Consider the following 1,122,365-nt stretch of genomic DNA (forward strand, 5'->3'; position numbering starts at 1 on the left):
GAAAGGAATTTGTTGGATTTTTATTTTGTCGTGACCTGTGTATAAATTTTATTTTATTCTCAATGTTATATTATACAAGTATATTTAAGAAAATAAAAAAAAAACATTTATTAATGTGTATTTTGTTAAATATTAATTATATGTGTTTATGAAGCATAGGTTCTTTTACAATTTATTTAAAAGTATGAAGCATTTAAATGAGCTCTGGGATTTGCCTTTGAAGTGACATAGTAAAGTATGTAGATATACTATTTTTTCCAATCAAAGAAGGAAAAATTTACAGTTTTTGTTTATTGTTACTATTTTCGAATTTACCTTGTCTACTCCTTGAATCCAGTTGCAAGCTGAAATTGAATGAATTATTTCCCAGAGTGATACAGAACTTTAACTGAATTAATATGCCTTTTCTAATCTGTTACCTATAACCTTGCTACTCAAAGTGTGGTCTGAGGATCTCATTAAAGTTTGAGAACTGACCTATAAAACCTAGAAAAAAGACCATTCAGAAGGTTGATGGAAACACTTTAAAAATCCTTGTCAAAAACCCCATTATGTTATGTATATAAATACAATTAAAATGTCTTTATTTGATCTGTATTGGTGATATAATTATAGTGAAAATCTGTAGTAATAAAACTGGCAGCTAAAAATGTTATTCCCATGCCTTCTAATCCCTCCTAATTCCAGGAAATTCCTTCAAGGAAGAACAAGGGAAAATAAAGTCTATTCATTTATATGAAAAATGGAACACAATTCATAATAACTCTTTTGAGGCATTCACAAGATTGTGACTAGCTATAAAAATAATTTTTTGAAAGCTGAGAATGTACTCATATTTTATGTGCTTATTATCTTATGATTTATATACATACTGCTGCCAAAAATGAGCAGAGACCCATTTTTTACTTTATTATAAAGAATTATTTTATTCCTAAACATAAAGTACCACTGGCATTTTTGCTAAAAATGATAACCTATTATTTGTGAAAGTCCTCTGTATTGGCTTTTTCCATGTAAAGATGTTAGAATAATAGATTTGTGGAAATGAAATCATAAAGGTCAATTAATCCAACCTCTTACCCAACAGATAAGTCTGCTCTGTATTAGAAGTTTTTGCTTGGTTATATGGTGGTGACAAGCAATCCCCAAATTTTTGACACTTACAACACTTAAGTCATACTTGACTTCAGGTTTAGGGTGTTGTGTGAGGTTCTATTCGTTGTGGCTTCATTTCAGAACCCAAGCTGAGAGATCCAGTTTCTATATGAGACCTGTTATTCTCAAAACAGAGAAAAAGAAAGAAAAAAGAGAGATCTAGTAGAAAGACCAGTCAATGGTTCTTAAAACTTTTGTTCAAACCAGGAATATGTTATTAATAGGCTCTCATTTTATTGACCAAATCAAGTGTCATTCGTTGTCTTTCCATGGTGCTAAAAAGGAAACTCCTTCCATGGGAAGGCAGCATTGGTACATCAGATTATTGGAAATGGATAAACTTTTTACAGAGAAGAGAAGAGAAAATAATTAGGAATGATAATTTTTTAAATACAGTTCCAGATTTATATAAGCTGAAGTTGCCTCCATTACTTATTTTAAATTGCGCAATGCTGAAGCCCGCCCAGCCTGGGGAGCAGACTCAGCATGCTGTGTGTGCTCAGTCGCTCAGTGATGTCCAACTCTGCGACCCTACGGATGGACTGTAGCCTGCCAGGATCCTCTGTCCGTGGGATTTTCCTGGCAAGAATACTGGAGTCGCTTGCTGTTGCCTCCTTCAGGGGATCTTCCTGACCCAGGGATAGAACCTTTGTCTCCTGATTTTTCTGCGTTGCAGGTAGATTCTTTACCCCTGAGCCACCGGGGAAGCCCATAGTCTGTACTAAGTAACAATTATTTCCTTCTAGTAATAGACAGCCATCCATCAACTCTTTGTTGTTCATTTGCCCTATTGTGTCTGATTCTTTGCAACCAACATCTGTCAACTCTACTCAGTCATGAATTCACTTACTTCATCCAGTAAAATACAGACTCCAGCCATTGTGAAGAAGAAAAGTTTATCACAATGTGAATATTCTCCTTTTTTTAAATAATCCTACCTCTTTAAGCTTCAGTGCCTGATTTTCCTTTTCTGTATTTGATGGGCCAGAGCTTCCTATGAGCTCATTTCCCCCTTTATTTCTCTTTTTCCAATCCTAGCTTACTTCTACAGCTTTTAAAGTTTTACTTTATAAAATGTAAATACTATAACCAAAAATCTATCAAGATTTTATTTCACTGGGGAAACTTTATTCTTTTTCAGTGAAATTGATCATGTCTCATTAAGAATATGGGTCAGCAGTGAGGATGATGTTGGAAATTGTGGGTTAGGTTACCTAATTCTGCATTAGGTAAATGAAGAACCAATTGAGTGTGGAGGGTATTCTGTCATCCCTTGCATAAAAGAGTGTCTTCTGCAATGCTATATTCAGTAGGTTGGCTTTTCTCTCTGCAGGCAACAATTTCAGACTTGTTAATGAATAAATAAGGGAGAAGTTAAAACAAGGGGAAATGATAACTCTCAATTTCTAATATTAAGCATTTTATTATAATACCAAAATCAAGGAATGCCATTTTTGCCTTTATTTCATAATGAGAAATAGCTCTAAGTTTAGCTCTGTCTAATTTCTCAAAAAAAAAAAAAATCTCAAATTGATGAACAGAGTGTTTTCTTCTGTTTATTTTTTTTCTTCCTTGCCCATGTATTCACAAAATAAAATAAGCAATTTGCTAGGCAATTAAAAAAATGTTTCTCCCAGAGGATGATATATGAATTGACTGGATAATTTCCTGAATTTCAATTTCAATTTGTATATGTAGACATGGCCTGATTTTTTAACGCTCAGCCAAAAGTTTTTCTGTGGTAAACTTTATGTTTCCTGTCAGAAGATCATTTGGGTTCTGTTGGAAAAACTGTTCAAAGGATGAGGATTTGTGCTGCCAATCACTTATATTAAAAACAATAAATTTACAAATATTTAAAATCAAATATTGAGGTGTGTTTGAATGAAGTACAAGTCCTTTGTTGAAAACTTCTCTGGGAAGAAGCTATTTCTCAAAAAGCTTTAGAAAAAAGAAATAAAGTAATCACATATACCTTAACCTCTGTGGATTACACAATTCCTTTTCACTGTAACATTTGCTACTACTTCAAGTCTAATGGGGTTTCCATTTGTTTGAGTGACTAAACCAGGGAGCTGCACTGTAGAACATTGTATGACTGATTTATCACTACTGCTTCTAATCAGGGAGCTGTTTCTTCAGATAGACTCTCTTGCCTGAAATATTTTCCCTGCTGTGCCATTTAGTTTGATTGGAAAAGCAGTGATCCTTCCTCCATTTTTGTAGTAAGACCAGAAAATTTCCTTTTTGCCCTTGAACCAACTATTAAAATGTATTTCAATAATTCAAAAGTTTGTAAACTTATAGCAATGTGACATTTTGTCCTTGGAGAAGAAACATAATCTAGTATATAAATTGAAGAATAAAGCCTATCCTTCCAGACTGGTGTTTCTATAGCACTAGATGCTATAGAAATCTGATCTTTTAGGTCACTATTTTATCTTAAAGATGGCAATAAAATTCCATAGCATCCACAGTTATGCTGCTATGCTGCTGCATTTCTTAAAAGATTGTTTTATATATGCAATAGAAACATGCTTACTGAAGTTGAATTTCTGAGTACAGGTTTTTTATGTTTAGGGTTTTAAATTTTTTTGTAGACTATAATCATTTAATCACATAATTAGACTTTGTATTGTAAACAAAATAATAGTTATCATACTTCTGTTTCTAAATGAGTTAATGCAAATGAAAATGAAAACCATTTAGAAATGTTTAGATAGCTGGCAGGGATTCACCCTGAAAATAAGAGTTGGATCAGAGGTGAAAAATCTTGCTTATTTAAAAATGCTAAATAGGACAGAGCCCAGAGCAACTAGGATTAACCTTTGCCTGCAATTCTTAAGGTAATTCTATCACTATAAATCCTGTGTTATTTTAAAATTGTTAAAATTTTTTTTTTAATTTTTGAATACTAAAATGTGTTAAATTTTTAAAAATAAAGCTATTGTTAATATTGTTTAAAATTTAAACTAAGCTAAATACAGACACATGACCTATGTAGCTAACCCTATTATTCCACAAGATTCTAGAAAATTTCTAAACTATTTGAATAATTTATTCTTCTTGAATTACAATTTGTTTTAAATAATTGTATGACTTTCTTGTGAGGCTGCAGCTGTGTGGGATGGAAACTGGATAAAACTTGGAATTACTTATAGAATTTGTAAAATTTTATTTTATAATAGAATCTAAGAAGATACTTTCTTCTTAAATGAAAGCAGAGTCTTAGGCTGTATTCAAAAGGAAATGATTTGAAACAGTTTTTTAGGAAATTAAGATTTTTATAAAAGTTATCTATAATATTTGATAGTTTCCAGTTCTTCAGATAATGTTGTATGTGTCACAGATACATGTATGTATACATATACACCCAAGATCAAATAATCATTTAAGAATTTTTAAATAAATTCAGTATGAATAAAATTGGTCAGAATAGTAAAATTGTGGCTATGTATTTGTTCCAAAACATAATGAATAAGATATGTTTACCTTTGTATTTTGTTGTAGAACATGATGATGTAACCAAAATTTTTATTAAAATATGAATTTATAAACATATAAATATATTTTCCAAGATTAGTTTCAATGTTTTGTATGCCAACAGAAAATGCAAAGATGTGAAATGACTTTTCACTAATTTATTAAAACCTATTATATTTAAAAAAGTATTATATAAAGTTCTAGATTTTTAATCATAAAGTTGGCTCATAAACCCCTAGAAAATAACATACTTTTTAGGCCATTTAACACCTTACTACCCTTCTTTTTTTTTTTTTTTTTCACATCTTGCTAAAAAAAGACCTTCAGGGCAAAAGTGCTGTGGTAGAAAAAGTTCTGTTTTCATTTTCCTAGCAAAATCAGGTCACCACAATTTCATGGTGCAAATTAGCACCATAACTAGAAATTGAGCAAATTTTTTTTAAGTTAAAAGAAATTCTATAAAACAATTTCCATTTGATGCTCAGCTATATCAAATCTTAGACCATGTCAACTAAAATATATACCAAAAATGTGAGATCAGAGTTTAAAATCATTAAAATTTAATTATTGAGATGTTTGTTCAAAGTTATTTAACAAAAAACTAAGTGAATAGTTTTATTCATATTCTCTGAATTTATTTATATATGTATGTACACAGCAAAACATAAAATGGAATACAGTGTTCAGTTCAGTTTAGTTCAGTCGCTCAGTCATGTCTGACACTTTGCAACCCCATGAATCGCAGCACGACAGGCCTCCCTGTCCATCACCAACTCCCGGAGTTTACTCAAACTCACCATCGAGTCAGTGATGCCGTCCAGCTATCTCATCCTCTGTCGTCCCCTTCTCCTCCTGCCCCCAATCCCTCCCAGCATCAGGGTCTTTTCCAATGAGTCAACTCTTCGCATGAGGTGGCCAAAGTATCGGAGTTTCAGCTTCAGCATCAGTCCTTCCAATGAACACCCAGGACTGATCTCCTTTAGGATGGACTGGTTGGATCTCCTTGCAGTCCAAGGGACTCTCAAGAGTCTTCTCCAACACCACAGTTCAAAAGCATCAATTTTTCGGCGCTCAGCTTTCTTCATAGTCCAACTCTCACATCCATACATGACCACTGGAAAAATCATAGCCTTGACTAGATGTACCTTTGTTGGCAATGTAATGTCTCTGCTTTCTAATATGCTGTCTAGGTTGGTCATAACTTTCCTTCCAAGGAGTAAGCATCTTTTAATTTCATGGCTGCAGTCACCATCTGCAGTGATTTTGGAGCCCACAAAAATAAAGTCAGCCGCTGTTTCCACTGTTTCCCCATCTATTTCCCATGAAGTGATGGGACTGGATGCCATGATCTTCGTTTTCTGAATGTTGAGCTTTAAGCCAACTTTTTCACTCTCCTCTTTCACTTTCATCAAGAGGCTTTTTAGTTCCTCTTCACTCTCTGCCATAAGGGTGGTGTTATCTGCATATCTGAGGTTATTGATATTTCTCCCAGCATTCTTGATTCCAGCTTGTGCTTCTTTCATTCCAGCGTTTCTCATGATGTACTCTGCATATAAGGTAAATAAGCAGGGTGACAATATACAGCTTTGATGTCCTCCTTTTCCTATTTGGAACCAGTCTGTTGTTCCATGTCCAATTCTAACTGTTGCTTCCTGACCTGCATATAGGTTTCTCAAGAGGCAGGTCAGGTGGTCTGGTATTCCCATCTCTTTCAGAATTTTCCACAGTTTATTGTGATCCACACAGTCAAAGGCTTTGGCATAGTCAATAAAGTGTTAAAAGTAGGCAAATCTAAGTAACTGATATATGATGTTCCTCATAATTATTTTCAAATGGAAAAAGAAAGTTAAAATTTTTAACATATGAAATCTTATTTCCATTAGTTGTAACAACTGAATTTTTGATCCAAACCTCCTCTAGGTTAACTTTGGAGGTCTGTAGCTGTATACTATTAAAATTTTTATCTATCTACTGTTTACTTTTACTTCCATTTATTCTCATTTAGCCATATTTCTTACCACCTAAAACCCCAACTTCAAATAAATAAATTTGAGAATGTTGATCACACTCTCCTTCTTGAAACTATTCACTCAATTTTCAAGATACCATAATTCTCTTGGCTTTCCTCCCACATTCTTGCTGCTCCTTCTCACTCTCCTTTTCTGGTTCTTCCTTCTCTCCTTCATGCTCTAAACTTTGGAGGACTCAGTCCCAGTCTTTGGTCTCCCCTGCCACCCTATCTTTATTCCTAGCTTGGTGACTTTAGTCTCTTGCCTGAAACTACCATGTGTGTGCTAAAAATTCTGAAGTGGACAACCTGAGTTAGTACTTCTATTATTTCCAGGTTAACTACATGCTCTCTCCACTTTGATCTTAAACTGGCATCTACAACTCAACCTTTCCAATGGTGAACAACTACTTTCCCTCATACTTGCTTCAGCCACAGTCCTCTCTATGTTGGCTAATGGCAACTATAACCTTTTAATATATTTTATTTTTAGTTATTTCAGTGTGCCATTAGCCATTTGTTCAATAATTTTTAAGACATGTCTCTTTCTATACATTCAGTTGAGGATACACATTGTATCACATTTATATGGGAGAGCAAAACACCTGGAGTCATCCCTGCTCATCACTTTATCTCACTTTCCACATCAAATTCCTCCATCCATTACATCAGGTCTGCCTTCAACAGGCATCTTTAGATTCTGATTCTACTCTTAGCTACCTCTATCATTACATTTCTCTCCCAAACCAACAACATCTAACCTAGATGATTGCAGTCTTCTAGTTGGTCTCCTTACCCACTCATTCTATATATTTTCAGACTATGTTTCTTTTTTAATATAATCATTTAAAACAATAAGCTTCCCTCTAAATGTTATTTAGTTATATCACACAACTTTCAATATGTTAATTTTTACTATTGCTCAACTCATAATATTTTCTAATTGCTTTAGTGGTGTTTTTGACATGTGAATTAATTAGAAGAGTATTATTTAGTTTTATAAATTTGATATCTTCTAGATATCTTTGTGTGGCTGATTTCTAACTTAATTTGATTATAACTACATAATCCTTTATTTTTTTTATTTTATTTCATTTTTTAATTAGTTGGAGGCTAATTACTTCACAACATTTCAGTGGGTTTTGTCATACAGTGATACGAATCAGCCATGGATTTACATGTATTCCCCATCCCGATCCCCCCTCCCACCTCCCTCTCCACCCGATTCCTCTGGGTCTTCCCAGTGCACCAGGCTGGAGCACTTGTCTCGTGCATCCCACCTGGGCTGGTGATCTGTTTCACCATAGATAGTATACATGCTGTTCTTTTGAAATATCCCACCCTCACATTCTCCCACAGAGTTCAAAAGTCTGTATTTCTGTGTCTCCTTTTCTGTTTTGCATATAGGGTTATCATTACCATCTTTCTAAATTCCATATATATGTGTTAGTATGCTGTAATGTTCTTTATCTTTCTGGCTTACTTCACTCTGTATAAGGGGCTCCAGCTTCATCCATCTCATTAGGACTGGTTCAAATGAATTCTTTTTAATGGCTGAGTAATATTCCATGGTGTATATGTACCACAGCTTCCTTATCCATTCATCTGCTGATGGGCATCTAGGTTGCTTCCATGTCCTGGCTATTATAAACAGTGCTGCGATGAACATTGGGGTGCACGTGTCTCTTTCAGATCTGGTTTCCTCAGTGTGTATGCCCAGAAGTGGGATTGCTGGGTCATATGGCAGTTCTATTTCCAGTTTTTTAAGAAATCTCCACACTGTTTTCCATAGCGGCTGTACTAGTTTGCATTCCCACCAACAGTGTAAGAGGGTTCCCTTTTCTCCACACCCTCTCCAGCATTTATTGCTTGTAGACTTTTGGATAGCAGCCATCCTGACTGGCGTGTAATGGTACCTCATTGTGGTTTTGATTTACATTTCTCTAATAATGAGTGATGTTGAGCATCTTTTCATGTGTTTGTTAGCCATCTGTATGTCTTCTTTGGAGAAATGTCTGTTTAGTTCTTTGGCCCATTTTTTGATTGGGTCATTTATTTTTCTGGAATTGAGCTTCAGGAGTTGCTTGTATATTTTTGAGATTAATCCTTTGTCTGTTTCTTCATTTGCTATTATTTTCTCCCAATCTGAGGGCTGTCTTTTCACCTTACTTATAGTTTCCTTTGTAGTGCAAAAGCTTTTAAGTTTCATTAGGTCCCATTTGTTTAGTTTTGCTTTTATTTCCAATATTCTGGGAGGTGGGTCATAGAGGATCTTGCTGTGATTTATGTCGGAGAGTATTTTGCCTATGTCCTCCTCTAGGAGTTTTTTAGTTTCTGGTCTTACATTTAGATCTTTAATCCATTTTGAGTTTATTTTTGATGAAAGAAATCAAAGAGGACACAAACAGATGGAGAAACATACCGTGTTCATGGATTTGAAGAATCAATATTGTCAAAATGGCTATTCTACCCAAAGCCATCTATAGATTCAATGCAATCCCTATCAAGCTACCAACGGTATTTTTCACAGAACTAGACCAAAGAATTTCACAATTTGTATGGAAATACAAAAAACCTCGCATAGCCAAAGTAATCTTGAGAAAGAAGAATGGAATTGGAGGAATCAACCTGCCTGACTTCAGACTCTACTACAAAGCCACAGTCATCAAGACAGTATGGTACTGACACAAAGACAGAAGTATAGATCAATGGAACAGAATAGAAAGCCCAGAGATAAATCCACGAACCTATGGACACCTTATCTTTGACAAAGGAGGCAAGGATATACAATGGAAAAAAGACAACCTCTTTAACAAGTGGTGCTGGGAAAACTGGTCAACCACTTGTAAAAGAATGAACTAGAACACTTTCTAACACCATACACAAAAATCCTTTAAACTGCACTTTTCTTGCTGTCCTAAGTCACTTCAGTCATCTCCAACTCTGCAACTCTATGGACTGTAGACCACCAGGCTCCTCTGTCCATGGGATTCTCCAAGCAATAATACTGGAGTGATTGAGGTGCTCTCCTCCAGGGTATCTTCCCAACCCAGGGATTGAACCCACATCTCTTGTCTTCTACATTGGCAGGTGGGTAACTTACCAGTAGTGCCACCTGCAAGCCCTGCAGTTCTCTTAAATTTATTGAAAATTGTTTTATGATCTAAGGTATGATCAATTTTGATGAATTAATTATATTCACTGGAAAATAAGGTGTATTCTACAATTGTTGAGTGTGCTTTTCCTACAGATAATAGAGAACATTAATTGATACAATTGTTCACATAATCTATGCCCTCACTGTTCTTTTATATTTTACTTTTTAGTTCTAAAACTTCCATTAGTTCTTTTTTTATAGTTTCCATTTCTCTAATGAGACTTCTTTTTTTTTTATTCATAGAAGCATGGTTTTCTTTACTTCACTGAGCACAAATAAAATAACTGCTTTAAAGTTAACTAATTTTTACTAATTCTAGCATCTGAATCTCCTGATACTGGGATGCATCTTTTTGTTTCTTCATATATTGAGTAATTTTAGATTATATCTCAGACATTGTGATTATTTCATTATGCAGACTCTATCAAATGGAATTGATAGTATAATGTAATGTATATGATAGATATAAAATAATACAATATTATATATATATAAATTTATATACATATATATATGTAAAACAGCATAAATATTTCTAACCTATGCTCTTGTGGTAAACATGACTATCAATTAGAATACAGTGCTTTTTTTGTCTCAAAGACTCTACTCATTTGCAAGTTTTCTTAGGTCAGCAGCTGTCTTTCACATTCCTTCATCAAGGTTGTTTGTAAGACAAATTAGATGGTTTTGTCAGATTCTGCATTTCATCCTGAGATGCACTCAGTCCCCTGTCTTTTTAAAATTTGTATACATTAAAGTTTACTTCTTTAAGTTCATTTGATTTTGACAAATGCAGTGTCATATCCACAATTACACAATTACAGTATTGCAGAGAATAGTTTCACCATTTAAACAATATTCCCTTGTGTTTCACCTAGCTAGTGCCCCCTCTTCTCCAGAATCCTTGGCATCTACTGATGCTTTTAGAGTCTTTTTTAAGTGTTTCCCTTTTCAGAAATCCATAGAATTGGAACCACAGAGTATGTAGGGATTTTTTTGGTCTGATTTCTTTCAATTAGCAATAAGAGTGTAAGGTTCATCTGTGTTGTGTTCATTACTTGATAACTCAGTTACTTCTATTGGTAAATAATATTCCATGTTATAAATGTAGCATAGTTTATCCACTCATATATTGAGGGTGATCTTTGATGCTTCCAGTTTTGGGAAATTTTAAATAAGGTTGTTATACATGTTCATGTACAGGTTTTAGTGTAGACACAAGTTTTCAAACCACTCGATTAAATACTCAGAAGCACAATTATGAAATCATCTGAGAAGACTATATTTAGCTTTGTAAGAAATGATCAAACTATTTTCCAAAGTGAATTGTGTCATTTTTCATTCTCACCAGTACTGGATGAGAGTTCTTGCTGCTCCATGTCCTTGCCAACATTTGAAATTGCCATTTTCTTAGATTTTAACAACTTTAATGGGGTGTAGATGTATCTCACTGTTGTTTTAATTTGCAATTCCCTAATGAAAAATCATATTGAACATATTTTCATATACTTATGTGCCTTCTGTGTGACATTATTAATACTCAGATTTTTTTGTCCATGTTTTAATTGGTTTGCTAGGTTTCTTATTAAATTTTAAGTTTCCCTTGCATAGAGTGAATACTAGTTCTCTATCAGAAAGTGTGTCTTCTGAGTATTTTCTCTCAGTATGTGGCTTGTTTTTATGTGTGACTCTCATATTGAAGAAATTAATTTTTCTATCATTGCTCAAATTTTTTTTCAAATAAAATGAGGTAGATGTGTTTAAAAATGCATAGATCTGAGGTGTTACTCTATGCTAATGCATAGTGTTTCCAAATATAAGTAGTTCAACACATAGCTTGCTTCCTCTCCCTCTCTCTATGCATGTCTCCCTCTCAGTAGAACAGTTTCATAAGTGTAAGTGAACGTCTGTGTATTATGTGTGTGTTTTACCTGTGCTATGAAGGAGTTCGCTTGCCTGATTTTAAAAAATCACTCAATTCATTGGTCTTTATGTTATGGATATTCAGGAAAAACAGAAAGATTATATCATCATTCAAGTTCTAAATGAGTAACAGATCCTCCTTTGCATGAAACTGGAATGTAAGCACTAACATGGTAGCCGTGGTTTTAACTGCCTTACCACCCAGTATGGAAACCATTGTATGTCAGTGTTAATATTCCTTTCAGCCCTGATGTTTCTGTCTGGAAATTGTTATTGTCTGTAAATTAATTTCAATTATGGTAGCATAAGAATTTAATCACGTTAAATGCTGGTATTTTGTTAGTTTTCTAAAAAAGAAAATAAAGAGTCTCAGTTGTTTTTGTACTTCTTGAATTTCATTATTCTTCTTTAATGTTTACTGAAAGAGCTCATTTGAGGTAGGTTTGACTGTAAATCCCATATGTCAACTAATAAAGTCTAGTTGCCAAAATTTGAAAAATAGAAACAGAAGGGAATGCTTAACCAAGCACAATACATAGCATCTAGTCACTGTTGAAAAACCGCTGTTGAGTGAAATATATGTGAAATTATTTTGGTGGTCTGAGAAGTTTAGAAAGTGATCCATAATAGAGTAAAGTAAATTGGTTATAGATAATTAAAGGTAAGGATATATATGTACTTATCATTGTATACCATTTCCAATAGCTTCTGCATGATTTAATAATTACTGCTCTCTAGAACTGGAGAGAAAATGAGCTGTTCTATTAATAGAGCTACCTTCTCAAAACAGTGATTGTTTGATCACGAGACTCTAGGTATTTAAGAATTATACCAGTTTTTATTTGGGAAATAAGAGTAATACTGATGAAATAAGATGAATATCTTCAGTTTCCTTTTTCTATCATCTAAGGCACATATAGAATCTCTGAGAATAATGTAGATCCATATATTATACCATCTGAGCTACCTTTAATGTATATATCATACAGTGGAATACAAACAGTATGCTTGCATCTGAAAAGTTGTATGATACTTTTTATACAAAGAAATAATGATCATACCTTTGAACTTAAAGTATAATTATTTTAGTAATTATGATTCTGCATTTAATGGACCTGAAAATTATTTGTAATTTTCTATGCAAAAGGATAACTATAGATTTTATTATTATTATAAGTTCAAAAATTCATATATAGATTGACTGTTTTCAATCTTTAATCAGAAGAATTCACCCACTGAATATTTGTCATTTAACTAATAATTGCAATTTCATATGAATAGAAACTGCAATATGAAAAGATAGTTCTCACTATGAGAAGACAAAATCTTTAGCATGTAACTAAACAGCAAGATAGATACTTGGAACTTCGCCATCTTCCCTCATTAATACTAGAAATTAGTTGTTTTAATTAATTGAATCATTTTTATTCTTCACATGCTCTAAGACAATCACATATTTTAGCCTTCTTTTTCAGTTCAGTTTACATTTTAGTGGTTTTAATGCTTTCCTCCATATTTTTCTCTTAATAAATATTACTATAGGAGTTTATGAGTGCTGTAATTACATTTTTTTGTTAAAATTCAAGATGTGACATTGGTATACATATTCTGAGTCTTAGTTTACTCATATGTGAAATAGATTTTTCTTTGTAAAACTTACTGTTGAAAATTGTGAAAATTGAATGGGATAATCCTACAGGGTAGTTAACATGGTGTCAGTATGTAAAAGTGGTAGTTATTACTAGTAGCACTATGAATTGGAGATGGCATGTGATATATGTCATCAGATTTGATAATACACTCAAACCAATGAACATTTCTCCTACTTTCACCTCAAACCAAAACTTAGAAGCTTTCCAGGAAACAAGTACCATGTCCCATTCTCATAGGATGTAACACACTTTGAAGAACATTGAACTTTGGTTTTGCTAGTCTGTCAAATTATTGAGGTACCTCTCCTGAATAACTTAATGAAGAAACTTAATTTGCCTAGAACTATCACTCCTTTAAAAAAAAGTTCTCAGATACATTTGCTTTACATGCAAATTAATTTCTATACTACAGTGCATAAAAACTGCCATGTTATTTTTATTAATTCTAAAGGAGTTACTGAGTATCTATAATAAATATTTGTACTCCATGTTTTAAAATGCTCAAATAAATGTATACAGCAATGAACTTTCTTGAACCTATCAAGCAACATATAAATTAGTAAATTGCAAGAAATTTCTATCAAAATATTTTATAGGCTAGTAGAAGAGATTTTATTATTGTTAAATCAGAAAAAGACAGTGGAGTGTCTGCTGGAGATTGTAATATATATTTAATTTATGCCTTCCCATATTTCCTCATTCTGACAAATATTTCTTGGCACAGTTCTCTGTGAACTCATTAATATCAAGTATCTCTACAGTAAGCCTATACTCTGTGTGTGTGCTAAGTCGCTTCAGTCATGTCTGATTCTTTGCAATGCTGTGGACCATAGCCCACCAGGTTCCTCTGTCCATGGGATTCTCCAGGCAAGAATACTGGAGTGGGCTGCCATGCCCTCCTCTAGGGGCTCTTCCCCACCCAGGGATTGAACCCACACCTCTTATGTCTCCTGCACTGGCAGGCAGGTTCTTTACTACTAGTGCCACCTGGGAAGCAAAGCTATATTTTACTTGTATACAATGTAAGTGATTTTAATTTTTAAAGCATGAGAAAACAAATTCTGGTTTGCAGTGGTTCTTACTGGTTTTTGTGTGCATGCTATGATATAAAAGGTAAAGAGCAAGGTCAAAACAATTACAGAGCAAGTATAAAACATTGAGGATGTTACAAAAAAAGCAGAGCACAGTAAAGCAGAATGGTGGCTTGAGGTTAAAGCTATAGGACTATTGTTGGGGGCTGCTGCACCAATGTCATTTAGACACACATATTCACATGTGCATATCCACATAAATACACATACGTGTATGTGTAAAATCTCAATAAGAACTTGATTCTATTTCTTAGAGTTTAAAGTGGGAATCAAGTTTATTGAACTTTTACAACTGATTTTTTATTAATTCTTACAATTCTAAGTAATTCTCTGCTGACATTTTCTCTTTTCCCAAAATGCCAACAGCCCTGCTAAGTATTCCAGTAAACCTAGATCGTTTTGCAGGAAAGGTCATGCAAGCACATAGTTGTGTTTATACAGAATAAGGCATACTATTGGAAAAATTCTTTAGAGTAGACTCACTAGCATAATTGTCAGTAGAGTAGAAGATAAAATAAGTTATTTATTTTAGATTATTGAGAATATTTAGTCAATACCATAACTGTCAGTGGTAACTATAACAAACTTTATCTATTTTTAAAGTTGATTTCTCTTTTATGCCAATGTTTGCAATCTTTGTATAGTAAAAGTACTTTTAGTGCACCTCTGTGAATTAATTTAAAAATGTTAGTGTATGTGTGTGGTTCTTTCCATTGTAGGTTATAAGGACATGTTTAAAGTATCCTATTACTTTCCTTCATGTTTAATGGGAACTCATCATTTTGTGGGCATAATTTAGAAACTCAATGAGAAACATGTTAGTATTAGTCTTTCAGTTGAAAAATATTAATTGAAGTTATTAAATATTGTACTTATTACTTTGAAAAATATAAAGCTATCAATATCATAGATTATATTTTTTTCTTACAAAACATGCACAGGGTGGAACTATTACCTTGCATTCTGCTTTTAATAAAATGGCATTCATTTATTTTCTTTTTGTAATAAATATTTAATATTAACTTAATACCAACCTAAACCATGGCACCAAATTAAGCAGTCCTGGAAAAATACTGGTTTTATTTGAAAGATAATGAAGTGTAGTAGAAAGAACACAGGCTGAATGTCAGTACAGCAGATATGTCTCTAGGTCAGAAGCTGGTCAGACTAGCTATGTAACTGTCCATAAGATATTTGGCTTTTGGGGGGGTCTCAGTTTCCTAACTTATAAAATAAAATTATATAAAAAGGAGTAAATCTCTTTTGTTCTCTACTATCACCTCTAATTGGATTACAAAGATGTAGATACACATTTGAAAAAGAAAAAAAAATGATAGTCATGTATATTATGTTACAAAATGGGTATTAGGTAATGGTTTAACTTACTATTATTTTTAAAAATCCTGTATATATTTGAGGAGGAATGAAATCAGTAGAAAGCAGAATGGTTGTTAAAGCACATGGAGCATTTTAAAGATAGGCAGATGATACCACTCTAACGGCAGATAGTGAAGAGGAACTAAAGAACCTCTTAAACAGGAGAGTGAAAAAGCTGGCTTGAAACCTAGTGTTTAAAAAACTAAGATTGTGGTATCTGGTCCCATCACTTCATGGCAAATGGAAGTGTAAATAAAGTGGAAGCAGTGACAGGTTTTATTTTCTGGGCTCCAGGATTACTGTGGATGGTCACTGCAGCCATGAAATGAAAAGACACTTGCTCCTTGGAAGGAAAACTATGACAAACCTAGACAGCATATTAAAAAGCAGAGACACACTTTGCTGACAAACGTCTGTATAGTCAAAGCTATGGTTTTTCTGGTAGTCATGTACAGATGTGAGAGTTGGGCCATAAAGAAGGCTGTTGTTGTTCGGTCACTAAGTCATGTCTGACTCTTTGCAACCCCATGAACTGTAGCATGCCAGGTCTCCCTGTCTCTCACAATCTCCCAGAGTTTGCTCAAACTCATGTCCATTGAGTCTGTGAGGCCATCCAAACATCTCATCCTCTGTCATCCCCTTCTCCTCCTGCCTTCAATCTTTTCCAGCATCAGGGTCTTTTCTAATGGATCGGCTCTTTGCATCAGGTGGCCAAAATATTGCGGCTTCAACATCGGTCTTTCCAGTGAATATTCAGAGTTGATTTCTTTTAGGATTGACTGGTTTGATCTCCTTGCTGTCCAAAGGACTCTCAAGAGTCTTCTCCAGCACCACAGTTCAAAAGCATCAATTCTTTGGCTCTCAGCCATCTTTATAGTTCAACTCTCACATCTGGACTTGACTACTGGAGAAACCATAGCTTTGACTATATGGACTTTTGTCAGAAAAGAAATGTCTCTGTTTTGTAATATGCTGTCAAGGTTTGTCATAACTTTCCTTTCAAGGTGCAAGCTTCTTTTCATTTCAGGGCTCCAGTCACCATCTGTGGTGATTTTGGAGCCCCCCAAAATAAATTCTGTCACTGCTGAAAAGGCTGAGCATCAAAGAATTAATGGTTTTGAATTGTGGTGCTACAGAAGCCTCTTGAGAGTCCCTTGGGTAAAATTTAAAGGTCTATTGTACATTATATGGTTTCAGATGGCATTAATAGGGAGTTTGAGTAGAAGTATTTTAAGCACTGACTGCCGTCAAAGGAAGAAAATACAAATATATCTGAATTCCATGGACTTCAGAATCTGTAAAGAAAGGTGAAACAGGTTGGATGTAGTGTGAAATTCATCCATCCATCCATCATTCATTCCAAAAATGTTTATTTGACATTTACAGTGTACAAAATATCACTTGTTAGGGGTAACTGTGCTAGAACTGTTTGAAAAAAGTTGAAGATAGACACGGAATGAACAACAGAATAGAGGCATTCTTCCACCTCTCGGTGGACATGTGTGAGTTTTGCATGTGCAGGAGAGGAGAGAAAGAAGAGGGAAGGAAACCAAAGGAGACCAAGGGACAGGAAGAGGGATGGGGTGGGGCTGTGGGTGAAGAGAGAAACCTAATCAGACTTGTCTGGGTGTTGTAAGTGGTTATTGTGTAAAACGGCATCCTTTGAAGCCCAGAAATTATAATCCTACTTGAAACCTTAGTTGGCTGAAAGACGGTAACATAAAGCAAAATGTCACATTCAGTGTTTAGTAAAGGAGGAAGAAAAGTCCTTAAACATTATCTTCAAGGATTTCTAGTCCTGACATGTTTCAAGCTTTGGTAAAAAATGGAAAAGTTAAATATAAAACACAGGGTGCATAGTAATGATCTCAATATTTTTTTAAAAAGTGCATTGCAAGCAGGCACACATGCACACACACTCACCACACACACACAAACACACAAACACACACACACACACACACACACACAATGTGTTTATATAACCCTGGTTACTTTAGAACATAAAATTAAATATGTATGGGGGGACATTTTTCTGTACATATTTCCATACTATTTTGACTAATATAAATAAATTGTAACATTTGCATAAAAGGAATAAGACCTTGAAAAAAAAGGCCAGTAATAATATAATTTTAGACTATTTATCCATATTTTATAGTAGTCTCTACAAAAAAAAGAGAAGATCCTCTTTTTCTTTCACATGGGTTTGAGGTTTGAATAATGATTTACTTTGTTTTTTTGGTAGGACATTGTTACAGGTACATGAGGGCAGTGAACATTGAGATGCCCTGTAACAGTTCATCTTCAGTTCAGTTCAGTTCAGTTCAGTTGCTCAGTTGTGTCCGACTCTTTGCCACCCCATGAAGTGCAGCATGCTGGGCCTCCTGGTCCATCACCAACTCCCAGAGTTTACACAAACTCATGTCCATCGAGTTGGTGATGCCATCCAACCATCTCATCCTTTGTCATCCCCTTCTCCTCCTGCCCCCAATCCCTCCCAGCATCAGGATCTTTTCCAATGAGTCAAGTCTTCGCATGAGGTGGCCAAAGTATTGGAGTTTCAGCTTCAGCATCAGTCCTTCCAGTGAACACCCAGGACTGATCTCCTTTAGGATGGACTGGTTGGATCTCCTTGCAGTCCAAGGGACTCTCAAGAGGCTTCTCCAATACCACAGTTCAAAAGCATCAATTCTTCAGCACTCAGCTTTCTTCACAGTCCAACTCTCACATCCGTACATGACCACTGGAAAAACCATAGCCTTGACCAGATGGACCTTTTTTGGTAAAGTAATGTCTCTGCTTTTTAGGCTATCTAGGTTGGTCATAACTTTCCTTCCAACGAGTAAATGTCTTTTCATTTCATGGCTGCAATCACCATCTGCAGTGATTTTGGAACCCAAAAAAATAAAGCCTGATACTGTTTCCACTGTTACTCCATCTATTTGCCATGAAGTGATGGGATCAGATGCCATGATCTTCATTTTCTGAGTGTTGAGCTTTAAGCCAACATTTTCACTCTCCTCTTTCACTTTCATCAAGAGGCTTTTTAGTTCCTCTTCACTTTCTTCCATAAGGGTGGTGTCATCTGCATATCTGAGGTGATTGATATTTCTCTCAGCATTCTTGATTCCAGCTTGTGCTTCTTCCAGCCCAGCATTTCTCATGATGTACTCTGCATATCATAGCTTATAACTTTTCACACTTGGTTAGGGACTAAGTCTGTCACACGGCTTGACCATCTTCTGTTTCAATCTTTATCATAAGGGCAGTATTGGTATAGTCTTAGGCTCAGAGTGTACACCTTATGGTTAGTGCCAAAACAAAAACAGACTCATTGGCATATTAATTTTTTGTTAAATACAAGAAATAGTTACTTCATGTCTATTACATAGCAAACAAACAAATAGGTATTAATATGACAAACCCTGATCTTTAAAGAATTCATACTCCACTGAAGAGAGACATTCTTCTGTATGATTTGTGGTAATACAGTGTGATAAGGCCATGATAAAAGCATATATTGATAAAAACACAAGGGATAGCACTGGATCTCTCCATGAAATTGCTCAAGAAAGACTTACTTAAAGTGAAAATTGAGCTAGATCTTAAAAAATTTGTCGAGATTTGCTAGTTAGATTTATTACTGGCAAAGGACATTGCCATGTCACAAGACAAAGAAATGAAAAAAAATAATAATTTTGGAAAAATGAAAGGTTACTTTTTCAGTCAGATTATAGGGGACAGAGCAGGCAGCATCTGGAGATGTGACAAAAGGTGAGATGTGGGCATGGGAACATTTATGCCTTGAAAAAGTTTGAACTTTCTTCCATGGATCATGGAAAACCAGAGAAATACTATACATAATAAATCAAAGATCAGCCCTGTTCCCTTTTTAGCATTGTTAATTTTCCACTTTCTATTGAATCATTTGTTTTTTTTCCCCAAAAGGTTTATTTTTTCCAATTTCTTCTTTACAGAGGTACACTATTGATCCAAAAACCACATTTTATTTTTTTCCTAAAGAAATGAGAGAGAAAAAGTGACTATTCAAAAAAAAGGCTGAGTATAAAATAAAGAATGAGATGGGCACACATGTGGACTGCAATTAATCATAGCAGTCATTGTTTCTGTATTTTTACTTCTAAGCATATCTTCAGGGAAAATAATGCAAAATATTTTATAATCAGTATAAATAATGAGATTGGCATCTATTTAAACAGCTTAGAGTAGGAGCTAGTGAACATTTTTGAAGTCATCCTTCTAAAAAGACTCTATAGTAGTGCTTCTCTGTAATTATTTTGTGAGTGGTGTGTTATGTTCAGGGATTAGTTCAGATTTTTACAAACATCAAGACACACAAATACTGTACTTCAGGTTTTATTTGAATTGAGTTGTGTGTGGTCTTATACACAACTAGGATCATTGGCAGTTAATCCTCATGTCTCCCGGAGAACAGAATTCCCATTGTTGCAGTTCTTTGCTGGTAACAGCTGGGCTACCTTTCCTGGGTTTGTTGGCAGGATGGGCAGCTGCAATCCCCAAATCACACAAATCACCACCGAAGCTTATGTTGATTGCTAACTTCTGCTACATCAAGATACCTTTTTTATCCCCCCACTGTTTTTTTGTATGTTGCAGTAGATTCTTTCCATGTGCTCTTTCACCCTGGAACATGTTTGCCCTGCAGGTCCTCTTTTTCCACTGTAAGGATGCAAGCCTTCCCCAACTCTGGAAAAAATTACTCTCTGAGATTCATTGCTGAAGTTTTGAAGAGGAAAAAAATATTTTATTTCTTCCTTTTTCAGTTGTATTCATAGTTTTCCCCAGGGCAATTTTGGGATTTTCAGCATGTATTTCAGTATACACTAAACATAAATAGTGTGAGTTTGGAGCAGTTTGGGGCATGGGGAAGGTTCTCCATTGATGGACTTTCTTCTGTGAACTGAGAGAACTGCCTCTTCTTAGTATCAGTGTGAGATAGAAGGGATGGAGAGAGAGCATGGTCATGAGAGGGAGCAATCTAAAATTACTCAGTTTATACACAGCATGGTGCTTTAAATTAAGTACTGACTGATGTAATGGGGAAATAAAGACTGTTTATTTACATATAAAGAATCATATGTATATCCTTATAAAAATGTTTGAACTTGAGAGTATAATTAGGAAATACTTCCTTTTCTTTTCCTTTCACTGTTTCCCCATTGAAAAAATCTAGAATCTCTCTTTTCATCTACTAGGTCTCATAGGTTTTCAGATACTTTCAGTTATTAAAAGCCTGATTTTTAAAATTGAAGTACAGTTGATGTACAGTGTTGTATTGATTTCAGGTGTACAACAAAGTGATTCAGATATATATATACACACACACACATATATATATATATATATATATATATATATATATATATATATATATGTTCTTTTTTAGATTATTTTCCATTATGGATTATTATAAGATATTTAATATAGTTCCTTATACATACAGTGGGTTCTTCTTGTTTTTATGTATTGATTGAGACAGAACTGTGTTTGAGTGTCTCCTGTGGAGGTATGGGCCAGCAGTGAACTGCTGCAGATGCAGGGGCTCTGGGTGCAGCAGACCTGGGTATGGCATAAGCCCTCTTGGAGAAGGTCGCTGTTAACCCCACCACAGAGCCACCAGAACTTACACAAGACAGGGGAAACAGACTCTTGGAGGGCACAAACAGAACCCTGTGAGCACTAGGACCCAGGAAAAAGGAGCAGTGACCACACAAGAGACTGACCCAGACTTGCCTGTGAGTGTCCAAGTCTCCAGCAGAGGCATTGGTCGGCAGTGGCCTGCTGCAGGGTTGGGGACACTGAGTGTAGCAGTGCATGCCTGGGGCCTTTGAAGGAGGTTGCAAATCTCCATTACCTCCACCATAGTTTGGCCCTAGGTAAATAACAGGGAGGGTACACAGCCCAACCCATCAACAGAAAATTGATTAAAGATTTATTGAGCATGGCCCCGCCTATCAGAAGAAGATCCAGTTACCCCTCAGTCAGTCTCTCCCATCAGGAAGCTTCCATAAGCCTCTTATCCTTCTCCATCAGAGGGCAGACAGACTGATATCACAATCAAAGAAAACTAACCAATCTGATCACATGGACCACAGCCTTGTCTAACTCAATGAACCTATGAGCCATGCTGTGAAGGGCCACCCAAGACAGATGGGTCAAGGTGGAGAGTTCTGATAAAACGTGATCCACTGGAGAAGGTAATGGCAAACCACTTCAGTATTCTTGCCTTGAGAACCTCATGAACAGTATGAAAAGGCAAAAAGATAGGAAACTGAAAGATGAACTCTGCAGATCGGTAGGTGCCCAATATGCTACTGGATGCCAGTGGAGAAATAATTCAAAAAGAATGAAGAGTCAGAGCCAAAGCAAAAACAACACCCAGTAGTAGATGTGATTGCTGATGGAAATAAAGTCCAATGCCGTAAAGAGCAATATTGCACAGGAACCTGGAATGTTAGGTCCATGAATCAAGGCAAATGGGAAGTGGTCAAGCAGGAGATGTCAAGAGTGAACATCAACATTTTAGGAATCAGCAAACTAAAATGGACTGGAATGCGCGAATTTAACTCAGATGACCATTATATCTACTACTGTGGGCAAGAATCCCTTAGAAGAAATGGAGTAGCCCTCATAGTCAAGAAAAGAGTCCGAAATGCAGTACTTGGATGCAAGCTCAAAAATGACAGAATGATCTCTGTTTTTTTCCAAGGCAAGCCATTCAATATCACAGTAATCCAGGTCTATGCCCCAACCAGTAATACTGAAGAAGCTGGAGTTGAATGGTTCTATGAAGACCGACAAGACCTTCTAGGACTAAGGCCAAAAAAAGATGTCCTTTTCATTATAGGGGACAGAAATGTAAAAGTAGGAAGTCAAGAAATACCTAGAGTAACAGGCAAATTCGGCCTTGGAGTACAGAATGAAGCAGGGCAAAGACCAATAGAGTTTTGCCAAGAGAACACACTAGTCATAGTAAACACCCTCTTTCAACAACACAAGAAAAGACTTTACACGTGGACGTCACCAGACTGTCAATACCAAAATCAGATTGATTATATTCTTTGCAGCCAAAAATGGAGAAGCTCTATACTGTCAGCAAAAACAAGACCAGGAGCTGACTGTGGCTCAGATCATGAACTCCTTATTGCAGATTTCACTCTTGTATTGAAGAAAGTGGGAAAAACCACCAGATCATTCAGTTCAGTATAGTTTAGTCACTCAAACTATAGTTTAGTTCAGTCGTATCTGACTCTTTCTTTGCGTACCCATGGACTGCAGCATGCCAGGCCTCCCTGTCCATCACAAGCTCCTGGAGCTTACACACTCATCTCCATTGAGTCGGTGATGCCATACAACCATCTCATCCTCTGTTGCCCCCTTCTCCTCCTGCCCTCAATCTTTCCCAGCATCAGGGTCTTTTCCAATGGGTCAGCTCTTTGCATCAGGTGGCCAAGTATTGGAGTTTCAGCTTCAACATCAGTCCTTCCAATGAACACTCAGGACTGATCTCCTTTAGGATGGACTGGTTGGATCTCCTTGCAGTCCAAGGGACTCTCAAGAGGCTTCTCCAACACTACAGTTCAAAAGCATCAATTCTTCAGCACTCAGCTCTCTTTATAGTCCAACTCTCATATCCAGACATGACTACTAGAAAAACCATAGCCTTGACTAGATGGACTTTGTTGGCAAAGTAGTGTCTCTGCTTCTTAATATGCTGTCTACATTGGTCATAGCTTTTCTTCCAAGGAGCAAGTGTCTTTTAATTCCATGGCTGCAGTCACCATCTGCAGTGATTTTGGGGCTCCCAGAAATAAAGTCTGACACTGTTTCCACTGTTTCCCCATCTATTTGCCATGAAGTGATGGGACCAGATGCCATGATCTTCGTTTTCTGAATGTTGAGCTTTATGCCAACTTTTTCACTCTCCTCTTTCACTTTCATCAAGAGGCTTAGTTCTTCTTCACTTTCTGCCATAAGGGTGTTGTCATCTGTGTATCTGAGGTTATTGATATTTCTCCTAGCAGTCTTGATTCCAGCTTGTGCTTCATCCAGCCCAGCGTTTCTCATGATGTACTTTGCATATAAGTTAAATAAGCAGGGTGACAATATACAGCCTTGACGTACTCCTTTTCCTGTTTGGAACCAGTCTGTTGTTTCATGTCCAGTTCTAACTGTTGCTTCCTGACCTGCATACAGGTTTCTCAAGAGGCAGGTCAGGTGGCCTGGTATTCCCATTGCTTTCAGAATTTTCCACTTTTTATTGTGATCCACACAGTCAAAGGCTTTCACATAATCAATAAATCAGAAATAGATATTTTTCTGGAACTCTCTTGCTTTTTTGATGATCCAGCAGATGTTGGCATTTTGATCTCTGGTTCCTCTGCCTTTTTTAAATCCATCTTGAACATCTGGAATTTCTAGTTCATGTATTGCTTAAGCCTGGCTTGGAGAATTTTGAGCATTACTTTACTAGTGTGTGAGATGATTGCAATTGTGTGGTAGTTTGAGCATTCTTTGGCATTGCCCTTCTTTCGGATTGGAATGAAAACTGATATTTTCCAGTCCTGTGGCCACTGCTGAGTTTTCCAAACTTGCTGGCATATTGAATGCAGCACTTTCACAGCATCATCTTTTAAGGTTTGAAATAGCTCAGCTGGAATTCCATCACCTGCACTACCTTTTTGGCAGTGATGCTTCTTAAGGCCCATTTGACTTTGCACTACAAATATCTGGCTCTAGATGAGTGAGCACACCATCATGGTTATCTGGATCATGAAAACCTTTTTTGTATAGTTCTGTGTATTTTTGCACCTCTTCTTAATATTTTCCACTTCTATTAGGTCCATACTATTTCTGACCTTTATTGTGCCCATCTTTGCATGATATGTCTGTTGGTAACTCTAATTTTCTTGAAGAGATCTTTGGTCTTTCCCATTTTATTTTTCCCCTTTATTTCTTTGCATTGGTCAGTTAGGAAGACTTTCTTATCATTCCTTGCTATTCTTTGGAACTCTGCATTCAGATGGATTATCTTTCTTTTTCTCCTTTGTCTTTCACATCTCTTTTCTCACCTATTTGTAAGACCTCCTCAGACAACCATTTTGCCTTCTTGCATTTCTTTTTCTCAAGGATGGTTTTAATCATTGCCTTCTGTATAATGTTACGAACCTATGTCCATAGTTCTTCAGGCCCTCTATCAGATCTAATCACTTGAATCTATTTGTCACTTCCACTATATAATCATAAGGGATTTGAGTCCTGGCAATTAGAAACCCAGGAGAATTTTAAAGGAAAAAAAAAAAAAAAAAACAAGGCCCTCCCTATACAATTTAACCAAAATTTCTGGGGTTGTGTCTTGGGCCTTAGTGTTTTTATATTAAAAAAAAAAAAAAATCTTAAAAGTTCTTAGGTGATTCTAATATGTAATTTTTTCAGAATCACTGATTTAAGTAGAACTCACAGATCACTGAATCAAGGAAAAGAGAGGAATTGAAGATAAGACATGAGAAAAGGAAAAAGAAATACAATTAATAGCAGGTAGTTTAAGAGAAAATAAATTAGATTTTTTGACTAATTAAATAAGAAATATTTAGTACTGATTGAGGCAGTAGTTTTCCAGATAGACTTCTGAAAAGATATATATGCAAAATGATTAAAATTAAATATGTATCTTTGTTCTTATTAGTTTGAAATCATCTGTAATACCAAATATGCTCAAATCCTTTTACTTTTGCAATGACTTTATTTTAAAATTTAAGTAAATATTTTTATATGGAGTACCTGTATATTTTGATAAACTTCTATGTCTTTATGATCAAGAAGAAGAGTCTTCAGAATTATAGCTGAATTTAAATATAGGTTGAGGTAATGTCCTCCAATACTGTGTTGATAGGATTGTACTATTGACAAAATTCTCTATGTGTGTATCCATGCAGTTTGTCCCATAACTCCCCAATCCTCTTACCAAGAGCACAGTATCTTTTCTGCCCCTTGGCTCTAGGGTTAGCCATGTGTGTTTCTTTAACTAATAGGATGAGAGTAGTCAGGATACAAGCCTTCCTGGGTAGCTCAGCTCGTAAAGACTTCACCTGCAATGAAGGAGACGCCAGTTCAATTCCTGGGTTGGAAAGTTCCACAGAAGGGATAAGCTACCCACTCCAGTATTCTTGGGCTTCCCTGGTAGCTCAGATGGTAAAGAATCTGCCTGTAATGTGGGAGACCTGGGTTCAATCCCTGGGATGGGAAGATCCCCTGGAGGAGGGCATGGCAACTCACTCAAGTATTCTTGGACAGAGGGGTCTGGTTACTTAACTCTATGAGAAAACAGGATGAGAGCCATGTGGGGCAGAACCAAATAAAAGATATACAGTGAGAAGAGCTGTCTCATTACTGCAACCTGAAGTAGAGATTCTTTACTGAAGTTCAGGCAGACCTCATCCTACAGATTCTCAGAGTAAGAGAATAAATGCTCTATAAATCATTGAGTTTTGCAAGTAGTTTATTATACAGTATTATTATGGCAATAGCTATAAATTTAGGCAGAATAGCAAATTTTTCTAAGCTCATCTTTTATTCTGGTAATAAGAGGTAGCAATCATTAATTATACAATTAAGGTGGAACTTAAAATGACAATATTTCAGGGAGCATTTGACTTAAATAGTCTTTACAAGATTGCTTTAGAGCATATAGTTACATTTTTTTGAGTTGGGCCTTCAGAATCAGTGATTTTCTATTGGTGACTTTATATTGAAAGATGCAGAAAAGGTAGGACTAGGCAACTAGAAGCAAAGCCTTTTGATTATATAATTTTACATAGAAAATGTATTTACAACAATTTTGGAAGATTTTTATTGTTGGATTTTTCACTAATAATTATTGACAAATACTTCTGGTGCTACCTGTTTATTCTTGAACTAATTGATTTTTAAACTTGTTTCCAAATATAAAACCATTACTTTTCAAAAATCATTAAGATACTTGATATTTACACTTTATTTTGAAAAGTAATTATTGATTTTGAGCATTTTAGAGAGAACATTATATTTATAACAACTATTATAGCTAAGTTTCATGAAGTTGTAATTTATGGTTTGGAAGATAAGGCCAGAATTCCAAATGTGTTTTAAAAAGTGTTGACTTTATGATTCACCACTAAGAATGTGTCATTTTTTACTTAGTTTAATATATTTTATCTCTGAGAGGAAAAATGTTATGGCAAATTTGTATAAAATCACAAAATGATGATGTTTCAGTAGAAAAATATAAGAGGATGTTAATTCTGGAGATTAACATAAAAGAGTTTATCACATCAGTGTCCACATTCCAAAAATTCATACAGGCTTTCAGGAGACAGTGAAGTGAATCAGCTCATTCTAAACGTATTGCTTTTGTTTTCACATAGCAGTTCTTTACTCTGAAAAGAGTAGACTCGTTAATCGAATCTCACTCAGAAACAAACTCATAGTATTTCACTAGCAGCCATATACTATTATTTTAAAATGAATTTTATAAAAACATGAAAGAACTTCTACTGAAATACAAAGAGGGAAGTATCTTCTTATCATTGTTTGTATTTCTAATAGTATACTTAAAGGTATACTCGCTAATAAAGCTGTATACATTTGAAAAATAAACCTAAGCATAGTACATGCAGAAGTATTTGCAGTAATGTTTCTTAATGTGTTTTTCTTCTACAAAACTTAAAAACACGTTGTTTTTCATTTTGTTTACTGCATTCTTGGAAAGATTCTAGGCAACGCTTTTGAGAGAGGAGAAAAATATTTTGATGACATATACATATATATAACTAATTTCTGGTTGATTCCGCATATTAAAAAGGGGATATTTAAAGATAAAGCCGGTGTTAACCTTTGCATCCAACACAATTCTTGAAACTTGTCTCATTCTCAGTTGCCACCTTAATTTATCACACTCAGCCCTGTATTTCTATGAAGACAGATATTAAATACAGTAGGATGTTTCTGGAAGCCCACTATTTAAGTCTGGGATGCTGATATTGAACAGAACATTTTTGTTCTATTTAAAATAAAGCAAAATTTGAGTGTTTGGTATTTTAAAGTATTAATTCAAGAAAGATTACACTTAAAGCATTCCTTTCAATGGTGGTTATGTGCTATGTGGAATAATACATAAATATTAAGGCTAAGTTATCCATTTTTTATCTGCAAGTAAAAATAGGAGTCAGAAATCCATTTTCATAATATAGAATCTTTGGTGCATATAAAACATGTGTCAGACTTACTTCCCTTCTACTGCGAGCTGAATAGGTTTTAGTCACCACTTCAGCTGAGTAGAGAATGAACAGTGAAAAAAAATTTATTTCAAAAAATTTAAGTTTTTTGTTGCATAATTGATTTGTCGCTAAATTTGTCCCATTGTCACTTTTTGTAGATTAAGACAGGTTTGCCTTGGGAGCAGGATAATTTTTTCATATGATTGTTTTATATGTCCCTTAGTATAAACTTGACATTATTTTTCTATTCTTCCATGAAACAATTTATCCAATACTGATAAATATTTTAGAGTGCAAATGCAAATGCAAGCACCTCTGAGTTTTGCTGCATTTCATGTTAAAGTTCTATATAAAAATAAATTTTGTTTCAGTAGACTAATATTAGAAATTAGTAGTTCAGTGTATTTATTGTGGTTCTCTGGTAAGTAAACTTTAATGATAGTTTTTTTTTTTAATTTTTAAATTTCTTTGCTGATTTCCTAATACTAATTGTATTTACTGGAAAGGATTTTTGTCATTTCCTTATGAGAAAAGCAAAATATCAGAACAGGTGAAAAAAATCTTCATATAATCTAATGTTTCTTTTTAGCCAAATATTAATCATCTGGTACTAAAAGTACCAGTTTAAAAAACTTCCATTCTGTGTTTTTAATGTGTTATTATATCTTCAAAATATTTTATTGATGTATAGTTGATTTACAATGTTGTATTCTTTAAAATAATTTTTAAAGATTATTCTGAAGCATTATCTTCTCACTGAAATTTGTAATATTTTGTGTGGGTAAAATTTACTAGTACACTATGGCTTCAAAGCCCATTTTGCATTGTTCTATTATAGCAACCCTTACCTTTGTGCTTTCCATGTCTTTCCCCCCAACCTTGAGAATAGGAAAACATTTAAATATTTCTTCACAGATTCTAGCAAATAAAATAGCAGGTATGTAAGTGTCTGTTCAAATATTTACAAATGACAGCACAATGGAAATGATTAGTGAAAGTAGCACCTTCACCAAACAAGAGCTTTTGTTGAAGTTCTGTGAGCCCATTGCCATGGAAGTCTGGAAACTGACCCAGTATTACTTCACTGAGGGTGTTGGGTAATATGTATTGGACAATAACAAGTAAAGAAAATAGTTAACATTAACATTTTAAATATGTTATTTTTGCTATATATTTTGCCTAAACATATATTTAGGTATATGTTTTGTGAAAGTAAACCTGTGGGGAGCATGAGCTGACAGATCATGCATAGCAAGTGTTAGGAATTCAGTGCTTATATGCACAACCACATCTTTTTCTCTTCATCACCTATGCTGCTCTAGTGACTTAACGCCACCCTAGTTAATCCCTCTGTAAACCAACCGCTCTTAATTGCAGAATATTTTGTGGTCACAGATTTGTTCTCTTCTTCTTTAGTGATGCTCTAACTGATTCTCAGTGGCTACCCCCTGGAGTTTCATTAAGGCACTAGTCCAGTGAGTTCCAAACACTAAACCATTGTTACTGGTCATGTTTAACCAGCAACAAGATAAATTTCTCCAATTAGACAACCTGAAGATCAGAGCTAAAATGATTAGGAAATAGTTCAAAGGCAAAAAATAGCAATGTTTATACATGTAAATATTTTAGTGTACATTTAAAATTTCTACTTATATATCAATAAGCTTCATAATAAGATTACATATCATATGTTATTTATTTGTACATAATATAAATTGTCTCATAAATTGCAGATATGTACTTCCTGACTTTTTCCAATTAAGACATAATCACTCTTTCATATGTCTTCACAGTCTTCTGTAATATACTGAGATGATGTGATTTAGTTCATATTAATTTTTTTTTCCTAGATGGATTCCTACTGTGCTTTCTCAACAGCGTCCTTCTGCCTCATTTCCCAAACAACTCTGCAGAATTGGTACATAGGCAATAAAGTCAATTGGTCTTGAAACAGTTCTTCTGGTACAATTTTTTTCTTTCCCTGGGAGAGAAGACTAATAATGACTACTAAAGCTTCCAAGCAAAAGTGAAAGCCGTCTTTTAAGAAAAATATTATATTTTAAACTTAGTGCATATGAATGGATGACATATAAATATGTCATCGATTCATGTATTTTAAGAATCAGAGTTTATACATATATGTAAATATATATATATATATGTGTGTGTCATATGATCATTTTCTCAAAAGTCTTCCAGCGAATAACAACAGCAATTTTTTTTTTAAATAGCTAAGCTATTTTTAGAGCAGCCTAGTCAGAACATTATTCTTGAAATACTATCAAATACAGAAATTATGTCTATGTTGTATAAATGTAGTATCATTTAATCTATTTCACATAATGAAAACATTTTCAGGATGTATATTTTGAGAGTATGAGGAGTGTTTCCAACATAAAAATGAAATCATTATATATGCTTTTACAAAATAAAACTATGCGTATGCTTTTGGATATAGATTCATGGAAAAATAATTGTATCCTCTGTAACTGAATATTGTCCTTATTCAAGTACATGGAATACTTGTATTTATTTTCCTCTTCTGTGGGTGACACTTCATTACTAGAAGTCTGTGCCTTTTTATTCTTTGCCTCATAATTCAGATTCTTGGCACATGATATTGTTTTAGTTTTATGACTAAAACTAAAGTAAATCATGCACAGCTGTCCCTATTTTAGGAGTCCTCAATGCTTATTCTAGTAGTGTTACTATTGTATAACTCAATGTTTCTGAATTATCTGTCTTCCACAACTTGAAATTAATTATGCAGATTTGTAACCATTTTTGATTCTTGGTCACTTTCATGAATGTTCTCTAAATGTGGTTGCAAATTTGCAGATGGTATTACTCAAATTTTGGTTCAAAAACCACAATTGTAATAACGATAATAATCTCTAAAAGCATTTTAGGTCACAGATCAACAACCTATAGGCCATGAGCCAAAATCCAGCTCATAGTCTGTTTTGTTATAGCTTCTAAGCCAAAAAAACGTTTTTATGTTTGTAAGTGGTTATTGAAGAAGAAGGAGAAGGAGAATGTAAGAGAGACTGCAAGTGGCATTAAAAGTCCTAAAATGTTTAGTATCTTGCCCTTACAGTTTGCCAACTCTTGTTTTTTAGGTTATCTCACCATAATTACTCGCTGCTTTTACAACACCTTGTTCATAACAGTATTTCAACAAAATATGTTGAATACTGGTGGTATTAAATTTAGTATTCTGTTAATTTTTATTTTGTTTTATGTTTCTAAGGTAAAAACATAACATTACTCAAAAGGATAATTAATAAATAACTTTGGAGAAATAATGTCTTTAATACTATTATTAAAGGCTTTAAATAAATAAAATATATCATTATTAATATTACCCTAGATGAGGAAAATTATTTTTAAGAGATGACTTCTGAACATTTTAAAAGTATTTTCTCAATTCTGAATGAAATTGCATAAAACATTGAAAAGTTCTTGTGAATAAATTACTTGAGGATATAGAAGTTTTTCAGTGAGGCCAGTCAAGTTATAAATAAATAACCAGCTAAGGTTTTATTGGCCAAAACTAATACTGCTTTTGATGTGTAAGGAATGTTCACTTAATTAGAAAGCTGAAAATAGCAATAATTAATATAAATTTGAAAAAAATTTAGCAGGGAATCTATCAGAATATGCATGTTTAAATTTGTTGATTTCTAGCCCAGAGAAAAGAAGAATGAGAACAACAAATTAATATATTAAAACATGTGTATTAATAAAAATCAGGAGTAGATGGAGAATTTAATTTCATAGATTTTCTTACATCCTCTTCAGGAAACTTCTCACTTTATCTGTGATTGAATTCCCTTAATAGACTGACTCAAGTCTTTTTTAATCAGAATCATCCCTATTTAAATTGCCATATCCATGTAATTTCTATTAAAGGCAGAAACATAAGTTTTTGACTGTAATTATTAAACCAAAATTGTGTTTAAAATACCTTCTGTATTTATGAAAGTTTGACCACTTCAGTATTGATTATATGAATATAATATATTCATAGTTATATGAATAACTATCTAAATCTACATATTTGATAGAAAAACATACATAGTGATTGACAAAAGATTGACAGTCTTCTTTTCCTTGAGATCTGTAATATGGAGGTAGCTCTTTAACACCACTGGGTATAAGTATTGCTAGATTTTTCTTATTATCAGTTATTTTCAATCTTGGTTGCCCATTGGAATCATTGGAGTGTTTTAACATTGTCTGAATTCCACACTCTTATCAGTTCAGTTCAGTCACTCAGTTGTGTCTGACTCTTTGCGACCCCATGGATTGCAGCACACCAGGCTTCCCTGTCCATCACTAACTTCCAGAGCTTACTCAAACTCATGTCCATCCAGTCGGTGATGCCATCAAACCATCTCATTCTCTGTTGCCCCCTTCTCCTCCTGCCTTCAATCTTTCAAACCATATCAGGATCGTTTCCAATGAATCAGTTCTTCCCATCAGGTGGCCAAAGGATTGGTTCAGCTTTAGCATCAGTCCTTCCAATAAATATTCAGGACTCATTTCCTTTAGGATGGACTGGTTGGACCTCCTTGCAGTCCAAGGGACTCTCAAGAGTCTTCTCCAACACCACAGTTCAAAAGCATCAATTCTTCTGTGCTCAGCTTTCTTTATAGCCCAACTCGCACATCCATACAAGACTACTGGAAAAACCATAGTTTTGACTAGATGACCCTTTGTTGGCAAAGTAATGTCTCTGCGTTTTAATATGCTGTCTAGGTTGTTCATAGCTTTTCTACCAAGGAACCAGCGTCTTTTAATTTCATGGCTGCAATCACCATCTGCAGTGATTTTGGAGCCCAAGAAAATAAAGTCTATCAATGTTTCCATTGTTTCCCCATCTATTTGTTATGAAGTAATGGTACTGGATGCCATGATCTTAGTTTTCTGAATGTTGAGCTTTAAGCCAACCTTTTTGCTCTCCTCTTTCAGTTTAATCAAGAGGCTCCGATTTAATTAGTTTTGGATGGGACCCCAACAGTGGAATTTTTAGAAATTCCTCCAATGACTCAAATATATTGGGATTCTTGGGAACAACTTAAACTACTTGCTGGTGGACTTGTTCCTTGCTTGTCCACATCTTCACGAATCAGTTGTTGCCCAAGATTTGACCTGCAGGATGAGGATAAGCAGAGGGGTTAAAATTTTATATCTTTATGTTCTTAGGAATATTTCCTAAAATATGATCTCTGAACTAGTACCATTAGTATCACCTGGGAATTGGCTAGACATGCAAATTCTCAAAAACACAAGAAATGGAATCCCGTGATCTGCAGTTTAACAAGTCTCTGGATGATTCTGTTTGTGAGCTATTAAAGCCAAAATAACTCAGGAATAAGGATTTATACTCTTTTCTTATCCATTGGGAATTTTAAAAAAATCTATACTGCATATTTATTTTATAATTTGTATGTTAAAGGAATATATAATTTATATCTTCACAGCACATACCAGTTTCTACAGAATCAACTTCATGTTAAGGTCTGATCTACTTATTTAATTCATTAGTCATGTTAATATAGAAGACATGTATGTATATATGTATTATGATATATCTCTCAAGTATGTTTTTGGTTTACGTATAAATATTTAAGGTATTAGGTTTTTAATTTATAGCAGTATGGTTGCTTGGATTGGAATAAGTAGTCATCTGGTATAATCTGAGTATCTAAAACTCTATAGAGAGATGCATAATTTTAAATCCATCTGCATATACAAGTATGTCTAAAATAAGGTAAATGTCTATAATTTATATAGTCATTATATAGATAATATAATATATGTTATATAAACACATTATTTATTTATTATGCATTTTAAAGCACAAGAGAAACTTTGTATAAATAGATACTCTCATTCGGTTAGATTATTGGAGGCAGAATCCTCTGAGTCTGGGCCTGGAATCTTTCAGATTCTAGTTCATATCCAGCATTGCTCATATTTATTAGCTGTGATTTTGAGCAATTACTTAAATGCTTCAGTTTTGGCTAAACTTTGTTTCCTTTATATTAATTTCTATGAGCATCAAACAGAGATAATATTGTCTGTTTCAATGGGCCATCGTGAAGTTAACATATTGGGGATAATATATGCAAAGCCCTACACCTAGTGACTGCTAGCACTGAGTAAATACTAGCTCTTTTTATATCTATTATGTAGAAATATTTATTTATATAACAATAACATTTTTCTATTTTAGAATATGTAATTTCAACATATTTTAAAAGTTACATGAAAATAATCTTATTTTTTTTTCTAAAATATTGATTTTTCAATATTGACATTAAAAGTTTGGTGGTAGAAAGTCTCCAGACCTAAACAACTACTATGAGAGTTAATAAAGAGATCTACATAGTGAACTATTGTTCATTGTAAATGCAGTGGAACCTGGGTAAAATATGACCTGCTATAGCATGAAATTTAGTATAATCCTATTGATTGGTACTTGTTACTGAAACAACCAGAAGGTTCTTGTTATACTACTTTATCTCAGTTGCCTGGCAAAGACCCAAAGAATCATGTTTTAATGAAGTCCATCTTTGAGAGAATAATGGAACAAAACATGATTCTTCTTCACTTTTATAGAACTCATAAAGTATTTATGTTAAATAAATGAAGTGTAGGCACTGATATGGAGGCATTGTATGTCTGGGAGGCAAACAAAAAAAACAGATTTTATAAACACAAAAAGTTGGAAGGTTTGGTCTTGAAAAAATTGTGGATGTAAAACATCTGATAAGAACTGAAAGATTGAAGTTGGCTGAATTTAAGGTAGCTTATTCTTTTTCAAGACTGTATTTTTTAAAATAAAATTTGATATAGATTTTATCTCAGTGATTTCATAATTTAAATAAAAGATTTTAACTCTATAGCGTAAATCTCTAATTTATGTTGAATACCTCAAATTATTTCTGAGGTTCTCTTTTGAATATATTGCATAGTTATAGAATGTAAACTTCTTGAGATTAGAAACCATATTTTATATGCTTTATATTTCAGATGCTAGCACAGTGCTAACAGAAAGCAGATATTTTATAAATATTTTATTAATGAGTAGAAATATTAGCACTTTTCATTCATTGATGATAAATCACTATGTCCAAGATTGACTGCTACTCAATGTTGCTTTCTTTTGAGAGGATAGTAATCCTATTCCTGATGATTCCTTTTATTTAAAGGAATATCCATAGGGCAACTCTCCCCATCTCTTTCTCTGTTATCATTTGTGCCTTCCCAAGAGTGATGGAGTAACTTAACTGACAGGTGGCTTTGGGAGTAGGACCTGAGCTTGCTTTGCCAGTCCTTTCCTTACTCACTGCACTTTGGCATACATCTTTCAGTGTAGGTAGAGCAGGTAGCCAAGTTCTGGACAGTTGTTAAGCTTGGAGGTAAAGGCTTCAAAACCTGTGGTTTTGCTGCTCTGCCTAAACTGTACTGGTAAGTTTGTCCATTTTTTTGGGTGCAGATGAGACCTTCACCTAAGAACTAGGATTCTTTTTCATACATAAGTGATGATTTATATCTGCTCCATCAGTAATAAAGCTGACAGCTTTATTTCTCTTCTTGTGATTCATCTACATTACTTGGTTCAGAATTCAGGCAGGAAAAAGTAGGTGTTAAAAGTTCAACCCCCCAGTATGTGCATGCATTACTAACAATCAGAAAGGCCTTGAACTGGTGGCTGCCACCTCTCCTACACATCCAGCACAGGATCTAGGCAATACAAGACTAACCACACCCCTTAAGAAGGGCAAAATGACCAACACACTCTGAAGAAATATACGAATGCTATCCATAAAAAACTCAGCCCTTTCACCAAAATTATTAGACACATAGTCTCCAGAGGAATATTTCCACATAAATATATTCCTTCAAGACTGTGATAAAGAACTGTTTATCCTAAATTCATAGAGACAAAGTTAGGTAAACGAAAAGGCAGAGTGACCACCGCCAATTACAAGAAATAGAGAAATACCCTGAAAGGACAGATAATTAAACAGATTTCACCATTCTAATAGACCTTGACTTCAAAAAGGAGATAATAAAAATGCTAAATGAATTAAGAAAAATTATTGATATAAATGCAGATCACCATAAAAAATAACTAGAAACTGTAAAGATAAACCAATCAAAAAAAGGCAAATCAATCATGGAGATAAAAAATCAATGTAGAAGCAATGAATATCATACTGAATGACATTCAAGAAACATGTGATTTGGAAAATAGAATAATGAAATCACCCAATCAGAAAGCAGACAGAAAGGCAAATGAAACTAATGAAAGCAACATATGAGATCTATGGGACAGTGTAAAGCATGCCAACCTACACATAATAGCATTTACAGAAGGAGAAAAGAGAGAGGGAGACTGAAAGGTTTTTGAAGGAATTATGGCTGAAAACTGAACTTCCTAAACCAAAAGATGGAAACAGTATCCAAGTACAGGAAGCACAGAGGGCCCTCAATGATATGAAACCAGACCTACACGAAAATGTATCATCATTGAAATGGTAAAAGTTAAAGAGAAGATCCTAAAGGCAGCAAGAGAAAATCAAAATTGATTGCAAGGGAACCCCCATAAAGCCAGTAGATTATTTCTCTGAAGAAACGTTGCAGCCCAGCAGGGAATGGCAAGATATTTTTGGAGACCTGAAAGTCAAAAATCTGCAACCTAGGATACTCTATCCAGCAAGATTATCATTTGAATACAAGGAGAGAGAAATAATTTCTCAGAGAAGCAAAACCTAAACTAATACAGTGATAGTAAGCCTACCCTAAAAGCAGTATTAAAAGGTCTTTTATAAATAGAAAATAAGTAAGAATCTATTGGAAAGGGAAAATAAAAATAGGAAAAGAAAATTTATAAAAAGATTATAGATCACTTAAATAAGTCAGTATATAGATTAAAAAAAAACTTGTGAAAGCAATTTTAACTATAATGAACATCAAGAGGATAAACATGAAGATGTAAAATAGGACATCAAAATCAAAATGTGGGTGAGGGAGTAAGAAAAAAATAGATTTAAAAATGCATTTGAACATATGAGATTACCAGTTGAAAACAAGTAGATATATTAATGGATTAACATACCTAAAAACCAGAGAACCATAAATCTAAAACATGTGAAAGAGTGAAAGAACCAAAAAGAAGAGAGTTAAAGCACAGTACAAAAGAAAACCATCATACCGTAAAAGGAAAAAGAAAGAGAAGGGAACAAAGAAGAAATATAAAGTCAACAGAAAACCAAGGTTTAAAAGGACAAATAAATAAAAGCTATTAATACTTACCTTAAAAGTCAATGGGCCAAATGTTCTGATCAAGAGGCAAAAAGTGGCAGGTTGGATAATAAAACAAGAACTTATAATATGCTGCCTATAAGCAACCCACTTTAAGGTGAAGGACACACATAGATTGAAAGTGAAAAGATGGTAAAAGATATTTCATTCAAATGGAAAAGACAAGAAAGCAGATAACAATACTTGTACTAGAAAGAATAGACATGAAAACAAAGACCAAAAAGAAAGATAAAGAAGTGCTCTATACAATGATAATGGGATCAATACAAGAAGAGAATAGTACACTTGCTAGCTTATTTGCACTCAATATAGGAACACCTAAATATATAAACCAAATCCCAACCTAAATAAAGAGAGAAATTGATGAGAATACAGTAATAGTAGGATACTTCAACACTGCACTGACATCAATGGGCAGCTCTTCCAGATTAAAAAATCAGTAAGGCAACAGAGTTGCTAAATGATATAATAAATCAGTTAGACTTATTTGATATTTTCAGGACATGACATTGGAAAAAACCAAAATACAAATTCTTTTCAAAGAGCACATGGAGCATCCCCTAGGATAGACCACATAGTAGGACACAAAACAAGGCTCAGACATTTTTGAGAGGATATAAATTATTTCAAGCATCTTTTCCAACCACAACAGTGTGAAACTAGATATTAAGCACAAAAAGAGAATGGGGCGGGAAGGTGAATGAATACTAAACAACATGCTACTAAAAAACAATGGGTCAATAATGAAATCACAGAGGAAACTAAAAATGCCTTGAGGCAAATGACAATGAAAATACAACCATACAAAACCCATAGGATACAGCAAAAACAGTCCTAAGAGAGAAGTTCATAGTGATAGAAGCCTTCCTCATAAACAAGAAAATTCTCAAACAACTTAATCTACCAAATAAAGGAATTAGGAAAAGAAGAACAAGCAAAACATAAAGTCAACAGAAGGAAGGAAATAAAGTTTAGAGAGGAAGTAAATACAGTTGAGATTAAAAAAAATATATGAAAAATAATAAAACCAAGAGTTGAGTTTTTTTGAAGGGATGAACAAAAATCTATAAACCTCTGGTCAAGAAGAGTGCAAATAAGCATCAAGAAGAAAAGAGAGAGAAACCAAATAAAATAATAAATGAAAGAGGAGAAATAAACCAATAGTACAGAATTTTTTTAAAAAAAGAGAGAATACTGTGAATGGATTTTTAGAAACATACAGCCCACCAAAACTGAATCAAGAAGAAAAAGATCATTTAGTCAGACTGATCACTGGAAGTGGAAAAGAATCTATAATAATAATTTTAAAATGTCCAGCAAACAGAAGTGCAGGGCCAAATAGTTTCACTGGGGAATTCTACCAAACCTTCAAAGAGGAATTTGTACTGATCCTTCTCAAACCCTGCCAAAAGATTGAAGAGGAGGGAACTCTCCCAAAGACATTCTATGAAGCCATCATCTCCCAGATACCAAAGCCAGACAAAAACCATACAAAAAATTATAGACCAGTATCTTTGATGAAAATAATATTGCTGTTCAGCCACTCAGTTGTGTTCAACTCTGTGACTACATGGGCTACAGCATGCCAGGCTCCTTCACTACCTCCCAGAATTTGCTCAAATTCATGTCTGTCAAGTCAGTGATGCCACTCAACCATCTCATTCTCTATTGCCCTCTTCTGCTCCTTCTCTCACTCTTTCCCAGCATCAGGATCTTTTCTGATGAGTTGACTCTTCGCATCAGGTGGCCAAAGTACTGGAGCTTCAGCTTCCGCATCAGTCCTTCCAAAGAGTATTCAGGGTTGATTTCCTTTAGGATTGACTGGTTGGATCTCCTTGTTTTCCAAGGGACTCTCAAGAGTCTTCTCCAACACCACAGTTCAAAAGCATCAATTCTTCAGCACTCAGCCTTCTTTATGATCCAACTCGCACATCCATACATGACTACTGGGAAAACCATAGCTTTGACTAGATGGACCTTTTCCAGCAAAGTGATGTTTCTGCTTTTTAATAGGCTATATAGGTTTTTCATAGCTTTTCTTCTGGAGCAAGTGTCTTTTCATTTTGTGGCTGTAGTCACTGTCCACACTGATTTTGGTGCCCAAGAAGATTAAACCTGTTACTCTTTCCACTTTGATTAATATAGATGGAAAAAGAATAAAATATTAGCAAGTTGAATCCAATATCACATTAAAAAGGGTCATATACCATGATGAAGTTGGCTTCATCCTAGTGTTACAAGGATGAATCAACATATGCAAATCAGTTGATGTGATACAACATATCACATCAACAAAATGAAAAATAAAAACCACATCATTATCTCAATAGATGCAGAAAGTTCATTTGATAAATTCAGTATCCATTCATGGTTGTAAACTCTCAGCAAAATGGATATAGAGGGATCATATATCAACATAGTAAAAGCTACTTATGATAAATCCACAGCCAACATAATACTCAATAGTGAAAAGCTGAAGGCTTTGCTGCTAAAATCTGGAAAAAGACAAGAATGCTTATTCTCACCACTTCTGTTCAACATCATTGGAAGTCCTTGTCACAGCAGTCACACAAGAAAAATAAATAAAAGACACCCATATTGGAAGAGGAGATGTGAAATTGTCATTATATGCAAATGACATGGTATTTTATGTGTGTGTGTGTGTGTGTGTGTGTGTGTGTGAGTCATGTCTGTCTTTGTGATCTTACGGGCTGTAGCCTGCCAGGTTCCACTGTCCATGGAATTCTTCAGGCAAAAAATACTGAAGTGGGTAGCTGTTTCCTTCTCCAGAGAATCTTCCCTGCCCAGGGATTGAACCCAAGTCTCTTGCACTGTGGGCAGATTCTTTACCATCTGAGCCACCAGTGAAGCTCTTAATACTTCACATAGAAAACTCTAAAGACTGCAAAAAAAACTATTAGAACTAATAAGTAGATTTGACAAAGTATCAGAACACAAGATTAATATACAGAAATATGTTGTGTTTCTTTACACTAACAATGAAATATCAAAAAGTAAGGAAACCATTCCTTTTAAAATGTGTCCAAAAAATCAAAGTACCTAGGTCTGAACTTGACCAAGGAAGTAAAAGACTTAATCTCTAAGAACTATAAAACATTCATAAAGTAAACTGACAATGACTCAAAGAAGTGGAAAGCTATCCCATGTTCTTAAATTTGAATAATTAGTATTGTTAAAATGGCCACACTACACAAAGCAATCTAAAGAATTAATGTGAACACTATCAAATTGCCCATGACATTTTTCACAGAAGTAGAACAACTAATCCTAAAATTTATATGAAATCACAGAAGACCCAGAATTAACAAAGCATTCCTGATCAAAAAGAACAAAGTGAGGCATTTAAGGGCTTCCCTGTAGATCAGACCGTAAAGAATTTACCTTCAATGCAGGAGATCCAGGTTCAATCCCCAGGCTGGGAAGATCTTCTGCAGAAAGGAATGGCAACCCAATCTAGTATTCTTGCCTGGAGAATCCCATGGACAGAGGATCCTGACTAACACTACTACTAGGAGTATAACCCTTCAGGACTTCAAATTTTACTAAAGGCTACAGTATTCAGTGCAGCATGGTATTGGCACAAAAAGGCATTTAAGTCAGTGGAACAGAATAGAGAGCCCAGGAGTAAATGTGTGTACCTACTGTCAATCTTTGACAAAGTAGGCAAGAATATACAATGGAAAAGACAGTCTCTTCAGCAAGTGGTGTTGGGGGAGCTGGACAGCTACATGTAAAATCAATGAAATCAGAACACTCCCTGGTACCATACATGAAAATAAGCTAAGAATGGTTGAAATAACTAAATATAAGACTTGGCACACTAAAACTCCCAGAAGAGAAATAGACAAAACATTCTCTGACATAAATTGTAGCCATGTTTTCTTAGGTCAGTGCTAAGGCAAAAGAAACAAAAGCAAAAATAAACAAATGTGGTCCAATCAAACTTAAAAGCTTTTTCACAGTAAAGGAAACAGTCCACAAAAGGAAAAGGCAGCCTATGGATTGGGAGAAAATACTTGCAAATAATGTAACCAACAAGGAGTTACTATCCAAAATATACAACCAGTTCCTGCAACTCAATATAAAAAAAATAATACAGCCCAGTCAAAAAAGGGCAGAAGACCTAAATAGACATTTTTCTAAAGAGACATAACATGACCAACAGGCAAATAAGATGCTCAACACTGATACCTTATGATCTAACCATCCCACTTCTGGGTATACACCCAAAAAAACCAACAACTCTTATTTGATAAGATTAAAGAGTCGGACATGACTGAGTGACTAAACTGAACTGAACTGACTTGTGCACCCACAGTGTTTATAACAGCATTGTTTACGGTAGAACATAGATATGGAAACAACCCAAGTGTCCATCCACAGATGATTGGTTTAAGAAGACATAATATATATATTACATATATATAATTTATATTATATATAATGGAATATTACCAAAAAAGAATGAAATTTCAGCATTTGCAGCAACATGGACTTAGAGAATAGTATGCTTAGTGAAGTAAATCAGACAGAAAAAGACAAATATTATATGATAAATGATATCACTAGCATGTGGAATCTAAAAGTGTAATTCCAATGAATCTACACACTTCATAGGAACAGACTCACAGACAGTGAAAACAAAATTATGGTTACCAAAGGGGAGAGGAAAGGGAGGAGGGACAAGTTAAGAGTATGGGATTAAAGGATACAAACTACTATGTATAAAATAGATAAGCAACAGGGTTTACTGTATATTACATGGGATTATATTTAATGTCTTCTAATAACCTATAATGGAATATAATCAGAATAAATAACTGAACCACTATGCTCTACACATGACAATGTAGAGCATTTATAATAAAATATTATAAATCAACTATACTTAAATTTAAAAAAAAGACATTTTATTAACATAACTGTCTGGTATATAAATAACTTTAATATTGGAAATATCACTGACACAAATGGCTCGGATAGGCGTGGAAGGCATGCAAGTATTCCAATTATCATTCACTTGGCTGGAGCTCATATCACACTTAGAGAAATATGACCACTCTTTGTACCTGAGAACTCTTAAAACAAGGTTTGTAGAAATATCATGCCACCAACAAATATTAGCAATGTGGTATTCATACTGTGACTTCAGTTCAGTTGCTCAGTCGTGTCCGACTCTTTGCGACCTCATGAACCGCAGCACGCCAGGCCTCCCTGTCCATCACCAACTCCCGGAGTACACCCAAACCCAGGTCCATTGAGTCGGTGATGCCATCCAACCATCTCATCCTCTGTTGTCCCCTTCTCCTCCTGCCCTCAATCTTTCCTAGCATCAAGGTCTTTTCTTAGGTATCCCTAATTTTCTATGAGTATTCACCAGATTCTTTTTAATAACATGTACATAAGTGGAAAGAAAATATCCCCATACCTAGTTCCATGGCCACTGTCACAGTTTTGTTTTCCGTGTACTCTCATACCTTGTAATTGTAGCCTATATCTGTCTTCTCCAAAGCAATGCATATGTCTCAGGTACAGATCATCCTAAACTTTAATCATATATTGGCAGAAATATTTTTCTTATTCATTAAACTGCCATTTGTATACCACCATTATAATACAATCTGAAAAATCCATACTTAATATTTTCCTTTATTTCCCATTTTTAGTCAGAAGTTCAGCCTTTTCTCTCATATAAAGCTAATATTTTTATAGCACTCTACATTTACATGACTTGCAGCCTATTCTTCACATCTTCAGAAAAGATGAAATAGTGTAAACATATACACTATCCTTTTTTCCTGGTTGATGCTCTGTTGGAGAAGTGAGTTTATTATTCAAAGCAAGTGGAGCTCAACTGTAAAAATATATAATATCTGGTATGGGATTTATCATCAGGAGATGAAAATGACTATAATAAATATATATTATATGTAGTATATAAACTGTATATGATATATAACTGCATTGGTACCCAATAACAAACTTACAATTGCCTCTCTTGTTTGATTTCTCTAAATTACAACTTTTCCCTCTTATTCCTGTTTCTCCCCTTGGTTTACTTCCCTCTACTTCTGGCTACACTAAATCCCCTAAAGCACATTTGCCTCTTAAAGTTAAACCTCTCTTTAAACTATGTGTGCCACATAATAGGCCCTCTATAAACAATTGCTGAATGAATGAATGAATGAATGAATTGCTCAATTAATTAGGGAATGGTGGTTAAGATCAGAGGAATTAAATTGCAATCCTAGCTCTACCAGTTTAGAGATAAAAGACTAAGTTTTTAGTTTTAATCTCTGTGAACATCTCTTTTCTCTTCTGTATTTTGGTGTAATGTATTCTTCTTTTTAGAGTTGTTATGAGGATGAAAAGTCAAGAAATTAAGTGTTTGTTGTGTGTAGGTGTTCATTAAAAGGTTACTAGTGTTAATAGATGTTTGTGTATTATTAATAACTGTCATAATTAATGATTTAGAATATTATCCATTGCTGTTAATCATTTGTATATTAGGATAATTTGTAATTTTAGTTGATAATTAGTAATTATCAAAGATAAGGCCACTTAGAAAAAATAAAGCTCCAGTGAGTTATACAATATTACAAACATTTGGGAGGAGGGATAATGTGGAACTAATATCACATGCATGGTTTCTTTCTGGGCACATGCCTTGACTCTCCTCAACCTGGATTTTCCTACATTTTGAGTGAGAATCATAACTCAGAAAACATGCCTGTGTGGAATTAGGTCTGGGATATTTACCTTCTCAATTCACAGCAGATATTCCTGTTGTAAAGTCCCATTTTGACCCTGGTGACCAGTTTGTAGGGCATGGTATTCTTTTTCAGGCATGGCTTTCCACTGTTTCCTGCAGTAACTGTATAAGAAGCCTCAGAGGGACTGAATGTGCTGTAGAGGAAAAGGTAGTCAGTTTTACCACATTTAGGTCCATTTGGGATACAGCAGATTTTTGTGGTTTTGCTCTGAAACCTAACCTACAAAACATCATGAACAATATAGTTTCAGTGGGGAAATTCTTTCTGAGTTTTAAACAAATGATTTACAAAAAATTTTTAGAAGCATACCCCTTTACAAACGCAGATGAGCTATATTTCAAAGGTTTCAAATGGCTGCATACAATTTACATCCACTTTGGAGTTTTCTCTTCATCATCATTTCGTGAAACAGAATGAGCATTTCTAAGTGGACAACTTTGATTTTGAGATTACTGGGCACATTGTTACCTGCTTATTTTTTCCCTTGTATTATTCCCCACGTACATTTCCCCTTAATGTGTACCTTAACACCACTATCACAGTTCTCATATCAATGTTTAAAAGCTCACTTTTGAAAAACATAATGCCCTTGTAAAGGCAGATTTGTGTTTGGCTTTATAGAAAAATAAACTTAAGAGAAACATTACTGAAGCATGATTATTAACCCAAAGGGCATTGAATTCCAGTGAGTGTAACCTTGCACTACTTCTAAGAAGCTGAGATTGTTGAGTTCTCAAGCCTTTGTGTCAGGCCTTGGGGGAGACACTGCAATAAAGTCAGCCCATCTCTAGCTCCTTTCTCTTTTCTTTATAATGGATAATACTTAAAACATTTTGTGTTTCAAAAATGAAAGACAATAACAGAAAAAAGGGTATTGCTTTCTGATTAAAATGAAAACAGATACATTTTTACTGAGTAACAAATGGATTTATCTCTGGCAAGACTGCAATAGAATGTTCTAGAATGTCATGGGATTTAGTCTGATAAACTATCTCAGAATCTGAATGGGGATGAAGAACTGTCTTAATTTCAAGCCATTGAAGTTTTCTTCTCAGCACATTCATGGTTTTGATGAGATAAGAAGTTACAGCCACTTAGGCCTGTTTGAAGTTTTTAGAGTGCGACCTATTTATGAAGTTGTATATAAACAAGTTATATGCTCCCATAGTGAAGAACAAAGATAGCTTATTTAAGCAACAATTTGAGTATTAGGTACTGATTAAGCCAATTAGATTCTTCATGAATGCAGCATTTAAATGTTAAATCTAATAGAATTAACTACTTTATTAAATATTTCTATTAATCATTTTATTTTTAATATTAATATTTTTCATATTTGACTCAGAACTTTTCTCAAAAATTTTGGTTTGAAAATTTTAAAGCTACAGAGAAGTTGGAAAAACTATATAGTGCCTATCCCTTATATCTTCATCTGGGGTCACTCATTTTAACATTTGCTTTATCTTATTGTATATACTCACACACACACGAATGCACACACATACACACTTGCCTATAGTTAGATCCATATGTGTCCTTCAAGTTAATTTTTGTGGTGTCATCCTTGGCATCTTTGCCAAAAACAAGCTGACCACATATGTATATGTTTATTTTTGGACTTTCTATTTTTTCATTTATCTGTAGTTTTATCTTTATGCCAGTACCAAGTTGTCTTGATTACTGTCATTTTATAGTAAATCCTGAAATTAGATAGTCCTCCAAATATTCCTTTTTCTAAGTTGTTTTGGCATCCTTTATTTTTCCATATAAATTTTAGATTTATCTTGTCAATTTCTGTACATGTACTTATAGAGATTATGTTTGGCATCATGAAGATTCTATAAATCAAGTTGGGAAAGATTGATACCCTAATAGTATTTAGTATCTTCCAATCTTTGAATCATTAAATAGCTCTTCAGTTATTTAGGCCATCTTTAATTTTTCCTGAAATGTTTGTAGTTTTCATGTTGTTCAGTTCCAACTCTTTGGGACCCCATGGATTGCAGCATGCCAGGCTTCACTGTCCTTCACCATCTCCCAGAGTATTCTCAAACTCATGTCTGGTTCTAACTGCTGCTTCTTGACCTGAATACAGGTTTCTCAGGAGGCAGGTGAGGTGGTCTGGTATTTTATGTCAGGTCATGTATATATATAAATGTATATATATGCATGTATATCTATTGTATTATAATCAGAAATCTTGTTTTTATTAGTTTTGCCTCATAGAATTTTCTGTTTTCTAATATATGGTCATTTTTTTAATGTTTCATGTTTTGAATGAAGTTTATCTTTTATGATTAAGTTTTAAAGTTTGTTTCTTTATGGATAGTGTTATTTAGGACTTCAATGTATTGACTCGGCTACTATCCACTAGATCTGAATTGGACTGAAAATAATTCAGTCCAAATAATTGGACTGAAAATAATAATTGGACTGAAAATAATGTTGGAGATAGCATCCAAACATCTCATCCTCTGTCATCCTCTTCTCCTGCCTTCAATCTTCCCCAGCATCAGGGTCTTTTCCAATGAATCAGTTCTTTGCATCAGATGATCAAAGTATTGGAGCTTCAGCTTCAGCATCAGTCCTTCCAATGAACTTTCAGGACTGATTTCCTTTAGGATGGACTAGATGGATCTCCTTGCATTCCAAGGGACTCTCAAACATCTTCTGCAACACCACAGTTCAAAACATTAGCATTTATAATACATTTTGTAATAATACATAAAATTATAGATACTATTATGCCTGAATATTACTGAAAACACAGTCTCATATTTTACAATCTAAAGTCTTATACTTTATTCTTTCTCTTTAATCCTTTACTTATCCACTTCCTTAGAGATGAACCATGATATCGCCCCCAGACTTCCTACTGATACAAATAGTAACTCAGCAACCATTTATATACTTCTCACTTTATGGATTTTCTGGGATATGATACCCATATTTAATTTCATCTAGATTTCTGGAAATACACCACTTTCTAGATGGACTCTAAGGTTTAGATTCCCAGCCATAGTACACTACAGTTCCCATCTCTTTTTGTTCTTTCTAATATTACCCACCTTTTTCATTTTTGTCTTTTTAACAGGTATAAATTTCTGTCTCTTTTTTTTTTTTTTGAAGTAGAATTTTTTTGAAGAGATACGTAATTTTTTATTATGGAAAAGTTTTGTTACATCAAGCTATTTCACTTATTTGCTACTGCTAGACCACAAACCTTCATTACTTTTCTTTAATTTTTGTTGCTTGAATTAAAAATGTGAAATAAATGCTTTAGTTATGAAGGCACCACAGTAGAACTCATACTGATATGAATGTCTCATATCAGTAAAGACAAACAACATTAATTGAGCTAAGAGAAGGAGGCAATTTGATATATCACTTTTGTGTAAACAGTGACATACAGAGTTGCTATTAGAATTCCTTAATATGTGGATAAGTTAAAACTCATCTTCCACTGCAGATTTAATGGATTACAATAGAATTACAGCAAATGAACCTTGCAGGTCCTTTAAACTTGATCAATCACAGCATAATTGCCAAGGCAGAAAAACAATTAATTTTCATTAAGCTAGAACGTAATTTATACTTGTTGTTAGGGAAAATGGCTATTAAGTTGTGACATAAGAGTTTTTTTTTTAAACAATTAAAAACCTTGCTTAATTCACTGATTTCATACAGGCAAGGAAGCTATTATAAAGTTATCAGTCTTACTCCATGTAAAATTGATATTATGACATACAACTATGAAAGTAAAAAATAGCTCTGTGTGTATTGTGTGTTAATGGGTAGCTGAAATATAGCCTGTAAAAAATATTTTATGGTAAAAGCAGGCTGAGTTGATACAATGTTGTTAGGTTGGCTTCATATTTTTATGTATTTTAGGTTATCATATTTTTATGTATTTTACCACTTTCATAAAAACTTTATTTTCACTTTAAAAATATATTAGTGCATCTCTAGACTTCTTACAAATAGAATTAGAAAGAAAACCTTACCCTAGCTTTAAGAATTGGCTTAAACATCCAGGTTCTTGGTATTGTCACTGTGTGCTTGCTGTGTTCAGTTGCTCACCATGTCCGACTCTTTGTGACCCCAAGGACTGAAGTTCCCCAGGCTCCTCTGTCCATGGGGATTCTCCAGGCAAGAATACTAGAGTGGGCTGCATGCCTTCCTCCAGGAAATCTTCCCAACCGAGGGACTTAACCCAGGTCTCCCACATTGCAAGTGGATTCTTTCCCGTCTGAGCCCTGATAACAGAGAAGCCCTGATGTTGTCACTAACACATCTGTTTAATTAGAACAGCAAAATATATATACTATCTTGAAATCTATTTCTTCCTTTCCTAAATTAGAGTATCATGAGTATAAAATATAGAAAAAAACTTAAAAAAATTAAAAAATAAAAATAAATAAAATATAGAAAAAAACTTAATATGAAGTTTACTGGGATTCAGCCCTAAGATAATTGTTTAGCAAGTGTGAGTCAGGGCTCAGGCCTAAAGTTTAAATCAGAATGGCACATGATTCTATGAATGTTTCTGAAGGCCTCACTACCTTGGGTTTATTCATATATGCTCTTTATGTTAATAAATACATAATAAGCAGTTTTGTAATCTGTTTCTATCATTTTATTATGCATTGTGGTATTTTCAATGTCAATTATTGTATTTATATAACATAATGCCATTTGGTGGTGGTGGTGATTTAGTCGCTAAGTTGTGTCTGACTCTTATGACCCAATGGACTGTCATCTGCAAGTCTCCTTTGTCCATGGGATTTTTCAGGCAAGAATGCTGGAGTGGATTGCCATTTCCTTCACCAGGATATCTTCCCAACCCAGGGATCAAACCTGGGTCTTCTGCACTGCAAGCGGTCTCTTGCATTGCAGGTGGCTTCTTTAACAACCGAAACACCAGGGAAGCCTAGTGCCAATTAGTATGTTCATATATAACATGGTCCTTAATTGCAATATAGATTTTCAGTGTCTATGTAATACTTTATTTGTTTTCTATTGTTGATAAATTAATCTGTAGGCCTTAGGATCACCACATAACCATACTTTCTCTCCTGAAGCTACAGGAATCCTAGAGAAATGAAATAGCCTTCATAGTCAACAAAACCATCTGAGACACAGTTCTTGGGTACAAGTCAAAAATGACACAATGATCTTGGTTTGTTTCCAAGGTAAGCTGTTCATCACAGTAATTCAAGTCTATGCCCTTACCACTGATGCTGAAGAAGCTGAAATTGATCAGTTCTATGAAGACCTAGAAGAATTAACATCAAAGAAAGATGTTCTATTCATCACTGGGGATTAGAATGCAAAAGTAGGAAGTCAAGAGATACCTGGAGTAACAGGTAAGTTTGGGCCTTGAAGTACAAAATGAAGCAGGGCAAAGGCTAACTGAATTCTGCCAAGAAAATGCACTGGTCACAGGAAACAACCTTTCAACAACCCAAGGGACAACTTTACATATGGACATCACCAAATGGTCAATATCAAAATCAAATTGATTACATTCTTTGTAGCCAAAAATGGAGAAAATGTATATACGTCAGCAAAAATAAGATATGGAGCTGACTGTGACTCAGATCATCAGCTTCTCATATCAAAATTCAGGTTTAAACTAAACTGAGGAAAACCACCAGACCAGCCAGTTACGACTTAATTCAAATCCCCTATGAATATGCAATAGAGGTAACAAAGAGATTCAAGGAATTAGATCTAGTTAATAGTGTGGTGGCTCAGAGGTTAAAGCGTCTGCCTCCAATGTGGGAGACCCGGGTTTGATCCCTGGGGCGGGAAGATCCCCTGGAGAAGGAAATGGCAACCCACTCCAGTATTCTTGCCTGGAGAATCCCATGGACGGAGGAGCCTGGTAGGCTACAATCTACGGAGTCACAAAGAGTCGGTCATGACTGAGTGACTTCACTTCACTTCACTTCTTCACTTCAATAGTGTGTTAGAAGAACTATGGACAGAGGTCAATAATATTGTAAAGGAGGCAGTGAACAAAATCATCACAAAGAAAAAGAAAATCAAGAAGGCAAAGTGGTTATCTGAGGAGGCCTTACAAATAGCTGCAGAAAGATAAGAAGCAAAAACAAGAGAGAAAGGGAAAGGTAGACCCAACTAAATGCAAAGTTCCAGAGAATAGACAAGAGAGACAAGAAGGCCTTCTTCAATCAATAATGTAAAGAAATAGAGGAAAACATAGAAGGGGAAAGACTAGAGATCTCTTCAGGAAAATTGGAAATATCGAGGGGAAATTTTGCCCAAATGGGCACAATAAAGAACAGAAATGATAAAGACCTAGTAGAAGCTGAAGAGGTCAAGAAGAGATAGAAAGAATACATGGAAGAACTGTACAAAAATGATCTTAATGAACCAGATAACTACAATGGTGTGGTCAGTCACCCAGAGCCAGACATTCTGGAGTGTGAAATCAGGTGGACCTTAGGAAGCACTGCTGTCAATAAAGATAGTGGATGCAATGGAATTCCAGTAGACCTATTCAAACACTAAAAAATAATGCTATCAAAGTATTGCACTCAATGTGTCAGCAAATCTGGAAGATTGAACAGTGGCCACAGGAATGGAAAAGATCAATTCTCATCCCAATTCCCAAGAAGGGCAGTACTGAAGATTGTTCAAATCATCAGAGAGTTGCACTCATCTCCCATGCTAGTAGTGTCATGCTTAAAAACTTGCATGCTAGGCTTCAGCATTGCAAGAATCAAGAACTTCCAGATGTCCAATCTGGGTTTAGAAAAGGCAGAGGAATCAGAGATCAAATTGCTAACATTCACTGGATCATAGAGAAAGCAAGGGAGTTCCAGAAATACATCTATGTCTATTTCATTGACTATGCTAAAGCCTTTGACTGTGTGCATCATAAGAAACTGTGGAAAGCTCTTAAGGAGATGGGAATAGCTGACCATCTTACCTGTCTCCTGAGAAACCTGTATGTGGGTCAAGAAGCAAAAGTTAGAACCATGTATGGGACAACTGATTGATTCAGGATTGAGAAAGGAGTACATCATGGTTGTCTGTTTTCCCCATGCTTCTCTGGTGGCGCAGATGGTAAAGACTCTGTCTACAATACGGGGGACTCAGATTCAATCTCTGGGTTAGGAAGATCTCCTAGAAAAGGGCATGAAAACCCACTCCAGTACTTTTGTCTGGAGAATTCCGTGGACAGAGAAACCAGGCAGGCTGCAGTCTGTGGGTTGCAAAGAGTCAGACACAACTGAGCAGCTAACACTTGAGCACGTCATTAGAAATGCTGGGCTGGATGAGTTACAAGCTGGAAAAAGATAGGCATGAGAAATACCAACAACCTCAGACATGCAGATGATACCACTCTAATGGCAGAAAGTGAAGATGAACTAAAGAGCCTCTTGATGAGGGTGAAGGAGGGGAATGAAAATGCCAGCTTAAAACTAAATATTAAAAAAAAAAAAAAAAAAAAAAAAACTAAGATCATGGCATCCAACCCCATTACTTCATGGCAAGTAGAAGAGAAAAGGTGGAAGCAGTGACAGATTTCCTCTCCTTCGGCTCTAAAATCACTGTGGATGGTGACAGCAGCCATGAAATCAGAAGACATTTGCTTCTTGACAGGAAAGTTATGATAAACCCAGATAGTGTGTTGAGAAGCAGAGACATCACTCTGCCGACAGAGGTCTGTAGAGTCAAGGCTTTGGTCTTCCTGGTGGTCATGTATGGTTGTGAGATCTGGAATATAAAGAAGGCAGAGCACCAAAGAATTGATGCCTTTGAACTGTGGTGCTAGAGAAGACTTCTGAGAATCCCTTGGGCAGTGGGGAGATCAAAGCAGTCAATCTTAAAGGAAACCAACCGTGAATACTCATTGGAAGGATTGATGCTGAAGCTGGAGTTCCAGTATTTTGGTCACCTGATGAGAACAGAGGACTCGTTGGAAAAGACCCTAATGCTGGGAAATACTGAGGGCAAAAGGAAAAGAGGGTGTCAGAGGATGAGATGGTTGGATAACATCACTGATGCAACGGACATGAAATTGGGCAAACTCCGCGAGATGGTAAGGGACAGGGAGGCCAGGAGTGCTGCAGTCCATGGGACTGCAAAAAGCTGGATAAGATTGGGCAACTGAACAACAACAATCATATAATAGAGTGAATCAATGCAATTATAAATTATCCGTTTTCTTTGAAGCTCATGCAGTTTTCTGTCTTAAGCAGAACTTGATAGTATTTTAATTTTTTTTAGATAAAATAAACCAAATATTCTTTTTGTGATTTTTAAATGTTAAAATGTGTTTTTTATATGTTAAAATGAAAAAGAAATGCATTATTAAATAAATCCCAAACCTTTAAATATACCTTGATTCTTCATTACTTTTTATTTAAGGGAACTGTAAAGTGCTTCTTTCTTATTCTGTTAGGAGGGGCTAGTGGGGCAACAGTATTTTTCACTCACAAAGAAAAAGGTTTGAAAATTGGGAGCAAAAGTAATTTTTTTTCCACCACTTTTCTTTTCCAATGTTATGCTTACCTTTCTTATTATAACTTTATATTTATTAATATAATATCTACATAATTCCCACTTAAAAATGAATAAACAGAATATCTACCTATCAAATAGATATTTGATAACTGACAAAGTTAAAAATGTCATGAATCAAATTTTACTTCTGCACAGCAAACTATCCACAAAACAAAAGGACAACTTACGTAATGAGAGAAAATATTTGCAAGCTACAGATATGATAAGGGGTTAATATCCAAAACATACAAGAAACTCATACATCTCACTAACAAAAAACCAAATAACTCAATTAAAAAATGGGCAAAGACCCTGAAGATTTTTTTTTTTCAAGACATACAAATGGCCACTAGGTACATGGAAATACACTCAACATCACTACTCATTAGGCAAATGAAAATCAAAAGGGTAATGAGATATCAATTTTTCAGACAACCTGCTAGGATGTCTTTTATCAAAAAGATGAGAGATAAACAAATGTCAGAGTGGTTGTAGAGAAAAGGGACCCTTGCACAGTTGGTGAGAATGTAAATTAGTGCAGAATCTAGGAAAAACAGTATGGAGGTTCCTCAAAAACTAAAAATAGAGCCATTTATGACCCCAGCAGTCCCACTTCTGGATATATATCCAGAGGAAATGAAATCAGTTTCTCAAAGAGATGCTTTCATTTCCATGTTGAAGGTGATGTTCTTCATAATATTCAAGATATGTAAACAATGAAAGTGTCCAATGACAGTTGAATGGCTAGAGAAGATGTGAAGAGAAGTTATATGTGTGAGAAGTTTTATATACATATACATATATATATGTATATAAATAATACAGAACCTTAACAAAGAAATTCTGAATTCTGATATTTGTGACAATGTGGATAAACCTAGAGAGCATTATGCTAAATGAAATAAGCAAGACAGAAAGACAAATACTACTTGATATCACTTTTATGTGGGACCTAAAAATAAGAGTTCAAACACATAGAAACAGTAGAATGGTGGTTTCCAGGGCCTGGGGATAGGGGAAATAGGGAGAGGATGGTGAACCAGTACTTTCAGTTATAAGATGCATGAAGTCTGAAGATCTAATGTATATATGGTGACTACCACTATCAGTATTAAAAGGTTAAATTTTTCTAAATAGGCAGAACTTAAGTTCTGTCTCAAAAAAAAAAAAAAAAAAATAGGTGAAGTAAGTGTTCAAGTTGGTTCCAGTGTGTGTTTTTTTTTTACACTTTTCCTGGATGCCTGTTGATTACATAAAATTTGGAAACAAGTATAATGATTACAATGATTCAGAAATCTGAAACTATAATAATAAGATATTTGTGATATCTCAGACATCTAACTATGAAGTTAGTTTACAAAGTACTTTTTATTGGAAAATTTCCTAAATGAACAACAGTTATGAAACAAGGTTGAGACGTACCACTTTAAATTAATATTGAATAATGAGTTTGATTAATTTTAAAGTGAGTTATCAAAAATTTGCTATATTTAATCAATTATATAAATTGTATGTCATCTATATGTATATATAAACCCATTTTATGTTATTAATATATACATAAACAATTTATATTTTGTTTGTTTATATTTGTATATAAAATATTTGTTTATATTTATATACAAGCAATTTATATATATAAAACCCATTTTTCACCTTGCATTTATGTTAAAATGGGCTTCCCCGGTGGTTCAGTGGTAAAGAATCTGTCTGCATGCAGGAATCATAGGAGACTCATGTTCTGTCCCTGGGTCAGGAAGATCCCCTGGAGGAGGGCATGGCAACCCACTCCAGTATTCTTGCCTGGAGAATCCCATAGACAGAGAGTGTGGCTGGTTACAGTAAATGGGGTCACAAACAGTCAGACACAACTAAATGACAGAACATGCAAGCAAATAGTATTCCAGTAACAATATCGTAAGTTCATAAAAATCAAAGTCCAAACTGAAAATGTTATGGACCTAACAGAAGCAGAAGCGATTAAGAAGAGGTGCAAGAATACATAGAACTATACAAAAAAGACCTTCATTACCCAGATAACCAAGATGGTGTGATCACTCACCTTGAGTCAGACATCCTGAAATGCGAAGTCAAGTGAGCCTTAGGAAGCATCACTACGATAGAGTTAAAGAAGGTGATGGAATTCCAGTTGAGCTATTTCAAATCCTAAAAGATGATGCTGTGAAAGTGCTGCACTCAATATGCCAGCAAATTTAAAAAACTCAGTAGTGGCCACAGGACTGGAAAAGGTCAGTTTTCATTCCAATTCCAAAGAAAGGCACTGCCAAAAGTGTTCAAACTACTGCACAATTGCACTCAACTCACACCCTAGCAGTGAAAGTCACTCAGTAATGTCTGACTCTTTGCGACCCCAGGCACTATGCAGTCCATGGAATTCTCCAGGCAGGAATCCTGAAGTGGGTAGCCTTTTCCTTCTCCAGGGGATCTTCCCAACCCAAGATCAAACCCATGTCTCCTGCATTGCAGGCAGATTCCTTACCAGCTGAGGCACAAGTAATGCTCAAAATTCTGCAAGCCAGGCTTCAATAGTATGTGAACTGTGAACTTCCAGATGTTCAAGCTGGACTTAGAAAAGGCAAAGGAACCAGATATCAAATTGCCAAAATCCATTGGATCATCAAAAAATCAGGAGAGTTCCAGGAAAACATCTACTTCTGCTTTATTGACTATGCCAAAGACTTTGACTTTGTGGATCACAACAAACTATGAAAAATTCTTTAAGAGATGGGAATACCAGACCATCTTACCTGCCTCCTGAGAAATCTGTATGCAGATCAAGAAGCAACAGTTAAAACTAGCCATGGAAAAACAGACTGGTTCCAAATCGGGAAAGGGGTACGTCAAGGCTGTATACTGTCACCCTGCTTATTTAACTTATATGCAGAGTACATCATGAGAAACGCTGGGCTGGATGAAGCACAAGCTGGAATCAAGACTGCTAGGAGAAATATCAATAACCTCAGATACACAGATGACAACACCCTTATGGCAGAAAGCAAAGAAGAACTAAAGAGCCTCTTGATGAAAGTGAAAGAGGAGAGTCAAAAAGTTGGCCTAAAACTCCACATTCAAAAAACTAAAATCATGGCATCTGGTCCCATCACTTCATGGCAAATAGATCAGAAACAATGGAAACAGTGACAGACTTTTTTTTTTTTGCTCCAAAATCACTGCAGATGGTGACTGCAGCCATGAAATTAAAAGACACTTGCTCCTTGGAAGAAAAGCTATGACCAACCTAGACAGCATATTAAAAAGCAGAGACATTACTCTGCCAACAAAGTCTGTCTTGCCAAAGCTATGACTTTTCCGGTAGTCATGTATGGATACCATAAAGAGAGTTGGACCATAAAGAAAGCTGAATGCTGAAGAATAAATGCTTCTGAGCTGTGGTGTTGAAGAAGACTCTTGAGAGTCCCTTGGACTGCAAGAAGATACAACCAGTCCATCCTAAAGGAAATCAGTCTTGAATATTCATTGGAAGGACTGATGCTGAAGTTGAAACTGCAATTCTTTGGCCACCTGATGCAAAGAACTGACTCACTGGAAAGGACCCCGATGCTGTGAAAGATTGAAGGGAGGAGGAGAAGGGGATGACAGATGATGAGACGGTTGGATGGCATCACTGACTCAAGGGACATGAGTTTGAGCAAGCGCTGGGAATTGGTGGACAGGGAAGCCTGGCATGCAGCAATCTGTGGGGCGCTAAGAGTCAAGCCACGACCGAGTGAATGAACTGAACTGAAAATACTAAAATAGATCATGCAATAAGTCAATTCACCTGGTAACAAGGGGTGTATTTCAGAGACCTCATTCTGAGAGTCCTGTCAGGAAGAATGTAGCTCAACTAAATCCACAGAAACTCAAAATGTTTTCTCACAGATAAATGGTACAAGAGAGGAATCTTTCTTGCATTTTTCAATATAAAACTTATGATATAGTTTCTTTTTTTTTTATTATTATTTTTTTTTTCCAGTGGGTTTTGTCATACATTGATATGAATCAGCCATGGATTTACATGTATTCCCAATCCCGATCCCCCCTCCCACCTCCCTCTCCACCTGATTTCTCTGGGTCTTCCCAGTGCACCAGGCCGGAGCATTTGTCTTGTGCATCCCACCTGGGCTGGTGATCTGTTTCACCATAGATAGTATACATGCTGTTCTTTTGAAATATCCCACCCTCACATTCTCCCACAAAGTTCAAAAGTCTGTTCTGTATTTCTGTGTCTCTTTTTCTGTTCTGCATATAGGGTTATCGTTATCACCTTTCTAAATTCCATATACATGTGTCAGTATGCTGTAATGTTCTTTATCTTTCTGGCTTACTTCACTCTGTATAATGGGCTCCAGCTTCATCCATCTCAATAGGACTGGTTCAAATGAATTCTTTTTAATGGCTGAGTAATATTCCATGGTGTATATGTACCACAGCTTCCTTATCCATTCATCTGCTGATGGGCATCTAGGTTGCTTCCATGTCCTGGCTATTATAAACAGTGCTGCGACAAAACCTATGGGACACTGTAAAAGCAGTGCTAAGGGGAAGGTTCATAGCATTACAGGCTTACATCAAGAAACAGGAAAAAAACCAATTAAATAACCTAACTCTACACCTAAAGCAATTAGAGAAGGAAGAAATGAAGAGCCCCAGAGTTAGCAGAAGGAAAGAAATCTTAAAAATCAGGGCAGAACTAAATGCAAAAGAAACTGAAGAGACCATAGCAAAAATCAACAAAGCTAAAAGCTGGTTTTTTGAAAAAATAAACAAAATTGACAAACCATTAGCAAGACTCATTAAGAAACAAAGAGAGAAAAACCAAATTAACAAAATTAGAAATGAAAATGGAGAGATCACAACAGACAACACTGAAATACAAAGGATCATAAGAGACTACTACCAGCAGCTCTATGCCAATAAAATGGACAACTTGGATGAAATGGACAAATTCTTAGAAAAGTATAACTTTCCAAAACTGAACCAGGAAGAAATAGAAGATCTTAACAGACCCATCACAAGCAAGGAAATCGAAACTGTCATCAAAAATCTTCCAGCAAACAAAAGCCCAGGACCAGATGGCTTCACAGCTGAATTCTACCAAAAATTTAGAGAAGAGCTAACACCTATCTTACTCAAACTCTTCCAGAAAATTGCAGAAGAAGGTAAGCTTCCAAACTCATTCTATGAGGCCACCATCACCCTAATTCCAAAACCAGACAAAGATGCCACAAAAAAAGAAAACTACAGGCCAATATCACTGATGAACATAGATGCAAAAATCCTTAACAAAATTCTAGCAAACAGAATCCAACAACATATTAAAAAAATCATACACCATGACCAAGTGGGCTTTATCCCAGGAATGCAAGGATTCTTTAATATCCGCAAATCAATCAATGTAATACACCACATTAACAAATTGAAAGATAAAAACCATATGATTATCTCAATAGATGCAGAGAAAGCCTTTGACAAAATTCAACACTCATTTATGATTAAAACTCTCCAAAAAGCAGGAATAGAAGGAACATACCTCAACATAATAAAAACTTATGATATAGTTTCTATTTATGTTGTATCTTTTGTTCTGGCATCTGAGACCTATATCCTTTGGTGTCCCCAAATGATAGGCTTAAGGTTCTTCAAATTTCTCATAGTCTCCAACAGAAGCAAATATATGACAGTTGCCTCTGACTTATTGTCATACATCTCCTGCTCCATCTCCATGCAATTCTCCTTGAGGTTCACTGAGTTGTGAACTACACAGTCCTCAAATTGACCTTGAATACACTCCACATTTTTGCCCACTCCCCAGGGTTGAGTTTCTGCTTACATTTTCTCTCTATAGTATTACACTTGTACTCCTTTTCTTGTAGACCTATAATTCTGCCCTGACAACCAACCAGTGTTTGAATCTTTGGTGCCCTTCTTGAGTTTGGTCAGTTCCTTTCTCAGGAAATAGAAATGCCTCTAAGCATCTTGCCAGCTTTCGGCATATTTATTTTGATCCACCTCCCAATAGAAAAGTCTAAGTTCTGAAACACCATCTTAATTTGACAGTAGTTACTTCTACATTGCCCATTTTGTTGAACCCCACAGCCATAGGCAAAATTCCTTTATTGCTAGAGGTAAATTTGAAATCCTGATACAAATTTTGATTCTACTCAAAAACTGTCATAATCATTTTGGGTTCTTTACCTTTCTTTATCAACACTTGGCTTTGTTTTCCTCTTCTCATGTCTAAGACATGTGGATTATCTCCAAGCATTACAGACAATAATATTCACTTCATGTTTTCATCACCAACTATAACCTTGTACATCTTGCTGTCAGGACTCTGTTAAAACACTAATTTAAAGAATTTATATCAAAAAGAATATTATGTCACCTGTCTAGGTATTCTGAATTCTATTTTGCAAGCAAGTTATATGACCAAAAACTATGCACTTGGAAGTCATTAACTCCTTTTGCAACTTAAAACATCTTCAACAATCCATATTTTAATGTTGTATATTCAGGTTTAATTGTAAGTCAGTATAGAAAATAGTCACACAAAAAATATTTTGTATCTTCTTTAAAAACATTCTAAGATTCATTTGAACTAAAAATTACTGGAAGTCTAGCAAGAAAAAAATAATAGGCACCAATGATACAAAGTAGATTAAACTTAATTCATTATCTTCAAGGTATTTATAGCCAAAGAATTTGGGAAGGGGAGGAAGGAGAGGAGACAAGGTATGTAAACAAACACTTATGTCACACACTGTCCCTTTGATAACATTCTACATCCTAAATGAATTTTATTGAATTAATAATTTAATACATTAAGTAAATGTATTAAATTCATGACAAAAATGCTTCCTTTCATTTAGTAATGAGAAACATATTCTCTGCCATTGATGACTTATCAGAAAGTAGAATTTAATTGTAAACTCAAGGTAGGCTATTTATTGGTCACAGTGATAGAAGGGGTTGATTTCTTCTTTATATATATTTTGCTATTACTACACATAGTCTTGGGCTTTCCTGGTGGCTCAGTCGGTAAAAAATCTGCTTGCAATGTAGGAGACCTGGGTTCAGTCCCTGGAAGATCCCCGAAGGAGGGGATGGCAACCCACTCCAGTATTCTTGCCTGGAGAGTCCCCATGAACAGAAGAGCCTGGTGGGGCTGCAGTCCATGTGGTCACAAAGAGTCGGACACGACTGAACAACTAAGCACATCACAGCACACATAGTCTTATTATATACAGGGTAAAACATCATTTTTAAATCATAAAGAGTAAAGCTAAATGGGTTTCTAAAATATGTGCTCATAAATTTTCTGAATTTGCCCTACCTACCAGGGTAAAACCCAGTTTTTCCCACTACAGTCCCTCCTACATGGAAACTTACACAAGCCTCTTAACTTCATCCATCAGAGGGCAGACCGAAGAAGCAAGAAGAACCACAGTCCCAGAGTGGCTAAAACAAAAATCATTTTACAGAAAGTTAATCATGATGAAAAAGCAGAAAGTTATGTTGCAGATGAAGGGACAAGATAAAACCCCAGTTCAGTTCAGTACAGTCGCTCAGTCGTGTCCAATTCTTTGCGACACGTGGACTGCAGAACGCCAGGCCTCCCTGTCTATCACCAACTCCTGGAGCTTGCTCAAACTCATGTCCATCGAGTCAGTGATGCCATCCAATGATCTCATCCTCTGTCGTCCACTTCTTCCCCTGCCTTCAATCTTTCCCAGCATCAGGGTCTTTTCAAATGAGTCAGTTCTTCGCATTTGGTGGCCAAAGTATTGGCGCTTCAACTTCAGCATCAGTCCTTCCAATGAATATTCAGGACTGATTTCCTTTAGGATGGACTGGTTCAGTCTCCTTGCAGTCTAAGGGCAGTCCAGGAGTCATCTCCAACACCACAGTTCAAAAGCATCAATTCTTCAGCGCTCAGTTTTCTTTATGCTCCAACTCTCACATCCACACATGTTCCAAACCATAGCTTTGGCAAGATGGACCTTTGTTGGCAGAGTAATGTCTCTACTTTTTAATATGCTGTCTTGGTTTGTCATAGCCTTTCTTCCAAGGAGCAAGCATCTTTTGATTTCATGGCTGCAATCACCATCTGCAGTGATTTTGGAACCCCCCAAAATATAATCTCTCACTGTTTCCATTGTTTCCTATCTATTTGCCATGAAATGTTGAGACTGGGTGCCATGATTTTAGCTTTTAAAGTGTTGAGTTGTAAGCCAGCCTTTTCACTCTCCTCTTTCACTTTCATCGAAGCTCTTCAGTTTCTCTTCACTTTCTGCCATAATCGTGATATCATCTGCATATCTCAGGTTACTGATAGTTCTCCTGACAATCTTGATTCCAGCTTAACAACTAAATGCAGAGGAAATAAACAACCTTCCAGCAATGGAATTCAGAATAATGAAAGTGAAGATGATTCAAGATCTCAGGAAAACAATGGAGAAAATGCAAGAAATATTTACCAAAGACCTTACAAAAACCAAAGAACAAACAGAGATGACTAATACAGTAGAAGGAATCAATAGCAGAATAACTGTGGCAGAAGAACAGATAAATGACCTGGAGGACAGAATGGTGGAAATCACTGTGGCAGAACAAAATATAGAAACAAGAATGAAAAGAAATGAAGACAGCCTGAGAGACCTCTGGGACAACATTAAATGTACCAGCATTCACATTTAGGGGTCACAGGAGGAGAAGAGAGAGAGAAAGGACCTGAGAAAATATTTGAAGAGTTAATAGCTGAAATCTTCCCTAATATGGGAAAGGAAACAGTCAACCAAGTGTGCACAAGGGATGCACAGACAGTCTCAAGCAGGATAAACCCAAGGAGGAATATACCAAGACACATAGTAATCAAACTGACAAAAGTTAAAGACAAAATATTAAAGCAACAAGGGAAACATGATAAATAATGTACAAGGAGACTCCCATCAGCTGTCAGCGGATTTCTCAACAGAAACTGTACTAGCCAGAAGGGAATGGTAGGATATATTTAAAATGATGAAAGAAAGAACCTACAACCAAGAATACTCTACCCAGCAAGACTCTCATTCAAATTTGATGGAGAAATCAAAAGCTTTCCAGACAAGCAAAAGTTAAGAGCATTCAGCACCACCAAACCAGCTTTACAACAAATGCTGAAGGAACTTCTCTAGGCAGGAAACACAAGAGAAGGAAAAGACCTGCAGAAAAGAAACCTGAACCAAAATTACCTTAAATGTAAATGGATTAATTTACCTATGAAAAGACATAGACTGGCTGGGCAGATGAAAACATATGCATGTATGCACTTCCACTTAGCACATCACTCTGCTTGACCTCCCCCCCCAAATTGTATGTAGTTATTTTTATATTGTTAAGTTTACTCAGGTTCACTTTATGGCTTGCAATTATAATTACCTTTTGTTTTTTTTAATCTGGCTATTGATTGTGGAAACTGATAAACATGTTTCACTATTATGATTATGTAGCTATTACTCACTTGAGCTTCCTTGGTGGCTCAGACAGTAAAGAATCCACCTGCAATGTGGGTGACCTGGGTTAAACCCCAGGGTAGGGAAGATCCCCTGGAGGAGGGCATGGCAACCCACTCCAGTAACCTTGCCTGGAGAATCCCCATGGACAGAGGAACCTGGCAGGCTGCAGTTGACAGGGTGACAAAGAGTCAGACATGACTAAGTGACTAAGCACACATAGCGCACTCACTTAATACAATTATATCATGATTGGTCAAAAGAAAAATAATAGAACTCTATATCATGATTTAATAGAAAAACCTGTAATCACTTTTAAAATGCAGATGCATATCAGAATTATCTTGAAAGTCTTTGAAAAATACAAATGCCCAGGTACTGCTTTTGTATCTCCAGAGACCCAGATATGTTTCTAATGAGCAGTCATGGTTGAAAACATCTGGACTATATGATGATCTTTTTACTTTTATCTAGTTTGTTTTACTTTTTCATATTCAGTGCTTCCATTTCATTTAGTTGATGGTTTACAATTTCTTAATCTCTCTTTTTTTTTTTTTATGTTCTTTCTTAAACCTTTATCACATGTAGTAGAAAAGTTTTTGTATATGTATATGTATGTATATATATATAGACATAAGTGTCTCTTTCTATATGTATATAGACATAAATATGTATAATATATACATTTTGGAAAATATATGAATTTTGCCTAAAAAAATTTATGACATTTTGATTCCACTTGTTTGACTTAGTATGAATAGAATGCTAGATTTCTAATTAAAAAAAATAGACATGTAGCAAGCAACAAAGGTTTACTGTTTAGCACAGAGAAATATAGCCAATATCTTGTAATAACCTATATTGGGAAATAATTTCAAAAATGATATACATGTATACGAATAACTGAATCATCTCGCTGTGTACCTGCATCATTGTAAGTCAACTATACCTCCATAAAACATATATGTTAAGAAATAAATCAGTTCTGGCTTCAGCTTCAAAATGTAGAAGGCTTGGAATGGTCATCCTTAGGACAAGAAAATTCTCAACAAATTGAAATTCAGTGACTTTTCTGGAACCCGTCAGGGAACTACATTGGCTTGGCAAATTGCCACACTAAAATCTGAAGAGACATTTGAATACAGAGTGTCACAACTGGGATCTGCTTACTTGGAGCAGAAGCTTCTGGAAATACCAACTGATAGGAATATTTAAATTTTAATTTTTCTGATTTCTTAAAAGCTGAGAGATTTAAAAAATGCCAGGACTGGGAAATGTCCTGTAGTCTGAGTTTGTGGTGATGGTGAGCACACTTTTATGCATTTGTCTCCAGGAATCCCACTAGCTTCTCAGAGTATAGAGTCAAGAAACATTCTCCTCTCTTGGCTCTGTCAAGAGAAGGGGAAGAATAATTGTTGTGAAATATACCCAGAATATGTTTTCTCTATTAAAAACAAAAATAAAAATTGTACTCTGCAGATGACTTTGCCAGTGCTTTATCCTTTACTGCCGATGGAAGAACATTTCCCTAATTTCACACCCTTATAACCTTCCTGCCCCAAATACAGGGAAGGAGAAAGTTTGGAAACTCTTTGACTGTCATAATACAGGGACACAAGTCCACTAAATGACTGAGATTTAAACATAAGATTATAGAACACTTACCTCCTCCATGCCTAACACCAATGTGACTCTAGTATAACACTCAGTTCAGTTCAGTTCAGTTCAGTCGCTCAGTCGTGACCGACTCTTTGCGACCCCATGAATCGCAGCACGACAGGCCTCCCTGTCCATCACAAACTCTCAGAGTTTATTCAAACTCATGCCCATCGAGTCAGTGATGCCATCCAGCCATCTCATCCTCTGTTGTCCGCTTCTCCTCCTGCCCCCAATCCCTCCAGGCATCAGGGTCTTTTCCAATGAGTCAAGTCTTTGCATGAGATGGCCAAAGTATTGGAGTTTCAGCTTCAGCATCAGTCCTTCCAATGAACACACAGGACTGATCTCCTTCAGGATAGACTGGTTGGATCTCCTTGCAGTCCAAGGGACTCTCAAGAGTCTTCTCCAACACTACAGTTCAAAAGCATCAATCTTTCAGTGCTCAGCTTTCTTCACAGTCCAACTCTCACATCCATACATGACCACTGGAAAAACCATAGCCTTGACCAGATGGACCTTTGTTGGCAAAGCTCAAACAGACAGACCTTTGTTGGCAAAGCTCAAATATTTCTGCATGACTACTGGAGAAACCATAGCTTTGACTGTCTAGACCTTTGCTGGCAAAGTAGTACCTCTGCTTTTTAATATGCTATCTAGATTTATCATAACTTTCCTCCCAAGGAGCAAGCGTCTTTTAATTTTATGGCTGCAATCACCATCTGCAGTGATTTTGGAGCCCAAAAAATAAAGTCTGACACTGCTTCCACTGTTTCCCCATCTATTTGCCATGAAGTGATGGGACCAGATGCCATGATCTTCATTTTCTGAATGTTGAGCTTTAAGCCAACTTTTTCACTCTCCTCTTTCACTTTCATCAGGAGGCTTTTTAGTTCCTCTTCACTTTCTGCCCTAAGGGCGGTGTCATCTACATTTCTGAGGTTATTGATATTTCTCCTGGCAATCTTGATTCCAGATTGTACTTCTTCCAGCCCAGCGTTTCTCATGATGTACTCTGTATATAAGTTAAATAAGCAGAGTGACAATATACAGCCTTGAGGTACTCCTCTCCCTATTTGGAACCAGTCTGTTGTTCCATGTCCAGTTCTAACTGTTGCTTCCTGACCTGCATATAGGTTTCTCAAGAGGCAGGTCAGGTGGTCTGGTATTCCCATCTCTTTCAGAATTTTCCACAGTTTATTGTGATCCACACAGGCAAAGTCTTTGGCATAGTCAATAAATCAGAAATAGATGTGTTTCTGGAACTCTCTTGCTTTTTTTTATATATCCCCTTAAATTCTGTGTTGAAAGGGAAAATCTCCACCAACCTAGAATTCCTTACCCAGAAGAAAATATCAATTTCAAAGTGAAGGAGAAATAAAAACTTTTTCAGACAAAAACTGAGGGAATATATCCCTAGCAGACCTCCCATCAGAGAAACATGAAAAGAAGTTCTCCAGAGAGAGGGAAACTTTTATTGGTCAGATCTACCATGAAAGGGAGAATGTCAAAGAAGGACTAAATTAAGTTAAAATGTAAGACCTTTTATTTTTACCATTAATCTATAATTATAAAAATTAATATAGAATGTTTTTATAAAGCATGGATGTTAGAATAATGCCATTGTTATAAATGTTCTGCTAAAAGAACAAGTGAAATGCAACCAAGTAAATTAGTCAATTAAAACCAAAGACCTGGAAAAGTAAGCAAACAAGAAAACAAGAGAAAAAAAAAAAAAGTAGAAGTAGCTGCAAACATGGTAAGTTCTAATTCATCTATATCAATAATACTTTATTTTTCTTCCAGTTTTATTGAGATATAATTGACATGTAGGATGTATAAGTTGAAGGTGCACAACATAATAATTTGACTTTACACACATCATGAAATGATCACCATGGTAAGTTTAATGAGCTCCATCGTCTGCTATAAATACAAAACAAAAGAAAAAGAAAAAGAAAAATTTTTTTTCTTGTGATGAAAACTCTTAGAACTTACTTATTAACAATTTTTCATATATTTTAGAACTTTCATTTTGTGAAAAATATCATTGGTATTTTAATAGAGATTGCATTATCTATAAATTGCGTTTAGTAGTATGGTCATTTTAACTATATTTTCTTCTTCCAGTCCATAAGTATGGTATATGTTCCCATTTGTTTATAGTTTGTTTTTTTTTTTAACTGAGCTTCTTTTTCAAGTGGCAATGGTACAAGTGGGTGTTCTTTTAAATGTGAATTGTCTTAATGCATCAATTAATTGAAATATACATATACCCTTTCTCTACAAATTCCTGTGTTAGACACAGGTAGCCCTAGGAAATATAGTTAAGGGATTCTGTTGTACTTTGGTACCATTAGCTTTGTATGTTTGCCTTATGCCATGCTTTTAGATAAATCACAACAGCAGATTTTATATCAGTTCATACATTTTGACTCTAAATGTTTGTGGTTTCTAAATAAAAGTTAAAGGATAAAAGTTGACAGTTTCATGCTAAGTATTATATGGTATCCATTATTTGTATGGCAGTATATCATTGTAATCAAAAGGAGCTGTGGAAGCTGGTATGCATATGGTTTTGACCAAAAAATACTTTCTATTAAAATAAATTATTTTCATTTTTGCAAGATGACCTACTGCCATAACTCATATTCTGCACAATAAAAGAGCAGCATAAGGCTACAGTGTTTATTTTCTAACTGAAATATTTGCTATGCAATTCTCTTATGTTTTTTCCATGAATTTCACATATTTGATTTCTAGTTAATTTGTCACATATAACTTTATCTGCACAACTTAAATCATGTCAGACATTATAAATCTTTTTAAGGACAACTTTCTTTTCTTACAACTCCCTTATGTGGGTGCAAGGCATTTTTCTTATAGAAAACCTAAGTTATTTTCATTCTTTTGGGTCTCCAAATTGGTAGTTTTCTTTGGGAAACTACCCACTCTACCAATGATGTCATAGTAATATTTGGCAATCAATCGTTTTAATATTGTAAAGCAGTATGCAATGCAGCTAATTTACATAATATATAATATGTTGCCTTAGAGACCTATATCATTATGTTTTGGCTTAATTAACATTTTCTTCCAATTACCATTAGCCCTCAGCATCCACAGGGCCCACATCTGTGGATTCAACCAACCATAGATTGCATACTAAAATCATTCCCTGCAAATACATAGGGACAACTATAATCCATTCTCTGCAACTTTATTTTTACCATATATAGTAAAATGCCTTAATTCATATTATTTAAAATGTGATTCAGAGCTCTTATTTATTAGTGTATGTCATGGACCAGCAAATCTTTTTGTAAAGAACCAGATAGTAAATATTTCAGATTTTGCATGTCATACAGTCTTTGTTGCTGACACGGACAATGAACAAATATATGTCGCTGTGTTCTAATCAAACGTTATTTATGGACCCTGAAATTTAAGTTTCATATGTCATGAAATATTATTTTTAATTTTTTTCAGTCATTCAGTCATAGCTCATAGCCTGTGCAAAAACAAAGACTGGATTTTCCATAAGCTGTAATTTGTCCATTCTTATACATTAATAATAATTAAATCTAGAACTAGACTTTTACAGAAAAAAATCATATTTTTGACTCAGTATTTAAAGACTTTTATGTTACTAAATTTTCATTATACATTAGTTTTTAAAATTTGCAGTAGTTTCTGCCAGACAGAACATTATTACAGACTCTTCTTAAGAAATTTGTGAGAACGAAGATTGCAGTGGAAAAAACTAATTTATTAGAACAAATCAGGTTTGGTTTAAATTTGACCTGGTTTCTTACTAGTTTTAAAAGTTATGCTGCCTTTCTAATCCTCTGTTTCCTTACCTAAACTCTGAAGAAAACATTTTAAAAATTTAAGATAATTGTGAGGATTGAACATAATATATGTAAAGTCATTCAGTAGTTCATAGCTATCATAATAATTATCTTAGGATTATTTTATTGTAAAATTCTGTTCAAAGGAAAATATTTTATAGCATCTGTTATGGACTATCACTGATTCATTGTTAGCTGAGGATTTGTTTTATTCATCTGCTTTTCTTTCATTTTTTTGGGTGTTCTTACTTTATAGCTAAAAACAACCTAAAGGAATACAATGTTTAAAAACCCAAATATAAAAAAATTTTAAAATCCACTAGCAATATGCCTGTATGTGGTAGTCATCTCAATATGACAAATTTTTTTCAACATACATAACATAATTGATATAAAAATTGATTCAATTTAAAACTAGAAGTTTATAGTTATATACTCATAGGCTTATTTAATTATGATTAATATTAAAAATTATTAGAACAACTCATTGTAATTTAAGTCTTCTATGAAATATTATAGCAATGACAAGGTGAAAACCTACAAAGTTAATGAGGCCTCTTTGGTTAGATATATCAAACTTCAGAAATGTATTAAAATCATCATTAATTCTGGATGTGTAACTTAATATCCAGTTTTTATTTTCTTTCAAAATTTTTAATATACATTTGTAATTCAGTAACATTTATTGTTCCAAGTTATAAGTTATTCAAAGGAGTTAAATAAAGTCATTGTGGAATACTCTACCCACTAAAAAACCTGAGCTCAGTCACCAGTACAAAATAGTGCAAGTTTGGACTATAAATTACTATAATTTCATTCTAAATCTCTGTAGAATCTAGTACAACCAGTGTTTGTATTATATGTTTTAGCAGTGTGTTTATCTGACCCAAGGCCTTCATAATGCTGTATTTTAATTGAGCTACAATTTCGGCATGGAATTATTATATCAAAGTTATATAGGACAACATCTTCACATTTTTCTAGAGAACCATATGTATTTGTAAATATTTTAGTGATTGTTTGGCTTAGAAATGACCATGTGGCTGTTTGAGTATAAAACACTGAGTCTTAGAACAACAGGGTAGAATTAGACATCAATTGTCCACTTTGAATTTTGTTTACTTTGGATAACATGTCCTGTTTTTAAAATAAAATGATCAAAACAATTTACTGGGCAATCAAGTATTTTTTTCCCCCAAACAACTTTTTGATGAGTTAAGTGTAAATGAATCAGAACCATATGGAGAGAGTTTGTGTTACAACACGCACTGCTTTAATGGGAAAAGTGTTTATGAGAATGCATTTTGCTTTTTAAAATTTTGAAAAATATTTTGAGAAATAGTTTAACAATTCCAAATGTGTGGTTTGTTCATCTGTTCTTGGTATAATACACATCAAAAGAAAGTCTTGGAAACAAAAACAACTCTAGGGCATGGTTAATCAGGGTGATATCCCTAAATATGCAGTTTATCACAGCCTCTTCAAATAGAACACGGCATTGTCTCAGGGAAGTGAGCAAGGTAGTGAAAGAATAGGTTCTGTAAATTTGAAAAAAAATAAAAGAATTTGTGATCATCACACGAACTTTCATTATCATCAAGGCAAACTTTTAGAACCCTTGTAGGGGCGAGTACAAAGCACCTCTCTTCCTTACCTAATTTCTGAAACAATTGAAAAAATAACAAAAGAATCAAGAAGTGAAGAACTATAATAACACTAATATTGCTGGGAAAATACGTCTGAAATTAGAGGAAAATAGGCCTGCTTCCATGGGACACGAAACAACTAATATGGGAACCTTGAGTTTTCAGTTTTCTGCCTCTGACTGGTCAAGTGGAAGGGAAAGTCAAAAGAGACCAATTATACTTTGTACAGAATTTTCGATATATTGTTTACCATTAAAAGGAAAGTAGATGAATGCCTATATATTAGTTTGCTAAGCGTACCATAAAAAGCTACCACAGACTGGCTGACTAAAGCCGCAGAAATTTTTTTTTTTTTTTGCAAATCTGGAGGCTAGAAGTTCGAGATCAGAGTGTTAGCAGAATTGGTTCCTTCTAAGGGCCATGAAAAAAGAATCTATTTCAGGCTTCTCCACTTGGCTTGTAGATGGTGATTTTCTCCTGTGTCTTCAAGTCATCTTCCCTCAATACACGTTCAGTTCAGTCACTCAGTCGTGTCCGACTCTTTGCGACCCCATGAATCATAACATGCCAGGCTTCCCTGTCCATCACCAATTCCGGAGTTTACCCAAATTCATGTCCATCAAGTCAGTGATGCCGTCCAGCTATCTCATCCTCTGACGTCCGCTTCTCCTCCTGCCCCCAATCCCTCCCAGCATCAGGGTCTTTTCCAATGAGTCAACTCTTCGCATGAGGTGGCCCAAGTATTGGAGTTTCAGCTTCAGCATCAGTCCTTCCAATGAACACCCAGGACTGATCTCCTTTAGGATGGACTGGTTGGATCTCCTTGCAGTCCAAGGACTCTCAAGAGTCTTCTCCAACACCACAGTTCAAAAGCATCAATTTTTCGGCACTCAGCTTTCTTCACAGTCCAACTCTCACATCCATACATGACCACTGGAAAAACCATACTTTTGAACAGATGGACTTTTGTTGGCAAAGTAATGTCTCTGCTTTCTAATACGCTATCTAGGTTGGTCATAACTTTCCTTCCAAGGAGTAAGCGTCTTTTAATTTCATGGCTGCAATCACCATCTGCAGTCATTTTAGAGCCCTCCCCAAAAATCTGACACTGTTTCCATTGTTTCGCCATCTATTTGCCATGAAGTGATGGGACCAGATGCCATGATCATTGTTTTCTGAATGTTGAGCTTTAAGCCAGCTTTTTCACTCTCCTCTTTCACTTTCATCAGGAGGCTTTTTAGTTCCTCTTCACTTTCTGCCATAATGGTGATGTCTTCTACATATCTGAGGTTATTGATATTTCTCCCGGCAATCTTGATTCCAGCTTGTGCTTCTTCCAGCCCAGCATTTCTCATGATGTACTCTGCATATAAGTTAAACAAGCAGAGTGACAATATACAGCCTTGACGTACTCCTTTTCCTATTTGGAACCAGTCTGTTGTTCCATGTCCAGTTCTAACTGTTGCTTCCTGACCTGCATATAGGTTTCTCAAGAGGCAGGTCAGGTGGTCTGGTATTCCCATCTCTTTCAGAATTTTCCACAGTTTATTGTCAATACATGTATGTGTCCGAATTTCCTCTTATAAGGACATCAGTTATATTGATTTAATCCCACCTTGATGATTGAATTTTAACTTACCCACCCTTATGAAAAGAACCTGTGTGGTCTTTTTCTGTGGTACTAGGGTTGGGATTTCAATGCACGAATTGGGGTCAGGGAAGGCACAATTTGGTCAATGAAAAGTGGAAGTATTAGTCCTCTGTCCATGGAATTCTCCAGGCAAGAATACTAGCCATTCCCTTCTCCAGGGGATCTTCCTGACCCACGGATCAAACCCAGGGCTCCCACAATGCAGGTGGATTCTTTACCATTATAGCCACCAGGGAGCCCTAAACAACTGTAATTCACTAATCAGGGTCTCAATTCACCTGTACTGGAATTCCTTTAGCAGCAGCCTGGGCTGTCTTTAATTCAAATATAGCTTCTTCAAATATTCAGAAGTTATGTTTGTTCAATTCTAAGTCTCTTTTGAGCTTTATTTTGAAAGAGTCACATATTTGATAGGAAATAGAAGGAAATGGCCACCCACTCCAGTATTCTTGCCTGTAGAATCCCATGGACAGAGGAGCCTGGAGGGCTACAGTCCAAGGAGTCGCAAGAGTCGGACACGACTTAGCGACTAAACCACCACCACCACCACGTGGGTAACACAGCACTGGCCCAACCACTACCAAATTTAGAACACAAGCTAATCTTGCTCTGAGTAGCAGTTGTACCTAGCACAATCATGTTCTGTTCCCATTACAGTTAACAAAGACCATAGTAAGAGTTACATGCTCTCTGAATGGAGAAATGCAGATACAAGATATATTCTTGTGTTTAGTCTCACCAGGATGCTTGGTTGTTTTTGACAGTTGCCCAGAATCCACTAACTGAGAACCAAGGTTGAGTTGAGAAAAAGTTGGCACTATTCATTTACCGTGTCTGGGGAAAATAGCCATTTATGTGTACATAAAGCCTCAGCTCTCAGAGAATAGCATTTGTTGTTTTCTTGGGCAGTTTTGCAATTTACTTTAGTGGCAGCCACAGTCAGAGGGTCCTATTTGTAATTTCTCTGTCTACCTCCAAAATTTTCGAACTGCCTTAATTACCATTACCCTTTGTCATGAAGAATCTAAATAAAGACCCTCCTTAATGCTCTGAATGGATACTGAACTCAATTATTTGCAAATTTAAAAGCAACAAATAATGCTTTGCTTGCTAACACCTAAAAGGCCTTTACAGATCGATCCTTTTTTCCCTTTAATTGAATCCCTGACTTGGCTGCATCTGCTTGTGGTCTCTAAGGGTGTGAGGCAGCCTATTGCTGGCACACACATGCTAAGTTTTGTTCAAGGTCAAGGTCTGGTATTCTGTGCTCTCAACTTGCCTGCACCTGCTAAAATCATGTGTCAGGGTTAAACAAAATGATGTCTTTGATTTCTTCATGCCCTATATCCCTTTAGGAATTGTTTTACTTTGAAAATAAGTAATAAAACCTTCCCTTGTACTCAAAAAAATCCAACTCTCTTCAGTTGTTAGTATTTTCCATTTAGAAAATTTAAATTGCTTTGTAATAACTGCTTTAAGCTCATTGGATAGCCTGATGTCTAACTAAAAAATCAGGAAATCTATTTCAAGAATTCTTTTATGAGGATAACTTGTAGCCTGCAATTTATTTGTAGTAAGTCAGTAAGCATTATGGACCACAAAACTAGATTTATTATACATTAGTTTTGTTAGAAAAACTGTGCTAAAATTAATGAAAGATGGAAAGATGTCTTTTGGAATAGCTGTTGCTTTTCTTTTACCCCAAACTCCAATCTATCCGCTTCTTTAGAAACAAGCTGTTCCTGGGGCTATCAGGCAATTGAGTGGGAATGGAGCCTTTGGATTCCTGGTTTTACTGGTAGGCTGGTCAGGCGTTTTGTCATCATACTGTAAGCCCTGAAATGAGTGTGACAGGTTCCTGGATGCTCATGGGAAAGGTCCACTCTCTGTGACAAAGAGGGGCCTCTGGTACCAAGAAAGATAAAGAGGATCTTACTGGTGGGTAGACTATCCTCTACTCCTGAGAACTAGAAAAGGATAATGATAGAAGGGGCCCAAAGGCTTCGTAACACTTCTGCAGTAGACTGGAAGGCAGCCTGTTGCCACACCTTTGGAACAAAAACTACTTTATCTTTGAACATTTGAGATAATGGAACTCTAAAACAAGAATAAGACAATAAGGAAAGAAAGAAATTGCTAAGGGAGCTCAGTAGCCATAAGAAGTGGCAATCAACAAGATAACACAGATCATGTTGCTCAATCATTAAATCAAAGCCTTAAACCTGTAGACACTTCAGACCAATTTCTTGCTCTTCTCATGCTCATCTCTGTTTCTGGGACTGATCTTTACAGGTTTCAGTAAAGATCACTCTACATTCTAGTACTTACATTGCCATTTTCAGGTGAAACAATTGTAGAAGTACTTATAACTGTGTATTACTCTCTAGGAAAATGTGAATATATATTTTTTGTCCCATATAACTTTAATATAATAACCCTATGCTGAAAATACAGCTCAGTTAAATGCAGCATGAATTACTAAAACCAGACCTTGGATCAGATAAATACATTACTAAAACATGTGTTTCAATGAATATTGGAATAAAAACATCAGTACGATTCAATTTCATAGAGATTTCGTGATAGACATAGTGATTTAATTCAAAAGACTGAGTTCAGTTTTACTAGTGAAAGGAGTATGTCCTTAAGGACTTTATGTAGCTCCCTTGAGTAACTCATAACTTAGGTATATAAATATTATTGAGTAAAAAATTTAGGTCTTTAGGGTGACATATTTGTTATATTGTATACTGGCTCACATTTTTAGAAATTATTCCCTAAAGTTATTTTGCAACAACAACACTGAATAATTAACAGACTCAATAAAATAAAAATATACAAAAAGATAAATTTATATCCTTCAATATAAACTATGTGTATATAGCAAATAATAATGTATCTGATTATAAATAAAACTTTAATTTTTCAAAATGTTGATTAAACTTTAAAAATTAGAGGGCACATTCGTTAATGAAACTTAAATCTCAGAAATAACTGACCACAGCTTTTAATTATGTGGAAATTATATATGAATTACTAGATGACTGTTGAATTTAAGAGAAAAATTTAACAAAATAGGTTAAGGGTGATTAGTGGTGCTCAGTCCGTTCCATTTCTTCATTTTCTTATAACAAGGTGTTTATAAGCAACAGTAAATTTATTTTATATCCTTGATGGTCTTGTGTTGGTTTGTAGATTTCTTTCTTTCTTTTTTTTTAAGATGAACTTTAATGTGTCCCAGTGAGAGTGAGTAATTTCCTATATGTGGGAGAGTAGAAATGGAGGATAAAAGGGAGCTAGATGAGACAGGGCAGAATAAGGATATCATGCTTTTTATGAAAATATTAGTTTGAATTTTTGTCCACTTCCTTAGTCAGTCCATCAAATAGGAAGTTGATTTTTCAAATGAAACATTGATTACTGCCAGACAGGATAAGTTAATTCTTTCAAACCCACACAGAATCTATTTTGTACTTATTCTGCTTTTGTCTGAGCGTTCATGTACATTTTGTGAGTCGCCTTCCTTGAAATGGGATGGATTTCACCCTGACCTAGCTCCTTTTTGTTGAGCTCCTTTATTGATAGATAAGATGATATGTAATGATTTCTATATAGTAAGAACTGCTAAAAGTAAAAGGCTTGGTCTTTAAGAACATTTTAGTTTTACCTTAACCTGCAGAGTTCTACTTGAAAATAATTTTGACAATTTAAATTTCTTGATTAACTAGGGACATTTCACATTAAAGGAAAATATGTAGTTCATTTCTCCTAAAGCTAAAAGTAGTAGCAATTTGATTCACTCTGTTTTAATTGATTTAACTTGCTTAAAAGATTGTTTTCTGAGTAGATATGCCAGATAATTTTTCTGCTATTTTTAAAAGCAGACATTTTACAGCTATTAAGATATTACAACCTTACTGAAAATTCTAAATCTAGAAAAATTACTCATTATTTGAACAGACATCTTATTCTTTATTGTCATCATTACTTGACAAACTGATAAGATATTTTTTACTTCCAATAGTCAAAAAAATGAAAAAGGATAGCCAGTTGTATGTCTTCTTATTTGTGTTCATGTTTGTTCTCTAGAAAAGACTCACCAGTGTTTATATTGATTTTATTTTTCACAGAGTTTCAATACTTTAAAATATAAAGACTTCATATTCTCATCACATAGTACTTAATCTATAACCATTTCATATCTACTTTATTATTTTATGGTGTTGTAAATAATTGAAAATAAGTTAAATACCTCAATATTTCTAAAGGGCTTCCATAGCTTAAGGATTTAGCTAAGGTGTAAAATGATTATGCTGAGCTCAGGGAGAACTTTCAGTTTTGTTTGCATGGTTCTTTGCAGTTAATTTACATTTAAAAATCTCAACTCTAAATTTCTAAGAATATGCATGTCCACAATGTATATTGCTCTCAGTCATAGGTGTTGAATACAATTGAATTATTTGGGATGTTTATTTTTCCTGCTAGGAATTTCTATTTAACTTGGAATGGTGTAAGTTAGACATCAGTATATTTTTATTTAGAGTTAACATAAGCTCTTAAGGCTGTAATTGGAGCAAGAAAGTGTATTTATTTTCTTTGGGCATAATTTTGTTAAGATTTTTTAATGAGTCTGGAAATCCATTAAAAGCTAAACTAAAATTGATGGAGACATGTACTGTGGTATAGTTCAGATGAATTCTATAGCCTTACTAAATATATATGGATAAAACATGAAGATGCTGAAAAGCATTCTTGTAATAATGAAATTGAAATCATTGAGACATTGCTGGAAGGCATTTTTCATTATTAAACACCTAAGCATTTCATAATACATTACATAGGTGTATTTACTAAGTGAAGACCAAAAATAAATACATAGTACAAAAATGCATTTGCATAATCTTGTGACATGTTTTAGGATAAAAGTGAAATTCTGAAACATAGGATTTTTAGTGTGTATCTCACGGCTACTTAGCATGCTTTGATGACAGTTAATAAGAGGTAAATATCATACTTTCAGAGTACAAGGTATCTCAGTGCCTACGTTACACTGGGATTAAATACGCTAGTAATTTTTGACACATTAATTATGACCTGTTTTCATGTAGTGTTACCTCTGTTTAGCAGTGTGCCACCAATAAGGAATGCCTTGTCTCCCATTTCTAATCTGGGTTTGTGAGTCTGTCACTTTTAAAGCAAATAGGTTTTTAGTGCAGCTCCATCCTACCTTCTCCCCAGGGACTTGGCAGTCAAAAAGTATTTAGAATTCAGAAAGAACTCAACTACAGCCAAGTTGTTCCAGCAATGAAACATGAAAAGATGTCATAGGTGGGGCATTTTTAAGAAATAATGTACAAGTCATGCAAAAACGCTCTTGGGGTTTGTGCTTCTCTGCATAACATCATTATTTCCTCCCATTTTCACTCCCTATATTGTGTATAAGGCTTAAATCATGAAGTATAGTAAGTAGTAAAAGTAAACTGGAAGTAAAACGCATCTCTATTTCTTCAAAATCTAATATATATATTAAAAAAAACTGTACATAAAAGTACAAGTCTTTGACTCTTAACTTACTGCCCACATCCATGTAGCCAGAAACCAAATGAAGAAACAGGATAGTATCAGTTGTTCATAAGTCTTTTTGTAAACTCTTCCACTGATTATCTACCCAAAAGTAAACATAATCTTGACATTTAACAACAGAGATTTGTGTCATTTGTCTTTGTACTTCATATAAATTAAATCATGCTCTTAGTCTTGCTTTGTCTGCCTTCTTTTATTCAAAATGCATTTGTGAGACTCATCCAAGAGTCACATGTACATGTAGAAAAGTACTCCTGTTGCTGTAATGTGCTGTTCTTTATGTCATTTATCAAAGTCATAGATTCAATATTAACATACATAATAGACAATGAATAGACAATAAAATTCACAATGACATGAAAAACAGTTCATTGTAGGAATACCTAACAAAGTGTGTAAAAAAGCTCTACACTAGAAACTAGGAATCGTTGAGAGAATTTCAAGGAAGCTTAAAGAAAAGGTGAAAATCCATGCAAATATTGGAAAACTCAATATTGCACCATATCAATTATCTTCCAAATTAATCTATAGATATAATGCAGCTCTATTAAAAAGCCCAGAAGGGTATTCTACATAAATTAACAAGCCGATTCTACAGTAAGTATAGACATTTAAAAGGCGGTTATTTACAAAGGAGTTTTTAAAGAAGAAATGTTGGCAAGAAAATACTTGTAATAATGTAAGAAAGAGATGAAGGTCTAAATTTAAGATTGCGGCCTAAAAGGGAGAAGAGGGACAGATGGCAAAGACAAGGAGGAATTGACCAGACTTGGCAAATTACTGGATATAAGAAACGAGGGAAAGTTATTATGAATAACTGCAATAGTTCTGACTAAGAAAGCTGAGTAGATTGCAGATGCCTTCAGTCAAATTAAGAAATATCCTCAAAGCATGTGGGGATGAAGGAATGACTTATTTAGGAGTGGGCACTGTTAGTGAATGTAAGGAAGAAAAGCAAATTTAGAGGGGATAATGAAAAAGTTTTATTGAGTTTGATATGCCTTTAGGATTATGAGTTGGAAATTTTATTTGATAACTAAACACAGATGCTTGAGGTCTGGAGTGAGGCCTTAGCTAATGATTTGGATTTCATCATCTTCAGGGTCTCTTACTCTGTCACTGTTCTATCCGTACTATTCCTACAAATTCAAACTCACCCAGATTCCACTTCCACTCTCTAACTGCTCTAAATTCCAGTTCACCCTTTGTGCTGCCATCAGATGTGTCTTTTGTTCTTTCAGAACAAATTGTGGCACTACTTCAAATATCATTTTCCTGTTATCTATTATATTTGAAATGGCATTCACACCACTACACCTTTCATCTTCTGGCATTAAGACCCTACCCTATTTTTCACCTGGATTTCCCACTAATCCTGTATCCATGATCCACATTCTGTAGACAAATACGATCCCTCCAAATCTGTCAAACACAACCTGAATTTAACAATCTTTATGCCTTTCCCATGCTGTTTCTTTCTTTGGAAATGCCTTTTTTATTTTCTGGAGGTGCAGTTCATCTAACCTCCTGTATCGCTTCCTTAGCAAACTGGTAAACATCTGTGAAGAGAGAATATATTCCTGATTTTAAGAAATGAATACAGTCCTTTTGTCCATTTTTTGAAACCCTATCAACTTGCATTTCTGCAGAATTTTGCAATTTATATTGGGCTATATAAAAAGTATGCCCTTGATTTCTCATAAAAAGTCCCATTTTACAAGACAACTCAGTAAACTGAAATTCAAAGACTCTTAATGATTGCGTGATCACAAAGCTAGTGATTGTTGGGACTTGGACTTCACATTGGTCTGGCTCCAAATCCTGAGATTTTCCTTTAAGTTCTTCTCTGATTATACCTACATTCATTCTTGTGATTGAGGTTTTTGCATTATCGAATTCCATTAGTCTCAATCTCCTTGTGAGTAATAGTGTTGCCCCAGTTATCTCTATGTTCCTGGCAGTGCTTAATATGACATTCAATATATATATATATATATTTGATTCAGTATATTTTTTGTTGAGAGATTTTGCAAATAAAAACTAATAGTTTTAGGAGAGCCAGTTTTAAATTTGCCAATAAAAATTACACTGCTACAACAGGAAAAAAATAAGCTTTCATATATTTTCTATTATGCTTCAGCTGTACAATATTATAACTCAGCATCTCTATATACTACAGAGTGATTACTACCACAAGCCTAGTTGTCATCCTTCACTGTATATTTAACCCTCTTCACCCATTTTGCTACCAAGCCTCCTCCCCTCTGATAACTGCTGATTTGCTCTCTGTATCTATGGATTTGATTTTGTTTTATTTTGTTTGTTTGTTTTAGATTCCACATATAAGTGAAATCATATAGTATTTGTTCTTTTCTATCTGGCTTATTTCACTTAGCATAATAGCCTGGTCCATCCAGGTTGTTGCAAATGACAAGATTTCATTCTTTTGTATGGCTGAATAGTATTCCGTGTGTGTGTGTGCATGTGTGTGTGTGTGTATCTTCCTTATCCATTCATCCATCGATGGATCCTTAAGTTGTTTCACATTTTGGCTATTGTAAATAATGCTGCAATGAACACTAATTTAAGTTTACAACAACGAGTGTCCCTTTTTCTTTATTTCGTCTCCAACATTTCACTTTTCATATGCTGATTAATGAGAAGAAAAACTAATCAGTTTCTTCTCTAATAAAACAGTTAAAGTGACTTTTTCTAGTGTTGAACTAATATTAATGTTATTCTTTTGATAGAAAGAATAATAATGGTAGCAAGGACATTAGAATAATTACTTATATGATTCTGAAAAACTTGATTAAACTGAAATTCATTCACCTGGGAAGGTATAGCTGTTGCTAAAATTAAAACTGTGATATAGTATAGAATATATGTGTTTTTAGTGGGTCAATTAGACTATAAACTTCAGACTGAATTAACAAATCTGTTTCTCTCTGTCTATACAGACTATGGTCTATTCTAGATATATGAAGTTTTTACTCACCAGTATCTGCTTTATTTCTCTTTTAATTAATATTATCCTGAAGGATAAAGTTTAACCTTAATATAGATGCCTAGCAGGGAACTTCATTGTACTTCTGAGATGTAAATTGACATATTAATTTGATTTCACAGGCACTCTTTAAACAAAGGAAAATTTGTGTTATCTGTATATAGCACATATATGTATTATAATATAGGTGATATAGTTTTGCCTGTATGATTCTTGTCACATGTTGGATAATGTGGATCAGAACATGAACGTCACTAACGGCTCTAATGGCTGGTGATCTGGTGCTTCAGTGGCCCTGTTCATAGAACAAAAACACTTTGGTGGACTAGTATATCACTGCAGTCAGTGACTAGGCTGTGGTTTTTCATGTGGAGGAAAGAATATATAATGCTAATAAGTCATTCATCTGTTGACCTAAAAAATGAACAACACGAGAGTTGCAAGTTAAGTTTTATTTGGGGCAAAATGAGGACTGCAGCCTGGGAGACAGCACCTCAGATAGCTGTGAGAAACTTCTCCAAAGAAGCAGAGGGTAAAGGTCAGTATATATGTGATCTTGTTGGAGGAAGGCACACAATCAAGCATATATTTTTTCAGGTTTCTGCTAGTCTCTTGAACCTTTTCCCAGTCACAAGTAACAGTCATCACTATGAAGGATTTTAGTGTTTTTCTAGAAATGGGGAGATGTAAGAATTGGGCTCATAAAATCGACTCCTGAAAATATCTAACTATCTGAAGATCTTTCCCGCCACTTTTCCCTGAGCATAGAGTACCTCATTTCTCCTCTCCACCCTTAACTCCTTTCAGTGGGTGTTGAAGGTTAGCAGCTGCAGTAGCACATGATTTAATCCTTTTAGAGGTAGATGACAAGTGTCAACTTATAGCTGACACATCAGTGCCCTAGATTTCCAATTTCCAAGCAACTTTAGTAAGGGAAGACTTTTTAGTTTACCATGCACACTCCATTTTCTCCAAAGTATTCCATCTTCTGCATATACCTCCACTTAACACTAGTACCTCTCTTCCCCAACTTGTCTGGGCAAATCTTGATTATTTTCCAGTTTCAGATTTCAGCTGTCCCAGATTTAGCCACCTCTTCCTTTTTCTTGGGTCAACTCTATGAGCAGAGGAAGTTCCTCCTTTCTCATGTCCAAGAATTGCAATATTTCCTGTTCTTTATATGTCATCATTCCCCTCCCCTCTCACCCTAGAAGAGAACACACCTTTAAAATTATCATTAATACTATTTAAATTTCTAAAGAAATTACTCTGTAGCTCTGATCTTTGGTTTCTTCATATGGACAAAGGACCACTATAAAAATTTAAATAATCTCATAGATGCTAAGATTAAATAATAAGACTAACAGAAAAGGTCCAAATAAAATATATGTTTTTGAGTTATTCTGAAATGCTTCCCCACTCAACAGTAACAAAATTAGGGCTGGAGAAGAAAATGATATGTCACTTAGAAGGTTTTCTACTTCAGGGCAAATCACACATTACATCAACTCTAGGCAGTAGTATGTTGGTGTACCACTTGCAGTTCTATGTGAAAGAGGGATTTTATTATAATAAATGAAAAAGAGGTTAGGAAAGAACTGGGATGAGGATAGGAAACAGGTTGCCAGTGGAGAAGACTTTGTTGAAAAAGATAAGTTCATCTTTGTTTATTATTCTTTCCCTGCCTTCTTGCTGTGTTCAAGAATAAAGAGAATGTTTTCAAAGTAATACAGTTTCTCTGTAGAATTGATAATCATTGTGCTGTTGGTGGTAATTAATCTTTTTAAAAATACATATATGAAAATGGCAACTTTAAGTTGTTTATAACATACCCAAAAATATTTGCAATTCCTTAATGGTTGCTTGATTATTGAAATTTCAAAGTATTTTCAATTTAGAATCATCACTCTGGCAGGATTCAAAACAATTAATTTTTGCTTCCCCTCACATGAATCAGGAAGTTCCGTTAGGTAGTTTCATTGCCATGATGATAAGAAACTAAGACAAATATTATGATTAAAGATTAAAATGGTCATAACAGCATGTTAATTTGCATAGATATATACATACACATAGATATATACATATATATGCATATGTAAATATGTATACATATATACATTACACACATATATATGTATATATGTCAAAAGGTCACAGAAGCTATCTAAAAGAATTTTAAATGGCTAAAGCTGGAAGATTAAGCAACAAAATAAAGTTGTACCAGATTATAATCCAAAATACAGAATTAACATACATAAATTCATACAGTATAAATGAATGATTGAATAAATAAATTAGAGAGTATAAAATATTTAATGAAGAAAAATTTCAAAAAATTTATGTAGATACTCTGATCTCAGGGAGATGGAGCACAACTTCCTACTCCTTACGTGTGGACTGTATGTAGTGAATAGTGACTTTCTCTAAATAGTACAATGTGGAAAGGGGAAAAAGAGTAACTTTACACAACAGAAACTTAACAAAAACTCCTTCTCTCAGGTGATCAAAGTCAAAGCCAGTGACAAATCATGTTGATAGTATATACCCTTAATATGATTTGATGAGAATAGTGACCCCTCTGATCTTCAATCCCAAATCCCACCTGAGGTATATTCCATAAAACATCTAAGCCCTACTACTCGAAAATATCAGAGTTTGAGAAAAGGTTACAGCCAAAAAAGCCTAAAAAGATGTAATAACTAAACCCAATATGATATTATAGAGAAGATCCTGAAATAGAAAACAAGCATTTAGGTTTTAAAAAAAACTAAGATATCTGGATAGAGTATGAACTTTAGCTAATAATAGTGTATCAGTATTGAGTCATTAATTGTAACAAATATTCTATGCCAATTTAAGATGTAACTGGATAAAATACCTGTGGAATATATAAGAATTCTATCATCTTTGTAAATTTTTCTGTAGATCTAAATATATTCTAAAATAAAATATTTATTAAAAATAAAAGAAACAAAATATCCAGTACATTAAATTAAATTCCATGTATATACACTTGATTATGTTTGTGACTGCTTCTCTGAGATTAAGTGTTTGAACCTCTTTACCCATTGCAGGGAGTGGATAGGAAAGGGTTTCTTTTTTTAGTAGCTTATTTTGTTTGAAATCAATTCTTATACAGTTGATTTGCAAGGAATCAGTGACCTTTATTTCCCCACTATAGATAGTGAAGGACAAGGGATGTTGGTGCATTTAAACCTCAATTCAATGTGCTTTGCTGCATAGAGAGTGGAAGGAAAGTCTGATTAGGATGGGGCAGGTATGCTCCCCAGATGCTGAGTTTCATTTTCACCTTGCATTAAAAAAACAATCACTGTATGGTACAAGTGAGTGGAAAGGCTAACTACATAGGTCAGAGTGTTATTATTACTTTACCGAGAGGTAATCTTTAGTGATTAGTGCCTCATGGATTTTACTATGTAATGAAAGCAGCTGTTGAACACTAAAGTCATGAAGAAGTATATGCAGTTTCAAGAGACTTGCACAGTTTATGTACTTTGTATTTATTTAGCATTTATACACATATATGTACAATGTATATATACATACATACACACATGCATGTATATGCTTACTTATGCTGTATATACACAGAGTGGATTTGTATGTGTCCATTAATTTAACTTTACTTTCTGCAACATTTTATAAACATAATTATGAAGAATTGCACTGTCTTTTAATGATTGAAAAAAAATGGCATTGTTTTAAGCCTTTTTAAAGAAACTTCATTTGAGCCAGCCATTTGTCAATTACTTTTCCATTTAAAGAAATCATGATGTTAAAACAGAAGGCTCCCTTAAATCAATTCCTCTAGTAGCCCCAAGCCCAGTGAAAACATCAAAGTACCTAAATGAGGCGAGAGGCCTGGATTTTCAGTGATGTGAAGGTAGAAAATAGCCTTTCCACCTTTGAGCATAACATATGCTGTAACTTGAAGGAAAAAGGTCTCAAGTGGTATTCCAATACAGTGTCTTGTAATTAAACTCAGATGTAGGTTTGACCCTTGCACTCCTAACTTCCCTCCAGATACTTGAAAGGAGAGTGAATTGAAGACATTTAGAAGTTTAACCTGTGTTGGTTGCTTTAGAGGATGAGCTTTGTTTTTAACCCAGAGGTGCCTGTATTAGTCATTTCAGAGAAGTTGTTCTCTTAGACAGTTGAGGTCAGTGGTAGTATTCAAAGTGTTGGTAACTTCTTTTATGACTATGTGAAAATGACAAAACTTACGCTAACAGGAAAATGATGAACAGAAATGCAAAAAAGAAATTGGTTTAAATAGTATGAGCAATTTAGATCAAATCTATATGTTCTAATTACTCATTTATTTTAAACCCTCAGTGTTTTTGTTAGGTCTACATAATAAAGTGAAAGTAAAAGTTAACAGAAAGTTTTAAATACCTGGGTTCAACAGCTAATCAAGATCCTTCATTCATCTAGGTGAGCACTTGGTATTGAAATTATGTAATTGGTTCTCTCTTCTGCCCAAGGTCTGAATTTCCGCTTGTAGTGCATGTATGCCTGAGTATATGGGCATATGCAAACACTTTTAAGGTTTTGTTTTTTTTTTTAACTTTTAAGGTTTTGAATCAAAAGAAGTTGATACTTTTTATACAAAGTCCTGATTTTTTGCATATAGATCACTAAGATTGACCCTAACAGGAGTCACCTGTCTAATTCTTTGCGTCAGTGTGAGTGAAAAATATATTCAACAATAGTAAATTATCTTAACCTTTCTTATGAAATACGAATGACTTCACAGTGAGAAAGTGGTTGCGTGAGTCAAAGGCATAAAAATGCCAGCCATAAATAAAGGTGAAAAGCCTTCATCCCCACTGGGATAAAATAACATTACATTCCTGAAATACTGACTGGAGACAGACAATTTCTTTGGAGATTTGCTTGGTCCAGGAGTAGAGAGAAAATAACTTCAAATAATTTATTATCACATATCCCCAAATCATAACCTTGAGTGTAAAAGAAGAAAATCTACTTTCAAATCAATTTTGCATTGACACTTAGGGAACTAAAACTTTGGTGGGAAAAGTTTTCTGTGGTAAGATTTATATCTCTGAAGACAAATGCATTTATATTGTAGAGGTAGTATTTTTATCATACATGTATATGATATTCTCATAATTTTAGAGTTAACAAAAGAAATCTGAAATCTTTTGGAAAGATTGTCTTCAACCCATTACAAATGACAAACAGCATAAAATGGTAGATCTCATTTTATTTATCCAGGTACTGTTGCAGTGGTATTTAAGGAATTATTATGCTTGATCATTGATAAGGATTTACACAGATTTAAACTAAACAGAGACAATGGTACTTTCCCCTCAATAATTGAAACAGTGAAATTTTAAAACTTGATTTTACAATTAGTCATATATTTGAGGTAAAGATGATTAACATAAGATTTGCTCTTAACACTATTTGGCTCTAGAAATGAAGAGTAATTGAAAATGAAGTGAGTAATGACAGGTCCATTGTTTGGTTGTTTTTCATCATCAGAAAATAACAGTTCTAGCACTCAAAGAAACTGCAGACTGCCACTGGCTTGGAAAAGACTACTTTCATGTTATTGCTGTTTTCTTATCTGTCACATGCATTTAATCACACTCACCTTGTTCTACTGTATGTTGTTTGGCTTAACAAATTAATGGCTGTGAAGTGCTTTGAAAATATAAATCTCTATATTAATAATAAAACATTATTACAGCCTTGGGATAAGTCAGAGGAGACAGGGGTTAAAGAGTGATGACTTGTCCTTTAGGATTGTAAAGATTTCAAAGAGTGGAGTTTTTTAACTGACTGTTTCTTACAATTATATAAAATCTTCTCAGGACAGCCTAAAAACAGTTATTGGATAATTTAAGACTGTATAAATAATTGTAATTGAACCATGATATTAAAAGACTGTCCATGTTAGCCTATAGTACCGTTATAATTAAAATAATAGGACACCCTCCCTTGCCTTTTTAATTAATTATATACTCCTTCAGGTATTATTTTGCATGTGCGCATGTTCTCAGACTACAACATGCTTGATGATGTGGAGATTACAAACAGCTAAACAAGATTATGTCTGGTCTCAAAGTCTTGTATACAAATTTCCTTAGTATATATTTGGATGTGCTTACTACTCTAAGGACTACAAAAAAAAGAGTTGGTTTAAGAATTGCAGACGGAAGTGAGCTAATTGGACACTGATGTGGCAAGGCAAGATGGGGATATAGGAAAGACAAGGATATGAATGTTTCTATTAATGAACCAGTACTGGATTTGAGCCTTGAAGTAGGATAGTCTTTGGAAATATAAAGACAACTTGGAAGGCATTCAAAGCAGAATGAAGAGCTTGAGCAAAGATAGATAAGCAGAAAAATACAAAATATATTTAGGAAAAGAAATAGCTCAGCAGTTTGGGATGTGTCAAACTAGGTCAGAGGAGATAAAGCCCTTAAGATTAGGTTAAAAAAAAAAAAGATTAGATTGGCGCCAGGTTGTGTTGTCTCTTGAGTGATAGGTTAAAATGTATGAGCTTTATTTAGTGGGACATTGTAAACTACCTCTTAAAGTCAAATAAACAGTTTTGTAAGAATTATTTTAAATAGTCATAAAAAAGACTTTTTATTTAAGATGAGGTTGTATATAACTCATTTAGAAATATCCTTCCTGCCTGTGGTTAGAAAAATAAATGACAGTCATTTTGACAATAGATTTCTGACAACACAGTGATGATGATATTTAGAATAAGGCTGTATTAATATGAAAAGGCAAATGACTAAACTATTCTCAGAGTTTAATGGGGAATTATTTTTAATAGAATAGCAACTCTTTACTTATTAGTGTATTTGAAAGATAATTTGATTTGTGCAGATCTGAGTCTAAATTATAATATCACAAGGGTCTCTATGGATCTTAAATTTTAGAACATTTCCTTTAGATAATTTTAGAACTTGAGAAATGTTTAACATTTATTTTCATTCAAAAGGTGATAAAATTCAAAAAGCAAGGATCTCAGTTTCATGATTAATTGCATGGGTGTGCACAATTGCTCAGTCGTGTCCAACCCTTTGCAACCCATGGACTGTAGCCTGCCAGGTTGCTTTGTCCATGGGATTCTTCGAGCAAGAATACTGGAGTGGGTTGTCATTTCCTTCTCCCAGGGATCTCTCTGACTTGAGGATCAAACCCACATGTTCAGTGGCTTCTGCATTGGCAGGCAGATTCTTTACCACAGAGCCACAGAAATTTTGGAGAAGGAAATGGTAACGCACTCCAGTGTTCTTGCCTGGGAAATCCCATAGACAGAGGAGACTGCCAGGCTACATTTCATGGGGTCACAAAGAATCTGACAGGACTTAGCAATTTAACAACATGGAAATTTATTAATATTATTAATAAATTAATATTTAATCATAAACCAACTGGTAGCAACAACTCCCTCTCTGGAAAATTCCTTTAGAAGGAATGAGTTGGAGGCACCCACCTCGGAAATGATTTGATCCCGGCTTCTTGAGTGGATGAAAACAGATCAAGAGCCAGAAATATAAAGTAACTTGCCCAGAGCCACACAGGAAAAAAAACCTGTCAAACTCAGATCTATTTTTTACCTTAAGTGAATGATTTTTCAATTATAGCATGTTTTCAAAGGCAACTTTGAAATATCAGCTTTGTATGAGGCTAAGCCACATCCATGGGCTCGCAAAGGGCTGGACCCAACTGGGCCACTGAACAACAGCACGCCAAATACAATATTTTCCTTTAATTATTATTTGATTTAAAAACTGGCTTATAAGTAATATCAGTGAAGCTAATTACAAATATCAGTGGCCTGTAATTTTGTGGTTTCTATTGCACACCTTCTTCTCTTAAAGCAGCGATTACATGACCTCTGAGAAGTTATTCTAAATGAATGTTTTCTTTATTGACTTAAATTTACAATTAAACAAGTAACAAATATAATAAATGTCACTTAATGGATACATACATGATTTTTGAATATGTACATACATATTCAACTTTTGTAGAACTTTTTCTTGACTAGTTGACTTATTAAAGTCATTGCTGACTTATTAAAGTTAACAATGGAATATTAATTGCATTTGAATTATGGATTCCACCAAAAGACTAATGAGATTTAGTCTTTGCTAATAGAAAGGATCAACATGGCTTAGGATTTTAGAAATCAATAATGTTTTATGAAATAACAGGGTGGAGTTGGCTATGAAAGTTTTTGATGATGATATGTGGTTTTGTAATGTATAGTTGTAGAGATATCAAGTTTAATTTTTTTCTACTGATTTTATATAATTGTATTGATTCATTTTTATAGATTTTTTTATTTAATTCAAATTTTCTAATTGTTTTTCTAGGATGGCAGTTTGTAACCGTAAGTGTATAATTCTACTTGCTACCCAATAGTTCTCAAGGTTTTCTTTGGAGTTTTTTGACTGTCCCACATAATTCTGTAGTCTAATAAACACATATTTTGGTATTGAAGGGGGAGAATATTAAATACACTTCACTTTCTTAACTCCAGTAAATAGAAAGTAAGCATGATTCATGAAATATAAACTCTGATATAAAGATTTGGAAGAGAAGGAAGGATTACATATGCAGAAAAATTAGGAGGGATATAGCATAGCTTTACTTTTCTTCTTCACCCCGATGCCTCAGTCACCTCTTCCTACCCTCCTCTTCTTCCTCCTCCTCCTCATTATATTTATTTGTTGTCACTCTTATCTTTCTGAATGAATAGAGTATTAAAATAAGCGATGGATGAAACTGGAGCCCATTATACAGAGTGAAGTAAGCCAGAAAGATAAACATGAATACAGTACACTAACGCATATATATGGAATTTAGAAAGATGGTAACGATAACCCTATATGCAAGACAGAAAAAGAGACACAAATGTATAGAACAGACTTTTGGACTCTACAGGAAAAGGCGAGGGTGGGATGATCTGAGAGAACAGCATTGAAACATGTATGTTATCAAGTGTGAAACAGATCACCAGCCCAGGTTGGATGCATGAGACAAGTGCTCAGGGCTGGTGCACTGGGAAGACCCAGAGGGATGGGATGGGGAGGGAGGTGGGAGGGGGGATCGGGATGGGGAACACATGTAAATCCATGGGTGATTCATGTCAATATATGGCAAAAACCACTACAATATTGTAAGGTAATTAGCCTCCAACTAATAAAAATAAATGAAGAAAAAAAAAAAGACAAAAAAATAAATAAAATAAAATAACTCTAAGCAGTAAGACTACATAATATAATTTGTAGGGCTCAGTGCAAAATGAAAATTTTATTAAAAATTTGTTAAACATTTTGAGATGTGACAGCAGAGTATTAAAACAAGCATGGGGCCCTTCTAAGCATGGGGTCTTATATGACGCTGCAGGTCACATGCTTATGAAGCCATATCCTGCTACAGCTTTCAAAAGGAGGTGCACAAATTTCTGGCTTTATCTTTTTCTTCTAAATTTCTGACAATTTCTACATGGGCAAATCTCTTCACAGGAACAGAACTGTAGGTTGCTTTGTTTATACACTTTCCTAACGTGCAGGAGCTAATGATTGGAAGAAAATCATTAATTAGTGTTTGTACTAGTTTCTTATTGGTGCTATAATAAATGACCGTAAACAGTGACTTAAGACAACATGAATTTGTTATCTTACTATTCTAGAGATCACAAATATGAAACAGGTTTAACTGGAAATCAAGGTGTCAATATGTCAACAGAGCTCTAGGGAAGAACCTCTTTATTTGCCTTTTCTAGCTCCCAGAAGCTGCCTCATGAGTCCTTTCTCCATCTTCAAAGCCAATAGCCCTCAAATCTATATCACACTACTCTGGCAGTCTGTTTTCGTCATCACATATCCTACGCTAACTCTTTTAAGAACTTTGTAGTTTACACTGGGCCACCTGGATAATACAGGCTACTTTACCCATCTTAAGGTCATATGTGCAAAGTCCCCCTTTAATATAAGCTAACGTATGTACAGGTTCATAAGATTAGGTTATAGACATCTTCAGAGTGCTGTCTGCCTCATACAGTAGTTCTTCTTATACAAATACTTTTTACTGATTATTCTAATTCTATGGGCAATATCATATACTCATATCAAAATTTTCTGACTTAAAATTTATCTAAACATAATTTTCCCTAGACTTCCAGTTAACTGGATGCCAAATTTAGTGTAAGATAAGAATGATATCTATTTGTTTTCTCTAGGCAGGAGTTTTCATTTTACCATCAAATATCATCTGTTACATATAAACTTTGCCTTTTATCTAAGAAACACCTAAAAGCTAATATTTATGAGGCATATATGTTCTTTCTATACAATATGAATGATAACTCTTTTTTTTTAGATACACATGTACAAACATACATTTATAAATTCATATTTTGTTACACTCCCAGTTAATAAATTTTCACTAGCAACTTCATTTATCCATAATTGCTTTTTAAAATAGATTCAAATTTTCTAATCATTTAGTGAATTGTAAAACTAGTTATTTCTCACAAACAAAAATTTATTAAATATTTAAAAGACTTGGGTTCATGTATGTGTTCAGTGTTTATTGTATGTATACTCCAATAATTTCAAAGGAATTACTTGGAATATAGAGCATAAATTAAATTTCTAGGGAAAATTATGCAGATATCAAGCAACAGGCGTAAATTCAATAAAACAGGATATACATCAACTCATGAGCAAGGTGGTCCAGAGGTTTGGTATTCATCTAGAACGTATCCATGGAAAATATTTGCTTTGGAGAAAGAAAGTATTGATGGAATAAGAGGATTTGGCTCAGTGAATAAAAGAAGGTAGTCCTCATGGTAACTGAATAGTGTAGCAGAAACTTCAGGACTGCAAACAGAGGACTAATGAAGGGAAAACAAACATGCATACTCACTGTAATTGGGGGGAAAAAAACAGCTAGTGTAGCTGCAGAAGAGATTCCTTGTTAAGGATAACCACAACAAGGATCATGTGTGTGTTTAAGCAGTTGGATTTAATCTTCAAGGTAACACAGTTATCTATTATCAATGTGGTAGTAGATTTTTTATGTTCAAAGTATGAATCAACTGTGAAGATTTGAAAAAGAAATTATGGAACTTGATAGGTAATTTGGCTGAAAGATTAAAAACAAGCTTGGAGTGAAAACGAAGAGTCTAGGAAATTAAACTGTTAGAATATTTCCAGCATAGCCTAGCCAGAGCTTGGATTTAATGGTTGTAGGTAAGAGAAAGATAGGTAGAAACAGTGAATATTACACACACAGACACACACACACACACAAACAGGCACAGCAGTTGCTTAAGATGCATTTCATGTTTAGTGATGCATTGAAAGTCATATCAAATGTCTAAACATAAGTGGTGATAGTAATAATGGTAGTTAGCATCAGATATTTGTAAATGCCAAACATTGACTTTGGGATTTTCCAATAATTCAAGCCTGACAATAATTTTGCATAATCCTTTTTAGAGATGAGGAAGCTCTAATGAATGGCATTTAAGTGATTTGCTAAAATAACCAGTAAATAGATAACTAGACTTTAAGTCCTGGTTTTTGAACTTCAAAACTTGTACTCTTTCTAGTTTTTCAAACCAAAGACAGTGGCGTTTGGCTTAAGATGCATTCCTTTGGTATGACCAAACCTCATTTGATGCTAAAATCATTAAATCAAAGCGTCAAAAAGCTCATACATCTCATTTAATCCAAAATTGCATTCTATGTGAGAATCACTACTGCAACCACTATAAAAAATGTTCACTGCTCCTTGAACATTTCCGGGAAAGGAGACTTTATCAACTCTAATTTAAACTTTTGTATGAACCAGTGGCTAGGAAATGTGTTAATTTGAATTGAAATCTGCTGACCTGTAACCTTCTCTCTCTAGCTAAGACACTGCCCTCTGGAATTACACAGGAAAAAATGTATCTCTGTTCCACAGACTGCTCTTCAAAGATTAAAGTGACCCTCAAAGGTCTATTCCACATGAAGCATCTTCAGTTGTCTAAGTCACTGAACAAAGTGTTCATATCCTTCACCATTCTTTACACTGCTCATCATGCTACAGCATGATATAGGTAAATCAGTGCTATTAATCTGTAAGAAAATATGCCTTTTTCTTTACATTTCACCTGGGTCCAGAAGATGATCTATAAAATATTTCGATCAATGTACTAGCTTTCTCTATATGAGCACCAGTCAGCGAAAGCAGTGTACTTCAATCAATACATTCTCCTTTCCACAATTAAAATAGACACCTAACTTTTGATAAAAATAAGACCTTATTTCCAGCTGCAATATGAACACCTGTGAGGCTAGAACTCTGGAAACCTGAGAATTGTGCAGGCACTTAATCATCGTTTACACTTCGTATCTTTAGTGCTCAGCTGTGAAGGCACAGCCAGTGACCTGCTGACGGCTTTTCCAGTAAAACAGAGGAGACGTAAACCAGGGCAAATCAGGTATGCTTAACTAGAGCCTTCTTGCCAGCTGTCAGTGAGCCACGCAGCACTGAGGATACCCAGTTGGAGGCTCTCCTATAGCTGACTTGTGAATAGTTAAAGAGTGTTTGGTTAAACATTTTGAAAAGCGATAGGTGAGTGGGGTCTTGAGTTGAAGTTATGGGTCAAATTCCAGGCTTGCAGTAGCACATAACAGACAGAGAAAAATAAATTACTGGACTTTCAAGTACACATAGACATAAAATACTTCATGGTGTGATTGAAAGCTATGCTCTATTTTATAAGTTAACATAAGTAAGAAATATTGTTAAAGGGAAGTTAAAACTCCTAAAATTTCTTGTCAATAAAATAACCACAAAAGAAAATAAAGGAGAGGTGGATATCAAAGGCACATGAAAGATAAAGCAGGATGTGGACCAAAGAGTGAGGGAAACACATCCCCCTCTTACTTTATCTTAATATCCTGGAGGATATTAATTTAATCTTATCATCCTGTCTTCTCATTCATGATATGTTCAAGTTATTCAAAAGAAAATTAAACATTTAAGATAAATGTATTAAGAGGAAATACATTATTTGACATTCACTTTTAGGATGAAATTTTATAGGGAAGATCTTTTTATCATCTACATAAATTTCTTATAAAAATGGATTTTTTATCATATAGATGTGACCTCTTGATCCTACTTGGGTCTCTTAATTAAAAGTGAACATGTATACATGGAGATGTGTTTATTTGTAGATATGAATATGTGAATCTATATATACATATACATGAATGGGATAATATTTATTATGTATTAATGATGTGTATTAATGTCATGTATGTAAACTGCATATTTAAATATATTAATCACCTAAATTAGATATTGTATTACTTTATTGCATGATATTTATTAGAATTAATAATGATAATATGATTATTAATGTTATGTATTATTAACATATTTATGATATACTGAGGTATTATTGAATCACAAGATACCACTGTTAACTAGAAATCTATATTTTCTCAGAAAGCTGAAAATGCTATTTAACATTTCTGCATAAATAATTTATAATTAAATATATCTATTAATAAAAATGTCTAATATTAATGCAATTTAGATATGTAAATATTTTTCACAAACATCATCTCATTTGATTCTCTCAATAATGTTTAACCTTCACTTTGCTTATGGTCATCATATTCCCTACTTCAGAGTGGATGATAATGAATTTTTTGGTTATTCAAATGATTAAGAAAAGGTAGAGAAAGTATCCAAATTCAGTTTTTCTGACTGTTTAACCTAATCTTTTCGCCTTTATAATGAGAACTTATGTGTCCAAAAAAGTAGCTTTTACATGTTCAATCATATAGATAATGCATTCTTAGGTTTGCTGTCAGTAAGAATTGATCAATAGAACTGTAATATCTCAGGAATAAACAAAGCTTTCTAGATATCTAAGAATCAATACCTTAGCATGTTTTCTCTGACATTTTTATCCAAACATATTTTATGTAATTTTATGAGGAACAGCAAGAGAAAGAGAGCAAGAGCTCGTCCTGAAGAGTTCTATATTTTGAAACAAAAGCACTTATTTTTGTATTTTAACAAAAACAATCTTTTCTTTCTAGATTATGCACAGACTAGTCAGAAAAATAGGCCTGGTTGATTTTTCTCCCCTTTGGCTAATGTTATGACTCAGGTGAAAACATTTAGAAACACAGTCCATATGGTTGGCTTTTTGAAGTGCGCTTAGTACTCCATTTGGGAGTCTCAGTTTATACCTCTCAATCTGATTTGGATAACATGCAGGTTCCCTTCCGTGAACAGACCCGATGCAAACAAGGAGTGGATTAATTCCATAATAAATTATGGGGGCAATAAAGCTTTCTAGATGAGTTTGCCTCTTAAGTAACATCTTTTATGTTGCCTTATAAAATTAGACTTATATTTTATTTGTAAGTCATTCTGGCATAATAAAATGTTTGAATTTGGGGCACTTAGTTTTGGGTCTGAGCATATTCTTTCTTGGTGCATTGTTTTATTATGGTTCTGCAGCCTCTTATTTGCCAAAGCACCTGAAAGTTCCTGGAGGATACTAAGATCTAGTCAAAATAACATCACACCTAAAGGCGCATGGAAGTATAGACTCCAAATAATGCTGAACTCCAGCTGTTTCTCATCTATTTCCACTTCTATTTACTTTATGTCTAGAGAAAGCCTACCATTTGCTATGCACTGCTGTAATAAGACCTCTGTGCTTTAGTTTTGTGTGAAATTATTGCACAGAATATGCACTTTAGGCCCTTTATACAATTGCTGTTAGGGTAGGAAAGCTCTCTCAGGCAAATAAACAAAATATGGGTTATTTGATTGTATCCTGGTGAATACTAGATCGTAGAGATGCCTAGAATAAAAATTATTGCCCTTATTGAATAAATTCTTTGTTGTACTTAAAAATAACCCTTTTTGTTACCTAAACAACACTGCATGGGATTGTCTTAAACATTTAAGGAAACTTTATTTTGCTTAGTTTTGAAATTCCTTAGATCTCAAGACCAGGGTTAGTAATCCCTGTTCTAGAACTTTATAAAAGTAAACCAAAGTCAAAATCTAGTCTTTTATAAATAAAGGAGAGTTGGAGATATTGTGCTTGAAAAGCATTCTTGATTTATTAAAATTAGTGGACCTTTCACTTTATATTTCATCAATAAATTTAAAAGAAGTTTTGGAAACAACTGAGGAAGAAGCTAAGCTGTTTTTGATACCCATGAATTCATAGCAGAAATGGCCTAATTCTAATGAGAGATTACCACCTTTACTCCCAAATGCAGTCCAGGAAGACAAAAATAAACAAAAAATAAAATAGAGTCAGATAAACAGAGTCCAAATTTCATGTCTACCATTATATACTTAGCTTCTCAAAACCTAGTTCCCTATTTCAGAAATGGAGATTCATTCAAAGCAGAAAAAAACATTTTCTTAGTACTTTTAATGTCTTTCACTGAAAACAGAGAAATATAAAGCCCTGCCTTTAAGGAATGAACATTTATTATTTTTTCAATGAGTTCTGTCTAGTCTGCTTTATATGGTTCTTGTGAGGATAAAATGAACATGTACATTAAAATGCTTCCAAATCTGTGAAGCACTATACAAATGGAAATAATAAGACATTAAAGTAGTATCAAATTCAGTTAATTTAATTAAGATTTTTAATATTCACTGAATTTATTACATTGATGACCATGAGTAGAAATAAGGTCATGCTTTACCCACCTTATATCATTTCTAAGGGCAGAAGAGCTTCTAGGGCTGGTCAAGAAAATACTTCAGTTAAGGATGTTCCATGGGGGCAAACCTTGTGTCTTTCAAAGTTGATTCTCAATGAATCAGTCTTTATAAACTGTCAGAGTTCTCTGTTAGTTTCATAGGGCTGCCATTATAAATTACCACAAATCCATTGCTTACAGGAACAGACATTTATTCTCTCATAGTCCTGGAAGGTAGAAATTGAAAACCAAGAAGGCTCTAAGGAAGAATCCTTCCGTGTTACTTCTAGATTCTGTTGATGGCCAGCAAGCCTTGAAATTCCTTGGCTGGTGGCAGAAAATCCACATCTCTGCCTTTGTTTTCACACAGCCATCTTCACTCTGTGTTTCTGCTTGAAACACATCTGTTTGTGTCCAAAATACCCTCCTTTTATAAGGATATCAAGCATAGAGTTGAGGTAAGGCCTACTTCAACTGACGAAGACCTCAGCTTAACTCGATTATATCTGCACAGAACGTTATTTCCAAATAAGATCACATTCACAAGTACTGGAGTTGAAGACTTCAACATTTCTTTGGGGGCAGACTCATTCAACCAACAAATGAGTCATAGGATTAAAAATTTGAATATGTTTTTAGGTGGAAGCAGCAACGTAGGCAATTTGAAAACTCTGATCCTCAACCACATATGGTTAGTGGTTGCCATGCTGGACATTGCAGGTCTCTCAACTTTGCATGAAGTTATAGGGACATTACTGTGAAATACTGTACTTTTAGGTTTTTTTGAAGGGTTCATTGCAGTAATGTTAACAAACTGAAAAAAAATAGAAAAACAATTTATCTTTTTTCACATCAGTGTTAAATTGAGTGGGATAAGAGGAGAAATGATGAATAATTTTGCTATATCAAAAGTCATTAAAGAATAAAACTTGTTCTGGCACAATTGCTATGTACTTTACAGCTCATTTAACTAACTGTTCATTATCCCATGAAATAGAAAAGCATCTTGGTGCTCAATTCCATCTGGATGACCAGAGGTCACTGAAGACTACTTAGAAAGTCAAGTGAAACTGATTATTTCCTACCAGATAAATGCTTACACCTAAACTTCTATTCATATATAAAATACCAATTGGCATCATTTTTTGGCAGGTTCAGCAGAGAAATATTGAAATTAAAATTAATTCTTTGAGAGAAAAATATTCATTTTAGCCACAGGGGAGTTATTTCCCTATTACTATTTTTATTATATACTCAAAAGTATTAAAAAATTGGATTTTTTGTTTTTATCCCTGCCAGCCCATGTTGTCCTTACAGACAAGAATAGTATAATATGCATTTTTTAGTGAATATATGTTTTAATTTAATTGGCATTTTAAAGTGTGCATTTAAAGAACACATGAAAAAATGAATTAGGGTTTATGATTGTCATTTTTTAAAAATGTCACATATCACAATACAGTAATAACTAGACTACTTTGTCCCATATATGAGACTTTTAAATGCTTATCTCTACAGAGTTTTCCATTTTATAATTCACTTTTTATAATTACTTAATTCAAGTTTTTACAGGGTGAGTATAACCTGTAGATATTTTTAAGCTGTATTTGCTACTTAGAGTTCCTTCTTTAACCTCTTTTTACAGAATAGTCTTCATAATTCCTCTCCTTTGGCATCAGAAGATGTAGGATTGAAAAGGCCAGATAAATTATGATGTAAGGACTGTGAATCTGATTACTTATTCACATTGATAAAACACACTTTCTATGTAGATAAAAATAAATTATTTTAATTTGGAAAAAAAGTAGTATTCTCTCATTTTGCTCATAAAACTTAATACTTTCATTTTAAAATTTCTACCTGCTTTAGATAGTCTGAAATCCTTCCAGATATATGGTTGTTTATGGAGCAGCAGCACAAGCTCAATCTTCAGAGGGAACTCAGTAGGTTGGCTTTCAGGAACAGAAGAAAAAGCAAACTATCTAATTATTGGGACTTCCAAGGACAGAAAATGTCTTATATAAAGTCTAAAATATTTACATTTTTCTTAAATTAATTTATAGCTGAGAGAATACAGATAGACGGATTCCTAGTTCTCAAAAATAAACTAAAAGACTTAAAAGGCCTACTTGAATTTGTATGTTTCTTTAAAACAACGTAAGTCAAGTGTAAATGAGTCAGAAACATAAGGATTAAATTTCCTCATACTATTTATAACCATAAACAGAGGAAGAAACCAAACATTTGGCCAAACATACATGTGGGCTTGCCACACAACAATCATTTGACAATTACTTGAGTTATCTAGCATCAATGAAGAGGGTTGGCTTATCTCTCCACCATTACTTTGAATGTGGTGAAAATATCTGTGGAATTTAGTGAACCCCATTAATGGAAATTCTTAGTTCTTTTTTCCTATAAAGCTAAAGTTTCAAATGGTCACCGATATTTAATGATAAATGTGTATAACAACCATTGGGAAAGAAGTTACATTACTTTCTCTTGATTATTTGAAATACTTGCCTTACTAATCAATGAATTTTATATAAAAATGCTATTACATTTGGAATATAGAAAATATCAATAAGACTGAAGGTAAACGTTGCTATTTCAATAGTAGAGAATAAATGAATAATGATGATTTGGAAATAATGAATACACATGACTTTCTGCTATTAAGCCGAGGGTTGAGGGAGAAAGTGAAGACTAAAAAGAGAACAGAGAAATTTTAGGACACTAAAAATTCTATGTACAAATTATAATGATAGATATATGTCTTTATATGTTTATCCATATTCATAGACTGTGCAACATCAAGAGTGAACTTTAACATAATCTATGGACTTTGGGTGATTTGCTATGTCAGTTTAGGTTCATCCTTGATGAAAAGTGTACTATTTTGTTGAGTAAGGTTGATGATGGGGCAGGAGATGCACATGTAGGAGAAGGAAATAGAAGAGTATCCTCTGTACCCTCCCCTCAAATTTGCTGTGAACCTAAAACTGCTCTTAAAAAATGAAGCCTTAATAATATATTTAATTTAATCAATAATTTAAAAAATATCAAGTGTTATGTTGTGCTAATTAGAAGTTAACTAATGAATGAGTCCTGAATATTCATTGGAAGGACTGATGCTGAAGCTGAAACTCCAATCCTTTGGCCACCTGATGCAAAGAACTGACTCATTGGAAAAGACCCTGATGCTGGGAAAGACTGAAGGTGGAAGGAGAAGGGGACAACAGAAGATGAGATGGTTGGATGGCATCACCTACTCAATGGACATGAGTTTGAGTAAACTCCGGGAGATGGATAGGGAGGCCTGATGTGCTGCAGTCCATGGGGCCACAAAGAGTCGGACGTGACTGAGCGACTGAACTGAACTGAACTGAATGAATATGAAATTCAAAATCTTTGTATCTTTTCTGTTCCATTGATTTTAAGAATGTCAGACTTAGTGACTGTAATATAAGTTACTGTGTTGGGCCAGCTTAGGGAAGATTAGTTGAAATTACATCTTCTTTTCCTCTTTAATGAAATGAATATTTAAAATAAGTAGAATTTAAGCATATCTCTTAGAACATTGTCATATATGTGACGGTGTTCATTAAGGTAATAGCTAAGACTTTATGGAGGTGGCAGCCTCAGAAGGAGATAAACCAAATGATACAATACCAGAAATCATGATTTGGATTGCTTCTGTTCTTTTACCTAAACATAAAAAATAAACAATTATTCAATAAATAAATATATTCATATATAAATAAAAACTATTGATAGCTATACAAAAGAGTCATTTTATTTAATCAGTTCATATTAATAATTACAATAATTTTTCATTCACCCAACAATTTTCAGAGCTAACCATTTTATTCTTATATACAATCCCTGATCTCTGTTGTTATTCTAATAAAAATGCCTTATTGCATCATTCTTATAATTCCTCATCAGACCATTCATATTGAAAAATTACCAGTAGTAAATTACAATAACCATTATATCTTTGTCATCTACAGACAGTAGAGACTGTAGAATTAGTTTTATTCTCATACTTATTGAAAGCTCCGTCATGTGCTACATATGCAACATGACAGAATTTCTGTCTTCCACAGAAAAAAAGGTAGTCTCTGAGCCTTGTGGAAAAGGACTGTGAAAGGAGCTCTAAATGATTAACACTTTTTTTCCCATTTATTTTTATTAGTTGGAGGCTAATTACTTTACAATATTGTAGTGGTTTTTGCCATACATTGACATGAATCAGCCATGGATTTACATGTGTTCCCCATCCCGATCCCCCATCCCGCCTCCCTCCCCATCCCATCCCTCTGGGTCATCCCAGTGCACCAGCCCTGAGCACTTGTCTCATGCATCCAACCTGGGCTGGTGATCTGTTTCACCCTTGATAGTGTACTTGTTTCAATGCTATTCTCTCAGAACATCCCACCCTCGCCTTCTCCCACAGTGTCTAAAAGTCTGTTCTATACATCTGTGTCTGTTTTTCTGTTTTGCATATAGGGTTATAGTTACCATCTTTTGTAATTCCATATATATGCATTAGTATACTGTATTGGTCTTTATCTTTCTGGTTTACCTCACTCTGTATAATGGGCTCCAGTTTCATCCATCTCATTAGAACTGATTCAAATGAATTCTTTTTAATGGCTGAGTAATATTCCATGGTGTATATGTACCACAGCATCCTGATCCATTCGTCTGCTGATGGGCATCTAGGTTGCTTCCATGTCCTGGCTATTATAAACAGTGCTGCGATGAACATTGGGGTACACGTGTCCCTTTCAGATCTGGTTTCCTCGGTGTGTATGCCCAGGAGTGGGATTGCTGGGTCATATGGCAGTTGTATTTCCAATAAGCAAGGTGAAAAGACAGCCTTCAGAATGGGAGAAAATAATAGCAAATGAAGAAACAGACAAAGGATTAATCTCAAAAATATACAAGCAACTCCTGTAGCTCAATTCCAGAAAAATAAATGACCCAATCAAAAAATGGGCCAAAGATCTAAACAGACATTTCTCCAAAGAAGACATACAGATGGCTAACAAACACATGAAAAGATGCTCAACATCACTCATTATCAGAGAAATGCAAATCAAAGCCTCAATGACTGATACACACCAGTCAGAATGGCTGCTATCCAAAAGTCTACAAGCAATAAATGCTGGAGAGGGTGTGGAGAAAAGGGAACCCTCTTACACTGTTGGTGGGAATGCAAACTAATACAGCCACTATGGAAAACAGTGTGGAGATTCCTTAAAAAATTGGAAATGATTAACACTTCAAAGAACAGACTCTTGGATACAGGCTTCCATGAGACTCCATGGGTATAGGTTTCTGAACATGCATCTCTTAGACAGTTTTCAGACTTCTACCAGTCGACTGAGGTAGGATTTCCAGGACCATTTTTATCTAGAAACAGATAGCTTCACAAAAAAATACTGTTGAACCAAAATGCACAGAAATTAATTATATGATAGTTAATTGATAGAGACATTTATTGATTTTTTTTGGAATAGTTTTGACATTGTCTTAATGTTATATCTTCTGGTTATATGAAAAAATTACTAAATCATAAGCTCTGCTTTTGTGAAATAAAACAAAACATTTTAAACTATCAGATACTCACTGATTCCCTCAGAGTTCAAAAACTCTTACTAAGTCACTTTCAGGGCAAAATAATTATTTACATAGGTTAATAAGAATCTGTCTTCCTTTTAACCAGGATGTTTTCGAGGAAATTTGTGGGAGTGTCCCATTTGAGAACAAAGCTCATTTAAAAAGGTTTGACAAACCACTTTTTATGGAACAAAGGTGGTTTTAGTTATGAAGTCAATGCTTACAAAGTCCTCCCAGGAAATCCGGTCTGTTATCAGACTTTACTGGGTCTCATCATTATAGGTAGTAACAAAGGTCACTGGCTGGTATTCCAGGAACCTACTAAATTTGGGGAACCTTGTGAAGAGAAGAATTTGCCTTAATATATGAGTATAACAGGTGAAAGCAAGTTGGAGAAAATTTGTGGGTTTTGTTTTCCTAGACTTTACATAGTAATTTAGAGACTTTTAAAAGTCTAATCTGAATTTTTTATTATGAATTGTCAAGACAGCATTCATCCTATGACCTCAGAAATTTTAAGTATTGTATAACTCTAGATTTGCAAAGTAAACTGCAGAACTGTATAGTACATTAATGTTCTTGCTGAAAGTTAAAGTATTAGTTTCTCAGTCGTGTCCAACTCTTTGTGACTCCATGGGCTGTAGCCTGCCAGGCTCCTCTGTCCATGGAATTCTCCAGGCAAGAACACTGGAGTGGGTTGTCGTTCCCTTCTCCAAGGGATCGCCTCAACCCAGCGATTAAACCCAGGTCTCCTGCATTGCAGGATATTCCTTACCATCTGAGCTGCTAGGGAAGCAATGTTCTTGCTGCCTGCACATACATAATCAGGCCAAAGGTAGTGATCAGACCAAACATATTATGTAATCAAGAATAATCTACATGTAAATCTCATTCACTACCAAATATTATGTAATCAGGAATAATTTATATGTAAATCTTATTCACTACCACGCTAAAAATGTCAGCATTACAAAAATTATATTTAAGATGAAGATCTACTAGAGTTTGATGTTGATTCTATTGCATTTTCCTTTCTTTCCTTTTCTTGGGGTTTTGGATACTGAAAAGCAAAACATTGAGCTACTGAGAATAAAAACAGTTGTCTTTTTGCTTATAATGGCTCTTAAATTTATGTACAAGAATGTTCATCACAGCATTACTTAGACTTTCAAAAATGGGGAAAACCACAAAGGGGAAATGGTTAAATATATCAACATGGTAGATACTTCAGCCATTGAAGTATGATCAAAGAATTTTTAGTGACAAGGTCCAAGCCGTATATTAAGCTGTATCCCAATTATGTAAATGTATGTGTACATATAAACACACTCTCGGACCATAAGCTGCAGCTTCCTTGATCATCTTTCACTGTTAATAATATTCATCTCCAAGGGATACTTATGATCCCTTGACCTGTTCAGTTTCTCCCTATCCATTATGCTCTTGCTACATCCTCTTCGATTTCAAGCTGGGATTCACTGTGTAAAAATAACCTAACCTAGCATGATTAAATCCTAATTCATAAAATTTTAAATCAAAACATTTCCTATCTACATGCCATCAGAACACATAACTGTAACAAGTTCCTCGTCACTTAGAAAACATCTTAATTAATATTTTTCTAGCTACTTCTATCTTCCAATTTCTAAGGTGACCCATCTTCCTCTCTCATTCTTAGCTGCTAATATTAAATCATAAAGGAAATATTGCTCCTTTTGTCATAGGCCATTTTTCCAGGTCCCCTTGGGATCACAACCCTTCCCAGTTTCCTTTCTGTTAAGTATCTTCTACTTTTCCTTCCACTAAAACCTTTCCTGTAGCAGTAGATTTACTCTCTTCCTCTCACCTCTGGTCCACTTCTCAACCCTTTTTCCAACTACCTTCTGTCCCAATCCCCAAACTTTTCCATAAAACTGATTTTGATATGTATACCAATAATTTCCAAGAGGAACTTACCCATTACCTTACTTGCCTCTCAACTGCTTCTAATACACTTGACTATTTCTTCCATCTTGAAATATTCTTCTCCTTGATTTCTCAGATACTAAAATACTAACCCAAGATGCTTCTCAGATAATTTCAATGCAAGTATGTAGCAAAAGAATATAATCTGGTAAGCCTCAAAATTTTAACATTACCACCCCATTTAGTGAGAAACAATAGTGTCATTTTATCATGTCAAAGTCATTTGACAAATGGATTGAAATTTAACATATGTGCAAAATTTATCATACAAAATAACTAGTTATTTACTGAAATGGTGAAAATTTTCTATTGGAGGTCTTTTAAAATAGGACAGATAGACATGTATTGTTTAGAGGAAGTTCTGCTTTAAGGTAGAAAAGTGAAATAAATTACCTTCCAGCCTTTTTTTCAAGTCTATAATTCTTTCAGATTTCAAAAATCTCTTAATGGACATTTCTTTTTGTAAACTCCAACTTTGAAGAACTTTCTCTCTGGTAATATTTTTAAGTGCTTTCTACTAACATAAGATTTTGATGAGTCTTCTCCCCAGTTGTTGTTGTTTTGTCTGTCCTTTGTTTATTTGTTTTAAACTATGTGACTTGGTTTAAGAGAGATCATCAACACCATTCAGGTTTCCAAAATGTGCATTGGAATGAAGTTCCAGAGTTAGGACATTGAAGAAAAAAGAAAGGGTTGAAGTTACATGATAAAAATCAGAATTAGTTCCTGTTTAAAGAACACAATTTCTCATTATCCCTAAAATATATTAGATTGTTGATTATGTATATAATTATTTTTTTCTGAAAAGTTGTGTTTTGGGTCACATCCAATTTTAATGGTCTCAGGGCTCTAAATTCTGCTAAGTGTAAGTATAGCTCAAAAACCTACTTGAAGCACTTTCTGATAAATATTTAATAGCTGTCATATACTGTGTCCTTAATAGGTGACTGGTATTATACTAAATATCTTACAAACCAATTTTTTCCTTTAATCTCATTTTTAATAATGAGAACCTTGCAAGATTGATATTGAGAACATGAATTTCATAAATTTATCAAGAGTTTACAGCTAAATAGTGGCAAAGCAGTACTTGAAACATGTGCTTCTGACTTCCAAATGTGATTAAAATTGTATGTAAGTCCCTAGATATTAATTTTCAATGTCTTGCTTTTATGTATACTTTTCCCCTTTATTGTTGCCTATATCTACTTTTTTCAAAAAATAAAGTTCATATGTGTAAGGAAGGGTGCAATATAGGTTTATTTTATCATAATAATGTTGAATAATTCTCAAGCAATCAATTGCCTTAAGATTTTGAAGCTCAACATAAACTTAAATTTCCATTTTTTACATTCTCTAATCTTATTACAGTGAACCATCAAGCTGTAGAACAAACCACCCATCATTTTATAAAAGACTTTTCTGTTTCAGTTTGGCCTTGGGCAAATTGTTGTGTCATCACTACACTAGAAATTAAGCTGTGTCTGTGATGACAATTACTTGTGCAATTTCCTGAAATCCCAGACTAGAGCCAAGACCAGATCCATGATTAAAGACAGCACAATGGAAACATATTCATGAGATATGGAATATATCTATTGCAAAAATGATAGGACTTTTTCCTTAGAACAACAGAATAAAGAATTCTTAGAGGTGAACTATTAAATATAAGAATGCCTGCCTACTGCCTAGAGATTAAATATCTTACTTTTTCATAGTTTTTCATGTTCTTCTTTCATGCAAAACTTTAGTTTTAGTCCAAGACCTGCTCCAAATAAAATATTATACCTTTAACCATGTTTCGGTTCTGTGTATCTTGATTAGATTTTCTTTTTGATCAAAGTCCTGATTTTCACATTTGAAATATTAAAGCACTTTCACACTTGCTTCTCATTCTCAATTCAAAGAGGTGAAGAGAAAAAAATTAAAAAAACTTTACAAGCTTTTCCCAGACTCTGGAGGGGCTGATTTGCAAGATCTCGAATTTCTGGAATAACAGTTTAGTTTAACTATAAAAAGAAAATGAATCTTAGATGTTTTCTGATAACCTGTAAATCATCACCCTGATAAGTACATCTTTTTTTTTTGTGGAAAGACCAAATGCTTCTGAATTACGCAGGCAGGGAGATAATTAACCTGATTTTCAGTTTTTCAAGCAATAGGTATAGAATCTTAAGCATCAAAGCTTTCAGATCTCTTGTGCAAATTACAGTGGCAGTAGTGTAGTCATTTCAATAAGCAATTTTTTTTTTCTGTTTCAAATCCAAATGCTACCATCCAGGCTGTAAAATGATCCTAATCTATTTCATTTGAGTTATCTGTTTGAAGGCAGTCAGAATACAAAGTCCCATACGGAAACAATCTTTATTTTCCATTGGCTGCATATGTTGCATGTCTAATGAAATGCATTTCACATATTTATTTTAAGTATGTGATAGAATTACAACACTGACAACTTTCATGATCTTCAAAAAATGAGATGCATTTTAAACATATGGCGATGCTTCTCTTTGTGATAGAAATGCTTAAATCTAATGTATTTAATTTTGTATATATGAACATGTAATTACATAGATTTTATTTGTATATCTATGCATTTATATAAATATCAAATGTATTTGATATTTAACAAGTATAGTTTTGAGATACTTGGATTTTTCTTTCATCTTGTTCATAGCAATTTTGTGAATATGACAGTGAGATGTCACTGAAATTCTGCAGGTGGGATCACAGTTGATTATCAATTTGGATTTGTCTATGACAGACAGATTGGTTGAAAAAGCTTTCTCTAAATCAAGAACACAATAATTTCCACCTATATTTTGCTACAATGTTTTCTCCAGTTTTTCATAAAACTGAAAAGTCTACCTTCAATTTCCTCCAAGTCTCCAATTTAATGTCATTTATTGAATTTATAAATGCCCATCTTTTAAATACTTTAATGCAGTATGTGATGTCTCAAAGATTATAGCAATGATAATAGTGTTACTACACCACAATGTCAGAATTTTCTCTATTGATGACTAATAGACTTCTAAGTTCCAATTTTGAGATTAGCAAAATTCCTAAACTGCACAGGAAAATTAGAATTGAAATTTTCTCTTCTTTGATACAGAGGTGCTAAAAATACAGTTATACTTAAAATACTCAATATGGAAGATAATGTTTACAGAGATTTCTACACACACTCACTGTTTTTCATGTGGTTTCTAAGTATATTCAACATTTTTCTGTGAAGACCTTGATATAATACTAGGCAGTGTGAATAATTTCTCTTTCAGGTGAAGTTTATAGGCACATCATGTAAAATAAATCCAAGTACTTCAAGTATTTTTCAAGGAGAAGGAGAAAGATGTTACTAATAATTCTTTTTAAAATTCTCCTTTGAAATGAAAATTGCTCCTAAAACTATTGTGCTTTAGGTCAATCGCTATTTTATGGTTTCATTCACATCCTACATCACCTACTTTGTGAAAGCGGATTCAAAATTAAATAAATGTGAAACATATCTTAGTCTTTTACTACTTTGAGGAGAAAATTGTATATTTGGACAGGTGTTCTTAATTTGGGCTCCATTGACACCTAGGAGTTCCAGGGAAGGGATTCAGGAGGTTCATGAACTCCCTGAAATTTTATGCAAAGTATCATGTGTTTGTGCATAAATGAATTTTTATAGGAAGAAGATCATGGCCATTTACATCTGCAGAAAGTTAAGAGTCACTTGCACTATAACAAGATCTTCAACATTTCTATCTGCAAGTCCTTGAGTTTAGTCTACAAGATATTCATCCCTCAGTACACATCTGCTGAGTCACTTCGATTGCAGTCAACAGAGAGAGTTTCAGGCTGGCTTTAGCAAAATGAGAACTTAATGTAAATGCACAAAATAGCTCTGAAAACTTAAAGCAATAATGAGGAATCAAATTTAGAAAAAGCTGGAACCAGGGCAATCTTAAGGCTACAAGTGGAGGAAGCTAACTTGTAGCTTTATCAGGCAGTTACCGCTGAGAAAAATCAGTAGCCAAACTTTCTCTTCCTTTTGTTGAGTATTCTAAAATGAGTCAGAGTTCAAGGAAATAGTCCAGTTCTCCTAACCTTGGTCAGCAAAGGCACAGCATGTTGCCTGAAATCCAATGATTTCACAAAATTAGAGTGAGACAATTTCCCCAAAGAGTATTGAGGGGGTGGTCTTAAAAGGAAAAGGAATATGACATCCAAACTAATCTGTACCACATGATATTAAGTGGAACCTAGATAGAACCCACTGTTAGAAGTAGTCCTTTCAAACCCAAATTTAGTCAGAAGTTCTAACTTTCCTTTGTGCCTACATACAGTTTGTTTGCAAACTCACAGAACTTATAAGTGCCATTACCCATCCAGGATACCTACTTTGCCTGAAACATTGAAATTACCTCTCCACATGTCTCCCTGCATCTTTGTTTTTTCTATTTTTTTCCCCTCAGTGGACAGAACAATCTTAAAGTGCAAATCAAATCATGTCAGTCCTCTTGGAACATTTTTCAAAGACTATGTATTATTTTTAGAACACAATCCAAAGTGCTTAACTTGATGTACATTTTTCTTCCTGATCTGGCTCTTGCTGCATCTCTGTCTCAAGCCACACCCCCTCTATAATCCAGTGACTCCAGAAATGCCAGTGCTTTCTTTGAAACACAATGCATTTTCTCTCAGTACAACTTTTATTTGAGTTGTCTGTATTGTTCTAGAACTGTGTTGCCATTGCCTTCACTTACCTAATGCCTATTTATCTTTTTCACATTACCCAGTATAAATGTCATTTCCCAATGAATTCTTTCCTAGATTCTAATACCAAATCCCTACTTTTAAACACTGGGTTTATGTTTGAATTTCCTATCATAGTTCTATAATTTCATGTTTGATACCTCTCCAGTAGGGGGAAAAAAACAAACAGTTTCTCTTACCCAGCACCATATTCCCAGCAAAGAGCACAAAATAAAATGATAAATTAATGATCAGTGATATTGAATCTTCTGCAAGAAATCCGATTAGACATCGATCCTAGCTTGCTTTCCCCTAGCATATAACACAGAGCCTGACAGATAATAGTTGCAGAAGGGCTGTTTGTTGAATGAATTAAATAATACCACCTTGCTTTAACAAAACACCTGCTATATACCAGAAAACGTTAGGCACAGCACATTTATTCTCATAATTCTCACAACTATGGATGCCCTTATCAACTTCATTTTACAGTTTCAAGAAAGAGTGGCATAATTTCAATTTTGACTATGATCTGTTAGATTCCAAAGCTGCAGCATGTTATATGATGCTGACTCAAACAATTATTGAAGTTCAGTTGTGTCCAACTCTTTGTGACACCATGAACTGGAGCCCACCAGGCTCCTCTGTCCATGGGATTCTCCAGGCAAGAATACTGGAGTAGGTTGCCATTTCCTTCTCCAGGGGATCTTCCTGACCCAGGGATCAAACTGGGTCTTCTGCATTGTAGATAGATGCGTTACCATCTGGGCCACTTGGGAAACCAAACAATTACTATTAGGATTTAAATGCTGACTTTCTTCCAACTACTCAGTACCCACTACAAAAAATTGTCTATAGTATTTTAAACATAGATTTTTACTTTATTTTCTGGAACTTTAGAAAGTATGTATATGATAGGGTTAGGTATATTTTAAGTTTAATTTCTGGAAGGTAGAAACCAAATTAAGGCAGATACTTAATTTGCTTTGTATCTGTATGTTTCACATGCTTTCCACGTGCCATAGTCAGTAACTGAATGTTTAGTAAGTAATGTTGGTAATGATACAGGTTTTACGTTTTTCTGAAAGGTGGCGCTCCAGAGAAAAAGCACTTGGATGACAGAGAATAACTCATGAAAACCCAAATCTAGTGTTGTGTGGTTTAGAATTGGTCTATTTGTTAGGTAAATCCTACTGAAGAAGCTGGCTGTCTTGAAATAGAGGTGGTAAAATACCTGCTAGGTTTTAGAAGCCTTACTTTCAGGCTTATCTCTCTTACTTATTAACCATAATGTTTTGATGAAACTATCAAATCCTCCTTCAGTTAACAGAGTGAGAGATTAGTAATCAAAAGCTCTCTGATTTTGCTTTAAAACTCTGCATGGCTTAGGAATTGAAAACAGAGGTTTTTTGAAGATGGATTGCCATAAATCTCAGAAAGGCAGATTGGTTGAAAATTTATATAATGAGGATTTAGATGGATACTCAAATCTCATCTGCTACCTTGGTCAGCTTAACAACTGTCTGGTCAACAAGCCCTATTCAGGCAAATAAATTTGGTCAACTCCGTTTGTGCTGCCTCACTAAAGACAATGGTGGATCACAGGAAATATTACAGATGCAGTTAAGGTGAGCAGCTAAGGTGGAAATCTAAGGTCAACCGAGAACTTACAGATGTTCAAGCTGGATTTAGAAAAGGCAGAGGAACCAGAGATCAAATTGGCAACATCAGTTGGATCACAGGAAAAGCAAGAGAATTCCAGAAAATACCTACTTTTTCTTCATTGATTGTGCTAAAGCCTTTGACTGTGTGGGTCACAACAAAATGTGGAAAATTCTTAAAGAGATGGGAATACCATACCACCTTACCTGTCCCCTGAGAAATCTGTATGGAAGTCAAGAAGCAACAGTTACAACCGGACGTGGAACAATGGATTGGTTCCAAATTAAAAAAGGAGTACATCAAGGCTGTATATTGTCATCCTGCTTATTCAACTAATATGCAGAGTACATCATGCAAAAACGCAAGACTGGATTAAACAGAAGCTGGAATCAGGATTTCTGGGAGAAATATCAATAACCTCAGATATGCAAATGACACCATCCTAATAGCAGAAATTGAAGAGGAACTAAAGAGCCTCTTGAAGAAAGTGAAACAGGAGAATGAAAAAGTTGGCTTAAAATTCAACCTTCAGAAAGCTAAGATCATGGCATCTGGTCCCATCACTTCATGGCAAATAGAAGGGAAAACAATGGAAACAGTGACAGACTTTATTTGGGGGGCTTCAAAATCACTGCAGATGGTGATTGCAGCCATGATATTAAAAGACACTTGCTCCTTGAAAGAAAAGCTATGACCAATCTAGATAGCATATTAAAAAGCAGAGACATTACTTTGTTAACAAAGGTCCATCTAGTCAAGGCTATGGTTTTTCCAGTAGTCGTATGGATGTGAGAGTTGGACCACAAAGAAGGCTGAGCACCAAAGAATTGATGCTTTTGAACTGTGGTATTGGAGAAGACTCTTGAGAGTCCCTTGGACTGCAAGAAGATCAAACCTGTCAATCCCAAAGGAAATCAGTCCTGAATATTCATTGGAATGACTGATACTAAAGTTGAAGCTCCAATTCTTTGGCCACCTGATACAAAGAACTGACTCAAAGGAAAAGACCCTGATGCTGGGAAAGATTGAAGGCAGGAGGAGAAGGGACAACAGAAGATTACATGGTTAGAAGGCATCACCGACTTGATGGACATGAGTTTGAGCAAGCTCTTGGTGTTGGTGATGGACAGGGAAGCCTGGTGTGCTGCAATCTATGGGGCCAAAGAGTCAACACAACTGAGAGATTGAACTGAACTGAAGGTGAAAATAAGAGATAAAGTATAATAAACTAAAAGGGAAACAAGGAAACTGTAGAAAACAAAAAAAGGTTGCAGAGAAGGAATACCCTCAGAAAGACATGAAGCAAGGACAGAATAGTAAGGTAGTGGATTATCCAGAGAACAAAAGTGAGTCTTTGGAAATTTAAAAATCGCAATGAAGAAAGAGAGAAAAAAAATCAGTAAGAAAATTTTACAGATATCATTTTAAAAATGATAAAGAGAAGTGTTTGGTTATTCTAGTACTATGACATTATAAAGAGAAGAGAGAGGCTGGAGAGAAAGTTAAGGGGAAAGTTCCTACTGCTGAATGCCATGAGTTAAATTGAAGAGTCTCACTGAATATTTAACACGATTAATGAAAAGAAGAGGCAATTTCAATCTATAAGCTCATTCATTAATTGAATGTGAAGGTTTCATTGACACATTCACATTTTCTAAGGAAAATTCTGCACCTGAATTAATAAGTTTAATACAAACATTCATTATGACCTTGATCAAATTATTTAAACTCTGGGTCTATTCCTCCCCCTGTTAAATAAAGGAAACAAAAATGTGGATCTCTACCTTAGGGAAATAATTAAAGGTATCACAGAATAATTAAGTAATACTTACATAAGTTCAAGTGTTACAGACGCAGGCTTTTATAATTTTTACTTTATTCAGATTGAAACTTTTCATACAGTAACAACTATCTGTCTCTCTCTCAAATCAATAATCCATATTTCTGAGTTTGGATAAATAGTTCTCCCTATTCTATCACCATTTCCACTTACACTGAGAGTTTGACATGAAGACAGTTAAGAATAATGATTCTCTTCCAATCCACATGTAAGAGAATCACATGAAGGGAAAGCTTTCTTAGCTAGACCAAATGAATCCCCTAAAAGTATTCCAACCTCAAACACCCAATCAAATTAATTTTTAAGCCAATACAACCAGTTTGAACTGGGTTTATTTCCTAAACTGTTTTTCATCTAGCTTTAATGATGACAAATATTACAGGAGGAAATTTGACAGGAGCTATTATAGAATTAATAATCCTGCCCTGGCTTTCTAATTACACCATATTTAAAATTGAGGCGACTGAATTAAAAAAATATGTTAATAGCTTTTATTGAACTAAATCATATAGGATTGTGTGAAGTTATTTCCCTTTAGAAGAAAAATGAGTTAAAAGTGTCAGTTTTTGAGGAATTTTGCACAAACCTGTTCACAGTTTAGATATATCAGTTATACAAACAAAAAAATGAAGGCACATATGCATCAGTTTGTCTTCTTACCTACCTGATGTCTTCCCCTTCCAAATAGGCTTGGAGTTTCTTAAAGTCACGCGCTCTTTGTTATTTGTCTTAGTCTTTCTACTCTGAGAAACATACTTTGATTTGTAGGTACTAAATGAGCAACTGTGGAATGAGTGAATAAAATGTAAGAATATACTGTTATTTTTATTCCTCAGCTAATACTTCATTTCCTTCTCTTTTTTTCATTTCCTTCTTATAATTTTAAACACGTTTTGAATTTTTGTAGCAAAATTGACCATAACAATCTCAATTGATTTAGACTACAGAGAAAGCACTTGGACTGACCTTGCCACAGATTCTATCAGAATGTAATTCTAATCATTTTAGGTCTTACAAAGGATGTAATGGGCATTCCAAAAATGAATATTTCAGATTATGATGATACTACCAGTCTCTGAGTGAAAATTTCAATGATCACTTCTATTAACTAAGAACATGTTAATGTATGAATTCTGATCATCTGTTTTGGTAAAATAACATCATCACATTATTTGTTCTTCCTTTGAATCTTCAATATTTCATTCTTTGTAAGCTCATCTTTACTGCTGCATTGAAAATCTCTTTGATTCTACTGGCAACTGTGGAATGAAGTTCATTAGAGAAGATTTCCAGAAAAGGGAACATGTAAGCTGAAACCAGAAAGAGAATGGTTAAAATGAGTAGGAGTTAGTCATATGAGGAATGACTGGGAGAGAAGAGAGCAGTGACAATGGAAAAAAAAAAATCTAGGATAAGAAACAATGTGCAAAGGTGAACAACAACCTAGTCTCTGGATTAAGGATAGTTATTTAATATGTATAAAACTTAAAGTAGGAGGTTGGTTTGCAGGATAATGAAGAAGATGGACCTGGAGAGATCATGGGAGCCAGACCATCCAGTGTTGGCTACAACCTATTATTAAATAATTTGGATTTTATGTTTTGAATAATTGGAGGCCAATGGAGTATCCAATGAAGAAGAAAGGTATAATTAAATTTGAGTTTGTGAAAAATAATTCCTATTGTTGTGTACAAAACACTGTGACAAAAAAAATTAAAAACTGAGGAATTTAGAAATAATCTTGGTGTGAGAATACATGAAATAGGTTACTGGCATTGAGGGTGGAGCTAAGGAATGAAGAGACTAGTAGGAGATATACATGTATTTACTGATTCATAAAGGATGAAGAGCTTGGCTTAACAATTGGATAGATGGAGAGAATCCTAGAATAATCAAATAAAAGGAAGGGTAGTTTTCTGACTGAGGACAATGTGTTCATATGTGGAGATACTGACTTATAGAATATCTAAGAGTATTTTGGATTTGGGGACATACTGGGCTTTTAACATTGTTTTGAATATAGGTGAAAATTGTAGTCATACAATGCATGAGACTGTTCAGTGAACACAGTACAAGAAAACACACTGATGTGTACCAACCTTCAAAAGAAAGACAGGTGAGAAAGAAACTTGAATAACTAAAGGACAATCAGTAGTGGGCTATGACAGAAGTCAAGGAAGAGTGTTAGGAGATGATCGAACATGTCAAGTGATGTTGTGTGCTCAAGTAAAATCAGAATGTCGTTAGAAGTTCAATTGGTATAGCAATATCAATCTTGTTAAAAAACCATTGACTCAAGTGATGGGGCCAGGGAAAATTTTTGTTTTGAAGATAACAAGTGAGTGGAGGGCAAGACAATAAAGACAAAAGCTGGTTGTGAAAAGGAGGCAAGAATAAGACAATGACTGAGGGAGAATGTGAAGCTGGACAAGTTTTGTTTTTTATTTTAAACTTTTAATTTGTTTGTCAGTTTTTAATCTGGATAGACTAATGAAACAGAAATATGGCAAGTCAGCATTGAGGACCCAATTGAGACTCCCTACTTCATTGCCCCTTCTGAAGTTTGCTATAGAAAATATTATTCAAACTTATTTCACTGCATATTAAAACATAAGAAGATGCTCTGATATTCAGAGTTTTTTTTTATATTATACAAATTTATTTATATACAAATAAACACAAAACTTTGGATCCTTTCTTGATTCTGTCACTTTGGTCAGATCACTTAAACTTTCTGAATCACATATAAAGTCTGTTCTAAGTAATGTATGCAGAAGGTAATATGTGATAATTATATATATAATAAGTAATTATACATACATTCAAGACCATTATAATCCTCTAAGCTCAGATGAAAAATATAATAAGTAATACAACCACTTACTGATATATAAAATATTCCTATAGGAAAATTTTTTAGTATAGATGAGATCTAAGATTAACATTTTACCATTTCACTTTCTTGAGAAGCCTGCTTCTTCTGAAACTAATTATGATGTTATTTAGAATTATTAGGAAAAAATGGCTACAGTAAACTCCCTATTTCATAGGAACATATATCTTGAGGTACTTAGAAAGAAAGCATTTTTTTTAATGAAGTCTCAATATTTGTATATTTATAAAAAATATAAAGCAATAGTACTTTTTTCTAATCAATTTCCAGATATGAGGCTTACTTTTTCTTCCATGTGGAACTTTATCACCAGAACACATCTAGTTCTTTGGCACTGAGATCTGGTAAAGAGGAAGGATTTGCAGATTCATTTTCCATTCCTTTAAATGGGAGTTATAACTGTTCATCAAGAGAGCAAATGTCTCTGTAATATTTATTCATGATTTGGTACAGATGCAGTTATAAAAAAGTATTCCAAACTTGAGTGGGTCATGGCAAAAGATTCTACTTATATTTAATCAGGACTAAATATTCACTGGCAACTTAATCACCTAATTTTTTTGTATTATTTCTCTGTTTTCACAGAATTAGTAGATATAAAATATTTAAAATTTGATCCCTTTGTAATAATTGTGTAAAGAAGGAATACGACTCTGGAGATGTGAAAGTAGGAGTAGTTAGAGAAACTATGAACACACCTTTGTTTTTCATTATAATGCTGCTGCTGCTAAGTCGCTTCAGTCGTGTCCGACTCTGTGCGACCCCATAGACGGCAGCCCACCAGGCTCCCCCGTCCCTGAGATTCTCCAGGCAAGGACACTGGAGTGGGTTGCCATTTCCTTCTCCAATGCGTGAAAGTGAAAGTGAAGTCGCTCAGTTGTGTCCTTCGCAACCCCATGGACTGCAGCCCACCAGGCTCCTCCGTCCTTGGGAGCTTCCAGGCAAGAGTACTGGAGTGGGTTGCCGTTGCCTTCTCCAAGTGTACTTAATTCTTACAAGCAATAATAATTGGGGCATTTTGAAATGTTAATGCTAGTTTTGTGTCATAAGTTCATGAAATTCATGAGTAATGAAATTAGTGTGCTTAGATCTATAGACTGTAAGGTATATTTCTTTTTATAATGTGAGCCTATTACTTGTTCTGTGTGTGTTTTTTTTTTTAATTTATTTTTTAATTGGAGGAAATTGCTTTACAATGTTATGTTGGTTTCAGCTGTTTGACAATGCAAATCAGCCATAACTATACATTTTTCACCTCCTTCGTGAGCCTCCCATGTACCCCATTCCACGCCTCCAGGACATCACAGAGCACAAAGGCTGGACTTCTTTATACAGCAACGTCTCACCAGCTATCTGTTAATATAGCATGATGCTACTTTCTCAGTTTGCCCCACTCTTTCCTTCCCCCACTGTGTCCATAGATTCATTCTCTAAATCTGTGATTCCAATGGTACCGATTAACTTGTTCTGGTTTGAAGTCTTATAGAAATATGGCCACAAAAAGCATGGCAAGATCATCATTGTCAAAGTTTTATTATTATACATAATGTTATTGTAATGGATGCTAACTACCCACAGTAATCATTGTCTTGGTTATTAATGCTTACTGAGTACTTATTCTGTATTTAATTTTTTTATTCTTATAAGATCTCTGTGAATTCAGTACTACTTTCCCATTAACATTTAAGAGAGCTAACATATGAGAACTCACAGTCCCATAACTAACATGTGGCAAAGACAAGAATTAAGTCTAGAGATCATGAATATAACTACCATGCAATCCTATCTCTCACTATTTGTAGGATGAAACAGTGGAGAGCCTCAGAATTGTGCCTTTTTAAGGCTCACACTTGTTCCCTTTTACCATCTCTCATTACTTTTGCAAACTCCTACCTTCCTTACAGGTTTCAGTATTACCAACTTGTCTTTTCAATATAGATTTTTAGCATTCCTCATACATTGCGTAATCCAGATCTTAAACGAATAGATTTAGTATACATTGCTTCTAATTGTTTTGTAATATGAGATTCTTATGGACACTCCACGATGGTAAGGAATCGTTCAAGTTACTTTGATTAAAATCAAATAATAATATCTCAGGAAAACTATCCTCAAAAGTAGGCTTATTAAGTAGAATTTAGGCACCTAACTTAAGGTGTTTCTGGTGTAGTGTGAAATACTGTTTCAAGGTAAGATGGTACCTAACATAGGTATCCATCCCAAATCCAAATCTCTGGATTATTTTTCTTACTATCTAGTAGTTATCATTAACTAAGTCACTTATTTTAAAGTACTTTTTAAAATCCCATGCATCTACTTTTCTTCCATATTGCTGTTTGCCCTGTAGAAATTAGACCAGCTTTGCAGAGTGGTTATCAAGAGGCCAAATACACAAAGCCAAGTTCAGGCACATTTTGAGGTGGGCTGTGTACTAACTGACTTGGCTGAGGGATTGAGGTTGACAAGGCCAGAGTATATCGTAACTGATACTTTCTGGGAGCCTAAAATCAAACCAGAGATCACTGAACACGTGCCTGTGTCTGAGTCTCTGTAACCCTAGTGACTGAAGGCTGCCAAGCTCCTCTGTCCATGGGATTCCAGGCAAGAACACTGGAGTGGATTGCCATGCCCTCCTCCAGGGGATCTTCCCAACCCAGGGATCAAACTTGTGTCTCTTACATCTACCTGCATTCCAAGTGGGTTCTTTACCACAAGTGCCACCTGAGAAGCCCTCACTGAACCTAGCATGATTCAAAACTAGCAGTAGTACAGTATTGGTCAGAGATGAAATCAAGGACCCAGAGCTATAGGTTGCTGAGTTGGGTACTTGTAAATATGCAGAAACTCTGATTTGAGTTGAAACAAACCAGAAAATGACATAAACACCGAGAGGTAAGGTGACTTATAAAGAAACTAAGTAATTTATAAAAGAATTATTACAAGTGATCCATTTGATTGTTTGCTTTAGTAAATAAGGCATATGGGTGTGTCAGACTGCCTCAGTTTGGAATAGATTAAAAATACTTTTATCTCGAGTCAGTGTACCATTAACTTACTTCCATCATATTGAAATAAAAGCAAGTCTTTGCTTTTTAATAATAGGAAATTCTGTCACTTTGTCCTCTATTCTGACAGTTGTATACACAATGACAGGACTGATTTTTAAGCTTAATTGAATGTAGCATCTCTCCATAGCTTAAATGATGAAGTATTTTCTTTTCTTGCAATTTTTTTTTTTTGTTCAACCAATAGCAACTAATTAGTGGCATTATTTTCCAACTTGTCCTAATATTTGTTACAACATCACAGTTTTGTAAATAAAGCCAACACATGATTATTTATCTCTCCCTAGACATCTTTATTATTCCTTAGTATAAATCTCAATGTTAAAATTTACTTGCTGTAGGTTTTCCTTAAAAGAATAAAACTAATGATTCATGAATATGGCTACCAAAGGACATGAAAACAGCTTTTTTATGAATTAAATAAATGTTTATAAATCATTGGTGACACTATTAGAATCTAAAGTTCACAAAAAGTCTTAGGATATGGTTGCTATGCATGTACTACATTTTTTAAAAAAGGCACAAAAAGAAAAAAAAATCAATATCTAGCAGTTCTTAATGTTGAAGAACTTAGCAATGTGTTTTTCTTTATTCTTTGACTATAAAACCTTTGTTATACACTAAAAACATATTGTTAAGATCACTGGAGAGAGTGTAAAAAAAAAAGAGAAACATTGAGAGTATGATTAGTAAAATTAGGTATCAGAGAACCTGGTCCAAATCCCAATTCTGCAATTCATGTAAATAATCTATTTTTTAATTATAAAATGTAGGCTTGGGTCAAATAATCCCTAATAATCCTTTGAGATCTGCAGTAGTACTCAGAGCTAAAATTCTTTAAATTGACAAGTTTTATAATTTTTATTAGTTATGGAGAGAATAAGCAAAGGCACAAGATATAATTTACATAAAGTTTTGCCTGGGAGACAAAATAAATTGGCATTTAAAAAAATGTTTCATTCAACTATGTGAGACTGTACACCACAGAGAAATTCCGTGACAGGTCATCACACAACATTGCTGCTCCCTAACCCCATGCTGGGTAATTGGTCCAGAACTGACTCAGAGGAAAGATCACCACCTACTGTATCACCCATATCACTTCCTGTAGCACCTGGGTTTTTCTTGGAATGTTTCCATCCAAATGTAGATCATATCTGTCCTTGATCTATTTGCAGGGGCTGATAAGATCAAGCCTGGGGTGTAGTGGCTCTGGTCCATTAATATATAAAAGCATGTTTTTTTTTTTTTCCTAATAGTTATGTAAAGGATGATTTAATCACTGGGCTGGTCACTAACATATGACCAATTGGGATAACTTGAAACAGAATTTCCTTAATGGTTTCCTGGTTGTAAATGAACTCACCCATTTCCCATTAGAATTGATTTTCGTCACAAGCGTTAACACTCAAGATCCTCATAATTTTTTTTTTTTTTATTGTGCTGTAGAAGAGTGGAAACTTACAAACTGACCAAATTCTGGTAAAGGAAAAAAAAATGATGTTCTGGTCATAGGAAACACATTAAACAGAATTTGGTAAGCTGTGCTATTTCTGTAATGTTGCTGATATTTTGAGAGAAAGAAGCATAGATTTTTCTTTTCTTTTCAGAGAAAAGAAAAATCTTTTCTTTGCAGAGAAATCTGTAATTCTGTGGGAGGTACTTTAGCATCATTGTTTATCCATTTAGTAATATTTTCATTAGCCTTGAAAAGATGCAGAGAACTAGTATGCATTCTCTTAAGTAAAAGTAAACATTTTATAAAGTGGAACTAACCAACATTTGCCACGACCTTTTTTAAAATGATATATTTAAATAGATTTAATACTTGAAATGTATTCAAAAGTCTTCACTGATTGTGTAAAACATACAGATTGGGTGTAGTCTTCAAATAGCCAGCTCCTTTTTATGCAAAAGAAAATTAAAAAAAAAAAAAACTAAGAGAAAAAAAAACACCCTGATTTTCCAGTTTATTTCCTTATATAGAGACACTTCCCTTTTTTCTTTTGGCTCTGTGAGAGAAATCATGCAGGACAGGATAAGGTCAACACCCTTCAGAGAAAGACTACTGGGAATACATCTTTATAACTAAACACATTGAGTTTAAAATAGCCGAGGGACCATCATGGAACAAGGCCCATACACATTTACAGAAGGTAATCTGCTTACCCAAAGTCTACCTGTTAAATGTCAGTAATATTTTAAATACCTTCAGAGTAATATATGTAGATGGTACGTGGCCAAACAATTGGACACCAAGCCAAGTTAACAAGTTAACGTTACCTATTACAATGGGTAATCATGTAGTGTCACAATAAGAGAGAATTAGAAAGAATCTATTACAGAAATTGGAGGGCTTTTGTGGATGATTTGGGGGAAGCCTTAAGGAGGCCACAGTGGTCAGCCTGGTGCTGTAAATTGGATGCTCAGAGAAAGTAAGACAATTTTCTGATTGGCAAATTTCAATACATCTTATTTGTAAGAAGAAGAGACTAGGATGAGGATAAAGCTATGATTGATAAAGAGTGGAAAGTTACTCATTTTAGCCAAAAGAGGCAAGGGGAATATCTGTTATTTTGTGGTGACTTGTTTTAGCCTGGACTTTGGTGCAGTAAGTGGACTGGTCTTGTTTTGTTTCACTTTGTCATGGACTCAAAGTAATCTCATTTGATGCTGATATTCTGTGAGATTGTTTTTGGTCAATGGGAGAACTACATGGCTTAGTCGTAAGTATTAGGCCAGGTTCTGAAGGTAAAATGGCTGATTTTTTTTTTTTTTCTTATTCTCTTTTCTTAACAGTAGTTTGACATTTTTTTTGCACTTTTCTTCAAATTACTGGTAGTAGTTGGTTTTTGTTTTGTCTTGCTACACTCTCAAAACTGACATTTAAAAGTAGGTGTTCTTTATTTGTTACATGGAACCTTATATAAGAGAGAAATATTTTAGTTTATATCTTCACCTTCACTCAGCTTTTCTCAGTCATTTTGCATTCCTTTCAGTACTATTGCACATTAGTCCATAGCCACAGGACTTGACTTAATAGATGCAATAATTTTTAGTTGTAGCTGGATTATCTGTTGCTAATTCAGCTTTACTAACAGCCCTTACAAGTTTTGCTTTGCACTCAGACAAGAATCCCTTCTGTCTGTGGTTCTCTGTGGTTGGCCAGTAAAAGGAACACAGTGCAATTTGAAAGGCAGAATAGAAGAAATATAGTGGACAGCTGTATTTTGGAAGTGACTGCATATCCACAGAAGGTTCTCAGGCTATATTTGAGAATCACCCACCCCACTATGGCACAAGAGAGAATTCATAGGTGCTTTACAGGTTTTCTTGAGAATTGCAGTAGTTATTCTTTATATTTTTAAGAGCAACCCAGACTAACATGACAATAAAGATCTAGATTCACAAGAATAGAATGAATATGAGAGAAAAAATGAGAATCTGACATAACAGATTCAAAAAATCTGAAACTTAAAGCATCAGTGAGAAAGAGGAGGCCAAACCCAGTTTGTACTACACATCCTCCAGATTTCAGGAATTAGTGTCCTTAGGTCACTTCTCAGTTGACTAGAGAGAAAAGTCTTTCTTCTGTTAACAGAAGAAAGATTGGTTAAAAGCCTGTTTATGAAACATGTAATTATTCCAATTTTTTTACCCTACTATAAGTAGCCAATTTATAGTCCCATGCTGACAGGAGATTGGAGGCTTATTTTCTGGAGAGAATAAAGCAGATCTGTGAACTGTTGCATACTCTGTACAATTGAGTGTGAAGCATTAACTACAAGTATGTATATTTACAGGAAGGGCTGAGACATCCCCTCTGCCCAGCCATCTTTCTCTTAGCTCTCAAAGCACTGGTTCCAGGCAGAAGACTGAAGAGTCTGCAGAATCTAACCACACCAAAAGACAAAACATTAAGATCCTGACATAGGGATTTTCCAATGAAAATGGCCCGGTCAGATCATTTTTCAATGAAACCCACAGTTGACCACCCACACCCACATGCTCAGAACTTCCAAACAGCATTTTAATCCCTTACTCTTGAATATAAGTAGAAAACTAATGATGAACAGATATCTGAGAAAATTCTTCAATATGGGATTTAGTGAATGATCTAACAGAGGGAAAAAAGTATATAGGGAAAAGTAAACTTCATAAAGTAAATCATTGGTATCCTTAGAAAGACTTTGTAAGCTCATTTAGTGAGTGTCCAAAGTGTGCCTTCCAGTTTAAAAGGGAGATAAGTACCACAGAGAGGAGAGACTGGAGCATGATTTGAGGTCGCTGAGAACAGATAGCATGCACGCTAGGCTTGAGTGGAACAGGGAAAGTGCACAGGCTCCAGCTTCTTGCTGTGGCCCTCAGATCTACTCTTCAGCCCGCGTGGTTGTAGAGGGTAAACAATCTTTGTGCTGTAGTAGAAGGACTTCATTCTCTCCTCTGTAAGTCTGAAACACAGAAAGCTGGGAGTCTTCCTGAGGGCCACTGATTCATGTGCTTAACCAGAAAAAGAGGGGTAATACCTTAAATCTGAAACAGTTAATGATATGCACACATGCAGTAAGCTCAGCTAGACTGGGAAGATCTTTTATCAATATCACTTGGTAATGAAGGGTTCCAGGCCCAAAGTCCATTCTTATGTGGCCAAATGGAGGTCAAAAAACTGAGTGCTCAAGATTACCTTTCCCAACAGATATACAGGACTATGAATTAAATATAGTTTGCTATTTAAAAGGAATGTTCAGATTAAAAAAAAAAGAGAGAATAAGAGGAGCATTCAAAAGGGTGCAGCATCCAAATAGTAATAGTTCCATAAGAAAAAAACAGATAAAAACAGAGGAAAAGGAATGATCAAATGATCTCTGTGTTTAAGAGTTATAGTTAATAAACCAAATGCCCAGAGCAAACTATAAAACAATCACTGCAAATATCAAGTAAAGTATATTTCCTGCTCTGGGTTGTTATTTTTTATTTTAACACAGACTGTGTGAATTATAATATTGGAAATTCCATGTATTTTTTGGTCAGAAGATCTCCTTCCAGGTGAATCTAAACTTTGAGGAGGGAGGTTTTTTGGCAGAAAACATGAAACAGCTTTTCTTCCCCCTTTCTTTTGTGCTGAGCAAGTGCTCTCTAAAAATACATGAAACCCAAATACCAACTTACACTGTTTAGTATACCACAAGTGACACTTATAAATCCAAGTAATAATAACAATGATAAAAATATAAGAGGAAAGGAAATCCTGGCATGAACAGCGGAGCCTTGTTAAGGCACTGATGGTGTGGGGGCTGCATGTGATCAAGGAGTGTGAAGGGTAAAGGAAGTCTATGTTCCCTGCATTATTAACTCTTTAAGCGTGGATGTAGCAATTGAGATAACAACACTGGCCTTGAACAAACACTGAAGAAGCCCAGATTTTTTCCCCCTGCATCCTGCCCTCTTTCTCTTCCACATACTGTTTCTCTCCCAATCCCATTCTCCTTACAAACCATACCTCCACAGGTGCTTTCAGACTTCTTAGGGACCTTCTGATTCTGAATCTTGACCTTTATAATCCTTCCCACACAAAGAAACATTTTTTACCCTGCCATGGAGATCCTCTGTAGTTCCCATGCAAATTTATCTCTAACCATCTCTGGTTCTTTTTTTTTTTTGCAAACATGTACAGATTTGATCAAGTCTTTTCTGTTTTATTTTCTAGGAAACATTTGATTCCTAAGAACAACGAAAATCCAAAGGAATGTATCATCTTTTGTCTTGTACTAGAGTAATGCCATCTCACAGACAGCTTTCTGATGTGAGATTATACTATATTTATCTTTGTATACACTTCATTATTTCTTAAAGTGTTTTGTGAATAGTAGGCAGTCAAATACAGATATGTGGAACTAATAGAATTGGACTTCCCAGATGGCACAGTGGTAAATAATCCACATGCCAATGCAGGAGATGCAAGAGATACAGGTTCAACCCCTGAGTCGAGATGATCCCCTGGAGAAGGAAATAGCAAACATTCCAGTATTCTTGCCTGGAGAATTCCATGGACAGAGGCACCTGGCAGGCTACAGTCCATGGGGTCGCAAAGAGTCAGACACGACTGAGCATGTGTACGCGCACACACACACACCCCTAAAATAATGAAACAATATTCCCATAGAGATTTTGAGGGAAATGGATGATCTTTAGGCATCTGTCATTTAGATACATTTTGATAATTTTCAAAATATTCTTTGGCTGCTTCACTGGTCAGTAAAGACTAACAGACGACTGTAGTATCTGATCTGCTTTGGTGATTGTCTCATGCTGCTGGTGGTTTAGTCACTAAGTTGTGTCTGACTCTTGCGACCCTGTAGACTGTAGCCTGCCAGATACCTCTGTCCATGGGATTCTCCAGTCAAGAATACCATAGTGCATTGCTATTTCCTTCACCAGGGATCTTCCCAACCCAGAAATCGAACCTGGGTCTCCTGCATTGGAAGTAGATTCTTTACTGACTGAGCTACAAGACTGACTCATAGACACTTCCAAAAGCCCATGAGTCTCTCTGCGTCATTTTGCCCCTCTGTGCCCTTAAGTCCTGTTTATCTCCTTGAACTCATCCTGCTTCCTTCTTTTCTAAGAAGTACATGAACTGTCTTCTCTACTCATTCTTTGCGGTGTTCATTTGCTTCTGGGAAATTTTGTGATCATTTGGCATCAGCAAAAAAAAAAAAAAAAGAAGAAACATGAGACAGACCACATGATAGATAGTTCTGCAGTTAATGACATGTCTTATGTGAAGCGTTGGACATTATATTATGTTGTTTGTAAGGGCACAATCTCAAGGGAAATTGCTATTCTGTTTGAAGGGCTGTTAATAAATATGGGTATAGTGTCGTCTTTCCCCACAAAACTGCCATCCCTTCAGGGTATCTGTTAACGAATTCAATATTGGAGGATGCTGAGAGAAGCACTGTGAAGGGAACATTTGCTTATGTGAGTTTTGTCCTTGTTTTCTTTGGGAAAGAAGGATTTCCAGGAAGTTTGATAAGATGGCCATTTCCTATTGCACTGTCATGACGAACTTAGAAAGATACCATCCAGGATGCAGGTGTCCAGGTCAAAGGAAATAAAAGGGAAGTTCAAAAGCACTCCTCCCATAGTTGCTGATTTTATATCTCTATTAGTATGTCATGGGAAGTTTCTATGTGAGCATATTGCTGGAAATTAGGCAAAACTTAAATTGCATGTCACGCAAATGAAGCAGGTTAAAAATATCTCTTAAAAGATTCATTTATACTTAACAATATTATAATGTTCATTTAAATATTTGTTAAGTGGATATATTTCATATTAAGTATTATTTTTACACACATACATATATACAAAATTGGGGCATGAGGAAACTTTTGGAGGTGAAGATATATTTACTGCCTTGATTGTGATAGTAGTTTCATGGGTATATGTAATATGTCCAAATGGAATTGGACATATTCACCAAATGGAATACAATAATTATGTGCAGCTTTTTTCTATATCAATTCTACTTCTATAAAGTTAATTTTTAAAAAGCATTTAGAAAGAAGCATAAAAATATTTTTTATGTTCAAAATATTGATTTTGTTTTCAAATAACTTCATACTTCCTGAAAAGTAGCAAGAAGAATGCAAACAACTGCATACCATTTACTCACAAAACCTTTTAAAGTTTTAATTGTGTCCTTTATATTGAAAGCATCCAATCCAGGATCATACATATACCCAGTTGCCATATCTTTCTAATCTGCTCATCCAGGAACCTTCCTCAATGGTCCTTTGATTTCATAGCCTTCATGTTTTTCAAGATTTTGGGCTATCATTTTGTGAAATATTCTTACTTTAGGTTGGCCTGATGTTTTCTCATAAAGAGAGTCAGATTATACATTTTTTTAGAGATGTATCAGGCAAACAATACTATACTTTCGTTTTTATGCATCTTGTCATGTAGCACATGGTTGTTTTTGTCTTAATCTTTGTCTTGTGTTAACTTTGTTCACATAATTAAGATGGTATTAGTTTTCTCCACTCTTTCTGCTTTATAATTAAGAATTTTGTGTGGAAGTAATTTGAAACTATATAGATATCCAGTTCCTCATCCCACTGTGATCTATTTTTAGCAGTCATTGATGTTTCTTGCTTGAATGAATTGTGGCTAGGATAGTGTCAAATCATGGTTTGTCATTATTTCTACTTGTACTATTTCCCATTTATTTATAGATTTGCTTATTTATATCAGTGTGTATTCATTGATTTCTTTTTTATTGTCTGTTAGTATCATTATAGAAACCATTATAGAAATGGTTAGATTGACCTTTCTTTGGCCAATATGAACCCTTTAAAACTGACTAATGAATCCTTTTATTATACTCCCATTTTTCTTTGAGTTGTTCCTTACTGTCCCAACAAGATATTTCTGGCAGTACTAAAATCACCTGTTTCTCTAGTAGTCTATGATGCTTTTTAGTGGAGGGTTGGTATTTAGAAGTTGATAAGCTCATTATTAATGTGGTGTTCTAATGTCAAAAATCTTCTAATATTTGTGCCCTCATTCTCTATCATTGAGAAACTTAGTTTCCAATATCCTGAATATATTTAGTCTTTTGATAACTTCCCTGTGTGTGACTAATCTCCCAAAACTTGAAGGCTGCCCTTACTACTTCACTCTGACACACAATCTCTGCATGGGCTGTCATTACTGGCCACATCTGCCCACACTAACAAACTCATTCCACATAAACCCTGTGCCTGCCATCATTACTACCCCAGCCTAATGTCTTTTGGAGACAAAAGAGGAGAAAGGAGAAGGGTTAAGGTGAAGACAGGATTAAAGGCAGGAGAAGAGTGAAGCAGAGAAAGAATGTTTGTATGTTAAACTTCGATTATATTGTAGAATAGATTGAAATATTCCAAGCTGTGTGAGGTTTGGGTAACAAAAACAGATATACATATTTAATAATTATTATGTTCTTCATATTAATAATTGAGATGTTGCTAAAACAAAACTTTCTAAAACATAAAAATAATTTTCTAAAGTAGATTTATTTGTTGAAAAACTGTGAGGAGAAAAAAAAATTATATGTCTTATATACCAGACTGAATTTCTTAGGTATGGCATTTTCTGCTTATGGCATTTTCTACATATGTTAAAAAAAAAATTGTAAAAAAATGTCTTTGACTTTTTCTTGTTCAAGAAACACATATTATCAAAATCCCAGCATTTCTCTGTAAACACAGCTTTCCATGATTCCATTATCTACCACTGGCAAGGTCTTAGAAATAATGACACATCCACTAGTATTTAACAGACACATGATGAGCATAAGCTCCAGTCTGATCAGTCAGTGAACTAAATATAAAAGGAATGCTTTATAAAGTGCCATTTAGATTCCAGTGTAATAGAGATGTAATGCATATGTCAAGTTATTGAGTTGTCAACTTAAATAGAAGCCAGTATGTCATCCAGTAATTATTGCTATTTAGGCCTAAGGCATTAGTGCTAATATTAGCATGTGAGTGTTAAGTATGCAGAGTGCAAAAGGGAAAAGATGAGATTATATGAAGCAAATCCTAAAGAACTCATTCTGTTACTAAAGGAGCACAATCTATCCTTTAGATATGTACAGGCATTTTCAAATCAGGAAACATTTTGTAAGAATATATGATCCTTTGAGGGGAAGAAAGACAACCAGGTGCAAACATTTACCTGTCATTTTTGGAAAATGTTAGCATATTATTGCTACTCTACATAGTTAAGTTGTTTGTGAAGTCATCAGAAATCTATATGAAATTAAATTTGGTGGTTCAGTTTCTGGCAACAATTTATTGCCCGATATTTGCAACTGCACAGTTTTTTTTTTTTGAAAAATCCCTGAAATACAACTTCATATTTGACTAATATTTAAAACCTAACCTTTAGTCCTTATAGAACTCTCCTGCAGCATTCCACCTGCAGGAGCTTGGAGATTACACACACACACACACACACACACACACACACACACATAAATACTAGATCCCTCTTACAAGCAGAGCATCTAATTTAAAAGCACAGTCACTCTTTCAAAGAGATAGATTGAAACCTGCTGTTTGTAAGTGTATTGTATATATGAGCAGTCCAATAAAAGAAAAGAAAGGAAAAAACACACTCTGGTATCCCTTTCTGGCCCATCCCTAAAGAACATTAAGTAATAAAAGACTCCATGTGAAGATTAAGATAAAATCTAGCAGGACCAACACTGTCTTTCCTAATTCACTATGCAGACAACAGAGTCAGCAAAAAAGATTGGACTATTTCCAAGTCCTTTTAAAAGCACATACTCTCTAAAGCAGAAGGCATCTTTATGTGAACAGACACCGCCGTACACATACACTATCCCCATCCTGCCCTGAATTGTATTCTAATGGATTAAAACCACAAGATGTGGGACCACATTCTTCTAAAGGAAGGTTTCTATGTATTTAACAGGAGGCAACACAAGGCAAAGAAGAAAAAGGCTGAGTCTGTCTGTAAATAGTTAAATGTTTTTTCACTTCCATTTTGGACTTTGTACTTGTTGCAATGCATGCTTTCCAGCGGCTCCAGTCCTCTCCTTCCTTCAGGGTTCAACTCAACCATCTTCTCCTCTAGGAAACCTTTCCTTTCCAGAAGCACCTCCCAAGGTGGCACTAGGCACCTTTCTTTTGTCTTCTCATTGCACTTTTGAGTATACACTTCTGTGAAAACACCTACCACCTCTGTATACCTCCTTCATGAAACTGTGAATTCCAGCACTACAGAGCCAGTATGTGGCTTGTCTTCCCCATGCCTATTTCACACAGAAAATGGTTACACGAAGATCAGTGTTAAGGCTGTAGTTTTTCTCAGTATTTACTGAGAAAGAGCCTCTGCATTCCAAAACAGGTTTACCTAGTTTTTTTCTCTTTAGAGAAGTAAGGGGAGATTATAATCAATTTTCATTTTCATTGCCTTTCCCACTATTCTATACACAAAACACTAAACCACATAAAAAGGGCTAAAGAAGTTGTAAGTACAAGTTTGATCTTAATTATGCCATGTAATTTGGAGTTTTTTTTTTTTTAAGACAAAAATGTGAGGAACTTTCCACAGACAATCTCTCCCTACTCATTTCCTGGTATTTGAACATGTTTCTATAGCAGTAAATATAGTTGTTCATTCTACCCCATTAAAGAGATGTTCAAGATACAAAAGATGAAAATGCAAATATCTTTGTTTAAATGCCAGTTATTAGTTACTACACATATAGTCAGTGAATAACAGATTGGTAGTGTTATATGTTCAAAGGTTGACAGGAAAGATTAGGTTAAAGAAGATTGTAAGTGTTCAAATGAAGAAAGTATTTCCACATAGAAGCAGTCAGGGTGGTTCAGGGATTCTTTGCCTAACATGTTTGTTCTTAGCTGAGTAAGGACAAATCTCACTATGGTGAGAGATACCTCTTATGTTTTAGTAGTTTTTAGTACCACAGTTCCTGAGATCTAGAGAAAGATATCTAAGATGGATTACATTGTTAGAATGCCACTGATATTTTTCTCATTTTTATAAAATTATTTTATCCCATAGTTACAGTTCATTTCCTTTAACTGGAAACCCTGAAATACAAATTAATGCACATTTAACTTACTCTGTTGTACCCTCCAAGAGTGCACAATAGACCCTTGTGCACCAGGACCCAGGAGGAAGGAACAGTGACCCTACGGGAGACTGTCTGGGACCTGCCTGTAGGTGTCTGGGAGTTTCCAGTGAAGACGTGGCTCTGTGGTGGCCTGCTGCAGGGTTAGACTGCAGCAGTACATGCCTGGGATCTTTTGAGGGAGGTCACCGTTATCTTCATCACCTCCACCATAATTTGGACCCAGGTAAATAGCAGGGAGGGAACACAGCTCCACCCATCAACAGAAAATTGGATTAAAGATTTACTGAGCATGATACTCCCTATCAGAACAAGACCCATTTTCCCCCTCATCAGGTTAGCTCATCAGGGAACTTTCTTAATCTTCTTATCCTTCTCCAGCAGAGGGCAGAGAGTCTGAAATCCACAATGACAGAAACCTTACCAAACTGATTACATGGACCACAGCCTTGTCTAACTCAATGAAACTATGAGCCATGCCATGTAGGGCCACCCAAGATGGATGGATCATGACAGACAGTTCTGACAAAATGTGATCCACTGGAGAAGGAAATGGCAAACCACTTCAGTATTCCTGCCTTGAGAATCCCATGAACAGTATGAAAACGCAAAAAGATAGGACACTGAAAGATGGACTCGCCAGGTTGGTAGGTGCTCAATATGCTACTGGAGATCAGTGGAGAAATAACTCCAGAAAGAATGAAGAGACAGAGCCAAAGCAAAAACAACACCCAGTTGTGGATGTGACACGTGATGGAATGAAGATCTGATGCTGTAAAGAGCAATACTGCATAGGAACCTGGAATATTAGGTCCATGAATCAAGGCAAATTAGAAGTGATCAAACAGGAGATAGCAAGATTTTAGGAATCAACGAGTCCTAATATGGACTGGAATGCATGAATTTAACTCAGATGACCATTATATCTACTACTGCAGGCAAGAATCCCTTAGAAGAAATGGAGTAACCATCATAGTCAACAAGACAGTTCAAAGTGCAGTACTTGGATGCAGTCTTGTAAAACGACAGAATGATCTCAGTCCATTTCTAAGGCAAACCATTCAATATCATGGTAATCCAAGTCTATGCCCCGACCAGTAATATTGAAAAAGCTGAAGTTGAACAGTTCTATGAAGACCTACAAGGCCTTCTAGAATTAACACCCCAAAGAGATGTCCTTTTCATTTTATGGGACTGGAATCCAAAAGTAGGAAGTCAAGAAATACCTGGAATATCAGGGAAATTTGGCCTTGGAGTACAGAATGAAGCAGGGCAAAGGCTGATACAGTTTTGCCAAGAGAACACACTGGTCATAGCAAACACCCTCTTCCAACAACACAAGAGAAGACTCTACACATGGACATCACCAGATGGTCAATACCGAAATCAGATTGATTATATTCTTTGAAGCCAAAGATGGAGAAGCTCTATACAGTCAGCAAAAACAAAACTGGGAGCTGACTGTGGCTCAGATCATGAACTCCTTATTGCCAAGTTCAGACTTAAATTGAAGAAACTAGGGAAAACCACTAGACCATTCAGATATGACCTAAATCAAATCCCTAATGATTATACAGTGGAAGTGGGAAATAGATTTAAGGGACTAGATCTCATAGATAGTGCCTGATGAACTATGGACAGAGGTTTGTGACATTGTACAGGAGACAGGGAACAAGACCATCCCCAAGAAAAAGAAATGCAAATAAGCAAAATGGCCATCTGAGGAGGCCTTACAAACAGCTGTGAAAAGAAGAGAAGCGAAAAGCAAAGGAGAAAAGGAAAGATAATCCATCTGAATGCAGAGTTCCAAAGAATAGCAAGGAGGGATAAGAAAGCCTTCCTCCGCGATCAATGCAAAGAAATAGAGGAAAACAACAGAATGGGAAAGACTAGAGATCTCTTCAAGAAAATTAGAGATACCAGGGGAACATTTCATGCAAAGATGAGCTCAATAAAGGACAGAAATGGTATGGACCATAACAGAAGCAGAAGATATTAAGAAGAGGTGGCAAGAATACACAGAAGAACTGTACAAAAAAGATCTTCATGACCCAGATAATCATGATGCTGTGATCATTCACCTAGAGCCAGACATCCTGGGATGTGAAGTCAAGTGGGCCTTAGGAAGCATCATTACGAACAAAGTTGTGGACGTGATGGAATTCCAGTTGAACTATTTCAATTCCTAAAAGATGATGCTGTGAAAGTGTTGCACTCAATATGCCAGCAAATTTGGAAAACTCAGCAGTGGCCACAGGACTGGAAAAGGTCAGTTTTCATTCCAATCACTAAGAAAGGTAATGCCAAAGAATGCTCAAACTACTGCACAACAGCACTCATCTCACACGCTAGTAAAGTAATGCTCAACATTCTCCAAGCCAGGCTTCAACAATACATGAACCGTGAACTTCCAGCTGTTCAAGTTCGATTTAGAAAAGGCAGAGGAACCAGAGATCAAATTGCCAATATCTTCTGGATCATCCAAAAAGCAAGAGAGCTGCAGAAAAACATCTACTTCGGTTTTATTGACTATGCCAAAGCCTTTGACTGTGTGGACCACAATAAAATGTGGAAAATTCTGAAAGAGATGGGAATACCAGACCACATGACCTGCCTCTTGAGAAACCTGTATGCAGGTCAGCAAACAACAGTTGGAACTGGACATGGAACAACAGACTGGTTCCAAATAGGAAAAGGAGTACGTCACGGCTGTATATTGTCACCCTGCTTATTTAGCTTATATGCAGTGTACATCATGAGAAATGCTGGGCTGATGAAGCACAGGCTAGAATCAAGATTGCCAGCAGAAATATCAATAACCTCAGATATGCAGATGACACCACCCTTATGGCAGAAAGCAAAGAAGAACTAAAGAGCCTCTTGATGAAAGTGAAAGAGGAGAGTGAAAAAGTTGGCTTAAAACTCCACATTCAAAAAACTAAAATCATGGCATCTGGTCCCATCACTTCATTACAAATAGAACAGAAACAATGGAAACAGTGACAGACTTTTGGTTTGTTTTTTTTTTTTTGATCCAAAATCACTGCAGATGGTGACTGCAGCCATGAAATTAAAAGACACTTGCTCCTTGGAAGAAAAGCTATGACCAACCTAGACAGCATATTAAAAAAGCAGAGACATTACTCTGCCAACAAAGGTCCATCTAGTCAAGGCTATGGTCTTTCCAGTAGTCATATATGGATGTGAGTGTTGGACTATAAAGAAAGCTGAGTGCTAAAATTTGATGCTTTTGAACTCTGGTGTTGATGAAGACTCTTGTGAGTCTGTTGGACTGCAAGGAGGTCCAACCAATCCATCCTAAAGGAAATCAGTCATGAATGTTCATTGGAAGGATTGATGTTGGATCTGAAACTCCAATACTTTGGCCACCTGATTAGAGGAGCTGATCATTTGAAAGTACCCTGATTCTAGGAAAGATTGAGGGCAGGAGGAGAAGGGGACGACTGAAGTTGATATGGTTGGATGGCATCACCGACTCAATGGACATGGGTTTGGGTAAATTCCGGGAGTTGGTGATGGACAGAGAGGCCTGATGTGCTGCAGTCCTTGTGGTTGCAAGGAGTCAGAGACAACTGAGTGACTGAAATGAACTGAACTGATACATACCCTGTCTTTTGAAGGGCTTATCCCAGGATGGATTAGATTATGTCTTTTCTGTCTTTACTTAATGCGTCTTTTGATGTGGAGTTTTGTTGCTTCACAACCTTAAACTTGGTTAACAAGTGTCACAGAATTTTATATACATAATCATTAGGGAGATTGTTCTGTAAATGCCTTTTGGGTTTTTTGTTATAAAAGCCATGCTCATGTTATAAAATAAAATGAGGAACTTTTTGTACACCTGGGAAAACTTCAGCAACATGGGAATTATCTGTTTTTTGAAGATTAACTGACTCTTTTTGATGATAGTGCTTTGAATTATACCTCATTTCTTCTTTTGTACTTGCTATATTGAAGTTTTTTATTTCTTCTTGGGAAAATTTTGGACTATTGCTACTTTGTACAAGTCATATATTTTCCCTGTATTTTATATTCATTACTTAGTAACATGTAATGATCTCAATTTTTTAAAAAGTCACTTCTTTATGTTTAGGTTTTTTTTTTTTAAAAAATTGTATATATTTTCTCTCTCTTTTACCTTTATTAGAACTTGAAAAGTATGACCTGCATTTGTCTTACTGGTATTTTTAAAAAATAAGTTTTTAAACTTTATTATTCTATTTTGATTTCATTAATTTTAAAGTTCAACTTTTTAAATTCCATTTCCTAGTTTTAAATAATGAAACTTGAATGTATTTTATTACAGTTAAGAGACAAAGCAACTATTATTTTTTATATGGAATATGATACCTAATATTCAAAGGTTTAAGCCTTGTGTCTAAGATATTTCAAATCATCTTTTATTTAATTTATGGAGTTAATAATGTGTATCTCAAATATTCTGTAACTCATTACAGAGTTACAGATGTGTCAAACAAGCATAAACCTTTATGTCAGTAACATTTGAAAAATATTGATCAATATGCCATAACAACAGTTTTGGTTCTTTTTTTTTTTTTTTTTTTTTTAATGCTGATACACATCTGCTCACATAACTTTCTCATCTTGATTGATGTATTTGTCAAGAATAAGTTCCTATGCCAATGCAAAGGTTAACCTGTTGGGCCTCTCTGTTTAAAAATATAAAGTGACATCCCTTGACCTGCTCTTGGCTTCTTGTATAACAAGAATGTGTGAAAGATAGCAACAGAAAAAGGAGGTCAGCTGGAAGAGGGGAAGGATGAAAAAGCATTCTGTAATTCACCACAATCTCAGTGGTATCTTCTGAAACTATTCCTTTGTGCTGTCCCCCATAGAAAAACCATGTCCCTGCCCCTCCTCCCCAAAGCCATAAATTATCTACTTTGGAATAAATGTTATTCTTATTTGCATAATGTTCTTTTTTAGGTTATTGTAATTAAAGATTATGTGGCTCTTTTACAACTTCGTTGAGGTATAATTTGTGTATTATAAAATCTATCCATTATAACTTTACAATTCAATAATTTTCAAATAATAAATAGAATTGTGAATCACAACAAGCAATTTTAAATCATTTTATCACTCAAAAGATTCCTTTAAGCCTTTTTGCTAATAATCCTTTTCCCTATATCCAACCTCCAGGTACATCACATTTTTCTTGGTACATTCCTAGGAGTGGAGCTGCTGGATCGTATATAAATTTATATTTAACTTTTAAAGAAACTACCAAACAGTTCTTCCGTGTTAGTTCTACCATTTCACCATTTCCTCACTCACACTTGACATTGTTGGCCTTTAATTATAGCCACACAAATTGGTATGTAGTGGTTTTAACTTTCATTTTACTAATGACTAAAGAAGATCAGTCCTGGGTGTTCATTGGAAGGACTGATGTTGAAGCTGAAACTCCAAAATTTTGGCCACCTCATGCGAAGAGTTGACTCTTTGGAAAAGACCCTAATGCTGGGAAGGATTGGGGGCAGGAGGAGAAGGGGTCGACAGAGGATGAGATTGCTGGATGGCATCACCAACTCGATGGACATGGGTTTGGGTAGACTCTGGGAGTTGGTGATGGACAGGGGGCCTGGTGTGCTGCAATTCATGGGGTCACAAAGAGTGGGACACGACTGAGAGACTGAACTGAACTGAACTGAATGATGTTATACATCTTTTCATGTGCTTATTAGCCATTCATAGATCTTCTTTGGTGGAATGTCTGTTCAAGTCCTTTACTACTTTTTAAAGATTTAGTTATTTGTCTTCTTATCAATTAGCTGTAAGAGGCTTTTCATTTTGTTTTGTTTTGAATACATCCTGTTTACAAGTGTTTAATCATATATGTAATTTGAAAATATTTTCTCTTTGTGATTAGTCTATTTTTAATGGAGTCCTTTACACATAAAGTTTTTATTTTTGATGAAATCTTACTATTTTCTTCTATAGGTTGTGCCTTTATTGTTGTATCTAAGAACTATTTGCCTTACCCAGACAGTCATGAAAATTTTCCATATGTTTTTCTTCTAGAAGTTTTATAGTTTTAGCTCTTAAATTTAGGTCTATGATCCATTTTAACTTCATTTTGAAAAGCGTTGCTCATTGTTTTGTTTCAGTGCTGTTCAAAGATCTAAATTAATTTTTTTATGCAGATATCCAACTGTCCAAACACCATTTGGTATGAGACAACCTTTTCCCCCACTGTGTATCCTTGACAACTTTGTCAGAAATAAATAACCAAAAATGTAAGGATTTATTTTTAAACTCCCAATTCTGTTTCATTGGTTCAAATACCTACCCTGTGGCCAATACCCCCTTTACTTTTTTTTTTTTTTTAAGTGCAAACTAATTTAAAGAAAACAAGATGTTTTCTGGACTTTTAGAGAGAAAGTGATTGTATATTCTCTTATTACAGTTTAAGAGAAATATTAGCCAATTACATAGATTTCCTGTAGAGAATTTCATTTACAATTTAGTAATCAAGAACAAGCAGATCATGTTTGGATTTAGTCACATAGCATTTAATCAATGACATTCATTTGTTTTTATTTATGTACACATTTGACAAAAATCTATGGGGTATCTATTATGTACAGAGCACTAAGATCTCAGTACCATGTTGTCTTGATTTTTGTAGTTTTATACTAAGTTTTAAAATCAGATAGTATAAGTCCTCCAACTGTTTTTTTTTTTTTTTCCATTTTTAATGTGACTTTGGCTATTCTAGGCCCTGTGAATTTCTATATAAATTTTAGGATCAGTATATACCCAGAAGAAAAGTCTGCTGGGATTTTGATATATAAATAGGTATTAAACAGACTTATAGCATATTCTAGGGGATATAAACTTTTGTTTATACTTTGTTTTTATTTCAAATATGTATTTACTTTTAATTGCTCCTTACATTAGTTTGACAAAGAATTAATTGAAATCTAAAACCTAATTTAGTGGCATGCCATAGCATTTGCACTCTAACAATAAGAATGTGACTTAATAATTCTTATAATATCTACATACCTAAAACACTATTGTGTTATACAATGCATAGAGCAAGAGACCAAGTGCCGGAGACTTTGGTTCAACTCATATATTTGCCACTTACTAGATGTGTGACCTTAGATAAGTGAGTTAGAATCTTGGAAACTTGACTTCCTCATTTGTAAAATTTGATATTGCCATTCCAGCTCCATATATGCAATAAAATTGCTATAAGAATAATATCAGATACCATGCAAAAGCAATTTCAAAACTTGGAAGAACACTCTGCCACTTATTCAAATGACTTTGTACAGGTTACTGAATAAATTCATGCCTCTGTTAACTAATCTGATCATGAGAGTAACAGTAGGTATTATTTCAGAATTTGATCCATATAAAGAACTGAGCATATTGGGAGCCTGGAATATTGCTAATACTCAATAAGCATTAGCTACTTCTACTAAAAATAATGATAATAGAAATAAAAAGTATAATAAAATAATTGACTGGGAATAATACTGGCCTACATGCAAGAAAGGCTGAATATTATGTAAGTCTCTTAAAATTAGTTGATGAATTGAAAGCAAATAGTTTAACCTTTCCAGGACTGAGCATAATCCTAAAATGAGGGTAATAAAAAACAGGATCTCAAATACTGTTCTTGCTCTGAAATTCAGATAGTATGTTATCATTATAGGGACTTAGTAAATGAATGTTAAGTGCATCTTAATAAGTATTATGTATTAACCCTCTCTCAGCCTTTATATCATTGCCAATTTCATTTATATATAATATATACAGTATTATTCTCTGCTTCAAAAGAAAAGATTAATCTAGGGAATTATACTTAAAGCCATTTCTTTGCTTTAGATTAATTTTCCTTTCTATTGAAATTTTCTTGGAAGAATAAATTAATAACCTCCTTATAACTATATAATAATGTCACCTTGATGTTTTTGTAACATGATTAATTCAGTTAGAAAAATTCCTGAATTCTCTATTCTTAAAGGTGTTACTTCAGTTATAACAGTAAGACATTTCTCTAATAAAACTTCAAGGCTGAGCAAAATTCTCGTTCTCGCAGATGAATAAATTTATATAGAAAGGTATTTATTGCCTTCACAAACTTTTTCCCTTATCTTGTAAGATGAAGAAAGTGAAATAAAAATTACTGATTATTTAAATACCCTAGTTTGTGAATTGGAAAGGCTGCAGAAGAGATCTATGTAACAATGGAACATGCCCAATATGACAGATTCAATGAATCAAATATTTAAAATATCACTGTGTTGTATACTGAGGTAAACTACGTGAACTGTCATGTACAGAGCTACAGTAAACATGAGGTTTGTAATATTTATTATTTTATTTCTTAAAAAAATAAAGACAGGTGTCTTTGGCAGCTTAAACCAACATTCATGTCTGTGCAACTGCATTCTAATCACATTTAACAGATGACAAAAGCAGTCATTACCTGGAATTTTTCACTTGATGGCTCTGTACCTTCTGGGGACAGGAGATAAATGAAGGAAAGCCGACACCTTCAGATGTTGTCTTGATTAGTGTTGACATTTTTCCTTGGGGGTTGACAGCTGCTAATTAATTTAATTTAGACATGAAACAGAGGATAAGAAAATATCTTTTTAAAAAAGTTTTCCTAAAAGAAATATTGAGGCACCTCTATCACAAGTAGTAAGAGCAAGTCTAATTTGCAAGATTGCTGCTATGACACACTCATGTAACTGTATTCTTTCATTCTTAAGTATAACTGCTCAAATGTAGAGAATATAGAAAGTATATGAAGTTAAATCAAAATATTTGCTCTACAGATACGCCATTCAAATGGGCTTTCTATTTAACATTTCTGAATGAAAATCTAAAGGTGTAAAGTATGGCACAAAATAATTTTTATGCAAATTGTCTTTATTCTTAAATTATCTTTAAAAATGATGCTTTAATAAGATATTTAAAAAAAAAGTTTATAGGCAGACTACTTAAATTTTTTACTCTTTCACCTCAAATTACCTTGTGTTCTAAAGAACATGTGATCATACTTTGTTTTCTGACACAGAAATATCTAAATTTCTAGTTTTCTTTAAAGAATGAAAATAAAACTGAAATGTATGAACGTGTTATCATAATTAAGGGAGAATGTTCGTAAAAATGACAAGAAGTATGTGTGCAAACCACATTGTAGCTTGAAAAACACATTTCTAATCTAGGTAAGATCTACATGGACAAGTTGAAACAGTCTCAGAAAAATACAGGACAGGGTCATCTGCTGTGAGGATGAGGTTAAGGACATAGAAAGCCGGCTTTTTAAAAAGGAAGTTCCGAAGTGGCTTGAGGTGGGGGAGTGAATCAGTAAAGGTTACATTAAGAGACTGATGAGCAGAAGTGCTGCTCTATTTGGAGTAAAGTTCAAATTTGTGGTGAGCCAACAAGTGTTGGAGATTATGAGGACATGACAGGAAGCAGGGGAAAGGAGGGAGTTTCATATTACCCAAAGTATGCATTTATCTCTTGCTTTCCTTGGAGTGCAGAAACCAATGGAATTTAGGATATGAGTAACTGAAGGGGGTGGAGAAACACCCTATTTTTCTCAAACTGTGGCACTTCCAAAGTGAATCACTGTTGTTTTTGCTTGTCAAGAATGAATTTATGTGCTAAAACATGAGATTTCAGAGATCCTTTTGCACCCGATTCATACTCTACTACCACACAAGACTTTAAAAAAAAAAAATATTGGAATATAGTTGATTTACAATGCTGTGTTAATTTCTGCTGTAGAGCAAAATGATTCAGTTATACATACACATATATCCTCCTTTCTTTAGATTATTTTCCCAAATAGATAATTACAGAGTACTGAATAGAGTGCCCTGTGCTATACAGTAGATCCTTATTAGTTATCTGCTTTATATATAGTAGTGTGTATATGTTAATCCCAACCTCCCAGTTCATCCTTACCCCCATTTCTGCCACCACCCGCCCCCCCCCAACCTGGTAACCATAAGTTTGCTTTCTATATCTGTGAGTCTGTTTCTCTTTTGTACATAAGTTCATTTGTATCATTTCTTTTAGACTCCACACGTAAGTGATATCATATGGTTTTTTTCTTCCTCTGTCTGACTTACTTCACTTACTATGATAATTTCATTGTATATATGTACCACATCTTCTTTATCCATTCATCTGTTGATGGACATTTAGGTTACTACTATGTCTTGGCTATTGTAAATAGTGCTGCTGCTGTGAACATAGGGATGCATGTATCTTTTCAAATTATAGCTTTGTCCAGTTATATGCCCAGGAGTGGGATTGTAGGATTATATGGTATTCTACTTTTTAGTTTTTAATCATCTTCTATTTCTTTCATCATTGTCTTAAAGTTTTCAGAGTAGAGGTCTTTTGTCTCCTTAGATACATTTATTCCTAGGTATTTTATTCTTTTTGATGCCATGGTGAACAGGATGGTTTCCTTGATTCCTCTTTCTGATCTTTTGTCCACAAACCTTTCTTTGTGATAACTTATTTTCTAGATGTGGGGTTAGACTGGTAATAATGTAAGCAGAGAAGACAAATTTGAGAAGAGCTGGGATAGCTTATGAAATTCAAACTATTAACTAGTCAGTCTAGACAATAAGCAGAGTGGGATAGATACATTCTGAGAAGATATAGAGTCTACAAGGAAAAAAATGTCCAGATGGATCAATTCTAGGGTGCTGAATTTGCAAGTGAGACTGGGGAAACTTTCTTTATTCAAAAAGGGAAAAGGGCTGTTGAGGAAAGCCATGCCTTTTAGCATCAAGAAGACTTTGGTTCCTAAAGGGGGCTTTTCAAGAGAATCTGCGCATAAGATTTTGTTTTCTCTAGCTTTTCACCAACCTTGAACACTTCCCACTTTGCTTCTTTTTGGAGACTAAACGAAATATTCAACAAGGTGTACCTGCAGGTAAGAAAATATATGGTCTGAAGAGGTAACATCATATTCCAAAGTTCAGTTATTCTTGTTGCTCTTATTATTATCACTACAATTTTATATTGTGCCATGTACTGTACTAAACACTTTATGTGGCTTAGTTTATTTAATCCTCATCACAGCTCTACGAGGAGGGTACTGATATTGTTATAATCTTTAACCACAGGGAGGTTTGAGCAGCTTTTCCTAGATCAGATAACTAATAAGTAATAGAATTTAAAATCTGTAACTGGCCCTAGCTGATGAAATATGACTAAGAATTATATGTATCACTTTCAGGTGAACCTTTAAGAACTCATTTTACCACACTCTATTTCTGCCATTATTTCCGAGAGTGACTTTTTCTTGCTTAGGGTGATGGTGATAGTGGGGTAGCAGGAGGGAGACATAGGGTGTGCCAGAAATCTATGTTTGTTGTTTTAAACCTTTGAAATGTAAGAACTATTTGTTATTGTAGCATAGCTTAGAATATTTTGACTGGTATGATGTATTTATTATATAGGTATATCCTAGATCATTTCAGATTATTGTATGAAGGACTGATTATAGGGCTTCTCAATTTCTTTCTGCAGTGTTCATAGTTTCAATGTGAAAGTACTTTGTTAATTATATCTTTCTTCCTGTTCATTAGCTCACAAGTCCTTATGGTAAAATAAACTAAGGACACTCACTCTTGCATTTCAAACTGTGTAAAACTGAGTAGCAAATTATTTGGGAAAGCCAGTCCTGCCTTTTGTAGTGTGAGAAAGTTAAAGTAGATTTCAAATGCTACCCCTGTTGTTTAAAAAGATTTTAATATTTTTTTCTATGGCAATAAACTGGTCAGTACAGCATAGATGTCTTATATTAATAGTGTACCCCACACTAAAGAGTTTCATGAACATATAAATTTGGATAAGCAAATTAGAACATGTTTTTAATATGTAAAGCTAAGCATTTGATACAAACTTCATTTCTTTGGGCTCCAAAATCACTGAAGATGGTGACTGCAGCCATGAAATTAAAAGACGCTTGCTCCTTGGAAGAAAAGTTATGACCAATCAAGGCAGCATTTTAAAAAGCAGAGACATTACTTTGCCAACAAAGCTTCATCTAGTCAAAGTTATAGTTTTTCCAGTAGTCATGTATGGATGTGAGAGTTGGACCATAAAGAAAGCTGAGCACTGAAGAATTGATGCTTTTGAAGACTTTTGGAGAAGACTCTTGAGAGTCCCTTGGACAGCAAGGAAATCCAACCAGTCCATTTCAAAGGAAATCAGTCCTGAATATTCATTGGAAGGACTGATGCTGAAGCTGAAACTCTAATACTTTGGCCTCCTGATGCAAAGAACTGACTCATTTGAAAAGACCCTGATGCTGGGAAAGATTGAAGGCGAGAGAAGAAGGGGATGACAGAGGATGAGATGGTTGGATGGCATCATGGACTCAATGGACATGTGTTTGAGCAAACTCCGGGAGTTGTTGATGGACGGTGAGGCCTGGCGTGTTGCAGTCCGTGGGGTCGCAACTGAGCATCTGAGCAATTCCAACATGACTGAGCGACTGAAATGAACTGAACTGAACTGAAGCATTTGATTGTGTGAAATCTGTATCTCCAAAAGGGTCAAGTGAAAACTATATCTCTTCTCCTCCCCTCCCCAATCCCCAACTTAACTTCTCTCTTCTCTCCTCCCTTCTCTCCCAAAATCTATAGACTTTAATAAACAATTATTCCATATCTTCATGTAACACTATCAGCTATTCTCTCTGGCTGTGATGCTTGAGAGTATGTTTGTTGTTGTTATTATTTTAATCATTTCATTAACACTTGTAAGTAGGCTACATTATGACTGCAACTGAAGTTTCCATTTTCGTAGATGTTGTGTTCTTGCAACACCCAATTCCTTATTTTGCGTGCCATAGGCATTAGTATATATTAGTTGAAATTTTTCCAATTCTATTATTTGTTAATTAGCACTTTGAGATAAGTTAAATCGTTCCTGCTTTTCAGGCTCTTAAAATTGAATCTTGCATTTTTAGATCAAGTAATATGGGATTAAGGTAATTTGAGGCTTTGCAGTATAAATATATGGAATAATTGTAATATTTTTGTCTGATAGCTGTTTAACAGATGGACCTCCAAATCCAGTGACTTAATCCAATAAACATTGTTTTCTCAAGCATCACTTGGTACTGGTCTTCCTGTTTGGCTGGGGAAACAATGTTGTACTTCATGCTGACATGCTGAGTCCCGGTTTACCAGTCTTCCACACATGACTTCCAAGGTTGCTTGGGTATCCACATCCTATAGAGGGAGAGGGGAAAACATGAATGATTTCACAGCAAGGTTTTTGAAGCTAGGCCCTGAAATACATTGTCACTGAGGCTTGCTGTTAAGACTCAGTCACATGACTATAAGTAATTACAAGGAAGACAAGAAAATGTAACCCAGGAAGAAGCAGTCTCTTCCATAGTATTTTATTATTACTGTATTTCATCAAGTCCAGAATTTACATTTTTTTCCTTTTTTTTAACCTACTTTGGAATCAAGATGCATCTTAACATTTAAAATATTACAGATTTTTAATATGATTTAATTGGCAATATCTTTTTCTTCTTAGTAGTACATCAAAAATAATAAACTTGACAATTAATAATGTCATATTTTTCAATTAAGTGTAGTAATATCTCAACAATTTCCCAAGTGCTAATATGTATGAAATCTGACAATTTAAACATATTATCATGCTAAGTAATACAAATGGATTGTTTATACCTTCTTACTCTTTCTTGGAAGATATAATCATTGACAATTAGTGCCAAAAAGCAATGAGTTTATCCAGTGAAATTTGATTAGGAAAATAAAATACTGAGCAATTCTAAAGAGTAAGGCAGCAATTTATATCCATAAAAGTGCCACACTTTTAAAAATATATTTGATTGGTATACATTTCTTGAAAAGTAATTTTGCAATCTATTAAAAATCAAGCAAGTACAATGGGAAGAGGGATAATTAACTAATATTTCTTTCTAGATATCTTGTAATAAAATGAGTCATATGAAGATACTTACAACCTATCCATTTAAGTTATATAGCTTGGAAAACTCCAAAACAGTGAAGAATCAAGGTATTGCATGTCCAAAAAATAATGCCTTTTAGCCCATTTCCATTTTGAGTTTATGCTATTTGTGTTAACAGTTATTTAAGTATTTTTGAGAATAATTCTAAAAAATCTAAATACAGAAGTAGAAATGTATGTTGACACTAAATATCCCTAATTATTATGATAAGGAAAGGGATACATTTAGTGGAGTGAAGAGTTAATATTTTGGCTCATTTATTGAAAAGCCTTGTCTCAACTTCAAACATTATATTTTCATAAATTTAAGAAATTTAAGAAATTTATTTTCATAAATTTAAGAAAAATTTCATATTTTCTTAAAAAAATCCTCCAAAATTTTCATTCTTAAATATTTACTCAAAGAAATACATTTCTTTTTTTTAATCTGATGTTTAGGTTTTTTCTCTCCAGTGTTCTTCATAAAATAATTTTGTGTCTTAACTTGCATTTGATATAATCTATTCTCACTGCAGTTCAGTTCAATCACTCAGTCATGTCTGACTGTTTGCAACCCCATGGACTGCAGCACCCTAGGCTTCCCTGTCCATCACCAACTCCTGAATCTTGCTCAAACTCATGTCCATCGGGTCAGTAATGCCATCCAACCATCTCATCCTCTGTCATCCCCTTCTCCTCCTGCCTTCAATTTTTCCTAGATCAAAGTCTTTTCTAATGTGTCGGCTCTTCATATTAGGTGGTCATAGTATTGGACCTTCAGCTTCAGCATCAGTCCTTCCAATGAATATTCAGGACTGATTTCCTTTAGAATTGACTGGTTCTATTCTACTTAATGTATAGATGATTAAAAAAATCCAAGCAATGTTGTGTAAACTATCATCCTTCCAAATTTAAAAAAGAGTGTTAAGTTTGGATATCAATGAAGATATACAGTATTTATATTATCTTATGCTTTCTTACCCATTAATACACCATCAGAATTTTTAATTGAAATAAAGATGACTGATTAAAGCTATAGGAAAAATATTCCTATTCCCGTACTCTTTTCTTCTATTGCATGTAAATATTGCTCATTTTTTACTTTCAATTCAACCTTTTATAAGCACTTATCACAAAATATATTAACTTTAATACATTTATATACAAAAGTGAAAACAGTCACAAAATTAGACGAGAACACAGTTCATATGTTTAGAAAATTGTCACTTTTGTGTAAAGAAAATTCAAAGATTTTTTGACATTTTCTTAATCTTAATCTTGGAAATGGATAAGTGAATATAGCCCATAAATTATCTTACTTTGTTTTACTGGTAGTCCAGATTCCAGAGTGTACTGATTTAGAAAGGAATTTACCCTCTACATAAGCCACAGGCAAATTGTCCATCTTCTGAGTATTAACCTACAGCTAGCTACCAAATGCAAACGTCTAATTTAGCACATCTCAGTATAGAAAATTTTTATTTTGTTGTCAGTCTCCCTCACTAGACTCTAAGTCCATTGAAAGTGTTTCTGATGCCTGGCATAAAATAGTCACTCAAATGTTTATTGAACTGAATATAAGCTAAGTGAGTAGAATTGTAATTAGAATGTTGAATGAGCTGTTTGGGGGACACATCACATGCTTTTGTTTATGGATGACAACTTTTGTTTTAGAAACTGAGTGAAAATCTGGTGTGTTGAGTATGCTGTACATGGACTGATTTCACTTAACACATAATCTTTCATGTTGCAGGAAACAGAAACTATTTTACACTTCAAAATATTTCACACTGAGCAGGTTCTCATTTTCTTCATTTGTGTATTAACATTGGAGGGCTTCAGGGCTCAAACCAGATTTGAAAAATGTTTAAGTTCCACTATCAAAGGATAGCTAAAGGATTAAGTTTGTTTTCAGCCATACCAGGCAAAATTGAATCAGTGATCTAATTTTCATACACAGTTTGATATCACAGAAATCGTGATTCTGGGTAATTTGGGGTAAGTCACGTAAACTTTTCCTTTCCTTATTTTCTTGACTATAAAATGAAAGAAATATAATCTTCTCTACCTCTGTCTCTCTCTAAATGCTGTGGGAATGGAATAAGAGAGTAAATTTAAGACATAAATTTAAAAAATGCACAAAAGTTGCTAAAATATTTTAAGCATCAGTAAATAACAGTAATAACTTTAGCTCATATTTACCAACTATAAACTTGTTTCCTCAATAAGTTATTTATAAAACCTTCTGTAACACACAACTTTCACATTTCTGAGCTACTTACTGTAAATAACTATTGGAGTAGTTGATGAGAGTAAAAATACATCTAGACTATCCAAGTTTAGAGTTGTTAAGAGAAATAGGATGTGAAATTGCTAGACTTCAGAATAACTGTATTCAAATTTACCTTCTTTAAATTTCCTCTATCTTAAAGAAGTTTCCTTAAAGTCTTACTTATTTTTAAAATAGAAAGGCACATATATTTTCATGTCTTTCTTGAAAATATCAACCAAGAAAATAATTACTGCCCAATAGAGTACAGAGGAAGAAAATAATCTCACTGATACTGAAGTTTCATTAAAGGCAATACTACTAATACTTTCTGGCAACAATAAAATGTTTAACATATGTATCTTCAGTGTATTTAGTGGAAGCTATCAGATGAAGGCAGAAGTAGTGTTAATAAACAGAATAATCCTCCATGACTTAAGTGTTATTAGTGGGATTTGGAGAGCTTGTAGAGCAAGTATAATCCCATATATGGGGACTGTTCGTTTCAGCTACTCTGGTTGGATTCCCCATGTGTGCTTTGGCACTCTGTGCCGGAAGACGTGTCGCAGACTTCAGTTCCAGCTCATCTCCACTTTTTATCACTAGACTTGTCAACTGGATGAAATGACTACCTCATGCATACCGTGTAACATAAGAGAGGAATGTACTGGAGAGGTTCAAAAATTTCCACCCCAAAGAGCTTGTTTCAATTTCTATTTTCTTCTTTTCTGTCACATGCCTACATTAAACCTTCTCTGAGGCTACTGCCTTAACATACTCTGTATGTATATGGTCCATTTCTAACTCTTATGGATCATTTGGAGGGATGTGTTCTATTGTGGAATATGTCCTGTGTTCTTTGGTTGACTAGCTATTAGCAGTTCACTCCTTTTTCTGCTGTATTACATGCAGTAGAAAGCAGGTGGAGCTTTAAAATTGAATTAAATGCATAGGATAGTTAATTCAGTTCTCTATCATCCTCATAGTTCTCTTCTTTTGCTCAATATTTACATTTTACTCTCAGCTAAAGAAAGTACAAGTTAAATACCATATTCCCTATGTCATTATTATTCTCATTTTCCCTTGTCTTAGGGAGAAGAAACTTTTCTTTGTTAAAACAAAGAAACGTCAAGATTTAAAAGAGAGAAAAGCTTCCAGATTTGGTGAGGCCACTGATCAGGTAGCTGAACACATTGAAGCTGCTTGATCTGTTGCCTCACCAAATCTGGACCTACCTTTTCTTCTTCTGAATCTTCAAGGTCTATATTTTGTTTTAATGAAAATGGCTTTTGTTATCGATTCACAAGCAAATTCTACAGGACTCACCTTTTCAATATATCTACTAGAGATAAGCTACATATTGTACCTGACGTGCAGTAAGCAGTCAATAAATATCTGTAGACAGGTTGAATGAATGAACATACTAAATCCAACTCTAGTCATCTCCTCCATTGTTATGCTTTTGGTCATGGTAGTGTATTGGTCTCCTACCTGCCTTACTGCTTTCGCATATTCCCACTATATTCTGTCCTCAAAACAGTGGCCATGGTGATCCTTTGGAAGTGTTTTTGGATTCTGTCATTCTGTTGTCTAAAAGCCTCCAGTAACTTTTCATCATGGGGTAAGTGCCAAGCTCCGCAAAATCAGCAAAATGTGAGATACAGTCTAGTTTTTTATTACCTTTCTCACCCCTTCTCCTGTATTCTGCTTCACAATCACCCTGTTTTAGTTTTTGAATCTTTAGATGTTTGTTGTGCTCCAGTTCTTTATGTTTGCGTGTTGTTACTACTGACAGAAAATTTTCTTCCTCCCCAATAAGCATAGCTTGTTTTCTTAGTTCCATCAAATCTTTGTTTAAATTAGGTATTTTCAGGGAGATTTTCTGTGATAGATTATAGATTAGAAATATTTGCTTCTTCTCTCCATCTCATCGCCACAAGAGATATATATTTCCTGCCCCTCCTCCTTGACTTTTGGCCTTTGCTGTATAAATTGCCAATGGAATATTACAAGACTGTTCTGCTTGAAAAACACTTGCAATGCCAGGTCTTTCCTTTATTACTCCTGCTATGCAGATGAAAAGGATATGTCCAGGCTGGCCCATTGGCCCATGGAGGAGAATGACAAACACATGGAGTGAAGCCAAATTATCCCACCTAGCCCAGCCTAGAGCATCATCCTATAGCTGGCCACCAGATTGTGAGCCAAAAAATGTTTATGTTTGTACATCAGTGAGGTTTATTGTGATTGTTTTTTTAGTACCCTTGTGGCAATAGCTAACTGATTCACCTAATGTGATCAGCCTGTTTAAAACTGAATATGTACAAGATATAAAACCCAGAATGAACAGATGTTTTTGCATCATGCCATCTATAAAATTCTCTTTAATTTATTGACCATTTAAAAATTTAGTGCACTACTTTTGGGGGAACAAAAATGCACCCTACTTACATGATTTTCCATGAGAATTGACAGTACTTGCAAGACTTGCTCATGCCTTTATGACCAATCAGAGCGACACAAAGAACAGATGCTTTAGATATAATTTCCCTTTCATCTTAGCTTTCTCGTCACAATGCTTGATCCTTGCAGTTCCCTGAACAATTCCAGAGTCAGATTCATTATGTAAGCTTTGTCAGAAATGTTAGCATTTTAGAATAAACAAATGCACACAGGCTGCTACTGCAGAACAGACTTGGGGTCCAGAAATTAGAGGACTCTAGCCATTCTCTTGCCATCTTTAGTAATTTCAGAGTTTAATAAAATAAGCTTTTTCCAGCATTCCATACATTTCTTCATCCTTAGTTCACCACTCCTTATCCACAGTTCTCTTGGGTATTCTTTTTAGAACTTAATATTTAAACATGGATATAAAAAGAATTGCCAACATGAGATTTAGCTGTGTATGCAGCATTTTATTTATTTTTTGCATATGGTTAAGAGAAGTCATAGCTTTTTATTGATAGCCTGTTATTGCCCTAAGTGAATCATTCTGGAAGTTCAAATATTGTGTTTCACTCATATGGTTTTCTTAATTTTTACTTCTTGTATTCTGAATCATTTAGAGTAAGAGGCTTTGTATTGTTGCTTCAATGGCCTGCTATACTTTTATTAATTAAAAGGTCTTCATTATAAGAAATATTCTATTAATACAGTCACATATTTCTTTGATTAAGAAGGAAATGTCTTAAAAGTATTTAAGCCTTTTAAAATTCATGACTACCAAACCTAGCATGGTTCTATTTTTCTTTTTATTATATTGTCTTATTCTAAGAAAATTAAAGTGAAATATATATATGTATACACACACACACACACACACACACACACACACAGGTATACAGACAAGTTCCCAACTGGATGCATCGCATAGACAATATTGTACCATCTACTATGCACTATCATTTGGCCAATAGTTAAGTATATTTTAGTTGAAAATAAAAAGGCAGAGAAAAATTATGAAATCGTTCAAACAAAAACCTTATTACAACCTGTTTCAAATTGCTAGCAATATCAAGTGTTAAATTCAAATATGCATCCTTATTCAATGGACAACCTAAAACAAAGTTTTATTTTACTGTCTATGAAAAACTTTGAAAACTTTTTCCAGCTATTTTCTTTGGACGATACTACAAATTTTTTGTATGATTGTTATTCGCGAATATATTAATTTTTTTAAATGTCATACATGAAGAAAATAGTCAATGTTTTGTTCTGCTTGTTTTCAGCTACTTCTTTTCAACTCTTGATAAGTTTAATTTTCTTTTAAGGAGCATGACAACAGACAAGTGTGCTTTATGTTGATTTCCAGCTGGAAAAAATGCATAAAAGCTCCTTTTTAAATGACCCGCCCTTTGAACCCATAGGTATTGTCTTCAGTGAGTGGCATCGTGCTATTTAATAAATCATCATATCAGCAGCTTGGCTGCAATGCACAGATTGGGAGACAGCGCAGTAGCTGACATTTCTCTTCTACAAACTCTTGAGCTTACAGACTAGGTTGTGCTGTCAAACTCAGTTTTGGAGCCCTGTCAAGACACACTCAGAAGCACTAAGCACATTGCTCTGTCTCCTACACTTTTACATCCTTGTGGTACCTCTGTATGAGTTGAAATGTAATAAACTTATTCAAATAAAATTCATCAAATTTAAATGTTAAAAATTTAGCAGATTTTGAGATGTTTGATATTTTTAATTGAAATATAGTTGATATGCAATATTATGTTAGTTTCAGGAGTACAGCATAGTGATTCAATGTTTAAATGTATTATGGAATGATCACCACATTAAGTCAGTAATTGTCTGTCCCCATATTCTCTATGATGTACCATGAGATGTTTGATATTTTAATTGCCAATTGATAAGATAACAGACTAACTCAAATATTAAAATACAACAGATTTGTGATCAGTTAATGATTATACTGAGATATCAACCAGAATGAGCTGAACAAATGTTTTTGATAATGCAGAATTGCTAAGTGGCAGCTGCTCAGTCATCTTTTATTTGTTTACCCAGGGGTACATTTTGAATTTTGTGTATCTCAATTTCTTCCCTGCACAAACTTGTAGAGCTGTAGTGATGATTAACTAGATTAATGCATAAAAACAGTAAGTGTAATGCAATGAATATCATGTGCTGAATGAATGGGAACTGAACTCGATAATTGGTTTAACTCTTAGATAAACAAGAACTAGGGACAAGGCTGCTGCTGCTGCTGCTGCTAAGCCGCTTCAGTCGTGTCCGACTCTGTGTGACCCCATAGACGGCAGCCCACCATGCTCCGCCGTCCCTGGGATTCTCCAGCAAGAACACTGGAGTGGGTTGTCATTTCCTTCTCCAATGCATGAAAGTGAAAAGTGAAAATGAAGTGCTCAGTCATGTCTGACTCTTCACGACCCCGTGGACTGCAGCCTACCAGGCTCCTCCATCCATGGGATTTTCCAGGCAAGTGTACTGGAGTGGGGTGCCATTGCCTTCTCCAGGGACAAGACTAGAAATGTCTATTTGTTGAGAATCTTTCTAAAGACTAAGATTTCATCTTTCTTTATATCAACAGTAACACATCCCTCAAAATACTTGAGTATTACATATAGGAATGTAAATTTCCACTGTATGAGATTTCACAATATTTGCAATTATGGCTTGGGGTGTTCAGTGAGACAAAGCAGTACTTAAATTACTTATGGACTCCTGGTACTTCAGAATAATGATAATAAGGAAGCTAAGAATTGATACAATGATAAAACACTGAATATTTACAGTTTGAAAAATATATCTTGACTTATAAAATATTATTTCTCGAAAGTGTACAGTTAGTTGTCATGTAACCCAAAATGGGCTAGGTTATATGACAGTTACAAGTAACCTCAAATATTAAGGTTTTAATTCAAATTGCTTGCCCATGTAATATGACCAAGGAGTGACGGCAGGTAGAGACGGTGGTATAGAGGCTCACTGTAATCATTAAGGAACTCACAGTGATGAATGCTCCATTTTGACATGTGCATATCGGATCAGGTAAAGGGAAGGTAGCAATTCACGTACATGTTCTGAAAACTTCTGCCTAGAAGTAAAATGTTGCTTATACTTGTTTTTTAATTGGATAAAGTAAATCACATTGTCAGGCTTAATTTCAAAAGGAATGGAGGAGCATCCTACTAGATGTTAAGAAGGAAGATAAAATATTTCTTAGTAGCCCTGATAACTACCAAGGTTACTAATTAGTGTTTAAATTCTTAATTAATTTTTATTATCATTATTTTTAAATCAGTGAAGACTAAACATATAGTTATTATGTGAGTTTCTGCCAAAAAAATTAACAGAGCTCTATTTTTTCATAAAGACTAGGTATTAGTGATAATTTTGTGTGTTTTTATAATCATAAACAATCACTGCTCCAGTGTATCCAATAGACAGGCATAACATTGGTTAAAAATTAATACTGACCTAAGTGTGATACTCAGCTTTGTGGTTCTTGAATTTCTCAGTGATTCAGAATGATCAGATTCTGGCTTATAGTAACCAAATTTATAGCATCTAATTCATGTTAATTTAGTTTATTAATTAATAATGAGTATTGATCAGGACAGATATTTGATGAAAAAGCGAAATACATAGAATACCAAAATATATTTAGAGTATTACTTAATGAACATGGAATTAAATCATAACAAGTTACATTATTGACTGAAAAAGTTATATATATGCATATATATTATATATATGTATGTGTTACATGTTATGATAGCCAAATGTGATTGTCAACACTGTAGAAATATTTCTGTGATACAGACTATACCTGAGTTTCATGGGTCAAGATATCCTCTCCATTAGACAAAGACTTTGTTTTTAGAACTGTAATATAGATAATGATCTAATCCATTTTTATCAGTTAACAATTTTTTCTTTAATCATAATTCAGTTTTAATTCCACTCATAATTTTTTGAGTTTATATCTAGTCATCTGGAATTAACATTGACGTAATTTTTCTATCACATGTGCCTTGTGTTGTTTCAAACATACATATACTAATATTACTGCTACCTACTGTTTACTAGGTACCTGTTATGTATCATAACCTTTACATATTTTGTATCCTCAAATTCTCCCAACAACTCAGTGATATTGGCATTATTGTTTTTATTATTGGGAAAAAGAAATTAAGAATTAGAAATATTGATTTTTCCCCTTACTCACATAATGAGAATTCGATAAAGCAGCAGCGATTTAAGTAAAAATCTATATGGTGCCAAATCATACACATTCCAGTATATTTCTCACTTATTCCACACTCAGTTCCATTTTAATTATTCTAAATTTCATTAAGGGGTTACCTAAACTTATATTATTGTTAAAACCCACATACTTCTTTTGCCCTTCACAATGAGCAATCAAAAAGACAGATGGCTGAGACAAAAATATGATAGTCTATTTTAAAGAAAAGCTAAAAGTTAGTTAAAATGTCTATAGTTGATCCCTCATTCCTTTATTTTTGTATTATAGAATAAATTTTCTTCCTTTGAGCATTTTCTGTTGTTTGAAGGTTTCCATATTCTCAAGCATAAATTTTGATATTCAGTGAGTACCTCAGGTATACATGGATCAAGGTTTCTTCACTGATTAAAGTCTAACTGTGGTCATCATCTCTAAATTCTAAAACAAAAATTAAAATCTCATTGAACTGTGGTGTTGGAGAAGACTCTTGAGAATCCCTTGGACTGCAAGGAGCTCCAACCAGTCCATCCTAAAGGAGATCAGTCCTGGGTGTTCACTGGAAGGACTGATGCTGAAGCTGAAACTCCAATACTTTGGTCACCTCATGCGAAGAGTTGACTCATTGGAAAAGACCCTGATGCTGGGAGGGATTGGGGGTAGGAGGAGAAGGGGATGACAGAGGCTGAGATGGCTGGATGGCATCACCGACTCGACGGACATGAGTTTGAGTAGACTCCGGGAGTTGGTGATGGACAGGGAGGCCTGGCGTGTTGCGATTCATGGGGTTGCAAAGAGTCGGACATGACTGAGCGACTGAATTGAACTGAACTGAAAGCTACTCAATGAAGTAGTTGTCCTATCTACTACAAAACTGAAGAAGTAAAGGCATTGCCTTCATCTTTCACTTCCAACCTAGTTCAGAAAAGCCACAACTTAATCAGGGAATAAAGAATATATGAAATCAAATCATTAGCATGCTGTAAAGGATGGATGATGGCCAAACAGGAAAGGAAAAAAAAAAAAAAACTTTCTCAAAAGTTCTGAAGTTCTCATGTTCTAAACAAAATTATTGTCTTTCAATCGATTAGTAAATTAGCATTTGCTAACAGTTTCTGTGTTGTTAAGAAACATATGTTCCACTCTTTAAAAACAGCATCCTCATAATCATTCTAACATCAAGCATAATTAGCTATTTAGTGAAAGGTGGATGGACTCAGACTCCAGCAAACAGTTCACTAAATTTTTTGGGCTTCCCTGGTGGCTCAGATGGTAAAGAATCTGCCTGCAATGCTGGAGACCTGGGTTCAATCCCAGAAGATCCCCTGGAGGAGGGCATGACAACCCACTCCAGTGTTCTTGCCTGGAGAATCCCTATGGACAAAGGAACCTGGCAGGCTACAGACCATGGGGTCACAAAAAGTCAGACACGACTGAGTGACTAAGCATACACACATACATAGTTTTTTTTTTTTTTTTTTTTTTTAATGTGGCAGTACATGCCTCCCCAAGGCAAGTACAGGAAATAATTCTGTCTGACTTAATGTATACATTCAAACATGCTCAGCATCAAAGTTTGTACAGAGGCAGGGAAAGAGTAAATGTGGTAAAGAATTGCTCTGGAGAAGACGCAATTTGATAGGCAATTTCAAATATATGTGGTCTGTATACCCTTAGTAACAAAAATTCTGGGAAATGGTTAGTGCACATTCCAAGAAATTGCAAATTTTTAAAAGCCATTGAAATGACCAAGATTGAGTTAGAATTCAACCCTGAATCTCCAAAGGATAATTTCTTTCTCCAGCTGGCATTCTCTATCCAAACTGTAACCACAGCAAACTGACAAAACCCACATATTCTGTCCAGTCACCACTGTTTTACGAACATACAGTGCACACAGAAATGGGAAAAAAATCTGATAGAATAATTATAAATGTATATTCCTTAAAAATCTAAGCTCTTCATAATTCTAAAATTAATATGGAATATATCATTAATTATGAAAGTTATCTTTTATAGTTTTGAAGAACTAATATGTATTGACCCTTACTAGCTGTTTTATTCATAACTCTATCCATAAAACTGCTAATATTCTTATGTTTACTATATTTGTGTATGGTAATTGCTGATAAATAAAAAAAGAAAATCAAATAATAGTTCACATTGCATTTCCTTGGGCCACTTTTCATTGTATGGCCTTATTCCTGTTTAATGTTAATAACAGATGTGGCTTTCACCTCTCCCATCATAGCGGGAATTTCCTTTCATGTGTCATGTCGTTGTCAAGTTTTCATCACCATTATCTTCTGCCATATTCCCCATAGATGGATAGTATTCTAATCCTTGAAAACCATCCAATCTGGTTGTTTAGATATGGACAATGTTTTAACATTTTAATTTCAAAGTGAATTATGTTGCCAGATTTGCAGTATGCCTGCTGGGTGAGTTAGGGTGTGTCACAAAACTTTGCGTTTAAGGATCCAGCGTTGTAACATAGTTATTTGTATTGATTTGTTCTCTGGGAAATGTAATACATCTGTGTAAAATATTATTCGATTGATTTGTTACATGTAAAGGTACCTCTCTCCATAAAAAGCGCTTCCTCAGGGAAATGAAGACTTCCATGGTTGTGAGATATTTTCTTAGCCCTGCATTAGGCACAGCATTCAAATATTTATCCTCTTGTTCCCTTTATGTTCAATGTGTGCTTCTAAATATTTTGGCCACTAGAATATTTACTGTTTTGTTCACTAGGAGGAAGACATGAAAATAAATTAAAAAAATAAATAAAGTAAGACATGGTTCTAAGTTTCAGGACAATCACAACAGAGGGGGTTACAAAATGTAACGTAGATAAGAAATAATAAGAAATTAGTGCAAACTATTGTGTTGGTTTCATTGATGATAGTATAATATTTAGTCTGACTCCCTAGAATAGATGTAAGTGATTATTGCAAATATATAGTGATACCTGTGAAATAGCCAAAGTTTAGTTGTGGAAAATAAGGGCATAATAATACATTGAAGCCAGGAATAGAGTGGTAAATATGATGAGTCATAAATTTGGTATGGAGTTTCCCAGGAGATAAAACCAAGAAGGGAGTATCATGTCATTAAAGTAAATTTTAAGAAGTAAATGGTGATATAATGTCAATATAAAATGAACATGTGTTAAACATTTTATCCAGCTCACTACATGAGCTGATTTTATTTTATTAAGAGCCAAAGTACATTTGAAAACTGTGCATGATATAATTATGCATGTTTTATACTATAAATTATACAATTCATATAATTACACAAAAGTTAAATGTTAGACTTCTGGGTTGGAAGCAAAACTGGTTAATGTCTTATACTGCAATAAACTATAACCTTTGGACCTACCTGGGACATTTGACAGAAAAAATTTATATCAGTACTGGACAAAAATTAAAACTCAATCTTTAATCAATTTTAAGCCAAGATTTTAACTAAGAATATTTCCCTAGGACAGTTTTGGGTGACAGCAATTTAGCATTGAAAGAACATATAAGAGCATATAAGTCATGTTTTGGCTTTATTTCAGCTTTGTTAATTTTTTTTGTGATGTTAGTTATCAGAATAATAGCTAACATTTATTAAGCCCTATGTGTCCCGTGTCCACTCATTTTCATGCATTAATTTACTTACTTCTTAAAAATACTATATAATGTAAACCATTGTTATTGGCTGAAACCTTATTATTCAAGTTTTATTGAAGTATAACTGACAAGCAAAAATTGTATATATTTAAGGTGTAGACCATTCAGGTATGACCTAAATGAAATCCCTTATGATCATACAGTGGAAGTGACAAATAGATTCAAGGGATTAGATATAATAGAAAGAGTGCTTGCAGAACTATGGACAGAAGTGGTAACATTGTACAGGAGGCAGGGATCAAGACCATCCTCAAGAAAAAGAAATGCAAAAAGGCAAAACGGTTGTCTGACGAGGCCTTACAAATAGCTGTGAAAAGACGAGAAGTGAAAGACAAAGGAGGAAAGGAAAGATATACCTATTTGAATGGAATTTGCAAAGAATAGCAAGGAGAGTTAGAAAGCCTTCCTCAATGATCAATGCAAAGAAATAGAGGAAAACAATAGAATGAGAAAGACTAAAGATCTCTTCAATAAAATTAGAGATACCAAGGGAACATTTCAAAAGATGGGCGCAATAGAGGACAGAAAATGTATGGACCTAACAGAAGCAGAAGATATTAAGCAGAGGTGGCAAGAATACACAGAACTATATGAAAAAGATCTCCACGACCCAGATAATTATGATGAGCCAGACATTCAGGTAGTGTGAAATCAAGTGGGCTTTAGGAAGCATGACTATGAAGATAGTGGAGGTGATGGAATTTCAGTTGAGCTAAGTCAAATCCTAAAAGATGATGCTGTGAAAGTGTTGCATGCAATATGCCAGCAAATTTGGAAACTCAGCAGTGAAAAAGATCAGTTTTCATTCCAATCCCAAAGAAAGGCAGTGCCAAAAATGCTCAAACTACTGCACAATTGCACTCATCTCACATGCTAGCAAAGTATTGCTCAAAATTCTCCAAGACAGGCTTCAACAGTACATAAACCATGAACTTCCAGATGTTCAAGCTGGATTTAGAAAAGGCAGAGGAACCAAAGATCAAATTGCTAACATGTGTTGGATTATCAAAAAGGTGAGAGAGTCCCAGAAAAACATCTACTTCTGCTTTATTGACTACGCCAAAGCCTTTGACTGTGTAGATCACAACACACTGTAGAAAATTCTTCAAGATATGGGAATACCAGACCATCTTACCTGCCTCCTGAAAAATCTGGATGCAGGTCAAGAAGCAACAGTAAGAACTAGACATGGAACAACAGACTGGTTCCAGAATACGTAGGATCATGTAAGGATACGTAAGAAAGGAATAAGTAAAGGCTATATATCGTCATCCTGCTTCTTTAACTTATATGCAGAGTACGTCACGAGAAATGCTGGACTGGATGAAGCACAAGCTGGAATAAAGATTGCCGGGTGAAATATCAATAACCTCAGATATGCAGACGACACCACCCTTATGGCAGAAAGTGAAGAAGAACTAAACAGCCTCTTGATAAAAGTGAAAAAGGAGAGTGAAAATGTAGGCTTAAAACTCAACATTCAGAAAACTGAGATCATGACATCTGGTCCCATCACTTCATGGCAAATAGATGGGGAAACAGTGGAAACAGTGACAGACTTCATTTTTGGGGGCTTCAAAATCACTGCAGATGGTGGCTGCAGCCATGAAATTAAAAGATACTAGATTTTTGGAAGAAACATATGACCAACCTAGACAACTTATTATAAAGCAGAGACATTACTTTGCCAACAAAGGTCTGTCTATTCAAAGCTCTGATTTTTCCAGTAGTCATGTATGGATGTGAGAGTTGGACTATAAAGAAAGCTGAGTGCCGAAAAACTGATGCTTTTGAACTGTGGTGTTGGAGAAGACTCTTGAGAGTCCCTTAGACAGCTAGGAGACCCAACCAATCCATCCTAAATGAAATCAGTCCTGAATATTCATTGGAAGGACTGATGCTAAAGCTGGAGCTCCAATACTTTGGCCAGCTAATGTGAATAACTGACTCACCGGAGAAGACCCTGATGCTGGGAAAAACTGAAGGCCAGAGGTGAAGGGGATGACAGAGGATAAAATGGTTGGATGGTATCACTGACTTGATGGACATGAGTTTGAGTAAACTCTGGGAGTTGGTGGTGGACAAGGAGGCCTGGCGTGCTGCAGTCCTAGGGTCACAAAGAGTTGGACATGACTGAGTGACCAAACTGAACTGAATGGAAGGTATATAATGTGATTTGTGAAGTGAAGTGAAAGTTGTTTGGTTATGTCCAATTCTTTGCAACCCTATGGACTATACAGCCCATGGAATTCTCCGGGCCAGAATATTGGAGTGGGTAGCCTTTCCCTTCTCCAGGAGACCTTCCCAACCCAGGGATCAAACTCAGGTCTCTCACAATGCAGGCGAATTCTTTACCAGCTGAGCCACAAGGGAAGCCCATAATCTGATGGGTTTATACATATGTACATGGTGAAGTGATTACCACAGTCAAGCTTATTAACACAAACATCATCTCACACCATTTTGCTTTGTTTGTTTGTTTTTTACTTTGGAAAGTTTGTTAAGAAACATTTAAGATATACTCTATTAGCACATTTCAAGTATCAACAGAGTGTTATTAACCATGGGTGAATGAAGTTGCTCAGTCGTGTCGGACTCTTCGCGACCCCATGGGCTGCATGCAGCCTTCCAGGCTCCTCCATCCACGGGATTTTCCAAGCAATAGTACTGGAAGTGCAGTTTCCTTCTCTGATTATTAACCAGTCACCATGCTATCCATTAAATCTCCAGAAGTTACTTCTAACAGATTGTAACCATTGTCCAACCTCTCTCCATTTCCTAACCCCCAGCCCCTGGTAACTGCTGTTCTACTCTCTAATTCTATGAGTTAAACTTTTTTAGTTTCCACATATAAGTGAGATCATGGAATATTTGTTTTTTCTGTCTACTTCATTCCTCTTCGCATAATATACTCCAGATTCATTCGTATTGTCCCAAATGGCAGGATTTCCATTTTTATAACTGAATTTTATTTGTCTTTGTGATATATATATGTATATATATGTTGTTCTTTAGTCACTAAGTAGCTCCAACTCTTTTGCGAGCCCATGGACTGTAGCCCATCAGGCTCCTCTGTCCATGGGATTTCCCAGGGAGGAATACTGGAGTGGATTGCCATTTCCTTCTCCAGGGGATCTTCCTGACCCAGAGATTGAGCCCCCATCTCCTACACTGCAGGCAGATTCCTTACCACTGAGACATCAGGGAAGACCACACATGTATGTTTGTGTGTGTGTTGGTGGTTTGTTTTTGTTTTTGGTATTGTATGAGTTCTTTATATGTTTTGGATATTAACCCCTTATCACAAATATGATTTTCAAATATTTTATCCCAACCCACAGTTTTCATATTATTTTTGTTAATTGTTTCCTTTGCTTTGCAAAAGTTTTTAAGTTTGATACCATCCCACCTGTATATTTTTGCTTTTGTTTTGTATTTTGTTTCCTATACTTTTGGTGTCATATATAAAGAAATTATTGATAAGACTGATGTCAAGAAAATTTTTCCTCTTTTCTTCTAGGAGTTTTATCCCTTCTGTACTAATTTTATAAGAGTTTGAGGAGGATTGACATTAATCTTTCTTTAGATCTTTGATAAAATTCACCAGTTAATAAAGGCATCTGATCCTGGATTTTTCTTTGTTGGGAGGTTTTTGATTAATGATTAAATTTCACTACTAGTTTTCACTGCTATTGGTTTCTTCAAATTTTTGTTTCTTTGTGACTCAGTCTTGGTCAATTACATGTTTCTAAGAATATGTCCATTATTCACAGGTTATCTAATTTTTTAGTTCTTTTAAAATATTTTAATTTATTTTTTAATTAGCAGAAAATTGCTTTACAACTTTATGTTGGTTTCTACCGTACAACAACAGGAATCAGTTATAATTATATATACATCTCTTCCCTCCCTCAACTCCCTTCCTTCCCCCCATCCTACCCCTGTAGGTCATCACAGAGTGCAGGCTGGCTTCCCTGTGTTATTTAGCAGCTTCCCACTGTTTTATACATGATAGCGTATATATATCAGTGCTATTTTTTAATTCATCCCACCCTTACCTTCCTCCACTGTGTCCACAAGTCCCTTTTTTACTAGGTTCGTCAGTCCCTTTTTTTTTTTTCTAGATTCCATATTGTTGTTATTCAGTCACTCAGTTGTGTCTGACTCTGCAATTCCATGGACTGCAGCACACCTCAAACCCATGTCTTCTGAGTCAGTGATGCCATCCAACCATCTCATCCTCTGTCATCTCCTTCTCCTCCTGCCTTCTACCATTCTCAACATCAGGGTCTTTTCCAGTGAGTCAGTTTTTTGCATCAGGTGGCCAAGGTATTGAAGCTTCATCTTCAGCATCAGTCCTTCCAATGAATATTCAGATTCCATATATATATATATGTGTGTGTGTTAATATATAAGTTGGTGGCCATCATCAAAAATCTGCAAACAATAAATGCTAGAGAGGATGTGGAGAAAAGAGAATCCTCCTGCACTGTTAGTGGAAATGTAAACTGATACAGCCGTTATGGAAACAGCATGGAGGGTCCTTAAAAAGACTAGGAATAAATTTACCATATGACCTAGCAATCCCACTACTAGAAATATACCCTGAGAAAAACCACAATTTTAAAAGACACATGTACACCAATGTTCATTGCAGCAATATTAACAATAGCAATATTAACAATAGGACATGGAAGCAACCTAGATGTCTATTGACAGATGAATCGATAAAGGAGCCGTGGTACATTTTACGTTGGAATATTACTCATCCATAAAAAGGAATGGCTTTGGGTGAGGTGTAGTGAAATGAATGAACCTAGAATCTCTTATACAGAGTGAAGTTAAGTCAGAAAGAAACAAGTATGTTATCTAATTTGATTTTGTATAATTGTTTATAGTAGTCTTTTATGATCCTCCGTATAGATATTTCTGTGGTGTCAGTTGTAACATCTATATTTTCATTTATAATTCTGTTTATTTGACTCCTCTGTATTTTTTTGATTGATCTTCCTAAAAATTTGTTAATTTTGTTTATCTTGAGTTTTTAAATTGTATCTCTATGCTCTATTTGTTTATTTTGGCTCTAAACTTATTTTCTTCTTTTGTTAAACTTCAGCTGAGACTATTTTCTTAGTTCCTTGAAATATACAGTTAGGTTGATTTGAAATCTTTGTTTTTTCTTATTGTAAACACTTATTGCTCTGAATTTTCCTCTTAAAATTGCTTTTGCTTCAATCCACAAGTTTAGGTATGTTTCCATTTTTTTTTTACCATAATTATTTTTCATTTCCCTTTTGATTTTCTTATTAACCCTTTGGTTGGCCAGGAGTTTGTTGTTCAATTTCTGTTTATTTGTGAATTTTTCAATTTTCCTTCTCTTACTGATTTCTAGTTTCATACCATTGTGTTTGGAAAAGATACCTTATATAATTTCAGTATTCTTAAGTTTGTTAAAACCTGATTTATGGTACAACATGTGATTTATCTTGGAAGCTGCTCCATGTATGCTTGAAGAGAATATGTGTTCTAGTGCTAGTTGATAAAATATTCTATATATGACTGTTATGTTCATTTGATCTACTGTCTAATTTAAGTTGATGTTTCCTTATTGATTTTTCTCTCTGGGTGATTTACCCAATGTTGGAAATGAAGTCTCCTATTATTTTTATATTGCTATCTACTTCTCCTTTTAGTTCTGATCATTTTTGCTTTACATACTTTGGTGTGCCAGTGTTGAGCACATATATTTTTTCTACAGTTATGTTCTCTTGATGAATTCATTCATTTAGCACTTTTATAGTGACTTTTTTGTCTCTTGTAACTGATTTTGAATGAAAATATATTTTATCTGATGTAAGTAGAGATATCCTCTTCTCTTTTTTTATCATTTGCATGGAATATAATTTTTCCATCCTTTCTATTTCACCTTATGTGTGTCCTTAAAGCTAAAGTGAGTCTTCTATAATTAGAAAATCAAATTGTTGAATCCTGGGAGGATGTTGTTTGTTTGTTTAAGACTTTATATTTTTTTAAAAAGTTTTAGCTTACAACAAAACTGAGAGACAGGAACAAAGGTTTTCCATATATACCCCACCCCGACAAATGCATAGCGTCTCCCAATGTCAACATCATTCACCAGAACTGTACTTCTTTCTTTTCCATCAATAATAAATTACAATGACACATGATAATAATTCAAAGTCTGTATTCTTCTGAGGATCACCTTTGGTGTTGAACAGTCATTGGGTTTAGACAAATGTGTAATGACATATACCCATCACTATAATATATAGAGTATTCTTACTGCTCTAAAAATCCTCTGTGCTCTGACTCTTTCCCCATTCCTATTGCCCCAAACCACTCTTGATTATTGTACTTTAAAATCTTTAAGTTGGGTATCTTCAGTACTCCACATTTGTTCTTCTTCAATATTATTTTGTCTATTCTGTGTCTCTTGCCTCTCTATATAAACTTTACTCAATTTAGGTGTTGCTGTGTGTAGATGTGCATAACAGGTATCCAGATTTTATTTTTTCAGAGATGCTTTAAACTTTAGTTTGAAATACCTTAATTTTAGATATAACATATAATTTATAAATTTTAATATATAAATATATTTGTACATAATTAGATATAAATGAATATAATATATACATATATATGTGTGTATATGCACACACAGAGAAATAGAGCTGATGTTGCTAGGTTATATTTATAAGACAATTTTTCCTACATTTATGAATAGGTTCCATAGTCTGCATTAATGCCAGTTGCTCCAAATATGCTTTTGGTAATGGTTTGGTATCAAAAAGTTTAAGGTTATATTTGTTAGTGAAAACCTAGAGAATAAATATTATATGTTGCAAATCTAGGGCATATTCTTGATCTGCTGGTAAGGTTGACATATTGCCTTAAGAAAATTATGGTGTCAAAGCAACTCAGGCCAGAAAAGAAAAGGCAGGGCTTTTCTTGAAGTAGGGCTTTATAAGTTATTGCCAAAGTCTTTCTCCACAAAGAGTTCAAGGATAACATTGAAGGTGAACAAATGAATAATAGTAGTCTTGAAATTTTCTCACAGTGTTTGGCTGAATTAACACTATACTGGAACATCTTCAGAGTATTTATTACTAATATCTTAATATGCATAAAAATGCATTGAATACATAAAATGTCTACTCAGGTTTCCTGCATTGCAGGTGGATTCGTTACCACCTGAGCCACCAGGGAAGCCCCATAAAATGTCTAAATGTTTAGCAATTCAATATTTAATATATTTCAAGAGATACCACCAGACAAAAAAAACAGAAACAAAGCAGCAACTTTTCCTTGCTATGTTGGCTGTTTGATATAAACACTATTGAAGACTTATACCAAGGATTGTTAGTTGTATTGAAGTCTTTTCTTTTGACAATATATATAATATATACAAATATAACAATAGTCTGTAAGGAAATTTATTTATAAAACAACAATGAAATTTTTAATATTTAATTAAATATTTGATATAAAATATTTAATATTCATTGAGTTTGTGGGAATGCATTATATACAATAACTGACACTTGGTACACACTGAATTAATTCGTTTTCTTGACTACTTTCTTGGTCTCTACATTAAGAATGTCTCATTCGATGTGGGATAAGAAATCAAATATCTTTTACACAGTGCTGTGTGTCGTGTTTTGTTCTGAGTTCTTATGTAGTCTCTGCCCCACTGGCTTACACTTCAATCTGGCTGCTTTGTATGTGATGATATATATATATACCTTTGTTCTTAGAATATGGATTTCCTTAATCTTCACTGTTCTTATTTTTATCTTGAATCTAATTTCTCAGTACAGACCTTTACATATGAGTTAAGCATACAACATCAATAAGTTAACCATGAATAATATTTTAAGATGTATCAGTACACTAAGCACATGTCTTAACGACACATGAAAGAAGATTGAGTCACATATGTAGCACTCATTGTTTCAAGAACTAGAATGTTATGCTATGAAACTGTTTGTGGACATGCTTTAGGTAAAACCTTAGGTGAAACACTTTAATGAACAAAGATAAATGGATAGATAAACAGACATCAAACAAATAGATGTTGGTAAAGGCCACTTATCATGACATACTAAATAGCATTGCATATACTATGATGCAATAGGAGTTCAGAGGAGGAAAGACTAACCAAGAAGAGAGTAAAATAAAGGTATTTGTGCATGTATGTTTGACTTGTAGCATGTAAATAAGATGTTGATTATGAATAAAAGGTAAAATTCCACAGGGGAAGCAACCTAAATAGCAAATCAAAGCAAAGCAAAGAATAACTTTGGTAAATATGTGAAAAGTGGCTAATAATTTTGTTTTAATCATTCTTTGATTCATTCAGTCAATCCACAAATATTTGTTGAGTGACTACAATACCAGATACTGTTCTAAGGACTAGTCACTCAGCAGGAAAAACAAACTCCCATTGTAGTATAAATGAGGAGTGAAGAGAAAATGACAGCTAGTGAGAAATAGTGATGGATATAAAGGGCTGTAAAATAAAGCTAATGAGCCTGTTTTTGTTTTGTTTCTTTGTTGTTTACAACTTCTTGCTTAAGCTGTTTTCTTTGCTTAGACTCCTTGCCTCTTTATCATCACTGGCTAGCTTACTTATTAATTGCTACTGATTATTAAAATACTGCTTAGGGAAGCCCTTTTTAATATCCAAAAATACACTCAGGTTCTCCTGGTCTTACACCACTATATGACTATTTTTCTTAAGATTTATCACATTTCTTATTTTACACATTTTATCTGAATATTTTCTGTGTGTTTTCCTTATAACTGTGAGTTTCGTAAGGATAAAGACAATCTGATTTTGCTTCTTAAATCCTAATGTAAGAAATCATTCAGTTAAACTTTATGAAGTAGGAAAAAAACCTCATAATCTATAGAACAGGCAGAAGAAACTATCACAGTCCTTTAATTAAAAATATTCAAGTCTTCTAGGTCCAGAAAAAATATATCATAGGCCAAAATTAATTATGGTTATATAATATCACTCCTGGTTTTTTTTTCAGAATTTAAGATAAATGGAAAATAAACAGAAGTAGTAAATTATCTCAGGTTTCAAACTGAAAACATAAGTAAAATTCAAAAATGCCTAAGCTATCTTAGAATTCTTTATTAGGTTCTTAAGCATGTGGTTTATGTGGTCTCAAGAATGTTGAGTATGCTAGAAGCCAGCATGAATTCACTAGGAACAAGCCATGTCAAACAAGCCTCATTTCCTTTTTTGACTGTATTACTAGAGTGCTAGATCAAATGATTGCTCAAAACATAGGCAACAGTAGTTGTCAAAAAATCTCTTATGACATCCTTATGGATAAGGGAGATTAATGTGTCTGGATTTTGGAAGAGGTAACGATTGAATAACAGGAAGAATGTATATGCTTGGATTCCAAACTGGATGATGTTTTTTAATGAAGCTGATGTGTTTAGATTTGAGTATGATTTAACATTTTTACCAGTAAGAAAAATAAGAAAATAGCATTTCAATTTGCATTTGCAAATGAAAAACAATGATCGTGACAGATTGGGTTGTAAATCAGTGACAGTCTGGTAGTAAATGGGTAGTAAAATCAAGATGGGTAAAGTGTACAGTCAGCAGCAGGGAATGCAAAGGACCATACCGGAATTGAATTACATATATATTCTATTGTATACAATACAAGTTGAAAATTTGATTTGTGTTGACTTCACATGAAAAAGACTTGAGATTTCACTTTGTCATACACTCATGGTGCACCTACAGGGAAATCATATGGCAGCAAAAGCAGCAAAGAGAGGGTTAACAGTCTAGGTTCCAGAAAAAACTGAATAAGGTGTCAAACTTTCACTTCTAGGCATGATAGAGTAAATAAGACATAGATTTAACCCCTTGCTATAAGCAACTAGAACATGTGAGAAGCTATATAAGACAACTCTGTTAAGACTTTGGACAAAAAACAGCAAAAATCTGATCTTCGTGAGAAAGAAAACAAAATAAATGAGCCCTACAATCTCCCTGACTCTCCTCCTAGGACCAACTCCTGAATTATAGGTGCAGAATGGAGGAATTTAAACAGTGCAGAAGGTAAAGATTAGAGTTTGGTGACTCTTATCTGACTGTAAATTGCAAAGTAGATTTTCAGAAAGAATGGAGGTATTCATAAAGAAGGGCTTTTGAAATCTATTCTTGTATCCCTTTGAGTTTTTGCTATTAACCTCCTCATTTAAGCACTGAAATTCCATAAGGCCAGACAAAATACGACAGGAGATTTGTACCAGAAAAATGTTCAGTGCTCACAAAAATTGGGAAGATGTTTGATTCCTCCTGAGATACTTGAGAACCCTCAGAGACTACTCAGTACTCAGTGAAGACCCTGAAAAATCACACCTTAATAGTTGAGATGTGTTATATCTAAAATGAATGTTACACTAAACTTTTTCTAAAAAAGCTTAAAAACAGGTCCTCAAAGGATCGAATAGAAAATAACTTAGATATCTGCCAGAACAAAATACATACATTTCTCTTAAAACGGATGATAAAATCCAGGCAATTGACATTATAAAACAATGTCTAACACACTACCCAAAGTTACTAGAATTTTGAAAAGACGAGAGAAAGTGATTTATATGAAACAGGCCAAAAGGTAATGATAGAATAATTTTTAAAATGGTAGTCATTTTAAATGTATACAGGTATTTAAAGGACAACATGAACAAAATGAAAATGAAAGATGTACAAATGATCACTAGGGAAATCAGAATTAAAGCCATTTGTAGTGTCTTATAAAGCTAAAAATAATTATTACATGACAAAAAATTCTACTATTTACTAAGAAAACTTTATATGCATATATATACATATATACATATATATATATATATATATACACAGACAGACTTGGCGTTAATATTCATAACAACTTTATTAATAATAGCCAAAACTTGGAAATAACCCAAGTTTTGTCAATAGTTGAATGACTAAGCAAATTTTGATATATAGTTTCAATGAGAACTACTCATCAATAAAAATAAGTCATACTGTTTTATTAAACAGCTTATGTAGATGATACACTGACATACCTAACAGTGTAGGTGAATAATAAAAATATTATGCTGAAAGATGGACAAGACACAGAAAAGTTTATAATGTGGGATTCTATTTGTATTAAGGGCTTCCCAGGTAGCTCCATAATAAATACTCTGCTTTCAAATGGAGGTGCAAGGGCTCAATTCCTGGGTTGGGGAGATTTCCCTGGAGAAGGAAATGATAACCCACTCCAGTATCCTTGCCTGGGGAATCCCATGGAGAGAGTAACCTGATGGGCTACATACAGTCCATGGGGTCACAAAAGAGTCAGACACAACTTAGCATCTAAACAACAACAATATTTATATTAAATCATAATATATAAAGGGGCTTCCTGGTGGCTCAGATGGTAAGAATTTACCTGCAAAGCAAGAGATCTGGGTTTGATCCCTAGGTTGGGAAGATCCCCTGGAGAAGGAAATGGCTGCCCATGCCAGTATTCTTGCCTGGAGAATCTCATAAACAAAGGAGCCTGATGGGCTACAGTCCATGGGGTCGCAAAAGTCAGTCATGACTGAGTGACTAAGCACACATAACACTTAAAACTATAGTGATGGAAAGGTCAGTGTTTCTTTGGGGCTAAGCACGGGGAGACAACTGAAAAATTGTACAAGACAATTTCATGAAATGATGGAAATATTTTGGATCTTGATTTATTATAGTGGTTATATAGGTATATGCACTTATCAAAACACACCAAAATGTACTTTTTTGATTGTTGACTTTATTCAGATACTTCCCTGGTGGCTCAGACGGTAAAGCATCTGCCTACAATGCAGGAGGCCTGAGTTCAATCCCTGGGTCAGGAAGATCTCCTGGAGAAGGAAATGGCGACCCACTCCAGTATTCTTGCCTGGAAAATCCCATGGATGGAGGAGCCTGGTGGGCTACAGTCCATGGGGTCCCAAAGAGTCGGACATGACTGAGTGACTTCATTTTCTTTGAATATCAGCTTCACCTTTCAAGACAGATGTAATTATTCTCTCTGAACTTCAGTTTTTTCATATGCAAGGCAGAGATGATCATGAGCTGTAACTCTTAGGATAATGGGTGGAATAGACTGCATGTAATGGTTGGATAAAATGGGTACTCTAGAACTTTATTTGTGTGCATTTTGAGATATTTAATATTATTCAAGGGAAGTATCTGTGACATCCTAGGGACCCCTCTCAGCAGATCCACAGAGCTGCAAATTACTTTCATGCACCGATAGAATTATGGTGCTGTGATGAGACAAGAAAAGGGTTCCCAATTGTAGCACAGTGAGCTCCAAAGGCTAATAACATTATCTGCTAGGAAGCTATAGCTTTATGGTACAGAAAAATTATAGTAAGTGCAATCAAAGAGCCCACTCAGAAAAATCAAGGACCTATATAATATTTGGGTGGCTACTATGAATTCAAAATTTTAGAATGGGCAGATAAGGTCTTTCTGACCTGGAATAAACTAAAAACGACACAGCCTCTAACGTACCTACTATGCATTCAGAAAAATTTGTGCACTGAAATGTCGAAGTTACTATGACCCATTTTACTACTTTTCTACATGTTCAATTTTTTCCTCTGACATTTATAAATACTAACCTTATGAAGAGAGAAAGGCACTAGATAGATAATTCTGTGATGACACTGCTTAAGTCTTGATGCTTAAGGTTTGAATGGCTTTTTATTTATGTATATTTGTTGTCAGTATTTATTAAATTTTGTGGTTGAGGAGCAGTTGTTTTCCTTACACTTTAGTGCTATTTTGGTGTTATTGATTATTAAATCTAATTTTATCATTACTTAGAGTGGTGGTCATATAAATATTTTAAAATATATTTATAAATATAAATATAAATAAATTAGAACATATTTTGCTAAGATAAAATTTTATAGCTTTATGTTTTCAAAGGAAAATCAGAAGGATTTTTTTTGATGGAAGGAAAATGATTATTTTAATTCTGAGGCATTTTTGATTTCTTATGTTAAGTCCATCATGATGGAACAGATATCTTTGGAGCCACATTATGTGAAAAGGATGTATTCTGTTTATTCAATGTAATTAAACGATTTAGGATTCTCTATGTTACAGCCAATATGTGCTAACATCTCCTGAAAAATATAGGTTTATAGAGAGATGAGTATATATTGTAAGATTTATTTTTTAACTTAATACAACATGAGAATTTAGTCAATCAGTAATAATCAGCTGCTGAGGAAAAACCACTAAAAAATTGTGTATATAATGAATATAATATATAGTGTATAATGTGTATATAATGAGTAATGAATATAATGAAAAGTACATTGGGAATTAACTTCCTAAATATTTCATTTATTTGATTGCTTTAAAATTTCTTTTAATGTATTATTTATTTCTTGTAAACATTGTTTTAAAATAGTGCTAGTAATACAATCCTACCTAAACACAAAATAAGAATAAAATATTTTTATTTCTTTTAAAGTTGTAACACAATTGATTAACATTATTTAAGGGGTTACTTACAAAACAGAATATGTCTTTGAAAATCATACTTATGTGCACAAAAATTAGTAAAATGTAATAAGGTGTTAGAAAATAAAAGAACTGTCATAATTAAAATGAGAGTCAGAGATCAAGGAATCTGGGAAAAGTAAAGACATGCTAGAATGAATCTGTCTAATACCTAAGAATTTTATTGTTGTTTAGTCATGAAGTCATGTCTCATTTATTAGACTCTATTTTATGACCTTCTTTAGGTTTAATATAAGATTTTTGGCTCACTAGTTTTGTTTCTTGGGACTCTGACATCACATATACAGTTTATTATTCAGCTGATATCTCTGATCCTCCTGTGTGAACTATAGACACCTATGTCTCTTAAATTTAATAGATAATTTTATGCCACCTACCAAAAAAAAAAAAAAAAATCCTCTTCTCTAGTGGCTTTTTCCTCTGACCTAGAATCTCTATGATGCTGTTTTTCTTTAGATTCAAATATAGCAAGGTGTTTGAAGTGAAACTAATTATGCCGTTACAGAAGAGTTTGAACCTTTAAAAGATTGACATAGCTGGGTTTGAAGATAGTAATCATTTATTCATTCATCAAATACTTAGAGAGCCACAAATGTGTTACAGGTCCTGTGTTAGGCACTGAGAATATCATGTTAAGAAGCTAAAGAATAATTTATGTGATAGATTATTTGGAAGGCTATCAGAATTTTTAAAAAATATGTTAGAGGGAAATTATTCTCTGAAACTTTCTACATAATAGCTATTTATGAATTATAAACACACAAAGATTTGATTTGATCTGGATCAAGTAGTTAATCAAAAAGTTAAAATGTTATGACCACAAAGGGAAATAATTTTACAAAAATTTTAAAAAACATTATTCTAATTTCACAATAATAAAAAATATCAAATAGTGTAAAAATGTGCAGTTATAGACAATGTATAAAAGCTTCAGTTTTTATTCCATGATGATGAGCGTTATTTTAGATGCTTTTTAATTTCTAATAATAAGGAAAATATAATAACGACAAAATATAGGAGGCATCAGATTTTAGATCATTTTCATGAAAGTTGGCATTTTACATAGAAAATTGTATGTTACTTTTTTCTCTGTTATGTTGATATTTTTCCTGAGAAATCTTGGATGCTTTCAACACAATTCTTGGTCTCGCAACCCTTTTCAGACATATAAAATAAGAGAACACACTTGGGGAATAAAGGAATCTCTGAAAACCCCCTGTTTCACATATTGGGTTACAGAGCATGTATATGTACTCTTTCACTTCCTTTCTGGGAAACAGGGTATAAACCAAGTAGGATGATTTTACTCTGAATTTATGTTACAAGTATCTAATCATCATGGTAGATTGTTAATGACTAATAGCTTTTTAATCTGCCTTACGTCTATACAGACACAGAATCAGGTTAAGTCCCCTGAAAATTTCATGGTTTTAGCATTTAATATTAAAGTTGGCAGTGAAATATGAATATTTTGAATGCCACTTTTGGACTGAAGAAAGCACACATCATAAGAAAACTTCTGTCTTTAATTTCTAATTCATTCCACATCACCAGAACATACTCATTTTTAATGTTTTTCAAATATTTTCTGTTCAGAGAAGAAACATTGGGGTTAAAATTAATGCTAAAATCTCACGAATTAGTGTGCTTGAAGGAAATCACTAGAGGTTAGCTGGATGATTCTGACTCATGACAAGGGGTGATCTTGACAGGAATATGATGACCTACCCTCCCAAAACATCTTTAATAAGAAAAATGTGTGCTTGATATCTAGGGAGAGAAAAGAGCATTAGAACAGGAGTTGTAAAGTCAGCAAATCTGCTTATTCTTTTCCTTCTTGGGACCAACTGAGACATCTTAACTACCATAATTTCTGGAGCACCCAGAAACAAACAGTAGATACACATGTATTGAAACTGGCAGGAGCTTTAAATATAGTATTTCACTCTACAATGATTCTAACAATGGATTTCAGTTTAAATTTTCATTCCTTGATATCTGTAAAATTCTCTTCCTAGCGTTTCTATGTCTACTACTTGGACTCAGCGAGACTGACCCATGCAGAGAAGGATTTCAGAGTATTGAATATCTATTCAGGGAGAGTAGCCTGGCTCAGTAAACTAAGAACCAAAAGTAGGAGTGACTACCAATCCCATAGTGATTCAAAAGTAGGCGTGACTACCAGTCCCATAGTGATTTGATTCATATTAGAGTTAACCGCAAAGAAGAGAGTATGCATTCCTTCTGAATTCTTAGAAGACAGGTTAGTCTAGTACAGAGTTTCCCAAAAAGTTAATTGTCCATGAAATGTAGGAAATTCTGTAGTTTTATTATCTTTATAATGCTGGGAAATTTCAAATAATTATTCGAGCATTCAATTAACACAGACTTTCTTATCTTTGTGAGTCAACATTTTTCTTTTCTTTTTTTTAAAGATTCCTGGGATTTCCCTAGCAGTCCAGTGGTTAAGACTGCACTTCCAATACAGAGGGCTGGTTTCCATCCATGGTCTAGAAACTTGGTTCCCACATGCCCTGTGGCCAAAAAATCAAAACATAAGACAGAAGTGATATTGTAACAGATTCAATAAAGACTTTAAAAATGGTCCACATCAAAAAATCTTTAAAAAAAAAAAAAAAAAGGAAAAGGGAAGAAAGATTCCTGGAGACATGTCATTTGTTTAAATCTAATATATCCCTTGCTGGTTAAACATTGTCACAATTTACTTGTTCATATATTTAAATAATGTTCAGACAGATTCCTTTGTGTGCACTCTAATTTTGCTTGAATACTGTATCCCATTACAGGCCATCTGACTAAATACACAGAGATACAGTGAGTTGAATGTGGTGGTCCAGTTTGCGCATTGACTACAAAGATGCAGTTGCTTTGAATCAGATGATTTTTATAAGTTGCAAGTGTTTCTGATGTCTCTGTGGCTCACTAAAGCTTTTGTGAATCCAGCCAAATATTTCTTACCCAAAGGGACAGTCAGTGGTTATAGAAAGATAACAAAAGGCGAATGGGTAAAGAGATAGCCTTTGGAGAACTCTGAAGAAATTTCTTAATCTTTCAGCAAAAGTCCCTATGAGTTTTCACCCACTTTTTGTAAAAGCCAACACTCATTCTTCAACACACACACACACACACACTCACAATTTTACATAGGAATGAGATGACAATGTATCCTTTTTTTAATATCAAATCATATTTGTGAGTATACTTTTTAAAAATTAATTTATTTTAATTGAAGGATAATTGCTTTATAATATTGTGATGGTTTTTGCTATACATCAGTATGAATCAGCCATAGGGATCCAAGTGTCACCTCCATCCTGTCATCTCACTCCCACCTTCCTCCCCACCCCATCCCTTCTGGTTGTCACAAAGCACTGACTTTGGTTGCCCTGCATCTCACATCAAATTTCCCAATGGCTATCTATTTTACATATGGTAATGTATATGTTTCAATGCTATTCACCCAAATCATCCCTCACTCTCCTTTTCTCACTGAGTCCAACACTCTGTTCTTTACATCTGTGTCTCCTACCCTCACATAGGGTCGTTGATACCATCTTTCTAGATTCCATATGTATGCATTAATATACAATATTCTTTTTTCTCTTTCTGACTTCATTCTATAATAGGCTCTAGGTTCATCCACCTCATTAGAACTGACTCACCTGTGTTCCTTTTTACAGTTGAGTAATATTCCTTTGTGTATATGTACTACAACTTCCTTATCCACTCACTTACCAATGGACATCTAGGTTGCTTCCATATCCTAGCTATTGTAAGTAGTGCTTTGATGAACACTGAAGTACATGTGTCTTTTGGTTTCCTTAGGGTATATGTCCAGAAGTGGTATTACTCAGTCATGGTAGTTTTTTTTCCCTAGTTTTTTCTTTTTTTTTAAGGAATCTCCATACTGTTCTACATACTGGTTGTACCAGTTTGCATTCTCACCAACAGTAAGAGGGTTCCCTTTTCTCCACACCCTCTCCAGCATTTATTATTTGTAGACTTTCTGAGGATGGCCTTTCTGACCAGAGGGTAATGATACCTCATTGTGATTTTGATTTGCCTTTCTCTGATAATGAGTAATGTTGAGCATCTTTTCATGTGTTTATTAGCCATTTGTATGTCATCTTTGGAAAAATTTCTGTTTACCACTTTTTGATTTGGTTGTTTGTTTTTCTGGTATTGAGCTGCTTGAGCTGCTTGTATATTTTGGAGATTAATTCTTTGTTGTTTTGTGTCCCATCACTTCATGGCAAATAGATGGGGAAATAGTGGAAACAGTGGCTGACTTAATTTTTCTGGGCTCCAAAATCACTGCAGATGGTGATTGCAGCCGTGAACTTAAAAGACGCTTACTCCTTGGAAGGAAAGTTATGACCAACCTAGACAGCATATTAAAAAGCAGAGACATTACTTTGCCAACAAAGGTCCGTTTAGTTGAGGCTACGGTTTTTCAAATAGTCATGTATGAATGTGAGAGTTGGACTGTGAAGAAAGCTGAGCAGCAAAGAATTGATACTTTTGAACTGTGATTTTGGAGAAGACTCTTGAGAGTCCCTTGGACTGCAAGGAGATCCAACCAGTCCACCCTAAAGGAGATCAGTCCTGGGTGTTCATTGGAAGGACTGATGTTGAAGCTGAAACTCCAATACTTTGGCGACCTGATGCAAAGAGCTGACTCATTGGGAAAGCCCCTGATGCTGGGAAAGATTGAAGGCAGGAGGAGAAGGGGACGACAGAGGATAAGACTCAGTGGACATGGGTTTGGGTGAATAGGTTTGGGTGGACTCTGGGAGTTGGTGATGGACAGGAAGGCTTGGCATGCTGTGGTTCGTGGGGTTGCAAAGAGTCGGATACGATTGAGAGACAGAACTGAACTGAAATGAACTGAATTTTCTCCTATTTTGAGGGTTATCTTTTCACCTTGCTTATAGTTTCTTTTGTTGTGTGAAAAACTTTAAGTTTAATTAGGGCCCATTTGTTTATTTTTGTTTTTATTTCCATTACTCTAGGAGGTGTGTCATAGAGGATCTTGCTGTGATTTTTGTCAGAGAATGTTCTGCCTATGTTTTCCTCTAAGAGTTTTACAGTTTCTGGTCTTACATTTAGGTCTTTAGTTCATTTTAAGAGTACACTTTTTTAAAGATATTAAAGTCAGCAGGATTTCATTCTCTAGCCATGAAAGTAAATTGTAAACTTTGGCAAGTCTACTTCTTTATCAAACAGTTGCATAGAGAATTTCTCAAAACAATGAAAATTACATAACAGGATTTTTTGGCAATTATACAAAGAATAAAACACTTTTAGTCTCTCATATTTTTGGAGACTATATAGTAAATCTTGAGAGACTGCATGTAATTAATGCTGCAATTGTTTTAATCACTGTTTGTCTCTACTGGAGCAATAAAACAGCAGTCATAAGTACAATAAATGGAGTTGTTAATTATGGAACTAATTATGGAACTAATCATAAGCATACTTTCATAATATATAAATTATATGATATTAAGTGATTAAGTTAAAAATGGAAAGCCTTGAAGGATTTTATTAGTTTTGTACACTAAACAGTCACAGGCAATACTCTCCCCCAGAAAGACATAAATATATCTCAACATGTTATACAAAATCTTTCCATACTACACAATGCAAACTTAGTAGTACAGAGAGCTTAGTTTGAAAAAATAAATATATATCATAATCTAGAAAAAAAAACCTAAACAAAATAAAGTTTGCCATTGTTCCTATGTGACATTGAGGTTCTTGACCCATGACCATGAGGACATGCTCTAAATTGTTTTTCTAATACAAGCAATGAATCCCTTTGCAAGAGAAATATTTTCCTGGCCAGAATAAAACATCCTTGGACCAGAAATAACAGCCATGTTTTTAACAACTGAGTTAATTGAATAGCAGAAACAGGGTGTAAAATTTGGGCATTTAGTAGTCTTCTTATTTTAAAATTAAAGCTTCACTAGAACTAATGGACTGAGGACTTGTTGCAATCAAGATTTTAATTTAGATGTCTTAACCAACAAGAATGTTATTATTACTTTTTCCTGAAATTTCCACCTCCTTTCTTTAACAAGTTATGATGTTTTCAGTAATGCCACATATCAGAAAATGTTCAAAACCAACAATAATTAACCAAGAGGATTTAAAATTTCACATGCTTAATGAGTATCAGGTAGAGAAATTAAAATTAAAGCAATCAAATATATGGAAGCAAGGAGTCACAGTAGAAATCACTTGTCTTAATCACTTATAGTATTAGTTATGTTTCCACAGCCAAGGAGATTAAAATCTAACTGGGGAAAAAATAAACACACACAAAAACACTTTATAAATGATGGCACATCTTTTGGTTTATATCTCTTTGGATATGTTATGAGGAGAAATGGAAGAGAGCTAACATATTAGAGATACTTTAAAACAAAGGACTCAGGCATTCCTTTACTTCATTTATCACTAACCACATTAGTATGTCATTTATTTTTTTAAAATTCATTAATTCAGTGCTGCGATGAACATTGGGGTGCACGTGTCTCTTTCAGATCTGGTTTCCTCAGTGTGTATGCCCAGAAGTGGGATTGCTGGGTCATATGGCAGTTCTATTTCCAGTTTTTTAAGGAATCTCCACACTGTTTTCCATAGCGGCTGTACTAGTTTGCATTCCCACCAACAGTGTAAGAGGGTTCCCTTTTCTCCACACCCTCTCCAGCATTTATTGCTTGTAGACTTTTGGATAGCAGCCATCCTGACTGGCGTGTAGTGGTACCTCATTGTGGTTTTGATTTGCATTTCTCTGATAATGAGTGATGTTGAGCATCTTTTCATGTGTTTGTTAGCCATCTGTATGTCTTCTTTGGAGAAATGTCTGTTTAGTTCTTTGGCCCATTTTTGCAGATGAATGGATAAGGAAGCTGTGGTACATATACACCATGGAATATTACTCAGCCATTAAAAAGAATTCATTTGAACCAGTCCTAATGAGATGGATGAGGCTGGAGCCCATTATACAGAGTGAAGTAAGCCAGAAAGATAAAGAACATTACAGCATACTGACACATGTATATGGAATTTAGAAAGGTGATAACGATAACCCTATATGCAGAACAGAAAAAGAGACACAGAAACACAGAACAGACTTTTGAACTTTGTGGGAGAATGTGAGGGTGGGATATTTCAAAAGAACAGCATGTATACTATCTATGGTGAAACAGATCACCAGCCCAGGTGGGATGCACAAGACAAGTGCTCCGGCCTGGTGCACTGGGAAGACCCAGAGGGATCGGGTGGAGAGGGAGGTGGGAGGGTGGATCGGGATTGGGAATACATGTAAATCCATGGCTGATTCATATCAATGTATGACAAAACCCACTGGAAAAAAAAATAATAATAATAAAAAAAAAAGAAAAAAAAATAAAATAAAATTCATTAATTCATTAAACATTTACTGAGTTCTGGATTTGTGCCAGGTTTTCCAGGTGGCTCAGTGGTAAAAGAATCTACTTGCCAATGCAGGAGATGAGGATTGGATCCCTGGGTCAGGAAGATCCTCTGGAGGAGGGAATGGCAACCCAGTCCAGTATTCTTGCCAGGAAATACCCATGGACAGAGGACCCTGGCAGGCTTCAGTCCATGGAGTAGTAGAGAGTCAGACTTGACTGAGTGACTAAGCATGAATAAGCATAGCATCTGATTACTTAGGATACTTAGATCAATAAGACATACTCTCTGACCACAAGAAGTGCGTAGGCAGGAAATAGAGAGATACAAGCAAATTTCTAAACTTATATTGGAGAGAGATTGTCTATCCAAAGTGGGAAACATACACAAAGCAGAGACATAGCAAAGAAGAAGCATCTATTAGCTCTCGTGGCTAGATCAGGAAAGGATGTGTATGACTCTAAATTGCTAGAACAAATGTCTAAATAAGGGAAGTTATGTTTAAAATTTAAAAAGACTTACTGATTACTCAGAAAAAGAGCTCTTAAAATTGCTTTGATTAAGTAAAAGAAGAGTTTCACAGAAAAAGTATCTGTTGGCTTTAAAATTGGATAAAGGTGTCAATAAAAGCCATTATGATGAGTCAGATAAATAACTTGATTGTTAATATATCAGTTATCTATTGCATAAGAAACTACCCCAACTCTTAGTGACTTAAAACAACTATAGACTCATCTTTACTGAAAATGTTGTGAATTGGCATTCTGGGTATTTCTTCTGCTGATGTCACTTAGGATCAGTCATGCAGCTCTTTTTATCTGTAACTGTGATTATGTTGGAGAGTTTAACCTGGCCTCAATGCTAGCTGTTTTGTGTTCCATGTTCAACTGGGTTGCCCCAGTTCTCATTCATATCTTTGTATCCTCCAGCAATCTGCACTTTTTAACAGCATGGTAAACTCAGGATCCCAAAATAGCAAGAGTGGAATCCGTAACATCTCTTAAGTTCTAGGATCTAAAATTAGAACAGTGTTAATTCTATCATATCCTATGGGAAAAAACAAATCACAAATCCAGCTTCAATTCAGGAGGGAAGAAAATTAGACAAATAAGAAATGAGATTTTGCAATGATTCCAGTCAACTTCATGTGAGACTTTTTCGAATAAGTTAGAATTTTAAATATTAAAAAGGATGATCCAGAGGGTCTAAAATAATTAAAATCCAGAGAAAGAATAAGCTAATCTTAGAAATAGGTTCAGGGATATTGACACAGGCAAGCAGAAAAGCCACAATATAGCCAGAAGGTGTTTGAAGGAATTAATGAGACAGGAGATGACAAAAAAAGTGGAAGATTTAGTTGATCAAAGATGAGATTTAGTATACCTGAAGAATTGGAGAGAGTTCACAAGTAAGGAGTAGGGACTTGAGACTGTGCTAGAGAGAAAGAAAATTAATGTTCTTTTTTTGGCTAGCTCACTGATGGCAGTAGTCTTGAACTAATACAGACTATAGTATGAGATTCCCCAGAGGTATTTAAATTCATGTTGGAAGGCAAAATGGTTGTCTGAGAAGGCCTTAAAAATAGCTGAGAAAAGAAGAGACATGAAAGTCAAAAGAGAAAAGGAAAGATATACCCAACTAAATGCAGAGTTCCAAAGAATAGCAAGGAGAGATAAGAAAGTCTGTCTCAGGGATTAGTGCAAAGAAATAGAGGAAAACAATAGAATGGGAAAGACTAGAGATCTCTTCAAGAAAATTAGAGATACCAAGGGAACATTTCATGCAAAGATGGCCACAATTAAGGACAGAAATGGTGTAGACCTAACAGAAGCAGGAGATGTGAAGAAGAGGTGGCAAGAATACATAGAACTATACAAAAGAGATCTTAATGACCCAGATAACCATGATGGTGTGCTCACTCACCTAGAGCCAGACATCTTGGGGTGCAAAGTCAAGTGGGCCTTAGGAAGCATGACTATGAAGGAAGGTAGTGGAGGTGATGGAATTCCAGCTGAACTATTTCAAATCCTAAGAGATGATGCTGTGAAAGTGCTGCACTCAATACACTAGCAAATTTGGAAAACTCGGCACTGGCCACGGGACTGGACAAGGTCAGTTTTTATTCCAATCCCAAAGAAGGGGAATGCCAAAGAATGTTTAAACTAACGCACAATTGACCATCTGGTGATGTCCGTGTGAAGAGTCTTCTCTTGTGTTGTTGGAAGAAGGTGTTGGATATGACCAGTGTGTTCTCTTGGCACAATTCTGTTAGCCTTTGCCTGCTTAATTTTGTACTCCAAGACTAAATTTGCCTTGGTATCTCTTGACTTCCAATTTTTGCACTCCAATCCCCTATAATGAAAAGGACATCTTTTTGCAGTGTTAGTTCTAGAAGGTCTTATATGTCTTCATAGAACTGTTCAACTTCAGCTTCTTCAGCATAACTGATTGGGGCATAGACTTGGAATACTGTAATAGTAAATGGTTTGCCTTGGAAACAAACAAAGATCATTCTGTCATTTTTGAGGTTGCACCCAAGTACTGCATTTCAAACTCTTTTGTTGACTATGAGGGCTACTCCATTTCTTCTAAGGGCTTCTTGCCCACAGTAGTAGGTATAATGGTCATCTGAATTAAATTTGCCCACTCCAGTCCATTTTAGTTCACTGATTCCTAAAATGTTGATGTTCATTCTTGCATCTCCTGTTTGACCACTTCTAAATCACTTTGATTCATGGACCTAATATTCCAGGTTCCTATACAATATTGTTCTTTACAGCATCGGAATTTACTTCCATCACCAGTCACACCCACAACTGGGTGTGACTTTTTGCTTTGGCTCCATCTCCATTCTTTCTGGAGTTATTTCTCCACTCTTCTCCAGTAGCATATTAGGCACCTACAGACCTAGGGAGTATATCTTTCAGTTTCATATCTTGTTGACTTTTCATATTGTTCATGGGGTTCTCAAGGCAAGAATGATGAAGTGGTTTGCAATTACCATCTCCAGTGGACTATGTTTTGTCAGAACTCTCCACCATGACCCATCCATCTTGGGTGGCCCTACATGGCATGTCTCATAGTTTCATTGAGTTAGACAAGGCTGTGGTCTATGTGATCAGTTTGATTAGTCTTCTGTGACTGTGGTTTTCATTCTGTCTGCCCTCTGAAGGATAAGGGTTAGAGGTTTATGGAAGCTTCCTGATGGGAGAGACAGACTGAGGGACAAACTGGGTCTTGTTCTGATGGGCGGGGCCATGTTCAGTAACTCTTTAATCCAATTTTCTGTAGATGAGTGGGTCTGTGTTCTCTCCCTGTTTTTTGACCTGAGACCAAACTATAGTGGAGTAATGAAGAAATGGCGACCTCCTTCAGAAGGCCCTGTGCAGGCACCATTGCACTGAGTACCTCTGACCCTGCAGCAGGCCACCGCTGACCCACGCCTCCACCAGAGACTCCTGGACACTTACAGGCAAGTCTGGGTCCGTCTCTTGTGGGGTCACTGCTCCTGTCTCCTGGGTCCTGGTGCACAGAAGGTTCTGTTTCTGCCCTCCAAGAGTCCGTTTCCCCAGTCCTGTGTAAGTTCTGTAATCAAATTCCACTGGCCTCCACAGGTCGGAAAAAGGTCAGTTTCCATTCCTAACCAAAAGAAAGGTAATGCCAAAGGGTGTTCAAACTACTGCCCAATTGCACTCATCTAAACACACCAGCAAGGTGATGCTCAAAATTCTCCAAGCCAGGCTTCACAGTACGTGAACCAGGAACGTCCAGATGTTCAAGCTGATTCTAGAAAAGGCAGAGGAACCAGAGATCAAATTGCCAACATCTGTTGGATCATTGAAAAAAGAAGAGTCCCAGAAAAGCATCTACTTCTGCTTCACTGACTATGCCAAAGCCTTTGACTGTGTGGATCACAATAAACTGTGGAAAATTTTGAAAGAGATGGGAAATACTAAAATAAATATTTTTTTTAAAAGAAAGAGATGTGAATATCAGACCACCTGACCTGCCTCCATAGAAATCTGTATACAGGTCAAGAAGCAACAGTTAGAACTGGACATGAAACAACAGACTGGTTCCAAATCAGGAAAGGAGTACATCAAAGCTGTATATTGTCACCCTGTTTATTTAACTCATATGCAGAGTACATCGTGCAAAATGCCAAGCTGGATGAAGCACAAGCTGGAATCAAAATTGCCAGGAGAAATATCAATAAGCTCAGATATGCAGATGACACCACCCTTATGGCAGACAGAGAAGGAGTAAAGATCCTCCTGCTGAAAGTGAAAGAGGAGAGTGGAAAAGTAGGCTTAAAATTCAATATTCAGAAAGCTAAGATCATGACATCTGGTCCCATCACTTCATGGCAAATAGATGGGGAAACAATGGAAACTGACAGACTTTATTTTCTTTGGCTCCAAAATCACTGCAGATGGTGACTGCAGCCATGAAATTAAAATGCCCACTTGACTTTGCATTCAAGGTTTCTGGCTTTAGGTGAATGATCATACCGTAGTGATTATCTGGGTCATGAAGTTTTTTTTTTTTTTTTTGTATAGTTCTTCTGTGTATTCTTGCCACCTCTTCTTAATATCTTCATCTTCTGTTAGGTCCATACCATTTCTGTCTTTTATTGTGCCCATCTTTGCGTGAAATGTTCCCTTGGCATCTCTAATTTTCTTGAGATGTCTAGGTCTTTCCCATTCTTTTGTTTTCCTCTATTTCTTTGCATTGATCCCTGAGGAAGGCTTTCTTATCTCTCCTTGCTATTTTTTGGAATTCTGCATTCAAATGGGTATATATATCTCTCCTTTTCTCCTTTGTCTTTCACTTCTCTTCTATTCACAGCTATTTGTAAGGCCTCCTCAAACAACCATTTTGCCTTTTTTGCATTTCTTTTCCTTGGTGAGTAAGTTAGAGTAGATGATTCCTAAAATCTCTAATTAGCTGTTAGATTCCATAAATCTATTCATTTCTTATAAATTATAGGAAGTATCCATGAAATCATCGATGGGGTGTTAAATTCTAAAGTAATATTTACCACATAATTGTTTTTCTCTCTTTAGCAGTACTGTGATTTTAAAATATACTTGGATATACAATTTCTAATTCATTGGATCAGTGACATCTTATTAACTCCTGTATATATATGTTATGGATGCTATCTAAAAAACTAAATATGTAATCCCAACTCAAAAATTATTTTATTCTCAAAATAGGTAGACATCAGGAATGGGATGATACAACTTGCAGAAGGGTATAAAAAGCAATGATTCATGTAAGAGGTACAAATAAAATAGTAGGTTTCAGGGCCAGAAGAGATTGCTTATGACTGAAGTCTAAGAAAAACCTTTATGAAGGAAATACCATTTGAGTTGAACCTTGAAGTTTAATTAGGACTCGAATATGTGAAAAGGAATAAATTGTATCCAATGGGGGAAAAGTACATGAGTAAAGATAGAATAGTTGAGAATATATATTAGTTTCTCTGTACAGGAATGAAAAAGCGAAATAAAAAGATACAAAGTTGTATAAGTAAGTTTGAGCCATATTGTGGAAGATTTTGAATGTCATGATCTTCATTAATTGTTGATGGGTAATTCTTACCAATTTTTTTTTAAATGACTATTTTTTTAGATTAATTTAAGATTCACAGCAAAATTGAGAGGAAAGTACTGACATTTTCCATATACTTCCTCCCCCTGCACATTAATAGCCTTCCCCATTGTCAATATCACTCACCAGAATGGTACTATTTTTTAAACCAAGGATGAATCTATATTGATGTATTGTAATCACTCAAAGACCATAGTTTACATTAAGTTCACTCTTGGTGTTGTACATTCTATGGACTTTGACAAATGTATTCATCCTTATGGTATTGTGCAGAATACAGAATAGTTTCACTGTCCCCCAAATCCTTTGTGCTCCACCAATTCATTTCTGCTCCCATTCAACCTTTGGCAACCACTGATTTTTTACCTTAGTTTTGCCTTTTTTCAACGCATCATATATTTGAAACCATATACTATGTAGTCTTTTCAGATTGGCTTCTTTCACCTAATATTATGCATTTAAGGTTTCTCCAAGTCTTTTTCTGGCTTGGTATCTCATTTCAGTTTAGTTCTGAATAATAGTCCGTTGTCTGGATGTGCCATAGTTTATATACCCATTCACCCACTGAAGAGCACCTTAGTTTCTCCCAAGTTTTGGCAAGTAAAGATTTGGCTATAAACATTTGGTTATAAACATTCATGTACAGGTTTGTGGGTGGATGTAAGTTTCCACCTCTTTTGGGTAAATACTAAGAAGTGCAACACTGGATCATATGCTAAGGATATGTTTAATTTTATAAAAGACCACCAAACTGTCTTCCAGAGTGGCTGTACCATTTTGCTTTCCCACCAGCAATGACAATTCCTATTGCTCCACATTCTTACCAGCATTTGGTCTTATCAGTGTTACAGATTTTGGCCCTTCTAATAGGTGTGCAATGATTATTATTTTACTTTGCATTTCCTGATGACACGTGGCACACCTTTTTGTGTACTTGTTCACCATCTGTACCTTCTTTGGGTAAGATGTTTATTAAGGTCTTTGGATCCTTTTTTTAATTGGGTTGTTTAGTTATTGTAGAGTTTTAAGAGTTCTTTATATGTTTTTGGATAGCTGTTAACAGGTATGTCCCTTACAAATATTTTCTCCCAGCTTGTTGCCCATCTTCTGATTCTCTTGACTCTGACTTTTGGGGAGCAGAAGTTATTAATTTTAGTAAATTCTTACTTAGCCCTTCCTTTTTTCATGTATTGTGCCTTTGAGATTTTATGTAAAAAGGCATCACCATGCTCAAGGTCATCTATATTTTCTCCTATAGTATCTTCTGATCTTATACTTTTGTGTTTTAGGTATAGGCATGTGATTAGTTTTGATTTAATTTTGGGAAAGGTGTAAGGTCTTAGCTAGATTCTCTCCTCTTTTTTCTGCATGTGAATATTCCGCTGTTCCAGCACCATTTGTAGAGGAAACTATCTTTGCTCCATTGTGCTGTCTTAGTTTCTTTGCAAAGATCAGTTGGCTGTTTATATGGGATTATATTTCTGTCTGTCTGTTCTATTCCATTGATCTACTTGCTATTTTTTCACCAATGCCACACTTGCAGTGAGCTGTGGCAGCCCTCAACTTTTTTCTTTAGCTTCAATATGATGTTGACTATTATGAGTCTTTTGTCTCTCCATATAAACTTTAGAATTAGTTCACTGATATACATAAAATTAGATTGGAATTGCATTAAATCTGCATATCAAGTTGATAAGAACTGACCTCTTGACACAATTGAATTTTTTCCCATAAACATGAAGCATGTGTGTATTTAGTTATGTTCAAAATTTTTTTCATCAGAATTTTGTAGTCTTCCTCATTTAGGTCTTGTACACAAAATATGTGTGATGCAGTCTGGTTCAAATACTACGTCTGGGAGTAGTTTGTAGGAACTTGCTATGAGCTTCTTAAGGAGGGTTCAGACTCAGTAGGAACATGCCCTAAACTATATTTTTCTATTTCCTTTTTATTTTTTTCCATTTATTTTTATTAGTTGGAGGCTAATTACTCTACAATATTGTAGTGGTTTTTGCCATACATTGACATGAATCAGCCATGGATTTACATGTGTTTCCCATCACGATCCCCCCTCCCGCCTCCCTCCCCATCCCATCCCTCTGGGTCTTCCCAGTGCACCAGCCCTGAGCACTTGTCTCATGCATCCAACCTGGGCTGGTGATCTGTTTCACCCTTGATAGTATACTTGTTTCAATGCTGTTCTCTCAGAACATCCCACCCTCACCTTCTCCCACAGAGTCTAAAAGTCTGTTCTCTACATCTGTGTCTCTTTTTCTGTATTGCATATAGGGTTATCATTACCATCTTTTTAAATTCCATATATATGCATTAGTATACCGTATTGGTCTTTATCTTTCTGGCTTACTTCACTCTGTATAATGGGTTCCAGTTTCCTCCATCTCATTAGAAAGATTCAAATGGATTCTTTTTAATGGCTCAGTAATATTCCATGGTGTATATGATGTGTATGTACCACAGCTTCCTTATCCATTCATCTGCTGATGGGCTTCTAGGTTGCTTCCATGTCCTGGCTATTATAAACAGTGCTGCGATGAACATTGGGGTGCATGTGTCTCTTTCAGATCTGGTTTCCTCGGTGTGTATGCCCAGGAGTGGGATTGCTGGGTCATATGGCAGTTCTATTTCCACTTTTTTAAGGAGTCTCCACACTGTTCTCCATAGTGGCTGTACTAGTTTGCATTCCCACCAACAGTGTAAGAGGGTTCCGTTTTCTCCACACCCTCTCCAGCATTTATTGCTTGTAGACTTTTGAATAGCAGCCATTCTGATTGGTGTGTAATGGTACCTCATTGAGATTTTGATTTGCATTTCTCTGATAATGCGTGATGTATTTCCTTTTTATTTCTATACAAAACTCAGATATGTTGGCTGGGGACTGAGTAAACACCTTATTTTATTTACTTTGAAAATTATTTTTGGAATTTAGTACACCTATTTTCATTGCGCATTCTAATTCAATTGAATGATAACTCCAGAATTCGTAGTTCTCTTAGACTACAATCATCTCTTTCCTGTTGGATACAGCAGGATTAAACATGAAGTATATCCCATATATCCCATGTGACAGAATAAGATGAACACTTAGATGGATTTTTAAATACCTTTCATTAAAAAGCTAGAATGACAACAATAAGGATCTTGCTGCTAATCTTGAGATATTCTTTTGCATAGAAAATATGCATCTGCTTTAGTTGTTTTGTAAGGATATTTTGGTTCATAATGAAAGTCTACAGAGATGAGGATAAATAATGATAATAATATTAGTAATACTAATAATAGCAACATAAGTCACCACCACCAATAACAGTAACAACTATAGTTTACTGTGTGCCTGATATATGTGAATGTTAGGGTGAACACATTTAAGCTCATCATATCATTTAATTCTTACACCAACTGCTATAGAGTAGTCATCTTTATTTTTATACTTAATTGAAAAGCAGAGACACAAATCTGCTAAACCATCAAAGATTATACAACTAGGAAATGGTAAAGCCAGAATTTAGTCAAAATTCTTTCTGACTTTAAAATTTGCTAAAGGTATGAATCTCTATGCTTTTCTCCTACTTTGTTCCCATTTCCTTTGATAAGAGAATATTCTGCCATTCATCAAAAATAATGTCAAATTTTCTGTATGTAGTCTAAAACAGAGTTTAGCAAAAGAATCTTAACTTTCACTCATTCCTATAGCATTTTACCAGTAGTTACTAGGTCTAGGTCTAAGTGAGGGCCATAGATCAGAGGGAAGACTTTTGGTTCCTCCTCTCAATATGAATGTGCTCAGTAATAATATTTATTGCCTCAAGTAGAGGGGACTGTGTACAATGTGAATTCAACATATGTAAAATAAAATTCTCATGCAATATTTCACTTAAACTGTAGTATTTTAATATCTGAAATTTACCAAGTCACTGGTTGTTCATCCTGTTATCACCTCATCTTCTTATAGACTTTCTGATCAATAGTTAAAGAGAATTGACCCTAGATTGGTAGTAAATACTCTACATTCCCTCAATAGACATGCATTCTTTATAAATTAAATAATTAATGTAATAATAAGGACGAGTATGCATAGTTTATTCAGGAATAGCTATGTGATTATCTTTCTAATTGGAGTCTGATTTGCATTAGTTCCAACTTGATTTATTATGAGACATCAGGCATACTATGACTTACTTCCCTGAACTTCAGAGAAAACTGAGAGATCTGGTGTAATCAATAATAGTGAAATTAAGTTTCTTAAACATACAGTGTGATTACCAAAAACATGCATAATCACAGCTGCTCTAATAAAGAATCAAAATCATGAAACTCTGAACTGTTTTCTCTATGATTTTATCACTTTGTTTTCTACCTAAATTCGAACAATAACAAGTTGCTTTTCATAAATGGTGCTTTTGCAGAATTTCATGGTCAGCAGTCTAGTGTTCCACATCTGTGTAGAAAACCCTACCCAGGGAGTTGCTTTAGCTCTAGACTCATGATTAGGCACTGATAGACACATGGCATTTAGTAATACCATTAAAATATTCTACACTGCACAATGGCAACAGATGTCTTAAGTCCTAACAACTAATCAAAGAGCATATCAACCAACATAAAAAACACATCTGGAATCCTAGAAATGGAAGAATTTAGTCATATATTATTCAATATTCTATCAAATTTGTGTTAATTTGTGAAAAAGTGCGCTGGATGTTTTTATGTAAATGAGGCCAAATATACATTTCACTCTGTAATCTTCAAAACCATTTACTATAAAAAGCACTTTGTCAGGTTTTGAAGTGCTTCTTCCCAGGCCTGAGATAACTCAAGCTTTCTGAAATGATTCTCTTATTAAAGCAATATGTTCAAAGTGAGCCATGCAAGTCCACAGGGAACGCTGCTGAGAAAGTAATGGTCTGCTGGTGAGTTGATGGACTGCATTAATGGTCCCAGCCAATCCGGAAACAGGACTGACAGCAGCTCAATTTTTAATATATTTCATATGTAGAACATGTTCAGAGAAGAGTCCTAAATATTAGAACTGTGCATTGGCTAATTAAACTGTTTGCCAATCACAGCATTGTAACCATGAATTACACTCAGGGCATCAGTCTTTAATCATTAGGAACATTACTATCTATGTATTAATAGGAATCATAAAGGCAGATAGATTTACAGGGAATATATTCTTACTTTACTTTTACTTACAGTATTAATTTAGGGCTCCAGAAATTCATTTCCTGGGGAAGGGGCAGTATTCTTTTAAGCAATTTTTTTCAATAATACCAAAAAAAAACCCAAAAATGTGTTAAGTATTTGAAAATTTTTCAGGTGATTCTAAATGTTCTGAAAAAATTTTTACAATGCCATGAAGTAAAATACTATATTTTAATGCAAATTGCTGCTAACTCATTCCCACTCAGGAGTTTCAGTTTCACAAAAGAGACTTGGTAAGATTGCAATTCTAATGAATTCCAGTATTTAAAATGATTTATTATTTCTTCATTTTTAGGCAACTCCACCGGAAAATGTTGCTCAGGCTTATATTGTTTATCCATTAAGTATGTGTAAATAAAGATTATTGTTATCCCTGTTTTAAATTTTTTTTTTTGTAAATGACAATGAATATTTAACTATTTAAAATTACTTCTTTGGTGGCCGAATTCTATAATACAGCAAATGTAACAAGAAAGCTGTAGTTATTAGCACACAATTTGGAAGTTACTTTTCATCTTGGGTGATCTTAGGGTATATTTTAAACTATGAACTCAAATTTAACACTGAATTATTGTAGTGATTTTTATCTTTTGAATTTAAGTGTGAGCAAAAAAGAAGAAAAAAATTTAAAACACTGGAATTTTCAAGTTGTCTTTAGCAAAACATAGAAATGAATTATTATGCTTCTGTATTGTCAGAATTTCCCTTCTCAATGTTATTTAGCTTTTATCTAGGTAAGTGAGGAACACTTTCTCCCTTCCATGCCATTTTCAGCACCCATGGGACTACAGCTTGCCAAACTCCTCTGTCCGTGGCATTCTCCAGGCAAGAATACTGGAGTTGGTTACCATTCCCTTCTCCAGCAGATCTTCCCAACCCAGGAATCTAACTTGGGTCCCCTGCATTACAGGCAGACTCTTTACTGTCTCAGCCACCGGGGAAGACCTTTAGGTAGATGAGGAACACTTCCTCCTTAGCATGCCATTTTCAGCTCTACAATTTTACTCTGCTCCTCTTTCTGGAGCATCTAACCATGAAAATTTCCCAGATACACCAAGAAATGCTAGTAGTACACATTTTAAAAAGCACAAAAACACAAGTCTTAAACTGACCTCGTCTAGAACATGAAACATACCTCAGAAAACCAATGTCCATGAAATGTTTCCATTGGATGACAGTTTATTTTTGCTAAAAAATAGTAAATGATTAAATTTTGTTTCCAAATAATGACAGTTCACATAAGAAAAACGATGCTTCTTCAATGGGAATACATACAAGTAATGTCCTAAATGGCCATCTTTTTTGGCATAATTTTAGGAGACAAAAAAAGAGCAAGAAACTGAGAAAAATCTCAGACTGTTAGTCATGGGAACTTCATAGTCTTTGCACAATCATAGAAGCCTTAACGATCCCCTGATACTATTAATTCCTCTAATAATTTTAAAAACTTGTCAAGTCTTACACTTTACCTCTCTACAGCAATGACACTCAGTCCAAATGAGGCTCAGATTTTTATCTCATACCCTTAATAAAAAACTATGTCACAAGGGTACTTAATAAAAATGAATGTGAGATTTTACTAGAGATAGGAGACATGCCAGATCAAAGTACATCCATTTATGAACATTATAAATGTTTGATAAAATGAATTGTCATGTGATGGCATGTTTATTTCAGAAGTAGGGATGAAAAAATGAAACTTGTAATTAAAAATAATAAAAACTTCTGCCAGCAGGTGGTCAATAGTGGTAGGGGCATATGGTTAACAGCTGGACTTTATTAAATATCTATTAACTTGAGCACCTCATTGGTGATTCTTTAATAAAGCTATCTTTTTTTCTTTTATTACTAGTGTGGAAGGGTCACACGTTTGCACTCACATGGACAGAAAGGATGTATTTTTAAACATCACTTTCTATATTATGATCTTTCTCACAAACCATCCACTTTTTGGTTAATGAACATCTGTAAACTTGATGATAAGAATAACTTAGTCATTCTCAGTTAAGCTGTCAGGAAATGTAAAGTTCCAGTTCCTGAGGGGTTGTTTCTCCCCTTCCCTGCATGGCTGTATGGAGGTTTCCACTCCTTATAGTTCCAAGGAAAGGAAGCTCTCTGGCTGATTCTGTGCTCATCTCTGCTGACTAGTCTGATTCCGTATGTCAAAGCCGACTGCAGACTTCTTTATTCTCTTTCTATTCCTGTTGCAATAGCAACGGTGTTCTCCAAAGTAAATTATGCAACTAAAATGATATTATTCCCATCATACTTGATGATTCAAAGCTTTGTGTAATTGTTGCCAACTAAGTTTTTCATTTTTATTTCCAAAACGTGCTAGAAAAATGTGGTCATCATTTGAAACAGTACAGTGGAGTTTCCAAATACCAAAAGTCAAAAAGATTTAAACAAACCAAAAGATGAATTTATTGGGTCAAATGGGCAAACTCTGAGTGGAGCAGAGGCCTCATTAATGATTGGCTTCAAGGATTTGAACATCTGAAGGACCCCCTTCATCTCCTTTTCCAACTCAGCTGCACTTAGTGTATCAATTTCATCCTTCTGAAAAGCTTCTCCATGAGGTGAGCAATCTCTCAATGGTTAGCTATAAAGGTGTGGTATGCTTGCAAACTTGTGTACAGACTCAGTTGAAAAATAATCAGGAAAGCACTTCAGTTTATTTACCTTAGACCATGAACCTGTCTTTTGGCAGGTAGGCAGTTTACAATATAAGCCATATAAGAATCACATTCTTTGAAGAAACATTTCACAGGGGAAAAGTAGGAAAGGGTGTTAAAATTGACAGCACAATAATGCATACCCTAAGTGCAAGTAATTAATCACTTCATTGTCTATACTTTTAATAAAATTTATTCATTTTCCCCAATTTCTTTCAGAATCTTTAAATTTTAACAGACTTATATCTTAGTATAAGTACCCCTTTCTTGGTTTTTAATGAAATGTCACAAGATTGACTCTTCAATCTTAAACAAGACTTAGCCTTGCTAACTCCTCCAACATTATCGCTACAGCTACATGAATTGTTTTTCATGTTTCTGAAACATGCCAACTTCTTTCTTGTCTGAAGTCTTTCAGCCATGCCATTTACTCCTCCTGGCATGTATTTCCTCCTTGGCTAGCTCCTTCTTATCTTTCATTTCTAAGCTAAAATACTACATGAAAGAGACCAACTCCTACCACCTTAATTATCATCTTTGTCTGTTGATTTCTTCATTATTCTTCTCTTCTATTGGACAACAAAATCCACAAATACAAGGAACATGCTTCTGATCTACCACTCTGTCCCAAGAGGCTTGTATCAATCCAGGCACATGGAAAGTTGTCAAAAGCCATTTGTCAACCCAATAGTTAATTGTTAAATAATAAAAATAGTTAATAATAATATATTAATAATAGTTAATAGTTCAATTTAACACTTTTCATCTTTTAATTTGTTACAACCCTTCCTCTTTATCAGCCCTTTCCTTCTTAGGTTTCTGCAGCAGTTCTCTCTCTCTGGCTTCGTATTATTATTCTGGCTCTAATCCTTTAGTTTTCCCTCTCTTTCACAAAACATTAGCTTTCTGGCAATCCCTGTTTTCTTCTCCAACTATGCACTCTGACAATTTTGATTCTTGTTTATGATTTTAACTACTGCTCATGTGCTTATGGCTCTCAGATACCTGTTTTTAGCTCTTCTGTCATCAGAATCATTCTCTGTTGCCTATTGACTACCTTGTTTGAATATTTTTTAAATGGATTTCAGCATTCCCCTACCCTCAACAAACTCATTTTGCCTTCCATCTTACTTAACTAGAATACCAAGAGGCCAGTCACCCAGGCCAGAAGCCTAGGAGCTTCATCCAGTAGTCTCACTCCATCTGTCATTTGCCAGTTATGCCTGAAGTCATATATTCTGTACCAATATTCATTAAGTTGTATTAATTTTAATTAATCATTCCATATAATAATGTAATTTTTAATTATTAATTCTAAAGTGTATCCTTTCTTCTATTACAGTCCCTAATTTGTCTCCTTTTCTCATAGTATTGCCCATGATGATCAATACTGTGTACTGCCACCAGAGTGTATTTCTAATCATGAATTTGCTTTTCATAGGATTTTAATAGTTCAGTTGTTTCCTCTTGTAGAATAGTCCTCATTTAAGCTAATAAAATAATTTCCAACCTAATTTCCAGATATTTACAAAGAAACCTGCTGTTAAACCTACATCCCTAATCATTAGAAATCTCTCAAATATTTTACATTCTTTTACATTTATGTGGCTTTAAACAGGTTTTTTTTTTTTTTTTTTTTTTTTTTTGCCAGTTAATTGGCCAATCTAAAAGTTACCCAGTCTGACATAGTGGGTCACCTTTCCATAAATGCACTTCCTGACTGTCACTCATCAGAAGGACTTAGTTGTATCTCCTCTTTACCATCATAGTGTTCTATGTATATGCCTGTTATTGCATTTTTCATATTATGCCATAATCCTTAATCTGAGTTAATGGATCCTTTGCACTCATGTTTAGAGCTTCCTTCCCCTGGTGGCTCAGATGGTAAAGAATCTGCCTGCAATGAAGTAGACCTGGTTCAATCTCCGTGTTGGGAAGACACCCTGGAGAAGGAAGCGGCTACCCACTCCAGTAGTCTTGCCTGGAGAACTCCAGGGACAGAAGAGCCTGGAGGGCTACAGTCCATGGGGTCGCAAAGAATTGAACACAACTAAGTGACTAATGCACTCAACTTAACTCTGCACTAACGATTATCTGCTTAAAATCAGAACTAACATCTGTTACAGTTCTAGATGATTGCTCATATTGTCCAATGAAGTGTGCTTGTCTGGTGCAAAAGAATAGAACTCATTCAAGCAGGAAAAAAACAAAAGCTTTATATTAATGAAACATGGATTAAAAAGTCAGGAATCTTACATCTTCAAATCTAAGAAAATTTACATCAATCTTTTCACTTTCAAGGCAAGAAGAAGTCCAAGCTCCTCCAAGGTTTCAAAAGATTCCTTTGAGTGGGGGGATGGAGAAGAGACTGAATAGCAATAGGAGGTTACCACAGAGGTGAAAGCTTGAAATCATATCTCTTCTCTGTTGCCCTCTTTCCAGACTCTCTCTCTCTCTCTCTTTCACATACACACACAAATAGATACGTGATTTGTCTTACACAAAACTTCAAGAGTCTGATAGATAGTATGGAAGTGGCAGGGGATAGTTTATATTGCACAACAAGACAAATTTGAAATTTCTGTTTAAAATTTCTATTATTGAAAATCTCTTTAAACTTCTCTTCCACCAGGAATATCTTTTCTTGACCCTTTTTGCTTTGCTATGGATTTTCACTTCTCACTTGCTTCTTTCTTTACTACTTCTTGCTCATTAGGTTCTCCCAGGAGCTCCAAATTCCTCCTCTTCTATTAACCAGAACAAATGAATTCATTCCAGCTTGCATTTTTAAACTTGCCCTCCAAGCCCATGAAGCTGTTTTATTGATATGTATTTTGCCAGAGATCAGTTCAAAAGTCTTCCATGTTATAGAGAATAACCTTGGGCATGTTACTTAAGTTCTCTGTACCTTAGTTTCCTCATCTGTATAAAAAGGATAATAGTAATTACCTTGCTTGTTTATACTGATGATTAAATTACTTAACACATGTGAATTTGAATAAACCCTGGCAGAGGCTTCCCAGGTTGTGCTAGCGGTAAAGATTCCACCTGCCAGTGCCGGGGATGCAAGAGATGTGGGTTCTATCCCTGGGTGGGGATCCCTTGGAGTAGGAAGTGGCAATCCACTTCAATATTCTTGCCTGGGAAATCCCATGGACAGAGGAGCCTGGTGGGCTACAGTCCAAAGAGTTAGACACAACTGAGTGAGTGACACACTTCTTCTGGCAGAGTTAGGGACTTAATAAATGTCAACTGTTATGATTGTTATTTTTGTGGTTGTTTACCCTTCTTGTAAAGCTCTTTGTTTATGCAGACATTTTTCTCGGTATTGTTTTCTCCTCATCCTCCTCTTTCTTCTCCCTGTCACTTTCTCCCTGTTAAATAGAGCTAGAATGGAATCTCACAAAACTCAATTATAGCTAGAATTACCTGGGTCGTATACGAAGAACAGAAAATGGAAAGCAATGTGTTTTTTCTTTCTTTCTTCTCTTAGTGACTTTGACTTCCACTTTTCTTTTAATATATGCTTTATTAATTTTTTGCACATGACACATGACATATACATAATAATCACTCAAATGGTTGTCAAGGCTCCCAAATCAATATATTCTATCCACTCATTTCAAGCTTCCAGGAAAGTCTACTTGGTTCATCTTATGTCAAAAGTCTACCCCTACTCCAATTATCTGTGTTTGAGATTAGCAATCACTCTGAATAAAGACAAAATGATTGGCCTTTATTTTTTTTTTCCAAAACACTCCTTGTATATACTTGTGCATGTGACCTTAAGGAAATGCCTCTTGTTTATCTTTTATCCCTAGAATTAAGCACAGTCTTGGTCTATAGAATATATTTAGTAAATGTTTATTGAGAGAATCAGATGTTGATTTTGTTTTGTACTGAATTTCACTCACTCGCAAATTTTGTTAAAGTAACATTCTAAGGTTTTATGTTATTAATAAATTAAACTATCATTGTATATTTAAATTTTCTGATGATTTAATACAAAATAGATGCAGCTTATTGAGAAGATTGAAAAAGTAATCAAAGATGAAGCTGTTAGTTAATAGGGCTAGACAATAAGAGGGAAATTAAAAATAGAATATGCCAATAGCAATATATAGAAAACCAGTAGCACTTTCATTAGTTGTTCTCAGTTATCTAAAGAATAATGAGAATGAGAATTATAAACATTTCTTTTTTTACATATAAATAATCTCAGAAGTAATTTTTTGATAGTCCACTTTTTAGATAGTCTACATAAGTGTCTACTTCATCCACTTAGCCATATATAAAATTTTTGTAGAAGGGTGTATCACTTTACCTATTTTTCTAAATATTTTTAGATATCTTGTTTTCCTAAGATTCTATAAATTTTATTTAATCTGAAACAATTAATTTATTTATTAATAAATAAATAATTTATTTAATCTATACAATGTGACCAGTATTAATTTGGGAAATTTTGTTTAATAGGCAGCTTTCATAATAAAACATTTTGCTGCAATTCAAGGTATTTAACTTTACATTTGCCTGAACAGTAAGTAGAATAATAACCAGAAGAGACAGGCAGGAGAGAATCTTTAAATATACACATAAATAGTTTTTAGTCCTGATTCTCAGTCACGCTTCTTACCAACCAGAAGTCAAGCCAGCTCTTATTAGAGTGTGATGGTAAGGAAAACATTAAGCCAGCAGCAGTGGAATGGGAATAAAGTGATTGGCAGCCTCCAGGAGAATAAAACCTTCACTACGGGAAATGAATGCCATTCCATTTTGATTTTGCAAACAGCTTAATTGAAAAGATTCTTAGTGTGTTGGAAAAACTAATCTCCCACTACATAGTTCTCATTCCATAAACCATTCCTAAAGAAAGAATTAGTGATCAAAACCTAGTTAGAAATCCTGAAATTCATCTGCCTAGAGACATATTTACAGATTTTCAGAGAAGTGGCCCAAGTATTAGTTTTTAAGTACACCTATATACATATACATTTGCTATATATATTATATAACCTTTTTGTTAAATTAAAATCCATTGTTATTCTTTATTAATTAAATATATATATGTGGTTTATATATATATGTGTATATACATACATGCATTATATTTATAAATGAAAATGCCTTTCTAAATCTTGTTGGAAACACTTCCCTATTGCTTTTCATAACTTAGAAACCTGTGCCTACCTAACTGATAAAAGTGAAAAATAAACAAGTAATTTACTTTTCCACATTTTTCTTGTAAAATGACTCAGAATTGCCCAGGGGAATTGTCAAATGTTATGTTGAAAACTGTGTGAAAACCAAAGAACTAGTTAACTTTTGTTTAATAAATTTTAGTTGTGATGTGTATTATATTAACACATAAATTATTTGGCATAACACTAAAACTGTCCATAGGCAAGCATTGTGAGAAGATAAGCAAGTTTGCAAAATACCTGCATTTGAGTTGTAACAATCTAAACAGCCACTGTTCATTCTTACTTCCCTCCATTGTCAGCATCCAAAATTTCCTAGAGTACAAGTAAAGGACTTTCTGTAACTGTCCCATACATGACACCTCATTCATAACATACTTTTTTCATCAAAATACATTTTATCAATCCTTGTTTCTTGATGCCAGCTCTCTGCACTCTTTCTTCGTGTGAACATTTAGTTTCTACACTTGAGACAAAAAAGAGATAAAAAATGGCCTAATCATAAAGTGATAGACATTCCAGAATCACCGTTCTTTGGCCAAAAAGAAATACAAAGCAATTCCATCCTTTGTGTAGAACACTTGAAAAACCTGTGGCAAATCAGCATCATTTACAGCAATGTTTGTTAACATCTTACTTTTTTCTCTTGTTCTTTCTCTTCTTCCATCCCCAATAGGTGAAACTTTCTTCTTTGACCTCACCCCTTCCACATATGTATTGTTATCACTTCCCTCACTTTAGTTCAATTCAGTTCAGTTCAATCACTCAGTCGTGTCTGACTCTGCGACCGCAGCATGCCAGACCACCCTGTCTATCACAAACTCCCGGAGTTTACTCAAACTCATGCCCATTGAGTCCAGACGGACCTTTGTTGGCAAAGTAATGTCTCTGCTTTTAATATGCTATCTAGGTTGGTCATAACTTTCCTTCCAAAGAGTAGGCGTCTTTTAATTTCATGGCTGCAGTCACCATCTGCAGTGATTTTGGAGCCTCCAAAAATAAAGTCTGACACTGTTTCCACTGTCTCCCCATCTATTTCCCATGAGGTGATGGGACCAGATGCCACTTAGCCTTTAATTGGTGATTCTGTTTTATTGTTCTGTTTTATCTCTTTCTCCCTCAGGATGCTTTTTCATAAGAGATTATTCTTTATCTCTTTCTTGCTACAATTGAAATCTCTCCTCAGTGACCACATCATCATCCTCTCTGGTCTGGTGTTTGATGCTAAATTCTACTTTCTAAATTTTAAGTGCTTGCTTGACACTTTCACCCATTATGGGTCTCTAGTAATCCATAATGCCACCCCCAGCATTTATCAGTTTAAATTATCATTTCCCAGACCCTAATACTTTGAATTTTCCTTTAGCTTTACCTCCTAATAATCAGTTGCTAAATTCTATACTTGTAATCTACTAAAGTCTGCATTTGCTCTGTCTCCTCCATTGATACATATAACTATTTTGTTTTTTTGGCCATACCACACATAGTGTGGGCTTCCCTTGTGGCTTAGCTGGTAAAGAATCAGCCTGCAGTGCAGGAGACCTGGATTCAATCCCTGGGTTGGGAAGATCCCCTGGAGGAGAGAAAGGCTACCCACTTCAGTATTTTGGCCTGGAGAATTCCATGGATTGTATAGTACAGGGGGTCATAAAGAGTCAGACATGACTGAGCGACTTTCACGTTCCCATATCATGTGGGGTCTGTTCCTAGATGACCAGGGATTGGAGCAGCACCCCTGCAGTGTAAGTGCATCTCCTTAACCACTGGACTGCCAGGGAAGTTCAATGGATAACAATTTATTAAAGTTATAGTTGATGCCATCTATAATTTTACACTTTCATTCTAACCCCTCAGATGACTTTATAACATTATAGACTCATCTCTTAGAGTAAGATTCATCAGGCCTCAAGTTTATATTATTAAGCACACTGTGAAAACAGACTTTTAAAGGGGAGTTAGTTAATGAAACTGGCTCAGTTATGTCTGACTCTTTGCAACCCCATGGACTGTAGCCCTCCAGGCTCCTCTGCCCATGGAATTTTCCAGGCAAGAATACTGCAGTAGGTTGCCATGCCTGGGGAGTTTAATTGCACATGTTAGCCTGCTAAATTTGCATAATGCCCAAATCTTCAGTATATCATTCACTGTTCCCACACCAATAACTTCTCATCTGTCAAGCTAGCCTATTTATCATCTCAAGAAATACATTCTGAAAGTTTTCTTTGCTTGTAATATTTATATCATCTAGAATGTGCTCTCTATCTCTGCCCTTTTAAGTTCTTATTTATTATTTTAAAAATTATTTGAATTGGAACTCATATTATGAAGTTTTTCTTTTTTAATTTATTTTTAATTGAGGGATAATTGCTTTACAATATTTATGGGTTTTGCCATATAACAATATGAATCAGCCATAGGTATACACGTATCTCCTCCTCTTGAGCCTCCCTACCACCTTCCACCCTATCCCACCTCTCAGCATTGTCATAGAGCACCAGATTGGAGTTCCCTGCATCACACAGCAAATTTCCACTTGCTATCCATTTTATATATGGTAAAGTATGTTTCAAAGCTGCTCTCCCAATCCATTCCACCCTCTTCTTTCCCAGCTGTGTCCACAAGTCTGTTCTCTGTGTCTCTATTGCTGCTCTGCTAATAGGCTCATCAGTACCACCCTTCTAGATTCCATATATAGACACTGATAATGATATTTGTTTTTCTCTTTCTGACTGCTTCACTCTGTTTAATAGGCTCTTGGTTCATCCGCTTCACTACAGCTAACTCACACGTGCTCCTTTTTATGGCTGAGTAATAATCCATTGTATATGTGTCCCACAACCTCTGTCCACTCATCAGTCCATGGACATCTAGGTGCTTCCATGTCCTAGCTATTGTAAATAGTGCTGCAATGAACATCTGGGTACATGTGTCTTTTTCAGTTGTGGCTTCCTCAGGGTGTATGCCCTGTAATGGGACTGTTGATTCACATGGTATTTTTATTCCATGTTTTTTAAGGAATCTCCATACTGTTCTCCATAAGGGCTGTATCAATTTACATTTCCACCAACAGTGTAAGAGGGTTCCTTTTCCTCCACAACCTCTGCAGCATTTACTGTTTGTATATTTTTTGATGATGGCCATTCTGACTGGTGTGAAGTGATACCTCATTGTAGTTTTGATTTGCATTTCTCTAATAATGAGCAATGTTAAGAACCTTTTCATGTGTTTATTAGTCATCTGTATGTAGTTATTTTTGTTTTTAACTACACATGTTTAGATATAAGTTCACTCTCCCTCTCTCTTGAATTTCAAGAAAACTTAACTCCACAATCATTTTTCAAGATTTTTTTTTACTTTGTTATGCATATATGTGTATATGCATATATGTAGTGCATGCTGAACTTTGTCCTATGACTACCCATGCAATTATTAAAATAAATAATTCTAGTATCAATATATAACTTCATTTGGCTTAGTAAATGTTTCCTAGATAGTAAATATTTAAAGATGTGAGAGGGAGAGGCATGTGAGTATTAAACTGATGGGAAGTATCTGATAACCATATTCCAGTTTCTCCAAATTTCAATATTCTACATAACACAATGTTAACACAGCTTGCTTAAAATACAGTACCTGAAAACCTTAATTATTCTATTGTAATGTAATAAAACTAAGTATTTAGCTTATTTCTTTAAGTATTTAGTTTATAGCCTCAGAAATTTTTTTTCATTTTTCAATATTATACATTATAAATTTAATTGGAAACAGTACATGAGACCTACAAAATATTGGGTTGGCCAAAAAAGTTAGTTTGGGTTACACCATTAGACGTTACAGAAAAGGGCTTCTCTGGTAGTTCAGCTGGTAAAGCGTCCGCCTGCAATGCAATATCCTTGCCTGGAGAATCCTCATGGACAGAAGACCCTGGCGGGTTGCAGGCCATGGAGTCGCAAAGAGTTGAATACTATTGAGGGACTAAGCATAGCACAGTTACAGAAAAACTCGAAGAATATTTTGGCCAAACCAATATTTTCCTAGCTGATATTTATCTGAAAACGTTGTTTCTTGGCATTGTGCTTATGGTTTCCAAGAAACTATAGCTGTAGAATGAAAAAGGAATGTTTCTTACATTCCTTGATAGGATCAATGTACTATATGGTGAGTTTACATGCATTAATTCATTGATTTTGCACAGTGTTGGAATGTAGTTATTCTCCTCATTTTTACATCAAAAGAACCTAAGTGTGAGAGAGATTAACATATCCAATATCACACAACTTCTAAAAGCCTTGAGTGACATCTCCAAGTCTGTAATTTTCACTACACTATTGTCTTATCTAGAGAAGCATACTACTCATTTTGAAGATGAACACCTAGTAACAGGATGCAAAGACTTTTGTTGATTTGATTGTTATTTCTACTCTTTTACATAGTATTTATATAAAATAATTACATATTCAAATATTTAAAATGTCAAACAAGATTTCCATTGATTTATGTAATACTTTTTGGATATTTACATATCAGTGGAAATAAACTGTTATTGTTTTCCCCTTTAATTCTGCTGTGTTCAGAAAATACACTGTGATTTTAGTCCTTTAAACTGTACATGAAATAGGTTTTATAGTCCAGCATATGGTCTATATTGACATACATTTTGTGGGTAATTGAAAATAATGGGTATTCTGCTGTTTGCAGGTGAATTGTTCTGTGAAAGTTGATTAGATCCTGTTGATAAATGGTATTGTTGAGTTTTTAATATCCTTGCTGATCTGGTTAGCTATTTCATCAACTACTGAGAAAAAGGTGTTGAAGTCTCCAACTGTATTTGTTGATTTGTCAATTTCTCTTCACACTTCTGTCAGTTTGTTTCATCTATTTTGTACCTTTGTTGTTTGATACATACATCTTTAGAACCATTATGACTTTTAATGGATTAGTCCTTTTATCATTATGCAGTATCCCTTATTATCTCTGGCAATTTTCCTTACTCTTAAGCATGCTTCATCAGATAGTAATATGCTGCTTTTGCTTTTCTTAAAATTATACAATACAGTATACTAATGCATATATATGGAATTTAGAAAGATGGTAATGATAACCCTATATGCAAAACAGAAAAAGAGACACAGATGTAGAGAACAGACTTTTAGACTCTGTGGGAGAAGGTGAGGGTGGGATGTTTTGAGAGAACAGCTTCGAAACATGTATACTATCAAGGGTGAAACAGATCACCAGCCCAGGTTGGATGCATGAGACAAGTGCTCAGGGCTGGTGCACTGGGATGACCCAGAGGGATGGGATGGGGAGGGAGGCGGGAGGGGGGATCGGGATGGGGAACACATGTAAATCCATGGCTGATTCATGTCAATGTATGGCAAAAACCACTGCAATATTGTAAAGTAATTAGCCTCCAACTAATAAAAATAAATGGAAAGAAAAATAAAATTATACAATAGAATAGCTTTTCTCATAGTCACAGAGTATGTAACTGTCCCCATGCTGTGCTGTGCTTGGTCATTCAGTCGTATCCCGTGCTTTGCAACCCCATGGACTGCAGCCCACAGGCTCCTCTGTCTGTGGGGATTCTCCAGGCAAGAATACTGGAGTGGGTTTGCTATGCCCTCCTCCAGGGAATCTTCCCAAGCCAGGGATTGTACCCAGGTCTCCAGATTGCAGGTGGATTCTTTACCATCTGAGCCATGAGGGAAGCCCAAGAATACTGGAGTGGGTAGCCTGTCCCTTCTCCAGAGGATCTTCCTGACCCAATAATCAAACCAGGATCTCCTGCATTGCAGGCAGATTCTTTACCAGTGAGCTACCAGGGAAGCCCAACCATCATCATACTTGTAATCAATTAATAATAATAATATTATTATGTAATAACAGATTATTGTGCTATAAAAATTATAATGTGTGTGTGTGTGTGTGTGTGTGTGTGTGTGTGCTCAGCCACACAGTTGTGTATAACTCTTTTTTATTCCATGAACTGTAGCCTCCCAGGCTCCTCTGTCCATGGAATTTTCCAGGCAAGAATACTGGAACAGGTTGCCATTTCCTACGCCTGGGCATCTTCCAGACCCAGGGATTGAACCCTCATCTCTTGCATCTCCTGCATTGGCATGCAGATTCTTTACCAATGCATCACTTGGGAAACATTAATTATAATAGTAAAATAATTATACAATGGCACTCCTATCTTGATGCCAGTGTTACTTAGGTGGGGATAGCTGACCCATTAGTACTTGCTGTCACATACCTTGTTGCTGACACTGGAATACTTTACATTCCCTAGATGGTCAAGAGTAACATGGATTACACTCACAAAGACCAGTGATCCAATATTTAATTCAAATGAGTAAGGGAATGAATACCTTACCCATGGGCCTCCCAAACATCAGCCAAGAGACCCAGTTACTCAAACAAAGGGGCTAACAGGTCCAAAAACAGGCTGCTGTGTCTCTTAAGTGTAAACCTGGATGCCTCCAAGATGGACTGGGAACACCTAGAAGGAGCGATGGCTGACAGGCGACTGAGACTCCCGGCCCTGTTTCATTGTATCCACCTGAATGGCAGTTGTGTGAGTTATAGGAAGGAGAGGAAAGGTAAGAATTGTAGCTGAAATCACCCCAAAAAAGACTGAGATTGTTTCTGTGTGTGTTGGGATTGGGGGGCGGTGGGATATGTTAGGAAGAGTTTGGTAGAGTTGACGGGAAAAGGCAGTGTCATAGCAGAGGGAAATTCAGAGCTCTTTCAGATGGTGGTTTCTATCTGGCCAGCTCTGAGTTGTGGGCCTAATGCTAAGCTGCTGTACTATACTGGTGCTCATGGCTCTGAGCAGCAAAAAGCACAATCTTCAGGGCTATAAGGGATGATACCCATGCTACCCCTGTGGCCCAGAAAAAGAGGTAATTCAAACCCAATTTGAGTCGTATCTAGAGTCCTTCAAACAGCGACCATTGCCATAGATGAGGTTCTTAACCCTGATAACGTTGGAAGACATTTATAAATATAATCAATGTAAAAAGAACTGCCCCTGAATATATCCAGTTCCTCCCCCCAAAAAGGAATTATATAAATGTACATGCATACATATATATGTACATTATATATAATATATACATTATTTAAGTCCTAGCTTTACTCTAGAACCATATCACTCCAAGTGTGTATCTACTCGGGAAGGATCCCCTAGTTCTGCAGCTTAGATAACATCTCTCTGGCCAGGAACTCACTTCAGATGACTTCACTACAGATGCTGAGACCAATGCCTCAGTGATGCTCACGAACTGCTTTTCCTAAGACACTAAAATATTGAACATGGAGCATGTATTGCTTTTCTTCCTTTGTTACTAGAGATTTTATTATATTTCCTGAACTCAGTTTCCATAACCCATGTTATCTGCTTTGTCAAAACATACTGCTCTACACTCCCATGCCTAAAAGGAAGTCTTCTAAAGGTCACTATTATTATGCCATTTTAAAAACTAATGGAAATTACTGATTTCCCCAGAAACCACTGTGCGTCATATGGGTTCGCCCCTTGACCCCATGAGAACGCCTCACTTCGCAGAGCCTTCTCTCATCCCCCCATTCCAGCTCTCCACCACGGCTTCTTGAGCTGTGTCTCTGACCGTGACCACCACAACTCTTTCTACCAGGTTGCACCTAACAGAAACGTACCTTATGAATTAGCAGTTCCTACTCTTCAACAACATAACTGCTGAGCCTGCTGCCCATGCTCAAGGAATACACCAGGATATTATTCTCATGAAAACATAACATACTTTTAAAAAATTTAACTTTACTGAGACTTTATTAGGAACCTCAGACGTTTCACATCTATTTTCTTGGTTAATGCCATATAAATGACATACAAATCGGAAACTTGGGTAAGGCCAGTCTGCACTTGCTTTCTTCCTTTTTCCTCTCCATGAAATAGTTGCTAAAGAATATAGGACAACTTAGGCTACTGTCTGGAAGTCTCCTCTACTATTTGAGCTAAATAACCCAAATAATTGAGTACTGATGTCAAGACATCATGAGTCAATTGGAATATCATTTTATTTTATCTTGTTTTTGGAAGCTTGGCTAGAGACTGGGTCAATTTCTCTTCTTGAGCAGCTGATTAAGTCCACATCCCACACACTTCCCTTAGTGGGCTATCATTCTTTTGGTCCACTACACACCCACCCTCATAGCCCAGTATCCAGGTACCGGGTTGCCAGAAAGAGATCCTATTCCCCAGAGCTTGTGAAACTGTCAAATTAGCCAATCCATAGAGAACTCACAAAACGTGGGTAACGTAATCCTTCACCTGCCACATGTGAGCTGCCTCTAGAGCGCCTAGGTGCTGCCACGCTAGCTCCAGGTACAGCCTACTTTGTGGCCCCATGTGCAGACTTCTCTGGTTTGAAGCTATCAGTGAACAAAGAGCTCTGCCTTTCATCTTTCCGAGCATCACTGTATTGTGCTCTGCCATCAAAAGAGTCCTTAAATCTTGTAAAATAATTATATGCAGTTTAAGCCTTCTGATACGCTATCAAGTTAAACAATCTTTTATTAAAATAGTAAAAGCAAGTTAATAAAAGATAACTTCTGTGAGCATTGGGAAATTCATATTCTTATTATAAAATTTATACTTTTAGATTTGTTCAGTTAGACTAAATCACATATTTTTCATGTTTACTGCATACAGATGATCAATGGTATCTGGGTTAATATAAATATTAGCACATGGACAGAGAAATTATGTTTCAGAAATCATTCTTTAATGAGTATTCATAGATTATATTTTTCTGTAGCTTTTCACTTTAGCCATTAAACTATAACATGTAACCTAGAAAAAACTATCTAAGTAAAACTGTCACTACTAATATGACTTAAATTATGAAAGCTTATAGGATTTCATAGATCAAAAGTTAACTCACAAAATTCATAAAGGAACTCAAATTTGGCATTGAATTTTTCTTATTTATTTGAATAATAAACATAATAGTTAACAAAAATGCTATATACGTGTCTATATAGTTGCACATGAGAACAAAGTAGAATGAGCTATACAGAGATAATATATAAAACTAGAAAAAGTGAAACCATAGAATTATATCATTATCCATTTCACTGTCTTAAAAATTCAGAAACATGAAAGTGAAAAAAGATGTAAGTTAGCACTTCAAATAGGGTTTGCCTCTATTTTTAGAGATGCAGAGAGATGAGAGAAAACACAGCTAACCCAGGGAGAAAGTCTCACCCTGTAAACACACACCACAAAGCCACAGCAAAGCCCTGAAAATTATAGGGCTTTGGAGGGGCCCAGTGTTCTGTGTAGTGGAGTTTTAATAGACACCAATGAAACATTCTGGCAGAATGACAATTCCATTAAAATAGTGGCTAAGGAGCCCTTTACTTACAGTAACATTTTATTCTTAAACTCCTGTCTTTCAGAGTTAGGCAGATGCTTCTTTGTTTAAATTTGACAATAATAAGGCAATACTGAAATACAAAGATGTTGATTTTAATATATACTATGTTGCTTTGTTATAGGCAACTAAAAGAAATATATCTGATCACCACAGAATGCATTTCAAATAGAGTTGGATACTTTATAAGGAAGGTTTAATAGACGTAAACACAAAGAAAGCATGGCTTGTTGCAGCTGCATATTGATTTCAATGCTCTAGGTTATGTGCAAAACAGTTACCTTTGTGTCAATACATTTATTCTATTACATCAGTAATGATTAATCTTTTTATTGGAAAAGTCTTTTTCTTTCTTGCTGCATATGCCAAATATTTGTCAGTATTGCTTGCCTTTGAGTAAATGGATCTTATTTACAGAAAAATGATCCAGATGAGAAGTAAGCAGACTATAGCCCTCACGTCATCCCAAATATTGCCCTGCTGACTGTTTTTTGTAAATAAAGTTTTTTTTGGAACACAATCACACCCACAGTCTTGCCCATTCACTTATGAATTGTCTTTAACTGCTTTCACACTACAACAACAGAGTTGAGCAGATGCTACAGGAACTATATGGTCTGCAGTGACTAAAATATTTAGTCTCTGGTCTATTAAGAAAAAGTTTGCCAATTCCTGATCTAGACTAAGGCTGTCCACTGGAGTGTACTTTGGTGATGCACATGTTGTATCTGTGCTGTTCAGAAAGGTAACTACAAGTTACAAGTAATTATTTGGCTATAGATATTTAGGAGTTTTTTGTTTTTTGTTTTTTGTTTTTTACTAACTTTGGATAACTACATTTTATTTTGGCTAATCACTCCTAGTAATTCTGAAAAAATTTCATATCTGTCCACGTACATTTGTAAGTATAAGTCACTTTCAATTATATCACTTATTTGTGCCGAAATGATGAAAGCATGTAATGATTATAACTGATTGTTAGTACTAAGTTTCTCTAATGAATTTCATTTCCTTTTCTGAAGACTACTATACACCTTTCCTCTTTTTCAAAGCTCAAAATTCCTCTTCCTTCCTCCAACCTATTTCATCTTCTGATCTCACCTGTTAATTCATTAAGGAAAGAAAATAAAAGGATCATCATGTTCCCATGATCAAATCTACAAACCAAATTTCCTCCTGCACTCAAATTATTGTCTTCCCTCTTGTTATAATCCCTGTTGTCCATATAGCTGTTCATTTACTTTAATCTCTAATTTAGGGCAGCATCACAATATATCTATTTTCCCACTAATATACATTTGATTTTTTTACTTTATTTATTTATTTATTTCTGGTATTTAGCTGTGAACATTTAGGGGCTTCCTAGGTGGCACTAGTGGTAAAGAACCTGCCTACCTGTGCAGGAGACCTATGAGACTTGGATTTGATCCCAGGGTTGAGAAGATCTCCTGGAACAGGACACGGCAACCCATTCCAATATTCTTGTCTGGAGAACCCCATGGACAGAGGAGCCTGGTGGACTACAATTGATGGAGTCGCAAAGAGTCAGATCCAACTGAAGAGACTTATCACACACACACGCATGTGAACATGTAGTGAAGCTGACAAGAGGTTTTTCTGAGGTACATTCCTAGAATTGATATTTCTGTATTATAGGTTTTGGACACTTTCAATTTTACTTTATATTGCCAAAATGGTCTCCAAAGTGATTGTGCTCACTTACATTTCTACTAGTAGAGAAGGAGAGATTTCCCAAATCCTTACAGAAGTTAATACTGTGGCAGTTTTATTTTTAATAAATTTTCAAGGTATGAAACAGGATCTTCTTATTGTTTAATTTGCATTTCCTCATTTATCAGTAAGATAAAATGTCTTTCCATCTTTGTAGTTCTAGTTCTTTCATTTCAGCATATTACTTTGCTACATCAAAGAAAAAAAACTGTATACTTATTGACAACATTTATTCTTTTTCCAGTGTTGCATTATTACAAACACTGCTCTGGTGAAAAATATGGAGATGAGTTGTTAACTGTACTTTCACTATACAAATATTTGCTATGACTAGCAGAACTTTCTACGCCAACTTTGCTACTGAATCAAGAACATGCACCCCAGTCTAGGTCATAGTCTGCATTGCAGCCATATCTCAGTTGTTTATTCAACAGCATCAGGATCATGCCTTAAGGTTGTTGTTTGAACGTATTGTGAATTAACTTACTGATCTTCTTTGCACAGACTTTGAACCTCTTTCTTTCTTCCTGGTCCCCAGCATACTGTGTCAGTCTCCTGAATTTCTTCACACTTTCTCTTCCTTTGAATTGACAAAAACTTTCTCCTTCCTTATAATATTACTGACGAAGAAGAAGAAAATCTTTAAAACCACTTGTGTCTATAGTTACATGTCAGGTTTTTCTTCCTGCTCCTAGGTATGAAATATAGGAAGACTAATCCCTACCATGCTTTGCTAGATATCCTCACTTTCCCAAGGCTTCATTTTCTAAAGTCTCCATTTTATTCCTCATAATCAAACATTCACTTTTTCCTAATTTATTCCCCTCAGCGTACAACTATAATTTATAAAGCTCCCCCCTGGTACCTACATTCTCTAGATACTAACTTTTTATTCTACTTCTCTTTATAGCAACACTCTTTGAAGCAATGATCAGTTCTCTTTTTGTCTATATCCTCAGCTTTCATTCTTTCTTTTTCTTAATAGTTGCACAGAAGTTTACCTGACTGTGGCTACTAATAGTTATCAAATCATCATTTTCTCTCAGTCTTCATCTTATATGACTTCTCAGCAACAATTAATTTACTTGCATCTACCTTGAAATTTTTTCACCTTTTGACCCTAAATTATGTTTCTACCTCATAGCTTATGTTTTCATCACTTCTGTAACCTTTTCTTCTTCTCTTCCATATCTCTAAAATATCAGGTGCCTCTAGGCTCATTCTTGGCCATTTCTTCTTTCTATCTCCATGTACTCCCTACAGAACCTCATCCAGTTTCATTACTTAGGAACCATCTATCTTTGACTCCCTAATGTGCTTCTCCAGCCTTAACTTCTTTCTTGATCTCAAGTCTCTGAATGTAATTGACTGCATGATGTTTCCATTTGGCTATGTAACACGCATGCCACATTGTCCAAAGTAGAGCTCCCCACCCCCCACATAGCACCTCAGTCTGCTTTTCTTCCCTATCTCAGTGAATGGCACCAGCATTCACTCAGGGTGTTTGGTTAAAAGCCTAGAAGTCATTATCACACTCTCTTGTCTTCATATACTATGCCCAAACCACTATCTGTTTAACTCTTTATTTTGCAGTCAATCAGATAAGTACTTTGTCTATCTCTACATGTATGAGCCCAGTACCAAACTCAAGTTCAGCTGCTTGCCACTTGAAAGGCCAATAATCCAGACACAAATATTGGTGGAAAAAGAAAAGTTCTTTTATTTGGGATATCAGTAATCTGGGAAGATGGTAAACTAATATCTTAATAGAGTCTTCTAGTTGCCAGTTAGGAAACAAAGGGCTTTTTGTTGTTCTTTGTTTTTAAAATATGTTTTTATTTATTTGTTTTTGGCTGCCTTAGGCCTTAGGTGCAGTACACAGGATCTTGCGATCTTTGTTGTGGCATGCAGGATCTTTCATTGCAGTGTGTGGGCTTTTCTCTAGTTGTAGCATTCAGGCTTAGTTGCCCCATGGCATGTGGGATCTTGGTTCCCTGACCAAGGGTTGAACCTGAGTCCACAGCATTGGAAAGCAGATTCTTAACCAATGGACCATCAAGGAAGTCCCAAAACAATGGTTTTGAAAGCAGTGTGAGGGAATGGGCTGCAGGGTGTATTATCAGCTATTGTACAATTCTCAGATTCTTTGGCATCAAGGTGAAGTTTCAAGCATCACCAATCTTGTGGTTTTAACTAGTCTAAGTTCTATGAGCTTATGGTCAGCAGCCTTCATCTGGTGGGAGCCTGCTTCTTCCTTCCTGTAAAAATGATAGGAATTTATGCCAGACCTTCTTGGGAATTCAATGACTCTGCTATATGGCTGGTTTATAGTCTAGATCATTACAAGTTTCCTGATCCAACAGCTATTCTTTGTTTCTGCATCTTCAAATTTTCTAATCATTACCTTTTGAGTCAGCCTTTTGAGGCACAGGGGAGGTCTGGGAGACCAAAGCAAAAGCCTTTTACTTCGAAGGACAGGGACACAGAGGCTTGTATGCAGTCTCAATTGCCCCTTTTCTTTGATATTCCTCAATCTTCAGAGGAACACATGTTGGACAAGAAAGGGAATAACATTTTGGATAAAAAGGTTGATCATAAACTCAGCAGAAGAACTCAGTTTTAGAGGAACTTGGTTTCATATCTTCAAAATGAAGTATAATATTAATAGCTGGCACACATAGGTACTCATCAGATATCTATTGAATGTTGATTGAATGCAGCAGTAAAATTGCTTTTATGTGAAATATGCAAATCTTTTCTCAAACCAGAGGTAGCTTTCAGAAAAAAGAAAGATTTAGCATTGCTTTCATATACTTAAGTTTAAATGCTTTAAAATAGTCAATGAGGGCTATAATTACCTATGTTTTAAATTGACATTCCACTGGCATACCAGCATAGTGGTTATATTCTTTACTTTTACAGGTGTGTTATTTCTGGCTTTTCTTCCTAGGTGAATTTCCTGATATTTTATGCCATTTCCACATCTTTCCATCTAAATGTATAATTTAAGAAAAATTAGCCATTTGTAAAGAAAATATACTCCCTAGAGACTTTCAAGGGTATCTAGCAAAAGAAAAAGGCACACACAATTATCCAAGATGGATTTATAGTACTTCTGACAGCACAGGTTAAACAAATAGTTAACAAATTCAAAACAGAGCAATTCCAATCCTTCATTAGAACTTTTCAGTTCTATGTATGTCTGGTGATGAGGCATATAGTAGTAGTTAATTATTTTGATTTGAACTATGAACTATTCTAAGCAATAGTAAGGACTAAGAGTACACCATACTTTATTATGTAAAAAAGCATAGTGTGATGGGTGACAAAATGCTTCAAATATTGACGTTTGAGCATTTTGCCTAGAATATGGTACCACGGTGTAGTGGATATCTGTTATTTTTATCTTCCTGGCATTCTTCTCTTTGCATCCTTTTCTCTAAGAGGAGCAACCCCTTCTCCTACCTGGTGGAGCCTATAATCACCTGGCTTACCTTCCTCAATTTCATGGTGCATATGAAATTAAAGATCCAATTCCCTTTTAATTTATTGATATGAATCTTGGAAAGGGATACTATGCACTTTCCTCTGGCATTGCTAGGTATAGGTATAATCCAGACTCTATCTGGTGATGACAAGGAGGCAAACTTCTCGAGTATGAACTCATCATAGAATAAAATTGAGCAGAGAGAGGGCATATTTGATTATATTTGATTATACTGTATTCTTAGATTCAGCTATGCCTAAAAGATCCCTGGATTTTTATGTGTCTGGGACAATATTCTAGTATTTATTGACTTTTTGTCTCATAACCAGATCTACCCTTGCAAACACAAGTACTGATACAGTTTCTAAGTAAATATTTATATAATTGTTTTATTTAATAATTTGTTTTTAAAACATATTAAAATAATTTTCATGGTAGTCAAGTATTACTAGAAACAGAAAATATTACCATTCAGAGCATTTGGATTATACTTGAAATGACAAATATGTCAAAAAATTTTAACTAATTGTACCTGACTTAAATATGATTCTGATATTGCTGATGCTGACTTGCTACCTAGGAACTGTAGAATTATATAATTGATTGGATTATTGAATGCATATGATTTTATTTACCTTCCTGTCCCTGTTGCTTTTAGTCTTCTTTGTGGCTAATTTTCTCTAAGATAATTGCTTTTCTTACTCTTTATACTCTCTTTAGGTTATATCATCCACATATATGATTTCACCCCTGGCGAATATGGTGATGACTCCCAAATTTGTATCTCTCTCTGATTTTCAGGTTTCTGTATTCAAATGCTGCAAACTAGGTATATTTTGTTACAAAATAATGTATAATTTTATTCCATTATTTCTTATTCTCATGTGAAATCATAATATCTGGGTAAACATCAAGAGAGAGGAAATATGAGGAAGTAGCAGCTTTAAAACATATTAGTGTGCAAAACAATGCAGCTAAATGCAACTCAGAAGAGGTTGGTCATGTAAATTAACTCCTTCTCCCCTGGGTCCCTTGCTGATCTGCTTAATGCAGAATAATTAAATCTAACATTAAATGAACAGACCTCAGATGGTATGCCCAACTTATTTCCCACCTTCTTTTTCAATGTTCTTCTAGTCCTGAAGAGGCCATCTATATTAATGGCCACTGTACTCAAATTCTGCTAATCATCATAGATTTGTCCCTTTCTCCAAGGCCTGACAGATGATAAAAATTACCCTTCCTGTATTTTGCCTGAAAATTGCAGCAAACCTTTATTGGTCAAATAGTACTTTCCTACTGATGTCTTTTATAGAACTCTTCTTGGAACAGTTTATAGAACCCCTACTGTGTGCTTCCCCATCTATGTATTTGGTATCATTGCATTTGTTGTTGTCAGTCCCTCAGTTGTGTCCAACCCTTTGTGACCCCATGGACTGCAGCATGCCAGAATTCCATGTCCTTCACCATCTCTCAGAGCTTGCTCAAACTCATTTCCGTTGAGTTGGTGATGTAACCCAACCATCTCATCCACTGTGGTCCCCTTCTCTTCTTGCCTTCAATCTTTCCCAGCATCAGGGTCTTTCCTAATGAGTCATTTCTTCACATCAGGTGGCCAAAGTATTGGAACTTCATCTTCAGCCTCAGTCCTTCCAATGAATATTCAGGGTTTATTTCCCTTAGGATAGACTGATTTGATCTCCTTGCAGTCCAAGGGACTCTCAAGAGTCTTCTCCAACACCACAGTTCAAAAGCATCAATTCTTTGGTGTTCAGCCTTCTTTATGATCCAACTCTTCCATCCATACATGACTCCTGGAAAAACCATAACTTTGACTAGGCAGAACTTTGTGAACAATGTCTCTGCTTTTTAATACACTGTCTAGGTTTGTGATAGATTTTCTTTCAAGGAGCAAGCATCTTTTATTTTATTTTTTTTTTAATTTTTATTATTATTTTTTTTTTCCAGTGGGTTTTGTCATACATTGATATGAATCAGCCATGGATTTACATGTATTCCCAATCCCGATCCCCCCTCCCACCTCCCTCTCCACCCGATTCCTCTGGGTCTTCCCAGTGCACCAGGCCCGAGCACTTGTCTTGTGCATCCCACCTGGGCTGGTGATCTGTTTCACCATAGATAGTATACATGCTGTTCTTTTGAAACATCCCACCCTCACATTCTCCCACAAAGTTCAAAAGTCTTTTCTGTATTTCTGTGTCTCTTTTTCTGTTCTGCGTATAGGGTTATCGTTATCACCTTTCTAAATTCCATATACATGTGTCAGTATGCTGTAATGTTCTTTATCTTTCTGGCTTACTTCACTCTGTATAATGGGCTCCAGCTTCATCCATCTCATTAGGACTGGTTCAAATGAATTCTTTTTCATGGCTGAGTAATATTCCATGGTGTATATGTACCACAGCTTCCTTATCCATTCATCTGCTGATGGGCATCTAGGTTGCTTCCATGTCCTGGCTATTATAAACAGTGCTGCGATGAACATTGGGGTGCACGTGTCTCTTTCAGATCTGGTTTCCTCGGTGTGTATGCCCAGAAGTGGGATTGCTGGGTCATATGGCATTTCTATTTCCAGTTTTTTAAGAAATCTCCACACTGTTTTCCATAGCGGCTGTACTAGTTTGCATTCCCACCAACAGTAATTGACAAACCATTAGCAAGACTCATTAAGAAACAAAGAGAGAAAAACCAAATTAACAAAATTAGAAATGAAAATGGAGAGATCACAACAGACAACACTGAAATACAAAGGATCATGAGAGACTACTACCAGCAGCTCTATGCCAATAAAATGGACAACTTGGATGAAATGGACAAATTCTTAGAAAAGTATAACTTTCCAAAACTGAACCAGGAAGAAATAGAAGATCTTAACAGACCCATCACAAGCAAGGAAATCGAAACTGTCATCAAAAATCTTCCAGCAAACAAAAGCCCAGGACCAGATGGCTTCACAGCTGAATTCTACCAAAAATTTAGAGAAGAGCTAACACCTATCTTACTCAAACTCCCAGAAAATTGCAGAAGAATGTAAGCTTCCAAACTCATTCTATGAGGCCACCATCACCCTAATTCCAAAACCAGACAAAGATGCCACAAAAAAAGAAAACTACAGGCCAATATCACTGATGAACATAGATGCAAAAATCCTTAACAAAATTCTAGCAAACAGAATCCAACAACATATTCAAAAAATCATACACCATGACCAAGTGGGCTTTATCCCAGGAATGCAAGGATTCTTTAATATCCGCAAATCAATCAATGTAATACACCACATTAACAAATTGAAAGATAAAAACCATATGATTATCTCAATAGATGCAGAGAAAGCCTTTGACAAAATTCAGCATCTTTTAATTTCATGGCTGCAGTCACCATCTGCAGTGATTTTGGAGCCCAAGAAAATAAAGTCTGTCACTGTTTCCATTGTTTCTCCATCAATTTGCCATGAAGTGATGGAACTGGATGCCATGCTCTTCGTTTTTTGAATGTTAAGTTTTAAGTGAGTTTTTCACTCTTCTCTTCATCAAGAGACTCTTTAGTTCTTGTTTGCTTTCTGTCATAGGGAGGTGTCATCTGCATATCTGAGGTTATGATATTTCTCCCAGCAATCTTGATTCCAACTTGTGCTTCATCCAGCCTGGCATTTCACATGATGGTAAATAAGAAGTTAAATAAGAAGGGTGATAATATACAGCCTTGACAAACTCCTTTCCCAATTTGGAACCTGTCCATTTCGCCATGTCCAGTTCTAACTAATGGTTCTTCACCTGCATACAGGTTTCTCAGGAGGCAGGTAAGGTGGTCTGGTATTCCCATCTCTCGAAGAATTTTCCAGTTTGTGATCCACACAGTCAAAGACTTTAGTATAGTCAATGAAGCAGAATTAGATGTCTTTTTTTCTGGAATTCTCTTGCTTTTTCTATGATCCAATGGATGTTGACAATTTGATCTCTGGTTCCTCTGCCTTTTCTAAATCCAGATTGAACATTTGAGAGTTCTCAGTTCACATACTGTTGAAGTTTCACTTGGAGAATTTTGAGCATTACTTTGCTGGCTTGTGAGATGAGTGCAATTGTGCAGTGGTTTAAACAATCCTTGGCATTGCCTTCCTTTGGGATTGAAATGAAAACTGACATTTTCCAGTCCTGTGGCCACTGCTGAGTTTTCCAAATTTGCTGGCATATTGCATGCAACACTTTCACAGCTTCATCCTCTAGGATTTGACATAACTCAGCTGGAATTCCATCACTTCCACTAATTTTCTTCATAGTCATGATACGAAGTCAGGTAGTCATGTCCTAAGGCCCACTTGACTTAGCACTCCAGGATGTCTGGCTCTAGGTGAATGATCACACCGTCATGATTATCTGGGTCATAAAGATCTCCTTTGCATTGTTCTTCTGTATATTCTTGCCACCTCTTCTTAATATCTTCAGCTTCTGTTAAGTCCATACTTTTTCTGTCCTTTATGTGCCCATCTGTGCATGAAATGTTCCCTTGGAATCTCTAATTTTCTTGAAGAGACCTCTAATCTTTTCCATTCTATTGTTTTCCTCTTTTCTTTGTATTATTCACTTAGGAAGGCTTTCTTATCTCTCCTTGCTATTGTTTGAAACTCTGCATTCGGATGGGTACATCTTTCCATGTTTCCCTTTGTCTTTCACTTCTCTTCTTTTCTCAGATATTCATAAAGCTTCCTCAGACAACCATCTTGCCTTTTTGCATTTCTTTTTCTTGGGAATGGTTTTGATCACTGCCTCCAGTAGTGTTATGAACCTCTGTCCATAGTTCTTCAGGCTCTCTGTCTATCAGATCTAATCCCTTGAATCTATTTATCACTTCCACTATATAATTGTAAGGGATTTGATTTAGGTCATACCAGAATGGCCTATTGGTTTTCTTGACTTTCTTAAATTGAAGTCTGAATTTTGCAAAAGGGAGTTCATGATTCTGAGCCATAGCCATCATTCATTTAGCAAATATTAAAGTACTTTTATTTTGTTTGTCTATTCTAGCCAAGGCTCAATTTACTTTATTATTATTACAGTATGGAAGAGGTAGGGAGATCTTGAGTCTTTTTAAAATATGTGGAATAGCATTTACCAGGTTTTATTTCAATTTTTATTTAAAGATGCAGCTATCTGTCATCTGACCAAAGAAAAATCTAGAAAAGTGAAAGTAAAAGTCACTCAATTGTATGTGACTCTTTGGGACCCCATGGACTATAGATTCCATGAAATTCTCCAGGCCAGAATACTGGAGTGGGTAGCCTTTCCCTTCTCCAGGGGATCTTCCCAACCCAGGCATCGAACCCACATCTCCTGCATTGCAAGCGGATTCTTTACCATCTGAGCACAAGGGAAGCCTGAAAAATCTAGAGGACTTATCTAAATTATCAATATCTCTTTGAATTCTGGCATTATACCAAGGGTTAAAGAGTTTGCTTCTTTATTGCCAGCCATTTTAAATATATTCTTCACCCAGTGGCTATGTGACTTTGTCCTCTGATTCTGTGCCTTTGTAATGTTAATGTTTAATCCTCTAAATTATGATATCTGTAGTAAAGCTCTATAATGGTTTATTTTGAGTATTGTTGAATTTCACAGTTCAGAATCTGAGTACAAATTGAGACATTCCTTTGATGGAAATTTCCTCCCCAAGATCATCTCCTTGTCATCATTTTACTCTCTTCTGAAAGGTCACATCTTCTGAAGACCTTTTTAGACTATAATAACAAAATAGCTGCCAACACTGTGTCTTAAAATCCTCAGCACGTCACTTTGTGTCTTCTTACCCTATTTGTTTCCCTCCAAGTACTAATCATTAACTTAAATTTTATTTTCTATTTGTGTATTTATTTCCTCACTTACTACTAAAATATGATCTCCTATAATCAGACTTTGTTTTATGTGCCATGACATTTTATTCCTGGAATCAAGAACACAATGTGGAAGATAATTAGAACTACCACAGTTTTCTTTTTTTTTCAAAGAAATACTAAAGCATAAAATTATTAGTTTCTTTCTCTATAGTTCACTAAGTTGTTATATTTTTCATTATTAATCATTAGAGTTACCTGTGTCTTCCCCAATTTCAACTATATTATTGAGGTCATTCTTTTCCTATTTAATATGAACATGATATAAACATAATAATTTGCCTTATCATTTTCTTTTCCTTGAGACTATCTGGAACTTTCATTGAGTTAGACAAGCTTGTGGTCCATGTGATCAGTTTGATTAGTTTTATGTGACTGTGGTTTTCATTCTCTCTGCCCTTTGAAGGATAAGGATAAGAGGCTTATGGAAGCTTCCTGATGGGAGAGACTGACTGGGGGAAACTGGGTCTTGTTCTGATGGCTGGAACTATACTCCACAAATATTTAACACAATTTTCTGTTGATGGGCGGGGCTGTGTTCCCTCCCTGGACCTGAGACTAAACTATGGTGGAGGTAATGAAGATAAAGGCGACCTCCATCAAAAGGTCCCAGGCCCTCACCATCGCACTCAGTGTCCCCAACCCTGCCGCAGGCCACCAACAACCCACACCTCCACTGGAGACTCCTGGACACTCACAGGCAAGTCTAGTGGAGGTGACTGAATTCCAGTTGAGCTATTTCAAATCCTAAAAGATGCATCTGTGAAAGGGCTGCATTCAATATGCCAGCAAATTTGGAAATCTTAGCAGTGGCCACAGGACTGGAAAATGTCAGTTTTCATTCCAATCACAGAGAAAGGCAATGACAAAGAATGTTCAAACTACTGCACAATTGCACTCATCTCACACGCTAGTGAAGTAATGCTCAAAATTCTCCAAGCCAGACTTCAGCAATACGTGAATGGTGAACTTCCAGATGTTCAAGCTGGTTTTAGAAAAGGCAGAGGAACTAGAGATCAAATTGCCGACATCCACTGGATCATTGAAAAAGCAAGAGAGTTCCAGAAAAACATCTATTTCTGCTTTATTGACTACGCCAAAGCCTTCAACTGTGTGGATTACAACAAACTGTGGAGAATGTTTAAAGAGATGGGAATACCAGACCATGTTACCTGCCTCCTGAGAAATCTGTATGCAGGTCAAGAAGCAACAGTTAGAACTGTACGTGGAACAACAGACTGGTCCCAAATTGGGAAAGGAGTACTTCAAGGCTGTATATTGTCACCCTACTTATTTAACTTATATGCAGAGTACATCATGCAAAATGCTGGGCTGGATGAAACACAAGTTGGAATCAAGATTGCCAGGAGAAATATCAATAACTTCAGATACACAGATGACACAACCCTTACAGCAGAAAGCAAAGAACTGAAGAGCCTCTTGATGAAACTGAAAGAGGAGAGTGAAAAAGTAGGCTTAAAACTCAACAATCAGGAAACTAGGATCATGGCAGCTGCTCCCATCACTTCATGGAAAGAGATGGGGAAACAATGGAAACAATGAGAGACTATTTTGGGGGGTCCAAGATCACTGCAGATGGTGACTGCAGCCATGAAATTAAAAGATGCTTGCTGCTTGGAAGAAAAGCTATGACCAACCTAGACAGTGTATTAAAATGCAGAGACATTACTTTGCCAACAAAGGTCTGTCTTGTCCACTACTGGTTTTTCCAGTAGTCATGTATGGATGTGCAAGTTAGACTATAAAGAAAGCTGAATGCCAAGGAATTATGCTTTTGAACTGTGGGTGTTGGAGAAGATTCTTGAGAGGCCCTTGGACTGCAAAGAGATCCAACCAGTTCATCCTAAAGGAAATCAGTCTTGAACATTCATTGGAAGGACTGATGCTGAAGCTGAAACTGCAGTACTTTGGCCACCTGATGCGAAGAACTCACTCATTGCAAAAGACCCTGATGTTGGGAAAGATTGAAGGCAGGAGGAGAAGAGGAGGACAGAGGATAAGATGGTTGGATGGCATCACCGGCTTGGTGGACTTGAGTTTGAGCAAGCTCTGGTGATGGACAGGGAAGGCTGGCATGCTGCAATTCATGGGGTTGCAAAGAGTCATACACAACTGAGCAATTGAACTGAACTGATCTGAAACTTTCAGTATCTTTAGGTTTCCCTTTCCCCCAGTTTGTTAACTAATTATTCTTCCTCTATTACTCATGTTATCTTTGATTCATCTAATTTTTATACTTCCTTCTTAAAAATCTAGTTTCTTATTTTATTTTTTAGCTAGATTTCAGAGAATGTGAAGAAATCACTTCCTCATTAGAGGTTAGGCTGCAGAGAATGTGAAGTAATTGCTTCCTCATTAGTTGTAAGATTACATTTGCATTGAGAATTCTGTTCTCTGTTAGATTCAGCCCTTAAGTTTAGTCTTATGGAGGGAAAGAAAAAGAAGAAGCAACAACATCACTTCTTAAATTACACTGATGAAGGATGACGATTAAAAATACAGCAAAGGATTGTATAATGACTGTGGAATGACATTGATAGTCCATTCATTTCCCAATGAAAGGCGATTCTGTATAGAGACTGGAAATGACCAGGGTACTTTCAAATTACTGGTTATCCACTTTAAAGGTGAAGAACTGAGAAAAGGTAGTCACAACTACACTAGTTTATACTCCATGGACATTCCATTCGTCTGTCACTGTGACTGTCACCATGCTTCCATTTCTCAAACCTCAGGGGAACTTGAGGTATAGATGTTGGAAAATCAATAAGCACATCAGGAAGCATATTCTGCTCAAGTTCTTGGTACTTGTCAAACTTGTGTGCTTTGATTATTGTCAAGATCCACGAGTTGGTCTTAAAATCTACCGGCTATTAAATCTGTCTTACCTTGTGATTTTTTGTTTGTCTTTGGGTTCATTTATTTTCTAACTGGTATAAAAAGTATATAGATGTGTACATTTTAGCATTTGAGGAGAAAAGAATGAAGGTTCTGGTGGTATTTGGAATGGACTTTTTCCATATTGGAATTTCACTCTATCACTAATATATTTAATGTTTTCTTGGTATTTATCAAGAGTCAAGGTTTTAAAAAATGATGTTTTGCAAATATATATATACATGTATTATGCTTTATTTTATATGTGTACATGTGTATATAATTTGCAGTGAAGCTTTCTTGAAAAAGAAGTACTTTTGAGTCTATACAGGTGATTAAGGGCATAAATTCCAGAATTATATTGCCTGTGTAAAAATTCTTTGCTCTAAAGCTTACTGGTTACATGGCTATCAGCAGGTCTCATTCTTTTCAACTGTAAAGTGATCATAATATTGGTACTTAAATAATAGTGTTCTTGAAGTACTAAAACATGTTACAAGCTGAGAATAGAGGATTACATATTAGATACAATGAAAACTTTGGTGTTATATTTTTCAGCTTTGAATTAGAGAAAAGTAATGTGGTTATTATTTAAGAAAAAATAAAAGCAAATCAAAACATGAATAAGAGAAAATTAAATCACCAACTTAATATGAAAAATAGATGGGTGGTTTACTAAGTTTTATTTATTATTCAAATTAGAAGACAAAATGAGCAAAGGACGCTAAAACTACTTGTGGAGTAAGCATCTTTAATACAATTGAAATCATTAAAAAAAATTCCATTCTATTTAAAATAATTATTCCACAGAGAATAACTTAATATCTACACATTCCCATATTTGTATTTCTTTGCAGTTTGGAAGTTTCTCTAAAGTAACCATGAATACATCAATTTTAAAAAATTGATCAAGTAGGATAAAGTATGCCAGTTGACTTTAACTCTCTGATGTAGTGCCTGGGGCTTCCGTAGTGGCTTAGTGATAAAGAACGCCACCCCCCATGCCTCCACACCCCCACCCACAATGCAGGAGACACAGGAGACACGGGGATTCGGTCCCTGGGTCAGGAAGATCCCCTGGAACAGGTCATGACAACCAACTCCAGTATTCTTGCTTGGAGAATCTCATGGACAGAGGGGTCTGGCAGGCTATAGTCCATGGGGTCACAAAGAATTGTAAACTACTGGGGTGACTGAGCAGCATACAATGATTTAACTAGATACATCTACAAAGTTAGGAGGTCAGAGTAGAAAGCTGAATCTCAAGAGAAATCTGGCTTAGAGACAGAGTGGAAGATATTTATGCCTGTAGAAATACTAGCACATCTGAGTGGATTTTAAATATTTTCTTCAATGGTTTTACTTTAAACAAGGGAGGGGATCCTAGTTTTGTGAAGCCTAAAAAATCTTGAGATTCTCTTTTAAGTAAAAAAATGAAATAAAAAGATAAAATTATAAATACAACATTGAGTTTTAAAGAATATTTTGAATAACACAACAAAAATAGAACAAAGCCTAAATAGTTAAAAGCTTCAAATTTATAAAGATCACCTTCACATAACTAGAAAAGAATGATTATAATTGATCATGGTTGACTATAGCTTTTTATTATTAAATTAGGAATGTTTATTCAGTTCACAATAGAATTTAGTCAATGAAAAGACAGTCATGAATGTCCTTGTCTAGAGATGGTTTATTAATATCTTCACCAGTATACTTTGTATCTAATTGCCAATAAAAATAGTTTTCAGATATATTCATATATTGCACTCTTCTTTATTAATTAGGTTATTAAAACTAAATACTCTATTTCTTCCTTTTGAAATAATGCTTTCTTAATAAATCATTATATCTGACATCTGGAAAAGAAATATTAAAAATATGTTATTTTTCATCCTTTTCACTCTTATTTTATATTCCATATTATTTCATCAATCTTTTTCAGTTGTTAAATAAATACATTTTAAAATGACAAAAGAAGGCAACCTATAAAAATAGTGACATGAAAATTGACTACAGCATAAAGTTAAACTGGAGTATTAAGCATTAACCAAAATGCTAATAATATGTGAATATAAAACAAATAATAGTCATAAATTGATCTCCACTTTGTAGAATCTAAATTCAAAAGGTTACTCATTTAGGAAGGTTTATAATAAAGAACTATTCACTTTTGATTCACTGTATATTTGTTTGGATTACTTGATGTAATCAATTATATAATGTTAAAAGTTCTTTTCATTTTGCAAATGTTACTGAAATAAAAATTAATAAAGCTTAGATCAAAAATAATGCTACAATGAAATATTTAACCAGTGAGCAAATTTCATGTAGAAAAATCTAAGAAAATACAATGAATGTGTATTCATTTCTAATCAAATAATAAAATACATTATGCAGAACACTTAGTCCTCTTTTGACATCTTTATAAACAAGGTAAACATTAAAAGATTGATTCTAATATGAACAGGGAAAGTGTTATTTTGAAATAAAGCTGAACATGTTGATAATTCCATTAAACTCAAATGATATAATTAAATTCAGAAAATTATGAAGGTTGGATGGCTCGGGGGAGTTGTTTTTTTAAATCAGACCTTTCACCTTTAGGTTGCCATTTTGAATCCAAACCAGATATAAAGAGACTGAAAATTGTTAACACATGAGGTTGTTTGATGGCTTCTAGGAAACTGGTTGGTGGTCTCCACTTAATCCCATGGACGGGCATTCCGTCATTAAAAAGGCCATCAGAGTTTGCAGCAATTTATCTCTTTTCATCCAGGCTTAAAAGAAACAAAGAAATTACTTGTAAAAAATCTCTCAAGGGCAAGAAGGGAATTGATTTAGATAGATTCAGAAAAAAAAATCAAAACTTATTTTATAAATGATAGCTGAACCATAGAAACTCTAAGATTAATAATTCAATTTTTGGTGAATAACCTATCAATTTCCAAGAAGAAAATGATCCTTTGAATTTGTCAGTATTTGGGGACAACAAGAGAAAACAAGAATAATAGATGTTTGGGCAAAATTATCACAGAATCTGTTTTATGTATGCATGACTATCTATGAATGAATTCCCACAATGTGTATTTAAATTTTCTGAAAACAATTAGCATAGAATTAAACATACACATTTATTTCTAAATATAATGATTTCAAGTCCAAGAGAACTATTTTATAATGTAGACCTGTGTGATTAAAAAAACTAGCATTTGGTAAACTAAACTTTGGTTCTATAAATGAAAATGTTCCTGAAATTTAGGCATAAAGTATACTTGAACAAGAATTTAAGTCAATTCAGTTAATCTCTAACCACAGAATTTGAAAATCTCAGACTGGAAACATCCCTCACTACTTCTTTATGCAACCTCACTTATTTCCGACCTAATATTTAAATACCTTGAATTTGTGGTCCTTTTTTCCTCTCCTTCAATACATTTAGAAATGGAGAAATAATTTTTCACAGAACATTAAGTGCCATTTTGAGGTTGCCTGAATGAAGATTGTTCAGTGTATTGGATTAAAGTATGTATATCCCAATCATCTCTCTCAGTAGGTCCTAATTTTGCCTTCTGTGGTGACATCTAAAAAGTAAGTAGTCTTTTCCTCAGTGATGTTTCAAACAGACCCTACCTTTCAAGCTTATTCAGTTACTGCCTAAGACTAAGTAGCTAACATTTAATAGAGCTGTAATAGAAGCCCTGGCTTGCCACATTCCCCAAGTCTTAAGGTTTTTAACCATGATGATACATATACTGTCTTCACATTGCTGAAAAGAACAGTGATTTTATGAAGAAAAAGAAGTAATGAAACACATGTTGCAGAAATACCACTCTGAAGTCAATGTAAGAGTGTTAAAGCAACAAGACCTGGACATGTGGCTATTTAGAGACTGCAGGTTGGGCAGAACTGCGAATGAGTAATTTACAAATCACATGACTGGTTGGATGTCTCAGTGTCACAGAGGGAGAAGAAGCTAAACTAAGTCTTTGATGCTAGTTTAACATACTGAGAGGATATCATACAATAAGCTAAGATTGGGTCTCTGGAGGAAGTGGAGATTGTCCATCTTGGTGGAGGTTAGTTTTCCTTTCAGAATTTTATTTATGCTGGAGGTAAGGCAACTTTTTTTCAGCTTTATTGAGGTATAATTGAATGATAAGATGGTAACATATTTAGAGTACAATGTGATCACTTGATATAATATACATTGTTCCTCCCATTGGCTTCATTAGCATATCCATTAACTCAAATGCTTCTCTCTCTCTCTTTTTATTTTTTTTTGGTGAGAACATTTATGTTTTATTCTCTTTCCATTATGCAATCAGTGTTATCAACTTAGTCATCATGTTATACATTAGATCCTTAGACATTATTCATCTTATAACTGAAAGTTTACACTATTCTACCAAACTCTGCCTATTTACCCTAGCCTTTGCCCCTAGCAACTCCTTTTCTACCTTTGAACATTAATATTTATATTGATTTCATATTTCTTTTACTTTTGGATTCACACATAAGTGACGTCTCAGACAGCTGTATTGCATTTTAATAAATTTAAAACTTTAGGTAACTGTGATATGAATTTTGAGGCCCAGGTTTGATCCCTGGATCAGGAATATCCTCTACAGTAGGAAATAGCAACCCACTCCAGTATTCCTACCTGAAAAATCCCATGGACAGAGGAGCCTGGCTGGCCAAAGTTCAAAGATCGAAAGTGTTAGACATGACTGCGTGACGGAGCATGCGATAAGGATTCTAAGGTGAAATTCCAAGTCAAATTGAACATATTTCTGATGAATGTGTAATTATTTTAAAACATAAGTATTCTACCTACAAACCAATAATATATTCAATCTTTTTCAATTATTTTACAAAATGGTTCTACTGTCAATGTTTGGGTTGTGGCCAAGAATTTCTAATGTGCTAATAATGAAGACTGAAGTTTTCTGAAGACCTCAGTGGGTCTTTAGAGATCATATGTGAAACTTTAAGAGTCAACTTGTGACAAATTAAGAAATTGAAGTGCACGGATAGAGATTTGTCCTCACATACACAGCTAGTAATGAAAAAAACTAAAAATCAAACCCAGAAAGGTAAAGTAGATCAGATCTGAGACATTTTATACCAACAGTTTTATGCCAAGTAAGCCACTGAGACGCTTGAAGTTTTTACACAAAGCCTTATGTCTGTCAAAAGACTCTCATCCTACTTTCTTTTGTAATAAAGACACAAGATCAAAGCATTTTTGAAATAATGTAATTGATGGTTTTCTTTATTGAACAAAAAGCCTGCATCCATAGGGTCAAGGTTCTGCACTTTATGAAAGCGTACAACCTGGGACGTATGTAACTACACTGATTAGGTCGGGTCCCACGGAAGCTGTACTTGACAATAAGCACAATTCTGTCATTGATTCTATTTAAGTAGAATGAAGGATTTAGGACATAAAATCATTTGCATGATGCATCAACATATATCATGCTTATTACAGGTTAACTCATGAAAGAGCAAGTAGCTATCTCTGATAAGTGAAATGAGCTTGGTAGGATAATAGGGAGTAGTGAGGAACGTAGCAAACCAAAGAAACCATACCAGGGCTCAATTTCTTTGAGAATATAAACATAATGTGGCCAGGATCTTTGTTTGTTTTTTTTCAAGGTCTGTTGGAAATTCTTGGTATTTTAGTTTGTTTTTATTTTATTTGGGATTTGGGGGTAGAAAACATACTGACTTTACATCTTAACAAGAAATATACTTTAAAAACTTTATATTTTGTTGAACTTTTTCAGTTCAACAAGATAGAACCCTAAATTTCACTTAAGCTGGAGTCCAATTTTCCATCTCCATTGTAACTATATAAAATATTTTGGGGGTGATGGAGATAATGAGAGTGAGAGCAAAATATGCAGATTTTTCTAAATAAATCCTATGGAAAACTGTTGAAAATCACTAAGAATCTACAAAAATAGTTTCTCTACAAAGAAGAAATTTCTATACTTATTCAGCTCTACTTTAAGAATATATCCAATTATGTTATAAACTAATGAGATTGAGAAATGCTATGTTTATAAATGCTTAATTTCTTTTCACTTGATATACAGTAACTTGCCAATAGTAGTTCATGTTAATAGAACAGTTACCTGGGGGAAAACATCTTCCTGGAAGAAAAGCAGAGCCTGGGGATAGAAATCAGGAATTTGTGTTTCCACACTAACAGTAAACTGCTGTGTCTTAGATAATTAGAGGTAGATTAAGATCCAGAGTCAGAAAAATAAAACTGAATTATCTATCAGGAACAGGAGTCAAGTTACTAGACTGTGCTTGGAAACACAGAAATCAGGGTTACATTGAAAAACAAATGCAGCAAAAAGCAAGTGTGCCTGAACCATAGGAGCTTGTGTCAGATTGCACAATGCAGATGAGACACATTGGAGGTTAGAGGGAGGAGGAGGAGAAGGAGAAACTGGGACTTCATCTCAGAGACCGAAAAAATTTATAGGCAGATCATCAAAAGACAGCAGTATATCTGGAAGGCTTGCATACCTGGCAGGATACAGTGGTGAATCCCCCACCAAGTCTGGTTCACATTAATATGTGTGTTTCAGCTTGCACACTTCCATCCTTAGCCAGACAGGACAATCTGGGCCTGGAACAGCGGTTACCACATGGCTATATTTTTATACTTCTCTTAATACTAGGTTCTGAGAAACAGACAAAAATCTACAAATAGAAATCTAGTTCAGAGGCCAGAGACTGTTTTCTGTCTCTCCCCTCTTTTTTGTCCTGTTTATCATCCATATATTTGGTCTCCAAGGACTCTTTAAAGAAGACAGTGCATCTCCTCTTTAGTTATGGTGTTGAGAAAAGATATGGTCAGATTCCAGTCTGTTGAACTGTTTCATGTGTCTTGGTTGAGGACCAATAACTGTTTTGAGTGAAAGCTTTGATGGAACAATCTGGTCAAAATTCTAAAGTGCTGTGGCAAGTCTAGTTTCACCAATCTTTGAAGACGTTTTCTAAACATGCACTATGTATCATGTATCATTATTGGATTCTGGGATAAAGAATAAAAACATGGTCCTCACTGCCTCAGATCTCAGTTTCAAGAGACAGATTTGTGGACAAATGATTGTAAATGTGTGATGAAGCATTATTAACATAACTATGTGACAAATGCTAGGGAAATACTGAAGAACAAGCTGATATTTACCTTAAAATTAGGGAAAACTTCACACTCCAATATAAAAATAATAAACCTTCAAAATCTTCTATACATTTCTCTTTTACTTGCCCACCAACCACATTTATCTAATCATTATTTGATAGTAATGAATAAAACTGAATTTTGTTACCTTAATTTGCTGGGAAGGCCATAACACAGTATCATAAGCTTAGTGGCTTAAAGAACACAGAAATTTATTTTTATTGTCTCATAGATCTGGAGGCTAGAAATCTGAGATCAAGTTGTCAGCAAGGCCATGTTTCACCTGAAAGCACTAGAGAAAGATCTGTTCCAGACCCCATCCCAGCTTTTAGTAGTTCCTTGGCTTGTGACAGCGTAACTCCAGGCTTCACCCGACACTCTGTCTGTATGCATGACTCTGTCCAAATTTTCCCTCTTACGTCAGTCTTATTGCAGGACTTCCCAAGTGACGCAGTGTAAAGAATCTGCCTGCCAATGCAAGAGACGCAAGAGATGGGAGTTTGATCCAAGGGTCTGGAAGATCCTCTGGAGAAGGAAATGGCAACTCTGGTATCCTTGCCTGGAAAAATCCATGGACAGAGGAGCCTGGCGGGCTACACTCCATAGCGTCACAGAGTCGTACACAAGTGAGTGACCGAGGACCCAGTTTTATTTCATTAGGGGTCCACCGTACTTTAGTACAACCTCATCTCAATTAATTACATCTGCAACAATTCTATTTCCAAATAAAGCTATATTTTGAGGGAGTAGGCATTAGGCCTTCTACTTATATATTTGGAAGGGGGGTGTTGAAATGCAATCTACATTTTTTAAAGTCTTGTTTATTTGATGAGGCCTAAGTTCCCTCCAGGGCTGGGATACACAGAATCTGAATTTAGTTGCTCCTTTTATCAGATGAATACAGATGGAGATATGCATTCTGTCTACTGAGGGTGCTTGAGAAATTTTGATAATAAGGTCTACAATGGATCTGGAAATTTGAATTGTTTGTGTAAGGAAAATAAATGATTATAGGTGTTTTGAGATCCACATTTAGAGAAAATTTCCCTAGTAATGGTAACGTATGTATTGGATTTATAATTTATTTTTACAAAGTTCCTTTTAGGTTTTGCTGAAAGATTTGTTGAGCTTTTCAGTTATACTAGGAATCCAGCATTTCTTCCACGGTTTCTTGCAAAAGAGAATCTGTGGTAATACAAAGCCAGATAGATGCATTCAATCTGAAAGGAATACAAATATTTTCACCACAACTCAGTATGGTTTGTCTGCCACTAGGTGTTATATTGAAATGGTTAGAAAAGTGAGAGAGACACACTGTTTTATTTATATAAAGAAGGATAAACTATATACATAAGTGTTGGTAGATTACCAAAGAGTGATTGGCATATGTTAATAAGAAACCTATGTTGCATTGAGATTGATTTATCATATTGAAATACAGAACATAAGCTTTGTATTACAGCAGAGGCCTTTCGCACAGAACATGGGTGGGGGAGCAGGGTTGATAGACTTGTTAGACAGAGAACCTTGTTATTCTTGCTACTCTGACACAAGTGGCAAGTTTTAAGAGGTGACATAACCAATACTGAGATTTGCACATTGTTAAAAATTTGAATCATGACACTTGTGTCACTATTGGATAGAAAAGTTTTTTGTTTTGTTTTGTTTTTAATAAGAGCAATATTTGGATACTTAGAGGACTCTGTCATTTCTGAGTCATTGGCCTGAGAGCAAAAGACTAGAAATTAGCAGTAGCAATGACATAATCAAATTTGACATTTTCATAGAAAACATTATATCTTTTCAAAGAAAAGTTTAAGAGAAAAAAGAGATTAGTCAGAAGGATCCAAAGGAAAAAGATAGACAATTAAAATCCATAGAAATAGGATAGAAACTGCTTGAAGATACACTGTTAGAGATTCATGAACTCTGATAAAAACAAAATAAAATAAGGAAAGATATGGGGGGGTTGGTAAGGATGAAAGATAGATAATAAAAGCCTACAATACTGACTTTAAAGGATAATGTCAAAACCAAAAAAAAAAAAAACAAAAACAAAAAACAAAGTCATTCCCAAATACAAAAGAAAAAAATCCCCTTGAGGTAAGTATACCAGAAATGTAAAATCCACTGGAGACTGACTTGGTCTATTACACTACTATGTTGGGAATGAAGCGTTCCGAAGAGACGGCAAATAATGCAAAGGAATCGAATGGTCACTTTGTGCCCGGCCTTCTCTCCGGATTGAAGAAGTGTCTATCCCGGAGTTACTTTGTACAGAGAAGGAAAGGTAAAGAGCTGTCAGAAAAATCAAAACAAAGACCTGATTGAAAAAATATGAGAAACTAAGTGGCAATAAATCACTAAGTTCAAATAGTGTTCACTAAAACTTCTGAAGCCTTTAAAGAAGGATGTAGCTAAGCTACCACCAAAAATGTATCAACACCTTCCATCAAAGAGGAGGGTGATGAATGCCCATCCATCCCTAAGAATAGTCCACTGTTACTTCTAAGGTGAGGTTTTAATAAAAAACATGGTGTTGTCTAGAATTATTCATGCCTTTAAAAAAGAGTGTAAGTATTTTTCCCCTTGTGGAAAATCTGTACTTTCACAATTGATTTTATTTGTTTTCCCGGTGTATTTCTTCACACAGAGGCTTTCTTCCCTGTTTTTGTTTTGTTTTGTGTTTGGTGGTTGTTGATTTCTGAGTGTATTTCTTCATGAGTTTGCTACCCTGAACATTATTGAACACGATTTACCAGATACACACTAATGAGTTACCAGTGAGAGAATTGTAATCCATCTGAAATAACTCAGGGCAGTATTTGTTGGTTGTCAACTTTGGTCAGTAAGCAATAACTTTATTATTACAACATGTGGTAGGGCTTTAGATACTAAGCACCATGCTGAGAAGAACACAATAAAACCTGCTTCACAAACTTGATTACCAAAAGCAATGCATGCATCCAGTTGTCTGAGAATTTTCTCACATTTAGTGAGGGTTGTTATTTTTAAATTAGAGTGATTCCATGATGCTCAGATTAACACAAATTAATAAAAGGCTTTTGAGCATATCATTTGCTGGAGATGAATTCAGAGCCTCCCGTTAAAGACCAGGCATTGATTGCACAAGAGACTACAGCTATACTGTTTAATTCTTAGCAGGTGGGCACAACCCAGGCCTTCCCATCTTGCATTGGCAGTGATCCTTGAATGTGACCTCTCCAAGGGAAGGAGGGGAATTCATTGGCTGTGTTTACTTTATACTGAAACTCTTTTTAGCTGAAGGCTCCTAACTGTGCTGAATTGTTCTTAGTTAAGAGTGTGAGATGTATGGTGTGGCTGGTGTTTTTGATAATCTCAGGAACAATTATTTCATTGGTAAATTTTAGCCAGCACCAAAGTCATCACTGTACCCAGAGAGGAAGTTCATGGTGGAATTGGATGAACTTCATAATGGATTTTCATTCAAGTGTGATATTTAACTTTGTTTTGTTAAAAGTTAAGGGGCTTCCCTCGTGGCTCAGACAGCAAAGAATCCGCCTGCAATGCTGCAGACCTGGGTTTGATCCCTGGGTTGGGAAGATCCCCTGGAGAAGGGAACAGTTACCCAGGCCAGTATTCTTGCCTGGAGAATTCCATGGACAGAGGAGCCTAGCGGGCTACAGTGCATGGGGTCACAAAGAGTCAGCCACGACTGAGGACTTCCACTTTCACTTTCAAGGAGGGAAGCGATTGAAGGTATCCTCCTACCACTGGCCCATTCTTGGAAAGAACAAGCCCAGGACTGCATGGTGTCTTCATAGCTACTGCCTTCTCATCTCAGCAGCTTTATCAAAGCCATCCTAAAACATCTGTTTTTTTTTTTTTTTTTTTTAACTTAATGAGTTGGACAATTGTCCCAGGGTAATTATATGAGTATTCTTATTTGCCTTCTCTTGAATCATGTCCCTCTTTCCAAATTATAACATGATTTCTTAAAATACATATCTATCCTCCAGAAGAAAAAAACTCTCTGAGGGCAGAAGACTGTGTTAGGTGGTCAGAAGGAGCGCCACTTCAGAGAACAGTCAGGGTATTTGAAAAGCGCATCGTGTGTCAGTCTTTTTAGATCACTGGCCAGTTTGAAAATCCAACTATGGACGCATTTATCAGAAAATGAACATGTAAACATTTAGCAAAGCAATTCCAGGTGGTTCATAAACTTGAAATATCCATCTCCAGATTAAGGATGCTGGACTGGGTAACATATTCATTGCAATAGACTATGAGTTCAGCACAGTGACTCTTTGCCCTCTGCTGAGCTTCAGGAATGTTACCAAGCCACACTTAAACATGCTGCCTACTTTCCTATCAAATGGAAATAGAAGATGCTCTTCATGAATGAGATGGTTGGAACTACTACTACATTGATCATTAAGAAAACTAGCTCCAATTCTAACTGTAATTAACTTACTTTCTCTGAGCAATAATTTATCAATAGACGAAATAGCTTAGATGAGGTTCAGTCTCAGAAAATTATATAACTACTTAATGTTTTTTTAAGAAAAAGTTGCTATCCTTTTTAGGTGCTGACTCAATAATAAGAGAAGTCTTAGCTCAGCTGAGAGTAGAACTGTATAAAATTGAACAACTGACTATTTAAAAAATCTTTAAAATTATCATTTAATTTATATTTTCACATTCATTTATATTTATGTCTGCAGTTAGAATTCTTCTATTTATATTTTTATTTCACATACATAATTACTATATATATTCATATGCCTTTTTTAGTTTTTGAGATATATTACTTTTTGCAAGTTTAGTGACAAATATAGAAAATGTATCTTTGAAAGAGTAAATTATTCAATTTTGTAATTTTAGTTTTATGATTTTTAGGGAAAAAGAATGTCTTTCTTCTAAATCTATATCTAATTAAGGAGGTAGAACCAAGGGTAAAGGGGTCTCTATATGGTCAGGACCTAGGCTCCTGTTTTTCTTTGCTATTCTCAGCTTGCAGTTTTCATTGTGATGTCCAAGAAGGTTGCTCCAGCTCTGGCCATCATGTCTGTGTTCCTGTCACCTGGAATAAGGAAGGAATGGAGAAGGACATCTTCCTGCTTTTATTTATGACCCATGACTTAATCACAGGTCAGTCTTGGCTGCAAACTTTATGTTAGGTGCTTGTGCCTATCTAAAAATAGGGGTTCCATTACTACAGAAAAAGACAGGGTACATTTAGAGACAATTAGCACTCTTGCCACTAAAAACTGAATTTACTTTTCAAGTAATCAAGATGAATTAATTTCACGTAAAATAAAATGCAGTTACTTTATGATTTAGTGATAAATAAGACCAGTTCTCAGTTTCTCCAACAGTCATTAATCCCTCTAATAACTTAATAACTTTGTGAATTTTGTAATGTGCCTTTCTTATTATTTCCTTCATTTATTTTGTATAACTGAAATATTTCATCTCTTCAAGAAAATTTCCTTTAACCTCTCATCTTATTCAGATACTTCTTTGTAATTGGATATCTTTGGTATCGTACTACAATCTTGGCACTTACAACACTATAATCATTAGTAACATGCCTATATCATTTATAAGAGTATTCCTTGAGGGAAAATGCTACCTCTGACATATTTTTGTAACCTCAGCCCCCTAACACATTCCTGGAACATAGTGCATTTGGTCACTGCCTGTTGAAAAGAAAATGCATAGACTATGTGAGGTAATTTATGTGTAGTAGCAATAGAACACTAGAAATTGCTTGATGCATGTAAATTAGAAATCAACTATCAGGTAAACCACACGTATGTGTTTAAGCTATCCTAGTAATATGACAGGCCTTTGAATTATTGCTCTAATTTAATGTAACGCAAAGAATAAGTAGATTAAAAATACCCTTTCCCTCCTTCCTCTGCTTCTCCTGGGTCAGGAAGTGAAGAAAATGATAATCCTGAGCCATGATTTCAGTTTATCCTCTATAGAGAATCATATCAAAATTCTGGCCCCATCTTTTTTGTAGCTGAAAGAGTAGATAAACAACCTCTCAGCTTTCAATTCCTTTCATATTCAGACAGGCCTGAAATATTCACTCTGAACTCACTGATAAAGAAAAAGAACTGACACTCTTCTGACCTAACTGCCAAAATGAAGCATTGCTCCAGAGAGAGGAGCCTTGCACATTGTCAGACCATTAAGAAAATATTTTAAAGAAAAGAAAAGAAAATACTTTTCATATTCTTTCTGGATTCAAATCATAATATCTCTGAGAATGGATGCTTATCTTTGGGTGGAGTGTGAATATAAGTATGTTTGTGTGTGTGTGTTTGTGTGTGTGTGTATCTTGGTTCTACCATTACTCCTTAGGCAAGTCTCTCCCTGAGTACATGAAATGTATTACCTAAGGTGTACAAAAGTTCTTAGGTGTGACAGGGACTGCAGGTCTAGGCACATTCATGGTACACTGAACTGATGATATTGACCACAGAATCTCGAGAAACAACATGCATAGAATGGTCTGATGGACACTCATGCAACACTTTTCTCTGGCATTTACCCCTTTCTTTCTGCTCATATGGAGATCTTGAGCTCACATTATTAGACTGTTCCCCAGTTCCTAACTCTGGATTAATCCTTAGCAATCCTCACTTAATACTTCCTACACTCCTCTACAGATGTCAGTGACCTCCCTGTACTGCGTTTGAATCCCTTCCCTAAACTGCAGCAACGTTTAGAAAGCCCCAGTCCTGTGACTTGCCTGACTGCCACACACTCTTAACCTGTATGTGTCTTCTTCCTTCTAGAGCTTTTTCTTTGTTTAAACCTCATGAATCCTTCCTGTGTTGTAGCCCTCCCTCACCACAATACCTCACCCTCATATTTTTTGTTCAGTCATTAATGATCTAACTCTAATTTTTCATCCTTCTGTACCCTAAAGTGTGGTCCCGTCTCCCACCCAGTGATGGAGTCCTTTTTTACAGGCAGGATGACAGACATCCAGATGCCTCCGCTGTTCTTGTCAGACTCCTGCAACCTGGGGTACCAGACCCAGACATGCTAAAAACATCAAGTCTTCACCAGCTATTAATGGTTCTGATATTTTTATCTTGGAGTTTTCTGTTTTCTTAGTTTGTGTCCCTCAATCACTAGATTTATTTTAAAAGCAGCCCACTTTGTGCAGAATACTCAGTTCTATCACTGCCCTTCTAAGCTCTTCTCTGTACCACAGAGGAGGAAATCTGGGTAACCACATTTCCCTGACTCCCTTGCCTACAGGTTTCTGGTTCAGATCCAACCACAGGAAAAACTCATGCAAAATTTCAAAGGCAAAGAAGGAAAAAACAGTGACCTCTGACAGCATCTGTAGGCCAAGCCATAGGAATAAGTTTATAGCAGCCTGAGAATTTGTCAAGGTTTTCTGATAATCCCTAACTGTGGGTAGATCAGTCATTGGTTCTAACTTCCTCAGACTCCTTACTCCCAAATTTCTTGAAAGGCACCTTCCTGACTTTCATTCCTCCTGTCCTTTTCACTGGACTCCAGTCTCAATTTCGGCCCCTTAAGACTTCTTCCTCTCAAAATGCTAGAAATGACTTTGATTATCCTGAAAATACCCTGACTACTCATTGCTTAAGTAAAAAGAAATCTATGAATGCTACATGGATGTATCAAAAATGAAAATGGTACATGTTTTACTAACATTCATGACATTTTTGAAATAAGGAAAATAAACAAATTTACTACTTTGCTGGCGGGTAGATTTCAATGTGTATTGTACTTGAAGAATCCATCAAAGTCATGGGTTAGCTGGGATCTTGATTAACCATCTAATGGCACCTGGAACATTTCTCTAACTAAAGGTGTAACTAAAGGACAAAAACTCAAATGCTTTTAGGGGGGCTGCAGGTGGCAAAAATAAATAAAACAGGTAGAATATAGCAAATAGAAAACATCAGTTCCAGGACAAACCAAAGACCATGTTTTTTATCTGAGGAGTGTAGCCACTTCACAATATCTGCTAGTTGTTTCTATGCTGCAGTAGGAAGATTGGGTTTCTAAATTTTTCAATTTATCAGAAGTAGTCAAGTATCAGAAAAGTCAAGACTTTTATATAAAGTCTCCAAAATTTACTTATTTGGAAGTGAATTAAAAAACATTTTTAACCCTTGTATTGGCCCCCAAAACTTAGTTACAAGTTGTTCCTAGTCCATACACTGGAATTTTCTGACCTCTGGTCTAAACTTAATAATTCAAAAAAGGGGATATGCACTAGTGGAAGCAGCAGAAAGATCACAAGTTGAAATCAATGTCTATTAAAAAGGATTGAAATGATTAAATGGTGGGTAGAAATTTGAAACATGGAAATATTAAGGAGGGGGCATCTATCATGGTGGAATGCACAAACTTAAGATCAGGGCAGGGGAAGCTACATTAGAACATGTTATATAATCGTAAGAGACCAGGTTTCTCTCTGTGGCTTTAATTACTAGGTGTATTTCCACTTGAGCTATAGGAACAAATATTTCACATCAGCTGTACATTTTCCATTCCTAAATTATTATTCCCTTGAGTTACCTAAAGTCTGAGCTACTTCTGTGGACCTGAGAGGTGGTGTGGAGAGTAAGCGGGAAAGTAATAAGAAGTGTGTTCTGACCCATCATGTACCAACAACTCATGATATGAGTCTAGAAGAGCCATGAAGGGACTGCAACAGAAACCATCAGCAAGGCAAGCCACGAGGGGTCCTGCCAGAACCAGAGGCAAGCACACATAAAAGCTTTCAGTAGACCAAACAAGAAGGAAATGAAGTAACTGGAAGAAACTGATCCTTGGAAAGGAGACGGTCGTAAATGCTTGATATGAAATTAGCAAATTTTCAATTTTAAATGCATCTGAAAATAGTTAACTTTTCTTATTTTGATCATAATGCTCTTATTTTACCATAGTTTTGATTAATTTCTCAGAAGAATAAAGCATTTCCTTTAAAGTGGTTTTCAACATACAGAGAAAGGTGGTGTTAGCCTACCAGTTTGTAAAACTTAATAAATATCCACTAGCTCAAATGGAAGCATTGGGTAAAATAGTAAGTTTCAGAGCCTGCTTAGATAAATTCCCAAAATTTACTTTGTATTATAACGTGAAAAGTAAAGTGTTAGTCACTCAGTCATGTCCAACTCTTTGCAACTCAATATACTGTAGCCTACAATGCTCCTCCATTCAAGGGGTTTTCCAGGCAAGAATACTGGAGTGGGTTGCCATTTCCTTCTCCAGGGGATCTTCCTGACTCAAGGATGGAACCCTAGTCTCCCACATTGCAGGCAGACTCTTTACCATAACGTGCCATATGTTAAAAAAAGATAATCTATGTGAAGCAATATAGTAGTTTTTGAATTTTCTCCACATCTGTGTGAGAGAAAATACTATATTTCTATGGCTCACTCTTATCACCAGCATCTGTCACAACATATGTCACAGAGCAGGGAAGAAGTCAACAACTGGTTGTTGAATGAATGAACAAACAAGTGAATCATGGGAACACTGTCTTGATTTTTCCTAAGTAGGAAACATTCAGTATACAAAGAATCTTCCTTTCAGATTTTTTACTCTTGGTGACCAGAATCATGACTTTGGAAGGCAAATGTAGATTCAACAGTGCTCTGCACTAAAGTTGGGTGATTGTGAACAGATCACTTAGACCCTTAGTTTCCTTTTAGTCATTTGTATACTTAGAATGACACTGATGTCAAAAAGTTGCTTTGGCATTTAAATAATTATTTGTAACCTAAAAGATGACTGGGCACATAACAGGCCAGAGTGCTAGAATTATTTAATGTCCACCAATGAATCATGACTACAGGGGTTTCTTAAGACTGCTTAACTAAAAAGCCTAGTTCCTGATGTCCAATGATGATGTCCTTCAATAGTTATCTACTGTTTCTTTTTTCTTTATTTATCTCATTACTTAATTTTCACATTCATTTTACTGCATGCTACTGAAATACTGCATGCTACTGTATGTTAAGAAAAGCATGGCTATATATTTGAGGTATTGCTCTTGGTTTTACTCAATTTCAATAAAACTCTGTGATGAACTTACCTAAATGGAATAACTTTCAAATAATGCTAAGTTGCATTACTTTCTTATGTTTCATTTGCTGAAGCCTCAGCAAGCTTTACACTATTATTGTCAAATTATTCCTAGGTCAGCTGGTAGTGAATTAAATAATTCATGTTATAGGTTCCCCCACTATCTGAAAGCAGAGCATTCCTTTGTAAGCTGAAATGGTGGAAAGTAAGGAAGCAATTATCTTAGGACACATCTTCTTAATGGATGCATAAAATAAGTCAAGATAAAACACAGGTGTTTATAGACACAGTTCAAAGCAATGGTGGTTTGATGCTGAGATGCTGAGTGTAGTTTTGTGGAAGGAGCTTGGGATACCATTCTCACTGCTCAGGGTACATGATGCCTATATAATGGCTCACTGCAGAACCAACACTGAAAGCTATTGTCACTTTTTGTTTTTATTGATAAAATGACCAAAGAAGATAAGGCCACCACCTTCACTGAGTTTATAGTTTAGTCAAAGTGAAATACTTGAAAGAAAAATAAAATGCAACTTTGGGAAAAATGATATTGCAGATATATACTTTCAAACTCACCCTGCCCCACATCAAACACACAACCATGATGAATAAAATATAAAAAAACAAATGTTAAAGCCACTCCTGAATAATGATGAAAAAGAGATAAATATCTCTATGATCAAGAATTTGAAAAGAAGTAGTGTGAAATAAATTTGAGTCTGATGGCCTGTTAAATTCTAGATCTGGAAGCAGTTGGAAGTTGATAGGAGTTCAACTTCTGTAGAGTAGAAGAGGCTAAGTGTGTTCTGGGTGAATACTGGGAAAAGAGCCAAATTCACTGCTGGAAACCAGTGGCTGGAATGGACTTTCTACCCTGCACATAAAAGAGGGAAAATACTGCTTGTATGGGGCCTCTGCCTAGTATGAAGCAATTTGCTTGGGGAAGCAGGAGGAAACAGGGCCAATCTCCTGAGCAGAAACTGAGACAAATTTTCCATGGTTGGATTCCTGGATCTTTGAACTATTCCCATGGTGTAAATTCCTTAAACTTCCAAAATAATACTTGATTATGGGCTGGGATCCCAGGGACTGGGTAGATGTAACCCCACTAGAGAATAAGAGGTAGAGAAACAGAGAGCATTGAGCATGTGTCTGGAACTCAAAATACTAGACACATGAATAAATCTTATACTGCTAAAAAAAAATTCTAAGAAAAGCAACAATCACAAGATTGTAAAGCAACTATACTCCAATAAAAGTTAAAAAAAAAAAAAAACAGGATAATCTAAACTTATATAACATCACTGTTCTTGGAATCCTCAAAAATATAACTGAGGGAAAACTGTCAGTTTAAAAAATACATGTGAAACAAAATGAAGAAAAATTAAATATAAATAAGTAAAAATAACTTAGAAATTTTGGAAATAAATATATTAGATTTTGCAAGGCAAATATCATAATATATATAGTAAATCTAGATTGACTAAAAGTGGTAAACTGTAAATAAACCTGCTGAGGAATTAGCACAAAATGAAATATAAAAACACAGGGGTAAGAATATATTAAAATGCCATAGAAACAAAGATATATTATGATGACTCAACATAAATTTAAGAGCAGTTTAAGAAGACTGAATGTGAAAAATGATAGAGAACAAATATTTAATGATTTAATGACTGGAAAGTTTTAAAAACTGAAGATAACACAAGTTCATCTGATTAAAAATGGACACCAAGTATTGATCAAAATAAATAAAAACAAATCAAATCATTAGAAAAGCTAAACAACATCAATGGTAAAGGATATGAAATCTTAAGTTGTGACATGAATAAAAAACAAATTTTCTTCAATGGTCTTATAACAGACTTTTTCTCAACAATAGATGCCTGACACAATGGGGGTATAACGTTAAAATCCTAAGAGAAAGATAACTGTAAAAGAAAAATTTTATATCCAGCTGAACAATTGTCCAAATTCAAGGCATAAAAAAGGCATTTTTAGACAAGTAAGGAGTAAAAGACTGTACTGTTTGCAGAACATAGGATATAATTCAAGAAGAAAAATAAAATGTGACATTATCAATGGAATGAAAAATTAGTGGTAAGTCCCAAATATTTTAATATGTATATATCTACTTCATTAACTATTTCTATAAACAAAATAAACACTAACTTTTGTTTTTAAGAATGTAATATTAAATTCTAGAGAATAATATAAGAGAGGGTGAAAGAAAGAAAGTTTGTTGGACCTTTAAGATTACTTCGCTGGACCTGCCGAGTGTAGATAACCCACGTCCAAGGTCAGAGAAACCCCAGTAAGATGTTAGGGGCTGGAGTGTCTGTGAGGAGATGCCACACGTCCAAGGGCAAAGGAGAAGCCCCACCAAGATGGTAAAAGGGGCGAATTCCCAATTTAGAATCAAACCCCATTCATGCCAGAGATGCTGAGAGGGCTCAGACACAAACCTTGTGCAGACAAGGACCCAGGGAATCCACAGAGACTGAGACAGAACTGGGTTTGAGTGTCTCTTGTGGAGGTATGGGTCGGTGGTGGAGTGCCGCAGGGACAGGGGCTTTGGGTAAAGCAGACTCGGGTATGGCATAAACCCTCTTGGAGGAGGTCGCCATTACACCAACATTCAGTTTGGTGCAGTCGATCAATCACGTTTAACTCTTTGCAATCCCAGAGACTGCAGCACACCAGGCCTCCCTGTCCATCAACAACTCCCAGAGTTTACTCAAACTCATGTCCATTGAGTCGGTGATGCCATCCAACCGTCTCATCCTCTGTCGTCCCCTTTTCCTCCCGCCTTCAATCTTTCCCAGCATCAGGGTCTTTTCAAATGAGTCAGTTCTTCACATCAGGTGGCCGAAGTATTGCAGTTTCAGCTTCAACATCATTCCTTCCAATGAATATTTAGGGCTGATTTCCTTTAGGATGGACTGGTTTGATCTCCTTGCAGTCCAAGGGACTCTCAAGAGTCTTCTCCAACACCACAGTTCAAAAGCATCAATTCTTTGGCACTCAACTTTCTTTATAGTCCAACTCTCACATCCATACGTGACTACTGGAAAAACCATAGCCTTGACTAGATGGATCTTTGTTGACAAAGTAATGTCTCTGTTTTTTAATATGCTGTCTAGGTTGGTCATAACTTTTCTTCCAAGGAGCAAGCATCTTTCTATTTCATGGCTGCAGTCACCATCTGCAGTGATTTTGGAGCCCCCCAAAATAAAGTCTGCCACTGTTTCCACTGTATCTCCATCTATTTGCCATGAAGTGATGGGACCAGATGCCATGATTTTTGTTTTCTGAATGCGGAGCTTTAGCCAACTTTTTCACTCTCATCTTTCACTTTCATCAATAGGCTCTTTAGTTCTTCACCTTCTGCCATAAGGGTTCTGCCTGCATATCTGAGGTTATTGATATTTCTCCCAGCAATCTTGATTCCAGCTTGTGCTTCATCCAGCCAAGCATTTCTCCTGTAGGCTGTTGGATATACTCTGCATATAGGTTAAATAAGCAGGGTGAAATATACAGCCTTGACATACTCCTTTCCCTATCTGGAACCAGTCTGTTGTTCCATGTCCAGTTGTAGCTGTTGCTTCCTCACCTGCCTACAGATTTCTCAAGAGGCAGGTCAGGTTGTCTGGTATTCCCATCTCTTTCAGAATTTTCCACAGTTTATTTTGATCCACACAGTCAAAGGCTTTGGCATAGTCAATAAAGCAGAAGTAGATGTTTCTCTGGAATCTCTTGCTTTTTCAATGATCCAGCAGATGTTGGCAATTTGATCTCTGGTTCCTCTGCCTTTCCCAAAACCAGCTTCAACTTTTGGAAGTTCACGGTTCACATATTGCTGAAGACTTGCTTGGAGAATTTTGAGCATTACTTTACTGGTGTGTGAGATGAGAGCAATTGTGCAGTAGTTTGAACATTCTTTGGCATTGTCTTTCTCTGGGATTGGAATAAAAACTGACCTTTTCCAGTCCTGTGGCCACAGCTGAGGTTTCCAAATTTGCTGACATATTGAGTGCAGCACTTTCACAGCATCATCTTTTAGGATTTGAAAAAATAGTTCATCTGGATTCCATCACCTCCACTATCTTTGTTCGTAGTGATGCTTCCTAAGGCCCATTTGATTTCACATTCCAGGATGACTGTCTCTAGGTGAGTGATCACACCATCATGATTATCTGGGTCCTGAAGATCTTTTTTGTACAGTTCTGTGTATTCTTGCCACCTCTTCTTAATATGTTCTGCTTCTGTTAGACCCATACCATTTCTGTCTTTTATTGTGCACATCTTTCCATGAAATGTTCCCTTGGTATCTCTAATTTTCTTGAAGAGATCTCTAGTCTTTCCCATTCTATTGTTTTCCTCTATTTCTTTGCATTGATCACTGAGGAAGGCTTTCATATCTCTCCTTGCTATTCTTTGGAACTCTTCCTTGAAACAGGTATATCTTCCCTTTTCTCCTTTGCTTTTTGCTTCTCTTCTTTTCACAGCTATTTGTAAGGCCTCTTCAGACAACCACTTTGCTATTGCACTTCTTTTTCTTGGGGATGGTCTTGCTCCCTGTCTCCTGTACAATATCACAAACCTCTGTCTATAGTTCATCAGGCAGTCTGTCTATCAGCTCAAGTCCCTTAAGTCTATTTGTCATTTTTACTGTATAATCGTTAGGGGTTTGATTTAGGATATACCTCAATGGTCTAGTGGTTTTCCCTACTTTCTTCAATTTAAGTCTGAATTTGGCAATAAAGAGTTCATGATCTGAGCCACAGTCAGCTCCCAGTCTTGTTTTTGCTGACTGTATAGAGCTTCTCCATCTTTGGATGCAAAGAATATAACCAATCTGATTTTGGTGTTCACCATCTAGTGATCTCCATGTGTAGAGTCTTCTCTTGTGTTGTTGGAAGAGGGTACTCACTATGATTAGTGTGCTCTCTTGGCAAAACTCTACTAGCCTTTGCCCTGCTTCATTCCGTACTCCAAGGCCAAATTTGCCTGTTACTCCAGGTGTTTCTTGACTTCCTACTTTTGCATTCCAGTCCCCTATAATGAAAAGGACATCTTTTTTGAGTGTTAATTCTAGAAGGACTTGTAGGTCTTCCTAGAACTGTTCAACTTCAGCTTCTTCAGCATTACTGGTTGGGGCATAGACTTATATTACTGTGATATTGAATGGTTTGCCTTGGAACCAGAGATCATTCTGTCGATTTTGAGACTGCATTTAAGTACTGCATTTAGGAATCTTTTGTTGACTATGATGGCTACTCCATGTCTTCTAAGGGATTCTTGCCCACAGTAGTAGATATAAAGGTCACCTGAGTTAAATTCACCCATTCCAGTCCATTTTAGTTCTCTGATTTCTAAAATGTTGAAGTTCACTCTTGCCATCTACTGTTTGACCACTTCCTATTTGTGTTGATTCATGGACCTAACATTCTAGGTTCCTATGCAATATTGCTCTTTACAGCATCATACCTTGCTTTCATCACCAGTCACATCCACAACTGAGTGTTGTTTTTGCTTTGGCTCCATCTCTTCATTCTTTCTGGAGTTATTTCTCCACTGATCTCCAGTAGCATATTGGACACCTACTGATCTGGGGAGTTCATCTTTCAGTGTCCTATATTTTTGCCTTTTCATACTGTTTATGGGGTTCTCAAGGCAAAAATACTGAAGTGTTTTGCCGTTCTCTTCTCCAGTCAACCACATTTTGTCAGAGCTCTCCACCATGACCCGTCCATCTTGAGTGGCCCTACACGGCGATGCTCATAGCTTCATTGAGTTAGACAGGCTGTGGCCCATGTGATCAGATTGGTTAGTTTTCTGTGGTGGTGTTTTCAGTCTGTCTGCCCTCTGATGGAGAAGGATAAGAGGCTTATGAAAGCTTCTTGATGGGAGAGACTCACTAAGGGGTAAACTGGGTCCTGTTCTGAGGGTCAGGGCCATGCTCAGTAAATCTTTAATCCAAAAGAGTCCAGAGAAACATCTACTTCTGCTTTATTGACTATGCCAAAGCCTTTGACTGTGTGGATCAAAATAAACTGTGGAAAATTCTGAAAGAGATGGGAATACCAGACAACCTGACCTGCCTCTTGAGAAATCTGTAGGCAGGTGAGGAAGCAACAGCTACAACTGGACATGGAACAACAGACTGGTTCCAGATAGGGAAAGGAGTATGTCAAGGCTGTATATTTCACCCTGCTTATTTAACCTATATGCAGAGTATATCCAACAGCCTACAGGAGAAATGCTTGGCTGGATGAAGCACAAGCTGGAATCAAGATTGCTGGGAGAAATATCAATAACCTCAGATATGCAGGCAGAACCCTTATGGCAGAAGGTGAAGAACTAAAGAGCCTATTGATGAAAGTGAAAGATGAGAGTGAAAAAGTTGGCTAAAGCTCCGCATTCAGAAAACAAAAATCATGGCATCTGGTCCCATCACTTCATGGCAAATAGATGGAGATACAGTGGAAACAGTGGCAGACTTTATTTTGGGGGGCTCCAAAATCACTGCAGATGGTGACTGCAGCCATGAAATAGAAAGATGCTTGCTCCTTGGAAGAAAAGTTATGACCAACCTAGACAGCATATTAAAAAACAGAGACATTACTTTGTCAACAAAGATCCATCTAGTCAAGGCTATGGTTTTTCCAGTAGTCACGTATGGATGTGAGAGTTGGACTATAAAGAAAGTTGAGTGCCAAAGAATTGATGCTTTTGAACTGTGGTGTTGGAGAAGACTCTTGAGAGTCCCTTGGACTGCAAGGAGATCAAACCAGTCCATCCTAAAGGAAATCAGCCCTAAATATTCATTGGAAGAAATGATGTTGAAGCTGAAACTGCAATACTTCAGCCACCTGGTGTGAAGAACTGACTCATTTGAAAAGACCCTGATGCTGGGAAAGATTGAAGGCGGGAGGAAAAGGGGACGACAGAGGATGAGACGGTTGGATGGCATCACCGACTCAATGGACATGAGTTTGAGTAAACTCTGGGAGTTGTTGATGGACAGGGAGGCCTGGTGTGCTGCAGTCTCTGGGATTGCAAAGAGTCAAACTCAACTGAGCGTCTGAACTGAAGTGAACCAAAGCTTTATTTTGTATGAAAAGCTTGATAAAGATACTAAATAGTTTAAGAGTTGTAAGAAGAATTTATAATGAGATAGTGAATATATAAACACACAATGAGATTTTATCAGAATGATAAAAGAATTCAGACCCACAACCTCAGCAGTAACCAGCCTGAGAAGCCAATGCACAATCCTTGCAGCAACTGTCCCAGAATGGCCCTCACTTCAGCGACTCTCAGTTTCCTTTATTTTCCCTGTTAACTCACTATCTACCAACATAAGTCAAATGTGCTTCTCAAACCACTCACATAGGATGTCTTACATCTAGTTATAGTTATCTCTAGCTTCATGGGCTAACAACATCCAATCACAGCACACCTGAAACCTTCCCTGCTTTCACTAAATACCTTTTTCTCTCCCGTGCTTGATTTTAAATCTCTGCTAAAATCAAGTGATGATGTCCAATAACAAGCTCTGAATAAATAGCCTCACTAGTTCTCATTTGGGTTGGCTTTATTTCCCCCCCCAAAAAATATGCATGACTAAAACCACCAGAGATATTAGTTGAAATAACAGATACACAATTTATAGCTGTAAATCAACAGCCACAAAGAGGATGAGAGGGAGCATTGATATCTTTATTATTTTAACAAATGTCAAGAAAGGGAAGATTAGGTAGAAACAAAAAATATTAGAGAACATAAAATAACATCTAACAACTCTAAACGTGTCAATAATAAAAGGATTAAAATCATGAATTAAATGATAGAACATCAGATTGTGTAATACTTTATGCAATGTAAAATCTATAACCAATGTAAATAGACATGCATAGTCATCTATAAAGATTGAAGTTAATTTTCATATAAAGTGAAATATAAAGTTTCATTAAAGTTAATTCCCATATTTCATAGGAAACAAATACATAAAAACAGCTTCTATATTATATCTTATACAGATTTTAAAAGTTAAAAACATCAGTTGGAATAGAGCTTAGAATTGCATAATAATTATAGCAAAACATAGTATAAATATGTTTCATGACTGTCCATGTTTTAAATAAAATGATCTTGGAATACACAATGAACATTTGACAGTAATCGAAAGAGAATTTTTAAAAGTCATAATCACAGTTGGAGATATAAATTATAGAAGGGTAACAGATTGTATGAAATAGGAACTAATGTATAAAACACAAAAGAATCATCAGGGAATTATAGGGTTTGAATAAAATAGCTGAATGGTTTGATGCAAGGACAACAGAACCTAGTAAAATATAATACAAATATTATGTATAATATATTATGTACTAACATAATATAAAATATAGTGAACAAATCCAATACATTGAAAAATTTGTACCAGTGTTCTAAAATATATGTTTACTACCAAAATTGTCTCAAGGTGAAAACAAAACTTGTGTAGTTTAGTGAGCATTTAAAAATTTAAAAATTTGTACCAGTGTTCTAATATATATATTTACTAGCAAAATTGTCTCAAGGTGAAAACAACACTTGTGTAGTCTAGTGAGCATTTAAAAAATGGAATAAGTAAGTAAATGTCTGCTGCTGCTGCTGCTGTGTGTATTCTGTTGTGTCCAACTCGTTGCGACCCCATGAGCTGTAGCCCCAGACTCCTCTGTCCATGCGATTTTCCGGGCAAGAATACTGGAGCAGGTACCAGCAGTACCCACCTCCAGGGGATCTTCCCAACGCAGGGATTGAACCATGTCTCCTGCATTGGTGGGCAGAATCTTGACCACTACCTCCCAGGAAGTTCTAAGTAAATGTCTAAGAATATCTTAGGCACTGTTGATTTTAAAGGGTATTTTAAAAATCAAATCTTCAAGAAATAATGATTTTTACAAACAGTTCCAAACAATAAGAGAATGAAATATATCCTAAAAATTTTGTTTAAATAAAATCATATAACATGTGATTGTTTTTGCCTGACTTCTTTCACATAGCATAATGTTTTGAGGGTTCATTCATGTAGCATTTATCAAAATTTCGTTTCCTTTCATGGTTGAATGAAATTTAATTGTATGGATATACTACATTTTGTTTATCTTTTCAACAATTTATGGACATTTAGATTTTTTCACATTTTTATATGAAATACATGAAAAGACATTCTATAAGGCAGAAGGCTGTATAAGGAAGGAAGGGTCAATATGTGAGGTGAGAGAATGTGGAGCTTACCTCCCCCACCAAACACATCAAAAATAAAACCACATGTGGAACAATCCTCACTGAAAACTAACTGGCAACCAGCAGAAGGACTCCTGTACAACCAAGGTTGCATAAAGATGGAGCAGGAAGGGAAGAGTAGTGATCAGGTTCAGACCTGTGTCCTTGGGAGTGTTCTCAGAGGAAGGGAGAAAGTACACAGTCTCCCTGGGGAGCGAGCATGATCTGAGCCAGAGATTGGGCTCCCTGGTCCTGGGCTCCTGTGTGGGGGACACAAGCCCCCTTGGTTTGTTGGAGGGCCTCTGGGACAAATAGAAGGGCTGAGGGGGCCTGGATACAGCTCACGAGGAAGGCACACACTAAATAACCTCAGAAGCAGGACAGAGGGAAGTCTGCTCTTAAGGATGCTGTGTTCCTAACGCCTCCTCCCCACCTGCCCCGGTCCGAGCTCTGTGAATGCTGCAGTCCCACTCACTCCACGCTACAGTGTGGCGCTGGATCTGGGTCACCCATGACTGGGAAAAGGCTCATCCCAAGGACACCGAGGTGACCCAGTCCTGGGGCGGAGCCTGGACAGGGGTGGCGGTGACCACTACTGGAGCTTACTCAAGTGGTGCCTCAGAAGCTCACCTCCAGTAGACATCAAGAATCTATGCAGGATCCCACCAACTTTGTGGCATGCTTCCACAAGTAAAACAGGGGTGGCAGAGGCTGGGGCCAATGAGCAGCTGTGAGAGACAGGGGGACTGCACCCAAGGCTTCGTCTGTGTGGAGCCTTAGGTACCTACCTACACAGACAATGAACAGGACCTCTGACTGCACACAGGGTCCACTTACGTCAGCACCTCCCTCCTACAGGGCAACGGTCCTGGCGTGGGAAGAGGGGAAACCACACACTTAAAGGAAATAGAACCAACTCAGGCCTGACACTGGGTGCTTTTGCTCCAGGAACTTGAGATCAGGCCCCACCCATAATGGGGTGGTGAGAGTCAGTCACTGATCAGAGAGGAAATTCTTCCTCATACCAGGCACTGTGATATCCCCTCCATTTCGAGTTCCACCTACTACCAAGGTGATACCTGCCAACACATCCTGAGAAAACAGTGACCGGTGTCCATGCCAGATCTAGCTCTCCAAAAGAAAATGAATGTCATGATGGCAAGTCACAAAAGAGCCTCTTTTGGGGTGGTAAAAATGGGAAAAATTTCCCTAAGAAATTGGCAGTGAGAAGCAGATTACCAGTAGGAGACAATTTTTCACTCAATGGACAGCCCAGTATTAGCAAGGATTAGGAGGATGATATAGCCCTATAAACTGCTAGAGGGGATGAAAACAAGTATGCTACAAGGAATGCTGATTTGGTAATTCCCTTTTTTCCTATTATATCATATTTGAGAAAATTGGGAAGAATATGCAAGACATAATATCAGTTGTTGGTACAATATTGTGTCCTTAATTATTCCCCTATTATTCTGTTTGTTTGACCAATTTCACTGTAAAATGAATAAGACAAGAAAAACAAAGTAACTAAGTGGTAAGAAAAAATAATAAATTGAATCTACAAAACTGAATAACAGAAGGGATATAACTTATGTTGTTTGGCTAGGACAATCCTCTCTAAGGCCCTAACTTTTAAGCTGAGACTTTATTTAAATAGAAATTTCCAGAGGCACAGTTGGCAAAAGAGTTTTTCAGACCAAACAAAAGGCAGATAATAAAGCTCTGAGAAAATAAATAGCTGGGACATTTCTAAGGATAGAAAGGAGGCCAGCTTGGCTTGAGTGGAATGAAAGATGAAAGGGATCTGATTGAAGATGACTATGGCAAGGGCATTTATTTTATTTAAGAGAAATCGGAAACTGAATGATTTAAGCAGTGACATATTGAAATCAGGTTTGTGTTTTATAATTTTGTTCTCTTATGAGACTAGATTAAAAAGATCAAGAAGAGACCAGGAGACAGTAAATTGAAGATAGTTACCTTTGTCAGGACAAGAGATGATAATGATGTAGACAGAGAGAAATTAACCAATATAAGAAAATTATGAAACAGAATCATCAGGACATTATGATAGATAGCATGTAGAAAGTGAAGGAGAGGAAGTTTTTGAAGTATGGCTCTCAGATTGGCTAGAGATCAAGACTTTTGACACCAAAGTAAAGAAAGATTTTTAAATTCCCAAATAAATATAAAACCAAGTAATGACCAACATAAGATGTATTGCTTATTTCTTTCAGTATTCTTTAAAATGGGGATGTTCACTTCTTACTTTTCAAAATAAATCTTATAATATTTGGGTTCTTTTATGTATTGACTTTTACATAGTTTTGCTGAGTCTTTAGTTGTAATTTTTAAAATCCACTTGACAAATTTCTAACAATATTCTTGTTACTGATTGGATACACTGTAAGCGATTGTGAATTTTATAGTTTCTTCTGGAGAGTATTAATAATTCACTATTTATGATAAATATATCTTATTAAGCCTTTGACATTTTAAAGATGTTTTTATTTAGAGAAAAGACAAAGAGTTACAAGTAGATACCTGGCAGCCAAGAAGAAAAAATCATGATGTTTAAAGACATTTAATCACATATTTTTCATAAGATTCCATTGAAGATTAATTGATTTTAAATTCAATAATTTGCTTTTTTAATACTATAAGAACTCTGAACCCTAAAAGTAGATTAAAAAACAATAGCAATCATAAAATTAGCTAACATTTCTTGAGGACATACCATCTGCCTAACATTGTATAAAGCAATTTATAATTATCCTTATAATCCATATGTTAAGTATTATTATTCTCTTTTAGCAGATGGGAAAATAGAAGCAAAGTAGAAAAGATACTGAAAAAAATCTAAAACTAAATATTTCTGTTAGAATGAAATCATCCGCTTATAGTTCTATGTACTGAACAGCCAGACCTTTCACAAACCTCAAATTTGGTGGAAGGGTGTCAGCTGATACTAGCTTCCAGACTTGAATAAAGAAGTGATTACTATCTGGCTCCATATTGTTGCAAAGAAAATTGCATTCTCTCAATTTTGAGATTACTGAATAGTGTCCTTAGATCCAGGGATGAAAGTCTATTTTAGGTGTCATCATGACAATTGTAACACAATTGTTTAATTTATTTTCAAAACCAGACTATTGGTTTTACCTAAAGCGGGTAGGAAACACAGTAAAAGCCTAATGTTGTTTCAGAAATCTTACATGAGAAATATGTGTGTGGGGGGGAATATTTAACATGTGTTTGTCTAAAAGAAAGTAGATGTATATTTATAGGAGATGCACACTTTTGAAAGCAGTATACGATTATATACTTATACTTTTTAGCTAATCAGTCAGTTCAGTCACTCAGTCGTGTCTGACTCTTTGCAACCCCGTGGACTGCAGCATGCCAGGCTTCCCTGTCCATCGCCAACTCCCAGAGCTTGATCAAACTAATGTCCATTGAGTCGGTGATGCCATCCAACCATCTCATCCTCTGTCATCTCCTTCTTCCTCCCGCCTTGAATCTTTCCCAGCATCAGGGTCTTTTCCAATGAGCCAGTTCTTTGCATCAGGTGGCCAAAGTATATATTCTGTTTAATAAATTGGTTTCTATTCTATCCATATTAGATGGATATTGACAAAAATATCCAAAGGAAAAAATGGTGACTCTAGTATTCATATAGTTAAAAACAAAATTTTAATAAATGATGTATCAGTATTCTGACAAATTACCAACTCTACTTCCAGGTACTTTTATTGATGAATACTGCACCACTTAACCCAGTAAAGGAATGTAAGATTTTGGTTTGGGATATCAAAACCTTTGTATTTCAAAGTTTAACCAAAGTTTAAAACTATTTACTGTCAATTCATGGAAATTTAGGTATGCAGGGCAGTAATACAGGTCAGCACTTTTATCTTTCCTATATAAAATTCACTTGAGAATCTAAATACAAGGAAGGTGTGTTTATCTGCATAGGCTTTTAAGTTTGCTTTAAAAAAAATGATTACAGGAACTATGGAAACTTAAATTTACTATAGTCTGTCTCTTTTTTTAGTCCAAGCCACGTTTTCAAACTAACAAACTACTGATTTAGCTTATGTTCAGCAAAAAAATATTTCTTGTTATCTTGTTCTTTGACAGCATTCATTGACCCAGAAGTTTTGCCAGTTTAAATGTATCATTGCATTTGTAGATATAAGATATAACTGCTGTCCTAAAATGACATTATTAGGAACAAAATCAAGGTATTTCCAAATACAGAAACTAGTTTTAAACCTCTCTCCAACAGCATAAGTTGAAAAATATTTGCCATCTTCAAATTATTCCTTTGAATTATTTTTTAGTGGCATGAAATTTCCACTGTATTTCTTCCAGATCTCTTTCAAGGCTCATTTTACCTATCTAATCTTGAAAAGTTTGGGATTTTTTTTCTTTGTTTTTCTTTTGTTATTTTTTACATCTAAATAATTTTTCATTTATACAAGAAGGGTCTGGCGACCACACAGAGCTAGTATATTTTTCTGCATTAGTTTTCCTTTTCATCTTTACCTTGTAGCTCATATCAAAGCTGTAATTGTTTGCTAGCCAGCAAAATCTAATGGCTCCCTCTGGTCAAAAGCTGTCAACAGCAATCTATCCAGCAGTGGGGGCATTGCCTGAAATAGAAAAGCATCGCATATGGTCGTATTCCTTGGTGAGCTACAAACAGGGCAGGGCTTAACATTTTCAAATACAAAACCATTACTAACCCCACACAATAAGGCTGGGGCACTAACGTATCATTATTAGAGTCTGGTGTATCATTACTAGAGAATATCACTTCTTGCTTCATTACTGCCTATAGGTGAAAGACAAACCAACCATTTATACTGCTTTCTTCTTTCCTTGATTTAGCAATGTGGCAATAAGTCTGTTTCTTAGATGTTAAATCATGATTTATTAGGTGTCCAAAAGTAAACCCATACTCCACAATGGATAAGGAAAACAGGCCTCAAATGATCAGTCCAGATTTCCTGCTAAGTATAAAGACTGCTAAATTCATTAGGGAATCCAACAAAGACAAACACTATGATATTGGGAATAGAAAAAAAAAAATCTCTCCAAAAGCTGTAAAGCACTGTTTAGGAAATTCTGAGATGGGTGATTTGTTTAACATTTGTGTTATCACAATAGTGTTGGTGATCCTACTGACACAGTCCAGTATAATGACTCTAAACGTCAAAACAACTATTTAGCCTCACGCTGAGTTTCCCATCCAGGCTAATTAGAATCCTTGTCTTCTTAAAACATTTGCACTCATGGAATCCCAATGGCTTTTCCACTTGTGACCTAGCCTTTTTGATATTTCTAAATCAGAATGCACTGACTTCTACTACCTTTATACCACTTTTTTACTTTGTCCTCTTATCTGCATGCCAAATTCTTTCACTAATTCCCCAGAATGAACCCCAAGATACAGTTCCTATTATCTTTGAGTCTCAAATTTAAGCAGACAAAAAACAAAGTTTTCATCAAGTAGTTTTCATACATTCTACATTTTGTACATTTATACAAAATTCACTTCTCTCTTAACTGTTCTCAAGTTAGAAGTAAAATTTCTCATACAATAAGCTATACTGGGCTTGGTGTACAGGATAAAATATATGTCTAATCTTAATTCATTGAGAAGACAGATTATCAAAGGTATAGGTTTTAGGGAATAAATTGAAGGAGAAAGCAAAGATAGTGTTAGGTAAGATAGAGGGCTTCCCTGGTGGATTAGACAGTAAAGATTCTGCCTGCAACACAGGAGATCTGCGTTTGATCCTTGGGTGGGGAGGACCCCTGGAGAAGGGAATTGCTATCACCTCCAGTACTCTTGCCTGGAGAATTCCATGGACAGAGGAGTTTTGTGGGCCTCTGGTTCATGGGGTCACAAAGAGCCAGACACAACTGAACAAATAACACTATTACTATTACTGCTAATTCAGGTAGAAGACTAACTGTTGCTCATTTGTTCATGTTTAGCATCATGAATAGCAGAGAACTACGTGAAAGTAGGGTGGTATAGTGGCCTCCTATAAAGGACATAAAGCTTTGAAAGTTTCTGCAAATAAAGCATGTGATGTGTTTTTACTAATTTCTTTTTAATTCAAAAATTTCCATGAATCACTTGTAGGAAATTCATCCCCCAATATAAAATTTAGACAACTCATTAAGTGCTGTCATGTCCTTTAATGGAAATCTTCCAAAAAAAAAAATGCATACACAATTCTATTTAAGAGGTGAAGCTATTGATAACAATCCTATTGGACCAGCCATTTGCTTAGTCACAGTAATGCATCTCATAGGTGAACTTAACATGGGAGAAGTCTAAATTCAAATACATAAGATTGGCTTTGGTTTAGTGAAAGGGTAGAAATATATTTGGTATTTTGTCTACTTTGCTGACATATAACTCTAAGGTTCAAGAAATTGGTGGTATATTTTGTTCATTATAACATCGTCAACACTTCTAAGACATCTGGAGTTTTGGAGACTCCAACATTATCTTGCCAAGCACATTTTCCATTAACATTTGCACCCATATGTAATTTCAAGGAGACAATCTTAATGTTTCTGATTGTACAGAGCTATTAAATGTGAGAATGGTCGCTTGAATATACTATGATGAGTCACAACTTACTTTTAGGACATAAATGAAAAGTCATAAAGAATTCAGATTTGCCAATGAACCTCAAATTGAAAATATTTGAATTTTTTTTCTAACCTTAAATCAAAATATTTTTAAATCCTGGGGATGAGTAAACTACATTCTTGTCATACATACCATCCACATAGTTTCTATTCATTTTGCCATCTCTGTCTAATTTATCAAATCTCATCTAACACCATGACATTTTAAGTACTTTGACAGTATGTCATTTATTACAGTGCTTTTCTGATTGCCTTTTAAGTTGTCTGAGTTGGAAGTAATAGAAACTGTTCAAAGAGAAGGTCACAGTTCAGCCTGCCGTTAAAACCCCCAAAACAAAAAATTAGGTAGAATTGTATACAGTGCCCCTTAGGCACTAACATATATTATGTCAAGTAATTTATTAAATATGTATAGTAAAGTATAGGGCTTCCCTGGTGGCTCAGTGGTAAAGAAGATGTGGTAAAGAACCCACATGCAGGAGATGTGGATTCAATCCCTGGGTCAGGAAGATCCCCTGAAGAAGGAAATGGCAACTCACTTCAGTATTCTTGCCTGGGAAATCCCATGGACAGAGGAGCCTGGTGGGTTACAGTCCATGGGGTCACAAAAGAGTCAGACACAAGTTTTAGTGACTAAACAGGAATGGCAAATAGTAATGAGCAAGTATACATAAACATACTGTGGTATTTAAAGCACTGTATTAAGGCATTCCTTGCTAAGTCGCTTCAGTCATGTCTGACTCTTTGAGACCTCGTGGCCTGTGGCCCTCCAGGCTCCTCTGTCCATGGAATTCTCCAAGCAAGAATACAAGAGTGGTTGCCAAGCCATCCTCTAGGGGATCTTCCTGACCCAGGGGTGGAACTCAAGTCTCTTGTGTCTCCTGCATTGGCAGGAGGATTCTTTACCACTATCACCACCTGGGAAGCCAGTATTGAGGAATTAATACTTACTATATAAAGACACTAATTAGTTCAGTTCAGTCACACAGTTGTGTCTGACTTTTTGTGACCCCCATGACCTGCAGCACGCCAGGCCTCTCTGTCCATCACCAACTCTCCGAGTTCACCCAAACTCATGTCCATCGAGTCGGTGATGCCATCAACCATCATTATCCTCTGTCATCCCCTTCTCCTAATGCCCTCAATCCCTCCCAGCATCAGGGTCTTTTCAAATGAGTCAGCTGTTCACATCAGGTGGCCTAAGTATTGGAGTTTCAGCTTCAACATCAGTCCTTCCAATGAACACCCAGAGATGATCTCCTTTAGGATGGACTGGTTGGATCTCCTTGCAGTCCAAGGGTCTCTCAGGAGTCTTCTCCAACACCACAGTTAGAAAGCATCAATTCTTTGGCACTCAGCTTTGTTTATAGTCCAACTCTCACATCCATACATGATTACCGGAAAAACCATAGCCTTGACTAAATGGACCTTTGCTGACAAACTAATGTCTCTGTTTTTAATATGCTGTCTAGGTTGATCATAACTTTTCTTCCAAGGAAAAGCGTCTTTTAATTTCATGGCTGCAATCACCATCTGCAGTGATTTTGGAACCCTTTGTTGCCCTAAAAAAAATAAAGTCAGCCACTCTTTCCACTGTTTCCCCATCTATTTGCCATGAACTAATGGGACCAGATGCCATGATATTAGTTTTCTGAATGTGGAGCTTTAAGCCAACTTTTTCACTCTCCTCTTTCACTTCCATCAAGAGGCTCTTTAGTTCTTCACTTTCTGCCATAAGGCTGATGTCATCTGCACATCTGAGGTTTTTGATATTTCTCCAGACAATCTTGATCCCAGCTTGTGCTTCAACCAGCCGAGTGTTTCTCATGATGTACTCTGCATATAAGTTAAATAAGCAGGGTGACAATATACAGCCTTGACACACTTCTATTTGGAACCAGTCTTTGTTCCATGTCCAGTTGTAACTGTTGCTTCCTGACCTGCATACAGGTTTCTCAAGAGGCAGGTCAGGTGTTCTGTTATTCCCATCTCTTTCAGCATTTTCCACAGTTTATTGTGATCCACACAGTCAAAGGCTTTGGCATAGTCAATAAAGCAGAAGTAGATGTTTTTCTGGAACTCTCTTGCTTTTTTGACGATCCAGCAAATGTTGGCAATTTGATCTCTGATTCCTCTGCCTTTTCTAAAACCAGCTTGAACATCTGGAAGTTCATGGTTCACATATTGCTGAAGACTTGCTTGGAGAATTTTGAGCATTACTTTACTAGTGTGTGAGATGAGTGCAATTGTGCAGTAGTTTGAGCATTCTTTGGCATTGCTTTTCTTTGAGATTGGAATGAAAACTGACCTTTTCCAGTGCTGTGGCCATGGCTAAGCTTTCCAAATTTGCTGGCATATTGAATGCAGCACTTGCACAGCATCATCTTTTAGGATTTGAAATAGCTCAACTGGAATTCCATCACCTCCACTAGCTTTGTTCATAGTGATGCTTCTTCCTAAGGTCCACTTGACTTCACATTCCAGGATGTCTGGCTCTAGGTGAGTGATCACAGCATTGTGATTATCTGGGTCATGAAGATCCTTTTTGTATAGTTCTATGTATTCTTGCCACCTCTTCTTAATATTGTCTGCTTCTGTTAGGTCCATACCATTTCTGTCCTTTATTGAGCCCATCTTTGCATGAAATGTTCCCTTGGTATCTCTAATTTTCTTGAAGATATCTCTAGCCTTCCCATTCTATTGTTTTCCTCTATTTCTTTGCACTAATACCTATTATATTAATACTGAAGACAATATTTATCAAAATTAATTTCTTTCTCTTGTGTTTGTGAAATCTAATTGTTATAACTGTAATAAGCTAATGATCAAGTGTCAGTGAAGACACTGAACCTTAACTTTGAAAATCTGTTCATGTGCAAGGCCCGCTATGTGAATCAAACTATGTTCATCTAAGGAACAATAGGTTCCAACCAACTAATTTTAGAGTCTTTTTAGGAAAGAAGGCTTAAAATCTTCCAGAAGATTCAGAAGAATAGTGATATACCAGTTAAAGTGTTAGCCACTAAGTTAATTTCTTAAAACTTTTCAGCATCTCTTCTGTCAATATTTTCTTTAAACGTTGAGAGACACAGTACATGACTTCTTTATGATCTATGGGAGTGCTTTTCAAACTGAGACATATTTTCCCTAGAAAACAGTTTCCAAGGGAGAGACAGGCATGGATGGTGTTAAGGAAACCACTTTCCAGCTCCAGTTCTCATCTTTATAAATACTCTTTGCTAAAATTTATTTACCTGAGGGCACACTTGCAGTCAAGATGTTGTGTCAGTTCCCTTTTCTCATCAGCTCTCCCACACCATCTCCTACTTACTTTCTCACATCTTGAATCTTTGTATGGTATAGTTGAACCCATGTGTAAAAAAGTCCATGTGAACCAAACAAAGACACCAAAACAGACCATTGCCTGAGAAATCTTCTTTATTATCAAACTCTTGTACAAAAACTAGGAAACTCAATAGATCTTAGGAAAACAAAAGTTGAAAATATGCATGACTTTCATAATGAAGTGAAAGTTGCTCAGTCGTGTCTGATTCTTTGTGACCCCATGGACTATACAGTCCATGGAATTCTCCAGGCCAGAATACTGGAGTAGGTGGCCTTTCCCTTCTCCAGGGGATCTTCTCAACCCAGGGAGAGAAGCCAGGTCTCCTGCATTGCAGGTGGATTCTTTACCAGTTGAGCCCCAAGGAAAGCCCATGACTTTCATAACTGGGTAACAAACGCTTTTATAATTCAAGCAGTTTCCAATGTTTGCTTTTAACAAAATTGAAGAAGGACTTAATTGAGATGTCAGCTAATAAATCATTAAAAGTAATTTTGGTAAAATAAATAATTCTGGCATACAAAACAGGAGTTTAAATAATTGAGAGATCTCTCTATACAATAGCAATGTTAATGCCCATTTAGTTATTTTTGAAATATGAAATATGCTGCTTACTGCAAACATCTTTAAAAATAAAAAAGAGGAGCAAGATTGAGGCTGTCCTGGGTGATTCTAAAAACAAATTATACTAATCAATGTCTGCTTAGAATAATTAAATGAAAAACACATGCATGTCACTAAAAATTATAAAAATCTTATTTTATAATTATTTATCAAAACTTGATTATTGTACAACATGGGAAATATAGGCAATGTTTTATGATATTAATTATAAATGAGGTATATATAACCTTTAAAAATTGTGAATCAGTATACTGTACAGCAACCATATTTCAATAAAAGAAAATTTTAATTAAAAATAAAAACCTTATCATTATACTCTTAAACCATTGTTTGATTAAAAAGTTAAAAACTTAGTTATATTAATTAATTAATTGTATACTATTAATAATACTAATACAACTGAATATAGAAAATCTTTTTAAGTCAGAGCTCAAAATCATTAAGTTTTTTCAGATTACATACACATTTTTATTGAATATAGTTCTAGTTCCATTTTCTTTGCTTCTCTGTAATAAGGAAACAAGTATAAAGGGTAGAGCAATACATGTGTCCTTAAAATGTCTGATCATATGGTTTTGCATAATTTAGGTTGGATATGTTAGACCCTACTTTAACAGTGATGTAAGTAAGTTTTAAAAAATAAAATCTAGATGAAAACACAAAATTAAAGATGATTTTTAGAAGAAAAAACCTGCAATTTTAGCTACCTTGACACATACTTTTTCTATTGTTTCAATCCTCTAGTCAATGTATTACTTTTTATAAAATATATCAAACTATTATAAAAAAATTTGTCCCTAAATTTTGTTATATAAAAAATCTCAAGGGAAAATGCATGACACAGAGAGAGATTGTCTATGTTAATAAATGTCGTAGGTGATTTTAGCATCATTAAGACCAGGTAACCCAGATACTGCATAACTTCTGCTGTAATCTAACATGAAATATACGATTTTGCCAATGATAATTCTGGTCAAAAAATGTCCCATTTGATGCATCAAGCTTTAGCATTTAAAACAGAATAAACTAAAGGACATGAAAGGGAAGCACGCAGGCAAAATCAGAAGGCAGAATATCCTTTTGGACAGCTGGCCTATTTCACATCAACAAGTCAGCGTCAATTAAAAACATACCTCATAACAAGACTCTGGAAATGGTCCAAATTGAGAATACAATATTGATATAAGATAAAAATGGTGTCTCAAATCAGTGAGGAAAAGATACAGCTTTTTAATAAGTGAGAATTTGTAATAAGAGCAATGTAGAAAAATACTAGATTTGGATCCAGTCCTAACATCATGTGCTGGGGTGACTTCTAAATGGGTTAGAGTTTTAAAATTTTTTAAAAATTGTATATACCAGTGCTGAAGAAAACCTAGGTGATTTTTGCGTCAAATCTAAAGTGGAGAAAACTGTCCAAACTTAGATTTGACTTATGGACAGAATAATGGAAAATATGGATAAATTCATAGATTTGTCTACATAAAAATGCAAAGAAAAGTGAACAAAAATCAAAAAAACAAAAGGCCAACACTTCCAGCATTACAAAAGACAAATGAGAAACTGAAATGAATGCAATATATACTATAAAGGGTAGTATAATAAATATATTAAGATCTAAAAATAACAAAAGCCTCAGCACTATAGAAAAATGGACAAAATATACAGACAGCACAAAGAGAATAGAAATATACATGTCCTTAAATTATAAAAAGATGTTCTGCTTTGCTCATAATAAAAAAAACTGCAAATTAAAACTACCCTGAGATCCCATTTCTCACATATTGAATTGGCTAAAATCCAAAAATTTGGCAATATCCTCTGTGGGTAAAGATGAATAAAACATTCTCCTATGTTGGTAATGGAAATGCAAAATGTTAAAACCACTTTGGAAAGAAATTTAACAATGTCCATTAATATCTATACATTTCTCCTGTGACCCCATAATCCTACCTCTAGGAATGTTCTCAAAGATACACTGATAAAATATGAAAAATAAAATGTTTCCTACAAGGCTATGTATGGCAGCAATATCTAAATAATAAAGTCTAGGAAAAAAACAAATATGCATCAATATGGGACATTAATTTTTGAATACACACAATAAAGCACCACAATAGAGTTATAGGCAATACTAGCATGACAAAAGGAGTATGTTTATGAACAATTATGGATTTTTTTCCAGTCTTTATTGTTAAATAAGACTAGGTGAAGAAAAGTGGGTATATCGTGCTATTGTTTACCTAAGAAGGGGACAGTATAATGCAAAATGTTAAGTATAAAAGTAGCAATATGTTAAAATATAATCAACATATATTGGCTGCTAACATATACATATGTATATAACTTAGGTTACAAGTTGGAAAAATAATTTTAAAGCTAAAAGACATGGATACTTAGAGGAATAAGAGAGAGGATAATGAAAAGGATAGAACTGAAATCTCTGAATATGCTTTGTTTTCTAGGTTTTTTCCTAGAACCATGTAAATATTCTGAGTAATTGTACATCAAAAGTTAGTCAAAGTTGGAAAAACAACAATTCCTAAAAACTGAAAGCAAATTGAAAGAAACAAAACTATGTACTAAATTGATGGCACAGAGATAAAGGGTGGAATTATTCCAAGTGCCCTCTCAATTAAAAAAACTTTTTTTTTTTGTTCTAGTTCTATGAAAAAAGCCATTGATAATTGGATAGGGATTGCATTGAATCTATAGACTGCCTTGGGTAGTATCATCATTTTTACAGTATTGATTCTTCCAAACCAAGAACACAGTATATCTTTCCATTTGTTTGTATGATCTTCTGTTTTTCATCAGCATCTTACAGTTTTTGGAGTACAGGTCTTTTGCCTCATTTGGTAGGCTTATTCCTAGATGTTTTATTTTTTTTTATATGATGGTGAATGGGTTTGTTTTCCTTAATTTTTCTTTCTGATGTTTCATTGTTAGTATATAGAAATGCAACAGATTTCTGCACATTAATTTTGCATCTTGTAACTTTACCTAATTTATCGATGAGCTTTAGCAGTTTTCCAGTAGTGTCCCTAGGATTTCTTATATATAGCATCATGTCATCTGTAAGCAGTGATAGTTTTACTTCTTATTTTCCAATTTGGATTCCTTTTATTTCTTTCTCTGATTGCTATGTCTAGGACTTCCAAAACTATTGTTGGAAGCATTTCTGTGGATGAAATTATATAACAGAAATAATTCAGTTCTGTTTGGGCAGAGCAAGTATGTCTTTTTGGGCTTCCCTTGTGGCTCAGATGGTCAAGAATGTCTACAATGCCAGAGATCCGGGTTCTGTCCTTGGGTCGGGAAGATCCCCTGAATAAGGCTATCTGCTCTAGTAAATTCTTCCCTGGAGGATTCCATGGATAGAGGAGTCTGGTGGTTATAGTCCATGGGGTTGCAAAAGATTCAGACACCACTGAGCAACTAAGCACACAGTATGTCTTTGGGGATACAGATGCAACAGAATTGGCCTGAGTTAATTGTTGAAGTTAGCTGGTGAGTACATGGAGATTTACCCTATCTTCCTATTTTATAAATGCTAGAAATTTTCAGTTATACAAAAGTTTTAAAAAGTGGAGAGGTAGGCAAACCTGATAGATTAAAAGAAGTTTAAGAAAACATCAAATAAAAATGAAAGGCAATGTTAGAAACAACAAAACCAGAAACAGTGCTTTATCTGGAATTAGGTACTGATTTAAATAATTGAGATAACTTAAATATAATCTGTATACTAAAGAGATAGAAAGTACCACAGAAATGGGAAAACATGGAGATAAATGTGTAGTACAGGAATGGAGAAATGGAGATAAATGATGATAAAAAAGAAACCACAAAAGAGGATGTATAGTATGATCTCAAGATCTGGAAATCAGTAGTCTACTGTGCTTTGGGTTGGGACAATATTAATTTCATTGTTGCATTTATTTTCTAATTTTCTACAATGAATATTTACAGGCTCAACATAAGAGTTGTTTTATTTTAGAAATATAGCACATTGTTTTTAACCCTAAGGCCAGTGACATTTCTCTTACATCTTGATGTAAAATGTAGTTATAATCTTTAAAATCATTCCCTATTTCTCTTGTTATATTTGAGAATGTTAATAATCTATTTTTTAAAAAAGGTCATTTGAAAGCAAAAATATAAATCTAATTGCACTGAAATTAAAGTCTTTACCCCTTATCCTTTTATAATTTTAAGTGTCTAAAATTTTTCAAATCATTATTTAAAGACTAGTTTTCCTGAATTTAGTTTATTTCTACTACTTATCATTTAAAATCTTTTAGTATTGTAATTGTTGCTATGGTACAAATCTAGTGATAAAAATGGGACTTTATTTCTACCTGTACTTTTCTTCACAAAAGATAAAAATGCATTTTTACCTTTTTATGTAAGTGGTGAAAAAAAATCACCATCACTGCTAATTGATTTTTAAAATATATTAAACCAGTTATTATTACAAAGACATATTCAGTGATACAGACCACACATTAACTTTTTAGGGCAGTATAGTATGTTACCATAATATATGCTGTATCTGCTCTGCATAGTCACTCAGTCATGTCCAGCTTTTTGTGACACCATGGACTGTAGCTCGCCAGGCACCTCTGTTCATGGTGATTCTCCAGCAAGAATACTGGAGTGGTTTGCCATTTCCTTCTCCAAGTAATGAAGTCTCAGGCTGTTGAAATCAGATATTATCCCTGGCCAATAGTGTATGCTAAATGACAAAGTTTGAAACTTGTTGATGAGAATTTTTCACAGTCCAGTGACATAAGTACCCCCCCCTAAATTTTTTTTTTTTTTTTTTGGAGGAAAGAAAGGTATGAATCCCTTCTCTGCAATTCCTTCTTTCAATAACTCTCCTTTATTAATATCATTATTTACTATAGATGTTTCCAGACTTAACGATGGTTTGACTTTATTTTTCCACTTCAATGTTGCAAGAGTGCTGTGCATTCAGTACACAGCATACTTTGAATTTTTATCTTTTCCCACGGTTGTGGCATATAGTAGAAGTGAGCTGCTCCGAGTCAGCCATGTGATAGAGCAAACAACTGATACACTTACAGCCATTCTGTATTGGTGCATCTTTTCTGTTTTTCACTGTCAGTACAGTATTCAATCAATTACATTATATCTACATTCAACACTTGATTGTAAAATAGGCCTTGTGGCAGATCATTTTGCCCAACTGTAGACTAATATATGTATTCTGAACACATTTAAGATAGGCTAGACTAAGCTATGATGTTTGGCAGGTTAGGTGAATTAAACAAATTCTCAACTTAAGACTATTTTCAACTTATAGTGGGTTTATTGGGGTGTAATTGCATCATAAGTCAAGGAAAATTTTAATTTGCTTTGTACCTATTGTATTTATTTTTTACATCTCTGTTTCATAGCCTTTTTCTCAAGTCTTTCCTTCATATTATAGTCAAAATTGGAAAAAAAAGATGTATTTATTATAAGTGATAATACTAAAATTCCCAGAAGCACAGTGTAAAACAAATTTTAAGTACCAGTCCTTTAGCAGACTGACAAGATATTGGAAGTTAAAAAGAGTAATGTATCATCCTCATCCCATTTCTCACTCTGGTAAGCAATAGCTCTTGGTTTTTTTAGGACTGGCAACATTCATTGTCAGTAGTTGTAATTTCAGCATATGTTATTGGAATTTCTTTCTGCTTAGGGCTTGCTTCTGCAGGGTTGGACAACTTTTTGGTTTGGGTATTGTGATTAAGATGAATGTCATTTTGGCCATAAATCTTTTATAGAGACTTTGAGAGCCCAGGTTTACTACTTACTAAACTGTTCTAAAATAAAGTGTGTATCCTTTATAAAAATCACATCTTAGAAGAAAGTGTGATTCTTATAAAAATGATGCAAGTGATTTTAATAAAGGAGCTACAAAAAAGGGAAGCTATAATCTGCTCCCCCTTTTTACGGTGACCCCATCTGTTGTAAACGAATAAAAGCACAAATTGGGTTTTATGCTGAATACTTTAAAGTCAGTAGTAGTTTCAGGTTATAAGAAAATGAAAACCAGAAGGAGACTTGCAAGTAATGCAGACCTATGTGCTTGAAGATTTAAATTTTTACCAGGTAACTATAGTGAGAAAAATGGTGAGAATAAAGCTGGCATGTTAGAGAAAGCCTACTTCAGTATTACCAAGCACTCTGTATTTTGGAGTCAGTCTGTGAAGAAATCTTGTTGGGTCTGGACCAAATGAAAGTTAAAGATGATATAAGAAAATTTATAAAGCTAAATTTATTTTAATGACATTTTTATTCTTTGCTTCAGGAGACTTCCTACATTTTTTGTTATTAAATGCCTGGTCCTTTGGGAAATGATTATGCTTAGAGTTCATATTGCTGTTTTTTTAATTCTTATTTATAACTTCTTATTTATCCAGAATACAAAAGTCAGTAACTGTGTCTAGATTAACAGTTATTTTTGAAATTATACTGACAAGTGAAATGGCAATTTACTCATATAGAAGGGCTTTAACCAACATGACACTCATGTTCTGGCATATCTAACATACCTGTTTGAGGTTGGTAGACTAAATGTGAAATACAGAGTGTGAAACATTGAATAGCTCAGCCCTGAGAAACTCAGGAATAGTAAAGGAAATGCATTTAAGGGCACTATTGCCTCAGCCTGGAAAGCTCCTCAATAAATCCTCACTCTTTGAAAGGTTCTCTCATTTGATGTTTGGGTTCTTTAAGTCTTCTCAGCTACTGCCCTTTAGGGTAAGATCTACTCCATAATGCCACCAGAATATCTTCATAGAGAGTTCAAGTTCTTTAAAAACAGTTTAGCTCAATATAGACATTTATCAGTTCAAGTGTTGGCTGAGTCAGACTGAGTTTCTCTAACTCATTCTGCCTAATTTGGCTCTTGATCACAATTACTGTAGGTTTTTCCTATGTCTCATCTCATTTGGGAAAGAAGAAACTGGCCCCTTGTAGTAACTCTGGGCTCTCTTCGTTTGACTTGCTTTCTGCCAAGATAGAAGCAAGGCCTCTAAGTTCAAAAGGTGAACCAGGATATGGTTACTAAATTCTGACCTAATGCTTTTTTCCTACTGACTTAGGAGAATTAAAAAAAAAAAAAGAGACTGACTTTATTTTATGAAGATTCGTGTATCATCATAGCTTTTAAAAGAGCTTCTCTCAAATCTAGTAAATAATTTCAAAAATTTAAAAGAGAGTAATAGGACAGAAAAAAATATTATTTTAAGAGTTTATTGAAGGGTTTCTCTGAAAAGGTTACTTACTTGTTTGCAAATTACCCAGAGGGGCTGTTTAATATGTGAAAAGACAGCATTCATGTATTTGCCTAGACTAGAGAGACTGGCCAAAAGTGAAAAAGAGAAAAGAAAGAGATAGTAAATTTTCTGCTAAGAAATATTCAGGTGTCTGGAATATTATGAATTCAAAGAGATGGCTCTGAAGCTGCCAAATCTTTGTTTTTGGGATTAAAGTAACAGATGTTAAGCTCTAAATGAGACCTTTCACTGGTCCTCTTAGATTTTTGCTATCTTCTTCCTACCTAGCTCCAGGCTCAAATCCTCCCCAGTGAACAAATCCTTCTTTCGACTTCCTTGGATGCTTTTTCTTTTTTAAAAATTTGTGCCTAAGTCCTAGAACACTTGTAATGTACAGAGGCTGAAAGCAACACAGTGGTTTCTTCTTTCTTTGAAAATGATCTTATCTGTGATAGGCCAGCTCTGAAATGATAAGGCCTTCTTATATTTTAAGGGGCTTCTCTATTAGCTCAGATGGTAAAGAATCCACCTACAATGCAGGAGACCTGGGTTCGATTCTTGGGCTGGGATGATCCCCTGGAAAAGGAATGGCAACCCACTCCAGTATTCTTGCCTGGAGAATCCCATGGACAGAGGAGCCGGAGGGCTATAGTATGTGGGGTTGCAAAGAGTTGGACACAACTGAATGACAAATACTTTCACACTTCTTACGTTTTACTATTCACTTAGAGAGAATTTCATAAAGGAATCTTGTTCATAGATGAATTGAGCAAAGAATAAGCTAAATATATAAAGAAAGAGGTTTGCCAAGAAGAATGAGAATCTATGTGGTAAATTAGGGGACACTGATAAAACAAGAGACAGTTGAGGGTTTTGAAGTCAGGTAAACATTGGCAGGTGTCTTCTGTATCGGGGATGGAGAGCAATGTGCAAATACAGTAGTCTGTGCTGTTCTTCTCAATATTCTTTAAATATTAGGATGCATAGAAAATGATGTTTGTTGTTTGTATTGCAGTGGAATAAACAGAATAATTCTGTCATGACTGTAGGCATCCTTCTTAGATATCTTAGGCACTACTCAACAGTTCCTGGACCTAAAGGATGAATGTGTATATGTGTGTGTCTGTGTGTATGTCTCTCTGTGTTTCTGCATATGGGTATCAGTGTACCATTTTTGGTGTGCTAGTTGAAAAAGAGGATAGGCTTCCTGGAGCAATTTCATTAGACTCTCAACGAGGACACATTTTAGGATTCCATATCCTAGAGAAACCTATCCACCTATAGGGTGGCCTTCGATACCTCTGTTTTTGCCTTTACCCAGCTGCAGAGACACATTGAGATGCTGCTTAAAACTAAGAAATAGGCCCTTTTAGAAAGCTAAGTTATAGATTTTTGAGTTAAATTATTAATGTATTAATATAAGTTAAATTATCATCAATTCTGTGAATAAAAGCAGCAGTTGCTTTTGTGGTACTGACAGTCTATATTCAAGTGAATAAATAAAATAATTTCTGAGAATGAAAAGCCCTTGGAGTAAAATCAAGCAGAGGCATTCAGAGGCGATGGAGGTTGGGAGGCTGCTTCCAACTGAACCATTGCAACAAGCTTGCCTTAAGGTCAGTCGAGCCCTGCATGCTACAGAGAATCTATGCTTCTATCTGGTGAATTAGATTCCAGCTCAGGGCACAGCAAACTGTAGGCGGGGGGTAAGCTCCACATATTTGATGAAAGAAGGTTAATGTGGCCAGCAGGTAATGAGATGGGGAATGAGAGGAATGAGAGGTGAGAAAAATAGCTGGGGGCACATCCCCTAGAGTCAAGGTAAAATCTGAGTTGTAGCCAGAAATTAGAGAATTTGAAATTATAAATCAGCATGATATGATTTACATGTTTAAATGATCATTGTGTGAAAAGTATATTGCAGAGGAACATGGGTAGAATCCGACTAGATAGAAGGCTGGCTTAGCAAATTGGGCAAAAAAAAAAAAAAGACAGTTTGAACCAACATGGTAGTACATGAAATGAAGAAAATTCAATTCTAGCTATATTTTGGAAAAAGCATCTTTCCAGAACAAAAAATTCAAAATTGTTAACATCCAAAGTTGATTATATCTGCTTACTTACATCACCAGAGACTGATATATAAAATTAGAATGCTACATTTTTAAGAAGGAAGATAGCTGTCAAAATAGTCTGTCTTTGTATGAAAACAAAAACTAAAAAACTTGGGAAGCAAATGATAATTGGGTTGAATGGAAGGTAGATCAGTACTTGTAGAGACTCTGACATTGTTGTCCTTTATACCTTTTCTTAAATGGTTTAAAAATTGACAAGTCCAATTTGGTGGATTTAAAATATACAGTCTGGTCACAATAGTCATCTCTTTATTTGAGAATTGTTCTTTCTCTTTTAAAGAGAACTTGTTTCTCTTTTCTAACCCGCTTATGATATGATCCATTATGACTCAAAGTCCAGTTCTGAGAATACACCATTCTCATTATGGACATATTCCTGGTGAATATAGCCTAGTAGAATGTTCTTGATATTTTAGCTGAAAATGATATTAGGAAAAAATAAATTTCATCTCCTCAATAAAATAAAACATAGTAAACAACCAAAAATATATTTAAAAAAGCCTAGTGTTATACCCCAAATACAGTGGGTAGAACTCAGAATCTCATGTAGGTATCTTGAAGGATGCTCTGAGAATCAGTAAAGGAAACGCTGCTGGAACCAAAAATGTGCATGTTATGAAATATAAATCAACTATTTTTATAACTATCTTATTCATTGTTTAGTGATTAGAAAATAATGTTTTATGTACTTTAGATCCACATTGGTAGTATATTTCTTACACAAACATGCTTTACTGTGTTGTAGCTAACAAATATTGGATGAGGATTTTGGTTTAATATGTAGCTAATTATAGTTTTTCCAACTTGATTAAAAAAATGAATCCTCTAGTAGGCTGAATAACACCTTCCAAAGCATATAAGGTTCTAATAGAAGGAACCTGTAAATGTTACCTTATATGTAAAAGCGGTCTTTGCAAATGTAATTACTTAATGAAAGAAGCAAGAAGTAGATTCTTCCTTAGAGCCTCTGAAGGGAGTATGACTCTACCAACACCTTGTTTGTGGACCAGTAATACTGATTTCAGATTTCTGGTCTCTAGAGCTGTGAGAAGATATTTCTGCTGTTTTATGCCACCCAGTTTGTGATAACTTGTCACAATGGCTACATGAAAATAATACAAGTCCACAGTTAGCATTTTCATAAAGAATCTGAATTTTCAGAAATGGATTTCTGATGTCAAGTAAATGATGTGATGTATGTATTTCCCAGTTTCTTGGATAAAAGCCTCCTTTTGTAGCATATATACCTTTTATGTACCCTATATTGTGATTAAGGGTAGCCATAATTGCTTACTCTGCATTCAAAAATGAACCAATACAACTTTCTCCTGTTGTGACCACTTATTTAAACTTTTGATCTTGTGTTTCTCCAGGCCTCTGATTTTATTCCTAACCCACTGCCACCTACCACTTAACTACCTGGCTGGAGGTAAAGGGTGTTATATATTGAAGACAGAGCTTTAGGATATATTGAAAAGAAATCTAGTCACAAATTATCTATGACTTGACAATAAGTCACCTAAAGTTTGATTATTTTGTAACAAACAAAGCATTTATGATGAAAAATAGTCCCATGTTGCTGTAATGTGTTGCCCAAGTATAATTTTCAAAATATTAAAGACACGACTTTCATGCAAATATAAAATCAGTGCATACCAAAGATATTCCTTGAGTAATACTGTCTTCCCCAGTACCCCATGGCCAACTTGTGTCCTTCTTGGGTCACACTGGTTTGGAATATGTCTTTCAACCCTGTTTTGGCTTCTCCATATATGTAATTTCAGCTAGTGGCTCCTCTCACTCTGCTCATTCCTCACAGAACAATTGCTGCATTTGGAGTTATCTTTTCCACCTAGTGCAGGTCAATTGTATCTCAATCAAACAAAATTAATTTGCGCTGCTGTAGACAGGAATTCTTTGCATTGATTAAAGGTGAGAATCATTTACAGTGTTATCAGGTTTCTACCAGTTAATCTCACCCCACAGAGCTATAAAACAGCCTAGACAATAGTCACACACACCCACAGAATCAGATAATCTCTGAGAGTCAATTCGCTAACACCCAACATTTCATGAAAAGGATACGCAGTAATCTCTTTGGTAAATTGTCCCACGTAGTATTGATTTACTGTGCTGTCACCTGAGTATCGCCACGCACTTTCGTCACCACTCCGTTTATTTGTTTCTGTCTCATTATGGTGGCCCACCCCCATTGTTGGAATAGATCCAGAACTCTCCACCCTCAAAGTGTCGGCCCAGTCTCATACTGCATCCGGATAGACTGTAGCCCTCCTCGCCTCAAATCAGAGACCTATAGTATCCTGGACTGTAATCAACCTCTTCCCAAGATTATAAACACTAGGCAAATCCTGTTCTCACAAACTGTGGTGTGGCTTTCCCCATGGCCCTGAGAAGGCAGTCAGTCACCTTAGACAGGATGCCTGTGGCATCAGCAGGGCGGCGCAGCAGGACGCACAGGCAGCCATTCCTCAAGCAGTCAGCGTGTGACGCACTAGCTGTGGTAAACTGTTCGACACTGCCGTGGGGAAGTGGCAAAGGAAGTCAACGCTGATGTTTTGGATGACAGAAGAGCAGAGCTAAACTCCCCTCAAGTAGGAATTCTACATTGAAATACTATAGGTGAAAAGGGGTGATTCTTTTTCATGACCATGGTCTAGTGCGGGTCGCAATAAATGGACCATACAGTAACAGGAATAAAAATATTAAACAATAGTTCCACCAAAGAGGGGAACAGAGTGAATGATTTCCTAAACTAAATAATAGATTCAGTTCAGTTCAGTTCAGTTCAGTCGCTCAGTCGTCTCCGACTCTTCGTGACCCCATGAACCACAGCACGCCAGTCTTCCCTGTTCATCACCAACTCCCTGAGTCCACCCAAACCCATGTCCATTGAGTCAGTGATGCCATCCAACCATCTCATCCTCAGTCATTCCCTTCTCCTCCTGTCCTCAATCTTTCCCAGCATCAGGATCTTTTCCAATGAGTCAGCTCTTCGCATCAGGTGGTCAAAGTGTTGGAGTTTCGGTTTCAACATCAGTCCTTTCAATGAACACCCAGGACTGATCTCCTTTAGGGTGGACTGGTTGGATCTCCTTGCAGTCCAAGGGACTCTCAAGAGTCTTCTCCAACATCACAGTTCAAAAGCATCAATTCTTTGGTGCTCAGCTTTCTTTATAGTCCAACTCTCACATCCATACCTGACCACTGGAGAAACCATAGCCTCAACTAAACAGACCTTTCTTGGCAAAGTAATATCTCTGCTTTTTAATATGCTGTCTAGGTTGGTCATAATTTTCCTTCCAAGGAGTAAGTGTCTTTTAATTTCATGGCTGCAACCACCATCTGCAGTGATTTTGAAGCCCAGAAAAATAAAGTCAGCCACTGTTTCCACTGTTTCCCCATCTATTTGCCATGAAGTGATGGGACCGGATGCCATGATTTAGTTTTCTGAATGTTGAGATTTAAGCCAAAAAGAGTAAAAATTGGTTTGTATAGTTAAATGAGTAATGGTATTAATATCCAAACTGACTTTACCACTTACTTGCTAGGTGACACTGGGTAAATTATGTAATCTTTCTAAGCTTCAATTACTTCATCTTTAAATTTACTCATAGGATTAGATGATACCCTTGAAACATAGGATGGATTATAGAATATTGCAAACAAACACTGTTTGTTACTGCTGCTACTACTTTTTCTCATCCTCCTTCTCCTATTACTATATCAAATACTTTATATTCTCAGGGTGTTTACTATTAGATACACTTATTGAAATAATGGAGTTAGGTATAAAAGGAACCTAATTAAGGCAAGCCAAGCAATCTAAAAGAATATCTGTCTTATCAGAAATAAGATGTTAGAGCTCTTTAAAAGTGCTAAGACTTAATTATACCATAAACAAACAATTTTTTTTTATAAACAAACAGTTTAAATGACAAAATTCTTAACCTGAAATTGAGATTGCAGTAATGGAGCCGTCAAATTTATACTTTTGAGACACTAGCGCTAGTACATAAAAACCAGTATTATTAAGGAGTCTGTTGAAAACCATTCTTCATATTCTTCTACCATAAATACCTAAAAAAGAAGCATTTCTCCTCCCTGAGTCATATTAAATTCTTGATAGTTGTAACATGAGTTATCTAAACTCCTAGATTACCATGGAAGCAATGATTACAAAAGAAAGAAAAGGATCATTTCATCTGCTTTTGTCAAAAAAAAAAAAAATTCTTTAATCTTGTTCCAAGTACTGTCATTCAGAGCAAGAAAATGTATCAAGGGAGAAAATAGATGCAAAAACATATTAAAGTAATTAGACCATTTGATGGCTTCAATTAATAATTATGCAGTATATGGGAGTATCCATCATCTGGTTTCTAACCCATTAGTAATGACCTAGTTTTGATACTCCCTTTTGCCCTTCTGTTTCCTTCACTTTTTCTCACATGGGTTTATGCTTATAGCACTAGCAAGGTACCTTCTTTACACGGTTTTTGTACCAGCTATGTGGAAAATATTTCTGAACTTGAATACCTACTATGATACCTACTATGTTCTAACATTCAGTACAGTCACAGTATTTAATTTTTTGAAGATATCCTATTTTTTTGCTGAACTTTAAAAACTTTTCCACACTCCCTCAACTGCTTCTGACTTAAACATGTAAATTCATCCTTGATTCCCTCATACTAGATTCAGTATTTAACTTTTACTTAAGTCATTAAATAGGGAAAAAAAAAGTGAATACACAAAGGTGATTTGATTTCTTTAATCAATGTAAGCTTTAAGATTCATTTGAATTTCAGTTTTGCTGGCTACTCTGCCACTTGAAGTGATCCAGACTTGTGGTTTTTTTAACCATTTTCCCAATGGTAAGAAATATTAAATGAGATCACAAAAAAATGCTACCCACTTAAGAGCCTGGAGAAGACAGATAATGATTGCTTCTAGATTAGATTTTCTGAGAGCCTACACAATGGAGGAGGGATCTAATATACATTATTTTTTTCATTTTAAAATAATTCTCTAAATTATATGGTTACAATTATTTTAGAAATGAGCATTCCAATTCTATTGCTAAATCTAAATTCAGAGTCTATTTTGGTTTTATTCCTCCAAACTATCCCCTATCGTGGAGGCAGGAGTAAAGAAGTGCAAATAGAACAAATAAATCATGTGTCAAAAGCCACAAAAAAGAAGGAATATATGGGTACAATGGAGAAGGCAATGGCACCCCACTCCAGTACTCTTGCCTGGAAAAGCCCATGGACAGAGGAGCCTGGTAGGCTACAGCCCATGTGGTTGCGAAGAGTTGGACAGACTGAGCGACTTCACTTTTGCTTTTCACTTTCATGCATTGGAGAAGGAAATGGCAGCCCACTCCAGTATTCTTGCCTGGAGAATCCCAGGGACAGAGGAGCCTGGTGGGCTGCCATCTATGGGGTCACACAGAGTCAGACATGACTGACACGACTTAGCAGCAGCAGCAGTATATGGGTACAACAAGAAAATGAAATGGATAATGACTACTATTACCCATTGAGAAGTAGTGACTCAGAACTTTGAAAAAATGTAAACTTACCTGGAAGGCTACTTCCCTTATGGCAGAAAGTGAATAATAACTAAAGAGCCTCTTGATGAGAGTGAAAGAGGAGAGTGAAAAAGTTGGCTTAAAGCTCAACATTCAGAATGCCAAGCTCATGGCATGCAGTCCCATCACTTCATGGCAAACAGATGGGGAAACAATGGAAACAGTGGCTGACTTTATTTTTGGGGGCTCCAAAATCACTGCAAATGGTGATTGCAGCCGTGAAATTAAAAGACACTTGCTCCTTGAAAGGAAAGTTATGACCAATTAGACAACATATTAAAAACCAGAGACATTACTTTGCCAACAAAGGTCTGTCTAGTCAAGGCTATGGTTTTTCCAGTGGTCATGTATGGATGTGAGAATTGAATTATAAAGAAAGCTGAGCACCAAAGAATTGATGCTTTTGAACTGTGGTGTTGGAGAAGACTCTTGAGAGTCCCTTGGACAGCATGGAGATCCAACCAGTCCATCCTAAAGGAAATCAGTCCTGAATGTTCATTGGAAGGACTGATGTTGAAGCTGAAACTCCAATACTTTGACCACCTGATGCAAAGAGCTGACTCATTTTCAAAGACCCTGATGCTGGGAAAGATTGAAGGCAGGAGGAGAAGGGGATGACAGAGGATGAGATGATTAGATGACATCACCAATTCAATATGAGTTTGAGTAAACTCTGGGAGTTGGTGATGGACAGGGAGGCCTGGTGAGCTGCAGTCCATGGGGTCGCAAAGAGTCGGACACGACTGAGTGACTGAACTGAACTGAATCTGGAAGGCTGTGCTGTGCTTCGTCATTCAGTCCTGTCCAACTCTTTGAGACCCCGTGGACTGCAGCCTGCCAGGCTCCTCTGTTCATGGAATTCTCCCGGCAAGAATACTGGAGTGAGTTGCCATGCCCTCCTACAGGGGATCTTCCCAACCCAGGGATCAAACCCAGATCTCCAGCATTGCAGGCAGATTCTTTATACTTCGTGGAAGAGGCTATCTTTTATTTTTGCCAGAGGAGCCTGGCAGGCTGCAGTCCATAGGGTCACAAAAGAGTCCAATATGACTTACCAATTAAATAACAACAACAACAAAATATATGTGTTGTTTGTAATTGTGGTGGAACCTCATAAATATACCCTCACAGATTTAAAATATCCTTTAAGATCATATATATTTACTTTTGTTGTATGTTAAAGCCATATTTTAATAATTATTTGATTTTCAATAAATGTTTTATTAATATTAAAACAATATCTTAGCAAATAAGGTGAAACTGTTCTGAAAAGATATTACTTCATCTTTCATGGGTTTTGCTCTACTATAAGCTATTCTCTGAACTATCAATACAATTATTCCTTATTCCAAATAGGATTTGATATTAGTGACATTTTGTGTCCACTTGTGTAATAAGCATTTGAACACTTAAAAAATAAATCTTTCATACTGTTGTCACTGATGTTTGATTTCATGGAACATTCAGAGGTTTCTGTGTACAGATGTGATAAACTATAGTTTGGTTGGACTGATCTCAACTGTTCTGTGTACTTGAACCTTTTAATCATTTTTTTAAATTGTATTATTTATGGCAACCCAAACTCAAATTATATGTTAGGTCTTTCTTGATAAACTTGGTCTTGTGTAAAAATAAATCATTAACTAAGTCTGTTTAAGAATATGATAGGAAAATTAGAAATCTTGAATGACCAATTTGCCACCAGATTCTCATTTTAGTTAATTTTAAAAGTACTTTTTTTGAATGAATCAGACTTGCATGCATTTGGTTGTCATGAGACAATAAAACTACCTAGTGATTTGAAAACTTAGCTTCTGACCTTAGTGAAAAGACGTTGAACTCAGTATAGTTGAAATACACTGAGGCTCCTTGACCATAGGTCCCAACAGATAGGCAGCTGCTAAAAAATTCCTCCATTTTTTTGAAGACTCCTTATAAACATTTGTATAGCAATCATTCTGGATTTTAAATGATAAATAGGTAAATAGAATTTCATTTTGCCTTTGAATATTGTACCATTTTCAACTGTTTTTCTTTTCCCATTTGTTTGGCGCCTTCCATAACCTCATTTATTCCCTCATTATATATATATATCTATTATGCCTTTATGAGATGCAAGCCATTTACTGTTCTCACGTTCTAGGTGCTGGGCAAAGTGTTGGTTTAAATATAAAATCTGTTTCTCTTATTTTCACAAGCAATGAATTTCTTTAAAAGATTTTCACTCTGTATGTAAAATCATCTTACACAAAAGAATAGGGCTTGAGTCAATATCTTAACTGCAGTTACATTGGAAGAAAGCAGCCAGACAACAGGCTTTGGATTGTATCATTAAATTATGTCTTATTATGCAGTGGTGAATACAAAATATACAGTAGTAATCACAATCCACGCAGGCATCATTTTAAGGCAGAAATATGGCAGATCTAGGAAGTGCATAAGGGTAAGAGCAGTAGAGTAGCCTTTACCAGTTTACATCAAGACATGGAAATGTTTATATGCAGGTTTGTGTGTGTGTGTGTGTGTGTGTGTGTGTGTGTGTGTGTGTGTGAATTTGCATATTTTCCTGAGGGAAATCTGTAAAGAGATTCCATGAGCAAGGTTTCTTCAATGATGTCTGTGAAGGCATCCTCTAAATTTTCAAGAAAATGATTTAAATAATTTGCTTAAATTGCAAGAAAGTTACAGCATCTGGTTTAAACTCATCTATCATGCACAGTAACATGAATAAATGGAGACATTCATCACTAGGCACACAACAGAAATTGTGTTCTCCTATTGATATAATTAAATACTCATAGAAGCCCAAATGCATAATAGCTTCCAGACCCTTTGTTTAATGCCAAAAATCAATGGCTCCGCTTCCAATGAACTTGATAGGCATATGTTCCTAGTCAGAACTATTGTGAACCCTCTCCAGTTTCTAAACATTTATTGCTGGTACCGTAATAATAAACATCTTGCATTTATAAAATGTAATGTTGCTGAGAATTTTTCATTTTTCAAGAATGCAGAGCACACTATCTAATGGCTCTCATATGTCCACTGTGCCCACGAACAATTTGTCTTCCGAGTGGAGTGTTAATCTGACACCTCAAGGACAGACCTGTTTTCAGAGAGACTGAAAGAAAAGCTAGAACATTCATAGGCTTCAATAACTACTGAAAATCCTAGTGAACTGTGGCTGGGATTACTCAGAGTTCTGGATCACATTACTTCTTCATGCCATATTTTGCTTAAATAAGAGTTACTAAAGATGCTATGAGATTATTTTTTGACTTATTGCCAAATATGTACACTAAACACACATTTAATTTATGTGCATATATATAAAATCAAGCTAATGATGACATTTATGGTCCAATTGTTTTGTTTCTCATCTGGACTCAGAGATGGGTGTGTAGTAGTAATGTACTTTCCATTTGCTTAAGCCAGTTGCATGTGATAACCCCACAGCAGTGATGGAGGAAACAAATATATTCTTTGGTCATAAACACCGCAGGGCAGAGCAAAATCCCTCCATTAAAGACAAATCCAAGATTTTGATCTCAGGTCAAGAGTAGCACATTAAACATAAGGCTTTTCTATTTTTGTAAATTAATACACTCCCCCCCCCCAAAAAAAAAAAAAAACCCACAAAAATTGGAATTTTCTTAATGGCAGTATTCTGCTTGGAGTAAAATCTTATAAACTCATCTCATCAATGTAATAAAGGTTGCTCTCCTAAGAAAAATTTAATTGACAGAAAGAGGAAAAATACTGAACTAAAGTAGAAACAAGGCAAACATATTCACACCTGGATCCATACTATTTGCTTCTCTTATTTGACATGCATTATTAATCTTAACATTCCCTGTTGGCTTGAGTAAGACTTGAATATTCACACCAATATCTTTAACTACAGCAATGTTTTATACAGGTGTGAGGATAAAATAAAAATTATATCCATCAGGCTCACATACACATTTTGCTCATTACTTTGTCAGGCTTTATATTTAAGAATAAGGTGTTTGGTCACCAAAATTGCCTTCTCAGCAATTTTTAACACTCTTTCCATATTTCTTACTCCAAGGAAGTACTTAATTCTATGCTTTGAAATAATGACAGCTTCTCAAATGGAAAAAGCAACCATGCTTCTCATATGTGTTTATCACAATTATTGTTTTCTGTACTGATTTCCTAGGTTATTCACTTCCTACCTACAAGCATGTAGGCAACAGTTATGATGTGTGATATACAAAATGCCAAAAGAATGTTTAAACTGAAAAACATCTTTAAAATGAGTTTAATATTTTAGACCATGTTACTTTTTTACTTAGATTTCAGCTAAAAGTGTTTTCATACAGGCTAAAATGATTCACCAAACTTCCAAAGTTCATCTTTGTGTTCAGGCTCTAATAGTTGAGAATTCAGGGTTAATACACAGTAAGCTGGAAATATCTCTGGAATAAATACATGGAATGTATATAAGTTCTGTTGTCCCATCATGAGAACAACAATCTTGTCTCCTGCCTCCTTTTTTAATTACTGGTGTATAACATTATGTGTATTAAGGTATGCAACATTATAATTCAATATCTGTACATACTGTGAAATTATTACAGCAATAATTCTAGCTAACATTCATCACCACACATAGACTTTTGTTATTTTTCTTGTGATGAGAACTTTTAAGATTTATTCTGTTAGCAACTTTAAAATGTACAATACAGTATTATTAACTGTCACCAGACTGTATGTTACATCCTATGACATCTGTTTTATAACTGGATGTTTATATCTTTTGATCACTCTCACCCATTTCACACTATACCCAACCCCCTGCCTCTGGCAATCACTAACATGTTCTCTGTATCTTTGAGGTTGTTTTTTTTGTTGTTGTTTTGCTTTGATTCATTTTGTCTTTAAGATTCCACACGTAAGTAAGATAGTATGGTATTTGCCTTTTTCTAACTTATTTCCCTCAGCATAATGCTCCCAGAGGCCATCCATGTCATCACAAATGGCAAGATTACCTTCTCTTCCTTCTTATTCTCTTTTCATAGTCTATACATTTAATTATTTAACATGTATAACATTATCTTGTGGGTTTCCCTGATAGTTCAGTTGATAAAGAATCTGCCTACAATGCAGGTGACCTGTGTTCGATACCTGGGTTGGGAAGATCCCCTGGAGAAGGGAAAGGCTACCCACTCCAGTTTTCTGGCCTAGAGAATTCCATGGCCTGTACAGTCTGTGGGGTCACTAAGAGTCGGACACGACTGACAAGACTGACTGACATGATAACATTTATAACACTATCTTGTGTCTTTTAAGTAGAGCAAACAAAGTTGCGCCTGTTTAACTTAACCAAAAAAAAAAAAAAAAAATCACTGTCTGCCAACCCAGTATTATACAAAATCAGCCAGCTGCCTGACACTATGGTGGGAAGATGCGAGAAGACCGGGTACCCCTGGGCAGGGGACTCAGTGCCAGGAGGGGCTGGGAAAGAGAAGGAAAAGGAGCATCTTGGATGGGAAGGGAATATCTGTCTTAAAGAGAGGGGTGAAAAGAGGGTCTTGAGAAGTACGACAGTTCAGCGCTTTCTCCAGGATGGCGTAGTGTGGGGGGCTGAGTGTCGCTGCCTTTCCTAGGGCCTGCCTGGCCCACCTGCCTCCTCAAAACTTTGGGCCCAACTCTACTGACTCCAACAAAAAAGAAGAATCTTCAAGCGTTCATGTCCAATTTTTAATATCTTTCAAGACCATTTCCCTCCAAAACTCAAGTTGATTGGCATGACAAAATTTAGAGTAACTCCAAACACAACTTCCTATGTCTAATAAGGAAATGATGGTTAATGAGGCAAAACTGAGAAAGAGGTATTTTTTGAGCTAAAGATAGCTTCAACATTCTTTTGAAAGTTTTTTCTTTTTTTTTTTTAATAAATCTTGGCAAAAAGTTTTCTGATCAAATGAACAAATCCAGAACGTAGTAAAACGGCCCATATAAGTAGATGTTTATTCTGAAGAAGTTTTCAGTGCTGTGGAAGACCTCTTTGTTGAGTTTCTGATTATATTTGTTACTCTTTACATGCCAAGAACTGGTTAGTTAAAGCCACATTTATCTGCAATCTTTCTACTGGCGTCATGAAATCTTTTCCGTTAGTAAAGCGATAAAGGTTATGGCTCATGAACATGTATAAATATTTTGTTAATTCAACCTTAACACTCCATAGAAATTAAAGCACTTTGCATTTAATTACCAAGTATTTCTCCTCCAAAACAGAATGTGTAAAAAGGGATACAATACAATGCAAGTATACAATATCTGACAATCAAGTTTTATCAGAGTTGTTATCACTAGTGTTAGACATCTGATTACTGCTTTTAATTTAAAATTTTTTATGTTTTTCTAGAAATATTTGAATTCATGTATATTTCATTAAAAGTAAGTTTATACTTCACATACTATTTTATAATGTTTTATTTGGTTGATATTATAAGAATGGTGGCTCTTATATTAAAGAGTATTAAAGAATCACTTGCCAATGCAGGAGACATGGGTTCAATCCCTGGGTCAGGAAGATCCCCTGGAGGAGAAAATGGCAACCCACTCCAGTATTCTTGCCTGGAAAATCTCACGGACAAAGGAGCTTGGCGCGCTACAGTCCATGTAGTCACAAAGAGTCAGACATGACTTAGTGACTGAATAACAACAACAAATTATGAGAATGCCTTTCTATATAAAGAAATATGTACAACATCCTTGTTGGGATCAATTAATGCTTTCTTAATTATTTATCCATTATTCCACAGTTCGGAGAAGGCAATGGCACTCCACTCCAGTATTCTTGCCTGGAAAATCCCATGGATGGAGGAGCCTGGTAGGCTGTCGTCCAGGGGGTCGCTAGGAGTCAGACACCACTGAGTGACTACACTTTCACTTTTCACTTTCATGCATTGGAGAAGGAAAAGGCAACCCACTCCCATATCCTTGACTGGATAATCCCAGGGACGGTGTCGCACAGAGTTGGACATGGCTGAAGCGACTTAGCAGCAGCAGCAGCAGCAGCATTCCACAGTTAGGCTGTTGGCAGATTTTTCCTATCATAAATAGTAACATGATAGAATCTTTATAGATATTACTTTGAATCTACAGTGCTTACTTCACTCAATTCCTTTGTATTCATTCTTAAGTGTGAATATAGTGAGGTCAAAGGGAAATATATATTTTGTCAATGTCCTTTATAACTGGTTTACCAAGTTACTTGTGTATAAACAGTTTGACTCAATTTGGTGGGCGATGTTCATAAATGTTGGAAAAGATTAGAAGACCATTTAAAATCTGCAAATGATAAATTTAAAAAAAATAATAGCTGCTCATTTTGAATTAAGTCTACAATTACTTTTTATATAATAAAGATATTTAGTATATCTTTCTGTCTAGATTTCCCTTCTCAATTTTTCTCAGGCAAGATCATAAGCTTTCATTTAGATGATAGTAAAATAAATTTGTGGAATTGAAATACATTAAATATGGAAGACATACAATCCTTTGAGGAGAAGTCACCTGCTGTCTTTTTATAGCCATCTGTATGAAAGTCATCTCGAGGACTTTATCACTCAGAGTGAATTTCCACATCTTAATCTCCACAAAGTCTGTAAAGTCTACCCTAATTGTAGATCCTTCAAAAAATTGTGATGCTTCTTTAACAGGGTTAAAACATAGCATTTATGATTAATTCCTGGGAACTTAACAGTTCTAATATAAGGCAATACCTCAAAAGTGGTGCAAAGGAATCCTGACCAGTTTTAACAGTAAACTGCTGCCGCTGCTGCTGCTGCTGAGTCGCTTCAGTCCTGCCCGACTCTGTGTGACCCCATAGATGGCAGCCCACCAGGCTCCCCCGTCCCTGGGATTCTCCAGGCAAGAACACTGGAGTGGGCTGCCCTTTCCTTCTCCAATGCATGAAAGTGAAAAGTGAAAGTGAAATCGCTCAGTCGTGTCCGACTCGTCGTGACCCCAGGGACTGCAGCCTACCAGACTCCTCCATCCGTGAGACTTCCCAGGCAAGAGTACTGGAGTGGGTTGCCATTTCCCTGTCCATTACAGTAAACTATTTTGTAGGGAAAAAAAAGGGGGGGGAGAGATTAACATGGCATCAACATTTTTCGTTTGCTCCCATTGTATGTTAAAATAATTTTTGAGCAAATAAATTAAGGTGGAAATGTTATCTTCCCCACTCACACACACAGAAATCATACCAGCAAGTTGTGCTGGAGTAAACATAAGGGCAATGTATACACCCTTAATTGGTGAATACTCCTTCTCTATGAATAAGAAAGATTCTGTGCAGTGAGTGTCTTAAACATTGGACAGTGATGCCAAAGCCAACTATTCTACTATGAAGTTTTCCTATGGCCATAGAAACTGAATAGTAACAGAACATAAATAGCACTGAGACCATATACATGGCATATTACTTAAATTCCACAATATTATTCATGACTTAGAGAGGGAAATAGGACATGGATGCTATGTAAGTAAGATAAATGACAAGAATCCCATAGCTCCTAGTTCTTTGGTAATATAGGCATTGCTTTGCATCCTCTACATGTAAATGAGGAATTATCATCTCAAATTCCACACAAACAACACAAAAGAAAATGCAGTTCATCCATCTTTGTAGCCTTATTGGCCTTAATTGTCATAGAGACAGATCCAAGGACAGAATAAGATTGTCCTAGGGAAACCAACAGATTTTCCATTAACTTTAGCAAGAATTGCTAGCATAACTTCAGGTGTTGAAAAGTCTTAAAAAAAAAACTCATGTCAGTCTTTCTGGATACTTTTTTTTCTAGCAAAGGAGGGAGATTGATTGCTGGAAAGAATTCTTGACATCTAAATGTTTGGCAAGCTGTCTAGTTCTTTCTTGTTTATTTCTTCACTTTTTTAATTTTGTTGATAAGTTTTTAAGACATCACTGTACATGTTCTGCCATTGGAATAAAAAATGCCAAAAGCTACATTAAAATGACTCAGCAAAATGCAAGTTTGCTCTAAATTATTATGCTCTTATAAGCCATTCATATCATTAGTAACTTAAATGAAGTGCATGAAGACATAGGCAAAGAACTCGGAAGAACTATTATTTATTTATTTATAGCCATACAGTACTCTAGGCAGTGTTTGATTAGCAACAAGCATGTTGCTAATTGTAGCCTTAAAACAAGTAAAAAACAGAAAAAGATGTAAACCACTAATGAAAGTACTACTTTGGGGACAAACACACATTTTTCAGTTTATTTTTCAAAATGTGCTTATTCAATGAGTGGTTTAGCCACATAAAAATTAACAGCAAGCTGTTCCTGTTCTGGCTGGGTAATAATTACTGATACCTATGAAAAAGTACATTTTAAAATATATAATAAAAAGGAAACTAAGAACATTGTTGATTTTTTTTTCACTGCACCCTCTATGGTTCATGAAATATTATTTTAAATGATGTTGTTAGGCAGGGTTATTTACAAATATATTTTCATTATATATCATATATGCACTGAAAGTCTGTGTTTGTCTATAGTATATTTAAGTTTAGAATGAAAACTGTTGCCCAAATAGAAATTACTTGGTTTCTATTTATTTGTAACTGATATTCTGAAGGTAACTTAAAGTATTGTGTTGAGAAAATAAGAATTTGGTAATTTATTGTACTGATATAATAGTCTTCACAATTAATTTTGTTTCAATTTTATGATGATGAACCATTATAAAGTAATTTAAAATAACATAATATGTGATGATGATTGGAAATCACACTTGGTAACTTTAACTACCAAACAAAAAAAGAAAAAAAAACTTAAATATCTCAAAGTGACTCCAAGATAAATTAGTGTCATGATGAGTTCTTTTAAAAATTAATAGTCTCTTCATTTCCAAGGTAAAAAAGGAAAAACATGAAAATTATACACTTTGATGCCTGAAATGAATGTGATTTTTTTTCATATATTATCAATTTATGGGCAAAGAGCAATAATTACACTGTGAAGGCATCATGGTAGAAAAGACAGGTTCTCAATTCCACCTAACAGACATCTGTTATGAACTTATAATATGTCTAGAAGATGTCAGGTGAATGGACCAATATACAACATATATGATATGCCCTTGTTTTTATAGTTTTATAGTTTCTGTGTAAGGAAGAACTTCACACAAGCCAAGTATAAAGTAAAATAAAAAGTAATGACAAAATTTAGCAATCATACCATATGTTAAAGATTCTCAGGGAAGAAATACAAACAAAATTATAAAAACAATTAGCATATTTGGAGGTTAGACACAAGTTGAAAATTCTGCATTTCTGATTTTTTACATGACTGAATTTAATTCTGACTTTCTCAATGGAAAAGTCAAACATTTACAAGCTGAAATTTCTACACAAAAATGTCAATATATTAACTTGCTTTTATAATAGTTAGGGTAGGCTAAACTGCCATAACAATGAAGCAGTTTATTTCCTGTTCACATAATGATGTAAAGTTGACATTCCTGGTTGGAAGGCAGCTCTCTTTCATGTGATGCAACAACCCTCAGGATCTGCCTTTTCCTAAGACCATTTCACCTGCCACCTCCAGTCAGCAGAAAGGGTAAGTCAGGGTGAAGGAGACACATATACACTTATTTTTTTTCTTTTCTTCTTCTTTTTTTTTTTTTTATTAGTTGGAGGCTAATTACTTCACAACATTTCAGTGGGTTTTGTCATATATTGATATGAATCAGCCATAGAGTTACACGTATTCCCCATCCTGATCCCCCCTCCCACCTCCCTCTCCACCCGATTCCTCTGGGTCTTCCCAGTGCACCAGGCCCGAGCACTTGTCTCATGCATCCCACCTGGGCTGGTGATCTGTTTCACCATAGAGAGTATACATGCTGTTCTTTCGAAACATCCCACCCTCACCTTCTCCCACAGAGTTCAAAAGTCTGTTCTGTACTTCTGTGTCTCTTTTTCTGTTTTGCATATAGGGTTATCGTTACCATCTTTCTAAATTCCATATATATGTGTCAGTATGCTGTAATGTTCTTTATCTTTCTGGCTTACTTCACTCTGTATAATGGGCTCCAGTTTCCTCCATCTCATTAGGACTGGTTCAAATGAATTCTTTTTAATGGCTGAGTAATATTCCATGGTGTATATGTACCACAGCTTCCTTATCCATTCATCTGCTGATGGGCATCTAGGTTGCTTCCATGTCCTGGCTATTATAAACAGTGCTGCGATGAACATTGGGGTGCATGTGTCTCTTTCAGATCTGGTTTCCTCAGTGTGTATGCCCAGAAGTGGGATTGCTGGGTCATATGGCAGTTCTATTTCCAGTTTTTTAAGAAATCTCCACACTGTTTTCCATAGCGGCTGTACTAGTTTGCATTCCCACCAACAGTGTAAGAGGGTTCCCTTTTCTCCACACCCTCTCCAGCATTTATTGCTTGTAGACTTTTGGATAGCAGGACACTTTCTAACACCATACACAAAAATAAATTCAAAATGGATTAAAGATCTAAATGTAAGACCAGAAACTATAAAACTCCTAGAGGAGAACATAGGCAAAACACTCTCCGACATAAATCACAGCAAGATCCTCTATGACCCACCTCCCAGAATATTGGAAATAAAAGCAAAACTAAACAAATGGGACCTAATGAAACTTAAAAGCTTTTGCACTACAAAGGAAACTATAAGTAAGGTGAAAAGACAGCCCTCAGATTGGGAGAAAATAATAGCAAATGAAGAAACAGACAAAGGATTAATCTCAAAAATATACAAGCAACTCCTGAAGCTCAATTCCAGGAAAATAAATGACCCAATCAAAAAATGGGCCAAAGAACTAAACAGACATTTCTCCAAAGAAGACATACAGATGGCTAACAAACACATGAAAAGATGCTCAACATCACTCATTATTAGAGAAATGCAAATCAAAACCACAATGAGGTACCATTACACGCTATCCACATATACACTTTTATAAGCCCAGACTTTGTGCTACTAAAGGAACTTAGTAATTAGGCCAATTCACCTTCAAGGAGATTGGGGATGGTAGTTGAGCCCTATGCTATCTGTTACCATGGAAGGGAAAAATGCAATTTGGTGGAAAGATAGTGGTATTTGCCACAGCTTTTATTAAAATACTTGATTGATAAAAACATGAGATTACTCCGATTTTCTTGACTTTCAGTTTCAGATATCACTAACACAATTAGGTATATTTCAGCATATGCTGTTCATTCTGTCTATAACCAAACTACATCTCTCATATTAAGATCATTTTGGTGAGTGTAGCAAGTGCTATTTATTTTAATAAGTGAATAAAGACTTATATATGGTTTGTAACTTATCTGAATTAATTTTTCATAAACACTTTTTTAATTAAAACTCTATATGGTCATATACTATAAATCCTGTCTTCAGTAAACTGCCTTGGTAGAACACTACCTAGTTTCTAATATCAAAATTCCTTAAAACATAAATATATCTTTGATGTAGCTCTCTACTGATACTTGTTGAGGAAAAAATTGTATCTATCTTCAAATGTAAACATTTTACAAAATTATAGGGAGGGGAAGTTTCATGTTACATTCCAAATATAACTGTAGATTAGCAAAATCACAGGTAGATGTTTTAAAAAGTATTCTGAGTGCAGATGCAGGGGATGTGACCACCAAATGTTGCCACCACTAGAAGGGTCATGGAATTACACTTAGTGTCATTATTTTCTCTCCTTGTACAGATATCCTGAACTAGTTTTATTAACGCCTACTTTTACTTAGCCCATGTTTTTGGCTCATGTTATAAATTGTCTTCAAAAGTTTGAGAGAGCTTTGAAGAAAAGTGTGGGGGACTAAGTAAAGTATGTGAGAAGAGTGCCTACAATAGAAGGAAAATGGATATAATATTGTTTGACAATGTAGAGCCACCAAAGACTTCAAGTACACGGTTATTATTTCAGTTACCACCTTATGTACTCTAATAACAAGGAGTGAAAAAAAAATAAGCAAAAGGTCATAAAGCATTTGGGGAGTAAAATGTGTACTGGGACAGAAATACACCATTTTATGTTAGAAAAGATTTGGGTAAACCTAAAAAAGTGAATGTTAAGCCCCAGTGATCAAGACCTGATTCTGTACTATGTTGATCAAGAAGTGAATAATGTATTTGAAAAGCTAAAGGTGGTCTAGGATAGACTATTTAAGGAGTAAGTCCTTAATTTTGCTACCTTTTCAAGCCATACTCCTTATTTTTAAAATGGTTGAGAAAGCAGCTGCCCTTAACAGTGAGGTGGATGCCATATTCCTGTTTCATTTATAATAAAAGAAAAATTATTGATGAAGAAGGCTCTATACCACTGAGTAATTATTCTGTGTTCAAAAAAAACAACACTTTGTTTTGGAGTGTATGCCTTTCTCAGCATTTATCTTACAGCAAGAGAAGAAAATATCTGATCACAAAGCCTCTAGGTGAGAGTGACTTAATGGCTGGGGGTTAAGTTCAAACCCTTTCTAGTGATCATTCTGTAAGAATCTCTTCCCTCAAGAAATGCTCAGAAGAACAACACCAGCTGTCTAGAACATCAACATCAATGTTTGTTGATGAGAAGGTTTTTGTGACTTGTATTCAATGCTAACTGGTGCACACTAAGGAGAATATACACACAAAAAATCTCACAAAGAAGGCTTTTCACAATAGCAACAATGTTCCTGGATATTCATGCAGTGTTGTAACATGGTCAAAACATTCAAGCGGCTTTCTTCCTTTCACAGCCCACTTTTTCATCCCATGGAATAGATGAGTATTACATCCCTTATGACCTATTATATTCATTTTCTTGTGCAATATGTAGTCTAAGTAGGGTATGGATGCCGACTAAGAAAGTTCACCAAAAGACCTTTGGAAAAAAAACCTTTTACAATAAAAAGAAAGTATTAGAGTTCGCTGAGGAGTCATAGCAGAGAGTTTTCAACAAATGATGAACGTTTACAAGGACCAACTGAATTCCTTCATTTGTGGCCAATTTAAAAAGCTTTGAAAATGTGGTTGATGCCAATGGGGAAATTGTTGCATTTGCAACCATAACTAACTTGGAGGTGATCAAAGAAAATGATAAGAGCTTTTAGATTTCATCCAGAAAAATGGGAATAGTAGTCAGAAGAAGACCACAATGGTAAAATCTTGGAAGAACAGTAAATGAAAACACTGGAAATCAATTTAAAGAAGTATGGATTACGTGACAAAAAGCATCATCTTTGATTGTACCAGGATAGCCTTTCTTTGAAAATGGTCAGATGTCTCATAATACCATTCAAAGATGATGTAATACCATTATTAGAGAACAATAAAACAAAAACAAAAATGGGAGTGTAAGCAAAGCTCCATTTTGTATTAATTTTAAAATTAAAAAACTTTCTTAAATCCCTTAAATATTTTAAACCTTGTTCAATAAAGCTAACAAAAACATGAAAATAATGGAAAAATCTCAGTTAGATCTTCCGAGTCTAATAGTTTACCTAAAATTGTTTACCTCAAATATCCCTCTTTCACCCAACTCATTGTCTTTCACATCAAGTCACAATTTCTGCTGCCATCCTTTCCCACCTTATTTCTGAACTTTTCCCCAAGTTTCAAGGCCCCACCTCAGCTAGCAAGTTTATTTCTGGAAATTTATGCATAAGACAGAAGACTTTTGTCTGATTATAAATATGTTTAGATAGTAGGTATAATCCCTGTTACAATTACCTAATGCTGTCCAACTCAGGTGGCATGGTTGATATTATCTGGGAGCTTGTAGTTTGCCAAATTTCATGATAGATAATGTTCAAATATGGTCAGAGTCAGTGACTTCACTTCCTGCGTGTGAATACTGCCCCTGATACCAAGAGGAAACATCTACTCCCCCTCTCCTTTATTTTGAGCTGGCTTTGGTGATTCACGTATAACTAAGAGAATACAAGAGAAATAACGCTTTGAGGTTTCTCAGGGCTAAATTACAGATTCTTCCAGAACCTCCTGCAGTGTTTGTTCTTACAGTTTCCTATCTGAAGTTAGCCAGTATGTTGTGAGAAGTCCATGGAGAGACCAGGTGTAAGTGCTCCAGGAGACAGTTCCATTCAGCTCCTGGCCAATAGCCAGATCAACCACCAGCTATGCGCATGAACAATCTTGGAATCTTTCAATAACTACAATGAAGCTGCCATCTAACTGCAATCACATGGGAAACCCTAAGCTATAATGCTCAGCTGAGCACAATCAACTAACTACTGGGATTGTAAAAGATAGTATGGTTTTAAGCCACTTTTTAGGCCAAAGAGATAGCCAGAACTATCATGTAGTATCTTTTAATCAATAGTTGTACTTCATTGTCTGCATTTTTTCTAAAATATGCTCATTACATTGTATTTGACATGTTGTATCATAAATGAATGTTTGTTTTAGGTTGCTTGCAAGCAGTACAGCATACTACGTACACTTAGTTCTTATTTTTAAACAAGCCATAACATTCTTTTGTTGATAAGAAACTAAGAGGAATCGGGTGGAGAGGGAGGTGGGAGAGGACATTGGGATGGGGAATACATGTAAATCCATAGCTGATTCATGTCAATATATGACAAAAACCACTACAATATTATAAAGTAATTAACCTCCAACTAATAAAAATAAATGAAGAAAAAAAAAAAAGAAACTAATGTTTCAAAACATATTATACCCTATCATGGTAGTTTGTCATTTATATTCTACAGTCATTTTAGAAAATTGGTTGAAGTTTTGAGATTGATGAGTGATATAATTTCTCCCACTAAAACAGTTTGGAATGGGCTTTCAGGAATCATTTTCACACAGAACTTCTGATTTTCAGAAATGAATTGCTGACACTGGTGGAGAGTGCCTAGGTAACCTATTTTAGGCTATAATCATTAGTGAGACAAAGACTATTAAATTTTCCATTATTCAGTCTGCAGACATGGCTCTGTTTAAATACCATATTATTTTATCCATGTGAATAGTTGAGTGAATGAATTCTGGTAAGCTTGTAATCAAATTGCATCCACATTATTTGAATTTTAAAGATACTGGTACTAGTAGATTTAAACTGAAAAGCTATGTGAGTTACAAGAAAAATTTCTGTGTCTAGTTTCTTTAGGTTTTTAATAAGAAGTGACAAGTCTGGGAAATGATTATTTACATGCCCAAAAGTCATTTTTCATTGTTTTCCTGCCACTTCCTTTTGAGTAGAGGGCTGTGAAAGAGAAAGAAAACAAAAACAAAAAGTGCGTACACTGTTTGGCTTTTAATGGGAAGTACATTGACCTAGGCCACTCTTCTGTTTACAGTCATTCAAGATAAAAAGAGAAAGGCAAATATGTGATTCACTTATGGTAATATGTAACACTCTGATCGAGAAAAACACAAAATAAAACCATGGTATAGACCCTCCAGCCTCAAGTGAAATGAAGATTTAGTGAAAACACTTGCTCTTTCCCTGAGCATTACTTTGACCTAAATATTTTAAAAATGTCTTTATTCCATTGTAGAGATCTGCAAAAAAACATATGTCAGGCTTGGCTTGTAAAATCAGCGGACACCTCTCTAAGCTTGGGCCAAAACCCCCTGAAACAGATCCAGAGAAAGCAATAGTTCTGATGGGAGATTGCAATATGTTTGAACATTTCATATTTCACCGAGAATAAGAAGCATTCAACTTACCAAAAAAAATTGTGTACCTATGCTTGAAAAAGTTTAAACACCTAAATAGAAGAATAGATGTCATGTATATCTGGATGCACTGTAAACAAAGGAAAAATATCCCAACCTAATAAAAACATAATTTAATACTAATGCTAAAAAGTAAATAGTTACTTATCAGAGTTAAGACTTAATCATAAAATAGTCACAAATTCTATGACATATATTTAAATTGGCATGTGTGTAAAATATGAAGAAAAAGTATGCCACCTATAAGTTAAAAACTTATCCTCAGACTCTATTATCACTGAACTTTGAGAAGTATATTTTGGCAACATTATTGGATCGATGTCCCAAGGGTTGAATTAAAACAATACTTGCACCATATGTAGTCATACAAAATCTTGCTTGTGGGATACCACCATAAATAATATACCACATCCATTTCAACCTCTTGCTTCTTTCTCTGGGGCTCCCAATGGTAGGACAAGTATTTTTCATAAAAGGACAAGTATTTTTCATAAAACAGAATTTCTTCCTAAGTTGCAAGACATAGCAGAGAAATAAATAGAACTGTGACACAAGCAGATACCAGATCCTGGATATCAGAAACCATAAAAATGCTGGTGTGCCCATAGCACTGAGGCACTATTTAACTGGGAGAAACTCTATAGGCAACAGGGAAAGGCTCCTCAAGGCTATAGCTACGTCTCAAGGAATTTCTTGAAGCAATGTGCTTCTAGGTGAATTTCCACTTCATATTTCATTTGTTTTATTTTTTGATAGGGAAAATAGATAAACTCCCAAATTCTAAATGACCACCTCATAAACTTTAAATACATTTGGAAGTATGTTCACAGAAAATATAAATTTAATTTACAGTACAATTAGCTATTTGGATGTATCATCATTTAATGAAAAACATCTGGATTAGTTTACTTATTAATACATCTGATGACTGAATTGCCAGAATTGATTAGCTGTTGTGTTATCAAGATTCAGTGTGCTGTAAGGAGAAAATGATGTCTGCTAGAAAGGAATTTATATAACCTGGGTTTTATTTACAGTTTCTAATATATTCTTCAGCAGGAAACAGAAAAGACTTTGAAAATAGTCCTTTAACACTGAACATTATTCCGCCAAAACTTGTGTCTGACTACTGCCTAACATCATCTAAGTGAGGGGAAGTGAAGCACAAATCGCTCAGTTGTGTCTGACTGTTTGAGACCCCATGGACTATAGAGTCCATGGTATTCTCCAAGACAGAATACTGGAGTGAGTAGCCTTTGCCTTCTCCAGGGGATCTTCCCAACCCAGGGATCGAATCCAGGTCTGCCACATTGCAGGCGGATTCTTTACCAGCTGAGCCACAAGGGAAGCCTGAAGGGAAAGGAAGGGTGCTAAAAACTGCACCATGTCACTGGTCATGAGACAGAATGCTTCACACAGGCTGAGGTTTTAGTGGAAGGTCAACTTATATTTGTGGTAGTGTTTTTGAAACTCTAAATAAGAAAGCTTTAATGTTTCTAGAAAGTGTTTTTCCCCATTCTTGTTGACTATTTTTTTTTAGAAGCATATATATTAAATGTAGAAACACATGAATATTCTAGATAAGCTATATAATTTTTGTGAGTTTCCAGATTCTGATTATTCCCTAGGATTCCTGGCATTCCTCTCCAACTTTTCACTTAACAACAGCTTAACTGATATTTTGCTTATTTTAGATAGATAAGGTTTGATATTTTAAATTAAATTTTAAAATTCTCTCAGATTAATGTATCACCACTTGCAATAAATTTCCTTTTAAAATAAAAGAACTAAAATCTAGGTTATGATTTTGAGACTCACTGGAAATATATATTATTTTTTTTTCTTTTAATGGGACAGATACAGCGATGATGTAGTTGAAGTTCACTTCAACTTTCAAACAGCTTGTATACACTTACATGTGGAAAGCTATAGCAACAGGGCAGTAAAATGTTATTGCAGTTCACTTGAGATTTAGCTAGAGCCTTTTACAATATTAGGCAACCTCCTGGAAATGTGATTCTATTCTACCTTTGCTGATTCTAAGATGTACTAAAGAGATTCAAGTCCCTGGAGAACTTCATGCTGCCATAAACAAAATTCACCATTGTTTTTTGAAACTTATCCCATCATTCTTGAAAGATGAGGAAAGATTGCTTTTCTTTCCCATATTCCATCATTATATAAATAATGGAATTTGTAGTAGAGTAACAGTGCTCTTTGAATAATATTGGTAAACACAGTGCTAAAGTGCTACATGCAATGTAAATCTTACCAGGTAAAATGAAAATTCAAAAGGAGTTGCTTGAATTTGAATGTGTTTTGTGACAATTTATAATTCAATTATTGATTCATTTTTTTAGAGTAATGTATATAAAAATGGTAACAGAATACTACATTGATTAAAAGCATTTGGTTTTGGAATCAGAAGAAAACCTCAGTTCCAGAAAGGGCAATCGGACAGATAATTCTAAGCTTAAGTTCTGAAAACTAGGTTCCTGAAATAATGAAGGTCATGAAGGAAAAGTAAGGGGCAGCAGGAAATGGAGATAAAGAATGAAACCAACATTAGATGCTTACATTCACTGAGTTCTCTTCTGTTTCCATTGTATCTCCATGGTCTTTCCTTTTTATTTTTACATTTTTAAAAAATGTACTTTTTTAAACATTTTGTGAGTTGCTAACTTTCTCTAAACCTGTCTTCACACAGTCTTCTCATTATCTCCTTTTTCCCCACAGAGCCACAATAAATGGAGGTGTTATTTTCCATCACTACAAATACCCTAATCTATAAGCTTTAACAGTTTCTAGCTCTCCCTGACTTTTAGTTCCAACATCTCTTTGATCCTTATTTCAACCAACTACTTGGTTCCTGCTTAGAACACACTAGCCTGGAACATTGCCCAGTTCCTGGCCTTTCACCTAACTCTGCTCCCAAGGCTAAGTGGTGACTGCTTCACCGCTAAATCCATATCCTATATTCACAAAATATTCTCTGGGCAGCATGAGCATATTATTTATTGAGCCACCTGGGGTGACCAACAGACGAGGACTCTGTCTGGAGCAACAAACAGAATCAGAGACAGTTCTGGTCACACTTACATTTAGGGAATGTATCCTGTTTAATATGTTTTAGTGTTGTCTCCTTAGTCCCTTGAGAGTATCGTCTCAGGGTTTAAATAGGATGTTTTCACCCAGGGCATTTGGACCTGCAGCAGCAAGAGTAGCAGCAGCAGCCAACACTTAGTGAAGCAAGGAGTATCAGTCGCACACTGCTAAGCATTTAGCTTTACTCTCAGATATGCACATAATTGTATCCATTGGTTTCAAGGGCAGGTAGAAAAAGGCAACTGAAACTTCACTTTACATTTATCTAATGACAAATAAAATAAAATAACTGCTATATATAATCTGAGGGCTAAAATTCCTCAATTTCCAGTTGAATTGTTATATATATATATATATATATATATATATATATATATATATATATGTAATTTTAAAAAGGAATTACCTTTTTCCTTTTGTCAGAGAAGTTCTGTCAATGTTTTATACAACTACAGGAAAAGCTTCCTTATAATAAATGCAACTGTCTCATAATATAATTCAGCTTAGCCTTTTCTCAGACCTACAGTCAGTTCTTGTTATTCATGATAGTTATTTTCTGTAAAGTCATTGCAAATATTGAATTAATGAATACTGAACCACTGTTCCTAGGGGAAATACAGGCTTAGGTTCCTATGAACTTCTGGTCACAAAATTGTCATCACATGAACAATAAATAATCTTGTCTTTGGTGTATTTCTCTTAAAGACATGTTATATAATATGAATTGTGGAGTCATTAACATTGAACTCACAGTCGACATTATTACTCATGATGAACAGAGCTTATCTAACACATATATTTTCCCCTTAAGGCACATCTCAACCTTTTGGAGCTCGGAAACACTAGCCAGCACTTTAGCACTATGCTTGGGGTCCGTTTTAAACAGCAAAATCAGCAACACAAAGCTTGAAAATGTGGAAAGTGTGGCACTGAATGGACCACAAGAAGGGCACACTTATTTACAGCACAAGATCTGAAATAAGTAGACAAACCATCATCTTCAACAGCAGAACAAGTGCACCTCTGGAGGCTGAAATTTTCAGTTTTGTGCTCATCTGCAAATGAACAGGAAAGGCCCACAACATTGACTTGGGAGTTACACATAGATTTTAGTGAGTAGAAAAGACGGAACCATGAACAATGAGGGTCCACAAATAATAAGGCTCAGCTGAAATTTGAATTTTGGCACTTTCCCTTGCTTAAAAATCATGTGTGTGTGTGTGTGTGTGTGTGTGTGTGTGTGTGTGTGTAAGGAACTTTGCATTAGAAAGTAGAATAAAATGACTCAGGCCCTGAGTGTTGGGGCTGGGGGGTAGGAGGGGGACAGGGGACAGTATCCTGCAATTGCTTTATAATATATTTGCAGCAATACAGCCCATTTAATGTGGCTGGCAAGGCCATGCATCATTATATACTCTATCTACTTTTCAAATTTTCCACTATATCCAAGCACAGTGATTTTCTATGATTCCCTCCCAAATCTCTCTTTCCTACCCTCTTACTAAACTCTAAGCCACAGTCTAATGTATTCAACTCCATACTGGAAATCCTGGTTCAGATGCCTGAGAAGCAACTCACACTTGAAGTAAACAGAGCTCGCTCATAACATTTTTTCCCAGCTCTGCTCCTTCCTTACTCGCTTTTCACAGTAAATGTCACAGCGTCCATGAGGCACTCAGACCACTCCAGCCATTTTCTGACTCTACATCCTGCCAGTCTTATTCCAACTCTGAGACTTGGCATTTGCTCTTTCCTCAGATTGAAATTCTCTTCTGATATTTTCAAGACTATCTTTGTTACATTTAGATCAAATGCCACACACTCACTGACTCCTTCCATGACTCCATTCCCTCCAAGTCATACTATCATATCAGTGTGTTTTATTTTCTTCATAGCATTTCTTACTATCTGAAATCTTTGTGTCACTATATGCTTATAATATTTTTAACTGTGTCATTCCATTGGAGTGTATTTATTACCCTGGAGTAGTGACTTTTTCACTTTTAGGGAAACAAACAGACCCACCCAGTACACAGTAGGTTCTCTGATATCTATTGTTACCTGGCCTTTTCTATTCTATCTAGTATAATACTAACTATTGATGAAGTGCTAAATAGAAAAGTTTTGTGCAACTATTTTGGACCCCTAGATTCAAGAGATGTGAGTTTGTTTCTCCTGTGTCCTGCTGGCATACAGGTATCATTCCCCACTCCTTTTGCTAAAGGGTTACTATAGAGAGTGTTTTCAGTATTAATTCAAATCACCTTTTCTCTCATTTTTATAAATATATCACCGTTGTGAATCCTTTTAAGTTAGCTCTCTGTCTTGCATTGCACTACCTTGAATTTGACCCATCTGAACTTCATTCAGTTCATTTCTCACTGCTTTTCTAATTTGCTAAGTTCATTTCGAGCACCAAATCCGTCTTTCATGAGCAGCCCTGTCTTTATTCTCTTCAGAAGATTGAACTCATCTACAAATTTGATGAGCCTTTTCACTATTTCATTTTCCAGGTCATTGAAGAAACACTTAAAGCAGTTCTGGAACCCAAGGTGACCTCTTCATGTTTCCCCAGGCTGACACTTACTCATCAGTAATCTCTCTCTGGGTATAGACAGCCATTCAGTCCACTGACTATTGCTTGCTCAAAGTAACAGAGCAGAAAAAAACAGTGTTTAGGAAAAGTATTTTACCTTCTGCTTCCCTAAAATAATGTGGAAATATGGATGACTGTTTAGAAATTGAATCTCTTTTGTCTACGCAGAATTATATTTTTTGTGCAACTCTGCAGTGTGGCCTTTCATAAACACTGTAATTAGACTGGTCACTCTTGTTATCTCAAGAACAGGCTCATATATTTTCAAGTCGTTTTTGTATCTGTATCCTCTGTCTCCTGTATTTGAATAATTACCAAGTCTTGTTCATCATGTTAATCATACACTTCTTGAAATTTTCCTTTGTTCCGTTGTTATAGCCTCAGGTCAAGCCATCACCACCTCTAGCTAACTTCCTAGAAAAAAATTAACTAATGATAATCTACCTCTAAATTCTTGTAATGCTCTCATAGAGAAGTATCTTGCCAAATATTATATTGTTTCATGATCCCAGTCTAAGGAACCATAAGTGTTTTCCAATTGCCACTCAAACTAAGATAAACTTCCTAAAGTGGCATTCAGATCCTTTTCCTTGTTGATTTTTACTTCGCAGTATTTAAAACTCACTTCATGCTTAGTATCCAGATAAGCAAGCATGATTACCAATGCAGTGCTTCCATAATCACCAACATTATTTTATAATATTTGTCAGAACTTAGAATGTGCTTTTATTATGCATTATCTCACAAGCCTGTTTATCTTTACCAAAGTAATAGTCTCAATTCACTTCAAGTATTCCCATGAAGAACAATCTTGTTAGCACCTGTAACTTGCTGTATACATTCTCTATAGTATTATAATCATCTCTTGATCTTTGAATTGTACGTTTGTCTATGAGTTCTTAATAACCTCTTTGGATCCTTTGGGATAACTCATTAAACTGAAAACAGCCTTGAACACATGTAAAATTATAAGTGTGCTTTACCAGCTAAAAGTAAAAAAGAAAGATTACTATTACCATCACTGGTAATCAACAGCACTGAAAAGAAAAAAGAGACACTTAAAAATATTTATGTGTTTAAAAATTCAGAAACTCAAGATGAAAAAGGAAATTTTTTAAAAAATACTAATAATTTAAGTGCAATTTAATTTTTATGAATAAAATTAGTAATGTTAATTTTAAATGCTACTAACTTTAAGTGTTTACTAATGTTAAACATTACTAATGTTTCAACTTACGTTCACCACACTGTCCTTAATAGATTGCATATAGTAGATTCTCAGTAAAAAAGATGTGATGGAGAATTATTTGACAGTATAAGTATATAAAGGTCTACATTTCTAACTCCATGTTCTTATATTAGAAACGTATTTGGGGAGCTGAGAGAGGATAGAGAACAAGGGAAACTTACAGAAATGTTGTTTACATAGTACCCATTAAACACTGCACTTTGACAATGTAATGGTCATTTTGAGATTCACTAATAAGGGAAAGTAGAAGGATATGTAAAATTATGCATAATGACTTCTAAATTTAAAGAACCACTTTGGTGGAAAAAGTTACTTTCATTTCCTAAGCAACAAAAGAGTACAAGATAAAATTTACATGGACATTGATGCTAAAATAGCACATACTAAATATTCAGTGTTTAAAAGTGCTAAACATTGTAAGAACTTGATTTATCAAGAAAGACTTTCTGCAAAAGACACTGAAAAATAAGATAGAGAAAAAGGCTCATATTTATGGGTAATCTAAGATATTGACAACTCACTTTTTATGAACAAAATAAAGATTGGAGAAAACTTGGATGCATTTCCTACAAAGTTATTAGAAAAAGTTTATAATTGGATAAGAATATATATATTATAATAAAGATTTAGTTCTTTATTATTGCTCTATGAAAATCTGGATTTACTAAATAGGTTGTACTGCCTTGTACTTTTCCATCACATAAATATAATGACACATGTAACATGTCACTGTGAAATGTTAAAGTATTGTACAATGATTATTTGAACAATGAAAACCAGCTTTCACTCCTCTGATACTTCCTGTCTAAAATACTTTCAGCATTTGCTTTAGTGTTTTTCAGATTCCTTCAGTCCCCTTTAAAAAGCAGTGTCTAAATATGCATAATCAAAATGTGCTGTAGTAAACTTTTACAAGTCATGCAATGAGCTTTACATCTTGATAGAAAAACAGTTTTTTATATAAGCTTAAGGAAATATTCTTAAAGTATGGGAATACAGTTAACAATAATTTTCTAATATGTATAAGGCATGAGGTAGAGATTTAGCAATCATTCTTGGTTGAGAATGAGAAAACTGTATGCAGGTGAAAAAGCAACAGTTAGAACAAGACAGGGAATTACCAACTGGTTCCAAATAGGAAAAGGAATACATCAAGACTGTATATTGTCACCCTGCTTATTTAACTTATATGCAGAGTACATCATGAGAAATGCTGTACTGGATGAAGCACAAGCTGGAATCAAGATTGCTGGGAGAAATATCAATAACCTCAGATATGCAGATGACACCACCCTTATGGCAGAAAGCAAAGAAGACCTAAAGAACTTCTTGATCAAAATGAAAGAGGAGAATGAAAATGTTGGCTTAAAATTCAACATTCAGAAAACCAGGATCATGGCATCTGGTCCCATCACTTCATGGCAAATAGATAGGGAAACAGTGACAGATTTTACTTTCTTGGACTCCAAAACCACTGCAGATGGTGACTGAAGCCATGAAATTAAAAGACGATTGCTGGCTTGAAAGGAAAGTTATGACCAACCTAGACAGCATATTAAAAAGCAGAGACATTGCTTTGCCAACAAAGGTCTGTCTAGTCTAGGCTATGGTTTTTCCTTTAGTCATGTATGGATGTGAGAGTTGGACTATAAAGAAAGCTGAGCACCAAAGAATTGATGCTTTTGAACTGTGGTGTTGGAGAAGACTCCGGAGAGTCCCTTGGACTTTGAGGAGATCAAACCAGTCCATCCTAAAGAAAATCAGTCCTGAATATGCATTGGAAGGATTGATGCTGAAGCTGAAACTTCAATACTTTGGCCACCTGATGCAAAGAGCTGACTCATTTTCAAAGACCCTGATGCTGGGAAAGATTGAAGGCAGGAGGAGAAGGGGACAACAGAGCATGAGATGGTTGGATGGCATCACAAACTCAATGGACATGAGTTTGAGTAAACTCTGGGAGTTGGTGATGGACAGGGAGGCCTGGCATGCTGCAGTCCATGGGGCCACAAAGAGTAGTAGGACATGGCTGAGTGACTGAACTGAATGAACTGAATTCTCAAAGCAATTGACAGATCTCAAGTAGTCTCTGTCAAGATTCCAATGATGTTTTTTTGCATGAATAGAAACATCAATCAATAAATTCTTGTGAATTTCAAGGGACTTTAGATAACCAAAACAATTGTTCAAAAGAACAGTGTTCGTGGTCTCACATTTCCTACTTTTAAAATCTTTTACACAGTTACAATAGTCAAAACAAGTGTATACTGGTTTAAAAATGGACATAGACCAATGGTGAGCACAGAAATAAATCCTCACATATATCATCAAATAAGTTTCAAGAAGAGTGTCAAGATCATTCAGTGGGGAAAGGATAGAGTCCTTTCAATAAACGGTATTGGGGAAACTGCTATGGGCCCTTTTTTTCCCCTTCCAACCTTCCTTCAGGTCACCACAAAAAACAATGACCAGAATTCCAGCAGCTACTTTGGGACTTTGAAAATGACATCTATTAGCCAAGAATAACAGAGCAAAAAAGAAAGATTGTTGGTTGTCTAATTGCTTGAAAAATGATGCCATATAACTTGGAATGCTATTTCTGGATTTCTCTTATTTTTGTGCAAAGAAGAAATACTGAATAAATATTGATTTAGTTAAACCCACTATGATTTTCTGTTACTTGTAGAGTTAATTTTCACTAAATATCTTCCTTCAGTTAAGAAGTTTCATTGCTTCTAGCTTTGAAATTTCTTTTGAAGTCTACTGTTTTTTGTTCTTTTTAGTACTTAACACTATTATCACTACCAAGTACATTTACTGGTCCTAAAAAATAGGGTTTGTGTGTGTGTGTGTGTGTGTGTGTGTGTGTGTGTGTTTCTGAGAAATACTTTGAGAAATACAGTTTGATAAAATATTTGTGACATTGTCACAATTTCATAGAGACAAGTAAGCCCTCCTAAGTGATCAACACAAGGAAAGAGATGAAAACAAAAAATGTGAAAGCCTAGAGATCTCAAGAAAATTAGAGATACCAAGGGAACACTTCATGCAAAGATGGGCATAATTAAGGACAGAAATGGTATGGACATAACAGAAGCAGAAAATATTAAGAAGAGGTGGCAAGACTATATATTAAAAAAAAAAAAAAAAACTATACAAAAAGATCTTAATGACCCAGATAACCAGAATGGCATGAGCACTCACCTAGAGCCAGACTTCCTGTAGTGCAAAATCAAGTGGGACTTAGGAAGCATCACTATGAACAGAGCTGGTGGAAGTGATGGAATTCCAGCTGAGCTAATTCAAATCCTAAAAGATGATGCTGTGAAAGTACTACAGTGAATATTCCAGCAAATTTGGAAAACTCAGCAGTGGCCACAGAACTGGAAAAGGTCAGTTTTCATGCCAATCCCAAAGAAAGGCAGTGCCAAAGAATGTTCAAACTACCACACAATTGCACTCATCTCACTCTAGCAAAGTAATGCTCAAAATTCCAAGGTAGGCGTCAATGGTACATGAACCAAAAACTTCCAGATGTTCAAGTTGAATTTAGAAAAAGCAGAGGAACCAGAGATCAAATTGCCAACAGCTGTTGGATCATAGAAAAAGCAAGAGAATTCCAGAAAAAACATCTACATTTGCTTCATTGATTATGCCAAAGCTGTTGACTGTGTGGATCACAACAAACTGTGGACAATTCTTAAAGAGATGGGAATACCAGGCGGCCTTCCCTGTCTCCTGAGAAACCTGTATGCAGGTCAAGAAGCAACAGTTAGAAGCGGACATGGAACAATGGACTGGTTCCAAATTAGAAAAGGAGTAAGTCAAAGCTGCATATTGTCACATCACCTTGCTTATTTAACTTATATGCAGAGTACATTATACAAAATTCCCAGCTGGATGAAGCATAAGCTGGAATTAAGATTGCTGGGAGAAATATCAATAGCAACAGATATGCAGATGACACCATCTTTATGGCAGAAAATGAATGGGAACTAAAGAGCCTCTTGATGAAAGTGAAAGAAGAGAGTGAAGAACTGGCAAAAACTCTACATTCAAAAAATTAGATCATGGCATCATTTCCAATCACTTAATGGAAAATAGACTGGGAAACAATGGATATAGTGACATACTTTATTTTCTTGAGTGCCAAAATCACTGCAGATGTTGACTGCAGCCATGAAATTAAAAGATCCTTGCTCCTTGAAAGAATATCTATGACCAACCTAGATAGCCTATTAAAAAGCAGAGGCATTACTTTGCCAACAAAAGTCCATCTAGTCAAGGTTATAGTTTTTCCAGTAGTCATGTATGGATATGAGAGTTGGACCATAAAGAAAGCTAAGCACTGAATAATTGATGCTTTTGAACTGTGGTGTTGGAGAAGACTCTTGAGAGTCCCTTGGACTTCAAGGAGATCAAACCCGTCAATCCTAAAGGAAATCAGTCCTGAATATTCATTGAAAGGACTGATGCTGAAGCTGAAGCTCCAGTACTTTGGCCACTGATGCAAATAACCAACTCATTGGAAAAGACCATGATGCTGGGAAAGATTGAAGGCATGAGAAGAAGTGGAGGACAGAAGATGAGATGGTTGGATGGCATCACCAACTCAAAGAACATGAGTTTGAGCAAGTTCTGGGAGATGGTGATGGACAGGAAAGCCTAATGTGCTGCAGTCCATTGGGTTGCAAAGAGTCAAACACGACTGAGCGACTGAACTGAACTGAAGTTTGATAAAATATTTATGACATTGTAGTAAACTGAGTTAATAGATCAGAAATTGAAGATACAGAGAAAGGCATTGATTATCTACCTTAAGCTTATATTCATCCCTTCTATTAAGCTCTAATTAGTGATCTCATCACACTTAAATTTTACAAACAGGGATTGGAAACCCATTTTTTAAAAATGATTTTTGGGGCAGTTAATTTGCTATTAAGTAATGGAATAGTTATTTACATTGAAAAGCTTTTAAAATTCAGCAGTTTCCACTGAACCACAAGCACATGGCATGAACATAGGAATAGAAATGGGAGTGGAATGTAAGGAGGACTAGAGTATTTCAGTCTGCAGGGATAGTCCTACTCAGAGGGAAAAGTGATGATCCCGTGAGAAATATAGGTCAGTGCCTGAGTTATTGCAGCAGACTCCAAGGCTGCCTTGCCTCTTTCTAATCCCTTCCAATTAATCTTTCCAAAACATATTTATCATGCCAGGCGCTTACCAGAAAACTTCCAACAATGTTTCTTTGTTCTACACAATCTTACCCCTCCCAGACATTCTCCTTGACTCCCCAATTCAAACCCTCTATTTGACTGTTTTTGTCATCATTTCTAAACCACACAGTATCCTTGCCTACCTCAGAATTCATGCAGCCTACACTGATCTCTCATTTTTCTGACCTTTCATTAAATTTATTGTCTTTATCATCCTTTTTGATCATAAACCCTCATTTAATTTATTGTGTATATATATTTTCAACTCAAGTAGTTTGTAAAATATCTTGAGGTCAGTTGTTGGGTCTTGCTTTGCTTCTCTATGAAGTCTACATCAGTGATAGCTTGTAAGAAGTATCTATTATTTGTTTAGCTGAAATAAAAACTGCCTGACAAATCTTGAAGAATGATAGACCTAATCATTTTTATTCTAGATTTTTAGTGTTTGGATTAATCGACTCAAAAATATTTTGCAATAAACTTGCACATTTTCTAGTATTAGCCTAAGTAAATTTATAGGGTTAGTAGAACTACAATTTTAGATCTCTTTCCTTTAATGTGAATTTCCCCACCCCTCTGTTCCTTACTTCCAAACTTAGACTAACTTTGCCATTACCCATATGTGTATTTTTTTCCAAAATAACTTTCCTTGATTTCACCTCCTTAGGGGGATTTATAGCCAATCTGGAGCCTTTTTGATGACTCCTGTACCTTTTTTAACACAACAGACTATTTATATTCCCCAAGAAAACTCTTCTGTCCTTTGAAGGATGTACTATATACCAGGCTGATGGGGTCAACTAGTTAACATTCTAAAGTAATCCAGAAGATAGAGAACAAATCAAGAAAATGCTCTAGGTAGTAATTTTTACCCTCCCCTAAATCACCCAGCACGGCTTCCCTGGTGGCTCAGCAGTAAAGAATCTGCCTGCAACACAGGAGACCTGGGTTCCATCCCTGGATTGGGAAGATCCCCTGGAGGAGGACATGGCAACCCACTCCCATATTTTTGCCTGGAGAATCCCATGGACAGAGGAGCCTGACTGGCTGCAGTCCATAGGGTCGCAGAGTTGGACATGACTAAAGTGACTTAGCAGCAGCAGCAGTAAATCACCAGCATTTTTATGAAAATAAAATTTTTGGTGAGAATGTTTTTGACCTTGATCAGAAGCATCTTTTAAGGAAGATATTTTAAGATCTAAGACGAAGAAGATGAACAGTGTTGGAAATTGTGTCCCATGCCTCATCTCATAAAAGGAATTCCCCCTAATTATTTGTTAAGTTCTTGATTACACACGCAGGTTACAAGTCTCTGTATATTTGTTCAAATCTGCTCATAGAAATATTTCCTCTGCTCTAATTTTGTGTCCTAGTCTAGTGATACTTTTTCTATACCATTTTAATAAAATTATAAAGTCAGTAATAGAATACTTACAGTTTGAGAAATACATTTCTTTTCCTGCCTAATAGATGATATTGTTGATGAATCAACAAAAATAAAAAAGAGAGAGAGAGAGAGAGAAAGCCACCTTTCTCATCTCCTAGAGCTGATTTATTAGCAAAAACATAAAACTTTCTGTCCCATCTTTACCTTACATATAATTGCACCCACCTAAACTGTATAATTTAATGAGCTCCTTGTGTTTTATCTTCTTAGGTTAACAAGGCCCAATATTGAAATCATGGGGTAGAAAACAAAAGTATATGAAATATTTTAAAAAATATTCATATAAAGTGTATTTACATTTAAACATTGATATAGTTTTACAGAAATTCTGACTAGCTGCTAGGGATCAGTACAAGGGTTTATAATTATTATTAACTTAAACTCAGAAATAAATAGCTTGAAACTCAAATTATTTACCATTTGGGATTTATTTGACCTGGCTGAGACACATGTTTAAAAACAGAATTAAATTTTGAATCAGATAATTTAAAATGTCATGAACTGGTTTCAATGACAGTTCAGTTCAAATATTTTAAATAGTTGAATATATCAGATAAGAAAATTTGTACACAATTTTTAACAAAATATTTTGTTACCTAGTTGGAAATAGAAGATCACTTTTGGAATTTATTATTAATCTTATATAATTAATATAACAACCTTATTAATAACAAGTTCACAGATAATGTAACCATAATAACTATCAGAGAGGTAACTGCAGTGAGGATTGTGTGTAGAAGGGATGGTGACAAACCCAGTGGAAGTGGGGGGGATAAGCAATGACAGTTTGGTGATAGGAAAATTCTGGTTTCTCACCTTCTTAAAAAAAAAAGAAAACAGCAAGCATTGGATCATTTGTTCATAAATTAGATAACATTTGGTATAAAGGACTCTCTTGAGAATAGGCATATGTGATGGGTTGTTTAAATTTTAAAAAAGCTGGAAATAAAGTCTGTATGCTTCTCCAAATCAAACTCAAACTTTGTTGGATAAGTTGGACTGGAAACTCTTAAGAACATTGTTTCTTGGGACATTTCCAGTATATCTCATTTTTAGTCAAGATAGGAAAAAAAAATCACTGTGAAAGTATTCATAGCATTTTATGTGAAACCATGAAAATATAAAATTTTGTTTTTCCAATGAAAAATTCTGAAATCTGAAAATCTTAATTTTTGGCTGAACTTTATGAAAGAAACTTCAGGTAGTCACAGGTAAACTTTAATCTGGCTTATTGAAGTCCAGTTTGTTTGTTTGTTTTTAAATAATATGAATTGCTCTCCTATGCACTATTTCTGTAGGTGTTTCTTTATCGGTAGTATATTTTTTTATCTGTAGTATATTCATGTATGCTTGCAATGTCTTTAAGATATCAAAACCCTCACACATACATACAGACACTCAGTTTCATTACTTACACACTTTTGATGCTCAGAGAGAGGTGACATAGACAGCTCTAAAGTTTCCATGGGTTAAATTGCTTGAGATAATATGTGGTATGAGACACACCTGCAAGAGGATATTTTCCTAACAATTGGCTTCAGTTATATCTTTAAAAAATGCCCAATTGCAGAATGTCAATCTGTCTGACAGTGTAAATCTCCTTAAAGCAATTTAATTCAGATTTTAAAAGATAACCACGGCTTATACAGCAGAATGAGAGATCTGTTTCAAATCCATCACATTAACATTATCAGTAACCCACTATGACCCATGATTGAGTAGTTTTAATTAAGTTCAGTTAGAGTGTGTGGGGGAGGGGTGCTTCATTTAATCCTTCATTAATAGTTAAAGTGAACATTATAAATATCTCTATAACTTTCGTTGCTCGAACATCTTTCTTTTTTATTGGATTTATTGTTTTCCATGCTACAGAGCAATGCCATTTGGGGATCTCCAGTTCCCAGGAGCTTTAAGGCTACCCCACTTCCAGCACTATAAAACAGAGGCCTGCTGTTTTAATCACGCCTCTCTCTCTTCCAATGTTGTTTGCGCCCTGGTACAACCCATCTGCCTTGAATCTAGTGCTCCGCTGGGGCTGCACACATCTGCCAGCCAGCCTACCTTCGTACACAATTACTCAATCCACCGTAAGGCTCTTTAATAGGAAACAAGTGTGACAACGGCAAGCCTCTTTTTTTTTCCTCCTTCTGCCTCTTAAACCACAGAGTCAAATAGCTCTAATAGAGATGAAGCTTGATAGATCCGCCCAGGTGTAGGTGAAATGGTAGAGCCTCAGGGGTAACAGATTCTGTGCTCTCAGGCTGAAGTTTAGCACTTTGTCCTGACCGGCTCTCAGGCAGCAGCGCGATGGGCTGCTCCTTGAATGGTTACAAAGTCAACATGCTTCTTGCCGCTCACGTTTATGCCTAATCCGGAGGGCAACCTGGAGCTAGGTGAAGACCGGCAGAACCACCCTTTCATTTCAGCGTGTGGACAAAGGACAGCAAATGCAGTAAGTGGAAAATTTATCTTTCCTTCTTTTATTTGGGAATTAATTAAGGATGTTTACTCTCAGGGAATCCTCTGAAGATTGTGCAAAAGTGAACTAGCAAAAAAAAAAAAAAAACCTGTGTTGATAACCATGTGGATTTCCTCCGGTTTCATTTTGCAACAGTGCCTTGGCACTGTCACTGAAGCTTAGGCTCCGCAAGTAACTTCCTCATTCAGAAGGTCTTGGATCTGAAATGTGGTGCTAATCATATTGCTAATTCAATCCTGTAGCCTAGCATACTATCTTCTCTTTCTGGATGAAATGTCCTTTATTGCTGTCAAATGATGACGGGCAACTGTTTTGTCATAGTTCTGAGAATAGGAAAATAATTATTTAAGAAGGCACAAACTCTTCTTGAAAATGGATTTCAACTTTTACACATAGCTATTCTGTTACATCACTAATCAGACATTAATGGGAGAAATATGCTTGCAATTTTTCTTAAATCCATTCTATAGCTCGGTCCCTTACCAAAGAAGTGACCTTAAAAATTCTAAAAACAATATTAAGTTGTAGCAGCCATGACAATGATAATGAATTTTTAAAACAAAACAAAAGGTCACTTGTCTAATAGTATAAGAAAAGATATTAAAACCAGATGTGGGAAATCTCAACTTTGACTTTTTCGTCTTTCATGCTTGGTTTCAAGCAGCCTTCACATTGCGTTTACTTTGCATTTACAACTTTAGATTCACCATTAAACTATGTTTGAACTTGAAATTCAGACTTGATCTAAGTACAGCCCTGTTCCTTGAGTCCCCTACTCCAAGTTTTACTTGGCTATGGGGAGTCTTTTTACTACTATACCATATATCCTGAATTGTGTTAACAAGCTAAGTGTGGTGGACCTTTTCAGGTGGAATGTCAACCAGTGTGAAAGAATGTGTTTGCTGTTCAAATGTATGATGTTCCACGTAGCAAATAAACACAGGGAACATGTGCCCTGACAAAGATTCCAGTTATGCTTCCCAAATTCAGTCCATCCAATATTGCACAAAGATGATCATGTTAAAAGAGGATACAATAAAAACTGTCAGCAGGTCGTATCTGTTTGTAGTCTTTTGAGGTTTTATCTTTTTTTTTCTTAATTTAGGCATTTTTTATTTAAAAAATTAGTCTGAAATGCATTGTCATCCCAAAAGACATTTCACATGTATAAGGTACATAGACAAGTGGAACTAGATAAAACATGGTTGCATTGTTTAAATAATTCCCCACTGGCCGATGTTTTGTTTTTGTTTTCTAACTATTATAGATGGACATCATAAAATTGATGGTTTAAAAGCCATGACGGTAGAATCCTGATGACTCCTTTGTGTATTTTCAGAAATGATTTAGCTTGGATAAAGTTGCTGCTATGAGAGGTTTAATTAATTACCACTAGTTAAATATATTTCTTTAAGAATTGCATTTGACATTACTGATGGCGGAGTAAATGCAGTTTAAAAGTCATTCTTCATGAAATACTTTAACCGACGATTGTTGGCATTGAATAGCGGTCAATGTCTACCCCCTACAGGGAGAGAATCTAATTTCACTGTGCCTTCGCCAGAACATGAATACCACAGAGTACAGTTCACACATGTAAATGCTGTAACCGTGTCAATGACTCCAACAAGTGCCCCTTAATGAAAGGTCAGCTGTGTGATTAATAGGAAGCCAGTTTGAAAGGCTGGACCTCACTTCAGCACTGCATTCAGATTTGTTTCTTCTTGATTTACTTCATTTGCCTTTCAAAGTGTAATAAAAATCAAGTGGAACTATACCACACTTTTTAAAAACTTCATGGTTGATATTATATGATAGAAACACATTGGTTAGTATCTTTAGTTCATATAAAAATAATAATTAACTGAAAAAGTCAGTCAAACCAAACATTGAGGGCATAGGATGATGAATGAGAATATTATTCATTAGATAGTTAGAATATATAACCTTGCTTCAATTTCAGTTAATTTAATCAACTTTAAGGGGTACTCTGGGGGTGAAGATGGAGTGACAGAGGAAGAGTTTGATATTTTTACCTAAGATTTATTATGTTTCAATGCTAACTATATATTAGAAAGTGAATATAAATGGGTCACTTCTGCTGATAATTTTATGTCACCAATGGTGAAATTTATTGAAGAATATAGCTAAATGGAATTGAAGACAGTATACACCTAGTGATATTCTCAGAGAAGTAATTCAGTCATCTAAAACTTATAATGGTGGCTTAGTTTAGTTATAACTATTCCAATTAAAATTTGTGCTAGAAAGCATTATAGTTAAGTCCAACTTAAAAAAAAAAATGCTTTTAAATGGAACTGTGTTTTGCTAATAAATACCATGTTAAAATTTGTGAATTCACAAATTAGATGGTCCTTAAATAAGGACCATTTATTTTCATTTAACTATGTGTTTTGTGTCCCTGTGACTTTATCTGTGCATGTTTTCAAGTAAGATTGTAATGAGCAATTAAGTAATACAAATAATGTAAGTATATAGAGATATATATTAGATGTGAAAATTCCATATGCTTGGAGGAAATTTTTTAGCATCACAGGAATGTATCAACTTATTCTCAAGGATATTCTCTTTTAAATAACTTATTTTTTTAACCTTAAATCAGCAATTACAGGATTTAGTAATTCCATTTTCACTTGCATTAAAGGAACTATATAACATATCAAGACAGAAATTGTAGGAAAAAGTATAATCCAATTTCCAAGGAGGAAACAGTGTAGTTGACTTTATAATGGACACAGTACATCCTAGATGTCCTCCTGTCTTATCAATGACCACAGCTCTATCTTCCAGATACTATTCTGTTCAGGATTCTATTTTTCGCTCTGAATTAGAGGCCACCTACTTCCAGACAGGGTATGAATGAATAACATTAGTTGGGAATTCCTCAAGGAACCAGACACTGTTCTGAGCATTTTGTGCACAATATTTGTTTAGTTCTTACAGCCTACCACAGTAGGTACTGTTTCTATTCATGTTTATAAATAGAAAATAGAGTGGTTGAAGGACTTGGCCAGTGTCACACAGCTAGTCGGTAGTGGAACTTGGGCTCAAATTAACTTCCTCCAAGGACAAATATCTCCTCCAACCACTGGACTTGACTTCTCTAACAAGTGACTTCATTATCAGTACAGCTAACTTCATCTCTGATCACTTTAAAAAGAGTGCTCAATGAAAGGGATTTATAAATGGAAATAACATCCAATCAAACAAAATTTAAAAAGTTAAACGCCAATAAGCATGACCTCACTTCAAGTTACGTCAATCATTCAGCACTTATAGATGCTACTACTTGTCATAGTTTTTTACTATAGATAAAGAAGGAGTTGCATTTACACCCTAGACATTTGGGGAAGAACTGATCCATTCACTCTTACTCAGTTGCTAAATTTCCATTCCTATTAATACTGAGTCTCTGAGAAGAGTTTGTTTCCTGAGAGTATTTCCAACCAAGCCACTGTTGACTTTCAGAGGTGACTCTAATCTCAGGGGCCTCCCAAAAAGAGTAACCAAAACACATTCCCACCTCCAAGGCACTGAAAAATACCAGCTCTCAGTTACTTACCCTCAGGGATTTTAGGCCTTAGTTATTCAATAGGACCACCCGGATATTTATTTTTCTTTTTAAAGATAGACTGTTAGTTGGATTTCTCCTTATCTGTGGAGATATATATATATATGTATATATGTGTATATATATATGTATATGTAAATGTATATATCTTTTTTGTCATGAGAGCACAGCCTGGAAAGCACATATCTGAAAATTTTCACTTTATATACAGATTTTCCAAGGACCTGCATTTGTGGTTTCTCTATCAGCTGAAAACACTTTCTCCCTAAGACAGACATTCATCAATATGATTGAGAATATTTCTTTGTAGAGAGATCAAAACCAAAATATTTTTGATAAAAAGTGCTCTATTTCATAACAAAACTTGTATCGTTACAGGCTTATGTATTCACTCCCTGATAAAAACAGAATATTCAGTTTAAAAAGATTTTTTCAAGTCCATATTATTAAATTTTTAAGCCAAGACATTAGTTACTTTTATAAACACAAGTCGATTTAGGCAAGGCAAATGAAATGGACATGAGGAAATGCCTTTAAAATGTTAGCAACCTCTGCCCATTTTTTTCTGAAAAAGTAGGTAGATAACATTACTATAATTCTCACATATCCTCTTGGTTTTGATGAAAGGTATTTGAAAAAGATTCTTAAATATGACTGGCACATATAAAACCATAGACTATTATACAAAAGAAAAAGAAAAACAAGTCATTTTTTTCAGGTCTTAAGATCTTAGAAAAATTAATCTATGGTGACAAGATCTAAAAGTTCTAAATACCTTGAGGATTAATGATTATTTAAAAAACAGTAGTCAAAGACTTCTTCTGTCACTATCATTACTCAAAGAAATCAACAGACTAGCTCCTTGAAGTTAATCTGATCCTCATAAATCCTTTTTGAATTAACCAGAAGCTGCTTTTGTTTATTTGTAGACCCATCTTGAGTGGGAGAGCCTTCCTACCCCGACCCCAGCTCTTTACTTGACCCATTCCAAACCTTTCTCCAGGGCACCAGTTCACAATTAATTCTGATGCTAAGTATTATTGGTTCATGTTCTGGGAAATATTAGAAATACTGTAGGTAATACTTTGTGCTGGTGGACAGTTCCACCTATATCTGATGGCTGGTTGTTGTTCAGTTACTCAGTCATGTCCAATACTTTGTGACCCTATGGACTGCAGCATGCTAGGCTTCCCTGTCCTTCACCATCTCCTGGAGTTTGCTCAAACTCAAGTCCATTGAGCTGGTGATGCTGTCAAACCATCTCATCCTCTTTCATCCCCTTCTCCTCCTTCCTTCAGTCTTTCCCAGCATCAGGGTCTTTTCCAGTGAGTTGGCTCTTCGCATCAGGTGGCCAAAGTTTTGGAACTTCAGTCTCAGAATCAGTCCCTCCAATGAATGTTCAGGATTGATTTCCTTTAGGTGGTGGTTGGCTATCTCAACTCACTTCCCCAGCTTCATACATCCTGAATCCCAAGACAGCAATCAAACACAACTCAACTTATGGTCCTTCCTTTTGTATGAAGTGTTCTCATTCCCAGTTTTCCTACACCTACCAGACTCCTGGCCACCTTGTTTCTATTTCTGAAGCCAATATCTAAGAGTTCTTGGTATCTATTCCTGCTTAGCAATAAATATTCTCTTCATTTTAGGCCCCTTGAAACCTGTTTTGAGCAGGACATGAATTTTTCATTTTGTTATAAAGTACCATTTATCATAGTTCTATGTTTAAAGTATGTAATGTTAAAATATTTAAAGTATGGTAAAGCTCTATGTTTAGGCTTCCTGATAGACTTATGTTTAAAGTAAAAGTTGCAGGTGTGACTAACTCAAGAATTCAGAGACATCTAATTAGCAGACAACTTCATTTTGTTTTATTCCTTGATATTGTACATTGAAATTTGGATGAATAGCAGAAAGAGATGATTAGTTTTCTATTGATATTACCATTAGAAGTTTAAGGTTTTTGACTCTGTTTCTGGCCACATGTGCTGATATGCTTAAATTTTACATGCTAGATAGTCATTTTCCCAATAAATAGTATTTTCAGTCATTCAAGAGTTTATTCTCCCTAGATTAAACCTATGCTACTAATTGTATGTATACATTTTAGCTTTTTAATTACACTTGATTCAATTATGAATCTAAAATTCTGCACAAGTGGGTCACTGAATGTGAAGTAAGAACACTGGGGTTGAGATACTGTTTTTGACCATTTGTAACTCATTTTCCAAATGTGGAGAACGTGCATGATGTGACATTTCGGTGATTTACATGTGGAAGAATTTTGCAAAGTTCTTTGTAAAGTTTCCAGGAAGAATTTTGAAATTTTATCATATGACAAAAACATGAAAAGGCGCAAGTCCTATATATGAGGCTTCACACAAGACTAGCAGGCTTTTAAAAGGATTTTGCATGTAGTGCAGGACTATATGTTTGATGTAATTTTTATATCACAGGAAGCTTAATATTCATCTTCTCCCTTAGATTAAAATATATTTCAGTGATGTTTAATCAGAAAACTTGTATCTGAATCTGAGTTACACTTAACAATGAATTTAAATAAATAATTATTTCCTGGACCAAACAACAAGCACTTCTCAAACCTTTTCCCAAATTGTAAATTTAATGAAGAATCCATATTTGATTGTGGTCATTTCTTAATGGGTCTCTTCCCTGTCCAATTTTGAATAATTTAAGTAATGAGAGAAAGTAGATAATTGAAAAAAAGCATTTACCATTTGAAGATGAATGAATCCTTGAATTAAGTTTAATTTAGCCATTTAGTCACAGTCAACATTGGTTTGACACATAGTGAAGGTGTCTTAAAATTTACATAAAACATTGACGTATATTGTCATCTGCTCCCAGCTAGTCCACAAGATAGGGCAATAACTTAAATTTTTTTTCACTTCAATATTAGATGTATATATTACCACAACAAAGGTGACCACATATTTAATTTATATAAAATGAATATTTGAGTAAGATTAGCTTGTGTGCAAACATTTCCCTTTTTTTTTTAGTGTATAAAAGTATATGTGGGTGAATATAGAGAAGAAACATTAATTCAGTGGCTATGTCCTATGGTTTACATTATTACATTTAATCTTCATGTTGATAGGCAAAAATAGATTTCTAATTTCCATTCTACAAATGAGCTGTGTGTTTTATTTTCTCATTTTTATGAATAACATAACACTAATAAAAATGTTTTTAAGTGATTAGTATAACACTGAAAGCAATAAAGATGTACAAACATGCCAAGATGCTCACAAAAAGTGTAGGTTGAAACAGAAACTTTTTTTTTACATTTCCAATCCAATGAACTAGAAATTAGAGACCAAACTATTTCAACATATTATGAGCCTTAAGGATAGCTCATACCTTATGTACATATGGTAAGAGTCATCCTGACAGAAGCATCAGTATCACCATTATATTCTGATTAAAGAAAATATAAGAAATGAATGTGATATCAAGTAACATCATTTCTTTTGGGATGGCATTTTACTATGGTCCTTTTATAAGAATGAAAATGCTATAGATGGTTTTATCATGTGAAAAATAATATATATTCTATGTCAAACCATCTCTAAATCATATATTTAAATATATTCATTAATTTGTGTTATAATAATGTGGTAAATAACTTGCTCTGTGTATGTATGTAGTTTGTGTGTGAAAGTGAATATGTGGGTGTGTGCTAAAATCCCAGTCCCGATTCAGTGAAGTAGTCAAGGCTCATTTTTACCATGGGTAAATTTTTTTAGTGATTCTAATTTTTATCAGAAAAATAGAGCTAAACAGTTCATAAAAGATCAAATTTTCATGAAAAAGGGAAAAGCATGTTGTTAGTCCTTTATCCACAGGTAGATAACATGAAGTTTGAGATTAACTTAAGGATCGTATGTGTGCTCAGTTGCACAGTTATATCCAACTCTTTGTGACCCCATGAATTGTAACGCACCAGACTCCTCTGTTCATGGAATTTTCCAGGTGAGAATACTGGAGCTGTTTGACATTTCCCACTCTAAGGTATCTTCCCAAAAAGGGATAGAACCTGAGTCTCTTGTATCTCCCTGCATTGGCAGGTGGATTCTTTATCACTTTGCCACCTGGGAAGTCCCCCGTTTAAGGAGTAGTGTTGCATATGTCCATTCTGTCTACAAAAGCATACCTCACTTTATAGTTTCAGTTAATGCGGAGACCTGCTGTCATTTGTTGTTTTGGTTTTGTTTCTAAAACATTTTAAGCATTTCTGCCTTCTCTATAAACTTTAAAAACAATACACACATACACACCAACCAATTTTGAAGGGTTGAAAAAGGTCTAGATTCATTAATTAAAATTTCTGAGGAATTTTTGTGTCTTTTATATTTGACTAAATTAGAAAGGTAAAGACTACACTTTAATGGAGTAAAACTCAGAGTCAATTATATAGCTGCTTAATATAAGCAAGGCTTTATATAAGATAGGCATAGAATTGCTTCCAAAGCTCAGTATACCATGATAGTTCTGGAGAAACACTTTTGACATGGGAAGAGGCTAACAGGGCCCATCGTGGTACATCAGCTGTGGCCACACAGGAGGTAAGCATGCCTTTGGGGAAGGATGTGAAGTGGCGGGAAGGAAGCAGTGGAAGGAGCAGATGATATCTTTTGAGTTCCTACAACATAATCATTAGCATTTAAGAATTAACTCCAGCTATTTTTGTCTGAAAGGACTATGGGATGGGCAGTTTTAGCGCATCTTGAGTACTTTTATTACTGTGCTTGTCACTGCTAATTACTGGATTTTAAAAGTACTAAGAATTTTAAATAGTGATACTTAAGTAAATGAATGCTAAGAGACTATATGCAATTCAGGTTGACTCTATTAGTTTACTGTTTAGGAACTGATATTAGCTATACAGTTATTATAAAATGTGTGTACATTGTCTTATAATGTATAGAGAATTTACCAAAAGTTCATAGGTTTTACTTGCCAGAAGTTTAAAATTATCAGTATGACCATGGTCATGTCATTTAATTATACTACCTCAATATTTTCAACTATAAAATAAAAAGTTTGAAATAGATGATGTATATAGTTTCTTTTATGCCTAATTTTAAAAAATGTTCATATATATTACTTTGTTTATGATATTTAACATTAATCAATAGTAGTACATAAAACATAATTTAACAATAAACTTTGTTAAAAAATTACTCTTACAAAGATATATGTTGATTTTTAAAATTTATTTTTATGATACATTTTAAATGACTTAGTCAATCTTGACTGAATTAATAAACTCTTGAGTAATTAAATATCCTCAAGTTACTTGAATGTTAAAAAATGAGGGCATTGATTTAGTTAATTTTGCTAGCTTCTGTTAAGTGCTTATCATGAATTAAGGAATTCAAATGCATTTCTTAGACTTTAAATAGATGATAATTTGGCTTTTTTCTATTAAAGATAATTTTTTATTCTGTCAAGCCATAGACATCATAATCAAATGGAGGTGGTACAATGTAATTAGCTGAAAATAGTGAACTTAATTTATCTTAAATTATGTATAATAAGAAAAAAAACATGAAACCATATTAAGGATGCTATTTGTTAAAGAAATATGAAAATGTATTATAATTATTTCATATTCCTTTTTGAAATCAAAACTATGAATCTTTAGAAAATTTCTCAGATGTGTACAAAATTTCTGTTACATATTTTTTCTATTCATTGCATTTTTTTTATCTGAAATATTAAGTTTTAATATCAGCTCTCTTAATTTGGATGGATAGTATATTTAACACATTTTTTGGACATATTTCAATAAGACATCTCAAAGTTAACTTAAAAGACCTTTGAAATAATGTTAATTTTTAATTAGATTTGATCCCAACCTGTGCACAGCAAGCCATTAATAATTGAGTCATATACAAAGGAAGATAGTGGTAATGACTATTCCAAAGATCTGCAGATCACTGCAATTTACATTTGACCCAGTATCTTTTCATTGGTCAAACCCACATTCAGAGTGAATCTTTCTGTAAGTAGAAGCATGGAAAACTAGGAAATATGAAGAAGAGGACTGAACTTTGCAAATTTTGAATGTTATGAACTTTAACTTTGACACTTCCATTCCCTTCACAACTTTCCTAATTCAAGGACAGTTTCTCTTCTCAACAATTGAGTCACCCTCATGTTCAAAATCCAGATTTCCAGTTTCTGCAGAACCTGAACTTGTGCCCAAACACAGTTTTCAGTTCAACAATCTCTATACTCCAAAATAGCCTTTATTCTTTGGCTAGCTGTCATTATTCATTGTTCTCCTCCTCCTGGTAACTTCTAAACCAAAGCACTCATTCCATTGGTGTAGTAATGACAGCCAGCCAATTTACACAGACACAGGAGATTGAAAATACAGTTTGGATACCTTTAATTAATAAAATTTCACCCTTTCTGAGGTTTTTACATTTTAGTAAGAGCTTGACCCTAATTCAGAAAGGGTCTCTAATTTTTTAGCTTCAGAAAAATTCACAAATTCTTGAATTTCAGGACAAGGGCTGAGCACCCTTCCATTCCACCTCTGAGTGACCTTCTGCCTCAGGCAGGCCCTGGCCCAGGAAGCTGTTTCCTGACCAACACTCCCACTATCAGGAGGTCAAGATCTACTGTAATTCAGTGTCAGTTTTTGGTTCCCCTTTATTTTGTCTGATTTAAGTTCACGCCCTAAAAATTTGGGGGCTTCCCTGGTAGCTGAGACAATAGAGAATCTGCCTGCAATGCAGGAGACCCAGGTTCAATCTCTGGATTGGGAAAATCCCCTGGAGAAGAGAACGGCTACCCACTCCAGTATTCTTGCCTGGAGAATTCTGTGGACAGAGAAGTTGGCGGACTATAATCCATGGGGTCGCAAAGAGCTGGACACAACAGAGTGACTAAAACTTTCTAAAATTTTGAAATTAACCAAGGGTGAAGAAACTTATTGAATGAAAATAACCTTTAAGAGAAACCTTCAAATTTACTTTTAATGACTATGTGTTATATAAGAGTCTATTTTTCACCTTCTCTACCATTCCAAGGGTTCCTCCGTAGCCCCTAACCCCCACATTCTCCAACCATAGCATATATTCCAAAATCAGTCAGAAATACAGGGGGAGTGAAAAAAAAATTAAAGAAATACAATATACTCTGACTGAATGTTGCTAATTGAGTGAAAGTGAGGCTGCTCAATGTTGCCAGTGGCTACTGCAGAGATGAACATTAATCTTGTTTTAGTGAACTTCATTTGTGTAATTAATCATGTTGTCGTTTGAGAGGTTAGTGATGGAGCTTGCTTGGATAACTGCCGGATACTTCAGAGCCTTACACTAGCCTAAACTTTTCAGAGGTGCCTCATCTAAGTAAGTTTATATAGAAATCGAAGTTCGTGTGCTGATGTTACTGTCTCTAGTCATTTTTGTTGTTACTGCTGTCTTGCTTTAAACCAATCTTGAGAGTTTCCATGTGAAAAGAACTGCAAAGCTTTGCCAAATACAAGTCTGTGTGCCTGATGCACAGTGAAGTGAAATAAACCAAAAGTTGAAGTTAGGAGCCAAGGTTTATTGTAGGGCCAAGCAAGGGGATTGGGTAGCTCGAGCTCAAAAGACACAAAATCCCTGATGGTTTTCAAGGAAGCATTTTTTAACATACAAAATTTGGGCAGAGGGCTGCAGAGTCTGTGACATTCTTCTGATTGGTTGGTGGTAAGGGTAATAGGGCCATGTTTCAGGAAACATGAGCTGAGTCTGAAGTTACCATCCCCACCTGGGTAGGGACCTTTGTTGTTATTCAGCCATTTAGTCATGTCTAATTCTTTGCAACCCCATGGACTGCAGCATACCAGGCTTCCCAGTCCTTCATTATCTCCTGGAATTTGCTCAAGTTCCTGTCCTTAGAGTTGGTGTTGCCATCCAACCATCTCTGTCATCCCCTTCTCCTCCTGCCTTCAGTTTTTCCAGATCAGAGTCTTTTCTACTGACTCAACTCTTCACATCAGGTGGCCAAAGTATTGGAACTTCAGCTTCAGCATCAGTCCTTTTTTTGAGGATTGATCTTTAGGATTGACTGATTTGACTTTTTTCTGTCCAAGGGACTTTCAAGGGTTTTCTCGGAGACCACAGTTCAAAAGCATCAACTCTTCCATGCTCAGCCTTCTTCCAACTCTCACATAAATACATGACAACTGAAAAACCATAACTTTGACTATATGGACTTTTGTCAGCAAAACAGTGTCTCTGCTTTTTAATATGATGTCTAGGTTTATCATAGCTTTTCTTCCAAGGAGTAAGCGTCTTTTAATTCCATGGCTATAGTCGTCATCCACAGTGATTTTGGAGCCTAAGATAATAAAGTCTGTCATTATCTCCATTGTTTCCCCCAAAATTTGCTGTGAATGATGGGACCAGATGCCAACATCTTTGTTCTTTGAATGTTGAGTTTAAGCCAGCTTTCTTACTCTCCTCTTTCACCTTCATCAAGAGGTTTTCTGGTCCTCTTTATTTACTGCCATTAGGGTGGTAACATCTGTATATCTGAGGTTATTGATATTTCTCCCAGCAATCCTGATTCCAGCTTGTGCTTCATCCAGCCCAAAATTTGCATGATGTACTCTGCATGTAAGTTAAATAAGCAGGGTGACAATATACAGCCTTGATGTACTCCTTTCCTAATTTTGAACCAGTCCATTGCTTCGTGTCCAGTTCTAACTGTTGCTTCTAGACCTGCACACAGATTTCTCAGGAGGCAGGTCAGATGGTCTGGTACTCCTATCTCTTGAAAAATTTTCCACAGTTTGTTGTGATCCACACAGTCAAAGTCTTTAGCATAGTCAATGAAGCAGAAGTAGATGCTTTTCTGGAACTCTCTTGCTTTTTCTATGATCCAAAGGATGTTGGCAATTTGATCTCTGGTTCCTCTGCCATTTCCAAATCCACCTTGAACATCTGGAAGTTCTCAGTTCACACACTATTTGAGTATAGCTTGAAGAATTTTGAGCATTACCTTGCTACCGTGTGAAATGAGTACAATTGTGCAATAGCTGGAGCATTCTTAGGCGTTGCTCATCTTTGACATTGGAATGAAAATTGACCTTTTCCAGTCCTATGGCCACTGCTGAGTTTTCCAATTTTGCTAGCACATGTAGTGCAGCACTTTAACAACATCCTTTAGGATTTGAAATCGTTCAGCTGGAATTCCATCACCTCCACTAGCTTTGTTTGTCCTGATGCTTCCTAAGTACCACTTGAATTTGCACTCCAGGATATCTGGCCCTAGGGGAGTGATCACACCATCGTGGTTATCTGGGTCATTAATCTTTGTTGTATAGTTCTGTGTATCTTGCCACGTCTTCTTGTCACTTCCACTATATAATCATAAGGGATTTGACTTAGATCATATTGAATGACCTAGTGGTTTTCCTTACTTTCGTCAGTTTAAGTTTGAATTTTGCAATGAGGGGTTCATGATCTGAGCCACAGTCAACCCTCAGTCTTATTTTTGCTGCCTGTATAGACCTTCTCTGTCTTTGGCTGCAAAGAATATAATCAATCTGTTTTCAATATTGACCATCTGGTGATGTCCATGTGTAGAGTTGTCTCCTGTGTAGTTTGAAGAGGTGGGGGCCTCACTTCCCCAGTAAAACTCATTGTTATGTATATTCCTTGAGGAGGAACCAGGATCCTGTTTTTCATCTTTGCAGTTTCTTGATTGCTTCTCTTTGGTTTTGCCTTCCCTTACTTCTTGCTTAGAAACTGTTTGAATCGGTCCTTTGGTGAAACTCAGGGATGGTCTAGGGGGTGGAAACCTTTTTCCTACAAATAAGAAACAGTGGACAAGGAAAGGCGTTTGTACTCAGGAGGGCCCCCCAGGGTCCTGATCAGTTTCAAAAGGAGTATTTTTTATCTATTGAACTTCTTACTTATTCATATTAGTAATAAATTATTCATGTACTCTTTATCTTCTGCTCAGTAGTATATCTTCCTACTTTAGATTTTATAGTATGTATCTTTGTTGTTGTTGTTGTTTAGTTGATAATTCACGTCTGATTCTTCTGCAGTCCCATGGACTGTAGCCCACCAGGCTCCTCTGTCCATGGCATTTTTCATCAAGAATATTGGAGTGAGTTGTCATTTCCTTCTCCTGGGGATCTTCCCAACCCAGGGATTGAACCTGCATCTCCTACATTGGCAGATGGGTTTTTTACCACTATGCCACCAGGGAAGGTCATAACATATATTAGCTGTGTCATTTACTTTATAGCTCTTTGTACAGAGATTTTCATATTTCCATATCTAGTTCCATTCCCTGCTAGAGGCTAAACTTCGTGGACACAGGCCATGGCTTCTGCCTCCATGTGTGCGACACCGTCATGGCAAAGTAGGTGTTCACTAAATTCTTGATAGAGAATTGGCAATTCTGTCCTGTAAATGTAGATTGAAGGGTCTTTACCTTCATTCTCTATGCCTCATTTTCTGTTTAATTGGCTATTAGCTGGAACTGATTGATAGACATGAAGACTTTTTTTAAGAGAATTGGCAGCTATGTAAATATAGCACTTAACCTTAAGCACTCAGCCATTAACCTTAATCACTGTCCATTAACCTTAAAGCACCCCAGGTTTCTCCCTTTACAATCCCCCAAAGCAGACCCCCTGAATGCATTTTTTTAGCATTGAAAAAAATCTTAGTAGAATGCTTTTATTGTTCTGTGAGTGGCTATAAAAACATTTGAAAGAGAACATTTGACTCCATTTCTTTGCATAGGTACTAATTCATTTTCCAGGTGTTCAAAGAAAGATTCAAAATGAGAAAATTATTTTGAGGAGATTGTTAGTATATATTTGAGAAAAAGACAAAACAATGCTTTTTTTAATTGAACCGTTTATAAGATTTATAATCATTGCAGTGTCATATCGCTTTCTAAAAACCTATAAATTTATGAAAAATAAATAAACTTTTCCTATAGTTGTTGCTGAAATCTTGTTTAGTATTAACTCCAGACATGGAAAAATAACCAGTTATTTTAAGAATAATGACTGCCTGAAATATTTTCTATCCAATTTCAAATAATAACCGAGAGAAGGCTAAATGGAATTTTTTCTTTAAAAACAATGCTTTAAATTTGTTCTTGTAAGTATTCTTGTTTGTAGATATAGCCAATTTTATTGAAATAATAGCACCCATTTTCACAATCCTTTGTAGTCTGCAAAATTTATATTTTCTCTTTTGGATGTCTCAGGAGAAGTATGTATAATAGCAATAATTGTTATTGGAAAGAAAATGTGTTAATTAATGTATTCCAACTTATTGTGTTTGTTTTATATCATGGTTTTATTTTTGCCAAGATATACATTCACATCCCCTATAAATGTAGTAAAATAATGTTACAAATTTGCACAAAGTTTTGTGTGTAATTTTATATGCAGTTTTGTTTTACAGCTTCAGTCTTAAAAGGAAAACAATAAGTCAGAGAAGTTCTCATTGTATTCTGAACATAATACATCTTAGGATGGTGGCTGGGGCTGAAGCAGTCACAAAGAGCACCTTGCTATATTCAGGAAAGCAACTTGATACTAATGGACTGATTATTTTTAGATTTGCAAAAGTGCTCAGTTTTGCTGCAAGTCCCAGAGGGAACTGAAACTAGGATGTGTGAGCAACTGAGGGCAGAGTAGGGTCTCCTTTACAACTGCATTTCAAGGTGCATTTTATGAACGTGAAGTCTCATCGGAAAAACCAGCCAGTGTAACACTATGACTTCAGCTCTAGAAGGATGTTACCTCAACATCAACTGGTTAGCAGTTCCCTTGGAACTTACAGTTACCTGAGAAAGAAGGTGATAATGCGAGGGAGACTTGGCAGGAGAGTCCAAAGGAGCTCCACAAAGGCAAACCAAATCCAGTACTGACCATGCATTTTGAGAATTAATCAATAGCTTTCACAGAAAGTACTCTCCATAGGTTTACTTCATTCTGAGCAATTTTGTCATTTGTTCGTTCATGACCCAGAGGATGCTCTTACAGGTATAAAGATCCTATGGCTGTAGCGATGAGCTGTTTTTTTTTTATTTAATAGCTTTCATATTCCCATGTCACTATGTATAGCTTAGACATATCTGTATACATTACCATTCTTTTGACACAAAGTGACGAAAAATATATGCAGATTTAGCTCTGACCTTGAGCAAATAACTGGAAGTAAATTTCTGACCATCTTTGTAGACCTTTCCAATGTACACATTTATTCTTTTAATAATATTACTTGAGGAACCTTGTTACTTCAAGTGCATTTTTTTTGTCATTTCTGTCATTGAATCAGTATTGTAAACATATTTGGGATGTATTTTTTAGCTATTTTATTTTTGCAAACATGTTGCAGTTACTGTTCTATAATGCTTTTTACTTGCAGAGGAACAACTAGGAATAATACAAGTTTCTTTAAGATGAATTGAATATTAAATGCTGTAATAGAGGCTGGATACTGGAAAACTGACTAAAATGTTATTAATTTTTCTTCCTATAGAAATTGGTTAGGAATAAGAAGTAATGGTAGCCATGTCCCTAAGTTATAAGAAATAGTTAGTTTAATTTGCACTTAGTAGTGTTATAAACTTATCTGGACATCAAGCAAGTTATTGTCTTACACTGGGTTCTCAGGGACAGTTTAAAGTCTGGATTATAGAAAATGTAAATTATTTTCTATGCTTTTTCTCTGCTTTTAATGTATCACTCTGGAGTATTTGTTGTTTGCATGAGAAATACAAGATTGTAATAATTTAATAGATGAATATTTAAATAGAAGATCAGTTTACACAGTATTAATAAAAGACATAATTTTTATATTTGCTTATTATGTTTGTCTTTTAACTTGGGCCCCTCAATGCCTTGCATATATTAGACATTCTTATTATTTGTTGAATAAATTATTTAATTATTCTGATTAAGCACTGTCTGACTAACTTAATAAAGCTTAACTTCAAAGTTTATCACTCTACTGATTATTAGTTCTAAATGTTAGCTCTACATTTGGATAGCTGCAACATATTTAAAACATTATTTTGTAGCTCCCTTTTCTTTCTTTTTTTCTTATTTTTAAAAAGATTCTTAAATTTTCTGTGAGGTTGACTTTATTTTCATGCTCTTCCAAAATGAATTTTAACCTAGATTTGTATTAAAACTGGAGATATTCTTATCAGGAGAGCAAAGCAGCCAATAAGATTAATGCTGAAACATTTTAGAGAAAACTACAAGGGTAGAGGCTATTCTATAAGGAGGAATAGAGAGAAGAGCTGTTCTGCTTTGACCCTTGTGTTTCATGTGAGAACAGGAATGAGTGCCCAGGTAATCAGGATTTGTGTAAGTAAATCCATATTTCTGTGCATATCACCCATCTGCTAACAAAATATTTGCTCAACTCTAATTACTTATCAAATATTGAGGAAAAGAAAATAAATAGGGATCTTTCCTACTTCCCAACTAAACCACCAGTTTGCATGTCATGTGAATTTTCTTCCTTAAAAACTGTACCTTAAATTCATCTTGATTTTATTTTATCTGTAAAAGAGTTAGGTCAGGGTGTCCTGCGCAGCCCAATGAAGTCTGTTTCAACATCTATGTGACTGCATTTTCTCACTTGATCTTTTTTCAAACATTAGGTAGGAAGGAATTTAAGAAAATGGTATCTGTTTCATATGGGTTTTTCAACCTTAAGACAACAAGTCAACACACCACCATCACCGTAAAACCAATGACAAGACAGTATAACAACTCATCACATGCACAGACACCCTTGCACCAGATGAACAAACAAACACACAAGCAGATATAAAAAACAAACCAACTGCAAAAACAGTTTCTGCCTCTCTAACAAATCATCATTGCCAAAAAAAAAAAAACCTCAGATTGAATGTGTATTGTCAAAATACACTTTCACCAGGGAGTGTGAAAGGGGCTATACCCCCACCCCCACCCCCCCAGGCTCCAGCACTCCTGGGATGCAGGACTCCTGGGGGCGGGGGTGAGAACTCTGGCGCCTTGAGCCCATCTGAGGCCTTCTGAAAGAAAAATGATGTCACAGATGTCTCACTGTTTTTTCCTCATCCTATTTCATTCTCTTGTACTGCTAAAGATTTTGCCTCTCTTTTCAGTCCCTTTTCATTTTTTTTAAACTTCTCACATTTCTCCAATGCTCTCTGATTCCTTTAAACAGAGGGACAGTTCTTCTGACCCAGTATAAACATTCATTCCCACTGGTCCTTTGTACTTTTTTCTCAGTTTTTGCCATGGATGGGGCTTTTCCCCCCAGGGTAAATGTGCAGGTGTAGGGATCATCACCTGCTCTTGCCCTACCTAGGGATTTGCTGAAAAACACTGGCTATTAATTAGCATTTTATGATGTACTTTTCACTCTTCAGAGGAAACTATGTAAGTGCCAAATAGTAATAATTCAGTTCTCTTCTCTCCTTTGGGTTCTGTATGTACCAGTTCTCACCCTCCTGAGGAGGAAAAAGGTCCTATTCCTTATTATACCTGCCTAGAAGATAAAAATATCAAGGGTAAAAGCTGCTACAAAGAGGAATAGTTGTACTCATTTCAAAATGACTTTAAATACTTCTCTTGAAAAAAAGAGCAGTCAGTATAACTGTAAGAGGAGGAAAATACACCACCCACACCCCAACCAGGCCCAGAATTCTATGTAGTATGAAGGGAGCAGAATTTCTCACCTGTGCTTCCTGTAGTTCTTTCACAATCTGGGAAATCATTTCTATCCTTTATTGTGCTTATCTTTGCTTGAAATGTTCCCTTGGTGTCTCTAATTTTCTTGATGAGATCTCGTCTTTCCCATTCTATTGTTTTCCTCTATTTCTTTGCACTGATCACTGAGAAAGGTTTTCTTATCTCTCCTTGCTATTCTTTGAAACTCTTGGGTATATCTTTCCCTTTCTCCTTTGCCTTTAGCTTCTCTTCTTTTCTCAGCTGTTAGTAAGACCTGGTGAGACAACCATTTTGCCTTTTTGCATTTCTTTTTCTTGGGGATGGTCTTGATCACTGCTTCCTGTACAATGTCCTGAACTTCCATCTATAGTTCTTCAGGCACTCTGTCTATCATATCTAATCCCTTGAATCTATTTGTCACTTCTACTGTATAATCATAAGGGATTTGATTTAGGTCATACCTGAATGGTCTAGTGGTTTTCCCTACTTTCTTCAATTTAAATCTGAATTTGGCAATAAGGAGTTCATGATCTGAGCCACAGTCAGCTCCCGGTCTTGTTTTTGCTGACTGTATACAGCTTCTCCATCTTTGGCTCAAAGAAATATAATCAATCTGATTTCAGTATTGACCATCTGGTAATGTCCACGTGTAGAGTCTTCTCTTGTGTTGTTGAAAGAGGGTGTTTGCTATAACCAGTGCGTTCTCTTGGCAAAACTATGCTAACCTTTGACCTGCTTTATTTTGTACGCCAAAGCCAAATTTGCCTGTTACTCCAGGTAGCTCTTGACTTCCTAATTTTGCATTCCAGTCCTCTATAATGAAGAGGACATCTTTTTTGGGTATTAGTTCTAGAAGGTCTTGTAGGTCTTCATAGAACCATTCAACTTCAGCTTCTTCAGCATTACTGGCTGGGGCATAGACTTGGATTACAGTGATATTGAATGGTTTGCCTTGGAAAGGAATAGAGATCATTCTCTTATTTTTGAGATTGCATTCAAGTACTGCATTTTGAACTCTTTTGTTGACTATGACGGCTACTCCATGTCTTCTAAGGGATTCTTGCCCACAGTAATAGATATAATGGTCATCTGAGTTAAATTCACACATTCTAGTCCATTTTAGTTCACTGATTCCTAAAATGCCATCTCCTGTTTGACTACTTCCAATTTGCCTTGATTGATGAACCTAACATTCCAGGTTCCTATGCAATATTGCTCTTTACAGCATCAGACCTTACTTTCATCACCCATCACATCCACAACTGGGTGTTTTTTTTTTCCCTTTGGTTCCGTTTCTTCATTCTTTCTGGAGTTATTTCTCCACTCTTCTCCAGTAGCGTATTGAGTGCCTACCAACCTGAGGAGTTCATCTTTCAGTGTCATTCCCTTCTCCAGTGGACCACATTTTGTCAGAAATCTAAGATCAACATTCAGAAAACTAAATCATAGCATCCAGTCCCATCACTTCATGGCAAAGAGATGGGGAAACAGTGGCAGACTTTATTTATTTGTTTGGCTCCAAAATCATTGCAGATGGTGACTGCAGCCATGAAATTAAAAGATGCTTGCCCCTTGGAAGAAAAACTATGACCAACTTAGCACATTAGAAAGCAGAGACTTTACTTCACCAACATAGGTCCATCTAGTCAAAAGTATGGTTTTTCCAGTAGTAATGTATGGATATGAGAGTTGGACTATAGAGAAAGCTGAGCACTGAAGAATTGATGCTTTTGAACTGGGGTGTTGGAGAAGACTTTTGAGAGTCCTTGACTATAGGAGATCTAACCAGTCCATCCTAAAGGAAATCAGTCCTGAATATTCATTGGAAGGACTGACGCTGAAGCTGAAACTGCAATACATTGGTCACCTGATTTGAGGAACCAACTCATTGGAAAAGACCCTGACACTGGGAAAGATTGAAGGTGGGCAGAGAAGGGGATGACAGAGGAAGAGATGGTTGGATGGTATCACTGATGCGATGGACATGAATTTTAGTAGGCTCCAGGAGTTGGTGATCGACAGGGAAGCCTGGTGTTCCGTAGTCCATGCGGTCACAGAGAGTATGACACGACTGAGCGACTGAAACAGCTTTAGGTTCACTTGTCTCAATGACCGCCTTCACCATACAGAAAGGCCCTGTTCTATGCATGGTGCTATTTTTGGCATACGCACAATTTGTATCTTTCATCTATTTTTTCATTTAAAATATGGGAAGGCTGTTTCTCCTAGCAAGGAAAGTTCAGGTTTAGCTCATTTGTTTTTTTTTCTGATTATATCATCTTTAATATTACATTATGGTCAGAGAAATCTAAAAGAGACATTTTTCCCAAGGCCAAGAGGTAGAAAAAGAGAAAGAGTAGGACTTTTCCACTTGCTAACTGATGGGACTGAGTGCCATTGTTGCAATGATGTAACATACACCACTTTGTCGGGTGTTGAGCTGTACCAGTTCTTCAGTAAGATCAGGAACTGTGTGTCTCAGGCCTCTGGATTCTTCCTTCAACATAGACATGGAAAAGAGAAGTATGATTCATTCCTGCCTTAGCATAGTGTTTTTATTTATATTTTCTTTTTAACTTTTTTTAATTTAAAAATTTATTTATTAATGTAAATGCTTTCCTTAGTGTCTTCACTGACTGAATGATTGGATATTTTTATCCATCCATTTTCATGGTAATTACAACATGTATTATATTTGACAAATATATAATACTAAGATTTATTCATGGATGGCATTTTAATGTTTTCCATTTCTCTTGTTCCAATAATCTTATTCCTTTGTAACTTAAAATTATGGAAAATAAAGTGATTATACATAGAAATATTAAAACTTTCAAAAGGAGTAAGAGGGAGGAAGCATATTTAATAAGTAGGTATTGGGTATTCTGCTTAACTCTGTGTATCGTTTGTTAATGTAATCTTTGTGTATGTGTGTGTGTCTGCATAGTTTCATTTTTTTTCTTTTTTTCTTTTGGTTTTAAACCCAGGCAATGTCTTCATGAAGAAAACATATATGATGATTCAAAGAGACTAAGTAAATTATTTAGGTTCGTGTCTAGAGTTAGTGGTAGAGCTGAGATTCAAACCCATCAAAACTGCCTAACTCCAAAGGGCAGTTTTGTAGCACTGATATCCCATATACAATATCCTTCTTATTGCCACTCTCACCGTCATTGGATGTGTTACCAAGGATATGTGTGTCACTCTGAACTTACAGCAATTTAAAATCTGTTGCTATTTATATTATCTGCCATTTGGGGTTGAAGTACTACTTTACTTTATGAATGTCCATGTTTTACTGTGTTTGAGATTTCCCTTTTCCAGTCTTTAAACCTACTGATATGATTTTATCTGTAGCCTTGGTTACATTGTGCATTGTGGTAAAAATTTAAGAGCAGAATACTGATTTACCCCTGACTATATTATGTGATCCATTTTGGCACATGGATTTGTTTTTGAAAGAAGATTTTTGTTTAGCTCTAAAGTATTTAAAGTTATTTTGTTTGACAAACATTGAATGTCTTATCTGGTGAAATGGAGGGGCAGTTTTATCTGAAAAAGATGAGAATATAATAGGATAAAAGACAAGCAAAGTATGGATTAAAAGACAGAACAAACATCAGTGGTTAATGACCAGTAAAAATGCAATGAGTTTGAACCTATTTCTCAAATAATTAAGATGTTTCCTGCGATTTCCTCGCCTTTAGTGTCTAGATGTTTACTTTAACTCCTCCTTATCCTAGATTCAAATCACATCTAAGTCCAAAGCCTTCCTCAAATTTCTGCCTGTTCCTGAAACATGTTGGTGTAGGGTAATAGGACAGTACAACTTGTGTTTTTCTTTGCACCTGACTTTTTGACTCTCAGCTACTGTTTCTTCAATTTTGAAATATGTTCCATTTCTCTTGATTTCACTTCCATGGATATATAAGCACACATATATATTCACATATGCTTTTTTTCTAGTACAGCCATAAATATTAATATTTTTTTTATAGACTGGGCACTCAATTTGAAGTGAAGTTATCCCCAGAGCCATCTACTACTGTTCATTGAGTTAGTCTCTTAAAACTCTATTAAATTTAGTTAGCAATCAGTGTCAAGTCAGTGCAATTAATAATGATCCTGGGCATTAACCTAAGCTACTGAGGGAACAAAAATTGTGTCAGATGATTTGAAGGACCAGTATTCCTAATGTGTTGTTCACAATTAGAAGCAGCACATTTTTTATTGGAACTGGAGATCTAAAAAAAGGATTTCCCAAGTCAGCTGTAGGTATAAAGCATGTTTCCCTAGAAACCAGGGTGGAAAAAAAAAATGCTTAGAAATATGGATGGTTTAGACTATCTCTTTTTGGCTGGGGGAATTGGGGATTTTTGTTGCACTCTAGCAATTCCAGGTCTAGGTTTCATAACACTTTCATTCTCTCTCTCACCCATGAGGATATAAAGCCTTTGGGATAGGTTGCTAACACAATCTATTTTTATCCCTCAAAAGACTGGAATTATTGTCCTACAAATCTAAGCTTTGCTTTTTTAACATTACTGTAGATGTCAAGGTCTTTTGATTCTTCTTGCATCTGTTTATTCCTTTGTGCTATGGAAAAATGAGATATATTGAGCAACTATTCCAACATTTTATTAAAAATCTTATATTGAAAAAGACACCTAAAGATACTCCTTTGGGGATTTCCTTGCACTCCTTTAAAACTTTATATATCTGTTTAATAACAGATATAAATATGTTGAGTCAGAAAAACGTTATTCTTTTAAAATGATATTGTGTCAAGAAGTCACTCTGATTGCTAAAAAGAAATACTTCTGGGAAAAAACACAGACCCATACAGTTTAATATAATTTTGCTTGCAAGGCCACTCACAAGTGTTAACATTTTATGGCTCGGGACAGAAAAGAAAGATCCCAAAAGACAGGGAAAATTGTTTCATCCCAGTATCTATTGAGCTTAAGGAAACTTTTTCGTGTGTGTATTGCTGGTTTTGAACTTCAGAGTTTTTGCTGGAAAACATGACTAACATAATTCCCCATTTTAGTGTCTCTACTTATTTGTTGGAAGGCCTGTTAAACAAGAGATTTCTCTCTTCTTTTTTTTCTTCCTCTGTCTGCTCTCAGTGTTCCTGTCTTTACTGTTTGCTAGCCAGTAGAGAATCATAATCTATTTTTCCCACTGACCCAGATAAATTTATATATGAAATCCAATTATTTAAAAAAGATATCAAGTACAGTCTTGAAAGAGAAATAATTCAAATCTCACTCAGGCAGCCAAATGGGTGAATGGGGGCAAGATTGGGACAGGCCTACTTTTATCCCTATAGCACTCTTTGTAGAGTTTCTGCTAAGGAATATTGCCAAGTAAGAAGCATCAAAAAATTAAGAGATAATTGGAGGAGAAGTTCTGGGATTTGTGTATAAACTTTACTCTATATTATACATAAGTAACTGTTAGCTCTTAGCTGTATGTAAGCCTCAGGTTTTTAGCAATAACTGACAGTTTCATTTCTAAATTCATTGTGCTTTTTCCTTAAGTCACTGAGGCCTAGTATGTATTCTTCCATGTTCTCACCTTCTGTAGTGTGTTTTTTTTTTTTTTTAATTTTTATTATTATTTCATTTTCTAGCAATATTTCACAATTCTTACTATCACCTATTGACTACAAGATCATTTATTTCTCCTCAAATTCTTTATCACATAACCTAGATATAATATAGAATAAAATGTAGCTTTGATTAGGAACTCAAGTTTGGCAAATTAAAGAAAAATAAAAATGAGGATTATTAAGGACTTTGTTTATAAGAAAAGCCCTTCTCCTTAGTTAATTTTGACCTTGAAACTTCTGATAACAGAAACAATAGAGGATTTATGAACTCTTTATGAATTATAACCATACAGGAATCCGAAGAACTTAAGGAATCTCTGAGTGATTTTTTTTCTCTTCTTCCCATTCTTTATTAGATTATCTAGCAGTAAATTTAGTAATTGGTGAATATTTGGTCATTATGCTAGTCTAAAACATAATGAAAGATTTTATGCTTTAATTTTTGTTTAACTATTAAATGTTTTTTGTTTCATTTTACTCTTTATTTCATTAACAATTTTTTGAAAAGATTAATAGCACAGATAGCTGTAATTTCCAATTATTTTTAAGTTCATATTTTTCTTTAGTCTATATTCTTCATGAATAGAACACATATCAGCATGGTTGGGAAATAAAATTAGTTACTGTGATTATATGAAGAAATTGCCTCTTGGTAATAACAACAGATTTATCACTAAGACATCTCATTTTACATAAGTAGTTAAACTACCATATAAAAGGAATGTGGGAAGTCATACAAATTGAACCAAGTTACAGCCATATTTATTAGAAGAATGCTTTTACATCTTTCAAAAGCACTTTTCACACATACCCATTTAGCACATGTGGGCAATCATTTAGATTAACAACAACAAAAAACTTCTAATAATCACCAGTTACCATGTAAAAGCACAAAACCCTTCCTTATGTCTGGGGACACAAAAGAAGGAAGTAAGGTAACCTGTACTTTATTATTTTGTATCAGATGGGAAGCTTTTTCTAAACTTTAAATCCAACTGAAAGCAGCTGCTGGAAAAATATCATTACCCTGTACCTTAAGCTACAAAAACCAATTTAATGGTGACATTTTATTTTGTTCAGATGGTCTACTCTTTTCTTCTGTTTAAACCAGTAAATCCTATGGAAACTGTATCTGGATGAAATCACTGGAAGGTGAAGGCCCATGACCAAAAACATTCTTTAAAGATTACAGGGATGTAGTAGAATGGGATAGCAGCACTAACAAGAGCAAAGGTCTCCCAAAGACAGGAAGTAATATTACATCATTCAGATACACAACCACATTTTCCTTTTCCTAGAGGGGATAGAAAGTTTATTATTCAAAATATCAATACATAAACCATGTAATTACTTTTAAAACACATGTGCTGTGCTTTTCAGCTTCAGCCTGTTTGTATTTGAAATTTTATAATAATTACTTCTAACCTGTCCAGGTTAAAGCTTTTTCATAAGTATTTCTTCAATTTTGACCATTTTATTTGGTTTTACTGAATTAAAATGGAAAAAAAAAAGAAAATCACCACTCTCTCTCTTTGCACACACACACATGCACATATATATAGAAAGTCACAATCAAAATTTGAAAAGCAAGCAAAATGTAACACTAAGACTGACCTAGCTTTTTCAAAAATAAATGTATTTTACTACAGAGAGACAGCTTTAGTAAAAAGAAAACAAAAACGACTCAATATGAATCTAATAGTCACCTTTTAAAAAAAATTTTTAGTTGGAGGAAAATTGCTTAAAAATGTTGTGTTGATTTCTAATGTACAACAGTGTGAATCAATGATAATTACGCATATATTTCCTCCCTCTTGAGCCTGCCTTTCCCTCCCTCATCCCAGCCCTCTAGGTCATCACAGAACTCCAGGATGGGCTCCCTGTCATAAATCTTTATTAGAAAAACCTCAGAACCAGATTGTTTAATCTAGCACCAACTTTCATTGAAAATGATAGTGAGCAGTGTCTCTACTTCTTTCACTAATTTTTGTTTATAATTCATTCTTAACTGGTAGCATGTGTTTGTTCATTCATTTACTCATTCATAATTTATAGCTTATCCCTGGAAAGGACTTAAAATAAAAGTTATAGATAACAAAAGGCCTTTGACTTAAATAGTTGATAAAAAACAAAGAGAGGGAGCAATTCTGGTCAACACTGTTGCATTGATATGAGCATGCAATAAAGATCCAAGTTTCATTGCATGCAAGAATCTAGCAAAGTGCTTTTGTAATGACCCTAAATGCAGTACACTGAGCACCTGCTGTGGATTGTAGTTATAACCTTTACGTAAGTGAGATAGCTTTGCCCCTTCGGAATGACTCCCAGGTGGTCCTGGCACAGCCTGGTCACATCTGCTAGGTCTTAAAAAGATGAGGTTGAGGGTTCTACATGCTGGGTTTGTGCCATATGACCTTGCTGAAAATTTTGTGCAATAAAAGAAAGCAAAAGTTCCCATTATATGGAAGAAGAGAGTTCCAAATTAAAAATGCTGTATTGGGTGCCTCCAATGGGTAACTTTTCCTTTGTGGCCCTAAATTTTTTCTAACTCTTAAGTGAGTTTGGAGTGACACATCATTTCCAAGGATTTGTTTTTCTCTCAGAGTTCTTAGCAAGAATTTCATCTCACTAGTGGTGGCTTGGAGCTTCCCAGGTAGCACAGTGGTAAAGAATCTGCTTGCCAATGCCCAAGAGTCAAGAGACTCAGGTTCAATTCCTAGGTTGGAAAGATCCCTTGGAGTAGGAAAAAGCAACTCACTCCAGTATTCTTGCTGGTAAAATTCTGTGGACAGATGGAGATGGAGCTTGGCGGGCTACAGTCCATGCGGTCACAATGAGCTGGATATGACTGAGCATGCATGTAGTCATAGTCATAATGGTGGCTTACATTGAGTCTGTCATTTGTTCATTCAACAAACATTTCATATGGGGCTCGATTAATTATGGTTTCTATCTGCTTCGGGCTTAGACTTTTAGCAGGAGAAACAGAAGTGTAAACAGATTATTAAAGAATAGAAAATGGTACTATAATATTGTTACTTGAAGTTATGTTGAGGGAAGCATGTAACTCGTCTGGTGAGCTCAAGAAAGCAGCTGTCTTGAATAAGAGTGCAGTATGTAATCACTATCAAGGAAAGAGGGAATGCCATTTCTGGAAGAGAAATGGTCTATGTAAAAGGCAGATGGTGAGGAAAGGTTGAGAAATGAAAAAAGAATTCTTAGAAGGTCAGTGTTGTTGGAAAGCACTGGAAATGTGAAAGTGGCTTTAAAAATAGATAGAGGCCAGATCATAAAAGGAATGTCATGAAAATTTTGTGTGGTTCAGTGCTTAGGGTCATAGACCCAGAGTCCAATGCCTGGAATGGATTTCTGACTTAGTCATTACATGGTCTGCATCTTACAAAAATGTATCTAACACCTCTTAACCTCAGTTTCCACATGTGCACATGTGATTAGATTTCTCTCTTATAGAATTATGCTAAGGAATAAATTAACTCATACTTAAACTGAAACTTGATATACACAAGAAAAACTGAAAAATGCAAAATTGCTCATTGAGACACCAAATCACCAAGTGTAGATTTTTAAAGGGAATTCTTGAGCACTGATAATATTTTGAAATACCTTTCACTTTCAAACTGTTTATTGGCTGAATACAAAGAAAGAGGAGAAGGATTCATGAAGAAATTATGATCACAACAAACTGGAAAATTCTTAAAGAGATGAGAATACCAGACCACCTGACCTGCCTCCTGAGAAACCTGTGTGCAGGTCAAGAAGTAACAGTTAGAACTCAAATTGAAACAACAGACTGGTTCCAAATCGGGAAAGGAGTACATCAAGGCTGTATTGTCACCCTGCTTATTTAATATGCAGAGTACATCATGAGAAATGCTGGGCTGGATGAAGCACAAGCTGGAATCAAGATTGCCAGAGAAATATCAATAACCTCAGATATGCAGATGACACCACCCTTATGGCAGAAAGTGAAGAACTAAAGAACCTCTTGATGAATGTGAAAGAGGAGAGTGAAAAAGTTGGTTTAAAACTCAACATTCAGAGAACTAAGATCATAGCATCCAGTCACATCGCTTGGGGAAACAATGGAAACCATGACAAACTGTTTTGTCCAAAATCACTGCAGATGGTGACTGCAGTCATGAAATTAAAAGATGCTTGCTCCTTGGAAGAAAAGTTATGACCAACCTAGATAGCATATTAAAAAGCAGAGACATTACTTTGCCAACTAAGGTCCATCTAGTCAAAGCTATGTTTTTTTTTTCCAGTTAGCCATGCATTGATGTGAGAGTTGGACTGTAAAGAAAGCTGAGTGCCAAAGAATTAATGCTTTTGAACTGTGGTGTTGGGGGACTCTTGAGAGTCCCTTGGACTGCAAGGAGATCCAACCAGTCCATCCTAAAGGAAATCAGTCATGAATATTCATTGGAAGGGCTGCAATAGCTGCAAAAGCTGAAACTGCAATATTTTGGCCACTTGATGTGAAGAACTGACTCATTGGAAAATACCCTGATGCTGGGAAAAATTGAAGGCAGGAGTAGAAGGGGACGACAGAGGATGAGATGGTTGGGTGGCATCACCGACTCAGTGGACATGAGTTTGAGCAAAGCTCCAGGAGTTGGTGATGGCCAGGGAAGCCTGGGTGTGCTTCAATGGGGTCACAAGGAGTCGACATGACTGAGTGTCTGAACAGAACTGAACTGAACCTGTGGGCATCCATTCTCATGGAATAAGGGGTGATGCGGTACCACCTGCATCACTTCAGACCTAGAGAGGGGAGCTGCAGGTGGGAGGGTCCCAGCTGCGAACATCTGAATCACTCCCAAAGACGCTTCAGTAAAGGTGGTCACCTTCTACCATCTTACAGATCCAAAGTACCACCAGCCCTCCAGCCTGAGGCTGACTTGAGCAGGCAGTTGGAAGATCTATTGCTAAGTCAGTTTCATCTTAGTTGGATATGCATATTCTAATACTAAAAGGAGGCTGACTTAAGGTAATCAAATAGTTATCTTTTAAGGGCAGAGAATTCATGAGCTTGTCAGAGTTTTCTTTCATGGTTTATTTTCTCAGGAAAGTAAAACCTTCCTTAACAGTGTTTTTGAAAGGGAGTCAAAAATGAAGTTTCATTTTGATATCATAAATGAACTTGTTTTACTTACCGGTTTAACATTAAGGCACCAGAATGAGTGATTGGTACATAGTGATTAAGTTTTGTGGTGTCAGCAGCTATGCCAAGCTATGAAGTATGTCCTGGATAAACTGGAAAGCCATTATAAGGGGAGAAATATGATCAGAAAGTTTTGAGATAGTTTTGAGCTGAGGTTTGAACAAGTGTGTTGGGGAGGAGGAAGGAATTAGAGGAGGTCATTTAAGAAACTAATATCTTCCAAAAAAAGGTTAATGCTTACAATGAAAGCAGTAGCCAAAGTGGATGGAGTAGATTTGGCAGATATTTAAGAGGTAGGATGTAGGACTCAAGAACATATGATGGAATGTGAAAAATGAGGAATCACTGACTTTTCTGGTTTTCTGACTTGAGTGAAAAGACGTAAATGAAGAGGAATTGGTATTTCATTTTTAGTTTCTTAAGTTTGGCATCTTTCTGAGAGTTTCAGATAAACATATAGTTGGAAATCATCCATGACCATGAGTCAAGGCTGTATTAGAAATAAAAAATGAAAATTATAATTATCTATATAGCAATAGCATGCATGAGAAAACCTATGAATAATATCTATCAAAGGAGAAAAGAAAGTCAGTGGTAGATCATATAATACTGTATCTGAAAGAAGCCTCAGGGATAAGTTAACAATGATTTTCAATATGCTTTAGCTTTATTCGAGTGAAACAGTACAAATCTAACATATAAAACCAAAAATATGGAGCCAGTTAATTGAGGAGGGAGACATGGGGAGGTCCTTACCTGTACAGTCAACCTTCACCCATTTAGAAAACCCCTCCATTCCTTCAGGATCAGTCAGGGCTAACAGGAACAACTTGAAAATCACTGGTCTCCAATAATCTTCCCGTATTTTTGTGCTATAATTGATATTAACCCCTCCAAAAAAACTTGACACATTTAATGTGTACAATATGATGAGTTTGGAATATGCATACAATGCCTATTAAACCATTACAACAATCAAGGTAAGAAAAATATTTACCAATTTCAAAAGTTTTCTTCTGCCTTTTTGGTTCTTTTTGTTTGTTTTTTGTATGTTTATTTTATGGTAAGAGAACTTAACATGAGATCTAGCCTCTTAACAAATATTTATGTCAAAAAAATAGTACTTAATTGTTAACTATAGACGCTATGTTGCACAGTAAATTTCTTGAACTTATTCATCTTTCACAGCCCAAACATTACACCCATTGAATACAAGCTCCGCATTTTCCCTTCCCTTGCCTCATCATCTTTCCATGTAATATACAAGAAACTGATCATAAAATAAACTAGGTGATTTAAAGTTGGACACAATCCAGATGCATTTATGTGTGTCTTAGAATTCAATAATGGTAGGGTCAAAACTTAAGTCTCTATCTCTCAGAACCATACAGTAGGTGACTTTCATAAGACACTCTGTGGGTCTCTATGTTTACTCCTCAAATAGCTCAGGTCAATGTTAAAATGTAAGGGAAAATGTCTGTATAATCAGGTGGCTTTGAAACAGTGCTTCCTACTTCAATCCTCTCTTTGTTTTGCTAATAGTAATGTATGCTCTTCCTCCAAAAATTTTAATGAATTTTTATTGGAGTATAGTTGATTTGCAATGTGGTTTTAGTTTCTGCTATACACAAAGTGAATCACATATACATATATCCACTCTTTTTAAGGTTCTTTTCTCATATAGATCATTATAGATTATTGAGTAGATTTTCCTGTGCTTTATACCAGGTTCTTACTAGTTATCTATCTTACATATGTGTGTGTGTGTTCAGTCACTCAGTCATGTCTGACTCTTTGTGACCCCATGGACTGTAGCCTGCCAGGCTCCTCTGTTTGTGGAATTTTCCAGGCAAGAATCCTGGGTTGAGTTATCGTTGCCTACTCCAGGTGATTTTCCTGACCCAGGGATTGAACTCACATCTCTTGAGTCTCCCGCATTGGCAGGTGAATTCTTTACCACTGGGCCACCTGGGAATATATTATAGTAGTGTGTACATGTCAATCCCAATCTTCTAATTTATTCCTCCTCTTCCTTCCCCCTTGGTAACTGTACATTTGTTTTCTACATATGTGGCTCTATTTTTATCTTGTAAATAAGTTCATTTGTACCTTTTTAAGATTCTACATATAAGTGATATATTTGTCTTTCTCTGACTTCAGAATTTAAAAATATATAGGTTTATATAATAAGTCTTCCCCTACCTCTGTGCATCAAAGGCAACTAAATGAGACTCTTCAGTATCATAGTTTTGTAACTTTCCCCATTTTTGCTATCTTTTTTATAGTCTAATCTTTATGCATCAATTACAGTGACTTTTTCTTAAATGAAAGATCATATCATCACTCCATACCACTACTTCATTATAATGAATTCCTATTACAATAAGGCAGAAGCAAATTTTTGCCCTGACTCTTAAGGCCCTAAATGGCTTATATCTGTCTATTTCTTTGTCATTATCTCACTTTATGAAACCCTGCATTTACTACTTTTATTCTTAAACCTATCAAAAATGCTGTTTTGGCTTAAGACATTGTAGTGGAACCACCTTCTTTCTAAATGTTCTTCCCCCTATCTGAGAAGATAAAATCCTTCAGAAATCAGCTTATATGTTCACTCTTCAGAGCAGTGTTTGTTGTTGTTGTTGTTTTTCTGTCTTCCCTCCATTGTAACTTTAGTGCACAACTTTGGAGAGAGAGATTTGAGTTCTGCTCTGAACTCTTGCACCACTCATTTGCCTCAGGCCCATGACTTTTCTGGTCCTTTTTAAAGATAAAAATAGGAATATCATTGGTATTATTTTCAGAATCATAGTGAGGTTAAGAATTCAATAAGTTGAAACTGTTATTTATGCTAATCTCTATCTCTTTTAACTAAAAAAGAATTTCAGTTGAATTTCTTTTATTAGAGTTTAAAATGAGAAAAACTAGGAATATGAATATCTCAATGGAAAATGATATTAAAGGGAGATTCAACTTTTTAGCTCACCAGCTATGCCCAGGACCTGGCATTAATTAATTAATTGTCCATTAATATTTACTACATATCAGGTACTGACTTTAGTCCCTGTAAAACAGGAGCACACATAATCTGTAAAGGAAGTATGTATGCAGATATGTTGTAATATATTGATACAGTAGTACAGACAAGTGCAATATCTAATCAAAATATAGAGTAAGGAAGAGAAGGATTTATATAAAGGTTCAGTTTGATTTGATTCTCAGATGTTGAACGGGCGTTCTGAACAGAGGAAACATCATTCCAAGCAGAAAATCATGGGTAGAATCTTAGCCAGTTCTAACACTGAGGAGAATGCAGTGAGAAGGTTCAGAAGGAATTTTTTTAGGAATAATTTTAAGGAAAAGTTTTAAGGAATAGGAGTCAATGAAGTCTCAGTGTTAGTCTTCTTAGCCTTAGTCTTCTAATGAAGTCTAATGAAGTTTTAAGGAATAGGAGTCAATGACGTCTAATGAAGTCTAATGCTTTTGAGGCTAAACAGTTTAAAATTTTTGAAGTGGTTATAAAATTTGAATTTGTGGAGATAACTGATAAATTTTTCAAAAATGATTGTCTTACACTAGTGCAGGCAAAATGCAGAGTCTGTGTGTTGAGGAATGAATGAAGTTTAAAATGGAAAACAAAGGGTTAAACTACTGTTTCAGAAAGGTTGATATCTATCCAAAGGAGAGATTGAGTGACAGTTGTAGGAATTGGAATATTGATGGAAAATGTGTTAAAATGGAGGAAGTTCAAACTATAAGGGAAGAAGAAAAGTTAGTTTAGAGAGGACATTTGAAAATAAAAGCAACACAGTTAATAACCTAGGTAGACAAGCTCAGAGACACTTCTTTTGTCTCTGGAAAGAAAGGAAGATGCCAATTTTAACTTGGGAGGTTATGAATTGAATAGCTTGTATGGAAACATACAAGGAAGACGGTCATTTGTGTTTTTCTAGAGCCCTCCTGTCCTTTTTCCTTGGGTCCACTCTGATTGTGTGCTATAAACATAAACTCTTCTACTAAAGCGGAGTAGGTATCTACACATGGTAACTTTCTTCTGCACTAGAAGAGGCCATTATTATTACAAACCCATTCAAAATAAAGATCTGACAAATATGAAAAATCAGGAATGCCAGACTGTGAGGAATAATAAATGTGACTTAAAGAAGCCAGCCAGACAAAAAAACAGACCATAGCTATTCTAACTTCAACAATAAGAGTCTTTAATGATCCTGTGGAGCTAGTGTCAGTATCAATGATCATGGAAAATTAGTTCCTCACATTCTTTCAGGGATACTTTGGCTTCTTTACATAAAATTCCTTGGGAAGACTCCAGAAGTCACAGTTGCTATATGTAAAATTTTGTCATTTCCTCTTGCCTGATTAATATGAACCCCTGAATTATATGTTGCACTATAAAATATTGTAGCAGTGGTATCCTGAAAATGTAACACAAGCCAAAAATCAGGCCATACATCTTTTGTTAATTCCTCAGAATGCTTCAGTAATAAGGTATATTTTTGTGAGAAAAAAAAATCATTCAGTATGTAACATGTCAATGCTTAATTCTGCATGGGAAAACAGCTTATTAGTTCTAAGGTACTAGTCATCATATAAGAGGCATTATATATTAATGGAGAGATAGGCATAATTAAGATATATTTACTATCACCAGTACTTTAAAAAAATAAAAGCTTACTTGGAAGACAACTCAGCATCAAAAGAAATCCAAATGACTGAACATCACAAAATTTTAACAGTATTGCTAAGGTAATAGAATGTTCACACCTCTAAATCCTGCCATTGAAGCAATGGTCTCTGTGAGACTGTAAATATATACATTATGAAAGAATTGAACAACACAGAATTAAATGAGAAATTAGAATAAGAAAAGTGAAATTAATCATAAATTTGTTTTTTATAAACATGAAACAAGTTCATTTAATCTATGTGGTTTAGTTTTCTTCCATTTAAATTGACTCTACCCTAAAGGTAGTCAAATTAGCTAAGCATTAACAGTTAGGTATTCTAAACTGGATTTAACCCTTCTCAGAATGTCTGTTTGCTTTGGTCCCAAAAGGTCTACACAAAATTTAAGGGAAGATAGAGAAGATACATATCTCCACTATTTGTCCATGGCCTATGCTTGATTATAATACACAAAATATTATCTCTTCATGCACAAGTGCCCTAAATTATGCATCCAAAGTTTGCCTTATTTAAAAGACGTGAAGACAGCTGTAAAAAAGAGTTTTCCAAGTATTTGTGCATCAAAAATACATATTCATGATGGAAAATTATCCCCCGAAATGTGTTCTTTGCAAGGGGAAATATAATTTAGCAAAAGTTAAATTATGTCTTCTTTATAACTCTTTAATTGTGTCATTCCTAGTGTGACACAGCAGGGCATTCAGTGGAGATCCTTGAAATTTTGCTCTGTTTGAATGTTTAAACATATTGAACTTAAGAACCAAATTCTAAGGATATAAATGACTGAAACATAAGGTAGCTGCAGACTGCTCACTAAGAACTTTATCAACATGTTTAATCTGCAATTCATTTCACATCCTATGTATAGAACATCATGTCTATTACATGGCATTTAGAATGGAATATACTTAAAACACATTATGCTCCCTTAAATTTAAAAAAAAATGACATATACCCTGTGAATTTTAAGGTTCTATTTAGAATGTGCAAATAATCTTAAAAGAAGAAAGTTATTTTGAAAGTATAGGAATAAATAAGTATGCTTCTCAATTGCTGTCTTGGGAATTCTCTTAGTCTGAAATGTAAGGCAATTTGAATGTGTTCATGAAGGCCCTGCAATATAGCTGATGTGACTCAGTTTCGTACTTTGGTATGTTTGGGTTTCAGTTGCAGAGTCACAAATAATTCCTGATACCAGGAGTCTAAAGCCCTGGCTTCTCCACTTCCTCCATGTACTTCTTTTTGCTTTCTTATTCTTGAATGGGAAAATTGATCCAATCTAGTCACAGAGTTTAGTGTGTCTTGAATTAGAGTACAATAAAGCTTTGGGTAAACTGTAAAACACTGATCAAATGGGACAGCATATTATAATTCAAATTGCTGGTATTCCAAACAATAAATAAACTGGGAAAAGTGCAAAGGCTATGAGACCTTTAGAAAGTGAAAGTGAAAGTTGCTCAGTCATGTCTGACTCTGCAACCCATAGAATTCTCCATGCCAGAATACTGGAGTGGGTAGCCTTTCCCTTCTCCGGGGGATCTTCCCAACCCAGGGATCAAACCCAGATCTCCCCCATTGCAGGGGATTCTTTACCAGCTGAACCACAAGGGAAGCCCAAGAATACTGGAGTGGGTAGCCTATCCCTTCTCCAAAGGATCTTCCCGACCCAGGAATCAAACCAGGGTCTCCTGCGTTGCAGGCAGATTCTTTATCAACTGAGCTATGAGACCTTTAGATGGCAAATAAATATTTGCCTCAATTTTACCGAATGGCTAAATTTGAGGGTGGTGGTGGTTTAGTCACTCAGTCGTGTTGGACTCTTGCGGCTCCATGGACTGTAGTCCACCAGGCTCCTCTATCCATTGGATTTTCCAGACAGGAATACTGGAGTGGGTTGCCATTTCCTTCTCCCAGATTTGAGGGTAAATGCATTTATATTCTTTGCTTCATAGCTAGATGAAAGACAAATAGAAGCTGGAAGTTTTTTGTTGGTTTTTTTTTAATGCAACTTTTGCAAGTTGCATAGAGTTCGTCCCAAATGATTATTACTGTTGTTATTCATCCTCCTCATGTTTATTTTTTCTGATAATTGATTAAAAATTACAGCTTCCTGTGCTTCAACATATTTTTGAAACAATTTCCCAAAACTTAAGTTTTGACACAAAAATAGCACTGTATTACTAACTTCTGTATCTGCCGAGTTAAGGAAACAAAGCCAAACTTCTATTCCATTACTTTATTGCCTTTTAATCTGCATTTGTGATTATCATACATTTCTTTAAATTAATTTTAGAATCTCTAATGCCAAGAATTCTTAACATTTTGAAAATTATAATTTCTAGCATTGTTGAGTTGATGAAAACCCTCTCTGATGCCTCTGAAAAGTTACATGTAACAATGAATTAAATTTTATTAAATAAATTAATTTGGAGAATATTTTTTTCATTAAGATTTATTGGAGTTATATGAGGAAATTAGAAACCTCATATTTAATACAAAGATTGTTTTTCAGAGTGTCAAGAGAATCTTTAGAAATTTCTTAATTTGGACCCTAGCTTTCTTTGTATTCCTCTGCTGGCATTGTCATGAATATCCTCACACCATTGTCTTGAATTATATCTACTTTCATCTTGTCTAGACTTAATATTTACTGTCCACCTGCTATAAGGTTACTGAAGTTATTTTTGTTTGTTTGAAAAACTACTTGAATTTTTAGAAAAAGTTTTAAGACATTGCAACTCATCATTACTATGCTTGTTTTATCATAAAGAAATAAAACACAAATAAAGTGTAATGATCAGCATTCTGTGGAGAATTTCTTTTGTATTAAGATCCAGTGTGAAATCTTGGTCTTATGGTTCAGTAGCTACACTCTCTTTTTTAATACTTGACAGAGGGTGTTTAGAAATATGGATATGTATTTTTAACTGCAACCAATTTTACATCTTACATGACCTTTTTTCCCTGAAACCACAGCTTTCTACAACATGACAGTGAGTCACATGTTAGAAATGTAATGGGTCTTTAGAGGATTTTTATAGAAAGCAAAGACAAAATTGTATATATATGTATGTGTAAAATAAAAAAGTAGGTGCTGGGAGGATGATGGTGTTAGTGCTACACACTCCAAAGAATTTTTTTAAGAGCTAGGAGATGTCAAATGAAAATGTGAGATCTGAGGGACAGCCAGCAGAGAGGTGGGAGGACTCCTGTAACCACAAAGCCCACAGGATAGGCTCTTTCCTCAAGAAAATTCTAGGCAAAAAGCAAAAATTCTGTGCTCTCATATGGGCAATTGCAGTTCACAAATAGAAAAAATGAATAATTTTGTTAGAGTATTTTAGAGAATGCAATCAAAATTAACAAGTAAAATGTTCACCCAATTTATTTGTTTTCATGATTTGCATAGCAACAAACTGACTAATAACTATTTTCTCTGAAATAATGGCATCAATATGTTAAATAGTAATTAAGTAAAATTTTTTTAAAATATTCATTTCTTCTTCTTGAAAAATAAAAGTGGAAGTCACTCAGTCGTGTCTGACTATTTGCGACCCCTTTGGACTCCATGGAATCCTCCAGGCCAGAATACTGGAGTGGGTAGCCTTTCTTTTCTCCAGGGGATCTTCCCAACCCAGGGATCAAACCCAGGTCTCCTGCAGTTCAGTTGGATTTTTTACCAGCTGAGCCACAAGGGAAACCCAAGAATGCAAAATAAAAACCACTTCATATGTTAAATGAACAAGTAAGACAAGTTTCTTTTACCAAAAAAGCTACAGAGAAAAAAATCACTCTCTTGGTATAAATGCAAGGTACTGCTTTCTCATTTCACAGACTCAGAAGCTTCCTGGGTGTGTAATGCTTCTATGTAGAGAAGATGAATAGTTATTCATATAATTTAAATTGTCATCTTTCAACATTAGTTAATGGAAGAATTAGGACTAAATGTCAAGTGCCTTTAGGACCACACCACTCACCAAGATGATTCCCCTCATTGCATTTACATTCCTTTGTATGTATGTATCTATTTATTTCCTACCAACATAGAACATAAGTGGATTATTGACTCAATAATTGTGTTTTCCCCCAATGACTGATTCACTAATATATTTGAGAAGAAATTGAAAACTAGCTGGAAACATGTTTTGTCATATTTATAATCAAATATCTTGGTGTTCTCAAGTTGGAACACCTCAAATGGACCTTCAACAATTTATGATGTTAACTAACATTTATATCAATCAGTCATTCAAATAGGAACACTTGAGATTATTGCTTTATTTAGAAGTGACTCATTTAAGCAAACTATATTCTACCTTTATGTTTAAAGATTATTGCAAAAACATTCAATTAGAATTTTTTTAGTAACTATGAAAAATCAAAAGTAGTGTTTACTTACAAAATGTCAAGTTATTTGAATATGTGTGTGTGTGTACACCCACATGTGCATATTTAAATTACTTGAAATTTTGTAAACACTACTTTTGATTTTTCATAGTTACTAAAACAAATATCCTTCTCTAAATGTTAAGTCTTTCATGATCTCTGAGGTCCATTAACTAATTATCAGCATGTGCCCTAGACTTTGCCCTATTCTCAAATTTTGATCACCCATGATAGAACAGAAAAGCTGCAGACCTGAAATTAACAAATTGCCATACATTCTTACATAGATATGGAATGTATTTGTATGTAATGGAGAAAGAGTATTATTCTGTACTTAAAGGATAAATGACTCAAGAAAAGCTGGAAAATTGCCACTTTTCTATTCTCCATCCTTTCTGATATTTCGTTCCACAGTGGAGATGGCATTTGTTCATCATATTTTTTAATGATATTTTGTGTTCCTTTGTGAAACTAAGATTAGAGCCCACTTATTTTTATACCAAAATTCATGCCTACTTACATAAGATGCACAGATCAGTATAACTGGTATCTGGAGACCTGAGTTTTGATTGTCTCAGTTTTACTCCTTAGAGCTGGCATTAGACAAGTCACTTATGCCCATTAGCCTCAGGTTTTTATTATCATAGTAGGTAGGAATAAGTCTTTCTAACATATTGTATAAATGGGGATCTATTTGTTTGTATACCTCTACAAAACACTGAAGTGACAATATAGATATCAAATGTAAGTAAACCAAATACATCATGGTTATTTGTATAAGTTGTATGAAAAAAACAAATTTTTTGTTTTTAACTGAATTTTTTTCCATGAAGTGATTTTTAAAAGCTTTACTATAAAAACACAACTATGCATATATATACATGAATATATTAGTGTTTATTAAACACTAAGTATTTGGAAAATTTAAATCTTTCTACTTGGTTGACAATAGGTTCTTAGTTTTCCATGGTACAATTTTTATTATTTTTATATCTAGCCAAATCAAAGTTAGCCATCATAGTAAACAAAGGAGTCTGAAATGCAGTACTTGGATGCAGTCTCAAAAATGACAGAATGATCTCTGTTCATTTCCAAGGCAAATCATTCAATATCATGGTAATCCAACTCTATGCCCTACCAGTAATGCTGAAGAAGCTGAAGTTGAATGGTTCTATGAAGACCTATAAGACCTTCTGGAATTAATACCCAAAAAAAGAATGTTCTTTTCTTTATAGGGGACTGGAATGCAAAAGTAGCAAGTCAAGAAACACCTGCAGTAACAGGCACATTTGGCCTTGGAGTACAGAATGAAGCAGAGCAAAGGCTAACAGAGTTTTGCCAAGAGAATGCACTGGTCATAGCAAACACCCTCTTCCACCGACACAAGAGAAGACTCTACACATGGACATCACCAGATTGTCAACACTGAAATCAGATTGATTATATTCTTTGCAGCCAAAGATGGAGAAGCACTATACAGTCAGCAAAAATAAGACTGGGAGCTGACTGTGGCTCAGATCATGAAATCCTTATTGCCAAATTCAGATTTAAATTGAAGAAAGTAGGGAAAACCACTAGACCATTCAGGTGTGACTTAAACAAAATCCCTAACAAGTATACAGTGGAAGTGAGAAATAGATTTAAGGGACTAGATCTGATAGACAAGAGTGCCTGATGAACTATGGATGGAGGTTTGTGACATTGCACAGGAGATAGGGATCAAGAGCATCCCCAAGGAAAAGAAATGCAAAAAATAAAATGGCTGTCTGAGGAGACCTTACAAATAGCTGTGAAAAGAAGAGAAGTAAAAAGCAAAGGAGAAAAGGAAAGATATTCCCATTTGAATGCAGAGGTCCATAGAATAGCAAGGAGAGATAAGAAGGCCTTTCTCAGTGATCAGTGCCAATAAATATAGGAAAACAATAGAATGGGAAAGACTAGAGATCTCTTCAAGAAAATTAGAGATATTAAGGGCACATTTCATGTGAAGATGGGCACAATAAAGCACAGAAAAGGTATGGACCTAACAGAAGTAGAATATATTAAGAAGAAGTGGCAAGAATACACAGAAGAACTGTACAAAAAAAAATCTTCATGACCCAGATAATCAAGATGGTGTGATCACTCACCTAGAGCCAGATATCCTGGTATGTGAAGTGAAGTGGACTTTAGGAAGAATCACCAGGAGCAAAGCTAGTGGAGGTGATGGAATTCCAGTTGAGGTATTTCAAATCCTAAAAGATGATGCTGTGAAAGTGTTGCACTCAATATGCTAGCAAATTTAGAAAACTCAGCAGTGGTGACAGAACTGGAAAAGCTCAGTTTTCATTCAAATCACAGAGAAAGGCAATGCCAAAGATTGCTGAAACTACCACACAATTGCACTCATCTCATAGGCTTGCAAAGTGATGCTCAAAATTCTCCAAGCCAGGCTTCAACAGTATGTGAACCATGAACTTCCAGCTGTTCATGCTGGCTTTAGAAAAGGCAGAGGAACCAGAGATCAAATTGCCAACATCCGTTGAATCATCAAAAAGCAAGAGTTCCAGAAAAACATATATTTCTGCATTATTTACTATGCCAAAACTTTTTACTGTATGTATCACCACAAACTGTGGAAAATTCTGAAAGAGATGGGAATACCAGACCACCTGACCTGCCTCTTGAGAAACCTGTATGTAGGTCAGGAAGCAATAGTTAGAGCTGGACATGGAACAATGGACTGGTTCCAAATAGGGAAAGGAGTACATCAAGGCTGTATATTGTCACCCTGCTTATTTAACGTATATGCAGAGTACATCATGAGAAACGCTGGGCTGGATGAAGCAAAACTGGGAATCAAGATTTCTGGGAGAAATATCAATAACCTCAGATATGCAGATAACACCCCCTTATGGCAGAAAGTGAAGAAGAACTAAAGAGCCTCTTGATGAAAGTGAAAGGGGAGAGTGAAAAATTTGGCTTAAAGCTCAACATTCAGAAAACTAAGGTCATGGCATCTGGTCCCATTACTTCATGCCAAATAGATGGGGACGCAATGGAAAAAATGACAGACTATTTTGGGGGGCTCCAAAATCACTACAGATGGTGACTGAAGCCATGAAATTAAAAGTCTCTTGCTCCTTGGAGGGAAAGTTATGACCAACCTAGACAGCATATTAAAAAGCAGAGACATTACTTTGCCAACAAATATCCATCTAGTCAAAGCTATGGTTTTTCCAGTAGTCATGTATGGATGTGGGAATTGGACTATAAAGAAAGCTGAGCACCAAAGAATTGATGCTTTTGAACTGTGATGTTAGAGAATACTCTTGAGAGTCCCTTGGACTGCAAGGAGATCCACCCAATCCATCCTAAAGAAAATCAGTCCTGAATATTCATTGGAAGGACTAATGCTGAAGCTGAAACTTCAATACTTTGGCCACCTGATGTGAAGAACTGACTCATTTGAAAAGATCCTGATGCTGGAAAAGATGAAGGCAGGAGGACAAGGGAACGTTAGAGGATGAGATGGTTGGATGGTATCACCAACTCAATGGACATGAGTTTGAGTAAACTCCAGGAGTTGGTGATGGACAGGGAGGCCTGGCATGCTGCAGTCCATGGGGTCACAAAAAGTCAGACACGTCTGAGCATCTGGTTAGAACTGAAATCAAAGTTAAATGATTAAGAGTTGATAGTTATTCCTTAGTCATTTATTTAGCCACAGTGTATGGCACATAAATACTCAAAAAAGTTGATGAATGCCTCCTGTATTAATGTAGAACATCTCTTTTTGCCTTCAAAATGGTGTAGTATGATAGATATGTACCATATTGAGAGTTTATCCATGTTCCCATTCCCAAGTTGACTTGACTCAAAAATCCTAGATGTCTGAGTGTCTAATTTACTTTCATAGCCATATATTTATAAGCATAAGTAAGTAAATGAAGTTGCTCAGTCATGTCTGACTGTTTGCAATCCCATGGACTGTACCCTACCAGTTTCCTCTATCTATGGAATTTTCCAGGCAAGAGTACTGAAGTGGGTTGCCATTTCCTTCTCCAGGGGATCTTCCCAACCCAGGGATCAAACCCAGGTCTCCCACATTGCAGGCAGACGCTTTACCGTCTGAGCCAACAGGGAACCTTTTATAAGCATAGGGGATTAAAAATAAGAAAGGGGGATATTTTCTCCTTTTTTAAGTATTTTTCCCCCCACAGGAGAACTTAACAAGTTGTCAGGTACATGAAGTAATTTTAGAATATCATCTCAAACATCCTTACATTTAAGCATCTCATTCACAAGTGTTAAATCTACTTTAAGACCTGAATTGTCAAGGATCACATAAATTGGGTAGCTGCCAAATTTCCACTTCAGTTTATGCTGTATAGACAGAACATGTATCCAAATGATCTGCATGAATCAGCATTCAGCTGTCTCACAATCTATTTCAGCCATTGCCAATTAGGTAAGAAAGAATACTCATTAGAATGAAAGGTGGAGTATATTTTGTTTATAACATTGGCGCAAATCTTTTTCTAATCCTTCCTTCTTCTACATACAAAAGAGGAGGTTTGGTCTTGGAATTCATAAAAGTACAACATAACATTTTAAAGTTGTTTATAGTTATCATTTTTAAAGCAAATTCTCAAATTTAGTTCTAAACGCTAAGTAGTAAACTTAAGATTGTTCCTTTAAATTATATACAAATATACTGATAAGAAGCCTCAGACCAATTTGTAAAGAAAAATGCTCACCATGAAAGTTCAGAAATTATATCTTCAAAAAAAAACACAACTATCCTCCTGTGGGGAAACTGTCCTCGAGTGGGGAACTGATTTTCTGTTGCTATCATTACTCAGATTGCCTAACTGAACTCAACATTTAGCATATGACACCATCTCTTATACCTTTAAGTTTCTGTAAAGAGGTTATAAGAATCTGTTATTTCAAATATATTTGTTCAATAAGATGTAAAGTATTAAATGAAATGGTTATTTTAAGATACATTTGTACTCTCCTTTGAAAGGATTGCATTCAAAGTAATTATCGTAGCCAGTGTTTATATAAAATTATGTTTATTTTTATCTTGAACTTCCTGTTGGAATTTTTAAATATCTTCAAGAGAAAATATTTGTCCCAACCCACCATACACATTTAAGAAATTAAGAATGAAAGTTCTTATATTTCTAGCATACTCTTACTTTAAAAATATCTTTCATTTTTTAATCAAATTTAGTCCAAATTTAAATCAAAAGTAATTAATATAGTATCATACTGTCCACTAAATTTGTAGTGAATATTCAGTGTGATAAAATGAAAAGTATCAACATATGAATATGATGCCAGCTAAATTGTTAATTTTTGAGAAAGTCTTATTAACTGTATTGTAATAGTAGTTTCAAAGATCATGTGCTATTTGTTAATATAATTAAAATCACTTTTTATTTGGTTTATACATATCATTACTCAGTATTGAATCCATTACTGGGATCATATAAAATTAATTTGAGCATACTCTGACAGTGGTAAAAGATTTAAAGTAAGAGTTCATTGTTTATATGGTTGAATATATATTATCTGAGTTTTGATCTTGCCACCAGATGGCAGGAAAAATCAGAGTCAAATAATTCTGTTACAGTGTGAGTAAAGGATTTTTTTTTTCATTGTGGGTGTTTTATATTGATGTTTTGTACAAAACCTAAGACATCTTAAGTACAATGTGAATAAATATGATACCTGACAACTACTGTGAAAAGTTTTCTGTTTTTTCAATGCAATCATGCTATAAATAATTTTTAATATAATCATAATATAATTGATATGAATTTAAAGATTACAATAAATGTTATTTTAGGAACATTCAGCTTGCTGTAATAGCTGAAGCTGTCAGGTCCTAGAATCCCCAAAGTAAAACAACTTGCTCTTAGTTCCTTTATGCATACATCTTTACTTAAAAGAATGATATGACAATGACGCTTATAATTAATGAATACTCAACAAACAGATGATGATAAAGAAAGCTAAACTCTCACCTGAAAGTTAGTATCTTTCAGGTCAAAGCCAAATAGCAACTTATCTATGGCTGATATATGTCTGACTATTTCACAGAGTAAACACCTTCAAGTCTTAGTGTAATGGCACTTGACATCTTCTGTAAATAAAACCTAACTTAATTATAACACAGAATAAAGTCAGAAAGAGAATGTGTTCCTCAAACTGCACTAAGTCCCCACAGTTCCCTTTATGCTTTTTTCAAGTATGCTTTTTTTTGCTTTTATTTTTTCAAGATCATCTTCACCTTAAACATATGTGGAGAGAATTGAGGTAAACCTTAGAAAGAATTAAGTCAAATAATTGGTGCACATGTATTGTGGATACATTTTTCATTGCTCTAATGATCCTAACAATTGGTTCAATACATCGCTTCACTTTTGTTATGGTGGTTTTCTTTACTTTGCCTTACGGTGTCACTATAATATCAAGAAGGACAAGTATTGTTTTCTCCCTCTTCTTTTTTTTTTTAATAGTTTTGTTTAATTCTTTATTTTTGACTGTACTGGGTCTTTGCTGCTGCACAGACTTTCCCTAGTTGTGGTGAGCAGGAGCTACTCTCTAGTTGTAATGCCTGGGCCTCTCATGGCGGTGGCTTCTCTTGGTGCAGAGCACAGGCTCTAGGGTGTGCAGGCTTCAGTAGTTGCAGCATACAGGCTCAGTAGTTGCGGCTCCTAGGCTCTCGACCACAGGCTCAATAGTTGTGGCCCGTGGGCTTAGTTGCTCTGCGGTATGTGGGATCTTCCTGGATCAGGTATCGAACCCATGTTTCCTGCAGTGGCAGGCGGATTCTTTACCACTGCGTCACCAGGGCAGTCCTCCCTCTTCTAAAAGAAAAATTGTAACTGGAATTGAGTCCTCTAATCAGGTCAAGTTTGATTCATTGATGTGATCCTTTCTTTGGCGTATTAGCAAATCCACTATTACACTTTTTTTTTCTTTGCAAAGAAAGGCAAACAGCCATTCTTGATAAATTCTAGGTTACTCCTTACTGTGATAATGTTAACAATGGAAGACTATTCAATACAGAGTGTAGCCTTAAGGGAAAGATGCATGTTTCTTTCAGGTGGCTCCATTGTATGCCATTTCCTGACCTCAGCACAGAAGATTGTAGCATTGCACTGTGGATTAGAATGAGGTCCACCTGTCATTCAAACCAAAACAGTCTCACCAACCCTAATATCCTCTGAAACCAGACCTCGAGGCTCTCTTTTTGCCAGGCTTCTCACTGTTTAATTTGCATAACAGCAGGTATTCAGTGTGTATAAAGGTACGTTTTTAATTTTCTCCCCAGATTTTTTTTGTCTTTCATAAAGATAAGGCAAAAATTGGGGAGTTTTGGAGAAGGTTAACATAAAGATTTTAAGCTATCACTCATAAAACGATCTGCTACAAATCTAGAAGGATGTTACCATGCAAACTTCCAAAATTAACAAGAGATTGTTAAGAGATTGAAGTGATTTCAACAGTTTATGTAGATTTAGTTCTGAAAAAATGACCCCTGTTTACTTGTACAAACGGTCACAGAGTGACAAGTGACCTAGTTCAGGCAGGTTGCAAATGAAAAAGAAAAATGACACCTGTGTCAGTGACAGATGAACTTCGCATCCATCATGCTGCTGCAGGGAAAACAGGTAGGTGAATTGCTGTTGTCTGCAAGTCTTTCATCAGTAGCACTCCATGAAGCAGTGCCAGGGGCAAAATGCATACTTGCCCTGTGAGTGCCCTACTATGAACTTCGGCTTTTAAAGATAAACTAATTCTCAATGAATAGTTACTTGGCATTATTTATGTTTCATGCTGAGGGTCAATTACTGAGTTGACCAAAGGGTTCTTTGGGGTTTTTCCATACAATGTCATATGGAAAAACCTGAATAAACTTTTTGGCCAACCCAATAAAAAGGAAGCACTAGGTTTAGAGAAAAGTAATGGGATAGAGATTATCATGAAATTTACCTGGGCCAGGAGAACACCAGATTAATATTATTAAATATGCTACCACAAACTACCTTACGAATGCTTCTGGGAATAACACACAAATACTTTGAGAGGGCCACAATTTATTCACAAGATGTTTGACACCTGTCTGCATTGTAGACATCATCAACTCTCAAACAATAGAATTCACTTCTCTGTAATGATTCTCAGGAATTTCTCTTTCATTGTTTTACAAAATAAGTATGACAGATCACTAACAGAGTAACATACATCCTAGTGAATTTGTGTTAGTTGTGTTAATTGTTTCAGTTACTATCTATTTCTTAAAATCTGGCCTTAAAATAACAATCTTATGTTGACTTAGTAAGTCCTTGTTCTGCTTTGCCAAACGTTGAACTTGTAAGCTTTACAAAGGGAAGGAACGTAAGTGTGGTCCTAATATGAATCTTTTTATTCAGACTCAAGCCAGACAGTCAAAAAAAAAAAAAAAAAAAAGGAAAAAAGTAGGCTTAAAACTGTAAAGATAAAGGTAGAAAATTTTAGATAATTTGCAAATGTCAAGTGAAACAAATACTACTAAATTTATTTAGAAATTAGGAATATTAAGAAGAGGAACAGAAATTACAAATTTCTCTCATGTAACTGCTTGTTTATTTTATAAAAATGTAATGATACTGAATACAGTTGTAGTGGTGGTTGTTTAGTCACTAAGTTGTGTCCAACTCTTGTGACCCCAGGGACTATAGTCTCCCAGGCTCCTCTGTCTATGAGATTTCCCAGGTAAGAATACTGGAGTAGGTTGCCATTTCCTTCTCCAAGGATCTTTCCAACCCAGGGTCTGAACCCATGTCTCCTGCATTGCAGGCAGATTCATTACCACTAAGTCGCCAGGGAAGCCCACTGAATATAGTCATGTAAACCAAAAAGGAGGGGGAAAGCCCCAAGATTTCCAAATTCTTAATATTGCCTAACTTGGAAGAGAGGAACTTAGAGGGATAGTACACATTAAAAATATATACTTGTTTCGATTTCCAATGAGCTATTTATTGAAATATGAACTCAGCATACAACTGGATCATCAATGATTTTCAAACATGAGTTTTGCCAAGGCGAATGTGCTCTGATGAATTTGCTTTAAATTTTCAAACCATGTCACTTTTAAAGCAGTACTGAATTTCAGGGACTGTGGGACTAAACAGAAGATCTTAGCTACTTCTGCATTAAATAATTATATATAAAGCACATTTTTATCTATTTTATAATGTATATATGCTATAAAAATCACTACTGCTATTGAAAAGTAGTTTGAATCTCAGGTTAATGATTTAGTTTCATTTATTCAACAATAATTTATGGCTCTAAACATCTGTAGTCAATTTAAGAGTTATTTGTGATAGCTGGGGAAATTTGTTCCAGAATGATTCAGAATTGATGACAGGGGCTTTTCTTCGTGACTTTGATTACCCATGGACTGATTTTAAATATCACCCAAAGGATATATTTGGCTTTGAGAGGAAAGCAAAATAGTTTCTGCATTGGTTTAGGAGAAATGCTATTTGTGTTGTACATATTTTTAACCCAGTAATTTTGTTTCTGATCATTTAAGTGTATACTCTAATCAATTAGCAAAAATATATGTACCAGGGTATTCATGTTTAAGGGGCTTCCCTGATGGCTCAGTGGTAAAGAATCTACCTGCCAATGCAGGAGATGGAACGTGGGTTCAATCCCTGGGTCCCTTCCTCTGGAGGAAATGGCAACCCACTCCAGTATCCTTGCCTGGGAAATCCCATGGATAGAAGAGCCCAGCTGGCTACAGTCCATGGGGTCACAAAAGAGTCAGACATGACTTTGCAACTGAACAACACTCATGTTTAAAACAGATTTTCCACCTACTCCACTCCTGAACCCCCTCAGCTTAATAGAAGCAGAGAAGGCTGCATTCATGCTGACTGGTCTCTCTTTATTTTTATGTTTTTTAATTTTTATTGAAATACAGTTGATTTGCAATGTTACATTAGTTTCAGGTACAGCAAACTGAATCTGTTACACATATACATATACCCACTCTTATTTATTTTTTTTAGTCTTTTCCTATATAGCTCATTATAGAGTGTAGTTACAGTACCCTGTGCTATGCTTTGCAGTAGGTTCTTATTAGTTATTTTATATATTGTAGTATGTATATGTCAATTCCAATCCCCCAATTAATCCCTCTCTCCCTTATCCCCTAGTAACATAAGTTTGCTTTCTATATCCTCATTCTATTTCTATTTTGTAAATAAGTCCATTTGAATTCTTCTCCTTAGATTCCACACAGAAGTGACATCTTATGATATTTGACTTTCAGTGTTTGACTTCACTCAGTATGGCAGCCTCTAGGCCCATCCATGTTGCTGCAAATGGCATTATTTTGTTCTTTTTTGTGGCTGAATATTATTCTGCTGTATACGTGTACTACATCTTTATTCCTCTGTGGATGGACATTGAGATTGCTTCCACATTAGTCATGTTGAGCATTTTTTCATGTGCTTTTAGGCCATCGGTATGTCTTCTTTAAGAGATGCTTATTTAGATCTTCCATCCATTTTGACTAGGTCTTTTTGGGGGGACATAGAGCTACATGAGATGTTTATATATTTTGGAGATTAATCCCTTTTCAATGGCTTCATTTGCAAATATTCTTTTTGTTTATGGTTTCCTTTCTGTGCCAAAGCTTTTAAGCTTAATCAGATCTCATTTGTTTATTTTTGTCTTTATTTTCATTACTCTAGGAGGTGTATCAAGAAACATCTTACTACTATTTATGACAAACAATGTCCTACGTATGTTTTCCTCTGAGTTTTATAGCATCTGGCCTTATATTTAGGTCTTTAATCTGTTTTGAGTTTATTTTTGTATATGGTAATAGGGAATTTTCTAATTTCATTCTTTTACATGTAGCTGTCCAGTTTTCCCAGTGCTGCTTATTGAAGAGGCTGTCTTTCCTCCATTGTATATTCTTGCCTGCTTTGTCATAGATTGGGTAACTATAGGCATATGGATCTCTCTCTAGGCTTTCTATCCTATTCCATTGACTTATATTTCTGTTTTTGTGCCAGTACCACACTGTTTTGATTACTGTAGCTTTGTGGTATAGTCTGAAATCAGGAAATCTGAGCCTTCCAGCTTTTCTTCTTTCTCAAGTTTGCTTTGCCTATTTGGGGTCTTTTTACAATTTGTATGGAAATGCAAATTTTTTTTGTTCTAATTCTGTGAAAAGTGCTATTGGTAATTTGATATTCATTGAGATTAATTTGATATTCATTTGAGATTCATTGAGCCTGTAGATTGCTTCAGATAGTGTAGTCATTTTGACAATATTGATTCTTCCAATTCAAGAATATGGTATGCCTCTCTACCTGTTTGTGTTATCTTTGAATTCTTTCATCAGTATCTTCTAGTTTTCTGAGTACAGGTCTTTTGCCTCCTTAGATAGATTTATCCCCAGGTGTTTTATTCATCTTGGTGCAATGGTAAATGGATTGTTTCCTTAATTTCTCTTTCTGAATCTTTTGTTGCTAGTATATAGGAATGCAAGAGAGTTTTATGTATTAATTTTGTATCCTGAAACTTTACCAAATCTATTAATGAGCTCTAATAGTTTTCTGGTAACATCTTTAGTATTTTCTGTGTATAGTATCTGCAAACAGTGACAGTTTTACTTCTTTTTCAATTTGGATTCCTTTTATTTCTTTTTCTCCCCTGATTGCTATGGTTAGGACTTGCAAAACTATGTTGAATAATAGTGGTGAAAGTGGACATCCTTCTCATTTTCCTGATCTTAAAGGAAATGCTTTCAGTTTTTCACCACTGAGGATATTTGCTGTGGATTTGTCATATATGGCCTTTATTATGTTGAGGTAGTTTCCTCTATGCCCACTTTCTGGAGGTTTTTTTTATTATTATTATTATCATAAATAGATGTTAAATTTTGTCAAGTTTTTTCTGCATCTATGGAGATAATCATATGGTTTTTACTCTTTAATTTGTTGATATGGTGTACCACATTGATTTTGCATATACCAAAGGATCATTGCATTCCTGGGATAAATCCCACTTTGTCATAGTTTATGATCCTTTTAATGCATTGTTAGATTCTGTTTGCTAATATTTAGTTGAGAATGTTTGCATCTATATTTGATATCATCAGTCTTTTTAAAATTAGCCTTTTTGATGTATAGCAGTATCTCACTGTGTTTTTAATTTGCATTTTCTTGATGATTTATGATGTAAAACATCACTTCAAACCTGCATTGGTTAACCTTATATTTTGTTTAACTAAGTGGAACTTCAAGTCATTTTCTCATTTTTATTACATTGTCTTCAGTTTATTCCTTGGAATATGCTATGTATCAGTTCAGTTTAGTCACTCAGTCATGTCCGACTCTTTGCGACCTCATGAATCACAGCATACCAGGCCTCCCTATCTATCACCAACTCCCAGAGTTTACTCAAACTCATGTCCAACAAGTCAGTGATGCCATCCAGCCATCTCATCCTCTGTCATCCCCTTCTCCTCCTGCCCCCAATCCCTCCCAGCATCAGGGTCTTTTCCAATGAGTCAACTCTTTGCATGAGGTGGCCAAAGTATTGGAGTTTCAGCTTCAGCATCAGTCCTTCCAATGAACACCCAGGACTGATCTCCTTTAGGATGAACTGGTTGGATTTCCTTGCAGTCCAAGGGACTCTCAAGAATCTCCTCCAACACCACAGTTCAAAAGCATCAATTTTTCAGCGCTCAACTTTCTTCACAGTCCAACTCTCACATCCATACATGACCAATGGGAAAACCATAGCCTTGACTAGATGGACCTTTGTTGGCAAGGTTATGTCTCTGCTTTATATATGCTGTCTAGGTTGGTCATAACTTTCCTTCGAAGGAGTAAGCGTCTTTTAATTTCATGGCTGCAATCACCATCTGCAGTGATTTTGGAGCTCCAAAAAATAAAGTCTGACAGTGTTTCCACTGCTTCCCCATCTATTTCCTATGAAGTGATGGGACCAGATACCATGATCTTCGTTTTCTGAATGTTGAGCTTTAAGCCAACTTTTTCACTCTCCTCTTTCACTTTTATCAAGAGGCTTTTTAGATATGTAAATATACATATATATATTGGATAAGACTATTTTGTCAGATGTTTGTAAATATTTTCCTTCCAGTGTTTGGCTTGCTTAGTCCTTATTTCTAAGTGGTGTATTTTGGATGAACAGAAATTTCTAATTTTGATCAAGTGCAGGTAATTAATGTTTTTAAGATTCATTCATTTTTTATCTAAAAATATTTGTGTCTCAAATTTGCAAATATCTTCCTATATTTTCATATTGGATTTTCATTTCTAGCTTTCATATTTAGTTGCATCTTACATCTCAAATTATTTATTTTGTATATTCTGAGGTAAGGGTCATGGTTCATTTTTTTAATATAAACTTACCTGTTTTAATACAGTATATTAAACAGACTTTGATTTTCACATTGAACTCTCCTGATGCCTTAGTGGACATTTGAACATACACATGTGAGCCTTAGCTGGGACTCTTTTCTCTCACAAATAACCTTCCACCCTCATCACACTGCACTGATGAGCACAACTTTACATGAGCCTTTTAATCAGGTACTCTAGGTATTTCAAAGTGTTCTTCTCTTTTATAGTCTCATTTTGTTTCTTTTATTTCTGTATAAATGCCTATTTCTTCAAAAAAGCTTGCTAAGATTTTGATTTGGAGGACAGGGAAGCCTGACATGCTGCAGTCCATGGGGTCGCAAAGAGTTGGATATGACTGACTGAACGGCAACAACAGTTAATCTGTAGGTCAGTTTGATGAGACTGGATATTTTAACAATGCTGAATTTCAGTTCATTTAGATCTTAAATATTTTTTTCAGCAATCCTTGGTAGTTTTCAGTGAAGAGGACTTGACAGTTAATTAACTGCTAAAGATTTTTATATGATTAATGTTGTGGTAATTTTAAACATATATTTTTAAATTAGTTTTTGCTAGTGTGTAGAGTTTAGTTGTGGAGAAGGAAATGGCAACCCACTCCAGTGTTCTTGCCTGGAGAATCCCAGGGACGGGGGAGCCTGGTGGGCTGCCGTCTACGGGGTCGTGCAGAGTCGGACACGACTGAAGCGACTCAGCAGCAGCAGCAGCAGCAGAGTTTAGTTGATATATATATATATGTATATATTGAACTTGAATCCTGCCATTTATGCTAAGTTTATGTGGTAGTCTAGTTGTCCTCTTTTAAAGCTTTCATAAAGCTTTCTAACTACACAAACCCGTTTCTTGCAAATAAAAATGGTATTACTAGTGTTTTCCATTTTTTACTGTTATTTATACTATTTTTTCTTTGGCTTAAAATTTCAATGTAATGTTCTTGGTGAATGGTTGATGATGATAATGATCATGATCATGATGAATGTATTTGGAAAGAGTGGACATCTTTTTATTGTTCCTAATCACAGAGGATAAATATTCAATACTTCACTGGTATTTTGATGCTGATTATAGGATTTTCACAAGTGGTCTTTATAATATTAATAAACATTGCTTCTCACCATAATTTGAGAGTTTTGATCAATGAGAGTATTGCATTTTATCAAAAGCTTTTTAAGTCTCTATAGATATGATCATAAAATGTTCTTCTATTATTATACTAATTGGTGAATTGCATTAATTGATTTTTGAATGTTGTACAGTTTTGCATAATAGAGTTTGTTGGATTGCATATACTATTTTACGTGTTGTTACCTTAGATTTGTTAATGCCTTTCTTGGGTGTTTTCTATGTTCATGATATCAGTCTATAGGCAATATTTTTCTTTCTGTCCTTGTCAGGTTTTAATATTTGGTATGTTGGCCTCATAAAATAAATATGATTGTGGTCTGTTTCCTATTTTATGAATAGATATCTATGGATAGATATCATTTCTTCCTTGGTTTGAAAATACTGACTGGTGTGTCCATCTGGGCCTGGAGTTTTCTTTGTGTGAAGGCTTTTATAATGAAGTCCATTACTTTAGTTGAATTGGGCTATTCAGCTTTCTTCTTTTCTTAGTTTTGGTAAATTATGCTTTACACGAATTCACCTATTTCTTCTAAGTTGCAAATGTGTTAGTATAACCCTCTTCACTAAATCTTCTTACAATCCCCCTTTGTTTAATGTATGATCCATAGCAATGTCTCTTCTTTCAATCCAGTTGTTTATGAATTTGTGACTTTTTCTGATCAGTCTAGCTTAGAAGTTTAACAACTTTAGTAACTATTTGTTAATTTATTAATTAACTTTAGACTTCTTGATTTGTCAGATTTTGCTTCACTGAAATTTTTCCTCCTCTTTCTTCTACTTATTTTAATGTAATTTACTCTTCTTTCTATAGCCTTCTAAGATGACAGCTTAGGTAAATTGATTTCACCTAAGAACATGATTTCATACCTTTCTTCTTATCTATAAAGTTCATTCAAAGTCCTGCTTGAGCTCTATTTCATACATCTTGGTATATTGTCTTGACTCCCTGATTGAGGAATTTGGCGAATGCTTGGCTGGACACTTTCGGATGAGATCTTTTATGCAGTTAGAAGGTAGCAGAAGCTAGGATAGTGAAATGCTAAAGCTGACCCTCTCCCTCTTCTCTCTCTGCAGTCTGAGTCTCTTCATGTGGTTTCTCCACCACAGTTTCAAATTGCTCATAGTGTGACGAATTTAAGAGATGCATTCTGTTTATGTAATAGCTCAGAACACCAAAGGCAAGTGTCCTAAGACACCAGGTGGAAGCCTTACCACTTAGCCTTAATGACCTCGCCTTGGATATCACATAGTGTTACTTCAGCTGAAGTTACAAGCCTGCTGAAATTCATCAAATAGGAGACTAGACTTCATCTTTTGATGACAGAAACAGTGGCAAGGTCATATTTTAGGAAGAGAATGCCAGGTGAGATATTGTAGCAGGGTTTGGAAAATACAACCTGTTACATCAGCATTTTCATGTCTGCTCCAAATGTTAACTTCCTTATCCCCTTACTAAGCACATGGTAGGCGCTCCTAAATATTTGTATATATACATTTTTTAAAATTTTGTCTCATATATTACAGATTTCCTAATTTGCATTTTCTACTAGCAAATACTTACTTGCAATTTTTCAACTTTTAAATATTTACATGCATTGCCATCTCAACCCTCTTTGTATTGACAGATTTAATTCCTTTTACACTTTGTAACAGTTGGTAATTCCACAAGCAAGCTTTTTATAATCTTCATCTAAATCTTCTTTGTAGATGGCTAACCTTTGGCAATCACTATTTGAAAAGTTTCATCAGAAATATCTATTTTCATGGCTCTGTTTTAATACAGACAAAATCCAGAAATTTCCATCTTTGTTGTATTTGTTATCAAAATAATTAAGACCACTGTCTTGTGTATGCTCAAGAGAAACACTAAATAAAAACCAGCACAGCAGTCAGAAATCTAAATTAACAAAAGAGTTTTGCTTCTTGAAATACAATCTAAAGTTAAGAGAGGCATGAAAATAAGACAAATTTCATCCAAGTTGCCACATGAATTTTCCCTTGTCCAAAACCTTTCCTGGTTTTTTTTTTGTGTGTGTGCTTCCTGTATCTTCTTCACTGATATGTAGTATTCTTGGTTTTAGAAGGAAAGAGGGGAATGGAAAAGGAGAATTTATGTAAGTATTATATTCCATCTCTAACTTCTGACCATTTAAGGACAAGCAGGAAGAAGAAAAGCCATTTGTAATTTTCCTTGAGGTCTTTAAATCACAACAAGTAAGATATAGGTAGTTAATGTTCATTATTCCAAGTCCATCCTAGAGTCAGCAGGTAAGTTATTAAATGTAGAAGCTTAAGTTTTTGATGCTAAGTATTTCGTTTCCTCACCCTTATTAAAAGTAAGCATTTTTCTTACCATTGTGTTTCTGAAGCTTTTTAGAAGGGACCTATAGAAGGAAAATTACCAATGATAAGAGGGACCTGAACAAGTGTGTTCCCATCCTATCTCCCTAGTTTTCACCTTATCAATGAAGTCTTTCAACTTGGTTACCAGAACACCATCCTGTTCGTGTCCTTCTGATATAACAGTCTCTGGAGAAAACTCCCTTTCCTTTAGTTTCCTTTGCACAATTGAGGTATGTTGATACTTACAAAGTGTTGCTTTATTACATATTTAAAAAGCATAAATGATAGTAAGGAAGAAACTTCAATGACTATGTTACAATCTGAATTTTAATAAACTAAACTTTAGGGGCTTCCCTGGTGGTTCATGGTAAAGAATAACCCTGCCAATGCAGGAGACACAGATTTGATATCTGATCCAGAAATACCACACATACCAGGGAGCAACTAAGCCCACAGACCAAAACTATTGAGTCTGTGCTCTAGAGGGGCATGACTATGGAGCCCACGTGCCACATCTGCTAGAGCCCCCATACCCTACAGCCTGTGCTCCACAACAAGAAAAGCCACCACAATGAGAAGGCCCCAGTCACCACAACTAGAGAAGATTCTGTGAAGCAATGAAGACCTAACACAGTCAAAAATAAAGTAAATAAAATTATAAAAAAATAAACTTTCACCAAAGTTAAATTTTAACCAAATTTAACAATATACAGATTACAGGCCTTCAAGGACCATGAAACCCCAAGGTATAGGTCGTTACCTTGATGACAATCTTTGGTTTCTCAGACTTTTGACTGTCTCTGATGGGTGCCATCTTATTAAACAGAGACAATAAAGAGTTTCATTGAAGGACCAGGTGCCAGGATGTGATGGTTGGATAACATCACTGACTCAATGGACTTGAGTTTTAGCAAACTTCAGGAGATAGTGAAGGACAGGGAAGCCTGGCATGCGTGGTCTATGGGGTCACAAAAAGTTGGACATGTCTTAATGACTGAATCTTATTACTTGCTGTACAGAAGCAGTATTCAGGAATATGTTCTTTGTCCTTACTCAGACTTGGTAAAATGTACTTGTTACTCATTTTTAAGTGTGAAAGGCATTCTTTCCCATGGTTTGCTGGCGATCTTGATGATATACATAATGAAATAGCCCGTACTTCAAGCTGGCCACAAAATTCTGTCTACGGAAAATTTACTTGACCCATTACAGTTTCATGGACCAATGAAATTTTAACTATATTATACCCATATTTACCATGGCTGACCTACTATAATTATAGGCTTGATCTTCTATAGATTCCATTGTGTCAGTAACACATTAGTCTGATGCCTTAAAGTTGGAAAAACTAATTGACTTGGTCAGCCTAACATACAATGCATATTATTCTGACTATTTTTATCCTGTTTCATACCACACACACATAATCCCAGAGTCATCTCTAACATACTGTAAGCTTTTTGAGTGCAGTATTTGTATCCCCTTCATTTTGGTCATCCTATTTTATGTCCACAATAGATAGACGGCCAATACATATTTGTTGACTTCTGTAAGAGAAGCACTTAACTTCCTTTTGATCAACAAAGCAGCTGCCATAGTCTGTGGTTTCTAGAAGTTCCTGAAAATGTGAAGCATTTACATAGACTGCTTGCTTCCCAAAGGTTTTCTTCCATTATTCACCTGTTAAAAGTCAACTTTCATTTTCTATATATATATTTTTAAAATCAGCTGAGTTTAGTAGGGAAGCTGTTAATGTCACACTGGCCTATGGAAATACCAATACTGAACTGGTATATAACTAGAGAAATTATTGAAAAATAGCATCTTGAGATTTACTGATTATGCCAAGTATTTTGGTAGATTCACACCTTATACTCTTTTGATGTTCTATTTGCTTTTATTCTGTCAATCTGATTACTGCATATTTTAAGATACTTTCTTGTTGGCATTTTCTGTTTAAAAATTTTTACTATCTGACATACTCTGTTTTCATGTATCATAATGTAATATCCAGTTTAAAAAATTATTTTCTTCAACTCTTTTTAAGCAACTCTCTTCATTTGTTAAAAGAAAGCTGAGCTAGAAGTAGAGAACTAATGCTATAAAATCATCAGTTAATTCTGAAGTTAAATTTATAAATTAAAATAATTGATTATGCTCTACTAAAAGAAAAGTGAAAATTGTATCCAATCCTACAAACATACTGTATAAAACTATCTTAATAGCAGTACTAATTTAAGTAGTCTATGTTTAAGCTAGACTTTTATTGAAAGAAAGATGTCAGGAAGAATGGCCACAGTATGGAGTTACTTTGAATACCACCTTCCATTTCTATTTCAGTTCATCTTATTTTTGTTGGAGCTGGTCTTCCAGGGAAAATTAGCCAGTGAAGCTTGCTTGTATTTGGTTTCAGTTCAGTTCAGTTGCTCAGTCATGCCCGACTCTTTGCAACGCCATGAATCACAGCACGCCAGTCCTCCCTGTCCATCACCAACTCCCGGAGTTTACTCAAACTCATGTCCATCGAGTCGGTGATGCCATCCAGCCATCTCCTCCTCTGTCGTCCCCTTCTCCTCCTGCCCCCAATCCCTCCCAGCATTAGGGTCTTTTCCAATGAGTCAACTCTTCGCATAAGGTGGCCAAAATATTGGAGTTTCAGCTTCAACATCAGTCCTTCCGATGAACACCCAGGACTGATCTCCTTTAGGATGAACTGGTTGGATTTCCTTGCAGTCCAAGGGACTCTCAAGAGTCTTCTCCAACACCACACTTCAAAAGCATCAATTTTTCGGTGCTCAGCTCTCCTAACAGCCCAACTCTCACATCCATACATGACCAATGGAAAAACCATAGCCTTGACTAGATGGACCTTTGTTGGCAAAGTAATGTCTCTGCCTTTTAATATGCTATCTAGGTTGGTCATAACTTTCCTTCCAAGGAGTAAGCGTCTTTCAACTTCATGGCTGCAATCATCATCTGCAGTGATTTTGGAGCCCCCAAATATAAAGTCTGACAGTGTTTCCACTGTTTCCCCATCTATTTCCCATGAAGTGATGGGACCAGATGCCATGATCTTGGTTTTCTGAATGTTGACGTACCATATAATATTCTTCAGTTGACCCCTTTGGGAATCATCTCAACTTTCCAGAGAATCTGTTGTAAAACTCCTTGTGATCTTTTATTCTGAAGAATAATTCATAACAGTATATCGAGCTGAGAAGCAGTTTTAGATGACAGCCCCTGGGATTCTGCTTTGTTTATGTTCCTATCCTGGAATTGGATTATTGGAACTTAACATAAAGGCAGTTTAAAATTATTTGGGGAAGCTGAATCACTTTTGGACAAACAATATCAGTTTCAGAAAAAGTAATATTTTCTTTGTTTCCACATACAATTTCATATTTATGTCTGCAGAGAAATGGAATAAGTAGATGAAGGAAACTGTGACTTAAATTCAGTCACAATAAATTGTAAATGTATTAATATTTTCCCAATTTGCATAAGAGAAGCATTCAGAAATAATTTACCTTCTGATTGACTAAAATGAGTATTTTGTTCTGTGGCTTTGTGTTAAGACATTCATTGGCTCCCATTATTATTAAGCTGTATCCAGACTTACATGACATCTAGGGATCTGGCTTCTGTTTCCTCTCTACTAAAATCCACCACTAATATATAGATTATATTTTTCTCATCTATTAATAGCATTCTCCCTCACCACTGACAGCACCTGCTGATGGCATTTTTTTGTGTGTAATTAATCCATAGTCTTCCTTTTCCTACTTGGAAACTTCTATCCACTGTTTAATATACAATTATAACTACACATCGTCTTGTATAATCTGCCAACTCTAAGAGAGGCAGTCACTTTCTCCTGTGTTGCTCTCTGCATGTAGTTCAGTCAGTTTACCTAAAGTGTATCTTGCATTTATGCATGCTAAGTTGTTTCAGTCATGTCTGACTCTCTGTGACCCCATGGACTGTAGCCTGCCAGACCCCTCTGTCCATGAGATTCTTCAGGCAAGAATACTGGAGTGGATTGCCATGCCCTTCTCCAGGGGATCTTCCCAACCCAGGGATCCAAACTGGGTCTCATGCCTCCTGTATTTGCAGGCAAGTTCTTTTCCACTGGTGCCACCTGGAAAGCCTAAGTATTTGCTTATGTATATTGCTCTGCTACTCAACTGCAAGCGCTTTAAAGGTAGGATACACATAAATCTTTGAATCTTTGTAATGTAAATATCAATGAATTCTTGTTTAATTAATGGAATTTACCTCCTTCCCTTCTGCTAATAATTCCTGAAGTTGGCTTCATGTATTACTCTGTACTGTTTAGATTAAATTTGTAGAAAAATAATAAACCCAATCTTATCAACAAATTTAGGTAGCATTGCTATTCAAACTGATTTTTAGCTTTTTGTAAGTTTGTTGGAATATAGTCCATATTTTCTACGTACTAGACTAAGTAAATGATAACAAATACTTTCATTGAATTCAACTCAAATTCAGTGAATTCTGATTGGCAAATGAGTGTAAGCTTTTTGAGAACTAGTTAGAGTCTAAGCTTGGCAAAATATGCTCTTGGTTCAGAAAAGAAAAGCTTTAAATGGTGAATAGACTCCTAAGACTTAGTGAACATTAAATGGCACATAAAACATGACTGAACTGAACTGAACTGATTTCATCCTCATCAAGAGGCTCTTTAGTTCCTCTTCAATTTTTACCATTAGAGTGGGATCATATGCATATCTGAGGTTGTTGATATTTCTCCCAGCAATCTTTATTCCAGTTTGTGATTCATCTTGGAATTTCACATGATGTACTCTGCTTATAAGTTAAATAAGCAGTGAGACAAGGAGGTCTGACATATTCCTTTCCCAATTTTGAACCAGTCAGTTCCGTGTAAAGTTCTAATTGCTGCTTTCTGACCTGCATACAGGTTTCTCAGGAGACAGGTGAGGTGGTCTGGTACTTCCATGTCTTAAACATTTTCCACAGTTTGTTGTGATTCACATAGTCAAAGATTTTAGCATAATCAATGGAGCAGAAGTAGCTGTTTTTCCAGAATTCCCTTGCTTTCTCCATGATCCAACAGATGTTGGCAATTTGATCACTGGTTCCTTTGCCTTTTCTAAACCCAGGTTATACAACTGGAAGTTCTGGATTTACATACTGCTAAAGCCTAGCATGAAGGGTTTTGAGCATAATCTTGCTAGCATGTGAAATGAGCATTAATTTTTCAGTAATATGAACATTCTTTTTCATTGCCCCTCTTTGGGATCCAAAAATCACTGCTGACAGTGACTCCAGCCTTGAAATTAAAAAACACAGACTTTTTCCAGTCCTGTGGCCACTGCTCAGTTTTCTGGTTTTTTGAGTACAGCAATTTAATTGAGTTCAGTTCAGTTCAGTTGCTCAATCATGTCTGACTCGTTGAGACCCCATGGAGGCAGCACACAAGGCCTCCCTGTCCATCACCAACTCCCGGAGTTTACTCAAACTCATGTCCATGGAGTCGGTGATGCCATCCAACTATCTCATCCTCTGTCCCCTTCTCCTTCTGCCCTCAATCTTTCCCAGCATCAGGGTCTTTTCAAATGAGTGGTTTCTTCGCATCAGGTGGCCAAAGTATTGGAGTTTCAGCTTCAGCATCAGTCCTTCCAATGAATATTCAGGACTCAATTCCTTTAAGGTGGACTGGTTGGATCTCCTTGCTGTCCAAGGGACTCTTAAGAGTCTTCTCCAACACTGCAGTTCAAAAGCATCAATTCTTCGGTGCTCAGCTTTCTTTACAGTCCAGCTCTCACATCCATACATGACTAGTTTCATGTCCTAATTTCCTTTAATATGGAAGAATAGTCCTTTCATTTCATCCTGCTGATTTTGTTTCTCATGATATTGACTGTTTTTTTAAAGAATGCTGCCTATTTTATAGGCTATTCCACCATCTGGGTTTGTCTGTTTAGCCATTATAAAATTAAGTCTAACCAACTTTGACAAGAATACTACAAGTGATATTGTGTACTTACTATAATGTCAGATTCACTTAATGATAGTTTGTCTCTTTTTTCAAGGTGCTAAGTTTGTTCACATGTTGGTTAAGGTGATTTCTGTTGAGATTTATGCATTATAATATTCCATTTTATAGCATGCATTTATCAAGCTATCTGAGGTATTACTCTGAGACTTTAAAGATCAGTTTCTCCAAAAACATTGTAACCAGTGACTTAGCCTGTTGTGATGATTCTTGCTTGGGCCAATATTACACTGATATTTGCCAAACTAATTCTTTAATTTTAAAATGTCAGTATTTTTAAAAATTTATTTATTTTTGGCTGTGCTGGGCCTTCATTGCTTTGAGGGCTTTTCTCTAGCTGTGGTGAGCGGGGGCTGCTCTCTCATTATGGTGCTCAGTCTTCTCGTTGTAGTAGCTTCTCTTGTTGCTGAACACAGGCTCTAGGGGGCATGGGCTGCAACAGTTGTGGCACAAAGGCACGGGTAGTTGCAGCGCCCAGGATCTAGAACTCAGGCTCGGTAGTTGTGGCACATGGGCTTAGTTGTTCTGCAGCATGTGGATCAGGGATCAAACCCGTGTCTCTTACAGTAGCAGGTGGATTCTTTATCATTGAACCGCCAAGGAAACTGTAAAATGTCAATATTTTAATGAGCACTAGAATGGTTAAAGGAGCTCAAGACTGTAATCATAGATATATATATATACACATGTGCATAGCTTCCAGATTTCAAAAGTGGTAAGTATAAACTATTTTTAAAAATATAAAACAAGTAAACAAGTATCCATTTTTACTTACTTTATAAAATGGTGTCAAAGAAGTTACTCAGGTTAACAATGCAGGGGTTAAGCCATAAATACCATTTTAAGACTCAATCAATAACAGTCAGGGATCAGGAATTCCTACTGAAGCAGTATGAGCCTAGTTTGCTTATCTGCTAAGTTTGGAATAATAATATCTACTTCATAGGGTTGTATTGAGGATTAATTGTGATACTAGATGTAAAACACAGATCATATATTCTAGAATGTGATCATGGTTTTTAAATCTTAGTTATTTCTTCTGTATTACATTGTCCTACCCTTCATGTGACTGAGGATTTTTAATTTTTGAACATTCCTGTAGGATACAAATGAATAGAGGGAATAAAATCTAGGCTGCTTCAGATTTTTTCTCTCTTCATATGCAGTTTCATTTGATGAATTTGTTTTCTACTGTATGCTCTGTTTTTTGCCTTAAATACTTTGATCATTGTTTTGAAAAGGCCCACATAAAATCCTTGAAAAATGTGACATTCATTCTTAAAGACATTTAGATAGGTGGCAATAATAACATTATTGTACACATGTGGTAATACATTCTGTGATGTCATAAAAGTATTAGTTACAAACAGTAAGTTCCTATATAGAAGTCTGCTGTAGAAAGAAAGGAATATAAAAATAAGTAGTGGTTCAGGATCATGTTTGGCAAATTAATGAAATGAAAACCATTAAAATATTTAATCTATTTGTAAAAAGTGGTATTTCTTTCCAAAGATAGAAAAGTAACATTTGATAATTAGAAATGGAAGTTTGCTTTCTGCATTAGAAATGCAGGTGCCCTTACATGTATGTATGTGAGTGCATGTGTGTGTGTGTTGGGTGCAAGCTGTGCGCTATCCTTATGCAGGACAGCTTTTTTAATTCAGACAGGCTTCCTAAACTTTAAATCATTCCCATCCGGAGTATGATTGACAAGGAAAGTGTCAACCATAGTGTTTGCTTTTGTTTATATTTTTAGTTAAAGTGGAAGAAGTCATGGTGCTCGTTTAGAAACTTTCAAAATTCCTCATAGACAAATAAATGGGCTTGCTTTTAAAATAACCCATTCAGCCTAATCTTTACACCACTTAGAGCACGACTACAAAGATTGCTCATCAGGAAAGGATAAAAGGAATCTAGTGATGTTTCTTTGTAAATGATCTAGCTCTTTATTTTATTTGCTTCTTACTTTGAACCATTTCTATATCAAAGTCATGTCTAGTAATGAAAGAGCTTTGGGGGGATTTCTGACTGACAGGTACCATTACTAATAAATTGCCTCAGAATGTAAAAATGTGACCCCTCAGGTGGTTCAAACACATTGTTTGCAAACTGTGACTAAGTATCAAATTCCAGCTTTTTTGCTAAGCACTCACCATGGAACAATACAGTTGCACTCTTCAATGCTTTGGCACTGATTGTGTAGGTCATAATTAGAGATTCAGCTGGGGTTGACTGGAGAAGAATACAGCCTTGCAATTGACTGTAACCAATTCTGACCCTGCTTGATCCTCACTCCTTAAAAACCTGTGACCTCCTGTAGCCTCTTGCATGATCCATGTATGTGGTTAGCACTGCCTCCCTAACAGCCCTTTCATCAGTAGACTGTGCTAGCCATTACTTTGCTTTGTAGCCTTATCAAGGCGTTCATTTTGAGCTGTCATAAACAGCATCTAGTCCTTCAAAGTTTGCTCAGCACAGTAAGAAAAGTCACAATGGGTTTCTTAGGAAAGAAAGTGAAAAATGTTGTAGAATTCATGTATATTAAATAAATGCACATTGGAATTAGGGAGGAATTACAAAAGAACGGAATAATGGGGAGAGAGATACATGGTGCCTACTTTATAGAATCCAATCTGTTACCAGGATTCAATTTCACAAGTTTTATTTAATCCATCAAGTTTACAGGTGGTCCATGACCTCTTGATTAAGGAAAGGAGAAAGAAAATAAGCCTGAATCTAAAATAATGTCTTTCTTAATCCAGCTGTTCTTGACAGGACAGAAAAAAAATATGAAGAAAATGATCAACATTTTAGGGAAAATTATGATTTTCAATGGAATTTTTACATATTGTTAATTTTTAAAACTTTAATAAATTTGAGCCCATCCCACTGTATAACATCATATCTAAATATCAAAATTTTAAGACATGAATGTACATATGTTAGTAGTCTATTATTTCAAGTTGGTTTAATATAAAAGATTGATTTGATGGGTTTTTTGGAAACACCATAATGGAAGTCACAGTACGTTCATCATAATAAGGAAACAAGCAAGGATAGCATTCTAATGTCTCTCCAAGATCAGTTATTCCTGACAATAAAATGTCTTAATATGTCCCACTCAAGCTTCTCCTCCAGTGACTATGCTTTCTACTTTGTCTCTTAAATATGTTTAGTTGTTAAAATAGAAATTCATAGTCACAATTTCTTACAACATTATAAAACAGACTCCAAGTAATCTGCTACTATTTTTCTCCTCTTCCAGAAATCAAGTATAGCTTAGGGAAGAAGGCTGTCTCTCCATCTTTGTTGATGGTTCTGAAATACAGTTAGCTTTTTCTCCTAAACACACACCCACACACAGGCACACAAATGCACATACATTCAAACATTTTAAATACACTGACTTACTGCAATCCATATTCTTCTTAATCCTTAATTAAGATTTGGGGACAATGAAAAGTTACATCCCCTCAAGAAAATCTGGAAGAAGTTGTAGCTAATATGTGCCACTATGTCAATATAAAGCTTGTCTTGTAGATGCAGATATCCCGGGAAAATAGTCAAATGGCTTTTAAGAGCCCAAGTGTGGAGAAATATAAATATTTTGAATGCTTTAAAGGCACAGGGTTAAATGCTCCCCCAAGCAATTTGCTATTTCCGTGTTAATTCAGTGTGTAGAAACATATAATTAGAATCTCTAATACCTGCATTTTTTCTTTTCTTTATGAGAAAAACATGTGGTAGTACACAGAGCAATGGATACACTGGGACAGAAACCCTTTGTGGGGTGGTTTTATATCTCCTGCTGAAAGGCCACAACTGAAAACAAAGCAAAATAACACTTTTTTCTTTATTGGAAGCTAGCACCTTTCCTTAAAACTAAAATGAATGCTTTCATGTAGCATTAGTAATTTTCTTCTTTACAGGTGTTGAACAAAGTAGCCTGGGGAGTGTTTAATCTGGGCTGGGAATTAAATCCAGGTTGTTTGCTTAATAGTATAATACATAACCATATAGGCACGGGTTGACATTAAAAGAATGCCTTTTATCTTAAAATTATAGAGAAAAAGATGCCCTCTGATGAATAACCACAATCACTACTTACTTATAAAAGAAAAAATATGTTGTGTATGGTTTATATACACATATATATATGTATACATATATATATGAATTATATGTGTGTATATTGGTATATAAAAACACAGTGATTCATGTGAATTTATGTTTTCCCATAAATAGTGAATAATTGATCAGACATTACAAGAAGATAACATTTATTTACTCTTATTTATTCTTATACAGGACTACAGAAATACTTAGCATCTTGTGGTAGACATTTACTTTGTCTTCCCCAGCAGAAAAATTGTCTTTAAGATCAGTTATCATATAACAACTGCTACTTCATAATGTGATCTATATTAATCATTCTTTCCAAGCAGAGAGAAATGGATAAGTATTAATATTTATATTTCTTTAATGTATTAACACTCTTGGATTTTACACCTCATAAAAGAAGAAACTTGGAAATCACTGCACAATTCCTGAGAAATGAAGTTAAGACATAATTTTTAGAGGTTCTATCTAAACTATCATTTATTTTAAATGATACCTGTTTTCACAAATCATATGCTATCATAGCACAGTTTTTCTCACCTAACTTACTTGGTCCAAAAACGTCAGTGATTTGGAAAACACATTAGCTTTCTCTTTCTAATTTGGGAACAATTAAACCAATCACAAATAAATTATATTTTGTCTTTTAACTTGAGAATAATTTAAAAGTAAGTTTTTTTCTATGCATGAATAAGTAGATGAATTTCAAGAAAGTGAACAATCTCCAGCTGTGAATCTCTACTAAGTGCTAAGAAAGAAAGTGAAGTCGCTCAGCCTTGTCTGACTCTTTGTGACCCCATGGACTGTAGCCTACCAGGCTCCTCCATCCATGGGATTTTCCAGGTAAGAATACTGGAGTGGGATGCCATTTCTTTCTCCAAGTAAATGCTAAGTTAAAAGCTAATAATACCAAAGTTACTACCCTCGAGTTTTGATCTGAAAGCTTTGGGCAATGTAAAATGCTAAGGAAGTAACACAAAATTGACTGACGGGAAAGGCAGCACTGGGATTAGTACAGTGGGGCTGACCTAGGGTGACCATTTAGAGGGCCTTCCTGGGGTGGCTCAAACAGTAAAGAATCTGCCTGCAATGCAGGAGACCCAGGTTTAATCCCTGGGTTGGGAAGATCCCCTGGAGAAGGCAATGACAACTCACTCCAGTATTCTTGCCTGGAGAATTCCATGACATAGGAACTGGACAGGCTACATTCTATGGGGCCGCAAACAGACATGACTGAACGACCGACATACACACAGAAGCACAGTAGATCATCGAACTCCCCTGTAACTGTGATTTCAAAGGGCAATGAGGAACTAACCGAGGAGGTTAGTGATGTGCTTGAAATGTTTGATACTTCTGAAATCGAGAGAAAATACTTTTCTAACAAGCAAATGATCAGAAATGTCACATGCCACAGTAATATTAATCAGGACAAAAGTGAGATAAAGGCACCAGACTCCTTTATGTTCAATGAAACAGCATAAAGTTCCTGTTACAGGTAGGTTCTGGGAAATTGCAGGCACACAATAAATGGTAGCTATTATAGCTTTCAATAAGAAGAGGTGGAATAAAAGTCAGGTTCAGTCTTAAAAGACCAGTTGGAGAGAAAAGTGAGGAAGCAACTGGATTACCTACAAGCTTGAAAGTTGAGAGACAGGAATCAAACATGGATCATCAGTCAACATGTCTTTTGGTTGTTTTCTTTGTTGGCTTATTTTTACTCTTCAAAATAACTGCCTCGGTCACTTGAAAAAATAAATTGACTAAGACATTGATCACCCAGCACAATGCCTTGCATGCAAGTGCAAAGGGAAAATAAAATTTTTGTTTCCCATGCACCATGCCCATTTTTATCAGCTTGCATCATTTATCTCATTTAATTATCATGAAACCCCATGGGCTGGGTGCCACTCTGCCAGAAATGACATCTCATTCTGTCAATTTACATATCAGAAGACAAAGATCCATGAAAGTTAGCTAAACTTTAAAACTACTCACCTATAGAGATTTGTTTGATTTTCCACAATGCCACATTACACATTAAAATCTCCCCATGCTGACATGTGTGTAAAATATAAGGGGAAGAAATTCATGAAGAGTGCCATGGCAGAGATTATAGATTATTTTTATGGAAATGCTGGAAGTGTCAACATAAAATAAACTCTTCATAAATGTTTATTGAGCAGATGAGTGATACTTTCTATACTTTTCATATTTACCTTTTCTATATATCACAATTTAATTAGAGCTGGACAAGTGCAGTAACAATAGGGTGAAGTAGAATATCATTTGATATTATGAGCAAAGCTGTAGCTTTGTGCAGTTTTGAATTTCTGACCTGCTTTTTTGGTATGCCTCTAACAAACTTTTGTTATAAATTTGGAAATAAATCAAGATTTTGAACATCTAAAACAATAAACATGTTTTTGTGTTTTCTTTGCAAAAGAATGTATATGTCATGTTGCCATTTATACAACTCTTTGGATGCAGAACAAAAAATAAAACATACACCTTTTGTTAACTTATATTAAACAATGATACAAAGACATCATCAAAGTTAATACATACTGACTGTTGGTTATCCTGCTACCAATTTTTCCTTATTTCACACCTAATGAGATATATACTGTCTTGATAAGGAAATCAGGGACTGAAGTGTGGATTCTAGATAATTTCTCTAAGGCAAGAAAGTAAAATAAAGAGTATAATGTTAGAAGAGAAAGAAAGAAAGCTCTTATTATTATTCTCAGGATTTCTTTCTACCTGTCAAATCAACCAGAAATGCTTCCCAGCTACATATATTTCAGCCTTTGGAATTTAGCTTAATGAGAGTCAGTTGGCAGGTAACTCCCTTTTGGTTTTCCTGAAAACAAATATTTTATTACACCTTGGTACCTGGAAAGATAGTATTGCTAGATATAGAATTATGAATCATAATGCTTATTTTCTGTCAACACATTGAAGGTATTACAGTGCCTCTAACTTTCATGGTTATTACATCAGTCTAGGAAAGGGCTTATCTTTCTTTTCATTTCTAAAATTTTGTCTTTATCCCTGAGGTTCTATTACTATTTTGTAGTACAACAATTACTATCAGAGTACTACTATATATTTTATTGTTATAGCTTTTTTCATTTACCCTGTTAGTAATTTCTAGTTCTTCTAGGATAAAACATTAGGTTTAATTTATTCTGTAAATTTATATTCATAATTTTTTCTCAAAATTCATGATTTTAAAATTTTCTTTAAATATTGCCTTTTACCTCTTCCATTCTTTCTGTTCTGGAATTTCAGTTAGACTTATATTGTTGTTGTTCAGTCACCCAGTTGTGTCTGGCTCTTACAACCCCATGGACTGCATCACACCAGGCCTTCCTATCTCTCACCATCTCCCAGAGTTTGCCCAACTTTATGTCCAGTGCACTGGTAATGCCATCCCGCCATCTCATCCTCTGATGCCATCTTGTCCTTCTGTCCTCAATCTTTCCCATCATCAGGGTCTTTTCCAATGAGTTGGGTGTTCGCATCAGGTGCCAAAATATTGGAGCTTCAGCATCAGTCATTCCAGTGAATATTCAGGGTTGATTTCCTTTAAGAGTGACTGGTTTGATTTCCTTGTTATCCAAGGAGCTCTTCAAGAGTCTTCTCCAGCACCACAGTTCAAAGAGATCAATTCCTTGGTACTCTACCTTCTTTATGGTCCAGCACTCACAACCATAGGTGACTACTGGAAAAACCATAGCTGTGACTATACAGACCTTTGCTGGCAAAGAAATGTCTTTGATTTTCAACACACTGGCTAGGTTTGTCATAGCTTTCCTGCTATGAAGCAATCATCTTCTAATTTCCTGGACACAGTCACCATCTGCAGAGATTTTAAGGCCCAAGAAGAGGAAATCTGTCACTGTCTCCACCTTTTCTCCTTCTGTTTGCCATGAAGTGATGGGACTGGATTCCATGAAGAGGAGACTTAAATTAGCCTACCTAATTTACTTTCTGTATCTCATAACCACTGTTTGATATTTCAACTTCTGTTTGTGGATTGCCTCGTGAATATTTTCTTTAGTTTATCTTCCAGCTCTTGCTTCTACCTTGATGCACTGAAGTTTTTACTTTACTTTCTCCATTTCTAAAACTTTAAGATTCCTTTTTAAGTCTCTACAAAAACTTTAGAGTCCCTTGATGTACACTCAGATTTTCATGCTTGCTTCTACTTTTTGAAGTAAGTGAAACATGAATATTTAAATTATGGTCTTATGCATCTAATACCTGATATCTCTGCACATGTACTTCTGCTAGTTTTCACTAATGATATTTTTCCCACCGTGTGTTTCTTGGGTTTTGTCTGTGTATGAGAGTATGAAAGTGAAGGTAAGATTTACTAGTGTAGGTTCTACATTTTCTTGTTTTGGTTGCCTGGGGGTGCCCCCCACCAACTAACTTTTATAAAGTTGAGGAAATAATCTGCATGAAGACCAAGTTATGGTTATGAATTCTAAAAGGATATTATTTTTCCCTCACACAATACCAGTGACATAAGGAAGTTTATTTATTGTCCCTTCTGCTGTGGGTTTACTGCAGGTGTAATCCTTTGGGAATTCAGCTTTATAGAGCAATCTCCTGTCATATTCTCTACTTTAATCATACCTGGGACTTTATCTTTTGTCTTGCATACCAAAAACAGCCATAAAAATAGAAAATTAAAGTCCCATGGGTTTGGTTCATCAATGTAAAGTAAAAACTAGCTTTTAAGCACACCTAATTCCTAGGCTTTCATTCTCAATGTTTTTAGCCTCTATGGATTTTTAAATTTATTATTATTACAGGAAGGCATCAAAAAGATCCTTGCAGCATTTTATTTTTAAAATGCAAAATCAAATAAAAAGAAACATATTCTCTTACATGTTTTTATTGGGATGTCTGTTAAGTTTTGTCTACCTGTTTCATTGAAAATCCTATTTTCAAAACTTGAATTATATATGCCTTTTCTTGTTATTATATGTTAAAGTTGTATATTTTAGTTTTTAGAATTTTTGTTTGTTATTTCAATCAGCTGTCAACTATGAACCTTACTAATACTGGGTTCTTTGTTAGAAGTGATACAAAAGACAGATGAATGTTGATATAACATATGTGTGAAATCAGCCTCTAGAGAATGAGAATTCTATGAATGATACCTCAGAAATAATATCCCAGTTTTACCTTAACTATTCTTCAAAGATTAGCAAACAATATACAGAATGCCATTACCTATTGATTTTATATGAAAATCTTTCTTAAAATGACAGTTTATAAATTCCTGATTTTTTAAAATCACATGGTACACACTGGGATGAAGTTGATTTAATGATCTGTCAGTATTTATCATTTAAATTGTGAGTAACAAAATACCTGACCAACAGTAACCTCACAATATAATATCTTTTATTGTTTATTTAGAAACTGTCTAGAGGTAGATTGTTTCATAAATGATTCAGTGATTAAAGAACAGTAACATCTGACCTATTTTCTTTATTTCTTAGCATGCTGATTATTTGTCCTAATCGTTCTTGCATCTTGGCTATAGAGATGGTTTCCATAGCTCTAATAATCACATTAGCAAGGCAGAAACAAAGAGGATGGAGGGATACCAGCAGGCTTTTTTCTTTCATTTCTTTGCATCAAATTATCTTTTGAACATGACCGCAGTAAAATACTTCTTAGGTTACTGTGATTATAACTGGGCCTCATGACTGGTTTTTGCTTCAAGAATGACTAGAGAAATGAGGATCTGTGGCAAATCCATAGGGGAAGGAAGTTGGGAATGGATTGCTGGAGGCAAACTAATGGCATCTGTGATTATTCCCCCCCTGCTATTCAGCATCCATATTCATTTTTTCATGAAAGATCCTCCTCTTCCACAAGAGAGACCACCCCAAAGGTTGATCCAATTACTATTTATTGCATATGGCTCCTTTCCTAAAATATGTTGGTGATATGCCTAATCTCTGACAGCATAGATGCTACTACTCATGATCCAGAAACTGAGTTAAAACAGAACATAATTACCTTTAACATGCACAACAAGACGAATAAATGCTATAACTTCAGTTCAGTTCAGTCACTCAGTGATGTCCGACTCTTTGTGACCCCATGGACTGCAGCACGCCAGGACTCCCTGTCCCTCATCAACTCCCAGAGTTTACTCAAACTCATGTCCATTGAGTCGGTGAAGCATCCAACCATCTCATCCTCTGTTGTCCCCTTCTTCTCCCACCTTCAATCTTTCCCATCATCAGGACCTTTTCCAATGAGTTAGCTCTTCGCATCAGGTGGCCAAAGTATTGCAGTTTCAGCTTCAACATCAGTCCTTCCAATGAATATTCAGGACTGATTTCCTTTAGGATGGACTGGTTGGATCTCCTTGCTGTCCAAGGGACTCTCAAGAGTCTTCTCCAACACCACACTTCAAAAGCATCAATTCTTTGGTGCTCAGCTTTCTTTATAGTCCAACTCTCACGTCCATACATGACCACTGGAAAAACCATTGCCTTGACTAGATGGACCTTTGTTGGCAAATAATGTCTCTGCTTTTCAATATGCTGTCTAGGTTGGTCATAATTTTCCTTCCAAGGAGTAAGTGTCTTTTAATTTCATGGCTGCAGTCACCATCTGTAGTGATTTTGGAGCCCCAAAAAATAAAGTCTGACACTGTTTCCACTGTTTCCCCATCTATTTGCCATGAAATGATGGGATGGATGCCATGATCTTAATTTTCTGAATGTTGAGCTCTACGCCAACTTTTTACACTCTCCTCTTTCACTTTCATCAAGAGGCTCTTTAAGTTCTTCACTATACTTAGATTTTCATTTTAACTGTGAACAATTTGAAGCAGAATAATTGTTATAGAGAGCATATATCTTACCCTGCTATTTAGTAATGGCAGGAAATCCTATCCTGGCAATGAAGTAATTTTCCTGATTTCCACTCTATTCTGTCTCCAATTCTGTTCTAAAATCTTTAGTTCTATCACCAGGAGAGAACAACTTTCCTTTTCGTCTTCCTTCCCATTCACATCTGAATTGGCTGCTCCTTCCGGAGGATCCACTGCTTTTTAGCATCTCTCTTTGATGCCACCTCAGAGGCCCAGGGATTTTCACAGATGTTTCCTAGCCAGATTTCCTATTTTATTGCTAGTATATTTCCCTCAAATTTTAGTAGGTTCAAATTTATTTGCTTTTAATCAATTCCATGCTCCTATGTCTATGGTCAAAATAGCTTAAACAAAGTATTGAATCTAGACTAGGTAGACCATAACTTGCAGTTGGGTCAAGAGGGTGTGACCCCTTGATGAAAGTTGTTGGGGAGAATATGAGGCACCTTCATATCAAACCTCCTAATGAGACTGATGTTTCAATGCTGGCACTTAGACTAGCTTCAAGCTGGCAAACAGAAGTTGCTTTTTCTAATAGTTGGAAACACTGAATTATGAGATGAACTCTCAGTCAGCCTGGATTACAAGCCATAGACAGAGAGTGCCTCAAGGAATAACTAAACACAGGCCACCATTCTGAGTTTGAACTCTTCATTCACCAGCAATTTAACTTCTGCTACTTTGTTGTCTAGTTCCCAAAGTAGTTATGTAACAGTTTGAGGAAATGTTTCATCACATCTTAACAAATGTCCCTAAAAAGCAGAAAGTGTTGATTTCTGGCTCTTCTTCAGCCTATTATCAAGCAATAGCACGTTTAGAGGCAGTTCTAAACAGTCTAAGCTGTCAACCCAGTTCTACTCTGTTGAGGATATGTACGGACACTCACTGAAGCCCTGGGAAACTTACTGATGATTTGATGCATCTGCATTAGAATGTTTATAGTTAAGTGTAACTCTAATTGCTTAGTGTGCTGAACAAAATAGCAATTCAGGGAGAAATGATACAGAAAACAGTAGGAAAACTGGATAGTGTGTTCACAGACTGTATTTGTGACAAAAGGATGATTTCTTATTGCTAGTATTAGAAGAGTTAATACTCTCAATATCATTAAAATTGACCTAGCAATTGGATCCCAGCTGTTAAAATGATAATAATTCTTGGATATCTCCAACTTTTTTGTTTTTTTCAGTTAGCTCAATTTATTTACTACTAACAAAGCTAGTGGAGCTGATGGAAATCCAGCTGAGCTATTTCAAATCCTAAAAAATAATGCTGTGAAAGTGCTGCGTTCAATATGCCAGCAATTTTGGAAAACTTATCAGTAGCCACAGGACTAGTAAAAGTCAGTTTTCAATCCAATCCCAAAGAAGGGCAATGACAAAGAAAGATCAAACTACCGCATAGTTGCACTCATTTCACATGCTAAAAAAGTAACTCTCAAAATTCTCCAAGCTAGACTTCAACAATACATGAAGCAACAACTTCCAGATGTTCAAGCTGGATTCAGAAAAGGCAGAGATAGCAGAACTCAAACTGCCAACATGCATTGGCATAGAAAAAGCAAGAGAATTCCAGAAAAGCATCCATTTCTGATTCATTGACTACACGAAAGCTTTTGATTGTGTGGATCACAACAAACTGTGGAAAATTCTTCAAGAGACAGGAATACCAGACCACATTACCTGCCTCCTGAGAAATCTGTGTGCAGGTCAAGAAGCAACAGTTAGAACTGGGCATGGAACAATGGACTGGTTGAAAATTGGGAAAGGGGTACATCAAGGCTGTATATCGTCACCCTGCTTATTTAACTTATTTGCAGAGTACATCATGCAAAACACTGGGTTGGATGAAGCACAAGCTGGAATCAGGATTTCTGGGAGAAATATCAATAACCTCAGATGTGCAGATGACACCACCCTTATGGCAGAAACTGAAGAGGATCTAAAAAGCATCTTGATGAAGGTGAAAGAAGAGAGTGAAAAAGCCGACTTAAAACTCAACATTCAAAAATCACAGACCATGGCATCCAGTTCCATCACTTCATGGCAAATACATGGGGCAACAATGAAAACAGTGACAGGCTTTATTTTCCTGGGCTCTGAAATCACTGCGGATGGTGACTGCAGCCATGAAATTAAAAGATGCTTACTCCTTGGAAGAAAAGTTATGACAATCCTAGATAGCATGTTAAAAAGCAGAGACATCGCTTTACCAACAAAGGTTTGTATAGTCATATCTATGGTTCTTCCAGTAGTCATATATGGATGTGAGAGTTGGACCATGAAGAAGATTGAGCACTGAAGAATTGATGCTTTTGAACTGTGGTGCTGGAGAAGACTCTTGAGAGACCCTTGGACTTCATGGGTATCAAGCCAGTCAATCCTAAAGGAAATCAGTTCTGAATATTCATTGGAGGGACTGATGCTAAAGCTGAAGCTCCAGTACTTTGGCCACCTGATGGGAACAACTGATTCATTGGAAAAAATCCTGATGCTGGGAAAGATTGAAGGCAGGAGGAGAAGGGGATGACAGAGAATGAGATTGTTGGATTGCATCACCAACTCAATGGACATGAGTCTGAGCAAGCTCTGGGAGATGGTGAAGGACAGGGAAGCCTGGTGGACTGCAGTCCATGGGATACCAAATAGTCAGACACGGCTGAGCAACTGAACAACAACAACAAAATTAGAAGTAGAAATTAAAAAAAACACTTGTGCTGCCAGATATGCAGGTGGTTTCTTACCCCACTGGCAATGGGATTGGAAGGAACTTTACAAATCTTAAGAGAGCTTAAAAACAGCCAGTGGCTGTACTTGCTTTATAAACACAAAAGTGTCTCAGAAATGCAATCATCTATTTTATTGTTATGTTTATTTATTTTTTATTTTAGGCAGAGGATACCTGTGGTTTTTACTTTGACACAAAATAATCATGCCAAACTGAGTTTAATATGTCAACATATAGGACAAGATGGACAAAAGGATTAGGAAATTACCTAATTCTTTTTATCTCAACTTGCATAGGCAATGTTCAATTATATAAGTTTTTGAGTGCCCTTGAATGTATTCTACATGTTTTACAGTCTATAATTTCTCTTTCTCTTCTCTCTCTTTTGTTTTATATGTCTGCAATTTTATCTGTTCTGTTTCATGTTTAAATATTCATTTATCCTCATTCTGTGTAAGTTTACTCATAAGTTTTAGAAAGTAACTGCCAGTATATGATGGCAAAAAAAAATAAGTGCAATACATTTTCATTCAAGTGTGCAATTTCTTTCTTTACCATGATGACTACTTTAATGTTTCTAAATAGAATTCCTTAGCTAAACAATGGATCTTATGTTATGCAAAGGAAGGATATCTCTTGTCAGTATTCAGCAGATTATGTTTAGGATCTCTGTACAGTTTTGCTAAATTTGACATATTAATGATACCAGGACTTTAGAGATTTGTGAATTGTTTTCTTACCAGCCTCAGCTAGACTACTCAGAAGCCAGGTGTGTACCGTTGAGTTACACAATTACATACTTGAAAATCAAAAGGGGGAAATGAAACCATAAAAGCTGAGTATACAGGAAAGCCAAATGCACACTCAGGGTGCATCATTACGTACTTCAGACTCAGAAAGCAGGACTTCCTCCTACAAATAGTGGATAGGGAAATCAGAGAGTGCATCCTATTGACAGGAGGGAAGAGATACAGGGAGATTAGATTCACTCTAGCAATTTTCTACCTAAGAGGAGCAATTCCAATATACCTGGAATGTCAAAGCCAAAACAACTCTGATTCTATTTTGTCTAATCAAGAAAATATCTACTATTCATTTTTCTTCACTTGATTGGTACCTGACGGAAAGAAGATGTCTCTGCAGAGAACTTTACTACCAACATTTCTAATCCTCATGATGTGAGACATAGAAGTGTCCTTGATCTTTTTCCTTCCTCCTCATAAGATTTCCCTTTCATAAATTGTTCCTTGAAATTTGTTCCTTTGTAATTACAAAAAGCAATTTTGACACCCTAGATTGCTACCTATTATCATAACAGTAAGTGAATACTCCAACTAACTTTCATACTTTTATTTTCCTAGTCATATTAATGAAATTTGTTACTACACAGCCCTTGGGGAAAGCTACACAATCAGGAAATTTTCCTTTAATCATACAACAGAACTTCAGGGAAAGTGCTTCTGAGACTGTTATCAGACACTAAAAGCTCCTCACATACAGTATCACTCTGATAACTTACTAGCTACTATACAACATATTTATTTTTCTAGAATTTGTGCCTTCATTCTAGGTCTTAGTAAAGTTTTAGACCCACAGAAATTCTTTAATAAAGAGTATTCAGTTTCCCATTGTTATATAAAGTTGTACAAAGAATTACTAACAATCCTGGTGATACATAGTCCAGTCATCTGGGAATATAGAGAGGTGGATACAATTGACATTGAAAATTAAAAAAATTCTGGGATCCATTCTATAATGGTTTAACAGTACTCTGAATCACTGTTCCCCCACCCCAAATTGAGAAAAAAAAAATGTGCTTTAAAAGAATATGAATTCAAGAGGAAATATCCTGTAATTCTTTCAGTCTTCAAAAAGCACACAGTTTTCACCCCTTGTAGAGATAAGTATAGAAGCAATGAAGTTATAGTTATTTAACTACCAACTTCCCCAAAACCATTTATATACAAGATGGCTTCAAGTAAATGTTATAGAAAAGCTTTTTAAACTCAGGTTTCTTATATGACCTTAAGAACCTACCTGTCAACTAACAGACTTTTCCAGAGACACTGAAACTCAAGTTTTGAGATTAGAAAAAAAAATCTGTTCCTTTTTTGGTTTGTTTTTCCAGTTTAGAGTAAAGATGTCCTCTACCACAAAATATCCTTTCTTTTCAGGGTCATATTTTAACGTAAGAAATAAATTGAGTTCTATCTTCTATCTGTATTTTTCATGTTTCCTTTAAATAGGTCATTTCCATTGCACACAGGTAGTAAATTTATCTCACATGGTTTTTATACAACAGCCTAGAATAGCAAGCTCCAAAGAGCAACATCTAATGGTATCATTAAAATGATTGTAAACATGCCTGTTGTGGCAGATGTAAGCATTCTTTCTGTTGAAATACATTCAAATTGTTTGGTAAGATCAAACAAAGTAGAGTTTTAATATGTCAAACATGTCTACATTCTAACAGGTTCTGTTTTTAAAGAGATCTGTTTCTTTAGAAGTCAGGACAGCTATAAAAGAGCCAGACTACAGATCAGATTCAAAGTCGAAACTTATTTTCTCTGATTAGGGCAGAATTCTCTGTATCTGTATCATTTAGCCAACAGTTTTCAAAGAAAAGAGATCAAACAGAATAATATTGCAGGTATTAAATTAAGATGGTAGAGGCATGTGTGCCTATTAATTAACCTTAATTAGTGTTAGGTTTTGCCCAACACAAAATTAAATATTTTTAGTTATTAAGTCTAATCTGTCCTTTTCCTAATCCTTTCACGTCTCTGCCATCATCCTCTTCCTCTAATTTATAAATTAACTTAGAATAGTGTCACACTACGTGTTCTAATTTTCAGACTATTTAAAATTAATTCCAGGAAAGTCAGTTAAATTTTATGTTCTCAAGCGACAACTTGGCTTTATTTTTTCCAATAACAACATAATTAGATTTCTCTGGCAGGTTCACTAATATGATATCTTAAAATTTAGCAGGAAATTGTGAATTAAATATCTATATTATTAGTATGAGAGAATATACATAGAATGAAGTCTCCAGTTAAAGTTAATAACAATAATATACTTCATAGGTCTCTGGTGTTTTATATAAATTATTTCACTTAACGTCACTGGATCCAAATTACAGAGCTAATAAACCAGGATTATGTGAAAAACCAAAAAAAAAAAAAAAAAAACAAACAAACAAGAGAAACTACACTCTTAACCATTAAAATATACTACCTGTTTAAGTTTTCACTTGAGATAGTGTTAGTTACAGAAGCTTTTTTAAAATAGGTCAACATATGACAGTTTTATCTCTACAAAAATATAGGAGATTTTCTCTCTTGTGGCTGACAGTAAGAATCACCAAATATTCAATTTTCTTCCTTAAATTCCTATGCTCTATTACAATGATTTTAAACCACAAGAATATTTTCAGAGAATAGAGGGAGAAAAAGTGTCATGTGACATTTCTAGGCTGAGACAGCGGATATCTCAGCCTCCATTCTTCATTTTCCCTTTTGCTCTGCTATGTACCTAAGGCCTTGTGTTGTGAACCCAAAACAAAAACAGAAGGGATCACTGAGTTACCGCAAGGTGAACAGTGCTCAAAGAATTGCTCAAATGCACGTTGAATTCAGAATGAACCAGAAGTAAGCCTTTGTTGTATTGAGCATTGTGATGTGGTCATTGTTTCTTTCTATCTAATCTATCCTACCTAGTTTGTCTGTCTTAGCTAGCCTATCCTGGTTGTTGTAGAAGTTAGCAATAGAAGTGAGAGGATGTCTTTAAAAACCTAATCCATTTGGCACTGACCTAGTGATCCAGTAGTGAATGAGCAGAGTGAGAACTGATATGAGAAGCTTTCGAAAGATGGAGATTTATTTTATACAGTAGAAAAGCATTAGAATAATGTGCGCAGCAGATCATGTGCCTAACAAAGTTGGGATCCTGGTTGAAGCAGGATGTTAATAATGTGTGTGACTTGCTATTAACTCTATTCAGCGAGGTATATTAAGTAATAAATGAGCTCAGAATAGAATTGGCTACTTTGTAAGCAAAGGTGAAATGAGTAGAGAAAGTCAATACAAAGTCTTTCAGTGTTGGTAAAACAATCACTTCATAACCCTAATAAATGATAAGGGTACAAAAGCCTTTACAGATAAATGTCTGGTAATATATTTCCAACTGATTAAACTGCCTCAAAGCAAAGAACAGGTTAAGAATGTGGCACTCAATAATTTGGTAAAATGATTCAGGGCAAAGATCAGATTAACAATGTGGCTTTGACCGGAAATTCAAACAGCTTCTATGTAACCCTGTTATATAGAGAGAATTAATAATGGAATGAAAGAGTAGATAGGTACAAAATAGAAAAGAGCAGGGCATTTTCTGTGTGCTTGGATAAAACTGGAATGAAAGCTTACTGGATTTTTTTAAGTTCTTCTGGTAAAGAAACTGTGTTTGGACCCACCCCCACCACCACTCCCCCCCCCCCCCAAAAAAAAAAAAAAACAAAACTTTACAGGCTTTAAATAATTCTAAATTACCAAACATTCTGTGAGCAGAAAGCTGGCTGAGCAAACTCCTCAGATTGCAAATAGGGTGTGTTCCCCCAAACCCACATCGAATCAGAACAAGGCTAATGGGAAAGAAAAAGCATCCTTAAAGATGCAACCATGAGCTCCAGAAAACAATGGACTTTGTAGAGGTTCCCAAAAGAGTCTAGACCTTGGGGGAACATTCTCCAACCCCACTTTGGGACCTCTCACCAATGCCTGCTTCCCAGGTGGCACAGTGGTAAAGAATCCACCGGCCAATGAAAGAGACACAAGTTTGATCCCTGGGTCTGGAAGATTCCCTGGAGGAAGAATGGCAACCCCCTCCAGTATTCTTGCCAACAAAATCCCATGGACGGAGAAGCCTGGTAGGCTATATAGTTCATAGGGTCGGAAAGTGTGGTCATTTAGTCACTTAGTCATCATTTAGTCACGTCATTTAGTCACGTAGTCCATAGTCACTTTTCCTATGGAAAAGTCCTTCCATAGGAAATGACTGTGTGACTGAGCAGGCACCAGTGCTTGCTCATGGGAAGTGAAATATCTATGTGTCAGTGACTGATGTGTGTCTGTCTTTTCCTTTCTTTTCTTTTTATTGGAATATAATTGCTTACCAATGCTGTTAGTTTCTGCTGGACAGCATCACGAGCCCACTGGATGTATTACATATATCCGCTCCCTCCGAGCCTCCCTCCTGCCCTCCCATCCCACCCCTCTGGATCATCACAGGGCACCAAGCTGAGCTTCTGTGCTATACGGCAACTGCCTTCTATCTATTTTACCCACAGTAGGATTTACCTAGAGCCTGTCATACAGATTGAAGTAAGTCAGAAGAGAAAAACAGATATTGTGTATTAGCACATGTATGTGGAATCTAGAAAGATGGTATTGAAAAACCTATTCCTGCTCTATTTTCAGGGCAGGAATAGAGGCAAAGACATAGAGAATAGACTTGTGAACACAGGAGAGAGAAGGAGTGAGGGGGATGAATTGAGTCTTCTTGCTAAATAGTATCTGTTCTATTTCTGTTCCACCATTATTAGTAGTGTGTTTTATTATCATTTATTATCGACTGTTCATGTATGTGTATGGGGAGGCTCCCTTAACTTGTCTTTTTAGTTCATGTGTATCACTTGAAAGTACTGACATCTGAACCTGATGGAGAGACTTGCATGTCAGTCAGAGTGTTCCACAAGCAGAAACTGGACTGGACCTTTGAGTTATCTCACTTGGAGAGTAATGTTTCTTTGCACATTAATGGGGGGGAAAAAGGATATTGGGTGATAGAAACAGTCCTCAAATAATAATCCCCACATATTCCATTAGTTTTCTATATCCCCTTGCTCCAGAGGTTAGGTGGAGCCAAGAATTATGAAAGCTGATATGGTCAATGAAAGGTGGATAGAATTGACATGTAAAAATTCAGTCCAAGAGAGTTTGGCTCATATTTCATTTTCCAGTCTCTATCTTGCTAGGCAACAGTAAATACTTGTGTTGAGATAATGGTCATGTGGTTGAAGCAGCCTGGATCACTGAGTTGCTTGCTATAGAGAGAATATGGTCTTGGGATATTATGCATTCCCATAGTGCATTTGTGGGACAGAGAAATAAACTTTTGCTGTCTTAGGTCTCTGAGGTATTTTGAACTTCTACGTAACCTCACCTTTCTTATCTAAATACTGCTACCACTACATTTAATGTAAATTTTGGAGAGACATACTGCTTTCTGGTTTCAGACTGAAATAATGTTTGAGTAACATTCTTAACAGATGAACATATCATAATGATTATGAAATCAATCTCTCTTCTGAAATCAAAATGTTGGAATTATTTTGCATTTTTAGAGTTCTGTAATACATGGGCCTAAAATAAAGCTTAACACATAATAAAAAAATCAAAAATAGCATGAAACCTACAGATGATAATTATTTTCAATCTCTCAATGTCATAGTAAAGTGATCTCTGCCCTAACATCTTAGTGAAAATAAATGGAACAAGGAACCAATGAGTTATTTAAAGGACTCATTAACTTTCACATGACCCTATTTGTAATTGAGACAGTTATGTCCTAGAAGCACCCTCCAAGAAATGATTAATGAGGTTTTCAAACATTGTAAATTGACTGACATAGAAGGGAGTGATCTCGTTCTTAACCAAATCTCTGTGAGATCCAGGTAAAAGGGAAGACTTATCTCAAATAATTCATGATAGTGCCTCATATTAAACATTCAAACATGTAATCATTTTTCCTAAAGTTTAAAGAGCTCCATAAACTAGGTCAGTAAGGAGGTACATTTATCAAAGTTTTTCTCTAACTTGATCACAGGTCAAGCAGGTTTAAGTATACAAATCTTTTAACTTCACTCATATTAGTAACAAGCTTTCCACGAATGCATTGAATTGTACATAATAATTTACTAGAATTTTTTTCTGCCCTTTTGTTTTTTGAACGAGTTAGAATTCCATCTATACCACAGCAGTTTGAATGGCAATTTGATATGTTTGATCATAGCATATGGCTCAATTGAATAAATTATAATTAGACCCCAACTTGTATTAAACATTAGGACCTAAGGACTGGAATTACACGCATCAGTGGCTCAGCTCTCCCGTCCCCTAGTGTAAGGCGGCTGTAGATGTTAAGAGTGACGTTAACTGTTAAGGGTGACTGTAAGAAAATGTTAATATAGCAGTGTATTGTTACAACTGAACCAAGAAATTCTTTTCCAAATTAACTAAACTATGGAAGTTTCTTTCTGGTTAAAAATGAGTTAACAGTTCTTACATTTTATCTGTATAACCTGTACTCCTTTTTTAATTTTCCACCTAATAAAGTATAAAAAATAGTCATTGTGTAGTGGGAATATTCAATTGTATCTTATAGCATTTATTTAATATTCTCTAATAGAGAAGTAAATTGGCCTAATATACTTCTATTTTTGTTAAATATATATTATAAATGTAACTTGAATTTTTCCAGTTTATTATTCAAATTAACAGCTCTCTCTGTAGAACAAGGATTTTTAAACAATTGTTGTTCATGTATTCTTACACTAAAAATTTAGAATTCTTTTCTAAAAGTATATAATGACAGAAGTGTTTAATATAGATATTGTAAGAAATTATTCTGGTTCACTTTACATGCATTTCCTCAATTATAAGGAAAACGATTTCACTGTAATCAAGAATGAATTTTCTTAAAAGAGTTAAATTTTATGATGTAGGATATTTGTGCACAATTAAACTGTGACTAACTGTAATACCAAACAATATCTAAAATGGTAAAATTATTACCCATTCATCTGAGTTTTTTTTAAGACTATTTCCATTACATCAAAACTAGAATCTAGTCTATAGTTTAATTAAAAGCTGTATATGACTTTTGAAAAGAGAAATACTACCTTGAATTTTTTGTAAATTTCTGAATCAAGCCAGTGTTTCTTTCAATTTATACAATTTTGATTTCCTCAACTAATTAATCGCACACCTGGTCTCTAATCCGCATCTCCCCACTGCTTGTTTTTGCTCTGCTTTCAGCAGATATATATAAACACTCTTCCTAAAATATCTTTTAAATCACTGAAACTTCCTTATTCATGTTGGACTATCAAGACAAAACTCTCTCCAACACATATGACCCTTCATCAAATAACTTCAAAATAATCAATTGTATTTCCTATTAAGAGTCAGGTTTAACTTTTGTTGTTAGGGATATCTTCTTACTTTTTTCTGTTAGAATTCTAGCTTGGACAAGAAAAGAGGGGCCATTCTGAGCAGGGCAGGTATTATGGATCACAGCATTTAGGAGTATGAAGCCAAGTACCCAAATGTAGGTTAGCAAATGAAAGATCAAATTGGGGAATTTTGCAAAACAGGTGGGGCCAGGAGAATAGGAGACAGTGCTAGGCAGAAATCTAATGCTTTTAGCAATTTATTGAGCATTTAAGTCTCTATGTGTTTGAGGTCTGAATGAGTGCCAGAAGGAGCTATCTGAATTTGACTTTTTTGCAAAAGATATCCACACCTGTTCTTGAGGGAATCTTGATAACCGAGACGACACAAGAGCAGTCCACCTCTTGTCCTATCTGTAAACAACTATCACCAAGGTCATTGTATACTGTACTATTATATGGATGAAGTGGGGGCTCCTAGATGGAATAATTTTATAATAATGGGCTTAAGTTCTCTAGGTGCACATCATGACTAACATGAAGCAAATTACAAAAATGATTAAAATTGAGGTCCTTTTTTTTCCCCTCTGCACCTTAACTATGTCCCCAACCTCCATACTCAAACTAGAATCAGCCTATGTTTATTGGGTGAAACTTAGTCTAATATAAAGTTCGATAAACAACACACTAAAAGAAAACTTTAAGAAAAAGGGAGATTATCCCGCCTCATGCCTATGGTGTGCTAGGAAAATAATGATTCTCAAAGATGTCCACAATCTAATGTTCAGTTCCAGTGAGTATCTTACCTTACTTGTCAAGAAGACTTTGCTGATTTGACTAAAATTAAGTTCTTCTCTGCTGGCTCAGACAGTAAACAATCTGCCTCCAATGCACGAGACCCGGGTTCAATCCCTGGGTCAGGAAGATACCCTGGCAAAAAGAATGGCTACCCACTCCAGTATTCTTGTCTGGAGAATTTCATGGACAGAGTTGCCTGGCAGGCTATAGTCCATGAGGTAGCAAAGAGTCAGACACCGATTGCAAGGACTTTGTAATAAGGAGATTATCGTGAATCTAATCTAATCTAATCATCTGTGTTCTTAAAGCAGACACCTTTCCTATCTGTGGTCAGAGAGAGATGGCCATATGAGAAGGATTCAGTTCCTGCTGCTCATTCTGAAATGTAGTGGTCTTTAAGCAAGAACCAGAGAGAGACTTTTAGAAGTTGGAAAAATTAAGAGAAAGAATTCTTCCCTGGGGCATCCAGTAAGGAATTTAGCCAGGCAAACACCTAGATTTTAGTGCACACTACGAAATATCTGACCTGTAAAACTATAGAAGATAATAAATGTGTGCTGTTTTCAGCTACAACTTTTTAAAATTAATTTTCCTCAGCAGCAAAACTAGAAAACTAAGCCCATCCCAAATCCATTTCATTTTTTTGAATTTGTTCATGACCTCTGTCATAGCAGCTAGATGCTTTCATTACCTACCCAAAGTGCAGACATGTTCAAAGTTTGGCCTCTCTTACTTCACTCACTCTCATTTCCACTCTTGAGCAGTGGTGTCTGTAGCCCATATCATCCGATAGAACCCTGAACTTCCATCTGACAATTTTGTCCATTTTGCTTTTACTGCCAACTAGACTCTAAACATATCACAGATATAATTTAACTTTTTGTTTTGTGTCTTCCAGTGCACCTGGAACAATATGCATTTTTATTGCTCAAAAACATTAATAGTAATAAAATTAATCACTTAATCTTTTTTTAATCCAGGGATATATGCTTTTATTTTCATCTACTGTCCTATCTTTTATGGTATTGTGGGATAAAGTAAATATTTGAAATAAATTTCATAAGATCAGTCTCACTTCTTTGATAATATATGCTACACTCAATATTCTGAATCCATCTAAAACTTGCCATGGAATTTCTCATACTGTCTAATGATTCATTGAAACAGTTTTTCCAAAGTCTAGTATACCAAACTCCGCCTCATTCTGAAGCCATAATTTTCATTTACATTTTTTTAGCATTTGACAAATTAGTTGCCAAGCAAATCTAATTTATGTTTTTAGCAATTGTGTATGAGTCATGTTGCCAGTGTTTTTGTCTTGTTACAAATTGTCCCTAATTGGAAAGTACTGAGCAGTAAAATATGAAAAGAAAAGCCATCAGTACTTTGAAGTTTATTGGTGACAAAAATGGGATGCGTCTTCCCATAATCATTTTGATGAGCATGGAGCTTAGTTTATTGCTTTTCCTGCTTCAGAGTTGTTAGCTCATTTTAGTTGTGGGATAAGCTGGTGTTATGGAATTTGCAGGATATTTTTCAAGACCAAACTATTTCCTCAAATAGAAGCTTTGTTCTTATAAATAGATATAATTATGTTCATATGTTCATAGATGAATTCAATAGTATGAGTTGTTGAACAGAATTTCTCATGAGCAGTTTCCTCAATTCTTTGGAATTTCACTCTTGAATGTGATCAGTAGAGGCAATTCAATCTGAAAAATAATTTTTCATGAAAACTATTTTTTTCTATGAATACATACTTCATCTTCTATGTATATACTTAATTGTTTTATACAAGCTCTGTGGACATTACCCATAGAGTTATAAATTACCTGCCTGAATTAAAAAATGAATTCTTAATTATTACAAACCTTAGTGTTTCTTCCAATTTATTAAAACTTGGTACAAGTGCATGAAAATATGGTAATCTGTTTTCATTTTCACATTCATAAGAACAAATAAATATTCACTCATTTATAATATTTCCAATTTTTAGTTTTTAAATAAATACACTGTAAATTCCCTGGTGATTCAGATGGTAAAGAATCTGCCTGCGATGCAGGAGACCTGGGTTTGATCCCTGGATCAGGAAGATCCCCTGGAGAAGGAATGACTACCCACTCTAGTATTCTTACCTGGAGAATTCCATGGACTGAAGAGCCTGGCAGGCTACAGTCCATGGGGTCACAAAGAGTTGGACACAACTGAGTGACTAACACTTTCACTTTTCACTGTAAATTATATAAAAGTATTTTGTATTTAAATTGATTGCATATGCATTGTTTAGTTTCTTTGTAAAAAGAAGAAACTTCAGGTTGCAATGAATGTTGAAAAAATAGACTGAGGGGAATTGATATTATGGACAACTCCATTTACCCAGAAAATATTGGAAAATGAGATTTTATTTTTGCCTATGATGAAGTGTTGTATCATCTACTCTTGCCATTGTGTGATAATGAAATTGTCATTCATGGGATGTTCCTAAGGGGAACCTTCTGAACCATGGGGAAGGGCTTTGGGGTATATGGTCAGATGAGCCTTGAGGGGATTTGTATAAATTCTATTCCCTAAGAAATTAGCACCTATAACTGGAAACATGGCTATGTTCAGGTAAATGCCTTTTGATCAGTGATAGCTGATAGTTGGAAGAGATTCACCATTAAGAATATGAGTCTCTGCCATCCTAGAGGAGGTCATTTGGTGAATCACAGCTGGAGTTTAATTAGGGCCCTATTTTGGATGGGAACCTCTTCCTATTGCCCTGAGATGTCTTTACATGTCTGAAAGTTCTGAGTTTGGGTAGTGGAGACCTGGTTTAAGAATATCTACCACACTGGGTTGGAATGTGGATTATGTGAAGTAACATGCCACAGCACTCTATACAGCTCTGATAAGGAAGAAATTTTCAATCAATGGAAAGACATGCGTGCATGCTAAGTCACTTCCGTCATGTCCGACTCTTTGCGATCCCATGGACTGTGGCTCACCAGGCTCCTCCGTCCATGGGATTCTCCAGGCAAGAATACTGGGTGGGCTGCCATGCCCTCCTCCACACGATCTTCCCCACCCAGGGATGAAACCCACGTCTCCTGCACCTCCTGCATGGAAGCTGTCATCATATAGGTTTATTAGAAGGATGAGCAATTTATCTTAAGTACACAATAGAACTTGGTACTTGTCACACTTAATGTCCTCAAAAGTATTACTTTCCCCTTGAAACTGCCTCTTTTAAAGTGCTAGGCCATGTTTCAAGCATCCACATCTCTCCTTGAGATTGTAGACAAAGCCATAACACACACAATTCTGTCACATGTAGATAATATGATGGAATGGTTGGTCCAATGCATCCATCTCATCAACATAAGTAAGGCTCTCTGATTCAAATATATCAAGTATTGCATGGCTAGATAAATACCTGTTACCAGTTCATTAGGCCAATTATTATTGGGTGCTTGGTTTTTCAACATTTATGTATAATTCTAATCCTATAAAATATATTTTAAATTGCTTATCATGATTTTTTTCTGGTAATAATTCTGGAAGATTATTTTGGCCTAATTGTAAACAGAGATAAATGTAAAAATGATAAAATAACCTGAATGCTTATAAGCCAGAGATGTTTTTAAACCGATTAATTGTCCTTTTAAACTTTAAACATTGTTCTGATGAACATACACACATACACACACTCTGTGCATACCATGTTCCACAACTGAGGCCGTATTACATAAAACATAAAAAACATATACTGTCTTTTAATTTTTCCTTAACAACATATTATGTGAAATGTACATGTTGTTATTGAATATATGTATAATATGTACATATATAATGTGTGCATATGTATGCTAATAATACACATATATACACATACATTCATTAATTATGTATGTAGTTAATATGTATGCATCCTTATAGATGCATAGTGTTCATATTCTGCAACTTACTTAAATATTATTTTTTTGATAAAGGTGTGTGTTTTCCATTTCCACTATTATTAGTGCCGAAGTACACATCCTTATGTAACTGTCTCTGTATACCTATTTATTGCTATTCTTTGGCTGAATTCTTTACGATGAAATTGTTGGACAGCAATTATGCACATTAACATTTTTGGTGCACATTGCCTTTGGCAAATCTGTTACTGATTTTTTGTCACCATTGCCAAGGTAGTATCTTAAAGTTTGTATGGCTTTCATTCTCTGCCCCCACTGTTTTTCTTCTTCAGGCTACTGCCCATGAGACGCTGCCTGAGATCCATTACTCTCTTCCTGATCTCCTGCCAGGTCTTCCTCAGTGATGCTTTCTCAGTTACTCTTTTAGCTGGGTCCTTTCTTCAACACTGAGGACTCTCTTGCGGACCTTCTCCACCTCTTAAGCCAACCTCACCTCAAGGCTACTTTTTAAAATATATACAAGAAAATAAGGATAAATATTTGGGCTTCCCCGATGACTCAGCGGGTAAATAGTCTGTCCACAATACAGGTGACAGAGGAGACTCAGGTTTGATCCCTGGGGTCAGGAAGATTCCCCGGAGGAGGAAATGTCACCCACTCCAGTATTTTTACCTGAAAAATCCCATAGACAGAGGAGCCTGGTGAGCTACAGTCCAAAGGGTCGCAAAGACTTTGACATGACTGGGTATGCATACACAAAATTAATGAACACAATTTAAACTTTCTTTGAAAATAATAGTGCTCATTTTAATTTGCCAATAGTAAGCTAAATGCTGTATATGCATTATATAAAGCATTAATATATTATATATTATTATATATAATATATATATTTTATATATAATATAATTATATAATATTGTTATATAAATCAATAATCACTATTATTTATGTTTTCCTTTGCAATAAAAAAACTGAAGATTGGAAAATCTTTATTACTTTCCAGGGACAAATAACCCATGAATAGCACACGTATTCTCATATCCATAATTGTATGATTTCAGTTCTACTCTCTCTCTCTTTTTTAATTGAGCGTCCCTGGCGGCTCACTGGTAAAGAATACACCTGCAGTGGAGGAGATGTGGGTTCCATCCCTGGGTTCCCTAGAGAAAGAAAGGGCAACCCACTCCAGTATTCTAGCCTGGGAAATCCCATGGACAGAGGAGCTTGGTGGGCTACAATCTATGGGGTCACAAAAGAATTGAACACAACTTGACAACTAAACAACAACTAAACAATAAAAGAGAACTTAACCTGAGATCTATCCTCTCAGCACAGCTGAAATGTACATTAATGTTAACCATAGGTTCAGTGTTAAGAAACAAATCTGTAGAGCTTATTTATCTTACCTTAACAAAAACTTTATGCCTGTTGATTAATAAGTCCATGTTTCCCTCTCCCCTCAGTCCCTGGAAACCAGCATTCCAGTATTTGACTTTATGACCAATTCTATTCTTAACTACCATGATATATTGCCAGTATTTGGTGATGCAGAAACAAATTAGGGTTTTGCAAGATCTTCAAAGGCAAGATTCTAGAAACTAATTTGACTTATAAATTAGTATGTGATGAAAATGTAAATTTAGATCAGGATAAATCTAGGCTGATATTATTTTTTGAGAAAATGTGCACATATCTGGAATTGGATTATATTATAAAAGGTTATTGCTTATATATTTTCTTATTATAATTGCATATATTTTCTAAGAGATACCTAATTAAAATAAATTCATATAGTTATGATGAACTTAGGAATTTGGGTGAGCTTGTAAGTAATTCTGTACTTATCTGACAGACTATTCAGTTTGTACTGAATAACTATTATGGTGTAACAAGTACTGTAAATTCAGTGCCTTAAACAACCATCTGTTCAGACAGCTGGAGTTTATCTGATGTAAGTTCCTACTAGTTTCTTCAGGTTGGCTCAGGTCATTGATCTAGTCTGGGCTCTGTTGGGGCAGCCTGTCAGGACAACTCTGTTCCACATTTCTTACTACCCTTCTGGGACCAGTGAGTTAGCCCAGGTATACCCTTCTTATACCAGTGACAAGAACAAGAGAGTAGGTGGAAGCACGTAATGTTTCCTAGGCTTAGAACTGGCACACTCTTGTCTTCACTCTGTTCTACTGGCCGAAGCAAGTCTTATAACCAAACTCATAGCCAAGGGATAGAAATACAATCATCCCACTTTGTGGAGGAAAAAAACTGCAAAGTCATGTAGAAAAGAGCATGATGATAAGAAGCGAGGGAGGCCTGGGGACACTAATGCAACCTACCATCAAAACAATTGCATATTATTTAAAAATGTGTTGTAGTTTCCAACTAAACTAATTTTTAACTTACATTCTTAACCACTTGATCATGGGATACAACAAAGCTTTCTGATTTCCTGAGGGAAAGAGGAGATGGTGAAGACGTCTTGGGTTTTGGTCAGGTGTTTTCCTTTTACTAAATGATATTGCTCATGTTCTTTAAGAACCTCTTGCGCATTGCTCCGGGTTCAGTTTTCAGCGCTAAAACCCCTCAGTGCATGACTCATTAAACTAGTCACCACTATATCCACCCCCTCAACCTCATGCTGTGGCCTCCAAATCTGCGGCTGCTCTGTCACATAGCATGAAAACTGTAGAATCTGGAATTCAACTGGTGCCAAAAAATAAAGTCTGAAAATTTGCAAGGAGCATTTGAGGGTAGTTGTCTGTAAGAAAAATAGCTCGATTGCTGGGGAACCTGATCCTAAGGTGACTATTACTCACTCCCAGTGAGTTAAGAGGAAATTGGAGGAGGGAATCGTAACCCAGGAGTATCAGTGAAGATAGAGAGCCGGAAATGTCTAAAGCAGCTGAAGGGGTGAACACATTTTGTCTAAAAAGATAAGGCAGCTGAAGAAAGAGTGAAAAGCCAGGAGCCAAATTTACACACACAAACAGTGGAAATAATCTTGCAGCATCCAGTTTGGGAAGAAGTGAGGAAGATAACAGTGCTCTGAGTGGCTAGTGATGAGAGAACAAAGAGGTTAGTGATGCCTGAGAGAGATCAGTAAGGATTCCAAGGTGTACAGTAGTTCACTGGCAGTAGCAAAGAAGTATTCTGTTTTGTCTCTTCTTTTTTTAAAAACCAGCTCACTAAGAAAGTTCAAGTTTTGGTAGAAGTTCAAATATGAAAGACTTTTGCTTGCTTGCCTGCTTGGGTTTTCAGAATATTTTGAAATACATCAATGGAACAATCTTTGAGGTAACAAAGAAAAGTATTCATCAAGAAAAGGCATGTTAGCAGGCACTTTCTAAGAGCTCTAGGACTCTGTTTTTGACTCTAGGTGGACCCTAAAACAGCCTTTAGGAAATTAGTAGTATCTTTATATTCTCACAGCCAAAGTCTTCAATTGATCTAAAAGCAAAATGAAAAATCCAATTAAGTGTCTTCCCATTTTTCCAAATTCAAATTTACAGAGTATCAGTTTTCAATTTCTGAGAGTGAGAGGGCCTGTCTTGATATAAATAAATAAACATATCTAATTAACATGTTTTAATAGGTTCATACATAGTTTGACACTATGATCTCAACAGTGAAGACTTAAATAACTTATCCAAAGTCACATGAAAATTTAAGCCTTTATGTCAATAGGATAATGTTTTTAAAAAAATCTACGATATTCTGTTTTGCTAGAAATTATAACTTACCTATAATTTCCATATAGTCCATATTTTATTTAAGAAGGTATCTGTTAAACTATAATATATAATTATGGAGAGAACCTATACATTGATAATATAAAGTATTGGCTAAAGTACACATTTCTTATTTCCTAATGAGGCTCTGGAGCTATGGAGCATGAATACCAGGGCGTAGAGATGAAGAATATGAACTGTAGTTTGTGTGTGTTGTCACATTAAATCTTCTAATGGTTTTAAATACATCTTTCATCATTTCATGCTTATACTCAAAACCTGCAATGCCTTCCGTTACCTGCAAATTAAGTTACTAACTTGTTAAATTTCCATTCCACTAAGAATCTGGCTACAATCTATCTTTCTGAGGTGTTATCCTCTACTTCTGTCAATAAGATTCTCTACTTTAGTCAGATAAGCCTGTTCATCCCACCTGCAGACAGACAACGTCCTCATCTTTCTTTTCTTTTTTTTTTTTTCATTTATTTTTATTAGTTGGAGGCTAATTACTTTACAATATTGTAGTGGTTTTTGTCATACATTGACATGCTTTCATTCTCATCTGGGATGCTACACGTCTTGACCAAAGACTATTCATCATACATCTATTGACTGACAAGTCTAACCTCTACCTAGTGGCATTTCTGCACTGTCCTGGCCGATGACTATCACACTGTCATCTGAAAAAGTAATATCTATATTACTAATTGTCATTAGTAGAAGATTAAGAGTTTACTAATTAGTAACAAAATACGAGTGTTTTCTGCTAATAAAGATAGAGTTCATTGACTAATATAATGAGTGTTATGAAAAGGATTGCTAGGTGTATACACTGAAAATTTTTATAAAGTAATAATGTATTCTCTGAGTTATACTGTTATTCTTTGTCCACACATGTATATCTTCCCAACTTATGGGAAATGAAAAGCAGTGTCAGACGAATAGTAAAATACTATTTATTACTTGAGAGAAGGAAGTATTATCATTTCTTATAACCACAAGTGCCATATCATATCCTCTGAACAGCAGAAACTCAGGAAATAGCTATTTGCTCTTGAAATACTAATAGTTGAAAATGCCTTTTAACTGTATAGCTTTTCTATACAAATTAAATGTTCCGTTTCTCAATACTTCTCTCATTTTTCTGTGCAGAAGCCGTCATCTCTCACCTCAAGTGGACTCCCTGCGTTTGCTTTTGCCTCTACACTGCAGTCTCCCCACAGCAGCTAGAATTAGTGTTTTAAATGTCAGTATGAAAATGTCATTGTCCAAACATGCCAATGAAGCCCTTTTGCAGTTTAAAGTACAATCCAGGCTTGTACTTCATGACTTTCATGCTTTGACTCAGACTTCCCCTCACCATGTCTCCTGCTTTTCTTTCCACTTGAACAAGGCTGGCCTCCTTGCTGCCCCTTGACCGTGACAAAGCAGTGTTCCATCACAGATGTGAGCACTGCGCATCCCTCAACTTTCATCACACATTAGAGAAGGCTTCCCCGTCCAGTCTCAAAATATATATCCCTGTCATTGAGTATCCAGTCACACTGTTTTGTTTGTAATTATGACACTTATTACTCCCTGACATTATATTTTATATTACTCAGTCATTTGTTTATCGTCTGTCACCACATTAAAAAAATGAAACATCTGTGCATGTCAAGTCTTTGTCACTTTAGTCACAACGCCCTGGTTACCTTTGGCATATACTATATCTTCAATTAATTTATTTTGAATAAATGAATATTTTCAAATACTAGAGACATCCATTTGTCCTTTCTAGTTTGCAAAATTAGGACTTAATAGAATTTTTTAATCATAATAAGATATCATTTAATGTGATATTTCTTGAAGAGATTTCCTGGTCTGAGCATCCAAAGACGAAGCTTTTCTTTTTTTCCCAGATCTGCAGCTTATTGTATGTAACATAAACACTCAGTTTCTCTTCATGAAACAATGATGAATATTACTTTCCTTCTTGGTATCATGAAATTGATGAATAAAGTATTTTAAAAACCAAAAGACATTTTCAACAGAACATTATTATTAATTCCTGCACATGACTGAATATAATTCTTCTATTTGATTCCCAAAAAAATGATAATGTACATTTGGTAAAAATCCCCTAGAACTAAGTCCATATAGATACAGGATATTAAAATACATTTTTTAAAAAAGAACTTTCCAGACATATTAAATTGTAAAATGTCTGGCTCCAAGCTGGTTTGAGGTTTCGCTTGGCCTCCAGATATGTTTGTGTGTTTTATATGTTCATCTCTATAATTATTGATTTCTGTTGGGATGCAATTTTGGCAAAGTGGGCTTATTGTTTTCAGGCAGAACAACAATAATATAATTCTAAATGAGATGGATTAATATTGTACTCTAGTGATAACTTCAATTTCAAGGCAGGATGTACATTTGAAAGAGTATCTTAACTAAAGATAAGTCATCAAGATAAAATCTAGTCACTTAATAGACACAAATACCAAGAGAGACTAAGAGATAAAGTGTGTGTGTGTGCGTGTGTGTATAATATCATATACATATGATATAATAAACAAGGTAAAAGCAATATGTTGTTGATTTGCTCAGTCATATCTGATCTTTTGCAACCCATGGACTGCAACATGCCACACTTCCCTGTCCTTTACCATCTCCTGGAGCTGGCTCAAAATCATGAATATTGGGTCAGTGATGCTATCCAACTATCTCATTTTCTGTCATCCCTTTCCCCTCATCCCTTCAATCTTTCCCAGCATCAGTGTATTTTCTAATGAGTCAGCTCTTCTCATGAGGAGGCCAAAGTATTGGAGCTTCAGCTTCAGCATCAATCCTTCCAGTGAATATTCAGGATTGATTTCCTTTAGGATTGACTTATTTGATCTCCTTGCAGTCCAAGGGACTCTCAAGAGTCTTCTCCAACACCACAGTTCAAAAGCGTCAATTTTTGGTGCTCGGCTTTCTTTATGGTACAACACTCACATCTGTACATGACTACTGGTAAAACCATAGTTTTGACTAGATGGACCTTTAAAACTGTCTAGGTTTGTCATAGCTTTTCTTCCAAGGAGCATGCATCTTTCAGTTTCATGGCTGTGGTCACCATTGCAGTGATTTTGGAGCCCAAAAAAAATAAAGTTTGTCACTGTTTCCACTGTTTCCCCATCTATTTGCCATGAAGTGATGGGACCAGATGCCATGATTTTAGTTTTTGAATGTTGAATTCTAAGACAGCTTTTTCACTCTCCTCTTTCACTTTCATCATGAGGCTCTTTAGTTCTTCTTCACTTTCTGCCATAAGGGTGGTGTCATCTGCATATCTGAGGTTCCTGGTATTTCTCCTGGCAATCTTGATTCCATATTGTCCTTCCTCTAGCCTGGCATTTCTCATGAGGTACTCTGCGTGTAAGTTAAATAAGCAGTGTGACAATATACAGCCTGGACATATTCCTTTCCAGTTTTTGAATGAGTCTGTTGTTCCATTCTCATTCTAAATATTGCTTCTTGACCTTCATACAGATTTTGCTGAACAGAAATTGATATTCCCATCCCTTGAAGAATTTCCATAGTTTGTTGTGATCACACAGTCAAAGGGTTTAGCATAATAAATAAAGCAGTAGTAGATGTGTTTCTGGAACTCTCTTGCCTTTTCTATGATCCAACGGATGCTGGCAATTTGACCTCTGGTTCCTCTGCCTTTTCTAAGTCCAGCTTGAACATCTGGAAGTTCTTGGTTCACATACTGTTGAAATCTAGCTTGGAGAATTATGAGAATTACTTTGCTAGCATGTGAAATGAGTGCAATTGTGTGGTAGTTTGAATATTTTTCGTCATTGACCTTCTTTGGGATTGGAATGAATACTGACCTTTTCCCAGTCCTGTGGCCAATGCTGAGTTTTCTAAATTTGCTGGCATATTGAGTGCAGCACTGCCACAGCATCATCTTTTAGGATTTGAAATAGCTCAGCTGGAATTCCATCACCTCCACTGGCTTTTTCATAGTGATGCTTCCTAAGGCCCACTTGACTTCACATTCCAGGATGTCTGCCTCTAGGTGAGTGATCACACCATCATGGTTATCCGGGTCATTAAGATCTTTCTTATACAATTCTGTGTATTCTTGCCACCTCTTCTTAATGTCTTCTGCTTATATTAGGTCCATACCATTTCTGTCCTTTAGCGAGCCCATCTTTGTATGAAATTTTCCCTTGGTATCTCTAATTTTCTTGCACAGATCTGTAGTCTTTTCCATTCTATTGTTTGTTTTCCTCAATATTTTCACATTGTTCCCTTAGGAAGGCTTTCTTATCTCTCCTTGCTATTCTTTAGAACTTTGCATTCAGATGGATATATCTTTCTTCTTTGCCTTTCACTTCTCTTCTTTTCTCAGCTATTTGTAAGGACTCCTCAGACAACCATTTTGTCTTTTTGCATTTCTTTTTCTTGGGAATGGTTTTAATCACTGTGTGCACTGCATGCAATGTCATGAACCTCCATCCATAGTTTTTCAGGCACTCTGTCAGATCTAGTCCCTTGAATCTATTTGTCACTTCCACTGTATAATCATAAGGGATTTGATTTAGGTCATACCTGAGTGGTCTAGTGGTTTTCCCTACTTTCTTCAATTTAAGTCTGAGTTTGGCAATAACAAGCCATAGATCATATCAAGGAGCCATGATCTGAGTCACAGTCAGCTCCTACTCTTGTTTTTGCTGACTGTATAGAGTTTCTCCATCTTTGGCTGCAAAGAATATAATCAATCTGATTTCAGTATTGACCATCTGATGATGTCCACATGTAGAGTCGTCTCTTGTGTTGTTGGAAGTGCATGTTTGCTATGACCTGTGCATTTTCTTGGCAAAACTCTGGACATCTTTTTTGGTTGTTAGTTCTAAGAAGTCTTATATAACTTCACAGAACTGTTCCGCTCAGCTTCTTCAGCTTTAGTGGTTGGGGCATAGACTTGGGTTACTGTGATACCGAATGGTTTACCCTGGAAACAAACCAACATCATTCTTTCTTTTTTGAGATTACACTCAAGTACTGTATTTAAAATTTTTTTGTTGACTGTGAGGGCTACTCCATTTCTTCTAAGGGATTCTTGCCCACAGTAGTAGATATAATGGTCATCTGAATTAAATTCACCTATTCTCGTCCATTTTAATTCACCCATTCCGGTCCATTTTAATTCACCAATTCCTAAAATGTCAATGTTCATTCTTGACATCTCCTGCTTGACCACTTCCGGTTTACCTTGGTTCATGAACCTAATATTCCAGGTTCCTATGCAATACTGTTTTTTACAGCTTCAGAGTTTACTTTCACCACCAGACACATGCATAACTAAGCGTTGTTTCCATTTTGGCTCTGCCTCTTCATTCCTTCTGGAGCTATTTCTCCACTCTTCTCCAGTAGCATATTGGGCACCTGCCAACCTGGGGAGTTCATCTCTCAGTGTCATATCTTTTTGCCTTTGCATATTGTTCTTGGGTTCTCGAAGCAACCATGCTGCAGTGGTTTGCCATTCCCTTCTCCAGTGGACCACATTTTGTCATAACTCTCCACCATGACCCATCCGTCTTGGTGGCCCTACCTGGCATGGCTCATAGTTTAATTGAGTTAGGCATACCCAGTTTTACTCACTGCTAGTCTCTCCCACCAGGAAGTTTCTACCTGCCTTGTATATTCATCCATCAGAGGGCAGACAGAAAGATCAATATAAAGGAAAGTAAAAGTAAACTTGAACAAAAATAAATGCCTCACCTAAATGTTTAGCATAATATTCTCAAAAATATTTTAATTAGCACATTTTTCACTAATAAATATTTTCTGTTATCATTTGGCTACACATCTCTGAGATAAAATTGGATTCAGTGTTTTGAGGGATAAAACCTTCAAATATAAAATATCTGGATTTTCATTTTGTAACAAAATTGTGAAAGTATGATGTGATTTTGACCAAATCAGCAAAATATGAAACTAATAAATCAAAATTCTGGCAGAGCAATGTAATATGTAAATAATGTACAAAATAACTGCATTGGTTTTAAAATGATCTTTATCCCTTTAACCCATATCACAAAGATAAGTAACTTGCTTTTAATTACAATTCAACTAGAAAAAACAATGGTTTAATTCCAGAAGTGAGTTTGATGTACAAGTCACCTCTTTTCAATTGCAAAAAAAAGGATTATATACAATGAGAAATTACTGGCTCCTAGTTAGAAACTCCAATCTATTTTGGTGAGCAAGGTTCACTAAAAATACTTTAAATTAATTTTCATTCTCTTCTTGTAACAAAAAAACAGACTTTTTGAAGTTCTTGTTATATTTTTAAAATAGTATATTGTATTATTTATAAGCTTAAATACTCTGTGCGTTACATTTCTCAGAGCACCTAGGCACTGCATCATGATTCCATGTTTGCTCAACAAAACCATAATATCCTTGGGAGCCTTTACTCTGCCTTAGTCATGTTTTTATTTGTAGTACTTTCTATAGAGTATGTGTAAAATTACTATGCATTTGTTGCCATGTTACTAAGAAGGTCTAATATTTTATAAACCTAAGACTTCTTATAGACTGCTTAAAAAAAACTAGATCGTAGATTTGGCTAAGGAAAATCATATGGCTCTCAAAGAATCAAGACCAATCTCTTTAAACTAATCTTTGTATTTCATACTTAGATTTCAGCCTACTTTTCCAGCCTGATCTCTCTCTACCTATGTGTGTATAGGTCTATTCATTATTCCAGATGTATCCTTTTCCTTCTTATCTATATGAAAAAGCACTCCATTTTTCCTGTCTAGGAGAGATGACAGTAGGATTAGTAGGTTCACAGATGTATTTCAAAACTCCAGGAGATAGTGAAGGACAGGAAAGCCTGGCAAGTTGCAGTCCATGAGGTCACAAAGAGTTGGATACAACTTAGTGACTGAACAGCAACAAACAACTGTTGTCAAGTAACAAGTTACTTAAATTCTCAGGACTTCCTTTTGTGTGAAAACTAAACTTGGGATGAGATGAGCCTCCCTTGTAATTTTTGTTTTGTGTTGTCTTTTGTCAATTGAATGAGCTATATGTAAATTATTTTGAACACTGACCTGCTAAAAAAACCTTTAGTAAGTTTCTGCCATCATTAAATGAGACCACAATGAGGAATCCTATATAACCAAGAAAATAAATTTTAATCACCTTTTTAATACGGTTAGTTTTGGAAAAATACCTGCCAGTATGCCTGTTGTCTTACAAAACCTAGAAAATGACATCTGGATTTTGATTGAACATAAAAGCCTTTTCAGTTGTTGTTTATGACAAACCAAGTAAATATCGTGAGGGAGCCTGAAGTCATTCTGCCTTGGAATACTCATCTATTAAGGCAGAAAAAAACGTGTGTTCCATGTTCTTGCTTGATTGGGCATGAAGCACAGTTGTGACCTACAAAGTCATACAAGCCCGAGTAAGAATTGGACAGCAAAGATACATTTTCTACTATGGTGGTTTGCTCAGAAATATAATTGGTTATATTTTTAAATGAATATTTTACTGTATTACAAAATGAATATTGAGCATGTCATCATAGTTGATGTGTTAGTAACACATTTTCATACACTTTCTTTCACTAGTAATTGTTTAATGCCTCTATTTCTCCACTGCTGCTGCTGCTAAGTCACTTCAGTCGTGTCCGACTCTGAGCGACCCCACAGACAGCAGCCCACCAGACTCCCCAGTCCCTGGGATTCTCCAGGCAAGAACACTGGAGTGGGTTGCCATTTCCTTCTCCAATGCATGAAAGTGAAAATTGAAAGTGAAATCCCTCAGTCATGTCCGACTCCTAGCGACCCCATGGACTGCAGCCTACCAAGCCCCTCCATCCATGGGATTTTCCAGGCAAAAGTACTGGAGTGGGGTGCCATTGCCTTCTCCTTTCTCCACTAGACTGTCAAATTTATAAGAGGATAAAAGAATTTTGCTTTACTCAAAAATAAATATGGGTCTACATATGGGTTTGTGGCACCTACTCATTTCTTAATAAATATATGATGACGCAAATTTCATTCTTGTGGCTCTATAATATATTCCTCTGGCTAACTGATCAAATTAGATAATCAGCTACAGTAAAATCAATAATTAAAAAAAAAAAAGAAAATCTTTGGCTTCCTTCTCCATCTGGACATGGGGGCATGAGGGATATTATAAACCAAGGACCAGAATATCTCTCTTCTGTTTTCTCAACCACATCATGAAAAAAATAATTATTTCTTTGTTTTTTTGAACAAGTTTGTCTGTGGTAGCTTCAATGTGAGCTTTCAAAAGCAGTGGAGAGCCTTCATTTTTCCTCATAAATATAATATTCAGATTATTTAGATGAACAGTAATGGATCCAATTCTGTTAGTTTAAATTTTCTAATCATAATTACTCAACTATAATTCTAATATTATATTTGATCTCTTTCAAGATAAAATATTTCAAATATGAACTAAAATTCATATTTCTGATCACAGGTATATTATCTATTCACAATCTCTTAGAATTACTTGTTAAACTCTTAGAGAAATATTACCTTATAATGCTTGCATGGATCTTAGTATCATAGAGTAGTTCTGGTTCTGCTTATAGAAGTAAATATGTTAAATGTATAATTCATTTAGGAATATCTTATAGTTATTCTGAAGTTGTTTCCTGTTTCCAAAAATAAGGACATAACAAAATGTGAATTTGTTGAGTGATAAGGGGTAACTAGAAGTCACCACAATAAAAGCATGGTTACCAAAGTAAATGAGCATATCAATGGAAAAAATGACAATAATAAGAGTATTAGATACAATTGAACGTAGTTTGGGAAGAAAGAGTCTTCCAAAAGTGAAGGACTAATTTGGGAAATAATTCTTGAGACTAAAGGATAAGAACTTGAAGCATAGATTCACCCCAAAAGAGCTGTGTGCCTTGGAGCAAGTTAATCTTGTCTCTTTTTCAAGTATAAAATGGGCATACCTATAATGAGTGCAAAGAACACAAAATAAGTGCTCTCTTCTAACGATAAAGACACCAAAAGATCTTTAATCTTTAATCGTTCTTTAGTTCCAAACTCTAAATATGTGGGGGTTCCCTTCCAATCACGAATATTTCAGTAGCCTGGGTAAGACAGTGTTCTCTCTAGCATGCAGGCTAAGGGGAATGTGAGTATAATTCCTCCTTATCATATCATTTATTTTCCTGTGGCACAAACTCCACCCAAGCATCCCTCAGCTCTCTCTACAGGGTTGAACTGACTTTCACCTCCATTTCTAATCCTAAATTATTATTATAATATAATTGTCATGTGTTTTTATTCTCTTTGTAGTGTCATAGTCAGAAAGTAATGGTGAGGCAGCATCCCACTGCTAACTTACTTTACTGCGCAGCTCAGCTTTGATCAAGGATTGTAACTCTCCTTGGCAGAAGGCTTCTGTGTTTGTAACTGCCCTCATTCTTGCGGTTAAAAGAATGCAAACAATTCTACAGTTCCAACTCTTTTTTCCCCCTCTTGTCCTGTTGTTTTTTTTTTCCTCTCCCTTTTCAAGTCTCTATCCTCAGGGCCTGCCTGACCGTAAAGGTCTATTTAGAATTTACTAACTTCTTTTGCCCACAGAAATTACTCTTGGTTCTTCCTTTTCTCCTTCTTAGAGAAAGAATTTTACCTCTCATCTGTAATGATTAATTAAAAAAACAGCAACAAAACCCAACAGTACAGTAATGTTAATAGAATATTGGTTTTTGCTGTTTAGAAAATGTAAATATTTAGCTTCTTGTATCAAACAATGAAATACATCTTGGGTTATAAAATACTTTGTTTCTTATTCCATAAAACAATGTTCTTCTTTTGTGGCTAAAATAAACACAAAAATTCAAACAATTAGAATGTTAGAAAAATAAATGAACATAGCTTAAATCCAAAAAGATCATGGATTTCTAATCCTAAATGATAAAAATAAATTGTAAGGAAATGAATAAACATTTGATAACACAAAATTAAACTTTCATTTGAAAAAAATTGTATTTATGTGTCTATATTTTCCAATATTCATATTCCAATTTCCAATATTTTCCATTATTCAATATTTACTTAACCAATATTCATGTGCAAACTAAAATTTAAGACAAAAAGTTTTTAAGTACTATGACAAAGGATTATGTTACCATATTAAAGTACTGGTTTCAGGACCTATATATATATATACAATTATTGAAGATCCTAAGAGGTTTTGTTTATATCTATAAATATGTGCTATAATTAAAATATGTGCTAGAAATTAAAAGACATTTAAAAATACATATCTATTACTTTATTTAAAATTGTAAGAAACTCATCACTTGTTAACACAAATACCTATTTGAATGAAAATGAATCTCCAAAATCAACTAATGAGAATGTAGCATTGTTTTACATTCTTACACATTTCCTAAATATCTGGCTTAATAGGTTGGTTTTCATATGAGCATCTGTATTCAGTTTGTGGTGACAGCCCTATCTATAACCTCTGGAAAACTGTACTGTACGCTTACCAGAAAATGAGAGCAAAAGAGGCATATTAGATCTTCACATTATTTTGAAAGTAATTATGAATTTGCAAAGCCCCTGAAAACTTATTGAGGAAACTTGGGATTCTCTAGCTCACATTCTGAGAACCATTGTCCTAAATCAATCAGATCCATACAAGGAAGGATGAATAACTGTCACAAAAGCAGCATCGTTACTACGTAATTAAACAGGACTATAAGAGGTGTGAAAGTAAGTCACCAAGTTCTCTAAACTGCACGATTTATTATTATGTAACCATTCAAACTAGGTTAATCACATTGATTAAATGGAAACATTTATATTATAAAGTTGAAAGCAAAAGGATGTGAAATTAAATGTTTAAAGTGGCCAATTAAAATATCCACAGATATTCCCATTTTTAAAATGACTGGAAGTTAGATCTAAATAAAACTATTTTTTAAAAAAACATTTTTTAATGCAGTGGGGAGAAAAAAACAGAAGCAAATACTCTGTTAGTGATGCCTTTGAGACATAGATGTGTATTTCCCAATGTCCAATGGTGAAAAGAGTGAGAATCCAGTCTCCATCTCCTGGGCTACCATGGAATTTTAGGCCACTGAACTGTTTTCTTCTAGGATTCCTATTTCTCTCACCTAATGAATCAGTTCTTTATTGGTTAGAATTAGACCCAAAGTAGTCATTTTCCAAATAATTCCTTTCCGTTATCTTTGATGGATTGAATTTTCAATAAGATGTGTCAGGAACTTGTCAGATGATGTAACTTTGCTGAAAGAGAATTTCAGCAGATGTCTATAGACTGGCTCTCCCATGGCTACTGTGTTTGGCCTGTGAGGCCGCTTGGTGATCTGTGTCAGAACACGTCATCCATTTCCTTCCTCCAGCTGTTGCTCCATGGTACCCTCCCACACTGCTATTTAATTTGCAATTTTCCCATCTTTTCCTCATCCATTTGATCTGCAGCATGTTTCCCTACCTAGATTAATGAATGGATTTCTCTTTCATGCGGGCACATGTGTGTGTCTCTGTCTGCTCATTCCCTGGAATAGCTTAAAGTTTTCAGAGTGCTCCTCCAACACTTGGTTACCATTGCAGAGTCTGTAGACAGATTGATTGCTTCTGAGAAAACACATGTGAAGCAAATTTGTGAACGTATAATATACAAAAAGAAAGTAGAAATTTAATTTTTCACAGAACTCTCATAATAGTCTTAGTTGTTACATTCTTAAAATATGTTCAGATATTGAACATATGGAATTGGTTACTTTGTCTCAGCTAACATTAATTTATGGTATAGTTTATTTCATTAACCCATTTTCATGTACATGAGCAATTACTTTATGTTTGTTGTTTGAATTATGTTTTCATCATTATTGTGTCACTATGTGATGTGCAACATTAATGTAAAAAAATAGATAAATATATCAAAGCTGGTTGATGGAAATGTAAAATTACCAGGGAAAATTTTACAGTTCTACGTAAGTATATAAATACTAATAGTTAACATAATTCTATTAAAAATGTAGTGTAGAAGGAGATTCCATATGTGTTTGTCCATGTGAAACTTCAAGGCTGTAAATTTTCATAAAAAGCCATGACTGAAAGATAAGATTAGAAAGTATGATAAGGATGAACTCTCAGTGATATATTTGCCCTTGGCCACCATCATATTCATTGTTAAACAATTCTATCAAATAGTTCCTGGATCTTTCTGATATTTTCAGAATAGTTGCTCAAATATGACTTTTAACATTATAGACAGACCTATAAAAACCTAGAATAATCATAATAAAATTAATCTTTTAAAGCATTTGTTGTGTGGTAGGAATTGAGAATTCTCTGCTTGGATTCTCTCATCATCATTGTGAAAAGAAAAAATCTGAAAGTGTTAATCATTCAGTCATGTCCAAATCTTGCCACCCCATGAACTGTAACTCACCAGGCTCCTCTGTCCATGGAATTTTCCAGGCAAGAATACTGAAGTGGGTAGCTATTCTCTTTTCTAGGGGACCTTCCCAACACAGGAATCAAACCTGGGTCTCCTGCATTGCAGGCAGATTCGTTACTGTCTGAGCCAGCAGGGAAGTCTACTATTTTTATTGCCATATTATAAATATGGTAACTGAGTTTGGGGAAATTAAGTAACTTATTCAATGTCATCCAGGTATTTAATGATGAAGGAAACATATTTATCTCAAAGATGTCTTCAGGCCTCCAATTCTTAACTAGTGAATAAGCCATCCAAGGCTACATGAGTATCATTAAAAACAACAAACTATTTTCAAGAACTTATAAAACTATCATAAGGGTGGGGGAAGGGAGAGCCTAGAATCACATTCACCTTCAAATTCACTTGTAGGAACGAAGGAATGAAAATGCAGTATGTTCTCCCAAGTCTTCAGTTAACCTCCCAGACCTAACCCTAAAGATTCTTCTCTGGCTCCCAAGATCATGTCATTTGTACCCACATGATTTAGCAATAGGAAGTTTTCTGGGAATTTTCCACGCTGTTCAGTGCATGTCATGAGATTCATCAATATCAGGGCATCATAAGTAGTCAGAAGTTTTTCCTCAACTCTTCTACTTTACCTTATTCCTTTCTCCCAATGATGTCTACTTACCGTCTTTGAATATTGACAATTTCTTCACATGTAGAAGAGCTAACTCCCATGCTTAGTAAAAATAAATGCATTTATTTGAATATATGCATAAATCCACTGCTCTAGTGGCACAGTCTCCTCTATTGTGTGATATCTCAATTTTTATTTTTCTATTTTCTTATTTTCATCTGTTCCTGTCTACCATTTAGGAATATTATAATCACTAATTTTAATTATGTATAATTTCTGCGATTCATTATAAATATTCTTTCTTTCAAATCATAAAAGTTTCTCAAGTCCACCTAGCTATACTCCTTCAAAACAGACTCTCACAGCACTTCACAAGGTGTGCTCCTAATTTAGTAATCTCACTATGGGATCATAAGTTCTCGTAGAACTATGAGCCACTATGGTTCTCCTTGGTGATTACTTCAAATATTAAAAAAAAAAAATGGTTTACTTTTCTCCCCAAGATCTAGTCATTCCATGTTCCAAGAACTCCTGTTTATTTTTTAGTTTTTGTTTTGTTTTGTTTTTAACTAGTTTCTGAGATCCACCAGGAACCAATTAACAGTAATTAACACCAGCCTTTCAAAGTCAATTAGTTGTAAACCACCCAAAAACCAGAGCACAAGATCTTTAAAAATTATACAAAATTAATTAAACCCACTTTCTATGGAAAAAAATAATAATCTTGGTTCCTACCAAATCTAAGTTTTCTGTAGGACATTTGAGATCTTGTATTTTCTTTCTGCCTTTGTGGCTTGGCCACCCTGCCAAGAAAGGAAATTACATTTAATTTTCTCCTTTTAAAACTACCCATGCTCTCTGAGATGATTAAATAAATTCTTCCTAATTAACTTCCTGGTTAATTTCTTATACTGCTTGTGAAAAAGTTTCCTGTTTCCTAAAGTTACATGTCTTTCCTATTACCTTTGTATGTGGCTAATAGCATATTCACTGAAATAGTATCACAAAAATCTTTTTTACCCTTCTTGACATTGTTATGTATAGTTACAACTCTTCTGTTGATTTCCCTCTTCATCCTTCTTTTCTTTCTTTCTTTGGTAGACTGCACATTTTTTTACCATGTGTCCTCATGTCTCAAAATTTATTGTCAATTACATTTGATGTGGGAAAGAATGAAGACAACCCAGTTCTAATTTTGTTTTGAACAATTTAATTTCATTGCATTACTACTGGGTAGATGACAAGCAATCTAGAATACCCTGTTTTGCTTCATTCCTATATTGTTTCCCTTCTGACTTGTCATAGTTTTATAGCAAAAGTTAAGTATACTTATACAGGTTAATAAGTCCTGCTGAAAACATCTCTCACAATAAAATTTGTAATAAGCATATGAAGTTATAAGACATTTTCAAAAATTCAAGTGAAACAAAATGTAGAAAAACAAATAATAAGCTTTTAATTCCTGATAATAAAAAAGTAATGATATTACAGCTGTACATTCTTAAAATTCAAGTTAGGTTTTAGTTCTTGGTAGCAGAATTTTTAGAGTTACTTAAACTTGTAGTTTTTTTTTTTTTTTTAAGGGCTGTAGATAAGAGTTGCTGATTCAAAAGTGTGATTTCTCTATTCCTCTTTGAATTCTATGCACATTAGCAAAACCTGACTAGCAAACTATATGTTCTGGATTCCATTCTGATAAGCAAATTTAGGCAAGTGAAATATATGCTAATACCTTTGCAATTAAAATGTATTTCAATGTAACACCTTCAGATATATCAGAGCAAAGATTCTGAGGTCGTTAGTCTGTTTAGGAATTAATTTGTCAACATGAAATAGAGAAAAAGGTGTCATAATGTTCTTCTGTGGTTTTCAGATAGACTTAATCAAAACTAAGCTTCTTTGTGATCATTAAAGTTTGCATAGTAACTTTTTTCTTAACCTGGAGCACAGCATCCATACCTGGAATTTTAGAATCTATCGTTTTCCAACATCATTCAAAACTTAAATATCAATGTGCAGAATTATCACAACTAAATTTTTAATTGTATTAAAATTGTGTTTCATAATAAAATAACTCTATTTGTATTTACTTAAATTGAGGACATTTCAAAAACTAAAACATATATAGAAGTTAGATGAAATGACCCAAGTGAAATCTTTTTATACTTAGACTTTCTTGCAGGTGCAAAAAGTACTTTATATGAAAAAAAATGGAGACTTTCCAAACTGCATATTTTTCTCATTAAAATGCATGTTGTAAAGGTTCTGATTTCATAGTGATTTAGTTTTACTTTATACAATTCAATTTACATTCATTTAATAGGCTTCTAGTAAATCACTGGTTATAATTAAAAAACACATTTCTGAAACTGTTATGTTTAAAGATATATTTAAGATTAACCTAAGGTCCAGGCTATTTTCTTATAATATAGAATACGTTGAGAATAGAGTGCTATTTATACTTTTGGAATTAGAGTAAATTCAAGTGAATTAGATCTGATTTTGAATTTGATCATAAGAATATATTAGAAGTAAAGTTAATTAGCATTGAGGTATGATAAATAAATGGCTATCTTACCTCTAAATTATCTTTTTAAAAGGACAAATTAAACTTATTACATTGCATACACTATAACATCAGTAGGATCCAAATCCTTATGTACTTTTAAAAGATTAATTTAAAGAAGAAATATATAATATTTTTAATATCCATAGATACATCATTTAATGTGCACACTAATCAAATGAGGTCTGTAAAACAAGGCACGAATCAGAAATGTAGCAAAAATTTGTATGGCATTGCCATTTCTTGTTAAAACCATTTTTGGAGACTTTTTCTTAACTATTTCATTTCTTCCTAGAATATTTCCATTTATACCATTATAAAGCACCATGTCACTTGAGACAAAACAGGGTTTTCATTCACATTTTATTGATCAGGGAATACACATTAAGAAATTACATTCTCAAGAGGTTACCAATTTGTCCTTTATTCCTGGTTTTTTGCCTTAAGACGCTTCAACTTGAGCTCATATATTTTTCAGCTTTCTTCAAAAACTTCCTTAGTTTTGATTATTTGGATTCAACAGGCAAATTTTTCAAGTAGAAACAATATGATCATACCCTTGATCAAAGAAAACATACCAAAAAACAAAACATAATGAGAAATTATTTGAAAGTTAGTTGTTGACTTAGTAAATTCATGCTTTTTAGAAAGCGTTTATGTGGATTCAGATTATCCAGTTATTACAGAATCAACTTATATAAGTGTGGTATATATCTATACTTGAATATAGGTTAAATTTTAGTTTATTGAAGGAATGAAATTTTTATTTCCTATAAAACAACTGAGAAATTTAGCAGAGCCAAGGACTTCAAAAGCAGCCTTGTTTTTGTTATACTGAACTTGTGAAACACTGGAGCCTTTGTTTCTGGTCAAAACAACTGTTTCTGCCTTCATAATGTGCACATTCTAATTTAGGGAATTCCACTCTGTATACTTAATTTCCCTGAGAATCTTAACTGGAAATGATCTGTTATCCTCAGTTGGTCATGAAGTTCTGGTGTCCAGATGCTATATTTCATTCTCATGAAGTTATGGTAGTAGATAAATTGATTTTGTGATTTGGTTGGAAGACTAAAATTTCCTATGATATAAAGAAGAATGCCGTATTTTCACCATTTTTGGAGGAATGGCTTGAATTTAGTGATTCTAAATTATTTATACCTTCTGCATTTTCCTACCAAATACTAACTATATCTATTTGTTTCTCGTGGTGGTGCATACACAGCACATGAACTCAGAAAATATGACATATGTAAAGAATCATTTCTTAAAGGACTAGCACCAAATTCTTTTTTTAGAGAAACATTTTTTTTTTAAAGTGATATAACTGAAAGAGTAGTTCCTCCCATCTCACCCTGATCCAAAAGCAGAAAAATTCCAGCAGTAGTGCTTTGTCTCTATCTATGTTTGGCAAGATAAAACCTGTTGTGCATATGATTCAACATTCATTTGCTGTTGGAAATGCATATATTGTATTTGAAAAATCTCTTAAGAGAAACTATTCGAAATGCTGGCATCTTAATGGGAGATGAAGGGAAAGAAATATGAATAGGAAGAAAGTGGAAACTGAATGGGTAAGATAATGGTACAGATACATACCTTCATATAGTTAATAATAAAATCTATTTTTAAATGCTATATTTCTCTTGTATTAAAAAAAGAAATGAAAAATGGTTAGTTTATTAAGGGAGTGGGTTCTGAGCCATCATACCACTTAAGGAACTAGCATCAGTTGCAATGAACACAAATCTTTTTTTGAAGTTTTCTTAGCTGTGTAGATCAAGTAAAGATTAACCAATGACTTCACATGGAGGGAGATACATTGCCAATGCTCTTTAATATATCTCTTTATGTCCGAGAACTCTATGAATGCGTTATTACATCATTATAGGCTTTGCTTTAAATTTTAAATGTTCATAGTGTCATTTTGATGAAATTTTATTTTCATCTAGAACATGGTGACATTTTTATTTCTCTATTTTTTTCAGAGCATTAAGCTTATAATAAATGACTTGGGAGTAAGCATTAGTGTGTCGAGATAACATATGTTCTTAATAGGTAACTGACACATAAAAGAAGAAAAATGTGATTTAATGAAGCAATTTCAGTATTTGTAACTTAACATATGGTTTGAAAAGAGGATAAAATCAATAAACAATGTGGACTTAAAAGCTCACAGACAAAACTACTTCTTCGGTTAGATTCCATGTTTTATGACACTTTAATGTTGTGCTCATCGAGACTTATGCTTTCTGAAAAATACACAATGGAAGAAAAAAGTGTCAGTTGAAAATTTTATTTCAATTCTATAAATAGCATAGCATGTCAGTTTCTACTCTAATATGACAAAGAAAATGAAACACTTTTCTTCCATATTTCATATTAATTCACTCATCTATGTTGAATTACACTTTACCCATCTGTATCTTTATATCCACTATATATGTTATGTAGGATCATGAAAATATATTAGGCATCTGGAAGATATACAAAGAAATAATTTATCTCATAGGAAAGAGTCTCTTGTGTTGAAACTTCTTATTTTTGCATAACTTTTCTTTTTTTTGTTTCAAGATATTCTGAGAACTGATACAGTTGATGAACATGTTTTCCAAGTGCTTCTATTTTATTCTAGAAAGGAGGCTATATGTTTATGTATTTTATGTGCATTTACATATTTATATAAAATATGTTGTGTGTATAATGTAACTGTTCCCAGCATCAGGGTCTTTTCCAATGAGTCGCCTCTTCCCATTTGGTGGCCAGAGTATTAGAGCTTCAGCTTCAGCATCAGTCCTTTCAATGAATATTCAGGGTGATTTCCTTTAGAGTTGACAGATTTGATTTCCTTACTGTCCAAAAGACTCTAAATAGTCTTCTCCAGCACCACAGTTTGAAAGCATCAATTCTTTGGTTATAATGAATCTAAAAGAATGTAGCAGTATGACTCTGATCTGCTTGCTTTCTAGTAGTTTCAAATGTGTTTCAGGATGCAATAGCATATTGTTACAGGAATCCAAAATCAAAGCAGACAGTGACTGCAGCCACAAAATTAAAAGATACTTGTTCCTTGGAAGAATAGCTATGACAAACCTAGACAGTGTATTAAAAAGCAGAGACATTACTTTGCCAACAAAGGTCCATATAGTCAAAGCTATGGTTTTTCTAGTAGTCTTGTATGGATGTGAGAGTTGGATGATAAAGGAGGCTGAATGCCAAAGAATTTATGCTTTTAAACTGTGGTGCTGAAGAAGACTCTTGAGAGTCCCTTAGACAGCGAGGAAATCAAACCAGTCAGTCCTACAGGAAATCAACCCTGAATATTCACTGGAAGAACTGATGCTGAAGCTGAAGCTCCAGTACTTTGGCCACCTGATGGGAAGAGCCAACTCATCGGAAAAGACCCTGATGTTGGGAAAGATTAAGGGCAGGGGGAGAAGGGGGTGAAAGAGGATGAGAAGATAGGGAGGTATCACCGACTCAATGGACATGAGTTTGAGCAAACTCTGGGAGATAGTGAAGGACAGGGAAGCCTAGCGTGCTGCAGTTGATAGGGTCACTAGAGTCAGACATGACTTAGCAACAGAACAATAACACCAACAGAAATGCATCCTCCTTTTTCTCCAAACCTCTAGCCATGTTACCTAAACATGTTCCTGAGACATTCCACAATCCATGCTCAGTCTTGGCCCTTAATATACTGTCAACATGACCAGACAGTTGCCTTACTATAGGAAGGGATGAACTTAAAAAATCTACTTGAATTTTTGAAGTTCTGTTTGTATCTTCTGAACTAGAGAGGTGAAAGTTATCATGCTGGGTTCTCCTAAAGATCAGAAAACTCTCGATTCCTAATTAAGCACTTGGGAAAATGAATTGTGAATTTGGGGAGCTATCTTTCAAAGGCTTATCCAAGATATGGTACCACTGGAGGAAAGCAAGCAGGATCAGTCCATGTGTAAATAAGGATATGGGTCTTATGTATGAAAAGGGTGTGAAAGAATTTTGAAGGCCATCTAAATCATTAAGAATGTTGACATTGTCTTTAATAAAGTACTGTGAATAAATATTTACCCTCTGCAAACTTCCAATACCTGACTATCCAAAAATGCTTTCTAATGCATTACTTTAAAGCATAACTTTGTGTGTGTGCACATGCTTGCACACATGCTTTTATACAACTTTGTATTTATGGTGGAAAATTTTGGTCTGGTTTCCAAGAAGGATCACAGATATGCACACCTCATCTTATCCTCACTCTGTTCAATCACTACTAATTCTCAAAGAATGCCAAGTGTCATGACAGATCAAGATGGCTACATTTCAAAGGTTGCTTGAATTTTTTTTGGAAACATAATTGACAGGTAAGAGCAGTTAGGAAATACAAGTGATGAAAATAAAATAGCAACCATGGTAATTAAGGGGCTTCCCTAGTAGCTCAGCTGGTAAAGAATCCGCCTTCAGTGCAGGAGACCCTGGTTCAATTCCTGTGTTGGGAAGGTCCCCTGGAGAAGGGATAGGTCCAGTATTCTTGGGCTTTCCTGGTGGCTCAAATGGTAAAGAATATGCCTGCAATGTGGAGGCTTGGTTTCAATCCCTGGGTTGAGAAGATCCCCTGGAGAAGGGAATAGCTACCCACTCCAGTATTCTGACCTGGAGAATTCAATGGACAGAGGAGCCTGGCAGGCTACAGTCCATGGGGATGCAAAGAGTTGGAGAGGACTGAGTGACTTAGACTTTCACTTTGGGCTTCCCTGGTGGCTCAGATGGTAAAGAATCTGCCTGCAATGCGGGAGACCTGGATTAGAACCCTGGGTTGGGAAGATCCCCTGGAAAAGGGGGCAGCTACCCACTCCAGTATTCTGGTGTGGAGAATTCCATGGACAGAGGAGCCTGGCAGGCTACAGACCATGGGATTTTCAAAGAGTCAGACACAAGTGAGCAACTTTCAGTTTCATGGTAATTGAGGATTTATGTATTTTTGGCATGATTATGCCCTGCATCATTCTTTGGTTACAAAGTAGCCTTATTAACGGTGCTTTCTAAGAATTCTAAATTTAGATTTAATAATGGTATAGAATACACTGTATTTTTAAACAAGATGAATGGAAAATAAAAGTGAGTATATCCGTTGTTACTAGTAAACATGTTCAATACGGGGGAAACATAGAATATAAGTAACCCGGTAGCAATGTAAGTGTAATTTGGACCACTGATATATTACTCTCACGGGATACATGTTTAATTACAAAGAAAAATTTTTCCAGCTTTAAAAAAGCATATTGTGAAAAAAAAAAAAAAAAAAAAAAAAAACGTATTGTGTTAAAACATAAAACATACCTGTTAATACACAAAACTCTATTGTGTTAAAAATATGTGTATTAATTGTTTTCAGTGAAAATCTACTGCTTCATGTATGATTAAAAAGAAATACTATATCACCCCCCACCCCCTCACCCCATTCCCTGCTTCACAAAGCACTTGATCAGGTTCTGTAATGAGTGATGAGAAGCTATAGACAAGTATGTCAGAGCTCAGTGAAGGTGATGATGTGATATGAACAAAGATTAGGAAAATGAAAAAAGAAATTTAGATTGATCTGAGGGACATTCCAGTGATCAGTGCAATAGAGATTGACCTAGATTAACTGAAAGATCATAGAAGTATATTAATGTGGAACATAAGGAAGAAACAAATATTAATGTTAAATTCTAAGTGTCCAGCTTTTCTGAAAGAGCAGATACAACACTGAAATAGGGAACATTAGTAGTCAGGTCAATTTGGGGTGACTCTGGGAAGCAAGAATGTTATTTCCAATTAGGAGATATTGATATATGGTTGAGATATCAAGAAGGCAGACAGAGATATAAACCTGGAGCTTAGGAGCAGCCTGGCCTAGAGATCATGTTGTTAAAAATTCTTTAAAGTTTCTCATTGAAATCATAGATGCATGTGAGAATATCTGGAGATTATAGTAGAAAAAGAAAGGACAACTTGTAAAAAAAATTCTAGGAGAAAATATCAATAAAGTCTAATGCTGTTAAGATATTAGATAAATTGAGGCTTGAAAATATACTGTTGAGATTATTAACATAAAGGCCATGGGTGAAAAAGGACATTCAGTTCTGGTGGATCCAGACTGAAGTGGAGGGAAGCTCATTTCTTCATATTGATAATTTTCCTCCAGCCACAGTGTCTGTCCAGATATTATGTATTATGCAGCCAATATCTTCCTCCCCTCTTCATCTTCCTACACTCACTTTTTCACTAAAACCTTTCTGACCTTACAGCCTAGTCCAAAGCTCCTAATTATATGCTTTTCAGAGCTATTTACCATTCTCCCACTTATCTGAGTGTTTTTTTAAAACTGATATTAGTCTCCTTTCTTAGAATTTAATCTTCAAGAGAGTAAAGTGAAGTTGCTCAGTCCTGTCTGACTCTTTGCAACCCCATGGATTGTAGCCCACCAGGCTCCTCCATCCATGGAGTTTTCTAGGCAAGAGTACTGGAGTGGGTTGCCATTTCCTTCTCCAGGGGATCTTCCCAACCCAGGGATCCAACCTGAGTCTCCCGCATTTCAGGCAGACACTTTACCGTCTGAGCCACCAGGGAATCCCCTGAGAGGACCATGTCTATTTTTCAGTTTAGTTCAGTCATTCAGTCGTGTCAGACTCTTTGCGACCCCATGGACTGCGGCACACCAGGCTTCCCTGTCCATCACCAAATCCCGGACCTCACTCAAACTCATGTCCATTGAGTTGGTAATGCCATCCAACCATCTCATCATTTGTCATCCCCTTGTCCTCCTGCCTTCAGTCTTTCCCAGCATCAGGGTCTTTTCAAATGAGTCAGTTCTTCACATCAGGTGGCCAAAGTATTGTAGTTTCAGCTTAAGCATCAGTCCTTCCAATGAATATTTAGGACTGATTTCCTTTAGGATGGACTGATTGGACCTCCTTGCTGTCTAAAGGACTCTCAAGAGTCTTCTCTAACACCACAGTTCAAAAACATCAATTCCTCATCGCTCAGCTTTGTTTATAGTCCAACTCTCACATCTATCATGACTACGGGAAAAATCATAGCTTTTACTAGACAGACCTTTGTTGGTAAAGTAATATCTTTGCTTTTTGATATGCTGTCTAGGTTGGTTATGGCTTTTCTTCAAAGGAGCAAGCTTCTTTTAATTTCATGGCTGCAATCACCATCTGCAGTGATTTTGTAGCCCCAAAAAATAAAGTCTGTCACTGTTTCCATTGTTTCCCCCTCTACTAGAAATGAACTGATGAGACCGGTTGCTATGATCTTAGTTTTCTAAATGTTGATCTTAGATTTCTGACAAAACATTGGTCCACTGGAGAAGGGAATGGCAAACCACTTCAGTATTCTATTTTTACAGTTCATTTATTCCCCAATCACCTAGCCCATTTGGGGACATTGTAAGTATTTTAAAATATTTGTTGGGAAAAAAGAGGAGATACAGGATTGAAAAATGAAGGTGCCGAAGGAAGGGGAAAGAAAAGGCAGAGTTAAAGCTATAAAGTTTTATTCACTAGGGAAGGGAATAAATGAAGAACAAGAAGCTGGGGAGAATTTATAGACTTCCAGAAAAATAATGAGTAGATTATATAACTTCAAAACAGGAAAAAACTATCTCAGATTGTAAGTATAAACTACATGGATCAAGCGAACAGTTCAGTTACACAATTTGATAAATTATATAAGTTGATATACACAAACTCATGTGACTACTACTGAGATAAATTTATGGAATTCTTTCATGTCAGTTTCCAGAAAACATCCCCTCAATTAAAGCAAGCATTCTGACTTTGATTACTATATATTAGTTTTTCCTTTAAATGAAATTTATATAAATGGGAACATACATATTTACATGTGGAGTCTGGCTTTTACTCAACATTATGAGATTCATTTTGATGTTTGGATCATTATTTTTCTGTAGAAAGTAATCCACTAAAATCTCAAATCATGACTTCAGAAATTTTAAATTATATTTTTACAGATATAATTTCTTTAGGCAAAGAAGATAACAGAAAACTCAGATAATTTTGAGTGAATTTACATTTTGTAATCTATGTAAAAAACCTAATTTTTTTGCTGAATATATATTCAAAACTATTTAGTATCTTCTCTCATATATAATAGTCCTACAAAAGCAATAATCTTAATAATCATGTAAATTTTATCTACTTCTCTTATATGAGTTAAGCCACATTAATTTTTTATGATGAAATTTACCTTTCATCAATATTTGTTGTTGACATTGTAAAAATAGATTTTAGTTTTATAGAGAAGTTTTAGGTTCACAGAATAATTAACTGAAATGTACAGAATTCCCATATTTGTGCTTTCCCTCACATGTTGAGCCGCCCCTGCTGGCAACATTTACATTTAATTTTAAAATCAGTTTCACTGGATTTTAATGTACATATAATAAAATTTACTAGTTTTAAGTGTAAATTTGATAAGTTTTGACAAATGTATACAATCACCTAGCCACTATCACAGTCATGGGGGGAACATTGCAATCATGTCAAAGTTCCTTATGCCCTTGGGCAGTCAATTACCTCATTTCACCTCTGGCCATTGGCAGTCACTTAAGAGTGAGATTTTATGAATCTGAAGATGAATATTTTCTAGGATTCAAAATAGTATCATCGTAGTGGATATATACTATTGTGGCTCATTTTCTCTACTTACGAATTTTTTTAAGAATTTTTGTTGCATGTAGTCTGCTCCATTTGATTCTTAAGTAGTTTTTCATTGTATGGATATACTATTATTTATCTAGTCACTAGTTGATGGAAATTTGTTGTTTTTCAGTTTTAATATAATAATGTTATTAATAATAAAGCTACAATGAGTTTGAATGCACATCTTTGAGTAAGTATGTTTTCATTTCTTTGGAAAAATTACCTAGCACTTAGACTGCTGGATTATATGGTATGCGATGTGTATAAATTTATAAGAAACTGCTGATCGTATTTCTTTGCTAAGTAGCTATACGATGTTGCATTCTCACAATTAACATATGCAAATTCCACATCCTTATCCATACTTGGTGTTATCAGCATTTTTAGTGATAGCCAAAAAATAGTGTGTAGAGGTAGCCCATTGTGTTGATATTTTGTTTTTTCATAATGACTTCATGGGAAATAGATGGGGAAACAGTGGAAAGAAACAGTGTCAGACTTAATTTTTGGGGGCTCCAAAATCACTGCAGATGGTGATTGCAGCCATGAAATTAAAAGACGCTTACTCCTTGGAAGGAAAGTTATGACCAACCTAGATAGCATATTAAAAGGCACAGACATTACTTTGCCAACAAAGGTCTGTATGGTCAAGGCCATGGTTTTTCCAGTGGTCATGTATGGATGTGAGAGTTGGACTGTGAAGAAAGCTGAGCACCGAAAAATTGATGCTTTTGAACTGTGGTGTTGGAGAAGACTCTTGAGAGTCCCCTGGACTGCAAGGAGATCCATCCAGTCCATCCTAAAGGAGATCAGTCCTGGGTGTTCATTGGAAGGACTGATGCTGAAGCTGAAACTCCAACACTTTGGCCACCTCATGCAAAGAGTTGACTCATTGGAAAAGCCCCTGATGCTGGGAGGGATTGGGGGCATGAGGAGAAGGGGATGACAGAGGATGAGACGGCTGGATGGCATCACCGACTCGATGGACATGAGTTTGAATAAACTCTGGGATTTGGTGATGGACAGGGAGGCCTGGTGTGCTGCGATTCATGAGGTTGCAAAGAGTCGGACATGACTGAGCAACTGAACTGAACTGAATGGTGAAAGTGAAAGTTGCTCAGTCCTGTCCGACTCTTTGAGACCAACTCTGTATGGGATTCTCCAGGCCAGAATACTGGAGTGGGTAGCCTTTCCCTTTTCCAGGGGATCTTCTCTACCCAGGGGTTGAACCCAGGTCTCCTACATTGCAAGTGGATTCTTTACCAGCTGAGCTACCAGGGAAGCCCCATGTGCTAAGCCTCTTCTTGTGCTTATTTGCTATTTCGATTTATTCTTTGGTAAAATGATCGGTGCACATATTGTGAATATTGTTAAACAGAGTCATATTAATATTATTGAATTGGAGAAATTCTTTTTACATTCAGGATGAAAGTTGTTTTTCAGACACATGTTTTGAAAATACTTTCTCCCACTGTTTTAGATTAGTTTTGCCTTTCAATTTTGAGTAAGTCTAAGAACTGACGGTTTATATCCTGCTAGGTCTTTCTATGATGGAGAATAAAAGCATGAACTATGATCCTTTAGCTCCAGATTATTTTTCTGTATACTCTTTATAAAATGATTCTTTCTCCTTCCTTGAGCTGTCTACTCTCACACACGAAGAGATCAGCAGTTCTCCAAATACTGACGAGACTTCTCTGCAGATACACAGAGGTCTATCTCTTCTACTATGGAGAATTTTCTTTTCCAGAACTCTGGTCCACAAAGTCTAACTTTCTCAGTTTTTCAGAACTTGGTTCTCTGTATCCTCAACTCAACAAGAACTTTGTTTTATTCTTGAGTCTTCTAAGCCTTTCTGCACTGAAGTCAGTGTTCTCTGTATTTTGTGTTTTCTTTATCTAGTTGTTTAAGGCAGAAGGGTCAATCTGGCCCCTGTTATTACACATTGGCCAGAAATTTTAGTCTTTATCTTCCATAATGTTGGTAATATTGTAAAAAGTCCATATTGAGTAGATTGACAAACATTTCCATTTGAAAAAATTTTTTTGTAAGGAATGTCCATATTCAAGTAGATTTTAATAACTTCTTTGCAAAAGTATAATGCAAAAGTATTAAAAATCATATAGCCAGATTGTTTCTTTAAATAATTTGTATGTTTAGACTTATAATTGTCTGTATTTTGAGTGACTCTTCCTTTCCTGATGAATATTGTTAACTTTTTTTGACATCTCCACTTGGCTGTTCCATAAGCACATCAGCTACCTCTCAATACTAGATTATCCTCAATGGACAAGCGTTTCCTTAGAGAATTGGTATTTGGCAGAGGATGAGGTAGGACTCAATAATCACTCTAGAGGATTTAGTTTGCATAAGACTGAATCAAATTACTTTTAAGTATCCTAGCCTAGCTCAGTTATAGGCAATTTAACGCAGTCATAGGCAATTGAATCAATCCACCTTCATTAATTTTCCATATGTTCCACCATAGAAATCTTTCTACAAATTACCTTGAATCCTGTAATCCCCTCCTTACAGACCTTCCAATGTTTTCCATTGCCTGAAGGACAAAGCTGAAACTCTTAAACATGGTATCCAACCTTCTTCTCAAATGTGACTCAAGTTTTCAGCTTCATCTCTCTCTACCTCACTCTCCTCCAGAATAGTATAATCTGGTGGTTAAATCTGTGGGCTCCAGAGTTCATGTTTTAATCCCTTACCATACATTCATGCAAAATTTACCAAAATGCTCTAATTCTAAATGTAGAGTACTGATTGTCAGTGAATTGAGGTAGTATCAGTAGTTCCTCCTTCACATACTTGAGAATGAGAATATACTTCTCAAAATATATTATGTGATATCTGGCATTTGGGAAATGCTCACCACATACATTCTATTTGTATTATTAATTCCCAATTATAAGAATTATATCAGTAACTATTTATAACCATTTTTACCAATCTTACCAGACTGTGTGTTTATTCAACTGATGTGTAAAATTTTAAATTGAAGTAATTCTACTGACAAATATTGTGACCCCATGCACTGTAGCCCACCAGGCTCTTCTGTCCATGGAGTTCTCCAGTCGAGAATACTGGAGAATACCTGCCATTCTCCAGGGGATCTTTCTGACCCAGGAATCAAACTCAGCTCTCCTGCATGGCAGGCAGATTCTTTACCATCTAAGCCACCAGATACATCCTGCATATACATATATGTGTTTAAAAGTCTCTTTTTCCCTGAGTTTAAAGCTCTCTTATTTTCCCTAAATGTTTATTTAGTTTAAAAATGGAATTTGAAGGCCTAAACTCTTTATAAATTTTAATTTTTTTTTCTTAATTTTCTGTACTTATTCAGAGATACAATATTCTTGTGCTCATAGCAATCACACTGTGGATATTAAATAAGTTATCACAAAAATGCATTTACAACCTTTGATAAGAATTCCAAAGGGAAGTAAAAAATATTTCTATGGCAGCAAAAAACAAATGACTTGAGAGTTTAGGCAAGATTTCTTTGAGATGGTGAATCATAAGATGACATGTAAAGAATGAATAAAAGTTCATTTGTTTGGGAGTGGGAAAGTAGGAAATGTATAGTAGACAGAGATCCTAGGTGTGAGGGAGCATAAACTTCCAAAATGGCAATAGAAATTTTTCATTAAAAGAATGGTTTCTAGAGTTATACTGCTATTTTCAAATCCTTGAAGGGAAGAGGAGCTGGATTGTGTAGGCAGTGTGTCCAGAATAAAAATTTAAAAAATCAGTTTTGTGGAAAGCACTGTAGAGCCTACATTGCAGAGCAGATAGAGTGAATGGGAGAATAAGGAGGCTGTTTCAGTCATTCAGGTTTGAGATGATCAAGGCTTGGATGAAAGCTATCAGTGAAGATGGAGAAACTTAGAGATAATAAAGACATTTTCAGAAGGCATTATCTGCAGGATCTGTTGATGGAATGAATGTGGGGTGAGAAAGAACAAAGAATGACTTCTAGGTTTCAAGCACCTACATTCATGAACTAATGTGAGAATTATAAATTTGTAAGCAACTTTTTCATGTTTTATCCTTTTAATTCCAAAGAAATTATCTTGGATGATTTGGAATTTAAGTGGTGTTTTCTAAAAAAGTAGGAGATATAATCTTACCTTGAAATAGTATTTGAAGATTGATAAAACATACAGGCCACTATTTGAAAGCAATAATTAAATCTTTATAACACACATTTAGAAATTACTTAATAAATGGGTATTAGCTGAATATATCATAGTGGACGCATGATCATATTAACTGCTGGGAGAGCAGAGAGTATGTGTTTATCATATGATTGATATTGTGGTAATTCATGTCTATACAAAGTTGGAGACTTTACTGATCAGATTATTCTAATAGGTTCATATTTTTTCAAGTGACCCTTATATTCTTTTGAAATTGCCTCATTTCTCTATTTTACTTTGTACATGGAGATATAACCACTGTAAAAGTTAAGAAGCTTTGACTCTTAGAATTCTAATTTCCCTATTATAACTTCAATTTTTTTTTTAAATATAATGTTTTTATATATGTGCTTCTTTATTCATTCAATAAATACTATTCACTGTAGACCTAATAACAGCGATGGATATAGTTGCCATTTTGAAATCCCTACAACAACTGGAATGTGATTTTAAAAGTATTACTACTATTGGTACTAAAGTCACAAGTATTGCTAAGACTACTTGATTTTTGTTTACAAAAATGTCTTTTCTGGGGAGAGGAGGCAAGATGGCAGAATAACAGGAAGAGGAATTTGCCTCTTCTCACAAGTACATTAAGAACACATCTACAGATGGAGCGATTCTCACACAGCACTTGCTGAACACTAGCAGAAGACCTTCACACCAAAAAGGACCAGAAAATTCTCCACACAGAAGGTGACTGTGGCCTGAAACAGTGAATTCAGAAGTGTTCCATCTCTGCGACATTCTGGAATACTTTCAAAAGGATAGGGGCTAACTCTTTAAATATTTAATACAGTTCACCTGTGAACCCATCTGGTCCTGGAATTTTGTTTGTTGGGAGTTTTTAAATCAAAGATTCAACTTTAGTTCATATTTTCTATATCTTCATGGTTCAGCCTTGGGAGATTGTACCTTTCTAAGAATCTGTCCTTGTCTTCTAGGCAGCCCATTTAACGTAAGCCACATAGTTGCGTGTGGTAGTCTCTCATGATCTCTGTATTTCTATGATGTCAGTTGTAACTTCTTATTCATTTCTGATTTTATTGATTTGAACCCTCTCCTTTTTTTCCTTGATGAGTCTGGCTAAAGAAGTATCAGTGTTGTTTATCTTTTCAAACAACCAGCTTTTAGTTTCAATGTTCTTTTTTTTTTTTTTTAATTTTTATTATTATAATTTTTTTTCCCAGTGGGTTTTGTCATACATTGATATGAATCAGCCATGGATTTACATGTATTCCCAATCCCGATCCCCCCTCCCACCTCCCTCTCCACCCGATTCCTCTGGGTCTTCCCAGTGCACCAGGCCGGAGCACTTGTCTCGTGCATCCCACCTGGGCTGGTGATCTGTTTCACCATAGATAGTATACATGCTGTTCTTTTGAAATATCCCACCATCACATTCTCCCACAAAGTTCAAAAGTCTGTTCTGTATTTCTGTGTCTCTTTTTCTGTTCTGCATATAGGGTTATCGTTATCACCTTTCTAAATTCCATATACATGTGTCAGTATGCTGTAATGTTCTTTATCTTTCTGGCTTACTTCACTCTGTATAATGGGCTCCAGCTTCATCCATCTCATTAGGACTGGTTCAAATGAATTCTTTTTAATGGCTGAGTAATATTCCATGGTGTATATGTACCACAGCTTCCTTATCCATTCATCTGCTGATGGGCATCTAGGTTGCTTCCATGTCCTGGCTATTATAAACAGTGCTGCGATGAACATTGGGGTGCACGTGTCTCTTTCAGATCTGGTTTCCTCAGTGTGTATGCCCAGAAGTGGGATTGCTGGGTCATATGGCAGTTCTATTTCCAGTTTTTTAAGAAATCTCCACACTGTTTTCCATAGCGGCTGTACTAGTTTGCATTCCCACCAACAGTGTAAGAGGGTTCCCTTTTCTCCACACCCTCTCCAGCATTTATTGCTTGTAGACTTTTGGATAGCAGCCATCCTGACTGGCGTGTAATGGTACCTCATTGTGGTTTTGATTTGCATTTCTCTAATAATGAGTGATGTTGAGCATCTTTTCATGTGTTTGTTAGCCATCTGTATGTCTTCTTTGGAGAAATGTCTGTTTAGTTCTTTGCCCCATTTTTTGATTGGGTCATTTCCCCTGAAATCAGGAACAAGACAAGGGTGCCCACTCTCACCACTACTATTCAACATAGTGTTGGAAGTTCTGGCCACAGCAATCAGAGCAGAAAAAGAAGTAAAAGGAATCCAGATAGGAAAAGAAGAAGTAAAACTCTCACTGTTTGCAGATGACATGATCCTCTACATAGAAAACCCTAAAGACTCTACCAGAAAATTACTAGAGCTAATCAATGAATATAGTAAAGTTGCAGGATATAAAATTAACACACAGAAATCCCTTGCATTCCTATATACTAACAATGAAAAAACAGACAGAGAAATTAAGGAAACAATACCATTCACCATTGCAACAAAAAGAATAAAATACTTAGGAGTATATCTACCTAAAGAAACAAAGGACCTATACATAGAAAACTATAAAACACTGATGAAAGAAATCAAAGAGGACACAAACAGATGGAGAAACATACCATGTTCGTGGATTGGAAGAATTAATATTGTCAAAATGGCTATTCTACCCAAAGCAGTCTATAGATTCAATGCAATCCCTATCAAGCTACCAACGGTATTTTTCACAGAACTAGACCACAGAACTAGAATTTCACAATTTGTATGGAAATACAAAAAAACCTCGAATAGCCAAAGTAATCTTGAGAAAGAAGAATGGAACTGGAGGAATCAACCTGCCTGACTTCAGACTCTACTACAAAGCCACAGTCATCAAGACAGTATGGTACTGGCACAAAGACAGAAATATAGATCAATGGAACAGAATAGAAAGCCCAGAGATAAATCCACGAACCTATGGACACCTTATCTTTGACAAAGGAGGCAAGGATATACAATGGAAAAAAGACAACCTCTTTAACAAGTGGTGCTGGGAAAACTGGTCAACCACTTGTAAAAGAATGAAACTAGAACACTTTCTGACACCATACACAAAAATAAACTCAAAATGGATTAAAGATCTAAATGTAAGACCAGAAACTATAAAACTCCTAGAGGAGAACATAGGCAAAACACTCTCCGACATAAATCACAGCAAGATCCTCTATGACCCACCTCCCAGAATATTGGAAATAAAAGCAAAACTAAACAAATGGGACCTAATGAAACTTAAAAGCTTTTGCACTACAAAGGAAACTATAAGTAAGGTGAAAAGACAGCCCTCAGATTGGGAGAAAATAATAGCAAATGAAGAAACAGACAAAGGATTAATCTCAAAAATATACAAGCAACTCCTGAAGCTCAATAACTTCAATTTTTTATGGAAAATATTTTTAAAACAATTTTACTGTTTTGTTTTTATACATTCAAATGTGAATTAAAAATTTGATATTTTCTCCCAAAAGACTACACATTTTCACTAGAAATGCCAAAGCAGTTATAAATGTGTTAGTATTATAGTTGACCTGACACAAATATTTCTGATGCATAGATACCCTTTTAAGTACATCTGCATAAACCTATCTTGAACTTAGTATAGTCCTATGACTGAATGTCCTAACTAGGATATAAAATCACTTGTTGTTGTTCAGTCACTAAGTCATATCTGACTCTTTGCCACTCCATGGGCTATAGCACACCAAGCTTCCCTGTCCTTCACTCTATCCCAGAGTTTGCCCAGACTCATGTCCATTGAGTTGGTGATGCCATCCAACCATCTCATCCTTTGTCGCCCCCTCCTCCTGCCCTCAATAAAATTGCTAGACCTAAAAAATATTCTTTAATCACAAGTGTTATTATAAATCAAGGAATAGAATTTGATTGAATTATTAATGAGTTTTAATATATTATTTTAAATTTACCTAAAAAATACCACTTTTTCAAATTGCCTCTTAAGAGCATTGAGAATTCATAGCTTATAATTACATTCATTTAAATATTCAATTAAATAGACATCTAGATAATTTACTTTAATAATCTCCTGTATAGGAATTATAGAAGTATATTAAATATTTATTTATTTCTATAAGATTTAAATAATCCAAAAATAAATTTTATTATATCAGATCATATAATAATGGTTGTTTTTGAAAATGTGTTTCTGATACAGAGTTAAAATCACTGAATTTAAAAATTCCTTCTTGCTGTTTTTTTCTCTCTAAAATGTTGAATAATTATCTTAAGTGATGATTTGAGTATTAGAATTATTCTTTCCCAAAAACTAATTCTTATCAGTAAAATGCTTTGTCTATGAATGTTGAAGCTTTTTTCAGGAATATCACCATCAATACATTCTTTAAAGATGCTATTAGTGTAAATTATCATGTAAAGGTTTTGAAAACTGTTGTTGAAATTGAGAAAAGGAAACATTCTTCGGGTTTAACATCACATTTTCTCTTGGCTCTATTTATCAAAGAAAAAACAAAATTTAAGCAGCATCTCAGAATATTTTGCCCTCATGGTATGAATGGGACCCAAATGCCCCAATCAAAATAACCACCATTATATTCTTTGACTCCATACCTCATGTGCTCAGACCACAACTATGGGGAAAAGTTTTAGAAACATTTTTTAAGTCACCATACCCTTTCCACAGTTCCTGCCAACTTCTACACAGTAGGAACTATGAAAACGAGTGCCAAAACCTCACGTTCCTCATATAGCTTCTAACAGCTGCAAACCCTTAAGCTTCAAGTGCAGCTGCCTTGAGTAGAGCTATTGAAAGAACCCACAAAGGCAGATACGCAGATTACATATGTTCAATAATTTTAAAGCAATAATAAGAATATGTGGTTATATTAAGGCCATTAGGCAAGAGGGAAATTACACAAGCAGGCTCTAATTGACCTTGCAGGAAGAGTCTAATCTCCTTTTACTGTGCCTTCATTAGTCCCCAAATCATCTACTTTTGTTAGGATTACATATCTTTTCAACACACAAACCCACACCAAATACAGTGTAATTACATTGGTTCAGTTAGTGCACGATCTCTGATTTGTAATTTTCCAAGGGAACACCATTTGGACACTTAATTCTTAAAAAGTCTAAAGCAATCCCTCGTACCAAATTATTACCAGGGCTCATACATGTGATATACATATATATGTGCACATACTACACATACATAGACACATACACACACACGTACACACATGCCAACATGGAGAATGGAACCTACCACAGACATCTGAGCTATACCATATAAAAACAAAGAGAACATTCAAGTAAAACCCCACATCTGATGGAAATAACTTAAAAACGTGTTTTTCTTCCAAACTTTAAAAAATAGATTTGCCTTGCATTTCTGTTGTTTCCAACAAAGATTAAAATAAGTTCAGTTAATACTTTAAATATTTTTTCCCTTTGCTTTTTAATGATGATAGAAAACTGAACACTTGTGAATTACTCTTCTTTCAGCTTCTAACTGCCTTTATTCAGTTGAATGAACACTATTAAGTAGGTCCATGTGAAGACAGAAACTGGCATTTAGAGATTTTTTTCTTGTGGACACGGGCAAGCTGAATCCCCATAGCTGCCATTTTAAGCCTATTATATTAATTTATATCCAATCTCTGTATTTAAACTTTCCATTTCTTCAAATATTCATCGTTAGAGGCAAAGATATATTTCTGAAATTAGAAACTGAGTGAAGTCTAAGAATAATTTAAATGTGAGCTCAGGCTAATGTTTGTTTAAACTCTTAGGTATCATGAGCTTCAACTTATAAAATACAAAAGACATCAACATTGTAATGGTCAACTCTTTCTGCCTATTCTAATGCAAGGCACAGGCACAACGTTAAAATTTGGGAGGGGGGAATAATTCTAAACAGTTACTTAATTTAGGGTTTAACTTCCTTCTCCACTTAAATTTTGCCTGCATGCTTAACCTGTTCAACTCTTTGAGACCCCATGGACTGTAGTGTTCCAGGCTCCTCTATCCATGGGATTTCCCAGACAAGAATACTGGAGTGAGTTGCCATTTCCTTCTCCAGGAGAACTTCCTGACCCAGGGGTTTCCTGCAGCTCCTGCATTGGCAGGTGGATTCTTTACCCCTGAGCCACCTGAAAAGCCCTATGTGAACTTTAGTTAGAGTCTAAATGAATAGATTTGTGTTACTATAGCTTTTTTAATGGCTATCTTTTTTTCTGTTCTATTTTGTAAGTATTTACTTTTCATTTATATATATATGTATTTACTTTTCATTTATATATGTATTACATATATATACATATATGTGTATATATGTATATGTGTGTATATATATGTATATATGTGTATACACATATATGCATGTATAATAATATATATATATATATATATGGATAAGGAAATGGCAACCCACTTCAGTATTCTTGCCTGGAGAATCCCATGGACAGAGGAGCCTCTCAAGCTAGGTCCATCGTGTTGTAAAAAGGCAGACACAACTCAATCAATTTACCACGTGTGTGTGTGTGTGTGCACATGCGCATGCATGCTAAGTCGCTTAAGTTGTGCCTGACTCTTTGGGACCCCATGGACTGTAGCCTGCCAGGCTCCTCTCTCCATGGGGTTCTCCAGGAGAGAACACTGGAGTGGGTGGCCATGCCCTCCTCCTGGGATTCTTCCTGACCCAGAGATCAAACCCAAGTCTCTTAGGTCTCCTGCATTGACAGGTGAGTTCTTTACCACTAGCGCCACCTGGGAAGCTCATATGTGTATATATGTTTATATATATTATACACTTGTACTCAGTCGCATCTGACTCTTTGCAGCCCTATGGACTGTAACCTGCGGAATTGCTCTGTCCATAGAATTTTCCAGGCAAGAATACTGGAGTGGGTTACCATTTCCTATACATATATACATAACATTGTGATGAAGATCTTTGTAAATAAAGTTTTGGTTAGCTACAGTGTTTCTGGAACAATGAAATTCTTCTTCAACTTCTGCTTGAAATGTTCTTCCAGAGATCTCACTGCTTCCTGAAATTCATCGTTGGAAAATTTGCTGTTTTTTAAAAAAAAATCTTTCTCTCTTTGTGATTGCTTTGGGTGCTACATGTAGATCAAAAGGAACATGTGCCAGGCCCTCTTTCCCCACACTAAATGCAGTGAGAAGTATGACATCAAACTCCAGCTGCACAAGGCATTTAAAGATCTAGGGAGGTTCTTTATCAAGGAGTTTCCGATGATTAAGAATGCAAGCTTTCTTCATTCAGATCTCCACACAATTTCTCTTTCTGAATCTTTTTTATATTAAATAGAATTTGAATCCATTCCTCAGTAAACTTTCATCTTGAGCTAATCATGACTCAACGCTCCTCAGCCTCAATAGTCTTCTGTGGTGTGGGATATGCTTTTCATGCAGTGCTCCTGAATGCAGCGAAATGTTTCACACATGGAGTACTAGCCCAGTGGTATCTGAGGAAATAAGATGAGTGCTCCCTGTCCTTCTTTGAGTATGTCTTCTTTTTTTTTTTTTTCTTTCTTTAAAATGCATGTTTTAAGAGATGAAATACATAGATATAGAAGCAGTCAGAGGTCTGTGTATGTTTTGTGTTTGTGAACACATATATCAACAAAAATGTGCTCGACGATAAAACAGTTTCATTATGTTTCTTGACCGCTATTTTGGAATTAAATCAGATATTGCATAAAAATAGTTCATTGAATTGAGTAACAGCAGTGTAACTAAAATGCATCCATCCTAACTAGTGCCAGTCATCTTTAGTTTCCTGACCCACAGAGCAATCTAGAAAGTGTCACGGTCTTAGCCCCTCTTGAAAGTGAGTGAACTGAAGTTTCAGAAGTGTGAGTTACTTTTCCCAAGTCACCTGATGAGCCAGAATTCAAACACAGGTTGTCTGCATAACACATCTTCGTCCTAACCACAACACTGACCCGCTTCTATCACAAAGATACTTTAAGTCTAGAGAAGGTGTCGGCATAATAGAGATAATGACCATGCTTTTCTTAGAAAAATTGTATTTAGGCTGGGTTCCTAAGACAAGTTGAGGTTGTAAATAGTTTCCTTTTTTTTTTTTCCCCATAATTTAACTTGGGCAGGCTATTTTAAATGACTGTAAAACACTACTTTGTGTGTGTCTGTGTATGTGTGTGCACATATATAATGGTAACATTTGTCATCCTTAGATAGACCTGCTTGGAGATGGTTCTCCCTAATATGCTGTCCTGGCGGAACCCAGTTTGTGTGCGGTGTAGACGGCAAGGCCTGCTTGCCGGCCGGTCCCTCCTCCTTAGATGCTTTTCTCCCACAGGCACATAGAACACTGTCCTACTGTGTGGAGGTAAAATGGAGGTTGTGAAATGCAGTTCATGTTTTCATTCTTGCTTTGACTGAACATCTGCTCACCCAAGACCAGCTTTTTTTAGTTCTATCTACTCATTACTATGGTTACCATGGTATATACTCTATTTTAAGCCTGTATCTGTTGGCGTGTGGCCATTCTCTCTGGGAGGAAAAAAGAGAAAGTTTTCCAGAGCCTAACTGGCCTTCTATTCAGTAAATATGGTAATTTTGCCTATGTTAAGTTTGCTCCCCTCCCCTTTCCTTTTATGTTTGGTGTTCTTCTGTTTGGAAAGGGATCTTTCCATCCAACTTTTTTGTGTGGATTTAGCTACACATTTTCTACTTAATTACTCCCTCTGTTTTGAAAAGTTTCCCCTTAATTGCACTCATATAGGGTTTGTTTCTATAGTCACTGTGATATTTAAATGTGACAGTTGCTTGCTTATATTCTTCTAAATATGGTATCTAGGAGGAAAAAGTTCTGATATTTCTTGAAGACCATTCTGTTAGTTTGTTAGTAGATTTAACCATACTGTAGACCCATGTTGCTCAACAGGATGGATAGCCAGGAGTCTTGTTTGATAACTGAGTCTTGATAACCGAGTTCTTCAGTTGTGCTAGTCTGAGTTGAGTTTTGCAGATTTTGAAGCCCTAATAGGAAAGAAAGAATATAAAATAGCTCAATAATCTTATATTGATTACATGTTGATTACATGAAATAATATTTTAGTTATAATAGATAATAAAGTATATTAAATTAATTTCACTTAATTTTTCTTTTTTTTTTACCTTTTTAGTGATTGCTAGGAGGTTTAAAATTAAATAATCACTCAGATTCTAAGTACTTCTATTAGACTTTGCTGCTTCAACCACTTCTGAGAGTTGAGATGTAAGTAAGCAAACAAAGAGATAACAATAATTAGTATATTCATTATTTGGGCTCATGTTGGATTTTTACTGTGGTCTGTAGTAATTTCTTTCTTAAATGCATGTCTCTATAATTCATAAATGTCTGTCATTTAAAGATAACATGTTTGAATATCCTAAGACAATGTGAATCCCATGTAATAAACAGCATGTGTGTGTATATGACTTTATAATTGATAGATAATATAGATAGATATACAGTTTCTCAATTAAACTATTAAATTATTATCTTCCACAACCATATCTTATATATGCCAAAGTAAAAATATCTTCTAGCAGGAGTAAACTGTCATAGTCAAAATATACATGCAAGAGTCCTGAGGAATAAGACATAAAATTCTTGTATTTTATTATGAAAAGGGAGTGAGTCATCATATCAAAAAAATTAATGTGTATAAAAATATAAGTATGTACATTTTACAAGCCTATTATTTTAGGTTCTACATGCAACCAACATTAATGATAAGTTTATAATGGGGAGAAAAGAACTACTAGGAAACCATAGGAATTTAGAGAATTTATCCTCCCTGTCTCATAGAATAGCCTGAGATTATTTCAAGTACTTTAATTGAAGTTTATACAGGTGAATCTGAGTCAGTAAGGACATTCCAAATTACTTAAAATAGGAATTATATACCCAACACTGGAAATTGGCAATACATTTTAAAAATAATTTAACCCCAAAAAAGACAAAATAAAATAAATTTAATGTTATTTTAAACCATTTATTTAAATGTTTCTTATTTAGTTTTATTTCTTATTTTATTATACATTATAAATAAGCTTTCATTGTCTGGAAATTTTTTTCACCCACAAAACTTGTTCTCAGGTTTTAAAAGGTTAAATTTTCTCTAGAGTTATTTGTAAAATACTTCTGACATTACTTTGAAATCTATTTCATATATATTAATAAATTTATAAAAATAAACTTTATACAGTAAACGTAAAAATGGCAAACAAATTTGCAATTCCAAAATATTTACTTCTAGAAAAGACCAATCCATACATTTGCAATCATGTAGACAGAATTTAAAATAGTAAATTTAGTCTTCGACTGTGCATGTTTTTCTTTTTCAAAAGCAAAGAAAAGGCAGAGAAACCAGAGATCAAATTGCCAACATCCGCTGGATCATCGAAAAAGCAAGAGAGTTCCAGAAAAACATCTATTTCTGCTCTGTTGACTATGCCAAAGCCTTTGACTGTGTGAATCACAGTAAATTGTGGAAAATTCTGAGAGAGATGGGAGTACCAGACTACCTGACCTGCCTCTTGAGAAACATGCAGGTCAGGAAGCAACAGTTAGAACTGGATGTGGAACAACAGGCTGGTTCCAAATAGGAAAAGGAGTATGTCAAGGCTGTATATTGTCACCCTGCTTATTTAACTTATATGCAGAGTACATCATGAGAAACGCTGGGCTGGAGGAAGCACAAGCTGGAATCAAGATTGCCAGGAGAAATATCAATAACCTCAGATATGCAGATAACATCACCCTTATGGTGGAAAGTGACGAACTAAAGAGCCTCTTGATGAAAGTGAAAGAGGAGAGTGAAAAAGTTGGTCTAATGCTCAACATTCAGAAAACTAAGATCATGGCATCTGGTCCTATCACTTCATGGCAAATAGATGGGGAAACAGTGGAAACAGTGGCTGACTTTATTTTTCTGGGCTCCAAAATCACTGCAGATGGTGATTGCAACCATGAAATTAAAAGACACTTACTCCTTGGAAGGAAAGTTATGACCAACCTAGACAGCATATTTAAAAGCAGAGACATTACTTTGCCAACAAAAATCCATCTAGTCAAGGCCATAGTTTTTCCAGTGATCATGTTTGGATGTGAGAGTTGGACTATAAAGAAAGCTGAGCACCAAAGAATTGATGCTTTTGAACTGCGGTGTTGGAGAAGACTCTTGAGCATCCCTTGGACTGCAAGGAGATCCAACCTGTCCATCCTAAAGGAGATCAGTCCTGGGTGTTCATTGGAAGGACTGATGTTGAAGCTGAAACTACAGTACTTTGGCCACCTAATGCAAAAAGCCGACTCATTTGAAAAGACCCTGATGCCGGGAAAGATTGAGGGCAGGAGGAGAAGGGGACAACAGAGGATGAGATGGTTGGATGGCATCACCGACACAATGGACATGGGTTTGGGTGGACTCCGGGAGTTGGTGATGGACAGGGAGGCCTGGTGTGCTGCGGTTCATGGGGTCACAAAGAGTCGGACACGACTGAGCGACTGAACTGAACTGTGCGTGTTTAGTTACTTCAGTAGTGTCTGACTCTTTGTGACCCCATGGACTATAACCCACCATGTTCCTCTGTCCACAGGGATTCTCCAGGCCTGAATACTGGGGTGAGTTGCCATGCCCTCCTCCAGAGGCTTTTTCCGACCCAGGAATTGAACCACAGTCTCCTGTGTCTCCTGCATTGCAGGCAGATTCTTTACTGCTGAGAAACTGGGGAAGTCTTTGATTACCTGCTACCTGCTAGTTAACTTTTAAGAACTAAATATTGTTTTTTGGCAAGTAGTCAACTGTAAAAAAAGGCAGGCATGGTTAGTTACTCTTTTTGTCTGTTATACTTGGTGGGCTCTAGGTGTATACCAAAATCTGTTAAATACAGGCCAGTACACAGTCTAGAATCCGAAAATTGTCTAAAAGCTATACAACCTTGAACATGCCTGAGCTCATCAGAATCTATATGTAGTTTAAGTTTCTGGCAGTGGTACACAATGTAAATGGAAAATTTTAAAGTTGTTTCCCTTTAAGTTTTAAAAATAACTTCCTTGATGCCCCAAGGCTTACAATTCATTTAAATTCTAGCAGATACTTAGTCTCTGTATGTATAGCATATGTCTTGGATAAAAGTTTCAAACTGAAAACAAAAGAGAAAAATGTCACTGTTCATAGGCATTATGCCTTTGAAAATTTCCTTTCTCTAAAACATTTCAAATTAATACATGTAAAAGGTGAAAGATTTATATGATCTGAAGAGAAACCAGAGTATTCACGTCAATGTATGACAAAACCACTACCATATTGTAAAGTAATTAGCCTCCAACTAATAAAAATAAATGAAAAAAAAAGAAACATAAAAAAAATTAATACATGTAACAAACTGTATCTTCTGACTTTCTAGCCTTGGAGCTATATTTTTTCATCTGAATTTTTTGTTTATTGTTTGAAGTGTGGGTTTTGGCACACTTGGCAAGCAGAAAGAGTGTGAAATTTGAAATAATAGAATATTTTGGTTTCTTTCTATTAATTAGAAGCAACTACTTTCCTTAGATTTTGTTTGTTTGTTTATTTTTAGTTTTTTTGAGGGGAGGGATTTCTTTGTTAATTTATTCTACGAGTTCTGAGGATTTTGATAAAAGGCAAATGAGTATAAGAGTACACAAGAGTACAAATGAATATGAGAGTATAGAAGTCTGAAGCATCATCATTTTAAGTTGCAGTGTTTTGAGGGTTACAGATAGCCAATAGAGAGTCATTTTCTTGTCTTGCATTTCTACAATCTGGTGTAAGTATGAACACTAAAGTATGGGCAATGAAGGAAGACTCCAAATGTGTTTGGGATGAGGTCCTTGATTATAGCTTCAGCTGAGGATTTTGGAAGATTGTGATCTGACCAGTATTTCTAAATTGACACTCACATACAGTATGTAGGTACTATTGTCATTTTCCATTTTACATAAGAAACCATCAAAGCTGGATTTTTGTCTCAAAAATAGTATTAATAAAGGTAACTAAAGAGCTAATTAATGGACCCCCCAAGCAAGCCTGAAACAGTCTTCAAGGCAGTAGTCTTAGATTGAATCATGACTTTAAAAAAAGGCATTATTTCTCTTTCTTAATACAATGTTTCATAACCCTATGATGTTTAATTGTATCGATAACATGCTTGCTATGAGTAGAGACTTGAAAATAATCTTTTTGGGTGCAACAAACTTACTAAACTTATTCCATCTTTAAATATACTCAAGAAATATGAATATTTATTCTAGAGTAAAAACTAATGTGCAGTGATCATTTTAAATGTTTTTTTTTTCTTCCTACAATTTTTTTTCTATGACAAAGATCTCTCTAGTTACCTGTCTGTCTATCCATCTATCTGTATCTCAAGGCATATTAACACCTATTTCATTAGTTGGCCATATGAAAATAGATAAATATTCCAGTTTATCAGTGCCTTAGATTATATGGTAAGCCATGTGTTAAGTTTATATTCTTTTGACTATACTGAATCATCATCAAAAAACCAAAAAATTGATTTCTTCTTATGAAGAAAATTTCAGGTAATCTTGTCTCAATTTTAGCACTTACTTTGAATGCTAACTCCAGGTTTGGCCCAGGACCTAATATACTGGAATTCATTCATAGACATTTACTTAGACATTTAAATTTCTACAGATCACTGTCCAAGAGAGACTAGACTGGAATTAAATACATCTCTTCATTGGCAGTGCATCTAAGGTAGGTGACTGCTTAGCTGCTCAGTCGTGTCCAACCCTTTCTGACCCCACAGACTGTGGCCCACCAGGTTCCTCTCTCCATGGGGTTTCCTAGGCAAGAATACTGGAGTAGGTTACCATTTCCTCCTCCATAGAATGTTTCTGACCCAGGGATCGAACCCAAGTCTCCTGTGTTTTTTTCTCCCATGGTCTACATTGCAGGTAGATTCTTTACCTACTGAGCCACTAATATGGGTTCTGTGAAAAAAATAAGAAGAGGCAGTTGTGTTTCCCAGAATAGGCATTTGTAATTATTTACAACCATGTTGATCACATTTTAATGTGCACTGAATATAATGTTGTTTTTTTTTTTTTTTTTTTTGTTGGGGGGAAATGAGTCATTAGAATTTAGAGTGTTGGGCTTGTTTGTAATATCCTGATAAAACCATCTGGAATGAGCCACTTGTAAAACTCATAATGCCACGCCAGTACTTATATTAACATGTTGTGTGATTCAGTAACCTATGTAATCTTTGGATCCTTTGTTAGAACTCCCTCTGAATGAGTACCAGTTAAGGAGTAATGAGTAATGGTAAAAACCAGTTACTGAGTGAAAAAAGGAAGGCAACTGAATCCTGCTTATGACAGTTTTGTGAATGAGCTGTAAAGGTACTAGCAGGAGTCAGAGATTTTATTTTTGGTTCTATACTTCACTCAGGCAAATTGTATTCTTCGTAATGTGCCAAAACATTTTGTTAATAACAGGGAAATACCTCATTGCCAGCGGGTTTGAATAGGCTCTTTTCCACATTCCTATTTTATTTCAGCAGATTGGACTGCCCTTCTTTCCATTTCTCCTCGTTCTGCCACTAAAGGAGCATGCATGCACGCACACAGACTTCATTCTCTCTTATTACTTGCCAGCTGTAAGACTGAAATGCCAAACTCTAAAATGTGTTTTCTCAAACAGCAGCAGCAGCAACATCTGGATCTATGCAGCTTTCATCTTGGCTGCTTTCCTTCTTTTCCTTTTTGGCCTTCCAGGCACCTGTGGACGTCCTGTACATGCACAATGACATCAAACCATAGTTGGAAATCCGATTCTCTTGGTATAATGAACAATGATTAGTTAGAAGCATATAAAACCACAAACTGCTAGTAATAAAGAACATGTTCAATGCATTGTAGATACGGGGTAATGAAAACTCCACTTAAAGTTAAGTGAATTTAAAACAGTTAATGAAAGCTAGAGTCACCTGAATCATTTATTTTCAAACTTTACTATGAAATTGTTAGCTTGGATTAAAAACAAAAATGCACCTTTTGTTTAAGGGAGAAGACTCGCATAAAATATCAAACTTTGATTTGAAACTAAAAGAACTTGGGAAGAAAGCCAAAAAATTCTTCCAAATACCCCTGGCAGATTTCTTAATCATCTTGATACTTCTGCTTTTTTGATACCCGAAGGCTCCTAATGTCTGTCTTTTTCAACTCCAAGCTAAATGACTGCAAAGTAGGATTTGGAGGTTATTCAGAAAAGAAATCAATAGTTACAAGCAGAAAATCGGGTCAGTAGTAGGTATTGACTGCTTGAAACTCCATTTACGTGTAAAACCTGAGATAGAGACTTTGTTGTGTAAAACCTAGCAGTATGTGAGGCTGGCCTCTCTTTCTATGGTAGGGATTCAGTTTATATTTTCATTGCTTCGGTTAACTACCTTCAGATATGAATGTCAAAGAGACAGATAAAAGACAAAGTCCATTCCTATACTTACTGATTCTCTGATTTAATAAAATCCAAACCATTCTTACTTCAGAATACAAAAACAGAATCATTGTTGTTGTTAGCATGAGCTCATGGAAGAGTTGGATGAAAAGCTGTGCTTATAAAATTCTAAAATACCTAATCATTTAAGTGTGCAATGAATAAATTGAATTTCCCCTACCATGCTCCATGTACCATAGGAGGGAAAAAGCTGTGGAAAATAAGTAGTACAATCAATGGCAGATGACTATTTTGGGTGGTAAAGTAAAAATGAATTTTGTAATATCCTTTCAGTGGTAAAACATATGTAAAAGGACTTAATTTTCTCCTTTTATCTCCTTACAAACTTTGACACTGTCTTTAAAATGTCTACTTATGGTACTTACCAAAACAGATGATATTCATTGGAAACACTTAAAAATAAGTAGATCTTATTATTTAATGTTTTGTTATATATTGTCTTCATTTTTTTAATTATTTCAAAATTGTGAGTCAGGTTCCCCCATTGTTCAGTAGACACACTTAAAATGTCATTTATCTCATCCATTTTCTTTATTGTTGAGATAGATATTATTGTCATCCTCATTTCATGGATTATGCTATAAAATATTTAAGAAATTACCTAAATCATATCATAGAGGTGTTTTTCAGACTCATTTTGAATTCCCAGTTTACACAAAATTGGACTATGGAACATATATCCAAGGCATAAAATATTTATTTCTGCTTATTAGTAGCTAATGATGCCATAAAATTGAATATAACTGACCCAATGTTTCTTTTACTTGACTTACTTCTTATGAGACTCTTTTTTCACCCACATATCATACCTTTGTTCATTGTTCAGTCACCGAATGTGACCCCATGGACTGCAGCATGCCAGGCCTCCCTGTCCTTCACCATCTCTTGAGTTTACTCAAACTCATGTCCATTGAGTCAGTGATGCTATCAAAGCATCTCATCCTCTGTAGCCCCCTTCTCCTCCTATTCTCAGTATTTCCCAGTATCAGGGTCTTCTTTTCCAATGAGTTGACTCTTTGTATCAAGTGACCAAAGTATTGGAGCTTAACCATCAGTTCTCCCAATGAGTACTCAGGGTTGATTTCCTTTAGGATTGACTGGTTTGATCTCCTTGTTGTCCAAGGGATTCTCAAGAGTCTTCTTCAGCAACACAATTCAAAGGCATCTATTCTTCAGTACTTAGCCTTCTTTATGGTCCAGCTCTGACACCCATACATGACTACTGGAAAAGCCATAGCTTTGACTGTAAGGACCTTGGCAGAGTGATGTCCTTGCTTTTTAACATACTGTCTAGGTTTGTCCTAGCTTTTCTTCCAAGGAGAAGGTATCTTTTAATTTCATACATTTCTTAATCATTATGATTGGTTCAAAATCTCTATAATTGAATAAGTCATATTTGGGGTTCCATCAATTAAATAAGTACAAGCCCTAAATTTGCCAGAACAATAATACCATAAAATCATTTTAGTATAGGACAGTAATTCATTTAAGGGTCACAAAGCACTCATGTGAAGACATAAACAGAGAAATACAAATACATGACTTAACATAACTTTTGGAATTGTAAACTGTATTCTCTTATTTTTCACTAAAGCATATTATGTATCATTGACATTAATGATTGTTTTTAGATAAATATAGGGTGATAGTATATTTTATAGGAGTTTGGTAAACAAAATCATGGTCCCATGTTATTTCAGATTTTCATTATTTTTCACTTGAACTATTACAGTAGTTTCCTGACCTGATGGCAGCTTCTTTCCTTGGTTTCTCAGAAAATATGCTTCCTAAAATTCTGCTACATATAGCTTTCTCAACTCTTTGCCATGGAAACCCCTCAAAATTAATATTTTGCCTACTTATTTCATTAAAATGTTTTCTGAAGCACAAAGCTAGATGTAATTCCTTGAACATTTCATCTTTTACTGCCTCCATGTCTGTATACTTATTATAACCTCTGCCTGGAATGTCCTCCTTGAGTCTGACCCTGCGTAGCTACATCCCCCTGTGCCTGGCACAATCTGATTGAAAAATCCCAGGTTAAAATTACTTCCTCCAGGTAATCTGTGAGCCTGAGTTGGAATTATTCACCCTATACTACCTCTGTATCTTTCCTTTAGTCTTGTTTTTTCTACTCTTCTCTCTAATGAATTTACATTTTCCCTCCTATGGGATTTTGAGTTTCTTTAGGGTGGAAATCACATGCTATATACTCGGGTATCCTGTGTCTAGTAGAGTGCCTACATGCTTAGTAAATTTCATTGGATGAACAAAAAAAGTGAATGGGTTAAAATGAAGAAAAGTCTGTTCAATAAAGGGTGTTTTTGCTGTCTATAAACTTGCCATAGATTGTTGAAATAGATCAGCTATAATCAATTGATTCAGTGTGGATGAAGATGTATCTCATTAGAGAAAAAAAACACCTTCAAAGATTTTATGTAGAGCAAGTAATGTTTCATCTTTTACAAAGACAGAAACTTTCCATGTATAAAAGCTTCTTATTCTGAAAATTACCATCCATTTCCTCTCTCTCTCCTTCTTCCCCACTATGATTTCTCCTTTCTCTCTCTTTTTCCCAAGAGCTAAACATTTATTATAGACCAGAAACGTCTCTAGAACATGGTGTTAAAGGGGTCATTAATGTTTATTTATGGTTACCCAACTCTCTTGTGACAGTGTAAATGAGTTTTTGAAGTGTAAAGATGGGGACACTAAAATATTTTCCACATAGACTGCCATAAAAAATAACTGGCTTCTATTATTTCCAGTCCTTATGCATTTGACTCTTTTCTGATTCTCTGAGTAATTTTCCTAAAGATTATATTGGCCCTTTTATTTCTTTATAATTAAAAAAAAAACACTAATTTGTACAAAGGGAATTATATGGAATCCAAAAAAGCAGACTATTTAAATGTAAATAGAACCCCCCCATAAATTAAAGATTTAATTCATAAAAGTCAAAACTTTAATCTGTCAACCATCATCCCAACAAATTAGAAAATACTATAAATAACCTTTATGCTTTATTTATTTTGTAGCAAATGCATACAAATATTATGTGGTTGCCATTAATCCAATATTGCATTTTATCACAGGCTAAAGGACCTTGCAAAAAGGAAAACAGCCCTGAGTGCTATCCATTCATCAAAAAGGTCTTGTACCATAGCTGCTTTTCAGTACTGGAGTTTGCAGTATGTGCATGCTTTTAGGCTTGAAATTTGTGATTAAATGCTACATTCTTACATTAGCTAGCAGAGTGAAAGTTACGAAACTGGGACTAGTTCAAAACAATGCTGCTTGGAAAAGATAAACTCATATCTATAAAATGATAGTTCTAAGGTACAAATAGTAATTTCATAGATTTTTAAAAGGTCTCTTTATAGAATTATTCTAAACTTAACAGGATTCAAGAATATTTTTACATAATCTTATGCTATCACTATTAGGAATTACACATGTTCTTTGATACTACATTGACTATATGTGAACAATCCTAGTATGAGTCTTGGCATATTTGAGAGTTCAGTATTTCCCAGTTCCTTTTGCCTGCCTGCATTTCTTTCTCCCTTCTCTTTCTCTCTCTTTTTCTCCCCCTACTCATCACAACCACCACCTTCAAAGGAGGGCTTCCCTGACTGTTCCAGTAAAAACTGACCACTTGCTTCCTAACTGCCGTTGAACATACCTACTGGATTAGAATTAAGTTATGTTATGAATTTTATCTTGAAAGATCTTTGCTAATTCTCTTATATATAAATTTTCACCTCCCTGGAAATAATGTAAATTGATCAGGAATCATTTCGTTGGCAGATCTTGCACATTTCAGATTATCGTACTTAAATGAGCCTATCACAGCCTCCAAAAGTATTTTAAGAACAAACATAAAACATTTAACAGACATATATCACTGAAAAATCCTGTTTTTACACAGTAAAAATTAATTACTTCATATTTATAGCAACCATAGTGTGACCATCGGTTTTACCTATATATCTCAACCTGAAATAAGTCCAAAGTAAAATAATTAAAAACGTTTTTTTTTTCTGGTTTTAAAGCACTTTAAATTAACTTATATAGTTTTTAAGTATAAAACTGGCCAATTTTGAATTTAGCCATAAAGTTTTGTTTAGCCATTACCTCTATGAATGCTCTTACATCGGTAATAAACATCTCTCCTCTGAACTAATGAAAAGCCATTTAAATGATCTCCATGCTTGCATAGGAGCTCCAATCTCCTCTACTCTGCTAAGGTGCCAGAGTCCTCGTAAGACATGCCAGATCATATCACTCTTTTGCTCAAAATCTTCCAATTACTGGCAAAGCTCCCATGGCCTGTTGAGTCCTTCAAAGTTAACAAGGCTCTTTATGTTCAAGTTCGCTCATACCTTTCTGATTTCACCCTCCACCATGTCCCTCTCAGGCCACTGCAACCACACAGGTCTCCCTGCTGTTTCTAAATGTTTTGCCTATACACTTTGAATCTCGATACCTTAGATTCTTCTCTTAGATATCCTTGGGTAACTTTCTTAATTCAAATCTCTATGCAAATGTGACCTCATTAGAGAAATTTTCCACCTAAAATAGCACCTCTCACCACCCTTTCTCTCTTTTACTCTACTTTGGCAGTTTGTATTTTTTAAATATTACTTAATTTATTTATTCATTTATTTATTATCCCTCTCCTTTCCCTAGAATTCATGTTTCATTAGGGCAAGGACTTTCCTTGTCCATTGCCTTGACTCCAAAGTCTAGTACTGTGCCTGCCCCATAGTTGACCTAAACTATTTGTTTTAAAATATGTATATAATATATGCATACTATATGATATGTATATGTATATACACTTGTGTATTCTTCTTTGTTGTAGCTGTGTATGCCTATTATGAAAATAAAGAGAAATGTAAATGATTGCATATAAACCATTTATTATATTAGCTATGATACCCCTTTCATTTTCTGTATTATGCAGTGAATATCTTTTTCCTTTCCACTCAAATATAAACTCTTTCAATGAAGAGTTATATTGACTTACTGTTAGTGTTACCTACAAAACTCAGTACATGCCTTATACATTTTATCAAAAAATATTGTCTATTAAATGTTGAAACCGTTATTTTAAAATTATTTTTGTGGTTGAGAATTATTTGTTTACTTTATTGAAGTAGAGTTGATTCTTAGTGCTGTGTTTATTTCTACTGTACAACAGAGTGATCAGTTATACTATATAAATATATATATATACATATATCTCCTTTTTCATATTCTTTTCAATTTTGGTTTGTCACAGGATATTGAGTATAGCTCCTTGTGCTGTACAGTAGGATCTTATTGTTTATCCATTCTATATTTAACAGTTTACATCTGCTGATCCCAAACTCCCCATTCCTCCCTCTCTCATATTCTCTTACCCTTGGCAACCTCAAGTTTGTTCTCTATGTCTGTGAGTCTGTTTCTGTTTTGTAGATAAGCTCATTTGTGTCATATTTAGATGTGTGGTTTATGATTATAATGTACTCAGGGATTTTGTGACTCTTCTTACCATTTTCACTGATGTTGCAGTCTATTTAGCTAGACATGATTTTGATGTGTAGAGTTGTCCCCCGTTCTCCATGATTTCCCTATCCACGTTTTCAACTGCGGTCAACTGCTGCCCAAAAATATTAAATGAAATATATCAGAAGTAGACAATTCATTAAACTACCTGCCATTCTGAGAAGCATGATGAAATCTTGTGCTGTCCTGCTCCATCCCTGTGTTCATCATATCCTATCCCTTGGTCACTTAGTAGCCCCCTCCATTCACTGCTGAGATATGACAGTGCTTGTGTTCAAGTAACCCTTATTTTACTTAATGATGTCCCCCAAAGCATAAGGATAGTGATGCTGGCAATTCAGATATGCCAAAGGGAAGCTTTCAAGTGTTTCCTTTTTATGAAAAGGTGAAAACTCAACTTTAGTTGAAAGAAATAAAATCATATGCCAAAGTTGATAAGATCTAGAGTGAGTTTTCTGTATATGAAATTGTGAAGAAGGAAAAAAAAATTGTGCTAATTTTTCTGTCCCACCTCAAACTGCAAAAATAATGTCCACAGTCATGATAACTGCTTAGGTTAGATGAAAAAGGAATTAAATTGTACAAGAAAGTTCAAGAGAGAGAAAGAACACATTCAAATAACTTTTATTTCAGTTTATTGCTGTGATTGTTCTATTTTATTATAATCTTAATATCTCACTGTACCTCATTTATAAATTAAAGCTTATCATATGCATGTATAGGAAAATATATAGGATATATAAGTTTCGCTACTATCCACTGCTTCAAGCATCCCCTGGGGGTCTTGGAGTATATCCCCTGAAAATAAAGGGGAACTACTGCATTTCATTTTTTTTAAGAATAGAGGATGTTTTTAAAACAAACACTTCATAATAAATTTCAGTCACTTTGAAGAAATGAAGTCAGAAACTATTTTGAAATTTTTGTTAAAGATTTTTAAAAATTACATATTTTGTTATTTAAAATTCATATTTGGTAAAGTATCAATATGATGACAGTATATATATAATCATCATTTTGCTATTTATCTATCAGCCAAAAACAGCATTTGCTTTGTTTCAACCATATGTTCTTTTCCTTTTGCTGTACAACAATCTTGTTTTTGTTCATTCATTGGAGCTGGCAGATAGCTATAAGGGTTTGAATTCCAAAGTCAATTCAGCATTAACTTTATATCCGTGACCAATGTCAAATCTGAACTCTATCTAATAGAAATATTGAGTAATCTCATGTTAATCTTCTCTGGGTACCAGCTCTGACTAGCACTAATGAACAAAGTTTGATTGGAAACCCTAGTAGATTACTATCATCCTATAGTGTTTACTTTTTAAGAAACCACCCTATGGATTTATCCCACCCACCTAAGTCTGGCTGCTGCGTTCAACAGTATTCAAAAAGTTCTTCATACACCCTCTAATTAAAGAAATCCTTGACTCATGGTGCCAGGAATGTAAGTGGGTTCAACTCCCCCACTGGTAAATACCAGTTCTTCAGATAATTTTTTATTTATTTACACATTTTGACATTGTTTTATCTGTTTTCACAACAGTTAGAAAAGGTAATTCATAATTTAAGACTTTAAAACAATTTACTTTTAACTGCATTTTTAACAGCTAAAATGTATTTACTCTCTGGAAAGAGAATAAACAGACTTATGCATGATTTTAAAGTCACATTTAAAATACAAATATTTGACATAAAAATTTTTATTGTGCAGATGTTGTGTTATAGCAAAGAAAAATGCATAGGATATTGCTTTTTTGTCTGTAATAATACCAAAGAAATTAAATGTTGAATTAAAGAATGAAATTCTTAGCCTGTGTTGCATAAACCTTGAATGATGGTAATCAACCATGATGCGTGACTAAGGCACACATCTGTCTATATGATTTATGACAGAATATAATCAGAAAATAAGCTCTCCACTTTTTAAGGGACTATAGTTCATTGTTAGAAAGGATCATGTTTAGCATGGAAGTATTTTTCATTTATATTCTTTCTATAAGGTTCTTTCCATATTTTTCCTTTAAATTTACTCTTTTTTCATTCATTGCATACTGCAAGTACCCCATTGTGAACTTCCACTCAGGAAATGACATAATTTCTTCTCATCAGAGAATTGTTTTCTTTTTAAGAAGTGAATAGTACTTATGTTCTGCTTTAGCAGGAGGTGGTCTGTCTGTCATACTTGGCATGTTTGATTATGTAGTGATTAGTGCCAGAAGAGCATATAGATTAAGAGACTCACTAAAATGAACCTTAGCAAACTTTCCAACCATACCACAGTGAACTGTATCTTCTGAAGAGGAAATCATCCTCCCTTCAAAATTCATGCCTTTGATTGACATAAATATTACAGTATAGAGAAAAATGCACAGTTAATTTAATGTCACTCTATTAGTAGCTGATCTTCAGAAACTATGAAGAGTCTTAGCCTTGTTGTTAATACTTATTAATTATTTCTCATGCATTTAATTATATTCAATATTTGATGATATTTGTTTAAAGATTCATTTAATCTTTATTACAACCCAATAAGAAGTGTACTACCGTTTCCTTCACACTATGGATTAGGAAAACGAGACTAGAGTTGTTGTCACTTGCCTAAGGTTATGCAGTGAGTAAAGTGCTGGTTTCAAGGTTCCACACCAGTGTGACTCCGTGGACTCAGCCTGAGTGTCCGGGATGAAGCCCCTCTTCTCACATGTAATCTTAAGGAAGCCTCTACTGAGGTAAAATGTGACTTATATGCTTTTTCACTTTTTAAAACCCCCAAATACTTTTGTGGTATCTTTCTGAAAATGTGTATATTTTTCTTGAATATAATTGAAATACAAATGATAATGACAGTGGTTTATTTCTGATGGTCATTTGCTTTACAAATGCTAACTCGTTTATCATCTCAACACTACTAGGTAGATAGTATTACTGTTCACATTTTACACAGGAAGAAACTAAGGTCACACATTTAGTTACTTACAGAGCAATAATTTGAACACAGGCAGTCTGATTCCCAGAACATGTGTCTTAAAAGTGATAATGTTATTATTGCTGGATTGTATTGTGAAGAAAGATGGTGCTTTACTTAGATTCTGGAACGCTTTTATAAAGTAGTATCCTGATATTTTAATTTCAGTGATAACTATATCCCATCTTGTTTCAAAAATCATGTAAATGTAACTCAGGAAAAATAATTAGCAAGAAGATACAATAAAGAGCACATTTACTAATCAGTGAATAGATATTTATTGAATTAAATATGTAATGATATGATTAAGATAACCATGACATAAAAATAAAGATTATGAGATGAAACTAGTTTTATTAATTAGAATCAGCTTTAAAAACTGTTTTCCTCCATTAATTATAACCAAACCACTTGGTTTTATCTAAATAAACTGGAATTTAGGAAAATGATAGTAATCACAATTGTTATTGCACTAAGAGTCCTATTATCTAAAGTCAACAATGAAGAATAAAATTTAGCTAAATACATATTTGACTAATATTAGGTAACTCACCAGTATTAGTGGCCACTATGTATTTAGCACGCTTGTAGTGCTGATACTTTCATATAAGTCTTATCTTTTAATGTTCACAATAATCTTGAATGACAATCATAGCCATACTCATTTTGTGGAAGAAGAAAATAGAGGCATAAATAAACAAGTAAACTGCACTAGGGTAGCACAGCAAGTAAACTAGAGAAGTCTATCTCATTTCAAATCTCCTACTTTATTATTACATGGTTTCATCCTTTATAATAACACTCACAGTTAAGCAGTTATACATGGTTTAGCTTTTTACTATGAAATATAATGGTTTTGTGCTCAGGTCTTAGTTTATAAAAGTAACTCAGTGACAACAAGGAGTAGTCAATGCCACTGAATGAGAAGTTTAATGGTACCCAGGTTCTCGAGAATGAGAGGCATGCCACACCACACAGGGCCAGAGGAAGAACACCACATTTTGGTCACGAAGTAGAAACAGGAGTGAGGGAGGCAGCCTTTAATGGAGTTTTTACAGGAAAGGCAATATTTAAGAGTAAGCCCTTTAGAATTGGCTAATTTGCATAAATTTTAATGACTTTGAGCTTTAGGGATAGTTCCAAGTTGTCTGGTATCTGGCTGGCTTTGGGTTCATTTGAGTGAAAGTCACTCAGTCGTGTCCAATTCTTTGAAACCCCGTGGACTATAGAGACCATGGAATTCTCTAGACCAGAATACTGGAATGAGTAGCCATTCATTGCCTTCTCCAAGGGATCAAGCCCAGGTCTCCCGCATTGCAAGCAGATTCTTTACCAGCTGACCCACAAGGGAAGCCCTGGGTTCATTTAGAGCAAGGAAACACTGGCTTGATTTCTGAGAGTTAAGAAGGTAAGTGGGAGTGTGGTCTGGGATCTGCTGGTCTGCCATGAAAAGTGTGTTCCAGGCTTCTGTCCACCATTCCCAGGAATTAGCTAGTTCTGGGAGATCAGTCTCTCTTTGGGTCTGTAAGACTCTCAAGAGATGTCAAAACATCTTAAGTTAACAGAAAAAAGACAAATAAAGTGTTGCTCTTTAGTTGCGAAGTCTTGTCCAACTCTTTTGGGACCCCATGGACTGTAGCCTGCCAGGCTCCTCTGTCCATGGGATTTCCCAGGCAAGAATCCTGGAGTGGGTTGCCATTTCCTCTTCCAGGGGATCTTCCCAACCCAGAGATTGAACCCACAACTCCTGCTTAGACTGGTAGTGGGTTCTTTACCACTGAGCCACATACCCCCCCAAAAAAAAAGAAATCATATCCAATTTACTATTATGAGCTTCCCTTTTATGAAGAAAGTGACTTTAATAAAGTCCCTAAGCTGATTATTGCTGCAAATAAAACATATTTCCTTTAAATTTTTTATAAATAATTTGGTATATCCAACTACATGCATTTAATAATATAAGTAACTGATGCTAGCAATATGACATTTGTAATTGTGCTATCAATAGGAAATACCTTTGATTGGTTTAATATAACTACAGCAATTCTTCTTGGAAGAAATTCCTACTAAAACTTAGGAACTTTTTTTTAGTATACTGAAAGGAAAATATTATTTTTACTATACACAGACAAACTACAAACTCTATAGATAGCAGACAAAGCAGTAATACATCATAATTCTTAGAGACAATGAATCATTTTCTAACAGGAGCAAGAGAATTTAATTGTATGTCTCGTATTAAATATCATTAGGACTAATGGTATAATAACCACTACCAAGTGGTCTTGATATGGGGTTTGGGTATTAGTGATTCTATCATCAATATAATAGTATGAGTCCAGGAAAGAAGAAAGAGAATAGAAATGGGAATGATGTCAGACATAGTAGCAAGTTGTTTAGTTGAGATCTTTGCTGCCACCTGGGCTCTTAATTTGGGTTCACGTGCAAGAGATTTACTATTTTCATTTCTCTGGCAGCCTCTTGGACTCTGTGAACTGCTTCAAGTAATGATGTTTTTAGTGCAGAAAATAAAGTATATAGCATTACAAGGAAAAACAATTATATGGAGAAACATATAAGAATATTGAAAAGAACAATTTTTTATTTAGTTCATTTCAGTTCAGTCACTCAGTTGTATCCAACTCTTTGCAACCCCGTGAACCAAAGCACACCAGGCCTTCATGTCCATCACTAACTCCCAGAGTTTACTCAAACTCATATCCATTGAGTCGGTGATACCATCCTAGCATCTCATCCTCTGTTGTCCCCTTCTCCTGCCTTCAATCTTTCCCAGATTCAGGGTCTTTTCAAATGAATCAGTTGTTCACATCAGGTGGCCAAAGTATTGGAGTTTCAGCTTCAGCATCAGTCCTTCCAATGAGTATTCAGGACTGATTTCCTTTAGGATTGACTGGTTGGGTCTCCTTGCAGTCCAAGGGACACTCAAGAGGCTTCTCCAACACCACAGTTCAAAAGCATTAGTTCTTCAGCGCTCAGCTTTCTTTATAGTCCAACTCTCACATCTATATGGGATGACTACAGGAAAAATCATAGCCTTGACTAGATGGACATTTGTTGACAAAGTGATGTCTCTGCTTTCTAATGTGCTGTCTAGGTTGGGTCATAACTTTACTTCCAAGGAGTAAGTGTCTTTTAATATCATGGCTTCAGTCACCATCTGCAGTGATTTTGGAACCCAAAAAATGAAATCTGTCACTGTTTCCACTGTTTCCCTATTTGTTTGCCATGAAGTGATGAGACCAGATGCCATGATCTTAGTTTTCTGAATGTTGAGCTTTAGGCCAACTTTTTCACCCTCCTCTTTCACTTTCATCAAGAGGCTCTTTAGTTCTTCTTCACTTTCTGCCATAAGGGTGGTGTCATTGCATATCTGAGGTTGCTGATATTTCTCCTGGCAATCTTGATTCCACTTTGTGTTTCATCCAGTCCAGCAGTTCTCAAGATGTACTCTGCATATAAGTTAAATAAGCAGGGTGACAATACACAGCCTTGACGTACTCCTTTCCTGATTTGGAAACAGTCTGTTGTTCCATGTCCAGTTTTAACTTCTGCTTCCTAACCTGCATACAGATTTCTCAAGAGGCAGGTCAGGTGGTCTGGTTTTCCCATCTCTTTAAGAATTCTCCACAGTTTTGGTGATCCACACAGTCAAAGTCTTTGGCATAGTCAATAAAGCAGAAATAGATGTTTTCTGGAACTTGCTTGCCTTTTCGATAATCCAACTGATGTTGGCAATTTGATCTCTGGTTCCTCTGCTTTTTCTAAATCCAGCTTGAACATCTGGAAGTTCACAGTTCACGTACTGTTGAAGACTGGCTTGGAGAATTTTGAGCATTACCTTGCTAGCATGTGAGATGAGTGCAACTGTGCAGTAGTTTGAGCATTCTTTAGCATTACCTTTTTTTGGAATTGGAATGAAAATTGACCTTTTTCAGTTCTGTGGCCACTGCTGAGGTTTCCAAATTTGCTGGCATATTGAGTGCAACACTTTCATAGCATCATCTTTTAGGATTGGAAATAGCTCAACTGGAATTCCATCACCTCCACTAGCTTTGTTCGTAGAGATGCTTCCTAAGACCCACTTGACTTCGCATTCCAGGATGTCTGGCTCTAGGCTGATGATCATACCATTGTGATTATCTGGGTCATGAAGATCTTTTTTGTATAGTTCTTCTGTGTATTCTTGCCACCTCTTCTTAATATCTTCTGCTTCTGTTAGGTCCATACCATTTTTGTCCTTTATTGTGCCCATCTTTGCATGAAAAGTTCCCTTAATAGGTCTGATTTTCTTCAAGAGATCTGTAGTCTTTCCCATTCTATTGTTTTCCTCTATTTCTTTGCACTGATCACTGAGGAAGGCTTTCTTATCTCTCCTTGCTATTGTTTGGAACTCTTAATTTAGTAATGCTTGCCATTTTAAATTTAAGCATTTTAAATTTATCGTCTTCTTTAGAAGAGGATACAGTGGAATTTTGGAACACCACCAAAATTAGAAAGAGATGATCAGTATAAGTGACACTGTAAGATTTCTGGAAGAAATGTGATTTGAAAATATCTGATCCATTTTGGTGGTGTAGTTACAGCTCCCCAGACAGCTCAGACAGTAAAGTATCTGCCTGAATTGCAGGCGACCTGGGTTTGATTCCTGGGTCAGGAAGATTCCCTGGAGAAGAAAATGACAACCCACTCCAGTATTCTTACCTAGAGAATCCCATGGACAGAGGAGCCTGGCAGGCTACAATCCATGGGATCACAAAGAGTAGGATATGGTTGAGACAAACACTTTCACTTTACTTATAATCAGTAAGACCACTGTGCTTTATTATATACCTTCATAAAAAATGAACAAGAAGCTAAATATCAGTTAAAAATTAGTAAATCATTTTTTTCCCAATCCAAGTTCATTAATCACCTGAATTTTATACTAGGTTCTAGGTGGTCTTTGAGTCCTTGGTTAAGAAAAGTTGGGGTTCTTAGTAATTTCTTTTCATGAGGTTAAAGAAATGGTTATGTCAATGAAGTATGTCTTTGACACCATCTGCTTCTTTATTTGCTGTCCCCTTCTAGCTCATTGTGCCCCACTTATCCTCAGAAAAATTATTAGGTGAGTTTTTGTTTTAGTTTTACAAAAATTGCCAGACAAGTCACCAGGATCTAACATCACATGAGCTGAACTATGTGCATTTTTCTATCCTTTCATCTCCCCCTTTCCCACAAAATACCCCAGCTGAAATATTGATGCTAAAATCCACAAGGCCAAAGGACTGAGTCTTTGTACTCAGTTTTATAGTCTAATATCAGTTATGTCACTGATTATCCATGTTCATTGAGCTTTCTCTCTTTCAAGTTTTGTTCCTATAAGGTGAATTTAAAATATCTGACCCTAGTGTTCACAGAATTAAAATAGCTAGCTAATTGTCCCAAAGTCCTTGAACAGAATTTGTTTTATACTAAATGCCCAGTAACAGGAGCTACTGTTATCCTGATCTCTGATGTGTAATAAATTGCAATACTAATCAGAATCTATGTGGTAGATGAGGAGAATTGAAATCCCTTCAAATTAGGGTTAATGTTTTACTCAACCTTGTTTATTTGCATTATCTGATGAGTGTGTAACATCTGTAATAATCTTTTACATAATATATTTAAAGAACTGCATTCCCAAGACCATGCCTAAAAGTATAGTAATTTCTGAGTGGCTACATTTCAAGCAAGTTTGGTGGAAATATATCCTGTCATTCACACATAGGTAGGATAAAGTAGCTATATAAAATATGTTATTGAATAATGCAATGGTACATAGAAATTATGTTATGCCAGCTGACCAACTTCTTCTCTTTTATGTATCTTATTGGATACAAAAATAAAGAAATCATTTATTCACACAATAAATGCTAAGGACAGAACTTTGAACAATTTCCTTATTTAAACTATGTTTCAAAATTGTGATGTCATTTTTTTCTTAACCATAAGTTGTTATCATTTTGGTTTAACTATCTAATAGCTAAAGAAAGAATAGGACTAAATATTTTTAAAATCCATAGTTCTATTTTTAAAGCTGTCAATGCTGAAAAACATATCAATTTCATACTAAATGCCCAAAAATTACCTATCTATTCTAATGAATGGGAAAAGAAAGCTCATATGTGACCTAAAAGTCATTTGATGAATGACTTAGTTTGCATATTTTGTCATTCATGCTTTGCATATTTTACTGCATAAAAATGTAGTGAATATCTCTAGATCAATAAATTTTAAGAAACAAATATATCCTTTTAAATGATATTTGTTTTGAAGCTTATTTAGCAAGTAGGCATTTCTAATACAATTCTACAGTTTCAGGACTTCTGAAGTAGTTGCATTTCCATGAAGTTTGTCCCAAGAAATGCTGTCCACCAGAGTAAAGATATTTCAGTTAAATAATTTATTGGCAACTCAGCGACCATAATAACTGATGAAATATGTTGAGACAAGGAGTAGTCAAGTATAGTGAATGTGAAATGTACTGTGAATTTTAGAATAGGAAGAGCATATGCCAAGAAAAATGAAGAATAATACCTATAAAATAGTAAGGTTATATTTGCCTTTATATATTTAAACTGAAGAAATAGTGATATTTAGATAAAGACAAATTTTATTAAAATAGAAGTTAAAACTAAAAGAGCAAAAATAAGCTCTATTACCAAAAAAAAAAAAAAAAAAAAAACAACAGTGTCGGTCTATTACCTTTAACATCAAGATGGGGTAAGAAGCAAAAATAAATGAATTGTGATAACAGTATGTGTCAGTGAATATATAATACTATGGCTAACTATCATGTAGCCCATATTTAATTTTCTATACACAGCAATCTTATCTCTAGAAAATCATGATAAAACTAAGGAAATTAAACGAAGAGAAAGAAGCAATAGTGCATTCTTAAGTTTACTGTTTTAACAATCACCATCGGTGACCCAGTTTTGTTTTGTCTTTTTCCCTTCCAGGGAAAGTATCTATACATTACTTCCACAAGTTTTGTATAAAACTCCCTCAAGGCTACATGTGACTAATGCTTCTTTGGGACAAATGTAGCCCGAGGGATGGAAAGAGTTTTTAGGGTCCAGAAGCTGACTCTCACATTAATATGGAGAAGTGTCTTATTAGGATGATGGGTTCCTACTAATAGTAGAACTTCCTAATGTGTGAAAAAAAATTTTTTTTTTGCTGGTATCATGAGCTTTGTGCTGGGTGTACTGGTTTATTTGGAGCCCGTTACTTGTGAAAGCCTCACCTTTTCCATTTTTAGAAAATGTGAGGCAGCAAAATGGTTTTTGACAAACTGCAGATCCTGCAGAGTTTAATCAGCTTGATTGTAGGCACCGTATGCCTCTCCTTGTCCCTTCTTTTATTTGACTACTGGCAGTTTGAGAAATTTTTCCTTCTACTGGATTATAGTTTTAAAAGAAAGTAAAAGAATGTGATTCCTGAAAACAAAGCAAAACAAAAAATTGCTTTATCGAAAATCATCAGCAAACAATAGGAAAAGAAGATTCACAGGAGCTCCGAAATGGTAACTTATTTTCTCTCGTCTCTCAATGTTTCCAAGTATAGTTTTTAATTTATGGACTTAGAACAGCTCTTTTATCTTTTTAAGTACCGAGATGATACAGTTGTAATATACTCTGTGTGATGCAAAAACAAAGGAGTTTTTTGTATGTAAGGTAGTTGGTAGATTTTTTAGTTTGTGTACCTGTATTCTTTATGTTACTAAATAAGTCTTTTTCCATGTTTGGCTTAAATTATTATAATTTGAAATTATTGACTGACTTGCTTCCTACAAGTTTCTTTGCATCAGTGGTTAATTTTGGTTTTAATTTCATTACAGTGATACTGAAAGTTAAGAATAGTACATAGAACTTAAGGGACTGTGGTCTTTTTAGTTCAAATAATTTTATCTTAGTTAATTCCTTTCAAATGGAAGTGAAAAGTATGCAAAAAAATGGCTTAAGAATGATTTGTATGAAAACAGGGAACACTTTTAAAACAAATAACAAAAGAAAATATATAAAGTTAAAGGAAAAGGACCTCCAATTACAAAAATGAAAATAAAAAAATTAGTAACACAAAAATAGCTGAAATAGAATAACCCCAACAGTTTTAACCAATAAATCTATTTAAACTTGAATAATCAGAATATTGAGTAAATTCATATTCAAAAATCACTAGCTTCAAAATGGCTCGATGTCATAAGATATAGGTATCAAAGTAAGCTATTTGAATATAATTAAAGTAAGTTTTTATATAAAATTTTTGAAAGAATTCTTAACCCTAAACCTGAAGTATTAGTTAAATATATTATTGTTGAGAATAATATGTTGTTGTTTTTTTTCATTGTTGTTTGGTTGTTTTAAGTATTATTGGTTTATATTAAAGACGAAATTTGAGAAAAACTTTAGTCACCAAAGATTGCTTACTTAATTGTTTAAGGAGATAAACTATGACAAGACTGGTTTTAACAGAGGCAGTTTAGTTGAATTCTTACTGTTTATTTCCATCTATGATTTGATGACAATAACCATAACTGGTATTTTAAAAACAGAGGTCAAAATTGTATCTATTATTATTGTGTCAATCATTGAAGGAGAGTAGAAAGTATCTAGACTTTCATTTCTTGAGGTCTTTCTTTACTGGGCAATGTCTTCAGTGTGGCATCATTAATATATCAAGTTCTTCAAAAGTTAAAAATATCCAGTGGAGAATACTTCATGCTCTTTTCAGCCTAATAGGCTACATTTGCATATTTTACCAGTTTACTGAGCTGACAAATTGACTGATTAAAGTGATATATTTTAAAATTTCAACTTGATACAAAGCTTTGAAGTCTTCTGCAGTTTTATTTTGGTAAAGTTGATTCCCCATTTGGAAATGCATGACTTACCAATCCAGTGCCACCAGCTAGAGCAATTACTAGAAAATTATTAACAACAAACCAAAACTTCTCCAGATAATGTTATTTTCAGTTAGTTTACTATTTGCTTATTGTCCATAATTCTACAGCACTGTGAAAGATTTATTATGAGATTGAAACAAATCAAACTGCTTTCTCTTCTACTGTTAGAACATTCATTTCTTCTTTTTATACTCAGGGAAAATCAGCTTTTACTCTGAATAATGGCTCTCTGACAAAGTCTTATCTTCCAGTCCGCTGGAATTCCTGCTGTCCTAAGGCAGACAGGGCATAAAGTGAATTCTTTCTGAAGCAGGCATTGCGTGGCTGAGCAAAACTGACTATTGTCTCTGACATGTTTTCTCTACACCTTTTGATTCTGGGCACTTTCTGTTGTATTGTTCAGTCAGTGAGGCAACCCTGAATTGTGCTCTGGTAACAGATGGTCTCAACATCTAGGTGGCTATATAATTTTTTTTAAAAAATTAGTTTGTGCATTACTACCTGTCATACGCCCATCATGGGACAGTTTAGGCTCGGCTTCATTATTCTAAAATAAGGAAGCAGGCCCTGAGACATACTCATCTCATAGCAGAAGGAAAAGGACAATGGCAGAACCATGAGCTGTGTTTTAAAGCTATTGCACAAGTGTGGCACATAGTAGTTATAGTCACATGTCGTTGTACAAAGCAAGTTATTTGACTACATATAAAGTCAGTGGTCCTTGAAGTCTAATCCTCCTACAGGGACTGGCGCAGCTGAGAGCAGCAGCTCATAGAGTGACAGGAACACAACCTACCAAAGTCTGGGCACATGTATTCATGTTCCTCTCTTATATGCACAAAAGGCCTCTCTAATCCCAGTGTCCAAGTCAGGAACCACATGATGGCACAGATGAGGATCTTAATCTGGAGAATCCTAATTCTGAAATTCTAACTAAAAAGGATCGTTTATATAGTCTAATCCCTCCCCCTTCACCCAGGAGCACACACATACATTTCTAATACACTACGGTGGAACAGCAGAACACTTAAACGGAAAAGGGAAGAAGACATGGAGCAGTCATAAGGAGATGAGGCGAGTCTGAATGACAGTGGGCATGCCCCTTTCCTGGTGACGGGGAGTGCTCCCTGAGGGCCTCCTGGTTTGATGCCTCCTTGAGGTTGTCCACCCTGTCATCTCCACAGCTCTTAGCTCTGCCTCTGGCAGATCTTTTCCGTTCCTCTGCCCGCTCGGCATTATATGAGGAGGGGATTGTGGAATACCCACCTTGCAGGCCAAGCTCCTTTCTTGGCCTGGTTTTTCTGCCAGTAGAAATTTGGTAGGCCTAAAGTTTATTTTAAATCTTGAATACTCACAGTCTCTTTTATTCCAGGCTGATGGTTCTTTTGGCAGTATAACTTTCTCAAAACATAACAGTGTTTTTACTTACATAATTTTATTTTATTCACAATCATGTATGAATAGCTACAACCATGATATTCCATCTAAACTCTGGTACCTTGAGCTTATTGGGCTTATAGAAGACTTGTATCCTTTTTTATTCTGTTTTCTCTGAGTCATTCTATCCTGAGGAAAGTATTAATGGCTGTTAACGATAAATAACAATACCTGTCTTGATTAGAGGCCATGACCAGTTGTAGTCACTTCAAAAAAAAATTTGTATCTATAATTTTTGTAGCTATGTTTAAGAAATAATAGAAAGATTAAAAGTTTTCTATGGAATCATATATATTCAGAATAAATAATTTTATATTTAGACTAGGTGATCACATACAGTCAGACGGAGATAGGAATTCCAAAAATTTTGGTGGTACTATGCACTTGGATTAATTAAAGTTTAATTAAAACATTTCAAAATATGTACAAATCAGCTAAGGGTTCTCCATGGAAAGTGTGTGTATGTATGTGAGTAAATGCACATGCTTGCCTATGCATATGTGTTTTGCATGCTAAGTTGCTTCAGTCGCATCCAACTCTTTGCGACCCTCTGGACCACAACCCACCAGGCTCCTCTGTCCATGAGATTCTCCAGGCAAGAATACTGGAGTGGGTTACTGTGCTCTCCAAGAAATCTTCCCAACCCAGGGATTGAAACAACATCTCTTATGTCTCCTGCATTGGCAGGCAGCTTCTTTACCACTAGCACCATTTAGGAAGCCCATGTGTTGGACATATGTGTTATATATAATAATGTTTATTTTATAAAGTATATATTAATGTAAATAATATATATATATTAGGAGATATATATATGAATAAAAGTTTACAAGATAGAATTAATAACATGAGTAAACCAAGGCATTTAAGCTGCAGGCGATTAGTTTTATAATAGTTCATAGAATTTCTGTTTACTTTATTAGGGCAAAATTGTTTCCAGTGTAATTTTTTAAACACCTTTAAGAATTATCTGTTTCCCCTGAGGCTCTCTTCATGACCTTTTAATGACCTAAAACTGCCCCAAGAAATTTGTCCAGGCTAATTTAAAGTCTCCTGAAAAGACAAAAAGAAGTTTATTTAAAGAAACAATTATTCTGAAGGGTATTAAGCCAAGGATAGGGACAAATGCTCTAATTTTCTATACTTTGTAATCTCATTGAAAAAAATGTTAAAAATGATAAAATTTTAAGCTTCAGGTTTTAATTCTAAATGCAAGATCATCAATGACACTTTGGGGTTTAGAAATTGCTTAGTTAGAGGATACATGGCATGTAATTGTTTTGATCAAATTATATATATATATATATATATTCAGCTAGTGTAAGCCTAGATAATATGGGCCTATTTTAGGTCCACTGAAGCCCTGCATGTCATTTCTTTGGTTTGGTTACTTCACTCCATAGAATTTCAAATATATTAATTCTACCTTTGTTCCACATTCAGCATCTGCTTTTTAATTTAAAAAATTGAGGAGTCTTTATAAATGTCTTTCATTTCATTATCATTTTCTGTGATTTTTTTCCCAACAATTATTATGCGTATTTAGAGGTACTAGCAGAGTAAAAGAATCTTAACTATTGTGAAAGTTTTCAATTTAACAATTAATAAGGCTTTAAGAATTGATGCTTTTGATCTGTGGTGTTGGAGAAGACTCTTAAGAGTCCCTTGGACTGCAAGGAGATCCAACCAGTCCATCCTAAAGGAGATCAGTCCCGAGTGTTCATTGGAAGGAATGATGCTGAAGCTGAAACTCCAATACTTTGGCCACCTGATACAAAGAGCTGACTCATTTGAAAAGACCCTGATGCTGGGAAAGATTGAGGGCAGGAGGCGAAGGGGATGACAGAGAATGAGATGGTTGGATGGTATCACTGACTCAATGAACATGGGTTTGGGTAGACTCTGGGAGTTGGAGATGGACAGGGAGGCCTGGTGTGCTGCTGTTCCTGGGGTCACAAAGAGTAGGACATGACTGAGTGGCTGAACTGAACTGAACTGAAGGTTAAATTTAACAGAAATCTACTTAAATATTTTTAATTTCTGATTTGCATCTTTTTTCATGTTATAAAAGCCATTATATTTTTACAACTTAGTCTGGGAACTTGAAAAATGTATGTGTCTTCCCTGAACAGTTTGCTATATTTTCTAATGATATATCAACCCCAGATGTGCAAATTCTAAATCTTGACTATATGTTTTTAATCCTCTGTTCATAGGCTTGGAGCTCTGAACACTCACGTAGTCTGACTTAGATTCTTATCTCTGTGTTTCCTAAACATATGTGACCATCATTATATTTTTTATACTGGACTACATCATTAACTTAGTTGTCTGAATTTTTTAGTAAAATAAAAGGAGATAGGAACACATAGTCTTTCATTGACTCAAACATATACATTCATTCAAATATTTACATTCACTTAAAATACATATTTACTTTATGTGTATGTACAAATATATATATTTGAATGCTCCTCTCTACCAGACATTGTTCTATTCACTGAGGATTTAGTGGCAAATAAAAAGCAAGTCCTTCCCCAGAAGTTACATTTTAGCTTGCATGCCTAACTTAATTTTACACCTAAAACATTGTCTGACAAATTGCATATGTTTAATGAGTATTTAAAATGTATTAACAAATAAATAAAATGTGATAATTAAACATGATAATCTTTGAAGTTACTTAAATGTACACATTTTAGACATAATTAAACATGATAATCTTTGAAGTTACTTAAATGTACACATTTTAGACCAATTTAAGTATTTAGAACAAACACATGTCTTTAAGTTATTTAAAATATATCTACCAATTCTAATCAGAATCACTTTGAATTCTGTATCATAAATGAAATTAAACCTCAAGTGATTAGTTTTCAATGTTTTCATATCTGTTTCTCAAATTACCTGATCATTTCATCCACTCGAGAGAGAGAAGGAGAATTGGAGGGAGGAAAGGAGAAAAAATAAAAGAGAGATCAAATTTGGAATGAACTTTTCTAGAAATATTAAAGATAATTTTAAGTCTTTGCAATAAACTTGCTATGTTATTTTTAAAGAAAATGACCAATGCATGTTTCAGTTCACCAGACTCCTACTAAATCATTGGCTCAATGAAAACAAGTACAGCAGAAAGTAGAATGTTGTAGCTGCTCTTAGTACATCCCTGTAGAAACCAGCAGACATCAGATTTATCACTGTCACAACTTCTTTAAGAGTTTCCAGGAGAACACCAGGATCAAAGCAGAGAAGTAGATAAGATAAAGAGTAACAATATCTCTGCAATAGGAGTTTCCTATTTAAGTTTTACTTATTACTATCATTTTAGAGCAAGTTGAAAGTATGCTGGCTCGGAATCTTTACCTGACACTAATGGAAACTCTTCTGACAGATATTTTGTTGAAAAATTACATGATGTGAGTGAAAAAAATAAAAATAAAAGAACTGTCAGGTTGGATCAGATATTCTTTATCTGCAGGTACCTACTTGGCTCATATAATCTTCCCAAAGAGAGTTGGAAAGACTCAATATGCTGGAAGATTTTCTGCCTTATCAGAGAAGAGGCATATTTTCATTCTGTCAAGCAAGTGTATTTTAATCATACTTTAAAATATATTAATTATGTTTAAACAACATAGTTTAAACAAAGTATTAGAGTAAATTTTTTCAACCAACATGATGGTTCCATTGTAGTCAATTTGATAAAGAGATAAATGAAGTACTAAAACTTCCATTGTATAAATAAGAAAATTTAATTATAGTATCCATAGTTGGGGGTTGTTTTTTCTTTGGTTGCTTGTTTTGTTTTACAATATTTTGATTTGAGCAATGTATTGTTATTATCTAGAAAATTGTGTTCATGACATAGATTTCATCATTTTTTTTTTTTTTTACCAGTTTAAACTTATACTTTGCCTCTCCACATCTAAGTCATTCCTCCGTCACTCTTAACTCTGACTTTTTTGCCTTTTCTGGGCAATCAGTGTACAATATTGCCTCAGGACCTTGCTATTTATTTCTTCTTTGATTGTAAATACTCTTTCCCAAGATAGGCACATGGTTTCTTCCTTCAGACCTAAGGTAAAACATCACCAACTCAGAGAAGACTTCCCTGACCATCTGAAGCAAATTAATACCCACCTACCCTCTATGTTCTTGCTTTATAACACATAATATTGCCTGACATTGTATTATAAGTTCATGTTATTTTTTTTATTATTTGTATAAGGCAAGACACTTTAATTATTTATCACTACTGTCTAAAATAGTAACTGACGTATAGTAAATAGGCTTCCCAAGTGGTGCAGTAGTAAAGAATCTGCCTGCCAATGCAGGAGATCAAGAGATGTGGGTTCAATCCCTGAGTCAGAAAGATCCCCTGCTATAGGAAATGGCAACCCGCCCCAGGATTCTTGCATGAAAAAGTCCATGGACAGAGGAGCCTGGCAGGCTACAGTCTATGGGATCACAAAATATCAGACACGACTGAGCATGCACACGAATGCATAGTAAATACTCCATAAATGTTTATTGAATTAATAATATCTACAAGGGTTATGATCAAACAGTCCAGTTATGGTTTATGTCTGTAGTATATGTGGCTGCTCATGAAATTGTTAAAACATTCATAACATCAGGACAAGAGAAAATTCAAAAATAGAAAAAGCGAAAGCCTTTATATTTGGGACAAAACTTGTGGCTTCCTCTAGTAAAATTCTGAAATCAGAATGCTGAAATATTCTGACCCACCCTTCAGCAGGCCTTTAGTCTTCATATGCAGAAGGTTCAACTATATGGTAGGTATGATCACCACAAGCAGGGCTCAAGAGATTGGCAGTGCCCTCAAAGTAAGCTGATCTCTAGACTGGCCATTGGGATTTCTTTTGCACAAATCAAAAGGAAACCTACATGTGGTATACATTCCTCACCTACAGGCCATTGCTGATAGAGGTCAAGGAAGAAAGACAGCCCCCATATTAGTCTAACAGTGTCCATTTGAAATCAAGAGAAATTCACACATCGTTTGCTGGATCAGAGAGCACTATTATTAAGAGTCAAGTGGACACCCTAAAGCCTTGAACACTCCTGACAAGACCTCACAACAATTCTTCTGCCCTCATCTCTGTGGCCTATCTTGGGAAAATGAGGATTTGACTTATCATGCTTATTTTTTTCCTTTTATGTAGTGGCCAGAACTTCCACATCATTCCTGATTCTCAAGACTCTAATCCTCAACCTCAAATTCTGTTTGTGTTCTTTCTCTATGCTCTCTGTAACTCACCAATCATGTCTCTTTATTTTCAACTGCTTGAGGCTTAGTTCTTCCCTTATAACCTTGCTTCTCATGCCAGCTCCCGAGAGATGACTACATTCCTGTCACACCCTTAAATTACTAGGGTTGAGGTGGGGTATGTTCTGCTGCTTCTCACTGTCACTTCCATAGCAGTCTCCTTCCTCCTTCCTAAATTCCCTAGCTGTGATCTCATGACACTGCTAGATACCACCTGCTACTCCTCTTTACAGAAGTCTTCCACCAACCTCTGGTCACTTCCTCTCTTCTTTCAAAATTTTAGATTTACCTTACTGTCACTCTTTCCAACTCCATTCTTGACATATAGTATGGTAATTTCAACACCCATAGCAATGTCTTAAAAAACTCTATTTGCTCAGTTACTTGACTCCTCTCCTGCAAAGATCTCATTTTCCACCATGAAATAATTTCATCATCTTGTGATGTATGTGAACTGGAAATATTTAATATGGTATTGACATTTGAGTTTTGATGTCTGTATATATCTTTAGGTTAATAAGTTTTCTGTTTTCTATATATACACCTAACATAAATTCTTTGCTTACATCAACTTTTTAAGTTATCTCTAATCTTATCACCTTGGTAAAGCATCCAAAGAAGCATGTAGGATAATATATTCTGTATTTCTCAAATATATATTAATATAGAAATAAATCTATATTTCTCAAAAATGTATAGTAAAAGAAACAGGATTAGAAATAACTGTGAAAGAAATACTACTTCTGTATTACTATAGTTTTTATTAACAAATAATATTTAATAAGACATACCAGGCTAATGAATATTTATAAACTCTTTGTTGTTTTGACAAAATGAGACTCTGTATAATTCAGTTTAGGGCCCAGGTCTGAATTGTCTTTATTTCTTTTCTACATCTTTGTTTTATTTATTCAAATATGAAATAGTGTGTGATCAATGTTGCAAAGCATCTATTCTAGTAAAGTAAAATTATTCAAAGTATATTTTAAATTTCATTCTTAAAATATTCAGTTATTTAAAAATTTTATTTACTTTATATATATATATAGTATATTTTCTTTGTTCAGGGGGAAAAAAAAGCTTCTGTTAAAATGTAATCCAGTTACTTGCTGGCAGAGCCGTGAAATTACTTCTTAGCTATGTTGTCAGTTTGAGCCTTTCATCATCAATTGTGAAAAAAGTTAATGACATCATAGCATTATGAACAAATCAATAGAGTGTGTTAGAGTTTCAACTAATTCTCAAATAAATCAGTTATTCTTTAGCAGAGTCAGAGACTAAATAATGAATTATTTCAAAGTACCTCAAATCCAATTATAATTACAAATTGTGATTTGTTTAGAGGAACCAGAGTGAAATGGCTGTCAGATTCAGTGTCTGCCTCTCATAATATCTTTTTCCTTCTTAAATTGCATTTTGCAATGCAAAGAATTAAGACTGTTTGAAGAAATTTATACTGACTTTTAAGCACCTATTAATTAATAGCTAATTATTTGATTTAAATTGAATACTAAGAATGAGCTTATTTATTTTTATAGGAAACTTAATGTCTCCAGATACTTAAACAGTTGGATTGAACAAATGTACCTCAGGAATTAAGAATTCTTCCTGGAAAGAGGTAAGAAAATATGCATGTTTGTATGTTAATAAGTTTTGGTGAAAAATTTAGATTTACTAGTACATTTCTTTGGCATATAATTTAGAAGGTAATTTTTAAAAACTAGGGGCACTTTCTATTTTCATTTATATAATTTCTTCTGTGGAATGATTTGGTTATATGAGAGGGCTCCAATATGGCAGACAAAACAAAAAGAAAGCCAGTTTTTAGGGAAGCCTGCCCTGACCTGCTTCCTCCGCCGCATGCACTGTGGCCTGCCAGGCTCCTCTGTCCATGGCATTCCCAGGCGGGAGTCCTCGAGTGGGCTGCCGTTTCCTCCTCCACTTAGGGAAGCACATTGCCACTTTAAAATGTCAAGGTCTGGATTGCTAAACTTTTACTTTTCTTTCTTTCTTTCATTTTTAAATTGTTATACTTAGGATTAGACTGGGTTTGCCATGTTCCTCAGGAGCCACAGAGCAGAAATAGCTGGTATTATGGACAGACTGCCATCCAGAAAGATCCTTTGGCTAGCCTGGCCCTTTACATTTCCTCGACCACATATGGTTACTATCAACTAGAATCCATTCTCAGGTTTAAGAGCCAAAACCGGAGGGAGGAGTCAGTTTTTAATGTGTTATGCTATCTTAATTTTGACCTAAAATATGAGATTAAAATATTACCTTTAAAATAAATATGGTTAGGAAATCCGAATGTATTTTTATTGACTTTTTTAACCCTCTTTAACTGTAATTGTTGCTCAAACTCATTTCATTGTATCAAGTAAGAAGAAAATTTATCAACATTAGACTTATCATTCCCACTGTGTTACATATAATGCTATTAGAGGGAATGAACAAAGGAGTGAAAACATATACTTAAAGGTCTATGAGTAGTAGTAGGAAAAAAATTGAATGATTTAAAAAATTATAATAATAATTACATAATAATGTATATTATATATTATATATAATTATATAATACTTTTAATAAATTAATAAAAATTTGATTTTTTTCCTTATAGTTCTTTGAGTAGAATAAAATGTGACTCATCAATTTTAGTTTGACTTTTAGTAAAACTAAAGATTTTCCAATTTTATTGGATCCCTTTAAATTTAACTAGATGATCACTTCTACTTAATATGAACAACTGCTTTTTTCCAAATTTTTCATATTTAATATCAAGAAAAATAAGATTCTTATGAAAACTATATTATAGTTGAAGCTTCCCTTATACATGAAAAGCATTTACCATGTAAGGTAAAAATTCACTGACTTGAGATAATACATTGGAATTGTTAAAGTTAATATCAAGTCAGTATGTTTTTTTTTATACAGGACAAATCTCATATTTCTAGTATTGGCAGGGCAATAAACACTTTGCCAGTTCTCTAGCACATACATATACGTATATACATGCATATCAGCATCTGTATACATATGTATATATATTCATTTGGGGCTAGGTTAATTCTTAGCCTTTCACAAAACTAATTTCCTGGATTATATTTTTCATTAGTGCATCATATACACACACAGTAAACATTTGCTCTCTTTTTCAACAAACAAGAACACTGATTTTCCCATTGCAGTCATCTCATAAGGCACCAATAAAGGAGGCATGGTTCGCAAAGTGAATTTTCTGGGTGCTAATTGAAATCTGTTCCAAATTTATGAAGGTCAAAGTCATGCATGGTGGTGGCTGTTTAGTCGGTAAGTCGTGTCTTAATCTTGCGGCCCCTTGGAGTGTAGACTGCCTGGCTCCTCTGTCCATGGGATTCTACAGGCAAGAATACTGGAATGGGTTGCCATTTCCCTCTCCAGGGGATCTTCCTGATCCATGAATCATACATAGACTTGATTTCAGTGTCATTGCCATCATTGTCTTAAATGTATACTTGAAAGTCAAGTCAGTTTTCCGAATTTAATTTATAAAAGCATCAGCAGCCCATTCAGAAGAGTCTTAAATCACTGGAAACAATTAACAATGCACACATTGGATTGAAGTGAGAAAGGAACTGGTAGTCAATTCATGTAGAATTTATAAAACTCAGAATAGTACATTCAGCTAACACCTGATCAAATTTACTTCCAAGTAGTAGATCTAACAGAACTATTTGCAGAATTGAACTTAAGATTCTAGGCTTTGAGTGATACATATACAAACTGGGGTAGATAAATATCAGTTTATTTGAAAATGCTATCTGACAGTTTCAAAGTGGGAGCCCCAAGACCTGTTTTTTTATCAATGTCCATTTTAGTGACGGTGCTACTTTGTCCTTTATTTACTCCTTTTTTCTTTCTTTTTTAACAGAAGCAACCTGAAGGAGAATTTTTGCTTGTAAATGTATGAAAATATTTAATATAAATAATTATTTTAAAGAGTAGACAATCAAAATTTTGCTTGTCCTGCTAAATCTATCATTTAATGACTTATTTGCATAGGGAGTTCCAAGATCCATAACACTTTTTCCTCTCCTAAATCTGAGAACAGTTCTGCAAATATTGACTGTTTCCTAGACATGGCTTCATATAAGCTTGATTCTAAACAAATTCTAGGTTGAATATATATGAATACTTTACTAGGAAACTCATGACATAAATTTTAAGCATTCATAAAAAAGTAGAAGACAATTAAAAGAGATTTTAGTTAGGAAAATGATGTACTGATTTTGGAAGAGAGGAAAATGAGATAAAATTCCACATTAACTAAAAAAGTTAAACATGTGTGGGTAAGACAGGAGATACAATCAGAATGCTAAAAAAATTAAGAGTAGTATATACAATTCATTATTTCATTTGAAGTTCATTCTCTTATGATTGTTGAATAACTTTGGCCTGTTTTGTAAGTTAGAATGAAATTATATTGCAGACTCGTATAGTCTGGATTTTTAGGGTGAATTATTGTGTGACCTTGAGAAAATTATTTTACTTTTATCAAATTTTCTCCTTTATGTATTGGGACTAATGATATTTTTTAAAATTTTGTTTGCTTATTTTTTTACATATTTTGAAGTACTTCATGACTTACTTTAAAACTTGAATTTTATAACATACAGTATAGAATTCCCTTTCTGTGACTACTTTATAAATTACTTTTTTACTTATCTTATCTTTCAAGAGTTTTACTTTTTTCATGGTTGTTTAAGTATGTCATTTTTTTTTTACTCTAGATTGTAATCTTTTTAAGGTGAAAAATATTCTTTATTCTATATATATATATGTATATATATAAAAGTTGCTGGTGAATTGAGTTAAAACAGAACCATTTATAGCATTGAAATTCTTTAAACGATGTCAGTATTTAATAAAGACTTAAAAAAAATTGATGAATCCTTTTGACTCAAAATAGTCACCTATTAATTTAGCTGTTATTTAATTTTGATTTTTGAATAAATTCTCTTCAGCTTTTAGCATATTAATGTTTCAATATTTAATAGCCACTTCTAAGATTTTTTTCCAGGAGTTAGAATATCTTTTCCTTATCTGAGAATCCAAAGACTTTTTTTTTTTTTTCTTCCAGAAAGGGAGAAGTTGAGCTAAGACATTAATGCTGAACTGAGCTCCTACTTAGCTTTAGTTACAAGAACCTTGGTGAGCTGGGCAACTAGGCAAGCACTTACCTTATCATCCTGACCACATATTAGTGTCCACAGGATCAGAAGGAATGCTTAGAGCATAGCTTTTCTCCTGAGACATTCCAGTACATGCCTACCTTCCTCTGTATTGAGGGTGGGATTGGAATGGCCATGAGTAGAAGAAGAATGTTTCCTACCTCTTAGAAAAACTTCTTTGTCTGCAATGTTTGCACGGACTCTACTTCAAATTCAGACTGTTATTAATTTTTCTGGGCTAATAATTCCTTCTTTTCCTAAACTGTGATTTTTTTCTTCTACCCTTGTTAATCTATGCTAAATGATTTTAGGTCCACAGAATTTCTGAGCCAGCAGGGATTTAAGAGATCATTTCATTGTTTACATAAGGAAACTAAGGCCAAGAAAAATGTAATATAAGTCACAGACAGTAAGAACCTAAATTCCAAACTTTCATTCTCCAGTTCTTTCCTTTGTATCATCATATCTTGCTTTCAAATACTACTTTGCTGAATTTTCTTCCTCTTTCATTTTAGGAGTATCTGTTCCATTATTTATCGGTATTGTCTTCAACTATGCTTTATGTCTGTGTGAGCAAAATAAAGAGATGACATTCTCATCTTTCACAGAGAAAAGTCTGTCAGTGGATAGAAATAATTGAACAGAAATGGTTGGATAATAAGATAAGCACATACGTACTGTGCTACCTCAAGGAACAAACCTTTTTGGTGACTGGCGTTTTATGGCTGGCTAAATATTTGTTTTATATACATATATATCAGTATACAGATATATATATGGAATGTGTGTGGGGGCAACTCCCTCAGTCATGTCCGACTCTTTGGGACCCCATGTACTGCAGTCCACCAGGCTCCTCTGTCCGTGGAATTCTCCAGGCAAGAATACTGCAGTGGGTTGTCTTACCCTTCCTTCTCTAGGGGGTCTTACTGACTCAGGAATCGAACCTGGGTTTCCTGCATTGCAGGCAGATTCTTTACCATTTGAGCTACCCAGGAAGCCCACATATATATATACACATACATGCATATAAATGTAAGCAACTATAAATGTTGTATATACATATATACATATATGTATATATATGGCAAAATGTTGCATAGAACTTTGCCTTTGTTAAACTCTCTGATATGTGTACAACTTCTTTGGGTGAAGGCTTTCTATTTATTTTCCCTTAATAACATTATTGAGGGGATAATTTAGGTAATCGAAATTGCTTCTTTGTAGACAGACGTCCAATGCTATGAGTTTTGACAGTACTGTACATACACGAAACCACCCCTACAAGCAAGATTCAGAGCATTTCTTTCCCCTGATAAGATTCCTTGTGACTTTTTACTCTTTTTGTACTATGCATCAGTTTGCATTTTATACAAATGAAATAAGTATACATTCGTGTGTATGTGTGTTTTACTTAGCATAATGATTTAACGATTTACTGGTTTGTATCAGGAGTTCATTCATTTTTTTATTTCTAAACAGTATTCCATTGAATAGATATGCATTTGTTTATCATTCACTGGATGATGGATGTATCATCTCTATCTTTTGAATTTTCTGAATTAATTTTCTCAGCATTTGTGTGCAAGCCTTTGTGTGGACATATGTTTTCATTTCTCCTGGAAAAATACAGAAGATTGGAATATTAGAGTTGGTTGGTAGGTGTATATTTATTTATTTTTTTGAAATGACAGTTTTCCAAAACGGTTGTACCATTTGTCATTAGCCTGAGCAGTGTATGAGAATTTCTGTGTCCAGCGTCTGTAAACTATCACCATTGAGCCAAATTCATCTGTACTTATAAATAAAGTTGTATTGGAACATAGGCACACTTATGAGTTTATGAATGAGTGCTTTCATGATATGAATGCAGAATTAACTAATTGTGACAAAAACCATATGGCCGACAGATTACTATCTGGTCCTTTAAACAAAAAGTTTGCTGATCCCTGCTCTGTATCCTTGCAAACCTTCATGTTTTCATTCTTTTTAATTTTAGCCATTTTCATGTGAATAGGGTGATGTTTCAGTGGGGCTTTAATTTTCATTTCCCTGATAAATAATGACATTACATGTCTTTTAAATTTATTTGCCATTTGTATGCCTTTTTTTCTAATGTTGGTGTTCAGTCACAAAGTTGTGTCTAACTTCATGGACTGTAGCACACCAGGCTCCTCTGTCCTCCACTGTCTCCCAGAGTTTGCTCAAACTCATGTCCACTGGGTCAGTGATGCTATGTAATCATCTCATGCTCTGCCACCCTCTACTCTTTTGCCTTCAATCTTTCCAAGTAGCAAGGTCTTTTCCAATGAGCCAGCTCTTTGCATCAGGTAGAAATATTTTCTAAAATTTTAATTTGTTGTAAGTCTTATTAATTCTGATTTTTAAGAGCATTTTTATTGTCTAGATACAAGTCTTTTTGTAGATAAATATGTTTTGTGAATATTTTCCTCCACTTAATAAATTTCATTTTTTTAAGTTTCTTTTGTATAGCAAAAAATTTAATGGGGATTAAGTGCAATATATCTTTTTTTTTCTTCTTTTATGATTATTGGCTACTAAGAAATTGTGTTTATCCCAAGGTTACATTTTTTTCTCCAATATTTCTTCTAAGTTTTATTGTTTTAGTTTTGAAGGACTATGACACATTTTGAGTTCATTTTTACATGTGATGTAAGTAAATGTCAAGATTAGTCTGTTATTCCATGTCAATGTCTAGTTGTTCTAGCATCATTTGTTGAAGATATGTTTTTCTCCATTGACTTACCTTAAGAACTTCATGAAAAATCAATAGCTATTTCTCGATTATCTAATTTTCTCCATTGAACTATGTATCTACCCTTTTGCCAATAACACAGTGACTTTATTTTTATAGCCTTGAAATTAAATTGTATAAGGTGATGAACTCAGCTACATTTTAAATTTTAAAATTTCTTTGGTTCTTATAGATTGTTTGCTCTCCCATAAAACTTCCCTCCCCCTCAAAGAAAGGCCTCATGAAATTTTAATTATGATTTTGTTGAATTTATAAATCAACTTGTGTTTCTTTAGACATTTCATTACTTATGTATAATTCCTTTGTCACCAGAGAACACACTGATATCAATCATTTAAAATCTACTGAGAGTTTTTTTAAGTCCCGCCATAGGTACTGCACTTTATATGCACTATGTGTTTACTGATTTATTTCTGTCTAGTTATTCTAATAAAATCTCTTACTGTGATTAGGCAATTTTAATTTTCTTACTTTAGTTCTGTTAATTATTCTTTCTCATACTTTGTGGATGCTTTTGAGTTCATACATGTTTATGCTCAGTATATCTTCCTGCTGAATTGATCCTTTAATCATTATGTACTGTTTCTTCTTATCTTTGGTAATGCTTATGCCTTGTTGTCTATTTTAGATGATATTAACATAATCAGCACAGCATTCTTGTGATTAATACTTGCATCTGTTTATTTTCAAGTCATCAATTTAATGGTGAAGTTGAACATTTAATGCATTCTGATTTCTGTTATTTTATCACATATATCCCTACATTTTCTACCCCACCCCCAAAAAAATGGGAAGGCTTTTAGGATCTTATATATGTCCCTGATAATCTGGCATGTAGTTATGTTATGCTTTTCAGGATTTGTTTTATTTTGTGATCTTTGCACTTAGTAGTAAGCAGACCCTTTTAATATGAAGATCCATGTCCTTCAGTTATGGGAAATATATATAAAGATCTTTATACCTTAATATGGGAATTCCCAGGTGGTGCTAGTGGTAAACAACCCATCTGCCAATGCAGGAGACATGGAAGACATGGGTTTGATCCCTGGGTCGGGAAGATCTGCTAGAGGCGGGCATGGCAATCCACTCTAGTATTCATACCTGGAGAATCCCATGAACAGAGGAGCCTGACGGACTACAGTCCATAGAATCACAAAGAGTCAGAGATGCCTGAAGTGACTTAGCACACATACGTTTATATCTCTCTCTACATATAGAGAGATATTAATAGATGGAGATTGATATATATATATATATATATGTATAATTATCAAGATATATATATATAGACAGATTTGTAAAATATATATAAGAAATTATATATTGTATGTATTGCAAATATGTATGTTTCTTCCCTAAGTTTTCTGTCTTTCCATTCTATTAGTCCTAAAAATCTGGTATTTGACTGCTTTAATTGATCCATTCATTTTCTTTTACTTCTCATCTTCAATTTCTTTTTCCAGTTGTCATAATTTTAAGTGCTAAGAGCTCTTTTTGGTTCTCAATTCCTTTTTTTTCTTAAAGTCTTGTTTGCTTATTTATTTTGAATAGGTTAAGTATATTTTCTTATTTCTGGAGAAGGTTCATTATAGTTTTGAAATGTTCATGTCTTTCATTGTCTTTGTTTTTTTCAAATTCCTTCAGTTGCTATTTTGGAAGTTTTTGTTCTCCACTCATGTTGTCAGTTTTCTCTTGAGCCAGATAATTCTGAATTGTCCATCAGTAAGATGTCAAACCATTTTTAAAAGCATTGTATGGGTGAGATTTGGGTGGGAGAGATTAGAGAGTATTTTGTGTATCATTAGATTTCACTTTGTATTGGCCAGTAAGCAAATCAGTCTTTTCACAGTGACCACCAAATGGGATACTTTCTCTAGTGCGGCTTAGCAGGAAAAATTACTGAGGTATGCCAGTAAGCATTGATCATCTTCCCTTTTCCTTAGAGTAAGTAGATTTGCTTTTCTTCAGAGGTCTTCTAGCTCCCCTTTGTCAAGTTTATGTGAATTCCTTATTCCCAAATTTCCTTAAAGTCTTATATTGCTATGATCACTTTTATCATTCTTTTTATCCTAGTGATTGAATATATTTCTTTTTGTTTGTTAATTCTCTTATACCTCTACTCAGGCTAAGGAAGAATGAAGAGGTGGATTTGTATGTTTAATCCTCTTAACAAATAATCATATTTGTTTAAATAGATTTATTTAACTTCCATATAATTATGAATGATGGTTATGTTTTTCCAGAGGTTTGATAGGCAGAAGAAAGTATTTCCTAAGTTTCTCAGGAACAAATATCCACACCAGTGATTAATTATGCTTTCCTCCCTTGAGGCCATATCTTGAGAATCACTTTATAACTTATTGTCACCTTTTAGTATATGAAGAGAAAGAAAAAAAAAAATACTTCACATCTGTCCATTCTATGACATACTAAGATGTTTTACTAAGAGATTTGATAGATGAGGGATTCGAAATTATTGACTAAAGTGATGCTTTGAGATTATTTGCAGATTTCATTATTCTTGTTATTTCTGTTCTCCTATTACCATAGATAATTGACTATAGCTTAAGTGCGAATATAGACTAAAATACAGTTATAGCTCATCTGAGTTTCATCAAAACTGTATGCCTGTTGGGACACAAGTGGACTTTAAAACAACTGATGTCTGGAAATGCTACCCATAGTCATCAGAGATTTGCCTGAGGTCTGAGACAGTTGCTGTGGAAACTATCACACTCCACTCTTTTTAGTGAAACCTTAACCAATAGCTGTTAGCCAAAACTGAAAATAAGAAGTGAAGAAGAAACCAGAATGAAGTGGGTATTAACATTAGTTGAATTTGTAGACTGTTGTACATAGATCAATATAGATTAGTTCTTAAGAATGGAGTTTCTGGAAAAATTACTTTTAATCTACACCACAAATATTAAGATCAGATCTTCAAGTTTTTGAGGAATTTAGGTCCATATCATTCCAAATATGTGGTCGCAAATTCCTCTGAACTTTATTTGTTAAGGACAGTTATGTTTTGTTTCTAAAAGTGTAGCTAAAAAATTCAGACTTAAACATAGAATTAATTTTTAATCAAAAAAGTACAGCAGTTCAGATGAAATTATTTAATAGTTTGTATTTTAAGTACTGTTTTCCTCAATATTATTAAAAATCTCCAAAAAATATGTATCAATTGTTATTCAGAAAGTCAACTTACTGAATAATGTGACAAAAATGACATGATTTGAAGTGGTGTTAAAGCTGTAAATACATTATCAAATTGCCAAGTTGGGGATCTTTTATGAGGAGGAGTACTTGGGAGTTTTCTAGTGAAAATATATTTTTTAAATGATGGCATTTAAAGATTTTTAACCTAACAATACTCACAAGACTAAATTCTCCTTGTATAGTGATTAAAAGCTATAAAAGGAGTTCAGTTCAGTCCCACAGTCGTGTCCAACTTTGCAACCCCATGGACTGCAGCACGCCAGGCCTCCCTGTTCATCGCCAACTTCCAGAATTTATTCAAACTCATGTCCCTTGAGTCAGTGATGCCATCCAACTATCTCATCCTCTGTCGTCCCCTCCTCCTCCTGCCTTCAATCTTACCCAGCATTAGGGTCTTTTCTAATGAGTCAGTTCTTCTCATTAGGTGGCCATAGTATTGGAGTTTCAGCTTCAGCATCAGCCCTTCCAATGAATACTCAGGACTGATTTCCTTTAGGATGGACTGGTTGGATCTCTTTGCAGTGCAAGAGACTCTCAAGAGTCTTCTCCAACACCACCGTTCAAAAGCATCAGTTCTTTGGTGCTTAGCTTTCTTTATAGTACAGTTCTCACATCCATACTTGACTACTGGAAAACCATAGCTTTGACTAGACAGACCTTTGTTGGCAAAGCAATGTCTCTGCTTTTTAATATGCTGTCTAGGATGGTCATAACTTTTCTTCCAAGGAGCAAGTGTCTTTTAATTTCATGGCTGCAGTCACCATCTGCATTGATTTTGGGGCCCCCAAAATAAAGTCTGCCACTGTTTCCACTGCTTCCCCATCTATTTCCCATGAAGTGATGGGACCAGATCCCGTGATATTATTTTCTGAATGTTGAATTTTAAGCCAACTTTTTCACTCTCCTCTTTCACTTTCATCAAGAGGCTCTTTAGTTCTTCACTTTCTGCCATTAAGGGTGGTGACATCTGCATATCTGAGGTTATTGATATTTCTCTTGGCAATCTTGATTCCAGCTTGTGCTTACTCAGCCCAGGGTTTCTCATGATGTACTCTGCATGTAATTTAAATAAACAGGGTGACAATATACAGCTTTGATGTACTCCTTTCCCAATTTGGAACCAATCTGTTGTTCATGTCCGGTTCTAACTGTTGCTTCCTGATCTGCATATAGATTTCTCAAGAGGCAGATCAGGTGGACAGTTGTTCCCATCTCTTGAAGAATTTTTCAGAGTTTGTTGTGATCCACACTGTCAAAGTCTTTGGCATAGTCAATAAAGCAGAAACAGATGTTTTGTGGAACTTGCTTGCCTTTTGATTATCCAGCTGATGCTGTCAATTTGATCTCTGGTTCCTCTGCATTTTCTAAATCCAGCTTGAACATCTGGAATTTCACAGTTCACATACTGTTGAAGCCTGGCTTGGAGAATTTTAAGCATAATTTTGCTAGCATGTGAGATGAATGCAATTGTGTGGTAGTTTGAGCATTCTTTAGCATTACCTTTCTTTGGGATTGGAATGAAAACACCTTTCCAGTCCTGTGGCCACTATTTGAGGTTTCCAAATTTGCTGGCATATTGAATGCAGCACTGTAATAGCATCATCCTTTATGATTTGAAATAGCTCAACTGGAATTCCATCACCTCCACTAGCTTTGTTCATAGTGATGCTTCCTAAGACCCACTTGACTTCACATTCCAGGATGTCTGGCTCTAGGTGAGTGATCACACCATCGTGATTATCTGGGTCGTGAAGATCATTTTTGTAGGATTCTTCTGTGTATTCTTGCCACCTCTTCTTAATATCTTCTGCTTCTGTTAGATCCATACCATTTTTGCCCTACACTGTGCCCATCTTTGCATGAAAAACTCCCTTGGTAGCTCTAATTTTCTTGAAGAAATCTCTAGTCTTTCCTATTCTATTGTTTTCCTCTATTTCTTTGCTCTGATCACTGAGGAAGGCTTTCTTATCTCTACTTGCTCTTTGGAACTCTGCCTTAAATGGGTATATTTTTCCTTTTCTCCTTTGCCTTTCACTTCTCTTCTTTTCACAGCTATTTGTAAGGCCTCCTCAGACAACCATTTTGCCCTTTTGTCTTTTGCTTATTTCTTTTCCTTGGGGGTGGTCTTGATCCCTGCCTCCTGTACAATGTCACGAACCTCTGTCCATAGGATTGATGGAGGTTCTTCAGTTCTTCAACCATAAAAGAAGTATGGAGATACAAAATGAAAAAATAAAGGCATGTTTAATCACAGAGTATTTCCAGGATGTATAAGATCAGTCACATCAATAGAAAAATCAGTTGCAGTTCTATAATTATTTAAGAAGAGCAGTCAAGAAGCCACTCTGCACAGAGACAACTATAGCTGGTATGTTGACTGCCGTACTGCCATAGGTTCAGTTGGTAAGGAAATGGTGGATCAAATGGATTGAAACACATTGTTATTACCAGATAGTATGCAAAACATATCCATCCTTTACCATGGATCTCATCCAATTTTTACACTAGTTGATGAATATGATGCTCAAATTCATAATTAAAAAGAAGATACACATATTAAAGTGGCTATTTTGAAGAAACTACATGAAATGTTTTTATCAATTGCTCTGCCAAAATGCTTAATTTCAATCTCATCCCTTTATCTAGATAATTCCATATAACCTTTCATGTCTCAGCTCAGTATTACTTCCCCAGAAAACCTTCATGTTTTACAGTATCATCACACTTACAACTTCTTATTCAATGGCTACTTCTGTACATTATATTTTCAAGTAAGTTGGAGACTGTGATTCTTTATTTCCTCTTTTATTCACCAGAAGTTGCTCAATTAATATGTTTATCATTTGATTAGTTGAGCTTATATTTAAATATTATATATTTTATTTAAATACTATCATGATTTCTTGCTGCTTTCAGTAAAATATGAGAATACCTATGAAAGTGGCTTGTGCATTTATAATCATGTTTGAATTATCAAATCCAACCATGATAATGACTATTATATCACAAGCTTTTACAAAGCTATCCTTAATGTATTGTTGACTTATTTTCAAAATCATAATAAAAATCCTTGATTATAATTAAGAGTTAAGTGTAGCCAAAGAGGAGTAAGGAGTATACTATACAGTAAAAAAGTAAATAATATATAATACTTTGAGTATCAGACAGTGTAGTTACCTTTTTTACTTCCTAGTTGCTTTGTTTTACCAAAGAAAGCAAAGTTAGAACAGAAAAGTTTTTAAAAATTATTCTGCACAAATTTTTTAGGTATAAGAATGAAAAAAATGAGAGAAAAGCAAAATGATTTGTCCCACATAAGGATAGTCAATAGAAAGCATAGATATAGAAGTCAAAATTTTGGAAGCTATAAAGATATTTTTTCTACTGCAAACATGTGGACTTCATTTCAGTTATTTCCCTTCTTAGAAACTGTATTCTTTAGAAAAGTTTTGCCTCAAGCAAAAAATGAATGATAGCATTCATGTTTTGTGAATGAAGTAAAATCCTTACCTCTACAGCCTAGTCACTTAATGTAAGAATATCCAACAAAAATAACAAACTTAATGCCACTCATCTAACAAAATGGTACTGTCAGCATTTTGACTAAATGATACTGTCATCTATTTTGAATCAAGAGACCATTGTCTTATAGATAAATTCTAGAGCAGTTGCCAATCTAGACTCTGAAGTTGGATGGTGGTGCCTTCTAAATTAAATCCTTTCATATCCCACAGGCTGAGATCATGCACATCTGAGATGTGTTAGTTGAAATTCCACACAATCCTTAGTTGCCAAGATTGCATGGAATGAACATAATACTAAAAGTAAGGAAACTAAAAAAAATTAACATTAAAAATGAATATTATACAAAGGTCCTACATACAGCAGTGAGAAGAGAAGGGCCCCTAGCATTCTCCATTCACAGATTTAAACTTGAAGTTGAACTGTTTTTAATTCCAAGAGGGAATTATGAAGGTGGGGGAAAAAGTTGCAAGACTGAGCAACCAAAAGTGAAATAAGTCAGACGGGAAAGACAAATGCTGTGTGATCTCACTTATATGTGGAAAGCTGAAACAAAGTAGATTGGTAGTTGCTAGGGATTGGGAGTAGGGGAAATAGAAGAGTTTGGTTAAAGGATACAGACTTCCAGTTACAAGATGAATAAGTTCTAAAGACCTAATGTGCAGTGTGGTTAATAATACTGTACTGTGTACCTGAAAGTTGTAAAGACAGCAAATCTTAAATGTTCTCACCATACAGACATGCACACTCACACACACAATAATCAGAGGTTCAGTTCAATCGCTCAGTTGCGTCCGACTCTGCGACCCCATGGACTGCAGCAGCGCTCCGGGTTTCCCTGTCCATCACCAAGTCCTGGAGCTTGCTCAAACTCATGTCCATTGAGTCAGTGATGCCATGTAAGGTTAGAGCTGTGCTAGCTAGTTTTATTGTGATAATCATTTCACAATACACATGTGTATCAAATCATCATGTTGCAAACCTCAAACATACACAATGTTATATGGCAGCTATATCAAATAAAACTGGAAAAGAAAGACTGAATTACCAGTTGATTCATAGATATAATTTGAACAGCTTTCTGCTAGGGATATATAAATACAAGATGTGATTCTTTCCCTTAACTATCCGGCAATTTAATTGAAGATGTACTTTTCTCACCATTTTACCAGTTCAACATTCATTTACGGAATATTTAGAGTATTCCAGATATTATAATAAATTATTGGTACAAGAGAAATAAAAATAAGTGCCTACAATCAGAGCAATTTCATCATGGAGCAATATAGTAAAACTTTCAATAAAATATGGTAAGTGCTAAGATGGCACGGTGCCCACTTCTCCGTCTTCACTTAGCCTTCGTATAACTCCCATGAGAAGAATATAGGGATCTAATTTATTTAATTATGGTGATAAATATAGGCAAATAACCTAATATAAAACTGGCCAAAACATATAAATAGGAAATTAGAGTTCTCCAGGCTATAATATGCAGCAGACATAGAAAAGGATGCTAAAGCTTACTAGTAGCACCTGCCAACTGTATAGCAGAAATGAGATGCCATTTTTCTTCCACCATGTTGATGAAAATTAAAAAGAGGAAATCTGGTCAATGATTCTAGGGTGCCAGGAAGTGGGTCTACTCATTGCTGGAGGGAATCCAAATGGACATGAATTCATGAAAACTGATCAAGAAATAGCTACTAAAGTGGAAATGCATACATTTTAATAAAACAACAGCTAACAAGTAGGGCAAATCAACAGGGACAATAGGTAAAAACTTGTCCAAGAGTATCCAAATGTTTACTACTGGGGACTAGTTAGGTCATGTGGCTTTAATCTGCACTATTGAATACAACACACTGATTAACAGCACGGTTCAGATCCATGCATTTGACTGGAGGCCTATTCATGATTTATGCTTCATGAAAAAACAATTTTGCTAAACAGTGTTTATGTTATGATGCTGTTTTTGTTAAACTGATTACATAAAACTCAATCTATATGATATATAGGCATATATGTGTTCACCAGTGGAAAGAAAAATGTGGAAGAGGCTGCTGCTGCTCTTGGCAACCTGAAGCAAGAGGAAGGAGGTGATGTAGGAATTTAATTTAAACTTTTCCTCTTACATAACTTCTTACATTTCCACTAGTTGAGGTGAATACATGTTGATTTTGTTTGAAAATATTTATTATATACAAAACATAGATATTCTGGAAAACAATCAGATAAATGCACTTGAAAAGTTTTTGGGTTACTAATTGTAATTTATAGACGTGTGGTTTTTTTTTTCCCATCCATTTGTACAGGCAATCAAGAATTTGATAATATTACTCCTAAAATTGAGATATTGTAAACCAGAATAGAATTGTTAGGGGGTTTGCATTAATTTGTGAAATAGTTTTCTTTCATCCCACCCACTGTGTGTATTTTGAAGTAGGTAGCATTATAACACTTTACAAATGACTTTCTCTGGTCTACACTCCAAATGTAAAACACCATTGAATAATGTTCATAAACAGGCCCTGGCAAATCTCCATAAGTCAGTATGCAGTTGTGAGAAAGTAACTCCAGCTCCCTTGAGAAGATATTCTCTCAGTGCCTCACTCGGGAACTGTGGGTAAAACCGTGACAATGATGCTTCACAGCAGTGATTGGTCCAGATGTTTGAATTTTGATTATGTTTAAGATGGAAACATTAAAAATATGTGCTTTAATTATAGGCATGGAAATAATTATTTCTCTGCCTCATCCATCACCCTGCCAAGGCTGAGATTTTTGTAACTACTGCTTTGTCCAATGCATTTGTAAATAGACATTCCACAATTCTGCTAGAACTACTTGTAAATTGCTACTTGTAGATTATTTGCCTCAAGAAATATGTAAATAAATACTCCCATACATACATTAATATATTCACTGATTACTTCTGTACCAGTTGGTCCATGTGAAAAGCTTTCAAAGAACCAGAGAAGATATTTTTCATACTAAAATAACCAACAAAACACACTCTAAGCTTTGACTTTTAATATACATCCAAATGTCTTTGACTGTTAATGGCTAATTCCTATTTTCTAATAGAGATACGCATTCCTATCATGTATACATTCTTTTTAAAAATTTATTTATTTATTGATGTATAGATACACATAAGTTTCAGGTATACAACATAATGATTCACCATTTTTAAAGGTAATACTCCATTTATAGTTATTGTGAAGTATTGGCTACTCTCCCTATGCTATACAATATATCTGTGTCAGTTCAGTTCAGTGGCTCAGTCATGTCCAACTCTGCGACCCCATGGACTGCAGCATGCCAGGCCTTCTTGTCCATCGCCAATTCCCGGAGTTTACTCAAACTATATATCTGTGTAGCTTTCTTGTCTTATGCATAGTAGTTTGTACCTCTTAATACCCTACCTCAGTCTTGTGACTTTTATGCATTCTTTATATATTTTGCAACTACCAACTTTGGGGATCATAAAGTGACTAATGCTCCCTACTGTGATAAAATTTGATGAGAAGAAATTAGGAATACTTTTAACTTGTGTGGTTTCTGCTTCCTACACAGTTTTATATGATATTGCCTTCAACTAAATAAATTTTGTGCATTGGCTTCATTTTCAGAATAAAGGATACCAAATATTTCAAGTTTATCTACTCAGGTGATTATACTGGACCCATGGTTTTCATTAAAAAAAAAATGCTGCATATCATAGTTATAGAGTTTTTTTAAATCAAGCATCAATATATGACAATCTAAATTAATTATTTAAATACACTCATGAAATTAGCTATAATTTATGTCAGCAATTTCTATATCAAATCTTAGTTAAACCATATATCATAATATGCACATATTCTACTTTCCCATTTTACCTTCCAAATTAGCACTGACTTTTAGGCAGCATTTAACATTTGTCATGCTTATCTTCACAGCTGCAGTGGCTCTAAAGGTGACTAAGAATGGCTAGAAGAGTTTTTTGTAAAGAGTAGAAAATAAAGGAAAATAAGGATTGATTCTCCTTTGCTTGTTGAGTGGTTGGAGGTAGATAAGCGGATTTGTAGTGAGGTCATCAGTCACAATTGGATGGTAATTTGAAAATGGATTAGTTTAGAAGTAGCAATTTCTGCTCCATGGGTTTCAGTGAAAAAGTCTGCCTAATTCTGTAAGAGACCTCATAAACTGGCAGAGATCAATGCCTACCTAATGTGCCATTATGCGCTGGGCACACTTCAGTGATTACAGCACAGCTGTGGCTGGGTTTTGCTTGATATTCTTTAGCACTTGCACCACAGGTGCTCTACACGATTATTTTGCCCAAAGGAATAAACTCTTTAGGGAATTAAAGTGGACAAGAGGGGCTTTTCTTCCTAAGAAGCTTTTCACTTTTAAACTGAAGAATGAACAGTGTCAGATGTCAGTAATGTCAGCACAGTACCAAATAATGACTAAACAACTTATGAGAAGGGAATCAACCTCTATTATATGTGTGCATGACACTTTCTTATGTTTAAAATTTTATTGCGTAAGACTACCTGACAGTGTGGCTTGAAAGAACTTGGTAATACAAATTCCAAGTTGGAAATGTTTACTGTTATAAAGATTATAGTTGTATAAATAGATGGACATTTTGAGTTATTTTACCTGCCTTTAATATTTTATCCATTGTTCCTACCCATAATATTTGCAAGCAGCAATAAAGAAATCTATGGAGCGTAAGAATCTAAGGATTATTAGCAAAAGATCTCATATTCAAATTTTGTTTAGCTTTTCTTACAGGCCATGTAAACTAGCTGGCAATGAAGAATGAAAAGGAATTCAGTCAAATGAATTTATAACAAAATTTGATTTCTTCATTATTGCTTGCAAATATTATGGGTAGGAACAATGGATAAAATATTAAATACAGCTAAAATAACTCAAAATGTCCATATATTTAGTATAAATGAATAAATTCTGCTTTATACTTTAAACAAAGAGTATCAGTAATATTAGTTATATGAAACTTTCCATTTTATATTGCTTTAAATTTGATATGATATGTAATGAAATGGTATGAACAGAATTCCAGAATCATCCAGAATCCATACAGAATCATACAGAATCAATCCAGAATCATACAGAATCCAGTAATGCATCACACAGAAAGAAATTTATTGAGAATAAATTGTGATTAATTTCTTGGCACTTGTTGGAATAATATCTGGTATATGTTCTGAATGCTTTCATGTCCTTTTTTCTTCTTTCCTTTATTTAAGGTAGTTGATGTGTTTATAGTTAATAGCCAAATTTATCAACAACAACAGATTTCATTCTACTTCCTGACCTGTTCTAGGGAAAAGAAATAAAATTTGATTAACCAAACAATAACCATTAAGATTTTAGGGGCAAAGAAAAGGGTTTCTCATCCAAATTATTACTCAGTCTACTCATGGAAAATCCTTTCAGAAAGGAACATTCATCTAATCTACTGTTAAACATTAATCTCTAAATTAAGTATTCCTCAAAGAGGTACATGCTACCTTGAAATAGTTTAGCTCATATAGAGGGAAGGTGACAGTCTATTTAATACTTTCAAAGAATTATGTTCAAACTTTAAGTAGATAATTAATTTTTAGAAAGGACTTAACTCAGAAGAGAACTGTTGCTGTGGTTAGGGGACTCACCATGCCATTTGGGGAAAAAAAAAAAAGCTCATTGGGAAAATTGGTATAAAGAGGCAGTTTGAAGGCTATCACGTGAAAGGAAGATGAAGCTTCAGCTGTGTGAATCCACCAGTGAGTACTTGGAATACTCCACAGCTCTTTAGACATAAAAGAGAAATAGAAAGAAGAATACTTAAGCTTATAGAACAATCTGAAAAGCTATAATGAGTGGAATGAACTATACTGAAATTATTTACAAAAGATAATATCCTTCACCAAGGGTATTGAGTTCAGAGACAAGTGCTTTGTGTTCTAATTTAGCTATGGATACAAGCATATTCTTTAGTATTTTATGATATTACTGTTTAATTCATAAAATAAATGGGTTAACCCTATCTTAAAATACTAGAGGTTGTCTCATAGGTGCCACTTATTTGGTTGACCTAAATTTAGGATTAATATATACACACTACTATATATAAAATAGGCTTTCAAGGTGGGTCTCATGGTAAAGAACCCACCTGCTAATGCAGGAAATGCAGGAGACATGGGTTCGAGCCCTCAGTTGGGAAGATCCTCTGGAGGAAGGCATGGCAACCCTCCATGGCAACTCCAGTACTCTTGCCTGGAGAATCCCATGGACAGAGGAGCCTGGTGGGCTACAGTGTATAGGGTTGCAAAGAGTTGGACACCACTGAGTGACTTAGCACTCACATATATAAAATCAGTAACAAGGGCATCCTCTATAGCAGAGGGAACTATACTCAATATTTTGTAATGAACTTTAAAGAAGAGAATCTAAAAAAGAATACTTATATAATCTGTTCACCTTGCTATACTCCTGGAGCTCACACAACATTGCAAATCAACTATACTTCAAAAATTAATGATTTTTGAGTAAAGTTTATCTGAAATTAATCTAAAGTTCATCAATGACTAGATAGATAAATAAATACTTTGTGTATTACATTTTTGAAATGATCAAGATGGAAGCACCCATTGCCTGAAGCATAGGAAAATGAGACTCCACATTGTGTTTATCTGTGGAGGGAGTGATAATTCTCAAAGACAAATACTGGAATATAGAAGGTACATTTTTCTTTCCTTCCCATTTTTCTAAAACCAGCATTGATTCTTGTTATTGTTTTTGTATGTTATGAGTTTAATAAAATTAATCTAAATTTGTTAAATACTCACCCTCACCATCCTATCATAACTTTCTATGCAAGGCAGACTGCAGAGGTACATGCTGAGCTGCAGATATTATGGCAAACCTGTTGCAATAAAGAACATTTGAAGTGTCTTGGTGTAACTGGTTTACACAATGGCACACTGGACCAAACATGGAAGTACAAGTTTTTCCAAACTTGCCTCCATTTAATATACATACTGATAAATATGAAAAACACTGGTTTGGCATACTTTTCAAGGTAAAGAAATACATAGACAAGGTTTAAAATAAACACATTGAAGAAATTGTTGTAGAAATTTAGCAAAGAAGTTAAAGGTTTGCATTATTTGAGACTACAGTTAAGTAGGAGCCTCTGTCAGAATGGTAACTGGAAATGACAGTTCCTCACAGTTCCTTCTTAGCAAACCAATCCATTTAGACTTCTCAACAACATTTTCTAATTATTGAAAACTGGGAAAGAAATGCTTCACATTTGAATCAAGTGGAATACCACCTTAAAAGAAAGCAAATACTATTATTACTAATAACAACAACAGATATAGCAGGCTATGGGTTTTCAGAAACCAAATAGGCTGGGGGAGTACAGTGAGAAACAGAAAGGAATCAGACTTGGTAGAAGAGGAAAACTTTTCCCATGATATTTTTGGCAGAATGAATCTAAAAATGCATCTTCTGAGTGAAGTTTGGATTAAGAGAATGGTAAAAGAAAAAGAGAGATGATGATACATTGGAAAACCAAAATAGATGATCCTTTTCAGCTTTCAAATTCTAGGCTTTAGACGGTTTGGCAAGAAAAATTAAGAGAACATAGCAAGTTTATTCATAACAAAGTAAGATAAAGCAAACTTTATTGAGTTTCTCTATTCATTGAGAGATGAAAATAAGTTAACTCTAGTATAACATAGATGGAGCAAAGCTAGGATGGTGCCTGATATGTAGTCAGAGTAAGTCATGGTTTAATTGAATTATCCCACTAATTTCAATAGGTCCTAAATTAAACACTTAGGAAACTTCTTTGCTCTGTCTTTGTGTGTCTTAGAGAAAATACACATGTTTTCTAAAAATTGTTTAGGTATAGATACAATATGTAAATCATTTACTTTAAATATTAAATATGAATGATTGATAATATGAATTGCATCAAATATTAGGATCCTTGGAAACACATTATTATCACCTTCTCAAGTGGTGCAAATGTAAATCCTTGTATTTAGAAAGCTGAAACATGTAAAACATAGTCAAGATCCTAAAACAGCAGATCATAACATTAACAAATCAGTCTTTGGCACAGAGAGAGGGTAGAGGTAGGGTTCAAAATTTACCTACTTTTTGGTGCTGGGCTGTTTCTTTGAATTCTGTCTGTGATTTTTATTAACTTTTCTTCAAATTCTCTAAGACTTGTTTGTATAGAATGGGAAGAATCCGTAGTTCCTGCATCATAGAACTTTTCTGAGGAAATGAAGTAGTAAGAGAGTTTTGTTTTGTTTTTTTTCCCAAGGAATGTTAGCTATCATTATCTAATAATATAAGAATCATGTTAAACTAAAGGTAGTAAATGGAGAGCTTTAAATGCTGTTTTCTTTTTTCTTTACTAGGCAGTCGTATTTGTTATTAATTCTTTGGTTAACCAGAATCTGTTATTTTAGTTAAAACTCTTTCAGTAGTCCTTGAGTAATTTTTTAAAAGAAAGGTAATAACATACATACATACATCAGAATGAAATTCTAAACCCACTCCTTCCCTTGTTGCTTTATTTTCTACCTGTTCTACATTCCATCACTGTCACTGAATTCAATGAGTCTTCAAGATGTGAATGAAAGAGTTTGATTTGGATTAGTGTCAAACTAAAGCTACGACTGCTGCATTGAGGTTCCTCATATTTATTTCCTTTTTCTTCCCTTAAAGTAAAAACTCCACTACCTGGAGGAGGAGGTGAACTAAAATGTTTTTAACAAAACTTAACATGTCAAGACTTCAACAGAATTTGAATCCTAATAATTTATGCATATTTACTGAGGGCTATTTTTTTGGCGAATGTAAACAACTACTTTCTTTTCTTTCCCAATAAGTTGTCTGTTACCAAAGAAAACATCACTTTATGTACAGTTTCTTTTCTGAGGACCATCTTCCTAGTTAAAGGCAAAATGAACAAAATATTCAATGAAATTCTCAGAAAATAAAAATAATTTAGTTTTTTATGCAGGTCTTTATATTAGCTGGTTAAAAATCTGGCATCACCAGCCTTTATGTCTTAATATTTAGTTGAAAAGAAATATAAATTTACTGTTAAATGATTTGGGTTTATTACTTCCTCTTGCCATAATCACATATTTTAGGAATTTCATCACATGTGTGGATGTTTGTGTGCACACATATGAACATACACATTTTTTTTCGTAGATACCTTTGTTATATCCATATTGCTTTCATTTCCTGGGAAGACCTTTAGTAGAGCATGATGTCAAAATTCTTTGGATTTCCCTTTTGCTTATTGTCTTCGCTGAGCTTGTCAGGCACCTGCTACATTGTCTTCTGTATTTAAACTGTAGAGGAAGTAGACTCATTATAGAAGGGAGTTTGATTTTCTTCCCTGAAAACACCTGGTGAGCATCAGTAAACAGTACATGTAAGGTGGGAGAAACTTTTTAGGATCACCACAATTACAACACAAATAATAAAATAAAATGAAACTGTGGTTATATTGTCAAACATAAAAGAGTACAAGAGAAGAAATAGCAGAATGTGCCCCACCAACCACACATTGAGACCTGCTGTTTTCCCTGTGGGTACCCACATGGCTTTGATTTTCATCTAATTGCAAGAAAACAAACATTGGCAATAGCTTTACTGGATGTTTGGTGACCCCACTGTGTTAAATAGGACTTGAATTTGAGTGCCTAAAGAAAATCTGTGTATGATATGTTTGTTAGGCTTTTATTCCCAGAAACTCAACAGGCCCATCAGTCAAAAGAGAAACATCATCAATAAAACAGGAAGTGTTTTGATAGTGAGATTAAAAAATAAGCACATTCTCTTTCCTCATAATGTTTGCTATTAATAACTATGAAAAGTCATTCCAGTCATAGCGCACAATTACTAAAGGGGTCCAACCTTCTGTTTGAATTGCTCAATACTCTTTATAGGATAGGATACTCAAGTTTGAAGGTCAAAAGTTTTTTTTGTTTTTTGGTAAGTGTGAGGAAATGAAGCAGATTTTTGCATCCTACAGTTGACCATCTACCTAGCCTCGTCTCTCTCCCTCTGAAATTTTGTAAGTAAAGTCTAATGATCTTGAAAGTGAAGTGAAGTGAAGTCGCTCAGTCATGTCTGACTCTTTGCGACCCCGTGGACTGTAGCCCACCAAGCTCCTCCGTCCATGGGATTCTCCAGGCAAGAATACTGGAGTGGGTTGCCATTTCCTTCTCCAGGGGATCTTCCCGACCCAGGGACTGAACCCGGGTTTCCCACATTGGAGGCAGATGCTTTAACCTCTGAGCCATCAGGGAAGCTCATGATTTTAGGTGGTGATAAACTGTCAGCTAGGATAGATTTAGGACTGCATCTGCTGTTTTATATTTCAGTTTCTCAGAGTGTCATTTTCAGTTACTTCCTCAGTCATAATACTTGAAAGAAAGGAGAATACAAAACTTAGAGAATGATAAGAGAAGCTAGACTTTGACAACAGGAGAGCCAGGCTAAATATTTCCTTAATTTCCAAAAGAGTCATTTTGCTCTTCCTGCTAGTCAGTGTCAGCTGGCTCTTAGAGAAAACATCTCAGAGACAGGTACACACAGCATTTACTTTAGAAGAGAGTGTAGGTACTCAATTTCTCTTCAATTTAGATTTTATTATAAAATAGCAATCTGATTTCCTTATATAATGCAACTATCTAAATTTTTAAAAAGAAAATAAGGCTCATTTTTGCAAGTGGTATTAATCATAACACTCTCAATTAAATATTTTGTATGTACTTCAGCATTAATTTCCTCTCCTGATCTATAATAGTGATTTTTTTTATCATATTCAGTCAGTTGTCAAATTTTATATATTCTTCTCTAAAATATTATATTTTTCTATTGTTTTATTTTCACTGATATTACCTTTCTTTGGACCCTTTTGACCTTTCAGTTAGTAAAGTAGAGCACTAGGAAGGAATTACAGATTATTTTGAGTATTTTCTGGAATTTTAAGCCAGAGAATATGACATTTAAAGTAATAGTTAAAATAGAAAAGTGTAAGAGAAAGATGAGCTTAGTTTTGACCAGATTCAGTTTGATACAATCAGAATTACCAAAAAACACTTTAATGCTTGCACACATCTGTATTTGCATGTATCATGGAAAAAGTCTGCATGTGTGTTTTGAAATACTGATTCTAGAATGATAAAAGATGGGTGTTCTGAGAACAAGAATTTAAGGTTTGAAATACTAAATAGGTTTGCAAGTCAATACCCATTATAACCCATGATACTTACACACACAAACATACACACACAGTTTTTGAAGATTAACATCCAAGTTAACCTAGTAAATAATTTTTAAATTTAAATTTAAATAAAAAATATTAAATAACCTATTAAATAAAAAATTACATAATTTTAGTTATTTATAAAATTTTACTTCCATTTCCAAAATGTATTTCATTGGGCTATTAATAGTTTCTTTTTCATTTTTTAAGAGAGAGAACACAACTGTTACTATATAGAAATATAAACATTTTTCCCTTAGAGAACTCTGATTTACATTATTTAACGAGTAGAGAAATCTGCAAAAAGGAATGAGAGAAAAGGTGTCTAAACTTTAAAAACAGCAACAACAGAAAAAAGCAAAACAAAAAAAGTTCAGTGGGAAATTGAGGATAAATAAAAGTATTGTAAAGCAGCTTTCAGAGTCCAGCAGTAGTTAAAAAATGTGAAATTCCATGGAGCTAATTTAAAGTGGTAGATTTATTCCAGTTGAGGGTGATGAGTTGGTATAGTTATGAACAGCTATCTCATTTGGCAATGCAAGTTTGGTGCTTCAAGGTCTCAGATGATTTTGAATGTTATGGAAGAAATCATTTAAAATGGATAATCAAGAAATTCCATCTCAGCATAACTTCTGGATAGCAGACAAATGGCTACCTTCTTTGTGCTCTTAAATATGCATAAAGATATGAAAGATGAAGGAAATACCTCAGGACTATCAAAAAGCATTGTAATAAGAACTGAATATTTATTGAATTCTTACTATTTCAACCCAGCATAGTCATATATATTAGTTCAGTTTATCTTGGCAAATAGGTTTGCATAGCTAGTAGACAAGAGTCAGATTTGAACCTAGCAAATGTGGCTACAAAGTCTATTCTTTTATACATAACTTTATATTATTTAATTTCAAAACCTGTAAAAAAAAATGATAATGATTTTAAGTTGGAACAAGGTGAGAATAATGTTTGAATGAGAGAAACCCGATCTTTTGTTGATGACCTAAATTGTTTCCCCATTTTACTTGGAGAAAGAAGTAGGTCTTCCCTCTCTAATCTGATCTAAGTATAGTTTAATTATACAGCGAAATAATTATATAGTGAAAGTGAAAATTATATTAAATATAAACATATATTAATATATACATGTAATATAACATAATTATATACAATATATTATTACTATATAAAATATATAGAAATTATTACATAGTGAAAGTGGAAATCAGTCATGTCCAACTCTTTGCGGCCCCATGAACTATACAGTCCATGAAATTCTCCAGGCCAGAATACTGGAGTGGGTAGCTGTTCCCTGCTCCAGGGGATCTTCCCAACCCAGGGATCGAACCCAGGTCTCCCACGTTGCAGGTGGATTCTTTATCGTCTGAGCCACCAGGAAAGCCCATAGTTTAATTATCAATGCACTAACCTCAGATATGGTCTAACTGCCACACAACTGCCATGTGAATCCCTGAGACTCACGCTGGATCATGTTCAGCAGTCTGCCCTGGTGCCCTTTGTTCAAGTGGTCACCCTCGGAGCACCGCAGACTTCTTCTGTGGATTATTGCTATACCAATCTTACCCTCCCCAGTCCAACTCTTACAGTAGTGGAGAAGTAAGGAGGCAAAGGGACTATAATCCTTATATCAAAATTGAGTTTTCCAAGAAAGAAAGTTTTGATCTCAACAATTAGAGAAAATGCTAGCGGTGTCTAAAATGCTTTTAAAAAACTTAAGAGCAATCATTGGGAAATTTTAAGCATGGTATACATCCTCTTTCATAGCAGTGAATTTAAAATCAAATTGCATGTGGTCCATGCAGCCAAAACACAAGAGATGTCAAGGATACATGGGATTAAAAAAAAAAAGCAAAGAAGAAGTACATTAGTTATAGTAGTAAATTAGGAAAATTCTGTCTTAAAAGATACATTCTCTCATTTAAGGGAAAAACCAACATTCAATGATGTACTATTTGAAAGATTGAATGCCTAAAATTTGGTATCATGAAGATTTCTTAAATTTTAACAGAAAAATGAAAATCCAAACACTGGGTGAAAGTTTATCAGGTCATTAAACTTAAAGAAAAGTGGCAGTGCAGTTTTAATATTCTATATAGACATTTCAACAAAAAAGATTAAATGGGACAAAGAGTTACATTGATTAGAAAATACGTAATTCATAAAATGGGTAATGTAGCTTTAGCTCTGCCAGGCATTGCAGTGATATAGTCAGTTCAGGAGCTCAATCATTTCCTACTCTTTGTGAGTCCATGGACTGCAGCATGCCAGGCTTTCCTGTCCATCACCAACTCCGAAAACTTGCTCAAACTCATGTCCATCAAGTCAGTGATGCCATCAAACCATCTCCTTTTTTGCCATCCCCTTCTCCTGACTTCAATCTTGCCCGGAATCAGGGTCTTTTCCAGTAATTCTGTTCTTCACTTCAGATGGCCAAAGTATTGGAGTTTCAGCTTCAGCATCAGTCCTTCCAATAAATATTCAGGACTGATTTCCTTTGGGATGGACTGGTTGGATCTCCTTGCAGTCCAAGGGACTCTCAGGAGTCTTCTGCAACACCACCGTTCAAAAGCATCAATTCTTCAGTGCTCAGTTTCTTTATAGTTCAACTCTCACATCCATACATGACTACTGGAAAAACAATAGCTTTGACTAGATGGACATTTGTTGGCAGAATAATGTCTCTGCTTTTTAATATGCTGTCTAGATTGGTCATAGCTTTTCTTCTAAGGAGGCAGTGTCTTTTAATTTCATGGCTGCAGTCATGATCTGCAGTGATTTTGGAGCCCCCCAAAATAAATTCTCTCACTGTTTCCATTGTTTACATATCTATTTTCCATGAAGTGATGGGACCGGATGCCATGACCTTAGTTTTCTGAATGTTGAGCTTTAAGCCAACTTTTTCACTCTCCTCTTTCACTTTCATCAAGAGGCTCTTTAGTTCTTCTTCACTTACTGCCATAAGAGTGGTGTCATCTGCATATCTGAGGTTATTGATATTTCTCCTGGCAATCTTGATTCCAGTTTGTGCTTCATCCAGCGTGGCATTTCCCATATACTCTGCATATAAGTTAAATAAGCAGGGTGAAATATACAGCTTTGAAGTACTCCTTTCCCAATTTGGAACCAGTCTGTTGTTTCATGTTCAGGTCTAACTGCTGTTCTTGATCTGCATACCAGTTGCTCAGGAGGCAGGTAATGTGGAGCAGAGGTGATGTTTTTCTGGAACTCTCTGCTTTTTCTATGATCCAAATTTTAAAGACCTTAGTTTTAGAGAATTTTAGATTCAAAAAAATTTACAGTAAGGTATAGAGGTGTCCCATGTACCCCTATGCTTATATATGCTTATCCTTTCTTATTATCAACATTCCCCCACCAGAATGGAACATTTGTTATAATTGATGAGCCTGTATTGACACATCATAATCACCCAGAGTCCATAATTTACTCATAAGGTTCTTGACCTTAGTGTTTTATCTAACAGGTTATTACCATAATCAAGAAAATCATCCTGATTCTCTCCTATGTTAGTTTTTAAGGAGTTTCACATTGCATCTCTAATCCATTTTGAGTTAATTTTTGTGAAGAGTACAATATTTATGTCTAGATTCAGTTTTTCTTTGTATGGGGATGTTCAGTTCAATTGTTCTAGCACCATTTCTTTAAAAAACTATCTTTTCTCCATTTCATTGCTTTTCACCATTTATCAAAAATCAGTTGACTATATCTGTGAGGTGGGATTCTATTTCTGGGCTTTTTTTTCTGTCCATTGTTCCATTTGTCTTTTTTCCATCAATAGCACTCTGTTCTGATTACTGTATCTTTGAGATTATAATCCTGAAGTCAGGTGGTGTCAGACCTCCTTGTCACTACCCTTCAATAGTATATTGGCTGGGCTTCCCTGCTGGCTCAATCATTAACAATCCACCTGGCAATGTAGGAAACATGGGTTCAGTCCTTGGATCGGGAAGACATCCTGGAGAAGGAAACGGCAACCATCTCCAGTATTTTTGTCTGGAGAATCCTATGGACAGAGGAGCCTGGCTGGCTATAGTCCATGGGATGGCAAAGAATCAGACATAACTTAGTGACTAAACAATTATAACAACATTGTATTGGCTATTGTGAATCTCTATGTAAACTGTAGAACCAGTTTGTCACTATCAGTAAAATAACTTGCTGGGACTTTGACTAGGACTGCACTGACTCTACAGATCAGCTGATATCTTGACAATATTGAGTCTGTGCTGTGTTAGCTCAGATACTCATTCATGTTTCACTCTCTGCAAGCCCATGTACTGTAGCCCACCAAGTTCCTCTGTCCATGCGATTCTCCAAGCAAGAATACTGGAGTGGGTGGTCATTTCCTACTCCAGGGGATCTTTCCCCATCCAGGGATCAAACCTGAACTTCTTGTCTCCTGCATTGGCAGGTGGATTCTTTATCACTAGCACCACCTGTAAAGCCCCAAATTGGAGTCTGCCTAGCTATAAACACAGACTGTTTCTCCATTTATGTATTTTTTTTTAATTTTGTTCACCAGAGTTTTGTAGCTTTCCTCATATAGCTCTTATGCATATTTTGTTACTTATATCTAAGTACTTTATTTTCGTGATGCTAATATGAATGGCATTGTGTTTAATTTCAAATTTCACATGATCATTGCTATCAAAGAAAGCAATTGACTTTTGTATTTTAATGTTGTATTCTGCAACATTGCTGCAATCACTTCATTCCAGGAGGCTTTTTTTTTTTTTTTTCTGTTTTTCCTTTTGATTTTTTTTACATGTGCTCAGTTGTTCGGTTGTGTCTGACTCTTTGCGGCCCCATGGACTGTAGCCCACTGGGTTCCTCTGTCCAGGGGATTCTCCAGGCAACTGGAGTGGGTTGCCATCCACTCCTCCATGGGATCTTCCCATCCTGGAATCAAACCTGCATCTCATGTCTTCCTGCATTGGCAGGCAGATTCTTTCTCACTAGCACAACCTAGGAAACCCAAATTTTTTGCATAGACAAGGTTTTGAGTTTTTCACTATTAACCATAAAGTTATATTTTATTGGATATATTCTTTATCAAGTTGAAGAAGATCTTATTTATTCCTAATTTACTGAGTGTTTCTTATCATGGACGAGTGTTGGATTTTTGTCAGATGTTTTTTCTGCTTATTTGACATGATTATGTTATTTTTTATTCTTTAGCCTGTTGCTATGATTGATTACATTACTTGATTTTCAAACGTTGATGCAGCCTTTCATACCTGGGATAAATCACACTTGACTGTGGTATATAATTCAGTTTATACATTATTACATTTGGTTTTCTAATACTTTGTTCAGGAATTTCACATCTGCTTTTATGAGAGCTATTGGTCTGTAGTTTTTATTTCTTCCAATGTCTTTGGTTGCATTATTAGGGAAATGTTGACCTCATAGAATGACTAAGGAAATAGTCCCCTTGCTTTTATCCTTTGAAAGAGATTATAGAGAATCAGCATAATTTTCTTCTAACTGTTTAGGAGAATTCATAATTGAATCCATCTTGGTCTGATGCTTTCTGTTTTGGAAGATTTAAATTTCTTTAATATGAACCTATTCATATTGTCTGTTTCTTCTCATCTACATTACAAAATTTGTGGGCACAGAGTTTTTCAAATAGTATTCTTTTCATTATTCTTTTTAGTATCCATAGGATCTACAAAATGGATTGAAATTTAACTTATTAGTCATGACTGTGCAATGACTTTTAGACAGAAATCAGACTGAGGAAAGGAAAAAAAAAAAAACCAAGAATCAAAAAGGCTTTGTTTTTGCTTATTGATTTTTTAAGTCTTCATTGTCATTTCCTAACAGTCATTGATTTTGGAACAATAGAAGGATTTTTTTTTTTGGTCTCATCCCCTCATTTCATACTAAAAAGATTGAGAGGGAAAGGGGACTCCTTGCTAAAGCAGTGCATTTAGATAAATGTAAAGTTACACATTTCACTCAGAACATGTAAGTGGTTTAATGTCTTACCCACCAAGTGTTATTTTACATTTTGTTACTGAAAATAAAATAAGATGACTAGGACTTAGGTAGTTAGATTTCATATTTATTGAGGGACTGCTATAAACCAGGTACTGTTTAATAAATTTAATCTTTCAATCTTTTCAACAAAAACATGCAATAGTAATTAAAAATCCACTTTACTAATGAGGAGACTCATTTAGGATGACTTAATGAATTGCTTAAAGTCACATAAGATCATCAAGTATGGCTCAAATTTTGCTGAATTGATTCTAAATCTGCTGAGCTTGATAGTACATTACTGAATAAGATGTTTGTAAAAACAGAAAGAGGGCTATAGTGAACCATGCCAAATGGCAATCAAATTAAAATAATCATTGATTTTAAATGAAATTCAATTGTGGAAGTGATTGATGTTTATTTTTACCATCTTATTTGTGAAATAATTAGTCTACTCAAAAACTGCTTTAGATAGCACCTACTATGTGCTGGAAATTGTACTTTTAGTGCACAATTAAATAGTGATTAAATCATACCGTCAAAGTCTTGACAACACATGTGTGGAAATATGAGTCAAATCTATATTAAGCACATATAAAGAAATGCTTTTTTGTGAAATATATTTTAAAAATGCTATAGAAGTACAGATTAAGGAGATAGTGAGTATTTTTTTAAAAAGAGGGGGGTGTAAGGAATAATATAAATTTTTCTTTTTATGAAATGAGAAGAGCTAATCAGAGATAATATGTCTAGTGAAACTGGACCCCATCTATCTTTTTTAACACCCCCATACCTACTAATGTTATGTGGTTCAGTGTAGACACTCAATAAATACTTATTGAATAAAGAAATAAAGAATAAATTTTGAGTGAATATCAAATAGCATTATATAGCTGAAACTTATGGGGCTAGCAGAAGGCAAATTTGGAAATATTAATTGAGGCATGTAGTGAATGTTTTCACTGCCACTTTTCATAATCAGGATGTTTATTGTTCTGTGATCTCAAGCAGCAGCATCCAAAGTAAATATAATGTGAGCCACAACAATAGTTCTAAATTTTTTGGGAGTCACATTAAAAGTTATTATTGCATTCATATTCTGTATTAACTGAAATTTATATATCATAAGGATCCAAATTATTCTGACATATAATCAGTATTAAAATTAATGAACTATTTTATATTCTTTTTTTGTATTTTTTTGAAATTTGATGAGTATTTTACATTTACAGTAAGTCTCAACTTAGATTAACCACATGTTAACTGCTCAATAGCCACATGTGGCAGTGATTAGTGTACTAAGCAGAACAGGTCTAGGGTTTTTCTTACTTAAAGTATGGTCCTTAGATGAGCAACACTTGAAAAGGTGATAGAAATGCAGATTCCTGGGCTGCTCTATAGACCAGCTAAATCAGAATCTGCATTTTTCTCAAGAACTTCAGAGAGTTTTATGTGTATCACAGTTGGAAAAACACTAGATTACTAGCTCTAAAGTTAAGTGTGTACATCCCAAGGAGTATAGAAGATACGTGCTATTGGAGTTTAGAAAGTTTAGATCTAGTAGATTTATTATTTACATTAATGTTGTTTTAAAAGTCCAAAGTAAATTAAGCTTCACATATATATATAATATTGTATTCACACTGGTACCTTTATTTTATCCAAATGTCAGATGACATTGTTTTTTGTCATTAATGTCTGGTAAACTGAGCTAAGAGTTGAAGTTAAACTGAGGGAACAGCTATTATGTCTGTTATCTTTGCTTTTAAATGGATTTATAAATTTTATTGTCTATTATGTTTCTAGATATTAATTAAACTAATGAAGTGGAAACTGTAAAATATTTTTGTAAATACATTTTTGCAAATATAAGGAAACAAAGCAGAAAAGTGGCAATGCTAACTGTTCTAATTCTCATAGAAAGTCTTCTTTAGTCTCAACTATAAGTCGAAAAAAAAATTAGGATGATATAAACAGACTCATTAAGCAGTGAGATGAAACCTCTAAAGTTATCAAAATATCTACTTGAAATATAGATTAAAACCCCTACAGTTAATGGTGAACTTAGCCTCCAGTGTATATTGTACTTTGTGATATTGCCTGGTGATAGTAAGAAGCCATTATAATCAGTAAGACATTTGAAAAAGGCCTTTAATTTAATCTTTGTTAGGCATTTTCTGTATACAACTTTGCCTAGGAGGATTCCAATTCACAACAGTTGTCTCAATATAATTATAAGTAGTGCTACCTTTTGATCTCAAAAGAGGTCCTGTTTGGAAACAAAGGCATTTGGTCACCCTATTTATTGCACGCACTTAAAATTTGTCTTTGAGTGTCTTATAAAGTATGCAATGTGTAAATATAGTACATAATACATGTACACATTTTTAAGATGATTGATCATATATCCTGGTAGAAATCTGTTTATCTGTTTATTTTTGTTACATTGACAATCACAGAGTGAAGGCCTGACTTGCAAGAAGCTGGACTGTTTCCCAGGTTCACTTCTAACCCCACGCTTAATTGTTCTCGGCAGCCCTTTCAGGCCAGATATATGTGTTCCCGCTCAGACTGATGCAAAGTGACAGTTTAAGCAGAACTGTGCATTTTTCTCTCCTCTCTTTCTTCTAGTTCCTCCCTAATTGTAGAAAGAGAGAGAAATAATTATTAGGAATTTCAGAGGTCTTTCCTGCATAGCCAGTTGTTTAATGACCCAAGGAAAGGCAGAGTCAACAGAAGGCAGCAGCTTAACCAAGTTGGGTGATGCCCTGTGAAGCTTTGAAGACACATTTGCAGACTGTAAAGGGAATCCATCATCCACACGTAGTTCACATGGGATAAGTTAAAAAACTGGGATAAGATTTAAAAACATAACTTGGAAAATCTTATATTTAAGCAGAAAAAGTAAAAGATAAAATTTAAATAGTTAAAAATGGATCATATCTACATAAATGGATGCGTCTATAATCTCTGGGCTTCCCAGTTGGCTCAGTGGTAAAGAATTTGTCTGCCAATGCAGGAACTGCAAGAGACATGGTTCAATCCCTGGGTTGGGAAGATCTCCTAGAGGAGGACATGGCAACCCGTTCCAGTATTCTTGGTTGTGAATTTCTATGGACAGAGGAGCCTTGTGGGCTCCACGGGGTCCCAAGTTGGCCACCACTGAGCATGCAAGCCACTATATAATCTCTGAAAATCTTTTTGTGCTCTATGAGTATATATTAAGTAACAAGACTTAAGTATCTGTAGTGTTCCATTACATGTTAAAATATTATTGTTTTTTATATACGCTAAAGTGAATGAGATGATTTTGGAAAATGAGAGATACTATTTGAATGGCCCATATAATGAAAGCAGCAAGGCATTTGGGGAGGGGTCAACTGAACCAGCAATTAATTGGGTGAAATGTTCACAAATTGTGGAAATCAAAGAAACTTAAACATGACTCTTCATAATGAAGAAATTGGAGCAGGACACAAAGCCTAACAAAGCACAGTAGAAATTTGGCAGGGAATGCCATCAAACCCTTAAATTATAGGTAAGTGTGTTCTGCTACAGCAGGCCCACACTCTTCCCAGGTGGCATTAGTGGTAAAGAACCCGCCTGCCAATGCAGAAGGTATAAGGGACATGGGCTTGATCCCTGGGCTGAGAAGATCCCCTGGAGGAGGGCATGGCAACCCACTCCAGTATTCTTGCTTAGAGAAGCCCATGGACAGAGGAGCCTGGCAGACTACAGTCCATCGGATTGCAGAGAGTCAGACATGACTCAAGCAACTTAGCACGTATTCTGCTTGGAGAATATCCAATCATATGCAACTGCTTTCTAGCATCTCTGGCACTACAACAGATTTTTGTATTTTTCACATAATGAAGGTTTAGATGGGGCAACTTTTCTCAAGTGTGTTCCTTGGAGCACTAGTTTTTCGAAAGTGCCCTAAGGAAATGGTACAATATTTAAGTAAATGTAGGAAAACTTTCACACTCTATTACTGTCACATTGCACATTCACATACTTAATAGTGTTAGAGTTAATAGTCTTAATGGTCTTGCAGGGGCTAAATTAGTTGTTCAACTTTGTTCATTCCACATTACCTATGCATCTTAAATTTCAGAAACTAGTGTTCTACAGAAAACATTTTTGGAATTTCTGGGCTGGAGGAATGTTGCTGGTGTACTACTATTACTAGCATGCTGTTGACCTTGATATGGATATCTAAGTTTTAAAAGAATCAAAGATAATATTAGAAAAGCATTTCAAAATATTTTAGTTGAATTTACATTTCTATTGCTCAGTTATTTGAGATTTCTTGTGTGTCTGAAATTGCAGTGTTATTTCACTCCTTCATTAATGTATCAATAAAGACCCAGTTAATAGGGAACCTGACAAATTATATTAAACTATTCTCAAATGTGAAATGTGATTTTATAAATGGTAGGGTTTGTGTGTGTGTGTATATATATATATATATGAATCTAGTGAAAATATATGTATGCATTCATATGTGTATCTAATTATTTGTTTTAACCAAACTGCATATTTCTGAAATGAGGTAGACATACCCCCAGAGGTACAATGTAGAAAATCATCATTGTTGCTGTTTGGATGATATAACATACTATTAGAAAATAATTATATTTAAACTTCAGCTCATGTTATATATTTCTTAGGTGAAAAAGAACCTGAGCTAGAAAAACAGAAAATTCCCTAAAGAATTTATTGTTGGTACCTAGGGACCAAATAGTATAAGTTTTCCAGATGCCCAAGAGATAATGGTGTAACCTGACCAGCCTGTACAATGGTTACCTTGATGGAAGTGTGGGGAAATATCTTTCAGCACTGGGCTTTGTAATCTAATCTCATTTATAATTAATATACATGATTCAGCTTGAAGAATAATGCCAATATTATTAATGAAAAACGTGATATTTTAAAATGTCCCAAGATGTCAGTACCAATATAAACTTATTTTTATTGCCTAGTTCATCAGACCCAAGTTCTTTTAGCCAAAAGTATTTAATATATTTGAACTGAGAAACAAGTATATTTATTTCATAACTGCTATTTTTCAGCTGTATCTAGTATTAATCAATGGTTATAATAAATATAAATGGTCCATTACCTAATAATAAACAGTTAAAAATAACTGAATTAACAAACCTAGTGAGGCAAGCTCCTAGAAGCATAATGCTCTCAACTGTTACCAAAAAAAATTCCAAATTTTATAAAAATGTGCAACAAGTGCATGTGATATCACTTCACATTTTCATTCTTTTCACAGTTTCTATATTTTCTATGATTTTAAGCCTTGTTCTATAATTAATTGTAATGGCCCTATTGATATAAATTATCCTATTACTTTTACCAATCTAACAGAGTGTTTTGTTTTAGTTTTCTTGTTCATTCATTCCATCAAGTATTCAAACATGACAGCCAAGGTGTTAGACACTCTGGATGTATCTACAGCAGGACAGGCATGGTATATATCTTAAATAAGCTTATAAACTGGTGAGAAAGGCAATGACAAATAAACAGACTAAGTAATTGCATTTAGTAATTGAAAGGAGTGCAGCGAGGTATGACATGTTATCTTGCATCAAGGACAAAGGTTGAATTATGAGGAGCATGTTATTATAATTATATTCGCATTTTGATAGCATGTGTTTCTGAATTTCTGAGGATGATTTTCTGACTGAATTTCAGTGGGATGCGGCCTTTGAAGAGTGTTGACAGATTTGTGCCCACTCTGCCAGGCCCTCCTGTATCTTTCTTGGTTAAGGTTAAAGGTGCAGGTCTTGGTTATAAAATAAAGGACAATTATAGCTTGTTAAGTTTGCTTGTGATTGTTAGTTTCCATTCCATTTTGAAGTTTGTTAGTATCCATTCAAGAATCCATCAGGCTTCCCTGATAGCTAAGTTGGTAAAGGATCCACCTACAATGCAGGAGACCCCGGTTTGATTCCTGGGTCAGGAAGATCTGCTGGAGAAGGGAAAGGCTACTCACTCGAGTATTCTGGCCTGGAGAATTCTATGGACTGTGTAGTCCATAGGTTTGCAAAGAGTCGGACACAACTGAGAGACTTTCACTTCACTTCACTTTTCATTCAAGTATCAGAAATACTTGGCCACAAGGAGTTTATAATAGTACTCAGAACTAGATAAAATGTTTTTATAAGGCTAATCATCTTGTTTTTCCTTTATTCACATTTATGTTTCTATAAACAATTTGGTGAATATGATTTCCTGAAGTTGCAATTCTGAGTCAAGAGAAGCAGTTTCTGACTAAAGTTAAAAACTGATGAGCCACCTTTATTTTGTGAGTCCATTATCTTAGTAGTTTATATGGGTGTATATTGTGTCTTTGAAATTATTATATTTCATAGGAGGTAACTAAAACTAGAGAGAGAAAGAGAAAGAGGAGAAAGAAACTCAGAATTAGGTTAGGAAAAAGATGATATTATTTGCAATATATGTTTCCTACTAAAAGTTAGTGATCCTTAAATTTGTCCAGTAGGAAACTGCTTCAGAAAGATGAATGAAATTGGGTAATACTTATGATATATCCCAACATAGTCACCAGGTAATCCAGACAGCACCTGGGATTTAGAGAAATAATTTGCCTGAAAATTTCCATTTTCTAGAGACTGTCCTATTGATAGGACTCATGAAACACAATTTCTGTCTACAAACTGTGTTTCTGTTAATTTTTTAAAAGTTTCCTATTAGAGACTATATTCAGTTCAGTTCAGTTCAGTTGCTCAGTCGTGTCCGACTCTTTGCGACCCCATGAACCACAGCATGGCAGGCCTCCCTGTCCATCACCAACTCCCAGCGTTTACTCAAACTCATGTCCATGGAGTCGGTGATGCCATCCAGCCATCTCATCCTCCGTCATTCCCTTCTCCTCCTGCCTCCGATCCCTCCCATCATCAGGGTCTTTTCCAATGAGTCAACTCTTCACATGAGGTGGCCAAAGTATTGGAGTTTCAGCTTCAGCATCAGTCCTTCCAATGAATACCCAGGACTGATCTCCTTTAGGATGGACTGGATGGATCTCCTTGCAGTCCAAGGGATTCTCAAGAGTCTTCTCCCACACCATAGTTCAAAAGCATCAAATTTAATATTTGAAACTATTTATTATTCCTCTAAAAACTAACACAATCCTAATGTATTCCTGAGAATTACCAAACAAGAAAGCAAGACAAACCAGTAAAAGATGCATGTGTATAAGAATAGAAAAAAAGAAAGTCTTTGGCCCAATGCCAGTAAACATCAAACTAGATCCTAAAGAAGAGTCAGAGCTATTCAGTTTTTCTGGGAGTAAAAACAGGGGAAGGGGATTTATTTCTCAATTTTATCATCTTCCCTTGGCTCATCCCCTTCACTTGTAGCCTTTCTCATAGCAGGTCAAATAAAAAATGCTGCAGAAGGCTTCCCAGGTAGCACAGTGTTAAAGAAGTCACTTGTCAATGCAGGAGATGCAGGATTGATCCCTGGTTCGGGAAGTTCCCCTGAAGTAAGAAATGGTAATCCACTCCAGTGTTTTTGCCAGAAAAAGCCCATGGACAGAAGAGCCTGGTGGGCTGTAGTCCATAGGGCTGCAAAGAGTCAGACACGACTGAGCACACATACACACAAGTACTGCAGAGATTCTGCAAAGCACATAGGTATTTGCATTGGGCACAAAGACATATAAGTCTTTATTTTCCACCATGCCAAGAGCAAATTTTTAAAAGAAAATAATTTACAAAGTTTCTCTACCTGGTTCCCAGAGTTAAGCCCACCCAAGCTGAAGAGTAAAACAAGAGTTGGTGCCAACTCAACTCTCATGGTCAGTCAGACAAGCAGGTAAATCACTTGAGAAGATTTCAAGCTTAATCCTTTGAAAATTGATCCCACCTCAAGAGGATACCGAATCATATTCTCCATCTAAATGTTCCTGCTGTAAACCACACTTGCTCAACAGGTTTTGTAAGGGAGAAAAATGTTTTTGTTTTTGAACAATATGAATCATTATAAAGAAAATGCCCTATTCTTTTTTAAGATATTAAAGTATGCATTTTAAGCTCATTTTTATTATAAAATGATTACTACAATGTGTTTATATACTCATAAAGAAAAGCATGCATATTTCTGAAACACCAAAGTAAATATCTTAGCCAAAGTTAATTTCAGCCATGGAGCTGAAGAGCAATGAAATAGTAGAGACCAAGTGTTTCTTAAGAAAGTAAAATGCTACATGAATAGTTGCTTGTGCAAACCTCAATTAATAATAACAATATAATGCTTATCTCCTTAACATTATTTTAGACTAACATAGAACATATTACAGAGGAAAAATGCCTGACTTGTGAGATAGGTGACCCCGATTTTAATCTGTGCTCTGCCATCAATTAGCTGTTTTATTTTATGTAATTCCCTTAACCTCTCTTGGTTAAATTCAATTATCCTTAAAATTGGAGAATCTACCTGTATTATTTCCTAAGTCCCTGGAAGCTCTAAACTCTCTGTGATGCTAAAAGGCCAATATAATATAATTTCCACCTCCATCAGTTTAGATGCATCTATCTGGCCCAGTTTTGATCAGGGTTTGTAAGAACTAATGACATGCGTATAGGATCCAAGGATAAACTACTTCAAAGTTATGTTACACTTGTTAGGGTTTCTTAAAATATGTTTTAAAATATATGTACCAAATAATTAACATTTTGATTCCAACAATTAAGTCAAATCATATATATTAGAAACCATCTTCTGTAGGATTATAAGGACTGCTAAATAATCCTGTGAGTGTGTGTGCGTGTGTGCTTTTTTAAGGCATTTGATAATTTAAGGCTATTAATTTATCTAGAATGCCAGAGAAAGAAGAAAAATTGTCAAAGGAGTTAGCATAAGGAAGGACAGGAGGGAGGGAAGAAAGAAGAATGGAAGGAAGGACAGAAGCAGTAATAAGGGCAAGAAAGTCTTCTATTTGTGGTACAGGAAGGTGTATTTTGTTAGCAAGAGGAGTCACTGTGAGGATGCTCATTGATCAGCCATGTGTGTTAGTAGCAAATTAGAACCATTTGTTTTCCTTCAGTTGGAGTTGCAATTCTCAAGAGTCGTATGGATACAGTGATGGGTCATGATTAGCTGGACGTGAATTTCAAGTAATTTGATATTTGTTAAAGGAGCAAACTTTGCAAATGATTTTCTTTAGAGTAAATCAGAACACATTTAGGTTAAGCCTATAATAATAACCCCTTTGCTTCTATTCTGACATCCTATCTAGAAAAGAGTGAAAGGATAGAGTAATAGAGGGCTGTAAATTGTTTGTAACTCTGATAGTGAGTGCCTCTCTAGCTGAGAGAGTCAAGGAAACTTTTTGGATGAAAGTTACACAGACTGAATTTGACTTAGCCTAAAAATAGAGGTAAAATATTGGAAAGGGCAGAGTTAGAGGTTTGCCTTGGATTTAATGAAGCAGGCAGTCAGATATGGAGCTTTTCTTTCTCATTTTCACCTAGGCCCATCTTGGTTTCACTTCTTTGTTAAAGATCATGTATTCCACCAAGTTGGAGGTGTAAGGGCAGACCCTGCAATCAGCCTCATCCTAGCTTAGATTCCAAAGGGAAAGCAGAGTTTTGTGACTAAGCATACATACAAACATACATACTGAGCATGAATACATACTGAGCATGAATACATACTGAGCACTTAATAGACAGATGGACAAATAAGGTAGAGAGGGATACATATATCTCAGGGGAAAAAAATCTGTTTCACTCAGTTGGGTAATTTACCAATACTTCTGCCATATAGACAAATCACCATGTCTGTAAAGGAAAGGCCCTGTATCCAGAGGACCACATTACAGTGATACACAGCCTCCCCACTAAAAATTAAACAGAGGGGGAGAACAAGATGGTGGAGGAGTAGGTGCATGTGGAGTACATCTCTCTTCATGGATACATCAGGAACACATCTTCAGACACAGAAGTACATGCAGAAAACCAGCTGAGCATGAGCAGGAGTACCTGACCAGAGGAAAAGAATATACAGAAGCATGCAAAACTTGGTAGGATGAAGCAACGAGGGGAAAAAACAGGAGTGTTAGTAGGACTGAACCTGCTGTCAGCAGCTGGGGGAACTGAAGCAGGGATCTGATGCCCACATCGCGGCAATTTGTCTGAGTCAGAGGCGAAACATTTAAGGCTGAGAGTGAAATAGCTAGTCTGTGGTAGCCTAAATAGAATGAGAATCAGATAGTTCTTGCCACAGCCATACATGCCCTGGACAGGGATGCAGGTCCCCTGGAAGGCGAAGTGGCAGCAAGCTGGAGTTTAGGGACTGTGGTGCAATCCCATGGCGAGGGCTGCTGTTGACTGTGGAGAGATGGATCAAGGGGATGTGAGGGAGAAGACTGAGGTGCGAAATGCCTGTGGAGGAAAGCCAGGCAGCCATGGAAGCAAGGTGATACTGCTGAGTCACGCCTAGGGGGTGGCGCCATCACCATAGGCTCTGTCTTCCCACATGCCAGCATGGGCGGCAGCTGAACAATTGAGGCTGGCCCAGCAAATGCCTGCCGAACTGAACTACGGAGCAGGACCCCACCCAGGGTGTTCCTTTAAGTGACTGACACACAGATCGAGAGCAGGATCCCAGCTGGGGGGCCCTCTATGTGCCTGATGTACTGAACACAGAGAAGGACCCCAGGCAAGGGAGCCCTCCAAGTGCCTGAGGAGACACAACCGTGGAGACAGACTGGCCAAAGAGGCCTTCTGATCGCCAGCTCCAAGAGGCTGGAAGAAAGCTGCTCGTGGGGCCATAACTGCTGCAGGGGGGGCAGTCCTTGTCCCTGAACGCTTGGTGCACCAGGGTCCCCATGAGCCACGCAGGGGCAGCATCATCGCTCAAATCTCACTGGGGCAGAGCTGCCAGAGGCCAAACAAGTCTTGCACCTGTGCACGCAGGGTCACTGCAGTAGTGTCCAACTCTTTGCAGCCCTGTAGACTGTGGCCTGTCAAGCTTCTCTGTCAGGGAGGGGGGTTCTCCAGGCAAGAATATTGGAGCATATTGGCCAACACTGGTTGCCATACCCTTCTAGAGCACTATACTTCTTGCTGCCCTAGCTGCCAACTCCCCTGAGCACCTGGTGCTACCAGAACCCCTGCACCCCAAGCATCTGCACCACCTCCACACCTGGCCCTCACAGGGGCAAACACAAGTCCTCCAAGGCAGCCTTGGGAGCAAATCCCAGTGGATGACCCACATGCAGAGGTGGACATAAAACCACAGTTGAAACCCAGGAGCAGTGTGGCTAAGGAAGAAGACCTAAAACCTTCCCACCAGCTGTACAAGCTGCAGATTAAATCCACATGATCACCAAGCCAGATTCTGTGTCTCTTGGATATATAAAAGGTCACTGAGAGCTCCCACAAAAGAAAATGCACTAGTTCTGATAGCTGTGGACGTTGGAGGAAAGAACACACAGGAGTAGGACCAGATTAGAATCTGAGCTGCCCCCACAGCAGGTCCAGAGATCAGCACAGTGTTGGAGGGCATCCGAGGGAGGTGAGGTGGACTGTGACTCCCAGAGAGGAAAGGACTCTGACAGCAGTCACTCAAGAAAAACATTTATTATTCTTATGTTCTGACTTGTTCTATAGATTCGTTTGGATTTTTTTCTTTTTTTCCCTCCTCTGTTGTAGTTGTCTATTTTATAGGCACTATGAAATCTAACCTTTTGAGCTTTTTTTTTTTTCTTTCCTCAGTCACATTTTTTACTGTTGCTATAAACCTCTGCCTCTACATTGGGATTATGCAGTTCTGTGGAGTTTTCCTTTTTTTTTTTTCCCCTCTTTTTTTAAATTTTATTTTTTTAAACCTATTATTATTTTTCTACATTTATTCCTTTGTTTGTGCTTCCTACTGTTCTTTTCCCCTTGCAGTTAATCTTTAACACATAAATCTTCTTCATCTACCTCTATTTAATGTTGCATATGTATTCTTTCTTTCTTTTCTCTTTCCTTTGTTCTCAACATTTTGTTAGTTTTATTTTCATTGCTTTATTCCCCAGTTGGCACCTTGTTTTAGTTTTATTTTCCAGTTTGTTCTTAGTTAGTTTTGTTCTGATAGATATAATTTTTGGTTTCCTTTGTTCACTGGGTCAATCTATTGTACTTTATTTTTGTTGGACTGTTTTGACTTTGCTCATGGGTGCATATGTATACATTCCATTATTTTAATTATTAATTGCCTGATTTTGTAACTGCCATTTCTCTGGGGTTCATCTTTGGTTTCTCATTTTTGAATATTTGTTTTAATCTCACTTAATATCATAACAAACCACTTGTGGAATCTTCGTTCCTGACCAGAGATCAAGCTCTGAGCCTTTGGAGTGGGAGCACTGACTCCAAGACCCTAGACTACCAGAGAACTAACCCTAAGGAGAATTAAATAGTGAGAACTCACACAAGGGAAACCACGTTATACAAGACCTGGCATCACCCAACCACCAGTAGCACCCTGTGCAGGATGCCTCATCCAAACAACAAACAAAACAAAAATACAAACCCAATCATCAGCAGACAGGATTACCACCTCACTCAGCCTTGCCCATCAGAAGAAAAACAAACAAATGAACAAAAACTGAGCACAAATCTCACCCTTCACAAACCACTGGACCAAACTTAGGAGGGCAGAAACCAAAAGGAAGAAAGAATTCAACCTTGAAGCCTGGCAAAAGGAAACCTCAAACACAATAAGTTAAAAAAAAATAATGAAAAGACAGAGAAATACTGCGCAGATGAAGGAACAAACTAGAAACACAGCAGTCCAAGTAAATGAAGAGGAAATAGGCAAACTACCTGAAAAAGAATTCAGTATAATGATAGTAAAGATGATCAAAAGTCAAGAATCAATTTACAAAGACCTAGTAGAATAAAAGAATAAACATACAGAGACAAACAACACAATTATTGAAATTAAAAATACTCTAGAAGGAATCAATAGCAGAATATCTGAAGCAAAGGAATGAATCAGTGAGCTGGAAGATAAAATGGTGGAAATAACTTCTAAAGAGCAGAATAAAGTAAAAAAAAAAAAAATGAAAAGAACTGAGGATAGTCTCAGAGACCTCTAGGACAATATCAAATGCACCAGCATTCGAATTATAGGGGTCCCAGAAGAAGAAGAGAAAAAGAAAGGGTATGAGAAACTCTTTAAGAGATTATAGTTGAAAATTTCCTCAACATGGAAAAGGAAATAGTCAATCAAGTCCACGAGGCACAGAGTCCCATGCAGGATAAACCCAAGGAGAAACACACCAAGACACATACTATCAAACTAACAGTCTAAACACAAAGAAAGAATATTAAAAGCAGCAAGGGAAAAGCAACAACTAATGTACAAGGGAAACCCCGTACACTTAACAGTTATCTTTCAGCAGAAACTCTGCAGGCTAGAAGGGAACGGCAGGATATATTTAAAGTACTGAATGGGAAAAATCTACAACCAAGATTTCTGTACCCAGCAAGGGTCTCATTCAAAATTAATGGAGAGATAACAAGCTTTTCAGAAAGGCAAAAGTTAAGAGAATTCACTACCACCAAACCAGCTTTACAACTGTTAAAGGGACTTATATAGTCAAGAAATACAAGAGAAGAAAAAAAGATCTACAAAATCAACCCCAAACAATTATGAAAATGGCAAAAGGAACATATATATCAATAATTAGTTGAAAAGTAAATGGATTAGATGCTCCAACCAAAAGACACAGACTGGCTGAATGGATACAAAAGTAAGATACATATATATGCTGTCTATGAGAAACCCACTTCAGACCTCAAGACACATATAGACTGAAAGTGAGAGGATTGAAGAATATATTCCATACAAATGGGAAGCAAAAGAAAGCTGGAGTAGCAATCTTCATATCAGACAAAATAGACCTTAAAATAAAAATTATAAGAGATAAGGAAGAACACTACATAGTGATCAAGGGATCAATCCAAGAGGAAGACATAATAGTTGTAAACATCTATGCAGCCAACATAGGGGCACCTCAATACATAAGACAAACACACACAGACATAAAAGAGAAATTGACAGTAGCACAATAACAATAGGAGATTTAACACCCCACTCACACCAATGGACAGATCATCAAAACAGAAAATCAATAAAGAAACACAAGTCTTAAATGATACATTAGATAAGATGAATCTCATTGATATCTTCAGGACTTTCCATCCAAATGCAGAAAAATACACCTTTGTCTCAAGTGCACATGGAACATTCTCCAGGATAGACCACATCTTGGGTCACAAACCAAACCTCAGTAAATTAACAAAAAATGGAAATTATATCAAGTATCTTCTCTGACCACAACACTATGAGACTAGATATCAATTATAAGGGGGAAAAAAAAGTGTAAGAAACACAAACAAACACGTGGAGATTCAACAATGCATTTCCAAAAAACCAACAGGTTACTGAAGTAATCAAAACATAAATCAAAAAATTTCTAAAAACAAAATGACAATGAAAACATGACAACTCAAAACCTATGGGATACAGCAAAAGCAGTTCTAAGAGGGAAGTTTATAACAATACAATCCTACCTCAAGAAACAAGAAAAACATCAAATAGACAACATAACTTTACACCTAAAACAACTGGAAAAAGAAGAACAAAAACCCCAAAATTAGTAGAAGGAAAGAAATCATAATGATCTGAGCAGAAATAAATGATAAAGAAATGGAAGAAACAATAGTAAAGATTAAAAAACTAAAAGCTGGTTCTTTGAGAAAATAAACAAAATTGGCAAGCCTTTAGCCAGATTCATCAATGAAAAAAGAGAGAAGAATCAAGTCAACAAAATTAGAAATGAAAAAGGAGAGGTTACAACAGACAATGCAGAAAAACAAAGGATTATAAGAGACTGTTACGAACAATTCTGTGGCAATAAAATGGGTAATTTGGAAGTAATTGACAGAATCTTAGAAAAGTTCAATCTTTCAAGACTGAACCAGAAAGAAATAGAAATTCTGAACTCCCAATTACAAGCACTGAAATTTAAGCTGTGATTAAAAAATCTCCCAAAATACAAAAGCCCAGTACCAGATGGCTTCACAAGAGAATTCTATCAAACATTTAGAGATGAGCTAATACCTATCCTTCTAAAACTCTTCCAAAATATTGTAGAGGAAGGAACACTTCCAAACTCATTCTATGAGGCCACCATCACCCTGATACCAAAGCCAGACAAAGACAACACACACACACACAAAAAAAAAAAACTACAGGCCAATATCACTGATGAACATAGATGCAAAAGTCCTCAACAAAATTTTAGCAAACAGAATTCAACAACACATCAAAAAGCTCATATACTGTGATCAAGTTGGGTTTATTCCAGGGATGCAAAGATTCTTCAATATATGGAAATCAATTAATGTGATATACCATATTAACAAATGGAAAGATAAAAACCGCATGATAATCTCAATAGATGCATAAAAAGCCTTTGACAAAATTCAGCACCCATTTATGATTAGAACTCTTCAAAAAATGGGCATAGAATGAACCTACCTCAACATAGTAAAGGCCATACATGATAAGCCTACAGCAAACATTATTCTCAATGGTAAAAAATGAAAGCATTCCCCCTAAGATCTGGAGCAAGATAAGGGTGCCCACTTTCCCCACTATTATTCAACATAGTTCTAAAAGCCCTAGCTACAGCAATAAGAGAAGAAAAAGAAATAAAAGTAATCCAGATCAGAAAAGAAGTAATGCTCTATTTGCAGGTGACATGATACTGTACATAGAAAACCCTAAAGATAGTATCAGAAAATTACTAGAGCTAATCAGTGAATTTAGCAAAGTTTCAGGATACAAAATCAATATACAGAAATCACTTGCATTTCTATATACTAACAATAAAAAATCAGAAAGAGAACTTAAGGAAACAATCCCATTCACCATTGAAACAAAAATAATTAATACCTAGGAATAAACTTACTGAAGGAAACAAAAGGACTGTACACAGAAAATTATAAGACTCTAATGAAAGAAATCAAAGATGACATAAACAGATGGAGAGATATTCCATGTTCCTAGGTAGGAAGAATCAATGTTGTGAAAATGACTATACTACCAAATGCAGTCTACAGATTCAATGTGATCCCTATCAAATTACCAATGGCATTTTTCAGAGAACTAGAACAAACAAATTTCACAATTCATATGGAAACACAAAAGACCCTGAATAGCCAAAGCATTATTTTAAAATAATGCTGGAGGAATCAACTTTCCTGAGTTCAGATTATACTACAAATCTACAGTCACAAGACACTAACGTACTGGCACAAAAACAGAAATATAGACCAATGGAACAAGATAGAAAGCCCAGAAATAAACACATCCACCTTTGGGTACCTTATTTTTGACAAAAGAAGCAAGAATATACAATGAGGCAAATATACAAACGCCCCAATATACAGTGGGGCACTTATTAAAGCACTCTTTGATAAGTGGTGCTGGGAAAATTGGACAGCTACATATAAAAGAATGAAATTAGAACACTTCCTAACACCATACACAAAGATAAAGTCAAAATGGATTAAAGACCTAAATGTAAGACCAGAAACTATAAAACTCTTAGAGGAAAACATAAGCAGAACACTCAATGACATAAATCAAAGCAAGATCCTCTATGACCCACATCTTGGAGTAACAGAAATAAAAACCAAAGTAAACAAGTGGGACCTAACTAAACTTAAGAGCTTTTGCACCACAAAGGAAACTATAAGCAAGGTGAACAGACAACACTCAGAATGGGAGAAAAAAAAGCAAGTGAAACAACTGACAAAGGATTAACTTCCAAAATATACAAGCAGCTTGTACAACTCAATGCCAGGAAAAAAAAAACAAAAACCCAATCAAAAAGTGGGGAAAAGACCCAAATAGACATTTCTCCAAAGAAGACATACCAATGGCTAACAAGCACATGAAAAGATGCTCAGCCTCGCTCATTATCAGAGAAATGCAAATCAAAACTACAATGAGATATCACCTCACACCAGTCAGAATGGCCGTCATCAAAAAGTCTACAAACAATAAATGCTAACGAAGATGTGGAGAAAAGGGAACACTTCTGCACTCTTGGTGGGAATGTAAATTGATACAGCCACTATGGAAGACAGTATAGGGATTCCTTAAAAAACTAGGAATAAAACTAGCAATACCACTCCTAGGCATATACCCTGAGGAAAGCAAAACTGAAAAAGACACATGTATCCCATTGTTCACTGCAGCACTATTTACCATAGCTAGAATGTAGAAGCAACCTAGATGTCCATCAACAGATGAATGGATAAAGAAGTTATGGTACTTATACACAATGGAGTATTACTGGAGAAATATCAATAAGTTCAGATATGCAGATGACACCACCCTTATGGCAGAAAGTGAAGAGGAACTAAAGAGCCTCTTGATGAAAGTGAAAGAAGAGAGTGAAAATGTTGGCTTAAAGCTCAACGTTCAGAAAGCTAAGATCGTGGCATCTGGTCCCATCACTTCATGGCAAATAGATGGGGAAACAGTGGAAACACTGACAGATTTTATTTTGGGGGGGCTGCAAAATCACTGCAGATGGTGATGGAAGCCATGAAATTAAAAGATGCTTACTCCTTGGAAGAAAAGTTATGACCAACCTAGACAGCATATTAAAAAGCACAGACATAATTTTACCAACAAAGGTGTGTCTAGTCAAAGCTATGGTTTCTCCAGTGGTCATGTATGGATGTGAAAGTTGGACTAGAAAGAAAGCTGAGTGCCAAAGAATGGATGCTTTTGAACTGTGGTGTTGGAGAAGACTCCTGAGAGTCCCTTGGATAGCAAGGAGATCCAACCAGTCCATCCCAAAGGAAATCAGTCCTGAATATTCATTGGAAGGACTGATGCTGAAGCTGAAATTCCAATACTTTGGCCACCTGATGTGAAGAGCTGACTCATTGGAGAATACCCTGATGCTGGGAAAGATTGAAGGTGGGAGAAGAAGGGGATGACAGAGGATGAGATGGTTGGATGGCATCACCAACTCATTGGACATGAGTCTGAGCAAGCTCAGGGAGTTGGTGATGGACAGGGAAGCCTGGAGTGCTGCAGTCCATGGGGTCACAAAGAGTTGGACACAACTGAGCAACTGAACTGAACCTATATAGCACAGGAATTACAAGCTATGTTGGAGTACAGTCTGCAAAGATATGGCATGACTCTGTTATATACCTGTAAGTTATCTATACTTCAATAAAAAATAACTGGAGCATTATAATGTCTTCATGTTTTATTAAGGACTTACAAGTAAAAGTATAGGTCTTTCTACATGGAGATACTTAGAGGAAAAAGTTTCATTTTTAAAGACCCAAGAACTATTGCTTATAAACAGTATTTATGCTTTTTTTGGACAAGGTAAGGGGTGTAGTTTAGGGTTTCCCAGGTGACACTAGTGGTAGTGAACCTGCCTGCCAATGCAGGAGATAAAGAGACTTGCATTTGATGCCTGAGTCTGGAAGATCCCCTGGAGGAGGGCATGGCAGCCCATTCCTGTATGCTTGCCTGGAAAATCCCATGGGTAGAAGAGCCTGGTGGGCTATAGTCCAGAGTGTCCTACGAGTCTGACGTGACTGAAGCGACTTAGCACACATGCAATGGATGTAGTTTATTACTATTTTCTGACAAATGTACCCAGTGCTAGGCAAAACAATTAGGTTCTTAGAATTAAAAATTAAAATTAATGATTCCTACCATTGAGAAGTTGATAATTGTACATTTTGTGTGTGCCTGCACATTTGTAGGGTAGTTACATAGAGACAAGAGAGTCTCAAGAACATATATTTAAACAATATACTTACATGTATAGTTATTTTAAAAGATGTCATATCTTCTCTAAAATTGATGAAATTCACATGACAGGTATTCTTAACCCAATATACTGAAAATTAAGTAATATGAAATGACATTCATAAATTTGTCTATATTTTATTTCTAAACTCTATTATATCAGTGTGTATGGTAAACAATCTGTAACTGTGATTTGATAGATGTTCAATGATTAGGTAATGCTTATATATAAGGTTGTAAATATTCTTAATAAGCTCTTGCATATAATATTCACAACATTCTTGAAATGTTCTAGCAAGTCCTGTGGTGACCAAACCTCAGCTAATTCATCATCCCTATTTTCTCACTCACCAACTTGAGCAATTTCCTCCCATTTGTGTGCCAGTTGGCACTTTGAGTTTCTTTTCAATTATGTTTTTAATTTTTTTGAGTCGTATTTAGCCTCCACTTTTATTGCAATTTTAGGTAGTACACTTTTCTCACTAGATGACTCATAAGTCATTTTTTCTTTTTAATTCTTAAAAATGTAAGTTCCCTAAACTTGCCAAAGGATAATAAATTCATATTCTAGAGTTATAGACTCACACCAAAGCTGTTTAATTTTCAAAGTCACTTTCTTGTATCCATTCCCACTTACACTGTCTAATGTTGAAGTGGCCACTTGTCTTTTCTGCTACTTTGATGCTGTTAGAAAAAGTTTTCTAAAACACCACTTTGACCAATCCAAAACTGAGTCGACCCTCATTTCATACTAAAGTATGTCCAAATTCTTAGTCTAGCAATGAAGAGAAGTCATTCAGACTGTGATCCTAATAATTGTATACCAGTGTTTTTATTGTTTATTTTATGTAGCCCATATATCAATTATATCACATGTGCTCCAAAACATATTGTAGGCTTCCTCTAAGCAAGATGCCTGTTTACAGGAGGCAAAATGTTGAGAGTCTGGGGGAGGTGGCCAGAATGGGATCTGTTACCCTTTTTTTCTACGAGGCTGAACTGAGTAGAGCGGACAGAGGTATGTAAAGGGAGATTTTTCAAATAGACAGGCATGATGGACATAGCAGAACATAAATATTTAGTTCTGGTTCATTCAAATTATTTCTTAACTGAGTAGTCTAGCCCTCTGAATACCCAAAGAGAAGAGTGGAACACAGTTGCAATGGATTCATGCTAAGTACTGCTTCTTTGGTGAGGCATTATACAGTGTCTAAAAGGCCACTCCTTGCAAGTTTCCATTCTGGAATTAGGTTCAGAGGACTATTTCCTTGTATTTACAGAAAAAGATACACAAACTCAAGCAAAAGCAACGGCTTAGAGAATATGCTCATGAGCTTTGGAATCAAAAGAATATGTGACTATAGAATCAGCCTTACCATTTTTAGCCCTCATTCCTGAAGTAATTCACTAACTTTCTAAGCCCTAGTTACAGTTTTGAAAACTTCAAAACAAAACTCAAGTAGAAGTCTTTTTTTTGTACTTCAGTGTCCTTTTACTTTTTTTAAGAAGGCTTAAACTATGACATAGGCTACTGTTTGATTGGAAATGGGTACAGAACCTTAGGTTGCTAGGGACAGGGGCACCTAAGATGACCACCGGGATAGAAACTCAAAATAGAACCATGCAGACACCTGGTTCAGAAAATTGGGCGAGAAGTTTGGAAAACTTCAATTCTTACAAGAACCTGAAAAAGAACTAGTCAATATTGAGATACCGTAACCCAGGACAACTTACCAGAGACAATGACTTGGCCTCTTAATTTTTACTGCAGTGCCAAGGAAAGATCTAGAAGAAGGAGTGTGCCCTGGCTCAAGTCAGCTTTAAACAAACTGAAAAAGAGCTCCCAAACTCTCCTCACTCCAAATTAAAAGCTGAAGTTTGTTTTTTTTAGGCATGGATGTGGCTCATTCTCAGGATGAATAATACTCCAATGTGCTAGAGATCAGTTTGGTTATGACAAGTATCTCAGATCTGTATATATTAATGTGGTTTATCTGAACCACATGGATATACAGTTGGGTTAGAAATCTAATGAAAATATGGTATCTTAATATATCTGGTATCTCTGAATTTATTGCTGTTACAGAAGCCAAAAAAGAAAAAACAGAGGAAAAATTTTTCTTATTGAATTTTGGCTCTTCTACTGCCATGCTTAGCCAGAAGCAAAATGCATAAATATTCTGGAAAAGTAAAAAGAACCAGGGGAAAGAGTTACCCACATTATTGTAGGCCCCCCAAGTAGTCTGCTTCAGGTTACTATTTATTTTCCTCAAATATTTACGTTCTCTCCTAACATATTCTGGAATCATCACATTGAATTGTCTAAAATATTCTATTTTGTGAAGAGCTGAGAACATATCTGTAAACTTGTATTAGCAGGAAGACAGACTGATGAACAGGTAAAATATTCATTATCTGATTAAACAAAAAATAAAGACTAAATTAATACAAGAAAAAGGAAAAATAACAATATCATAAACAGTAATCATATACCTCTCTTTGATGGAAGCAGTGGCGATGCTAACTCGTTCACAATTTATTTGCAAATTTCATTTAAAAAGAAATTAGTTTATGTTATGTTGTACAGTTAACAGTTTCAGATATGCCAGAATACATTTTTCCCCATTATTTAACTGTCAATTCTAATACTCTAAAGAAAAGTTTCACTAATCATTAGTACAGTTTGTATTGAAATATTTTGAAATATGTTATTTCCATTTGGGACCAAAAGTCATGAGGATGATTGTCATATATATTTAATTTGCTGTTGTTCCTCTGCTAGGTCGTGTCCAATGCTTTGTGACCCCATGAACTGCAGCTTGCCTGGCTTCCCTGACCTTCACTATCTCCCAGAATTTGTTCAAACTCAAGTCCATTGAGCTGGTGATGCCATCCAACCATCTCATCCTCTGTCACTCTCTTCTCCTCCTGCACTCAATCTTTCCCAGCATCAGGGTCTTTCTGATGAGCCATCTCTTCCCATCAGGTGGCCAAAGTATTGTGCTTCAGTTTCAGCATCAGTCCTTCCAGTGAACATTCGAGGCTGATTTCCTTTAGGAATGAATGACAGGTTTGACCTCCTTGCTATCCAAGGACTCTGATGAGTCTTCTCCAGCATCACAGTTTGGAAGCATCAGTTCTTCTGTGCTCAGTTTTCTTTATGGTCCAACTCTCATTCCATGCAAGACTACTGGAAAAACCATAGTTTTGACTATATGGACCTTTGTCAGTAAAGTGCTATCTCTGCTTTTTAATACGCTGTCTAGGTTTGTCACAGCTTTTCTTCTAAGGAACAAGTGTCTTTTAATTCTGTGGCTTCAGTCACTTTCCACAGCCCAAGAAAATAAAATCTTCCACTGTTTCAACTTCTTCCCCATTTATTTGCCATGGATGGTAGGACCATATGCCATGATATTAGGATTTTTCACATTTATTTTTAATTGAAGGATACTTGCTTACAATATTGTGTTGGTTTCTGCCATATATTAGCATGAATCAGCCATAGGTATACACATGTGCCCTCTCACTTGAAACTCCTGCTACGTCCCACACTCTAGGTTATTGCAAAGCCCAAGTTTGAGTTCCCTGAGTGATACGGCAAATTACCATTGGCTGTCTATGTTATATAGGGTAACGTATGTTTCCAAGTTACTCTCTCCATACATTCCACCCTCTCTTTCCTCCCCCGCCCCCATGTCCATAAGTCTGTTCTCTATGTCTGTACCTCCATTGCTGCCCTGCAAATAATTTCATCAATACCATCTTTCTAGATTCCATGTATATGTGATAATATATGATGTTTGTTTTTCTCTTTCTGATTTACTAATAGGCTCTAGGTTCACCCACCTCATTAGAACTGATTCAAATGTGTTCCTTTTTATGGCTGAGTAATATTCCACTATATAAATGTGCCACAGATGATTTTTCCATTCATCTATTGATCAACATCTAGGTTGCTTCTATGTCCTCGCTATTGTAAATAATGTTGCAGTGAACATTAGGTGCGTGTGTCTTTTTCAATTTTGGTTTCCTTAAGGTATATGCCTAGGAATGGTATTGCTGGGTCATATGGTGGTTTTATTCCTAGATTTTTAAAGGAATCTCCATACTGTCTTCCATAATGGCTGTATCAATTTACCTTCCCACTAACAATTACATTCCCACTAACAGTGTAAGAGGATACTCTTTTCTCCACATCCTTGCCAACATTTATTATCTGTAGATTTTTTGCTGATAGCCATTCTGACTGGTGTGAGGTGATATCTCATTGAAGTTTTGATTTCTGTTTCTCTAATAATGAGCAATGTTGAGCATCTTTTCCTATGTTTGTTAGCCATCTGTATGTCCTCTTTGGAGAAAGTCTGTTTAGGTCTTTTTCCCACATTTTGATTGGGTTGTTTGTTTTTTGTGGATTTTTTTGTTTTGGTTTTTGGTATTGACCTGTGCGAGCTGCTTATATATTTTGGAAGTTAATCCTTTGTCAATTGTTTCATTTGCTATTATTTTCTCCCATTTTTAGGATTATCTTTTCACTGTGTTTATAGTTTTCTTTGCTGTGCAAAAGCTTTTAAGTTTAATTAGGTCCCACTTTTTTATTTTTGTTTTTATTTCCATTACTCTAGGAGGTGGGTCATAGAGATCTTGCTGTGATTTATGTCAAAGAGTGTTCTATGTTTTCCTTTAAGAGTTTTATACTTTCTGGTCTTACATTTGGTCTTTGAGTTTATCTTTGTGTATGGCATTAGGAAGTGTTCTAATTTCATTCTTTTATACATGGTGGTCCAGTATTCCCAGCAGTGCTTATTGAAGAGACTTTCTTAGTACCGTTGTACATTCTTGCCTGCTTTGTCAAAAATAAGATATGCATAGGTGTGTGGGTTTATTTCTGGGCTTTCTATCTTGTTCCCTTGGTCCACATTTCTGTTTCTGTGCCAGCACTGTACTGTCTTGATGACTCTTGGTTTGCAGCATAGTCTGAAGTCAGGAAGATTGATTCCTCCAGCTCCATTCTTTCTTCTCAAGATTGCTTTGGCTATTCAGGGTCTTTTGTATTCACATATGAATTGTGATATTTTTTCTTGTAGTTCGGTGAAAAATGCCATTGGTAATTTGGTTTGGATCATATTGTATCTGCAGATTCCATTTGGTAGTATAGTCATTTTCATAACATTGATTCTTCCAACCCAGGAACATGGAATTCTCTCCATGTGTATGTGTCATCTATCATTTCTTTCATCAGTGTCTTACAGTTTTCTTATAAAACTCTTTTGTCTCCTTACATAGGTTTGTTTCTAGATATTTTATTGTTTGTGTTGCAATGGTGAATGGGATTGATTCCAAATTTTTCATTTTGATTTTTTATTTTTAGTATGTAAGAATACATATACTTATGTGTATGTGACTTTGTGTATTGATTTTGTGTCCTGCAACTTTGCTAAATTCACTGATTAGCTCTATAAATATTCTGATAGCATCTTTAGAGTTTACTATGTATAGTATGTATTCTATGTATAGATTCTTGGAAGATGGAGAGCTCTATAATCAGCAAAAACAAGACAGGGAGCTGACTGTGGCTCAGATCATGAACTCCTAATTATAAAATTCAGACATAAATTGAAGAAAGTAGGGGAAAACATTAGGCCATTCAGGTATGACATAAGTCAAATCCCTTACAATAGTACAATGCAAGTGACAAATACATTCAAGGGATTAGATCTGATAGAATGCCTGAAGAACCATTCATGGAAGTTCATAACATTGTACAGGAGGCAGTGATCAAAACCATCCACAAGAAAAAGAAATGCAAAAAGGCAAAATGGTTGTCTGAGGAGGATTTACAAATAGCTGAGAAAGAAGAAAAGCAAAAGGCAAAGGAGAAAAGGAAAGATATACCCATCTAAATGCAGAGTTCTTTGGAAGGAGAGATAAGAAAGCCTTCCTCAGTGATCAGTGCAAAGAAACAGAGGAAAACAATAGAATGGGAAAAACTAGAGATATCTTCAAGAAAATTAAAGATGCAAAGGGATGAGAGAGTTGGACTATAAAGAAAGCTGAGCACAGAAGAACTGATGCTTTTGAACTGTGGTGTTGGAGAAGACTCTTGAGAGTCCCTTGGACTGCAAGGAGATCCAGCCAGTCCATCCTAAAGGAGATCAGTCCTGCGTGTTCATTGGAAGAACTGATGTTGAAGCTGAAACTCCAATACTTTGGCCACCTGATGTGAAGAGCTGACTCATTTGAAAAGACCCTGATGCTGGGAAAGATTGAGGGCAAGAGGAGAAGGGGACAATGGATGATAAGATGGTTGGATGACATCACTGATTCAATGGACATGAGTTTGGGTAAAGTCCAGGAGTTGGTGATGGGCAGGGAGGCCTGGTGTGCTGCAGTTCATGGGGTTGCAAAGAGCCAGACATGATTGAGCGACTGAACTGAACTGAATTGAAGGGAACATTTCATGCAAAGATGGGCATGATAAAGGACAGAAGTGGTATAGACCTAACAGAAGCAGAAGATATTAAGAAGAGGTGACAGGAATACACAGGAGAACTGTACAAAAGAATCTTAATGACCCAGATAACCATAATGGTGTGATCACTCACCTAGAACTAGACATCTTGGACTGCAAAGTCAAGTGAGCCTTAGGAAGCATCACTAGGAGTAAAGCTAGTGGAGGTGATGGAATTCCAGCTGAACTATTATAGATCTAAAAGGAAGATTCTGTGAAAGTGCTGCACTAAATATGCCAGCAAATTTGGAAAACTCAGCAGTGGCCACAAGACTGGAAAGGTCAGTTTTCATTCCAATCCCAAAGAATGTTGGGCAATGCCAAAGAATGCTCAAACTACCAGGCAATTGCACTCATCTCACATGCTAGCAAAGTAATGCTCAAAATTCCCCAAGCTAGACTTCAACAGTGTGTGAACCGAAAAGGCAGAGGAACCAGGGATCAAATTGTCAACATCCATTGGATCACAGAAAAAGCTAGAGAATTCCAGAAAAACTTCTGCTTCATTGACTACACTAAAGCCTTTGACTGGGTGGATCACAACAAATTGGCAAAATTCTTAAAGTGATGGGAATGCCTGAGCACTTTACCTGCCTCCTGAGAAACTTTCTGTATCCAGATCAAGAAGCAGCAGTTAGAACCAGATATGGAACAATGGACTGTTTCCAAATTGGAAAAGGAGTACATCAAGGCTGTTTATTGTCAACCTGCTCATTTAACTCCTATGCAGTGTACATCATGTGAAATGCCAGGCTGAAGCACAAGCTGGAATTAAGATTGCTGGGAGAAATATCCGTAATCTCAGATATGCAGATGACATCACCCTTATGGCAGAAAGCAAAGAGGAACTAAAGAGCCTCTTAATAAAGGTGAAAGAGAATATTGAAAAAGCTGGCTTAAAACTCAACATTCAAAAAATGAAGATGATGACATCCAGTCTTATCACTTCATGCAAGTACTTGGGGAAACAATGGAAACAGTGGCAGACTTTATTTTGGGGGGCTCCAAAATCACTGCAGATGGAGACTGCAGCCATGAAAGTAAAAGACATTTGCTCCTTGGAAGAAAAGCTATGACCAACCTAGACAACATATTAGAAAGCAGGGACATTACTTTGCCAACAGTGGTCTGTATAGTGAAAGCTATGGTTTTTCCAGTTGGCATATATGGATATGAGTTGGACCATAAAGAAGGCTGAAGACCGAAGCATTGATGCTTTTAAACTATGGTATTGAAGAAGACTCTTGAGAACCCCTTGGACTGCAAGGAGATAAAACCAGTCAATCCTAAAGGAAATCAGCCCTGAAAATTCATTGGAAGGACTGATGCTGAAGCTGAAATTCCAATACTTTGGCCACCTGATATGAAGAACAGAGTCATTGGTAAAGACCCTGATGGTGGGAAAGATTGAAGGCAGGAGAAGGGGATGGCAGAGGACAAGATGATTGGATGGCATCACCAACTCAAAGGACATGAGTTTGAGCAAGCTCCAGGAGATGGTGCAGGACAGGGAAGCCTGGTGTCCTGCAGTCCATGGGATCGCAAAGACTCAGACATGACTGAGTGACTGAACAACCACAAATGTATGGTAACCAGTCTGGATTTTATTTCTTTTTCTTCTCTGATTGCTATAGCTAGGACTTCCAAATTTATATTGAATTATAGTGGTGACAGTGGGCACACTTCTCTTGTTCCTGTCTTGGAATGCTTTCAGTTTTTCACCAATGAGAATATTTGCTGTGGTATTATCATATAGTCCCTTTATTATGTTGAGTAGTTTCCCTCTGTGCCCATTTTTTGAAGTTTTTATCATAAATGTATGCTGAATTTTGTCAAAGGCTTTTTCTCTGTCTTTTGAGATTAGCATATCGGTTTTTTGTTTGTTTGTTTGTTTGAATTTGTTAATATGGTGTATCACATCGATTCATTTGCTTACATTGAAAAATATATGCATCCTTGAGATAAACCTGACTTGAGCATGGTGTATGATCTCCTTAATGTGGTGTTTAATTCTGTTTGCTAGAATTTTGTTAAGGATTTTTATATCTATGTTTATTTAGTGATATTGACCTTCATTTTCCTCTTTTGTATTGTCTTTGTCTGGTTTTGGTATCAGGGTGATGATGGCGGCCTCATATAATGAGTTTTCAAGTGTTCCTTCCTTGGAATTTTTGCAGAAGTTTTAGAAGGGCCTGCCTGGCACTTGCTCATTGTGTCAGACACTACGTGGCCACTCTCTCTGGACTGTTTCTCTATTGTTCAGCTGCTGTGTGGGGAAAGAGAGAGGCTACAGTGATGATCTCACCCCCGTGCTAGACTGAGCAGTATTGCCTTGCCTCCACGGCTGCCTAGTTTTTCTCCACAGGCATTTCCTTCCACAGTCTCCTCCCTCACGTCCCCTTGGTCATCTCCCTGCAGTCAACAGCAGACCTCACCCTGGGATTGTTCTCCATCCCTAAGTTCCAGCTCCCAGCCACTGTGCTTTCTAGAGGACTTATGTCCCTGTCCGTGGTACATATGGCTATGGCAATGATTGTCTGTGTGATTCTCTCTCCAGTCAAAGTGTTACAGATCAGCTGCTTCACTCTCCAACAGCCTCAAATGCTTCTCTGTCCCAAACAGCTGCCCCATTGTGGGGATCTGACCCCTGCTTCAGTTTCCTCATCCTCCAGATGCAAGTCCAGTCCTGCTCACTGTCCTCTTTCCCCACCTACTTCCTTTGTCCTGCCAAGTTTTGCATGGTTCTATATATTCTTTTCTGGTGGTCAGGTACTCCTGCCCACTCTCAGCTGGTGTTCTGCAATATTTTCTGTGTCTGAAAGTGTATTCCTGATGCATCTGTGGAGAGAGATGTACTCCATGTCCACCTACTCCTCTGCAATCATATTCTCTGATCTTAGTTTTCTGAATGTTGAGTTTTAAGCCAGCTTTTTCCCTCTCCTCTTTCACATTCATCAAGAAGCTCTTTAGTTCCTCTTTGCTTTCTGCCTTTAGGGTGGTATCATCTACATATCTGAAGCTGTTGATATATCTAAAATGCACTTTCTTTTTAATGAAAACTGGAGAGGTGTAAGATTAATCTACCCCTTTCAAATGCTGTACAAACTTGATGCAGGAAATAATGAGTATGGTGCTCGCTTCGGCAGCACATATACTAAAATTGGAACGATACAGAGAAGATTAGCATGGCCCCTGCGCAAGGATGACACGCAAATTCGTGAAGCGTTCCATATTTTTACAAATAAAAAAAAAAAAGATACTAAAAACAAGGAAATAATGAGTATGGAACATCATTTCTAGAGATAACTATTAAAGACATTGTGTACAGGTGTGTCTGTATGAGAGTGAGAAAGAATGATAACAACAAACACATATATCAATAGCATTGACTGTGTGCTAGACATGCTACAAGTGCTTCATGTATAAATATATATATTATTTAATAGTAATTTAATTCTATAACAAACTACATGTTACATACTTCTATTAAACCCAAGGAAATAGCAACCCACTCCAGTACTCTTGCCTGGAAAATCCCATGGACAGAGGATCCTGGTAGGATTCAGTCCATGGGGTCGCAAAGAGTTGGACATGACTAAGCGACTTCACTTATAGACACAGAGGGACAGACATACAGTATGACATATCCCAGTGAGGAAACCAGAAAGGCATGTAAAGACAAGCTAAGAAAAAGATACCATATGTCCTGTTGCCAACATTAAAATTATTTTAAAAATTATAAAAGTTCTAGAAGATGGGGATTTTCTAGTTCTGAGGCAAGCATCCCTGACCGTGTGCTCTGCATTGCCTACAGTCTTTTCCAAGTGAAAGTGACTAGGACTTCCAGATCTTGAGTGTTTCTGCCTGCACACGCCTAGTTTGGTCTGCAAAATTAGACAGGAGCACAAATGCTATCACAGAACTATATAAAGAAATATGTTTTAGAATTTGAAGATTTATAAAAATTGAATCAACAGGAAAATATATTGCACAAATGCTAAGAAAAAGGAAAGACACCATACATAAATGAAAACTTTCCATTTGTTAAAGTGTGATTGACATAATTCATTTTTAATTATGCCAAATTTTAAAAGACCTATAAATTTATAATTTATACCCAACATTGTAGCTTCTTAAAGAAAACCCCTTCAACTTCCTCCACAAATAAAACGCATGTTTTCTTTTTCCCATGGATCATCCTTGAGATATCTACTCTCTCTGTAATCTTGTGCTTGATACTCTGAATAAACCCTGGCAGAGTTTTCACAAGCTTTTAGTCTACACTTTGTGAAGTACTTATCTGACCTGTAAGGCTGACAGAACATAAACAGGGAAAATAAGCACTAAACGTTTGTTATACATTGGGCTAGTACTAGTGAACTAAAATTTTGTTTAAATGTAAATGTTTCTTTTGGTTACATGTATTAAAAAGTCATTTTACCACCCATATACTTATAGATAAATTTATAGATTTAGCTATAGTCATGAGTATGGATATAGATTTCCTTAACTCTTCCTCTCATGGGAACTAATTTAATGCAGAAGAGTTACCATCTTTTAAAAAAGTTGACTGTATTTTATTGAATACGTACATTAGTATGATTATGTATTGAACATTATAGCAATCCTGAGAGGTGAGATGGCAGTTATGTAAAAGGTATAATTACTGTGGTTTCTTGATTGATATAAAGCAGCAGTGTGCTCAAAGCAGCATTAAAGCTAGAGATGTTAGTGTGCGAAGTCCTCACAGACAAGGCCAAAAACATATCACCTTGCTTTTATAGACATTGTAAGTTCAAAGGACTCTGGATATCTGTGAAAAGAGGAGCTTTCCTGTTAAAAAAAGATCACAATATTCAGTTTAAGGAATGACTGTGAGAGTAATAAGCAGTGTCAGTGTTATATCACTGTACCCATTACAGTGTCTAGTGCATGCATGCCTGCTCAGTCACTAAGTCACACTGCAACCCTGTGGACGGTAGCCCTCCAGACTCCTCTGTCCATGGGATTCTCCAGGCACAAATGCTGGAGTGGGTTGCCATGTCCTCCTCCATGGGATCGTCCCAATCCAGGGACTGAAACTGTGTCTCTTATGTCTCCTGCATTGACAAGCAGGATCTTTACTACTAACCGCCTGGAAAACCCACAGTGCCTAGTACAGATTATTTATTAAGCAAACGTGAGTATTATTATGGTGGAGAGAGTTATATTTTATTTATATTGTTCTCCCATAAAGCTCTCAAAGGTTTATAAGTTTCAGTCATTCTCATATCATTTTATTCATTCATTCAAGTTTATTCATAAACTTGTTAACTCAACATGTATTTATTGACTAACAACTAAATATTAGGCCCCATTCTACTTGTAAATATGATGAGATATAGAATGTCTTTGAACAAAATTTAGGCAGATGATGACATAGAGCATCAAGCACTCTTGCTGTTACTGGCATCCTCAGTGGCCCCTGCCCTAGATCACTGCCTTTCCACCAGAAAGAGCAGGAGGCCTTGCCCTAGATTTATGGCCCAGTATACTTCTAACTGTTCTGCTTCCTATTTTACTGGGCTAATCTCCCAGTTCTTTGGCTTACATCTTTTTTTAATGTCTTCTCCTAACTAAACTAACTAATTTATAGCATCTGCATCTCTCCTGAGTAACATTTGATCTTAGCAAGGAAAGATTCTACTTCTTTCTCAGTACCATAAATATTCCGGTTTTCTTTTCTAAAATAAGTACCTAGGATTTATCGTAGGATAATTAACTAATAGTCTATTTCCATTCTCTTTTTTCTCAACAGCATATTCAGGTCACACTTTCCCCAGACCTTTCACCAGATGCCTCCCCACCCCTCCCAACAACATACATAACACAGATACATATACATATATATATAACTTAAATATATTTCACCTGAGACAACAGTCTTGAAAGGCTTTAGAGAAACAATTTCTGTTCTCAGAATGAATGAGGTAGTGTAGAAAATTTAGTCATCTCCTTGGTGGTAATTTATCCTGGTGTTGGTAGCCAGATGAAGGAGATAAGAAATAAGCTGATTCAAAAAATTATACAAGTTACATAGAATTAATTGGAATATAGCATTCTGTATAACCTATCTTCTGTTGTATAAACTGAGTACGAAAAGTTGTTGATAATCATCACTGATTAGTTAAAAATACAATGTAGATTTTTAAGTGTTCAAATGCTTTATTTTAATCTTCTTAGAGAAACTAATTTATATGAAATGTGTAGAATTCGAATATCATGATATTGAAGTTATTTAAACATACTGGTCTCTAAAATGTCAGATCATCATAAGATACCCTGTTTCTTTGCCAGAACTTTATTTTCTTGGTCATAAAAACCAATTTTGTGCAACAAGGGAAATATAACAGATGGCAAAGCCACAGCTGAGAAAAGAAAAAAAAAATCATCCCTTCTAGGTTAGATAATCCCCAGAGTTTTGCCTTTGGAGTAAGTCTAGTTTCCTGTAGCAATACCTTAAAGAGAAGAATGAGGTTTTGTGGTTGGAATTTATGACTGGAAGTGAGGAATCGTAGTTTGTAATTTTGGTTGCACCATTTATTCATTGTCTCTTGGAATAGTAAAGTAGCACTGATTAATAAATAATATTGACAGACTGTTTCTAGGGCTCTGTGAAACCACACAAGGCAAGTGTTCATTGTCACCAGAAGTATTTAAAATATTACTATTCAAATATCAGGTGGTAAGAAAAATGAAGCAGAAGAGATTATTTTTACCAGCCTCAAAATATGTAAAATCCTACAGAAACTGAGTAGATTGTTGTTTTGGGTTTTTGGGTTTTTTTTGTTTTTTTTTTTAAGAATTATATTGAAAAGGGTAGAATTATCTTCTCAAAATACAGAATATTTTTAGATTTCAATGTCACATTTTCTCTTTCCTCTGAACTCTTACACAGTGAAAAAGAGTTCCTCAAGAGTTCAGTGGAGATCTCACATCCATCTGTGAATATACATTGTACATAGGAAGTGAAGTGAATTTGATAAACGAGTCCCAACTAAGCAAGGGCAACAGCTGAGCTTTGGAAATAGGAGCTTATAACTAGACTACTAGTTCTTAAGTAAACCTGAAGTTCTTATCCATCCACTGATCCCCCAGGAAGGAACAAACTAAGTAAATGAAGTGCTGGATACAAGTCTACATGATGAAGGAGGTGGAACCCACCATACTCTGATGCTACAGAAGAAAGTGCTGTCAGATGAAAGGCAGAGGATGAGGCTTTGAACACAAAGAGTTGATTTCAGCACTTCAAAGTAAGATGTGGTTCTCTCTTATAGTAGATAAAGTATGAGCCTTTGCAATAGGTTTTTAATTATCACAGGAAAGGTATGAACATAAGACGTGAAATACCATTCTATTTAATATGTCTAAAACAGGACAAGAAATTTTCATCATCTTTTTTTCTGATTTTGGTCCACATGCTTTTCTTTAACTGGTTTATTAAGTTGTTTGAATCATGACATTTATTCTATCCAAACCATACTCCTTACATTTATGAATGTAAACACACCAATTTTGCCATAATTAAGCACTGGCAAAAATTAGGGTCTTTATAAAATTTTGTTTCAAGTCTTTTTTGCTTTTCATTTTCATTTATGGAGAGCCAGTGCATACACTGCTGATGAATCAGATCAGGGAAAATCACAGCAGGCCCTATCTGATTTCTGTTGGGAGGCCCTAGCCAGTCCCTGTGAGGATTTCTGTTTCAGAATAGGCACACATTCTTGCCCTAAAACAAACGACTTGAGTGTTATGCCAGTGCCCACATGTGTATATATCTTAATACTTTAAATGTTACCTGATTATACTGCATAAAATTCTAAACATATACTGAGGAAAATTAAAGAGAATTGAAGTCTATATTTCAGAATATATTATAGCAGGGCCCATTTCCCTAATGTCCTGGGGGTAAGGACGTTAAGTTTTAAGACAGGTAGCATTGCAAACCTGTTTACAGTAGATTTGAACTGCAGATGAGTTACTTGTTACAACTTCAAAGAACTCCAGTAGAGGCTAAAATAAAATTTTAGAAAATTAAAGTGCCCAGTCTGCTTTTGATGAGTGTTTGACATTTATTACTTCCTTTGGCTTTTTTTCCTTAAAAAATCTTGTGTGATTTAGGAGGACCAATCCTCTAGCTGCCATAGAGTCAGAAATTGTTAGTCAGAAAAGGATATTCCCTTGTTATCATGTGACTCATGGAAAACTGTGGAGACACTCTCTTCTCCCAAATGATTTTTGACAGTTTTTTAAATATCCCTTTCATCTATCTTAGTGCTCTATGTCTAGACTACCTATGCCATGGGAAAGCTCTAAGAAAAATACAGGAGAACAGGAATATAAATATATCACCTGTTTCAATTTCAATTTCTCCAGCATCTATTCCTGCTTCCCAAGAGAAGAGAAAAGTTGTCAATTAGGCAAACTGGGTGGTATGGCCTTGCTAATCACAACTCAGGGAGTTTCCATTCAGAGAGAAAAGTCATTATAGGGTTCAGAATATTTTTATTTATGTCTCATAAACAAGTTTAAAAATATCACCAAAAAGGGATGTTAACCATATGCTGTTTCACAGTTTGTGACTAAAGGGGATAAAGTTACCAAACTTTCCTCCAGCCCTTTGAACTTGAGAGCCAGAGTGCATTTTCCATTCCATTGTACAATGTGCTAAACAGTAACCCCTTCAGTGCTGCTCTCCAATGTTTGGTAAGCTCCCTTTGTTCAGCAAACCCAGTACGTCTTCTCATCATTTTTATTATTGTAGTTAACTAGAGGACTTCCAAACAGATGCTTACATTCACTAGGCTTTTGTTTTCCTTATTTGCCTTAAAAAATACTTTTAGACAAAATCATGATGGAAGATCATAGGTTAAAAAAATATCCAAAGAATCCCTACGCCTCAGAGCAGTGACCCCTTATAATGAATTTTAACAGGATTTTAAGAATATATTTCATCATTCAATACTGAAAGAGTTAAAGATAAATAATCACTTTCAGATACTGATAATAACTTTTTGTATTGCTTAATATGACCTATAGTGTAGCCACATGAAATAACTTCATTTCACAAATCCATATACTATTTCCAAGCATGTGTGAGTACTAAGATGCCTCAGCTATGTCCGACTCTTTGCAACCCTATAGACTATAACCTGTCAGGCGCCTCTGTTCTAGGGATTCTCCAGGCAAGAAAACTGGAGTGGGTTGCCATTTATTGAGTCCTAAATATGACAAAGCAGTATCCTTCAAGTTAACCTTAACGTCACTTCTTGTAAAAGAAAGTCAGTTTTGTCATTTTTTCTCTACATTGTGTATATGTGTGTACATGTGCTGCACTTAGTCGCTCAGTCGTGTCTGACTCTTTGTGACCCCACGGACTGCAGTCTGTCAAGTTCCTTTGTCCACAGGATTCTCCAAGCAAGAACACTGAAGTGGGTCACCATGCCCTCCTCCAGGGGATCTTCCCAACCTAGGGCTCAAACCCAGGTCTCCTGCATTGCAGGCAGATTCTTTCCCAGCTGAGCCACCAGGGAAGCCCAAGAATACTGGAGTGAGTGGCCTATCCCTTCTTTAGGGGATCTTCCCTACCCAGGAATCAAACTGGGGTCTTCTGTACTGCAGGCTGAGTCTTTACCGGCTGAGCTACCAGGGAAACCCATATATGTACATGTATTTATACAAATAAAGGGACTGCCCATGCGCAAAAACAACTATACAAAGACTCAAGTCTGGATGTGATGTTGCCTTCATCACGTCATCTTTCTCACCCCCATCACCCATATTATGTTCTAAAAACCCCAAATGCTAATTGCATGGTGAATTTTATTCTTTTGCTTTGGGAAAATATTATAAATCTCTAGATACTCAATAAAGTTGAATAAAAAGTGACAGAAACAGAATGGGTTCATCTGTCGTCACAATGAAAGAAGACATTACAATTTGAAGTCTTGCCCAGATGGCGATTGTCTAAAGGATCAGAAAACATCAGTACAGTGTTGCAGAATTTTTCTGTTCTTATTTTTGGAAGTGATTTTGGTTTAGCTGCTGACCTCTATGCCATCTTTATTTTTCTCATTATCAGTAACAGTTCTCCTAATGAGACTGATGATGAATGTGATCTCAGAATAAAATCATAGAAGTTTGGTAAACAATAGAAATAATACAAGGACACAGGAGAGATAAACCTCTGAAGTCTTCTAGGTTAGACCAAAGAGAAGGGAGAATGTAGACTCCAGAGTTATTCACCAAAGACTACAAATTTGAATATTTCTTCAGGTTTCAAGTTTCAGCAGAGTTCCTGTGGTGTAGCAGATGTGTCCCCATGTATTTCTAGATGGAATTCTAGAATCTTTATAAGAGGGTTAAGGCTCAGTGTGGAAAGAGCCTGGCCTTTAGAGTATGTTGCCTTTGATTGCAGATAGCCTGAATGGAAAACCTAGGTGGAGACAGGAACAAACTTACCAAAATCTCACTTCTTTACACCCCAGTTTAGTCACCTGTAACCATCAGGTAAGAATAGCAACCATATGGAATGTTTGTGACAAGATAATGTTTCTGCAGCTATTAAAAGAATATCTTTATTATGATCACTGTTCAAAAATATTCGTTGTTATTTCTATTTGTTATATTGTTTTTCAACTTTGAGCCAAGGCCTGCTCAGGCAGGATTCTTAATGTTCCCGGGTTCTTCACTCCATTATGGTTATCTATTTTCAAGTTAAAATTTTGAAATCTCATCTTAATTCTGTCTTTCACTCAGACTTTGTCTCCAGCAGTCAAAAATGGAATTTGACAAGACACACAAGCTTCTAGGACTCACCAACTTTTACTCCACTAAAATTTGAGGAAGGTGATTAGGAATAGTGCTATCACGAACCTCATAAATGTTCTTGGTATACATATGTAGGCCCACAGATATACCAAACTGCTGATAGTAACAGGCAAAACAGATAAAACTGGTCCATGATGATAAAAGCCTAATTAAGTAATTGCATGTTGAGATGTGTGGGTAGTGATGGGGAGGGAGCAGAAGGTGAACTTCTGGGATATTGGTGATCATGTGGTGATGGTTACATGATATGTAGAAGCTAGTCACCTGGCACTTAAAATGTGTGCACTTTACAATTGTCAAAGTAAAATAAAAATGACAGCTACATGCAAAAGAATGAAATTAGAAAACTACCTAATGCCGTATGCAAAGAGAAAATCAAAATGGATTAAAGACCTAAATGTAAGACCAGAAACTATTAAATTCTTAGAGGAAAACATAGGCAGAACACTTGATGACATAAATCAAAGCAAGATCTTCTATGATCCACCTCCTAGAGTAATGGAAATAACAAAAATAAACAAGTGGACCTAATTAAACTTAAAAGCTTTTGCACAGAAAAGGAACTACAAACAAGGTGAAAAGACAACCCTCAGAATGTGAGAAAATGATAGCAAATGAAATGACTGACAAAGGATTAATTTCCAAAATACACAAGCAGCTCATACAACTCAATACCATAAAAGCAAACAACCCAATCAAAAAGTGTGAAGGGGACCTGAAGAGGCATTTCTCCAAAGAAGACATGCAGATGGCTAACAAGCACATGAAAAGATGCTCAACATTGCTCATCATTAGAGAAATGCAAATCAAAACTACAATGAGATACCACCTCACACCAGTCAGAATGGCCATCATCAAAAAGTCTACAAACAATAAATGTTGGCGAGGGTGTGGAAAGAAGGGGAAACGCTTACATTTCTAGTAGGCATGTAAACTGACACAGCCACTATGGCAGACAGAAAGGAGATTCCTTAAAAAACTAGGAATAAAACCACCATATGACCCTGCAATACCACTCCTAGGCATATGCCCTGGGGAAAGCAAAACTGAAAAAGACAAATGTACCCCAATATTCATTGCAGCACTATTTACTATAGCTAGAATATAGAAGAAACCTAGATGCCCATCAATAGATGAATGGATAAAGAAGCTGTGGTACATATATACAATGGGATACTACTCAGCCATAAAAAAGGAATGCTTTTGAATCCTTTCTAATAAGATGGATGAACCTAGAGCCTATTAAACAGAGTGAAGTAAGTCAGAAAGAGAAAGATAAATATCATGTACTGACACACATATATGCAATCTAAAGAGGGCACTGATGAATTTATTTTCACAGCAGCAAAGGAGAAACAGACATAGAGAACAGACCTATGAACACAAGGGGAGGAGGGGAGAGAGAAGGGGAGATGTAAAGAGAGAGGAATACAGAAATTTACAATATCGTGTGAAAAACAGAGAGCCAATGGGAATTTGCTATATGACTTAGGGAACTCAAACAGGGGCTCTGTGACAGGCTGAAGGGTGAGATGGGGAGGGAAATGGGACGGAGGTCTGGGAGGGAGGGAACATGGGTGTACCTGTGGCTGATTCATGTTGATGTGTGACAGAAAACCACAAAATTCTGTAAAGCAATTATCCTTCAATTTAAAAATATTTTTTTTAAAAGAGGAAATGGGGGGGGGGAATATCTGAAGAAAAGATACCTAGAAGTAATGATTTTCATGAATTTCATGTTATTTAAAATTTATGTTGGAGTGTTATGGTTCATTATCCTCTGACTTCAATTCTCAAAGAAATATTTAAACCATAGCGTAAAAGCCCTTCTAATTTTAGACTATGTATTCAACTCTATCTCCCTTCATTTTTCTTCCTACTTAGTTTCACTGACCTCCAAATCATTGCTTGCTTTTTGCTGAACTTCAGCACCTGACTCAAGTGATTTTTCCCTACCCATGTATTATTGCTTCCTTACGCAGACTTAGACATGACTGAGCGACCTTCACTTTCACTTTCTAGGCAAATTCAGTGGCTTCAGTTTTTGCTCAGCTGCCAATTTGCCATTTCATTTCCTTGGTCTTGTCTCTGTTTAATTCAACTTCAGTGGCAAAATTTGATAGTCACATCTGCACCTTGTCATCATGCTGAGGGGTTTGGAATTAAAAGATTGAGACAACTCAATCTGTCACAGCCTCCTTCCTTTGGCACTCTCTTTCCTGGTAAAGGAGATTAGTTCTTCATCTCATCCAAACATCCAATAGCCTGATGTTTCTATTTCCTCAACTGGTACTATTTTTCATTTCTTTATAATCTTACAAGTTTAGTTTATATTTCACTATCAGGATAATATCTCACTTCTCCAGGCCAGTTGAACTTCTTTGCACCTTTCTGCTAAACCCCAGTGTTAGATCATTTGAATAACCTGTCATCTTCATACTTTCACCAGAACTGCTAGAGAAAAATAACAAAACAGTGAAATTTAGTAACAGTACACATTCATGATGATAAGCATCAATCAGGCCCTGAGGCTGCCCAGTGTTTCTTACTTTTCCTCATCAACTCTCCACAGTTTTCCACAGCAATCATGTCAAGATTTATTTATCTTCCTCACATACAGTCTTTCCCTTCCTCCATCCCATCCTCTGAGAGATAACTTAGCCACCAAAACAGTAATGGAGAAAATAACCATCAAATGAGAACTATCCCAACTTTTGCTAGCTGATAAATGTAGCTGTCTCACTGCTTATGATTTTCTTATGACCTCTCAATACAGTGGATGTTTTCTTCATTCTATTCAATTTGTGTTCTGGACCTCATTCTCTATTTCCTTCTTGGATCTTTCACTCTATCTTATATTGCTTCAATCCAGTAACTTCAACTCTTGCTTCTTTACTAGACAATTCTTACTTCTTTACTGGATAATTCTTATCATGATTTTACAATAAGATGTCTTTCACCTACAGCTTGTCTCTTCCCACACCCCTCTCTAGCTGCTACTCTCTTTTTTCTTTCCTTCCTTTCACAGATAAATATCCAGATCTATGTAGATATATATATGTAATACATTTACATATGTATTAACATGTAAAACACATGTAGTACATACATGTATAGCAATACATTACATACCTATATGTAACCATAGTATATAATATACACACATGCATATATAACACATAAATTGCATGTATATATCTATTCTATATATTTAATCACTACCAAGCTGATCTCATTAAAGTTGAAAATAAGTGATGACTTATCAAACAGACACTGCAAATATTATCATAGATTTTGTCTTTTGGACTTTCCACTGGATTGGAAACTCTAGGGGTGTGCTGGGGCTAAATCTGACTTGCTCCAATTTTAGCAAGTTCTCCACACACCCTCCAGGAAATATTTGTTTTGTGACTTAATTCATATTATCAAAAGTCATATAATATTTTTTATCAGAACTTGCATTCAGCAAAACATTGACCTCTGTAGAAAGAAAGATTTTGTTACTTAAGCACAAAGGAAATGCTTTCTGAAGCTTTCAGAGTTGAGTTCTCTTATTCAATTTTATTTAAGTTTACACTTTTAACATTTTAAATTGATGAGTTTATAGAATGCAATTTCTGTTCATGAATAGGAGAGTAAAATAATGTATTTTATATTATATCATTCAATGTATCTAGATTCTTCACTGTAGAACAGACACTCAATTTTTGTATGTAATCCTGAATTACTCTATAAGTGAGAACTTGTTTTTCTAATGTATATGTACAGGGAAGTTTGGTTTTCATAGATGATAACTATTCTTTGAGGATTACAGAAACATCTTAGTAAGCAATAATAGTTCTGACAGGTTTGCAACATATGAAGGAGACGTTCAACAACAGATCTTACATGTATAGTCCATTTTGTTGTATATGCTGCAGCAGATTCAATATCACATCTGGAAAGAAAATCTCATTCTTCCTGTGTTATGTTGTGGTTTGCCTTTTTAGGAAATTAGTATTCTTCTATTTGAGTATGAATGGCTTTTCCATCTTTAATCTTTCATAAATGATTATCAACCCTATTCTTCATGGCTATTAAATTATGTGATACTACATTTTAACAGCATCTTGGAATCACTGTCTACCTGATAACAGTCAAGTGGTGTAAGACTGATCTTGTTCTTGATCAACACCTACCAACATCTCTCCAGAGAAAAATAACATTCAGGGAAGAGGACTGTTTGGAGCATTTGCTTTCCATTCACTCTAGCACATACTCAAGAAAAGTATTTTTTTATTGATCTGCATATTCAAAAATTTGTATATCATTTTGTCTCTGATTCATTTTTCTTGAATTGTAGAATATTATTTTTAAAAACCATATTATTTTATAGTTCTTTTATTGTAAGAATGTGTGATATCAAATTTCTCAGGACCCTAAAAGTAAATTTCTCTAGTCTTCCATACCAGGAATAGGTATATGAAATGTTCTCTGCAACTGGTTTGTTTGGTTTTTGTGCACCTGGAATTACATGCTTGATTTTACTAAGCCTCTTATCAAAGTAGAGCAGCTGCTTAGAGTGGGAGAAAAAAGGTCTGTGTTCTCTTGTTGTTCTAGGTTAGTCTGAAGAGACCTCCTAATAATCATGAGAATCCTGTAGATTTCAGTTCAGTTCAGTTCAGTTGCTCAGTCGTGTCCGACTCTTTACAACCCCATGAATCACAGCACTCCAGGCCTCCCTGTCCATCACCAACTCCTGGAGTCTACCCAAACCCATGTCCATCAAGTTGGTGATGCCATCCAGCGATCTCATTCTCTGTCGTCCCCTTCTCCTCCTGCCCCCAATCCTTCCCAGCATCAGGGTCTTTTCAAATGAGTCAACTCTTCACATGAGGTGGCCAAAGTATTGGAGTTTCAGTTTCAGCATCAGTCGTTCCAATGAACACCCAGGACTGATATCCTTTAGGATGGACTGGTTGGATCTCCTTGCAGTCCAAGGGACTCTCAAGAGTCTTCTCCAACACCACAGGTCAAAAGCACCAATTTTTCAGTGCTCAGCTTTCTTCATAGTCCAACTCTCACATCCATACATGACCACTGGAAAAACCATAGCCTTGACTAGACAGACCTTTGTTGGCAAAGTAATGTCTCTGCTTTTAAATATGCTGTCTAGGTTGGTCATAACATTTCTTCCAAGGAGTAACCATCTTTTAATTTCATGGCTGCAATCACCATCTGAGTGATTTTGGAACCCAAAAAATTAAGTCAGCCACTGTTTCCACTGTTTCCCCGTCTATTTCCCATGAAGTGATGGGACCAGATGCCATGATCTTAGTTTTCTGAATGTTGAGCTTTAAGCTTGTAGATTTAGTGACCAGGAAATCCTAACAGTTGATCTGAAGATGAAACAACTTTTGTTGCTCAGGGGAAGCCCAGTGTGTGGTGAAGCTAGATGAGTCATGTAATAATACGTTCTGTGTAAAGAGTACTGGGTCAGTCACTAGACACGGAGCATGGTTTCTGCAGGACCTCTGCTCCGTGGGTAGCCTTTCAAGCTGTAAAGACATATAGTTCACTTGAGTCAGCCCTCTTGCTCAAAAATAGTCTGCCTGTCTTCACTTAAGCATAGATGTCATCACTACAGGATAAATGAGAATACAGTGCTTATCCTGGAGGCAGTTCTTCTGACCATGTGCACCGGCTTCAAGTCTTCCTTTCCACTTGGAAGCAGACTCTTCGCTCCCAATCATGTAAATCAGTCCTCCTGGCTTCTAACCTGCTGTTTCTCAGTCAGAAAGTCCACCGCAGATGGTCTCCTGATCATTTACCAAAGCATAGCACCTCAGATTAGCAAATGATACTTTTCATTCTAACCAATGTTCCTGAAAACCCAAAGCACTGCAACACCGATAGAATTAAGGGCAACCAATTGCACAGAATTAAGAAACTAAGAGTGTTATTAAGGCTATACTTTGCTGAGTTTTGAAAAACACTATTCTCATTGCATAAATTATTTAAAAGGCATGGGTTATATTTAAACCTGAAATTTTTATGGTAAGAAAAGTCTTATAGGAAGAGTAAATTTTATGAATTTTATCACTACTGTCTCATCTCCATTTAATCCAAAATAATTAACTCTTCAGGAGGTTATGTACTTGCTGGACATGGACATTTTTGCCAAACTGAACAGAAAGCAAAAGTAAAAATTAAATATTCCATAACTGACAAGAGTTGATTCTTAATAGGTTTTGTAGGGAATGATGAAATCAGAATAAAATACTGTAAGTCTGGAATTTTTCCTTCATCATTTATTTTTTTAGATAACATATTGATAAAGGCAGCCACCTAAAGAAAGTTTCCACTGCTTAGGAAATAGTGGACTGTCAAGTTACATTGAATTGTGAAAACAGATTAAAATGAAAATGTAAAGTGCCAAGCTTGTTTTAGAGTTAAGAAAAAAAAACACACTGGCATATGGCCAAAATATTTGCCTCCCAAATGTCATCTTTAGAACAATTTTTTAAACCCACTGTGATTGCTTCTCCCTCCTCTCAACTCCCAGCAGGCTAAAGCAGACCTCACGTAAGTCCCACACAGATGTAGACAGAGAAACTGCTCATTATCAATCAATGAACACAAACAAGTTGAAGACTGCTCAGTTTCCCCTGTAAAAGGTAAAGAGTCTTAAAGCCCCCAAAGAGTTTATTATTCTGGTGCTAGGATCGTCAAAGTCATTTGACTTTAACTTGCACGGTAGCCACAGAGGTTAAATTGAGGTTAAGTTTCCCAAACAAAATGGAAGCAATTAAACAGTTAAATAATGTTGCTTTATTCTGTTTGTTTGTTTTTAACCCAGAGACCCCAAAATGTATAAAAATGTAAATTTTTGTATATTTTTAAGTAACAAAAATTATATATAAGAGATTGCCTTTTATGCTTTATTATATGCTTTCACATGTTATTTTTCCTCTAAAAACATCACACCAGAATAGTATTATAAATCCAACCAGTAACTGATTATAAGATATCTCTCTTTGCAAGAGAGTGTATAAGGACTTTTAAAGTTTATAAATTTTGATTAGGCAGGAAAAAAAATCAAGCTTCTTGAAATGGGATAATATTTTTGTTTGAGTATGGTCAGTTAGAAAGAAAACCGGTCACAGAGTTTAAAGACCTGGATGTGGCTGTTTTTCTTCCCTGAGAGCATTATGCAAGCATAACTTACTTTATCTTTTACAAAACATTTATATATTTTTTATCTCACTTGAATTCTAAAATAACTTTATAAAGTAGAAGGACATTTGACAAATTATTAAAAATCAGTAAAAATAAAACTCATTATGTATGTGACTTGCCTAAGACCATATTTAGTAAGAGTTGGAGCTAGACACTAATTCACCACTAATTCCATATGTTGCATTACATCCAGCTTGGAATCATGTCTTTTTAAGTATAGTGGAGTATTTTGTTTATCTCTAATTTAAAAAAAAAATATTTTGGTGGTATTCTTAAAGAATAACTTTTTAGCACTGTAAATAATAGTTGACATACTATTTACTGAATCTGTATGTCTGAAAAAATATCTTAACCCACCACCATGGGGAATAGGAGACCTGAATGTGTTGACTGTATCTGCATATGTCAGCAAAAAGAAGTTAAAAACAATTTGGACTGTGACCAACACATGTCCTTTTCTTACTAAAATCTTTTCCAGCTTGGTCTTAATTGCTATGCTGAGAACGAACACTCCCCTGCCATAATTTAGTCAAAAAGAGTTTCAGTAGCGGGGTTAATAAAAGAGGAAGGGTGGATTTGAAGAATGGCCCTTTCAGAGATTCTCTCGATCCTGGGCAATCTTTAGGTACAGAAGCTGTAAGGTTGGGGCAGAACATGATCCCCTTGAGGAACCAGAGGCCTGGTATCCAACAAGGTATAGAGAAGCACTTTATTCCTCAGAAACAGGGAAGGGAAGAAATTGAGCTGCATGAAATATTGCACCGCTTTGCCAAGTGTAGACACACCCAGGTTTCCTGTTCCACATGAGGGTAGAGCTTGGATCACAGATGTCCAGCCAAATGTGGCCTTGCTCTGACCCAGATCATGCCACCAGAGAAGGACCAGTCACTCTGAGGAGCAGTTCTTTCTTTGTTCCTTGAAGCCCTACCCTCCCTTGTAGTGGGAACCTTGAGCTATTAAAAGGCTTTACAAAAATGTTTTGTTGTGTCTCCTAGATGGAATCCCTCCCAACACACAGAGTGTAATTAAAAAAAAAAAGTGTAACTTTTTTAGGTGCTATGCGTAGAGAAAACCTTTTAGCACTAAAAACAATCATTGACATGCTGTTTATTGAATCATGTTTCTGAAAAAATATGTTAACTCTTAATAGATAACTGGGTGAAAGAATGCAGTTTTTACCTTTGGGCAGAATAAGTAGAGACAAATTTTAGAGGAATCTCAGTGTATATCTGCTGACTCCCAAGAAGGACAAGTATTTAGTTTACAGTAAAATATTTTCTTAACCACATGCTACAACTTCCCAGCAAAAAGCTATGCTGTTCATGGTTCCCTTTTGTTGTCATGGAGTGTTTACTTGCTAGAGCATGCCACACGCATGATGAATGATACACAAAGCATCGTGATTATGTGTCAGGATAATGTCATCAAGAATTTGAAGTACTTTTTAATTTTCTTTTGGTAATTTTCTCTCCGGTAAAATATTAGCAGCCTTTTTAAGGGACAAGTTAGTATTTGAAGAGAAAGCAGAGGATTGGTGAGGGGGGAAAAAATGTATGTGAAAAGAAAACTAAGATTTATTGTATATCTTAAGTGTTAGTTTCATCTGTCATTACCAGAAAAGAAACCACAAATTCCAGTTTCTATCTTGAAGTGATAAAAGCAGGTTGTATGTATGGTTATCTATCTATCTATCAGCTATGAGATGGTGGGTGACAGGAGAATGACTGCTTTATTCTGCCTAACACAAAGCAGAAAGTAGTTCAGTGTATTATTTTTTTTTTTCAACTATAAAAGAGCCTAGTCAGTTTGTGCTAACGTAATCCAGAACGTAAATCTCACCTAAAAGCTTTTGAAGGAATAATTTAAGCTCAACATGTATTTTACCTTCTAAGCACTGCATGGATCAATAGCTGTAGTTCTTAAGGTCTTCTAAGCCTCACGCTGTCTGAGCAGCAGCACTCTCTTCTGAACGGCTAGCTGGTGGGAGTAGTTCTGGTGGTGGTGGTTGACGTGATCAAGAGTGTGGTTGCTCCTTGAATTTATTCAGTTTTTGGAGGCAGAATAGCTGATATCTTGCAGATATTTCCCTTCTATTCTTCCTCTTTTTATGGGCCAGTCAAAATGTTTTGTTGTATATTGAAAATTTTATCAGTCTTTATTGACTTACCTCTTCTTAACTGAAGGGTTTTGTTATTGAAATTTATTTCAGTTAAAAATTGGATGACTTTTTCCAAATGCAGATGTTGGAAAGGACACCAACTTTCGGGTTAGTTAACTCTAAAAACAAAAGGAGAGAGAGAGAGTTTGATATTTTTTTATATTACTGCTTTTTCCATTTCCTAAAATATAAAATACAGTGGAGAGATACAGAGCAAATATATCAATATATGAATGTTGGTTTAACGGTGATGGTGGATATCAGAGTGAAAAGTATATGACATTTTTCTGAAAAGTTAAAATACTTATATTTAAAAATTTTTAAAGCTTCCCAAAACCTCAATGTGGAACCACTAGAGATTAAAACTAAGACAGTTAATTCATTTCTATATCTACATTCAGAATTAATTATTTAAAAACTTGAGAATAAGTCTTTCTAGGTTTACTTTTTAAATAAATGTTCTCATTCTATTTTCTTGGTTTGTTTTACTTTCTGTAAATTTTTTTTCATATATTTTACAGCTTGATATTTTAGTTTTTCTCTTTAGCATTCATATTTCACCAATTTTTACCACTAAAAGCATTTCCAATGTCAATAATTATACTTAAGCATCATGGTATACAATCATATCATATTGTACTATATCATTTTACAGTAATGTCTTCTCCAATTATTAAGCATTTTTATTGTTTTCAACTATTTCTGCTGAAAATAGCTCTTTTGTAAGTAATTCATTCTGATGACTTCCTTACAACTAATTTTTAGTACTTAAATGACAGTGTCAAATACAGTACATAGTTGCAGTTCTTATACATATATACACATCAAGCCTTTTTCTAGGATGGTATTGTTTCTTTTGTAGGAAGAGTATGCTAGTGCTTACTTTAACCTGAAATATATATACAGAATTTTGGATTTTTGTCAATTTAGGGGAAAATATATTAGCTCACTTTGATTGCTTTTCAATTGGCATATTAAATATCTATGTACATAATGTGGTCCTTTGAATTTCTCATTTTAGAGATAGCATTTCTATAACTTAGGATGTTAGTAATTTATTTGTTATTATATATATATATATATATATATATATATTACTAATCCTGTTATATCCGTGAACAATAGTAAGTTTGTATTTTGTTTTGGCATAAATAGTTTAAAATTTTATATCATCAAGTCACTGGGCTGAAATCAAGGTCAACAGTCCCATGCTTCTTCTAGAGGCTCTAGGAGAGAATCCATTCCTTGCGTTTTTCCATTTCTGGAGTTGTCTGCCTTGGCTCGTGGCCCTTTGTCCCATCTGTCTCTATCTCTTAAAAGGACACTTGTGATGGAATTTAGACCCTGCCTGGGGTAACACAGGAAATTTCATTTTAAGGGCCTTAGCTTAATCACATCTGCAAAACTTTTATACTCAAGGTAACATATATGGGTTCCATAGACTGGGACCTATCATGTTTTGGTGGCCATTATTTGCTCTACTGCAATTCTATTTAAAAACATTTATAGTCTGATGCTAGGAGGGATTGGGGGTAGGAGGAGAAGGGGTCGACAGAGGATGAGATGGCTGGATGGCATCACCGACTCGAAGGACATGAGTTTGAGTAAACTCCGGGAGTTGATGATGGACGGGGAGCACAGGTGTGCTGCAATTCATGGGGTCGCAGAGAGTTGGACACGACTGAGCGACTGAACTGAACTGAACTGAACATGTTCACGTCTACCTTTTTTCAGTCCTCTTATAATTAATTCTCTGTCTCTTGCTCCACATTTGGATCTGATATGTCTAGACTAGCCTTGGTGTTTTTCTGATAATATTTGCAACAAATAATACTCTTTATTTTAGGATGCTGAATATCTAGTTCATTTAGGTCGGAAATGGTGATTTAAAGCACTTGAGACTATATATGTATGATATTTTAAAACTGTAGTCCATACTTACTGATTTTGATTAAAGCACTCATTATTTAGATGGATGATGCTGGAAGAAAATGTGGGTTCTCCCCATAAAATAATAGAAAAAATAACTATCCTACTACACTATATCATATATTAATATTTAGTTGGAGATGGTAGCTTTTTATTGATGATGGAAACCAGTATTCTTGCCTGGGAAATTCCATGATCAGAGGAACCTGCTGAGCGACAGTCCATGGGGTCTCAAAAGAGTCAGATATGACTTAGGAACTAAACATTTTTTTAATGACTGCTATTTTTTTAAAAACACAATAGTTTTTACCTAGACTAAAAGTAGTGATTGTGTGTAAAACTCTGTCTTTTGTGAAAGCAACTTCATCCAAAGATGGCCTCCAAAAATAATTAAACAGTAATGTGATTTTGATTTTAAGTTGAACTCTTCAGATTTAGTGCCTCAGATCTCATTATGTTTCTCAAAATATGCAAAAAATATTCTAACCACAGTTGTTTTCCTTTTATGATCCAATTTTTAGACTGTAAAAAGAAATTGCTACCTATAAAATATAATTGGCATTGCATTTTTAGTCGGAAAGATAACCAGATGCTTTTAAAAAATGAAGTCATTATACAAGATTCTCAAAACTTATTCTGTGAGTAATTGTTTCATCAAATAACAGTTCAGATATTTTTCTAAAATATTACTTGTATTATATCTTCCATTTTTCTTCAATATTTGAGTATAAAATGAATATGCCACATGGCTACATAAAGAGGATTACTTATAAAGTGTTTAGTGGGTACAATTGCCTATAGACAAACAAGTTAGTTTATCCACAAAGCAATTTTGCTCAAATATTATAGATAAAATGTCTATTATTTCAAAAACTGAAAAATAATTTCTAGGCTAATTAAATTTTTGATTAAATAGATCCCTAATAAACTGTTAATATATTCTTTGTTTTCTCTACAGCACTCATGCTTAGCTTCACAGTTCTTGGAATCTTGCAAACTATTCTAAAATCTTTTGTTAAAATTGAAAAAAAATCATAAGAAAAGTACACTTTTCTTATAGTCTTAAAAAACATTCTTAATGTTTTTGAATGTGAAACATGGCTTTAAATCATTCTTAGCCTACATTCCTAGTGTTTTTGAATTTGAAACATGGCTTTAAATCATTGTAGTTTTCATAGATACAGTCAAACTAGGAAATGACAATATGTGCACTTTCGTAAATTAGTTTATATATGGAGTGAAGCACTTAAATTTTTCTAGGAAAAAGTAACATAGAAAAACTTTGCAATTCTATGTTACTTGTAAAAAATTATGCTTTTAATATTATGTGTGAGTGGTTATGAGTAACCTTTTTCATAAGCTACCACTCCCCCTTTCCCCAAATGAAGGGAGTTGAGGCCCCTGACTGAGATACATAGATATATATTAAATGGAGGACAAATTTTGAAGTGTTTAAGTTTGAAGTGTTTACTTATATGTATTTGATCCTACAGTTACTTGCTTTGAATAGTACACTGATGATGACAGTTTATCAGCAATGAGATATGGAGGTATTATTACAAAGTCAACCAGTTTAAAAATCACAAGATGCTAAGGTTAACTGCTATATTAACTACTGATATACTTACACAGATTGGCAAATAGATAAATGATCCATGGAAATGAAAAGATCTATATATCTAAAAGTAGGTATATTGATATATATCAATAACTACTATTGTTTAAGCCAAAATGATATGTATGTTACTGCTGTTGTCCAATCTGATAGCATATTTTTAACCAAGCACAATTTATAGAGTTGTTGATTTTACTCCGTGTAATGTGACTAGTTGATTTTTACAAATTTTTCCTACAGAAGTAGTTATTGCATTTCAAATGCTCTTTTAAAATATACTTTAAAGCATTTATAGTGTTCAGATTTCTAATAATAATTTTAAATATATTAGAATGTTACACATTGGAACATTTTCCCTTATCAGGATACTATTAATATAAAGATATAAGGTTTATTTTCTGTTTTATTTATTTATTTTTATTGACATATAGTTGATTTAAAATAGTATATTAGTTTCAGGCATACAGCATAGTAATTCAAAATCATTTTAGATTATAGTTCATGTTTAGAATATAGTTCATATTTATTGTAAAATATTGGCTCTATTCCCCATACCGTGCAATATGTCCTTGTAGCATATTTGTTTAATAGACAATAGTTTGTACCTCTTAAGCTTTTACCGCTATCTTGCCCCTCCTACCTTCCCTTTCCTCACCAGTATGTTCTTTATATCTATAAGTCTATGTCTTTTTGGTTATATTCAGTAGTTTGTTTTGTTAGATGCCACATATAAATGATAGCATACAGTATTTGTCTTTCTCTGTATGACTTACTCTCCATGTCCATCACATTGTTACAAATGGTAAAATACCAATCCTTATTATGGCTGAGTAGTTTTCTGTTATATAAATATATCACATCTTCTTTATCCATTTGTTTATTGATGGAGATTCAGGTTTCTTCCATATCTTGACAATTGTAAACAATGTTGCTATGAGCATTGAAATGCATGTATCTTTTTGAACTGGTGTTTCTGTTTTCTTCAGATATATACCCATACATACATACATATCCAGGAGTGAAATTACAAAATCTTAAGACAGTTTTATTTTTTAGTTTTTTTGAAACATCTGTACTAATTTCCACAGTGGTTGGACCAATATTCATTCCCACAAACAGTATACAAGGGTTCCATTTTATATACATCCTAGGCAATATTTGTTAATTGTGTTCCTTTCTTTCTCTTGAAACATAGTTGAGTTACAACATTGTGTTAGTTTAGCTATACAGCAGAGAGATTCAGTTATACACACACACACACACACACACACACACACACACACACACACACACACATAGTATGTATGTATATATAATCTTACATGGGCTTCCCAGGTGGATCGGGGTTAAGAATCACCTCCAGTGCAGGAGATGTGGGTTCCATCCCTGGGTCAGAAAGATCCCCTGGGGAAGGAAATGGCAACCCACTCTAGTATTATTGCCTGGAAAATCCCACGGAATATATTCGATCATTTGCCATTATATGTTTTTATAAGATATTGAATATAGTGTTTTATAGTAAACCCTTATTGCTTATCTGTTTTATGCATAGTAGTTTTTATTTGATTTGAACTTCTCTAATAATTATCAATGTTGATCATCTTTTCCTGTGCCTGTTGGACATCTGTATGTCTTTTTTGGAGAAAGAAAGTACTTCTACCTTTTGTCCTGGAGCATGGGAAATTTTGTGTGTGTTTTAGGAGTGGAGTCTCTATTTCCCATAGCCCTCCTGAAAGTAAGACTTACAGGCCTTCAAAGCCAAATATTCTAAGGTTTGTCTTCCCAGAGGAAGACCCCCAGGCTGGGAAGCCTTATGTGAAGCTTACACCCCTTACTCCTTGGGGAGAAAACTCTTCAGTTGTAATTATTATCCTGTTTGTGGATCACCTACCTGGGAAATATGGGTCCTTTGTTTATATCTTTAGTTGTATAAGATCTTCTCTGATAAGCTTCAGTCTTTTTCATCCATAGATGTTCTGTAAATGTTTGTAATTTGAGTCTCCCCTCCAAGAAATAAGATGAACTCAGGCTCTTTCTACTCTGCCATCTTGGCTGATCTATTAGGTTTATTTTCAACTCAGTTATTGCTCCACTAAAAAATTTGCTACACTGAACATCATTCCCTCTTACTTCTAACAAGTTCTTACTATTGAAGTAGTACATTGTTCCAGTATTTCATATTTTTCCAATATGAGTCACATTATTTTGGATGTCTTATTTTTCCATCAAAGAGGAAAATGATGCCTGCTTATTCTTCTCCAGAGTAGAGTTTAACAGGCTATACCTGTTAAACTAATGAAACCTCCCCCCCCCAAATAAAAAGATGATAATTGACTCATCTTTTATCACATACCAAGTTAAGAGTTATGAAAAGCTGGAGCCCTGATCTCTTGTCTTTTAGATCACACATATAGTAAGTAGTGGGCCAGTTTTAAACTCTTGTTACTTGATTGAAATCCATACTACTCAGTCTCTGATATAGCCTTGTTACTAGAATTTGTTGAAATTCTGATTGCCAGAAAGCATCGAACTTTAAGATCTTTCAATTCTGGAGGAATTGTACTAACATTCTTTGAACAATATTTGAATATGAAATTTGAAGATATAAGATCCTCAACTTGGGCTGTGCTTACTTTTAGCCATTATTTAATTTTCCTTAATCACAATGCAGATATGTAAATAGCATAAAGTTGAAACTTTAATAATATGGACATGGACTCTGTTAAAGAATCTGCCTGCCACGCAGGAGACACAACTTCAATCCCTGAGTCAGGAAGATCCTCTGGAGAAGGAAATGGCAACCCACTCCAGTATTCTTGCCTGGGAAATCCTATGGATAGAGGAGCCTGGCAGGCTGCAGTCCATGGTCACGAAAGAATCAGACACAACTGAACACACACAGTGTATATACTTTAAATTATAATGTAGTTGCCTGTAAAATGTTTGTTCCTTTTCTCAGTAATCAGCTTTCAGAGAAACAAGCTCACTGATATCTGGCAAATCATTTCCTTCTTAACTTCTAGAATTCTTGTTCCTGCTCTTATCTGTCTTCTTTGTTATAGATGTTTACTGTGACTACTACCGACTTGTAGTCAGGTTCACCTGAAAATGCAATCAACATCCCTCTGAGGCATTCTTCATCTACTGTTCCCCCCAAAATAACCAATATGCCACCAGATCTGGCTCCCTAAGTATTGTCCATATAGCCTTGCTATTAGTCCCTCAAGTAGCCAGTGATACTACTGTCTTTTTTTTAATGGATGAGTTTTCTGATAGCACTTCAATCAGCAATAATTCCCTCTCTCATCTCCATTGTCATAGAGTTTTTTTTTTAATTCTCTGAAACATGTTTCTATGAATTGATTATATGTGCATTTCATTGCCATTATTTTAATTACACTACACCATATTGACTAAAGGCACAGACTTTGGAACATTATAATCAAGAGAATCATGAAAAAAATAATAATCAGCTGTATTCCAGGTGAATGCCAAACTCCTTTTCTCAATCAAATTAATGTTATAGATGGAGAAATTCAGGTATTTTAGAAGAACGTGGCTATTCATTTGTAGTAGAGTATAATTTGTGATTGCAACAGGAGCTATCAGAATTGCAGCAGCTTGCTGTTAATGACTATATGACTGAAGGGCACAAAAGTTAGATAGCACCTCATCCAAAACTTTATTTCTTTTGCCCACTGACAAATATATAGTAAGCACATAATCAATACAGATACAGTGAATAGCTACAAGGCACAGGAAGAGAAAGTTTAGGAAGTCTGGAGTTTTAAGTCCAAGCAAAGGGAAGAATAGTGATGCATTTAAGATGGAAGACAGAAGAGCATGAAAATTTAGAAGAAAGTTAATAAATTCTCATTTACTCAAATGAAGTTCAAGGTAACTTCAGGCTTGTTTTGTGTAATAAACAGAAGGCTGTTAGGTGTGTGGCTTTAATGTTTAGATAATTTGAGAATCATCCTGTAACAGTGATATTTGAAGCTGTGGGAGAGAAGTCAATTAGTGAAGAATATGTATAGTGAAAAGGAATGCCCTTTGAACTTGGGATCTAGAAAATGCATTTAGAGGACTTTGAATAAGCTGATAAAAGATCTTAAGATGAGGTAGTATAAAATATGATTTAAAGTAGTCATGCTGTTAATAAAGATAGCATACTCAACTATGTCATATGCCTCAGATTGTTGTTCAAGAATAAGGATCGGTAGATTTAATGCTTAGTTCATTGTTGGCTAATCTTTGTAAGAATCATTTTAGTAAAATAGTTGGGGTCAAGAAGCTGGATACCATTTTGTTTAGAAACAAAAGGGAGGTACAGAATTAAACAATTATATCTGACTACTCTTCTCCTCAAATTAACATAGCTTAATTGTGTTATTTGTCTTACTACAGTAACATAGATTCATGTAGGAATTTCAAGTAATAGTGAAAAGCTTGAAGAAGGAAATAAAGAAAAAGGTGTCAAAGTCATGAAAAATTTCAAAAAATCAATCATTGATAATTTAGCAAACATATATTCAAACTTGTGTGTAGTTACATACAACACAAGACACACATATATGATTGCATGTAATATTAGATATATACTCATATATATATGATTGAATGTAATATCACAGTTTATAATATTTCATTCCATTCCATAATAGAGTAAAAATTTTGCCATATTGGGCATCACCTGGTAGCTAAGGTGGTAAAGAAGCTGTCTGCAATGTGGGAGACCCAAGTTCAATCCCTGAGTCGGGAAGATCCATGAGAGAAGGGAATGGCAACCCACTATAGTGTTCTTGCCTGGAGAATTCCATGGACAGAGGAACCTGCTGTGTTATGGTCCATGGAGTCACAAAGAATCAGACACGAATGAGTGACTAACACCCTTATACATTGCCATATTAATATAAAATACATTTAATGGATGTATGCTAGTCCACTATACTTGTATAAAATAAGTTACTTAACCAACTCATTATATACAGACAATAACATATATTTTTTTGCTCTTGTCTAATAACCACCTTAGAATAAATGGTAATAATGGCATTCCCGTTTTAAAGATTATACAATTTTAAATCACCTTCATATAGATTATTAAATGCTTCTCCAGAATGTTTTCATCATATTCCATTCTCAGCAAGTTGAAGTATTAATAGTTTTCCCATATACCATATGTAGACAAAAATGATGGTAAATCAGAGATGTTAACCGATATTAACTAGCATTTGTCTGTAATATAAAACAATTACTTTTGTTACTTGACCTTTTTAAGCATCACTTAAAACTCGGGAACAAAAATGAAAAGATTATCCTAGATCTGAAAATTGAAATTGCACACAGGGAAGGCAGAAAGTCAGAATGAGTAAGGTGCAAATCCACAGATATGTGAAAGTAATGATGGGGCTGCTAGCAGTTGTGTCTGAAGTGGGTAAGGATGCAGTGAGGGCTGGGGGTGAAGTGGAAGGGATAAAGTTCACAAGAAGACATGTTTGGATAAAGAAATACATGTGTCTAATGAAAACAGAGATTGTTTGAGTTGAAGAGATCTAGGATTATGAGAGTATAGTTAAAAGGCTCATTAACTTGAATATTAAGAACCAGACCAGAGAAGAGTAGTCAAACAATGTAATGAACAAAGTAAGTTTAAGTCAGTGGTGAAAAGAGAAGAGCCTGATGATGTTTGAGGTATATCACAAGTGAGTGGCACAGGCATCAAAAGCAGAGCAGTTACTGAATGATGATGACGAGGCGATAATGTCAATACAGCAGTGAGGAGTAAGGAGAACACTGGCCCCTCCTTGGTCATCGTGGGTGTGAGCTGGGGAGGTTTTCGGGGTAGGCAGCATTATCAGGGTTAGGTTGAGTTTTAGTTCAGGTGAGAAATGGACACACTGTTCTAGAAAAGTTTAGATGTTAGGGTTTTGTTTTTTTGTTTTTTAATTTTCTAAAAGATCTAGAAAGCAAATCCAGTTTACTAGTGTCCAGAGAACAGAAACAATATAATTTGTCACCACAGCCTTCCCCAAATCAGTGTAGTTGCTTTTTGTTCAGCTTTTTATTAATTTCTTATGTAGCATTATAGCACTAAGGTCATCACTAAAATAAATGAACAAGCAAGACCAAAGATTATGGTTCTATAATGTTTTAAATGTTTTATAAAAACAAGACTTTTTAATACAGAGCACTTGATACCACAATATTTCACATTTATTATTTAAATATCTCATGCCTATGAACACAATGTTAAGTTCCTACCAGGGCCAAGCTTTACTTCATGCGTTGTTGTGCCCCTGCATGGCAGAATTTCCCAGACAGACCATCAGGTGACTTAGAAAGTGCAGCAAAATATATGATTCTTTTTTAAATATTTTACTTCTTATTTAGTGTAATGGAAGTAAATCTAAGAGAAAATAGAAAAATCTATTCTGCTTACTACAATTATTCAGGGACTAAGACAGCATTATGATATTACTGAATACATCATTCTATGATTGAAATATTTCTCAAGGCTTTTAGATGTTCTTGGCTTACTTTTAAATGATCATTTATGTGAAAACTCCCTCATTAATTTAAATCATATTCATTGACAAAAAGGTAATTTTCATTTTTTGTCATGTGCAAAAAATTCACACTAATGAGTTTGTCTATGAATTTTGATCACACAGAATATGCCGCCCTATGAAGCAAATATAATTTTCCTTCTGTTTTTTAAATGAGAAAATGAATACAGAGAGGTTAAATAAGAAGCAAAAATCAAACACACAAAATCAGGTTGGTTTGGGGTTTAAAACATGTTTAAGAGCATTTCTGCTTTGCAAGAGTATTCACCAGAAATGACTTTTACACAGAGAATAAATGTATGCAAGAAGCATTTGTTCTTGACCAATGAATGTATCAATAATAAAAAAGAATCAATTAATTAAAATCAAATTTTATATGATTGAGAAATTCCATGTTGCCCCAACTATTATCTTTGATCAGACCAAATCTTTAGGTCAGCAAATGAGATACAGAAAGTCTACAAAGTTACTGAGATAACCTGAAAAAAAAAAAAAAATAGAACAACTCCAAAAGAAATTCCACCTTAATCACCTATCATTTTCCTAAATCTAAAATAATATTCTTCATTAAATTAATTATTTGTTGCTCAGTGCATACTAGGAAGGAACTTGACAATACTGAAAGTGTCATGGTCCTTGGTCCAGACTCCTGGAAAGAATGTGGGGTGGTACTAGGAAAGGAAAGTACCTAGATCAGAAAAGATGACTAAATGTTTGTGAAATATGAATCTGTGTTTGTATAAAGCATTCTTTTGCATTCAAAGAGAACTCGGAGGCATTTCAAGGCAATGGGTGAAAATACAAACCTCAACTGAGTTTTGAAAGACAATTAGAAGGAAAGGTTGGAAGGGAAATTTGTCTCTTAGTCAAGTTCTATTCTATTGAATGTAGTTTTCCTAGGTTCTGGGGTCAAAAAGAAGAGAACATGTCAAAAGAAGGGCAGTTAAGAAAGAAGGTGTGGCATTGCTCTTAACATGCAATATCCCTTTGGATAATTGGCCTGCACAAGTTTATTGATTTTGTTGTTCAAATCTATGTCTTTACTGATTCATGTGTTTGCGTGTGTGTGTATGTGTCTGAATGAAAAATATATCACTGAGTGATATGTTCAAATCTGCTATTCTGGCTACAAATTTCTACATTTGTTTGGAAAACTGGATAATTTTGCTTTCTGTATTTTGAAACTGTGCTTTGAGTTGTGGGCAGCTTTAAAAATATTATATTTATTGAACTATTTTCTCATATTCATTGAACCTCTTTATTTAAGTAGTGATTTTTATTACTATGTTTTGTGAGATATTAACAAAGCTATACCAGCTTTCTTTTAATCAGCATTTAATGATATCTTTAAATATATATATATATATATATATATATATATATAATAAGAACCAAGGCTACAAATTCCATTGTACCATTGTATCTCCTGGGGCGCGGGTGGTACTTTTCTATTTTCCAAAGTGATGGGGTCACTTTTTAGATTCTGAGAAGACTTCCTACCCAATTTGGCTTTGTCTTTGTCTCTGGACCCCCATACTCCCCCATTAAAATGCATGCTCCTGCTTAGTAAGGATAGACTGATGTCTTCAGGATGCTAACTTATCTAATAGGATTCAGATTTTCCAGTCCTTTCTGGACTCAGATGTTTTCTCATTCTTCCCAGGACATTTTTTTTTATAGTTATGTAACACTGGAAACTTTCCTATAGATATCTGATATGCCATGCCAACTAGCATTTAAATAGTGTGTTAGGGCTCTTTTTAAAAACTATTTGGGGAAAATGCAATCTCATCCTAACTTAGAGTTTTAAGATGCTGGAATCATCTTCTTTATGATCTCTATTCCCAGAAAAATGATTATATAAAAGTTTGTCCTCCTTCTGATTGTCTTCTTTTTGATGGTAACTCATGGGTCTTTTGTACAGAATGTTACTCCTGGTCTACAATATATACCATTATGACATTATAATGTATCTCCTTTCTCCTATACTCATGCCCTATGGATGGACACATATTTATTGGCTACTTACTATTATCTAGATCCTGTGATTACACCTGAGATAGTAAGACAACTAAGATACATTTCCTGTAGTCACAAAGGCCAAATAATAATGAACCATTTCAGTAGAGTGAGATATGTACAAATAAACATGTGCAGTATGCACCAGGCTTGGTGTGATTCAGTGTCTGTAGGATTCAGGAATGGCCTCAGAGAAGAAGAACTGGGTAAATGATTTTTAAAGCATAATTAGGACTCCTCAGTCAGAAGAAAAAGCAGCAAGGCAATCCTGTCAATGATTAGATTGCACATATGTATACTTCACTGTGATACTCTGTGATTTTGGGTAATTTGAAAATACATCAAAATAACTGGAACAGATGACTAACAGAGAGATGATAGAAGATAACATTAGAAATACTGACAAGGAGCTAGATTATTAAAAGTCTTTTTTAGAATGCTAAGGAAAGAGAAGGCATTGGAAGATCTTGTATAAGAGCATAATACTAAGAGTTTACTTTTTTAATTAGATAACTGTATAATTAAGGCTATAACTTTTGAAATTATAAAAGTATTATCAAAAGGTATTTAGGCATCAAACCAGGCAATGATAGCAGGTATAAGAGCAGAACCAGATGAGGTAATGTTGAACAGTGAAATTAGAAGAATATGGTGATTAATTAGATGCAAAATATTGGAAGATGCAAGAGCTAAGGTAACTGAAAAGACCTGGTTGACTTTGAGATTATTATATGCATTATTTGTTGTTCTTTAGTCATTAAGTCATGTCTGACTCTTTGTGATCCCATGGACTGCAGCATGAGTGGTCCATGGGATCCATAGGGTCACAAAGAGGATTTTTAACTTTGTTCCTTCTGAAGTTGAGTTCAACAGAGTATATCCATGTGGCTATGTCTCCAAATCAGACAGAAATTTGAGTTTTGGGGTTTGAGGAGAGTCTTAGGTCAGAGACATTGATTTGGAAAATATCAAAATATACATAATTGCTGAAGCTATGATAATTATAGCTTCTCATTAATGCAGTAACGAAGTAAAATATCATTTAAAAAGTGGTTAGGCTAAAAAGATAAGAGAGACAGGGATAAAACTCTGAGAAAGAATGAGAATATGAGGAGGTGACTGAGTCCATGAAGATGATGGGATGGGGGTGAGGGGTGGGTAATAGACCTATGAATTAGGAGAGTTCAAAGGGCTCTGTGATGAAAAACAAAGGAGGTATCTCAAACAAATTTCAATTGATCAAGAGTATTAAATGCTAGAGATTTGAAATAAGATGATAACTGGATAATTAGGAGACTGTTAGTGACCTACTTAGAGAATTCTGTTCACCGTGGAGAGCTGAGTAATGAGTGAGGGTGAGACTGGAGACAGCCCCAGTTGACTTCTCTTGTTAGCAGAGAAGGGAAATGGAAATTGCTTCATAGCAAAAGGGGGATGTTTTAGATTGGGGAAGTTGTTCTTTGTGGCCTTTATTTATTTATTCTTCCCATAATATGAGGAAATTGAGCATGTTTCTTGACTGAAAATAAAAGAAATAACAGAAAGGAGTTCTTATGACTTTATTCTAAATGTATGCTTTAGGGACTAGAGACTAGGAATGTTACACTGCAAAATTCAAGGTAAAAACGTATTATTTTGTCTCCATGTTATAAGTAACCTTCAATTAAGCCCTAACATTGATATAATCCTAGAAATATAGGACTTGAAGATATCAAAAAATTACAATTGCCACAAAACTTGGTTATATATTGGTTATATTGAATTAACCAGAAAGAAAGAAATATTTTTTAAGGCCTTATCTGGGAAACCACATTCTACTGAATAACATGTTGTATTTAATCAGCAATCCAAAATTAAGTTGGATTGATAGCAAAACTAGAAAGAAAAAGAGTATATGTATGGTACTCTAGTAACTTGTTTCAGTAATTAATACATAATTCAGTAATTATGTATAAAATAAAATTACTCATAGAGAGTACTTTTGTGAATTACATTTGTGATTTTAGTAGTATTAAAATGTTTTGCAGTTGTCTATGACCGTTAAATATCTGAATTATTTGGGCTTATTATTAAGTGAAACTGCTTCTCACTTTAGAAAAATACAATACCCTTTTTTGGTCAAACTTAATCCACAATTTTAAAGTAACTTTGTAACTTGGTAAACATGGGTTGGACCAGCCATCTTTAGGGTTATCCCTATCCTGTTACAAATGACAAAAACCAAAATGTGATATGAAAGACAATTCCAAAAATGTCAGAAGTTACGTACAACACGTCTACTATATTAAGAGTCAGGGTCCTAGAAGAAACAACTGGCGCAGAGTGTAGGGAAACTATAAAGGATAATGCGGTTATTCCAGGCCTTTAGTCAGAGATTCCATTACCAACAAAAGGACTAAAAGGAGGGAGGAAAGTTGGAAAAAGAGACAGGAAGTATGCAGTCACCATGGGAAATCCTTCAGGGAGAAAGTCAGGGAACTAAACATGGGACTTTTGTTTCCTTAATCCCTTTTCTCACCCATTCTGTCCTCATGCTGGTAATTCCTATTTGCAAACCAAAGTAGAAGCCAGAGGACACAAGAGTCATTTGATTGACTTTATGCCTCTACTGCTTAAGCTCCTTGGACACAAAGAAGAGAGGATAAATGGAAAGAAGATTTGGAGGAGCGTGTAGATATCTAGCACACCTTTATAATTTATATTTAATATGAGTAATGATGTAGGATTTTATTAAAGAAAGTCAGTTTCTTATCAATCCCAATCAATAAATGCTAAATAAATACAGTTTATCAGGTCCATGGAGTATGATACTTATAGACTGCTTGTGGTCTCCGAGTCTTGGTCCAGTATCAGTTAAAATAATTTCCATTTTCTCAGTAGGGAGATGTTTCACATTATGGTTCACAACCTACCCATCACTTGGGCCTCTCTTTATTCCCGGCTGTGCAGCCCATGGGGGTCACAAAGAGTCAGACACCGCTGAGCAACTGAACTGAACTGAACAGCCAGGTCAGTGTACTCAGAAGCTAGCCCATTGTACTCTGGTGTCTTCATCACCCTGTTCTAGAACACATCTATGCTGCTATCTCTCTGCACCCCAACAACCTCAGCTGTATCTTGTCCTCTACATAGGTAGAGCAGAAGGTCTTCTCAAAGTATTAAAGTGACATTTAATTGATTTTTTTCTCTGCGTCTCATTATCTGTTCTCTTTTCGTACAAATTCCAGATGAGCTTTCAACTGCCATCCCTCCTAAACATCACCTACTAGCCCCCAGTAGCTAAGGAATAGGAAATTACTCAGTGATGAGAATTTCAAGCCGAGAAGAAGGGCAAATTTCTTTTGCAGTCTGGTGATAGAATTACTTTGCAGAATCAGGGTCTTTCCATTCCATTCAAATTATACCACACAGGTGGTCCTACTCATTAAAGAAATAACCCACTCCCCTAGGTACTAGGGCTTTAAATACCTTTAAATAGAATGCATGTGAGTATGCTTACTCAGAGTTATTGGAAAAACACTTATGACTACAGGAGTCCTGTTTTCAATATAAAATTAATTTAATAATGAAATGGCTTTGATTTAACAGAGTTTAATTGAAGAAATTGAGGGGATAGATACAATGACTTTTCCATTCAGCTGTTTCATTAAAATGAATTTTGTTTTTTCAACCACCAAAGAGATGCATTTATTAAAAGCAAAAATATATTTTTAGTTTTGCTGTTGTTTCAGTAAAGAAGGTAGCAAATAAATGATGGAATGTCCAAGTTAGAATCACAAAATTTGCTTGCTTGGAGATCAAAAATACCTTGAATGAACTCTTTAATGTCTCTTGAGAAAAACTTTGCCCAGCAATCATTTGTATTTTCTTCTGTACTATTGAATCTTCTCTTTAAAGAAATAAAATAAAACCCCAGCTGAACAGAGAAAACTGGTTTTCTGCCAAGTCCTGTCTAAATTGTAACCTATGTAGTTCATTTTAAAGCATTCATTTATCATTCACAAATTAACCTTGTACAGGATAGCTGCTCTCATTTCCATTGCCTTTCTGTCCTAGGAAGTATAAACCTCAGGCATTAAACAAATAATGAGTTGAATCTGTAAGGCATATTTAATGCAGGGAGGGTTTTTAATAACATCTCTATAATTATAGGCATTGATAACTGACAATAAATCTTCATTTCCCAAATGCCACAGTCATTACAGATAGAATGATATGTAATTTGTACTAGATGCTTTTAAGAACCTTATGCCAAAATCACCTTGCTTTTTTTTAGCTTCAAATTTTGGTTACTGTGGAGAGAGTATCAGATATTTATTACAGAACATAGTTATAAATATACTATGCAGAATGATTCTGAGGGTATGAGTCTTTGCTTTTTAATTGGAAAATGATATCACCACCATGATATTGACTGTAAATCTTAGCTCAACTCTTGGGTGGCACTTTAAAAGTCACACTTATTTTAAATAATAATCTTGGTTACTTTAATGGGCAACAAGCTACACTGAAACATTTCTTGATGTGCTATTTACTGTATGAAGTTTTATTCTTGTGAGCTATGCCTTAGAACTTTATTGTAGACAAATTTTTTTAAGTGCTTCAAAAATTATATGGAATATTTTCAAGTCTGAGTTCTCCGAGCCCCTGTTTTCTGTAAAGCTTTATGAGCTCAGCTTGTCCATTTAAAGACATTTTCCTTAAAGACTTTCTTATAGGGGAGTCCATGGCAAAATGTGTGATTTCTGACACCTTTCCTGTTCCCAACAGCACCATTCTGAATTTATGTTCCCTGTCCTGAATCCTGTTCTCTAGGGATAGAGACAACAGAATGTATCATTCAAGAGTTAATTTCTAATTTGCTACCCCTGGGATGCTGAACATTCTTAAATATTTGGAAAGACATCATTTCACCCTTAGACTTACTTCAAGGTGATTTACTATCTCTCTAAATGCTCTTGTGCAATTAAAATCTACCTTATATACAATATGTATATTGGAGTTGAATAAGAAGATACATTTTTATATGGCTTTCAGTTGTGCTCTCAGGGGAAATTTACCACATAGCCAACTAATAAATAATATTGTTTAAACTTGGCATCCATGACTGTTTAAGTGCTTCTCAGAAATTAGCCCATTAATCTTCATGTGGCTGCTTGTAAAAGAGACAGCAAGTTATCTTATTCTTCACACTTTCCTCTGTTATCCCACTCCAGCTGCCTAGATATCTACACTGTTGTGCCCACGTCATTAGAGGCAGTTTCCTCTAGTGTTTCTCTGCAGACCAGAGCACTCATGGTGTGAGAATGTCTGTCCTCCCTTCCGTGAGATGATCCAGGAAGTTCACACCAGGCCCTTAGGGTTCTATTTAGACGGTAAGGCACATGATTGGTACAGGCAAACACACAGAATAAATTGCATGATCTATGTGTCACTGAAAATCATCTCTCTGGTTTGTAAATAGGGCCCTGTTTCTCTTAAGCGAAACCCTGACACCTCTTCTGTATTCATTCTTTGCTTGTTGTGAAAGGGTTGTTTCATTAAAAGTAGAACGGCAGTCCTTAAAGAACTGCCTCATTGCTTTCTTACTGGTCGTTCAAAAGTAGACTTGTTCTTTCCAAATAGATAAGGTTGTTCGGAGATTTTTAAATTTTTACTACCACTCTCAATGTATTCTTGTTTTTTTCCAGAAGAAAAGCCTGCGGCATATCGAGATCAAGTACAGAGTTAAATATGAAAAGTGTTTAATTATTTAATTATGTGTTATACATATCGTACAGAACTATGAACACAAACCCAGATCTCATGGCTTATCTCTCCTTACAGAGAGAAGATGCTTTTCACAAGTTATATTAAATCTGAATCTGAGAATGATAAAGTATAAAATTAGCAGTTCAATAAGTGACTATAAATCAGAAAAAATAATTGGAACTTTTCCATTAAGCACAATAAATACTATTTTTAAATATTACCTTTTAGGCCCACAAGACACTCATTCTCATTCTAAACTTCCTGATCATTTTCTTTCCAAAATTTCTTCCTTCTAATGACTGATAGTTCCATTTCATATACCTGAGTAGAATATAAAGCAAGCTCATCTCATTTTCATTATAGGAATTGGACTCTTACCTTATGCAGTATTGATGGCTCACAATCCCCAAATATTTACACATTGAAAGAGAAACCAATGACTCAATTAACTTCTAGTTGAGTAGTTACCAGTTGTTGGGAAAGGGTCTGTGTGCTAAGAAAGGCATCATTCAATTGGAGAGTGACAAATGAATAATCATGAAGTCACATCCACTACCCTGTGAATGATATTATTTATTTCATTAGTTGTACTTGAAAGGGGACTCAAGGTATCCTAAATCTCTTTTTCTCAATACTTGCAGCTGCCTAAGAAGGGACAAAATGGAATGGACTTGGTCTTATTTAATGGATTGTGTATAGTTCATAGTGTATGTTTTCATGGGAATGTTTTAGCTCTGTGTCAATGCTCATTCATCATGATGTTACTTGTTTTTTAAAACCTAAATAGACCAAAAGATTAAGTGACCTTTTGCTCTTTGGTATATTTATCAGACAATTTTTTTTTATAAATAATTAAACCTGGAGAATTTGAGGGGTTGTAAAAATCAGCTAAAATTCCTTTCAGTCATAAAGAGAATATAGTTAGTACTACAATACTGAAATTTTAAAAATTTTTACAATTTGCGAGGTAGCACAGTATCAGTATGCAGAACCCATGTATTTCGAGTTAAACCTTCAGATAGAAAAAACAACAATAATTGATTCAGAGGTATTACTTCTTACATAGGTCACTTTTGTGTTCTCCTCTATCCTTTGGTATTAGTCATCTTTAATTTAATGTTAAATAGAACATGAAAAACAGAAGGTAAATGTTATCTTCAAATGAGTGATTGTGTTAAAAATGGGGAGAAGTACAGAAGAAAATTAGAATCCATTTTGTTTATGATTAACATCTGAACATATGTATAGTTGTGCTAAACTTTTCTATTGTTAGCATATATGCATTTACTTTTTATATATTTCTATTTAAACCATTTAAGATATTTCTTTGCTATGTACTTTTATTCACATATTGATCCTTATTTTGACAAGAAATTTCATTCTTACAATTAGCTTTATATATACCTGGCCATTTATTGCAACAGAAGAATGCAATGCAAGTCTCAAAATTTTCTACTGGTGAATTGTACTACCGGGTCCAGTTAAGATAAGATTTTTACTTTAATTCTAAACTATGATATCAACTTATCTTCCCTAAAGTTCAGAATGACTGAAATTCTCTATATGTTAATTTATTATCTTTCCCCCCCTATTGGTTTCTTATTGCAAAGCCTTAACTTTTCTCATAAAGTGTTCCCCTTCAGAGCCTGGGCTATGTGGTTTTTAAAATCCATATTCTAATAGGCTAACTCTTACATATTTAAACACACAGTTGAATAACACATATTTAAACACACTGTTGAGTTGAATTTTGAAACCTAAATAACTAAAATTTTTGGTTTTGTTATAGAGTTATATGTAATCCCATCAAATGAGTTTATTTTTCTTGAAAATATGAAGATACTTTGATATTTGGAAACAGACTAGTAGTAACATATGAACTCTCTCAGTGCATTAACCTCTATATCAGTCAATAAAGGAAACAGTTTACAGATCAGTGTTAGCTGGACAAGTGTGTACACACACAGACACACACATTTCCCTATGTATATAAAAATGACAAACCAGTTTTCTTTAATGGTTTTTCTTCCTACCCTAGTTCCGAAAACATTGTTTGCTATCAGTTCAGTTCAGTCGTTCAATCCCGTCCGACTCTTTGTGACCCCATGAATCACAGCACGCCAGGCCTTCCTGTCCATCACCAACTCCCGGAGTCCACCCAAACCCATGTCCATTGAGTCGGTGATACCATCCAACCATCTCATCCTCTGTCGTCCCCTTCTCCTCCTGCCCCCCAGTCCTTCCCAGCATCAGGGTCTTTTCAAGTGAGTCAGCTTTTCACATCAGGTGGCCAAAGTATTGGAGTTTCAGCTTCAACATCAGTCTTTCCAATGAACACCCAGGACTGATCTCCTTCAGGATGGACTGGTTGGATCTCCTTGCAGTCCAAGGGACTCTCAAGAGTCTTCTCCAACACCACAGTTCAAAATCATCAATTATTCTGTGCTCAGCTTTCGTTGTAGGCCAAGTCTCACATCCATACATGACCACTGGAAAAAACCATAGCCTTGACTAGACAGACCTTTGTTGGTAATGTCTCTGCTTTTCAATATGCTGTCTAGGTTGGCCATAACTTTCCTTCCAAGGAGTAAGCATCTTTTAATTTCATGGCTGCAGTCACCATTTGCAGTGATTTTTGAGCCCAGAAAAATAAAATCTGACACGGTTTCCACTGTTTCCCCATCTATTTCCCATGAAGTGATGGGACCAGATGCCATGATCTTAGTTTTCTGAATGCTGAGCTTTAAGTTAACTTTTTCACTCTCCTCTTTCACTTTCATCAAGAGGCCCTTTAGTTCTTCTTCACTTTCTGCAATAAGGGTGGTGTCATCTGCTTATCTGAGTTTATTGATATTTCTCCTGGCATTCTTGATTCCAGCTTGTGCTTCCTCCAGCCCAGCGGTTCTCATGATGTACTCTGCATATAAGTTAAAGAAGCAGGGTGACAATATACAGCCTTGACGTACTCCTTTCCCTATTTGCTATGAGTATGACAGTTTTCTTATTGTTAGCATTCCATTTTCCCTTCCCTGTCTTTACATCTCTACCTTAATGAAGGTGCAAATCTCTTACCACAGTACATCTGCTTCCTAGATGGTCCTGGTGAGTCTGCTCTGAAATATTTATTTCATAGTGTGTAAAGATTTTGTTATGATAGTATCTTATTTTCAGAAACATTTTCAATTTATTTTATTGTCTATTTCTGGCATAAGAATCATCTGAAAACTGTGTTGAAAGCACAGAGGATTATGCTCCACTCCTTTGAATCCTGAATCAGACAGTTTGGAGTAACTTCTACATATTTATATGTTGAACAATTCACTCCGCTGATGCCAGTACACAGCCAATTTGAAAATCATGACCCTAGCACAGGTGTCACACATGGTAGGTATTATGTAGTTAAAGAAGGATTTAATGGATAAATGAATAAGGCTGAAAATATTAATTTAGAGCCAATAAACCTCTCTATACTGAATGTAATGCAATGTATCAAAAATGGCTGTTATATAAAAATTTTACATTGTTCTTTGGAAAAATCTATCCTGTGCTCACAGTTCATATTAAATTTTGAAATAAAAGTAAAACTAATTACTTCCATGTTGCTTTGTCAGCAATTGTCATTTACAACCCTCTCAGTTATTCCAAATTGCCAAAGGCAATATGAGACTAATTTTTTTCCTGACATCCTATCCTGTCCAGTTATTATAACTGAATCATTGTCCTACTTGTATCTATTCTTATATGTGTAGACATCCATATTTTATTTCAATGTGTATAAGAGAAGTCTTGGTAACCTAATTTGCATTGTAGTATTTATTATTGGTGATATGTCCTTCTACTTGATCTATAAGTGTAAGAATGCATGGAAATATGATGTGATAGTCATAGTTTAGAGGTTATATCCAGTGTCACAGGTACAAGACTTGAAGTCTAACTCCCTTTACATATCTCAGTTTAATTTTTTTATCTCTTTATCATTGAACTATATAGAACTTAAGTATCAGAATCAATAGCCTATAGTTCTTTTTCTTGGCATATATCTTGTTATCTTGAGAAGACTCTCAGTAATATAAAAATGAATTTTGACAGAAATGACTAGATTGTATTAGTAAGTAACACTGAAGAAAATCATATCATCATGGCCAAGTTTTGTACTATGGACATGCATGATGAAGGAAGTTCTGACTGGTTCTTTGTGTGTTTCTGTGTGAACTATGGTTATTGTGCTTTGATCTTTCATAGTATCTCTATACATATTCAACATATATTCACAAAATTCACACTCTTTAAACCACACTGATGACTCGTTTTAGGGACCTTCAACAGACATCAGAAAAGACTTCTTATCCCTTGCCAGGCCCTACATATTAATTCATTTTATTAGGAAGTAGATGAGAATATAGGATTCTTAGAGGCAAGAAAGATGTTTATCTTTAGCAAAGGTTCTTCTAGTTTCCACTGAAGATAATCAAATATCACCCTCAGTGGCGTGGCAGTTTTCTGTTATTAGTGTGAGCCTCTAGTAGAGCCCAAAGGGAACTGATTATGTAGAGTCAGTCTTTTTGAGTGGAGCACTGAGTGTTCGTAGGTCCTCTATATCACCATTTTAAAAAAAATAGTTCTTTTGTAAATAAAAGTTCAAAATCTGTGTCTTATTTTGATTAGGACATTAACTGTTAGAATCCTAGGAAAAGGAGGCATGACAAAATTGAAAATAGGTGGGTGAAGAGCAAATATAAAATGTAGTATTTCTTCATCTTTTAAAGTTGGTTCTTCTAAGTTATGAAAAATTAAAGGACTAAATTACAGGAAATTGAGATCATACTAAATGTGGCAATTATATTACTATATACTATATTCTATATTATATTACTATATGCTATTTGAATCTCTAAACACACCAATGCTTCATTTATTTTTAATTTTATCTTATTTCTTTTTAAGAAATTAAATTAAATTCATCTCCATGATTTAATGAAGGCCAACTGGTTAGTTTTGGGCTTCCTTGGTGGCTCAGATGGTGAAGAATATGCCTGCATTGCAGGAGACCTGGGTTCAGTCCTTGGGTTGGAAAGATTGCCTGGAGAAAGGAACAGCTACACACTCCAATGTTCTTGCCATAAGAATTCCATGGACAGAGGAGCTTGGCAGGCTACAGTCCATGGGGTCCCAAAGAGTTGGACGTGACTGAATCACTTTCACTTTCACTTTCAAGTGATGACTGTAAATTCAAATTGAATGATTTCATTAAGGCCACAAAATAATTAGTAGATTTGAAGTTTTCAATATCAATTGGATATTTCTAAAAATATCTACAAATTATATAGTCTGAAGTTTATAAAATGTTAAATGACTTCCTCTCCTTAAGTTAAGCAATTTTTCCTAGACTATTTTATCTCTGGTATGCATCAGTTTGGATTGGGAAGCAAGAGAACTATTGATTATTAATAATAATCCTTAACTCATTTGAATGCAGAAGGCATGATCATATAATCCCATACAAACGTTTAACAGGTCTAAGAATACTAATTCTCTTTATTTAGCATTCTAGATTGAAGTAGTAGATATAACTTACTTGTTGACACAACTCTTCTTCTATGATAAAGCAACTTTAATTTTCTACTCAATATTAGAAAATCTTCTCAGTGATGAGCAAAGATCTTAAATCTGCAGATCAGGGAATCATACCACGAATGTTTCAAATTGTGGGGATTTTGAATGGAATAACTTAAGAGTAGGCCTTAAGAACGACAAGATGGTCCTCAGGGTAGGATGGCAAGCAACAGTATGTCAGTCATCTTAGGCTTAAGAATGCTTCTGTAGACACAGCACCAAATCTCAAGATTTATTGCTTGCTCACATTATACCTTTTTGCAAGTTTCCTCTGTCTCTGATCCAAGTCTTCACTTGGGCTACAAATTGAAGGAGTACCTTCCTCTGAAACATAATAGAGAGAAAGAAACCTGGGAGAACTATAAGATGGTTCTAAAAGTTCTGCTCAGAGGTTACAGCAGCATTGTTCATTTTTCATTGTCAAAACAAATCATATGACTAAGCTTAAGGTCAATTGTAATCCTCCCAGAGGAAGAGGCAGCTAATAATTAGAAACCATATTTCAGTTTTATTTTTGAAAATATTTTTCCTATTGGTATTCCCAAATACACAGTTTATCTACGTCTCTATTTTAAAAATACATTTCAGAAAAAAATTTAAGTAAAAATTATATATTAAATGACAACTGGATATTTTGATATAAATATTAAATTCAGTAAATTAACATTGCATGAGAAAAATGCTTTTTCCTAACCTGATATAGGAAAAATATCTGTATTATATTTTGCAAGTTCATAAATAAATGTACAAGTATCTGAGCTTATTTAATGAATTACCATTATCTCAATGTATTCACACTGGGATAAAGTAGAGATATAATACTCTTCTGAAAGGTACAATTATTACTATAGCATGGCACAAACATCCTTAATAATAATTGTATGCATAAATGGAGACAACTTTAATAAAAATATGTCAATATTTTATATATTTAAATCTCAGATTTGGTATTAGGGTAAATTTGCCTGTGTCATTTTTTTATTTTAGAGATAAAAACATAATCGTATCATATTAGTTTGTAGAAAATAATATTTTTCATTATTAACATTTCTCTAAGATTAAGTTTAAATTCCATTTGAGATCTATCAAGAAAATTTACTGTACAATAATCCCTCTTTCTTCATTTTCCATCATAAAGAAATACTAATCGCCAATCAAATATTTCTTCATTATTAACCAGAATGGGGCTATAAAATCTTCAGCACATTTCAAAAGTTCTTTATAAAAATAATTTTTAAATAGTTTAGTATTTTAATGTTAAGCTATTTGCATAGCCCATATGAATGGGAAATATGTTATTTCTATTAAATAATAGTAACTGATGATGAGTAGGTATGGAAATTAGAAGCTTTATGCAAAATAGTACAATTAGGTGTGAATTTATTCATAAATCTATTCTTACTGGCAGAAGAAGGAGTGCTTGAAAAAGTTAAAGGGACATCTAAGCATCCAGAGGAAGATATTTAAAAGGAAAGATTTTAAACCTTGCCTTGTTGGATTTCTTCATTCTTCCCTCTCTCCCTCCCTTCTCTTTCCCTCCTTGGCTCCCCCTCGTTCTCTCCCTTATCTTTTAAAAAAGAATTGTATTTAAACACTGTAGAACATGGTAGAGCTAGCAAGCACTATTATTATAACACAAACTTTTAAATGGAAGCTAAATTTCTTACATACTTAAATTTTTTATGTGTGTTTATTATCATAAAAATATGCCTGCAATTTAGAAACAACTTTGTTCCCTTTTAATGACAGGAGACAAAGCACTTCTCAACACACGATCAACATATATTTGAGTGTTTTTTTTTTATTGCTAACTTCTCCTTATCTGGACATATTTTGGTGTTTTTAAGTTATTAGAGAGGAGAGAATTATAGTACAAATAATTAATTTTTGCTTGAAGTACTTATGAATGAAATCTAAATTCTCCTCTGAGTCTATCAAAGAGCAGCATTCGTTTCACTACATGGAATATTGGTTTCAGGAGGATAGAGAATACACATTGAAAGCACGTTACAGCTGTGCCAATCTTTTTGCAATTATTTTGAATAGTTGGCTATTCGCCCCATTTGACAGTTTGTGAACATGGTGAATAATTTAGTATTCATGCTGCTGCTGTTTTGGCACAATTAACATGAATCACATATCTGCTGCTATTCAAACTGATTGCAATATGGGGGGGAAGCCTTAATGTTCAGTTCTTTGTACTCTATTTTTCCAAATAAAACACAGTGAAGACCACTTTGTGTGATGACCTAAAAGCCTCTGAGGACCTCCCTTTTTATTAAATTCCTAATACCAATTTAGATCCAGTATCTAATTTTAGAATTTTCTTGGAGAGTCTGTCAACTGGACGTCCATGTATTCCAAGCATGTGCAAAATATTTATGGGCCTCTGTGCAAAGCCAAAGACTGCCATGTCATTATGTGTATTATCGTCCATTTGTCATTCTGCCTAACATGACTCAGAGGCAATGGCTATTACACAATTTCTTTCTTATTCTCAGTGGCATAACTTGAATTTAGTCTTCTGTTGTGATATTTTCTTCTCACAAAAAATTGCCCATATAATATATTTCCATAAATTCTTAAATTCTTAAGAGAGAGAGCTACTTTTCAAACTGCTCTTATATCTATTAGAAAATCTGAAGGTAAATTATATTTTACTACCTGCATCATTTTTAAACAAAGGGGAAAAAGGATCATCATCAGTAAGTATTTGCTCAATGAATATTAATGTTAATAGTTCATCTGTAGGTATAAAGTAGTAGTAATAATAATATACTTAAAAAAACTGACACCACGATCTTGTCAGCCCTATTAAAAAACATTGAATGTTTTCTATATGGTGCTGAAAAAAATATATTTGTTTCTGAGCATTAGTTTTTCATAGCTATACTTCTGGGTGTGTTATAAATTCATTCACTTAATAAACAATTAATAACACTTACCATGTACCAGGTACTATTCCTGGTGTTAGAAATAGAGAACAAAGCATACTAGACCTGGAGATTATCTTCTAAAAGGAGGAAGACAATCAAAATCCTTGTAATTAAAATGTATACAATGTCAGGTGGTGATAAGGGCATCTGGCTTATTGTGCACAATCAAAAACCAATATTTATAACCAAAATATTTATAAACCAAAATCATAATATTTATTGTCAAGTTACAAAAAGAAACTTAAGTCTCACAACACCCATAATGCTCATATTATCATGCCAATCACATTCTCTCCTTGTAAGCATGTTGCTTGAAACCAGAGAAAGGAAAGACAGTTTGTTGTTGAAGCACATCATGTTGGGGGCGTAGATGGATGCATGTGTTTTCGTGATAGTGTTGGTACGATCTCCCCTTTTCAAATAATGGAAGTCCAGTGTGCAGTCTGAGAGCTGAACACTGCCACGAGCTGGCTTGGAGTCTTTTTCCTCTGTGCCTTCACGGCCATTCTCCTTCCTTGTGAGGTGTGCCTTTCTACGCTCACTCTGCTCATACTGTCGGGCAGGTTCAATTCAAGCTTTTTGGTTCTGAGAGTCAGGTGATGTCTTAGCAGTCATTTTGCGTCGCAACTCCAGGTCACTGTGTTGATTTAACTTCGACTTCAAAAGAGACAGTTTATTTTCCAACATTTTCAAATTCTTACTAGGACTCTTATTCTTGCTACCTCATGTCATCAGTAGAAATGTTGTCACCAATTCTGTAATTATCTTGACTATCTAGAAAGTGACATTTAAATTCTAGAGCAATGCCTCATTATTCTCCAGTTTTCTGCCTCCTTCCCTCCATCCTTCATTCATATATTTTAGGTTTCAAAACCAGGCTTTCCTAAGTGCCCTTTACTCACTGCTTAGGGTATGAAGCAAAGAAGGTATAATTCCTCTCTGTGAAGAGAGGAAGGAAGCTGAACTTTAAACAAATCATTACAGTGTATTTTGAGATTCCATTATAATTGTTAAGAATGGAACGTCAGGAATCCAAAAATGGGCACTGATAACTGTGTAGAATTTTAAGGAAGGGCTAAGAGATAAAGTGACATTTGAGATGGGTCATGAGGATGGGAAGGGATTTATCTTGTAAAGAATATTTGGGGACTTATAAAAAAAAGCAGATTTTGCTAATTTTAATATCAAATCTACTTCTACAATTCTCCTGCCTACACTCAAAACTGTAAAAGTCCATAGCTGGTATTTCTTATTTAATAATTTATATTCATTATTTGCACCTACCAGTCTTCACACTGTTCTTAGAAAATGCTGTTTAGGGACAATGAAGCATAAGGGCTACATACTGAAAGTATTCTATTAAAAGAGAATACTATTTTGAAAATCAGTTCAAAATAGATTACAATCTCAAGTAGTCCTAAATGCAGCTAAATGTCTTGAAAAAAAATCACCACTGACATATGTTCTAGGCTAAGAATTATATAATTAAAAATCATAAGCATAGTAAATTAATAGGCAATGCTCCTCAAGCTAGAATTGAGTTCTGTTGTATTGCTTTCCTTGAAATTAAGTATATGAAAAAAGAAGAAAATGGTTGACTTAAATGCTCAAGAAATTTAGCTTTAATAAAATAATACCCAAAATATACTTTTCTTCTAACATGGGCTTATGTGGAAGGGAAAAGGAATTTCAAAAGGAAAGAATAGAAAATGAAATAAATGTTAACCAAATTCTTTATTACCATTATTTTATTGTTGTTGCTAATTAATTTTTTAATCACATTTGAAGAGGACTTCAGTAAATAGACATATATATATATATATGACTAAAACAGTACAGAATAAGAAAACTCAAAAAGAAAAGGTGCTCTCCAGGAATTAACAGGAAAACTAGAAAAACTTCATTTTTACCTGTGAGCATTAAATTTCATTTTGAAATTCCCATCAACCAAGGTTAAAAAGAAATAAGTTCTCATTGACTGATAAAAAAGTAATGTATCAGTGCTTCATCAGAGAAAAGCTTCCCGGCATTAAATTCTTGGAGGAATTTATCATGTGTATCATTATTTGAGATGTTGACTGGTATAATGAATAGTGGTTTTGCAGACATTGGAAGAGTATTCCTCCTGAGATCATTTGTTATATCATCCTACCATAAAAACTAAAGGCATAATATTACACTGTAATCAGTGAATCAACTTCTATGAGGAGCCTGTAATAACACTTGGAGGAAAATTTTTTTAAAAAAGATAAATTAAATCAAGTCATTTGGAAAAAAGAAAATCAAATTCCCCAGGGCAGTGATGATAAATGAAAACTGTTATGTGTTTTAAATTGTTTCCACTTTCAGAGTAGATGTTTCAAATCTCATTGTGAATTCAAGATACTAGGAAGGTAAAGAATTTTTATGTGCCATTTCATATTTGAGAAAGGCAGAAAGCTGATTAACCAAAATCAGATAACTATTAATTCTCTCGTAGTTAATTTTCACAAAACCCACTGCAATCCGGCTTCTGTTCCCACCTCTGACTCAGTTCTTGTAGGGACTAAGAATGATTTTCAAACCACCTCTTCAAATAGAATTTGCATAGGACAGCTTCCACATCCCTCTCCCACATTTGGCTGACTTAGTTAAGTTTCTGCCTAGATGTCCATGATGCTGCTTTTCCTATCCTTCCATGCTTAGCCGTCATATCCCCTGTTTGGGGCTCCCCTCTTATGCCTGTTCCTTAAGGTCATCCAGAAGTCTGTCCTTGGCCCACTTTTTCTCTCTGTATTGACCCTAATCCCTAGATAGACTCCAATCTTTTATATTTGAGCTTTCAACTAATTTACTAAACTGCTTATATGAACCTAAAATATATACTTTGTAATCTTCTTAAAACCAGTAAGTTCACAATTGAACTCTGTTCTCTTTGTTCAAGCATATCTGCTCACCTTTCCTTGTTGATTTCAATTAATAACTCTATTCATTCTTGCCAATAGCATGAGAATTACTGTAAATAATTGCATGGTGTACAATGCAACATTTACAATATTGTAATAATAGCACAAGAAATTTAAAATTCTATTTTACCATCCTCTCTGTCAAATATTTCATCAGGACTAGCATGCCTCCTTCATATTTCTATTTGATTTCTCTCTGCTTTGCATAATCTACTGCCATGATTAGCTGCCTTGTCCCCTCTGCCCTAGATTGATCAAGAGAAACCTACTTGGCCTTCTTACCTTCAGGCTTGTTGCTCGTCATTACAGTAGTCACACTGCAACAAGGCTCATTTATCTAAAAAGAAAATATTTTCTCAATGGCTTTCTCCTCTTGGATGTCTTCTGTGTCTTTTCAACACCTATATTAGAGTTACAAGCAAGGCTATGTAGACATTTCTTTGGTTGGCCCCTGCTGATTTCTCCTTTCTCTTCTCTTTGCAATTTATACCCTGTTAATGGCAAAATTGCTCCCATTTCCTGCACTCACACATGTTCTCCTATTTTGTGGCTTTGTACTTTGCTTGAAGTCCTAGCAGGACCACCTCATCTTTCTTCACCTGCTCTTACTCATCATTTAAGACCTGGCTCAGGCACCATCTCCCACAGGAAGCCTCTATAAAATCCCAGCTGGGCTAAATGCCTGTCATCTGCTCCATCTGAACAATTCGCATTTTGTGTTTGTATCTTCTTTTGTTGCAACTATCCCTACTAGACTGGGACCTCCTCAAGGGCAGGAATCACATCTAATTCATTTCCTTTCTTCCCCATAGCAACTATTTCCGTATCTGTAAATGATTGATAGATAGCCATTAAAATAAGTGGAATTAAAATTATTACCATTATTTGTGTTTTCCCTTCTATGAAATGCATATCTTAATATAAACCAATGAGAGGAATATAAATTTAACTTGTGCACTACCGTCTCTTTTAACCCTCTCTGAAGAAGATATTTAACTTTTCCTCCCCAAATGATAGAAACAGTAAACACTCTCCAGAAACCTTAACCTCAGCTAAATTGTTCTACATCATGCCAACTACATTTAACATCAGACCCACACAAATGACTTTCATCCCAAATACCTACTTCAGAAACTAGTATAGGAGATGCTTTATAACTAGGTTTTATTTAATAAAGCAATAATTTGACATTTGAACTATCATAAATATTTTCATGACACAATATAATATATTAGATTTCCTATTCCCCAACTGATATTACAGTTATGCATGGAATAGTATGAATTATCAAATTTTTATTCTTAACTAAAATAATCAAATATTGCTAAAATGTTGAGTGATAGACTTCAGACTATGGCTTGGAAATACACTACAGAATACAGTATTTTCAGCACTAGCTGGAACCAAAAGTGGAATACATCTTATTTGGTTAACTCATTTATAGAGGAAGCATTGAGGCCCCAAGAAGTTCGTTATCTAATAACACATAACTCATTAGTGCCCAAGCTGATAATGGGACTCAGGCCAGGTTTCTCTCATCACACTGTACTGCCTCCTTACTTGCTATTTAAAAAAATAATCCAGGTACTTGGGTCAAACTTGAGCTTACACACAGCTCCCCCACTATACACACACACACACACACACACACACACACACCCCATTACATGAAGTGGCTAAATATTGGAGTCTTTTGTTATCATTTCTATGTGAACCACTGAGCAATGTGCAAGACTCATTTCAAAAATTAACAGGATCAATGAGAAGGTGTTACAGAATTCATCTCTGTTTTTCAGTTCATTCTAGATTCTTTCCAGGTATATATAACAAAATGTAAGTCTGAAAAGTGGTTTTTCATCTCCAGTAAATACTAAATAAAACAGAAGAAAAACAAAAACAATTTTAAAATGCAATTATTAGTCACCAAGAAAATAAATTTTTATATTTAAAATTGAATGAAGTTGTATAGGCCACTATCCCATTAGTTTTATCAAGCATACTGTTTAGAACTTGAACATTATTTTTAGAATATTAAATATACATAGTATCCAATTCTTATAATGAGACTCAGGTGATGGTATTTACCTTTAGACCCATTTAAAATGCACTAATCAGAAACCTGCAAGTTTCTAGATCCTGAGTCTGATTTCTGAAAATGCCCATTATCACTTTTCCCAAGACTAAAATCTGAGAGCAGTAATTTTTCAGGATAAGGATATAGGTGAAAGATAACTGTTTTACTTGTACTTAAAATGCAGAAATCACACATGAATTTGTATCATTCAAGAAAAAAGAAAAATATTTTATTACACATTATTGAAAAAATACCTCAGTACCTAAAAACACCTAAGTACTCTTTTAAATGTACCTAAGCACTTTTTAAAGAATACCTAAGTACTTTTTAAAAATGCGATTAATTATCTTTTGTATATAGTTTAACATTTATAATTGAATGGCATCTAGGAGATTGTTGGTATGTATTTCTAAGCACCTAGTTTTACATTGCCTCTCCAACTCAATTGTGAATCCATCATGGTAGGGTTGTATTCATTTGTCTTTGAATTTTTACAATTTTAGCACAGAATGACTGACACAGAAATTCAATCAATTTTTGTTGAATTATATTTGGCATGTATATGTGTATATATGTGTATATATATGTGTGTGTGTGTGTAAATATATAGATATATATATATATATAATCATGTATAAACACATATAGACACAGGTTTACATATATACTTGCATACATGCATATATAAAAATCATTAGGCTAAAATGCTTTAAAATCTTGGTGGAAAACGTGTTCACTTAACTTCAAACTCCTCACTGTCTCACTGTTTTATGACCCTCCTTAGATATATAGCCTTATTCTTTGATAGTGGTACTTCTTAGTATAGAACAATTGAAAGGAAACCTGCGTCCCCCACCAGCAGCCCCACAGATCTCCCAGGAAAAGGGTGACACATTTTCCCCACATCTACTTGCACCATAAGAATACTTACTTCTTAAATGTTATAACACATGACATTTAGTTTATGGGGAGAGCTGGGCAAGACGAAAGCCATTTGTGTCAAACCCATACCTAATGAAATTCTATTATTTAAGGTATTTCATCACTCAACTACAAAATACATTTCTGCATATCCCACACTAGGACATAGTAAATCCCTTCAGTTAAATGTAATTTTAAACCATCATATTTTTTACCTTTTTTTTTTCTTTATTACTAAAGTAAATTAGTCATTGACTAGTTTCTTGAAATCTGGGATTTGTTTTTCAAACTAATCTTCCTGAGTTCAGGATACACACAGTTCTTTCAATCAGTTTTTGACAGAATAGGCAGAGTGCTTCTGAAAACTTTAATATCTCTTTCAACATTTTGCTGTTCATCTGAATATAACAGTTTTGACAGCCAGCTTTGTCTCTTGCTGCCAACCCCATCCTGCATCTCCCAGGATCCATAACAATAGTCAGGAAGTCATTCACTTACATTTATTGAGGACCCATTGTGGGAAAGAAATTGCCCTAGGAACTTCACAGGAAGTAATCCATATGACCATCACCATTGAAGATGTCCTATAATTAAAGTGCTATTGAAGACAAATATATTCATGATATGTGCACTACACTGACAGAATGAATACATAAAAACATGCCCAAACACAATGCATATGTATAAAGATTTAGCTCATAATGCATAATGAGTGTTGGAATGACTAGAGTTAAAATAATTTATTTTGCAAGATTTTCTAGAGAATTGAATTTAAAGAGGAGAATAACCAAATTAGAGATAGAATGAACTAGGGAAGGGGACACTTACTATAATGATAATGTATATAGAAAAAAGATACCTTACCCATATTTTTTTATAGTACCCAGTCACTCAATATTTACAGCTGACAGAAAGGGCTATGGTAAGTAACCCAAAGTGCATTTAATGAAAACACACACCAAAAAAAAAAAAAGAAAAGAAAAGAAAAGTAAGAGCAATTTGGGAAAACCTTTAGAGTAAATAAAAGGTCATCTTAATTTGTACAATAAAATTCACCAAAGTGAAACTGCTGTCTTATTTCACTTTCTTTTCTGGTATTTTTAAAGGATTCCACTGCATTATGAAGATATTAACATTTAAATACATAGGAATGGGAAGAAAGCTATAGTGTCAGTCATGTAATTTTTATGAAATTATTCTGAAATCGTTTGAGGCAAAGGAAACCTGATCTAGCTGCTGGGGTGGCACACAGCCGGCCAGTGTTAGATCCCTCAAGTGCCACATCCTGCATCTTGTTAAATGTAACTCAATAGTCTCTATTTCAGCCGAAGGGTCTTTATTTTCATCCTGGCACTCCAGTCTTAAAGTAGACTGAAGCTTAAGTTTGTTTAAAGCTACAATATGATTATTCTTATAAAACAATTAGTGATATTTGAACCACTTTCTGATAGACTCAATTTAGCAGGAGTCTAAGTGGCTTTCCACGTTTATTGAATTCACATTTGAAAATGCTGCTAAATACATTTGAAACACAGCATTTTTTGAGGGAATACAACTGGACAGATTTTTTAAATTCCATAGAGGTTTATAAAACATGAGTCTTTTTTTAAAATCTGCTTAACATATCCCACTATTTATGGCCAATAAATCTATAAAGCTTTGCAATGGACTGATACTTATACAAAAATAAAAATTGTAATTCTATTCAGATTTTGATAATTGTATTTTCATACTTCTTAATGTTTTAATGTCTGGCAATTAGAGTGAAAAATAAATATAAGATGGACTTATTTTGTAATTTAATATATCCATAACAATTTATTTTGTGAATCTAAATGATATATTGTGGGTATCCATTTGTTAATTCGAGAAACTGTTCAAAGATAGTTGTATAATATCAATCATTGTCCTGTTTTTGCCATTGTGTTTTAACAGTAATGATAAAGGTAAAAGGGAAAATGTTCCTGTTGAAACTATTATAGTAAAACATTCCACTAGAATGGAAAATTAACTTATTTCCCAGCCAATCAAGATTCCCTAGTGTTCTGAAAACAGCATGAAACAAAATTTGAACAGTTAAAATACTAAAGAGTGCTGATGACCTATAAGATGTAATGTCTTAAAATATAAATAGTAGCAGGAAATATTCCCATAATAGTTGTACAGGTGTTTCACCTGTTGACCTAAACTTCTCTGCTTCCTAAAGTTAAGCATGACACTTTTCTGGGAAAATAATTTGCTCTGAAATGTAAATATGGATTCATGAAGTTTGCAACTTAGATTATTAAAAAAAAAAAAAACTTGCATATTGAGGATTTAGTGCTCGTAATGGGTCTTTTACTAATTTAAAGCTTGAGTTACCATAAAAGATACAATTCTTTCTCTACTGTATAAGCTGTGAAAGGTGGAGGATCTCAAACCCACATCTGGCCAAGTGAGTCACCAGTGATTTATTAAGATGTGAAATGCTGCTCTCCTTCAATTTGCAGCTGCCTATGGGTGCAAGGCTGATTAGCGAAGGCAACCACATGCTTGTTAATCTAAGGCAGGTTCTCTACTTGCTGCTGCCTTCTGTAATCTTCATATTTTAATTAAGCTATCTTAGTCTTTGTGGTCAAACCTGCTGCACTTGATATGTAAATTTGGTGCATTTAAAATCTAGCATGTAATACTAAATGTATAATGTTTGAACACCCCAAAGTAATAGCAGTCTATATGCTCCTTTCTTCTTTTTCCATCTAGCTTTTGCAATGATTCTCAAAGGGCTGTCTTTTCTTTCTCCAAAGGGCATTTTAGAATCACTATATTTTACCAACAATCTTTACATGTCACCCTGGCCGTCCGTATTCAGTTCTCATCCCCAAAGGTTTTGATCAAACTCTGTGATTGCAGTCTGACGACACGCTCTGTGATGGTGGGAACTCTACCTTGAATGCTGACTCCCTGGACATCCTTGTACTGTCAAAGATGATAACTGATTTGATTGTAACAGCCATTAGGTAGCAGGTGATGACCAATATCTTTTCTAGCCAAAGAAACTAAAATTTCAATCATATTGCTACAAATTGTGATCTTGTGGTTTAAATCCAGATGTCCTATGTCATATGCATTGTGGTGGCTTTCACAATTTTGGTGACTTTCTTTCTGGGAGTTTTATAAACATCTCTAAATTTTTAAAATAAAAAAAAGTGAGAACTTACTGCCATTTGAAAACACTATATATTTGCTGACACTGTAGAATTTTTATTTTGATTAATGTCCATACTAGCAACATACTTTAATAGTTTTAGGCTATAGGGAATCTGAAGAGAGGTCTTAATTATGAGAAGAAGTATATATTGAATAAAAATAATAATAAAAAAATAGCAAAACTTTCCATGCTTTGAAGAAAAGATCAAAAGATATTTTATGGACTATAATATGGTTTCTTCAGCAGCATTTTAAATGAACAATTTAGAAATCTCTCAGTGTTACTGTCTGCACCAATGCATGTTTAATATAGGAACATGGAAAACTAGTATAATTGTATCTGCAAAGAAACTGTTTCTACCAAACCATTTATAAAAATTGTGAGATTCCTGGGCCTATCTAGCATATATTTCCCCTGACTCTTTAATTAATTAATTAATCTGTTAATTAATAGGTTAAACTTTACTCTGTGCCAGAAGTTATGCTGAGCAATGAAAATAAAATAATGAGAAAAAGTTTCTGTTCTCTTTGCGATTAGAGTCTATTGAGGAAATTTATTATAATACGAAGTAATAAGAACTAAAATAGATGTATGCACCTAGCACCATAGAATCATAGGGGAGAAAGCTTCCAGAACAGTCACAAAGCATTGTGAAAATTTATGCAAGTCTTTTTTTCTTAAAGCAATCTTATACCCTGAGTTCCTACTGTGAAATCCTAATATAAGCATATTAATTTTAGGAGACTACAATAGCCTATGATCAGAAGTAATCCAGCAAAATGCGTAGAAAATTCTGCCATCAGGTAGTGTCTTCCATAATAATAGAAAACATATTTCTAGAAGGAATGAAAACGGACACAGGATTTGATGAAAAGAAAATAGCAGTAGAAAAGTATTATAAGTGAATAAATAAATCTCTTTCCAGCCCAAAAGAAGTACAGAAGACTTTGTAGATTTTTTTATATTTATGGTAGAGAAGTTTTTTACAAAGATAAACAGGCATCAGTTATCAGGAATACATATCACTAATTCTCAAAAAATATGTAATTTGTTTTACAAGACAAAATGACTGTCACCTAGGCAATTCTCAAAATCTTGTTGAATAAATGGGTAAATATAAAAGAAACAATGCAAGAAATATGAGACCTGAAATTGTTTCAAAAATGATTGGATTTGAGAGTAAAGAAAAAAATATATATCTATATCTAAAATTGTGTCTCTAAAACCAAATTAGCTGTGCTGGGTTACAGACAATGGCCAACGCCTACAAACTCATGTTGACAGTCTAAGAAATAGATGACCACATTTAGCTTGATTCACTCAAATTTAGTTTTATTATTTCCCTTAAGTGTGTTTATTTTCGCTTAAGGAAATTTAAATAGGTTTCACAGCATTATTAAATTGGCAGTAACTCTTTAATATGTCAAAGCAAGACTACCAAACAATGTGATTATATCAAAAACCATCAGATGCTATTTCCACAAAGTTATACAATGAGAATTACACTTGCTTAAAAATTTAAGTTAAAAACTAACTAGTGGGGTTTTTTCTTATGAATCATCAGCAAATTATTACTGCTAATTTCTAAACTTTGAGATAATAAAGTTAAAATTGTGTGAGAATATGGCTTGTTGTAGTGAACATTATTTTTATGCTGCAGAGAGTGCTTTATAATATTCTATTAGATATTTGAGGTATTTGAGGGACATTAGGTGCTTTAAGTTACTAAAGTTATACATCACCTTTGAAAAAACAAGCAAGAGACTAATTACATTTGCCATTTAAGTCCTCTAGTCAAACCATTTTCAACTTGGATCTGTAATTTAAGAAGATTCAAGGCTGGACAATTTGATGTTATTTTCCCTTCTCATTGGTATGGTAGAAATGAGAAAATGAATTTTTGTTAATTGATTTTCAAGGAGACTTATTCTTTGAATACTTCCAGAGGAAAATGGGGAAGACTTAAATTTTCTACATAAATCACTTGTAAATAAAAATACTAATGGGTAACTAATAAACAAGGCATTTTCTAATCTCTCCCATAAGGTGACAGCTGCTTCTGTAGCCAAGACAGTGAAATGAAACCTGGCAAATAATTCTAACACCACCCCCACATCACAAAAGAAGAAAATGGAGGGCATAGACTAGACCAAATGATACTTAACACTTGAAACAATACAGAATAGGGGAGAAAACAATTGAAGTCTTTCCTAACTCTTGCAATCTGGAGAAATCTGTGCCCTTGAAAAGCAGAATGCTCTGTAGTTTTTGAGTCACCATCCTCCAAACACTTGGTTTTGCCATTATAATAATAAAGCTTTTTAAGGAGCTTTAATTCTAGGCTTCAGCACTTCTGTTCCCTATCCTTATCAGTTTCAAACTCTTTAAAAACATTTTTAAAAAAAGAAAAGAAAGAAAGAAAAAAAGTCCCCTTCCTAAAACATACGGATTTTAGTAAAATTAATCTGAGGTGCAACATTCTTTTCAGTGGTAACAAAGGGAAACGATGAATCTACTTTGCCTGAGTCAGAAGTAAAATAATCCTTTAAACAATACTGCGCAGTTTCTTCACTTTGTTTGCTTAGGACAGATCTGCTTATTTATTTATTCAGTAAGAAGCTGTGTGCTATGCCTTTGCTGAAAGCAAATAACTAATAACTTCATATCCTGCAACACTCAACAGCCAACCTGCTCATTTCATTTGTATTCCATGGACGCCTCATTTTTTCCTCCTCACTGCCTACCCTGTACTGATCAGTATTAACAATGGGATTTTTGTCTCACTTGAAAACTTTCTTGTTCCATTTGAGTTGAGGTGGAGACACTCTCACTTAAAAACAAAACAAAACAACAACCACAATAGCAAAAACCTACACAGGTATTTCAGTGTTTTATTATCGCAATATATTAATACTCAGGAAAACTGCACTCACTTATCAGATAATCGAATAAAGAAGCTGTAGTGATTCTACTCCTTAACTAGGTGAAAAAGGAAAAATCCCATGTGCAAAACATTTTGAAATGTTGAAAAATATGATTGATTTTAGAAGGTGAAAGAAAAGAGAGACTGTGGAAATGATAAATCCCATTCCTGTGACTAGATTTTAGCCACTTTTGGCTGCATAGACACTAAACATAAACAAAATTTTATGCATCTCTCTTTTTTTTTTTTTTTTTTTGGTCACTCTCTTCTGTTCCCCACACAAGTGAAATAAAACTTGCCTGCTAGCCCTTTGAATTAAATCCTCAAGGAAAGAGAAGCTATCATTTTACCTGAACACTAAAGAGCCTTCTCCTGCAATTTTTGATACCCCTTAATTGTTTAAACATTTTTTAAACCTAGAGTCACAAATAATGTGACTGAACTCCTGAGTTAATTTAACATCTATCATGTAAATTCATTTGAAAAACAAAAGGGCCTTTACCTCCAGTCCCTATTTACTTTAAATATAATGAACACTGATGTCATAAGAAAAAACATAAAACTGTTTTTTGCTTACACTGTTGCAAATTCAGTTTGGAGGAACTACTGGATTCTTTTACTGAGATCTCTGTTCATGGGTGTGTAGGAGGGGAAGGGAGGAGTTAATGCTTCCCTAGAGATTGAATTCCCTTTGCTTCTTACCAGTCTCTCCTCTCAACTCATGCTTTCACATGTGGCTTATACTAAAAGCATTCATAAGGGTCAGATTATAAAAAGTTTAATTTAATTTCTTAAATATTGCTTTTAACCTGCCACCCCCACTTCTCAGCGACTACCACAGTAATTAGTAAATAACTATCATTTTTGGGGGGCTAGAATGAATAATACATCAACTATTTAGTTTTCCCAATTAATAAGATGTCTTCTGATCTTCTAAAGAATATTTTCACCCACACATTTTCTTTTTTAGAAAAAAAAAAAAGATTCAAATTCCCTTACCAGAAAAACCCTCATTAAAAATGAATTTCCAGCATGAGATGTCAGAGCAAGGGCAAATGTTCTACTCTGACATTTGCTATAATTCTGTTGATCATAGGCCTTTCTCATATACTAATGAAGCATTCCTTTGAAGGAAAAAAAAAAAAAAACGGAAATAGCAGATGTTGAATAGAAAGTAATACAGTTTTGTTTTGTTTTTTTTTTTTTCCTTGACTCAATTGAATAACACCTTGGGAAGAATATGGAAATTTTTATTTGGTTTTAGTATTTGTTTTCCTTCTTGGTGTTGTTTCATAGGAGAGCTGGTTATCCAACTCATTTTGAAATTCTTAACTCAGTAGTTTCTCTTAAAGAGGCCTCTAGTTCTGTGGGTGGCACACATTTTGAGGGTGTTTCTATATCTAACCAGGGTGGAGTGGGATTGCAGGGAGAGACAGATGTGTTTAATGATGTACACTGTAACTTCAAGTACCTTTACTCCACTCAATCTTTTAATTATATCTGAGCAATGTTTCTCCTTATATACTTTTATGTACAAATATAGCAAGTATTTTTGCCTACCACTCACAGAAAATTTCAGGGTGTCTATACACTGGAGAAGCACTTGAGACACCATCTCACAAGTTAGAACAATTTCTACTATTAAATCACAATGTTTATTGCCATCTCAGTGTGTTTCATAATAAATAATAAACTATATGAAGTAGACATTTAAAATATACACATTGCTTTTAGCTAATAGAGGAAAAGATCAAAAATACATTTCCTATGGAAAATTGCTTTAACATGTATCTTCTACGACTATACCAATCTTAATTGAGAAAGAAGAGTTAACCAACCTGCAGTGAAGTTGGAAGAGTTGCTTCTCTAGAAAATCAAGCATACCACCCAGAAAACTGCCTGTCAGAGTTTTATACTTGGAAGTCTTGTAATCCATCTCAATATGGAGTGAGGTGAGATTAAAAACTACAGATTTATTTGACAGAAATGTATACAACAGCATGATCACCATATTAAACACCTGCTCAGATTTGACTCTGTAGCAGAACTTAGTCACATCTGAAAACTTGAAATTTAAGAAGATATTAGGAGCTCAGTTGCAAGTAGAGTTAATTATAGCACATGATGTAGATTGTGGGTTAGAAAATAATTGAAAATAGAGATATTACTTTAAGAGAAACAAAATAAGATTTTTCACTGTGCCTTAAAAAATACAGTGTTAAAAGGTCAATATATTATTTCTGACTTTTAAAAATGTAAGTAATACAGTAAGATCAATGGTTAATGTGGCAGATACAGCAGGCTTGACTGTGTCAGGGCTGAGTTCACATATTCTGAGTAGGGAGTGATGTTTCTTAGGAGGTGAATTAAAGTCCACATTTCAAGCAGGCAGATGTTGATAGATTCTGATAAACACCCACCCAAGTCCATCTCAACTTTGCATCTACTTCATCTGAGAAATAGGTGGCACAGTGGTAAAGAATACATCTGCCAACGCAGGAGATGAGGGTTCGATCCCTAGATCAGGAAGATCCCCTGGAGACGAAAATAGCAACCTTCTCCAGTATTCTTGTCTGGAGAATCCCATGGACAGAGTAACTTGGTGGGCTACAGTCCATGGGGTGACAGAGAGTCAGACACGACTGAGCAATTACACACCCTGTGTGCAACTGGGAAACAGGTTTAACCTTGATTATCCCTCACACATTTGGGTGTATAAGGAAAACATAGAAAACGACTTTATTTATCCCCAACATCAATTCAGAAATCAGTAGAAATATAACAAATACTTTGGTAAATATTTTTCAGGCCTGTATTACATTCCTTCCTTCCTCTCTGCCCTCCTTTTCTTTCTCTCTTTCTTTCTACACTAAAAAAAGTCTATCTGTGGTCACACTTTTCTATTATTATAATGTAATCAGTCTAGAACAGTAATACTTACATAAAGAACTTCCTATTCTACATTTTTTTAATTAAAAAATCTACAGAGAACTAAATGTGAATTCATTAAACTTTCAAATATTTGAAAAGACCTAAAGATCATAAAAATTTCAGAGAGTAAGAAAAATATCAAATGTAAATAAATACATCAGAGTTTTTAAAAAAAGAAACCTGTGTTTGGATATAAACATGGGGGTGTCTATGTTACCCAATTCTGATTTCAATTTTAAATTATTTCTTTTAGAAAATGAAATAATTCTGTCCTAATTTTGTGGTCCAAAATATAGATTGAGTGTCTTTCTTCTCCATGGAGTCAATTCTCACCCTCTTTTATCTGAGTTTTACCTACGATCTTTTATTTTTCCTGGAACACATCAAAATGTTTCAGGATTAGACATTACACAAGTGAAATGGATACATTTCTAAATTTGCTTATCCTGTTTAGTTTTGACAAATATAAACTTGCTCTCCTACTTGAAGTAACAAGAGCAGGAGAAAAATAAATATTTAAAATATATATTAGTGAAAATGGCATGACTATTTAAAGTATTTAAAATAATCATATGTGATATTTCAATAGAATAATCCATTAGTCCAATCTCCTAAATAATCCCAAAGTGACATGAATTCCTCCACAGAGTGAATGTCTATAGAGAGTAATCCATGGAAGACAGACAAGCCTCTTGTCATTTGTAGCCTTAATCCATTGCCCGGAGCATGAAAAGTGCTCAGGATAACAAGTGTGGGAATCAGTAAAATCAACATTATTTTTGGATTTTATTTTCTTAACAATACTGACTGATCAATAGGCTTGTGGGAAGTGACAAATACAATACGGTCTATTTGATGAATCAATCTAATGGAGTAGACACAGAATTCCTCCTCCCCTTCACCCATTCTCCCCCCTTTAAATCCTTTTCATTCTCTTCCTCCTCCTCCTCCACCTACTCTCAGGCAAACACAGACACACACACACACTTGCGCACAGAGAAAGAGCTGCTCTTTCTCTATTGGTCTGTAGACATTAAGTAATGAAAGCTGCAGTGACAATGCTCAGGTCATTTTTTTTTATATGAATACTAAACCACTTTCAATGAGTGTTCATGTTTTTAATTGCAAACTCTCCTTCTCCTTTCAGTCAAGTAAATTCTGTATTATTGTAACAGCCTTCTCCTCTGTATTTCTAACCTGTGTGTTGTACCTGGGGTGGAGGGAGGGTGCAAAGTAGAGAGAGTTAGGGAATATAAAGGGAAAGTTCTTTGATTTTTATGCACCCTTCCCCCCCCCCCCCCCACACACACATATCCTGTATGGATATCAGCTCTGAGAAAAACTAAAAGAAAAATAGAAAAGAAAATTTAAACACCTCAGACATGCCTATTTAGGAAAGAATTAGTGGTATTTGTATGACTGCATAAATACATGTATGTCCACAGAAAATTTAGTAACCCTTCACCAGCTCTTGAAGACACAGAGATACTCTCTTTATGTTGGTCCTTGACACTCAGCAGGGACTTTTGTGAACTTTGTCATCTTTCTCTGCTCTTTAAACCAAAACTAGGGAAGTGGCTTTAATTAATGAGATGTGATGCATTAAAGACTTTAGCCAGAGCATTCCAGAAGCTGAAAAACCGTAGATGTTTTTAAATTCTGAGTATCCTTTTGAGAATCCCTTGTTATAATTTATAATTCTCAGTGGACCTATATTTGTCTCGAACTGATTGTTGAAATGGGCTTTACTAGGAATTTCTTCCCTGAAATCGCAGTGGGGCGGGGGAGGGGGTGGTTGAGCCAAGGGGGTTTGTTGGAAGGAGGGAACAATCGCTAACAAGGCTTTAAAACCTTCAGTGGTTAAAGTTATACTGATGAAAAGGACAGACATATATATGCACATCTACATATGTATGCAGGCATAAACATACATATACACCACACAAGTTCAAGCAGAATTCTATAATGAGCGTGAGTTGTAAATGATGTAGGTAGCAGAATTCAGATTGTTTTCTCCAAATTGCACCTAAAAATGGCTATAAAACAACGCTTGCCTTGGGAAGTAAATTTATAGCTACATGCCTTTCACAGGCACGCTGGAGGGTTCTGCTCCCGGCTCTAATCTCTACGAGATGTTTTTTGCATGTGTTGTGTGACACGAGGGGAGGGGAGGGGGTTGAGCTTGCCTGATCTCCCATTGTCAGCCAGTCTAGTGAGTGTTGGGAAAACCTGTCTGTGGGATCTTGTGTCATCGCTCCCTACATGTGTCCAGGAAAAGTCCGCGCTGCTCACGGCTCCCCCCGCTCGCTCTCTCTCTCTCTCTCTCTCTCTCTCTCTGTTTCCCTTTCATTCTGCTTCCCCGGAGCCGGAGCCGAATGAAGCAGGGAGCAGGATTAGAGTCCGCCAGCTATCAGAAGAACCTAGATAAAAGGAACTGCTTCTTAAGCACCACTGCAGCAGCCCTTGTTTTTTCTTTCTTTTTTTCCACACAACAGTTGTGCCTCATTATCCGGTGCCTGGCTCGATTTTTTTTTTTTTTTTTTTTTTTTGAGGGTTTGAAGTTTCTGTGCTTCAGTGACTGTTACAGAAGAAGAGGTGTTAGTGTTGCCTGGAGGTCTTGATTGTCTGCATTTATGAATGAAACTGACCTAAATCACCTGTTACCTCCAGTTTCCAGATTGTTTGAACTTCTCTGGCCGCACAATACAGGACGGGAGACTGAAGCAGCAGAGGACCCACAGCGTCTGCAGCATGGGCTGGTTCGCTAGGATTGTCTGTCTTTTCTGGGGAGTATTACTTACAGCAAGAGCAAACTATCAAAATGGGAAAAACAATGTGCCAAGACTGAAATTATCCTACAAAGGTAAGTTTTTCTTTTCCTTTTATTTGGCCAGCTTTCTAATGCCCCGCTGCCCCCTGCCTTTTTATTCCTTGAACTCCCTCCCAACCTAAACCTTAAAACCTTGAGTTTAACCTGAGAAACCTTTGTGATTGTGTGGGTCTTTTGGAGATGATTGAAACACTTTTTTTTTCTTTATAAAATCATGCCTTCTATTGGATATATGACAATTTAAATGCAAACAAAGAGCATTTAATCACATTTGCAGAAAAGAGCTTGAATGCCTGGTAAATACAGATCGGTATATGTGATCGTATATCCTGTTAATTTTTCTCACTCTACTCCTGTTAAAAGATTTTTTTAAAACCACTATAGCAACAATGGTCTCTTTGTAGATATGAATGCCTCACATATAATAATTGTTATGATAAATTACATTTTCTTAGTTTTAGACAGTAAATGGTTAATTGTCGTCATGAATATTCAGTTTGTTCAAATCTGACAATCAGATGCTTAACATAAGCAGTAGATCATGGTTTGCCAAGAGAATATAAACTGGAAAGAACAGACTAGTTTTTCTACAGTGTTATGGTTGTACAAAAGACTGTGTATTTGGCTAATTGGTGTAAAGCTAAAACCTTTGAAATATAATGTTATTTCACTCTTATGTACTTCAGTGAGAACTGAAGAGATACTACTTTCTTGTTGTACAGTTAGTTGTGTGAACTTCTTTTCAAAACAAAGTATAAATTTAAGAGGGGGGAAAAAAACCCTTATCACATGGTTGGTCTGCTTACAGTTTAATGTATATGCTTGTTTTTTAATAAGGATTTTAAAGAAAATATTTGTTCTACAGTTGTTTAGATGGATTTTACAGACAGATGTGTAAAATCATGCTAATGTTAATTCTAATATGATGTATATAAATTTAATGAAAGAAAATATTTATATAGTGAGATATTATTAAAATGGAACTGAAGATTAAACTGTTTTAACACAAGTAGTTTTACTCCCTAAGGTGTTGCTTTCTTATGATTCTCAAATTTCTATAGTTGGGGGTGGGGCAGTGAGAAGCTTCAATTATACTCTGTCTTTAGTCTGTAATATGAAAGAAAATTATTGAATCTCTCTGTAGACATGTCTGTCTACTGTACATTACCCTGATGCCAGAAAACATATTCTTTAATTTTCACATGATGGGGAACATCTCTTTCTGAATACTCTAGGGTGAATGAAGACCACAAATAAGAAAGACAAATGTAATTTTCACACTTTTGGATTAGAAAATTAAACACCTATTAATGTGTTTATTTAGATTTATTACATAGATAAAATATATTGAATTGGAGACTATATTTTGATTTAATTTTTGGCTGTTAAAATGAGAATGAATTTTAAACATTAGCAAGCAGAATTGCAATTGTACTTATATAAGATTTTTAAAAAATAATCAAATAGTAAGCATTAAGTATTTAATTAAATCCCAGGTATATCTTTATATAGTAGCTGTCTTTAAATTATTTACCTAGTATATGATATTATGTTATCTCTGTTTTTGTCAGTTTTTGCTTTCTATTTTTATTCTCTGAGAGTAGTTCATCCAGTAATTCTTAGGCTGATGGTCCTTCTCCAAGTTTATATTTCTTATGAGTGAGTTTTACATACAAGTTTTGTTCCTGAAGATGTAAATAACTATATGCTATAATTTTGGAATAGGTTTTAGACATGACATGCCTTTTTAAAATCTACTGTATTTTAAGATCCTTATCTAAGTGCTAATAAATTATAAAATTGAGAATTGTGTTTATCTATTTCACAATAATTTTATTTCCTTGTTAATGGATTACTCTCCATTAATAGAAGAGGCACCAGTTTTTCCACATATTAGAAGATGGTATTTCATTAGAATAGTCTTTTGTTATATACAAATGCTTTAAACTTGTCTAAATGAAGTGAGCTGTATATATTGACAAGATGTGTACATTTGACACTGTGTTTATGAGCTCTTCTTAGTAATGGTATCCATTAGACTTATTCTGCTTTCCTTTAAACCAAAAGCTGCCTTACAACTACATAACAGTTCTATTGATGTACCTAGAGCTTGACAATTTGATAAAACAAGCTGTAAAATGAGCAGCAAAAAGAATAAAAGGGATTGCCCAAGCAATTTTATTCTATGATTTTATTGATACATCATTACCTTTCTTTTCTATATGTAGACTTGTTTTGGCAAAGCATCTGCCTGGTAACCGATTGTCAGTACTTTGTTTCTAAAGTATAATAGAGATTTTTTTTTTTTAGCTCCTTCTTTTTCCTCCTTAATTAGATGTCAAACATGGTTAAAACATTCACTGTTTTGCCCTTAAAAATATTCTAGCATGATTCTTGAAGAGTTAAATCCCTGCCAACTCTAATTTCCCATGGTCACTTGTTTTCAAAGATCCACCATTAAGTTAACTCTCTCATTGCTCAGGTTGCCAAGACAAAGTTTCAGGCAATCACTGTGCTTACTTTCTACTTGTCATCTTGTCTGATAGGAGATAAAAGAGATTTGATATGTTAAGTGAGAGAGAAAAAGAAGTAAAACACAAGAAGTCAGACTTTGTGGTAGATGTATATATATATTTAATAAGGTACCACTTTATTTTCTAGGAAAAATTAATAGAATAGATGTTTTCAGGACCATGTGGAGAAGTGATAATATTAGAAAAATGGGGTATGCTCACTTTTCCTCTGAACCAATCTGATTTAGAATCCTTGTGGGGGAAGCAAATGTGAGAACTCTATAAATCTCAGCAGTCACATACAAATTATCCTCAAAAAAACACTCACTCAGAGATAGTTTTCCCTTCCTTAAATTTATATAACATAGCTAAATGTTATAATTCTTATTTTTAAAATCAGTGCATAAATGATTATTTCCCCTACAAAACTAGTGAAATTTCACTTTTCCCATGAAATACCAGAATATCATAAAATTTTCCTTTTGGAGTTGTGGTACAATGAGGACTTCAGAAAAACCTATGGAAATCATAAGCAAATAAATTAGGTTTGGGGTTTTAAACAAATGACAAATGTTCCATCACTCAATGCCATGAGCTTTTCCAGGACAGTGTGTGCTTGAGTTTTAGTAGAAATCAAAGACACATGCAATTCTGAATATGATGGTGATCATGTGAATCCAAAGAATAAATCAGTTTCTTTAACTTTACCTTCAAGAGAAGACTTAGTAAATAGTACTTAAATAAATAGTAGATTTTTCAGAGGCTTTCTTCTCATATTTTGTAAAGGTTTATTTTCGCAGTCAAATTGTATAATTACTGTAAGAAAGGGGTTATTAGATAAGTCAAAATTCTCAAACATACATTTCAGATAGATGATGATGTTAAACTAAACATTATGAATCAGAATTTGCAAAACATTTTTTATTTGCCATTATTCAATACATTATGACCACTTCAAAATTTAGTTAGTATGAATAATGATTTACTAATTAAACTTGTTGACTTTTCAGAGATTTTCATTACTACTAACAAAGCACAAAAATATATGCCCATATACATATATGCACATATATGTATATGTGAATAGATAAATATATATTCAGGATAAAATTTATATTAATATTTTAGTGTTAATAAAAGCAATCTTGGTAAGTTGTAATAAAATGCTTTATAAATAAAATATATATTGGTTTAAAAGACAGTCACACATTAAAGTAAATGTATATGTATTTTAGTGGGCATGAACTTTTTGAGTCTCAGGAAAACCTTTCAGAAATATCTCAAGTATTCAAATAATAGTATAAGATGGAATTTGCCTTATATTGGAAATCTCAGAGATAAAATGGAATGTGTCTATGAAAAGTAAGGGTAATATATAAATATTTTCACAGAGCAAAGATGTTACAAATTCTTTGTAATACCTTTTCTCCAATAGTCACTGCGTATTTGGCATCAGGTTTCTTTTTTGCTGATTCTCATTTAGCATGGTCTTTTCTTCCCAAATTCTATTAACTGTAACAATCATCTTTTGATTCTGAAATCTTCAATTTAAGCACATGGAAAAACTGAACTTTTTATTTATCTACTCAACAAGTATATCCATGCAGAATAATTAAAAATAAATAAATAAATAAAATGCTAAGTCTCACATCTTGTGATTCAGTGTTGATCAGGTCATATGAGAGTTAGTGAAAGTCTCCAAGTTGAGGCTTCCCTGTTTATAGCACCAACCAGATTCAGTGTAACTTTAGCAAGTAAGAAGATGACTGAGACCACAAGTCCATCCCATGTAAGATTAACCCACCAACTTTTGAGAGGCAGTCTTTAATAGTTTAAGGAAACCTGAATACTGAAGAGATGAATTTTTCCAATTCTAATTTTTTTAGGTTGTTTCTTTTTATATAAATTTTATTTTCTAAATTCAATTACTGTCAGTGATATGAAGTACCTAAATATTTAGGTAACTAGATAGAAGTATAGATATAACTATAACTGAGTTTTCTTTTTCTTATTTTTAATTAACATATTTCAGTCAAACATGATTTAAAAATATGTTGTGATTTTCAGTCAATTATGTTTAAATTCTATATTTAAGAATGAATGCTACTGAAGGATTTGTTAGGAATAAATTTAATCTGAATCAATTCATACAATTGCATGTGTTCCCAGTAATAAAATAAAAGTTAAACTGTTGGTTACAGAGCATAATCCATTTATGTTTAGTATGAGTATATAATTGTATTTCAGATGTGAGCTTTGATAACTTATAAAGTTATCAAGAATTTAAAGTCAGCTGTAAAAAATTTTGTGGCTTAATTTCTTATCCTAATTTTTCTCATTTAAACTTCAGTGACACACCTATGTATCACAGTTCCCAAGATCATAATATTATACACACCTTTACATCTTTTTGGTAAATTATAAAATCTAAAATCAGGCTATTTTAAATGTAATTTATATTTGAGCATGTTCCAATCTTCCAGTGCTGAAGTAAATTTTTAATTAATATTTATCTAGCAATGTTCATTTACAAAGTCATGATATTATAGAGACATCTATTAATTGATGAAGACATTATACTTCATCATTTAAAAAAAAACTATGATAAAATGATCTGTTAATGCAAAGATATAAGCAAAATCTCCAAAATATATGACATATCTAAGTTTAGTTCATGCAACGAAAGCTTATTTTAAAAAGGCTAGCAGTTGTAAACATAAATTAGAATCAGTGAATCTTGGGATGAATTTTACCCATCAAGACTTCTAAGGTGCTGTTTAAAGGAATTACCATGATTTGCAGTTCTATGCTTCCGCTAATAGGTGGCACTAGCAATTTGTGACAGTTCTTTCATTTAGTTTGGAAAATGGGCAGGCTGCTAAGACAAGAACACGCAGAGTAATGTGGGGAGGCCAAACTTGGAAAAACTGGAGGAAGGGTCAAGCATGCACAAAGTAGAAGCATTAGTTAAAATAGGATTTGCTACAGAGTTTGGTGTGCTGTTTGCATTTGTTGGCACATGAGTGAGTGAGTAACTGAAAGTCACTCAGTTGTGTTCGACTCTTTGCGACCCCATGGACTATACAGTCCGTGGAATTCTCCAGGCCAGAATACTGGAGTGGGTAGCCTTTCCCTTCTCCAGGGAATCTTCCCAACCCAGGGATCGAACCCAGGTCTCCCACATTGCAGGCAGATTCTTTACCAGCTGAGCCATTCTAACCCTCAAAAAGTAAATTGTTATAACCAATAAATAAACAAATAATGTAATTTAACTTAAATGAGAATTTACATGTGAAATTGATCTGTAAAGTGTAAACAATGATGAGTGAAGTAGTGGTATAAACAATCAGAATGATGAAAGGACAGTGTCCTGTGGATATACATAATATATATATATGTGTGTGTGTACGTGTGTATACATATATATAATTATTTTAAGCCTGAATTATAAAATGGGCTTAATAGGAATGAGCCTGCCTGCCTGTGGCCATTATTGCCATCATTTACAATTGGAGAGTAGCTAGTTGAGAAAGTAAAATAATGTTTAGAAAATTATAATCAGTATATTTTAAAAGAATGACTCCTTTAGATTTGTAGGTTGTTTTAAATTATTATCATAATTAAACATACCAAAGAATCAATAAATTCCATCTGACCCAAATAAGTCTAAATGTCTCCAGTTACTATCTCTTCTATTGCCAAGACATAAACATCAGTATAAATAGAGAAATTGCCCACTATTTCCAAACAGTAACAAAGCTGGACTCTGTCAAACCGAGGATAAGAGGATATACAATTTATACTTGAATTAGGGAATGAAGATAAGCAAAAATAAAATTCTGTTGATAAATATGAAGAATGAATTGGTCTTAGTATTTAATACAAGCTTAGAGTAAAACTGAAAGGAACCACAAATTTAGGGAGTTTTGTCATCTCCTGAATGAGTCATTAAACCTGTATTTCCAGGTTTCCTTTGCTTGAAGAGATATGGCATGACAAACAAAGTTGACCAAACCTTACAGTAACTTAAATTGTCACCACAATCATAAACATGTCTTTGGATAAAATATAACATCACCCCCTTGAGTCTTCATCAGCAAGCTAAATGAAGCTTAGTTCTATTGAATATGTCCAATGAGTTCTTTAGTCCATAAAATTATTATGTGGATCATCTTTGTCGTGTCAGATTGAGAGTTTCTCCTGGCCAAATTTGTATCATTTTTCATCATTATAGTCTCAAAAGCTAGCACAGTCACTCATTGAATGAACTTGTTCTTCATCATGTATACCTTGTTTCTAAACACGAAATATACTTGTTTATAAATGAGTACAAAATTTAAAAATTGAAAAGTTTTAATAAATCAATGTATTATAAGTGAAGTGTACACTGTAACATGGTGGAGAAAGTAAATTCAGTGCCAGATACTAGAATAGGAGGATATCAGAGGAGGCATTCAGATGTGCACAAAGAACAGCTGCTGCTGCTGCTGCTAAGTCGCTTCAGTCGTGTCTGACTCTGTGCGACCCCATAGACGGCAGCCCACCAGGCTCCACTGTCCCTGGGATTCTCCAGGCAAGAACACTGGAGTGGGTTTCCATTTCCTTCTCCAGCGCATGAAAGTGAAAAATGAAAGTGAAGTCACTCAGTTGTGTCTGACTCTTTGCGACCCTATGGACTGCAGCCTACCAGGCTTCTCTGTCCGTGGAATTTCCCAGGCAAGAGTACTGGAGTGGGTTGCCATTGCCTTCTCCGACAAAGAGCAGTGGTATCTCCATAAACAACGTCTCCCCTGAGCCAAGCCTCTGGAAGACCACTGGAGAAGTGCATGGGAACCCCTTCCAGTATCCTTGCCTGGAGAATCCTATAGACAGAGGAACCTGGCAGGCTACAGTCCATAGGGTCATAGAGTCAGACACAACCGAAGTGACTGAGCACAATGAGCCAAGCTTATTTCAGCACTGATTCAGAAAGTGTCTAGGGCAATCTTTGTTTGCCTGCAAGTAGGAGATGGAGAGTATTTAATAATACATGCATCTTTGACCATTCTAGGGGGAAAATTATTTCATTTCTTTCAATAAATACCTGATTTTCCTTATTATTGTTTCTCAGTATACATAGCCAGTAAACAAAATGAGTGGGATGATTCTAAAACCAAAAGTGGTCAAAGACAAAATGTCTCATTATCACTCTCACTGTATCTGAAACTTTGTGTAGAACAAACCAGTCCTACCAAACAAAGTTGAAAATATAATCATTTAAAAGTTTAAATTGACTATATTTCACCATCCATACTTTTGGGACAATCCTGGCTTTGCTCTTGACAGTTTGCTAAGATTAGTGTTGCAGAGTCTTCCTTATAAGTTTCCTCTTATCCTTGATTCCACTCACCCAGAGCTGCAGTTACTCATTGCCCCTTGCTTTTCATCTCCAACTCAGCCTCTGGCTTTGTGTTCTGTAGCCTGAGACCACTGCCTACTTCCACCCCCAGCCCTTGCTCCCAAGCCCCTCCTGCCCAGAAGAGTAGACATGAAAGGAAAGAGCCACAGAAATCTTTGTTGAAGTGTGAATGTACAAAATGTATGTTGAGTCAATTGTTCTAGATCCCAATCTTATATAATTAAGAGTATGAGAGAGAATAGTAGGCTACTTTCCTTAGTCCACTTGAAGGTCTATAGTTGAGACCTAGAGTATAAATTAATGTACAGTGCTTGACTTTACAGTCTTATAAATATATGTTAGTCTTGTGACAAGGTAGACATATCAATAGGAAAGGAAATAATATGACTACCCAGAGTGGCTGTTATATACAATCATAGCTATTCGTGTTTAAAAATGATTGAGTCCTAGTCCAGATCCTTCAGGACTATATTTGGGGAAAGCCAAAATGAAGTTCTTTATGCCTGAGGTCAAATCAAAACTTTATAAGCAATTATCAGTCTTCATAATATGTGCAGAAATTTAAATTTCTATCTTCAAATTTGAAATGTCAAGAGAATGAACTCTGTTCTGTTGTAGTCATCCTTTAAGAATCAGTTTAAATGAATGTAGGTTTTCATGGCAACTCACTCCAGTACTCTTGCCTGGAAAATCCCATGGGCAGAGGAGCCTAGTGGGCTGCAGTCCATGGGGTCACAAAGAGTGGGACACGACTGAGCGACTTCACTTTCACTTTTCACTTTCACTTTTCACTTTCATGCGTTGGAGAAGGAAATGGCAACCCACTCCAGTGTTCCTGTCTGGAGAATCCCAGGGACGGGGGAGCCTGGTGGGCTGCCGTCTATGGGGTCGCACAGAGTCGGACACGACTGAAGTGACTTAGCAGCAGCAGCAGCAGCAGCAGCAGCAAAAGTATTTGGGGCTGTTGTTTTTTAGGAAAGCAATTTATTTTATATAGAATGTAATAATACAGTTTTATTCATATAAATTCAAATGTGATATGGAAACAAGTTTGTCCTTTAACAAGGAGAACTTAAAGCTGCAGCATGTTAAGTCAGGAATGTCAAGGAGTTAACAGGTGTTCGCCAATGTTTGACTGAAAATGATAGCAAGACGGACAAGTGCACATCCTTGAAAGACTTTTCCATGGTGGTCACAGTGGTCATTTGGGCATATCCATCTCTCCTTTGAGATTTGTCTATAAAGTATATGAGACAAACTTGTTTTTAGCCTGTGGGAAAAAAGAAAGGAAATTTGTGTTTGAAAACACAGTATAGAAAACACCATGACTATAGTTTCATGAAATTATAAAATATACTGGGTTAGAATGCAGGTTTCTTCTTGTTCTCCTAGTTAATTCCTTTTTTTTTTCTGTTTTGCTCTATTATTTGTATAATCAATCCACCAACAAGTTTTTAAAAGAACGTACGTGCTAAATCACTTCAATCACATTTTTGTTCAGTTGTTGTGTCCAACTCTTTGAGACCCTATGGACTATAGCCTGCCAGGCTCCTCTGTCCATGGGATTCTCCAGGCAAGAATACGGAAGTGAATACCATGCGCTCCTCCAGGTGATCTTCCTAACATAGGGATTGAACCCATATCTTTTTTCTCCTGTATTGGCAGGCAGATTCTTTACCACTAGTGCCACCTGGGAAGCCCTTGAAAAGAGCAATTGCTATCCTATAAATCACATTTGTTTTTAATATCAAGACATCCATATCATCCATATGATGAGCATCAGGTATTAAATTGTTCCCTTGACTGTGTATTCCTGTTATGTGCCACATGTCTTTAAATATGAAGTCATATACTGCACACATTTTAATTTGCTTAGTACTTTTATTGTTCAGGATGTTTCTCTGACTCATTAAAGAAAAAAACTTAGTTTCAAAACAAAGAGGCTAGTAATATCTTGGAGCCACTCATAATATATTAGAAAAAAGTTGTAGATTTGTGGTATTTTGCAACACAAAATGTAGAAAGTGTTATCTGGAATTTTGGTCATAATAGGATAATCCCTTGTACTTGTGGAATTATGTATTGATGAAGTGCTACACAAATCACTGTTTATATACAGTCCATATGTATATGTATCCATAACAAATACAAGAAAAGTTGAACCAAATGATTATTTTTCTAAATCACATCGTGGTTGAGAATTATGAAAAGTGAAATGCCAATCACTAGAACACAGAGTGAGACAAAAGGCATGGGAGACCCTCTCCCCTTGCTCAGTGGCTGGTCTGGAGAGGTTCAGAATTGGCCATGATCTTCTTTTTTTTCTTTAACTTTTTATTTTATGTCGAAGCAGAGTTGATGAACAATGTTGTGATAGTTCCAGGTGGACACCAAAGTGATTCAGTTGTATGTATACCTATATCTGTTCTTCTTCAAATTTCTTTTCCCATTAGGTTGTTAAATAACATTGAACAGAGTTCTCTGTGCTGTAGAGTAGGTCCTTGTTGGTTGCTTATTTTAAATACAACAGTGTGTACATGCCAGTCCCAAACTCCCTCACCATCTCTTGCCTCCACCTGGCCATGATCTGTCCTTTAATAGTTGACCTTACCTGAGCGTCTTCTGCTGTGCCAAGCTGCTGTTCTCTGTTCTCTCAGGCACCAGTACATTGGGAAGTGGCCAAGGTGCCTCGTTCAATAGTCCTTCCATCGAGGCTTCTCAGCATCGTGGCTCCAGGTCACATGGTATCTTTGCTCTGACAGCAGGACGGAGTGTTTTCACACTCGGGTCCTTCTACCTCCAGAGTGCAATGTGAGCAGGACACAGACCCTGCTAGTAAAATAGTCTTTCATCATTCCAGATCTGAAATCATCTTTTAAACTCATTCTGGCCACCTTCCGCTACCCTTTTTCTCTGGAAGTACAAAGTCCTCAGAACTTTTTTTATCCTATCTAAGTAAATCTCATCTAAGTCTATCATTTTGAAAACAAAAATCTGTTAATTTTCCCCTGGGAGTATAGAGAAAGCTTTTAGGCCTCAAGAATTAAAAATCTTTATATCTCTCTTGGGAAGAGGGTAGGAATTTTTCATTTTAACAGGCTAATCTACAGAAATTAAATGACAATTTCTTAATTAACTAATCTCACCACTTTAATGTTTCACTCCTGTACACATTGTTGTTGGTCCGTTGTTAAGTCGTATCCAACTCTCTGCGACCCTGTGGGATATAGCCTGCCAGGCTTCTCTGTGCATTGGATTTCTCAGGCAAGAATACTGGAGTGGGTGGCCATTTCCTTCTCCAGGGGATTTTCCTAACCCAGGGATCAAACCCATGTCTCCTGCAATAGCAGGCAGGTTCTTTACCACTGAGCCACCTGGAAGCCCTCTCCTATACAGACACATACATCTAAATCTAGACATTGTGCCTAAACAGAGTGTGGTTCTCATATACTTTAGTCAAAATGTCGCAAATTTCCATCAATAAAATATGCTGATTTAAGGACAAATTAATTTTTTTGACCCTTGAGATGCAGAAGTATCTCCCAAGTGATGACTGGGAGGGGAAGCCCAGCAGAAAGCTGTCAGCTGGAGAACGGGAGCCGGTGTTGCACAGGGAGCTCTTCCCAAGGCTGCCCAAGCCCCTGCCTGGGAAAATTACTTTTGCAGATGCTGTGAGTTCTGGGAAGCAGTTGCTGAGCCAGCTTGGGGCTTTTGCATGTACCCCTTCCACATAGCAAAGGCCATAGAATATCTGCACTTGGACCTCTCACAGGGAACTCCAACTCAACTGGTTTGTTCAAAACTGTACTCACTGTCCTCCCTGCAAAGTTACTTGTTCTCAGTTTCATGGGATGTTGTCATTTTGTCCTGGTTATCTGTACCATTAGCATCTTCGCTTTTCCCTTGCTGACTCTCCTCATATCTACCAGCTTCAGTGTTTTATGGAGTCTCCCTCTTTATTTCATCCCTACAATCTTTGCTATTCTATCCTTCAGGTTAGTTCAGGCTCTTATTACTTGCCCTATTTTGGCAACAGCCACCTACAATTATCTCTTCTTTCTTTTGTTACTGAGTACAATTATTTCTGAAATTCAGATCTAATTACCCCATTCCATTTTTAAAAGTTCCTTCTGATTAAAGCCCATACTTCCTAGTTTGACCTCCAAGAATGATTAACCTAAAGTAGTCTAGGGTATAGAGGGAGCTATTTGGAGGTCCTGCAATGATTCACACATGAAGAAACAAATTAAAGCCATAATAACAATCATGATAATGAAAATGAAAAAGAAAGGCTGGAGATGAGACACACCGAACACATAGAAAAATTGGGTTTGGTGATTGGTTGTGTGTAGGAGAATCTGGAGAATTTGAGAACAGTACATTTTAAATTTCAGCAGCTAGCCGTGTGATACAACAACTGATAGTTTCTGGAAAGTGAAGCTGTCTTCACCTTGCAGCCCAATGATGCCCCAGTACACTACTCCCTCCTCCACGTCACACCTGTGACCTTTCTGGTGGACATCCTCCCACCCTCTAAATTGTTTACTGACCCTGCCCTCTCAAACAAACATTACCTTTGTCAAGACTTTTGAAAAGGCAGAGAAGTAGGAGACACAATTTAGCCCTTGTCCTGAAGAAACTTCACTTTCAGAAGGGGAAAGGACACAGACTTCCAGCTTTGTAGGATCTCACCTGCTATCTATCCATCTTATACTGCCAATCAAGTACAGAGTCTTGTACATGACTGCTCCTCATTAAATACTCCTTGAATGAAGTGGTTGAAGGAATACATGAGGAGGTGGTTGGTGATCATTCCAGGTGAGAGAGCTAAGGAGCAGAGGTGAGATCATACAAACAGTGGATTTGAGAACAAAATGTAACCCAGTTTGAGTTAAAGGGCTGTAAAATTGAGTAGTAAAATACCTGATTGGAAGAAAAAGCATTTAAGGCTGAAGAGTCGGTTCAAATACTGATAAACAGTAGGGAATTTTGAAACAGAGTTTACAGAATTTAAACTTTAGATTTGTATAACAAGTGGTGAAATTATTTAGAGTTTATAAATGAATGGCATATGCAAGGCATCACTTTATCTTTCCTGAAACCTGAGAGTTGGCCTTCAGTTCATAACTATGGAGTCATCATCTGAGAAGTGGAAATAAGATTCTGTAACGTGACTATAGCTCAGACTGGGCTTCACATCCTTGTTTTCCTGATGAATACTTCATATGTGGGGATGTAGCTCAACTCATCTACATAGAGCAATATAGCTTCACATGTCCAGTATAAATGCAAGTTATATTTAAGAGAAATGCAGATATTTATGATTTCATGTACATTTTTAAATTACATTAAAATATTCATTGTTACATACTAATTCCTTCAAACTTTCTTAGGTTTTTGGCAGACTGTACATTTAGAACTTCTGACAATGAATGGTACATATGTTTTACTCTGTCATGATGTCACTATTTAGGCAAAGCAAGATATCAATGGTGACTTTTTTATGCCAGATCACTATATTATGTGAGTTTATCATTCTTTTGATCACTTTTTCTCTTTTCTCCTGGGCTGGCAAGCAGAGGTTCACCATCTTTGCATTTGATTCTATCGAGATAAAATTAGAAGCTGTGCTGTAACAGAGCAACTACTCCTGAGACTCAAACTCCCCGTTAGGCTCTCACACACTGACCTGGAGCCATGGGGTTTGCTTACCTTCACCCTATGTTCCCCATGGTCAATAGAGTCTCAGCCTTCTTTTTCTTCCTGAGGCACCTATTCAGAAGAGAATTAAGGTTCCCTTTGCTCACTCTAACAGAACAGATGTTCTCTTTCTACTACTCAACCTTATAATCCAGACAGCTTCTTGAGAAAGATTTCTAGCATAATAACAAATGAGACCCAGTGACTCAGAAAAATAGTTTCTTTCTGTTGCACATGAAATCTCTTTGCAAGACAGAGTCAATGTCCCTTGTGCCCACTGTTTCATCAAAAATGAGATTACTACTTATCTGATTGGCTTTGTTCTTTAGCTGTCAAACTGGAGAAAACTGTCTACCCTATGACAGTACCTCTGTTCACATCTATATAAATATTGCACACTAATTATGAAAGAATCTGTTTAGTCTGTTCTAAGCAGATGCCTTATAAGGGAATGAAATGAGTGATGGTATGGTAATTTGCTACTTTATTACAGGTCTCAGTCTATAATATTGAAATGTACCATAAGTAACACACACTAAGGGTCATAGTCTCCTGAATGGATTCTCCGCTGTACATATTACATCATCTTTTTCTCACAATTTAGTTTTCTTTATAGAGCTAATAGCAGATTTATTGCATTTTCGTATTTCCTAAAGAATAAAATTTCACATTCTTGGAATATACAAAATGACAGCACATATTCAATTAAAAATTCTATACATTTGATCATATGTGTTGTCATTATTTAGTATTACTGAATAGCAAGTCATGCTATGTTTACAGAGTTCAGGCAACTATTTGAAAATTAATGGTCTTTTCAGGTTTAGCTGCTAGAATAAAAATTTCACTAGTACGAGAAGAATCAGAGCATAGCAAAGAAAGTAGTGAATTGACTCTGGCATTTTCTAGATGTGAGGACTCTGGCGTGCTTTTTAGCCTCAGCTTGTTCTTTTCTATCTTGGAGAGAATAGCTTCTTTACAGTAGCTGTTACTGGGATATTGACAACATATGTGTAAGGTGTTCAGTCAGTGCTAGGTACATGGAAGATATTCATTACCAACTAATTCCTTGAGGCAGGTTAATAATTGCATAGGTTCTAGATTACAGTGTTTTGCTCATTCAGAGTAGGTATGCTGCTGCTGCTGCTGCTAAGTCGCTTCAGTCGTGTCTGACTCTGTGTGACCCCAAGACGGCAGCCCACCAGGCTCCCCCGGCCCTGGGATTCTCCAGGCAAGAACACTGGAGTGGGCTGCCATTTCCTTCTCCAATGCGTGAAAGTGAAAAGTGAAAGTCAAGTTGCTCAGTCGTGTCTGACTCTTCGTCACCCCATGGACTGCAGCCCACCAGGCTCCTCTGCCCATGGGATTTTCCAGGCAAGAATACTGGAGTGGGGTGCCATTGCCTTCCCCCAGAGTAGGTATACATGCATGTATTCTCTAGCTATTACAGGTTGTGAGCAAAATTTGTGTATGATAATGACACAAAGAAAATCACAATTGTATTTGTAAAATGCATGTTTCAAAGACGTGTAGCATTAACGTTATGAATCTTGAAAACGTGAAGTTTCTCAATGTCAACTGGCTGGTCAGTATAGGGGAAGGTTGTGTGAAAAGCTACTGTTGCAAGTAAACAATTGTAAAAAAAAAAAATTGTGAAAAGTGATGTTTAACGTTAGACCTTTCAGTCTCACATAAGTGACACTAAATCTATTGGTGTTGCCCTGTTGCCCGTCACAGTTTTATGTGGACTCTTTCTGAGGTTATATGTAGCACTAATGATGGGGTGAAGGTAGACATGATTTTTAGGTCTTCTGGCTCTGAGTATGTAAGTGAGCCATGCTGAGCAAGGAAGCACCTGTTTCTAAAGGAAGGAGTTGTCTGCATCTCACAGACTATAAGTTCCAATTTGTGTTTTCAACATGAACCAATGTGAACCAACATGAACCAATATTAAATCATTCATTTACTATTCAGTAAAATAACCAGGAAATGACTAGTTTTATTAGCTCTTGTACTTACAGCATATCCTCTCAAATGGTGTAATGCTTGTCTTGAATATTATTTTGTTATGACTTAGACCATGAAGACACAACATCTTTCATGACAACTTAAAAAGTATTGAATCCACATAGGAATTAACACAATATTTCCATGTAATATGTCCCTGAGTCTGAATGAAACATTGTAGATATAAAGTCTGAGTCTTTTGGACCAATTCTGTGAACCACCTGTGATGGCAAATAACCCATTTGTAGGAAAGAGGATATGCAGTCACTCAGGAAAATAAACTTGCAGTCTGAAGCTAGTAAACAGAATGAAGAACATGTTGAGAGTAACTTAAAGGGGCTTTTGTCTAACAGAAGACACTGGGAAGCCAGACTGGGAAATATAGACGTTATTAGAAGGGGAGGTGACACTAACCACAGTTGGCTTTTAAAAGATTTTTCTGGAAGGCAGAATTCCTTTGGAAAACATTTTATATACCAACGTGAATAAATTTCTGAGTTACTCTAGACAAAGATGAATTTTATTTCTTTGTGGCTTTAGCCATATTACAATGCTCATAAACTATTTTACTTCATGCCAGACATGTGGAAGCAATCAGTATATGTAAATGATATGTGAAGGTGAGGTACAGTTTTAGCTTAAAAACTTAGACTGTCTGTGGTCATAAATTATAATCACATCACAAGGAGCTACTTACCTTTTAATGGTAACTTAAATGTAAGAATAATCAGTGATAAATTCTTAAAACTGCTTGTGTTTTCTTAGTTAAGTACAATAAATGTAAAATACAGTGCTACTTTGTGCTGTTACATTATTTTAGGACACAACATTTAAAGGCAAATATTTTTTACCTTAAGTAATTGTTAAAATGTAAGTAGCTGTAATTAGACATAATTGCATTTATCCATCAAAAACTACTTTTTACTAAGGATTGCATTTAGATTAACTGCAGTTGTCCTTTATTAATATTAATCCCCCCTTTTTCTGTTAACATGATGTCAATTTGTTTTTTGCCTATAATATACTTTATATATACATATATATTCATATGCTTCATAACATTTCATAAATTTTGAACATATAAACCTGAATCAAATCTCATTGCAAAGGAAATAGATATCATAAAAATAAATGTTTCCCTTTCTTTAAATTCAAAACAATGAAACTCTTAGTTTCAATATGATGGTACTGTGCCTCTTTAAAAATATTTTTACCATCTGCTCTATATAAAGCTGGATATTAAAATAACAGGAATTCAAAGTAGTGTTACTAGATGCACATATACAACTAGTAGAGGGAAATAAAATAAAGTAAAATAAATCAAAGATCAGTATTAAACATTATCACTTTTTCAATGAAAAAAAAAACACAAGATCATATTTTGTTAGACTGAAATCAGGTCAGTATGCTCTTAATTTACTCATAGTAAAGCAAACAAAACTCATCCTAACATAGTTCCTTGAGTGAACCAAGAAACAGTCATTATACTAAGTATTTAAATATAGTTCACTGATGTAAGCAAGAAACAGTCTCCAAACCTTGGCTTTATATGTCATCCTTCATTCAGCAGGCATGCATGTTCTGAACCAGGGTCTGTGACAAACTAGGAAAGAGATAAAAAACACACTTCCATACAGAAGTATCCTACCCTCCTGTATCAACACAGATTACTTAGAGTTTACTATATCATTGATATAACTTTTTTAAAAAGGTGGAAACTTTACAAAATAGAATTAATTCCACAGATTACATGGCAAATGCCAGTTGCTAGTTGAAGTTTATTTCCTAGTACAATAGTAATATGAGGAGAGGAGGAATGACTAGGAATAGAGAAGCATTGACTAAGATGCTGGATGTGAACAATTCTAAAAAAAAAGACAAATTCCTCAACTCAGATACATGTGCCACACGTGCTGTTGTTGTTGCAGTCTGGTCTAGGGTTTTACTGTAACTCAGTATTATGTATTTACTCAGTACATATTTCCATGTTTTATGCTCTTGTTTCTTTAAATAGTATTCTTTTTCTCATCTAAAGAATGTTCTTTCAAAGCAAACTCATTTCAAATGATCAAGAATTTACTAAGTGTAACTATGCACCAATCACTATAATGACTACTATGTAAAGAAAAACATAAAGTTAACCCCTGTTCTCAAGAACCTGACAACATAGTGCTCACTAGTGTACCAACCAATGATCAGGCAACTGGTCCATCATTTAAATATAAGTCAAATGCTATGAAGTTTAGGGGTGACAGTGGTTTGTTGATTATCTATGGTATACTATTGATTAGGGTTTCCCAGCTGATACAGTGGTAAAGAATCTGCCCGCCAATGCAGGAGATACAAGAAATGCAGTTTCGATCCATGGTTTGGAAAGATTCCCTCGAGTAGGAAATGGCAATCTACTCCAGTGTTCTTCCCTGGAAAATTCCATGGACTGCAGGCTACAGTCCCTGGGGGCACAAAGAGTTGGACATGACCGAGTGACCGAGCACACATACATACCCCACCCCACCCCCGCCACACACACATGCTATTGAGCATGAAGAAAATATTATTTCACAAGGAGTTAAAATTAAGCTAGACTTGTAAGGATGAAGAAAAATTTTGTAAGAAAGAATGAGGAAGGCCTTTCTCTTAGAAGTGCAATTCAGAGACATAAGGCATTAATGTGTATAGTTTATCTAAGAAGCCACAAAATAAATTCAAAATTAATTTAATCTTTATGGAAAGGAGTAGTAGGTAGTGAGACAATGAAGTATAATTCTGAATTTCTGATGATATAAGGTATCAATGATGCTGTATAACCTTTGATCATTTATCAAATAAGTACTAATATGGTATGCAATGAATCATACTCTGAGCATGCAACAAAGATGGCATGCATTCTGCCTAAGGAGTCTCATTTAGTGGAGAAGGTAGGCGATTTTGTCAAAACACACATTATGAGGCAAATATGCAAAAAGTAATATATCCCAGCAAAGAACTGTGAGAATTCAGAAATTTAAGGTATCAAAGAGGCAAAGCATCTGGAAAGTCCTCATGTGAGAACAAGCATTTGAGGTGGACCTCAAAGAACCTCTTACAGAAAATATTCTAAGCGATGGACGTCAGTAAATAATGAGTAGGAGAGAAAGTGTTTGGGGTAGGTCATGATATGTATATTATTTTAGTTTGCTTAAGCATATATTTTGGGCTTCCCTGGTGGCTTGGTGGTAAAGAATCCATCTGCACTCAGGAGCTGCGGGAGATGAAGGTTCGATCCCTGGGTCGAGAATTTACCCTGAAAGAGGAAATGGCAACCCACTGCAGTATTCTTGTGTGAGAAATTCCTAGGGTTGAGGAGCCTGGTGGGCTACAGTCCACAGGGTCACAGGGAGTTGGACACAACTGAGAATACACCCTAAGTATAATTTTAAAAAATCATCTGAGGTATGTTCAGGTTGTTGCTCAGTCACTCAGTTGTGTCCGACTGTGACTCCATGGACTGCAGAACGCCAGGCTTCCCTGCCCTTCACCATCTCCCAGAGCTTGCTCAGACATCATCATTGAATCGGGGATGCCATCCAACCATCTCATCCTCTGTCATCCCCTTCTCCTCTTGCCTTCAATCTTTCCCAGCATCAAGGTCTTTTCTAACCTTTTCTAGGTTCCAGGTGCTAATTGAATAATCATGGGCCGCTAACTTGATTTCTCTGATCATACAACACATGACACCAAAGAATTATTCAGTAGCTGTTCCATCTTTTATCCTTCAATTTGCAATGGAAATGTCTAAATATCCAGTATAAATTACCATCATTATTTTTAATTCATATGTTAGTACATTATAGGTGCATGGCACCAAGCCCAGAACCATAATCTAGTTAGATTTGGTAGAACACAGTAGTTAAGAATGTGGTATTAGTAATCAGGAAGTTGGGGCTCACAGCTGATACATTGAACACTAGCAAAGTGATTGGCATGGTTAGTGCCCAGTGGTTTTGCATTTTAATAGAAAATACAGAAATGGCTCACAAAAGGAGTTATCAGGTCAAGTGATAAAAGTATATAAAAGGTAAGTGTGATGGAGAAGCAGAGGAGACATTGTTTACAAAGAAGTGAGATGAGGACTGAGAAGTCAAGGAAAGGTATAAGTAAGATAAGTGAGGAGCTGAGATAGTGCTATGAGCAATTAGGTAAATACATAAGCTGTATTTGGGGAAAGAAAGGCAATCTGTTTGACTTTTCCCTCTATTGTATTAAACATTGATTTAAATAAGCTGTTTCAATCAATGTAGCTACACTTTGTGATGTAGATGCTAATTATTGTGATTGATTTTCTGTTATTATCCCTGTCTTTTGAAAAAATTGATAAGCAGTGACTCAGTCAAGATGTATAAAATAGAAAAGAATTGAAAGAGCAAGATGACTAAACATCTCAGTATTTGTAGCTCGCAAGAGTTGTTTGATACAATGATCTAGCCAAAAGTTTATCAAGACAGTTAAAGGATTAGACATAAATAAAATAAGAAGAGTGGAATCCAAAAGAGGAAATAGATTCTGTGAGGTGAATTTGGGTAAGAGGAAACTTACTTAAAGTTATATTAGTTGATGCTTTATTTTTTCTTACATCTCTCATTTGAGACAGGAAACAACTATAACTAACAAAAGTATTCAAACTATTATAAACAATATTGAATTGTTTAACCATAATGACTACATAGAGACTTCTGAAGGTAATTTATAAAAAGTGAACATAATATATATCATACATGAAACAAAATTTATAAAATTTGTTGTTACTAAACAATAGCTTATTTCTATAATCTCATTAAATTTACCTTGTTATTAAACTTGTGTTTAACAGTCTGTGATTCCTTTTAGTTCAGGAAAATAACAGAAAGTTTTACCTTATGTGACAATAATGGGCAGGTGCCATGGCTAAATAACTGAGACATTATATCATAATCATTTAAAAGAATAAAATGTGTGGCCTATCAAGGGGAACTAAAGACAGGTAACCTACAAGTAGATTGTTTATTATCTATATAATGTGTCTTCCAGTAGGATACAGATCAAAATATGCTTTATAAAGCATGACAGTTACACACAGTAAAGAGTATGTTGTATGCCCTTTAGTTCTGCTACAACAATTCTAAAGGCATTCCACCAGATTACAGCTCTATTCTTTTAACTATTTTCTCTTAAATATCTCTTACAGAAGAATGAGTTTTACTTGAATGAACATGTTTCATCATGCTCTTTTAACTTTTTGAAGCAGCATTTTCTTAACTTTTCTCCTGTGTGTTCCTAATAATAGAAATACAATTCCAAAAATATCTTCAAGAAACTTGATCATATACTGAAGTTGTTCAGTATTATGACTCAAGGCTAGACATTATTATGCAACAATGAAGAAGGCTTAGGTGGTGCCATTTTTTCCAATTTCCACAGTCAGTTATCTTCACTATTGAAACTGAATGTTGCACACTCTAAACTTAATGCCTGCTACTAGGAAATATGACTCCAGACTGAATCATCTGAATAATTTGCTAAGGTAAATCTAAATCATTGCTTTCATTTCATAAACATTGTTAGACTAGGAAATGCGAGTAAATAGGAGATACTATTATTGCTCTCTGTCAGGTTGGAAATGTCTTTTAAATGCTTAAAGAAATACTTAAGCATTCTTAAACAAGCATTCTTAAACACGGCTCTTCAGTCTTAGATTAAGCAATAGGAAGACCAGCTGTTTACTTGGTCTACAAATACTGATTTTTCTATTATTGTCTTTGGAGTAAAAGAGTTCATTTTAAGCCACTGTTCCAGAACCTTTTGGACAGTAATATGGCACCCTAGTGGTTTTCCATGCCACCTTTCATAAATAAATAAGCTCATACATCTTAGAAGATAATAGATGACTTTTTATTTTTAAAAGGTATACATCAAACTCATGGTATGTTTTCTATTAAACACAGGAAGTGAGAACCATTTGTGGTAAAAATTCCAATAGGAAACATATTTACACCCCTCTGATCTTTATTCCAGTCTGGATAATAATTTTTTGATTTGTCTGCTCCTTTTTTTTCAAAGTTCTTATTATTCATACTAATTGGGACCTTTATTTAAATGGCTTCAGCAGTCTGCAGCACACCACAGAATAACCTCTTAATGTGCATTTAGTAACAAGATTTGTATCTACTGAAATATAAGAACTGCATTGTAAATGATTTATAAATTCAATGAAGTAAGATATTGTATGTATTAAAAAGGGAGCAACAAAATAGAATCATTCTTAGAAAAAAATCAACTTTTAATTCATAATTTCATTTTAGACTGTCACAGATTTACCATTTCCCATACCAAATAAAGTGATAGGAGTGTTGTGAAAATGTAATGCTTGTTAGTGTTGGTGAATCACTGTGACCATAAATAAAAACTGCTATAAAACTTCAGAGCATTCTTTTGTGGGGCAGGCAAGGTTCATGTAGAGTCTGCTCCTAGACCTATTTCCAAACATTTAGGATTCACATATCAAGCTTCTAACAGTATGTGCATCTACTTGATGGAATGTTTATCAGATTGTTTTATTTGAAACATGCATGTAATAACAGGGAAAAAGTAAAAAAGACTGATGTAGGTTTGTAACCAAAATATTTGTTAACTATCATTTAGATAACCAAAACCATTTTTTATCTATTTCATGCTTTGCCCTTAAGTCATCTAGATGACTCTGAAACAGGGACTGGAATTTCCTCTCAAGAAAATTATAAAGTAAAATAATAAATTAATTAATTTAAAAAATAAACAAACGACAAAAAACAAAAGAACATTCTAGTTTACAACCCTAGCAGCATTGTCCCAAATAATACATAATGTGGATTACCGGGCTTGCTTATGTACCTCCAAGTGATGAACCCTCATAATTCTAAACCAAGGAGAAGCTGACACATGGGAGACTCCGTTGGCATAGTTGACATAATACAGTGAGGTGTTGGTTTGATATCAGCCTTTCTCTTTCTTTTTACTGAGGATGATAGGCATTCCCCAACATTGATATATCCTGATGTTTGAAATAAGAATAGCTATGAAACAGTTGTTTTTTTTATTTTTATTTTTTTTATTTTTTTTTTTTCCAGTGGGTTTTGTCATACATTGATATGAATCAGCCATGGATTTACATGTATTCCCAATCCCGATCCCCCCTCCCACCTCCCTCTCCACCCGATTCCTCTGGGTCTTCCCAGTGCACCAGGCCCGAGCACTTGTCTCGTGCATCCCACCTGGGCTGGTGATCTGTTTCACCATAGAATAAAGTTACTTAAAAGATAGCAGGGGAAGGAGTGGGACAAACTGAGAATGCAGTATTGACATATATACACTACCATGGCTTCCCCGGTGGCTCAGTGATAATCTGCCTGCAATGCAGGAGGCGCATGAGGGAGACATGGACTTGGTCCCTGAGTCAGGAGGATCCCCTGGAGGAGGGAATGGCAACCCATTCCAATATTCTTGCCTGTAAAATTCCATGAACAGAGGAGCCTGGCAAGCTACTGTACATAGGGGTCACAAAGAGTCAGACAAGACTGAGCAACCGAACACACAAGTGTAAAATAGATAGCTTAGAGGGAAGCTGCTATATGGCATAGGAAGCCCTGCCTGACACTCTGTGGCCACCTAGAGCGGTGGGATGGAGGCTCAAGAGGAGGGGATATATATATATATATATATACACATATGTAGTTATGGCTGATTTGAGTTGTATGGCAGAAACCAACACAACAATAAAGCAGTTATCCCCCAATTAAAAAAGTAACAATTAAAAAAAAATTACTTGAAAGACCCTTTCTGTTAGAAGTAACTAATGCTGTGGTGATGATAAAATTAACATCGAAAATCACTGCTGAGTGAATATTTATTATTGGCTAGAAACAGTGCTAAGATTTTTGTGTAAATCATATTGTGTAGTCATTACAGCCATTCTAGTCAGTGGACATTTTACATCCTTTAAGGGATGAGGAAACCAAGGCCCAAAGTACAAGTAGTAGGGTCAAAAGAATTTTAATGTCTGTCTGATACCAAAGCCTTTACATTTAAAAAAATTTTTATAAATATTTGGTATTTTTATTTTGTTTTATATTTACTTTTTATTTCTAACATGAAAGCTGCCCTCTTAATAAATTTTAAATATATAGTATATTTTTGTTAATTACAGGTATAATGTTGTGCTGTAGATCTCTAGAGCACATCCATCTTGCTTAATTGAAACTTTATGCCGGTTGATTTGTTACCTTTCATTTCTCCCACTCCCTGACTCTGGTAACCACCTCTCCACTTTTTGATTTTATGAATTTGACTGTTTTAGATATCTCATATAAATGGAATAATTATTTTTAATCATTGGTTCTCCATCAAAGAAGATCTGATTCTAGCTGATTGGAAAAAAAAACACTGTTCAGAGGCTACAAGTGTGAAATTTTACATGATCATTATGGTCCAGAAAGTGACTTGAAAATAATGTCAAAATCACAGAGTTTTAAAATTTGTGGTATAAATTGTTGCTTCTAGGTTTGAGGGCAAAACATTTCAGAGACTATTATATTTCCTAGAAGTTAACCAGTGATTGTTTATCTTTTTCTAACTAAAAATACATAATACCTAAAATCTTTGGGAAAAAAATGAAATCTTTTTCTCTAAGCATATGGGCTATTTATAAAGCTGAACACTTCATTCTACAAGAAGAATTATTCTAATCTTAGATATTCATTCATTCTACATCTTTATTTAGAAAATGATACAGATTTCCATAAAATCTTTCATTTTTTAGAAGTGAATCATAATGTATAGTTTTCCAGTAATGTATAGCTAATCATATACCATTATGTAATTAAGTTTACTGAAATAAAAAAAAACCATTATATATAAAGTAGCTTTTGGAATAGCAAACAGTTCTAGCCTCTTTCGTTGATGCTTAAGATGTTTCAGCATACAAACCATTATTACAGATTTCAAGAAAATTTAAGCAAAACTCAAGTGAAACTTCTATAACATGCCTGGTTGAGGCTGAAATAATGCAAAACTGCGTTCCATAGGATTTACTCTCTAAACCATAAATCCCATTCTAACATCCAGATATTACCCTAGTATTGCTGGCATGTTAAACCTGGTTCATATAAAGGTTCTTAAGTTTTGCCAAACTTTTTGACAAATAATGAAATCAGAGACTAAAGTCAATTGTCACGTTCTACTGTGGATGCTTTATTGGAAGCATTATTTCTCAGAATTAATGAAGTGGGCAGATTTATGAAATGTTAAGAAGGTCATTAGTCTTTTAAGAAGAAAGAGAAAGGCTGATTCATGTCAATGTATGGCAAAAATCACTACAATATTGTAAAGTAATTAGCCTCCAATTAATAAAAATAAATGAAAAAAAAAGAAGAAAGAGAAAAACAGTGTTTAGATAATGTGGCTGCTTTAGTTTTATAGTAAGTAATGAGTTCTTCTGTTTAGAGGTAATAACAACAGTGACAACTATGAACACCACGGGTTGTTTTTCTTGGTTTAATTTTTTTTTTACTTTTATTTCTAATTGGAAGGTAACTACTTTACAGTGTTGTGGTGGTTCCTGCCGTACAACAACATGAATCAGTTATTCTTTCCCTGTTGAGCCTCCCTTCCCCCTGCCAATTCATCCCTCTCAGTTCAGTTCAGTTCAGTTCACTCGCTCAGTCGTGTCCGACTCTTTGCAATCCCATGGATTGCAGCATGCCAGGCTTCCCTGCCCATCACCAACTCCCAGAGCCTACTCAAACTCATGTCCATTCAGTTGGTGATGCCATCCAAGCATCTCATCCTCTGTTGTCCCCTTTTCCTCCTGCCTTCAATCTTTTCCAGCATCAGGGTCTTTTCAAATGAGTCAGTTCTTTGCATCACATGGCCAAAGTATTGGAGTTTCAGCATCAGTCCTACCAGTGAACATCCAGGACTGATCTCCTTTAGGATGGACAGGTTGGATCTCCTTGCAGTCTACAGGACTCTCAAGAGTCTTCTCCAACACCACAGTTCAAAAGCATCAATTCTTTGGCTCTCATCCCTCTAGGTCATCACAGAGCACCAGGCTGAGCTCCTTGTGTAATACAGCAACTTCTCACTCTTTAACACATGGTAATGTATCATTGAAATATATGTTTTTATTTTTAATTTATCTCTTTCACTTAAAAATGTTGCCAGTGTTTTTCAGGTGAACAATTGGAATGCTTAGTTATAAACATTAAAGCACTTGTCTTGACTGTCATGAACCTGGAAATTTATAAAGAATTAGTAAAGGGACCAATTATGCATTGTCTCAGGATTTCTGCACCTTGGAGTTTGATTTCTTGTTCACATTTGTGTTTGTGAATTTCAAATCCAACTATCTCTGGACCTTGGGTCTGTCCTTCTGGGATGTCCCAATCTAACTTCATGTCAACTTGTGTTCATCGGGTCCTCTTCTTCTCAGACTCCTCTTCTCATCCTCCACTCTCAGTGTATGGCACCATTATCTGTTCAGCTGAGTTGAAAACTTGGATTATTCTAGGTTTCTTGATGATAGGAAATGGATTTTATTACATATTTCCAATAAGTAAATAGCAATTTTGCAAGAGTTTTAAAAGATGGATCAGATGGTTCAATAGAAGTTTCTCCCCCTTTTTTTCCGATTGGTAGTGATACCTTGAAAGATGGTATGACAAAAATTGGCCAGATATCCTATCAAAATGGAGATGTCCAAAGCGAATATATTGATTGTTAAACCCCCAAAATATAGATAAATTCTGATTCAAAACTTTATAAAATGTGTTTGAGATTTGAAAAAAAGTGCAGCGAAATCTTGATTTTGATTATTTTCATTCCTCTAACACTGAACATGTTACTTAATATCTACTTTTTAATTTTTTATTCTTGTTTGAAGCAGTTTTATGGCTTACATTATTATCCTCATGGTACAACAAATGCAGAAAAGTAAAAACACTCATGTTTCCAAAAAGTGAGATAAATATATTATTTGGTTAAAACATTTAAAATGTTTAGTATTAAACTAATTTGGTTCTCTCTTATAATAATTTTTCTTATCAAAATGAAGTATAATAATTACATTTTTATTAGTATTTTTACTTTTGTTTCATTTTGTTTTCTACAAACCTTACATGTTGCCACTGTTTAATTATTTGAGATATTATTTATATAGATTTATATGATACAAAATAGAGAACAATTGAAGGGTATACCAATGTCAACATTAAATTAATTAGCCATTAAGGATAATTAATGATCTGTTGATATTTCTATATTATTATTTTGAAAAGAATGAATTTTCTTGTGATTTTGTGTAAAATTAGAATGGTTTCTAATCTTTAGCAAATATATTAATGTACATTTTACATGCAATTTTCATATGTAAAAAAGCTGCACCTATTTGAAATTAGTATAAATCCCTCAGATCTGCACACTCAAATTGTCAATGAATTAAGTGCAAATGTCTTCCCACTCTCAAGCTGAAACAAGAAAATGTAATTTATCTGTTTCATTAAACCAACTGCAGAAGAAAACTCTCCTTCCTGTGATGTCATATTTTCACACTGCATCATCATAATTGAAACTGAACTCTATGTTCACTTTTGTTGAAAATTTTTTCTTGCTTCAGAAATAAGCAATATGTGTTGATTTTGTACTTTAATTGAAATAAGTATTCAGGAGATTGAAGCACCATTCTTTATAATTCAGTGTGAGAGTGTATTCCATCACCCGGCAGCTCAATTTCTTTCTTTCACCATCTGTTCTTTCTTTCTATTCTCTCTGCCAAAAATCGATAGAACTCAATGAGCAAAATTGAGCTGTTCCATAACCCAACCATATTGGGATTATTTTGTTCACAATACATTGACCTAGTTCTTACACTGGTCCAGTTTAATTAGGTAAGCCCTCTGTTTATAAAAATGCATATTTACTAAACTGTAAACATTAAATGAGTGTTATAAAAGCAGCCAAAACGTTATTGTTTCAACAGTCAAGATTTTAAGTTGGCAACACTTGGCAAACATAAAGCCACACACTGTCTGTTTTCAGCTTGGAAATCCATGCAGCAAAAGCTTTTCATGAGGATCAAATGTACACATTCAAAGAGATTAGACAATGAAATTTTTAAATGCAAAGAACGATGAAACTATTATCAGAGATTTTAACATATATATGAGTATGTTGCCAAAGATATCTATCATAATACTCAAAATCTTAGAATAATTTCCGGCTGTTCTATTCCATTTGAAAATACCATATAAAGTTTTATGCATACGTATCAAATCCATCTCATATGGTTATCACAAATATAAATACAGCAAAGAGCAGGAAAAACATCTGATGACATTTTCTAATAATCCAAAATTGTCACAGCATTTGCTGTTGTGCAACTTATTAGCATAAAAAACATCACAGCAAAAGACTCATAAATTCCATTTAGAAGCCACTGCAATGCTAAGCACCTTGAGAAATTGCAAAAAGTTGCACTCTTTATAGACTTTAATTGTGTGTACTTTAAATATTACCAAAAAAGTCATTTTAATTTTTAAATGAAATGCTTTTATAAGTAGGAAGACGGGAAAGATGTCAAACAATGCATATATAAAAACGTTTTTCTCATTTGTAAGGCAGTGACTCATAGTAACTGAGAGTACCGAGATGTGTCCGCCTTCCATGACTTCTGTCAGGGTTGTGCTAACAAAGCTGTTTTCTTCTGATATCTCATTCATCTTTGCAACCTGAAAAGTGAAATTGCCGTGTGCTCGGTGACATTTGTCATTGTCTTTCTTTTCATTTTGCTCTTTAACTTTTTGTTTTTTGGCTCTTCTTGCTGGAACTTTCATTAGTTACAGGTACTTACAAAGTAGCCTGCAAGAAAAACAGAGCTTTAGGTCTTAATAACTGTTAAATATGAAGCTATTTAATGAGATGAATGATATCTTCTCTACAGAAAACTTTTTAATATTCATACAGAGGAATTTTTAATAGGTAATGTCTTAATTTTAAAATTAATTTCATCTTTATTATGCATTTTATTAATAACATTGTACTTTGTGTTGGCATTATTTAATGTTACCTCTTAAGAAAGTGTCATTCTTTTTGCAAAAGATGACTTTTTTTTAAAGCAAAGAAGAAAATTCTGGAACATATCTTCTTTCTTAATATTTATGAATCTTAGTTCCAATATCTGAAGAATAGAAATTACAATAATTTCTATTAAAGAGCAATAAACTGGTTATAATTAACTTAGAAATTCTTCACAATCGTTTATATTTTGCTGCAGTAAACAAAGATTACAGCCAAGAGCATTTAATAGATATATCCACAATAATGACTATCTGCAATGCCCAAACTTTATAATAGTAATCCAATGATACCAGATATCTTGTAGGCCAACTTGTTAATTTTATTAATTATACAATTGAATCCTAAGATAATTCGTTGGATTATGTTATTGAAGATTTGTGGCAGAAAGAGGACTAGGGCCTACGGCTTGTAACTACATAAAGTTTTTCGAACATTTTATGATAGTTCATTAGTTTCACAGATAATGTAATTAGCTGGAGAACTTAATACTCCTATGTTCTCCATATTTATAGAAATGTTTTTATTTAATAGAAATGCAATTTATAATTTACCATAGTTGTTAATTTTATCACAATACTTAAAGTATTTGAGGACAGTTTGGCTTTCAAAGTGCTGATTACACATTAGAATCACCTGGTGAAATTTATTAAAAATAAATTAATGACATCTGACCTCAATACAGGATCAATAATAACTGTCTCAATATTTTTTAAGCAGTTCAGGTGAAATTAATGCATGGTCAGGTTTGAGATCACTGGTTTAGCTGAATATAGTTCAATATAAACTTGACCTTCAAGAAATTAAAGTTATGTATTAAAGCCAACCAAAGAACTGGACATGACTGAGCAACTGAGCACACACACACACACGTTAAGCCAAGTAGAAAAGAAGTTTAAACCATCCTCTGACAAGTTTAGATACTGAAGATAATCTTTAAAATGTGTATTAAAGAGTAACTCATGATAGAAAGGCTCATATATGTTGTGGACGAGTAGATATTATGTTAGATATCCTAATTGGCTCTCTTTATATTCTGAAATATGATCCCTTTTGTAAATCATCTAATTTGCTTATGAAATGATATAAATTCATTTAATAAAGGATATGATTTGCATAACCAGATAGCCATAATTTATTTCCCTCTATATTTACCACAATGTGATACTCTTATTTGCTTCAGCATATATTTATTTCTTCTGTCAGTTGTTTGTAGAACATCACTTCTTTCCTTTCAAAATGCACATATATTTGTAATAGTGTTATCTTTATATGTTATCTTATGACACTATAGAAACTTAACTGTTTTGTGTTAGAAATGAAGACAATAGAATATCCATTGTTCTATCAGCATGTGAGCTGTAAACAGAACAAAGGAGTTTGTAAATACACTATACACTGAGTGAAAGGAGTGAATATACACATTAACTTAGTTTGATATTTGTAGAACTCACTTGAATGGAGGGAAAAACAACCCAGGATATTTTGTCTTACTATATCTTGATTTATTCTTCATTGTCCTTTTTTAAAAGCAGTGTTTTCTAACTGAGTATCAGTCAGAAACATGGAATTCCCAAATTTTATCGCACTTACATGTGAATTATCCTTGACCTTAAACCATGGTGGTTTTATTTATTATTAAGTAATAACTTACTTATTGAGTGAGATATGATTGTATAATCTGTGGGAATAAAAATAGTGTTGTGCTGTGCTTTGCTTAATTGCTCAGTCATGTCCAACTCTTTGCCACCCCACGGACTATAGCCCGCCAAGATCCTCTGTTCATGAGGATTCTGCAGGCAAGAAAACTGGAGTGAGTTCCCTTGCCCTCTTCAATGAAAATAGTAAATGTAGTCAAACAAATACAACTGAGTTCCGTGACCTATTTCCTCTAATAACTCAGAGCCACTAGTTGCTGGTTTACCCTATGACCTACTTTTCTATTTCATTCAGCTTCCAAATATTGCAGTCATCATTGTAATGCAAAATTAAGGCATTTCAGCAAATAATCTCAATTTGTATAGTTCTCTTTCAAGGACTGTGTTTTCATTTGTTTCTTCCACTTGTATTTGAGAAAGGATATTATGGTATTTGAGAAGGGATATTATGATAACTTTTATTTTTACCATCTTGGGTGAAGTTAAACTTGAACTAAGAAATGAAGACATTGGAAATTCTCAAACTATATTTCTAAATAACAGAAAAATTTGTACCAGATGACTGTCATTCTCTGTTTTGTTCTATTAATACCACCTACAAATTCTTCTCTACTCTACTTTCCAGCTTATAGTTTTGCTGTTCCATGTCTTTTATTGTTATGAGTTCTTCTTACAACCTTTTCCCTATGTGTCTGAGTATTTGCCATACTCAGTTCTGCATGTCTCTAATATTCAAACTTCCGAAGTAAGTACATTTAATCTTTTTGGTTAGGATTCCATAACAAAATGTTCCTACTGGAACATTTATTACTGGAAAGAGTTATTGTACCAGGCATATCAGAAACACCCTCTGATATTCACTCTTTTGAATACAGGCAGAGATCTTTAATCCATTAAATTGTGGTTGCATGATATAAACCATGACAGCAAACTACTGTTCCTGTTTTTCAAAGGAAGGCTTTGGGTGTGGTGGACACTGTTTTAATTACTTCAGTCCATATTCACATGCTATCTGGACACCCAAGCACATGTTCCATAGGTAGCTTGAGGACCAAATTTGCCACCTATGTCCTTTCCACAGTTCAATCCTGATTGGATCATTCTCCTTCTGTTTCCTCTTTGATGATTCCCTTTCAGCATCCAGATAAATTCTTTATTTCTTACCATGTCTTACAAGATGTGTTATGTTTTCAAATCTGCCTGTTGCTTCATGATCAAAATCAACCCCATGATCCAGAAAATCTAATTTGCTTTTGCAGTGTTTGTTCACTCAGCAAAATTTATGGGGCATCTACTGTGTGACAGGACTGTTCACAGTAATAAACAAACTAGACCAAAAATGTTCACAGAATACATCGTCTGTTCGTTAACTCAATACTGCTACTACCCATCTTATCTTTCTTGTCCTAACACTTTTTGTTTTCCATATTTTATATAGCCACATATCACACATACTCATGTTTACTAGAAGCATAGACTAACCTGGAGGGTCTTGATATGAATGTGTATTTAAAATATTAACAAAATGAAAATTCTATGCCACCTGGGCTTAAAACCATGGGAAAAAGGAATGTCTTCAGAATTAAGAACTTTGTTTTTTGATTTATTGTTTCAAGGCATGAAGACAGTGCAGGATAATGAACAAGTGCAAAGATTGTTAAGCCAAGCTGTCCATATTCTGTTTTCAAGTTATTTACTATAGATAAGTTATTTATGAGTTTTCTCATGATAAATTAGGAATAATAATAGAATCTGCCTCTTTGGGTCACTGCTAGGTAGGACTGAATGTACTAGTATGAGAGTACTTGGTCTATATAAAAATGATACAAATTGAAGCAGCTGTAGTTATCAGGTGTTGTCAGCAAATATACAAGATTAACCTTTCTTCAATATAGGTAGAAGCCCAAAGCACCAAAGAGAAATATTTACTTAGCCATTGAATACAATACAGTATTCTAAATACAATTCTAAATTTCACGATTGTGTGAGATTTTTTGAGATAAAAATATCAAATATATTCTAGGAATTTTATTGTAAAATCTTTCTATTTTAATGGCAATTCAGATTAAATGATGGCAATGGATTTACCAATGAATTAGGATATAAGCAGAATTACTAGACGTAGTTCCCAAGCTTCACTCAAATATCTTTTGTACGTATTTACTCTTGCTTTTCTGATTTAAGATTCTGTTAAAGTAGAATTATATAAAATTGCCATTTTTCCATATAAAATAATTTTTTTTCAAAAGCATAAATATAGGCTATTGGGAAAGGTGATTCAATTAGAAGGTGATCAAACAGTTAAATTTTATGATAAAGTTTCTATCAAATACTGGTCAAGAGGAATTTTAAAAATTTAAGGATTTAGAAATATATTTATGCTATTGATTTTATTAATTGTGTCATTTATTTAAAATTACCTATAGAAATATATTGAGGGATTATGCTGTTTTTCAATATCACTTTATGAAAATATTTGGGTTGAAGTATTTTCATGTAATTTTGGTATCAGAATGCTCAATATTATTTAAGCTGAATTTGAAGTCACCAAGTTCACCGTTTTAACTTTCCTTTCCCTGAAAATTATAAGGTCAATCAAAAAATGCTCATATAAAATGAGAACAGTTAATATTTTTGGCCTTTTGGTATATATGTTCTTTCACCATGTACTCACTATATTGCTTCTTTAAGTATGCTTTAAAAGGTATATGTATATAACATAAATACATATATATGAACATATATATATGCACAGTACATGTGTGTGTGTGTGTGTGTGTGTATATATATATATATATATATATAAAGCCATAAGTTTATATCTCCAAGTATAATTTATAGGATTTAATAGAATTCTATACAAAAGAGCCTGGATTTTGGAATCAATAACTTTAGGTAAAAACACAGCTTGAACAACTTGTGTGGTTTTTGCCAAGTTACTTTATCATTAATAACCTCTCTTTGCTTGCCGATTTAGTAAAGTTTAATGGTCCTTATCTTGCCAAGTACTCAGAACCTGAGTTTCTAAAGAGCGTACCAGCAGTTACATTAATTAATCACTTGTAGTTCTTTGACTTAGTGTATAATTTCTAATTCAAGATCTCAGCCTCTGTGTAGCCACCCTCTCCCTAAGTATTATCAGGAGTTCTCAGAGGCTGTCACATTGCATTTCAGTAACAAATCTAACCCAGCTAGCTTGAACTATCAACCAAGAAATGCTGCAGCTCTGTTCTCCTTGGTCCTTGTGGCTCTTGGTTGACATAGCTACAACTTTGCTAAACTACTGAGTACTGAGACCATTTTTTAAAAACTCCTTGGTGGTGGTGGTTCAGTCACTCAGTTGTGTCTGACTCTTGTGACCCCATGGACTGCAGCCCGCCTGGTTCCTCTGTTCTTGGGATTCTCTAGGCAAGAATACTGGAGTGGGTTGCCATTTCCTTCTCCATTTAAACCCCTTAGCAAGGTTTTATCTCTAAGACCTTGAGGTGCCCAGGCTCTTTGGTGGTTGTAGGTACACTGAATGTGATGGTCCCCCTCTACTTCTAACATTCTGCTATAGAAGAAGCTAAGCTTATACCTGGATTTTGAAAAGCATTTTAAATTAAACACATCTCTCAAACTTTCCTTAAAACTCTCTTTTTGTAAGAAAAAAACAAAACAAGACAATTCCAGGCCAGAAGGATATGGGTCAAAAGACAAATTGAACACCGTTTACCATACTTAGAATCATATTGTATTTTATCCATGAGATTTGTTGTGAAGTTTCTGTCTCCTTTTTCCCAGGTCCTGAAGCACATGAGGGGTCCCCAACTCCAGTCCCTGAAATTTAGCCAAGTTTGGATTTCATGCTTGGCTCCAGTGGGGTGCTCTGCTTTACCCCACATGCCTTCCCACCCACCTCAAATCTACATTTATGAAATCTTACTAGAATATACATATAGCTTTAACTCTACTAGCCACTCACAGATAGTAATGGTATCTAACTGTTCCTATAGTGACTCTTATTAGGGAAAAATGAACTGAAGAAATGACATTTTGGAGTAAATTCCATGTATGCAGGAGCTTGTGCACACTACTACAGAATCAGTTATTAAACTATTATCTGTTTAGTGTCCGGTATGCATTATATGAAGCTGAATATTCTTGTTCTGTCAGTAACATGAAACTCAAAATATAAACATTTTATTCTGAGTAAATCCAATAAGGCCATATGTTAAATGTTGTATACTTAAGCAGGCTAAAGTCTTAGGACCAGAATTAGGGTCAGGATTAAAATGAGTACTGAGCCAAGCAGTTTTGGGAGTATATTGTTACCATTTTTAATGATAAGATTATATAAATGTGTTAGAAAAATGAAGCATTAGTTGCATTAAATGAATTTAAATATTAATTCTTCTATAATATTTAAAAATAGAATATGCTATTCATATTCTCTTTATTGACAGTTGGCTTGTCAACATGTTAAATATCTATTTGTTTTTGATCTTAAGTCAATATGCAAAAGTATTTCATGTGTGAATGAGCCTGCCTGTCCTGCATCTGCTCTGTACCAGTTCCAAAATTAGACCATAGAGATCTAGCCGTTCTCTCCATAAATCAAGGTATTTCTACAACCTCCAAAGCAGGGAAAGTTATACACTATACAGTGAAATCATTTCACACATCACTTCAAACCACCTATTTCATGAGCTTGCCAACTACTTTTTATAGTTTCGTGGAGTAAAAACCTTCAATGATTGGTTTTCCCTGTGTATTGGACCTGGGACTCTCAGAGTCCCATGAGTGTGCTTGGTATGATTTGTTCTGTACGCCGTGTTTGTAGTTCAAAGAGAGTGTGTTCCACATTTTAATTTCTGGATTGAATTAAAAAATACTTTAAGAAAAGCTTTTTCTTATTCTACTCATACCAAAGAACAACCTTTTGTCCTAATTCTGGTAGGTAATTCTGTTGCATTAAGCAGAAAGAACAGTCATGATAAGGGGCCTGTGTGGATTTTAAATTCAGATAGCCTTGGCACTTGCTAGCTCCAAGGTCTCAGCTGCTTTTCTTTACTTCTTTGAACAGTAGTGTTCTCATCTGTAAAACTGAAATAACACTGCCTACCTCATGAATTTATTAAAAGATTAATATATGTAAATGTGTGAAAGAGTAACTAACACAGGCTATAATTAAATAAATATTAACCTTTTTACTCCACAAAATGGTCAATGCTTAAAAATACTTCAGTACCAATATTGTGTGCAATTTTGTTAATGAGAATAAATAGGATCACTATTCCTTAATATTGTATTTTTAATCTAAGTTTACAGTACCTCAGATCTTATTAAGACCCCTCATAGCTGTCTCCTGAGGTTTTGAAAAGTCATAAATTATTTCAAAATAAAATTGCATCATGAATCAATATATTTTAAGGATCAGCAATAATTTCATGCTTAGTTTTATTCTTTCATGTGTGAAAATTGATGGTCTCTATTGTGGCACTCTTGTCTTTGTGGTTTCAATGTTTCTTTTCTGGCTTTCAAACAGCAAAATGCCCAAATTATGGAACTCCCAATATTAAACCCATTAGGAACAATTGCCCACACCCAGCTTGCATGTTAAGTCATTATCTACAGCTAATGGTAAAATTGGGCCTTTCCAGCCCTCAAATTACTAGAAGCATTAATGCTTAGATTACACCAAGAGTTAAAATAGCCTAACCATATTTTTGACAGTTTATTCTGTGATTGAATTACAATATCGCTAAGTAACACACTTTCCAAGCTGCAAATTGCCTTAATGTTGGAATGCTTTTCTCTAACTGCTGTGAAGAGGTGGTGTTCTAATTTTATTTCCCCCACAATTACTATGTCAACTCCCTGGGAAATATACCAAAGGTAGACTGATAAAGCTTTGTGTAGGAGTTTTGCATCTAGTGTTTTACTATTTAACAGAATCTAAATAGTGTAATATTTGCTAGAGAAAAAAAAAAAATTGTAAAGACAAGTGCTTCCTAAAAACTTTACTCTATTTCTTTTTTTTTTTTTTTTTTGGGGGTTTTGTCATACATTGATATGAATCAGCCATAGATTTACATTTATTCACCATTAGTGTAAAGGTACTGCAAGACATTTTTATTTTTAAATTTGCTCTTAGTGTAAGATGTAGAAACAGTGAATGGTTGACTACATTTGTGGGTGTAGAAACATTCCTTTAATATTACCATAACTGTATCAAGCAATAAAATATAAATTAGAATTTTATGAATATTGTACTCTTAAAACTTTGGTAAATAACTTGAAGTGTCTGTTTACTATGCTCAGTGACATACTAATGGGTTTCTATAAGAGGGGAAGGCAAGCAAAAGATATAGTCTCTTTCTTTGGAAAGAAAAACTGAAAAAGTAAGACATTTTAAGTTCTTCATATAAAGAGTCATTGCTTACTAGGTCCAAGTCAAATGAAGATTGTTTTTAAAATGGCAAACTCTTACAGAATTGTTGCGTTTTTTAATTTTTAAAAATTACTAAATTTTAAAGCTTTCTTTAAAAATTAGTCCATAAAATTTAGTTTAAGATTGAACTGTTACATCTTATATATATGGGAAGATGCCCTGGAGGAGGGCATGACAACCCACTCCACTATTCTTGCCTGTAGAATCCCATGGACAAAGGAGCCTCGTGGGCTGTAGTTCATGAGGTTGCAAAGAGTCAAACATGACTGAAGCGACTTAGCACGCAACCTCTTATATAAATTTTGGAATCACTTGTCATCTATAGAAATGAATAAGTATGATTTTCTACTTTACTGTTATCTTATAGAATTACTATATTCTGTAGAGACCATAATATTAAAAACTCTAGAAAAAGCAAATAAAATTCAGGACATCACAACAATATGCAAATAATCAATGGAGGAAATACTGTCAAGGAAATTATATATAATTTTTATTCATAATTTATTCAGTCAATGATTTTGAGTACCTACTCTATACTGCACATTTTGTATTATGTTTGTTTAGTCACTAAGTCATGTCTGACTTTTTTTCAACCCCATGGATTACAACCCACCAGGCTCCTCTGTCCATGGGATTTCTCAGGCAAGAATACTGGAGTGGGTTGCCATTTCCATCTACAGGGGATCTCCCTGACCCAGGTATCAAGCCCGCATCTCCTGCATTGGCAGGCAGAGTTTCTACTGCTGAGCCACCAGGGAAGCCTATTGTGTTTTGCAGAGAGGTTACAAAGAAGTACAAACATATATGGTGCTACCCCAAATGGCACTGTCTAGTTGGGGAGGTATAATAAACTAAAGTATGGTAAAAGGAAATGTATGTAGTTTTATCCTGTGACAAATGCCATGAAGCAAACAATATTATGAACAATTTAATAGTGAGATCTATTATAGGTTTTCACATCAAGAAAGACATTTAAATCATAGATTCTCACATTAAAGAAGACATTTAAGTTGAAATATAAGATTCAGGTTTTTACCAAGTGGAAGGGGAAGGAGGGACTAGATAATTCCAAACCAAAGTGATAATATCTGCTGAAGACCTCAGACAAAAGAGCACTATACTACTCGGTGTGGTAAGGGAGGAGTAAGGTATTGAGCCTTTTGTGGCAGGGGCTTGAGCAAAGCTGTTGAATGATACAGTCCTCTATTTTCAGAAGATTCTCCTGATTATTCTGTGTCCAATGCATTGAATAGTAGAGACAAACCTTTTTAGAATTCTGTTGCATTAGTCCAGAGAGAAGAATATATTCAACTAGATTGGTAGTGGTGGCCACTGAAAGGTATGTGGCTGTTTGAGATGTATTTAAGGGCAGACTTGACTGTGACTTTCTCAATTTGGGTAATTGCAACAACTATGTATTTTTCTATCAATTTCCCTAGTAGTTAAAATTGCGAATATATCTTAGTCACAAAATTAAATTGCTTGAACAGACTATAAGCTACAGTTCAGTTCAGTTCAGTTCATTCGCTCAGTCATGTCAGACTCTTTGTGACCCCATGACTTGCAACACGCCAGGCCTCCCTGTCCATCACCAACTCCCAGAGTTTACTCAAACTCATGCCCATCGAGTTGGTGATGCCATCCAGCCATCTCATCCTCTGTCATCCCCTTCTCCTCCTGCCCCCAATCCTTCCCAGAATTAGGGTCTTTTCCAATGAGTCAACTCTTCACATGAGGTGACCAAAGTATTGGAGTTTCAGCTTCAACATCAGTCCTTCCAATGAACACCCAGGACTGATCGCCTTTCGGATGGACTGGTTGGATCTCCTTGCAGTCCAAGGGCCTCTCAAAAGTCTTCTCCAACACCACAGTTCAGAAGCATCAATTCTCTGGCACTCAGCTTTCTTCACAGTCCCAACTCTCACATCCATACATGACTACTGGAAAAACCATAGCCTTGACTGGACAGACCTTTGTTGGCAAAATAATATCTCTGCTTTTAAATATGCTATCCAGGTTGGTCATAACTTTCCTTCCAAGGAGTAAGCGTCTTTTAATTTCATGACTGCAATTACCACCTGCAGTGATTTTGGAGCCCCCCAAAATAAAGTCTGTCACTGTTTCCACTGTTTCCCCATCTATTTGCCATGAAGTGATGGGACCGGATGCTATGATTTTAGTTTTCCGAATGTTGAGCTTTAAACCAACTTTTTTCACCCTCCTCCTTCACTTTCATCAAGAGGCTTTTTAGTTCCTTTTCACTTTCTGCCATAAGGGTGGTGTTATCTGCATTCTGAGGTTATTGATATTTCTCAATCTTGATTCCAGCTTATGCTTCTTCCAGCCTAGCGTTTCTCATGATGTACTCTGCATATAAGTTAAATAAGCAGGGTGACAATATACAGCCTTGATGTACTCCTTTTCCTATTTGGAACCAGTCTGTTGTTCCATGTCCAGGTCTAACTGTTGCTTCCTGACCTGCAGCCACAGATTCTCAGAAAGGACTGTTAGTGCTATTTTCTCTCTTTCTCTCACACACACTTGATTAAAGTATGCAAGAATGCACAATCCACCTTTTAACTTTTTCCTAGCAGATCTGCCTCTAAAGTCTCCTTCACCTTGTTAGATATCAGTCAGTGTGTGGTTATCAGCAAAGTATTATATGTTAATTCTCAGATTATCATGAAAAGTGAAACTGTTAGTCACTCAGTCATGTCCCACTCTTTGTGACTCCATGGACTGTAGCCTGCTAGGCTCCACTGTCCATGGGATTTTTCCAGGCAAAAATTTTGGAGTGGGCTGCCATTTCCTTCTCCAGGGATCTTCCTGACCCAGGAATGGAACCCTGGCCTCCCACATTACAGGTAGATTCTTTACTGTCTGAGCCACCAGTGAAGCCCCAAATTATCATCCAAAATCTTAAACACAAGACTTTTGATATCCCCTCAGATGTTGTTCATCTTTTAGTAATGAAGTATGTTATTTTAACCATTGTAGATATTTAGCAGTATGGAAAACAATTAACAACTAGTAGTTATTCCTGCATTTTTGTAAGTAAACATATATAATGTAAAATATTACAGGAATTTTGGAGAATTAGAGGTACCAGTGTGAAGGAAAAACAGAGAATTTTAATATTGAAATGAATCTTAAAGATCAACTTCCCTTCTAATACCATTCAAAAGAGTAAACTTTCGTCCATTCATGTGTTCTAGGTAATGATGAAATTGATAGAGCCTCCAATCACTTGCTCAAAATGTACTAATCTTGAAAATTACAATGTTGATTGGAAGTTATTCAGGAATTTAAAGAAAACTAAAAGCATTCTTTACAATTATTTAAAATAACTGCTAGCATTCCTAATAGACATTTCAAGTCCACCTGTCCACATTTTGGTGGAAAGTTTAGTTAAAGATTTGGGCTTGATAATGTTATATAGAGTTCTTTTAACAAAAGAAATAGAGACATTCTTCAAAGGATTAATATTTTATGAGCCAGGATGGAGGACTATGACTTTCATTCAAATAAATATATAGGGGGAAAATCATATGGATGGAAAACACAGCTGGTGAAAAACATAATATTCCCACATACATTTCATCTCTTTTTGACATGTGTATCTTCACTGTATACAGACTTATATACATACAAACTTTCCCACAGAAACTTGCCACATACATAGAACTGGAATGTATATTTTACAAATAATTCCTCCACAGACAATCCAAGCAATAAATACTAAGTGATAAAACTATCATTTCCTGTGGCTCACTCAATTATGCAACATTAATCTAAATCTTTTCTTATTAGATTATTTTGAAGGTGCTTTCAAGTCATAGAATGACCCAAGAATGAATGCTTTATAGTTCTCCCAATAGCATTTTATTTTGTCACATTTTCAGGGGTTTATGATTACTTGTCATGAAGCAAGTTTTGAAAAGACTACTTTTCTGCTGTCAGGTGGAGACTTCAAACATGGACTAAATATAAATAACTAAGTAGTTATAGCATGAGCAAAAATGGCTTATTTACCCTTGGAAGTCAGAAAGTATAAATTTCACCATTTCTTTTTTCTTCCTGGTGCATCATATAAATATTAGTAGCCTTTGATTCCAAAGAATGATAAAAAACAATAAGATAAAACAATAAAAATTTTACTTATAATTTACAAAATTCCAATTGGGAAGAATTATATTTAAAAATATCTTTAAAAACTGGAATCACTATAACGTCTTCAGAAAGAGAAAATGTTAAAGATATTCAGACATTACATCATTCTTTTACTTTCTGTGTTTTCCTGATAAATATTTAGGGACAGGTACTTTACATGTGATCTAACAGAGGCAAAGAATCTTTCCAAGAGTTCCATCATAAATCAGATGTAGCATTAAGTACAGTATTCCAAAGAAACCCTCAGATTTCTGTATCCTCCTTAACTGTACAGTTAATTTAGATATATTTGAAAGTAAGTATAAAATTATGTTGCTTAAAGATAAGAACAATGTTATTAATATAACTTTACCTAAATCTCAAGAGATCTCATCATAAAATACATACTTTAAAAACTGTTTCATTGGATAAGTAGTAGTAGAAATAGAAATATTTAAAACATTTTGATTTTGACTTTCCTTCCTCATTCTCCCTTACATAATTAAAATAAGCTAATGAGTGTAAAGAAGAAGCAAGTATTGAAGCCAAGAAGACTGCACTTGGTTACCCCTCTAGGCAGTATTTGATACAAGTTGACACAATTTTCAACCCCCTATCTCAGAGAAATTCCCCAAATGGAAAAAATGGCCTACTTGAGGCCCAGTGTTTTTGTCAAATTGTTTAGGAAGAAGAGGCACACCTGCCCAAAGTATATAAACTTCTTAAAAGCTAAAGGGCTCTGTACTGCGAAGGCACAGAGCTGAGGAAAGCTAAAATATTTCCAAATTCTCCCCTCCCAGAAACGCTGGAGTGACTTAAAACACACACACACACACACACACACACAGACCAGCTATGAAAATCTAATGGGAATTGAGCACATTTGAGTCTAATTAAAAGAGACACTATTTTATGTAGTCTTGGATATGTTGATCCAATCATAGGAAAAATCCTGCATAACGAAAATCTTGCATGGGAAGAGTGTTGATAGATAGGTCTTGAGTTGGAAGTATGAGGTCACTGGTTTATATCCTGAGGAGAAAACCTGGACATAGTCCATGAAAAACAGCTGCTTTTGTAAAATGTAATGTCTTGCACACAAGTGGAATTAAACTAGCTACTGTCATTTTAAGGATTCCACAGCTCTCTGAGAGAGGTGGACATTTGGACTCAAGCCTTTCAGATTTGCTGCTTCAGCATGAAAGTATAATTTTCCTTGCAATAAATCAATAACAGAAAAAAATACATTTCAGTCAGAGTGTATACTTTATGACTTGAATTATTTACATTTACTGAGACATGCTTTATGGCCCAGAATATGGGTTATCTTGAGTTTACTTGAAAAGAATGTATATTGTATTCTTGTTTGGTGGAGGGTTCTGCAAATGTCAACTAGGTCAAAATGGTTGATAATGTTGCCTAAATTTTCTGCATCATATATATGTATGTGTGTGTGTGTGTGTGTGTGTGTGTATGTTCCATCAATTATTTGAAAAGGATTGTTGACATCTCTGAATACAAAAATGTTTCTTTGTAGTTCTGTCAATATTTCCTTTGGGTTGTTGAATCCTTCTTATTAGGTAATTAAACATTTACTATTATTATATCCATTTATTTTTTCAAAAAGTAGATTTTTTTACCCCTGCCAAGAGAACTCCCAAGAGCTTCAAAGATCAGATCTAGCTTCCTCTGGGAAGTGTGGTCCTGATTGCAAGGGAGTTGGGCTTGATTCTGCTGTTCTCTGAACCTCAGCACACCCAACCCGGGCTCACCCTGCCCCTCCTTTTTTTTTTTTTTTTTTTTTTACAAATACCAATCTGTGTTATTGTTTTAACATTTTTACAAGGATTATCATTTTATCAAAAAGTAATATTTAAAAATGAAAACATTATTCTTTCCCCCAATTTTAGATCCTTAAAAGTTGTGTTCCTATAGCCAAGATTGTTACTGACTGCTGGGCTGCTGCATCCCACAGGCCTGTAATTGCCCAGCCTGCAGATCAAAGAAGGATCCTGGAGACACTGACAGAGACAGCAGTGGTTGATTAGGGGGCGGATTTTAAGCAAAAGAGTCCTAGAAGATTACGCCACCATTTACAGCAGACGGCAGGAAGAACATGTGAACAATCTTCTCTGACGGGGGGGAGAAGGACGCTACCATTTACAGGGAGAATTGACGTCAGGTTGGCTCATCAGTTACCAGGGAAACCAGGAGCTGGGGCATGTCAGGCACAGCCCTTCAGGTTAATGACCATCATGAGGGCAGATGTTTTCCTTCAACAAACTAGCGGGTGGAGCCATTCTGGCCTAAAGGGCACTGGCAGGCACATTCATAGGAGTGGGATGTAGATGAAGCAGGGACCACAAAGAAGGGATGTACAAAGAGGCAGAGAATAGTCATCTTGGGACTTCCCCTTGTGACCCAGTGGTTAAGACTCCATGCTTCCAATGCAGAGGGTTCAGGTTCAATTCCTGGTCAGGGCATTAGATACTACATGCTGCAACTAAGAGTTCTCATGACTTAAATAAGGAGTCTGCCTGCAGCAACTGAAAAAGACATTCCACATGCAGCAAAGATCAAAGATCCCATATGCTGTAACATGCCACAGCTAAGACCTGGTGCAGCCAAATAAATATAATAAATATTAAAAAGGGAGAGAGCGAGATAGAAGAGCTTTCTTGCATGGTTGACCATACACCAACCCCCTGGAACTGCGTGGACACCAGCTGGCTCCTTTCCTTGCCTGGTGCCACTAATGCCTATTGAAGGAGACCGGTTTGGCAAGCAGAGCAGTAACTTTGTTGATCAAGGCATGGGGAGGAAAAGCTAGTGCTGGAAGGACTCCCTTCTATCCAGGGGATAGAGGTGAGAATCATTTAAGGGGTGGATGCGGTATCAGAGGGCTTCCCAGGTGGCCCTAGAGGTAAAGAACCCGCAAGCAATTGCAGGAGACATAAGAGAGGTGGGTTCCATCCCTCGGTCGGGAAGATCTCCTGGCGGAGGGCATGGCAACTTACTCCAGTATTCTTGCCTGAAAAACTCCATGGACAGAGAGGAGCCTGGACGGCTGCAGTCCACAGGGCCACAAAGAGAAGGACAGGACTGAAGCAACTCAGCACGTTCCATCAAAATTGGGGAAAGGGGATAGCGATTTCCAGAAACAGCTGGAGAAGGTGCAGTCTTTGGCTCAGCAGGCACTAATTGTGCCTAGCCACCTGCAGGTCCCTGTTTGGGCAGGGATCTCAGCCTGCGAAGGAGGCAAATGAAACTGGCAAATCGTTTGGGTCTTGTCTGCGCAGGCGCTGCCTTCTCGGTCTGGCTGGATCCGGTTCAGACACGTTGACTGTCGCCATCTTGGCCATTTTTGGCTGCTGTTGGTTCTGCAGTTTCGGTTCTGGCATGGGCAGCTTCTGTTAAACCCGCACAGCCTCAGGAATAGACTATCCGGTGGCGGCCTGAGGGAAAGAGGGTAGGTACAGGGATGGGTCTTTATCTCGGAAGAGAGGACACACTCCGGGAGCCGCGGACAATTTTCTGGTGGCTAAGTCAGCCTCCCCTGCTGGACGCGTGCGGGCCTGCACTGTCTGCACCCACAGCTCCAGGGCGTGGCCTGGAGGGGACCCCCGACTCCCAGGATTGGCAAAACCACCGCACAGGCCGCATGGAAGTGAAACACATAAGTTGCCCTGAAGGTAGGCTGTGGTGATGCCAGCTCAGGCATACCGAAGCTGCTCACACTGTGCCTAGGGCCTTGGGAGCTTCGCCCCAAGCAAGCCTCCCTGGAAGTTGTGTACAGTTAAGTCCTTTTCATGCCAGGGGCTGCTGCTGCGAAGTCGCTTCAGTCGTGTCTGACTCTGTGCGACCCCATAGACGGCAGCCCACCAGGCTCCGTCGTCCCTGGGATTCTCCAGGCAAGAACACTGGAGTGGGTTGCCATTTCCTTCTCCAATGCATGAAAGTGAAAAGTGAAAGTCAAGTTGCTAAGTCGTGTCTGGACTGCAGACTACCAGGCTCCTCCGTCCATGGGATTTTCCAGGCAAGAGTACTGCAGTGGGTTGCCATTGCCTTCTCTGATGCCAGGGGCAACACTATTTAAATAAAGAGTATATGGTGGGAGCCAGCTAGCTTCCCAATAGTTAAGACTAGGGGTCCTGGACTTGGTCTTGGGTTTCAAGGGGCCGAAAGCAGAAGCTGGGCAGGAAGCAGCACCCAATCTGGGTTCTAGGGCTTCTTGGACAACTGCCTGCCTTTGCAACCCAGGCACAGCCCTCTGGGGTGGGGTGGGGTTGTGGGGAGGGGGACGGCTGGCTATCAATCTGTGCTGCCTACGGCTCCTTTCCCCACCTGGCTGGCCCGTCTGATGATAATCCTTCCGAAAGGCCTGCCTGACAGGAGTATTCTGAATGCTGTGATCAATTAGCCCCATTGTCCATGGGTGCAAGAGTGTGGAAGGGTTGCATGTGTGCCAGTAATTTATCATTACTCATCTGAGTACCTGGTCAAGGTCCCCAGAGATTCTGCCCACCCAAGAAAGCTTCATAGGACAGAGGTGCCTTGAAGACCCAGCTGGCCTCAGTGCACAAGAGCAGGTATTCTCATCCACTGGGCCACCTCTAGAAAGTCTCACACCCCCACCAGGATAGATGGACACCATCCCTGCCCTAAGGCCTGCACATGAGTGCTGACACATATATATGTGTATATCTGATATATGTTACAGTATCAGTTCAGTTGCTCAGTCTGTCCAACTCTTTGCAACCCCATGGACCCCATGGACTGCAGCATCGCCAGGTTTCCCTGTCCTTTTCCCTGGCCCTGTCCTCCCCGGAGTTTGCTCAAACTCATGCCTGTTGAGTTGGTGATGCCATGCAACCATCTCTTCCTCTGTGGTCTCCTTCTCCTCCTGCCCTCAATCTTTCCCAGAACCAGTTTTTTCCTATGAGTTGTTTCACATCAGGTGGCCAGAGTAATAGAGTTTCAGCTTCAGCATTAGTCCTTTCAATGAATATTCAGGATTGATTTCCTTTAAGATTGACTGATTTGATCTAATGATTATACAAAACACTCCATTTTATTAAAAAAAAAAAAAAAAAAGGTTGGCCAATATGTACAGATATATATTTTAAAACAAAAGCAAAAAATTATCACTTGTAACTTACAGAAAACATACAGTGACTCTTATGTCTTAATTCTAGACATACAACTAAAATTCTAGGAAATCACTGAAATGTTTTATTTGGACAATGGATGCTTATCAGTTTTAGCTGAATTTGACATTAAATATTTTTATACTAATTTTATAATCTTTCTAAGGATTCTTACATTTATATATATATAGAAGAATATGATTTTTGTAATTCTTTCCACGGATTTCTAAGGTTTACCTTAAATACATCGTTTTCCTTTAATTGGGAAAGGCATTTTCTCTTTCTTAAAAAAGTTAAATTCTCTTAGGGGATCTACCAAAAACGTGTGCATTGTTATCATAATACTGTTACCCGCCAGTAATTAAATTGAAGACAAGACTACTCACAAAGAAAGAAATCTATCTGTATTCAGTCTTCAGAAATTTATCTGTATTCAGTTTTTCAGAATAATTTGCCTAGATGGATAATGTCTGATTTCAAAATAACTGCCACCAAATTTTTTTGCAAATATTTTAATATCCTATTATTTACTCATAAACTATATTTTAATAATCAAGGTCTTCCATTAATATCAGCATCTCCCAGAATATTTTTGAAAATGAGCTCTTTTGTATTAAAAAAAGAAAGAATATTCAATGTCATACAAGGTTGATAAACGTTGGGTTTAATAGATTTTCCTTAAGCAAATTTCCTTACTTTGAAAAGTCTCTGGTGTTTTAATTTGAAGTATAATATAGTAATATGTTGGAGAAGGAAATGGCAACCCACTCCAGTATTCTTGCCTGGGGAGTCCCGTGGACGGAGGAGTCTGGTGGGCTGCTGTCTGTGGGGTCGCATAGAGTTGGGCATGACTGAAGCGACTTAGCATGCATGCTTGCATTGGGGAAGGAAATGGCCACCCACTCCAGTGTTCTTGCCTGGAGAATCCCAGGGACGGGGGAACCTGGTGGGCTGCCGTCTGTGGGGTTGCACAGAGTCGGACACGACTAAAGCAACTTAGCAGCAGCAGCCGTAGCATAATGATATGTGTAGTATTCTGTCAGTCTCGTTTTTCATGGAGTCCTTCATCCCATGAAACATCAAAGTAAACTGATATATTCTGTATACTTTATAGAATGTATCAGTATAGGATTGTTCATTCATCAGTATGTATGTTTTATTAGGCAAAGAGACAAGATCAGCAGTTTTTAAAAAAATATTTAATTTATTTATTTGGCTGTGCTAGGTCTTAGTTATGGCACAGGGGATCTTTGTTAAGGCATGTGAAACCTTCTGTTGGTGCCATGTGAACACTTAGTTGTGGTATGTGGGATATAGTTCCCTAAGCAGGAATCGAACCTGGGTCCCTTGTGTTGGGAGCATGGAATCTTAGCCACTGGAACATCAGGGAAGTCCCTCAACAGCTTTTAATATGTAGATAATGTTACAGAAATGTCACAGAAAGCTTTCTAACTTTTGTTTGGAATATTTAAGATTTTACACCCACATGTTTTTCCTGTTTAGTTTTCTCTTTACTAGCCATAAAAAATATAGTCAGAGGTAGAAAGAAACTGAGACTTTATGATTAAAGTTAAATATCACAAAAGTGATGTATTGAACCTTAACTGGAGTATTTAAAGGGAAAATTTGTGATAAAATTATTAAACAAAAAAAAATACATATAAGAAAAGATTGGCTGCAAAAACAGAATAAGGCCAAATATAAGAATCCTATTAAGCAGAGATTAAAGCATGCACAATTTTATTTTGTTTTGTCCTTTATTTAACTTTTTTAATCCACATTTTTCCCTCAAGTGAATAGAAGGTAAGAGTTCTAAGGTTGATGATAACTCTGCTGCAGTGTATATTAAATCAATGTGTGTACTTCTTCTGAATGTTACAAGTTAACTACTGATAGTTCAAATGCTCTCTCTTTCTTTGATGTCAACAAAAATGATAACCAACTGTATAGATACAGATGATGTGCTTTTCCTGATAGACCCTCTTTTAACTTAAAGTCTGTTGATAATTGCTGCTTTTGCAATAAGAGCATTTTCAACTACCTGAATCAAGACTTTCATAGCAATATCACTTACTGGTGCTTGACAGCTAATGAAGTGGCAAAGCAGGGCTGATAAACTCCAGAGCCTATCAAGAGGCTGAGTGTAGCATTTTTTTTTAGATTCTGATTTTCTAAATGAGGTGGAAGTCATTATGTTCATCAAACAAACTCAACTATGAACTTTTAAACTGATTTCTTGATTTTTTTTTTAGTGATTTCTTGATTTTTTTAAAGAAGTAATTTCTTCTCACTGAGTGCTTAGAAATGATAAAGCAACAGCTATATTTGGGAAAAGCTAGAAAATCTCTTTCAATTTTGTAATTATACTGGTTTGTATTACTTTTTGAGTTTTATCAGTAGTGGCATTTAGCCTAATAAGAAACAAGTGCCTATTTTACATAAGGTCATTACAAGATTAATATAAAATTAAATTAAAAAAATCTTGGAAGCCTTGTTGAAAATACATTGCTGCTTAGAGACACAACAAAATACAAAACCCTTTAAAGCAAGATTTGTGAGGTGTAAGTACATAAGTTGTTATTTTCACAACAATTTATTAATTTGATTAGAAAATGAAAATGTGTCTTTTAAGGAATAAATGTGCTCCATTTATAGTTTATAAAATTGTTTTTTATCATTTAATAAAAAATTCAGTAATAACCATTTTGTTATAAAGACACGGGCTTCCCTGCTAGCTCAGTTGGTAAAGAATCCACCTGCAATGCAGGAGACCCTGGTTCAGTTCCTGGGTTGGGAAGATCTGCTGGAGAAGGGATAGGCTACCCACTCCAGTGTTCTTGGGCTTCCCTTGTGGCTCAGCTGGTAAAGAATCTGCCTGCAATGCGGGAGACCTGGGTTTGATTCCTGGATTGGGAAGAGCACCTGGAGAAGGGAAAGGCTACCTACTCCAGTGTTCTGGCCTAGGGAATTCCATGGACTCTAGTCCCGAAGAGTCGGACATGACTTTTATTACTAAAAGTTTGGTAATAACAGTATTGTTATAAAGATATGATCGACAGAGAAAATCTTCTATTAACTGTGTACATGCAAAATCAACAAGTATCAGGAAAATGAAAGAATCAGGGTATCAGCGATCTTTTCATTGCTCACATTGAACTACCACTAGGGTTATGTTAGTACTGAACAGCACTAACACACACTTTGTCTCACTGCGGGTCTAAAGGCAAATTTTACTCCTGCTATTCTCTGCATCCAGACTCATTTTGAGTTTCATTTTGCATGTGTGTTGTGGTCAGCATGGATTAAAGGGATATTGAGTTTCGAGTTTCACTCTAAACAGTGTTTATAACTTATCATTGTAACATTGATATTAGTGCCTTGTTTTGTTCTTTCTTTTATTATTTTTAAAGAGGAAAACAGCTGCAGTTTTTGAGGAAGTATAGAAGGAAGTTTAAAGAGAACATAAGCTATTTTTTTTTCTTTTTTGCCTACTCTTAAAAGAGAGGCAAATCTGGTTCTCAATTAGGTTTTGTCTTTGTGGCGATAAATGTCTGTGTGTCCTGTGTTGGTCTAGAGAATCTTTAGTGTGTGCTGTCCTGTCCAGGCAAGAGATGATCTTGATTTAATGGGCCCTGGGCCAGCAAGAATTTTCCATAAACAAGCTGTTTATGCTTCATAAGTTTTAGCTTCATCCTAGGGAACCACTTAGTTGTCCTTTGAGCTCTTAAACCAAACCTGGCTCACATTATATTTAATTTTAATCCTAGACTAGTTATAACCATGACCCAATCTTAGAGTATATTTACAGCAGGGTGTGTTTGGAAAAGAGAATAGACTAATTTAAACTGATTTCAATTTCTGTATAAGGTAAAATACTTATTTTGTTTTCATACAAAATTGATTTTAGATATAGTATTATCACATAGCCTTACAAAAAGCTATTTGGGCAGAGTCGAATATAAGAGAACTTAATTTCCCCCAAATTATCTACATGATAATCCTATTATCTCCTTTTTATTTGTGTATGTAGAGAGATTATAAAATGTCAATGAATTATTATGAACCAACTTGATATAGGGCTTCTGACTTCCATTGCTTAATTAGTTATGAAGTATGTTAACTCCAAAACTAAATACATCATTAGGGGAAAAATACTTGTGGAGTTCCATCATAAATAGTATGTTATTGTCACTATGATAAGGAAGTCCCAAGAATGCATCATGTAGCTTCATCTAGAGACTCTTTGAGTTCATTGGTTTTCAACACAATCCTCTCCCTATCTCACTCCTACCCTTCTGCAGGGAAATCTGATTCAAACAAAATCCTGTTTTAAGGAATCCACAAGCCTTCACAATCAGAATCTATTTTTATTCTTGTTATTGAAGTGGGATGTGTCATTTGAGGGCTTCTGAGGAGACCCAATTGTGAACAATCCACCTGCCAATACAGGAGACACGGGTTCCTTCCCTGGGTCAGGGAGATCTCCCTGAGAAGGAAACAGCAACCCACTGCAGCATTCTTGCCTGGGCAATCCCATGAATAGAGGAGCCTGGCAGGCTATAGTCCATGGAGCCACACAGAGTTGTACATGACCTAACGACTGAACAACAGCAGCAAAATGTCATATGAACACCTTCCTTCCTCTCCCATCCCCCCCCGCCCCCGCCAAAAAAAACAATTAAGAAAATATCTCAGGTGAATAATTTCTACTTTTCAGCTGACAAACTTACTTTGCATTTGTTTGTGATACTCAGATACTATGTAGTTTAGCGATAGAAAAAAACTAGAAGTAGTAAGGACAACAGGATAAATTATGAGTTATTTAAGTTACATGCACTATTACACATGAAGAACATACCTATTTTATCCACCTAATTAGAAATCCATCATTCATTTGATAAGCATAACAAACACTTCTGTTAGCCACATCTAGGGTTTAGGTAATTCCTGCTCACAGCTACACACAACTGCTTCTCTGATTTGTTCATTTGGTTGACCCTTGATAATATTCACATCATCTCCTGGTCTTTCTTATGACTTTCTCTTTTCCTCCAAACTTCAAGAATTAAATAAAGTTTTGTCTCAACTACAAAGGGTCACCCACAAACATTGAATTATGTATATTCTCCAGTAAGTTCACACTTAGCCATACCAGTTTTTGTCAGTGAGTAAGGAAAATTTTTTTGCTCTCATAAATGTGTCTTGGGATGGAAATAATGGAAAATACTAAATACTCAAATTTATTTCTTAAAAACTCATTTGCTCTGTGTTAAAGTAATTCAGATCATTCTTAAACAGTTTTTAAAAAAATTCTTAGAGTGGGCATGCACATCAAATAATAGGTGGCTAAGCGATTTATAGCTCAACATTCAGAAAACTAAGATCATGGCATCTGGTCCCATCATTTCATGGGAAATAGATGGGGAAACAGTGGAAACAATGACAGACTTTATTTTTTTGGGCTCCACAATCACTGCAGATGGTGATTGCAACCATGAAATTAAAAGACGCTTACTCCTTGGAAGGAAAGTTATGGCCAACCTAGATAGCATATTAAAAAGCAGAGACATTACTTTGCCAATAAAGGTCCGTCTAGTCAAGGCTATGGTTCTTCCAGTGGCCATGTATGGATGTGAGAGTTGGATGGTGAAGAAAGCTGAGCGCTGAACAATTCATGCTTTTGAACTGTGGTATTGGAGAAGACTCTTGAGAGTTCCTTGGACTGCAAGGAAATCCAACCTGTCCATTCTAAAGGAGATCAGTCCTGGGTGTTCATTGGAAGGACTGATGCTGAAGCTGAAACTCCAATACTTTGGTCACCTCATGTGAAGAGTTGACTCATTGGAAAAGACCCTGATGCTGGGAGGGATTGGGGGCAAGAGGAGAAGGGGACAACAGAGGATGAGATGGCTGGATGGCGTCACTGATCGATGGATATGAGTTTGAGTAAACTCTGGGAGTTGGTGATGGACAGGGAGGCCTGGCGTGTTGCAAGTCATGGGGTCACAAAGAGTCTGACAAGACTGGGCGACTGAACTGAACTGAAGCAATTTATAAGTATTTAATCCTCCATATGTGACTATATTACACAATTTTCTTACAGGAAAATGAAATATTTAATGTTTAAGTGTCAGAGTAAGTTTGCTTTCGTATAGTCATATAAGGAAGTGCTAGTTACTTGAAGAACACACTGAAACATGTTGTGGTATATGTAAATAAGACAGCCTGAAGAACCAAAATTTAGATGATATTTATCAAATTAAACCTCCTGATTTTAACTTTGCTAACGTTGCATTGCTTACTCAGAGGCATTTTAGGAACACTTTCTGGTGAGCTGGTTAATAATGGAAACCTGCTTGTAGCAGAGCCTTACAAATAAGACAAAACACAGATTAGAGAACAAAAATTAAACCCCTCGATTACTAGCCCATCACTCAGAGCACCAAGTTAAACTGATGTGAGTTGTAAAAGAAGTATCTGCATTTCAGTTCTAAATCTTTTCTAATGATCTTGCACAGAAATGAGTGATCAATTATATCTTTGTATTAACAATTTTTGTCCACATTGAAACATTTAGTTAGTTAATGTAATAATAACATTTAAACTTTCATTTTCATTTTTCCAAAGAGAAGTAAAAGTTAAAATATGTGTCAGTTATTTTGTAAATTACTTGCAACATTTTTTAAGCATAACCCTGTGCCCCAAATTTACTGACATCAGGGATCAGGCAGCAAAAATAAAGCAAAAAAAATTTTCACAGTTTTTCTAGAAATTTATTTGAAAAGAGCATTGAACTGAGAGCTTAGAGACCTGAATTTAAACTTGGCCTCTGTAACTGTTAATGGTAAAATCACTCATGACTTTTTGTAAATGGAGGCAATCAGACTATAATCTGAAGATCCTTCTAAATATCTAGCTCAGTAACTATTCAGATAATTAGACACATATGCCACCATGCTAACTTCATATCTAAAAAAACTAAAAACATATTCTACTCCCCATCCATACAAGTGGCACACAATTAATGCATTAGCATGTATTACGTTTAAAATGTATGGAGCATCAGAGGAGGGAGTAATACCTGCTAAGTCTCAAGGCTTTTATGGGAGAGATGGTTACTAACTGTACGTTGAAGCATGAGAACCTGAAAAGTAAACTAGAAAAAGGAGAGGGCAGGCTAGATTTAGAGAAGAGTTTATTGGCCATTTCTGATGGGAACTTAGAGAAATAGACTTAAAACAAGACTGCAAAGGAACATTAGGAACTGTGACTTTTATTAGGGAGACTGAGCAAAGGTAATGGGTGTAGGTACTTTAAAAAAAAAGAAATACTACATTTTTTAAATTGGCTCTGGTCAATTTTATAATGACGCCTTGAAGAATATATTAAAATGAGGAGTTTAAGATACAGATTCAGTTAAACTATTGGCAAAAACTGTAGCAATAAATTATTGCAATAGTTACTGTGTTCAATATTACTGATTAAATGAAACTCTGAATTCAAACTGTAGTCATAATTTTTATATGTTAAATGACCATAACAGTGCCTGACACATAGAATTTTTTAAAATAGCCATTTTATAGCCATGTTACAAATAATTCAGGGTTTAGATGGCATGATTTTATTGGTTATTTGAATGTAATTAGAAAAGCTAGTGTATAGTCCGACATAAAATACATCATGCTTATTCCTAGAAGTTTGTTATTACTTTACTTTTTCTGTGTTTTTGCTACATTTTGTAAAAGCTGTTGCAAATACTATTTATTTAGACACATATTTCTATGTGCCAACATAGGTATATACCACGGAAAGGTTTGAGGACTAGGAACACAAAGATAAGAAAAAGGAGATTGTTTTAACTCTAGAAATGGAGCTAAAGAGATAAAGCAGTGATTAACCTGCATTATTACATGATACTCTTTCACAAAGGAAGGCATGATATACTGTCCCTTAGAAGGTTGGAGAATTCACAGGAGAGAATTAACCTAGATCCTGGAATCTGAGTAGATTCACATGGTAAGTTCGGGTGGAAGATGGCAATGATTGGGAGATAGAAGACATTCTAAGCAGTGGTGACTATAGATAGTAGGCCACTGAGGTGACTGGTAACAATTCTGTTAATACATATGCATGTGTGTGTGTGTGTGTGTGTGTGTGTGTGTGTAAATGTGTGTATTTACATGTCATTATATATAGGATGCATACACTTACCCACAATCTATTGGTAGATGAGCCCCCAAATGTGTGGAAAATGCTAAGGGCTCAAATCTTGTGTTGGAAATTTCTAAGCAGGTTTTAAATAGATAAATGATGTAATATCTGTGCTTTTAAATCTGATTCATTCCTTGTTTGAATGAATATATTACTAAGAAATTGTTATTGATATAGTCTCTTGAGTGAATGGGTGGTCTGTCTCCTTAAATCTTGCATGTTTGAGAATGTCTGATACTGTCTGTCTTGCTGGGTATAAACTTATTGAGTCACATATGTTTTCAATTGGATATTTGCACAAATTCCTTCTTTGATTTCTGGCAAACAGTGTTGTTTTGAATAAGGATACAGCCTACTTGATAACTTCAATAGATGACTGAATTTTATTCATGGATTCCAAATATATTCTTCCTTTGTTTAGTAAGTTCCATAATTGATCCTCTGATAGATTAGATTTTCCTAGAAGATGGTAACATTTCAGTCTGCAGATATGTTTATTTTTAGGATTTTGAGGTTTTATTTCCTATCATCCATTCTTATTACCTTCTCATTGATCAATTTTACCTCTTTTAATGAAAATTTGATTTTGTTATTAGTGTGAAGCTTTGACAACAAAACTTAATCTAACTCTCTTTTCCATGTCAATTCCTCTTTCCTATGCTTTTTGGTTGCATTATGGTCAACTTTCTATCTTTATAACAGTTAGAGTGAGCTCGAGGAGTTCACAGTACACAGTTGTTATTTTTACTTGAAAACAAGCTTCAAATTTTAAAATACATTTTCTTCTAGGGAAATATATTCTTTATTCTTTCATATTTTGCAATTGGTGTGTGTCTTATGAAACCCCATCAAAGACACTGTGGAGTAGTCTAGTATTCACACTCTTCCACTCCTACCTTCACAGTAGTTTATCTACACTGATTTCCTTTGGTGGGAGGGTAATACACACACAGTAAATATTATGTACAAGTGTGTTATTAGAACAGTACATGGCAAATAAATGTTAGTTATGATGATGTTTTGTGTGTTAGCTGTACTTCCAATTTTTATGGATATTTTCCAATAATTTTATACCTATATAGACCCCTACAACTTGTTTATATAATAAAGCATTTATGGATTGAAGGTTTGTGATTTGTTAATACTTTGGTCACTAATTATATCCCATGTAGCTATAGGATATAATTACCTAGTTATTGCTGTAGTTCTGCATTTTATCTCAAAATATTTCATGCTTCACTCTTTTGGATGTGTTCTCTTAACTACTCATGGTTTGATATTCTGTGAGTGTATTTTCTCTGAATATTTTTCCCTCTATTTTCTTCTTTTTTTGAAATGAGATTCAAGGGAAGGGGATAAAGTTAAGAGTGCCTTTTTCTCAACTTTACCAGGAGAGTGTTACATTTATTTTGTATAAAGATTTTTCTAGAGGCAATGCATAACATGAATGTTGTAACCTTACGAAGGAAGTTCTGTTAGAAGATAATTAGTGTAATCAAAAGATGAAATTATAAGGAATTAAACTGTGACAGTGAGGATATAAGCAGAAGAAAACAGAGGAGAAATTATAGCATTGAACAAAACTGAAGTGATGGAAATGGTCTGTGGATGATGAAGAGGCTCTGGTTTGTACGATTCTTTGGATGAGTGACACTTGTACCCAGTTTTAAAATGAGCCAAAAGGTGATGATATCAATGGAAAAAAGAAAAAGGAGTGAGTTCTAACCAAGTCATGCAAACTCTTGAGATATTTGTGCAATAACTAAATAGAGGTTACTAATAAGCCTTTGTTTGGCTTTTGGGGGGAAATCTGTCTTGGAAGATATACATATGAGACATGTCAAAATACTGCTTGTGATGAAAGCCATAGTTGTAGATAAGATTATAAACAGAGTTATTATTGTATAAAAAGACCAAGTACAGAGTAAATAAAATAATGTAAATATTTAAGAAACTATTAACTAAGGTGAATTATGTGATAGTGAGAGGTAACCAAACTTCTCAACAATCAGTTCTAAGTATTTTCCAAAGTGTATTCTTATATTTATCTTTTCTTCTTAATGATCAGTTCTTAGTATTTTCAAAAATTCCTCCTTCTTAGAGGTGGTGCAGAGTAAGACAGTCTGGCCTCTGGTGTTGGGAACTGAAATCTTGACTCCTTCTCATGAACTCTATGACCTAAGATATTCCCAATATCTATCTGAGTCAATTTCTTCATGAGAAAAAAAGGAAATAAAAGTTTCCACCTCAAGATGTTGCAGGACTTGAATGAGTATACTAATAAATCATTCAACAGTATTTTGGCACATAGTAGACACTGAAAATTTCTTTTGTATTTTCTGTTCTTTCTCCTGGCTTTTACTCATGTCCTCTGAATGAAATGTTCCATTGCACCCCTTTCTGCTGCCCTGTACGTTTTTTAAGGCCAGGCTTAATTCCCAAACTTTCTCTAAGGATTACCCACTTCTGGTAGCATTAATTTATCCTTCCTATAAACTTCCTCAGCTTTTATTATTCTGTCTGTGATTGTTGTTCATTTAGTTTTTGCTTCCCTGAGGGCATTTGTCTACTTTCAATCAAAGTTTTATTAATCTTTATGCCCCATACACTTCTTAGTCAATGTCTATGTGTTGCACATAATAAGAACTAGATGGATGCTTGTTGAATTAGTAGTTGAATGATTCAAATAAAAAATCTGAATCATCAGATTAGATTGTGAAAACTTACTTTCCACAAATATTTCTCACATGAGAAAGAGTGGAAGTAGATTACTATCACAGAGAGGCCTGCTCTGAATATTTTATATTGTAACGAAGGGAAAATCTGTTGTCCCTTCCTGACAATGTGGTGCAGGGCACTTGTGTATTATGGATCTAGAAGCATGGAAGCTGGGCTTGGGCTAATCATGGACCTTTACTTGTCCAAAGCTCGTGTGGGTACCCAGAACCTTGATCAGGGGGTCTATCCAAGTCAAAAAAGGGTGGTGTATTCAATTCAACTATAACTAAGAAACATCTGGCAGAAGACAGTCCTGGCATCATGTCAGTGTGATGGAGACTAATATCAAAGATCAGACTGCTGGCAAATACAAAGAAATACACTGAAAGGAGAACTTGAAGAAATATTCTAGGCAAAGGTCGTGACATTGTGTTTTATAAAGTGTTGTGGCCTCTGGCACAAGCTAGAGAAAGTAGCAAATTTGTTAGGGTAAAAGTGACATTCAGACCAGGATGTTTAAACTGGATGCACGTTTTTAGTTTACCTGTTATCTAAGATAGATTTTTTTCCTAAATATATTCAAAAAATACATTGGACCAAACTTTGTAAATTGAGAGAATATTCTCAGCACCATCAAATAAATAATAGCATGTAGAGCTCACTAACATTGGGTTTGTTGGTTCAGTGACAAGATGCAGTGGCCAGAAACGCTCGGAGTAGAGTTCATTCTCTGCAGTTTATGTTAGAGCAGTACTTCCCAAATAGAAGTCTGCAGAAAGCTATCACCCTTCTCCATATTAAGTTCTAAAAACTAGTCCTCAATGAAACAAAATAAAGTAAAATAAGATGAATTTTTCTACAATATAACTTTATTAATCTCTAAAATTTATTCTTTGTGTATTTTTGCTCCTTCCTAAACTTTTTCTTAGTTAAATAAAATTCCTTCTCTTCTTTGTCTAAATGAAAATAATAGTAAATAGCACTTATTCTATTGTCCTGTTTTTATAGTACAATGAAAAGTTGCCACCTTTCATGTCAGCCCTCATTTCTCTCTTGGAAATTTAAATACTCTAGGAAGCCCTGAAATATAGACTCTTAAATTTGGGACCTCAATGAACTTTCCCATATTTACAAATATCTGAATGTGATCACCATTTAGTCAAAATATTTTGGCATTGTACAGACCCAAATTTTGACTGCTTTAAATAGGATCTTTGTTCTGTGCAAAGGATAAAGTTCAAGCCATGGAAAAAGGACATAAGCCTAAAGCCATGAGTGAATACAGGCAATTCATTAGAGAACAGCAACTGGTGGGGTCCCATTACCTTTCATGCTATAAAATTAACAGAAGGGTGGGTTTTGGAAGGAAGGAAGAAAGGAAGGAGGAGAGAAATAGAAACAGAAATGTCATAGAAGTCAAAAGTATAAAGAACAGGATGACTATTGTTTCAATTTGAAGGTCAAGTGTACAGCAGTTCTCTTTCCAGTTGTAAAAACTCTAGTTCTGGATAGTCTTGCATTCAGGAAATCAGTATTCATTTCACTGTTTTTGAAATTTGATCTGGTCATTGTAATGCAGTCATCTATGTAAATCTGTGCTTATCCTAAAGATAATCAGGACAGCACAAGAACTATACAACTTTATTATGTAGAGCTGAATCAACAGATGTGATTTTGGTGTAAATTTTCTCACCTTTTTTCTTTTCCTATGTCACACATACAAGAAGAACACTAACTTATATTTTAAACAATGTACTGATAGTGACATCTAACTTTGTTTTTTCCTTTATTCAGAGTTACATTAGAGATCCTGATGGATTCAAGGGGAAAAGGCAAATCTAAAAATTTATAAATAAGTTGAACGAAAATTAGAATTGACTCATTAGAAAAAAATCATGGGTCTTCACCCATGATTATTTTGATAGGAAATTCTGACTGAAGGACAAGTCAAGTAAAATTTCTTCTCTCCTTTTGCTGCATAGTATTAGATTTTTAAAAATCTTATCATGTGGACTTTATTTGTATCTTGAATTTCAGAAGATTCATAAGATTTTTAGTAATACATGACAAGAGAATGCAGTCTATTTATAATTGAAAATCATGCTGCTTGAAGTTATATGAATCAATTCTCCTTCCAGAACATGTGTAAACTTATGCTTATTGTCTATATTGTCTTATATATAGCATGTCTTAATAATAATGGTGGTAATAGGTGGCAATTATTGAACACAAACTATTTGCTTGGCTTTATGACCAGTTTACCTTTCATTTGTCATTAAACAGAATATATAAACACTAAATCATTTGTTGAATCTGGAATAAACAGAATGTTTTCTTAATTATCTTACAAATATAAGAATATGTAGTTTGTTAAGAGTGCTTGTCTGAAATTACAGTTTTGATTACAGTCCTACACTTACTTTCCTATGGTCGACATGGCCTGTAGAAGTTGAAGTCATGTTTCAATGAGGGAGAAACTGAATTGTGCCCAAGGGAATTAGTGCCTCTATTTGCTTTGTCTATTAGAATTCACCAAAGTCAAGTTGATTCTATAGAAATTTATGTTTTTCTATAATGAATAGCTGTTGTTGACTAAATGTGAACATAGGCAAGATGTAAGAACATAGTAGGATATTAAATGTCTCATATTACTGAATATTAATTTCAAAGCCAGTTTGTGTAATGGCAAAATTTACATTAAAGTGGCTGGAAAGAAACATCTAAAATTTTTTGATTCTAAAGGAGTGAAGTCAAAATTGAAGTTAATATCAACTATAACGTAATATGTCAACATATAGGAAAAATAAAATCATAAGCTTATAATTTAAAAACCATAAATGAAAACAGACTATTTAAAAATGTGAAACCTGGGCTTAGGGAAAGAGTTTCTACTTTTAACCTAGATTTTTTTCACCCTGAGAAGAAGTGAGATAATCTAAGCAATCCAGAATTTGCTCTGGCTCAATGCCAGGAAGGTCTCAGAAAGATTCTTCTCTGTTATGAAGTGATGGATAAAATCCCTGATACAGAGGAACATGTAAGGAATTAGCAGCAAAAGAAATGATGAGGCAAAATTAAGTACCTTCAAAGAATGTAAAACAGCTGCCAACCTGTACTCCAGGAGAATATTGTCTTTTTGTTTAATGAAATGATCCAGCAGAAACATTTTTATAATGTAGTTTATTTACAGAGTGATTTCACACATAAATGACTAAACTCTTTTCTCTTAAGTTGTCAGTGCATAGAAACCAGTAATTCTCCCTAAGCTTAATTTATAAAATTCAACATGTAACCTATTTTTCAGTTGTATGAATATTTTCATTATTTGGAATTATGGTATTGCAAAATTCAGACTTAAATTGAAGAAAGTAGGGAAAACCACTAGGCCGTTCAGGTATGACCTAAATCAAATTCCTTACAATTATACAGCGAAAGTGACAAATAGATTCAAGGGATTAGATCTGATAGACAGAGTGCCTTGGAGAACTGTGAATGGAGTTGGTAACACTGTACAGGAGGCAGTGACCAAAACCACCCCCAAGGAAGAGAGATGCAACAAGGCAAAATGGCTGTCTGAGGAGGCCTTAAAAACAGCTGAGAAAAGAAGCAAAGCTAAAGGTAAAGGAGAAAAGGAAAGACACACCCATCTGAATGCAGAGTTCCAAGGAATAGCAAGGAGAGATAAGAAAGCCTTCCTAAGTGAACAATGCAAAGAGAGGAAAACAACAGAGTGTGAATGACTAGAAACCTCTTCAAGAAAATTAGAAATACCGAGGGAACATTTCATACAAAGACGGGAAAAATAAAGGACAGAAAATGTATGAACCTAACAGAAGCAGAAGATATTAAGAAGAGGTGGCAAGAATACACAGAACTATACCAAAAAAAAAGAAAAAAAACCCCAAAAAACCTTAATGACCCAGATAACTATGATGGTGTGATCACTCATCTAGAGCCAGCATCCTGGAATGTGAAGTCAAGTGGGCCTTAAGAAGCATCACTCTGAGCAAAGCTAGTGGAGATGATGGAATTCCAGCTGAACTATTTCAAATTCTAAAAGATGATGCTGTGAAAGTGCTGCACTCAATATGCCAGCAAATATGGAAAACTAGCAGTGGCCTGAGGACTGGAAAAGGTCAGTTTTCATTCCAATCTCAAAGAAAGGCAATGCCAAAGAATGTTTAAACTACTGCACAATTGCACGCATTTCATACATTAGCAAAGTGATGCTCTAAATTCTCCAAGCCAGGCTTCAACAGTACATGAACTGAGAACTCCCAGATGTTCAAGTTGGATTTAAAAAAGGCAGAGGAACCAGAGATCAAATAGCCAACATCCATTGGATTATAGAAAAAGCAAGAGATTTCCAGAAAAACATCTGTAACATGAACTATGCAAACCCTTTAATTGTGGATCACAAAATGAACTGTGTAAAATTCTTAAAGAGATGGGAATACCAGGCCACCTTAGTCACCTCCAAAGAAACCTGTATGCAGGTCAAGAAGCAACACTTAGAACCAGTCATGGAACAATCAACTGGTTCAAACATGGGAAAGGAGTACGTCAAGGCTGTATATTGTCACCCTGCTTATTTAACTTATATGCAGAGTACATCATGTGAAATGCTGGGCTGCATGAAGCACAAGCTGGAATCAAGATTGCTGGGAGAAATATCAATAACCTCAGAAATGCAAATGACACTGCCCTTATGGCAGAAAGCAAAGAGGAATTAAAGAGCCTATTGAAGAAAGTTAAATAGAGTGAAAAAGTTGGCTTTTAAAACTCAACATTCGAAAAACCAAGATCATGGCATCTGGTCCTTCATTTCATCTCAAATAGATGGGGAAACAAGGAAAAGAGAGAGAGATTTTATTTTCCTGGGCTCCAAAATCACTGCAGATGTTGACTGCAGTCATGAAATTAAAAGATGCTTGCTCCTTGGAAGAAAAGCTAGACAGCATATTAACAAACAGAGACATTACTTTGCCAGCAAAAGTCCGTCTAGTCAAAGCTATGTTTTTTCCAGTAGTAATGTATGGATGTGAGAATTGGACCATAAAGAAGGCTGAGCACTGGAGAATTGATGCTTTTGAACTGTGGTGTTGGAGAAGACCCTTGAGAGTCCCTTGGACTGCAAGCCGATCAAACTAGTCAATCCTAAAGGAAATCAGTCCTGAATATTCATTGGAAGGACTGATGCTGAAGTTGAAGATCTAGTACTCCAGTACTTTCTAGTCAGCTGGTATGAAGAGCTGGCTCATTAGAAAAGACCCTGATGCTGGGAACTATTGAAGGCAGGAGGAGAATGGGATGACAGAGAATGAGATGATTGGATGGCATCACCGCCTCAATAGACTTGGGTTTGAGCAAGCTCTGGGAGCTTGTGAAGGACAGGGAAGCCTGCCATGTGGGAGCCCATGGGGTCACAAAGTGTCAGACATGACAGAGCGGCTGAACAACAACAACAAATGATAAAGAAAGTCATTATTTTTATTATTTAAAGTGCAGCCAACATACAGAAATTGGCAAACAAAAACCAATGTAAACCAAGGAGTTATCGCTGTTCTTATTTATCCCTTAACCATACACAATTACTGATGCTAACAAGTTGGTACACTTGATAAGATAGTGGAAAAGTACTTCTTTCAGTCAGCTCCATCTTTCCTGATTTCCTACTTGTAGTCAAGAAGATCAAACATATTAATATTTAACCTCTCCTTCTACAAACAGTTATTCTTTAACTGAGTATTTTCCATGCAAACTAATCTAGTATGAATTATTTAATTTCACCTTTGTAATAACTCTTGGGAGATTCATTATTAACCCCTTTTTCTAAAACCTGAGGCCTGAGTAATGTAAGGAACTCACCTGAGTTTACACACCCTGTAAGTACTATGGTAGTGCTTGTGTTCTCACCTGTAGCTACGACTCCATATTCTGTAGCTCTAGTAGTTGTCTTCCTGCTACTTTTCCACTTCATGTTTAAAGGCCTCTCACATGGTTTCTGTGCATGTCCAGTTAAAATCAATCAGTCTCTTAAATGACCCTCTTGATGATTAATATCTATGTAATTGTCTTGATTTAGATTCAGCGGGCTATTACAATTTTTTTTTAGTTTGCCTAGCTACCTATAGTTTGGTCTCTCTGGTGTTTGGGTAGAATTAGTGTTTAGAATTGGAAAGAAGAGTGAACGTCATCTACTTTGTTTGATAACCAGAGCTCTGTGTGTAGTCAGGCAGTGCCCGAGCACGTCCAGTGATACAGCCCAGTCTCTGGTATAGGCCTTTCCATCCTCACACAGCTCCGAGTGCCTGAAATTTCAGTCTTATATTGACTCTGTAGCATTGATCCTTTATAGTCATTGGTGAGAGGAATGGCATTTACATTCATATACTGTGTGGTGGATTCTCTGTTCTTTCTCTTTGGAGACTAATAGCACTCATTTATTTTGGGTATGCTTTACATGAATGAAACTCTTTCCCTTGATCTGTGTCTTTTTTCCTCCTGCCTTCTATTCTTCTTTCCTTCCTTTTTTTTTTTTTGGTCATAAGTTGAGGGTGAAATAAGATAAATCCAGTAGTGTACTGTTTCTCATGAAGAAATTTGAAAAGCATCTTTTAGCAATTTATTAACAATTATTACAGTTTTGCATGTAAGATGGGTAGTTAGGTAGGTAGATATAGATAGACAGACATTCCATTTAATATGTATTGACCCAGTAATATATTAAAAAAAACATGTGATGTGTGGATGATAAGCTATTAACTATATGTTTTCTTATTCTGGTATGTAATTCATTTATATGAATGATGGTAATAATTGACAGTGTGATGCAGGCTATAAGTAATTAAAGGAAAATATTACAAATAAATTAATTCTGTGTGAATCTGTTAGGGGTTTCATTTGAACTAGCTTGGAAGAGTGATGCTGTTTTCCCTAGGTAGCATATAGCTGTAGGTGTCAGGAAAGGCTAATAAGTGGATGACTATTGGAATGTGTTTTCCTGCCCTGTAGTGGACATGAGAAGGAGTACTGAGGTGGGGTTTAAACTCAAATGGTGTTTATCTGAACTTTAATGCTAAGTTAAGAAGTTTGAACTTTGTTCTCTATTAAAATATTATTTTGATGAGATGGAAAAGGAAGTAAAAAAATAAAATAAGGCAACTTATCGAATGACTAATGTCCTGGGAAAGGTCTGGGACAGAGGAAGGGTCTTCATTTCTGCTTTCATTCCTTGGAAGGCACGTTCTACGTTTTATGGGTGCCTATGAAAATTTCTACTATGCATGCATGGTAAAAATCTGAATCACTGATTCAGAACACATTTCTGAAGAGTTCCCAACATCTGTATTTTGGAATTGTGGTGGTGGTGGCGGCAGCGGCGGTGGTGGTGGGTATGTTTATATAAAGGCTACAGATATAATTTCAGTTGAAGCAGATAAAAGAAACCTCTTCGGTAATGGTCAGCAATTACCTTTCTACTGCAAAGACAATTTACTGTTCTTTCTATTTGAAAATACTTTTCTTACTTAAGGTATCTGAAGGTTCAGTATTTGCCTGTTGACAGCAAAAGTAAATTGGAAATCGATAAACTAAAAAACTGGGATCACATAGCAAATTAATTTAATTCAGTGTTTTCATAAAAAACTAACTCATCCACATGCCAGTTACAAAATATTACAAAGTTAGTGATTTAATTATCAAAAAGGCATACTAAAATTCTTTATTAAAGAGAGACCTTAAACAACCTAGGAGTTTGTTTTCCCCACACTACCTCTGCTCTGTTGGTCCTTAAGCTTATCCTTCTAGCAATGACTTGGAGCAGGTGAAAACCACTTAAACAAGTTTTAATAGAGTTAAAGATGTTTTATATACAAACTGACCATTCTAATTCACTGCCACATGCAAAGAGCTTCCATCAGACCAGTCATTTGGACAAAGTATTTCTCTCCTTTGTTCTGTAGGAGTATGTCATCTTGAACATGAATTCAGCACACTAATGGGAGCGTAACTTCCATTTCATTGAAATGTAAAGAGTCATGTGAAGTTTTAATATCACAAAGAATAACCACTGATTGGTAACACACCAGGCAGTAGCCAGATTACCATGTGCCAATTATCTCTACTCATACCGAACCTCACATTAACGCTCAATGTCTTGCTTTGTTACCTTGCAGAAATGTTGGAATCCAACAATGTGATCACTTTCAATGGCTTGGCCAACAGCTCCAGTTATCATACCTTCCTTTTGGATGAGGAACGGAGTAGACTGTATGTTGGAGCAAAGGATCATATATTTTCATTCAACCTGGTTAACATCAAGGATTTTCAAAAGGTACCTTTATTCTGATACAAGGACTATAATTTTTTTGAAACAATTTAAGTTATATAGAATTTTATAGCTATTTAATTATATGACAACTGAAAAACTTGTTCAAATTAATATTTTATCTTTTAGACACATAAAATTAAAGCACTGATTTGACTTTCACAAATCAATATATATAGTAAACCATAAAAATTATCAAGAGGAAACTGTAGTATTTTTGGTGATCATTATAAGAAATGCTAACTTTAGCTTATTTTTCTATAGTTGTATCCTTTTTCCTGCATACAATTAAATACCCAAACCATTATAGAAATGTGTAATAATTGATTTCATAGACTAGGTGTATGTGTACATATATTTATATATAATTTATGTATCTATATTGCCTAAAAATGCAGAATTCATCAGTCATTATATACATACCTCATCTGATGTGTCACTCATGTTTGTAAAGTTTATTATTAATGGGACACAGTTACTCTCAGTTCATTTACATATTGTCTCTGTCTGCTTTTATTCTACAATGTCAGAGCTGAGTAGCTGTGAAGTAAATCATCTGGATCAGAAAGCCTGGAATATTTACTATCTGTCCCTTTAAACAAAAAGTTTCCCAAACACTGATCTGGAAGATTGGTTTTCAGTGTTCAGTTTTTGCAAATGTGGTCATTTAGACACTAGTCTTTTATCAGTTTTTAATATACTTTATAAAAAGTATTAGTAATACTTATAGTATTTATTACTTATTTAATTAATACATTGTATAGGTTGGAAAATAAACATGGGATGACAAATTAGTGGAAATTGTGCTACTGAGTCTATATGCTGTATTCTAAGTCAAACATTTATTTTTTAAGTTAGTATTTCCAGTCTAAATTTTCTGAGAAACAAAGATCTTTATGCAAGCTTTCCCAAGAGCGCGAATGTAACATGGTTTTTAGGATGCATGCGTACATGCATGCTCAGTCGCTCAGTCACGTCCGACTCTTTGTGACCCCATGGACTGCAGCCCCCTAGGCTCCTCTGTTCATGGAATTTTCCAGGCAAGAATACTGGAGTGAGTTGTCATTTTCTACTCCAGGGCATCTTCCTGACCTGACCCAGCAATCAACCTCTTATCTCCTGAGTCTCTTGCATTGGCAGGTGGAGTCTTTGTCACTAACCCACCTAGAAAGCCCTTTTAGGGTGCATTGCTGTTTAGTGGCTGAGTCCTATCATACTCTTTTGCAACCCCATGGACTATAGCCCACCAGGTTGCTCTGTTCATGGGATTTTTCCAGACAAGAATATTAGAGTGGGTTGTCATTTCCTTCTGGGTCAGGATATCTTCCTGACCCAGGGATCCAACCCGCATCTCCTGCATTGGCAGGTCGATTCTTCATTGGTGAGCCACCAGCAAAGCCCCTTTAGGGTACATGCACTTCAGTATTTATACATGTATTTATACAATTCAGTATCATATATAGTTTTACTTCTTCACACTGAGGGTTTCAAAGTGGTGTGTCTCAACTTCTTATAAACTGTAGTGAACTGGACAATAATTTTTTAAAAATAACAGAGTTGTAAAAAGCTTTTGTAGTAGTTGAAGAACGTTGCCTAGGATACAATAAAGATTTCATTTCAGGGCTAATTTATTTCTAATAGGGTATACCACTAAACCTAACACTTTTATTCTGTTCCCCAAACCCTAAAATTCTGACTGTGAATTATGAAAATTGATTTTTGACGTACAGTCATAAAATGGCAGTGCCCTTACTGATATATTTTGAAATTAAAATATGGCATTTAATAATCACCTTGATTTATTCAGGCTGTTTCTTTCTTTCTTTTTTTTTTTTTTCATATTTCAGTCTATTTGATTTTGAAGCCTCCTCAGGTGATAGCAATATCTCTAAAGTTATCTATTATCTAAGGAAATGGGTTATCCATTTGTTTTTCTGAAATGATAAAAATACTTTATATCTTTTGTAAAGGTCACAAAATAAGGAGGTTTTTGTTGCTTTAGTGAAAGAAAACCACCATTTATAAAATGAAGGAAAATCTAAGATGATTAGGAAGACTACATATTTTAGTAATAAGAGACTATGTCAGTTCACATTTTAAATGTTTATAGAATTTTCATCATTCTATAAAATCCATATATATCAATATAAATATATGTGATATATATATATATATCTACATTGACTATATGAGCAGATGTCACTTTAAAATATGTTTAATGTATTGATTGTGTTTCTTCTGAATGAATATTCTTAATTTGATAGATATATATAAATTCAGTTCTAAAATTGAAAAGAACTAAATTGTCATGTAAAACAATTTACTATTCTACACCTGAGAAAAATCCTGGAGACATTTTTATGCCTGGAATATATCGTTTACAGCAAATACTTAGAAAATAGATTCAGTAAAAGTTCGGTGACTTGCCTAATATAGTGTGCTTACTATAACTCCTACTCTTGATTCAAATCATTATTCTAGTAATATGTGACATATTTCTAATTTTAAACATCAGTTTCAAAAATATTTAATTTTAATTGTCACACTGTTTATAAGATAAATGCAGTTTTCTTAAGGATTTTCTTCTGCTTGTTTATATTTGTCTATTAATGTTATTTTAGCCTATGTATAATGTTATTCAATAACTTTTTCCTAAACCTCTACTTAGGAATAAAATCTGTATAAAATAAACTCAGTATAGAATCTGTAGGGGGTACAAATAATTCTTGAGGCACTTACAAGATGAAGTAGAGATGTATGAATTTAAAGGTAAATATTAGGTCAACCCTTGTTAGAAAAACACAGTCTCTGGTTTAGGTGGACCATAAAAAACATATTTGGCCTTGATAAAGGGTTACATCTCTTTAAGGTGAAAATGCTTATTCAATAATGAGTAAGAGGAGCTACCGTGGATAAATGTATAGAGCATAAAGAAGGGAAAGTCTAATATGATCTTGAAGCACTTTGAATATGAGGGTAAGAAATGTAAGTACTGTTAATGAGATTAATTAATGGGCTTCCCTGGTGGCTCAGTGGGAAAGAAACCACCTGCCAACACAGGAGACACAGGTTCGATCCCTGAGTTGGGAACACCCCCTGGAGAAGGAAATGTCAACTCTATAATTCTTGCCTCGGATATCCCAAGGACAGAGGAGCCTTGTGGGATACTATCCATGAGGTCACAAAAAGACCTGGATATGACTTAGAGACTAAACAACAACAATTAAATTAATGAGAAATTTTGGAGCAAGGAAAAGAAAATAGCAACAGGTTAATAAATCTAACCAAAACTTAGGAACTATCCTTCATGGAAATAAATGCTATTAGAAAGACAATTTATATATTTGCTCTATTGACTTACAGTTATTCTCATTAAATTGCTTTCCAAAAGAGCACTTTCTACACCAGAATGAATTTATTTTTCATGTTAGATATTTAAGCCATTTTTGTTCAGCCTGGTCTGTAATAAGTTGAGACTACACACCCTTCTGGAATGCAAAAGTAGAAAGTCAAGAGATACCTGGAGTAACAGGCAAATTGGTGTTGGGGTACAAAATGAAGCAGGGAAAAGGCTAACAGTTTTGCCAAGAGAACTGGTCATAGCAAACACCCTCTTTCAACAACACAAGGGACGTCTCCACACATGAACATCACCAGATGGTCAATACCGAAATCAGATTATATTTTTTGCAGCCAAATATGGAGAAGCTCAATACAGTCAGCAAAAACAAGACCAGGAGCTGACTGTGGCTCAGACCATGAACTCCTTATTGCAAAATCCAAGCTTATATTGAAGTAATCGGGAGAACCACAGGAACAGCTAAATGTTTCATTTGACCTAAATCAAATCTCTTGTGATTATACAGTGGAAATAACAAATAGATTAAGGGATTAGGTCTGATAGACAGAGTGCCTGAAGAACAATGAACAGAGGTTCATGGCATTGTACAGGAAGAAGTGACCAAGACCATCCCCCAAAAAAGAAATGCAAAAAGGCAAAATGGCTGTCTGAAGAGGCCTTAAAATAACTGAGAAAAGAAGAGAAGCTAAAGGCAAAGGAGAAAAGGAAAGATATACCCATCTGAATGCAGAGTTCCAAAGAAGAGCAAGGAGAGATGAGAGAACCTTCCTCAGTGATCAAAGGAAAGAAATATAGGAAAGCAATAGAATGGGAAAGACTAGAGATCCCTTCAAAAACATTAGAGATACCAAGGGAACGTTTTATGCAAAGATGGGCACAATAAAGTACAGAAACAGTATGTACCTAACAGAAACAGAAGAGATTAAGAACAGGAGGCAAGAATACCCAGAAGAAATAGGCAAAAAAGATCTTAATGACCCAGTTAACCATGAATGTGTGATCACTCACCTAGAGCCAGACATCCTGGAATGCAAAGTCCAGTGGGAAGCATCACTACAAACAAAGCTAGTGGAGGTGATGGAATTCCAGTTGAGCTATTTCAGATCCTAAAAGATGATGCTGTGAAAGTGCTGCACTCAGTATGCCAGCAAATTTGGAAACCTCAGCAGTGACCACAGAACTGGAAAGATCAGTTTTCACTCCAGTCCCAAAGAAAGGCAATGGCAAAGAATGCTCAAATTACCGCACAATTGCACTCATCTCACATGCTAGCAAAGTACTGCTCAAGATTCTCCAAACCAGGCTTGAACAGTATGTGAACTGCAAAATTCTAGATGTTGAAGCTGGATTTAGTAAAGGCAGAGGAACCAGAGATCAAACTGCCAACATCTGTTGGATCATAGAAAAAACACAAGAGTTCCAGAAGAACATCTACTAGTTTATGGACTATCCCGAAGCCTTTGACTGTGTGGATCACAAAAACTGTGAAAAAATTCTTCAAGAGGTGGGAATACCAGACCACCTGACCTGCCTCCTGAGAAATCTGTATGCAGGTCAAGAAGCAACAGTTAGAACTGGACATGGAACAACAAACTGGTTCCAAATTGGGAGAGGAGTATGTCAAGGCTGCATCATATTGTCACCCTGCTTCTTTAACCTATATGCAGAGTATATCATGTGAAATGCCAGGCTGCATGCAGCACAAGCTGGAATCAAGATTGCTGGGAGAAATATCAATAACCTCTGAAATGCTGATGACACCGCCCTTATGCAGAAAGGGATAAAGAACTAAAGAGCCTCTTGATGAAAGTGAAAGAGGAGAGTGAAAAAGCTGGCTTAAAACTCAACATTCAAAAAACTAAGATCATGGCAACCGTTTCCATCACTTCATGACAAATATATGGGAAAACAGTGGAAAATATGAGAGACTTTATTTTCTTGGGTTCCAAAATCACTGCAGATGGTGACTGCAGCCATGACATTAAAAGACACTTGCTCCTTGGAAGAAAAGCTATGACCAACCTAGATAGCATATTAAAAAGCAGAGACCTTACTTTGCCAACAAATGTATGTCTAGTCAAAGCTATAGATTTTCCAGTAGTCATGTATGGATGTGAGAATTGAGCCATAAAGAAATCTGAGTGCAGAAGAATTGATGCTTTTGAAATGTGGTGTTGGAAAAGACTCTTGAGAGTCCCTTGGACTGTAAGGAGATCCAACCAGTCAGTCCTAAAGGAAATCAATCCTGACTATTCATTGGAAGGACTGATGGTGAAGCTGAAGCTCCAATCCTTTGGCCACCTGATGTTTAGCACTGACTCACTGGAAAAGACCCTGATGCTGGGAGGGATTGAAGGCAGGAGGAGAAGGGGTGACAGAGGATGAGATGGCTGGATGGCATCACCGACTCAATGGACATGGATGGACATGAGTTTGAGCAAGCTGCAGGAGTTGGTGATGGACAGAGAAGCCTGGCGTGCTGCAGTCCATGGGGTCTCAAAGAGTCGGACACAAGTTAGTGACTGAACTGAACTGAATACACCCCTCTAAATTATAAGAAAATATAGCATGAATGTTAGCAAGATTACTTTTTTGTTAATAATGACATAAGAGAAAAATCTGAAAATGAGTCCTATGTTGTGTCAATGCCATCTATGAAAAACTAGGAAACTGCAAGAAAACAACTTGCCTTTTTGAACTAAAAAAGGTATCTATTTTAATAATACATGATTTTTGCACAATCTGTCTGAAAAGCAGAATATGAAAGTCAAATCTTAGCTCTGCTATTTATTATCTCTGTGTTCCAGAGAAAATTTATATTTGATCTTCCTCCATTGTTAACTTTTAAGGAAGAATAGCTCACTTGGCTTTTCCCTATTCAGTGAGAAGACAGGGCTGTGGAGCCTGTGGATTGCAGGTGCCAGCCCTTATTCAGGAATCAGGGCAATGTTAATTGTAAGAATGTAAGACTTGTTAATTAAAATCATGGTAACTATATTCTTCCTTTGTAAAAACATTATGAAACTCCTTTGTGAAAAATAAAACTTATGGCGCAAGTTATAGTACTTTACAAATACAGACATATATGAAAAAGTATATGAAAATGAAAGGATTACATAAATTAAGTGCTTAAAATGGTAAAAAAATTAAATGCATATAGAAAAATCTTGAGAGTTTTTCATTGTGACATGGACCTGAAATCTACTTGCCATGTCACCATAATTTATTTCAATAAGTCCTAAATTCTTATTTATAAATGCATTGCATTTTGCCTTTATTCCCTAGATTATCACAGCCTTTGCTCAAGTTTATGACCATTTATATTGAATTATCTAGAAGTTCCCAAATGAATGATAATCATTCATTTTGAGACTAAAAGCTTTCTAGCAGACATGAATGACTAACTGCCATCATCTCTGAATTTTTCTTTTATATATGACTGTTTCCCCCTGAAATTAACTGGTGTTACCAGACAAGAAAGAGGAGTTAAAAAAAATTAAAATTGCTGTGCCCAAAAAGATAGGAATCATTGAAATTGCTCAGGGGAACTGAAAAGTTTATGTTAAACTTTAGATGAGGATATTTTAATTAATATTATTGAGGGAAATGCATCTATAATCCTTTAAGCCAAGAGTCATAAACGGATTTACCTACCAGTGTCCCTGAATTCAAATCATACAGGAAACTTTGGAAAGATGACGAACAAATATTAGGGATGAAAATGCAAAGTTATTACCCAGTTAGTCTGAGTTTTACCCACAGTGAGGAGGGTGTTTTTTTCTTTTATAAGAGTATCTGTTTCCTCATTTCCTCCTTTTTATCTCCTGAACGTATGCAGTGCTACTCTTCACCTATTTTCCTTTCAAAAAAGAAAGATTACTTTCTAAAGTGGATTTCTCTAACCCTGTCAGTTGCTCATTCATGAATGTCATGCTGAGATCTGACTTATGGAAATGGATCCAGAGCACCTGATGTTTAAATTTCAAAATCAAAATCACTATTTTATGATAAAAACTGATTCACTGAAAAGAATGCAAGCTGCATTCTATGCCTATTTCTGTCTCTCTCCACTAGATTCTCATGTGGTCTCAAGATCTACTCCTAAACTGCCTTACAGTTCTTTCCATCTCACACTGTTTAGATCTATTGACCACATAAATTTCTATGTACCTCAAATTTCATTTATACAGCAAAACCTAACAGGTAGACAGAGAGTATATGATTTAAGTTCATGCTAATTATCTGATGCCACTTTAAAGTCTACACTCAAAGTTTCTCGCCACATAATGCTTTCTGGAACTTTCTTTGTCTCAGTTGCCCTACTTGATCTAACAGACTGTAATGTTGGATCTCTTAGAAAACTTAATTGGCAGAAAATAATGTTTCTTCTCTGCCCTTAGATTGTGTGGCCAGTATCTTACACCAGAAGAGATGAATGCAAGTGGGCTGGAAAAGATATTCTGGTAAGTATCAATCTAGTAAGTTATTTTAGGAATTTTCTAGTGTCATTTTTGCTCATTGTTATATGAAACATCATGCTTTGTGGACCTAATCACTCTTTTAAAACAAATTAGTGATACATAATGTTTGAATATTTTGACATTTTTATGTAAAACATTGAAAGTTTAATGCAAAGCAAGTGGGTAAAATTGACCTTATATCTAAATAAAGCAAAAATCTGTTCCTTTTGATGATTTATATATGCAAAAGGTAATTAACAAAATGCACTTTTTAGCATAGATACTTACACCCAGTGAATCAACTTATTTGTACAGATTGGTTTTCATATGTTAATGCTTCTTAATTCCTTTTGAATGAATTGAAATTTTTCTTCTTCTGAGTCACCGTGATTAAATTACACTTTCTTTCCATTTCATTCTATTTCTTTTCTTTCTTTTCCTCTCCCCTGCTTTCTTTTCTTCCTATGTTTCTCTTCTCCTTTCTCCCTTAGAACTTTCATCTTTCCTTTCCTTCTTACTTCCTACATTTCATTTACTCATTCCTTAAGTAAATATGAATTGAGAAATGACTATGTAATATACATTGTCTTTGGTACTCCAGACAAAAAAATGAGTGAATGGTAAGTAATCCCTACAATGATTTTACCACTCTTAATAGGTAGAGGCCATTTTTCTTGAGGTAAACTTTGTCACTGAGCCACAGGTTTGAAGCATAGCCATGTATCTGCACAGATCATGAAAGGCAGTTATAATCATTTAAATCAATGCATTAAAATGAATTCAGAATTTTAAATATGATTTTTTTAAAAGTTTTATCAGATACTTTTGGATCCAAAATAAATGTTTTGTCTCTGGATTAGCATTTAGAAGAAATTTATCCTAAGATATTAAGTCATAAATCAACTTGTATGTGTGTGTGTGTGTATATATATATATATGTATATAGATAGATAGATAAATAGATAGGTAGATAGATATTTCCAAGGGACAATCTGATGGATTGGTAGCAGCTGCCTAAGATGTATGTATTTAGAATGATTTGAAGTGAAATCTGACTTCATGGGAAAGGATGGCAGCAGTGTTGGCTCCCAGTGAAAGCAGATGAAGGCGTACAGAGCACAGGTATCTTCCACCTGTGATTAAGACATATGAGCAAACGTGGGAAATTTATCCTTAAAAATTTAAGTTTAGGGACACATAGTTTTTGAGACAGGAGCTCACTGTGTCCTTCTTTGCCTGGCAAAGCAATAAAGCTATCCTTTTCTACTTTACCCCCTCCAAAAAAAAAAATCCATTTTAAATATAGAGATTGTAACTCACATTACACCTTCATAAACATAAACATTTTTCAGATTATGTGAAAGTAGACAAAAATTCTGTTCTATCAAACTTTATACTATCCTAAATTAATACATAGGTTAGGGTGATTGAAAAGGAGTAAATTGAAAAATTAAATAAGACTTCAAAAAAGCCAAGAATTTTATGTTGATTCCCACTGACTCATTAATTTTACTTGAGCAAGTACCTTAACTGGTGGAGTGGCTTTATAGTATCTTATCTGTTAAATGGGACAGTACCTATTTTGCAATTATGAGTTTAATGGTTTTTGTGAAAATTATTTATAAGATAATACTGCATAAGTGTGGACAAAATATATGACTGAATAAGTAAATATTTATTAATATCGAAATGCTATAGTTATCACTAACAAACTTGAAGGATTGCAATGTGATAATAACTAAGAATGGAGAGAAATGGAGGTTTTACCTGTATACAGTTGTCACTTTTAAAAACACATTTTTTTTCTCTTTCTATTAAAATATAGCAGGCAAAGACATAGGCACTTAAAATTATTGAGAATACCTCCTATGCCAAGTACTATGATAATTTAAATAGTATTTTATGTGTAGTTTTTTAATAAAAATTTACCAAATGGGTATCATTACCACCATTTTCTTAATCCGGAAATATAATGATGCAGAATATTCATTCAAAATGTTCTCATTCAAAATTTTTGAAACATTTGAGTGTAATACTCAAAGCTGAGGTAAAAGTTTTGTGTCTCTCTGCTTGTGTTTTTGGTATTGTGTGGCATGTATGGATTTGAATTTGTGCATTAACACACAGATGATGAACAATAGAGACTGACAAATGTCTTAGATGCTCCAGTCTTTTAAGAGTGTCCGTGTGTGTGCTCAGGCACTCAGTCACGGCCAGTTCTGTGACCCCACGGACTGCGGCCTGCCCAGCTACTCTGCCCATGGGATTTTTCCGGCAAAGAATACTGGAGTGGGTTGCCGTTTTCTCCTCTAGGGGATCTTGATGTGGACATAATAATAACCTGCTCATAACATTTTTGTGAGACTCAATCGCAAATGAAATTATTACCTAGACTGTAATGCATGATACAAATATTAACTGTTATTAGTGTATGTAATAGATTTGCTTGAACAATTTCTAAATGAAAACATTGTTAAAGAAATATGTTTTGGTCCTCGCTAATGATCATGATCACTGTAGTGTGGCACTGTTCTGAATTCAGTAACATTTGAAACTTGAAGATAATAACCATACTTAACTGACAGATTACCTGGATTTTATAAAAAGCACTGAGCCAAGTACTGACCGTTTCTGATCCAATGATTAAATTAGCTCATTCAGTTGCTAAGATAGCAGATATTCTTTTTTGTCTGTGGTTTCCAAAATTCATCTCAGTCCGTTTCCCTTATCTTTCTGCCTCTGGCCTTGCCGCCTCTCCCCTGCCCTGACCTCTCATCCCTCCCCTCCTCTCCCACTCCTACTCCTCAGTCAGTACCAAACACGGAGGGGTTCTGGTGTTAGCCCAGACACAGTTAGATCAGCAGTTGCAGTAAAGTCAGGATCCCCACAATTCCAAGGAATAACCCTAATCATGACCTCAGTGGTTTCCTCTCCAAGACAAGCAACTTTATTGTATTTTCCAGGCTTGCTGAATATGCTTATGGTCTTGATAGAAGTAAATTAAAAGGAGCTAAAACATATGGTGTCTGTGAAGTCTGATACAGGGTATTAATGGCACCTGATTATTTCATAACACTTTGTAATAAGGATTCCAAAAACTTATAAATTATGTCTCATATGTTATGGTAGAGATAGGTAATTATGTATTCATTGAGAGATATAAACTTTTTAAAGTTTATTGGTATGGAAGTATTAGTCATACAAATCTTAAGTCAGATAATTGATATAACCTGATAAAATGCACATGCCTTTGTTTTTCCTCTACATTCTGCATCAAATCAGTTCAGGCATTGTAGATTTTTCTTTTTCTTTTTTAACAATTAAAGGAGAACAAAGCAATTTTCATGTATTTTAGTTCAAGGAAAAATGTATTTTTTCCTTTCACTCTTTTTTTTTTAATTTTATTTTACTTTTTATTGAAGTATCCAGTCATTTTTTTTAGAGATATTTTTCCCTATATAATCCATTGCAGAGTACTTTTTTTTTTAATTTAATTTAATTTAATTTTATTTTTTTATTAGTTGGAGGCTAATTACTTCACAACATTTCAGTGGGTTTTGTCATACATTGATATGAATCAGCCATAGAGTTACACGTTTTCCCCATCCCGATCCCCCCTCCCACCTCCCTCTCCACCCGATTCCTCTGGGTCTTCCCAGTGCACCAGGCCCGAGCACCTGTCTCATGCATCCCCACCTGGGCTGGTGATCTGTTTCACCATAGATAGTATACATGCTGTTCTTTTGAAATATCCCACCCTCACATTCTCCCACAGAGTTCAAAAGTCTGTTCTGTATTTCTGAAAGAGACACGTGCACCCCAATGTTCATCGCGGCACTGTTTATAACAGCCAGGACATGGAAGCAACCTAGATGCCCATCAGCAGATGAATGGATAAGGAAGCTGTGGTACATATACACCATGGAATATTACTCAGCCATTAAAAAGAATTCATTTGAACCAGTCCTAATGAGATGGATGAAACTGGAGCCCCTTATACAGAGTGAAGTAAGCCAGAAAGATAAAGAACATTACAGCATACTAACACATATATATGGAATTTAGAAAGATGGTAACGATAACCCTATATGCAAAACAGAAAAAGAGACACAGAAATACAGAACAGACTTTCCTTTCACTCTTAACCAAACACTACAGTATATTTAAATAATGAAATATATTTCATACTATTTTTCTTGTAACCCATCTCATTCCTTTAGTATTGTTTTTAATTGACCTATTATTAAAAATATATTTTGGGCATTTAGAATGAATTTTATTAAAATTAATTTTACTTTGCAGGTGACTTCATTTATGTACTCAGTTACCTAAATATTTAAATAGGATACATGGCATTTATTATTTTGAGACTTTAATATACAGGTGCATTTTTTCATTTCTGTCTTAAATATTGTTTTAGAAAATAGCAAATAGTTGACTTATTGGGATTGTAGCATTTCTTCCTTGATAAGCATAAAAAATAGCATCGGTATCTTTACCAAAATTTTCTTAGCCATTTATATTGTTTTTTTTTTTTTTAATTTTCATTCACTGCCATACCTGTGCAGTGATACACAGACAGTTTGAAGGAAATTCTAGGCTCTATCTTGAGTAAAGAATAGTCAGCTGTGACTGATGGACAATAATTCCTTTTAAAGACCTCTTGTAATTCTGAAAACCACATGAAGGAGGCTTGAGGGATTTTTGCAGCCATTAGGACTCCAAGATAAAATTGTAACCAAAATAGGAATTGACCTGAACATTTATAGAAAGATAAAGTAATCACCTTCTTGAGTGTTCTCCATGGTTTCTAGAACCTGAGTTTACCCTTTTCCCACTGGTTTTACTATTTTCTCTAAGTCCTCTGGAAATAAAGCTTCTTTAAACAAACCATCCTGGAGGAAATGCTGTCTTCTTGGTATTAGATTCAGATGCAAGACTACAATAGGAAAAGCAAGACAAAGACACTGGTTAATTTTATGTATTTTGAAAGAAGGTCATTCTTAAGTCTGTTTAAGGTGGTTTACATGGCACAACCACCTGGGAAATCAGGATATGCCACTAGATTAAACCTCCATAGTTCCTGTGTCAGTGAGTGTAGCATTTTATAGAAAGTTGAAACCTTTCTCCATTCTCCTGGGAAGCTGGAAAGATACGAACCATTGTTTCTCATGACTCAATTTTGCAATGGAATGTATATATTAAGTCAGTAGTTGGGATTTGAGCAGCTAATCACAAAAAATGAACTTTGTTCTAAGAGAGAATCTCTAGCCTAAGACAGTTACCGTCTCTCTCTTTCTCCATGTATGCATAGATAGACAGAGAAGGAGGAAATACAAACGTAGGCTGCTGCTAATTGCATTTCTAACAATAACATTAATTTAAATATATTTTTTCCAGAAGTGAATATGCAGGATATATTTACTACTATGCCTTCTTTTCTTGGTGTTGTCAGTTCTAAATATTTACAGTTATTGTATATCTGTATTAGAGGAGTGAAATATTCATGAACCTTTTCTATTATTGTCACTTGAGAGTTGTAATTTGAAAAAAAATACATATATGTAATACTATTGTACAGATACCCTCAATAAGGACGTAATGCAATCCAGATATCTCTATTCTCACTTCTATTAACCGCCTTTACTATTCTTTCAGATATTTTCCTGGTGCTTAAAATCCACTTTGTATTCACAATAACATTTCTATTGAGGGATTAACTTCCTTGACCCTGTTTTGCAAATGAAAAAGGAATACATGCTAAGCTGGAAAAAGAATCTGTTTCGAATCAATAGCTCTCTGAATCTTCTTTGTTTATCCTACTAAACCATCTCTCTTTGTACTAAGCTTCAGTAAAACCAAATGGCAACCTTATGACTATTAGAAATATTTTGAACATCGTTGGAAACCAAAATTTCAGCCATCTGAGACGAACAAAGAAATAACAGATTCTCCTAACGTCACTGTTGTTGGATACATTTCAAAGTTCAGTATCATGCACCTGAATTTGGGGACATTTTTGCAACTCTTGAGAGACTTATTTTTATATTCTTGTCCTTGGTGGTTATTCATTTTTAACATATGATATATTATAGCTTGTCTATCAAATTTATCATGACTCAAATTGCAGGACCTCAATAGCACTAAGTTTTGCCAAGTGCATGCAACTGAGAATTTGAAGCTACACATTCATCTTAAGTTTTGTACAATCTAAATGCAAGTTAGTCCTTGAATTTCACTTACTTTTTCCAAGGTCAAAGTTGACATCAACTTCATTTGTTTTTAAATTTTATCTTAGGGACTTCAAGGTATGTTAAAACTTCAAATGGATAGTTAGAATTACCTTCTAATTCTGTAAAAATCATAATGTTTCACTAAGTCTCAAAACCCTGATGTGTAATTGCTTGGAGATCATTTTTCATTCTCTCGCACTTCTGAACATTGGAAGAATGGAAGAATTCTTAAGCAAAAGGCTAGTTTTCAAATAACCTTAAAGTAGAGATAGTGCATCCCTTAGAGCAAAGGGCAGTTATGCTTATCTGCAAGTACAGTGAACATAACCTCTTTCTCAAAATGTAATGACCAGCATGCTTATGCCTGCTATAAAACGTTGAGGGAGGTGGGAGGGGGGATCGGGATGGGGAATAGATATAAATCCATGGCTGATTCATGTCAGTGTATGGCAAAAACCACTACAATATTGTAAAGTAATTAGCCTCCAACTAATAAAAATAAATGGGAAAAAAAAATGTTGAGGTTACCTCAACCAGGAGTTCCTCTGCTGTAATGGACCTCACTGCATGTGCAGGTGTCACTTGGCCCTCTTCTCACTGCACAGTGGGAATTGGAGCTTGGGGAACTGACATGAGAAATGCTGACTCTGACTACTGCTATTCCTGTGAATAATAAAGTTTTTCATCTCTGGTTCAGAAGCTGTATAACTTTTGTCAGCATCTGTAAAACTTCCATGGTAGCTTGTTATCTTTTCAGTAGAGTGGAATCATAGACCCTTTACTGTTTCTGATATTATTGATTATAAATTTTTGTGGGCACCCTAGATGACCTCACATGAAAGACTTTGATCAGTTTATTAGTTGTAGATATGATTCCATAATGAAATTTGATGACAGATGAGATATACAGACAACTGAATGCTTATGAAAGCAAATGAAAAACTTTGTATTAAATGTCACAGAAATAAGCATAGATTTTCATATGCATGCATGTGTGTACATTTATTTCTGTTTGGAGGTAAATATCAGGTAAACTGATAGTTCAAATTCTGTATTCAAAGAATACTGGTAATAATGATAGCTAACATCAATTGTAGCTTACTATATATACTAGGTATTGTTCTATATACATTTATTTTATTAGCTCATTTATGTAACTCATATTTGGTTATAAGATAAGCATTTCCTTTCAAAAAATGTAGTTCCGGCTTACCTAAGTAGACACAGCACAATTCTGCCACAACTATTCATAAATAGTTTCTATATTTGCTGTTTGACTGTGACACTGGTTCATACCATCTACCTCTTTGATAAAATGTTTATAAATTTATAATTTATCATCCTTACTCTTGGAGAACTGGAATTTCATGAAAATTCTAATGAATAACATTACATCATCTTTTTAACAGGACTGGACTCAGATTAATATTCAAAACAAATTTTATTAAGTCCACCTTTCATTTGTACCAGCTATGGTCTTAATCATTTTTAACTCTACTTTTAAGAAGTGAACAATTCATTATAGCCTTCTTGCCTGCGTCATGTCCCCATGTGTAGAATGTTCTGAGAGTTTTAAGCAGACATGAAAATATTAAAACTAATAAATAGATGGTTGATTATTTAAAGAATAAGATGAGTTTCCCTTCAGTTAATAAGTACCAGGTAAGAATGCACAAAAGAACTATACAAAAAAATGTAAAGACCTGGATATAACCATGATGGTGTGGTCACTCACCCAGAGCCAGAAATGCTGGAGTGTAAAATCAAGTGGGCCTTAGGAAGCATTGATGCAAATAAAGCTAGAGGAGGTAATGGAATTTCAGCTGAGCTGTTTCAAATCCTAAAAGATGATGCTGTTAAAGTGCTGCACTCAGTGCATCAGCAAATTTGGAAAAGTCAGCAGTGGCCACAGGATTGGAAAATATCAGTTTTCATTTCAATCCTAAAAAAGGGCAATGCCACAGAATGTTCAAACTCCTACACAGTTGTGTACATTTCACATGCTAGCAAGGTAATGCTCAAAATCCTTCAAGCTAAGCTTCAATAATATGTGAACTAAGAACTTCCAGATGTACAAGCTGGACTTAGAAAAGGCAGAGGACCAGAGATCAAATTACCATCATTCATTGGATCATAGAAAAAGCAAGGGGATTCCAGAAAAACATCTACTTCTGCTTTGTTGACTACGCTAAAGCCTTTGACTTTGTGGATCACAACAAAATGTGGAAAATTCTTAAAGAGATGGGATTACTAGGCCACCTTAACTGTCTGTTGAGAAATCTGTACACCAATCAAGAAACAACAATTAGAACTGGACATGGAACAATTGACTAGTTCCAAATTGGAAAGGGGTACAACAAAGCTATATATATTGTCACCCTGCTTATTTAACTCATATGCAGTGTACATCCTGCAAAATGTCAGGCTAGATTATTCACAAGCTGGAATCAACATTGTCAGGAGAAATATCAACAATCTCAGATATGCAAGCAGTTCGGTTCAGATCAGTTGCTCAGTGGTATCTGACTCTTTGCGACCCCATGGACTACAGCACGCCAGGCTTCCCTGTCCTTCACCAACTCCCAGAGCTTGCTCAAACTCATGTCCATCGAGTCAGTGATGCCATCCAACCACCTCATCCTCTGTCATCCCCTTCTCCTGCCTTAAATCTTTCCCAGGATCAGGGTCTTTTTCAACACTTGGCATCAGGTGGCCAAACTATTGGAGTTTCAGCTTCAGCATCAGTCCTTCCAATGAATATTCAGGACTGATTTCATTTAGGATGGACTGGTTGGATCTCCTTGCAGTGCAAGAGACGCTCAAGAGTCTTCTCCAACACCACACTTCAAAAACATGAATTCTTCAGTGCTCAGCTTTCTTTATAGTCCAACTCTCAAATCTATACCTGACTACTGGAAAAACCATAGCTTTGACTAGCCAGACCTTTGTCGGCAAAGTAATGTCTCTGGTTTTTAATATGCTGCCTAGGTTGGTCATAGCTTTTGTTTCAAGGAGCAAGTATCTTTTAATTTCATGGCTCTAGTGATACCACACTAATGGCAGAGAGTGAAGAGGAACTTAAGAGCCTCTTGATGAAAGTAAAAGAGGAGAAAGCTGGCTGAAAGTGAAAATGCTAGCTTATAATTCCACATTTGAAAAACTATGATCATAGCTCCAGTCCCATCACTTCATGGCAAGTAGAAGGGGAAAAAGTGAAATCAATGACAGATTTTATTTTCTTGGGCTCCAAAATCAGTGCAGATGATTAGTGCAGCCATGAAATTAAAAGACACTTGCTCTTTCAAGGAAAGCTATGACAAACGTAGGCAATGTATTCAAAAGCAGGGACATCAGTTTGCTGACAAAGGTCAGTATAGTTAAATCTATGTTTTTTCCAGTAGTCATGTGCAAATGTGAGTTGGACCATAAAGAAGGCTGAGCACTGAAGAAGTGATGCTTTCAAACTGTGGTGCTGGAGAATACTCTTGAGATTCTCTTGGACTGTGAGAAGATCAAACCAGTCAATCCTAAAGAAAAACAACTCTGAATTTTCATTGGATGGACTGATGCTAATGCTGAAGCTGAAGCTCCAGTACTTTGGTCACCTGATATGAAGATCCAGCTTATTGGAAATGACCCTGATGCTGGGAAATATTGAGAGCAGGAGGAGACGGAGATGACAGAGGATGAGATGGCTGGATGGCATCACTGACTCAATGGACATAAGTTAGAGTCAACTCCGGGAGATAGTGGAGGATACTGTGTAGCCTGGCTTGCTACAGTCCCTGGGATTTCAAAGAGTTGGACGTGACTTAGCCACTGAACTACGATGACAACAGACATCATACTATGTACTTTGCACAGATATGTTATTAATACTGTTTTGACTTGGGGAAACTGAAGCTCAGAAATCCTGAATAACTTTCTTATAATCACACAGGGAATATGATGCTTTATTAATTCTAACCCATGTCTGATAAAGCATCAGATGAGTATAGGTAACTACTTTTGTGGTGTTTCTATTTTATCATTTTGATGTTAGTTAGTTTTATTCTATATGTTTTTCTTAAATTCTTCAAGAATACCTTCAAATGTAAATACATGCTCAAGAATAAATAACCATTTTCGTTAAATAATAAATATAAGCAGATTTTAAATTCTAAAGCTTAAAATATTTGATTGTATTCAGAAATAATTTCTGAAATTAACAAGTATATACATAATATATATGCCTATGTATGTGTGTATGTCCATTTATTATAAACATGGATATGTTATACATGGATAAAGCGTTATAAGTGGTTAAAGAGGTTCCATTTGTTAGAATATAAATTAAGATAATATTTTATATTATTAGTTATATAATAGCATTTAATATTCTGCATATTAAAGACTCCAACTGAATTTTTTTACTTTTGATATTAGATAAGGCAGAGGGTAGAAAAGAGGTATATATATGAATTATAAAAAAGCATTCCTTTATAATCTGAACTTCATTTTTGTATCTCCTTCCTTAAAGCTACATCTCATCTGTATTAAAGGTATATATATGAATTATAAAAAAGCATTCCTTTATAATCTGAACTTCATTTTTGCATCTCCTTCCTTAAAGCTACATCTCATCTGTATTAAAGAAGCAATTAATCTCCCTTATTTGAGTGTTAAATTCATGATAAATGCATCTGTGTTAGAATTAATATGCCAACTAATTGTATCTACAGTAAATCCCTTTGGATTATAACTCTACCTGCTTGGTGTAAATCATTTACATAATTCCTTTAAGGCATGAGTACTAAGTATTCAATAACCTTACATAAAATTGGAAAAAAACAGAATATCATTATTGAAATCAGAGTAAGGTTTTTGACTAAATATTTCTCCTGGTTTGGCAGGAAAACATAGTCAGGTCAGTTTCACATTCATTGTGTGAATTCATTTGGATATGCTAAATACATATTATACAGACCACGCATAATCCTATCTCCAATGAGTGGTACAAATGTAAATAAGTAGATCGGTATTAAAATGTAAAATGCAGTGTAAGCCAGAAGTATGTATTAATCAGCTTCTCTGGTCCACATGACATTTCAAAGTGAAATTGCTCAAAACTCCTTTAAATAGAAGAGAATCACATTGGCTGACCTTTGTTCCTGCCTTTATCTGTAATGACTATATGTATACTTTTGACCAATTTTGAAGGTTTTGAGTAATTTGAAATAAAAATGTTTATGGAATCTTAGATCAGTATTTCTAGAACTTCAAAACAAATAGTCAATGCAGAGGTAAAAAAAAACAGTCAAATGGGATACTTAATTGAAATGAGCATCTAGGTAAAATGTTCTGGTGTCCTTGGTTAGGAGTCTTCATTTAGTCTATTACACCATTCAAACCAAGTTAAAATTTCTGTCATAGATTTGAAGATGATATAGTTAAATTAATATGAATAGACTAACGTAGTTTAGTAACTAGACATGAAATAATGTCACCTTCGTTGTGCTAGTTGAATCTGTATTTAAAAAAAATAAAACAGCAAAATTCTGTAAAGTGATTATCCTTCAATAAAAAATAATTAAAAAATTTTTTTTCTGAAACAAAGCATTAAAATGGAAACGTCCATTGGTTTTATTATACATGATGCTTCTTAGTTAGCGAAAGTAAAAATGTCTCCCAAAATGGACAGAACAGGCTACTCACCATTTTATCGGGTGGATGTTAAAAAATTCCAAGTCACAAATTCAGCATTCAATGGCTAATATTATAAGTAGAACACAGTTAAGTCTTAGTTCTATTTGATATACCAGAGGTTTCTAGCATCCTTTAATGAATGCTGAGGTATTAAGAAGGCATGCTTATGGATGATCTGATCACAGCTGTAATAGAATTAAAAAAAAAAAGACAAAACATTATTGCTAGGTAAGTATGGAACAGCTTAAATAGAGAGAGGGATGAGTGAGTGACAGGAACAATCTCATGGATTACTGCTTTGGCATGAAGATTCTAGTATTTAGCCAGCTTGCCAAATAAATTGACCAGAGAAAAAGAAAGTCAACAGATTAACTTCAGGAATTAAGCTTATTAATGGATTTTCATGCAGAGATGTATCCACCCACCGTGATAGGAAAGGGCTTCCTTTGCTTTCCCAGCTGCTATGTTATACATTAAAATACTTCAACATAAATTTTTGATGGGATAGAGACATTTTTTTGCTTTTTAAATGAATGTTCACTGACCTGAGCCAATGTTGTACTATATTCATTCATGTTGAGCTGATTTATATTGGAACCTGAATAAGTTGTTTGATTTAATCATGAACTAAATATATTTAAATGTAGATTGTTCATGTTCACAGCCTTCTCTTTTATTTAGAGTTAAATTTCACTGCTCAATCCATAATTTAAGAACATGCAAGGAGGTAATTGGGATTGGTGGTAAATTACATTCTTTTGTAGAAAGTGTAATTATCAGAAGTTAGTTAAAAACACCTTTATTCTGTTTTAATTTTCATGCATGGAGCAGTTGTTTTGACAGATGGATGGACTTTATTTTTGTAACCGTCCGGGAAAAGTCTGCTTAACACAGTCTAATCAGTGCTACATATTTGTAATGTTTGTTTTTGAATCACTGTGCATTTGGCTTCTATATCTTTTTCTGAGGGTAGACATTTTCTTTGTAATTTATTTTTCCAGGCTAATATCTCTGTGTGTAATTCCTCTCTACATTTGACCTTAAGACACTAGAAACTCTTAAAAAAATAAGTGTAAATGGTTTGTCACTAAGGATGATGAATCATTGCTCATCAGGTGTGGCCTTGAGCTTTACTGGTTTATGACTGCCTTTACTTTTACCATGAGGCTAAGTTAACAATTTATAATGTTGTCCTGGAGTACATTTCAGTGAAATAAGAGGTCAGTATGGTTGCCTGACTCTCGGGAAGCCTGCTTGTTGCTAACTTGTCTATGTGTATCAGCTTAAATTCCAAAAAGATCCAGGTTTGAAAAATGAATTCATTTTGAACTGATTACATTCTCTTTATTACGTTGTAAATCCACCAGTGCTGAGCAAAGCAGCACAGTAGTTGAATGCCAAAAAGTACATTACATTCTGAGTTTTAAGAATCGTCATGGTTCAAGAAAAGGTCAGAAACACTCTTCTTCTGTCTCCCTAGAGCAGAAATGTGTGAAGTGTGTTTCCTTTTTCTGCCACGCTTCCTTCTTTTTTAGAGGAATGTCCAGGCTGCTTCCAAATAAAATGAATATCCTGTTTTGGAACACTCAAAAGCCTTGGCAACAACAAGCAGGAGAATGAAGACAAATGAATGACAGGATTGATACTCTTTTGTGTTGGTTTTCTGTTTAAAGAAAAATCCTTACTTCACTATGTCTCTTTCAAGTTTTGGTTTCTTCTCTCTCCAGTTCTTTTAATTCACTGTTTCCTTATATATTGTTATTGATGAGTTTTCTTGCAGCTAATTTAAACCAATTTTGAAAGTATTTCATTCAATTTCTTTGTTTCAGTTCAAGTGTCTGAACACACTATATAAATCCAAGAAATTTCTCTTCATTCTATTTAAATCAACCTTCACATCAAAATAGGGATTCCCTGGTGGCTCAGGCGGTAAAGCGTCTGCCAGCAATGCGGGAGACCCAAGTTCCATCCTTGGGTTGGGAAGATCCCCTGGAGACGGAAATGGCAACCCACTCCAGTACTCTTACCTAGAAAATTCCATGATTGGAGGAGCCTGGTGGGCTCCATGGGGTCGCAAAGAGTCAGACAGGACTGAGGGACTTCACTTCACACCAAAATAATACTGAGTTAGCCCTAGGTATGGTACAGTATAGCCTGCTGCCAACTGGGAGAGTTCACTGGGTAAATCATTCAGGCCTCAGGCCAATAGGGTGGGTTTAGCTGCTTTGTAATGCAGATAAAATCCATCATCAGCATCCTCCGTAGAAGCCTTGGCCAGGTTTCACAGCTTCAGTCCTGTGATTTTTTGTAGAACAGTAGTTGTCATATTATAGTGGTGCTTCTTTGACAGTTAATAGAGAACAACAACCAGAATGACAACAACAACAACAACAAAATTGGAGGAGGAAATGGCAGCCCGCTCCAGCATTCCTGCCTGGAGAATCCCATGGAGAGGGGAACCTGTCAAGCTCAGTCCATAGGATTGCGCAGAGTCAGACAGGAGTGAAGCAACTTACCACAGTACTGCACAGCACACAGAGAACAAAAGAAAATTAGGATTTTCAGGGTAGCTCTTACATTGTTCTCAAGAACCTTGAGAATTTTTCAGTCAATATTTATTGCTAGTCAGTTATCCAACTGATTAAGAGATAAGAGCCTGCAGATTCTGTGATCTTCGAATTCATAACAGTTGCAAAAGTGACATAAGCTTCACTTGTATGCACAGGTATCTATGCTTATAAAATTTTCCTTCCTTTCTTTATTGTGGCGATCTAGGGTCTCCTCTCAAATTTCTATAATGCCCTTATGTATTACTACTGAGATTAAAGAATTTGGATTTGTATTTAAAATTGCATATGTATCTTTATAGGCCTGGTGGGCAAAGTAAAACCCTGTTCTTTTCTAGAATGAATAAGTCACCCATCTGGATCTGCCACTGCTATTTATTAGAATATTCGTTTGCTTACCAATATGTGTGTACACAGCCAGATTCTTAATTTCAACATATGGTGCTGGAAATGGTTGTTTATAATCTTGAATGCTGTAATATTGAGTCCACAATCAGGGTTGGCTGTCTTTATGTAAAAGCAGAGTATGGGGCCACCTACGTGTTTCATAAAACATTTTCCTGAAAATAATTCATTTTCAAATAACTGCATTTTCTTAAGAGTACAAGTAAATCCTTTGTGTAAGACTCATGATTGTCTTATTTGTAAATGAGTTTATCAGATGTTTCCCTGTCCACAGCCTCTTTCCTCTGACCAAGAATTCATGCCCTATCCTCTTTCTCAAAGAGGAGAAACTGTTATAGAATGGGGAGTTTGTGGCCAAGAGAATTGAGAGTTGGATTATGTATAAGCTTACCTAAGGTTTTGTCTAAGATGTGTCATGTTCAAAGTGGCACATGGGTAGATGCTCTTAAGCTAGGAAGATTTTTCTTTATAGAAATTTGCAAAATTAGTTTCAAAGTTAGTTGATTTCAGTGCTTAATTTTCTTTGTTATAATGCCTCTCCAGACAAAGGAAAGACTCAGGATGTAAGTAACAAAACAGTGAGACAAATCAGATGTGTATTTTAGCTACTCCCGAAACTGCTCAGCGTTTGATAAGAAAGAGTGAAGAGTCCTAACAGTCAAGTTTCATATTTTCCCTTATAGAGGTATAACTTACTTTTGGGATGATATGTTTATAGGACATCCTCGGATTTCATCCTGGATAAATCAGTGATGATGGAAAGCAAGTATTTGAATTTAAATAACAATTATTCTGCCCAGGTTTGGTCTGCTGTTTATTTTATGGAGGCATTAAAGTTAAAACCAAAATCATCAGTTATAAACACAGAATACAAATGTCACTTGGGAATGTACTTAAATTATTGTAACATCTCAGTTATAAATTCCAACTAACTACATAAGTCCAAATACATTCTGAACTTTACTTGAAGAGTCACATGTTATAGAGAATGACTTAAGGGAGTGTTACAAACTTAAAGGTGTCGGGACCAACCCAATTCTCTGTTACATTTGCCAGAACTGCTTGCACTGTAGTCTGCATTTGATCTTTATCTGCACTTTTAGTTATATATTTGTTTTTTATTTCCACATTTATGGGCAAAAACACAAAACTATGTGTATAAAAAGTCTATGGTCAATAACATAAAATTTCAGTGCAGTTATTAATCAGTTGAATATTTAAAAATAGATGATGTATGTCCCATGACAAATTCATATTTTCTACTTACATGTATTTAATTTTAAGATTTTTATATGGTTAATAGACCATAGCATTTATTTGAAGATTTTTAAAAATAAATTTATTTATTTTTAGTTGGAGGATAATTACTTTACAATATTGTGCTATTTCTGCCATACATCATCATGAATCAGCCATAGGTATACTTATGTCCCCTCCCTCTTGAATTTACCTCCCACCTCCCACCCCATCCCACCCCTCTAGGTTGTCACAGAGCACCAAATTTGAATTTCTCTTTTCATTGTTTTCTTTTTACAGTATTGCTAGCAACTCATTTATTTAAAGATATTTTGCAAAAATTATGTCTTTTCTACTCAGGGTTAATTTGGCAATAAAATTATCTAGTTTATACTTCATCTGATTTTTTTCCCCTGAATCTTCCCTTAACAGGAACAGAAGGCTAAGATTCCTATTCATTTGTAGAAACACATTTTCTTTCATAGGGTCTACAGATAGAATATATAGGAAAATATAAATAGCTCTATCATATTTCTTAGGTGATATTTGTGTAATGAAATAGAAGGAATGTCTAAACTTCTATACATAATAAGATATAACTATAATCCCCTCTTATAAAGTAGATGTTCTTTACCTGGAGGATCCATGACTCATTGGTAAGGGTATCCATGCATTGGTTTACAATGTACATGTACTGCATGAAGATATTTATTAATTATAGCCACTCTAATAAAAGACCCTCAGTCTATAGACTTTCTAAACTCTAATATCTTCTCTGTCTCATCGTATATACAAACCATCTTTGAGGTTTCAGTGAGTTTTTTCAAGAGGAGGTGGTTTTATCTTCTTAAGTCTGTAAAGCTCACTAGTAAGCATCAATGTGTGTGTGTGTGCGCATGTTAGTCACTCAGTCATGTTCGACTCTTTGTCTGTGGAACTCTCCAGGCAAGAATACTGGAGTGGGTAGCCATTCCCTTCTCCAGGGGATCTTTCCAACCCAGGGATCAAACTCGGGTCTCCTGCACTGCAGGTGGATCCTATACCATCTGAGCCTCCAGGGCAGCCCAGTAAGTAGCACTGCTAAAGTCCAAAGTTAGTTGCCAATCAGTATGAGTTACTGATGATGTTTCACGTTTATGTTTAGTAGAGGCTTTTATTACATTTATTTTTGATTCACTTTTCCAAAATTAAAGCTGACTTTTGCAAATAAATTTTCATCATTATTATAATTTAACTAATTGGCTAAATAATTTGCTGCTTCCCTCATTTCTAGAAAAGTCACTTATGATAATTGGTTATCTATAACTTTATTCCACTTTATAATAAATTATAGTTTTAATAAAAACATTAAAGGGAATATTATATTTTACCCCCCAAAAATGAGAACTTCTTTTGTTTCCTGTAACAATGAGAGCAAACACCTTCTGTGTCTCGTGTAATAATGTGAACAAACAATAGAATAATAAGCTATAAAAACTAATGTGAAAGGACACAAAAGAAATCTGTTCAGACATGCCTAGCACACTAAAGGATACCTCAGCCATGCTCACTGCTAGAACTCACTGGTTTTCCTTTTGTTTTACAGAAAGAATGTGCTAATTTCATCAAGGTGCTTAAGGCTTATAATCAGACTCATTTGTATGCCTGTGGAACGGGGGCTTTTCATCCAGTTTGCACCTACATTGAAATTGGACATCATCCTGAGGTAAAGCTGGCTTTTTAAAAACGGTGTTTGTCCGCGACCCCTTCCTTTTCAAATACTTTATTACTAATTTCTTCACTTCATTGAAGAAATAGCTCCTACTTGGAATTCAGATGTTATTATTAATTTTAATCTGTGAATACAAAAAGAATTGAGACCATCACTCAACAATAACTGGAACAGGGAGAAGGAAGGAAGAAAGCATTTGCTTTTCCTCTCTGTTACAGAGTCCAATCCATTTTGCATGTGCAGCAGATGTCAGCAGGCTGAATGTGTCCTGTTTTCTCCTTCATTTGTATATTGCCAGCTTTCCCCACCATTTCCCTCCTCAGCCAGAAGTGTCTGCCACCACAGTTGTTTTCTTCTGCCCAGGGATTAAGAAAGGATGCCATACATGTGCTCAATGCTCTGATCACATGTTTGACCTAAATTGCTCACAGTTGTGTTCTTGCTTAGCTAGGCTTTATATTTATATTTTGGACTATAATTTTGTCAGTATAAAAAAGATAAAAAATGTTAATTTGTCTCTTGCTCCAAAAAGATGTTTTAGTGAAAAAATTAAGTTGGGTAAATTTAAGCAAAACTTGAAATTAGGGATGAATTTAAAGGAAAAGTTTCTAGTTTGAAAGCAATTCCATGGGTTGGATTTATCAGTAGCCTTTAATTATAAAGCCCTTTATAATTTTTGGCACAAAATCCTATGAAAAACAAAAGTGTTCATGTGGTGAAAAAATCTTTTGTGACAGAATTTTCTTCCATTTGGAATCCAGAATTACTCATCAGATAAAAGGTTTGTTCCCAGAATATTTCTGGAATCCTAAAGTTGAAATGTAATTTACATGTTAACCACTTCTTTATAACTTTAAATCCTTTCTATTTTTCTTATGGCATCCAAAAGTGATACAAATATGTTCTTACAACCCAAACACTGAATAATCAAAACATTTTTGTATTGTACCTTCTTTGTAAAAGAAGACACCTTTGAGGCTATGTGGTTTCTAGACTAAACATGATTATTATGACTTTCCTGATGATCCTGGGAAGATTAAAACCATTTCCCAAGTTCTCACTAGTTTAGACATTGCCCTCATAAACCTCTTCCCGCCCCATGCATCCTTCTTTTTTTTTAACAAGCTCGCATTCTGTACCTGATGACATACCCAGGAGTTTTAAGTAAATTAAACTTTAAGGAAAGGCAGTTCTACTTAAGTTACTTGTTTCATATTGACGAAATTAGGAATAATTTCTTGCATACAGTCCTGCAGATTTTGCATGATTAACTTTTTAGCAACTTCTGGATAAATCTTTCCTTCTTCACTTGCTTCTAGGCTATTTTCAATAGTTAGGCACCCTAAAACTTGGGTCCCACTTTTCTGTTTATTGGTGATATCTCTGGAGAACATTATGCATGTTGTCTTGCACTTTTCACATATGCCTGCTATATGGGACAGTGGGACCCAGAGAGCTGAGCTCCAAACACAGGGTTAGTGGAAAATAGGTGGGTTTTAGGGTCATTTCTGGCTTCTCATCATGTTCTACAACTTACTATCTGTGGAGTCCAGGAAAATTGCTTAATCTCTCTGAGATTCTGTCTCATAATATGTAAAAACAAAGCAAACCTCTGTGATCTTCAGTGTCCTTAAATTTAAGTGAGAAATCAATTTACTACCTCCAACTGCCTCCCAACCCTCCAACCACTGCATGGCCCACTGACATTTTTTGCTATAGAAACTCAAGGAATTGTAATCCCTTCATTATTAAACTCATGTCCTCTAGCCTTTCACTGGAGAGCTTTTGTCCAACCTTAGTTCAATACTTGATACTTAATCTGGAGTAAGCTACTAATTTCCTTTGTGTCTTTGTTTCTAGAAAGTGGTAATGAGAATGGTCTATACCTCGTGCAGTTATAAGAGTTTGATATTACTTAATAGGTAGTACGCCCTTAAAAAAATGCAGATTGTCATTTTTAAAATATGAATGTGTATCGCAGGATGAAAGCCATTGCAGCTTTTATGGTAATAACTGTCACTTTGCTATTAAATGTACCTCATTCATCAGAGTTTATAAGTTACTGCACTAGGCTCTCATTCTTGCCAGGTCATTTTATATTTAGCTTAATTCCTCTACTTTTAATTTTGAAGCTTAGATGATCTTGATGGCCATTTAAATTAAAATATCACATATAGTTTCTGTATTTTTACATTTTTACCCAAATATAGATTTCTCTTTTTCTTTCTGAAGTTGCTCTTTAGCAGAGTTCCCTCTTTCTCAACTCATCAACTACTCGTTGCTGGTTTATGAGTGGGTGGGAGGATGCAGAGGTACAGAAGCCAGGCCATTTACCCAGCAAGATGGAGGCGGCCTTTTCCTCCACTGAAATAAATAAATAAAGCTTCCCATCCAATCACCTTATGGTAGGATATTGATGAACAAGTGTTTCATTGAAATTCTAAAACTCAGAACCTTGGAGAAAAGTCCTCCCTCAGAAGCTCAGTGGTCTTGAATTGCATGGCAACTGTGTTATGGGGAGATGCTGTTCCAGACTATTTTAGGGGTCAGAGGGAAGATGATTATGCAATCATCTGGGGGAATTGGGAGCAGTCTAGACAGTCAATCTAGGAAATTCTGGAAAAGATATTATCAAGATGGCTTGTCTAGACAACATAAAATTCAATTTTCAATGCTAAGCTGCCTTAAAAGAGAATCTGCTTTAAATTGATCTCTATTGGTACTTAAAATACTACACTTATATTTAAACAGTTATACTGTTTTTGAAGTTGAGACAACGAGACAATATGTGTTTCATGCAGTTAGGAAAGTCATGATGGTAATGGAAGGATTGGCAGAATAAGAAAGAAAATAGCAAGCAGGACTGAGGCCAGGCTTGTTGGATTAGAGTTCATAAGATCTCCTGAAGTTTGAATTTAGTAACTTTTATTTACAGGGATGGGCTTTCAGAACTAAGACAAACCTTTTCCTATGTTCTGGTTGAAAAAGTAGCATGTATACTCTGCTGTTTCCTGTCCTCATTACATAAAATAATGAAATAGTTTCTTTTTTAAACTACTGTCCAGACTTTATATATTATAAATAATTTTATGGCACAAAAAAGACATTTTGCTTTTATCATGACTTCATGGACTTTTTAACATCCAGTTTTTTCTTTTCAGTGTTCTTTAAAATAACTGTCTTATATTGAGTCCCCATGATTATTGAAATCCATTTTTTAGAAATTATGGATTTAACCCTTTCAAGATGGCTGGATGCCATAGAAATAAAGATATCACTTTTGAAACAAAGCAAAACTTCCTCATCATTTAATAGCTTCAGATCTAATATGAAGAAATTAAAAATTCCTTTTAAATAACAGTCAGCAGTTTGCAAAGAAATCCTTATTTAGTCTTCTGATTGTGAATGATCTTACTTTACTCTTCTAGCATTTTAATAGCAATATTTAAACTCCTGAATACTGTATTCTGAAATCACCTCTTGCTGTATAGTGAATGCCTTATGACTGTACAGAGTATGTCATTGATTGCTGTATTAAGCAGACTTTGTGTTTCCTGTAGTGCACTTGGGAATTGGTAGACCTATTAATTAACTCCAGTTCTGTAAGATATGTGTCAGTCAATTCTTGGTTATCCTCCAATAGTACTTGACCCTGCAGATGACTGCCTATGAAGTCACATGCTTCATACACATGTGTGTGTTTATTATAAAAATTCATGCAGAGTTCACAGGAGGAATGATTCAGAGCTAGAGTACAGATGATTTTTGAGTTTAAGCTCTCAATATCCATGCCATTCAAATGAAAAGTGTAAGCCATCCTTACGCAACAGAATATTCCCCAAAGACTTTTATTATATGGTATTTCCCTCTCAAATTTACATTTGTTAATAAAAAATGTATGAATTTAGGAGTGGTATAGCCAAAAAAGTCTCTGGTTGTTTTCTCAAATTCCAAAACGGCCTCCTCTGTGTACTGGGAGGAAATCTAAAGAAAGATGAACCCAGATGAGGGCTGGAAAATATTAACTCTATAAATACTCTCATAATGCCATGATCTCAATTTATGATAGAACCAAAGGGACATTAAGAAATGCAGTGAAGCTTAATGGCTATCTCTAAGGTCATTTCTACAATGACAACTAATATATCAAGATATAAAATAAAATGTTTTGTCTGTTTTTTCTCTTCCACCAAGAATAAGTGTTTGCTTCTATGTAAAACTTTGAATCAAATGCTCTTTGTAACAGTCTCCGGAGCCAAAATTCTACTTAAGTGGTAGCTGGAGCTCAGTTGGCTAATTTATACATCTAAGTAACTTTTTCTAATTGAGTTAGCTCTCTCAAATTATTTTGTCATTGAGTCCAATAGAATGAAAGTTTATTTCTTGTACTGTAGAAAGAGTACAAGCAGAGATGCCCAAGCTAAGAAATTTAGATATCTTGGTAAAACAATGAGGCCTTCTTTGAGGGTGGTTGTATCTTTCCATCTTTCTTAAATCACACGTTGGAGTCTGACTTTTCCCACTTACGTTAGCAGGATAACATAAATTAGTAGGTTAGTAGGCTAACAGAACTCAGGATTCTTGGTGACTTCTCGGCTTCATTATTTCCACCAGAGGCAGTGCTGCATCCCGCATTTGCACTGTGAATCTGGGCCAAATGTGGTTTGAGCAAGACCATTATGGTTTCTAGGGTATTTTCCCCCCTAATCTTTCAGTACTTGAATGATATTGGACAGGAAACCATGCAAATTACAATGCTGAATAAACAATACCACCATTTATATTGCAAATCAAATTTTAAAATGCTCTGCTGTTTGTATTTGAGAAAAAAAATCACAGTTCATAAATTGTGTGACTTTAGCAACTCACCAGTGTATTTTCTATGAGCTATTAACATTCTAAACTCTAGATAATATCAAGATAATTCTCTAGATAATTCTCAAAATTAAAAGAACAAGTGGCCAAGTGAGGTGGTAGGGGGACCTAATTTATTAGAAACAAGTTGAGGGGAAAAACAAACAAACAAAAAAAACAAATGGTGAAAGAGAGAAAGAGAAGCAAAAATCCAAAGCAACATCCCTTTTACCGTATTTAAAACGTTTCAAATGACCATTTTATAGTTTGACTTGTTTGCTCTAAATATTTGATATGAAAACACCATAGTTAATGAAATGAATACACTTTTACTCTCTATACTTATTTGGTTCAGTGGTGAAGTGTTTTGGTTTCTTTTTTTCCCCCTACACAATATTTTGTCACCTTTTATTCCTAAAAACAATGACAGAAAAAATGGAAATGTTAACATTCAGTTCTTAACTTGCTGGGTATTTCATTCCATGTTTTGTCAGATCTAGTTCACATAGTTCCAGAAAAGAATTTGGACAAAATTAAAGAGTTTTCTTAAGGCCATATTGGTGCATGATGTCAGTATCAATGACTTATTAAAAGACTTTATTATATGTAGTACTCAGTTCCTGAATGCATCTTTATTCACAGTCAACCCAGACATGAGGACTAAAAGATAAACAGTACTTTAACCAAGGTATTTTTTCTTTTCCTCATGAACTACTAATGCTGGTTTGGAACAAAGACCTTTGATTTCCTGGAGGTAATTTGTCACTGCTAATGTGAACTCCAGCTTAATTCTCATCTCCTGTGCCCTCTTGACTGGCTGTTTTGCACTCATTCCATATATAATCTATTTTGAGAGGAAATTTCTGTTCATAAAAACTCTTGTTATCAATATTATAGTTTTTCCAAAACAAACAAACAAAAAAATAGCGTAGTGCTAAACCCCAGCACCTGCTCACCCGTTTAGGCTGTTCTCATCTCCTTCCTCTTCAGGACCCTTTCTGTATCCTTGGACTCACATTCTGTTTTTCCTCCTTTATCTGTCTCTTTGTCTTATTGCCTAAATTACTTCATTTGGAACCAAAGGTTAAGGTTGTGAAAATACAGCTTGGATATATGTGTGAGAAGGAAGGTGTTAGTTTCATATATTTGAAACTTTGGAAAAACAGCAAAAGAAATTTACTGTATTTCCACAAATCAGAATACATTCACCTCCTCTTGGTGTGTGTTCCAAATAGCCCTCAGCAAGTTATCTTGTAGATTTGTTTTAAATCATAATGGTTCACTTTGATGATAACCTGAGGAAAATTATCTAAGTCCATTCTAAACTAGTTGGATAACTACCTCATAATCATGTAAAATCTTAAGGTTTTAGTGCCCTTGTTCCCTTAAGGCTTATAAACATGTGAATGCCAAGGATGTACCTGTAATATCTTGGGCTAATGAGAAGGAAACAAGAGTTGACTTGATAGGCAAACACTGTCTTCCTGCCAAGTGAAAGCCAAGGTGAGGTCAGAATGGGCCATATGAAAGATCTTGCTGTGCTTCAGAGGAAGTACCTTACCCCAGAGCACAAAGGAGAGTCAGAACTGCTAGTCCCAAAGACTGTAACTTTTGGTCACTAGAATCACCTTCATATTGTAAGAAGGTATTTACTTTTCAAGATTTACAAAGATTTTGTTGTCACATTGTTTGCTAATGCTGATTTCAATTGTATTTGTTCTCTAGTCAGTACTTAATTTTAACCATGAAGAACCTATACTTAGCTTTATAATCTTTAAAATTTAGTTGCTATTCAAAAATATACAATGTAAGGTAACTGGACGCACACTAAGGAGCTAACTTTGAAGCAGACAATGTCCCCTGTTCGTGTGTTCACCTCTGAGGACACTCCCCTTGCTCTCTGGTGTCTTGACTTCTGCTCTGGGCTCCTCATGGTTCTCAGTCACTCCAGTCTACTGCATGTGGTCAGTTTGGAAGTTGGAGGATCTGGGGAAATGGAAATAGCAAAGACTGATGCTGAGAATCAGTGTGAGGTAAGATGAATAGCATTGAGGTGAAAAGGAAAGGTATAATGAGAAAACCAGAAGTTTTGGTATAAAAGTTACTAGAAGATAATAGAGGCTTAGCATTTATAATCTAGGGTTCTTCAGGTTTGTAGCTACAATTCTGTTCTGCTGCTACCATCAATGCCTTTGTGATATTGGAAGCAATTTGTATTCCACAGCAATTTATAGTCATTAAGATAAAATTGACATTAATAAAAACATAGGAAACATTTTTCCTAAGTAAGTTTCTAATAATAATGGTGAGGAATATAAAGACGAATGTCTGCCCCCAAAGATTGAACACATACATAGATATATAACTTCAACACTGGTGAAAACATGAGTAATGATAATGATAATCGCAAAAACTAGTAATTACTAGCGATAATTATGCTTTGTAATGGCAGCATTGAGTATGTTACCTTTGTCTTCACAAAATCTGATGAAGTATGTACTCTTCACTTCCTCATTTTATTGATGCAAAAATTAAGGTTTCCATGGGTATTTCGTAATGGGCCTGAGCAGTCATGCTATTCAGTGCTTTATATCTGAGTGGAGAATCTGCTCCTTTAAAAGAAAGTACCAGTTGGTGCAGGGGGAGAGGAGGATTAAAATCATTAATACTTATTTAGATTATTAAAGATTTTGTCATGTATTTATATTTTATATTTTAGAACTTCTTAATGTATGCCTAGTTTGAACAAAGTGATAACTGTAATTAAAGGATAGCATGATGAAGTGAACAGAGGTCATCACATTTAAGCTGGGCTTTGAAAACTGGATCAAATACTGATGGATGTGGAGGGTCCTTTAGTAAGACTTGAAGGATAGAATAGAAGGACAGAGACATGAAAGGCGTTGGTAAGTGGCAAATAATCTCAGCGTGCATAGAGTACAGTGATTTTCAAAAGGAGCTGGAAAATTAGGATCAAACTGAGTTTGGGGAATCTAGTCAAGAGCTATACAAAGCCTTAGAAGGTTACTACTGGTATTGCTATGATTGGTTCTGAAACATATTTTTAGTATCAGTGTGTGCGTGGTGGGGGATGGGCATATAGGAATACCCATTTTGAGACTATGGCAAAAGTTCAGATATGTCACATAATGAGAACTTGGACTGATATTGAAGGAAAAGATACTGAGTAATGTTTAAAATTCTCACAACAAACAGTAATAAAATAGCATCTAAATATCCTAAATCATGATGTATATTGACATGATGATACTCTTTAAACTCCCCAATGAAAAAAATGATTTCCCAGTTCTTTTGTGAAAATTAGATAAAACATGCTTTATAGCATATTGTGGCTTACGTACACTCAATTTTCACTTCTGAGTCTACAAATAAGCTGAATTTATGTTGTGCATAAAACATTAAGCTACCATATGCAAAGTTATGTGAATTTCTCACCCATGGTGTATAACAAAAACATGGTTTCTCCACACTTGTAAATCCAGAGAATGCTATTTTGTGTAATGCATCTGTGAAAGTAATTCAAACACACTTTGTTTAAAAAAAATAACAAAAAGAAACAAGATACATTGCACTTAGAAATAGCTATTTTTAAATAAAAACCATGCTTTAAATTTAATTTCATTATTATATTATAGCTTATACTGATTTTGTTAGATTTTTGTGAGACTAGTATATCCAGTTTATCCCTTGTTATTCTGTCCAGTTTTCCTCCTGCTATAACTACTTTCTGTGGTTTTTAAATTAATTTTATTACTATTAATGACTGTCTTTGCTGGCATATTTGATGGTTTTATGAATATTACAGCATTTTATATTCATTACCCTGTGATTGAAATGTTATCTCCACTTTTCACTTTAGGAAACTTTAGGTCTCAGAAAAATTCGACAGCCTCCCTATCATCATACAACTAGTCAGTTTGTTGTCATGACTTTTCTAGTGACATCAATATTATGTCTCATACTGTACTGATGTTGTACTATCCCCATTGGTGGGATGCTATCCTATGTGTTTTTTTTTTAATTATATATTTTTTTAATGTAGTAAGAATGCTTAATATAAATCTGCTCTCTTAACAACTTTTTAAGTGCACGATTCACTGTTGTTAACTATGGGCACAATGCTGTGTGGCTGATCTCCAGGACTTACTGATCTTGTGTAACCGAATCTTTATACCCATTGAGCAGCAATTCCCATTTTTCTGCCTCCAGCCCCTGACAACCACTGCTCTGTTCTCTCATTCTAGTCTCTCAGTCTGTGAGTTTAACTGTTTTAGATTTCTCACATAACTAAAATCATGCAGCATTTGCCCTTCTGTGCCTGGCTTATTTTACCTAGCTTAATATCCTTTAGACACCGCACAAAAGAAGTCACTTTCTTTTCTGCTAATTCCCTCTCTATGTAATAAAGGTGTTGAGCAAAAATAAAACTTGCTTGTGGTACTTCCACTTAGACACACAAAAGAATGCTAATATGTTTTACGCTCAGTCATGTCTGACTCTTTGCAACCCCATGGATTGTAGCCCAACAGGTTCCTCTGTCCATGGGATTCTCCAGGCAAGAATATTGGAGTAGGTTCCCATTTCCTTCTCCAGGGGGTCTTCCAGACCCAGGGTTTGACTATAATCAGAGAGAGTTGTAACTTTTTTTTAATCCAAAAGGGAAAATCAGATTCTATAGCATTAATAGAAATATATTTGAGATAGATTTCTTAAAATATTTTAAAAATTAATGAGTTTCACACTTCTTATTCAAAGTAAGTTTAGCAATGAAATGTATCTTACTATTTCTTGGTATTTTGATGATGTCATAATTCAAGAACAAAAAAGTCTGGTTATTATTTTATGTAGAATTTTAGATTCTCTAATAAACAGAAAATATTTAATTTTATATGGCACATAGATTATCAAATAACAGAAAATTAACATTGTCTTTATTTCATTTTCCTTAACGTAAATGGGCCTTATCAAGCTACCTCTGCTGATGAAAATATTAGTATATTTGAAAGCAGTTATAATTTTACTCAAAATTAATTTTGTACTTAACGAATCTTTAGAATTTTCAGTTAGAACAAATGTATCTTGATAAATATATATTCATGTGAATAGACGTTTTTTAATCATTGCCTCAGAAATTTAATTGCATAGGCTTTCATCTTTCACTTAACACTGTTATTTCTATTTTTGCCTATTTTACTCATATACTTTAGTAATTTAAATCCATTTCTATATAAATGATAGAAATTTGATATTAATGCCTGAATACAGCTTGAGATTTGTATATTTATATGTCAGAAAAATACTGTTTCAAATTTTTAGGAATCAAACCACATAGAACAACTACTTTCCATTTTATTTTATTTTTATTTTCCAGTCTGCTGTTTTAATTTGATTGTGCATCTCTGGCCACTGAAAGCAATCTCAGGAATTGCTGAGCGGTTAAAAAGGGAGTCTAATGGGATCTAAAATCAATTCACAGGTCTGTCACTGATTCATTGTGTGACTTTTGCTGCCACTGAAATGACATTAAACTGGTCTCCTCAACAATTTTATACCTCAGGATTTCTCTTACAATAAACAAATAGCTATCTAATATGCCTTATGGATATATACTTTAAAAAGTAGCTTGATGATTAAGAACTTCAAGACCAGCTTCTATTTGAACAAGTTACCTCACTTGAGATTATCACAAAGCTTTATACAGAGGCTGAAAGTCTGGATATTTCTAGTGTTGCAAATGGGGTTTTGTATACACACCAGGGTTCAAGCTTCTTTTAAGTGCTTTTATCCTGGCAAACTTTTCTTCTTTTGATTTATGTTTTGTTGGCATTTAATAGCTGTCTTACCTCATATTTAAATTACTCAACCTGGAAAGGATGGATGTTTAGTGTCCCACATCGACTTGCCCTTTGCTGGCCTAAATCTTGGACGCAAATGGAAGATTTGTAGGAAGGGAAACCTATTCTTTGTATTATGTCATTCTAGAGAGCAGACCTAGGTACTACCTTGACACTGTGTCAGATTTTTGCAAATTTTTCCTAACAGTGTAGAATTTTCAAAAGTTCATGGATATGATTGCACAATCTCTTAGACACATATAATTTTTTTCTAGAATAAAATGTAATGACTTATCTGAGAGAGGAATAGGAAAATATCATGCCATTGATAAGCAAAATATTTCCATTTTAACAATGTAAATATCCATAAGGATAGAAGTGAACTGACATCCCTTTGTTCATAAAGTGCATAAGGCAGTCAGTTGTTTTCAGTGTCTTGATTAAAATCAACTTCAGGTGAAATGATATGACAAAACCGAATGATGTGTTTGCCACAGGGATGACAAAAAAATTTAATCCATTCACTTTTAAACCTTATACTAATAAAAGTCTGAAAAATGTAATAAGCTTCTAAGAAACAAATGAAAAGTATTTTTCAACTATGCTCCTAAGAAAAATATTTTGACCTGAAATTTTTAGTATAAAAAATTCAGTTGCAAAATTTGATATATACAAGACTACTGAAGCCTAGTAACATCCTAAGCACAAAGCTTAGCAATATCTGATATCTTACTTTTTAAAAACTAATGTGTCCAGAGTTAAACAATTTCCATAAATTTTTGCACAAAATGCATGTTTATAATACTATAGCTTATAGTTACTGCATAACACCTCTAATCCCTATCCTCCATTTCATAATAAAGAAAATTTAAACTCAAATTGCTTAAATAGTATCTTCAAATCCCATGGCTACTTTATGGTTAAAAGTTGAACTTAAACTCAGCTCTCCTGACAGCTAATTCAGAGTTCTTTCCATTACACTGCATGGCCTTCATTCTCACTATCACACGTAGGAAAGGACGTGAAAGGCACGATTTTTCATTTTTATCAAGTTGTTTATATAAGTTTTAAAAAATAAAATGTATAAGTAAGTGATATTAAATAATTACTTTTGAAAAGTACTTTTCTTGTACTTCCTCCATGCGTTCATGGTCTGATTATAAACTATGTTGTCAGGGAAAAATTGTGTGGTTACTTTTACAAAAGTACTATTTCCTTTTTCAAAATAAGTCAATCATCTCTTCAAAATAGATAAAATTTGAATATTGTTTAAGTACTTTACACTATTTCCCTTTATTCTCATGAAACCAGCTAGATTAAAGATGATTTCTATTAATTGTAGCAGTCAGCACATATCAGATATTATCAACGAAAATAACTGGAACATTAGGAAGGCAACCTGAACACTGAACAGCAGAATCAGACAGAATTTCACCCACACACCTCTGCATACAATGGACAAGAATGACTAAACTCTTTGATCTCTCTTGGGTAACATGAAAGAGTAAAAGGGAAAAAAAGCAACATCTGTTAGAAAAAGGGTTTAATGAACAGGGTGGGGACCCAGCTGAGCATTAACAGAGCATGAGAAAAGAAAAAGAATGCAGGACAAATTTATTTATAGTCATAGACCTCAACATGTCCTAAGAAAGTCTGATTTATAAAAAGGATATTAAAATTATTACAGTTTGATTTGCATTTAAAGTATTTATAATTCCTGTAGTGAGTTCTCTACAAATGTTTTCAATAGGAAAAAATATATATGTGTATATGCAGTATATATCTATGTAACATTTTGCATATTATATATATGTATGTGTTTATGTCCATAGTGATAGCAACATCTTAGACAAAATAGTGAAGGTGTAATACAAGGAACATAAGTCAGTTTAGATTGCCTGAATATATATTTGTAAATATAGATTTTAATCTATTTTCCATGTATCTTAGAGAAGCTGTGGGAAAAGTGATTGTTTTGAAATGGATCAGTTCTATATAGGGGTAGATATTGCCTGGGCATTGTCCATCATTCAGCTATTGCAAATATCCAAAGCAAAAATATTTTATCTGTACTTTATAGATTTGGATAACTTTCAGGTTTTTTAGTTTTTGTATCCCCAAGGGTGGTGATGGTAATTTTTCTTTTTTATTATTTATATCATGTCTATTATAAGTGTAGATTCTGCTCTCATGTGATTTAGTCTTTTCTAGGACTCTGACTGTTAACAATAGCTCTTCCCAACTTTATGTCTGGTAGATGACATGTACATATGTGACATTCTCTCCTAGGCACACCCATTATATATACATAAGAATATTTGAAATATGAGTGGGTAAAAGAATGACATTAGAGCCTGAAATTTGAAAAAATAATGACATAAGAGCATTAACCTTGAATTTGCCCTAGTTTCATTAAAATAAGTTAAATATATACATATATAAGTTCAAGGAAGCAAACCATGTTTGAGGTCAGAAAAAGTGAATCCTGGTCAAAAATGGCAAGAAGCCATGATTTTAGATTAGTGAGAAAGTATTTAGGAAATACAAAAGGAAAGATATTTGCCTCTAAGGTCATTCCTATATGTAATAGACTAAGTAGACTTTTCTGCTGGATGCCAGACAAGCTGTGTAAAGGTCACCCGTAACCTCTGGTTCCATTTAATGGAATAATACTAACTCAGATCCTGCTCCCTCCCTACTGCTGACCAGCATCACTTGGCCTGACTGGTCAGGTTATCACACTGAAGCCAGAGCAGTCTTCTCTGAGAGCAAACAGTAGCCTGTCACTTCTGTTTAACGATATTGCTTTGCTTCCTTTTAACCTTAGCAACTAGGGAAGTCTACTTTTTGATCTCAGTCCTTCCTATCTTAGCATCCTTTTTGGGGCCACACTCCCCTTTCCTTGTCCTAGCACCCTGTAGTTCCTTTTCTTCGTTTCCTTTACGTTCCCCATCTCTCTTCTTTTAGGCCTTCCATTTTTCTTTTCAGCCTCTGCCTGTTTCTTGGATGGATCTTCCTTTGGATATTTTTCTTTTAATTTATTTATTTTAATTGGAGGCTAATTACTTTACAATATTGTAGTGGTTTTTGCCATACATTGATATGAATCAGCCATGGGTGTACATGTGTTCCCCATCCTAAACCCTCCTCCCACCTCCCTCCCCGTTCATCTCATCCCTCTGATCTCAATTCAGTCATTACTTCTTAGAGCAAGTTTCCTTCTCTCCTCTTGTATTGTAGATTAATACTACTCTTGTATGTATGCTCAAAGCAACATAGGTGAAAAGACAGACAAATAAATAAATGCATATATTTTGATAAGTCTTATGATAGGGATTAGAGAAATTTATCTGAAATAGGATATATATTTGCAAGAAGAATTCACATTATAAACTCTGAGCTGTTAAACATCATTTCTTCATATCTCAAGGGTTAATTATTCTTGTGTTTCTTCTGTGTAAAAAGCCACAGCATGCAAATCAGAATGGGGACTTGAAATAAAGATTCCTTGAATAACACCAAGTATTCTCTTTTAGTGGATACTCCATATTTTAATAGAATCCATTTTATAAATTTGATTTATATCACCATTTTCATGTCAGGAATAACCCATATTGATTAACATAAAACTCTGCTGAAATTTTAGCACTTCTGATTTTTTTTTTATGTTATTGTTGGTATAATTGTTATATCCTTCATATGCATATGGCCCTAAATAGAGAACAGTAAAATTTTCATTATAACATTTGATCTGCAATTGAAAGTTATTCTGCTCTCAGGGCCCTTATGTAGCAAGTCAGAAAAGTAGTTGAAGAATATACATGACTAAACCTAAAGGAAGGAAGGGAGAGGGGCTAAGAGAAGAAAGGAATGAAGTCATATGCCTCAAATACATTTAAAATGGAAACTATAATAATAATGTATCTATTAATTTTTCTTTGTAGCCCTTTTTTTTTTTTCTTTTTTTTTTTTTATTATTTTTATTTTTTTTTTCCAGTGGGTTTTGTCATACATTGATATGAATCAGCCATGGATTTACATTTAAAGTTGAACAGTAATTCTTTGCAGACTAAATCCAGTATGACACTTAAGATTCTGTAAATGCTGTCAACTCATAACATAACATTGATGTTGACATATACATTTCTCTTAACAAAAGACTAACACATAGGAAGCAATAAATATAATTAGTAATGTAATGTTCAGCAACAGCTTTTGCTGATGGTGTAGGTTAGTGGGAACTTTAGAGAGAGGATCCAGGAGACAAGGGGAGGGCAAAGGCAGAAATATGTCCACACTAACATTAAAAAGGTAAAAATACTGGAGGCAGTATTACCAGAAAACTATACTCTATTGTTTGAATTTCGAATTAAAGCTCACTGAGGATAAAGGCAAATTCTGTTTTGGTTAAGGAATTGCCTTTCATCTTCCCCTGTTAGGATGTCATTGGCAAGAGATGACACAACTTGCTTAACAATTGGGTATTTCAAAGGTTTGCAGTTTGACAGGGAGCAAGATTCCCTTGACTCTCCTTAAATGCTTTTTTCCCTCGTTGTGAACAGCATGTATTTAGCATGTGTAAAACATTATTTCACTAATATTCTTAGAGAGTAGACCATGGGTTGACTAGAATTCCAACCTTAGAATTAAGCAGACTTTACAAAGTTGTGAAATATGCAGCCTGCATGTCTCTCTATTGGGAAAAATGAGACATTGTGATATTATGGCATTTAATTGTTTTCATAATGTACTTATTTAAATTCTAGAGAAATCATCTCAGAATTCTACAGTGCTTGGCAGGTTAGAAAAAAGAGCATTATAATAAAAATCCCTGCCTACTTTTGACAAACCAAAAATGACTTAATTAAACTCTTTTCTTATGAGTTAATAACAGATCAATAAATTTCTGGATATTCATTGTGAGGAAAGTATAAAGATAATGCCCAAAATATGGAGTCAAATTAAAAAAAAAAAAGTTTTCCCTAATCCTGTTTGAGTTTTTAGAAACCACTTTGGATTAATAACAGTGTTACCTAGATTAAGGCTTGATTTTTATCATTATACCTCAAAGGGGTATTGTGATCAAATGTGTTTTACCTAGGAAGGCATTCTGTTTAAAAGATTCTGAATTGTAACACTAAATACAGCTTACTCTAATTCTCCTCCCATTTCCCTGAACACGCATTTGAATGATAAGGTTGTGCTTTCAGTTTGGAGTTTTTTTAATCCAGATTAGTCTTGCAATATAAAGTATATTATATGAAAGCATACTCTTTTTTTCATTCTACACAGTTTCCTTTAGCACATGCTGTGACCCATTTTAGACAGTTGATAATATTTGTTAAGTAAATGAATAACCACTAGTAGCATAATTATTATGATTTTTAAAGTATTAAGTTTAAAGATTCTTATTTTTATATTTAATAGAAATATTTAATAGTTTCCTATTTTCATAGGAAAATAATTAATATCATACATTCATTCCCACTTTGACTTACTTTCTTGGCTTCTAGGTAAGCTTAAATTCCGTTTTGCATTTATTTGTTCAACTCCATGCTGTATGTTTACTTTTCTTTGCACTTGAGTTATATCTTTCCTCCTTGCAGAGAAAACACATTATTGCCATGCTGTAGGCTTTATCTGCACAAATTTAGGCAAACCATCTGCAGCCATCATGTCCCCTGTCCATTGTTTAAAGAGCAAGTAATAAAGAATACATGTTTCAGAAGTGGAGTGGAGGGTAGCTCATGATTTAGCAGCCATCAGTACTCTGATTGTCCTAAATTTTTACTAAGCAAATATGTCGATTTTTTCCCATGAGATTACTTATTCCCTGAACTTCCATGGATTTACTTATAAGGTTCTTCTTACCAAGTTCTTTCCAAATCAGACTTTAAGAATTGTATGTACTCACATCTCTACTGTAATCTAAAAAGTAAAAACATTCTTTTACAATATTTGTATTGTTTTATTACTCAGAGAATGTATGGGATCAAACTTCAAAAATCTTACAGATATTCACCAACCTAATTCTCTACTAGTTTATTTCTTACAATAGGACAGATCTAACTTCAAAGCCTTCTTAAAGCTAATGAGTTTCACAGATAAATTGTCCTAAGAATGAATGTTTTAAATGTCTTATTTATTTAGTCTCATGTGTCTGTTAAATATTTCTAGTTTATACAGCAGTTTTGCATCATCAATAAGGTTCATAATCTTTAAACTTAGTTTGATAGCACAGGTTTCCTTTCTAGTTCATAAATCTAGTATTTAAAGTAATACTCAGTATAATTAAACTATAAGTTTTTTGTATATAATAGTTTTATGTATATATAAATGTATATATCACTCTTTAGAAGCTGCATAATTATTTTTTTAAAAAAGCATTCATTTGTAAAATGAGCCCTGTAGTGAATTTACCATAAGAAATGTTAATAACTACTCTGAAGGAATGACTATATTTCATGTGATTTCTAGGTAATTTGAAATTATAACTTTATGCGATTTAGATATGAATTATTTCTGTCAAGTGATTGCAGGTTTGTTGTTGGTGTTTAGTCGCTAAGTTGTGTCTTGACTCTTTGCGATCCCATGGACAGTAACCCACCAGGCCCTTCTATTCATGGGCTTTTCCAGGCAAGAATACTGTGGTGGGTTGCCGTTTTACTTGTCCAGGGGATCTTCCCAACTCAGGGATCAAACTCATGTCTCCTACTTGGTAGGCGGATTCTTTACCACTAAACTACCTGGGAGCCCCAGTTAAAGGTTACAGACTGTTAAGTGTTTATATTCAAAACTACAATTGCACTGAACCAATAATTTTAACCTTCTCTATTTTATCTGTGAAATAATATTTGCAGCCTGATATATGTCAAATATTAATAGTTAATCAGTGTTTATAGATTTTATCTATAAAGTTAAAAATATTCTTGTTGAAGAACTTATAATCAATAAGGACTTCATTTATTTTTAAAATGGCAAAATTTATATCAGTTACATTAATATCTACATGTGTAGCATATATTCTTCTGCCAGTGGAGAACCAAACTGATAGCTGAACTGAGATCTTGACATTTTTGTTCCTATATAAGGGGAAGTATTTTACACTACTCAGAAGACATGCTACAACGTGGTACTTGAGATGAGTGTTTACATATAATTTTTCACCAAATGGCACTTTCTTCCTTTAGCAGTTCTAAATTGACTCATCATCATGTCTTAGGAGAATTATTATTTCAGTTTCTTTTTTTACTCTTTGTCTAAGCTCAAATAACTTAAGCAAATAACTTTAAATAACTTTCAATACAACCTTTCTTTTGTTTCAAATCCTGAAAAAAAAATAACATTTACAGTAGCATGAAAGGTTTCTCAACTAAAACAAGAATAATTTTGTTTATTTTTCATCTCAAGCTAATATTTTATATTCCAGTGGTTTTCATCTTGTTGGACTGGAAGTTCAGAAAAATGAATAGGATAATGCATTTTATGTCATTTTCCTAAGTATATCAAATTTTATAGTCAAAGACTAATAAAATATTCTATTTTCTTTAAATAGATATGAAAAATGTCTTCATAATCAGTCAGCATAAAGTTCACATAGAATACCATTTGTGCCATATTATGATAGTGGTAAATAAAATTGAAATAAGACAGGAATCCTGCCTTAAGTAACTTAGAATTTACTTAGAGACATGACATAAAACTGTCAAAGTCACAACATATTTTTAACAAACAATTTTTGGTGCTCTTTTTATGATGATGCTAACTTTATGGATTTATAGTTGAAAGATACATTTAATATGTTTTCTGCCCAAAAGACTGCATGGGCATTTGAGAAAGAAATAAAAAAAAAATAGAAATCATTTATAACATAAAGCAGTGGACAGTTATAATATGGTTATGTAGAAACAATGCCAGAGAATCCCTGATTTTGGAGTATCCAGTTTTGCCCAAGAGTATTTAAGCTGGTTCCAAGCAGGTCAAAACAGAATAGGGTCATTCCAGAAAATGGGGAGGAATTGCAAGGCACAGAGGAACAAGAGTAAAACAAAATACAAAAGCATAGAGGAAGACTGATGCTGATCAAGGAATGTAACACAATGCGGTAGATTCTCAGAGAATGCACCTCAGTGAGAACGAAGTATTCATGGCAAGAGGATAATAATAACAGCAATAATAATAAAACAATAATAATAAACTGCTATTTTTGAGATACTTCTAAACACTTTTCAGTATGACTTCTGTTTATCTGTCATATTTCCACTGAGATGCCCTTCTCTAAGGAAAGCCTTTGCTGACTATTTCATTCCTAGTTCCCACCTAAGGCAAGTCACCACTGTATTTTGAATATGATATTGTCCTTTAGGAACATACATTAAAATTGCATATATATTGTATGTGTGTGTGTGTTAGCCTCTTAGTCATGTCAAATTCTCTGCAACCCTGTGGATTAGAGCGTGTCAGGCACCTCTGTCCATGGAATTCTCCAGGCAAGAATACTGGAGTAAGTAGCCATTCCTTTCTCCAGGGGATGTTCCCAACCCAGGGATCAAACTCAGGTCTCCTGCATTGCAGATGGATTCCTTACCATCTGAGCTTTAGAGAAGCCCTTGTGTATATCTATATATGTATGTGTATCCCCTATATATGTAGATAGACACTTATTTGTTGAAAGTCTATATTCTCTATAACACTGTAAATGCCCAAATACCGATAGTGTCTTTGTCTTATCTAGCTTTGCAATCCCACCCCTGGCATGAGGTGAGATCATTAAAGATTAATGATTGCATATCTAAACACTATGCCAAATAGTTATCTTGGTTCATCACTTCACCAGTTTAAATAGGCCAGTAGAATTTTTTTACATTTTATAATGAGAAAAATGAGAATTAGAGTGGTTCATTGATTAGGGAGTTCTAGAGTCACATTTTGAACCAAGGTCTTTATTACTACTAACCTTTTAGTATAGTAACTAGGTTAAGTCAATTGAAAGTGAATTCTGATAATGGCCTGTTTAAGAGGTGGGATAAATGTATCGAGCAGGGTAAATCAAGGTAGAGCATCAAAGAGATCTAGGAAGCTAAGTAGAAATCTAGTCTTGATATGACCAAAATTTCCCTCATGGCTCAGGTGGTAAAGAATCTGCCTGCAATGTGGGAGATCTGAGTTCTGTCCCTGAGTTGGGGACATCCCCTGGGGAAGAGAATGACAATGCGCTCCAGTATTCTGACCTAGGGAATGCCATGGAAAGAGGAGCTTTGTGGGCTACTGTGCGTGGGGTTGCACAGAGTCGGATATGACTGAGTGACTAGCGCACACGCACCCATTCCAGTGTTCTTGCCTGAAGAATTCCATGGACAGAGAAATCTGGCAGGTCTCCAGTCCATGGGGTTGCAAAGGGTCGTACAGGACTGAGCAGCTAACACTTGACTGGTAAAGGCAGAAGAAAAAAACATAGAACTTTTTTGGTTAAAAGATTAAAAAAATCAGTAATTGATAGTTCATAAATCATAAATGAAACTGATAAACCAAAGGGATGTTCTGAGCTCTGAACATGGACCATAATGATGATTTATTTCGTTGTAAGATTTGGAGCATCATCAAGAGAATTGACTTGATTATAGGATCCTGGTGTTCAGAGGACTGGTCTCAACTCTACTGAGGTTATGATTGGGATGACATATCCAAGCAGTGTATCACTTAGGCAAATGTTAAGCTGAAGGGAAAAAAAAAGGGGTGGAAATGTAGATGAGGGAGTCCTGACTGTGAAGTTCCGAGTGATAATTAAGGGAAAATGAAAAAAAAAAAAAGACTAATAAACCTGAGCAGAAATACTTCTGGTGGAGCTAGGTAAGAAATGATGAAGAAAGAGGAATTAGACAGGGGTAGAACAAACAACGGAGAAGGCAATGGCACCCCACTCCAGTACTCTTGCCTGGAAAATCCCATGGACGGAGGAGCCTGGTAGGCTGCAGTCCATGGGTTTGCGAGGAGTCAGACACGGCTGAGCGACTTCACTTTCACTCTTCACTTTCTTGCATTGGAGAAGGAAATAGCACCCCACTCCAGTGTTCTTGTCCGGAGAATCCCAGGGGTGGGGGAGCCTGGTGGGCTGCCATCTGTGGGGTCGCACAGAGTCGGACATGGCTGAAGCGACTTAGCAGCAGCAGCAGCAGAACAAACAAGGGCTTCCCAGGTGGCTCAGTGGGTAAAAAAATCTGCCTGCAATGCAGGAGATATCGGGTCGATCCCCAGGTCTGAAAGAGCCTCTGGAGGAGGGCATGGCAACCCTTTCTAGTATTCTTACCTGGAGAATCCCATGGACAGAGGAGCCTAGTGGGCTAAACCAATGGGGTTGCAAAGATGACTGAAGTGACTGAGTACACAGAACAAACTAAGAATAGAGTTAAAACAGAAAATCTTGCCTTGTGTTAATAATAGGCACTCAGAATTTCCATAATCAACGAAAATGCCAAGGAATACCAACACCCAAGTTTTACCTTGGGAAAACTCCAGTGGAGATAGAACAAGAAAGTTATTGGTGTTTATGGCCCTGTAATTAGAAGGGTGGGAATGAAATTCAGAAAAAGATGTTAATGTGGAAGGGACCATTGAGGACAAGAAAAAGGAATAAAACAATTTATATGTGAGATTTGGAATAATCTGAAAGGAATCAAATTTAAGGAGTGTCAGTCAATAAGAAAAACTGTGCAGGTAGCCACATTTATCTTTATGTGTCTAAAATATATTTTCCAATTAATCTTTGGGGAAAAAAACACAACTTATTTCAGTTCTCAGGTCTGTCATGTGTTACACAAACCTCTTGTTATCATTTTGAGCATGTGAAGAAACAAGTTAAGACAACTTGTGGTAAAACAAGATTAGAAATAATAGTTCCTTGTTCCCAGAAACTTGTATTAGTACACAAACCACAAATTTTTGGGTATGAATTTTTACATCACATGTTTTATGTAGTAAAACCTGAAGCATACTATCTTCTATTATAATACCTTGGCCATGTACAAGAATTATTGTGAATTCCAGCTCTGTTAATTATTAGTTGTACCCCCTGGAGCATAGACAGTCTCCTTAACTGCCAAATGAATAAAATAATATCTACCTCCTAGCACATTTGTGGGGAATATATTATAAATATGATTTGACAGTACGTCAACCGTGAACTTGCAGATGTTCAGGCTGGATTTATTTATTTTTATTTTTTTTCCTTTATTTATTTATTTTTTCAGTGGGTTTTGTCATACATTGATATGAATCAGCCATAGATTTACACGTATTCCTCATCCCCATCCTCCCTCCCACCTCCCTCTCCACCCGATTCCTCTGGGTCTTCCCAGTGCACCAGGCCCAAGCACTTGTGTTCAGGCTGGATTTAGAAAAGACAGAGAAACCAGAGATGAAAGTGCCAGCATCCACAGGATCATTGAAAAAGCAAGAGAGTTCCAGAAAAACATCTACTTTGGCTTTATTGACTATGCCAAAGCCTTTGACTGTGTGGATAACAACAAACTGTGGAAAATTCTTAGAGAGATGGGAATACCAGACCACCTGACCTCCTCCAGAGAAATCTGTATGCAGGTCAAGAAGCAACAGTTAGAACTGGACATGGAACAACAGACTAGTTCCAAATCGGGAAAGGAGTGCATCAGGCTGTATGTTGTCTCCCTGCTTATTTAACTTATATGCAGAGTACATCATGCAAAATGCTGGGCTGAATGAAGCACAAGCTGGAATCAAGATTGCCGGGTGAAATATCAATAACCTCAGATATGCAGATGACATCATCCTTATGGCAGAAAGTGAAGAACTAAAGAGCATCTTGAAAGTGAAAGAGGAGAGTGAAAAAGTTGGCTTAAAAACTCAACATTCAGAAAATGAAGATCATGCCATCTGATCCCATCTCTTCATGGCAAATAAATGTGGAACAATGGAAATGGTCAGAGACTTTATTTTTTGGGCTCCAAAATCACTGCAGATGGTGAATGCAGCCATGAAATTAAAAGACACTTGTTCCTTGGAAGAAAAGTTATGACCAACCTAGACAGCATATATAAAGCAGAGACATTACCTTGCCAACAAAGATCTGTCTAGTCAAAGCTGTTGTTTTTCCAGTAGTCATGTATGGATGTGAGAGTTGGACTGTAAAGAAAGCTGAGCACCGAAGAATTGATGCTTTTGAACTGTGATGTTGGAGAAAACTCTTGAGAGTCCCTTGGACTGTGTGGATCAATTAGTACATCTTAAAGGAAATCAGTCCTGAATATTCAGTGGAAGGACCGATGCTGAAACTGAAACTCCAATACTTTGGGCACCTGATGCAAAGAACCGACTCACTGGAAAAGACCCTGATGCTGGGAAAGATAGAAGGCAGGAGGAGAAGGGGACAACAAAGGATAAGATGGTTGGATGGCATCATCAACATGATGGACATGAGTTTGAGTAGGCTCTGGGAGTTGGTGATAGCAGGGAGGCCTGGCATGCTGCAGTTCATGGGGTCGCAAAGATTTGGACATGACTGAGTGACTGAACTGAACTGAAAATAGCAGTAATAGAACCATTTTCAAAGAGTTTATATGTTTTGGTCACAAGGAGAAAAAAGCCTGAGGTGAAAGTCAGAGTCACACAACTACAAAGCACCAGAACCTGAGCTCAAACTCTGGTGTTCTTATTCCAGAGATTGTGAAAGTGGCCAACATAGGACTAATATCTGTGTTCTCAACTTGTGCTTGTGTAATTTAATGCTGGTTTCAGAGAGAGGGTGGGCAAAGTGGACAGTGGTAATAGTGATTGTAGTACCCACATCAGTAGCAGCAAGCTTTATGTCTTGTGGTTCTGCAGAGTGATCACACAAAGTACCTACCATTCATACAGCGAAGTGGGTAGGAAAACAGGAAAACAAATGCTGCATTGGCCTCTCCTGATTCTGTGTCAGCCTATGTTTGGACATTGAAGCAATTATAAAGTACCAAGCAATGACAAGACGAGAAAAATAAAACCAAAAAATTAGTGGAAGGTGAGCAGTCTGGCTTGATTATACTTTTAAGGGTCAATGATCCCTGGGTCAGGAAGATCCCCTGGAGGAGGAAATGGCAACCCACTCCAGTATTCTTGCCTGGAGAATCCTATGGGCAGAGGAGCCTGGCAAGTTATGGTCCTTGAGGTTGCAAAGAGTCAGACATGACTGAAGTGACAACACATTGTACTTCCCCTCTTCTATATTTGTCAAAGCTTCTGACTCAAACAGCCATGTTTATTTCTTTCCATGTATCTTGAATAGTTGTTGTGTTACCATATATTGCTTCCACAATGACTTAACAGAGTTATTAATTCTAGGTATTACAACAAATTTAATATAAATATTTGTTTTAATATTTACTATACTCTTACTGGCATTTATATGTTTTTCAGTTTTCTAAATACCATGTTGAAATTCTTCTTGCTTAAATTTTTAATGTTTTTCTCACTTGTGTATTTTTTGAAAAGTAAAATGAAGTCAATGTATATGGACGTTTTAAAAGAGCTTTCTAATTGCCAAACCATTCTCTAAAATTTATAATCTCCCCAAGAATTGACAGGCTTATCTTCTTCCTGAAATACTTTTGCCAAAAATATATACCATTTTGGTAAACTTTGCTAATTGGCTAAAAGAAAATCATTTATTTATGTCATATGATTATAACAACACTTGAATGATAAGGCTTTGCTAAAACAAAACTTGGTATAAATAAAATGTTATTTTTTTTGGCATTGGTACTTCCCAGATGGTATCTATGAAAAATTTTTGAAATGTAAAGAAATCATATGAATAGATTCCAATACTTCTTACAGTACATATGCTGCTTTCTATTGACATATTTACATTTAGGTTGATAAAATTCCCCTCTGGTATCTAATCATGGATGTGACAAACACATTTACAAAAAAGAGTGGTGAAAAATAATAGCTGTACTTTCACAGTTTAGGATAAAAACACTGATGGTTTGTGAAATTATAAGATGGCAAATGCAAAATAGCTGTAGTTTGGACATAGAACTTAAAATGCACTTGGAAAGATCAAGTGAATTGTTCCATTATTTCATATTTTTGTGAACTATTGATTTGCTCTTTGACTGAGCTCTCTTTACCGGGTCTCACTGGGGCAAAGCATTTTAGAGTAAATTGTTCATGTTCTGGAATTTCTCATTCTAGCCAAGGTAAAATTTACCCTTTCATTGTTATATACCTTGGGAGTTAACAGGCATTCATAGCTGAATAATTATACCATGACAGGTATGAAATATCTGCATAAACTCAAATTAAGCTCCTATTAAAAACATAATCTGCATGAAGTATGAATGCATATGCTTTCTGTTTTCTTTGGTTAATACCATTAATTTTAAAGATGACAAAAAGCAGATGAATTATGTCATTGATGCTTGTGTGAGGAACCCAGACAAATTCATATCCCTTAAATTTAAAGGGCAAATCCTATTTAATCCAGCTGTAAGAAGTATATGTTGTTACTGGGCAGACAATGAATAAAGTAATGCTAATTTTTCACAAATGTAGAAACAAAGTAATTTCATATATTTATCTGCAAAGTTAGAATTATGTTAGTTTTCTCTACTTGTCTTTACTGTTTTAATGTGGGGACTATATTAAATATAGTGTTATATGTCATGGTCAGTTCATTTAAGGTTAATTCAGGACCTAACATGCTTGAATTACAAGGACTACACAGTTGAATTAAGGGATATTATTATAACAGAACTTTATGTATGATATGTATTCATAAAGTAACATGGTGTGCAAATCAAATACAAAAAAAAGATTTTTATAATCTCTCCATTTATTGCTGGTTCGGAAATTGTTTAGCTGGCTCTGCTGTATACTATGTGACCTAAGACAAGTCTTTTTTTTCTCTTTGTAATTTCATTTATAGAATTAGTGTTATTACACTGTGTACTTCAAGGGATACTGTAATGTTAAAAAAGTAAATACCTACAAAGCACTTGGGAGAGTGCACTAGGCTAATATTTGCTTAATACATTTTAGCTATTACATTATCACAGATAGTGAGTTACCAACATGCTGTCATAGTAAAGATGTACCACTAATAGTGAATTTAGAATAATTAAAATTATAATGAACTAAATTTCTATATGGTTTAAGTATGCTTCTCTGTGTAAAATACACATTATATCTCATTGAATCCTTGAGGCAATTATGTGGAGTATTTCCATTTCACAGAAAAATGTTGACACATCAAAAGAGATTTAAAAAACTTATTTTTAAGCCTACAATCAGCATTTAGCACAATGGATTAGAGAATCTAGATTTTTACCACATACACCTTCAAAGTCAAATTGCAGAATAAAATGTGGGTCACAGAAAGAGCATATAATCTCTGGAGACTAATTTTAGAGGTAAAATTTCCACTTTACTAAAGCATGGCTTGAACAGAGTATAGAAATAGAAATCAATGATTTTAAAACATTCCTACTTATATTCAGTCTAGAGATGAACTTAGTAGATGTTATGTACCCTGATGATACTATCCTTCCTTCTGTTTGGATCCTAAGAATTCCTCAGGAACAGAAATTAAATTCAGTAAAAAGTCTGTATAGGTGTAACTAGAATATCATGAATATTAAACTGAACTATATTTATATTTATATAACTGGAATATTTTTATCATTTAATTTGATAAATAGAATACTTTATGTCAAAACAATATTCATATAACTGGCTCTATGGCTATATTTGCTAAGAAAAACTTTACTTTCCAAGATGTATATTTGAAAAAGTATTGGCAATTATTCAATAATTACAGTTATTGACTCTAACTATTTTAGCATCAAATGACTGAATTTTGGATTCAGAACCAAATCTTGTAGATACTATACATCTAAAACTACTCAAAGAATTAATATTAAAAAGTATTAGTATACTCATTTCTAAAAATCCTTACAGATATAAAGCTTTTTCTTAAACTTATCTTTTACTGAGCTTCATTTTTCGATTAATAGTCATTTACTTGCAACAATATTTTGTTTAATTGTAGAGAAAAATAAAATTCTAACATATATAGCTGAAATCATAGTGAAATCAAAGGCAGAACTAGTACAATCAGGGCAGAAAATTATACTTGCCTTATTCACATAGCATTACTTTTAAAATTTCCCAGCACTCAGTGACAGATACCAGTGTTACATTTCTTTTGTGTCTTCCCACAATGTATATTGTTAAATAACTCTTTCTGACAGGCTAATTTCTATGAAGTTTCTTATTCATAATTGCTCTTATATTCTTTTGAAGAGTCAAGGACTCTTAATAGCTCTCAATTTTGAAATAACCATGGAAAATAGGAAATTTCATACAGGCCAGGAAACCAAGTTTGAATGATTAGAATAGCAGAGGGATTGGGGCTGAAGTTCAATAGCTGAATTTATAAAAATAAATGAATACCAAGTAACAGTATATAGAAAATGAAAAAGAAAATGAGTTTTTAAAAGTCTGGATAATCCCTATATTGTGTTCAAGGACAGGGCCAAAAAACAACAGAAGCAGATGTCCAAGGTCAGAGGGATAGGATGAAAGAATCACACCAAGTTAGAAACAGAAAGGTCTTTGAAGAATAGCTGATTTGGAAGCTCTTACCATGACTACATAAGGTCAGTAAACCCTAAAGATTGCTTACAAAATACATGTATGCTTAGCTTCAGTTTTCTGGAGCAAAGAATCCATAACTTTGCTAGAATATCAAAGGGAATTCTGATGCAACATAACTTAAGAAACATGAGCTACGAAAGAGGTAGGTGACTTGACATAACAACACACAAAATAAAAAAAAAATTCCTTTAAACTGCTGTGATGTGTAAGAAGGCTTAATTTTCCCCTCCCCAGGTTAAGAGGATAGGTTCTTTTTCTATCACCAGGCTCATATATCTTAAATCATCTTACACATCACTGTCAGATTCATTATAATACTGCACCACTTTGATGCTATTGTTCTCCAACTAAAATTATCACTTTGTAACTTGATATAGAGCAAACTGCTTATTCTGGCACAGAAAACTTTCCACAGTTTGATTCCAAGTTTATTTATCTATTTTATCTTTTAATATATGTATAAAGTCTTCATTATATAAACTCAACTTTATGTTACTTATCATATAAATTTTGTCTACTTTGAGGGAATTTTGTTCATGCTGTTACCTGTAGATGGACTAATTTGCACCTGTACTTTACTCTGCCCTCTATAAGCTCCTTTTGCCCTCTGCGCTCATATCCAATAAACATACAAACACAAAAATGCATACTCTCAGACGCATTCACCTCTCACCAGAATACATTTCTAAAGAACCTAATTACAATTTTTCTTTCAATACTGGAACATAAAATTACCTATCCCATTTTGAACTCCTGTGGTTTCCAGTTTCTACTGTCTTAGGGTATGTCTCACATATTTTTTTGCATAATATTTTCCTTAAGCCCAATTTTTAATATAGTGGTTAAAAACAAGGACTTAGACAGTTCTTGTATCAAATTTTAATCCATCTCTATAACTTTGAGTATTATAGGAAAACACCCTGTTTCTCATCTGTAAAACTGGCACAATAATAGTAGAGTTGTTTGAAGATTAAGTGAAAAAATATAGATGAAATTTAGGATATTATGAACACTTAGTATGTTTCCATGTTAAGTGAAATAACTACCAAATACTTATAAACATGGTAATATCATATGTATGTCATTTTTATTATGTCATTTTTATTGTAATTTCTTGTATGCTAATTGAGTTAAATAATTAGACCTTTCACCTTCATATTCCAAACATAATTCTTACATAGTCACAGTTCAGTATATATTTTTTGCACATATTAATGTTTTATGTTTTAGGAAGCATATAAATTATAAAGTTTTAAAAATAAATATAAAAGTGTAAATCCTAAGAAGAAATTATTTATTTTTATAAATATACAATTATATTTAGCAAAAGCCCAAACAGCTTCTCTTGTTTGATGTTCTACTTGCGTGCATCTCAGAGATACTTGGAGTAATTTCTGTTAATTAGAAAAAAAAATCAGATAAAACAGTTATCCTGAAATTATGGAGGTATTACATTAATAAGAACGATTTTTGAAGTTCTGCAGAGAAATATTTGATGACTTTTCACTGGAAGCTGGTTCTACTGAGAGGAGTAACTATTTATTAACAAGGTTAATATTAATAATAACTGAAGAATCACAAAGCTCAATGAAAATGAAACTGAGATTTAGAAGCAAAAGGACTGTAAGATTATACTTTGTCATTAAATTTTATTTTTACTCTTTTGCAGTAAGAATAAACTCATTTGAAGTATGTAACAAATATCAATACTCTGTTAATAGTGATTTATACAACACAAAGCAGTTAAAGACTATTACCTTTCTTAAAACTCACTTTAAAACTCAGCTTAATATTTGAATCCTATAGTCTGGTCTCTGCTGCACAGCTGTTTTCATATCTGTGTTATATCCTTAGAAATTAGCTCTTAGAGGTCAGGGCTATGTTCTTGGTATTCCTTGGATGTAGTTTTTCTGTAGCACCTCTTCTACTCAGTCACATGTTCACTTATTTATTTTATTGAGCTTTAACTCGGTGAAAAGTTCTGTCTTAGTATTTGGGAGAAACATAGTAAGATTTTTCCTTCACCTCAAAAGTATTAAGAAGAAAAGAACCAAATGCATTATTGAACAGCACGCATGAAGGTAACAAATGGCACAAACGGACTATGAATAGATTCTTATACAAGCTCCAGGGAGAAAATATTTTTTTCTGCTGGGTAAAATTAATGAAAATTTAGTGAACTGGTATTCTGATGTAAACTTTAGATAATGAGTAAGTTTTGTTACTGGATCACAAGAAACTGTGGAAAATTCTGAAAGAGATGGAAATACCAGAACACCTGACCTGCCTCTTGAGAAACCTGTGTGCAGGTCAGGAAGCAACAGTTAGAACTGGACATAGAACAACAGACTGTTTCCAAATAGGAAAAGGAATATGTCAAGGCTGTATATTGTCACCCTGCTCATTTAACTTATATGCAGAGTACATCATGAGAAACACTGGCTGGAGGAAGCACAAGCTGGAATCAAGATTGCCGGGAGAAATATCAATAACCTCAAATATGCAGATGACACCACCCTTATGGCAGAAAGTGAAGAACTAAAAAGCCTCTTGATGAAAGTGAAAGAGGAGAGTGAAAAAGTTGGCTTAAAGCACAACATTCAGAAAACTCAGATCATGGCATTTGGTGCCATCACTTCATGGCAAATAGATGGAGAAACAGTGGAAACAGTGGCTGACTTTATTTTTGGCGGCTCCAGATCACTGCAGATGGTGACTGCAGCCATGAAATTAAAAGACGCTTACTCCTTGGAAGGAAAGTTATGACCAACCTAGATAGCATATTAAAAAGGAGAGACATTACTTTGCCAACAAAGGTCTATCTAGTCAAGGCTATGATTTTTCCAGTAGTCATGTATGGATGTGAGAGTTGGACTATAAAGAAAACTGAGCACCGAAGAATTAATGCTTTTGAACAGTGGTGTTGGAGAAGACTCTTGAGAGACCTTTGGAATGCAAGGAGATCCAACCAGTCCATCCTAAAGGAGATAGTCCTGGGTGTTCATTGGAAGGACTGATGTTGAAGCTGAAACTCCAATATTTTGGCCACCTGATGTGAAAAGCTGACTCATTTGAAGAGACTCTGATGTTGGGAAAGATTGAAGGCAGGAGAAGAAGGGGACAACAGAGAATGAGATGGTTAGATGGCATCCCCGACTCAGTGGACATGAGTTTGGGTGGACTCTGGGAGTTGCTGATGGACAGGGAGGCCTGGCATGCTGCAGTTCATGGTGTCGCAATGAGTCAGACACGACTGAGCGACTGAACTGAACTGAGCTGAATTTAGAAGAAAGATGGCATATGAAAAAAAAACAGGGCATGTATTTGTTCATCTGCTCTACTGCTTAATGTTAATTAGGGCAACCCCTTGCTAATAAAAATCAAAATTAATATTTTTAGTATAATCTTTCCTTGTAGATTTCATGGACTTTTTCAACTACAATGGTGATTGGGAGACAAATTTTCTTTCTCTGGAGACCCTCTAATTTTCAGTTCTACTCTTTGCTGCTAATAGGATGTTGTCCAATAGAACTTCTATGACAGTGGAAATATTTGGATCTGCAGTATTGTATTCACAAGTCTCATATGACTGTTGAACACTTAAAGTGTAGCTAGTGCAACTGAGGAATAGGATTATTGATTTTCATTAAATTGCTACATGTAGATCTCATGGCTATTAGAATTGCACAACAAAGACCTAGACTCACCTTTTAAAGAGAAGTAAATTCCAAATGAATTTTAGCCACAAATGGATCTCCTTGGGTAAAATATAGTATGCCACAATGTTTCTTGTGAAATCCTATAATGTCCCTTCATTGCTGAAGCTGGTAGTTTTACCCAGCATTGCTATTGCTGTGTACTATTGTTAATTAGGATATGCACAAAGGAAACTAACAGATTACATCTCCAGGAAGCTCTGAAGACTTCTCCCAGAAAGTAACTTTTGAATTTAGCCTTAAAGGAAAGGAAGTTCAGGCTGGTTTTGAGGAAAGGTGACCTAGGGATAGTTTAGACAGAAATGAGAAAAAACTGTTGCAACCAGGGAATACCTGATAATTCATTATAACTGGCAAACAAAGTATCTTCGTAAAAAGCAGGAAAGGAGATTGAGCATTTTGAAAAAATAGAATAGTGGATGTTTTAAAATAATTTTAAAAAGTATGCCCAAATATTGGGTTTAAATTTATATAGCTTCATACCCCAAATGGTTATTCTATCACATATACTATTATTTCCTTTTCATTTATTTTCCTTTTTACAAGCATCATTTATGTTTTAATCATTAACTAAAGCAACTAAAATTGCAGCTTTGTTACTTAAATTTATTACTTGGACAAGATTGAGATTTAGGAAATTTATTGCCATGATGTCACCAATGGTTTATAATTTATAAAACTTTGGATTAGACATTAGCACAGTTATTATTTCCTCTAATGCCTTACCTCACCACAGTCTTAATAACATTCAGGAAATCCAAAAGACAAAGGGAAAAGAGTGGACTTGAAAGCTAAAAATAGTTGCTGAAAACTGATGCAATCGTGTAATAAAATATGGTACAATAACATATGATATATTCATAGTATCTGCTAAAGCAATTAGAATCCATGCAGCTCGATTTCTGTTCATGTATTACTAAAAATGAAAACTATTTCAGCTCAAGTAAGACATATAAGCTATTCAGTTTTAATTGTATACATTGGTCTTAAAATTTCTGGTCTTATTACTTGCATATGTAATCTATTTAACACTCTTTAAAACAGAGAATCATTGAATAGCAATCAGGTTTCAAAAAGCCTGCCAAGTACAGCCAGACAGTTGTCTGTGTGTTTTGCTAGATATGACAACATAGAATGTACAGTTATATTAACAAGGGCTTCTTTTGGGCGTCAATATTTTCATACATATACTAGGTCTTGCTCATAAGATAACAGAAACAGCAGTATTGGTGTTTCTCAATATTAATCACATTAAGTTTATCAGATATATTAAACGACTAGTCTTTTTTTAATTGAGAAATTTTATACATATTACATTTAATGCTTTTTTTGGTCAAAAAGCTTTTGAATGGACTCTGGTCTAGCTATAGGAAAAAATAATTTTCAGTGCATTTTGGTGGTCCAAAGTATTAACATATTTTTAGACACAGGTCTTAATTTCCACTGATGAAAATATAGGCAGACATTTCCACTGTAGCATGAAAGATATTAATCACTATAGGAAAGAATGATTTTATTTTGGTAACTACAAACAATGAAAAAAATTAATTAATAAATTTTTTTCGGGCATTCTAAGTGTTTTATATGCATTGTTACAATAAATATTCATAATCAACCCTATGAGATTTTACTATTCTCCTTATAAAAGGAATCTGAATTTCAGAATGGGTTAGGGGTTGCCTGAGGCCCAGATAATAAAAGGCATGGCCAGGGATAATACCTGATTTCAATAGCCTTAGACTTCATTACTTGGAAATGGCAACCCACTCCAGTATTCTTGCCTGGAGAATCCCCATGAACAGAGGTGGCTGGCAAGCTACAGTCCATGGTGTCGCAAAGAGTCGCACATGACTGAGTGACTACACAGACTTCATTATTATGTGTAACAGGTATGGATTTTACATTACAAATATTTGTATGTAAGAAATATATTTTACTTTCCTACTCAGAAATCAAATTATAATTATTCCAAGCCTCCATATCACTAGGCTGGAAAAGAAATTCAGTGTTACCCTTCAGTAGAATCATATAAGAATATAGAATAATTACATGGGAGAAACACAGAAATTTGAGGAAGAGTTCCATTTAAAGGAAGAAAGAAGGAAAGGAAAAGGGAGCTGGCTTTGAACACATTACCTGATACCATGGCAAAGTATAGTTTTTCCTCTCTTAAACCATAACTGACATGCTTAACCTTTCTTCCTATGAAGTCTAATCCTTTACCTTGTAAATCAAATGTTAAACACGAGGCTGCAAGTACTTCTGTATACCTTGGCACTGTCCTATTATTATGGACACATGATCCCAGTCATCAAGTGTCTCATATTTTGAGGGATAGCTCCTCTATCTTAGTTAGTATAATAAAATGTCTTACGAGGACAAGAAATTTGTATGTATATTTATAACAATATTTTTAGTCACACTGTCACTTCTACCTGCTGCTTCCTCTAACCTGTGAGGATTAGTAACACAGATTTTAATAATTTCTATCACTGTGGCAGTAGAGTATATATTAGTTACTGATTATATTTCTTTTGTATTGTTTCCTAATTTTTATCAAAATGTATCTAAATATTTGGTAAACTTCTATGCTTTTTCTTAGTATATTGTAAGATATTTCATACCATAATTTTAATATTCAAGTGCCTGTGACAGATGTGTTTTTGTAAATGATTTTATAATTTGGTGACTTATGTAACATTTTAAATAATATTTCTTTCAAGTTCTGCTAGGAAAGTTTGCCCACAATGGTAATAACTTGTGTTAAATTTTCATATTTTTGTTGTTTTAATATGAGCAATATTAATAGAATAAGAATACATTGTGCCTTTTATTTTGCTGCTTTAAAAATATTTTATTCCAGTTTTTTAATCATCACAATAAGCATTTAAGATTAAATATTCTTATCAACATTAACTTTTAGAAACCTAAGGTTCAGAGATATTGGTTGCCCATCAAAGAACAAGAGCTCACCTCACTGACCCAACTGGACCTGACCCCTAACTCACTGCCATTCCTACTGTGTGTACGCATGCATACTCAGTTGCTCAGTTGTATCTGACTCTTTGTGACCCCATGGACTGTATGTAGCCTGCCAGGCTCCTCTGTCTGTGGGATTTCTCAGGCAAGAATACTGGAGTGGGTTGCCATTTCCTTCTACAGCTTAATGCAGTTCTGAGAAACCCCATAAGATGTTCACGTTGTAAATTTTAGAACTCAGCTAAAGAACCAACCAGTGGGCTTCCCTGGTGGCTCAGTGGTGAAGAATCCACCTGCCAATACAGGGGACGAGTTCAATCAGGAAGATCCCCTGGAGAAGAAAACGGCAACCCATTCTTGGCTGGGGGAACCCACGTACAGAGGAAACTGGCAGACTGCAGTCCATGGGGCTGCAAGAGTCAGGTGTGACTTAGTGACTAAACAACAAGGAACAGTCGTTGCTAGGAGATAGCTGTTTATCAAGCACATATCAATGTAAGGAATGCGTAGATATGGTCATTCTCACACTTAAAGTAATAAAAATGGAGAATACTTTTGGCTTACTTCCTTTTTCACTCTTCTTCCCTAATTCAAATGAGTTTTAAGAGTCATAATTTGAAACTCTGCCATTAGCTCCATCAGAAATATTAAATGTTAAATAAAGTGATGTGTATTGGCCATAAAATGAACACCATTTATTATTCTAAGAATATAGAAAATGCTTTTGTGTGAACAGTAGAGAAATTGCCAAAAAAGCTATCTTATTTCAGTCTGTAGACAAGTTAATGTGCTACTGGAAAATGCATACATAATTCTGACCTAATTACTTTCCAGAGCATTTATTTGCTTCTGAAAAGAGTGCTCAAAAGACCCCCCACTTTATTCCACTGTCTTACAGAAGCCTCGCGTTCTGAGGACAGGGTCTTGGGCCTGAGTGAGTTTGTTGCCTCCTTATTAAGGCCTTTGTTGCAGCGCTTTCTGGCATACTTCCTACCCCAGTCAGATGTTCGCTTCAGTTTCTGGGTGCTTGAGCCTCAACTGAGCAGACTTCCTTGTGATAAAATGTGTCACGTTTGTGCTTATTGTCCTAAGGACACTATCTCCAGGCACACCTGCCTTAATAAATAATTTGGTATTTCTGATTTAGAGAAATTGATAAGGATAGTTTCAGGTACCTTCTACCTTCCAAGGTGACTAATTTAAAAATGCTTGAGAAACTTGTAAGCATCAAAGTTTTAGGAATGACAGAGTGGAGGATGTGGCTGCTATGACTACTTCCTTCTGGAAAGTACATACAGAAATGTGAGATAGTGTATCTTCTTACAGACATCTAATATGGTGAGTTGCTGTTTTTCCTCTATGTGAAGGAAGTAAAGAAGTCATTTTGTTTAAATTTAACATTCTTTCAAGAGCCATTAGGGTAGCTCTTGGCATACTTATGTGATAAATGAGTGATAAAATGATCACTCTACTCTTACCACATCATGCTTTGTCCTTTAGGATTCATTTATACACTTACTTGCAACATGGTAAATGCCACTGAAAACCACCAAGCTAAACAGACATTTGTCTAGTGATATCTAGTTTTTACCCCACTTAAGTTATTTTCCATCTCTAAAGATTACACAAATAATAATATACCTTGATAGTGCAGAAGAATGCTCAACCTCTCTATGATTAACTGGCATATTAGAAGACCTTTATTATAAATAAATTGAATTCTTTTTCTTTTCTACAGGACAACATTTTTAAGCTTCAAGACTCACATTTTGAAAATGGCCGTGGGAAGAGCCCATATGACCCTAAACTGCTGACGGCATCTCTTTTAATAGGTACTTAATCAGCAATCAATTAAACAGTAAATTTTCTGTAGAAAATGGCCAGATTTCATGTTCCTTCTTATATAGCAACATTTTCCTTTATTAATTGTAAAATATTCAGAGTATGTCAGTTGAGATATTTTCATGTATTTTGAAAATGAGTAAGAAGTACTAGATGCTGCTTTGATTTTTGAACTATCTAGTCTATGATTCTTTTTAATCAAAATGACTTAATAGTATCTTTAAAATTGCCTGCCCAAATCAGGTATATCCCCACTGTTGTTGTTGTTTAGTTACTAAGTCACGTTTGACTCTTTGTGACCCTTTGGACTGTAGCCCAGCAGGCTCCTCTGTCCATGGGATTTCCCTGGCAAGAGTACTACAGTGGTTGCCATTTCTTTCTCCAGAGGATCTTCCTGATCCAGGGACTGAACCTGCATCTCCTGCATTGACAGGCTGATTCTTTACTGCTGAGCCACCAGGGAAGCCCCACATTTCCACTAGACATTGACAGTTTTTGTGGTTTTGATTTTCTTTGTTTGAAAGAGGTTTTTCAAAGGGGGAATTTTGACAAGTCAGAAAGAAAGATTGAGATTCATTCTCCATTGTTAATTGTAGTCCCAAGATTTGTAACACTTTTAACACTTGGACAACTTAATCGCACAATACAACTAAACGGTGATACAGTTGATAGATTCCCCCTAGTGTTACTTTGATTTGACAAAGTTCTTGTGTGTTCATCTTTTTTGACTTTAGGGCTTTTCTCTTTTCCTTTTTTTTTAAATCAAACATTCTATGTATTTCCTGTATATTTTTCTTTGACCTCTTCCTTTCTAATTTTATTCTTTCCTTTTTTCCTTAAATATTGCAGATAGGTGGTGAATGTTTAGCCATAGTTCAAAAGGATAGAAATAGAAAGACAGAAGTAGAAGAAGGGAAAAGTTTTAGTTTGTATTGAAAGAGAATTTTTCCACATTCTTTTAACCACTCTGTACTGGGATTAAATAATACACAAAAAGTGTATTGTCATTAAACAAGTTTTTCTTTTTTTTTCCTTTTAATTGTTGAGTATGCCAGCAACCTGAAACACAGAAGAGTCTGTTTTTAAATAATCATGTAGAAAGTATGTAACTTTTTGTTTCCTTTTCCTTTTTTATGAAATAGAGAAATTATTTGATAACACAACAATAATAGTGAAACTTTTCAGGTATAAACTTTCTTTTGATTTTGAATAACATATCTAAATTTTTAAAAGGTAAATTTAGGATATTATTTGTTATATAGTAAGTCCATAAAATTTTCCCTCTTTTTCTTTTAAAAGGTAACTTTTTCCCTCTGTTCAATACAGACAGACTCTGGTCATACTACCTACAGCATTAACTATGAAAATATATTTTTTCCAGTATTCTCTAGTGTTTATCATCCTTTCACTGATCCCTTTTCTATTAAGAATAAAACCATTATAGCATGCGTTATCTCGTATGCTGCTTTCGAAATGCAGACAATTTCAAACCATTTGATCCATTTATGGAGCACTTTAACAGAAGTTTAAGACCTGAAGGAATGCAGCAGATGTAACACGCTTATAATTTCCTATTCACAGATGGCCTAGTGATTACGTGTGAATAACTTCCTTAAGTACACACACAGAAATTTGAAAAGTGTCTTAAACAAAGGAGAGGAGTCCTAGTTTGTTTGAAATTGCAGCCTCTACTTGTTTAGATTGCACACTGAAAGCAAAAAGAGATTTCTCAGAAGGCAGTATGTAAAACTGTACCTAGAACAGCTTTAGTTTGTGGCATGTTTCTCATAGGGATCTGCTTGATTATTTATTTTAATATTCCACTGAGAAAGGATGATGACAAGTAAGTATTACATAGTTCATATGGTATGCAACCACACAATATCCACGAAGAGTATGAAATGCCACAGTTTTGATGTTATATTAGAACTTCTTTGAAAAAGTCGAATGGGTTTGTGAAAAAGAAAAGAGAGTGAGGGAAGTTGCATGAATCATGGAGGAGGAGGTATGGCAGCTTAAAAGAGAAGCAGCTTTTAAATGGAAGCCCAGATCTCACCTAGCCAGTGCTGTACAGTGATTGAATAATTTTCAGAGATATTTGCTGCTTATTGACAAAGAAGATGATTCAAGCCAATGTGAGATCATTTCTGAATCAGTTGAATAGCAGGATGCAGAAAAATGAGCAGGCCATACTATACATAGTAAAATCCCACAAAATATTTGCAGCACCATGTTAATTCAAAAGCTGTGATTTGCTTTATTGAGGTTATTTGCTTCTTTTAAAACTATGCTATAAATTCTTCCTCTCACAGTATATTTAATTCCCCTTGTTGGGTTCCTCTTGGCATTTTTTATTTTGCTGCTTTAAAAATATTGTTTAGTAATTTAATGGAGTTCTTTTAACATAAATATTTTCTACACTTCCCAAACTTTTACTAAAAGTCACTGAAATATACAGATTGTACACGATACATTTAAAAAATGGTTTTGGGGAAAGCTTTCCAGCCAAAATATTTTAAATATGCTCTCCTCATTTTTGCACATAGAAGAAATTTTCAAGATGGTTCCAGGATGCCTCTTTCCCCAATACTGGGAAGAAGAATTGTACTTTTAGCTCAAAATACTTGTAAACTGGCTAGATGGATCTTAACAGCAGATACTTTTATATCCCCACTCCTTCTGCTAGGCACTTTTAACCTGTAGTAAGCTTTAGAACCAGATGACCACTTAAAAACTTTGGTTTATGAAATCTGTAAGAGTTTAATATAACCTCTTCCCAAACTGCCTTGCGTTTTAGGCTGATAACTGTAGAAAATATGAACCTTTCCTGAGCAATGCGTAGTTACCCAGTTCAGTCCCCCAGGTCTATAATACGTCCCAAAGTTTTCAAATCACCTTAGTATTAAATTAAATTTTTCAAATCTACTTTAATAAAGGGCTTCCCAGGTGACTCAGTGGAAATGAATCCTCCTTCCAATGCAGGAGACGAGGGTTCGATCCCTGGGTTGGTAAAATCTCCTGGAAAAGGGAATGGCTACGCACTTGATTATTCTTGCCTTGAGAGTTCCAGGACAGAGGAGCCTGGTGGGCTACAATCCATGGGGTCTGAAAGAGCGGAACATGACTGAGCAGCTAAAACATACATGCACGCACGCGCGCACACACACTTCCATGGTATGAAAGGAGCAGTCAACTTGAAAGCAGTTTTATCTTTCTGAAGTCATCAGTCATTCCATTATTAACATATTATGAGGACCTGCTTCAAGAGTTTGGGACTTTACGAATGGTTTATTTCCCTAAGCTAGCATTCTGTCATGCCTCAGGAAAGAACATAATTTGATATTAGAATATTCTCTCACTTGGTATTAGAGTAAATGAGGTACTCCCCAAATTAATTAACTAAAATTGAGAAAATTATTTGAAGTCTCTGTTTCTTCGTATAAAATGGCATGGCCATGCAAGTTCCACTAGTTTGTTGTAAGATTTAAATAAGATGATGTAATAGCATACTACATTTATGTATGTGCATATTTCTGGCATATATATGTAAAATAGAAACTAAAAAAAAATGGAACTAATAATAATGGTTGCCTGTTGGGATAAATTTTATATTTTTGTTTATCATTTATATTTATAACTATTTAAAGAATGATCTTAATTTTAAAGGGACAATATGAGTAACAAAGCCAGTATATTCATTGGTATAGAAAAGGTGCTCAATAAATGTGAAAATGTAAAAGTATTCCCATACCCTTTCACTTTCACGAAGTAGATTTCATTCATGCCATGTGGGGGGTGTGTGTGTGTGTGTGTAAGAAGAGAGACAGACATTTTTTCCTGCCTCTGTTTCTAATTACTCTGCTATTCTGTAAGTAAAATTTGCTTAAGGTGTTAACAACATAATGGCTTGGTCTTTAGGTTTGTTTGATTTTTGCTCACATCCATGTCATACTTTACACCTGTGTTAGTAATGCTGTTATTTCATCAGGAAATCTTTTTTTTCCACCTTCTGTTTCTTCTCACCACACCCTTCTTAGGAATTGTAATCCAATACATTAACTGATCTAAGCCACATTTTTACTTCATTTTGAGCTGTGAACACAAAATACAGAGTACACATGAACTTTTGTTTTTTAACACTGCTTCTCAGGTAACACTGCCATGGTGGGAATACAGTCCACTAAACTTTTTGTTCATCTCAGGAAAGAATGCTTTCTTTAGAGATAGGTAAGAAAGCTTACAGTTCAGAAAGAATGGCATATACTCAAATAGCAACTTTCATATTTGACAATTTCTAGCATGTTATTTATATCCATAAGCACTAATTTATCTTAGTCTGATATATTTTTTTGAGACATCTAATTGTCTATATGGTATTTTTGTAGAAAAACTTAAAATTTTTTTGGATAGCGTATCTGCAACCACTTTTTAAATGTGTATCACAATTCCTTGCATGTATTATTCTACCACCAATTTAATAAAATTGGACAAATATATTTTCTTTCAGTAGTAATTTAGTATATTTGGAAAACCCAAAAGTATGTATCTTAGCCATAATGCAATTTGAACCATTGTAGGCTAACCTATATTTAAGATCATAAAATTGAAGAATTATACATATAATTTGATAACTTAATAGATGACATCAAACATACAAAAAAAGCTTGGCAAATGGGCTTTTTAAATTTTTTTAAAAAAACAACAAACATATTGTTTTCCAAATATAAGCCAGCTAAGGTATAGTAGATTTATTCAACTCAAATATTTTGTTAGATCATTTCAGATAGCTGGAGAGTATAATAAGTCTTTAATATAAGGTAATACACAGTTATATTAAATGCAATATACTCTGAGCTGATATATATCTTCTTAAAGAGAATGCAAGAGTAAGATATGCTACCACCTATACAATAGGGCCAAATAACAAAGGGGGGCTTGTTCCCCAAGGATGAGGAATCAGCATTGATAAGAATCCTATAGACCTCTGAGCCAGAAAATCTGATCTAAGGCCTGGTGTTAAGGAATAGTTACTGACACTAAGCATTGACAGTATTAGACTGTGCCCTCGCGGCCACCTAATCATCTGATGACCTCCAGCTCTTACATGTTATGTTGACTCTGGCTAAGAATAGTGTTTGAGTAGGAGGTAACTTCCCATGACTGGAGGCAACTAGTGCTTTAACTGCAACCTTTCTTTGGTTTCTAAGTCAACTCTTCATAAATTATATTTTTTATAATAAATTGAGCTCTTCTACTGATGAACTCTCTACATTCTCTTGTCCCCCCTACTTATCTCTTGTCAAAAGAGAAATAAAATAAGTCTTTCTGCCTTTGCACTCATTTATTTTGATTTTTTGCCCTCCTTATGTGGGAATAGATTAAAAGATAATCATGAGTTTTAACAAAGCTAAAGAAATGAATATGAGAAACAAACACCTTTCATATTCAAATAATATTTATTTGGTTGTAGTTTTTGTTATTTCATCCTTTGGAATAGAGTTTACATATAATAGCAATCATAATTATGAATTTTACTCACATTGAAAAAGCTAAATGAAAAAAAAAAAGATTAACTCATGATGTTCTTTACTCTTCCATTTTTGATTACACCTCTTATTAGGCATGGTCTGACAACTCTCTGATATATAATCACTCAGTTTTCACCTTTTGGTTGTTCTATTTTTCACCTTTCCTTATTTTCATTACCTCACATATGGTTGAGAGGGTGGTGAGGTTCAACAAACGACTTAATGCTTTTGATTTTTTAAGGTAAAGAGGACACAGATCTTCATGTGAAAGGTGTTCCAACATGAAAATGTTTGAAATTGACTTGAACATTTCAGGTTGCTTTCACGATACATTTTAAACTAACATTCTTTTATTCATATAGATAAAAAATCACCTGAAGTTTAAAAATTCATCACATCTGTCAGTCAGTGATTTGTAAAAAGATTAAGTGTCAACCTTAACTAAAGTGTTAAACTTATTGAATATGTTATATTTAAGTAGACCATCTACATTAAGATATTGCATAGTACCTTTGAAACTTGTAAATAGCTTGTTAATAGTGTTTTTGTACTTTTCAAAAATTATTATTTCTTTACATTATGGGCAGATAAAACATTATTGCAGTATATTATTGTAAGAGCAAGTCAGGTTTGAACTTTAATTAAGTAAAGAGAAGACAAAATGTTTTTGAATCCCAAAGATACCACAATATGCAATACATCAATTTATGATGTCCCATGAGTACCGTTCATAGAGCTGGTGAATTTTACTTAATATATTGTCAGACCATCACTTTTGACTTGATTCACAACAGTTCAGAATAAGTGATCAAGTTTTAAAAACTCAGTCTCTAAGAGAAGCTATCTTTTTGTTAATATTTAAAGTCATAACTTAGAGTTACTCAGTGATTCTGTCTGTGTAGCTGTCCTGTACTGCTTTGGACGTTTTCCAAAGCCTGGTGCATTCAAACACATCAAAGAAACAGAGGTTCTACCAGAGGAATTAATTTAGTTTAAGCTTAGTCATGTCCAACTCTTTGTGACCCCATGGACTATAACCCACTGGGGTCCTCTGTCCATGAAATTCTCCAGGCAAGAATACTAGAGTGGGTTGCCATTCCCTTCTCCAGGTGATCTTCCCAACCAGGGATAGAACCCGGGCCTTCTGAATTGCTGGCAGATTCTTCACTGTCTGAGGCACCAGGGAAGCCAAATTTAGTTTGGATTCCTGAAAATGTCCATTTTCATTTCAAAGACCTTTCTTTTCAAGTGAGAATTGGAGGTGTGAACCAAGGATATCACATAAAAGATCAGATTAATACGACTTTGCAAAAAGTATTGATAACAGAGGATGTACAGAAGGTTTCTGATGGATACATATAAAAGTCCTGTGGAAATTACAGTGGTATACTAATGTTTAACCTACAATTTGTGTATGCCTACTTTGTCTTCTGAGTATTTCTCAAGTCAGTGATTTAGAAACATTAACCTGTCCAAATAATCAACAAGATAATATTAATTTTTACTGTCATTATGGTAGCTTATTTGGAGAAAATATTTATTGTTTTTCTGTTGATAATTTACATAAGCAAGCAGGCAATAATGCATTTTCTGGGTGGAATAATATGAGGCACTTTTTATTTAAAGGAAAGAAAATGCCAATTTTACATACTTCAATTTATGAAAAGGCGATATGATATATATTTGTATAAGAAACTTGGGGTTAAATAGACTTGAGTTTAAACTTTTACCTTGTCTTGCTAGTCATTCAGCTGAGGAAACTTGGGTTTCTTGAACTGTAAAATAATGATAACATGTACATCATGGGGTTGTTGACAGAGTAAATGAGATCATTTGGAAGTGTCAAGCCAGAACCTGACTGCCCCACAAGCCCAAATGGTATGCAGTAAATATTAAGTTCTCTTTTTCCTTGTTTCTTTTTCCTTTATGTTCCAACCTTCTGATTATGATTCTTCCATTATTAAATTCTGTCCTAGAGTTAATTCAATTTAAGTAGAAATGAATCAAAGCACAACAGAATCTTGCGCTATAGTGATTGTGGCCTGTGTTTATCAAAATACCCCCTCTTCAATACATTTCTGTTATATTTGAGACTCTGTGGTGGACTTGTTTTATGATTGTATGACAGCTTATACCAAATTAGAATACTTTTCCCACTTGATATATTAAAAAATGGAAGGCAAGAAAAGTTTTAGCAAGAAAAGTATTAGTCTTCTGTAAATTATAGCAAAATTTCATTAATTAAGTCCCAATAAAAAGGAAATATATTAGAAATTTAATTTTTTGATTAAAGCCAAAAGTGTAAGTAATATTTTACAATGAGACTTTAAAAAATAAAGGTATTAGAATCATAGTAGCTATAAACATATAAAAGCAGACAATGTGGTACATATAATTTTTGTTCCCATTAGTAATGTCCACTGAATCATATTTTACTCAATTTTTCAAAGTTAGTGCTAAATGAGTACTGAGATATTCCCTTCTACAAAGATACAAGATAAATATTCATAGTTTTGCATAATAATGCAGAGGGTGTTATGATGGTCTTAACATGAAACTTGTACTTACTTTTGGTTTATGTTGCCTTAATTAAAGTATGTGTATGTGGATTTATTTTATCACAACACAGACGGAGAATTATACTCTGGAACAGCAGCTGATTTTATGGGGCGAGACTTTGCTATCTTCCGAACTCTTGGGCACCACCATCCAATCAGGACAGAGCAGCACGACTCCAGGTGGCTCAACGGTAGGTGCTACTGCTGGCAAGAGCGCAAGCACACGTCATGGGGGCCTTGCGGGTCAGTGGAGAGTCCTCTCCTGCTGTGCAGACAGTATGAGTTGAGACTGAGTGTGCAGTTAAATTCATGGTGATGACTTCATGGCTGTGGGTGTGAGAAAGCGGGGCAAAAAGAGAAAAGAGATTAAAAATTCTGGAAAATATTTGCTTTGTGCCAAAAGTAAAGTTTCTCAGTAGTTAACGACGGAAAAAATTAGATCTGGGCTGGAGCTACGGAAGGGAGACAGTGGAAAAAGATAAGATGCCTTACCAATCTTGTCTTCCAGGGGCACCACCACAAATCTCATGTTGTATTTTTTTCCTCCATACCTCTCATGTTGCCTTTAGAGCATCATATAAATTATTAAATGTTTTAAAAATTGTGCTCGACACATTACACTGAAAATATTTTTGAAACATTTGTATCATATCATTTGATTCTCCTTTAATCTTCCTAAAATTCTTTTTTCCACTTTACAGGTTGGGAAATTAAGACTAATATGTTAATCTAAGATTGCATCTACGCAGTAGTAGATTTTGGAAAAGAACCTAGTTTTTTGAACTTCAGGCACTGGTGTCACTCCTTGATCAAGCACATATATTTTAAAAAATTTTATTTTTTGAAGTGTAGTCGACTTCCAGTGTTGTGGCCATTTCTGCTGTACACCATAGCGATTTGGTTATACATACAGAAATATATTCTTTTTCATATTATTATTTTCCATTATGGTTTATCACAAAATATTGAATGTACTTCTGTGTTCTATATGGTAGTTCTTTGTTGTTTATCCATTCAATATATGCTAGTTTGCAAGGCAGATACTTTTAAAATTCTTTTTTTAATATGTAAATAAATTTACAATTGAAAATGATAAAATTTATATGCCTAAAATAAGTAAACACTACTTTTACTCAAATTTTAAACCAAATAATCCTTATTTAAGACTTCTATGTAGAGTTTTTTTTTTTTAATTTCCTTATGCATTCATCAGCGATTTTTATATAGGTCACTCAAACATGTTCATAGATGTTTTTATTATTAAATAAGGCTCTCCATTTATATCTGCCCTCAATCCTATAAAATAAAGTTTCCCAGTCCCTAATCTCATTTTCATGAATTCTCCTTTTCACATACCTCATTAATAAGGATGAAGTTCATAGCTTACAATCCATCTATGTACTCAGTAAGGTACTTGATTATCTCAGTATTTGAACTTCTGCCACACTTGTTTTTCCTGCTCTTCTAGGGTTACATCAAATTAATTTCATCTCTGTCTTGTTTGTTAGAGAAAAATAAAAACCTGCTTCTGAACCTCGGAAATTCCAGGAGACTGTGAGTTGTGGGTGTTTGTTCTCTGTGCGCCTGCTCAGTCGCGTCCAACTCTTTGTGACCCCATGCACTGTAGCCCACCAGGCTCCTCTGTCCATGGGATTTTCCACACAAGAATACTGGAGTGGGTTGCTGTTTCCTTCTCCATTGTTCTCTGTATCCCAACTCTAAACTGACTATTTAAACCGTAAAATATACCTCAAATTACCTCAGTCATCATTCATTTCTCCTATAGCAACATTTCTGATTGTCCTGTTATTTTTCATGTATTAATGAAAATGATGCGCCTCTTACCTTCCACCTTTGACACTACTGCCCTTGCATTGATTTTTTTTCATCAGTTTACCCAATTTACTTTTTTTTGCTGACTTTATCGGTTCTTCACCTCTGAGTTCTTCCCTGACCTGAGAACGTGCTCATGTACCCTACCTAAATTCTCCGTTTAATGATGGTGAACCACAAGGTCCCTAGATGTCTTAAGTCTATAGTCTGGTTAAGGAACCTGTTTACTCAACATTTTCACTACATTTAGCTGTTTTCATCATGACTTTGATCTCATGAAACTGCTCCTCCACTAATGATTTTCTGTGATTTTTTTCTTAAAATCAATCTCCATTTAGACTGTCTCTCCCACGGTATTTGTCACTAGCCTTTTCTCTTTAAAAGAGTCTCTATGTTTCCTGTATTTCCTGCTCTCCCAAGTTTACAATTAATTTGACATTATTTGCCAGTTGCTGTCCTTTAAATGAAGATGATACCTAGCTAAGATCATTCATGATTCAGTACAAGCACAGTGGTAATCAAAAGGGACTGGGCATATAGTCAGATACCCCCCGTCTGGGAATAGAGGAGATAGAATGGTACCAGGTGATCATCTGAGAAATTAGAAGCCTCACCAAGGAACAGAAAAGATGCTGAGATGGTATTAAGACTCTCTGTGTAAAGTCATAAAAGACCCAAAGTCTAAAATCCCAGAGGACAGTTTTGGAATATCCACTGTCAATTATTTTACCTATGCTCTGTAGGAACTCAAAATTAGTAGGAACATGTTAATGTATGACAAAAAACACTACAATATTGTAAAGTAATTAGCCTCCAACTAATAAAAACAAATGAAAAAAAAATTAGTAGGACCAAACTTCTTTAAACATGGCTATCTGGTCAGTTCTCAAACTGAAATATTTATGTAGTAGGAGAATTTTTTTTCAAATCTGCAAGGAGACTTTGATCTACTAAGAACTGTAAAGGGCATACAGGCTTTCACTGTCCATGAGAAAGAAAATCTCATTAGAAGATGGAATAACATAAAGGAGAGTATAGTATACATTTCATTTTTATGGCCTTGGTGGAAAAAAGTCATCAAGTTAAAACTGCTTTTGTGCTACAAATTCACATGTTGACAGCTGAGTCTGAAGAATTTAAACTGTGGGAAAACAGTCCACAGTTCTGTACTTTATCTCTGCAAATGTGCAGTTCATTTGAGAATTCAGTTATCCGTCTCTCAGCACTAAATGTGAGAACTGATTTTGCCAAATTAGCACAAAGGTTACATTTGACAGGGTGCAAAAACCAGAACTGCTGCAAGATGGAGGATGCAGACCTATCTGACATGGAACCAAGGGGCTGTGTGATCACAAGCCTCATGAAATTAAATACCACTGAAGGACAAAATTAGAAACATAATGTTTATACATACATGCATAAAATAAATGAGTTTTGAGGCTTCGGCATAGACTACACAATCAGTTGTGCTGCCAGAAGTAATAAATTACCTTGCAAGGTACTTTTTGAATGGTCTTCCAGGCTATTAAAATTAATTTTGAAACAGGAATTACTTTACTTTTATCAAATAAGTTCAAACCAATTCAATTATTTTGGAAGAATTAGTTGGCCTACTTTAGATGACTTTTAATTTGTGTTTTTTGCTAAACTGAAATTAGAAAAAGAAAAACTATTGTCTAGAATTAGATCTTGAAATGTCTCAATTTTTATGGAATTTCACTATTTTCATAATTAAAACTCACTAAAGTTTCCATTTTTGTAATAGTAGAAATAAAGGCTTAAATTCAGTTTCACTTTACTAGGAAATAAATCACTTTGATGGCAAAACATGAGAGAGATGGAATCTATTGATTTTTTACATAACTTAAAAAAAATCATTTATGCTAGCCTCTAGTTTAAGATTGCTAGATATTAGGACAACATTTGATTTCAGAAAATGTACTGGTATGAGTTTGACCTGATGTGCCAAAATTTACTTTTTTTTTTGCTTTATAAATTCTATTTTAATTCTAGCTTTAAACTTCAATTCTAATTTTGATTTACTAACAGTGTGAAAATTAGGTAAAATTGCCCTCTTCATAGTAAAAAGAAAAAAAGCTTTAACAGTAAAAAGAAAAAAAGTTTACCATGCTGTAGTAGTAATTATTTTTAATATTTATTATGTAAATATTCTCACCTAGTATTCTTGTTCTTATTAGCCATGCACAAGAATATGGAGCAGATGGATGGCTTAACCCACGTTTATTTTTCTATTTGATGAGCTAATATTTGACTGCTAATATTACTATGTCTTTAACTAAGGTTGGAATGCTATATGATAGAAGAAAAGACTATTATCTATTCACCTTGACCTGGGACCTATTAATATAGTACTACCTACTTTTATAGTTAAAAAAAAAAAAAGAGAAAGGACTACATGATAATATGTATAAAGTACTAAGCAAGTGATTGGCATGCAGTAAGCACCTAATAAATATAAGTTTTTTCTCTATGCTTTATCCCAAATCCATTGGGTAGAGCATGCTTAGTAAGCATTTTTAGACTCATTCTCTGAGTATAACATTTGAGTCAGGACAGTCAGAGTTGGGTTTAATATATGAAACCACACAGATCCTTGAGAGAGCCAGTGCCTAGTACACCCAAACAGACCTAAATGCGGTGCCCAGAGTGTGAGGCTTTCCCACTTACTTCAGGAAGACCTGTTTTCTTTTAGTGGAATTTCCTAAAAGGATTGTGCCTGTGGATAAAGCAACTCATTTGCTTTTTTTTTTCCCTTTTCTGTAATTGAAATGGTATGTGAGTCATCATTCTACTTCCTCTCACTTCTAACATAGTCAGACCAAGATAGCCTGCACTTATTTGAATCAGCATGGTTTCCTCTGTGGTCATGCAGTAGGATATTTCATGTTCTCTTATGATTCAAATTTCTCTACTGGATATATATTTTTTTTGAAAATGGAACCAAGAAATATAACTGCAAATATCTGAGGGCACAAATTAATACTGCATGGTACCAGATACCTAATCTCAGATCACTTGTACAGCTCTTTTGATATACTATTCTAATTCTACCGTCTTTAAAGGCATGAACTGTAACAGAGTTATCCAACTGGATTTTTTAATAAATAAAATTAATCACCTAGTTTGGCATAATGTCACACTTATTAATGATGGCATTTTGAACTGTTTCTTTGATGAAAGTTAATAATATTTTGACTTGGGAGGAAGTAGTCCACTGGAAGCCTTATTTTATGGTTATATGAGCGCAAGGTATTATAGATGTGGACTGACCATTCAATTAAAGCAATAAGAACAACAACTAAACATCCTCTATGAAAGAAGCAACAAAGATAGTCTCTTTTAACTTTTTAATTATATATTCTATGAATTATATTCTGTATTCATTAGTTAACAATTATGAAGTATCAATGCGTAGAATCACAGAAGTGTTAATTTTGGTGAAATTATGCTGAAACATGGATATGTAATAGTTTAAAATAAGTATTCACATCTAGATCTAAACACAGTCTGGTAGCTGTGTTTTTTTCTTCATTAATCTGTTACCAGGAAAATAATTTCATCCTAATAAGGGATGTACACCTGCCAGATATGCAATTTTTCCAAAAAATAAATATATAAAACTTTTCTGAAATTATTCTTTTCTCTAAATGATGATAAATTTAATATACTCACTTTTAATATACTCCATTTTCAGAAAGAGCAAAAGTTAGTAAAATATATCTTTACTTGATTTTCTTTCCTGAGAACCGATTTTTTATGTCACATTTTATCTAAGGACCATAATCACCTTTAATTTTTTTTTTAATTACCTATCCTAATGAAAAAAATTCAATAAAACTTTGGAAGAAAAATTAACTCAGAAGTAATGTTTGGAAGGTCATTTTTTTTCAGGCCTCTGAGAAAATGTAGCTGAAGAAAAATGTTAGAATTTTCTATTTTACCATTTTTAAATAATGAACTAAAAAAGTACAACCCTCAAGTATGGCACATTAATCACAAAGTTTGAACCACTTATTTCAGTAGTTGAATGGTGAGAGTAGAAAATAACATTTTGCTGTATGATTACATTAACTGAAAAAAAATTCTACTTTTTAAAAATTAAAATGAAAGAAAATGTATAAGAGTAAAACAAAACCTGAGAAAATTCTATAAATTAAAGGCAGTTCCCTTTTTTCTCTTGGTTCTTAATGTTATTTTTCTCTCATCCCACCATCCACTTAATGAATACAGCGCCTGTCTATGCCAGTTTCCTCTTCCAGAGTCATTACGCTCAGAGCTTGGTGGGCCTCAATAGGGATTTACTGCTGACTGAGTAATCTGGGTTCATGTGTGCGGTGACATCTAGCAAGAGACTTACCCTGAGAAGTGGATACCATGACAATGCGTGTAACCATGGTGTGACTGGCCTCTCTGACATGGCTCTCAAAAGCTTTCCCTCTGTGAAAACAGAAGCCTGTTTGCAAATTAATTAGTTTCTGGCGGCAGCTTGATTGTTGACCCAGAGTTTGTAGAGTGGAAAAACAATCAGATTAGTGTGCTCAGTGTAAAAGACCAGTGTGCAGTTGCGTGTGGCTTGCTCAACTATTGAAACCATGAATGGACTGAAACAAATTCTTTTCTGAGAAGCCTAGGCAGAGGTTAAGTGTGATGAGTCTAGAGCTCCCAACAGCAGGAGTGGGGAAATTAAAGGATTTTAGCCAGATAAAGCTGAATGATGGCAAGCAATGCCATTGAATTTTAATAGCACGGACAGTTTTGATGGCAAGGTGAGGACCTGTTAGGTTCTAATGACTGAGTAGAATAACTTTACAATATTATTAAATGTAGGTTTGAAACAAATACTTTCATAGTAGAAATTTTCAGAAACTCTCAGATGGGGAAGTTTTCATTAAATTTGTCTCAAATGTTGATACGACGATATCTAAATGAAAAACTGTTATGAAGTACCCTGCCTTTTTATATTGGTAAAATTTTGTTGGTGTATTTATCTCAACTATTTTCTAAGATGTAGTCCTCATGTGCCAAATGTAATTAATCCTGAGTCAAAGAGAGATTTTGACTCATGAGAATGAATATTTTGCTATCTATTTTTGCAAGTATCAAATTAAGTTAACTGTGCCAGAGAATGGTGTGCCAGAAGCTTAGGACAAAAAAAATTCTTCATACAGTTTTTGATGATTAAAATTAGTCAATAGATTATTGTTTATGCTTACTTTTTAAAGATTACCTGACACAATAAGCCATATATACTCTTCCTTCTTAGATACCACTGGCAGATGTCTCCTTAAATATAGCTCTGAGGGCTATCATGATACTTTCCCATTCAAAAATCATTTATATCTCTCAATTTACAAGTGAATTGAATCCAGATTTCGCTGCCTGTTAAGTTCTTTGTCATCCTAACCTAAATGACCTCTCCAATATTAAGCACTAACAAACTCAAATTAAATTCTGTCCAAAAATTTACTATGATTTTCATTTAACCATAGCGTTCTCTCAAAGGATTTTAATCTTTCTCACCTTGGAATCCCAGACCACATAAATGCATGTTTGGATTTAGCACAGAGCCTACCACTTTACCTTCCAGTTTAGGATATACCAAATAAAAAAACAATTCAATGAATCTACTTTGCAGGCTCTGTAGTCAGATTGTCTGAGTTTGTATCCCAGGTCCTCTATCCCTTGTGACTTTGGTGTTAATTTACCTTACTTATTTTCATCATCCATTTATGATTTGTAAAATATAATTAATACTAATACATTATTTTTCTGAAGATGCATGAGACAGGCTTTATAAGGTAGTAAGAACAGTGTCTAATAATATTGTCAATGCTCATTTTGACTGTGGTTGCTGCTGCTGCTATTTGCATACCAGCTCTGTATCTAGAATATAGTGCACATTTTGCAAATTAATTGAGCCAGTCTGCAGATTTTTTGCCTTTGTAAATCTGTTCTCAGGTTACTTTTTCTTAATTTAATTGATTGTTGTCAATATATGTATGGGCAGTAAATATATCGAAAACATGAAATATTTGTCTTTAGTATTAAAATAATATATAAACTTTATAATAAAATTGGGCTTAACAAAACTAGCAGATGAAACAAATGATGAACCAAGGGAAAATGTCAATAAAATGTATTTTTCTAAGTATTGATTTAGCTCTATTAAATGCAATACTTACCACTGAAATATTAGGTTAATTATTTTAGTTTTTCCAATATACTTTTTTAAAAAACATTGACTGAATTGAATCTAGGATATTTCCTTATCTTGCCATATCACAGCTTAACTTTTAATTTTATTTTTATTTTGAAGACATCATCTATAACATTTGGGGTGAGAGTTAAAAGCATGGAGTCTATGGAGCTTGACTGCTTGACTTGTACATTAGCTGAGCAGCTGTAGACAGCTAACGTGAGCTCTCTGTACTCCACATCCCTTTTTTCAAGAGGAAATAGTAATAGTTCCTTCCTTGTTGGATTGTTATGAGGCTCATGCATAAGTAAATTTCTATAAAGCCCTTGGAAAATAGACTACTTTTACCAAAAACAAACCTAACAAGCAAACAGAACAACTGTTGATGTTAACTGGTTCCACAGCATTATGTAAGAATTTTAAATAATAGAAAAATAAAAATACCTAACTATGTCAAATCACTAAAGATGTAGTAGAATACACAGTCTTACTAAACTGAACAACCATGCATTTCTGAGAAAGCAATGAAAATGACTTAAGGAAAACCAAGCAAGATGAATAGTGATCTATGCCCTTTCCTTAGGTTAAGTCTATGCATAGAGAATTTATTGTGATGTCAGTACATTTTGATAAAAATAGATCTGCTATTCTTTTGCTTTAATAAAGAGGAGGAGTTTTTTTCTAAGCTTAGTTATATACTTAGTTATATACTCATTACTAAGTTATTTACATATAACATTGGTGGTGGTGGTGGTTTAGTTGCTAAGTTGTATCCAACTCAGTGATTCTGTCTGTGTAGCTATTTGGCACTACCTTGAAAGTTTCCCAGAGCCTGGCACATTCAAACATATCAGAGAACCAGAGGTTCTGCCAGAGGAATTAATTTATTATAAGCTCATTTGTGTCCAACTCTTTGTGACCCCATGGACTGGAGCCCACCAGGCTCCTCTGTCCACGAAATTCTCCAACAAGAATACTGTAGTGGGTTGCCATTTCCTTCTCCAGCGGTCCTTCCCAAACCAGAGATCAAATCTGTGTCTCCTGCAATACAGGGGAATTCTTTACTGATGATCCACCAGGGAAACCCCAAAAATGACACTGAAATACAAGTAAGCTTCATATAGTCAACCAAACATAAATCACAAAACATTATGTAAGAGAAGCGTATTTAAAATGTTTTCCTGGTAATGTTAGTAAGGAAGATTTAAGTGTGTTTACATGCCCTTAAAAGGAATATTTTCAACAGAAATGTTTCTGTCACTATATGATTTAGGTGAACTAGACAAGAGAAAATCATATCCCTTCATTCCCACCCAAGCCTCCCACAACTTCCTTCAGCAGTCTGTCAATTTCCTGTGGTAATTTTGGATCAACACATAAATTCTCTATGACATTTTACATATGGTACTATTATTATGTTAAAATATATTGATTCAAAAATAAAGATATGCATTTGAAAACTATAATTTATTGTTAGTAATTTTCATAAATTAAGTATATATTTTCATTATAGAAGTATAATTTTTATTATTTTGTGATGATTTACTAAATCATAACTATTTTGGCATTTAATGTAGGCTGTTAGCATAAGAGATTCATCAAAAATATATCTTTTAAGCATATTTATGGATCTCTCTTCTTCTTATTCAGTTGCTCAGTCATGTCAGACTCTGTGACCCCATAGACTGCAGCACGTAGGAATTCCCTGTTCTTCACCGTCTACTGGAGTTTGCTCAACCTCATGTCGATTGAGTCGATAATGCCACCCAGCCATCTCATCTTCTGTTGTCCCCCTCTCCCCCTGCCTTCAATCTTTCCCAGCATCAGGGTCTTTCTAATGAGTCTGCTCTTCGCATCAGGTGGCCAAACTATCGGAGCCTCAGTTGTAGCATCAGTTCTTTCAATGAATATTCAGGATTGTTTTCTTTTAGAATTGAGTGGTTTGATCTCCTTGCAGTACAAGAGACTCTCAAGAGTCTTCTCAAACACCACAGTTGAAAAGCATCAACTCTTCAGCACTCAGCCTTCTTTATGGTCCAACTCTTACCTCCGTACACAACTACTGGAAAACTCATAGCTTTGACTGTATGGAACCTTGTCTGCAAAGTAATGTCTCTGATTTTAATACGCTGTCTAGGTTTGTCAGAGCATTTCTTCCAAGGAGTAGGTGTCTTTTAATTTCATGACTGTAGTAGCCATCCTCAGTGATATTAGAGCACAAGAAAATAAAGTCTGTCACTGCTTCCACTGTTTCTCCATCTATTTGCCATGAAGTGATGGGACCAGATGCCGTGATCTTCACTTTTTTGAGTGTTGAGTTTTAAGCCAGCTTTTCCCCTCTCCTCTTTCACCTTCATCAAGAGGCTCTTTAGTTCCTCTTCACTTTCTGCCATAAGGGTGGTGTCATCTGCATATCTGAGGTTATTGATATTTCTCCTGGCACTTTTGATTCTAGCTTGTGTGTCATTCAGTCAAGCATATCTCGTGATGTACTCTGCATATAAGTTAAATGAGCAGGGTGACATTATATCACCTTGACATGCTTTCCCAATCTGGAACCAGTCCATTGTTCCCTGTCCAGTTCTAACTGTTACTTCTTAACCTGCATACAGGTTTCTCAGAAAACAGGGAAGGTGGTCTGGTATTCCCACCTCTTTAAGAATTGCCCACAGTTTGTTGTGACCCACACAGACAACAGCTTTAGCGTAATCAGTGAAGCAGAAGTAGATGTTTTTCTGGAATTCTCTTACTTTGACCAGTGATCCAGTGGATGTTGGCAATTTGATCTCTGTTTCCTCTGCCTTTTCTAAATCCAGCTTGAACATCTGGAACTTCTCGAATCACATACTGTTAAAGCCTAACATGGAGAATTTTGAGCATTACCTCACTAGCATGTGAAATAACTGCAGTTGTGTGGTGGTTTTAATTTTCTTTGGCATTGCCCTTCTTTGGGATTGGAATGAAAATTGGCCTTTTCCAGTCCTGAGGCCACTGCTGAGTTTTCCAAATTTGTTGACATATTGAGTACAGCACTTTCACAGCATCATCTTTTAGTATTGAAATAGCTCAACTGGGATTCCATCATCTACACTAGCTTTGTTCGTAGTGATGCTTTCTAAGGCCCACTTGACATCACATTCCAAGATGTCTGGCTCTAGGTGAGTGATCACACCATCGTGGTTATATGGGTATTAAGATCTTTTTGTACAGTTCTTCTGTGTATTCTTGTCACCTCTTCTTTATATCTTCTGCTTCTGTTAGGTCCATACCGTTTCTGTACTTCATTGTGCCCATCTTTGCGTGGAATGTTCCCTTGGTATCTCTAATTGTCCTGAAGAAATCTGTCAGTTCAGTTCATTTTCTCAGTTGTGTCTGACTCTTTGCAACCCCATGGACTGCAGCATGCCAGGCCTCCTTGTCCATCACCAACTCCTGGAGTCTACTCAAACTCATGTCCATTGTGTTAGTGATGCCATCCAACCATCTCATCCTCTGTTGTTCCCTTCTCCTCCTGCCTTAAATCTTTCCCAGCATCAGGGTCTGTAGTCTTTCCCATTCTATTGTTTTCTTGTATTTCTTTGCATTTCTATAACTACAGATAATCTCTTCCATTCACTTAATACAGAGTTTAAAAAATGTCAGGGTTTCAATATCAGAGAGAATCATCCCATTTATACATTTATAAAATCCTATGTGAAGTTGGTAGATTTAATTTTCCTTTGAAACCTCCGTTGCCTTTTTCTGTTTGGCATACATACAGCAGGATTTAAGTGACAGTCAGTACAGAGTTGTATTGCGGGGCGTGTATGTTGTATTTTGACCCATTTATAATTAGTAAGCTTGAATCTCAGTGATCCTGAAAATCAATAATGCCAAGATTGATATCAAATGATGATTGCCACTAACTACCTTACACCTATAGAGTTTATCAACACATATAAGAATAAATAAACACATTATACCTATGTTTTTCAGGACTAGAAGACAATCCTCTAAATCAAACAAAATTGACACTATTCTGAAAAGAGAAAACAAAACACAGAAATTACCACTAAGCCTTACTCATTTTTGGATGAATTAAAGAGACATCTAGTCATATTAATAATTAGATTATAAAATCTTGGCTTATAATACTAGGGTGAACTGGCAAGTTATAAAATATCTTTGATCAGAGATTTTCTTGTATATGCAGTAATCATATTAAATATTTTGAAGAGAAATTATTGAAGTTGTGGGATATTACTGTTCCCCATAAGAAAGCTAATGACTATTGTACTTCTGATGATTTCTTTTCAATAAATTGAAGGGGAAAAATCACATTCTTTATAAATATTAAAGTAATATAGTCAACTCTGATCAAGCAATTAGTGCCCTAATGGAGAAAAGTATACTGTAATTGGATTTGAGAGACCTTAAGATATTGTATGTTAATGAATCTTAAAATGTAAACTGGTTTTACACTTTTTTTTTCCTTAGCTGGAACTATGTCTACTTCCTTTCTTGTCCATTTCAAATTCCTGAGTAAGAGCACCTTGCAGAACAGAGTTGAAAAGACTGGCTGGAGATAGGGATATGGCAGCAGGAAAGAGAACAGGAATGGTAGAGAGTCAGAGGATCCAGTTTTAATGTCCTACAGTGTTGAAATCATTTGGTAGTGATAGAGCTGAGGCAGCGACAAAAACGAGGGTAGCCATGTCATAAAGATATGCCAAATCTCTACTCAGTTTAATAGTTTTAATAGTTTAATAGTTTTGATTTTGTGTAAATGTGCTGCAATTCCATTTATCAATTCTCTCTGTAAGCTACTCATGAATTTCCAAACTTTTCATCTTTGAAAGGATCATACTTTGTTAGTAGATTATGTCACAAATACTTAGTACAGAATATTTTGATAATAGTAGCAAAATGATGCTTCCTTTAATACGCTGCAATACAACTAAGGAAGCTGAATATGTCATTGCTATTAAGATGGATTACTTGGAACTACAACATATTTTCTAGGATGAGAAAACGTAGGAGATTAAAATCATTAAGGGGGAGAAAAGTTTTCAGAAAACTTAACCTATCCAATGTTTGGATGTAGTCTGAAAAGAAAGATGAAAATTATAGAGAAATAAAGAACAGATTAATTCCTAATGGTTAATAGTAGCTTCCTAAATAGATTGTCATTATCACTTAACCACAGTAATACTGTCTGTCACTATAATAAAATTTATGATATCACATGTTTAAATTAAGATTCTTAAACTATGCTATTGAGTCTCCTATCTAGAAGTCTAACCCTGAAGTTTATCATGTAAATTAGAAGTGATACATATTAAATAATTTTTCAGTCTTGGAACAGTGCAAAATATTATTGGAATGTATGTTAATTCATGAGCCATTTTATATCTTATCATGCAAAACAAGTACTATATAATATGACATGATAGAGGTAAAGTAGATGTTATTAATGAGACATTAAGAATAAATCAGTTTTAGGTGAACTAAACTGTCATACTTAATTACTATATACAGTGTGCTTATATTCTGCTTTTTAATGAATGTCTTTACTTTCCCCAAGTCTAGTCCTTTCTCATTTCATTCAACACCGTCTCTCTTTGTATAGAACTTAAGTTTATCAGTCGACACAATCACTAAAGTAGAATTATACTCTTTCCTCTGTACCCGGCACTTCTATTCAGCGTGCTTCTAGATCACTGATAATAGTACAGTGAACACCTAGCTACATTTGCTAGCCATGGCATATTATTCTGGCCAACTTCTATTTTTTGGGTGCACATTAAGCACTCTCTTGGTACCAAGAACTATTGTAAGAAACAGCTGAGTAAGAGAGATCTCTGCCCTCCAGGATAATGCTAATAGAATTCTTTATCAAATGGGAAACTCTGGAGGTTTTAGCGTGTCTATGGGATTACATGCATATACGTCCAAGGAGTCTTAATATCTTAAATCCATTGTTTAACCCATAAAGTAAAAGAACAAGTATATCCATTTTTCTTTCAGTGAAACATGAGCTTTTTGATTCAGTTGATTTCCAGGCTTTATTTAACTCAGTATCAGAACCACCTAGTGACTGAGCCTTTTACTACAAAATGATACCAAGATTTGACAACTTATGAGGGAGGCTGTTTTTTGTCCTTACATCTACAGTTGTCTCGTAGAAAATATGTGTTTAAGAGAGTTCAAAATCCAAGAAATTGGAAACCCCCTTTTTTAAGTTTTGTGGAAAAAAGATGGGTATCAATTGGAATAAAAATTTAAAAAACTGTATATAATATGACTGTCAATTTTTAGGAGATACTATTTTAGTGGAATATGTCCCTAATTATACATAAATTTTTAAGGAAAGTCATCCCAAAAATAATAAGACAAAAAGAGATAATGGTTAGAGAGAATTAATTGAGTAGAGAGAAACCAGAAACAATATTATTTTATGTAAAGTATTTCAGTAGAAATTCTAAATGCTTTTAGACAGATATTCTAGAAATTCTGGGCTGCTTTCCAAAAAGTAAGTAAATAAGGTCACTTCAACTAGTCTCTGAGATTTAAAAGAAATATGTAAAAATAATGAATTCATCATTAATAATAAGCATGATTCTTGACCCACTCTCTAAGAGGAAAAACATTTCATTTGGTTAAAATTTTTAATTTCTCATTTGATTATTTAAAGCAGTGGTTAAATAATCTCCCTGTTTCTTTGGATTTTATTTTATTAATCTATAAATTATATTGTTGCCATATGTTAGCAGTTTTTATTTTACAGCTTCTCTATAAACATTTGAGGGGGGCACAGTAACAAATTGAAGGATAATATTTTAAAAGATGAGTAAATCTACTTTTACTCAGTGTTTTAAGCTAATTAATAATATACATAAGCATGTCTTTTTATATGGTCTAAGAAATTTATTCCATCATGTAATTATTAAGGGCTCAGAGCATTGCCCAGACAATGGTTGTATGTATAATTCTTATTCCATGGAAAAATATAGAAATCATAGGTCCACTAGAAAATAAAACAAATTTAATCTATATTAAAGTTAGAAAATATTTCTTTGTGTTACTAAAATAAAGAGAAACAAGCCCCATACTTACTAAAAGCAAAGTTGAAAGTATCAAATTGTTTTAGAAAATACCTTTATTAGTCCTGACTAGGTGTCTGAAAGGTGGAATATAGGTGGAAGCTATTCCATATTAGTACTCAAGATCTTATAGAATCAATATTAAAGCAGAAGCAGTGGGGAAGAGTTGCAAGGGAAAAAATAGGAAATGGAATGCTTGCACTGAACAAAAACACAAATTGACTTAAACAGCACTGATTCTAAATTGCACCCACTGTACTGCAAATGCATGATGTTTAGTGTTATTACCCCGAATATTTGAAAGTTTTAATAATTAAGGTATTAATTTGTAAAATTGATGTTTTTACATAAAGACATAATTGAAATAATTATCAACAACTGAAATCCTGTGATCATATAGTGTTTTATATTATTCAAAGTGCTTCCTATAAAATTACTTCATCTTCCCAAAATCCTTGTGAAATAGAAAACTTTATAAGTAATAAAATTTAAGTAACCTACAAGAGGTCAATAGTAACGTATCAACTGAAAACAAGATGAAATATACCTTCTGAACTCTGTTGTCTTTCTAACATGTTCATTTTATTATTATAGTTGTATACTTTTAAAAAAAAAGCCAAGATTTGCCACACTTAAAGGATTCTGTCCACCAGTAGTTCACATAATTATGTCATTTATACATAGCTCAAATCATTGAAAACTTAGCTGATATAAACCCTTTTTTCCAGTAATTTGGCCCTGGGAGTAGTAGCATAGGCATCTTGTGGGAATTTGTTAGAAATCAAAAATCTCAGAGCCCACTCACAGCTACTTAAGCAGAATCTTCACTCTGTCAAAATCCTACATTAGACCTAAGGACTAAACTATCAAAATATACCACACCTTTGATTGTTAAAGAAGAAACAGAAACAGAACAGTTTTGTTACATTCTATGAGTGAGCAATCCTATACCTCAACTAAATTGACATTGGCATACAAAAATGTTTGTGTGGTGTGTGTATGTGTTTGGTCTTTAGACTCTATTGTGATGTGGTCTAATCTAAACTTTGTCATTATTCTAGTATTGGCTTTAAAAAAATAACTATATTTATTCTGTGCTGCTTGGACTTTTCTCTAGTTGTGACTACTGGGGCCTCCAGTTGCAGTGTGTGGTCTTCTCATTGCAGTGGCTTCTTATTGTGGACCGCAGAATCTAGGGTGCTTAGGCACAGAAGTTTCCGTTTCTGGCCTCTGGAGCACAGGCTTAATAATTGTGGCACACTGGCTTAAGTGCTCCATGGCATGTGGGATCTTCCAGGATCAGGGATCAAACCCGTGTCTCCTGCAATAGCAGGTAGATTCTTTGCCACTGAGCCATGAGAGAAGCCTTAGCCTTATTAAATTAGTAAATTTTGGTTCCATTTCAGTTGGAGAATTATAAATACCAGTAAGTGTATCCTTTGAATGGGTTGATTGGAATTTTAAGCAACAATCACTGGTAAGACCTTTGTGTAAGTCAAGTAAGACCCAACCTAGACAGCACGTTAAAAAGCAGAGACATTACTTTGCCAACAATGGTCCATCTAGTCAAAGCTATGGTTTTTCCAGTAGTCATGTATGGATGTGAGATTTTGACATTAAAGAAAGCTGAGCACTGAAGAATTGATGCTTTTGAACTGTGGTATTGGAGAAGACTCTTGAGAGTCCTTTGGACAGTGAGGAGATCGAACCAGTCCATCCTAAAGAAAATTAGTCCTGAAAATTCATTGGAAGGACTGATGCTGAAGCTGAAACTCCAATATTTTGGCCACTTGATGCAAAGAACCGACTCATTTGAAAAGACTCTGATGCTGGGAAAGATTGAAGGCAGAAGGAGAAGGGGACGACAGAGGATGAGATGGTTGGATGGTGTCACCGACTCGATGGACGTGCGTTTGAGTAAACTCTGGGAGTTGGTGATGGACAGGGAGGCCCAGTGTGCTGCAGTCCATGGGGTCGCAAACAGTCGGATGTGACTGAGTGACTGACTCAGTGACTGAATAAGACCCACCCTACCCTGCTTGAATCATCTACCAAGACAGTGTTGGGTTAATACAACTGTATCCATGGGCCGGGAAGATTCCCTGGAGAAGGAAATGGCAACCCACTCCAATATTCTTGCCTGGAGAATCCCATGGACAGAGAAGCCTCATGGGCTACAGTCTGTGGGGTCACTAAAGTGTCAGACATGACTTAGGGACTAAACAATAACAACAAAGCACCTTTATGACAACTCATTAAATCTCCCACAGCTACATGTCCTGCTAAATGTTAGGAATTTTTTTAAAGTAGTAGTGGAGATGGTGACTTCTAGGTTCAGAAAAGCCTCAGATAGTTTTTAAAAAGTTGTTTTTAGTATAGGTTTATATGAGTTAACTTCTTTACACTTGAACTAAACTAGGACTAATAATGTTTTATTTTAAATAATAAACTGAATGATAAAACAGCAACATAGTATTTAAAATATGTGATAACTAATTATTTCCCTGTAAACTTCCCTGATGGCTCAGTCAGTTAAGATTCTACCTGCAAGGCAAGGCACCTAGGTTCGATCCCTGGGTCAGGAAAATCCCCTGGAGAAGGGAATGGCAACCCACTCTAGTATTCTTGCCTGGAGAATTCCATGGACAGAGAGGACTCTGGTCGGCTGCAATCCTTGAGATCGCAAAATTGGACACAACTGAGTGACTAATCCAAAAACCCTTTTGTCAAAAGCATCCGGTTAAAAAAAAAAATAGAAAGATTTTTAGTGCAAATATACAGATAAAATTCAAACATAAAACCAAAAATTACACATTTTATGTTACAACTTTAAAATTTGTATTGCAACATTAAATTTTAATTATTGGGGATGTGATATAATTTATATGTATAATACAGCATGTCAGATATTAAAAATCTCTAGTATCCAGTGTACATAGATGTAATCCTTAGATGTAAATCCATAGATGTAAAAAAAAAAAATCTCAAATTAAGTGCAAGTTGTTTTGTTAAAGTAACAGTAATTGTTTGTTTTCAATATATTGAGATTAAACGAAAGTACAAAAAAGGTGGCTAGTGTTAAATTTGAATTATTAGTTCTTAAGGGATAATAAAATCTTGAAGATTAAACAGAGTATATAGTAAGAATTATTTTCTGCAAATTCTAATCACTTTGAAAACTATGCTGTAAATTATCTTCTTTAGGGCTTTGAATTTCCTTCTCCACATAATTAGACATTTTCAAGAGTCAAAACTATTATTGTCTCTAAAGAACAAAAGCTATGGAAACTGCTAATTATATCACAGTTGAGCATGTTTTTCTTCTTTGAAGAGGTCCTGAATTTTCAGATTTTTGAGAACACATTCTGATCAGAATGTGATAGAGTTAATTCTAAAACTTTGCTGGTTTTCAGTCAAGATAATTAGTTTCTTCCTATAAACTCTAATGTTATTAAAAAGTTTCCAAGGTCTGTGTCTAATAAAAATTGATCTAAATCCTCCCTGGTTCCTAAATCATTATTTTAAGAATCAGTCCACAATGTGGAAATAGATATTTCCTTTCCCTGGAATTCAGGGGCCTTATCAGAGGGAACTCAGAGGAAAGCCCCAATGGATGCAGTCCTTGGAAAAGAGCTTGAGCTTTTACCAAGTCCTAGGAAATGGGCAAATTAGGGAGAAGAAACTTTTTCCATTTCCCTTACAAAATTAACTTTTTATTTCACAGAGTAAAATTTTTTTGTTTGATTACATATTCGGAAATGTTTTGGCAAAGTAAATTTTAGTGATTGGATAGAACTGACTTGTTTTTTAATACAACTATTACTAAAATTCACAAATACCAGTTGCTATATGTAGATTCTGAGCTACTTTTCAGAGAGGAAAAAAAAAGTAAGCAGAAATTGTGTACACATGGATTTTAAGAACATTCCAAAGAAATAAATTGGCAGTACATGTTTGCTTTTATTTTTGTGTTACTTAAGTGGTTCTGTTCTTTTCTTGACAAAGTTTTGATGTATCAATTTAACTTCAAATCATATAAAATATGTGGATGAGATAATTGTATGAAATCTCTAAGAAATGTCTGAGAGACTATCAGGAATAAATAGGCTTTTGGGCCATTCAAGTCAACTAGAGCTATAGTGTCACCAGTATCAATATCAGACAAAAGGTAAACTAGAAACATGTATTTTTGAGTATCCAGATATTCTAAATAAATGCATGAAGTCAATTCTACTGTTACAGGAATGATTCAGTAAGTAGAAACCTCTCCATTCATTACCTTCATATTTTAAAAATAAAATCTGTTACCTTTTTAATGTTGAAAAATTAATCAGATTTTCTGATTAATTAAAATTTGTTAGCTAAGAGTAGAAGAACATGTCCTTAATGTGATAAGAAAGAATTGAAGTACAATTAAAGTTCTTACTGCCCAAAAGAATACCAATAATGTATATGTTATTATAATTATTTTAAAATAATAGACATGGTATTTTAGAGCACTTTTAGTAAATTTACAGTAAAATTGAATGAAAGGGACAGAGATTTTCCATAGAATTCTACCCCCCGTATGCTTAGCCTCCCCATTATCAACATCCCCCACCAGAGTGTACATCTGTTACAGTTCATGTATTAATACCTATACTACACACACATTATCACCCAAGGTCTTCTATTTATATTAGGGTTCCCTCTTGGCATTTGAACCAATGTATAATGATGTATATCTGCTATTACAGTAATTGTACAAAGTATGTCAGTCTAGCACTGTGAAACCACTGACCCAAAAACCCTCTGTGTTCAACCTCTTCATTCTTTCTTTTCTCTTAATCCCAGCAACCCCTGATCTTTTTACTGTCTCTATATTTTTACCTTTTCCAGAATGACATGTTATGAAATCATACCATATGGTATGTAACCTTTTTCAGATTGGCTTCCTTCACTTACTAATATATATTTGTTTTCCCTCTGTCTTTTCCTGGCTTGATAGTCCATTTCTTTTTAGCTCCAAATAATATTCCATTGTCTAGATTCACCTACTGAAGCATGTCTTGGTTACTTGCAAGTTTTGGCAATTTTAAATAAAGCGTCTATAAATATAATGTGAAGGTTTTTGTGTGGATATAACTTTTTAACTCCTTTGAGTGTATAGCAGGGAGCATGATTGTTGGGCCATGTGGTATGGGTATGTTTAGTTTTGTAAAAACCACCAACTATCTTCTCCGGTGGCTGTGTCGTTTGAACTTGCCTGCAATATGAGAGTTCCCATTGCTCCGAATCTTTGGCCTCAGTGCTCTGGATTTTGGCCATTCTAATAGATGTGTCATGGTATCTCATTGTTTTAATTTGCATTTTCCCAAAGATATGGAACATCTTTTTCTGTGCTTATTTGCCCTCTTCGTATCTTCTTTAGTGAGATGTCAAAGTTTTTGGCCCATTTTTTAATCCAATTGTTTATTTTCTAATTGAGTGTTAAGAGTTCCTTGTATATTTTGTATAACAGTTTTTTATTAGATGTGTCTTTTGCAGATAGATTCTCATAGTCTGAGAATTGTGTTCTAATTCTCTTTATATAATTGTTTTTCAAAAGATGTTTTTATTTCTATGAAGTGTATCTTAAACTTACATCTTTCCTTTTATTTTAAATGTTACCAAGTGAATGAGATCTGACTATAGGTTGAAGAAAGAGTTGAAAAGAGTTACTGCTATGTTTTTCTTCCTTCTCTGAGAGATTTAAATCACTCCTGTACTATATCTCTTTGGTGTGTTTTCTTTTTTTAGCTCTTTGCTTAAACACTGAAACATTTAAAAAATAAATCACGTTCACTGAAATGTACTTTTTCATCGTGTTTAATAAAGCAGAGTAAGCACATTGTATAAAAAATTTGATGAACTTTCTGGCAAAGGGAAGGAAAACGTGCTCTAATTTAAAATGAAGTAAGTTAGGAAATAACATGATTCTTGAACCCCTACCAATTTTCTCTCTAAGGGAAAGTTTTAGTGTGAAGTCATCGATTAAGTAAGAGCATATAAATTATTTGTTATCATGGAGCAGTGGCTTTTCTAAACAAAACAAGTTCTATTTTCTTTGGATGTAGACAATGAAAGTTTGCTGCCTTGGCCCTTCATCCAAGCTCAAAATTTATTTTTAATTTATATTTTATGCAAAATATTGTAATTACTTTAGGAACACGGAATCCATTGATAGCTTTTGTTTTTAGAGAGCAGGGTTTGCATTACACATATTCCATTTAATGTTAACATCTGTAATGACAAAATATTTTTAAAAATTGCCTTTTTCCCAAATCTTTTCAATTTTATAGAAACCCATTGGGGGAAAAGTCTATATTAAGTCCTTGAGGTTTAAATATAATCAAAATCAATATCCAACTTATTTTTATCTCAAGAATATGTCCATTATATATGTATGTGTATCCATTTGTAACCATTATTAGATAATGAAAATTCAACCATGAAATTTCTCTGATCTTCGTAAGTAACAAATCATCTAATCTAAACTTGTGCTCAGCTGTGGCCAACTCTTTTTGTGCTCAGTTGTATCTGACTCCTTGTGATCCTATAGACTCTAGCCCACTGGCTCCTCTGTCCTTGGAATTTTCCACCCAAGAATACTGGAACAAGTTTTTGTTTCCTGCTCCAGGGGGTCTTTATGACCCAGGGATTGAACCCAAGTCTCTTACATGTCATACATTGGCAGGCAGGTTCTTTACCACTAGTGCCACCTGGGACATAATTCAAAAACATAATGTAAATGATAAAAGGATACTTTATGATGATGCATAGATATGAATTTATTTATTTAGGACCTAATCCAAGAAATAATTTATAAATATTACAACTTTCTGCATTTAAGAAGGAATAAGCAGTCAAAAATTATAGACATGCCTAAAAATATTATAGTTGAGGTAACTGTATTAAATCTAAAGACATGAACTATTTCTAATCCATATCTATCATGATATAAAACAGACCTACAGGTCATTATTCGTAATGTGCCTATAAATAAAAAGAATATCATTATGCAACTCCTAAATTCTGCAATGGAAAAAAATCACTCAACTTATAAAGAATAAGATATATAATTATATCATTCCCATATTTAAATCTTGAAGAATTGCTTCTTTTACAACAATCAATAAAAAAGGCAACATGTTTACAAGGTAAAAGAGTGAAAGCAGACCACATTTATTAGAGAAGTATCAGATCATAAGAAGTGATAAGTAGTCCTATGAACTGATAGTTCCATTTAATTTAAGTTAGATATATATTCCAGTCACTCTTTTTAAACCTGCTTTGTGCTCAATACTGTATATCTGTAATTTGAGAAATTCAATAAAATAGAGAAATAATTGTATAATATACATGATAAAAATAAATCAACCAGCAGGACAGAAAGATTAAAAAGTACAGCAACATGTTATTTCTTAAAAAAAGAAAAAAAACACAGAAACTAAACATTTATTACTAATTTACTTTTCAAACATTTCCACAGCATGTAGGCAATTACAATATGAAAATATTCCTATTTGAATGTAAGATGTTAAAAACCACAATATTTAAGTAAAATTAACATACATCTTATCTAGATATAGAAAATCAACCATACACTGAAGATTTTATCAGACAAATTTACATCTCTGTAAAAATCTAAGTGATGTTTTCAGTGCAGGCTCAGTTATACGGCTTGAATTTCTTGATTTTTCTGCAGTTTGAATTTATGACTAAGTTATAAAGATAAGTATCAGTAAAGAAAAGAAAGTAATTTTCTTACCACCCATAATGATAATTCTTTACAGGCTATGTTTTTTTAATTTATCTTAGTCCTTATATGTGTCTTAGCACACCTTAACAGAAAGTAAAGAAAAACATATTATGTTTAGTTTCAGAGACGGAGAAGTAGTTTTAAATTATTTTTCTAAGAAAAATGTTCATATACAGGAAATTTGAGAGAATTTGGTAGTGATGCACATTTGTTCTCAATCTGTATTCTACAGATTTACAGTTTTATATAATTTATCACATATCTATCCATCCATTTTTCTTCATCAACCATTTTTTTTGTCATTTCAAAATAGATTTCAGACATCAGCACGCATTCTCAAACGATTAACAGTGATCCGAGTTCAGTATTGTTCATTTTTTTCTATTGAGGTGAAATGTATATACAATGAAATGCACTAATAACAAGTATAGTACAAATTGAGTTGTGACACATGAAATACTTCTGTACCCTAAATGCCAATCAAGGTTTGAAACACCCCAGAAAGTTTTCTCTTGCCCTTTCCTAATCAATCCCCATACCTTTATCCCCAGAGGAATCCACTATTCTGAATTTTTTACGATAATTATTCCTGCCTAGTTGAGAAGCTCATAAATGGAATTACACAATACATGGTCCTTTGCTTTAATATTTTTGATATTCATCCATATAATTACACATATCAGTATTTTGTTTCTTATTATTTCTGGGAAATTCAGTTCAGTTCAGTCGCTCAGCAGCGTCCAGCTCTTTGCGACCCCATGGACTGCAGCACACCAGGCCTCCCTGTCCATCACCAACTTCTGGAGTTTACTCAGACTCATGTCCATTGAGTTGATGATGCCATCCAGCTACCTCATCCTCTGTCATCCCCTTCTCCTCCTGCCTTCAATCTTTCCCAGCATCAGGGTCTTTTCAAATGATTCTGGGAAATGTTTACCTGTTTGGGCTACACCACATCCTGTTATCTGTTCTACTGATAGATAGACCCCTCAGCTTAATAATGCTGCCGTAACCATTCTTGTTCAAGTCTAATTGTGGACATATAAGTTTTCATTTCTGTCAGTTAAAAAGCAAGGAATTGAATGACTGGATCATGGGGTAGGTAGCCTGTGTGCTCAGTCGCTCAGTCATGTCTGAATCTTTGCGACCCCCTGGACTGTAGCCCGCCAGGCTCCTCTGTCCATGGAATTTTCCAGGCAAGAATACTGGTGTGGGTTGCCATTTCCTCCTCCAAGGGATCTTCCTGACCCAGAGATTGAACCCACATCTCCTGTGTCTCCTGCTTTGGCAGGTGGATTCTTTACCACTGAGCCACCTGGGAAGTCATAGGGTAGGTATATGTGTGACTTTATAAAAAATGGCCAGAACAATTTATATTCCAACCAAAACTGTATCAAGGAGAATGTCAAACAATGGATTGACAAAAACAAACTGAATGTTGATGAAGCTGCTTGGTGTTGTATAGAAGAAAAAAATGTAGCAAGGTAAGACTGATAACAAGAAACTCAGAAAGCTATTAAAGGGTGGGAAATCTTTAAGGACCTAAACTAGGGCATGAAGAATAAAGATAGATATAAAAATATTTAGGAGAAGGATGGAAATAAAAGTTGATGACTGATTAAATATTGATGAAGAGTGCGGAGACAGAAATGGGGTGGCATTGAGAAAGATGAGCTTCCAGTTGGAACAAGTGTGGACATGATGGAGATAGTTATTCTGAGAAGCTGAATGTGCAGTACTAATAAATATGGTCAAAAGTCAACCTAGATGTGCTACTCAGGCCCAAAAGAATATTCCCTTATAATTGGGGAATCAAACTGATTAAGATGGATATAAATATATTTATATGAATGAAAGTGAGAGGCAGCAACTATGGGAGTGATACGTTTCTGAATATTTCCTTAACTCTACTTAAAAAAATTCTTTTAGCAGTCAAAATAGTTTGAATTACTTCATAATGATTATACACACCTGTAATCTTACCAATATATAATGTGATTAAAAATGATAATCATTCAGTAATTGCAAAGGTGATGAGTACACGCATGGTATAAATTTGTTGGCAGAAAGTACAAGGGAGAACCTAAAAATGTTGCAGCACATCCAGTTTTGCTTGATGGGGAATAGAGCTGTTTAAGTCCCAACATTGAGAATCAAACTTCCTTTTGAATCTTTTGAATTCATGTGTCTTTGTCTAAGTTTGTATGGAAAAAAATGTGGCTGCTGATATCTTAGTGTCTGACTCATTTTGTCTCTTTCATTATGACCAAGTGATGTGGGGGAAAAAAAAAGAGCTGTGGATTTGCCCTTTGTTTGTGCCCTTTATCTTCCACTTTTGTATTTTTTAAAGATGCTCTTTACTTTTTTACTTCAATGGTGCTCTTCTTAAATGATTTCTGGAGAACAGCACATGGCTAAACTTTGAAGCAGGGGTAACCAATGCTTGGAAAACAATGGCACCTCTTATTTCACATGGCATGTTGTTCTGTGTCCATGTGTTTTAATACCATTAGGTCATTTGAGCTTTATAGCCTCACCGTATTCGCACCTTATGATGAGAACTTGAAACAGATATGTTAAATAATTTGCTAAGGGTCACACTGTTAGTCAGTGGTAAAGCTTAGTCAGATGTTGTTATAGCCTCTTACTGTATCCTTTGTGCAGTTATTCTGCTATCACCTGTGTGAAGGCAGTTTACAAACTGTAAAACAATTATAAAAATGGCATAGTGTTCAGTTGAGTTCAAATTAGCAAGAATTTAAATGGTAATATATACTATCTTAAGAATTAGGATTTGAAATTGAATGACAGAGCCCTGCCTCAAAAAAACTTTATGAAGACATTGTAAAGAATATCTAGGGCAGGTGAGATGGTATAACAACCCTAACTGAAATCTAAGCAAAATATTGTGAAAACCCAGAAGACAAATTTCCACTTGAAGAATTTAAAGAAAGTACTTTTGGAAAATATTAGGAAAGGATCTTGAAAAATTGGTCCGATTCTTCACATAGAATTTGCATAAATACAGTCATTTAAGAGTGAAAATTTCAAGAATGCAGAATGATAACAGGAGGATACAGATGAAAATGCAGTGTGAGGTGAGCCTTGAATTATATAGCAGGTGGATAGTGAAGACCTTGAATGCCTTTATGGAGTCTGAAGTAGTAGAAAGCATCAAGCTTTTACACTAATTTTTAGTGTTAACAAAGCTGATCTCTTTATTAAAATAGTAAACAGTAACCAAATCATGTATGTGCATATGCAACTGAGATACATATTAAAAAATTACAAAATACATTGGTATAAATATTTGATGCTGCTTTGTACAGTAAAAACTCAGGTCTTGTTCACATCCTAGCTTTGCCGGTTTCTAGTTTGCATTTTGAACATTTGTTGGATCTTAATGTCAGATTTCTTTCTGGGATGAGTGTGGCTTAGAACAATGTATAAAAAGGACAAGGAAGGGTCAAAGTAAATAGTACCTTTTGTTTTCACTTACTGTTTGTGCTCATCTTCCATCCTAATCAGCTCTTCTCTGTTTCCTGGCATGACTCCTTTTGAACCTTTCTTTGGGTTAAACTATCCCAAGGAGGCTGTTCATAATTTCCCAGCCAACTAAGCATCAAAAGTTTTTCCAGGCCTATTTCTTGGCAGCCAGAGGTTTTTCTATTCCATAGCCAAAAATGATATATCCATTCTGCTTAGGCTGTTAGCTAAGAATGTGAGATGACCTTATGCTGCATTCCCTGCATTCTCAATGTGCTAGAAGTTCCCATTCAGTCTTCTGATTCTTTGGGGGCCTCCCCCCTGCCCCATGCTGCATCAGAGCTGAGAGGGAAAGAAACCAGTCACTTTGGGTGCCATCCTGGTGTGCTGGCCTTCATCTGGTGAGAGTTTTTCTCTATCAGCAACTTTCTGTTAGTTAGCTTGTAAGTATTTTGAAGTCTAAGACTGTGACATTGGAAATATTTTTTCTTAATTTTAAAAATGAAGTTTTAAAGTTTACATAATTTACAGCTGCTCTTTGTTCCTCTCAGTTGTCTATAGCAGGTTTATAGCTTCCTTATCATCCAGCTTCCGTTTCTGTTTGCTTTCATTAGCAATCTAAGTTTTCGTTACCATTAACTTTTAAACATGTATTTACACAGTATGTTTCTAAACTTTTATGTTCTATAATTATACAAGCTAGCAGTTCTTGAAGGCCTGTGACAGGAATATAAATAGGTAGGTAGGTAGATAGATATACACACACACACACACACACTTATATGTAGATGTATATATATATATTTTTTTCTAATGTAATTCTTCCATCACCCCTCAGAGGTGGGTTGAGGGGTTGAGATAAGGAAGTGAAGGCTAGTTGACAGATAAGGAAGTTGAGGCTAGTTGACATTGATTGATTTTTTGATGTTACAAGTCCAGTGAGTGGGAAAAGCCGCATTTTACCCAGTTTTTATTTGATTCCTTACAGTGAGGTAAGAATTTATTTTTATGTTGTTAGTTCAAGGTGTATATTTAGTAAGGATTTTGCTTCATAAATCATAACGTCACTGAAATCACATTTTAAATGTGAAGAAAACAAGAGTCTATATGTTTATTTGTGAACTAGGTGAATTTTCACGCTTTCCTGTCCTGTTATAAATGGTGTCAGGACTGATTCAGAGTTAGGTAATTAGCACTGTTTTTCTACAGTGGGCTTTTATTCCTTCTGTTCTGCTCTAGAACCCCCTAACATACTTTACAAGAGGATCGTCTGTTTCGTGGTGTGAAACTATTCCTCTTAAAGTTGCATAACAGAGTTTATAATCATTAATTCCATCCTCTATCCAAATGAACTGTGTGTAATTTATGTCCCAGAAAACCAATGTATGTTATACCATTTGGAATATAGATACTCCAAAACCTTAATCATCCAGTAGGTTTGATTCATTTTCAGAAAAAATATTTCTATGGTTTTGCTTGAATGTTCTTGTTCTTTGGGGACTCGTGGGTACAAGGGAGAAGTCCAGCCAAATTCTGGTCAACATGTGGCCATTCTAGCAAATCAGACTGATCCTAATCCTGAGCGCAGCAAAATGTGTTCATAATTTAAATAAACTCAAGATGCCAAATGAATCATAAAGGGAGCCGCCTGTCCTGTGCCAAGCTGTCGTTTTCATTAAGTGTGAGGTTGCACCTGAAGGACAGTTTAATTTGCAGCTGCTAAAAATATTTCAACAGAGTGGTACTGTTATAAGTGGCAGGTGGTGCCCAAACGTGAATTTTGCAAGAAATGCCATGTGTGGGATGAGGTGTGGAAGAATGTCAAGGGATGCTAAAGGAGATAAAGGGGAAAAGAGAAGAGAAGTGTATTTACTCAGCATTTGGAGATAAAGGGGAAAAGAGAAGAGAAGTGCATTTACTCAGCATTTATTGCTATTATCATGATTAAAGACCCCATGCTTCACATGATAGCATTGGCCCAAGATTATTAAATGTGATTATTTGCTCAGCTTCTACCCCAAGCTCAGGGGCATAGCAAAGGTAGCACAGTACCTGTAAAGACAAAGTTTCTTCCCCAAAGGCATACCATTTATAAGCTATTCAGATGAGAGAATCTTTCCAACTCTATTTACCCTTCATAGTGTTTACATTGCAGTTGTAGGCTGGCAAGATTAATGCACTTTGATCTTGCTTAAATGGATTTTGCCCCTTTCTTTTGATGTTCAGCTTTTACTATATAGCCACATGAACTTCCTGCTTCACATGGCAAGAAATATTTTCAAATTGTACAAGCTCAAAGGTTTTGTTAAATCATTCTCACTTGGGATTTTGTGAACTTTACAGAGTAGAGAAATTTACAGAGTTGCAATGTGGAAAGGTATCTAGGGGCATTGTAACTGTTTACATTATTAAAAATCCTGTATGTGCATGTCTGTTATTTTCAGTGGACTTGGCCATATTAAAATCAGGAATTTGTATCTGGAAATAGGCAATCACTGATTTACTGGGTTACAGAACACAAATTTAAAAAGAAAAAGTAACTAGTGGGTTTGGGTTTTTCATTTCTGCTTGCCGCTTGCTGGAAGTAACTGGAAGTAGAGTAACTTCCTCTGTAAATGCCAGGAATTTTCTTAGATTCCTAAAGAGAACTAATAAAATAGGTCAATCTAAATGAATTTTGGTAAAACTTTTCCATGCAGTGTTTTTGATGACAGGGCAAGTTATTGAATACTCCAAGTTTCGCAGGACAGTGGTAATGTCTGACTTCTAATATATGCATTATTCTTAGCTTCATAAAATGAAAAGGCATGCTTTCTGATATTTTAATCCTGCTAATGAAATCTAATTTTGAACAATTGGAAACAGATAATCTATTTTACTACATTAGTTACCTAACACAGAGGGATGCAATCAAAAACAAAAAGCTTCTTCTCAGTTAAAAGAATATTTATAACATTTCAGAAGAACCTTTTGAAAACCCACTGTGGTATAATAACTTAGAAATAGTTGTAGTTTAAATAAGCACATCTAAAAATTTCTTTAACCAGGAACTTAAACATTGTCAAAGCTATGATGAGTTCTGTTCATTCCCAAGCTTCAACAAACTACGTCAAAAAGCAGTAAAATGTGATATATCTTAAAAAAAAAAAAAAAAACTGCACATTTTAGTTCAGCAAATTCATTCATCTGTTTCTTCATTTATTCATTCAGGAGTAGTGTTCTGTTTGAGAAATTATCCTTAGACTGGAAGAAATAGGAAAAAAATAGGAAGATCAGCTTACAGGAATAGAGAGGAAAAAAAATACATTATTAAATAGAGTTTTGTGGATTCTGATTGAGGAATATGCACCAGGTGCCAGGAAAGAGTTTATATGTTAAAAGGAGGTAGAATGTACAAGGTGGTTTGAAGAAGGTAAGGCCACAGGCAGGGAAAACATAAATGTGGGTGCCAGGGAAGAAGAGATAAGGGCATGCATTTAGGTAGCTGCAGTGAGATAGATTCACAATATGCTTAGAGGAATTTTTGGTCTATTTAGAAGCTGAAGGTAAGAGAGGGAGAAACCATGGACAAATGCCTGTCATAAAAAAATGATGGTGAGCATCATTTAAAAAAAAAAAAGAAATGATTTAGAAGAGATAGAAGCAAATTTTCCTCCATGTTATGTGAACTAAATGACTGAGAAGATGGTAGGTGTGGTGTTTTTTGGAACAAACAGATGGATTTGCTAAGGAGTTAATAAAGGGAAACTGTGGCTGGTTCTACTGAAAGATAAGTCAAGGTTTTAGTCCGTGGGTGGTGTGGCTTGTCTTTAGTTTATTGTCTGTATTAGAGACTGTGAATAATGCAACTGACAAGGTTTCCCACTTCCTCTTGTTGCTAGAAAGCTCTGAGCCAAAATCATGATCCATCTTGAACATATGTATTGATAAATGTAGTATCTACTTTTAGCCCTGTTACTGACCTGGAATAGTATCAGCCCTCTAGCCCTTTCTGGTTGCCACATCTTGATTTATGGTAGTCATATCCTATGACATTTGAAATCTGTTATGGGACAATACATGGTATAAATGCTTTTGTACTTATTTCTGTAGCACTGTATGGATAGATGCCTTAGAAGAAGTAGATAATACATGTATAAGTTAGATTATTCCAAAAATATAACTGTGAAGTGAAAAGACTGAGTTTTGCTGGCAGAGTTAATGCTATAAAATCAGGGAAAAGAAATGAAAATTATAGCAGGAATAAGTTTGAAAATAAATTTAGAGTACAAAACAGAAGTCCTGCAGAAGATGGAGGCAATTTAAGGTAAACTAGCATTTATATCTAGGTACTGATCTTCACATTAACCAAAATGGAAAAGTATGAACAGAAACAGTTTTTAAAGAAAAGTTGATGAGTTCTTTGCTGGGCATAATGAATTTAAGTTGCAATGAGATATCTAAGTAGAATATTGTAGCCAAAATTTTGAAATGCAGAATTGAATATAGGAAGAGAAGAAAGGCTGATGTAGTCTGGTGATACTTCAAGCTACAAAAGTGAATAAATTCCCAAAGGAAAAAACTTTAAAAATATAATAAAATTAAGAATATTAAAATAGTGGAAGGAATATTAAAATAGTGGAAGAAATACTAGGAGATGGCTTTATTTATAGGAATAGAAGGAAATAAGAGGTATCTGAAAAGAAATTTAAGGAACATATATATTTAGGATTTTAGGAAAAATAGTCCCAAAGGAAATTGTGAAGATTAGATTATTAACAGTTGAGGTTCAGAGTCCAAAAAAAAAAAAAAAAGGCACAAGCCAGAGAAGCAATAAAAATTTTTGGAAAGATGTGACTGCTTTATTGTGCCAATGGCTGATGATAACCAAAGGAGGATGAGTAATCAATTGGCTGATGAGGTGGTTCTGTTGATTAACGCTAAGAACACTACCAATGGGGAAAGAACTCTTGTATGTCCTGGTCTAAGGGATAACTTCAAAAGCATCTCCCACCAAAGATGCACTACACTGGGACAGTCTTCCTTCTCCACTCTCAAATCTATCTTCCTCAGTTGTTACATCTCAGTAAATGATCCTTATCCAACGAGATGTTTCAATCAGCTGTCTCTTTAATTTGTCCATGATTTTTATTACTACTTCTCATATCCAATGTCTTATCAGTGAACGTTACCCATTTTTTCTACTTTCACAAAGTCTCTGCATTTGTTTGCTTCTCTGTGATACAAGTCCACATCACCATAATTTCTCACCAGCCTTCAGAGTAGTTTCCTTGCCTTTGTTCTTGCCTCAGTATATATGTATTTTTTCCTACAACAGCCAGTGATTTTCTTAAAATAGAAACCTGATAATGTCATTACCAGGTTTAAACTACTTTACTGGTTCCCCTTTTAGCCATTAGGAAAATAAACTACTGAACAATAAACTTCCTTCTTACTGTGGCCTTGGCTTAACTTTCTGTCATCATCTCTGACCACCTCCCTCCTCTGTTGGGTAAAATTCTCTGTGGTTTCTGTAACCTCACACCTGTGTTCCCTTCTACCTGGGAAACTCCTAGATATTCTTCAGGTCTTGAATTGTATGTCATTTCTTCTGAGAAAAACTTTCCCTAATTCCATCAAAGCAAGATCAGTTTTCCCTTCATTTTTCACTACAGTCACTTCAAACTCTCTATTTTTGCAAATTATGTGCAATTTAATAATTTCTGTGTTTAATTGTTGTTATTCTCTCACAGACAGTAAGCACCATATAGGCAGAAAACATTTCCCCTGATCCTCCACAATTCAGAGCACAGACCAAGTGCTTAGGAAATATTTGATAAATGAAAATACAAATGGTGAGAGGTTGTATGAAGAAGGGAGGTTGTTTATTGGAGCAACCAAAAGTCTGTAGATTACTGGATTGAGAGAAAATAGAGAGAAGCCTTAGACATATAAAGGAAGAGAAATCACGCTTCCACAGAATGGAAGAAAAGAAAGATTGGGTGGGGAAGGAAGCAAGAGAAGGGAGTTCTTACTAAACAGCTTTGGTCTCAGCGGTACAGCAGATGAATAATCCATCTTTGGAGGATAAATTGAGAGATGATCCATTAGTTATTTTGAAGACAGTGTGAATGATTTTAAACAGTGGCAGGTAATAAATCTAAAGTAAGTCACTAAAAGTAAATAAAATAATTCCTTAGCAACATTAGAATTTAGGATAAGTAGTTTGAATGTATGTACATCCATTTACTAAGACTGTATGATTTTCTTCATCCTTGCTTAGGTATGAAGACGGAGAAAGGAAAGTTCTGGGGTTGTATAGGCAGGTAACTGGAGGTTTAGGAGGCCAAGAAGTTCTAGAATGATAGGGAAGGCCATTAGCATGACTGTATTAGATGAAGAGGAGGATTTACCAAAGAGGAGAGAAATAGACTGAGAATAACAGAGAGGGGCAAGGAAGAGAAAGGCAAATTTTGGGCTTCTGAGAAATAGAAAATGAATAGTGAGCAAAGGTTTGGGCCAAAATTAAATATATATAAGATTTTCTAAATTCAATATATTAAAAGAATGGCTTCTTTTAAATTTTTGGAAAACATCAACTGAAGACCTGATTTATTTTGAAATTAGAGTGAATATTTTATTCAAGATAATGATCTAAGTTTCTTATAGACAAGTCACATTAAATTGATGTTGTTTTTTTTCAATTATCTTTTTCTATTTTAATATGTTTATTATTTTCTGTGCATAATGGTACTTTTTGTCATATCTGAAGTTATGTCAGATTTAATTTGGCTACCAAATCCTCTGTGCCTATAGTGTCAGGTACTAAAGAGATACTAGAATTGAAGGCTTTTTAACAATGAATGTACATGATAACTTGCTTGATTTCCCACTAGATTCCACTTGTGTAAGATGATAATTATATTCACATATTTTAGAGACAAACCATGATGCTTGATAGAGTCTTCTTTTTTTACTTACTCTTCTTTATTTTGAGCTGGAGGATAATTGCTTTATACTGTTATATTGGTTTCTGCCATACATCAACATGATTCAACATGGAGCCTCCCTCCCACCCCCCACCCCATCCCACCCTTCTAAGTTGTCACAGAGCACCAGGTTGAGCACCCTGAGATGCTTGATAACGCCTTCTTTTATGCCCAAATACCAACTTAAGAGAATATCTATAAGTATAAAATACTGTTTGCTTTCTTTTTATTTATTCTTCTATCATCACTTTTGTTTGATTATAACTTTCTGGAAGAAAATCTATGACCAACCTAGACAGCATATTAAAAAGCAGAAACATTACTTTGCTGACAAAGGTCCATATAGTCAAAGCTGTGGTTTTTCCAGTAGTCATGTATGGATGTGAGATTTTGACATTAAAGAAAGCTGAGCACCAAAGAATTGATGCTTTTGAACTGTGGTGTTGAAGACTCTTGAGAGTCCCTTGGACTGCAAGGAGATCAAACCAGTCAATCCTAGAGGAAATCAGTCCTTAATATTCATTGGAAGGACTGATGCTGAAACTGAAGCTCCAGTACTTTGGCCACCTGATGCAAAGAACTGACTTGTTGGAAAAGACCCTGATGCTAGGAAAGTTTGAAGGCAGGAGGAGAAGGGGACAACAGAGGATGAGATGATTGGATGGCATCACCGACTTGATGGACATGAGTTTGAGCAAGCTCCAGGAGTTGGTGATGGACAGGGAAGCCTGGCATACTGAAGTCCATGTGGTTGCAAAGAGTCGGACACGACTGAGCGACTGAACTGAACTGAACCTATTTGAGAACCAGGAAGGGATTGGTATGCTTGGCTAGGAGTAAGGTATGGAAGGAAGGGTAGGTAGAAGAGAAGGCATGCAGAGTAGCAGGGACCAGGCATAGATGGCTTTGTTACTGTAAGGAGTTTGTGTTTTACTGCCAATGATTCAAAAAGATATAGGAGGGTTTAGAGAAGTAGTGACATATTAGAGGTACACACTGACCTATTCTGTGGAGAAACAGAGAACTCAAGGGTGATGCCAGGGTTTGGAGCTTGAGTATCTAGTAAATGACATTCCCATTTAATGAGATGGGGTACAACTTGAAAGAACTTATTTTGCTTGGTTTTATAGGAATCTCATCTCTCCCTTCTCACCCAGTTTTTACTGGAAAGTGGAATAGACCTACTGGTAGTGTGATTTAAACTATTTTACGCTTTTAAAAAAAATAACAATGATGATGGCAATAAGTAATGCTTGATAGCTCTTACAGTTTACAAAATATTTTAATATCCAATAATGCGTTTGCATTATCTGGTCACACTGAGGGTTTCTGTACCTATTCCTGATTTTTATTGGAAAAAAATTTTTAGAAACATAAGTAATTTGTAGCATACTTTAAAATGCATAAAGAACAGTTTGCATCTGCTGAAAAAGAGTGAACCAAGGAAAATTAGCTTGAAATGTGTCAAATACGAGTTAAAAGAAAATTGAAAATAGACTATAATGAATGATCTTATTTACCCAATTTGAATTAATATATATGCTATAATTTGTCTCTCAGATCCAAGGTTCATTAGTGCCCACCTCATCCCAGAGAGTGACAACCCTGAAGATGACAAAGTGTACTTTTTCTTCCGTGAAAATGCAATAGATGGAGAACACACTGGAAAAGCCACTCATGCTAGAATAGGTCAGATATGCAAGGTGAGGTAAAGAAAAAATGAGAGTATCTTTGTCTAATCACAGTTTTTTTCTCCTTTTCCGATCTTTGTACAAATATAATAAAAATATGGCTAAAAAACCTGCCTGATCATTATAAATATTTAAAAGGCAAAAACTATTAAAAACATATTACAGTTGCTTATGTATAACCTCGTAGTCAAACATGCAGGTGGAGGTTGTCACATACTGTTTCACAAGTACATTAAATAATACTAGTTTGTAATTCTAGGGAAATATTTTTTTGTATTACCTTGGAAAATAGTTTCTGTATTCTCAGACCTAGTAAAGTTTCCTACAGTGTATAAGTTTTCAATGAATATATTTTGTTGGAAATAACTAAAGTATGAATATAAAAGAAAAAACATTATAGCTTATTTTTATAAATTTATTGCATCCAATGTGCACATACAGAGCACACATAAATAATTTTGAAACTGTGAGCTTTCATATACTGTGGGCACAAAATTGAATGTGAGATGCATTGTAATGTTAGATAGAATAAAAAATTGGTCAGTAAATACTTATGGGTTAAATAGTGTGAACATATGGTAATAGTACTGTTCCTACCCTCTATACTGTAAAATATAGTATATATGCAATATGAATAAAGCCAACTGTTATTATATTATTAAAGCACCTGTCATCTCAAGAAAATCATAAGGACAAAGTCAATTATTGTCTTCAGATGAAATTATTTTTTAAAAAATAATGAAATTTTACAAATTCCTATCTTAGAAGAGGGGTGTAACCTCTTTTCTTCTCCAATCATGATTTAATTATTTATCTGTAGTATGTTAAACTACTGGAAAATTATAAGTTTTAATGATGTGGAAACATACAAATGATATATGAATATGTAAGAATCTTTCTCCACAAAATATAGAGCATCATTAAAAGCACTACTTACAAGGGTTAAAAAAAAAAAAAACTTTATACTAAATAAAATCATATAAACAAAATACAAATCAGTGTTATAATTTTGAGGAAAAGTTATATTTCTTCAAAAATATGCACATAAATACTATTTTAAAAGACTAGAAGTTACCAGTAAAAGCATATCATCATAATAGAATTTATTGCTACATTGGGTTACAGTTAATTTTCATTTTCAGTGAGCAGTTACTTTTTCAATATGTTGCTCTGGAATGTGTTCTTTACTAAAATTTTTCTGATATTATTTTCAACATGCTATTTGTAAAGTCAGAATTGTTTCAACTGTTTGAACTTATAAAAGTATTTAATGCTTAGCCTGCTTTTGTGTTGTGTTTTGAGTATGGGTTATGAGGCATGCAGTTATTCTTTCGTTCAGTAAATACCTGTTAAGTACTACTATGTGCAAATGTGCTTATTTCCATGAACCACCTACTTAGATGAATAAAATCTCACTACGTAAGAGAGAGACTTAAAGCAGACCAAAACAGACACAAGAGTAATACTGTCCATTGCAAAGTGGTAACAGAATGGAAAAAGTACAGTGACTGTTTAATGCTAAGGGATATTTATTATAAGTCACTCCTTGAATCAGGTTTGGATGAATAGATTGTACCAACAGTAGGATAAGAATGCAGTTACTTACATCTAGTCATTTAAAATTCATTTGTCAACTTGAAAAATGAGGAATTGCATTTTGTGTATGTTTCATATACAAAAGATGAGAGGATAAAACTGATATTTGAAATTATCATTTGCATGTACAGTTTTTAAAACCGTTATTCCCTCCATTCAGAATGACTTTGGGGGCCACAGAAGTCTGGTGAATAAATGGACAACATTTCTCAAAGCTCGTCTCATTTGCTCAGTGCCAGGCCCAAATGGCATCGACACTCATTTTGATGAATTGCGTAAGTAGCTAATGATGTTGATGTTGCATAGAGTATACTTGTTCAGGCTTTGCCATGACCTTCAGAAATGCAAATTTCCCTAATTTTATTTTTAAACAGAGGATGTATTCCTGATGAATTCTAAAGATCCTAAAAATCCAGTTGTATATGGAGTGTTTACAACTTCCAGGTAAATAGCATTTTAATATTTTATTATCATAGAAAATCCATGTACTTTAGACACTGTTTTAAGTGTCCATATTTGTGAAAATATATTTTTGAAAGAACAGTGTTGGCTTAACCTTTGAGCTCTTGTGCATTCTTGGGTGCTTGAAATAAGTCATGATGTAAATCATTTTATACATAAATTTTAGCAAAGAAGTTCATTACTATAAATTTAACAATGAAATGTATGCCATGCCCTATGTATAGCTTTGACTTGAAAATTTTGAATGAAATATAAAATACTGTAAGCATAGAAATCTGAGTTTTGTCAACAGTTTATAGTGATATAAACTAAGGGTGAAAAATCTTTTTTTCCTCTTCTCTCTTGGGCTTACCCTTCTTCTCCCTCACCTCCTCCATCTCCCTCCTCCTTCTCCACTTCCCCCTCTCCTCTCCTCCTCTTTTCCTCATTTTCATCTCCCTCAAAGCTCTTGCTGTCAATCAAACAGTGCTTATTTTCTGACAGTTCTATTCAGCATAAAGTTTATATTACCTGGAGTTGCTAAAAGAAATATATATTTACATGCATATAAATAGTGTTATTTGGATATGTATAAATGTTTAAAAGGGAAATAATTTAAAATCAAAAGTCAGGAAAAGTACTGCAAAGGACTGTGATAGCATAAAGAAAGATTAAACTAGAATGTCCAACACTGATTTATTCTGTAAGTATTAAAGCCATTAAAATTTGATTGGACATATTCACTTAATTTTTTGAAGTAACATGATATGAATTTATATATTTGTACCATATATTGTCTATTTATGATATGAATACATATATTCTATGAGTACTTAGGGTCTTCCCAGGTGGCGCTGGTGGTAAAGAACCTGCCTGCAGATGCAGGAGATGTGAGAGATGCGGGTTGGATCCTTGTGTCAGGAAGATCCCCTAGAGGGAGACATGGCACCCCACCCCAGTATTCTGGCCTGGAGCATCCCATGGACAGCGGGGCCTGGAGGGCTACGTCCACAGTGGCACACAGAGTCAGACATGACTGAAGCAACTTGGCATGCACACATTAGAACTAAAGATGGCTTCATCCATGCCTTCTAATTTTGAGCAATCATAATTTGTTCTCTTACATCTTATTAAAATATATATACATGCAGCTTTAAAAATACTAAACACTATTTGAGAATTTGTGTTCAGGTATTGATAATTGCTATCTGAAATTTAAGAAATCAGCATTTATAGCTCTGTCACTGTATAAAAATGAAATTCTGTTTTTGTTCTCTTTTTTAGTAACATCTTCAAGGGGTCAGCCGTGTGCATGTATAGCATGAGTGATGTGAGAAGGGTATTCCTTGGACCATATGCTCACAGGGATGGTCCCAACTACCAGTGGGTGCCTTATCAAGGAAGAGTCCCCTACCCACGACCAGGAACTGTAAGTGACCTAGGTGTTCAAGACGGGAAATGAATACATTTATGCTGAAGACTTAACAAAAAAGCAGCTATAACACATATTTAATGCAGATTATATAAAAGAATGATTCCAAGACTATAAATGAAAGCAAGATGAGGATTTTGTCTGATACCTTGAAATTCCACATTTAACGATATGTTCTTCAGAGGCATCAGTGTTTAATTTCAGTGCCTACCAGTAGTTGTTACCCATAATTTCTGAGAAATAGAAACTGAACAGATAGATTTATTTATTTTCTTTTATGAAAGGGATATAGTAAAAATGGCTTTCATGGAGAGCTGAGACAGTTAAGATACACCTGGGTTTGTTCTCTTTGATCATGGTGAAACCTCAAGAATTGCCCATTAAATAGGAGGAAAATGTTTTTAACCAGTATTTTCTTCCTGTGAAAATCCCTCAAATAGGTAAAGAAGATATGCAAGAAATAAAAATACCTCGTGGAACAGTGCCCCCATATTTTAACAGATGCTGTCTACTCTCACTGACCTCTCTCCTCCAGCAATCCTAGGCACACTCCAGCTCAAAAAAATTGGACAGAGCTCAAAATAAAACTAGATTTAAGCCTACAGTTTAAAGTAGGGAGAAAAAAAAGAAAAGCTCAATATGGTCAAAAGTAAGCAAAGTCATCATTGTGATGTCAGAAATTCTAAAATATGTGGATGGATCCATCCAGTGCAACATTTTCTAGCCCTAAAAATCTTTAAGGAAATAATTTCATATGATGAAAAAACTTATTCTTTAAATTTTATTGTTTGTTTAATTTCACGTGAGTTTTATTGTTTAATTCAAGTAAATGCTGTTTTTATATGATTTTATTGGACATAGAATGCTTTTAATCTTAATTGTTTTCTGTATTACTAAACTTACTAGCATTTCATAAAGATTGCTTCTAGTTGGTGGATCTTGTAAATAAAAAATTGATGGATTTTGTAAATAAAAAATTAAATAGATTTTCAGAAGAATAAATGAACAAGATAGAATATCCATTGATTGTAAGAAGCCAAAAATGGTTTTATAAAAATGTATATGATATTTACTCTATTTCTTAATGATAAACTATTTTACTTTGTTGATGGACAGTTTTATAACTTACAGCTGTTTTTATCTCTGTGACTAATTAATGTCAGTATATTCTAATTATACACTTGCTCTGGGCTTACTTCAACAAACTTGGTGAAAGTCTTTCATTAGATACTGTGCTGTTATTTGGAGCTACCGAGTATTTGATGTGAAGATGTCTACAGTGTATTTAGAATTAATAGCAATTAAAATTATATTTTGTGTCAGGCCTATTTATATATGTATTTTTATTATATTCAGTAGCCCAATTATTGTCCCCATCTTACAGATCAAGACTCTGAGGCAAAGAAAGGAGCCAGGACTATTCAGGCAGTTTGGTTCTAGAGCCTGAATTCTCACCCATTATTCACAGATAGTTGTTATAACATGGGAAATCATGGCAGCAATTTGCACCAAGTGCTGGAGGCAGAAGGCAGAAGGCCTTAATTCCTTCTCTGAGCCAGGAGTTAGAGAAGGGCTTCCAAGAGGAGATAGCACCTTGCTCTGTGAATAAAATTCACTTAGATGAATCCATTAATTTCAAAAGTGGGCTTCTGAGAATATGTCATTCCATCAAAACTGCTGGAGAAAAACACAGTAAGTGGCCTTCAAACACTGTGTCAATAGCATGGCATTTCCTTTATTTTTAAACAAAAACCTACAGCTTAAGTAGTACTAAATACAGTGATAAAAGTAAGGCAAGAGAATGAGACAAATTGTAAGATAAAAATCTAAAATAAATAAATCTCTTAATGTGCAATCTTACATTTCTTAGTTTTTGCAGATTATTTCTAAATGGTGGTAGAAAAGCAAAAAAAAATTAATGTCATAAAATACGTTTTATTGTTTCTTTGAGGAGTTAATACAGCTATACAGCTACTTGATATTTCATTAAATAAATATTTTTTTAAATTTACTAAAACAGAAATAATTCCCTAAATCCCCTAACTGATATATTAATGTATTATTCTGTGTGTATCTGGTTACTATATACATATATGTTCATAGATAGATAGACACTTTCCCATTTCAAAACAAATTTTATTTATTTCATTTCTCATGAATTATTAATGATCTGTATCAAGGTAATGGCAAAGACAATTGATTTCTCCTTCTAAGCCTCTTGCAAGATCAGGAACCACTTAATTACATTTCAGCTTTCAAACTCTTAAACTAAATGGCAGAAATTACCTAAGTGTAAGGCAAAAAAGTGAGAAACGGTGATATTGTACTCTAAAAGCTTTTGCCATATAATTAAATGCGATGAAAAGACACAGACTAAAGTCAGAATTTTCTTGTTTTTGTTTTATTGCCTTAAATGGAGCGTTTAAATCAGAGGTGATGTTATGGCAGTATGCAACACTGCATTCTGTCTGGCTTTCTATGGCTGTCATCTTTTCTGCTTGGTCCAGCGTGTTTGGTCAGTTTCTGTGCCATACAAGTTGGTAAACACTTTGAATAACACATCTTCTGTTCCTGAAAGTTACTGTAATTATTAATGAAATTATATTTTTGGTAGTTTTGTACTATTTTTTCCGGGTTATATTAAAATAAAGCAATAAAGAATAGTTTATATTCTCTTAATTTGAAAGGAACATATTTATGTTTAGCATGATATCATAGGGAAATATGAATGTATCCAAGAAAATGATTGACTTTTTCTAAACTAATGATTAATTGCATTGTCATAACATATTTCATTCACTATTTCAAATTCTTCATTGATAACGTAAAGTAGATGGTATTGTCACTAATAAAAAGCATCAGACTTCTGTACCCTGAGTTCATTAGATACATTTATAGTTCTTGGTGAGAAATGATGACATCCCATTGAGACTTAAGATATCTTTAGAAAATATATACTACGTATTATATCTACTAATTTAAGTAACATTATTTCATTTTTGAGTTTAACAGTTACTTAAATTTAAAAAATTGCAGATTTAAATTCTAGACAATTGAGACCATATAATGTATAAATTATAATCCTATTCATTATATTGTAATCAAAAGATATTATTCTCTTTATTTTAATAGTGTCCCAGTAAAACATTTGGTGGATTTGACTCTACCAAAGACCTTCCTGATGACGTTATAACATTTGCAAGAAGTCATCCAGCCATGTACAATCCAGTATTTCCTATCAATAACCGGCCGATAATGATCAAAACAGATGTAAATTATCAGTTTACACAAATTGTGGTAGATCGAGTGGATGCAGAAGATGGCCAGTATGATGTCATGTTTATTGGAACAGGTAAATGTTTTAACTTCAGCTCTAAATGTTCTTCCAGAACATTGCATTTAACTAAGTATACTAAAAACTGAAGGAATGTTTTATAGTCACTCTCAAGGTATACTATGCTGTGCTTAGTCACTCACTCATGTCTGATTCTTCACGACCCCATGGACTGTAGTCTGTCAGGCTCCTCTGTCCATAGGGATTCTTTCAGCAAGAATACTGGAGTGGGTTGCCATGCCCTCTTCCATGGGATCTTGCCAAACAGGGATCCAACCCAGATCTCCCACACTGCAGGTGGATTCTTTGCCATCTGAGCCACTAGGGAAGCCCAGAATACTGGATTGGGTAGGCTCTCCTTTCTCCAGGGGATCTTCCCAACCCAGGATTCGAACTGGGGCTCAAGGTATGCTGCTGCTGCTACTGAGTCGCTTCAGTCGTGTGCGACTATGTGCAACCCCATAGACGGCAGCCCACCAGGCTCCCCAGTCCCTGGGATTCTCCAGGAGAGAACACTGGAGTGGGTTGCCATTTCCTTCTCCAGGCTCAAGGTATAGTTAACCTCTAATAAATGACTAAAAAAAACCCCTGAACATTGTCCCATTCTAATGTGTCATGTTTTTAGACAAGTTGACCTTGTTAACTTAAATTTCCTTTTCAGTCAAAAGTTGGTCAATTTAATCAGGTGAAGATATGATTAGGTGAAGAGTCAGCATCTATAACTGAGTCATAACTCTTTTTTGACCAGAGGTTTTTCAGGACAAAGATATTGCTCAAACCATGCATAAAATTCCCAAGACAGTCATTAAATGTTCTAGAATATATTGATACAAAACTATCTGAACTTTAAAATTATCATAGAGTGCAAAAAATCTTCCAGAAAATAAATTTTGGCAACACAGTTTGTTTAGTGGGTTTACTATACAATGAGAAACAAAGCAAACCAACTTCATCAGAAAAGCAACAAAGTGGACATAAGGAATCAGCATATACATTTTAGGTTCATTGCTGTATAAATTTAACAGTATATCTTACCAGTTCTGTGCCTGGAAACAAGTATTTTGTAGGTAGGTATATTTTCAGAATGAATTCCATTACTATTATAACATATTACTCTATTTCCCCCCTACTCTCTTTAATAATACTATTTTGAAAGCACCAGTTACAAATCTGAAACTTGCTACTTAGGGTCAGATTCCAAGGTAATAAATTCCTGGTCTCCATTAATGTTAACTGACATAAATCAGTGGGAAGCAGAGTGAGTGCTCCACTGAAACCTTGTGTAATAACATTTATTTTCCCTTGGTGAAAAACAGAGAAAAAAAATTGCATTAACTGTAGGGGAATGGCACCTGTGCAGTAAGTGCTTTGAAGACTTAAAGTTTTATAACAAAATTGTGAAATACTTATGTTATCAGGTGTAACAGTGTCAGATTCTGAGCAATACATTATGGTTTCCTTTTATGAGGGAGAAAGTTTCTCTATCAAATTAAAGAATCCCAGTGAGACTTGGAGTTCAGTAAAAGTCAATGAATTGCAAGTATGAACTTCTGGTTATAAATATCTTGAGAAAATATAAGATGATTGGATTTCTCTTCAATAAATATTAGTTTGTCATTTAATGTCAAATTATAATTAGATCTCTCTACAGAGTAGTTAAGCTTGTTCGATAAAGTCACACTTGCTTTTTTCTTCACCTCTGGCCTTTAATGTTGAAAAGTCCCCCACTCATTGTCAGTGCAGCAAAAGCTTGCTTCTGGCAGTTTGACCAAAGAAATCCAAGCATGAGTTTTCAATTCTTCTTGGGACACGAGCTGTCTTTAATGGAACCAATTTTATGAGCATGTTGAACATCTGATGTTGTGGATGGCTATTGGTCAGCACAGAGCAGGGTCATCTGTCAGCAAAGTAAATTGATTACAGTAATTTTACCTTTTAACTAAGTTGCACATTGATCCTGGTTGAGTAATCTGATTCAATTTGTGTGAAATTGTTTGAAATACTACTCAGTAAAACTTGATCTGGAACACAGATAAGGTTATGTTTGGATACTGGAGACCGATCAGAGGCACAGAGTAGATTAACCTAATTTACCTTTAATCTTTGGTGTTATGAGTAGTCCAAGGTCCTGTAAACATAGAAAGACCCTCTTAAAAGAGGGCTTTTAAAAAAACTTTACAAGGGATACACTAGCAGCCTTTCTTGAGCTCACATACCACATCATATTGATCCCCTGAAAACAGTTATCTGTGGTATGAATACTTTGAATTATTTTTATGATGTAACATTTTTTACAGACAAGATTTTTCTTCTCAAATAATTTGTCTGTTAAATTTGATTAAAATGAGCCATCCATATCTAAAAATAATTGATCATCTGACGAAATGGAATGTCAAAGAGTCAAATTTTTGAATTTAATAAATCCCTGTTCTTTCTTCTATCAAGAATAGGAATGCATCTCTAAATACTGGAAAATTAGTAGGCTTCCCAGGTGGTGTAGTTGGTAACGTTGGTAAAGAATATGCATGCCAGTGCAGGAGATGCAAGATATGTGGGTTAGATCCCTGGGTTGGGAAGAGACCCTGGAGTTGGAAATGGTAACCCAGTCCAGTATTCGTGCCTGGAAACTTCCCTGGGCAGAAATGCTGGTGGGGGTTGCAAGAGTCAGACACAAGTGAGCATAACCCAACTTAGAGTAAAAGTGGCAACTCTTATCATTAAAACACTTTGTATCTTTTAGTAATGAATAAACGGTACTTGAAATCTCTATTAAAATGTATTCTATTTAACAGTTTTTATTATTTATAGTGATGAATTTGAATTTTTTTAGCACTCTAATATGTTAATATGTTAATTAAACCAAAGCCAAATTGATTAGGCCAATTATTGAAAAACCACTCTAATAAGTAATCCAGTATTTATTATGAGAAGTCAGATTATTATCATTTAGCACTAAATGGTCATTGAGCTGTCTTTTTAGGCACCTCTAAGTACTAAAGGCTTCCTCATGGGAAGATGATGAGCAGTCAGGCTCTGAAGTTCAGCTACTTTTGTTGCTTGGCAACATTGCTTCCATTTTGCTTGAATATTAAATATTGATAGTAGTTCCTGATTTCATGACAAGAAGGAGAAAAACTTGTCATGTCAAAGTGTAATTCTTCTTCTTTTTTATTTCTTATTGGATGAAAGATTCTTCAGTTTCTATCGTGCTTGAAAATTTTCAAGAGTTTCACACAGATGATTTCCACATAACCCCATAATAATCCTTTTTTGCTCCTACCCCATCTGTCCCTCCCCCATTCTCTCTTCCCGCTGTTAACCACTCATTTTGTCCTCTATATCTGTGAGTCTGCTTATTCTTTTGTTATATTCTAGTTTGTTGTATTTTTTTAGATTCCACATATAAGATGGATAGTGTTTGTCTGACTCGTTTTACTTAGCATAATGCCCTCCAAGTCCATCAATATTGCTATAAATGGCAAAATTTCTTTGTTTTTATGGCTGAGTAGTATTCCATTGTATATACATGTACCACATCTTCTTTATCCATTCATCTGTTGACAGACACCTGGGTTATGTGCATACCTTGTTGTAGTTGTAAATCATACTATTGTGAACATGGGAGTGCATGTATCTTTTTAAGTTAGTGTTCTTGGCTCTTTTCTGATATGTACCCAGGAGTATGGTTGTTCTGATTTTAGTTTTTGAGAAGACCCCATACTGTCAAATTGATACTATTTTTAATTTAGCTTTTTTTTGGAGACACCTGATAATTGAGATTAAAAATAAAAATAATCCAACCTAATGCTTATTTTATATATATATATATATATATATATATATATATATATATATATATTCGTTACACAGGTTTAGAATAAAGCCACCTTCAAAGCTTCATATATTTCTAAAAAATTCAATTAGTTTTATTCCATAACTATATTTTATCTAGTTTCATAAAATGCATTTGAATATATATTACTAATGCTATAACAATAAAATAAATGTTAAAATGCTGACATCAAAATGTCATTCTTTCTTTTCAATTACTGATATAATTTATTAACACTAAACTCTCTTCAGATCTGTTTAAATTGTGGTGTTCTCTACTTTCTTTCAAAGATGTTGGAACTGTTCTTAAAGTAGTTTCAATTCCTAAGGAGACCTGGCATGATTTAGAAGAAGTTCTGCTTGAAGAAATGACAGTTTTTCAGGTGAGTGCTGTTTAATTTCAAGTGTCGACAAGTTCACTTGTATGTCCTTCCCCCAGGACAGCTGCACACTGATCTTGGTATGGACAAGTAGTCTAGCATACCCTTCTAATTAGCTTGTCAATTAAAAAGCCAGACACTAGTCAAAATAAACCTTGAACTTTCAATTCTAGTTAAATCTAAAAATGTAAAGAAATATATCCTTGGCTCATATTTTGTTTTCTCAGAGATAAATTATATGATTTACATTTTATACTATTAATGTAACTTAACTCACTGAACAAACTCTGTGTGCCTCCCACCTCCCAAAGCCGTTCTTTCACACTTTATGGTATAACTGGGGTGACAGATAACTTCCATGAATGTATTAAAGAAATACATTCAAAATGAAGGAATGAAGACATTTGAGTAATTTTTAAAATCTTATTTGTGAGTTGTTTTACCACATTTTTCTAAAGAAATCATTTGTTAGCAAAAGAAAATGTTCACAGTTTTTATATCACTGGTGGAAAATTTGTTACAAATTCTTAGTCTTCACAAGTAAGAAAGGTACTGGTAGTTGTCCCTTTGTCGTGAATCACTTATGGCTCAGGTAAGTTTATACAAGAGATTGGGGACAGAGGCAGCAGTTTATGTGTTGCAGTGAGAGAACAACACTAAAGTAATTTAACATATAACACAGTCTGTTCTTCCTTTTAGAAAATCAGCTAGGAGGAAGTTTGAATTGAAGCACACCTTGACATGAATTATTTATGAAACAAACAGAAATGATGCCTATCAAAGGTGTTATTTCAGTTTTTGATAGAAGAAGGTAAAAACAATCAGACATTTATAACTAAAAATAAATTGAATTATTTAGTGGACAGAAAATGAGAAATGTCAGATCTAGTCTCACAACTTAAAATTACCTCATTTAGTCTCCAAGAATCTAAGACACTTTATCTATAAAGTGAAGCACCTGTATTGAAGTTTTCAGTTGATTAAACATTTTGATTGTAAGAAAAATCTTCCCAAGACTTCTTTTAACCCTGTACTTATTAATTCAATAGAGCTCTTGCTCCCTATTTCAGTAATTGTTTGAAGAAAAAATAAAGTAAAATATGGCAAGTTCTGAATTGATATTGATTCAAGTAAAATTGTAATTAGCTTTGAAACATGTAACTGGTAAATCATGACACAGACACCTAGTAGTGACTAAGCAGTGTTCTACTGGGAAGGTCTTAGGTTCTTGAGTCATACCTATATAATAGTTCTGTTTGGACTACAAACAGTACATCTGAGCTTTCCCATCAGTATAGACAGGGAAGATAATACCTGTCTCACAGGGAAGCTAGAAGAATTAGAGACACTATCTGTGGAATATCCAGGACAGTGCTAGTTACTGTGCTCAGAATCTTATCGTCAATATAATTGTATTTGTTTTAGTTTGTCTACAGTGAATATAAGCTGCATTTACAGTAGCTTTCTCTGCTAATCCTTGGTTTAAGTCTTAAAATCACACAATCATTATAATTCTACTATGATTTTTTAAAATTAAGACTTGGACCTTATTTTGTCTGTTATAGAATGATGACTAATCCCTGTCTTTCACTGCCTCCCATTTCAGAATTTACACATTGATACTTTAGCCTACAAATTCAAAAATACAGTTATCCAAATAGACTGTGTCATCATATAGAATCCATTTAGATTTAGCAAACAAATTATGGGCACTAAGAGGCAGATATATAAATTTCTGTCTTATATCCATTATTGGGTCTCCAGAGTCTAAAATATGTTTTCAACCAGCATTTGCTAAATGAATAGAGAAATCAGTATTTATGCAAAAAATTAAATATGAAAAATTAAGGAGTTTAAAGTCTTCTCTAGGGAGACCCTCCTTAAAGTGAGGTGCCAGAGTATGAGGAAGATAAGCGAAGAACAGCAACAAGTTATCCTGCTTGATTATATCCCACATTATTTTCTAGTAGAAAAAATTTTACCAGTTATTTGTTTTTAGAAATCTATATTGCCACCACCATGCAAATGAAGTTATAGGAGATACTAAAATATTATGTTAACTTTAGAATTTCTTAATTATTTCCAGAATCTTTTACTTTTGGATTTGTCATGGTTCCTCTGCATATTCCCCTTTGGTTATTGTATATGATTATAACAAGTTTCATTTATTAGTTCAACTCTAAACAAATATGTCCAGCTTTGTCCTGGCACAGTGCTGAGTTCTGGTGAATCAGGGGTGAACGCTGTGAACATGGTCTCTGGCCTCATCCAGCTCAGAGACCCTTTCTGACACGTCATCCCTCGTCGTTCCAGTGCTGGTTTATTATCAGTGCAGTTAAGTTTTATCTTGTAGAACTGCATTGCTGTGTCATGCCATTTAAATGATAAGGTTCTTTTTTCTATCATTTAATCATTTTCTGGGATTTTTATAAATCATAATATATATAATTTTGTAGTAATGCTGTATTCTAGCTATTTTTCATTCCTTGTACCTCTGAGATTTTAAGTTTATATTGCACATCTTATCTAGATTTGTTTTAGTAAGTCAAAACAAGTTTTAGTTTAAAAATGCTACTTCAAACTGTTAAATGACTTTCAGCAAAATCTTCAGAGATGGGGAGCCAACAACCTTGCAAGCACAAATATTTAATGTCTACTAGATTTTATTAGTGTTTTGCAGTTTCCAAAGGATTACACAATCTAATTATACCTGTGATAATTTACTGAATGATTTCTGCATGGTTTAAGATGCCATGAGAGAGGTTTTTTATCAGTTTTTAACAATTAGGTATAAATAAGTGTCAGGCGAGTGTATGCTCCTTGGTTTTTGTCTTGTCACAACAAAGATTTGGAGTGACAAACATTAAAGCCGCCCTCGGTGTGTCACAGCTCTTGGGTCTTGGACAGACCGTTTTATAGCTCTCAGGTCTCGAACAGACCATGTTGTAGCTCTTAGACAAATCAGTGTTACAGCTCAGTGTTACGGCTCTATTTTATTTAGATAATAACAGGAAAATCCACCTTTGAGGCATGAGGGCATGTCAACCCAAAGACGCAAAGAGAAGAGCGCCCCAGTGCACAGGAGAGAGAGAAAGAGAAAGAGCGCATGCATGCTGGGGACAGAGAGAGCCCTTTGGCTCCTCTTTTTATATGTTTTTTTCTTCCCCCTGGGCCTGTCCTATGCAAATTGGGCTTGGTCAGGAGTGTTGTTCTACCTGAAGTCCGGCCCTCCGACCTTCCTTTGACCTTCTTTTGTTCTATTTTCTCGGGCTTTTCCCTTCCTTGTCTTTTAGCCACCGCTATTTTTTGGACTCCTGGTTTCTATTCTAACTGCCTAACATAAGTAATAATATGCTTTCATGGAAATGATTGTTTATGAGTTTATGAAAAGATTATTTGCAACATAGGGACGCATCTTCCTCAGATAAATATTCCATTTCTCTCCCATGTTCTCTGCCATGCATTGCTGTCATTATTATTTCTCTGACACACAAGTAGACAAAATGTATTTGGGCAGAGTTTAAAGAAATATTTACTTTCAACATTCTATTCTATCAAGCAAAGTTCATACATATATTGTGGTCTAGCAATTGGAATATTTCACTGTCAAACTTTGTTTAATTTTGCAGAAGGAGGGCAAAAAACACAACACATTAAAGCAATTTCTATATACACTGAAACTATCAGAGAAATGTTAGAGTTTCCTTATTTTTATTTGAGCCTTGCAAGTTACTCCATTTAATATAAAATTTAAAAGGGTTAACTGAAGCACTATGTTGATTTGACAAGGTAAATAGACAAGGAACAGATTTAGGATCCTGGTGGTATCTGATACTCTTGGATTTTAAAAAGAAAGACATTGATGTCAACCAGACAGTTAATTTTACCATAATATCATCTCCAGGAGACCATAGTCATTATGTATCTTTGCTAGACTGAATAACCAACCTCACATAAAATTCTAATTAAAGCCAGTACTGTGTCCATTGCCATTTTGAGGTTGGTTTTAGGAAAACACCCTGGCTAATCACAGGACATTCCAGTGGTTCTAGTTACTTCTAAGACACTTTTATTCTGGGTAAAATCAAATCCCAATCAGAGTATAATATGAAGTATATTCCTCAGTGATAAAATTTCCATTTTAGAGTAAAATTTTAGTGGGAAATAAGAGATGAAATAAATTGGCTTCCCAGGAAGCTCAGACTGTAAGGAATCTTACTGGAGAAGAGAGTGGCTACCCACTTTAGTATTCTTGCCTGGAGAATTTCATGGACAGAGAGTCAGACACAATTGAGCAGTTAACACTTTCATTTTCATAGGACTCTAGAAATTACTTTAAATAGCTATCATATATCCAAAATGGTATTAAGGTACTAAGACACAAACCTATTTCAAATATTACTTGTAACATAAACTTGTGTTTAAATCTCAATTACTGTGATATTCCAAACAAATTGGTTAAAGTCAGTTGAGCCTCAACTTCTTCATTTCATCAGTTTGTTTTTCTAATTAAGGTTACTAGTCAATTGTAGCTGTTATTAACTAGTTAAATAAATGACAATCTCATTTAAAATAATTGCTTGAAAATTCTAAATCTATGCCTTGTTAAAAACATTCAAAAGCTACGAAAACTAGAAGTATGCTGATTTTTACTTTATGCACTTGAGATTTTTTTTTTTCCAGTCCAAGGAGGGTTTTACTTTTGATACAGTGGCTGGTTACATCAAGTTGCAATGCATTTAGTACAGCGGATTTTATTTATACTGCTATTGACTGCAAAGGATTGCAAGGCATTTACATAGATAATGCATTCATTTTAAACCCAATTTATGCAGTATTCCATGAACAGCTGAGCAAACAAATGAAAGAGTTTAATTTTCATTCAAATGTAAAACATAATTGATGCTTTCCAAAACCTATTCTGTTAACTCATTCTAAGGGAGCTTCAGCATGCTTAGCATCCAGGGAGCGCTGTCTGATTCTCCTGGGATCAGCAGGTTGAAAAGCTCTGCAAGTGTGAAAGTTTAATAAGGACTAGATTTAAAATATCTGAAAAAAATATATATATAGCAAATTAGAGTCATAGAAAATCTTGAAAAGATGCTAAGTTTTTAATTTCATTTTTACTTGAACTCCAGTTAAATTTGCAATTAAAACCAGTTTCATGAAAAAATGCTTATAAAGCTACATCTGTTTTAAATGGAAGTCATATTCACTTCCAACTAGGGCTCAGGAAAAAAAATAGCTTATTTAAATAGATGTCATCTTAATATATTGTCTGTTAAAATTCAACCACAGACAGCATATAGCACATCCTATTCCAAACTATTTCATGGCCTAAAATATAAGTAAGCTGCTTTTAATAAAGAGATTCTAGGATCTTAATTTAAGAACGTTGAAATCATTATATGGCACAGTGGAGTTTCTTATGTATTGAGGTTTGTTTTCTTTTACAATTTATATATAAAGTGATCATTTCAGTCTACCTTACAGACATTTTAATTTTGTATTGTCAATGTATGTGAAATGTGTGAAAATTCACCAGCTTCACTTATAGATAGTTTCACTGAAGTTGTTTGAAAAGAACCTAGACGTAGCTAACTTTTATTTTAATCATACTACCTGTTAATTCTCTAAGAAGTACTTTCCTTGCACCTTGGCTATAGAATTTATTTTGCAAAAGTCTCCATGATGCTAGCTGCTTACATACATGACAACATAACCATTTTCCCTGTGAAGCTGTTGGAATGGAAGAAGCTGCTGTGGAATATTTTTCTGCTTTGAATTCTTAGTTTGGATTCACTGATTCCAATATTATGTAAACTTAAATACAACAATCAGTTTTGTCTTTTAAAACTAAAAATCTGTAATGATTTGGTCCCTTAATTTTTGTGATTTGATGGAATAAATTCCTGAAATCTTATTTCTATATAGAGAAAATTGGTAGATATTCCTTTCATCATAGTTGTCTTTCTGATTGATAGTTCCTATAGGAAATTGTTACCTTTAATATCATTAAGCTATGAAAATGGGTAACTATGGGACAATTCTAAATTATCCTATCAAATTAATTTACATCCTAAGTCATTTGTCTCACTTATGTCTCAGGCAGGTAGTCTTAAATCTGTTAAGAAAATTCTATGCTCAGCTTAGATATCAGAGTTCAAAGTGGAAATCTGCAATTCCGTAGCACATAGGAGGTAATTAAAACCACAAGAGGGGATAAGCCATCAGAAAAAGAATGTAGCATCCAAGGAGGAGTGGATAGGAGTCAGTAAGGGAAGGCAAACATATGAAGAATGACTAGAGATAGAAAAAACTTTGAAAAAATTAAGAATAGTTAATAAAGAGTTCCAAGGCACAATGAAATCTAAATAGAGGAAGCAGTCAAGAACTGAGTGGTCACTAGTGCTATATCAAACAGGAAGTTCAGTAATAACAATAGACTGAAAGCTTCCATTCAGCACCACAGGTTGTCAGTGATCCCTCCTCCTGAAAATCATAGGACTTCTCTCTAGAGTAAGGCCTAGACTCAGCGGGCAGAGGGGTGAATGGCACTGAGTGAGACATGAACCAGTAAAGGTGGAGAGTATAGAATAATCAGGTTATTTTCAAATAAAATACAGATAAGCTTGACGTGTTGAGGAAAACCTTTTTTTAAAAGATGGCTCCCTGTATCTCATACAAATTCAGTGGGAGGAACAGAGTATAATAGGGAGAGTAAAAGAGATGAGAGAAAGAGGGAAATTTGTAGGGAATTCATTTGTTCATTCCATTATTTAATAAATAATTATCAAAAACTTGTAATTATAGTTGACCTTTGAACAACTTTGGGGGTTAGAGACACCAACCCTCTGTTCAGGGGAAAATCTGAGTATAATTTTGCAGTTGGCCCCCCATATCTCTGGTTTTGCATGCGTGGATTCATCCAACTGTTGATGGTGTAACACTGCAGTATTAACTGTTGAAAAAAAAAAATCCATGTCTTTGTGGACCCGCAAAGTTCAAACCTCTTTTGTTCAAGGGACAACTGTAGGATAAGCAATCCCAGGTATATGGCAGTGAACTAAACAGCCAAAAATCCTTGTGCTAAATTAGCGCTGGGTGGTAGGCGATTGGGGAAGGCTTGGGGCAAGGAAGATAGTTAAGAAAACATGACATGCCTCTTCCACTATCCTCACATCCTATCAGCCTAACCTATAATTCCCACTGTGTATCTTTCACTTCTTTTCCCCATACTTCTCTGACAGGCAAAAGGGCAAGCAATAGTCACAACTAGGGGTCTGGGAGATTTAACAGCCCTGTAATGATGCAATGAGTAACTTTTCTTGGTACTAACCTCAGTGGATAGCTTTGAGAGAGTCATTGTCTACTATCCTCAGATTTTCTCTCAGTGGTGACTTATGTGACCAGCCTTTTTATTGGCTTTTCCTCCTTCCTCTCAGTCCTCCTCCCTACCTTTAGATAAGAACTTTGAGGCTTAGGAAGAAATGCATAAGACACAAGATAAAATCACCTATAAATCATATACTTTTAAAAAGTCATATATATGTATTTCTAGATAGTGATAAGCACTGAAGAGAAAACCTGAAGCAAAGGAAGGATATGGGAATGTGTGTGTGTGTGTGGAGTGTATGTATGTGCATGTGAGAGATAGGAGAGATTTGAATAAACACTATGTGACAAACATGTTTGTGAAGTATTTTACATTTATTAATTGATGTAATCATCATAGCAGTCCTATGCAGCAGATACCATTGTATTTATTTTTCAGATGAGAAAATTAAATTAGAAATAGTTTCTATACCACACCTAATAACCTTCTGACAAGATTTGTGTTGCTACCATTTGAATTCACACAGTTTGAGGCCTGAGTCCAACTCTTTACAATTTCTTCAGGACATAACTTCAGGCACTTACAGAGAGAGAACGTCTAGGATATTGTTCATCCCGTCTAAGCCTCCTTCTCATTACCTTTCTCTAAAACCGCCCAAGCCATCTCTTGTTAGTGTTGTGTTTGCCACCAGTGAAACAGGATGGATCGGAGTTCCGTGAAAATGAATCTAAGAGAACATACTCAAACGTGTTTAGGTAAATAGTATTTTGGTGGTCTGAGTTCATCAAAGAGCAGCATTTATTTATGCAGCCTACATATGCTCATAATAGGCTTTAACAGAATACTTTAATAAGTGTCCTAGAGATTATTTCTTCTCTAGTCATGACTTCTCTAAATTAGTCTGTTGGTAGAAATTAAAGAGATTATGTTCTTCAGCAGAGACCTGAATGTAGACCTTTGCACCTTAAATAGTCATTTTAATAATAATGAAGCAATATCATCTCAACCAAGCTCGCGCAGTTCTTGCCAGCTGGAAACCGGATCTATACCCTCAGCTCATCCTTGGTGCTATTAGGAGCTGGTCTGACATTCTCACCTCAGCCACAGTGTTCTCCAGTTGAACATACAAATTTTCACAGAACCCCAACATCAGACGGGGCTATTCTCAGACCATGATGAACCAAAACAGTAACAAGTCCATTCTGTAATCATGTCTGAACACAGAAAAGAACATAAACATTGTCCAAACTATAAAAATGAACAATCTCCCTATCTGCCCTAGTGGGTGATTGCTACTTTCCCAACAACTGCTCTAGTTTCACTCTGTTTTTTCCTTCTTCTAAATAAAATTTATGAAGATACCTAATCATAGAATTACCTTTGCTTTGTGACAGCATCCAATTTAAAGCAATACCCTACTTCCTGGAACCCTCCCTCAGATCACCTCACACAAGTCCAAAACATATGAAGTCCTTTCCATCTCTCTCTTACTGAGTCTCCCCACAGTCTCCTTTATCATAGTGAGCAGTCCACCCAACTTGATCCACAGGTATGTTCTTGATGTTCTTTAACTGGAGGATGCACATATTGTCTGCTCACATAGAACACTTGTCTATGCAATTTCTTTCATACGTTTTATTTTTCCCAATTATATTGTTTATTGTAGGCACTAAAGTTATCTTTCTGAAAGTTTATGTTGGCATTCTGTAACTTTTCTAATTGAACATTTCACATTTTCTTTTTCTTCTTTAGGAACCAACTACTATTTCAGCAATGGAGCTTTCCACTAAGCAGGTAATAACATTATATATTACAATTGGTAATCTATACTTTGTTAACTTTGTTTCAAATAGATAAATGTATTTATGTTCCATCAAAATTTATAGGTTTATTAACAGCTGTTCAAAAAGCAAGAGGAAAAAAAAACATTCTTACTATAAATAGCAGAATGAAAGTGAAAGTGAAGTGGCTAAGTTGTGTCCAACTCTTTGCGACCCCATGGATTGTAGCCTATCAGGCTTCTCCGTCCATGGGATTTTCCAGGAAAGAATACTGGAGTGGGTTGCCATTTCCTTCTCCAAGAGATCTTCCCAACCCAGGGATTGAACCCTGGTCTCCCGCATTGTAGGCAGACGCTTTACCATCTGAGCCACCAGGGAAGTCTAGCAGAACGAAAACTAAAGATAATTTCATTGCCCTCATTCTTTTGACCAGTCTCATATATGTCCTATGGGTTTCCCAGGTGGTGCTAGTGGTAAAGAACCCGCCTACCAATGCAGGAGCCATAAGAGAGGCAGGGTGGATCCTTAGGTCAGGAAGACCCCCTGGAGGAGGACATGGCAACCCACTCCAGTATCCTTGCCTAGAGAATTCATGGACTGAGGAGACTGGCAGGCTGTGGTCCATAGGGTCGCAGAGAGTTGGGCAAGACTGAAGCGATTAGCACCCTTGCACACACACATGTCCTGGAAATATATTTATTAGACCATACGCATGCAATGTCGCTTCAGTCGTCTCCGATTCTTTGTGACCCTGTGTACTAGAGCCCACCAGACTCCTCTGTCCGTGGGATTTTCCAGGCAAGAATACTAGGGTGGGTTGCCATGTCCTTCTCCAGGGAATATTCCCAACCCAGGGATTGAACCTAGATCTCCTGAGACTCCTGCATTGCAGGTGGAGTCTTTAGTGCTGAGCCACCAGGGAAGCCCTCTTAAATCACTATTTATTGTAAATTTTCATTTATAGTATTTCTTTCTTGGCCATTGTAACATAATTTCCTCAGTAATAACTGATATTTTCATCTGTATATCCTTTGAAATAACATAGGTGAGTGTTTCAGAATACAAATAAATGTATAATTTAATTTACATGTATAAACAAACTATTATACAGGCTAATAAAATCATGCACTGGACAGTGTATCTTTGGAGAATTTTGACTTAGTTAATTTTACATTTTCAGTAGTATGAGCTAGAGAAAACATTTAGTTTGGCTAAATAAAAAGGGAAACAGCAAAACAGTCACTGCCAAATGATAAATTATTAAACTCCTTGAATTCAAAGCTTGAGAACAGCATGTTAATAGTCTTCTCATTCCTGTTGAATGAATGCTTTGGCAGGACTCTTAAGAAATGCAAGTGAATTCTAAATGCTGAATGATAATGGCAAAGCAAATATGATTTTAACTTCTAATGAATTATCTTTTCTGCAAAAATGTTACCTAGCCTTTCTATGAGTATATCAAAGTTAACTTTAAAAAAGTGGCTTGGATCCTGAATTGAAATTAATTATTAAATAACCTAGGAGAAATAGTCAAAAAGTAGTTGGGAGCTTCTCACTCACTGAAGTGAAAACTCACATACAAAGTTGTTTAATATGAGCCTGATTTGGCAGATCTTATTTCTGATGGCAAATCTTACTTACATGTTTTATCTCTAACCATGTTATTTTTTGTCATACAAGATGCTAAAATACTGTGCTGGTAAAACTTAGTAGATACCTTTTCAACACATTTGTATCAAACTACATTGATAATCTCCAAGATATTTAGAGAAATCCAGAGTGCAGATATTATTGACCTGATACTGTTATCTTATACTTCATAAGTATGTGTTCACCTGTTCTTGTAATCTAAAAATTGTCAAATGTTGGCAAGGAAATCCGGGGAGTTCCAGGATGGGAGCTAGACTGGGATATTCTTTCCTATAATGATTTTTAAAACTATTTACTTATTCTCTGCTGGACTTCATCAGTCTTAATTACATTGCATTCAGTTTTGTAAACCATCTGTTTCTGTTTTAACATTTTTTAACCTACCTTAAGAATGGCCCATTAAATGCAACACATTTTACCAAAAAACAAAAACAATTTATCAACCTAAAATACTAGGTTAGAAGAAAGTAACTCTAGCCTTCATTTTCCATTACTGGAGTTTGATTTCATTCAGATGTGACTCAATTTCCTTTATGCTTATGGAAATTTTAAAAGTGAGGCAGTAGTATCAAGAGGGACAAACGTGTTGCAACTAATTTTATGGATAAATGGACTCATATCCTGCTTATGACCTGCAACTTGTTAAGAAGGATAGTGAGAAAGCCTGTGGTGATGTTAAATTGGGCAGAAAAAGCACATCAGGTTATTTGCTGGTGACTGGATTATGCTCAATGGTGCCTGCAAGCCTCCCATACATTTCATTTAGATGGCATAATTTATTTTCAAATCATTAATAGTACAGCGGAATAATTGTAAAATGAAAACTACATTGATTGTACTAAGTTTTTGCCATTTTATTGCACTTTAGGTTTTCATTACAATGATTTCAGTTGCCATATTTTTTATTTCATATTTTTCTCAGGTATTATTTCTCCCATTTTCTGCTAAAGGGATCTGACAGATGTAGAATTTATTATTTGGATAACAACTCCTTTATTACTCAATGCCATGTTCTTAGAAATCTATAAGTATGAAGTTTTTTCATGCTTCTTAAAAGTTATTGGTCAGACATAGAAATATTTTTCTTATGTATGACCAGCTTGTTCAATTGCTTTTTTAGTTATGTCCACAGTATATGGTTTGGCTTATCTAATATTCACCAATGCCAGACATGCTTCTAGATACTGCTACCTCATTTTAACTAATTTATCACTTAAATATTATGGTGGTTTCTTTTTTTTTTATCACATTGAGATTTCTTGCCTTCTTTTTTTTTGCCACTTAATTTTTTTTTTAATTTTTAAAAAATTTTTTAATTTTTTTTTAATTTTTACAGAATTTTTTGGTTTTCTGTCAAACATCAACAAGAATCAGCCATAGGTACACCGTGTCCACTCCCTCTGGAACCTCCCTCCATCTCCCTTCCCATCCCACCCTTCTAGATTGTCCCAGAGCCCCTGTTTGAGTTCCCTGAGGCATTTAGCAGGTTCCCAGTGGCTCTCTATTTTACATATGATATTGTAAGTTTCCATGTTACTCTCTCCATAAATCTACTCCCCCCTCCTCCCCATACAATCTAAGGTCATTTTTTTAAAGGTGCTTTTGGAAGAGAGAAATAATAGGAGGGAAAAAAGTTCTTTCCATTAGTTAAGTTCTCTGTTAACAGTTGATCATAATTTGAGAAATATTATCACATCCAGGTTCTGTAGATGCTGTAAGAGGGGTACAAATCAGTCTCATTTTCTCTCAACAAAAAGACTTAATAATATTTCATCTTTTACTCCCGGAGACTTTAGCTGTCATTTCTTAACTTGCTGTGGTTTATAGCATCTTACAATATAAAAGTACAAGGTGAATATACTGAGAAGTTGAACATCTATAATGTATGCCATATTCCATACTGGAATATTATTTAAAATAAGTATTCTTCACTTTACTGGAATATTATTCATACTGGAATAGTATTTAAAATAAATATTCTTCACTTTACTGAAATGGTTAAGTAATATTTATCAGGATTACTACCTCCATAATAGTTCAGTTTTTATTGTATTATTTCTTCCCCCTTTCCCCTGTTTTGTGTTAATATATAAGTAAGTTGGTTAGCTTTAAGCCTATAATTATTTTCTATAAAATGCTCCTTACCCTCAATAATTTCTTAGATTCTAATAGATACTTTATCTTCATTCAAACATTATCTGCCATATGTAGTCCATCTTTGAAAGCCAACTAGAAATGTGATTTGAATTACATCCATTGCTTACTGATAGGCAACTTGTAATACTAAAAGAGCACGCCATGGTTCCAAGATGGGCTTTTCTGTAACTATTCTTTTCTATAGTGGAGAAATTAAAATACACTTTTGGGGTCTTTTTTATATGTACTATCGTGTTTCAGTACATAAAATTTTTCACCTTTACTTAATATTTATTATAATTATTCAATCATCTAGTACAAGAAAAGGGAGCTAGTATAGTATATAGTTTACTATATAGTGATAGTAAAATGTAGAACAATCACAAAACAGTTTTATTTGTATTCCATTTTGTGTTGACATAAATTTGCAACTCTTATGCTACATTGGGCAACTTTGTTAAAGGTATTTTTTAACTTGTATTGAAAACCTAAATTAATCACTGCTAGAAAACTTTTTTCCCTCCAATTCTAGCTCCTTTGATAACTTCAAATTCATTGAGAATAACGCCAGCATAGATGTTTTATTTGGATGCATACTTTGAAGCTCTAGTTAAACATGCTTATTTTATGAATAAGGAAGTTAAGTGTTAGGAAAATTATGTGAACATCCCAAGATCAACAGAGAGTTAATGTCAGGCAAGACCTAGAAACCAGATATGTTGATACTCAGTATCCCACTTTTTTGACAAGCTTTTTGTTCAAGTCCATGGCACCAACCAGTGTGTACTTGATTGCCTTATATGATGATCTTTGAGTGAGAAGTTAATTGAGTACTTTTGTTTAAAGTAGTCTTCTGGAGGTAGTGCAAAGGCAAGATGATTAAAATTGAGCAAAGCTCCTTACCGATACAAGCACCAAAACTTCACCCTTCCCCTTCTTATAGGAGGGCAGACTGAAAGGGAAAGTACCTAAGAGTCGAAAGCAAAAGATCCCTGCCTCAAAACCAATCAGAATACATGGCAGGGTAGGTAATCTGGTTAGTCAGAATTATAAACAGCAGAAGTTTAAAAAGCAAGCTAAGAGCAAACTGAAGGTTTGAACTTTACATTGCTCAGTAATGTCGTTTAAAAATTTTTTATTTTCATGAGATTTAATTGACATGTAACTACTCCTGTCTTCCTTTATCTTCCCTTATAAAATATCCCTGTTTCAGTCAAATATATGGATTTTGACCTTGCTGTATTTTAGATGGTCACATTTTCTGCCAGGCCTTTGAAAAAAATTACCAGAAATGAAATATTTTAAACCCTCAAAGATAAATGTATGCTTGCTAAAATATAACATTTTCTTTCTTTCTTCTTTTTTTAAGGAAAAAGATATTTAAAAAACAAGGTAATTTTTGTCCTAACAGTAAACTCTTTCCACAGCAACAGCTCTATGTTGGCTCCGCCACAGGGCTCACACAGCTGCCCTTACACAGATGCGATATTTACGGGAAAGCCTGTGCGGAGTGCTGCCTCGCCCGAGACCCTTACTGTGCCTGGGACGGCGCCTCCTGCTCTCGCTATTTTCCTACTGCAAAGAGGTAGGGGGACTGCTAGAGATAAATACACTGTTCGACATTTGTCTTATCTGATTTCAGTTTTGGAACAACTTCTTCATATAAGTACATCATCTCTTTTTTTCTGTGTATAAATCAAGGTGTTATAGTTCAGGGAACTCTTAGACATATCCTAAACTTCTACACAAACTGGGTTTACTTTCGTTGTAGAAAACAAAAACACCATCTTAATTTGGCAAAATAAGCATTTCGCTGTATTCTTTACTACTCACTCAAGGCTACCTGTTCTCCTTTATATTCACCAATATTTAAGAAACAAGCAATGACAGATGAAAGTAATATACAATACTTACTAACACAAATCTAAAGATTAACGGTATGCACATCAACCTGTTGAAACATTTAATAGAAATTAGTATTATTACAGTGATGCATTACAAGGGCAGTAAAATTGGCTTTGTTTTTTATTGTAACTAATGTTTTACAAGAAGCTGTGAACATGACATTTTTCATTGCTAATGAGATGTGTTCTACAACATTTGGATCATTTTAAATGTTTTAGAAAATATTAGGAAAAAGAAATAACCCAAATATCTAATTAAATATTTTGATTACACATTAGATATTATTGACTGTAGTGTTAAATTATCTACAACTTAAAACTTTCATATATTCTGTCCATATATGTTAAAACACAGTTACCTTGTTAATAATAATATTAAACATAAATGTATTAACCAGTCCATTTACTAAATACTCAATTTTCTTAAGCCTTCAGTATTCAGAATTGAGAAAACGTATTTGTATTACTTTCATGTACCTATCGACTTTGTTGGAAGTTTAAATTTAAAACAAAAACTTAGTGTGGAGATAATGTGTTACTGATCAAAGAAACCTTAAATATATTAATAAATAGCAATATGATATTTTCACAGCAATAAAATTAAATTAATTAAGAATAAGGCTTTATGCCTCTTAAGTCATTTAGCTCTAGAGGACTTTAATTGTTGCTTAAAAGTGGAATTCATGTTTGAACTAAAAATGTGTGTTAATTTCATTCCATGTGAAATGTATAGCTGCCTAATTTAGTAATAATTCATTTGAATTTTAAGCTTTTCTTAATGAAAAATAATATAAAAATAACATCATAACTAAATCTGTAATAAGTTAAAACCTGGATATTATTATATATTTGAAATGTTTACCGCATACCTAGAATCCAAGATTGAAGGAATTACAATTAACACATTTTTGATGTGCCTTGCAGATTTTACCTAATCCAATTTCATGTGTCTTTGAAAAGGGTGTTTAGAGGCCTTACAATTTATATATTCTTTGTGATGGCATTTTTCGAAAGCTTAAATGGCAATTCCGTCCCAAATGCTTTGTGGTTCGTGTTTCACAAGTTCTTTTGTTGGCTCAATTTTGAAATGTGCACCATCTGTTTGATAGTGTCACCAATACTACAAATAGAAATTTATAAATACTTGGGACTTCTAAATTTATGAATACAGTAACAAATTCCATGTTTGCAGTTCTCAGTGGCCTTTGTGAGAACTTTTTTCAGGGTTGGTAACTAACTTTGCAGCAAGACAATACCCATTAAAATAGATGCAGTATACAGTTGGGCAAGTGTCCCCGGTCTTTTCCAGTCACTTACCCACAAGCAGTCTCCATTTTTAGCCTTTTACTTGAACTACACACCATGTTTGCACCACAATGGCTGGAGACAACCTCCTTATTCCCAGTTAACTGTTAGCAAATTGTAGAGAGAAGGTGCCCAGAATGTACTATAACAAACATTATCTGAGCAGTAGAATGCAGGAGAATTTAATTTCAGGTTTTATAGCAAATTTGCTTTTCTTTTAGAGGTAAGTTCGTCTTCTCTCTCACCTTTCTCATAAAAGGAGACTTGCTCCTTAATATTTGTTGCTGTTTTGTCCTTTTAGTCACTTCATAAATAAATTGGTTTGTAATCATAACTATGTAATCATAAAAGAAGTATTTTATTTAAAAAAAAAGGTTGATATAGCAACCAAAAGAAAAATTACAGACTAAATTACAATATAATTCTTTATCTTAATACCAAAGTTTAACAAAAATTAATTTAAGGAATTATGTACAAATATTAAGACAAAAATTCATATTTTTAATTTTCAATCTTACTCCTTCATTAGTGATTAGGGAAAAAAATTAATTCTATTCATTGAATAAATGGGTTGCTTTTCTATATTTTGTTTTTTCCTCAGAATTTAAGGTATTAAGAATTTTGAATTTTTTAGATGTTAGGTTCTTATTGATTGACATTCAGTAGCAAAAGAACCCATGAATTTCCTGTTATCAATACCTTGAGACTTTTAATGCACTGTTATTTATTTAGTGCATTTATATACTATTTTCCATTTTGATCATCTTGGAGACTACTCTTACAGGTATAATGAACTGCTTTAAAAACTCTTTTAATCATATGTATATTCATCTCTTCTAATAAACTCCTGGGATCATTGATTTTGATTCTTCTCAATTCTTATGACAAATCCCCAAGAAGGAACAGAGATACCAGTAATACCTTTTAAATATAATTGTTTTAGACGCACAAGACGGCAAGATATAAGAAATGGAGATCCATTGACCCACTGTTCAGACTTACAACACCATGGTAAGTTACAACATTTTTAATCTTTCAACCTGTTAGCACTAGGATAAAACCAAAAGCAGCAATATATATGATACAAGTTATACACCTCTGCCAGAATACTTAGAGAAGTGCAACTGAAGAGAAAGCACATCTTGTGGAAGAAAATTATAATGAACACAAAGCACTGAATTATATTTTATTATTGCAGGTGGATAAGTTCAAGATATTAGACCCTTATGAGACTTGATGCTCAATTTTCAAATTAACCAAAAGAAGTCAGGTTTAAGTATACACTTTTATATATAGTTGCAACCTGAGTAGTAGGCAACAAATATATTCATTTAAATATATCCAAGAAGAAAGTACAGTCTTAAAATAAGTCATGCAAATTTTTCATTTATATGCTGATAGTATAGACCCAGTACATTCTTCCTGAGTATCCTACTCAAGTAAAAGATAGTTTGGATGGCTTCACACTGATTTACCAGTAGGATATTCCCCTGAACCGGGGGATTTTGGATCAAGTTCATTTTCTGCTTTCTAAAAGATGTCAAGTTGCTTATTTAATGATGAAATATCAACCAATCTTTATTTAAAATGAAGTAAAATTGTAGTATATCCCATTCCTCACACTTCAACCCTTTACAGAAAACAAAATTAATTAGGCTATGCTTCCCTCTGCTGGGAAAACTAAGCAATGACATCACTGCTTATGAAGAGCTGTTAAAAATGGCTAACATATCAAATGTAAACATATTATATGTAATTTGACATAATTATCCTATTAACTAATTATCCTATTAATATCCTATTATCCATAATTATCCTATTGACTTTTTTGGTGCCTTTTACATTAATCTTAAAAGAAGGTATACTGTTTTTATCAATTACTTGAACTTGATCTACTAATTGTGTGTAAAGAATATTCATGGGTCATTCAGTTCAGTTCAGTTCAGTTCAGTCGCTCAGTCATGTCCGACTCATTGTGACCCCATGGACTGCAGCACACCAGGCCTCCCTGTCCATCACCAACTCCCAGAGTTTACTCAAACACGTGTCCATTGAGACGGTGATGCCATCCAACCATCTCATCCTTTGTCGTCCCCTGCTCCTCCTGCCTTCAGTCTTGTCCAGCATTAGGGTCTTTTCAAATGAATCACTTCTTTGCATATGGTGGCCAAAGTATTGGAGTTTCAGCTTCAACATCAGTCCTTCCAATGAATATTCAGGACTGATTTCCTTTAGGATGGATTGGTTGGATCTCCTTAGAGTCTTTTCCAACACCACAGTTCAAAAGCATCAATTCTTTGGCCCTCAGCTTTCGTTAGAGTCCAACTATCACATCCATATAACTATTGGAAAAACCATAGCTTTGACTAGACAGACCTTTGTTGGCAGAGTAATGTCTCTGCTTTTTAACATGCTGTCTAGGTTAGTCATAACTTCTCTTCCAAGGAGCAAGCGTCTTTTAATTTTATGGCTGCAGTCATCATCTGCAGTGATTTTGGAGCCCAAAAAATAAAGTCTGTCACTGTTTCCACTGATTCCCCATCTATTTGCCGTGAAGTGATGGGACCAGATGCCATAATCTTAGTTTTCTGAATGTTGAGTTTTAAGCCAACTTTTTCACTCTCCTCTTTTTCATTTTGATCAAGAGGTTCTTTAGTTCTTTTTCGCTTTCTGCCATAAGAGTGGTGTCATCTGCATATCTGAGGTTATTGATATTTCTTCCAGAAATCTTGATTCCAGCTTGTGCTTCATCCAGCCCAGCATTTCTCATGTATTCTGTTGGCTATACTCTGCATATAAGTTAAATAAGCAGGGTGACAATAACCAGCCTGGACATACTCCTTTCCCTATTTGGAACCAGTCTATTGTTCCATGTCCAGTTCTAACTGGTGCTTCCTAACCTGCATACAGATTTCTCAAGAGGCAGGTCACATGGTCTGGTATTCCCATCTCTTTCAGAATTTTCCACAGTTTATTGTGATCCATATAGTCAATAGAGCAGAAATAGATGTTTTTCTGGAACTCTCTCACTTTTTCAATGATCCAGCGGATATTGGCAATTTGATCTCTGGCTCTTCTTCCTTTTCTAAATCCAGCTTGAACATCTGGAAGTTCACAGTTCACGTACTCTTGAGGCCTGCCTTGGAGAATTTTGGGGATTACTTTGCTAGCATGTGAGATGAGTGTAATTGTGTGGTAGTTTGAGCATTCTTTGGCATTGCCTTTCTTAGGAACTGGAATGAAAACTGACCTTTTCCAGTCCTGTGGCCACTGCTGAGTTTTCCAAACTTGCTGGCATGTTGAGTGTAGCACTTTCACAGCACCATCTTTCAGGATTTGAAATAGCACAACTGAAATTCCATCACTTCCACTAGCTTTGTTCGTAGTGATGCTTCCTAAGGCCCACTTGACTTCACATTTCAGGGTGTCTGGCTCTAGGTGAGTGATCATATCATCGTGATTATCTGGGTCGTGAAGATCTTTTTATATAGTCTTCTGTGTATTCTTGCCACCTCTTCTCTTAGGTCCATACCATTTCTGTCCTTTATTGAGCCCATCTTTGCATGAAATATTCCCTTGATATCTCTAATTTTCTTTAAGAGATCTCTAGTCTCTCCCATTCTATTGTTTTCCTCTATTTCTTTGCACTGATCACTAAGGAAGGCTTTCTTATCTCTCCTTGCTATTCTTTGGAACTCTGCATTCAGATGGGTATATCTTTCCTTTTCTCCTTTGCTTTTTGCTTCTCTTCTTTTCACAGCTATTTGTAAGGCCTCCTCAGACAGCCGTTTTGCCTTTTTGCATTTCTTTTTCTTGGGGGTGGTCTTGATCCCTATCTCCTGTACGATGTCTCAAACCTCCGCCCATAGTTCTTCAGGCACTTTGTCTATCAGATCTCATCCTTTGAATCTATTTCTCACTTCCACTGTATAATCGTAAGGTATTTGATTTAGGTCATACCTGAATGGTCTAGTGGTTTTCCTTAGTTTATTCAATTTAAGTCTGAATTTGACAGTAAGTTGTTCATGATCCAAGCCACAGTCAACACCCAGTCTTGTTTTTCCTGACTGTATAGAGCTTCCCCGTTTTTGGATGCAAAGAATATAATTAATCTGCTTTCGGTATTGACCATCTGGTAATGTCTATGGTTAGAGTCTTCTCTTGTGTTGTTGGAAGAGGGTGTTTGCTATGACCAGTGCATTCTCTTGGCAAAACTCTGTTAGCCTTTGCCCTGCTTCATTCTTTACTCTAAGGCCTAATTTGCCTGTTACTCCAGGTGTTTCTTGAATTCCTACTTTTGCATTCCAGTCACCTATAATGAAAAAGACATCTTTTTTAGGGGTTAGTTCTAGAAATTTTTGTATGTCTTCATAGAACTTGTATGTCTTCATAGAACTGTTCAACTTCAACTTCTTCAGCATTACTGGTAGAGGCATAGACTTGGAATTGCTGTGATATTGAATGGTGTGCCTTAGAAACAAACAGGTATCTTTCTGTCATTTTTGAGACCACATCCAAGTACTGCATTTAGGACTCTTTTGTTGACCATGATGGATACTCCATGTCTTCTAAGGGATTCTTGCCCACAGTAGTAGATATAATGGTCACCTGAGTTAAATTCATCCATTTCAGTTCATTTTAGTTTGTTGATTCCTAAAATGTCGACGTTCACTCTTGCCATCTCCTGTTTGACCACTTCCAGTTTGCCTTGATTCATGGACCTAACATTTCAGGTTCCTATGCAATATTGCTCTTTACAGCATCAGATTTTGCTTCCATCACCAGTCACATCCACAACTGGGTGGTGTTTTTGATTTGACTCCATCTCTTCATTCTTTCTGGAGTTATTTCTTCACTGGTCTCCAGTAGCATATTGGGCACCTACCGACCTGGGGAGTTCATCTTTAAGTGTCCTATCTTTTTGCCTTTTCATGGGGTTCTCAAGGCAAGAATACTGAAGTGCTTTGCCATTCCCTTCTCCAGTGGACCATGTTTTGTCAGAACTCTCCACCATGACCCATTCCTCTTGGGTAGCCCTACACTGCCTGGCTCATAATTTCATTGAGTTAGACAGGGCTGTGGTCCATGTGATCAGATTGGTTAGTTTTCTGTGATTGTGGTTTTCAGGCTATCTGCCCTCTGATGGAGAAGGATAAGAGGTTTATAGAAGCTTCCTGATTGGAGATACTGAGGGGAAAACTGGGTCTTGTTCTGATGGGCAGGACCATGTTTAGTAAATCTTTAATCCAATTTTCTGTTGATGAGTGGAGTTGTGTTCCCTCCCTGTTATTTACCTGGGCCCAAACTATGGTGGAGGTAATGTAGAAAATGGGGACCTCCTTCAAAAGGTCCCATGTATGCACTGCTCCCCTCAGTGCCCGCAACCCTGCAGCAGGCCACCGCCAACCCACGCCTCCGCTGGAGACCCCTGGACACTCCTGGGCACGTCTGGGTCAGTCTCTTATGGGTCACTGCTCCTTTCTCCTGGGTCCTGGTGCTCACGAGGTTCTGTTTGTGTCTTCCAAGAGTCTAATTCCCAGTCCTGTGTAAGTTCTGGCAGCTCTATGGTGGGGTTAATGGCGACCTCCTCCAAGAGGGCTTATGCCATACCCAGGTCTGCCGCACCCAGAGCCCCTGCCCCTGCGGCAGGCCACTGCTGACCCGTCCTCCACAGGAGATGCTCAAACACAGTTCTGTCACAGTCTCTGTGGGATCTCTGGGTCTATTCATGGCTCATAATTGTTAAGAAAGAAAACACATTGTACAAAGAGCACCCAGCAACATTCAGAAACCTGGTTGCCTTTCTGAAGGTCCTTGTTGTGTATCCTGCATGAGTTGCTGTGTAATTTGTGAATGCCTACAATGTCGTTTGGGAGATGCCAATAATAGGAGATAAGTGGCCTCATATTGAACCTATATTTTGAATCCATTTTCCTTATAAAATTTTCTTCTCTGTTTATTTGCTTTCCTACCTGTTACTGTTCTCATTATGAAGAAAAAAATGCCACTGGATAAGAGCAAGAATTTTTGTGTTTATACAGATTTAGTACATTATTGATGTACACTCTGATTAAATTTTTCAGAATGTCAGGTCAGTTTATTTCTCTTCCTTGGTTCTTAATTCATCACAACAAAAATTTTGAGCATTGGACTAAAGGGTTAAAAACAACTGACAAGTTACAGCTCAGTCAGCTCAAGCAGACAGATACTTTATTAGACAGACACTCCTAAGACATGTGAGCAGGCTTACCCCAAAAGGAGCTCTCTTCATCCTTCCTGTCCATCCCTCTTGGTTTCCCCCTTTTGTACTTCCAGTCTGCTCCTTTTTGTTATGCCCAGTGCAAAGTAGGGCTTATAGTCACCACCAATCAATGAAAGGGAATGCAGAGGGCATATGCTCAAGGCCAATTGACAATTCCAAGTTACAACACAGTAGGCTATGTTGTTTATGCCTTCCCATATGTCTTCCCATAATTCACTCTGTTATAATTAGATGTAAAATATTCACAAGCCCATTATGGGCTCCAAACTGCCTTCTATAAGGCAGTTTGACTTATTTTGTATCCACTGTGTGCCTAAGTCACCTGTGCAGAAGTTGAAAAGTCTCTGTGATTATCTTGTAGGCTCTCTGTGAGCTCTCCTGGGTGTGCCTGGGATGGAGTTTAGAGGTCAGTTTTCAGTCAGGCCTCCCCTTGTTGCTTATCCTACCTAACAAGTTTTTGTCCTTATATGGATTTAGCACATTGTTGACACACCCTCATTAAATTTTTCAGATGGCATATTTCAGTTGGACAACAAAATATTCCCTCATCTTCCATTTATCTGTTTCACATAGAAATATTGAATCATGATAATCAGCTTTTCTGCAATGCAGTATTATGAAATATTAATTCCTTATATTAAAGAATTTATTTGCTTAGATATGGGCTTCCCTCATTATTTATACAGTAAAGAACCTACCTGCAATGTAGGACACCCAGGTTCGATCCCTGAGTTGGGAAGATCCCCTGGAGAAAGGGAATGGCAACCCACTCCAGTATTCATGCCTAGAGAATCCCATGGACAAAGGGGCCTTGTGTGCCACAGTCCCAGGGGGTTGCAAAGAGTTGGACACTACTGAATGACTAAGGGACCAACACTTTCACTTTTTCACTTTTCTTAAATATGGAAAGACTAATGATACTGACTAGAAGTAAACAAAACAAGATGATATAACTAGAGCTCATTTCCTATCAAATTTAGTCTCCATGGCAATATAAACTTGCTATTTTGCTCAGTTTTTTATCTCTAGCTGTAACAGATGCTTATCATGACTGTTGTAGATATTCATTGAACAAATATTTGTTGAATGAATGATCTAAACATTTCAAGCTGTAGAATAGTATTATTTTTGTTTATCAGTAGAGATTTGATCTAAACAGCATTTGTTATTTTTTCTGAAAATGATTTGTAATACATTGTTAGTAACAGCATTGTATTCAGAAGTAGAATCTTTCTTAAGAAATACCATAAACCAAACAATTAACTAATAAGTTATAATTACAAACCACTTTACACAGGATACCATGCTATGTTTGAAGATTTTTAAAGAAATACATACACACACACATGCACATATATCTTACCAATGTATTCATTTGTTTAGCAATTCAGTCCCTTCATAGACTCAGTTAAGTGTCTTTTCAAAATGATATGTATTCTGGAATTATGAATGTTCATATATACAAGGAAAAGCTGACCAAAGTCATATTTATTTAAGTGAGGCAATGGATAAATAAATATTGTTGACTGTTGAGTGTATGGCTTTGGAAAGTGCTTCAGATTTTAAGGTTATGTTTTGATGAAATTAGAGTGGCAGCATATAAACTTTGGGAATATGAAATTGCGTAGCTATAGAAAGTTAAAATGAATGTGAATAATTTTTTCTCCTGATTCTTCAGTTGGAATGCATACTATAGGGAGCGAAAAATAATTGCTGAGTTTCAGTGTTACCTGGTATATGTGTGTGTGTGTGTGTGTGTGTGTGTGTGTGTAAAAACAACCCCAAGTAGATGCTTATGATATATGGGAGGAAATGGTAAAATAGTTTAAGAAGCTCTGCAGCAGTAAAAACATTCCTTTTATGAAGGCCTCTTTATTCCTTGTCTGCTTGTCTTGCTGAGTTACCAAACATAAAAAATACACACCATAGATTACAGTGAATTTCAAATGTTTGGAAACTTAAGTCAGACATTCCCATATGGTCAGATTGGGTCTTACCATTAGGAATCAGTGAATTATCTTAGAATAGGTGATGTCAATCTTTGAAAGTAAAATGGGCAGAAATCCAGAGCTCAGCCCTGTTAAATCACGTATGTTGTCTTGCTAATGTCACATCTCACATTGAGTAAAATATATGTGGTCATGTGCAAACATATAAAGATATGATATATCTTTTCACAGAAAACTGCTAAGCGACCTGAAGCCAAATTATACACTTCAGGACGATTAGTTCCAGCTGTAATGGTAAACATATTCTGTAACACTCCATATTTTACATATCCCGGAGATTTTAATAGAGAGGCTCTATAGAACAAGTCAGAATTAAGGTAAAGAAATTTCACTCTTGATGAAACCTTTGACACTCACTCAGTGCTCTGCTCCCTCTCTGGTAAAGAAGCACTAATGATGAGCTGGCTTGGATGACAGAGTAATCCAGCTCCACGTCCTGTTGGTCCAGCACACTCTCCCCCATCACCAGTGGCCTTTCGCCTAGGGAAATTTCAGTACAAAACCCTAAATATAGCTGTGCTGGCAGAGTTTCTTGTCTTCCCACTCACACCTCATACACAATGCTAACGAGAAATCTCCAATATGTTCCCTTCCCTAAAATAACTATTGTGCACAAAATTGGAGTTTGATTTTGCATTCAAGAACATGAGTGGTTGAGTCAATTTACTTTTAAGGTACCTCTCATTCTTCCTTCTTTATTAAACAAGCTATACTATGATCTACATGTCCAGAAAGGAAAAAGTTATACCAGAAGTAACAATTTTAAAAATTAACATCATCTTAAATTTTTGAATCTTTGATATACTTTATGTTCTAACTTCTATGTAATGCCATCATTGAATTAGTTCTCTTGACTGTTCTACGAACATGCATTTCCATTCCAGTAACCCACAGTAGAATGTTCTTTGAGTCCAATCTTCTTCATTATTTCTACAGCTACTTCATATCAATTTACATCTTAGTTGGCATCAAAATGGTTCTAAAATTTCATAAAATATCTTTGGCAGTGTCATCTTTATGGTCTGTAAAGCTGTAAATTTAGTATTTTGTAGCACTGCTAATCTGGTCTGTGCTTTAGCTTCTTTTAAACATATAGAAAATCCGACTATGAATCTGAACATTTGGCCCAAAGAGAAGCCTTAAGATTTGATAAACAAGCTGATGTCAGTCCCTAACTTTAATAAATTATCAAATTGTGTCAAGTCTAAGATGTCACAGAATATAGAAGGCACCATTTCGTTATGTACTGCTTAGAAAAACTGCCCCAAATGAACAATATAATATATGGTCCCAGCATCAAATCAGAACTTTTCAGTGTGGGCACAAAGGAGAAATAAATTCCAAACCAGAAAATAGCAAATAAATTTCCCTGTTTTACTCCTTTAACCATAAAGTTGATCCTCCTTAAGTTTTACTTTCTGAATTCACAGCAACAAGGTGGACCAAAACTTCAGACAAAACTTTAAGGAGGTATCAGCTTAGTAGGGTCTCATGTGTCTGGCAGAAGTTAAGAACAAATTCTTTCTGAAAGAAAGCAGCGTCGACTCAGATTCTGATGTCATAGACTTTAAAATATAAAGAAGTATGCATCCTAGAATAAAATTATTATAGTGTCACCTTCTATAACTTTGTAAACCCTTTTTGAAACTTTTCACTGGAAAAAACCATCAACACAGCCATCTTCTGATATTACATTAGGCAAATAATCCAACTATTCATAGTATATGTATACAAGGCCTACACACACAAGCTGAATAAGAAGAGGTTTGAAATATTTTGTGCTATCAATATTCCTTATTGAAGTCTTTAAATACGTCATCACATCACCCAATTGTTTCAGTTCAGTTCAGTCACGTCCAACTCTTTGCGACCCCATGAACCGCAGCACACCAGACCTCCCTGTCCCTCACCAACTCCTGGAGTTTACTCAAACTCATGTCCATTGATTCGGTAATGCCATCCAACCATCTCATCCTCTGTTGTCCCCTTCTCCTCCTGCCCCCAATCCTTCCCAGCATCAGGGGCTTTTCCAATGAGTCAACTCTTCGCATCAGGTGGCCAAAGTATTGAAGTTTCAGCTTCAACATCAGTCCTTCCAATGAACACCCAGGACTGATCTCTTTTAGGATCGACTGGTTGGATCTCCTTGCAGTCCAGGGGACTCTCAAGAGTCTTCTCCAACACCACAGTTCAAAAGCATCAATTCTTTGGCGCTCGGCTCTCTTTATGGTCCAACTCTCACATCCATATATGACCACTGGAAAAACCATAGCCTTGACCAGACAGACCTTTGTTGGCAAAGTAATGTCTCTGCTTTTTAATATGCTGTCTAGGTTAGTCATAACTTTTCTTCCAAGGAGTAAGCGTCTTTTAATTTCATGGCTGCAGTCACCATCTGCAGTGATTTTGGAGCACAAAAAAATAAAGTCTGACACTGTTCCCACTCTTCCCCTGTGTATTTGCCATGAAGTGATGGGACCAGATGCCATGATCTTAGTTTTCTGAATGTTGAGCTTTAAGCCAACTTTTTAACTCTCCTCTTTCACTTTCAAGAGGTTCTTCAGTTCTTCTTCACTTTCTGCCATAAGAGTGGTGTCATCTGCATATCTGTGGTTATTGATATTTCTTCCAGCAATCTTGATTCCAGCCTGTGCTTCATCCAGCCCAGTGTTTTTCATGATGTACTCTGCATATAAGTTAAATAAGCAGGGTGACAATATACAGCCTTGACACACTTCTTTTCCTATTTGGAACCAGTCTGTTGTTCCATGTCCAGTTCTAACTGTTGCTTCCTGACCTGCAAACAGATTTCTCAAGAGGCAGGTCAGGTGGTCTGGTATTCCCATCTCTTTCAGAATTTTCCACAGTTAATTGTGATCCACACAGTGAAACACTTTGGCATAGTCAATAAAGCAGAAATAGATGTTTTTCTGGAACTCTTTCACTTTTTCAATGATCCAGCGGATGTTGGCAATTTGATCTCTGGCTCTTCTTCCCTTTCTAAATCCAGCTTGAACATTTGGAAGTTCATGGTTCACGTATTGTTGAAGGCTCCAAGTTGAGTATTACTTTACTAGCGATTGTTTACACACCTGTAATTTAAATTTTGTTGTTGTTCAGTTGCTCAGTCATGACTGAATGAACTGCAGCAAGCCAGACTTCCCTATCCTTCACCATCTCCTGGAGTTTGCTCAGACTCAAATCCATTGAGTTAATGATGCCACCCAACCATCTCATCCTTGTCCTCCTGTGCTCAATCTTTCCCAGCATCAGGGTCTTTTCCAGTGAGTTGGCATTTCACATCAGGTGGCCAAAGTTTTGAAGCTTCAGCTTCAGTCCTTTCAATGAATATTCAGGGTTGATTCCCATAGGATTGACTGGTTTATCTCTTTGCTGTCCAAGGGACTCTCAAGAGCTTCTCTAGCACCACAGTTCAAAAGCATCAGTTCCTCAGTACTCAGCCTTCTTTATGGTCCAACTCTCACATCCATACATGACTATTGGAAAAACCATAACTTTGACTAGACAGACCTTTTCTGGCAATGTGACATCTCTGCTTTTAAATACACTGTCTAGGTTTGTCATAGCTTTTCTTCCGAGGAGCAAGCATCTCTTAATTCATGGCTGCAGTCACTGTCCTCAGTGATTTTGGTGCCCAAGGAATAGTCTGTCACTTTACATTGTTTCCCCATCTATTTGCCATGAACTGATGGAACTGTATACCATGATCTTAGTTTTTTGAATGTTGAATTTTAAGTCAGCTTTTTCAGTCTCCTCTTTCACCCTCATCAAGAGGCTCTGTAGTTCCTTTTCACTTTCTCCCATTAGGGTGGTGTCATCTGCATATTTGAGGTTATTGATATTTCTCCCAGCAGAATTGATTTCAGATGTGCTTCATCCAGCCTGGCATTTTGCATGATGCATTCTGCATATTAATTAATTAGGGTGACAGTATATATAGCCTTGTCATACTCCTTTTCAAATTTTGAACCAGTCTGTTGTTCCATGTATGGTTCCAAGTGTTGCTTCTTGAACTGCAAACATGTTTCTCAGGAAGCAGGTATAGTGGCCTGGTATCCCCATCTCTTGAAGAATTTTCCACAGTTTGTTGTGATCCACAAAGTCAAAGGCTTTAGCATAGTCAATGAGGTACAAGTAGATGTTTTGCTGGAATTCCCTTCTTTATCTCTGATTCAGCAGATGTTAGCAGTTTGATCTCTGGTTCCTCTGCCTTTCCTAAATCCAGCTGTACATCTGAAAATTCTTGGTTCACGAACTGTTGAAGCCTCACTTGAAGGATTTTGAGCATTACCTTGCTAGCATGTGAATTGAGAGCAATTGTGCTACAGTTTGGACATTCTTTGCCATTGCCCTTCTTTGGGATTAGAAAGAAAAAGGACCTTTTCCAGTCCTGTGGCCACTGCCAAATTTTTCATATTTGCTGGCATATTGAGTGCAGCACTTTAACAGCATCGTCCTTTAAGATTTGAAATAGCTCAGCTGGAATCCATCACCTCCACTAGCTTTTTTCATAATAATGCTTCCTAAGGACCACTTGACTTCACCCTCCAGGATGTCTGGCTCTAGGTGAGTGATCACATCATTGTGGTTATCCAGATCATTAAGATATTTTTTGTATAACTCTCTATATTCTTGCCACCTCTTCTTAAAACTTCTGCTTCTGTTAGGTCCATACTGCTTCTGTCCTTTATTGTGCCCATCTTTGCATGAAATATTCCGTTGGTATTTCTAGTTTTCTAGAGTGGAGCTCTAGTCTTTTCGTTCTATTGTTTGCCTCTATTTCTTTGCATTGTTCACTTAAAAAGGCTTTCTTATCTCTCCTTGCTATTCTTTGGAATTCTGCATTTAGATTGTAAACAAAAAGTTGTTAAACAGGCTGTATTTTTTAAATTCCAAAAGTTATAAGCAAAAAATATTAAAATACAGAGTAGTATTCTCATTATTATTTGTGGAAGGTTTCTGCTTCAGCAGATGGATTTTTCATCATCTTCTATCGTTATCTCTTTGAAAACGGTAAATTAAACATTTAAAATTCAGGTCTCCGGATTTTTAAATATATAAATTCCTATCATAATTTTACTATGGCATATAAATTACATGTGCTTTCTTGGTAAAGATTTGCTATATAATCATGAAAAATAAAACATAGTCAGAAATTCAATATAGACTAAATATCCCAGTAGATCGCTTCATATTGGTGATGCTTTTTAAATAATTGAGTTTCAGCCCTCCTTATACTAAGAAGCATTGAATCCTCTGATGTCACAAGATTATTAAGCACATTATTAAAATGACTTCATAGTTAACTTCAGAGCATTTCAATTTCACTTTTATATTTTAAAGTAATAAATATGTTAAAAATGAGACACTGGCAACTCTTTAATACAATAATTATCTATGAATAATAAAACTAAAATACCCTAGTCATGTCTCTGTTTATCTATCTACCTATCTATACACTCAGAAGAGCATTCAAACACAAATCCACAGGTATCTGTGAATTCAGAGAAAACTGTAAAACTCCTTGAACTGTAAAGTTTTTCGTGTTGTATTCTGGTAGATAATTATTTTCCAGCATCAGGGACAGATAGTAATTAGGGCATAAAACAATTTACCATTTAAATTTATTTTAGCAATTTTATAAATTATAAGTTTAAATTTTCTCCAGGGTTCCATTAATTAAATCTTTTTTGTACTTAAGAAATACATATATTAAGCACATGAACTTTAATACATATGCACACACTTCTAGGTGCATGTTTGCAAGCTACTAACATGCAACAAACATTTACTGAGAAACTAGTTTCTCATCATACGAAAGAGTGGAGAAACATTATACTAAGCATTCTCTTTATAAACAAATGAATAGTACCCTTGTTACCTAGCTTATATATACTATAAATTTGTGTTAAGAGCACTGCAGTACATGAGATTATTGAATCAGTTGTTAACCATCTTAATATTGTCAGGTCCAAAATATACACAAATGTTAAGGATGAATAAATTTTTGTCTTTTATTTTAAAATATTTAATGACTTTCCAAGAGTTACTGATTCATCCATGAAATGCCTTTTCTGCTACTGCTACTTTAGAAGATATTATTCATCCACTTGAAGTCAAATTAATAGTCTTTTCTGTTGATAAAGTGCTGGTTGTATTTTATGGAGAAAATAATCTAGAATCCAGTAAGAAAAATCTAAGTAATGCTGTTTTTACATAAGAAGTGCATATCTGTGTCACCAAGAGTTGATGGACAACACTTCTTTTTCTGCTTTGCTTGACCTTTACATTGAATATGTTTAGTTGCTCACTTGTGCCTGACTCTTTGCAACCCTGTGGACTGTAGGCCGTTAGGTTCCTCTGTCAGTGGGTTTTCTCCAGGCAAGAATACAAAAGTGGGTTGCCATGCCCTCCTCTAGGGTATCTTCCCAACCCAGGGATCAAACCCAGGTCTCCCACATTTCAGGTGAATTCTTTACCATCTGAACCACCGGGAAAGCCCTTACATTGAATAATATTGTGGAAAAATTGACAGTGTAAAATATTAAAATTACAATGTGATGAATGTGAGTAGAGTTATATTTCTCTTTCATAGTTTGGCAACTAACTGAATTTGCTAAATATTTAAAATAGCTTGCAACCAATTTCCCTCTGGCAAATTATTTTATTTTTATACTCCTTATTTATGAAATTCAGCTTTTTTACAATCTAAAAGGGAGAACATAAAAAATGACAGCAGAGAGAAAATTGTTGAATACATATATAGTTCACTACCCCTAACCTATATCTGTCTTTTCTACATGAAATCAAATTTCCTAAGATTCTCATATTATTAACATTTCAATTGTGGGAGACATTTATGGGGTTAAAATGGAAAGTGAAATAAATGGAAAGCTGAAATGTGAAGCCTTCTGTTTCTGCAATATTGGAAGAGAATCAAATACTAAATAAGGCCTTTAGCAACATCGTGTTTCTGGACAAATGATGGATATCATGACTTTTTGTTGTTACAAAAGGAAGCAATTTATTTAACTTCTTTCTTTCCTCCCATCCTTTCTGGTTTATTAGCCTCATTTTATTTCCATAAATTATCCAACTAAAAGAGGAAATGATTAATTGAAGATTGCTTCCTTAAAAACATTATTTCTTGTGATTAGTAGCTGCAGCATATTGTAATATGTGCTATTCAAACACACTGATGCATTTAAAATAAATTTAATGTTTGTTGCTCTCAATTATTTTGCTCTATTAAGTTCATCCCACAAGAATTTTTGTGCCAATTTAACAACTACACCCTTCTTATCTATTGCTACTATTCATGACAAAAGTTTGTATTCAAAAGAGTTGCTCAGTGTGAAAAGTTTTTTAAAATGGATTAAAATGAGATTGCTTTCTTTCTGGAAAGATCACTCATTGGCATGGACATCCTTTAGAGATAGAGGTGACCCTAGAGATGTGAGGATTTATGCATATAATTTCTGAAATCTCTGTTATTATCCCATATTTGGATTTTTGATTTTGGAATACACTTGACTAATCATCATCTTCTGCTCAGTTCAGTTCAGTCGCTCAGTTGTGTCCGACTCTTTGCAACCTCATGAATCGCAGCACGCCAGGCCTCCCTGTCCATCACCAAATCCCGGAGTTTACTTAAACTCATGTCCATCGAGTCAGTGATGCCATCCAGCCATCTCATCCTCTGTCATCCCCTTCTCCTCCTGCCCCCAATCCCTCCCAGCATCAGGGTCTTTTCCAATGAGTTAGCTCTTTGCATCAGGTGGCCAAAGTATTGGAGTTTCAGCTTCAACATCAGTCCTTCCAATGAACACCCGGGACTGATCTTCTTTAGGATGGACTGGTTGGATCTCCTTTCAGTCCAAGGGACTCTCAAGAGTCTTCTCCAACACCACAGTTCAAAATCATCAATTCTTTGGCACTCAGCTTTCTTCACAGTCCAACTCTCACATCCATACATGACCACTGGAAAAACCGTAGCCTTGACTACAGAGACCTTTGTTCTACCACATCTCAAATCAACTCATGTAACATTATAAAACTTAACAAATTTATAAAAACTTGAAATGTTTACAGTTTAATCATTTATTCTGTCATATTGAGGGTATACATCCTATGCCATTTTAATTGATTGAACTCTTAGTGATTTATGTAATTATGATAACTCTGTGTCTTGAGGATGTCAAAGTTACATGAGATTTCAGCTTTTAAATGCAGAGTAAATCATTACCTCAATTTGCCATTTAGCAAACATCATTTAAGGGTTTATGACACCCTTGTGCCAGAATTGTGGAAAACAAAAAATGGAAGGAGATAACTAGATTGATAAATAACTGTAGCAATTAAGACTACATGTGCTCTAAAAGTACTTGTAAAAAGAGGATTTTTGAAAGCATAAAAGAGGAAATACCTTCTTTAATGGGGATGAGAGAGAAGGATTGATGTTGGGAAGGAGTTCTTAATTTGTCTTATTATAGATTCTCAATAAAGTATTTTAAGTTCTGGCATCTAAAATATTGAACACTTAGTAAGCTTAGAAGTCAAGAATCAAAATGTTCTTCCTGTTTGTAATTACTCTTGGAGAGAAGGAGAGGGAAAGAGAGACAGCAATAAGGGTAAAGGGGCAGGGGGAGGAAAGGAAAGAAAAATGAGAGAGAGAAAAATGTATAGTTATTAGACCCCTGATGTTTCCTGTGTTATAAAAAATTTACTCAAGTAGTTGGGGTAGAAGGGTCAGAAAAGGGGGTGGGTACTTACTGAGTGCCTTCCAGTAGTCTATTTGGTATAAGTTCAGCCACAAGGATATATTGAACAACGCAGGGAATATAGCCAATGTTTGATAATAATTGTTAATTATTTACAAGTTACAAGTGTAACTTGTAAAATTATATAAAAATAAATTAAAACTTTAAATGTATTTATTGCGTATCTCTTTATAAGGTGTCAGGTGTGGCGAGATTAACAGAAAAAAATGTTTATGGGTTGTGACATGTAAGTACCCAAATACAAGAATACTTATCTGAGGCTACTTTAAATGAAAGTTGTGATCCACAATTAAAAGTTGCTGGTGATAGAAACATTCTACTGCAGAGGAATTAACAGAAAGAGATGTATTCAGAGGAAATTTTGTCTGTTTAGTGTTTGGTGATTGGCAACAGAACTTTAAAAAACATAGAATAGAAGGTACTACTGTCATCTGCATACTCATTAGTACCTCTGAATATGACTGTGACTGATAGTTAATATGACAGGACTTTTAGCTTTACTGCTTACTAACTAGATTTTCTTTTGCTTTTAATTTTGACAGAGGAGAGAAAGAAAGAGCCAACTTAGAGGGAAATGAAACCTTAAGGTATTGGCAAGAGTAGTTATTAAAGGCCTCAAGCCAATGAACCAGTTTCACCAGTTGTGGTTCTTAGCTTGAATAAGTGGGAAAGTGCCTGAAGGTCATTACATTTTTTGAAGAAACCCATCGTCTATTGCTATATTAAACCATAAATCACTTGGTATAAATCCTTGGCTAAATCAAATAACATATTAGATTCTGCTACAGACAAGTAACAGACTTCCCTTGTGGCTCAGATGGTAAAGAATCTGCCTGCCATGAGGAAGACCTGGGTTTGATCCCTGAGTCAGGAAGATCCCCTGGAGAACAGAATGGCAATCCACTCCAGTACTCTTGCCTAGAAAATTCCAGCAACAAAGGAGCCTGGAGGGCTACAGTCCATGGGGTTACAAAGAGTCGGACAGGACTGAGTGACTACACTTTCACTTTCTTTTCATAGACAAGTAACAGGTGAATTTTTAAAAAAAAAATCAGGAAACTTTTAAGAGAATTCTTTTCTTTACTGTCCATTGGGAAATATTTGCTGTCACCAGAAGAGATTTTGGAGAGAACATAAAGACTAAGTAGGTCTGCTAGGACTAAGTAAAATTAGCAGAACAGTATGGATCAGTAAGAATGGTTAAATTAATTGAGAAGACAAACTGACTTTTTGAAAATGTGCCTAATAGATGTTTTATTTATATTAAGCTCTATGATTTCTTATTGTACAAGTTACATTGATTTTCTTAGATGAATGTCCACTAATGTACTGAAGGATTTAAACAGATTCCTATGTTTGAGAGCAATAATTTATTTACACCTTAGATTTCTATAGTTGTCTACCTTAATTTAGACAGATTAGATGAGAGACAAGTCAAGTATTATAAATTTCTTCAAGAAGAAGACCCAATAAGCATGGCTGGTAAAAGAGAAGATACTGGTGGATAACCATATTGTCTGTTTTTAAATCCAGCTGATTTTTTTTTTCTGTTTTATCATGCTGTTGTATATCTTATGATTCATTACTATTTAGATATTGAATGAAAAGTGTCTTGCTAAAAGTAAAAGGATTTCTCTTTTTAATTAAATTCTTTTTGATTTTTTTTTAGTTTCACTGGAGTAAGAACACTAAACATGAGATCCACTGTCTTAAACAATTTGAAGAGTATGATACAGTGTTGTTCAGCGTAGGCATAACGTTATGTAGCAGACCTCATTTATCTTGCATAACTAACGTTTCATACCCGTTGTCTAGCAATTCCTCATTTCCCTTCCCCCCAACCTCTGGCAACCATCATCCTACTATTGCTTCTAGGATTTTTTACTACTTTAGATACCTCATCTAAGTGAGATGATGCAGTTTCTGTTTTTTTGTGACTGACTTATTTCATTTAGCATGTTCCCATGTTTCATCCCTGTTGTTGCATGTTGCAGATATCTACCTTTGTTATAATTTTATAAGTAATTTATAAATAAGCATAATATAAGCAAAATAATTTAAATATAAAAAAAGTTTAAACTGTATAACAGTTAGCAGGGAAAAAATGCATTCTGTGTAAACGCTCATGACCTCTGTGACAAGGCATTCTAACTATTGATGGTAGGTCCTGAATCACAGATCATCCAGCTCATGTTGGACAAGAGATTCAATTTATCTCTATCCAGAGAAGTAGATGTCTTGCAAACTAGCACAGCAACACGTACCATATTTTTTCAATAAAAATATACTAATAATTTCAGGGGGAAAAGAACAACACTGCCGTCAAAGTATACATTGATACACAGATACACATATCTCCAACATGAAATGAAATGTGACTTGAAATCAGTTAAATATTATTTCTTTACATTTCAGTCATTTAATGTTTTTTTTTAAATTATTATTTCCAGGGACTTGATCTTTTAAATAAGAAGGGACAGATACTTCCCAATATTAGAAGAGTTTTGTTTCATACCTAAAACACTAAAGGAAAGGACACTGGGATAGACATCCCTGGAGACAGCAAATGCAGACAGAAGGTCCACCATTGGCAGGGTGAGAACAGGAGATGATGGCCGTAGGCTGTGTACAGGGATTGGGCGGAAGCAGGATTTTGGAAAGCTTTAAACTTAGAGCAGATCGTACTGTCCATGACAGACAAAAGTACTCAGATAGTTATATGAGAGTAAAACTGTCAAAGTAATGCAAAAAAGGGGCAAACATTTTTTTAATTAAAAATCTAGCTAAGTTTGAAAGAGTAAGCAAAATTTTTTCATGTCTACACTGTCAGTTCTCTGTGCATGTGAAAATATATTTATTATTTTCTAAATGAATTTAATGAGTTCCAGATTGTACAGGATGTCATAATAGAAACAGGATTATACAAGATAATAAGGAGTTTTTTTTCTCTAAATGAGTTTTACCTAGACTCCCTGTGTCGTAGTTTTGATCTTAACTGTGTTTCATGTACCACATTGAAGGAGGTTACATAAAGGGTAAGATAATAGAAACTTAATCAGGAAACAGGCTTTCTTATTGCTGTATTTTATTATATACTCTTGCCATATTCTTTAGCCTAATTCTTGAAAATAATAAAAGATGTGTCATTTTAAAATAAGGACAATTGAAACCACATTGCACTATAATTGTGCATCTTTCTTCTGAGCCATCCCAAACATTTCACATCAATTGATCTTCAGAACAAACTTGTGGATTATTTAAGGGTTATTGGTAGGCAATATAAACTTCCTGAACTCGTAACTTCTGTAAAATACTAGGCAAATATTATTGGTTAGTGAATTTAATTTTAAAGATGAAAAACAAAGAGGCAAAATTAAGTTATGAGAGAAAAACTTGTGTTTTCAAAAACACAATCGAATTACTTTTTATGCTGGAAAATAATACAATATAAACTGGCACAATTAGATCACAGTTTTACAATGAAAAAAATGTCTTGGAAAGTACTATCATGGCATATAAAGATGTATAGTTACACTGCACGTATGACTGATTTTGTTAATGTAATGCTATTTTCTGGTGGACAAATCTCTGTATATGCCTTATATAACCCATAACAAAATGACTAGTCTGTTTAGGTAGACATTTGAGTTCTGAAACCTTGACATTTCTGCCATCCTTGATAAAGTTGGAAAAGATTTCCAACTTGGCAACAAGTCCATCTCCTGAATTTCCAAATAAATACTCTGGAAAGTTGAGTTTACTACTCTAACATTTTCTCATTTCATTTTCTCATCACCGGTCAGATAATCACCATGGCCACGGCTTTGAAGAAAGAATCATATATGGAGTAGAAAATAGTAGCACGTTCCTGGAATGCAGTCCGAAATCACAGCGAGCTCTTGTCTATTGGCAATTCCAGAGGCGAAATGAAGAGCGAAAAGAAGAGGTATAGGAAAGAAACTGGATTCACTCTAACATATTTGTTAAGTGACCCCGGTGTGGTTGATTTGAGTGGGGGAAAAAGAAGTACTGTGAATATTTATTCTTTTCTTAACCTACCAGGACCTATTCATTAAATAAGTATTAATTGAAGATGATTTTATGGCAGGCTTTGTGCTAGGAGTTAAAGGAACAAAGTTGAACTATAAGAATTTTGTCCTAGAAGCTGTTTGCGGCGGTGGGGCGACCTTACATTTTAGAGTTTTTCTTTTTTTTTCTGCCTGGAGTTATCTATTATGTTATATTCATTTGTATACAAAAAAAAAAAAAAAAAGAAAAAGAAAAATCCTCCTAACTAATTTTAACTCTTGTTCAGTTGATTCTGCTATCCAACATGTTTCCCTTTCCTCATTAGCTTCTTCCTCAAATGGGAAGAGGCGGTTAAGAGAGAGGAGTAGTAGCTTCAGGAGGAAAGATCTGAGGCCCCAGTACTGAACGCTGATGTGAATTATGCACGTCGCTTCATGCAAATCTTCCTCCTCAGTGAATCCATTAATTCCTCTGTAAAATTAAAAAATTATACATAGAAAATCTCAGTGAATACTCTGAGACTTTTAAACTTTTTTTAAAGCCTTAAATAAGGGTAACCATACAATGTACATGATTTATGAATGTACATTTTGCAGACAATTTTACATAATCCGAATGTAGAAGTGAAAGTATCCCATTATCTCTTTTGACAGTTGAAGTAGTCTTTGAACATGTAATCATGTCTTATAAATGTTAAGGTTGATTTTATATGTTACCAGCTTAGGCTTTCAGAGATCTCTTTTGTAAACTTCATTCAGAGTAAAAGTGCAGTTAGACATATTAAACAACATGTCTTCATGTCTCGTCTAAGATAGGAAATTAAATAAATAAGTAAGCACATGATCCCATAATTTTTCTGCTTGCTCAACTACTGAATCTATTTCATTTTTTCAAACCTTATTATAAGTTCATTCTAATGCTGCACTGTTTTCTAGTATTATGTTTCTGTATTTCCAATTCCAACACTCACTTTCTCCTATATTTATATACTTTATTTCAAAGTTTTAAAATAGAATATATCTTTGTCCTTTCATCCTCTTAATTATTTTAAATTATTATGAGAAATTTTATTAAGACAAGAGACAACCAGTATTTTGCAATACATCTTAAAGACAGGAGAAATTTATAACTCCTTTCTCTGATGGGGAAATGATATCATTTCTCTTACACTAGAACTTTTACTGTTAAAATGTGCCTCAGTATACAATACAGATTTTTACTGAGACAGAGTTTTGGAGCTTATATTTCTTGTAAACATATATGATTTCACTAATTATTTTCTTTTGCTAGATCAGAGTGGATGATCATATCATCAGAACAGAACAAGGCCTTCTACTGCGTAGTCTACAGCGGAAGGATTCAGGCAATTACCTCTGTCATGCGGTGGAACACGGATTCATGCAAACTCTTCTTAAAGTGACCCTAGAAGTCATTGACACAGAACATTTGGAAGAACTTCTTCATAAAGATGATGATGGAGATGGGTCTAAGACCAAAGAAACGTCCAACAGCATGACGCCTAGTCAGAAGGTCTGGTACAGAGACTTCATGCAGCTCATCAATCATCCCAACCTGAACACAATGGATGAGTTCTGTGAACAAGTTTGGAAAAGGGACCGAAAACAGCGTAGGCAAAGGCCAGGACATACCCAAGGGAACAGTAACAAATGGAAGCACTTACAGGAAAATAAGAAAGGCAGAAACAGGAGGACCCACGAATTTGAGAGGGCACCCAGGAGTGTCTGAGCTGCATTACCTCTAGAAACCTCAAACAAGTAGAAACTTGCCTAGACAATAACTGGAAAAAATGCAATATACATGAACTTTTTCATGGCATTATGTGGATGTTTACAATGGTGGGAAATGCAACTGAGTTCCACCAATTATAAATTAAGTCCATGAGTAATGTTACTAACAGGCATTCTTCTGAATACCAACACCTATTAATAGAGGTCAGATGAACACAGATGTTCACAGTAGTGACTTAATGTTTCCTATGAGATTTCACTATACAGGTTTCACTTTCTTCTTTGCCTGAGAAATAAAAATGTCATTTGCCATAGTGCCATCTAAAGAATAAAAATGGCATCAGCAAAGCCATTTTATTGAACTAGAAGTTTAAGATAAACTGCATGGATTTACTAAGCTGATGAATATTCCAAAACATTGTTGGATTCAAGGATATGTTTTGGCTACCAACACTCATGTTTATGTGTACTGGAGGAGTAAAATGATACTGAATGAAATGGTCTGTGGAAATTAAAAAAAAAAAAAACATAAACCATTCATCATCCAGAAGAAAAATGGAATACACTGATCTACTACTGATGTCTTTCTTCCAGCTTTGATCTAAAGATGTATTTTATTAAAACTATAATTTAAATGTACCATGACAAATATGCAGAAAAAATTAGCTCTTTTCTAAGCTAGAGTAAGTTTTTGTCTTACAGTTATTGTGGTATATAGTTTTTGTTTTTAAAAAACTCCAGTTGTGTGCTGCTTTTTAAAAAAGTTTTCAGTTTTTCAAGAATAACCAATATTGTCCTAAATCATATATACATCATTAACAACTAATTCCTAAAATCTGGATATAAAGTATGCTTTATTTCTCTGAGGAATTAAGAAAATAACACCTCCCTTTCTTCAAATATTACCTAAATTAATTAGAAGCTGCATAAATATTCCTAGAAAAACAGAGCATTTATCTGGAAAGAAAAAAAAACATCAATTTGCAAGTGCGTTTTGTTGTACCTAATGAATCAACAAAGAGAAAAAGGATTGTATATTTCATAAAAATAGTAAGCATTGGTTTAATTTAATGTTAATAGAAAATGTCTTAACTCTTCACTTGAATCCTGTCTGATATTTGAGATATAAAAACTCTCTCTTGGCTGCATTAGGATTTTTATCTGTGTGACTTAATTTTTTTGAGAAGAGGGAGATCAAGGATATTCAGAACAGCATCCTAAACACAAATTTCCCAGCTCTGTTCACATTTTTATCAGCTGTTTCTTATCTCACCTTAAGACAGTTATCTGTCTAAAGAACTCATGATTCCTTTCAAGTCAGTGGGAGTGACTTTTATACAAACTATTTTCCAGGACACAACCCACATTTTAAAACATGTAAAGCTCTTTGTCTTCTGCAACAACTTATAAAATAAGATAATTATTAATTAAGGGCTTGCCTGCTTCATTGTCCTAAGATGATTCCTTAAGAATAATTGACTTCAAGATGTAAAAAAACTTCAGCATTGCAATGCAGTTTCTTTTGTGCTGCACTCATCTTTCCAAGAATTCCTTTCTGGGTCCTTCATCATGCACAGAAATGCAAAGGAAACATTATTGCTAAGTAATGAAAGCAGCATTGAAATTCTAATATAGCTGTCTTGGGATTCTAAATAACTCAGAATTAATTTCTCACCTCAAACTACAGTGACTTTTCAAAAAATCCTCTTATCAGCTGAAATATTTCACAGATGAAAGCGCATGTTTCAATTTTAATGATTACTTTGAATAAATAATTTTTGATGTTTGTTTCAAATGGGAGCCTAGAAGTTCCCTATATTCAATTTTAGGCTCCATTGATTAATACAGTGTTACTTTTAGAAGTACATCCTCAGATGGTAGCTGAATTTTAAATTATTTGAAGAACAGACTCCTATAGAGGAAAAAAAAAAGTGTTTGAGATATAAATCAGAGAACAAAGAGTGCTCCAAAAATAGGTCATTTTAAAATGTGTCTTAACTGTACTGCAATTCAGTGTTGCATTTTATTCTAAATTTGCAGCTGAAACACATTTATTGGTAATAACTAAAGTATCTTATTTCTTATTAGTCCTCAAAAATAAAGGATTTGAAAGAATAGAGATTATGTAACTTTAGGGATGCCTTCCAATATCTGAATGCATTTTGTTCAGCACTATGAAAGAAAGTCTAGATTTCAGTTAAAGGAAACAAACAAATCCACCAGCATGTCTTAATAAATCATCAGGTCTACATTTTTGAAGAAAATTATAGATGTAACTTACAGATAAATAACTCTTATTCCAATCTTAATCTTCTGTCAGTGTGAGCGGGGCAATTTGCACAAAAAATAATTAATATTCCATTTATTCAGTTTTAATAGACTTTGGCTCATGCTTCTATCATCAGAGTTGAAAGCTTTTTAAGAGACTCATGTGACCTTGAACAGATTATGACAACAATCTTAAAATAGGAAAAAGTACATAACAGAAGAGAAATTATGGCCCACTTGAAATCAAATGTAAAATGTAAATGCATGTAAATGCACACTTAATGCTGCTTTTTATGTATTATTTAGTGATTTTCAATGGTATGTGTTTAATATTTTTGCTACCTACACATTAGGGGAAAGAGATGTAAATAATTTTGAAAAGAAGAGGAAGGACAGTGTAAAATGCAGCTTTTTGTAGGTACCCTATTTCAGTGTGTTCAACATCATCTTAAAATGCAAGATTTTCCCACATAGGTGACAAAGTGGCTCATGTGCTATTTAAGGGAAGAAGCTGTGTGCCCATTCAATAAGCATGTTTTTTGCCAGGTAGTAAATATGTTCCATATCTGTATTTATCATTGGATTTCAGATGGGAACTAGAAAACTGGAGAGAAAAATGTAATGAAACTGCTGCTGTAAATTACTCCTGTTAGCATGTATTCAGTTGCTAAATACACATTTCTTCAAAATATTTGAATTCAGATGTCTTTACTATTCCGTGTAGCATATAGTGTCAAGGAACATAAGAGTAGAAAAGGTTGAGAACCAGAGTCAAGTTGCTGGCATATTTCTTCATTGTAGTCATCTGTAAGCTGAGCTCTATACTTCTGGTGATAAGTGTGAATGTTACACCTTTAAATTAAATACTGTTATTTTATGCCATACTTACAAAGCAAATATGGGGAGGAAATTCTATAGTGTGTCATTATCATAGCCCGTTTCATTCAGGATCTACAAAGGTGCCTGAAAATTGTTATTGAGATTGCCTATCCTGAAGGTCATAAGCAAGTGTTTTATTAATTTATTAATATGGAGTGATTAGTATAACATTTTGAAATCTTTGTTTTAAGAATTTATTTTTAAACACAATTTTCTTTCACTTTAATGGAAATCTGTCCAGTTTCATGGTTTCAAATACACACTTAACAAATAGGATTCAACATTAATGTTGTAGTGTATTAGAGATAAACGAGCCTAATGCCAAAGACATTCATGCTTTATATTTTAACTTTGTAATAATTATAAAGTCAGTGTTAATATTTGCAAAATACATAATCCCATCAATAAGAGAGCATTTTTCAAAAATCTGCAGAACCTCTAAGTTTGACTTCTAACAGTTTATATACTAATTAATTAAACATACGTTTTAAAATTAAAATACTAAGAGGACCTATACATGAAAGAGAGAATGAACCCATGGAAATGTTGCCTTGTATAGTATGGTCATTTTCACAGTCAACCTGGCCAAAGAAGACAGTTTGGTTTTCATTTCAAACATGCAAACACACACAGACAGAGGCAGAGGTACCAAATCAAATTAAACCAATAATAATAATTTTGAATATAAACAAGGCTTTTAGACATTTTGTTCTTTAGAACCAGATTCCTACCCATTGTATTAAATTCTACTTATAAGTCTTATTACCTGCAATGTACTAGGCACTGGTAGATAATGAGGATACTAACATGAATGAGGCATAGACTCAAGAGCTCACAATAAAATAAAGAAAATAGATTGAATATGACTTGCCATCATCTTATCTGGCCAATTTTTCCTGATCCCCCCATCCCTAGATTGAACTAACCATCTTCTCTGCACTAAAATCTGTGCCTTGTATGTAGTTTTCACTATCACACTTATCACAAAAGTGTAATTTCTTTGTTTACAGCCCAGTCTCCTTTTTTAGACTGTGAGTGAGCTCTTCAAGGGCAAGGTTTGTTTCTAATTTATTTCTGTCCCCAGTGCCTAGCATGATAACTGGCACAAGAAAGGAGCTCTCTAAATTGTTGCAGGAAAGAACCAGATTACACTGTGATGAGTGCCAAGAGCAAACTCAGAATAAAAGTGCTATGAGGATGTCCAGGCTCTCCAGTTTTCCCAGCACAACTTGCTGAAGAGGCTTTTCTTCTCCTTTGTATATTCTTGCCTCCTTTGTCAAAGATTACTTGACCATAGGTATATAGCTTTATTACTGGACTTTCTATTCTGTTCCATTGACACATTATCAGTTTTCATGCCAATATCATGCTGTTTTGATTACTATAGCTTTGTAGTATTGTCTGAAGTCTGGGACAGTTATGCCTCCAGCTTTTTTTTTTTTTTTTTTAATCTCCCTCGGGAATGCTTTTACAATTCTAGGTCTTTTATGGTTCTATATAAGTCTTAGGATTATTTGTTGTAGTTCTCTAAAATATATCATGGATAACTTGATAGGGATTGCATTAAATCTGTAGATTGCTTTGGTTAGTATGCTCATTTTAACAATATGAATTCTTCCAAGAGCATGGGATATCTTTCCATTTGTTTGAATCACCATTTGTTTGATTCAGTTTCTTTTAAGAGTGTTTTTAGAGTTCTCAACATATGGGTCTTTCACCTCCTTGGTTTAGGTTTATTCCTAGGTATTTTATTTATTTATTTTTGACCTGAATTTTAAATGGGATTGTTTTACTTTTTCTTTCTGATATTTAATTGTAAGTGTAAAAAGATGCAGCAGATTTCTGTATATTAATCTTGTATCCTACTACCTTGCTAAATTCATTTATTATTTCTAAGTTTTTGCATAGTCTTTAGGATTTACTATATAGTGTGCTATTCAACTGCATATAATGAAAGCTTGAACCTCTTCTTTTCCAATTTGGATGCATTTTATTTGTTTTTCTAAAACACTCCCTCATAACATATCCAAAAATAAACTCCGAATGTGAAGGCCTAAATATAAGACCAAAAAACTACAGAAGAGAACAAAGGCAGAACATTTTGTGACATATAAACTAGCAATATTTGCTTAGTTCAATGCAAAAGAATTAAAAGCAAAAATAAACAAATGGGACCTAATCAAATTTAATTGCTTTTGCACAGCAAAGAAGACCATCAGCAAAATGAAAAAAAAAAAAAAAAAGTGCAAAATGGAAGAAAATGTTTGCAAACAGTATAACTAAGAAGGGATTGATAGCCAAAATATGAATATAGCTCATATGACTCAATATTTAAAAAACAAAACAACCCAGTCAATAGGCAGAAGTTCTAAATAGACATTTCCTGAAAGAAGGATACAATAGCCAACAGGTACATGAAAAGATGTTCAACATCATTAATTATTAGAGAAATACAAATCAAAACCACAATGAGGTATCACCTCATACTGATCTGAATGGTTATCATCAAAAAGTCTACAAATAATAAATACTAGAGAGCATGTGGGGGAAAGAGAACCCTCCTACACTATTGGTGCAAATGAAAATTGCTACAGCCACTGTGGAGAACGTATGGAAATTCCTTAAGAAAACTAAAAATAGCATTACCATATAATGCAGCAATCCGACTCCTTGTCATATATCCAAAAAAGATGAAAGCTCTAATTCAAAAAGATCTGTGCTACTCAGTGTTCATAACAGCACTATCTGCAATAGCAAGGACATGGAACCAGCCCAAGTGCCTATCAACAGATGATTGGTTTAAGCATATATATATACATAATGCAATATTACTTAGCCATAAAAAGAGAGAAATTAATGCCATTTACAGTAACATGGCTGGATCTAGAGATTATCGTACTAAGTAAAGTAAATCAGAGAACAAATGTTGTATCACTTATATGTGGAATCTCGTAATACAAATGAATTTATTTACAAACCAGAAACAGACTACAGACATAGAAAGCAAACTTATGGTTACTAGAGGGTAAAGGGAGAAAGACAGATAAATTTGGAGGATGGGATGAACAGATATACACTATACAAAAATAGAAAAGCAACAAGCATTTACTGTACAGCACTGAAACAATAATGTATAATGGAAGAGAATCTGAAATATATAAAATCACTTTACTGTGTATCTGAAAACTAAGACAATATTGTAAATCAACTATACTTCAATTTTTTTTAAAAAATGCTGTGAAATCAAAGAGGAATCAAGGATTTTGTGGGAGCTATCATAGAAAGCTTTAGGAAAGAAGTGACCCATGCACTATGTAATGAAATTTGACAGATTTGTCCAAATGAAGTAAAAGAAGGCATTCTGGGAAGACAGAATAAGGGGAAAGAAAGAAAGGTATGAAAATACTTTTGAGAACAAGCATCCCAAATGAGAAAAGTATGGACTTCATAAAGAAAAGTTAAATGTCTCCTCTCTCATGAGTCAAAATGGTGCATTTGTTTGGCGTTTACTAAATTTTGATTTATTGCACTCTATTTGCAGCCCATGTTCTCATCACTGGTATATAATGTCGTTCACTCTGCTTCTTTACACCTTCTGCACTCTTTGCTCTCCCTGTCTTTCCTCTAAATGTTAACCTCTTTGATATTTACTCAGCTGGAATCACAGCACTGGGCTGTATTCCCACAATCACTTTCAAATTAATCTTTATGCCATAATCTCTTTGCTAGTTCAAGTGACCACAGGTCAGCTGGAATTTGGAATTCCAAATTTGAATAGCTGAGAGAAGATGGCTTCTTCAGGTTAGCCCCACTCCTCTTGTATTTTACCTACCTTCAGCATTATCTCACCCATCTAGTACTAGACAGCCAGGTCATGGGTTCCAACATTGCCTAGCAAGGTGACTCACAAACAAGACTTCACCAAAGATAGCACTGAAAATAAGCAGCATATGTTTGTTCAGTGGATGCCCTAGATGGAGTCCTTCACAGCTAAACAATAACATAAGTGAAGTTAGCACACACAGTTCACAGGCAAAGACTCCTATTTTCTGTTCTTAAATGAAAAACTTCTTTAAAAACAGTGAGAGCCACATCTTGAGTCTGTCAACTCCCTATCACCATTATAATGTCAAATTTTCTCTCCTATAACAAAAATATATATTTTATTTCTCTTAACCTAAACATTATACTTGTATCTGCAGTATTTACTTATACAGTACCTAAGCAAAAGGTTTCATAAATGTGTTCAAATCATCACAGTTTGGGTGATTTTGAAGTTTTAACTTCCATTTTCTCTGTAAACCTCACTGAAACATTAGCTCTCAAGTAAATATGTTTTTTAAAAAAATCCATGTTATTTGTGTAGTCCAGTTCTTAAAGTTTTGATTGTTTGGTTGATAACTAAGTCCAGAGAGGCTAAAACTTTTTCAGCAAAGTTTTGTGTCTGAAAATCAGATAGCTTTTCCACTTTACAATTTATTTACTACACTTCATTTTTAGTGGGTTTGCACCTTTGAATTTCAAAATAAAGAATGAATTTTGTTAGTCCCCAAATCTTATTTGAATTAAATCGCTGGTAAATATCAAGAAATTAATACATATCTCCATGTACCATTTAATAAATTCTACTTGAATTTAGATACCGACTAAAAATGGTTCATCTATACTGTATTGTTGGCATGTACCAATTTCAGAAAAAAAATGTTCACTTTCTTCTTTGTATTACTTTTGATTCTAAGTATATATTTGTTGAAATTAACTTTCGCTATATTTGGTTCGAGAAGCAGTTTAAATTTATTACCTAGTGAATAGTATACAACATGATAAATAAAATCTGGCATCCACATGAAAAAGTGTACTGTTAAAAAGTATATTGAATTCTTAACGTTATAAAGTCTGTTCATTCAAAAAGCATAAGTAAATTCTCCTCCCAAGATTATTATATTTTGACCTAATCTATAGTCTAGTTACTAACTTTAGAAACATACCATTATTAAGACTTCTCCTTTATTTTCTTCATAAGTTTAAAATTAAAAAAAAACAAACACATACTCTAGATTACAAAATTCATAATCCATTCATAAAAATAAGATATCCTATTCCCTTTGGAGATTGGAATGTAGCTTGCAATTATTCCTATACTGGTCTCTTTTAGGCTCCTCTTAGACATTAGACAGTGTTTATTAAAATTGTGTAATATCAGATGGCTCTGTATTCACTATTGAGAAGTAATATTCTTGAACTTCTTTAAAGGAAATGCTTATATATTTTTATAAAGTTATCTGACTGATAGCAGTCCATACTAAACCTAAGAAGAAATTTTATGATACATTGCATTATATTGTATTTAATATTATTAAATAAAATCAATATAAGCAAAGTATAAAAGCAATAATAAAGCCTTACTAAAGCTACTTCTTGACAATAGCAATATTACATTTTTTATATCACTTTATAATGATCCAGGTATTTTTGTGATCTCATTTGACCCTCTTTATGTGAAATAGGACAATTTTATTATCGTAACTTTGTAGGAAAGAAAAGTAATAAGTGATTTGTCTTAGATCTTACATTTAGAATTATTAATGAATAATTTAGGTCTAATGTTGAAACATTAACCTTTTAACCCCCAGATTACAATCTTTTATTTTATCTAATTAGAACAGAAACTTTTATCATCACATTTCATCATATGGTAAAAGAAAAAAAAAGTCTATTAAACTTTTAATTAATTACCACTACAAAAGTGTTATTTTGTTTCAGTCATCTAAAAATAATGTACATTCCAGGAAACAATTTATTGACTTGGGTACTTGATAAGATATTAACATGAAAGATGAAAGGTCCAATGAAAATTTCATCAGTCTTCAGTTATAAAATACTTAATGTCTATACTTTCTCAAAGAAAAAAATTTGAAGGAAAAATATTGGTTACTTCATGACATGTTCTTAAGCAGTTGAAGCAAAAAAAAAAACTTTTATACCAAATGAGTTTTTTCACATATTTAACTATGTGACAGAAATAATAAAAATATTTTGGAATAATAAATGCATTCTTAAAGTCTGTGTTTATAAAAGAAAATTATTTTGTTAGAAAATACCTTAATTTTTAATAACAATTTGAAGTGTATACTTTTGTGTGAAATTATATCCTTACACAATTAAACATATCAAGGAAACCATTCCATGAGCAAACTTTAAAAAATACAGTATTTTCATAAAAATACTTAGAGAGAAAATTTTATACTTCTTATTGAATTGCTACTTTCAAATATGTCATAATTATCAGTGCCTTATGTCAATAAATGCCAGAAGAAATTCTATACAGATTCCCATTCTTCAACAATAGTAATTATAAACATTCTATGTATATACATTCAACTTATATATAGTTTTGGAAATAAATTATGTTTATAGTTGATATATATGCCTAGATAATATAAATTTAAAACATTAAAGAAGTATGATAGAAAATTGCAAGAATCCTAAATTGTATGAATGATACATTTTGTTGAAATCCTAAATTCTTCAATATGTCACTTGGTTTTAAAATTCTCCAGTCCCACCCATTAAATGAGTGTCTCAATGGAAATGAACTCTAGCAGACACCAACTTCCTTAGGAAATATACATCAAGATATGTCAACTTCCAATTATATATGGTACCCCAGAATGTCAGATTTGTTTCTAGTATTCACTAGGTTGTCTGAACCATTATTTCAAAATCCAAGATTCAATATTAAATGTAGATTAAATTTGTCAATTCCATGTGGATGTCTTTCATCTCCACTTGCATTATTGTGTCACTTCTGTTGTACCATATGGTATCTCACAGTTGTGTGTTTTGAAAACTGGGTCAATATAGTAATGTTTTAAAACAGTATTTCTATATTATTATGAGCCTGTGTTCTCAGGAAAAATTACCCTTCAGTGAATAAAAGCATTCTTATTGCCTTATACACTTCAAAAATTTATGCTGAAATCAAAACTTCAAAACAAAGCAAAACCTCATTGTGTTTTGAAGATCTTGCCATCTTCTCATTGTTTGTTTAACCCTTTAAAAATTAAATACTAATTTCCCTGATTCTCTCCCATCTTTTCCAGTTTCTGGCGCATCTTTCCTACCAGTTAGCAATCCATCTTAAAAAATTCAGTATCTTCTAAAGAAGATGTGGTACATATGAACAATGGAATATTACTCAGCCATAAAAAGGGATAAAGCTGGGTCATTTGTAGAGACATGGATGGGCCTAGAGACACACAGAGTGAAATAAGTCAGAGGAAAACATATTACCACATATAACTGGAACCAGGAAAACTGGTGCAGATGAACCTCTTTACAAGGCAGAAATAGAGACACGGATGTAGAGAAGAAATATGTGGACACCAAATAGGGGAAGGGGGTGTGATGAATTGGGAGACTGTGATTCACATATAGACACTAACGTGTGAATAGATAACAAATGAGAACCTGCTCTAGAGCACAGGGAACTCTACTTAATGCTCTGCAGCGACCTAAGGGGGAAGGAAATCTAAAAAAAGGAGAGATGTGTCTATACATATAGCTGTTTCCCTTTTCTCTGCAGCAGAAATGAATACAACATTGTAAAGCAACTATACCCCGATTGAAAATTTAAAAAAAAAAGTCAGCACCCTCACTGATGATCCATCTAACATCTTGATTGCACAGTTAATTGACCTATTTCTCCAATCCACCTTCAGTCATCAACCAGAGACCAGGAAAACTTCAATGGCATGTAAAACAAAAATGAGAATAAGGACATGAGCTGTGGTTAGAGCAAGGCAAGTAGAGTGCAGTTTCCAGAAGAGGAAGAGTGAGGCCTCAGACCATTTTATTGTTTTGCACGTGTTGAGTGCGTCCTAAGCATACGGGCACAGTAAGCATACTGCGGTAGACATACGTAGGTGTCAAGGAAGAGGAAAAATGTGTCTCCTATTTTGAGAAACTCACAAAATCAAATGCCAAACACCAGAAGACAACATGTCAAACACCGTAGACGGGGTATACTAGTAGTAAATCATCACAGTTATAGTAGTACTGGTAGTAGTGATACTGTTTATAACATGCTGGTTTTTTTTTCAATGAAGTGCTTGATTTGTATTGCTTTATTTAATTAATACAACAGCTCCATGAGCCTTGTTATTTAATACCTATTTAATCAATAAAGAAACTGGCACAGAGTGGTTAAATAATTAAATCTAATTCCTGATTATGTTTCCAGAAAAATAAGTAGTTATTGTAAATATTATTTAAAAGAATGCTGTACAGAAAAGAAAGAAAAAGTATGTCAAGAAATTTTAGAAAATGAAAGAGAGGACAGGATCTGGATCGACTAAGGAAGCAGAGAACACGTTTTTCATAAAGCAAGGTAAAAAATCAAAGGGCTTTTTTCTCTATTTTTTCTGATAATGATGAAAAAATGTTTTTCCTTTTTAAAAAATGAATAAACAAAAGGTTCTCGATTATGTCTATTGCCACCCTCTTTAGTCATTCATCCCTCCATGCCTTCTCAGTCTCTTGTACCTACAATTCCTCTCTGTACCATTCTAAAGCAATAAGTATAACAAAAATAATTTCCCTCCATTATACTATTCATCTGAGTACTCTACTTGCCTTTTCCCATAAAAATTCTCAAAAGAAATTATAAATATTCCCAATTAAAGATAAATAACTTATGTGTTTGACGTTTATCCTCTTGTAAAACCTCATTAAATGAAGATACCAGCAGATGTTTCTTAATTTCCATCTAGGTCAATTTGTAATTTTTAGGGCTACTGTCTGTCTGCCATCACCCCAAAGGATGTGTCTCTAAAAGTGGCTCACCCAGTTGTTCTGTACTAAGTAATCACTTGCATGTGTGTAGTTTCCAGAGTTAACATTTCCAAGCCTAGAAAGAAATTCCTCTATACATTATTTCTATCTTCCAGAAAACAAAATAATCCTTTTTTATACAGTCTTAAATAAATCACATTGCATTGTGTGCTTTTGGGTATGAAATCTTGAGAGACAGTCTGAGCAATTGCAAGTTCTGGTAAAGAACTTTCAAAAATAGAATCAGAGTTGAAAAATATTAAAAATTATATTTCTTGTAGTAAGATATAATTTACAGGAATAAAATATAAGAACAGGCATTTACTCATAGTCTCTAAAGAACACATGAAAAAGACCATTACCATAATTCACACCTAGAAAGATAATAATTTATGCAAAATCACTCCCTTTAAAAAGCAGAGATGAAAAGAGACATGACACCTCAAAACCCTGCCAAAATAAGGATAAACACACGAAATAAACCATATGTGTTGTGGGAGGCAAATCACAAAGAAACTGTTAGGCAAAAGTAAGATCAAACTATGACATGATCCAGATGTTCACTAGTATGAAGATCTCAGCGAAATCTGATGGACATCAAGGTCTGGTTGGAAGGGATAAAAATTTCAAAAGTGTGAATAATGATCGGCTTCAATTACTTGGTAATTCTTTTTTAAATAATTGTGTTTTGTTTGAAGTATTATCATCTTTCAGCTGTATCTTGGAAACTGATAAAATGAAGCATAAAGAGATCAAATAATGATTGCAGGCTTCAAGTAGAATTATTCTATTCATACGAACTTCACGATACCATTTGAGCTGGTGTCTAGAAAAGACTGCTGTAATATTAGACAAGCTAGAAGGGGAAAAAGAATAAGGACTGTACAAAAAGTATTTTATACTGTCCCTAAGTAAAAAGAGTATTAAGTTCAAAACTCAATGGGCAGTATATATATGTTCATGGTAGTACTGAAGATGATTTTCAGAGAAAACTGAAATAGAATTTCTTCATACCTTGAGTCTAGGTCTGCTCTTCGGATACATCTCCAAGCTCTGTGTTCCTCAGTGTTTCTGATCAGTCTTGCTGTGTTTAAGTGTCTTTTACTGAATACAACACAACTCACCTTTTATGTTCAGCTTTCTTTTATTGACCAGATGATATAACATATTTAACATAACATTAAGGGATGGGAAGATACTGCTCAAAAATAAGTTTTAAGAGCATAAAAGCAGGAAAAAACAGACATTGTGAGAGCATGATGAAAGAATGGAAGCTGGGAAGGCAAGGGAAGAAAGTGCATTGATTTTTAAAGGAAGTAAAAGCCTAAAGGAACACAGCTAGCATCTCTTTTATTACAAGCACAGTGTAAGTGCTTGGGTTCCCATGTACTTACTTCCTCTTTATCCTTATGGAGATCCCTATCTTACATAATATTGATCTATCTTTAACTTGTCTACTTTGGTCAACCATTTAATTTACTAAGTCCAGTTACTCAGAACATGTAGTCAACTGTGGACTATCAGTATTGGTATCACCTGGGAGTTTATGAGAACTACAGCTACCCAAGACCCTCCCTAGACCTACTAAATCGGAACTAAAAAGCATTTTAGCTCAATCCCCTGATAATGTTTGAGTAGCAGTTCTCTGACTCGTACCTATAGATTTGAATCTCATTCTCTTTCAGGCACACACATTTAGCCAGCCCTTCCTGCTTGATTTCTCAAGATTCCATTGGCCTCCTATGGCTCCACACAGGCTTTTGCCTGTCTGTCCTATGAAGGCTAATCTGCTTCCAGGGTCTACAGGCACTTGAAGGAGGACTGAGACCAGTCACTAAGATGTCTGGTTCCTTGGATGTCAGGTAAAAATTACTTATCCCTTTAGTTTAGAGAAACTGTTGTATATTTCAAGAATGATTATGATGTAAATTGACAGAAAGTTGTGTTTCAAGTAATATTTGCTCATCAATAATAATAGGCTAAACTGAAAGTGGGAGACTCTTCGAAGATAATTCTACTATTCAGGTGTTTTATTTTTTTTTTTTTTCTCATTTATTTTTATTAGTTGGAGGCTAATTACTTTACAATATTGTAGTGGTTTTTGTCATGCATTGACATGAATCAGCCATGGATTTACATGTATTCAGGTGTTTTAAAGTTTTGTTTCCTGTGTTTAGTTTTGGGGTGTTTCTGTATTAAAAAATACAGAAAAGTTCAGCTGTATAAGTAGGTTTATCTAGTTTTTGAATAATATTCTTATGAGAGGGAGCATAGCATGATAGAATATATTTTATCGATAATATTGTCATCTCATTTCCTTAGATTTCTTGGGATAATGAAATTACAGATTTTCCTGGAGGATCTCAACATTAGGCTTCCTAAAATTTAGCAGCAGTCTGACTGCATTTTTCAACCATTTTTTTTTCTGGTAGTTTTATAACATTTACATTCTATGAAGAAAATATAGTAATTGAAATACTTCCTATAAATAGAATTACTTGAATTTTAACCAGAAAGTCTTTTGAAAATTAAATATGCAATTTAGCAAAACAGTAATCAAAGGCTATTTCCTTAGAATATTTTGGTGCCATTAAATCCCAGTAATGTGGAGAGCTAATACTTAAAAGCGTGAGCAGCTTTAACAGTGTATGCATGTGTACATGCCATATATTTCTAAGATTTATTTTTCATTTCTTCCTGGGTGGTCTCTACTACTGCCTTTTACACTACAACCAACTGATCCCAAAGTTCAGGGTTATTGAAAAGCATCATAAATAAAATCCATGTGTGTGTTAAGTACCAGATGATATTTACAAAGGTTTCGGCAACTTTGTCATTTCACTGCCAGCAAAAATTACTAATGTCTGCCATTAGCTGTATAATCACAAATGTTTTTGTAAGGTTGAATTTACCCTGATAATCTTTCCTGGAAAATTCTAGTAGAACTGTAAAGGAATGATATTGTTTATGTTGCATTCATTGTTGCTTGTCAAAGCAACAGATACTGTCTGTTTAAAGCAGCCCTTGAACTTCTTGTTAGACTCCCCATAGTCACAGATCTATACCTTCTTGAAGAAAGAATGTCCGTCCTTAAGAGAAAGTCTCTATGCTATTTTTTTCTATGAAAATCATTTTCTGATTAGCAGAAACATGTGAGTCTATTAAAAATCACTTCCAAAAAACACCAGTTAGTACTGAAGTATTGGATGTTTTATGTCAATTGAGATTTCAGGAAGTGGGGACTTTAAATTAAAGCTGAAGAGGGTTTCCAGTCATGGAGTTTAAAAAGTGTAGTTTTGTTTTAATCTCTCTGTAAATCATCTTAAAATACTGCTGATTTGCTAATGTGTAACACAGACCTCTATATTTTTTGTTGAGGAAAAAGGATAAATTGGGATCAATGGGAATGGGAGCCTGGGGGCAACTGAGGTACAGAAAATTTCCAAAGCAGTTTTTGAATAGCTGTAAGGGCAAAATGAGGTCTCATTAGCGGCTCAGATGGCAAAGAATCTGCCTGCCATGCAGGAGACCAGGATCCGATCCCTGGGTCGGGAAGGGAAACCCACTCCAATATTCTTGCCTAGAGAATTCCGTGGACAGAGGAGCCTGGCAGGCTACAGTCCATGGGGTTCTGAAAAGTAGAATATGATGGAGCTACTAACAATTCACTTCAAGAACAACATGAAGTCACTACCAAAGAGGTTCTGGTTTCCTGTCCCACAGTCATGAAACATAAGCTTTTCATGTTGTTCCATTGAGTATTAGCTTTTAGATATGACTTAAAGCAGGTTGTATTTTATATTTTTAGCATAAGAGCGTAACCTTGGATACACTCTCATGTAGCATCAAGAGCTATGTCATTAGTCAAAACCCAATCCTAAAGAATTTAAAACCCCAAATCTACATTTATAACCAATAACCCACTCCAGTCTTAGGTCACTTTGGCAAATTGGGACAGTTTCTTTGAGCATTTAGAAGTTGTTTCCATGGCCAAGTACAGTGAACAATCCATGTTTTTTTACTGGTCAGTTCCTGTACTGATCACCATAGAATAGTGGCCAGTAGCTTATGACATATAAATGTTATATAGAGTGGTCAAGGTTTTAATCAATCAGGAGTGTTTGCAAATTAGAACTCTACTTTACAGGAGCCCTGTTATCCTTTACACCTTGAGGCTGAATAGAGGACCACGTAGGACAAGGGTACAGGACTCTGACCACTTTCAAAGAAAAAGGATATCTTCTGAAGCCAAAGCAAAAGAACTACCTGTGGGTGAGAGGTCACAGAAGATACTAGAAAGTGGAAGTAGAAAATGAAGTGAGTAAAAGGTAACAGGGAACTGTAACTTAACCTTCCTTCCTTTGGGAAACATGACTTTTCAAAAGGAAAGAAAAATAAGGAAGATAATTTTAGAATTTGGGTTCATCTGTAAAAGGACATGATTAAAAAGATTGATTCTGGGAGTTGCTTATTTAGCTGGAAATACTCAAGTCTTTAGATGGGTTGTTTCATCTAAGTTATAAAGAGCTGTGTATATGTGCTTATGTTTCTGTGTTTGATTGTGTGTGTGTCAGTTCAAGCATATATAAACTAATAACCCTCTTTGTGTTCAAATTTTAAAGCTGGTAACTTGTAGAACCCTTATTTTCAAGGCTAAAATTGCTTGTTGGGAATCTACAGTGTTTAGGTCTCAAGCACCTATTCACTTTCCCCACATTTGCTTTCTAAACACCATAGTAGAATAGATTATAGCTTCTCTTTCTCTAGAGATGTACATTTCAGTGAGGAGAAATTCAGTGGCCCCAGCTTATCTCCAAATTCACAGGCAACTCATTTGGAAAATAAAATGAGATACAGTAAATCACAGTTGTGGGTTCCTCCTATAAAACTTTCTCTACAAACTCTTGTCTGTTGCCCCTGCTGCAACCCACCTTCAGTGCCCACCTCTTGTACATCCACCCCAACCCTATGCCTCTAGTCTACACGTCTACACTCAGCCCAAGCTGACTGTGACACTGTTGTCTGACCTCCTTTGAGCACATCTCTGCGGATACTCACAAATCCAGCACAGACACTCTCAGAAACCACAGCAGCCCCTGTGCCAGGTACTGATGCCATCCCAAATCCTTTACTACCCCAGTCTTGCTACACCTGACATAAACTGGTTCCTGTTATATTCCATAGAATTGAGCAATAGAAGTACATCTACACAGATTTTTTTAATTTCCTCAATAATCTCTTTTAAAAAGAGATAAAACCCACTGAAATGTTGTGAAGTAATTAGCCTCCAACTAATAAAAAAATTTTAAAAATAAATAAAAAGTAAAAAAAAAAAAAAAAAAAATCCCAGTGCTGCAGGGTCTCTCTTTCTCCATCTGCAGCTGAATGCAGAGAAGAAAAATATCATAGAGGACGCAGAGCCAAACATGACGAAAGGAACCCAGGTCCTTGGAGGACCAGATAGAATCTCCACAGTGACCCATATTGGTTGTGATGGAGTGAAAATTAAAACTTCATTGAGTTTACCACTGGAAAAAAAAAAAAAAGAGTGTTAAGATGATGGCAAGATGAAGGCTTATGACTAAGACATTCTTCTATCTCACATGAGAATACTCAAATGTAACTATTCTTCACTTCTAGAAGTGTAGATTTTAGAGGAGAAAGTAAAAGGAGGCCTCCAAATCTTTCGTCAAGCTTCCTTCATTGATTATAGTGGAAAGAAGGTAAACCTTCTTTAAGTCCCTTAGGATATGCTACAAATATTGTAAGACTGTTCCAGAAAGATTTGAAAATATGACTCCATCAACCTCCCAGATCGTACTTAGTAACATAATAAAACTGCTATAAGTGAGGGAAGTTCAACAATCTAAGTGACAGTATTAAATATTGAAAGGGAAGCATTTGGGGGCCAACAAGGCTCTGCCCTGAATCTCATCCAAATTATTCCTCTTCTGCCTGTCTTGCTGCAAAGTTCACTTCCAGTTACTCTTTCCATGAGAGACATCTTCAATTTTGCTCATAACTGTGGATACTGAGGTTCTTGTAATATGGTTATAATCTGAGCCTACTTTAAAAAAATCATCCCATTTTCTATAATATATTATTCTATGACCATACTCTGATTATGTTAACCTTGAGTTCTATTAATCAGAAACAAATGCATATGACAGACATCTATCACAAGCTTAGAACACATAAAAATTCATACTAAAATTACGTTATAAAAGAATCAACACTGGGCTCAGGAAGACCAGAAAAGATTGATATATCTTACTTATTCCCTTATAAATATTTATCAGGTTTTTACTATGTGATGGACACAAGAGATATAAATCTGACTTCTGTGAGGTTACAACCTATAAATTGAGTGTTAACACTGAAATATATAGTAGAAAGCAACAAACATATTAAGGAAAATAAGAGATTTACATACTATTGCAATTCATAGATTATTATATTAAAAAAAAAAGAATCTCAGATGTATTTCTGGAACAACTTCCCTCTCTCAGGGAGATTCAGCATTCTTAACCCCATTATACAGAGAGATGGACAAATAGTGGAAGGCTTTGATGCTAAAGTTCATGTCTCTTTATATATTGCTTTCATACTGATTATCACTGTCTTCTATGATATACAAAGTTGACATAAACATTTCTCTGTGGTAACTTAAATATTTATGCAAATTCATGCAAATAAAATGTTTTGTATAAATATTTTTGAAATCTGAGGAATAAATGTTTCAGTTTGGTCACTTTCTACTTTATCAATTTGCCTACTGGTAGCCTCTATGACTCCATACCTAGTAATCTCTCCTTAATAAATAGTTTTGTTTTTAATTAAGAAAGATCCTAGGGGTTTAGATTACTCATTTCACATAACTCTGATTTATGCACAATTTATATATATGTGTGTATATATATATATATATGTATATCTATGTGTGTTCACTTTTAAAAACGTGTTGAAAGAGTTCAGTCTTCAGAATGGGTTTAGCTAAGGGAAAGCACCATCAGGCTGTCAGCTTTTCAAGCAAAGACCAGTCAGAACATGAGTATCTAGGGATTTTACAAAGGCTGTTTTCACATCATAACGTGTCTCAGTCTAAATTTCTTGGCAACATTTGTTTTTGACATTTTATTTTTCAATTCAAACACATTTCAATGTGTCATTATCTCGAACAATGTAATATGACCTGTTTCCACATAAGTATAGAAACTTAACAAAAGTTCCATGATTTTAGCCAACCTGCACCTGCCACCTTCCCTGGAGACCCAGTTCTGGGTGGTTTCCTTACATGAAGTAAAAGCTTTTAACAGATCATACTTCAGTAATTCACAAATGCTGTGGAGTTGTAAAGTCCTCTCATTATGTGATTTTTGCCTTCCATCTATAGCATTTTGGAAAAATTTGAAGGAATCTCAAGTTAATCTAATTTTTCTGAAAGCCAAAATGATAAAATTACATAATGAGATGGAGAGGAGATTACAAAGTAATTATTATTTCTACTTTTTGGATTGGACTGGCATTCCCGGGTAAGGAATTGCTTCAACACATGATTTTAGATGTGTTTCTTTCTATACCCCTGATTCATTTATAACCATTCCAAGAGAACACTTTTCTGCTTTTTATTCATTCATTCATTCTTTCATTCATTCTGTAACTATTCGATGAGCACTAATGAGTACCAGGCATTGTTCTTGTTGTTGTTCAGTAACTAATAATCATGTCCAATTCTTTGAGACCCTGTGGACTGCAGCACACAAGGCTTCTCTGTCTGTCACTGCTTTCTGGAGTTTGCTCAAATTCATGCCCATTGAATTGGTGATGCTACCCAACCATCTTATCCTCTGCTGCCCCCTTCTAATCCTGCCTCAATTTCCCCCAGCGTCAGGGTCTTTTCCAGTGAGTCTGCTCTTCACATCAGATGGTAAGGTATTTGAGCTTCAGCTGTAGCATCAGTCCTTCCAATGACTATTCAGGGTTGATTAGGATTGACTGGATTGACAGGATTGATTAGGATTCAGAGTCCTTTATGATTGACTGGTTTGATCTCCTTGCTGCCAAGGGATTCTCAAGAGTCTTCAGCACCAAGTTTAAAAGCATCAAGGTGCTCAGCCTTCTTTATGGTCCAAATTTCACATCTATACAGGACTACTGGGAAAACCATAGCTTTGAATATATGGATTTTTGTTGGCAAAGTGATGTCTCTGCTTTTTAATACACTGTGTAGGTTTGGCATAGCTTTGCTTCCAAGGAGCAAGCATCTTTTAATTTTATGGCTGCAGTCACTGTCCACAGTGATTTTGGATCCCAAGAAAATAAAATCTGTCAAGCTTCCACTTTTCCCCCTTCTATTTGCCATGAAGTGATGGGACTGGATGCCATGATCGTCTTTTTTTGAATGTTGAGTTTTAAGCCAGCTTTTTCACTATCCTCTTTCATCCTCATCAAGAGGCTCTTTAGTTCCCCTTCACTTTCTGCCATTGGAGTGGTATCATCTGCATATCTGAGGTTATTGATATTTCTCCTGGCAATTTTCATTCCAGTTTGTGCTTCATCCAGTCCAGCATTTCTCATGATGTTCTCTGCATATAAGTTAAATAAGCAGTGTGACAATATATAGCCTTGTTGCATCCTTTCCCAATCATGAACCAGTCTTTTGTTCCATATCCCATTCTAACTTGCTTCTTGACCCGCACACAGATTTCTTAGAAGACAGGTAAGATGGTTTGGTATTCCCATCTCTTTAAGAATTTTCCACAGTTTGTTGTGATCCACACAGTCAAAGGCTGTAGAGTAGTCAATGAAGCAGAAGTAGATGTTCTTCTGGAATTCCCTTGCTTTCTCTGTGATCCATTGGATGTTGGCAATTTGATCTCTGGTTCCTCTGCCTTTTCTAAATCCAGCTTATACATCTGGAAGTTCTCAGTTCATGTACTTCTAAGTCTAACTTGAAGTATTTTGACCTTCAAGCATGTGAAATGAGAGCAATTGCGTGGTAGTTTGAACATTCTTTGGTATTTGCCCTTCTTTGGGATTGGAATAAAAACTGACCTTTTCCAGTCCTGTGGCCACTGCTGAGTTGGGTACAGCACTCTTAAAGCATAATCTTTCAGAATTTGAAATAGCTCAGCTGGAATTCCATCACCTCCATTAATTTTGTTCATAGAAATGCTTCCTAAGGCCTACTTCATATTCCAGGATGTCTGGCTCTAGGCGAGTGACCACACCATTGTGGCTATTTATGTCATTAAGATCTTTTATTGTATAGTTCTCCTGTGTATTCTTCCCACCTCTTCTTGATCTCTTCTGCTTCTCCTAGGTCCTTACCATTTCTGTCCTTTATCGTGCCCATCCTTGCACGAAATGTTCTCTGACATATACAGTTTTCTTGAAGAGATCTGTAGTCTTTCCCTTTCTATTGCTTTCCTCTATTTCTTTGCAGTGTTCACTTTGTATTGTTCACTTAAGACATGGTCCTATGCACTGAATATTTAGTGGTAAAAAAAGACAAAATTCCTATACTAAAGGCTCTTAACATTTCAGTCTGTGAAACAATAAAACATTAAACAAGTAGAACTTTAGTATGTGGTAGCGAACAATTTTTTAGCAACAAGCAAAGTATTTTGTATCAAATAAGTATTTAGTAAGTATTTCCAAAGTGAAAGATATTACCTGGCTTTGTTACTTACTGGCAAGCTACTTATCCTTGCTAAATGAGAACAGGTATCTTCTGGGTTTCTGTAAAGATTAAATAATATAATATTTAATATGTGGGTCATGGTGCCTTGCATATAGCAAATGGTGGAAAGTATCAGTTCACAAAATTATGCACAATATAGTAGAAACATTATGAAATTTGAAGACAAGGAGTTAGTGATATTCTGGTAGGTGGTTAGATAAGTGAGGTTTGCTGGATGTGAATATATCATAAAGAATGGAAATAAAGACATGCTATCATGCTATTCCTTCTTCCCTTCAAGAATGGTACCTGATGTTTTATAACTGAAAAAAAAAGATATAAAGGAATAAAAGATATTTCAATTAATAATTTATATCAGCCTGACTAGTGATGGCAATAGCATTGTTAAATGAGAAATAGGTCAGTATTTATGTGAAGACCATAATTGTTAACCAGAGAGTTCCACAGCTGTGGCTGAAAATTAGTCTTTTCCATGTGACTTTACAGATTATCTACTTAGGGGCTTCCCTGGTGGCTCAGTTGGTAAAGAACCTGCCTGAAATTCAGGAGACCGACTTTCAATCCCTGGGTTAGGACGATCCCCTGGAGAAGAGCATGGCAACCCATTGCAGTATTCTTGCCTCGAGAATTCCATGGAAAAAGGAGTCTGGTTGGCTACAGTCCAAGAGGTCGCAAAGAGTCAGACACGACTGAATAACTAACATAGATAATTATGTGGCTTGTATTATACAAACTGAAGTGGCCAAAGTACCCAGAATGGCAGATGTACCAACTGGGAGAATAAAATGTACTACAAGTGCTGAAAAGTGTTAATTATAATATTTAATAGTGTACTATTTACATGATGTCCCTTCCCCTTTATCATTATTAATAATTAAAATTATCATTATTAATAACTAACTTAAAATCCTCCCATTTAAATTCATTCCTGTTGTCCAACCATATAAGAACTTTCACTTGCAAATTTTGTGCCATGAACATGAAACCCAGTGGGAATCACTTAAAGGAGGACCAGCACTGCTCAGTTTGAATCTCAACATCTGTCCTTCAAATTAAAAAAACTCTGGAGTTAGAAGGGATGACACATTATAAATCTATGATCGTTTCAATCAATACAAGTTAGTAGAATGTAATTAATACTATTTGAAGTTCCAATTGCATGAATGGAGTCAAAGTGTTTGACACGTGTAGATTGCAAACACCAACTTAGTTTGTGCAGTAAATTCATCCATTTTTATTAAAAGGTAAGAAAGTGCCATAAATCACAAAATTATAATCCTTCACTGATGGAGAACCAAAATAAACAAGTGAATATTTGCAAACAGTGAATAAATAAACCTGCACGCCAGAATTATCTCTTTAACCTCCAAGTCTTTCTTGTTAGAAACCATACCATGAGATAGTATGCTTTTCTGTCTGAACTTTCTCATGAGCTATAGAGAATAAAACCTTATTGGAAGGGGGAAAGAAGTAATGTAAAATCCAATGAATACGTGGAATAGATTAACATGGAGAAATGTGGACAGTCTTTTTATTCAGGAATATTTTCTTAACAGCTCTTTTCTGCCACTGTCTCTTAACTCTGAATCCCAATGGATTTAAATATTATATTTGCTTATTTGGATTGATTCTCCAAATTCTTTTTAATTGAGAAAGCTGATATTGTATGAATTCTCCAAATGACTGTGGTTTCAAATGAAAAGTACATTTATAAAAGAACTTTTAATTCCTATATTTTTAAAATGAGAAGACTCTTAATCTTAATTACATATTACTGTAGCACCTAGGATTTTATAACTGGGGAGTAACTTTAAAAGAGTAAAATTAAACTTGTTAAAAAAGACCTTCTCATTTGAATGCAACAAAATTATGTTTTAAATATAGCAAATTTTTCCCCAACGTCTTTCAGACTTGTTTTATTTAAAAGACATTGACTTCATATTCATTGCTAAGTAATTCAGCTCTGAAAGCTACCCAGTTATACATCTAGAGTCAGCTACATAACAAAAATGTTGACTATCTGAAACACTTGGGCAAAAGCTGAACCTGGAGTTAAACTATGTGGATAAATTTCAATTCATAGTACCTCAGTCATCCCTCAGTTTTACCAGTACTTTCTACTTAATTCAATATTTTTTATTACTTTGATCATATTTGTAGCATATTGAATGCAAATATGAAATAACAGGAAAATGGAGGAATATTAAAATATTTGTGCAAGACTATGTAGAAAATAATCTCAGAAGTATTATAGATTAGCAAATACAATTTTTAGAAAGATGTAAAATGTCAAAAAACATATTAATCTACAGTGATGTTATGTAGAACAATTTCCATTTTTCTAAAGTTACTAGCTAATGAATACCCTAAATTATCCAATAGATATAAAAGGAAACTTCAACTTACTGCTTTATATAATTAAATTGTATGAATCTTTTAAAATGTATTTTTCTTCTCTCAAAAAAAACAGAAGCATGATAAATCTATGCCACATATGAGAAAACACAAACAATTGTCTTCAATAAGATCTGACTGAGGAAAACCCATTTTAGCTCTATCTAATTAGGATTCTTTGCTTAGGCTATTTTGGGCCAAGTGTTTGTGAAGAATACCAGTAACAGGATGGTTTCTAAAATCAAATATAGTGAACCCAGGCAGAAAAGAATATAATAAAGTTGTTGCAGAAATGCACCTGCCACATACATTTGTCTCCAGCAAAATAAAGGCAACAGACAGGGTAGTCTGACACTGAACTAAGATAGAGTGATATTTTTTAAGCAAGACTTCACACAGATCACAAGACAAAGAGATGAAGTCAATAGCAGTTGTACAAAGAATGAAAAAACAGCATAGAGGCCTTGTATGCTCAGATAACCATAACTATAGGAAGCCAGGAGACTCAGACATGAAGCCTTAACCAAAGCAACACTGTCCTCCCAGTAAGAGTCCTTGAACTGAGATAAAGAACAGACAATGAACAAAAGGCAAAAAAAAAGCAGAGGCAGCTACTGAATCTTGATTCTTCAAAGGCATAGGTCATATTACTTATTTTTAATCTTTTTTAATCCTCAAAGAAACTTCCTGATGTGCTTTTATTCTAGCACTCATTATATTATATATCTATATAGAGATACACTCTATATTTTTATCTGAATGACATCTTAGCCAGATGTTGAGCTTTTTGAAAGGAAAAAAATCATGTCCTATGTATCTTTATATCCACAGTTTCTAGCTTAGTTCCAAACATATAATAGTAAGCACTCAATAGATGTTTAATTGATTGATTTGTAGTCAATGTACTATTAGAAGGAGATCAAACCAGTTAATCCTAAAGGAAATCAACCCTGAATGTTTATTGGAAGGCCTGTTGCTGAAGCTCCAACACTTTGGTCACCCAATGCAAAGAGCCGACTTACAGGAAAAGCCCCTGATGCTGGGAAAGATGGAATGCAAAAGGAAAAGGGGACAGAAAATGAGATGGTTAGATAGTATCACCAACTCAGTGGCCATGAATTTGAGCAAACTTGGGGAGATAGTGGAGGACAGAGGAGTCTGGTGTGCTGTAGTCCATGGGGTTGCAAAGAGTCAGACATGACTTAGCAACTGAGCATTAAAGCAGTGCCATCTTTGAATTTGAATGAGAAACACAGTATGTGTTTGTATAGATACAGTATCAAGTGTATGTAACAATATACCATAGCATTGGATAGAAAGGCATACTGAATACACAATATAGTCTTTTTACCTCACAGTGCACCCTAGCACTGCTTTTATATATGTGTGTGTGTGTGTGTGTGTGTGTATATTTTTTTAATTGCACAAATGTAGAGAATGGCAACCCACTCCAGTACTCTTGCCTGGAAACTCCCATGGACAGAGGAGCCTGGTAGGCTGCAGTCCACGGGGTCGCTAACTGTTGGACACGACTGAGCGACTTCACTTTCACTTTTCCTTTCATGCATTGGAGAAGGAAATGGCAGCCCACTCCAGTGTTCTTGCCTGGAGAATCCCAGGGCCGGGGGAGCCTGGTGGGCTGCTGTCTGTGGGGTCACATAGAGTTGGACACGACTGAAGTGACTTAGCAGCAGCAGAGCTATACTCAGAAATAAGGAAAGTTTCAGAAGATCAAAACTGAGTTATCCCTGAGAGACTGAAATAACACAAATTTTGAACAGATAAATGTGAGCTCAATAAACTTTGAGAGTATGGTTTTTCAAACTTGATAGGAGCAAAGCCACAGAAATTCCATGGTGGATGCCTGGAGCAGGAGGGAGCTGAAACAACTGTAGTAGAGAAATTAGGTAGCCCCGAGGTAATAGTTGTCTGCCAGCTCTAACACATTTCCTGCTGTTGCCATTGCACACAGCCTGCTCCTCTCCACCAAGATAACCTGTGGCATTAGTGTTTATCTCAAAGTAGACTTGCAGGTTGGGTACAAAGGACAATGCTCAAGGTCGCTGGCAATGCTAGAGAAAAATTGGGGGAAAAAGCACCAAACTAAAGGACAGGAAAACCTTTAAGGCTAATCTTCCTCTTGTGCCAGTCACTGAGAACGGAGTAATAAAGGAGCCAGCTGTAGCTTGAGTAGTCTCCCCTCAGACAGACTTCATAAAGCTAAGAGAGTCAAGCATCTGAAAGGGAAACTGAACTACAGATAAGAACATTTTCAGAGATCACAAGACACCTTGGAAGAACCAGCCCCAGGAAAGAGAAACAACAATTAGGAGAACTTAAACTGGATGGAAGGGAATCAGAGCAGAGATTTTCAACCACTGCTGCACTGGAATCTCTTTAAAAAGTGTTGAGACCTAAATATCTGATGGTCAGATATTATGGTGTGCTTGATCCAGAGTGCTACCTAAGGGTTAGGTTTTTTAAAAAGTTCCCCAAGTGATATCAGTGTGCAGCCAAGGATGAAGTCGTTTGTCATGGGGCATCAAATACAGGAATTTAAAACACATATGTGCCCTCATAGAGTTAAAGGAGAAATTGCATTTATGATGTCTATTATATTTAAAGATCCTTTTAGGATTTACAATATTATCTTTAACCTCTGCTTGTTTTCCTCTGTTACCACTGAATACTATTGGGGGAGAGAGAGAGTTGAATAAAGAGATGCCGTGTTGAGTTAGGGCATCTCCAAGGGATTTCCTAGAGATTAACCAAACAAAGGCCACATAAAGTAGAATTTACCTGCTTGTATTCAATAGGATCCGGTCCTTCCGTGTTTAGAAACCTGATCTGCCCGGTTTCAAGACCCGGCATGTTCAGGGCTGTTGACTCCAGACTACAAAATATAACTCAGAAAGAAAATGGACAATCTACAATTTACAACAAGAAATATAATTAATATAATTAATATTATTAATATAATTAATAGCTGTGAATGAGATAGAAAAGCATACAGAGGAACGTTTTTATTTAGCATGGTTTCAGAAAAGGAATTAGTCATATGTCTAAAATGTTTGAGGGTCTCAGCTATAATTATTGAAAGCACTTCCTCATGTGATAGAAAGTCAGTGAATGACACTGATTCTGTGATTTAAGTGAGAATAAAGAACTAGCCACCAACAAATGGCAGTAATAGTGCTCAAGGTAGAAGAAGTGGCTACAGCAAATATTCTAAGGCTGTAAAAAGCATGCTACATTCCAGAAACCAAAATCAGGCCAGTGCAGCTAGAGTTGAATGGGCTGAGGGCAGAAAAGTAGGAGACTAGGTTAGAGAGGAATTCCAAAAACATGTAACATAAAGATTTATATAGATCTTAACTTTAAGTGCAATTTGAAAATGTTGGAAAATCTTAAAATAAGCAGAAAATGGACTCAATATGATTGAGGGTTTTAAAACATCCTTCTGGTTGCTTTGGAGAGAATGTGTTTTGTTCAGTTAACCCTTCAACAACAAGCATGTGGTCCTAGCAAGGGACACCTTGGGATATGGACAACGTATCATTTCTAGATCTAGCTCTTTCCAGTCACTGGTAGATGTTTTAGTACCAACAAAATGGCAGTAGGAAAGCTGAAGAATATTAAAGGAGAAAGATCACAACACTGAATAATTATCAGGAGTAGCAGGCCTCTTCTGCCTTTGCTTTTCATTAACTCTCATTAGAATACATGTATATGTTAGGGATTCTAATATTTATAAATAATTCTGGAAGTTTCCAGTGTATAGTTTTGGTATTTATACAGTCACTAAAAGGGAAATGAATAGCAGGTAAGTACTTTGTTCTACTAATAAGAAGCAGGGTAGAGATTTAGACAGATAATATGGTGTGCCCCAGTGAATTTCCCAGTACATAAAGTTTAGAATAACAGCTAGCGATGGCATGATTCTTCGGTCATCTACTTCAGAACAACAAAAAAGAACAAAAAAAAAAAACACACACAAAAAATCTGGGGAACTTGTGCTCACCTGGAGAATTTGCTCTCATCAGCTAATTTTGAGAACAGGAAAAAGGAAATTGCATCCCAGGCAGCCTGACATGAGACAACGGGGCAGTCTCCTTATTGCTTAAACACACAGCATTCTGCAGAGCCGTTCTGCACGTTCCTCCTCACAGAAAGCAAAATCGGCCTCAAAGACCAGGGAAGATATTGCAAAAGGGGATTTATTGGGCTTCATTACATCTTGAAAGGATTAGTTGCACCTGCGCGTAAAGAATCTCAGTCAGATAAACAGGCAGGAGGCGCCTGCTTTACTACACTGCTTTCTGGGGCAAATCTGTGACGGGCTCCTGAAGCAGTCGGAAGCCTCTCGGCTCACTGCCGAGGAGCAAGAGAGCCATCTTCTGGTACGAGATAGAGAACACAGGGAAGGTTTTTCTGTGGCTTGTTATGAAAGAAAGTTGTTAAACAAAGAATTTTCATTTCTTTGAAGCTGAATTACAGAAGTGTTGAACATACCATTTCCTCCTCAAGATTTTATTCCACTCTCAGTTGCATAAAAGTAAGTAAAAATATACTGTAAAAAGTAAAGTGGGAAGGAGGAGGAAAAAATTAAAAGGCTATCTTTTGTCAGAGGACTTTAAGAGGCAAATTCTAGGTTTAGGGTTGAGAGTCATTCTCCTCCCCCTAAGAAGTTATTTTTTTTTTTCTTATAAATGCATTCAGGTAAATTAGATATTGTATAATTTGGAAATTCTTGAGAGTTAAACATAATTATTTCTGCTCAAGACAGTAATATCAACATTTAGAATTAGAACAAGCACGTATCAAATAATAACAAAGCATAAAAACTTTATTAATGTTAAATTATTACAATAGTTTCTATGTTTCAATTAAAACCTCCCGCACTTATGTGAGGTAAATTAATGCTTTTCTCTTAATTTCTGACCTATATTTTAAACCATATGCTATAAACATCCATATATTAATCTTTATTTGAACCATTACATGAAACAATTCTATTTGGTCTGTAAAATGTACTTTGTTACTACATTTAACAGTTCTAGAGTCCTTACTTAACTAGCAGTTTACATGAATTTTCCTTAAATTTAAGCTGTGATAGACATTCCCAGGTAGTCTCAGTGGTTAAACAAAACAAAACAAAAACAAACAAAAAAACCCAGCCTGCAAATTCAGAAGACACAAGAGATTCCAATTCAGTCCTTGGGTCAGGAAAAATCCCCTGGAGAAGAAATGGCAACCTACTTCAGTATTCTTGCCTGGAAAATCCTATAGCCAGAGGAGCCTTTTGGGCTACAGTCCATGGGGTCATAAAGAGTCAGACATGACTGATCACACGCACACTAGACATAACCAAGCACCTCCAGATCGCATTTCAAAGAGGGCTTGTATTCCCAGATTTTAGCTTCCAGCCTCTTTAGAGCTTCCTCAGTTGCACCCACTTACTCTTCTGATGGCTCCAGGTCCCTGGGGGCCAGCATCCAATGACAGGTGAATACGAGAGTATCAAGGCCTGCCATTTTGGCCTAAGTTTGGATCATTCTATGGACCACCTTGGGCCCAGAGCAAATTGTAATGTGACGTCTATCAAACTTCCAGCATGAATTCAGAGTTCAGCCTCTTCCCAGCCCTGCTTCCTTAACCTTCCTTTCACAAGTGCTCATCCCAGTGGCATTCCCTAATGAGCAGTTTCTCTGCAGGCTCACTCCATCTCAGTGTCTGCTTCGGGGAGAATTCAGCCACTCAAGCTGAAAGACTGCCTCGTTGTAACCTGGTGCTTTGTTTTGCCCTGTCTAGGTGGTACAGTGGTAAAGAACATGCTTATAAATACAGGAGATATAGGAGATGTGGGTTTGGTCCCTGAGTGGGGAAGAGCCTCTGGAGGAGGAAATGGCAGTCCACTCCAGTATTCTTGCCTGGAGAATCCCACGGGCAGAGGAGCCTGGCGGGCTACAGTCCATAGGATCACAAAGAGTCAGACATGACTGAGTACACATACACAGGTCACATGGAGAAAGATGTTATTTTTACCTTTTTTTTTTTTTTTATCAAATGTTATCAAATACTTGAGATGCATGAGTTTTGGCCATTTTATCTATTTTATATAACTAAAATACTTTACATAATCCTATATATGTATTGTGTATGTATGTGTGTGTATTTGTAATATTGACCTAAATTTAAGATCCTGAGCAGTTTATTGGATTAATGTTTTAAATTCTAGCTAATTTAACTCTAGATCGTGGATGCTTCAAAATGTATTTTAATATAATATGTGCCATAAAGACTTTGTAATTTGAGATGATAGGTTGACCTGAAATATTTTATCATTACAAGTTAATAAAGCATATTGAGTACCTTAGATTAAAAAAAAAATCAAGGACTAGAGTAAGTATTTTAAAGTGGAAGGAAAATAAATAAATAAATAAATAAAATGAAAGGAAAATGCCCTCTAGTGGTAACTACTAATAAACTTTCTCCTTAATGCTTTCTCCTTAAAGCATTAAGCTCAGTGCCTTGTTTATCCCATAGTTAAGTACTCTCGCCTGGAAATTCCCATGGACAGAGGGGCCTAGTAGGCTGCAGTCCATGGGGTCACTAAGCGTCGGACCCGACTGAGCGACTTCACTTTCACTTTTCACTTTCATGCATTGGAGAAGGAAATGGCAACCCACTCCAGTGTTCCTGCCTGGAGAATCTCAGGTACTGGGGAGCCTGGTGGGCTGCCGTCTATGGGGTCGCACAGAGTCAGACACGACTGAAGCGACTCAGCAGCAGCAGCAACAAGGGTCTACTCTGAGCTAAGCCCAGGATATAACTATTAATAAAGTAGAAAGAGTACAAAACCTCTTCTAATGTACATTCTAGTAAGAAATACAAATTTTAAAACATAAAATAGTTTCATATTTAGTGAACATGATATAGGGAACATGGGATTTTGAGATAGAGAACAGTTAAGGGGAAAACTTGCTTTACTGTCAAATACTACTTACTCCTTCATTTCTAGGAAGCTACAATCCTCTCACTTATATTTTGTGGAGTAAGGATGGTTGTCTTTGTTGTTTTTGCTTTGTTTTATATATTGAAGGTGTAAGTTTTTGAAGCTAGAATTTCAAATTGGAAAGCAAACCCAGAGTTAAACTGGTTGTCTAGAGACACCCTGAACTACTAATTCATATATACAACATCTAAAATGTTATGTAGCAATTTTAGCTGGTTTGCAGAATAACAATGACGAGGAAACCCAATATATAATAATTGAGAACCTTCTTCTCACTACGAGTATATAGTCTCATTGATAAAAAGAAATAACTTAAGGAAATCATCATAATTATATCAGTTATATGAGCATTGAGCAAAAGAAAAATGAACTTCTTGAAATCCTACAAGATCCCACTGCCTTTATTATTGATGTTCCCTTGTCTCTTTCAAAGTTTGTTTTAGAATTAGACCCAACATGCTGTTCATGAATTGCTCCCTGACAGTTTCGGTCTCCCCAACCACACTCCCACTGTGATGTGTGCTATTAGCTTCTGCATTACTAGCAAGTACCTAGCTGATGCCCACGTTGCTGGTCCAGAGAACACACTTTAAGTAACAGAAAGAACATGCCTACCTACCTGTACTTAAAAAAAACAAAAACAAAAACAAAAACTGGAGAGGCAAGAATCAGTATTCACAGGATTTCAGTTCTTCAATTTAATCTGTAGATTCCAATAGATCTGTGAAAAAAAGCCATTGACTTGTGAAAGAAGCCAATCTGAAAAAGCTACATACTGTGTAATTCCAAATATATGACATTCTAGAAACGGCAAAACTGTTGTGATGGTAAAAAGAACATTAGTTTCCAGGGATTGAGGGGTGGAGAGGAGAGATGCAAAATGGAGCACACAGTATTTTTAGGGCAGTGAAACTATGCTATGTGATGACTGTGAATTTATGAAATTATACATTTCTCCAAAGCTATAGAAGATCCTCCGGAGGAGGGCATGGCAACCCACTCTAGCATTCTTGCCTGGAGAATCCCCGTGGACAAAGGAGCCTGGCAGGATACAGTCCGCAGGGTCGCAAAGAGTCAGATGTGACTGAGCAACTAAGCATAGCACATGGAATGCATAGCCCCATGAGTGAATTCTAGTAAACTATGGACTGCAGGTGATAATGATGTATTAGTATATGTGCATCAATTACAATAAATGTACCACTATGGTGGAGGAGGTAAAAATGGTGGAGGCTCCATGTGTTTTGGGCCAGGGATGTATACATCTATTTTTCTCTCAATATTGCTGTTAAACTAATCTGAAAAAGTAAAATATTTTAAAAAACTAATAAAAACAAAACAATCTGTTTTAGAATGTCTTTAGATTTACATTGAAGACTAACCTTCTTTCATCAAGTTTCAGTTAGCACAACCTAATTGTATGTCTTCTCACAAATGTAATCTCAGTGCTACGCTCGGTGCCTGATCCAGGACTGAAAGCCGTTAATAAATAAACAAATGACTGATGAATCAGTGAAAATGAATGGGGGAGGGAGTTTCTTGTAGCAATGAAAGAGTAACCGATATCCTTTATTTTTAGAACACATTTTGTCCAAACTCATGTGCTGTATCTGTGCGCATTTCTTCATAAGAGCTGCTCTTTTTCCATCTGCTCTCAGTGAGAGCATCAGTTTTTTTTTTTTTTTTAATGATTTAGAAAAGACGCCAGGCAACTTCAAATTTTCCAGTATATAAAGCATCCAATAAAACACAGAATTCTGGTGTTAGCTCAGGTAAATAAATAACTCACAACACAGTTTTTTATAGCTGAAGATAGAAGAAATTGTGAAGTACAAGGCATGGCAAAGTAACATGAGCACAAAAACACTGTAATAAAATGCACATGGGAATCACATTTTTTATAGCAAATATTTCATTTATTTAATAAAACAAACATATTTCTGTACAAATGTATAGGGAAGTACGTTTTTTAAATCAATTTTTTCCTCTTAGAATTTAGGGTAATCATATGCAGGAACTAAATACTCGAATTGGACAACTGGATTCTCACTAACAGAGCTTAGGGCAGAGACCATTTTGTTAGTGATCATGAAGAAAGTTATTTAACATACACAGTCACTGAAATATCATGTCTAGTCACCCAGTATCTTTTCTTTGTTTATGTAGAGAAAAAAGGAAATGACCCTAATTTTTTAAAACAAAATTGATGAAAACTTTTTAAAAGTAGAAGGTAGATGGCAGCTTGAACCAGTCATTAATGGGAACCTGACTCCTGTTATTATGCATTTAGTGAGAAACAAATTTTTAAACAAGCTTGAGAACCTAAGCCATCAGTATCTCCAGACCACAGGTTAGAAACGTAAACAATAAATTGCTAAAAAACAAGGGAATGAAACCTTGATGCATTTCCTCACACAACTACTTGTTAAGAAATTAGAATCTGTTAAACTTACTCTATAGTAAATTAACATGCTTGAGTTTATTATTCTTTCCTCCCATGCCCAGAACTGGGAAGGATAGGTTAACATTGAGAATGATGGCCTCCATAAAGTAATAATCTGGCTGCTTATTGCAAGTGAACACTGTCTATCACTCTCTTCCTTACTTGTCACTCTGTTACATAATCTTTTTGGTTGTTCCACTAGAACAGTGGTTCCCAAAGTGTTTACTGTGAACTCCTGGGGAACCCAAGCCCCATTCAAGAGATCCACAAGATGAAAATAATAATGTTATTTGCCTTTCACTTTTGGTAGTTCATAAGTGTATAGTGGATTTTTTTTAGAGGCAGATAGGAGAATCCAGCCATTTTCTACTATCAGACGTTTTAGAAATTTGATAAAATCTAAAGCAACACAAACATTAGCAAATCTGCAAACGTGAATAAGGTTGCATGTGAACTCATTGCTTGACCCTCCATGAAAGAAAACAGTCTTGCTGACACTTGATGTTGTCCTTGTGAAGCCCAGGATGAAGAAGCAACTGAGCTATATGGTGCCTGGGCTTCCAACACACTGAAATTGAGAGATATTATATGGGTTTTATTTTAAGCCACTAACTTTTGGTAATTTGCTGCAGTGACAATAAGAAACTACTACAGGAGATAAGTAGTCCCATATTTTTATTTATAAAAAATAAATATTCCACAAATATTTACAGGAGTAGTAGTGAGACATTTGAGTAAGAATTTTATATTATTCTAGGTAAAGAAAGCATATGCTCTTTGGTAAAATATGTGCAGTTATATAAATTGATATTTTATAAATAAACATTTTTGGCATAGGAAATAGAAAGATGATGGTCATTTACAGGCTTAGATTTTGGTTTGATTATGTAAGTCATCACAGAATTAGGACTATCACTGAGGTGATTAAGGCATCACCTCAGTCTGGCAGTCTTCTTGTTTAGTTAATTTAACAATTCCCCCCATTTGTTCATCCTTTCATACATGAAAGTGTGAAAGTGACAGTTAATCTCCCAGTCTTTTCTGGTTCTTTATAATCCTATGGACTGTAGCCTGCCTAGTTCGTTTGTCCCTGAAATTCTCCAGGCAAGAATACTGGAGTATCCATTCCCTTCTCCAGGATCTTCCCAACCCAGGAACTGAACCCAGGTCACGTGCATTGCAGGCAGATTCTTTACCTTTTGAGCATACATGAGAGATTAACCAAAATATTTGGTCTCAACCCCGCTCTCCACGAGTTAAATTGTTCTTGTCTCAGTGTGGAACTCTCAGATTGTGAGGTCAGATTCCTGGAGGCATTATTTTTGCTGTCTGTATTTCATCTTACTTCCTTATCTCTAAGAACAGTGAGACCATCTGAAGTACTGTTGATTTCAATTGGTGGCTATTTCTATTTCTACCGATGGCTATGAACAGGCACTTGAGACCTTTGCGCAAACATAGCACAAGGAGACTGCAATGATGACCATTAGGAGGATATCACCAAGAGACTGAAGTAAGCCCCCATAAACCAAATCAGTCAGTATCAAAGAATTCAAAGCAAGGGGGATTAAACTGTTTGGCCAAGGGCCTTTTGCTTGTTAACTTCTTGTATTTTCTACAATCCCTGAGCCAGGTACAGCAAGATTTATACTATGGAGACATTCCTTATTGGTCAGTCAATAAGTTACCTAAAGCAATGATGTTGTTGAAATACACCCTAGCAAAAAAATCAAGAAAGTTTTGTTGTACAGGTGCTAATGGTCTGACATACATCTAATAATACCTTTTTCTTATAGTTTTGGTTGCATATATTTTGATTGCCTCTTAAATTAGCAATAATATCTATAGCTGCTGCTGCTAAGTTGCTTCAGTTGTGTCTGACCCTGTGCGACCCCACAGACAGCAGCCCACCAGGCTTCTCTGTCCCTGAGATTCTCCAAGCAAGAATACTGGAGTGGGTTGCCATTTCCTTCTCCAATGCATGCATGCATGCATGCATGCTAGGTTGCTTAAGTCATGTCTGACTCTGTGAGACCCTATGGACAGCAGCCTACCAGGCTCCTCTGTCCACAGGATTCTCTAGGCAAGAATACTGGAGTGGGTTGCCGTGTCCTTCTCCAATAATATCTACTATAATTTACTATAAAGATAATAGAAAATACACTTTTGTTGGAAGTATTTCAGCCTCATAATTGTTATCACTTAATATCATGTATGTTTTTAGAATTGTTGTCAAATTGGGGAAAATGGTATCAAGTCTCTTCCCACATAAGCCATAATATTGTAGGAGTCTGTTATCATACTAGTGTATTATAGGTTTTATATTAGTTTCATGAAAGGTATTTTCAGTTGTGTTCATACGATTCATTTCTTTTCAATAACTTGATCATCATATAATCAAAGACCCTATTCATTATTTACACTGTTTCTCCTAAATGACTGATTTTACTATTGATCTAAAAATTTTTGTTACAGTTCACTTCTAAATACCAGAATGATTTATGCTGATGTTGTACATTTCTAAAATTTTATTTTATATTTCATTTTTTTTGCATTCATTTGTGTTTGGATTTCACTTTCAAATATTCAAAGCTACATTTATAACTTTATAATAAGGAACAGACTTTCTCTTTAGAGAAAAATCCAAGTTGTCAAATGTGTTTAGGATAAACTAAAGAGAAAACTTGTAATTATGGAAAAATACCAAAGCAGTAGTTTTGGTACCATGGCAATAGCTTTTTTGTTTAATGACATCAAGGTTAGGAGCTGTTCATGGCACTTTTTCTATGTACTTAGTGATGTTTTTATGGAATGCTTAACAGCTCTTAAAAGTAATGTTGTCAAATAACAGACTATGATTATTATTCAAAAGTAGGTTACAATCATGCTGGTTTTCTGGTGATAAAATGGTTTAAAAAATCATGCAAAGGATTTTCTCTTGAGGCAGTAGGACTCAATAATTGTTAATGATTAGTATTTATTACATGATGCAAACTCTACATCTATGAGTGATAATTGTTTTGGGGTTGTTTATTTAGGCCATCATTATATATACTCTTTCTCATGATTTCTGTTTTTTTAAATATTTTCCAAGTACTCATACAAAAATGAATCATATTCAACACTAATTCAATATTAGTTTTTAATTCACTAATTCATATAAAGTTTTCTTTTTCTGTAAAACACCACTTTTCATCTTGATTACTAAAGGCAAATACATTTTCCCTAAAAAATATGTAACCGAAACTCTTTTTTTACCCATTAAAAAAAAAAAAAAATCAAAGGTTTCTTGTTCTGAATGTAAGGAACTTGAAAGTCACCACTTTATCCTGACAAGTAAAAAGCTGAACAGACTGAAAGAGAAGGGGGACACAGGGTAAACTGTGGCCTCCAAGACTGGAGAGGCAGGCAAATAGAGAGTCACTGCTCATTACTAGAGCAGAGACTCAAAGTGGGAACTGCAGCAGAAACCAGTGCCAGGGTACAGAACCTCAACTCTAATTGATGAATTGCTGAAGGCTCATGTAGACACGTCTGAGAGTTAGAAATTTTGGGGGACCTAACCATAAAGGACCCCCCATAATATTGAGGTTTACTTCTAGGTAAATCTCAAAGCCAAGCAATCCTGTTTCTTGATATTTACCCAAAGGTGCTGAGAACTATATTCACACAAAAAGCCTGCTCATGACTGTTTTAGCCACTCGATTCATAATTGCCAGAACTTTGAAGCGATCAGGATGTCTTTCAGTAGGTGATGGATAAATCAACTGTGGTGCATCCAGACAAAGGACTATTGTTCAGGATAAAAAGAAATGAGCTAATGAGCTACCAAGCCATGAAAAGACATGGTAAAATGTTAAATGCATATTACTAAGTGAGAGAAGCCAGTCTGAAAAGACTATATACTGTGTGGTTTCAACTGTATGACATTCTGGAAAAAACAACAAAACTACAGAGGCATTACAGCTAGTATTTTTAACTATCTTCTTCTATTCTGTGTTCTTTTTATCCCAAGCAAATACCTAAATTGGTTGGGTTTTTTTTTTCTTTTTGGTCTAGTGTGATGACCCAAACCTTTATTCCTGGTGGCTCTAGAATCTTAGCAGTCCGTCATGAATTGCAGTGGCTATAGTCAGATTGGCCTTGGTGAGTACAAGTTGTGCTTTTGACCCATGCATAACCTCTGTCCTTGCCACCATCACCACTTTGTTCATGAGCCCATTGGAGAATGACAAGAGTGACTTAGGAAGGAGGCTGATTAATATTCATAAAATGGGTCATCCTATCCTCTTGATCATTAAACTCTTCCTTACCTGGGACTCAAATATCTTCATTTGTCTGTCCTTTCAGAAAGATCTGTCCCCAGACCTTTTCCTCAGACTTCTTCATCACTGGTTTTCTAGTCATACTACCCTCAAGTCCCTGACCATTTAGCCAGCTCCCTGGCCACAGTCAAGAATTGTTGTACTGTCAAACATCTGGCCATTTCTCCTTCCAGACAAAATAAGGAAGCAAGAGCACTGCTTAAAGTTCTGCTCACTGTGTGAGTTTCCCTTTACCATTGCCCTTCAGGGATGACCCATGAGGGACTGTAGTGCTAAAGATGTCCGCTTTGAGGTGGTGTCTGCATATCTCTCAGTACAAGATGCAAACCAAGTCTGGGGTTTCTCTTCCCCAGTCCAGTGATTGTAGGGGACTCCCTGTGATGACATAGTTGCAGACTGGAAGAGAAAAAGTCATGTATGACAGGAGTGGGGACCATCGGCAACTGGGCCTCTTTCTTATGTAACCAAGTTGTGGCTTCACAATCCAATCTGAAGCATTTCTATTTGATGATGGAAAGTTGCTGTTGTGCACACCCACCCTTACAGCTTGATGAGTCAGCCATGCCCTGTTCATGATGGGCAACTCAGGTCACATAGTAACTTGATCTTTTCTAAGGCCTAATAGCCTGCCAGAAGGAGTTTCTGAAAGAATAGTTATCTACAAGACTGTCAGGGCATTGCTCCAGAATCTTCAGAGTCTTTGATGTGATCACCTACAGAGCCCTATTAAAGATTCCAGACAGCATCCCGGTCTACCTCTGACACTTCAGGCACCGCTGGATCTGGTCCAAAGAGCAGAACAGCTGTGTAACAGCCTGGACTTGTTACAGAGCTTCTCTCTTATACTGGACTCTACTCAAAACTAGCAGCTTTGGTGTTACTCAGTGGGTTGGAGCAGCACATGTAAATGAGGAACATATTGCTTCCAAATCTAAAGAGACCCACTGGGCATTATGCCTCTTAGTTGGTTACAGGATGATCCAAATGCCGTGATTTATCCTTTAACTCAGAGGGGATGTCTTGACATGCCTGAACCCCTAGAAATTTTGCTGGGGTAGAAGCCACTGATTTTTTTTGTTTAATTTATTTTTCACCCTTTGACACATAAATGTCTTACCAATGAGCCTAAAGAAGTTGCTATTTCTTGCTCACTATGTCCAATCCGCATAATATCATCAGCGTAATTATTGTGGTCTCTTGGGAGGCCTGGCGTGCTGCAGTTCTTGGGGTCACAAAGAGTTGGACGTGACTGAGCGACTGAACTGACTGAACTGACTGACTATGGAAGGGAAGGCAATCAAGATCCCCAGTGTGAGCTAAATTGTAACACAGACCTGGAGAGTTGGGATACTCCTGACATAAGAGTGTGAGGGTGTTTCTCTGGCCTTGCCAGCTGAAAGCAAATGGTTCTGGTTATCTGTACTAGTAGACACAGAGAAAACAGTGTGTGCTCAGTCAACACCTGCATACCACCTGATGAAACTTAGAATACTCCACTGTTCTCCAAGATACATTTTCTGCAAAAGCCAAATAGATGAGTTGAATGAGGGTGTGGTAGGAATCATCACCCATGCTTCCATCAAGTCCCTGGTAATGGCAGTATTCTCTGCAGTCCCTCTGTGAATGTGGTATAACTTTTGGCTTCTTAGATAGTGCAGTTCAAGTGGCTTCCACCTGGCCTCCGCTACCATAATAGTCCTTATTCCACAGACCAGGGAACCAGTGTGGGGATTCTGTTAGTTTCTATGTATGTCTATTCCAGAACTGGAGAAATGACAAGACAGTGGATTTGCAGACCCAATGCAAAGTGGTTCCATTATAGAATTATTTATATTTTAAAATTTATAACATTATTACTTTATTTAATTTTGGCCATGATCATTTCAGGGATTCCCTGGTAGCTCAGCTGGTAAAGAAATTGCTCTAATGCAGGAGACCTAGATTCGGTCCCTGGGTTGGAAGGATTCCCTGGACAAGGAACTGGCTACCCACTCCAGTATTCTTGCCTGGAGAATTCCATGGACAGAGGAACTTGGCAGGATACAGTCCATGGTTGCAAAGAGAAGGACACGACTGAGCGACTAACACTTTCACTTTCACATGATCATTTCAAGAAAAAAAAAACTGTAAACCTTTTTAGTTGCCAATATAGACATAAAAATTCAGTAGGAAGAAAAAAATCCAGAGTCATATCCATGAAATCTTTGAGAAATCAACTTGAGTCTCAACATGATAAAGAATATAATGTGTGAAGAAACAAAGAAACACAAGAGCTAAGCATGCACATAGCATGTTTTGTTCTTTTCTCATAGAAGTTCAGAATGATATATTAATAATTAAAAGAAACATTTAAGAGGAAAATTCCTTATACTTTACTGTCCATGATGGCTAGCATATTAAACAAAAACTGGTCAAATTATTACTATAGCCTACCCAACTATTTTTGGCATTTCAAGTACATATTCTTGAGATTTTCTCAAGTCTGACTCCTTGGTTTAAGATTCCTCTGGAAAACATGCTACTGAAAAACATTTTCCTAAATTACATTCTACAGTGTAAAAACATCTTAGTGGTATTATTAGATGTACTGTTTGAAAGTGATTGCCTGTTTAACATTTTCGTATTAGCACATGACTCAGGCATTTTATAGGAGTTAAAATTTTTGCAAAACTTTATGTTCCTGAAGTATAGTAGAAAACTTTATAAAATATGTTCCTATATATTTAATAATAAAATTTAATAAGTATTATATTCCTTTACATAAAAAGCAGAATTTCTTTTTATGTAGCAGAAACTCATTTTGTAAGTCAAATTTTTTTATTCCCACTTTCAGTCAAATGTGATTTTAAGTAACAATCATTTAACATTGAGTAATCTGTGTGTGTTTGTGCCCTTCAGAGTATCTTTCAATTTACAAAAGTGTCATATAATCCAGAATATGCTGTTTATTGCATGTGGCCAGAACTTAAACAGGAAATCCAAGAACAAGAGTGTAGTACTTTCCATCTTATCAGAATTGGCAGTTTATTGGATTTATGACCAGTTTTGAACTGCTGAAAAGTAATTAACAGCTTCAGACATGGGAAGTTACTCTAATAAAAAAGCATACTGATACTTTGAGTTAATAGGTAGGAATCACACATGTGCATATTAAAGGACATTATGAAAAAAAAAATTACTGGGGCTTAACTACAACAAAGAGACTTTGAATAGTCATATGGAAAAACGTCTTGAATTATCATACCTTAAAACCTTCACCAAAGAAGATGGTCGAACCTCCTTTTTGGAGATCCAAATGAAAAGGTTGACTGGATTTTTATCTTTCAGACTTAAAACCCATGTAATATCAGGAACCCAAACAGACAAACTTCTTTTTTCTATGATTACATTATTTGAAAGGCTTGAAAAATCTCAGCCCTTCAGTTGCTTTCTGGGGCTTGTCTCCTACTGAGTCCCACAAAGGAATCAGAGATCAAATTGCCAACATCTGCTAGATCATTGAAAAACTAAGACAGTTCCAGAAAAACATCTACTTCTGCTTAATTGACTATACCAAACCGTTTAACTGTGTGGATCACAACAAACTGGAAAATTCCTACGGAGATGGGCATACCAGACCACCTGACCTGCCTCCTGAGAAATCTGTATGCAGGTCAGGAAGCAACAGTTGGAACTGGACATGGAACAACAGACTATTTCCAGATTGTGAAAGGAGTGCATCAAGGCTGTATATTGCCACCCTGCTTATTTAACTTATATGCAGAGTACATCATGAGAAATGATGGACTGGATGAAGCACAAGCTGGAATTAAGATTGCTGGGAGAAATATCAATAACCTCAGATATGCAGATGATACTACCCTTATGGCAGAAAGCAAAGAAGAACTAAAGAACCTCTTGATGAAAGTGAAAAACGAAAGAGAAAAGGTTGGCTCAAAACTCAACATTCAGAAAACTAAGATCATGGCATCCGGTCCCATCACTTCATGCAAATAGATGGGGAAACAATGGAAACAGTGACAGACTTTATTTTGGGGGGCTCCAAAATCACTGCAGATGGTGACTGCAGACATGAAATTAAAAAACACGTGCTCCTTGGAAGAAAAGCTATGTCCAACCTAGACAGCATATTAAAAAGCAGAGGCATTACTTTGGCAACAATGGTCCATCGAGTCAAAGCTTTGGTTTTTCCAGTAGTCATGTATGGATGTGAGAATTGGACTATAAAGAAAGCTGAGTGCTGAAGAATTGATGCTTTTGAACTGTGGTGTTGGAGAAGACTCTTGAGAGTCCCTTGGACTGCAAGGATTTCCAACCAGTCCATCCTAAAGGAAATCAGTCCTGAATATTCATTGGAAGGACTGATGCTAAAGCTGAAACTCCAATACTTTGGCCACCTGATGCGAAGAACTGACTCATTTGAAAAGACACTGATGCTGGGAAAGATTGAAGGTGGGCAAAGAAGGGGACAACAGAGGATGAGATGGTTGGATGGCATCACCAACTCAATGGACATGAGTTTGAATAAGCTCTGGGAGTTGGTGATGGACAAGGAGGCCTGGTGTGCTGCAGTCCATGGGGTTGCAAAGAGTCAGACATGACTGAGTGACTGAACTGAACGGGTATATTTTCTTCCCAGGCACCAACCCACGTAAAGCACAGCAGTCACTGGAGTTGCCAACTCATCAAAAGCAGGGTCTAGCCCAGCATTAACCTAATTCTATGCTGCAGCCACTTTCTTGTGCGTTTGGGAGTAACTCTCTGGCTTCCGGCCAGCATCTCTGGGCTCTGATTTTCAAGTGACATAATCAATTACTTTAAAATGTTTACCTCCTGCATGCTGCAGATGGAATGCCATCATTACAAAGGAGCAAATTTACAATCAGATCGAAAGCCTCTGATCATGGCTTTGCCAGTGGATTTGAGCCCTGGTTTCGGCTTTCTCTAGACTCATATTTCCTCAATAATGATGCAGTACCTTGGTCATTATGATTCACTCTGAGATGATGAAGTCATTATGTGCCTTGCTTTTTCTTTTGCAGAGCATTGGTAAGCACTTTAGGGAAAATTTTATACAAATCTTTGAAATTTCTGGCAAGGAAAATAGGCAGACATCTGGAAAAGAAGCAGCATCACGTATCGCCATCCAAAATGTATTTTTACTTCATGTCTATACTTTTTCCAAAAGCTTATAATACAAGTTCCTCTCAGCCATGAGCCTTCCTTGAACACAAGTACCTGAATAATATATGAGTTATCTTCCATAATTTAGAGAAAGAAGTCTATGTTTCTATCTCATCCCTGTATTTCAGAGGGCTGCAGTGTGGTGTAGAGCTGTCACATGCATTAAGTCAATAGCATTTACTGTTGGCAGGAAAATATAATCGGCACCCAATAAGTAGAAACATAAATACAGCCTTGCAAGGAAGTTAGTCAATAAGTGCATTTCTTCTCCATCTGCTGCTGCTGAATTTGGCTACAGTTTTCCTTTCTGGTGGTTTGTAGTCTCTGTCTTCTGATATGTTCTCCGTGGTAGAGGCTTTATGAGGTGATTTCCTGAGCTGTTATAAGATTCTTTTCCACACTCATTGAGTGGCTGCTTTGATTGAACTTAACAGTACCTTCAGAAATTCTGGTGGAAATCTTTTCTTAGTTGAGGTTTTTAGATACTGGCTATATAACTAAATAAGGAGTCCCATATTTCAAAGTAGTGTGTTTGGAAGGGTGCCCAGAGCAAAGAAAACATTAATAGGCATAAAAAGCTAGCATATGGATGCTATAAGAAGTATAATGGAAAATGTCCAAATAGAATAGTGGAACCTTCCAATCAAAGGGTGTGAGGGGCAGTGAGGAAAATATGTTCTCTCTTATGTTTCTGCCAAAATGTAAGGACAATACAACCTATACAGTAAATCCAGCAGATGCTGGAAACTGCAAAAAAACAGAACATTAGTTGCAGCCAGCATAGTTTAAAATAATGTACTATTTATGCCTGAATTTGATTGCAGTTACATTCCATATTACTTGACCTACTTTATTTATTTTATTGTCTATTAAGACCACCTTAAATTAATGTAATTAGATTGTCCTTTATTGTTCACACAGAAAAAATAAAAGATGAAGAGTTATTTCCTTAGAAAGGCCAATCCAAAAAAGAAGAACTCAATCTGTTGGTAATTGTCTTTGCATTCCTATTATGCATCTAGGTATGTGTAAGGTGTATAAGCAGGGAATAAGGAAAACTGCTTCTTTTCATGGGTTTAAAAGCTAGCAAAAATGATAGTTGTCAACCCTTTCTTTGTCCATGTTAGGGCAGTTATTTCAAGGTTTTTGATTATAATTTTTTTTGTTCTCAAATTTTAATGAACACTTCTCATCTGGAGTCCTGAATATAACTGTTAATTGAATTGTTTTTATGTTGATGAACATTGCTTTTAGGTAAGGGTTTTCATGTCCTTTATAAGACTTAAAAATTCTTCTAATGGTAGGGTATCATAACACACTACACTTGGATAGATGAAAGGCAGAATTTTTTGTTATTTACAGCTACAAACTAGAAAAGGATGTCGGGCAAGGTCAACAAGGTTGCACCCAGGGGCAGAGTTAAAGCAGACTGTAGTGATAAGAGCAGCCTAGGTATGGCAAGCAGGGTGGGGTTCCCTGAAGCCTAGGATCCTACAAAATCATTCAGTCTAGCTGATCTTTAGCCTGAGGCTGTCTCTAGTCTCTTCCCTGACCTTGGGGTAATTAGGGCTGATACCTTGTTGCTTAGAATGAGAGCCCAGTAAGGGAAGTCATCTATTGGATGGATTAATTAGCTACTCAATTAGCTTAATTAGCTACTCAAGAAAAAAAAATTGATCAACCTCAAGTCAGGACTTCAAAACTGTGTTAAGATAGCACAATTATATATATATATATATATTTATACACACACACACATATAAAGTGATACAAACTCAAAATATTATTTATAATTTTTTCAGGCATTCACTCATTCATTCATACTTGCAATAAGTATTTGATGAATGCACATTAGAAGCTGACACCATGTGAGCACAGAGAAAGATGAATCAGAGGCTTTCAGTTCATCAAGAGACAAAACAATGACAATACAGTAGACATTGTAAGAGATTGTTAAGAGACAGGTGATATCGGAACACCAATGTGATTGTCAGTTGACAGTCCAAAGCACTCAGGAAAGCTTCCAGACATAGAATGCATCATGAAGAAAGATACAGAGTCTAGGTAAAATTTAATAAGCAGAAATCTTAGAAGAAGCCAAGAATAAATGAACTTTATAAGTAAAAAAAAAAAAAGAGAGACTCAGAAAGATAAACTTGGTTCATGTCACAGATGTGGAAAACACCCATTATTCATCTGTATGTTCTCTTGCATGATCAACATCAACTTTTCTTAATCACACATTAAATGTATTTGACCATCTAGGCATGATATATGAGCATTGTAATAATCTGGCCAGAAGGACCTAGCATAGTAAAGAATAGACTTAGAATTTCATTCTTCCAAAATAGATTCACAATCTCCTCCACGAGACCGATAAACATCTGGGTCCTCATCTGATCCAGAAACCTTAGACCAGAGCTTTATGGTGGCTATAACTGGGGTTGAGTTTTGCATGAGGCAAAAGCAAAGAGTAAAATAAAGGTGGAGTCTCATGCAGAGACATAAATGAGTTCTCAAAATGTTAAATGTTAAACCCAAAAGAAAAGGCAGGAAGTAAATTTAAGGTTTAGTGATAGATAGGAGGAGTGTGCTGAATCCTGGAATCCAGCCTAGAAATACACTCAGAACAAGGGATGGGAAGAAAGTTGTAATGAAGGTTGGTGACTTAACCTGTAGGTAAGGAGGGAGCCCTTAGGGACACAGTGTGTTGATGGTGGAGTTTTATAAAATCAAGGCTCTCTGTTTGTATTTTATGACATCAAAATAACTCTATACTGGAGGAAATATATTGGGATAGTTGATTTTTCAGTTCAGTTCAGTTCAGTCACTCAGTCATGTCCGACTCTTTGCGACTCCGTGAACCACAGCACGCCAGGCCTCCCTGTCCATCACCAGCTCCTGGAGTTCACCCAAACTCATGTCCATTGAGTCAGTGATGCCATCCAACCATCTCATCCTCTGTTGTCCCCTTCTCCTCCTGCCCCCAGTCCTTTCCAGCATCAGGGTCTTTTCAAATGAGTCAGCTTTTCATGTCAGGTGGCCAAAGTATTGGAGTTTCAGCTTCAACATCAGTCCTTCCAATGAACACCTGGGACTGATCTCCTTTAGGATGGACTGGTTGGATCTCCTTGCAGTCCAAGGGACTCTCAAGAGTCTTCTCCAACACCACAGTTCAAAAGCATCAATTCTTCTGCACTCAGCTTTCTTTATAGTCCAACTCTCACATCCATACATGACTACTGGAAAAACCATAGCCTTGACTAGATGGACCTTTGTTGACCAAGTAATGTCTCTGCTTTGATTTTTAGGTAGTGGTTAACTGGAGTCTGACATGACTGAAGTGACTTAGCATGCACACAAATGGAAGCCAGCATGCAAATTAGATTATACTTTTTCATTTTAATAATAAAGAGATTTACTATATTATATTGAGTCAGAACCCATATACAATTAAACCGTGATTTTTAAAAAGAATTATTGATCATCAGAATCTGATAAAATTTATTAGGTGTGGCTCTAGAGCTCCCTCTGTGGGAGGGCTCATAATGTAGAAAAATATATAATCTACTTATTTTCTCATTGAGAAATGATAAATCAAATAGGGTCAAAGAAGCATAAAATGTGTCAGTTGTACATACCAGTTATATGAAAGAGTTAACCTCTTGGGTTATGATCCCTTTGCCTCTCATTGAAGATGCAGACTGTAACTTGTACCCCAAATGAATAAACTCCATTTCTGAGTCATCCCCCAAATCTTCTGAAAACTCAAGTTTCAAATTTTAACTTGTCAAATTCAAACTGACTTCACTGTTACTCTCCTGTTCAAATTTCCCCTTATTGCCTAAGATATGTCTCTTTACAGTTGGGGCATCTAAGTCATGATTGAAACAAAATATGGTTATTGAGTTTAGTCACATATCTTGGAGGATACACATAAATAGATTTTATTCACACTCTGGTATTTTCCACTCCAACTTCATTGTTATTTTCAGCATTGGCTTGTGGACAGTTAGTTGTCCTTGGAATGTCCAATACTCTGAAATTGACTACTTACTTCATAGTTTTGTCATTGAATATGCTTCTGTATCTCCAATACTATTCTTATACAGGTGTTATACACATAGATGGGTTTTATCATTTTTCTGTCTGATAGCTTCTATTTTTCAAGCTTAGTCTGTTGTATCTACTGTGATTACTGTACATTATGGACTCATTTCTGCCATTTTTATTTTATTTCTATCACTATTATTTACCATTCTTAATGTGTCATTTTTATGTTCCCATTTTTCTTATATTTTACTTTTTTGGCATATTGATTGTTTCTTCATTTTAGAACTAGAAATACTTTGAAATTTTATCACATATATATTTAATTTAACAGTTTTCTGTTCAGTATCTCAAGCCCCTACCAAATAATATAATGTACTTAGAGCACTTTAATTCTGAGATCTCCTTTCCTGACTTATAGGTTATTGTTACACATTGAATAGAATATTATTTGTATTTATTGTTAAATATATAATTAGAGTCCACTATTGTTGTTTAGACAATATCTATTTCAGTTTACTTATGCATTTACTTGTTTCTTTACCCATTATTCCTACATCTCAGTTCCTTTTTCCTCTTCCTTAAGTGTATCTGATAGAAATTCCTTTTGTCCGGGTCTGTGAATGTACATTTTTTAATTTGAAATTTATTCAGTTTGGTTTCTATTTTCTTTTTATTTTCTTTTCATTGTTTTTGTTTCTGTTGATTGTTTTGTTTTATTTGTCCCTAAAAATTTCTTGAGTTTTCTTATGAGCCCAGTAACAAATTAGAAGTATGTGTTTTCACTGATTTAAAGTCTCCTTGTTTTGTTTCCAGAGGCCTATTCAGATATTCATACCATGTGCTTCAGAGGAAGGAGATCACGGAATGTTTTGATTTGGACGACTGGTAGGAGAAATGGGAGAAGACTGTTTATAGACCTGAAATGAGACCTAGAAGGGGAAATCCCCACAGGAGACTGAGAGCGAGACAAGGAGTAAGTGCCTCAAAAGGGGATGGGGAAGTGCGAGGAAAATCTCGTGAAACTTTTTATGCTATAGTAAGGAATTTGATTCAAGGTCACTGATACTGACACATCAAGACTAACTGTCATTATGACTTGATGAATAATCAAGCTAGTGTGTTACAATTTTTTCAAAATAAATGGACTTCTATAACTTTTGTTAATATAAGTCTACAACTAGTAGCCCTTTGAAACTAACTCTTTTAACTTTTAAAGATTTTACTTGGAAAGTAGACATAACAGTCATAGCTTAGTAAAGACACACCAGAATTCTAGCCTTTCTGAAACACAGAGAGTAAAAATGTGTTTGTGTGTATATGTTTAAAAATCCCTTTCCATCTGACTTAACCACCTTGTTTTGGATCTGTTACATTTGGTCATCTACTTTGACCCAGGGATAGAATTTAAAAGTCACCGCACCATCTGGCAGTCTTTCTTGCCTTGCTTTTGACATGAGGTTTCAGGGAAGCTCATACTAGAGAAACAGTGTGATACTCTGAGGCCACCTGTTTCAGAGTAGCCCATTACTCACAATGTTTCTCACAACTCATCTCTGTCCAGGCCTTATACTAATCATGCAAATAAGTGTTCTCTCCTCTGTAATTCAAATGACTTAAAGGGAGGTGTACCTTTTACTTGCTGTTTTCACTCCCTCTATATCAGATAAGACAACATGGTGTTTTGCAAAGACATTAAATGAATATATCAGTAAGTTGATAACTTGATTCTTATTTTCTGAAAAAGTCCCTGATGCTGGGAGAGATTGGGGGCAGGAGGAGAAAAGGACGACAGCGGATGAGATGGCTGGGTGGCATCACCGACTCTATGGACATGAGTTTGACTAAACTCCGGGAGTTGGTGATGGCCAGGGAGGCCTGGCGTGCTGCGATTCATGGGGTCGCAAAGAGTCAACACGACTGAGCGACTGAACTGAACTGAACCCCTTATAAGCCTTTCTCTTAGCCATAATTTCTTGTCCTCTGAGCCTCAAATTAAAAGCCAACTCCTAACCAATATTATAGGCTCTGGTACTTATCATCTGAAAAATGTGTCTGAAATATGCTTTCTGTCAGTGTGGCAAGACAAATGCAAATATGATATTCTCCTTTTTTGGTAAACAAGTTGAGTGCCATGTAAGTGGCATTCATTACATTATATTTAATTCTACTTTTATTAAGCTCCCATTTTTCTTTAAATAACTATGAAGAGCACACTATGTCAGAAGTATCAAATTTATAATGAGCATGAGGTATCAAGCCAATCAATTGTTTAGTTTTGAAAATCACTCACTTGCAAAAACTGAAATTATTTCGTTTGAAAACATAAACAATAGCAAAAACACAGTTGGATTTGGGGATGGCTTTTTTTTTTTTTTGTCAAAAACACTTAATTCATGATATAAGCCTCATTGACCAGAGAAGCAAAAAGAGAGATAAAAATAATTTATCTGGAATAAAAGAAAAAAGTTATTCATTTTCAATTATTTTAAAATATCCAAATATTTTTAATTGGTGAAATTTATTTTATTGATTTCAAGCAATGTATAGTAGTTTCAGTTACATAACTTAGACTTTCATAAAGGTGAAACAAATGTCTAATCTCTACCATCTCCACATGAATTACTAACATCACATATAAACATAGGGTTTCCTGTACATCTGTTTCATAATTCTCCTCCCAGGATGACTAGCTAGAGAATCTAAATGTCGTGATGGCTCTACACCAGCTGCCATGCTCAAGGAGCCCTTCCTGGAAAAAGTCTAGTGAATAGGCATAAAGAATGCCATTCTTGGAAGTATGACTGGAGGCACCAGAAAATGTTCTTTTGTAGCAACTGAATTGTCATGTATCCTCAAATTTAACTCTAATCTAAAAAAAAGATCTTCCCCTTGATTTGCACTTGTGATATAAACATTTACATAAAACCAAGAATTAGGCAAATCAAAGGTTGCCACAATATGAATTATCTCAGTTGAAAAGATTACATTTATGATTTATGTTTTTCTCATGTCTACTGTTATAATGAAGTAGACCACTCAGGTTTTAAGAGAAATTAATGTGTGCTTTCTCTTAAACATTGTCAGCATCCACCCTTCATTTGTACTTTCTTTCTGCTAGAATACAAATAGTGCAGTCAGGATTGTAGAACCTGTAATACACATGGACCTAGGATAGCAGAATTCATGTTGAAAGTTTACCCACCCAAAAAGCTTCATTTCCTAGACTACAGTAAAATATTTAATCAATAAAAGCACACAATTTTCACTGAAGTTGGATGTTATATATTCAATTGCTTTATGTTCTTCTTATGTAAGATAGTTGAAAAAAGTATAGTTTAAGTAAAAATGAAAGTTGTAAAAAAGTAAAAGCTAGATAATTTAATCCCCTCCCTTAAATATCTAGATGTATTCTAAAATGTCAATCAAGATTAGAATGAAGCATTAGAAGGGAATATTTAGAGGGTAAATTCAAGCGTATAGCCCCCAAAATGACAAACTTAATGTGATGAACAGAACAAAAACTTTTGAGCACATTTCAGTTTAACAGAATTTTCCCAGTGGACAAGAATTCAGTAAACATAAAATTAACAGAAAGTTATTGACAAGGTTTAGTTACAATTTTATATGTTCTTCTTTGGAGAGAAGTCTCAAAAGTGTGATTGAATATGTTTGTTTAGTTTGAAAAATCTAAGGAACTAATAAATTTTAAAGATAATTTACTTCCAGAAATAGTTTCAGTGGTATTAGCAGCTGCAGTAGTAATGAGTCTGAGTACTAATAGTAGTACTCAGGGTTGGTGTTTGTGAAGCACCAGTGTGTGTTTAGTTGCTCAGTCGTGTCTGACTCTTTCGGCCCTGTGAACTGGAGCCCACCAGATTCTTCTGTCCATGGGCTTCTCCAATCAAGAATACTGGAGTAGGTCGCCATTTCCTCCTCCAGACCCAGGGATTGAACCCATATCCTCAGTGTCTCCTGTATTGGCAGGTGGATTCTTTACCACTGAGTCACCTGGGAAGCCCTATTAAGCACCTACTATGTGCCTAATAGAAGCAAGTTCCAATGCTGTAAAGAGCAATATTGCATGGGAACCTGGAAGTTAGGTCCATGTACCAAGGCAAATTGGGAAGTGGTCAAACATGAGATGGCAAGGGTGAATGTCTACATTCTAGGAATCAGCGAACTAAAATGGACTGGAATGGGTGAATTTAACTCAGATGACCATTGTATCTACTACTATGGGCATGAATCCCTTAGAAGAAATGGAGTAGCCATCATGGTCAACAAAAGAGTCTGAAATGCAGTACTTGGATGCAATTTCAAAAATGACAGAATGATCTCTCTTCATTTTCAAGGCAAACCATTCAATATCATGGTAATCCAAGCCTATGCCCCCACCAGTAACCCTGAAGAAGCTGAAGTTGAACAGTTCTAGAAGAACTACAAGACCTTTTAGAACTAACACCCAAAAAAGACGTCCTTTTTATCATAGGGGACTGGAATGCAAAAGTAGGAAGTCAAGAAACACCTGGAGTAACAGGCAAATTTGGCCTTGGAGTACGGAATGAAGCAGGGCAAAGGCTAATAGAGTTTTGCCAAGAGAACGCATTGGTCGTAGCAAACACCCTCTTCCAACAACACAAGAGAAGACTCTACACATGGACATCACCAGATGGTCAACACCAAAATCAGAATGATTATATTCTTTGCAGCCAAAGATGGAGAAGCTCTATACAGTCAACAAAAACATACTGGGAGCTGACTGTGACTCAGATCACGAACTCCTTATTGCCAAATTCAGACTTAAATTGAAGAAAGTAGGGAAAAACCACTGGACCATTCAGGTGTGACCTAAATCAAATCCCTTATGACTATACAGTGGAAGTGAGAAATAGATTTAAGGGACTAGATCTGATAGACAGAGTGCCTGATGAACTACGGACAGAGGTTCGTGACATTGTACAGGAGACAGGGATCAAGACCATCCCCATGGAAAAGAAATGCAAAAAGGCAAAATGGTTGTCTGAGGAGGGCTTACAAATAGCTGTGAAAAGAGGAGAAGCGAAACACAAAGGAGAAAAGGAAAGATATTCCCATGTGAATGCAGAGTTCCAAAGAATAGCAGGAGAGATGATAAAGCTTTCCTCAGTGGTCAATGCAAAGAAATAGAGGAAAACAACAGAATGGGAAAGACTAGAGATCTCTTCAAGAAAATTAGAGATACCAATGGAACATTTCATGCAAAGATGGGTTCGATAAAGGACAGAAAAGGTATGGACCTAACAGAAGCAGAAGATATTAAGAAGAGGTAGCAAGAATACACAGAAGGACTGGACGAAAAAGATCTTCATGACCCAGATAATCACGATGGTGTGATCACTCACCTAGAACCAGACATCCTGGAATGTGAAGTCAAGTGGGCCTTAGGAAGCATCACTATGAGCAAAGCTAGTGGAGGTGATGCAATTCCAGTTGAGCTATTTCAAATCCTGAAAGATGATGCTGTGAAACTGCTGCACTCAATATGCCAGAAAATTTGGAAAACTCAGCAGTGGCCACAGGACTGGAAAAGGTCAGTTTTCATTCCAATCCCAAGAAAGGCAATGCCAAAGAATGCTCAAACTACTGCATAATTGCACTCATCTCACACACTAGTAAAGTAAAGCTCAAAATTCTCCAAGCCAGGCTTCAGCAATACGTGAACTGTGAACTTCCAGATGTTCAAGCTGGTTTTAGAAAAGGCACAGGAACCAGAGATCAAATTGCCAACATTTGCTGGATCATCGAAAAACTGAGACAGTTCCAGAAAAACATGTATTTCTGCTTTATTGACTATGCCAAAGCCTTTGACTGTGTGGATCACAATAAACTGTGGAAAATTCTGAAAGAGATGGGAATACCAGACCACCTGACCTGCCTCTTGAGAAATCTGTATGCATGTCAGGAAGCACCAGTTAGAACTGGACATGGAACAACAGACTGGTTCCAAATAGGAAAAGGAGTGTGTCAAGGCTATATATTGTCACCCTGCTTATTTAACTTATAGGCAGAGTACATCATGAGAAATGCTGGGCTAGAGGAAGCACAAGCTGGAATCAAGATTGCTGGGAGAAATATCAATAACCTCAGATATGCAGATGACACCACCTTTATGGCAGAAAGTGAAGAGGAACTAAAAAGCCTCCTGATGACAGTGAAAGAGGAGAGTGAAAAAGTTGGCTTAAAGCTCAACATTCAGAAAACTAAGATCATGGCATCTGGTCCCATCTCCTCATGGGAAATAGATGGGGAAACAGTGGAAACAGTGACTGATTTTATTTTTTTGTGCTCCAAAATCACTGCAGATGGTGACTGCAGCCATGGAATTAAAAGATGCTTACTCCTTGGAAGAAAAGTTATGACCAACCTAGACAGCATATTTAAAAGGAGAGACATTACTTTGTCAACGAAGGTCCGTCTAGTCAAGGCTATGGTTTTTCCAGTAGCCATGTATGGATGTGAGAGTTGGACTATAAAAAAAGCTGAGCACCAAAGAATTGATGCTTTTGAACTGTGGTGTTGGAGAAGACTCTTGAGAGTCCCTTGGATTACAAGGAGATCCAATCAGTCCATCCTAAAGGAGATCAGTCCTGGGTGTTCATTGGAGGGACTGATGTTGAAGCTGAAACTCCAGTACTTTGGCCACCCGATGCAAAGAGCTGACTCATTTGAAAAGACCCTGATGCTGGAAAAAGTTGTGGGCAGGAGGAGAAGGGGACGATAGAGGATGAGATAGTTGGATGGCATCACCAACTCAATGGACATGGGTTTGGGTGGACTCCGGAAGTTGGTGATGGACAGGGAGGTCTGGCGTGCTGCGGTTCATGGGGTCGTAAAGAGGGGGACACGACTGAGCAATTGAACTGACTTACTGACTGATATTACAAACAATAATATTTTTGTCATTGATTTCCACAAAGAAATTTTATTACCTATTTTTACTTTTACAATTAATATTTATTAAATTTCTAACTTGCTTGGTGCCAGGATTTCAATGCAAAATAAGCTATATCCTCAGTGTAAAAGTAGCTTACAGTTTAGTGGGGAGAATACTGATTCTGAAGTATGAAAAAGATATTAAACTTTTAAATGATGTTTTAAAACTTGATAATAACTATCAATATTTTCTAAGGATTAGGTTGAGTTTTAAGCAAAATGAAAAATGTTATCTGCTCAACTAAAATGAATCTATTTTTATTAAAAATTTCTTTGTGAAATATACTATTCAAGGAACATTATGTTAAAAAACAAACCTTCCTAATGATTTAATCAGGTGCTTAATGAAATCTGATTATGTCATAAAACTTCTGTCTGACAAAAGTAAGGTTTAGCACATTATTCTCCAATTGCCTCTTATAGATTTACTTGTAAAATGCAAACTTTAGTATTCTTTACTTAAAACTAATTAAATTGTATGCCAAACTATGTTGCATAAAAGTAAACACCTAGCATTATTTTAGCACAGATGAGTAATCAGACATTTACCAATCCTCACTGCATTCCTAAACTCAGCAAGTTATATATAATATGTGCTTAATAAAAAAAATGTTGAATAAGTGAATAAGACAAGAGAATATATTAATTTATTTTCTACACTAAATAATACATAAAGTGAAAAATGAAACTTTCTTAAGGTTAATTACATATTTGGAAAAGGTATACCAACATAAATATTTTTTTTTGTTTTCTACTTTCTTACCTTGCTTTAGGAAAGTAATAGTTAATATATCACCAACTACAAGGAAGCTAGGTAATTTAATATAAATATATAATTTTGTGCTGTGGCATATGAAACTGTTTCATGGATGATGCTGGTAAAACTTTTAGACTCAGTAAATAAAAATAAATATGCCTTTCTCTCTCAAGCCAATTCAAATTAGAAAGACATGAGTTTTTTGCAAAGGAAAATCAAGCAAACTTATGTAGATGTACTTAATAACAAATAAGTAGTTTAAGTTATTTCAAAAGGAGAATCCTTAATTTTCAGACCTGGAGGAGACAATCAAGGGATGTAATTAAAGCTAACTGTAAAGAAATTCATTACACTTTCTGAAATATATAGGTGGTTTATGTGTGTGAGCAGAGAGAGGAAAGTATATAGATAATGGATAGTTTTTCACACAGGTGAATTTAATTCACTACACTTAAATATAAAAATAAACAGTAGACAAAGTCTACTGATAATTTCCTCAAAATTTGTAAAGTTCATTGCTATTTCTTAACATTTTCTGTGTCTTAATAAAATGTACTGTTTTGAAAATCATAAATATAATTCATGTTCATTGTGAATAGAACATAAATATCCCCATATCATACTTCCATATTTTCTAACATCAGTAACTTGAACTTATATATGAAGTGATACACTTCTCACATGCCCTTCACATTGTTAACTTTAGTTGGGTTTGAGGATAAAATATAAAACTTGTGATCTAGAAAATAATTTAAATGCAATTGAAATCATAATTTGAAGCCTTCCAAAAAAGGGAACTTCAGGCCCAGATGTCTTCACTACTAAACTTTTAAGAACATTAAAGGAATAAGTGATATAATTTTTATACCAACTATTCTAGAGAATAGAAAAGGAGGAACTACTTCCAGTTAAGTTTTTGAAACCAGCATAATCACTATACCAATGTGTGGTGTGATCACTGCAAGAATGGAAAATTGTAACATCTCTCATGTGTAAAATCACACACAAAATATTTACAATCCTATTCATACACACACATATAGATAGATAGACAGACAGATACCTATATATATGAACAGCACCATGTTTTAGGTAGCAATTATTTTGTGAGTTTGAAATTATGTCCAAGCAATTCATATAATTTATTATATTAATAATATATGACCATCTCCAGAAAAAGCATTTAAAATATTCAATAACCATTCAATAATGCATTTAAATAAGCATTTAAAATAATCAATTCATTTAAAAATTCAATGTTTATTAATAATAAACATTCTTGAAGGGACCTTTGTTAATCTCATAAAGGATACCTACCAAGAAATTTATAGCTATCATTCTAAAAAGTAGATTATAATGCTTTCTCATTTAAATGGAAAAAGGATAAGGATGTTCAATCTCCCTACTTTTCAATTTTGTACTGAAAGTACTTGCCAAGGAGAAGAGAAGATAATTAAACTTATAAATATTAGAGAAAAAGAGATACAATTATTTTTTCACAGATGGCAGAAGAAATTCAAAAGAATCTATAAAATATAAATACTAATAAGCAACTTTAGAAAGCATGCAATACATGATCAATATGTTTCTATATACTAGGAACAAACAACTGGAAAAATTATTAAATATCATTTACAATATTATTAAAACCAAATGTGGTAGGGCTTTTTTAAAAAAATGTATTAGGTCTTTGCTGAGAGAATTTTTAAAAGGTCTAAATAAATAATGAGCTTTTCTTGCTCATGGACTGGAAACTCAATATTGTTCTCACAGTTTGATCTCCAGCTTTAATGAAATAACAATCCAAATCTCTGAATGCTTTATTTTTGCAGTAATAGAGAAACTTCTAAAAACCATATGGAAATACAAAGGATTTATATTGGCACAATACAAGCTTAAAAAAAAATTGGAGGACGTATACAGCCAGATTTCATACTTACATGAAAGCTGCAGTAATGAAGACAGTTGAATGTTCATGCAAGGATAGGCTCTGGATTTATGACATCGGCACTCTTCAATTTAGGGGAAAAGGTGAGCTTTTCAATATCATGCCGAACAATTTCTTATCCATTTAAAAAAATAAGAAAAAAACTTGACTTTTTCTGCATACCATGTTTAGGATGTGTTTAAAAAGTAAATATATCTTCTTGAGGAAAACATCTTCATGGCTTTGTGGTAGGTAGAACATCTCTTATATGGGATGCCAAAACCAAAAACTACACTTGGGAAGCCAATAACATGCAAAACAAGGAAACAGGTAAAACAAGGGAGAAAAAAGAAACTCGTGTCCTTATTTTTCAAATAATTCTATCCAGTGTCCTTATATATCAAATAATTCTACAGTCCAGCTGTAAGTATCTACATTTGAATTGTTTACCAGGAATAATGAGTCTTTTTCTTAAATTTGAATAGCTTAAACCCTACAGTTCAGAAGAACACATTTCACATTTCATTGTTGATATAAAAACTGCACATTTTAAAAAATGCAGTTAACACCATAATATAGAGAACGTGGGGAATGTAGAAAGCACAGAGTTTTGGTTTTGTTGTTCACTTGCTAAGTTGCATCTGACTCTCTGTGACCCCATGGACTGCAGCATGCCAGGCTTCCCTTTCCTTCACTATCGCCTGGAGTTTCCTCAGGTTCATGCCCACTGAGTCGGTGATGCTATCTGACTTCTCACCCCCTGCCACCCCTTCTCCTCTTGCCCTCAGTCTTTCCCAGTGTCAGGGTCTTTTCTAGTGAGTCAGCTCTTCGCTTCAGCTGGACAAGTATTAGAGCTTCAGCTTCAGTATCAGTCGTTCCAATGAATATTCAGGGTTGTTTCCTTGAAGTTCACAGGACTCACAAAAGTCTTCTCCACACCATAGTGCAAAAGCACCAATTTTTCGGCACTCAGCCTTCAACGTGTACTAATTGGTAGCCCTTAAATATCCTGTTAGCCTGCTATAATCACTGATTGCATTTGTATGCCTAACCTTGGTGCACGCGCACACACACACACACACACACACACACACACACACACACACTCACACTAATTCTATATGATAACATTTTTTTTGACTCATGCTACATATATAATTTATATAGAAGAGGTGAGTTAAAAATTGAATGAAATAATATAAAATTTTCAATTAAAAATGTATACATTTTCACCCTAAATCTCAGATGATTTGATCCCCAATATTACTTCTGGCAAAAATTGATCCAAATATTATTTTATTTTTTAAATTTGCTTTATATTGGAATATAGTTGCTTTACAATATTGTGTTAGTTTCAGGTGTAAGCAAAGTGATTTAGTTATCACATACATATAGCCGTTCTTTTCCCATATAGGTTATTTGATTATTATTATATGTATTTATTGGTTGTTCTGGGTCTTTGTTGCTGCACAGGCTTTTTCCGTAGTTGCAGCGGGTGGGGGCTGGTCTCCAGTGCCCGGTCTTCTCATTGCTGTGGCTCCTCCTGTCGCAGAGCGTGGGCTCTAGGGCGCACAGGCTTCAGTAGTTGTGGCCTCAGGGCTCTAAAGTGCAGGCTTGATAGTTCTGACCCATGGGCTTAGTTGCTCCACGGCATATGGGATCTTCCCAGATCAGGGATTGAGTCTGTGTCTCCTGCATTGGCAAACAGATTCTTTACCACTGAGCCGCCAGGGCAGCCTTCCCATTTAAGTTATTATAAACTATTCAGTAGAGTTCCCCTAGTTGTTTATCTGGGCTTCCCTGTGGCTCAACTGGTACAGAATCTGCCTGCGATGTGGAGATCTGGGTTCGATCCCCGAGTTGGGAAGATCCCCTGGAGAAGGGAAAAGCTACTCAATCCAGTATTTTTGCTATTCTATATATAGTAGTGTGTATATGTTAATTCCAACCTCCTAATCTATCCCTCTCCACCACCTTTCCCCTTTGGTAAATGTAAATTTGTTCACTGAGTCTGAGTCTGTTTCTGTTTTGTAAATAAGTTCATTTGCATCATTTCTTAGGTTCCACATGTAAATGTTATCATATGATCTTTGTCTTTATCTGTCTGACTTCCTTCTTTTTTTTTTTTAGTGAGACCAAAGTCACAGTTCAGTTTATTTTGTGATGATGTAAACTTCACAATTCTTCCTGCCAGATAAAAAATATATAAATCTACTGTTCTATCTGAGAAATCTGTAAACCTCAAACATTGTAGTCCCACCCTGCCTAAAGTCTAGGAGATAGAGACAGTGCCACTAGGGTCTTTGTGACTGTCTGTGTCCCTGGGGTTGGGCTCTACCTTCCCTGAACACAAGGAGAGGGTGCTCAGGGAAGCACAGCTCACCGGTGAGAGGCGGAGAGCTTCCTGGGAGAGGAGGAATATGATGTGAGCCCAGGGATACAGACAGGATTGGACGACATGAAGATGTAGTTAGTGATCTCCCTTGGTGTTGGGCCAATGAGAACTAGGGATAGTTGTTGGATTCTGTCCTGTCCTAGCCTAGCCTGGCTTTTTAAATTATTTATTTATTTTAATTGGAGGCTAATTACTTTACAATATTGTAGTGGTTTTTGCCACACATTGACATGAATCAGCCATGGGTGTACATCTGTTCCCCACCCTGAACACCCCTTCCACCTCCCTCCCCATCCCATCCCTCTGGGTCATCGCAGTGCACCAGCCCTGAGTACCCTGTCTCATGCATCAAACCTGGACTGGCGATCTGTTACATATATGATAATATACATGTTTCAATGCTATTCTCTCAAATCATCCCACCCTCGCCTTCTCCCACAGAGTTCAAAAGACTGTACATCTGTGTCTCTTTTGCTGTCTCGCAAATAGGGTTATTGTTACCATCTTTCTAAATTCCATATATATGCGTTATTATACTGTATTGGTGTTTTTCTTTCTGACTTACTGCGCTCTGTATAGTAGGCTCCGGTTTCATCCACCTCATTAGAACTGGTGCAAAGGTATTCTTTTTAATGGCTGAGTAACATTCCACCACTACGAACAAAGCTAGTGGATGTGATGGAATTCTAGTTGAGCTATTTCAAATCCTGAAAGATGATGCTGTGAAAGTGCTGCAGTCAATATGCCAGAAAATTTGGAAAACTCAGCAGTGGCCACAGGACTGGAAAAGGTCAGTTTTCATTCCAATCTTAAAGAAAGGCAATCCCAAAGAATGCTCAAACTACTGCATAATTGCACTCATCTCACACGCTAGTAAAGTAAAGCTCAAAATTCTCCAAGCCAGGCTTCAGCAATACGTGAACCGAGAACTTCCAGTAGTTCAAGCTAGTTTTAGAAAAGGCACAGGAACCAGAGATCAAATTGCCAACATTCGCTGGATCATCAAAAAAGCAAGAGAATTCCAGAAAAACATCTATTTCTGCTTTACTGACTACACCAAAGCCTTCGACTGTGTGGATCACAATAAACTGTGGAAAATTCTGAAGGAGATGGGAATACCAGACCACCTGACCTGCCTCTTGAGAAATCTGCATGCAGGTCAGGAAGCACCAGTTAGAACTGGACATGGAACAACAGACTGGTTCCAAATAGGAAAAGGAGTGTGTCAAGGCTGTATATTGTCACCCTGCTTATTTAACTTATATGCAGAGTACATCATGAGAAACGCTGGGCTGGAAGAAGCACAAGCTGGAATTAAGATTGCCGGGAGAAATATCAATAACCTCAGATATGCAGATGACACCACCCTTATGGCAGAAAGTGAAGAGGAACTAAAAAGCCTCTTGATGAAAGTGAAAGGGGAGAGTGAAAAAGTTGGCTTAAAGCTCAACATTCAGAAAACTAAGATCATGGCATCTGGTCCCATCTCCTCATGGGAAATAGATGGGGAGACAGTGGAAACAGTGTCAGACTTTATATTTTTGGGCTCCAAAATCACTGCAGATGGTGACTGCAGCTGTGGAATTAAAAGACGCTTACTCCTTGGGAGGAAAGTTATGACCAACCTAGACAGCATATTAAAAAGCAGAGACATCACTTTGCCAACAAAGGTCCGTCTGGTCAAGGCTATGGTTTTTCCAATGGTCATGTATGGATGTGAGAGTTGGACTGTGAAGAAAGCTGAGTGCCGAAAAATTGATGCTTCTGAACTGTGGTGTTGGAGAAGACTCTTGAGAGTCCCTTGGACTGCAAGGAGATCCAACCAGTCCATCCTGAAGGAGATAAATCCTGGGTGTTCATTGGAAGGACTTATGCTGAAGCTGAAACTCCAATACTTTGGTCACCTCATACGAAGAGCTGACTCATTGGAAAAGACCCTGATACTTGGAGGGATTGAGGGCAGGAGCAGATGGGGACGACAGAGGATGAGATGGCTGGATAGCATCACCGACTCGATGGGCATGAGTTTGGATAAACTCCAGGAGTTTGTGATGGACAGGGAGGTCTGGCGTGCTGCGATTCATGGGGTCACAAAGAGTCGGACATGACTGAGCAACTGAACTGAACTGAATATTCCATTGTGTATATGTACCACCGCTTTCTTATCCATTCATCTGCTGCTGTACATCTAGGTTGCTTCCATGTCCTGGCTATTATAAACAGTGTGTGATGAACATTGGAGTTCACGTGTCTCTTTCAATTCTGGTTTCCTCGGTGTGTATGCCCAGAAGTGGGATTGCTGGGTCACAATGGCAGTTCTATTTCCAGTTTTTTAAGGAATCTCCACACTGTTCTCCATAGCAGCTGTACTAGTTTGCATTCCCACCAACAGTGTAAGAGGGTTCTCTTTTCTCCACACCCTCTCCAGCGTTTATTGCTTGTAGACTTTTGGATAACAGCCATTCTGACTGGCGTGAGATGGTACCTCATTGTGGTTTTGATTTACATTTCTCTGATAATGAGTGATGTTGAGCATATTTCATGTGTTTGTTAGCCATCTATATGTCTTCTTTGGAGAAATGTCTGTTTAGTTCTTTGGCCCACTTTTTATTGGGTTGTTTGTTTTTCTAGAATTGAGCTGCATGACCTACTTGTATATTTTTGAGATTAATTCTTTGTCAGTTGTTTCGTTTGCTACTATTTTCTCCCATCCTTATATTCCTAAGTATTTTATTCTTTTCATTGCAATGGTGAATGGAATTGTTTCCTTAATTTCTCTTTATGTTTTCTCATTGTTAGTACATAGGAATGCAAGGGATTTCTGCGTGTTAATTTGATATCCTGCAACGTTACTTTATTCATTGATTAGCTCTAGTAATTTTCTGGTGTAGTCTTTAAGGTTTTCTATGTAAAGGATCATGTCATCTGCAAACAGTGAGAGTTTTACTTCTTTTCCAATCTGGATCCCTTTTATTTCTTTTTCTGCTCTAATTGCTGTGACTAAAAATTCCAAAACTATGTTGAATAGTAGTGGTGATAGTGGGCACCTTTGTCTTGTTCCTGACTTTAGGGGAAATGCTTTCAATTTTTCACCATTGAGGGTAATGCTTGCTGTGGATTTGTCATATACAGCTTTTATTATGTTGAGGTATGTTCCTTCTATTCCTGCTTTTTGAATGGTTTTTATCTGACTTCTTTTAATATGATAATCTCTGGATCCATTCATGTTGCTGCAAATGGCAATATTTTATTCTTTTTCTGGCTGAGTGATGTATCTTTGTGTGTGTGTGTTCCTGCATGCTCAGTTGCTAAGTTGTCTTGGACGCTTTGCGACCCCATGAGCTGTAGCCTGCCAGGGTCCTCTGTCCATGGAATTTCCCAAGCAATAATATTGGAGCAGGTTGCAATTTCCTACTCCATGGGATCTTCCTGACCCAGGGATCAAAGCTGTGTCTTCTGCATCTCCTGCATTGGCGGGTGGATTCTTAACAACTGAGCCACCTGGGAAGCCCTTATATTTATTGTAGCACTATTTACAATAACCAAGACATGGAAATAACTTAAGTGTCCGTCAACAGATGAATAGATAGAGAAGTTGTGGTATATTTTCTTTATCCACTCATCTGTTGATGGACACACTTAAGTTACTTCCATGCCTTGGCTTTTGTAAATAGTGCTGCAATGAATATTGAGGTGCATATATATTTTTAAAGTGTGGCTTTCCCTGAATATATGTCCAGGAGTGAGATTGCTGGATCATATGGTAGTTCTTCATTTATTTTTTTAAGGAACTTTCATCCTGTTGCCCATGGTGGCTATAGCAGTTTACATTATCACCAAGTATGTAGGAGGGTTCCCTTTTCTCCACTTCCTTCCCAGCATTTATTGTTTGTAGATTTATATATATATAATGGCCGTTCTAACCAGTGTGAGGTGATAACCACATTGTCGTTTTGATTTGTATTACTCTACTAGTTAGTGATGCTGAGTAAATATTATCTTAATAAGGCCATATTTCAGGTATTTGAAATATTTTTCTATTTGCTCTATCTCAAAATGGTACTTTTCCCACATTTGTTTTTAACAGAAATAGTATTTGAATTTACTTAGCAACAATCTCAGGCATTAATATTTGATCCATTTAATTACGTGCCAGTGGTTATTAGAAATTTTGTGAGTCTGTTTTTACACCTGCACACTTGTTTCTTCAAAGTGAAAAGTGAAAAAGGCAGAGAATAATGGAACATATAGGGAATTAATTGATATTGTTTCACTCAGCAGATTTGATGACTGTGAAGGAGGACTGAATTTTTTTAAACGACAAGGTGATGGTGAGAATGGTAGATATCAGGAGGGCAGAGGTCACACAAGTAAACTAAAATGTTATTTATGTATATAAAATGTTACGTGCTCTGTGCTTAGGCACTTCAGTTGTGTCCGACTCTTTGCGACCCCATGGACTATAGCCCACCGGGCTCCTCTGACGGTGGGGATTCTCCAGGTAAGAATACTAGAGTGGGTTGCCATGCCCTCCTCCAGGGGATCTTCCCAACCCAGGGATTGAACCCATGTCTATTGCATTGCCGGTGGATTCTTTACCATCTGAGCCACCAGGGAAGCCCATAAAATGTAGTATATTATATCAAATCCATCAGTTACATTACATCAATGAACACAGTAAATTATTGACCTTGGCCCACTTATTTCTGGGAACTCTTTTGATATTTATTATCACAAGATATGTGAATCAATATTTAGAGATAACTTTACCTGTTTTGTATGAATTGATTTTATTTTCAAAATTTTATTCTCTTTCAGAAGTAAATTTTATAAATAGATTGAATAGATCCCATATCTTTATTTTATGGGCCACAAAAAATTGATGTGTGATTACAAAACATGATATAAACTACAACTTCTAAATTTTTTAGTCATTCAATTTTTTAAAGAAGTAAACTTCATTTTCCTAACCCCTAGCATTCTGCTCTCCACATGTTGTTTAAAACCCTTGTATCTGAAGGAATGTCTTGCGCTATGCCTATCCTTTTGTACTTCATTTTGTCAGCAGTGCATTTCCTCATTTCTGAGACAGTCCTTTAAAAGTAACACCAGAGCTGGTTTGCAGAAAAACACGCAAAATAATGTTAGAAACATGGAATGTCAAAGTGTAGGGCATGTGGCTGCTGTTAGTTTCCCCGAGAAGTCCAGTAAGGGCATATAGCTCTTGATCGAAGGAGGTTTATTTAAATATTTTCCTTTCAATGGGAGGTGTAAGCACATCGGTTTATTATTCTGACTATCCAGAGCCTAGTTTTTGGAACAAACACACACATGCAATACACAAATGCATGTACATCTTTTCCAAGAGAAAAAAAAAATACTACTTTTTAGGTATAATATAATTTTAATACATGAGAAGGAAGAAAATAGGTTTCCCAACAGTTTCATTATTTACCCTCTACTTCTTTACCAATAAAGTTAGTAATTTATTTTTCAGAACTGAGCTTACTGTGCTTTCTCAGACTCAAGAGAACAAGATAGTAGACGATTGTGGAAGTAAGCTTTTCTTAGTGATGTCTGCTGAGTATAGAGAAGAAGACTTTGAGAAAGTCATCCTAATAATTATGACTAAACTGTAGTCTTAACTGAGTCTTCATTTTTAAAAATTTCTATCCTGGAAAAGTCAAAGGAATAGTTTTATTCTCCCAGTTAAATATATCAAGATTGATATAATTCTTAGTTGATTTTAGCAATGTTAGAAAAATGTTACTACTAGTTGTTTTGAAAATTATAAGTAAAAGATATACTCATTCAGTATCTGTTGATAATAATTCTTAATGAGCATTTGAAATTTACAATTCTTGGGAGTAATTTTTCTATGGTACATGCTATTCATATTGTTTTATTTGTAAAATATTTATTGAACAAGTATAATGTTGGGAGATGTTGATTCAAATTAAATCACAATATTTTACTCAAAACTGTTCACAATAAAATTGAAGGGATTCTGTGTACATAATTTTTTAAATATAATACAAAATGTTTCTTAAACTATAATGTACATATAAATCTGGAAATCTTGTCCATTGTGATTTTAACTTAGTATTTCTGAATCATTTATATTCTTTTTTTTTCACTTACAAAAGTATTTTAATAACAATAAGAAAAAAGAAGATGCATTTAAAATATTTCTAATCATTCCATGTAGAGGTACTGATTATTAACAGTTCAATATAAATCCTTCTAGATTTTTGAAATGTGTGTGGGATTATATTACATATGCCTAAAATAGAATTATACTACATAATATTTGTCTTTCATCATTTTAATTTCCACTTTGGATTCCACCAATCTTGATTTATCAAAAAGAAGAAGAAAGAAGGATTTTCACATAAATATGAAGTCAAGCACGGCAGTATTTATGTTACTTGAATTCTCAGCTAACGCTTCTGTCAGCAAGTCTGTCCTCAGGTAGAGAGAGGAAGGTGTGTGTGTGTTTGGGTGTGTGTGTGACCCCAACACCCGCCCCCCTCAGGTGTGGGTCCCACTGCAAATACTATTTCTTTTCTTTTTTTTTTTTTTCATTTATTTTTATTAGTTGGAGGCTAATTACTTTACAATGTTGTAGTGATTTTTGCCATACATTGACATGAATCGGCCATGGATTGACATGTGTTCCCCATCCCGATCTCCCCTTCTGCCTCCCTCCCCATCCCATCCTTCAGGGTCTTCCCAGTGCACCAGCCCTGAGCACTTGTCTCATGCATCAAACCTGGACTGGTGATCTGTTTCACCCTTGATAGTATACTTGTTTCAATGCTATTCTCTCAGAACATCCCACCCTCACCTTCTCCCACAGAGTCCAAAAGTCTGTTCTGTACATCTGTGTCTCTTTTTCTGTTTTGCATATAGAGTTAGCATTACCATCTTTCTAAATTCCATATATATGTGTTAGTATACTGTATTGGTCTTTGTCTTTCTGGCTTACTTCACTCTGTATAAGGGGCTCCAGTTTCATCCATCTCATTAGAACTGATTCAAATGAATTCTTTTTAATGGCTGAGTAATATTCCATGGTGTATATGTACCACAGCTTCCTTATCCATTCATCTGCTGATGGGCATCTAGGTTGCTTCCATGTCCTGGCTATTATAAACAGTGCTGCGATGAACATTGGGGTGCACATGTCTCTTTCAATTCTGGTTTCCTCAGTGTGTATGCCCAGGAGTGGGATTGCTGGGTCATATGACAGGTCTCTTTCCAGTTTTTCAAGAAATCTCCACACTGTTCTCCATAGTGGCTGTACTAGTTTGCATTCCCACCAACAGTGTAAGAGGGTTCCCTTTTCTCCACACCCTCTCCAGCATTTATTGCTTGTAGACTTTTGGATAGCAGCCATCCTGACTGGTGTGTAATGGTACCTCATTGTGGTTTTGATTTGCATTTCTCTGATAATGAGTGATGTTGAGCATCTTTTCATGTGTTTGTTAGCCATCTGTATGTCTTCTTTGGAGAAATGTCTGTTTAGTTCTTTGGCCCATTTTTTGATTGGGTCATTTATTTTTCTGGAATTGAGCTCCAGGAGTTGCTTGTATATTTTTGAGATTAATCCTTTGTCTGTTGCTTCGTTTGCTATTATTTTCTCCCATTCTGAAGGCTGTCTTTTCACCGTGCTTATAGTTTCCTTTGTTGTGCAAAAGCTTTTAAGTTTCATTAGGTCCCATTTGTTTAGTTTTGCTTTTATTTCCAATATTCTGGGAGGTGGGTCATAGAGGACCCTGCTGTGTGAATCATTTATATTCTAGCAAGTTCACGGGTGATGTAGCTATATCTGGTATGGGGACCAGTTACCTGCGTATGCTTTACGGCATCAAATAGGAGTGGCACAACTCCCAAACCTGAGCTGTGATTCAAAGGATTGGTAAGAACTTACCACACAGAGAACATAGAGAAAGGAGTTTTTACATGGGAAAAGAGAAAACACAGTAAGAGCCTTAGAAACTCCAAAGGCCTAGGCGTTCCTAGAGCAAATATTCTAAGTGTGCCTCAACTTTATTACACAAGGCAGAGTGTGGGGCAGCTGCCTTAAACTAGGGTACTACATTGTCAGCTATTCTGAGGCAAACTTGAGAAATGGGAGAATTCTTCCAGCATTTTAACATTACTTTCTTTCTTCCTTTTCTATATCCTCTCCCTGACCTTTATCCCCACTCTGATTCTGTGCCCTGTTCTTCCTTATCAACAGTTGCTGTCATCCTATCAGCAGAACTTAGGTGCTTCACTAAGTTTTAAATTTTCCCCTCACCCAGTGTTCTGATAGAGGACCTTCTAGAGACTGACACGCTAGCTGCAATGGAAAGGAAACAGCTACTCTGAAAGAATGATATGTGAGAAGTATAGAGCACAGAAAAAACCTCAGAGATTTTCTGTATTTAAAAAGTGAATTAAACCTTGCTTTATTTTCCAGGAAAATAAATGACTACACAGTTTGTGGCAGACTATGTATTCTGAGGTGAAAACTGGGGAAAGGATAGGGAATAGACAAGAATCTGCATTGTTTTAAAGGTATGATCCAGACTGGAGAGAAAAAAGTTTAGGAGAATATTTCATGATGCTGAGGGGTCGGATGGGGAGGGAGGCGGGAGGGGGGATCGGGATGGGGAACACATGTACACCCATGGCTGATTCATGTCAATGTATGGCAAAAGCCACTACAATAGTGTAAAGTAATTAGCCTCCAATTAAAATAAATAAATTTTAAAGTAAATAAATAAAAAGATATTATTGTGAATGAAAACTAGGTTCAGTTCAAGACTTATGGACAAGGGTGTGGGAGAAGAGGGAGAGGGTGAGATGAATAGAAAGAGTGGCATGGACGCATACACACTAACATATGTAAACAGAGAGCCAGTGGGAGACCCACTGAACTCAAACTGGGGCCCTGGGGTGGGAATGGGCGGGAGGTGGGAGGGAAATTCAAGAAAGAGGGATGATATGTACACCTATGTTTAATTCATGTTGATGTATGATGGAAATCAAACCAATATTGTAAACCAATCATCAATCAATTAAAAATAAATATTTTTTAAAAAACTAGGTTCAGTTCAAAATTAGACTCAAATACTAGTACTTTTATCCCTGTGACCAATTGTTTGATATCCCAATATATATTTTTCTCTTCCTTTTTGTAACAAAAAGCTTGATTTCAGTTCACAGCTTTCCTTGAAGCTTGGTGTGACTATGGGACTAATTCTAGCCAACAAATTAGACCCTACAGATGGTGGAGGATTGAGTCAAAGAGACCTTGTTGGAGCTGTCATTCTAGTCCAGCATATTCCTTTCTGATAGATACTTTTTCAGTACAAATATTTGATTCTTTACTGTGTGTTAAGACCTGTCCTTTTGTTTTATGTTTATTATCCAGTTTAAGTCTCTCTATTATTCTTTGAGATGAGTGCTACAATAAACTCCATTTTAACAGTGAACTGTTATCAATTTTTGAGGAGGATAGCAAGTAATGAGTAGACTTGAATTTAGGCTAAGAGTGTTAATGTAATTACATTTAATATGTTTTTAATATTCTATAATATTTTATCTGTTACATATACTAATGACATCATCACTAGATATTTGTATATTTATTTGAGTTTTTTCAATCTGCTTACAAGAAGTTTTCAGTAATGTGTCTGCTTCCTTAATGTTTAGTTGCCTCTATAGTTTTCTTCCTAAGATCAAATGTTCTTTGGGTTCACTTTATTCCTACTGTTTTTGCTTTTCATATGGTATGTGTCTGGATGATCACTTGAACAGATAATGCCTCATCAGTGGACAAGGTTTTGAGGTGATACCACAAAGGCATGTGTGTGATGCAAGATGGGGAGAATGGAAGAGGGAGAACAGGGCTTAACACATATAAAATCATGGCTATAGGTAATTGCCAATGCCTTTATTGTTAAAAACAGCTAAAGCCTTCCATTCCTTACCTGAAAAAAGAAATACATGTATCCTTTGATAACATTCAATCCCATCTAGTAAATGTAATAGGTGAAATTATTTGAACTCTGAGACTGGATTTCTAGTTCATGAGCCTGTTTTCTCCCTGTTCATGGCAGCACCCGCTCTGTACACCCGATGGCAGGGTTGCTTGGCTCTAGCTACAGGAGCCTGAATCATCAGAACTAATATTCATGAAGAAAATGGCATTCGTTATTAATTTATCATGTCCAAATAACATTATTTGCATGGGAAGTTACCATGAATGTAACATTTTCTTTTGCCATAAACATTTAGTTAATAGAATATATGTGTGCTTGCGTATGCCAAATTGAAATATGTTTAGGCATACATCTTGGTTGCATAAGGCCCATCAAACATTTAGCATTGGAATTATTGTATTAAATGCTTTTCAACCTTGTCGAGAAGCAACAATAAGGAAACTATAGACATTTTACCAGATGAGTAACTGTATGATGCAGGTGCACTGTAAAAAGAGACAGTTGGCTACTATGAATAAGGTATGTTTGACAACATCAAAATGTAATGTTCCTCTACCTCTGGAATTCACCAGAATGCGTAGGTGCTTCTGGTGTCTTCTTGGGTAAATATTATTTATTCTTTAAGAGCATGACAAGTTTCATACAGATCATAACTTCAACATTTAGTCTATGTGTGTCACATGAAGTAAGCTATTTATCCCTGTTTTCTTATCTGGAAAGTGGGGTTAATAACAATTGTACCTCCTTGATAGAACTGTCCTAAGAAATCAGTGAGCTAGCACATACAAGTGTTAGAATATAAAAAATTCAATAAATATTAGCTAGTAGTAGCAGCAGCAGTAGTAATAGCCATAGTATTAGCCATAGCCATAGCAGCAATAGTGGTACGGTTTCTTAGGATAATAAATTTTTAACAAGAAGTTTTAGAAACTAAATATTCAACTGATTCTCTGTTGGTACATGGTGATTTCCACTTGTGCCTTCACTTTCTCTCTCTCTCTGATATACATGCAAACATACACACACACACACACACACACACACACACACACACACACACATCCTTTCACATGATATCATCTGTTCATTAGTTTGGCTTGTTAATTCTTTCCCCACAACATTATATTTCCCGTTTCACTAAAGTCTTACTATACACTTTCCAACAGACTGAGTCAGCAGCCATTGCTGTACCTCTGCAAGATATTTATTTCCTGCACCTTGTATTTGTGAGGATTCTTTCAGATGCAAAATAGAGAAATCAAATCAACCTGACCTAAGCAAGAAAAAAGAGATTTATGGTACTTTTTATCAAAGAATCTTAAATTTTAATGGTGTTCTCAGGTCCCCAATCATCTGTCTCCTGGACTTCTCCCTGTAAGTTGCCTTCATTCCTCCTGCTTCTGCAGAAAGACTTACTTCATACCCTGGGAGTTCATGGCCTCCAACAGATCCAGGTTTGCATCAGTTCAGATAGTCATCCTGGAGGAAAGAATGATTGTCTCTTTCAAAATATTTTGTGTTAAAAACTGAAGATTTTATCAAGTCCTTGTGCCAATAACTGTGGCTTGAAGAATAAGGTAATTTTATTGGCCGAGCTTGCGTTAAATTCTCACTTTAAAATTTAAAACAGAATTCAGCACTTTGGATTCCATTACAGCCACATGGATGGATGGAGGAGGCCAATTCTCTTATTTTGAGTCCGGGTGTTATTTCCAGAGGAATGATGAAGGGGAAGTATAGCAAAATAAAAATAGGAGATGTTATACACAGCTATAGGAGTGAATGTATTTAAAATTTTCAGTCTCTAGTTAATAAGTTTTTTTATTTTGTGCAAATGTGGCTATTTTAATGGAGTAAGTTTGCATTTTATGGAGTAGAAAGCTAGAATAATAATAAAGACAATAATTTTGCTTCATCTGAGCATTTATTCTTTTTTGGCTATTCTAGTGAGATTTGACAAATTTGTATACAATCATAATAACTCTAGAATAACAAAGCAAATCTCACTTTTGTTGTGCACTTTAATAAACTTTGAGTTAACTAGGCTGAAGTTCTAAATAGTAATATTATCACAAAAACTGGTCAAAATAACATTGCCACAAGGCAACACACAATAAAAAGTCAAAATCTAGAGCAGTTTGTATAAAATATACTATGGCAAAATATATTGTTCCTTTCTACATAAAGACATTTGCAAATGATATCCAATTTTACCACAAGTTCCTGTGCATCTGGAAGAAAATTCAACTTCCTACAAGCTAATTTTGAATAGTTATTTTGCAAAGGGATACTATTCCAACATGACTGAAAGTGAATCTTGGCTTTTAGAATATTTTAGATATATGCTGGTATAAATTTAATTTTTCTATAGAACTTAGACCTGACTCTAAAATAAAACAGATTTAAAAGCGTAAATCATAGTTTTAGTTTTACCTCTGCTTAGAATTGTAAAATCTCATTCACCATAGCCTAGATTTTACATAATACATTCTAACTTTTAAATAATGGAAACCAGGATGCATGAAAGCAAAAATGTAAACTAATTTTTAAAGTAACTACAATAACAACTTTTCTTCTTTTAAAATGTGTTTTATTATTTTACAGACTTTCAGTTTGTTCACTACAAAAGTGGGATCATTGTTTCACCTGGTATCTATAATAACACTAAATGAAAGATTAGGTTATGATGATGGTAAGGAGGTGACCTAATTAAATCTAATTATCTGATTCCATTATTTTTAAAGCTCATCCATCTCCCCTTTTCTCTTGCAATTTCCTCAGGGATTTCACCCTGGAATCCAAAAGAATTTGAAGAAGCTAAACCCCTCCTTCTTCTTTGATGCTCATAAAAAATCTTGTTTTTTAAAACAGTGAAGGAAATAAAAACTCCTGACTGCTCTCCAAACATTCTTCCTTTAAGCAAGACTTAATGAAACCCAGCCTGCATTGAAAGCCACAGTAGCAAGATATTTAATTTTAAAAGAAAGTTATATTAGTATACATTTAAATACAATTATGTGGCTAAGACATGAGGACAAGAGGCATGAGAGTTTTCTTTAATATTAAAGTGCTACCACATGGAAAAAAGGATTGAAACAGTTTTGAGCTGCTTCTCAGAGTATAAATTAAACCAGTGGGTGAGATGGACATAGCCTATACAATGAAGATGTTCTCTAGCAATTAGAGTTATTCTTGACCCAAGCTGTTTTCTAGAGGGATGAACAGGAAAAAACTTAAACTGGATGATCTCTAAGCTCACTTTAGATCTGAGATACTGGTGATTAAGCCTTTAGTAGCGTTAGTTGCTCAGTTTTGTCCAACTCTTTGTGACCCCGTGGACTGTGGCCTGCCAGGCCCCTCTGTCCATGGGATTCTCCAGGCAAGATTACTGGAGTGAATTGCCATTCCCTTCTCCAAAGCCTTTAGTGAGCTTAAAAAAAAAAAAAAAAAAAAAGAGAGTCTTACATTTCTTCTGAAAACCATATTATGTAGCACAGGACCCAGTATTTTATTAGTATTTACCATTTGATGATATTGAGTGTTAAGCCAAAACTCTGAGGCTATTGACACCAGAAAAAAAACATATTATCCTCTAATAACATTAACTTTTGATATAGCTATTCTTAGTTTTAGCTTATGTTGCTGACTTCTTTCATTCTGTTTTCTTCTGAAAAAAGTAAAAAGACATCACCAAGTGTGCAATCAGAAAAGCCCTCATAGGAGAGGAGAGATATTTTATGTTTTGGCAATAAATTATAAACATCTCCCTAGGATACACAAAAAAGAAAACCTACTTAATAAACATATAGCATTTATACTATTCAACAACTAAAAAATTTAGTAGAAAGATGAAATTATGGACAAAGACCATAGTTTTATAACTTCTTAGATCCAATATCACAGATATAAAAGCACCAAAGTTCACCTTTTTAACTTAATTTTATCTCTTGAATTTGCTTTGTGGAAAGTTCAGCATACTGTGTACTTACTTAAGTGATAGGAAAAAGAAAATTCTGTATTTTCATAAAGTTGTGATTTCAGTATTTCAGAAGCAGGGCTTGAAAAGTAACATGGGTTGATGGACTCTTTATGAGTTATTTTTATGACTCTCTTCTTGTTAACAGATAACAAGAAATCTCATCAACAGAAGTATTTTCAAGTATGTGAAAATGAGCGCATCCAAAGAAGTGAGCAATGTCCTTTGATATTCTTTCAATTAGACATTGATTCACTATTCAGACCAAGTCATACAATTTAATCCCAACAATGACTTTATTTTTCATTTACAAGCAACAGAATTTCATTTGAAAAAGAAAAGCCAAAACTCAAATAAACCATCCTTATTTATTGACCTCAAGGTCTTTTTGGCTGAGAATTTTATTAACAATTTTAAAATTTGTAAAGAAGGAAATGAAAGATTAAAATAGGGTGCAAGTCAAATTGTGATTTCTCTTCATCTTGTCATTATCTGAAGGCTTTTGTGGTAAAAGTAACAGAAACATAATTTGCTGTTTTGTAGAACTGAATTCTGTAAATACAAGAAGGTATGGTGCAAATAATTCTAGGTAGAAAATAGATATTTTGGTTTTAGTCTTGGTTGTAAAACAGCTAACTATATGACTTTGGAATGCTATTCATTTAGTTATTAAATTTAATAATCTATAAAATGAGGTGTTACTAGATATATTATTTGCAAACAGTTTTTGCACGTGAAATTCTCTGGCAGCCATGAAGATGCACCACCCAGATCTTCAGATGAACTTTCTCTAGTGTAATTAGCTGACAAGCCCCAACTGCTGTGTGTTTAAAATCTGGGGCACTGTTTATGCCAAGGCCACTTTCTTCCTGGGCTTCCAGTGACTGAGAAGGATATGACTTAAGAACTGTGTCATTTGTGCCTTTAGGAAGGTAATTTCTTCTAAATTAAAGTCTTTACTCAGAGTCTATCCATCAGGCTGGTGGGAGCTTCTGAGTTGTGCTGTCGTTTGAGGCTCTTAACCACTCAATCCTATCACCTTCCTTCTCTTTCTTCACAGATATCAAGTCAACACTTGGTCTGGTGGTCTGGAGCTCTCCCGTGTGGCAGCTGTGAGAATGAACTTCACACACCTCCAACTGCGGGGAGAATAACAGACCAAGGGCTCCATCTGCTGTGCTCTGACATCCATTGCCACGTTTGAAGGAGACTACACTTTTCTGTGGGATGTGTCCTGCCAATGACTGACAGATGTTAAGGCACGCCCATTCCCAGAAGCCACAGGATGTCTCTGAAGGCCAACTTTAGCTTGCAGACTCCATGAAGACCTTGTCAACCTTCTCTTAGTGATTGCACATCTGTCTGAGATGTCTCCATCCAACTTTCCCTCTCACTTTCCCTTGCTGTGTGTGCTGCGTTCAGTCACTTCAGTTGTGTCTGGCTCTTTGTCACCCCATGGACTATAGCCCACCAGGCTCCTCTGCCCATGGGATTCTCCAGGCCAGCATACTGCAGTGGGCAGCCTTTCCCTTCTCCAGGGGATCTTCCCAACCCAGGGATCGAACCTGCACCTCCTGCATCTCTTGCATTGGCAGGCCGGTTCTTTACCACTAGCGCTACTTGGGAAGTGCCTCCTTCCCTAAGATAGAACTTTCATTATGGTCTGAAGGCTCTTCCAGCCTTCTCTAGATACTTGCCCATTTTCTTCCAGGCCACGGTTTCCACCGTAAAATCCTGATATTTTAAATTCAGCCTTGGCATCTGCTTCTCTGAGGATTCAGAGACCTCATGCCATCTATTCCCGCTTCTTCCACATTTATCTTTTACAGGTGTTTTGCCCAATCAATATTTTACACTCTTAGTTCCATACTGGTATATACTTTCCAGAGATCCAAAACTGACACACATTCTTTCTTTGAATGAAACTCAACAGGAAAGCTCAATGTCGGAAATCATAAAATGGGTCTTTTCTTTTGAGGCAAAAGTCAGGGTCCAGAGAGTTCGTTATGCACTGTTACTTTCACGACTCGTTTGCCTGTAGTGGAAACTCCTGAAACATCTTTGAGGCAAGTTTTAGGATGTGGGAAGACAGTTTAGAAACTCCTGAATAAAATGGCCTAGCACATTAAATACTATAATTTTGCAACATCTGAATGTCTTAATTGGAGTACATATGTAAAGCCTTGCTAGTGCTCCCCCAAATCTGATATTTTACCACCAAAGCCAGGCCACGGTAAGGTGTCCCCTGGCAGCAGCCACAAAAATTGGGGCACCAGACAAGAGTATAAACTCCTTTCTAGGAGACACTAGCAAGCTGGAGTGAGACTGAGGGAGAGCCCAAAAATGGTGTCCATCAGCCTTGTTTCTGAAGAGCCATTCTGTAGGCCCCTATGTATATGCCAAACCAGAACCCTGCCCCTTGGGCCAAAGCCTAGATAAGCAAATAGGCTTTTCAGAGAAAGACTGGGCTGTGTTTCAGTTGGCTACCTGTACAGTGTCCTGGAGGTGGTACATAGCTTGCTAACAGCTGATTTTCCCATTGTTATAGTTCCTTGGGACCCAGGAACACAAACTCACTGGCCACGAGGGCCAAGCCATTGAGGAGTGTCCCCGGGGCAGCAGCTCCAGAAACTAGGGACGAGACATGTATAAAACCTCCCTTCTAGGAAATACAGGACCTCTGGAGCATGGCGCAGGGACAGTGGGAGGATGGCGCTTACAGGAAGGTGGCCAGGAGAAGAAAAGACAGACCCCAAAACAAACAAACAAACAAGAAAAACTTTTAAGATGCCCGTGACAGGGCGGGAGTAGAGGAAGATGTGTCCTTGGGGAAAAAAGAGAAAGAAAAGTACCTGCAGGTGGCGTGGAGGTGAAGGAAAAAAGAAAAAGAGAAACAGGCCTGGATTTATTTATTTATTTGGTTGCGCGAGGTCTTTGAGGCTCGTGAGATCTGGATCTTCCTTGCCCCATGCAGGATCTTTAGTTGCGACTTGGAACTCTTAGTTGCCACGTGTGGGACCTACTTCCCTGACCAGGGATCAAACAGGGCTCCCTACATTGGGAGTTCTGAGTCTTGGCCACTGGACCACCTGGGAAGTCCCAGGCCTGGAATTTATTAAATAAATTAATCAAATTTTTTACAAATTTAAGACACCTGTGGGGAGGAGGGGGGAAAAAAACAGAGAAAAAGATGGCACCCCAGAGCTAGAGCCGGCAGAGGGAGACGCCAAAGATGGCGCCCTGGTGTCCTCTCTGGTGGGCATCCAGAAGCTCTTGGAAGTACGTGTTAAGTTGGACACCTGCCCCTCAGGCTGCTTATATATAAGTAAATGAGCCTCTTTTCTCCTGAAGTCTGGTCGCGTGAGCAGCTACAACTTGCTGGACATGAAGCCGGTGAGTCTGAGCCTGCGGGCAGTTTGCGGGTCCCTTCTCAGCCTGTTACTGCATGGGGGATGTCTTGGACACACACCCCATTGATTTTCAAAGCTAGAAGTTTGGGGTGGGGGCTGGGTTGTCTCTCAGGTGCCGGTCTTAAAAGCGAAGGTGCCCAGTGTGGGGTTCAAATCCTTTGCTGCTTAGGGAGGAAATTCCCTGTTTGAGTACCGTCTTGAGTCATTACACACTCCAGGAATGGGTGTTTCGGGGATACTGTGTCCAAGACTCTCCTACATGCTTGAATATAATGTTTCTTGTTTGCCCAGTTTGAGCTTGTCATGCTTCCAGTCTTTGGGTTTTATTTTAGAGAAATTAAACCAGAGCCGCCTCTTGTCACTAGAGAGTTTTCATTTGATTTAATCTCCTATTTTTTTTGTTAGACTTGTCTCTAATTCTCTGTGGTTTGGGATATCAGGCAGATTTGTTAAAAATTCTACGCATGGCATAGGAGGAAAAGAGAAAAAAAAGTTATATGAATTTAGTGTAAAAATCATTCACTTGGAGTCAGCTGTAGGCAAATGCTTTTTGAAACTTTAAGGGAACCGAATAGAGATCATGTCACCTTATGACTTAATGTCTTTTTGTTCATACTCCCGTGAGAAGCATTATGTTCAATATCTGAAGTGATTCTCACTGGTTGATGGGAACCTGAGGCTTACCTTAGGCTATTAAAAGGAAATTGATATTAATTCCTATTAAAAGGAAAATGATAGTATTTTATTCATCTGCTGCTGTGATGTACAATGGTGTGTGTGTATGTATGGGCATGTGTAGTTGAGACTGAACAGTGGCCAGAACAGAGAGGAAGAAAAGACATAAATTAGGTGAAAAAGACAGTGTAGTGTAGAAACCACCCAGCAAATAGATTTGGGTGGAACATACAATAAGCAGTTCCTAAGGAGAACTGTCCTGTTTATGTAATCCGTGAGATTTAATAAAAAAAGATGGCAACATAATACAGCCTGAGACTAAGGAACTTTCAGATCCTTTGAATAATAAGGATCAAATTCAAAGTTATTTTGATGTCACTGATCCCTGCAGCTTTTGATTAGTTTCCTTTCTGGTTTGATCTGGGTTGCAAATTGCTAAGACCCATTCACTATTGTAAGCATTAAAAGGACTTCTTGTTCACATTATTCCAATATGTCATCACTTTTGGGGGTTCATTAGAAAGATAAACATGGTTTATACCTGTGAGTTATAGTCAACTCAGCAGGCATTTAAAACATTAAAGGTATGTGTTCCTCTTCAAAAGAAAAGCTGTGCAAGCAGTAACTTTTTATGTCTAGAGTAAGTAGGAATTTATTATGCCTTTGTGGTAGTCGATTAATCACCTGGAGTTTTACATATGATCCTGACTGGGGTAGAAAGGTTTATTCATAAATATTCATTTGTTTTTCTAATCATTTCAGCCTTGTATAGTTAAAATGCTATTAATTTCTTAAGTTGGCTTTAATTTTGGGTAATTGAGGAGAATGTTTCTATTTCATTTCCAATATAGACACTATCCTCCCCCCTCAATGAAGTCTTTTCTAACTGCAATCTGGCTTCTTTGATCAGAGTTTAATTTGCTTTCTCTACTATTAATTTGTCACTTTCTACCTTGCACTGTAATTTTCTCAGCATCTGCATGTATTATCTCCCATATCTCTTTGTATTCACCAGTTCAAGAGTCTTTCATTCATTAACTCTTGGTAAAGTACTGCAGCATAAATTTCCTCAGCACATCACATGATTTTTTTTTCCTCTGTAAATATCTTGCTTTGTATTTTAACTTGTGACGTATTCTGATAATGCAAATATGATACTCAATGCAACTGAAAATTTCCCACATCTTTCATGATCTTACAAGTCAAATACCACAAACATTGGAGATGAAAGTCAATTATTTGCATATTTATATGTAATTTATCCAAATAAGGACATTACATGTACATAAAAAATTATTCATCATCTAGATGAAAAACCTACCTGGAAACCTACTTGGCATTCACTCTGCCAGGTGTATAATATCACTGATCCAACTAATCAAATTCTTCAACTAAATGGCTAAAAGAATGTATTCAGAATACCCAGAAATATGGATTCCAGAACTCCCAAGTTTTACAGCTTAAAAAGCCATTTCTAGAGATTTTTTACTGCCATACTGCTTGTGCTTCTAATCAGTATTTATTGAGTATATACTATAGTAATTTTATAAGCACATGGGATACCACAGTGAAAATAAAAAGTCCTTAGAGTTTACATTCCTGTGGGTGTGTGCTTGTGTGTTGGAGCACAAGTCAGTAGTGAATATGTTAGATGTCAAATTGTTACAAGTAAGAAAAGAAAAATAAATAAGGGGGTAGAGAGTATCAGATACAGGCACTAATTCACACACGTGGGCAGAAAAGGACTCTATGATGAGGTCACATTGAAGAGAGTGAAGTGAAGTAAGCTATTTGCTATTTAAGAGAACAAAGTTCTAGGAACTATAAACAGCAAGTGTAAAAACCTTGAGCATAGACCCTACTTGGGATGATTAAGGAATCATAGGTGACCTGATACAGTTAACACTAGATTATATTCTGAGTATGATGATAAGTCTTTGATATTATAAACAGACTCAGAGTCTGTTAGAGACATAATCTGACTTATGAAATGCTTATAATGTTTAAAGCAGTCTTTCAGAATTACTCACTGATAAAACATCTTTTACACTGTGAGAATCAACTCAGTACGTATTTAAAACATTAAATATATGTGTTTTTTTCCAAAGTAATATATGTGTATTATCACATCTAAGACCATGAATCTTAGGGATTAATTAAAAACTGCAAGGATTGTTGATTTGCTATTTTTGTCACTGTCTTCTTTTAAGTGACGGTTACACTGGAGCTGTGGAGAAGGAAATGGCAACCCACTCCAGTACTCTTGCCTGGAAAATTCCACGGATAGAGGAGCCTTGTAGGCTACAGTCCATGGGGTTGCATAGAGTCGGACACGACTGAGCGACTTCACTTCACTTCACACTGGAGCTGAGGACTGTGGAATTTCAAAAGGCTTTGGCAACCTCCAGGTCACCAAGAGGATGGTGCTAGGAGTGACTGCTGAGTGACTCTAAGTGAGTTGAGTTTGTTTTGAGTCATTTACTTGGCATAAGTCAGCTATATGACCACAGGCAATTTTTTGTCTCCTGTATGCAACCAAAAATTCTGAAATCCATGCACTGTCTTCAGTTAAGAGACATTACTGCCAAATGAAGCTTGCTCTACCAAATAATATGAACAAAAAAATTAAGAGGAATTCATTTGGCTCTGTTGGACCAGAAGTTCCCTCCTCCAGCAGTAAGTCATGAGGCAGAGTTCTGGCCCTGTGCATTTGGATCTTTTCCAACTGATGTGGGAGAAAAGTATTATCAAGGCAGCCACTGCAAAAAATCTCTTCTTTAGTTACAATGACAAAGACTGAGGCACATAGCAAAAGACATGATAAGAATAAAGAGATGAAAATCTTGTAACTCTGATGACACATAAGAGATTCCTGGGACACAAGATTGAAGCCAAAGTAACCACAGTAGCTACATGCATTCATTTATCTATCCAAAATGTATGTATTAAGTGGCTAATATGTATAGGTACCTGAAGACACTGTAGGTGCAGTGATCACCAAGACAGAGCACTGTCACTCACGCACCTACATTCCATAGTGTTTTTCATCCCCACTTTGCTCATTCAAACTGCCGTCAAGACAGTTTTAGAGGAAACAATGTCTTTATGAGGGGGTTAGTAGCTCTTGTTTTGGAAGGAGGGATACAAATTCTGAGAAACAGAGAAAGTCAGCTGGTGTGTTTGTTCAAAATCAAAGCATTAGGTAATCATATTAGCTCAGTAGTTGCCCATTTTTAGGTGTATGTTTGAATCACCTGTGAAACTGAAAAAAATCTCAGTGCTGACTCCAAATTAGTGAAATCAACGTACCTAGGATGGGTGAGGCACAAGCATTGATCATTTTAAGGGCAATCCAGGTGACCTGAATGTGCATCCAAGACTGAAAACCACTACAGTAGCTTCACCTCTGTCTTGTGTTGTCCTAGGTATTTTCCCGGGCAAGTATATACTCCAGAACATATGTCTACATGTGTATTTGTATGCACCACAGAAATATGTATGTATGTGTTTCTGCATGTAAATGATGCAGTTATTTGCAGGCAACAGGGATTATCTGGAAATATATTTTATAGGATTTTCCTTTACTAAATACATCCAAGCTCTTTTGTAAGATGTGATAATTTGGTATAATTAACATCATATTTGATGTTACTTCAGAGAAGAATCTACCTGAAGCTACATAAACTACAGTAATTTTTTTAAAAAGTCAGCATTACTTTATAATTGCATGTGCACTCAATCATTCCTGTCCAACTCTTTGTGACCCCATGGACTGTAGCCCACCAGGCTCCTCTGTTCATAGGATTTTCCAGGCAAGAGTACTAGAGTGGGTTGTCATTTCCTTCTGTAGGAGATCTTCCTGACCCAGGGATTGAGCCCTCCTCTATTGCATCTCCTGCATTGGGAAGCAGATTCGTTACTACTGCGTCACCTAGGAAGGCCTAGTTTCTGACTAGAAGTTATTATCTCTGCAATAAATCCATGATCAGATGATTTATTTTCCTGTTAACAAAATAGCATGACTTCTCAAAAGTCAGACTTAATCTTCAAATAACATGAAATTGTTTTTGTTATTATAACTGTTTCCCATTCAATTATTAGATGTTGATGTTACCATTTCTTATCAAGCAAACATTATTTGCTATAGTACTTATTATCTGTTGAAAGCCTCTTTCTTGCCTGTGATTAATAGATGTGTAACAATAGTGTACACAAGTATTACTAACACCATCCGTTAACCAGCACTGCTGTGTCTCTATTTGTCTCTTTTTCTAGAGTATAAGGGCTTCCCTGGTAGCTCAGATAGTAAAGAATCCGCCTGCAGTGCGGGATACCTGGGTTCAATCCCTGGGTTGGGAAGATCCCCTGGAGAAGGAAGTTGCAACCCACTCCAGTATTCTTGCCTGAAGAATCCCATGGACAGAGGAGCCTGGCGGGCTACAGTCCATGGGATTCCAAAGAGTCGGATATGATTTAGCGACTAAGCACCTTAGAGTTCAGAGAGACTTCTCAAAAAATAGTTTCTACGTTTCTCTGTCTTCAGCCAAAGTGCTGGCATGATGACCCCTTCAGTCTCTCCCAGCTTTCACAGTAATGGCTACGAGCCCAGCCAAACAGCAGGAAGCAGCTTCTTCAGGAGCTTGAAAGAAATCAGGTCTCATTAAACAATAAGGGAATGGGCCACACAGCTCACTTATATCCTCTGCCCTTGGAAAAATGTAGATTCCTTGGTGTGAAGTAGAGAAGCAAATCAAAACTAAATTACCTCTGTGTAAATAAACCATGTGACACCAATAATTAGGAAGCTTGAATGTAAGAACATGGCCTGATATATGAAAAGACCAAGATTTACTTCCAGATCAGCTGACATACATCTTTAAACTCTTTGATGATACAAACAAAACCTTTAAGCAGTTTGATCCTAAGCCTTCTCTTCATCCTTCCACCAGGATTCCAGCTGTGATTTGTCAGATTTTATGGTGTTATTATCAGATCTGGACTGATGGTGCTAATTATTCCCCTAAAAGATGCCAGGATTTAATCATGCAGAAACAATATTTTACTTCTATTAAAAGGATTTTTAGAAATTTGTTTCATCATACTGTCTCTATAACTTATTAATTTTTTTATTTATTATATTAGAAAATGCAGCTAATTGTGTTGGTACTGTTTTGGGATTCATGACAAACATGTATTTAAATGGGGTGGTATGTATAAGCATGAATAGACCATACATGGGTTGTTGCTGAAAAAAGTCTGTTGCTTTTTGCTTCTTTCTTTATTTAATTTTTCACATTTGTAGGGTATAAAGAACCTCCAACCAGCTTGATTTTGTTGCTGCTACTACTGCCAGATATAGCAGAGCTGACATGTTGCTTAGAGTTATGTCCTAGCAATTTTTGTTCATGTTGTAACTTGCTTCACCACATTAGTTCAGTCAAGCAGTTCTGTGGCTCTCTTGATGTGTTCCATATTTACACAGTTGTAAACATTCTGTAAAGAATTGTGTACAATAGTTATTGCTTCTGGGGTTATGACATAGGTTCATTCTAGGGCTATGACTTTTTTTTTTTTTTTTGGTAGGTAAACAGTTCCCAAAACTTAATTATGCATGGTTATCTTGATAAAACAATTTATAAACCAAAAATGTTTAAAGCACATGAACCAAATCAAAGCAAAAAATGATGTCAAGCCTTCCCTGAAATTTCCATCAATAGGTTAACAAAGTTGGGTATTTACTAGACAGTTAGACCAGTGTGTCTGAATTATAATGTGTCCATAAAATACCTGGGGATATTACTAAAATGCAGATTCTGATTCAGAAGGTTTAGAATGGGGACTGAGATGCTGAGCATGTTTTAGAGCTCCCCAGTGATACTCACGCTACTTGTCTAAGAACCACACTTTGAATAGAATGGAACTAGGGAACTGACTTCACACCCAGATTTTTAGGCTCTGTACCTCACTTTGTAAATCAGAATTTCCACAGAAATCTGATTCTTCTTTAATTCCTCTATTAACTCTGATGAGTCCCTATGTTATAAACTACAAACCATGAGACCCAATGCAAGTAATTCAATGGGAAAAGTCAAGGTGTAATTCCTAATTAATTTCTCTAATATCTAACTTCCTCTTAAACCTTGGAGGAAGCTCATCAAATTAAGCACACCTGAGAATTAGGCTTTTAAAATCAAAGGCTGCTTGGGAATGCAGTGCTCAGTCAGGAAACACCTTAATTTCTAAACTGTACCCCAGATCCAAGGTAGAAAACTGCTCAGAACAAGGCTGTAGAAGCACATGGATACTGTGATGCCAGAAGACTGTCTGAAAACGCTCTTCCTGACTCCTATCCATTTTTCTTCTCACAGGAGTTCAGAGCAGGCTTGGGTCTGAGGCTGAATTCCCAGGGCAAATAACTCCATCATGTACCATGTTTCTTATTGTAAGATATTAATCTATGTTCAAAGTACTATTTGAATTCAAAAAATCCTACAGTTTCAACATTATGCCGTATCATTTTACTCAAAAACAGTGTGAAGAGAGAAATAAAGACATAATCCTATGGCCCAAATAAATACTTTTCTAGCTATTCTTTTATTACTTATATGTAGCTATATCTTAAAATAAAATTTTGACAGTATCTTAAGTAATTATTTTAAAATTTTAGATCTGACAATAGTATTTAGTTCAGTTCAGTCACTCAGTTGTGTCCGACTCTTTGTGACCCCATGGACTGCAGCATGCCAGGCCTTCTTGTCCATTGCCAACTCCCGGAGTTTACTCAAACTCATGTCCATAGAGTTGGTGATGCCATCCAACCATCTCATCCTCTGTCATCCCCTTCTGCCCTCAATCTTTCCCAGCATCAGGGTCTTTTCAAATGAATCAGTTCTTCACATCAGGGGGCCAAAGTATTGGAGTTTCAGCTTCAGCATCAGTCCTTCCAATGAGTATTCAGGGCTGATTTCCTTTAGGATTGACTGGTTTGATTTCCTTGCAGTCCAAGGGACTCCCAAGAGTCTTCTCCAACACCACAGTTCAAAAGTATTAATTCTTTGGTGCTCAGCTTTCTTTATAGTCCAACTCTCACATCCATACATGACTGCTGGAAAAACCATGAGTTTAGCTAGACAGACCTTTGTTGGCAAAGTAATGTCTCTGCTTTTTAATATGCTGTCTTGGTTGGTCATAACTTCCAAGGAACAAACATCAATAGTAATATGGTTATGTTTTTAACAGATTCCTTTCCTTTTATTTTAGAAATACATACTGAAATATAAATGGAATGATATCTGAAACTTATCTAAAAATATGGGAAATTGAGCAGTAGGAATAGAAATGAAAGAAGATTGGCCATGAATTAATAACTATTGAAGATGAATAAAGGACATGTGAGGTGTCATTATATTCTTCTATCTACCTTTGTACATGTTTAAATTTTTCTTCAATCAAATGTAAAAAAAACTTAGACCACACTATACCTATACAGCCAGAGAAATCTTTCTGAAGGAAGATCCAGTCATATTTATTCCTTTCTCATAGACTTTTGTAGTTCCATTTCTCTCAAACTTTAAACAAGTTAATTAAGCTCATATGCCCTGAAGATTCTTGCCCTTGTTCAGTTCTTCAGCTTTGTGTTATACCATGTCTCCCTTCATTCTCTGAGCTTTTCTAAGTTGATTTATTTGCACATCCTGTGGCTCTGAAGCCACATTTTAGTTTTTGTCTGATAAACCTTTCTTTAAACTCTAATCCCAGTTTTTTTTTATATTTATTTTTCTTAATTTATTCCCTTTGATTACTTTTTTTTTTTTTTTTTTTGGTAACTTGGTGACTGTATTTGGTTGACACGTTTTTAATCTTCTCTCATATAACTTTTTAATCTCCCTTTTTCTACCCTTGTTTTCTTCCAAAACTTTTTGATATTATGACTATCACCAATTAAGCATAAAGCAGTTAAAGTTTGCTTTCAGTATATTAATGGTATTGTTAGTTCTGCTATTACTGTTTAGTAGTAGCATTACTATTACTGCATGCATTCATTAATGCATGACTGCATTTTTTTCTTATGTCAGTCATCCCTTTGTTCAGCTTATTGTGACATTTGGTATCAAGTCTATTTTTTTTTTATTTTACTGACAATGAAAATGAGATTTTAAAATTTTTGTTTTATCTACTACACTATTTTTACATGTTCCTCTTAAATGTGCATTTTCAGGGCAATTCTTTTCTCATCTAATTTGCAGAATCTTTTCATTGATTCCGACCTGGATTGGGTTCCTGAAAATGGAGTCTGAGATGGGACTTTTCTTTGAGTTTCATTGAAGAGCATTCTTAGGAGCACCACTTCTGAGATGTGAAGAAAGCAGAATTGGGCAGAGGGAGAAAATGTTGCAGTGTAGTTGCAAAAGTGACTTCAGCTGTGCCACAGTTTTCCTTGAGAGTAGTCTGGTGTGGAGGCAAGGGTGCCAGGTCTTGTATACCCACCCCTGCACTAGTAAGAAGGAACTATTCGGGGAGTGGATGAAGCTTTGAGACCTTTGCAGCTGAAGACCTATCAGCTGGGAGATTAAGTATCTTATACCTTAAGGATAGTGCATCCAAATATCTCTACTGTCCACTCAGATCCAGTTGCTTCTTTTTGTAATTTCAGCCTTCCTGGGACAACTTTCTGAGGATTCTGGTTTGTCTCATTTTCTGGGGAAACTTAAAAGTTGAAGATTAGTAGAAAGGATGACAATCTTTATTGCTGCAACTGACCTAAAACCTCATCACCCCCTTCCTTTAGCTTCTCCATTCTTGTGGACAGCACCTGTGCTGCTCTCAGAGACATATCTGGTAAAGTGACCCAGACCTAACCCCCAGTCACCATGTCCCTACCAGGCCACGGCTACTGTATATTTTTTCATTTGTCACCTTACTTGGTCAGCAGAAAACCAAACGTGCTGAGTGCCTCCCTGTCCTGAGATACAGCAGCAGCCTCTTCCTGACCCAGTCGCCTGTTCTGGCTGGAGTGCTCTTTCTTTGTACGCTTTACTTTCAGCAAGGGATCCTGAGGAGGTTGGGTGGCACCCACAGCTTAATGTTCAAGAGAACTCTTCCTCTGTCCCATGCTGGGAGCATTTTCTTCTCTGGGAGCCAGGACATGTGGATCAGCATTCCTCAACCCTGATACTACTCACATTTGGGCCAGATATTGTGTTCTGGGGGACTTTCTGGTACAATGTAGGAGATTAAGCAACATCCTTGTTCTCTAACCTCTAGTCACCAGTAGCGTTTTCCAGTTATGACAACTGAAAATATTTGTAGACATTGCCGAATGCACCCCACCCCTACACTGGCCCATCCCAGCAGAGGGACCAAAATCATCTCCAATCGGTCTAGGCCCTCAGAGCCTAAATTTGAGGGAATGAGGAACACAGATTGCTCAGCTGCCTTATTGGGAGTGACAACACTTGGTTGTAAGTTGCTTCCAGTAGCCACACACCCTACCATTTGAGTATAAAATAATATTCATTAATTTAAGATGTATACTGTGTCCTCATAGAGAGTGGCACAGCGTAACATCTCTAAACTGGCCTTGCAGCTGAACCTTCAGAAGACCACCCTTCACTCTATTTCTGCATACAGAGCCTCAGCGCAATGCAGGGACCAGTGGGAGAATTCACATGGTGGTTCTAGGGACCTTGTATCCACACTGTGAGTGAGACCTTGGCACAGACTTCATTTAATACCAAGTCCTGATACACCTGTCTAATAGTGACACCATGATGACATTTTGGGACCTGGGTTATCAGGATCAATTCCCACCCTGTGTCCTAGGTCTAAAATCCCTACTCCTCTCTCCTAGTTCATAGTTTCCAAGTAGATGGTCATGAGTTTCTCTAGAAAAGCACTGGAGATGCCATTGCCATACAAACTTGGCAACTTCTTTATGGTGGGCACGTGGTGCCTCTCCCTCTCTCCCAGTTGTAGAGCTGGTTCATGTCTAGAAATGGGACCTGTGAATGTGACATTTTATTTGGGGGAGGGGGCTGCCCCTAGATTCCTCATCATCCATCTTCTTCTTTTTTTTTTTTTTTTATTGTATAGTTTAAGCAAATGCTTGTTGGCTTACCTGTCATCCTGTGCCTCAGAACATTGTGTTCTATTTTTTCAATAGCTCTGTAGCTAGCTCTCTAGCCGGATCATAGCTGCCACTCAGACCTTGCTACTCATCATGGTAATTGCTCCCACCTGAATTCCTAAATGCTGATAGTTAAGTGCTACCAGATGGACTCTATTATTTCAGGATACTTATTACTTTCAGGGAACCTCTGTTCTGAATCAGCATTTTCTACATGAGCCAAGCCTATCGAGGACAAACATCAGGGAGCTTCTCAATGTTTCTGACTCAGTAATAAATTCCTATCCACTTTGATAGAGTTATTTTTTGGCACTCCCATTCAATATACTTGCTGGTGTGTTTTTCAGCCTTACCTATTTTAGCCATTGCATTGTACACACCTGTTTGAGCGTTTGGAGACTGATATGGACAAAATGTTTGTGTACTCTCAAAATTTATATGTTCAAGACTTTAATTCTCAATGTGATATTATGTGGAGGCGGGGCCTCTTGGAGGTAATTAGGTTTAGGTGAGGGTAAGAGGGCGGAGTCCTCAAAATGGGATTAGTGTCTTTACAAGAAGAGGAAGAGATGTCACAGCTTCCTCCCTCTGCCCTGTGAGGATATGGCAGGAAGGCTATCATCTGCAAGCCGGCAAAAATCAATTGCCTTCACCCTGGTACTGGATTTTCCACCTTCCAAAACGGTGAGAAATGTTTGTTGATTCAGTCACTCAGCCTGTGATGTTTTCTAATATCAGCCCTAGCAAACGAAACCCTTTCGCTAGCATGTAGTGCAGATCACCACTTTCTCCAAACTTCCAAGGCTATCCTAATAGTCTGTTAGAACTGTCACATGGGGTCCCTGTCAAAATACTAAACGCCACATGCTTGGAGAACATTATCCAGCTTTATGCCTCTCTCATCGATCCTGCAGCCACAGATGTTCTCCTATCTTTCTCTGGTCTGTATGTCACTTAGATTCTAGATCTTCGGAGGGTGTTCCTTTTTCTCCCTTAGCAGGTGAATTCGGATAGAATTTTTTATGCCAGGAGAGAAAATCAGACATTGCTAAACATTGCTAAAGATATACCACTTACATTATATAAGGTTGTGATACCAGACACTAATTTGAGGAAATCAGCCAGGTGGGTGAGCTGTCCTCTGAAGCACAAGTGTAGGCATCTTATCAGAAATCCCCTGGGGTTGTTTTCGGTGTCCTTTCCCTCATCCTTCCAGGCTCTCTGGTAAGCTGCTTTAGCTCCTTGCTGGACTCACCCAAGGTTTTCTTTTATGATTTATTTACTGATCCAAAGGCAGCTCTCTTTCTTAATGGAATCACATTGAGAAAGGGGGGAAATGTCTATAGTATGGAGGACCATTGCAAATAATTTGAAAATAAGCCTACATACAGATTTTCCCTAGTGAATTGCACCATCATTCTACACAAAACAAGTATTGCTCCATACTTGATATACTGCATCTGCACTAATTTTGGCAATAGACTATAAAAATATACTGCTTAAAAATGATGGAAGCATTCATCACAAAAATCTTGATTATTTACACATGAACTCTAAACACCTTAGAGATTATGATGCATATTGGGTTGAATCAAAGTCTAAAGATAAACACTCTGGAACAAAATTTCCCCTCAAATCCCATCAGGTATTTCATGTATATGATTATTTTTCCAAAGGTGTTGAAATTGGGATAAGCTCAAGAATTTTATAAAATGACAATTACTAGATTTTCCATTTTAAACAAAGCAGTCTGACTCTATGTAGCTATAGTTTGGGGGAAAAAAATGATACACTTACTTATCTATAATCTCAAATTCAATAAGTAACAATGAGCAGTTCAGACTGATTCTAGGAAAGATGTTTGAGGAAATTCATCAGAGGTCTGTTAATATTTACAAAATTAAGCATTTCTATATCATGTTTACTTTTTTAAACTTCTTACACAAGCAGGAAGACTAGTGCTAGGCCCTCTAAGGAAGAGGGAAAGTCAATTCAGAATATAAAACAAAAGTTCTGTTTGAATGCCCTGTTTCTTTACTAAAATATAAATTTTACCCTCTCCCCTAGCATACATTAGTGAAGTCTATACACAGAAAAATTTTTTTCTTTTGCTCTATATTAAGATTTATTTAATGAAACACTGTTATAACTGAGATTTTTAGTTGATACATATTGTCATTTTCTTTCACAAACACATACAGTGCTAATTATGATATAACCAAGGTACTGTTCTAAGTGCTTTTCTAATATTATGTCATTTAATCCTCAGTACACTGAAATAGATGCATCCCTGGTAGCTCAGCTGGTAAAGAATCCCCCTATAATGCAGGAGACCCTGGTTTGATTCCTGGGTTGGGAAGATCCCCTGGACAAGGGATAGGCCTCCCACTCCAGTTTTCTTGGGCTTCAGTGGTGGCTCGGATGGTAAAGAATCGTCTGCAATGTGGGAGACCTGGGTTTGATCCCAGGGTTGGGAAGATGCCCTGGAGGAGAGCATGGCAACTCACTCCAGCATGCTTGCTTGGAGAATCCCCATGGACAGAGGAGCCCGGTGGGCTAGTCCATGGGGTCCCAGAGAGTCGGCCACGACTGAGCGACTCAGCACAGCACACTAAAATAGACACTATGTGACACCGTAAATTACAGAGAAGGAAAAGGGCACAGAGCGGTTAAATAATTTTCTGCCAGGCACACAGCTAGTAATTGGCAAAACTAGAATTTAATCCAGGAATTCTCTCTCTGGAGTCCATACTCCTAACCATTGCACATGCTAGTGGAAGGATAAATTATAAAGCTAGAAATTCTTAAATTTTATTTTTCAAATTTATAGCAAAAATAAAAATCAATTTAAAGAAACCATACCTGGTTCACTGTTACTCTCTCTCCACTTGTTCTATAGTCACTCGAAATGGCTCCAGTGTGTACACGCTGAACCCATATAATGCTGCATCCTGATGCCCAGTATGTTAACCTTCTCTTTATCACGCAGTAAAGCTGAGGTTTTTCAAGGAAGGAGAGTCTGGGAGCTGTGCTTTTTGAGTTCACATCCTGGTTTTGCCGTTTACAAACCTTGTAACTTTATGTAATCTTTTCCCCAGTGTTTTAATCAGTACTGCAGATTAGTTCTATTTCAGTCTAAATTTGAATTATACTATATCACATACAGAGTAAATTTCTTCATGTTAAGGAGGCATTTGCTGTCCTGTGTACTTTGGCCCTCACTTCCTTCTGCCTCTCATCCCTGCTCTTTCTCATGTACACACACACACAGGTCCTGTCACACCAGCGAAGTTATTTATCCAAAGACATTCTGATAGCTCTGTGCTGGTAATCATGCCTTTCTTGGTGCTTGGATGCCCTCTTGAGTACTTTTGGCCTAGGCCCCATTTAAAACTTCTCTGTGAAGCCTGTTCAGTTCTCTGGAGACAATTTATTATTCCTTCATCTGTGTTTCAAAGGCACACCACTTACAATCTTCCCATAGTTCTAATTACCCTTCATTGTGTTTGATAATTAGTTGTATACCTATTTGTGTCACTGTGTAGGAAGTGAAGGCCTTGTACTCTCCTCTATACCAAGAACAATGCCTTGTGTGTTAAGAAGTTCTCAATAAATATCACATGCACAAAATATGAATTGAACACGTAATGACTCCTCAAGGACAATTTGAAAAAGGTAGCTGTGTCAGAAATACAGAAGGGAAACAAAAACTTAATATTTACATTGGAAAATTGGTTGGCATTCAACTTCTAAAAACAAATCTGGAAAAAAAATAATATGAAGCAGATACTCAGTTAATAGGAGCAAGATGGGAAATGCTATTGCCAAGTCCTATTTAAGAGTAATCAAGCTCTTTAATTTGAGCAGAAGTCTGAAGCATGATCAAGTTAACAAAAAAGAAAAGACCAGTGTTATTTTGACTGAATTGAAAACAGAGTGTGGGGAAATTTGTGTTTTTCCCTTGGAGAACTAGCTGCCTTTATTCCCTCCATTAAGCCAATTTTGTGCCAAAACGTAGCTGATGTTTCAGATCTTTATCAGTACCTTGGTCCCCGTTCAGTTTATCTATCCCTGGCACCATTACTGTCTTGCTCTATTCTTTGCAACGTAGTTGCTTACTCACCTCAAATTTTGTGTTGATAAATGTTAGTATAATATTTTCCCTTATATTAAATGCATGTTGCATAGAGCTTTCTGGATTTAGAGACTCAATTCAAGATAAACTAAGGGTTGGATTTCTCTTAGATTGACCATATAAGATGGTAAGTCATTAGATTCAGTGTCTTCTCTATGTCAGCCACGATAGGGTACAGCAGTGTCAAAATAAAGCCCTAATCACCATCCACCTGTAATTCACAATGAAGTAAGGAAGGCAAATGTGAGTGTAGATGAGATACAAGTTATAGAATAATGCATTGTGTTTGCAACAGAGTTTACAGCCTAGCTGTAGAAATAGTTTTAAAAGGGATGTTTAAGTATAGTCTTAAAACACAAATTAGAATTAGCTGAAGAATAATACTAGTGGAGGGAGTTATTTTTGGATGACAGAGTGGTTGAGGTAGAAGGAATAACAGCCTATCTGTAAACTTCAGAAGCCTACACTTCTGTCTGAGGGACTATAGAAGAAATTAAAAGAAGTCTGCACTTTTGCAGAGGAGACACTGAGAGAAAGAATAAGATAATAAAGCTAGTGATAATGGCAAAATAATTTGAGGTCTTCTAATTGACTTCAGGATTTTGACTTGATCCTGAGAGCTCTACTTTCTTCCCTCCTACAAAGGCTGGATTCTCCCTGCAGTTATCAAAAGCCATCTCATCTGACATTTCAGAAGACTTTGTTCCTGCAGTCAACACTCTCTCTCCTGAATCTATATTTTTTGTTTTCCCTACTGAGTCATGGGCTTCCCTGGTGACTTAGTGGCCAAGAATCCACCTGCCAGTGCAGGAAATGTGGGTTCAGCCCCTGGTTTAGGAAGATCCCTTGGAGAAGGAAATGGCAACCCACTCCAGTAGTCTTGTCTGGGCAATCCCATGGACAGAGGAGCCTGATGGGCTTCAGTCCATGGGGTCACAAAAGAGTTGGTCACAACTTAGCAACTAAACAACAACTGGATCATTTCTGCAAAAATGTGAATATAACATGAGAGATCACATATTGAAAAATAAAAATTTCATCCCCCACCACCATTTTCTCTGCACCCCTTGTGGACATTTGTCTATACTCACTGTCTACATATTCTCACCAATCCGTACCACTTCAGCATAATTTTATCCGGATTTTGTCCCCATACTACACTAAAACCACTTTGAAAAAGCAATCAGTGACCTTCATCACATACATGCCTCCTAATCCAGTAGCACTTAATCAGCCTGCAACTCTGCATCATTTGTACATTTCTGTTGGATGTCAGACATTGGTCCAGCACCATGTTCCATACCTGACTCTGTAAGCAGTTTCATTTGGCCACTGTCACTAGTCTTTGTGAGGTGAAGAGACTGATGGGGTTCATAGCACACCCACAGCTTTCTTTAAAAATTCTTTTCTGTAGGGGGTACGATGAATTGGAGTTTTGGGATTGGCATATACACACCATCAGTATTATGTACAAATAGATAACTATTGAGAACATATTGTATAGCACTGGGAACTCTACTCGATGCTTTTGACTTAGATGGGAAAGAAATCCAAAAAAGAGGGGATATATTTATACATTTAGCTGATTCATTTTACTTAACAGTAGAAAGCAACGCAACATTGTAGAGAACTATACTCCAATAAAAGTTAATTAAATTTTTTTTTCAATACTCTACCTGATCTTCCACTCCTAATGTTTGATACACTAAAAATAAGTTTGAGTTGTTAAACAAGTTTTCACCCATGTATATTTGATGCTTTGGTATCATTTTCTCACATTGGGATGTACAATCTCTAGTCTGAATGCCTCACGTAAACTGAGATGAGAAGATTTCATTTTAATAATTGTTAGACATTTTTATTTTGAGATGGAGCACAAATATTTATTTAAAACAAAGAATCAGTCTACTTTGGCACCTTCAGTTCAAAACTCCTTAGGAACTCTTTCCTCTCTAATCATAAAGTTGCTGGGTAGTTAGTAGTTGAGAAAATGCCAACATGTCCTAGTGTCTCAGTGAGGACACTTATTAACAGGTGAGTTCCAAATATAGGCGGACAGAGAGCAGCATGCTTGCCCTACTCCAAATCTCTTTGTATAAATAGAGTAGAAACAGATGGATGAAAAAATAGGGGAAAATATGGCTGTTCTGCTAGTGACATGAGAGAACCATTTCAGCCACATGGTTGAGCCCATAGTGGACTGAACTTCTAAGTACAGACAAATCTGCTTTCTGTCAGAGTCAGGCCGTGGTGTGTCATCTTGGGGGGGTGGGGTGGGGCAGGAATGACACCCTGCAGAGTAAATTTTAAAAACTTAAAATATTGGGACTGATGTTGTAGCTGAAATTCTAATACTTTGGCCACCTGATGCGAAGAACTGACTCATTTGTAAAGACCCTGATGCTGGGAAAGATTGAAGGCAGGAGGAGAAGGGGACGACAGAGGAAGAGATGGCTGGATGGCATCACCAACTCAATGGTCATGAGTTTGAGTAAACTCCAGGAGTTGACAATGGACAGGGAGGCCTGGCGTGCTGCAGTGCATCGGGTTGCAAAGAGTTGGGCATGACTGAGTGACTGAACTGAACAGGAAATATTTGGAAGGAAAATAAATAAGGGAAAGGAAGAAAGATGGCTCAACTGAGTGATTTTCAATTGTTTTTCTTAATAGCAAAACCCAGTGTAAACTGCAGTATGATTTACCATTTCTGATAGAAGAACATATATGTGAATTTATATAGTAAGATATATATTTTACATGAAAAACATAATTACTTTATATGTTAGAAGATAAACTCTATTTTAAAAAGGACATCATTTTTGGCACAGTTATAAGGGAGGGAATAACTAGAAACAGCACTGTTATTAGTACCACTCCAAACAGTTACAGACTTTGAAAGTTTGCATATCTTTTGAAATGGACTATGTCAAAATCACTTAAGAAAAATGTAGATTATAAAATGTCACATAAGAGTTCTTTAATATTCACTTATGATATTTCTCACTTATATTCATAGTTGGGCTTCCTGGTTACCTCAGCTGGTAAAGAATCCTCCTGCAAAGTAGGAGACCCTGGTTTGATTCCTGGGTTGGGAAGTTCCCCTGGAGAAGGGATAGGCTACCCACTCCAGTATTATTGGGCTTCACCGGTGGCTCAGATGGTAAAGAATCTGCCTGCAATGCCAGAGACCTGGGTTTGATCCCTGGGTTGGGAAAATCCCTGGAGGAGGGCATAGCAACCCATTCCAGTATTGTAGCCTGGAGAATCCACATGGACAGAGGATCCTGAAGGGGCTAGCTACAGTCAGTCGATGGAGTCCCGAAGAGTTGGACACAAGTGAGAGATTAAGCGCATGCGTATTCATAGTTAAATATAGCCAGATTTCATTGTAAGCCTCAGAAATACTGCATTAATAAGGATAAAAACATTACTGAATAAATTTTGAATATGAAACATAGAGGGGTTTGATTGATACTCTCCATCCATTACATAATTAGATGCCTATTATTTAATGTTGCAAACCTACCATTACTTAAATAAAAAGTAATGAGTTTCCTATTAATATTTCATCCTATTTTTTTAATCAGATACACTTACCTTGAGTGTATTTTATAACTTAATTGTTTGCAATGACCACAGACATAAACAAAACAATGCAATTTAACTAGATACTTTTATTTATATCCCAACCTCATACCCGTTTAGTCGAAGTGTCTGTCATGCTATTGACATTTTGACATGTTGCAGGTATGCCTATACACCAGTGCATCTAACAATATTGCACCTCTCTATTAATCAAGAGCAATATCCATTCAAGCTCTGTTCCTGCAGTTACCCTTTCTTGGACTAATTTACAGAGAAAAATAATGAAAAACTTGGTGAGCTGCAGGGATGGAATATGAATAATGGATTAAACACAAGCAAAGGAAAAGTGAATGCATATATTGTATCTTGCAGTACATCTTGATTTATGCTTTGTAATTAATTAGTCAAGGATCTATGATTGTAACATGTCTTAATCTAATGGCACAGCGTACTTCACCTCTGTTAGATCTTTACTACTTTCTTTTGTTGACTGTTTTCCTGCTAAACTGTATTTCCCTCTTTATACTTGGCATTAGGTACTATGGGAATAGAACACAGGATAAAAACAATGGCTTTGAACTGTATTAAAATAAACAAAATTATAGCATTAAATATTCTTTTCAATTAAGATAGTATCCAAAATAAATCTTTTTATTCCAGTAGTATAAAGCATTATTGCCTATAAAATACTGCTGATAGATAAGTGAATACTGTCTTTAGCTGTCGATGAATAGAGTCAAGGAAAAAGGACAGTTTCCCCATTCCAATTGTTCTTTGTCCAATTGCTCATTTTTCCAGTTGGTACTGGAGAAAATATATTTTGTTTAAAATTTTTAGGAACACATGGGGGGAAGTACGAGAATTTGAAATTTCTAACTAGAAACCTAACCATTAGGTGTTTGTTTATTCGTGACAAAATGCAATCCTAGTTGAGCAGTAAAAAGAGTTCACTGGGCTATTAAAAATCTCCTTGAACTTCAAAGAGTTCTTAAATGAACATTTTCAAAATTTAAATATGAATTAATGAAACCATGTGGGTTACTTTTCTTTAAATTATGCATAAATTTATAAATTAAGGGAAAACATGCACAAAAAATATTATAGATTTCATAATTTATTTTGAGTAGTCAATAATGCCATAATGTGTCTATAACTAGTTTAAATATATCTGAAGCAGAAAGACATTTATTTGCTAGATTAGAATTAAAAAAAAAACTTGACCATAAAACAAATCCTCAGGGTAACAAAAACTGATTACTGACGGTGCATGACACTGTACCATAAAATGCTACCCAGATCCAATTTCTCCTTTCTGGGAGTTGATAAAAATTCATAGACATTATGAATTCATTCATTCTTCCTAAAAAAGAATGTTGATCGATAGTATTTACAGCTTGTACAATGTACCACAAAATGTGTTATTTCTTTTCAAGACTGCATACAAGCCTGGGGAAGAGTCCTAGACACACCAAGTTAAAATCCGTACTGAGAGAGAGGTCCTGTCACATCTGAAAGAGAAATCTGTGAAAGTTATTTTTAAATGATGACGTGATAGTGGCTTGTTAAGCTAGAGTTTGGAGGGACATTCTAAGTACATGGTGCCGCTAATCAAATCAATTCAGTGCAATTCATTGAGTCCTGGCTATTTTCTGGTGCTACAAGCAAATAGGCCCTACAAAGGAATGACTGGGGACTCTCTTTTTAAGTGTCATCTAATGAAGCCCTGAATCTTGAAAAGAAACAGAATCAGTTATATTTTTTTGCACCCAAGCGATTTTATGTTCTTCAAATTGAGATAGGAGATAAAATACAATGTGAAGAAGTTTCTAAATAGCAGGAACCATGTCCCAGATAAACTCAGAGAAATAGGCCACCATAGACATGTGGCCAACTATAATTATTATATACATTTTATTTGCACTTCCTTCCCAGCCAGGGTTTTCTTCTTGGTTATTGGTGAAGGTTATTGATACAGGTTTCCAGGATTGTTTTGTGGACTCTGCTTTTTCTCTCATCTGGAATCATATTCACAAGCCATTTCTTTATAGCCGTTGCCTTGATTATTTTTTGAACACACTGCTTGGCCCTTGATGCATGCATGTACATGCTTAGTTACTCAGATGTGTCTGACTCTTTGTGACCCTGTGGGCTGTAGCCTGCCAGTCTCCTCTGTCCCCGGGATTCTCCAGGCAAGAATATTGAAATGAGTACCCTATCCCTTCTACAAGGGATCTTCCCAACTCAGAGATCAAACTTGGGTCTCCTGCATTACAGGCAGATTCTTTACCATCTGAGCCATCAGGGAAGCCTTGGTACCTCAATTCAAAATTCAATACCTTAGTTTTTACAGACATCATAAATATCTTTTTATTATAACTAAGTATAAATCAATTAAATTGAGAAAGCATATTTGGTTTTGACATTTCAATTTCAATACAACCCGTTTCATATTTCTCCTACATTTGTCTAAATGGGATACACTTCCCAAGACTAAGTGTTCTAAATATGAGTTTATAGTCATAGTTTTTGATATATGGGTTCCCCGGACAGGGGAACAGGTCTGTCTTTTAGGAACTGAGAGTCAATTCGCGACCATCAACTTTGTTGTCTTTTCAGAAAAGCACAGGCAAACAATGATAGTTCTTTCTTCAAGCACATCAAATAAGCTTGTTACCAGGGCCAAACCTAACTGATCTCTAAGGCTTGAAACTTGACCCAGATTCTGATCTCACTGGGAAGGATTGACATATCCAATTTAGACCCAAGCACAAAGCCTCTATTCTAAGCACAAATGGCAGTATTCTTGTGTCAATTGAGGCCCTATGGGTCTCACAATTCTCAACAATGAAAAAACATGAAGTTTTGAAAAAAGAAGCTTCATTCTATGTATATTGTTTCCCAGAAGGCATCACTCATAGTTGACTGATGCTGGTATTTGGAAGTGAAAGAGGTATTCATGACCTCTAGTTCTGAGTGAAACAGTCTCTTCCCACAGGAAGCCTTTCAACTCAGTATGAGTACCTGTTTATTGCACTGAGTTTTAAAGAAAGCAGAATAAATGAGACAAGCAGACCTTGGTACTTAGTCTTTTTTTGCCATCATTATCAAAGTTATGTTTGATAGCAAGTAACTGAAACCTGCTGGAGCAGCTCTCAACAGGATTTTCTGCAAGCTCATGTGGGGTATCTCATGAGATCCAAAAGAAAGAAGCACAGCTGGGCTGTCTTAGGATAAGAAATGTTTGCTGGAAAGTCAACAGGGATCAAGGAAGTTACTCTTGAGTTAGTATGGGATTTTATAGTGGTTAAGAGCATAGAGTCTGGAACCAGTCCTCTTGAGTTCCAGTCTCAGTTCCTCCATTTGCTTGCAATAAATATTTGAAACATATAATCTCTCTGTCTCTAATTTATTCAGCTATGAAGATTGTTGTAGGATTTAAGAAATACAAAAGGTTTATAGTACCTGATACATATAATTGCATTCAATAAAGAGGTACTGCTACTAATAACTTATTTATTGACAATGAAACATTTATTTTATTACCCATGGGCAGTTATCCCTTCAATAATTTCTTTTAGAAAAAGCTATCCCTTAACATGGGAAAGATCCCCTGAAGGAGAACACAGCAAACCACTCCAGGATTCTTGCCTGGAGAATCCCCACGGACAGAGGAGCCTGGCAGAATGCAGTCCATAAGGTCGCACAGGGTCAGACATTACTGAAGTGACTTAGCATGTTAGCATGCACATCCCTTAATATAAAATATTAATAAACTGACTCAGTCAAAAAAGATCTGGGGCAATGAGTGGCTAAGTAAATTAAAAGAGTAACATTGAAAAAAAGGTGTGTGGTACAGAATATCCATTAAATAACATTTGTATAAGATCAAATGCATTCATATTCGTGGCTTATTTTATGTGAGACAAGAATTCTACATGAAGTTTTCATTTCTGTGACTTTAATATGTGTCAGCTACAACTCAGCAATGTATTCTTTATCCTTTGTCCTTTTAAAAAGTTTAAAAATGTTTATATTAAATAAAAGCCTGTTATATATAAAAATAAGTAAAATAGTAAAAAAAAATCCTAAAATAGGGAAATCCATTGATTTTATGTATATATGTATGTAATGAAAAGAAGAGAAGCAAAAAGCAAAGAAGAAAAGGAAAGATATACCCATTTGAATGCTGAGTTCCAAAAAAATAACAAGGAGAGATCAGAAAGCCTGCCTCAGTGATCAGTGCAAAGAAATAGAGGATAACAATAGAATGGGAAAGACTAGAGATCTCTTCAAGAAAATTAGAGATACCAAAGGAATATTACATGCAAAGATGGGATCAATAAAGGACACAAATGGCATGGACCTAACAGAAACAGAAGATATTAAGAAGTGGCAAGAATACACAGAAGAGCTATACAAAAAAGATCTTCATGACCCAGAAAATCATGATGAGTGATCACTCACCTAGAGCCAGACAACTGGAGTGTGAAGTCAAGTGGGTCTTAGAAAGCATCACTATGAACAAAGCTAGTGGAGGTGATGGAATTCTAGTTGAGCTATTTCAAATCCTGAAAGATGATGCTGTGAAAGTGCTGCACTCAATATGCCAGCAAACTTGGAAAACTCAGCAGTGGCCACGGAACTGGAAAAGGTCAGTTTTCATTCCAATTCCAAAGAAAGGCAATGCAAAGAATGCTCAAACTACCGCACAATTGCACTCATCTCACACACTAGCAAAGTAATTGTCAAAATTCTCCAAGCCAGGCTTCAACAGTACGTGAACTGTGAACTTCCAGATGTTCAAGCTAGTTTTAGAAAAGGCAGAGGAACCAGAGATCAAATTGCCAACATCCGCTGGATCATCGAAAAAGCAAGAGAGTTCCAGAAAAACATGTATTTCTGCTTTATTGACTATGCCAAAGCCATTGACTGTGTGGATGACAACAAACTGTGGAAAATTCTGAAAGAGATGGGAACACCAGACCACCTGACCTGCCTCTTGAGAAGCCTATATGCAGGTCAGGAAGCAACAGTTAGAACTGGACATGGACCAACAGACTGGTTCCAAATAGGAAAAGGAGTACATCAAGGCTGTATATTGTCACCCTGCTTATTTAACTTCTATGCAGAGTACATCATGAGAAACGCTGGGCTGGAAGAAGCCCAAGCTGGAATCAAGATTGCCGGGAGAGATATCAATAACCTCATATATGCAGATGACCCCACCCTTATGGCAGAAAGTGAAGAGCCTCTTGAAAGTGAAAGAGAAGAGTGAAAAAGTTGGCTTAAAGCTCAACATTCAGAAAACTAAGATCATGGCATCCAGTCCATCACTTCATGGCAAATAGATGGGGAAACAGTGGAAACAGTGGCTGGCTTTATCTTTTTGAGATCTAAAATCACTGCAGATGGTGACTGTAGCCATGAAATTAAAAGATGCTTGCTCTTGGAAGAAAAGTTATGACTAACCTAGACAGCATATTAAAAAGCAGAGACATTGCTTTGCCAACAAAGGTCTGTCTAGTCAAGGCTATGGTTTTTCCAGCGGTCATGTATGGATGTGAGAGTTGGACCATAAAGAAAGCTGAGCACTGAAGAATTGATGCTTTTGAACTGTGGTGTTGGAGAAGACTCTTGAAAGTCCCTTGGACAACAAGGGAATCTAACCAGTCCATCCTAAAGGAAATCAGTCCTGAATATTCTTTGGAAGGACTGATGTTGAAGCTGAAACTCCAATACTTTGGCCACCTGATGTGAAGAACAGACTCATTTGAAAAGACTCTGATGCTGGGAAAGATTGAAGGTGGGAGGAAAAGGGGACAACAGAGGATGAGATGGTTGCATGGCATCACCGACTCTATAGGCATGAGTTTGTGTAAACTGTGGGAGTTGGTGATAGACAGGGAGGCTTGGTGTGCTGCAGTTCATGGGTTCACAAAGAGCTGGACACAACTGAGCGACTGAACTGAACTGAATTAATGTATACATACGAATCAAATATATGCCCACAAAGATGTGGCAGTATATTAGCCCTCGAACTTAAGCCTAAAAGTAGGAACTTGAGGGAGAATAAATTGCCTGAATTAACTGAGGTATCCTGACTTGACTGAGTTAGCCTGCAGTGACTGAATTTTCTCTGTGATGCAGAATGTAGACTTGGGAACAAGTTCAGTTTTTATCTTTTTTTTTTTTTTGCATAAACTTCTTCATAGCAAAGAATGTAATAAAGACAAAAGGCCATAAATGCTTATTTAATTTGACTATATATATTTATTACTTTTGTAATTATACCATTAACAAAGGAAAAGTAGAAATGACACTTTTTTGGAAAAAGAAAAGGTTTTGCAATGTGTTTTTCAGAAAAAATTAATCTCCTTAATATATAAAGAACTCAAAAAATCAGAAAGAATAAAGATATACAAATCAAAGAAATGTGATTCAAGATTATTTACAGAAAAGAACTTTGGAAAATTTACAAGCCTTATTATATAAATTTTATTCTATTGTCAAAGTCATCTAACTACATGCTATGTTTACGAGTCTATGGAGAATCACAGACAATCATAATTTATGGGTGGAAGTGTAGGTTTTTGTTTTTTTTTAACAAACTCCGTGGAAAATTAAGCAATGCTTCTCAAAAATACAAATGTATACAAATTTGATCCTGCACTTCATTCAGATTGATTTACATGTATGCGAAATGAATGTGTTTTCTTATTATAGTACCTCATTTTTTATAATAAGAAATTATTGGAAAGAATTCAAAATCTATCAACAAAGGACTAGTTAAATAGAAAGAAAATATTTTATATATTTGTTTTATATGAAACTATGTAGAACAATGTACAAATATATATGAAAAGATCTCTTTAAGTGAAAAATATTTTCTACATACCTTTTTATACATTTTGAATTTTCAAGCATGTTAATTCATCACCTATAAGGAAATTATGTTTTAAATATCAGAGAAATTACGATAGTACTCACATATAATGAAATCCAATTAAATAGTTTTCCCATTATTGCAGGAGCATTGAAGTAATATGTTTGTTCAACCTTTTGTTATAAGAAAGCTTAAGTTAAAATGATACCATTTTTCATTTACCAGTCAAGGAAAATTTAAGCAATTCATAGTATTGATGAGGCTCTCTGGAAATAGACACCGTTATGTATAGCTGGCAGAAGTATGAGTTATCTGCCAAAGATATAGAGCATCATCCTCCCCTACTTCCTTTTTTCCCAGCAGAGTCTGTCTTCCACTGTAATAGCTGAATATTGGCTACTTGCTTTCCCAGCAACGTGTAGTTAAAGCATGAACGTGCAAGTTGGTAAAGACAAAGAGAACCTGAGAGAATGTCTGGGATTTGTTTTTGCTTAGTTTTGTTTTTTCCTTTCTGAAAGAATGGAGTGCACAGATGGTAAATATTCTCCTCTCCAAATGACACCTTTGATTGTGGTAACCATCTTGGACCACAGGGAAGAAGCCAAAAATGCCTTGCTCTCAGATTTTGTGTTTTAAGTAAGGGATATCTCTATCTTCTAGCCACTTTAAATTGGGTCTTCTTATTTATGGCTGTAAGCATTCTGATACCTGAAGTTTCTCAGAAAACAGATCAAATGCTAATCAATAGAGCAACTTTAAATTATATTTGTAATTATTCTCCACTAGTCAAAAGTGGAAATATAGAAGAAAGGGAGGAGGAGAGAGGATCAGAAGGAGCAAATAGTGCAATGTCTATAGATAGGCATTGCTTTGCTTTAGCGGCAACGTTCCTTACTTGTGTGATTTAAAAACATATGGTTTTAATCTCACCATCAAATATAGTTTGTGAGCATAACAAATGCTAATATAATTTACCAAATGAATGTGAAATTCAAGAAAATAGCTTTTCAGTGAACAATGATAACAGAGTTTTACATCTTTGTTGATTTTATCTATTTCAGATGTCAGCACCTTTTTATCATTTAGACCCCTAAAAATAGTGATTAGTCAAAACAAAATCACTTTAGTGGTCTCTCCTAAGCTTCTCCATAGCTAGCAATTAACTTATTAAAATTCATCTGTGATCCTATGAAACACTTGAAAACTTACTGCTGCCTTACAGACTCAATAGATTTAAACGCTAACCAAATTTTTTAGGCTTTCAATTCTATAGAAAAAAAAAAAATCCCAACAATTTTGTTTTTCTCTAAATCAAGTGATATTACCAACTGACAGATTGTTTAAGTATTTGTATGTAGCAGACAAATTAACTGTAGAATACAAAGAGAAACTTAAGTAAAGATTTCTGTTTTAGGAATGTCTGAACCAACTGTAATCAACAGACAACTGATTAAAATGATTAATTTGCTAGATTATGAATTACTTCTCTAGCTCTAATTTTCTGTACTAAAAATACTCATTTGCAATGAAATCAGTAATATAAGCCTGAAACTGGAAAATTCTGTCAACCTATATCCAAATATATATGTGTGTGTGTGTACAGATACATATTAAAATTGTGAGTGCTAAGGACTTATTTATTCCTTCATATGGCCACTTCATATATAGTCAATCATACTTCTCATATAAATTTATTTTCATACAACTAAAGTTTGAGAGAATTTTTCTAAAACCTTGTGAAGTCTAAATCAAATTTGAAACTATTATATTTGCAATGGAAATGGCATCTAAGAAATTTTGAAATTTCACAAATATTGAGGGTCTCATTTTCCAGAATTAGATGAAATATTTGAAGTAGAATTTAATAAAACAATTAGATTATTTGATAAATATTAAATTCTATATTGGTCATTCAAAATATGTCACTGTTGATTATAATGATATATATATGTATCTTTTTATACATAGATGATTTAATACCTGTGAAATCCATATTACATCTTTAGGAGAAACAGAAGTATATAAAATTATGTAGCTAACTTAGTTGATTTCCTCTACCTTAAGGAAACAAATTGTTCATTGTTTCAAGGAGGCAATTTAAGATGTAAGACATGCTGTGAGGCGAAGAGGAAGAATGAGGTATAGTAAAAGCCAGTTGTGATCTTTTAAGCAACCTATGGTTGTATCTGAGAAAAAGAAAATCACACATTCAGCACCCAAACCATTAAAGGGTATGGTTGATTTTTCTGAATGAGTCATGGAGGTATGCAGGTTTGTCATCACATATCACAAACAAAACTTCTCCCAAACCCTCCTTGGGCATCCCCTGCTTCTTACAAGTTCTTGTCCCTAAGGCAGATGTTACCTATCTTGTTCTCCTTCTTAGGCCCCTCCCAGGAAAATTCCCTTTCTATCCCCACTCAGTTTCTTATTTTTCTGCTATCCTATCCTACCAAGCAAAAAATGGTCCAGTTTAGAAAATGTTTTTCCTCTAACATGGCTCTTGAGGCACTGAGTGGTTTTGGGGTTGTGGAGTCTCAGTTCTTCTGCTGCCTATAATGTGTAACATTTGTCTAAGAACGTATTTCTTACATCTATTCAATGTGCCTAGAACTGTGCTCAACAACGGTGATTCACAGATAGATCTATAGATATCTATATTAACATAAGGGCCTCCCTGATGGCTCAGACGGTAAAGAATCTGCTTGCAGTGAGGGAGAACTGGGTTCAATCCCTGGTTTGGGAAGATCCCCTGGAGGAGAGCATGGCAACCTGCTTCAGTATTCTCGTTTGGAGAATCCCCATGGACAGAGGAGCCTGGCGGGCTATAACCCATGGGGTCCCAAAGAGTCAGACATGACTGAGCAACTAAATGCAGCACAGTATATAAACATAAAATAGGTATATATATACATATATATATACACATTCATACATAATTCTACATATAAATATACATATATATATAGACACATACATATGTGTATATATTACATAATTTTCCTATTTTGTTTCATATAGAACTTTTTTTACAATTAAAGCTTGCACTCAAACACAGACTATATGCTTTCCTAAGTTATTTTCCTTCCTTTCGATAATGCTTTGATATGACAATATTTTTAAAGTAATTTTATTAGTTTCACAACTTACAGACTCATCATTATTCTCTTGCTTTCTCTGGTTTCATGTTGTTTCATCTTCTTGGACCCCCACAGTGGTTCACCCTGGAATGAGCTTCACAAAATGAATTTTGTGCAAAGGTGTGGAATTCCAGAAGGAATGTATTAAAAATCATATTCAAAACAAGCTTCCAGCTTCAACCCAAATATTCTCATTTTATTGAACTCTTTGCTAATGTTTCATGATAAGCGTAATGTCTCTTCTGCTATGACAAGAGTCCCAGACTACACTTTATCATCATTTCATTCCAGTTGCCCAACCAGTTCAACTTTCTGCACATATAAACGAATACTGGTTTTACAAACCAAATGGAGGAAAACAGTTAAACTTAGTTTTCTCAGACTTTCCCCATGTTTTACTTGTATCTTTACTATTCAGTTCAGTTCAGTCGCTCAGTCATTTCCGTCTCTTCGTGACCCCTTGAACCACAGAACACTAGGCCTCCCTGTCCATCACCAGCTCCCAGAGGATACTCAAACTCATCTCCATTGAGTCAGTGACGCCATCCAACCATCTCATCCTCTGTCGTCCCCTTCTCCTCCTGCCTTCAACCTTTCCCAGCATCAGGGTCTTTTTGAATGAGTCAGCTCTTCGCATGAGGTGGCAAAGTATTGGAATTTCAGCTTCAACATCAGTCCTTCCAATGAGTATTCAGGACTGATTTCATTTAGGATGAATTGGTTGGATCTCCTTGAAGTCCAAGGGACTCTCAAGAGTCTTCTCCAACACCACAATTCAAAAGCATCAGTTCTTCGGTGCTCAGCTTTCTTTGCGGTTCAACTCTCACATCCATACATGACTACTGGAAAAATCATAGCCTTGAGTAGATGGACCTTTGTTGGCAAAGTAATGTCTCTGCTTTTTAATATGCTGTCCAGATTGGTCATAACTTTTCTTCCAAGCAGTAAGCATCTTTTAATTTCATGGCTACAGTCACCATCTGCAGTGATTTTGGAGCCCCCAAAAATAAAGTCTGCCACTGTTTCCCCATCTAATTGCCATGAAGTGATGGAACCAGATGCCATGATCTCAGTTTTCTGAATGTTGAGCTTTAAGCCAACTTTTTCACACTCCTCTTTCACTTTCATCAAGAGGCTCTTTAGTTCTTCTTCACTTTCTGCCATAAGGGTGGTGTCATCTGCATATCTGAGGTTATTGATATTTCTCCCGGCAATCTTGATTCCAGCTTGTGCTTTATCCAGCCCAGCATTTCTCAGGATAACACAACTCATTTTTTCTTGTTGTATTCTTAATAAGAATAAAGAATAATTGGTCATATTTCAATCACCTCCCTTTTATTTGAAGGCTATTATATAGTCATATTTTCCATCCTATTTACTTGTATCCCAAACACTTTATCATTATTAAGAGCATACCAAAGCTAAGAAACACAGGCTATTATTCAGTATGTTATACATTATGATTTATTGCCTTTTCTTTCAATTTTGTCTATATTTTAAAGATACATTTTTGAAAATATATCCAATTTTAAATGATTATCAGTATTCATGGGCATTTAACCAATGTCTTCACACAATCTGAAATACCCTCAAATACCTCTAAAGAGTGTGTCTTCATGGAATGTTTTTCACTTCCATGTACAAAGCAGCAGTGTGAGTATGATTGGCAGAGAACCTTAACAGAACAAAGCTTTGCTTCATTTAACCAATAAGAACAATAGGCTTTCTCAATTTTTTTTTTAATATCACTCATCCACTTCAATTAGGTACATTAGGAAAATACTGTATTCATTCTCTTTGGGCTCTACAGTTCTAAATAAGTCTTTAAGCTTGCATTAATCAGTGGAATAACCAGAAAGAAATGTATTTTCTTTACACATTGGTGAAAATATTTGTCTGAAAAATTTTAAGTGAATTTGTGTAGAGCTACATCTAATTATGGTATTTGTGTTGCAAGGAATGGGTAATACCACTAACAACTACTATTACGTTTAGGGCATTTACATCATTAGCCCTATTGCACTTGAATGGTACATGCATCTTAGTGCATGAGTGCATGCTAGGTAAGAAATTCAAATGAGCATCATTTTAAAACAAAATTGCTTAGGGTAAGTGAGTTTCCTTTACCAAATAACTTCATTTCATTACTAAGGAAGAAGGAACCCATTAGAAGTCATGGAACATTCACTGTCAAGCCATTTCTATTTCAGGAAGGTAGAAAAAGGTCATTAAAAAAACATTATGGGTAATGGTAGACAAGCAACAAGAGGATGTTGTCTCACAGCCCATGAGAGCATGGGCGGAAAGGAGCACCAAAATAATCAGAAATTGCTTAAAGCAGCTTTCTTGTGACAAAAGAGAAAAAGAAGGAACAAAGGAGAGAAAAGGGAAGGAAGAATAGCCTACAGCATCTTATGAGATATGCCTTTACCTCTCTGGTACTTACATTACCCTGCTCCTACTACACACTCACCCTTCATTATATAGATCTATCCTAGTTGAAGGTTGCAAATAATTCTTGTCATGTGTTTCTTTCCTTTACTTTTCCATGGAAAGGCTTCTTATTCACAAATTTAAAAAAAATTAAAAAAAATGTTTTTGAATGCTATTGTGACACTGGACTTAGAAAATGAAAGTCGTTTATTCTTTCATTCATTCCCCTCCTTTCTTCCATCTCTCCCTTCTTTCCTTCCTGTCAACCATCTATTGATCTATAACATAAATTCTTCCATTTCATTATATTATAATATGTGATTCAATTCGGTTACATAAACATTTACTGAGTATATTATGTAAAAGACATTTACCACTCTTAAGATAAAATCTTAGAATTTTGAAGGCCAAAGATGAAAGAATCCACAGTCAAGCGTAAAAGACAGCCAAAGCACATTACCTATCTGTGAAGCAGAACTTTGTATGAGTCCTTGTAAGCACACACTCTCATTTTTCCATGATTTCCACATGATTTAACAGTTAGGGCCCTTATTTTGAATATCTCTGTGATTCTGATTATGTGTCCAAATTGTACTTATATTGATTGCTTGATTCCCCTACTGACCCAGTTAGGACAGTGCATTTATTCTTTCTACCTCCATTAAAGTTTATTAAAGCCCTTCTATTTCAAGTGATAGGATTTAAAATACTCATTAAACTTGGATTATATTATTGCTATCCAAAAGCATTATAGTAGAGTCTTGAATTATTGAATACAATAACCCATTCCAGGTAGACTAAAGCCTTAAATGTGAAAGGCAAAAACAGAAAAACTTTGGTAAGAATATGTAGAAAGATACTTTCATGGCCTTGGGATAAAATAAGATTTTTCATACAAACAGAAAAATGATAACCATAAAACAAAAGATTGATAAGCTACAAAATTAAATTAAGAACTTCCGTTCTTCAAAAGACACCATAAAACAGTGAAAAGACAAGCCAGACACTCTGAAATATATGACTGTTCAGAAAGAACCCATACCAATCAGTAGACATGTGCACTGAATTCATGAAGATCAGGGTGTTGATAGTGGGGGAGTCTGTCCATTTGTGCACAGACTATATGAGAAATCTTTGTACCTTCTGAGTTTTGCTGTGAACCTGAAGATGCTCTAAAAAATAATCTGTTTTAAAAAATCATGAACAAGCATTTCACTGAGAAGGAACCATTAAAGATCTTAACTATAGGAAAATTGATAATGATAAGGAATGTTCATAATCATTTATGTACATTTATTTCTCCAAATCAGAAAAAATTAAGATATTTGATGATGCTGAGGGCTGTTATGCATGGTAATCAATGGGACTTTTTTGTACAGTTGGAGGTATATTTGTTGCACAACCACTTTGAAGGATAGTTTAATGCTGCCCTGTGGAGATAAACATATGCATTTTCCACAACCCTATGTTCTACTCTTGCAAGATGTGCCAGGATACAGGTACTTAGATACTGCAATAGATAAAACTGGAAACAACTCACATGTCCTTGGATAAAATAATATAGAAGCAGATTATAATATATAAAAAAATGAAGCATTATATAGCCATTATTGAAATGATTAATGAAAAAATGAAATATATATGCAGCAATAGAATAACATGAGAGATAAATATTTGAGGAAAGATATTAATTACAGTGGTAAGATAACATTTTTATTGAACTCAAAAGCAAACAAAATCTAACAATATGTAAGTTGTCTATATACATATAATGGCTTCTGGGGTGGTGCTAGTAGTAAAGAACCCTCTGCCAATGCAAGAGATGAAGAGGCACAGTTTTGATCCCTGGGTTAGGAAGCTCCCTCGGAGAAGGGAGTAGCTACCCAGTCCAGCATTCTTGCCTGGAGAGTCCCATGGACTGAGGAGCCTGGCAGGCAACAGTCATAGGGTTGCAAAGAGTCAGACATGACTGAAGTGAGTTAGCACTTACGCACATACATCCATAAAGTGATAAGATAATTTAAACAGAATAAAAGAAAAATAAATGATCAGCCCAAACTTCAAAATCAGGATGGAGTCTGCAGGTGAAACTATGAGATACGTTGAGAAGCATACACAGGTAGACTTGAGGGACTGTCAGTAATCTAGATCCAAAGCTGGATAGTGACAATAAAAGGTATGTACTTTGTTATTCCGTTTCCTAACTTCTGTAAATACTACATTTTTTTTTCTTGAGGAATTACATTTAGTGTGGATACATTTTCACAATTTCCATTTATTTCAGTGATTAATTATCAATAAAACATGGCAAGTATTTACAAAATTTAAGGGAATTTCAGTTTCAAAGAACACATTAGTCACCTTGCAGTTTTACCTCTTCTAAAGATGACAAAGACAATTGTAGCCAAGCAAAGAAATAATTTATTTTTCAAAAGATTAAGTCACAGTGAACAAAATTCAACTCTAAAGCTTATTCTATCAAAACATAGAAATAAAAATCAGGATTGATTCTCAACTTTAAACTTTATAGAAAAATACATAATAGTTATCAGCAGAAGCTTCTGTTCAAACATACAACAAAGCAGTGGGATCTCATCTTTAGGCCTTTATGCAAAGTTTGATCCATTTCATTCCAGTGATGTGAGTCAATGCATGTGATTCTAGTTGATTTTATCATAGACTTGTATCTACTCTGTCATGGGTAGATGACTTGTGCTGTCTCGGAGTCTTCTGATTTTCTGGTCCTGTTATGATAAAAGCTGGAAGACCCAACTACATTTTACTGATTTATGAGAAAAATTGACTTTGGAAGACAGTCATCACTGTCATGCCAGCCCTGCTCTGGCTAGGTCTTCCCAGAGAATACTGTAAATTATAAAATTGCTATTTTGGAAGCCCCCTCATTGTGCTAGGAATTGAAACCAAGACAGATTGGTCTAAGTCAACTGAGGTGTGGGTTTAACATATAACTACTCTATATGTGTATTTCTATACTATACCATTTTTCCAAGACACAGGAATACTTTTTATCATTTATTAAAAATAAATGATTCAAAACTGAGCTAGTTTTCACTGGTGGCTCAGTGGTAAAGAATACAGCTGCTAATTCAGGAGACACAGGAGATGTGGGTTCAATCTTTGGGTCGGGAAGATACTCTGGAGATGGAAATGGCAACCCACTCCAGTATTCTTGACTGGATAATCCCATGGACAGAGGAGCCTCACAAACTTCAGTTCTTGAGTTTGAATCAGACATGACTGAGCACACACATACACACCGCACATTTGTAAGATATGTTTTTACAAAGCCAGCAGGAAAAAAATAAAAAATAAATCCATTTTGAGTTAGCTTTAAATAATGAGTCAGCATTTCCTTTGAATTATAGAAAATGTAATCCTTACTTACAGAGAGAAAAAGTGTCTTTATGACTGTAGCTTAAATTACTCCTTTTATAATATTTCATTTCAGGGGAAGTTCCTGCTATTTAGAGTGGGTAAACAATCTTGCAACTCCATAGGAGGAATTGTTAGTTATAAAAGTAAATGTTTTCTACAAAAGCCACCTAACCAAAAGTGTAGAGAATATCAAAGCAGTAGGTTGAACCACCCTCCTCCTCATCTGTGGGCATGTGAACATACAGTGTTCAAGTTATAGACAAGAAAATTGATCTGTAACCAGGTGTGGAGCTACAGTGTTTACATATTCAGATAATTCTCCCTTTCAACAGAGCCCAGTGATAGATATATAAGAAAGTATTATTAGTACAGCAAGTACAATAGATTACTTAAGTAAAATAAGAACTCATTGAGTGTAATTTTGTTAATCTAGAATATACCACATCATAGACATTATATATAAAATCAGGCAAACTCAACTTGCCCTGTTGCAGTTATAAATGAAAATATCTGAAAAATCAGTTAAGCACTAACGACTATAAAAGAGCAAAATAAAACAACCCAAAAAAAGCAGTAGTTTTGTCCAAACTATAAATTCTTATAAAAAAGCAAAATTCTTTAACATTTTATAATTCCAAAATATTTTTAAAGAGAAAATACTTGATTTTTACGTGTCTTAATTTTTCCTCATAGCTATTAGACTCATGCCTGAATCTAATAGAAACATGAATCCCATTTGCTTTCTCTATGATTGAGGTTAATGGTCATTTAATATTTCAACGTTACAACTAAGGCCGCACTGACTCCTAAAGCAGCTCAGACTCCAGACTCTTTTCACTGCCCTTTTGTTCTTTTGTCCTTGCCAAATTTCATTCCAAAAACACATTACAGCCATCTTGCCTTAGAAACACCGGATAGCACTTTCAAACTATGCTTGGGGACCATTTTATAAATAAATAAATTTATTTATTTAAATTTTTATTTTACGTTGCAGCATGGTTGATTAACAATGTTGTGTTAGTGTAAGGTGCACAGCAAAGTGATTCAGTTGTTTATCAGTTTATCTATTGTTTATCAAGTTCCTTTTCCACTTAGATTATTACAGAATATTGAGTAGAGTTTTCTTGTTGTAAAACAAGTCTTTGTGCACATGTCAATCCCAAACTCCCAATGTATTCCTCCCCATTCCTTTCCCCAGATTGCCTTGAGTTCCTTCTCTTAAGTCTGTGAGTCTGTTTCTGTTTTGTAAAGAAGTTAATTTGTATCATTGTTTTTAGATTCTGCATATAAGCAATTTTATATGATATTTGTCTTTATCTGTCTCAATTACTTCACTTAGTGTGATAATCTCCAGGCCAATCCATGTTGCTGCAAATTTTAAACAGCAAAGCTACAAAAAAAAAAAAAAAAAGCACAAAAATGTGGGTGAGGGAGGGAGAGGAGGTAGTAACTAGACAGTGTAAAGGACATTTTTGATAGTATAAAAGCTGGAACAAGGCAGAGCTTAGCCTTGTTTAGCCTCTGGGGAGAATATGCAGAATGGGTGACACGTATGTTGCCACTCAGAACATGTCTGCATGTAACTAAGAGGCTCACCCCAGTATTAATTTTGAGTTCATAAATAAATTTTAGTGAGTGGGCAAATTAGTAAATACCAAGCTCTAAAACCCTGAGGATTGACAGAATTTATCCTAATTCCACCTCTCAAACAGAGCCAGCCTATCACCTCTTGTATTAGCCCTTCTCGGCTTTGAGGGTAAGGTAACAGTTACGCAGTCTCTGATGGATGCCAGGCTCTTTCGCAGGACTTCACTTGTTTACGCCTTCCGTTCTCACAACAGTTTTACCAAGTAGAAATATCATTATCCCCCAAGGAGCACAGGGGGCTTTGACTGTTTGTTCAAGTTACACAGGCAATAAGTAGCACAGGTAGAATTAAATGCAAGGAGCCTGGCCCCAGGCACAAATACTGGGGGAAACAGATAAACAAACACCCACACAACTTCCTCCACTCTCCTTCCCCACCACCAAAATGTCCTCAACATGCCCAGTGTCTTGGTCTGAAGTCATCCATATTTTGATAGTTAGGTTTTATCTCTGAATCAAATTAATGTGCAGAAAATTCTGTGTGTATGTAACATGGTCTTGGCTCCTTGAAGAAATGCTCTCCACAGTATTCCGTCCTGGGCTTACACTATGGGATACCGTAAGTGCCATATGGAACCTGTTACTTTATTTATTGGAGAAATGTTGTTGAGGACATTGCCTTTGACATTACTCAGTGTTCCCAATATAAAGAACCACATGAGTCATTTTTCTCAGGCCTAGTGCCAGGAAGAACCTGAGTAATATACATGCATTTTTTCCCCTTTTGAAACAATGTGAGTCAATTTAAAAACCATATTTCTTAAGTGAATTTTAGGAAACTCTAGAACTCTAAAGGAGGCCATGTGTCCACAACATCCTACATGGCTATTAAAACTTACGTTACTATGTAATCATTGCATGTTTTAATTTTGCTCTTGCTCTTGATAATTCATTCTTTTTGAATTTCTACCTACATATATCTACCTCAAAACAACTGTGGAATAAAACAAGGGTGTGTGTGCTTAGTCACTCTGTCGTGTCCAGCTCTTTATGACCACATGGACTGTAGCCTGCCAGGAATTATCCCAGCAAGAATACTGGAGTGAGTTGCCATTTTCTTCTCCAGGGTATCTTCCTGACCCAGGGATTGAACTTTAGTATCGTGTGTCTCCTGCATTGCAGGCAGATTCTTTATCTACCCAGCCATTGGGTAGGCCAACAGCAAGGGGAAAGTATATAAAGAAATTAGTATATAAATTCATTTGATTTGGAGTCCTTGTTTTCCCTGTCACTGTCTTCTAATGTTTTCTAGCTTATAAACACAGCTTTAAAAGGAGCATCTAACACTGAGTGTGAAATTCTAGATGTACTCTAACCAACACTCCTAGTTTTATTTCCATCTGCCTTGATCAGCTTTGGTTAAAAGGTAGCATGTACTTTGTGTCTAAGTTTCCTTAATTCACTATGTTACAGATTTTTAATAGTTTAGATAATTTAGATAATCTATAAAGTTCTTTCTGTTAAATTCCTATTTAGATTTGCAGGCAAATGTTTTTGAATAAAAACCTTATGATTTTTTTCTACAAACATTTAAGTTATATTGAAGCACTGCAATTTATTTTTAAAACTTCTGCAGATAAATCTGAACTAAGCCAGAGTGACTACATCTCTTACAAGTGAGTAGATGAACATGTGTGGGTGTGAGCACAGTTACACCTGCATAGATGATGCACCAAAGCAAGGAAGGACTCCTAATTTTGTAAATGTTGTGTCAGCCTAGCAACATGATCACATCAACTTTAATTCTAGGAATACAACCACTGGTCACAGTTAAGGTGTGATCATACTCTTAGGTTGTGATCATTTTTTTCTGGAAAAGTAATGAAGTTATTTACTGTGGGCTACAGACTGACAGCTAATTTGTCTTTAACTAATGTGATGAGATTGGAAAGGTGAAAATATCCTATTAGCTTGTATATATTAGAACAATAAACTTTAAAATTTATTGTTTTTAAACTTTAAAACAATCTTTAAAGAGTCATAAAGAAGCAAGACTAAAGAGGAGACTGCTATCTCATAGGAGGGTTAAGTTTAGCGTGTTATAAAGTAAAACATGGTTCGGTCTTAATACAAGTTAGCTCTGTTTTATTAGGGATAATTTACACCAGAAGATAATTTATAACAGAAGATATAGTCCATGCAGAAACTTTCAGGAAGCTTAAAATTTTATGTTTAGGATGCTTTTATTTTATGTTAATAGAAGTGGTTTCTGTTTATTTTCCGAGAGAGAATAATCCACATTTTGCTTCCATCTGATATGATATTGAATATAGTTAAACAGTACATTCTGGATTGATTTTTTTTTTTTTTGCTTTAGAAAGTAGCAGATATAAGTAGATATAAGTACATACACTCACACACACACACAAACACACACACACACATATTCAGTTCAGTCCAGTTGCTCAGTCATGTCCAACTCTTTGCAACCCCATGAATCGCAGCATGCCAGGCCTCCCTGTCCATCACCAACTCCTGGAGTTTACCCAAACTCATGTCCATCGAATCGGTGATGCCATCCAGCCATCTCATCCTCTGTCATCCCCTTCTCCTCCTGCCCCCAATCCCTCCCAGCATCAGGGTCTTTTCCAATGAGTCAACTCTTCGCATGAGGTGGCCAAAGTATTGGAGTTTCAGCTTCAGCATCAGTCCCTCCAATGAACACCCAGGACTGATCTCCTTCAGGATGGACTAGTTGGATCTCCTTGCAGTCCAAGGGACTCTCAAGAGTCTTCTCCAACACCACAGTTCAAAAGCATCAATTTTTTGGTGCTCAGCTTTTGTCGCAGTCCAACTCTCACATCCATACATGACCACTGGAAAAACCATAGCCTTGACTCGATGGACCTTTGTTGGCAAAGTAATGTCTCCACTTTTTAATATGCTGTCTAGGTTGGTCATAACTTTCCTTCCAAAGAGTAAGCGTCTTTTAATTTCATGGCTGCAATCACCATCTGCAGTGATTTTGGAGCCCCAAAAAATAAATTCTGACACACATTAGGTAGATGTGATTAATAGAGCAATAATGTAAAAAGAAGAATCCTCACTTTCCCAGAGAACCAAAAGGGCAGGCTTGCCTAAAAGTAAAATAAAAAAATATAGACTATTTTCTCCAAAATTTATTGACTTTTAAACATCTATTTTAAGCTTTTTTCCCATACAATTCTGAATTTTAAACATCCAAATTTAAGCAGAGATGTATAGGAGGCAAATAAACTTGATAAAATCAATAAAGAAGAAAAAATACACTGTAACATCTAATATGCATTATTCTATAGCATAGATCATTATAGACCATTATTGAAAAGTTCTTATTTTGGTAAAAGGTACAGATTTTGTCACCTAATAGTTCTGAGATCTGTAAGTGTATCCCTATAAAGCAGTTCCTAATGCTATCACACAGAGAAGAGTGTTTCCATGAATTAATTATATCAGTGAATGAAATAACAGAATCTTCCTTAGGTATTTACTATTTGCTTTCTTTTTAGGCAGTCAACAAGCAAAGTTTTAAAGACAATACAGGTACTTTCTTATATATGGCTTTTATTCTGGCAGAAATCCCTTAAAGTAAAATGCACCATACTTAACCAACAGAAAACTTTAGGAAACTTAGATCCTTCTAAGTACTAGACATTAATGTATTGGCATAGCCACAGGAAGTAATAAGTTCCATTGACAGCAATATTTTTGTTAGAGAAAATGCATTTAATCTGTAATATATCCAGAGACTTAAGATCATCTAAATAATATATAAAGAAACTTGGTCCCTCTCCAGTGATTGAGAACACATTCTCTGTCTGATTGTGGATAATTGCAATCCCAAAAGTCAGCAGAGCAGCAGATAACTTTATCATGTAAACCACATATTACTTCATAGGCAAAGGATTGCATGTTAAGAAAATAATAAGGGACATAAAACCACCTAAAACATTTTTGCGAACAATGATAAAGAATGATGGTATTTTTCTAAGTTGTGACATAAAACATTAATTCTTTGGATTTGAAAATAGTAGAAACAAAAGAGAAACCATGCACACAAAAAATACAAAAAACATACACAATCTTAACCTATCTTATGGTCTACTAATTGAAGGCATAACATACAAAACCATTAATGGCAACATTCACTCAGTATACTTGGTACTTATTCTGTGCCAAGCACGTGCAACATATACATGAGCCTAGCACTCAAGGATTCTTTTGCATTCTCTTCACCTTGACAGGTTTATATTCTTTCTTCTTTCCTGTCTTACTTTCTTTTATATAAATTTGCTATTATTATTAGTTATTTTTCCCCAATGCTTAGACAATGTTTATAATTTTAGTAGTTAGTCTAGATCTGTACTAATATGGCAGTTACCAGTCATAGATGACTATTAATTTAATTTAATTAAAATTAAGTAACATTTAAAGCTCAGTTTCTTAGCCACACTAAGTTTCTCACTCATTAGTGTTCAGTTTCTTAGCCACATTTTAGCAGAGGTAACAGGCAGGGTTTGATGATGGACTGAATGAGGGGTGAAGAGAAAAAGCCATTGATGAGGGTCCTGTTGTTGCCCTGAGCACTGCTAAGGAAAAATTTGCTAACTACCAAGAGGAGAAAGTCTGTAGATAGAGATCATAATTGAAAATTAATGTAAATTATCTATCTGACCTCTAAGTGGAGATGTGAAGAGAGTGTGTGTTTGACTATACAAATCTAGAGTTCAACAGAGAGATTTGGCTTAAAGATTTTAATTTGGAAATTAACAGCATAGAGGTGATGTTAAAATCTGCATAAGCTCACCAAAATAGCAAGTATAGATAGAGAAGAGAAGATGAAGGACTATGGGATTTACATACTCCAAAATTAAGAGATCAGGTAGAAGCTGAGGAAACAGCATAGGAAAGCAGTGTCCTGGAAGCCAAGAAAATGTATGCATCTGTTAGGTAGTTAGAATAGGAAAAAGGAGTCCAGAATGGCGGTGGCTAAAAGACAAGGAAGGGAAAAGCCCGTGAAAATAGAACAAAGGCAGTTCCAAGGACCAGAGTGAGGACCTCAGGTGGAACAAACAGCACTCCTGGCTGGCCCAATTTACATAGGACTGGCCCAGGGGGAGGAGAAAAAACGTGAAACAAGGAGCCAAAGGGCCAGGGGTCTCTCTCTCTTCTCTTAGCATCTTTTGGATCGCCAGGCCCTTGCTCCTCGAGGATGTATTTTCCTTTATTTTCTAAATAAAACTGAGCTGTAACACAAAGCTGTAATACTTATCCATCCGAGAGCTGTGACACTGGTCTGTCCATGAGCTATAATGCTGATCTGTCGCTTCAAATTTATGTTGTGATGAGACAAAACCAAGGAAATTACACGCTCCTCTGACACATCCAAAGGGGAAAGATAGTCGATTGTGTCAATACTTTGATAAAGCAACCAGAAGGAGAACTGGAAACTAACTGTTGGTTTTGGCAACTGACAGACGCAGTTTCTGAGGTGATAGGGGGAAAAGCTTGATTAGAGTATGTTTAAGAATGAATTGGAAAGTGAATTTGGGAAAAGGGCTTATATGTGACTTTTTGAACATTTTTACTACATAAGTAGCTACATGTAAATGGGATCAACAGAAAGAACTTAGCAGCTTGTGTTGACGGTGATGAGAATGATCCAATAAAGAAGGATATTAATGATGTCAAAGGGAAAGGGAAGAATTATTGGTGTAGAGGAGAGAGGATAGTATCTGTTCTCCCGCGGAACCAATGACTTTAGACAGTCTTGTGGAGTGCTCTTTCATAGTCTTGGATGGCAGCAGAGATCACATATGAATGGATAAATGCTGAAGGAGGTACAGTAGCTGGTGTGAAGTTCCCTGAATGCCTGCCTTCCTCAATGAGGTTGGAGGTTGTTGATTGAGAGTGCACATAGGGAAGAAATTTGGGGAGTTAAGGGTTAAATTGTGGTGTTGGAGAAGACTCTTGAGAGTCTCTTGGACTGCAAGGAGATCCAACCAGTCTATCCTAAAGGAAATCAGTCCTGAATATTCATTGGAAGGACTGATGCTGAAGCTGAAACTCCAATACCTTGGCCACACGATGTGAAAAACAGACTCATTGGAAAAGACCCTGATGTTGGGAAAGATTGAAGGCAGGAGAAGAAGGGGACGACAGAGGATGAGACGATTGGATGGCATCACCGACTTGATGGACATGAGTTTGAGTAAGCTCCTGGAGTTGGTGATGGACAGGGAAGCCTGGCCTGCTGCATTCCATGGGTTTGCAAAGAGTTGGACACGACAGCAACTGAACTGAACTGAAAGGTTAAAGGAGAAACTAGCAAATAGACATTTAAGAGTTTGTGATGCATAGTATTAGTATCTGGCAATACTGAGAGTCCTTTTGAGGTTAAAGGGCATGAAATGAGATCAGTCTACATGATCGAGTGTCTTTTCCTCAGCTTTAATCTTCACAGAAGCAGCTGTGGAATAGGGCAGAAAAGTATTTAACCACGGTTGTGGCTAAAACTAGTGTGATAAAGAAATCTAGGTAATAAAATTAATTTTGTATACAAAGGAGTATTAAATTGGGTAAAAGGGGATAGAGAACCTCATACAGTAAGGAACAAGGAAAAGCTGGTAGCATCACGAATGGTAATTCTCAGTGTGTGGTTTGGACACTCTGGAGTTACTCCAAGATCTTTTCAAGGAATCCCAACTGTTTCCATTATACTACTAACATGTTACTTGTCTTTTCACTCTTATATTCTCATAAATCTACAGTGGAATTTTATAGAAGTTCCTGATGTATATGTCAAAACCTAATGACAGAAACATAGAAGAATCCATCTGCATTCTTTTAAAGAAATTTTCAAAATATAAAACTGTGTTACTTTTCTCTTAAAGTTTATTTTTTGCTTGGGAAATACAACAGTTTTCCCAATTGATATTAAAAGTTATGTTTGTATTGTTAACATCCATTTAATTTATTTTAATTTTTTACTTATGCTACAACAAAAAGCAGCAGACAGCCACATAAATAAAAGCTTTTTGGCATCCTCAGAAATTTTTTAATGTGTAAAGTGCTCCTGAGATTTGAAACTTTGGGAATTGATGAGTTAGAGTAACTGATAGAATCAAAATATTTTTGAAGTCATAATAAAACAAAGAGTGAGCCGAAAATATAGGAGGTGTTGATAAAAGTACAAGTGCATGCAGTTGAGCATGGGGTGAGATTATAGTTATTGAATGCAATGTCTATAGCAGTGCTAGCTAGTGAAATTTTCTGTGATGATAGAAATGTTCTATATATGAACTGTACAATGTGATGGCCATTAAGCACACATAGATATTGAACCCTTGAAATGTGTTTAGTGCAACTGAGGAATGAAATTTTAATTGTACATTGTATTCAATTTTAATTAAATATGAATATCCACGTCTACCATGTCGAACACTGCAGTATCGCTGTGATACTGTACAGCTGAAACAGGTTGGAAGATAAGATTACTGCAGAAAAATAATTCAGCAAACTGAGGCCAAAGTGTGGGAGAAATTATCTTCTTGAAGTGCATTATGCACATTGAGTCCAGCTCCAGAGTCCACTCAGTGCATTATACGGCTCTTCTTATTTGAAGTTGCTAATCTTTTGCAGTTTTCTCTAAATATTACAGGTGTGGATTTTAAACCAGGTAGTCCATGCTAATTACTAAGACAGAAATCTTACTCAAAAGGCTTGTGATACAACTCAATAAAACTTAAGGACATAAAATATATAGATAATTGACAAATGTGGCCCGACAAATGTTCAATACATTTTTGAGCCTCACCCTTTGTAGTGTAATGATGGCTAAAATTTAGTTTACAAAGGAGCTTATCAATCTTTCTGAATTTACATTTTCCAAATAAGCTAATTAGCCCTCTTGGCTATTTCCATAATGCTGATAACTATAAATGCTGAACTAGTTATTTGTGATGATAACATGGAGACACTGAAGAGACTTTTTATTCAGGGTACATTTAAATATCTCTAGGGCAGGAGTGACATTTCTTTGTCAAGACAAGAGGTAATGTTACATTAACTTTACCAAATCCTTTTCAATACCAATGATAATAGATTTAGAAGACAGCATTTTTCTTATAAACATAGTTGAATTAATAATTAATTATAGATAATCTTTAGACAACTCTAGCAACAGAATAAAATAACAGTTTAAAAAAGATTTAAACTCCCCTTTACTAAAGTGTTACTTAAGCTAAGGAAAAGGTAGATATATTAATTACTTTGAAGGTAATATTTTATTTACTTTTACTCCTATCTTTTCTAAAGCATTTAATAGCTAAAGCTTATTTAATCAGAGAGGGAGAAATGCCAAGCACAAAACATGGCAGTCCTCTAAACAAAATGATGTAGATAGGTATTATTGCTATAAAAAAGTGCTAATATTAAAAAGTAGTATTCTTGAAAGTTAAAGTCAGTGGCAGAGGACAATATGCATGAATGCATAACTATTGGTCAAGTGGCCACAGTGTCCTGGCTTCAGTCCTAACAGATGGGCATCCAGCAGTGAACAACAGACGTTGTCTCTGCTTCTAAGCCCCAACATATAGCTTTAGAAAAGTGAAAGAGCCTGAAATATTCAAACCTCTATGAAAACCAAAATATTTGATCCTCAAGAACAGTTATGAAAATAAATACAAATATCATGGTTCAGTTCAGTTCAGTTCAGTCGCTCAGTCATGTCCGACTCTTTGTGACCCCATGAATCGCAGCATGCCAGGCCTCCCTGTCCATCACCAATTCCCAGATTACCACTGTACAATATCATGAATACCCAACTTTAAAAAAAAAAAAAGCAACTTCATTTTGGGAGAGTTCTTTCTTTTCTATTTTTTAAATTATGAAAGTATGATAACACATTTACAGGGGACTTAGAAAATACAGAACAAAGATAAACATAGTTCTAATATATATTGCAATTATTTTTAAGTAGATAAATTAAGATTTTTAGTTGGAATTTCAATATCAAGCTCTCAAAAATTAATGGAATGATTAGACAGAAAGGTAGGATATAGTAGACCTGAAAAGCACTATGAACCAATTCAACATAATTGAGATTTGTACTGTTTCACACAACAGTGGGATACAAATTCTACTCAAGTTCCCATAGACTATAAACCAGGAAACATAACTTTTTAAAAATTAGAGTAGTCTTGGAGAATTTAGTCAAAAAAACTGTGAGGTCTGTATGTAAACAGTCTGTAATGCACTAATAAGGTGATCTATATTTTCAGTGTCTCTAGAGTGACATCAGGAATGACTGTATCTCTGAGTCTTTTATTTTTCCATCTGTCAAATTTTCATGATGACTCATATCAGTTAACAATTCCGAAGAGTGTAACCAGCCATGCATACTTTCAAAAGAGCTTTGAAAAACATTTTTTTACCATTAAAATTTGATGCTGCCACATATTTGGAAAACTTTATTGCTACAATGTATTTATTATAAATCACAACATATAGAACAAGGATTATTATCTATGATTTAAATAGATGTTTCCTGCCATAACATTTATTTAGAAGTAAGAAATCTAACCTGTTGCTGTATAAATATGACTATTTTTTTAAGCTGTCTGTTTACATGACACTCTGCTGGTTACTGAAACAAATGATGCACCATATTTGTGCAATATACTTGTTTTATTTCCTATGCAATATATAGCCTGATGAAATATTATGTATATATTTCATTCAATAAATATGTATTTGATACTAGATGTACAGCTGATGTTTAGCTCATGTGAACAATACAAAAGAATACACAAAGGATTCCTGTGATCCAGCAATTAAATTTTTAACTGAAGAAGCAAGAAAAATGAAATAAAAGGTATAATACAGTATAGTGTAATAAATATATACAGTAAAATTAACATCACAATGTTAGAAAATAAGACATTTAAGTATTGTTTTTCATAAGTAGAAGACTGGTTGTTTGCTATAATTTTTAGATCTATCAATTATGTTCTAGTTCTGTTCATTTTGTTGTGACTATGTCTTGAAATATACTTAGCCCATAATTGATTAGTTCTTCATTGTTTTAGAATTTCATGATAAAAATGATATTTTGCTCTAAAAGTAGAATGTTTTCCTTTGGTCATCTAGATTTTGCCTTCTTATTTGAAAGTTTCCTAATAGTGAGTGTGTGTGTGTTCATGTATGTGTACTTTATTTATTGAGTATTTAGAGCTTGTGGCAATCAAATCCTGAAAGGGTTTTATTATGATGATATTTATTTACATTGCCAATCAGCCTAAAATCTTTGTTTGATCAGCTGATCTCCTAGCAATAGGAATGCATACATGGGCTAGTAACATATTATTTTGTGATGGTAGATCAAAATAAAAGGGTCTTAAGCATAATGTTTTCAAGTTATGATGCAGTTCACCCTTCTCCATATAGGCACACATCTTCCTAACATCATAATATCAGTGTTGGCATTTCCCAAAGTCACATCACAATCAAGAAAAGAAAGAGAACATTCTAACTAACCTTTGTCTGTGACCTAAAATCTATAAGGTTCTCATTTTATGTATTTTAATGAATGTTAAATAATAAAGGTTACAGTGTATTTTGCCTTAGTTTTATTTTATGACAAATTCATCTTATAAAAGATTGTTATCAATATGCAATCTCTTTAAAATTACAAGTGGATGATTTATTTTTGGAAAAGAAAACTATAAATCTATTTTTTGTGTATTAAACTTCTTGTATCTTTTCTCTGTTTTAGAGTTTATTTAGTTCTTTATCTCTAGAGTTAAAAAAAGTATCCTAATATCAAAGCATTTCTTTTTAATAGTCAGATAGCTTACTTTTTACATATTTATTATGTTGTAGTATGAAATACACATTATTATTAATACATTTTAAAGGAATATTGTGACATCCATTATAAAATAAAAATATTAACTAATATGTACTCTTATTTTGTATGTAATTGTCTTAATTATAGCTAATTATGAGTGCATTATTTATTTAAATTACTTTTAGTATCATCATATTAATACTATTGCATTAAAAACCCTACTGAGTACTTGTTATTCGCTAGCCTTTGGCTTAAGCACTGTTGTTGTTGCTCAGTTGCCCACTCCTGTCCAACTCTTTGTGACTCCATGGACTGCAGCACGCCAGGCCTCCCTGTCCTTCACCATCTCCTGGAGTTAGCCCAAGTTCATGTTCTTTGCGTCAGTGAAGCCATCCAGCCATCTCATCCTCTGATGCTGTCTTCTCCTTCTGACCTCAATCTTTCCCAGCATCAGGGACTTTTCCCATGAGTCATCTATTCGCATCAGAGGACAAAAATACTGAAGCTTTAGCTTCAGCTTCAGTCCTTCCAGTGAATAATCAGGGTTGATCTCCTTTAAGAGTGACTAGTTTGATCTCCTTGCCGTCCAAGGAACTTGCAGGAGTCCTCTCCAGGACCACAGTTCAAAGACATCAGTTCTTTGGCATTGTGCCAATTCTCTGACGTTCCACTGGAGTAGAGAATGGTAAAGTACCCCAGTATACTTGCCATGAGAATCTCATCAACTGTATAAAAGGGTTAAGCACTACATAGCATCTAATTGAATCCTCAAAACAACCTCTGATTTATCATTCCCATTTTACAAAGAAGGAAAATGAGACATTAATTTGCTTGCCTGGGGAGTGGAGGAACTGGAATCTAAAACTGAAGTTTGCTAATGCTAAAATGATCTCATCTACCCAAACACTGCATCCTTCTTAGAAATAACAAGCACTGTACAAATTGAATTTTAAAAGATTATATTTAGACTTCCACATGAATCCACTCAGGATGTCACCTAACACATCAAAGTTCCTATGTTCCAGCATCACCAATATAATTATTTCAGATGACACATGCATACTTTCCATGCAAAAAAAGTTATGCTGTATTTATAATAATGAAACTGCTTCCAAAAGCTCAGTTCACCGAGGAGAAAAACAGACGGATGCTAACATGGCTCATTATTATTTCTCTTAAATTCCAAATTTCACTTGATATTAGAATAGGGAAAGAAAACTAATTAAAGTAAAAAATCAGTTGATTATTTTAATGCCCAAATGACAGCACTGGTGGCTTGTTACCAACTGTCACTCTAACACATGGGAGTTTCTGAAACTATTATTTTTAATGTTAGAGGATGTGAGAATGTGTAACAGGTGTTGCCAACTCTGTCCAATCTTAATGCTCATCTTTGCACTCAGATGTTTGAGCATTGAGGAATCAAAGAATATGAAGGCCTGGATCTTCCTTCTGTTGAAAATGGAGCCCATAACTGAAGCCTGAAGGTGCATTAATTAACTCCGTGGGAATACATAGTATTGAACACCTTGTGTATGGCCTTCTGTCAATCAGTATGTCACCAATATTAGCTAGCTGTAATTCGTGAGTAAATTATGTCCCAACTTTTTTCAATGCTTTTCAAAGGGATGGGAATTTTATTTTTCTCTTGCCACAGTATTCTGAATGCACTGCAAATTCTCTTTTTTATTCTTTTCTGTTTCTGTGTTTGAAGAGCCTCACTTTTTTGGCAGAAGCAGGGAAAGATTGCTTTCTAAGTTTGTATTTATTTCTCCTAGATAGGGATCTGATTTCCTAAATCCTTTTGTTCATCCGTGACTGTAAACACTTGCCAGATTCTGCTCTATCTGAAGGAGGCATTAAATTTTAAATTTATTTCCTATTTTCTGAATCCTCAAAATAATTTCCACCAAATATCTATTTGGGTGCCAGGAAACCAAAAGTATAAATATCTAATTCATGTAATTAACTCACTGGCAGTATTCTTTCAAGAAATGACATGTAAGTTCTTTATAAAAAAGATTTAAGTAATTTAAATGTAAAAATCCCTAATATAGGTGATTAAGATTTTTAACTTTTAAAGATTTTTTAAAATTAAGTGTTTAATTTAAACTGAGATATGAAGATGAAAATTCCCATTAAGGAAAGATAAGAATCATATCTACAAGGACACTAAAGAAAGACCAGCTTAAAGGAGGCTTCATTTAACTTCTGTTTTTCAGTGAGTTTTGGTAATCTAATGACATCCCAGAAAATAATAGAAAAACAACCTCAAGATGTCAGACATATTTCTTTACATTCTGGAAAAATCGTCAATGAACATCATTCTATAACAAGTTGTTACTATAAGAGAATAGATGCATTGTAGCTCAAAATTTCTAGAGAATAAAAAAGCCCTTCACATAGATTAATACATATTTAGAAAACTTTTAAGAATGAAGCACTTTCCAACTCAGTTGAAAACTTTTGAATTGGAATAAAAAGTGTTCAGTTCTGATTCTGATTTAGTAAGATTACCATCCTGAGGTGGTGTCAAATGTCAGTGGGTAAAGATAATGTATAAAATGATCAATAAGATAAATGATCACTCTATACATAGGTAGTTGGTGGGACAACATATAGGTATGATTTTAGTTCTTTTTTATCTGGAATCTAAATATTTGCAGTGGAGCTGAGTCTGTGTTCCCTTTTTAAGATGAAGAAGTTCAATGACTTTGACCAAATGGAGCTGGTCACACCAGTGTAACTCCAAAGGAATAGAACCCAGAGGCCTCCAGGGGATGGGGCAACTATTTTTGATCTGCATATAGACCCACTAGTCCTTAAATCTGCAAGGACAGTGGCTAAGGAATAAATAAACTTATAAATCAACACTTTACAGTTATGCTTTATAAAGCTAATCGGCAATGAATAAAAAAATAGATTTTGCTAGATTGGCTTAAATTAATAAATATAAAGATTTTCGCTATGGAATTTCTTTTCTGCTTCATTAAATTTAAAAAATAAATTGATGTCGTCAATTAATGAGGAATGTGTATTGAGATACATGTGACACTATTAATAACAAGATTTTCCTTTATGCATTAATATAGCTATTATATGAGTAAAGGATGGCAAACCTTTAAGGAAAGTAAAATAGAATGTGCAGCAATTTAATTCTTCCATCTGAATACATATGCCTGCCAAGTTTTAAAGTGCCTATATACACATTCACAAAATGTAAAATAAGGGATAAATGAGACTAAAAAACTTTAAGTAGGCAAATCCAAGAACTCATAAATAGAATAAGAGCTCCAAAATGGAAAATAATCCCAATACATTTCAAGATATCAAATCAACATATTTGATATTTCAATATGTCTTTTGCTGTTTGATGTTATAAAATAAATAAAACTTCACAGTAAATAATACTCCATGAAGGACAGGGAAACCTGGGGTTGCAAAGAGTCAGATGCAATTTAGCGATTGATCACACATACACAAAAATAACAAGTTTGATTATGAGAAAGTGTATAAATTTCAAATTATGACTCCACTTTACCGTCCTCTAATACATATACAAAACATAGCCTATAAGGTTCTTCAATTCTACAGCAGTACTGAGGCAGAAAGTCAAGGATTTTATCGTAAGAAAATGGAGCAGACCTTTTGCTTTACCGCTGTCATAGACTTCACTAAGGAGTGAGACTAAGTTAAAATAGCAAGTGGCTCAGATTTTGTTAATGACAGTAAAATGAGTAGCTAGAGTTCATGAAAAATTGAAAAAGCAAAATTTGCTAAATGAGGCTTGACTTCAAAATGTACATAAATGGTTTTATATAAGTATTTTTTAAATGCTATATAATATAAACAATATGTATTCTGTAGTGGTAGTTAAGATAGTAATTTCTACTTTTGCCATGAATTTTATTTTGAAGCCACTAGATGGCTAACAAGCATAGTTGTATAGATTTGTATATGTGTGTTTGCTTTCTTGCATATGCATATATTTTCCAAACTATGTGCTTTAGAAAATTTGTATGAAAAATTGCAAATAGGATAGATAAGTTAAAGCATTTTAAGCTTTAGGCTATGTGCCTTGATCTGAAAAAATATAAAAGTCAAAAAGATGGTCTGCTATTTTTTTTGTTGCCAATGAGATTATTTTGCAAAACATCTTTTCCAGAAGTATTTGAGCTGAAAATGGAAGAGGTCTAATCAAGGAGCTCAACACAAAGGAAGTAAATTAAGTGTTCTTGATCCCACCTGTGATCTTAATTTTTATCATAATTTTGCTTAAATTAAATATATCTTTCTATAATTCAATTTCTTTAGCTTTGAAAAGGTCATACTAATTTTACCAATTGCCACTTAAAAGGATCATTTTGTCGCATCAAGTCAAAAGTGTTTTGATATAAATCTTGAAAGTTCAATATAAAGCTTAATAATATTACTGCCTGTATCCATTTCATATTTTATATAGAAATGTTAGTCTAGAATTAAATTGTATTTAATAACAATAATTATATGTCCATATAAGTTTTCAAAAACTTTAGGTGTTTTTTGGAATTCAGGACACGGAAATTTTAAAAAGTTAAATGGCACATATACTGTATCTTGTGCCATGTATCCTCTAGACTCTGGGGCTACAATATACAATTAAACTCATCAAAATGCCTACAATGAAAAATAAATTATTCATTCTGTAAGCAGCCTTATATCAAATCAGATTAAAAATCATTGTCAAATGAATTCCAAAAGTCTACAAAAACTTTGAAAGTTTTCAAAGTATTTTTGATTTTGGAATTGTGAACCTGTGATATTTACCATCTTTGCGTATTGTGTGTGTGTATATGCTTAGTAGCTCAGTCGTTTCTGACTCTTTGCAATGCTATGGATTCTAGCCCACCAGACTTCTCTGTCCATGGGATTTTTCCAACAAAGAATACTGGAGTGGGTTGCCCATTCTTCCTCCTGGGGGTCTTTCTGACCCAGGGATTGAACTCATGTCCCCTTCATTGGCAGGCGGATTCTTTACCGCTGAGCCACCTGGGAAGCCTCTTTGTATATACTGCCATTTGTCTAATCCGCAGTGAATAGTCAATACAATCCTTAACGCTTGGATTACTCACCCCACTCTGCAGACAGTGAAAGTAAGATACAGAGAGAATAGCCACATTTGACCGACTCCAACCATGTGAGGTTTCTGAAGACATATTGCCTCCTAAAAGGAAGTGAGGTGATAACGTGGATGTGAGAGGAGAGATTTTTGCAACTTTTCAACCCGAAGGAAGAGACTCCCCAAGCCTCTCCCCATATTTAGACATTTTTAGGAAGAAAAGAAGCTAAATTTGTATAAAATAATGAAACTGTGATAAAAGTACAAAATGTTTCTTGATCTTAGGCAACTGGGAGTTCAATCACTGAAAAATCTGACATCAGTTTTTCTAGTTAGGCATCTAGTCTCCTACTGTTGATGGTATATATTCTGTTCTTTTTAAACCAAATCTTGCATTTTTCTCTCTCAACTTTCTTAATAAAATACTTGGAATCTTGGTAATAAAATGTATAACAAGGAAAGTTGTAATGAAAATTTGGCAATATATCCTGAATTGTAGGATGGAGGATGGAGATAGAGTAAAAAAAATAGAGTAAAAGATGGAATAAAAGATAATTTGTTCCTTAAGGGTATGAATTATATCTTTTCATTTTATTTTTTCTTAAAAAGCACAGAACTATGTTAATACATACCTCAGAGTCTCTCAAGAGTTTTCAGTCTCTCCAAAGCACTAAGGACATAAATGCTAACTAACAATGGTAGATCTGAGTTCTACTCCCATGTAATATATTGTAGAAATTCTAGAGAATAGATCATCCTAGGTAATTCATGACTGAATAAGAGCACCATGTCCAAGTTGCGTGGTTTCTAGAAAGGGTGAAATGTAGATGCAAACTCTATAATGAGACTTGCTACCTGTAGCCTGTTCAGTTGTTAAGTCATGCCCGACTCTTTGTGACCCCATGAACTGTAGCACACCAGGATTCCCTATCCTTCACAATCTCCCAGAGTTTGCTCAAACTCATGCCCATTGAGTCAATGATGTTATCTAACCATCTCATCCTCTGCCACCATCTTCTCCTTGCCTTCAATCTTTCCCAGCATCAGGGTCTTTTCCAATGAGTCCAGAGTATTAGGACTTCAGCTTCAGCATCAGTCCTTCCAAGGATTATTCAAGATGGATCTTCCTTAGGACTGACTGGTTTGATCTCCTTACTGTCCAAGGGACTCTCAAGAGTCTTTCCCAGCACCACTTTCTGAAAGCATTAGTTCTTTGGTGCTTAGCCTTCTTTATGGTCCGACTCTCACATCCATACATGACTACTAGAAAAACCACAGCTTTGACTATACAGAACTTTGTCAGCAAAATGATAAATTTTTTTCAATATGTTTTCTAGATTTGTCATAACTTTCCTTCTGAGAAGCAAGTATCTTTTAATTTCATGGCTGCAATCACAGTCCTCTGTTATTTTGGAGACCAAGAAAATAAAATCTGTCACTGCTTCCACTTTCCCCCCTTCTATTTGCCATTAAGTGATAGAACTTAATTCCATGATCTTAATTATTTGAATGTTGCATTTTAAGCATGTTTTTTCACTCTCCTCTTTCACTGAGAAAAGAGAAAAAGCCACATCAAGAGGCTTTTTAGTTCCTCTTCACTTTCTGCCAGTAGAGTGGTATCATCTGCTTATCTGAAGTTGTTGAGATTTCTTGATTCCAGCTTGTGCTTCATCCAGCCCAGCATTTTGCATCATGCACTCTTCATATAAGTTAAATCAGCAGGCTGACAATATACAGCCTTGTCATACTCCTTTCCCAATTTTGAACCAGTCAGTTGTTCCATATAATGTTCTCACTGCTGTTTCTTGACCTGGATACAGGTTTCTCAGGAAACAGTTAAGGTAGTATGGTATTCTCATCTCTTTAAGAATTTTCCACAGTTTTTTTATAATCCACACAGTCAAAGGTTTTCATCAAGTCAATGAAGCAGAAGTGTAATAGATGATTTTTCTGAAATTCCTTTGCATTCTCTGTGACCCAATGAAAGTTGGCAATTTGATCTTTCCTCTGCCTTTTCTAAATCCAGCTTGTACATCTGGAAGTTTTCAGTCCACATACTGCTGAAGACTAGCTTGAAGGATTTTTAGGACAACCTTGCTAACATGTGAAATGAGTGCAATTGTATGGTAGTTTGAACATGTTTTGTCACTGCCTTTCTTTGGGATTGGAATGAAAACTGACCTTTTCCAGTCCCGTGTCCACTGCTGAGTTTTCCAAATTTGCTGACATATTGAAGCAGCAGTTTAACAACATCATCTTGTAGAATTTGAAATGGATCAGCTAGAATTCCATCACCTTCACTAGCTCCTAGGTTTGTTTGCAGTAATGCTTTCTAAGGCCCACCTGACTTCATACTCCCAGACGTTTGACTCTAGGTGAGTGACCACACCATTGTGGTTATCTAGGTCATTAAGACTTTTTTGTATATTCTTCTGTGGATTCTTGCAACCTCTTCTTAATCTCTTCTGCTTCTGTTAGGTCCTTACTATTTCTGTCCTTTATTCTGCTCATCCTTGCATATAATGTTCTCTTGATCTCTCCAATTTTCTTGAAAAGATCTCTAGCTTTTCCCATTCTATTGTTTTTTGCATTGTTCATTGACGAAGGCCTTCTTATCTCTCTTTGCTCTTCTCTGGAACTCTGCATTCAGTTGGGTATTTCTCCTTGCCTTTTGCTTCTCTTCTTTTCTCAGTTATTTGTAAGGCCTCCTCAGACAATCACTTTGCCTTCTTGCATTTCTTTTTCATGGAATTGCTTTGGCCATTGCCTCCTGTACAATGCTACAGACCTCTGTCCATAGTTCTTCAGGCACTCTCTCTATCAGACCAAATCCCTTAAACCTATTCATCACCTCCACTTTATAATCATGAGGCATATGGTCAGGTCACACCTGAATGGCCTAGTTGTTTCCCCTACTTTCTTCAATTTAAGTCTCAATTTCACAATAAACAGAGGATAATCCCATGGACAGAGGAATCTGTCAGGATATGGTTCATAGGATTGCAAAGAGTCAGGTCCAACTGAAGTAACTTAGCATGATCTGAGCCACAGTCAGCACCAGGTCTTGTTGATGCTATAGAGCTTTTTCATCTTTGGCTGCAAAGAATATAATCAAAATGATTTTGATATTTACCATCTTGTGATATCCATGTATAGAGTTTTCTTTTGTGTTGCTGGAAAAATGGTGTTTGCCATGACCAGTGCGTTCTCTTGACAAAACTCTGTTAACCTTTTCCCTGCTTGACTTTGTACTCCAAGGCCTAATTTGCCTATTATTCAAGGTATCTCTTGACTTCCTACTTTTGCACTCCAATCTGCCGTATGATGAAAAGGACTTTTTTTTTTAGTGTTAGGTCTAGAAGATCTTGTCAGTCTTCATGGAACCATTTGACTTCAGCTTCTTCGACGTCTGTAATTGAGACATGGACTTGGATTACTGTGATGTGAGTGGTTTGCCTTGAAAATGAACCAAGATCATTCTGTCATTTTTGAGATTGTACCCAAGTGCTGCATTTCAGGCTCTTTTGTTGACTATGATGGCTACTCCATTTCTTCTAAGGGATTTGTTCCCACAGTAATAGATATAATGGTCATCTGAATTAAATTCGCCCATTCCTGTCCATTTTATGTCACTGATTCCTAAGATGTCTATGTTCACTCTTGCCATCTCCTGTTTGACCACATCCAATCTACCCTGATTCACGGTCCTAACATTCCAAGTTCCTATGCAGTATTGTTCTCTACAGCATTGGACTTTACTTTCACCACCAGACACATCCACAGCTAAGCGTGGTTTCTGCTTTGGTCCAGCTGATTTATTCTTTCTGGAGCTGTCAGTAATTGCCTTCTGTTCATCCCTAGTAGCTTATGGGACATCTTCCAATCTGGCAGGCTCATCTTCCGGTATCATATCTTTTTGCCTCTTCATACAACTCTCATGGCAAGATTACTGGAGTGGTTTACCATTCCCCACTCCAGCAAAATAATTAGCTTAAGTACTTGTTTGAATTGGTTTTGAACAAGTGCATTGTTTAAAGTGAGTGCAATTTTCTTGTTCCCAGTAGAGAACCCAATTAAAATTTGACAGCACAGGGGGAAAAATGCCCAATTCTGAGTAATGCTGAATGATACAATAAAATTATTTATACTCAGAGGCTTGTTTTCCTACTGCCTTTTTTTTTTTTTTTTTTGCATGCTAGTCAAATTATAGGGAGAAGAAATTTACTATGTTAGTTGACTCTGTTGGGCTTTGGACATGATCCCTTATTTAATTGCAAAAACATTATGATGAGTTATGCCTATGACTACTTTATGAATAAGGAAGATTAGTCTCTAAGATACTAGGAAATTTGCCTGAGACTACATAGTAATTGAAGGAAGCCAGGTTACTCTGACTTCAAACTCCATGTTTTGAATTCATATACATGTCTATATTCCTGGCTATTTGAAATTTGTTGATTATCAAAATAAATTTTGCTTGAATCCAACTCACTGTCTGATTATCATTAAGAAAATGAATTTGAAACATGTCATTGTAGTATATTCTATAAAACATTGCAAAAGAATTATATATTTTTAAAATAATAATATTTACTCATCATGTTTATATTCCTGTAGAAAAATGTAGTATTTAACTAGCTGAAAGATTTTTTTTCAAAGTTCACAGATTTTTCATAGCACAAGAATTCATAACTCATAAACTTGGCAATTTTCCACACTAAAAATTTATATGCAGAAGTGAACTGATTTTATTCTTCAAGGGAATAAAAATGATTGATCAACCAAATGATCTTTCTTCTAGTAAAACATCTGGAATAGTATAAATATAATAAACATTACAAGTAGCTTGGCTGCTATTAGCTTTGATAAATCATTCTGAGATACTTCTCTATTCTATATATGAAATTTAACAAAATATTTATCTTACCGAATGGTTCTGGATTAACATTACTATGTATACTGCTCATTGATCTTGTTCCCAAGTGAGAAATATTCTTCACCAAATTGTAGACTCTACTCTCCTGTGGTACATATAATTAGCCTGTTGAAATTTGGATACCATAAAGAACATGGAACTATTTCTTATGAAAGACCAAAATGATAACCATGTAATAGAATAATGCATCTAGTAAATTTAGAGTTGGCAAATTTTATGAGATCAGAATTGGCTACTGGATAAAATAGTCTGGGATAATTCAGAGATCAGATTTATATCACCATTTACTAACAACTTTTATTAGCATAAGTTAAATAACTATATTATATAACATTAAAATATATTTTAATTTCTTATAATTAAAAATTGAAATAAAGTTTGATCACAAATTAAGCTTCATTTATTTTAAATACTGAGTAATTTAAAAACTATATAATTGAATGACACACTCTTTTAACAACCAAACTTTCAAAAACATAGTGTAATTTTCTTAAACTTACAAATATTATTTCACAAAGTTTAAATTATAGAATAAGTTATAATTTACTTTGTCAAATTCACCATTTCTCACATTATTAAGTTTTCACACCATTGTCAAATTTTTAAAATGTTTTGCACCAAGTAACAAAATTCAAAACATAAAGGCATTTTTAGATGCTAAATAAGTGTTCCAAACTTAATAAGTTAATTTTGCCCATTTTTAGAGTAACTCTTTTTCTTAGCCAAAAACATTACCTGATGTTAAGTTTACTTTTGATATCACTGAATGAATACAGCTGAAGAAAATATTGTCATTTTTATTGTCATCATTTCTTTCAAAATTGTTCTTTAGTACTCTTTTGTAACTGTGTAACTATGTATATATTATACACTCAAATGAACTCCACATGAGGAAAAAGGTACAATGTCATCTTTTGGAAATTCAAAGGCTATCCTCAAAAAACTACTTAAAACTTCATACTCATTAAGTATAACAATAACCAGAAGTCAAAAACATATTTTCTGATTATTAAGTCATCATAGTGAAGTAAAATCACCTAGTATTTTGCTGGAGGATTTTACTAGAAGTAGAATGTAGCTATTTACTATGTATTTTCATCTTTCAAGGTTTATTGTTGATAGTAAGAGTTTTAGAAGTGAGTTAAAATCATTTTAAAAACAATTTCGAGGGGAAAGTTTTCAATTTGTTTAGCTAAATATGCTGTAAGGAAAGAACCTGAGGAAAACAAATATTAGACTACGACATAGAAATGAAAATTGTTTGTAAGAATGAATGAATTGCATTCTTATAGGTCCATTCTTTAAGACATTATTTCTGGTAAGAGAAAATTTAAATTGGTTAAAGTATAATTTTAAAAAATTTAAATAATCTATGAAAACAAATCATTTTTCACATTCTCAAATAACAGTGCTTAGAATTTACTGAATGCTTACTTGTGAGCTCCTTCATTCATTACTTCATTACCTTTTGTAGTCTTCTTAACAGCATGAAGTAGAGGCTTTTATTATCTGTATTTTAGAGATGAGGAAACTGAGACCTAGAGAAATTATGAAAATTGCCCTGTCTATTCAGATCAGGCAACTAAGTGTCAGAGACAGCACTGAAATGCTTTTCTTATTCAAGAGTCCCCTTCCTTTCATTCTATGCTAGGTTGCCACTTGAACACAATTGGTAAAATTATCTTCTAATTCAGTTGAAAATTACACACTAAAAATGTCTACTTCTTAGGATACAGAAATAGAATACTGCTGATAGAAGAAAAGAGAATGAGATCAGAGTAATGAGAGAAACAGCACTGTTCTGTGAAGCTAGATGTAAGCCCAGAATAAAGGCAGAGAAAGAATGATCACTAAAAGAACCTAGGTGGAAGCTGATGGAAGTCTAAATAAGTTGTAATAATAGAGAAAAGGATGAGGGAAAATATTAAAAAAATATTTATGGGATAAAATTGGTGGAACTTTTTTGTTCATAAATTTGAATATTAGAAGAGGCAATAGTTGACAGTAATTCCCAGATTGTTTTGAGTTATTGAATAGATGATTTATTATTGATTGTATCTGAGTGTTTTGCTTAAATATGAATTACCTTGTCCATATACACAAATTGAAATAGAATTTTCATGTAAATCCTAAACAAAAATTAATGGACTTACAGAAACTTTTAATGTTTTCTTAAATAAAGCTTCTCATCTCATTGTTTAGTCTATGTTTTGGACTGAACATTTGTGTCTGCTAAAATTTATCTCCCCTCAGTGTGATATATTAGGAGGTGAGGTCTTTGTGAGGGAATTAGGATTATATGAGATAATAAGTGTGGAGCCCTCATAAATGGAATTAGTGCCCTTATTAGACTCACCAGGCAGCTTGCTTTCTCTCTGCTCTTCCCATCATGTGAGAATAAAAAGAGATTTAGCCAGTTTGTAACCCAGAAAGGTTTGTCACCAGAACTTGACAATGCTGGCTGGTAGCTTGATTTTGGACTTCCTAGCCCCCCAAACTGTGAGAAGTAAGTGTTGATTGTTTACACCACCTAGTCTATGGTACTTTGTTATAGCAGCCCAAGCTGACTATGACAGTCTATCTTCTTTACATTGCTGGATTACAAGTCAATGTGAATGTAAAAAGTATTCCTTTTAAACATTCTAAGTTTAATTATTGTATCTCCAGTTCAAAAGCTGTATTTAAAGACTAATCTGTATTGCTTCTTGCACTGTATACAATTTTTTTCATAGCTTTGCCTTATACTAGAATATTTACATATTCACTGTTAGAGTTAAGTAAGGTTTGTGCTAAAAATCGACATTGAGTAATTACATAGTTTGCTGCCTATGTCACGGATTTTTGTTTTATTTGTTTTTGGATCCTCATTATCTGTATTAGAAATCTCCAGAGGAATATAATCACTAAGAAGTATACATAGAGAGGGAAAGAAAGATTTATTTGGGGGAATTGGCCCTCACAGCGAGAGCTGGCAAAATCAAAGTTCCAAAGAAGAGTTGAAGTTGCATTCTTGAGACTAAGGGCAGAATTACTTCCTTCTCAGGACTTCAATCTCTTGTCTTAAAGTCTTCAACTGATCGGACGAGGGTTATACTCACACTTTAGGGAGTATAATCTGCTTTACTCAAGGTCTACTGATTTTTTAAAAACTGCTTTTTGAAAATGAGTGAAACATTCTCTTTTTGTTCTGAAGTAGAGTTGATTAACAATGTATTAGCTTCAGGTATACAGAAAAATGATTCAGTTATATATACACATGTATCTAGTTTTCCAAATTCTTTTCCCATTTAGGTTATCACAGTGTATTGAGCAAGATTCCCTGTACTATACAGTAGGTCCTTGTTAGTTATCTATTTTAAACATAGCAAAGTGTACATGTGAATCCCAAATGCCCAACACCCTTTAGATACTCTTCCCCCTTTACATACCTTTCCTCCACCACCCAGTAACAATAAGCTCATTCTCTCCAAGTCTGTGAGTCTATTTCTGTTTTGTAAATACATTTATTTGCATACTGATTTAAGTATTAATTACATCTAAAAAATACCCTCACAGCAACATCTAGACTGATGTATGACTAAACAAGTGGGCATCATGCCCTCGTCAAGTGGATACACAAAATTAACTATTACACATCATCTTTCTTAACTCTGCCATTAGTTTACTGACATTGTTCTGCCTTTCACTCTAACAGCAAATGATTAGTTGCTTAATTGCTCTGATTCATATGCCCTTTTAACAAACCAGTACCAAAGTAATAACTTAGTACACTGCATTCTTTCTGATCAGAGACCAATGCATCAAGTCAAACCTGTTAGAACAAATTCATAATTAGTATTTTCTATTTGAATAGATGTTATGCCAATGTTTTCCTGAGATTCAAGAGAATCCTATTTTAAGCTAAATATTTACATGAGAATCATGAATTATATAAAACACGTTGGTCAAGATATTGTAATTTTAGGAATGTATACAAATAGTAGTTATCTGGGATAGAGAACCTAAAAATAACAGGGTTTTTAAAATAGGAAATAGTTATTTTTCTTACACAGTAATTCTTGGGCAAGAAAATATGATTACTTTTATTACATCTAAGAACTCAAATCAATTTTATTAACAAATAAAGACTGAGATGCTTATCGAATGTAACCAACACTGAAATTATATAATCAGATTCTAGTCTTCATAGAATTCTGTCACATCTGTGATAGCATTAACATCTGATGATTTTTCAATTATTTAAAGCAAGGAAAGTATAATTTCATTAAAAATCCTTGAAGAAACAGTTTAAAAATTAATATACACATTTTCCCAGGATTAATTGTTTATTGTGAAAATTTATAAGCATTTATATAAGTAAAAATTATTGTTAGAGTTGCTGTTGCTCAGTCATGCCTGACTCTTTGCAACCCCATGGAAGCAGCACACCAGGCTTCCTAGTCCTTCACTGTCTCCCAGAGTTTGCTCAAACTCATGTCCATTGACTTGGTGATGCCATCCAGGCATCTCATCATCTGTGGCCCCTTCTTTCTCGTACCTTCAATCTTTCCCTGCATCAGGGTCTTTTCCAATGAATCAGCTCTTCACATCAGGTGGCCAAATCATTGGAGCTTCAGCATCAGTCCTTCCGATGAACTGTCAGGGCTGATCTCCCTTAGGACTGACTGCGTTGACCTCCTTGCTGTCCAAGGGGCTCTCAAGGGTCTTCTCCAACACCGCAGTTCAAAAGCATCAGTTCTTTGGCACTCAGCCTTCTTTACAGTCCAATTTTCACATCTATACATGATTACTGGAGAAATCATAACTTTGACTACATGGACCTTTGTCAGCAAAGTGATGTCTCTGCTTTTTATTACACTGTCTTTGTTTGTAATAGCCTGCCTTCCAAGGATCAAGTGTCTAATTTCATGGCTGTAGTCACTGTCTGCAGTGATTTAGGAGCCCAAGAAAAATAAGCCTATCATTGTTTCCATTTTTTCCCCATCTATTTGCCATGACGTGTTGGAACCAGGTGCCATGATCTTAGTTTTCTGAATGTTGAGTTTTAAGCAAGCTTATATTTTATATCACTTAAGTTTAAATAATTCAACTGTTGTAAATAACAATTTTTTTATTTCTTAATAAGATTGGTTAAGGGTAACATAATAACAATATATAAACACATTATTTGTTTCTTCATTCTTTTAATATCTTCTTTAGTAACATTTTCAAGCCACACTTCACCAAAAAATAAATTTTATGACCATCATAGCAGTTTATGCTCTTTTGTCTAAGGCCTCTATCACTCAGATTTCTTGGGAAATTTTTGTGCATGTATTTGTGGATGTACATATTTTCTGCTGGGTTTTGGCATTTGGTAAGTTTATTTTCATGATTCCCAATATACACATTATAAAAATACTATGCGTTAACTTACCTAGTAATTTTGAACACCTATAGTAGATAAATAAGGGTTTTACTTTTTAAATATATTCAATGGTTATGTATTTGGGAGTTTGCCATTTAGTTGAAAAAAAAATCTCTGATAACCAGAATGCCCATTCAGTTTGATAAAGTTAAGCACAAACTGCTATCAGAGCCAAAAATATATAATTAACCTAAAGAATCATAGCTGACTACCTCTGTTGTAAAGTGTAAATAATGAATTGTTCTATTTCTTAATAAGATTGATTAAGGGTAACTTAATAAGAAAAATATATAAACACATTATTTGTTTCTTCATTAGTTTTAATAATTTCTTTAGTAATCTTTTCAAGACACACTTCACCAAAAACTAAAGTTTAAGAACATCATTATTTTTAGGTAAATTTTTAAAGGATTAAAAAAAAGCAGTTTTAAATCGTACATCATTTGCACTTTTTTATAAAATGAATAATTAGTTTTCCTTCCACAGGGTAAATACCTGACTCTAGTACATTTTAATTAGAGCCAAGAAATATTTTCAGAAAAGATTATATTTAAAATGATGACTAAGAAATTAATTTCCATGGTAGTCAATCTGTTACAAAATAACAGCAGTTGCTATGATAAGGGCATATCACAGCCTCATCACATTGAGAGAGATTAGGACAATATTTATTTACAACCACAAAATAAGTAATAAGGTTCTATTTAAAGATATAGCAGTTTTATGTTTGTAAAACTAATGTATATTTGAGACAATTATGTAATTTTATACCAAGTGGTAAAGGCAAAAATGGTTTGACATGTGATTTCAAGAAATCAAAACATGTACAGGACTGCAAATCACAGGCTGACAGAACTGTCAAGCTGGAAACAGCATGTAACAGATTGCACACATCTTTCACTTTTCTCTAAGAATTGCTAATAATTTCAGGCACAGAGAACAAGTATGTGACAAAAACAAACATCAGAAAGCTTTCTTAAAGAAAATACATATGTTGCTTAAAATGTAAAGAAAATACAAATGTTGCATAAAGTGTAAATAGCATTCACATATTGAAACATTAACTATAGGAGTGAAACACCCAACAAATATTTGCTCAAAAATTAAAGAATATATAATTTTAAAATCTCTTAGTCACTATACCTAGGTTTGATCAATGCAATTCTTATGCCCTATGTACAATCTACAAAATACTATTCATTAATTCTTTTATTTATAAATAATTAGCATCTACTCTACATAAGGGATCACATTGGACACCTGAAATATATTGACAAACATACAGAACTTGTATTTATCAGGGGGTAACTGATAATAAAACATTTATGAGTAAATTATACAGCATATTAAAAAGTGGTAAGGAATGTTGAGAGGGGTGTTGAGGGATCACATGCAATTTTTTAAAATTAATTTATTTGTTTTAATTGGAGGCTAATTACTTTACAATATTGTAGTTTGTTTTTTTTTTTAAGGGGTTGTTGAGAGGATATCAATGGAGCCACAAGAACTCATTCAGTAAACCTTTCTCTTGTTGAGAGAGCAAGCCAAAAAGATATCTAGAAGATATTGTAGACATTGGAGCCAAGATGCTGAGGCAAGGAAATCATGGCAGCTGGGGTGATCTGAGTGGGCAAAAGAAAGGTAAGAAGCACAGTCGAAGCGTGAAGGAAGCCTGGATGTATGTTGTATAGTAAGTCGTGTTAAAGGTTTTGGCTTTGACTTTGAATGAAATGGGAGACACAGATGAGTGAGAATTGGAGAAGAATTGAATGGTGGCTGTTTAAGAGAAAGAGAGGAGTCAGAGGTGCCTCCAAGGTGGTTTCTCTGTTGATTTGTGTGCCTGTGTCTTTTAACCTGAGTATTGACGAATGGATTTCTTGGGTGGCTCTACATTCCAGATTCTTCCATCTCCATTTGTGCCTGTAATCCAATATAGTACAGCTTTTACTTTGAAAGTACTTAGTTTGAATGATAAATTATATGGTTTTCCTCTGGTCACTGAAATACTGACAAGAAGCAGAATTTTGAGGAAAGGTCAGTAGTTAAGTTTTGAAAATGTTCAGTTTGATTTGTCTACAGGAGATGTGGATAGAAGGTTGAGTAGGCAATTAGATACAAGTCTTTCCTTTCTGCTAGCTGTATTGAGATATAATATAATTGATATACAGAACTATATAATTTTAAGGCTTAGAGCATAATGTTGTGGCTTATGTATATTGTGAAATGATGACTACAATAAGTTTGGTTACATCCGTGTAGCTCTCATATAGCTGCAAAAAGAAAAACTTTTCTATTTTCCTTTGTGATGAAAACTCTTAGGATGTACTCTCTTAACAGCTTTCAGATATACCATACAACTGTGTAAATTACAGTCATGTGGTACGTCACATCCCGTTTTTGTTTATCTTATCCCTGGAAGTCTGTACGTATTGAAAAGCTGGTCTTTAAAATATTCTTGTGAAAAATGCTGCACATCTTTCCTCTCAGTCTAATTCAATAGTTCTTTGCTTTTTGACTCTGTGGTAGTGTTTGTACACTTCAAGGGATTTTTGTTTAAAAATAACTCAGATGATGGAAAAAGGACTTTGAAATTTTGTAGCATGTGCTGTGAGACTGCCTCGTATTTAGCATAATTTTAAGTGATATTTTTACATGCAAATCTAGAAAACTTGAGAGTTAAGGTCATTAGCATCGCTGGTGGAACATAAGACAAACTGTCAAAATATTTTGTCAAAACCTCCCAGTAACTTTCCAGTTAGGATAATATCTATGTTCCTTCCACTGCCCTATGGGGCCCTCCAAGTTGTGACACCAGTTACCTCTCTGACCAAAGCCCTGTAGATCTACTCCTCACTCACTCCTCTCCAGCTTCCACAACCTCTCACTGCTCCTTAAACACACAGAGTCTTGAATCTTTGCACTTGATTTTTTGTTTAGTCTTAAATACTATTCTTCCGTGTGGTGCAATAGTAAAGAATCTGCCTACCAGTGCAGGAGACACAAGAGACGTAGGTTGGATCCCTGCATCAGGAAGATACTCTGGAGTAGGAAATGGCAACCCACTCCAGTGTTCCTGCCTGGGAAACCCCATGGACAGAGAAGTCTGGTGGACTGCAGTCCATGAGGTTGCAAAGAAGTCAGACATGACTGAGTGACTAACATTTTCACTTTCAGAGAGACTAAATGTTAATTGTGGCTGCCAGACAAATAATATGAAGATTGTTCCTTTATAAGAGAAGTTTCAGTGTCATGATGATGATGAAAACTTGATTAGAGTAGGTTTAAAACAGAATAGGAAAGCAGATGTTATACACAGGTTCCCTCTTGATCTAGGGTGATAAACTTGAGTGATTCTAATAGCAATATTGCAACTCACTCACTCTGAATATTTTCCTAATGCAAGAAAGTTAACTCTCTTAGATTAATAACTACTGATCTGGAGCCTCCCCTCCCCATAATTCCCTTTAAGTATTTTTTTTTAAAATTCTTTTTTACCTGCCTTGTTGAAGTGGCAATGTTTAAACTATCCTATAAAAACTAGGTAATAAGAAATTTTCTCATAAGTTAACCATAGACTTTGTGTGGTTCTTCACATCCTCAGCATCCTCTACCTAAAACCAGACTTTAGGGAGTAAAAATGTAAAAGCATAAACCATTGTTTTCTAGCCTTAAAAAAACACAGATATTTGATATTTTGTTTTATTATTATTTATCTTAATTTTTTCATTTTAAAATATAGATTTTGATAATTAATTTACAGTTTTGGAATAAGTTCATTTTTTGAAGAAATTTAGAGGAAAAAATGGGAACTGGGAAAGAATAGCAGTGAGTAGTGAGTAATGAGTAAGCCATTTTGTAAAAGACAAAAAGTTTGTATGATCTGAAGAGAAATGTGATTAGTAATTAAACCTCTTGGAATAAAAACACATGATTTCACAACCATGGTGTTATAAATCTAAGATTCCTTTTGAATATTTTTGAGTATTTCAGTTTGTTTAAACATTGTTGTTCAGTCAAATGCTTCAATAAGAAACAAATGAGTCACATATTGTTCATCTAATATTGTTTCAACTTTTGTACGATAAATGTTTAATACTAGTATGAATATTTAATAAGTTAAATTTCCAATGACAACATTGCTAGTCTAATAGATTTTAATTGAAAAGGCATTTTAATTGTTTGGGTTATTTCTTATAAATATTTAAACATATAAACTAATTTTGATACAGTGTAAAATCTGAATGATACATGATAACTAAATAAGGTGTTTCCAAGGGCCAAAGAAATATGTTCCATAAATTTCAGGCACTGTAGTTAATTTAGATGATGAAGAATGGAAAGATAACTGTTAATTGTAGGTACACATTTTCCCTGATTAGTATTTTCTTTAGCTCTTTATTTTTGTTACCTTTACTTAAATTATTTATGTCTTTAAACAATCACCACATGAATTGGTGCTGCTAGACAATTCAGTTACCACTAAATAAGTAGTGAAATATCATAAGAGAGTCCAAAAAAATCATTTACTTGATTTAAAAATAATTTTATAAATGCATGTTTTATAATTGAAGATTTTTATAGAAATATGTGTGCTTAAAAAATTATCTGAGAGCTACACAAAGCTGGTAAACAAGCACAAATAACTTCCAATAATTGCTATGCTCATTAACCTATATAAAATAATTAGACTATAGAATAACATACAGAATTCATGTTCAAAAGATTTATAAATTGATGCTAATATTTACTTGCAGACTGACATTGACAAAAATGTTGAAACAAACCAAGCTTATTCATGTCTTCTTTAGCTATTCCTCTTGTCATCTTTACTCCCTATCAACCCTTTTCCTACTACCAACCCTTCTGGCTACCACAAAACACTTTTGCCTTTTACATTCCTTTCAGTTCATCTGTTCTTAATATTCCCCTAAATCTGTAGAACCTCCCTTCACGTAAAATGTCTAATAATCTGTTTGATTTTTCACATATCTTTTACATACCTTTTACACATCTTTTACATACCTTACACATCTTTTACACATATCTTCACATACCTTTTAGTTGGTAATCAAATTGAAAAGGGATAGGTAATCTTATTTACACCAAAATGTTGGTTGCTTGGTGAATATTTATAGCTTAATAGCTACCATCAGTATTAACAACTCTATATTGTAGCTTAAAAATGATGATGCTGTAGAACATGAGAAGCAAATATTTGTTTCTTTTGTTTTGTGTATACCTTATTATTAGTGTCCAGGGAACAGAGAGATGTCCATGGAAAAGCTACTGTTTTCAGGGAAAGAGAAATCTTTATAGTCTAAGCAGACTGTTTTAGTCAGGGTTCTCTGGAGAATCAAACCAAAATTTTATACACATACACACACACACATACATACACAATGTGTATATGAGCTTCCTAAGTGGCATTAGTGGTGAAGAACCTGTCTGCCAATGCAGGAGACAGACACAGGTTTGATCCCTGGGTCAGGAAGACCCCCTGGTGGAGGGCGCAGCAAACCACTCCAGTATTCTTTCCTGGAGAATCCCATGGACAGAGGAGTTTGGTGGGCTATGGCCAAACAGTCACAAAGAGTCAGACACAACTGAAGCGACGAGGAGATTTATTGTGGAAATTGGCACATAGATTTGAAAGTCCTTGAGGTCTGACAGTACACTTTCTGCAAGCTGGAGAACCAGGAAAGCTGGTGGTGTAACAGAGTCCAGGTTCAGAGGCTAGGAACTCTAATGTCAAAGGACAGAAGATGATAGGCAACCCAGTTTAAGAAGAGATATTAAATGCATGCTTCCTCCATCCTTTTGCTCTATTTGGGCCTTCAACAGATTGTATGATGCCTGCCCACACTGGTAAGGGTAGATCTTCTTCACTCACTCTATTGATTCAAGTGCTGATCTTTTCCAGAAATACCCTCACAGATACACCCAGAAATAATGTTTTACCAGTTATCTGAACTCTCCTAGGTCCAATCAAGTTGACACATAAAATAGCCATCGTGCACACATATGTTTTCAAAACTAATATCATTTGTAGTCATGAGTATTCCCGTATCAGCAAGTCACATGTACTATTATTTAGTTACCTTTTAAATTTTAAGCCAACTCATTATTTGACTTTAATAAATTTATTTAGTATAGGAAACATATATCACAGTGGTAAATGAAAATCAGTCACTTGCCAAGTAGTAGATAAAGATGAAAATCCATTAAAATAAGGTAGTAAATATGAAAATTGAAAATATTATCCATGCACTACCTAAAATATGACAAACACAGAAAAAATGAAATAGGAATTCATCTACCCTCTCTCATTTATAATATAAACAATCTTATGACAGTCTAAAATAGCAAATTAAAAGATCCTTTGATATGAATGCTTTTTTAAAACTTCTCTTATATCTCTGTCTGTAAATCTTACAGAAAAAAATGATAGTAAATTAAAAATTAACCAGAAGAGTAATTGGAGAGAGGGATAATGACAGATACCAATGAAGTTTGTAATATTAAAACAAATCATTGAGTGAAAACCCCTATACTCTACTAAAGAAAGAACTCAAATATGAACAAAAGTCTACAAAGAAGCAAATGGTTTGTATTGACTTGTACTTTAGAAATTTCAGGAGTTGAAAGCCGTGAATGAATTATTCTTGCTTCTGTCTAAAGCTAGTCCTTCCCACATGGATTAGGTGTTATCACTTTTCTGCTCAAGAATAGCAATCCAGGATTTTTCTCCTAAATCATCAATGCCTTATAATCTACTGAACCCTTTTCATCAACATTCCAATATACTGTGATCACTACTATCTGAAAATACAATAAAACAAAATTTAAAATCTTCTCTTGTTCTAATTCTTTATTACCATCTATCATTCAACTTCTTTGCTTTTAGAAGAGTTGTCCAATCTTCCCATTCTCTTAAACTCACTTCAGTGAGAGTTTTGTTCTCCTTGGTCCATAGAAACTAGTTAAAATCACCAATGACTTCCATTCTGCAAAGTCCAATAGCCAATTCTCAGTACTTACCACACTTAACACAAAACCTTGTGCAGACCAGGACCCTGGAGAAAGGAGCAGTGACCCCACAAGAGACTGACCCAGACTTGCCTGTGAGTGTCCAGGAGTCTCCAGCAGAGGCGAGGGTCGGCAGTGGCCTGCTGCAGGGTCGGCATCAGTGGATGCAACAGTGTGTGCACAGGTCCTTTAGAAGGAGGTCATCATTATCTTCACCTCCATGATCAAACCACAGTTTGGTCTCAGGTCAAACAACAGGGAGGGAATACAGCCCCGCCCATTGACAGAAAATTGGATTAAAGATTTGCTGAGCATGGCCGTGCCCATCAGAACAAGACTCAGTTTTCCCCTCAGTCAGTCTCTCCCATCAGGAAGCTTCCATTAGCCTCTTCTCCTTATACCTCAGAGGGCAGACAATGAAAAACACAATCACAGAAAACTAACCAAACTGATCACAGGAACCACAGCCTTGTCTAACTCAATGAAACTATGAGCCATGCGTAGGGGCCACCCAAGATGGATGGGTCATGGTGGACAGTTCTGACAAAATGTGGTGCACTGGAGAAGGGAATGGCCAACCACTTCAGTATTCTTGCCTTGAGAACCCATGAACAGTATGAAAAGGCAAAAAAATCTGACACTGAAAGATGAACTCCCCAGGTCTGTAGGTGCCCAATATGCTCCTGGAGAAGGGTGGAGAGAGAAATAACTCCAGAAAGAACAAAGAAATGGTGCCAAAGCAAAAACAGCGCCCACTTGTGGATGTGACTGGAGATGGACGTAAAGTCCAATGCAGTAAAGAGAAATATTGCATAGGAACCTGGAATGTTAGGTCCATGAATCAAGTTAAATGGGAAGTGGTCAAACAGGAGATGGCAAGAGCGAACATCAACATTTTAGGAATCACTGAACTAAAATGGACTGGAATGGGTGAATTCAACTCAGATGACCATTATGTCTACTACTGTGGGCAAGAATTCCTTAGAAGAAATGGAATAGCCTCTATGGTCAACCAGAGAGTCTGAAATTCAGTACTTGGGTGCAATCTCAAAGACAAAAAAATGATCTCTGTTTGTTTCCAAGGCAAACCATTCAGTATCACAGTAATGCAAGTCTATGTCCCAACCAATAATGCTGAAGAAGCTGAAGTTGAACAGTTCTATGAAGACCTACAAGATCTTCTAGAACCAACACTTTTAAAAGATGTCCCTTTCATTATAGGGGACTAGAATGCAAAAGTAAGAAGTCAAGAATTACCTGGAGTAACAGGCAAATTTGGCCTTGGAGTACAGAATGAAGCAGGGCAAAGGCTAACAGAGTTTTGCCAAGAGAACACACTGGTCATAGCAAACACCCTCTTCCAACAACACAAGAGAAGACTCTACACATGGACATCACCAGATGGTCAATCTCAAAATCAGACTGATTACATTCTTTGCAGCCAAAGATGGAGAAGCTCTTTAGAGTCGGCAAAAACAAGACCGGGAGCTGACTGTGGCTCAGATTATGAGCTCCTTATTGCCAAATTCAGACTTACATTGAAGAAAGTAGGGAAAACCACTAGACCAGTCAGGTGTGACCTAAATCAAATCCCTTATGATTATACAGTGGATGTGACAAGTAGATTCAAGGGATTAGATCTGATAGACAGAGTGCCTGAAGAACTATGAACAGAGGTTCGTGACATTGTACAAGAAGCAGGGATCAAGACCATCCCCAAGAAAAAGAAATGCAAAAAGGCAAAATGGCTGTCTGAGGAGGCCTTAAAATAGCTGAGAAGAGAAACAAAAGGCAAAGGAGAAAAGGAAAGATATATCCATTTGAATGCAGAGTTCCAAAGAAGAGCAAGGAGAGATAAGAAAGCCTTCCTCAGTGATCAATGCAAAGAAATAGAGGAAGACAATAGAATAGGAAAAACTAGAGATATTTTCCAGGAAATTAGTGATACCAAAGGAACATTTCATGCAAAGATGGGCACAATAAAGGAAATAAATGGTATGGACCTAACAGAAGCAGAATATATTAAGAAGAGGTTGCAAAATACACAGAAGAACTATACAAAAAAAGATCTTCATGACCCAGATAACCATGATAGTGTGATCACTCACCTACAGCCAGACATCCTGGAATGTGAAGTCAAGGATATGATGCTGTTAAAGTGCTGCACTCAATATGTCAGCAAATTTGGAAAATTCATCAGTGGCCACAGGACCAGAAAAGGTCAGTTTTCATTCCAATATCAAAGAAAGGCAATGCCAAAGAAGTTCAAACTACCACACAATTGAACTCATCTCACACGCTAGTAAAGTAATGTTCAAAATTCTCCAAGCCAGGCTTCAACCATATGTGAACTGTGAACTTCCCGATGTTCAAACTGGTTTTAGAAAAGGCAGAGAAACCACAGATCAAATTGCCAACATCCATCGGATCATTCAAAGAGGAAGAGACTTCCCCAAAAACATCTACTTCTGCTTTATTAACTACTCCAAAATCTTTGACTGTGTGGATCACAATAAACTGTGGGAAATTCTTAAAGAGATGGGAATACCAGACCTCCTGTCCTGCTTCTTGAGAAATCTGTATGAAGGTCAAGAAGAAACAGTTAGAACTGACATGGAACAACAGACTATTTCCAAATCATGAAAGGAATATGTCAAGGCTGTATATTGTCACTCTATTTATTCAACTTATATGCAGAGTACATCATGTGAAATGCAGGGCTGGATGAAGCACAAACTGGAATCAAGATTCCTGGGAGAAATATCAATAACCTCAGATACACAGATGACACCAACCTTATGGCAGAAAGCAAAGAACTATAGAGCCTCTTGATGAAAGTGAAAGAGGAGAGTGAAAAAGTTGGCTTAAAACTCAACATTCAGAAAACTAAGATCATGGCATCCAGTCCCATCACTTCATGGCCAATAGATGGGGAAACAGTGGAAACAGTGAGAGACTTTATATTTTGGGGCTCCAAAATCACTGCAGACGGTGACTGCAGTCATGAAATTAAAAGATGCTTGCTCCTTGGAAGAAATGCTGTGACCAACCTAGACAGCATATTAAAAAGCAGAGACATTATCTTGCCAACAAGGGTCCTTCTAGTCAAGCTATGGTTTTTCCAGTAGTCATGTATGGATGTGAGAGTTGAACTATGAAAAAAGCTGAGTGCTAAAGAATTGATGCTTTTGAACTGTGGTATTGAAGAAGACTCTTGAAAGTCCATTGGATTGCAAGGAGATCCAACCCATTAGTCCTAAAGGAAATCAGTCCTGAATATTCATTAGAAGGACTGATGCTGAAGCTGAAATTCCAATACTTTGACCACCTGATGTGAAGAACTGACTCACTGAAAAAGAGCCTGATGTTGGGAAAGACCTAAGGCAGGAGAAGAAGGAGATGACAGGGGATGAGGTGGTTGGATGGGATCACCATTTTGATGGACATAAGTTTGAGTAAGCTCCAGCAGTTGGTTATTGACAGGGAAGCCTGGTGTGCTGCAGTCCATGGAGTCGCAAATGGTTGGACACTACTAAGGGAATGAACTGAACTGAGCCACATTTAATATATGAGAAGTATTTGACACTGTTGCACAATGAACTCTTTTTTATTTGGTTTACAAAACACCTCTCTTTTTTTCCAGTCTCCCTTAACAATTTTGTCAATTCCTCCTCTCCTCAATCCTGATCTCTTAATGTCGGTGTGGACCGGTCTAAGGCGTGCTCTTCCTTTCTTTTCTGGGTATATTCCTTTAGTGATACTATCAAATCTCCTGATTTAAATACCATGTTTACTCTAGGAATTTTCAAATTTGTATCCCTACCCATATCTGTTTTTCTCCCTCTCTCAAACTCCAAATTCATATATTCAAATGCTTATTTGACATCTCTATTTGGATGTCTAATAGCAGCATCTCAAACATCCTGTCCAAAACTAAATGCATTATCTTCCCCCAAGTTTCATACTTCTGGTTACTAAAAATTATAGGATTTTCTTGATTTGCTTTTTCTCAGATTCTACAAATAATTAGTTAGGAACTCTTTCAAAATATATCTTATTTCTAGAAAGAACTGAGTTCCGGATTACTATTGTCTCTTTCCAGGATTACTACAATCTCCTCTTTGGCAGTTTTCTTACTGGTCAACCTGTGTTGATTCAGTTCTCTTTCTAAAAGGAAAAAAAAAAACATTAATTTCACAAAAATGGAGCTTTGCTTTCAATTCATGTGCCTCATTTGACTCTGTAGTGTACTCAAGAGTTTCAAGGTCAACATAGTATTAGCCTATTCTAATTTAGGTGGAATGAGACCACAGTATTTTTGCTATTTTTGAGTATCTCTTTGTCCTCAGTTTGGGAAACGTTAAAAATGTATTTCTAAACAATACATTTATTGTGATTTTCCATAAGACATGCTTATCTAAAGAAAATTATTTGTCCTGTATAGTTCATATCTTCTTGTGTATCTAAGAACCTTAAGGTATAGGTCATGTTGGAATAAGATGTAAGTTTAATATTTCAGAATATAAGCTAACCTGTGAAAGATATATGTAGCATTTGGTGACCTATGGGACAAATTGGGAGGCCCTATTATTCTAGCACTTTAATAATATACACATGCAATATAAATAAACTCTTTAATTATTTACCACTTAATCTCTCCAAACTTATTTTTTTGTCTCCTCCACTCAGGTCTGGGAAAATTGAAGAAAATGTTTAGACCTGTTTCTTGGTTTCTGAATGTAGTTGGCCAAAGCACATAAAATATTCAAAATACAGCTTTATTTAAAAGTAAGGATGTATTAGGGATGTGCTTTTTAATTTTATTTCTCTCACCAAATGTTTCACATCAAATTACAGTTCTTTTACAAAGAGTCTCAATTCAGTTCTTTCCTTCCTTCCTCCTTCTTTTGAACAGAGTACTATAACTTCAAGTCCTTCCATAGCCTCCAAAATGGAAAGAAAAAAAGTACATTGTGGATATAAAAATACTTTACGATCAAGTGTGAGACATTTTGGCCAATTTAAATATTGTGTCATTTTCCTGAAAGCAATTGTTGATGAGGAAGCATAGCAAAGTGGTTGAGAACTTGGGCTCTGAACCCTGTCCTCATGCAGAACCATCACATCTGCTCTGTGCTCCACCTCAAGGTCAGTCCAGTTTAGTCTCTCCACTGAATAAGATAAATATTACCTTATAGCAAACTAATTATGCCTTTAACATTTAACTTTAGGTGAACAGAGATAAAAGAAATAAAAACGTACATTTTAGAAATCTCACTATGGTGGCTTAGATGATAAAGAATCTGCCCACAATGAAGGAGACATGGGTTCAACACCTGGGTCAGGAAGATTCCTCTGGAGAAGAGAATGGCAACTCATTCCAGTATTCTTGCCTGGAGAATTCCACAGACAGAGGAGCCTGGTGGACTGTGGTCCATGGGGTCGCATAAAGTCGGACAGGACTGAGTGACTAACACTATGAACACACCAAAAGTCCGAAAGAAATGCAAAGTGCTGTTTTTTCTTTTGCCTTTCAGTAATTTTACAGTCCAGTCCGTGAAGAGATTGTCTTTTGCATGATTCCTATCCTATTTTTTCTCCACTTGTGTTTATTTCCATCACTTTTATTTCTTAGTCCTCCCAACCATATGCAGATTCTTGATCATTTGCTTCCATGCAGTTGTCTGTGAACATAGAGTGGGGGATTGCAGATCATTTCAGACTGAGAACAAGATCTCTGACATCCTCCTATCTGGGTAGAGCTAGTGGTTTGCTGAGTTAATTAACATATTTTAGGTGTGGAATTTTAAAACAAACGTATAAAAATATATACATCTTATTTATATGTGTTCATTTACCAATTTTGTGATGTATAACCAGATCTATTTTTTGAAAATGTGTTCATTAAATGAAGTTTTCATAGTATTTAATATAAAGTACACCTATAGTCATCTAGGATTTTCACTTCAAAATTTGTTAAAGAGACTAAGAACTCAAAAATACTTACATAGCTGTTTGAATGAATAGTATTTCTAGATTTTGAAACTTTTTCTCTCAATTTTTAATAGTTATTTCAACCATACTAAATTTGACAGCAATTTTTTGATTGACTTGTCTTTATCAAGATTTTCCAAAGCGTTCCATTAGTGGAAACTGTATCTTTAATTTCTATTCTATTTGCATTCATATTTCACTGCTTTGCATGTTAATTGAATTATGTTATTATGTTAACAAGTAAAATTGGCATAAACAACCTTGAGAAGTTAACACCTGACTTTCAGTATGAATATAGCTCTACAAGTGAGAAGAAATGGTCAGATTCTTTAATGAACAGCCTAATACCCTAGACCATTCAGCATATTGTAAACCTCAGTGAAAAAATAGACCCTGCAGACTGTCAATCAATTTCATGTGTTGATTAAGGTGAGGTAAATTACAGTAGCTTTTGTTGGAATTTAACTGGATCATGATGTCACTAGTCTCCTTCTCCATCCTCATCTTACCTAAAGACCCCTTCTTCCAGTAAATTGTTGGAACCAAAAGAAGGGACCATGTGAAGAAACTCCATCCTACAAAGTTCATTTGTACACCTAAAGTTAGACATGAGTCTTTTGTTTCAGCTAGTTTTATTGAGATTTAGTTGACATACAGTGATATTTCTGTAAACCTCCAGTGAGACAAATGTTATTCTCTGTTCTGTAAATTTTTATCTCTATATTAATAGACTCTTAAAAGTCAGAGTCCTGAGAAAAGCTATTCTGTATCTGTCAGGCTGCAAGCAACTTCTTTTACAAAACATGATTGAGCACAGGCAGCAGAACAGATATAATATGGAGTCAGATCTGTTCTTCCCATTGTGCAGGAAGAAGGAATTCTTACCACAGCATTGGTCCTTATTCATCATGTCATTAATTTATGTTTTTGCAAATTATTGGTAAATATCCACTTGAATTGTTTAAATTGTACTTGTCTTCTTCTTAGCACTATAACTCATAATTTCTCTGCTCTAAACTTATTGATTTACTCTGTACTGTGTCTTTCTATTGGTTTTAACTGCAGTATAGAAAAATGGGATTAAAGGATGCTCATTTATATTAGTATGCTAGGGCTGCTATAGCAAAGTACCACAAATTGCATGACTTAAACATCAGAACCATGTTGTCTTGCAGTTCTGGAGGCTAAGATAAGATGTTAACAGGCCTGGTTCCTTCAGAGGGCTATGAAAAGGAGTAAGTTCCATGCTTCTTCACCCAGCTTTTGGTGATTTGATGAAAATTGTTATGGCTCTTGGATTGTAGAAACATCATCCAAATCTCTGCCTTCATCTGCCTGTGTGTATATCTGTCTCTTCACATGGCATTCTTTTATAAGGATACCAGTCACACTGGATTCGGGGCATACCCTGCTCCAATATGACCTCATCCTAGTTTAAATGATTATATCTATAAAAACCTATTTCTAAATAAGGTCACATTCGGCAGTACTTCTGAGGATTTCAGTATCTAAATTTTTGCAGTACATAACTCAACCCATATTTTTATTATCTTTGCATACAAGACTATGTAGAGAAATTAAATAAATGTATAATTTAAACTAAGAGAAATTGTCATACATTTATCTAACACCTTCACTGTATATCCCATAAATGAGGTTAGGGCTTACATTGCTAGGACACAAGACTGAAATTCAAAACAACATCATGACCTAACAGATTTATACTTGGCTGAAAGAAGCAGATTTTTAAAAAGAATCTAAACTCCTCACTTACAGGAATAACTGCAAGTCTTCCTTCTGGTTTGTTTCATTTAGAAATGTATTCCAGAGTTATAAACTTGAATGAAAATATACTATTATCAGTGCCTTTAAATTACACATTCATAATATGAATTATCCATTTTTCATAGTTTATACTTTCATCCTGTGTGGATCTACATAAATAATTATAAAATTCTTTTCTAAAGTTCAATTATATATATATATATATATATATATATATATATATATACATATATATATATATATAATTTTCTTTCCCTTCTTCAACAATGTTTGTATAAAACTGACATTATCCTTATAAAGCACAAAGTACTTTAGTGATCATTTTGGTTGTTTCTATTTACCATGCTAGAATTTTCTATGTTTCTTTTTCATGTCTCAGCTTATCTTTCATATTTGCTTCTTTCCTCTTCTATTTGCAGTTGAAACTTTGTTTTTTAAGAGCTTTATATGTCAGTTACTCATTTTCATTATTTCAATAGGTTTCCTTATTATTCCTTTTATAGTGTGTTATCTAACTACATTTTCCCAAATTGTGGTACAAACAATTTTTATCTCTTGAACTTATGATACACTGTATTTTTTAGACTTCTTGTATAAATTTTCAAAGTAAAGAGGCAATGATGAAAAGTAATATAGAAACAAACATTGTATCAAATAATATAGTGTGGACTCCTTTGAAAATCAATTACAATTTTTTCAAATCACATAAACATAAATCACAACTTTATTATTTTAAATGTCTCCTTTTAGTATTAACAGAATTACAGCTAATAAAATAAGAGTCCCAATGAGCACTGATTTGCATCTTAACCCCCTTTAAAGATCAGCTCTTGTCATTATAAGTCAATCAAAAATCAAGTTAAGCCTCTTGACATAATTGGAAGTTTCTAAGTGATCTGAAGAACACAATTTTCTGTTACATATGTCAGAGCTGGATGGAAAAAATGCCATGGGAACAGAAAGGTCAAGGGCTAATCCACTCCAAAGTCATTAGAGATCGTATTTAAATTGCTTCAGAAGCTTCAAGGTTTTTAGAGCCAAATTCCCTACCAGGACAAGGTGCCTCTGACATGACAGCTGCTCTGTACAGGAAAGGAAGCAAGTTCCTTTCTGTCAAGCCAAAATGGATCTTTTGGCTTTCCAAGTTTATTTTGTTATGCATATTTGTGTATCACACAACTTTAGTTAAATTTTAAAGCAGAAATGTATTCTATGTTATGAGAGGATTTTTTTTAGCTAAATGAGCCTACTTTAAATTGCATTTGACAAAACTGTATTTGAAAAATTAATTGTGGCATTGTGGCAGTTTACACCGTGCCATCATATTAAATATTGAAGGAAAGGTGTTCCCCATTTATCCTGAGTATACCACCAGCTTTTGAAGACCTAGGACTGCAAAGACATTACCTAGAGAATTAAGGCTACAATATGAACATTTTTTTCATAAATCATCCAGATAAGATAATTATTTCATTTTCACTTAATTTTGGCAATGGAAACCTATTTTATTATAAGCATTGAATCATAATCATTTAAACTTGCTACATGACTACTATAATCAAAACCACATTGAACAAACATGTATACATATCCACAATACCCCTCATAAATTGGTGGAAAATTCACAATGTATACAGAAGTTCAATCACTATAGTATAGACCTAAAATTTATATATTGCATATCAGTTATACCTCAGTTTAAGTAATAAATTGGATATTCTTTTTATATGTATAATATGTCTCAAATATATTTTTAATTAAAAATTTGCAAAGTGAAAAAAATAAATGAAACTATTGATGATATCAAGTGTTGATTAAGCATAAGAAACTGAGAATCTTAAAAGCCAGTGGTGTAAATATGTATAAAGTTGCTAATATATATTTCTATAAAGATATTTGGTAGCTCTTGTAAAATGTGAAATATGCACACATTTGACAAAGCAATCCTACTTGTAAGATTTTCCCCTTCTGAAACAAATGCAACAGTAGATAAGAATATATTATAATAGTATTTAATACATCATTATTTAGAGTGAAACAGTAATGACCATTATTATAAAAACTGAATAAATTATTTAGTATCCATATTATGGAGCTATTGCACTTTTAAAAACATGAGTTAAAGCTGTAGATACTGACCTGAAAAGCAAGTAATTACAAGATGTTTAGAGGAGAAAAATGCAAATTGTGTTTTCATGTGTCCAGTGAGATGCCATTTTCTAAGAACAAAGTGGAGTTGCGGCAAGCAGTGGCAATATGTAATGGTGTGTATAGCTATAACTTAAGGACAAATTTATGCTATCTAAGTTTTAAGTCAAATCACATATAAAAATACCTGAACATCTGGCTTGGTTTAACACTCTATATTGCTGTCACGCAGACATTTTGTTTAAGTATTTAATGTTTCAGACAGAAGAAACATGGGAGTAACTTACTCACTTTGAGTTTACTGATTTTAAAAAGGAAAGTTCAAGTTCTATAATAAGTAATAGGTGACTAGAAGTACTTCCTAAATTTCAACTCCCCTGCTAATATCCAGAAAAATTAATATACTTCCCTTCGCTAATATCTCTGATCAGAAAGGAAGCAGTGGAATAAGAGAGAATTTGATACACAGTCCAGATACAAATTGATAGTATGATTCCTGTATGTGAAGTTATCATTTTATCATTTCTAGAGTCATTAAGTGGGATATATTTATAAGCAAATTCATGGTAACTAGATATGCTATTTTTCAAATAAATAAAATGGACTGAATGTTCCCCTCAAAATCCATGTATTGAAGGCCTAAGCCCCTAATATGACTGTATATGGAGATAGAGCCTTTAAGGAAGTAATTAAGGTTAAATGAGGTCATAAGATTAGGCTGAAATCCAGTATAACTGACGACTTTATAAGAAGAGAAAGAAAGAGACAGCAGGGATGTACATACACAGAACAAAGGCCATATGAGGACAAAAGGAGAAGCCAAGGAGAGAGACCTCCAGAGAAATTAAACCTTCCAACCCCCGGATCTTGGACTTTTAGCCTTTAAAACAGTGAGAAAATTAATATCTGTTATTTAAGCCACCCACTCTGTGGGATTTTGTTATGGCAGCCCTAACAGACATGTATACATACATAATATACTATATAATAAAACCTGTTATATATGTTATCATACAATAAACAATTGTTATACACACACACATACATATACACCTGCTGCTGCTGCTAAGTTGCTTCAGTCGGATCTGACTCTGTGCGACCCTATAGACAGCAGCCCACCAGGCTCCTCCATCCCTGGGATTCTCCAGGCAAGAATACTGGAGTGGGTTGCCATTTCCTTCTCCAATACACCTGCTAGGATAGACTTAATGAAATACCAATTTAGCCTAAAGAAATTTATTTTGTCACCATTCTGGAGACAGTAGAGTATAAGATCAAGCTAATATGTTTTATATTTATATAAAAACTCAGAAATGTGTAAGGTTACATAAAACCATCTAACCATATTTGTTAAAAGATACAGTGTGATATTCATGTGGAAATCTGTACCCTAACCCATAACATCAAGGGAATGTTAAGATACATTGTACATAGAATTTGGACTTTCAAGCTGTGAAAGAGGCCAACATTATACAATTATTTTCCTTATCTTCCTTCATTCACATCATGTTCTTCCAGCCACATCTGTTGTGAATGGAGAGAACGTTTGCTACAAATGATCACAGATTTATGGTCCTAGAAAAATTGAGAGGTCTACCAGGAGGCCAAGTCATTTAACCAGCTGTTCCTGGATCATGTTTTATTACTTAGGATTAGACCATGATGATACAAAGCCATTTAACAAGTCACTGGCTCCTCAAGGAAAGTGGAAACTTGCTTAAATGATCATGAATCAACCACTCTAATAAGGAATTAAATTGCTTTGGAAAATCTACTTGGAAATCCTCACTGGGAATAGTTATAAGGAAAAAAAACCACATGGCAGAATGACATTTTTGACAAGGATACATGGCAAATCATTTTTCCTGAAGAAATATTTTATAAAGCAGTAAGTTTACCTAGAGCAAGAAAACATGATTATAGTAAAAAGAACACTAGACAGAGAAATTCAGCATCTGAAAACTTGTATCTCCAGATCACGCAAGCTCCATAAGGGTGATATCACCCCTGGGGTAGGAGCGGGAGCAGTTGATTCTTGGGGAAAGTGAAAAAAATTTAGAAACTGTAGTGGTTTGCGGCCCTCCAAAGGACCATAATATATGAACAGTATATCTGTAGTATTACAATTTCATGGTGGTGGGGATGGGGGTGCAATTAGGAAAAAGTAGGCTACAAATGTTCCTTAGAGAAGTGACTGTTAAAAAAAAATAATCAGTTAAGAAATGTTGCTCTAAGTAAATTGTACCATGTGTGTATGAAGATAAAGACCGAAAGAGCTGGACCTATCAGCTCCCAGCCTCTTGAAAAGGAAACTTGACTACCCTGAACTCACAGCTCATCAAATTCCCAACCTGCTGTCTCCACACACTCCCGAAGCTTTCAGAGTTATAGAAGGCATATATTCTCTTGGTTCCCTCTACCTCCTTAGCCGTTGCTTCTCTTTAGTCACTGTTCACTCCTATATCAACCAAAATGTAGATAGAGCTGCCTCACAAGATTCTACAAAATAGTATGAGCATATTTTTAATGTGCACAAGCATTTGTGAGTCTGGTAGATTTTAGTCCAAAGCTGGTCATAATAGATAAGATCACAGAGTTTAGTGGACAGCAAACCACACTAACATGTATATTCTATTAGTTTGTTTCTTTGGAGAACTCTAATACATCATCACTTATTCCAAAATGACTTCTGTACCATTTCTAGGTGACTTCAATATCCATATAGGTTATGCTTTTATTTCTCCAGATTTTGAGTCCCTTCATCTTTTTCTCTCCAGTTTATCTTCCTCATGCAACTTCAGTCACTTACTTCAACAGTCATAAACCAGGCTTGTAATTACCAGTAGCTGTATCCTTTCTGTAGTTTTAATTCCAAGTAGTTTCAGTTTCTGACCATCTCCTCTTTCCATTTCTCTTCTAATATCCTGACTGCAAAAATACTGAGATCTCCATCTCACTGATACTCTTACCATTTCACTTTCCTTGACCCCTCTTCATGCCTTCTCTGGCCTTCTAATCCAATTTATATTCCATGGCAATCATTGTCATATTTTCCTGGCAAAAAAAGTTTAACTCCTCCTCATCTCATGTTTGTAAAAGACGAATAAACAGAAACCTTATTAAAATAGAGTTGGGAGACCAGAAGGGGGCGCTCTCACGCCCTGTGCGATAGCAGAGCCCGACAGGAAGGGGAAAGTTCTTTCGTAGCTAGAACTCAGTCAGTGGAAAAGCAAAAACTCTGTTTGCTTAGCTTTCCCAAGTTCTTTTTCTTGTTTATAAAAGTATTCTCCTTCCCTTGCTGTGGGCGGACTTAACTGTGGCTCACCGTGGCTGCAGACCCTGTATTGCAATTTCCTATTGATTCTAAAAAATTATCTTCACTGGAAAAATAACTGGAAGTCTGTTTTTTTTTGTTGTTGTTGTTGTTTTTTCCAGATCAATAGGTCCTACTATCCCTGTTAACAAAGAAAAGTACAAGCCTGGTTAAATATAACTTTCTTCTTTCTCTATGCTTGTACCAGCACAGCTAAATATGACTGTTTAAAAAAACCACAACTAATGATAAATCATCTCATTTTAAATTAATGACCATTATCCTGGAGAAGGCCTTTTTCCTGCCTGTTAATCCTACTTTTTTTTTTTCATTTTGTTATATCATCTGTTCTGTTACAACTTACACTTCCTTTCCATTTACCATCCTCTGATGATGATCTTGCTTCTCTACTAAGAATGTTGAAATTCAAGAGGGAAATTTCATTGTTTTTTTACTCCCATATCTAGTCCTTTTCTACATATGTATCCTTATATTTTGCCTTTCTTCGATTACCGTGGATAGTTTATCTTCATCTTTGAGGAGGAATTTTCTTCATTTCTATACTCTTATTGCTTTCCATCCACAAAGAATGTGACCCAAAAAGAAGGACTGTAATTATCATGAGTATTTCTTTTTTTATGAATATATTAGTGTGTAAATATATATACAAATATTAAACAAATATCTTTGTTTTCTTCCTCTTTTACTCCTAAATCATGTACACTGACTTTATAAGTTATACTAACTTTATAACTTTATAGCACTGTTAAGTATTTTTAATCTTACATCAGACTTAAAATTATGCAATATCAAGATATGAGTAAACATTATTCAAGGACTTTATGTCCCCTTCTAGGGAAGGGATTAGTGCATTTTCAGTTGTAAGCAGGATAGTTGTATCATGTTAGATGGAATTATGACTTTGTTAATGTCTTTATTTCAAGACTATGTATGGTTTAAGGAGATGCATATAGGCAAACTGTTGACAGGGTTGGACTCGTGATTTTATGTGTTGACCGAGGGATGATCAGGTGGCCCATAAAATATTATTTATCTGTGTGTCTGTATTTCTGAAAGAAATAGCATTTGAATCAATGAACAAAGTAAAGGAGACCCACTCACTGACGTGGGCAGTCATTTTTCAATCCACTGAAGGCCTAATAGAAAAAGAAAGGCGGAGGAAGGGTAAATTACCCTTCTTGAGCTGTGATGTCCATTTTCTTCTGCCCTTGGATATCAGAGCTCCTGTATATACTTTATATACTGTAAATATACTCTACTATATATAAATATTTTATATTTTATATAAATATTTTACATTTATATTGTTGTTGTTACATATAAATTGTTGTTGTTGTTCAGTTGCCCAGTTTTGTCCGACTCTTTGCAACCCCATAGACTGCAGCATGCCAGGCCTCCCTGTCCCTCACCATCTCCCAGAGTTTGCTCAAGTTCATGTTCATTGCATCAGTGATGCCATCCATCCTCTGATGCCCTCTTCTCTTCTGCCCTCGATCTTTCCCAGGATCAGGGACTTTTCCAATGAGTCGTCTCTTCACATCAGATGACCTAAATATTGGAGCTCCAGCATCAGTCCTCCCAGTGAAATATTCAGGGCTGATCTCCTTAAGATTGAGTGGTTTGATCTCTTTGCCATCCAAGGTACTTGCAGGAGTCTTCTCCAGCACCACAGTTCAAAGGCATCAATTCTTTGGTGTTCTGCCTTCTTTACGGTCCAGCTCTCACAACCTTCCATGACTACTGGGAAGACCATAGCCTGGACTATATGGACCTTTGTTGGCAGAGTAATGTCACTGCTTTTCAACACACTGCCTAGGTTCATCATTGCTTTCCTCCCAAGAAGCAATCATCTTCTGATTTCACGGCTGCTGTCACCGTCTGCAGTGATTATGGAGCCCAAGAAGAGGAAATCTGTCACTACTTCCACCTTTCCCCCTTCTATTTGCCATGCAGTAATGGGGCCAGATGCCAGGATCTTAGTTTTTTAAATATTTAGTCTTAAGCTGGTTTTTTCACTCCCCTCCTTCACCCTCATCAAGAGGCTCTTTGGTTCCTCTTCGCTTTCTGTCATTAGAGTGGTATTATTTGCATATCTGAGGTTGTTGATGTTTCTCCTGCCTATCTTGAGTCCGGCTTGTAACTAACTCATCCAGGCCTGCATTTCTCATGACGTGCTCAGCATATAGGCTAAACATACAGGTGACAGAAGGCAACCTTGTCATACTCCTTTCTCAAATCTTGAACGAATCAGTTGTTCCATAGAGGGTTCATGTATATCCTTTTGGCCCTGTTTCTCTTGAGACTCCTGACTAATACATATAACTAGATTAAAAAAAATTATCCCCAAGCTTATTATTGTAAAATAACTGTTTATTACACCTAATGGCTCTATGGATTAGAAATTTAGACAATGCACAGTAAAGATAACTTGTCTGTACTCCAAAATGTCTGAGGCTTCAAATGGAAGTCCTGAAGGTTATATACTAGAAATATCTGCAAATTCGTTGATGCTAATCAACAAATGGGGAGACTTAGGTCCTCAATATATGGCTCTCTTCTTGTGGTTTTCCCAGAAAAAATAGGTTGAGCTTCTTCACAGTGAAGTGGCTGGCTACCCCAGATGATGTATGTCAAAAAAGAGCAAGGAAGGTAGAATCCATATCCTTTTTATGACCTAACCTCAAAACTCACACCATGTCACTTCCACTAACTCTCTTGGTTGGACAGTTTTGAAACTCCCACCATGCTTAAAAGGAGGGAATGCAAACACACTTCTTCATGGAAGAAGTATCAAAGTTGCATTGTAAAAAAAGCTGATGAGATGAAAATCACAGTTGCATCAGTTAGAAAGTACAGTCAACCAGTCAACACATTTGCCTCTGTGGGTATTATCAAGAATTTCCTTGTTCTCTGCCTGTGTACTGATGAATCCAGCTTGGTGTTCTTTTTTCTGTAGTTCAAGGTGAGATCCAGTCACATGCATAATATTAGGCATTTGGTTAGACCTGTTCTAACAACTACAACATATCTACTTGTTTAACAATGTGTGTGTGTGTGTGTGTGTGTGTGTGTGTGCATTCAGTCACATAGTCATGTCCAACTCTTTGTGACACTTGGATTATAGCCCACCAGGCTCCTCTATCCATGGAATTTTTCCTAGCAAGGATACTGGAGTGGGTTGCCATTTCCTCCTCCAGGGGATCTTCCCAGCCCAAGGATCAAACCCATGTCTCCTGCATTGCAGGCAGAGTCTTCACTGCTGAACCATCTGGAAGCCCATGTTTGTATCAGTTGAGTTCAATTCAGTTCAGTTGCTCAGTCATGTCCGACTATTTGTGACCCTATGAATCGCAGCACGCCAGGCCTCCCTGTCCATCACCCACTCCAAGAATTTACTCAAACTCATGTCCATCAAGTTGGTGATGTCATCCAGCCATCTCATCCTCTGTTGTCCCCTTCTCCTCCTGCCCACAATCCCTCCCAGCATCAGGGTCTTTTCCAGTGAGTCAGTGCTTTACATCAGGTGGCCAAAGGATTGGAGTTTCAGCTTCAGCATCAGTCCTTCCAATGAACACCCAGGACTGATCTCCTTTAGGATGGACTGGTTGGATCTCCTTGCAGTCCAAGGGACTCTCAAGAGTCTTCTCCAACACCACAGTTCAAAAGCATCAATTTTTCGGCGCTCAGCTTTCTTTACAGTCCAACTCTCACATTCATACATGACCACAGGAAAAACCATACATAGCCTTGACCAGACGGACCTTTGTTGGCAAAATAATGTCTCTCCTTTTTAATATGCTATCTAGGTTGGTCATAACTTTCCTTCCAAGGAGTAAGCATCTTTTAATTTCATAGCTGCAATCACCATCTGCAGTGATTTTGGAGCCCCAAAAAATAAAGTCTGACACTATTTCCACTGTTTGCCCATCTGTTTGCCATGAAGTGATAGGACCAAATGCCATGATCTTAGTTTTCTGAATGTTGAACTTTAAGCCAACTTTTTCACTCTCCTCTTTCACTTTCATCAAAAGGCTTTTTAGTTCCTCTTCACTTTCTGTCATAAGGGTGGTGTCATCTGCATATCTGAGGTTATTGATATTTCTCCTGGCATTCTTGATTCCAGCTTGTGCTTCTTCCAGCCCAGCTTTTCTCATGATGTATTCTGCATATAAGTTAAATAAGCAGGGTGACAATATACAGCCTTGACACACTCCTTTTCCTATTTGGAACCAGTCTGTTGTTCCAAGTCCAGTTCTAACTGTTGCTTCCTGACCTGCATATAGATTTCTCAAGAGGCAGGTCAGGTGGTCTGGTATGCCCATCTCCTTCAGAATTTTCCACAGTTTATTGTGATTCACACAGTCGAAGGCTTTGGCATAGTCAATAAAGCAGAAATAGATGTTTTTCTGGAACTCTCTGGCTGTTTTGGTGATCCAGCAGATGTTGGCAATTTGATCTCTGGTTCTTCTGCCTTTTCTAAAACCAGCTTGAACATCTGGAAGTTCACGGTTCATGTATTGCTGAAATCTGGCTTGGAGAATTTGTACGTATGGCATATATATATATATATATATATATATATATATATATATATATATATATACACACATAGTCTGTATCTCTAGTTCCTGACACAGAACTTCTAGTCCCATGGAATTTCCTGAGTGAGAACAGCATCTTTTGTTCTAACAAGGAGACTCTTAACGGGCTTCTAAACAGACAGCTTCAAGATGAGGGTTGGTCATTAGAAAGACCAAACCTTGGTTAGAAGTCTAGAAGTTTCAGCCCCATCTTTCCAAGAGGGCAAAAAATTGAGTTAATAATTAATCATGCCTGCATAATGAAACCTCTGTAAGATAAAAAACAAAAACCTGAACAAGGGAGTTTGGAGACCCTCTGGGTTGGTGAACTTGCCAAGATGCTGAGAGAGTAGAATGTTAGGAAGAGCATGAAGAACCACACCCCTTACCCATACCTTGCTCTGTGAATCTCTTCATTCGCTGATCCTGAGTTGTATCCTTTATAATAAACCAATAATAATATCTAAAGTGACTTCCTAAGCTCTGTGAGCAATTCTAGAAAATTTTTGCACCTGAGAAGGGGTCATGGAATTATCCATTTGTAGCCAGTTGATTAGAAGTACAGAAGTTCCAGATCTTATGACTGGTGGCTGAAGTCGGCGGCAGCCTTGTGGGACTGAACCCTTAATTATGGGGTCTGTACAAACTCTGGGTAGTTGGGTCAGAATTGAATCAATTTGTTGGACACTCAGTTCTTGTGTGGAGAATTGGAGAATTGGTTGTTGATGTTGAAAAACACTGCAGAGTGTGTGTGTGTCTATATGTGTATATATATATACATACATATATATACACATATAAAATCGTACTTGAAAAATATTTAGGAATCATTTTTGAACATCCTTTTTCTACAGTATCAACAATAGATAAATTTCCCTGGCTCAAATGGTAAAGAATCTGCCTGCAGTGTGAGAGATCCTTGGGTTAGGAAGGTCCCCTGGAGGAGGGCATGGCAACCACTCCAGTATTCTTGCCTGGAGAATCCCATGGACAGAGGAGCCTGGCGGGCTATGGTCCATGGAGTCACAAAGAGTTGGACACAGTTGAGTGACTAAGCACATAAGCACAGAGCTTTATTTGGAGATTTCTCATTTATTATTAAGGTATTTCTCAACATGAATGACTTCTTTGCCAGAGATAGGCATTCCAAACTAGCTTCCGAAATGGAAACTAGCCAAGTGACAGCTACCATATCCTTTTACTCAATTTATTTTAACAAGATTAACATTTCCAGTTCTCTAATCCATAGGTCTTCTGCTATGGTTACCCTCTTCAAATGCCCCCTCTGGACCTATCCAGATATACCCAGATTTAACCCCAAACTTACCACAATGGTACAGACACGGTTTGACCGAGCCTGTCATGTGACTGAACCTCAGTAAATGGGTTGAATGACTGCTATCTGATTTAATACTTAGAGCAATTTTTGAGGTATGTTTTATTATCTTCATTTTATAGATGAAAAGGAGCACATATTTAATCTTATTATACTTTAGTTAGTGAAAGCCAAACTAGACCCCAGTGGTCTCTTAATTTTCTATAAAACCATGATGCCTTTCCCTCAGGCTAATTCTGCAGCTGTCCTCCACTCCTATGACTGAAGGGCATCTCATCACTGATCTGTGAAGCATCCAGATTCTGTTACCTTCTTGAGTCTGTGGTATTTTCCTTGCTTTGTCCAATGACACATAACCATGGTTATCAAAAAACTTAAAAGTGTGGGTAATCAGTAGCCAAATCCATTTCACCTGCCTTTACTAATCAAGATTGTTTTCTTTGCTGTTGCAGAAGACTTGCATATCCTCCAAGCAGCGTGTTGTTATTGTTACAATAAGACAAGACGTTTGCCAAGTTGTTTTCCAGGAGTTGGAGTCAGTTGTATGTAGTTTAAACTGAGTTAAGACAGTACAAGACCAGTTACCTACCCAATGGGGGTGTGCAGGTGTTCACTCAGTGACCTTTTAACATCAGAGGACCAATAACTCCATGCTCAGGTGCTGCTAAATGTCTCCAGGTTTTAATGTGCAGAGACCTGTAGCTTAATAATGCCTGCAATCACTGTACCTTTGTCCAAACAGTTTCCCCCACATTCCTCATGCCTCAGACCACCCTGATCCTTTATTCTTTATCCCATAAATGCCCTGAACCCCTTGTCTTTAGAATGGCTGACCTGAGCTTTATCTTCCCATCTCCTTTTCACCTAAAATTTTGGCATCTCAGAGTTTTGGCTTGCTGTTTATCAAGCAAAAAAAAAAAAAACCAAAACCTGTTTGGATAACAAACTATTGGGATGAACATTAGAACAACCTACAGCAGGAACAGAATGATAGATTACCACCATGTTTGGTAATAGAAAGTCGTAGTTGGTATGTAAACTTTGGGGTGCACTTGGATCAAGGTGCTTAACAATGTATTGGGTTTAAAATTAATAGAGAATTAGATGATTTTATGGCAAAAGAAAAGAAACTATCCATTTAGAACCTAAAAAAGAAAAAAAAAAAAGGAGGAGAGGGGTGAATTACCAAAACTGAAATTTCCCAAATTAGGCTCATCACCAGAGCAAGAGTTAATTGAAAGTGACAGACATTTAGTTCATACTGTGGGATAGTTATAGAGAGGGAAAGGTGTTGTGTTCCTTCTATGACCATAATACTTAATGATGAAATAAGTAAAAATATAGCTATAACTGAAGGCAAAATAAGGGAAGTGCTGTAATAGCGGCATATGTAAAGTGCTGTGGGGAGTTGAAAGAAAGGTCAGTGCCAAACAAATCACCAGAATAGAAACGAGACTGACAAAATAATATAGCAAATTTTGTTAACCAAAGAGCAGACGTTTCTTCCTGACTCTAGGGGAACTGTTCATTTGTAGGGCAGCCCTCAAGAGCAGCTTAACGTTAAACAGAAGCAAGGCCAATATTAAATGAATTTGAGGGATGAAACAGTTTTCTGCTCCCAGGCTTATAATTTGAAGTCATTATCAGGCCTTTGAGGCTAATCCCACTAGAACAAGTTCAGGAGCTATGAGCAGAAGACACATGGAGAAGGGGTATAGTAACAGCAGCAATTTCTGGTAAACAAATTCTGAAACTTAGTATTTGGGTAATGTCTTGGGACCAAATTCAAACCATCAGAGGTATTTTATGACTGTAATATATTAAATTTACTTACATGAGTAGCAGCACAGGTGTGTCTTGAACTATAAAAAAAAAGAAAACAACCTCCTAATAGTCATAAGGGGGTGGAAGAATGTGTTTTTGGTTGTTTTTTTTTTTTTCGTCTCAAATAATGGAAATGTGCCTAAGGCCTGGAAACCCTTAGAATAGGAATGAGGTAGCAAAATTGACAAACTGGACTGTGTTATTTATTTGCTAAGTAGAGCTTAAGTTTTATGGGTGTATGTTGTTTTCTCCTATATTACATGTATTTAGTTTGAGCAACTAATCTGATGTTTTAAGATATTTCATTCTGTAAATCTTAGTTATTTAAATATTATGTTGAATAAGAGACAGATATGTAACAAGTTTTTATGGTACATAGGATCTTTTAATCATAAAGCTTTAATAAGGGCAGCCTCCATTGATTTTCCAAGTTAAGAAATAAAGTAGCCCCTTCAACCTATTAATCATTTTAAGGTTGATCCCTGTTTTGTTTTTCTAGGAAAAGATGAAAGCCTGGTCACTCCAGGCATGTGACATTGTCGACAAGACTTTTCAGCACTCCTCTTAATTTATGGCTATTCAGTGGGAACTGAGAAATACTCAGGTGGCTGATGGTAGACTGCCCAGTGATTTACTCACAGCATCTGCCATCTGCTCACATAGGCTCCATTCAGCAGTCAGCATCTCATAAACGATGTCCTCTGGATTTCCTTCTCTTGGGCAAGTCAGTATTAACTGACACTGCCCGTCAGATAAGTACTGAAAGAGTCTGTCTCCCAAGATAATTATAATGGATAAATTCACTTTTCTGAATCATATTCAGCCAGGTAGCTAATAGAAAAGGGAGTAACATAGGGGTAAGGAAGTGATAAAAGAGAAAAAAAAAGAAAAACTCTACTGCAGAATCTTAACATTTTGAATTTCATATCCACTTGTGAAATCCAATAGTGTTCTTTTTTTTTTTTTTTAAGAGGGCAATCTTCTAGCAAAGTATCTGTGAGCATGAATTTGAAGTTCTGATATTTATTTGTAAGAGAAGATTTCAGGGAACTGAATGTAATTTCTTTCATTGTATTACCTCTAGAGAAAGTAAGAAAGTAAGTGTGAGCACATGCAAATTTGTGTGCCAGACTCAATGAGTTAATTATGGTTTCATAAAAGAAAAGAAATAAGCTCAGATTTTCATCTATTGTAAGGATTCAAATCAGCAAAGCCACAGTTTACAAAAAAGATTGTAGCAACTGGCCTGCACTAAATACAATTAGTTCCCAATTCATTTATAACCAACTATAAGCTTATTTAATAATACAATGAAATGCAATAAGAATGATCAGTTTCCAACTTTACATTAAGCTAGCAGTCTTAAAAGTTGTGTCTGCTCAGATACATGCATATTTTAGATACCCTATGAGTTTTTCAAAGGCATACCATAATGAATCCAAAAGCAAGTTTATAGCTGTTTAGAAGAAACAATGCTTTGATTGTTTTTGAGGTTATAGCAAACCTTTTGGCACAGAATTAACCTTCTTAAACAAGTGAAACACAAAGAATTCATCTATAAATCTTTCCTTTATATTATTATGTACTTAACCCCAAGATATTCTTGGGACAGGAGACCGGCCTCTAATTCTATCTTGTGCCAACCTTGTAGCAGCATGGTTTTCCTGTTTCTCCAGAGGAAAATGCAGTACAGCATCGAGGTCAGAAGCACTAATTTCAGAACCTGGGTTGGGATCCTAGCTTTGCAATTTACTTGCTGAATGACATCAGGAAAATCATTTAACCTCTTGATCCGCAGTTTCCTCACCTGTAGAACAGAAATAATTTACTGATTTCATAGGTTTATTGTGAAAAATAACTAAATAGATGTGAAGACTCTGGACAGAGCTTGGCACATAATTACTGCCGCACAAGCTATTATTACCCTTATGTCTGACATGAGGGAAAACTCACATCACACAATCCTTTGCATCATGTACACACATCGTACACACATCTCCTTCAAACACTTCTCTTACTTCTTTTTGGGGTTCTTCTCTTGCAGCTTCTTCTGAGTGTCCCTAAAACCATTTACCTCAGATGGGGACTCTAACCCATGGGGCTGGGACTCAAATCCAGCCAAAACACATGGTCTTCCAACTGAGATCTCAGACCTGGTTTCAGGACCTAATGAACCTCAGAATCTTGACGTTTCATTGCAGAAAGAATTCAGTGAGAGATAAAGTGATAGGTAAGAAATGGATTTATTTACATAGAAACACACTCCACAGACAGAGTATGGGCCATTGCAGAGGGTGAGTGCGGCAGTCACAAAATGTGGCGTGGTTAGTTTTTATGGGCTGGGTAATTTCATAGACCTAATGTGTGGGAGGATTATTCCAACTATATTGATAAAAGGGTGGAGCCACCACCCACTTTTGGTCTTTTGATGGTGCCTTGGAACTGTCGTGGCACCTCTGGGTGCTTCATTTAGCTTGCTGATTGAGGATCAAGGTCTAATGGAAGTGAACTTGTCTGCCATCTTGGACCCATTTAATTCTAATCAGTTCATGTTGTATCCTTGGGCTATGTCTTCTTTCATAAGTTGTTCCCTGCCCCCTTCCTTCCTGTTTCACCCCACTGTTTAGTCCTGTTTGGTCCTTACTAGGCTCACTTGCTTTAGCCCCCTTTGTCCAAAATTGCATCCCACACCAATGACCTCTTTCCATCACTCCACTTCTCACACAGAACTTAGCTTTGTCTCAGCTTCTCCAAACTTGGATCCTCTCACTTTTACTTAATGTTGTACCTGAAAGTATGTTTACTCTAAATACCAAATTTGCTTCCTCTCTTTAAATAAAAGACCTTCTATAAATCAGTATCCAGTATTCCAGAAATGTGAGTTAGGAATTATAAATAAGATTTTTTTTGATAATTCAGGCAATATGAACTACCATTAATGTGATATATGATTTATTTTCATAAATATATTTCCCCACCCAGTAATTTGATACCATTGAAAAGACATTAAATATATGAATACATTAGCAAGTGTGTGTTCAGTATACAGTATAGCAGCTTAGCGTAGAACACTGAAAGTGCTCTTATATGTCTGTTCAGGCTACTTAGTGCATAAAAGTCATGACTATAATCTGCAGTTAACTTCAGAATTTGGGTATAATAGATAAAAATACTTGAACAGATTTTCTTTAATGAAAACTTTACAAAAACAAAAACAAGATTACATGTATATTTGTACAAATTTATTCAGACAATTGTATTTGGTGGGGTTTTCATGTAGATAGAGATACAGATAATGTGTTTGTGTTCTCAGTCACTTCAGTCACATCTGACTCTTGGTGGCTATATGAACTGTAGCCTCGCAGGCCCCTCTGTCCATGGGATCCTCCAGGCAAGAACATTGCAGTGAGTAGCCATACCTCCTTCAGGGGATCTTCCCAGCCCAGGGATTAAACCTGCGTCTCCTGCATTGCAGGTGGATTCCTTACCCACTGAGCCATCCAGGAAGCCCATAGATAAGATAAACTAGAAAAAAATAATAAAGTCATTCTCATATAAGTTTTCAATGCTTCCCAATTCAGGAAATAGTGAAAATTCAGAATACTTAGCTAGGTGAATATAAAGAAAATAGCTATCTTTTTTTCATTTTGCTTTTTTTTTTTTTTTGGTCTGAATGAAATGGTAAGCTGTTTATTACTGAAACATTTAAAACCAGCTCTAAAAAAAATCCTCAGTCATTCTCTACACACACCACTCCATACCCCCACACCCTCCCACCCAGCCACAAACATAATCAGTTCAGATTTAATTTGTAAGTTTCCATCACCTGGATTTTTATTATTCTAGTAATCTTTGCATTTGCTTACACAGATCTGAGGTTATCTGTTTCCAATATAGTCTGAAAAATGTCAATGCTAGTAACCAGTTTCTAAAACCAAACTCTCTCTGTGTAGAGCTAAATGAAGCTGTCTTGCATTTTTCTCTTTTCTGAAGGCTTGTTCTACTGCTGCCGCTAAATCGCTTCAGTCGTGTCTGACTCTGTGCGACCCCACAGACGGCAGCCCACCAGGCTCCCCCGTCCCTGGGATTCTCCAGGCAAGAACACTGGAGTGGGTTGCCATTTCCTTCTCCATCTACTACTTGTGTACTTACTGAAATATCATGAACCAGAGGTAGGAAGAGGATATCATTTTACAAGGAGAGGGTAGTTGGCAAAATTGAGACAAATTCTCATTAAATCTATGATTATTTACATCATATTCAGACATCCTGGTCCTTCAGCTACAGAGGTTTAATTATTTAATTTGTAGTAGGAGTCCAGACTTGAAAGACAAAACTAAAGCATCACAGGTGCCAGAGATCACAGTGTGCCTCAAGAGGATTATCTTGAGGTCTGCTAGAATTCAGTTGGCATGAAGGAATGTGGGACTTCCTATGAAGCAGAGGAGGGAAGATTCCTATCCTCAGTAAAGAGTCATGGACATGGGGCTGGTGTGGGGGAGAGAATTATGTCTGTTGCTCAAAATTTCTTCTTGTCTCATCTTCATGGTATATTCCTGAAGGATGGCTAAACATGGGTAAGATAACAGAACAGAGAAAAACAACTGGCAGCATTTTCGTACTTTATTCTCTGAGCGAATCTCCTGGGATGAGGTGGTGGTATACATTTCTGGTGGTTTCAGGGCTGGTGGAATGTGGCATTGACAGTCTGAGGTGTGTCCCTGCAGTCCAAGCACGATCGGTGGGGACAACTGCAGTCTCTGAGGACAGTGTCACCACGGGAAGCCAGACAGGTGGAGTGGAAACTGTCATACGCTGCATTGCTCATGAGTATGAAAGAAAAGACTGGTGGAGGGAGAGAGGAAGGAAAGGAAGAAGAAGAAGAAAGAAAATACAGACCCAACAGAAAATGCTATACAAAAATCAATATTGCTACTTGCAGAAAGATATAATACTATTGCTTTTTAAAGGGTTTTAGTAGTAATTTACCGTTACTACTTTCCCTTCTGTGCAAGATTTTGCCCTAAAAGTTAAATTTGAAGGTCACCAAATAAGGAAAAAGAATGCAAATTAGAAACTTGAAAATTACTTCAGCTTATGCCCCCCCTTTTTTTTCCTTCTAAAAATTAACTCATTTTCTTGAACTCACTCACTCTTTTATAGCTATGTCTTAAAAAGGGATGAAAAGCTATGAAAAAGACAGGGAAAAATGTCTTTTTCTTTTTTTTTCCCTCTTCATTTTCACTCTTTCCAGAAGGGAGTCACTATTTTCAGGAACATTTTCCTGTGAGAGTCATGAATCATTCTGGCCTACTTTAGAAAGTGTTCTTATGATATTCTTTATGCCCTAGCAATGATATTATAAATATTTGTTGCATATTTTATAACACATACAAATATTTATAACAAACATTTGATATTATAAACATGCAACTAATTTAGTATCCTAAAATCTTCCAGTTTAATCCATCTATACCTTGATGTATTTCATGGCCTTATTTGAATATAATTTAAGTATATCATATTTGCTAAAAATTGAAGTTAAAAAGAGTAGCAAAAATAATTGTATGTTTTAAAATGTACTAGATTTAAAATTAAAACACCAAAAGTATCAGTTTCCTCTAGTGATAACAATGTGAGTTTTAATATTTTTTTAAAAATCCAAGTTTTATGACATGTTAAAAAATATTACTATAACAAATTTAAAATATTTATAAAATTGACAAAGTAGGCATTTAGCAAATAATGAAAGCTCTTTAAATATAAACTGTGGTCTTTATCAAAACTCTATTTTTCTATTCATATCAAATAAATTATATAATATAATTTCAAGTCTGACTAAACTGTCACTTCAATTTAAAAATGACACAGTTCATAATGTATTTTATTATTAATCACCCAAAGAAAACAGTGTTGTACTTTTTATATTATCTAGAAAGAACACAACCAAGTAGCCTTCTACTTATGTTCCTTTGTTAAATATAAGGTAAAATCCCCCCAGGTATTTGGTTCCCACTTTTAAGTTAAACCAGCACTCTTTGGAGTTGGTTCTTTTTTTACCAGCAGGCATTATTCCTCGATTAAAAAGGATGAATAGGGGCGGGGCGGGGGGGGGGGGGATCCCATTTTATTTCTCTTACAATATGAGAAACAGAAAATTGTGAATCTCACAATTTCAAGTTTGTAATGGTCATAAACCAAGTTCAGTAAAAATACTTATTGAGAAGCATCTGTCTGCTGAGGACAGTGGTACATAACACAAATGCCTAAGAATAAACACAACAGATCCCCAACTTCTAAAGAAGAATCAGACAAATACCAAATTAACTATAATAGAAAAAATAACCATTCAAGAGTTGTAATAGAATTACTAAAGCCAGGTCACGGGCTCTGAGTATGAATACAGTTGCATCAATTTTTAATCTGACTCAGTAGATTTTTTTCCTTTTTCCCTCTATTCTTCCATTTTGTTCTCATCCTCTTTTTTTCAAAGAAACTAAAAATGTGTTATCCAGTTTTCATTTCAACTGATGAAAGCTGGGGCAAGGTCTTTAAAGGGAATATAAGGAAAACTGAAAACTTGGGTTTATTATTGTGGTATGTATAATACACTGTGTTCTTTATTTTCTTAATAATGTGATACTGACAAATTAAAAAGACAATGCTTTTAGTTTTACATGTTCAGCTTCTAAGTGGAAATGGCTCTACATATAGCAATAATCTTAAAGCCTAATTTTTTTTGCCCAAGTGCTTTAAAACGTGCACACTATACTAACAGTGATTATTCAGCATGGAATGCACTTACCTACTCCATGAATTTTTAAAACGCCCGTTTCAGAATGCACTTATGCACATGAAACACAGTTTGTAGAGACTTATGGATCTCAAGGGATAAACACTACATGCTCAAGAAAAGAGTTTTGATGGCTGTGGCATAGAATCCCTGGTCATTTGTTTTCAGTTACTCAAAGAGAAAAGATAATTTTAGCAATTCTTGATGGAAAAAATAGATGATCTTAGTTAAATTTATTTTACAATATGTGGAAAAAATATATGTATCACCCCAGATTTCCAAAAAGCACAAAGTTCTTTGAAAAGTGAACATGTTCTTCGCTCAATTGTGTCTGACTGTTTGTGACCTCATGGGCTCGAGCCCACCAGTCTCCTTTGTCCAAGGTACACTTCAGGCAAGAAATTCCCAAACAAATTCAGTTTAGGAATTTGTTACAAGATAAAGAATTATTATCTACTTCATAAGCAGGAGAGCCTTGGTATAGTGTGTTTGTGTATGTGTGAGGGTTTATTGTGCTCAAAGACTTTCTTCCCTATGTCTAAGTTAGAAAATCCAAATATCCTTTTCAACGTCCATGTGTGGTCTGGAAAATTACATAGACTGGATTGTGCAAATATTGCTATAGCTATCAAGTTCTTGCCCTATTTACCCCATCTGATTTTTAGGAAGACCTAATTTTTGAAAGAATGTGAAAACTGAAAAAAACCATATAGTTTAAATTATAAAGCTTAAACTTTTGATGAATAGCAATTTAAAAATCTTTATTAAGTATCATTATATAGCAACACCTCTAGAATTAAGAAAGCAAGAATACTGGAGTGGGTTGTCATTTCCTACTCCAGGGGATCTTCCTGACTCAGGGGTCGAACACTTGTCTCTTGCAGCTCCGGCATTAGCAGGCAGGTTCTTTAGTGCTGTGCCACCTGGGAAGCCAGAATTAAGAAAACAGTACATTTAAAAAGTTAACAAAGGGAGAACTGAATTTTTTTTTAAAAAATCTCTGCTTTTCAATGTGAATACATATTCCATCCAATTGTATTTAATGTGGATAATGAATAATAGTATACACATCATAACCTAAAACTGCCATCTTTACCTCAGAAAAATTTCTTTTTTTCCAATAAATGCTGTAAAGTAAACATGTAAACCAAAGACAGAGAACATCTTAACTCAATGGCCTTACACAACTGAAGGGAGGGGAGAAGAGGTGAAAGGGAAACCTAACAAAAGATACGGAAAAACAGAGACACGTGATAAATGGGGTATTTTGCATCCTTTTCTCCTGAAAAATTCATGTGCCTGAGGAAATTATCAGAAAGAGAAAAGAAATTGAGATTGCAGAATAAGTATGAGTTAAAAATAATTCGACTGAGCAGAAAGAGAAGTGGGTTCCGATGTGACTCCGCCTTTACCCCCAGGACACTCACTTCCTAATGGTTCTTTGCTTTTGTCATCAGGTATTTCACTCTGGTCTTTTCCCTGAACTCCTAAATCTGTAACATTGGTCATTTCATTTTGCTTCTATATAGAGCACATCACAGCCTTTCAATTATAGCTCACTAGGATGAGATGTGGAGAAGGCAATGGCACCCAGCTCAAGTGCTCTTCCCTGGAAAATCCCATGGATGGAGGAGCCTGGTGGGCTGCAGTCCATGGGGTCGCTAAGAGTCCGACAGGACTGAGCGACTTCACTTTCACTTTCCACCTTTATGCATTAGAGAAGGAAATGGCAACCCACGCCAGTGTTCTTGCCTGGAGAATCCCACGGATGGGGGAGCCTGGTGGGCCGCCATCTATGGGGTCGCACAGAGTCAGACACGACTGACGCGACTTAGCAGCAGCAGCAGCGGGATTGAGATGGCTGGATAGCATCACCGACTCGATGGACCTGAGTTTGAGTAAACTCTGGGAGTTGATGATGGACAGGGAGGCCTGGCCTGCTGCGATTCATGAGGTCTCATAGAGTCGTACAGGACTGAGCGACTGAACTGACTGACTGACTGACTGAATTAACAAATACTAAAAACTTACTTTGGGCAAGGCATCAAAACATATAAAAGAGACATAGTCTCTGCCCTGTGATTTGTGATTTTACAGCTTGTGAGGGGGAGCCCTAAAATAAATAATATCAAAGATAATAAATAAATAATATCAAAGATAATAGATGGCCTCACAAAGGTAGCACAGTTTTGGTAGGCTTCACAGAGCAGCCTGACTTAGTCTGATGCATCAAAATAGGACTTCTCTAAATATTGATAGTTAATCTGCATCCTAAATGGGAAGTGCCTGTTAATTGAGTTATTCATCACAGAGAAGAAGAGAGGAGATTGTATCCAAAGGCTTGGAAGGGGAGGAAACAGTATGTTCAACAAATTAAACAAAACTGTAAGAAAGAGAATAAGCAAGTAGATAGCTTGAAATAAGTAAGGGGAGAGAAGGAGTCAGGAAATGGAGGACCTTGTAAGTTTTGCCAAGAATCCAGATGAAAAGCATCAGCAAGCAATCATCCCGGTGTTTTAAGATGGGGAACAATATAATCAGATGTGCATATTTAACAAAAAATTCTGGAAACAATGTGAGAACCAAGTGGAGGTAGATTCAGAGAAACCAGTTAGGTGACTAATATAGTCGTTTATGAAGATGTTAGAGCTTTCAACAAGGATTGTGGTAGTAAGGATGCAAACCAGAGAAGAGATAAGAGATATATTTAGGATCTGATTAGATGAGATCAGGAGAGGGAAGTCCAGGGTTATTTAGAGACAGGGATATTCAATTTGACATGCCTGTGAAATGTCTAACTGAATATGTTCAATGGGCAGTGGATTGATGGGCTGAAGCTCAGGGGAGAGATATGGGTCAGAGAGAGATTCCTTTGAGAGAAACATTACAGTGACAGTAATTGAAGCCACGAGAATGAATAAGATTTTCGAAGGAAAGCATGTGGAAGAAGAGAAAAGAGGATAAGATAAGAGTCATGATGAGCTCTTCTATACAAGGATTACATGCAAGAGGAAAAGCCAGGAAATGAGAATTTTATTTTGCAATGGTCAAAAACTTTTGCAGCTGCGTAGTATATGAGAAGAGTATTTGACGAAGTGGCTATTTGGGTTTATAAAGATCAGTAGGGAAGTGAGAATTTTTAAAATTCGAACAAATGCTGCAGTTGCAGTGTCATGAAAGTCCAAGAAAGAGGCAGTTTAGAGGAAAAAATGACAGAAAAAACATAATAATATTTATAATCAATAACTAACATTTTAAAATGCTGCCCACTCTAATCAGGACTACCCCAAATTTTCTTGTCAAGGCACGCACTGCAAATGATATCGGTGTGGCACACTTTGATAAGGAAGCTGGACTGAGAGCAAGGAGATTTGAGAGAGAGGAGCAGAAGTGTTTTGTTCCTTGCATGCCACCCAGAAATTCAGCCTAAATAAAAAATGTTAGTTTCTCTAATTTTAGCACGCTCTGCCACCAAGTTCACTCTGATGTACTTTTGTTACCTGAAAAACTAGATTTGCCTCTTGGTAAGTGTAGAGCAAAAAGACACAACCAAGCCAAAGAAAGGGAGAAGGGAGGATTTATTACTTGCAGCGAGTAAGAACACCAAGGATCCTCCCAAAAGCTATGTCTCCCCCACCAGCGCAATTAGGGAGGTTTTTAACTAAGGGTATGTGCATATTCATAAAGTGGCTTGAGTGGTATATGCATATTCATGAAGGGGTTTGAGTAGAGGAGAAATCAGCATAGAATTGGGGCAAAGGTCTACAGAGTCCAAGCTGTGATTGATTGAAGTCACAAGGGTCAGAAAGAATCAACATCATTATCCCTTAGGTTCCAGTTGAATTAGTGGTTGAGTGCTTCAGGCTAATCGTTACCCTTGAAATGAAACTGGGAGTCTTTACAACTGATCTACTTTTCTTTGCTATTGTTACTTCTTTTGACTGATAAAAGTCCTTTATCCATGTGTTTTTTCATTCCCCAAGATCATTAACTATGGAGACTTGTTCAAAGACAAGCATGGCTTAGGCCAAAAATGACTTCTCATATGTCAATAAAGTCAGGCCTGCTTCTCTGGGGACCCTATTTGCTTACACTTTTGTTCATTCTTTGTACAGGGATGACTGTCCAAAGCCCTGAATGGAAAAAGAGCAGAAACTTGTATTCTTGTGGAATCCCCAGACATATTTAAAATACTTCCCTATTTTAATTGTCTCCTCTTCATCCTGTTGGTAAGGAAGGGATTCTCTTCCTCAGACCATGGGGATTACTGAACGCATGACACCCACCACTGGGCAGATGAGATGGGCAACAGTTGATTACTCCCATGTACTCATAGCCTGGGACAGACAGTGTCCCACCACCCAGGGCCAAGTGGGTTTGTACCCTGTACCGTCGGAGGTAGGTTTATTAACAGTATTAGGATCAGTTCAGTTCAGTCGCTCAGTCATGTCCAACTGTTTGCAACCCCATGGACTGCAGCCAAACAGGCTTCCCTGTCCTTCACCAACTCCCTGAGCTTGCTCAGACTCATGTCCATCAAGTTGGTGATGCCATCTAACCATCTCTTCCTTTTTTTGTGCCCTTCTCCTCTTGCCTTCAATCTTTCCCAGCATCAGGGTCTTTTCCAAGGAGTCAGCTCTTCACATCAGGTGGCTAAATTATTGGAATCTCAGCTTCAGCATCAGTCCTTTCAATGAATATTCAGGACAGATTTCCTCTAGGACTGACTGGTTTGATCTCCTTTCAGTCCAGGGGACTCTCAAGAGTCTTTTCCAACACCACAGTTCAAAAGTATCAATTCTTCATTGCTCAGCTTTCTTAGTCCAACTCTCGCATCCATACATGACTACTGGAAAAACAATAGCTTTGACTAGATGGACCTTTGTTGGCAAAGTAATATCTCTGCTTTTTTTTTTTGTTTGTTTGTTTGTTTTCAGTACTTTATTTTTTTCCCCATTTATTTTTATTAGTTGGAGGCTAATTACTTTACAATATTGTAGTGGTTTTTGTCATATATTGACATGAATCAGCCATGGATTTACATGTATTCCCTGTCTCGATACCCCCTCCCACCTTCCTCTCCACCCGATTATATCTCTGCTTTTTAATATGCTATCTAGGTTGGTCACAGCTTTTCTTCTGTTGGGGAAGTTTGTAATTTCCTCAGTTCTATCTGGCCGCAGCAGTGTTATAGCTCAGTTTTATTGGCAAGCAAAGGAAAATACATTCTCAAGGTGTGAGAGCAGGCTGACCCAAAAGACACAAAGAGAAGAGAAGCCCCAATCCTTCTAGGCTTCCTCCTTTTATACATTTGTCTCCTCCCCTCTGAGCCTGCCCTATGTAAATTGGGCTAACCAGGAGGGCTGTTTGTTTTACTTGAGGTCCTCACTCCAGTCCTTGGACCTTCCTTTGTTCTATTTTTGTGGACTTTTCCCTTCTTTGTCTTTTAGCCACCACCATTTTTGACTCCTTTTTCCTATTCTAACTCCTTTTTTCCTATTCTAACACTTCCAAGGAACAAGTGGCTTTTAATTTCATGGCTGCAGTTACCATCTGCAGTGACCAAATAAAGCCTGTCACTGTTTCCATTGTTTCCCCATCTATTTGCCATGAAGTAATGGGACCAGATGCCCTGATTAGGATATGGTACCCCATTCCCCACAGAAGAATGGTTGCTTTGCTTGAATAATTCCAGCAGTTTACAAGGAATTGAAGCCCACTACTCAGAGGTAAGTATAAACTTGATCTGGTCACTCTGATAAGGAGGTTGTTTGGCTAGTGGATCTTATTCACAGGAGCAGAGTGGGGAGGGGAACTTGTGGTTAGGCCATTGAAGTCCCTCAGTTTCCCGCAGATGTCAAGGCAAACATAATATTGTACCTAAATTTTAGGCTTTATGCCACATTCTCCTGAAAGTCCAGAGAATAAAATTTGGCTACATGGATTTGAACACTGAATATCTCTGAGTATTCTGAACTCTGAACACTGAGCAGGGAACTCCCTATTTCTCTCTCAGTCCTATTTTCCTCCCCAGTGTCCATGACTATTTTTCAGCATAGAACAGAAAGCCTTAGACTCAATTGTTTCTTTTCCATAATGCGAAAGCCTGTTTTGAACTGAGCCCTCCAGGCGTAGTTCTGGAAATGCTAAAAGAGAAGAAGGATTTAGAAAATTCTCTCTGAAGATAGAAGCTTTGCTTAAAGGCCTTTTGTTGAGTCCAAAAGGTCAAGGGCCCATCAGACCCTGCCCTGTGAAGGTAAATATTAGAATGTTTATTGGAGTGAGGATTTGCAAAAACAGGTTTTTGGTGGGAATTAAAATGTATTTGCTTGATATTTGTCAACTTTAGAACTATTTGCCACTTAGAATTACTATCTTAGTAAAGAATCTACCTGCCAGTACAAGAGACAAAGTTTCAATCCCTTGTTTGGGAAGATCCCCTGGAGAAGGAAATGGCCACCCACTCCAGTATTCTTGCCTGAAGAATGTCATGGTGAGAGGAACCTGGCAGGCTAGAGTCCATTGGGTTGCAAAGAGGCAGACACAGCTTAGCAACTAAAAAACAACAACAGCAATTCTTTTTTATATGTTTAGAATATCTGCTGTATCCATAAGTTTTAAACACTTTACATATAAATACATCTCTATTATCCATACCAATAATCACGGTTTTTGTTTTTGTTTTTTTGTCTATAGCCTTGAACTTTTTCCCCCACTGAGTGAGTTCCAGGTCTTAAGTGACTGTGTAGATAGCTCTGCTGCCCTCAGGGCTGGAGCTAATAGGAGGAGCAGGAATGTGAATGGTGTAAAGTATTAGGTCTGGTGAGAAGCAGAGGTGGGCATAAAGAATTCAGTGTGGGGCATATTAATGTTGAAGTGTGATGAGACACCAAAGAAAGGGCCTCGCTTAAAGTTCAAGAAATGGTCAATCTTGGAGGAAAAGATCAAAAGTCATCAGTTTGCAAAGAATCATGAAAACCACAAGTGAATCTTAGTTCTCACCAGAATTCATACAAAAGAGAAGGATGCTGCTGCCCTTGGAACATGGGAGGTAGAGTGTCTGGGTCTGTATTAATGAGAGAAAATACACTGATCACTTTGCACACTTTGCAGAATAATCCTGAGTGAATACCCTAGCTCAGAAATCAAGTTGCTTATATTCATTTGCCCTTGCTACTTTGATGTTATATTTTGGTCACCATCTGTCTGGAGTTTACCAAAGGAAATTATTTTTCTCTATGTGCCTCTGAACAAGTGTTAGAAAATGGTCACAAACTCTTATAGTGTTCTGTTCTTCAATCACAACCCAAAGCTCCCAGCTCTCACCCAACTCATATCTCTACTTCAATATTGGATAATCAGTGATAGTTATATTCTCACAATATTCATTACAAAAGCAATTCATACTCAGTATGATACACAGTCATTCATTCCAATCCCAAAGAAAGGCAATGCCAAAGAATGTTCAAACTACTGCGCAATGGCACTCATCTCACACGCTAGCAAAGTAATGCTCAAAATTCTCCAAGCCAGGCTTCAACAGTACATGAACTGTGAACTTCCAGATGTTCAAGCTGGATTTAGAAAAGGCAGAGGAACCAGAGATCAAATTGCCAACATTCGTTGGATCATTGAAATAGCAAGAAAATGAAAGTGAAGTCGCTTAGTTGTGTCCGACTCTTTGCAACCCCATGGACTATAACCTACCAGGCTCCTCCATCCATGAGATTTTACAGGCAAGAATACTGAAGTGGGTTGCTGTTTCCTTCTCCAGGAGATCTTCCCAACCCAGGGGTTGAAGCCAGTTCTCCCTCATTGTAGGCAGACATTTCACCATCTAAGCCACCAGGGAAGTCAGAGAGGTCTAGAAAAATATCTATTTCTGCTTTAATGACTATGCCAAAGCCTTTGACTGTGTGGATCACAATAAACTGTGGAAAATTCTTAAAAGATGGGAATACCAGATCACCTGACCTGCCTTCTGAGAAATCTGTATGCAGGTCAGGAAGCAACAGTTAGAACTGGACATGGAACAACAGACTGGATCCAAATTGGGAAAGGAGTACATCAAGGCTGTATATTGTCACCCTGCTTATTTAACTTATAGGCAGAGTACATCATGAAAAATACTGGGTAGGATGAAACACAAGCTGGAATCACGTTTGCTGGGAGAAATATCAATAACCTAAGATATGCAGATAACACCACCCTTATGGCAGAGAGTGAAGAACTAAAGAGCCTTGTGAAAGTGAAAGTGAAAGAGGAGAGTGAAAAAGTTGGCTTAAAGCTCAACATTCAGAAAACTAAGATCATGGCATCTGGTCCCATCACTTCATGGCCAATAGATGGAGAAACAGTGGAAACTGGCAGGTTTTATTTTTGTGGGCTCCAACATCACTGCAGCCATGAAATTAAAAGATGCTTGCTCCTTGGAAGAAACTCTCTGACCAACCTAGACGGCATACTAAAAAGCAGACATTACTTTGCCAACAAAGGTCCATCTAGTCAAAGCTATCGTTTTTCCAGTAGTCATGTTTGCATGTGAGAGTTGAACTATAAAGAAAGCTGAGCGCTGAAGAATCGATGCTTTTGAACTGTGGTGCTGAATACTCTTGAAGGTCTCTTGGACTGCAAGGAGATCCGACCAGTCAGTCCTAAAGGAAATCGGTCCTGAACATTCATTGGAAGGACTGACGCTGAAGCTGAAACTCTAATACTTTGGCCACCTGATGCAAAGAACTGACTCATTGGAAAAGACCCTGATGCTGGGAAAGATTGAAGGCAGGAGAGAAGGCGACGACAGAAGATGAGATGGTTTGACGGCATTACTGACTCAATGGACATGAATTTGAGTAAGTTGTGGGGTGGTGATGGACAGGAAAGCCTGGTGTCCTGCAATCCATGGGGGTGCAAAGAGTTGGACATGACTGAGTGACTGAACTGAACTGGTGGCAGGAATCTTCATATAATGCCAATTTATGAATTAGGATAGACTAAGTTATGCCATGGTTAAAAATAAAGCATGAAATCTTAGGATTTTAGTAATAGCAAAGGTTTATGCTTTTGTCACAGTCTGTTGTGTATTGGGATTGACTCTCTTTGGTAGTTTGCTTTCAAGGAAGTACCTGAGGATTCAGTCTTTTCATCTTTGAGGCTAATAATTTAAACTCATGCCCCTAAGGAGCATTAAAAAGAGGTGCTGGAGATAAGTCAGGAAATATACACATCAATTTCACTTTCTTCCTTCACCTTGCTTCTTGCCAGAGGCAAGAAATCTGGAATCAATCCAGCTCTAAGAATATGAAGTCATTCTGTGCTTCCAGGAAGAAGAATTTGATAAGATCTAGTTAGTATATGCAATGTATCTCCTACTGTTTGTTTATTTTTTTCAATCATAGGAAGAAGAATCTCAAAATGTAGTATGAAAATTACTTATTAAGGATTACTTCATTAGTTTGAAAGCCCAGCCCTCTTTTGCCCTCATTCATTCTCATTAAAATAATGTCACCCACTTCCAGTTTCCTAAAAATAAAACTTTCCCCCTGTTTTTAACAGTAACATCAGTTTTCATTTCAACTTCTCTCTTTCAGCATATAATTTGAGCATTTACTTGGTTGTATAGTTTAATTTATTCCCTTACATTTGAGGACAGAAGACTCTATTAGTCTCCCTTCTTTGGAATTTCACAGTTTACAAGCGGGAACTTTCCTATGGAGACTTGCCAAAGAGTTGATTCCTTAGCCCCCTTGGTCATTTTTCTTCATTAAAGAGAATAAATCATTTCATGGTAGCAGTAATCCCTGTCCCAGTTTGACAAAACCAAAGCAAGTGCTGGACCACATTCACTCCCCACGGTTTTGAGGAAAAGAGAAAGACACTTAGAAGATGGTGTTGGAGTTTATCTCACTCCCACTAGACTCTGCTATCTGGGAAATGTCAGAAAATGAGCTACCAAATCAATTGTATTATGAATTTGAGATCTGAATTCCTGTCAGTTCCATAAGATGGCGAGTCACCTGTACAGAGTGTGATTTCTCATAACTGAAAGTCTGTAAATTTTCAGTAAGGCCGTGGAGATGTTTGCAGAAGTATGAGCATTATTCTGACTTCAAAAATAAGTAAACTTTCTTGGTTCTGCTGCATATCCTAGCCACTCTTCAAAGTTCCAAATTTTGACTCCTGGAGTGGTGTTTTCAAGAATTTCTCAATTTTATGTTAGCAATTATTCTGCACCTGCAGTTGCAAATCCTGTTTACTTGCAAGATTCCAGGCACAGTCCCAGACCCAGGGATTTGATTTCTTCTGCTGGCACAGTACAGAGATTTGAACCTGCCCAAATGTAGTTGCCCTTAAAGTCTTCCTCTTGGCCCTACCCCAAAGGACTTGATTTTTTTTTTTTTTTTCCCAGTGGGTTTTGTCATACATTGACATGAATCAGCAATAGATTTACACGTATTCCCCATCCCGATCCCCCCTCCCACCTCCCTCTCCACCCGATTCCTCTGGGTCTTCCCAGTGCACCAGGCCCGAGCACTTGTCTCATGCATCCCACCTGGGCTGGTGATCTGTTTCACCATAGATAATATACATGCTGTTCTTTCGCAACATCCCACCCTCACCTTCTCCCACAGAGTTCAAAAGTCTGTTCTGTATTTCTGTGTCTCTTTTTCTGTTTTGCATAAAGGGTTGTCGTTACCATCTTTCTAAATTCCATATATATGTGTTAGTATGCTGTAATGTTCTTTATCTTTCTGGCTTACTTCACTCTGTATAATGGTGTTTTTGAAAACTTTGAACTATTGGACCCTTAGTATGGAAGTGCTTTGATATATAAACTGTTCTCAAACATTCCATTTTCACCAGGTTAGAAACTTCAATCTAGGTGTCATCCACACAGTCTCTTTGGATTTCTAGTGCTAGTCTAAGAGTTGTTGATAGATAAAGAACATTACAGCATACTAACACATATATATGGAATTTAGAAAGGTGATAACGATAACCCTATATGCAAAACAGAAAAAGAGACACAGAAATACAGAACAGACTTTTGAACTTTGTGGGAGAAGGTGAGGGTGGGATATTTCAAAAGAACAGCATGTATACTATCTATGGGGAAACAGATCACCAGCCCAGGTGGGATGCATGAGACAAGTGCTCGGGCCTGGTGCACTGGGAAGACCCAGAGGAATCGGGTGGAGAGGGAGGTGGGAGGGGGGATCGGGATGGGGAATACATGTAAATCCATGGCTGATTCATATCAATGTATGACAAAACCCACTGGAAAAAAATAATAATAATAATAATAAAAAATAAATTAAAAAAAAAAAAAAGAGTTGTGATGACTTATTATTATTTGTTAATGAGTCATATATTTTTTTCCAGAAGATTCCCTACCTCCCCAAAAGATTAGAAACTGTAATAAAAGTATACTCTCAGTTTAATTCTAAAATTATGATTTTTAACCCTAGGCCCTAAATTCTAAATGGTAACTCCCAAAATATAAGTTATAAACCAAAGATCTCTGAGGTCAAATTCTTCAATATGACAAAGAAATATTCTAACAAATAGGTAATTTGAAACAGTAAATATTTTACCAATTTTTTTGGTTTTTAAATAAATAAAAGGCCATACTACCTGGGTCTAAGAGAATACATTGAATATTTGGGTATATGATTAGGTATTCATCAAAAATGAAAAGTCATAAGGTTTTTATTTTTTAATTTTAAAGTAGAGGGTTTTGATTTTCTTTTATGTTTTCACTTCTGACTTCTACAACTCAACTCATGTGACATACATATTTCATTACATCATTTTACAGTATAAGTAACTGACAAGTGTATTCTGAGACCATGAAAACTTTTAAACCAAGTTTTATTAGAGATCACAATATCCTTGGAGATCTCAAATCTTACATAAGAAAGAATAATCCATAATCTTATATAATAGCAACGTACACAGTGACTTTTTCTAATTCCATCACGTGTATTAATGTGTCTGTTAAAACTGGAGTGAAAAAAAATAGTGAGAAAACTCCTCTTGTTAATATCCACTTTGCTAGATTAAAACCAACAGTGCTGAAATAGCACATTAGACATTAAATTCTGAGGCTTTCTGCATCTGTGAATTGAGTGGCCATAATCAATGACATGGCATTAAACAAGACTTCCTTCCATACCAATGAACTTAATTCTGAGTGCTTTATATTACTACAGAGAAAAGTGAATTGAAATTATTTAAATTGAAAAGTAAATGAAAAGATACTGAAAGTTATTTTCAATGGTCACATGGCTGTACATTTAGAAGAATATTGATGTTGAAAGCAACTTATTTCTTAGAGAAATACCTTTCACTGGGCAAGTGTAGGCATGGCCTAAGAGTCAATGATAATATTATTCTTTCAAGTGTTTTTAACGTATATAAACATGACCTTTTATTGACTCATTTAAGACTCTTAGTGTAAATCTTATAGTTCATGTTACAATAACTGATCTTTAGGGATTCAAGTGGGCAATTACTCAACTAAATAAAGGGAATGCTTTTCTAATCTGCTCTTGTAATGTTTAGTTAACATGTTCAAAACAAGGCACACGGTGACACTATTTCTTGTTTCCTTTTTCTTGTGAGTCATGTGGGATTATCAATGAACTCCATTATAAACTAGATTCTAGAAGCACATTATGTTAAAAGTTCTGTACAAATATCACAAATGTGAAGCAGACAAGAGAATGTGGAAAACGTTATTTTACAATTCCAATTGGCAGAACAAATTTTTCAAGACTCTGAAAGGGAACATATTATATTTCCCCCATGACTTTAAGCTTATAATTAAAAGCCATGCTTCCACTTTTTTTTTTCTTTTTTTTGCTTCCACTTTTAATCCAAAAAAGCATAAAATGCTCAATTTGAGAACAAAAGCACCTTAGATGTTCTTCATGTGTATCTGAGAGATACATTCTGGGCACTTTGTGTATCATAAGTTCAGTTCAGTCGCTCAGTCGTGTCTGACTCTTTGCGACCCCATGGACTGTAATTCCTGATTTGGAGCCAGATTCCTGCCATAATAAAGATCTAAAATATTTGTTAAAAGATTTAGAGATCAGGGAAAAGGACATTGAATTTAGAAGGATGATGATCCCTGTTATGTAGAGGCAAAACTTCAGTAAAAACTGTTGTGTGCAATAACTTGAAAGGCAGACTAGACTATGTGCCTATTCAGTCAGAAACTCTGGAGTATGTGATTAGAGAGGAAAAAAAAAAATCCCAGAAACTAGTATATTTTGAACATAATTGACTACTTTCAATAAGATATTAACAATAAAGAGAGGAGCTCAGAATTATATTGACTATTTTGCAGGCAGAAATAAAAGTGAATATAGAGTCCTGAGATTCTGTGCCTAGCTACTTATAGACTGTGAGCAGTTGATGATGGTGTTTTTAAAGGATTGAACAAAAAATATCCAGTAAAATGTGTCAAACGAATAAAATAAACCAAGGTTAAAATCAATAAAGTGTATGTACAGGCTTTCCACTCTAAATAGGTGGTCCCAATTAAGAGAGAAACAAGTTGGTAAAAAGCAATAAAATTAAGATATTTGAGAACTACATCTGGAAACAAACTTTGGGTATGTGATATGTGTAAAATTATATATAAAAAAAAAAAAAACCCAACACATCAGCAACCTATTGGTTTGAGAGAATTTCATTGCCAAAAATCACAAATTTGAACTAAGGAAGCCGTTGACTGTTTCCAATTTAAACAATTAAGTAACAATAATAAAACCTTGAACTCCCAGTTTTCCACCAGAATGAGGCAAACTTTGAAGGCTGTATAGCCCCAAAGGTATTCGATCACTCACTTCCAACATAGTTATGGAGAGTAATGAGTTGAGAGGAGTTTCCAAATGGGAGGACCAAGGGGCCATGGAGAAAATAGATGAAATAATTCCTTCTAGAGAGATGAATTAGAACTTAATCCAGGTACTCCCTCAACCTCAGAGGCTTCCCTGATGTCTCAGTTGGTAAAGAATCCACCTGCAGTGCAGGAGACCTTCATTTGATTCCTGGGTCAGGAAGATCCACTGGAGAAGGGATAGGCTACCCACTCCAATATTCTTGGGCTTCCCCTGTGGCTCAGCTGGTCAAGAATCTTCCTGCAATGTGGGAGACTTTGGTCGGATCCCTGGGTTCGAAAGATCCCCTGGAGAAAGAAAAGGCTACCCACTCCAGTATTCTGGCCTGGAGAATTCAATGGACTGTATAGTTCATGGGGTCACAGAGTTGGACATGACTGAGCGACTTTCACTTTTACATTCTTTCCTCAACCTCATGCTCAAGTAGGGACCTTCACAAAGTATTCCCAGCAGGATTTCAGAATGGCAATGGGCAAGCCCACTGTCTTCTATCCTTCCCCTTTCTAACTAAGAAATTCCATTCTATGTTCCACCATTGTGTATAGTGAGTGTGTGTCTGAGAGAGAGAGAGAGAGACAGGCAGACAGAAGGAGAGAGAAAAAAGGGAGCTAAGGAACTTTTCTTTGATTCCTAGGTTCTAATAGAAAACAAGCATCCTGTGGACTACTGGAGAGGACTACATCTCACTCAAAGGAACAGCACTTTCAGTTTAATGCAGCCACTGGAAAGAACTTGATTTTTCCCCTAAGGGGAGAATTTCATGTGAAAAGAGAAAAGTATATTTGGTATTCAATGATCAAAAGACTAGGCTGTGTTAGAAAATGGTTAGATATTCACCAAACCTATTTTATCTTCCTTGGCACAGAGGACAGTTGTATCCACAAGCCTTTGCAATTAACTTAAACATGAACAGCTTTGTTAAGTGGAAAGTGGGAGAAAATGAGAAAATGATGAACACTTGACTGTTAATATTTCTTCTGAGAGTGTCATGTAGATCCCCTTTGTCTTTTGGCTATGATCTGTGATGATGTTTTCAAAATTCAGTTCAGTTCAGTTCAGTCGCTCAGTAATATTAGTCCAACTCTTTGTGACCCCATGGACTGCAGCACACCAGGCCTCGCTGTCCATCACTAACTCCCAGACTGTACTCAAACTCATGTCCATAAAGTCAGTGATGCCATCCAACCATCTCATCCTCTGTCATCCCCTTCTCCTCCCGCCTTCAATCTTTCCCAGCATTGGGGTCTTTTCCAGTGAGTCAGTTCTTCACATTAGGTGGCCAAAGTGTTGGAGTTTCAGTTTCAACAACAGTCTTTTCAATGAATATTCAGGACTGATTTCCTTTAGGATAGACTGGTCCTTGCAGTCCAAGAGACCCTCAAAAGTGTTCTTCAGCACCACGGTTCAAAAGCATCAATTCTTCAGTGCGCAGCTTTCTTTATGGTCCAACTCTCACATCCATACATGGCTACTGGAAAAACCATAGCCTCGACTAGGAAGAACTTTGTTGGCAAAGTAATGTCTCTGCTTTTTAATAAGCTGTCTAAGTAGGTCATAACTATTCTTCCAAGGAGCAAGCATCTTTTAATTTCATGGCTGCAGTCACCATCTGCAGAGATTTTGAAGACCAAAATAATGAATTGTGCCACAGTTTCCACTGTTTCCCCATCTATTTGCCATGAAGTGATGGGACCAGATGCCATGATCTTAATTTTCTGAATGTTGAGCTTTAAGCCAACTTTTTCACTCTCCTGTTTCACTTTCATCAAGAGGCTCTTTAGTTCTTTTTCACTCTCTGCCATAAGGGTGGTGTCATCTGCATATCTGAGGTTATTGATATTTCTCCTGGTGATCTTGATTCCAGCTTGTGCTTCATCGAGTCCAGCATTTCTCATGATGTACTCTGCCTATAAGTTAAATAAGCAAGGTGACAATATACAGCCTTGATGTATTCCTTCTCCTATTTGGAACCAGTCTGTTGTTCCATGTCCAGTTCTAACTGTTGCTTCCTGACCTGCATACACATTTCTCAGGAGGCAGGTCAGGTGATCTGGTATTCCCATCTCTTTCAGAATTTTCCACAGTTTGTTGTGATCCACACAGTCAAAGGCTTTGGCATAGTCAATAAAGCGGAAATAGATGTTTTTCTGGAACTCTCTTGCTTTTTCAATGATCTAACAGATGTTGGCAATTTGATCTCTGTTTCCTCTGCCTCTTCTAAAACCAGCTTGAACATATGGAAGTTCACAGCTTATGCACTGTTAAAGGCTGGCTTGGAGAATTTTGAGAATTACTTTATCAGCGTGTGAGACAAGTGCAATTATGTGGTAGTTTGAACATTCTTTGGCATTGCTTTTCTTTGGGATTGGAATGAAAACTGACCTTTTCCAGTCCTGTGGCCACTCTTGAGTTTTCCAAATTTTCTGACATATTGAGTGCAGCACTTTCACAGCAACATCTTTTAGGATTTGAAATAGCTCAACTGGAATTCCATCACCTCCACTAGTTTTGTTTGTAGTGATGCTTCCTAAGGCCCACTTGACTTCACATTCCAGGATGTCTGGCTCTAGGTGAGTGATCACACCGTGGTGATTATCTGTGTCGTGAAGATCTTTTTTTTTTTTTTTCGTATAGTTCTTCTGTGTATTCTTGCCACCTCTTCTTAATATCTTCTGCTTCTGTTAAGTCCATATCATTTCTGTCCTTTATAGAGGCTCTTCTTTCTTTCAAACATTTCTTTGTATGAAATGTTCCCTTGGTATCTCTAATTTTCTTGAAGAGATCTCTAGTCTTTCCCATTCTATTGTTTTCCTCTATTTCTTTGCACTGATCACTGAGGAAGGCTTTCTTATCTCTCCTTGCTATTCTTTGGAACTCCGCATTCAAATGGGTATATCTTTCCTTTTCTCCTTTGCTTTTTGCTTCTCTTCTTTTCACAGCTATTTGTAAGGCCTCTTCAGACAATCATTTTGCTTTTTTGCATTTCTTTTTCTTGGAGATGGTCTTCATCCCTGTCTCCTGTTCAATGTTACAAACTCCATCCATAGTTCATCAGGCGCTCTATAAGATCTAGTCCCTTAAATCTATTTCTCATTTCCACTGTATAATCATAAGGAATTTGATTTAGGTCATATCTGAATGGTCTAGTGGTTTTCTTTATTTTCTTCAATATAAGTCTGAATTTGGCAATAAGGAGTTCATGATTTGAGCCACAGTCAGCTCCTGATCTTGTTTTTGCTGACTATATAGAGCTTCTCCATCTTTGGCTACAAGAATATAATCAATCTGATTACATTCAAGATAGAGGTAGCAAAAATGGAAGCATCTCCAAATCCCCTCTTATAGGGAACCCACAAGAGGAAGCCATGAGAAATCAAGTGTCATTGAATTTATGGGTCATAGTACCTAGCATTCTATGAAATATACCACTGATCCAAATTTCCTCTGTCATTACTATTTCCATTCAGTCCACATAATCCCTTCATTCTAAAACACTATCCACAAAAATCACAGAGTAATATTATAGGTATATTTGGATTCCTTTGTTTATAAATATTCTATAAATTTTCGCTGACTGTTGCATCATCTTCAAATTAGTTATATAGAATATAAGGATTCAAACTGCTTTTTATTGACTCATATTTTTTTTAATGTCTCTGAATACTTGCCAGTTTCATTTTTGTGGAAATTTTCTATTCATCTCTCAAGTCTTCTCATAAGTGAAGAGCTGCCAGTCATGTTGGGATTTGGTTGTTTCTTCTGTCCTGCCTCCACGCCTCAGTGCATGTTACATATCACTTTTATTTTCTCATAAATATTTGCTATGTCTGTCTTTAATTGTGGGTATCTCCTGAAAAAAAAGTCAATTTGCCTTCATATTACCCTTTTGCAGTATAATTCATAGCATATATTAAAGTCTTACTTAAATAATAAAGATAATACATGTAAAAGTACCAATAGAAATGTTATTCATGCAGGCCAGTTTATTCAGCCAATTCACTGACAAAGGTAGATTTTAGTTGAAGAACATACTTAGGGAATTTCTTCTATCATGCATTTTCCTATCTTATATTTTCCTAACCTTGTATTCATTATTGTTGCACTTCCCACCTAAAACCTATTCAGCACAAAACGTCTGTACTCTATTTTATTACACTTTCTTCATGGTAGTTTTATTAATTGTATTTAAAACAGTCTGAGAAGCTATCACTCTGAAAGGAAAAAATACCAGTTATCTCATCCTTCTCCCCCAGACAAAACTAGAATGAGTCTTTAATGTAGACTATTAATACAAAGCTAAATTGGTAGTCTAAACTGTGCTCAACATCAATCAAATCACATAATTAATTTTATAGAAGACATTGGGCCTAGAATTATAAGCCTATATCTATTTTTCCTTTTTCTTACTGAAATTTGACTTCTGATTACTTTATTAAATGCCTTGAATTACACTATAAAAATTAAGGCATTTACACTTTATAATTATTCTATAAAAATTAATTTGATAAAAATCAACTTCCAATTCATTGTCATTATGCAATGAGATGAGATTAAATCATTTATAAACTACTACTTTGCCAGCAAGTGATATCTCTTAGACCCTTATCAAGAAAAAAATTTAAAACAAGCTCACTTTCTTAGAACTCAATTTTTTTAACCCACTCCATCCTCACTCTAGTACACTCAGAACTGAATTTTATAAGGTATCATTCTTCAGAAACCACAAAAATTTTATGCTAACACTATATTTATTTCCTTGTCAGTGTCAGAGACTTACCTTGAACATTTTTGTGTATGACTCAGTATTCATAGCAGTGACAGTTGAAGTCAAAGTTTTCATTCACATTTCCTCTTTTTATTTATGGTCCAATATATTTTGCCACCAAACACATTTACAGCTTCCTGGAATAAGTCAGCAAATGAAAGCTATGGACCTATAATATAAGGTACTATGCTAAAAGCTCACAGAAGGCAAAGAGCTACAAAGAAGCACAATTCACAAACCAACTACAGTCCTGGGACTTTTATGTTTAGTTAGAGCAAAAGTAACAAAATAAGCCAATGCATTCAAGGTGACGAATAATAAAAACAAAAAATTTGTTTCTATAATTATTTAAAGTATCTTTTTAAAAATTGAGTTATAGTTGATTGACCGTGTTGCATTAGTTTCTGGGCATACAGCAAAGGGATTCAGTTATACATATATATACATATTACTTTTCATATTATTTTCCATTATGGTTTATTGCAGGATATTGAGCATAGTTTCCTGTGCTATACAGTGAGGACCTATTGCTTATCTAGTTTATTTATAGTAGTTTGTATCTGCTAATCCAAAACTCCTTATTTATCCCCCTCCACTCATAATTTCTTTTCTATGTCTGGGTCTGTTTCTGTTTCATAAATAAATTTTACTGTATAATCACATATAAATGATACCATATGGTATGTGTCTTTCTCTTTCTGATTTACTTCACTTATTACAGTAAAGTATGTATTTTTATGTATTATATCAATCAGTTGTCATTGAATCTATACAAGGTAGAACATAGGAACATAGATTAGAAATATACGTTTCTCTTTTTACTGATCCAATACTATTTGAGTTCAACACAGGAGTGCCTCTCCGTTTCCTTGGTTCAGGGAGAAATATTGAACAGATTTCTCTAGCATTGCTTGAGTGGGAAAGTTGGCAATAGGCTTTTCTTTCCATCTACTTAGGGGTCCAGGGCCTATGAGTATATTGAAATGATAGAAGTATTATCTATAAGAGACTAAATCTTGTGAGAAGTGAGCAAAATCTTGGGAAATGTAGTAGGCAACCCTTATTAACTTTGTTAAGACTCAGTTTTCTAGAAAAACTGATATTGTTGTTCAGTCGCCAAGTCATGTCCAGCTCTTTGTGGCCCCCATGGACTGCAGCACTCCAGGTTTTCCTGTTCCCCACCATTTCCTGGAGTTTGCCCAAGTCCATGTCCATTGCATCAGTGATGCCATACAACCATCTCATCCTCTATTGCCCTTTTCTCCTTTTGCCTTCACTCTTTCCCAGCATCAAGGTCTTTTTCAGTGAATCAGCTGTTCACAACTGGAGGCCAACATACTGGAGCTTCAATTTCAGTCTCAGTCCCTCCAATGAATATTCAGGGTTGATTTCATTTAGGAATAACTGGTTTGATCCCCTTACTGTCCAAGGGGCTCTCAAAAGTCTTCTATAGCACCACAATTCAAAAGCATCAATTCTTTGGCACTCTGTCTTCTTTATGGTCCAACTCTCACAACCATATGTGACTACTAAAAACATTATAGCCTTGACTATACTGATCTTTGTTGGCAAAATGATGTCTTTGCTTTTTAGCACACTGTCTATGTTTGTTACAGCTTTCCTGCCAAGAAGCAATCATTTTCTAATTTCATGGTGGCAGTCACCATCCACAGTGATTTTAGAGCCCAAGAAGAGGAAATCTGTCACTTCTTCCACCTTTTCCCCTTCCATTTACCATGCAGTAATGGGACCAGATGCCATGATTTGAGTTTTTTGTTTTTTTTTAATATTGAGTTTTAAGCCAACTTTTTCACTCTTCTCCTTCACCCATATCAAGAGGTTCTTTAGTTCCTCTTCACTTTCTGCTGTTAGAGAGGTATCATCTGTACATCTGATAAATTAAAAAGCTGATTTTATTTTAATATCTAAATTCAGAGATTATTTTGTGTGTGTTGTGCTTTTTAAAGACACAATCTTTACAAAGCACTTAACAAAATACCAGAGAAAGATAAGTATTCAATGATACAATGATAAATGTTACAATTGTTAGATGGTTTGTGCCTGTTTCAAATGGGAAAATTGGTAGAAAAGCAGATATGCTCTATTTCATTCCTCCAGTAACCCTGACAATTCTGAAATGCCCTTGTCACAATGGCATGGCAGCCTTGGTAAGCATGGATGTCTATCACATATGGAGGGAGCATTGAAGTGATAATGTTACCTGGTCCAAACTCATTCTCACCACAGGACGGGCCAGTGAATTGGGAGATGCTTTGTCAGGGCAAGGAAAGATGACTTTATTCCAAAAGTCACCAGACCCAGAAAAATGCAGACAAATGCCCTAGAGAACCATCTTACCTGACTTAGAATTCAGGCTTCTTTCACACTAAAAGCTGAGGGACTGGACTGTGGTTGGTTGTTGCAAATTTATTGTTGTCAGAATTTTTATTCTTGCATCTGCCCACATAGGTTAGGTCATGATGTTTCAGTAAACCTCCAATAAGACAAATGTGATTCTTCGTTCTGCAACTTTTTAACTCTATATGTATTAAAGAGTGCTATATATATAAAGGTCAGAGTTCTGAGAATGGGTTGTCCCATCTATTTCAGATTATAGGCAACATTCTTTTACAAAAAGTACAGAGCCAGCATGACTAAACACAGGCAGCACAGCACAAAGGTTAAAGTAAAAGAACCAGATCCAACCTGGGGGTCAGATTTATTCTTCACTATTATACTAACAGCGGTTGAGAACCACAGTTCTAGATGTAAGGTATCTTGAAATCAAGAACACTGTTTTAATTATTTTCAGTCTTCGTAAGTGTGGATAATTTTTTGTGTAAAACAGATGTCTCAAATTTTTTTGTGGACCTAAACTGAAATTTAAATAAAATCGTTCACCTCAAACTTGCAAATTTTCCATTTTAAATATCTGCTAGAAAAGTACTTTATGACTATTAATTTTTCAGTCTTTTGTCTCAGTTAATTGATTACCCTGTGATTAAACTGTCATCGTATTTAATCATCATTTTTTTTTAATGTGAAACAAACTGTTAGGTTAGTATTTACATAATTTTATGGGTTCATGAGTTAGTATTTCCATAATAGCTATTACTGTAATTTATATTTGCCTTTTAATATATTGAAAAAAATATTGGTGACTTGGGCTTACTATGCAGTGACCAAATGATATATATTGGACTACATTACATAATATATGTGTTTCATTAAAATACATGTGATTTCAGTATTTTGTGGGCCAGAACATGAATTATATTTTCAATATCACCTCATAAATTTATAAACAAGAGCATAGTGTATGCCCAGATGCTCTCTTTTTCAGAATGTAGAAATTCACTAACAATACACTTCTTTTAGTATATATATATATTTAAAATTTTGACAGTGTAGTGGTCCTCAAAGTACATTGAGGATAATTGATTAATGATGTGCATATTTTTTAGTTTAACAAAATTAAGGCCCTTTTAGAATACATTTTTGGGAAAATCCATATATGATTATGGATAAAAATCCTCTAAAATGAACTCTAAATATCCATGATCAAAATTTGAAATACTCAGATTCAATATTAATAAAAGAATAGCATCTCTGCCAAGGAAATATAATGTAGCTCAATCAAGTGTTTATTATATTTATATTTAATTTTCCTATTAATTATTGATATCATACATGCATGCATATGTATTAGTTGCTCAGTCACGTCTGACTCTTTGCGACCACATGGACTGTATCTCTCTGGGCTTCTCTGTCCATGGAATTCTCCAGGCAAGGATACTGGAGTGGGTTGCCATTTCCTTTTCTGGGGGATCTTCCTGACCCACGGATCAAACCCAGGGTTCCCACATTGCAGGCAGATTCTTTACTGTCTGTGCCACCAGGGTATATATTTATATTTAAAGCATATGTATGTTCATATCTGTATATATTTCTTTAACTCTTTCTGAAAGCAAAGAATAGTGAAATAAGTATTAATATTTTAAGAAAAAACTTTCTTTCAAATGTTGAAAAACTGATGCCAGATTGCCTATTAGAAATATTACTAACTTAAAATATATTGAGCAGTGTATTAAAGTGCCTATTTCTTCATGTTCTCTTCCAATTATAGTAGTATAGATTTTTTTCTAAATCATTGCTGGTAGTTCCCTGGTATTCTAGTGGTTAGGATTCTGGGCTATCACCGCCATGGCCTAGGTTCAGTCCCTGGCTGGGAACTGAGATCCTGCAAGCAGAGTGGTGCAGCAAATAAATAAGTAAAAACAAACAAACCAAAAAACATATTGCTGCTTTGGTAGATAGAGGACACCTTCAATACTTCTTTAGTTTACAATGACTTCATTACTAGTGCATATTATTGGTTTTTATCTATTTATGGTTATTTTTCTCTTTTTCTTTTGTGACTTCTCTCTTTGAATGTATATTAAATGATATGCATCTAAGGCCCAACATTCTGTCCACCTTTAGAGTAAACCAAGGACAATAGCCCTAGAACACAGACTAGTCAACCTAGAGCAGCAGTAATTCCCTCACACAGTAGTAGGTAAACCTGAGTGTTGACGTGTCTCCTGCACCGGGGTAATAATATAATTTTGGCAATGCACTTGAAACTCACAGTCACTCTGGCAGGTTGCCACACTTGTAGCATTATATACAGTCATGCCTTCAGTCACGCCTGTGCAAGGAACTCAGGAGGCATTAGGGAGTTTCTTTCATCCTTTGAGAATTTTTATCCTAGTTCTGTTATAAATCAAAGTGAAGAAAATTTCAACTCAGTTGTCATTCTTGTCCATATTTGAACTTGAATCAGTTCTTTGTAGGCTGGCCTACCCATCACTTTTCAGGACCAAAACTTATTTTCTATGAGAAATTATCTCCCTGCTATATTCTACTTAGCTTAGGTGAGCTGATCCCATATAAAATAATTTATGTGACCAAAGCTGACCAATCACAGAACTTATCTCTGACTTCCCGATTGGTCCAGAATGAGGACGTGTCCCAATAAGAGCAAATTTGAGCTTATCTTAGATTCTGCTGGAGGGAGCCCTTTCTTGTTTGGGGTAGCTGAGAAAGTAGGATGTAACCTTGAAATTGCTCAGGGTCTCCTTGCCATCAGAAGAAAAAGGGCTTATGTGAAGCTGAAGCCAACACGTAGAACAAAACTCAGTTGGGGAAAGTTCAGATGTCATAGCTTAAACAGTTGAATCTAGCTTTACATACGTTTTCCAGCTAAATGAACAGATATACATGCTTTTCTCTTCAAGCCGTGTTGGGCTTTTAATATCAATACTGAAAGATTCTTGACTGATACAAATTCATGTTATTTGTCCCTTTTTCTTTTGGAGAATACTTTTTTAAATTGATTTGTAAGAATTCTCTTTAAATTATGTTTATGGTGCTTTTTGACAGAGTTTTGATATCTTACTTTCTTACATTTTTACTCAGTTAAGTTTAACCTTTACTTTCTTCTGGCATGACTGCACGTTTATAAAATCATAATACATCTACGTATTTCACCTATTTTTAAAATTTTAATTCTCACCTGCAATACACAGTGAATTCCCATATTTTTGCTGGTCTATCATTGTTTCATTGCTTTCCTTATCTTTTAAGATAGTACCATACTCATATTGATCATATTATCTCTCAACACGTCTTAAACTTTTTGTCCCTCAATAATTTTTCATACTGTTATTATAGTGTCTGAATAAAATTTAAGAATCATTTTACCATGTTCCTTATATTAATATTTGTATTTGATTTAAATTGTATTAAATATGCAAATTAATTGATAGTAATTTCCATTTTTATAACATTAAACTTTTCTACTTAAGAGTATAGCATATCTCAGGTGTTATTTAAATTTCCTCAGTTATATTTTGCAGTATTTCCCAGAGAGACATATTTTCTTTTAATTTTTCCCTAAGAAACTCTATAGTGTTTAATCTTATAAATTAATTTTTTCCTTTATAATATATTACTATGTATTGTGAATATATTAGAAACTATGGGTTCTGGCATATCTTTTTATAAGGAATGCTAATAATCTCATATTAGTCTTTGAAGTGACGTGAAGTCGCTCAGTCGCGTCTGACTCTTTTCAACCCCATGGACTACAGCCTCCCAGGCTCCTCTGTCCATGGGATTTTCCAGGCAAGAGTGCTGGAGTGGGTTGCCATTTCCTTCTCCAGGGGATCTTCCCGACTCAGGGATTGAACCTGGGTCTCCTGCATTACAGGTGGATGCTTTACCTTCTAAGCCACCAGGGAAGTCCTATAATTAACTAAATTGTTTGGGATAAATTGGTTAGTGAGGTGTACTTCTGTAAGTCTTAATGATTTGCCTTATCTTTTCCAGTATAGACAACTTTTTTCTCTTAATGAACTGGCTAATATTTCTGATAAGATGCTATGTATTGCTGGTAATTAATATACCTGTTTTACTTCTAAAATTAATGGAAATACTTCAAGACTCTCCAATAATGTTGTGATGACTGTAGGTGTATGTACACATATGATTTATATATTGTTAAAAGTTAAACCAATGCATATTACAGTTTTTAAAAGTTTATATGAAAATACATTAATTCCATTCAGGCAATGCCAAAGAGAAAGTGGTTAGGAATATTCCAGTGACAAGAACTAGGAGCAAGGTGTTTATAGGGAAGACATGAAAGCAAAGCAAAGAAATTAGTTGATTGGCTGTAGCTTATCCCCTGGAGAAGGAAATGGCAACCCACTCCAGTATCCTTGCCTGGAAAATCTCATGGACAGAGGAGCCTGGTGGGCTGCAGTCCATGGGATCACAAAGAGTCAGGCACGACTGAGCGACTAACACTTACTAAGCAATTGCATTATTTGAGAAGGCCTAATTGGGTGTTAGCTCTTCCTGACCTTGAGGCATTTGTAGCAATTGACTTTGGCTTAGGTTTCAGTTTGCTTGCATGGGCTACCAAGATATCAGAGTAACTTCAGACTAATGGCCTCCTTGTTTGATTACTTTAACAATATATGCATCTATTTTAAATTCACATCATATGCAGCGTGGTTGGATTGACAGGAAAAGTTTTACTTAAGTCAGAGCAGCAAACATGATTTTCTACAGGGGACAGATATCTAACCAAAAGTTATGTGGGCACTTAAGTAAACTGGATCATGCCCTGTTTACCTAAAGAAGCCACAGCTATTCAGTATTGAAATTGTCAGATATTCTGGCTAAATCAGGAATCCCAGTTTTTGTGTATAAAAGTTGGCAAATGTTTAAGAATAGGCAAGATTATGTTGTGGTAATGAACAACTGAAAATTCTAATGACTTAAAACCACAACGTTTATTTCCTGTGCGTCCAGCATGGCATCACAGGGTCGCTGCAGCTGTGCGACACGTCTGCTACAAGCTCGCATTCACTCGAGGCTGATTGAGTTGCAGCAGAGATCAAGAGCACGGCGAAGTATCTAGTAGTCCTAAAAGCCAAAATCAGTAATGCTGCACATACTACGGTACAGTCACACAACCAAGACTAATATCTCTGAAGGTAGGAATTATAATTCTTCCCACAAATAATTCAGTCTACAGTAACTACTTCATAAAGTATCTGAACACAAGTGGTATAAACAAAACTTGTCAGCAAATGACATTTGACTTTGTGGCCATCTTGTAAACTTTATTTCACACTCCTCAGTTTTAAATTCTGGTTCTAAATTTGTGTGACTGATTGTCTTCAATTCCCCGATCCCCAAAATACAGTTGATTCAGTGAATTAGAGCTATAAGCCTTCCAATATTCACTGAAAAACCAGAGAAGCAGAACTCCACAATAGCTTTTGGTGGTCTTGTGTAAGAATCATTGAACCATAAATCTTGAGTAATCATTTAACAAAAACTAGAATTAAAATTCTTTTCTGAATGTCAAGACAAACACACAGTCTCATGTTTTATCCTACAAACTCTTAAACTTGCCTAAAAATCTAAAGTTAGGTTTCTAAGGTATATTTATATCTAGCTGTTATATAAGCTAGATACATAAACATAAATCCATTTCTTTAATCAAACAATAACCTGAAAAAATAGCAAACACATTTCAAAAAAATTCCATTAATTTCATCACTAGTCAGTGTCTCTTATTAAATGTTCAATAAGGTATTCCTATTTGTCTGAAAATGTTTCTTGAACTAATATAGTTTTTCCAAAAAATTATTTAAACAACCATTATGGACAAAGAAATCCTCTCTCTATATGAAAGTGAAAGTTTCTCAGTCGTGTCTGACTCTTTGCAACACCATGGACTCTAGAGTCCATGGGATTCTCCAGGCCAGAATACTGGAGTGGGTAGCCTTTCCCTTCTCCAGGAGATGTTCCCAAGGATTGAACCCAGGTCTACCGCATTGCAGGTGGATTCTTTACCAGCTTCCCTACAAGGGAAGCTCAAGAACACTGGAATGGGGAGCCTATCCCTTCTCCAGCGGATCTTCCGAACCCAGGAATTGAACTGGGGTCTCCTGCATTGCAGGTGGATTCTTTACCAATTGAGCTATGAGGGAAGCCCGCTCTATCTATATATGCCTTTTCAAAGAAAGACTTCTCAGAGCTGCAGGAATGCTGTCAGTGGGCTGCATTCAGCTGCAAGCTTCTTCAGGGTTGCTTCAACTGCAATGGACCACTTGCTCAAGGTTATATTTCTTCCACAGCTATCTATCTCCAATGACTGATTGATTTGGGAATATGTCAGTCAGCCTGGGTTCAGAAGATAGAAGAAACTCACATCTTGGCCCAACTCAGTACAATCCTAGTGTGTTAGTTCCAGAGTTCCCTCTGGGATTAGCTAAGACATGTTAGTGGATGCACAGCCTCTGCTTTTGTCAAATTCAACTGGTGTCCCTCCCTTCTTCCCTTTCTTTCTTTTTTCTTTTCCCTTCTTCCCTTTCAAAACTCTAAATACAGAAAGAATTCCCTAGTAAGCCTCCCATAGGCTAAAATCTGCTTCAGAGTTTGCCATCAAGACAACCCAACCAAAGATTGTCTTTGAATATCCTTTCATTGCCTGTTGCTATAGTACAGAAAACAGGAGAAAAAGTCAGAAATTTTAAATATCTAGACTGTAATATTCACAGAATAAAAATTCTAATGAAATTTTAAAATTAAAATACAATTTTTCTAGAGAATGAAAGAAAAACAATCTTAAGGTACTATGATAGTATTAGTAAATATTTTAATCACATGTGTCTATTATATTTTTATTTTTATATATTTTATTTTTAAATATTACTTACAATGCAATTATTATTTTGTGAATAAGTCTGGCATTAATGAATAATTACTATATTGTTCCATGAGCAAATATTCTCTGTAATATTGGCCACGTCTCCCAAATATATGCCATTGATCATTAGAATATATAGTCAAGTGATTGTATTTGAGGAGAGGAATGAGCAGGCTGAATTAGAAGGCAGACAGGGCAGGGCCATTTTGTTCTAAAATTGTCGTAAATGTTTCAATTTTTTAAAAAATCATTGCATTAAATATTTGGATAAAAAAAAAAGACAATGGAAATAACAGGGGTGTTTTCTGTTTACTAAGACTTTTTTAATGTCATAGGCATTTGATTGTATATCTGTCTCATCTAGTTCTCCCTGCGTGCATGCATGCTATGCATGCTAAGTCACATCAATCATGTCCAACTCTGTGCGATCTCATGGCCTATAGCCCTATAGAGAACCCTTCAGGTTCTCTGTTCAAGGGATTCTTCAGGCAAGAATACTGGGGTGGACTTCCATGCCCTTCTCCAGGGCATCTTCCAGACCTGGGAATCGAACTCACATCTGCCTGCATCTCCTGCACTGCAGGCAGATTCTTTACCCACTAAGCCAACTGGGAAGCATTTCAGCCATTTGTTCCAGGTGTCTTATTTAGCAAAATAAAACTCAATTTTGAACCCAATCAGTCCAAAGAGTGAAAAAGCCATGGAGATGAACTAATACAAGGCAAACATTTTCCCTTAAATTATTGATTTGTTTTGATATGCATCGTTAATTTATTAAAAAACATAGAAGTCACTCTGGAAAATGCATGAACAAAACTATCAATAGTAAGATACCAGAAATTTGACATATCAAAAGCAAAATATACTTGCCTTGTAGAGCTCAAAGCTTAATAGGAAAAATGGTTCCCTGGCAACCCTCTTGTCACTGAGAGTGTCATACACTGATTCATCTAACCACTGATTTTTTATGTCAGTTTCAGTTCAGTTGCTCAGTCGTGTCCAACTCATTGTGAACCCATGGACTACAGCACACCAGTCCTCCCTGTCCTTCACATACTCCCCGAGCTTGCTAAGACTCATGTCCATCGAGTTGGTGATGTCATCCAACCATCTCATCCTCTGTTGTCTGCTTCTCCTCCTGCCCTCAATCTTTCCCAGCATCAGGGTAATCTCCAAGGAGTCAGCTCTTTGCCTCAGGTGGCCAAAGTATTGGAATGTCAGCTTCAACATCAGTCCTTCCAGTGAATATTCAGAACTGATTTCCTTTGGGATGGACTGGTTGGATCTCCTTGCTGTCCAAGGGACTCTCAAGAGTCTTCTCCAACACCACAGTTCAAAAGCATCAATTCTTTGCTGCTCAGCTTTCTTTATAGTCCAACTCTCACATTCATACATGACTACTGGAAAAACCATAACTTTGAGTAGATGGACCTTTGTTGACAAAGTAATGTCTCTGCTTTTTAATATGCTGTTTAGGTTAGTCATAACTTTTCTTGCAAGGAACAAGTGTCTTTTAATTTCATGGCTGCAGTCACCATCTGCAGTGATTTTGGAGCCCCCTGAAATAAAGTCTGTCACTGTTTCCACTGTTTCCCCATCTATTTGCCATGAAGTGGTGGGACCAGATGCCATGATCTTAGTTTTCTGAATGTTGAGTTTTAAGTCAATTTTTTCACTCTCCTCTTCCACTTTCAGCAAGAGGCTCTTTAGTTCTTCTTCACTTTCTGCCATATGGGTGGTGTCATCTGCTTATCTGAGGTTATTGATATTTCTCTCAGCAATCTTGATTCCAGCTTGTGCTTCATTCAGCCTGGCATTTCTCATGAGGTACTCTGCATATAAGTTAAATAAGCAGGGTGACAATATACAGCCTTGACGAACTCCTTTTACAATTTAGAACCAGTCTGTTGTTCCATGTCTGGTTCTAACTGTTGCTTCTCGACTTGCATACAGATTTCTCAGGAGGTAGGTCAGGTGATCTGGTATTCCCATCTCTTGAAGAATTTTCCACAGTTTGTTGTGATCCACACAGTCAAAGGCTTTGGCGTAGTCAATAAAGCACAAGTAGATGTTTTTCTGGAATTCTCTTGATTTCTCGATGATCCAACGGATGTTGGCAATTTGATCTCTGGTTCCTCTGCCTTTTCTAAATCCAACTTGAACATCTGGAGGTTCATGGTTCATGCATTGTTGAAGGTTGGCTTGAAGAATTTTAAGCATCACCTTGCTAGCCTGTGAGATGAGTGCCATGTGCAGTAGTTTGAGCATTCTTTGGCATTGGAATGAAAACTGACCTTTTCCAGTCCTGTGGCCACTGCTGAGTTTTCCAAATTTGCTGGCATATTGAGTACAGCACTTTCACAGCATCATCTTTCAGGATTTGAGGCTCAACTGGAATTCTATCACCTCCACTAGCTTTGTTCATAGTGATGCTTCCTAAGACCCACTTGACTTTGCATTCCAGGATGTCTGGCTCTAGATGGGTGATCAGACCATCGTGGTTATCTGCATCGTAAAGATCTTTTTTGTACAGTTCTGTGTATTCTTGCCACCCCTTCTTAATATCTTCTGCTTCTGTTAGGTCCATGCATTCCTGTGCCTATCTTTGCATGAAATGTTCCCTTGGTATCTCTAATTTTCTTGAAGAGATCACTAGTCTTTCCATTCTGTTGCTTTCCTCTATTTCTTTGCATTGATCACTGATTTTTCTATTTAGGTAATTGTAAATATACTTGGATTAAGCTTACATAAGGACACACATTTATAAATTTGAAGACCCTGATGCTGTGAAAAATTGAAGGCACAAGGAGAAGGGGAAAACAGGATGAGATGGTTGGATGGCATCACTGACTCGATAGACATGAGTTTGAACAAACTCAGGGAGACAGTGATGGACAGAGAAGCCTGGCGTGCTGCTGTTCATGGGGTCTCAAAGAATCGGACACCACTAGCAACTGAGCAGCAACATTAGTTGGAATGGCATCTGTTCCCTTAACTAATCATTGCTAATCATGCTCAATAACAGGGGAAAAAAGTAAAAGCTGTTACTTGGTCATTGATAAGCCTTCCCTTTCTCAAAGGGAAAAAAAGAATAAAAACCTTCACTGCAAAACAACCCTATGTGGCAGGTGTCAAGTCAAATGCCAAGTATTCTTTGACATATTCCTGAATTATTGATCTAACTCTTCTTTGTTTATGCTATCCTTAGTGAACAGAAATGTTTGGATACCACTCCCATATGTTTTCAACCTGTGTGATCATGTGCCCATGATCAGGCAAAGACTGTCTCCTTCTCCCACCCCCCACCCCCCCCCCCCCCGCAAACAATGAGTCTCCACTGCATAACCAATACAAATTATCACAAACACGTGCTTAGTAAGTATTCACTGAATTAATAAATGGTTATTTGATGTCATACTTAGCAATTTTTTCTCCATTACATATTTGCTAATAGACCTTATTGGGGGATTTTGCTAATATAATTTAGAAGCAGTTTCAGAGATGGCAAATGAGAGTTAAAATGGCATATGCCAATGAAGAATTGTAATCATGTCAGAACCTTCTTTGTGAACAAACAATTGTGTATACAGAAATTTCTCCTGAAAATTTTAAGTGATTTTATTATTTCTATGAATGACCTTAGTTTTTAATATTATTGACTGTAATATTATTTGCATTTCATTTGAATTTCAAACAGAATTTATAATACATTTCATTTTTTTTGTTTGGAATATAATATAAACTTGTACTCTTTTATAAATGTTCAGTTTAAAGTAGAAACTATAAATATTCTGTCCTATTTTGGTTTTTTCCAACTTCTAAAAAATTATTTTTATTTATTCCTTTTTATAAGTGATTGGCATGATTCTTTAGGAATTTTTCAACCAAATTAGAGGCTATTTTTTTCAAGTTAATTGCGTGGTTTCTATTAATATACCATTCTCCACAAAATGTATAAAATGGCTTTAAAGCCAAGAATACAAAGATAGAATGATATGCTTTTTGCTAAAAGTGCCAGTTGGATATAAAATACATGGTAAAACAAAAACTTGTCAGATTGATTTTAAGACCAGGACTTTTTGTTTAAAAAAAATTATGAGTTCCAGAGATTAGAAGAAAATACTGCTGAATATTTTTTTAATTGCCAGTGTCCTCTGATAAAAATCTCATTATAAAAGGTCTGATTTTAGCCTCCCATGATTTCCATTTAGTTTCTAAAATAGTCAGTCTGGAAATATCAGTGAGTACTTACTTCCAAATGTAAGTTTTGGAGAATTAAACTATAGAAATTGGCCCAATAGCATATTCATTTTTGTACTGATGTAAAATTAAATAGTTACTTTAAAGCTTTATAATTTATGCCTTCATATCTCCATGCCTGGGAAATTTTTACATATATGGTATCCACTGTAATACATTCAAATGATATATGTATTTATTTTCCAAACCCATTTAGTTCTACTAATTTTGTATTTCTCTACTATCTATAAGCTATTCACCATTCTTTCCTGCATATGTACCTTGATATTAGTGAAGTCGCTCAATCGTGTCTGACTTTTTGCAACCGCATGGACTGTAGCCTACCAGGTTCCTCTATCCATGGGATTTTCCAGGCAAGAACACTGGAGTGGGTTGCCATTTCCTTCTCCAGGGGATCTTCCCAACCCAGGGATTGAACCTGGGTCTCCCGCATTGTAGGCAGACGCTTTATCGTCTGAGTCACCAGGAAGATGTAACACCTTGGTATTACATCCACAGTATTTTTATTAGAAAAAAGAAAAAAAAAGAAAAAGCCACTTACTGACCAAACATACTTGAAGAATATGACTAAACTTTAATAAGTTGGGAGAAATGAAATCTATCCCTTTAATAATTCCACAGCACATTACTCTTAGAAGTTTGAAAGTTAATTCATCTGGAATATACACACTAATTCTGAGAAAGGAGTTGAAATCTATTATCCCTAGAAGGTGGATGGCAACATACATGACAAACAGAGTGAGTTCCACAGCTATGGAACTTTGCACAATTTCCTAGCCCTTAACTGTAATTCTTTTATCAAGAAAATGGGCTCTAATGATGAAACCTACCAGAATGGGCTACTATTAAGTTTAAACTTACTAGCACATGTACCTGGGCATATTAGCCCAGCAAAATTGTTGGTTTATATGCTTTTCATTTCTTTCCCTTCCTTTCTTTTCCTTGGTAATATGTTGGTACTTAAGAATGTGATCTCTGTTTAGAATATTTACAGATAAATGTAGTTCTTCACTTAATAGCTCTAATAACTGAGAAAAGATATTCAACTCCTCTTTTTAAAAATTTTCTCATTTGTAAATTAGGGATAACATATCAGTACTTACTTCATAGGGCTTTCCTGCATATTAAAGGAGTTAAAACATGAATGAGTAATGTCACTCATAGTAAAGTTTCTGTAGTTATAAATATTCTTTACTGTGGATCAGATCAGGTACTCCTTAATGCCAAATTCAGACTTAAATTGAAGAAAGTAGGGAAAACCACTAGACCACTCAGGTATGACCTAAATCAAATCCCTTATGATTATACAGTGGAAGTAAGAAATAGATTCAGGGGATTAGACCTGATAGGCAGAGAGCCTGAAGAACTATGGACGGAGGTTCGTGACATTGTACAGGAGGTAGGAGTCAAGACATCCCCAAGAAAAAGAAATGGCAAAAAGGCAAAACGGTTGTCTGGGGAGGCTTTACAAATAGCTGGGAAAAGAAGAGAAGTGAATTGCAAAGGAGAAAAGGAAAAATATACCCATTTGAATGCAGAGTTCCAAAGAATAGCAAGGAGAGATAAGAAAGCCTTCCTCAGTGATCAATGCAAAGAAATAGAGGAAAGCAACAGAATGGGAAAGACTAGAGATCTATTCAAGAAAATTATTGATACCAAGGGAACATTTCATGCAAAGATGGGCACAATAAAAGACAGAGATGGTATAGACCTAACAGAAGCAGAAGATATTAAGAAGGGGTGGCAAGAATACACAGAAGAGCTATACAAAAAAGACCTTTATGATGCAGATAATCACAATGGCAGGATTACTCACCTAGAGTCAGATATCCTGGAATGCAAAGTCAAGTGGGCCTTAGGAAGCATCACTATGAACAAAGCTAGTGGAGGTGATGGAATTCCAGTTGAGCTATTTCAAATCCTGAAAGACGATGCTGTGAAAGTGCTGTACTCAATATGCCAGCAAATTTGGAAAACTCAGCAGTGGCCACAGGACTGGAAAAGGTCAGTTTTCATTCCAATGCCAAAGAATGCTCAAACTACTGCACATGGCACTCATCTCACAGGCTAGCAAGGTGATGCTTAAAATTCTTCAAGCCAACCTTCAACAATGCATGAACCATGAACCTCCAGATGTTCAAGTTGGATTTAGAAAAGGCAGAGGAACCAGAGATCAAATTGCCAACATCCGTTGGATCATCGAGAAATCAAGAGAATTCCAGAAAAACATCTACTTGTGCTTTATTGACTACGCCAAAGCCTTTGACTGTGTGGATCACAACAAACTGTGGAAAATTCTTCAAGAGATGGGAATACCAGATCACCTGACCTACCTCCTGAGAAATCTGTATGCAAGTCGAGAAGCAACAGTTAGAACCAGACATGGAACAACAGACTGGTTCTAAATTGTAAAAGGAGTTCGTCAAGGCTGTATATTGTCACCCTGCTTATTTAACTTATATGCAGAGTACCTCATGAGAAATGCCAGGCTGAATGAAGCACAAGCTGGAATCAAGATTGCTGAGAGAAATATCAATAACCTCAGATAAGCAGATGACACCACCCATATGGCAGAAAGTGAAGAAGAACTAAAGAGCCTCTTGCTGAAAGTGGAAGAGGAGAGTGAAAAAATTGACTTAAAACTCAACATTCAGAAAACTAAGATCATGGCATCTGGTCCCACCACTTCATGGCAAATAGATGGGGAAACAGTGGAAACAGTGACAGACTTTATTTCAGGGGGCTCCAAAATCACTGCAGATGGTGACTGCAGCCATGAAATTAAAAGACACTTGTTCCTTGCAAGAAAAGTTATGACTAACCTAAACAGCATATTAAAAAGCAGAGACATTACTTTGTCAACAAAGGTCCATCTACTCAAAGTTATGGTTTTTCCAGTAGTCATGTATGAATGTGAGAGTTGGACTATAAAGAAAGCTGAGCAGCAAAGAATTGATGCTTTTGAACTGTGGTGTTGGAGAAGACTCTTGAGAGTCCCTTGGACAGCAAGGAGATCCAACCAGTCCATCCCAAAGGAAATCAGTTCTGAATATTCACTGGAAGGACTGATGTTGAAGCTGACATTCCAATACTTTGGCCACCTGAGGCAAAGAACTGACTCATTGGAAAAGACCCTGATCCTGGGAATGATAGACTGTGGGAAGAGAAGCAGACAACAGAGGATGAGATGGTTGGATGGCATCACTGACTTTATAGACATGAGTTTGAGTAAACTCTGGGAGTTGGTGATGAACAGGGATGCCTGGTGTGCTGTAGTCCATGCGTTCACAAAGAGTTGGACATGACTGAGTGACTGAACTGAACTTGACTGAATACCTAGAAATAGAAGATATGATTTTCAATAATATTTACCAATGGCCTCATTTTTTTCATACCTGTAGTGGGTTAAAGAGTGTGATCCAAAAAAAATTTGTGTCAAATTAGAACCTCATAATGTGATCTTATTTGGAAAGAGGGTCTTTACTAATGTAACTACGTTAATGTTCAAGATGAGATCACACTGGATTAGGATGTGCCCAAAATCCAAGGAGAATGTTCTTAAAGGAGCCAAGAAGGATACACATGAACAGAGTGAAGAAGGTGATACTAACAGAGAAACAGGGATTGGAGTGATGTGTGTACAAGTCAAGGAATGCTAAAGATCACTGGCAACTTCCAGAAACTAGAAGAGAGACATGGAATGGTTTCTGCACATCAGTGATGAGGAATATAAAGTGTACCATGTGAGAAGTTCAAATACTTGCCACCGTCATGCCCTTGTTGTTTTTGTTTAGTTGATAAATCATGTCTGACTCTTTTGCAACCCTATGGTCTGTAGCCTGCCAGGCTCCTCTGTCTATGGGATTCTCCAGGCAAGAATACTGGAGTGGGTTGCCATTTCCTTTTCCAGGGGATCTCCCTGACCCAGGGATAGGACCCACGGTTCTTGCTGCATCTCCTGCATTGCAGGCAGATTCTTTATCACTGGGTCCACTAGGGAAGCACTTTTATGTATCTTTGACTAAGCCCTGTAAGCTTTGGAGACTAGTGTAGAATCAACTTCAAAGCATCAATCATCTCCCTTGGAATACTCAGATTATCATTTATGGAGAAGTGTGAATATTGCTGCTAGATTCATTGAGTCAAGATGACTGACTACCCTATTTAGAAGATTATATTTCCTACATCTGGAAATGTGTCTGTCTAGAAGAATTTGAATAAATCTAATCTGAATCCCACTGATTTTTGTCACATTATTAGGAATAAGTGGAAACAACACTCAGTTGTGGATGTGTCTGGTGGTGAAAGTAAAATCCCACACTGTCAAGGAATATTATTGCACAGGAACCTGGAATGTTAGGTCCATGAATCAAGGTAAATTAGACGTGGTCAAGCAGGAAATGGCAAGAGATGACAAGTTGATTCCATTAACATCTTAGGAATCAGTGAACTAAAATGGACAGGAATGGGTGAATTTAATTTAGGTCACCATTATATCTACTACTGTGGGCAAGAACCTCTTAGAAGAAATGGAATAGCCCTCATAATCAACAAAACAGTCTGAAATGCAGTACTTGGGTACAACCTCAAAAATGACAGAATGATCTTGATTCGTTTCCAAGGCAAACCATTCAACATCACAGTAATTCAAGTCTGTACCCCAACCACTGATACCAAAGAAGCTGAAGTTGATCAGTTCTGTGAAGACCTACAAAACCTATAAGACCTACTAGATCTAACACCAAAAAAGATATCCTATTCATCATAGGGGATTGAAATGTAAAATTAGGAAGTCAAGAGATACCTGGAGTAAGAGGCAAGTTTGGCTCTGGAGTACAAAATAAAGCAGCCTTACTATATAAGACTGCAAGAAAAAAAGCTCTGAAACTTCATCATAAAGTAGTAGAGTTAGTATCATTTCAAAGCAGTTGGCTAGATTTCTCAGTGGTTATTACATTTAGTGGGAAATTAGTGTTGTAGGATTGGAACTTGTGAAAATTATGTCAATTAGTTTTCATCTCAATTATAGCATGGCTAGGAAAAGAAATTCAGAAATCATTTGATGACAGCTGTATCTTTATAATAGAGATTTGGATTTATTTTAGAGGTCATTTGAGGCCTTTGTTTCTGTTACATCTGCTCAATTGCATTTGGTTGCTTATTTGAAAACTCAACAAATTGCTTGCATGACTGTAGTACTGTTCAAAACAATGTGAAAAATACATCACCAAATTATAGCACTAATAACTGTCAGCAATAACTGGCATAAACCCATTAGTCATCATGACTATTTCAAAACATTTGTTTATTTACAAATCAGTTCAAAATATAGGTGATTAACAGTGAAATGAACTATGTGAGAAATAGTCTTCTGCTCATTAAACAAAATAAATTGTGTTATAAATAAACCTTAAAATATGAAATATACCATATCAAAACTTTAAAGGAAATGAAAATTTTAAATGGTTTAAATAAATTGTGATCTCCTTATCATCTAATTCTCGATTGAATTGGCTACATGCATGAATCTTCCTAATGTGCAAAATTCTAATTAAACAGATAATTTAGAAATCACAGGTCATTTATGCAAGGAATACAACCAAAAAAGAGGTTGTATTATTAATAAATATCTATGGGAATAAGATTCCAGTTGTCTTGGGTAGTTCTAGTGGTATACACACAAAATCAGACTTTGTGAAAGAAATGCAAACTTTGTGAAAGAGCTATTATATTCTTCATGCAATAGTGAGAAACCACAACTCCAAAACACTCTTCTGAATGACATCATAGCATCAATGAATTGTGGATCCAGACTAAGGAATTCTGCAAAAGCTGGAGTTTATGTCTGACCTGTTTAACATTAATTTTTATCATAGGGACACAATAAATACATTTTTAACTTAAGAGTCCATAAGTTGAACTTAACTACAGTAGCTAGTTGAAGTATAATTTTGCCTGTGATAGCTGCAAATAATTAACTTATCCACAGTTCAAGATTAATACATTATGAAAAAGGAAATACGTATATTAGTATCTGTTTCTGAGATGTATCTAATGACTTTAATTTGAACATGCACATATATTCTTCACAATCTTAATTTATTTTAGTGTGCTATACCAAAAAAATAAAGAATCATGCAATACATTTCTTTGCATTAAATATAACAATCTGATTGTTAATGTCTCCCAGAGAAGTGAGTTGCTTTATCATTTTAAACTTTAGTATATTTTAATCTACTGTTCTAAAAATTAGATGAAATAGTTAAAATTATCTGCTATTTATGTGAAGATGGTATTGAACAACTTGTATGACATCTGGACACTTAGCTGGCAGGAAAATAACAGATTACAGGCCAGTATTTGCACCCACATGACAGAACGGCTGGCTGAGACTTGTCAGCAACCCTGAGGTCAGTCATCTGATCTAGCACAGCTCCTGGGCTCTAGACCCTGTCACCATATATGGCACTACTCTCGGAAAAAGACTCAAAAATCCATGAACAGAGGAGCTTGGCTGGCTATAGTCCATGGAGTCGCAAAAAGTCAGACATGACTGAGCAAGATGATGACAACGAACTCTTCATATTTTCTAGATCTCATGTCCTTTTTATTTTCCTCACCTCAACCCATTGTCTGTTCTGAAAATGAAACAACTTTCATTTTACAAAAAAATTTTAGTATCACCTTCATTAAATTCTAGAACCGAACACCTATGCTAATGTTTGATATAATATTAGAATTTCTCATTAACATTATAAGACAACAAAATGGTGGGTTTATGAATTGGAAGAGAGAGATGATACTGCCATTATTTCATATAGTCACCTACACAAAAACACCCCCTCATAAATAGTTAATAAGAGTATCCAAAAATGACAATCAGTACCAGACCAACTTACAAAAATTAATAACTCTCCTCTAGATTAGCAACAACATATGTGAGATTATAAAATAGAAAAGTTCACAATGGCAGTGGAAAACTTTTAAGTATTTAGGAATCAACCTAACAAGATGCAGAAAATCATTATACTCTATACATGAAAAAATGGCAAAAATTAGAAAAAGGTTAATATCAAGTGTTAGCAAGGATTTATGGAATATAGTTATCAGTGTTTAGCAAAATTATGAGTGCAATTACCCAGTGATTCTGTGATCTTATTTAGGTATATATGGCTTTATCAGTTTTAGGTTAGGTAATCCTCTGGTAAAAAAATACTTTCAAAATATCAAACCAACACTGCTTTGTTCTTATATTATTTATCCATTATGGATCTTGTGGAGGGTTTTCTAGATATTACCCTCATGTCTGGATATAGACTGACCAAGAAGTAAAATCTGCAATATTACTGGTTGATGTAGCAGATGAAAAAGTGTCTTGGAGGGATTCAATGTTTGGGCCAGAACTGACATGTCACTCTGTCACATTATCCCACTCCATTATTTGCCCCAAGGGCAGAGAGCCAGAAATATTTCATGAGAGGTATTATGGTAACCACAATTTGCCCTTCTGGTCATTTGGCCCACTCTCCTTCTTACTGGCAAGCTACACTCAGTCCAAATTTGCATCTACTCGTGGGCATCAAGCTCAAAGTCCAGAATCTCTGGGTGATGTGTGATCAAGCCCACACATGTCTCTTCTCAACTGGGAGACATAAAAATATTTTCTGCCTCCCGCGCTGCCAATATAGTCAGGTAGAACAAATAGTCACATGAAATGCTCTTATTCAAAAAGGGTGGGGGGGGAGGGCAGGGAATGAAACAGATGTAGTAGCTGTTCTTGGTCCATTGCAGTTCTGAAATATATAAGGTGAGCAAGTTAAAGACGAATGAGCTCTTACCAAAATGGTAGTAAAATTCTCACATGGTATCACATGGCCGCTTTGTTCAGTAAGCTTATCGTGGCATTGTTTGTGGTTGTGGCAGTTGGAATAACCTAGAAGAAATCGCTGGGGAAATGGAAAAGTATCATAATGATTGATGTTCACTAGAGAATGCAACACTAGTAGAAGTTAAATACTGGACAATAGCACAGACATAGCTCAAAAAGTGGTGCATGAATAAAGTAGATAAGTACTTATGTGAATTTTAAAGAACCAGAAATTTTAAAATTATTTTCCAATAATTTGTTAATTTTAGGGACGTACAGCAAACATATCAAAGAAAATGCCTAAGTAGAAAGTAGAACAAGAGTGGGGATCAGAGAAAACAGAAAAATGAAATGAGATCAAATGAAACCAGAGCAGCCTTGCTCTGATTGCTAATAACAGTGGTCAGTGTCTGTCAAGCTGGCTCACCTCTAATCTGAGCAACAAAAGGTAGAATTAACGAAGAATACGTGAACAACGCAGTTGAACATAATAGGAGATTGCAGTTCACTCATAGCAAAGAGCAAAACAATTTAATAGATATAATGGATTGCATATACCTACTACACAACTACACAACCACACCTCCTACACTAAGTGGAAACGTTATACAGAAAAATTTCTTTAATTTTGTGGAAATCTGATGCAAGAGTACAGAATTTTTTTGCCAAATAGTTTTCATATTCAATATTGAGTGATAATATCTAGGATTTCCTTTCCTGAAACTGAGTCCTATAGCTCAACGCACTAATTGCTCTAAGACCACAGCCTATACTGGGTTGTTCGTATTTATCAGTTTAGGGCTTTTGTTTTGTTTTCCTCAAAAAAGCAGCGAAGCCTCAATGGCTTGGCCAGGCTGCTGGATGGTTTTGGAAATAGGCTTGCTTCTGTAATGAAAGTCTAACTTTACTGACCAGGTCTAGTCCCACAACACATGAGGCATTTATTTAAAGAAGATAGAACATAATTACACACAGGAGAACTTGGGTTTCGGTGCTATGGTTAGAAATGTCTGCTGGAAAATTTGACGCTAATGTGAGAGTAGAAAGCATACAAAGATCAGGAAATTGTATAAAAATTATGATTATTTATATTTATGGTTTTTCTGCCTCCCTCCCCCTCTCCCTCTCCACTCTCTCCACTCTTCTTTTTACTTGCAATTATGTGATAATGTTCTGTAGAAGTCAGTAGTCTGAGGAGCACTCAGTTGTTTAGCTATATACCAATGAGTAGAATTACTGAATCAAATGGCAAATTTCATGCTTAAATTTTGAGACTAATGATTTTTTAGCACTCTGACCTCATAGCCACTCTGTGTGTGAGTGGGGGTGGCGGGGATAGAGATGTAACAAAAGGTAGCCTTTAAGAAACTATCTGATCATTTAGAGCAAATAATCTTTACCTTTTCTCTGTTACTCAAAAACTCTTTTGGTATATTTAAAAGTGGAGTGTGGGGGAAAAAAAGTGATTTTAAATCCTATTTTTCATTAAGCAGATTCATTATTTTTCATTAAGCAGATTTAAAATGGTTTCTATTTTCCAATTTGAAAATTTTGAGATCTAATTTTTACTTTTAGCTTCATTTGATATTCTGAAATGTATCTTTATGCAGTTAATGATAGGTTTATTTACTCTTTTAGAAAGGTTTTAAAGCATTTTATAAAATAATAGGTTTATTCAAGCTTAAACAGCAAAACTTTAGAGGTATATTCTTTAGGAATAAACATATAACCACTTCCTTATATTCTGCTTCTTTTCATTAAAGATTGTAAAAATACACATGGTAAAAATAAAACCAACATATTAGGCATTAGTTCAAAATAATGAATTACTTAAATAATGATTATCCTTTAATGAGTTTTATTAGGAAGAACTTGATTCCCTTTATTTTTAGTTCTGGTTGTTCAGAGATTCCTATTCTGCATGATATATCTATGAAAAGCCTTCCCATTCTTTTACTTTATATGATAATTACCTTAAAAATAGAGAATATTAACTATTTTAAAACCAAGTTTATGATACAATTAAATTGCCTCAAAACACAATTTTATTATTAATTAGCATTATTATTAATTTATGATTAACTTTTTATGATAGCACTACAGAGTAGAGAAAAGTATATGTTTATATTACACTTTGCTAAATCTAAAGATAACAGACAATTTTATTTGCCTGGGGGTTATAATTTAAGTATCACATCTATATGGCCCAGAATTTACCCTAATTTCTCTCTAGTCACAGTGTTACTTTTTGTATTTTAAGAGCTTGTTTTAAGGTCCACAAGTAAGGTACAGCATAATGACTATAGTTAATAATACTATAATATTAATATGGTTTCCATATTTGAAATTTGCTAAGAGAGTAGATCTTAAAAGTCCTCATCACAAGAAAAAAACACTCTGTAACAATGTGGTGTCTATATGTGTGCTCAGTTGTGTCCAGCTCTTTGTGACCTATGGACTGTAACTATGGACTATAACTGCCAGGCTCCTCTGTCCATGGAAATTTCCAGGCAAGAATACTGGAGTGGGTTGCCATTTCCTCCTCCAGGGTATCTTCCTAACTCAGGGATTAAATCCATGTCTCCTATATTGGCAGGCAGATTCTTTACTACTGAGTCACCTGAGAAGCCCCATATGTGCTGACAGATCTTAACATTATGGTGATCATCTTAAAATATATACAAATACTGAAGCATTATTCTGTATACCTGAAACTAATATAGTGCTATATTGAAATTATACCCCAATTTTTTAAAAAGTTCCCTAAATAGACTGGTGATAAAAATCTTCAATATATTAAAGGAAAAATTCATGCCTAAAATAGTATGTATACTAAACTTTCTGTAAAAATGGGACAAATAATATATGTGCATAAAGAAACAGGAAGGCTATACATATGAATTATACAGAAGTTACTAGGAGCAGTTATGTGTAGGAGTTGGGTAGACAGTGTTTATATGGAGGGAGGACACGGATGAATGGAAAAGTTTTCAGTTCATCTTTTTATAGTTTATTGGTTTTGAACCCTGTGAATATATTGCCTAGTCAAAATTATCTTTCATTTGTTGTAAGCTGTTCAAAAAGCCCACATTTTCAAAGTCAAACTTTATACCAGATAATGCAATTATGAAAAGGTCATTCTTAAAGAGAATATCTATTAGAAAATATATAGGAATTATATAGGAAAACTTGTCATAAACCTTACATGTTCATTGGTTTTCTTCTCCCCCAAATTACCTAATAAAAGCTCATTTTATTCACTTCATGATTACTGTGTCTTGTGTAATTTTAGCATAAGATGTGTTTTCCATATGACATTAACATAAACTTTTAGGTTGACTAGGAAACCCAAATGCAGATCTGAATTACAAACCTCAGTCATTTTCTAAGCAGGAAAGACAAGGTGTGCCACATTCTAGAAACAGAAAGGCTGAGTTTACTATAAATGAAATGACTCATTCTTCCCTGTTGCTTTTGTCCTTTTGAGTAATTTGGATGACTCACTAAAAGGAGATCAAAGTTGGATTTTGTAGGCTTACCACACAGTATTGTCACTTGACTATACTGGGACAGTGGCTATCAATAAGTAAGCAAGGGAACTCCCTTTCTGCCATACACATGCACACACATATACACACACAGAACAGCATTCAGACTTTCTTCCTTTCAGCACACTTTGCTTCATTGCACTTCACAAATACTAAGTATTTTACAAATTGAAGGTTTGTAGCAACCCTGTGCAGAGCAAGTCTATTGGGGCCATTTTTTCCAACTGCATCTGCTCCTTTGGTGTCTCTATTTCACATTCTGGTAATTCTCATCATATTTCAAGCTTTAAAAAAAAATATTCATTCATTTTTGGCTGTGCTGGGTCTTCCCTGCTGTGTGGACTATTCTCTAGTTGCAGCAAGCAGGGGCTACTGTTCGTTGCAGTACCCGGGCTCCTCACTGCAGTGGCTTCTCTTGTGCCCCGCAGGCTCTGGGGGACACGGGCTCTAGTAGTTGTAGTACGTGAGCTCGGTAGATGCACTTCCTGGGTCTAGAGCTCAGGCTCAGTATTGTGGTGCACGGACTTAGTTATTCCGTGGCATGTGGGATCTTCCTAGACCAGGAATAAAACCCATGTCCTCTGCATTGGCAGGCGGATTCTTTACCACTGAGTCTAGGGAAGCCCTCAGACTCTTTCATTATTATTATATTTGTTATGGTGATCAGTAACCAGTGATCTTTGATGTTGCAATTGCAAAAAGATTACTAGTTGAAGGCTCAAATGATGGTTAAAACACTTTTAAGATATGTATACTTTTCTTCGGACCTAATGCTATCACACACTTACTGAAAGTGAAAGTGAAGTCGCTCAGTTGTGTTCGACTCTTTGCGACCCCATGGACTGTACCCTACCAGGCTCCTCCGTCCATGGGATTTTCCAGGCAAGAGTACTGGAGTGGGTTGCCATTTCCTTCTCCAGGGGATCTTCCCAACCCAGGGATCAAACCCGGGTGTCCTGAGTTGTACGCAGACATTTTTACCATATGAGTCACCAGGGAAATCGCTAGTGGTTATCACACACTTACTAGACTATGGCATAAGGTAACCATAATTTATATGTACTGAGAAATGTAAAAATTCATGTGTGATTCACTTTACTACAGTGGTCTGGAAACAACTTGTAACAGCTCCCAGGTCTGCCTTATGCACTTACTTTGAATTGCATGGGAAGGAACCAGTTTTTTTTCTTGAAACTGATGCCAAAAGCTCAGTTTCTCTAGACAGATGCCAGATCAAATCTCAGAGATAGAGTTTTGGGTGAATATGTTGTTGTTCAATTGCTAAGTCATGTCTGACTCTTTGTGACCCCATGGACTGCAGTGCTTAAGACTTCCCTGTCCTTCACTGTCAACCAGAATTTGTCCAAATTTACATCCATTGAGTTAGTGATGCCATCCAAATCTCATTATCTGCCATCCCCTTCTCCTGCTCTCAATCTTTCCCAGCATCAGGGTCTTTTTCTAGTGAGTCAGCTCTTCATATCAGGTGGCCAAAGTATTGGAGCTTCAGCTTCAGCATCAGTCCTTCCAATGAATATTCAGTGTTGATTTCCTTTAGGATTGACTGGTTTGATATCCTTGCTGTTCAAGGGACTCTCAAGAGTCTTCTCCAACACCACAATTCAAAAACATCAGTTCTTCAGTGCTCATCCTTTCTTATAGTCCAACACTTACATCTGTACATGACTCCTGGAAAAACCATAGCTTTGATTATGCAGACATTTGTTGGCAAAGTGATGTCTCTGTTTTTTAATACAATGTCTAGGTTTGCCATAGCTTTCCTCCCAAGGAACAAGCATCTTTTCATTTCATGGCTGCAGTTACAGTCTACAGTGATTTGGGAGACCAAGAAAAAATATCTGCCACTGTTTCCATTGTTTCCTCATTTATTTGCAAGAAGTGATGGGACCAGATTCCATGATCCTGGCTTTTTGAATGTTGAGTTTTAAGCCAGCTTTTTTACTCTCCTTTTTAACGTTCATCAAGAGGCTCTTTAATTCCTCTTCTCTTTCTGCCATGAGGGTAGTATCATCTGCACATTTGAGGTTATTGATATTTTTCTCAGCAATCTTGATTCTATCTTGTGCTTCACCCAGTCTGGCATTTTGGATGATGTACTCTGCATATAAGTTAAATAAGCAGGGTGACAATATATAGCCTTGACATACTCCTTTCCCAATTTGGAACTAGTCTGTTGTTCCATGTCCGGTTCCAACTGTTGCTTCTTGACTTGCATGTAGATTTCTCAGGAGACAGATAAGGTGGTCTGCTATTCTCATCTCTTGAAGAATTTTCCAGTTTGTTGTGATCCATGCACAGTCTTCACTATAGTCAACAAAGCAGAGGTAGATGTTTTTCTGGGATTCTCTTGCTTTTTCTATGATCCAATGGATGTTGGCAATTTGATTTCTTGTTCCTCTGCCTTTCCTAAATCCGACTTGCACATCTGGAAGTTCTCAGTTCATATACTGTTGAAGCCTAATTTGAAGAATTTTGAGCATTGCCTTGCCAGCATGTGAAATGAGTGCTGTTGTATTGTAGTTTGTACATTCTTTGGCATTGCCCTTCTTTGTGATTGGAATGAAAAGAACTTTTCCAGTCCTGTGGCTACTGCTGAGTTTTCCAGATTTGCTGGCATATTAAGTGTAGCATTTTTACAGCATCATCTTTTAGGATTTGAAAAAGTTCAGCTAGAGTTCCATCACCTTGCCTAGCTTTATTTGTAGTAATGCTTCTTAAGGCCCTCTTGACTTCACACTCTAGGATGTTTGGCTGTCAGTGAGTGACCACACCATCATGGTTATCCAGGTCATTAAGACCTTTCCTGTACAGTTTTTTTTTTTTTTGGTGTGTTCTTGCTACCTCTTCTCAATCTTTTCTGCTTCTGTTAGATCCTTTCTGGTTCTGTCCTTTATTGTGCCCATCTTTGCATGAAATGTTTCCTTGGTATCTCCAATTTTTTTGAAGAGATCTCCATTATTTTCTAGTCTGTTGTTTTCCTCTATTTCTTTTAATTGTTCAGTTAAGAAGGTTTTCTTACCTCTCTTTGTTATTCGTTGGAACTCTGCTTTCAGCTGGGTATATCTTTGCCTTCCTCCTTTACCTTTTGCTTTCTTATTTTCTCAGCTATTTGTAAGGCCTCCTTAGACAACCATTTTATCTTCTTGCATTTCTTTCTCTTTGGAATGGTTTTGGTCACTGCCTTCTGTACAGTGCCATGAAACTCCATCCATAGTTCTTCAGGCATCCTATTAACTCTAATCCCTTGAATCTATTCATCACCTATACTGTATAATCATAAGATTTAGGTCATACCTGAATGGCCTAGTGGTTTTCCCTACTTTTTTCAATTTAAATCTGTATTTTGCAATACAGAGCTCATGATCTAAACCGAAGTTAGCTCCAAGCCTTGTTTTTGTTGATAGTACAGGGCTTCTCCTTCTTCGACTGCAAAGAATATAATCAATCTGATGTCAATATAGACCATCTGGTGATGTCCATGTGTAGAGTCATTTCTTGTGTTGTGGGAAGAGAGTGTTTGCTATGACCAGTGTGTTTTCTTGGCAAAACTCTGTTAGCCTTTGCCTTGCTTCATTTTGTACTCTAAGGCCAGACTTGCCTGTTACTCCTGGTATCTCTTGACTTCCTACTTTTGCATTCCAATCCCCTATGATGAAAAGGACATTTTTTTTTGTGGTGTTAGTCTAGAACATCTTCTAGGTCTTCATAGAATCATTCACCTTCTTTGACATCAGTGTTTGGGTCATAAACTAGGATTGCTGTGCTGCTGGATGACTCTCCTAGGAAGCAAACTGAGATCATTCTGTTGTTTTTGAGATTGCACCCAAGTACTGCATTTTTGACTCTTTTTTTTGAATGCAAGGGCTACTCCATTTCTTCTAATGGTGTCTTGCCCACAATAGTAGATTTAATGGTCATGTGAATTAAGTTCACCCATTCCTGTCCATTTGAGTTCACTGAATGCTAAAATGTTGATGCTCACTCCTGCCATCTCCTGATTGACCATGTCCAATTTACCTTGATTCATGGACCTAACATTCCAGGTTCCTACATGATATTGTTCTTTAGAGGATTGGATTTGATTGCTTTGCCAGGCAAAGGGAAATAGAGTGGACTCCTCCCCAAAAAAAATTGTGTCCCAACTGTGGAGGAATTGATGAGGGTTTTTCATAGTGTCTCTGACAAGATTAGAATGTGTACAGGCCTTGCACTCCCTTAATCTCATCTCCTAATCTTCATGAGATTCTCCAGCCCCTCTAATCTTGCCTCAAGTGATTTCCCGGGTGTTCCTCCCTTGACTAGGATCTGTTCAAATCTTCCCTTTGAAACTCAGGAAAGGTCATGGAGACTGGAATGTCACCTACAAAAAATGGGTGACAAAAGTGTCTCCCTCCCCACAGGACCCCACTTGGTTTCAGAATTAAATAAATTATGTATAATTATTGCTACAATAGAGCACAAACATCTATACCAAACTACTTTCATGTGGAGATCCCAGTACAATGAGTTTAGGTTACCTAACTGTGAATTGTGGTTTCCAAAACAAAAATGGAGTTTAAGCACTTCCAGATGTCAGTCATGAAACTCAGAAAATTAAAGCAATCAATAATTTTCTTTGTCTAGTTTTAGTTATAGATACAATTATGAAACATATTGAAAATCTGAGGGTTAATCTGATTCTGTATTTTAGCGACAAAATTTTAAATGTTATGTGACTTAAACTGTTCACCAAATTTGAAGATTAATGTGTCTCTACTGTAAAATCCAAATACAAAATTGTAAATAGTAACTTAAATATTTACCCCTAGCTCTTCAATATTGTGAGTTGCTTTACTGTAAAATTAATATGGAATATTTTATTACTTACACAAATGCTTTACTGGTGACCTTTTATATAATCTGGACATAAATTGTAAGACAGAAAATGTTGCTAAGGATTGTGTCTTTGCTGCAGTAAAGAAGAGTGTCCTATCTAGTTTTAAGCAAGCATTGCAGCAACTATAGAAAACTAATGAAATCAATGAAACTTCAAGTTTAAAACATTACTTCTAAATAGAATATAAGTTGTATAATAAAATAGTATGTATCTATATACCATTCAAAAGAAGTAGAGTTCATATTTTAACTGAAACACTCAATTATTAACAATAAACCTGGAAAAGGGTTTATTAAAACTTTGCTCTTTAATTACAGAGATTGAATTTTGCTTAAGTATACGCAAAAATAGAATGATCCTGAGACAATTACCATTAACAGATGTTGTGCGAGCAATTTGTTTTTAACAGGCATCAACAGGAAGGAGAAACTATTAACTCTACCAAAGCTAACATTTACTTCACTCCAGAACACACACAACTGGATTTTTAAGCCTCGTCTATGTACAGAATATCAAACACCTGCTAATTATCCTAAATAGGAAAAAAAAAAAAATCAGATTTTTTTTCTGGAAAAATGTTAAAAAAAAAATGATTCATAAAGAAAAAAAAAGTGAATTAACTATGTTGAAAATAATAATGTATAAAGTTTATTTGCTAACAGCCATCATTCCCCAATCCTTTTCTTTCTCTTTTTCCCTATTCAAACTACTGAACTTGAAAATTAAGATCTTCTTAATTGTTTTTTTGCTACAATCCTACAGAACCCCAGTCTTGTTTGTGGCGGCAGTGGACCCTGACAAAAATGATCAATTTCCCAAACACTCTTGTATCTAACAATCTACATAGTTCTGGTCAATGAAATATAAGAAGTCTATTGAATGGCAACTCTGAGAGAAGTATCTTGTGTAAGTTTGTGATGAAAGGATTAAAAACTTGTTTCTTTTTTTCTCTGAATGAAATGTTAGAGTCCAGTAGTTCTTTTAAAGCAAACTTTAGGTTGATAAAGCAGTGAGTTGAAAAGAGATAGGCAGTCATCCTATTAACCCTGTACTTCCTAGCTCTAGCCTTCTCTGGTCTCATGTAATATTGTATTGTTTTCTGTTGGATGTGGCTAAATCTGACATTAATACGGAGTTCCTGTACTTATCCATAATGCCTGTACCTTTATTGTCAGGGAACATTTAACAGGAGGATTCCTGCATGCTGTTTTCTATTTCTCATAAATCCTCTGTTCCTTATCAGTTCCTGGCAACAGGAACGAGTGAAACAGCACGCAGTTCTCAGGACTGAGATCATGGGAAAGGGTATCTGCTTGGATTCCTTTCAGTAACTCCCTTCAGTGACTCTTTTCTGCGTCAGCGACCTTGTATATATTAGACTATCCATATTGTGACTATTGATAAAATTTCATCCTGTGTAATAGCCGAGTAATCATCTTACTAAAGATACATAAGCCTGCATTTCTGCTAATAAAGCACCCTTGCTCCATCAGAGCTTGGGTCCCCATGTCTTTCTTTCTTTCTTTCTCCCTCTCCCCCGCCTCCCTCCGGCTCTCTCTTTCACTTTCTTATCATCGACTCTGGACCACCAGGTTCCGGTTCATTAAAGGACCACAATACTTGATCGTGGCACATTTTTCAGTGTTATAATTACCAATTCCTTCCACTATACCAGATTTTTAATTTCATGGTGCAGCTTTTTTTCTATAATAAATCAGGCAATAAAAATATTCTAACATCAGGTTTACTCCTAAGCATCATTTCATGAATGAAATATATGCTATTTTAACACCCAAAAGGTAGAAATGCCTACATGTATAAACATACACATAAATATGTGCATATATATATATGTATGTATATATTTAGCCCTAAAAAACACTCTTACCTTATTCTTCCCAGACTGCTTAAAATATTTTCATAAAAAAGCATGCACCTGTCCACATAACATCCTGGGGACATCACTGTACTAAGCTATGCATTTCTTAGTGAAGGCCCACTGTATCCTTGTCTTTAACAAAATATCTTGCTTAAGTTTATTTGCTGAATGATTGAATCACCCAAACAAAAATCCACACCCAAAGAGAAAAAAAAAAAAGAGAAAGAAAATGTCATCTCTTTTCCTTTACTGGGCCCATGTGAAAATAATTTAAAATGTTCTCTGCTGATTAGTGCAACAATGAAAATGATAATTTTTCTGTTGGATTGTTTGTAAAATCTTGTCACTCTGAGAAGGAAAGCCCTTTGTCTGTTGGTAATCCTTTCCCAAATCTATCCTCCTTCACTGACAGAAGGCTGAGTCCTTGAAGACCACAGGTTTTAGCCTGCTGCTGACAATATAACTTTACACATTGAGCCTCCCTCTGTGGGCTTTAGTTTTCTCCTCTCTGAAAGAGAGAGGGCTCACCAGATGATTTGATAGTTTCTTTCGCTCTGGCCTGCTATGATTATATATCCAACTTAATCCTCCTAGGCTGTGGTTTAAGTCTCCTCTTTCCTTTTCTAACCTCCGGGGAGATGGAGATCACAGTCTCTGTGTGCTTGAAAATCATTGCTAAATTTATCCTTCAATATTCCTAGGCAACCTGAATTACCTCATTTCCTCTATTTTTTTTTTCTCATGTTCCCTTAATTTTAAAACTAAGTTGAATATAGTGACTTAAGAGTTTATGAATAATGTAATGGAAGGTGGGTAAGGATGACTTCTATTTTTTACATGTCCTGGTGCTATGATTATGGATAATATGGATAGCGAAGACAGTTAGTATTCACTATTAAGAAAAAAAATTGGTCTTAACTATTTACTTTTCTGCTCTCCATTAAACTTTGAAATACTGCATTAGAATATGGATTTGTATATTTCTCTCACTTATTTTGAAAAGAGAGTGAGAAATGCCACTTGAGGATGACTGCAATGTTGTTCTCTATCTGCTTTAGAAAAATAGTATATTCTAAAATTATTAGGGAATAATATTTGTGGAAGTTTGTAATAACATATAAAGACAGAGAGAGAGAACAAGAATAGCTCAAGAACAAAGTTTATCTTACTGTTCCCTTAGACTATTTCCCATCTCTACTGCACAATTGAAGAAACTTTATTTCTAAGCTTTTGGACAAAGGCCCTCAGTATTTAACAATAGAGCTCTCAAAGTATGAAGATAATTAGTCCAACTAAAACTAATTTAGAAATATCAGCAACATCAGAGAACAATAGCAAATTAATTGGAGTGAAGAGAGGCTTTGCAGATGAAGGGCTCTGGGCTTTGTCATATCTCAAATCTGTGGAGGCAGAACAAACATTCATATTAATGAATCCAAAATAGATTATATATGCCTTAGAATGCATATTTCTCTGGGGCTGTTTTTCTTGGGTGATTATGTGTCTTTCTCCTGTGTGTTTATACAAACACAGACACTGAAGGTGCTAAGTTCCACCCTTGTGCCTCTTTTCCCTCAGGCTCCTTCCCTAGATCAAAGGACAACTTTGTAGTTAAAGGGAACTAAATTATTTTCAAGGCAGAGGAAAAGGCAGCGCTGGTGTGCACCTGTGAAACTGTTGCCCAACAGTCCATGGCACTCCTTCACTCCTAACAGAGTTAGAGAGTCTCCCAACAGACATTGTGACTTCAGATTGCCAGCATCTAGCCTGATGCCAGGACCAATATGGTTCTATTACTTTATTTACATTGTGATCTCCAGTATTTCTATTTATGTAAATCAGAGCAGGGCAGAAATAGAAGGGATTTGAAAGCCATTAATATAAAGTTCCCTTTCCATATGTATAAAATGGGAATAATATTTTAGATAGCTGCTGAGAAAAACACCTGAGCCTACATAAAGCAGAAAAGTACCTATTCCATAGTTCAAAGGAATTAATGGCATTCTCTTTGTAAAGGGTGTTTTAAAATGACCTTCTATTTCTAAATAAAATAAAACATTAGTCAGCACTCAACAAATATTGCCCAATATTTTCATGATGATGCTACCACTGATGTTTTTCCTAATGTTGATGACAGCCTGTACTTTTAAGTCATGTTTGTCCAGCACAGACTACACACACACCCAGATTATTTTAAAATAATGACGTAGTTTGAGGACTTGAGATATGCATGGAGCATTAGGAATCCCTACACAGGTACACTCATACTTTTGGCTTGCTCTGGGCTATTTTAAAAAGAGAAGTCAGTTAAGAGTCAAACTGTTGGATCATGTAATCATTGTCTTCTTGCATGTTTCTTCATCTTTTTGTCTTGAAAAGAAAAAACTGGTAAAGTAACTAGAGTTTATGAGAGGAGCACAGTATTAGCTGTGTTGCTACTAAATATGAAGAGGCAGTGGAAATAATGAAACTGTCAAGAGATTATAGGCATGAGAAACACAAGGCTTGGTAACAAAAATTCGTGCAGGTGTATTGCCTTAGGCAAAGGGAGAAGGCGTATTTAGCCCCTCATCCTAAAGGAGAAACATAGGTGTAACATAGAGAAACAAGATTAGAGTTTAAGAAGACAGGTGGTGCTGGCCTTGATATTACAGACTTTCAAGCCAGACTTACTTCTTAGAAGTTGTTCTTGTTCAGCAATAGCCAGGAGTTTGTTGGGTCCCAAGTCAGCAAAAGTGAGGCTTTCACATGGCCTCAGAAATTGGAAAATAGTACTGTGAGTCCTTGGTGTCAGTCAGGGCCTCCTTGAAACATTTGTCATTTTTTCAAAGGTTCATCATGTTCCCTAAGTTTTCTATATAAGAAAAGATCAATTTCAAGTGAAAACATGAAACTTTGGAATGAAAATCACACTGCTGGGTCCTTCCTTAGACATAGGGATTAGAATTGTTAAGAATTAGAGATGTGATAGGTAAATTTATATTTTTAACAAGTTCTCCCAAGAAATCTTGATACTTTGCCAAATATAGCCATGGTTGCAAATTCATACTATGTAGTTACTGCTTCTCTGATGCATTAAAAAGACATAAATTGGAAGGACAGTCAGAAAGTGACAACAACTTATCTACCTAAATTTTTAGAGAAAAAAAATGTTGATTAAATTTAAAAATCACTTTAAAACCACAATTAAAACTCTTCCAACTAAAAAGAAATCAGTAGATATACAAATTCTATTCAACTTCATTATAAAAAGCTTTAGGTATGACAATAATATCAAGAAAGATCCACATAAGTGAGTTCTTTGTAGAAAATTAATCTTAGTTGTAGAGTGTCCATTTAATACTGTAAGCACATTAAGCAAAGTCAAATGTAAGATAATCTCTTCGGGCCTAATTTCCCTTAATGGATTTTGATGAAAAGCCTTAGAGTAATTCTGATTCATATTTAATTCTCAAAGGATACAGATAGCCCAGAGAGTTATCAAGTTAAATGCAAGTAATCCTAAAATACTTTTAGTATTGGAAACTGATGTGATATTGAAATTGATATTTAAATTTGGATCTCAATTTAAAGGACTTGTTTAAATTTCTTATCAAATATCCATTTACTATTAATTTCCTAAATGTCAAATACCACTTTAATTTTGAAGGCTAATATATTTTTATAAATATATGTGTGTATGTGTAAGTATAAATGTATGTATATATGTATGTTACCTTGTATTTTAGAATGCTTTTTGAAACTATAATGACATTAATTTCATAAAATCCTGTTGGTGATATTTCATATCAAGAGTTAAGTAATTGGTTTAATTTTCAGTATCAACACTGTTCAACATACTAAGTGAATTCTGATTCTAATATTCAAAATACACAGTATTTAAGGCAAAAACCACATGGTTTTCTACCCTCATTTAAGTTGGTTTTTGATAATGGTACCATAAAAAATAATATCTTCATTACTGCTTCATTTTAGAAAGCAGTAATATATTCTCATAGAGTCCACTCATATATTCCACTCACTCTTGCAAAGGATTTTAATAATGTCAACTTTAACCTACACCAATGATTCTCAAAGCATGGTTCCCAGACTAGCAATATCAATATCATCAAAGACCTGGTTGGAAATGTACATTCTTGAAATCCTCTAAGAATTAATTAGAAAGTCTGGGTTCTAGCAGTCCACATTTTATTTTTTTTCAGTCCACGTTTTAGTATCATCTAATGTAGATACAAAATTAAAGAAATAGAAGAATTTTTCCTTGTAATAAGAATTTAAAATTTGCTATCTTAACAACTTTCATATATGACATACAGCAGTGTTAATTCCATTTATCAAGCTATGCATCACATCCCTAGTAGTTAATATCTTATAACTGGAAGTTTGTACCTTTAATTGCCTTCATTCAGCTTCCCCTCCCAATTCCTGCCTCTGATAACCACAAACCAGATTTTCTGAGTATTTTTTGAAGTGTAACTGACCTGTGTTTTCCTTTCTTGTACATTCAACTTTCACACGCACTTCAAAGAACACAGTTGATGCAAAAGTAGGATAGTGCTTATATATGTAGTCCTGAAAAACTGGCTTAACATAAAACGAACACATTAAACTGTTTTTCTAGTGATGGAACTTAGAACTCATTCTGAAAAAAATAAGAGGAAACAATTGGAAATCAGTAAAGATGTTGACAAATAGCTTATCACTACTAGAGCAGCAAACTTCCCTACTTCTTATGACCAACCAATAGGCAAAATTTAGCTTTTTTGTGGGGGGAGGGAGGGGGGAAACTGCAGCAAGTTCCCCAACCAGGGATTGAATCTGTGTCCCCTGCAGTGGAAGCATGGAGTCTTCTGGATGAACCAGTAAGTCCCAAGCCAAAATTTTACTTTAGGGCAGTTCCATATTAGTTGATTAGGTGATAGGATGTCTGTGCTTGTTCCAAAACACTGGGTGGAGTGGGCAGATGACATGAGTAAATCAGACAAGACTGGTTATGAATTGATAATTGAAGTTGAATGAGAGGAGGTACACTCATCCTTCTACTTTGATATAGATTTTAAATGTTCCATTATAGAAAATTTAAATAGCAATGATGATAAGAAAAAGAAAAAAAAGATCTCTCTGCCTGCTGTCTGGAGAGCAACAGCAGAAAAGGGAATGAATTTGGAGACTGTTGCAGTGGCTCAGTCATGAAAGAGTTGGAAACAAAAGGACTCACAAGTAGACTGGATGGGGTGCAGTGAGGGTGGAGGAAAGAGAATCATCAGAGATGACTAAGGTCTACCCTTGCAGGAAGAAGTATCACTTTTTTCTGTGTTAAATATTTTAAATAATCCATAAACATAAAATCTGTCTGAAATATACATGCAGTGCTTCCACAAATGCAACTCTAGAGGTCACAAATTTATATTTCCTTTATATAAACATCACCCCCTAGAGCTGTGGACTCCACATCCTAGCCAGCTGTGGCAACCTCACTAGACATTGCTAAGTGCTCATATTAAACTTGTTATCTAAAATAGTGTCCTTCACCATTCTGCTTTTCATTAAAAGTATTTTAGCTAATTTTGGACCTTTCATATTCCATACAAATATTCCAGACTTAAAAGTGACTTGACTTTTTATTAGAATTTTTATAGATTTTTGTATTATTATAGAATCTATAAATTATTATTATATATAATCTATAAATTATTATTATTTATATAATCTATAAGTTATTATTCTATTATTATTATAGAATCTATAAATTTTTATAGATTTTGTATAGATCAATATGGGGAGTATTGCTATGTTTATTATACTGCATATCCCTACATTTCCTCATCTGTTTAGGTCTTTGCACTTTCCAATAAAGTTTCCCCCCATCAGCCTACATGGTATTAATTGGATGTCATTGTAGTATGGTTTCTGAGTTGGCTTACCTGTGTATTATGAAGATGTGTAGTTGACTGAATCCTAGAGGTAGCTTTTTGCAAAACTGAGGTATAAGGTGAGAAAGCCAGGCAAATCACAAGTCCTTTCAGCCTTTTTTGTTTATTTATTTATCTTGGTCTTTAGTATCTTTCAACACCAGGATGCTCTGACATAACCAGGGATATTATCAAGAAATTTTATCAGGACCCACCTAAGCATGAATAGTCTTTGCTTCAGATGCATGCACACACATACCCACACATATATATACATTTTTTTTTTAAACCACAAATCACCTCATTGTCTTACCATCAAGGTGAACTTTCTCCGTGACTTACTTTTGTAGGAAAAGTTGAATTGAAAACTGGGCTGAATTTGGAGAAAGTTTAGCTATGCGGTGATATTGCCATGTAGATCACCACTTTCTATTACCTACAGAATAAGAGATTTTGAATTTAGACCTAAAAGAAACCATACGCTATGTCTACACCTTCTGCAGATTAAAAGCAAGGCAAAGAAAGAAATGAACCCCCCTCCCAACCCCTAGGGCTTCCCCAGTGGCCCAGTGGTAAAGACTCCACCTGCAATGCAGGAGCCGCAGGAGACGTGGGTTCGATCCCTGGGTCAGGATGATCCTCTGGAGGAGGGCATGGCAACCCACTCCAGTATGCCTGCCTGGAGAATCCCATGGACAGAGGAGCCTGGGATATTGGGCTACAGTTCATAGGGTCCCAAAGAGTTGATCAAGACTGAAGCAATTGAGCCTGCATGCACGCCCCTGACCCCTAGTGATACATACCGTAATACTTAAAAGGACACGAATTGGTAATAAAGAAGCCCTCTGCAAAAACTCAAAGAGGGTGGGAGACTGATGGGCATGGAATAGTTTGGTTTTAGTTTTCTGTTTTTACCCAGCAGATCCTGGCTTTGAAGCTAGTTATATCAATAATATTGTCTTAGGAAGCTTAAGGTAGAGTAAAATCAAGGTCTAGTGCTTTTCTGTTTATGAGACTTCACTCACAAGTAGGGCAAAACTGCTTCTTCCTAAGAGCCCTAAAATACTGCATTTGTACAAAGTACTTTTCTCAGTGCTTTTCAAAGTACTTTTCTTTAAGTTTACAGGATTTTTTTTTCTCATTAAAAATACGTGACTTACATATTGGTGATTAACTGCTCATATAATTCTAGTCTGGATGGGGGAAAGTATAAAAATTCTCCTCATTCTTTTTTTTCCCTCACACTCTGGTTGTTAATATGAATGCAGATATTAAATTCAGGAAAGATAGGATAACTATTTGTTTGACAATTTACTCAAAAATGCTCATATTCTAAAATATTTACTTGATTGGAGTCTTTAAAATTTTAGTTATATTAGCAACTACATGAATGCAATGAAATAGAGGAAAGATGTATTCCTATTTCCCCAATATAGTCTCTTGGAGACTGATTCAAGTATAAACTTAAGATGAAATTGAAAACAATTCCCTCTTTAAGTAACATTTTATTCTACTTATCAATTCTTTATTACATGAATAATTAATAATTTATTTAATTTAAAATAAAGGAAAAAATGTCCATGGAAGATGTTAGAAGTGGGGTACAGCAAAATAATATTTCAAAAAGCTTTGAAATCACTGATCTAAAAGTTTTGAAATTACTGACCTCATTAGTCATAATAATCACATGCTTAAGGAAATAGCTATATTTTCATTTTCACTCCAGACAAGCTTTATTCAACACAAAGGTAAGGATTTTGTTCTCTAAATGGAACATATTACATCCTATTCTCTTCACTGGAACAGAATATGTTAATTTTCTCTTGCCTGTTTTTGTCAGCACTATATTTATATAAACAAATTCCAACTTAATATTTTTCCAAGTAGTCTTCCTTAGATTTCAGACAATATTTGGAAAGTAAAAGTAGAAATTTACTTTTACAAATGTTGCTGAAAACAAAGACATACATACAAAAGGAGCTATTCCCACAAAAGTATGTTAAGCAATTATTTTAAATAGTCACAGAAGAACAAAAGCAAAAAGTTTTGTATACAATTAAAGCAGTAAATTTAATTGAACCCATGACCTTTGATATATACAACCCAGAGTTTATCTGTGGTGTGCATACTGAAGATGGGAGAGGACAAAAAGGAAAGGTATATAAACTAAAGAAACACAAAATAAATATGTAGTGGTTAAAAATCTGTCCCCAAATTCTTTGACATTCCTTCCATCAAGAAACGGGGCTTATGTTCCCTCCGCTTGAAACTTTTAACAAATAGAACATAACACACGTGATGTGGCAGTGCTGCGGATCCTGAGGCTTGGTTAGAAAAGGCCTTGTGGCTGCAGCCGGCATCTCTGGAGACACATGCTCTGAGAACCTTCACTGAACATGTGGAAAGACCGTGTTCAAAGTCCATCATGGGAGAGGGATGCCCACAAAACTTTTTGAATCTTTGCAGCTCAGGTACCAGACACTTGAAGAACACAAAGATGACCCCACCACTATCTGACTGCAAGTCAGTGAGAGACCCTGAGCAAACTACCTACCTGAGCCCAAACCCTAGATTTGCAAATCAAATGAATGGTGGTTATTCTCATATGCCACTGTTTAGGATGGCTTGTTACATGGCAATATAACGATGAATACGTATAGCCATACTCCAATACTCCAATACTTTGGCCACTTGATGCAAAGAACTGACTCATTGGAAAAGACCCTGATGCTAGGAAATATTGAGGGCAGGAGGAGAAGGGGGCGACAGAGGATGAGATGGTTGGATGGCATCACCGACTCAAGAGACAAGAGTTTGAGTAAACTCCAGGAGTTGGTGATGGACAGGGAAGCCTGGCGTGCTGCAGTCCATGGGGTTGCAAAGAACTGATGTATAGCCATTGTGTGGGCAAACTGAGTTGCTTCAGTCATGTCTGACTCTTTGTGACCCCATGGACTGTTGCCCACCAGGCTCCTCTGTCTATGGGATTCTCCAGGCAAGAATACTGGAGTCGCTGCTATGCCCTCCTCCAGGGAATCTTCCCGACCCAGGGATCAAACCCACATTCTCTTCCATCTCCTGCATTGGGAGATGGATTCTTTACCACTAGTGCCACCTGGGAAGACCATAACCATTGCAGGTGAATGTAAAATAATGACTTTTTCACACTCCTAAGCAGAATTACCATATAACATCATGATAAATTAGATGTCAACCTAACAATAAAAACATTCAAGGTAGATGCTGACATAATTTATTTTCCAACAGTGGAAAAATTATCAATTGTTTCCTTATGTTATTAATATGACTAATCGCTACGATTTCAAGGTTACTATTTCTCTATTTTTATGCCATTTTTTTTTAATGCACTACTTGAGATCAGAATGTAAGAATGATTTATTCTATATTTTTCTTGCTGAAAATAAGTAGCACTTCATTAATCTGTCAAAGTTTTTCCCTAAGAAAATCCTAAGATTTTCCCTAAGAAAATTTTGTTTCCTTATTATAATTTCTATTAACTTATTCTATGTAATGTTCTTTCTTGATTGAATTATTGGTACAAAAAATGCCACCATCTTCTTTTAATAACTTCAGCCTTCCATGGTCATAATTCTGTTTTTCTAAATCAGGTGCAATGTAAAACTAGGACTTGACTTTGTAATATTTCAGTACAGATTCCCTGTCATCCTCCTTTAGTTTTTTATGTATGTGATAGTCAACCCTTACTTTTAGTTCCAGTAAAATGCAAAATTAAAAATCCAGATGCTCTCATTATTCTTTTGCTTAAATTACACTTATTCTGTCATTTATTTATTTTTAAAACTTTTCTTGGGTTTATAATTGATATACAATGTTGTATTAGTTTTAGGTGAACACTAGTAAATCAGTTATACATATACATATTATTGTTGTTCAGTTGCTCAGTCGTGTTTGACTCTTTGCCACCCCATGGCCTACAGCATTTCAGCCTTCCTTGTCCTTCACTATCTTCTGGAGTTTTCTCAAACTCATTTCCATTGAGTTGATGACGCCATCCAACCATCTCATCTTCTGTTGCCCACTTCTCCTGCCCTCACGCTTTCCCAGCATTCAGGGTCTTTTCCAATAAGCGGGCTCTTTGCAACAGGTGGTCAAAGTATTGGAGCTTTAGCATCAGTCCTTCCAATGAATATTCAGAGTTGATTTACTTTAGGACTGATTGGTTTGATCTCCTTGCTGTCCAAGGGACTCTCAAGAGTCTTCTCTTAGAAAAGATCAATTCTTTGGCTCTCAGCCTTCTTTATGGTCCAACTCTCACACCCATACATGACTACTGGAAAAACTGGCTTTGACTATACAGACCTTTGTCAGCAAAGTGATGTCTCTGCTTTTTAATATGCTAAGTTTGTCATAGCTTTCCTTTCAAGGAGAAAGCATCTTTTAATTTCATAGTCTGCAGTGATTTTGGAACCCAAGAAAATAAAATCAGTCACTGTTTCCACTTTTTCCCCATAAATTTGCTGTGATAGCACCAGATGCTATAATCTTAGTTGTCTGAATGTTGAGCTTTAAGCCAACGTTTTCACTCTCCTCTTTCACCTTCATCAAGAGGTTCTTTAGTTCCTCTTCACTTTCTGCCCTTAGAGTGGTATCATCTGCATATCTAAGACTGTTTATATTTCTCCTGGCAATCTTCATTCTGTCTTGTTATTCATCCAGCCTGGCCTTTTGCATAAAGTACTCTGCATATAAGTTAAATAAGCTAGTTGATAATATACAGCCTTGGCATACTCCTTTCCCTATTTTGAACCATTCGTTTGTTCCATGACTGGTTCTAATTGCTGCTTCTTGACCTGTATACAGGTTTCTCAGGAGACAAGTAAGGTGGTATGGTATACCCTTCTCTTTAAGAATTTTCCAGTTTGCTGTGATTCACACAGTCAAGGCTTTAGTGTAGTCAGTGAGGCAGAAGTAGATGTCTTCCTGGAATTCATATTATCCACTATCTTTTATGTTTTTTTCTCATATAGGTCATTACAAAGTATTGAGTATAGTTCCCTGGGCTATACAGTAGGTCCTGATTATCTGTTTTATATATAATAGTACGTATATATGTCAATCCTAAATTCCCCATTTATCCCCCCTCCTTCCTCTCCCCTTGGTAACCACATTTGTTTTCTACATCTGTGGCTCTATTTCTGTTTTGAAAATAAGATCATTTGTACCATGTTTTAAAGATTCCACATTTGTCTTTCTCTATATGACTTCCTTCACTCAGTATGACAATTTTTAGATCCATCCATGTTGCTGCAAATGGCCTTATTTCATTCTTTTTAATGGCTGGGTGATATTCCATTGTGTATATATACCACACCTTTATCCACTCCTTTGTCAATGGACATTAGGGTTGCTTCTGTGTCCTAGCTATTGTAAATAGTGCTGCAGTGAATGTTGGAATACATGTATCTTTTTGAATTACAGTTTTCTCTGGATACATGCCCTGGAATGGGATTCCTAGATCATATGGTTGCTCTATTTTTAGTTTTTTAAGGAACCTCCATACTACTCTCCAAAGTGTCTCTTCCAATTTACATTCCCACCAACAGGGTAGAAGGGTTCCTTTTTCTCCACACACTCTTCACCATCATTCTGACCAGTCTGAGGTGATACCTCATTATAGTTTCGTATGGATTTCTCTAATAATTAGTGCTGTTAAGCATCTTTTCATGTTTTTTTTTTTTGACCATCTGTATGTCTTCTTTGGAGAAATGTCTGTTTAGAATTTCCACTCATATTTTGTGGATTGATTTTTTGATAATGAGCTGCATGAGTTGTTTGTATATTTTGGAAATTAACCCCAAATTAATATAAATGTCACTCTTATTGATTGCTTTGTTTGCAAATATTTTCTCCCTCTCTGTGGGTTGTGTTTTAATTTTGCTTATGGTTTCCTTTGTTGTGCAAAAGCTTTTAAGTTTATTTCGGTCTCATTTATTTGTTTTTGCTTTTGTTTCCATTAATCTAGGAGGTGGAACCAAAAAGCTATTGCTGCAATTTATGTCAGTGTTATGCCTATATTTTCCTATAGTTTTATATTATCCTGCCTTACATTTATGTCTTTAGTCCATTTCAGTTCATTTGTGTATGGTATTAGAGTGTTCAAATGTCATTCTTTTACGTGTAGCTGTCCAGTACCACTTACTGAAGGCATTGTCTTTTCTCCATCGTGTCACTGTATTCTTGCCCCCTTTGTCATACATTAGTTGACCATGGGTGTGTGGGTTTATCTCTGGACTTTCTTTCCTGTACCATTGACCTATATTTCTGTTTTTGTGCCACTATCAAACTATTTTGGTTACTGTATCTTTGTAGTATAGTCTGAGGTCAGGGAGTCTGATTCCTCCAGCTTTCTTTTTCTTCCTCAAGATTGCTTTGGCTATTTAGAGTCTTTTGTGTTCCCAGCTAATTGTAAAAGTTTTTGTTCTAATTATATGAAAAATGCTTTTGGTAGTTTGATAGGTATTACACTGAATCTATAAATCATTTTGGGTAGTATAGTCATTTTCGCAATATTGAATTTTCCAGTTCAAGAACATGGTATATCTCCCCATCTGTTTATGTCATCTTTGAGTTCTTTCATCAACACCTCATAGTTTTCTGAATACTGGTCTTTTGCCTTCTTATGTAGGTTTATTCCTAGATATTTTATTCTTTTTGATGCAATGATAAATGGGATTTTTTTTGTGTGTGCTTAATCTCTCTTTCTGATCTTTTGTTGTTAGTGCATAGAAATGCAAGGGATTTCTGTGTATTAATTTTACACCCTGCCACTTTACTGAATTAATGGATGAGCTTCAGTAGTTTTCTGGTAGTATCTTTATGATTTTCTATGATTAGTATCATGTCATCTGCAAACAGTGACAATTTTATTTCTTCTTTTCCAATTTGGATTCCTTTTATATCTCTTTCTTCTCTAATTGCCATGGCTAGAACTTCCAAAATTATGTTGAGTAAAAGGACTGGAAGTGGGCATCCTTGTCTTGTTTCTGATTTTAGAGGAAATGCTTTTATTTTGTCACCATTGAGAATGATAGCTGTGGGTTTGTCATATATGGTGTTAAACACCATATATGTTGAACACAATACCTATACTATGTTGAGGTAGGTTTCCTCTGTGCCCACTTTCTGGAGAATTTTTATTATGATAGGTATTATTTATTTCTTACTTGTATAAGTTAAAATATTGTAAGGATTTCACTTGCTTCCAGGCATTTGAGCAGATCAGACATTTAATTGACTCTCTGGGTCTGAAATCAGCCAAGTTAAGTTTAAGTCTTGTAGTAGTTAGCTTCTGCAGAGTAACTAACCATTTCACAAATCAGGGACTTAAAACAACTATCGTTTATTTAGCTTCTGCCTGTGTGGTTGGGTAATTTGGGTTGCCTGAGCTGGACAGTTTTTTGGTCTGAGCTGATTTTTCAGACAAGCAAACTAGTAGAATTATATGTTTCATATAAAATTGGTGTTTTACCAAACACCTAATTCCTTTCATTTTCACCTTTTGATTTCTACTTATTTGCAAAGACAAGGAAAAGAAATTTTCACAATTATTATAAATGTGAATTGATTACTTGAGACAGTTATCTGAGCAAACATGATATTCCTTCAAAAACACCATAGTTGTTAATGAAGGAGAAATATTCATTGATAAACCATCCCTAGCCTGGTTAAAAAAAAAAAAATTAAACAGACACAAGAAAAATGAATTACTGCCTTAAGATTCATTAAATTCTTAAGAGTTTCTTCTTCTAGAAGCTTCTTTCTATCCTCTAAATCTTTTTCATAGGATGTTTTCTTCTTTGGTGCTTAACTACCAACTTATGCTGTACAGAAAGATTCTACTATGATTTGGCCATAGAGAGAGAACTTTCTATTAGTCAGAATATATTCTGCCCTAAAGAATTTGCTTTCATTCTCTGTTGTGAATTTCTGAGACAGCAAAACTCATTGGAAAAAAGATCTGTGTAAAAATTAAATAAGCTAGAATGATGTTCCTCCATAGAAAATAAAAAATTCTTTTGCTCCAATCATTCACTGCTTTGAAGAGAAAAATAATATATTTCTATCTCACATGTAGATTATAATGAACAGAACTATCATGCTGAATTTCACTTATTCATACATTAACTTATAGGAAGATCAACTGTATTAACACAATATTTTTCTATAAAACGATTCACTTCTTAAAATCAATTCTACATTAATCTCATCCTAAATAATAATGTTTATGAAATTACAAATGAACTGCATTAGTCATTATTTTCTAATGTACATGACCTTTAAGACATGATAGCTAATAGAAAATCATCTAAGATCACATTACAGAACACCCTTAGGATATTATATCTTGGAAAAAACTAATCAAAATGTTTACAACTGAGATTCAAGAGCAAGATTTTCCTTTACCTGGTGCTATATTCAGTAAGAAAAGTTGTGGTAATGACAGTGAATATTGTTGGCAAATTCATAGTATTGAAATTGATGTGGAATAATTAGTTCAGTTCTCAGAATTATATTTTTAAAGCATTATGAATAAACTAAGCATATTTTTAATAAAAATGTTAAAAATTAGACCAGGTTAGGAGCCACAAATTTTCCTGCAATTAAAAGTATTCAAGCAAAGGTAGAATGAGTAATTGCCAAAAGAAGTGTGCATGGACTACAAGCATTAGTACACAAGTTCTAGGACTCCTTGTAAGATTCATATTCTATCATTTTCTCATTGATTTGAGCCACTGAAAATTACCTTTGATTTTTAGTATAGGTATTAAAATTCATTTTTATGTATTTCATAGGAAAGAAAATTTCAGAAATCTATTGTGGTTCTTTCTTAGAATGTTTAATAATAATATAGCAATTTCCTAAATACAGACTTACAATGATACAAATATTTGTTTTTCAACTGTAAATATAAATTTTTGAGTTAAGTACATTACATCCACACAATTATTTGCAGAATATACCTTTTTTTTTTTTTTTTTTTTTGGTTAATCCATTTTAGCTGACAAGCCAGATGCTAGAAAACATATGGATTATAAAACCATTTTGACATTACAGTAGTAGTTGAAATTTTATGAATCACTTGATGATTCACTGATAATCTATGCAAGCAATATAGCCATATCTGTATTTCAACAAAATTTGATTCAAATGAAGAATGATACATTATATGAGAATGAAACACTCAAAGAGAATCTCAGATCTCCAAAATTTGTTTTCAAATTCACATTATTTATTATTCCAATTTTAGCTAAATTACAATTCAGTTTCTCTCTTCCTCCAAACTTGAATCCTGTACTTCAATTCTCAACAAAAGGGAGGGTTGTGGGGTAATATTTATATTGATATGTTAGGTTTGATGTGACCTAGGTATAATTTCCCAAATTTGTATTGGACTATAGAAATAAAAAGTAAATATGAACTAAAAAGCCTCTTGATGAAAGTGAAAGAGGAGAGTGAAAAAGTTGGTTTAAAGCTTAACATTCAGAAAATAAGAACATGGCATCTGGTCCCATCATTTCATGGGAAATAGATGGGGAAAGAGTGGAAGCAGTGTCAGACTTTATTTTTTTGGGCTCCAAAATCACTGCAAATGGTGATTGCAGCTATGAAATTAAAAGACACTTACTCCTTGGAAAGAAAGCTATGACCAACCTAGATAGCATATTAAAAAGCAGAGACATTACTTTGCCAACAAAGGTCTGTCTGGTCAAGGCTATGGTTTTTCCAGTGGTCATGTATGGATGTGAGAGTTGGACGGTGAAGAAAGCTGAGTGCCGAAGAATTGATGCTTTTGAACTGGGTGTTGGAGAAGACTCTTGAGAGTCCCTTGGACTGCAAGGAGATCCAACCAGTCCATCCTAAAGGAGATCAGTCCTGGGTGTTCTTTGGAAGGACTGATGCTGAAGCTGAAACTCCAGTACTTTGGGCACCTCATGCGAAGAGTTGACTCATTGGAAAAGACGCTGATGATGGGAGGGATTGGGGGCAGGAGGAGAAGGGGACGACAGAGGATGAGATGGTTGGATGGCATCACCGACTGGATGGACATGGGTTTGGGTAGACTCTGGGAGTTGGTGATGGGCATGGAGGCCTGGCGTGCTGCGATTCATGGGGTCACAAAGAGTTGGACTGAGCGACTGAACTGAACTGAACTGATAGAAGTAAAATATATCTATACTGGGATTATAGCACTTACTTTTTACATCAGATCATGAGAACACTGGTTAAAAAAAAAAAGTAAATTGATTGAATATTGTATGTATTTGTGTGAAATCTGTGCTCCAAATCAGTAGAAAATAAATTTGGCTCTAATATAACAAACATAGAAACATCTAATTTAAGCCAGAATAACATACAAAAGAAAACTTCTTTGAATTTTGAATGTTAACATAGTCTAATAAAATATTTTAATTAACTAGTAAATAACTGATCATTAAGTTAGGTACACTTTTGGCTTTGAAGTGAATTTGATATTATGTTGCTTATCTTGTAATAAATATCTCATTTTTCTTCTAAAAATGAATTCATTAAATATAGGCCTGTAAAAATTTACTGTTTTAATTATTGTTACCTCACTTTATTCCATTTTTATCAGAAGTGACACTGAATGTTACTAACGCTGGAAAACTCTTCTTTTTAAGTCAATCTATCTAGTCAGTATTAATCCAAAGGAGAGTAAATTTCATTTATAAATTTCACTTATAGTTGTTTTTGAAACATGCCAAGTAGTTCAAAATAATGATTTTAGGCAGCCAGCCCAAACTGTAATTTAAGTGTTTGTTCTAAATTGCAAATTATTTAAATTTCAAATAATTATAATATATGTTGTAATGTCTTTCAGTAAGTATATCTTTCAGTGTTTTAAAATTAGAATAAGACAATGGTTGTATAATGCTATACATACACTAAAAAAAATCCAATTTTACACTTTAGATGGGTAAATTGTAAGGTATATGAATTATGTCTCAGTAAAGTTGTTTACTTTGAAAAAGACCCCGATGCTGGGAAATATTGAGGGCTGGAGGAGAAGGGGACGACAGTGGATGAGGTGGTTGGATGGCATCACTGATTCAGTGGAGATGAGTTTGAGTAAACTCCGGGAGTTGGTGATGAACAGGGAGGCCTGGTGTGCTGCAGTCCATGGGGTCGCAAAGAGTCAGACACGACTGAGAGACTGAACTGAACTGAAAGTTGTTTATACATTTTCTTCTTGCATCTGATGTATGATACCAAACTGTATGGTTTATCATACAGTTCTCTATATTCCCTTGCTATTTCTCATGGTTATGATTTTATTCTCTCCCACTCAGGCACTGTGCTTTGTACATATCTTTATTATGAATAGATTTAGATAAACCTAATAGATAATCTAAATAGATAAATAGATAAATCTATTTAGATAAATATAGATAAAAATCTATATTATAGATGTGTGACTTCTTTATTTTTAATTGAGGATAATTGCTTTACAATATTGTGGTGGCTTCTGCCATACAACAAGATGAATCAGCCTTAGGTGTACACATGTTCCCTCCCTCCTAAACCTCCTCCCACCCTATCCCACCCCTTTAGGTTGTCACAGAGCCCTGGTTTGAGTTCTCTGATGATTCAGCAAATTCCCACTGGCTATCTCTTTTATTTATGATAGTGTATATTTTCATGCTACTCTCTCCATTCGTCCCACCCTCACCTTCTCTTCCTTGTATCCTCAGGTCTTTTCTCTTTGTCTGCATCTCCATTGCTACCCTGCAAATAAGTTCATCAGTACCATCTTTCTAGATAGATTTTTTAATAATTATTTAGTATCTATTTTCTTTACTGAAGTGCATGTGATCATTTCACAATAGAACTTGTGGTTTCTTTTTATATAATTAATGCTTAACATGGTAAATAATACATGCTAATTAATGTTTGTTATAAAAATTAATTCGCTCATACTAAGGAGTTAATTGAGCTTCCTCCCTGGCGCTAGTAGTAACAAATCCACCTGCCAGTGCAGGAGACACAAGAGATGTGAATTTGATCCCTGGGTCAGGAATAGCCCCTGGAGGAGGAAATGGCAACTCATTCCATTTTTCTTGCTGGGAGAATCTCATGGACAGAGGAGCCTGGCATGCTACAGTCCATTGGGGTCGCAAACAGCTGGACATGGCCAAACATCTGGGCAATAGCAAGGAGTTAATTATTATTAATAGCCTAGTATTTAAAAACACTAAAAGTGAAAATAGACAGTTTTTACATATACTATGAGAAAAACAGAAGCCAAATGTTGAATATATGGATAGATTTCAAGTTACATGAATATAAACATACACATTCCACACTAAAATAATTCAAAGTTTCAACATCCTCTCTGTACCAAGCTTACTCCAAAATATGTCTGATCAATCTTCTGGAAAGTTTGCTCCTGTTGCAGTGAAAACCTGTTAAAAAAAATTACAGCAATCAAAATTACATTTGGAGCCCTGCCAGCTTGCTTTTGGTTTCTACCATGAGAAACTCTTCATGAGTATATTTGATAATTTCTCTATATTACCACCCAAAGTCTGGCAGACTTCCTAGACAGGCAGTAACATACCTGAACATCCAAATCAAAGGAAAAGAATTAGTGAAGCTATAAGGCAAATAAATGGGATAATATTCTGTTAAATGGTTAACAGTTGAACAAAACTTCCCTTTTTCTTTATAATATGACCTAAATATTTAACATACAGTATGGATTATGAGGGGTTTCCCTGGTGGCTCAGACAGTAAAGAATCTGCCTGCAATGCAGCACACAGTGGTTCTATCCTTGTGTCGAGAAGATCCCCTGGAGAAGGGAATGCCCACTGCAGTTTTCTTGCCTGGAGAGTCTCATGGACAGAGGAGCCTGGTGGGCTACAACCCATGGGGTTGCAAAGAGTTGGATATGACTAAGCAACTAACATTTTCACTTTCACATGGATTATGAGATATTTGATGTGCTGTTGTTATATTCATGAAAATGTTTTACTGAAATGCACCAGTGTAATTGACAAACTTAATAATTTTTTGAAAGAAAATATATTTAATTTTAAATTTAGTTATTTTAAAGAAAGCATTACTTTGGACTACTGCAGTTTCAGAAATTTCCAACTTTGTTGATTCCATCTGGTAGATTTATATATCTCTTTTTAAAAAAAAATCACCTAAATGTCACTCTCTTTCATTTGAAATCCAGCCATCTCCCAAGCAAGAAATGGAAATTGAAACCTAGTGCAAAGTGGCTATAAAACAGTGGAACCCAGTTATATAAGTAGTTATTAAACAAATTTTATTATTCCGTAATTTAAAATGTAAAAACATGATTATGTGCATTAAAATCAACTCATATAATTATGATTCATGATTTTCTGTTGTATAGCACAGCTATTCTATATCTATGGAATTATACATATTGCCTACTCTAATTATGATCATGATGAATTCAGTCCTCCCAAAGAAAAAAGACTCAACCAAATAAAAGAAAAATTTTATTTTGCTTGAGAGCAAGTGTAAAGTTTTTAAGGCTCAGATAAAAGAAAATCTCATTGCAGGGCTTTCTTAGAGGCTCAGTGGTGAAAAATCCTCCTGTCGATGTAAGTGGGTTCAACCCCTGGTCTAGGAAGATCCCACATGCTTCAGGGCAACTAAGCCCCTGTGCCACAAATACTGAGCCTGTGCTCTCGAGTCTGGGAACCACAACTATCGAGCCCATGTGCCATAATTACTGAAGCCCGAAGGATCTAGAGTCTGTGTTCCAGAACAAGAGAAGCCACTGCAATGAGAAGCCTGTACACGGCAGCTAGAGAGGAGCACGTGCTTGCTTGCCACAATTTAAAAAAGTCTGTGCAGCCATGAAGACTCAAAACAGAGAAAGAAAGAAAAGGAAATCTCAGTGTAGACACTTGGAATATTAATTGCTTGACATTGAATTGATAATTGAAGTGAAAGTCACAGTCCTGTCTGACTCTTTGCGATCCCATGGACTGTAGCCTGCCAGGCTCCTCTGTCCATGGAATTCTTCAGGCGAGAATACGTGAATGGGTAGCTGTTCTCTTCTCCAGGGGATCTTCCCAACTCAGGGATCGAACCCAGGTCTCCTGCACTGCAGGCAGCCCAAATGAAATGATAATTAGGTACAACCAAAACATTTTTACTGATATCATCATAGAAACCAATGCATTCATAAATACTTCTGTGAAAAAAAAATCACATGTTCCTAAAATATCTGCTTACATTCTAGTTCATCAATGTTTTTTGAAATTAATGGAAAAAAAAAACTTAAGAGAATTCATTTCTTTTTAAACAGTTTGTAGTCCATATTAAATACTATTACTTAAAATGTCACACTGGATCCGTTTCAATAAACACGCTATACAAAATTTGTGTAACCTTTTCCATTTTATCATTAAGAAAGAAATTCTCAGCAAACACTTTGCTTAGGGTGGCAGGGAGATTGTGACTCTGAATCACTGGCAAGTGCTAATTAGCAAAAGAGAAGGCAGTTTGCAGTAAACACCTTTTTCCATACAGAAAGTGTTGGGCAGCAAAACCCAAGTTCTTTGAACTTTATTGGCTGTTCAACAAATAGTCTTTTCATGGTAACACATACTTGGCTTTACATTAGCATTAAACAAAATTATTTGTAACTCTGAGTACATGATAAGTTTCACAGGCTTAGTTTCACAATTAGTCTTACTGCTTATACAAAAAATAATCTAAACAATTCCATAGTTTAAGCTGTTAAAGTTTTTTTTTGATTGGGACAATTATTCCTCTCACTGAAGTGCAGAAAGATCCAAGTTACTGGTATGATTTTATATTTATATTTATTATACAGTGGGAAAAAATGCACCCTGTGTAGAATTACAAGGTTCTAATTTCATTGAAAGTTTCTGTGATGTCATAAACCAAAAGACTGGAAAACAAAACCTTTAAAATTCTAATATGAAAAGTTAAGAACATGTGTTCCCTCAATATGCTCTGTAACATTATATAGTACTTGTTTTTTAATGACCCTTTTCTACTTGCATATCAAAATTTGTAAATTATAAAATATTCAGAAAACATTTAGTTTTCTTAACAATCAATAATAACAATTTGAAAACATTCCAGTAGGAAATTATTTTATTGCCCTAGAAATAGGCAAAATCATATTAAAATTTATGACATCAGTGAAAGCATCTATTAAAATGCATGTATAGTTTAGAACCGGAGAAGGCAATGGCGACCCACTCCAGTACTCTTGCCTGGAAACTCCCATGGACGGAGGAGCCTTGGTAGGCTGCAGTCCATGGGGTCGTAAAGAGTCGGACAGGACTGAACGACTTCACTTTCACTTTTCACTTTCCTGCATTGGAGAAGGACATGGCAACCCACTCCAGTGTTCTTGCCTGGAGAACCCCAGGGACGGGGAAGCCTGGTGGGCTGCCGTCTGTGGGGTCACACTGAGTTGGACACGACTGAAGTGACTTAGCAGCAGCAGCAGTTTAGAACAATTTAATCAGGACCTACCTTTTGCAAAATGTTAGGCAATCATGATGGCAATAAATCCCAAAGTTACCCCGAAGTAATAAGAATGTCTCTGTTTAGAGCTATAAACCCTGGGTAGTTTAATATATTTTATAGGGAAAAGCCACTTATAAAGAAATGTTACTACCATTCCCTATTAGTTGGGGTGAAGCTTGTGCTTAACTGTATAAGTTGTCTCAGTGAATTTCATTTTCCCCAGATAGAGAGAACCTCTGGCTCCAGGAGACTTGATCAATGGAGTACAGTATCCTAGGAAGCAGTCATAACTCTGAATATAAGGCACTAATATTTGCAGCAGTTTGTATTCTATTCCAAGCCTCCCATAGATTTGCATGTTGTATTTTAAGGTCAGATGAGCTATAAATAAAAAGATTCAAGGATTATTTTCAAACAAAACTCAGTGTGAGTTATCTGGAAACTTCACAGAAGGCCCTGAGAGTTGTAGCCTCCTGTGATGAATAATGCAGTGTGTCTTTTACACATGGGTACCACAGCACAGCGTTATTACAGCACACACTCCAGAATATTCCCCAGCCTGTGGTGGGTAACCTCAGTCTCTTCTTTGGCACCCAGTCTGAAGCAGTAGCACACCAGTGGCACTTAGGCAACTGCATCTAAAGCAGTGGGAGACGGGCACTGCGGTGGTAACCACAAGCACACACGTCAGTCCTTACCCACAGCGAGTGTAGGCCAGGAGCACAGCTGATGGAGAACAATTTTAAATGTGCATGCATGAAATGCCCCACAAGGACAGTTAGAAGAGAGCTGAAGAGATCTTAAGGGGCCAGAGATTCCTTAGAAATAGAAGAGAAGAGGAAATGTGCTTATTACTTATAATATGCAACCCCATAATGTAAGCAGTGGACTTTGGTGCTTATGATGAGTCAGGGTAAGTTCATCTGTTGCAACACATGTACTGCTCTGATGGGGGATGTTGATAATTGAGGAGGCTATGCATGTGTGGGGCAGAGGGTATGGGAAATCTCTATACCTTTCCCTCAAGTTTGCTATGAACCTAAAATTGCTCTAAAAAATAGTCTTAATTTTAAAAAAATAAATGAAAAAAAAAATACAACCACACTTTTTAAAAGCATAGATTCATTACATGTTTCTTTAAAGTACATATATTGATATTACCCGGGGGGAAATTGAGGGAAAAGAAAATGAAAATATACTTCCAAAACTAACTTAACAGTCCAGTAGTTAAGATTCTCTGCTTCCACCGCAGAGGGGCATGGGTTTGATCCCTTGTCAGGGAATTAAGATCCTGAATGTTGTGAGGTGTGGCCAGAAAAAGAAAATATACTTCCACCTTTGAAAGTAATTACTCTCATTATCCCTAAACATTTAGGAGACATCTGTTGTTTGCTCTTGAAAGTGATATTTCTGTTTATTGAATAAAATAGCCTAGGTAAAACTTGCTTTAGTTTCTTGTTGACAATAGGCAGAACTCATTGGCACAAATCAAAGAGTAAATATTCTGACTGTGTGAGTCTTGGAAAACTGTTTTACATGGTATTATGCACCAAAAAGATACTTTCAGCTGCAGTAATGAAATAATTTTTCTGTAATTGTTTTCAATTAGTTAAAATCAGCTATATTAAAGAATCATATAAGATAGTCTTGTCCTGGGTAATATAAAACATTAAGTTCATGGGAACTTCATAGCTTTTTTCCAAAGTATTAATGCAGATACATGTATATATGTAATATAATTTTACAGAAATGTGATCATAGCATGCTAACTCTTTTATGGTATTGTAGTCTTCTATTTTTCTTTTACTTGACTCTGTTCTTTCCTTTCACTATCCCTCTCAGATAACCTGTCTACTCTGTTCAATGGTAACACACCATAAGAATATCATGTGCCTATGTTTTTGAATAACAATACTTTCATTTTTGCAGAAGACATGCCTAAAAGTTAGATAATATATAAGATGTCTAGATTAAAAGTTTAAATATAGATGCTTAGATTGATAGATAATTGATATATTTTGAATATATTAGTTTGATAGATATTGCTAGATAATTCTTTTAAGAGTATAATTTACATCTTTTTCTTCATCTTCCTCTTTAAAATCATCCTGACTCATTTAAATACGTGCAAGTCTTATGAGCAGTTTGATTATTATCAGTGAGTTTGAGATTTATTTTCATGTTTATCAGCCCTTCAGGTTTACATTTCTTTCTCCTTGTATTCCTATTTTATAGCCTTTGCCTATTCTCTTTTTGAGTTGCACTCATCTTTGTATAATATAGATGATATTCATGTGGAATTGTAGGAATATCCATGACATATTATTAAAAATGAAAATAAATTAAAATTAAGAAAGTGCAGAGTAAGATATATAGTATAATTATTCATTTTAAAAGTCAGATAAACATCTCTCCGTATATGCATATATGCCTATAAACACTGAGTGAACAAAGAGAAAGGTGTTGAAGAGGGTCACAGCAGGCTTCTTACATTGGTTATGTGGGGGGAATATGGAATTTCCTTGGTTCTGTCCACCGGAGCAAAACTTTGACACAATGGACGGATTTACAGCTCAGTTTTATTTGGCAAGCAAAGGAAAATATATCCTTGAGGCATGAGGGTGGGCCAACCCAAAAGAAGTGAAGAGAAGTGAATAGACAGGCTCAATTTTGGGTCCTCTTTTTATATGTTTTTTCTCCTCCCCCTGAGCCTGCCCTATATAAATTGGACTAGCCAGTAAAGCTGTTTGCTTCACCTGAAGTTCTCACTCAGGTCCTCGGACCTTCCTTTGTTCTATTTTCGTGGGCTTTTCCCTTGTCTTTTAGCCTCCGCTATTCTGGACTCCTTTTTCCTATTCTAACTACCTCACAGTTGTACCTGGGGTGTGAAGCTGGAGGTGTGTGGGAGATGATCATCTTGCATATATACACTTTTTACATTGTACTGATTCACTTATGTCACAAAGCACATTCCTAAGAAATTTTTAAAATAATGAAAGTTCTCTAATTTCAGTGATAAATGTTTCTCAGAAGATAAAAAGCATGTAATCTATTTCTGATAAAAAATAATCAGTGTAATCATTCTAAACACAAATTTAGGAGAGAGAGCAAGAGAGAGATTAATCTCCCACATTGCTCTTAGATTTGTATATTAATATCTTTATAACATTTTGAAATTGTCCTTTTAGTACCAAAACACTCACGGGCATGTGTTTATATTTTGGGCAATGAATTTAATGGGAAAATATCATACTGTGGAAAAAGTCTTCTAGGTATAAATTAAATAATTTTCTCATGTGTTTGAGTTCTCATAAAAAATGGATTTTTAGCTATGAATCACTGTACTGAGATTAAAGAAAATAAGAAAATCAAGCCACAAATTATAAATATCAAGTTATAACATCTTGGTATTAGCAAAGACCTTGATTCAATATACATTTATTGAGAAATCTCTCCATTGTGAAGACAACAAAAGATTATATGATTTTTTAAATTCAGTTATACACATACACATATATTATTTTTGAGATTATTTTCCACTATAGCTTTTTACAAGATATTGACTATAGTTCCCTGTGATAAGAGTATATGAAATTTGAACAGACTATAGTGAATTGTAAGGAAGGTTCAAGAAGGAGGGGACATATGTGTACCTATGGCTGATTCATTTGATATATGGCAGAAACCAACACAATATTGTAAAACAATTATGCTCCAATTAAAAATAGTTATTTTTATATAAAAATTTTAATATAGGGAATAATAATAAAATAATATAATAAAAAATAATAATATAGGGAAATAACTCATCATTTATTTGGTCCAATTTGAGAGAGGTCACGATATGCCCTCCTGACAAAGGAACTGCTCAGGGGTATGAATTCCGACTTTCTCCTCCTTAGAGAGCGTGTAGTCATTACAGTAAAAGTATTACCTGTTTTATCTTTAACCCAGTAGTTCCAACTTTTTGAAAAAAGTGATTAATCAGTCAACCAGCAGTGTGATTGGGTTGATTTATATCACTTGCTCATGCTCAGTCACTTCAGTCACATCCAACTCTTTGCAACCCTTTTGACTGTAACCCCCTAGGCTTCTCTGTCCATGGAATTTTCCAGGCAAGAATACTGGAGTGGGTTGCCATGCCCTCTTCCTGGGGATCTTCCCGACCCAGGAATAGAACCTGCATCTCCTGCATCTCTGACGTTGCAGGTGGATTTTTACCTACTGAGCCACCTGAGAAGTCCCCTTACATCACGCGGGGGCTGGAAAGACTGTGCAGAAAGATGTATGACCTGAAGGATTAGGCATGCTTGAGGCAATGTGGCCATTTACCGAGGTGAAAACGCAGTGATTTCCAGTGACCTAGAGACTGGGCTAGGGTGGAACTAAGTGAAACTGTCCTCTCTGGCTTGCTGGGCTTTTCAGTTTCTTATGCTTGTCCCCATAAACATAATCATTCAGTGTCATTGCTCCCTAGGGTTTTACCCGCCACGTTCTCCTGTTTTTTCTTCTAAGTTATCTCTTTGAGTTATGTCCACAATGTTCTGTTTTTGATAGATGACTGATGGTTCATGTGTGTTGAATTAATGTAAGAATATAAAAACAAGCAAGATGTAGGTAGGTATAGCCTAAATTTTAAAGGTCCAAGGCTCCTCCAAACTGTTTGAACTTATTATTTTTAGAAACTTTTAAAAGATTTTATATATATCTACAAAGATATGTAAATTATTTCCTATATATTCTGTATTTTTGAGAGATAAAAGTTATTTTCTTCTATTGTAAAGGATATGTCAGTATATTCCCATTGAGGAAAAAAAGTAGAAAATTAGGCAATAAATAGTTTAATAAATAAAAATGCAGGATAAAAATAAAAAGGAATTAGATATTGATAGATCTGAATGGAAGATGAATATATAAAAACTACTGAAAAATATTTGCAGACCATCTGGACCAAATAAACAGACTCATGGTATTATACTGAAATTCCAGTGAACCTATTTCATGACACAACCTTGAATGAGAATATATTACAACCATTATAAAGAACAAGGTAGAAATAAAGAATAATTCTAGATAAGTTAATGGAAAAAGCAAGACACAGCACAAATGTTTTGCTCATTTCTGGAAAGTCTGCAACTTTCCCCATGTCATATACAATGTTAAAAATAGTCAAATCTGCTACCCTATTTGCAATTACCTTTATGGTGTCTAAGAATAGCAAATCTTGTGCTCTCCATGTTTGAAAATAAATATTTTGTGTATGTGTGTTAAAAAAAATCCTTGGCTCAGTATAGACTGAATAGTATGCTACCATTGATATCAACTGTTTTTAAGGAGTTAACTTGTGCTTAGAGCCTTATGAGACTGAAACGTTTTAGAAAGCAAGAAATTAGAAGAGAATTTTTACATGGAGGACAATTGAGGGGTTGGTGGTCAGGAATATAAAGAGAATTATTTGGACTCTAGAATGCATGCTTTTTTTAAACCAAATACAGGTATTTCTTCAAAATCAATTTTAGTTTAAAAAAATTATTTTACTGTGTTCTTTATATTTCTTTACCATTTCATCAGCGTATACTCTTAACAGGTACTACTCTTTTAAAATTAATATCAAAAGTTTAGAAATCATAATAAATAAGACAGTACAATGGAGAACCGATCATTGATTCAGTTCATTAATATTATCATGGGTAGCACAAAATGTGGAGTACAATGCAAGAGTGAGTGTTTATAAAAGTAAAGAGAGGCTTTTAATTTCTTGACATCCTTGCCAACCCTTATAATATTGCCTTTTTAATTATGACCATCTTAGTTTATGTGAAGTGGCATTTTATTTTGGTTTTAATTTCCATTGCTTTAGTGAATTATGATGTTGAATCGTTTTCATGTGCTTATTGGCAATTTGTACTTCTTCCTTTGATAAATGTCTCTTCAGACCCTTTCATACAATGGTGTAGCTCTTTGGCAAACAGTCTTGCATTCTTCAAAAAGTTAAATATAGAGTTTTCACAGAAACCAGCAATTCACCGCTAGTCTCCCAAGAAACATAAAATCACTTGAATATTCATAGCATCATCATTCATAATAGCCAAAGGTAGAGACAATCCAAATGTCCATCAAATGATCAATGAATAAATAAAATATGGTATATCCTTATAATAGAAAAAGACTTAGCCATAAAAAGAATGATTACTAATGCATGCTATAAACATGAATAAACATTGGAAATATTATGTCATGTGGAAGTAACCAGTCACAAAATATCAAGTATTTTATTATTCCTCTTATATGAAAAGTTCCAAAATTGCTAAGTTCATAGAGAGTGAAGGAACACTGATGGTTTTCTAGGTCTGTGAGAATGAAGAGAAATGAGAAGTGATTGCTGAAAAGAACAGGGTTTCTTTAGGAGATGATGAAAATTTTATAAAATTGTGGTGATGGTGGTACAACTCTAACAAAAATCATTGAATTATAACCTTTAAAGGGCTTCTCTGGTGGCTCATCACATGGTAACACATCTACCTGCAATGCAGGAGACCCGGGTTTGATCCCCGGGTCGGGAAGATCCCCTGGAGAAGGGAATGGCAACCCACTCCAGTATTCTTGCCTGGGAAATCCCATAAACAGAGGCATCTGGAGGGCTACAGCCTATGGGGTGACAAAGAGTTGGACACAACTGAACGGCTAACATTTTCACTTCAATGTTCATACCCTTTAAAAGGGTAAATATTATTTATATACAAATTGTGTCTCAATTGTTGTTGTTCAGTCGCTCAATTGTGTCTGACTCTTTGCGACCCCATGGACTGCAGCCCGTCAGGCCTCCCTGTCCTTCACCATCTCCTGGAGCTTGCTCAAACTCATGTCCATTGAGTGGGTGATGCCTTCTAACCATCTCATATTCAGTAATCCCCTTATCCTCCTGCCTTCAATCTTTCCTAGGTCTTTTCTAATGAGGCATCCGGGTCTTTTTTAATGAGTCAGCATCTCGCACCAGGTGGCTGAAGTACTAGAGCTTCAGCTTCAGCATCAGTGCTTGCAATTAATATTCAGGATGGATCTCCTTTAGGACTGACTGGTTTGATCTCCTTATAGTTCTAGGGACTCTCAAGAGTCCTCTCCAACACCACAGTTCAAAAGCATCAATTCTTCAGTGCTCAGCCTTCTTTATGGTCCAACCCTCAAATCCATACATGACTACTGTATCTCAATAAAGTTGTCTGTGGAAACAAAAGAGAGGATAGAGTCCAATGTCTTTAAAAACCTTAGACACTATATATTTCCAAATCATTTATGTTTCTTATGAGACTGCTGTGGGTTCTGGGAATGCAAGCTAATAGCTGTGGTCCAATATGAATCTTTATTTGATATATTCATATGTATATATATATTTATATGTATAAAGATATTTATATATCTTTGCATGATATATTTATTCAACAGACAATTCAAGGTGTTTACCATGGAACAATTAATACAATGCAAGATTAGAGATATGAAGTTTAAAAACACAGTTCTGTACAGTGGGTGAGACAGACAAGATGACAGCTGCATAGGTATTAATAGCACTAAATACTACGAATGCATTTCCCCATGTGGCGGCAGTAAGCGGGGAGGGGTAGAAGAATTTTACCAGAAAAGAGACATAAAAATTAGGCCTTGATGGTTATGTAAGAAGTTAGCCAAGTAAAAGTTACCATATATTCTGAGAACTACCCTCCCCTTCCCCACACCCTCCACCAGGGATTTGCCCTTGACTGTCATATTGTTGTTATTAGGTCCTCTCTGTAGATCACAATTGGCTAGACCATAAACAACCCCCTGACCCAAACTGTTCCAGATCTTCTCTCCTAGGAATTAGGAATTTGGACTTAATCAGTGTAGATAGGTATAACTCGAACTGAAGGATATAATTCAGGAATTATGAGCCTGCCATTCTCTGTTATCTGTAGGGAGGGAATGAGAAAGCCAGACTGGGAAGATGGATAAAAAGAAAATGATACCCAGAGAGAAGCAGAGATAAGAAATGAGAAGCATATGCTCCTGGATTACTGATGACTTTTTCATTCCTGCCACCAGGCCTAGCAGTCCTGCACTTTGTAAGATACTATAGTATCCTTCCAATAAAATTTCCTTTTTTACTTTAGTGAAAACAAACAAACAAAAGGGATAGAGGGATGTAAGAGATGTGGGAATGGATAGTCCGGTCAGGAGCTGCCATGTGCAAAAGTATAGAAGTTTGAGATTTAGGTAATGCTTTATTTATTTGACTATAAATTGATGATTTTTATATTATATTATTTATTTACTATAGTATTGGAGTCATGTGGATTCATTATCAAGTGCATATTGGACTCATTATCAAGTGTATATTCTCTTCAGATAAATCTGATGAAATCACTTGAAATGTAGTAACAATACAGCAACCTCCAAGCATCAATAGGTAAAATGAGAAGTCAGTGGGAAGAAGTGAGAGGTCCCACTGGTAATTCATTTTCCTTTCTCTTTGCTAAAAATTCAAGCTTTCATGGAATACTGGCTACTTTCCAATTTGTTGCTGTAATAGCTTTGACATAGGAGATAACATTTGTAATTAGAAGATAATCAATAGCAGAACTTAATCCATTGAACTACAAATGTGAACCAAAAACACATTTAAAATTGAAATTCAAATTTTTTTCCAAAGTCCAGAGCAAAGAACACACTAAATATATAACTTATATACATATATTAAAAATTTTAATTAAAAAAATTCAAAGTGAGAACTGATAAACAGTCCAAGTAAAACACTGAACTAAAACAATAGTTAAAAATTTATTTTACATGGAGGTATAAAAAAGTTATAAAGATTTTCATATTTTGAATTGCATTATGTAAATGAAAAGAAACAGAAAATCACTAACTTCCTTACAATTTGTTTACCATTCGCTATAGACTTTTAGCCAAGGATGAAAATCTCTCAGTTTATTTTGTTCATCTGACACTTTTCTAACATTTCTTTGCCTGGATTGATCCATATGCATTTCAATATTCAGCAGTATTCTCCTATTATCATGATAAAAGAATTTAGTAAATGACATTACTGTTTTCATTGTCACATCCAGATATGGTTCCCTCAAATCCTTATTATAAGGCAGCCTCACTTCAGCATACACAATGCCTTTAGAGCTAGTGTAGTTCCCAGAGTTCGCATATTGCAGTTAAAAAAAAAAAAAAGGATGGCATTTTAAATTCTTAAGCCAAGTCATTTACACTTTACATATATAATTCACACATAATTTTGAGTAACGTGTTAGAAGAAGGATTAAATGTGTCAACCTAGTTATGTTTCCAAATAGGATCATTTCATTATCTTGGGCTAGGCTGGTAGATGCTGAAGGTTTAGTGCCTCAATTTTTGCTTCAGATAGCTGCTTTATATCATTATAATTCTAAATGAAATAGTGCTAATATCAGTTCATTCTTCTATAAGTACCTCTATTGAAAATAATTTCTATATTTTGTATATCAATGTGATTCCATATATCAGACACTGTTGTGTTAGAGATACAGTTATGGAGTTCTTCACCATAAACATGTTATGTCAAACTGGATATCATTTAAGAAAGCATATGTAAGTGTTAATGGGAAACTTTGAATAAAACATTGTCACATAGAGTAAACCAATTTTATCTAATTATATTCCTACTGCATACCCTATATCCTCTAAACATTTCCTCATTCTACTGGCAATTTAGTTAGATTCTATGTCCTGCTCATTGTTTGGTCTCCAGAATCTGGCACAGGGCCCATATAGAATAGACATTCATGGATGTTTATTCACTTCATCCAATTCCTGAGTTCCATTCATTGCCTGGCCCTGCTCTAGGTAATGTGTTATAACAATGTATAAAAATAAAAAAAATCTTTAGCCTCATGGCATTTACATTCTAGAATGGGGAAACTTACAATAAAAATTAAAACAGATGATATAGTACCCTAGATGTTAGTAAATTCTATGGGAAAAAATAGATCTGTGAACAGGAATAGTAAATGATGCGATAGAGACAGCTACAGTTTCAAAAAGGGTAGTCACATATGTTCCCACTGAGGTTCTATCTGAGTGAAGTCCTGAAGGAGTGAGAGGACAGCTGTGTGGAAATAGGGAGGAGGAGCGTTTCAAGAGAGGGCGGAGCACAGATAAAGATCTTGAAGCTAAAGACTAAGTATTCAAAAACCCAGGATTCCAGTGCAGTTGCTGTATGAGGGCAAAGGGGAGTCCGACAGGAGATGAAATCAGAAAGGTAACAGGGAGCCATATCCTGTGCATGTAATATCTAGGTCACGGTAAAGACTTGAACCTTTAGAGTAATCAACTTGGGTTAAAGCAGAGCGTGACATAATTTAATTTGTATATTTTACAAAATCGCTCTGGTCTTTGTGTTGAGGCTAAAAAGAGAAAGCCCAAAGCAGGGACACATGGCCATGAAAAAGCAAGCAGAGGTACCTGCACCAACAGTTACAGGTTATTTTTTTTTAAGATGCAAACATAAACTAGATCAGGGAGAGAGAACTCCCTGCAAAAAAATGGTGACTACAACTTGCTGGGCTCTCAGTTATATCACAGAGAGGAGAGTGGATTTGTCTGGCTTCCCACAGGTATGTGATTAGAAAGGGAGAAGTTATTTTTTGAGATAACTAATAGCAGATAGGTGCTTCTTTGTCACTACACCAGAGGTCAGTTAACTCATCTTTTTAACTAGTTGCAGTAAGGAACCTGAAGCCGTATCAACCAACATTTTATGCTCTGTTATGTTGTCCATTGGTTGACCTTGCACTTTGATTGGATGTTTTATTCATGGATGATCTTATAATGTCATGTTTTGGTCATTTGGAAAATACCAGTTCATTGTGTTATGCAAATATTCCAAATGTTGATATATTTTAAAATAGCAATTTCATTTGTATCATGTTCATTTTATTAAAAAAAAAAAAAACAAAACACCACCTTAAGTATCAGGAAGCACAAGATGATGAATACAAATCCTTCATAACCATAATTTTCACTTGAAAGCTCAAAATTTATCACTGGCAACAAATTGTCCGTTGTTTTTCTTGAAATGACTCACTTTCTTCATTTGAGAGAAAATGTCTGCCAGACACTCAGTTAAGGATCACAACAATTTGTCTGTCAGTTGTTCTTTCAAATAAAAAGTGTATTCCATGAAAAAAGTATAAATGCTTTTCCTGGGGACAGCTATCATATTTTAGCATGCAATAGTAATCCTTTGTGTCACACAGAATATTAAAAAAGACACACAAGAGTTGAGATTTAATATTAATTATATTAATATTACATATAATTATATTTTTACTGTTTCCTCTAGGACATTCTTAAATGTCATTTAAGAAACTGACTTTTCCTTTTAACTGAAAGTGCTTGTTGATGATTTCTACAATAGTTTGGTGCCAGTACCTTAGCTATGCTAAGACACCAACAATTTTACCCTCTATTGCTTTTGTATCTTTGGAGCTAATGTCAAGAACATGGTAAAACAGACAAACAACATGTCCATATTTTTATGAGAATAGTTTTGATTTCTCAACCCCCCTGAAAAGGTCATGGAGGTGTCACGCGAGTGTATGCTCCTCGGTTCTTTGTCTCATCACAACAAAAATTTGGAGTGACAGCTGTTGGAGGACAGACCATGTTATAGCTCTTGAATAAATCAGTGTTACAGCTCAGTGTTACAGCTCTATTTATTTAGATGACAGCAGGAAAATCCATCTTCGAGGCATGAGGGCCCGTCGATCCAAAGATGCGAAGAGAAGATCGCCCCATCGTGCGGGAGAGAGAGAGAGAGAGATGAGAGGGCTTTGGCTCCTTTTTTTATATGTTTCTCTGTCCCTGGGCCTGTCTTATGTAAATTGGGCCAGCCAGGAGTGTTGTTTGTTTTACCTGAAGTTCTCACTCCGGTCCTCGGACCTTCCTTTGTTCTATTTTCGTGGGCTTTTCCCTTCCTTGTCTTTTAGCCACCACCATTTTGGACTCCTTTTCCCTATTCTAACTACCTAACAGAGGCTTCTAGGAGACTGTGGACCAAACTTTGTAAACCACTGAATCAGGAGACTGGTAGAGTGAATGTACTGGGGAAGTAAAACATGATCATCAGGTAGCTTCCATGTTCTTGGCATGAGCTTCAAGTGAAAACTGAAAGTCTGATTGTGTGTTCTTCCCTAGCCTTGTACAACAGTGTGCATGTTGGCTAAGCTTAGACAAATGGTGGAATTAATGATTATTGTAGTTTGGTTGAGCAAACAGTTGGAAGGGAGAAGTTCAAGAGAATTGAGTGTGCATACCAAAGAGTGATAAGGATCAAGTCTAAAATTTAAGCTGTAATAGGAGGAAAGTAAAGAAATAATGGAAGAAGAAATTTAAAATGTGGCAGGATTAATAAAAGCTATGTCTGAGGAGGCCTAACGATTGTTTAACTTGGATCTAATTTGGAGCTAGAAAGTTGGGAGGAATCAGTTGGACATGAAATATTTGCAAATGAGGTTGAAGATATTTAAACTTATAAAGGATTTTTAAAGGTATGACCAGAAGAGTGGTCCTCTATATAAATCCAGTGAACTGTGAATTCCTATCACTGTTGAAATTAATGATTGTATAATTATGCCATTCAGGATGATTGTTCTCTTGCTTTCTGTTCTGTCCTGCTCAACCAGTCACTCACATGACTATTCAGTCCTCTACGTTATAGGGCTTAATCCGTAACTGTCTACATGCTCGCCCCTGCCCAGCCACTGCTTTCACTGGCAACTGATGAGCCAACCTGATGTCAATTCTCCCTATAAATGGTAGCCTCCCTCTCCCATGAGTAGTAACTTTGTAGTTACTATTACAAACTTTGTAGTTTGTAGTAGTAATGGCTTTCATGCCCTGCCTTTTATATCACTCCAGGACCTTTTGCTTCAGACATGTAAGGTCCCCTATCCTATAAACCATTGGTGTCTCTGTCACTGTATTTGGGCTCTTTCTTCAGTCTCCTGGTTGGACAACTACAAGGCTTGCAGGCCTACAGGAGCAGCCCAACAAGGACTAAAAAAGAGTTACTGCCATGATGCTGCTCCCTGATCAGGGCTGAACAGTGGAGCTAAGACCTGCTTTCCTGGTAGTCTGAGCAGTGATAATAGATGCTTCAATAATAGTTCTATAATCAAGGTCCTGGGCACTGGAGTTAAATATATTCTGCATTATGTTCAAGAGAACTCTCTTCCTGCCTCTCCCCATCCCTCCCTAAGAAAGTCAAGAGCTAAAATGGGAGGCTCTTCCCACTCATTTAGTTACAATGTGATGAAGAGTGTAACAGGCGGGCTTCTCTTAGCAATTGTGCTCTCATCTTCTGGCACTTTATAAATAATTAGTGTAGGCCAAATCCAGTGTTTATCCTTAGATAGCTGAAAGCTCTGAGTGGGCTTAGCATTTCCTTACTTGTGACCTCAAGGAATGTCTTATGTTAATTTCACTTTATGAGGAAAAGAATTCAGAGTACACATTTATTTTTTTCATTCTGCTAAGAAGACAAGCATTGAAGGAAAAAGAAAATGATATTTGAACTCTAACATTAGTATTAGTCGCTCAGTCATATACAACTCTTTGCAATCCCATGGATGGTAGTCTGCCAGGATCCTCTGTCCATGGGACTCTCCAGGGAAGAATACTGGAGTGGGTTGCCATTCCCTTCTCCAGGGTATCTTCCTGACGCATGAATTGAACTCAGGTCTCCTGCATTGCAGGCAGATTCTTTACTGTCTGAACTGCAAAGGAAGCTACTGAACTCAAACACTGAGGCATTTATTTTCCAGGAAGCCCGTGAATGGGAAGAAAAATAACTTTAACTCTATACTTCTAGTTTCTTGACTAAGACCCACCTGTAGTAAAAGAGAGATTGACAAGAAAAAGTGAACTAGTTTAATGATGTGTATACCTCTTGTATACATGGAGAGACCAGAAAAACTGAGTAACTCTGAATGGTCCAAGCCACCACCTTAAACAACATCTTCAGCTAAAAATAAAAGAAAGATGTTAGAGGGAGGAAAAGCCAGTTGTGGGAGGTTACCAGGAAAAGCCTAGTAAACAAGTGTATAATCGTCATGCAGATTTAAGTCCAAGTCTTCTTCATTGATAAGTTTCTAGAGATTTGATCTTCCTCTTCCTAGTATAGAGGGGGAGACATTCTCACAAAGGAAGATTTATCTTACAAATGTAAATAGATCTTACAAAGAAAAATCTTCTCACTTTTAATCCAATTTTCAGCACTTCTCCTGCAGTTTCTTAAAAATAACTAGTCTAAAATAAACCTTATGCTGAATAGACATAATCTGGGGGTAGCAAATTCTGTTCCCCTTGCCCCCACATTCTCTCCAATTAGATTTGTAAGCAGGAAATTTTTAGACCAAATGAGAACCTCCAGAGGCATCACATTAAACACGAAAAAATAGAATGGGATTAGACCATAAATAGAGTATCTAAACAGAGTAATTAAAATTGGAGCCCTCTTAAGGAGGTTCATGAGGTGGGAGAATCTGTAACTGAAATAGGATCTATCTAACATGTACATAAGACCTGTATTTCACTTACTTCCATACTAACATGACTAATTTCTGTTTATCTTGATTCTGCTATGATTCTTCTGTCTTCAATGGCTTTGCCAACCAATTCCTGGATTTTTTGTAATTCAGAATGTGGAGAGTAGTTGAGATAGACTACTCAACTAGTTCAGAGAAAGTAGGGAAGGATTTACCATAAAGATTAAAGGGAAGAAAGCTGGGATCATTGTGGAGGCAAAGGGTGGGGAGAAGTTTCAGAGAAGTACTGTTGTAGGTAATGAATTGAATCTCTTGTTCTTTCTTTAGAAGATGGAATTAAATACAGTAATGCACCCTTATCTGAGGGAAATACATTGCAAGACCCCCAGTGGATGCTTCAAATTGAGGATAGTACTGAGTTCTATATATATTAATAGGTAGGCACATAAACAGTGTGGATACGATGGAGAAAGATGATTCATGTCCTGAGTAGGATGAGCAGAATGGGGAGATATTTCATTCACCCAACTCAGAATGGTGCACAACTTAGAATTTATGAGTTATTTATTTCTAACACATCTCATTTAATATTTTTGGACAATGGTTGACCATGTAGAACTAAAACAATAGCAAGTGAAACCTAGGATAAAGGAGGATAATGTATTGAAAATTTTTTAATTCTAATTTTTAGATTTGTTTACATGGTAGTCCATAAATAGACTGGACCACATAGCCCTGCTTTTATTAAGATTTCACAGCCTTTACGTGCAGTTCACACTGTAAAAATCTCTTCTGCCATTTCCTGCGTACACTATAACCAAATACACTATAACCATGGTTCCTAAACATTTAACCAAGGCACCATGGAGAACTGGAGTAAATTCTCAGAGACACTGTAAGCTCTTTTACATATCCAAGAGAAATACAATGATATTTGTTGCATAATGTATGAACTACTACTGTAATTTGTTTGGACTTAAACTACCTAATTTCTTAAACTACAGTAATCCAAGTCTATGCCCCAACCACTGATGCTGATGAAGCTGAAGTTGAATGGTTTTTTGAAGATCTACAAGATCTTCTAGAACTAACACCAAAAAAAGATGACCTTTTTATCATAGGGGATTGGAACGTGAAAGTAGTAAGTCAAGAGATACCTAGAGTGACAGGCAAATTTGGACTTGGAGTAGAAAATGAAGCAGGGCAAAGGCTAACAGGGCTTTGTCAAGAGAATACACTGGTCATAGCAAACACCCTTTTTCAAAACACAACAAATGATTCTATACATGGACATCACCAAAATGGTCAATATCAAAATCAGACTGATTATACTTTCTGCAGCTGAAGATGGAGAAACTCTATACAGTCCGCAAAAACAAGACCTGGAGTTGACTATGCCCAAGATCAGCTCCTTATTGCAAGATTCAGGCTTAAATTGAAGATAGTAAGGAAAAAATTTAGGCCATTGAGGTATATGACCTAAATCAAGTCCTTTATGATTATACAGTGGAGGTGATAAATAGATTCAAGGGATTTGATCTGGTAGACAGAGTGCCTGAAGAACTATGGACAGAGGTTTGTAACATTGTACAGGAGGCAGTGACCAAAACTATCCCTAAGAACAAGAAATGCAAAAGGCAAAGTGGTTGTCTGAGGAGGATTTACAGATAGCTGAGGAAACAAGAGAAGCAAAAAGCAAGGAAGAAAGGGAAAGATATACCCAATTGAATGCAGAGTTCGAGAGAACAGCAAGAAGAGATAAGAAGGCCTTCTTAAAGGAACAGTGCAAAGAAGTAGAGGGAAACAACAGAATGGGAAAGACTAGAGATCTTTTCAAGAAAATTGGAGATATCAAGGGAACATTTCGTGCAAGGATGGGCATGATAAAGGACAGAAACCATAAGGACCTAAGAGAAGTTGAAGAGATTTTAAGATACACAGAAGAACTATACAGAATACACAGAATGCACGGAAGAACTATACAAAAAATCTTAATGACCCAGATAACCATGATGGTGTGTTCACGCACCTAGAGCCTTACATCCTGGAGTCTGAAGTCAAGTGGACCTTAGGAAGCATTACCACACACAAGGCTAGTGGAAGTGATGAAATTCCAGTGGAGCTACTTCAAATCCTAAAAGACGATGCTGTTAAAGTACTTCACTCAATATGTTCAGCAAATTTGCAAAACTCAGCAGTGACCACAGGACTGGAAAAAGTCAGTTTTCATTCCAATCACAAAGCAGGGCAGTGCAAAGAATGTACAAATTATTCTACAAATGTGCTTACTTCTCACGCTCATAAAGTAATGCTCAAAATTCTTCAAGCTAGGCTTGAACAGTAGGTGAACTGAGAAATTCCAGATGTACAAGCTGGCTTTAGAAGTCTGAGGAACCAGAGATCAAATTGCCAACATTTGTTGGATCAGAGAGAAAGCAAGGGTATTTAAAAAAAAATCTCCGTCTGCTCATTGACTATACTAAAGCCTTTGACTACGTGGATCACAACAAACTGTTGAAGATTCTTAAAAATATGGGAATACCAGAGCACATTAACTGTCTCCTGAGAAAATGCTATGTGGGTCAAGAAGCAACAGTTAGAACCTTACATGGAACAAATGACTGGTTCAAAGTTGGGAAGAACAAGGCTGTATATTGTCACCTTGCTTATTTAACTTAGTACATCATGTGAAATGCCAGGCTGGATGAATCACAAGCTGGAATCAAGATTGCTGAGAGAACTATCAATAACTCAGATATGCAGATGACACCACTCAATGGCAGAAGTTAAAGATGGACTAAAGAGCGTCTTGAGGGTAAAAGAGGAGAGTGAGAAAGCTGGCTAAAAACTCAGTATTAAAAAAAAAAACAAAGATCATGGCATCTAGTCCCATCACTTTGTGGCAAATAGATGGGGAAACAGTGGAAACAGTGACATTTTATTTTCTTGGGCTCTAAAATCACTGCAGATGGTGACTGAAGCCATGAAATGAAAAGACACTTGCTCCTTGGAAGAAATGCTCTGACCAAACTACACAGCGTATTAAAAAAACTAAGACACTACTCTACTGACAAAGATCAGTAGAGTCAAAGCTATGATTTTTCCAGTAGTCATGTGTGGATGTGAGAATTGGATCATAAGAAGGCTGAGCACTGAAGAATTAATCCCTTCAGACTGCGGTGCTGAAGAAAACTCTTGAGAATCCCTTGGACAGCAAGGAGATCAAACCAGTCAATCCTAAAGAAAATAAACCCTGAATATTTATTGGATGGACTGATGCTAAAGTTGAAGGTCCAATACTTTAGTCACTTGATATATAAGCTGACTCATTAGAAAAGACCCTTATGCTGGGAAAAATTGAGGGCAAAACGAGAAGAAGGCAACAGAGGATGAGGTGGTTAGATAGCATCACCAACTTTATAGACATGAATCTGAACAAACTCTGGGAGATAGTGAAGGACAGGAAAGCCTGGTAGGCTGCAATCCTGGAGTTGCAAAGAGTAGGACATGACTTAATAACGGAAAAACAACAACAACAAACTGGGTAACAAATGGATCCATCATATCTTTTGACCTGCAGTTTATATGAAAAAAATTACTGAGACACTAAGGGTCATGAAACCAAAAGTTGTAAAAGCTTTCCAAATTTTATTCTTTCTTCCATTGCTTTCAGTTCACCTAAAATAATTTATTCCTGCATTTTTATTTAAAATATTATTTCCTATTACTTTTCAGATTCAGTTTCATATGCTTCCTCCTCCAGTTGGACTTCCCTTTTACCTACTGACCTCCTGCCTTCAGTCTTTGAGCTTTTGGGCTGACATAAAGGGGAGCAGAATTTGCCACCCCAAAATATACTTTTTTAGCATAAGACTTACTTTAGGTTATTTTTAAGAAACAGCAGACACAGGACAAGCCCTGAAAACTGAGTAGGTTACTATTCTGTAAGAGACATTTACATTTTTAAAGGAAATCTCCATTTATGAGGGTCACTAAAGGATTTCTTTGTATTAGGAAAAGGAGAATGACTAACTCTCTAGAAACTTATTGATGAAGAAGGCCTGGATTTAAATCCATGTGACAATTATACCCTTGTTTACTGTATTTTGCCCACTGAACTCCCATAACTGGCTCTCCCTACACCCAGCTTTTTTGGTTTTTAGTTGGAAATGACATTTAAAGTGGTAGTTGAGGCCATTCAGGGAGTAATTCAGTCTTCCTAGGTCTCTCCTGGTCTTCCAAGGTGAGACCTGGGAAAGTGGTAAAGAATCCACCTGCCAGTGCAGAAGGCCTGGATTTGATCCTGGGTCAGGAAGATCCCCTGGAGAAGGAAATGGCAACTGCTCCAGTATTCTTTCCTGGAAAATCCCATGGACAGAGCAGCCTGGAGGGCTATAGTCCATGCGGTTGCAAAGAGTCATACATTACTTAACAACTAAAGAGACAGCAGGTCTCTCCTATGTATACAGGAGTTATGTATGTTATTAATCTTGTTTGTTTTTCTCCCATTAACCTCTTTTTTATTATGGGGTGTCGTGTCTTAATCAAGAACCTGGAAGGATAAAGGGGAAAGATTTTTCTTCCCCCTATGATTAGAACTCTAGAAACATTCTCTTCCACTCTGTTTTCTCCTATAATACTATAAACTCCTTAAAAGTAGAAATCACATCTCATTTGTAGACAGATTTTTAGAGGTAGCTGGAACTTGAGAAATTACTTACTCCAATCTATCTTTTACACAAATGAAAGCATTGAAGTAGAGAAAGAGTAGTTGATTGATAGAGGTGGCATAATAACTAAGTGGCAGAACTAAGGCTGAAACCCATACCTTCTGACTCTTTGTAACATTCATTTGTACAGAGAGCTTCAAGTAATAGATGTCTAAAAATATTTAATGAATATATTATTAAACTAATGATGGAATTACATTATCTTTTATAATCAGGATAATTGAAATTTTCAAGATATAGTCTCCTAAGAAAAAATTAGGTCTAAAGTACCATTTATATTACATTGAGATTAGCATTAAGATAATTGAGTAATTTCTATTCACATGTATTTGCTGAGTAAAAATCTGGCCATTAAGAATTCCCCATATATTTCTACCTTAATAGTGTCAGAAGCATGGCAATAAATAGTCAATTCATTATAGTCACTTAAATATATATATGTTCCATATATATATATGGAATATGTGATGGTATGAAATTTTGTAGCCATATGGGAATTGGTAATTTTATGCTGTAGTTAGAAATCATCATTTTATTACTAAATATGTTATTTTTGCTGTTTATGATTTTAACTTATAATCAATGAGTTCTGGGATTTTTATAAAGTAATAGAGTTAATGTTTTTATACTAACTACTATTAATCTTTCATAGTAATCATATATTTGCCTTTATTTCCTTTGGAAAAGAATATCCTGAAAGTTGTTACTTTGGTAAGTGATAGTAGTATAGATCAAAATTTACTTTTATCTGACATTTGTAAAGCTTAACACTGATTTCCAACTTAAAAATGTTAAGATCCAAGATTACATATTTATAATTTTTTTAATATGAATGCTATATCCTCTGCCTAAAAGACTTTTAAAGCAGCTATTTTCTTTAGATTCAATAGACCCTAAAGTTGCCAGATCTAATCATAAGCTATAGTACTGTTCATATGTAAACTTGATATACAAGTAAATTCTCTCTAAATATGTACACACACATGCAAATGTATATTATATAAATTTTGATCTCTAAAATTATGGAACTATGATATTTCTTGAGAAACTCCATTTTATAAATCTTACTTTTAACATGTTCTTTTTTGTTTCCAGAATTTCACAGTGATCACTGCTATGAAATGAGGGTCGAGAAAGTATGACTTTTAGGACAAGATGCTCTAAAATGAATTAATGCTTAAGATGATTATATCAACCTTTGTACTAATGTGTATATATATTTTTTCTTTGTATGTATACATATGTACATATATATGTACATATATAGAGATCTTTTTTAAAAAACATTACTTAAATTAATTTGGTTCTTGATCTTGAGTATCTTAATGTATGACATATTTATTTTTCTTTCTTTACTCAAAAGACTTTTCAGATATTAAGGTGTCACATTAAAAGATCAGGTTTTCTCATTTGTTTGTTTTTTGGCCATGCAACCACCTGGCATGTGGGATCTTAGTTTCCCAACCAAGGTTCAGAAATTGAACCTGTGCCCCCTACAGTGGAAGCACAGAGTCTTAACCACTGAACTGCCAGACAATCCCAGGGATCAGGTTTTAATGGAAGAATCAGTTACATGTGTTAATTTCTCAGAATGAGATTGATTTCTCTTCTATACTAAATACATTTCATAAAACTTTCAGTAAGAATTTTTTAATATTATATTGACTTATAAATATTTCAATTTATGACCCAATTTTATTTTATTTTTGTATTTTATTTATTTTGTATTTGATTTTGTTTTACAATTTACCTGCCAGCTAACACTCTAGCACCAAAAGGTATGGGAATTCAAGTAACAAATACCACACATAGCTCAGCTCTTGAATTTCTGTTTGGATGATATGTGTGTCTTAGACTTTCAGGCAACCAAATTATTTGCTTTAATGAAGAGGAATTGAGACTATTTTTACAATAGTAGCAAAGATTTCACCCTGTGAGCCACAGTTATGCTTAACAAAAAACACACCACTCATCATCTCTCCAACTCCTAATGTTTCTTCAAAATGTTTACTTTAGGTAAAGAAAGCTTCTTAAATATTTCTGGCACTAACCATTTAAACAAAGAGTATACACAGTACACTGTGGAATGAGTATTACAGACACAGAATCATTTCAACAAGCAGACCAGCACAAAGTAAGGCTAACCAACTTTTTCAACCCTACACTAAAACTGAGACATAAACTACCAGGAGATAAAGAGCAATCAAGATAAAAAGATCACAATGGCTTACTCAAGTAGATTTCTCAAAGTCTTTCTCTGTTATACTTTCTTTACTGTACTTGCTCCATAACATTGAACAGGACTAAATAGATGTAATCCCTTGTGTGAATCTTATTTACCTAAAAACTCAAAATGCTTTTAGATATCTACCTGCCCTTGTTTGAAAATAAAACAGCCTCATTGGTTGTTTAGCATATTTTATGTAGTTTTAATCTCTTCTGCTGGTTCTTTTAAAGCTTCTTCAGCTTCATTTTTTAAAAAGTACTCCCTTGTTTTAATTGAAGCTGATTTGAACAAAACTCTGCAATTTTGCAGCTGGTATTCTAAATAACCTTGGGGCAGTCATATAATATACTTCTGTGATTCCATTTCTCTTAACTTCTTAAAGAGGGAAAATTAATCCATGTGTCATAGAGAGGTTATACAGGCTCCATAAATATTAAGATTTACATGATGGAAGACATTTTTTATATGTGCATATTTTATAAAACAAAAGTAAAATCTTATTTAGTAGTTCCTCAAATCTCTGATCAGCTTTGAGAAAAATGTTACTGATCATTAACAATGTTGAGATATACTTTGTGTTCTTAGGATAAAGGGCTTATTAGTTACATAATGAGTAAAAAAAAAAAAAGTTTTATAAATTTTTAATTTATAAAATAAAATAGTAAATAAAATAAAATAATTTAATTTATAAAATAAAATAGCAAATAAAATAGTAAAAAAAAAACAAAAAAAATCCCCCCCACAAAAAAATCCTCCCAAAACTCAGACATAACTGAATAAGAGTGAGATAGGTAATGTTACTTTATTTGAGAAAGCAAACTGGGGAAGGGGAAAAATAGCAAGTTAGAGCAACTTATCATCCTTAGTTTGGTAGAAGAAAGGGTAGGAAACAGAATTTACACCAAAACTTGTTTTTTAGGATGGGCAAGTAGGAGACAGAAACAAACATGTGAAGTGCAAGAATGTACTATTTTCACTCCTGTTGTAAAAGATGAACTTCAGAGTTTGTGTTGAGATGAATTTATGATGCTCAGTAAATCTGCTAAAAATAAAACATGATCTAAGAAAAATAATGGGATAAAGAATGGAAGTGCTTCAAACCTAGTTTCAGTTCTCTATTTACTACTTTTTGACCTGGGAATGTTAACAATCCAATGCCAAAGAATTGATGCTTTTGAACTGTGGTGTTGGAGAAGACTCTTGAGAGTCCGTTGGACTGCAAGGAGATCCAACCAGTCCATCCTAAAGGAGATCAGCTCTGGGTGTTCATTGGAAGGACTGATATTGAAGCTTAAACTCTAATACTTTGGCCACCTCATGTGATGATCTGACTCATATGAAAAGACCCTGATGCTGGGAAAGATTGAGGGCAGGAGGAGAAGGGGATGACAGAGGATGAGATGGTTGGATGGCATCACCGACTCAATGGACATGAGTTTGCGTAAACTCCACGTGTTGGTGATGGACAGGGAGGCCTGACGTGCTGAGGGGTCGAAAGGAGTAGGACACGACTGAGCGACTGAACTGAACTGATGCTTTAATTGCCTCACCTTTCCACAGGCCTGATAGACCTAAATTGCAGCACTCATTTTTTCTTCCTGTGGATTAATGAAAATGCATTTAAGGTACAGAGCATTATGTCTCAAAAAAGATTGTTTAAAAATAGTACTTTTGACTCATTTCTAGCTAAGTAGACATTTCTAGGTTGGAACAAATCAAAATTATAAAATAATTAGATGGATTCTACAACTTTAGGCTATTAAAGTGGTCTAGCATCACTTACACCTTGTGAAAAGAGAGAGAAGCAAATTCACATGGGCTCAGAGGGGCAGCAGGGGTTTCTCTGATACAGGAGCCCAGGTTTGATCCCTGGGTCAGGAAGATCCCTTGGAGAAGGGAATGGCAACTCCAGTATTCTTGCCTGGAGAATTCCATGGGCAGAGGAGTCTGGCTGTCTACAGTCCATGGAGTCGCAAAGAGTTGAACACAACTGAGCAACTAACACACACACACACACACACACACGTAGGCAGCAACTCAGAGCTCTTCATGGCCAACTGCAGCTAGTGTCCAGAATGAAGGGTCTGCTCAATGCATGTCTCTCTGCTAATTGCCCTGTGAGAAGCCCAGGGCCAGAGAATTTATAGCTTGGGTTTTAGTACTTGTTCCATTCTCCAAACCTCTGTGGAGGTGAAAACACACTGTTACTTTCAGAACATATTCTTGCCAAGTATTTAAATTCAGCCATACTATAAAATATTTTCATAGAAAAATCACTTAATGAAAGTTCAAAAAAACATTAACCAAAATTATGACTAATTATGATTTTTATATATTGTACAAAATTTTTTCAAAGAGGTCTTTAAAAAATAACTATCAAATTATAGCACATTTTATAGCACAAATTATAGCACACTCTCATTGATAGAACAGTTCTACTTGGAATTTATCATAGGGAAATATTCAAAGTGTATATATACCTACTGATACATTAAAAAATAAATAGCAGAAAGAAGCAATTGTTCATCAATAGATGATGTTGACTACTATCAGTATATAATGATTGGCATTAAGATGAATCTTAAATGAATGATGGTACATATATATAAAATGTACACACAATAAAATATACAACTATTAAAAATAAAGATAACTAATATAGTCATCGAAAACATACACAACATATTTTAAGACAAAAAGGAATAGTAAAAAAAAGCACATTTTGTGTGCTGTACAATCCAAATTTATTATAATTTTATATATATCTTTTATAAGTAGTTTGTACTTAGAAACACAAAAACATGTATTTTAGATTTCTCAGGGTGATGAGTTTACAGGTTTTCTTAATTTTTAAATAGCTCTCTGATTTTTGTTTTTCATTAAGCACAAATGATTTTCTACTTGGAAAAAATTAAAATTAAAATGACAATTTATGAATCATGCAATATTTAAAACAGACAAATTTTTAAAATTTTAAAATCAAGAAATTGAGAAAATAGGATTTTAGATATCTAGTCAAAAGTCTTTATTTTCAGATAAACTGAACCCTAAAGAGGTAAAATCATCTCTAGGTAGCTCATTAAGTACCCAATGCATGCCAATCCTGTGATTCTATAATGCTTTTAAGTCTGTTTTCTTTATTCCAAATAATTAGGTAGATGTACACATGCTTTTATTATTTAAATGCTGAAAGATTACACCACAATTTTGTGCAACTCCATAATCTGATTCAAAGACCTGGCTATGCCAAGTCTGTAATAAGGGGTTTTAGATAATGTACTCTTTTACCTCCTCTCCATTTCTCAACTTGTTTGTTTGCTTTCATTTTAAAATATATGTTGAAATAATGCCAGGATTATGTGATCACTGAGGTTACGAAAGTGCAGTCTTCACTATGATTTGTAGGGGAATCCTGGACCCTCTCCCCATGAGTCCTGAATGCCTTCAGCAGACTGAGGTCTTCAAAATGGTAAAGAGCTCCCTGCAGCTTCACAGCCCAAGGTTAAGTGGGGGAATCCACATTCCATCCATTCCTCCCAAGGAGGAAGCCTGTCAGGCCTGTAGTACAGAGCACAGAGGCGATTCCCGCAGCCCTAGACCTTATCAGTCCAGGAGCTCTGCCCCAGGATTCCACCCAGGATCTCACCTCTGCACCTGCTCCTTTTCCGCCACCCTTCTTCCTGTGAATCAGATAAAAACTCTTAGTGAGCACGTTTCTCACAGCCACTGAAGCAAATGAATATTCCTCACCCCATTTCTTGTTTCAGGTGTGTTATATGTCCCCAGATTTGAAATCGAGTAGTAGTAAAGTCAGAATGCTGGCATAAGGTCTAATCTCCTATTTTCTTAAAGAAGTCCTTGAGATTTTTTTTATAAAGATAGACACTAATTCACACTATGGCTAAAAATTAGAATTTTAAATAATTCAACAGCTAAAGCCAATTTAATTTTTCTTTGAGAAAATATACAAACAGGCACTTATTCCCAACAAATCTATTTAAAATGCAAAGATGAGAGTATCCTAACACTCTATTGATTGAAAAAATAGAAAACTTCTTGAAATATAATTCTTTAGTTCAGTGACATGTTGTTGCAATATTACATAACCTTGTAATGTCAATAGGTACTCTACTGTTCTTAATGATGATCTTCAAAATGTTTGTAAAAGTATAAAACAGTGATACAATTATTTATAGTTTCTAAATATTTTCATCAAATAGGAAATTCTGGCTAAAATAACCACTTCGGTTTTATATTTTTCCTGTTTTCTTGAAGATGTATGTACTTGCATTGAGTTTACTGATTATTAAAAATGATGGCAAGGGACTAAACATTCTTCAGGGCCTTCTTGAAAAAGGAAATTGATGTTATATAACACAGAGCTCTTACTAGGTAGGATATTCTAATGACTTTGTACCTCTGGACTTTCAGTCTCCATGGCTAGTTTAAAGACCCAAGAAGACTGAATTTTGAGCTGGAAGTTTTCCTAATAGAAACCATAAAAATCATCCTTGAAAGATTTTGATTTCTCCTTTAGATATTCATAATGCTTATCAGAGTATGCAAATAATCACATTCTCAGATTATAAAATAAAGATGGACAGTTATTGAATGAAATAATGACGATTGCACAGATTTGGTTTTCTAAGACAATAAAAATTGTAGAGCCTGGCATAATCACCTCCTTTAAATTGTAAAGGAGTAAAAAAATTATAAGCCTGCCTTTTTTTAAATAGTAGAAAGTATTTTATAATATCTTTATATATTATATATTAATAACCCAACAATTAAGTATAGGGTCTAACATTTTTTTCTCCTAGTGGTAGAAATTATAGAGCAAGATTCTATGCACAATTTTGTATTAAAGGATAACTATTTCTAAGAATATCATAATTTACTACCAACTGATAAATTACCACATTACATTTATAACGTAATGTGTTTCCTGTGCTGTGCTGTGCTTAGTCACTCAGTCATGTCTAACTCAGTCATGTCTAACCTCAGGGACTGTAGCCGACCAGGTTCCTCTGTCCAAGGGGATTCTCCAGGCAGGAATACTGGAGTGGGTTGCCATGTCCTCCTCTAAGGGATCTTCCCAACCCGGGGATCAGGGATCGAATCCAGGTCTCCCACATTGCAGGTGGATTCTCTACCATCTGAGCCACAGGAAAGGCCTAAGTTCTAAAGCTTTGGTTGTGAAACTGCCACGAGTAATGATACAAATCATGAGCCTCCCTTCCACCACTGAAACCGGAGACAGTCACCTACCTGGTAGTATCAAGGTGAGAATCATTGAGGGAAATGTGGAGTTCTGAAATGTGGGGTTCTTGGGATCCTAAGTTTTCCATCCCCTCTTCAGGCAGCTATGATCTGGCCTCTGTGTCTACAGAGAGTAATTGCACCAGGAAGCAAACCATTGACCAGACTCAACAGTCCCATTGTTGAAGCCAGTTTCTTGTTTTACATAGAGTTTGTATTTCAAGTAAGTTTCCCCTTCCTTATTAAAATTCTTCCCTTGGATCTTCTACACCTTACCATTGGTTTATAGTTTATTTCCCCTGGACTTTTCTTTCTCTTTCTGAAAGTTAAATGTTACTGTTCTCTTGAGTTATTCCTAAGCCAACTTCTGTTTTGAATTATCTCTTGCTGAGTATTCTCATCTATTCTCATAACTCTGAAATTCTAATCTGCTGTTCTACCTGGAATCCATAGACTGTTTACAGCCAAACAAGTCTTTTCAGCCCATCCTTCCTGGCCTATTCCAACACATCCTATTTTCTGCCTCGTATCTTCACCGTATGTCCCACAGGAACCTCAAATTCAACTTGCCTAGAATTCATTGCATCATTTTGCACTTCCTGTTGTGTTTTCTATCTTATTTTTGATGCCAATGTGCACCCACAATCCAGGTAAGAAAACCTGGAGATGATTCCTCCTTTACTCTTCTCCAAATAATAACAAAGACTTACTGTTTTCACCTTTTACATGTTTGTACTTATGTCTGCTTTTCCCAAAAACCACTTAAATCATATATTCTTTTTCCTAGATCATTGTAACAATCTTCTAATACCAATTCTCCCCTTCTCAAATACATTCTCCTCTAAGCTGCCAAAGTGATTTATATAAAACTTGAAACCAAACATATTGTGCCTCTGCTTCAAATCAAGAAAAGCCTCCTATTATATAGAGGATAAAGATAAAGCTTTTTGGCAGACTATCCAAGGCCTCCCTAATCTTAGCCTTTCCTGGATCTCCACCCTCATCCTTCCCTTCTTCCCCTTCCACCCTAAACCGGTCTGCTCATCCCACTCCCTTGGCCTAGACTGGCCCCAGCCTCCAGCCTTTCATCTTTTAGAAAAGCTCCTACTTGCCTTTTAAGTTCAAAAAGGTCTTATTTCCACTTGAAAACCTCTGATCCATCCCCCACTTCCTTTCCAGGCTGGGATTGATATCCTTAGCAATCAGTAAATTTTATTATTACCTGTCACTTTACTAAAATAAATGTTTTCACTTTCTTACTTCATTCCCTAACCCATTCAAATCTGGCTTTTACTACTTCATCCCACTGAAGCTAATAGGAAAAGCCAACTGACAATTTTTAGACTTGTTAAAAATGGACTATCTGAGGCATCTGACCCTGTTGGCACCTTCACAATATGTTCCTATTACATTACAAGCTGAGTTTCTTGCTTATTGTACAATTTTCAGCAAGATATTTGACAGTTTTCTCATATTCCTCATCTATAAATTGTATAATAATGGAATCCATGTGAAGTTTGTATAATGTATTAATACATGGAAACTGCTTATAACAGTTTCTGGCCCATTATTACTAAAAGTTGATATACATAGTAAATGTGTCTGTACAGGTATATAAGTTTATTTTTTCAAAATAAACATGCTATCTTGAAGAATTGGCCCTGATGGGGATACAAAGCCAGATATACATTTGTCATTTATTAAGCCAGGATGCCTAAAGAATGACAATATAATAATAATTTTGAAACTTGATACAATATTAGAGATAAACATATATGTCCCTAGTTTCTTCTCTAGGCACAAGGAAATTCTTCCATTTAAAATATATATTTTCTTGCCTGTCTTAAATCATTTTATAGGCAGATAACACAATAATAACTATGAAATAACATTTTTGCACATAATAGCAAGTTTTCTTGGCTTTTACACTGCATTTCCAATTCATAAAATTAATTTGCATGTTGTTCTCCATAAAAATGTATTTTTTTACTTTATAAAAGAAAAATCACTTACATTGTCACAGAAATAGAAATCACTGAACCTCTACCTATACATATTGTGGTAGGTATTATATAATTACCTTTCATTAAATAAAAAACAAAAGCTCTTAATCATATAATGAAAAGGCTATCTGCTGTGTTTTAATCAAAAGCAATACTCCAGGATCAGTGTTTGGTTAATTAAAATATTTTTAGTCTTTTTGTTGTTGCTGTTTTGTACTTAATTGTTGAAGTGTAAAAGTTGTCTTCCTTTCCTTCTTATAAATGAGTACTTCAGCTGATAAGATGCAAAGCACCAGCCTATCATCCCTTTGTCATCTCACCTGTACCTATGTCCCTTAGGTCCAACCCCTTCCTCAAGATCGTTTCCTTTCCATATTGTCCATGAAAGCATACCTGATCATTGTTTATTCTCACCATGACTTTCTGCTTTTATGATTGAATATTGACAATGTAAAGTAACTTCTGAGCCAGTACCTTAAACCTCAAAAGTAATGTATATTGTTAAGGTGGGGATCTTCAGACACACAATAGAAATGGACATAATGGCAAGTCTTTCAATGGGTAGCAAAGGTCATGTTTTGGAAATGTAAGCTATGTGGTATCTCAGATTTGAACATGTATAGAGGTAGACAAATCAATTTCTCTGTCTCCCCAACATGATAATAATTTTGTTAATACAAAATGTTCTGTTGTCTTTCATAATAACAGGGAAAAGATTAAAATTCTTTCACATTTGACTGAAAAATCATAAACAGTATAGTTTTTATGAGTAACTACTACCTTTATGGAGAGATATTTCTAGAAACTATGTAATGGGATAGATGTTCACAACATAGAGAACACGTTCTGCTATTCAAACATGCTCCATCATCAGTATGCTGGTAGGGTGGTAAAAGTGAAATCATTTTGATAGTAAGGGAATAATAAGAGTAAAATATTAGCCAATAATAAATAGCAATAATTGTCCCAAAAATTCTTACTGGCTATACAAATTCTATTTGATGATTAATTAGCACTGTAAAAAGTGTTTTGGTGTGCACTCACTCTTTTTTGCAATGAAGACCTATTTATATTATAAGTAGGTCTTATAAGACCTACTCAGAAGTGCGGGAATGAAGCATGCAAATGTTTACAGAAAATAAAATCACCTCCCTGAAGAATGCACTACCAGGTATTTTCCAAACTCCACAAATTGAAAAATCTCAAACATGGGAATCTATCATGTAGAATTTTTATTTAAACAGGGAATGTCACATTTACTTATAAGACATCAAGGAATGAAATAGTTTGTATGACAAAAATTGCAGCTAGTAACATTCTTCTACTTTTAAAAAATCTTCTAAGAAAATATAATTTTATTATAGTCTATATTTTAAGGATTAAATATTATTTATAAAATGGCTGCATAAAATTTTGCCAGTCATTTGATTAATATAAAAGCTTTAAATATTGAAAATCAGTTCAATTCATTTTAAATGAATGGGATTCATACTGAAACTTTAAATCTCTATACTAATATATTTTATTTAATTCTTTTTATTATGCAATGACTTATGGCCCAGATGTGTTTTGACTGCTAATGAAGAACAATCTCTTTTATTCCAGGAATTTTTGAATATATCCTAAACAGCCAAATCTTATAAGTACTCAAATACTGAGTGTTGAGAGAACTTGATTTATAGATAACTGGAAAACTATTCAGTTCTTCAGTGTTTTAAAGAATCTAGGTTTTCTGAAGTTAATATGGAAATGGAATATAGAAGAGTCCCAGGAACTGGCCTCCACTAGGGACTCTGGCTGGGCTTCCCTAGTTGCTCAGCTGGTAAAGAATCTGCCTGCAATGCAAGACACCCTGGTTCAATTCCTGGGTCAGGGAGATCCCCTGGAGGAGGGATAAGCTACCCAGTCCAGTATTCACAGGCTTCCCTGGTGGCTCAGGGAAGAATCCACTTGCAATGTGGGAGACCTAGGTTCAATTCCTGGGTTGGGAAGATCCCCTGGAGGAGGGCATGGCAAACCACCCCAGTGTTCTTGTCTGGAGAAATCACGTGGACAGAGGAGCCTGTTGGGCTACAGTCCATGGGATCGCAAAGAATCAGACACAATTAAGCACTCTGGCTAGAGCACAGTCTAATAAATTTTTGATTTGAGGGAACCATGATTAATGCTGATTAATCACCTGTCCAGTTATAGACTCCAACAATTCTACAGCTTCACTAGAGTCTACAGTCCTTGATCTTACCATTTCTACAATGTCCTTCCTAACCCACCACATTTTATCATTCTTCCCTGTCCTAATTACAGCCTGTGGTTAGTTGTTATGATCATTCTGCATACTGTTTCAGCTCCCTTGTCTCTTCCTCTCTTCATTGTATTTGCCTCAGGGCCTTTGAACTTGTCCCCAAGGATGGAAAAGGGCTTGTTTCCTCACCTCCTTCAAGTTTTTAACTATCTTTAATTATCACCTCAGGAGATCATCACTGAGCACAGGATTTAAATTTTAATGTCACCATAACCCATTCTTCTTTCCTGTTTTTTTTTTTTGTTTGTTTTTTTTTTTTCTTTATTGCATTTATTATCCACCACAATACAATCTGCTTGTTTATTTAGGTCATTTGTCTTTTATTCACTGTTTATTTTTTTAGTAACTGGAATAGTGCTTGCATATTTTTTTTCATAATATATGCTTGTTATCTAGATTATGACTCTACCATAGTGATTACATCTTTCTTAAAATTTCAATTATTTATCCAGAAAAGAAAGTACAATTGGTTTTTAACTCTCATAATTAGTAAGAGCTTATGCTCTAGGATCAAAGATCTTGTGTTCACTTTTGGCCCCACAATTACCCAATGTGTCATTAATAATGTTACTGAGTCCAAGCTTGCTCTCCTCCCTGCATGACAGGCCAATGAATCCTAGAGACAAGGGTTTGAGGCAAGGAAGAGTCTGTATTCAGGGAGCCAGCTGGCTGAGAAGATGGCAGGCCAGTGCCTGAAAATAATCATCTAATTGAGATCTCAATGTTGAGTTCTTTTATAGATCAGAGGTGAGGGGAGGTGAGGAAGCAAAGTAAAAAGGCCATTAGTTTTGCCAACATCTCCTAGAACAGCTAGCCTCAGACAGGGGGTATCTTAATTTCTTCCTTTCTGCCATCCACAGGTGGACAGAGTTCTCAACAGAGGCACTTCAGTTTAACAGTCATGCAGAGGGGCAGAATCCTCTGAGGCAAACCATTCTGTTTGATTATAATAACAAAATCATCAAAAAGCAAGTCAAAGAAACAGTTCCAACATGGAGTCAGAATTGACCTCTTCTCTGCAACAATTTCCAGCTGTCAAAGTCCATTCCATAATTTTCTGGAAAAAAAAGGGTGTGGCAATCTCAGAGTTTTCTCAGGGTTTACCATAGGGAGTGGCTGGAATGGTTGCAGTCTGATGACTGCTAGGTAGCAGGTATTTCCCTTCCTTGGGTCTCACGTTGAAGGGTTGTAGTCACTGATTCTATTTCTAGGACTTTTCCCTCTTGGTCATGAATTTGACCATTATCTGGGAAACATTTCATGATTAACTTTTATCCCATGGTGCTGGGAGGCAGATCCCAGTCTGGTCAAAAATTCCTGGTATGCCACTCCAGTTGTTGAGTTTTGGACCACGCCCCATTAATAATTAAAAATTCTCCGGATTCTGTCTAACTATAATCCAGGAGGCATTTTCCCTTGTTGGTTTTTCCCATACCTGCAATTGTGAGGAGATATCCCACGACCACGAGCAGAGAAGCCCCAACAAGAGGATAGGTGCTGGCGTGGTGGCTGCATAGCGCTGAAGCGACTTTAAAGAGATACCCCACACCCAAGGTCAAAGGAGAAGCCCCAGCAAGATGGCAGGAGCGGCAAAATCGTGTTTAGAATCAAACCCCATACCCGCCAGAGATTCTCAGAGGGTGCAAACAAACCTTGTGTGCACTAGGACCCAGAGACCCCCCTAAGTCTGAGACAGAACTGTGTGTGAGTGCCTCCTGCGGAGGACGGGTCAGCAGTGGACTGCCATAGGGTCAGGGGCTCTGGGTGCAGCAGACTTGGGTATGGCATAAGCCTCTTGGAGAACGTCGCCATTAACCCCACCATAGAGCTGCTAGAACTCACACTGGGACTGGGGAAATAGACTCTTGGAGGGCACAAAAAGTCCTGTGCATACCAGGACCCAGGAGATAGGAGCAGTGGCCCCACAAGAGACTGACCCAGACTTGCCCGTGAGTGTCCAGGAGTCTCCAGCAGAAGTGTGGGTTGGCGGCGGCCTGCTGCAGGTTTGGGGGCACTGAGTGTAGCATTGCATGCACGGGACCTTCTGAAGGAGGTCGCCATTATCTTCATTACCTCCACCTTAGTTTGGTCGCAGGTAAATAACAGGGAGGGAACACAACTCCACCCATCAACAGAAAACTGGATTAAAGATTTACTGAGCATGGCCCTGCCCATCAGAACAAGACCCAGTTTTCCCCTGTCAGTCTCTCCCATCAGGAGCTCCCATAAGCCTTTTATCCTTCTCCATCAGAGGACAGACTGATTAAAAACCACAATCACAGAAAACTAACCATGATCACGTGGACCACAGCCCTGTCTAACTCGATGAAACTATGAGCCATGCCGTGTAGGGCCAACCAAGACTGATGGGTCATGGTGGACAGTTCTGACAAAACGTGGTCCCCTGGAGAAGGGAATGGCAAACTACTTCAGTATTCTTGCCTTGAGAACATGAACAGTATGAAAAGGCAAAAAGATAGGACAATGAAAGATGAACTCCCCAGGTCAGTAGGTGCCCAATATGTTACTGGAGATCAGTGGAGAAATAACTCTAGAGAGAATGAAGAGTCAGAGCCAAAGCAAAAATAGCACCCAGTTGTGGACGTGACTGGTAATAGAAGTAAAGTCGAATGCTGTAAAAAGCAATATTGCATAGGAAGCTGGAATGTTAGGTCCATGAATCAAGACAAATTGGAAGTGGTCAAACAGGAGATGGCAAGAGTGAACATAAAAACTTTAGGAATCAGCAAACTAAAATGGACTGGAATGGGTGAATTTAACTCAGCTGACCATTATATCTACTACTGTGGGCAAGAATCCCTTAGAAGAAATGGAGTACCCATCATAGTCAACAAAAGAGCTAAAATGCAGTACTTGGATGCAGTCTCAAAAATGACAGAATGATCTCTTTTCATTTCTAAGGCAAGCCCTTCAATATCACAGTAATCCAAGTCTATGCCCCAACCAGTAATGCTGAAGAAGCTGAAGTTGAATGATTCTATGAAGATCTACAAGACCTTCCAGAACTAACACCCAAAAAAGATGTCTTTTTCATTATAGAGGACTGGAATGCAAAAGTAGGAAGTCAAGAAATACCTGGAGTAACAGGCAAATTTGGCCTAGGTGTACAGAAGGAAGCAGGGGAAAGGCTAATAGAGATTTTCCTAGAGAATGCACTGGTCATAGCAAAAACCCTCTTTCAACAACACAAGAGAAGATTCTACACATGGACATCACCAGATGGTCAATACTGAAATCAGATTGATTATATTCCTTGCAGACAAAGATGGAGAAACTCTACACGGTCAGCAAAAACAAGACTGGGAGCTGACTGTGGCTCAGATCATGAACTCCTTATTGCCAAATTCAGACTGAAATTGAAGAAAGTAGAGAAAACCACTGCACCATTCGGATATGACCTAAATCAAATCCCTTACGATTATACAGTGGAAGTGAGAAATAGATTCAAGGGATTAGATCTGATAGACAGACTGCCTGAAGAACTATGGATGGAGGTTCATGACTTTGTACAAAAGACAGGGGAAAAGACCATCCCCAAGAAAAAGAAAGGCAAAATGGCTGTCTGAGGAGGCCTTACAAATAGCTGTGAAAAGAAGAGAGGTGAAATGCAAAGGAGAAAAGGAAAGATATACCCATTTGTATGCAGAGTTTCAAAGTAAGGAGAGATAAGAAAGCCTTCCTCAGTGATCAATGCAAAGAAATAGAGGATAACAATAGAATAGGAAAGACTAGACATCTCTTCAAGAAAATTAGAGATACCAAGGGAACATTTCATGCAAAGATGGGCACAATAAAGGACAGAAATGATGGGGACCTAACAGAAGCAGAAGATATTAAGAAGAGTTAGCAAGAATACACAGAAGAACTATACAAAAAAGATCTTCAGGACCCAGATAATCACAATGGCATGATCACTCTCCTAGAGCCAGACATCCTGGAGTGTGAAGCCGAGTGGGTCTTAGGAAGCATCCCTATGAACAAAGTTAGTGGAGGTGATGGAATTCCAGTTGACCTATTTCAAATCCTAAATGATGATGCTGTGAAAGTGCTACACTCAATATGCCAGCTGCTGCTAAGTCGCTTCAGTCGTGTCCGACTCTGTGTGACCGCATAGACGGCAGCCCATCTGGCTCCCCATCCGTGGGATTCTCCAGGCAAGAACACTGGAGTGGGTTGCCATTTCCTTCTCCAATGCATGAAACTGAAAAGTGAAAGTGAAGTCTCCCAGTCGTGTCCAACTCTTAGTGACCCCATGGACTACAGCCTACCAGGCTCCTCCATCCATGGGATTTTCCAGGCAAGAGTACTGGAGTGCTGTGCCATTGGCTTGACCGCAATATACCAGTAAATTTGGAAAACTCAGCAGTGGCCACAGGACTAGAAAAGGTCAGTTTTCATTCCAATGCCAAAGAAAGTCAACCAAAGAATGTTCTAACTACCACACAATTGCACTCATCTCATGCACTAGTAAAGTAATGCTCAAAATTCTCCAAGCCAGGATTCAACAATATGTGAATCATGAACCTCCAGATGTTCAAGCTGTATTTAGAAAAGGTAGGGGAACCAGAGATCAAATTGCCAACATCCATTGGTTCATAGAAAAAGCAAGAGAGTTCCAGAAAAAATCTACTTCTGCTTTATTGACTATGCCAAAGCCTTTGATTGTGTGGATCACAACAGACTGTGGAAAATTCTTAAAGAGATGGGAATACCAGAATGCCTTAACTGCTTCTTGAGAAATTTGTATGCAGTTCAGGAAGCAACAGTTAGAACTGGGCATGGAACAGACTGGTTTCTAATAGGTAAAGGAGTACATGAAGGCTGTATATTGTCACCCTGCTTATTTAACTTACATGCAGAGTGCATCAAAAGAAACGCTGGGCTGAATGAAGCACAAGCTGGAATCAAGATTGTAGGAAGAAATATCAATAACATCAGCTATGCAGATGACACTACACTTAAGGCAGAAAGTGAAGAGGAACTAAAGAGCCTCTTGATGAAAGTGAAAGAGAGAGGAAAAAGTTCGCTTAAACTCAACATTCAGAAAACTAAGATCATGGCATCTGGTCCCATCATTCATGGCAAATAGATGGGGAAACAGTGGAAACAGGAAAAGACTATCTGGGGCGGGGGGGGGGGGGGGGGGGGCGGGGGGGGGCTCCAAAATCACTGCAGATGCTGGCTGCAGCCATGAAATTAAAGGATGCCTGCTCCTTGGAAGGAAAGTTATGACCAACCTAGATAGCATATTAAAAAGCAGAGACGTTACTTTGCTGACAAATGTCCATCTAGTCAAAGCTATGGTTTTTCCAGTAGGCATGTATGGACTATGAAGAAAGCTGAGCACCGAAGAACTGTTGCTTTTGAACTGTGGTGTTGGAAAAGACTCTTGAGAGTCCCTTGGACTTCAAGGAGATCCAACCAGTCCATCTTAAAGGAGATCAGTTCTGAATATTCATTGGAAGGACTGATGTTGAAGCTGAAACTCCAGTACTTTGGCCACCTGATGCAAAGAACTGACTCATTTGAAAAGTCCCTTATGCTGGGAAAGATTGAAGGCAAGAGGAGAAGGGGACAACAGAGGATGGGATGGTTGGATGGCATCACTGACTCAATGGACATGATTTTGAGTGAATCCGGGAGTTGGTGATGGACAGGAAAGCCTGGCGTGCTGCAGTCCATGGTGTCACAAAGAGTTGGACACAACTGAGTGACTGAACTGAACTGAGAATCACACTATTACAATTGTTTTATTTTGTAAATGTGATTTTCTCAGGATATTTAACTACAGAATCTTTGTTGGAGGCCTGATTACACATTGGTTACTGCAAGAGACAACAATTTTATAAATTAAATGGATATAAGTAATGCAGACAATAACATAGTACAGCAGGGAGACACAAAACACAACTTGAAAACAAAGAACAAATTTAAACAATGATTAGTGTAACTAGTTGTAATCCAGTTGTAATAATCAAATGACCAAAGGAGCCATAACTGATTTAATGAGCTACCTACATTTCATTGCACTGGCCATCCAAACTTATGCATGGTCTAATCTTGAGACCAGTATATGTAACTGGCAGTTCAACCAGGTAGAGAGAAAAAGATTTATGTTCCAAAAGGCATAATCTATCAAACTATTGGAAGTCATAATTAATTGAAGAAGCTTTTCTTACAACTGGAAAACAAAGATTTAGACCAGTAATCTTTTTAGGTAGAAACTATAAAAATTACAACCATATTTACCAGTTTAGTTTTATGTTAATAATCCTTTTTGTTAACAGCTTTATTAAGTTATCGAGTTTCTCATTAGAATTTTTCGATTTTTCACTCAGTTTAATATTATGTTCTGAAAGTCAGAAGCTTTTAGTTATCTGAAAGTCCTTTTTATAATTCTTAAACACGAGGCATTTTTATAAAGGTATCAGAGTGAAACCATAAAAAGACTTAAAGATGGCAAATTTAAATTTGACTACAGCTGTGACATATAACACCTTCAGATAATTAAAATTATGACATAATATTTTACCAAGACATATTTACCAAGACAGATTTTTAGGAACTCCATATAATTTCTGGAGTATCTGTACCATTTACCAAATAATTAACTTAAAATGCATTACTCATTTGATAACACCTCCCTTATAGTTTAACATGCTAAATGAACCTGATTAGTTTAATATCTCCCTTTGGGGTACCTCAGGGGCTCTTTGAAGCATCCCAAAGTTAGCTAGACGTCAGTGGAACTTTATTATAATTTAATTTTGGGAAGCCCTGTTTAAAGAAATACCCACCCAATTTTTTATTTTTTTTTAATATAGCAAGACTATAGATCACTATGAAACCTAGCCAAAGTGACAAAAGATTTCAAAGGCAAATACAGATCATTTCAAAGGTAAATAAACTTGAAGTCTATTATCAAAGGCAGTGTAGCTTCTTCAGAAAATTTGTCTGTTTTAACAGAGAGAAAAACCAAATTTACATTTTGCAAGAGCTTATTTAAAAAGCTCATTTACTCAATTAAACTTATTTTCGACTTAGTTTATGCTGACTGATCATTTACAAAACCCTTTTCAGTATTTTTTCCTGATATCTTATACTGAAAAAACATATCCTAGTTTCCTTAAAGTTTTTTCCACATTGAGATACATCTTTTTTTTTTTTTTTGGCTGACAAATTTATAATAAATGTAATACTGTATTTATGTTAAACCTAGGCACAATGAAAGTATTATACTTAATATTATATTTAATATGTTGATGACTCAGACATGTCTATATTATTATTAGATCAACAATCTTAAACATTAACATCAGGTACTAATTTAATATCACATGTTTCCCAGTTCATGCAAACCTGAAACTCATTTAACTTGATTTCTCTTGTATTTAGAATTTTTTTGTTTATTATTGCTTATTACTGTTACTTAAGTCAATTAAATAGAGCTCTTTTTACAAATCAACCAAGGCAACGTTATTCAAATGTATATACATCAGTTCAGTGGAGTTCATTCGCTCAGTCGTTTCCGACTCCTTGTGACCCCATGAATCGCAGCATGCCAGGCCTCCCTGTCCACCACCAACTCCCGGAGTTTATTCAAACTCATGTCCATCGAGTCGGTGATACCATCCAGCCATCTCATCCTCTGTCGTCCCCTTCTCCTCCTGCCCCCAATTCCTTCCAGCATCAGGGTCTTTTCCAGTGAGTCAGCTCTTCACATCAGGTGGCTAAAGTATTGGAGTTTCAGGTTCAGCATCAGTTCTTCCAATGAACACGCAGGACTGATCTCCTTTAGGATGGACTGGTTGGATCTCCTTGCAGTCCACGGGACTCTCAAGAGTCTTCTCCAACACCGCAGTTCAGAAGCATCAATTTTTCAGCAATCAGCTTTCTTCACCATCCAACTCTCACATCCATACATGACTGCTGGAAAAACCATAGCCTTGACTAGATGGACCTTTGTTGGCAAAGTAATGTCTCTGCTTTTTAATGTGCTATTTAGGTTGGTCATAACTTTCCTTCCAAGGAGTAAGCATCTTTTAATTTCATGGCTGCAATCACCATCTGCAGTGATTTTGGAGCCCAAAAAATAAAGTCTGACACTGTTTCTACTGTTTCCCCATCTGTTTCTCATAAAGTGATGGGACCAGATGCAATGATCTTAGTTTTCTGAATGTTGAGCTTTAAACCAACTTTTTCAGTCTCCTCTTTCACTTTCATCAAGAGGCTTTTTAGTTCCTCTTCACTTTCTGCCATAAGGGTGGTGTCACATGCATATCTGAGGTTATTGATATTTCTCCCAGCAATTTTGATTCCAGCTTGTGCTTCTTTCAGCCCAGCATTTCTCACCCAGATAATCACAATGGTGTGATCACTCACCTAGAGCCAGACATCCTGGAATGTGAAGTCAAGTGGGCCTTAGGAAGCATCACTATGAACAAAGCTAGTGGAGGTGATGGAATTCCAGTTGAGCTATTTCAAATCCTGCAAGATGATGCTGTGAAAGTGCTGCACTCAATATGCCAGCAAATTTGGAAAACTCAGCAGTGGCCACAGGACTGGAGAAGGTTAGTTTTCATTCTAATCCCAAAGAAAGGCAATCCCAAAGAATGCTCAAACTACCACACAATTGCACTTATCTTACTTGCTAGCAAATTAATGCTCAAAATTCTCCAAGCCAGGCTTCAGCAATACGTGAACCATGAACTTCCAGATGTTCAAACTGGTTTTAGAAAAGGCAGAGAAACCAGAGATCAAATTGCCAACATCTGCTGGATTATTGAAAAAGCAAGAGTTCCAGAAAAACATCTATTTCTGCTTTATTGATTATGCCAAAGCCTTTGGCTGTGTGTATCACAATGAACTGTGGAAAATTCTTAAAGAGATAGGAATACCAGACCACCTGACCTGAGTCATGAGAAACCTATATGCAGGTCAGGAAGCACAGTTAGAACTGGACATGGAACAACAGACTGGTTCCAAATAGGAAAAGGAGTATGTCACAGCTGTATATATATATATATATATATATATATATATATATATACACATACATACATATATATATATATATATAAAATAAGTCACTCAGTCATGTCTGACTCTTTGCGACCCCACAGACTGTATGGATTGAAACCAGGTCTCCTGCACTGCAGGCAAATTCTTTACCAGCTGAGCCACCAGGGAATCCCAAGAATACTGGAGTGGGTAGCCTATCCCTTCTCCAGCGAATCTTCCCAACCCAGGAATCCAACTGGGATCTCCTGCATTACAGAGAGATTCTTTACCAACTGAGCTACCAGGGAAGGCCCATATGTGTATATATGTGTACATATAACATGGTTATGTGTGTGTGTGTGTGTGTGTATACACACACAAAAGAGTTCTTACTTCAAGATTTCAGTGTTGAGTCAGGTACAGGACTGTAGAGCCCAGAATGTAAATATCAGGAATGTAAAGCCCAGCAGTTTGCAAAAGAAGTTGGGATTAAAATTGGGATTCTCACAAATGAAATGTCATGCTCCCTTGGCTACATGGCTAAATATTAATATTTGAAGAAAAAGCAACTTTTAATCACCTTGAACAAGCCAACTCAAAATTGTTGTACACTTTCAAACCAGTGAAGTTGCTCAGTCGTGTCTATTTTACACTTTCTAAAATTTACACTAAAAAAACAGCAGTGATAAGAGTTTTCTGAGAAGAACAGAGAGGACATCTGCATCTCAAAGATGCAGACAAGTTATTTCTAGGTTGACTTGTTTAATATTTACAACTTCATAACATGAACAGGGAAGGTTTGGGGAGTGCTGAAAGGATTTTTGGAACCACCCTTCTGACCTGTGAACCAGTGAAGTTGCTCAGTCGTGTCCGACTCTTTGCAACTCCCTAGACTGTAGCCTACCAGGCTCCTTCATCCATAGAATTTTCTAGGCAAGAGCACTGGAGTGGGTTGCCATTTCCTTCTCCAGGGGATCTTCCCGACCCAGGGATCAAAGCCAGGTCTCCCTCATTACCATCTGAGTCACCAGGGAAGCCCGACCTATAAAGGCTACATTTGTAAACCAAGGACAGTTTTGTTTTTCCCTCCTTTCCCAAAAGACTTGAGTGGCCCTCCCAACAATGACTGACACATCTATCCACCCATGTTGGAAAGTTTCCCTTTTTCTTCCTCTAGCTTAAGAGAGAAGGCTAATAAGAAAGGCCCAGAAGCAACAGCCAGGTTCCCTCCAAAGGGAAAAGAGGCAAAGGCAACAAGGAAGAGGAATCCACCCTTTAATCCCATAGGTTTGGTCCTCATCTTAAGGGAGGAAGAAGAAAGGAGAGGCTTCATGCACTTGGGTGGAAGCTCCTGGGGCACAGTGGGCTGTGGGCTTTTGGAACAGGCCAGAGGGTAACCTTGGAGTAAGTTCCTCAATTGTTTCCACAGCCACTTGCATGTGAGCAGAGGGTTCAGGAGAAAGAAATGAGAAAACTGTAGAAGAAGACTTAGAGGAAGCAGTTAGTACCAGATGTCTTCACACTGGAAAGTGAATATACATTCAAGGTGAATATAAAACATAACAGTCAACAAAAACAAGACCAGTAGCTGACTGTGGCTAAGATCATGAACTCCTTACTGCAAAATTCAGACTTAAATTGAAGAAAGTAGGGGAAACCACTAGACCATTCAGGTATGACCTAAATCAAATCCCTTATGATTATACACTAAAAGGGACAAATAGATTCACGGGATTAGATTTGATGGACAGATGGATGGAGGTTTGTGACATCATATCGGAGGCAGTCATCAAGATCATCCCCAAGAAAAAGAAATGCAAAAAGGCAAAATGGTTGTCTGAAGAGACCTTACACACAGCTGAGAAAAGAGAAGCTAAAGGCAAGAGGAAAGGAAAGATATACCCATTTGAATGCAGAGTTCCAAAGAATAGCAAGGAGAGATAAGAAAACCTTCCTAAGTGTTCCTGCAAAGAAAGAGAGGAAACCAATAGAATGGGAAAGACTAGAGATCTCCAAGAAAATTAGAGATACCAAGGGAACATTTCATGCAAAGATGGGCACAGTAAAGGACAGAAATGGTATGGATATAACAGAAGCAGATGATATTAAGAAGAGGTGACAAGAATACACAGAAGAACTATAAAAAAGATCTTCATAACCCAGATAATCATGATGGTGTGATCACTCACCTAGAGCCAAACACCTGGTGTGAGAGGTCAAGTGGGCCTTAGGAAGCATCACTATGAACAAAGCTAGAGGAGGTGATGGAATTCCAGTTGAACTATTTCAAATCCTAAAAAATGATGCTGTGAAAGTGCTGCACTCAATATGCCAGCAAATTTGGAAAACTCAGCAATGGCCACAGGACTGGAAAAGGTCAGTTTTCATTCCAATCCCAAAAAAAGGCAACGCTGAAGAGTGTTCAAACTATTGCACAGTTGCACTTATCTTACATGCTAGCAAATTAATGCTCAAAATTCTCCAAGCAAGGCTCTTGGTTCAACAGTATGTGAACTGAGAAATTCCAGATGTACAAGCTGGATTTAGGAAAGGCAGAGGAACCAGATATCAAATTGCCAACATCTGTTGGATCATAGAAAATGGAAAAGAATTCCAGAAAAACATCTACTTCTGCTTTATTGACTACACCAAAGCCACTGACTGTGTGGATCACAACAAACTGTGGAAAATTCTTAAAGAGATGAAAATACCAGACCATCTTACTTGCCTCCTGAGAAATCTGTATGCGGGTCAAGAAGCAATAGTTAGAATCGGACATGGAACAATGGACTGGTTCCAAATAGGAAAAGGAGTACATCAAGTTTGTATACTGTCACCCTGCTTATTGAACTGCTATGCAGAATACATCTTGCAAAATACTGGGCTGGATGAAGCACAAGCTAGAATCAAGATTGCAGGGAGAATATCAATAACCTCAGATATGCAGATGACATCACCCTTATGGCAGAAAGTGAAGAGGAACTAAAGAGCCTCTTGATGAAAGTGCAAGAGGAGAGTAAAAAAGTTGGCTTAAAACTCAACATTCAGAAAACTAAGATCATGGCATCAGGTCCCATCACTTCATGGTAAATAGATGGGGAAAAAATGGGAACAGTGTCAGACTTTGTATTCTTGGGCTCCAAAATCACTGCAGATGGTGATTGCAGCCATGAAATTAAAAGACTTTTGTTCCTTGGAAGAAAAGCCATGACCAATCTAGACAGCATATTAAAAGCAGAGACATTACTTTGCTGACAAAGGTCCGTCTGGTCAAAGCTATGGTTTTTCCAGTAGTCAGGTATGGATGTGAGAGTTGGACCATAAAGAAAGCTGACCACTGAAGAATTGATGCTTTTGAACTGTGCTGTTGGAGAAGACTCTTGAGAGTCCCTTGGACTGCAAGGAGATCCAACCAGTCCATCCTAAAGGAGATCAGTCCTGAATATTCATTGGAATGACTGATGCTGAAGTTGAAACTCCAATACTTTGGCCACCTGATACGCAGAACTGCCTCATTGAAAACGATCCTGATGCTCGAAAAGGTTGAAGGCAGGAGGAGAAGGGGACAACAGAGAGTGAGATGGTTGGATGGCATCACTAACTCAATAGAGATGAGTTTAAATAAGTTCCAAGAGTTGGTGATGGACAGGGAAGCCTGGCGTGCTGCAGTCCATGGGGTCACAAAGAGCTGGACACCACTGAGTGACTTAACTGATACTGATACTGTCTTCACATTACCAAAAAAAGGTGAAAGTGTAAGTCGCTCAGTTCAGTTCAGTTGTTCAGTCATGTCCAACTCTTTGTGATCCCTTGAATTGCAGCATGCCAGGCCTCCCTGTCCACCATCAACTCCTGGAGTTTACTCAAACTCATGTCCATCAAGTCGGTGATGCCATCCAGCCATCTCATCCTCTGTTGTCCCCTTCTCCTCCTGCCCCCAATCTCTCCCGGCATCAGGGAATTTTCCAATGAGTCAACTCTTCGAATGAGGTGGCCAAAGTACTGGAGTTGCAGCTTCAGCATCAGTCCTTCCAATCAATACCCCGGACTGATCTCCTTTAGGAAATTAGTCCTTTAGGAAATTTAGGAAATTAGGTAAATCAATTAGGTAAATCAATTAGGTAAATTAGGTAAATAAATGTTTCCTACAAAACAAATGAACTAATTCCAACTAGGATACCCATTCTCCCAAGAACTACTTCCCCAATGGAATGGTTCCAACCGAACCAAATTCCAAATAAATTTACCCTACGAAATAAATGAGCTAATTCCAAGTGGGGTGGGCTTACCCCACAAGAACTAGTTCCCCAATGAACCGGTTCAGGGTAGAGTCCAACAATTTCCCTCTCCAACAGGGTACCCCAAACAAATTGGCTTTTCCCATAAAGTGAAAGTCGCTCGGTCGTGTCTGACTCTTTGTGACCCCATTGACTGTACAGTCCATGGAATTCTCCCAGCCAGAGTACTGGAGTGGGTAGCCTTTCCCTTCTCCAGGTGTGCCATAAAGGAAAAGCCCAAATTGAGGGGAAAAAATTGTTGCTGATGTGCACACCTGAGCAACTTACCCTCCAAAATCAAGCCCATTGGCTCCTAACACAAAAGGGCATACAAAACAAGCAAACCGACTGAACCGGCTATTGAATTGGGTACACTCACCCTACAAATGAAATTGCGTCTGTGGCCTCATAGAAGTTTGTCGGTTGCTTGTCTCAACTGCCAAGTACTAGGGGCAGCCAGTGCTGCTTCAGGGAATCTTGAAGAAAAGAACCTCAGGACAGGTTGTCCCAGCAGCTGCTAAGGTCTTGCCCCAATATTCTCTGATCAGGGTCGGTTAGCCATGAGCAACAAGGCTCCTGGCTGGCAAGCCATATTGTTACTGAGTACAAGCTCACTCTGCTCTCCGCAAAGCAGGCCAATGTCTGAGAGATGAGGGGTTGAGGCAAGGAAGAGACTTTATTTGCGGAGCTGGCTGATCAAGAAGATGGCAGGCTAACACCTCAAAATAACCATTTTATTGAGATCTTGCTGCTGAGTTCTTCTATAGATCAGAGATGGGGGGAGGTGAGGAAGCAGCTGTGTAAAAAGGACATTAATTTTGCAAATACCTCCTAGAATGGCAAGCCTTAGGCAAGGGATGTCTTAATTTCTTCCTTCCTGCCATATACAGGTGGACAGAGTTCTGAAGAAAGGCCCTTTAGTTTAACAATCAGACATAGGGGCAGAATTCTCTGAGGCAGGCCATTCTGTATGGTTATAACGACAAAAGAAATGAAAAGCTAGTCAAAGAAACAGTTCCAACATGGAGTCAGAATTGGCTTCCTCTCTGCAACAGTCACAATGTCTACTTTAGAGAGTAGTTGTGATCTGTTATTGGAGTTCAAGAGTGTAGAGTGTTTTGTAGAGTTTCTGGCCAGATTAAATACTGGTAATTTTTAGTTATTGTTTTAATTAGAATGGGAGAGGAGGGCAGGGAGATAGTACTATAGGTCCTGTATGCTCTATCTTATTAAATCTGCTTGCCCAAATGTTAGCCATGAAGTGCTAATGCCTCTGGAGCTCTAGAAATCTGGGCTCCTTCGGCCTATAGGAGGGTGTGGGCAGGCTGATGCCTGGACTGTGTCTTGTCAACTGAGAACTGAGTGCATCTTAATTTATTCTGCAATTGCTCACACTCAACAGTACTTATTGAAAGTGAAAGTCTCTCAGTTGTGTCTGACTCTTTGTGACCCCAAGGACTATACAGTCCATGGAATTCTGCAGGCCAGAATGCTGGAGTGGGTAGCCTTTCCCTTCTCCAGGGGATCTACCCCACCCAGGAATAGAACCAGGGTCTCCTGCATTGCTGGTGGATTCTTTACTGACTGAGCTGTCAGGGGAGCCTTTTACTTATTAGAAATGTAAATAGAGAATCTTATAAATTATAATGAATAGGATGGGGGACCATACAAAAATTAAAGGAGTTAGAAATACTCTCTGAAACCTGGGCCAATCCAGACACAATGATAGGTCTCAGAGGGGATCCCCTAAAACCTTGAGGGTTTGCCTTTTCCAGCTGGGTGTGGGCTTGTGACTCAGGCTGATTCATCACCATGTAAGCAGTCCAGCTGTTTCCATTTCCAGATCTGTGAGTACTTCCTTGGCCTCCAGGTTGTCACAGGTAGTCATTTACAGTGCTTTTGAAATTGTTGAAGTGACTTCTGCCTAAGAAAAGCAAAAAATAAATTCTGCTGTTTTTAGACTTATGAATCAACCTGGAAGCCCATTCCTAAATTACAAAAAGGAAATAAATTACTCTGACTCTCCATTTAGAAACCACTCTAGGACTGGAACTCTTTTGATTTAATAGCACATTTTACCTGGAGTGAAAAGAAAAGAGGAAAAACATTAAACTCAGTAAAAATGGTAATTTCTCATAAAAACCTTTGGTCCCAATTTAGGTCTTGAAAAAAAGGAATTAAAATTCTTCTTATTCTAACAGTCCTATAAGGTTGTTAGTAAGTACATATAAATGGTAATCAATTTATTTTGGAAGAATATATTTTATAACTGTTTGTAGAAGATTTTGCAAGGCAATACATGGTGAAGTATTCAAAGCTAAAAGTGCTAGAGATGAATTAGATCAGACTCTGGCTTGTTTCCCAGAAAATATAATATTCTATAAAGGAAAGCATTATAATCGGTTTCTTATGCTACTCATTCAGGTGTCTTGTGTTTAGCAGAAATTTAAACCAGATCTCCAAAGAGAAATTGACTTAAAATGTAAAGGCATAAGACCAGATACCAATAGTAGGTGAAGGGGTTTCCTGTGTAGATGAATTTTAGATGCATAAAATTTATAATTTTCATAGATTCAGTGGAAACAAACTATAGAATGATATCTATACATTTATAGAATTTGAACATAGTAAGGAATAAAAGGGCTCAATTTCACCCTCACAGATAATTTAATCAGAGATCCTGTTCTGATTTAAAGGCTAAACCAGAGTAAGAAAATATTAATCACTGTGATGAGCATGGGCATGTGCTTGATAGATGTGAATAAATGAAGGAAACTAGCTGTTAACCAAACTCATAATGAGATAGGCAAAGAAAATTGAGAAGCTTACCAAAATGCCTGAAATGAATTTAATAGGTTAGGTAAACTGATATTAATAATATGCAAATGATATATAATGATTTTTTTTTTTATGTGCAAGCTCAGTTTCTTTTTCTTTTTCTCTCTTGCAACTACAGTGTAGACGAATGTACAGTTTTTTGTGTTTATTTATTTGCTTTTATTAGCAGGGTTCTAACCCTAAAATACTCTGGGAATATCACTATTTCTCTAGTTTAAGGTCTAGACTAGAATTAGGCTCAATGGGCTTTTTCCTTATCTTGTTTTTCAGAGCATCAGAGAATCTCAACCCAATTAAAAGAATATTTCTCCTTAAGGTTTAGAGAAAAGCTGCCATAAATTGGCCACCCCAGGTGTCCTTTCCCTGGTTTTGCTAGATCTTTCAAGGACAAAGGGACCTCCCAAGAAGAGATAATCACAATCTCATCTTTGCCACACCAGCCTAGGGGAAAGGAAGCAATTTAGAAAGAAGGGAGAATCCAAACAGAGACCACTCCACACAACAGAGCTTGTAACCCCTTAGCTCCTCCCTGGGAAAGCTCTTCCAATACAATGGCCTACTTTATCCCTGTTGAGAAAGACAGGCTTAGGGTCATTTCTGTGGTGTGGAGCCTATCCTTAAAATAATTTACCAGAGCTACTTTCTTTGAGATAATTTTCTCAAGAAGGGGAAATAACTAAGAAACTATAAGCTAAAAATTATTATAGACTTTATATGTGCATTTATTGCTGGTATATTAGAATTGAACATTTTGATATCTCTGTAGGAATGTAGCATGTTTAATTCTTCTTTTATTACATGAATTACTATATTAGAAAATATAATCTACTGGTATATGTCAGTGTATTGAATTCTTCATGTATGCTAGAACATTTAAATTTTTTTTCACTAAAAGTTTACTGTATATCAATGTTCTGCAACTATTTTATTAGTTTTTTTCTCTATCCTTACTTATCAACTGTCCACATCCATTTTCATTGGTTTTCAGTAGAAGGATGAGCTAAGGTCCCACACGCTTGTACAATGGAAATGCCCTGGAAATAATGTATATTTTTCCTATTTTATTTTAATATACTAGTGCATTTCACGTATTACATTGTAGTGGCAATCCAGAACTTTACTACTCAGAGTATGGTTCATGGACCAACAACATTAACATCACTTGGAACTTATTTAAAATGCAGAGTTCCAGGTTCCAGAATAAAAGTCTGTATTAAAAGAAGGTCTTCTTTGTGATTTGTGGGCATATAAGATTTGAGAGGTCAAAATCTTGATCAAGGGTTAGCAGATTTTCTGTAAATGGTATTTTAGGCTTTGTGGGCCATTTAGTTTCTGTTGTAATTGCTCAGTGTAAGAGCAGTCATATACAGACATATGTGAATGGCTATGTTCCAATAGTACTATATTTATGAACTATACTATACTATTTATGAACTAGTACTATATTTAACTGAGTTTTCAGATGTCAAAAAAAATATTATTCTTGTTTTGATTATCCCCCTTCCATTTAAAATCATGTATAGCTCACTTTGGGCTCCCTTTACCCACGGGCTATATTTCCGTGACCCCTGTTCCACAACACGGGCTCCGCAGATGGTGCATTAGTAAAGAATTCTCCTGCCTATGCCCTAGTGGAGGAAGTGGCAACCCACTCCAGTATTCTTCCCTAGAGAATCTCATGAACAGCAGAGCCTGGAAAGCTACAGTCCACAGGGTTGTAAACAGTTGGCCAGGGCTGTCCCTTTACTGAAGGGACTGAACACGCATGCTTGCCAATGCAGGAGATGCAGGGGATGAGCTCGATCCCTGGGTCGGCAAGGTCCCCTGGAGTAGGAGATGGCAATCCACTCCAGTATTCTTGCCTGGAAAACTCCATGGACAGAGGAGTCTGATGGGCTACAATCCATGGGGTTGGTCACAAAGATTCATTCATGACTGAGAGAGTGAGCACTGAGCATGATTCTACAGCACAGTGGTCTTCCATAAGGTGACTTTTGATGCCAAAGTAATAAGATATATGAAACCAAAGTGTAGAATTGCAAATAGGACAGGTCTAGTCCCAAACAGCTGCAAATCATATTGAAAAGATAATTTAAAAAGTAATAAAATAAGACAGTCATGAAAAGAAAATACCCTTTGTTATGTATATAGTATATGCTTATAGACTATATTGGAAAATTATAAAGGAGAAATTTTAAATCATGGAAACTATTTCTGTCAGGAAAAGTCACTGTTAAACTCTCAGTTTAGCAAGATATTTTTGTATACATACAAACATTTTGTGCCATTTTATATTCCAATTTTCCCACCTAATGCTAAATTCATAAGCCTCTTATGTGTTAAATAGGCTTCTGAAACACATACTTTTAAATAGCAGTCTAATATTCTAGCATGAGACTGTCTCATTTCATAAGGCCTTGGTATCTTAAGAGACTAGTGGAAAACATAATAAGGATGAGAATGAGAACTCATTGGAGAATGAGTAATGATTACTCAGCTTAACAACCTAAACCTAAAATAAGAAGGGCTGCAGGCATAGCAAATTATAGATTTCAGAAGATGAATAAGCACCTCAATTGAGGAATCACCTCAAGGAAGTGTGTGCGCTTGGATATATGAAATGAAGGCACTGGGGCATATTTTTCCAGTGTCAAGTTAATGTGTATTTAGAAAAACATCTGAGTAACTATGTTTTATGAGATTGCACTGCCCATATTGTTGGGTCTCTTTCTCTCTTGCTCACTTTAAGGAAGCTACTGAGTGTTGGGGATCCCACATGACTAGAACCTGGACTGAGGGCAGCCCTCGGGAACAGACTGTGAGAAACTGAACCTTGTGATCCTACAGTCACAGGAAACTGAATTCTACCAACAGCCTGAATGAATTTGGAAGTGGATCCTTCCCTAGTGAAATCTGAAATGAGACCTCAGCCCTGGCAGAAACTATGATTGTAGCCTTTTGAGACCCTAAGCAGAGGACCCATACCAGGATCTTCCCACAGAAACTGTGAGATAATCAATGTGTTGTTTTAAACACTTGACTTTGTAATATTGTTCCTCAGCGGTAGATAATGTACCATGGTGTGCGTCTCTATTTCTAAGGATGGTGTGAAAGGAATACTGATGATGATTTTTTAAAATGCATGCTCAAGACATTTTCTTTTTCTTTTTTTTTTTGCATTTTATTCTCATATATTCTTTTTTTTTTAATTTTTATTTTTTTTATTAGTTGGAGGCTAATTACGTCACAACATTTCAGTGGGTTTTGTCATACATTGATATGAATCAGCCATAGAGTTACACGTATTCCCCATCCCGATCCCCCCTACCACCTCCCTCTCCACCCGATTCCTCTGGGTCTTCCCAGTGCACCAGGCCCGAGCACTTGTCTCATGCATCCCACCTGGGCTGGTGATCTATTTCACCATAGATAATATACATGCCGTTCTTTCAAAACATCCCACCCTCACCTTCTCCCACAGAGTTCAAAAGTCTGTTCTGTACATCTGTGTCTCTTTTTCTGTTTTGCATGTAGGGTTATCATTACCATCTTTCTAAATTCCATATATATGTGTTAGTATGCTGTAATGTTCTTTATCTTTCTGGCTTACTTCACTCTGTACAATGGGCTCCAGTTTCATCCATCTCATTAGAACTGATTCAAATGAATTCTTTTTAACGGCTGAGTAATATTCCATGGTGTATATGTACCACAGCTTCCTTATCCATTCATCTGCTGATGGGCATCTAGGTTGCTTCCATGTCCTGCTCAGGACATTTTCTATTGAAAATAAATGTTTATAAAATAGATGATTGAGAAAGTAGGTCTTTAAATAGAACGAGAAAATGGTTAGAAATGATTTACTGTGGTAAATCTTGATATGAGTTATATGACCATTGTTTCTTAGTTTTCTTTGCTGTTTTTTTTTTTTTTTTTAATTTGCTTAATTTTTTAAAATAACAGTTGGAAAATGAGCAGTGATTTAGTGATGTAGAGAACATCACACTGCTTTGGTAATGGGGAGGGTGGTCTGACTACAGATAACAATTGAAAAAAAAAAAAGATGAATTGAAAAAAGGAGTAAAGGAGACAAAGTGATTGCTGCATCAAGAAAGAGAAGGATGAAGAAATAATAGAGGAAATAAAGTTTGTTTTTTGTTTTTTTTCCCATTTATTTTTATTAGTTGAAGGCTAATTACTTTACAGTATTGTAGTGGTTTTTGCCATACATTGACATGAATCAGCCATGGATTTACTTGTGTTCCCCATCCTGAACCCCCCCTCCCAGAAATGAGGTTTTTGAAGGAAGACTGATTTGTCTGTGTGTGTGTTTAAGGTGGAGAGACTTGTGCGTGCCTGCTTGATCAGTCACTTCAGTTGTGTCTGACTCTGCAACCTGATGAACTGTAGCCCACCAGGCTCCTCTGCCCATGGGATTTTCCAGGCAAAAATACTGGAGTGGGTTGCTGTGCCCTCTACAGGGGATCTTCCTCAACCAGGGATCCAACCCACATCTCCTGCATTGCAGGCACATTCTTTACCACTGAGGCACCAGGGAAGCCCAGGGTGGAAATATTTAAACATTTACTTTAAGAACAATTGAAAGGGAGTGAAAGAAAGAACAACTGATTATGTAAAATTCAAAAGGAGTGAAAGAGTCCAGTGTACAGATGGATATCTGAAGGCAGATGAAGGAAGGACACCACATCTAATTTAACCAAACAGAAAAAGGAAACTGTATGTGCAGTAAGGTTCTAGCTTTTTCTGTGAATTAAGCATCCAGATAATCTGCTATGACTAAGGAGAAATTTGAAGGAAAGGTTGATTACCTTTGAGAAGAAAATCTCTGGAAGAAAGTAATGAGAAGAATAGGACTGTGAGTTTAACAGTAAAACTTCCTAAGACTGCCATGGAGTATAGCAAGCCCAACTGAGTTAGCTTTTTTATCTTTTAAGGAACATCTTTCCTCTTTTCCCTGATTTTCTGTAGCAGTGTCCTGCAACCTTGGCTTTAGTCATTAAGAAAACAGATAATCAAGCTATTCCAAGGCAAGAGTTTTGCCAGATGGTTGAATAATAAGAGGGGAACTAAGGTATTAGCTTATTGGCAATAGTATTAAAATAGTGCAATCTTAGAATAAAATCAGGATAAAGAGGGAAATAAAGACGTTAGAGAGCTGATGAATTGGAGGAAAGTCAAAAGGTGAGTAATCTAAAGGTCCTGATGAGATGTAGCCAAATCTGAACCTGTTTTTGTACAACCTATAGTAAAAAAGAAAAACGGTTTTCACATTGTAAAATGATTGAGAAATTTTCAAAGGTGGATATTTCGAGGCATGTAAAAAATGTAGTAAGAAACTCAAATGTGAGGCCAAAAACATCAGGAATTGAGAAATCAAACTTGGAGTAGAGGAATTTTTATTCAAAAGATGATTACTGAATTGATACATTTGAAAATAGAGATGTTTGGTAGTGAAAATACCCAGGTTGAAACCATGAGAGTTTTGCTTAGGGAGAAGCAAATCACTGGTGATTAGAGGGTCAAAGAATTGAAAGAGTTGCTGGATAAGTCATTCATTCATATTGTAGAGGCCTTTGAGTGCGAGGAGCTAGTGCTCTAGTCTCTGATGAAAGATTGGAGACATGATGAGGTTGTAGTGGCATTCGTAGGGAGAAAATGGTTAGCTCAAAGGTACAAGTGCTAAAACAGTGGAGCTTTCTAAAAGAACAATAAGCAATTTCCTTTTGGGAGGATAGAAACTGAATAGGATCACTCTGTGCTGCTGTCTCAGCTTCTAGACCAGAGTGGTGGGAAACCCAAACTATCCTGTTGGGAGAGGAAGAGAGGAGCTTCAACACTTTATTCTCATCAAATCAAAGCCTTCGTCACAGCCAGAAGAAGCCAAAGAATATTTTTTAGACAAACTCTATCATGTGAGGAGTTTGTGTTTGTGCCAAATAGAGTTTTAAATGATCATCTTACTTACATTTAGAACAGAGCATGATGAGTTAAGATGTTTTTCAAAATATCTCTATACTAGACTAATCTTGAATGACTATATTCTAAAAAAAATTTATAAGTTCAAAAATTATACCTAATATTTTAATTGTTAATTTTTAAACTTCTTTATTGAGGTAAACTGACATATAAGAAAATATTTAAGATGTATGATTCAGTAAGTTTTGAAACATGTATATGCTCATGAAACTATCACTATAATCAAGATACTGAATGTATTCATCACCCCCAAAAGTTTGTTTTTAATTATTACTATATTATTCTAATATAATGTCTTATATTGTAAAGTTAATTTAACTTGAAGTATTTGATACATTTTATTTCATTCATTTGTTCTTTCATTTTTCAGTAATGAATAAATGAGTACACTGAGATAAATATTGAGGTGAGTACATGCTCAGGCTTTTAAGGACAATGTCATCTAAGCAAGGAGTTTAAATTTGGTTAGAATAAATATCCAATATGTAAGTAATGAATATTTCTTTTTAAATCTGTGGATAAGAGATTTTTACAAAAAAAATTAATTTTTCAAAGAAAGACATCCTTAAAATAAATTACTCTAAGATATAGATTTTATAAAATATTTTGCTCTGCAGATTCAACTATTCAGCATAGTTTTAAAAGCACTTTATACTCTGTTAAATTCTGACCTTGATGAAATGTGTTAAAGACACATATATATTCCTATATTGATTGTAGGACATTAGCTCTCTTTTATTCTAAGGTGAGATTGTCTTTCTGCAAAGTCATCCATTTCACCAGTGAGAATGGAGAGGTATTGGGTTGCCTAGTACCCATATCTCTTAGAGTATAGAGGAGACACTGCTGTATCTATAGCACTGCCTCTGAATTCATGGAACATTAGAAATGATCCAAGAGTTCAGTTCAGTTCAGTTCAGTCACTCAGTCGTGTCTGACTCTTTGCAACCCCATGAATTGCAGCACGCCAGGCCTCCCTGTCTATCACCAACTCCTGGAGTTTACTCAAACTCATGTCCATTGAGTCGGTGATGCCATCCAGGCATCTCATCCTCTGTCATCCCCTTGTCCTCCTGCCCCCAATCCCTCCCAGCATCAGGGTCTTTTCCAATAAGTCAACTCTTTGCATGACATGGCCAAAGTATTAGAGTTGCAGCTTCAGCATCAGTCCTTCCAACACCAAGGACTGATCTCCTTTAGGATGGACTGGTTGGATCTCCTTGCAGTCCAAGGGACTCTCAAGAGTCTTCTCCAACATCACAGTTCAAAAGCATCAATTCTTCGGCACTCAGCTTTCTTCACCATCCAACTCTCACATCCATACATGACCACTGGAAAAACCATAGCCTTGACTAGATGGACCTTTGTTGGCAAATTAATGTCTCTGTTTTTTAATATGCTATCTAGGTTGGTCATAACTTTCCTTCCAAGGAGGAAGCATCTTTTAATTTCATGGCTGCAATCACCATCTGCAGTGATTTTGGAGCCCCAAAAAATAAAGTCAGATACAAGAGTTAAGTTATTTGAATCCTGGAAAATCAAGGATTCATTTGTAATGCTACTTCTAGAAGTACCTGATAAGAGATAGTTCTTAAAAATAAAAAAATAAAAAAATTAATCCATTATTCAAATATTAGGAGGAAAAAAACTAACATATTTTTAGACCTTGATCCAGATCTTTTCATGCTTTCAAAATTGAAATAGAACTTAATTTACTTTACAGTGTTAATATAAAGCAATATAGAGAAATACAGAAATGTTTATATATTAAGGCTTTGAATATAATCATATCAGCTTCAAAATACTTATTCCACTTAAGCTTCAGTTCAGTTCAGTTGCTCAGTCATGTCTGACTCTTTGTGACCCCATGGACTGTAGCACGCCAGGCCTCCCTGTCCATTACCTATCCATTGCTCAAACTCATGTCTATCAAGTCAGTGATGCCATTCAACCATCTCATCCTCTGTCGCCCCCTTCTCCTGCCTTCAATCTTTCCCAGCATCAGGGTCTTTTCCAATGAGTCAGTTCTTCGCACTTGGTGGCCAAAGTATTAGAACTTCAGCTTCAGCATCAGTCCTTTCAATGAATATTCAGGACTTATTTCCTTCAGGATTGACTGGTTTGATCTCCTTGCAGTCCAAGGGACTCTCAAGAGTCTTCCACAATACCACAGTTCAAAAGCACCAAATCTTAAGTGCTCAGCTTTCTTTATGGTCCAAATCTCACATCCATACATGACTACTGGAAAAACCATAGCTTTGACTATACGGACCTTTGTTGATAAAGTAATATCTCTGACTTTTAATGTGTAATCTAGGTTTGTTACAGGCTTCCCTGGTGGCTCAGATGGTAAAGAATCATCCTGCAACGTGGGAGACCCAGGTTCGATCACTGGGTTGGGAAGATCGCTGGAGGAAGGAATGGCAACCTACTCCAGTATTCTTATCTGGAGAATTCCATGAACAGAGGAGCCTGGTGAGTTACAATCCATAGGATCGCAAACAGTCAGAGACGGACTGAGCAACTAACACACAGATTTGTCATAGCTTTTCTTCCAAGGAGCAAGCGTCTCTTAATTTCATGGTTTCAGTCACCATCTGTAGTGATTTTGGAGCCCAAGAAAATTAAGTTTGTCACTGTTTCCATTGTTTCCCCATCTATTTGCCATGAAATGATGGGACCAGATGCCATGATCTTAGTTTTCTGAATGCTGAGCTTTAAGCCAACATTTTCACTGTCCTCTTTCACTTTAATCAAAAGGCTCTTTAGTTCCTCTTTCTGCCATAGGGAGTTGTCATCTGCATATCTGAGGTTATTGATATTTCTCCTGACAGTCTTGATTCCAGCTTGTTTCATCCAGCCCAACATTTCGCATGATATATTCTGCATATAAGTTAAATAATCAAGGTGACAATATACAGCCTTGATGTACTCCTTTCCCAATTTGGAACCAGTCTGTTGTTCCATGTCCGGTTCTAACTATTGCTTCTTGACCCGCATACAGATTTCTCAGGAGGCAAGTAAGGTGATTTGGTATTCCCATCTCTGGAAGAATTTACCAGTCTGTTTTGATCCATACAAAGGCCTTAGTGTATTCAGTGAAGCAGAGGTAGATGTTTTTCTGAAATTCTCTTGCTTTTTCTATGATCTAACAGATGTTGGCAACTTGATCTCTTATTATAATTTCTCCATTATAGATGCTGAAAAATGATGCTCAGAAAAAATATTTAGGTTAAGGGCACCCAGTTCCATAGTATTAAAGCAGGATTTAAAACATGCCTTTTTACTCTAAATATAGATCTGAAAAAAATTTCTTACAAATATGATAGATATTTGTAGATAGTTGAAATATCAGAAATTGGTGTTTAATATTTTACATTGTAATTTAATTGTGTTCAGCATTTATTTTCTTAGTAATTATATCTTCTTAGGTTTGATTTGTTAGAAAAATTTAGAGCGATTATAATGTAAGACATGGATTTCTGAAGTGAAAGCTGTATAGGCAGAGGAAATAGCAACTGCAGAGGCTCTGAAGTGGGAGTGTGCTTAGCCAGGTTGGAAGCTGTCCATGAATTCGGTGTGGTTCCAGTGGCCTGAGAGAGGACTGGTATGTAGAGTGAATGACACCGCAGGGGCCAGACCAAAAAGGACCTCAGAGACCACAATAAAGATCTGACTTTTATTCTAATTGACATAGAGCAGAAGAGCATTGATGGGAGGGGACCTAGACATTTCCATTTACTGGGATGAGGGAAGCAGGTTTGCAAACTGACGATGTAAAAGGCAAGTAGAAACCAACAGTTCTATTTTAACAAGTTAAGGTTAAAATATTTATTAGACACACAAGTGGAAATCTCTGGAAGACAATCAAATATACAAATCTGTTTGAGTTTCATGGAGGGAATGAGGAGCTGGATTTGAAATATTCAGTGTATAGATGTTCTGAAAAATCATGGTCTTGGGCGAGAGGACTAGGGAATGTACCAGTGGAAGGAGAAGAACCTCCAGAGCATACTGATAGATTTGTTACAGAAGTTTAACCTTATGCATTTGTGGAACTGCTTAGTAAGTCTCCTTAAAGCTGTTGCACTCATGTCTGATGCTGGACTTTGAAGTCCACAGGGCAGGCAGTAAGAAGAGAAGAAAGATGTAAAATGGGATAGGAATTACTAACTGGAACCTACAAGTATGAACTGGAACCCAATGAGGGAAGACTGAAACCCCTGATAGCAGTTGTTGCCTCTGACCTTGTTGCTGTGGGTGTATAGCAAAAGCCAGGGCTCTTAGTCATGGAGTTAAACACATACCTCTGACCCAGGAGACAGATAGGCTGAAGGAGGTTCTTGGGAAGGTGGAGCAGTTGCAGAGACAAATATAAGAAAATATGTATGTTACAAAATGATTGTTGTTTCCCTTTTACCTTCCAAATCTCCCAAGAATTTCCTCTTTGGCTCAACCTAAATGGAAACAGGGAAGAAAGGGAGTCCTGGGAAAGTTAGCCAAGTTGACCTGCTGCAAATCTACAAGAAGGGAGGGGTGGCTGTAGGTGGAGAAGAGATGAGGTTGTAGGTTTGAATCATGTGGCACTCAAAGTAGACATCAGGAATATGAAGGGGTTTTTTTTTGTTGTTGTTGTTGTTTTGTTTTTGTTTTTTTTAAGCAAAACTCCTTAAATGCAGAGGGCACATCCTTCTTCATTAATTCTTAAATGTCTTTGGTTACAAAGAGGATGTGATGGCTGGAGCTTGGACTGTGAGATGGAGGCCACCTATTGTGAATGGATAAGCAACAAGACAGGACTTCCCATGTGGTGCTAGTGGTAAAGAACCCACCTGCCAATGCAGGAGACATAAGAGATGTGGGTTCAATCCCTGGGTCAGGAAGATCCCCTGGAGAAGGGCATGGCAACCTACTTCAGTATTCTTGCCTGGAGAATCCCATGGGCAGAGGAGATTGGTGGGCTATAGCCCATGGGTTGCAAAGGGTTAGACACAACTGAAACGACTTTGCACGCATGCACTAGTGACAAGACAGAAAATGCTCCTGTTAGTTATGCCTTAGTTAGCTCCCTATTTTGTAACAGCAGCCCTGGTCTCACCTCCAAACCATGTTAACAAAAGGGAAAAGTAAAATTTGTCACATTTAAACCACTATTGATTGGTGTTTTCTGCCACTTGCAATCAGATCTAATTCAAACTTACAGAGTGGATTCAATAGAAAATAAGAGGTCAACACATGAAGATAGATTATAGCCAATATTTTGAAGGATTTTATCTATAAATTGGTCCCTTGTTGGAGGATTAGTGAAAATAGGGAGAGATTTTTTTTTATGATGGGACATGTTACTACATTTTTCTGTAAGATTGGGGATTATCTAATAGAGAGTTATTATATATCTTATGGGGCTTCCCAAGTAGCTCAAAGAGTAAAGAATCTGCCCTCAATGTGGGAGACCTGGATTCAGTCTCTGGGTTGGGAAGATCCCTTGGAGGAGGGCATGGCAACACATTTCAGTATTCCTGCCAGGAGAATTCCATGGACAGAGAAGCCTGGGGGGCTATAGTCCAGGGGTCTCAAAGAGTCGGACACAACAGAGCAACTAACACTTTCACATTTATCCTATAGAAAAGGATTAAATTGATGCAAAGAATTGTGAGCTGAAAAATAGGAATAATAGAATTCTTGGAGAAATATTTATTTGTCTGCTTACTCAGAATGGGAGAAATTATATTTGAATTATCCTCATATAGATGTTAATATTATAGTTGAAAACTATAAAACCAGTATTCTTGGGATTCAAGCAACTTTGCATAATTTTCAACCAGACTTTCAGGAAAAAATGTACCATATTTTTAATATTGTAAAGCTTGGCATATTGAAAATAACTGGTAAAGTAGACTTCTCATTTTAAAACATACATCAATCAGGAAATGTTTCATTCTCACCTTTATTTGCAACACACATTGTCTCTTATATTTTAGTTCTGGATAAAGCTTATCAAGTTTATTGTGAGAATATGATGTACCAATTAGCTTTTCATGCTTAGCTAATAAAATTTCATTCAAAGTGTACAGATTTTATTGAAATTCAACTTTTATACCTTTCTTGCAATAAGTGATCCACCTTCAGGTCATTAAGCAATTTGTTTAAATTCTGCAATTAATTTTAGGCAGAGCGCTATGCACGTATACTAATTTATTCTTGAAAACATGCTAATGTATTAGTCAAATCTAATACAAAGTGAATTCCTAGATTGAAATATTCTTTCTGTTTAGATCTCTGGGGAAAGACATTATTTTATGTGGTTATATTTTTTGGCAAGCAAATAGAGTGAGGTTGGGATTTACTTGATATTTTGTTCATATTTTTTCCTTATTTATTACCTAGTATAAACATGGGATTATATAAAGACATATTTACATGCAATTATATCATTGTGTAATGGTCATATTAGACATGTTTCAAGTATAAGACACATTTTCAAGTATAAAGCACATTTTCACAAGAGATATTTTCCTACTTAATACGTTTATTTCTGACATATTTATGGTCAGCTCTTCAACATTCTAAACCTCTTGTTAAGAAATAGTTTCTGAACAGAAATCTTGGTGTTTTTTCAATTTAAGATTCTATAAAGTACATTTAAATTATTTTTCCTCAACTAGCAAGACCCATCTACCAGCCACATAAAGTGGTCACGCTCAGAATACAAAGGGTTACATTATCACTGGATAAAGCACGTTCTTTATTTTGTAGTAGGAAACAAATTGTGAGTACAAATAGGTGTGCAATGTGGTTTCATTTACAATTGAAAGCTTGTAGTACCAGTCTTGGCCTCCACATGGTGCTAGTGTTATGTACTGGGACATCACAAGCCAGAACTACCTGGTCACGCAAAATAACCACTCACACAGTCCATCAAATATAATTCCAGTAATGAAACAACAGATTCAAATGAAAAGACACTACACCTGAAATCCTGCCTTCTGTAAAATCTGGCTCATGAGCAATAACAATTTTGCCAAATCATCTGTGGAAATTATAGCAATGCTAAACAAAAGGTGAAATGAAATAACGAGTTTAGATTTCTTCTTTCATCTTTGGGATCTCACCAGTGGGTTCAACATCATGTTCTTTTCTCTATGGATTGTTCTCGCTCTTCCATAGATGGTTATTTGGAATGGGGTTAAAGAAAGGAAGTCCTTGGGGGGAAAGAGTCTTCACAAGACTTCTGCCAGGTTTTTTCTTTGGTGGTTGTGATTCCTTTGAAGTCTAAGATTCACTCTCATAGCCAAAATGTGATTTATTTTGAATATTCTGATTTTCTGTCAGATTCTTCACAACTTTAAAGTTAGTGTTTGTTTCCATTTATTTTAATGTGAAACAGGTACATTCATTGAGTTGATGGCAGCTTTATGTGATATATAAAAGTTTATATCCATCTGCCAACTGTATGACAGTTGAAGATACTATAAAATATTACAAAATATTTGGCCTTTTTCCTTAGTTTCTTGCCAACTGACTAATGGATAATTGCATTGGCTTTATGTAATTCCTTTTCTTCTTTCATAATGGAATACAATTGTTTTCTTCATTTTATGTTTATGTATTGGCCATTGTCCTCTGTAGAGTCAAAGTGAACATCTGAATAAATGATCCAAATAATTAACAGAAAGAAATTAATCTCTGATTTCTAGATAGTTTAAGCTATATGAGTGCCTTGCTTCTATCACACAAATATTTATTGAATAAACTACCCTACACCAGCTGGTTTGGGTCTGGTTTTACCAGTGATAGTTAGACAACAGTGGAGATCATAGAGAAAATGAAAGAGGATTCAAGACTTGAAATAAAAGAAAGCTGAAAAAATATCACCTTGAATTATCACTTACTTTCTTCCCTTCTTCCTTCTCTCCCTTTTTCCTTTCTTCCTTTTTTTAAAGTAAATAATCCATAAACTGACCTTGAAAAAATTATATCACTTCTTACCAGAAAGACAAAAACAATACAGGTGGTCTTAAATTCTAGAATGAAATTAAAGAAGCCCATGGATGGATAACTTCTTTATTGCAGTTTATGGCATTTATTGTTGGCCTCATACTGAGTCCCTCTCTTAAGTGGACTGACTATAAATTGTTTTATTTCCTTTAGGCATATTAGTGGTAACATTTTTTTTGAAAATGTTGGAATCTTTTGGACAAAATAATATAAACATCAGTAACTGTTGGTAAGTGATTTATTAGCCTTAAATCCTTTCTTGGAAACTTCTTTCTTCCCCTGCAACCATAACTAGAGATGTGTTTGTGTGTGTATATATGCCTATATGTGTGTGTGTGTATATATATATATATATATACATATATATATATATATATATATTTCCAAAAATAGTCACTATTATTATCTGACAGATTCTTTTTTAATACCTATTTGTTGCACAATTACTGCATGTTGCAATACGGGATAACAATTATTAATAGAAAAAAAACCTGTTTCTTTGGTACCTTTGATATTGCATCTTTAGTAATTTTGCCTACTGTATTTAGCTCCAGTGTTGTGCCTGACTACCAAGCTCCAAAGACCCTAGTCAAACCTAACAGCTTATGGGATGATATGGACAGAGTGTTCACTGCCATCTGACATGACCTTGGATGGAGGCTTTTATGTGGTGGGTGTAATCTCAGTCATTGGAGCTGGTTGTTGATTAAAGTACAAACTGCCTTGAAAGGTTTTTATTGTAAAACTCTACTACTTCCTGTTGGAGAAGGAAATGGCAAGTCACTCCAGTATTCTTGCCTGGAGAATCCCATGGACAGAGGAGCCTGTCAAGCTACAGTCCATGGGGTGGCAAGAGTCAGACGCGACTTAGCAACTAAACCATGCTACGTCCTTATTAATATTTAATAAAGATAAGCTCCAGATAGTGTAATAATTTGGAAGAGTCAATATAAAGTCTTTAAATAGTATTCTCCAAGAAGGTAAGTGTAATGATTGGAACACAGGCCCTGGAGTTTGGGTATGAGTGTACAGATCTGTTGCTTTATCAGTACTTCACAGGTGATAAAAAATCTGCCTGCAATGCAGGAGACCCTGTTCAATCCCTGGGTCAGGAAGATCCCCTGGAGAAGGGTATGGCAACATACTCTAGTATTCTTGCCTGGAGAATCCCATGGACAGAGGAGACTGGGGGCTTACTGTCCAAGGGGTCACAAAGAATTGGACACAATTGAGCAACTAACACTTCCAACTTCACCTCAGGCAAGTAGATACTTAACATCTGTGTCCCAGATTCTTCTTCTGTGTAAATGGCAGTAAAAATGGTTTCTATTGAATATAGCTGTTGTCTGGATTAAATTGGATTATATGTGAATGTGCCCTGTATGGTGTCCAGCATGTAGAAAACAAGTGAACATTTGTGTTATTATTATAGCAGTCATTTTTATTCTACTGAAATGGAATCAATTTGAAGTTCAGTGCTAGGTGCTGAAGACACTAATCATGGATCAAGAATAAGTCACCATCAGTGCCACCAGTAGCTCAAAAATATGTGTTAAAACAGGCATAAAAGCCAGTAAGTTACAATGTATTATTATGGAAGTTTCTGTTACATATTTTTTTTCATTTATTTTTATTAGTTGGAGGCTAATTACTTTACAATGTTGTAGTGATTTTTGCCATACATTGACATGAATCAGCCATGGATTTACATGTATTCCCCATCCCGATCCCCCCTCCCACCTCCCTCTCTACCTAATCCCTCTCAGTCTTCCCAATGCACCAGGCCCGAGCACTTGTCTCAGGCATCCAACCTGGGCTGGTGATCTGTTTCATCCTTGATAATATACATGTTTCAATGCTGTTCTCTCGAAACATCCCACCCTCACCTTCTCCCACAGAGTTCAAAAGTCTATTCTGTACATCTGTGTCTCTTCTTCTGTTTTGCATATAGGGTTATCATTACCATCTTTCTAAATTCCATATATATGTGTTAGTATGCTGTAATGTTCTTTATCTTTCTGGCTTACTTCACTCTGTATAATGGGCTCCAGTTTCATCCATCTCATTAGAACTGATTCAAATGAATTCTTTTTAATGGCTGAGTAATATTCCATGGTGTATATGTACCACAGCTTCCTTATCCATTCGTCTGCTGATGGGCATCTAGGTTGCTTCCATGTCCTGGCTATTATAAACAGTGCTGGCGATGAACATTGGGGTGCACGTGTCTCTTTCAGATCTGATTTCCTCGGTGTGTATGCCCAGGAGTGGGATTGCTGGGTCATATGGCAGTTCTATTTCCAGTTTTTTAAGAAATCTCCACACTTTTCTCCATAGTGGCTGTACTAGTTTGCATTCCCACCAACAGTGTAAGAGGGTTCCCTTTTCTCCACACCCTCTCCAGCATTTATTGCTTGTAGACTTTTGGCTAGCAGCCATCCTGACTGGCGTGTAATGGTACCTCATTGTGATTTTGATTTGCATTTCTCTGATGATGAGTGATGTTGAGCATCTTTTCATGTGTTTGTTAGCCATCTGTATGTCTTCTTTGGAGAAATGTCTGTTTAGTTCTTTGGCCCATTTTTTGAATGGGTCATTTATTTTTCTGGAATTGAGCTGCAGGAGTTGCTTGTACATTTTTGAGATTAATCCTTTGTCTGTTGCTTCGTTTGCTATTATTTTCTCCCAATCTGAGGGCTGTCTTTTCACCTTGCTAATAGTTTCCTTTGTTGTGCAAAAGCTTTTAAATTTCATTAGGTCCCATTTGTTTATCTTTGCTTTTATTTCCAATATTCTGGGAGGTGGGTCATAGAGGATCCTGCTGTGATTTATGTCGGAGAGTTTTGCCTATGTTCTCCTCTAGGAGTTTTATAGTTTCTGGTCTCACATTTAGATCTTTAATCCATTTTGAGTTTATTTTTGTGTATGGTGTTAGAAAGTGTTCTAGTTTCATTCTTTTACAAGTGGTTGACCAGTTTTCCCAGCACCACTTGTTAAAGAGGTTGTCTTTTATCCATTGTATATCCTTGCCTCCTTTGTCAAAGATAAGGTGTCCATAGGTTCGTGGATTTATCTTTGGGCTTTCTATTCTGTTCCATTGATCTATATTTCTGTCTTTGTGCCAGTACCATACTGTCTTGATGACTGTGGCTTTGTAGTAGAGTCTGAAGTCAGGCAGGTTGATTCCTCTAGTTCCATTCTTCTTTCTCAAGATTACTTTGGCTATTCAAGGTTTTTTGTATTTCCATACAAATTGTGAAATTATTTGTTCTAGTTCTGTGACAAATACCTTGGTAGCTTAGTAGGGATTGCATTGAATCTATAGACTGCTTTGGGTAGAATAGCCATTTTGACAATATTGATTCTTACAATCCATGAACACGGAATGTTTCTCCATCTGTTTGTGTCCTCTTTGATTTCTTTCATCAGTGTTTTATAGTTTTCTATGTATAGGTCTTTTGTTTCTTTAGGTAGATATATTCCTAAGTATTTTATTCTTTTTGTTGCAATGGTGAATGGTATTGTTTCCTTAATTTCTCTTTCTGTTTTCTCATTGTTAGTGTATAGGAATGCAAGGGATTTCTGTGTGTTAATTTTATATCCTGCAACTTGACTATATTCGTTGATTAGCTCTAGTAATTTTCTGGTAGAGTCTTTAGGGTTTTCTATGTAGAGGATCATGTCATCTGCAAACAGCGAGAGTTTCACTTCTTCTTTTCCTATCTGGATTCTTTTTACTTCTTTTTCTGCTCTGATTGCTGTGGCCAAAACTTCCAAAACTATGTTGAATAGTAGTGGTGAGAGTGGGCACCCTTGTCTTGTTCCCGATTTTAGGGGAAATGCTTTCAATTTTTCACCATTGAGGATAATGCTTGCTGTGGGTTTGTCATATGTAGCTTTTATTATGTTCAGGTATGTTCCTTCTATTCCTGCTTTCTGGAGAGTTTTAATCATAAATCGGTGTTGAATTTTGTCAAAGGCTTTCTCTGCATCTATTGAGATAATCATATGGTTTGTATCTTTCAATTTATTAATGTGGTGTATTACATTGATTGATTTGCGGATATTAAAGAATCCTTGCATTCCTGGGATAAAGCCCACTTGGTCACGGTGTATGATTTTTTTAATATGTTGTTGGATTCTGTTTGCTAGAATTTTGTTAAGGATTTTTGCATCTATGTTCATCAGTGATATTGGCCTGTAGTTTTCTTTTTTTGTGGCAACTTTGTTTGGCTTTGGAATTAGGGTGATGGTGGCCTCATAGAATGAGTTTGGAAGTTGACCTTCTGCAATTTTCTGGAAGAGTTTGAGTAAGATAGGTGTTAGCCCTTCTCTAAATTTTCGGTAGAATTCAGCTGTGAAGCCATCTGGTCCTGGGCTTTTGTTTGCTGGAAGATTTCTGATTACAGTTTCGATTTCCTTGCTTCTGATGGGTCTGTTAAGATCTTCTATTTCTTCCTGCTTCAGTTTTGGAAAGTTATACTTTTCTAAGAACTTGTCCATTTCTTCCAAGTTGTCCATTTTATTGGCATAGAGCTGCTGGTAGTAGTCTCTTATGATCCTTTGTATTTCAGTGTTGTCTGTTGTGATCTCTCCATTTTCATTTCTAATTTTGTTAATTTGGTTCTTCTCCCTTTGTTTCTTAATGATTCTTGCTAATGGTTTGTCAATTTTGTTTATTTTTTCAAAAAACCAGCTTTTAGCTTTGTTGATTTTTGCTATGGTCTCTTTAGTTTCTTTGCATTTATTTCTGCCCTAATTTTTAAGATTTCTTTCCTTCTAATAACCCTGGGGTTCTTCATTTCTTCCTTCTCTAATTGCTTTAGGTGTAGAGTTAGGTTATTTATTTGACTTTTTTCTTGTTTCTTGAGGTAAGCCTGTTAATACTATGAACCTTCCCCTTAGCACTGCTTTTACAGTGTCCCATAGGTTTTGGGTTCTTGTGTTTTCATTTTCATTCATTTCTATGCATATTTGGATTTCTTTTTTGATTTCTTCTATGATTTGTTGGTTATTCAGAAGTGTGTTATTTAGCCTCCATATGTTTGAATTTTTAACAATTTTTTTTCCTGTAATTGAGATCTAATCTTACTACACTGTGGTCAGAAAAGATGACTGGAACGATTTCAATTTTTTTGAATTTACCAAGACTAGATTTATGGCCCAGGATGTGATGTATTCTGGAGAAGGTTTCGTGTGCACTTAAGAAAAAGGTGAAGTTGATTGTTTTGGGGTGAAATGTCCTATAGATATCAATTAGGTCTAGCTGGTCCATTGTGTCATTTAAGGTTTGTGTTTCCTTGTTAATTTTCTGTTTAGTTGATCTATCCATAGTTGTGAGTGGGGTATTAAAGTCTCCCACTATTATTGTGTTACTATTAATTTCCTCTTTCATACTCCTTAGCGTTTGCCTTACATATTGCGGTGCTCCTATGTTGGGTGCATATATATTTATAATTATTAAATCTTCTTCTTGGATTGATCCTTTGATCATTATGTAGTGTCCTTCTTTGTCTCTTTACACAGCCTTTATTTGCAGTCTATTTTATCTGATATGAGGATTGCGACTCCTGTTTTCTTTTGTTCTCCGTTTGCGTGAAATATTTTTTTCCAGCCTTTCACTTTTAGTCTGTATGTGTCTCTTGTTTTGAGATGGGTCTCTTGTAGACAGCATATATAGGGGTCTTGTTTTTGTATCCATTCAGCCAGTCTTTGTCTTTTGGTTGGGGCATTCAACCCATCTACATTTAAGGTAATTATTGATAGGTATGGTCCCGTTGCCATTTACTTTGTTGTTTTGGGTTCACGTTTATACAACCTTTCTGCCTTTCCTGTCTAGAGAAGATCCTTTAGCATTTGTTGAAGAGCTGGTTTGGTGGTGCTGAATTCTCTCAGCTTTTGCTTATCTGTAAAGCTTTTGAATTCTCCTTCATATCTGAATGAGATCCTTGCTGGGAACAGTAATCTAGGATGTAGGTTATTCTCTTTCATTACGTGAAGTATGTCCTGCGATTCCCTTCTGGCCTGGAGGGTTTCTATTGATAGATCAGCTGTTATCCTTATGGGAATCCCTTTGTGTGTTATTTGTTGTTTCTCCCTTGCTGCTTTTAGTATTTGTTCTTTGTGTTTGATCTTTGTTAATTTGATTAATATGTGTCTTCGGGTGTTTCGCCTTGGGTTTATCCTGTTTGGGACTCTCTGTGGGCTTCTTGGACCTTTGTAACTATTTCCTTCCCCATTTTAGGGAAGTTTTCAGCTATTATCTCCTCGAGTATTTTCTCATGGCCTTTCTTTTTGTCTTCTTCTTCTGGGACTCCTATGATTCGAATGTGGGGGCGTTTCACATTGTCCCAGAGGTCCCTGAGGTTGTCCTCATTTCTTTTGATTCTTTTTTCGTTTTTCCTCTCTGCTTCATTTATTTCCACCATTTTATCTTCTACCTCACTTATCCTATCTTCTGTCTCCGTTATTCTACTCTTGGTTCCCTCCAGAGTGTTTTTGATCTCATTTATTGCATTACTCATTTTTAATTGACTCTTTTTTATTTCTTCTAGGTCTTTATTAAGCATTTCTTGCATTTTCTCAATCTTTGTCTCCAGGCTATTTATGTGTAACTCCATTTTGTTTTCAAGATTTTGGACCATTTTTATTATCATTATTCTAAATTCTTTTTCAGGTAGATTCCCTATCTCCTCCTCTTTTGTTTGACTTGGTGGGCATTTTTCATGTTCCTTTACCTGTTGGGTATTTCTCTGCCTTTTCATCTTGTTTAGATTGCTGTGTCTGGAGTGGGCTTTCTGTATTTTGGAGGTCTGTGGTTCCTTTGTATTGTGGAGGTTTCACCCAGTGGGTGGAGTTGGATGATTGGCTTGTCAAGGTTTCCTGGTTAGGGAAGCTTGTGTCAGTGTTCTGGTGCATGGAACTGGATTTCTTCTCTCTGGAGTGCAATGGAGTGCCCAGTAATGAGTTTGAAATGGGTCTATGTGTTATGTGTGACTTTGGGCAGCCTGTAAGTTGATGTTCAGGGCTATGTTCCTGCGTTGCTGGAGAATTTGCGTGGTATGTCTTGCTCTGAAACTTACTGGCTCTTGGGTGGTGGCTGGTTTCAGTGTAGGTATGGAGGCTTTTGGATGGTCTCTTATTACTTAATGTTCCGTGTAGTCAGGAGTTTTCTGGTGTTCTCAGGTTTTGGGCTTAAGTCTCCTGCCTCTGGATTTCAGTTTTATTCTTCCAGTAGTCTCAAGACTTCTCCAACTATACAGCACTGATAATAAAACTTCTAGGTTAATGGTGAAAAGATTCTCCCCCGTGAGGGACACCCAGAGAGGTTCACAGAGTTACATGAAGAAGAGGAGAGGGAGGAGGGAGATAGAGATGAGCAGGAGGAGAAAAAGGGGGACTCAAGAGGAGAGAGACAGATCTACTCAGGTGTCTTTTCCCAGAGTGTTCTCCATAGCCCAGACACCCACAAAGATTCACAGAATTGGATTGGGAAGAGAAGGGGAAAGGAGGAAATAGAGGTGTTCTGAGGTAGAAAACAGAGAGTCAAAAGTGGGAGAGAGTAATCAACACACTCCTGAATAAAAATGGGAGCTGAATATTGGATTCTTAAATGTCCAAAATTTATATCACATACTGAAAAACAAAGATTAGAAATCTAAAGTAGAGGTTAGACTCTTAGAAATACAATATTAAAAACAAAAACACACAAAATTTTAGAAATATATATGAATTTCAGTTTAAATAGGGCTTCTCTCTCTCTTTTTTTTTTGCAAGGTTATAGTGAAATGAGAATGAAAATTAAAGAGTAGTAGAGGAGTAATAGAGGACTTTAAAAGAAAATAAGAGAAAAAGAAAAAAAAAAGAAAGGAAAAAAAAAAAGAAAAAAATTTCTTTTCCTAATTAAAAAAATTGTAAAAATATATGAAAATGAAAGTTAAGGAGTAATGGGGGAGTAATAGTGAATTTTAGAAGAAAATAAAAGAGAAAAAAAAAGGAAAAGAAGAGAAAAAAATTTTTTTAATTAAAAAAAAAAGGTAAAAATATATCTAGGAATTTCTCTGGAGCTGTTGCGGTCAGTGTGGGTTCGGTTCAGTTTCAGATAGCTCCTGGTTCCAGCTTACACTACTCTGTATCTATAGGCCCCTTCCGGTGTAGTGGGTGTTATCTACAGGGATTGTAATCTGTTGCACCGGTCCCTTCTGAAGCGGTTCCCTTTGTTTATTTGCCTTCTGTCTGCCGGTCTCTTCAGTGTCTAATTTCCGCCCTGACACAGGCGGGCGGAGGTGGTCTCTTGTTCAGGTTCGCTAGTTCCGTCGCGCTGCGGGGAGGGAGGGGCGCTGCTTTCCCCGTCTACGCTGCTCAGGCTCCCGGCTGCTCTATATGGAGCGGGCCCTGCGTTGCGTGCGGTTCCAGTTTTCGGGTACTCCAGGAAAGCGCGGACTCGGTTGCGTCTGCGTTTTGTGCCTTCCCCGGCCCGAGCAGCTCAGGCAGCCAGGAGCTTGACGTGCGCACTCTCCCGGGTGCGGTGCGCCTTCTCCCCTCCGCGGCCCCAGCCTCAGTTTCCGCCCCCGCGGTCGGGTGCGTGCACCTTGTGTTTAGCCGCGGCCCTCCCGGCGGATGTCGACCATGCAGAGTCTCAGGAAGTCTTTGGTTAGAAACTGGAGGCCTGTTTGCAGTGTGGTAGGGGTGCCGCCTCTGGGGCCGAGTTTGCCCCTTTCCCCTCCCCCCTGCCTCCTGCCTCCGGTGGGGCTGGGCTGGTCAGCAGCCGGCTAGCTCCTCTGGACTTGCTCAGACCCTTTGTTCTACGAACGGCCGGCAGTGTGTTCGGGCCGGTTAATTTTCTCTCTCTCTTTTGCTGTCCCACAGTTTAAGTTGCTATTTCACAAAAGCTCCCTCTGATTGCCCTCAGGGCACTCAGGCTGGGTCCTTACCCTAAGCAATGCCGCCCGCTCCTCTCCGTTCCGCCCCCACTTGCTGGTGGCGGATGCGGGCTTCTGGGGTACTTTTCTGCTGGGAGTTGCTTTTAGGCATGTAATCTGTGGGTTTTATTTATTTTTCCTCCCAGTTAGGTTGCCCTCCGAGATTCAAAAACTTCCCCCAGACCCACCAGTGCGAGGGTTTCCTGGTGTTTGGAAACTTCCTCTATTAAGACTCCCTTCCCGGGATGGGTCTCCAGCCCTAGCTCTTTTGTCTCTCTTATATTTTGTCCTATCTCCTTTCGAAGACAAAGGGCTGCTTCTCTGGGCACCTGATGTCCTCAGCTAGCGATCAGAAGTTGTTTTGTGAAGTTTGCTCTGCGTTGAATTGTTCTTTTGATGAATTTGTAGGGGAGAAAGTGGCCTCCCCGTCCTATTCCTCCACCATCTTGGCTCCTCTCCCTCTGTTACATTTTTAAAGGTAGCTAATTGGATCTCTGGCTTTATAAGGAATTCTCCATTAGCTATAAGGAAGCGTATGTAGGGAAACCTCTCAGGATCTATAAATTAAAGATTTCTAGCGTTAATGGCACACATAATTTCATTTTGCCATAAAAAGGGCATAAAAGGTCACTGCTCTTTGATTAAAATCAATTAAAGATGATACCTATCTCAAAATGTTTATGCTTTTCTTTATTCTCAAGGACATAAAAGAAAATTAGAATAAATCTAGTATTTTTCAGAAACAAATAACTAAAGATTTTACCAAATGTAAATTTGCTCAAATTTTATGTCTTTTTTTAATAATAGATGATCAAAATGGAAAAACAAAAGT

At 35.5% G+C, this 1,122,365-nt stretch overlaps 1 protein-coding gene and 1 non-coding gene across 4 annotated transcripts; both read left to right on the forward strand.

Annotated features, from left to right (window-relative positions):
* The first annotated feature begins 303,841 nt into the window (after positions 1-303,841).
* On the forward strand, positions 303,842-809,841 carry SEMA3A (semaphorin 3A). Of its 3 annotated transcripts, none has more exons than XM_061165131.1 (19): positions 303,842-303,954; positions 465,411-465,490; positions 585,660-585,852; positions 651,053-651,210; positions 658,966-659,028; positions 676,737-676,856; positions 712,673-712,766; positions 720,934-721,053; positions 755,789-755,931; positions 757,676-757,790; positions 757,890-757,959; positions 759,241-759,385; positions 762,521-762,740; positions 766,845-766,936; positions 776,022-776,063; positions 781,264-781,421; positions 783,989-784,056; positions 803,921-804,063; positions 805,437-809,841. In XM_061165131.1, the coding sequence occupies exons 3-19, from the start codon at positions 585,741-585,743 to the stop codon at positions 805,890-805,892; spliced, it is 2,319 nt and encodes a 772-aa protein (XP_061021114.1). In that variant the 5' UTR covers positions 303,842-303,954; positions 465,411-465,490; positions 585,660-585,740; the 3' UTR covers positions 805,893-809,841. The 3 variants fall into 3 exon arrangements, with proteins under 3 accessions (XP_061021114.1, XP_061021113.1, XP_061021115.1); XM_061165130.1 differs by lacking the exon at positions 303,842-303,954 and adding an exon at positions 455,486-455,765; XM_061165132.1 differs by lacking the exons at positions 303,842-303,954; positions 465,411-465,490 and adding an exon at positions 480,679-480,693.
* Positions 524,459-524,565, forward strand: LOC133073248 (U6 spliceosomal RNA). Its single transcript, XR_009696945.1, has one exon. It is a non-coding gene; the product is annotated as a U6 spliceosomal RNA (small nuclear RNA).
* Positions 809,842-1,122,365: the final 312,524 nt, after the last annotated feature.

Source organism: Dama dama, chromosome 18 (assembly GCF_033118175.1).
Source record: "Dama dama isolate Ldn47 chromosome 18, ASM3311817v1, whole genome shotgun sequence".
In the NCBI taxonomy this organism is placed as follows: Eukaryota; Metazoa; Chordata; class Mammalia; order Artiodactyla; family Cervidae; genus Dama; species Dama dama.

Coding starts and splice junctions, on each gene's coding strand:
- SEMA3A (XM_061165131.1), top strand. CDS start 585,741: ATGGGCTGGTTCGCTAGGATTGTCTGTCTTTTCTGGGGAGTATTACTT. Junction 712,767..720,933: donor GACGGCATCTCTTTTAATAG/GTACTTAATCAG, acceptor ATCACAACACAG/ACGGAGAATTATACTCTGGA. Junction 755,932..757,675: donor GAATAGGTCAGATATGCAAG/GTGAGGTAAAGA, acceptor CCCTCCATTCAG/AATGACTTTGGGGGCCACAG.